The following is an 835,000-nucleotide window of genomic DNA, read 5'->3' as shown; positions in this document are numbered from 1 at the left end:
CTTAGAGCAGCTGCTGCTGTGGCTGGTGCCTTGACCGAAGCTGGTATCAAGTTATTGGGGAAATAGATCCTTTTAGGTCTTTGAAGGCTCATGTCACCAAGGCAGAAGTTTTAGTCACTACAAGCAAAACAGTTCACACTGGCCCAGCTTACTTTGCCCCTTCACCCCAACTTCCTCCAATATTGCAATTTCTCTCATTATTGCAAATAGGATTTCTAAATGGCACAGCAAGCAGTTCTTTTTCTAGTCTAGACCTTGCAGAGTCCTAACTTTAGCTTTTTTAGCTAACACTTTAGCTTTTTTTTTTTCTCGGAGCTGGGGACCGAACCCAAATCCCCAACCCCCACACTTTAGTCTTATACGGTCAAAGAGCACTCATGAGTGAAGCTCTGGGACCCCAAGCTTACATAGTTTAGGAATAATGTGGATAACAACTTACTAGATAGATTGTTCGTCTACCCTCCCTCCGTCCCTCCATCCCTCCGTCCCTCCGTCCCTCCGTCCCTCCGTCCCTCCGTCCCTCCGTCCCTCCGTCCCTCCGTCCCTCCGTCCCTCCGTCCGTCCCTCCCTTCCTCCCTCCCTCCCTTCCTGTTTAGTATTGCTTTGAGCCTGTCAGCATTGGTGGTGGAAACTAACCTCTTAGGTTCATGAAACAGATTCCAAAGCCCCTGAAATCATACCTTCCTTTGCCCATGTGCCTAAATTAGCCCTAGAGGATCGACGCCACAAACCCGTGTATAGTTTTGGATCCAATAGGAGTATGGCCACTGATATTGATGGATAAGAAAGAGAATAGGCAGAGTGGAAATAAATAAATAAATGAAAATATCTTTAGAAAGCAGTTCATGTCTAGGAACTAGGTTTGCTTTGATTTAGGAACAAAGCAGATTTATCTGAAAATGGATTCAGATCTCGTCATCAGATGAGCAGTAAAAAGTTGCCCCTGAGGTACTAAGGAACGAACTTAAGATCTCATACATGTTGGGCAATCATTCAATCAGTACAGGGTGTATTGGTTAATACATGCTGTAGATCCTGAATACTGTTTTGTGTGTGCATGTGTGTGCATGTGCGTGCGTGTGTGTGCGGAGGCCAGAGGCCAACTTCAGGTATCACTTGTCAGCATCACCTGAGACAGTCTCCCATCGGCGCCTGAGACTTACTGACCAGGGCGGCCTGGCTGCCCAGTGAACTCCTGCGATCTGCCTGTCTCTGCCTACTCAGCGCTGGGATTCCAAGTGGACACCACCAGGCCTGGCTTTTTCATGTAACTAGAGAGCAGGTCCTAGTGCTTATACAACAGGCATGTCAGGGACTGAACTATCTCCCCAATCTATATATGTTATTGGAAAATAAACAGAAGACTTAAATCAAACATATAGCTTAATTTGTTATAGGACAAAACCACGTAGATTAAAAAAATAAATCTTTGTAGCATTTCCAGAAAACCCATCAGGTATCTGTGCACACCATACGATTGCTCCTCCTATGATGTACCTCTCTCTGGATGGGTTTGTTTGTTTGTTTTTGAGACAGGGTTTCTCTGTATAGATCTAGCTGTCCAGGAATGTGCTTTGTAGACCAGTATGGTGTTGAACTCACATAGATCACCTGCCTCTGCTTCCTGAGTACTGGGACGGAAGGCATGTGTCACCACACACACAGTTACTCTCTAGAGTTTTGAAACAATAGTGATGTGCATTTGGGATAAGATATTTACAATATCTGATCTTGTTATGTTATCTTAGAATTATTATATTATTATATATTATAACATACCTTACTTATTCTTAGGATTTCTTTTTTTTTTTTGGTTCTTTTTTTTCGGGGCTGGGGACCGAACCCAGGGCCTTGCGCTTCCTAGGTAAGCGCTCTACCACTGAGCTAAATCCCCAGCCCATTCTTAGGATTTCTTAAATGTACAAGAAAATCCTGTACATTGAAGAAAAAGGACAGAAATCTGGTTAAAATTGAGCAACGAATATAGTCGTAAATCACAGAAATCAAAATGGCTGACAAAGGGACCAGAGATGTAGCTCAGTTAACCGAGTGCTTGCCTAGCATGCGCATGCGCAAAGCCCTGAGGCTGAGGCTGACTCCGGTTACTGCATAAACCGGACTGGGTGACAAGCCTCTGTAATCGCAGAACTGGGGAAGGAGAGGCAAAAGGATTAGAAAGTCGAGATCATTTTCATCTACATAGCAATCTGAGGCCACCCTAGGATACAGAAGACTCTGCATCCTCGAAAACAAAAGGGATTAAAAATTGGAGTAAGAAGGATAGCCAGCAAACCTATGGAGAGGTGGGTTGAAATGGAAACTCCTGGCCTCTTTAGCCACTCAGTTGTGGTGTGTGCATGCCCTCTCCAAGACAGCTTCCAGAAGAATATCACATACCACAGGGAGGTGTCAAAGAAGCCAGGAATGTCCACTTCTGTGGATGCTCAATCTTAGGGCTCGCTAAGCAGTGTAAGTTAATGTCACTCAGTCGTAGAGTGCATGCTTGCTGTGTGTGAGTTCAGGGGTTTAATTCCCAGCACAAAACAACGACAATAACGACAAAATCAAATTATTATCGCTTCGTACTGATAAGGTCAGCAAAAGTAAGACATGGGAGATGGTACCCACCAAGTTTGGGGAGGAAGTGAAGGAAAAGCAACCACTAGTGGCAGTATAAGCTTGCCAAGCCGTTTTGGATGCCGTCTGACTATAGTTGTGTAATGTGTAATACGTCTGCCCAGTGAGCCAGCAATCTCAGACATGGCGCATATGCAGGCGTATTCATCAGAGGGGTGGGTATGGAGGCAAATTGGTGTTCACCAGAGGAGCAGAAAATAAAGAGTCTGAATGTACACATAGCAGTTTTATATAGCAGTCAGTCATGAGGTAGACTTGGAGCCATATAAAGACTCTTACAAGTGTGTATTATACAAGGAAGAGAGACTTAAGGTCTATGCTGTAATACCAGTTACAGGTGCTAAAGTCATATCTATTCATTACCTGTGTGCCCAAAGGACTTACACATTAAATATGCACATACCTTATGGGTTGGGGAGAAGGATAAGCAAGAGAGCACAAATGGGGTTGGGGTGGGAGACCCAGAATGTACCTACTAATGACGAACATGATTTACCAAGAGTTAAAGAAGTTAGTTTCTGGGTTTTAATCCCAGTACTTGAGAGGCAGAGGCAGGTGGATCTCTGCAAATTCAAGGCCAACTTCATCTACAGAGTAAGTTTCAGGACAGCCAGGGCTATATAAAGAGCCTTAAACACTCCCCCGCGCACCCCCGCAAAAAAGAACCCAAGAAACCAAACAAACACACAACAGTTCACATCTGAGATGGCAAAACGGCTCAGAGGGTAAAGGGTCTTATGGCGAAGCCTGATGATCTGACTGGGATCCCCAGAACACACAAGGAAAGAAACAACCCCGGTAAGTTTTTCTCTGACCTCCAAACATGCTCTATGGCACGCCTCCTCTCAAATAAATAAGTACAACTACACAAAATTTCACACAGCTAATGGCAGGATCTTCTGAGGTGTCCCTTAGAGATTAGAGAAAGTAGTGGCTATGTGACATTTGGATCCATATTTCAAAGCACCACAAACACTGTCGTCACACATGCTTCATGCCTCTTAGGGGTAGACTGTGTGGGTGAAAAAGTCAGCTTCTAGGTGTTCAGGGGAAGGCATGTGCAATGCTACTGTTGGCCAGCGACCTATGAGTATGTTGCACACTAGCCTGTTTCTCTGTTTATATTTGAATACCCAGAATGGTGTAAGAATAGTGTCTTTGTCCCCCCCACCCCCACTCCCTTCTACAGGATCTCACTCTACAGCTCTGGCTATCCTAGAATAACGTTGACCAGGCTGGCCTTAAACTTCAGAGAATTACCTACCTGCTTCTACCGCTCAAGCGCTGGGCTAAAGGCAAGAAGCACCATGTCAGGCTTTTTCCTTTTTCCTCAATCTTTGGTATTTCTTGTTTTGTTTGTTTTTTTTCCTTTTTTTTTGGAGCTGGGGGCTGAACCCAGGGCCTTGCGCTTGCTAGGCAAGCGCTCTACCACTGAGCTAAATCCCCAACCCCTGTTTTGTTTTTTAAATGGTGCCATCTTTTTAAAAATATTTAATTTATTTATTATATATAAGTACACTGTAGCTGTCTTCAGAGACACCAGAAGAGGGCATCGGATCCCATTACAGATGGTTGTGAGCCACCATGTGGTTGCTGGGATTTGAACTCAGGACCTCTGGAAGAGCAGTCAGTGCTCTAAACCTCAGAGCCATCTCTCCAACCCTGTTTTGGTTTTTTGTTTATTTGTTTTGTTTATTCGTTGGGGGAGGTAATTGAGACTGGTTCTTCTTGTGTATGTCAGGCTGCCCGTGAACTTGCAATCCTCCTGCCATGACCTTTCAAGTGCTGGGGTAATAGGCAGGTGCCACTGGGATGGTTAATCTCAGCTGTCACCTTGATGAGACTGAGGATCACCTGGGAGAGGGACTTCTGGCCACACTTGTGTGGCATCATCAGAACTGAGGTAGGAAGACCCACCCAAGGCAGGCAGAGCTCATCTCTGGGCTGGAATCCCAGACTGTATAAAGCGAGACAGTGAAGTGACCATATCCATTTATTATTCTCTGCCTCCCGACATGGATGCAAAACGAGCCGCTCCCACAAGTTCCTGAGGAGTGAGTCCCCCACCATGATGAACTGTCAGCTGAATAGAAACAAACCTTTTCGTCCGTAAGCTCCTATCGTCAGGGTATTTTATCGTATCAACTGAAAAGTAACTAAGACAGCCACCGTGTCTGGCGCCCTTTTCTTTCTCCCCTGGTCCTGAGGATTGAACCCAGCGTGTCATGCATGCTTGGCAATTGAATTACCTCTAAGAAATAACCCCAGCTCCTTTAGTAGTTTTTGATTATAAAAGTAACGTGTTCTATAAAATTCAGAAAGCACATCGATTAAAATAAGTAATTAGAATCCTACATATGGCTTGTAGGCCTTTTAGAAACAGACTTCAAATTTTAAAGGCGCATTAAGTTCAGAATAAAACTGCAAGTGAGCACAAGAGTCTCAGAGTAGGCCTGGTGACGCGAGCCTGTAATTGCTGGTACTTGGGAGGCTGAAACGGGCGGTTACAGGTTCAAAGAGAGTCTGGGCCTTTCGTGAGACACTTTTTCAAAACAAAATAGACAAAATAGACTGTTCAAAACAAAAGGACTGTCGGGATGGCTCCAGCTCATTGATCAAGCTGGAGGACTTGAGTCCATTTGCAGGACCCCATGTCAAAATGGAGAGAGACACCAACTCCACAAAGCTTTCCTCTGACCTGCACCCGTGTGCCGTGGCATTCACGACCTCTGGTTTATAATACTTTTGTGTTGTTTTTTGAGACAAGGTTTCTCTGTGAAGCCTTGGCTGTCCTGAAACTCACTCTGTAGACCGGGCTGGCCTCAAACCCAGAGACCTGCCTGCCTCTGTACACTGTAGCTGTCCTCAGACACACCAGAAGAGGGCATCGGATCTCTTTACAGATGGTTGTGAGCCACCTTGTGGTTGCTGGGAATTGAACTCAGGACCTCTGGAAGAGCAGTCGATGCTCTTAACCACTGAGCCATCTCTCCAGCCCAATCTCATTATTTTTTAATGGTTACATAGTACTCCGTTGACAAATGTACCACACGGTGGACTCACTCTAAGCATCTGCCAAGAGAGGTAGTACATTAACCAACAGACTTGTACTGACATCTTAGTACAATGTGCACTTTTCTATAGGACAGATAGATGTTTAGTCGGGATGATTGAGCCACGCCATAACGCGTTTACAATTCTGACAGAGATCACCCTTTAAGACAGTCACTTTGCAACTTTTAGAGGGTACCTACTCCGTGTCAGACCTTTATAGGGCTTCAGGATTCAGTCATGAAGAGATAAACATGCTTCCCAGGGGAGCTATCATCGTCTCACTCAGCAGCCACACAGATCAGTGTGTTCCTGTCATTATGGTAGCTGCTCTAAAGACGAAAAACACAGACAGACAGACAGACAGACAGACAGACAGACAGGTTGTCATGGAATGTAGACGCGGAACCTTACACTGAGAATTTGGGGACGGCTTGCGTTACGCTGAGGCTGAGGATGAACATGTGGAAGGAGTAGCTGAAGTGTAGCAATCTGGAGGGTTAGGGAGCGAGAAAGCATCTTCCGGACAGAGGCAGGTGTATGCACAGGCTCTGAGTGTCACCAAATGAACTAGGCAGGAAACCACCAGGGCCAGCGGCAGAAACCAGAAAGCCAGATTGAAGAGGAGGTCAGGCCGTAGGCTCTATGCTCTCCCCTTCAGCGTGTAAAGGGCCCCGTGCCTTTGAGAACAGGCATAGTTACAAGTGTTTTCTTCGCTGGTCTCTTACTGTGTGAACATTCTTGGTTCTCACTAAAAGGCTTTCTGGGAAGTGCATAATTGTCAGATTCAAAATGCACATAAAAGTCACTTCGCGACGCGAGCCAAATTCCCCAAATCCCTCTGCATCCAGCATATTTCTTCTATTTTCAGACTTAAAGTATGAGAGTAATTTCCTGTTTCTGCAAAACCAATTTGTTCGTGTAAAGCAAACTGCTTCCTACATTCAGTTTATGTTCCTGGATACTTCTTCTGGGGATCCAGGACCCCTCTGTGTCCCAGCCAATGAAACGTGAGCCCTGGCAGGAAGGCCTGATGGCTCTCTCTACGGGGGCATTTACGCCTTCCAATTTTGTCCCTGGATGTACATGTGCTATCGAAAGTCTTTCTTGTTTGTGCCTTTTCTGGGACCCATAGCATCCTTCCTGTGATGAACATGTCATCTCACGTCCCAAACTGTCACTTAACTTTTCTTTTGGGGGCTCTGTGTTTATGAGAGAATATGCTATGTTATCACAGTCATAGGAAGCATCTAAGTTATAGTGCACATTTCAGTGCAATGCCATGTGGCCATTAAAAAGAAGGGGATATATATGTATATATATATATATGATATTTATAATATATATGATATTTATAATATTATATTATACAAAGATGTCCATGAGCTAAATAAAAAGGCAGTGTATGAAATGCAGTCCCATGGCACAGTATTGCTTGTCTTTTAAATAATTAGAAACATATTTATAGGCTCACATAGGAGATGTTTATCTTTGCACTTCTGCATTTCCGTACTGTCTGACTTGGTTACAGTGCACATGTATTAAATGTGCTGTATTAAGATGAATGAATGCTGTTCAGGGGTCTAAAGTAGGAGGATGGCGGGGCGAGCTTCGGGCCTATCTGGTAACTTCCAGGCCAGTTGAGCTATAACGTAAGAACCTGTCTCAAACCGCCACTGCCACCACCTCCACCATTTTTTGGGCCAGCAAGATGACTCAGCAGGTAAAGTGCTATGTAGAAGCCTGGCAACTTGATTTTGATGCCCGGAAGCCACGTGAAGTTAGTAGGAGAGAACCAACTCACAGAGTTGTTCTGTGATTCCTATACACGCACACACATGGCCACACTAATAATAAATTTAATGTAATTATTTTGAGTAAATGAATAGGGAATTCTTTAAGAGCTCTCAGGAGGGTGGTTGGGGATTTAGCTCAGTGGTAGAGCGCTTGCCTAGCAAGCACAAGGCCCTGGGTTCGGTCCCCAGCTCCGAAAAAAAGAAAAAAGAAAAAAAAAAAAAAGAGCTCTCAGGAAGATACACAGAAAGGAAAACCAAGCCCTTAATTTTTTTCTCTCTCTCTGATTTGTTCCTTCAACTTGCATTTGTTTTTGTTGTTTCCTTTCTTCTAATTTTTTGTTTTTGAAACAAGGGTCTCCCTGTGTAGAGCAGGATGGCTTTAAATATATGATCTTTCTGCCTCGGCCTTCCGAGGGCTGGGTGACAGGCGAGCTTCCAGCAGTCCTTAGTTTTTACAAATTGTTTATTTGGTGCTGGGGATTTAACCCAGGACCTTGCGAGTCCTTCATGAAATTCACTAGCACTGAACAGCTATACTCCCTTGACCTACAAACGAATGGTAATATAAAAAATATCTACTACCCGCACTCAGACAGGAGCAGGGGCATAGCTGTGAGTTAAAGGCTACATAATGAAATACTGTTTCAAGAAATAAACAAAAAAGGAAACTAAAACACTGCTTGGCTAGCTCATAGAATATATACCTGCATATATTTTGACTGCATATATTTTTGAGGGATGACTGTTTTAATTTTTATGTTTTTAATGTCTCCATGTTTCATTTTCATTTAAGATCCCTTCCTTTAATCACTCAATCGTAAATTTACTCAGTCAGTCAGTGTTTATTGAGACTCTACGCTCCTGACGTGCACTCTGTAAATTCATAGTCTGGTGAGAAGACAGTGTGGAGTCAGGAGGTGCAGAAAACACAACACGGGTTCCTCTGTCTTTCAGCAGAACAAGGGAACGACTAGAGAAGGTTTCACAGCAAACGTATTGCTTGAGCTGAGTTCTCAGGGATGGTAGTCGGCCAGATCAACTGGCAGGGAGGGCATCCCTGGGGAGCACACTTTCCGTGGGGCACTTTTTGTAACATGAGAGGTTATCCTGCGCATGAATACCTGCTCATAGGTCAGCAGCAGGATGAGGAGACGGTCTACTAAGGGAGCAGGCACCCTAGGAACAGCCTGGAGCCTGGAGAGAGACCTATGGGGCATTGAATACAGGCAGGCGTCTTTGCCTTGATTCAATAGTAAGAAAAGAGAGGTGTCCAGTGGTTTAGGGAGAGGGCCAGGCTGGAGTATAGTCAGAAGGTTTTTACACTCTGCACTGCAGTGCCTCCTGGGACAGGCCCATCCTTGAGGGCCCTTTGATGTTCTGGCCTGAACCACTTCAAGCTCTTCGGAAAGAACAGGGCTGACTCTACCATAGGTTCTAACCACACTGGCCGCACGCTTGGCACGCACGCCTTTGTACCAGAAGCCACGAGAGAGCTTTCTCCAACAGCGCTGTTCCTAGAAAATGGCATGTTGCACCCTATCAAGAGATGATAGGGAAGATAGGCTTCTTGGCACCCAGCTGTCGTAAGTAGCCCCTTTCTATCCCTTCTGCCAGGAGTGTGTCTCTCTGTTCTCTCATCCCAGTCCCCAACAGAGAGCCACGGATATGGCTGGAGCTCCACCCCAGTATTTTATAACGATGCATAGGTTCTGGAATTAGAAAGATCAATTTCTCATACTCACTATAATTGAACAGAACAATAATTTTATGTGTTGTCAAGAGTGTGAAAGAGCTAGAACTCTGGTCTACGATTTCCGGGAGTATGGAATGGTCCTCATTTCTCTGACAGTACAGTATTTAATAAAACGTTAAATACCCCTAACTAAGAAGAATGTTCGTGGCAGTGTTATTCAAAATAATCTAAAACCAGGGGGGAGGGAGGGGATCCAAATCCAGCCTGGATAAATAAATTGAGTTGAAAATTCATAAAATGGAATGTTACTTGGTAGTAAGATTGGAGCGATGTGCTGGTGCATACAAAATCATACGTCTCAGATAGACTCTGTGAAGCAAATCAAATTGGAATCAGGGATGTTGGTTTGAAGTACAAGAGTGGTTAAGAACCAACCCTGGAGGACAGAAACTAAACTTTGGTTATTTCTAGACAGTGGTGGCACACACCTCTTTAATCCCAGCATTTGGGAGACAGGGGCTGTTGGAGTTTGAGGCCAGCCTGCTTTACTTGGTGAGTTCCAGGACAGCAAGGACCACACAGGGAAACCTGTCTCATAAAACCCCAAAAAGAGCGTGTCTGGGGATAGGAGCAGCAACTATTTCCTGGAAAGGGGTATGAATGACAGAACTCCGAGGAATGATGGAAATGTATGCAAATGAGAGAGAAGTTGAGGAAGAAGAGGGAAGAAGGAAGGAAGGGAGAAAGGGAGGGACAGAGTAGGGAGGGAATAGAAAAGTCCCGCTCTGTTTCCCAGTTGTAGCACTTTGACGACTGGACATTACTTTCTCAAAGGTGGTTTTGAGACTCAACCAGGGCAATGCACAGAGACCTCTTAGCTCAAAAGCCTGACAAATACTGTAAACTTAGTGAAATTAACCCTTGCTATTGGTCTCTTACCTACCACCTTCTCTTCTAAGAAGTAGATCCCAGGGCTTGGGGCATGGCTCAGCTGGTAGGAGGCTTGCCTAACTTATAGCATGGCATACAGTGGCCATGGTGGTGCACCCTTGTAATTCTAGCACTCAGGAGGTGGATATAGGAGGAGAAGAGGTCCAAGGCCATCCTTGGTGCACAGAAAGTCTGGATCCAGCTTGGCCTATATAAGACCATGCTTCAAAAACAAAACAAACCAACAGCAAACAAATATGGACTGACTCGTGGAACTTTATCCACACCTACACGCCACACACACCCAAAAAGACCCAACTCCCCACTCTGGGCTACGCCAGACCCCCAGGCAGAACTCAAGCCTTATAGCGCTCACGCTCACAGTGTCCGCAAGGCTCAGTGACTAGAAAGTTTCATCGAATTCTGAACAGGAAGCAGCAGTGACAGCTGATAATCTGTGACCTGAATATAGTTATCCATTATCTCACTGTGGTTTCTTGTTTCCCTGACAGAGGAAACGCCCACGACGTTCTTGAGGTTACTCTAAACACTCACTTCCTTGTTCAGCTCTGGCAGGATAATGTTACCCCTGGGTGCCCCGGGGGTTTTGAGCTGTGGCCTCCCATCCAGCCTGAGGCTCAAGCTTAGCCGTCAACCTGTGGGGCCAACTGTCCCCTCCACAGAGGAGACAGTGACAGGAGCTGATCAAAAACTGGCCATCAGTACCTGCAGCCACTGGAAGAAGAAAGAACACGAAGAAAACCCTCTCAGACATAATGTTTACTTTTTGTTCCTCTTCAGGAAGGCAGTGGGCAGAACTGACAGGCCAGGAGGGCGTGTGCCACCCACTTAAATTCACAACTAGCTCCTAAGTTACACTCCACCCGCCACTGCTGTCTGTCTCTCTCTTCTCTTGAGATCTGCTCTCCTAGGGTATGTCCACTTTCCAGATGAGGAGCAGAGTCGAGCTCAGGTTAAACGAAATGTCCTGTTAGCTCCTATTCTTACAGAACCCAATAGTCCAACATGGGAGGATGGTAAAAGCCATTAACCCCAGCACTTGAGAGGCAGAGGCACACAGATCGCTGTGAGTTTGAATCCAGCCTGGTCTGCATAGTGAGTTTGAGGCCAGTCAGGTCTATATAGTGAGACTCTGTTTCAAAGTAAATGTACAAAGAAACAACCCACCCCTCAGTGTCCAGGAGACTCAGCTAAATTACAAAGTAGGCAAAGTCTGGTTCTGACTTTTCTTCTGGGCCATCCTGCCTGCCCCACCCTCTGGGCTATCCTGCCTGCCCCAGCCTCTAGGCCATCCTTCCAGCCCCATCCTCTGGGCCATCCTCTCTGCCCTACCCTCTAGGCCATCCTCCCTGCCCCACCCTCTGGGCCATCCTCCCTGCCTCACCCTCTAGGCCATCCTTCCTGCCCCATCCTCTGGGCCATCTTCTCTGCCCTACACTCTAGGCCATCCTCCCTGCTCCACCCTCTGGGCTATCCTTCCTGCCCCAGCCTCTAGGCCATCCTTCCTGCCCCATCCTCTGGGCCATCCTCTCTGCCCTACCCTCTAGGCCATCCTCCCTGCCCCACCCTCTGGGCCATCCTCCCTGACCCACTCTCTTTCAAAGCTTTCTGGTTTCGTTTCAAGATGGGGTCTTGCTATGAAGCTTAGGCTGGTTTCAAACTTACAATCTTCTCCCTGAGCCTCCCACGCGCTGGGATTACCAGTGAGGTCACCACATCTAGTTCTACCAAAGCATTTATGACAGGGTGCCCCTGCCACCGTTCCTGCGAGGTCACTCGTTCTGTGGAACACACCCCTACTCTTGAGAAAGAAGCCTCGAGATAGTCAGCTTGAAACCAAAGGACTCCAGTTCTAGCTCACATCTGGGAAACTATTCCCTGAACAGGGAGGGCCTCTGGGCTCGCTGTGGCCCCCTGGTGGTTACCACATTTGCAGCTAATGCTCTATGCATAGATGACAAGGCACTGGTCTGGTTTAAAGGGTTTTTTTTTGTTTGTTTGTTTGTTTGTTTTGTTTTGTTTTTCCTGAAGAGGTATAATCTGTAAATTAGTGTAGATCAAACTAGGGAAGTTGTAAAAGTCGTTGGCTGGAAGGGCCAGGAAAATACATATGGAAAAGTTGGTTTGAACTGGCGGGTGCTGCTACATACCTGTAATCTCAGGATGTGAAAACACCCTTCCCTATATGGAAGTCTGAGGCCAGCCTAGGACACCAAAGACCCTGTTTTTAAAAAAAGAAAGAAAGAAAGAAAGAAAGAAAGAAAGAAAGAAAGAAAGAAAGAAAGAAAGAACAGGAGAGAGAGAGAGAGAGAGAGAGAGAGAGAGAGAGAGAGAGAGAGAGCGCAGAAGAGCAACATCAGAAACAAAACAACAGAACACCAAATCGGAAGGGCTGGTTTACACGCTGCAGAGCTGAGCACTGCAGAACTGAGCACAGGACAGTCCGCCAGGAAGGTCAGAGCAGTGAAGGACCTGGCAGGGCTTCTGAGGCCGAAAGGACAGATACTCAGCTGGCAGGGGAGGCTGCCTGTCTTCTGAAGACCCAGCCCTGTCTTCTGAAGACCCAGCCCTGTGTCAGCCAGACCGGCCTCGGCAGTCACTTAGCCGGCCTTCAGCTCATCAGGAAGAATACATGCTAAGCAAGAGATGGCTTAGCAGTTAAGAGCACTGGCTTACCTGGGTTTGGGTCCCGGCACCCACACGGTGGCTCCCAACTGTCTGGAATTTCAGTTCCAGGTAATCCAAGGCCCTCTCTGGCCTCCACAGGCACCGGGCACAAATGTGGTGCACAGGCAAAATATGCATACACATAAAGTAAGATAATAATAACAATCTTTGAAAATTTTAAAAGCTGGGGTTGGGGATTTAGCTCAGTGGTAGAGCGCTTGCCTAGCAAGCTCAAGGCCCTGGGTTCGGTCCCCAGCTCTGAAAAAAAAAAAAAGTTTTAAAAGCAAATATACGCCAACAGGTTGACAATGATCCTTGCTAGAAGTGAGATTCCTTTTTTTAAAAAAATACTTTTTTTAAAAAAAATTTTATGTATATGAGTGCACTGCCGCTGTCTTCAGACACACCAGAAGAGGGCATCAGATCTCATTTACAGATGGTTGTGAGCCACCATGTGGTTGCTGGGATTTGAACTCAGGACCTCTGGAAGAGCAGTCAGTGCTCTTAACCACTGAGCCATCTCTCCAGCCTGAGATTATTTCTAAATAAGCATTATTTTGTCTTTTTTTCTTCTACCCTTCCTCCTTTCTTTAAAAAAAATTTAGTTATTTTTGAATTATGTGGATGTATGTAAATCTGTGTGTGAATATGTGCACACGAGTGTATGTGCCCATAGAAGCTAGAAACATCATAACCCAAGGAGCTTGAATTATAGTCGACTGTGAGTCTCCTAAAATGGGTGCTGGGAACTGAACTCTGGTCTCTGGAAGAGCAGTATACACTTTTAGCCACTGAGCCACCTTTCCTGCCCTGTCTTTCTTTCTTTTAAGACTAGTTGTCATTTTGTAGGCCAGATAGTCTAGTATTTACTTGTGACCCAGTCTGGCCTTCAGTTCTTGGCAACCTCTTGTGTCAGTGTCCCCAGGGCTGGATTCACTGGTATAAGCCTCCATAGCCATCCAGTTTTCCTCAGGGCCCACTACTAGTTAGATTTAATCAGGAAAGGAGACCTAGTGGGAACAGTGCAGAGTTAGAGGCTCACCTAAGGGTTTGATCTTAGGCAACTGTGGGGATAGGTTAAACAGTCTGTATCAGTCTGTTGCTTCCACTTCTAGTGCTGGCTCTAGAGTCAAGAGAGAAATCACTGTGAGTGGGGCAGAGCAAAGATAAGCGAGAACTTGAACAAGAATGAACCGCATCCATTCCCCAATGTCTCTGAACCCTACTCAGTAATGCAGGTGGCTTACAGACATGTCTGAGCCCTTCTTCATGGAGCTAGGCACACACCTGGCTCAGGCGCTGGAGGAGCTGGGGGAGCTGGAGGAGCTGGGGGAGCTGAGGGAGCTGGAGGAGCTGGAGGAGCTGGAGGAGCTGGAGGAGCTGGGGGAGCTGGAGGAGCTGGAGGAGCTGGGGGAGCTGGGGGAGCTGGAGGAGCTGGGGGAGCTGGGGGAGCTGGAGGAGCTGGGGGAGCTGGAGGAGCTGGGGGAGCTGAGGGAGCTGGAGGAGCTGGAGGAGCTGGAGGAGCTGGGGGAGCTGGATGAGCTGGAGGAGCTGGGGGAGCTGGGGGAGCTGGGGGAGCTGGAGGAGCTGGGGGAGCTGGAGGAGCTGGGGGAGCTGGAGGAGCTGGAGGAGCTGGGGGAGCTGGGGGAGCTGGAGGAGCTGGGGGGAGCTGGGGGAGCTGGAGGAGCTGGGGAAGCTGGGGGAGCTGGGGGAGCTGGAGGAGCTGGGGGGAGCTGGAGGAACTGGAGGAGCTGGGGGAGCTGGGGGAGCTGGGGGAGTTGGAGGAGCTGGGGGAGCTGGGGGAGCTGGAGGAGCTGGGGGGAGCTGGAGGAGCTGGGGGGAGCTGGAGGAGCTGGGAGATCTGGGGAAGCCATGGGCCTAGTTACTATTTCATGGTAACAAAATGAGTCCGTGGCTCTGAGACAGGGAGTCATAACACTATCGGATATATCAACCTTCTGACCATAATTGCACCTCATTCACATGTACCTTCCTAATCTTGTACAGATTTGCTAGTGGCTAACCTTGCCCACTATACACAGCAAGGAATCCTGAAAAAACAAACAGATAAACAAAAGCACAGTTCAAGTTTAGCTATCCTGGCATAGTACAAAGTTACTACAATTTGTTTCTTTCTGTTAATCACTAGTCTCCACAATATATCTTCTGCCCTGTTCCCTCTTATCCACCCTCTACCCTTGCCAACCCCACAAAAGAAAATAAAAGACAAGAATTTTTAAAAAAGCATAGAAACCGTCTCATTGTAGAAGCTGTGGTGTTTTATTGTGTATCCCACAGAACACCCCTTTGTCCACATATCTTTACTCGCAAACCTTCATTGCAACGGTTTGAGTCCTCTGTCTTCTGCTGCACCACTAATGTTGGATCCTCACCAGGACGCCTCCCGGATATCCTGTTGGTGTCCTATGTCATGGAAATCCTGCAGCTTTGAATCTTTCACATACTCCAGCAGTCTCTCCTGTGCTGCACAGCCAGGACAAGCTCTGCAGCCCCGCCCTGCTAGCTCACACAGTGCTATAGTGGGCAGGGGACAGAGTCAGCTCTCTGGCTCTAGTGCCCTTGGGGCTTGGCTCACCCACAACCCCAGAGCCAGCTCTGCTATACCGCCCGGTCAAGGTGCAGGGTCCCACACTCTCAAGTGCTGCATCCTGTAAAGGGCTGGGCTAGCTCTCCGGCTCTCATACTCTCAGGACAGGCTCACCAGTGCCTTCTCCATTAGGGCCAACTCCACTGTGTGGCCCAGGTGAGGGACAGGGCCTGATTTCCACTCTCATGTCCTCAGGCCCAGCTCTCCCACTCTCATGAGCTCAGGGTCAGCTCTCCTGACTGCTGCAGGTGTCAAGGCAGGAGGGAGAGGAAGGCATCCCCCATGTGTCCACCTCATGGTAGACGAGTTGTGGGGCCAGCTTCCAGCACTCATGCCCTCAGGGCTGGCTCATCTTTGCCCCTATCACTAGGCTGAGCTCCACAATGCTGTCCAGGGGAAGTACAGGGATGGCTTTCCAGGGTACTGCAGCCAGTGAAATGTGGGGCCAACTCTCCAGCATGCCACAGCCAATGAGGGGTGGAACCAGCTCTGCACAGCCCTTGGACATCTATGTGGTCCCAGGTCCCAGATGCCCCCAGACCAGGGCTTCTGCATGGTCTCTGGTGCTAATATGAGCCACAGATATGGACGCAGCCCTCTGTTGCTGCAGGGCCACAGACCCAGACATGGCCTTCAGCAGTAGGACGGGCTGGGACTTCACCATGGCTTCAGGTGGTGGGGTTGGCCAACCACTCTCCATAGGCTGTACCTCTCTACTCTCGAATCTCCAGCTCCATCTCCCTTCATGATGCTCAAACTGTTCTGCTTCTCCTTCTCTGCCACCTGTCTGTCACGTGTTTGCACATTGCAGTAGATCCAATGGTGGGTGGGCCATGAGGGGGGCTGGTGCTGTGTGGCATGGAGGCTGGCAGGCTTCTGACATAGCATCTACTTTCTGTTCCTCTAAAGTCAGCCTGTGTGATGTGAAGGTCTCTTTGGATGTCTTCCTCTTCCCAAGCTGTGTTGTGTGACCTCTAGGTGTCCTCCAACCACCTGCACCATGTGGCATGGCTGGGGGCAGGGTCTGTGCCACCATATATTTTTCTAAATTTGGGGTCTCACTATATCATGTAGGTTGGTCTTAAATCCTGAGCTAAGGCCATTCTCCTACTTCAGGCTCCTATGTCGTCACTGGAACTACAGGCATGTATCATCATGTCTAGCTTAGTATGTATTTTGGTGTGGTTGGGTAGGGGTATTAGACAGGGTTTTATGTAGCCAAGTCTGACCTCAAAACTGTCTGAGGCTGTCCTTGAACTCCTGATACTTTTGTCTCCCTCTCGAATGCTGGAATTACAGGTATATACTACCATACCTAGTTTAGTATGTATAATTTCACTGGCAGGAAAATAATTTACCAGCAGGATGTCCTTAGAACATCCAAATGACTAATAACTCTATGAAAGGGCTCTTAGCTCATCAATCAGTAGGGACCGCAAACTGAGGGCGTGATAGGATACTGTATGCCTTCAAAAGTCTACATGTAGAAGCGGCACTAAGCCGTGGTGAGGATATGGAGCAAGTAGAATGCACACATTTGTCGTGGGAGGGTACATCTCAGAACCACTTTGGAAACTGGTGATATCTACAAAAGCTGAATATGTACATGTGCCATGATAAGCGATTGTGTGTCCAGAACGGCCCTATTTATAGCATTTAAAAAGCAAAACAAGTCAACCGTCTACCAGAAATCAGCATATATACATTAACCATGGCGAATTCACACGATGGAGCAGTACACAGCAGTGTAAATAAATAATTCACGTAGAACACGAATGGTTATCCCAAGCACAGAAAGAACAAACAGGACAAAAGAGCACATACTTATGAGTTGAAAACAGGCAGAGTGAGTTATGCTGTTAGTCTACAGATAAGGATTAGCCTCAGGAGATCAGAAGCAAGAAGTGGTCAAAAGAGAAATTGGGGGTGCTCTTAACATTTAGGATGTCCTGTTTACTCATGAAGGAGTTTGCAGTTGCTGTTGTTGTTGTTTTTATTTTTGCTTGAGACAGGGTGTAGCAGCTCGTGTTCTTATGCTAAATATGTTACCCAAAAACCTGTTTGCAGTGTCTTGCACTTAGGACTAAAAGAAGCCTGTCCCCAGTTAGTTTTTAACTGGTCAATAAAGTTACTGGTGGCTAATGGTTGAGCAAGGAGACAGAGGAAGAACTTTTAGGATTCCCAGGAAGGGACCAAGGAAGGAGGAAGAGGGAATTCTGCTATGATGAGGGCATAACAGATAGACCACACAGGAAAGGTGCAGGAGGGTGAAACAGCCAAGGGGTAGATGCAGGGGCAAAATGGCCCCAGGAGGGCTGCCCAGAGGGTCCAGGGCAGCAAAGATAAAATATAGATTTGGTAAGTATTAATTCAAGAATATCAGGGGAGTATGTTAGCCACATGGAGTTAAGGAGTGACCCAGTCATTGAACTGTTTAAGGTTTTTAAAATATTAGACTATGTATGTGTGCCTTTTGGGAATCCAAACATTGGGACAATAGTGAGAAGTAAGTGCATGCACACCCATCTAGGAGTTTACAGCAGACTGATCTAACAGCGCAACAATAGGGTCTCTCTATTATGTAGCTCTGACTCTCCTGGAACTCGGTATATTGACAGACCTAATTGTTGTCTTGGAGGCTTACTGCTGGATAAGCTCACCTTTTATAGTTTCTGAACTCTGGCTGGCTGGTTCAATGCAGCTGTTCTGGCCCAAGCTGACTGATTCAAACTGGCTTCTCTCAGCTTTTCACTGAAATGCTTTGCTTGGCCTTCAACTTTCTGTGACAACCTGTTCTAACTCTGGTTATCTGTTCTAATTTTCTGGCTTCTCAGTCTCTGAATCTTTCTGTTTTCACCTGCATCCTGTCTCTGTAAAACTGTCCTGGTAAAACTGTCTCCTCTGTCTCTGTCTCTGTCTCTGTCTCTGTCTGTCTGTCTCTGCACTGCTTTCTTAAGTCACCCCTCTTTCCTGTCCTTGTGAGAGTTGAGCATATCCTATCTCTGACTCATTCTGCCAAATTGTTCTCTGAATCCTCACTTTGTATGTGCCCCAATTAGACATCACTTTCAAACATGGCTGCTTCCTTCCATAAACCAACTTTACCTTGAAGGTATGTACTAAGGGTATGTCCATATGCTAGCCAGAGAGAATAAAGGTCACACAGACCTAGAAGATCTCTGGATGTGATCCCTTGCCAGAGCAGCCATATTTCTGAATTAAAATTCTTCTACAGTAGACCAGACTGGCCTTGAGCTCATAGAGATTTACCTGTCTTCCTTCTGCATTTTGGGATTAAAACAGTGGTTCTCAACCTCCCTAATGTGTTGAACCTTTAATTTAATTCCTCATACATAAAACATAAAATTATGTTTGCTGCTACTTCATAATTGTAATTTTGCTGTTATGAATTGTAATGTAATTATTTGGTCTGCAGATGGTCTTAGGTACCCCTGTGAAAGGGTTGTTTGACCTCCAATGGGGTCTCTATCCACAGGTTGAGAACCACTGGATTAAAGGCCTATGCTACTGTGACCAGTTTGCCCTTACATTTTTATAGATTTTTTTTTGTACACTCTTGATTAGAACAATCTCCTGGTCATACATGTCAACAAAAAGTTAGAAAAAGAAAAAAAATAGTAATAATGTTTAAGAAAACTAATAATAGCTACATATGTGAGTTGAGGGGATCAGATCGAATATTGTGTATTATATGATTGAGAAAATGCAAAGGGATATACAGACATAGGAATAAGGATAGAGAAGAGAATATTTAACTTATCATTGTATCCTTTCTTCAAAAAAATGTATGTATCATAACACTTGTTACTTTGTAACTTTTTTAAGTAGAGGAAGCATGGGTGGCTGTGTGTTTGTGTAACCAGGAGCAGGAGAGACAGGTTTTCTGGGCTCAGACTAGCACCTGGCCTGGTCAGCCTTCATGTGCTAAACATTTGCTCCTCTTGCTCAGCTGTGTCTCACGACCAAGCAGGGAAATACACTGCTCCCAAAGTCCCTTTATCAGCTGTTAGTGATCCTCCAACCTCCTGAAGCTAGACTAGCTCAGACAACAGAGGACCTGGGAGTTTCCCAAGCAACACTCAATAGAGCTCCTATTGCAGTAATTCACTTGCCAGACTCCAGAATTCTTGCAAACCATGATGACCTGAAACTTCTCTCATCAGCAGCAACCAAGAGAAAGGAAGAGTTCTAAATACAGTAAGGTTTTTAAGTAGCCATCTTGGGACGGCAATAGAAGCATCCGTTTTGTTTCTCCAGAGTGAGGAAATACCACAACTACATTGAAGCAGGTAGTTCTTTACTTTGTCTCAATACTATCTGGAATGGGGAAGGAACTCACAGCTCATCATTATCGATGTGGGAGCTGACCCTATGAAGCATAGAAGCAACTGTCCCTGACAACATCACCGGAGAGGATTTATTGAGTGCCTACTGCGTGCTTGAAAGACACATCCAGCAAGACACTTAAGACGATCTCACGACCAGCTGGACTGCAGTTCCCTCAGACACAATTTGTTTTAAAATAAAGTTTATCATATAAAAAACTTGCAAATAAATAAAATATCACATATAAAATTTAACCAGATCCAAAGTCTAAACTTTGAATTCATGGACCTACACACAGAGTTGGCATTTGAACTGCTGGAGGGGGTATGCCTTTAATCCCAGCTCTCAGGAGGCAGAGGAGTTACAGGTTAGGCTGGTAGACAGCCAGAACTACCATGGTAAGATCATGCCTGTCTCCAAATAACACAGAATAAAATAATAAGAGAGAGAGAGAGAGAGAGAGAGAGAGAGAGAGAGAGAGAGAGAAGAGAGAGAGAGAGAGAATGAGAGAGAGAAAATTGACATTCAAAATGGAAGCTTTGTAGCTTCACGTTAAAATTTATATTTTCTGGGGCTGGGGATTTAGCTCAGTGGTAGAGCGCTTACCTAGGAAGCGCAAGGCCCTGGGTTCGGTTCCCAGCTCCGAAAAAAAAAGAACCAAAAAAAAAATTTATATTTTCTGTATTTAATACATTTTATGCAGTTGTCCACTACCAACAGCAAAAAGATCCACAACAGAATTATAATTAGAAAATCAGCTTTAACATTGGAAGCACAATACCAGCGGTCAACTTGGAGTTGTGGATGGGATTGGCCTGTCTGTCGTGTACTCCTTCAGGTAGCACAGAGTGAAGAAGTGTGTGTTCCCTTTAAACCTCAGCTTTGCTATGCTCTCCCTATGTGACTCTGGCCTTTTTCCGGACTTTCCTTTCCTCACCTATAAATGACATTGTTTGATAACGTACCTACGTCGTCATAGGGACACTGTTAAGTGTGAACAAGCTGATGTGTACTAAGTACTTTAGAACAGCATCATATGCAAAGAAACACTTCAGGAGATGGCTGTTGCTATAGTCATATATATATATATATACATATATATACACACACACACATATATATAACAATACACACACATACACACACACACACACATATATATATATACATATATATATATATATATATATATATATATATATATATATATATAGTTTGCCTTTTGACGAACTTTTGTAAGGTAGAGAGAGGCTCGTGGGCAGGAGAGCGATTCAGCACTAGGGCATGGGGTTCAAGTGGACCATGAGTCTTCTTTGGCTTTCAGCTGAGAGGGTGTCCTTCTGCTCTGGGATCCAGGGCTGTTCCCTCAGGACAGCTCTTTTTCAGAGGATGCCAGGGCATAGGGGCTTCTCCCAGGACCTGGGATAAGGGTGACCCCCAAGAGCTCAGAAAACACTCCTGTTACCCCACCTCTGGTTCCAACATGCTGTGTCTGTGATCACTGTGGACGAGTGTTTTGAAGGTTGTTCCCGCCGTCATTTCTGATGCTAATTTAGAATGTCAGCCTCCTCCCAGCCCCCTTTTCTTGTGGTTGTTTCTCCTCCTTTAAGTGTCCGGTGGCTCTGCCCCTCCTTGCCTGGCACTCTCTACACACTGTGGGTTTTGCCTTTTGTCACACTGAGCACGCCTCCTGCAACTGTGGCTGGGGCACACATTCTCCCATATTTGGGAGTAAGCGGGAGACTCAGCAGCATGTGGGTTTCTGTTTAAAATTCCAAAGCCAGCGGGGCGTACATTATCCGTTTCCTCAAATCCAGCGTGCTGTAAAGCATGAGTCAGAGTCGGATAAGCTCCTTCCCAGGGGAAGTTGTGTCAGTTGGCTAGTGAATGTAATTAAACACGGAGAATGCTCCCTGCCATCAACTGCAGACTAATGCAGAAGAAAACAAAACTCCATCTTGAGTATACATTATCCTGGCCAAGATGATGCAGTTTCTCCAGACCAGAGAAGGCGTTCCGACCTTTATACGAGCTGGGGGACATGGAAAAACCCCTCCATAACCCATCCTTCTCCTAAATGAAGAATTTAGATATTGGGACCTGTAAAGGGGAAGCATGTGTTCTGAGTATTTTTTAAGTACTTTTGAGACTCAGGTACGCTCAGACTTAAGTGTTTTTGTAGCCCAGTTGATAAAGTACTTGTCTAGCATGCACATAGCTCTGGATTCAGTCCCTGTCACTGCCTAAAACTGGGCAAGATGGCGCACACCCATAACCACAGCATTCGAAAGGTGTAGGCGGGAACACTAGAAATTCACGGTTATTCTTGGGGACACAGAGAATTTGAAGGCAGCAAAGGTCTGAGACAGACCCTGACTCAAAAACAAACAAAAAGGCATTTTGGGGATAAAATGAGGCTCTGATGAGATGTTAAGAGCACCTCAGAAAGTGTTGGGCTTTTCTATGCTCTGTATATCAATGGGACCTTTAGGAAACAGCTTCAGGAAGGCATGTATGGCCCAGAGTGACCGATACTTACGGTGTCTCCAAGGCTGGCCCATAATGCCCCAGCCTTCTGCTTCTGCCTTGCAATTGCAGGGGTCACATGCACGTGTTTCGAGTCCTGCACACATTACTACACCATGCTACTCCCGGACACACTTCTGGGCGTGGACACCCAGGTTGACCTCATCAGTCCACTTTGCAAATGCTCTCCATGACCCATCTTTTCCCAAGTAAGCATAGCCAGCTGGTGGTGGCACAGCCCTTTAATCTCAGCACTCAGGAGGCAGAGGCAGGGGGAATCTCTATGAGTTTGAGGCCAGCCTGCTCTATAGAGTAGGTCTCAAAAAACAAAACAGAAAGAAAGAAAGAAAGAAAGAAAGAAAGAAAGAAAGAAAGAAAGAAAGAAAGAAAGGAAGAGGGAGAGAAAGCAAGCAAGCAAGCAGGAAGGAAAGAAAAGAAAAAGGAAAGAAAGAGAAAAAGAAAAATCTAAAGAATCTATCAGCAAATTGTATATAATTTTTTTTTCCGTGTTGCTAGGGTCTGATCTCCTACTTCTGAGCTAAGCTCCCTAATATAAATTCTTTCTGGAAACAAAGACTTGGAGTTGACAGTCTCACTGCCTCTGCCTCAGGCGTGCTGGGATTGTGAACCTGTTCTAGATATCAGACCCGGCTTCTGGATTCCTTTAGCTCCAACAGAAGCCTCAGATTTTGTTATGGCGGAAGTTCAGTTTTCTGCTAATTAGAACACCCTCTGCAGTTGAAGGAAATGGAGATTCACGAATGTCCTCTTACTCTCCGGTGAAGCAGTCTCTCCCCTTACCACCTTCTTCCTGAAGCAAAGTAGTTAGAAAGAGACTTTTTTTTTTTTGGAAAAAAAAATGTTCATTTTGGTGATTGCAAGTGCCCTTTCTGATGTAGGTCAAGACTTCTTGTTTCTCTTTAATGAGAGATTACAGTGTTCCTGCCCCAATACGATAGGAAAGAATTTTCCAAATAAGGAAGTTTTGCTGGAGTGCGTGGCTCTGCCAGCAGCAGTTGCTGGAGTCCTAACTTAGTCAAGTACAGTAGTTCTGCTAAGGCAGCAGCACTAGGCGAGGGCTGGTCAAGCGCAGATGACAACCAGTCCTGTGAAAGACTCCCCTGGGGAAGACAGTTGGGCCTTGGCACGCAGCCAGCTCACGCCTTTCCCTCCCGTACTCCCAGAGTTGTGATTCTGTTTCTTTTCTTGGTAAGTTCCAGGACAGTGAGAGACCATGTCTCAAAAAAAGTGGACTGTGCCCAAGGAAAGGCATTCAATTAAATTTGGGTTAAAATACCAACTCTCCACACACTGTCTGTTGAGTAACCTCGTAAGCTTTTAAACCCTTTTTCTTTTTCTCATCCTTGAAGCGAAGAAATAGTGTCTACCTTGCTGTTACGAAAGCATACGACCTAATAAGTGCACTGCAGGTCATGTGTTCTACATCATCTTTCTACGACTCTAAAACCACTCATTTTTTCCACCCGTTTCTAGATCCTCCAATACTGTCAGAACACCTCAGTTTGAGCCAACCATCTTTATACCAGGGGTTAGAAGGAAAGCATGACTATTAAAGTAGATTGTGCTAAGGTGTGAATAACCTTAAGGGAAAAAAAAAAAGATTAGTTCACATAAATTTCTAACTGCCAGGATGACTGGGGATACTGGTGTAAGGGCAATGAAAACTCCCTTTTTGGTATGGAGAAGATCCACACTAAACACTGTATCCTAGGGAGCCCCTGCCCTTAAGATAATATTTTGAGTTATGTGTGGTGATGTCATTTTGATGAGATCATACAGGCGGGGTTCTCCAGATGAGATTTGTGTCAGAGGAGGAGGAGAAAGAGAGAATGAGGAGGAGGCTAGAACAGGAGGCAGAGGAGGGATAGATCTCTGACAGTAAAAGGTTTGACTTGCAAGCACATGACCTGAGTCTGAGTCCCCAGAATACATATAGGGAAAAACAAACCCACAAAATTAAAAACAAAACAAAACAAAGCACAAGGCATGGTGGTACACACATGTAAGCTCAGCCCAGTTCTAGGTAGAGTCCATGTAAGGTGTTAGGGAAAAGAGAGACCCTAGCACCACAGAAAAAGAATAAACATAAACTCAGAGTTATTGTAACTCAGCAAATTATTCCTTCTTTCCTTCCTTCCTTCCTTCCTTCCTTCCTTCCTTCCTTCCTTCCTTCCTTCCTTCCTTCCTTCATTTGAGACAGGGTTTCTCTGTGTAGCCCTAGCTGCCCTGGAACTTGCTCTGTAGAGCAAGGCCTTGAACTCAGAGATCCACCTGTCTGCCTCCTAGGATTTAAGGTTCGTGCCACCACGGCCTGGCTATAATGTAGCAACTCTTCTCCTATTGATATACCCAAGGGAAATTAAAACACGTCCTTTAAAAACACGCACAAGAATGCTCCTTCCAGAATTATTCATAATAGACAGACCACGTAAACAACCAAATGCCTAGTACAGCGGTTCTCAAACTGTGGGTCCAGACCCCCTTGAAACAACAGGGTCACGTCTCAGATATCCAGCCTGTCAGATTCTTACATTATGATATGTAACAGCAGCGGAATTATAGTAGCAACAAAATAATATTATAATGGGGGGGGGTCACCAGAACATGAGCAATTGTGTTACAGGTTTAGAGCATTAGGAAGGTTTAGAACCACTGGCTGAGAACCACCGTTGATGAACGGCTATCAAAAATCCAAACAATACCCATACATAGGCTCTTATACAGTCATATAAAGAAATGAAGTGGGCTGGAGAGATGGCTCAGCGGTTAAGAGCACCCGACTGCTCTTCCAGAGGTCATGAGTTCAATTCCCAGCAACCACATGGTGGCTCACAACCATCTGTAAAGAGATCCGATGCCCTCTTCTGGTGTGTGTGAAGACAGCTACAGTGTACTTATATAAAATAAATGAATAAATCTTTAAAAAAAAAAAGAAATGAAGTATTGGTTGCAGGCTATAAGATGACTAAATGTTGATAATATTATACTAAAGGAAAGAAATTATATGATGCTGTGAATTATATGATGACCCTTTTAATAGGAAATGTTCGGAATAAACACATTCATAGAGACAGAAAGTAGATCAGTGGTTGCCAAGGGTTGCTGAACAAAAGGGGATTAACTGCCTTTAATCCCAGTACTGGGAAGGCAGAGGCAGGCCAGTCTCTGAGCTTGAGGCCAGCCTGGTCTACATAATGAGTTGCAGGACAGTCAGGGCTACACAGAGAAATCATGTCTCTAAAAACCATTAAAAAGGAGGAGGGGGGTTCAGAAGGATCTTTATGAGTCTGAGACCAACCTATGAAACACAGAGAAACCGTATCTCGAAGGCCACCCCACCCAGACAAAAAATAGAACTTCTATTTAAGGTGATGAAATTAATTTAAAATTGTTATTAAAAGTACACTAAATATAAGCACACTAAAAACCAGTTGAGTTGTATATGCTTGTATAAAAAAGTTTATACTCACAGTTTGGGATGCCCAATGTCCAAAATCAGGAAACTCAGGTAGTGTGATGACGTCGCTGGAGCTATGGCTAAGGCTTCATGGCAGATGGCATCACAATGGTAGGAACCTATATAGAGCATAGGGAACACAGGAAATATACCTGAAGTGGGTAAATTGTGTGGTGTTGATAACATGGCTTCATTATACACACACACACACACACACACACACACTGGGGGGAAGGAAGGGAGGAGGGAGGGTGGAACAGAGAGAGAGAGAGAGGGAGAGAGAGAGAGAGAGAGAGAGAGAGAGAGAGAGAGAGAGAGAGAGAGACTTGTTTTTTCTTCAATACTCAAGATTGAACCTAGGGCCGTTAGCATGCAAGGCAAGTGCTCCTGGTGAGCTGTATTTCTAGACACGAAGCTAGTCTTAAACTCAATACTTGTTACCTTGCAGGTGTTTATAAGCTGATTGGATAATAGGCTATAGATTTCTCGAGGTCTAGCAAATGGCCCCAGTTTCCTTAGTAAGTGGCTACCTGACAAATATGAGGATAAGTAGGAGTGCACACGGAAGAAGCTTGAGCAAGGGCCTTCCAAGCTCACCGTTCCGTAGCCCTTATCATCCGACCATGTATATACCAAGGGAAAAACAGTCAGAAAATGTGTAGAGTGCATTTTAACGGTTAATGCCAGCATTCCTGCCGTTTCTTCTCAAAAGCTAAATTTCTCTTGAAGGCCTGTAAATAGAACACGTCTTATTAGATGAATGTTATTATTTAAGATGGGAGTCATCAGGTAAAACATATACCAATGAATTACATAGACAAGGAATTAAAATGCATCGCCAAATGAGCTATAGGGAGAAAGAAGACCAAACCTTTGGTAAAATGTGAGATTAACTGATTGGTTTTTGCACTAAAACAAGAAGAAGTAAAGTTAAAAAAGCAATAAAGAATTGTTTTGCTTCAAATAGCAGTGGGAAAGTACAAGCAATTCTTGAGGCTGTTGGGTGTAGCTCAGTGCCTAGCGTGTATAGGGCTGGGGTCCCTGTATGGAATGAAGGGTGGGAGAGATCACAGTTTCTAGATTGTAAATTTCAATATTACTACAGATTCTCCTTTTACGATGGTTAAATTTACATCCTGATAAAGATCATAAATTGAGAATAAAAAAAAGCCAATGACACATTTAGTACACTTAGCTGAACAGATATTATCAATGAGCAACATGGTTCACTATGGATGGCTCCATCATGGAGTGTGGTTTATTATAGCCGTGACTTTGTGTGGGGCCACAGGCCTGGCAACACGAAACAGGGTCGTACCTTATGTTCTTAGCCCAGGAAAAGACCCAAATGCAAAGGGTGGTTTTTACTGAGCACTTACCCGTCTAAAGGGAAAACAAAGCGACACCTGAAGCCAATGATTATCAGGAACTGCAGACACTAGGATCAATTTTAATAAGGATGGGGGCACGATTTCATGGTGTGTGTGTGTGTGTGTGTGTGTGTGTGTGTGTGTGTGTGCAGAAGTGTGTGCATGTGAAGGTCAAAGGGCGATGTCAGGTTATCTTCTCTATCTCAATCATCGACTTTTTTATTGTGTGTGTGAAGAGTGAATCTGGGTGTGAGTTCACACCGGCGTGCATCCGGTGGAGGTCACCTTGCAGGAGGAGTCTACTCTCTCCTTCTACCATGTAGCCCCTGGGGATGGAATTCAGGTTATCAGGCTTAGTGGTGAAGCACCTTTGCCTGCTGGGCCATCCCACTGGTTTTCCATCTTTTTGCCTGTTTGTTTTGCTTTCCAAGACATGGTTTCTCTGTGTAACAAAGCCCTGACTGTCCTGGTCTTACTTCGTAGACCAGTCTGGCCTCAAACTCAGAGATCCCATTTGCCACTACCCTCTGTTATCCATCTCTCCCTGAATGTAGCGCTCCTATTTTTTGGTTAGCCCGAACGGCCAGCGTAAGCCTCAGGGACTTGCTCTCTTTGCCTCCCCAGAGTGGTTACAGGCACATCAGACTTACGACCTCAGATCTTACAGTTGTGCAGTAAGTACATTACTCACGCGCTGTCCCCCACGGCTCCTATCTCGTGAATCAGTATGCTCAATAATTCTCCCTCTTGATTCGTAAAGTTGAAAAACATTACCAAAGCACAATTCAAGCTGTCAGTGAACAATCTCTATGTCCTCAGTTAATATAAAGCAGATAACCTGAGGCAGAGCAGGCTCAGGCGAGAGCAGGCTCAGGTGAGAGCAGGCTCCAACGGCTTCTTCCAGTCTAAGGCAATAATGGTAACGGAAGAATGCAATACCTGAACTTGGGGTCGAAGCCTAAAGTCCTAACACTTAGGAAGCTGAAGCAGTAGGATTTTGAAAAGCAGTGTATGTTTATTATAAAAATGGAATGCCACAGAAGCAATCTAAAATAATTACCAATAACTAGTGAACACTGACAATGTGCTTGACCCTGAGTTTAAAGCTATTTGTTTCAACCCCTTCAACAGCCTTCTCTTTTCATATATTTTTCCATTGCATAGTTGAGGAAACAGGAACTCAAAGCTAAGTCAATGGCCTTAGCAAACCTACCTTGAAGTGTAGAAACCATGCAGGTGCAGGTGAGCTCTTGAATCCCTTGCCTGTGCAACCCTCACTTCTCTAATTCTCATCCCCATGGAAGGTTATTTATAATTTTCTATATGTCAGAAAGATAAAATTCGCCCCGTAGAAAATAATCAGTGACTCTTCATCCATTCATGAATTGAAAATACACATCTATGTAAAAAACAGGTAGATGAGTGTTCGTCGCAAAATTAAGACCCTAGAGAGCCCACTACCTAGGGATTGATAAAGTGTGATGCAGTCACCCAGTGGGCTATTATTTGGCCATAAAACAAATACAGTGCAGGTAGAGCTGTAACATGGATAAGCCTTGAAACCATCTGCTAAGGAAAAAGCACACATAATGTGATTTTATTTATGAGGATTATCCAGAATAGGCAAGTTTATAAAGACAAAAATGACAGGGCTAGGGATACAGCTGGCTAAGAGTGTGGGGATTCAGCTAGCTAAGAGGGCTGGGGATAAAACTAGCTAAGAGGGCTGGGGATACAGCTAGCTAAGAGGGCTGGGGATACAGCTAGCTAAGAGGGCTGGGGATAAAACTAGCTAAGAGGGCTGGGGATACAGCCAGCTAAGAGTGTGGGGATAGAGCAAGCTAAGAGTGTGGGGTTACAGCTAGCTAAGAGTGCTGGCCCTGTATGCACAGAGCTGTGGTTTGAATCCGAGGTCCACACAACCTGGACCTGGGGACGGATGCTTGTTATCCCAGCACATGGTAGCTGAAATCAGAGAGAAGGCAGAAACTAAAATAGAGGAATCTATGGGGAAAGGAAGAGTAGGTGGTTTGTCTAGGATGGGGTGTGGAGGAGATAGACTAGGAAGCATGGCAGATGCAAAGGAGTTTTCTCTTCTGAGTTAGGGAATATTCTATAATATGAATGTGGTAATAGTTGCAAGACTTCTGTAAACATGAGTCACTGACCATAAAATAAAGGAAGCACACATACTTCAGATGTGTAATTTTATAGCATGTAAATCATATCTGGATGAGCTGCTAAGTCTTTATAACTCATGACAGTGACTGTGCATGCTTAAAGTCCATTTGATTATTTTCACCAATTCTTTAAATCTAAGGATGTAAAAACATCATCAAGAATGCTTTCATAGGGCTGGAGAGATGGCTTAGAGGTTAAGAGCCCCGACTGCTCTTCCAGTTCAATTCCCAGCAACCACATGGTGGCTCACAACCATCTGTAAAAAGATCTGATGCTCTCTTCTGGTGTATCTGAAGACAGCTACAGTGTACTTATATATAATAAATGAATAAATCTTTAAAAAAAAGAACGCTTTCATAAATGAGGGTAGGCAATCATATATGACAAGGTTGTAATGAAGAAACTGATTTTTAAAACCCTCAACCAGTCAGGTGCAGTGATGTGTGCCTAGAATCAGGTCCCAGGAATGGCTAGGGCCCAGATTATAATCTGGAAACCAAGAGCAAGAGTCTACTTAAAAAAGAAATCAAGATACACCTACTCTGCCCAGTCCCCCAAGAAAGAACTTCAAAGATATATATTGATCTGATAAAAAGAAAGATAATAATGCCTCGCTCTCGCACTCTTGCTCTCGATTTGCCATATAGTCCTGGCTGGTCTGAGGTCATTATGTAGACCAACGCCTCTGCCTCCTGAATGCTGGAACTAAAGGCACATTTCTCTCATTTTGTTTGTTTAGTGGCAGGGTCTCATGTAGCCCAGGCTGGAATGGAACTCACTATGTAGCTGAGCTATTCTTAACCTTTGATCTTTCTTCCTAAGTGCAGAAGTGCTGGGATTACAGGTGCGTGCTACCATGTCTGGCTGTAAGCACATCTCTAAAAAGCACTTTTAGCGTGGGTGACCTGGTTCAGAGCTGGAATCCCAGCGCTTGAGAAGCAGAGGGAAGAAGATTATTCAAAGTTCAGTGGTCCACAGCCATTTCTAGGACGACACAGCAAGACCCTGTCTTAGGTCTGGAGGGTGGTGGCACATGCCTTTACAGAGGCAGGTGGATTTCTGTGAGTCAAGACCAGTCTCTTCTATAGAGGGAGTTCCAGGGTAGCCAGGGTTACACACAGAGAAACATTGTCTGGGGTGGGGTGGGGGTGTGTTAGAAAGCAAAGAACTCCAGGGTCTAGGGGAGAGAATAGGGTTCAAGAAAGAGAGTGCTAAGGGTTAGCTTAGAAAAAATAATTAAAACAAAATGTAAAAGCTTCGGATTATCTTGTTTGACTCATACTTAGTTTTTAAGACTATTTCCTGAGTTTGGGGTTATAGTCCATAGAGTACTTGCCCGGCATGTACACGGCCCTAGGGTCAATCCCTAGTAGTGAAATAAAATGAATGGATGGGGGAAGAATGAATAAACATGTCATTTAACACATTTTTCTGGTAAGAGACAGGTAACCTAGTTGTAAAGTGTGGCAGCTAATTTCCAAAAATGGCTTCCATTCCTGATATTTCTCGAATTATTCATGCTTTTGTGTAATCCTCTCCCACACAGACTCTGATCCTGTGACTCATCTTTTAAAATGACTAATCGCTGTTCTTTCTATTTCCTCGAAGAGCCCTGAGCATGTCATTGACTTACAGCCAGTTAGGAAAGGCCCCACGAATTCCTGAAGCTAGAGGATTGGGCGCACGAGATCTTACATAGTTTCACACGCTTAAGCATGTCCATGTTCTTGCTCTGTTGTGTTTTACCAAGGGAGAGAGAGGATGCTGTGCTATTTCTATAGCTAAATGTTCCCTGACAATTTTGGCTTTTGCACGTTTGAACACTTCAGGAACTGCCAGTCAGGACATTTGGCCACGGTGCTTGTGAGATTATACAGGGAAACGATGTGGAGAAGCCAAGTAGAATGGAGATGTCCTGTGACTGCATGGAAAAGAAGTCCAGCCACCCCAGTGTCCCTGCTGGGCAAGGCCTTCAGCCATCTCCACCCAGGGTGAGACATGTCCTTCCTACGGATCATTAAAATCTAAGCAAACTGGAGTTTCGGTGGGATTTCTGAGAGTATTGGGAAGATGCGAGGTTGTGAGCCAATTTCATTTTAAACGTAGTGTAGTAACAGTGGATAAATTTCCTAATTCTCTAAAATGTAGTTTCCAACTCACTAAAGTATAAATTAATAAAAGGCATTACTGTTCTCAGGGCTGAAACAATGTCTGAGCAGTGAATTGTTGGGATCTTGAGATTGTTAAAGTGGAACAAATTGTTATTAAAAAGTTACAAGTAGTTCCTGCCTGCTAAGAAGCAAGGTTTTTGGGCAAGGGAGAGATAGCTCAGAGGTTAAGAGGTATTGCTCTGGCCGAGGACCTGAGTTCCTTTCCCAGCACTCAGGCTGGCTCACAATTGCCTATAACTCCATTCCAGGGGTTGCAGGTCCTACAGTAGCCTCTGAGGGACCACACTCTTATGCATTTAGCTCTCAAACTAACACATATATACATGCCTAGGTTAGGGTTTTACTACTGTGAAGAGACGCCATGACCAAGGCAACTCTTATAAGGACAACATTTAATTGGGGTTGGCTTACAGGTTCAGAGTTCAGTCCATTATAATCAAGGCAGGAACATGGCAGCATCCAGGCAGACATGGTGCAGGAGGAGCTGAGAGTTCTACATCTTGTTCTGAAGGCAAACAGAAGACTGGCTTCCAGGTAGCTAGTCTTAAAACCCATCCCCACAGTGACACACTTCCTCCAACAAGGCCACACCTACTCCAATAAGGCCACACCCACTCCAATAAGGGCACGTCTCCAAATAGTGCCACTCTCTGGGCCAAGCAAATTCAAATCGCCACAATATGTAATTAAAAATTTAAAAATCAAACAGATTTTTTTTAAAGTGAAGTTTTGGATACGTGTTGAAGGTGGACTGTTCTCTAGAGTTGGAGAGCAATCAGTTTTAAATTATGCAAATAAATGCTTAAGTACTGACCCTTTGTTCTTGGGGAAAAATTGAACACAGTAAACAAAATCAAACGCAATTGTTTTATATTTTAAAATGCGTTAATGTAAGTTGGGTGTAATTTTTAGCCATCTTGAAAGGAAACCTGTCTTTTCCTCTGGATTTAGGCTATGTTGTGCAGATAATTATCGTCTGCCCTTGTAGAATTTTGTTCTATTTGTGTGTGTCATCTATAAAAGAACTCTGAAGCCTGTAAGGAGAGTTACAGGTGTGAGCTTCATCTTACTTCACACAGTCAACACTTTGGGCTGCTTCCCTTTAAATATGTTTTTTCTTTTCTTTTTTTTAGAAATGGTCTCTGTAGCTCAGGCTGAGCTTAAACTCACTTTGCAGTCCAGGCTGGCCTTGAACTCACTGTAATCCTACTCAGACCTCCCAGCTCCTGGCATTGTAAGCATAAACAACCATGTCTACATCCGGATCAACTTTCTCTTTTTGTTTTTGTCCTGAGATATGTCTCTTTACACAGCCTGGGTCCCTAATTCAAAGGGATCCACCGACTGCTACCTGCAAGTGCTTGGATTGAAGGTGTGTGCCACCACATCTGGTTCCTCCATTTTCCAAGACCAAGTAATTTAGAATGTATTGATGCTGGGGTATGTTAGTCTAGGTTCTCTGAAATCAGGAGCAGGTTGTCTGTGGTAGACAGACCACACCTCTAACTCCAGCCCTTGGGAAACGGGAACAGAAGCACCGGAGTCCAAGGACTGTCTCAGCTACATAACTGGTAAAGGATGGTTTGGTATGATACATGTCTGGATTCTAGACCAAAAGGAGGCTAAGGCAGGAGGATTTCAAGTTTGGGCTGCATAGTGAGGTAGATCCTTTAAAAAACAAAGAAGGGGGAAAGATAGGAGAAAATGAATAAGAAATGTAGTAGCCAGCACAACTAACAAAATAAGGAAGACACCTTGCTAGCTGGGAGTGTCACGTCTCGGGCTGTAGATCAGTGGTTCTCAACCTTCCTGATGCTCTGACATTTTAATAGAGTTCACGTTGTGGTGATCCCCGACCGTAAAATTATTTCATTGCTACTTTACAACTGTAATTTTGCTACTGCTATGGGTTGTAATGCAAATATCTGACATGTTGGATAGCTGATGTGTGGCCCCAAATGGGTCTCAACCCACAGAACTGCTGCTGTGGACGAAGGGATAAAGAAAGCCAAATCACTGAGGAAGAATGGGACAAGTGTCCACGAGGCCAAGAACCCTCAGAAGAAAATGCTGATGCAGAATTATCTACCTTAGTGCTCAACCGTTCCTAATTACTGTTGGTTTATTTATTTTCTGTGTGTAAGTGTTTCGCACACATGTATGTTTGTGCACCCTGTGAGTGCCTGGGGCCACAGAAAGGTCACAAGGAGGTATCAGATCTCCTGTAATTGGAGCTACAGATGACTGTGAGCCTACATGTGGGCTCAAACCTGGGCTTGCAGTCCTCTGGAAGAGCAGCAAGTGTTCTTAACTGCCAAGTCCTCTCTCCAGACCCTGTTCTGTTTCCTATAAAACTGAGTTGGAACCCCTTGGAATCTGAGATAATCTTTGTGCCATACTTGGCATTTTGTTATAAGTTGACTTCACTCCTAAGACCACGACATGGAGGGCAGAAAAGCTAAGGGGAAAAAGAACATGTTTCTTGATATTACAGCATTGAATCAAGGTGGAAAATATCAGAGGGAAGACCCTGGTGTCCCCTACAGATCCAGGAGGGTCTCTGAGGAGGCTAGAATGTACTTGTTTCTGCACTAAGAGGCGATTTGTCAATCAAAGGAACTAGTGTGTTTTATAAAAAAGAGAGCTGGGATATGCTTCATAGAGTCAGATATGGTGAGGTGGGAGGGGTGCCTCAGCAGGCCCATGCTATGCATCCCTTCTCCCTGAGGTACCAGCCATTCAATGGATATAGTATAGAATAGAGTTTATTTAGGGACATGGGAAGGGCAGTTGAGAAGGGAGTAGAGACAGAGAAAGAGGGAGAGGGAGAGAAAGAGAAGAGGTGGCCAGGATGATGTGGAGAGAGAGCGGGAAGGGGAAAGGGGAGAGAAAAGAGACAGAAAGGCAGAGAGAGCAAGAGAGTAAGAGAGTAAGAGAGAGAGGAGGGGCCAAATAGCCCCTTTTGTAGGAAGTCAGGCCTACGTATCTGCTGGGCAGAGTAGAAATAACGCCAACAACTAGCATTGAGAATTTGTTTTAGTATTAGTGGAAATATGGCCAAAATTTGTAGTTCTAGGCTAATAAGATTTAGGCATTTGTGTTCCCTGGGTGAAATTATTATTTCACAACAGGCCTGCAGTTGAATTTATCTTTCACTCACTTTACAGGGTCGATTCACTTTTGAGCACACACATAGCATGCAAAAGGAGTTGCAGAGGCTGGAGACATGGCTTGGTGGTTAAGAGCTCTTGCTGGTCTGCTGGGAGGACTGTCATTCAGGTCCCAGCACCCATGTCAGATAGCTTACACATCCTGAAACTCCGGCTCCAGAGGATCCTGTCCTTTTCTCCTGACCTCCAGGGGCACATGTGTGCATGTGCATGCACCAACACAGACACACAATTAAAAGTAAAACCAGGCAGGCGGTGGTGTTGTACACCTTTAATCTAGTACTTGGGAGGCAGAGACAGGTAGATCTCTGAGTTCGAGGCCAGCCCAGTCTACAGAGCGAGTTCCAGGACAGCCAGGGCTACACAGGGAAACCCTGCCTTGAAAACAAAACAAAACAAAACAAACAAACAAACAAACAAATCAAAACCCAGAGTTGCATTTTAGAATTTTGCTACATGTTTTATACTTTTTCATCAACTTTCATTGGAAACTACTGGATTGGAGACTCCAGAATACTCTGACTATAAATACTTTTAGAATAATAAAGTAATAAAATAAAATCTCTTTTTGCAAGGCAAGGTTTGTGTAGATCATATAGTGGGAGGGAAATGAGAACTCTCCTAGAAAATACAATTAGGTACTCCAAATGTTAACACTGTTGCATTTTCAAAATTAGATCCCTAGGTGGAAACTAGGTGTGGGCTAGGGGGTGTAGCTCTGCGGTCTTTGCTTAGCATGTTTGAGGCCCTGGGTTCAGTAACTACCACAACACACTCAGGAAAGGAAAAGCAGAGAAAAATCCAGATGGGTATGAGAGGAAAGAGAATGTGCACCCTGGTTGTTAATCACAGGAGCAGCGGGCCTCTTCCTTAGGGGAGTTTAAAGCTTTTACCTTTCTTCTGATCAGATGCGTGCCGTTTAGTAAATTCTCCATCTCCTTTTGGGCTTGAGATTAGCAATGTATATTAGCCAAAATATTTGTTACATTTGTCATAATACTTACTTAACTTAGAAAAATCCAAAGGAAATTTATTGGTTCCTATTTTTGAGTGGCTCAGGGCAAGTTCTGGCTTTGTTTATAACTGGATTCAGAGGCTTAAACAATGGGTGAAATTTTTCTCTCCTCTCTCTTTCTGTGTGCCCTGCTTCTCTCAGTGGTTTGACTTGCTTTTTTCCTCCCTTCCTTTCTTTCTTCTTCGTTTCTTCCTTCCTTCCTTCCACCCCAGATAAACTTCTGGAGCAAATGGCTTTAACAGTTTCAATTTCATATCTTTGAAGCTTACCACTTCCAACAGGAAACTCATCTGTTAGTACTCCTACATGAATTTCAGGGAAGGATTCTGATTGGCTCAGTTAGTGTTACACATGCTCTCTGAGTGCCTGACTGTTTCCAAGGAGGTAGGATACAATGATTGGCTAGTTCTTTTTTTTTTTTTTTTTTTTTTTTGAGGATTTTTTTTTTTTATTATTAACTTGAGTATTTCTTATATACATTTCAAGTGTTATTCCCTTTCCCGGTTTCTGGACAAACATCACCCTCCCCCCTCCCCTTCCTTATGGGTGTTCCCCTCCCAAACCTCCCCCCATTGCCACCCTCCCCGCATAGTCTAGTTCACTGGGGGTTCAGTCTTAGCAGGACCCAGGGCTTCCCCTTCCACTGGTGCTCTTACTAGGATATTCATTGCTACCTATGGGGACAGAGTCCAGGGTCAGTCCATGTATAGTCTTTAGGTAGTGGCTTAGTCCCTGGAAGCTCTGGTTGCTTGACATTGTTGTACTTTTGGGGTCTCGAGCACCTTCAAGCTCTTCCAGTTCTTTCTCTGATTCCTTCAACGGGGGACCTATTCTCAGTTCAGTGGTTTGCTGCTGGCATTCGCCTCTGTATTTGCTGTATTCTGGCTGTGTCTCTCAGGAGCGATCTACATCCGGCTCCTGTCGGTCTGCACTTCTTTGCTTCATCCATCTTGTCTAATTGGGTGGCTGTATATGTATGGGCCACCTGTGGGGCAGGCTCTGAATGGGTGTTCCTTCAGTCTCTGTTTTAATCTTTGCCTCTCCCTTCCCTGCCAAGGGTATTCTTTTTCCTCATTTAAAGAAGGAGTGAAGCATTCACATTTTGATCATCCGTCTTGAGTTTCCTTTGTTCTAGGGATCTAGGGTAATTCAAGCATTTGGGCTAATAGCCACTTATCAATGAGTGCATACCATGTATGTCTTTCTGTGAGTGGGTTAGCTCACTCAGGATGATATTTTCCAGTTCCAACCATTTGCCTACGAATTTCATAAACTCGTTGTTTTTGATAGCTGAGTAATATTCCATTGTGTAGATGTACCACATTTTCTGTATCCATTCCTCTGTTGAAGGGCATCTGGGTTCTTTCCAGTTTCTGGCTATTATAAATAAGGCTGCGATGAACAAAGTGGAGCACGTGTCTCTTTTATATGTTGAGGCATCTTTTGGGTATATGCCCAAGAGAGGTATGGCTGGATCCTCAGGCAGTTCAATGTCCAATTTTCTGAGGAACCTCCAGACTGATTTCCAGAATGGTTTTACCAGTCTGCAATCCCACCAACAATGGAGGAGTGTTCCTCTTTCTCCACATCCTCGCCAGCATCTGCTGTCACCTGAGTTTTTGATCTTAGCCATTCTCACTGGTGTGAGGTGAAATCTCAGGGTTGTTTTGATTTGCATTTCCCTTATGACTAAAGATGTTGAACATTTCTTTAGGTGTTTCTCAGCCATTCGGCATTCCTCAGCTGTGAATTCTTTGTTTAGCTCTGAACCCCATTTTTTAATAGGGTTATTTGTTTCCCTGCGGTCTAACTTCTTGAGTTCTTTGTATATTTTGGATATAAGGCCTCTATCTGTTGTAGGATTGGTAAAGATCTTTTCCCAATCTGTTGGTTGCCATTTTGTCCTAACCACAGTGTCCTTTGCCTTACAGAAGCTTTGCAGTTTTATGAGATCCCATTTGTCGATTCTTGATCTTAGAGCATAAGCCATTGGTGTTTTGTTCAGGAAATTTTTTCCAGTGCCCATGTGTTCCAGATGCTTCCCTAGTTTTTCTTCTATTAGTTTGAGTGTGTCTGGTTTGATGTGGAGGTCCTTGATCCACTTGGACTTAAGCTTTGTACAGGGTGATAAGCATGGATCGATCTGCATTCTTCTACATGTTGCCCTCCAGTTGAACCAGCACCATTTGCTGAAAATGCTATCTTTTTTCCATTGGATGGTTTTGGCTCCTTTGTCAAAAATCAAGTGACCATAGGTGTGTGGGTTCATTTCTGGGTCTTCAATTCTATTCCATTGGTTATCTGTCTGTCTCTGTACCAATACCATGCAGTTTTTATCACTATTGCTCTGTAATACTGCTTGAGTTCAGGGATAGTGATTCCCCCTGAAGTCCTCTTATTGTTGAGGATAGCTTTAGCTATCCTGGGTTTTTTGTTATTCCAGATGAATTTGCAAATTGTTCTGTCTAACTCTTTGAAGAATTGGATTGGTATTTTGATGGGGATTGCATTGAATCTGTAGATTGCTTTTGGTAAAATGGCCATTTTTACTATATTAATCCTGCCAATCCATGAGCATGGGAGATCTTTCCATCTTCTGAGGTCTTCTTCAATTTCTTTCCTCAGTGTCTTGAAGTTCTTATTGTACAGATCTTTTACTTGCTTGGTTAAAGTCACACCGAGGTACTTTATATTATTTGGGTCTATTATGAAGGGTGTCGTTTCCCTAATTTCTTTCTCGGCTTGTTTCTCTTTTGTATAGAGGAAGGCAACTGATTTATTTGAGTTAATTTTATACCCAGCCACTTTGCTGAAGTTGTTTATCAGCTTTAGTAGTTCTCTGGTGGAACTTTTGGGATCACTTAAATATACTATCATGTCGTCTGCAAATAGTGATATTTTGACCTCTTCTTTTCCGATCTGTATCCCCTTGATCTCCTTTTGTTGTCTGATTGCTCTGGCTAGAACTTCAAGAACTATATTGAATAAGTAGGGAGAGAGTGGGCAGCCTTGTCTAGTCCCTGATTTTAGTGGGATTGCTTCAAGTTTCTCTCCATTTAGTTTAATGTTAGCAACTGGTTTGCTGTATATGGCTTTTACTATGTTTAGGTATGGGCCTTGAATACCTATTCTTTCCAGGACTTTTATCATGAAGGGGTGTTGAATTTTGTCAAATGCTTTCTCAGCATCTAATGAAATGATCATGTGGTTCTGTTCTTTCAGTTTGTTTATATGATGGATCACGTTGATGGTTTTCCTTATATTAAACCATCCCTGCATGCCTGGGATGAAGCCTACTTGATCATGGTGGATGATTGTTTTGATGTGCTCTTGAATTCGGTTTGCCAGAATTTTATTGAGTATTTTTGCGTCGATATTCATAAGGGAAATTGGTCTGAAGTTCTCTTTCTTTGTTGGGTCTTTGTGTGGTTTAGGTATAAGAGTAATTGTGGCTTCATAGAAGGAATTCGGTAGGGCTCCATCTGTTTCAATTTTGTGGAATAGTTTGGATAATATTGGTATAAGGTCTTCTATGAAGGTTTGATAGAATTCTGCACTAAACCCGTCTGGACCTGGGCTCTTTTTGGTTGGGAGACCTTTAATGACTGCTTCTATTTCCTTAGGAGTTATGGGGTTGTTTAACTGGTTTATCTGTTCCTGATTTAACTTCGATACCTGGTATCTGTCTAGGAAATTGTCCATTTCCTGAAGATTTTCAAGTTTTGTTGAATATAGGTTTTTATAGTAAGATCTGATGATTTTTTGAATTTCCTCTGAATCTGTTGTTATGTCTCCCTTTTCATTTCTGATTTTGTTAATTTGGACGCACTCTCTGTGTCCTCTCGTTAGTCTGGCTAAGGGTTTATCTATCTTGTTGATTTTCTCAAAGAACCAACTTTTGGTTCTGTTGATTCTTTCTATGGTCCTTTTTGTTTCTACTTGGTTGATTTCAGCTCTGAGTTTGATTATTTCCTGCCTTCTACTCCTCCTGGGTGTATTTGCTTCTTTTTGTTCTAGAGCTTTTAGGTGTGCTGTCAAGCTGCTGACATATGCTCTTTCCTGTTTCTTTCTGCAGGCACTCAGCGCTATGAGTTTTCCTCTTAGCACAGCCTTCATTGTGTCCCATAAGTTTGGGTATGTTGTACCTTCATTTTCATTAAATTCTAAAAAGTTTTTAATTTCTTTCTTTATTTCTTCCTTGACCAGGTTGTCATTGAGTAGAGCATTGTTCAATTTCCACGTATATGTGGGCATTCTTCCCTTATTGTTATTGAAGACCAGTTTTAGGCCGTGGTGGTCCGATAGCACGCATGGGATTATTTCTATCTTTCTGTACCTGTTGAGGCCCGTTTTTTGACCAATTATATGGTCAATTTTGGAGAAAGTACCATGAGCAGCTGAGAAGAAGGTATATCCTTTTGCTTTAGGATAGAATGTTCTATAAATATCCGTTAAGTCCATTTGGCTCATGACTTCTCTTAGTCTGTCTACATCTCTGTTTAATTTCTGTTTCCATGATCTGTCCATTGATGAGAGTGGGGTGTTGAAATCTCCCACTATTATTGTGTGAGGTGCAATGTGTGTTTTGAGCTTCAGTAAGGTTTCTTTTACATATGTAGGTGCCCTTGTATTTGGGGCATAGATATTTAGGATTGAGACTTCATCTTGGTGGATTTTTCCTTTGATGAATATGAAGTGTCCTTCCTTATCTTTTTTGATGACTTTTAGTTGAAAATTGATTTTATTTGATATTAGAATGGCTACTCCAGCTTGCTTCTTCTGACCATTTGCTTGGAAAATTGTTTTCCAGCCTTTCACTCTGAGGTAATGTCTGTCTTTGTCTCTGAGGTGTGTTTCCTGTAGGCAGCAGAATGTAGGGTCCTCGTTGCGTATCCAGTTTGTTAATCTATGTCTTTTTATTGGGGAGTTGAGGCCATTGATATTGAGAGATATTAAGGAATAGTGATTATTGCTTCCCGTTATATTCATATTTGGAAGTGAGGTTATGTTTGTGTGCTTTCATTCTCTTTGTTTTGTTGCCAAGATGATTAGTTTCTTGCTTCTAGGGTATAGCTTGCCTCCTTATGTTGGGCTTTACCCTTTATTATCCTTTGTAGTGCTGGACTTGTAGAAAGATATTGTGTAAATTTGGTTTTGTCATGGAATATCTTGGTTTCTCCATCTATGTTAATTGAGAGTTTTGCAGGATACAGTAACCTGGGCTGGCATTTGTGTTCTCTTAGGGTCTGTATGACATCTGTCCAGGATCTTCTGGCCTTCATAGTTTCTGGCGAAAAATCTGGTGTGATTCTGATAGGTCTGCCTTTATATGTTACTTGACCTTTTTCCCTTACTGCTTTTAATATTCTTTCTTTATTTTGTGAGTTTGGTGTTTTGACAATTATGTGACGGGAGGTGTTTCTTTTCTGGTCCAATCTATTTGGAGTTCTGTAGGCTTCTTGTATGCCTATGGGTATCTCTTTTTTTAGGTTAGGGAAGTTTTCTTCTATGATTTTGTTGAAGATATTTACTGGTCCTTTGAGCTGGGAGTCTTCACTCTCTTCTATACCTATTATCCTTAGGTTTGATCTTCTCATTGAGTCCTGGATTTCCTGAATGTTTTGGACCAGTAGCTTTTTCCACTTTACATTATCTTTGACAGTTGAGTCAATGATTTCTATGGAATCTTCTGCTCCCGAGATTCTCTCTTCCATCTCTTGAATTCTGTTGGTGAAGCTTGTATCTACAGCTCCTTGTCTTTTCTTTTGATTTTCTATGTCCAGGGTTGTTTCCATGTGTTCTTTCTTGATTGCTTCTATTTCCATTTTTAATTCCTTCAACTGTTTGATTGTGTTTTCCTGGAATTCTTTCAGGGATTTTTGCGATTCCTCTCTGTAGGCTTCTACTTGTTCTCTAAGGGAGTTCTTTATGTCTTTCTTGAAGTCCTCCAGCATCATGATCAAATATGATTTTGAAACTAGGTCTTGCTTTTCTGGTGTGTTTGGATATTCCGTGTTTGCTTTGGTGGGAGAATTGGGCTCTGATGATGCCATGTAGTCTTGGTTTCTGTTGCTTGGGTTCCTGTGCTTGCCTCTCGCCATCAGATTATCTCTAGTGTTACTTTGTTCTGCTATTTCTGACAGTGGCTAGACTGTCCTATAAGGTTATAGGACCTCCTGTGTGTCAGGAGTGCTGTAGACCTGTTTTCCTGTTTTCTTTCAGCCAGTTATGGGGACAGAGTGTTCTGCTTTCGGGCGTGTAGTTTTTCCTCTCTACAGGTCTTCAGCTGTTCCTGTGGGCCTGTGTCTTGAGTTCACCAGGCAGGTTTCTTGCAGGGGAAAAATTGGTCCTACCTGTGGTTCCAAGGCTCAAGTTTGCTCGTGGGGTACTGCCTAAGTCCTCTCCGTTGTGGCAGCGACCGGGAAAATCTGTGCCGCTCCTTCCGGGAGCCTCCGTGCACCAGGGTTTCAGATGACGTTTGGTGTTTTCCTCTGGCGCCTGGATGTGCACAGAGTGCAGTCTCTTCTGGTTTCCCAGGCGTGTCCGCCTCTCTGAAGGTTCAGCTCTCCCTCCCACGGGATTTGGGTGCAGAGAACTGTTTATCCGGTCTGTTTCCTTCAGGTTCCGGCAGTGTCTCAGGCGCAGGGGTCCTGCCGCTCCCGGGCCCTCCCCTACGGGAACCCAGAGGCCTTATACAGTTGCCTCTTGGGCCAGGGATGTGGGCAGGGGTGGGCAGTGTTGGTGGTCTCCTCCGCTCTGCAGCCTCAGGAGTGCCCACCTGATCAGGCGGTGAGGTCTCTCTCCCACGGGGTTTGGGAGCAGAGAGCTGCTGCGGTCCGGGATCCGCCGGTGTGGGACTTCCGGTAAACACAGGAAGTGCCCGGCCTTAGAGGAATTTTGCCTCTGTGTGTCCTGAGTTCACCAGGCAGGTTTCTTGCAGGGGAAAAGTTGGTCCTACCTGCAGTTCCAAGGCTCAAGTTTGCTCGTGGGGTACTGCCTAAGTCCTCTCCGCTGTGGCAGTGACCGGGAAGATCTGCGCCGCTCTTTCCGGGAGCCTCCGTGCACCAGGGTTCCAGATGGCGTTTGGTGTTTTCCTCTGGCGCCTGGATGTGCACAGAGTGCAGTCTCTTCTGGTTTCCCAGGCGTGTCCGCCTCTCTGAAGGTTCAGCTCTCCCTCCCACGGGATTTGGGTGCAGAGAACTGTTTATCCGGTCTGTTTCCTTCAGGTTCCGGCAGTGTCTCAGGCGCAGGGGTCCTGCCGCTCCCGGGCCTTCCCCTGATCAGGCAGTGAGGTCTCTCTCCCACGGGGTTTGGGAGCAGAGAGCTGCTGCGGTCCGGGATCCGCCGGTGTGGGACTTCCCTAGTTCTTTTTTTTTTTTTTTTTTTTGTTCTTTTTTTTTTTTCAGAGCTGGGTACCGAACCCAGAGCCTTGCGCTTCCTAAGTAAGCGCTCTACCACTGAGCTAAATCCCCAGCCGATTGGCTAGTTCTAATTGGCTAGTTCTGGGGCGTATTCCTTGCTATTTGGTAACGAAGGGGGAAGATGGTTATAGAAAATAGATTGCTGTAATTAAGAGACCCCCAGGGAGATGAATTCTCTCAAATATATCCCCAAATGGGTGTATGGGTTGACAGAAGCAATAGAAAAAAACATAGAAACATGGCGAGAACTGATTGCTAATGAGGTAATGCAGAGCTCAACATAGAATTTTCTGCCTTTGGCTTTCCCCCTTAGTTTCTTAGTCTAATAACTACAATTTATTTAAGCTAATGAGACTTTTGTTGTGAGCCTCAAATCCCATAATAGTATATTTCTTTCTCCTTCTGATGGCATTCAAATGTATCATTCTTTTTCTAAACCACTTCCTCAGTAGTAATTACACAAATATTATATTTATGCATGGCCCTTGCTGGTACAGGAATAGAAACGTTTAAAGATAAGGTTTATATCTTAGTCCATTTTCTGTTGCCAGAACAAATTCTCAAGACTGGCTATTTTAATAAAGGAGGTGTATTTAGTTCACAGCTTTGAAGGCTAAATATCCATATTGGGTGGCCTTATCACCAAGGGCATCACAAAGGTACTCTTGTGAGGGCCTTGTGGCTCCATCTTAACAGGGCTTATAGCAATTACAGTGAGATCACATAGGAAAGACAAAAACAGAGAGCAGAGAAGTTACTCTGTAACAGCCCTGTTCACATGGACACAAATCTACTCCTAAGAGATCAAACACATTTCTTACAATTAACATTAATCTCTTCACAGGGGAAGCCAGGACCAACCCCCTTCACTATGCCCCACTTCTCAAAGGCTCTGAGATCTCTTTATACCACTACGAACTTCAATATCAGTTTTTCTGGAGACAAATCACATAAAACAAAGTAAGCCCTTTGTCCCTCCCCACCTTTTTTTGGGGGGTGTCTCTCTATGTATCCTTGGTTGTCCTGAAACTCTCTATGTAGACTAGGTTGGCCTTGAACGGACAGAGATCCTTGGGCCTCTGCCTCGTGAGAGGAGTAAAGTTGTATCCCACTATGTCAGACATCACAGTAGGCTCTTTGAAGCAACAAACACGAGGATGAAGCCCCAGTTGGGCAGGGTGAGAACCAGAGTCTTCAATGACTGAGCAATTGAGTTAAGGTCATCCACTGCTGATCTCCAACTTTTTTGTAATATAAGGAAACTGCATTTTTATTAGCTTACACTACTCCACAGTTACTATTTAAAGTATTCTTTTTTTTTATTAATTACTTCTCCGTCTCTGTGTTTACATGCAGTATGATGAAGTGTACGTGTGGAGGTCAGAGGTCAGAGGTCAGAGATCAGAGGTCAACCTTCAGGAGTCGGCCCTTGCCTTCTACTGTGTGAGTTGCAGGGACAAACTCAGGTCATCGCGTTTGGCTGTTCTTACCCACTTAGCCATCTCACCCTGTTCACAGTATTTATTTTATCTGGTGACATTTCTGTGTATGAGTGTTCATATTCATGCAACTCACATGGAGATCAGAAAAGCGTTCAGAAAATCCTAGAGCGGGAGTTACAGATGATTCTGAGCCACCGTATGGGTGCTGGGAACCAAACTCAGGCCATTAGGAAGAGCAACGTGTGCTCCAGCCCCATTTTACTGTGTTTACTTTTTATTTTTAAATTTTGTATGTACAAGTGGATGTTTTGTCTGTATAAGTGCACCACATATGTGCCTGCAAAGGCTGGAAAAGGGCCTCTGATCTCACGGAACTGGGGTGTTGTGAGCTGCCACGTGGGTGCTGAGAATCAAACCCAGGTCCTCTGCAAGAGCAGGCAACGTCGCCGTTCATCCGTGAGGGATCTCTCCTCTGTTCATCCGTGAGGGATCTCTCCTCTGTTCATCCGTGAGGGATCTCTCCTCTGTTCATCCGTGAGGGATCTCTCCTCTGTTCATCCGTGAGGGATCTCTCCTCTGTTCATCCGTGAGGGATCTCTCCGCTGTTCATCGGTGAGTGATCTCTCCGCTGTTCATCCGTGAGGGATCTCTCCGCTGTTCATCCGTGAGTGATCTCTCCTCTGTTCATCCCTGAGTGATCTCTCCACTGTTCATCCGTGAGGGATCTCTCCTCTGTTCATCCCTGAGGGATCTCTCCTCTGTTCATCCCTGAGTGATCTCTCCACTGTTCATCCGTGAGGGATCTCTCCTCTGTTCATCCGTGAGGGATCTCTCCGCTGTTCATCCCTGAGTGATCTCTCCGGTCTGGTTGTAGTATTCTTGATTCCTTCGTGTAGACGCAATTTTCCTTCTTTCTGAAGGACTTAACATTTCTTACGATGTATCTCTGTTACCGACAAGATGTTTTTACCTTCCTATGTTTCAAAGTTTTAATTTTGCCTTTTTTTTCCTTTTAAAGATAGGGTTTTGACATTAGGCCTTTCTGTCTTGGAAAGCATTTGTAGGCCGGGTTGATCCTGAATTAGCAGAGGTCCTACTGCCTCTGGCTCCTGAGTATTGAGATTTCAGTAACACACCTAGCTTGCCTTTTTAGAGGAAGAGTCTCAGTAGTTCGGAATTTGGTATGAAAACCAGGCTGGCTTCAAAATCACAGCGGATGGTCTGTTTGTGTCTCCTGAGTGCTGGGATTAGAGATGGGTGCCTCCACATCAGGCTCCTTCTTTTCTAAAATTAATTAGTTAAAATCAATTAATATTATGATTATTATTTGGTTATTTTGAAACAGGTTTTCTCTGTGTAGCTCTGGCTGTTCTGAAACTTGTTCTCTACACCAGGTTGGCCTGTGAACTCAGAGATCCGCCTGCCTCTGCTTCCTGAGGGCTGGGATTGGAGGTGTATGCTGCCACCACCCAACCAGGCTTCTTTTAGGTGGTTCTTTCTCTCCCTGGGAGCTTGGGTAGTTGAACTAAAGACCTCAAGTCAAGCCCCTGATACTCTCCAGAGTTTTCTTCCTTTAAAGCTTTGTCCTTTCAGAGAGCTTTACTGTGTTTTGTCTTCCCAACCTCCTGATACTACCAGGAACATCTCACATCAAAGACCTGGACTCTGGGTTCTTTCTCCTTGAACTGTCCTTAAGTCAATACAGCAATAAAGCCTACTTCACTTCTCTTCCCTGAGTTGTCACTGCCATGTCCTACTACTGCTGCTAATGTTTAAAAATGATTGTCTCATATCTTTGTTTGAATTTTTACATTAAAAAATACTCAGTGACTCACACAACCGAGTTTAGCTGTCTGCTACTAGAATACTCCCCTACCATATTGTTATGCAACCGTTTCCTAGGAGACCAAACATTCCATCCTGCAGGCAAGCTCCTTGAGCAGTAAAACAAATCAAGACAGCCTCAGGAAGTTCCCCAAACTTATCAGATTCACCAGGCTCTTTGCTGCCAGAATGAACAACAAAAGCTGAGTCCCTCATAGAAGGTAGAAAGCTGAGTGCCAAGAAGACCCAGATAAGTTGAACTGGAAGAAGTTTATAGCAGTTGAAGCTCTTAGAAAGGACACTCTCCAACCTGTCGAGCTGTCTGCAGGCTGTGCAGTGTGCTCCAGATCGCTCACGCTGTCTTTGTGTCATGTCAGCCTGTAAGTATCCCCTTATCCATAGCTCTGTAGTGACCCCATTGGTTCACTAAGTAGGACTTTGGTGGTATCTATGCTTTGGTGTTGCATCTCCCCAGGAAAAGCTTTGTCATACAACATATGTTACTATCAAGGTAATTCCAAGAATTTAATCTGTTATTCTGACCTGCTTCGTCAAGATTGGAAGTAAAATTACTATTTTTGTGCTACTTACAGCTAAAAGCACTGCTATTTTTTAAAAAATATCTATTCGTGTGTATGTGCCTGTGCACATGTGTGTGCGCATGATAAACACGTGGACACTCTTAAGTTTTACAACTCTGAGGGGAAAGGTTTCCCCAAAGCAAGGGTTGCAGACCTGAAGAAAAAGCTAGCCTGTCAGTCTGGAGCCAAGGAATATCACAAAGTCCCACTGCACAAAAACCTCACACCGGATTGATTGGAAAAGAGACAAGAGGGTGGCTGCCTCTACCGTGGGGAGAAGCAGCAGAACACTGACTGGGAGGCAGGGTTATATAGGGTTTCCTAGAGGAGGAGTTTCTCAGGGTGGAGATTTCCAAGGCAGGGATTGGTGGGATTTCAAGTCCTGAGCTTGGAGTGAGCCCAGGGTTTGGTGGGATTTCAAGTCCTGAGCTTGGAGTGAGCCCAGGGATTGGTGGGATTTCAAGTCCTGAGCTTGGAGTGAGCCCAGGGATTGGTGGAATTTCTAGGTCAGCGATTGGTGAATTTCAAAATCTGGAAGTGAGTGCTAGCTTGCTACATTTCTCCCTTTTCTGTTTATTATTAATAAATGACAGGGGAGTCAGGAAAGGGGGCAGTGTTATCATTAAACTACTTCCTGCTGCATGGGGGCACTGAATTCTGTGAGGCAAGCTTGATCTTCACAATTAGGAACCATAAGATCTCTGGTTCCTTAATTAGGGGCTGATAATCCTGTAATAGCAACTGATCGAAATTCTGCTTAGAAATCTTTTGGATCTGCTGTTGAAGAAATTTAGACAAGAAGTTTATTAGTAGGGAGCAATTAGTAGGATTAGGAAAAGCAGCATTCATCTAGCCCTGCAGTGACTTGATGTGCCAGGGATGTGTGTAATAGCTAAGGAAGCTCCCTTTCTCAGAGGAGAAGGGGAGGGAGGAGCCAGGGGAGGATCTGTGAAGGAGTACTAGGAGGATCCGATATTGGGATCGGATTAATAAACTAATTAATAAAAAAGTTATATTCACCCGTACTCAACTCGAGTTTATTTGGCTTTGATGTTGGGTTCAAGCCTCAACCTAAAAGAGAATTCTTTTGAAATTCATTAATAAATTTAAAGTTGCTAATAAATTTAAATTTTAATACAAAAAGAAAGAGAGAGAGAGAGAGAAAAGCAGCATCTAATGCCATACTGGACTGTCAGCGATTCATCAACCAGAGGCATTATTACGGTTTTTGGAGATCCATCTGGGGCTGTCAGATCTTTTACTGTCCCCGACTGGTTAACGTAAAAGCAACATTGCTCCTTGAGGAAGAGGCAAAGGCCACCTATCTCTGCTGTTAGTAGATCTAATCCTTGATGACTTCGTAGTTCCATGGCATCCAGCGAGTCTGTTTGGCCCTGGGGTAAATATCTAAGGAAATGGCCAGTCCTGCTACTCCAGTGGTTTGCCCAGGACTTTGAGAAAGCATAGGACCTGAACCATCCATAAACCTTGTGATGGGACCCAAAAAGGGTTCTTCACCAGGCACTGAAGGCACGTTAGCCAGCAAAGCAATCATGGCTATGGAAGGCCTTGCCTTCCTCCATTCTCTCTGCCTTGCTAAACACTTAGATTACATTCTTAAAGCAAGCCACGGGGTTTATTCCCTTATTTGGCCACTTCCTTCTCCTGAAGCTATCAAGGTACAGATATCTAAGTACTAAAGTCCGGAAATCAAAAACCCTCTCTGGCTACCCCAATTAACATGCCCAATCAAAACAAACCAACTCATTCTAATACAGGGTTTCCCCTTCTCGTTTTATAAACTGCCATCTGCCTATGGGCCACACCTGTCTCCTCTCTATCCAGAGGCAGTCCTTTGTCCCTTCCTCCCCATCGTGTTCCTTTCCACTTCTCCCTTCTTTTCTATCCCCTGTTTTTGGCTCTTATTCCCTGCCCTCTGTCCTTCTGGGGCAATTGAATCTCCTTTGTGCTGAGAACTTGTTCTTGGGGTATCTGATGCCAAAAACCCAGTCTCTTCGGGCACCAGCCCTAGATTGGAAAAAGGAACACTAGGGTCCAAGTTCCCGCCCATCCAGTGAATAGGCAGCAGTAAACTTGAGTGCTGCAGGGGACTGAGGTGTTGTGGCTGTTTGGACATAGGGCCTGGGTGTTAGTGCTGAGGGTCAGGGTATTATTACAGTCCGAGGGAACCAGTATGCTTGTAGAGTGTATTCCTGAGGAGTTAAAGCAGTGTGTGATACAAAAGAGAAGGATATGGGAGAGATAAGGGATGGTAATGATATTTGGCTTGGCGTAGTTCATGAATGTTGCAGTTGCCAACTGGTTCTACTCAAATCACCCTGGCAGCAGTGATGTGAGTTCCTCTCCACCACCCCAATGTTCTGGGTTCTTGAAGGAAGACATACGCACATACGCAGACTTACATTTCAGTGTACCTTAAGCAGCTCAATGGCTAGGCCCCTCCAAAACCTCCAAGTGGCTAACACCTCCCCTCCAATATTCCTGAATTATTACTTACTAAAATCTATATTCCTTTGCTGCCCTAGACCCAAGGGAGGGGATGCCCCGGGGCCACTCTTCCCTGGCTCTTAAGTGATTGGTTTGCCCTCTCTTCTGCACCTCTCAGACCTGGTCCTCACTCCTTTCCCTGCATGGCAATTCTATCTCCTCCTCTCCTCCCTGAGTTCCTCATCCAGGAATCCTAAAAGCCGTGCTTCTGTCTCCCTGCCCAGCCATTGGCCGCTGGTAACTTTATTTACCAATCAAAACCAACCGAGGGCAGGGACCCTCAGCGTCTTACGTGTAGAAGTGCAGATTCCCAGGTAATTTGGGGGACTCGATTAACGTACTACAAGTGTTAGACCAAATCCACAACAAATGGGTGGTGAGGTGAGATTGGGGGCCACAAATGGTGGTTGTGAGTTAGATGCAGGAGGGACACACAACCAACAATAGCTGATACATGGAGGCTAAGGTCTGAAACAAGAGATGATGTGACAGGGAGGTGGGATCAATATTGTCTAAGGAGATGATGTCGGGGATGTAAGGGCCTTTGTGGGGTGTGGCCCCACTTCTTCCACCATATCTACACCTAGGAGTTGAGAGAGGAGGTGTGTGCTTAGCCTCTGAATTTTGATTGTGCCCGATGGGCAGCTGTGATAAATGCTATAGTAACATTTAACCAATGACCATCTGGGGTGCCGTGGATCCTTTATTAGCATATAAAAGAATCCCCCATTCTGAATAAAAAGTAGAATGCCTTTCTGAATATGCATCATGTCTCCTACAGGACCAATAAGGGCAGCCTCTAATAAGTCTCTGGCCAACATGGAAGGTCATCTCTAGCTTGATCACCGAGAAAGCAAGCATAGAGAGCAGGTGTTTTAGAAGTTAATTTTGTTTTTTTTTTTTTAATAGAGATAAGTGTTTCCTTTTTGCAGCCTGCTAGCGAGCAGTCTCCAGACCCCACCATGTGAGTGATCTGGTTGGACTGCTGAGTCTAGGTTTCCTGAACCTTTGACCTCTTATTATAACAGTAGTATAGTGGGGAAAAGAACTCTGAAACATTTTCCACTGCCTTAAACCACTCTTTCTTAGAGCTTCAGAGCGTTCTTAAGCATTCAGACCCTCAGAACTTTATGTGCTTCTTAGACTCCCTTTGCAACTGGGCTGATTTCACCGATAGCCTCTCCTGGGCTCTCTTTAGGAACTTAAGATCTGCCGCACAGTGCCAAATGTCAGCTGCTCTCCATGACCCACTCACTCCTTCATGCCTCTAACAAAAATGAAAAACTAATACCACTTAGGTATTAGTTTGTCCACCACCACAAGTTCCATTCTTGTATGAGTACATAAAGGTGAAGTCTCAATACCTTATCAAACAATTAATTAAGTTATTTCTTAAATCTCATTCTTCATAAACCCTATTTCTATGAGTTTTGTTTTCAGGACGTGAATTATCATGCAAAAACACACAAAACAGGCATGGGGGTGGGGTAAGCACCGGTGAAGGAGAGATGGATAAAGGAGTTACAGGGAACTGACTTGGCCTTTGACAGCCTGATGAAGAGTGATTTCCCTACCCTAGTAGGACAGGCTCTTGGTTAAAGGGGAGGATCTCCTGGATAATAAACATCTATATGTAAGAGTTACTATATGTAGAGTTATGTAGTAGGTTGATGTCTATACGCAGGTGAGGGCTGGTACAAGTTAGGTCAAGGTCATGATTGGACAGTAAAAAAATAAGATGGGGACAAAGCTTTTGTAAGGCAGGAGACAAGGGAGAGGAGTAGGAGAATCAAGATGGAGATGAGAAGGATCACCCAGGTCCAGGTGGTCTTGAATTGCTAAGGTGGTTATGTATATTTATTAAAGGATGAATTTCTATAGGGAAGTTTATCTTATCTAGGTGGGCAGTTTGTGAATTTAGAGCTTTGTATCTAAACCACTCTCTATCTTTTTTTTTTTTTTCGGAGCTGGGGACCGAACCCAGGGCCTTGCGCTTCCTAGGTAAGCGCTCTACCACTGAGCTAAATCCCCAGTCCCAACCACTCTCTATCTTAACTTGTGTTGCTACCCTAAAAAACATCTTTTTAGATCTAGAACACCGGGCTGGAGAGATGGCTCAGCCGTTAAAGGCTAGGCTCACAACCAAAATATAAGATCTAGAACACCTTCTTAAATCCTAAGCAACTTAAACTTACAGTAAAACTATAACTCTCTCGTCTTCAACCCTATCAGAACCTGTGAAGGAATAAATATTACCTGAGTGTGCAGGATGTACAGGGATGCAGCTTCCAAAATTATAAAAATGACAGAGATAACTGCCTGGACAGTCCTCTAATACTTTCTCTATAACATCTTCAGCCTTCTGGCCCAGAGTATCTGACAGACCTTATGTGAAGCAGGAATTATGAAGGACTTGCTTACACTGTCTTGGCAGAGATTTGCAGTTGACTTCTCTGTGTCCACTTGTCCTTTCTGGACAGCTTTGTCTGTAGTTGAAGCATGGGCATTCCTTTGCCCAGTGGCTAGCCTGCCATTGTGGAAGCAACTCCATGAGGAGGTTATTGATGCTCATCATCTTCTTTGAGGTGAATGGGGGCACTGTCAGGAGCAGACCTATCTCATATTCAAAAGGTTTTTAAATAATGAAATAACTATGAATGCCATATTCTGTGGATCTCTTCTTAAAGCTGTTCTAGAAGTAAGTCTCTGGAAACAACATCAGTTTGAGACAGTATCAATCAGGGAGTTGGAACAGCAGGTCTCAGTATCCTAGCATACTTGAGGGTGAGTCCTGTCAGGGTTGCCCTTCTGGTCTTCCATTTTGTAATATACAAACCTTACAAGCAATACATAATTCTATAATATACACATATATAATGTACACACATATATGTATACATAATATATATAACATATTCTACATATATGTATACATAATATATATATATATAAACATATTACATATAGAGAGACATTTGTATGGAACACGCAGGGTGTGCAGATCAATTAAGGATGATTTCGTGCTCTTTGTTTGAGCAGGTGAATGGCAACTCTGTGTGTGTGTGTGTGTACTCAGTTTTCTTTTCTTTCTTTTGTATTCATTCACTTTACATGTGGATCACTGCCCCCTTCCCGCCATATTGATTTCCAGAGTGGTTGTACCAGTTTGCAATGCCACCAGCAGCAGAGGAGTGTTCCCTGGCTCCATGTCCTCTCCAGCATGTGCTATCACTCGAGGTTTTGGTCTTAGCCATTCTGACAGGTGTAAAATGGAATCTCAGAGCCATTTTGATTTTTCACTTTCCTGAAGACTAAGGACATTAAACATTTCCTTAAGTATTTCTTGGCCATTCAAGATTCCTCTTTTGAGAATTCTCTGTTTAGCTCTGTATCCCATTCTTTTTTTTTTTTAAAGATTTATTCATTTATTATATATGAGTACACTGTAGCTGTCTTCAGACACACCAGAAGAGGGCATCAGATCCCATTACAGATGGCTGTGAGACCATGTGGTTGCTGGGAATTGAACTCATGACCTCTGGAAGAGCAGTCAGTGCTCTTAACCGCTGAGCTATCTCTCCAGCCCTCTGTATCCCATTCTTAAATACCCCATTTTTAAATTGGGTTATTTCAGTTGTTGATGTCTAACTTCTTGAGTTCTTTTTAAATTTTGGATATTAACCCTCTGTCAGATGTAGGGTTGGTGAAGATCCTTTCTCCAATCTGTCCTAATGACAGTGTCCTTTGCCTTACAGAAGCCTTGCAGTTTCATGAGATCTCATTTATCAATTAGTGATCTTAGAGCCTGAGTCATTGGTGTCCGTTCAGGAAGTTGTCTCCTGTACCAAATGAGTTCAAGACTCCTCTCCATTTCCTGTTCTGTTAGATTTAGTGTATCCAGTTTTACATTGAGGTCTTTGATCCACCTGGACTTGAGTTTTGTGCATGGTGATAAGAATGAATCTATTTGCATTTTTCTACATGCAGACATCCAGTTAGACCAGCACCATTTGTTGAAGATGCTTTCCTTTTTTGTCCATTGTATGGTTTTGCCTTGCAAAGTCTCCATAGACGTGTGGGTTTATTTCAGGTCTTCGATTCGATTCCATTGATCAATCTATCTATTCCTATACCAATACCATGCAGTTTTTTTTTATTACTTTTGCTCTGTAGTTCACTATGAGTTCAGGGATGGCTGTAGAATTAATGTTTATTAACAAATCTTGGCATGGGGTTTTTACTTACCTTAATGGTTTATGTTCCTGAATAAAAGACACACACACACACAGTCTTTATATTTTAGTAAGCCCTAAGCAGCACACTGAGTGACTGCCTGACCTGCTAGAACCTACCTCCCACCAATAATTCCGAGCTACTATTTACTAATTTCTGTGTTCCATCTTGGCTGCTCTTAACTCCAGTTAGTCAGCTTCTGATCCACATTTTCTTGGCCCAGAGCCCAGGGAGCTCTCCTTGCTGCTCTACCCCATGGTGTTCTCCATATAATAACCTGTCTTTTTACATATTTACTTATTAGATCCTTTGAAAATTATAAACTCATATTAGCATAACTAACATGAAGTTGACAATTGCTCTGTCAAGTTCTGTAAAGAGCTGTGTTGGAATTTTGATGGGAATTGCATTGAATCAATAAATTGCTTTTGGTAAGATGGCTATTTCCCTATGTTAATCCTACTGACCCATGAGCATGGGAGAACCTTTCATCTCCTGAGATCTTCCTCAATTTCTTTCTTCAGCGACTTGAAGTTCTTGTCGTATAGATCTTTCACTTGCTTGGTTAGAGTCACACCAAGATATTGTATATTATTCATTGCTATGTAAAGGGTGTCGTTTCCCTAATTTTATTCTTGGCCTGTTTATCGTTTGTATAAAGAAGAGCTACTGATTTTTTTTTAAGGGCTAATTTTGTATGCAGCCACTTTGCTGACGGTGTTTATCAGCTGCAGGAGTTCTCTGGTAGAACTTTTGGGGTTGTTTATGTATACTATCATATCTTCTACAAATAGCAATACTTTGACTTCTTCCTTTCCACTCTGTACCGTGTTGGTCTCCTTTAGCTGTCTTATTGCTCTGGCTAGAACTTCAGGTACTATGTTGAATACTTAGGGACAAAGTGGGCAGCCTTGTCTAGTCCCTGATTTTAGTGGAATTGCTTTAAATTCCTCTCCATTTAATTTGATGTTGGCTATTGGATTGTACATTGCTCTTATTATGTTTAGGTATGTGTCTTGTATCCCTGACCTCTCCAACACTTTTAACATGAAGCGGTATTGGATTTTATCAAAACATCTAATGAGATCATCATGTGATTTTTTTTCCTTTCAGTTTGTCATGGAAAAAGAACCAAAACAAATATATTAAAACCATAGGAAGGATTAATTTGCTTGATGAGCTGATTAATTTTTTGTCAGTTAGGCTGGGCCATGGGTACCCCAGACATTTGGTCAAACATTCTGGTTATTTCTGTGAAGATGATCTTGTATTAGATTAACATATAAACTGATAGATTCTGTAAAGATTGTCCTCCCTAATTTTCAGTGAGCATCTGCCAATCAGTTAGAGACCTGAGTGTAAACAAAAAGGTTGGTCCTCCCTAAGTAAAGAAGTATTTCCGCCAGCTAGCTTTCAGAGTGACCTTTTTTCCCTGGCTTCAGACTAAGGTAGAAATATCAATTGTTCCTTGCCTTTGGCCTGCTCACTGTGAGGCTGGACTTAACTAGTGACTTCCTGGGTCACCAGCTTGCCAATTTACCCTACAGATGTTCAGACTAAGCTGTGTCCGTAACCATATGTGCAAATATTTTTATGAATATTTTTATCTCTAGGGGATGTTTTCAGACCCACAGTGGAAGCTTCACCCCACTCAATCTTATACATAGTGTGTTCTTTTCTACAAACTGTATAAATACCTGTAAACAAGGCACAGTTACTACTAATCAAATAGGATGATCAATATTCTATAATAAAAACCACATGAACACATTCTCTCTGGTGTAATTTTGGCTTGTCTGTGTTTGAGTGGGTTGGTTCCTCACTTGCACACATTACTCTGCATTTAATCATTAGTGGTGCAGCACTGCTACAAAGTACCAGACATGATCCCCTTTCCATGTTTTGTGACCAGGTGTGTAGGCAACTTTCTCGAAGAGCTGTCTTATCACAGCAGAAGTCATGCTTAGGGTGTTATCTCTTCTTTTAATCAACTTCTAGAAATGTGGCAGCAGTCGAATAATTGGCAGCCTTTAATAAATGAATTTAATAATAAATAATAAAAATTTTCCCATCCAATCTATTCCTGAATCTATGTAACTATGCCTTTTGTATACCATTGCCACAAAAGAGTCATGCTCAACAGGAGATCCTGGTTGAACTCTTCCTACAGGCACAACACTTTCTTTTTGCCATCAATTGGAATATATAGATTATATTATATATTACATATTATATATACACACACATGTTCCCCATGCACAAATGTAATGAGTTTTCCATTTTTATTAAGGATTACACACCATGCTCATAACATTTGCAGTCTGGAGTGTGTTAGTAAAACTAGGATAAATTTATTTTTTCTTCTTATAATTTCACTGGTCAAAGATTAGTTCTTACTGTATACAGTAATTTAGCAGCCTCGGTGTTTCATTTTTTCTTATTAAGTCAAGACCTTTTACTTTTCCACAGGTGGTACATCACAGTTGCCTTTGGCCTATCTGAATTACTGGAATGACTCCTTTTGTGTGTTAAATGAAATAAAGGTCATCTGAACACAAGCAACGTGGGTTGACTTGATAACTGAGATGAGAAAGTGACTAATGATGGTTATCATTTACAGTGTGGATATAGTGGACAAAAGAATGAGTCATGTTGCAGGCAGAGTAAGATACAAGATTGTATCATACAAAAAGTAAAAAAAAAACAAAAGAAAAAAGAAAAAGAAAGATTGTATCATACTACTCAGGAGAACACACAGTTTCAAACTTGTAAAGTATTTCTCCAATTTTCTCCTTACTATCTGTGGACTATAATTGGCTGTGAGTAACTAAACCAGCTGACTGCATAAACACAGATAAGAGTAGATTCACATGCCTCCCCATTTCTCATCTCTAAAATATATAGCTATGTATAAATCTAGGACTTCACAAACTCTTTCTATTCAAGACCCCTTTTCACCCAGTACACAGGTACTTTAAAATAGGGATACAGATACAGATACAAACATTTACTAATAATAAATAAACATACTCTAAGGTTGTCTCAGTGGGAGCTTCTATTGCTGTGATAAAACACCATGACCATTAATTACTAACTTGGGGAGGGAAGGGTTTATTTTGCTTACACTTCCACATCACAGCAGTCCATCATTGAAGGAAATCAGGGCAGGAACTCAACGCAGGAACCTGGAGGCAGGAACTGAAACAGAAGACATGGAGGAGCACTGCTTACTGGCTTGCTCCTCCTGCTTTGTTCAGCCTGCTTTCCTATAGCACCCAGGACTACCAGCCCAGATGTGGGAGCCAATCATCAGTCAAGAAAATCTTCCAGGGGCTTGTCTACAGGTCATTTTGGTGGGGATATTTTTTAGTTGAAGTTCTCTTTCCCAAATGAATCTAGTTTATGTCAAGTTTTCACAAAACTGACCACCACAAAGACAATGTTCTTTTTTATTTAAAGATTTATTTATTTATTTTATGTATGTGAGTACACTGTAGCTGTCTTCAGACATACCAGAAGAGGGCATTGGATCAGATTACAGATGGTTGTGAGCCACCATGTGGTTGTTGGGAATTGAACTCAGGACCTCTGGAAGAACAGTCAGTGCTCTTAACCACTGAGCCATCTCTCCAGCCTGACAATGTTCTTATCTACATAGAATTTGACTATTTATTAAAGCTGAGAGCAATTTGTATGTTAATGAGTTGATATACTTGAATTTTACATAAAAAAATTTTGGCTAAAATATTTGATACTATAAAACATGAAGGATCAATTTTTGTCAGAGCTGGTTGACATTTGAATTTGTTTATTCATTTATTTATCTCTATATATGTATATATGTATATGTGTATAAATGTGTGTATATGTGTATATATGTGTACATATATGTATATATGTTTGTATATGTGTATATATGTGTGTATATATGTGTATATATGTGTGTATATGTATATATGTGTATATGTATATATATGTGTATATGTGTGTATATGTGTATATATGTGTGTATATGTATATATGTGTGTATATATGTATATATGTGTATATGTATATATGCATATATGCATACATGTGTATATATGTGTATATGTGTGTATGTATGTGTGTATATGTGTGTATATGTGTATATATGTGTGTATGTGCATATATATGTGCATATATGTGCATATATGTGTATATATGTGTATGTGTATATATCATTATGTTTTGCTTTCATTTACTCCCTTTCCACTGCCTGCCCCCATGCCTCCTGCCCTAGCATTTGAAAAATCCCTCCTTTCCTCTCCCTACCTTCAAGTTAAAGTTCCTTCTGCTGTTTCACTAAACCCTAGGCATTCCGTCACAAATACTAAATGGAGATGCTCTCAATCCTCTTTTTTCTTTTTAGACAGTGTTTATCTCTGTAGTCCTAGCTGTCCTGGAAGTCAAAGATCCAGATGTTCTCCATCCTAACACCATACATTGAAGGGGAAGAAAACACCTGAAGTTCTGTTTCTGTGCATGAGGAATCAGCAAGTACCTATACTAGGAGAGCCAAAGGTTTGCTATACTAGGAGAGCTTTGGTCTTAGTTTAACTGGGTAGGATTTGTCACTTGGCTACCTTGCTTGCAGAGGACTTGAGTAATTTAGTTTACTTTCCCAGGTTTTGAAAAAGAAGAAAGAAAAAACGTTGAGTGCATATCTGGTAGTATGTTTAGATTCATTAATTCATTCATTAGAATTGGGTTGGGGTCTGCTCCCCCTCTTTTTTAATGTTCTTTTTTTTTTAAGTTTTTTGATTTATTATATATAAGTACACTGTCGCTGTCTTCAGACACACCAGAAGAGGGTAGCGGATCTCATTACAGATGGTTGTGAGCCACCATGTGGTTTCTGGGATTTGAACAAAGGACCTCTGGAAGAGCAGTCAGTGTTCTTAACCACTGAGCCATCTCTCCAGCCCTCCCCCTCTTTTTAAAAGAATGTTAGCTTCCTGCTACAGGCTGTACTTTCAAAATGCTCTTCTTATGATATGTAATCAATACTTTCTGATCAAAGGAGCGGGGGTGTAACTTTCCTCTTCTAAAATTTGGAGCAGACATATGGATGACTCAGGCTTGCGATGGTTTTCTAGAAAAGGTGAGGTGGCATTTGTCTAGCTCTTGATCTCTATGGAGATGTGGTTTTGGAGTTTTGAGCCCCATATTATAAAGCTGGCTTGCTGCAACTGCCTGTGCTTCAGGCTATGTGGAGGGACCATATAGAAATAGAGAAAGCACGGGCTGAAGTGGTAGCTCAGTGGTTAGGATCATATACTCCCTCTTCAGAGGACTTGAGTTCAGTTCCCAGCGACCCTATCAGGTGGCTCACAACTGCTTGTAAGTCTATCCCCAGGCCAGAGCCTCTGTGGGTACCTGTACTCATATGCACATATACACATATTAAGAATAATAAATTAGAGAAACTTTCCATTTTTCAGGCTTTCAGCTCTTCTAGTTCCCCCAGGCCAAGTGTAAGAAGCATAAGTGGAAAGGCATTGGAGATTAGTCTGAGGCAGGGTAGGAAGAGAGGGAATTATGACAGAAAGGTGAGAAAAGACTGGGAGAGGGTCTTGATCCACTTTACTGCTGAGAAAGGCAGAACACTTCAGACTCCACTGATAAGGACCTACTAGCCCACAGAATCAAGGTGTATTTTTCCAAAAGACATCTTGCCCAAGACAATAAATGAATTGTGCTTACATAGGGCCAAATGATGTATCCCAAAGACATCTGTAATTAAGAACACCAAGGATTGTAATTAGGCTGTGCTTTCTTAGATTTAAAATGATACATAACTTTATGTTCCTAGCAAGCACCCGTCTCTCCTAGACTTATGAAAGGTTCCTCATAAATCCACCTTAAGACTTTGTTTACTAAGAAAAATTCTTTGCTTACTAAGAAAAAGTCTTAAAATATGTATGAATTAAATATGTATGGATTATACCCCTTGGCGAGGCTGAGGAACTGGAGAGATGGGTCAGGGGTTGAGAGTGCTTGCTGCTTCTACAGAAGATATGGGTTCAGTTACCAGCACTTACATGAAACTCACAACCACCATTCACTTCAGTTCCAGGGGATCCTTCTGGCTTCTAAAGGCACCAGGCATAAATTCAGATAAATACATATATGTATGATATGAGTAAATATTTTGGCCCAGGTGTAGTGGTGCATGCTTTTAACCGAAGAAATTATGAGGCGGAAGGAAGAAGATCTCTGTGTTTTCAAGGCCAGCCTGCTCTACACAGCAAGTTCCAGGGTAACTAGGACATAGTAATGCTTTACCTCAAAAGTAAAGGTGGTGGTGGGGAGGCTGGTGAAATGGCTCAATAGCTCCTTACTCTTGCAGAGGGGCTGGGCTCAGTGGCCAACACCCACCATATCATATCAGGAGGCTCGAGGCCACCTATAACTTCAGTTACAGGGGATCTGAAACTCTCCAGCCTCCAAGAACATGTGTATACATGTGATATCCATGTCTGTGTAGAGGCAAACCCACATGTGCATACATGTGATATACATATCTGTGTAGAGACAAACTCACAGGTGCATACATGTGATATCCATGTCTGTGTAGAGGCAAACCCACATGTGCATACATGTGATATCCATGTCTGTGTAGAGGCAAACCCACATGTGCATACATGTGATATCCATGTCTGTGTAGAGGCAAACCCACAAATACATAATTTTTAAAAAATCATTAAAAAGTTTTTCTTTTTTTTAAAAAAGAGTGGCTTATTCTCAGCTGTTAGAGACGTAACTCGAGGGTCTCCTAATGTCACATATACACCCATTGTACAGAAAACTTATCGTGTGACTCTTGTAGAAAATCCACATTGTTGTATTAGGTGTGCTCTGCACTGTCTTGAAGCACCTTCGTTTCTATTTTTAGTAAACTCAAATTTTCTTAGTCTCTGCCTCGCTCTGAAATTAATTTCTCTGGCAAAGCCACAAATCTACTTTTGCCTAGGTGGCGGTCTCTGCAAAGAATCCAGGCAGTTGCTGGCGTGGTGTGAGCTGTGCTGCTGTCGTTGGGTAAGTGCAGGCTCATGTCATGGCAGGCTCTAAGGACAGCCCAGCCAATCCATGTGCAAATTCCCGAAGTACTGAAATTATAAGGAATTCCCACTTAGGACTGATTTCTATGCACAAAAGCAAACCAGTAATACACCTAAGCAATGCTGGACACCATAAGGGAAAGATCAAGCAGAGAATTTCTCCTGAGAAGACGGCCAACGCAGTTTGTCCCTCCCCCAGTAGCAACAAATGTTAACTATCACTTCTATGCCTTTAAAAGTAAAAGTTTACACTTAAAGATGTGTCAGGGTGCTTTGCCTGCATGTATATCTATGTACCAGACGTGCTCCTGATTCTTGTGGAGGTCAGAAAAGGGCATCGGATCCTAGAAGTGAAGTTACAGAAGGTTGTGAGTAGGTTGTATGTAGGTGCTGGGGATTGAACCTGGTTTTTCTGTAAGAGCAACCAATGCTCTTAACCACTGAGCCATCTCTCCAGTCCAAACTTAAAATACTTATAAGAATATTATTTAGAATAGTAGAAGGCTAAAGATAATCAAAATGTCCAACAGTAGGTAAATAGTTAATTTTTATATACTTTGGATGTTATATGGTTATGAAAATTTCAAGTTTCTGAGATAAGTCCTGTAATTCCAGAACTCCAGAGGTAGATGCAGAAATTAAGAAAATCAAGGTCATCCCCAACTATATATTGGTGTTGTGGTCAATCTGCTTTACATGAGACCCTGTCTCAAAAAAAAAATGTATGGGGTGTGTGCTGGGAATTGGGTGCAGGGAGAGCAGGGGAAGGAGGATGGAAACAGGTAGTAGGCAGGTGGGGGCACCTCTAGGACACCCCAGAGACTTGGGATAGGGGGAGGTGCTGGGGAGTCTCTGAGGGTGACTCTAGCTGACGCTCCTCGTTGTAGAGGATGTGGATCTGGAAGTGGCCACTGCCTATAGCCAGACAGGACTCCCAGTGGAGGGATAAGGACAACTCACCCACAAAACCTTTGACCCAAGATGTGTCCTGCCTATAAGATGTGCAGGGACAAAAATGGAGCAGAGACTGAGGGAATGGCCAACCAATGAGCAAGAACCAATCCCTGACACTATTAATGGTACTCTGTTATGCTGGCAGGATCCTAGCAAAGCTGTCCTCTGAGAGGCTCTACCCAATGGCTGACCAAAACAGATGCAGAGACCCATAGCCAAACATTAGATGGAGCTTGGGGAGTCTTACGGAAGAGCTGGGGGAAGGATTGAAGGACCTGAAGAGAACAGGGTCTCCACAGGAAGACCAATAGAGTGAACTAACCTGAACCCTTGGGGGCGCCCAGAGACTGAACCACCAACTAAAGAGCAAACATGGACCGGCCCTCCCCCCCAGATGTGTAGCAGATGTGGGTCTTCATGTGGACCCCCAACAACTGGAGTGTGGGCTGTCCCTGAACCTGTTGCCTCCCTGTGGATCCCATCCCCCTAACTGGGCCACCTTGTCTGGCCTCAGTGGGAGAGAATGTGCCTAGTCCTGTAGTGACTTCATGTACCAGGGTGAGGTAATGCCCAGGGGGTCCTCTCCCTTCTCAGAGGAGAAGGAAAGAAGTGAATAGGGGGAGAAGCTGTGTGCATGTGTGTGTGTGGGGGGGGGTGGGGGACTGGGAGGAAGAAGGTGGATATTAGGGTGTAAAGTGAATACCTAAATAAATTAATGAAATAAAAAATGACTATGTGGCAATCTGAAAACTGGTCATTATTATGGACTGTTCTTGATACCACAATGTTAAGATGAAGAGAGTGAAAATTGAACATTATACTTTTAAGGACTAGATTTTATGGTATGTAGACCTTTTCAGAACATACAAAAATGTCAGTAGCAGTTGGTTCTAGGAACTGGATTTTTACATTGTGTTAATAGACTTTTTTATAGTTTTCTCATTCAGTACATATCATTGAAGTGTAGAGGTTGGGGGAGATGACTCAGAGGTTAAGAGCATGCACTGCTCCTTCAGAAGGTAACACTTTGGATCCCAACACTCAAGTCTGTCAGCTTATAACCTCCTGTAACCTCAGCTCCAGGGGATCTAATCACTTCTTCTGAACGACATGGTCACTTACACTCATGCATATAACCACACGTAGGTACACATATATGCACACATGCAATAATAAAAATAAATCTTAAAAGATTAGACTGAAGTACAATTAAAAGATGTGAAAATTGTAAAACATATAAAATTGAAAATGACTTAAATGTACATTTAATGTAAAAAAAATGGTCAAGAAAGGAAAAGGCCACATTGCTTTCAAAGCAATCGGGGAAGTTAGTGGTTTGGGTGGGGATGGAGGGTGGGGCATACTGTATGAGTCAACACTTAGGAGGGGAAAGAAAAGCTATTAATCAAGCCACTAGTGGTTTGGTGTAGGACATGTGGGGAAAGGGCTTGGTAAGGTGGGGTGGTCTAGATGGAGAAAGGAGGTTCATCTGAGATACAGTGGGGATTTCAGTCAGTATGTGTGTGTCTGTGTTACATTGTCACACCTTGACTCATTTGTGCAGAAACTGTATTATTCTACTGAGTGCATCTAAGTTTTAGCCTTAGACACATAGTTGACATAGAACAGTCCAGAATCTAAAATTTAGCGACTGAGTGTCTTGACTAAATATAAAATCTAGCCTTGACCAAAATTTCCACAAACTACTCACTCACAAGTGCTACTTACTGTGTCTCAAGTTCTCAGCTTGTCTATGAAAGACAGTTATACTTCCTGTTTTCCACCTTCCTCATAATTCTCACGGACTTCAAAGGACAGAAAGCTCCTTATGCCACAGAGATGTATATATAAGTAATTCTGCCATCACAACTGTTCCTAATCATGTATAACTTAAAACTGGTGAACTTTAGCATGTCCCACAGTGTTCCCATCATTAGTGGTCTCCAGTCTAATCATGTAGTAGAGGGTAAGTTGAGCCAGCCACAATTAAGAGCAGATGCTGCACAGCTTCAGTGTCTGAAGGTTATAATCTTGTGGAAACTTACTTTTGCATCTTATCTCTGAGCTGCGTGAATTCACTTCAGTCTGACTAACTTAAGCACTGACCTGGAATATGGGCCTCCTTCAGACTTGCTCATTCTGGAATGTCTGCTCTGCCGCCTGCCTAAGCAAACATTGTTCATTCCACTGCCTCACAGACTTCTTCTTATCCGTAGGTCCTTGGCCATCTCCTATCTGGAATTTGAGTAGCATACAGTCTCTAAGACGAGCTATGGGAAACTGCTTTATTCTTGGGGGATGGAAGGTATTTTAGAATTTTGTTCACAGTATTTATAAAAAATAGAAAGCTTTTTGTAGAAATGTTGTGACAAAACTCTCAAAGAAAGACACCATCAGGACGTTTTGGGGTCTGTGAACATTATGCGTATTTGCCATTGCTCCAGTAATGACAGTGGCTCTCTTTTCCTGGACTTTCTGTTGTTTGTTTTAGCAGCACCTTATGTTCCCCGGCTGGCCTTGAACTCACTATATTGTAGAAGATGACCCTGAATTTCGAATCCTTCTGCTGCCATCTCCAGCATTCTAGGGTTACAAGTGTGGACCACCATCTTGGCTCATGTGGTATTCTAGGTCAAACTCAGCATCTCATGTATGCTAGGGAGGCCTGCCGCCAACTGAGACTTGTCCTCAGCTCTCCTGGACTCTATACACATTCTTTTACTGATTCTTACATAAAGCCTACGAAGGAAAGCTACTTATGAGATTTGCGTCTTGGTCAAACTGTAAAGCTAGGGTTAGCTTGAAGAGCCATGATTCTGACTTTTTGTTCTTTGCATTTTATATTAGTTTTGACGAATTTCCATAAGGAGGGGTGTATTTCTTGGGAGCTATTGACTCACAGAGACCCGTCGGCTTCTACCTCCTAAGTGCTGGGATCAAAGGTGTGCACCGTCACCACCAGGCTCACTCTTGACTTATTAAAGAGTCAGTAGTGGTCAGACCATTACCACCTATGCAACTCAGCTTGACTATTTGGTATGCAAACAGGGCAGTTGCACTGGCGCCTGCATTCCTCCAGAAGCACATCGTGCCAGTGCTTGCTGTCTTTATGGTAAATATTGTCTTCTAGTCTGTCATATAGAAAAAGGATTCAATGACACAACTGAGCCTTCTGTCATGAGTCTTGGAGAGGTTTTCAGCTGCTGGTTCCCCTGTTCTTTGGGCCCTGCGGAGTCTCCATTTCCCTGCTTTGGCTCAGTCATCACTGCCATCTTTCCTACCTTGGCCTAAGTTCAGGGTGTACTCCCTCCAGTGTCTAGAGATGAAGTACGATAGTAGCTATTGGGAAACGGTAGCAAGGCCACAGCGCGTTTGAAGACGGAGCCGATGGGTGTAAATTATTTTTGAAGGTCACTCATTTGCTATGGGCTTAAGGAAGGAGGTCCATGGGTATGAGAAATGCCTGTCTTGGATTCTTCCCAGCAGCTAAGAGAAGAATTATTAAGTTAGTGGAGTAGAGGGGTTCCCAAGTTCTGGGAAGGTTTGTAGTTAAACTGAAGATCCCTGTCTAGGAGATAGGTCGTTGAGTAATAAGTAAAACAATGACGAACTGAGAGACTCCGGACAAGAGAAGCCTGATGTTGAATGACCCAGGATTTCTTATCAAAAGTCAGATAGAAACGAGCTCCCTCCGGTACAGAATGTACTTGTTTCAGTAGGAGACAGAGACTCTTCAAGTATGGATGAGCCTTCGTGCATTCTTGTGCATTTCCCCAAACTTCCCGGGTTAATTATTACGGTGGTTTTGTTTGTTTTGTTTTTGAGTCAGGGTCTCAAGCAGCCCAGACTTTCTAGGTAGCTGAGGAAGACCTTGAACATCTTCTCATCCTCCTGCCTCCATTTCCTGGGTGACAAGAGTATAGGTGTGCACCAACACCATGTCTTGTTTACGTGGTGCTAGAGACTGACCCAAAGCTTTGTGTATGGTAGACAAGTACTCTTCACCAACTGAGCTCATCCCCAAATCAAGAGGAAGGTCAAGGCTTGGCGGCAACATACTCAGCAGAAACAGGAGTGTATACAGCTAGACAAACATAACTTTAAAAGTCGGGTAAGACAACGTGTGACTTGGCCTTCTGCAAAAAGTGAGATCCTGAGAAACATTTTTCTTTGACTTGAGGATCTTTCATTTGAAGGCATTAATGAGTGTGTTTCATCTCAGAATGAGGAAGCTTGGGCAAGAGAGTTTGAGGTTAGGTAGACATGCAGATGTCTCAAATGTGGTGAGGGGATTGGGCAATTTGGCCCTACTTACCCGCTTGTGAAAAGGACACCTTTGAATTTTCGTTTCACTTTTTTTTTTTTTTTGAGATGGGGGTCTTGTCATGTTGCTCAGACTGGCTTGGAACTCCTTCCTCAAATGATCCTTCCAACCCTGCCTCTGGAGTCCTGCTTAACTACAGATAGATAGATGTTCATCACAATCCACAAACGGACTGACACCCTTCCCCCCTCCTCCAGGCTGGCCTCAAACTTTCTCCGTAGCTGAGTGTGACCTTAAACCCCTGATCCATCTCCCTAGTGCTGGTGGTATACTGGCCCACTCTGTCAAGTCTGATTTAGTGCTGGGAATCAAACCTAAGGGCTTCTTACACGCTAGGCAAACACTTTAGCAACAGAACCAAACCTAAACTGATTTGCAAGAATGAGATACCGGTCACTAAAACAGAACGTGGCAGACTTACTATTCACCAAAAGTGAAAGATTACCAGGTAGTTTTCATTACATCCCTATTTATTTAGAAAACATATTTGCAAGTGGTCGTGTACAGAGATCTAGAAAGTGCCACACCAAAACTTAACCGTGACGGCAGATAGTGTAAATCAGTGGGCACTCACCTTTCTTGGTGTGTTTTTGTTGTTTGGGTCTTTTTACGTTCTCGTAAATTACTGGGAGGTGACGGAACAGTGTTTTGACTGCGTTCGGTGACGGTAAAAGGGGAGCACCCTGCGGGGAGACCGGGGGAAGCCTGGGTCTCCCCGCATCCGCACAGCCTGAGGTGAGGATGTCCCGCCCTACTGAGGTGATCCTGCGGAGGGGCGGAGCTCCGCCACTCTGAGGCGGGAGGCGGCCCCTGGGGGCGTGGCCAGTCCAGTACAGTCGCACGCTCCGCTCCCACTATGCCCTTATAAGGAGCGCCCCGCGAGAGGGTTCGGGAATCCGGTCGCAATCCCTGCGGCGCAGCCCCAATCCCAGGCCCCTCCCTTGGGAATGGGGGCGGGGCGGCGCGGCCTTGGGGGCGGAGCTTCTCGAAGGAAGACTAATAGAAGCCGCAGTCGGGCTCTGAGCGGCGTTGCTATTGGGCGCGGCGACGTGAGAGGGCGGGGCGCCTGTGGGACTGGTTACGCTGAGGGAAGCCCGGACTCTAGTCGCCGCTCCGAGTCAGTCTCTCGCCGCCGGCTCCCGGCCCTACGGTTCCCGGTTTTCTGTTGCCTGCGGTTCGCCGCCCCGCCAGCCGCCGCGATGCCGGTGTTTCACACGCGCACGATCGAGAGCATCCTGGAGCCGGTGGCGCAGCAGATCTCTCACCTGGTGATTATGCACGAGGAGGGCGAGGTGGACGGCAAAGCCATTCCTGACCTCACCGCGCCCGTGGCCGCTGTGCAGGCGGCCGTCAGCAACCTCGTCCGGGTGAGCGCGCCGGGCCTGGGACTGGAGCGCGGGCGGGAGACGTCCCCAGGGTCCCGGTCCTCCTCGCTGCTTGCATTCGCAGGCGCTTGGAGTGCTGGGTGGGCTTCAGGGCAGGTGCCGTGGTTTCGAATGCCGGTTTCTCTGGGCTGTGACCTTGAGCAAGCCACTGAGTCTGTCGGGGGCCTCAGTTTCTTCATCTATAAAATGGGGGCACCCGTGAGAAATCCTGCTTTGGGGCTGTGCTGTAAAGAGTCAGCGAGGTTTTAGTTGTAAAGTGCCTAGCGTGTGTGCGCCCGTAGTAGGCGCCGAAGAAGTGATAGTTGTTAGGTTGTCTCACGGTCCCTCCCCTGGGCAGGCTCGCGTCCCTCCCGTTGACTACCTTGCTCTTAGCTCCTTTTTAGGCCTCTCCTGTCCAGCCTGTGGGTGGGTTCTCTTACGGGCTCTCTGCCTTTACTTCTAAGGATTCTTATTTGCACCCGGCTGCTCGCCTTTCTAACACTTGTGTCCCCCGAGACCCACCTGCCCAGCCCTCCCCAGGGATCCTGGTGTCTGTTGCTTTCCTTCTCTTTGGCTTCCTTCTCTTTCTGTCGCTGCCTCCTTTCCTTCGGGGCATTTTGCTCACACCTCCGGGACTCTTAACACCTTTATGCAGTAATTCATAACCAGGAGCCCTGCTTTACTTCTGCCTGACCCCATAGTCATTCATTTTATTCCTTCTGTGAAGCCTTTCACCCAGCTTTACCTACTGTCAAATGGCTTTCTTCCCGCTGGGGCCTTTCCAGATTCGGGGGGCCTCTCCTCTGCCCCTCCTTCTGGCAGGAAGCAAGATGGAGCTGCCGAGAGGCCTGTGGACTCTAGGATCTGCAGCCCCTGCCTGAGGGGAAGGCTGGGGCTTCCTTTCCTAGACTACACTTAACTGCCTGCCGCAGGCTCTCCACTGATCTCCACTTCTGAAAAGGGAGGGGGGAGAGAGAGAGAGAGAGAGAGAGAGAGAGAGAGAGAGAGAGAGAGAGAGACTGACTAGTCCCATAACTGTACCCTGGCTAATGTCACACTTGCCCGAGACTGGGTATGACTCAGACTGCTGCTGTTGCCTGTGAAGAACTACTCAGGAAAAAGTTCATACTGCTTCCTAACCAAGTAAATGGTGTGTCAGGGTAGTTGATAGGTAACTGTCAGTCGGGTGGGGCTTGTGCTATTTATCTGATTATAGGACTTTAGAGCACGCAAGGTCTTCCTGGGCCTTTAGGGTCCCGGGACTGTCTCAAGCATTTTAGGAGACTGGTATCGAGAAAGCTGGGGTGGGGGAGGGGAAAGGGGGCGGGACTAGGGACAGAAATTTCTGTTCTTCTATACTGATTAAGTAAGAAACTGTTGAGTGGGAGCGGTGTACTCATTCAGACTGTCTATCTCGTTCTCCTTCTCTGTGTAGCTAATTTTAATCTCAGATCCCAGAGTGCATTCTTATGTAGTGTTGTCTGACATGGCCGCATTCCAGGCCTCTGGTTTTTCAACAAATGGGAAACAATGTAAAGAGACAAGGTAATGGTGTCTTTCCGTGTAGTACTTGAGGAAATGAAATCTTAAAACCACATGTTGCACTTGGAACACAGCTGGTGTAGTCAAGGGGTTGGTTGATATCTGGTTAGGCTATTTAGAGGAAAGTTATTTATGAGCTTCCGTGCCATGAATTAATAAGCACTGAATATGTGCTGTAGAAAGAGCAGGCTGATAAATCAGTGGCCTCAGGGGGTGCGTGGGAATCACTAGTGGGGCTTTGTAGATAGGACTCTTTCCAGTTCCCATCCCAGACTTACTGAAGGCTCTCCAGGAGTAAAGGTTTTGTTTTTAAAAGTAGATCCACAGGTGGTTATGATGGTCATATTCAGGAGACATACAAAAGAAACAAGGGCAGATATCAGATGAAAAAAAAAACCATGTAGTCATATACGTCCTAACACCTATAAAAGGTATTTGAAGTTGGAGAGGATTGGGCAGATGAACAGTCATAAATAAAGGTGTTACCAGGTTTCACTAAGTGGATTGTCTTGATTGCAGGTCGGGAAGTGAGATTGGACTCGAGGCCAGTGAATGGCATACGGGTTGTTTAGCAGAAGGTCTTATTCCACAAGATGCACAAATTGGGAGGGTGAAGGGGAGAGTGTTGTGTGAGGAGGAACATATGGATTCTAGGGAGGCCAGAGGACCCATCAACCCATCAATTCTTACTATCAACTGTTTTTCATAATGTCTGGGTTCTGCACACTTCTCAAGTTCCTAACTCCTGTCAGGAACACACAATGCAAGTGAAACCTTTTTTGCTCTTCCCCAGTTCCAGTCTTCAGTGTTGGCACACAGATGGCTCAATAAAAAGAGGGTTAAAGGAAGAGGAACCATGTGAGGAGTTAGGCTAGCGGGCCCATAAAGGCTTGAGGCCTATGCTTCAGATACTGCATGAAGAGTAGAAAGGAATTAACTTTAAAAGCAGTAGAGAAATAATAGTAACTGGGTAGTAAAATTCTAGGGTTGCAAAACTCATGCTCTTTCTCTAATATAATGAAGTTAAGTCTTGAGCAAATATTTCAGAGTCCATATAATCAGAATGTTTCAGATTACTTTAGGAGGTTGTATCTTGGTTCCAGTGCTTCTCTTGGAATTACTCTTAGATGATTTATATATGTATGCCAAATTAGTCTTTGGTCAAGAAAATGTTTATTTTGAGTGAAATTAAACCATCTACTTGGCATAGCATCTGTGGTCTAAGACTTGGCTTCTTAAACTATTTCTACTTGTGACTCCTTTTGGCTTGAGAAATTTTTACTCAGCCTTATTTATATAGATATATAAAATAGGCATATAAAGCAAACAGTTATCAATAAATTATAAGTTTATTTTAAAAGATTTCTTTGGTATAGATAGAATTTTACCATTAATAGAAGATGCAAGTCAATTTGCCTAGTATAACGAGGTAGATGTGCTTGTTTATTTGTGTGTCGAGAATTAACTCTTGGCTGGATACTCGGTACTTCAGCAATACAGAGCGTCTTCAGTGTTTTTCAGAGTCGATGTGTATTTTGATTTTATAGCAGTTCTGAGAACTTAGCTTCACATAAATATGTAGTGCCAAGTGGCAGAACTGTGTATGAGGGCCATTTCAGAAATTGTTGGAAGTCCTGTCCTTCTCCCAAGCCAAAAATCCCATGGAATGATTTTCTTTTTTTGTGCAACTTGTCAGCAACTTAGCATTTTAAAAAACTCAATCATCTGAATATAATCAATCTAAGGACATTCTAACTTGATACTTACATGCTTGGGAATGATGATAAGAAAATATTACATGTCTTCGTTTTCCTCTAATTAAATAGACGTGTAAGAAACTTTGTGTGCACAGTAAAGACACTGCAGTTTATCACTGATGGCAGTTCTGAATCTGAGTGGCGGTGTTTCAGGTAAGGCCATGCACAGCGCAAATGCATGTCATGTGTTTAGGTCCAAAGCTGTGAAGTTGCTCCATGCAGCATGGACGAAGGTGGCCAGAAGCAGTTTCGATTTATGATGTGGTTCAGGAGCCTTTTACTGGTGCCATATTTTGTCCTTCCCACATTCTAGGTTGTGAACCTATGAGATCATGACCCACCATTGAAGAAGCTGGTGTCTAAATGACATCTGGGTATTTCCAAAGTTACATTTATTGGAGGAAGATGAAACTCTCACTTGTTGAACATGGCCATTCACTTATAAAAGAGAAATGTACAGAAATCCTCCTTGAATGTTAGAGCAGTAAGAATGATGAACAGTAATCGATATGTTAGATTGAAAGTTAGAGGTGGCATTCACAAAGCAAATCACTGCAGGATCAGAGGAAGGAGATGACTTTATGAGAGAATTGGAAAAGGCTTCATGGAAGATATAGCATGTGAGCTAATCATTTAAGACGGGATTGAAACATCTATACAGTTGTGGCAATGGATGCCTTACAAAGAAGGAACTACTTAGGCAAAGGTGCAGAATGTTATAGCATCCAAAAAGCAAGTTCCAACTGGAGCTGCTTTTGGGGGAGCAGGGCTCGTTTGGATTTGGAGTTCCTGGGCCGACCTGCCTGCCTGCCTGCCTGCCTGCCTTCCTTCCCTTCCCTTCCCTTCCCTTCCCTTCCCCTTCCCCTTCCCCTTCCCCTTCCCCTTCCCCTTCCCCTTCCCCTTCCCCTTCCCCTTCCCCTTCCCCTTCCCCTTCCCCTTCCCCTTCCCCTTCCTTCCTTCCTTCCTTCCTTCCTTCCTTCCTTCCTTCCTTCCTTTCTTTCTTTCTTTCTTTCTTTCTTTCTTTCTTTCTTTCTTTCTTTCTTTCTTTCTTTCGACAAGGTCTTACTGTGTCGACCTATCTGGCCTGGAACTCACAGAACTCTGCCTATCTCTCTGTCCTCAACACAAGCTGGAATTAAAGGTGTGTGCCACTATGTCCAACTATAGTAATCTGAAACATAGTAGTTTGGTGATTGTATCTAACAACTTTTTTCTGTTTGTTTGTTTTTGTTTTTTGAGACAGGGTTTGTCTGTGTAGTCCTGGCTGTCCTGGAACTCACTCTGTAGACCAGGCTAGCTTAAAACTCAAAGATCCGGGTTGGGGATTTAGCTCAGTGGTAGAGTGCTTGCCTAGCAACCGCAAGGCCCTGGGTTTGGTCCCCAGCTCCGAAAAAAAGAAAAAAAAAAAAAAAAAAAAAACCTCAACGATCCGCCTGCCTTTGCATCCTGTGTTCTGGGATTAAAGATATGTGCCCTCTACCACCTGGCTAAAGTGTATTTTTACTACCTGTTCACAGGTCCCACTCTCTTTAAATGATTTATTTATTTTTATTTTGTGTGTGTTGCTGTTTTGCTTGCACGTATGTGTGAGGGTGTTAGATCTTCTACAGTTTTGACCTGCTGTGTAGGTACTGGGACTTGAACCTGAGTCCTGTCTAGGAAAGCAGTCAGAGAGTGAGTGCTATTAACTGCTGAGCCATCTCTCCAGCCCTGGAATTGTCATTTTTGTCCCACACTTGAGGAGTCAGCTGGAAAATTTAAAAAGATGTTTTTTCTTCATTTCGTGTGTGTGTGTGTGTGTGTGTGTGTGTGTGTGAGCGCGCGCACATACCTGTGTGCCCGTGAGTGTGGTTTTTTTTTTTTCTTTTTTTCTTTCTTTTTTTTTTTTTTTTTTTGAGGTCAGAGGTTGAGGCATGCCTTTCTCAGCTGCTTTCCCACCATAATTTTTGAGAGAGTTTCTCATTGGCGTGGAGCTTACAGGTTCAGCTAGACTGGCTGGCCAGCGAGCCCTGGAGATCGATCTGCCTTCATCCTAGGCTACTGATGGACAGTCCTAAGTACCACTTTGTACATGGATGGTGGAGATCTGAGATCAGTTCTTCATGCTTGCTCAGAAAACACTACCCACTGAGCCGTGTCTCTAGATCCTGCAACAATCCAGTAGGTAGATGTTGTGAGGGCTTTATTTTATAGATAAGGAAATGATGGTTTAGAGAAATTATATGACTTCCCTCTAGCTAGTTACCCGGACTCAGACCCTTGCTTCTTACTCCACGTCCTCTGGCTGATCCCGCCACTGCTCCTCATCTGCTTAGGTCGGGGTTAAGTATCAGTGGGAAAGTTCCACTTGGAACTAGAGGCAACAAGAATGGTGTTAGTCACACGTTTCCATTTGTCCTGGGCTTGGCAGCAGTGTCTGTGGGCAAGCGTGGCTGTCATGACAGTTCTACATAGAGAGTGATGTGATGTGGGTGGCGGTTTTACCCTTAGTCTCAGCATTATCTCCTCCTTCCTTCTTCCTCCCTTTCCTTTCTCAGGAATTAAAGAGTAGGTGCAGATGAGCCTCTACATACTTTATTAAATAAATATATAAAGTATTTATAAAAATATTAAAGTGTTTAAAACAGATTAAGTCAAATATGTGATTGCTTAGCTTGAACCCTATTAAAACTAAGTAATATTTGAAATAAATTTATATATATTCTTTGGGAGATCATGAAATTTCCTTTAAAAAACTTTGTCTAAGATCAAAAAGTATTTAATGGGACTGATGTGAACCTTATCTGATAATCTTAGCACTCCTGTATCTGGGAGAACAGAAGGTTTCTGGAAATTGTGTATACTTCTGCAACCATGTTTGTAATTTTAATGGAGCCCAGCTTAAATCTTTGTTTCTATCTACAAAGTAGGAAGTTAGTTATTGTATAAATAGCGTTGATCTAGTTCTAAATACACACAGCAAGAGTCAGCAGTAGTAGCTTTGGTTTGGCCCCTCCCCACTCCCATTATTTTTAGGAAGAAAGGTAGCATTAGAGAAAATACCTTTATGGAGCTCGGACTCACTTGGGTATTAATACAATACTTCTTGTCTGTTTGCTTAAAGATAAAGCAGCCCAGAGGCTGGAGAGATGGCTCAGTAGTTAAGAGCACTTGTTGCACTCAGAGAGGACTTGAGTTTGGTTTGCAGCACCCGTGTGGTGGTCATTCATAACTGCACTTCCAGGGATGTGACACCTTCTGACCTCCATGAGTACCAGGAGCACATTTGGTATACATACATACGTGTGGTCAAAACACATAAAATAAATAAAAATACAGTAGCCTGTTTATTTTATTTTATTTTAGCCACTGCTTGTTTATCCACATATAAGATGTGAACTCGTGTGTGTGTGTGTGTGTGTGTGTGTGTGTGTGCGTGCGTGCGTGCACGTGCGTACCCTATACTGTACTTGTATACTGAGAGGGCAGTCATTTAAAAACCGAGGGCCAGCAAGATGGCTTAGCAAGTAAAGGTGCTTGTTGCCAAACCTGACAAGTTTGATCCCTGGAACGGACGTTGTGGAAGGAGAGAACTGACTCCTACAAGATGTTTTCTGACTGCCACATGCACTACCCCCTTCCACTGTACAAAAAATAAAAAAAGAAAGTACATATGTTAAAAAAGCAAAAGCCTTCTGACAGGCTCTTGGTAATGCACACCTTTGGGAAGGGTAATGGGATGCCCACGTTGTCTACATACTGCAGGGTAACGGGTCATGTGTGTGCTCTGGTGAAATACTCCGCTCAGTTAAGGTGTTTCTCTCCTCTGGTAACTTTTAGGGCTGTGCTGTTTTGGTCATAGTCCTACAGTACAAAGTTTTAAATTTAAATGAATCTGCATAGCATTCATTTTAATGTGTACAACATTAGGAATCAATGTACAGTTGGTACGTCTAGTCTCTAGCTTTCCAACATCCTGTATAGCCAAGTTTAAAGCCTCACCAAATTTATACAGGGCAAATATGTACTAAGGGAGGAGTGGATGGCTAATTGCCCATTGTCTGAGATAGCAAAAGTGTTTGGGCTATTTTGAGTTGTGGTTTCTCTGTTTAGGAGTCATTTCAGCTATGCAGGCCACTTACTAAATTCATAGCTCAAGACTCTGCCTCCTATCTGGAAGAGGCTTGGGATTTTGCATTCTCTTTTTGGGAGTGCCTTTAAAAAATGTAACGGTTTAGACCAGGTGTTCCTCTATTATTCGGAGCCCTGCTGGTTACAGTGCAGCCTCATACTATGAGTCATGAATTCCGCATTAAAGAGCTGTCTTTCTCTGAACCATATGGCAGGAGACAAAGATTTCAAGTTGATCTGCTAGTTTTCTTTCTGGCTGATTCAAATCCAACCTCTTTTATTAAGGTCATCATGAGACTTTGCATACTGGCATAAATGCACTCGCGCTCTCTCTCTCTCTCTTCTCTCTCTCTCTCTCTCTCTCTCTCTCTCTCTCTCTCTACACACACACACACACACACACACACACACACACACACACACTCACACACACAGTCTTACATGGCTCAGTATTTAATACTTCAAGATTTTGATCACCCTGCCAGACAGGAAGTAGAAAGACAAATGAAAGGTTTTAAAGATAAGTCCTTCCTCTGATACACCGATTTCTCTTGTGTTTCAGGAACTAGAACCAGCACTTGGTGCTACCAAAAGAAGTAGCATTCTTTAAGTAGGAAGTATCAGAGAGAATCTGATCTTATAGGTGTCTTTGGAATAAAGCTCTGTGTTGAGGACTCTGATGAGAAGAGTATTCTGTCAGATGAGTTTCCTCTCAGATAACTCTAACCCTTTTCTAATTTTAAGCCTTCCTATAGGTGTTAGATATAGAACTAGAAGAAAACAAATTTCTCCTTGACCTCTCTCCTCCCCAACACAGTTCTTTTAGACTTTGTTTTGCTGTGTGGCTTAGGCTTTTTTGAACTGGCTATGTAGCCCAGGCTGGCCTTGAACTCAAGATCTTTCCTCCTGCCTCAGTCTCATAGCTTGGGCTAGTCTCAGATTTGATGACCTTGAACTGAGTCCCCCAGTTACCACCTAAGTTCTAAGGAGTATATTTTAGCTAGGAACTTAGCTAAAACTTTCCTTGTTGAAAATTATGTATAGATGTATATATATTTGGAGACAGGGTTTTACTATGTAGCCCAGGCTGTCCTGGACTCAAAATCCTCTTGACTCTGCCACTTTAAGTGCTGGAATTACAGGAATGCATCACCATGTCTGGTATAAATTATATTTTCATTATGGAAAAGTTAGAAGATTTTATATATAAATATATAAATGTGTATATATAAATATATACACATATATATGTATATACAGACATACCATTTTTATCATTTTTTTACCATTAAAAAAGTGCAAACAAAACTAAGAACCACCCTTAATGTACTATCCTGTTTATTAATTTGCAAAGAAAGCTGGCTCTATGATAAAGACCTTTAATTCTAGCACATGAGAGTCAAAGGCAGGCCTGATTAACACAGAAGGTTCCAAGTCAGCCAGGGCTATGTAGTGAGACCATGTTTAAAATAAAAATTACAAAGAAAAGAGAGGAGACCCAATCACTTTGTACCCTTTTGAGACTTTATCTTCCATATGCTGTCTAGGAAGCTAGGCTGCAGTTACCTGGCTGCACTTCGAGACCTTGTATACTGCCATGTTTTTCAAGATATGCTGTCAAAAGTGTGTTGGCTGGTTTTGTGTGTCAACTTGACACAAGCTGGAGTTATCACAGAGAAAGGAGCCTCAGTTGAGGAAATGCCTCCATGAGATCCAGCTGAAAGGCATTTTCTCAAGTAGTGGTCAAGAGGGGAGGGCCCAGCCCATTGTGGGTGGTGCCACCCCTAGGCTGGAGGTCCTGGGTTCTATAAGAAAGCAAGCTGAGCAAGGCAGGGGAAACAAGCCAGTAAGAGACATCCCTCTGTGGCCTCTGTATCAGCTCCTACTTCCTGACCTTCTTGAGTTCCAGTCCTGACTTCGTTTGGTGATGAACAGCAGTGTGGAAGTGTAAGCTGAATAAACCCTTCCCTCCCCAACTTGCTTCTTGTGCAGGAATAGAAACCCTGACTAAGACACAAAGACTCATTGATTAAATTTGTTTAAATGTGTGCATTACATGCAGAGATGATATGTGGATGATAGGGTACTGAGTGAGAGGGGACTTTCACAATTAGACGTAGGAAATAGAGGCTGCATTGCCTCTTCCCCTTGGTAAGACTGTAAATTTTGTACTTCATATGCTGGGCCATCAATCTTGGATGATTGACTTGACTGAAGTTCTCCTGCTTCCCCACTTCTCCTGGGTGTGTCTTCTTTTAGATTGTTGGTTTCTTGAGGACAAGGACTCTGTAGCCCCTCCTTAAGTGTGTTGTTCTTTAATACTTGGTATTTCTGGTGTTGTGTTAGGCTATTTCAGGATGAGGAAGATGGCTTCCTATTGGAAGACTTGGTAGTTCTTATGTCCTGTCCCCAAATGTCATTCTATCTCAAATGCCTATTTGAACACAGAGAGAATTAGTAAAGAACATGATATTATACCGCATACAGATTTTGGACTTTTCCAAAATATGTGTTCTGTCTTCTATGAGAAGTCAGGCTTTCTTTGGGTTGGTGTGAGCGTGGGCTGCATATGTGTGTGCATGGAGAGGGAGCTGAAAATTAGAACTAACAGTATTTTGAGACTCACTGGGGTGCAGAAAATAGAGTCATTGGCCCTTAGAGAACTTCCCACTGATAAAATTTCCAGTTGAGTGACTTTTAAGAGGAAAGTGGCTGCATTTGCTGCAGTTCTTAGCACAGTTGGCCACTGTCCAGGTTAAAGTCATTCCTTCGTTTGAACACAGCTTAAATCATTCCCACAAGTAAGCTTTCTGTAAAGGAAGAAAAAGGCCATGCCTGTTTTAGAGTTGGAAGTTGATGGTCCTCTAGTATCTAGCTTCCGACGGTTTTCACCTTTGAGTTCCCACCCCAAAACGCTCACTGTTTACCTGGTGGGAAGTACACTTTTATTCATATGTTAATAAGGGGTTGGGAGAAGCTGGCTCTGGTGGTGCACATCTTTCATTTCTGTTCTCTGGAGGCAGAGACAGAATTATCTCTAAGGTTGAGGCTAGCCTAGTCTATGTAGAGTTCCAGGCCAGCCAGTACTATGTATTAAGTTGCTCAATAAAATGAATAAAATGCATAAGATAAGTTGGATAAGTGGATGGATGGATTGAATACCCATATACAATCATAACTTCTCAAATATTAACATTATATTATATACTGTAAGTGTGTGCGTTATTGGGTATTGTGATCAATGCTAGGATATTTAAACAGAAATCATGGCGTGTAGTACAACCATCTAAGTCATGCTGTATAAGTTCCAGGCACAACCCCATTGTGCCTGTGGAGACAATCCTGTCATTGTCCTCTAGACTCTGCAGGCACCTGCACTGTCGTGCACCTCCCCACCATACACATAATGAAAAATAAAATAGGCCCTGACCCTCCCTACCTTTGGCTATTTGGTGATAGGAACCATTGGATAAATTATTTAGTTCCTAGTTCCTCTTCTGTAAAACAGATAAAGTGTACCTCTCGGTGTTGTTTGTATTAACTGAGTTCACAGAAATATTTAGAACTATTTATTGACACATACTCAAGAGCTCAGTCTGTATTAGATTTTATCACTAATATGCTTTCCCAGAATTTTAAGTCACATTTTAAACATTCATCTAGTTGAGAAGACTGTTGATTTTAAAAAGGCCTAAGCATAGCTCTAACTTTTATTCAACAAGGCAAAGCGCCAGTGAAAGCTTCCAGTAGAATTCCATATGCCGTGCAGTACACACTTTCACTAACTGTGGGAGAAATATCACAGCTTTAGGTAGTCGAACCTTTGATTTCCAGTTTCCCATGATTAAAGACAATCTCTTTTTTCCTTTTTTTTTTTTTTTTGGAATTGGTGGGGGATTAAATTGATTAAAACCCAGGGCTTTATACCTGCTAGGCAGAAGCGATACCATTGAACTATACCCATCTATACTACCCATTATTCCCCCTCCTTTCTTCTTTCTTTCTGTTTTTGAGATAGGGTTTTGCTATGTTGCCCAAGCTGTTCTTAAATTCCTACATTCAAATAATCCTTTTTGCTTCCCAAGTAGCAATATTTCAAGAACGGACCTGGCTTAATTTTTTTGTCAGGGAGGGGGGGCTTCAGGACAGGATTTCTCTGTGTAGCCCTGGCTGTCCTGGAACTCATTCTGTAGACCAGGCTGAACTCAAACTCAGAGAGCCGCCAGTTTTTGCCTCCCAAGTGCTGGGATCAAAGGCATGTGCCTGGCTCTGGTTTGAATTTTTAATTGCTGTCTTTTGATTGGAATAACAGTAAGGAAAAAGTGTTTCATTGCACTCCTGATTTAAAGCAAGAGTTGGGTTTAGGTTTAGGATTTGAGCAGTTAGCTTAAGTATTCTTGTCTTACCTTCCTTCCTTTCCCTCATTTAAAAATGATTTATTTGTGTGTGTGTGTGTGTGTGTGTGTGTGTGAGAGAGAGAGAGAGAGAGAGAGAGACAGAGACAGAGACAGAGACAGAGACAGAGACAGACAGAGAGGCAGAGACAGACAGAGAGGCAGAGACAGACAGAGACAGACCGAGACCCTGGAGCTGGCTGTGTGCTACTGGATATGAGGGCTAGGATTCAAACTTGTGTCCTCTGCCAGAATAATATAAGCTTTTAACCTCTAAGCCCAGTACCTTTCTTAGTCATTTATTTTGAGGCAGGGTCTCCTGTGGTTCAAGGTGACTTTGAACTTCGGTAGCCTAGGATGGCTTTGTGCTCCTGATTCGATTGCCCCTGTGTCTCAAGTACTAGGATTATAGGTGGGTGCTACCATATTCTGGGTTATTGTCCTATTTCATTAACAAAGGAGCAAACAAACTGTCTGGAGTAGTTTAGCATTTAAGAGCACCTCTTGCTTTTCCAGAGGACCCGTTTTCAGTCCCCAGAACCTTCTTCAGGCGACTCACACACGGTATGCATGTAGAGCTCAGAGGACATCTTTAAAGTATCAGATTTCTCCCATGTGATTGTCAGGTCACCAAGCTTGGTGGCAAGCACCTTTACCCCACTGAACCATCTGTTTGGTCCTTTGCTTAATACGTTCTACCACATTTGGCTTCTTTGCTCATCTCTTGGTAGATTTTGGGTGGTGTATGTCTATGGATATTAAAAATAATGCTGCTATTTCATCACAGTTTTGATGCCTTAAGAAATGCGGACTCTGTCCCTGATGCGTATAAAGTTCTGGTGGATTTGGGCTGGGACTGTGAACCAGCCTCAGGCTGGAGAGTACACATGCAATCAAAAGTAGGCCAAAGGCTGTTTTTGGGAATGTGGTGGGAAGATAAGAAGGGAAGTTTGTTTTACTTTACGGAGGCTATTTTTGAAATGTGAAGGAATTAGCCTGAGAAGATGGGAAAGTCTATTGTGAGAGAACTTAGGGAAGAGTGTAAGTGTGTAATTAGGTGTGAACATAGAGAAGAGTGTAAGTGTGTAATTAGGAGTGGGCAAGGGTTAACAGTGAGGTCAGGCCTGCGAGGGAAGGGACTTTTTTGCCTTATACACTAGCCACAAAGAAAGAAAAGAAAACTGACTTATGAATATGTAAAACAGCCATCTAATTGAAAACTTAAAAGGTAAAAGAATTAGGGTTGGAAGGATCTTCTCACCTTGAATTCTAGCTACCTGGGTTCTCCATCCTCTTAGGAAGCAAGACCATAGGAAACACTGTCTTAAAAGTACTTGGAGAGAGTTTAGGTACATGTTCAGTCAGATATAGAGTCCTCTTTTATACAGTTGTGACTTGTCACTCTCTTAGTCCAATTTTCCATCGTCATATTTTGTAGAATACTTACTAGTACTTAGAACTCTTGAGTTTGAGGCCAGCCTGGTCTAGGTCAAGTTCTGGGACAGGGAGGGCCACATAAGAAGATACTTGTCTTGAAAGAAAGAAGATAGTCCAGTGTTTCCCCACCTTTTGGAATCCTACTGCCTGGATTACTCTCCCTCCCTTGTTACGATGGGCCCAGCATACATACTGTTCTATGAAGTTAATCTCTCTTAGTGTTTCCGTGACTTGGCCCAGGTTCTTATCAAACCATCTTACAAATTAGAACTCCTTGTGTTCATGTGTTTCTGTCCTTCCTTCTGACCCCTGGTGTCCAGCTTTTAGCTCTAGAAGGGGCCTAGTACTCCTCATTGAGTGGGATATTAATACTTTGATTCAGCTCGTTGTATCTGCAGCACTAACTACTGAATTTGTTTGTTCTCTCCTTCCTTCCTTCCTTCCTTCCTTCCTTCCTTCCTTCCTTCCTCCCTTCCTTCCTCCCTTCCTTCCTTCCTTTTTCCCCTTGCTCATCATCAGAACAAGAATGAATATATATACATATACATATACATGTATGTATATATACATATATGTATATATAATTATATATTATATATGTGTATATATATATGTATATACACAAATAAAAATAAGTTCTGAGCCATACTAGCAGTGATTTAATAGTTCTGAGGGCAGTGATCTGCCATTGCATATGTGCTAAATTTTATTTCCTCATTTGAGATGTCTCCTGAGTGAAGAAGCTGTAAGTCAGGGAACATCATCTCGGTTGCATCTCCAAAATGAACATTTTAATGTTACATTTTATTTGCTGGTCTACAGCTTCCGCCAAAAGGCAGATTCCTTGTTTTCTGAGTCATGCTACTCCAGGAAGGAACAAGAGAAACTTTCCTCACGCTTCTTGCCTGGAAATGGACCCTTTAAACTTATGCTTAGCAATGAAATAGATAAACTTTTCATTTCTTTCAGTGACATTTGGCCAATCTTTCGTTCTGATTTTTTCTTCTCTACCCTCAGAGCTACTAGTCTGTAGAAAGCTAATCGGCTCTTTATTTCTCCCTCAAGTAAATCTTTTCAAGTGTAATCCTGATCTCAACATCTTCCTGCTGAGAAATCTGCTAAGCTTCCTTCACAGTGTCTTCTAGTTTAATATAAAATAAATTTTTTTAGTTTCTTAAATTTTATTTTATGTGTATTTTTGTGTGATTAATATACAGCAGGTATGTCTGGTACCCAGGCAGGTCAGAAGATGGTGTCCAATCCTCTGGAAGTGGACATAAGATTGAGCCACTGTGTTGGTACTGGGACCTGAGCCCAGAGAAGACTGACTGTTAACACTGAGCCATCTCTTATGCCCTCCTCTACCTTGAGGAGAATTGCCGCAATCCCTTTCTGCTCTTATTTCTTACTGAGAGCAAGGTTCAGCAAACTATAAACTCTGCCAAATTTTTATTGTCCAGGGACTAACAATAATATTTACATTTTTGGCTAATCTTGAACTCTAGGCTGTCTGCCTGCCTCAGTTTCTTGGGTGCTTATTATATGTATCCTGAGTTGTATATTGCAGATGTGCAAGTCCAGCTCAGTATTTACAGCTTTAATCTTTTGGAAAAAATAAAAAGAATATTTTATGACACGTGAAATTATACAAAATTTAAATTTTAGTGTCCATAAGGAAAAAATAAAATCGGAATATAGCCATGCCTGTTAATTTACAGGTTTTGTGTGGCTGCTTTCACACTTAAAAATGACAGTTGAAAAATTGTGACAGTCAGAGGTCAGATGGCTCACAAAGACTAAAATATTTACTATCTGTCCTCCTCTTTAAAACAAACAAACAAACAATCACCAAGTAGATTTAGAGACTTGTAAATAGATTCAGAGAGGTTCTAATGCAGTGGCCTCATTTTAAATACAAGAAAATGATGTGCCAAGGAGGCCAGGGAGGTATGGCATCTCCTGGAACTTCGTGGAGTTACAGATGGTTGTGAGTCTCCCTGTGGGTGCTGGGTATTTGAACCTGAGTCCTCTGGAAGAACAGCCAGAGCTCTTAATGGCTGAGTCATCTCTCCACCCCTGTGATCCTTTTTAACAACAAAGTAATGGACTGTTTATTCTCTCAATTCTTCCTAATTCAGTCTTCACTTTGCCCTCAGGGAATAGTCATTTGAGATAGCAGGGTTGGAACATCCTAATGGTTCAGTTATCTCTGACAAATGTTCAATATCTAGATTGCGGTATTGATATTTTGTACCGTAAGCAAAGGAAACAAGCTTAGGATTCCTACAAGTCTTTCTCTTGGCTAGCCCAGTGCTCTTACATGAGGAGCAAGGATGAGATTTTCATTTGCAGAAGGCCCAAACTCAAGCAGCACTGTGCTGGGGGTGCCTTGTAGCCTTTTTCTGTCAGTGCATCTTGGCTAGTTTGGTCCCGAGGTACAGCGCTGTTCTCTTATTTCACTTTTTAGCATGTTTACAACTGAGCCTGTGCTCAGCCTGTGTGGATTCACACTGATTGTGTTTACATTTGTTGAAAGAATTAAAATATCTAGAAGAGGAGGGTGGGCAAGGGAGCTCAGTGGGTAAAAGTACTTGTTGTGGGAGCCTGGTGATCTGGGTTCAGTCCCCAGAACCCACATTAAGGTGGAAGGACAGAGGCAATTCTATCCTGTAAGTTGTCTTCTGACCTCCTCCCCCTAACAATACGACACAGAAGAAGAGGAAAAGCTTTTAAAGGTACAACTTGGGACATTTCCTTAGTGTAGATATCCTGAAGGTTTGTCTTTTGGGCATTTTAATTGACAGCCTTATAGTTTGATTTCTGTATTTTACAGAAAAGAATTTTGAATTCTGGCTTCCTATGAGAAATTGAGGCTTGAGTACTGCTTGTCCACTAACAAAGAAGTAGGGAAATGTTGCTTTTGGCCCCGATTTAATGGGTCAGAGTATTTATTATGGCCTGGAGTCAAATTCAATTACCATATTGTAAAAGGACTCTGAATAATCTCCAATTAGCAAGCAGAGTGGCTCTTAGCATTAATAAAGACATTTAGACTTTTGCACTGGGTTACTATTTCAGATTTTGGCACCAGTAATTAATTAAAAGGAATAAAAAAGCCGATATTGTAGGTCAGTCCTGGTTCAACTTTAAAAGCTGGTTGAAGCCAGGTTGACTCTGTGTGTGTGTGTGTGTGTGTGTGTGTGTGTATTTGTGTGTATTCGTGTGTATTCATGCACACTTGCACATGCACACATACATGTGTATTCCTGTGTTGTACACCTACTCAAAGAAAGAGCTTACTTTTCCCATTTATTTATTTATTTACTTATTTATTTTTTTTCGGAGCTGGGGACTGAACCCAGGGCCTTTCTCTTGCTAGGCAAGTGCTCTACCACTGAGCTAAATCCCCCAACCCCCACTTTTCCCATTTATTGAGACTGAGACGTAAAGACAAGCCTAGGATACAGAATTAGAAAATAGCGAAGTGAGGTTTGGCTCTCACGCCAAAGTCAGAGTAGTTTTCTACTCCACAGTACCTTCCGGGATGGGCATAGAATGTAGCCTTTTTAACATGGAAATAGATTGTTCCTAAAGTCACTTACAGTAGCTGCCCCTGAAAATGTTTGGTGGTAGTAATAGGTCTAGGCTCATTTACAAAGGCTACAGTGTTATTTACATTCTGCACATTTGTGGACTTAAAACTGTTAAGGAAAAAATGTGTTTGTAATTCTAGCTAATAAAGCAGAAAAAAAAAACCCTTATGCATTTAAACTTTTGTGGGAGACTTTTGAGAAAAGTAGGTTTGTTAGGGGGCAGCAGTGAGGAAGGCGGAGATTGGATTTTGGTGGGGTCTGGGCTGCTTTAAGGCACTAATGGCACAGTCACATATATGGCTTCCCTTTCCTTGATCAGGCTTACACCACCTCAGGTGGTGATGTCAGCCTGACTTCTTCCAGTAATGTTTAGCTTTTCTACTTTCATATTTTAGTCATGTTTTAGTGGCTTGAGGCCCTAGCTGGTCATCTAAATACAGTTATAGAATGTTAGAGTTTCTAACAACAGAAGAAGAAATGAAAATAAAAGGTTTTCTTACAGGAATTTCTGTACAGGAATTAGGAGGAGTGGAGGAATTAAAGAGTAAGTGTGGGCAGATAAGACGTTAGTAGAATTTAAATACTAATTCTTTTCCTGTTTCAGTGAGCAGTTGTTTTCTGAGCTCTTACTCTATGCCAGTCACTGTGTCACAGCTGTGAGGGGAAAACCATTCTCAGACCCAAAGTCACAATTTCCCTAAGGAATTTGCATTATACTTTGAACATTTATTAAAAATAGCATTCAGGTCATCCAAAGATCTTTCTTTCCTCATCAGTACTTATGAGTATGAAATAATTACTTAAATATAACCATTGGGGGATGCTACTGAGTTCTCCTTTAGTCTTTTTTAATACCAAAAACCAAACCAAACAAAAAAAAGTCCTTTTTTATTTTCCTATAGTTAATGCTTGATTTATTATCATTAGAAGCAGGACTAAACTTGGGACTTGGGGGATCTAGAAGTCACCTAGGTATGTGTTTGAAATCAGCATGAAAACCACTTTCGTATTTGGTAGGCCTCTCTATTTGGTTGGCCTCTAACTTTCTTAAGAGAAATCAGCTTTGCAAATCCCATTGCTCTCCTTCCCTCCCTCCCTCCTTTTCTCTCACCTCCTCTCCCCCTCCCTCTTTTTCTTTCTCCTGGGAATTGAATGCATGGCCTTGCACGTGCTAAGAGTGTACCCCACCACCAAGCTACATCTCCAGCCCAGATCTTCATTCCTGAAATGAGGTATCTGGAGTGCACTGCTATATTCTTTCTCACCCTACAATTCCCAATTCACCATGTGGAAGAGGCCTTGTTTGTGTTTCTTTGAGGGGATTGGGAAGAAAGTGGGCAGGTGAGGAAGATAACAGGCATTTTCCTGTTTATTTGGTGGCTCTCCAGAAGACAGCTGTAAGTGGTTGTGAAGCCTATGGAAGAATGTTGAGTTGAGAGAGAGGATGAAGTATTTGCATGTGGAAGGAAGCCTTTGCACTTTGGAAGCCTGTTCCCTGTGTCTTCTTAAATAGGGTCTAGTGAACCAGGCTGCTGTGCTAGCATTTATCCAGCCGTAATTAATGCAATCTCAGTTGTTGGGTAGAAGAGACAGCTGCTGCCAAGGCAGCTTAACTTGAGCTCCAGGAAACCATGGTGTTGGAGGAGCTCGTTTGACATTAGAGGTTGGCGTTAACATGGTTCACTTGCCCTTTGACTCGCACGACTGTGTTCCTATTTGTGGACATATGCATTAGTTTATTGACATTTGTCACAAGTGGAAACTTTCAGCACTAACAGTTTCTTGTATTTTATAAATTGTTATGTGCCAAAGGATATTTTGATAAAGTATGGATTTTCTTTTCTCCCCTCCCCTCTCCTCCCCTTCTTTATGGTTCTGTAACTTCCTAACCTTTTCACATGTCTTCTCTGCTCAGAACCCCATGTTTCTGCCATGTACACCTGTGCTTTCTCAACTGGCTATGCGTTCATATATGATACCCCAGTGACTGGAAAGCCCTCTTTTCTGTTTCTCCTGCAGAGCGGTCGGTTGGCCTGGACTCCTTTTTCTTTCTACTGTTTTAGTAAGTCATGGAAACCGGATGTAACCCTAGTGGAGCACACAGTTCTTGCTTAATCATTTGCCTTGTCTAAGAAGGTCATGGGTAGATTCACTTAACTTGTATCCCATGGTAATGTACACAGTGCTTACCCTATAGGAGGTGCCTTGGTAAGTGCTTGATTCAGTGAATGACTAAGTTGGAAAGTGGAGGGGACTACAGTCCTAGTTTTTCTGGATGTATGACTTTAAATACCTGCTGGGCTGGCTAGTTAGGAATGATTGTCAAAGGTTATCAGTGAAGGGGTTGGGTCAAATGCAAATCTATCTCCATTATAGGAGAACAGTGCTGATATAGGTTACACACAGTACATTCAAATGGCCTGAGCCTGGCATTGGGTACATTTATAGGTCACAATGACTTTTCTGTATAATGGATTGCCCAGGCCAATGATGCCGCTGCCTTAAAGACTGACTTGAGCTAAAGCATCATCTCATGCGCAAGTCTGGTCTTGACTGGTTGGTTGGTCATAAATGGCTGTTCTTGTGGTCTGTGGCAGTGTAAAGGCTTAGAGTAAGGTCCTGTTGTCTGGCTGAATACGATGGTGTACACCCTTAATCCCAGCACTCCAAAGGTAGAGGGCAGGGGGATCTCTGTAATAATAGCAAGATTATTCTGGTCTCAAGGCTACTCAAATCAATTTAGTGAGGTCTAGGACAGCCAAAGTTACATAGGGAGACTTTGCATTTAAAAGAAAGGAAAGAAGGAAGCAAGAAAAGAAAAGAAAAAAAAAAGAAGAAAGAAAACCAATTGCTTAAACATGGTCTCACTTTACAGCCCGGGCTGGATTCTTACCTCATAATTCTCCTTCCTCATTAAAGGCTGAGGGTAACAGCATACACCACCGTGTCTGCCACCTTGCCACCTTTTGTAAAGCCCTGTAGTCACCACTTACACAATACACAGTGGTGATAGAAATCCTCTCTGCTGTGTTTTTGTCTTAACCATTTTCTTACATTTAGTGTAGCTAAGGGAGACATCTAGTAACATATTTTTCAGTCTAGGTAGTAACTTGGCTAGCCCTTTCCCCCTCCCCTACTCCCCTGGAAAGAAAGCAGTCATTCTACATTTTTGAACTTGAGTAGGTCGTGATGAAAAGATTAATGATAACAATAGAAAGACAGAAGACAAAAGCCTTCTTATATAGAATTTTTGATTTGAAAGTCACATATTGAACAAAAGATATTTAAATTAACTACAGAGCGAAGTAGGAGTCTTCAGAAGAAGCAAGGCTTCCTGCCAAGTCCCTTGAAGCCGCCCCCAGGCCTGTTTCTTATTCACCACCACTGTTTCAGTTTATATGACCAAGGATGTGTTCTTTCTTCTTCTCTTCCTACCACCTAGGCGACACATAGTTGGCAGGGAGCACTTGATTATTGGATTGCATATAAATCAGGTTTTAAGAGCAGTGACTAGCAGTGAACCAATATGAGTGCTACAGAGCACTAGGATTGAAATTTAGCAGTGACAGCTGACTTAAAACAGTGACCAGACAACTTGCTCAGGACTTCATGTAATCAAGGACCATTTGTTAATATTTTCCTGGCTTTTTAAATTTTAAAAATTGCTTTTAGTGGTATGTGGTGTCTGTGTGTGGATAAATGCACACAAATGCAGGTGTGCACAGAGGCCAGAGGTGTTGGAAGCCCCTGGAGCTGGAGTTGTGAGCCACTGCATAAGACTACTGAGAGTTGAACTCAGGTCCTCTGAAAGAACAGCAAATTTATACTTCACTGCTGTGCTGTCTTTCAAGACCCTGAATTTGTTTTCAGTAGAAAATTTCTGTTTATTTGCTTTCATATATAAGAATTACAGTAACATTGCTGTAATTTATCCTAAAATATTTGGTTAATTACATTTCAGTCCTTTAATACTTCCTTTGTTATTAATAAGTTATTAGAGCCCATCAGAAGCTTACTAACTTTATTGCTACATTTTAGCACTTTAATTAAAAGTATTATTATTATTATTATTATTATTATTATTATTATTATTATATTAGTGTGAGCTAGAGGCCGGAAGAGGGGATTGAGCCTGTGGATCTGGAGTCTTAGGTGGCTGTGAAATTGTTGACACAGATCCTGGAATGTGGACTTGAGTCCTTTGGATGAGCAGACAGTGCTCTTAATCATGGAGCCATCACCTCCTCCCTGAAGACGCTTAGGTCACAGTGATGGAAGGAACAATGAGAGGAAAAGTAGTTAGATAATTTCTCTGAGGCCACAGCTGCTTATTGACTGATCTGGACGGACAGTGAGGTACCAGATCCTATCATGTATCAGCCTTTGGCTTAACTAACAGGCCAGGTGTTTTGGTGATGTGGCGCTGTCCAGTAACGTGTGAGACACATTACTGACCGACTGGGAGCAATAAACCTCCCAGCACTGCACTTACAACACTGAACACTCATCTCCTGAAACAGCCTGTCCCCCGACCCCTTCTGTTAACTCATTCTTCCTTCCATTACTCGCCAACCTTCTGTAATGTCTTTGCCAAATGACCTCTTCACAAAAGAAGGCTAGACCTGGAACTTGGTGTGGTAGGTGGAGGAGTGGAGGAGCACACAGCTCAGCCAGGAAAGGGAGCACAAGGAAGGGCTCCGTCGGGTGGGTTTGAGTACATGCTTTGCTGAATCACGCGTATCGACCGGTGAGGTTTCAGCTAGGAGATGGTCTAGAAAGGACAGTTCGGCCACCTTGACCTGCAGGTCTGTTGAAGGGCTGCAATCCTCTGTTGTACTTCTGGACAGTTTAGTGTTCATTGCATAAGTATCATAGCATCCAGGGCGTCCAGGGAAGCCAGTTTCTAAGGGTATAATGGACCAGAATGATATCTACTGGTTTGTAAACAACTGATACAGTCGAGGCAAACCAAAGACAAAACTTTGGGTTTTGAAGCCACCAAGCAAGAGATGCCAAGGAATACAGTTCCTCCTGCCTCCCCATGACCATGCAGAGAGTTTCTGTAGTATTCCTGTTTTACAAGTGAAAACAAACAAGAAGACTAGCTCACTAGGTACTGTGTTAACTGGTGGGAGTCTGCAGTGCTTTATAGGAAGAATAGGTTTATGCTTTTGCCGTGGGATCTCACCGGGTTACTCAGGGTGGCCCAGAACTTGCAATCTTCCTGCTCTGGCCTCCTGAATAGCGTGGCCACTAGGCCCAGGTCATCAGAGTGAGAGTTTTCTCCTTGGCTTCAAAGTCTCGGTTCTAGTATTATTTCTTTAGAACACACTGTTTGGTCTGCTTTAATTTTCTTTTAAACCTCACTTTTTGTTTGAGTGTTTTGTCTGTGTACATCTGTGTGCCACACCTCTGTCTCCTGAGTGTTCCACTACCCCTGCCTGGGTTACGCAGTATCAAGCCTGGGGCTTCCCGAGTGCCTGGCTAGCACTCTACCTTCCTGCATGCCTGGCTAGCACTCTACCTTCCTGCATGCCTGGCTAGCGCTCTACCTTCCTGCATGCCTGGCTAGCACTCTACCTTCCTGCATGCCTGGATAGCACCCTACCTTCCTGCATGCCTGGCTAGCACTCTACCTTCCTGCATGCCTGGATAGCACCCTACCTTCCTGCATGCCTGGCTAGCACTCTACCTTCCTGCATGCCTGGCTAGCACTCTACCTTCCTGCATGCTCGTCAGCACTCTACCAACGGGGCCTCAGCCTCAGCTCTTCCTATTTACTTGGGACTTCCTGTGCAACTTTACTAGAATATATTTCCACAGTAGCAGGACACTTACTGTCTGCTTCATCTTTAGTCCCTAGAGCAGGGACTCTGAACAACCCAACAACCCTCCTTTTCTGAAGGAGATTTGGCAGGAATTCACTTCCTTTCCTCTTCCTCCTCTGTTTCCTGTTTCTCCATCCCCCTGCTCCCTATGTACACGTTAAAACACCCTGCATGTTTCTTAACTGTGAATGTTCTTTTAAGTCCACTGTTCTTAGTATGAACTGGTGACTTCATGCCTGAACTTCGTCCTTTACTTCATGAAATCATGGCCCACAGCTTTTTGAATGGTCGGTTTCAGCCAGCAAACACAGTGAACAATACATCTGGAAATATTCTGTCATATTTTATCTGAGAAACTCTTAAAGCAGCTGCTGCTTTGAGAGGCTTTTATTATGCTACAGACAGTCTATTGTCTGTGGAAGTGCTGGTTCTTACACAGCGCTGTGTGCTGCTCTTTCTGAGCTATTAACTTGATAGAAAAAAACTTGTCTTCAGTAATTTATGCGTGGCTTGTATTCCCTAAGAATACTATATTGTCGCCTTTTCTTTAGCTGATTTATTGTGCATTTAGGGATTTTTCTTGCTCACTTTTTTCTTTAAACCCAAATCAGAAGTTAAATGGCTAAGTAGTATTAAGATGTTCCGTAACCGGGCTAAACTTCACATCTCTGCACTATAAAGTGTTTAAAGTGCTTGTGACCGACGTACCTAAGTAGATTATGCTGGTCAAGTGGGTGAGTTTTACTGTGCACAGTGCTGACTCTTACAGTGGTCTCGAAAGCTTTTGGTAATATGAGGTGTATAGTCCACCTCTTTGGCATATTAGATAATTAGGATACAAGGATAATGATAATGGACGTCTAACCCTTGCACAGGAATGGTTTTTGAAAAGAATGAGGAAGATTGTAATTTGTGGTTTAATACATATACAAGTATTATACAATCTAGTTAGTGTGACTTAATATTTTTCCATCTATCTATCTATCTATCTATCTATCTATCTATCTATCTATTCGCTTTACGTCTTGATCACAGCCCCCCTCTCCTCCCAGTGCCTCTCACCTAGGCCCTTCCCTCCTCCCTGCTCCCTTTCTCTTCTGAGAAGGGGGAAGCCCCACTGGGTACCAACCCACCCTGGCACATCAAGTCATTGCAGGACTGGGGACATCTCCCACTGAAGCCAGACTAGGCAGCCAGTTAGGAGAACAGGTAGGTAACAGAGTCAGGGATATTGCAGGACACCAAGCTGCACATCTGTTCTGTGTGTGTGTGTAGGGGGTGGGCGACTAGTTCCAGCCCATGTATGCTCTTTGGTTGGTTGTTTAGTGACTTAATATTTTGACAATTTTTGTAGTGCTGTGGACGATGTTTTATTTACTCACTCAAGTCCTATTTATTAGTTACTATTTGTGGTGTGTGTGTGTGTGTGTGTGTGTGTGTGCGCACGCACACATGTGTAGGTAACATGTGTCTACAGGTGCATGTGCAATTGCATGTGGAGGCCAGAGGTCACGTGAGGCGGTGTTCCCAAGGAGCTGTCTACCTCATTTTGTGATACAAGGTCTCTCATTGGGATAGGAAGTTTGTCAGTTAGCCTAGACTAGTGGCCTGTCTCCACCTTCCCAGCACTGGGATTGTAAGCATGTGTTACCACTCCTGGCTTTTTCACATGGGTTCTAGAACTCAAAGTCTGGTTATCCTGTGTTCAGGGCAAGTACCAACTAAGCTTGCTCTCGAGTCATATTTTCGTCTTTATGAATCACGTATATTTTGTTTTTAAGATAAAGTTGTACTCTGTAGCTCAGGCTTTCCTAGAGCTCAGTGTGTAGCCCTGGGTAGCTTCAAATCCATGGTGATTTTCTCTCAACTTCCTAAGTGCCACAATCATACGTGTGAACCAGCAGCCCTGGCTTAGTGTTAGCAGCCTAAAACTTATATTTTATAAATTATTCTAAATATTTTTTGGGGGGAGCTGGGAATCGAACCCAAGGCCTTGTTTGTACCGGGCCAGTGTAACAGTGAGCTACAGCTCCAGACCTGTTTTGTGATTTTTAAACTGGCCCGGAGCTCACTCTGTAGCCCGGGTTTTGAACACGTGTCACCCTCCTGCTTTAGCTTCCCAGTGCTGAGCTTATAGGTATGAGCTCCCACATGCAGCTGTCGTGAAATACAAAGTCACAAGTATTTCCCCACAGGATTGAGTCTTTATTACCATATTGGCCTTCCTCGAATTAAAATGTGCCTTAATTTGCTTAACTGTTTCTGTTAGGTAAATTATTTTAAAAGTATTTTGGTTGTTATGAATAACATGGTGGTAAACACTTTTGTAAATATTTTTTTTTTTTTTTTTTTTGGTTCTTTTTTTCGGAGCTGGGGACCGAACCCAGGGCCTTGCGCTTCCTAGGCAAGCGCTCTACCACTGAGCTAAATCCCCAACCCCCACTTTTGTAAATATTGTAATTATCACGTTTGGTGACATTGCTTTTAAGGTCTGGAAAAGCATGTTATTTTTAGATTTACATATATATATGCATACATGTGTCATACTAATGTTTCATGTTTTGTTGTTTTGTTTCTAGTATTAGAGTCAGAATGACATTAGATATTTTTCCAGTCCCTCTCCTTCCCCCTCCCCACATATATATTGTGTGCATAATGCTTTATGTATTCATCTCACTCTGCAAAAGTTGTGTACTTTGCGTGTGTGGAGATGATTTCAGTGTAGCATGTGCATGCACATTTTCAACAGGCTTCTCTGTTCCTTCTTTCTCAGTGATGTCTCCAAGTTTCTTTAAAGAAACGGTAACAGCCCTGTGTTTTGACTTCATGTTGTTTTCTGATTACAATGTGAAAACATGCTATGGGAAGGATTCTTCTTTCTCCTTCTGAGACACGTTCCCAGGCCTCCTCTGCTGGCATTGGCCTCATTATGTATTAAGGAAGACGTTGCATTGCGGATCCCCCTGCTTCCTTCTCCTAAGGATCAGGGTTCCAGCTGTGCACCTGGGTGTGGTCCTAGTGATTGTAATTGAAACTTCCTTAACCTTTCTTTTGAAACTAGCTGGCGGAGGGCTTTTGTCTGTTGTTGTTGATACCTGTACTATATGCATACTCTGTGTTAACAGTCTTGATTCAGCCTCTGGAGTGATGGGATTGTGGGTATTTGCTACTGTGCCTGGGCCCATTATGTCTTAGACTGTGTTTCAGACATGCTTTAGTGAAGGGTAGTAACCGTCTGAGAATTTATGTTTGACTCATGCCTTCCTCTTGTAGGTTGGGAAAGAGACCGTTCAGACCACTGAGGATCAGATTTTGAAGAGAGATATGCCGCCAGCATTTATTAAGTGAGTAACTAACCATTTGTTACCAAATGGAATAGTATTCTTGATAAAAAGAAAAAGTGATTGATCCCAAAGTTGCTTCTGTGTGTGTGTGTGTGTGCGTGTGCGTGCGCGCTCATGTGGAGGTGGAGGTGGAAAATAAAATAAGTCCTATAACAAAGATGACTCCCCCCAACCCCACAGTTGACTCTTGGTGGTAACTAGGGTAGCAATCCCTTACTCTGGCACTGGGAATGAAAAATAATTAAGCTTTTCTCCTATTCTTGTATAAAGTTTATTCAGAGTGACTCGGCACCCCTGTTTGAGGAGGAGGATGTGAACCTGTAACTGTGGAAGGAATGGTAGAAGTCATCATGGCATACAGTTCAGTGGGGCATCACTCACGCGCAAGGTCAATCAGAGCCTGAAGCCCAGCAGCTTGTCTCCATGAGAACATGGGAAAACCAGTGTGTTAGGATGAACTGGAAAACCCTGAGCCGTTCATTTAAAAAGTGTATCACTTAATTAGCTCCCCAGTAAGCTCCTCTTACTGTAGCTTAAAGCCCTAACGAGATGAATGTGGTTGTCAGCTCTGGAGGCACACGAGAGCTCTATACAATGGTTATGTTTTTCTAGCTTCTCTTTAGGATGTGAGGAAGCAGAAAAAAGATACCTTGGCTGTGAAGGGGAGGGGACAGAGGGGACAGATGGAAGCAATTAATCCCGTCCTTGGAATTGTTGAGCAGGACATTCTTTGGGGCTATTTGGTTGATGTTTGGATGTTTCCAGGGCCTTGCTGACCTTCGCTTCCTCTGGTCTGTGTTACAGTGACGGCTTCTTAGGCGGCACAGGAAAGGAAGTAGTTTTAGAAACTTACTGTTAGGTTCACTTCCTAGACTGCGAGGACTTCAGAAAACAGAAGACTCTTGGTCTGTGGCTAGTTTCATATTCAAATCATCTCGTATATATTTAAAGAGCTTTCGGGAAAGGGTATGCCAGGGTTTGTGGTAGTCTCAAAATCAAATTACAGGCTTACTTGTATGACTGACAGTTCAGGGAATATCAAAAAAAGTGGGTTTAATATTAATTAAAAGTGACACAGAGATTGAACATTCTAGTAAAAAAAAAAAAAAAACCAAACCCAATCCCCCCCTTCCCCAAAACCCTTAACTATTTCTGATCTCGAGCATTTTAGATATGGAATATTCAAACTGAGTTTATATTGTAATTGCCATTGAAGGCCGTGCAATGCTCAGGATGTTCCTTCTAGTAAAAGAAGCTTTTAAAGGCTGGGCACAGCGGTCGGCCTCAAAGTGAGTTTTTAAACATCCAGGGTACATAGTGGGAATCCTGTTTCAAAAGCAAAACAAAACAAACAGAACAAAAAACCCAAAAAACAAAACCAGAGCAAACCCAAACAATGACATTTTAGTACAGAACAAGATTTGCAGGACACAGCAAGGCTCTCTTTTTGTGGGTGGAACAAGCTATCTGGTCTCTGACTGCACTGGAAAATGAGTTCACAATTCACTAAGTTTACCCAAGATTAATCATAGCCACACTGCTTTACAGTTGCCATAGAAACTGTTTTGATCCTCATAAACTTTAGGAGAGCAGTAGCCATGAAGGACTATTAAAATACTAGATTCACCTCCTGAGAAGTGATTTGTCTTTTAGAAACTGCCAGCAGGCGTGGCCAGCAGGCGTGGCCAGCAGGCGTGGCAGCTCTTTCATAATAGTATATATATAATTTTCATGAATCATCCTGTCAGCTGAGCATTATTTAATATTTACATGTAGTTGATTGATCAATGGCCTAGACACACTCATTGGTTAATTATTTATTCTTTATTTGTCTAGCATGTGCATCGCTACATAGAGTAGCCGTTCAGAACAGTATACAGTGAAGAATCTTCTGTGAAAAGTATTTTAAGTATTAATAGTAATAAACTACAAAATTTACCAGTACTTTAAAAAAATCGAGGGCTGAGGAGATGGCTTAGCAGATCAGAGAGCATGGCTGCTCTCCCAAAGGACCTGAATTTGGTTCCCAGTACTCACACACAGCCATCTGTACGTCTGCTTCAGGGCGTTAGAGCCTCGTCTGACCCCACAGGCACCAGGCAGTGTATGCATGGACTACACAGACTGCACGCAACAAAACATCCACATACATAAGATTAAGGGAAACATTAAAATAAGTACATTGGCCAAGAGGCAGGAGCAGGTGTTATTGGAAAGGAAAAAAAAAAGGAGACTATTCAGTCCCACACCCCCATCACTGTTTCCTGTTGTGTTTTCCTTGTCCTTTCACTGACGTGTAGTAGGCTCTTTCGCTTTGTGTTGTTCTTAGTTTTGGGTTTTGTTTTTCACTGGAAGAGGAATGAGTGGAATTACAGTTATTATGCCTGGGGATTGCACTTAGTTCCAGATACACGCATGGGGCATGGTGGGGTGCATCATATATGAACTGCCTGTTCCAGATACACGCATGGGGCATGGTGGGGTGTGTCATTTAGGAACTGTCTGTTCCAGATACACACATGGGGCATGGTGGGGTGTGTCATATAGGAACTGTCTGTTCCAGATACACACATGGGGCATGGTGGGGTGTGTTCATATACATGAACTGTCTTTTTTAAAATTTTTTTTATCAGATATATTTCTTTACTTACATTTCAAGCGTTATTCCCGTTTCCGGCTTCTTGTCCATAAGCCTCCATTCCCTCCCCTCCCTCTCCCCCATACGGGTATTACCCCTATACATCTCTCTTATTGGCGTGCCTCCTCCCGCCATATTCCCCTGCACTGGGAGTCCAACCTTGGCAGGACCAAGGGCTTCCCCTTCCACTGTCTGCTACATATGCAGTTGGAGCCCTGGGGCAGTCCACGTATGGTCTTTGGGTAGTGGTTAGTCTCTGGAAGCTCTGGTTGGTTGGCATTGTTGTTTTTATGGGGTTGCAAGCTCCTTCAACTCTTTCAATACTTTCTCTAATTCCCCCCAAGGGGGTCCTGTTCTCAGTTCAGTGGTTTGCTGCTAGCATTGACCTCTGTACTGGACATGCTCTGGATGTGTCTCTCAGGAGAGATCTATATCCAGTCCCTTTCAGCATGCATTTTCTTGCTTTATCAATCTTATCTAGTTTTGGTGGCTGTATATATATATGGGCCACATGAACTGTCTTTTGATTTCCTGTTTTAACAGCAGTTTCATACTTAGCTCATCTGGCTTCAAACTCCAGACCCTGCTGCTGGAGCTTCCCGAGCCAGTTGGATTGAAGGTTTCTTTTCCTATGCATCAAAGAGAAACAAAAGTGGAGTTATTTGGAGACTTTGAAGTCCAGGAGCTGTGATGCAAATGGACTTTAAAAGAATGGTCGGAGTAGGCTTGAACAGTAGAAGGAGGGGTCGGTCGTGTTCAGTGTGCGACGTGGTAGAATAGTGGGGAGAAGGCAAGCTACTCTGGACACAGTGAGAGGGGATGTCAGTCATGGAGGTGCATGAGGAGAGGGCTGGTAATGGCGGAGGTGGCAGGAAACTAAGCCTAGGGTGGCAGGTGGGACCACGGATGGAAGTCCTTGAAAGCCTGGCTGGGGAGATTAGAGTTGACAGGAAAGCAGCTTGGTAGTTTTTGAGCCATAGGATGGCAGCATGAAAGTGGTTTTCCAGCAAGGTTCATAACCAGATTCAGAGTGGATAGTAGACAGGTGTCAGTGCTAAAATGAAAATTAGTTGTGTGTCACACCTGGCCAGCTTCATTTTCTGCCAGTGTGGACTTTGATTTGCACTGACTCCTTACAGGTGAGAAACGTTTCTGATGAATTGTTTGAATTTTTCTTGGGAAAAAAAAATCGCCTTTGCAGTACACAGTGGAACTTCACTCTTTTTTAGTTAGTTTGTTTTTTTTTTTTTTTGGAAACAGGGTTTCACTATGTAGCCCTGGCTGTCCTGAACTCCTTATGTAGACCTCGCTGGCCTCACACAGAGATCCAGCTGAAGTGTGTTCTTATCTCTTGGGCCTGTCTAAGGCTACTTAGTGCCCCAGGGTTCTCAGGCTATCACTGAGAGTCCTGTCAGGAACTCCCTGTAAGGAGCAGAGTGCGCGTTTCCTGCTGGCAGGCAGAGGCTGTTGCTCAGGGACTGGAGCCTGCTGCCTTCTGCCTCACGGCTGCTCTCAGCAGCTTGCTGGGAGCTGTCAGAGCTTCCGCTGATGTGCCAGCTTGGATTGTTTCTGAAGCATGTTGGGATATGTAGGCCTGATGAATGGAGCAGAGTTCTGAGAGTGCCGTGTGGGAGGGAGAGTGCTCAGTGCTCCATCCATTCATCCTGGTTCCCCGGGAAGGAAGCTCCTTGTTCTCATCCTTATTAAACACTCCCACTTCAGCATGATTTTGGCACATACCTGTAAGATTTTAACATACTTTATATTAATGTATAACAAATGCATTTTAAAGGTATTAGAACATATTTAGATCTAAGATAAATAGTGCTTTGTTTTATATTATCATCACTTACAATTAGCTTTCGCTTTCTTTTGATCTTAAGCACCCAAACAGTTGTCTTGTGATTTGTTATTTTCAAACCCACTTGTTGGTTAAAGTTCACAGAATTTTTGATTTTTAGAATTTTTTAGAAATTGTATCATGCAATGCCATGTGCTTGCCTGGGCTAGTGTATGCTTTGATGTTTCAGGATGCTCCATTTTGTTCTCTTGCTGTTGTTGTTGTTTAGTTTTTAAACTTGAGGTTTTTGGCATTCTTTCCAGTGCTGTTTTAAGAAGTCTTTTGTCACTTCAGCTAGATGGCCAGGTTTCCCGAGGTGACACTGCCTCACTGCATTTTCCACCCAGAGCAAGCACGCTTGACCTGAAATGGCTCCCCTTTGGACTTGCTGTGTTAAACTTGGCTGTCTACTGCTGTTTTGGATTAACTTCCTTAAAAATACCTGAGTCTTCTCAGTAATAAGGGGAGTCAGTTTACCAATCTGCAGATGAGGTCTAACTAGGTTGACGGGTTAAATCTGGCTTACTTCATGTAGCCTACACTATTGAGAACTGAACAAATAAAACACTAGACTTGTTCCATTGTCTACAGAATAATCACAAGATTGAAAAGAACTCAGAGGGCCCAGGGAGATCACATATATGTTACTGGGATGTATCTACATATATTACCATGTATGCATGCATGTCTTATGTCAACTTGACACACAAACTGTAGTTATCTGAAAGGTGGAACCTTAATTGAGAAAATGCCTCCATAAGTTCTGGCTGTGAGGCCGTTTCTTAATTAGTAATTGATGGGGGAGGGCCCAGCCTACAGTGGGTAGTACCTCCCTGGGCTGGTGGTCCTGGGTTCAATAAGAAAGCAGGCTGAGCAAGCTATGAGGGCAAGCCAAAGAGGAGGCAGCCCTCCATGGCTTCTCCATCAACTTTTGTCTGTTCCTGTCCTGTTCTGATTTCCTTCAGTCATGAGCAACAGTGTGGACTTGTAAACCAAATGAACCCTTTCCTCCACAACTTGCTATTTGGTCATGGTTTTTGTCTGCAATAAAACCCTGACGAAGACACTGTGTAATTCTGAGACTGCCAATGTTAAGATTCTGCCCACTTAGAATAAGCTCTCGCTTTTGAGCCCTAAGTTAACTTTGAGCTGCACATGTAGCCAAAGCTGGCCTAAAAGCTCCCAAGATGGCAGGTGTGCGCCATCAGTAACAAACTCATTTTACAGATAAAAGTCTAATCCTTGACAAACCCACTCACTCAGCATCACCTGTTACTGTCTTATTGCAGATGTCATGTTTTCCAAAGGCATGTTCATTTTGTAGCCTGACTTTGTCCTAAAGTCCTGCAACTGTAAAGAGTGCTTCAAGGATCACACATAGTATTGACTAAGTGACTCACCCCAGAGACACACAGACTGGAAAAACAGTCCTGGGGCGATGGCTCACTGGAGAAAGTACCTGCTGTGCAAGCATGAGGCGCTGAGTTTGGATCCCTGGCACCTACAGGAAAGGTTGGGTGTAGTGTACCTGTAACCCCAACGTCGGGGTCGGCGGGGGGTAGGGTGGGGCCTCGAGAGTCCTGGTGACCTACCGGCTGGGGAGCCAGGCCAGCTGACTCTGATTAAGGTAGACACTCAGATGACGAGTTATGGCTTTCCTGTGTGTGCACACGAATACACACGCTCTCTCTCTCTCTGTCTCTTTCTCTCTCACCCCCCCCAAGCATACACTCATGGACACACAGACACACACACACACACACTCACACTCACTCTCTCTCACCCCCCCAACATACACTTACACATGCACTCATGAACACACATAGACACACACACACACTCTCTCTCTCTCTCTCACACACACACACACACACATACACACACACACTCACTCTCTCTCACCCCCCCAACATACACTTACACATGCACTCATGAACACACACAGACACACACACACTCTCTCTCTCTCACACACACATACACACACCTCCCCAAACATACACTTACACATGTACTCACTCACATACATGCACACACACTCTCTCTCTTAAACATACACACACACACCTCCCCAAACATACACTTACACATGCACTCACTCACATACATGCACACACTCTCTCTCTCTTAAACATACACACACACACACCCCAACACTCACTCACACATACATGCACACACACTCTCTCTCTCTTACACACACACACACACACACCCCAACACTCACTCACACATATATGCACACACACACATGAATAAATTAAACAAAACAAAAGGCAAATAGAAACACTAAAACCAGTCAGGTACATGAATTCCTTATTACCCTCACTTTTCCAGTATAGGTCTGGTCTCACATGAAAGAAGTTTAAAGTTTATATGTTGCTTTTCCTTAAATTGTTTAAAATCTGTATTGTTCTTCCAATAGTAGAGGCAAAGGAACCCCACAGAACAGCTCCATTTCTTTTTTTTTTTTTTTCTTTTTTTTTCCCCCGGAGCTGGGGACCGAACCCAGGGCCTTGCGCTTCCTAGGCAAGCGCTCTACCACTGAGCTAAATCCCCAGCTCCAACAGCTCCATTTCTTAAATTCCACGTAGGACTGGTCGTTATTTAATCCACCTCACTGTGTTCATGAGGCCTCAGAGGCTCAGAGGCTCAGTAACTGAAAGTAACTGAGCCCAGGACTGTATGACCGCAGGGCGGTGCTAAGCCGCACCCTCCCTCTCCTTTGAGAATGCTGTCTGATAGCGGACTAGTTTCTGTGAGGCATCCATGAATGACAATGGACGTAAAACTATCCAGGGTGAAGGTTTGGTGTTGCCCGCCCCTTTCTTTTTTCAAATTACTTTAGTAAATAAACCCAACTACTTTAAAAGCTTTATGATAGATTTTTTTTTCATCCAATCCATTTTTTCTGTTGATGGTAAGACTTTCTGTCCCGGGGATTGTACCCAGGGTCTTCTGATGTTAGACAGTCATCCTGCTGGATTAAATCCTCTAGCCCTTATGGCTTGAAACCACACACACACACACACACACACACACACACACACACACACACACACAGAGGCGCACACACATACACAGAACTTATATTTATTTAATGTTTTCCTCAGTATCCATTGACAGACAGACACAGTTTTTTTTTTTACTGTATTATAGCAGTAGTCCACTACATGAATGTGAATTTTCTGATAATGAACCATACATGCATTTTTTGGGGGGGTGGATACATTATATTTGCTTGTGATTTTAAAAAGCATCAACAGGGAGTTGGGGCACACTTAGGGGGCTTGAAGCTGGACAATTGCTAGTTTGAGGCCATCCTGAGTTACATTGCTACATAGTGAGATCTTCTTGCCAAACCAAACAGCAGTGCTGAGTTGAAATTAGGATTGTGTGTCCCATCCTTTTTTAAGACAGAATCTCACCATATGGTCCTGACTGACCTTAGATTCCCTCCCTTCCCTTCCTCCTGCTTTAGGTGTCTGAGTGCTGGGATTACAGATGTAAGCCATCACACTAGACTTAATTGTCTGACATTTAATGTTTTTGTTACATGCATTTCATTGTGTGTGTTTGTGTATGGAGGTCAGAAGCTAGATAGACGCTGCAAGCATCAGTTCTTCCCTTCCCACCAAGTGGGTTCTAGGCTTGGTGGCAAGCACACCAGTTGAGCCGTCTCTGGCCCTAAGTAGCTGAAATATTCAAAGGTCTTTGCTTCTTCGTTCATGAAGAACCTTGATGTATAATTTTCTTGTTCTGTTCTCGATCAGCTTTATATCGAGGTTATTTTATTTCCATACTTCCTGGCTTTTAAATGGTTTACATAAGGTGAAGATTTTTTTGCTGTCGAAAGTTTGACAAAATGTGTCTAAAGCTCTCCGTGTGCACTGGCCTGTGCAGAAAGAAGCCTTGCTTACTCACTTTTACCTACTACTCTTGCTTTTCCTTTTGTGGTACTGGGGTCCAACTCATAGCTGTACTTATCACTTGTCCATTGGAATGATTGGTTTATGATTGAAACGTATTAAGATCTTATGTGCCGATTTTCTACTTAGTTTTAAGTGTAAGTTTTCTATATTTCTAAATGATACCGTGTGGCTGGTTTTTAAGGTTTGTGGTTCTCCTAGGTTTTAATTCTGTTGGTGATGCGCTGTTCATTGCCTGCTTTTGAATTAGTGCTGTGGTGTGCCACGCTGCTCTGAACTGTGTTCTTAGTTTAAGTCCACATGACAATTACTGGTAGTTGGGTTTCTTTCTTTCTTTTTTTTAAGTGAAAGTATTCCCTCATTGTATTTGCCCCATTTTATTTTGTGTTTAGGCAATTTAAGCTTCTATATATTGATTACATTGTGCTGTAGAATAATGACTATCAACTTTTTTCCATAGGACCCTCAAGTAATAATAATAATAATAATAATAATAATAATAATAATAGTAGTAGTAGTAGTAGTAGTAGTAGTAGTAGTAGTGGTGAGACTTTAACTATTAGGTAATTAAAAGAATGTATTAGAACAAGAAGTTAAGGGCTAGAGAGATGGCTCAGTAGTTATGAGCACTGACTGTTCCAGAGGTTCTGAGTTCAATTCCCAGCCACCACCCACCTGTAATGAGATCTAATGCCCTCTTTTGGTGTGTCTGAAGACAGCAACCGTATACTCACATAAATAAATTTTAAAATAGAAGATAAAAAGAGTTTAGTAATGTTTAAAAATAATTTTTACATCACATAGCATTAGCATACATTTGAAAACTCTGGGTGCCTGTAAAATACATTTGTTCATTATGTCTGTACTCCAACCCTGACTTGAGACAAAAGGACGGTAGAGTCTGTGACTTGTGCGTCACAGAGTTTTTCATGGAACCTTGCAAGGTTTCTCTTGCAAGGAATCTCTTCTCTGTGCACTGACGACAGATTTGAAAAGGGGTAGAGGAGAGAGAGGGAGTGGGAAAGAAAGCATGACATGTTAAGGATTCAAAGGTATGACTCACATGATTTCAACTTAGCTGTTTACCAACACTTGGACACACAGCCTGGATGACCGGGATGTTTATAATAGTCCCATTCCCAGAATACCTTCCTCTTATGTTATCTCTTGGGGGAGGCCAAAACTGTCTGCAGGGTTAGCTGATCTCATTGGAAATAAAAGAAATTAGGGAGCTGAGCTCTCTGTGTGTGCTCATGTGTGCATTAGAGAGGGAGAGGAAGAGGGAGAGGGAAGGGGAGGGGTATGGGGAGAGGGAGGGGAAGAGGGGGGGAGAGGGATTTAGCTTTGCTGCACATACTTTATTAGAGAAGGATTCATTAGCTTTTGCTTTTAGAAACAGCTTTGATGGTTTTGATATGCTTACTACTCTTCCAGAGGACCCAAATTCAGTTCTTAGCCCCTCTGGTCGCCACAGGTTCCACATGCATGTGCCATTCACTCAAAGAGATGCAGACACATACTCATAAATGAACTAAATCAAAACAAAACCAAACCCACCTTATCCCTTAGCTTTGCTGTGGTCTGATTGACAAAAGTTTTCCTTTTGGGTGTACACATGCGGTTTGGTCTTGCTGAGAATGACAGGGGCCTCGAGAGATGGCGTAGCGGTTAAGAGTGCGCCGTACCGCTCTAGTTGGTTTCCAGTACGGTGCCAGGCAGCTCCCAGTCACCTGCAGCTCTGGTTCCAGTGGATTTGACTCCATGTCCTCCCCCCCATATATACATAACTAAGATAAATCTTAGACTGAGAAGTCTATGTATTGTGTTGACTTGAGGGAGGTACAGGGAAGAAGCAGTTAGGCAATTCATGGATGAGGACTGTAGAGGCTTGCAGGTAAAGCCAGGGTTGGAACACGCGTTAGCATTGTCGTGCAGCATGTGATATGGTGTGATACGGTGGGCTGGGGCTGTGCCCTGGCTACTTGAACCGGATTGAAGTCCGTCTCTTTTTGTACTCTGTGTTCTCTACTCCTTTCTAAAAACTGCTACTGTGCCTGTGCCTTCACTCAGGTTTCTAGATGACTAATGGCTGAGGATCCTTGACCTTTCAAAATGGCAACCCCAGGATGCAATGCATGTTAGCTATTACTGGGATGCTACACAAGAGTGAGTCTATTTCTGTTGTTTTAAAATAAAGTTGGAAGTCAAGCCTGGACCACACACCTGTAATCCTAGCCCTCTGGGGGCTAAGGAAGAAGGATGTTTAAGAGAGAGCTACTTGAAAAGGAACTCAGACACTGTGGAGAGAATCGCTTTTGTGACTGAGTGGCAGAGGGAGTGATAACAGGAATGTCTGATACCCAGCATGCATTAGGAAAAAAAAAAAGAGGCTCACACCAGCTTGGTTAGAGATAATTAAAATCACTGAGAACTGAGGCACTTAGAACCTTCTTTTATAGTATTTTACATGGGGCGTATTCTGGGAAGGAAGTATTTAGTCACGAGTGTATGTTAAGAATTCCATGAAACTGTCATTGGTCTGTTTGATCTAAATCACAAGCACTGCTCCTTGAGGTTGAAGACTTAAAGGCAGAGAAGCCTCAGCTTGCACTAGTTGATTGGTTTAAGTTATGGAAATGAATATTGTTAGGACATAGATAGTCAGGTTATGAGATTATTTAGGAAACTGATCTTATTCCCAGTCATTCCCTAGAATTTAGGTTTCTACTTCAAGGTAGAAGGTCACTCTTTAAGAGGCCATGCAGACAGAATGCTTAAATAAAAACATTTTCCACCAGCATGATGGGCTCCTCCTGTTTCTGATTGCTGGTTAATCATAGTGGGATTTGTTTGGCTTTTATGAATGCAATTAAAATTTAATGTACTGGCCAGAGAATCTTATTGTAGTAAAAAATGGCACCATGTCTATTCTGCCTATCATTTTATCACACAAGAGAATCATTAGTGGAGAATCAATTTGATTCTTGGCAAGCCTTTTCTGTTATTTTCTCATCCTGCCAGGTTTTCTCTCCATAAGTTACTCCTGGCATTTAAAGTTCTTTCTTCAGGTTTGATAGTTGTGTACAGTAACCGGATCTTTATGAGTAGATCTAGCTCAGGAATTGCATTCTGTGATGCTTGTTTATTTTCTACAGTCTGATCCAGGATCAGGTTCCATTGAAGTGAAATCAAGTTTGGGACTATTTAATGATTTTCTGCTAGACACAGTGATACATGACTGCAATCCCCTCACAGGGGAGACTGAAACTAGAGAATCCTGAGTTCCAGGCCAGCCTAGGCTAGCCTGGACTAGCCTGGACTACTTGGGAAAACTCTGTCTCAAAAAATGCTAAACAAATAAGTATGATGATTGCCTTGGCTCAGGTGATCTTACATCTCTTTCTCTTGGTAAGGATGTATCCATCAGTTACTGAGCACTTCTCATTTGTGGGCGATATGTTCTGTGAGTACAGTAACTGTGATGGTGAATGAGGTGTTGATGTCACCGCCCTGAATTTACAGTGTCGTGAGAGGAAGCCGGGAAGTTCTATGGGAACACTAGACACCTATAGATTTGGGAGGCAAGTAACAATTCCCTGAAGGAAGAGACACTTAAAACTGAGCGGGAGAAGGGGAGGCCAATCAAGTAAAGGAGGGTGGGGGACAGCATCTGTGGTAGCGGAAAGGGACACGTAAGCAGTCTGCAACTTGTGCTCTTCAGTGGTCGAGTGGCTATTGCTGTGGTGCTTTTGAAGTCGTTCCTCTTAGTGTGTTTGAGTTTGTTTGTAACAGGTGACTTATTTTTGTGGGTGGGAATGTGGAGATAAGAAGACAGCTTTGGAGACTTGGTTTTCTCCTTCTACCCAGTGGGTCCTATTTGGTCACCAGCTCATGACCTTAACTAACTAGTTAGTTAACTACTTACCTTTGAGACAGGGTCTTAGTGCATCGCTCTGGCTTGTCTGGTACTCGCCAAGTAGCCGGGGCTGGGATTAAACGTGTGTGCTGCCACCTCCTGCGAGTTGTTTGTTTTGTTTTGGTTTCTTTGGAAAGGGTCTCTTCCTCAGCTTGGAGTTTACACTGGGGTCCAGGGGCCCTATGTCTGCTTCCCCAGTGTTGGGGTTAAAGATATGCACCAGTGTGCCTGGCCCTTATGTGGGCTGTAGGGATCTGAACTCAGGTCCTCACGCATGCTTGAATGACAGTCACCCCACTGAGTCATCTCCACAGTCCATCAGTAGTGGCACAAGCCTTTAATACCAGCACTCAGGAGACAGAGGCAGGAGGATCACTATTTGTTTGAGGCCAGCCTGACCTACAGAATGAGTACCGGGACAGCCAAGGCTACACAGAGAAACCATGTCTCCTTCCTCTGTCTCAGAACAAACAAAGTGCTAGTATGAGTTTTAAGTAACTACTATGAATTCCTTAGGGTAGGCTTTTTTTTTCTTTCTCTTTAAATTTTAAAGTTTTAATTTATTTAGTTTTAATTTTATTTTTTACATATATTGTTGACGATGTAAAAACTGTTTCTGCCCTCTGATCCATTGTGGTGAAAATGTGAGCTCATATGACTTTTGCAGATGGCACCAGGGCTACATATTACAGTGACAGCACCCAGCCCTTTACTGAGCATCTGGTGGATACGCTCACTGTAGTAGGCTAGTACATTGTGAATTACTGTGTAGGGTATAAAAGAATGGAGTGGTTCTTACTCATCTTTACAATTACTTTTAGATTAATTATACTTTTAAATGCGTGTATGTTTTACCTGTATGTATGTGTGTTCCTGGTGCTTTTGGAGATCGGAAGAGGGTGTGTGATCCCTTGGAGGGAAGCTACAGCCAATTGTGAACTACTTGATGTGGATGCTGGGAACTGAACCTCGGTCCTCTTCAGTGTTAGCAAGTGCTCTTAATTGCTGAGCCATCTCTCCAAGCCCAGGCCTGAGGATTTTAACCCTTATCAATAGCCACTTCAGATCATCTTTGGTGGTGTGTGCCTGTAATTCTTACACCGCTTGGAAGATGGAGGCTGGAGGAGCACAGGTTCAAAACCGACCATGGCTACTCAGTGAATTCAAGGCTGGCCTGAAGTACATAGTGAGATCCTGTCTTAAAGAAAAGAGTAGAAAAGCTGGGGAGGGGGTCGGATGGGTGGGTAGGGATTAAGGTAGGGCAGGCGGCATAGTAGGGCTTTGTTTCTCACTAGGATTATTAGGTACTGCTTTAGGGTACCAGTGTTTACGTGTTAGTTTAATAAAGTGTGGGGTTTTTTTTTTTTTGAGTTATAATAATGCTTTTTACATCTTTCATAGCCTAGTTCTTTTGTATTTTGAAATTTTCCTATTTGTTTAATTCTTCCTGTTAGCAGTAACACTTCTAACATACGTGTGAGGATTTTTGTATTGTTTCATTTCACCCACAAAAGAATGCTCTGAGTAGGGCTTTTTTTTTCCAGATAAGAATGTGTAATGTTGGCAAATTATTTTAAGTCATTTGTTTCTTATCTCTTTAAGTTACTCAGTGGAAACAGTGGGTCTATTGAAATGAGATTAGAGGATTTAACCCACTCCTTTTATGAGTGAATAGTTGAATGAATGAATATATTTTAGTAAGTAGAGTCAAGGGCCTGATGTAGGGTTACAGGAGTCCTGAGTCCTCTCCGCCACAGGGCATGGCTGCCGCAGGTGGGACGCCGGAGTTGACTCTGCTTACCCCAGCCATTGTGGGTGTTGGGCTATTGGGTGGTAGGGCCGTAGGGTAGCCATAGGACACAGCTTGGGGCGTGGGGAAGCACAGTCCGAGGTGCCGGACAGCCGAAGCTAGCTCAGGGGTCCCGGGACCTCTCACAAGGCTGGGGTTGTCTGGTTCTCAGGCAACCTTGGAAACCTTGGAAGAGCTGAGAATGGAGTGCCTCCAACCCCCTATTCAGCCCGAGGTGGGTGGCTGGAGGTGGGGAGGAGAGGAGAAGCCCCAGCTGGTGGAGCGGGAGAGTCTTTGGCTTGGATATATGGATACATGTTTTTGTATTTGTGTATCATGGTCTTCTGTTTGCTTTCACTAAGGAGTTAACCCAGATTCTCCCCCCTAGGGTCGAGAATGCTTGCACGAAGCTTGTTCAGGCAGCTCAGATGCTTCAGTCAGACCCATACTCTGTTCCTGCGCGGGATTACCTCATCGACGGCTCCAGGGGAATCCTCTCTGGAACGTCTGACCTCCTGCTTACCTTTGATGAGGCTGAGGTAGGCAATCTGCGGCCCACAAAGACCTCCCTTAGACAACAGCCTAGTTTTAGACACACACACACACACACACACACACACACACACACACACACACACACGTATTTATGGGTGCCCATGGAAATCAGAAGAGGGTGTCAGATTCCTAGGGCCAGAGTTATAGGCAGTTGTGAGCCACCTGACATATGGGTGCCAAGAACCAAACTGGGGTCCTCTGGAAGAACATCATGAGTCATCTCTCCTGCCCCTAAAGTGTAATTTTAAAAGTAATATAATGGAAGCTAGACATTAAAGGTGGCACACACCTTTAATCTGAGCACTCAGAGACTGAGGAAGGAGGATCTCTGTGAGTTCCAGGTCAGCCTGGGCTACATGGAGAAACTATCTCCAAAAACGAAAATAAAAAAAGAAAGGAAGGAAGAGAGAAAGGTAAATAAACAAAAGCAGACCATGCAGTGCAACACTGGATGATTTTGGATGCTAGCGCATGGAGAGCTGTCTAGCTCTGGTGCCATTACCACTGATTTGTATTATTCATTAATTTGACGGAGTCCTTAAATATATTTTTCAGGTTCGAAAAATTATAAGAGTTTGCAAAGGGATTTTGGAATACCTCACAGTGGCAGAGGTAGTGGAGACTATGGAAGACTTGGTCACTTACACAAAGAACCTTGGGCCCGGTGAGCAAACCCTAAATTGTACATTAAAGGTTGGATGAGTTGAGCATGTTGGAGAGGAAAGGCTACTCTCTCCTTACTTGGAGAAAACAGGGGATGGAGTTGCTAATGGGTTTCTGCTGAGGATGTGTTGCTGTCTCTGAAGTCTGTTATCTGCTGTCTACAAATCCCAGCCCTGTCAACAACATTAAAGCAGATTTGTGAACGCCGATAAGGGAAATGAAGGAAATACTTTTCTACCACTGTAATGCTGGAGGCCACCCTCGGTCCTGACCTCCCATTCCGCAGTACACAGCATTCCTTCACTGTCTGCCAGCTGGCCAGTAGCTCTCCATGATTTCTTAGCTTGCTAATTAGCTGCCTTCTATTATGGACTTATGCCATAGCCCAAGGCTGCAGAGAGATGCTCAGGCCTCAAAGGAGAGAAGAGTGGCTGCAGCCAATCACTGTGGAATGATTGTTAGGTGTCTGAGTATTGAATACCCAAGCCACACAGATACCAGCATTTGATCTTATAGACAGAACATGTCCTCCAGAATTTATACGCACGAATACGGTCACTGAAAGGGCTTGATAGGTGTTCTTATAGGTAGAGCATGTCCTCCAGAGTCTATATGCATGAATATGGTTACTGAAAGGACTTGATAGGTGATCAGCTTGATGTTTACTGCCCCGTGAATTATTTTTTAATTGAAATGTTGATATTTATTTAACAATGTCTTTCTGGGGGTCCAGTGTACTTGTTCCTGGAACTTACTGTATTTTCTGAGTTGAGGATCACCTGGAAAGTCCCCGTTTTCATGGCTCTAGTGTGCTGGCTGGGGTATGTTCAGGAGTGTTAGAGATTAACGCCAGCTTCATAGGCAAGTGGTACGCCTCTAGCTAAGACCTGGATTCTTGTAACACTGGATAAAAGGTCTGTTTTCCTCGTATACCTTTATGCAAAATCTAACAAAAATAAGGCACTCAGGGCGAAGCAGAAGCAGTCCACCTTTCTGCCTGTCCTTTGTCTTGATGGTCTCTATAAAGCTACTTATGAAATCTTAGGGGTAATTTGACAATCAAAGCTTAAAACAAAAATCATATAGCTAGCCAGTGAGAAGATAGAAGCACTTGGATCCAAGCCTTTTGACCCAAGTTCTATCCTGGGAGCCACATGATAGGAGAGAACTGACCCCTACGTTGTCCACTGACCTCTGCACGTACACTGTGGCACATAGGTGTGTCCTCTCATTACACATATCTGTAAATAAATGAATGCAGTCCAGAAGTCACGTAGCACTTTTGCATAGTAACCAAAGTAAACAAAGTGCTAACAGATTGGTTCCAAAACACCATATGCTTAGAAAGCTGTACTTTTTATAATATTTCTATTTTGATTCTAATTTTAATATTATTTTGGACCAACTTCAAAAACACATTACCAAGGTAAAGGCTCATTAGGTAAAGATTCTTACTGCCAGGTCTGCCTGAGTTCCCTTCCCAGAACCAGCATGGTAGAGGGGGAGAAGTAACTCCTGCAAGCAACCCCTGACCTGCGTCCACAGCTCACCTTGCCACACGTGTGTTCTCCACACCTGTGTTCTCCAGTGTACAGACAAGCGCATGTCAGACAGACAAACCGTCCGACCCTACCCAGCCCTGTTCTCCTCAGAATGCAGTCCCCGAGGTTCTTGTGTAACACAGCACAGTAGCCAGATGGACGTCATGAAGTCGGTGTGTATACAGTATGAGAATGGTTACATTTAGGATTTTCCTTTAATAAATCACCTTCACTAAAACAATAGCATTGCATAGGTGCTAGTTTGTTACCAATGTCTGTCTTTAAATAGGCAGATGGTAGGTTAGGATTTTTGTAGTAATTTATAACGGATTTAGTCGAAAGGCCAGCTTCTGGTTTGTCTCCCCACTCACCCTGCATAATTGCTTCGTGTCCCAGGAATGACGAAGATGGCCAAAATGATCGATGAGAGACAGCAGGAGTTGACGCACCAGGAACACCGTGTGATGCTGGTGAACTCAATGAACACTGTCAAAGAGCTGCTTCCTGTTCTCATTTCAGGTACTTCCTGCTTCATTTATAGGGCACGAGGAGTTAGGAGTTCAGGCCTTTGCGGCTCTGGTGCATGTCCTTTAGACTGGGTGAGATGAGGTGTGGTTGAGTGTTAACTGTTAGTTTAGTCACCATCTTGAGTGTTCTTTCTGTCTTTCTGTGTTAACTGACAGGGAATTTGTGCTGGCCGAGTGTCAGTGTGTGCCTGTGCCTCATTGTTTGCGCATATCTTAGTCAGGATGTGGGTTACTTAGTCTAATTCTCAGAAGATGGCGGTCTTTAAATTTCTATGGCTGTCATTGTCACGTTCCAGTACCCCCATGTTGTAAAAATATAAAAATAAAAAAGAGAATAGTTGTCTTTTACCCCGCTGGGTCCGCACCGCGGTGCCCCAAGATATCTGCTAGATATCTTGGCGGAAACACAGCCCAGCCGCGCACTTTCCTACACTCAAACCCTCACATAAAAGAACACACAACACAATAATCTTAGATCCAATCGGTAAGATATAATTGTCCACTGAAACATACAAAGCCCGGTACCATCCATCCCTTAGGAACATTGATAACAACCTGTAAATACACAGAGCAGAATCTTAACCTCACCTGCCATCTTGTCCTGCCACAGCTTCTCTCTCTCTCTCCCGTCTCTACCTTTCTGTCCTAGTCTCCTCTTCTTCCTTCAAACTTCTCTCCCGCCCACCCTTCCTTCTCATCCAATGACAGGCCTCCTTCTATCTTGTGCCTGCCTCACCTGTGACATCATCCTACAGCTGGAGGCCATTGAGAAGGATATTGAGCACCTTGTGATTATAGCTCATCTGTGTGTTAAATCAGCTCCCTAGTGACATGTGGTGCTCCCTTTGATCATCAATCTGCTTAACAACGAAAGCTGCTGATACTGGAACTTCATCAGCTTTGCAGTGACTGTGTTAATGTTCTTTTAAAGACACTAGAGGACCAAAAACCTATGTTTAGAGTGCGGAGCATCATCTGTGACTTGTAGGACGCAACAAGATTAAATGGCTCAGACTGCCTGGCGCCAACCCAGATGGTCAAAGAAGAGAAATGACCCCCACCTCCTACCTGTGACCTCAACATTGATTTTCAAAAGATCAAATTATGACCGTTTGTTTATTTTTATAGCTATGAAGATTTTTGTTACAACCAAAAACTCAAAAAACCAAGGAATAGAAGAAGCTCTGAAAAATCGAAATTTTACTGTAGGAAAGATGAGTGCTGAGATTAACGAGATCATTCGTGTGTTACAACTCACCTCCTGGGATGAGGACGCCTGGGCCAGCAAGGTGAGTCTGACTAGAGGAGAGATCATGAAAATGCCAACGTCTGCTCTCCTGGGCGATTGTGATTAGTACTGTCTTGAGCAGTGTTTTATAGAAATGCACAGATATTATGGACATAATTTCTCGCTCACTCATTTTATCCATTGCCTGTCACCGTATACATTTTCTTTGTTCCAAGGTGGACTGAACAGGCATAGGGTGAGAACTGGTATAAGGCTGAGGGGTGTAGCCTTCCTTCAGGCTCAATTCTCATTGGTTGGGCTGGTAGAGGACTTGGTATCCTACTTCCCTAGGTGGGCTCCTTGCTTTTTACATGGGTGATTGTTGCCAGGTAACTTAAGGAAGACAGAGACCATGCCGGCCCATAATTACGTACTTCATGCAAGGCTTACCCTTAGCCACCCTTGATTAAGAGGAGTGAGCAGAGGAAACTCAGAATTTTTAAATGTGTTGCTCGATCTCTGTTTTTTCCTGAGGAAAGTATAATTAAAATATTGGTCTTCGTATTTGTTGGTCAGTTTTCCAGTCCCTTTGCCTTCTCGGGATACTCAGACTGCAGAGGGAGTCCAGTACTCTGGGTTCCTTTTAGAGCCTATGTGGAGAAGTTGCCACTCTGGTCTACTTACTCCTGTGCAATGGCAAATCTTCCAGGTTTGAGGAAGCCAAGACATTTTGGTTTATACTTGCCCTAGAGAAGTGCAGGATGTAGGCAGTTGTGGGAAATGCCCCAACTCCAGGGTCTAGCTTTCCTATGTATGACCGACATGCTGTCACCAAGGTCACCCAGCTGGCTGTTAACAGTGACTTTATAATTTGACTTTGTTGGGTGCTCATTGGGGCTGCTTTTCCTTCCCTTCAGGACCTCAGAAAAGGTAAGGTCAAATCTGGGGCCTACTCTCCTCAGTCCTGCTGTTCAGAAAGCTGATTTAACTGAATATAACCAGTTTACTTTTGAGTATAGTGTAGATTCATTCTCAGAGGTGTTCCCTCATTGATAGCATGTTCTCTAACGGGTTGTAAAATTATATTTTAAGTTTTTATGATAAAATCATCTTAAGTTCTTGATATTTGATTCTGCTTTTGCGTGATAACTTTCCTTCCCAATGACTTCTTTGTGCATCTTCTTTTTGTTGTCATTCTCTTGTTTGTTTTACTCTTTTTCTCGAGCTTAGAAGGTAAGCTTTCTCTTGCCCTTCATTCAGTTCCTTTCTTGCTTAAAAAGAGAAAAAGCATGTCTGTGGGGCTTTCTCGTGCCGTGTGCTATGCCTCATTCCGTGTGCCGGTGTGTAACACTGTGCTGGGGTATGTGTCAGACAGAATACGATTTAATGTGGAAATCTGGGCTGTGCTGGGAAGCCTGACTTTGTGTCCTATTGAGTTGGTGTTTTTGGGTGGGTGCAACAAGGCAGAAAAGATTGCTACGGCATATCAGGCTTTCTACGTTTGGTAGGTGCTTTTATCTTTCTGAGCGGGCCCCTAAAATTAGTTTTGGCCCATTCGTCCCCAGTAGCCTCATTGGAAGGGCACATTTTCCTAGGTAGCTGGGCCAGCTCCCTGCGGACCCTCTCTCGGGAAGGAAGACTTGGGGTGATGCATCTCTGCACCTCACCTAACAGCCCTCTCTGTGGGCCTTCACATTTTGCTTTTGGAGATGTGTTGCTGAAGGTTTTGCCAGCAACAGAAATGGATAAGCTAGAGAGTTTGCACTACCAACACCAAAGAGGACAGGAAGTAAAGAATAGTGATTCTTTTTTCTCCCCCTTACCTTGAGTTAGTGGCTTTCCTCATGTTCTGTCGCTGTTGCCTAAGATGTGAATCAGCCATAATTCAGTGATTTCACGTTCCCCTAACCAAATCTCTTTTCTTTACTTCTAGCAGATGAGAAACTAGTAAGGAAGAACAGGCAGCTAATTGTAACCTTTCTCTGTTTTGGGGGAAAAGTAATCTCTCAGTTAGTGAACACATGTTACTGAGTTTATTTTGTGCAACTGGCATCAAGAAATGCTTTTTTAAAGAACAAGCAAACAAAACCTAGATGAGTTTCATTGGTTTTCAGTAGCAGGATCTTGAACTTCGGCAGGACGGACAAGGGAAATAGAGTGAGGATAAATTAAGTCTGCTCAGCCAAAAGATGCTCAAATACATGGCATTCGAGTAAACAAGAACTTACTAATCTGCCTGCTTTTGTTATATACTTGATTAAAAAATCAAAATAGTATAAAAAGATACACATGACGAGCCTCTTCCAGCCCTGCTGCCTTCCTGGTTTATCTTTACTTACCCCTATGTGTAAACTCTTTAGTAGTTAGAAGAGTATTTAGGAAAAGAAATTTTGCTCTGAAAATGGACAGTTGCTTTTTTTTTTTTAATTAAAAAAAGCTTTTTTATTTTATTTTATTTTATTTTTTTAGCAGGATTCTGAATCTTCCTTTTCTGACTATAAACAGTAAAGTAGTAGATCCGGGGTCTGTCTGTTGCCACCAGGTTCCCATCCTGTTCAGTGCTGTCTTTCCCTACCTCCTGTCCCTCCGATAAGTGATTAACTTTGTCTTCCCGTGCTTGTTTCATGCTTCCCCCTGGGTGCAGTGTTCTCCTGGAAAGTGAAGGTTCCTCTAGAAAGGTGGGGGAAGAAAGTAAGTGGAACGAATTCTCGGTAAAAATACGTCTTCCGAATAAGATCAGATTTTGACGAGGCAAGGCACAGCTGAGTAGTGTGCCTTCACACCTACACCCAAGTCACAGACCCACACATCTAATAGTGACTTCACAACTTCATTTCTGTTGACAGTAAAACTGTCCTTTAAATGCAGCAGTCACTTACAGTGATCATTAAAGTGAAGCCAGCGTTTTCCTGGGACAGTGTTATGACTCAAAAGAACTTGAGTTAAATATAACTCTTATTTTACTCTGCAAATTTGGAGCTCTGTACTTAGTCTTTTAAAAATCATTTATATTACCTGTATCTCGATGCATGCTGGGAGATGAGAGACAGACCAAAGCACTCTTTTGCTCAGATATCTTTGAGCCTTAGAGAGGTAGCTTTGCATGTTGAGCCTTTGGGCTCTAACTCAGGATTGGTTGTTGTGGTGAGGCTCCTGCTGGGCTCTAGGCCTGTGAGGGATGCTAGTGACTGACTAGGGTGCCTTCCTCGTGAGATTATTGTACTTTATAACAAGAAGGAAATACTGGCTAGGTTGTGCTGTCCTGTGACATCCTCACTGCAGACCACTGGGATTTAAGGGTTGAATTTAATTTTGATTACTTTTAAAAAGATCAGGTTGTTTTGTTTACCTCTCAAGGAGGAATTAGTGTTTCTCATCCGATCTAGGTTATCCTCAGCAGGTCCATCTGTGAGTGTGCTCATAACTTGTGTAGGTATTTATAGAGTTGTGAAGCTTCTATCAGAGAGGAGAAGCCAAGTGCAGAGAAGGGAACTATTTAAAATCATAGGATTAGGCATTGGTCAATTTGTTCTTTCCTGAACAATGTTCAAAACATTGTGTGATGCTTGTAGAAATGGAATCAGAAATGAGGTGGAATGAGGAGATAAGCCTTTGGCATAAGAGAGAAAAGAGGGCTGGGCAATAGATTCCATATTTAAAATTATTATTATTATTTTAAAGATTTATTTATTATGTATACAGTGTTGTGCCTGCATATATGCCTGTCCGCCAGAAGAGGGCACCAAGATCACACCACAGATGGTTGTGAGCCACCATGTTGTTGCAGGGAATTGAACTCTGGAAGAGCAGTCAGTGCTCATAACCACTGAGCCATCTCTCAGCCCCATATTTAAAATTCTTAACTTAAAAGTACTAGCTAGCATTGTAGGACTCTGCTTTTCTTCCTAAATTATTTTATCATTATTATTATTTGAGACAGGGTCTCTCTATGTAGTCCTGGCTGTCCTGGAACTTTCTATATAGACCAGGTAGGCTTAGAACTTATAGAAACCCTCCTGCTTCTGCCTCTAGAGTGCTGAACTCCACTTGTCTAACTGTGGTTATTCTTGATTGCCTCCAGGGAGAATCTCAGTATTATTCACAGGTATCCTTGAGGCCTGAATATGTATTAAAGTTTAACAGTCTGTCAGTCCTTTGTTTGCCAAAATATTCTTTGTTTATGTTTTAAATGTCCTTCCACCTTTAGTATATAGTGGAAACTGCTAGGACCCTGAAGGTTTTATCCTGAGCAACCACACACACACACACACACACACACACACACACACACACACACAAACACACGCACATTCACATAAATTAAAAACAATTTGGGGCCTGGCATGGTGGCAAATAATTGTAATTGTAAGCATTCAGGAGACAAAGGTAGGAGGATCTTAAGTTTGAGGCCAGCTTGATCTACACAGTGAGTTTCAGTCCAGCCTGGGCTACTTGATAGACATTATCTCAGTAAAACAGAAACAAAATAAATATATGCCCCAAACTACAACAGTAAAAATCATAGTGGAAATTGATGTTGACTTTTTTCTTTTCCCAATTTGAATGTTTATGGAGAAGAATAGAGGTACAGTGTTTTCTTTCCTTTTCTAAATACTTACATGACAGGGCTTAAAATGCTTTGTGGGACACAGTATGGCTGACTACAGATTGTAATTATTATTTTTTTTTCTTCTTTCTTTTTTTTGGAGCTGGGGACCGAACCCAGGGCCTTGCGCTTGCTAGGCAAGCGCTCTACCACTGAGCTAAATCCCCAACCCGATTGTAATTATTTTTATCACACACACACACACACACACACACACACACACACACACACACACTTCTTCAAACTGACTTCCGGTTTTAGTGCTTATGGAATCTGTTTATATTATATCTTCTGCTAGTGCATTTTCATTGATTAAGACAGCATGCCCTTTAAAAATATTGTGTGAGATTCTTTGGAGACAAAAAATATGTGTCTATAAACACTTTTTAATAGCAATGACTAAACTGTAATGTGTTTAAGTGATTATTAGCAGCTCTACTCAAAAAAGAACTTAAGGTCTTCTAAGTAACAGATATAAATTTTTATAACTGCCTAAGTCACATGCTTTAAAATCAGAGGGGTAGAAAGATGACTCAGAGGGTGAATGAGTTTCTGCTGGTCTCATGATCGGAGTCAGATCCCTGGAATTGTCCTCTGACCTTCACACGTACTCTGTGGAACATTGTCACCCACTCATATACACAAAAGTAATAGAGAAGATTATAACAGCAGCAGCAGGAGCAACAGCAGCAGCAGCAACAACAGCAGCAGCAACAGCAGCAGCAACAACAACCACCACCTAGAAACTAACTGCAATTCCCAGGTTTAAAAATGCAGCTTTAGTGGGGCTGGAGAGATGGCTCAGCGGTTAAGAGCACTGACTGCTCTTCCAGAGGTCCTGGGTTCAAATCCCAGCAACCACATGATGGCTCACAACCATCTGTAATGGGATCCAATGCCCTCTTCTGGTATGTCTGATGACAGCTACAGGTATTCATACATAAAATAAACAAACAAATAATCTTAAAAAAAAAAAAAGCAGCTTCAGGACTGGAGAGGTGGCCCAGTGATTCAGAACATTGTCTACTCTTCCCGAAGCCTCCGGTTCAATTCCCAGCACCCAAATGGCAGCTCAGCACTGTCTGTAACTCCAGTGCCAGGGGATCTGATGCCCTCTTCTGGCCTTCATAGGCACCAGACATGCACTCACTGCACAAACATACGTGCAGGGAAAACAGCCAAATACATTAAAAAAAAATTGCAGCCTCCTTCCATAGTTGCCCTTGGTTCAGTGTAGGGGAAACAAGCATCTGCTAATTTTAATTTCCCGGGGTTGTCAGATCTACTCAGAAGAAAATTACCCTCTTCCTGGGAATCACAGTCTTTCTTCATCATGAAGGGCCGCTGAGTTTACTGGAGAGAAACGATGATGTTCGAGGATGCTGATTAGAGCAAAGCTTGTCTTTGCATTGTGTTTCAAACCATTTCGGGACATGGGAGAATAAAAGCAGCCGCTTGTGTTAGCGCACATTGTACATTTGAGTTGGGGCTTCTCTCTAGAGAAGTGTTAGCCAGAGCCCGGACTGACAAGGTGGAGTTGTGCTGACTGGTCCAAAAGTTTGTGGCAACTTTCTTTGGGAAAAAAGAAAAAACATTGAGTTTCATGTGATATAAAATAAGAGGTTGGATTCAGCAAGCTTAAGGTCAAACGGTCCTAAGTCCTTGTTTCTTAATTTGTAAGACAAAATTACATTTCAACTTGAGATTCAATGAAGTAATCGAAGGAGAAACTGGCTAAGATAGCATCTACCGTGTAGGAAATCGAATTTGCCTGCCTAACTGGTAGCCATTACTGCTAGATAAGTGCTAAAATACTTAGATTTCGAAATGTAGGTGTTTATTAGCTTTCTCACCCAAAATAAACATATTACAGAGAGGTTTATTAACAGAGTTTTAAATTTCACTTTGACACAATGTCTCTTTTCCAAGGTTATGGAAATGTTATTATAAACAACTCCACACCTAGACAAATTGTAAACCCTTGTAACTTATGGTAGGTAAATACTGAAAGCTATCCAGTGTTTTGAAGTTAGGAGTTACCCGAGAGCCTTAAAAAGATATCCATTTAGGCCTTTCTCATTTGGAATTCAGTTCTGGGGCAAGTTTTGCTATATAAATCCTTGTACAGCCCAGCAGCAAAGTGGAGGAAAGAAACAGATTTAAACAGTATGGACAAGTCACCTGAAGACCCTGTTCTCCGGGTTTACTAGCTGTAAGCCGGCTGTGGACTGGATTTGCCTGATGTGGCCTAAAATTGGCAGCTGTCACAGTCCCATATAACTTAGTACCCCTACCCCACCACCCAGTAGCCTAGCTGACCTTTTTGTTGCTGTGACCGAGAATAAAGTTAGGATGAGAGCGCACTCTCTATTTTTTTAGATGAGAGAAAAAGAAGTCCGAAAGCAGAGAGTCTATCATTTGAGTAGGTATTTCGGGGTTTTCAGCCCTGTGAATGTTGCCTGTTCTTTTTGTGTTACAGTGGTGGTCTTTGGCTTGGAAGTAGGGATGTGCTTTGTGCCCCCTTGTGGAAGCTTGGTGGTACAACCCCTGCAGGACTGGAAATTGAAGAATGTTTAGGGATGAGGCGTACCTAGAATTTAAAGAGGTTAACATTATGCTTTGATGGGTTGACTCTCTGGGAGTCAGTCCTCTGGTGCAAAAAAGGAGAAAGATTGTTTTTTAAGATGTTAGTAGAGATGGCCAATCGAGGGCCAGATGTAGCACACATCTTCCATCCCAGAAGTTGTGAGGCAGAAGCAGAGGCAGAGGCAGGCAGATCACTGCGAAGCAGCCTCGTCTCTGTGATGAGTTCCAGGGAACTAGGGCTATGCAGTTATACCCCTGTGGGTGGGGAGAACGGGGTGGAAATGCAGAGACGGACAGACAGACGGGGGTGGGGGGAATCTCCCAATTATAAGATTGGCTCATGGAACTTTGTTTCATTGTCATTTGTTTTTTATGTGTTATAAGTTAAGCTGGGAGTCATGGCGCATACCTTTAATCAGACAGTTTTTGTGTTGACAAGGGCAGCCTGGTTGACGTAGCAAGTTTGTCTATCCAGAGCTACATAAAGGGAACCTGTCTTAAAATTTTCTTTCTCTTAATTGGTCATTTTCTGGTGACATCCCAGCAGATTCTGTTGGTTTTATTCCTATCATCATGAGTCCTGGTTATAATCGATAAACTGAGATCCATTTATCTGGGTGGCGAGGGATCAAAAGATGACAAGTGAGGGCAGCAGGGAAGGTCAGCAGTGCGCTTTCTTCCTGTAAAACTTTCAGAGGTTTATTTTGAGAACCAAAACAAAATGGTTCATTAATTCTGTCTTACTTATTTTTCCCAATGAGTAGCTCCAAGTTTTTTGACTTATGAAATATAATGAATTGCCATCCAGTGTTTGCGTGTGTGCATTTCATAAAGAGAAACGAGAACTGTGCTTGGTGGCTCCACGTACTAATAAGGCTCACCTAGAGCAGGGGGGGCTCCCGCAAGGCCTGGATGCTGACATGACACAAGGGCTCCCACCGGGTCTGGACCAGTGGGAGCGCTGACAACGAAGCATGAGGCTGCAGGGCTTTTTCCTGCTGACGACATTAGACATTTTTTGGCTTGTGCAGTTTTTTAAGCTTTTGCAATTTTAGCAATGGAGACACCAGGAGGCAGAATAGAATTAATTGAAGATTTGCATGCAACATGTTGCATTTTGACAGACACTAGACTTGTGGTGTGGTGAGATTATTTAAGGCTGTTGCAGGACTACCTGAGCTGTCGTGTGTTAGTGCTGTAACTTCTTCTCTGTAAAACCTGAGAGACCATGATACAGAACAGACAAAAACTGTGCATTTCTTTTCCGAAGGACACTGAAGCCATGAAGAGAGCGCTGGCCTCCATAGACTCGAAACTGAACCAGGCCAAAGGTTGGCTCCGTGACCCCAACGCTTCCCCAGGTAACTCTGCAGTCCTTTTCGGAACAATAAGCAGTTAAAATCCATAGTCTCCCCATCCTGAGTAATTGAGCATCCTGCCTTAGTTCTGAGAAATTAAAACATGCCTGGCCTTGAAGGACAAAGGCCCAGAACTTGTCTCATCTCTCAGTGTGAGTAAATAGACTGAGCTGAGCTGCTCTTTGAAAAGTTACTGCTTCACCGTTTAACAACTCCCTGAAGCAGGCAGGTTGCTATTCTGAGTAAATACCTCTCTTGGTTCCCGTTGGGCGTGCTACTACCATTTACGTCAGCAAAGTATTTAGTTAAGTAGATCGTACAGTGGTGTTCAGAATGTCGGATGTAAAGCTGCATATGTAAAGATGAGACCCAGCCAGGTCTTTGGCTATATGGCTTAGATGGAGCACACGTGAAAGGCCTAGTGGAAGTTGGAGGGCCTAAGTCCTGTTGAATTAGGACACCATTTCTCCTCGCCCTGGTACTCATGGCAAAGCCACTGCATATCTCCCTTCACAGGGTGGAGCCTCACCTTGTGGCTGTGAGGCAGGGTATGGCTGTAGCTGTCAGGTTACGTATTCCTTCATGAATGGAATGACTTGTGAGGGGATCTCTCTGGATAACTGATGTCCCACAGTGTAGGTACTGACTATCTCATGGTTTTAGGGGACGCCGGTGAGCAGGCCATCAGGCAGATCTTGGACGAAGCTGGAAAAGTTGGTGAACTTTGTGCAGGCAAGGAACGCAGGGAGATCCTAGGAACCTGCAAGATGCTAGGGCAGATGACTGACCAAGTGGCTGACCTCCGAGCCAGGTAAGGCTCTGCTTTCCTCAAACCAGCACCGGGCACTTACTCCCCACGAGGTGATTCAGAGCGCAGGTCGTCGCCAATTTTACTGAATTCTCTTTTGCTAATAATAGAGCTTTAAGACATTCCAAGTCTAATAAAGTTAGAGTCTATTCTAGAATTGATTTTTGTTTTTGTTGTTGTTGTTGTTGTTGTTGTTGTTTTAAGAAAGGGGCAGACTTGGGTTGGGGATTTAGCTCAGTGATAGAGCGCTTGCCTAGGAAGCGCAAGGCCCTGGGTTCAGTCTCCAGCTCCGGGGGGGGGGGGGGGGGGAAGAAAGGGGCAGACTTGAACTCTGACCAAGTTAGTTATCTTTTTTTTGGAGCTGGGGACCGAACCCAGGACCTTGCGGTTGCTAGGCAAGTGCTCTACCACTGAGCCAAATCCCCAACCCCGTTAGTTATCTTTTATAAAGAATGGATGCATAGATGAAAAACTTTGGTAGGGCTTGAGATGTAGTCCAGTTGAGAAAATGCTTGCTAGTGTGTATGCAGCTTTGGACTTAGTTCCTGGAACCCATTAACCAGCAGGAGCGGGTGCCTCCGATCCCTAGAACACAGGAGGTGAGGCAGGAGGACAGATTTCAGTGTCATCCTCAGCTAGCTGTTGAGTTGAAGGCCCGAGCTACATAAGTAGCAAGATTTTTATATATAACTCCTGGTGGTGAGTTCCTGCTGCCTGCCCCTAAATGTTTTCTGTTCCAAATGAACATCACACACTCAGCCTTTTTTCCCCCCCAGAGCTGAGAACTGAACCCAGGGCCTTGTGCTTGCTAGGCAAGCGCTCTACCACTGAGCTAAATCCCCAACCCCTACACTCAGCCTTTTTATCTGTTGATATGCCTTAAACAGTGCAACAGCCGGGCCACTTTCTAACACCACATGGTTAAACCGCCTCCCTCCGCCCGAGTTATCACTTACTAAGTTCTATAGTCTACCAGAGGGCTGCCTATCTGGGCCGCACTCCCCTGGCTCCTTCACGTGGCGGTCATGCCTCCCTCTCCTCCACTCTTGTCAGGCCCGGCATCTCTCCTCCCCTTCTTATTCTCCCAGCATGGTGGATCACCCTGCTTCTTCCTCCTTCCTCTCTTTTCCAAGACCGGAAGTCCTAAAAGCCCCACCTTTGTCTGCCCTGTCCAGCCATTGGCTGCCAGCATCTTTATTTCCCAATCAGAACCAACTCGGGGGGTGGGGGTTGGGGTGGAGGTTGGGGGGGGGTGAGGGTCGGGGGGGAGGGCAGGGTCCCTCAGTATCTGTGTTACACTTCTGTAACCAGTTTGGACACCAAAATTAACATCATAATACAAGCAGCTTTAGGCCAAACCCACTACAACATGAGATACTGTCTTTTTTATTTTGTGGTAACATCTATTTTTTAAATTGTTATTATTTTATTATTATTCTTGTGTGTACACCTGAGCCATCTCACAGGCCTTATGATCTGTTTTAACCTTCCTTTTCCCCTTCTCAAATCTTTGTTTTCAGAACACCTATCCCTAAATAAGTACACTTAGTTTGCTATTGAAAAAAAAAAACTCAGTATAAAGTAGATTAAAAAATACTCATCTATGGAGTTAGTGCATGTATTTGTAGACTTGGAGAGGACTGAATTGTGCGGAAGTCCCTAGAGCAGATGAGATTTACTTTTGCTTTGAGACTGTTCTGAAACTCCTTGATCACTGGGGTACATAGCACACTGTATACTACAGGGCCCAGAAACAAACCTGAGCTACGGGATCCAAAGTTATGTACCCAGCCTAACTGTAGCCTATATACGTACTCCTTTTGGTTCACATGAAACTTCTATTCTCACGAAACCGTTCATCTCTGCCTAAAGCAAGGCGGGCGCCTAGATAATATCAGGGACTCCTCTGTGGGGTTGTGGTAGTGTCGTATCCATAGAAGCCCCGTGGCTGTGGCTTTCGGGGTGCCTGTCCTTGGCAGAGAGAACAGCTTTGTGCAGTGTCCTGGGTCTCACGGAGTCTGTTCCCTACGAGAAGCAGCCTTCCTTGTCTGAGGCACCGTAAGAACTTTTCGGAAGGGACAAAAAAAGTTTTGTTCCCATTTGGAAAAATGCCAGTGCAGTTTGAGAAGATTCTTGGCTCTTCTGATTTTCTCATTGTTGGCTCTTTGGTTCTGCATCCCTTTCACAGTGTGGCAGGCAATTTTCATTTGGAATTCTCAAAAACACAGCTGTGAATCTAAGCAAAAGAAGGAGGTAGTTGTCTGGGAGAGACCATTAATCTGTTAAGAAAACGCTAGAACGGGGATGAGTGACTGGTCCTGTCCCACATTGGAGCCTGCACTGTCCTTTCATGATAAAAGATGAGAAAGCTGTCTTCCATTGTTTGTGTTTTTTTAAAATGTACGAGGCCAGTTATTTTACCATTTTGATGGCTGAAGCACAGTAACACTTCTTCATTGGTATTCAAGCTGCTGGGTTTTATGAATACATTTTTAACCCTGTAAGACTCCGTACATTTTTTTGTTGTTGTTGTTTTTTTTTTCTTTTCTTTTTTTCAGAGCTGGGGACTGAACCCAGGGCCTTGCGCTTGCTAGGCAAGTGCTCTACCACTGAGTTAAATGCCCAACCCCTTTTTTTGTTGTTCTTTTTTGTTTTGTTTAGATTGGTTTTTTGAGAACAGGGTTTCTCTGTGTAGCCCTGGATGTCCTGGAACATGCTTTGTAGACCAGACTGGCCTCAAACTCACTGAGTTCTGCCTGCCTCTGCCTCCTGAGTGGCAGGATCAAAGTCGTGCACCACCACTGCCTTGCTGGCCTCAATAAACTTTTTAGTTTGAATTTGGCTCATATATATTTTTATGTTTTCACAGTTAGATTCATATAGGAGAAATATTCGTCATGATTAATTCAAAGAAACTGGCAGTGAGTGTTTCCCGTCTTCCTTCCTTTTCTAGTTAGCGAGCAGGGAGGCTTCCGTGTGAGGCCCGGCAGTGTGCTTTTGGGACTCATTGCCTACGGCGTGGTATAGACGGGTTCTAAAAAGATGGCAGAAGGGGCGGGTACACATTGCTTAGTCAGTAAGGCACGTGCCAAGTAAGCGTGACGGTCTTTAGAGTCTGTTACCAAAGTCAGACCTCATGACCCTCTGGGGTCCATAATTCCAGTCCAATGAGGTAGAGACAGTTCTATTCCCGGGCTTCACTGTTCAGCCAGCCTTAGTCGAATCAGCAAGTTGACTCCCAAGAGACCCAGTCTCATTAGACAGGGAGGATGACAGCTGAGAACAGCACCCATACCCTGGCATAGACACACAGACACAAGCATGCACATGTACACATACGTGCAGAAAAAAATACACATGGGGCTCAGTGCCCACGCACGCTTCAGCTGTCGGTAGCTCTAGTTCCAGAAGATTCGATGCCCTCGCAGGCACTGCACACACACAGTGCACACACATAGTGCACACACAGTGCACAGACACACACAGCGAATGGCAAATGCCATCTCAAAATTTTTTTTTAAAGATGGGTAATAATTAGATTCATTTTACTGTTAAGGGAAACAAGGATGTATTGGAGTTTATCCTAAACTTAGAAGCTCAGATTCAATTATGCCATTCTGTAAAAAGGAAGAAATTGTCACACCCTTGATTGAATTACTAGTCCAGCTGAAAGTAATCCGAGTTTGTAAAAAGATGGCAAGTCTCACTTTCTGGCCTGGGCATCCAGTCTCTGCTAAGCCCTGTCTTTTATTGCGTGGCTGAATACTGTTTCTGAGAGGGTAATGTATGAGTCTTTAAAGGCTTTATGGGAAACAGTGCTCTTCATCCCTCAGTGTTCACCTGCTTGTCCCCTGCAGGTTGCATCGTAGTGGAGGGTACATGTCAAGGTTATCATTAGGTTCATCATAGCAGTGATGACAGCTTAGTTGTAGGTACTTTATAAACTTGTATTCTCAATGTATTTTCCAGTATATGTTCTCTTTTCTTTCTTTCCCATATTTTCCTTTCCTTTATGCTCCACACCCCCAGTCACCTTTGAGCTGCGATTGAGCTCTGGATCTCACAAATCAGGCAAGCTGTCTACACCCGAGAGCCACACTTCAGCCCTGTACATTATCGTGACAGGCCATTCCCCTCCCGGTGCTGCGATCAGACTCCTATGCAGTCTGGGCAGACCGTCTGAGACTTTATACAGGCAAACACTGCATTGCTGCCAACCTTACCTTATGTCACTGTAGTTTTATAAATGAGAAGGAGAAGCTGAGGTGTGTGGCACACTCCTTTAACTTCTGTACTTGGGAGGCACAGAAGGTGCATATTTAAGAGTTTGAAACCACCCTGGTCCAAATAGTGAGTCCCAGGACAGCCAGGGCTGCAATGGCAGGCTTTGTGTCCAAAACAACAACAAAATCCCCTAAACCCCAAGCCAAACAAACTCTGAAGCCCAAGAACATTAAACACCAGAACAAACATCCCAAAGGGGCCAAAAGTCAGGAGTTAGAAACAGGTCTAATTGGTTTCGGTGTGGTCTACTCTCTCATACTGTATGCACATGTTCTCAAACAATTTCAACGTACGATTCCTCATAAATAAGACAAGCTAATGGCTACTGATTTCTAAAACACACCCGGCTATAGTAACAAAGCCCTCTAGAACAGTAAGATCTCCATCAAAATTTCCCACGGAAGTTTATGTTTGGTTATTTAATCAAGAATAATTATCAAGGGGTTGGGGATTTAGCTCAGTGGTAGAGGGCTTGCCTAGCAAGCGCAAGGCCCTGGGTTCGGTCCCCAGCTCCGAAAAAAAGAAAAAAAAGAAAGAAAAAAAAAAAGAATAATTATCAACATTTGCTGGCCTGGCTTCCATGTGGCTAAGTAGTTCCCTGAAGCTAATGTGAGTTGGACACAACAGCGCAGGTTTCTAATTCTAGCATTTGAGAATGAGGAGTTCTACAAAGCCAGCTACGATTAGATAAGACCTGGTTTCTAAAAACAAGACAAAATAAAACTATTCTTTTTTCAAAGTAAAAGAGAAAATAGGTGGTTTGGATATTTTCCTTTTTTCTGTTTTCTTAACCTGTCTGAGCTTATTGGGAAAATAGATAAAGACACACATGCTAATAAAAAGAACACGTACCGGGTAAATGAATATTTTTATACAGTATTTTAGTGGATATAATGACCATATTTGTCGTTCTGAGTAGAGGACAAGGAGCCTCGCCAGTGGCCATGCAGAAGGCCCAGCAAGTGTCTCAGGGGCTCGACGTGCTTACTGCGAAAGTGGAAAATGCAGCTCGAAAGCTGGAAGCCATGACGAACTCAAAGCAGAGTATTGCGAAGAAGATTGACGCTGCGCAGGTGAGGGGGGTTCTCAGGAGGGAGGGACGGAGAGAGGAGGAGAAGGGCTCTTACAGATCCCATATCCCTTCTGCACTGGCCTTTGCCTTCCTCCACTGTGGTAGGTAATGGATGCTCCTTAGTGATGACCGTTTCCCAGCAGTCTCCTGGAGTATCCCCCATACCACCCTAGGCGGAGACTCACCTTTGCCTATATTTTGAACTAAAGATCTTCATTTTTGGTACTTCAAGTGGTTAGAAGATCTGAGTATGACAGAATCCTAGATTTTGAAACAGGTTTCTGTCTTAGAATTCACTACTGTATGTAGTAAGAAATATCCTAGCCCAGGGTTTCAACCTTTGGTTCTTGAGTTCCTTGATAAAAACCACACATAGCCACTGTGTTTGTAATAAGCCTGGTATAGCACAGTGGCTGGGCAGCTGCCTCACCTGCATGCTGTTAGAATCTACTTTCCTACAGATGACCCCGAGTTACTACTTACAATTCAGCTGGGCTGCCTTTAACTGCAACTGGGCAGCCTTAGGGCCTCACACTCCTCCCCCTGTCCATGGTGGCTTCCTTTCCCTCTCCTGTATGTTCTTCTACCCCATGGCAGCTGGCTTCTCCTCCTCCTTGTGCTCCTCTCTCCCCAAGCCCATGAAACCTTAACCTGTGCATCTTCTGCCCAGCTCTTGGCTGTTGGCATTTTCATTTACCAATCATAGTTAACTGGGACAGAGTCACTAGCTTCTACGTGCAGACTCTAGGTCCTGGGGGTTCGCACTTAGCATTGTAATAGTAAGAGACAAAGCCTCAACAACTATATCAGGCTATAGTGGTATTCACATTTCAGATTCTTTCTGTACAACACAGCTTTCAAGCATTTATCAAATACAAATGCTTGAAAAATTTGAAAAAAGTCTCATTAATTCAAAAGAGGAATAAAACTTAGGAAGATACTTTATTCCTGTTTTGTTGTTAATTATCTTTTTTTCTTTCAGTTTGGGTATCAAACTCAGGGCCTTGTAATGTTAGTCAAGCACTGTACTATTAAGCTAAAACCCCAGTCTGGGAACTTTATTTTAATGGACATCAACGCGACTGGAAATGTAGCTCAGTGGTAAGAGTGTAGGGCCAGGTTTGATCCTTAGTATTTGGGGTGTTTGGGGAATATGACACGATGGTACCGAGGAAAGAAAAGATGAAGTGATTTCATCTTCCCTCGCCTAAGAGCCTGTATACACGGTAGAATGAGTGCTCTAAAAACGATTGCCAGTATGTGGTGTGACTGCTTTAGAGTCATTTCTGATGGCTAAGTTTAAATGTGGTTCTGGGTAGATCACATTGTCCATTTTGGTGTGTAGAATTGGCTGGCAGATCCCAATGGTGGACCTGAAGGAGAAGAACAGATCCGAGGGGCTTTGGCTGAAGCTCGGAAGATTGCTGAGTTATGTGATGATCCTAAGGAGAGGGACGACATCCTCCGCTCTCTTGGAGAGATAGCGGCTCTGACCTCTAAATTAGGAGACTTGCGAAGACAGTACGTATCTGACTCCTTAGTCTCACATTAGCATCTTTTATTTTATGGCCTGCTAGCCCTCCCTCTCTTATTTTACTCTAGGAGCATGGAGGGTTGACTCCCCATAGGTTAAATGCATATTTAGTTCCCAACATACAGATTCTTGCCCACCTCAGACATAATGCATGTTAAATGCGTAGGCTACATAGGTTTGTGACATGACTAGGTCACATGTCACCTCTGTAACACTGATGTACAGATGTTGTACAGTGAACAGTGATGTAATTGAACTTTAATGATTTGCTGTTGATCAGATGCTTTTTTTTTTTTCTTTTTTTTTTTTTATTAACTTGAGTATTTCTTATATACATTTCGAGTGTTATTCCCTTTCCCGGTTTCCGGGCAAACATCCCCCTCCCCCCTCCCCTTCCTTATGGGTGTTCCCCTCCCAACCCTCCCCCCATTGCCGCCCTCCCCCCATAGACTAGTTCACTGGGGGTTCAGTCTTAGCAGGACCCAGGGCTTCCCCTTCCACTGGTGCTCTTACTAGGATATTCATTGCTACCTATGGGGTCAGAGTCCAGGGTCAGTCCATGTATAGTCTTTAGGTAGTGGCTTAGTCCCGATCAGATGCTTTTAAATGAATGTATTTAGCCTTCTGAGAACTCGTGTTTAAGCTCTATTTTATAATTTATAAACTACGACTTTCCTTGCTATATTCTGTTTATTACAGGTCTGTCCTTGTCACTAGGAAAATGATTTTTTAGCTAGCTGTGAAAAGACTCCTGTGTGCGAGTGAGACAGGAAGTGCAAGGCGCTTTCTCCCTTCCCCAGCAGTGTTACTTCTTGAGTAGCAATTACATAAAGGATTCTTAAATTACATTTCCTGGATGATTGTTCCTATAATAACCTGCTTGCCACAGCTTCCTTTCTTAAAGGCTTTCGCCGCACCTGCTTTGATTATATAGAAGAGTTATTCCTTTGTTCTGACAAATACATTGCTCTCCTTAAAAATGACAGCAACAGCAGCACCATGGGCTGGGGATACAGCTCAATCGGCAGAGTTCCTGTGTAGGGGCTGGGTTTGGTCACCAGCATTTCCTAAAACAAGGTGTGGTAGAAGATATCTATAATCCCAGAAACTAGGAGGCAGAGACAAGATCAGAAATTCAAATTCCCCTATGGTCCCATCGTGAGTTTGAGACGCTATTTGGAGAAACCAAGCCAAACCAAAACAAAGCAGCACCATTTCCTACAGTAGGGTGTGAGGAGGGTGGTCTGGCTGGCCCATCTGGTGTCTGAGGTTGGTGCCCTTGTCTTCCTTCACTGCTCTGTGTGTCTCTCCAGAAGAACTGCTCAGGTCAGGGTTTGGTATAGTGGCTGCACTCCCCTTGTCAGAACCTCTCCGCCTGCCCTCGGCAAAGGTGCAGAGGGAATGATGGGAGAGAAGTGGCTCTTTTCTACTGTAGTCCTGCAGCACTGTTTTCCAAGGATAACCAAAGTCAAACATCTGGGAATATTCCATTTCTTCCACTTAACTTACATGTTCTATTTCTGTTCTTCTGTGAGAAAAATGCCTATTTTTATCCTCCCAAAGTAAGAGGTTCATTAGAATCCTCTGACAACCAGGGCATTGCTGGCTAAGAGCAAAAAGGCAGAGACTGTGAATTCCTAGGACCCACCACAGTTTGTTACATAGATACTTGGGATGTTTTTTAGATGATCAGGAGCTAACTATGGTCATGGTGCTAACAGTAGACCTTCATGTGTGGCCGTGTCACCATGCATATCGTTGTAACATAAACAGACATGGACACAACCACCCAGCAGCAGCGCCAGTCATGTGAAAACCGCAGTAACATGGTGTGTCTAACTTTGGAAGAGGGAGGTTAGAGAAACTTAAAATAATAAAGACATTCTTGAAATGAGTCATTTTTCCAGATGGGCCGATCTCCCCTCCCCCCCCCCCCCCCCCCCGTGACTGGCCAAGTCTAGAAGTCCCTAGAAGTTCTCATGTCCCCCTGCAGTGTCTTAGTAGACAAATGGATCCTGTGTGTCTGTCTGTTCACTCTTTTGTTTACTTTGCTTGGGGGTGCTTCCTGGTAGGTTTGACCTACCAGGCCCCAGGTCTGATATGATTTTCTAGCTCTGGTGCCTCTGCTGGTTGACTAAAAAGTCTTTTTGAAGTATGGACCAAGGATTATCTGCAAATTTGATTTACAATATGGACCCTTACCTCCTCCTTCTTTGATGGTGGATTTAACTATCTGAATCTAAAAGTAAAGTCCCAGATACCTTCTATTCACACTGTACTTGGAGAAACACTAGAGTCTAAGTGTACTTTGTGACTGCAGGTGTGTTGTTTTTGAGTAGGAAACCACCCAGTTCAGTCAGTTATGGCAGAGAATGGGGGTTATATGATATTACCATATGGTAATATAGGTGGTAGCTTAAAAGTGAGCCTTCTAAGCTGGGTGGTGGCACACGCCTTTAACCTCAGCTCTTGGGAAGCAGAGCCAGGCAGGACTCTGTGACCAGGGTCTCTTTTGATGGTGGATTTAACTCTGAATCTGATAAGTTATGTCTAGATATGAGTGAGTTAGCTCAGCTAACATAACCTGGTATAATCCTAAAGACTCAAGCTAGGAGAAAATGATGTGAATTTAAACTATTTTCATACTTATGGGCTAGAATCTGATAAGTTATGTCTAGATATGAGTGAGTTAGCTCAGCTAACATAACCTGGTATAATCCTAAAGACTCAAGCTAGGAGAAAATGATGTGAATTTAAACTATTTTCATACTTATGGGCTAGAATCTGATAAGTTATGTCTAGATATGAGTGAGTTAGCTTAGCTAACATAACCTGGTATAATCCTAAAGACTCAAGCTAGGAGAAAATGATGTGAATTTAAACTATTTTCATACTTATGGGCTAAATAAAACCTTCATTTCAAATCAATTTGATAATCATTAGCAATTTTCATTCTCATTAGCATGTTATCAACAGTCAGCTTATCTCAACATAAATCGTGTCTACAATGTGAATTATAGCTGGATGGTCGGTCACTTTATTCTTTAGGGGGAAAGGAGACTCCCCAGAGGCTCGAGCCTTGGCTAAACAAGTGGCAACCGCGCTACAGAACCTGCAGACCAAAACCAATAGGGCTGTGGCCAACAGCAGGCCTGCCAAGGCAGCCGTCCACCTGGAAGGCAAGATTGAGCAGGCACAGCGGTGGATTGATAACCCTACAGTGGATGACCGAGGAGTCGGTAAGGGCTGGTCTCATGGCAGACGTGCGGGTCACTGCCTCTGTTACTGCATGATTGGCCAGTAGGGGGTGAGAGGGCTCTCTGGCCACCACAGAGTCACTTTTCAGTTCCATTTCCAGACGTGGCCAGTAAGTTCTCCATGATTTAATTGAGAAGTATTAGAGAGTAAATAATTTTGCTATGGACAAACAGAGCTTCATAATTGAAGCTTTGAACTAATTACTATTAATCCTGTATATATTTTCATTCTGTAGTATTTCTGTTTTGGGTCCTTACCAAGTACCCAATTAAGCGTGTGTGTGTGTGTGTGTGTGTGTGTGTGTGTGTGTGTGTGTGTGTGTGTGTGTGTGTATGTGTATATATATGAAAATGACAGTAAAAGGTATATAATGTCCTCACAGCATCCTGTAAAATATTTTTAATGTTGTTGTTTTGTTTGTTTGTTTGAGACATGGTCTCTGTGTAGCTCTGGCTCTCCTAGAACTCACTGTCTCGGCCATGTTGGCCTTGAACTCACTGAGATCCATCTGCCTTTGGCTCCTGAGTTCTGGGATTGAAGGCCTGCATCTCAGTGCCTAGCTGAAAGTGGAAAAGTTTACAGCCTAAGCGTTTGACTTTAAGAAGACCCAGGAATAGATGAATATAGTTGTTTCATAATTGCCTAGCACGTTTGCTGAGACTGAAAGATAAAGCTCTCCTTTCCTTTCTTATTGATAAGATGAGTGTTCAATTAGTGATGCCTAGTGTCAGTGAGTGGCTAGAGGATTGGGCAGGTGCATAACCGGTTATAGGAATGAAATAACATAAACACTGAATCTCGTATTCTATGCACAGTTCTGTTAAAATCTCCATACCTACTGGGTCTACAGTTTGATTTTAGGAGTTTTTTTTTCTATTAATTCATTTCTAAGTTACCATCAGAATGTATGTAAACAATTTGAATATTCAGTAATACTTAGCAAGCAGTCAGATAGTTATGGTTAATAAGATAAAATGTAACCTCAAGGCTGGAGAGATGAGATGGCCCAGTGGTTAAGGGCACTGGCTGCTCTTCCAGCGGATCCAGGTTCAGTGCACTGCAGCACCTACATGGCAGCTTACATGTCTGCATGTGTGGAGGTAAAATACTCATGCACATAAAATAAAAATAAAGAAACCATTCCAAAATACATAACCTGTATTTTTAGGTTATATTTTTGTTTTTGTTGCTTTTGTGGTGCTAGGTCTGCCATTGTGTTACAATCCCCATCCGTAGACTGTGCTTTACAAAGGTATTTAGTAAGTGGATGCTGCTCACTGGAAAGAAAAGGAGTCAAGAAATGAAAGTTCGGCTTGGGCATAGGTCATTCTTAGCTTTGTGTGAGGCTCTGGGTCCAATCCCAGCCTCCCCTCCCCCGGAAAGGTTAATGCACAGTGTGTTCTCCTTATACTGTTCTTTATTTCCAAAGAGTTATATTTTGTCAGGGAACCCCGTATCCCGATTAAATGCTATCTAAAAAAAAACCTGGAGTGGCAACACAGTTGTCTCAGAGTCTGTGTAAACCTTAGTGGTTTTCTTTTGGTTTAGGTCAGGCTGCCATCCGTGGACTTGTGGCTGAAGGGCATCGGCTGGCCAATGTCATGATGGGACCTTATCGCCAAGATCTTCTCGCCAAGTGTGACCGTGTAGACCAGCTAGCAGCTCAGCTGGCTGACCTGGCTGCCCGAGGGGAGGGGGAGAGTCCTCAGGCGAGAGCGCTTGCTTCTCAGCTTCAGGACTCCTTAAAGGTAGACCTCCCTTGGTATGCTCTCTGATGTCTTAGGGTTGAGAGTCACCAGACAGAAGAGACCTTTGTGCAGTGTGTGCATGCATACAGAGGACAACTCTAGTGGCAGGCACCACTGGGCCTTATGCTTTGAGACAGGGCATCTCATTGTTCTGGGACTTGCAGAGTAGGGTAGGCTTGTCAGCCGGTGAGCCCCAAGCTGCCTGTCGGCACCTCTCCAGTGCCAGCATTTTTAATGGGAGTTTTGGAGCTCACATACAGGTTCTCATGTGGCAAGGCAAGCACTTTACTGACTGAGCTGCCTCACCTTGGCCTGAGGCTTGAGATTCTCAGGCTTAGGAAAAATTAAAACAAGACAAGTACAATAGAAAATCCAAGATGATTAGGAGAAAGCCAAGTGGCAACAATTAGCGTTTTCCTAACTACACTTAATTAAGAAGTCTGCCGTGATTTTGCTCTTTGCAGATACTGTTTTACTGTTATTTAGTCAGTGTTTATTTAGATAGGGTATCTTATTCACTCTGTAGCCCAGTCTGGCCTTGAACTCTTGGCAGTTGTCATGGCAGGACTTCTTGATTGCAGCAATTATACACATGTAGCTGGAAGTTACTGAGTTTCTCTGTAAATGTTATTCCCATCTTTACTTTCTTTTAAGATAATGAACTATTTAGATAATGAACTATTTGGTCTTCTGAGTGTTAATAAAGTCATCACAGGCCTGGCTAAAACTGGGAGGGTAAGGAACTCTGTTTCTACCTTAAGCCTGCTCTGTGCTGTGCTCAGCCCTGAGGTTCTGTTGTTTCATAGTATTCATCGAGAAAGGAGTCATATCTGTGCTCTGTACACTTAGATATTCAAGAAAGAGTTTGAAGGTAAATGAGTGAGAGAAAGAATGAATGGAGAAAGGGCGTGATAGCAGATATGCCTTGTGGGTGTTGATATAAATCTTCACTTATAAACAATATTTTTAAGGATCTTAAAACCCAGATGCAGGAAGCTATGACTCAAGAGGTGTCCGACGTTTTCAGCGATACTACAACTCCCATCAAGCTGTTGGCAGTGGCGGCCACTGCTCCTCCTGATGCGCCCAATAGGGAAGAGGTAGGTTCTGAAGTAGAGAGGATGCTGTGGACAAAAGAGGGAAGTGAAAGAGAGGGGGTGTTCTAGTTCACCAAGTGTGCCGGCTCTGTCTTTAAGTGAATGTCGTAGCATGTGTGGCCATTAGATTAAAGCAAGTGGAGCTGCTTTTCACCACATCAAGAAGCACTCCATGGAAGTGTTTGGCGTTTGCTTGAAAAACTGGCACCTCCGTGTTTTTCTTGGTTGTGCTCATGGGAAAGCATCTGTGCAGTCAGGAAAGAATGAGGGCTGAGGGTGACTCCAGCCACCGCTTTCCGAACCACACTTTAGACTCTACACAAGTCAGGACAATTCTTTACACTCATTTGATGTAATCATTCTGGGCAAACCCTTCTAGTGACTCCTCCTTGTCCCCAAAGTGAGGCCAGAATCATTACAGTGACCAGCAGGCCAGTGATGTGCTGCTAAGCCAATTCTTCAGGATAGAACCCAAAGGGCCCGGTTTGTAAAGAAACGTTGCTTGGATTTTTACTATGTAGATACTCTCAATGTGCTGTGTTGGGACTCTTTGTTTTGTTTTTTTGAGACAAGGTCTTGTTAACATATCCCAGGGTGACCTTGAACTTGTGTTACTCCTGTCTCCATCTCTTAGAGATTGAGATTATAGATGTGCGGCACTGTCCCCCCAACTATACCTGTTTAATGTGAAGCTGCTGAAGGCAGATCTGCAGGGACATGTTTGACTCCTGTCAATTAGTGTAGAGCTATGAAAGTGGCTCTCCTCCTGAGGTCTCGTCCCCTTCTACCTCCTCGACCTCACAAGGACACTGTTCATATTCCTCTATTCATGTTGCCCTTCAGTGCCCATAGTGTTCCTTGGATGGGCGTATGTCCTACTCAAGCCCTTGACTTGCTTCTCTTTTCACATATTCTATTTATCCACTCTTTCCACCTTTCTATTGAAATCTCACTCTCATGTGACTATACATAAAAAGCCCTACTCCCCATCCAGGGATTTCTTAATATCCATATCTATTTTTCTTCTTAGAAGTTATTGATGTTTGATGGGCTGGGGCTGTAGCTCACTTGGTCAGGTACTTAGCATGCATAAAGACACTGCAAAGGCTGGTGACAGAGAATCCCAGCACTCAGGAGGTGGGGACAGAAGGATTAGAAATTCAAGGTCTTCCTTGACTACACAGCTAGCCTAGGCTATGTGAGATCTTGTTTCAAAAAGAATGAAATACACAGAGTATTGTCTCTTTGTTGGTCTGTCTGGCTCATGTCATGATGCAAGTTCCGGGTGGGCAGGGCTTTGCTCTGTCAGTAATTGAGGCCCAGTTTCCAAGTGGTCAGACATGGTTGGTGCTGGATGGAACTCTTAGAGAATATCACAGTGTCTCGATGTCTAGACTCTGTCACACAGCCCGTGAAAGGACCTAGGACAGGATGTGTGTGCTTTTGTAGCCTTCAATGAGTAGCAGAGGAGAAAAGTTTGGAGGGCCACCCAGGGTATAAAATTTTGGGTAAATGTTGTGTTGCTTCTTAGTGACTCCCCTCTCTCTTTCTGGCCTAGGTTAGGAGGTGGTTCAGTTCAGGGTCTCCTTACGCTAGGGTGATTTGCTGCTTTTCCATCCCAGGCTTCTGAATTTCAGACCCCTAAATTTCAGCTATCTGCTTGTCTTGTCCATTTGGAATCTAGATTCCTGGTGCTTTATTGGTTCCTTACTATGGGATGTGTTCTCTTTGAAATTGTTTGTTTCCAGTGTCTTTCCCTAGCCTTTATACCAACAGATAACTCAAACATATTAATTTTATATCACAAGTCATCTTGAATCCTATCATATTGCCACAGTTTAAAATTGGATTCTTCTTTTCTACTCCTACTGCTTAGCTCTGTTGTCTTTGAATCATTCATTCAACCACCAATTGGGGAAGAGGGAAAGTTCATCCAACCCTGACTTCTGATTCTCTCAGCGGGCATCAGGATAAAGCTGGAGCTTTGTGATATGGCTTTTTTTTTTGAAATGTTTGTTTGTTGTCATGTACCCCAGGCTAGCTTTGGAGTCTGAGGATAGCCTTGAGCTCCCTATCATCCTCAGTGCTGGACTCGTAGATGGTGCCACAATAGCTGGCTTGTGATTTGCAGATCAGATTCAGGACTTCGTGTATGCTAGGCAGGCACTCTGCCTGTGAGTGTCCTCGAGCCCCTGTGGTCTGCTCTTACTGTTCATTGTGTGTTGATTTCATAGGGATTGTGCTCTCTTAGTCCATGCTTCTGGGATGGCTAGTTGTGTGTAATGCCTTGTAGACTTGGCCCTTCTGTGTCCTTGTTCCTCCCCCTGCCTGATTACTTCCACCTTCTTTTCTGCCTGGTCCCTCTTCCTTCTTTACTGTATTCTTTGCTTTCTGGATGGGTTAAGTGCCTCTCCTTTTACACCCTTAAGATTGCTGTGTAGCCCTGCTATGTCACATAGTGACACTTATCAGATACCTGATTCTGGGCTTCCCGCTAAGTCTTTGAGCCCCTTTAGATGCTGGTATTTATAGTCTCCGTTTTTGGTCTGTCTTTCCTCTCCAGTCCTTGCCTTTGTTTTTGTTTTTGTTTTTTATCAAGACAGGGTTTCTCTGTGTAACAGCCCTAGCTGTTCTAGAACTCACTTTGTAGAATAGGCTGGCCTCAAACTCAGAGATCTTCCTGCTTCCTCTTCCCATGTGCTGGGATTAATGGCATGTGTCAATACTTCCTGTCTAGGAAGCTGAATCAAAACAGAAGGTCAGCATGGGTCAGGGGACCTTAGATGGTAGATGTAGATAGAACTCGGGGAAGAGAATAGAGCTTGCTTTACAACCACAGCTTGTCTGACTTGAGTCAGAGTTGAATACCAAGCATTGTCAGTAGGACATTGAAAAAAAGGAAGTATTATGAGAGGCACCCGGTAGGCTCTGTATGTAGCGTAAACCTGACCCAGTGTTGTCTGGAATACTTTGTTTTCCAGATATCGGTTCTAATGTCACCCAGACAGATAGAAACCTATTTGTCATTTTAAGCTAGTGTCTTTGATAAAGTATATCTTCTCATGATATCCACGACGGAAGGGAAAGTTAACTTTTCAGGTGATTCGGAGAACTACCTAAACCATTAGGTAGACGGTTTTGCATTTAGAACGAATGCCTCTGCTCTGTGTGGTGTGAGTACGAGCTATCATTTTTCCCACTGAGGTCAAGGGCAGAGTTTCTACAACATTAATGGTAATGGGATACAGGAGCGGAGGCTGGAGTCAGTTAAGGATTCTTTGTGGACACGTGGGGCTTGTAACGCACCCGCTGTCTATGGTGGAACCTGGAGGGGTCTGTCTGTCCTCTTCACACTGAGAAGACCTTGGGGGAGTGAAATTATTAGTCTTCACACTTGGTGAGCTTGTTGTAAAGTATCTAGTCCTGAGTGTGCTCCTGGTAAGTAGGCTTAAACAAAGGTCGGCAATGCGCCCCATGTGTGTATATGATGCTTAAAGCTGAACCTCTGAGGAGATGCACAGAGGTCAGAATCTGACATCTGACCATTGTTTTATTAATAAGGTTTGATGTCATCCCTAAAATCTTTGAGCAGTTGCAGAATCAGATTAAAAAGACCTTTCCTCGGGGCTGGGGATTTAGCTCAGTGGTAGAGCGCTTACCTAGGAAGCGCAAGGCCCTGGGTTCGGTCCCCAGCTCTGAAAAAAAGAACCAAAAAAAAGGCCTTTCCTCAAGTTCCCTGATACATTGAAATACATTTCCTTGATGTCTTTTTTTTTTTACCCCTCAAGGTATTTGACGAGAGAGCAGCCAACTTTGAAAACCATTCAGGAAGGCTTGGGGCCACGGCAGAGAAGGCAGCTGCTGTTGGTGCTGCCAATAAATCGACAGTGGAAGGCATTCAGGCATCCGTGAAGACAGCCCGAGAACTCACTCCCCAGGTCAGCGTTGGCTCACTCTTCCCTTCGGTATCGTGGTACACTGTTGAAAATGAAGTCAATTACAGATGCTTTGTTAGGATCAACACTAAAAAAGAATAGAGAAGGAGAATGCTGGGGACAGATGCAGGATGGCTCCTAACTGCCGAGCCAGTGTAATGGCTCTTCCAGAGGACACTTCGGTTCCCAGCATCCATGTCACGTAGCTCACAAGTGTCTGTGACTCCATCTCCAGGGGGTCTGATGCCTTTGGTTTTCATGGGCACCTGCACTCATGTGCACAGACCTACACATAATTAGAAATAATAAAAACAAATCTTAAAATAGTGCATGTGGGGCTAGGGAAAAAGCTCAGCAGAGACAGCACTTGCCACGCAATTATGCAGACCGGAGCCTGAATCCCCAGACCTCAGGTAAAAGCCAGCCATAGTAGGTATGTCTGTCATACCGTGCTCCTCAGGGGAAATGGTGGGTGGAGACAGGAGAATCCCTGGGATTCTCAGGCCAGTGAGGCTGGCATAGAGTCATGAACACCAGAGGCCTTGTCACCAGCAGGTTGCAAGGTGAGGACCAACACCAAGGCTGTCCTTTGACCTCCACACACATTTGGGTGCACATGTACACACTCACACACAGAAATGTTCGCATGTGTGTGCACATCATACACACGCATGCACACATATTTAAATATTCACTGGGTCATACTTGGTGACCGCTGAGATTCTAGAGTACTTTATGCCTTTTTGCATTGTTTGAAGTTTTAAATAATGGTGAGCATTATTTCAAAAGCAAAAGGCAAGTGGTAAAGCAGCTTTCTTCCCTATCACATGTATAATTAAGAAAATATTTGGATAATATTAAGAGAAAGTTTATTTAGTTTCTGTCTTTCCACAGCATCTCTTTGAGGAGATTGAAAGATATAGTTTCCATTGCTTATTTCCCTCCTCTATCTAACTGCGTAACTGAGGTATCTAATTATGGAACCAAAGTATAGCTAGGAAGTTGGGGAATAAAGATTGGAAATGGGAGAAAACAAATTGGAAAGAAAGTTCTGATAAACCAGCCAGCCTCCCCTTCCCACTCCCAGCCCCCCCTTTTCTGAGGCAGGCTTTTGATTTGTAGGCCACGCTGGACTAAAACTGTCTGGTGCTGGGACTATAGGTGTACAGAACCACACCTCGCCAGCCTTCTCAGAAAGAGTAGCTCAGCATTTAGTGTGATGTTGTAGGCCTGCCTTTCCCTTCGATTAGTACAGAGAGATCACATTGGGAGTTCTGCTGGGCTGTGTAAGTCTGTGAGTCTAGCTTTTGTTGGCCTTCTCTGGGGAGGGGAGGGAAGTAGTTCGTGTGTGCCCATGTGTGTGTGCCCACATTTGTGTGCCTGTGTGTGTGCCCATGTGTGTGTGTACCCACGTGTGTGTGTGTGCCTGTATTGCCTGTTTCTCCGTTCTCCTTCCCTTTCTCTTTCCCATCATCAGGTATGGAACCCAGGGCTGGATACATACAGGCAAACCCCCACCCCCATGGAGCTACACCCCAGCCCATTCGGGAAAGTCACACTCATTCAGTTAAAAAAAGAAGTGCTTTAGAAACTCCAGGCTGGCCTTAATCACAGCCGTTCCTGAGTGATGGGGTGGACCGTGCACCACTGTGCTGGCTTTATCCAGCCTTCTCAGAAAATCTCATAAAATACAGACTTTTCTTCTGTTTCCAGCATCTGTTAGCATAACACACGGGCAAACACATATGCAGTGCCCTCTGGCCGAGGGACATGGAAGAGAACCTAACTGTTCAGCATCAGTGTAGGTTGTAAGAGCCTGGGAAATCCGAAGCAAGTAGCATTGTTTAGTACATTGCTCAAACATTCTTTTTATTTAAGAGATTTTTAAAAACAAATATTTACTTATTTTATGTATATGAGTACACTGTAGCTGTCTTTAGACACACCAGAATAGGGCATCGGATCCCATTACAGATGGTTGTGAGCCACCATGTGGTTGCTGGGAATTGAACTCAGGTCCTCAGGCAGAGCAGTCAGTGCTCTTAACCGCTGAGCCATCTCTCCAGCCTGCCTAAGTTTTCTTTTAAACTATAATACAGTTGTCCGTGTGCTTCCAACAACAGCAGCAACAAAAAAGCAGTGCAGAAAACTAGCCTTAAAGCTCAAGTGTTGGACAGGATGAGGACTTAGAGACAGATCTGGGCTCCAGTGCTTCCTAGCTTTCTCATTCCGGGGAGCGTACTCCTTCCTAATGCAGTCTTGAGGAGTGGACACACACGTGCGTGCACTGTGCACTGCCAGGCACCTCTGGGGTGTCTTGATCCTGGCAGCTGGGAAGTGAAGGTGTTACCTGCCCAGCCTCTCATGGGGTTGTCATGAAGATCATTACGTCATGAGTGTGAAAGCAGTTTGCTAACTGAACAGCTATTTTAGTTAATATTCTAAGAGGATTTTGAGTAGTTGGTTAATTGTGAACATGTATTTTAATCACTATTATTCATTAATCAAGTTTGAATAGTGTTTTGTTGCTCTAATATCCTATTTGATAGACAGGGTTTTACTGTGAGGCCTCCATGGCCTGGAGCTTCACTGTAGAACGGAGGAGTTCTGCCTGTCGGGCTCCCCAGTGCTAGGGTCAAAAGCAATGTGTATAACCCCGCCCACCCCTCCATCCACCCACCTACCCACCCTCCATCCATCCGTCCATCCCTCCTTCCATCCATCCATCCTTCCACCCACCCTCCATCCACCCACCCACCCCTCCATCTGTCCATCCAACTGCCCATCCATCTGTCCATCCATCCACCCACCCACCCTCCATCCACCCACCCTCCATCCACCCTCCCTCCATCCACCCACCCTCCATCCACCCACCCACCCATCCATCTATCCGTCCGTCCGTCCGTCCACCCATCCACCCACCCTCCATCCACCCACCCACCCATCCATCTATCCGTCCGTCCGTCCGTCCACCCATCCATCCATCCATCCACCTTCCCCCATCCCCCAGTCTCGGTCTTGGTATGTAGGTGTGTAGATGGTCCAGGCTACCATTTCAGGTTGGAGTCCGTCTGCCTGCATTCACCTCTGAGTGCTGACATTTGCGGGGATTTTACCACCACATTTGGTTGTTGTTGTTTTTAACACAATATTTTGCCTAGGTTGAATTTGAACTTTTAAACCTCCTGCCTCAGGCTGGGATTACAGGATTGAATTACCTTGCCTAACTACATTTTTAGTTTCTTTTTGGTTCTTTTTAAGATGAAAGTGTTGATACCAAGACATTAACTATTAAATATATGCCAGTTTTATTGTTCTTCTGAAATATTAAATGCTCATTTACTTTGACACCTTAATTTTTCTTAAAACTAGGCTGTGATTCTGTGTAAGCCTCTGTGCGAAGGGCCCACTCTAGGGCATGTTTATGGCCTCCAACCTAATGCATTTAGCCTGAAGAGCCTTGTCAACTTTGGTTCTCTGGTGCCACCTATAGGTAAAATGGAGAACAGCTTCGCTCTGGTTTGTATTTGGAATGTGCTGGAGCCCTGTATTTGAAAATTGTTTTGTTATCCACAGGTGATCTCAGCTGCTCGAATCTTACTGAGGAACCCTGGTAACCAAGCTGCGTATGAACATTTTGAGACCATGAAGAACCAGTGGATTGATAATGTTGAGAAAATGACAGGTAGAGTTTCGCAGAATGCCTTTGGTCTGATGCTTGAGTTCTGAGGACCTCGAGCAGGACCGGTTCTGTCAGCTGTAATTGGATAAAAGGGACAGTCAGGGGCTCTGCAGTGTGTGGGGCCCTGATTAGGCCGCCGAGCAGTGGCGGCTCCTCATTTAAGCTTTGCCGCTTTGTCAGACGAGAGGCTGTTTGAGTTTCCTTTATTTTAGAACCGCCCTCCAGTGCGATGTTCCTTGTTAGAGCTCCTATCTTCTCTTTGAATGGTGTCTTTTCTCTGTCCCAGCTAGAGTTTGGTTTCAGAGGCTGGGAGGCGGTGTTTGTGGGTACAGTAAGTGTCCCTGTTGTCATTTTCATAGGGTTCACATTTCAAGGAACCACAATAGCTACCATTTAACCCAGCTTGTCTCAGAGTCTCCTCCAACTTATCAACTACATAGTTCTAAAGAGAAAGAGAGAGAGAGAGAGAGAGAGACACACACACACACCTGTGTCTGTAGGACTGCAGAAGCGCCTCTGAGTTTTCTGTAGAGGGACAGGACAGAAAGGCAGAAATGAGGAGTGTAGGCTCTCGGCTGTCCCTGTAGAACTTGCCTCAGGGGTCCGTCGCAGCCAGAGATGAAAGTGGAGCTCCCAAAGTGTCTAAGCGAGGTAACAGAAGTAAGAAGCAGGCGTTAGGGTTACTGGACTCCTCCGTGTGGCTCATCTTAGGCACATCAAGCTGCCAACAGTCAGTAGGTGGCGGAGGGTGAGCTGGGAAGGGAGAGAATGGTGTTAGCAGATACTGTGGTGAGGATGTGGTGAAGGTTTCAGACTCAGTTGGGTTCCTCCTGATGTCTGTGCGTGGCTGGTTGTCTGTGGTGGATATAAGAGGGCCAGTGACCACGGTCAGTATAAATCCTGAGGCCAATGACCTTCTGGGCTGGGCTTCTGTTCTCTAAAGTTACGTCGTTCGCTTGAAAGTTTTCAATGTTGTAGGAAGAGCTTTGAACTGAGAAGAGAATTCTGAGCGTTGTACTTTCTCATGAGATGCAAGCAGACAACAGTGTTTTAGAATTTTTGTTCTTCTAAAAAGCAAAATTCAGTTCCATTTCTGTTCTCCTGACAGGGCTGGTGGACGAGGCCATTGATACCAAATCTCTGTTGGATGCTTCTGAAGAAGCAATTAAAAAAGACCTGGACAAGTGTAAGGTAGCCATGGCCAATATTCAGCCTCAGATGCTGGTCGCTGGAGCAACCAGTATTGCTCGTCGGGCCAACCGGATTCTGCTGGTTGCTAAGAGGGAGGTAGAGAACTCTGAGGATCCGAAGTTCCGAGAGGCTGTGAAAGCTGCCTCTGATGAACTGAGCAAAACAATCTCCCCCATGGTTATGGATGCCAAGGCTGTGGCTGGAAACATCTCTGACCCTGGTAAGCAACAGTGCACGCTGTCTCTCATTCTAGTTGCTAGACTAACTCCAGAGATGGGAAGAGTAGTTGTCCACAGTCAACATACGTAAAGTCTGCGAGGAAATATACAGACACTGCCTGGCTTGGTGCTTTCTCCTGTAATCAAAACACGCAGGAGGCTAAGGCAGAAGGATAATTGTCAGTTTGAGGTCAGTCAGGACAGAGTTACAGAATGTCTCCAACAAAAAAGGGAAAAAAACGGGGAAAAACCAGTAGACATTTAGGTTTTCCTCTGCTCAAAGCTTTTGCAGTATCGTCAGGCCTGTCACTTTTTGGACCAATGTCTCTCCCCTTTCCTAATGTTGTCTGGCTTGCTTTCCCTGTTGATAGTCACAATTTTGGAAACTTTAAAATAAATGCTAATTATCTGCCAACTGTTTAGTTGATGAAGGTGGTATCACTCTCTTTTACTTTTCTTGCATATTATGACAATTCTCTGTAGAGAATTTTGTTTTTGTCAAATCTAGAGGACTTCAAGTAACTTTGGTCTCTTAGGCCCTATGTGGGAGAATTTGAATTTTCTTCAGCTACATTGTGATCATAGTTTCGGTACCACCAAAGGAGTTAATAATCTCATCCACTTGAGTGGCTGGGAATCATGTGTATTCCTTTCTCTTTGGAAACCCGCATTTCCCATCTCATCAGTGAGAATCTAGGCTGCCTGACTCACTTCTGGCCTCTGCAGACTCTCCCTCAGATTCCCAGGCCACCATCACTGGTGGATGTATTTGATCTCCTAATTGGAGTTTCTCATAGTTTGGCAGTCCACGATAAGGGTTAACACACTGAATGCCAACTAGAGCACAGACGCAGAGAGAAAGGTGAGATGGACTCCGGGGAGTTAGGAACCTAATCTGAAACTGCCATCTGCCATGCTCTGCACTCCACAGACCTATCTCATGACCGCACCATCATAAGAGAAGTGACGGGTGCTGTCCAAGCCTAGTATTCACACCCAGCATTCTCCCAAGTACTTGTTACTTGTCCAGTCAGAAGGCATTCTCATCACTGTAGGAGCAGCTGGCCTGTGATACTTCCTCAAGGCCTCTGACTTGTCCTCCCTCCCTTTCCGGTGACACTGCCCATGATTCCCCCTAGCAGCCCCACATCCTACCCTGCCAGTGGGAACCAGTTCTTTTGTTCGACAGGCAGTGCTCTGGGCGCTGACCTACCCAGCTGAAAATGAGTGTCTTGTGTTTAGGCCTGCAAAAGAGCTTCCTGGACTCAGGATATCGGATCCTGGGAGCTGTGGCCAAAGTTAGAGAAGCCTTCCAACCTCAGGAGCCTGACTTCCCGCCTCCTCCACCAGACCTTGAACAGCTACGTGTAAGTAAATGCAGAGAGAAGGGAAGAACTGAGCAGCATGGGGCAGCCTGTGTGAGAGGCAGGTCTGCAGTCTCTGTCTCTAGGTGGCTTCCGAAGCTTTTACGTGATTAATTAGAGGCACATCTTGATTTTTACTCCTAAATTGAGTGGAATCATACATCAGTGCTTGTGTGTGCACTTACATAGAATTAGCCTGTGTGACAGACAGGGTGAGGATGGAGGAGAGGTAAGTGCAGTTGCGCTGAATTGATGAGCTGTGACTTGTCGTAAAATAGTTTGTGTATGCGTGGTGAGAATTGCTAAGGGGAGAATTGCAGAATTAGAAGCTTGTTAGGTTCTTGACTTACTCTCTTTTAGTAACAAAAGTAATATTTGTTCTTAAAAATTATTTAAAAAATTGTGTGTGTGTGTGTGTGTGTGTGTGTGTGTGTGTGTGTGTGTGCGTGCGCGTGTACACAGGTACATTTTCTTGTGGAAGACAGGTCAACTCTAGGCATTGTCCTTCGGAGCCAGGATGTCTCACTGGGATGAGACTTGTCGTTTTGGCCAGTGAGCCCTTGCTTGTCTCTGCTTCCCCAGTGCTGGGATTATAAGCACGTACTACCATGCTGAGATAGATGCTGTCTTTGTTTTGTTTTGTCTTTTGAGTTAGGGTTTCTCTACATAATCCTGGTTTTCCTGGAACTTAACTATGTGGATCAGGCTGGCCTTGAACTCACAGAGACCCACCTCCCTCTACCTCCTGAGTACAGGGATCAAAGGTGTGCACCACTATTGCTGGACCATGCTGAGTGTTTTACTTGGGTGTTGGGGATCAAACTAGGGTCTTCATGCTTGCATGGCAAATGCTCTTCTGTCTTGTCAGACCAAGAACTGTTTCTGTGTTTTTAAATTAGACTCTAATTTTGAATCTTTAAAACAGTTTTATTTTGTGTGTATGGATGCTTTGCACTGCTTGCATGCCTAGTACCCTCAGAACCCAGAAGAGGGCGTCAGGTCCCCTGGAACTGGAGTTTAGATAGTTATGAGCAGCCACGTGGGTGCTGGGAACTTGAACCCCTATTTTCTGGTGGAGCAACAAGTGCTCTTAACTGTTGAGCCATCTCTCTAGGCCCTCAAATCTTTTCATAATTCTTTCCCACTAAGTACCATGAATGTATTTTCCCATGATTAAAGAATAAGCTAGTTGGGGAGTATCTTTTGTTATAAATCCTAGAAACAAAAACGGTAATGACCTTGTATACAGATATTTACTCCAAGTAATAGTTTAGAAATATGTTGATTTGAAGAATAGCTTATCAAGACAATAATTATATCTACTTCCTTTGGTATGGTTCCTTATTTCATGTCAGTAAAAGAAGTCAGGTTGGTTAATTACTCTACCTAAGTAGGATTGGTGGTTCCCAGTTTCCAATGTTTCTTTCCAGTGAGGCTCTTGCTGCTGAGATGGCTGGTACGTGGCTTCTTTGAGTCATGGCATTTAGAGTTAGGGTCGCAGGGATCACGTGGCAGATGTAGAACCTGAGGCAATGGTGGGAAGTCACTCTGTAATGAGGCTCTCCACTGCACCTGACAACCAGCTCTCACATATTCTCTGGGATGGGCTTTGGGGATTGTGATCTGGTAATGCTGTGTGTGCCTCCCATGGGATATGAGCAACACATAGCTGCTGGTTTGTTGGAGAGGTGGGTGGATGGATGGATGGATGGATGGACGACGGACGGACGGATGGATAGGGAAACTGTTTTAATGATACTGCACAGATGCCTTCATGGTTCTGGTGGGTGTTCTTACATGGAGTCAGTGTGGGCGTCCTTTCTAGACTGGATTTTGGTAGTTGCTCCCAGGGCTTTACTTGGACCCTGTTTTGTTCACATTTGTAGCTAACTGATGAGCTGGCTCCTCCCAAACCACCTCTGCCTGAGGGTGAAGTCCCTCCACCCAGGCCACCCCCACCAGAAGAGAAGGATGAAGAGTTCCCTGAGCAGAAAGCCGGGGAGGTGATTAACCAGCCGATGATGATGGCCGCCAGGCAGCTCCACGATGAAGCTCGGAAGTGGTCTAGCAAGGTAAGCCTCAAGGCTCTCCCTGTTGGGGATGAGAGCCTTCTCTCCCAGGGGCGTTGGTGTGTCCACCTCCCTTCTCGCTCAGTTCCCTCGTTTTGGGCAGTGTGTTCTTTTTACCAGTGATCTAGGGAGAAGTCCTAGTGTTTGATGGCTTGCCTTTCCCTGGGCAAAAGTAAAGCTGGGGTGTCTGTGGCTAAAGACGTTTCTCCCGTCTGTCCAGTAGAGGGTCAGCTGTCCTGACTTCTTGGGTCTTTTTAGAAAGTGTTTGTCATTGTTGGATAAACCTCCGTTGTGGAAGTTCCTTCTGTGGGTCTGTGAGGTGGAATGCGTGCGGTTCCTTCTGTTCTTGCGCTAAGAAGCAGGTAGATTGGCAGCGCAGAAGCAGTGCGCTTTGTTCTTTCTCAGAATCATCTTGAGCTCCCTCTCTACTCAAGACAGCTCCAGTTGTGTTCATTCAACTCAGCGAATTAAAAGTCTAAACATTCCTGGGGCAGAGATCTGGATGTAAACAGTCCTACCCCATGATCACATCCTACCTGCTTCCCAGCACTCGAAATGAGTAGTTGTTTCTCCTGCTTAGAGCGAAGCCCTGTTGCTCATCTGCCAGTGAGGCTGTGCTTCTTAGCGCAGTTTGTAATGCACCAGAACTCTAGCTTGCATTCCCACTAGATTCTTTTATTTTTAAATCTTCAACTGAATGTACTTCCCAGAGAAAATAACCATCTTGTTTTGTTGTATTTTTTTTTTTCTTCAGGCTGAGAAATTGACCTTGGTTTGTTCTTTCTGTTTTTTTGTTTGTTGTTTGTTGTTTTTTCAAGACATGGTTTCTTTGTGTGGCTCTAGCTATCCTAGAACTCAGTCTGTAGACCAGGCTGGCCTGGAACTCAAGAGACCCATCTGCTGCTTTTCCTGAGTGCTGGGATTAAAGGCAAGTGCCAGCACTGTCAAGTGTGGCCTTTGTTTTTAATCCAGTGACTTAGCGGGAGCCCAGGTTCCTAGGCAGGGAAGCCTTGCTGGTGTTGGATCTGACCTGTGGAATTATTGATAGTGGTGTCTCTCACACTCCCAAGTTCCCGTAGCTCAGTCCTGCTGTGAATGGAGCATGGGTGACAATAGGGTCGATTTCCCCCACAGAAAATGTAATTATAATAAGCCTGCTCATCTTAGGAAACTCTTAGGAAACATCTTAGGAATATGGAGGGTCAGACAGCATTGACCCATATACTTGCCCCACTATGCCCAGTGTGTTCACAGGTCCTGGCCAGCTCTGATTTCATGAGTTCACTGGGTTCTGAGTTGTACAAAGCTAGGAACTGAGAGCTAGGAACGGGTCGGGAAGAAATAAGTGTTTGTATCTGTCACACTGACCTTGTGAAGCTTGTTACTCTGAACCTTAGCAGCAGCCAACTGGTCCTTCCTTCAGGGAATGGGGAGGACCCTTGGTTGAGGCAGTTTAGGTTGAAGGATTGGTGGTAACCTAACCCCTCCTTGTTGGCCCTGTGTCTGCCAACTTCATTGCCACTCTTTTGAGGTGGGCTTTGTGTTTAGGATAAAACACTATTTTATTTGTTTGAGATTTATTTTTATTTTTATTTTTAAGATTTTATTTTATATGTGTATTTTGCCTGCATGCATATCTGTGTACCACATGTGTACAATGCCCATGGAAGCCAGAAGGTGTCAGATCCCCTGGAATTGGAGTTAGAGATGGTTGTGAACCATCATGGGGATGCTGGGAATTGAATCCAGGTCCTGGAGAAGAGTAGTTAATGCTTTTAACCACTGAGCTATCTTTCTAGCCCCCCAGAATTTCTATTGCTAATTCAAAAGTTTTTGTGTCTCTCTAGAGAGTCTCATGACTCATTGCTCTCCAACCTGGTCTTCCTGCTTCTGCCTTTGGATTATTGTTAGGATAAAACTTTTAGGAACCTTAAATAAAACTCCACGTAAACACTCATTTCCTCCTGGTTACAGATTCTTGGTGTAAGCAACCTTTCTTCACCAGTCTTTTTTATAAATGGCTCCCTTTCATTAAAGCAATTCCCGTTCTTTTTATTCCAGCTTGTTTTTAGCATCTGTTCTCTCTATCTTCCCAAACCCCTAGGATTCCTGTCTTTGGTAGAAACCTCACTTTCGTCTTGGTCCCTGTTCTTCATAAGCAACCGTTTGGGTTCACATGAGGCTCCTCTGAGCTTGGCCTCACTTACTTGCCTAGTCCGCCTGTTACCTGATCTGTGTACTGTGAGCTGAGGTTGGGGTGGGAAGCTGTGTCAACAAGGGAGAGCTAGGCTGTGCTCACAAGGGAGAGCTAGGCTGTGCTCACAAGGGAGAGCTAGGCTGTGCTCACAAGGGAGAGCTAGGCTGTGCTCACAAGGGAGAGCTAGGCTGTGCTCACAAGGGAGAGCTAGGCTGTGCTCACAAGGGAGAGCTAGGCTGTGCTCACAAGGGAGAGCTAGGCTGTGCTCACAAGGGAGAGCTAGGCTGTGCTCACAAGGGAGAGCTAGGCTGTGCTCACAAGGGAGAGCTAGGCTGTGCTCACAAGGGAGAGCTAGGCTGTGCTCACAAGGGAGAGCTAGGCTGTGCTCACAAGGGAGAGCTAGGCTGTGCTCACAAGGGAGAGCTAGGCTGTGCTCACAAGGGAGAGCTAGGCTGTGCTCACAAGGGAGAGCTAGGCTGTGCTCACAAGGTGGAGCTTTCCGTTGCTGCAGTAAGATTCTGTGGGAGCTTTGTCCCTGAAGGCAGTTTCAAAGAGGAAGACAGTTCGAGATACAGTGTTTTCACTGCTATAGGAACTAGATGAGTGTCTTCTCCAGGCCCCTATAGGTCGCTGAGTGGTTAGGGAATTTGGTAAACTTCTTCATGCACCATTACATTGAGTTTTCTGTCTCCTGGTCTACTACCTGTTACCTTTGACATAGCATTTCTAATCTGGAACTTCTAATCCTGAAGGAGACAGTGAGTCTCAGAGCTGGGTCCCGGAAGATGGAATAGTGAGTACCGATTTAGGAGGATGCTGTTTTTCTCTTCAAACAGCTTACATGACTGTTTATTTTCTCCTCGGGACTCTTTTTAAGGTAATGGCTACTGGGTTGTTTGGCTCCCGAAACATGCGATTCTGGTCAAGTTTAACTTCAGCAGCAAGGATAAAGTACCTGCCCTCTATGCAGACCTTTTGCTAGAGCAAATTTCTCCACTTCTGTCAAGGAGACTTAGGCTGGAGGCTGAGTCCCTGTCTTTGAACCTTGGTTCCCATGGCTCCCGGAGAGCACGCCATTTTCTTTCCCACCCCAGGCAAGCTTTGGTAACTAAACCAGCTGAAGCTCCATTTCCCGAGTCCTGTTGTTCTTACTAACACTATCCCTGTTTCTCACCCTTCCCGCCATCGACAAAGCCGGGTCTCCCAGCCGCTCAGGTGGGTATAGGAGTTGTAGCTGAGGCAGATGCGGCTGATGCTGTTGGGTTCCCTTTCCCCTCTGACATGGAAGACGATTCAGAACCTGAGCTGCTGTTAGTGCCAGCTAATCAGCCGGTCAACCAGCCCATTCTGGCCGCGGCTCAGTCCTTGCACCGGGAAGCTACCAAGTGGTCTAGTAAGGTACTGATGGGTGCCCCAGTTGGGGGCTGCTCCGAATGCATCCGGCCATGTGCAGCCTTGACACCTTGCATCACTCATTATCTGTGCGGGTCCTGTGAGTCTGAGCCGGGCGGGCAACTGTCTGTCTGCACCTTGTTGTTAGGCCTGGCTTCACAAGTTTGATAGGTTTGCTGATGCCCGACTGAACTGCATTCATGTTTGTGGAATAGAGAGAAGTGGGGTCACTTTCCAAAGAATTTGTTTCCTTCCCATTTTTTTTGGCCATTACTGGAGCTGTGAACTCCCTGGGAGGCTGGAGATGCATTTGTCCGTGACTTCTAGTTCAGGAGCCATTGGGGACTGCAACAAGTTCCCTAGCTTGACCACTGAGCTTTGCTTGGCCCCCACTGACCTCACTGACGGCCCAGCAGTCGATGAGGACGAGAAGCAGCTTTGGCAGCATCAGGAGGACTGCTTGCTGCCTGCACCTGGCTGTGTGACAGATGCTGGCCCTCATGGGAGTCCACAGGGAAGGGGTTTCACGGACTGCTTTCTCAGGCATTGGAAGTGGCCACAGGGAAAGCTCAAGGCCATCAGCTAGGTGACAGAGCCTTGGGTTCATTGGGAGAGTTGAGGTGTAGAAGTGGTTATCTTTTTTTTTTTTTTCCCTCCTTAAAGATGGCATGTTGCAAGAAAAAGCCTGAAGATGGTGGGTAATAACTAACTCTGGCACTGTGTGTCTTCTAACAATGTCATGTAATCCTAAATTACCTCAGGTCTACACTGGAAGTTGATCCAGAGGGCTTCATCTAACACATGCCTCTCCTGTGACTTCCTCCCAAACCCATGTTCTCTGCCTCAGTTTATTTCCCGAGACATTATGTGCCTTAAAAACACTGATGCGCAGTTCATGGTGCTCTCGGAGCTTTTGCAAGAGAACCCCGAGTGGCTTGGTTTGTGTGTGCCTCACTGCATTGTATAGCAATTGAATTCAGAGCATGAGGGGAAAATGAGTGGGGCCTGGCCATTTGGGTAGTTTTAACACTGTAGTTGCTGTAACTTTAGTTAAGAATATAAATTGCTTAAATATTTCCTTATTTATAATCCATGAGAGTTTTAAGTGAACCAGATACCAAATTTCAGATAAACTGCCATTAATAAGCCTGACTCAGGTTTATTTATTTGATCTCCCTCAGCACCCTCCTAGGGGGAACGTTCCTTAACTGGAGGCTTCACGCAGGTGATGGGACAGAACAATTGATTTGTAACCTTTGAAATGTGGAGTGATTAAAATAGTGTGCCTTTCAGGCTGCGCAGGTCCAAAGGCAGTCGAGGGCACAGTAGTGTAGATGAGAGAACACCCAGCTCTCCTGTGTTTCTCACTTAGGCTGAGAATCACTTCCTGTTCTAGTGAAGCTGAGCGCTTGGCCGCTGTTTACAAGTGTGGAGGGCGCTTTCAGCATCTGGAAAGCCTCCTCTGTGCTCCCCCCCTCTGGCCACCTCCCCTGCTTTCTCCCCTGTTATAAAGTGAAAGTGCCTGTGTGAGTGGCTCCTTGGCTCTAGCCCTGTTATTGACACAATTAACCTGGAGATGCTCAAGTGCCTGTCCAGTGCTGTGCCTGGGGCACCAAGTTACCCTTTTAGACTAATATCTGGGTCCTTCCTTTTACTCAGATATTCTCACTGAATCCTGGGCAAGTGCCCTGTCTGTCTCTCCTGTCTCCAGTGCTTTCTAGTTCCCCAACAGTATTCTTCCCCTTCCTAGCCTCCCAGAGGGCTGCTAGAGCAGCAGCCTCCTCCTGGTCTTCTACCTTCCCTCACATGGCTGGTGTGTGGGCAGAGCTCATGCTGCTTTGCTTTTCTCCAGGGCAATGACATCATCGCAGCAGCCAAGCGCATGGCTCTGCTGATGGCGGAGATGTCTCGGCTGGTAAGAGGGGGCAGTGGTACCAAGCGGGCACTTATTCAGTGTGCCAAGGATATCGCCAAGGCCTCTGATGAGGTGACGAGGTTGGCCAAGGAGGTTGCCAAGCAGTGCACAGATAAGCGGATTAGAACCAATCTCTTACAGGTACTTGGGAAAGTAGGCTGTGTGTGGGGGGAGAGTGGGGTGGAGGGATGGGACCGGGGGGCGCAGGGAGGATGAGAGGAGAGAACGAGAGTGGGGAGGGAGGGAAGAGTCAGCACCTGAGTGGGAAGCATGAGTGATGGATGTGAGGGAAAAGCAGAGGGAAGTGGGTGAATAGGAAGGGGCACTCAAGAAGGGAAAGCAGCGGCAGCAAGGGCAGTGTGGATATAAAGTTTTATTTCCTAACCCAGTAGCATTGAACCAAATGGTCAGGACTGATGCTGGGGATAAAAACAAGTGTATTTATGCTGCCTTTTTATTAATACTTCCTGCATGCATCCACTGGAAATGTTGGGTATGTCTGCCTCCAAGGAGCTTGTGGGCTAGAGAACCAACAAACATCCAATGAAACTTTCTCTTTAGGTCTGTGAGCGAATCCCAACTATAAGCACCCAGCTCAAAATCCTGTCCACAGTGAAGGCCACCATGCTGGGCCGGACCAACATCAGTGACGAGGAGTCTGAGCAGGTAAGTGCCGCTGCGCTGGGTTCTCTACCTCAGGCTTCCTTGCTGCCTCCTTTCAGTTTTAGGACAAACTGACCTCTGAACTGAGAGTCAGCAGCCCTCTCTTCCTTCTCTCCCCTCTGGTGGGCCCTCCTCTGAGTTACACTCCTGATCTCATGGTAGAGAGTACACCTTGGCAGCATTGCCTACAGAGGCCATCATTATTTTAAAGGTTAAAATGAGAGAGACAATGAATCCCCGTTAGGTGGACTGACTGCTCTGCTCTACAGAGGCTATGGGTACCTGAGGAACCAGGGAGGAGATGCTTCCTGCTGCTCCACTGATGTTTACAGGGAGGAGAGGCTTCCTGCTGCCCCACTGATGTTTACACTACAGTTGCTTTAATCAGCAGTTCCCATCTCCACCCGGGGGCATCTTCAAAATCCCTAACGTCCATAGTTTGTAAGCAGAGTTGGGCACTGGGTTGCTTTCTTTGGCAGGGTGTCTTTTGCCAATAGGAGAAGGTGGGAAAGGAAGGGCAAGACTAAGATCCATGCTAAATCATATCAACTTAATTATTTAACAAAATGCGTGTTGGGACTATGTGTTCCATTAAATTAAAAAAAAAAAAAGAAGTAGAAACAGTGTGGTAGATTGGAGCAAACTCAGGACACAAGTGAAGAGTCTTGAGCTGGAACCTGACTGTTGTGTGAGTTAGGCTGGCAAGGGTCGAAGTCAGCCTTTCCTGAGACCCTTCCTTCCTAAGAAGGAAGAGGACCGATGTTTGGAGCTTAGACTCTAGGTACTTCTCCCAGAGTCCTCTGAACTTTATGCATATGTTTCACTCATGTGACATGGACCCCCCGGCCCTCCAACCCCATGGCCTTCCTTAAATCCTCAAAAGATCTACAACTTACAGCCAGTTAGACCTGCTGCCCTAAGGAATGATTGAGTTGGGCTGGAGAGGTGGCTCAGAGGTTAAGAGCACTTGGCTGTTCTTCCATGGGTTGACCTGTAGGCATACATGCAGGCAGAACACTGTACATCTAACAAATAAACCCGATTGAGTGATTTAACTGAATGATTGGGTTGTCTGGGTGTGGGCAGCCAGCCAGCTATTCCCATCCTCTAGTCCTGTGTTAAGGGTTGACTGGGTTGATCATTTCCATTCATTGTTTATGAAATGCCCCCTGTACTAAATAGAGAGCAGTGAAAAAGCCAACAAAAATCTCTGCCCTGTGGAGCTTAAAGACAGACAGATAATTGGAACCACACTACCGTCTCCCCAGAACCCAACGCCAACTAAGAGAACAAAACCCACCCCAAGCAATCTAGGTATAATATACAGCACTCCATTGTTAGTGATGGATTTTATGAAGAAAAACAGTAACTTCAAGTAAAGTGCTAAGAGTTTAGTGGTGTGTTATTTAATGTATGGTTCCCTAAGATCTGAAGAATGCTGGAGGGGGAGCCTGGCTTACTTGGAAGAAAAGTGTTGTAGGTAGAGGACATAGCAGAGTCCTGAAAGAACAGCGCCTCTGAAAACCAGGAGTGAGTACATGCTGCCAGCCATACAGAGACACAGTGCAGTTACTGGTGTACAAGTCAAATCGTATAAACATTGCCCTGTTTGTGTAGTTAAGCCAGCGGAGATGGAGGGGGTCCGGTGCAGGGGTCAGCTGCAGCCCACTCCTGGCTTCATGGCAGCTTGCAGGCAGCTCTGCATTGGAGGCTATGGTAACAGGGCTCCTCTCCTGCAGGCCACAGAGATGCTGGTTCATAATGCCCAGAACCTCATGCAGTCTGTGAAAGAGACTGTGCGAGAGGCCGAAGCTGCTTCAATCAAGATTCGAACAGACGCCGGATTTACTCTGCGCTGGGTCAGAAAGACTCCCTGGTACCAGTAGGCACCTGGTCAGACCTGGCTGGTACACAGACCTCTGCTAATGAGGAGGTGACCATCTTGAGCTTCAGAAGCCATTCAGAGTTGCCAGGGGTGGAAAATCAATCCCTGGTTTCACACACCAGAAAGGAATGGGGCCTCTTCACATAGAAAAAACATTTATACTCTTGTCATGGACACTTTGAAGTGTCTCTCTACAAACCCTGTACTTTCAGTTACTCTGTGCACTCTCCCAAGGATTTTACATAAGCTCAGAATAAGCGTGAACACTAGCAGGAAGCCCTGCTCTGCCCTGGGACATTTCTCTCTGTGTTTATGGTTCACTGGCTGCCTTTCCCCCCTTTAGGCTCTCGAGACCTAGAACTGAGGCGAGTCAGTAAATAACTGTGCTTCCAAAGTGATTTTGGGTTTCCCCTTTGCTGCTGACCCTGCCCATCTTCCCTGGGCTGTGCATCACTGCTGCAGGAAAAGGTGGTCTCTGGGGAGTTCCAGCTTGCACAGCCTGGATCCATTTCCCACTTTCTCCCCATGTATTCCTAGTTCCGCACAATGGAAAACCAACTTTCACTGTTAGGAGGAAATCACTCTTCTGTCTTTACCATGCCCCTCACTAGTATGTGTTATGGAAACTTCCCTTCTCACATCCTGCCTTGCTTGGTTGCCAAGGTAACCATCATGTAAACACACTGGTGCTCTCTGCCACTGAGGGGGCAGAGTAGCTGGGTGTGATCCTGCCCATCCTCCCAGTGGGGCCACTCCCAGGTTTTCTATGCTTGTCACTGCCAGTAGAGGTCTGTGCTGAGGCCTTAGCATTCATCCTTAGCTTTTACTTTCTTTTTTAATTTCTGAGCTGAAATGCTGCATTTACTTTTAACCAAATCATCCTAGGCTTGGGCAGTCTTCCTCTATGTGCTTCTTAAACAAGACTTTAAAGATCATAGGTGTGTGTGTCTGCAATCTCTCCATCCCCCACTTTTTTTTTTTTTTTTTTTTTAATTTTGAGACTGGGTCTCTCTATGTTGTCCAGGCTAGTCTTGAACTTCTGGATTCAAGTCATCTACTTGTGTCAGCCTCTTAGCTCCTACCACCACACTTGACTTTGCTTGTAACTTTGAAAAGTCCATTCAAAATTAAGCTCTTAAGAGACTGAATGGAAAGGCAATTTTGTCTGAAGGATATTTCCTATGTAAGGGAGAATAGCATTTGCAGAATATAATTCTGGTGCTGCTAGGGAAAAATCAGTAGGAAGTTATAGTTCCCAGTTGCTTTTAACCAACTACAACCTTCTCTCAATATAAAGTATTCAAGAATAAAGAGTATGGTATCTACTTATCAGAAAGGCATGTTTCCTATTGGGCAAAGTTAGTGAAAAAGTGACTTTACTCATTTTTGCATTTACCTCGGCTGTATAAGCATTTCCTAGCGCATGGATGCTTCTTCCAGAAATCAAGAACCAGGTGAATACAGGACTAAGACCTTCCTGGATGTTCTTCCCACATCTAGTATGTTGACCCCAACACTGAACTTGCAAATCTTAAGTTGACCCTGAATACTCAGGCTTCCCCTATTTCCTTTCAGCTGATAACAGATTCTTTTGAAAGCTCTCAGCAGATCTGTATAGTTGCTTACCTGATATAAATGCATATCAATGCCTTTAAAGTATGAATCTATGCCAAAGATCATCTTTTGTTTTACTAAAGATTACTTAGAGGAATTAAGAAAAATGTTTGCTCTCCAAGTTCTTCCAGTTCTGGAGACATATGTCCGCCAGATGTGCTTTTCTCAAGTGTCAGTGCTCACAGTACAAGGAGGCAAAAGGAAACAGTCCCTGAACGACGTGTTAGAGATGCCACCACTAAAAACTACATTTATAAGCTAGGACTTACATGCAAATGTTTTCTGCCTCTTCTTTCGTTCTGTTTAAAACAATAAAGTACATTTATATGAATAATGCTCTAAATGAGGTTATTTTACTAACGACTTTATCCAATCCAGAAAGGAGTTAGACAGTAGTGTAGAACATAAGCGGGTCGGTGTGATAAAGGACAATCTTGGTAGCAATTCTGGCTAATGTATTCTAATACAGTAGAAGGAGAGGTCACAAGTTACCAGTGGGCAAAGCAGCCAAATGTAGGGCACCTCTGGCTAGAGTGGCCTCACTTTAGAAGATTTTAGCTATTAGAGAACACCCCATCCCTCCAGAAGCCGAAGCTGTGAAATGTGAGGGACATTTTTGTTTGTTCACGACCCTAGTACATAGCTATGGCCGTGAGGCAGAACTAGCTTTGAGGACACAGCCCTCTTGTTTGAGGAAATACTGACTAAAACAAAAAAGTTGCTTTTTGCCTAATTTTCTAGACCTGAAGAAGGAAAATGAAAAGGTTAAGTACTACCGCAGGGTGAACTTACATTACACTGACTTGGAGTGGACGGCAGCTCCATGGCTGCTGAGTGGACTCACAGGTCCCTGAGTCCTCCTCCACTGCTGTTCACCGTGCTTACTGGTGTGTACCTCAGACACTGCAGTTTTGTTTTTTTGTTTGTGGTTTTAAAAAAAAAAAAAAAACCAGTTGCTTTTAAGGACAATAAGACAAGCTTATTTCCAGGATTCTTCTGTAGCACCATTAAGCTACCAGCTGAATTCCAGTGGGGGATTGGGTGGCTACCTCACACAGAAAATAAGTATTTGTTTTATTTATTCTTGGACTATGATTTCTTAATAACAACAGGAAAAGAGAATATGCTGGATTAACCTTCATGTTTGAAAAACCTTTTAAGACTGGGTATTCTGGGTCTATACTGAAGTGGTAAGGAAGGTAGCTTTGAGCATTTTTATCATGTGACCGGAAAGGGAATACTTTAGAAGATGAATGGCTATGATTGCTCTATTCAGGAAGAAGACTCTTGAATGTCCTTCAGGCAACTGTAACACTTTATGATACAGAAGAAACTCATCCAGTGTAGCCGGTTAATACAGCCTGAATATGAGACTATTCCACTAACAATCAAACCTAAAAATCAGTGGGTTGCTCTCATATATTTATTGACATTATGGTCAGAACTAGAGAAAGGGCTTATTGAGTTCTGTCAAATTAATAAATACAACAACTTAACAGTAAAGGAATGCAGTCTGATTAGCTACTTTAGCAGAAATTCCTGGACACAAGACACTTGGTATATACTCTACTCTGACAGACAAGAGGACTGCACAGCAAGGAAGCTGTGCGTTCTAGGTATGGTTGTGAGGTAAAGAACTGTGAAGAACTAGAACTGGTGTGATTGCTTTGGAGGTGGAACAAGATCGTAAAACTAGAAGTGGATAACCAATCTTAGTCAAAGGGAATAGATATTTTGTATTTTGACTTAAAATTGTCAATCAGTTGGTTACTCAAGAAGTGTCTCCTTGAAGTTTTGCAACAGTTGGCCTTGTTAGATGGGGCCACAGCAGCAGAGCTACCGCATCGTTGGCACTCCAACATGGAGCGGGCCTAGGACGTGACCTAGCAAGGGAAGGAAGGACAAAGGACAAGGGGCTAGGAAGGGCGACCATTTTTGTCTTCCTCCATTTTCTTTTGTGTGATGAGGCAAAATCACTGCACAAGGATTTCCAAACGAAGACGCAGAAGGACCGGCTTCCAAGTGTAAAGATCAATTAGTATAAATTGTTACTGTTTCCATGTACACAGTTCAGCAGACACACTAAGTGCTTCCTCCACATTTGACAGTTTGGAGAAGGTGTTATCCCCTTGGCCTTGCAATGTATGGTGTACGAAAAGGCGCTCTGCAGGCACACAGGCAAACTCAACTACTTAAGAACAACAGCATAAAAGATGGAGAAGAGTAACAGTGAAATGCATGTTTCCTTCCCTTTGTTAAACTGGGGTTTCAAGCTAACTAGGTTAGTGGCACCAAATAAAGCTTTAATAAAACACGAGAATGGCAAAGGTTTTGCTTGATTTTCTCTTTTACTACTTGAATTTGTTTAAAAGCACAGACACTTGTGCCTAACAGCAGAAGTAGTGTTCCCTTTCATTATCTTAATAAAGTATTTGCCCTTTTGATGCAAATGATTTGACTGTGCTATCTAACAGCTGAACTGGTGGCACAAGATTGATGGAATATTTACTGCAGCAAGGTCCTTGTAAATCAAAATCTGAGCTTTACATAAAAATCTTATTTATAAAAAATATAATACCAAGTACAGTGAGAATGGAGCATGGAGCTGCAGGGCTCCCTGCCTGGGCCATGTGGAAGTGGCTTTTGCTACAGTGCTTGCTTAATGGCACAAGTGAAAAGCTGAGTAAGGCAAACACTTGAAGAGGCAGTTTTCTGTAAACTTCTTGGGGTGGGGCAATCTCCTCTCTTGGGACAGACACTGATTGAGATGGCTAAGATCAGAAGGTGTGACCCTTGGCTACAGCTGACACCTCATAGACTGAGACAGTTCCTGCTGGAAGATGAGACCAGTTCACTTGCTTTAGGAGAGAGGTTATCACTGTAGCCTTCTGCCTTGACTGTTACCATGGGCAGCATTCAGCTGGTGGCCCCCATGGAAAAAAATCACCTAAACCTTTTCCTAAGTGAAAAGATACAAAATAAGCTAAGTCTTTAGAAAACTTTCCTTAGCTTAAAGCTCCTGAGGAGCCTACATCATTACTAAGCAACTTTGTTAGCAGGGTAGCTTGACCCAGATGCTCTATATTATTCCCACCCACTTGGTACCTAATAGTAAGAAACCGCAATGACACTTGCAAAACAAACTGATCTTGAGCAAGTCTGGCCTCTTCTCATGTCCTCACTTGGAACTTTCCGGCCTTTGTGATATACTTGACTCCTTTAAATGGCTTATACTTCTCACCATACATGTCCAAGCGGTTCACTTTTAAGCCTGTGTCAAAAAGAATGAAACAAATAATTACTACCCGAGTAATAATGCAGTACTTGTTTGGCAATGAACGCTGTGCCCTCCATGTGCCCTGCACAGTGCTCCATTCATCATTTTGGAAACAATATCCCTTTTCTAGTACCCACATGCTGTCCTCTAGGGAGCATGGCCTTAGTTAAGATGCCCCTGTGGACAGAAACACGCTCACGAAACGAGCTAATTCCACTTTCGTGAACACAAATGACAGTTTCTCCAACTCTTGAATGAAGGCGAGGTGAGGTATGTGTGATGGAAGAGCGTCAGATAAGCTGTGCTCCCAAATGGCTGCTGCTGCTCCTGTGTTAGCTTTTCTACACTCCTATCCCCAATTCCCCACAATGCACAGCAAGTGTGTTGTTACCTGAAATAGCAAGCTGCTGGATCTTGAACTGTATGTTGAGGTTTGGGTTCTCTTCTGGCTTGGGTGCTCCTGACTGTAAATTTACCAGTCCTTTAAGACTTGGGAGCTTTTGTGGAGTAATTTTCCCCACATCCCATGCTAGTACCTTAAAAAGACATGAGAAAAAAATCTGAACTGTGTTACAGACATGCTCAGAGGTCAGCAGATGGTATAAACTACACAAAATGAAGCAGTGTCTTGGAAAACAGGAGAAGCCTGGAACAGACAATTGGCTTCTGTTCTAATCACTAAACGTTCAGTTACAGCAAAATGGCCTGTGTGGGCCTGAGCAATCGATGTAAGCATGGCTGCAGTTCTGGTGAAGGGCTGACTGAGGACGTGGACTCGCCTGCTCACACTTACAGGGTCCCCAGAGAGGCTCTTTGAATTCTTAAGATGTTACATCTTAAAGGCCTGAAGAAAGTGTCAGATTCCCTGGAGCTGGAGTTAAAGGCAACTGTGTACCTCAAACATGGTTTTTGGGAACCAAACGACTGTTCTACAATAGCAGTGTATGTTCTTAGACCCTGAGCCATCTCTCCAGCCCCAAGGTTAGAGGATCTTTTAATGTCCTATGCCTTTAACTTCCGCACTCTGAAAGGAGAGGCAAGAGTGTCTGTGAGTTCCAGGACAGCCAGAACTACATCAAGAAACTGTCTCAAAAATGCTCTATGAGTTTATTTAAAAAAAAAAAAAATCACACCTTCTCAGTTAAGAGTGGTAGAACATGCTTTTTACTAAGCATAGAGCAAAGGCAAGTAGCTTTGAGCCAGCCTGGGCTACAAGTAAGACCTTCTTCTCCCCCATTTCAAACAAAACAACAAAAACAAAACAGCACACCGCATTTATCAAGTACTCTATTCTGCTGAAAACTTACGTTTCCTACATAAGCAGGAAGCAAGGGAGCTGAGGGAAAACCATCTTGTCTAGATCTCTGAAAACCCTTAGCTAAAGATGTGTAAGCAAGGTAAGGATCCTGCTTCCTAACTACTATGACCTCCACCCACAACCACAAAACAGACAGCAGAACACGTCTCACTCTTGATTCCAAATGCCTGTACCTTGGTGACTGGATCGAATGTATAGCTGCCTTGTGTTGGTGTCAGGTTCATATTCAGCACAACTTTTGGCATGTGAACAGTCACTGTGATTCCTTCAATCGTTTTTCCCATATTCTGTTTTGGTCCAATTGTTATATCAAATCTACCACAAGAGCTGTTTTCCTTAAAGCTGATATTATGTTTCACATACACTGGGATTGCCACTAGACTAAAAAGGACAGAGAGAGAGAGATACAAAAGAACATTAGGTATACAACGAGAGGAATGGGACCACTCTAGATGTAGTATGTGTCCCATGATCTCTGTAACTGTGCCACAGGGCCATAGATCCTAGCAGATTAAGCTATGCACTAGGGTTGTTGAGCACATTAAAGTTCTGGTACCAATGTGCTAGAACTGTATGGTATGGTACAAATACATAAACCAAAACAGAAATCTCCTTTAAATACCATATAAACAACTGAGATAAAGGGTTATAGTTTAAAAAAAATTAAAGAAAGAGCCCATTAAAAAAATTTAAAGCACTAAGAAATATTTTCTCAGAAAAAAGCTTCAGTTTTGTTTTATTACCCCAATGTTTTCTGAAATTTTAAGGGACAAGTTATCTACAGCTGACAATGTTAAACTTTAAAATTCAATGCAAGCTGAATGTGGTGGCAGAAGCTGAGGCAGGAGGATCCAGAGTTTGAGGCTAGCCTGGATAACAAGTTAAGACACCGTTTTAAAAACAAGAACCACCTCGAAACCCAAACTCAGTGTAGAGAACGGTGACTTGAAGCAGGTCGTTTGGATGTCTTAGGGTTTCCTGTCTTGTTAGTTTACAGACCATAGTGACTATGGTACTGAGTTCCTGGTTTGCCCAGGTCATGCATAGTCCAAAGGCTTGTTCTTAGTCATAGATTTTAACTTATTCTCTCTCACTACTTTTCTACACTTCCAGGTTCAGAAACACTAACTGTTTTGGGTACATATCATTACCAGTTCTCACTAGGTCTCTACGTGAGCCAGGGCTAAAGGAGCATTGATAAACTCACGAAACTGTAAAGGTGAAATGAGAACCGGGAATCCTATTCAAATTGTCTGTGTCTGCAAATGCTAGCTGATGCATTAACTTACTTTTGTGAGCTGACGCGGTATGATATGAGTCGGAAATTTCCATCGGGAGGAATGAATGACAAAACTCTCTCAGATTCCCAGCGTTTGAACCGGATGCATGGGTGGAAGCTGACATCATCTAGAAGCCTTGGGTTCTGTAAGGAAGAGAAAAAGCCATATGCAGAGACTATAAGGAGTATGACAGCAGGATTTACATCTAAATCACCTTACAGTGCTGTAACCTGTTAGAGTTTGCAAACATTTTACATACATCACTTTCCCTGAGGGTAATAAACTATGGAACCATCGATGAAAACGGAGCTTCAAGAGAGTCAAGAGACACTGGGAACAGAGACGGAAGCAGAACACACTTCCCTCCGCTGTCTGCAGCAGTGTGTCATCTAAAGCAATGCAAGTATCAATGGCCTTCTGCACAAGCAAAGCCAATCCTCAGGAAAAACGACAGTGGAGACACAAAAGCCAGACAGCGAATCCACAGCCAGTTCTAGCATATTCTAGGTGAAGACATCTCTCTGACCTTTCCATCAAGGCCATGTTCACCTGTCAACTACTGTCTGGAAAGCTATGCTAGGAATATTCCTGAGATAATCCTTTGTAACCTAACATATACACTCCAGGGCTGGACTTAGAAGGTAGAGGGTGTTTCCAAGCCCAAGGATCTGAGTTTGCTCTCTAGGATCCTCATGGTAGAAGGAGACCATCAATTCCTAGAAGTTGTTCTCTCATCGCCACATGTCTGCCCTGGCAAATGCATGCCAAGTCAGACACACACATAAATACGACATAAGTAAAATTTTAGATAACAATTTTATTTCAGCAATTATCACATCATTTAGCATTTCAAATGTATTATGCATACAAGGGACTATAGAACAGATCATAACTTACCATGAAAGAGAGAGAGAGATCAGGCATTCCAGACAGCTTAATGCAAGCATCAATGACACCTTGAATTTCTGCAAAGACTGTAGATCCTAAAGAAAGAAAAAGCTGATAACCTTAATGGAATCTGGGTCCTCTCTAGAGCTATCACTGTATCTAGAAATGGAAATACATTCTGGTTGTCAGACTCACAGGCTGTGCACCTCACTGACAGGTGAGAGGACAGAGGATGGATTCAGACCTATTACACCAGTTTCAACAGTTTCTTACTGGCTACACCTAACTAGCTAGAGTATAATTATTCTAAGAAAGATCAAACCTTTAGAGAGTCAACTGTGTAAGGTTATTTGGACAGAAGTTTAAAGTATTTTGACACAATTTAAAGATGAAGCAGGTTTCACATAATGGACTAAGTTATAGGCTTGGGCTAGAGTGGGGAGAAGACAAGACAATACCTGTCACCCATTCCCATATACCAACTAGTTGTATGGGGCTGAGCAGGTCACACAGTTCTGAGTCTCAGTGGTTTTGTGTATACATTGTGAGCATAGAATAAGAGGTTTCAAAAATGAAACTTTATGATTCTAATATTTACCACCAATGCTTTCTCTGGTTAAAACCAACCGGAAGAGGCCTTTAGCAGGAACGCTATACAGAGTGGAGAAGCATGGGTACCACAGATATGTAATACCTGTCAGATGAGTAACTGCAAGAGGGACTTAGAAACATCTGGCAATATCTCAACCAGTAGTTGTGATAATTACATGTAGCCTTTGGGCAGAACAAAAGAATTTATACATCATAGAAAATGAATGTTTCTCTGCTGAAAAACTCCTGCTAAGGGATTTATTTCAGTTTTCCATTCAACTTGTATTGACTGAAGTTTTCCCCAGAAGACCACATGTACATAGTTACCTGATTTATCTATAATCGCATCTATCTCTTCGACTACATCAAAGTAGGCTTCATTGTTGGTGTACTTTACACCTGCTCGACGCCACGGGATGTTGGACAGCTGCCCAGTGGGGAGCGTGTCCCCAACATTACTACTGCCTAGGATTAGAAAAGAAGAGCTACAGTGGGTGTGTGTAAGGTTATTAGAAAGATTATGAAAAGAAAAGAATGCTTTAGTTTCTACTTATGTTTGGATTTTCCTTCATAGCAGCTGTGATGGGCTCTCGAATGCTGGAGGCACATTCTACACCAGAGACCAGAGACAGGCCATGGGCCCCTGTGTCTACCAGTTAGACCAAGATAAAGGCATTCACTTTTCTTCTGCTTCCTGTTTATTAGCAGTAACCTGACCTGATTCCAGTGGTTCAACAAGAGTTCTGTCCTGCTGCCAGCAATGAAAAGGGGGGGCTACTTCACACCCCTGCTGATGAGAAGTGTCCGCTGAGAAGACTTGAGAACCTGGCTCCTCTACATAAGGCACTGCCACTGTCTGTGGAGTTCCCAGGCACAGCACATACTTTTGTTGACTCCCACTTTAAATCAGCATTGAGATTGCAGCTCTACAGCACAGCATCTGCCTAGCACGTGCAAGGCTCTGTATTCAATCCCAGCACCGCAGAAACAAAACAGAGCGAAGAAAACAAACAAAACAAACAAAAAGCCCAACTCCTTTCTTAAAGTCAGTCTATCTAATGTTCAGCATCTGACTAGCTTCCTGGAAAACTGTATGTATGGTTATCTCAACAGAGACCCTTCCACTGAGATTTACTAAACATTTTGTTTAGTTTACATTTTAATTCAGAAGTAACACATTTGCATAGCAGTAAAAAGCAGTAAATTTATAAAACAACAACAAAAATCTGTTTCCTATTACTAACACCAGCTACTGTTAACATTTAGGCATGTTTCTTTAAATAGTCCCCCCATAAGTAGCATTTACCAATGTGTTTCTATTTTGGTAATTATGATTTTCTTACAGCTGTAAAGCCAGGTGTAGGGCTGGAATTTGTAATCCTAGCATTTGAGAGACAAAGTAAGAGAACAACAGGAAGTCTGAGGCCAGCCTGGTCAGAGTGAGTTCCAGGCCACGCACAGCTACACGGTAAAACCCGTTTTCATAAAGCAATAAATAAAAAATTAGGACAGGAAACAAGACAGGGAGCACAGTCCTGTAATTCTAACACTTAGGAGGCCAAGGCATCACTAGTTTAAAGCCAGCCTGAGCCGCTTAGGAGAGCTGTCTCTAAAGACAAAACAAAATACACACAAAAGCACCTCACAAACATAAAATATGGTTTCAGGGCTGGAGATGTAACAGGCAGAGTGTTTGCCTAGAATGCATAAAACCTTTTGTTTTAAGTCCAGCATTGAATGGTGGAGTGTGTACTTTAACCCCAGCACTTGTGAGGAAGTGGAGGCAGGAGGATTGCAAATTCAGTCATTCTTGACTACACAGCAACACAATACATTCCACTCTAGATTAGTTTTTAAAGACAAGATATGTGTATAGTCCAGGATGGCTTAGAACTGGGGATCCTCCCACATCAGCCCCCCAAATGCTAGAGAAGTGTGTGCAGCTAACAAGATTAACATTAGTTTTAGTCTATTTATTGCTGGTGATCCTGTCTCCAGCCTGTTACTTTCCAAGTGTTTTAGAAAAACACTGCTTTAATCATATTATTTCCCTGTTCAGAAACCTTTAGTGCTCCCTGCTTGTTTTCTGATAAAAGTTAAATGTTTTTTTTAGGCCCAGCACAAGTGTTCTCCCATCTTGGCTTCCTGTCCTGCTGGGACGGGAAGAGGCGTAGGCCAATTGCACCTTCTCCGAATGTCCTTCAGCGCTCAGTTATGAACAGCTCTACTTCTGCTCGAGGGGCTGACACAGCTCAGCCTCCCACTTTATGTGTATTTTCCTCATAAGTGCTCTTACTTATCTTACTCCACATTCTACTGATTCTGCTGGGTCCTGTGCTAGGGCCACTTGGTAGTTCAAGAAAGATTACTTCAACTATTGAACCATTCTTTGGTATGTGTACATAGGTGTGGCACTAGGAAACAGACTCAGGGTTTTAGTTTAATAATCAAGACTCTGTATCCGTGAACTTACAACTGCTCTCCTTTAGTTGCCCTAGTAGTTGGGATAACAGGTGTGCACACCACATCCAGCCTGAACAATTCTCTTATATGTCATCATCCCATGCTATAGTTTTACACTACACATTAGTAATTTTTTCCTATCCATTTTTTTTCTTAAAAGTTAAAAAGTATGAAATGGGCTGGAGAGATGGCTCAGTGGATAAAAGTGCTTGCTATACAGACATGAGGACCTGCCAGATCCCCGGACACACATAAAAAGATGGATGTGGCTATGTGCCGCACATGGCTAGGGCTGGGAGCCAACCTAGCTCCAGGTTCAGAGGACCTCTTCTCCTCAACAAAGAACTCGGGTGAGAGCAACAGAACATGACACCTAATGTCCTCCATGCACATGCACACATTCATAATATATATTTTAAAACATATACGGCAAAAATGAGGATGGCTGGCTCCTTAGCTAAAAATAGTCAATGTGAACATTTTAGCATTTTTCTCTTTGTAAATATCTCTCTCTCTGTCTGTCTGCTTGCCTGTCTGTCTACCTACTTATCTCTCTGTCTGTCTGTCTACCTACCTACCTACCTACCTACCTACCTACCTACCTACCTACCTATGTATCTATCGAGTTTGTACTGTTTCCCCCACCAAACACACTTCGTACTGTGAGAGATCTGCAGTGCCTCACTACAGTGTCCATGAAATACCACAGTGCTCTTATTTAAACCGTTTTCCCAGAGTGTAATTCCCCAACGTTAAAAGGACAACCAGAGATTTGGCTGGAGAGGTATATAGCATTCAGTAAGAATCTTCCTTTATTAGACTTTTTTTTCTTTTGCATGGAATCCCATTATGTAGCTCTGGCTAGCCTGGAACTCACTCTGTAGACTAGGCTGGTCTCAAATTCTCCTGAATGCTAGGATTAAAGGCTTGTGCCACCATGCCCGCTTTTTGTAGATTTAATCGAAGGATGAACTGAATATACTGAATTTCTAGATATGGCCTAGAATTATACCCAATTGAAAGCTTATTTATAAAAAAGCATAAGGCCCAATATGCATGACATCTACTAATGATCTAATTTTCTACTGACTAGTTTTTCTTTCTCTGAAGTATTGTGCATTGAACCCAGCAACAGGAAAATGAGCTGTATAACCCTAAAAGTCCTTTGTCCTTCAAGACTGAGCCTCTTTCAATAAACAAAACAAAACAAATTTCTCATTCTATATACCAAATTGGCCCTGAACTTAGCAATTCCCAAGTGATATGATTACACATGTGAGCTGCACCTGACATATTATCTGTTTCTGTTACTGTTCTCCACCTTCCAAAAGAAAAGGGGGCCTGGCCAGATGGGCCAGTGGGTAAAGGCATTTGATGCTATGCCTTAGGACCTGATTCAATCTCCAGATTGCATGTGGTAGAGGGGGAGAACCAACTCTCACTGTCTTCTGACCTCTATGTGTACACTATGGCATGTGTGCATTCATGTGCACACACACTTACACACCGAGAGAGAGAGAGAGAGAGAGAGAGAGAGAGAGAGAGAGAGAGAAGAGATATACATTCATTTAAACATTATTGTTAACTTTAATTTTGGCCAAACTGGACTGCCCTAATAGTCTGTCATATGAGCAAAATGAGCTGTTCATACAGTTTCAATGGATCAGTTCCTAGCAGTGTTTTCATTTTTCATACCTGTAATAGAATTGACGACAGAACGTAGAATTGTTGGTGGTTTAATCAGTTCTTTCAGAATGTTAGATTCGGTAGCCAGTGGGAATCCATTGTCTAACATTTCTTCCAAGAGCTCATACACTATGACCACATTATCCTTAATTGCAGCCTCTGAACACTCACCAAAGTAGTCCTAACAAAACAGTCATGGTGTTGAACAAGAGAAGGCAGGGAGGAAGGCTTGCTGTTCTTAATCCCCTTTGTAAACTACTGGAGTAAACTAATAGTAGGTTAACTCATGGTTAATGAGGCTAGAAATATATAGGCTTGAAAAAAATTCTCTATGGAAGTCCTAACATTTCTCTTCAATATTTTCTTATTGTATTTATACTGAGCTGATTCCTACTATATCATGCCAGAAAGTACTGAGACATTAATCTGGAATGTGAGGCATAAACTTCATTTGCCCTATTAACCCACACCCACACACTTACAGAGCTTTAAGCCATTTGGTTTACTCGTCAAAACAATAGGAAATAGACAACAGAAATATAAAGGATCTCATGATCAATAAAAACTTTGTGATGATCCAGAGAATACTTGTTGGAGGGCACTCCTGTCTCCTCATGATATAATTTGCCGCACATAAAAAACAATGAGTAGAGTGGCGATGTGTGCTACCGTATACCCTCAGCACGTGTTTATGAGATATGTTTAGTTGCAAAGAGAAGTCAGACAGTACACAGAAACTTCAATAACCAGTGTGTGTGTGTTTGTGTGTGTGTGTGTGTGTGTGTGTGTGTGTCTGTCTGTCTGTCTCCTTGAACTATCTTGGGTGATTTAGTTTCAACAGTTTGACAGATACAAACCTGAAAAGTGTCAGCAACTCGATGCAGAAACTCAATTACAAAGAGAGGTGGCACTTCAGTCTGTATCACAGACACAAAGAAGAGCTTATCCCGGTAGATACTAATGAGGTAGTGGTGAGGTGTTGAAATGACAGGTGGTACATTTTCAACATCAGCAGCTTTCTCCTGAGCTTCAAAGAAATAGTCACACACAGATTGGCTTACAACGCTCTTCCAGTGTTTTTCTAGAAATATGTCGCCAGAACAGTTGATGAGAAATAGACTGTGGATCATTTTCTGTGAAGGAAAACAAAGGGGGCTGGAGGTTATACTTATTGTACTCTGAAAATGCACAGTTGCAGTAGATGGCAGTGAATGCAGAGACTCACCACTGGATGAAGCACAGAGAGTTACTTTGGAGCACTCAGCCTGAAATAGGAGGTCTATCAAACCCCTCCCCTCAAGACTCAGGGAACTGTGTATAGGAGAGAAGAGTCCAAGAACCAGAAGTGGTGGAGACTCCAAGGAAAGAAACAATATCTTCCAGGCGCAACAGAGATGATACACATAAGAACTCGTATAGACTCTGACACCACACAAAGACCTCCACAAATTCAAACTAGACAAAAACCCCAGGGTAGAGAAAGGGACGCAGACACAAAGTCCTACTCCTAACCAAGAAGTGTTTGCAACTGATACATGCTAGGAAAGGGAAAATTGTTTTTGTCCAATACAGTATCACTGGGTAGGGTAGGCACCATCCACAGGAGTAGTTGGCTAACACAAGGATGACTCTGTGTATGTGTGAATGTATGTATACACATTCTGTTTTGTTTTGTTTTGTTTTTTTTGTCCTACTGTGTTTTTTATTTGATTTTCTTTCTTCCTTTTCATTTTTAAGGGGAGAGAACATGAAGTTGGAAAGGTAGGGAGGAGGGAAGGACCTGGGTAGGGGAAGGAGAAAGAATATAATAAAAATATATTAAATGAAAAAATATCATTGTCACATTGCCTTGACATAAAAACCAAAGGCAATGTAAATAATAGCAGATTAATATTACTTAAGAACTCAGATGGAAAAGTTCTTAATTCTAGAAAACTAAATTCAGCAACTATTTTTTAAAAAATACAGTTAATTCCAAGAATGCAAGTTTATTTAACACAAGATAGTTAATCAGTATAATATACAATATATGCCAGTTAGTTCTGTTAACTTGACACAATCTAGGTAAATCTGGAAGAGAAAGTCTAATTGAGGAATTCTCTCCATTAGACTGTTCTGTGGGCATATCTGTTGGTCATTTTCTTGATAAATGATAAATATAGGAGGACCCAGCCCATGGTGGGTGGTATAAGCCCTAGGCATGTGGTCCTGGGTGGTGTGAGAAGCTGAGCAAGCCACTAAGCAGCATTCCTCTGTTCCTCCATGGTTCCTGCCTCTGCATTTTCTTTATTTCCTGACCTGACTTCCCTCAATGGATAACTATGATTAGGACGGTTAAGCCAAATACACCCTTTCTTCAAAAGTTGCTTTTGGCCATGGCATTTATCATACTGACATCTGGTCATGATATCACTATCGATAGATATTATAGTCAATGTGCTGTTCTGGCTTGATTTATGAGGAGAGTTGGAGGGTATGCTCCGCATAGAAACCAAAACATGCTCTTGTTTTTATGATGAGAAAGTTTAATTGATTAGGGTAGAAAAAAAAAAAAGAATTGACACAGGTTATCTCAAAACACTAGGCCCCTGGAATGCAGTGGCACTCCATTATCACAACCCTCTCTAAGACAGTTGCTTGTTTTGACTGGTTTCTTTATTTTAGAGCTAGATTTCCACTCACTTTCTTAAGCCGGTGAAAAAGTCTTTCCAGGAAAGTTTCCACCAAAGTTGTTTTTATTGGCAGTCGTTCACGTTTCAGAATGCTGTGTAGTCAAACCAGTCAGTGGATTTACTGTTGCTATCCTTTGTGCTGAGATGAGAGCATAACACTTCCAGCACTCAACAGCACTTGGCTTTAAAACCTAGTTTAACCTCCAATAATATTATCCATATTATGACCAACTGCCTAATGTATATAAGAAGCAACGCCCCATGAAGCAGAATAAATTATCCTATTTCTTTAGCCACTTATGCTTTTGATAGCTGCAGTTATGTTGTTCCTTACTTTATTGAATTCTCTTAGAAAACTACACAGGGACAACCACCACAAACTGTGTGGGGTGTGTGTGTGTAATTTCCGAATTGCAAATCACACCGATCCGAGTTTTGATTGTAGTGTAATTGCTTCATGGATCCTCTTTATGTGTGAATTCTTCCTGACAATTACAATAGTCAAAATATCCTTGGAAGTCAAGTATGTCTTTTTCTTTTTAGATAGTCTTACATTGCTAAATTCATGGCCTTAGGCTATCCCTTACCACAGCATCTTAAGTAACAGGGACTACAGTCATTCACCACACCCAAGTTTCCTTCAGCACAGAGCATAAAGGAGGCACAGGATGGGGTAGATTGAGTTAATGCAAGAGCATTCTCACAGCAGGCTCAGCAGAAGCATGTGTGACAGTCCTTTAGTCTTCGTCATCCTGACTAGCCGCTATACTAAACTAGACTAAACACCTCCTAGCAAGGTGTTTACAGGAGCCTTGCTTGTTCCTTGACCCAGAACTGATCTTATTCTGCATGTAAATAAAGTGGTATAAAAGCAGATAGGAAAATAAAACACATGCTTCAGCCTCAAAACTGGCTGGAGTCATGTTAAATGTTGTCTGATGGTCTTTTTTTCTTTCTAATCCTCACTGCTGCCCTGGAGAGCCTGCTGGCTTGGTCAGAACGGCTGATCTATACAGTGAGAGAATGGGAGATGGGGAGATGATCAGGTCAGTAAAGAGCCTGCCGTGTAAGTGTGAGGACCTGGATCCCCAGCACCTTAGCAAAACAGGAGGTGGTGGTTCCTTTCTGTAACTCTAATGGTGGAGTAGGGGTGGGACACTGGGGAGTGGTGACAGGCTTTCTGGCTAGCTATTCTAGCTAGTCGGTGAGCCTCAGGTTCAGTGAGACTGCCTCAGGAAACAAGATGAAGAACCACAGAGGAAGTCACCCAACTTAAAACTCTGATCCACACACAAATGGGGACCTCTGCAGTTTCATGCACCAACACGTGCGCGCGCACGCGCGCGCGCGCACACACACACTGTCACTCAACACACATACAAATATGAAACGATACCCCAAGAAGAATTTTGCTCCTCTGATTCTCAACCAAAATCAATCATTTTTTTCCCCATTCAATGAATTGTTCTATATATTTTATATATTAGATATTTGGGGATATGATGATGAATTAAACATTTCTATGCTTTTATCTAGTTGCAAATACAAATACAGTAAGAAGCAATTCCTATGACAGGAGAAAGAGAGAGAACTACTGGAATCATCAAGGTTTACAGATACAAAAAGAAAACATGAAAGAAATCAAAAACAAATTTTACAACTCTTAAGGTTGAAGAAATGCTGGAAGAAAGGTAACGAAATGACAACAGTCACTGGTCATGGGGCAAGGCCTGCCTTATTTATTGTTCTCTGTAATCACAGGTAACTTAATGTTTTATTATTTTGAGGGAAAATATGTAAATCCGATTTACATTTTTAGAGAGATTATACTAATTACACTATGGAAACTGGATAAGACTGCACCAAAGTATGTGACACCAGTTAAGAGGCGAGTGATGGATCAGAGCTGGAGAGATGGCTTGGCAGGTTAGGACAAAGCTTGACGCCCTCTTCTGGCCTTTTCAGGCACTGCCCTCTTTGGAGCCTGGACTGAAGGTTAACAAGAGAATGGAGTAAAATGGACAATGAGATTTAGACAGGCTTTGAGAAATAATGTATTTAAGTCTGTGTGTGCACAGAAATAAGATGAAAGCTGAAACAGTTTGACATACATACATAATTTGACTCAATTCCTAATACATATGACTCAAATTCAATCACTGTATTCAGGTCTAGTGGTATGTTGTTAATGGGAATTATAAAGAATTACATTCAAAGAGATTATGAACACAGCAAGAAACATTTATGAAAGAAAAGCCAGTATTTGCGGAGCAGATGCGTCAAGGAAGTGGAACTAGACAGACAGACAGACCCTAAGATGGAAGTGAAGCAGGGTTTTTAAGATGGGGAAGGACGTGGGAGATTTTTAGTATCTTTCTACAAGAATGCTACAAAGAAGTCAAGCTGTGAGGATTTAAAAAGATGAACACAAGTGTTCTGTTTTATTTTTTGTTTTTTTTTTCCAGATTGGAGATGGCTCACTGGTTAAGAGCATGTTAAACATGCTCCTACAGAAGACCCAGATTCTGCTGGGCTTGGTGTTGAAGCTTCAAGGGAAGAGGCAGGGGGATATCTGTGAGTTCCAGGCCAGCTTGGTTTACAAAGCAAATTCCAGGACAGCCAGAGTGGTCACACAGAGAAACCTTGTTTTGAAAAACCAAACAACAACAAAAACACCAAACAAAACACACCCCCTCCCAGACAACTCCCCCCTTCCCCGAACCCAACCAACCCAGATTCAATCATAGCACCTACATCAGGCAGATCATAACTCTAGCTCCAGGGATCTACTGCCCTTTGTTTCCATAGGCACGGCAGTCATGTATACACACTCACATACAAACACATACAATAATACAAATAAACCCCAAATAATACAAAAAATAATAAAAATAAGTCTCAAAAAAGGTTTTACAATTTTCCTTTCTTTTATTTTTTTTTCCAAGACAGAGTTTCTCTGTGTAACCTTGGCTGTCCTGGAAATCATTCTGACGACCAGGCTGGCCTCCAACTCACGAGTTTGCTTGCTTCTGCCACTCAAGTGCGGGGATTAAAGGTATATGCCATGATTTCTGGCTACCAGTGATCTTTTAAATTTCCAGTCTTTCCCCCCTCGGCCAGTCATATTGTTCCCTACAGATTGTTTGATAAGTCTTTTTTCCTATAATTTAAATGTGTATTATGTGTATTTGCTGTGGGTTTGTGAATGTTTAAAGTGCAGACCCGTGAAGGCCAGGAGTGGCTGGTGGATCTCCTGAAGCTGGAGATACAGGGGGTGGGATTAAAACCATGCACTGCTTCAGCAGAGGAACAGAGTTCAGTTCCCAGCACCCACCTCAGGCAGGTCAGAACCCAATACTTTCTGGATGTAGTTTTGTATGTACTTCTGTGAGTATATGCCATGTGCGTGCAGGGACCTGCAGAGGCCAGAAGAGTACACCACATTCCCTGGAGTTATAGGCTGTTAAGAGCCACCCAATGTGGGTAATGGGACCTGAACTTGGGTTCTCTGTAAGGACAGCAAGTGCTCTTAGCTACTAAGCCATCTCTACCCCATCATCTCCCACCCGAGGTCACACAAATTAGAAAAAAAAAAAGTAACATATGCCTATTTAAAGTACATCTATGACTTAGGCATTAAAGAAGGGTTTAACTTTTGTTGCTTCGCAAGTAGGTTTTTTTTTTTTTAAAGTTTTTATTTTATTTGTAAGGGTGCTCTATCTGCATGTCTATCTGTGCATTGTGTGTGCAGTGCCCAGAAAAGCCAGAAGAGGAAGTAGGATCCCCGTGGCATTGGAACTACAGACAGTTGTTAGTCACTGAGTGAGGGCTGGGACTTGAACCTGGGTCCTCCAAAAGTGCACCTAGTGCTCTTAACTGGCAAGCCATCTCTCCAGCTCCAAGACTTGTTTTTTTTTTTTGAAATCCATACCAAGAATATATGATTGTCGTATTGGATGTCAAATGGACATCGGCGATCTTGGCTAAAGTAATTTTGGTGATAACTCAGTAGGATGTTGGCAACGACATTGCAGTATGGTTCTTAGCTAGAAGCAGCAAGTAGGAAAAGGAGGCTGAAATGGCTCATCAAAAAAAAAAAAAAAAAAAAAGTGTCTGCTATCAAGCCTAAGGACCTGAGTTTGATCCCTAAGATCCTCATAGTGGAAGGAGAGAATTGTAGCCCAGGAGTTGTCCTCTAACTTCTACTACATGTGTTTTGTGGCATGCCACACAATACAACAAACAAGTAAATGCAAAAATAAAGTTTAAAAGACAGAAGGCACTGAGAAACAGAAGGTAATAGCAGTGGGAAGGTAAAGGTCCTGTCCTCTCTAAAAACAAAGGGGGCACATTTTCTTTTTTCAATACAAAGGAAGGAGATTTATATATTTGCTTGCAGAAAATTCCTTTCTTCTGTGTAATGTATTTCCAAGCCAAAATCTCAAATAAATGCTGAAAAAAAAAAAAAAGCTTTTCGAGTGACCCGACTTCTCAACCAGGAAGTTAAAGCTTCAGTACTAAACAAATCCATGACATCCACTCATCCACTCATCACGCTTCCATACTCCAAGCCGCCTTTTCCGTTTACAGCCCTGTCACCTGTCTCATGAGAAGCTGCTACACCCTTCTCACAGTCTCCCCATCCCAGGCTAGCTCGTCCAGGCACCACCCTATAAAGAAAGCGTTCTCTTAGCGTCATCGGGGGATTTGCCCTCCACGGCCAAACCTGGGGGCTGACAAGTTCAAGTCGTCGGTACCCCACCTCACTGTAGATGTCATTTCTCGCGCCTGGAGTCCAGGGTCCGAGAACCCTACGTGGCAGGTGCACCGCTCCCTTCCGGCCCAGCTGACTAGGAAGCCCGGGTGTGAGGGGGAAGGCGCGGCCCTGGTGCACAGCAGCAGGGACACTCCTGGAGCCCCAGAGAGAGTCCCGAGCCGGAGCTATGCAGTCTGTTCCCTGGCTTTTGAGATGTCTCCAACCCGGAGACTACCCGCCCTCACACTCACCCCGACACCTGGGCGAGTCAGTGATTCGGTGCCGGGTCCTCTCTGAACCGAAGCTGAAGCAGCAGAGAAAGCCGCGAGGACCCCGCGCTTGGAGTGCCCAACACACTGCCTGACTAGCAGCCTCCGAGGCGCCGAGGAGGTCAGCGGGACTAGAAAGAAACAACGAGCGGAAAGGCGTTCAGCGAGAGGCACGGTGTCTCCGGAGGTTGAGGCTCTGAATCTTTCACATTACTCAGGGTCTGGAGGAACAGGGAGATTGGCACTCCCTGAGCGCAGGCGCTCACCCGCAGCCTAACTGCGTTTTGGGTCCCTTACCGTAGTAAATGAGGTCCTGGAGGGACGGGACTTCAGACGCGCGTAGAGCCAATGGTGACAGACCAGAGTCACGGATTGGGCGGAGTTCAGGGAGGCGGGGCTTAGTGGAAAGGGGGCGGGGACGAGCAGAGGGGCGGGGCCACCGGGCTGAGGGGCGGGACGCGCGGCAGAGCCAAACCGCGGTGAGAGTGCGAAGATGGCAGCTGCGGACGAGCCGAAGCCCAAGAAGCTCAAGGTGGAAGCGCCAGAAGCGCTGAGGTGAGAGCAACCCTGCGTGGGGGAGGAGGGAGAAGGCACTTGCAGCGAGCCAAGGCCCACGTGGGCTGGCGCAGCCGGATGGTGACTGCGTTCGTGGGGCCAACCCGCAGGACCTGCAGCTCGGGGAGTTGCCCGCGTGGCTGCTGTTCCCCTCAGTGCCCTCTGGTTCTGGACTCTGCTCAGGTGCATACTCGGCCCTGGCAGCCATTGACCAATCAGAGCACCTGGTCCGGGGGCTGAGTCTTCCTCTGGCGCCACGTGCGAGCCTTCGCGGGCCGCGCTAGCGCGACCCTAAAGGACCTATTTGGAGCTGCATCCTTTCCTAGGGTATTTAGCGGGAAGGCGCCCGGCGCCTCCTGGACCCTGGTAAAAGATAACATTCTTGGAATTTTTTCAGTAGGCGTTGCAGAGCGTTTTGACCTTTTCTGTCAGCTCTCTGAAATTATCTTTGGAGACCCCCTCGCCCCAGGGACCCCCAATTCACCTCAGAGGCTTTGCTAGGGTAGCATTTGGCTAATTGGTTAGAAAAGTTCTTGTTTGTTTTTCTTTTTTTTCCCTTTGCATATTTGATAGGAATGGAGAGCTCTCCCAATACCTGACGCACATGTAATTGGTGTTGCGACTTTCACTTATAAAAAGCCGTTTGTTAAAAAGAAATTTCTTCCTAATAAGTATAAAGTCCGGCGCGTTCAGTGTCTGATGACTTTGAAGTGTTCATTGGAAGGCAGTGATTTTGCTACTAAAAATAGACGCATCAAACTGATTTAAAACCGTGGGGCTCTTACTGATTATACAAAACAAATTCCATTTATTTCAACATCTCTTTATCATGTTCAAAAAGAGAGTTTATTCACAACATTTATTCACAACTGAAAAGAAAAGGTTAGTTGGGGGTCCCAAATCATGTTCTTGGTTGGAATGGTGATGACCAAATCCCTTTTAGTGGCTTTACTGTATGCCTATTATTCTTAGGTCATTGTGCATGTCTAATACTACAAACGTAAAACATGAGAAACAAAACCAACTGAGGATGTTTTATTTTAAATTTTAGATTATCTGGGCCGGTGGGATGGCTCAGCAGATAAAGGCATTTGCTGCCCAGTTGGATGACCTGAGTTCAGTCAGACTCCAGGACCCACATGGTGGACGGAGTGAACCTATTCTTCTGTTGCTCTCTGGCCCCTCCCTACTAAATAAAACAGATACTGTCTCCTTAGATTTTTCTTTTAATAAAAGTAATAGTTTGTATATGATCCCTTTTAACAGTGCTTACCATCTGAAGTAATGGTATAAAAGCCTCTATGAAAGAAAGGCAGGGATTAATCAAATTTTATAGGTGCGGAAGCTCAAATAAAACATTTAAGGAAGGAAAATTTGAACTCAGGGCATGAGGTTCAGGCTTATTATTTTGTTCTAGTGTGTTTGCACAACATCCAAGACATGCTTTGGTTTCTCTTTAAATGATCCATGGTAATGTTTACTACTTAGATATGTATATGCCAGTCTCATTCTACATATTTTAACTCAATGCCATAACAACCTGGTAAGAACATTTCTATAATTATCTCAATTTTACCAAAAATGGAACAGCCACATATCTGTCTATTTAAAATTGTAAATAATTTAGTCAAATAAAGTTCACTTCCCAGAATGCTAACCTACTGCTTTCTGCAGAGGCGAAGTTCAAAGATTAGTCGTTTTGACTATGGGGACAGGGCTCTTTAATGCTATGCAGAGAACTTTGAGTCGACTGTTCCTCCTTTTATTAGTTTACCTTTCATGAAGGATAGCTGAATGAGAGTGCATTTGGACTGGATTACTCTTATGATTTTCCTGGCAGTTAAGAGATTTCTACCAATTTTGTTTAACTGTTAATACATTTTGTTTAACAGCTTATAAATTGTGAGTGCAGTTTAATTATAGATTCCGTGGAGGACAAGTCAATTAATAAAAGCATTTATAGAGGTTTGGAAGAGAATTTAGGAATTTGGGAGAAGTTGTCAGTTATCTTTAGGGAAATAGTTCTTTCTATTTATGTGTGTGTGTGTTTGTGTGAATGTGCATCACTTGTGTGCCAGAAGAGGGCTTTGGATGCCCTGGATCTAGACTTAAAGAGAGCCGAGAGCCATCTGATGTGGGTGCTGGGAACCAAATTCAGCTCTTCTGGAAGAGCAGTTTGCTCTTAACCATTGAGCCATCCATCCTTCCAGCCTAGGAAGTGATTCTTAACTAGAGGGAATTTTATCTTAGAAGGAACATTGAGTAAAGTTTAAAGATGCTGCCAGAGAGCTAGTGAGATGGCTCAGAGAGGAAGAGTGCTTGCTGCCGAGAACCTAATGAGCTGGGTCAATCCAGAGCCAGGACCCATGTGGTGGCTTGAATAGGAATGGCCCATAGTGAGTGGTGCTGTTAGGAGGTATGACCTTGTTGGAGTGGGTGTGGCTTTGTTGCAGGAAATGTGTCACTATTTGGGGCGGGCTTTCAGGACTTATATGCTCAAACTAGGCATAGTGCCGTAGTATTCTCCTGTCACTTATGGATGAAGACTAGAACTCTCAGCTCCTTCTCCAGCACCATTCCAGTCTGCCGGCCACCATGCTTTCCACCATGATGATAATGAACTAAACCTCCAAAAGCCAGGCCCAATTAAATGTTTCCCTTTGTAAGAGTTGCCATAGACACGGTGTCTCTTCACAGCAATGAAACCCTAACTAAGACAGGCCATTTGCACTCGGTACAAACAACTAAATGTAATTTAAAACAAGCAACAAGCTGCCTTGGTGGCCCATGTCTTTAATCCCAGCAGTCTGGAGGCAGAGGCAGGCTCCGGTCCCTTTGTAAATCACATCTGACAGCTATCGAGATTTCCTTGTTTTGTTCCCCTATCATGTTGCTCCCACTAATGTATAAAGGTGCTTCTGGGCATCTTAACAGTACAGAAGACATCCCTCTATGCTGGAGATTGTCAGTATTGTTAAGAGTGAAAAACTGCTTGGTGGGGGGATCTGACAAGATTTCTGCCTTATTCTTTACTGTTGCTAAGGTTTCAAAGAGTCAGATTGTAACATGTTTTCAGTTGGACTTTGAGGAGAAAGAAACTGAGTATCAGACATTTACACAAGGACTACTCAAGTTTCTTTTCTCTCCTTTGGAATCCTATCCAAGCTCACTGTTTCAGCGGTCACCTCTAAGAAGACACAGTACCTTCCAAGTAGTGTTGAACGCATGCCCAGTTTGTTCTTTCTGTCTGTCAAGTATGTGCTATTTTAAGCGTAGTGCTAGGAACTGGGGATGGAGAGAAAGGAAAAGGTAAGATTCAGGTGCTAGTCTCCTTCGAACAAAGTGGAACTTGTGAAAGATGAGACCTGAGCATTATTCAGCTGACTAGAGGTTAACCAGGTGGGAAGCAAGGCATGTGCCTTTACAGGGAAATTCGGAAGGCAGGGCTTCCGTTGGGGATGGGAGACGAGATGACCCGGCCTGACTGGAGCAGAAGGTAGTAAGTGTCTAGGCTTCAATTTGGGCATTTTCATATGTGAGACCCCTATCTGTCTCACAGGTCTCACAGTTTCATGTACCCCAGGCTGGCCTTGAGCTCCGTTTGGAACCAGAGATGGCTCACAACTTCTGTCCTGTCCTCCCCCATTTCACCTCACCAGTGCTGGGGTTTACAGGCTGCTATTACATACAGTCCTCAGAAGCTAGTTCTGACTGTTGAATTTCTCTAAGTGACTTGCTGATCTTTAAGATTACATCTATGCAGGCAAATCCATCTCTTGTCCTACATCTTGGCCTTCTCCCACGGCCCCTGTATCAGTTAGTGGCACTACTAACCTCCTTTTGTCTAAGTTCAGACTTTACGTTGGCTGAGATTTCTTCTTAGCTTTCCGATTCTGTGCCCTCCAATTACAAGTTCCGTCTTACCTACTGTACACACAGCTCTACTTAATCATTAGCGTAAATATTCGTAAGCCGTGGACTTGGTATTAGGAAAGATTGACTCCTAAAAGCCAGTTACCACGATTCTGGCATTAAAGATTGTTCAGAGGGTATAGGGAAGGATGGATCAGTTGGTAAAACATTTACCCCGTAAGCAGGGGATCTGGGTTCTATGCCCAGAAAACATAAAAATGCCAAGTGTAGTGGTGGACTTCTACTCGAAGGCTGCACTGGGAAGGTGACACAGAATCTGTAGGTTGATTACAAGCTGCAGGCTAATGTGTCAGTGTGTCAATGAGACAGTGTGTCAAAAGGAGGTTGACTACATATTCCCTTAGCATGATACCTAAGGTTGTCCTCTGGGATCTATAGGTACAGAACACACAGATATATACACATACAGACACACAGACACAGACACACACAGAGGCACGTACGCATGCACATACACACACAGACACACACATACACAGAGGTACATACGCATGCACCCACTAAAGATTGTTTACCGGTCATATCTTTTAATATTACTTAAAAGGAAATAGACAGCAATTTCTAGTCAGCAAATACTGAGCTTTCCCCAAAGACTGTTTCCTAAGCAGTTCACTCACACACACTCTTTTTTTTTTTTTTTTTCGTTTTCTTTTTTTTGGAGCTGGGGTCCAAACCCAGGACCTTGCGTTTGCTAGGCAAGCGCTCTCTCTACCACTGAGCTAAATCCCCAACCCTCACTCACACACTCTTATTTTTCTTTTCCTCAGTCCCCTAAGTCACAGTACATCCTGTGTCTTAAAATTGCATTATAACCTCAAACAAGTCACAGGTAATCAGAGAAGAACTTTAGTGACGTCTTATAAAACACATCTCTCCCTTTGGAAAACTCTCTAAAAGATAATATTAATACAGTGAGCTTGTGGTTTCCTATAGTGGTCTGCAAGAGGATTCAAGGAGGAAAATACATTCAGACCAAAAAAGTCTCTGGTGTGATGTGCAATGTCTGGTCATTATAACTAGTCAGTTGTAGTCTGTTGTTGCACGGAGTGGCACTGACAGGTACCCTTCACCCTTTTTTTTTAAAAAATATTTTATTTATTTATTTATTTATTTATTTATTTATTTTGGAGCTGAGTATTTATTTTATTTATATATGTACACTGTAGCTGTCTTCAGACACCAGAAGAGGGCATCAGATCTTATTACAGATGGTTGTGAGCCACCATGTGGTTGCTGGGATTTGAACTCAGGACCTCGGGAAGAGCAGTCGGTGCTCTTAACCACTGAGCCATCTCTCCAGCCCCCACCCTTCACCCTTTTAAATCCTACCAAACCCTACCTTTATTAATGTGGCCTAAAGTCAAGTTTGCCAGTTCTAACTATAAACTTCCCATATGTTTATAGTTTAATCCTTTAGGCTTTAGGCTATGAAGGAATAGAAAACAAATTCTTCCAGAGACTTGCATAAGGTCTTTTCTGGGCTTTATGTACTAGGATGAAGTAAATGTTGTAGGACTGTGGGAGAGAGGGAGAGAGACAGAGACAGACTAGCTGTGTAACTGGTCTTAGGTATCCAGGGATAGGCCTGGAAATGCTTGAGCTCAAGGAACATGGAAAGGGTTCTAGCGAAAGACTGGTATTAAAGCTGGGAAGTTCCTCGACCATCCTGGGACAAGGCTTCTGTTTATGCAGAATGCTCACATTTGGAGAGTGTGTGTGTGTGTGTGTGTGTGTGTGTGTGTGTGTGTGTGTGAAGGGAACAGTTATAAAGAGTGTTCTAGTCAGAGTGGAAGGCAGTGGGTAAGGTTGTGGTTTCTGGAATCAAGACACTTGGTGTGATTCCTGCTCCTAGTAGATGATCATCTTGGGGAGATTGGCTACTTGCTTTGTGCATCTCTGTTCTCACTTCTAAATGGATTTAGTAAGAGTATGTACTTTATAAGATTGTTAGGTATTAAGAAAATAAATATAAAACATAGTAAATGTTGAATATTTCCAAAAGAGATGTATAGCATTGTTGCTTTGCTTATCTTGTGATGATGTCCCACTCAACTCCAAATTCTTCACCAGTAAATTTTAAAAAGAAACAGAAATAGCAAGAGGTAGGCTTGGTGGTATATACAAGTCATAACAGCACAGGAGAGTCTGAGGCAGGAGGATTATAAGTCTGGGCCAGCCTAGGGCAATTTAGTAAATTTGGTCAGAGGGGTCTATGCCATAGAACCCTTAAAAAACAAACAGGCCCCCTAAAATGAAAAAAAGTAAATATCTCAAATGAATAACGACGGGGATGAAATCTAGAGTTATACTGAGGGTTTAGGAACTGTTGGAAATAACATGGCCGTGAATCTGGAGCCAGATAACCCTTGGTGAAACAAAGCCCTGGGTTGTGGTTGTCTCAGACAAGGTTGAGCTCATTTGCTCTCCACTGTTGCTTTAAGAAGCTGCGGACCTGAAGTGAAGACAGAGCGGCCCCCACTGCAGCTCAGGAACTGTAAATTCCTGTCACCTCATTCAAGAGCACTGAGCTTGGAGGTCATGGGCTCTGTAACCATGGTCACTTGTCTTGAAATTACTGGGAGAAGGAGGAGAAAGTCTGAGATTGTGGAAGGAAGGAAGACCCTTAAAAAAATAGGTACAGCCACCAGGAGATAAATTCACTGGGAACCTAGTGGAAATATTAGAATAATTTCAAAATGACTATTTTAAAGATCTATCAAAACCGAAGTGTTCATTAAAAACCAAACAAGATGTCATGAGTAAGAAATATGGGGGCTGGAGACATGGCTCAGCAGCCAAGAGCGCTGACTGCTGCTCTTCCAGAGGTCCTGAGTTCAATTCCCAGCAACCACATGGTGGCTCACAACCATCTGTAATGGGATCCGATGCCCTCTTCTGGTGTGTCTGAAGACAGCAGCAGTGCACTCATGCATAAAATAAATAATTAAAAATATGTAAACATGAGATAGATGGGTGTAGAGATGGAGTTCTTAGAATTAAACCCACACATGAAAAACAGATTCAGAAGAGATGGTTTTGATGGGAAAATGAACTGGGGCACACGCAGTATTGGAGTGGCGGCATAGCTCAGTAATGACGATAAGGTTCAGCGTGGCTCTGTGCTGCTTTTCCAGTCTGAGGAGACTTGAGAGTGGAAGGAAGAGTGTCAACATTTGACACTGAGTGTGATGGTGCACACCTTTAATCCCAGCAGCGGTGGGACCAGACCAAGGCTGCTGGACCTCTGGTTTCAAGGCCAGCCTGGTCTACATAGTGAGCCCTGGGCCATCCAAGGATACTTAGTGGGACCTGTCTTTTTTTTTTTTTAAGAATAACTAAACAAGGGGTTGGGGATTTAGCTTAGTGGTAGAGCGCTTGCTTAGCAAGCGCAAGGCCCTGGGTTCGGTCCCCAGCTCCGAAAAAAAAAAAGAAAAAAAAAAAGAAAAAAAAAAGAATAAACAAAAGAATTCAAGGTGCTTCTCAGCGATATAATATGGACCATCTAGGCTAAATGACATACTATCTCAAACAAGTTGAAAAAACAATCAATGAAAAATAAGATTAAAAAAAGAAATATTAGAATAGGAATATAAATAGGAAAGGTAACAATTTATATGTATTGGAAGTCCAAAAAATTGCTATGAAGGGCGGCAAAGTATTAGAAGAGGCGATGGTTGACTTTTAAGAAAAGCCAAATTCCTCTGGTTGAAAGGGTATTCATTTTGCTAGTATGGCAAGTAGAAGAAAAAAAACCCAAACAAACAAAAATCCCCAAGCCTCAAAACCAAAAAAATCAAACTAAGAATATATAGATATGTTCAATTCTAATTATATTAACTTGTATAAAAAAGTGGAATATTAGTAATTAATTGTGATCCCTAGGTAGTGGTGTGGCAATTGCAGTCCAACCCTTACATGAAGGGTTTCGGCATAAGGATCACTTGAGTATAGGAGTTGGGGGCTAGCCTGGGAAACAATGAGCCCCTCCCACCCACCCGGGGGCTCTCTGGATTCTGGAAAGATGCACATACGCACGCACATGCGTTTGCTTAATTTTGGTATGACTGAGTGTTTCTAATCCTTCCTGCTGCCAGCATACACCCTCTCTGCCCCTCTGGTACTCCTGAGTTAATATCTTTTAAAATCTATATGTATCTCTGAGACTCTCAGCACAGTTGGGGAAGTGACCTGTGTGGCCACTTTGCCTGATTCTCACATGTTGTCAGGCCTTTAGGTCTGGTTTTTCTTCTTCCCTGTCATGGTGATCTCTGCTTCCTTCCTTTCTTCCAGTTCCTAGCCAATCTCAAAGCCCTGCCTCAGTCTACCTGTCCAGCCGTTGGCCTTTGGCTCCTTGTTGATCGATCAAAATCCAATTGGGGACAAAGACCTTCAGCGTTTGGACACACAAATCCCTGATTTTGGGGGCCAGATTAATACAAAGCATTAGAACCAATTCCCAACAATAGTAATTATATTTAAGTAGAATTGTGAAGTTATTGGATTTTGTGTGTGTGTGTGTGTGTGTGTGTGTGTGTGTGTGTGTATGCATGTGTGTTAATTTCTCTAAAGGAGCAGAAATGATAGCATGAAAACAATAAATACATTTAATGTCAAGGCCAAGCAGTCCGACAGTGGCTCTTTACTGTAGGAAAGGCCCAGGATCTGGTTAGTTGTTTATTCCACAAGGCTGGATGGTCTCTCAGAGGTCCTAATCTGGTGTTGGAGTCATAAGGAAGCCCTGGGACAGTTTTTAATCCCTGTCATAGTCCAGAAGAAAACTAGATTTTAACACCTGTGTGGGACTGGCTCTGGAACAAGACAGTTGAACTTACCAACAAGAGTGAGGGCAAACAGGCAAAAAACAAAGGGTTCCTTCGTCCATGGTTTTTTATATAGCCTGCCAGCAGAGTCGAGGCTTTCTCATACACGTCATCCCTCAAATGATCCAAAAAAGAAAATTCTTCACAGATTGACTAGTTGCTTGGGTTTTAGTTGATTCCAGATGCAGTCAACTTGATAGCCAAGATCAGCTGTCAGACATGCTGATTAGGAGAATTAACTTGGAGAATTTGATGTTCACTAAATACATATTTGGGCCAGTGCTGAATGGCTAAATACCACCATTACAGTATGGTATACCATATAGGTAACACCAAATATATCTGAAACAAAATAGTTGTTATGACTTTATTGTAGGCTGTAATCTTTTGATTGGTATTTCTGAAATCCCAAAGCTCCGGAAACTGGCAGAAAAATTTAAAGTTGCTTACAATATCTCATTTAGTCAGGGTTACCATTGCTGTAATGAAACATCTCAAGGAGGAAAGAATTTATTTGGGTTATGTGTCTACATCATTGTTCATCACTGAAGGGAGTCAAGGCCCGAACTCCAACCTGGCAGGAACCTGGAGATTGGAGCGGATGCCGAGGCCATGGATGCGTGATGCCTACTGGCTTGCTCAGCCTGCTTTCTTACAGAACCCAGGACCACCAGCCCAGGTGTGGCCACACCCACAATGGGCCAGACCCTACCCATCAGTCAATAATTAAGAAGATGACCACAGCTTTATCTTACGGAGTCATTATTTTAATTTAGCCCCTCTCTTTCCTGATGATTTCAGCTTGTGTCAAGTTTGCCGTTAAAATAGACAGCACGTTAGAAATGAATCATTTTAGCTGTGAAAGAAACTAATGTGAAGCTCTCTGTAGTAGCTATCTGAGGCAAATGTGTGCTTTTTGTTTTGTAACTGTCAAAAGTATCTGTTAATGGCACACCACATGAATCCCTCTAGGGCATTTTATAAAATTTGTTAGTGCTCACACTGTCAGCTTTCCTAAGATCTGCAACATTCTGAGTTCTAAACATACATGGTTTTCTGGATTTAAGAAAGGAAGGGTGGAGTGTTTGAATTTCTGCAGGTTCAATGATTTTTTTTTTTTATAAGTTAGCTGCTATTTTGTTTCCTGTAGCCAAGGCTAGCCTTGAACTTACTATGTTGCCAAGGATGAGTTCTTTAAACTTTGATTCATGGGACGGCAAGATGGCCTCCTCTACCTGAATACAGGGAGTGTACACTCCATGAAAGGAGACTAGACCTAGGGAAATCTCCAGCGTAGTGTAGGAAGATTGAAAAAAAAAAAAACCCAATAATTAGTAAGTCAGAACACCACTCACAATTTATAGGAAATAGTAAATAAACAACCTTTCTACAATAATTTTAAGTGTAATGGAAATGGCTTCAACTTATCACTAAAAGATGTAGACTAATGGGTTGGATTAGAAAGAAGGAACCAAGTATATGTTGTCTTCAAGGGGAAAAAAAAAGCTAATAAAGATATCAAAAAACTAAATATCAAAGACTGTCAAGCAAGTGGAAAGTGGAAAGCCTGACAGCTGTCCTTACGTTTGCTAAAGTAGACTGTAATCCAAGCTAATTAGAGAAAGAAAGGGGGACACTGCACATTAATAAAGGCAACACTTTATCAGGAGGACACAACACTTGTAAATATTTGGTTCCTCCCATAGACCATCTGGGCGGGTGTGGGAGTTAGTGGCACTCCTGTATGTGGGGCCAGTCAGTGGAGGTGGCGTTTGTATATGCGGGGGAAGCAGAGTTAGGGTTGAGTGAGCCTGGTAGTCACTGCTACCAGGACCTTGTAGAGAACAGAGTGGTGTGACCCTTAAAGCCAGAGAAGAACTTCACAGACTAGATCACATATAGAAAATACAGCCCTGCAGATCAGTCAGTTCAACAAAAAAGCCGCCTTCTTCAAGGTCCAGTATCTCTAACTTCCTGCTCAGCTTGCACATGGCTCCTCTGGTGTGTGCACTCTGTACCTCGCCTTATCGCTGGGTGCGGTGTCTGGGTGCTTCATTTCACCCAGTGCCGCTTGAAGTCAGCAAACACGTAGCCCTCCTAACTGCTCCCACCAAAGCAGTTTAACTAGACTCGGTTTTTGTTGAATTAATGAATTCTTAGAATGTTTTTAATTCCCCGCCCCCACATTGTGTGTAGATGTCAGAGGATAAGTTTTAGGAGTTGGTTCTGTTATGTTGGTTGCAGGTACTGAGCTCAGGGTAAGCCAGGGCTACATACTGGTAACTTACAAACAAATAATTAAATAAAAACAGCATTTAAGCTTTTGCTTGTAGCATTTAGTGACAGGGAATGGATTCTTGTATTAGTTTCAAATTCTTAACTCTTTGGCATAAATGACTTTATGGTTCCATGACCTTTTATCTTTGCTACATGAAATAAACTGATGTATAAAATCAGTCTAATACTAGAAGACATTATAGCTAAGGAATTCATTTCTAGATTGAACTCCTGGTTTATTTGAGACTAATGGGCTGTTGGCTGCAGTTGTCCAGAGAGAAAATTCCCTCCACACCCACCTATGTCTGTCTCCTATACAGACAGCAACTTTATTAAAGCCCAATGATCAGTGTTTTCTTTCTTTCTTTCTTTCTTTCTTTCTTTCTTTCTTTCTTTCTTTCTTTCTTTCCTTCCTTCCGTCCGTCCGTCCGTCTGTCTTTCTGTCTTTCTGTCTTTCTGTCTTTCTGTCTTTCTGTCTTTCATACACACACAAGAGCTGCTTGCTTGGTAGAGGAGTGGATTTTCTGAAAGAGTGACTTTAGGTACAATATTTGAGTTATCTGTTGAGATGGTGGCCGGCGAGGCAGTTTGCAGGGTAGTGAGGGTCAGTGACACAGCCCTAGATTTCCAGGGTGCTATGTAATGCAGCCAGTGAACAATGCAGGGTGGGCCTTTTAAGGAAATTTATAAGTATTTTATTTATTTATTTATTTTTTAGTATAGAACAGAGTTTATTCAGGGCATGGAGAGGGGAGTTAAGAGGGTAGTAGAGGCAGAGAAAGGCAGAGGGAGCGAGAGAGAGACAGAGAGACAGAGAGGGGGAGTAGAGAAGTAGAGGCTGGCCATGAATAAGTGGAGAGAGAGGGGGGAAGGGGATGGGGAGGGGGGGGAAGGGAAGGCTAGAGCAAGAGCAAGTATTTTTTTTTTTTCTTTTCTTTTTTTTTTTTTTTTCCGGAGCTGGGGACTGAACCCAGGGCCTTGCACTTGCTAGGCAAGCGCTCTACCACTGAGCTAAATCCCCAACCCCAAGAGCAAGTATTTTAATTAAAAAAAAATTGGGTTTAATAATTCATCCAGAAGGGGTCACTTGCAAATAGAATATTATAAAGGGATTAATACAGATGTCTAAAGTTTTCTCAAATTTCTTTAAGCTTGACAATATATAGCAAAATAAACATTTCACACCCCGAGCCCAGATCTGGGCTAAACAACCATGGCATTGAAATACAAGAAAATCATGGCTTTGACAAATAAGCAGTGCCCATGTGCTGTCTTTGAAGTTAACCACATTAGAGGTTTGAGCAGAGTCTTCTTGGCTTAGAGCCATGACCGAAGAAGTCTTAAGTCCTTTTAAAACAAGTTTTCAAGATTGTTTTTCCTCAGCACAGCTGAGATCTTAATCAATTTTAGTTCTTAGTACGGTTGAAGTTTTAAGCTGTTATGTCAAAAGGTAAGGCAGCCTTCTACCGTGACTAAGTCTCTGTTTTGACACACTCACAATGCATTGGTTGGTGTGGTTTTAGTTTGGGATAGCATGTGAAGGCCCCTCAAAGCGTACTTGTCTGCTACTTAACCCTCATGTAAATGTATATAATTGCACTGTTTAGATTAGAGCTGCTGTCATAAAGCACAGGTCTGTTATTACCTTCAGTAAGTACTAAGTGTTTAGAATCAAATAGTGTTTTAAGTAACACGAAGGAAATGATTTGTCTTTTTTTTTTTTTTTTTTTTTTTCTTTTTCTTTTTTTCGGAGCTGGGGACCGAACCCAGGGCCTTGCGCTTGCTAGGCAAGTGCTCTACCACTGATGATTTGTCTTTTTTAATGGGTGGATAGGGGAATAGGTTTTATAGGTGATTCGGTGGACTTTGGATGAGAGAGAGAGAGAGAGAGAGAGAGGGAGAGATAGAGGCAGACTGTGTGTGTGAGTGTGTGTGTGTGTGTGTATGTGTGTGTGTGTGTGTGTGTGTGTGTAAGGGCTTGTATGCTATAGCACATGTGTGGAGGTCAGAGGATAACTTGTGGGAATCAGTTCTCTTCTATTATATGGGTCCTGGATTGGGCTCCAACCATGCATGCATGCATGCATGTATGTATGTATGTATGTATGTATTGAGACAGGAGCTTCCCAGGTAGCCCAGGGTAGTCTTGAGCACCCAATATGGCCCAGGGTGGCTTGAATTTTCAGGGATACTCCTTCCTCAGCCTCCCAGGTGCTGGATGTCAGGGGTATACCACTACCCTTGCTGAAGGATGCTTTGTAGAGAAGTACATTTCTGTGCTTCCAGAGGATCCCTGACAGTGCAGCATCCCTTCACACACACCTGACCCCTTTGACCACAGTTCTTTGTGAAGCTTGCCTGCGTTCTGGAGAAGACTTGATGGTGTCTTGTAAATCTCAAGTCAGATGAAAAGGTATTTAATTGTTTCCTTCTTGGCCATAATCTTGGTTTTTTTTTTTTTGAAAATTTTCCTTCAAATGAGAGTCCTTACTGTGTTTCCCTGGCTTGCCTGTAAGTTCTTAGGAGACCAGGCTGGCCTTGCGTTCACGAGAGTCCCTGTAAAACCGCCTTCCATGTGCTGGGAAGAAGTTACATGCCTCTCTTTGGGCATGAGGCTGCTTCTTGAAATTAGACTGCCACAGATTCTCTCAGCCCAACTCCCCAAGGACTGCTCGGAAAGGCTGGAGGGAATGGGATTCGGGAGAAGGGTAGGAGAGGGCTGGGTGCAAATTCCTAGGGCAGTTGTAAGTGTTCCCTCCTAAAGCTGGGACTTCCTGCACATCTTGGCTTTGGTTGTGAGAGCATTCTCGGACCTGAGGATGAGCCAGAGAAGTTTGGAAATGGTGACTCAGAGTTGCATATAGTTCTATTGGAAACTCCGCAGACATGTTTTAGACTCCAGATCGTTAGTGCTTGGCGAGGTACTGACAAAGATCGAGTCTAGTGTTTGTTTCACACTGTTGTGAGACTCGAAGTCCAAAGAGGTTTATTTCTCCAGGGAAAAATAGCTAGTTTACTAGTTATTAAATATCAGAGGTGAGATTTGATCCCACAACTTTTAACTTCCCATTGTAATATTCTCTGAAACAAATGAAACATCGGTTTTCTTTGGATTTTTGTTTTAGATGAAAATAACACGTTTAAAGGAAATGATAGTAGACTGGAGTGATTGCTCAGTGGTTAGAGCACTGACTACAGCACTGGCTGCTCTTCCAGAGGCCCTGGGTTCAATTCCCAGCAACCACATGGTGGCTTACAACCATCTGTAATGGGATCTGATGCCCTCTTCTGGTGTGTCTTTAAAAAAAAGAAAATGATAATTACTTTCAGCTTACATTTTCTTATTGATACTTCTGACATCATCTGAGGTGCCCTTAGTTGAGGAATAAACCCAAGGGTCAATAGTTCCTCCATGCAAGCCTGGTCTACAGATTGAGTTCCAGGGCTTCCAAGGCTACACAGAAAAACTATCTGGAACCCCCCACCCCCACCCCAAAACAAACAAAGAAGATTTCGTGGTGGGGCTCATCTCACACTCAGGCCCTGACTCATCCTTCCTTGCTGTTCATGTTACAGTGCAGATCTACGAATTGAAAGCTCTTCCAGTGAATTCTGTACGCAGTAGGCGCACACACTGCTAACGATTGTGTGTTGTCATCAGGTTTAAACTTTTAACTTTCCAGTTTCTTTCCTTCTTCACACATGGAGTTTAATTATTTTTCTGATTTGTTTTTGTCTTACATTTAAACACGCGTACCCCTGTGTGCCGCATCTCACGTTTGCTGAGGTCGAAGGACAGCTCGATGGAAATCGGTTCTCCTACCTTCTGGCTCCTGGAGACTGAGCCCAGTTGTGGTGCTTGGCACATGCCTTCCTCTGCCGAGCCGTCTCGGCTCTGCAGATGTGGTGTTTCCACCCAGGAGTAAATATTCTCTGTGGCATACACTTGGTGGTGTGTCTTACCTGGCTGAACTCACCGGGTTTGAATTTTAAGCAGCTTCTGTTTTCTAAGTAATAATTGCGAAAGCCAGTGTTGCTTGCACTTCCTAGTTAAAGTGTCCCAGGTAAGAGAATAGTTTCTGATGAGTTTAAGCTTGCTTCACAGATTTTGTGCTTTTCCTTGATTCTAAGCGTTTGAGTGTTATCTTTTTAGTGTTATTAGTTATTACGGTAATGGAGGATGGAGGCCGGAGAAATGGCTCAGCACTTACAAATGCCTGCTGCTCCTTCAGAGGCGCCTACTTTGGTTGCCGGCACCTGCATCAGGTGCCTCCTTGGGCATCAGCGAATACATGGTGTCCACACACGTGGGCACGCTTGTGCAACACATAGAGCATAAAAGATAACCTTTACCCCAGTTCAGAGAGTTCGTGCCTGTAATCATACATTGAATTTCAGGACTAGGACTTAACCTGTCCTATGTCTTATTATAGTGTTTTTATCAATTACCCACAATTTTGAGATCTAAAACAACCGTCAACGGTGAGGTAGAGGATTAGAACGTTAAAGAGGCCTTTGCTTTAGCCAGCGCTCCTGCCTTACACAGGGAGCAATTACTAGTAATCTTCTAAGGAGCTAATAATCGGTTAATACTGTTAATAGCTTAAAACCCTATCAGAACAGCAGAGATGAGACTCTTTTGCTTTAGAAATGGCCATTGTAACAAATAACCTTCAGCCAATTAAAGGAAAGAAGAAAAAAGCCCAAACTTTCAGCTTCAGTAGTGCTGAATCCCTAGCACTCAGAAAGCTGAGGCAGGAGGATTGAATTTTTAAATCAACCTGGGCTACATAGCAACACCTGCCTTAAAAACAAACAAACAAACAAACAAACAAACAAACAGGACTGGTGAAATAGCTTAGCATGTAAAGGTGTTTGTCACTAAGCCTGACGACCTGAGTTCATTCTCTGAGACCTACATGATGGACAGAGAACACCAACTCCAAACACATTGTCCTCTGACCTTCATACATGTGCTATGGCACCTATGAGTCTATACACACAGTAAAAGAAATAAAATGAAAATAAATAAAAAAAGCAGTGGCAGGAGTGAGAGTTCATATTTTAACCCAGCAGTCAGGGCACAGAGGCAAGTGGATCTTTATGAGCTGAGACCAGACTGACTTGTGAGTGCCAGGCCAGTTAAAGCTACGTAGGGAGACACTGTTTCAAAATGTACAGAAAAACAGTAAACAAAAAGTGACCTCTATAAAGAACTGTTAAAGTTTCAGGTAGCTTATTTAAAAATTTTATGCTTATGAGTGTTTTGCCTGTATGCATTTCTGCATACCTCTTATGGGTATGGGTTCTCACAGAGGCCAGAAGAAAGCATTGGGTACTCTAGACCTGGAGTTACAGATGGCTGTGAGCCATAGTGTGGGTGCTGGGAATTGAACCTGGGTCCTCTGGAAGAACAGTGCTCTTAACTGCTGAGCCATGTCTTTTGCTTTCCCCAGGCAACTTATTTTTAAAAGTCCGATTGAAAAAATTCTTTAAATAGTGTTTAGAGTATCCTAAAATTTCATTTTTATCCTGCTTTATAAACGTAAGAAAAAAAAACCTAGAAGGGGGAAATAGATTTGTGAATGAGGAAGGGAAAGAGAAAACAAGATACAGTTGACAAAGAGAAACATTCTTAGTTCCTCTCAGCTTCCTGATTCTTTTATGACATCCTTTTTGGCTTTTCACATGTTCTGAGATATGTGAGTTTGTGAGAAACTTCTGGAGGATATAAGTTGTAATGCCTTTGGACTGTTAGCACGGTACAAGGAAAAGAGCTTTGGGCCCATATCAAGATCTTAGAGGGGTTGGTTTAGGTTTGGATCTCCCCTGTGAGGAAAGAGTACAGACTCACGTATTTTTCAGACTGAATTGCGGATCAGTCTGTTTTACATCACCAGTAGTTTATAAAAGAGAAGCAGGCACCTATCTGGCAGAGTCTTCTAATTCCCAGCACTAAGGAGGCTGAGCAGGAGCATCTTGGGTGTGAGGTCTGACTGAGCAGTTAGTGAGGTGAGGAGACCTTCCCCTGGAGGAGGGGCAGCAGGGGAAGAAGAGGGTGGGTTGTAGCGGTGCACTGTTTGAGTTATCCGTATTGTATCACATTGTAGCACAATGTAAAATGTCGTCCTCACAGAGAATGTGCTTTCCTCTTCCAAAGTTGAGCTCCAAGAGTTGGTGGGTCAGAAATTCAGGATGGCACTGAAGTTGTTACGTCAAATATACTCTGACAGGCATTGTAGCTAACACCTTTAGTCCCAGCACAGGGCAGTGGTAGGCAGATCTCTTGAGTCTGAGGCCAGGCGCAGTACAGAGTGAGTTTCAGGACAGCCAGGAGTACACAGTAAAACAGTGTCTGGAAAAGGAAAAGAATCTTACTATGTATCCTAAAGCTTACAACCTTACTTCAGTCTCCCAAGATCACAGGCATGGGCCGCCACTGTAAAGTAACTTTTTATCAATCAGCTTTGTGCTGATATAGTGTGTGTCTTGCTTGTCTAGACCAGGCTTGCTTTGATCTCACAGTCCTGCTTCTGTTGCCCTTGTGCTCATTTTTATTTATTTTGAAATTTTACTTCATTTTAATTTATATGGACCTCTGGGTGGGTTTGTATGCATGAGGGTGCAGGTGCCCTCAGTCCAGAAGAGGGCATCAGATTCTCTGGAGATGGAGTTTTAGGCCTTTCAGGCGTGTGTTTAACCACTGAGCCATTTCTCTCAAGAAAGATTTTTAAATTAAAATGGTGATGATGATGATGATGGTGGTGGTGGTGGTGGTGGTGGTGGTGATGATGGTGGTGGTGATGGTGATGATGATGGTGGTAGTGGTGGCGGCGGCGGTGGTGGTGGTGACGTATGGGCTTTTCTGCCTCCATGAATGTCTCTGTATGTCTGATGACCTTGAAGGACAGAAGAAATTATTGGATCCTGTGGGACTGGAATTACAAATAGTTGTAAGCCTCCATGTGGGTACTGGCCCTTGAACACAGGTCCTCAAGAAGATTAGCTAGTGTGCCTCACTACTGAGCTCTCTCTCTAGCCCCATCATTTCAAAACCAACAAGGTAGATGCGATTATTTTTTTCAGAACATTTTTGATTAAAAATACACTCTGTATCAGAGACCACACTCAACCTTCCTCTCCTGTGGAAAGTGGTAAGCAGTAGGGGTTAGCAAAGGACACACCTAAGGGGCATTTAGAAATCAGTAACAAGTGGAACCCTTGTGAACATTTGTGGTCACTTCCGAGTCTTTAGGAGAAAAAAAAATCTTAGTATGAAATGATTCTACTGATGTTAAAATTGATTTGCACAACAAGCTAAATTCCAAGGTTACTTAGCTTAACAGTAAATTGGCTATTTCCCCACGCCCACCCTCTCCCCCTTCTCCTCCCCCTTCTCTTTTTCTTTGTTACTCCAGGCTGTCCTCAAACTCTGTAGTTTAAGCTGTGCCTGGACTTCATGTACTTTTGCCTCAGTTTCCCCATGGCTGGAATTATATATGAATGTTGTCGCACTCTGTTGGCGCCTCAGTTCTTGGAGGGTGGGAAAGAAAAGTTTGTTTTGTTGTGATTAAAAAAAGAGTCATTCTGACAGAAATGAGACTGTGGTTGGAAATTTAAAACCCGAGATCTAAGAAAAGCAATGAAGGTATTTTGTGCTAAGCTGTAGCTACTTAGAAAGCTGTGTGTGACTGGATTCCTGCCTCCTGGATAAGAGTGTGTGAGACCTGGGTATTTATAAAAGTCTCAGACTTGTCAGACTTGTCAGAAGACCTTGAGTTCACACCAGTAAGAAGACTGTTTTCCAGCCTGCATGTAATGAGCCCAGTTGGGAAGTCAGTCTGCCATGGCTTGCATTTCTGGGCTATGAAGGATGACACGAGGCAAATAGATGATTTGGTCACTTTGAACTTCTGATTTTTCTCTTCTGTAAAATGATAGTAAGGTGTTTCCTGCCAGGGCTGGCTGCCGTAATCCCAATGGGAAAGAGCTTGCAACGTTCACAGCATTGGGTGAAGTATAAATGAAGGCAGTAAATTTTACATACCTGAGGCTGCTGGAAGATCTTCAGGTAGAATTGTCCCCTTCAGGCTGTTGTCCTAGTGAAACTGCACGCACAAGTCAAGGTTACGTATTTTTATTTAGTTGGTAGAAAACAGAAAACAAGGGTGGAGAGATGGCTCAATAGTTAAGAGCACTTGCGGCCCTAGTAGAGCTCTGGCTTATGTTCCCATCACCTACAGACAAGGTGCCAGGCTGTAGCTACAGTTCCAGGGCTTCTTAGGCCCTCTTCTGGCCTCCACAGGCACTGCATACATGTAGTGCACTTAGATGTGGGCAAAATACTTAAAATCTTTAAAATACTTTAGAAATCTTAAAACAACAACGAGAGAAAGCATTATGGTTCAAGACAGATTAGAAAATATATCGCTTTTCCTAGATCTCTGCCCCTGGCTTGACTCTAATCTCCCAAGCTCCCAGTCTTTATCAGTGAGTTCCAGCTCCAGCCTCAGTGTCTAGTCCTCTAGCAAATGACCTGGGACCCAGCTGCTTCACAGCCCTTCCTATCTTTGCTCGCAGAGCGAACGTCCCGAGTTCTTGAACTCAGCTCCTGAGCTTTTGCTTTCCTGCTTCTCTTTTCCACTCAACGCGTATGAACGTATGAAGTCCGGGCACCGTCGTGAGATCAGTTTTCCATTGTTTAAATGACAGTGGCTTCCTGTCATGTGTCTACTCATTGTATTTCGTAGATCTGTGGCCAGATGCCCTTCTTTTTATTTGTTTTTCTTACAGTGGTGGTCGAGATCTTTTAGGTTTGCCCTGTGTGGAAACGGGCTTCCCCACCTAGTTCTTGCCCCTGAGTTCTCCCTCGGTAGAGAGAACGTCCTTGACGATCCAATCAATGCAAAGGCATTCCCTGCGTTGACATCTTGGTTGTATATCGCTGAATACCACCCTGGCCAGCAGAGTGACCATCTGTGATAGGCAGGAAGGCAGTTCAGTTCAGCACAACGACGTAGCCCATGTTGGTTCAAATATCAGGAATGATCTGGAATGGTTTATTTTAGGCATATTTAGGCACAGCAAATATATATATATATATATATATATATATATATATATATATATATATATATATATATATATACTATGTGTGACGCTTTCCATAAAGATGGTTTTATAAATTGACTACATGTGACGCTTTCCATAAAGATGCTTTGTGTAGATCGGCAAGCTCATGAGAGATAAGTGTCTTGGGGGAGAGTCCGTGTGGTCTTGGCCACACAGATAGTGCAATGCAAAGGTCCAGGCTGTTAACCACATTCACTCTCAGCCTCTGGATGGATAGATAGCATCTGAAGGACCAGCCCCGTGTGTTTAACAGCTCTAGTTCCCCTAATGCTTATCTGTGAGCACAAGACCCTGTGTGCCTCCCTTAGAGATGGTTCGGTGGTTCTTGTTCGTTCCTTAGTTTTTCATCTGTAACACTTCAGCCCGAATGTAAATCCTACAAAAGGAGAATCGCTTATCTTTGCTGCATATCTAGTGTCTAGCACAGAAGAGGGGAATCACACATACATACGTGTGTGTGCATGTGTATTGAGGTATATATGTATAGTGTGTATGTGTTTTAGACAAGATATCACTGTAGCCCTGACTGGCCTGAAACTTTCTGTGTAGACAGGGCTGGCCTTGAACTCACAGAGCTCCCCATTGCCTCTGCCTCTGTAGTGCTGGGATTAAAAGTGTGTACCACACTCAGTAAATATTTGATGAATTAATGAATGCTTGGGAAGCAGTGTTGTATACTTTTAAATAGTTTTCACTGAGCACCAGTTCACTGAAAATTAAACACTTGTGTGACTACGCCTGAGAAATTGTGTTAAAAAGTTTTACTAAGGTTCAGTCACTTGACGTGCTATTGTACACTTCGAAATCTCCAATGAATTGTCAGGTTCCATATAAAGATTGTTTGAAAAATGGAACATTAAAATGAAATATAACCTAAGAATGTGCAGATAATCAGAAGTAGTCAACGTCTCGTAACATGTCTTGAGATAGCTATATATTCCAGCATTTATCTGAATGATCTTCTCTAACTAAAACTAATGTTAATTGGTTCTTTAAAAAGACAACTCAGGAGCCAGATGTGGTGGCGCATGCTTTTAGTCTTAGTGCTCAGGAGGGAGAGGCAAGTGGAGCTCTGTGAGTTTGAGACCAGTTTGGTCTACAAAGGGAGTTCCAGGACAGCCAGGGCTGTTACAGACAACTCAGTTTGTATTGGGACAGAAGTACACAGTTCTTTCTTTAGTAAGAACTGAAGTGCATCTGATCTGTCACATAGAACAGATAAGGAAGCTGATGATCAAACCATTTGTTGAAGGTTAGACAGTTTTTGGCAGGCCCACCATTAAAATACCCATCTCCTTGGTGCCGGAACTGTGGCTCAGTGGTTAAGACCTCATTCTGCTCTGTAGAGGACCCCAGATTGGTCAGGTTACTCACAACTGCCTGTAACACCAACTAACTCCAGGGCATTCTGTGTCCTCTTCTGGTTTCCTCTGCACTCAACATGCACATACCCTACCCCAACACCCATGCACCTCATTAAAAAACGATACAAATAAACCATTAAAAGAAAAAGAATCCCCACCTCCACGTTCCTGGCCCCCTCCCTCATTTTTTGTGCCTTATACTATGGTATGACTGCTTGTTTTGAGACAGGGTCTCACCGTAACTCTGGTGGCCTCGTAATTCCCTGTGTAGACCAGGTGGCTTCTCTCTGCCTCTTGTACTAAGTCGTTTTATGCAAGGACAAACGTTGTAAGATGCTTTCTCTTGTAAGTAAGATAAAAGTGCTTTGAAAATACAATCTTTTTAATACCTAGTAAGGGGATGTGTGTAGGAGGTTGGTGGGCTGCATTTTTAAGAGCCACGTGGGAAATAGTCCACATGATAACAACTGGACTATTCAAGCACAGCTCCAAAGTGCTATTTTTACTTTTAATTACCGTGACAAAGTGATTAACCAAGAAAATCATAGATACTTTGTTATTATTCCTGTCTTTAAAAGTTCATGTATGAGCTGGAGAGATGGCTCAGAGGTCCTGAGTTCAAATCCCAGCAACCACATGGTGGCTCACAACCATCTGTGATGGGATCTGATGCCCTCCCTCCTCTGGTGTGTCTGAAGACAGCGACAGTGTACTCATAAACATAAAATAAATAAGTAATCTTAAAAATAAATTCACGTACGTGAAAAATGAGACATTTACAAAAAAAAATCCAGATCCTCTAAAAATAAGGGCAGTTTTGTTAGTTGTGTTCTTAAGATTATAGAGTTTTTAAAAAGAGCAGGGATGTTTTGCCTTTTTAAACCATTTCAAGATGACAGTGTATTGGGATCTAGGTAAGGGGTAGAGTATTTGTCTAGCATCATGAGGTCCTAGGTCTAGTCTAATCCCCATCCCCACATACATACACAAGTGTGTACTACACACACACACACACACACACACACACACACACACCACCAACAACAACAACACTATTATTAAATAAAGTTACCATCACAGAGCTAGGCATAGTGCTATACGCCTATCATCCCAGCACTTGGGATACTGAGCAAGAGAATTATGAATGTAAGGCCAGCTTGAGAGACGGAGGGAGGTTCTATCTCAAATAAATTATCTGCCCCCTTCTAGTGCACGTACATTATGTGTAGCAAGCACGTAAAATTAGGCACAGCTTTCAAAAACAAAAATAATTGATATTATAAAAATGCTAATGACTGTAAAGCCGGTGTGTTGGTGGCCTGGTGTGTACCTCAGGTGTGCACCTCAGGCTTTGGGAAGCAGCGGCAGAGGATTCGAGTTTAACGCCAGTTGGCCTGGGCTACAATAGTGAGTTCTAGGACAGCTGGAGGTACAAGGTAGAAAGTCCGTCCCAGAAAACCAAACAAAACCAAAAACCTCCAAAAGGAAACCCGCTTGGGCCACAAACCTGAAATCGATACCAGGACTCATGGTAGGAGAGAGCTAACTCTTGGAGATGTCCTCTGTGCTCCATGGGCACACCATGGCATGTGTGGGACAGCCCATAAATAAATATGACAATAAAAACAGTAAACACAAAAGACAGTGGGTGTTAGAAAGTTTAAAAGCTGTATCAATGTGGAAAATTTTATGTGAACTTTCTTTCTAGTGATGATAGTTAGGTGTGTTTTTCCCAGTCCTTTTTTTTTTTTTTTAATTTATTTATTACATGTAAGTACACTGAAGCTGTCTTCAGACACTCCAGAAGAAGGCATTGGTTCTCATTACAGATGATTGGAGCCACCATGTGGTTGCTGGGAATTGAACTCAGGACCTCTGGAAGAGCAGTCAGTGCTCTTAACCGCTGAGCCATCTCTCCAGCCCCCTCTTTTTTTTTTTAAATGAATATATGACACGCGCTTTTTAAAACTTCACAGATTATATTCTGCATTTTTGCTTTTTTAAATTTTATTCTATATCTCTGAGCATTTTTCTATTTCTTTGATAAAGTATGGAAACATTTCATGATTGCCCTACAATATTCTACTATTGAAATATTACCTTGCTATGTAATACATTTTCGGTATTGTTAATGATCAAGTTTGTAACTGGATATAGAATATTTGTCCATGTTGTCTACTTTTTAATAAGTAATTGCTTCAAAAAAATGAAATTTCTGTTACGCTTTGGCAAAGGCTTTCCAGAAATGCACTCATTTATCTTCCCACTGAAAACGTTCTGGAGTGCTTTTCCACTTTATTGTCCTCTCAAAACAGAGTGGCTGCTTTTTAAGAGCATTACTTGTTGTTTTGGGCCTGGAGCGTCTCTTGAGAAGATGAGTAGGTGGGGCCACACCTTTGTTCTGCTATCTAGAGTCAGTCAGCTACTTGGGGCTCACTGTCTGCTTTGCCGCAGCCTTTCAAACCGAGATTAGATAGAGTGGACGGAAGAGCAGTTGAGAGGGTTGGGGGGTGGATCAGTGCATGGGGCCTCTGCCCTCTAGCTTGTTCCTCAGCTTCCTCAGTTTGCCTTTACCCAGCGGACTCTGGAAGACCAAGCACATCTAAGTCCAGTTCCTTTAAGTAATATATTTGCATTTACGTTTCTCAAGTAACTGAGCCTCAAGAAAAATCACATTGCTTCACTTTTAACACTAAAGTTAGGTCCACTATATTTATCCGGTCCCTTCAAACTTTTTATTGCTTCAATTGCTGAGCTATCTTCCTCCCTTCCCCTCCTCCTTTAGCGGCCCCGAAGATTGAACTGAGTGAGGCCCTCATACTCAGGAGACAAACACTTTACGGCTGAGCCAGGCCTTCGTTTCCTCTCCCCCATCTATGCCTTGATAGTGTTGGACTTGTTTCTGACATATGCCAGACCAAGGAAATTGATCACCATTGTATGTGCTCAGTAAATGAATGCCGCTGGATGTTGTCCTCGGCTAACGTAAATATTATTACACAGAGAATAAAGGAGGAATAAGCAAAAGCTATTTGGGGCATAAAGCATTTACTGATTCCACCCCCTGTGTTTTCCTGCAGTTTATTAGTGATTCATTATCGGCTTCTTCACTCACTGTAGCTCACTATAAACTTGAGCATCAAGTTTATACTGTGGCTTTAAATGCTTGTTTCACAGCTCAGGTATTGAGGAAAGCAAGGTAATCTGACATGCGTGGCAAAATAGGGCATTGGGTAGTTTGGTTCGGAGGATGTAAACTTTATTTAGTGCATATGTGGATCACTTGGGTACATACTAAAAATACCGGTTGTCGGGACCTCGCCTCACTTAGATTCTAATTCACAGTTTAATGAACCCCAAATACATTTATATTAGGTAACTGTTTAAGTGTTTCTGAAGTTCAAGAACGTAATTCAGCGCGTCTTGCAGCTGTTGCCACGCTTATAGTTTTCCCCAGCCTGAGGTTTCCCAGGTGGCTGCTTTTCCTCTGCAGATGAGGTTTTGCGGGCTGTTAAACCGCGTCCATGATTTGTCCTGACAGCGTCCCTTTCCCCAGACTGTTAAAGGGACCTGAGCTCGCCGAGGTAGAGCGTGCCCATGTGACTGCGAACCCGGTTGCCAGCGGCGCGGCCATTTTTGAGGCGGGCACTCAACCTTGTTGCCCTGTGGGGCCGAGAGGGCAAGGGGAGGTGGTTACCAGGACTCAAGATGGCCACCGTGCCCCCTAGCCAGCCCTCTTGCTGGTCAGCTAGCCCGCGTGGCAGCGAGCCTGACCGAGCCTTACGGGCAACGAGCCTCGGCGCTCAGCCCTGGGGGCGGGGCTACAGCGGACCGACAGGGGCGGGGCGTCCGCCCTCCTCTGGCCGCAGCCAATCGGTGCATGGGGCCAGCTCGCCCCGGGCCGCCCGCGCGCGGGGTGTGTGAGGACGCGCTCTCCGTCGCTGAGTGCCAGAGCTGGGGAGCAGTTGCTGTGGTACCTACTGCTACCCAGACAGACGCTGAGCATCGGACATCGGGCGCGGGGCGCTGCGGTGCGGGACCGGTAGGTGAAGTCATGACGTCCACCAGGTAAGCAGAGGGCGGCCGCCTCAGCTATGACCCGGCTGGGCGTGAGCTTGCAGATTCAGGGAGAACTATTGCCTCTTCCCTAAGTCTAGAGCCTCCCTTTGCCGCTGGCCCCTCTTCTGTCGGACGTTCCCCCTCACACTTCTCACTGGTGCATTTCTGATTTCTTCTGAAGTTTTTGGGTCTGTAGCACAAGGCGCTGCCCTATTTGTTGCCACTTGCTTGAGGTGATCTTTGCTCAGATTCCAGGGTCTGTGGCTTACTTGTGTGTGTAATGAAATTCTCATGAAAACTATCTCCCGCCCCCATCGACCCACTGTGGGATGATCCCGGCCCCAAGGGAATGTGCCCTGTACAGTGTGTGCCCATTCCTCTGTGTCATGACTTCTGACAGAACTTCATGGTTAGCCATGAGCAGATTTGTAAAGTTGGCACCTCTCACGTAGATTGTTCCCAAGTTGTGAAATTGTGTGTCCCTAAAATGTTTGCCTATGACTGGAATTAGTACTTTGGTTCTCGAAGGTACCATATGTCTGCCCACTTTTATATTAGCGTCACAAGTGATATCGATTTTGATAGAATGAAAACAGACTCACCCAATCACAGGTCCAGGGTGTGAGTGTTCCTCTTTTTTGGGTTGTGGCGATGGTGGGGAGCAAGTGGTTATATCTTAAGTGGCCTTGCCCACTTTATTTAGCTTCTACCGAATGCTTATGTAAATGTGACTGTTTATAAAAAAAAGTAAGTTTCCTCATTTACCCAGTGTTTTGGAATGCCTTTTTAAAAACAGTTCTTGGCTTTTATTTTCCAAAAGAAAGGGAGGCCCCAGCACAGATTTGAAGAGAAGTAATTTGGGGCCATGAGCTTTAAAGGACCTAAGTTCTAGTAATTTAATTGCTTTTTGTGGTAATTCTGTTACTAAATTAGAACATTTTCCTCAGGTATGATAGGACACAGTGGTGCAGATCCAGGATGATGCCTTTTCTCTTACATTTATAATGATGTAGTAAGGTGGACGAATTCGTTATGCAGGAGAAAGCCAGGTGTGGACATATGGAGACCCATATGGCCTCTTCGGTAAATGACATTGCAGTATATACATCTATCTTTTAAAGCTAATGGCATTTTACCGTAAATTAGGGTAGTGCCGTACAGTGGTGGCTAATTTCCCTTCTTTTCATCCGGATGTTCCTTCCCATCCCTACAGGATTAGGTGTGCTGGCCAAAAGTGCTTTCTAAAGACTTTTTTAAATGTCCTGGGAACTGAACGCAGGGCCTTGTTCCCAAAAAGCACACCCTCCCTGTGGTTTTAATTGCCCATTTTACGCCAGGCCACTCCTCACTGGTGAAATGCCCAAATGGGTAGCATGGAGATGTGTTTGTAATGTAGCAATGAGTAGTTGTTTTCGAAAGTCTGAGTTATACCAGCCTTGGGTCTATTTTGAAAAGGCGGATAAATGATAGTGACGTTTCCTGTCTGCTTCTTCAGGGTCCGTTAAAGCCCTGAGTTACAGTGACTTGGCTTGGGGAAAAAAAAAAAATCATACTTTGCTATAGGAACTAAATTGAAGAAAAGTTGAGTGCCTAGCACAAAATCGATTAGTAGCAAAGTTAGGAATCAAAATCTAGATCTTGATACCTTTGTAGAAACAGTACACTAAATTTTCTGGAAAAAAATGTATTTCAGTGGTCAAAAACTTACAAAATGTATAGATGTGAGACATCTGTAGGAACTATTTTGCTTTCCTCTTTCTGGTGGCTTGGTTCATACCAAGTGTCGGCAGGGAGGATGAGGAAGGCGAAGTTTGACAGTTTTGAAAGTGCCCAGGGAGGACTGCAGCTACTGCAATCACGTCATTGTCTTTATCAGTCAGCATGTCAGGCGTGTTCCCCTGCACTGCCCAGCCTAACAGTAACCCAAAAGCTGAGTCTTAATACCCTCTTCTGGTGATCCCATGTCCTGTGTCCATGCCATTACCCCACACCTAAAATAATTGTTGCTAAATATAGCAACGTGTGACTTTGCAATGATTACCAAAGAATATAGGATTAGAAACCAGACACACCTAGAATCTAATTGAGGCTCTTTTCTGATTCCTTTCTGCCACTGGCATCTGTTTAATGAGTAGCCTCACTGCTGTGTTACTAGGAAATTGAACCTTAAAACTTTATTTTGATTTTGATATTTTGAGACCGGGTCTCACTGTTAGACTAGGTAGCTTAGAACTTGCTACAGTAGCCCTCCCTGGCTGTCCTCAAAATTGGTATCCTTTTGCTTTGATCTGAGTGCCGAGATTATAGGTGTGTCCCACTATCTGTACAGTGCTTTTAAATTTCAAGACATTTTCTGAGTGGAATCTAGTGTTTATCTTAAAAGCCTTTTTCCTCCCTAGGAAATGATGTCACTTGAAAAGACATGTTTAAAGCTTCACTTTATAAACAGGGAACAAACTTACCTGTATATTTGCCTCATTTTACAGTCGAAGACACTAAAGAGCAGTAGTAGTATAATTTGCTCAAGTTCACATAAATTGTTACATATTGAACCAGAGCCTAGATTTTGAGATAGCTAACTTAAGCTGGGCTATGCCGTTTTTAGTGTACCAGTTAATTCTTAAGACTTTCTAATTATTTCAATTAGACTATTAATTATTTTTTCAAGATTAAGGTCTTGAATGATTTGGCTAGAGGTAGTCTGACTATCATAATTAGTATTTTGTTCTACTTGTTGTTAGTGATGAGGAAGCTAAATTTTTGGCTTACAAAATTGGTTATTTTTGGAGAACTACTTTTATCCCTCGTTATGTGTATCAGGTTCTAAGTGAGCTTCACTTGGGCCATGTTACAGCATAGTTGATAAATTAATGTTTTTGTCACTTTTTTTTTTTTTTTTTTGGTTCTTCTTTTTTTCAGAGCTGGGGACCGAACCCAGGGCCTTGCGCTTCCTAGGCAAGTGCTCTACCACTGAGCTAAATCCCCAACCCCTGTTTTTATCACTTTTAATTGTTTCAATAGGAAAGTTAAAGCGTAAGTTAAGTTTAGGAAATTTAGACAGTGTTGGAATGCTTTTCTTCCCTGTGTGGAAATTGTTTCCCGAATGGGAATGAAGTGATACATTCTTGTTAGGCAGGAGTAGAGTCTGAGACAATGTAGATCTTTCACTACAACTTGGTGTACTTTGTAACTGAACAATACTTTAAAAATCTCTTGGTTAAACATTGCCTCATCTTCCTAACCTTGTGCTCAGTCTGGTTTGGGATTGTTTACACTGGGAACCCTGTTGGGAGTAACGAGGGTATTTGCTGTGCAGTCTTATGGCCAGGTTTGGCGGAGATTATTTTGGGACTCCTGAGTGTGACTGTGTCCATCATCATCATCATCATCATGCTCGAGCTGCTGCTGCTGTGGGTTAAGCCCACACGGGAAAGTTCTTGTGGCCTGTGGGTGGGGTCCTGGGGTATTTTTCTTTTTAAGGCTCAGGACTTTTGAGGTGCATCCAGTAGAATCCTCCAAACCACTCAGACGGAAAACATTATATGGAGACAGAAGTAGGGTTAAGAGCTATTTTAGTTGAGCTGTTTTCTTTGAAGCAGTTAAGCAGAATTTTCAAACTCTTTAGGACCTGCGAGTTTTCCTTTTTCCTTCCTTCCTTCCTTCCTTCCTTCCTTCCTTCCTTTCTTTCTAGATAATTTAAAAATTCAAATTGCTATATAAACTTTTATGTCGTGAGATTTCCTGATCAGTGACTGTCTTGGAAAACTGAAATAGGAACCGTTTCTTATGTGCAGTGTTGTCAGCTGTTAATGCTCATATTTATAAATAGGTCATCTTTGTTTGAGAAAACACACAAGGTTTTTTAACTCCCAATCCTTCCAGCCAGAGAATTGCTCCATTAAGCAGAACTGTCAAGGGTAAACCTGGAACCAAATGATGGTCGACTGTCCAAGTGTTAACCCTTTCCTGCTGCGTTTGTCCAGCAGCCATGCCTTTCTTTATTTCTGGTTGTTGCTTTTAAAAAATGCTGCAGTAGAACATGAATGAAGCCATCTTATAAACCAACCAGGTGACCGCATTTCCCAGTCGCCCAGAGCAAGTGCTGGATGATGTCTATTAGCTTGACATAATCACTGTTTAGGTCTTTTTTTTTTTTGTTTTGTTTTTAATCCTTGAAAGTGGTCCATTTGGAGAGTAAATGATCTGATTGGCCACCTCATGTATACAGTGTAATCATATTGTCATGGGAGCTTTAGTTGAAATGTTATTTGAAATAAGGCTATGCCCCTATTTCGTCTATATCTGGATGCTTCTCTCTGGCCAAACATTTTTATATTAAAAGAGTTCTGAGCATCTCAGTGTAGTATATTGAACAAGAAAGCACGTTATGTGAAGTTTAGAATCAGGTATTTGCTCTCTGATTTTTGAGAGGTTATGTAATCTCGCTGAATTTTTTTCCCTAGGCATTCTTTCCAAGTCTGTTAAGCAGAGATAGTAATAATAATAATAACAATAACAACAACAACAGCTTCCCTATTATTGTTACATTGTGAAGATTTAAAAAGAAGCTCGCATGGTGGAAGGAGAGAGCCTGTTCCTACATGCTGTCCTCTGACACCCACTCAAGTAGCACACGTGCGCGCGCGCACACACACACACACACACACACACACACACACAGAATAAATAAATAACTGTACAAAAACAGTTTTATCTAGCTCAGGGGAACTTGCTATTTAGTGAAGCATTCACTTCTTTTCAGAACTGATTTACTGTGAGGAGAGCAGGGAACTATTAGAGAAGTCGGGAAGGAAGATTTTGGGAGCTTCCGGTTGAGACTTCAACAAGTCAGTATGCTGAAAAGAATTTCCCAATAGGAAATTTAAAAAGCAGATAGTGCTGGTGAGAGACAGACCATTCTAGAACATGAAACCAGAGACAAGAATTAGTGCACAAATGGGGGGCTACAAAGCCAAGGTTTATATTTTTTCTGTATATATATACAGTACATATACTGTAAAACCATTGAGCCTACATTAGCATTTTTTCTCAGTGCTGGAGACTGAACCTCTTATCACACAGACTACACCAGTGAGCTGCATCCCCGTGTAGCTCAATGTTGACAGCATAGTTGTCTGTGCAAACAACACTCAGCCACTCAGCTTTAGTTACAGGACAGTTTTGGGGAAGTTCCCTTTTACCTCCTTTCAGTTAATCCTTCTCCGCCCAGACAGCTACGTTCATTCTTCCGTTAGCAATGATTAATTCGCCCGTTCTGTAACTTCGTATAAAGAGTCTTGTACACTAAGGGCTACTTGGGTTTTGTTTATGGTGATAACTTTGAGGCTCACCCATTTTGGTGTGTCAGTAGCTTATCCCTCTTCGTTCCTGAGAAATGTCCCATTGTTTGTAGGTAGCAAATGCAGTCTTTATGTTGATTGCAGTTTTTTGGCTGTGATGAACAAAACTACCCAGGGACATCCTGTTTTTCTTCTGTCTTCCTTTCTGTCCTGCTAAGAGAGTACCCAGGCTTTGCACACGTAGGCAGTGGGTCTACCACCTTTCTCTATTCCTTCATTCAGAACACTGTCCCACACCTTTGTGTAAATGTGGCAGTGTATTAGTCAGGGCTCTCTGGAGCAGTAAAACTGATGATTTAAATTGAAGGGGATTTATCATGACTGGCTTACAGGGCGTGGTCTGTGTGGATAGTCCAGCAGTCGCTTCCAACTCTGTGCAAAGCCCAAGATTCTGCTAGTTAAGTATGCAGTATACAAAGCTGGGTGTCTCGGCTGGTCTTTGGTCTCTGTTGGACTCTTGAAGTGAACCAGGGAATGAATGCCTTAGAGTAGGATGGGAACTTGGCAGGGAAAGTGAGGGCAAAAGTCCTTCTTCCATGTCCTTTCAGGTGGGCTGCCACCCAAAGGTGGTCCAGATTTATATCCAATCAAGAAAATCTCACAGGTGTGCCCAGATACTTAGGTCTCAGGTGACTCCAGATACAGTTAAGTTGACAACTAAGCGCACTCCTGTCAACCTGACACACAGTCAATCCCCTTAAACGATAACCTCGTCCACTTAACATGACATGACAGTTCCACATACAACCGAAACACATTATATTTCAGAACTGGTAGCAATATCCTTTGAGGAATGCTTAGGGCTTTAGTGTCTTATAAATGTGATAACCACTAATATATGAATTGATTTCATGTTACATCATAAAGCAATAGAGAAATACGAACATTGCATAATGTGTATAAATACATATGCAGATACATTCTTAATGAAACAGGGTAGACATATTCATGTCACTTACATTCCATGTTTCTACAACTGGTCACATGACCTTAACTGGTATTTATAACTTCCTTTACTACCTAGTCTGTATTTTCTCCACCCTCAGAAAGCACTTAGCAGGTCTTGGTGCTTTCCTGGAGGAGTGACCCATAACTTCATTCCTGAAGGGTCTGTGTGCTTTGTCGTCCCGCCTGGACACACATGGTAACACCAAGAGACGTACTCCCTAAGGGATCTTCTGTTCTCTACTTCTTATCTAATTGTGGAGAAGCAATCCAGTTTCCCCTTGGCAATCTGGATCAGTCACTTCCCCCTAATACTGTTTTTCCTTTTTTAGCCTTTTGGCTTAAGGGCATCAGAAACCCAAAGTGGCCAGAAGTCTGAGCTTTCAGTTATGTGGAATGTTGTGTGTGTGTGTGTGTGTGTGTGTGTGTGTGTGTGTGTGTGTGTGTGTGTGTCTTTAGGGAGAATCAATCCCCATTTGGGAACCAAAATTCTAGGCCATCAGATAAGGTTGCAGGACTGGAGTCCAACAATTTCCTAGTGGGTCATTAGGGGTCACAGTAAGTAGAATCATTCCTTTCTTACCGCTTGATAACGGGGCCTGTGAGTCCTGGCTGTGTGAGGAAACCATACCGTGTATTGGACATTGATTCAGAGTGTATACTGCCTTCTGGAGACCGACCCCTGCACCGTCATTCCTGAGTAGTGTTACCCAGTTGCCCTGCAACTGTGTCTTCAACCATCCCACCATTCTGTCTGCTCAGACGCTTCAGGATGGTAGGAACATGGCCAGACCAATGGACTCCGTGAGTACGGGCGCACCATCACACTTCTCTGGCTAGAGTGAGTCCCTAGGTCAGAGGCAATCTGTGAAATGTCCCCCCTTTCCCCCGTTATTTTTCCCTATGGAATGAGGAATCAAACCTAGGGCCTTGGCTACGTCTCACTGAGCTGTGTCTCCAGTGCCTACTCCCTTGCATGGTTTCTGAGTCAAAGTCCCAATGTGTAATCCCTACTGGCCTACTAAAGCTCGCTATGCAGACTACTTTAAGACTTGCTGCTATCTTCCTGTTTCTGCCTTTTATTTAAGTCTTAACATCTGGGAATTTTCTAGTCAAATTTTTATTTCCTGTTATTTCAACAGAATTTATTTTTTTTTCCTGTATGGGTGTTTTGCTTACATGTACATCTGCACAGACTATGTGCTCGAGGCCAGAAAAGGGTGTCAGATTCCTTTGAAGTGGAATTACAGATGGTTGCAAGCTGTCGGGTGGGTGCTGTGAATCGAACCTAAGTCCCCTGGAAATAGGTGCTTCTAACTGCTGACCCATCTCCAGCCTCCTCGTTATTTTCAGTCTCTCTCCCTCTGTCCCTGCCCTTCTGTCTCATTCATTTGAGACAGTGTGTGTGTGTGTGTGTGTGTGTGTGTGTGTGTGTGTGTGTGTGTAGCACTGACTAGTCTGAGACTTGCTGTGGCAGACCAGGTCTGACTCATAATTTGAGAACCTCTTGTCTCACAGCCCTGTTGAGTGCTGGAACTAGAGTTGTGTGACACAATGATTGATTTGTATCACTGTTACATTTATTTGTGTGTGTGTGTGTGTGTGTGTGTGTGTGTGTGTAGGTGTATAGTGTGAATACCACATTGTGGGTGAGAGGTAGAGGACAGTTGGGAAGATTTGCTTCTCTCCTTCACCATATGAGTCTTTGGGATGAAATCCAGGTCGGTAGCCTTAACGGCAAACGTCTCTACCTGCTGAGCCATCTCACCAGTCCTTCAAGTTTTTGGTGGTGTTGGTATGATTACTTTGAGTCATGATTTTACCATGTGACCTAGGCTAGAATTACAATTTCATTTCATTATATTATCATTTAGTCCATTGATATCTACAAAGACTAGCTTTATGGCCTGGACTGTTTTGGTGAATAGTACATTTGATTTCGAACTCTTTAATTTGCACACACATGTGCGTGCGTTCGTGTGTGCGTGTGTAGATCCAAGGTGGATATTAAATGTCTTTTTCTATCTCTCTCCATCTAATCTTTTGAAACAGGGTCCCTCACAGAGTCTGCAGCTTATTATGATTAGATTGGTCAGCGAGCCCTCAGGATCCTCATGTCTTTGTCTCCCAGTGTTGGGGCATCTAGAGGTGGGCCACAACACCCACCTTTTATGTGATTTCCCTCCTGGGCTTAAACCTCCATGTAAGTGTGTGTGTGTGTAATCACATGTACCATGGTTAGAATATGGGAATTGGCTCTGTCCTTTTACGGTAGGAATTCTGAATGTTGAACTTACTTAGGTCGTCAGACTTAGAAGCGAGGACCTTAACCCACTGAGCCATCTTGCCAGCCCTTTTGGTTCTGAGGTCCTCATGCTTGTGTAGCTAGTAAGCACTTAACCATCCAAGCCTCATTTAATAATGCTTTGAGTGGAAACCTCATGCAGCAGTGCTTGAGTTTAGCATTTTGTAAACACCAATTTGACTGTTTGTTTTAACTGTTTTAAAGATACCAGTGATACAGTACAAAGTAACTTTAAAGCAGACATCAGTTTATACTCACAGGGTTGAATAGCTAGCACTGCAGTACAATTGTAAAACATTTTTATCAACTTGAAAATGAAACATCATAGCTGTTAGCAGCCACTCACTTTCTATTTATTGTGCATCCCAAACCATCCTTTGGTAACTGTGAAATCTGTTTCTTTTGCCTCTGAATTCTTGCTTTGTTTCCTTTTCGGGACAGAGCTTCTCTTTGTAGCGCTGGCTGCCCTGATACTAGCTCTGTAGACCATGGTGGCCTCGAACTCCGAGATCATCCTGCCTTTGCCTCCTGAGTGCTGGGATTAAATGTGTGTGCTTACTCTGTTGTGTCATGAGCACAAGCATGTAATTTTAGTCCCATGTGAACTTTTTTCTTTTAAGTTTTTAAAAAAAAGCTTTCACTTATTTTTTTTTTAATATGTACATTACGGGAAACAAAACACAAGAAGGCAAGAACAAAGTCACCCAGGCACAAGCAGCTCAGCTCGATGTGTCGTTCTAGATCCCGCAAGTGTACATACACTTGGGTAGTGGAGATTATATAGTATGTGCCATGCTTCCCCCACATTGTGAATATTCACCAACTAAAAACTGCTACACAAGGATTTTTGATGACCAAGAGTACACCGTGCCATCTCAATCTGTTAGAGGGAACTGTAATCCTGTCTTCCTTGGCAACAGAAATTTCATAGAAGACAAAAACAGCAGCAGGCCTCTCCTGTGTGAACCTCAATCCTTTCAGAGAGTAAAATGTTTTGCAAGTTCACCCAGGTCGTTTGAAGTCATGGCATTTCATTCCTTGTAGTTGGATACATTTTGGGTGTGTAGATACATTTCGTTTACCCAGCTATACGGGTTATTTTCGCTCTGGCTACTGTAAGCATCCGTGTGTACATTTTTGTGTTGCCATATGTTTGTTTTTCTTAGGAAAGGATACAGCTTCATAGGATAATTTTATGTTACTTTGTGAACAAAAATTCCTGGAAAGAAGCTGACAACAAAAGCTGACTGACTCATTAGAACTTTAGTGATGTGGGGACGATGGAACACTGCCAGGCCAAATTATCTTGGGCTATCTTTAACACACTTAATAACCACTTATTGTCTTCCTCTCCGTGTGACCTAATATCTCTGTGGCCGTTAGGTAAACCTTTTGGAATGTACAAACCGACCCCTGCAGACATCACCTGAGGCCTGTAGCTGATCTCCCAGCTTTCCTGATGTTTCTACCGATGTATTCAGAAAGTGTCTCGATTTATGGTTTTCTTACTGTAAAACTTCATTAAACTCTTACACATTGGAACCTGGCATTTGGGGAAACTTTCTGGGTATGAACAAACCATTTCTTTTTGTTTCTTTGAGGTAAAAGCTCCCGTTTTTGTGTTTTCTTTCTTCTCTGTCTCTTCTTCCTTAAGACACTGCAACCCTGTGGAATAACGTGGCGGCATCATTTTATATTTCCAACCGTGTCTGAGGACTCCAGTTTCTTCACATTCCTGCCAAGACTGGCTACTGTTTCCCAGTCTGCTTAGAGATCCTGGGTGCCTGTTGAGGCCCGTCCTAAACCCTCAGCCAGACTCACAGCTGTAAAGCCGGAAAGCCGGAGCCTGTGCTCGTGCCGTCGTCTTCTTCCCAGGCAGACACGGGCGCTTCAGGCCTTCCCTTGTCTTCCTTGAGCTCGGCCACCACAATTTTAGGAACCTTCTGGATGTTGCCTCTGTGGACCTTCTCCCTTACACTTTCCCCTTTATGTTTCTGGTTAACTTGTTTGCTCCAATGCTTCAAGCAGCTGGAGTGCAGCCGGTTGCTTTCTACAGAGCCTCTGGGGAGACTCAGCACAGAAGCTCAGGACCAGGTCAGACCCTGGGGAGCCTTGAGCTTTTGAAGGGACCCCACCAATAAGCTGAAGTGATAGAGCTTTGACAGTGCACCAACACATTTCTCACCCCTCCAGGGGCTGCCTAGCGCCTGGGTTCAGTGTGCGAGGGCTGTTTTTTTTCAGAATTACTATGGACCTAGGGAGAGGCAGAGAGGACTGTATTGCTGCGATAAAACTGTAAAAGCAACTCAGAGAGGGTAGGGCTTACTTCTGTGTACAGTCCCAGATCCCAGTCCATCATCAAAGGAAGGCAGCACAGGAACTCAAGCAGGGCAGGCCTCTGGGGAACCCAAGCTTGGCTATGAAGCAGTGCTTAGTGGCCGTCCTCCTGGCTTGGTTAGTTTGCTTTCTCATACAACCTAGGACTGCCTGCTCAGGGTGCATCCCCACCCCCATGGGCCTTTCACATCAATCATTAATCAAGAAAATGATCTACCAACCTGCCTGCAGGTGTTCTCTCAGTTGAGTTTCTTCTTCCTAGATAACTCCAGCTTGTGTCAGGGTGATAAAAATCTACTAGGGCCTTCAAGTAAAACCACGAGAAAGTGAGCGACTTTCATGCATTTCAGCCACTCTCCCATAGCTGTTTATGCATTTTCTTCACGTCTGGAACTCTGTGATCTAATTGTATAAAGATGAGTCAGTCTTGCAGTCTGAACATAATTTATTTATTAAAACATTAAGCCGGGCGGGGTGGCCCATGCTTGTAATCCTTGTACTCCAGCGGCCCGGCCGTGAATCACAGAGCAGCCCAGGCTACATGGCAAGACCCCGTCTCAAGCAAACAAATGTCAATATTTCGGTATTATGTTCAAGAAAGATAACGAGACAATCGTTCGTTTACGGAGTTGCTTTGTCAGTCAGGCCAGACCCTGTGAGGAAAGCCCTGGCACGGCCCCAGTCGTCTGTGAGGAAATAGCACAATGCTTTAGATACACATCACTTTTCTTCTGTAGCGTCTTCAGCCCTCTACTCTTCTGGTAATTTCTGCAACAAATGTGAATATTTAGGGGCTAGAGAGATGATGATGCAAGGGTTAAGAGCCCTTACCTAGCCCCAGATTAGTTCAGTTCCTAGACCCCTCTATCCCTGTGACTTCAGCTCCAGGAGATCTGCAGCCCGATTCTGGCTCTTGAACATATGTGGATGTTCATATTCATTCTCTCTCTCTCTCTCTCTCTCTCTCTCTCTCTCTCTCTCTGTAAAGAAGAATAACATAAAATGTTAAAGAACCGTATGTGTGTTCGGATTTCAGCTTCTTGGGGCCAGCTTTACCTTGCTCATACACCAGGTTTTTTAGAATTCCTCGGGCCTTCTAGGTGATTGATTTTGCCGCTCTGTGGGAGTTTCCTGGTAGCTGTCCCCCACCATTGGAGCTAGGATGGGATGAACTTCCATATGTTCCTCTACATTTGGATGAAACATTTGGATACATAAACCACAAACCCTGCTATTTATTCCCCAGAAGAATCTGTTGTCAAAGGCAATCTCGAAGGGGACTGACTGGTCTGGCCACCCATTCTCAGAGCCCATTAAAATAGCCGGACTTAAAATGGAAAGCAGGAAGGGGAGATTTATTCAGTGTGGTTGTTTGAAAGGAGGGACAGAGAGACCCGTACCCAGTCGTCCCCAATCGTCCCCAATCTGTCTTCAGGATCCTGGAGTTTAAGTACAAGACCAGGGATGTGCACATCTGTGTGGTCTGATCAAGGCGTCTGCTTTTCCCTCTCGCCCTGTACGGTGGTCTGACAAGCTGTTAGAGCTGTGTGAAAGCTTTCCTGGAGACAAATCCTTTCTTTCTCTAGCTCCTTTCCTTCTCACAGCATGAGATTCCTGGAGAAAGCCCCATTTTTTTGGCGTTCATTGTCTCAATAGAGAGTCAGATTGAGAGATGCCAGTGTCCCTTTAGAATATCTTTATTTCTGCCAGTCCTGTGCAGCTCCCTGTGCAGTTAAAGATGGCCTATCTCTCCTTATCCTCTTGCTGCTGTCTCTCAAGTGTAGTGGTAGGACTATAGGTGTGGGTAGTCATGCCAGCCGGCTCTTACCCATTTTAAAAAATAGTTGTCGTTGCTAGGCATGGTTGTGCGCCCCTTTAATCCCAGCACTCCAGAGGCAAAGGCAGAGAATATCTCTGTGTTTGAGCTCAGCCGGGTTGACATAGTGAGTTCTAGGACAGCCAGGGCTACACTGAGAAACCCTGTCTTAATCCTCTACCCTTGTCAACAGCCTCCCCCTCCCCGAAAAAGTGACTTGACTGTGGCCTTCGCTCCATTACTATAGAGACTTGGGGAAAGTTTTTTCCATGTTGGTACATGCAGCTCAGTATAGCCTAGATCCATGTTCCTCGTATGCTCTCTCCTACTCGGCTTCAGGATAAACCTTTGAAGAACCAGTCTACCTCCACTGTAGCCTAAAATCCTTCTTATAGCAAAGACAAACTAGGTTCATTTCTCTTTATGATTAACCCTCTGTGTCTCAAGGATTGGGTAATGCCCCACCGGTAGCCTTAACTACAAAATGTTCTGTACTGCCTGTTCCAGGAATCGCAATCATGTCTTTATTTTAAAGGTTTGCACATCTCGCTTTTGAACCTAACTTGTTTCAAAGGGTTACATGGCCACCAATGACTGCCTTGTTATGCCCACCTTGCAACCAGGTCTTGTCTCAGGAAGAAGTAACTTATGGTCTACTCCTGTAACACTCTACCTCCCTTATCCACCAGATCCCCTGTTTGGAACCCTCCCTACCTCTGAGCTATATGAAAGTCCTGTCTCCCTCACATCCAAATCTGACCCCTTGAACCCCACCTTAGGGGGAGGCAGCTTGTGGCCTTTCTCATTCCCTCTTTGTGTTTAACACCACCTCTTCTCCTTCCTGAGCTGAGAGATAGTTTTTAGGAAAATGGCATCTCCCTACACATCTTGTTTTTGTTGGTGATGACATGTTTCTGTTGCTCATATAAAGCATCATGTCCATAAACAACTCATGGGACAAAGAGTTTATTTTGGCTTACAACTCCAGAGGGAGAGTCCGTACTGTTGCCTGCTCCTAGTGGTGAACTTTCCCCCTCACAGTTCTGCCTCCTAAAGCTTCCATAGCTTCCTCAAACAGCACTACCAGCTAGGAACCGCAAATTCAAATACTGCAGCCTATGTGGGACATTGCTCATTTGAACCACCACAGTCTTCCTCCACCGCAGTCTGTCTGTCCCCGCCCCCCACCTCCTGCTGACCACCCGCCTCTACCCAGGAGCCTTTTTGCCTTCTTGTCTCAATAATTCAGTTATCTTCATTTCTCCTTACTCTCCTCTTTTGACCTCTTTCCTCTTTTATGGTCCCTGTTTTATGACTTAAGCCACCCCCAATTCATACACGTAGAAAAATTAAAATCCACGGTCTCTATATGAGGGGAAAACATGCAGTGTTCTTTTTGGTTCCCAGTTACTTTGATAATATAGTTTCCAGCTATACCCTGCTTCCCATAAATGTTATAAGGCACATAGTAGAACTCTAAACCTTTTTATTTATTTTATGTGTATTAGTGTTTTGCTTGCCTGTATATTTGTACACCACATTTATGAGTTACTCGTGGTTGTGAGTCGTCATGTGGGACTGGGGATTGAACCCAGGTCCTCTGGAAGCTATCTCTCCAGCCCTGTGCAATGGAATTTCATCTTTTTAAATATTTGATGGCTTTTAAGAAATTGCAAAAGCAAAGCGTGATCCAGAACAGGAGTCATTTAGTTGTTGCCAACGATGCATTTTGCATAACCATGCTGTTTTGCAAATCCAGGAAATCAATGTTAGTCTAGTACTCCAAATTTGACTGTAGGGTTTTTACCACTTTTTGTCTATGCCTGTTTTCTTTTAAATTTAGCTGGTAGCGATGTATACTAACATAAGTCTTATCATGTCCAAGTTTGTCTGTTATCACAATTGGTACTAAACTTAGTTCACTACAAAGAAGCATTACTACGCTGTCCTTCTTTGGTCATGTTCTCCCCTAAACTCAACCTGGGCACTTACTGATCTGTTTTGTAACTACAAGTTCTTTGTTGCTTTGGATTCTGTTAAGTGGGATCACTAGGTATCCTGTAAATTAGATTTTTTTATTGCTAAGTTCACTACCTGGTTTTCTTCTTTGCTATTACACATAAGTCTGTTAGTGTCAGGGGTGAGGAGTTCCCATAATCAGGCAACTTCAACCCAGGCAGACTGAGATTTGAACCTTCATCGTGGAAAAGAACTGCCTAGTTGGCTTAATGCAGGTATTTTAATATAAACTTAAACATGAGAATGAAGGGAAAGAGAGGCTCTCAGAAGACAGCAAGACACACCCAAGTGTGGCTATATGCTTCCTAAAGGATAGCATGGGAAAGAAAGATACCCACGTGTAGGTGTGGCTTCTCAACGGAGAGGCAAAATTAATCGTCTCAGCATTAGCAGTGTATACCATTTTCATGGCTGTCAAGTTCTCTCTCGAGAGGCTGTTGGGAAACCTTCCCTTTCAGCCATCGCTGATAAGTGAGATAAGGGAGAAGGCTCAGAGAAGCCATGGAGGGAATTGTAGTCTGATAAGGTTACCCAGGAGTCACTAGGGTTGTGCAGTGAGTGTTGTAATCTTTTCCTCTGCAAATACAGTTTCTGATGAGGTTCCTGAGACATTTCTGGCTTGCAGCAGGGATGGGAGAAGAACTGTGAGTGATTGGTTGTGCTGTGTGGAAATCTTGCTTCTCTGCTGGCAGGAGGCTCTAACTGGATTCCAGGGCGAAAGGCGGAGGGGGTGGGGCTCCCTTTCCTCTCAAGGTTCCCCTGCCTTTCTGCCCTGCTTCATTATGGACATGAGCATGTACGTGTAGGTTTCTGTGTAGTTAAGATTTCATTTCTTTAGGGCAAGGATTCAGTTGTGCAATTCTTGCTTCTGTTTGCTCCTGCCTGTTTTTGTCAGCTGTGGAAAGAGAGGTGTTAAAACCAAATGTGGTTTTTGTGTTTAGGGCCGGGATATATAGCTCAGTGATAGGACCATACTTTGTATATGCAAGGTCTTGGGCTTCCTGGTGCTCTAGGGTTCGGAGACACCGTGCTCCCCCCCACCCCCCGGTGTTCAGAGTTATTTCATTTGGTGCATATGTGCTTTGTATTGTTACGTTTCTTGATGAAATGACATTAATTTTCATGAAATCCCTGACATCATTTATCTGTATATCTGCACATTTTAAAGTGAACTTTGTCTGCTGCTAATATACGCTGCAAGTCACGTCTCGACTGACTGCTGACTTGATGCCATCTGTCTCCCAACCATTTCACACTTTCCTTGTTCTCATATATAAAATATATCTTGACTACACGTATATTTAAAGTGTATTTCTAAAGTGAATGTGTAGTTTGAATTTATATATCAAAGTGTATCTCTACATTTGAATAGCTATGTATATAAAATATATAATATGAAGTTCAAAGGCTAACTTTGAACTTACAGAGATCCTCCTGTTTGAATGGTGGTATTTCACATCTTGGCTATCAGGATTGCTAATAGCTGAGTAGTACTCCATTGTGTAGATGTACTACATTTCCTGTATCCATTCCTCTGTTGAAGGGCATCTGGGTTCTTTCCAGCTTCTGGCTATTATAAATAAGGCTACTATGAACATGGTGGAGCATGTGTCTTTGTTGTATGTTGGTGCATCTTTTGGTTATATGCTCAGGAGTGGTATAGCTGGCTCCTCAGGTAGTGGAATGTCCAATTTTCTGAGGAACCTCCAGACTGATTTCCAGAGTGGTTGTACCAGCTTACAATCCCACCAACAATGGAGGAGTGTTCCCCTTTCTCCACATCCTCGCCAGCATCTGCTGTCACCTGAGTTTTGAATTTAGCCATTCTGACTGCTGTGAGGTGGAATCTCAAGGTTGTTTTGATTTGCATTTCCCTGATGACTAAGGATGTTGAACATTTCTTTAGGTGCTTCTTAGCCGTTCGATATTCCTCAGCTGAGAATTCTTTGTTTAGCTCCACACCCCATTTTTAACAGGGTTATTTGATTCTCTGGAGTCTGTCTGGTTGTGATGGTGCATGCAGGTAGGATTTGCTGAAGGAGGCAGAGACAGGAGGATCACGAGTTCAAGGCCAGCCTGGGCTACACAGATAAGTTTTAAAGAGTAACGACAGTGACACTGTGTGTTTAAAGTAGGAGTGTGATCCCAGGATGGTGTCACACATCTTTAATGGCAGAGTGGGTCAGCTACAGTTTTGGGGTCAGACATACTGGATTAGTTATAGCTGATAGAACAAGATAAGAATAAATGCCTTCTTATATAGCATTTTCATTACTCAAGATGTTATCTGGATTAGTGTTTGTCTTGGGGTTTCTGTTGCTAAAATACCACAACCACAAACAACCTGGGGAGGGAAGGGCTTATTTCATCTGACATGTCCTGATGACAGTTTGTCATTGAAGGGACTTGGTGCAGGGACTAGTGAGAAGCTATCGAGGGGTGCAGCTCACTGGCTTGCTCCCCGTGGCTTGCTCGGGTGCTTTCTGATAGCAGCCAGGGTCACCAGCTCAGGGGTGGCACTGCCCACAGTGACCTGAGCCCTCACACATCAATCATCACTCAGAACATTTTAGTTAAGGGTCCTTCCCAAATGACTCTGGCTTCTATTAACCTCACATAAACACCATTGGTGATTCACCGTTATGACAAGAATGATAAGGTCATCTCCCTCTTTTGTTATGTTTCAGTTTTATTTCATCTTTTTAAATCTTTTTTCCTACATGGATAATATGCACATCATATGCATGTAGTGCCTCTGGAGGGCAGTAGAGGATGTTGGCCCCCCAGGAACTGGAGTTACAGGTGGTTGTGATCCACTGTGTGGATGCTGTGAACAAAACCCAGGTCCTTTGCATGAGCAACATGTTCCCTTAACCACTGAGCAGTCCTGCCAGCCCAGTAACAGCTTCGTATTGTCTCTAAAATACTGTCTTACGTGCCATTGGCAAATTAGAGGTTTAATCAAATATCATGTGAGGCTTATGTTCGAGTAAAGGTATTTATTTTCATATTTGCGTTTTCTAACCTTTTTTTATCCTTTTCCCTTTCTAGTGAAAATGTGCTGTTTGGAATGGGGAATCCTCTTCTTGACATCTCTGCTGTGGTAGACAAAGATTTCCTTGATAAGTAAGTATTCATGTATACTACATCCCTGAAGGGTGATTGAACTGTGGTAGTGTGCTTGGGGCTCGCTCAGTGGGTAGAGACACTCCCCTCCCAGGCTGACGACCCAAGTTTAATCTGAGATCTACATAGTGGAAGGAGAAAAGTAATTCCTGCAAGTTGTTCTCTGACCCACACACACATACACACACGCACATACACACACAAGCATACATGCACACACACATACACACATGCACACACACACGCGCACACACACATACACACACATGCTCACACACATGCACACACATACACACATGCACACATGCACACACACGCACACACATGACATACGCACATACTCATACACACACAATAAATACATAGATAATGCAGAAATACCCTATCAATAACAAAACATTTCTTTTTTTTTTTTTAAAGATTTATTTATTCATTTATTATATATAAGTACACTGTAGCTGTCTTCAGATACACCAGAAGAGGGCATCGGATCTCTTTACAGATGGTTGTGAGCCACCATGTGGTTGCTGGGAATTGAACTCAGGACCTCTGGAAGAGCAGTCGGGTGCTCTTAACCGCTGCGCCATCTCTCCAGCCCCAACAAAACATTTCTGATAATAAGATTTACCATATATCAACCTCAGTTGGAGGGAAACTTAGGAAATTGAAATTTCTTTAGTTGACTGATATTTATTGAGTAATAAATTACCATAGTACCCTTTCGGAAATATATTTTGTTTATTTCTATTACATTTTCCAGTTAAACTTTGTTGTAGAACAGGTATGGGGGTACATTCCTGTAATCCAGGCACTCAGAAGACAGGGTCAGGAGGTTCACTGCAAGTCTGAGGCAGGCCTGCTACAAAATAGGTTTGGGGCCCCCTGAGTTACATGAGATAATATCTGGAAACAGACAGACAAGAAGCACAAAACAAAATAGTGCTGGGATAACTGCATTTCCACATCCGAGATAGTGATGCTGAGTTCTTTCTTCATACTCCATAGAAAAATTAACTCAAAATGAAGTGAAACCCTGAACTTAAGAACTAAAGCTGAGGGGCTGGGGATTTAGCTCAGTGGTAGAGCGCTTACCTAGGAAGCGCAAGGCCCTGGGTTCGGTCCCCAGCTCCGAAAAAAAGAACCAAAAAAAAGAACTAAAGCTGAATAAAGCTTAGAAAAAAACCAGGTTAAATCATTGTCTAGGTTTTACGATTACAAAAAATTCAATATTAGTAAAAGCACAAGCAATAAGAGAAAAAAAATAAGATGGGCCTTATTGAAAATATGAAACTTTTTTGCATCAGAAGACACTGTCTGGAAATTGAGGTCTCGGGATGTAGTATATAGTAGGGTGCTTGCCTAGCTTTTATAGGTCTCTGGGTTCAGTACCATCACACATGAATGTGTATATGCGCGCGCACACACACACACACACACACACACACACATACACACATACACACACACACACACACAGAATCAAGACAATCCTCAGGAAGGGAGCAAGTCATATGATGGTTTGATATCTAGTACTTAGAAGTGGTTCTCACCCTTCCTAATGCTGTGACCCTTTAATACAGTTCCTCATGTTAATGGGGACCCCCTACCATAATTGCCACTGTTCTGAATTATAATGTGAATCTCTGATATGCAGCCCCGAAGGGGTTGAGACCCACAGGTTGAGTCCTGCTGATTTTGTGCACCTCCAGATGTGCACCTCTGTGCTTGGCTTCTATGTGGGTGCTGGGATCCACATTGAGGTTCTCAAAGCAAGCGCTTGCCCACTGAGCCATCTTTCCAGCCCCCACCACTTTAGCTCTTGAACTGGAAAGATGCTAGTTTTTCTAAAATTGACATATTTTCACAATACAACAAGCATGGTTGTAGGTTAAAAATATAATTAAAAAAATAAATGGAATAATTACTTACTTGCGTTAATTTTTTTTGAAATATCCTCATTATTATTATAAAAGGTCGTTTTTCTCTGAAGTAAGAACAAAATAAGGATCTTTAACTGAAAATAAGAACAGAATTAAGTTAATCAGCTCTGATACATCCAATTTGGCAAAATGTCAGAGCTGGAAATTAAGAGGCTTGTTTGTGATTAGGGGAAAAGTAGGCTCCTGTGTCATACTGAGGAAACAGCTTAGGGAGCCGTGGAATCCGTGCACACCTTCGGATGGGCATTGGTCTCATGGAGGGTAAGGAGAGGACGCATTCACTGGCGTAAAAGGGAAGGATTTTGTAAGGTATATGTAGTAGAAGAAAGTCACAAAAGAGGAAGGAGGAAACTTGTCGTGGTAAACTTGAAACATTGTTTCTTTTATCCTGCACTAGGCACGGTAGTGCCCCATGACATCTCTAAGGTATTTTCATCTCCCGAAGCAAAGCGTCTTGCCCGCTGAGCTCTATCCCATGTCACACTGCCCATGGCTACTCTCTGAGCCTGGCAACACTCTCTCTACCCATCTAGTTCCCAAGGCAGGTTGCCACCATGCCAGACATACACATCCCAACTCCGTGGCGGCCCAGTGCGTCCGACCACTACACACTCTCTTGAACTCAAATTGCCACATGAAAGAACCCAATAAACTCTGATCTAATTGATGATATATAACTGCCTGCCTAGATAACATACAGTTTGCTCATCTAAACACACAAAGCCCTGTACACATCCATCCCTTAAGAACATTCATAACAACCTGCAAATACACAGAGTGGAATCTCAATGTCAGCCTCCGTGTTCTCTCCGCTGCTCCTCCTCTCTCTAAAACTTTCCTCCCGCCCATCCTTCCTTCTGGTCCAATGACAGGCCTTGCTCTATCTTGTACCTGCCTTCACCTGTGCAATGACATCATCCTACAGAAGCTAATGGAATGGCCGTTGGGAAAAATCGACATAAGAAGTAAAAATACCCTGTTTTAGTTAGGCTGGTTGAAGAATTGCATATTTTCTCACAGATGTAAATCATTTTTACTGGGAAGTTGGTAGGTAGAGAAAGCATGTGTGAGATATGTTTAGTATTTATTTAAAGTTGGTTGTAAATGTCACCACAAAATCCGTGTAAGTCATTTATAAATGAATCACTTGTATAAATAAAAATACATTATAAATGGGTATATGGTAGGATTGAGAGTGAATACAGATCTGAATGTCACGTGGGATTTTTTGTTTTAAATCTGACAATCCAAGGTCTCACACACTAGACAAGCGCTTCACTAGTAAGTTCTATCTCCAGTCAGGCAGCGGAGGCACACACTTCTAATCCCAGCAAAGGGAGGCAGAGGCAGGTGGATATCTGTGAGTTTGAGGAGGGACAGCCTGTGTACAGAGCTAGTTCTAGGACAGCCAGGGCTACATAAAGAAACCTTGTTTTGAAAAACCATTAAAAAAAAAAAAAAGAAAAGAAAAGAAAAAAGTAACATCTCCAGACTCTTCTCTGTCTTGTCTTATCTCTTCCTTCTGTCTGTCTGTCTGTCTGTCTGTCTGTCTGTCTGTCTGTCTGTCTCTTCCTGATCAGTCTTAGTATATATTCTTGGCTGGCCTAAAAGTTGGTTGGCCTCAACCCTTTGAGAATATAACTTCTCTAGGGCTTGGATTTTTTATTGTAACTATGTCACTCTCCTTGGCTTAGTTAATTATTTTCCTTTCCAAGGCAGGGTCTTATCTCTCTGCCCCAGGCAGAACTGGAAATTGCTCTATAGCCCAGGCTCACCTCAAACACTTGCCATCTTCCTACGTCAGCCTTTCAAGTGTTGGGGTTGCAAACACACACCGCTCTGCTTGGTTTGTTCAGGGCTTTGGATCAAACTGAGGTATTTGTTCATGTTATCAACCAAGCCACACCCCAGATGGCAGCTTGGATGCTGTTACAAAATTGTATATTTACCCTTGTGGCTGTACACTTTGTGTGGGATTTATTCTCCTGGTACTGATTGTGGTCACCAAGGACAGTTCTGAAATTCTAAGAGAATTTCTAAAGGGTTTTTTCTCTGGGAGGCTGGCCTTAAACCCATAGAGGTCTGTTTGCCTGCCTTTGCCTCCTGAATGCTGGGATTAAAGGCACGTGACCCCCCATGTCCAGTGATCAAAGTTATCGGTCTAAAATTCCCGAAGTCTAAAAATTCCCTAGAGGACAGTCCTAAAAGGTTAAAATCTCAAAGTTTTAAATCTGGAAAGATGAAATCTCTGAAATTTGATTTTCACTGGGAGGTTGGTCTGGGGTCTGACAAGCTGTGTGAGCAGCAGAAGTCTTTTTTGTTTTTTTGTAGACTAGTTGAATCCACATAGGTATCCAGAATAACGTCGTTTGATGTGTATGCATACAATGTTTCCAGAGATTAGTTGGTGAATCTGAGAGTGGACTGGATAGGGAAGGTCTATCTGTCATTGTGGCCCATCGCCCAAAATCAGCCTGAGTTTGCAGATAACACATAAAAGTCACTGGTCTATTGGATCTGTGAGGCAGTGTTCTTTTGATTTCTTATATATCAGAACTCCAGGTTCCCAGGCCTTTGGATTCCAGAATTTACTCTAACACCCCTTGCCCCTTCCCTGGGTCCCTTGTTTTTGATAGTTATCTTACCTGCATCCTAGACCTTACCTTGCAGATGACCTCTTCTAGAACTTCTTTACCTCCATAGCCACAGCAGTTTATTCCTGCGGTAAATTCTTTTCATTTATCAGTATATGAATATGTGTATGTGCCCTGTTGGTTCACTTTTTCTGGAAATCCAGTACTTGTATACATTAGGTTTTCAGAGAGGCAAATATAATTCCATCTTACTGTGTTACTTAAGAACATAATGGGAGATACTTACTGTTACCTCGTGAACTGTTCTCTTACAGAAAAAGCTGGGATAATGTAATGGCACACACCTACAATTACAGCACTCCACGAGTCTAAGTGAATCCTTAAAGCATAGTGACAAACTGTTATTAAGGCAGAAGGACCATGAGTTCAAGGTTAGCCCAGGCTACAGTATGCAAGGTCATCTCTCAAAAGCAGAGAAAAAGTCTGTGATGAGTTATGAAGCTTAATGTGGTAGGGAGGGGAGAGCCAGTTATTACTGGCACTTGAAAAATAAAATCTCAACTGTAGTGGCAAGCCGTAGCCAGCCTCTCAAGTTCATGAGGTACTTGTAAAATTTTAGAGCAGAGCCACTCCTCAAATACAAGGGCTGGGATTTAAAGATCACAAAAGCAGAAACGTGAAAACTACAAGAAGGTGTGGTGGGGCATGCTTACAACTTCTAGACCGTGGTCAGGAACACGAAAAGGAGTCATAAGTTAAGGCCAGCCTCGTCTACACTGGGAGAAACCAGAACAAGCCAGCTAAACGAACAAAATCCCCAAATAAAACCCAATAAATCTCTCCTTACGATTACTCAGTCTGCACTTTAACTCATGGTGCAGTGCAAACATCCTTCACAAAATGAGGATTCAACAAGACCAGCGTTCTGAAGAGACAGTGAAAGATACTTGCTAATATGGAGATGCCTTCAGGGCTACAAAACATCAAATGGTAAAATTCCCAGAGATTGGAGTGTTAGAGATGAAAGCCTTATTTTTGCACTAGTGAGTGTTGAACCTAGAGCCTTCACATGGCAGGCAGGCGCTCTACTACACACACACACACACACACACACACACACACACACACACACACACACACACACACACACAGACAAAGCTCTGGAGGCAGAGGCATCTCTGAGTTCAAGGCCAGCCTGGTCTACAGAGCAAGTTCCAGGACAGTGAGGGATACACAGAGAGACCCTGTCTCAAAAAAAAAAAGGGCATTTTATTTACTTATTATTTATCGTGTGTGTCTCTGTGCTTGCTTATGTACGTTAGAGTGCACATGGAGATCAGAGAACAACTTGCGGAATAGGTTCTCTTTCTACCTGTGAGCCTTTGGGATTGAACTCAGGTCGTATGGCTTGTTGGCAGGTGGCCTGACCACAGAACCCTGTGTGGCCTTCTCCTCCTAGACTCTTACATACCTTCTGCTTCTGTCAGAAAGACTACATGTTTCACTTTGTCCAGTAGTTGTCAGTTTCAAAACTGGTCTCTGCTGTTGGGTTTTTAAAACCTGCTTGCTCTTGCTCCAGGTGGAACTGAGAATTGCAGAAATGCCTGAGAAGGCATTTGCATGTTTGTGTGTTCATGACTTTCTGGAAAAGTCAGAGCACTTGGCAGATTTTCATGGGAAGATTTAGTACACTTGGTGAGAGTTTGAAATGCACTCTAGTATAGGAAAAGAATCCATTTTCAATAAAAGGGAAAACACGGGGGGATGGGGGAGTGCACCTCAGTTGGTCATTTCCCTCCCTGTGGACAGCCCATCTTCCTGGTTTGTCCTCCGCCTACTAGTTAGCCGCTCTCCTTCCCGTCTTCCCAGTTTGTTCACCGCCCACTAATTAGCCGCTTTCCTTCCTTGGCGTTTTCGTCTGATTTAGCTTTACGAGTGGCAGGTGGTGTTTTAGTGCCCATGCTGTCCGCCCACTCCCTCAGGAAGTGCCTCTCCGTGATGTGCACAATGCACGTGTGGATCTGAGACGTGTTTTGCTGATGGCCTGAGGCTTATTCACTTCTGGGGAATTGTAGGAACACAGGCTTGCTCCATCACCCAGAGGTGGAGATAAGGCTGAGCAGGACCAGGCAGGCACCAGCTCAGCGTGGCTACAGAGAGCTAACTGCTGCCCACTAGTTTAAATTGCCATCCTTGTTCTTCGTTTTCAATCCAGCGCGCTATGCGTTGGTCTTCATATCATTTCCAGCACTGGAACCAAGTTACAAAGGAACCTTAGAGATTTATAATCTGTGATTCGCAGTCTGCGAATTCAACTCCAGAAGTGTTGTGTCACAGCAGTCAGTCACTTTACATTTAAGCGTGTGCAGGTGTGTAAAACTACTGAGACGTCCTCAGTAAAGGAGGAGATAGATGTCTTGTTTGTACATCTGCATTTGTAAGGGATAAACTCTCCAGATCTCAGTTCTTTGGGTTGTTGAAGTGGTAACATATCAAGGTGATATGGCTGAGACTAGGTCTCATTAAATTGTCCAGGCTGGCCTCAATTAGTGATCCTCCTGCCTCAGCTTTCTGAGTGCTAAGATTACAGGTATACGTCACTATGCCTAGCTTATGAATTGTGTGTGTGTGTGTGTGTGTGCGCGTGTGTGTGTGCGTGTGTGTGTGTGTGTGTGTGTGTGTGTGTGTGTAGGGGGGCGGGGGAGGAAGGAGGAGGAATGGATGGAGAAGGAGAAGGTGTGTACAGCTTTTAGGAGTTGATTCTTTTCTTGTGAGGTCCCAGCCTTGAACTCAGGTCTTGAGGCTTGGTGACAAGTGATTTTACCTGCTGAACCATCTTGTATCTACCCTCCTATCCCGTGGAGGTTTTGATATATGTCATCAGAGTCTTAGATTGTCTTTCATAGTACTACAGTTACAATAAGCCCAGTCTGTACAGCTATTAACCTTACTGATAGGCGCTTTTGACCTATTTACGTATGATGTGGTTTGCCGCTCACTGCTGTGACTTCAGTCATTGCTGGTAACACTCGGGATGCTTTTGCTGCACAGACACCCATACTGTTATCGCTATATATTTATACATTGGCCTGTGAAGTGCTCTGCCATGGTTTCGTTTCTTAAATCCACCTTCAAAAATTTTAATAAGTTGTCTTCTAAAAACCAAGACTCACCAGGAAAAGTAGTTATGGAAGGAGTCTAGGTAGGGAGAAACACTGAGCTTATTAGCAGGAGATGGGGATGAAGTCCCAAGAGGTACATGAGTTTATGGGAAGAGACGCATTGCAAACATAGTGAAACGTGCCTTAACAGCGCTCACTGTGTTTTGATAGTAGGATGTCACTGGTCACCCAGCTGGGAAAATCACAGTGGGGTGGTGGGAAGAGGAAATGTAACGGGCCAGTTTGTAGATGTGGCCAAGGGCCCAGCAGTGACACATTCTGAAATTTCCTGTCACGATATGAATAACTGTTTAAGATCATGAAGAATATAGTTGTTTTATAATACATTTGGGCTTAAAATCCAGTTGTACCCTTTCCTTCTCATATCTGCTTTGCTGATGAGAAGCTAAAACACTGTTTTCACAAATTGTGTAACTTTTGGCTGTCATTTTCATCTTGACTATGTGATTCACTCTTACTCAGTTTCTTTTTTCTTTTTTCTTTTTTTCGGAGCTGGGGACCGAACCCAGAGCCTTGCGCTTGCTAGGCAAGCGCTCTACCACTGAGCTAAATCCCCAACTTACTCTGTTTCTTTATAAGCCTCCTGAATGTCGGTCGATCAGCAGTCTGCAGGTGGTGGTGGTGGTGAATACTTTTGCCCTCCCTCTGTTCTAACCCCCCCACTTCCCAAACACACAGAGGTAAACTAACTACATGATTGTCTGCAAGGACATGGGCCTTGTTGGAAATGTCTGCATTAGTTCTAGCTCCTTTTCTATTCTTTTCTTTTCTTTCCTTTTCTTTCTTTCTTTCTTTCTTTCTTTCTTTCTTTCTTTCTTTCTTTCTTTCTCTTCCTCCTCCTCCTCCTCTTCCTCCTCTTCCTCCCCCTCCTCCTCCTTCTTCTTCTTCTTCCCTCCTCCTCCTCCTTCTCCCCCCTCCACCCCCTTCTTCTTCTTCTTTTTAAGGAAGTTTTCCTTGCTCCATCCTTTTGTGGTGGTTTGCCGTCAGTAGACGTGTTTAATGGTCCGGCTGTGCCCAGCTGTATTCTGTCAACAGCGTGTGGTCATGTCACCACCCTTGGGCTCTTTGGATGTCACCCACAATCTCCTTAAGGACCTTGCAGGTCTTACACTAGTCATCAGAGAAAGAACACATGTCAAATGTAAAATGTTTGCTTCTGTCTTTAAAAAGACTTATAAAAGTTATGTATGTTTTAAAATGCCTCCCCCCTGAGCTAGCTGAATTTTTGCAGAGGTAGAAGCCTTCCAAAGAGCGGGGAGAGGTGGGTATTTATTACATAGGATGGGCTTGGGTAGCAGCCCTGTGGAATGGGTAGTTTTATCCTTATCATTTTAAAAGTTAACTACCGTAAGGAATAAGCCTAATTCAGATCTCTGACTTTAACCTCATGTGGGAGGTATTTTGTGTGGGTTAGAGGCAAGCTAACACCTTCTCACCATCCTACCTTCTACTTTCTGCTGTCCATCCCATTGTCTTTTGCTAAGTTCAAGTAGGAAAAGATGTTGAAATTCTACACCACCATTTTGTTGTATGTGGCTTTAGGGAGTTATATTTGTATCTCAATCTCACAAATGGTTATAGACCCCTCCCCACTTTTGAAAAAATTTTTGAAACAGGGTCTTCCTATGTAGGCCAGGCTGGCCTCAAACCTAACAGATCTGCCTGCCTCTGCCTTCCTAGTGCTGCCATGGAAGGCGTGTGCCACCACACCCCGTGTGAAACTTCCCTACACTGTGTCTTTGTCCCGATACAGACAGAGAACAAGTCGCGCTTTGCCTCATTCTCGGAAGAACCGTGCTTGCTCTGTACACCTGCCAGCCTGAGTGTGGTCTCTGAAAACCACTGTGGAAAGAGAACCAAGTCTCAGAGTTGTCTCTGATTCTAGCTCCTGGGCTGCACATAGCATATGTATGCCTATACTCACACGAACATGCACACGCATGCACACGTACACACACAAGAAGATTAACATTTAAGGCTACCCCAAGCCAAGTAATGAGCGGTAGGCGGACCTGAGCCACAAAGCAAGTTCTAGGGCAGCCTAAGTGACACAGCAAAACTGCTAAAACATCCACCCCTTCCAAAAAACGAGGCAAAACAAAACACAAACCTTCGGGAGTATGGTTCAGTGGCTGAGCACACATGTAGCATGGGTCTAGCACCAGTTCTGGGTGCCAGCATCCCAACAAGTAACAACAGAATGGAATATTCAGAGATAAGTATAATCTGTCGTCTTGGTGACAGGGCTCCCTTCTATTCGTATTGGTAATTATAGTTTACTGCCTTTCAAAGTGGGTTAAAGGTGATGACTTTAGGTTGTAAAATAAACCTTAGTTCCATGTGTATACTGATTGTATATGTCTTTAAAAGGTGCTTTCCCTGTTTGCATTCTAGATTTATTTATTTTATGTATGTGAGTACACTGTCACTGTCTTCAGACACACCAGAAGAGGGCATCGGGTCCCATTACAGATGGTTGAAAGCCACCACTCGGTTGCTGGGAATTGAAATCATGACCTCTGGAAGAGCAGCCAGAGCTCTTAACCTCTGAGCCACCTCTCTTGCTTGTAAATGACTATAAAGAGTTTAATTTTGAGCTTTGAAATGTCTTTAAATTACATAGGCAAGCAAATCGCCACATTTTATGATTTCCTTGGTGATTCGTAAACAAAAGACTACTATAGCCTTAAAAGTTAGAATACTCTTTTAGGCAACAAGAACAGTAGTTTGTGGGCACAGGCTGTTTTAATCTCGTGTAATAGTTATTTGCCTAACTACAACTGGGTGAAGTTGGTATTTATGATGGATATTTCAGTGAGAAACAGCCCACAAATACAGGTGCAGAGGCACATACATGTGTATAGCTACACATATGTAAATAAACAAGCAAGTGCCCGGCACAGGGAGAGAAAGTGACCAAACCGAGGTCTGACTTCTGGGTAATCATTTACATCGTTATACCTAACAAGTGTGTACTCACTTTCTTGTTTAGGGAAGAGACAGGCCACACACGGCGTTAGGGAGTGGGCCTGGCCCAGAACAGTGGAGTGTGGGAGCTTGTCGGGGCTCAGGGCCTTCTGCTTGAAGTTCAGGTGACTTGAGTTCAATTATGTGAGCAGTGCATCATGCCCATGTAAAGTCACCTCAGTGAAACCTCTGCCTGCTGAAATTCTGAAGATCCCCGATGCCACGTTGTTGTATATGGATAGTGAGAGAGTGAAATAGCCCAGCTCCTTGGGGAGGGACAGTAAAAGTCAGAATTTAAATTTAGAAGTTCACAGTGATTCTCATGAGTACTCGTGGTAAATAATTTAATCCAGACGTGGCTTTAGAAACCATCCAAGTTTGGAGTTGGTATCAGAATTGAGGGTGTGTGTGTGTGTGTGTGTGTGTGTGTGTGTGTGTCTTGTGTTTTATGTAAACTACAGACAGAATACATTACCAGACAGTCTCCTAGGAAGCAGTATGAAGTGTCAGGTCATAGAAGGAAGATAAAATTAACCAAAATCAGGCAAGATGATGAAGGAGAAAGTTTTCAGATCTGCTAGACCCATTACCTGGTTTGGAACTGGTAAGAGCAGAGACTGCTGTAAAGCTTTGCATAACCTCTGCCAAGCGCACAGTCACGTGGGCAGAGTCACGTGGGCGTCTCCCACTCGGTGTTGCGGACCTGTGTGGCAGGCTGATGGAAATCAGAGCATTTTCTGCCTGCTGCTTGTCTAGTGTGGGTCCTCTCTTCTGGTCCCCTTTGATTCCTTTCAGGTCCTTACCGTGACAGTCTAGAAGAGAATGTCATTTATGAGGAAAGAGCCGGGAGGCGAGATGGGAGGGGGACAAGGCAGTAGAGGAACAGATAAAAACTGCTTCTTCCCGGTCATATAAGGAGGAAACTATTTCCTTTCCCGCCACTGCCAGTGTTACAGGTCATACAACTTACTTTCCTCTTGCTTGCCGAATTGTGAGACCGAGAAGACAAGAAACTCTCTCTCCGCCGAGCCCGGAAAGACTGGCTTTGGTTAATGCCTCTTGAGTGATGCACCGCGTACTGTGTGAATGTCCCACGGGGCTACTTCAGACGTTTAGATGTTTATGTTCCATAGACATGAATTGATAAACAGATACTCTCACAGACATTGATATTTATGATTTTTGTAACTGAATAAAACTGACGAGTCACCGTTTCTGTGAATCCGAATTTCCATGGTGATCCTATACAACACTCTTTACAAAAATATACACGCTCTTTTTCCCTGTAAAAACTATTCCTTTGCTTTTAAATCATGTTGTACTTTTATCCTGTGGAATTCATTCTGTATATTAACATATTCATGAATATTGATTACTCTGTTTCTGCAGTAAAAATACATATGTAAATTTAATTCTAGGCTTCTCCTAGTCATTAGAGTATGTGTCCCACATAGTAAAGCACACAAATGCATTAAAGTATGAATAATTAAATAAAAGGAATACAATGATCAGAAATACATCCTTTAAATGAGGCGGTGAGACTGTTTCTAAAGCTTCTGTTCAGTTAGTTCGCTCTTCTGTGCGTTAATAATATTCTTTGCCCCTGCGAGGTAGTATTCTGGTTTGCTGTGTGAATCCGTGGTATTGGTCAAGTCCAGGATTTTGCCAACGCTAGGCAAGTGTGCTAACTTTGCACATTTAGACCTGCCTCTCCCTCCTTATTGCTGAGTACAAGTGTTCACGACATTTCACGTTTTCCCTGGTACGATTGTGCTAGCTGAGCGGTCTGTCCCCATGGCTTGTTGGATTGTAACTGAATTTTCATCAGTGCCAGTTATTTGAACACTTTTAAAAAGGTACACACCAGCGAGTCATTTGATTAAGCTCTTGGGTATTATTGAAAGCAGAATGTAGAAACCACCAGGCTAGCCGATTACAGTCATTAGAGACACGGGATTCTGGGAGACATTCTTTGAAAAGCTTAAGGCTCTTCCCTTCAGCCTCCCCTGACCTCCAGTGCCGGGTGTCAAGGGCTTCCTTGGTGTGGTTTGGTGTGATCACTTATGTTAATCTGGGTTCCGAGGGAATTGAGTGAGATGCCCCGCCCTGAACGTGGGTGGTAGCATCCTGTGGTTTGAGGACCTGTACCACATAAAAAGGAGGGAGCTGGCTGAGCGTGAGCATCGGTCACTCTCCGCTTCCTGTCTGTAGGTGCACTGTGACCAGCAGCCTCGTGCTCCTGTGCCGTGCAGTCCTCAACATGGCGGGCTCCTCACGTGGAGCCAGAACAAACCCTTCCTCACGTGGTTCTGGACAGGTGTTTTAGCCACAGCCACGAGGAAAGTAACGAACACGTGCAGAAGAGGCTTAGTAAGGAGCTGGGTTACACTCTCTATTGGCCCTTTTCTCAGAAGCATCATGCTTACCTGAGTCTTTCACAAAGTGTTAGGGAACAGTCGACCCTGTTAATCTCCGCATGGCTGTGTCAAACGGTTTTTCTTGATAAACTTTTAAAAGCAGTTCTGAGTAAACATTTATTCCAAAATACTCGTTTTTAGGACACTGTCAGGTTTCCGCCCCTCCTGGCAAAGCTGGTGGTGTTTTGTCAATTAAGTCAGAGACATAGAACGGCGTCGCAGTGCTCATTTGAAAGGCTGCACACTTGAGTTTGATTGGAGCACTAATCAAATGTCGGGCTGAGGCAAGCATGTTTGAATGTTTATCTGACCAGTGCCTTGTTTGTGTGTCGCAGGTATTCTCTGAAACCAAACGACCAGATCTTGGCCGAAGACAAGCACAAGGAATTGTAAGTTCATTAGACCTCAGCTGTACCTTCCACTCTAGGAAGCAGACATTGTTCAAGCCCCTTGAATTAAAAGTTTTATATATATTACATAACGTGTATGTAATTAATATGCATGCAGCACTGTGGCTGTGATCAAGTGGGGTAAGGGTAACTTGCACTGTATAGTTTGTGCTGTATCCAGTGAACCTCAGGGGTGATTGTGGTACCCACTGAAACATGTCCCATCGTATTTCCTTTTCCAGATTACATGTATATTTGGAAACACATCATTTCTTTTTTTTCCCTCGTGATTAATTTTGTGGTTTTACTCAGGTGCTAGCACCTGCTTATGATGAAGAAACACGGTTTTCTGTCTTCTATAGCTTTATACAAAAGAAAATACCCACCTATTGTTCAAAGTGAAATACTTCAAACATGAAGCTTGAAATGTGAATGCTTTTACATTTTTGAATGTACTTCTTTTAGAGTTCTACTTTTTTGCTTTTGAAAAATACTCAGGGGAAGCTGGAACATCTTTGACGTTTTTCTCTGGGAAGGTAGTAATTAAAAGATTGCATTCTGACAAGGGCTGTCAGTGTTTTAGTTACAAATGATAGGCTTGGGACGTTTGAAACTTGGATTTTAGGATTATCTAAAGAGGGAGACTTTAAAATTCTTATATGCTTCTATTTCTTTAAACTGGCTCACTTTTCCTCATTTTTCAATAAGGAAAATGCTAGTAATGTTGAGTATTATTTATATAATACCAGCATCAATAGTCAGCATCAATACTGTAAAAGGAAGAATTGGAGGACTTTAATTCTTATTTTATCTGTAGGTTTCACCATGCACTTTGCATATTAATTAGGTTTCTATCACTTTTATAAGTATATTGATTTTCCAAAGTTCTCAGTGTACTAGGTACACTTATTTTATTAGTGTTCATATTTAATTAACTTTGCTGTCCAGGCTGGTTTTGGGCTCAGCGTAATCTTCTGTTTGCGAGTGCTGAGATTACGAGTTATAGAAGAGAGCCACTACACCCAGTAGCCATTTTAACTAATATCTAACTCTGATCTGTCCTAATTTACTTAATTTAGTCTTTATTTGCACATGCGAGTACATGTGTGCTATGTACTGTTTGCTGTGTAACAGTTTAATCATTTGCTATTTTAGCTTGTTTTAATGTTTATTTAAAAGTCTGTTAGCTGTCCAAGGCACAGTTCACCTCCTTGTTTAGAGCTTGACTAATGATCTTTTTCCTTGCAATTTATTATGGAAAAATGTTTCTAACAATTTTATCTGGCACATAACAATATACCTATGGAAAAATGAAGCGCACTTCACATTTACATCTGGATTTTATCATTCATATTTTACTGTACTTCTTTATCACTTTCAGGTTTGGTCTCCAAGCCATTCATTAGTTTGTTTATTTATTTTTGGATTCATTTCAGAGTAAGTGCGATGTCAGAATACTTTCCCCCAAATAACTAGGGTTCAGTAGTTAAGAAGGTGTTGTTGTTGTTGTTCCAGTTTGCTTACGCTAGAATCTTGAGTAAGTGAAACCATATGTGTGATTCAGTCTTTTAAATAAGACTTCTTTTATTTCCTCCTCCTCCTCCTCTCTATTCTTCTGTCCTCCTCCTCCTCCCCCTCCTCCTCCTCCCCCTCCTCCTCCTCCCCCTCCTCCTCCTTGTCCTCGTCCTCGTCCTTCTCCTCTTCATTTCTTCTCCTTCCCCACCCCCTATTTTGGCATAGACTTTCACTGTGTAGCCCTGGCTGGTTTGAACTCCTTTGCATACCATACTGGCTTTGCTTTGAACTCCCAGATGTCTGATTCTGCCTCATGAGTGCTGGCGTGAGAGCCGTGCACTGCTATGCTTGGCTGTCTGATTTGTTTTGACACGGATCATTATTGTTGCATGTATCATTTAATTCCTTTTTTATTGTTGATTAGTATGGCATTTTGTTTGTTGGGTTTTTGTTTTTGAGGTAGGGTTTCTTTGTGTAAAAGCCCTCAAGAACTAGCTTTGTAGAGCAGACTGGCCCCAAACTGACAGAGATCCGCCTGCTTCTACCTCCCAAGCTCTGGGATCAAAGGTGTGCGCCACCATGCCCCGTGTTAGTACGGCATTTTTATCAGAATAATTTTATCTGTTCTTTATTGGCGAGTATTGGCAGTTGGGTGACTTTACTTTGACTTGTTTTCTATCATGTAGGGTTTTTTTTTGACCTCTGCACTAATGAAAACTCCCAATTGAGTATGAACAGAATCTTAAATTAAAAATTTATCAGCAGCTCCTCATGAAACGTGTTTACAAATAATGTCATTTGTGTCTTAAATTTAAATAGCTAAAATTCTCACAGAGAAAGTAGAAATGCTATTCGCCTTGGTTTGATTGGAATGCATTGTGTGCATGTATTGAGTTGTTAAAGTTTATGATGCCCATAAATATGAACAAGTACTTTATATCTACTAAAAAGAATAACCGAAATCTCTCTGTACTCAGGACCAGGGTTTTAAAAAATAAGAAATATAGATATGAAACAGTTTTTTGACTGAGAAGACAGCCCAGTGAATTCAGAGCTTGCCAAGCATGAGCACCTGACTGGGACTCTGGAACAAGTGGAACACAGTGTGTGCCTGTAGCCCAGAGCTTTGGCAGTGAGACGGAAGATACAGAGATAGCAGAGTTCCCCAAGGCCCGCGGGGCAGCAGGCTTGCTGTTTGCAGTGGTGTGTACCACAGAGAGTCACCCTGATCAAAACAAGGTGGATAGCACCTGAGCTTGACCCCCGACCTCCACGTTTTTGCTGTGGTATACATGCATTTGCACTTAGACACATGTAAAGTACATACATACACACATACACTTACACACTAAAACAAGACAGAAATCCCTAAAATGCAATTATATAATTAACAAGGCATGTATTATTCTCAAAAACACTATTATTGATTCGTATATTTCAAAATAACCTTGACAAATCATGATATAAAAAAAAATCTGTGGATACTTTACATTAGCTCACTTTCACCTACAGTTTCCCTGATTCAGTGATACAAGAGCTTCTGGTATACTGATGGTTGGCATTGCTGTATGTGGAGTAACTATGTTTTTATTAACAATAGCCCTAGTTTCTGAAATCTGATGAATCAGATTCCATAAACAGTCACTCATGCTTCCCCCAACCACTCCCTGGAAAACCCAGTTGCCACACAGGGAAAGATTTGGTCAGCAGTGACACTTGCTTCTCTAAGCAGACTTTTGCTTGTTTCTCCACTCTGAATGCTCCGCTCTAGGGGATGATTTTAAAGCTAGCGAGGAAAGCAATTATAGTTGTGGTGTGATTAATCCCAACCTGTGGGGCTCATGCTTGACTCTGAATAATCCCATAGTGAAACTGGCTGTTAGTTTTCTATGGATTGTTTTTACCCCATTGCCATCATAGTTTTATAAATGGAATAGCTTAAAATATGAAAAATGCCACTTTGATTCAATAAGTGCCCCCCCCCCCCGTGGTAGTTACTGTGTTTGAACATAACACATCAGGAAAGTGCCATGAGAGACAATTTAAAGAGTTTATTTTGGCTCAGAGACTTAGACTTTGGTCAGTCCAGGATGGCTGACTTCATCACTGTGGGACTGTGGCAAGACAGGGTGGCGGGTGCTGTTCTGGGAAACCAACAAGCCCAGATAGTGACAGAGATTTAGAGGACAAGAGATGAGAGAGAAGGAACAAGGGTGATGAGAGGAGGCAGTTATGAGATACTCCCTTTAAGAGCATATCACCTCCAGGGAGGCCTCAGATCTTCCTACTGTGTGTCACTTTTCAATAACATGGTTAAATTCCTAATCCGTTAGCAGGGCACTCTACAGATTAAGGCAGAGCTCCTGTGATTCCTTCATTTTCCAGAAGTCTCCCTTTTGAACACTGAGTTAAGGATGAAGCCTTTAACAAATGCTAGGTGCCAGGAACTTGCATTTTATATCTGAGCAATACCATCATACTAGGCACATATACCATCTATACTAGACATATATACCGTCACACTAGACATATATACCATCACACTAGGCATATATATATATACCGTCACACTAGGCATATATACCATCACACTAGGCATATATATATATACCGTCACACTAGACATATAGTTCTGTATATCTATCATAGCTCTATAAAGTTATCAAAAGAATGAAAGATACCAACTTCATTTGTAAACAGAGACTCAGGAATAGTTTGTCTTCTGTTTTTGAACATGCCTACATACCTGCAATGGTAAAAGATAGAACCATTTTTATTCACATTCATTTATAAACAAATAAATTTCTCATTGCTTGGAATATGAACGGTGTATTAAGATATGGTCAGGAGATTCGTGTAAGAAAAGGTAACAGTTGCAAAGTTATTAACAAATACGTATCTGTACTACTTTATAGAGATAGCCTAAAGGTGATTTTCCTCCTACTTTGCTATACTCTACAAAGCAGAGGAAGAAAAAGAGCTCTCTCTTCAAGGGACTTAGGTTTATTTGCTTGACTTTGAAAGACAGAATCTAAGCTAAAGCCCAATACCTATTTTGTCGTGCATAGGGAGAGTCCCAGGAATCAACCGATCTGTTACAGGTTAACACCCATTCATCACAGTGCTGGAGCAGAGACTGGTCTTCTGGTTCCCACTTAAACGCCGCCCCACCCCAACCCACCCCACCTTCTTTTTTTTGGTTCCACCAAAAAGCTCTTTAAGCAATATAGTAAGTTTGTTTTATTTACTTATTTTTAAAGGTTATTTTACTTTGTGTTTATAAGTGTTTTGTTAGTGTGTACCACACGTGTGCATGGTCCCGGTGGACCTGCAGTTGCAGATGGTTGTGAACTGCCATGTGGGTACTGGGACCAGACCCCAACCGATCCTCTGCAAGAGCACCAAGCCTTCTTACCTGCTGAGTCATCTGTGACCACAGTCATTTGAAAGAAGGTTAATGTCTGGTATAGTGACTGAGAAGAATGAACACACTATCTTGCTGCCTAAATTAATACCACAGGACCAGTTGCGATTTTAGAAATCACCTTAGACGTACAACTGAATGGACTGCAGAAAACTGGTCAGGTATTGTGTGTACCTGACTTTCAGTTTGAAGATATTTAGTATTCTTCCAAGGTGAGGCAAAAATTCAAAGGTTCATGTCAGATTAATACAGAAAGCTTTCGTGCTTAGGCAGGGTCAGCCTTATGACTTGATTGAGTTATATTCTGAATGTTGTACCTGTATATCACATGATATAATGTTGAGCCGAGTTTGTGGTTTTCATTTCCTTGAGTGTTTTACTCAGAGCCCTCATCACTGGTATCCTTGTTTGCCTTGGGTCTCCTTTCTAGAACATACCCAACTTCTTCTGTCTTAGTTTTTTGATTCTATGGCTGGGACTTCCATTGGGAAATTTGAGCTACGGTGCCAGTCTCCCTCACGTTTAACTATACATTGTGTTTGTTCATATGTTTGTTTCCAGTGGTGGGAACCACTTCTAGCCTCAGGGATACAGGCAAGCGCTCTTAAACACTGACTACATCCCAGCAGGCCCCAGAACCATTGTTTTAAAGCTGTTTCTCTATGTAGTCGCAATCTTTACAAAGTAACTTTACTACATTGCTTTTTGAATTAGTCTTTGAAAAGCTCCTTAGGGTGTCCACTTGTCGGTTCTTATGTAACTGCTACTCTGAGAATAAGTATTTAACCTGTGGTTGATTCCTTTGGTCTTTTCGTTCAGATTTCATCAGATGCCTTCCTTTAGAAGCCCAGACTGACATCCAGTGAGGTCATTTCCATCTTAACCACATCCCACAGATGAAATGTTCGACCTTTTCCTATTGCTTTAGTGGTAGAATCTAAGAAGCTATACCTAAAAGGATTGCTAAACACACGGAGATAGGGGTAATGATAGCAAATCATTAGTTAAAGCCAACGTGATATTTGAGAGACAGCTTAGGGATCCGAGGCAGGAGGATTGTGTGTCCCAGGTCATCCTAGGTTTCATACTAAACCAAGAAAGGTGTAGTGAGCATTACCATGCGCACAAACTAGCAGGCATACTTTTATGCAGTTCTGTACATTTGAAAGTTTTACGTGCATAGTTTCTTCTTAGCTTTGCTAAAATCCTTTAAAAACATACACTGTAGCTGTCTTCAGACACACCAGAAGAGGGTATCGGATCCCATTACAGATGGTTGTGAGCCACCATGTGGTTGCTGGGATTTGAGCTCAGGACCTGGAAAAGCAGTCAGTGCTCTTAACCGCTGAGCCATCTCTCCAGCTCCTACTTGATTTTTTTTTAATGTGTATGAATTTTCCTCCATTTATATATGTATATAACATGCATGCAATACCTGCAGATGCCAGTAGAGGGTATCAGATTTCCCCTGGAACTGGACTTACAGAAGGCTATGAGCCATTTGGATACTGGGAACTGAACTTCTTGCAAGAGCAGTCAGTGCTCTTAACTGTGGAGCCATCTCTCTACCCCACCTCTAACAGACAAAGTATAATTATTATCATTTTATAAAGAAGACACTAAGTACAGAAGGCAAAACAATTAACTCAAGTTCTCAACTGTCACCCCAGGTGTGTCTTCAGTAGCTTACTGAAAACTCAGAGGAGGGAGGTTCAAATCACTAAAAACACACGGACACCTTTACCACTAAGGTCAGCAGCTAGTCATGCCTACCCGTTTCTTTCAAAGATGTGTCTCATTAACTTACCCAGAGCTGCCTAGTTCTTTTCTCTCTACCATGGACCTTTAACTTCCTTAATTTTCCAAATCTGAAGAAGCCGTTGCAGGAGGATTCTTAGTTTATGATCATTCTGATAGCATGACCTCCTCCAAAAGAAAACAAAAATTAACTTCCACCGAGAAGTCAACTAACTCCCTAATTTTTTTCCCTGACAATAGAATAGGTTTAAATAGTGTGGTTGATAGATCAAAGTTAGATTTTTATGGCAGAGTTGATCTGCCATCTATGCAGAATGCAATGAATTCATACAAAGTCTTCTATCCCAAGTGGAAGGAACATGTGCTAGTGGCAGTAGCATAAAATCATTCCTTTAGTTTTTAGAGAGATTAGGTATTTATTTTATGTGTGTTGCTGTTTGCCTGCATATATGCCTGTATACCACATATATGCCTGGTTCTTGAGGAGGCCAGAAGGCACCAGATCCCCTGGAAACTGGTGTTACAGATGGTTGTGAGCCACCATGTGGGTGCTGGGAACTGAACCCAGATCTTTTGGAAGAGCAGCCCATGCTCTTAACGCCTGAGCCATTTTTGCAGCCCCATAAAATTACCTTTGTATGAGAAATTTTCGGTTACCGTAGCTGATTTTTCTTCGAGTAGCATGCTATCTAGGATAAGAAACCAAGTGTCTCTCCTTCTCTCGGGGAATATTGCAGCCATCGTAATCGTCATCAATAGCATTGTCGCCAAACTGAAGACCATACAGTCTTTCTTTACACAAAAATCATTAATCAAAAACTTATAAGCTAAGCTTCTGATAAACTCAAACTATCTATGTGCCGAAAACCTGCCCTGATACCCCCTTGAGATCTAGAGGGCACTTGCTCCACATTAGAACATGAAGGACTCCTTCGCCACCTCCTGTGAGCATCCTGCTGCTTGGGTGTCTTATGCTTGAGACAGGATAGGTTATGTGGACTTGTTCTCCAAAAATCAAGAGACCGCTTTCTAAAGGGGCATCTTTTTAAGTAACTGAGAAACAAAACTGAACAAACCACTACTAGTTTAAATGTACTTAGTGACTTTATAGTTTGTGTCTTCCTGGAAATGGAGTGTTAGCACATGCTTACCGTCTGTGTTACTTTGGGTCAGTGGATCAGTAAGATCTCAGAACCATCAGAGGATGCTATGAGCTCATACCGTGGCCTGGGAACCCATGCTCCAGCACCATCATAGGATGCTATAAGCTTATACCGTGGCCTGGGAACCCATGCTCCAGCACCATCATAGGATGCTATGAGCTCATACCGTGGCCTGGGGACCCATGCTCCAGCAGACTCTGACTGGAAGTTTTCTTTGTCATCAATTTATTCTTTGCGGCTGGCTCCCTCTGTGGGACTCCGTTAGGACTGCAGCATGGTTTTTCAATAATGTAACAAAGCCATCAAGATTTTATGTAGAAGAGATCAGAACCTTCCTTTGAAGGTTAGTTTATTTCCAATCACTTCCAGGTGCCATGTTGTTTTTCCAAAAACTGTTTGCATATGTGAAAACATTCCTCACAGCGAAGTTCCCCCAATACAGCATGTAATAATTTATTAATTTGTATTACTCTTGCAATTGCTTTGTGTTAGAAATTCTTTTAGTAAGAGAGTTAAACTATTGCCTAAGTGAATGAAAAGCATGCCGCACTTCGGTATACCCTTGCACTTTCTTAGCAGAGTGCAAAAACCTTGTTTTTTTTCCCTGCAACATTTAAATCAAATTTGTTTATAAGTCTCCTAATCTTAGCAGGTATTTCATGTTGGTAATCAAGTTTACACAGTTACTGTAGCCGCTCTTTTGGTTTTAGCTTTTTAAAAACAGATTTAGGTTTCTCTAATCAGGTTTTGTTTTGAGGGTGTTTGTTTGTTTGTTTTGTTTATTATATATAAGTACACTGTAGCTGTCTTCAGACACACCAGAAGAGGGCATCAGATCCCATTACAGATGGTTGTGAGCCACCATGTGGTTGCTGGGAATTGAACTCAGGACCTCTGGAAGAGCAGTCGGGTGCTCTTAACCGCTGAGCCATCTCTCCAGCCCTGTTTGTTTGTTTTGAAGTACGTTGCTCTGGCTTTGAATATAGATAGCTCACTGATAGGAGTGTGTGTATGTGTGTGTGTGTTTGTGTGTGTGTAAGTAATAGATGAGAGCTCTAACCTTTTAGATACTTACTTTTTTTTTCTTTTATTTTTTTCGGAGCTGGGGACTGAACCCAGGGCCTTGCGCTTGCTAGGCAAGCGCTCTACCACTGAGCTAAATCCCCAACCCCAGATACTTATTTTTTTAAAAGTCATCAGCCCCTGTCAGAGAACTTCCTCCTGCATTAAATGGGAGTTAACACAGAGCCCCACAACTGGACAGTAACAGAGGGAGAGACTTTGCAATACTCAAGTATCAGGAATCTGCTGAAGAGGAGGCAGAAAGGCAGCAAGAATCAGAGGTGATGGATGCTGGGAGGAAGCAGTGTCTTCTACACACAGCAGCACTGGTGCACTTGTGGACTGAAGAGACCCTGGCAGCATGCACAGGGCCTACACAGGTTTAAGCCAGTCGGGGTCCTGGCACTGAGATAGTGCTCTCATGCCTAAGCACGGAGCTATTCACACTTGATACAAAGGGGAAAGCATTCTCCAGTGGAGGTCACTGGGTATATCAGCTGCATTGCCCCAGGGCAGGCCCTATTGCCCTATGTAGGCCTTGGCCAACACGAAATGAACTCTAGTGTTTTTGTAGACTTGTTTCATTTTGATACTGTTTTGTTTGTTTGTTTTTTTGTTTTTTTTGGGTCCTTTTATTCTTTTGTTTTTTTGTTTTGCTTTTTGTTTTTGTTTTTGTGTTGGGAGGTCAAGGTGGGGAGGATCCGGGAGGAATTGGGGGAGGGGAAACCATCATGAAACTATATTGTGTGAAAAAATATTTTTCAGTTTAAAAAGTCACGAGAGTTATACAGTACTCACACGAAGCTTCTGCTTGCAAGGGACTCACACTCTTAGGTGTGGGTGTCTCTGAGTTTATCATCCCTGGTGTTCTGTCAGGCTGGGAACCCTTAATGGTACTGGGTAGCTCTCGAAATTCTAGAGGTAAGTTACAGTTGAGAATTAACTGACAATGAGAAAGGGTTTCCTTTAAAAAATGACTCAGACATTCTAATGCCATTGTCCTCTGTCTCACATGTTCTTTCTAAGTCAGGTGCTTAAGAGAAAACAAGTGGGTGGGGCTTGTCTCAGCCGGTAGAGCGCTTGTGTAGCATGTCCGAGGCCCCGTGCAGGATTCCCAGAACCTTATGAACCAGGGCGTGGTGCATGTTGGCAGACGGGTCACCACACCTAACCACACTTAACGCGGGTTATGGACACCCACAGTCAGGTTCCATGCTTCAACAGCTTGTGCTTTCCCCAGCCTTCTCCCTGGTCCTGACGGGATAAAACTCTTGATTAAGTCACGCACCAGGTACCGTCCAATGCCTAATTTAAACCTTCCCATTTTCATTGTCACAATGAAAATATTCCTCACGTTTCTGCCTATTTTCAGGTAAAAACAGTGTTAAATACCGTACTTTTTTTTTCTTCATTTTTTTTTTATTGGATATTTTCTTTATCTACATTTCAAATTTTATCCCCCTTCCTGGCTTCCCCTCTGGAAACCCCCTATCCTATCCCCCAACCCCCTGCCTCCATGAGGGTGCTCTCCCACCCAGGGACCTTCCTACCCCTCCATCTCACTGCTCACTGCCTTTGCCGTTTTACCTAACGTCAGTCAGTCATCGCTCAGGACGCGCACTATGAAGACGTAGCTTGAGTTTGCCCTTCTGGTGGAGGAACGCTGGTCTTTATTCTGATCCCCGGCTTTCAGTTTGAGCACAGGTTGAAAAGGCGCCTGTGAGATGGAGGACCCGGTGGTTTAGCACTGCGTTACGGTGGTGGTGTCCCTCCTCCCACGCAGGCCTCCCAGGCCTGGGTTCTCAAGGGCACTCTGAGTCATCCCGGCCTTGAGAGCAGTTGCAGATCTCTCCTGCCCAGCTCTTTCATCATCTCGGCTTTGTGCTCTTCTCTCAAGGAAATGTGTCCGCTGTCCGAAAAGGTCTCAGACTCCTTACTGACAGCTGGCCTGTTAGAGTGTCTTAGTGGTTTCTTTAGGGTTTCTAGTTTCTCTTTTTAATCTTAAGATTTTTTTTTTGATATTTTATTTATTTACATTTCTACTTCCCTTTCCTGATTTCCCCTCTGGAAACCCCGTATCCCATCCCCCCCCCCCCCCCCCCATGAGCTCACCCACTCCCGCCTCCCTGCCTTGGCATTTCCCTACTCTGGGGAATGGAGCCTTCCCAGGACCAAGGCCTCTCCTCCCTCCCATTGATGTCCAACAATGCCATCATCCTCTGCTGTGTATGCGCTGGAGCCAGGGGTCACTCCCATATGTACTCTTTGGTTGGTAGTTTAGTCCCTGGGAGCTCTGGGGGATCTAGTTGGTTGATATTGTTGTTCTTCCTATGGGTTGCGAACCCCTTTAGCTACCTCAGTCCTTTCTCTAACTCCTCTATTGGGGACTCCATTCTCAGTTCAATGGTTTGCTGCGAGCATCCACCTGTATATTTGTCAAGCTCTGGCAGAGCCTCTCAGGAGACAACTATATCACGCTCCTCTCAGCATACACTTTTTTGGCATCTGCAATACTGTGTGGGTTTGATGTCTGTATATGGGATGGATCCCAAAGTGGGGCAGTCTCTGGATGGCCTTTCCTTTAGTCTCTGCTCTGCACTTTGTCTCCATATTTCCTTCCTTGAGTATTTTGTTCACCCTTCTAAGAAGGACTGAAGCATCCACACTTTGGTTTTTCTTCTACTTGAGCTTCACGTGCTCTGTAAATTGTTATCTTGGGTATTCTGAGCCTTTGGGCTAATAATATCCACTTATCAGTGAGTGCATGTGTGTTCTTTTGTGACTGGGTTACCTCACTCAGGATATTTTCTAGTTTCATCCATTTGCCTAAGAATTTCATAAAGTCATTGTTTTTGATAGCTGAGTAGTATTCCACTGTGTAGATGTACCACATTTTCTGTATCCATTCCTCTGTTGAGGGACATCTGGGTTCTTTCCAGCTTCTGGCTATTATAAATAAGGCTGCTATGAACATAGTGGAGCATGTGTCCTTGTTATAGGTTGGAACATCTTTTGGGTGTATACTGTGGAGTGGTATATACTATGTCCAATTTTCTGAGGAACCTCCAGACTGATTTCCAGAGTGGTTGTACCAGTGTGCAATCCCACCAACAATGGAGGAGTGTTCCTCTTTCTCCACATCCTCGCCAGCATCTGCTGTCACCTGAGCTTTTGATCTTAGCCATTCTGACTGCTGTGAGGTAGAATCTCAGGGTTGTTTTGACTTGCATTTCTCTTTTGACTAAGGATGTTGAACATTTCTTTAGGTGCTTCCCAGCCATTCGATAATCCTCAGTTGAGAATTCTTTGTTTAGCTCTGTACCCCATTTTTAATAGGATTATTTAGTTCTCTGGAGTCTAACTTCTTGAGTTCTTTGTTTTAAGATCCTTAAGCTGGGTGGTAGTGGTGCACCCCACTGATCCCAGCACTGAGGAGGCAGAGAGGCTGGTGGATCTGTGAGTTCAAGGCCATCGTGGTCTACACATGAGTTCCAGGGCGGCTGGAGCTGCACAGTAGGATCCTGTCTTCAAAACACAACAGACAGAGGGTTCAAATGTGTTCCTCAAGCTTCTGTGCTTTGAGATAGGGTCTCACTATGCATCCCTGCTTAACCTGGAACCCACAACGTATGCCCATCCCCGCCTCCACAGTCTGGACTGCCAGGTGAAGGCACGCTGTGCCATACCCGTCCCATAAGGTTTCTCGGCCTCCTTAATCTGGTTTCTGACCAGATTTTACACCAGAAGAACTGGGTTGTCCTGTAATTCTGTTTTCTTCTCTCTCTAAGTTCAAAACCCGGCTGAAGGTAAAGTTTCCCCCTACTTTAGGGCTTGGCAACTTGCCAGATGCATTTTAGGCACTCAGTACACTTTTATTTCTTTCTTTCTTATGTATTGGTGACTGGCTGTCAGAGTATGTCCCTGGCAGGCCTGGGTAAATAGGCAAAATTGTCAGCCACCTTCCCCAAGCTGAGGTTAAAGGCATTCACTAGCATGCCTGGCTCAGTATGTTCTTGATAAATAAATATCTTAGGGGCTGGGGATTTAGCTAGGGGCTGGGGATTTAGCTCAGTGGTAGAGCGCTTACCTAGGAAGCGCAAGGCCCTGGGTTCGGTCCCCAGCTCCGAAAAAAAGAACCAAAAAATAAATAAATAAATATCTTGCCAGAATGTGCCCGACACTCTTCATTCTTTGATGATTCTCTCGTGAGGTGTTACAGTAGGACCTAGGATTGCCTGCCTCCCATACCGCGTCCTCTCATTCTGCTGCTATGTAACCTTGTGTGCACTGTGTCCTTCTCCCCTCCTAATTGTGCACCTCTATAAAACATGAATTTGTCCCATGTTGACTGTATTATAAGATACTTGAAGAGATGGGCGTGGCTCATCTCGCCTAGCTTACTTGTGAGGCTGAGGCAGGAGGATCATCTTGAGTTTGATGCCAGCCTAAGACAAAGTTACTTTAGTGGTTCTGTATTGTCTGATGTCAAGTGTGGTTTATAAGTTGTTGCTCATTGAGACCTGCCTTCTCGTTTAGTAACAGCCTCTGTAGTCAGCTTTCTTCAGTCTTTCCACACCCCTCCTTTTAACTGAGAAGTTTATCCACTTCTATCTGAAAGCTCCCCAATTCAGCCCTAATCAATTTGCTTCTGCTGTACTGTAATTTTTCTGGGAGTCTCTCATATTAGACTGAGTTTCTCAATGACTTGTGACTAATTGCATCTTGTTCTGCTGGCTACCCTGCATAGTTTCGTGCATTGCATTTTGTTGCTTACATTCTTCAAATGCCCATGGATTATGGAATAAGTGTTACTTGAATTGAAAGTTAAATTTTAGAAAATTATGTTCTATCATTTATGGGAATTTTAGAAAATTGTTTTCTAAAGCTTAATGTATCATCTTAAAGGGTACTATGTAGTTAAACAGATCTATATAATCTCTCTACATAGATATGTATAGATTTATCTGTTCATTTATAGGTAGATTTGTTCAGACATTTAATATAATTCTGATGTTTTAAAGATTGTATAAAATACTGATTTCTTTGCATAATTTAGTCCTTTAAAACTAGAGTAATTAAGAGCTAGGGTGTTGCTCAGAAGTGTGACACTTGCTTAGCATGTGCACGGTCCTGAGTCTGGTAGTGAGGCTGAGGAAAAGAGTAAACTGTACAACATCTTTAGCGCATAATTTTATTCTTTGCATAATCATATACACACATATGTACACATGTGTGTGCATGTGTTTATTTGTAGCTCTGGGGAATATTGATTAAGAAAGGAAAATAAAGATTATCTTGAGCCAGTTTGACAAAGAGCAAGCTCAGATTTGTATTTTCTGCTGGTGTCTCCCGTGTGAAGGACTTTGCTCTGTATTTTCTGCTGGTGTCTCCCGTGTGAAGAAGGAGTTTGTCCTGTGTTTGTTGAACAGAAAACATGAGATGGGTGGGAAATTGGGGGAGGGGGATTGATTTTTCACAGAAACTTTAAGGGAGTTTCACCAGGGAAGGCTTCACTGACCCCAGCAGACCCAGAACAGCACTTAGAACCACACACACGTTACCAGCCTCTATCTGCATGCTGCCACAAACAGTTATGGGTCATTTGTCCTTTACGGTTGTTTTCAACCATAATGATCTCAACCTTAAAGGCGGCTGCTTTCCGTAGCTGATCACCATGACATGCATGCATGCATGCATGCATACATACATACATACATACATACATATATCATTCTGGGAGTGTGGAAGCATATGTAACTCAAGATTAAAGGATAGGTCATAAATGTTGTTTGAATGGGAAATCGAAGGCTTTGCAAGGTTGGTAACCCTTCTTAAAATCAGGCTAAATTGCAGGACAGCAGGTTAAGTAGTCTCAGGCCTTCAGTAATCTCAAGGCATTTAGTTAACTTGGCTGCAAGTTTGGGGTCAAGAGACCCCAGAAAGATGTATCACCCTACTAGAGAGTACTGCACCCCCGGGCTGTCACGGGTCCTGGTTAGTTGATGCCGTTGGTCTTCCTGAGGAGTTCCTATCCCCTCAGGGCCAGCACTCCTTCCCCCTAGTCTTCCTTGAGAGCGTAGGCAGCATGCGAGGCTGGCCCCAGCACTGGTCCAGTGGGGATAAGAGGATACTTGGGCACACCCACAGAGAGCACTCAATTCACACATTTATACAAGAACATAGAGTAACCTAAGGAGTTTGCTATGCTTGGTTTTGGACTTTGGTCCTGCTTTCAAAGGCAGGTATAAAACCTACCAATTGTTTCCGCTTCCCTCGTATTCCTTTGTGTGGGCAGTACACGTCTCTTTTAGTTCCTGATTTTGTGTTATGGCCAGTACCCAGCACACTGAATATTCAGAAAACTTTTCCTGCTAGTGAAGCTTTAGATGAGCCTTAAAACATTCAGTGACTTATTTAGTCATATTATAATATTTAATAATATATTTATAAGTGTAATTTTTATATAATATATAAGTATACATGTGAAACTTAAAGAAGTAATCAGCACTGCTGTCTTTTGTGAGAAGGATTGCTCATATTTTATTCTCTTTATTAAATTGTATGTTTAATTTTTATATTAAAGTTGGTACTTGAAAAATATTGAAGACCACAGGCTAAGTTCTGAGGTGATTTTTAGTCCTAATGGCGTCATAATGGTGCCATTTAACTTCTCAGCAGTTAGAACAATGCCACAATCTTGATTCAATCCTCAAGTGTAGTTTTGCTTGCTAACTTGATTACATCTCATTATTCCTTTGTAGTAATATTTTATTATTTCCTCCTGTTGCACAGTTTTAAGCAATACTTATAATAAGGTCAATGTGGAAAATTATGTTAAAACAAAGGTGACAGCCACCAGGTGGTGCTGTTTCACCTCTTTTCTCTAGACATTATGATTAATAAACATTTAATTTTAAAGTGTAGAAGATCTGGAATCATTTGGACAGACTACTTTGGGGGCACAGATGAGTTGCGTAAAGAAGGAAGTATTCAAATATCATAAACTTGAGTTCATTCCTCATGGTAAACAGTAGTGCTGCAGTTAGAGAATCTCCTTGTTTAAAACACCATTTCTCATACTTCGTTTTGAATGTTCAAATAAAGTTTAAGCTGTGTGTGTGTGTGTGTATGTGTTTGTGTGTGTTTGTGTGTGTTTGTGTATATGTGTACGCGCCCGCGTGCATGAGTAGAAACATACAAGGTCTCAGTGTGTAGCCCAGGTTGGCCTTAGAGCCTCTTCTGCCTCATGCTCTCCAGCACTTATCTCATGTACGTGTGCTACCCAGAGACACTTTTGTTTTGAGGAGGTGGAGGTTATATCCTAGGTTGCCAGATTCTGAGCTCCACCCCTGGTCCTGAGAGACAACTCCCCCTTTTCTCTTTTTCTAAAAGAAATTTTGATTTTTGTAAATGTGTATGGGTGTTTTGCCTGTGTGTATGTCTGCACCACATTTGAGTCTGGTGTCTGTGGAGACTAGGAAAACAACCCTCCTTCCTTTATTCCAAGTGCGCGCCATTCTGTCTGATTAGAAAACTGTGCTTGGTTGCCAGTGAGTTCTTTAGTTTTATAAAGTCGGAAGACAGCTTTTGTAAATGTTTTTATGTGTCGGGAACACAATAACGACGTGGTACAGTAACTATGGAGATGTAGCAGTTGTATGATTATCGGCGTCACAATGGCTACCTGAAGAAATACAATTCTCCTTGAACTTAGAGAGCCCGGCTCTAGGAGATGGTTTTAGGATATAAACTAAGTATGGTGGTACATGTCTGTAAGCATTGTGCTTAGGAGGGTAAAGCAAGTGGATTGTTCCCAGTAGATAGGTAAGGAAGGGAAGGAGGGGGAAAATGAAAATGTGCCGTTAACATTTCATAACCATTGTGTGAGCGCATGCACCCAGAGTGTTTGCCCACATATGTAGGGGACCAAGGAGAACAACCAATGTTTTCTGCACTCTTCATCTTGTTCCCACAATGCATTGCTTCTCATTGAACCTGGAGCTAGGCTGGCAGCCAGAAAGCCTCAGTGACCCTTCTGTTTCTGTCTTCCCTTCCCTCAAGCTCTAGGATTACAGGCCCCGGCACGGGCACCCCTGACTGTTCACGTGGGTGCTGCGGATCCAAACTCAGGTTCTCCCACCTGTGCAGTGAGCAGGCTTCCGAACTGAACCGTCTTCCCAGCCCTGATTTAAACCTTGTCATGTCCCCATCAGTCTCTGTTTGTGTCTGGCCGTGAGAGTGAGACATAAAGGTGGGTGCCATTGAAAGCACTTACCAAGATCACTGTCCAAATGTGTGAAATCAAGCTTCCTTATATTCCAGTTGAAGTCGGTAAATTTTCTTGTATTCATTGTCTTTGAATAGCAATGAAATGATGGAATCTTTATTTCTGCCAGTGAGGTGAGGTAATACTGTACTGCTTGATTTGAACTCGTTTTACTATACCACCTTTTTCTTAAAGCCTTTGTCTTAGTCTTGGAGTCCTCATAGGTCTCTCCTGAAGAATACAAACTTCATGCTTTCTTCTCCTCATTAACACCACGCTGCATATTCAGTAGAAGACTTGCATGGATTTCTCATTCTAATAGCTGAATAGTCTTGTTAAGTATTATGGTTGATGTGGTCTGAATACGCTTGGTCTGGGCAGTGGTACTATTAGGAGGTGTGGCCTTGTTGGAGGAAGTGCATCCCTGTGGCGGTGGACTTCGAGGCCCTCCTCCTAACCATGTGAGAGCCAATCTTCTAGTGTCCTTCAAATGAAGATGTAGAACTCTCAGCTCCTCCTGTACTTGCCTGGAGGATGCCAGCTTCCACCATGATGATAATGGACTGAACCTCTGAACCTGTACGCCAGCCTCAATTAAATGCTGTCCTTATAAGACTTGCCTTAGTCATGGTGTTCACAACAGTAAAACCCTAACTCAGACAGTTGAGATTTATATAATGACATGTAGCCTGTACTTTTAAACCTTCTGCTTTTTTGAAATCTATTATATTATTATGTGTAGTGCTTGGGGTAGAAGCTGGGGCCTTATGTGTGCCAGCCAAGCACTCTACTATGGAGATGCATTCCCTGCCTCTGAAATTGCTTCATGTAGCTGCCTCGGAAGGATTATGTCACCAAGAGTGTTTGGAACCAAAGTACTGCTAATGAACTCACTCTCTCAGGTTTTAAGTATCAACCGGGCTATTGATTCGTGTTAAAATGTCAGTAAACGGTTGAATCAAGGATTCATGACTAGTTGATGTGTGTCCTTCAAAACTCTCTTTGTGTGTGTTTGGCTGAAAATAAACTTTTACTATGATTTTAAAAGGTAATTTGGTTTGGATCATTGCTTCTATTTATTATTATTATTATTATTATTATTATTATTATTATTTGCTGGTTAGTAAAGCTGGGAATCTTTCTGTTTTCTTGTTATTTTCATTATCCTGCTATTGCTATCTTCCTTTTGTTCCTTTTAAAGATTTATTTATTATATATAAGTACACTGCAGTCGTCTTCAGACACAACAGAAGAGGGCATCAGATCTCATCATGGATGGTTGTGAGCCACCATATGGTTGCTGGGATTTGAACTCAGGACCTCTGGAAGAGCAGTCGGTGCTCTTAACCACTGAGCCATCTCTCCAGCCCCCTTCCTTTTGTTCTTGTTCTGATTTGTTGTTGCTGTTGTTGTTGTTGTTGTTTTGAGACCGGGTTTCTCTGTGTAGTCCTGGCTGTCCTGTAACTCATTCTGGAGAGCAGGCTGGCCTCGAACTCACAGAGACCCACCCCTCTCTGCCTTCCAAATGCCGATTAAAGGCGTGCGCCACCACGACCTGGCTGCTATTGCCGGCTGTTTGAAGAGATAAAGATTGGTAGATAATTGGGAGAGAAGGAGAAACGTGGTCACACATAATTTGTGCTTTTTAAAGATTTATGAGCGTTTTGCTTGCATGAATACCTGTGTACCACTTATGTAGCTGGTGCTAGTAGAGGACATCGGAGCCCCTGGTTTGGAGTTCTGGATAGTTGTGAGCTACCATATGGTGGTGGGAAAGGAACCCAGGTCCTCTATGAGAGCAGCCAACTAGGTAAGAACCATTTCTTCAGCCCCTACTTAGTGTTTCTTGCTACAACTCTTTTCCTGTCTACTTATTCTCCATGTCTTCCAATAAAGCAAACTACGCCACGGGCAATATTTGCATGTTACCCTTCATTTTGTTGCTTTTATTAGTAGAGGCGTCTTCTGCCATATACTAGCTAAAATGATAATTGCATTAAAACGTTCACATCTTAATTTGTGGGGGCAAGGTAATGATTTGGCTTTTTGTTTTTACAATCTTTAACTTATTCTAGCATACTATCAGAAACGCGTGGTCTTACGATTAATTTTTCATTTTAATAAAGACTGTAGAGCGGGTATGCCCAAAACTCTAGACGTGTGTGAATTCTGACAGTATCATCATGAGCCTTAATTTCACCTGAGTATTTGTGTGTCAGTGTGTTTCCACATGTATCTTCTCTCTTCCTCTTCCCCATTCCTTGCCTTCATCACATACTCTGAATTCTATGGTGCCACTGTCATCGTATTTGATCATGTAATGCTTACATCAGAAGTGCAAATGTACACCCAAATGCAAAAAAGATAGCCAGACATCCTCAATCTGTTACTGCAGATGAGCAGTGATTAGCTGTCATGGAATGTGATAGAATTGTGTGTAATATTCCATAAGAACAGTGCATTTTCCCTCATCTGTGCTGGATACAGGATGTCAAAGAGATGCATTGAGGTGGGTTTTGAGGATGATTAATAATTACCGATTGTAAGAGGACCGATATGAACCATAGAGGAATTATTCTGGTAGCCAAATAGAGGGGTATTTGTCAATACAGAGGCTCCTGTATGTCAAGGGCTTGGAGAAGACTGAGCTATGTATAGTTAGATAAAATATACTGTATGATGTGGCGTGAGGAATGAGAAGCTAAACAAGTAGTCTGGGGTCTTAGCGTGGCAGTTTTACACAGAAGCTAAAAGTTTTTACAACCAAGTAGCTGGGATCTGCCAAGCATTTTTAAGCTGCAGACACCACAGTCTGTATCTTAGGCGCTGATAGTCAGTAGGAAAACAGTGAAGCAGAATTGGGAAGTAGCAAGTGAACTAGTTTTGACAGATTTTCGTAAGACACGTAACTGTGCTACCGTAGGGTGCATCATAAGGTAGTAGAGATAGGAACTCCAGACCAGGATTGAAAATACATCCAATTTAGTGGGGTAGTTAGTGTACATGTGTAATCCGAGTGAGGCAGGAGGTTTGTCAAAAGTTTGAGGCTAATGTGGGCTAAGGATAGCTCTAGGTCATTTTAGGATACAGAGTGGAAGTTGTTCCCAAAAAGGAAAAGGAACAACAAAAACAAAAACCAAAAGCGAGCTAACCCTTCAAACAAACCCAGCAAAACCCACTGGAAACAACAACACTAGGTTCGGCAGCAGATTGACAGGATAGAGTTAGCAACGAGGAGAGCGCATGAAGGGAGATCTTGACATTGCTGTGGAGAGAAACTGAAGCTTCAGGAGGAAAAGCCACTGGATTTGAGGGAAAGCATTTGGGCGTGCAGTGTTTGGTTTGCGGTTACAGAGCTGATGGAGTATTGGATACATTAAGTTGTACATCAAGAAAATTACCTGTGAAAGAAAAGAAAAGCTGGGAGGGTAGAGTTAATCCTTTTTTTTTTTCTTCAAAAACCTAAATGTTATAGTTATCACAAAGTTTCAGTCCTTAGAATTTTGGTATGTTAGAGGCTAATAGTACTAATATTTATTTACAACTTCCTAAAAATGTTAGATTAAATGCCAAACATTTACTTTCATTATCTCACTTACTTCTCATAGTAGTGTGAGTTGAAAAAAAAAATACCACTATCTAGAGTTTCAGGAGAGATATATTGACCAACACCATACAAGTAAGTGACGGATGTTGAAACCTCGTTCAATCTAACTTTAACAACCTAGGCTTTTAGCTGCTGTGCTGTTTGCCTGTCTTGTGAAATGAAAGAGCTGTAATGGATCTAAATACCACGTCTAGCTTTGCTGTATAGTAAAATATATGCCATAGCTAAAAATCTATAATTAATGTCAAGATTATCTATCTAATTTCCTTAATAAAAAGCTTAACCAAAAGAACCATTCATTACTGTGTCCTTGTGGTTGCTAGAGTCTTTTTTAAAGAGTGTGTCTCTGTGTGTACATACTTATCTATCACATGACTTGAGTAAATTCTCACTAGTTTAGACCAATCATAATTACCCATTTTCCCGTCTAGTCATGTTAGACATGGACTCATATCTGATCAGTAATTGATATTTGAATGGTTAGGTAGAGGCTGAACTTAGATGAACGGTCCTGGGAACTTTCCACTCCCATTCTAGGTACACCCAGTTTGTTAGCATTTTTGATAAGTGTTCCAGATAAAAGGAGACGTTGCTGGCAGTGAACATGAGAGGATGGTGAGGTCTCACATCCTTAGTGATCTGCTGTGCTGCCTAGTTACCATATCTTAAAGCTCTTCTGCCTCAGGACCGCCTGGGTCTTACTTACACGATGTTAAAGGGTTTAGGTCAGTGGAATAGGACTTGCCTAGCATCCACATGGTCCTTGGACAGGTCCCTTTCATCATTGTTTTGTGGATTACACGTACCATTCATACCCTACTTCTGATAGTCATAACGCTAACCTAATTCCAGATTGATATAGTTTGTGTGTACTAAATTAAACCTCTGATCAGATGTTAGCAAAAGACTGAGGTCACATTAAGAAAATAATACGCTGTGATCCTGTAGATATAATAACAAGAGGTTTAAAAATGGCTTAGTTATAAAATTATTTTAACCCAATTTACTTTTTTAATAGATCCAAGGTGGGAGATCAAATGGTCATCTTCATAGCTGATGATGGTGGTTCTGACAAACCTATTCTGACTCTGAAGGAACTTTAGAAACCACAGGCTACTTCTTAACGTGATAAAATACATTTAACGTGTGCCGAGGAGATTACTCAGTGGGGGAGCACTTGCTTTGCTAGCCTGAGGACCTGAGGTAGAATTCCCAGCACCCACATAAGCCAAACATGTATCTGTACTCCCGTGTGGCTGTAACCCCAGCACTCACCGGGCGATGGGCTGTCACCGGCTAACTCAACTGGCCAGAACTGCAAGCTTCCTGTTGAGTGAAAGACTGTCTTAAGGCAATAGAACAGAATGAAAAAGGAAAAGCCCTCCTTTCTGTTGTGGCTGCACACACCTGGCTCTGGTCTCCACGTGCTCCATCCAGGTGCATGCACCGGACACCGCGTGGGGTTTATTTGTTCATCAGTTTACCTGCCTCAGCCCTAAGGCCAGCTCCTCGCCACGAGGAACCACTGAGGTCAGAAATAAAGTAGTTGTATAGTGTACAATACTTAACGTTGCTAGAGGTTACATGCATGGAGGATTGGTGAAATAAATAGAAACGAAACTGCAGATGGCACAATCATGTATTTGAAAACTTGACAGCATCAAAACTCCTAGCAACGTAAGGATCCAGCAAAAATGCGTGCACGATGTAAGCATTCGTGTATTTGACTGCTCGGAAACCATGTAATCAGTGACTACTTAAAAGCTAATAGAAGAAAACCCCCATAAAAACAGGCATAAAAAGACAGGTTTGAACAAAAGAATCGATGTGGTTACAGTCTCCGATCATAATATTTTTAAAGTTACTATTGAATCTCCTTTCACTTTAATCACAGATTTTATTACATTTTATCTGTGAGGTTTTGTAGAATTGGCCATTACACTTTATTGTAAGAAGCAGTGATTCTAAGCTGTTCTTTGTTTGGGTAACATCCTAATTTTGAAATGTTAATCTTTAAATGTTTCCTGGCTTTTCAGAATACCAGGTTTCACCATGATGTTTTCATACATGCATTTTCTTTCGTTTTCTCTCCTTTCCAGGAGCTCCCTTCCTCTTCTCCTTACAGTCCTAGTAATTAATAAACACATTTACATATTTGTTTACTTAGCAGTACCGGGACTTAAATACTGATCCTTATCCCCACCCCTCTTTTTGCTCCTTGTCCAAGACAGTGTCTCACTAAGCTACCAAGACTAACCTTAAACTCTCTGTAGCTTAGGCAGGTCGCCGCCTTGCAGTCCTCCTGCCTCAGTCTCTTATGATGATGATGACAGGCTTGTGCCACAGGCCCAGCATTAGTAGTTTCCTTTTTTTTTTTTTACTTACATATTACACAATATACATACTTACTTTAAAAAATACCTAAATTCTATGTAGAGGAGAGAATGTAGTGCTTGCCTTCCTAAAGCTGTCCTACTCCACACAGACTGATCATCTCCAGCTCCATCATTCTCCTGTGGCTGATACGACTCTTCTTCTTCCTGCTTGAGTGACACTCATCTGCTGATAACCGTCTAGGCCGATTCCCTGCGTTGTCTTATCGTGAAGAGTGTTGCGATAAACAGCGGCGCACAGATATCTGTGTGACTTGCTGACTTGGAGTCTTCCTGCCATGTACCGGAGATTGGAGGAACAGCCAGGTCCTATGAAGGTTTTTGAGGAAACTCCATATTGATTTTATCAATGACTACGCCATTATATCATTGTGCTTACCAACAGTGCATAAGCCTCACCCCTTCTTTACTTTGTTGATGATAGACATTCCGAACCGGGCTGGAATCTTGATTTAGTTTGGATTTGTCTTTCCCTGGTGCCCAAGCATGGCAAACTTTTTTTTCTTTTTTACATTTCTTGGCTATTCTCACTTCTTTTGAGAACTCTTTCCAGTTCATTGGACCAGTTACTGCCTTTATGACATGGGGTTTCAGGTGTGTATGTTTTTGAATTCTTAACTATTTCAAAGATCAATCCCGAATCCACTGTATGCCATCGAGTTTCTTTACTCGCCCAGGATCACCCGGGGCCTTCTCACCTGCTGAGAGGACGGTGGCTGCTCCATCAGCTGGGGTCCTGAGCCGAGTCCTCATCTCCCGAGGTATTGGAAGCTGCCGAGAGCTTGAGGGTCTGACTGGACAAATGTTACTCGAAGCCTGTGCGACCCCTCTCTGTTGACACAACCTTTCTGTTTTAATTTGTAAACAAAATTAATTGGGCAGAGATCTCTGTGAGAGCACCAAAGATTTTACAACCTTTTTTTTTTTTTTTTTTTTTTTTTTGCTATTTGACTTAGAGAAATTAAAGTCAGCCCAATTCAGGAAAACGTTAACCTAAGAATTTTTATAATTTATGTAAACTCTGAAATGCATTATTGCAACCCTTAAACTCATTTTCAAAGACATTAAAACAACCACGTCTTTTGTTTGTTAATGTAATTGCAACAATTCTGACATTAAAATCCGTTACAAAACTGGGTAAAAATCTCCACTTAGTATTCATACAAGGAATCTTAGTGATTCCTTTGTATTTTAATATCCAAATTCTAAAGTTGTCCTTGTGTACACTTCAAGACTAGCAGAACGCTATTACTTAAAAAAAAAAATCAGTCACTAAAGCACCTTTTAATTTGACATTAATCCAGTGTATTTTTTAATTTAATTCAGAAACCTTTATTTTTCTACACTTCTGTATGATAGTTTCCATTATAACTGATACTGAATGAACAGAATTTATTACATAACTATATAGACCAGTATATTATTAACATTATCGCTTGCTGATAGTAAATTAGACTTCCACACTAAGTGATTCCTGTTTATCTAGGCAATAAAATTAAACTATTAAATTCAGTGCAACTTGTACGGTAAATAAACTATTAGCAACGAGCATAACTGTGAGAACTGGTTATATGAATTATTCACTGCAAACTTATTATCTCTGTGTCATTAGCATGTAAGATAATGAACCTAATTACCATGGCTTTAAACGCAGGGGAGTAAGCAATTTACGTGTAGAACTTTCGGGGCTGTGGTTACACCCAAGCAATAGTCAGAGAACCGCAGACAATTGTGCTTCTCACATGCTGTCTCTCACTTGCTTACTCGTTGAGTTTTCTTAGGATTGGAGTTAGAGCAGTTTTCTCTGGCCTTTTAAATAATAATAATTGTTACTTTGTGTGAGTCACACACACACACACACACACACACACACACACTCTCGTTAGAAGCATGTGTGTGCAGATCAGAAGGTGACTTTGGTGAGATCGTTCTGTCTTCTTCCTTTATTTAATAATTATTTGCAACACAAGTTGCACTGAAAGTTCTGGGGATTGAACTCAAGCTGTGAATCTTCTATTTTAAGTGCCTTTACCTAAGCCGTCTCTCCCACTGGTGAATAACTTCTTAAAGGTGTTATGAGAAATATTAAAGATAAATTGTTCATACCTTTTGGGCTCATTTAGTGTTGTAGGTAAGCAAGGTATTATGGTATTATGGTATACATACCTTCTTTCACACAAGTTAGCATTGCCTATTTCCACAAATAGTATAATTACTTGAAACCTCTAGGCTAAAAGGTTAATAATCAATTTTCTCCCCTAAAAGGCTTTAGACTGAAATGATTTACTTTCATGGAACTTGGTATTAGCATATAGTCCTTTCTAAGCTTTAATTTTATGTTTCTGATCTTAATTCGAGGTTTTGATGAACTCCTTGTGTCTATTTTCTCTTATATTATAGTATAAATTATCTGTAATAAGCTCTCCTAATTAAAGTTGATAAATCTACAGCTGCCTCAATTAGACACTAATCAATTATACACTAATTTAATTCTACTTAGCAGGATACAGTACGTCATTAATCGGTTTCAGACTTAATACAACAGATTTAGAAGTAATCAAAATTTGAAGCAGGCTATTAGCAGGGAGAGTGAAGAGTTGTAATATCCAGTAATTCACACGTTGGTCCTCATAAACTAAGATTACTTATTTAAAAGGTGAAAGTATCTTGCTGCTGTTAATATCTTCCTGTTCGGTGCCGAGGGTAAAATGGTGATCATTCATTATTAGCACTAATAACATAAGATTTTTGAGTAAAAGAGTTTGTTTGGCTTTTATTTCCTTTTTAAAGCTTTTGTCTTTCAAACAAGATTTACTTCATTATTTTATCAATACGATTATTTTGCCTGCATACATGTATACGTACCATATGTGTGCCTGGTGTCCACTGAGTTCTGAAGAGGGTGTCAATTACGTCACCTGGCACTAGAGTTATGGATGGTGTGAGCCACCATGTAGGTGCTGGGGATTGAACCAGGGTCTTCTGTAAGAAGCATCAAGCGACTTGACCACCGCCGGCTCTCAGGCCCCCGTGTTTGGATCTATTCTTAGTGTGGTGCATGTGTGTCTGTATGTGCACATGGCCGAAGGTGACCTCCTAAGAACATCAGCTTCTCCTGACACTGGATCGACAGGCAGGTGTGAGCGGCATGGTGTAGATGCAGCCCTCTGGACATTTTAGAGAGTGAGTCATTGTGCGTAGTCCAGGCTGGCTTCATTCAGTTCACTATGTAGCTCAGGTTGGCCTCAAATTCGTCACCTTCAGAAGGCTTGGATCCAGGCCTGTGCCACCTTTCCCAAACACGACACGAGTAGAGTGTGTTGTTGTTTCTTCCTCGTCCTCTTCCTCCTTTTCCTCTTCCTCCTCCTCTGCTTGTTCTCTCTTCTTCCTCTTCTTCTTGTCTTTCTTCTTCCCCCTTTTTTCCTCTTCTTCTTTCTCCTCTGCTCCTTTTCCTCTTCTTTAGTTAAATCTTAAAAAAAAAAAAAAAAAAAAAAATCCGAGTGGCTGGAGAGATCGGTTAAAGAGTATTTACTGCTCTCACAGAGGACCGGGCTTGGTTCCCAGGAACTACATTACAAGGCTCACAACCACCGGTATCTCTAGTTCTAGACGGTGCCCTTTGGTCTCCTGTGGCTGTGGTACTCAGGTGGTACAGGTAAGCTCATGCAGGCACACATTCACATAGATAAACATACAGTCTCGGCTGTTGCAGGGGTGCACACTGTTACTCCTCACATGCAGGGGCTCACACGGAGAAGCTCACATGAGGCTGAGTTGAACACCAGTTAGTGGTTGTAGTGAGACTTCATCCTCTCCTCCCCTCCCCTCCCCTCCCCCCATCCCCTCCCCTCCCCCCCTCTTCTTCCTCTTCCTCCTCTTCCTCTCCCCTCACCTCTCTCATTTTTTGAGACCCTGTCTTTTACATGAGTAAATAAAAGTTTGACACAGTGTTTCACACAGGATCTGTTGGCCTCGAATTCACTATATACGCCATGGGCTTGAACTTGATCTTTCTTCCTGTACCACCATTTCCAGTTCAGCCTAAATATGCTCTCTCCTAACTGAGCTACATGTCTAACTCATCCATTCCCTTAAATTTTCATCATTAATTTAATTTTCCTTTCCTTTCCTTTTCTTTCCTTTTCTTTGCTTTCCTCCCCCCACCCCCGTCCTTTTTTTTTTTTTCCGAGACAGGGGTTTCCTATGTAGTGGCCATGGCTATCCTGGGATGGCTTTGTAGACCACACTAACCTCGAACTCACAGAGACCCACGTGCTGGGACTAAAAGGGCTGCAGCACCACACGCAGCCTCATCATTAAGTCCTCCTTTACTGAGTGATTTTCTTATGTGGCCGTTCATCATGCATATTATCACATGGGTGGACCTGAGAACGTTTTCATGGAAGGTTTGAAGGGTTTCAGTACATACTTCATTGTTTTCAAAACACTGCTCTTAGCATGCATGGAACATTAGTAGTTTGGAACTGAATTCAAAATATAGAGTTTGAATTTGAATATTACACATTTTGAACTCCTGCCTTCCCCTGGTCTGTGGTTGGCTCAGTCTGACTCACACGGCTCTCTTATCTCCCCTTTCCCTATACTTTCCCTGGCTTTCATCACTATTTTTGTCCCTAAATTCATTACTGTTTGATTTTTAAGTCATACAAAGAAACTTATTTCATGGTTTATTAGTTGCGTTCCTTGCCTCATGTTTCTCATTTTCTGTTAATTTCAGTATCATCGAGCTCTGTATCGCTGAGAGCTCCTTTTATATGAAGCACTTTTACAACTGAATAAAAGTTACTTCATCGCACAAAAGGTTTACAGTGCGTTTTCAGCTATCCTGAAGTCCAGACCTTAGTAGTGATTTTTCTTCTATACATCTTTTTTCTACCTTAACCAAACTTCATTTGTTTGTTTATAGCTGATTTTAAAACTCCTTTTTGTTCTGCTTTTGTAATAATTTGCTTATTTTTCTTATTTATTAATACTTTTTAGTTAATATTGACATAAAAGGTAGAGGTAGAAGGATCTAGAATTCAGTGTCACCTTTGGCTAACTACTGCTGTCAAGTCTAGCCTGGGCTACACAAGATCCTGTTTGAACCTTTCTCCCTGCAAAAGACTTTATATTGCATTCACATTGGCTTAGTATTTCATTCGGGTATGTAATTTGAGGATGAAGTAGTTTTCTTAGAAATCTGAAGGCAACCAGTGCTTCTTGTGAGAAATGGGATGACGTAATGATTTCTATTCTTTTGTTGAGAATTACTTTTTTTGAACTCTTAAAATCTTCTCTTTCTGCCCTCTATTCTATAATTTATTTTAAGTTAATTTATTTTTAGTTTATATGTCTGAATATTTTCCTCCATGTATGTCTGTGTTACCACATGCATGCCTAGTGAGTCTCATCTTGTGGAACCGGAGTTAAGGATTGTTCTGAGGTGCCACTGTGGTGCTGGGAGACAAACCTGGGTCCTCTGGAAGAGTAGCCAGTGTTGTAACCTCTGAGTCATCTCTCCAGCCTAAGGCATTCTGTATTTTTTGATGTGATTTTTTTTTTTTTTATCCCACCACAAATTTCTTTTCATTGTGCTGAGCATGTAATGGGCCATTTTGACAGGCTTAAAATGTCCTTTCTAACATTTTTGTTGTACAATTTTTGGTAATTTCTTTTTGTCCTGTTCTTTAGTGCTATGACTTACTTTATATTTATAGTTTCCTGGTACTTAGAGGTTTTCTGATTTTTTTCCACTATAAAAATATATTTTTAATATTTTTGTGTATTTTTAACAAAATTTTGCTACCTTCTCAACAACATATAGCTCAATGACCTAGCATTTAAATTTTCATTTGTGAGCCGTGTTATGAAAGTTGTATAAACTACTTGTTGTAGATAGCTACAGTAATTTTTGTGTGTGTGTGCACACATGTATATATGCACACTTGCACGGACTCCTGCTAGCCCATATACATACATCTGGAGGCCAGAGGTTGATATTTTTAAAGCTTTGCTTTTTATTGTTTTTAATTATGCATAGAGGTGTGTACGTATGGGTATGCCCACCTGAGTGCAGCGGCCGTGGAGGTCACTGCAGCTGACCTGGAGCTTGAGTTACAGACTCTTCTGCGTCACGTGATGACGGTGCTCAGAACTGACCTGCCGTCCTCTATAGAGGAGCAGCAGGAGCTCACAGTGGCTGAAACATCTCCTGAGCCTCCACAGGTTGGCTCATTTAGTGTAGGAGAGCCGAGGTTACAGACGTATGCTGTGGCCTCCAGCTTTTCATGGAGTTCCAGGGACTTAGGACTCAGCCATCTTCCTGGCCTTCTACCTTACTTCTTCAGACAGCTTCCCTCACAGAAAAAGAGCTCGCTGTTTTGTGTGGATTGACTGGCCAGCAAGGACGCAGGATCCACCTGCCTCCACCCCATCACTACTGGACACCCGAGGGTTCGAGAGCTCACTCGAGCTCACTGATTCGGGCAACCGCTGTGTTTCCTGCGTCTCCCTCTCAGCTCCTGTGCCTATTCATACACAGGCGCCGGGGTTCTGAATTCAGGTCATTGTGCTTACACAGCACCCACTTTGCCAGCCGAGCTATCTCCTGATGCTCTGAGCACCAGACCCTTTTAAAAAGATCATTCTTCTTTTTCTTTGCGCTGTTTTCACTGGATACATGTACGCGTATGACCTGTGTTTGGCACCCTGCACCCAAGCCAGACAACTCCCAGCTGTCTGTAACTCCTGCACCTGGAGATTCACACCCTCTTCTGACCTCCCAAGAGACCCACAAAGACAGACATACTCATGGAAAAATAAATCTAAACAAAAAATTTAATGGAGAAATCTTAAAAATAAGATAAACTAGTCGTAAACTCACGGAGCAATTGTTGACAGAGGTGTGAGTGAAGGAGCCCTGGGACGCTACTCATAAGTAGAACTGAGTTAGACTCTAAAGCCTTTGGGAAGAATCACTGAAGACAAAGCAACAATGGGAGGAGACTCGCCTGTATTCCTCAGCCACTGGAGATGGACTCACAGTGGCTAGCGCCGAACACTAGGTGGCGCCATTAGCTTACGCTCCTGTTTCGAAGGCTGCCGAATAGTTTCTGTATCTTACGTGAATTGTCTTTTATTGAGTGTATTTCAAGATAATATTGTACTTCTTGGTTCTTTTCTCCTTCAGTGATTATTTTGAAAGCTTCACTGGTATTTTTATTCTAAAGCAGTTTGTCTCCCAAATAAACCATATTGAATAAATCACAATCAGTTCTTTTGTAATTTTTAAATGGAAGAGTATGCAAACTGTATTTCTACTTAGAAGCGTTTCAAGCGGATTTTGAAGTGGTTTAGTCATGTGGAGTAAACCACCCTGCAGACGCAGTAGCACATGCTTGGAATCCCAGCACTCGGTTATCCACGGCACCTTATCCCAGCTCAGTGTAGAATTCCATTTTTTTTTTCTATTCTCAGGTCAGTATATAGTTTCACTCATCTTTTTGAAATACTAAAAATAATCCCCTGGCTCTGTCTTTTATTTTTAAGATTCCAGATTTGGAATGATTAAATGTTTTAATTTCTGAAGTTGGTTTGTACCATTAAATTTTTACTGATGGTGTCTTGTACAAGTGACAAAAACCACAGCTCAAAGCTGTTAAACCAGTGGAAGTTTAGTTAAAAGACCCTGGTAGGACTTTAGGTAAAGCGTAACTCAGTGGGGCAAACACTATTATTTAGAGTCATTGCAACTGTTAGGTCGTTTCCCTTGGCGTCAGTTCTGCTTGCAAAGGAAGATGGCCACCATAAGCTTGTTTTTCTGCATTTGTCCTAGTGGCTCCGTATTCAGTGTGGTTATTCATTACATCATCGTGGGCCTGCTCTGACTGGCTTTGGCCCCAGACCTGTTCCCACAGTCTAAGATGGAGCCTGTGCCAGAAAGTTACCGATTAAGAATGTTTAGGTGAACTCTGCAGGCACAGTGACACACGCTTTTAATCCCAGCACTGGGTCGTTTGAGGCGGAGGAGCAAGAGTCCACGTTCAACCTGGCCTACAGAGCAAAGCTTTGTAAATAGTAATAAAATAGAGTGTTGGAGTGATGGAGTACGCCAGGCAAACTTGGATATTGTTAGGAGAATAAAGAATGATGAGAGGGTTGGAGAGGGGGCTCAGCAGTTAAGAGCAACTGGCTATTCTTCCATAGCACCCAGGTTCAATCCCCAGCTCCCACAACAGTCCGTAACTCCAGTTCCAGGATATCTGACACCCACCTCTTAACCTTAGGAAAGCAGGCAAGCAGGTAAGTGTTACCCAGACAAAAGTGCAGGTAAAATACCAAACACATCATAGGGTGTGGGGGGAGAATGGTTGGAACATCACATTCATTTCTTTAGAAGACCACCTTAAAACTACCTTCATTTCATCAGTTCTCCTTCACTAGAATTACTTACCTTAACCTCATCTCTGTTATACCTAGTTGTGACGGCTCTCAGACCGTGTTCCCATTGACAGACAGGGCTGTAACACTGTTGATACAGTTACCGTAAAGCTAAAACAATGAGAAGACCAGGTGGCCTATGCCTAGTCCTTCAGATGTTCCATAGGTAAGGTTGTGCGTCAGGCACGTTAGGATGTTATCAGCCCTTGTTACACATTTCAGATTAGTTTATGTGTCCTGCATATCATAAATGTAAACTTATTATGGCTAATCTTAACTGGGTTTAACTCACTGATGACTGTTTTCCCTGCCTGAGAAGACAGTTGGCACACCCTCTCCTCTTCAGAGCTCACCTTCATTTGTATGCTGAGATGCATAAGTTTCTGCAAGGGTTTTGTAATTAATCTATGTTGGAAAATATAAATTATCTTTAAAGACTAGCAATAAATATAGTTAAATTATGATAAATGATTTTATTGTTTGGGGAAATAATATAAACTGTTTTATGTGTTTGAAGAATACAAGTTGGCAGCAGGGGAGAGAAATGAGTGTTTAAGAATCGCTTAGAGTTGTTTTTTAATTAAAGTTTCCTTGCTCTGTACGGTATTCAGAAATGCATTTTAAATGTACCATTAATTCTTCACTTACCATTCATCTTTATTATAATATATTGCTCAAATTTATCATAATTTTTTTCCCCACCGACTGTAAGGCTTTTGCGATTCATTTAGGTTAACTGCTCTGTAGTATTACGAGCTTCCATGATGACTTTTAAAGTGTTTCAACATTACAGACCTAGTAATACACAATTTCAATATCTAACAATATAATGAAACCCTTGACAGTGGTGGAAAACGTTTTCTTTAGAATCGTTCAACTTACGACACAGTTTAGTTAGTTATAAGCTATGTTCTATTTGTACCGTTCATTCAAAGCCCAAAAGTGTCAGTACAAAACATTATTTTACTAATTTTTGCCATATTACATGTTTTAGACACAAATAGCACCACGGCAGACCGAATGCTGTAACCAGACATGGCCTCTCAGTCTCATTGTTTGTTTTTCTTCCTGACATACGTTCTCCTAGTTGTAACTTACGTTTGATTGTTTAGTTACACAGGTGGGAAACTGTACTATATGAGGTGCTAATAAGGAGATATATCATTCCCTAGTACTTAAAAGTAGAGAAGATTTAAATATTAAAAGTTAAAATTGGTTTCATCACTAGTAGGGACCATTTTAATATGAAAATGGTTAAGCACATGGAAAGTAGCATACCTGGTTTTAAATAAGGTGTTGCTTAGTGCATTACAGCCATTGAGCCTTACGTCAGAAACTAAAAGGGGGTAGTCATTATAGTTTGTGCACTTGAAGACAGCTGTAATAAGCTCACTATGTTAGCACAGGAATGCGTTTGTGCACATCGATAAGGAGAAGCACTGCTTTTAACAGCAGTGCAAATGTCTTTACTGTCTGACGGTAGAGGTCAGCCGGATTCCCATTGCTTCTCAACTCGGTCTGTGACTTTCAGTCCTGTTCTGTTTTGTTTTTGAGTGCATGGATGAAGTAGAGCTTCAGTGAGAAACGTCTCAATCAAAGCTGACGAGAGCATGCAGAGCTGATGTACTGAGAACAACCCGAATTCATTCCTAAAAACACAGAATTATGCTCTTGCTCTGTTACCTTAAAAACCGTACAGGAGGGGTTGGGGATTTAGCTCGGTGGTAGAGCGCTTGCCTAGGAAGTGCAAGGCCCTGGGTTCGGTCCCCAGCTCCGAAAAAAAGAACCAAAAAAAAAAAAAAAAAAAAAAAAACAAACCCGTACAGGAAAGCAAAGCCCCCTCCAGACTTAGGAGCACAGAGCATCTGTTCCCACTCTCCACCAAAGTGATGCCATTACATATTATCTAGCTTCTGAAAAACTTTTACTATGCAGTTGTTAAAAAATAAGATTGGGCCAGCTGGTGGTGGCACCAGGGGAGCAGAGGCAGGCAGATTTCTGAGTTCAAGGTAAGCTTGGTCTACAGAGCAAGTTCTAGGCAGCCAGGGCTGCACAGAGAAATCTTGTCTCGAAAAACTAAGATAGATAGATAGATAGATAGATAGATAGATAGATAGATAGATAGATAGATAGATATAGATAGATAGATGGCTGCACAGAGAAATCTTGTCTTGAAAAACTAAGATAGATGGATGAGTGATGGATAGATGGATGGATGATAGATGATAGATGGATGGATGGATAGATGATAGATAGATGGATAATAGATGGATGATAGATGATAGATAGATAGATGATTGATGGATGGATGGATGATGGATGGATAGATAGATGGATGATAGATGGATGATGGATGGATGATTGATAGATGATGGATGGATAGATGATAGGTGGATGAATGATAGAGATAGGATAGATGATAGATGGATGGATAGATAAATAGATGATGGATGGATAGATGATAGATAGATAGATAGATAGGTGGATAGAAGGATCGATGATGGATGGATAGATAGACAGACAGACAGATAATTGGGAGGCTGCAGAGATGGTTCGTTAAGAGCTCTTGTTCTTTCAGAGGACCCAGTTTCAGTTTTCAGCAACCACGTTAGTATTCACCACCATCTATAACTCTAGTTCTAGGGTTAGAAGGCCCTTTTCTGAACTCTTTGGTGCCAGAGCACCAGGCACATACATGGTGCACAGATGTAAATGCAGGCAAAACACTCATGTACATGAAGTAAAAAAAATTTTTTTTTTAAATTAAAAAAAAATTGTAGGAGGTAAATCATTTTAACTTTGGTTTTCCTGGAGAGTTCTAGGGAAGCTGATGAGACACTGGCCTGGATCTGGGTGCCATTCCGTTTTTACTGGGTGTAACGACGCATGCCTGCATTCCCAGGGTTCTGGAGACTGAGCAGGAGCACGGATGCAAAGTTGGGGCCAGACAGTAAGATCCTAACGTAAAGGAAAGGGACGGAGGGTCACACAGAACGAGCATGCGCTTGAGTGGTAAAGGAAAGGGTCGGAGGGTCACACAGAACGAGCATGCGCCTGAGTGGTAAAGGAAAGGTTCGGAGGGTTACACAGAACGAGCATGCGCCTGAGTGGTAAAGGAAAGGAACGGAGGGTCACTCAGAACGAGCATGCGCCTGAGTGGTAAAGGAAAGAGTTGGAGGAACGAGCATGCATCTGAGTGGTAAAGGGAAGAGTTGGAGGAACGAGCATGCGTCTGAGTGTTTAAAGGCTACGCCAACGTGCAGATTCCGATGCGCAGGCTTGTCAAGGAGGCAGGTAGTGCTTGAGGCTCAAGTCCCTTTCAGTGAGACCATGTCCATGGTAGTGGGCATGACAGCAGCGGTGTACAGCACAACTCCCCAGTTAAGCTTCTGAAGGCGCCCGTGCAGAGGTCGGCTACAGGACAGTTATTTCTCAATGTCAGTTTTCAAGTGTAGGAAGACTGGAGTATTTTAGGAGACGAGGCCCATGGCATGTGCGAGGCGGGGCAGGGATCACAGTGTGGTCTTCCGTGTGGCAGTGATGATGTGGCTGAACCCTGCAGGCTTCTACGCCGAGCGTTTCCGTTCCTGTGTCGGTTACTCATCGTAGTATGAGCTTGTAGGGGTTTCGATGCCTCCAAATTGGCAGCTGCTTAAGGAGGCCTCCAAACAGAGCAGACCCTGGTTAGCGTTTGTCGGTAATTAAGTGTAGGGAATTTTATTTCCAACACTATCGATTAAATGCTTAATCCATTTATGTTTCATGCTTTCAAATTGAAAGCATATCTGTTCCACATTTCCTTTTCTATACATCTTAAGATGAGTTTTGTTTTTAAACACATAATTATTTTTCTAGCAGTGTTTATCAAAATGACAGTCATTTGTAATGAGGAAGCGTTCTACATCTTCGTATTAGCGTGAACCGCCCTTTGATATCCAGCAAATAAATACTTGCTTTCTGAATGAAAACCGACGGCATTCTAGATTCACTGATACCGAGTCATTCGCAGGGATTTAACATGTTGAGAAACCTTAATTATTCCGAATGTACTTATGTTATGATGTGGAGATGATTTGTTTACTGTCTTTAATGTGACTAAGTCAAAATATAAGTAGTTATTTGCATAAAGGGGAAATGTTGCTAATATTTGCTGCTTTGCTGCGTGTTACATATAAAATTAATTTTCCTCATAGCAGACAGGAGGACGTTTCCACTCACTTCTGTAGCATTATAAATGTCTAATTTTATGATCTCTGTAGTGCTGATATTTTACTGCTCCTTTTGTGATGGTTAGAAGTCTTATGTATTTGGGTTCCGTCAGTTTGATGTAACGTCTTCTTACATCTGTTCGCTGTGCGATCATCTCGGCAGCTGTCACGCACGTATTGTCTTATTTCACGCACAGCCTGGTCCTCAGTTTACAAAAAGCTGGTCAGTTGGCTTGGCCTCTGGAGTGGGTATGTCCCAGACCACTAACATCTGTAGTGTAGCTCTTGCAGGGTTTTACTGTGCTCATCCTCTCTGCTCTGAGTGCTAGGGTGTTTCCTCTAAACCGGCACTGAAATAAAAAGTAGAAGACCTGGAGCTGTGGATGTGGCTCTCCTGCAGCCCCTAGTATGTGTAAGACTTTGCAGAAGACAAGGAAAGGGGGAAATTAGGGTTATGACAGAGGAGAGTGTGTGTTTGTGTGTCTGTGTTTTACACATGCCAGGCCAAGATTTTTAAGCATTTTATTTTCATGTATGAATCAAGGCTTCTTTTTCTTTTCTTTTTTTTTTTTTTTGGAACTGGGGACCGAACCCAGGGCCTTGCGCTTGCTAGGTAAATGCTCTACCACTGAGCTAAATCCCCAACCCCTTGTTACAACATTTTCTTCCTTCCTTCCTTCCTTCCTTCCTTCCTTCCTTCCTTCCTTCCTTCCTTCCTTTCTTTTTTTATTTCTCTCTCTCTTTCTTTCTCTTTCTTTCTCTCTTTCTTTCTCTCTTTCTTTCTCTCTTTCTTTCTCTCTTTCTCTCTTTCTCTCTTTCTCTCTTTCTTTCTTTCTTTCTTTCTTTCTTTCTTTCTTTCTTTCTTTCTTTCTTTCTTTCGTGGCGGGGGGCGGTGAGGGGAAGTGGAGACCTTGGACTTTTGGTCCAGTTTTGTGAACGGTGGCTTTATGAGCACATGCTTCCGCATCTGGTTTGTGCTGTTCTCAGATCGATCCCAAGGTCTTGAGAAAGCGACCTGCAAACTATTCTTCACCCTTATCTCACAAGAAATTTAAACTGGGAAAATGCTCATGAAATAAGGTCAAAGGGAAACAAAACATTTTGTATACAGCGGTATGCTCTATTTCGTGTTTAAGTTCCTACAAAGAAGAATAAGTTTAAAAGTTGATAGTAATCTCAATATTATTAAAAGAATAAATTGAAGTTGAAAGGTAGCTAGCTCATCAGGTGGTAAAGGCTTTTGCCTCAGGTAAGGTCTGGTGACCTGAGCTCAATTACAGGGGCTCAGTTAGCAGAAGCAGAGAACCATATTCCACAAGCTGTCCTTGTGATATTTGAATGGGCAAACACACACGCACGCACACGCATGCACATGCATGCACACGCACACAACTCAAATAGAAAATAAAGGCTTTTATCGTATAGTGGACTGTGTCCAGCAGCTCTAAACCACAGTTATTCTCAGCACTCACCCAGTCTCTCCCAGAGTCTCTCAGTGTTGCGTTCTCCATTGGTGGGGAGGGCACCGTATTTCGTCTTTTGTATTGCGTTTTACTGGACTCTTTCTACAGATACCTACAGTTGTGCTGTAGTTGCCTACAGTAGTCAACAGTAGGAGATGCTACACACTGTGACAGTCTGGGAGCGAATAGCCACTTCATGCACCTAGCTTTGCAGCCGGCTGTTGCCTCTGGTTTGTGTAAGCACACTCTAGTGTTGCACAATGACAAAACCTCCTTATGTGTTTTCCTGAATACAGCCCCATCATTAAGCAGCACATGAGTCCTCTGAACCTCTAATTTTTGGTCAACATCAAAGCCAAAGCTTTGTTAACATGGGCACATTCTTCAGTGCCACAGCAATTAACACCCTGGCACAGGCTCCTAAGCTGGTTCAAATGGACCGCCGCATTGGCTCTCAGAGACTTGAGCAAAACCGGTGCCTTTTTTCACTGTAGAGATGGCAGCTGCATGACGTTTAATGGACCAAGAGATCAGAGGGTTAGAGATGAGGAAGCTGCATCAGAGAAGCTCTGTGATGTCCTCTCCTGTGGGTTGGGTTTGACGACATAGGATCTGTATCAATCTGGTCTCCTAGTGTAGCTGTGGCTTGAAGTGTAAATGCTAGGGGACAGCGCTTACTACTCTAGCAAAGGAGAATGTATGCCAACAGTCCAGACGATTAAAGCTCTGTCTTCTCATGAACCCACGTTCCTTAGTTCAGAAGCGGAATAGAGTTTCTCACTCTAGATTGTTCTCCTCCCATTCCCACTCTTTGGCAGTGGAGACTAAGTTACGGGAGCTTGCCTCAAACGCGCCATCCTCCCAGCTGTGGTGGAAGGGGCAGCCACTGCTCCACGTTTCATTGGCCGCAGTCCTGATGTTAGAACTGTGGTCCTCGGCGCTCCAGGGAGTACCGCTTCCTTCCTGGCTTGTTCAAGATGATGACGGAACTTGTTTACTTTGAGTTAATCTTCTCTTACTTACTTTTTAAAAATATTCTCTTCTGATACCTTAATGTGACCTTCAGCCCACTCTGTTACATGCTTTTTCCTCTTCTCAAACTATCACTTAAGGAGAGAAGCTTCTTCCTCCTTGTTTGCTTTCCGTTTGTGTGTGAGAGAGAACGTGTGAGTGCCTGTGCGTGCGCAACCGTGTGTGCATGTGTGTGCACGTGTGTGTCTGTATGTCTGTGTGTGTGTGTGTGTATCTGTGTGTGTGTGTGTGTGTGTGTGTGTGTGTGCGTGTGCGTGTGTGTGAGTGTGTTGATTTGAAGATAGGATACCTTCTATGTAACCCTGGCTTTATCTCAAACTGGCAATCCTCTCACCTCAGCCTATTGAGCAATGCCAGTATAGCGGGAATGCCCACATGCCTGACTTTTTCTCTTGCATTTTTTTCTTTCAGCAATGTAACAATATGAACTTTTAAGTTCTAATTAATCTCTGTCAGATTAGTAGTACTTATGGTTGTATGTCCCCTCTTTTTGTTTAATGGTGTCATTAATATTCTAGTGTGACATTAAGTAGTAGTAGGCTACCTTTGTTGGGTCTCATAGAGTGGGAGTTGTGCACAGTCGTGGGTGTTGGGAACTGTACTTTGGCCCTCTGAAGGAGCATCAAGCACTCCTAGCCCCGAGCCACCTCCCAATCCTCAGTTCTCTGTGCTTTAGAAACCTATTTTCAAAACTTGGGCATCTTGTGGGTTTTTTTTGTAAATTTAATCCCAAAGGAATATATGTTATCTTTTCTAACTTTTGAGAAATTTTATTACTGCTTTTGTATCAGTAATATTCAAAGCATGTGGCCTGACAAAATGTCTTAGCAAGTAAAGTTTCTGCTTCCAGGCCTAATGACCTGAGTTGATTCTTCCGACCTCACACAGTGGAAGACAAGAATTTATTCCCGCCTCTACATGTAAGCCGTGCTCCATGCGTGCACACAAGCATGCGTTCATGCAATAATTGAATACCAGTTTTTAAAAGATTCAGAGAGTGAGAGTTAACAGTTGGTGTCCCATGGGTACAGCATTTACCTGCATTTCCCGGAGAATGCGGTCTTTTCTCTTTTTCATTATTCCACAGTATATGCTATTTTTCTCCAAATTTCCATTACCTTTTTTTTACTTGAGTTTTTCTCTTTGCAGTTTCATTCAAATGTATGGTGATCTTGGCCTGTTTGTTTAATAGAGGGACATTAAATGGCATTAGTTGCATGGGGTAGGACTTGTCAGCTCAGCCACTGTTAAATGTTTTGTAATGGTGTTTTTTAATGTTGTTTGGTTGTTTCTTCCATCACATTAGATGTAGGAAGATATTATCCCTTGCCATCTAGGATCCAAGAAGGAGAATAAAATTGGAAGTCCTCAGTTAGTTTGCTAAGTTTGTATTAGATTTTTTTGGTATTGAAACATTTTTCTGTTGTCAGTTAATCTTCTGTAGATAACAGCACTGCAGTCTCCAGGATGGGAAAGATGGACAGTCACCATGTTGTGCACAAATGATAAAAGGGAGCCTGAGAGTTTAGATGCTTTTTAAACTTCGATGATCTACCTCACTTGCTGTTTGTTTGGTTTGGTTTTGAGTCAGCCCCTTTATGTAGCCCGGAACTTATAGCATGCCATGCCTGCCATGGCCTCCTGAGCTCTGGAAGGAGAGCTGTGCTCCTGTGCCTGGTGTTACTCTGTCATTACTCTGTCGTTAAAGATCTCAATGCCACCTCCCTCTGAGCCTCTTTCGGATGGGATAACAGTGTAAGCTTGTTTGCATTCTGGATTTCCTTTGGGCTTCTCTAGTCAGACTTAGGACTCAGGGTTCTTGAATCTTGGGAATTAATCACCGCTGTTCTGTTAACCCCCCGTCCAGAGTTACCATTACTTTGCCAACCTCCAGAGTAGTTCTAGCGATGATTTCGGAGCAATCAAAAACTGTATGAATCGGGGGCTGGGGATTTAGCTCAGTGGTAGAGAGCTCTTACCTAGGAAGCGCAAGGCCCTGGGTTCGGTCCCCAGTTCCGAAAAAAAGAACCAAAAAACAAAAAACTGTATGAATCGAATTCTTTAGTTTAGCTGCCCATGTCCAAATAGTTTTAATTTTCTTCTTGAACATTTGCAAATTGGGTTTTTATAGAGTTGGGTAATCTAATTGACATATTTAGGGCTGTGAAAAGTATGTATGGATTTCATTTGTAGCCCGAAAAGGAAATAATAGCCGGTGAATTTTCCTGTGGTGCGCGAGGACAGTGCTGATTGGCTGCCCTTGCGTGAGGACAGTGCTGATTGGCTGCGTGAGGACAGTGCTGATTGGCTTCCCTTGTGTGAGGACAGTGCTGATTGGCTGCGCTTGCTTTCCTGCATCAGCTATCCTTGTCCTTTAGGAACTGCTGTGCAGCTCTTTTCCTTCCGGTCCTAAATCTGAATTAATACATTGCCAGTCATGACTATTTTATTTCCTTTATAAGCTATCAAATAATGACTCGCCAATAAAACTTGATGAAATTCATTGAGAACAGTTTGAGGGTGTATAGGGGTAAAAAAAAGACTTTTTTTGCTCTAATCTTTGGACAGTAAGTAAAGACATACTTTTAACTAGTGTAGCTATTCTGAAACCGTTAGACCAAAGGCATCACAGAAAGGAAGAAACTTAGGTCTGTGAAGATAACATCGAGCATTAAGTTAGCCCCGCAACCCCTCTACCCTCGAGCCCTGAGCTTTTAGTACATGAGAGAATTCCTTTGACTGACTTAGGACAGCAGTCAAAGTGATTATTGGTACTGTTATCCAGAGGAAGCCCTGAACAAATAAATATCATAAGGTTCAATTTACATAGCTGTAAAGATCAAAAATGCAAGTTTTGAAACATTAGTAACTATTGTTTTTACTAAAGTAAGCTAACTTGGAAATTTATCTCATATCCTTCCATTATTTCTGGTTTTGTCCATAACGTTGTGGACCTGATATTTTTGGGGGGTTGGTAAAGTTGGACATTTTTGTCTTTGTCTTGTTTTGTTTTGACCGGACGTTTTAACAAATCTGGCTTCTTGGACTGATTAAAAGTGCGTTTTATTTGGTGAGCTATGTTTTTTCTTCACAAGGTTGCTTTTCTTTTTCACTCACGACTTACGCTGCTACATCTTCCAAAGCACATGTTTTTGATACTCATGTCAACATTTTTAATTAATATTTTAGATGCTAAAGGTGGCAGTGTAAAAGATTGTTTTGTTAGTGAGTGATCCTTGAAAGTAAGTGGCATTTGGTTTTATTTTACAATAGAATTTAATCTTATATGTTTTTTGTTAAAGTAATGTTACCCAAAAAAATCTCTTATTGAACTATTTGTGGTGAGCTTTTTAAGGATGTTTAAGATTTCACATGCAGTTTAACTGATCACAGATGAAGCTGTAAATTAATACCTCATGAGCATGTTTGACTGCAGGGCATTGCTTGTGAATCAGACCTGCTTTGTTCCTATAAACCGTGAGAGGGGCTTAAGCATATGGATTAAAATCGCACGGTGATGCCGGAGTACTTATGAAAGGACACCGTAGCTGGATCATTTAGAATGTACTAAAATATTATGAATAGCCGTAAAATGTAATAATTCCCTTAAGCTTTTAAGAGTTATAAGAGTTAGTTTTTATTTCTTTGTTGAATTTAACCACCTTAATAAAGAACTTGTTTTGTTGCTTTAAAGCTAGGCCTGGTATTAAGAAGAACTGACATAGCATGGTGATGAGAACAGATGAGATTTCCCAGAAAACGTACGTGGACCTCTGCGTGAATGCTAGGTTTAATTTTTACTTCATTCATTCTTTTTCACAGAACCTTTATGATAAAAATTGCTCACTGCTGTCTTCTAGTATAATATTATTACATGGCTTTTGGGGTATAAAGTCAGATTCGTCATCACCATTTTTCATTTACAGTGTCTGAAAATCACCTAGCGGATATCTACTCTTTTATCCGTGATAAACTGTTAATTATTTACTGGGGAAAAAAAAATACCAAAGAGAAGTTACAGGCTTTGTTCTGGGGGGCTGGTGAAGCTCTGATTTCCTGAAGCTGGAGTTAGCCTGCTCGGTGGGGCAGCTGTTACTGTGAGATGTGTAGGAGCATGGGAGTCCTCGTGTTCTCAGAACACTATGGACAGAGTCGGGGATGACAGTGATTCTCAGGTGACTGGATGGTAGCTGATTGTGTCAATTGCAAATAAATTATATTAATATGATGCGTAGAGCATTGTGAGATATTTAAGAATTTAACATCCTTGACATGCATCCTTACGTAAATCACTTCCTAAATATCATCTTCTAGTTTTTTTATGGAAGTGAGTTCTTTCAACAGCAATTTGGCCAGCTGTGGCCATCGAGCCTATTTAAATCACCAGGGCTTCACTGAAAGGCCAACGCCCCTGGCATGTTCCAGTCCCCAGGAGGAACCAGAGTATGGATTACAGGACTTGCCTGTACGTTGACTGATGGTTTCTCATCTTCCTGTTTCAATTTTCTCAGTGTCGTAAGAAGGTCATGATCTTGCTAGCCTCAACAGGGTCTCAAGAAAGGGATTGTTCATCATGGTGGTGGTGGTTAGGTTAACTTGCCCAACAGTTCAGATAGTGGCGAGTCAGCTGCAGGCCTCAGATCGCCCACTTAATTCCTGGTAGCAAGTGCCTTGCCAGAACTGTGCACCTGATAGTCACAGACACAGAGCATGAAGTAGCTGCTGTGACTCTTGTAAGCTTTTCAGATGAGAAGCTGGAGGTGCTGCAGTCCCTCATGGTCAGTCCTTTCGGTCCAGGTATCCGAAAGGGGAGGTTTCAGTGCAGGTCGGCCACGCTTCATCCTAAACCTTAGTGTAGGAGCTGCAGCTTATCTATCAATCCCAACACCCATCTGTGGACTTGGGTAGATATGATCATTCAGAATAGATGTAGGTGAGAAGGGTCAAGCTACAGTTCAAGGCCTGGCCCAAAGAACAAGAAATAAAAAAGAGAGAGAAAAAGGGCTGGAGAGGTGGCTCAGCAGTTAGGAGCACTGACTGCTCTTCAGAGGTCCTGAGTTCAATTCCCAGCAACCACATGGTGGCTCACAACCATCTGTAATGAGATCCGATGCTCTCTTCTGGTGTGTCTGAAGACAGCGACAGTGTGCTCATATACAGAAAATAAATAAATCTTTTAAAAAAGATGAGAAAAAGGAGAGCTAGATGTGCACTATGTCTTACACATATAAATGGCAAATATATATATATACATATATATGTATATATATGGCAAATTACTGACTCAGTGGAAAACAAAAATATACAAGTAAATCCACATGCTATATGAATCTTTGGTAGAACTTGAATAAAAATAGCATGCATTGGAAATTTATTTGCTCTAGAAATACATCAGGTGAAACATTGGTGTTTTCTGGATGACTGCCTCCAACCCCAGTTTTTTCTTTCTTAGTTTTTACTTTTTAATTTAAACATGAATATGTATGTCTCTTCGTGTGGTTATTGTGTATATGTGTCCGAGGTGTCCCTAGAGGCCAAAAGAGGGTTTCAGATCCTCTGAGCTGGAGTCACAGGAGGTTAGCAGCTGCCTGGCACGGATTCTGGGAATCGAAGTCATGTCCCCTTCAAAAGCAGCAGGCACAGTGTACCTACAGTGGGGCATAAATAATTCTCCTTTGGAGATGGGGAAAGAGGAAGTGTGGGATGCCACAGTATACCTGAAAATCCATGTCTCCCTGTAACCATCTGGAAAATCACTTCGTTTTTCCTTAGAGTAATACTTTGCATGTGTTAGGATTAATAGTTCCAAGAGACAGGAAGCGTTACTAGAGTAATCTTGACTACAAATGGAGCTTAGGAATGTTTCCAGACTGGACTCACGGAAGAATAGGAGCTTGGTTGGCCTAGGGGGTCCCGAACCCAAGGACTATGGCCGTCAGAAGTTGATGGTTTGTTCTTTCCATCTCTCAGTTAGCCTCCCCATGTCAGCTGCTAATTAATGTCATTGCTCAGTTCCTGTCCCACTCAGGTGTTACTTCCTGAAATGGGCTCAGGCTAGCTTTTCTTACTGCTCACTTGAAACACTGTCAGTGCCTCTGACAGTCAGCTTTGGATGCTACATTTTATATTCAAGATAGTGCGTCTAGAAAAGAATTAACACTTTTGTAAGATTTACAAAGTAGTTCTCTTCTTCTGAAGGGTAACTTCAAGTGATGCAGCTGTAACTGTATTTTGCTTGTGAAGCGGCCAAAAACTTTTCAAGGTTACACTTTGGATGGCTTTGTAAATTTTGGGACACATTTGCCTATGGCATTAGCAATTTGCCTAAAGAATGAGAAGAAATGCCAAGTTTTTTGTTTGTTTTATGACTCGTGAAGATTTTGCATTTTATTTTTCTGAATTCTTTTAAAAGGAACCATAAAGGCCCAGGTATTGTTTGTTTGTTTGTTTGTTTGTTTGTTTCTGTTTCTTCTTGTTGCCGATCACCTCAGGAGCTGCCTGTGCTTTGTGAGGGCGACCCTCCGTGCTTGCTTTTAGACTAGAGAGACCGAGTTTTCTAATGCTGCGTGGAAGGTTATATTTAGCTGTTGGTATTTCAAGTTGGAACACTTCATTGGGCTGTGCCTTTAGTCAGTGAGTCATCTGGGGAGAATGGGCTGCTCTTGCTTTTAGGAAGAATCTGCAGCAAATAATAATAATAGTTAAGCTCTGTGGGGGATTTTATGCCAAATAACAAGCTTAAAATGGAAAATGTTTTGTAATCCATTTTATTGCCCATATGCAGAATATACACTAAAGGGTAGAAAGGCATTTGGCTCGTTATTGTCTTCAGCTGATAAAAACAAAAAACAAAAAACAAAAAACAAAAAATAGTAGCCCGTATGCCATGCAGTTCCTACAAAGCGTTGTGTGGATTTTTTTCCCTAGGTTGTAGACAAGTGGGAAGCCAGCGTAAGTTCTCTGGCTTACTTTCCTTATGTAGTAGACGGCAGTGGCTGGAGCTCGATGGTAATTGTCCGTACTGTGGTTACTGACGTGTTTTCCAGTCACAGTTGTAAAGTAAAATGCCCTTTCACTTCCTGCTTACTTTAGCGTGGGGGCTCTCCATTGGTCAAGGTTCTTTAAGGTGTGTAGCAAGGGGTGGGGGGACGCGAGTCCTAATTTTGGATACCTGTCTATTTCATGTCTCACACTGATTGCATGCACAGGGTCTGGTCCTAGTGGCTTTTCTTGCAGGAGGTAGCATGGAACAAAGCAACAGGTCATACTGAGCATTCGGAAGTCTTAAGGTCCTGCGATCTAGACTTAAATCTGAACTCTCCTTTCTGAATGACTGCAGCCCTAGAGCCAAGAATTGTGACCTCATTCTTCTCTCTTCCCCTCAGATTTACCAGTTTAACACGGGACTGTCTATACCATTATTACTGTACCATTATTAACGCTGGACTGCCTATCCAGCGTTCTTTTGTGGATGTTGAAATATTCTGTAATGGAAACTGGGAGTTTGGGGTTTCCCTTAGAAGAGCTACACTTTGTCTCTCCATATTCGTGTCTATCCATGTATAGCCAGTTTTCTGCCAGAGCACATTATGGGTTTTTAGGGTTTTTTGTTTGTTTGTTTGTTTTTTGAATGAACAAAGCCTTTGTAGTAGAGAGACTGCTATGTGAGGATTCAGTGTCCTTAATCATAGCAATAGAAAGCCAGTCATGTTTGATACCCCAGCTGGCCTGTTGCTTTAGCAGTCATTGACAGCATCCGTGTTTGGATACCCTAATTCTACAGCCTCCAGAACTGAACTAGTAATTCCCATGCTCCAGCCAGTTCTACCTGCAGGCTTCTTTACCTGCTGCCAATCAACGGTTCTGTCTAGCTGTAGGATAAACACCTTAACATCATTCTTGGGCTGTCTCGGTGGCCCAGTAGCTGTGAGTGGTTCCCGGGTCAGCATGAAGCATCTGTGTCAAGAGGTATCTGTGAGTTTGTATGTGCCTGTAATCCTAACACGGGGAGTGGATACAGGCAGATAGGTCCCAGGAAGTGGCTGACTAACCAGCTTAACTGAAAGTCCATTGAGAGGCCTTGTTGGAGGAAATCACCCCAAGTTTCTGCACACATGTGCTTCAGTACACTCACGTACATATACCGCAGACGTGTATACAGACAGGAAGACGCAAACACACATAAACAGGCACTCTCATACATTTTTCCTGTTCACATTTTGCCTTTCAGGCAATCTTACTGGCACCACTGATAATGATAGCCTAAAATCTAGTCACTTCTGCCATCCATACCACTACAGTCACCTGACGCCCCAGCTCCCCTTTGGCGCTTCCTTCAGCATTTGCTCGAATTTCTGCAGAAGCCTCATCAGTCCCCTCTTCCGCCATTACTGCTTCTGTATGCTCAGCTCAGTGAACAGGTTGGCGTTTTAAAGACCTAGGTTAGATAACGAGACTCGGATAAAAATGACCGAGATCAGGAAATGCCAATGAAAGGAAATATTTACAGTGTTTTTAAACTGACTACAGTTTTGTAAAAACCAATACCAACCTGAGAGAGAGGTCAGGGAGATTTCTCAGCAGAGCGAGGCAGGTAAGGTGCTTGCTAAGCAAACCTGGTGACCAGAGTTTACTCCCTCAATCCAATGAGATGGACCAAGGAGAGACCATCTCCACAAAGCTTTTATTTGCTACCAGTGTGTAGGCTAGGGATGCACGCCACAAATCATGCACAGACATCAAGAATCAAATGAAAAAAAATTAAAACAAGTATATTAGTGGCTATAATTGTAGAGTTAATAATCCAAACATTTTAATACTTTTCTATATACCAAGCCATAATTTATAGATTAGCCACAATATAAAAGAATTGTAAACATATATTGAGACTATAATAGATTTACTTCAGAATGAAAGATTTGTTCAAATTCGGTTATATGCTAACATAACTTTTTGTTTGTTTGTTTGTTTGTTTTTGAGACAGGGTTTCTCTGTGTAGCCTTGGCTGTCCTGGAACTCGATCTGTAGACCAGGCTGACCTTAAACTCAGATCTGCCTGCTGCTGTTCCTAAGTGCTAGAGCTTGGTGTGGGCTACCACCTGACTTTTGCTAATATAATTTATTGTGCTTTCTTACATGTGTCCCAAGGGTGTCTGTTTGCTGTAGAAGTCCAGAATAGGTGAACCAGTGGGCTTTTCTGCTGCTGTCGGGAGCAGAGCTTCTCCGGTGCGATCTGACCTTTCCTAAGCTTTTATTCATATGTGGGCTCCTGTCAGCTCTAGGATACCATGTGGGCTTACTTATATTATAGCTCGTGGTTAATCTCATGACGTAGTTATTGATGTGTTAGGTTAAATTCCTCTTCACTTTGTAGTTCATCTTTTTCTGTTGGTCTCAGACTGATGCCCTGTATTAACAGACTTCTGGGGAATTTTTATGATTGTTTTCATAGGTGTTGGGAAAGCACTCAGCACAATTCAATATACACTCTTGTTAACTTTTTATGAACTACAGTACAATGCGTAGAAGAGTATACAGATCATGAGTGTGCGGCTGAACGAATCACCTCAAAGTTAACATACCTGTTTCACAGCCATCCAGTCCTAGAAATAGGACCTGGCAGGCAGACCAGAAGCCTGGTCCCCTGCTTCCCCCAAAGGTGTCTTCTCTCTCTAACACCAGCACTTAGCTTTTGCTTTTCTACAGTTTGTATAAATAGGACCGTGTAATGCATGGTTTGGATCTCCCTCTTCGGCCAGTGACAATGGCTATACACTGCACACATTTTCTTTTTGGTCCATGTTCGTTGTTTCCTCCTCCGTTAGGTCTCAGTTTTCCTGACAGATACCCGGGTTGTTTCTAGTTTGTCTATATTAGCAATAATGTTACTATAGAAGCCTCATCTTATATATCACTTATAAGATGCCCCTATCTTTCCTGGAGTTGTATGTAGGCTTGGATACACTGGCTCAGTCTCATAGTTTAACAATACATACCATTTCAGTCTTCCCAAATGTCAAGCCCCCAGGAGCTTTTTGCCCACCCCACTGTTTTCCAAACCTAAGCCAGGGCTGTAGCTGTGGATCCTAGGTAAAATGAAACCCTTACCTTGCATACGCAAGAGCCTCGGGTCAGTACCTGTTATCACAAAACACATACAAAAACCCTGAGTCCTACTGTGGATGAAGGGTTATCACATTGTAGTTTGGTTAGGTTTTATTGTTGTTTGTTTTAATTCTTTAATTTTTATTTTATATGTTTGGGTATATTGCTTGTGCGTAAGTCTGTGTCTTTGGAGACATTGGATCCTCCGAAACTGGAGTTTCCAACGGATGTGAACTGCTACATAAGTTCATTCGGCATCAAACCCCGATACTTTGCAAAAGCAGCCAGAACTCTCAACTGCTTAGCCATCTCTTCAGAGCCTAGTTGATTTTTTTGAGATAGCCTAGGATGGGCTTGAACTCACCATGTGTCCTACAATGACGTTTCACTCTGCCCTTCTGGATGCTAGGATTGCAGCCATACACCACCATTTCCACTTTTCATGGTGGTGCAGACATTTACACATAACACATAGGTGAACAGAGGATGGTTTGGGAAGTTAATATTGATAACGTTAAGATGTATGAAAGGATATACGATTGACCGTTCATCCTTGCCTGAGACGTTTTATTGGCAGGTTCCTTAAATTTCAATAATACATAAAATTGGAAGGGGCACAGAAAATGGGCGCCTTCATAAACAAACCATGGTGAGATTTTACGCCACCTTTGAGGGTGTGAAGATGATATGTAAACCTCTTTGAAGTTTAATTTCATATGATCAAAAACCTAAGTCCCTTTTGACTTATAGATTGTTTTTATGTATAAAGAAGTTTGCTGTGATAAGAGAAACATGGCATACATTGATCCCCTCCAAATCAATTCTTGCTAAAGTGTAAACGTATCTTATTAAAGATTAGCTTGTAGCTATACATGGAAACTAAGAAGCCACTTAAACAGAATGGGATGAGACAAATCAAACCTGTACTGGTTTCAGTGAAATGTCCCATATTAGCCTCTGGTCGCCGAGTGGTCACTAGTTACTGGGTTTGTTGGGAAGATTAGGAGGTACGTATGGCCTTGTTGGAAGAGTTGTCTGGAAGTTTAGCCAGCTTTCACCGTCCATAGCCCTCTCTGCCTCCTACTTGTGAGTTGCGACGTTAGCTCTCAACTGTTCCTGCTGCCCAGCTAAACACGTTCTTTCCTAAGTTCCCTGGCCGCATGGTGTTTTATTACATCAATAGAAAAGCAACTGATACAAAACCTCAGGAACTGTTGCTTGCAGAAATATAAGTTTTATTATCCTTGTGGGGGAAAGTATGAGTAAAGCATGCATAGTAAATTTCTGAAGTGTCTCGTTTTGTTAAACTTTGCTACTTTTTCTGTAATGTTTCGGTAACTGAACTGCCATCATCCATGTTTACTAATTCAGAAGATACTCTTCAGAATTCCTTCCTTCTTATTATATGACTTTTAAGCTAATAGACAGTAAAAGGTATATAGCATGTTTTACGTTTTATTATTTGCTGCACACCGCCTAAGATAGTACACTGCATGAAAATAATCATTTTCTGAATGCCAAACAGAACTCACTAAGTTCGTATTTACCTTTAAACTTTATTTTATGTATACTTTTATCCAGAATGTATGTTGTGCACTGCAAGTGTGCCTAGTGCCTGAGTGTGTCAGGGTAGGCCGTTGATCCCCTAGAACCCGCACTGTAAACCGTGGGGATGCCGCAGACTGAACCTGGGGCAGCAGTTGCTTTTATCTGCGGACCCGACTCTACTCTAAAATGAGGTCAATTTTTCTTTGATAGGTTTTGGGCGGGTGTTTGCCTGCCTGCCTACAGGACTGTCCATCCCTCCCTGTGACTGAACTGAAGTCACTGGTCTTGGCTCTAAGCACCCTTATCTTACGAAACATCTCCCAGTCCAAATCAGAATTGTTCACAGGAACAATTAAGATTTATTTTAAAACAAATAATTCCTTTCATCAGTGTGCCCAGTCATTCCTCTCTTTACCAAATTGGTAAAACAGGCATTCTACTTGTTCACTGCAGAAGAATGATCTGTGTTGAAACCAAAAAGCAATTAACATGAAGTAGAGGTTTGTCAATCTAAGACACGGGACCAAATCTGTCACACCCCCCCCCCCTTGTCCTTTATGACCTGGAAGTTCAGAAAAGTTTTTCTGTTTTTAATAGTTTTGAAAAGTCTCATGTGAATGATATTTGACACAGACTAGCCTCTCACTACTTGATGGCTGCTTTATCATCATGTGGCAGAGTAGGTACACCACACTCTTTATGAGACATCCTTGTCATCTCACATTGCAGCTTGGCACAGTGCGGATTTCAGTGATGCAGTTCTAGTCCCACGGTGTTTATGCTTCACGTGTATGGTTGTGCCGTTACTGTTTCTATTTAGCTTTTATTATTCCTGTGTTTGTATTTTACCTGGGTGAGTGTCTTTGTACCACGTGTGTGCACTGTCCCTAGAAGCCAGAGATGTGTTGGATCCCCTAGGACTGGAGTTACAGCCAAGTGTGACCTACCCATGAGCGCTGGCCATCCAACCTGTCACCTCTAGTGCTGCTGCTCTTTCCTCCCGAGCTACCACTCCAGCTGAACCCTGCTGCTGAATGTCTTGCTTGTCAAAACAGGAAAGGGAACCCGTGGTTTTAAGGGACAGTGGATGGCTTTTCCTCATCCTACTGAAGGAACACTGTACACACTGCCGTGATCAGTATCTGAAGAACCTGAAGTGAACCATTTTGCAGGAAGGCATCGTTTGATCAGTTGTTTTTTAAGCACAGTGTCTCTAAATTCATGATCACAGGCATATAATCTTGCACACAGACACACAGAGCGAACTGAGGCCATACACAAAGTGTGTTTGTAAATGGCTCATTAGCCAAGCAACAGCCACTTACTATCGACAAATTAATCAAATTCTACTTTATTCTCTCAGCAAAGAAATTCATTCAGAAACTAAATCTGTTTACGGATTCTAGCCTTTGGTGACAATAGTTCTTTAAGAGTTGAGGACACTGAGCTCCACTCAGGAGTCAGACTGAAGAAGGTAATTTCATGTGGTTTTCCTTGGCTGCCTTTTGTTTAATCCCTCCCTCCCCCTCCCCTCCCTCCTCCCTCCTCCTCCCCTCCCCCCTCCCCTCCCTCCCCCCTCCTGTGCTTCTCTGAGCTCTCTGAGTCGCCCGGGTATTCTTTAACTTGCAGTCCTTCTTGGTGCTCCCCCCTCCCCCTCCCCCCTCCCTCCTGTGCTTCTCTGAGCTCTCTGAACCGCCCGGGTATTCTTTAACTTGCAGTCCTTCTTGGTGCTCCCTCCACAGGGCATGTGCCACCACATTTAACTTTCTAAAGGACCTTAGGAATCAGGAGACACCGGTCACTTATTCAGGGGACAATGCTGAGTTTGAAATGGCTGAGGAATTAATTAGTTTCCATTAAAAGTCTGTGTGGAGCATCTGTAGACAGCACTATTTTTAAAAAGGTTGAGAAAAACATTAATTATATTCTGAGATGAAGTTTATTAAGGTAAGCTCCAGCTGGTAGTGGTAAAAAAGTCTAGGAGCATAAACTCAGTGTAGTGTCTTTTTTTTTTCTTTTTTTTTCTTTTTTTTTTTTTTCGGAGCTGGGGACCGAACCCAGGACCTTGCGCTTGCTAGGCAAGCGCTCTACCACTGAGCCAAATCCCCAAACCCCAGCATAGCCTCTTGAACGGCCATAGCTTTAGGGCTGTGGGGAGAGCAGCCTAGTTCCGTTCAGTGGGAGACTCAGTCTCAGGGGAATAAAATGGAGAATGATAGAGTGAGCACCCTGTTGTCTTGGTCTCCCTGAGTGCTCTGCACAAAGTGGCCTCATTTGTGAGTGCATGAGTACACGAGCGTGCGTGGGCACACACACACACATACACACACATACACACACGCATACACACATGCATACACACACACACACTTATACGTACACACACGCATACACACTTGCGCACACACGCACACGCACACGCACATACACACAAACACACGTGTTCCCAGGGTGGGGATAGAGAAAGGGTCCAACTGGAGGAATTTTAGAAAGTTGTAGATATTTTGTGTAATATATGTGAGCCAATCATTTATCGTTTAACTTTGTTTACCCTTATGAAGAAGCATTCCTACAAGTCAGTTTTGAATCTGTCCTTGTGGTGTCAGACTATTTATTTCTCATATACTCTGGTTTGTTTCCTAGTTCACTTTGATGTCCTGGACAGAGCCCAGTTCTTTCTAAAAACCATGGGTTTCTTGAATATTAGCCTTTGCTGCAGATTTTTGTCGCTTGTTAAAATGTTTGAGGGATCTCTTTATGTTTTCGTGTTTTCCTTCGTGTATGTATGTGCACCTTGCTGGTGCCTGGTGCCCACAATCAGATAAGGGATTCAGTTCCCCGAGACTGGAGTTACAGTGTCAAGCTGCCATGAAGGTTCTAGGACTCAAACCCTTGTCTTCTGCAGGAGAAGGTGCTCCTGACCACCACCCATCCCTTCACCCCACCATCTCTTCTAAGTTGCAGGCAAGCAGGGTTGTGCGTAGACCCTCTGGTAAAGCCTTTGGCCAGCCACTGCTATAACTCGACTGAGTGGTAAACGCCACAGTACACACTCCAGTTCTTTTTCGAAAGTTCAGACTAGTAATGGTGTTCTCATCCTCTCGTGCATGCTGGGATCCGTAGCAGATAGTTTGTATTCAGATCGAGGCTTTTCTTTAGACCTTTATACCGCGACACGGGTACCCTGCTTATTGCAAAGTCCACTCTGTGCTGCACTGACTTTTTTTTTTTTTAAGATTTATTTAATATATATAAGTACACTGTAGCTGTCTTTAGACACACCAGAAGAGGCTTCAGATCCCCATTTCAGATGGTTGTGAGCCACCATGTGGTTGCTGGGAATTGAACTCAGGACCCCTGGAAGAGCATTCAGTGCTCTTAACCGCTGACATCTCTCCTGCACTGACTTTCTGTTTGGTGTTGGAGTGGAAGTGCTGCATCAACAGCAGCAACGAGCTAAAATGCAAATATCAAAAATTCTCTCTAATGGAATCATGTAAATACGTTCTTAGTGGAAATACTATGTTTTTTTATTTATGCTAGTATTTGGCAATGGTTATTTGAAAAAACATTTTGAAAGCTTAAGCATAGAGCTTATTATAGACTGTGTTGACAGACAACTTGCCTACAGCTCTGTCTACAGCTGCCCACCGTGTGTGTGTGTGTGTGTGTGTGTCTGTCTGTCTGTCTGTCTGTCTGTCTGTCTATATGTCTGTATGTCCGTATGTCCTTGTGCGTCTGTACGTGTCTGTGAAGGTCATAGGACGGCCCTCAGCAGGAGCCCCTTTTCCTCTTTCTGTGGTCATGTGGTTCTAGGAAGTGAACTCAGGTCGTCTAGTTTGGCCAGCACTGTTACCCGTGAGCCACTTTACCAGCCTTTGCCATTACTTTTGATGAACATAATTAACCTCTTTATCTCTGATAACAACCTGAGAGTATATCATCATCAAATGAAGTTTGTAGCTGGGAACACGTTTCACACATGAATCAGAAGAATAGAAGTAGGCACCTGGGGGACTGTCCCCAGCGTCCCCTTGGTTTACTGAAGGACCTCTGACTGTTCATGCTCCGGTTCCGGATATTGCCTTAAAGATGGTGCATTCTCATTCGTACCTCACACTGAGTGAGCTCTTGGCTTTATTTTTAAAGTTCCCTTTCATGGAATGCTTTCTTCTAAGGCATTCTGTGTCTTAATTATAGCACCCTCCCCTCTAAGGGGGGAAACCTGTTTGTATTCAATGGGAGTCAGAACACACTTCCCGTTTTAGTGCAGATTTATCATTGCGCTTCAGGCTGTTCTTTAATACAGAGCTCTTTAGAAAGAGGATCTTAAGCTGCTCCCCAGATGTTTCAGCTTCAGCAAACTTGTGGTTCTCTTTATTGGCATCTTTGTTTGTAGTGTTTGGAAGATGAAAGAAAATATCGTCTGAGCATCTAAACACATTTCATATTGGATCTCGAATGCCGTTTGCTGCCAGGGCATGAGAGGGATAGCACTCACACCGATACATTTTCATAGTCTTTGCTTTTAAAAGGTAATATCGGAACCGTAATTGCGTCAACAGTAATGTAAAACGCTGTCTTTTGTATGTGGGTTTGAGTCTGCATTGCTGTGCTATTTACGTATGTTAGCATTTGGTTAATCGTTTAATAGCTTTTCCTCTCCACTCTTCAGTGAGGGGTGAGGATGCTTTGCGCCCGGTATCTTTCCTAAAAACCAGAAGTTTGAACTTAAAATATTAAAGATGACAGTTGGTCCTGTTTAGATTTTCCTCTAATTGGAAATTACCCGTGAAATCACCAACCGGGTTTCCCCTCCACCATTATTAAGATAGTTAATAAATTCTATTACATGTTGAACATGTTCAAGGTAATGAGACGGAGGCGTGAGGTCAGGTGTCTGCACACACAGTACTGTCCCTGACACTGCCCGCTGAGGGGAAGGAGGCTGAAGAACCTCCTTTGATGTGTGTCACTTCAAAGCATCTGGTTTGTCTTTGTAGGAGCTGACATGGCCCTCTCTGCTCCCTTCTCCCCCTGTCTTCCTCTTCATGCTGGACCAGCTACTCTGCAATAAATAGTGTTTCCTACTCCGTCTCCTTTTCACCTAACACCCAGAAGACATAATTTTAGTACTTTTATTATAATCTCATTAGGTTTCTTAAATATTTTCTCTGCGTATATTTCTCCAATTCCTTTCCAATTTCCTCTCGTCATAACTCGCGATTGTGGGTCAGACGCTATTTGTATAGTCTTCCTCCTCCTCTAACCTCCATCACATGTCTTCTCTGAGATGTTAATGTGGAGCAGGAAGGCAGTCTGAACACTAATAAAGTCCAGGAGGAAGCCTGGGTCACACTGACGCTCAGTTGTCACAGTTCAGTCTACCTCGTTTGCCCCTTTTCCAGGCGCCTGAACTTCTGGAGCTTTCAGATGAGTTCAGTGAGTCTTAGCCTCATAAACTGTGAAATAGTCTACCGCCAACCTGTTCTAAGAGCGTCCGTTGGACAATTTATCCTTCTGCCCCCACGCCCTGCAAACGTGGCATGTCTCAAAATGCAAGTGCAGTTGTTAATGCCCACCCCTCTGCGGCCATCCCCTCCTTGACTTCCACTAAGTCTCCTAGACACTCTTCCCCCTTCCAGAGAGAAATGGTGACCTAGCGTAATCTCGGATTCATTGAGACGGTTAAATCTTCAAACTCCCTTCTTCCACCAACCTCAGAGAGAAAAGGGAAAGGGAGAACAGTATGGCGGGAGGTGCAGTCTGAAGGATCTACATTACTTATGGCTTTGATTGTCCGCTCTTGCTGCTTTCCTGTTTATGCCTGTCATGGTTTACGTCCTCCTTTTCCTGTTTTTTTCTTTTTGTTTTGTTTTGTTTTTTTGTGAGGCACCACCTACGACAACTGTTGGTTTTTGAGGTGATTTTTTAGCCTCCTCAGCTTGCCATTCAGCTTCAGCAGACACGTTAGGACGTCAGGTTACGAGCTACAGATGAGCGCAGGTGTGAGAGAGAGTGCCGCTGGGTCCAGCCTGTTCTTGAAATAGTCCTTACTTACGTAGAACCGTGCCAGCGTGCCTCTTTGGTGCCTTTGTTTATATAACTTCACATTTATTCTAGTTGTCAGCAGGAATGTTTGCTGTGACACATTATTAGTTACTCGGAATCGGAAGTTCAGTATGATCTGTTTGGATGGGGATTTAAATGTCTGCCTGGGTGTTTCTGATGAGTGATTTGTTTTTAATGTTTGACAGAGAAAAATGACTAGCTATTGCTCAACCGTTCTCCATATCCATAGCATAGATGTCTAGACCTTGTCTGTGATCGGAGAAACCCTGCCCCACTTACACCGTGGGCTTCGATAAAAACGAGCAGAAAGCAAGCCAATAAAGAAAGACGAGAAAGAAGAGCGTGTAATGTGTGTCTTGGAGTTTCCCGTGGGTAGGATGTCGTGCGTGCTTACCCAGAGATGCCACATGTCATTTCCAGGATCACTTTCCTTCAGTATTTTTCTTTTTCTTGCATGGCTTAAAAGTAAATGTCAAACAACTTACTGTTTAATGAAAACTGTAAATGGGTTTAGTGGAATTTAGTTGTATGTTTTCATGATAGGCTGAAACCTAGTGCACATGTCATTTATGTAAATTTAGGAGCAATCATTTTAATCATCTATACTTAGAAAGTCCTTTTCAACGGTATATTTGATTATCTCACAGGCTAAAAAACCTCCCTCTCCAGAGTTATAAATGGGAATAATTAAGCCCTAAAAAATTCTAGGCCTGAGTGGAGTAAGGGCTTATCTAAGCAGCACGTGCTTAAAACCAACTTTTTATCAAAGAAAATAACATTAGAAGGTAGAGAAATGACTCTAATTACCATCCTCGTGAGCTAATAGCCTGACTGACTTTGAACGACGGTTACTTTTCCATCTTTTTCAAATATCCTTAAATATAAGCACATGTGGGAATGCTCGTTGGCTTTTATCAGACTGACATTGGGCCGATTTTTTTTTTTTTAACCTCACTTGAACATTTGTGGTAAAAGATTTCAAAGCTTTGAGTCTTACAGTTTCGTATGGATTCCCTCCCCCGTGTTATTCTATTAACATTTGGTCTTAATAAGCACGTCCTGTTTGGCATTACCCATGTTTTACACTCATTATTTGTTTAGATGGGAAGTTTAGGAAAGAAAATGGAGAATCCTAGGACTGCTTTCTCAAGGCAGCTAACTTCTTAGAGTTTTTCTGTGAAGATTTTAATTAAGCGTCTTTTCCCCCCCTCGTATGTCTTACCTTCCTGAATGGTTTTAAATGATTGATGTTTGCTTCTATGCTGTGGTAGTGAGTCCAGCATGAGATCTTTTCAGATGTGGGTCGAGTGTGCGCGCTTCCCCTTTCTCTGCGTTTTCTTCCCCCACTTTATCCTGGCCCTGTGACGTTAGCTTCATTGAAAGTGGAAAGCGTTGCCCTAAGATAGAACTTTGTGTGTTTCCTGCTCATAATTCTTGTTTTCTCCGCAGAGAATAATTGTAGATATATTCTAGGCCATCATCATGGTACCCTGCATTTAAAGTAGAAGTTGCTTCACGTCAACCAGTAGGAAATTTACTATTTAAGAATTAATTAAAGCCAGGCATTGTGGCCCACGTCTTTAATCCCAGCATTCAGGAGGCAGAGGCTGATGGATCTCTGTGAGTTCCAGGCCAACTAAAACTATACAGAGGGCCCCTGTCTCAAAAAACACAAAACAAACAAACGAAAATTTAAGTTTTTTTTTTCTTACTGAATTTAAATTAAAATTTCCTGGAAAACTCCAAAATGCTAGCTTCCTTGAGCCACTATACTGGACCTCCAGTTTTCTCTGCATCTTCTGTTTTGTGACTTCAGTCGGCAGAAACCTCGTCTCATTTGCTGTTTTAATTGATAACCTGATGTTAAGTTGAATAAGGGTATGGGAGCCGCATAGCGTTATCAAGCCATCCTGAGAACAGTCTCGTATTCGAATTCCTTCTTAAAGTAAACATTTGGAGAGTTTTAGAGACTGATAGTGAAGGTGAGACAAGATGTCCGTCGAGGACAGACGTGCTCACCTGTTAAATGAATGGCTGCTCCTGCGGTTGGTTTTGGATGCGGTCTTGTGGGGCAGGTCGCCTTTCCAGTGCACCATCACTGAGCATCCTGTTTAGGAACTTGTCAAATCTGGGGACTGACACTTGGCCCTGAACCGCAGACTTTGGCATCTTCCTGGTGGGTTTCCCCTTCCACTCCATCAGTGCACTGGATTGGAGTTGGACATTTCTCTCGGAGCCAAAGCGGTTAAATGATCTGAGAGACACACACTTCATCTTCTTAGGAAGTTTCCACTCTCCTGTATTATAAATGACAGAAGTCCAGGATGTCTGCAGGACAGGGTTCAGAAAAGTTACGCATTTAATTCTCCGTCGAGAGACGGTAAGATAAAAAATGCCGGGCCCTGGTGAGGTTCTGGCTGTTGGTTTTAAGGTTATCAGTCTTTCCACACACACCAAAGTGACCTCAAAAGTCCACAAGCAGGAAAACTTTGGTTCATTAGTAGAAAACAGAAAAACAAAGGCTAGTGATAAGGATTTCATGTGAACTTTAACATGAAGTTCATTACCATACACTGAAGTATAGTGTACATAACAATTAACCCCTCGTATAACAGTTTACATTTTGTTGTCTGCACTGGGCAACAGTCAACAGAATTGACAATGTCTCATTTCCTAAGACACATATCTTTGTAATTAGCTTTTCTTCATAACCCCTCATCAATGACAGCTGATCCTAACCCCTTCCTTTTGCTGTATTCAGAAAGCCAGAGGAAAAGAGAGGTTTTGTGTGCCCACCATTGTGTCTGGCCTCTTTCACATAGCTCAGTGTTTTCCAAGAGTAATCCATAACACCAGTTGTCCATTTTTCCGATCCTAGAAAAGCTCCCTTCCTGTGGGCATAGCAGCTATTTTACTTATGAATTTATTTTCTAAGTAATAAGGGCACAGTAACTACTGAGATTCCTGAATTATAATAGTAGTCATGTGTTTCATTTTTCCCAAGGAATCACCAAACACTTGTTTTTCTGAGTTTCCTGCCAGCAGCGTCCCCCTTTATATGTGTAGCCTATTGTCAGTTACTGGTATTATCACTGCTTAATATTTTCATTTTTTCACTTCTTTACTGCAAAAAAAATGCATCACACTGTGTCTTCTGTGGATTTTCCTATAACTAATCATGCTGCTAACTAGTTACACTCACTAACTGATTGGCTGGCCAGGGTTTCCTTGTCAGCACAGAAAGGTGTGGCGGGAAGCGGGAGTGCGAGGGAGGGCGTTTCTCGGGGATAGTTTTGTGTAACATGAAGTATATTACCATTGTCAGTTATGCATTTGTTATTGTCCTTACTGGGGCTATCCGAAGAGGAAGTTACTGTTCCCAGCATTTCTGTCTAACTTTCCCATGTGGCTTGCTAGTTTGCAAACTTATTTTGGAAACCGTGTCTTAAAGGTGAGTAAGGAATAGATTGGTACACATCTTTAATTTTGGGACTTGGGAGGCAGAGGCAGGTGGATCTCTTGAGTAAGAACTGTTCGTCTGGTCAACAGAGTGAGTTTCAAGACAGCCGGAGCTACACAGAAAAACCTTGTCTTGAAAAATCAGAAAGGAAGGGAGGAGAGAGAGAGAAAGAGAGAGAGAGAGAGAGGTGTCACAGCATGTTCTCCTTCAAATCATAGGAGCAAAACTTACTTTCTGTTACTATGAAAATCTGTAGATTTAAGAGAGCGCCCTGATGGCTTTTCTGAGTTATAGTGAATATTATAGGAGACTCCCCCCAGTACTGTTCCTATTTGGATTTAATTCTCTTACTCTTTTGTGTGCACACACACAAATGATGTCTTTTAGGAGTTGGTTTGCTTCTTCCATGTTAGATTCCAGGGATGAAACTCAAATGGTCAGCTTCTCTGGCCAATTCTCACAGCTGCTGAGCCAAGCGTGTCACCCGGACTGGCCTTGACCTGACCGCACCTCTCCAGAGTACCTCAGTCGTGTGGGCAGGTGCAAGTGGCTGTTGTTTTTCTTTTTTAGTTTTGTGTGTAGGACTGTGGTTTGTGCACATCCGTGGTGCACGTCTGTCCCCGCTAAAGCCTGGAAAGAGTCTCACTCTAGAACTGTAGGTACAGGTCGTGAGCAGTCCGCGAGGGTTCTGCAAACCAAAGCTGCTTGTCCAGAAGACAGAGAGAGCCACCTTCCAGCCCCGTTCCTGTTCCTGCGCACGCGTGTTTCTGTTTTGAAGTACTAGTCTTTATTCCCGAGTGCTAGCTTCTCTAACTTGTATATCACAAAGCGTGTATTCTTTCCTTCTGCAGACTGCTTTTGTCAAATAAAACTTCTTGAAAATTGTTTGCTATTCTTCATTCTAACTTTATGAAATGGAAACTGGGGATCTTATGAGATGACCAGTTTGGTTTATTTTAGTTTTTTTTTAATGAGAGGAAGCAAAAACTAGGTACCATGTTTTGCTCTAACGTCGGTTCCAGTCCATCGTGGAACCCCTGACCTTCACATGACCTCCTTGATTAGTAACAATGACTACAGTGCTAGTTCCAGTCAGCCCTTAGCTGGGGACTCCTCAGCGTCTGCCTCTTCCCTCAGAAGTCAGAGCTCTCGCGGTTTCAGAATGCACATCCGAACACTGCACTCGCTAACGCTCCACGTTTGTGTGTGGTGCACAGTCTCAAGGTCTTTATTAGTAAGCAGCCAGTGTGTTAACTGCAGCTTTACCTATTACTCACTGGTCTTCAAGGCCTCTCTTCTCCCTGTACTGCTCTTCCTTTCCTCATTAGCAAAGCAGATGTAGAGAGAACCACATTAACTGTCCAGGCACTGTTATTCATGAAGGAGCTTGTGATGCGAACCTTACATTACTTAGATCATCTCTCCTACACATAGTATTTTTGATAGAAGCCAGGCTTTAGCTCTCACTGGCCTTTAATCTCAGTGCTCCCATCTCTCCAGGCGCTGGAGAGATGGCTCAACAGTTAAGAGCACTGAGTGCTCTTCCAGAGGTCCTGAGTTCAAATCCCAGCAACCACATGGTGGCTCACAACCATCTGTAATGGGATCTGATGCCCTCTTCTGGTGTGTCTGAGGACAGCTACAGTGTATTCATGTACATTAAAGATAAGTAAATAAATATTAAAAAAAAAAAAACCTCAGTGCTCAGAAGACAGAGGCAAGTGGATCTCTATGAGTTCTAGGCCAGTCTGGTGTACAAAGTGAGTTCAAGGCTAGCCAGGGTTATATAGGTAGTGAGGCCATATCTCAAATACCAACAGACTACAAAAACAACTTTAGAAAGGTAAGATGTCTTTTCTTTTTCATATAGTGTACTTCTTTTGAAATTCTGGCCTGAATTTCATGACATGAATCAAAGCGTCCTCATATAAAAATATTTAAATGTATCCATGATGAAATTGTGGAACACAGAAAAGGTTTGTATAAAAGATGCACTATGAGTGTTAATATTTTTCTTTCTGGTTATTTTCTATTAATTGTAAATAAGACATTCTCACATTGAGTGGAACTTCCTGGCAATTCCATTGAAATATAAACTATTCCAAATTATATCGGTGTTTTATAACAGTAAATGTTCATGCATAACATTTTTTTGTTCTATTGACTTTATATTTATTTGCTTCCTACTTTTGATACAAAGTCTCACTGTGTCTTGGCTGGCCAGGATTTCAGAGATCTCCCTGACACTGTCTCCCGAATGTGGGATCAAAGGATGTGTCACACAACCACACCTCCTTTTAATGCCATCATTATGTTTGTCTGTTGTAGTTGGCCGCTGTGTGAGTCATAGCTACACACAGCGTCCTAATCCCGCCCTGTAACACAGCCTGTAAATAATTACAGTTGCCCAGGTTCTTCCGTTGTCCTGACTCAAAGAGCGGATCTTGGATATTTATGTTGTTTTAGATTTTTGTAAGCAGCTTTTTACATGGAACTTTTTATGTTTTGCAGTTTTCTCTGGGAAAGTGCCCCAGAAATAGAATTTTGTATGAATTAGGTGGGGGCTGGAGGCAGAAGCAATAACAAAGAAACCCTTTATTATTGCTGGTCTTCTTTTCTGACATTTCTCAGTGGTGGATGTTAGATCACCTAAGTAGATCTTTTTATTTGTCTTTCATATTTTATGTTATGTTTGTGATCTGCCTTTTCATAGTTTCCTTACTTAATTATACCCTTTTACTGCCTGTTTAACTAGTCTTCTTGGAAAAGTGCTGTTCTGTTTTGGCTCTTTACAGATAGTTAGACAATCAAGTTTTCCTAAGTAGGTAGTTCCTCAGAAAGGAAAACATCTGAATTAAGAGGACTACACACACCAAATAACAATGAGGATGTGTCTACAACACTTGTGCATGTATTCACAGTAGGAAAAAATAGAAGCAATTTAAGTTTCCGCCGACAGATCCATTCATCAGTAACTGTGGTAGAGTGAATGCCACTACAGACATAAGCCTTTTGTCAGGCAGTTCTGTTGCTGTGAAGAGATACCCAACCACTGCAGCTCTTATGAAGGAAAGCCTGTAACTGGAGCTCACTTGCAAAGGGTTTCAGAGGGTCAGTCCATAATCGTCACGGTGAGGAAGCATGACAGCCTGCAGGCAGTCATGATGCTGGAGAAACAGAGTTCTACATCCAGATATGCAGGCAGCACAGGGAGAGCCACTGGGCCTGGCTTGAGTTTTTGCAACCCCAAATTCTACCCCCAGTTTCACACTTGGTCCAACAGGAGCACACCTACTAATCCTTTCAAGCACTCCACTTCCCATGCATTTGAGTTAGATGAGCTGGTGGGGCATTTGTATTCAAACTACCTCAAGCTGTGAGAGAATCTCAGTACCCATCCTACCAAAAGCAATCCACAGATTCAGTGAAATTCCCATCACAACTCCAACACTGTTCTTCACAGACATGGAAAGAGCAATTCTCAACTTCATATGGAAAAACACAAACCCCAGGATACACAAACATGGATATAACTGTGGTGTATTTTAAGTGAGTGAATATAGTTTGTGAATATATGTGTGTATATTACACTCATTCTCTGTGTGTGTGTGTGTGTGTGTGTGTGTGTGTGTGTGTGTGTGTTTGCAGTGCTGGCTGTTGACATTAGGGTCTCCCATGTGCTCTCTTCCTACTCTATTATAACTTAAAACTGTTAGAAGAAACTTCAGAAAGAAGAAAAGAAATGGGGAAAATAGAAAGATTGAGGAAACAAAAAAGTAGAACAAACTAATTCTTATTTCTGTGTAGTCTGGGAATCTTTACATTGTTCTAGTAAGAGCTTTCCTATGACGGATCAAACTTTTAAATTTAACTCCAAGCCTAAGGTGGAAATAGTTTTGCAAATGCATTGCTTAAAACCCATATTTTACTGTGTTTTTCATTACTACCTATTTCTTACGTTTGATTTTTGTTAGAAAATGTTTTGTTGTACGTTTGAAATTCCTTTCTAATTTTCAAAAAATTTCATGCTATGTAAAACATAATGTTTGGACGTCAGTACATCTCTTCTGAAATGTAAAGGTATAATTTTCAGGTCTTCCATAATGACTGCAAGGGCATTTTTTTTTCCTGTAGAAAATGCTTGTATGAATAAGGAAAAAATACTCATTTTTAAAATTCCTATAATTCTCGGATGAAGTGTTTTTGCTCTTTGGTTTTACTTTTGAGACAGCGTGTCCTGTAGCCCAGGCTGCCCTTGATCCAGCTGCATCACCTGATTGACCTTCCTTTCTGACCTTGTGTTTGCATCTCTCGCAGTCACAGGTGCACGCCACCCCAGGATTCCGGCTTTGATAGGCCACACGCCACACGCGACGCTCGTTTGGCTAATTTACTGTCTGTTTAGTATGATGGCCAAGTTCAGGCAGTACATATTTAGGATTAAAATTATCTATTTACGGGAGGAATTAATTTCTGGAGAAGAGTATATAATTTTAAGATCCAACTAATTATATTTACTTAGAGGAATTTGCATGCTGTGAAAACAGACATGCTCACTCACCTTCTACTGTGATTTTATTGTAGGTTTGATGAACTTGTAAAAAAATTCAAAGTTGAATATCATGCCGGTGGGTCCACGCAGAATTCAATGAAAGTGGCTCAGGTTAGTTAAATATTTTAAAAGTTAAAATGAAAATGTATCAAAATATTTTTAAACTTTTGGTTATTTTACATAATCTTTTCCAATTGTGTTGTCACAAAACCGTGTTGTTTGTTTTCATTTGAGTCTTTAATAGAACATCTAATAAGAATTACTTAACTGGCCCCTTATTGATAAGTTTGGAAATAATTCAGTGTGTTTATTCATCACTATTATTTTTGCATGCTATTGTTTAGAGAAGTTCTTATTTCATGGATAGCCCTGACTTTCATTTTGTAAGTGACATGTCTTTTTGTTTGCCTATAATGTCAGCCACTTCGCCACACTCATCCCCTCACCCTTCAGTGGCTCTGTGCCCTTTGTTACTTGAAAACAGAGTCTTGCTCTGTAGACTTGGATGGCCTAGAACTCACTATGTGAACTCTGCTTTGCCTCTGGAGCACTAGAGTAACGAGCAAGCCCTAAGTCAGGTGGTGTAACAAACGTCTTCTCATTTCATGGAGGAGAGTGCATGCACTTGTAATTTGAGGCATTTTACAGGCTGATTCCTGTAAGGAGGATCATGGATGTGAGGCTGGACTGGGAAACACGACGTCACCCCATTCCCAAACATAGCAAAACTCTGTGAATTTTGTATGTAACTTGAGGTAGAGAACGGTTATTGCTACAACATATTCACGATCTTCATTATATAAACATGTGGATAGAAATATGTATCCCATTGTTTGTCGTTTCCGTTTTGTTTTCATTTTGAGATCCGCTCTCACAATGTGGCTCTGACTGGAACTTGCCGTGAAGAGCAGGCTGGCTTCAGATTTAGTGATCTGCCTGCTTCAGCCTCTTGAGTGCTGAGAGTAAATCATGGACCATCAAAACTAGCCAGACATATGTCAGCATCTAAGTTGTGTGTTTTATGAATTTTAAACACATGCATATATTTATTTGCATATGAATATATATTTGAAAAATATCCAAGGCATTCAGTAGATACTGAAATAAGCAAATTTTAAAATAAAGTCTGCATCAAGAGCTAATATGATGGTAAGAGTTAATGTTAATTTTCAAGCTCCAATTCGTAAGAAATAGCTAATCACTGAAAGTTAGTATCTCACTCTGTAGTCTTAGTTCAGCTTTCGTGGACTAGGGTCATCCTTGTTTGTTAACTAATGGTTTCTCCTTGTATTCTAATTAACCTCAAGGACTGGAGAAATGTAAAACTGTGTGCGCTGTCCCTTCCTTTCCTCCCTTCTTTTGTTCTTGTTAACTCTTAGATGACTTAAGTGCACATTTTAAATGTTCCGCCCACCAATGCTTTAAATATTAACTTTAAGTGAAATGGCTTGACTTGTCAAGTCATTTCTATTGTGAGCTCAGATCAACTGGAGATGAAACAGCCAAAAGAGAAGCAAAGTCCGCTGTAGTGGGCGGTAACAGAAGCTGCTCAGACAAGCCGAGGGACACAAGTTGGATGCCTACCTGGGTTACACGCTGAATCTGAGGATAGCTCCAGAAACTTGGCAAAAATCTTATCTTAAGATTAAGATTCTAAAAATACTGTTGGACGTTGGGGGAGGGACGTGGCCCAGTATTGTGATGTCAGCACCCAGGAGGCAGAAGAAGATAGAGCTGAAGTTCAGAGTCAGCTATGGCCGTAATGTGAGATTTTCCCTACCTTTTCTTTAATGGCTGACGAGGTGCATGAGAGGGTGAAGGCACTTTGCTCCCAGCCAGACAACCTGAGCTCTATCCCTCGAATTCACAGGATGGAACTTGATAATCTGTGAAAGTTTCTATTGGTTTCTGCATCTACACAATACACACAACACAGAAAATGAAGTGTAATTTGTTTTTAAAAATCAAACACATAGAGAAAAGCCTTGGGCTCAGTGGTAGAGCGCTTGCTTGGCATGCACAAGGCCCTGGGTTCGGTCCTAAGAACCACATACAAAAATAATGACTTACATTTTTGATTTTGGATATTAATTTGTTGTGGCGACCATGTCAGAACATACAGATTGAAAGGATTAAATAACAGAAATTTATTTCTCAGATTTCTGGAGGCTAGAAGTCCATAGTCTGAGCACTGTCAGGGCTGTCTCTGTTTTCACTGCCCTCTTCTGATATCCTCTGATTGCCTTTTTCTTTGTATTTGTGAACAAGAGATCTCTGGTATTTGTTCTGTGATACAATTTCTCTTCCTTACGCTCACACCCTCCTGACCTCCTCTCATCGATTTCTTCCTAAAGTCTAAGGATTAGCGCTCTGCCCGGAGTTTAAGCAGAGTGTACAGGGATGGTGTCCTTCTATGCTCTTGGCTTCTCCTCACCCTTTTCTCTTCTAGGTCTCAGAAGCTCTTAACACTGGCTTACGAATCCTCTTATTTCCTGGGGCTCCTTAGTATTTCATGTTAAACTATTAGTACAGTTTTGTTGTTGTTCTTTTAATGTTTATATTGCCTACTCTATACCTATTTAAAAGTCTACTATCAAAACAAACGAATAAAGTGTGGAGAATTAAAAGTCATCAGCAAAGATGTGGGCAGTTGGAGACCTTGTGACCCAGGGATGAGATTATTTATGGTATCACTGCTGTGGAGAACGGGTTGCTACTTCTTCAGTGAATTAAAGCTGGTATTAACCTCATGACCCAGGAGTTTCGTTTCTGCATACGTTAATTTGTTGATGACCTCTTAATACGCACAGTTTGAAGCACAAAATCTCCTATGTAATTGTATGTGAATGAGCCCTATGGTGTGGTAGATAACTAGAGTTAGGTAGTTCCTGCAGGTGGACCCTGAAGAGTGGGTCAGTGTTCTTATAAAAGGTCCCTAGGGAGTTTCTATTGCTTTAGTGAAGTAAGTCATTCACTCCATCACATACTTTATGCCTCTACTAATATGTGGTATCTGTTGTAGTCTGAGTCATGGAGAGTGTGAAGCGGTCATTCTCAAAGGCCGAGATTAGCACGAATGAGGAGTTACTGTCCACTTTGTCCAGAGTTTCATTTTTTGCAAGATGAAAAGTATTCTGACCTGGATGGCAGTGTCATTTGCACACAAGCCCCATAAATGGCCTTCATGCTAATGACCTTGTATGCCGTCATGTGCTCTACAGCGACGTTGAGGGTATTCAGAGATCTCGTTACCTCAGTGATGGATTGTGTAGACAAAGCCCGTGTCATCCTTGCACCAGTGAAATACCTCGTAACGAGTCTCAGGAGATAACAGTCGCTAAGTTAGAGCACGGCTGTAAAGTGATTAGAAGAGTCAGTTTTTGTATTATGGATAACTTATTGTAATTGATCACCTATAAAGGATTTTACTCATTTATTTAATAATGAAGAAACATTTGCAAGCCAAGAGTATGGACTTTGCAAATGCTTTTAACCTTAGGAGTCAGGGGGCAAAGCTAGGCAAAACTCTGAGTTGAAGGCATCTGGTGTGTACAGTAAGTTCCAAGACAGCCAGGGCGAAACAGAGAAACCCTGTCTTGAAAACCATGCAGTGAGAGAAAGCACTTGTTCTCGGGAGCCTGGGACTATATTATAAATAGGTTTAAGTTGAAGTTTTTGTTTTGATTTGTTATTTGAGTGGATTTGAAGCTATCAGGGATTTATCCGCCTTTGGGGGAAATAGACATGGTTTATCTATAGGTAAGATTGAGTCCTACATTGGATGGAACTTGTAAGAGTTAAACTAGATAATGAGTTTTAGAATTATACTACTTTTAAATGATGATTTAAAAAGTACTAGGCCTAACCACATTAACCTACTTCTTTATGAATTTTCTTAATCTAGTGGCTGGGGAGATGGCTCAGCTGTTAAGAGCACAGGCTACTCTTCAAGAGGGTCTGAGCTCAGCTTCCGGCATCCAGAAAGTGGCTCACAACCATTTCCTGGGCATCTGAGCCCCTTTCCTGGCCTCTGTGCTCACTGCATGCCTGTTGTCCACAGACATACATGCGGACAGCGTTTTAATACTCACGAAAAGATAAAAACAATGAATTTGTTGATCTTTGCAATTTAAAGTTCACTTGTTCATGAAGAGGGCTACCAGATTACAACTGCCATCTTCTTCTGTGATGGGATTTTTACCTTTCTAGTCTTCTGGCTATTTTTTTTTCTTTCTGATTGGTGAGCTCAGTACATCTTCAAGTTCTAATTTATAATGAGAGTAGGATAAGCGTATTTATGGACTGTGTTATGAGACGTTGGTTGGGTTTCCAGCAGGTACTGATAGCAGGAACTGTTTTCAATGTTAAGTAGCTGTTCTGCAATCTGCTATCTGCGTTAGTCATCATCTTCGGGAAGAAACAGTGACCTAAGTCACCTGTCTCCTCATAAAATATAGTCTGGAAAATATATTTAGAGTCCCAGATTCTTCAATCCTGATGCAGTATTGGTATGACCCTCAACTTGGATAAATGAGAAACTGAACTTGGCCGTAAATCTTTCTGGAAGTCAAGGCAAGTACAGTAGAAGACTAGTGTTAGTGTTTGTCATTCAGTCGTGGACTTTGCATCGGTAGTTGATGTAACATTTTTAATACTGTCGTCCTTTTGTGTGTAAGTTTTAAGTTATAAAAAGAAGCCAATTATATGGCTTCAACAAAACCAACGTCCAAACATTAACACACATGTGGGTCAAGTGACTATGGCGTTGTCATGGTAGCACACCAATAACTGGATTTGAGACAGAAACCAGTGTAACTGGGCTACAGTATAACAAAGAATTGTGGGCTGGACGTGGTACCAGAAAGACCGTGAAAGCAGATGTAGAATAAGACAGCTGTTTCCCAGTCAGCAGCTTGGTGAAAATGAACTGGCCCTTCCTCAACATAGTGAATTCCCTTAGCCATTCCATAGGCATCAACGACATAAAGTCTCATTCAGAACCAGAAGGCTGTAATCTAATGGCTCCTGAGACAACCCCGGGAGCATTTCTTCAGACAAGATCTTCCTCTGTAAAGTTCACATCTGTGATTCTTCTCGATCAGACTCCAGAGGGTTGGGAACAGTTTTGATAACAACGTGTTGACCTGGTTACAATGTAGATTTCATTTTGTCTGATATTGCCAGTAATCGTATTTTTTTATACTTTAAGCGATGTGACAGATCATGTCAAAAAAAAATGTTCCTGAAGCCCCTATGTATTTTGATTTACTTAACTACACTGAAGATTTTAACGGAACCACAACTATATATGAACATATGTTTGTCGATGTCCTGCTCACATATAAATCTAGTCTCATGCATATTTGACAGGCAGTAAAAGTACGGATTTTGGCAGTTTCTACACACTTGTTTGTTACTGTCCTGTGGTGTGTTTTGTGAGATAGGGTCGGTCACACTGCAGCTCACCGTGTAACTATAAACTCAAGAACGTTCTGCCCATGGGCTTCTACTTTCTAAGTACCGCATTTAAAGGTGTATGCCACCCAGTGTCACTCAAGACTTATTTTTACATGTTTCTGCATGTGAGCACCCCTTTCCCTCATCCCCACCCCAGTTTGGATTCTGGGAACCAAACCCAGATCCCTTGGGAGCAGCCAGTGCTCTTATCTGCTGAGCCATGTTTGCAGTCCTCCTCACATTCACTCATCAAAGAGCAACATCTGTGTTTCTACATAGAGCATGGGGAAGGAAATGCGATTTTTCTTACCTGTGATATTAATGGTTTCATTAAACATATTTTCACATGCCCAAATTGACAGCCACAATTAACCAGACCACCCAATTTCAGTGTGTGGTTTTCTTTATTTGCTAGGTTATTTATTTTTTTAAATAAAATGAAGTTAAATATTAAAACTATGTATTTCCATTCACCTTTCAACTTTTTCAAATGATATTTAATATAATTTCCAACTTGAAAAACACAGAAGAAGATTGTCATGCATGTGAACCAAAAAGATGTCTTTGGTATTAATTTATGGCTCAGTGGCTTAATGGTATCTGTCTAGCATGTGCAAGACCCTGGTTTCAATCCCCAGCTCCTAAAAGATAAACAGAAAGATAACTATCATTGTCCACAGACAGACAGAAACACAGAAATACCAGTTGCTAAATACAATAGAAACTTGGAGGCTGAGGTATAGAGATTACAAGTTTAAGGTTAGTTACATCAAGACCCCTGTTCCTAAAGGGATAGTTATTTGGGACAAATAACAGAAATGCGGACGCAGTTTTTCCAGAAGTGTTTGATGATATTTGAGCGTGCTATAAAGAAGCTGGCGGAAACTCGTTCAATAAAATACTGGCTTCATTTTCATGTGACAAAAGCACTTCAAACCTATAGATTAAAAATTATTTTCCAGAGAAGCACACTGAAATTCAGTAGGATTTTATTTAGCCCCTTTACTAAAACTTTACTTCAGTTCTGTTTTTGACATCATAAATTCTGACTAACTGCTTTAAAAACAAATTATTAATTTTTTTAGAATGAAAATTTTACACAGCAGCCACTTGGCTTCAGTGTTCTCAATTGATAGACATTTAAGTCATAGGTAACTCATTTTAAAAATTTCTTACTGGTTTATAATAAAGATTTTTATACATACATTAACATAATTTGATCACAGACACTTTCCCTGCCCCCTCTGATTTGCTTTCTTTTCCATACTAACTCCTTCCCTGTGTTTTTTCCTCCTGGAGGGGCCACCCCTTTTTGTTCTTTTCCTGTTTCATGGAATCCTGTCAGGCTAGGTCACGTTCATGTCTTCAGGTAATCAGAGCTCTTGTGAGCCTATGAGTAGGACGGCCAGCTGTGTAGAAGCGGCCTGGAAGATAGCCTTCCACCTCTTCCTCCTATCGTGTCTTCTGGAGAGAGAACTGGGCCGAGTAGATGCCCAGCGTGTGAGCGTGTGAGCATTCATCTGTCATTCTTGCTCAGCACTTTATGCAGATAGGAGTCTCTCCAGTGACTGCCACATGCAGGTAGAAATAACCCTGTGTGACAGATCGGGAACTGCGATCAGCAGTGTGTGTGCTGCGCCCTGAGTTCAAATCACCTCATGGGATTTATTCTCTAGCAAGTAGTTTTCCATAGAGATGCAAACTAATCTCTCTAATAGGTCTGCTCACTAGTAAATAAAACCTTCAGTAATTCACCACCACCTTTCTTTGTTTAATATCATAATAGACCGATACTAAAATCTCTTCAGTTGTAGTTCCACTCTTAAAAACATTTCCAATTTTGTATTTTTAAGGATGTACAGTGTGGCATATAAAATTTAGTTATCAAATAGCTGAATGTGTGCATTTAAACAAAAGAAGCCTCCGGTTTCTTTATCATAGTTCCAGATGCTGGTTCAGGACTCCTCTTGTCCTGCAGGTTGTCACTGTGTTGCCGCTCAATCACGGGGCTGTCACTGTGCCTGCTTGTGTCCTGTGTCTCTTTAACCGTAACAGCCTCATTAACTTAACTCCATTGTTAAAGTCTGCCCTTCATACAGCCAGCATCTGTGTTGTTGGAGATCAGTGCTTCCATACGCTTCCAGGCCCAGCATGTGACAGCCAGCCAGACACATCCTGCTTTGGAGGGACGGAATTCGGACTTGGTAGAAGCAGAGTGCAGAGTGCTGTCAGGGTATTGAGGGGACTCATTTACAGACCCCTGTGAGTTAGGTTAAAGGAAGGTGGCTTATGTAGCAGGCAGGGTAAAATCCACTTCATCTGAGTGGGAAAGTATCTGGTTTATGTCAAGATAATTTCAAAGATGTCAGCACATTCTTGGCTTTGATGGGACCAGGGTTCAGCCATAAAACTCCACATACCATTCAAATTGTTTGGTTTGTTTATACTATGACGGGGAAACATACCAGAGTTATTTATTGAAGGGTAGATGATAGTCACTGCTCAACATGGCTGCAGTCAGGTCAAGCTGGATGACTATTTGAATACATGTAAATTCTCGGGTGTCGAGGAGATACAAAACTCAGTCATTAATAAGCACCACCTTTTACTTTTACCTGAAGGTAACAGTCCTTATGTGTAATTGAATAGTGTTAGTGTATTATTTTGACTCCCTTCTTCCTTTTCCTTTCCTGTGCATTTAATTAGAATTACTCTTCTAAGCATATAACAACCTACTTTGAGTGTGTAGTATACAAACACTTCCTTTTCTATCCCCACCATACCCTCTTAGTTGCTGCTGACGGTTACGTCTGTATATGTGTGTTCCCAGTAATACAGCTTTGCAGTGATTACCTCCTACATCCCCTTTACGCCATTTATGAATGTGAGTGATGATAGTGAAGTGAGCTTGTACAAGGAAGAACTTTACACACTTGTGTTTATCACAATAGCCAGAATGTTGAAAAGAACACCCTTCGGGGGATGAGTGGATATATTTACAAAAAAGAGAATGAAACCCTGTCATTGTGAAGCAGCATTATGTTAAGTGAAACAAGCCAGACACAGAGACAAATACCACATGTCTTCATTCATTTGTGGAAACCAAGACATCAACTGTACAGAAGAATGGACAGAAGTAATGTTATCCCCAGAGCCCGAGGGGGCTAGTGGGGAGGATGGACTGACGTCCATTACGGGATGAGGAACACTTCAGCATCTTCCTTAGCACAGTAGGCTTATAACAGCCTACAATGTGTTTTGAAATGTAGTATCAGCACTGAGGGGTCTGAGACAGATGGATCATCGGTTCAAGGCCAGCCTGGGATGGATGGATGGATGGACATACATACATACATACATACATATATATATATATATGATATATATATGTATATGATATATATACATATATATATATATATATATGTATATATATCAAGACCCTGCCTCAGCACTCTTCCTTCTCCCACTAGCATTCGTATTTACTTATGTAATTGCCTCTACCAAAGCTCTGTATTTATTAATGTGGGCTGTGGCTGCTGCTGTCTACTGCTCTCTCCTTGTAGCCTGAAGAGCCATTTAACAGTGATGTAGGGCTATCTACGTAAATGGATATTTATGTTTTTGTTTGTTCGTTGTTTGCTTTTTGAGGCAAAGCCTCACAGTCCTGGATATCCAAGAACTTACTTGGTAGACAAGGCTGGCCTTGAACTCACAGATCTGCCAGCCTCCAATTCCTATATGGTATGATTGGCTGGTCTCTCAGTAAAAGACTTTTTCAGTGTTTGGTTTTTTTTTTTTTTGTTTTTGTTTTGTTTTGTTTTGTTTTTTGTTTTTTGTTTTGTTTTGTTTTTTTTTTGTAGTTTTCTTTGTGCGTAAATGCTTTTCCTTAAATGATTAAGTTGAAATGTAAAGAAAACAGAATTCGAAATAAAATTCTAACTGGTAGTAGTAATATTTTCTCGATATGCTTACAAACATAAAAAGATGAAATAAAAATCTTTAGGCTCAGTCTCCACAGATACCATCTTCATACTAACCCCTCCCCCTCCATTTATCTTTTTATAAATGCAACACATACTATATACTTTAGTTGTTACTGTTTTTTCCCAATCAACTAAGATGTGGCAGTTTTGTATCCCAGGTTGTTGTTGGTGTTGGTATTGTTGTCATACCTCAGCCCATTCATTCCCCCTGGCCACCATGACCTCTAACGAGGATGTGCTTTATTTTGCTTCTGTAGTGCTACTGTATAAAACTAGGATACCAGGCTTGGCCCATGTTCTCCCACTGCATCAGTGATACCTCCTCTCCCTGCCCCTTCCCTTTTCCTCCCAGACAGGCTCTTACCTGGTACCCTGGCTGGCTTGGAACTCACTGTGTGTTCAAAGTTGGCCTTGAGCTTGTGGTGATTCCCCTGCCTCTGGAGTTCTGGGATCCCATCATCGTCTATGTTTTAAGGGAAAATGATTTTCCTTTATGCTTTGGTCCCCTCGCCTGCTTGTTAATACCAAGGTATTTGTGTCATCACATAACTTCACATACTCTTCAGTTTCCTTGAATTGGTTTGTTGACTTTTTTATCTTTCGTGTTGTTTCTGTGCGCTGTTTGGGTATTTCATTAAGTATGTTGACTGCCTTCATATTCTTTGAGAACACGATCTGCATATAATCACTGAGATTTGTCTTCTCTCTGTTAACATTCAGTGTCTGAGGCTCTATGGAGTGTTTAGAAATGAAGAATAAGAGTTTTCACGTTATTTCAGTAACTACCAACTTTCTTAATGTGGTAACATTTCCTTTCTCACCTGTTTGAGAGGTCTTTGCGTAGAATTACACTTCTCTCTCTGCTGTAACGCAGTCATGCCCTCCACACCAATAACTAACTGTGTGTAAGCTCCTGCCAGACGGCCACGTCACAACTGTCCTTAGTAGTGGAGATGAGCACTGTGCCCCAAGTACCGCTTACCTTTCATAACCACGTGTTACAGCTGCCACTGCTGGATCTGAATTTTCTGTCACATAAGAGTAATCGCCTAGGTTGGTCCCTCAAACCTGCCTTAGGATTTCTGACTTAATCTTGTCCACCTTAGCCAAGAGGTGGAGCAGTGATGTGACTTGCTTTTATAGTTAGAAACTTTTTCATCCTCCAGTTTCTTATCTCTCAAGTAAACCTCCCTATTTATATTTAATCTGTAGTAAAGTTTTACCACTTCTCTGTTTTGTCTTTAATTAAATTCTGAGAGAACTACCTATTGTTTAATACAGAATATCACTTAATGTTCTATTTTCAGAATTTTAAAATTTTTTAAACTGTATATGCACTGGGTGTCTAAAACATTATGTTTTCAAAATTATGTTTGGATACAGTAGCAACATTGACCCGAAATTCATAGTGTTGTCTCATTATTTAGGCTTTCCCTGTGAGTAGCTGCATTTAGAAGTTAAAATATTGTCTCCTTTTTTTTTTTTTTTTTTTTTTTTTTGACCTATTCCACTTAGGAAAACTGTTTAGAGCTAAGAGGGTTTTTATGACACATCTCTGGGACTCTCGCTCAGTCTAGAACACTTATATTTTAGAAGCAGAAATGGCACAGGGGTGATCAAAGAGAACTCCGTGCTCACGCCTTACACCTGGAGCAGTTGTTAGCCGCATCAGCAGCCCGGGCGTCTTTATAAATATCAGAGGAGGGTGTAGATGGTGATGCAGCAGAGTCTCTTGTCACATCCTGTCAGGGCCAGATCAAGGAAGAATGAGTTTTAAGTAGCCTGAGTCCGACTAAGTAAACAGCCGACATTTCCAATTGTGCCTTCTCCTTGCAGTCATACATTTCTCAGAATGAATTAGCACTCCTTTCTTCAATGACCTGTTCCTTGTTGAAGTGGGTTATTACATTTTAGTAGTTAAAATCATGAAAACAGTTGTCCTTTCTCACATTTTCCATTTGAAAAGATGCTTTTCACTTTGTGTTAGATTTAATCTAAAATAACGCTAGTATTTCTTCTCCTTTCTCCACATCCCCCTGCTTTAACCCTTAGATCTGATTTTGAGAAGCCGTCCTTGAAGACACATTTTGGAGCCTGTCTCAGCACCTATGTGTGTACTCTAAAATCTTCTGGTATAAAACTGCAAGTCATAGTCGATACCAAAAGGCACACATCTATCTACCTTTCATGGGCCTTGAGGTCATAGCACCCACCCCAATACGTGACATCATTCAGTGTGTATCCCTGCCACCCCAGCTCAAAGCCGAGAGCTTTAGAGAGGCACAAGGGAGGCGACATTCTGTCTGTCACCAGTGGGTCTTACACATTTTGCCTTTCTGTTTTGCAATTTGAATTCAGGCACTAAAGCAAACGAACAGGAAAACCTAACTTTGGATTATTAGTTCATTTGTTTAAAAAGAAAATTAAACTCATTTTGTTTCCTGACAAGGCTCATGTGTTAGTTGGTCAAACAAGGATAGTTTTTGCCAATTCCGTTGTAAAGTATAGTTGTTCCCTGCACTGTAACTTTTTTTCATGGGAACAGATAAATAATAGGTCTCCCTTAAGTTAGCAAGGCAGGCAGTCTGACTGACATCTTCACCAACTGTTCCTCCCCTCCAAATCCAAGTCCTCGCTCTCACTCCAAGCTCTGCAGCAGACCCCCTCCTCCATCTTCCCTCTCTCCTCAGCCCTGCCTTAGTGGATCACAGCGATCTCTCCCTCCTAGCCTCTCCCCTCCGACTCCTGTTGCCCAACTCCAACAGGGCAGTCCCTGGGCATGCACAGGCTACTGCAGCCAGTGAATCCCGTAGGCTGACTGCACATCTTCACTTCTGGCACAGAGAATCCAAGAAATCTTGAATAGATCAAAAAGAAGAACAGGAAGAGAGGAAGGAGAAGAAACTCAGGTTCAAGCACAGATTGTATTTTCAACAAAATCACAGAAGAAAATTTCCCTAACCTTAAAGGATACAGAACACCAAGCAGACTGGGCCAGGGAAGAAGGTACCCTCAGCACATAATAGTCATGACACGTATGGATGTACAGAGTGAAGAAAGAGTGCTCAAAGCTGCAAGGGCAAAAGCCAAGTAATATCTCAAGGCAGACTGGTTGGAGTAACTAACGCCTGGCTTCTCAAAGCCCAGGAAGAGCCTGAGCTGATGTTGACCAACATAGACCACTATCCCAGCGGACCCGTCAGTCCCAATAGATGGAGAAAGTAAGACGGGCAATGAGAAATAAATTTAAGCATTATCTATCCACAAATCCAATCCTACAGAAGGTGCTAGAAGGAAAATTCCAACCTAAAGTGATTAACCACACCCAAGAAACCACTGGGAATACCCCTCTCTCTCTCTCTCTCTCTCTCTCTCTCTCTCTCTCTCTCTCTCACACACACACACACACACACACCACACACACACACACACACCACACACACACACACACACACACCACACACACACACACACACACACTCACAGCAACAAAACAATAGGAATCAACAAACACTGTTCATTCATTTCCTCAATAGAAAGATATAAGGAGAATGGATTAAAAACAGTATACCATCCCTCGGCTGCACCTTAGAAACACCTCTTAACATCAAAGATAGACATCACCTGAGAGTAAAAGGATGGATGGGAGGAGATATTCTAAACAAATGACCCTGAGAAGCAAGCTGCTGTGACCATTTCAATAGCTTACAAAATATGCTTGAAACCAAATCTAATCAAAAGAGACAGGGCAGGATGTCATAGTCCTCCAAGAAAAGCATACCCAACAAGAGTACATTATAGTTCTTCACAACTAGATATCAAACACAGGAGCCTCAAAATCCAGAAAAGAAACACCTGCACAGCTTAACTCCCACATTAACTCTCACACTGATAGTGGGAGACTAAAATACACCTGTCATCTAGCCAAGACCTAAACAGAGAATTGTGGGAGCTAACTGATGATAGAAACAAAACAGACCTTACAGATATTTCCAGAACATTTCACTCCAACAGAAAACATTGTATCTTCCTCTCAGCAGCTCATGGAACTTTTCCCAAAACTGCCCACATACTGGGACACAATGCATCTTTTAAACAGATTCAAGAAATAGCACCTTGTGCCTGGCAACCACAATTTAAAGCTAGATATCAACAACAGAAAAGACTTTTTAGAATTGAATGAAGTGAAATAGACAACAGACCAAACCTTGGGAGGTAGTATTGAAACCTAATGCAAAAGAAGATTCCTATAACCTGTGTGTGTGTGTGTGTGTGTGTGTGTGTGTGTGTGTGTGTGTGTGTGTGTACACATACATACATCAAGGAAGTCTAAATGAATTCTTCAGATAATGGAGAGACATTCCTAACTGGCTGTCTCTTGTCACCAAATGACACTTTCCATACCAGGATTAGGTCACCTCTAATTGAGTTGTCAGCCAAATGGTGCCACGGCAATCCCCAGATCACCCAAGCTCCTTTCATTGCCTTCTACAAACCGATGGCAAGGCTCTGTTGTGACGACGACGACACCTACATAATGCATTGAGCATTGAGCTGGTGTCTACCTACAGCCTTCAACCTCGTGTGGTACAGGAAATACTCTGAACAGCACCAAAAGAGAAACAAACACCAAGCCCAGCACAAACCTTTGGATCAACTGTAATTTCCTGCCTGCAGAATACTAGGGAAGTAGCCAAGCAGTGTCTGGTGGGCCGACTTGACTCAAGGTCCCTCCAGGAGGAGATAGGATACATGGCCTGTACTGCTTGTGTATTCAAGGACCTGAGACCTCAGGTAAAACCAGACACTACCGTTTAGTAATGGCGTTTAATTAAAAAAGTCAAAGACTAAAACACAGCAGTAAAATGACTCCTCTTGGCATTCTGCTGTATTATACATGACATGCTCAGCCTTCATCCGGAAAGCTTTCCTCTGCAGCAGGTAAGAGCAAATACAGAAACCCAGTCGGACATTGTACAGAAAGTGAGAGGACCTGAACACTTAGCCCTAAGGGAGGGTATGTCTATCAAATCCCTACCTCTGATTAAAGACCCCAGGAACCCTGCAAAGAAGGAGGCAGAAAGAGGGTAAGAGCCAGAGAGCACGGAGGCCAGCAAGAGGGCATGGAGGCCAGCAGGAGGACATGGCTATCTAAATTCAAACATCAAGGCTCATATGAATGCACCGAGACTAGGACACATGTACAGTGCCTGCACTGGTCTGCACCAGGTCTTCTGTGTACCTAAAATGGCTTCCTTAGTGTATGAGCAACTGGGTTTCTGATACTGTGCCTCCCCTTGGGCTCTCTTCCTTCTGTTTATTTGTTTTGTTCAATTCCAAAGTGTTTTACCTTATTATGTTTGATTTCATTATTTCTCGTTAGAAGCCTATTTTCTAGTGAGAGACAGAAAGTGAGTGGTTTTAGAGGTCCTAGTTCATCAAAATTTAAATGCTGGTCTGGAGACAGAATGGCTGTCCTTAACACAGAGAAGCATACAGAATGTCCCGTAGCTCAGTAGTAACCAGAGACGAGCACCTCACAGAGCCAGATCACCTAGATGATGATGATGGGTCCTTCACTGGCATCACAACATTTTTGGGTCAACTTCAAAATCTTTTAATTGTTTTGCACGTTTCTGACTTCACACGGTGTGTTGGAATGAATGACATAACTCTCAACGGCACAGCTAGTCCAGTGCTCAGAGTTCAGCAAGCGCTTATCCTCGCATAGACACAGGTACCTGACAGGTGCTCAGCCGCAACTGAATTGTAAGTCTGGCAGTGTGGAGATGATGTGTAAGGACAGACATGGCAGTACCTTTGATCTTAGCAGCGATGATGTCTGTTTACTCCAGACTTTGTTTAAAAACAACTATTTATCTCAAAAAAATTTTTCTCTCAAATTGTGAAAATAGGAAATTCACCCCTAAAATGTTGTATCATAAGAGTGTGAGCATCACAAAGTTAAAAAACTTAGAGTCCGTGTCAGAATCCTAGGATTTTTCTTTTTAGCTTGTCACCGTGTTGTCTACAGTGGTATGGAAAGAAGCTGCTATCCGTTACTGCTGGCATAGTTATTGATTAGCCACCAGGAGTTATCCCCCTCTCTCCTCTGGATGTGTCGGGTATTTCTCACGCCGAGCTGTAGGTTATACATGTGTACCCACCCCTTGTGGTGCTTATGTACAAATTGTTTTCAAATCCAATATCCTTCAAATTAATTTTGATTTATGGAAAGTTATATTACATTTCCTTTTGAAAACAAAACCAATAATTTTGTAAGGACGTAATGCCGAATCCCTAGTAATTACATGGAAAGCAGTTTAGTGTTTATCTTCTGAGGCACAGTTTTAATTCCAGAGTATGTGTTCAGTGGGTTTTGTCACATTTCTTATATTTTCTAATCAGCAATTAAGCTAAGCAAAGCATCATGGAAAGCCCTGGGCATGTTGTCAAAAACAGGAGGCTTGCCTTTCAAGGATAGCCTTACAGTGTAGCAAGCGACTCTCAAATATCACACACCAGAACAACAGTAACGGCATGATCAAGAGAAAGGATTTCAATCAATTCAGCTTGAGGATCTTGGGTGTCTTGTTGTTTGTTTATACATAGGCGTGCCAGCTGCCCTGGCATCTTAGTTACTTCTTAAAGGCTGTAAGGGAACACGCTGACCAAGCAAACTTACAGAAGGAGGCATTTGATTTGCTCTTCCAGGTCCAGTGGGACAGGACCCATCCCGTTCATGGCGGGGAGCATGACCCAGACAAGTAACAGGATGATGGGAGGCTTTTGAAGCCTCAGAGGTCCTTGGTGAGACGCCTCCAATTAGGTCATGCCTCTTAATTTTTCCTAAACAGTTCCACCAATGGGGACCAAATACACATATGTGCCTGGGGTGGGTAACCATTCTGGTTCAGAGAACAACTGGCTACAAAGGAGGCTTATCTCCCAAGTGACGCGTCTGAAATTCAAAAGAACTACAGTCAGAGTTAGGTTAGGGTCGGATTTTTTTTTTCTTTTTCTTTTTTTTTTTTTTTTTGAGGAAATGCTTTCATGAGATCAGGCCGTGTGGTAGACTTGTACAGCTTCTTATTAATTAGTGATTTATGTGGGCCAGTCCAGCCCTTTGTGGGTGGGGCTATCCCTGGGTGGGTGGTCCTGGATTTTGTGAGAAACCAGGCTGAGCAAGTCAGTAAGCACTGTGTCCTCCACATCAGCTCCTGGATACAGGTCCCTGACGGGTCTGAATTCCTGTTGTTACTGTGAGAGTGTCTCACTGTGTTGCCTTGGCTGGTCATTCACTACACAGTCCAGGATGGCCTCATACAAAGACCCTCCTGCTTTTGAAGGGCTCTTGTACATTTTATTCATCATGACACCTCAGAAGTTGAAGATGGCATAAACTTCATTCTCCCATGCCCGTATTTGTGGCACTCGTAAAAATTTTTTTAGACAACTTTAATAGTTACAGCAAATTTGCTATAAAACCATAAATAAAATTACAATGATCTATTGTTTGAGTTTCTGTTGTATGTGATTGCATAGATCCTTGTATTTTAAATGTGTTTTTAAGGAAGATATTTTTTGCATTTTTTATAAGTCTATGTCTTGTGGTTTATTAAATCCAACCTCTAGAAAATAAAGAGGAATATTTCAAATCGTGGAACATGAACTGAGCACAGTAGTCTTGCTGGGTTTTGTACCATATTCTGTAACCATCTCTTACAGATGATAGGAAAGACCTTACTCTCTGCACACGTGTTGTTTGCGCGCTTTTCTTGTATATTAGGGGTTTTGTTTTTATTGTAAAGTGACGTGAAGATATCCTTTCTGTGTAATTGTAGCTTAAATATGTCCCACTGACACATTGTTATGAAAGATGTTAGATTTCATCACCACCATCCCAATGAGTTTGTAGTTTAAGCTCTACATGTGTCTGTGTATGCATATGTGTGTATACATGTATATATAGTTCTACATGTACATATATCTACATGTAGATATATTTATAAACATAGATGAATTATATATAAATGCTTATAATAAATATATATTTAAACATACTTAGTGTATTGGTGATACTTGGAATTGATCTGGAGGGAGCTAGTTTTAAAGTGCTGCGCCATTAATAATTCCAGGTTTTCCCAGACTTATTTTATCCAGGAATGGTGGATCACTCACATAATCTCAGTATTTCAGGGTCAATGCAGGAAAATCACTTTGTGTTTTAGACTGGCCTCAACCATACAGGGGATTCCAGGCCTGTCTGCTCTAAGAGTGAGACTCTTTTTTTTTTTTTTTTTAAACAAAAACAAAAATATTAACAAAGTAATTTAAGTTACTCAGGTCGCTACTGCTTTGAGAGAACTATATTCTCCTGGTGACAGAGTATTGTTTGTTCCGGTTTTCAGAAGCACATGCCGCGGTTTAATTTTAAATGTCTGTGAAGTTGGATTTCGGATTGAGGTGTGTGTTGCCCATTTATAAGAAAAGATCTGCTATTCTCTAACATTCTTTATACAAACTGTCTTTAAAACAACTGAAAAAGAACGTTAAAATTATACAGAATCTTTCAACTTTGTTTTATAAGACTTTGTGTTCTAAAATGTTGTGTTTACATCTCAAACAAGTTCTCTGACCTGCTTCTTTGCAAAAAGGAGAGAGCACCTGTTGGTGAATACTGGACAGGGTTTATGACTCCATCCTGGTAAGGAGAATTTGGTCTAGAATGCTGTGCTGTTGCAGGAGACTACTGCTGTTCCCCATTATTATTTGAACACAGGTAATAGGGACGTCCTGGGGGCTCTTTTTCATCCCGTGAGGAGGTCCTCAGTTGGTAGAGCCGTCCAGTAGTGATCAGCAGCATGTCAGGGTCCGTGAATGAGCCAGCTCCAGTTAGTCTTGTAGGTGATAGGAGTCCCCGCCAGCTTAGTGACCTAGAGAGGTAAGTTAAACCATAACTGTTCTACTGAGTCACCCAGATAGTCACCCCAACACTGTGTGGTATATGTACTGTTTTCAACCAGGGAGGTTTACAGTGGCTAAGAATGTGTGTACAGATAAATTCCAAGTTCATGAAAGAGTCGATGTGTAAAAGTAGGAATTCTTCACCTTCCCTTAGATGTGACCCCTGTGCTGGTTACTTTTCTATTGGTGTAGACGGCTGGTATCTATGGTCTATTGGTGCCCCTGACAACTTATAGAAAAACTTATTTGGGCTTACAGTTCCAAAGGACTAGAGTACATGATTTTGGAACCTGCGGGGTTCATTCTCACTTCAACTACCATTTCATACGTTGCTTATTTATCCTTCCAAAATGGATTATAAACAGATCTGATTCTTTTCAGTGACCTAAGAACCTATTCTATGACCAAGTGATAGTTTAATTTGCTTTTTATTTTTCCTACTGTCATGCACTTAAATGGTTTATATAGATGGTTCCTCAAGTGTCTCAATATGTGTGCCTTTTTTTTACCTGTAAAAGTCTATCTTTATAATCTTGTAGTTTTATTCCTTTAGAATTAACTAATCATGTTGTTCCAGTGAGTACTTAGCAATTCAAAGGATATTCAGTGCTTTTTATCAGTGTGATCCATAAAAAGTAATATCCCATTAAACATTTATATTTGCATTTTTCTGTGTGAAATGAAATGAGTAGGTAGAACAGACTATTCTGTAGGAGCAATAAATTACCAAACATCACTCTAAGGACAGGTTGGCATCTGAATGGCGTGATGCCTCTAGGAGAACCCCAGCGGGTTATTAAGAGAGCGCCCTCTAACTGCAGGACTGCGAGTCCTAAGCTGCACTGGGAAAAGGGGCCAGACTGTTCAATGGCTAATTCCAAGCATGTCCAAACTACTGTGTAAACCACACTGGAACTTTAGGACAAAGCATCGAGGGTTTTTTGTTTGTTTGCTGGTTTACTTGTTTGTTTTCGTGTGTGTGTGAAACTGTTCTCACATGGCTACCGTGGCCCTAAAAGAAAACAAAGTATGAACTTGAAAGAAAGCTGTGAGTTAATGCTGTTATTTCTGTCATTAATTCTGGACAGTAGCTTAGTTAGACTCACTGTGGATGTGCAAAGACGGCTCAATACAGGGCTTTTCAAATGTGGAAAAAAAAAAAGCCTCTTAGGGCCTGCGATACAGTTCAAAGATTCAGTTCTCGCTTGTCAAGTGCGAATCTGTATATTTGATTCCCCGCTTCTAAAAGAGAATCATTCATTCATAATAGTAACTGTATTCTTGCTTTACCTACAAGAATGTCTCAACCATTAGCATACACTCCGTATAATGTAGTAGGACGTTCTAACTGAAATTAAGGATTAGGCAAACGTTGTCTTTCACTAATGGCAAGCATTGGACAAGAGATGCACGCAGCTATGACGAGTGAACACTGTCCGTAGTTCAGGCTTCACTCAGACAGTTTCTGTCATCAGTATTTTCGTGGTACATACAGCAAACTGCATTGTGATAGGTATACTCTAAAAAGGTAAATTTATGAGCAGCTTTCTGACCTGCTCAGGAATTTATTGCCACCTGGTCCCTTCTGAGGCTTTTATGATTATTAATGGAAGTATTTTAAACATTAAAAAAAAAAAAAGCATGGTTTGTGTATGGTAGAAACCCAAAGATACCAGTAGCTGAGCCCTATGTGATTTTCTTGGAGTCGGGCAGCAGAAGGGAACAAAAGACCGTATCGAAGAGATTCCTGAGTAGTGGTGTGATCTGTCAGTTTTGTCAGGACCCATTCATATTGAGTAGAGCAGTGCTTAGCCACGAAAGCTGAAGGTCGAGAAAATTCACCATCTTCCTGGGCCGTACTGCTTATCTTTACTACAGTGGAGTATCCAACGGCATCAGATCCATTTAAGAATAAAATAAAGAATGTATGTCATATTTTGAAGACTCAAAAGCAAGGGTAGACCTGTAAAGTAATTTTAGAGTCAGATGGCCGTGTAGTGCAAATCAGTCATTTTAAATAATTTTAAGTGCACGATGGACTGTCTTCTGCTTTCTTAAAATGTTGAAGTGGTTTATAAGGCCTCACACGCTCAGACTGTTCTGTAGGAAGAAGAGCACGAGAGCAAGGTCTTCCCAGCTTTGCAATCCCAGTTAGCTGGGAAAGGCTCTATTAAAAATGAGATGACAAATCAAGGAAAAAAAAATTGAAGTGTTCCATTTTGTTCAGCTCTTCTAAAAGAGAAATGCCTACTGATCTGGGAATATAAGGGAATTTAAATTTGTGATTGAGAGTAAAAAAAGAAATGTTCTGTGCTTTTAAAAAAGAAATACCAGCATGTCACATTGAAGTTATGGCATCTACAGTTCCGTACAGTTAACAGAAAAACGTATTACATCAGGGGATGTGATGCACTTCAGAGAGCTCGTGTCGGGCCACGAGAGAAAAGCAAATGCCGTCAGGGGCTTGTCCATTAATAATGCAGTCAGCGGAAGAATTTCCCTGTCTCCCATGTAACAAAACCAGATGTTCCATTCTGTTAAAACCTCCTTACTAACGTGGATATTTAGATCATGGTCCCTAGGACCAAGAGGAACAGCAACCTAATACTTCTGCCGGTTTATCCTGTTTGTGAATTAAAGTTGGTACTCAGGAGAGTAGACGTTTCCCTGCCAAACGTTTTGTGTTTTGTAAATTTGCTCTATTTTCTTTAAAAACAAACAAACAAACAAACAAACAATTGTCAAAAACCAAAGATTTAGAGACTGGGGTCTGGTTTTCTGGTTGAATACTACATGTAAATGCATTTGTCAGTCCAGTGTGAAAGCCAGTGTGAGGCTCCATTGTCTGGGCGCCTATGACAGCCTTAGAGAAGTTCATTGAGACGTCTAGACATGAGTCTGGGTAGTTTCGGTGTGGTGGTGTTGTGGTGGTGGTATTCTGTTTCGTTAGTTGTCGTAAGCAGTATTTCTCCGTGTGTAGTCCAGGCTGTCCTGGAACTAACTCTGTAGACCAGGTTGGCTTGGAATTCCCAGAGATCCACCTGCCTCTTCACCACCACCTTGCTGGTATGTGATGTCTTTACTTTCCAAGTTTTTAAATACCAATTAATTTAAAAATGATTTTAGTATACAGGCTTATGCTGGGCTTGTACTTCATCAACCACTGTGATGATTAGATGTAAAGTAATTGCATTGTTGTAGAAATTGTCCCACGTTGTCTCACACACGTCTCTGGTTTTGATAGTTCTTGCTTGGGTTGCCAGCAGTATAAGGTTCTGCTTCCCTATCCGGGACATTTCTCAGGGTTACATAAGCAATGTCTCTCCCTAGAAAAGAGCAAACCTAGTTACTAAAAAGTAGGCGAGTTCCCTAAGCCTCGAGTTCCTCAGCTGCCAGCAAAACCCACAGCACATAGCATCTAAGACCATCATGTCACCACATCGGACTGTAGGAGTTGTGAACTGGTGCAAATATATTGATCTTTTTGTACTTTTCCCTAATTTATTATTTTTCCTTTGACACAGGAACCTCTTCTGCAAACCTTCTAGAATTAGCCGTAGGCTTTTTTTTTCTCTTTTTTTCTACCTTCTGGGTGAAATAGTCTATTTCCTCATAGTTTTCTATTCATATGATTTTGCCATTTCTAGTGTTTCATAGTGTGTGTATAGGTATTGTGTATTTCTGTGTCTGCCTACATGATCATGTGTACAAGTGTATTTAGAGGCCTGAGGACAACCTCGAGGATCATTCATTAAGAGCTGGCACACTTGTTTTATCAAACTGGGTTTCTCATTGGTTTGGGCTCCTCAATTCAGCTATGACGGTTAGCAGGATGGGAGGCGCCAGGCTTCTGCTCCTCTCTGTCTTCCCAATATTGGCATTACAAATTCTCACCACTATGTCCAGCATCTTTGGAAAGTTTTGTTTGTGTGTCTAAATGATAAAAACTGAGTTATCTGAGATGAGGGAACCAATTTAAAAAAATAAATAAATAAATAAAAGGCCCCAGTAAGATTTGCCTGTGGGTGTTTTCTTAATTAGCGGTTGATGTCAGAGGAACTGGCCCACTGTGAGTGGTGTCATGGGGTATTCAGGAAAGCCACCTGAACAAGCCCAAGGACAGCAAGCTAATAAGCAGGTCCTACCTGGCTTTGTTTCATTCTTGCCTCCAGGTTTCTGCCCTGACCTTTCGTTGTAACAGCTTTGTAAGCTGTAATAAACCCTTTTATTTAGGGTTTTAGATCTGCTTTTTGTTATGGTGTTTTATTACCACAATAGAAACCCTAACACACAGCAAACACTTCCAACTGAGCCATCACCACACCCCTGTGTCTGTGTGTGTCTGTGTGTGTATGTGTGTGCATGTGTATGTATATGTGTGTGTATGTGTATGTATATGTATGTGTGCGTGTGTGTGTATGTGTGAGTATGTGTGAGTGTATGTATGTGTGTGTATGTGTGAGTGTATGTATGTGTGTGTATGTGTGAGTGTATGTATGTGTGTGTATGTGTGAGTATGTGTGAGTGTATGTATGTATGTGTGTGTATGTGTGAGTATGTGTGAGTGTATGTATGTATGTGTGTGTATGTGTGAGTGTATGTATGTGTGTGTATGTGTGAGTATGTGTGAGTGTATGTATGTATGTGTGTGTATGTGTGAGTGTATGTATGTGTGAGTATGTGTAAGTGTATGTATGTATGTGTGTATGTGTATGTATGTGTGTATGTGTATGTATGTGTGTGTGTATGTGTATGTATGTGTGTGTCTGTGTGTGTGTGTGTGTGTGTGTGTGTGTGTGTGTGTGTGTGTGTGTGTCTAAATTCAGTCCCATCATATGCAGTCCCAAAGTTTCACCTGGGAGGGTTCAGGGACACCTTGTCCTATCTGTGTCACATTTGGTGCTTCTGTGCTCCCTAATAGTTGCTGAAGAAGTGAGTGATAGTCAGGGACTCAGACTTGCTTCTTACCTAGCACAGTTCCAGGCACTCCAGGTTCAGCTGAGCACCTGCTTATCCTGGAACTTTTGGCAAGACCTTGTCGAGTACCTCTCTCAAGGCATTACCTGTGAACAGAGACGGAAGGAAGCTGCTCCACTTTCCTTCGTTTTTGACTCTGGGTTTTGTTTTTTTTTTTTTTCCCCCTCAAAATTCTAACCACTGAAGTGTTTTCCAGACTCCCAGGTCCAGAAAACAGCAGGGGCCTTTTGTTTCATAGCCTCTTGGTAGACCACAACCCCTCGCCTTGGTAGGTGCACTTGAGTCTTGAGCAGGAGATGGAACAGAGAGCAAGCAGGAACTTCCTCCAAATTAATTAGTTTACTACGATAGTGAGCAATGAAAGACTTCACTCTTCCTTTTGTTTTGGCTTTCTGTCATAATTCCCACCTCCAAACCCTGCCAGGCCACTCAGCTCTCTCCCGCCTGAGTTCCCAGCACAGGCTAACTTGGAATCATGCATGCACTGTCTTTGAATATGGCTTCCCACCTGAGACAGAGCTGTCCCTTCAATTCATGCATTTTGTCGTATGTAAGTAGACAAAGCTTTGCTTTGTTTGGTTTTACAGCTGAGTGGGTTTCCATTATCATGACGTATAGTATGCTGTGTCCCCATCCAATCCACAGGAGTGTTTGGATTGGTTCCAGTTTGGAGCAATTGTGGAAAAAGCTGCTGTAAACATTTGTTTATGCATCTTTGTGTTAACATAAAGTTCCATTTCACTGGGAGTGTGATTTCTGACTCAACCTCGGAATGTCTGGTTGAATGTTTGGGTTGCCACGTTCATATACCTGAGGTAATCACCTTGAAAGGAGGAACCTCATTTAATCATACCAGAGCGTGGTCCTTGCTCTCACAGGTTTGTTCTTTCAGTGAAGCTGACGGTCATGTTCCCTGAGCCTTACTGGGGGTGGTATAAATTTCTTGTTTACAGCTGAGCTCCAACTGTGCCATTATTATCAATACCCACTTGGAAAAACTTAAGCTTCTGTCTTCTCTGCTATTCTCCACAAAGAAGGGCTTCTAGCTAAGCAACCATAGTAATTTACCTCTTAGGCCTATGACTTTCCCAGCTAAATGTTTGCCCAACTTGTTGTTAGTATTATGTGTGTGCATGAGAGTGTATGTGTGTGTATGTGAATGACTTTGTGGGTGTATATGCATGACTCTGTATATGTATGTGTGTGACCATGTGTATGTGTGTGCTTGTGTATGTTTGTGACTCTGTGTGTACATGTATGTGAGTATATGCATATGTGTGTGACTGTGCGTGAGTGCATACATGTTTGCCTGTGTGTGTGTGTGTGTGTGTGTGTGTGTGTGTGTGTGTGACCGTGTATGCTGTTGACTCGTGTGGAGATCAGAGGACTACATTGGAGGGTTTCTATTTCTGGATCGTCTTTTGTTGGACATAGAAGTTCCCTGAAGTGCAGGGAACCTCCTGTCCCCCCCTCATCCTCCTTGTAAGTTTTAGCATGTTACTGCCTAGTAACATGGGCACAGGGAATCCCCACTCAGGTCCTCGTGTTTGTCCAGCAGGTATGGTTTCAGGATTACTTGGCTTCAGATGTGGGAGAGCTCAGTTTGTTTTCTCTTTTTGGTTGTTTTTTCTCGGGTCCTCTTCGCTCACCTGCTGTTAACGACACATGTAGTAGTAGCTGAAATAGCTTAGAGAGGGTAGTTCCTCTGACTAAGGGCAGACCCATGTGTCCACAGGATATGGAAGAGGCCTGACAATGTTATCTGTGCCTTTGACTTTTAGACCTGTCAAATCCTCATAATAAATTGCTTTAATCAAATCATCCCATATAATGGCATCTTCTTTGTAATTTAAAGTTTCTGTACTTGTTTCTACTTTTTTTTACTTCATTGGCTTCCTACACATTTTTTCCTGCTGTTGTGCTGGGTGATTATCTGACAAGAAAAACTGCCCTTGGAGTAGGTTCCCAGGGCTGTGGGATCTGCTTTGCTCAGGAGACTTGCCTGAGCTTGGAGCCTCTTGCAGACTTTCTCATATTGGTGGCTGAGGGGCATCTCAGAAATGCTAGTATGGGAGGTAGGACAAGTGAGTTCTCCATACTCCAGCCGAGGGATTTTCAGGGTAGCTTTCTCCATTCCTTTGTCTATATATTCCATTTTATCTTAAGATTGATTGATTGATTTTACATATACACTGTGTACACTGAGCACACTGTCGCTGTCTTCAGACACACCAGAAGAGGACATCAGATCCCATTACAGATGGTTGTAAGCCACCATGTGGTTGCTGGGATTTGAACTCAAGACCTCTGGAAGAACAGTCAGTGCTCTTAACTGCTGCATCTCTCCAGCCCAGATAATGGTTTTTAAAGTGTCCATTCATATGAGATATATAAGACGGCTTATACCACTAAAGACATTTCTGCTATTAATAGTAAGAAATGTACAAATTAAAACTGTGGTCAGAATATTAAATATCTCTTAAGATAAAAACTTTCTTCCAACCAGATCCCTCTGGGGTCAGCCATGTCTGTAATTCTAGTACTCAGACATCTGAGACAGGAAGATCGCCATGGATTTGAGTTACTTAGATCATACAGTAAGTTCCAGGCCAGTCTGGGTTACAGTGTGGCATCTCGTCTGAAAAAATAAATCAAGCATGAAAATCATCAACATTTATTACAGTAAATGCTGGAGAGGACATAGAATCTTTGTCATACATTGATGGTGGGAATGTAAAATGACAACCCCCTCTGCAAAACAGTTTGTTTATTGTAAATGTAAACATTTTCAATGTGATTCAGCAATTATGTCCCTGGATATTCATTTACCATAGAAGTGGAAATTTATGTTCATGTAAAAAACCTGTTATGCAAATATTTATGACATTTTTATTTTTATTCTCCCACACACTGGAAACAATCCAGAAAAACTTCAACAGGTGAATAAACAGACTGTGCTAGATCTATACACTGAGGAGATTTACAGGGAAGAAAGCCTGGTACGGACTACACTTCCCATGAATCTCCAGGACTACATTCCCCATGAACGTCCAAGCAGGGCATGGAGTGGAATACTCTAGAGTGGCTCTTAAAGACAGTGTCTTCCAAATACACCAGAGTTGGGGAAATCTGGGAAATGGAATGGCTGACTCTACAGAGGTTAAAAAATGGTAGGACTGTACTCGTATACAAATTAGAATGTACATGAATGCAGTGAGTTTTAAATTGATCTGTAGTTAGTCTTGAGATGATTCTGACGGCCTCGGCTTTTATAGTGGATTGGAGACATGGAATATATAATCACTAGCACAAGCTGAGCAAAGCCATTTCTGGAACCTCTGCACTATGTTTGGAACGTGTGTGGATATGAAAGTATTTATTACTTGGCAATTAACTAAGTCATATCTACTGGTATATTTCGTATCATATTTAATTCTCTCTTTTCGTCAGGATAACTCCATGATACATAATTTTAAGAAGTTTTTTCTTTTTTTTTAAAGAGCTTTAAAATGAAAATCGATTGGATGAAAATAGATTCTGTGAATTCTTGTCTTTTTTTTCCTATGTTTTCAACCTCTTCATAGACATCTATGTTCATGCCCAACACACCCAGTGGTCAGTCATGGGGATTGAACCCAACACCTCGTGTAGTCAGCCATGGGGATTGAACCCAGGACCTCGTGCGTACTTGGGAAGCATTTTACTGCTGAATTAACCCCTAGCCTGCATTCTAGCACTGCCAATAGAAGCAAAATTGATTTCGTTCCCACAGTAACTCATTTATGTGATAAATTGCAGGTACTAATTTCTTCAACGTTCTTCACTACTAATTGAAACCTTTGTTATCACCGAATTCATTAACACACTCTAGTCTTGTCAGCCTGTGCCGTTCTCTTTTCCCTCACTGGTTTCTATGAATCGTCCCCATCTCATTTTGAGCATTGCCTTATCACTGAGGTGTCAAAAATTTCTGGATGCAGCCTTATGTAATGACCCCATAACAAACTGGACTCACTTCATAGATTCACAAGATGCCCAATAAAGGACAAGTTAACTGGCTACTGAAATTGTCGCTCTGAGTGTGAAATTTAAAGGTAAGCCTTAAATCCTAAACGTACAAATAAATTACTCAGCACCGAGACCACCCGGCCTACGGTACTCCACAAAGATGTGTTTGTAGCTGGTGGAAGAAACTCCCTGATCAATGGCCGTTCATTTTACTCTCCTAGACATAAATCACTCTCACCGAGTTTGGAGGGGACTTCTTTTCCTGAAAAGGTGATTTATTAAAGAAGGGGTTCTTTACTGTCTTCCCTCTGTAATGCTTCTGCACTGAAGGAGGCCATGGGCTAGGCGGCTGTCTGTGCGGCTCTTTTGTTTCACTGTTGTTTGTAAAGCAGTTGGTGAAACTCTCTTCCATTCTGAGGGGCCATTTTCCACCCAGGTGTCAGATGACTTCAAGTAGTTGAGTTGATAGTAATGTGTTGAATTCATAAATTGTTTTTATCTTGATTAAAAAGGAGACTGTTCATCTAACATAATTATAGTTTCAGCTCTGTTGATAAGAAGAATAGCCTTTTGTGTGTTTCTGTGAAGTGAAGAGAGGCAAAGGTGGGAAGTGCCAGCCACACAAACCCCTGCGCATGGCAGCCCACGCCTGATGGCCCAGCACTTGGTGGTGGAAGCAGGCAGGGGGTCAGAAGTCGAAGGCGGTCCTCAGCCTTGTCTGAAAAGAACAGCAGAAGTCTAGAAGTCTAAGGAGTCTGTCCCTGTGTCTGTTTTCCATTGCTTCTGTATTTTTATAAAACATTGGATGAAATGCTTCGACTCTCCAGTTTCTGCAGACTTTCCATTTTCGAACAATGTTTCCTTTTGCTTGCAACGAAGCCCATTTGGGAGAGTTTCCCTAATGAGTGACGCCCTGGGTTTGTTGCCTAGCAGCAAATAAACATGGTCTCATCATACGCACCTGCAATCCCAACACTAGGGAGGTAGGGACGAGGGGATAAGAGTTTCAAGATTCGGTTGAACCAGTTTGCTCAGTGTCTAAAACTGTGTGTTGCCAAGCCTGATGACCTGAGTGTGACCCCCAGGACCCACACAGCAGGCCACTTTTGAAAATTGTCCTTTGACTTTTGCACATGCATCCTGGCACACTCGTGTACACACACACACACACACACACACACACACACACACACACACACTCCAAACTAGGTTTGATTTGAGAAATTCTATATTTTAGTTTGTTAACTTTGAATGTTACTAATTTAAAATGGTTAGAAAATAATCATAATAAGGCTATATAGTATTTATTTACTTTGATTAAGAGAGTGCAAACAATTCTGTGAGGTCTAAGGTACGTACCTCTCAGTGTGTAAAAACTGACCGACTAGGGCATCAGAATGCAGTCCAGAAAGCCATAAAAATAGAAATGGAAATTCGGCAGGTACACATGTGAAGCTGTCAGGCCATGCAGGCCAGCCGGGCAGTCACTACTGCTTGTCAGAGACTTGCTTTTCAGTCAGTCTGCTTTTATACTGTCGTAAATATCTGCATAGCATGCTCATTGCTAATCTAACATTCGAATGCTTAAAATGACTGTCAGATTCATGCTGAGCAGCTTGCTTAACTAATGCTACGGCCTGTTTCCCTAGACATTGAGCAGTACACTTACACACAACATTAAAACATTGGCTCAGAAATACCTTTTTAAAAAAAAAAAATAATCCGTGGAACCCCAGTTGAGTCCCAGGCCAACCAGTGCCGCATTATCTCAAACAAACAAGCATGCAAAACAAACCATCAATTTCAGGAAGCACTTTCATTAAAAAATCACGTAGTGACTGTAGTGTTAATTCAGTTCATTATATACCTAATTATCTTTATTTCCGTATCGGTTAGAGTTTCTACTGCTGGGAAACTACTTCTACTGTGGCTGAAACCACAGCCACAAACTACTTAGAGACGAAACTGTTTATTGCAGCTTACAACTAGGTCACAGACTTTCCTTGAAGGAAGCCAGGGTAGGAACTCGTGGGAACTGAAGCAAGGGCCATAAAGAAGGGCTTCTGCCTACTGGCTTGTTTTCCTCACTCTCTCAGTCTGCTTCTCTATAGCAGCTAGGGCCACCATCCCAGACGTGGTAGTGCCTACAGTCTACTGGTCCCTCCTACAGCGCCAGTCAAGAAAATGCACCCCAGGCCACCTACAGGCAGGGTGTAGGGGGTGCATTTTCTCAATTGAGGTTCCCTCTCCCTAAATGTCTCTAACCTGGTCATGCGGACAAAAAATTAACACAATGTCAAATATTCAGAGTGAGTATGTAAATACAGTGTGACTCACACTTATCATATGTTGCTTTGGTATTCTGCAGAACCGAAGTTATTTTCTTTGACGCAGTGTATATCTAACACACACACACACACACACACACACACACACACACACAATATATATATATATATATATGTGTATATATGTATATATATATATACACACACACACACATACATAATGACTTAGGCTTCTACACGTTTAGATCTTATTTTACTTTTACAGTTCTTACAGTGCTGGTGTACTTGGTGTACTATATACACTAAGATGACTTTTAGTTTTCATTTTTTACTGTCCATCTTTTAATGTGTTCTTTTATTGCTCACCTTGGCTTCTACAAGTTTTCTAACAGGTCTGGGTGTCTTATTCACTGTGCATGGGCACTCATAAGCTCCTCCTCCCATAAGGACCAGTTCTGTGTTGCTGTGTGTGTTTGCTTGGCTGCATTTTCTTAAAATTTGCTTTGAGAATTGTGTATCTCTTCCTGCCATTCATAGGTATGTAGTTCATGACTGGCATGTTTGGCTCCATTGCTGCTCTATGTTTATTTCAAATTTTTAAGCATACTTGGCCCTGCCAAGGTTAGACCCCCAGTGTAATGTAATGGAGGGCTGATGGGGTGGATGGGGAAGGGGGAACACCCTTATAGAAGAAGGGGAGGGGCATAGGATAGGGGACGCATGTCCGGGAAACCTGGAAAAGGAATAGCTTTTGAAATGTAAAAAGAATAGCAAAACACAGACTGAGCACTAAGTGACATTCTTCCCAGGTACCTTTGGGTGACTCTGCCTCACCTGAGTGAAAGGAAGTAGTCTTTAATTTTGTTTACATCTTTAATCTTAGTTAATTGACTTGATACAGGCATAGCAGACAGCCCTATATTCCATTCAAAAGTTAAAGTTCCATGCCATTTACTGCTACAGATATGAACAACCATGACCGTTGTAAATTTATGGCATTTTTATCACCTCCACAAGAAATCCCAAGGCTGAAGAGATGGGTTAGCCACTACAATCCTTACTGCAGAAGCATGAGGACCTGAATTTAATCCCCAGCACTGACATAAGAGCATCAGAGCCAGGTGCTATAGTCCTAACTGTGATGAGAGTTAAATATGATGTATCCCTTGGGCTTTCTAATTAGTCGGTCCCTGAACCACCCAGCTCCAGGTTCTGTGACATACCCTGTCTCTAAAGATAACATAAAGGGTGATTAATGCTGACTTCAGGCTTTTACACATGTGCACAAGGACTTGCACACAGGTAGAGACACCTATGAACATATGAACATATGGACATATATGCAGAAAAACATGAAGTCCCATACCCTTTAGCTTCCCTCACCACCTGCCTTGTTTTGCTTCACGAGTCTGGTGGAATTATAAATGTGTTTTAGAGTCCCCCTGCTAACTTACACAACGAGCATACCTGAGCTGTTGTAGGAATTGTGTTGGGTCTGTAGGTGGCTGGCGGTAGGACTGCTGTCTGTTTTTTTTGTTGCTATGTTTGGGGTTTGTTGTTTGTTATGTGAGAGGGGATCTCTTTATCTTAGGCTAAAAATTCTACTTCCTAGGGCTCCTGTAACTGTAATCTTAGGGATTGCAAGTAAATACACCATAACTCCCAGCTTCAAATAATGTTACTTTTACAGTTTTTCTCACTGTAGACATGAGGTATTTTTCCATCTTTAGACATGCTTGAATTTACATCAACAATATTTTATGATTTATAGAGTTTAAATGTTATATTTTAAAGTGAATTTATTTCTAAATATTTTCATACTGGAACTGTGATAAATAGAATGCTTCCTTTATTCTTTCATTTTGTTATTTTTTTCATTTTTTTGTTCTTTGTTTTTCTTTTTGCTTATTTTTGCATACACACACCCTGTCACCCTGCGTGTTGCTGCTGCTGCTGCTGTTTCAACAGGCTTCCCCCCTTCTCTCTCTCCCTCCATCCCTCCCTCCCTCCCTCCCTTTCTCTCTCTCCCTCTCTCTCATATACCCTAGTTTGGCCTTTAATTGACTATATAACCAAGATTGAACTTGAAGGCCATATCCTACCTCAACTTTCCAAGTTCTGGGATTCCTGTAGTACCTGGCTTTGTGTCCTAACTTAGTGTTCAAGGTGTTCGTTTGTATTGGATTGAGATATGATTGTATTTTTAAATGATTGGCTGAAGAGATGGGTTAGTCAGTACAGTGCTTACCTCACAGCTTTTCTGAGTTTCTTTAATCGCCCTGGCACTCACACTTAGTATAATGCTGACTAAAAGTGGGGTGAACAGTTACTTTTATCTTGTTCTTCCTAACATCATTTAGCTTACTATTCAGAATGGGGAGGATTCTGGTTTTCAGAAATGTCTTAGTCAGGTTAAAGAAGTTCCCTTCTGTTCCTGGGATTTAGTGTTTTCATTCTGAGGCAGTTTTGATCATGTGTGTTTATGAAAAGGTGTTTTCCTTTTATATCAATGTGGCTTATTGCATTAATTGACTTTCAGTTCTTTTATTTATGTTTTATTTTGTGTGAATGCATATTTTACTTGCATGTATTTGGTCCATGTTCCTGGTCCATGGGGTCCCCTCACAATAGAATTGCAGAAGGTTGTGAACCCCCATATTGGAGCTTAGATTTAAATGAAGTCTTCTGAAAGAGTAGCTGAACCACCTCCAGCCCTCGATGTTCATGTCTTAAGCCAACAAGCATTCATTCCCCATTTCAGCATGCTTTGTTTTCATGTATTGCTGGGTTCATTTTGTTAATAATCTGGTAATAATTTTCCTGTCTTCTATGTAGGTTAAACCGTTCTATTGTTTCTTCAGGCATTTTTTGAGACGTAATAATAAAGTTATTTGATTTGGGATTTTCTTTGTTGATAGTTTTTGTTTTTTAAATTATAGATTCAGTTTCTCCCCTAATGTGTCAGAGTAGCTACTTTTTCCTGATTTACTTTCAGTAGTTTGTACCTAAGAATTTTTCCACTTTATGTAATAACTAGCTTATTTCAATATTTTTATTGTATTTATTAAGCCTTCTCATCTTTTTTATTTTAGTTCTTTGCATAATGTGTCCCGTCCCCCCATGGCCACCGTGCAGTGTTCACAGACTCCATGGCAGGACATAAGATCCTCGGGGACTGGAGTGGTTTTGAGCCACTACCTGGGTGCTAGGTGTCAACTCCGTTCCTCTGGAAGAGCAGCCACTTGTCCCTCTTCCAGGCCGATTAATATTTCTATCTTGTTGTTTTATTACCATTCAAAAGTCTGCCCCACTTGGGATCTTGCACTTTTCAATTTTAAGGAATTACAGCACAGAGAGCTTTCAATTTATAATCAGTTTGAAAGTATTTCAAGTATAATTTCATAAAATATTTTATGACCCAGGGTATCACAATCTCACCCAGATTAAACAAAATGCATCATTAGGAAAAGAAGAAATTACATGCCAATTTATCCTAAAAACAGAACACTTTTCAATAAATTTATCCTAAGAACAGAACACTTTTCAATAAATTTATCCTAAGAACAGAACACTTTTCAATAAATTTATCCTAAGAACAGAACACTTTTCAATAAAATACTAACAAAACACCAGTCACCAATACATGGAAACAGTTCAAGGTGTGCCGAGCGGAGCTCTTTTCACAGGAATGGAAGGTTGGTTTAAGACCCGAAAGCTGGTGAAAATGCATTGTGTTCTAAATATTACTCATCAGTTTCTCACCAATTTTGAGTAAAATTTCTTACATTTTGTTATGTTTCTATGGAATAAAATCTCTTAAAACTAGAAAGAGGACACTTTCTAGTGCAGTGCTGTAGGATTTCCTCATGTGAAGAGAAAACAAATTTCGTTTTCAAGTGTTGCTATTATACGGAGATGTGCTGAGTTTCTTGGTGATGACATGATTTCTTTTCTTCAAGTATCAAAAAAGTCCCAAAGCAGAAGTTCGGTTTAAATTTGTCTAAACCATTAGTTGGTAAGACACAGTTTCATGCTGGATATGGTGGCAAAGGGCAGGTGCATCTCTCTGAGTTTAAGGCAGCCTGGTATTTATTGCAAGTTCTAGTTTATCCCGTGCTACACAGTGAGACCCTGTCACACAACAATGAAGGAGAAACAAAGAAACAAACCAGATGTTAAATGATCGCTGCTGTTGAACAGAAAGTGCATATGAGAACAGGTGAAAGCTCGGCCTCTGGGAGCAGGTCTTCACAGCACAGGAGTCCTTTGTTGTCCTGATAAGACTCATCAGCATGGCCTCCCGGGCAATCCCAGATGCATCCCAGGCTGTCTGTAAATGTTTTTGCCATAATCATTGTATGTTATCTCTGTTGGTTTTATCATAAATGACAGAAACTGGAATGGAGCTTTGGTCCACTAGACCAGTACTTTCTAACCTACTAAAATGCCGGTTCTGTCTACTCTACTCCTGAAAAGCAAGCATGGTACTGCATGCCTGTAATCCTACCACCCAGGAGGTGGGGAGAAAGGAGGATTAAGACTTTGAGGACAAACGGGCAGACCCAGTCCAAAGGCCTTGTTATCGCTGCCATTATGACCATGCCCTGCTGAGATCTTATTTGTAAACCACCCGTTCGGAAAAAGCATTTGCTTTTTCCTTAAGTCACGTCAGTTGTTATGAAGGAACGTACTGTGTTTTTAAAGCTTCTCCAGTACCTGAAGAATAATGACATTACCCAAATGGGCAGAAGAAGGCCAGAGCAGGTGATATAGAAAGTGCATACCTAACTCTGCAATCATGAACTGACATAGTAGACGTAGGCTGAGACCTCATTTCTTTTCTTAAAAGCTCCTCTGGCATTGAGTTTGAGTCACACCCCCTTCCTGCTTTAATGGTTGGCAGATTTCTGGAACATTACTGACAGAGGTTAGAGGAATCGTACAGAGACACATACAGGGTGGAGAGGTGACTCGACTGTTACAGCACAGGCTCACAGCCAGAGAGAATGGAACCCAATCCTGTCCTCGGAGGGATCGGCGAGTACCCAGCTTTGGTATCATTCCCCACTTGGGGCCATCACGTTTTTTATTGTAATTTAGGATCTTCCCCATTATCTGTGTTCACTTGGCAGTTGAATTATTGGTTCTTACCCTTTTGACATCTTCTTTGATTCATGAGTTATTTATTTAGTAATGCTAGGACCTCTGCATGCTCGCCAATACCCTACCACTGAGTTCTTTTCCTTTCTAACTTTAACTATACTAAAACTCAGATTTTTCTCTCTTGTTTTATTTTCTTAGTCATTTGTTCTTAGAGGTAGATGGATGGCTTGCTGCTTGAGAGTATTCGCTGCTTTTGCAAAGGACCCAGGTTCAGTTCCCAGCATGCAGATGGTGAATCCTAGTTGTGCTCTAATGGGCTCCTTGAAAAACAGACATATGTGTGGTGAATGGACGCACACATGGGCAAAACATGATACATATAAAATAAAAACAAATTAAACTGTATTTGTTGTTAAGCAGGAATTACAGGCGTTTGTGAGGTGCCCCACCTTGGTGCTAACAACCTAATTTATGTCCTAGAGCAGCAAGTACTTTTTTTTTTTTTTTAAAGATTTATTTATTTATTTCATGTATATGAGTACACTGTTCAGACACATTGGAAGAGGGCATCAGATCCCATTACAGATGGTTGTGAGCCACCATGTGGTTGCTGGGATTTGAACTCAGGACCTCTGGAAGAGCAGTCAGTGCTCTTAACCACTGAGCCATCTCTCCAGCCCGCAGCAAGTACTTTTAACTGCCGAGCCATGTCTCTAATTCCAGACAGCCTCTACACGGTAGAGCCTGAGGGTAAATATAAAGATGGTTCATTCTAGTCATAGGAAGGCTCGTCTCCTGCTTGTATAGCAGGCGTAAATGGCTGATTCCATAAGCATATTTACTAGGTGGGTGTCATCAGGGAACCAAAACCACTTCTGCTCAGTAAGAACTCTCAGACACATTACACCTAACCTTACAGTGCTTCTGTGTGTCTCTCATTCCAATTTACCAGTGGGAAATCGACTCTGGGTAATCAGTTAATAGATTTCTCGTGTCCCCCTAAAGTCTGGATTCTCTGAACAAAGCTGTTTACAGCTGGTTGGGGTGGCACATGGAGGTCTAATGTGTAGAAGAGGTAACTGGAGGAGGAGGAGGAATTTGAAACCTGTATGGCTTATACCTTTGTTAACACTGGGTGTGGCACGGGCCTTGGGAGGCAGAGCCAGGTAGTCAGAGTTGAACGCCATCATGTTCTTCATACTCAGCTCAAGGCCAGCATAGTCTAAAAAATATAAACAAACAAAAAAAATATACATGGATGGCATTTACCACACCTGGGTTTATATAAGAAATCTCAGGACAGTATTGTTATTGGCATATCCTTACAGGTATATACTGACTGTCTGTCTGTCTATACACACCATCATAAGACACCATCATAACAAGATTTATTTACATGTTAGAGGAATGAGTCATCCCTTTCTTTGAAGCAGCAGCAGAAGGTGGAGCTCCTCGGTTTGGGGTCATCCCTGTGATGTGGTTCATTGTCTCCTGATAACCCCCATCTCTTGCTGCATTGCCCTGTTGGGGTGGGGATAGAGGTGTGCGTCACTGACAGACACAGTGTGGCTGCCGTAACTCACCACTTGAGATAATAGGAGACCCCCAAGGTTTCGGACGTGACACTGCAGTTTGAAACTTCTGTCTCTATGCTTCTTCTACGCCGTCCGCCACACATAGATAAAATAACTAGGAAGTGTGACGATGGCTGTCAGTTGGCATCCCCTGTGAAACAAGTCTTGGTCATGACATGGCGTTTCTGATCGTGACTGGTGAGCGTTCTTCCTGTCCTGGCATGGTAAACTGAAAGACCGATAGGCAAGGGAAGTGGCACAGTGACTCTTTAGTTCCAGCTTGGATGTACGCACAGATACAATTGTTGTAATGGATGGGAGAGTTATTAGTGTAAAAGCGTCTACTTAGCTGTCTTAGTAGCCTTTCCTGTTCCTGTAGTAAAACGCTCTACATTGGCCTCTTCGGAGGAAAGGGTTAACACCACATCCACATCAGCCAACAGGAGAGATGAACGGCTGCCCCTGCTCGGCTGCCCCAGGAGTCATGGAAAAATCTACCCTGGGATCCCCATTTCTAACCACCCTTCTTGACATTCCTTCCTCCCTCGCTGCAGTTCACCCACTTACACTGTTACTGGACAGTCTTCCTTTGCATTTCCAGCATCTCTACTGACTGTCCTAGTCTATGCTCAAAGTCTCAGACCGACATTATTATATTACCCCCCTTGGACTCTTGTAGACGGTGTGTGGTATATGCTATTTAGACTGAAAGCAACCTTGGCTTTCTTTATATATTGTCTGACTTATATAAAATTCACTGTACATGAAATACATACTTTGTTTAGGCATGAATTACAGTGCTGTTCCTAAGTGATTGTTAAGCAGAGTGGTTTGGTAAATACCCTGTATATATTTTCATCGTTTGCCGCCCGCAAGCAAATGTCTGTTTTCACTTTGCTGAGATGGACGGTTGTAGGCTCTTCAGTTTTTCCAGTAAGTAGATTTTCCTTCCATCTGAACTTAGCAAAATCATGTGTACACCATAATAGGCTCAGACAAATCACCATCCAATCCTCATAAAATTCCTCTACACCTAGAATAGAGGATAGCCTTCTACCCAGTAACTAGTATCCGTAATCAATAATAATATCACAGTTACTTCAAAAAACTCGAATGTTTTCCCACTCAGTTTAAGACAGTAAGAATGTCTCCTCGCCTCTGTTCACGTATTTAGAAAATTGTGTTCATATGACACTAAATGATGTGTTAGAACTCACATCAAATTTTCTAACTTATTTAATCATAGAATGAATTAACTTTTATAAATAACTGTACATCTCTCAAATAAACTATGCTATAGTGTGTTTACTTTTTGCTTAATTTCCTAGGTAACAATTATTATTTCTTACAAAACCAGAACTAGCTGAAGTAATCTTCATTTTGACCAAATTTTTCTTTTCTGGGGTGAAGGGTCATGTTCTCTTTTTCATTATTATTATTTTATTTTATTTTTTACAGTTCAGTCATTGCCCCCCAAAATACGCCCTCTCACAGGCCCTCATCCCATTCCTTCTTATTCCTGTCTACAAGAAGACGTCCCCACCCTACCTTGGGGCCTCAAGTCTCTTGAGGTTTGGCGAATCTTCTCCCATTGAGGCTGGACCAGGCCGTCCTCCGCTGTGTGTGTCAGGGGCTCACACCAGCCGGTGCATGCTGCCTGGTTGGTGGCCCAGTGTCTAAGAGACCTCAGGGATCCGGGTTAGTTGAGACTGCTGGTCTTCCTATGGGGTCACCCTCCTCAGCTTCTTTGAGCCTGTCCCTAACTCAACCACAGGGGGTCCTCAGCTTTAGTCCATTGGTTGGTTATAAGTATCTGCTTCTGTCTCAGTCAGCTGCTTGTTGGGCATCTCAGAGGGCAGCCATGCTAGGCTCCTGTCTGTGAGCTCACCATAGTATCAGAAATAGTGTCAGGCCTTGGAGCCTCCCCTTGAAATGGATCCCAAGTTGGGCCAGTCAGTAGACCTCCTCTCCCTCAGTCTCTTCTCCATTTTTCTCTTGCAGTTCTTTTAGACAGAAACAATTTTGGGCCAGTTTTGGGGTGGGGTGGCAACCCCATCCCTCCACTTGATGCCCTGTCTTCCTACTGGAGGTGGACTCCACAAGTTCCCTCTCCCCACTGTTGGGCATTCCATGTAAGGTCCTTCCCTTTGAGTCCTGAGAGTCTCTTACCTCCCAGGACTCTGGTACATTCTAAAGGGTCTTCCCACCTCCCACCCCCTTCAGGTCACATTTCCATTCATTCTGCTGGCCTTGGAGCATCTCTCCTGCCTCCCCACCTCATGCCTGATCATGTTCTCCTTTTCCCCTCCCACCCATGCGTCTCCCTCCCTCTGCCTCCTGTGATTGCTTTCTTCTCCCTCTCAAATGGGATTGAAACATCCTCACTTGTTAACCTTCTTTGAGTTCTGTGGATTGTGTCCTGGGTATTCTGTACTTTTTTTGGCTAATATCCACTTATTAGTGAGTAGATACCATGCATGTCCGTATGGGTCTGAGTTACCTCGCTCAGGATGGTATTTTCTAGTTCCATTCTTTTGCCTGCAAAACTCATGATGTCCTTGTTCTTAATAGCTGAATAGTACTCCATTGTGTAAATGAACCACGTTTTCTGCATTCATTCTTCCGTTGTGGGACAGTCTAGAAGCAGCTGGAAACAATCTTCTGGCTATCACAGATAAGGCCGCTATGGACACAGTGGAGCACATGCCTCTGTAGTAGGTAGGTAGGTGAGCATCTTTTGGATATACGCCCAAGAGTGGTAGAGCTGGATTTTCACAGTTTAATATTTTGACTCAGTCTTTGAAAACTCTAATAAATGACACCTTTCAACCTTTTAATGGGGAGAGGTCTTTCTATAATTTCGTTGATACACTACTGTGCCAATAAATTATAATTAGAGGTGAATTTGGAATATGTGTGATTGAGAAATAGATTGACGGGGTTGGGGATTTAGCTCAGTGGTAGAGTGCTTGCCTAGCAAGCGCAAGGCCCTGGGTTCAGTCCCCAGCTCCGGGAAAAAAAAAAAAAAAAAAAAAAAAAAGAAAAGAAAAAGAGAAATAGATTGACTTCAACATAGTCTTTCGTAATTTATATTAATGAGATACGTTAAATTGTTAGCCTCAGGATAGTGTACCAATACTAGTAAATATTAAATGTTACTAATAGTTTTTGATCCTGTTGTTTCCTTTTTAACATTCTACATGATGATGTTTTAAAAGTACATGCAAATGACATGTCTTATAAATATGTATTATTACAGCTCTGGAGTTGGCAGATGAACATGTATTAGGTGGTAATGTTCACATGTTGGAAAAAACAGTGTGGCATCAGGAGCGATGGGGCTGCCTGGGGAGAGACTGATACAGCTCACAGGCTTTCCTCTTAGGGTGAGGAAGTTCTTAAAATGGTGCTGATTGCCGGACAACTGTGAGTCTGCCTAACGTCTTCCAACTATACTCTTTAAATGAATAATCAAAAGCATTAAGGCTGGGGACACATCTCTGTGCTACGAAAGCTCATATGCTGTTAAAAGTTACAGGAATGAATAAGTGAATTAATGTAAGTTCTAGGTTTAACACCAGGAATAGGAAAATCAAATGGATCTATGGTGATATCAGTTAAAAGACAAAATATGAGATTATGAGTGAACTTCATTAAAACAGTCTTAAAAGGAAGAACGTACTTACTAATAAATTTACCAAAAGAACTGAAAATTTTATGTGCTGTGAAACTGAACATTAGTGAAAGAAATTAGGTCAGCTTGAATAGAATGGCACCGAAGTTCCTGTTTTAAAAGATTGAATTTTCTTATGATGGCAATTCTCTAAAGTCGTCTTCTGTCAAAATCCCAACTAATTTCTCAGAAGAGCTTGACATGCTGCTCCTGAAATTCTTATGGGTACCAAGAGTTGTGATACAGCCAAAAAAGGCCTTGACAAAGACTCCCACTTCCTGATGTATCAACCAACACTAGTGTGCATGGCATTAGCATCCTGATAGAAGCTCTGACGAGGGCTTTGATTGCAAGTCCAGAAATAAGTTGTCCTACTTATGGCAAACTGACTTTTGACAAAAGGTTTATATTATTGTCTGTTCTTTTCACTTTGACAAAATGCATACCAGAAAGAAAGGACTAAGAGCTTGTGCAAATCACAGTTCCGGTGGCAGTCATACTTCATAGCAGGATGGGCATTGTGAAGCAGCTTCATCTGGGGTAGTGGAAACACTTCCCCAGAGCAGGTGGCTATGCCCGGGTACCTCCTCCCTCAAAGGCTTGGTGTGGCCTGCATTCTGTAGTCCAGTTCTATGTACGAAAGGGTCCAGTGTCCCAAAGCAGAACCACTCATTAGCTGAGGACACAGTGTTCAAGCTCTCGAGTCCTTGGGAGACACACTAACCGTTACAGGTGCCGTGGGAGAGGAAGATCCTGGGACAGCCGTCTGTGCAGCTCCATCCTTAAGTCGTGTGCGCAATGAACTCTCCAAGATTAGCTCTCCAAAGATATTTAGAATAATTTGAGTTTGGCAAAAAAGATATTCAATATAATGATAAAAAATAAAAGAAAAATAAAACAGCACAAAAAAGTTTTGTGCCTGAAAGGGTCGTCACTGTCTGGTGTTGGAGTTATGACTGTGAGTTAGAGAATTTGTCTGATAGACAGGAAGCTGAGTTCAATCACCACGCATACTCGCGGATGCGCGCGCACACACACACACACAGACACACACACCTTCAATTTTAAATGTTTTCTCTCCTATCTATTTTATATTTTAACTGAATATATAGAAAATTATAAGAACTCAATAAAAAGACAATTTAATTTTAAAACCGGCAAGGACTCCGAATAGGTTTTTCTTTTTAAGAAGTTATAGCAGTAAGCTCATGGAGGGATCGGTAGCATCACAGGCTCTCAAGGGACCTGAAGTCAGCGGCGATAAGATGGCTTTGTGTGTCAGTTTAGGATGGCTGCTCTCGGAAAAGCTGTTAAACCTATATTTATATGGTCTAATACATATACTTAAATTTTATACTTATGTGATTCTTTTTCTTACCATGATATATTGTTCCTTTGTAATTTTTTATTCATTTTATTATGTATATCTTGATAATATTGCAGAATATTTCATTTGTCAATATCACTTCCAATCTCAAGTAAACAGTCTAAGTAGTGAGAATCTCATTGTGGTAGATGTGGCTTTTACATGGTTATCCTTCTTAAATGAAAGCTCCAGTTTTATTATTAGCAATAAACCTTGACAGTATTTTTTAAGTGAAAGGCTTACTTTTTCCTTTTCCAAGAAAATGTCTGCCAAGCGTCTAAGTCTGAATAACGATCATTTGCCTGCCAGTCATAATTTCAAATAGAAACCTTTTTCCTCGGAAGGGCAGCTCCTCTTCTAGAAACTCAACCCCATAGCATTTCTCCTTAGGAAGCCACTGTGCTGTAGTCTCAGTTCCTGCCTTCCACTCTGAATGGGCATCTGGCGATCAGTATTTAGTAAGCCTCTATGGGAAATCATCGTCTACCTTTGAAGAAAAGTTCAGCAAGTTCCTTAAGCTCATTCTTTGAGTGATTCTCTCTTCTACATATTTACATATTCTGTGTCTACCTTACTTCTCTTCTCTGACTCCTACAGAAGCCATAGCACTGATTTCACACATTTTTGAGACTGATAATGTTTGGGTTTGTTTGTTTTGCGAGCATGCATGTGTGTTTGTGTGCGCATGTGCACGTGTTTACTTGCATGTCACAGCACATGCGTGGAAGTCAGAGGACAGCTTTCTGCATCCATCTGGGTCTCATGGCCTCAGGCTTAGCTGGCTGCTCCTTTACCTGCTGAGACATTCCTCATGCCCTTTCATTAGCCTGTGAGATGAGATAAGGCTGTGGTAGATAGGCTGACCTTGAACTGGAGCAGTCATGGTGCCTCAGCCTCTTAACTGGCTTGCTACCAGATTTGCATCATCGTGCCTGGCTTTTGTTTGCTTGTTTCTTTGCTTTGTCTGCTATTTCGAACCCCTATGACATAAGGAAGAGCCTTCATAGTGCGTGTTCCTATGACAACACGGTGCCTGGCCCTAGAACACATTCTATAAATGTCATCAGATTGAATTGACTAAATTAATGAACAAATGAACAAACAAAATATTTACATTACTTGCCAAATTGCAGTCCAGGACTCTCTAACTTGAATGTCACTTGAACCTTGTCATTTCGATATTTTCTTTTCTTAATTAGCCATTTCTTATTAGTATTATTGTCAGATGGTCCTGAGTGACGCTTATCACAAGGATATTTGTTCATTCAAATCCCCTCCATTGTTAGTGGCTAGAGAGACAAATCGCTAAGTTTTGAACATAGCTGTCCTTACACAGTCATGCTGCGAAGAAACGTGTCAAAAGAAATGGTAAACAGAAACTTTGGATGTGTCCCAACCCCAGCACAGGTCTCTCTGGAAGCTGTAACCCCCAAGGAAGGGAAGAAAAGAGAGGCATCTACGGTGCGAGTTCAGGTCTGCTACTTACTGTAAGTGTTTAAGAAAGAACTCTGTTACCATGGCAACAAATGCATGAATTTCGTGTGGAAAATTTTCAGCATATGTGACTAATAAAATTGTGGCATCCTGGTTCTTTCTAGTATAGGATTGTTCCTTATCAGCTGAAAATATTCCAAACAACCCTAATGAAATGAAATGAAATTTTTTTTCCTCATAATCTGTGTATTGTCACATTTGTGCCATTTGTGTGAGGAGGTCAGAGGATGCCTTGTAGGATGTCATTCCCCCATGATGGATTCCAGGTATCAGACGCATCCTCAGGCTTGGTACCAGGGTACTTTATACTCTGAGCCTTCTCATCATCCCTAAAATCATTGTAAATTTCTACACTGCTGTGCTCATGTTATTTTTTAATACTCAAGAGTTATATTCTAGAGTCCCCTCCTAAATGTAATTGGAACAAGTGACTCCCAATAGCTCACCTGCCATTGTAGCTGAAATGCCAAGCTCCAAGACCAGTGAGAGACCCTGGCTTAAAAGAGGAAGGTGACAACCATTAGAGCAAGGCACTCTGTCAAGCTCCAGCCTCCACGTGTGCACACATGCATAGACAGTTCACCCACATACACACGTTCTCATGCATGCTACAGAGACACAACTTTAAAAAATAAAAAATTACTAATCTGTACTAGATACTGATATTATCAATAATAGAAAAGGACTTGGCACGCTGTCATATTTACAGCCTTTTACAGTAGAAGAGAACAGCAGTTGACGGTGACGAGGGAAACGATGGCGGGTAGGCTTAAAACACCATAAAGCCCAGGCGATCTCGTGTAATGCCTTGAATTGAATCCTCTCTGAATGAAGTGATCGGCCATATGTGCCGCTCTCGCGGACCCTGTAAGAAGAGGAGAAATGTGCCCTAATGTTAACTGTGCATGAAATTGCAGTGTTAGGAGATATTGACCAGATGTTTCAATCTCTGACAAATAGCTTGTTATGTGACTGAGTGACAATATCTTTTGCTGCTTTGATCACATACACCTTGAAGGAAGGGGTAATTTAATAGAGACTGTCATAGTTCATCATCGTCAACAAACTCTGGCTTGACCTTTGCCTTGTGTTTCTGATGTGGCTGCTGATAGGTGTTGATGAGCAGATGTTTACTGCCTTGGGGTTTTTGCTGTTTATTAAGTGTGTGCTAGAAACAGTAAAGCAGAAGGATGTCTCGGTTCTCTTTTCTTTTTCTTTCTTTTTTCCTCTTTGGTTGCCAGTCATCTGCTTCCTTGGAGGTCGTAGGATATCTGGGAAGATGCCTCTTAGAGACATACTCACTTCAAAAGGCCACTTACTTCTCTAACCACTTCTTCATTTCCTGTCCTAGCCGACATAGTTTCCGTTTGCCAGCATCGATTTTTTATGGTGGTTTATCTTACATAAAGGAGATCTTTCTGCATTTTGTGTAGCCGTGAGTGAGAGATCCCCAGAACAGCACTAGATCTCCTGGAGCATGTGTGGTGAAGGCCTGTGATGGCTGGAGAGTGAGTTGTCTGCACCAAGTCCACCAGCGACTCCCCCCAAGGCTGTTGTGCACCCAGGACTGACACCGCTCCTTCCAGGGTATGCGTGCATGAGAGCAGGCGACTAAGAGGCCATCAGTGTCAGATCCCTGTACCTGGGGTTCCAGGCAGCTGGCTGAGGCGTGTGCTGGAAACCTAAGTTGTGTGCTCTGCGTAGCAGTGTGGGCTCCTAACCACCTTATCTCCAGCCTCACACTGTGTGGTGGGCGAGGATTTTCTGGACACTTCCTAAAGTCGGTCATGCCTGCTCACTCTCTTCCCCTTCCTCAGGTGTTTACCTGTCAACGCTGGGTAAGACTCGGGACCCTAGGTTCAGTGTTCAGACTCAGTGAACTAAGAGAGCACGTGAAACACCATGATGACACACTGTACACACTGAGTATTCAAACTTAAGGTTTTATGGACCCGGCCGTTGACCCTCATGATGCAGACCAAGAAACGGTCTGCTGCAAAGGCAGAGCCCCTTCCAGATACTCAGAAATTTAACTCACAACTAGTGTTGTTGCAACTATTGGTAAAGCATAGCACTTTTAGGAAAGCCTTTAATATTTAATTTAGCTCAAATATCTTGTTATCTGAAGAAAATATTTTAAATTATAAATGAAAAATATGGCTTTTAATAATTGCATTTAGATTAGGAAAAGTGTGTAGTAGAATTAAAAGACCTTTGGATTTCGGTAGCATTTAATGTCACACGGCATCTCCTCTGATTTGAAGCTGCTTGTGTGTCCCTTCCAGAAAAGGTGCTGTCAAGCCAGGACACACAATGCTCATCATCCCCGTTCTCCTGAGGCTAAGGGAGGAGGCTTTCTACACGTTTGAGGCTAACCTGGGCTTATACAGTCAGTTCGGGGCTAGATTGTGCTACACATCGGGACACCCTGTAAAATGAACAGAAAAAATAAGCCAACTTTTCTCTCTAGTATAAGAGTTAACTGTGTAAGGGGATCGAGCAGTTTCCTCTAGCCTGTGGGAAATACTGCTCTGAACTCTGATTCTAAAGGAAACAATACATGCCTTAGGCAATCTCTATTTGATTCGTCTTAACAAAAGAGAACTTCATTATGTACAAGCAAGAAACTAATGTCAAAAATAGTGGTAGGAATCATTTTGTAAATCTTGGTAGGATGGATATAAGAAGCTGTGTTGCCCTGTTGGTAGGCATCTGGATGCCTCAAGGATTCTGGTGAAAGTGGGATTTAATAAAACTTGCAGCTGTGTTGTCCTCCCTACCAGCCCCGGGCTGTGGGCTACCAGCCCACAAGGACAAAGGGAACAGAGTAGGAGCAGGGCTTGGATGGCCAGGGAGTATGACAGGAATGACAGACTTCTGGGGTCAGCTCCAGAGAGGCAGCCCAACTTCATTTGGGATCCGTGGAGGGCTGTACCTCTGGGGAAGCGGGTAGGGAGTTCCAGAGTGAGCATGTGTGGTCTGTAGCTCAGGTACCAAACACTGCGTCATTTGCATGGAGAGGCTTTCCAGGAATTGTAGGTGCTCCATGAATAGGTTATTTGGAGAAGGGAAGCTAAACCTGTGATCTCCCCAAGGCTACCTGACATTCCCCAGGTAGGGGTGGGGTGGGGTCCGGCTTTCCAGACCTGGTCAGAGACAGGAAGCCCCTGCTGGTAAAGGGAGCCCTCCCTTTTGTGCCGAGCTCAGAGGGGCTGTCTGAACATGGTAGACTGCGACTTTAATTAGCAGGGTTTTTCCACACAGCCATACCAGATGGTCTACTTTTGTTGTTTTGTTTTGCTTTGTTTTGTTGGTTTTTTTCATCATTATATTTTGGGGATAAATCCTGGCTGCCTATTTCTGTTCGTCCTTTATTAATTCAGTGAAAGTTTCAGATGATATAAGCTGTTGTTGACAACCATGATTTGGGGGCCGGGGAGATGGCTCATTGGTTAAGGGTGCTCCTGCTCTTGCAGAGTTCAGTTCCCAGCACAGATGGAGCCATTCACAAACACCTCTAACTCCTGCCCCAGGTGATCGGACGCCTCACTGGACCTCAAGAGCACCCTGCACTAAACAGACACACAGTTATACACAGATTTAAAAATATAACATTTACACAGTATTTTTAAAGGAGATTAAATTTCTTTTGGGGAAAAAAATTATTTTCCTCGTGAATTTTTGCAGTCCTGTGACCTCGTTTGAGTTGTTTGAACAGAAGAAATCATCCTTCCCAATGTTTCTGTGTTCTGTCTACAGTCCCTCTGTCTGTGCTCCTCCTGTCAATAGCTGGTTCTTGCCATAATGCAGTCTCTAAACCCTCTTCTGAGAAACACACCAAGGTTAGATCAAGTGCCTGGGTAAGAAGTAACCGAGTGAGTAATGATGTTTCCGGTGCAAAGCTAGTGACATGAACTCAGTTTTCAGGACCCGTTTAAAGATGGGAACTGCCTAACGTCGTACTCTGACCTCCACATGCATGCGGGTACAACACATATGCTCACCATGCACATCCAACATAGAAATACTTAAAGTAAAAAAGAAATAACAGTGGAGTTAATGATACTGATGGTAAAATTACAACTGTAGTAATCCTAATAATTAAAACTTTTTCTGTCAACTTTTATTGCCAGATTCTATACTGAACCCTGAATCTATATAAGTAGTTATATCATCGATGACTTCTCTCTATATAACAATTCAAACACTTTGTGTTCTGTAGAAAACTGAAAAAGTAAGCCAATACTGGTCTTTAACCAGACATTTAAATACTTTGTGTGTGTGTGCACAAGCAAGTGCATGCATGCATATTTGTGAAATGCATGTGATTGTTTGGGAGTGGCTTCTTGAGCGTGCACAGGCCATGATGTAATAGAAAAGTTAGAGAGTAACTTTCAGTGCGCTTCTAATGGGGTTTTGGAAAATAAAGCACACATCTTCAGACTTGAACTGTCACTTTAACCTGCTGAATTAACTTCATACAGTTAGCTATTTAAGCATCCCCAATACTGTTTATTTAGAAGAAATTAATATTTTTATTATAAGAACTCATCTTTATATTTTGTATTAAAAAGTATGAAAATCCTTTCTGGAATACTGGTCCACCATCTTCTACCTACCTCTTTCATACTCTCTTAACTCTTCCTTTTTCCTTTAAAAACTTGTATGCCCTGATTCTTACTTATTGTTCAAGCTAAGGGGAGCTTTTCCTTCCTGTTCTCTAAGGTCTACTTGTGACCTTTGCAACAAAACACATTAGCGGAGGGATAAAGCAATGTGAGTGTGATGTGGCAGAGTAGAAATGATGACCTGGGAAACGGTCATTAACAGATGTGACTGTTTTAACATGAGGGTTGATGAAAGGGGGTTGTTGGAAAGTGATAAAGACAAAGGAGTTTCTAAAAAAGGAGAAAAAAGTTTAAACAAAAATTAATAAATCAAAAAAATTGACAAGGCTTCTCTGTTCATCTCAGTCTCCCTCATCTTCAGAGACTGGGCGTTACTTTCTTCTCAGAAGGAATGCACCTCTCACTTGAGGAAAAGATAAAATTTCCTCATCTTAAAATACCCAGAGTGCCAAATGTCTCGCAGTGCCCTGCCATGACTCAGGCCACTGTGTGTGAGCTCAGAACTTCTCGTTCCTTCTGGGTCTTGATCAGCTGCTTCCCCCTATCCGGGCAGCTGTGCTTTCACGTGTGATGTGGCCCCTTATTCTTTTGTACTTCTCATCTGGTGGGCAGTGCGGTGCGTCTGCTCTCATTTCTCTATATTCTTAAACTAACGAGCTTTCAGAACAGAGATCCTCAACTTCCCTGTCCATTCGCTTACCGTTTGTTGAATGGTAATACACTGGAAGTAGCAGGTAGCCAGTCAGATTTGGAAATGCAAATGGCAGGTCTTACAACTGAGCCAAGGAAGTGTGCCGGACAGGAAACTCATTAAGAAAAACTAATGTACGATAGTAAGGGCTCTGCTGTGGCATAACCAACATCAGCATCCAGAGTAGACCGTGGAAAAGGCTTACTTAAAAGAATGAGATGTAGGTTGGGCATTTAGCTCAGTGGTAGAGCAATTGCCTAGCAAATGCAAGGCCTTGGGTTCGGTCCCCAGCTCCGAAAAAAAGGAAAAAAAAAGAATGAGATGTAAAGACTGGGAGTGCGGTTCAGTCCTGCACTGACTGAGATGTGTACCCTGTACTCCCCACACTTGGAAGGTGGAGAATCTACCTGTCCAACGTCATCCTCAGATGCACAGGGAGTTCCAGGTCAGCCTGGGAAACAAGAGATTGTGTGTGTGTGTGTGTGTGTGTGTGTGTGTGTGTGTGTGTGTGTCTGTGTGTGTGTGTGTCTGTGTATGTGTGTGTCTGTGTATGTGTGTCTCTGTGTCTGTGTGTCTGTGTGTGTCTGTGTGTGTCTGTCTGTGTGTGTGTGTCTGTGTGTGTGTGTGTGCACGCGCGCGCTCGTGCACTCGTGTAGAAGGAAAGGCGGGAGCGGGAGAGGCGGGGTAGAGGGAATTGGAACAGGGAAGGGAGCACAATGGAGTCTGAAGCTGACCTTGATGCTGGTTAATGGCCTGCTCTTTCCTCTAAGAGAACATTTTAGGAAGCTCCCTAAACATATAGATTGAGGGAAAGCAAAGCTGAAGGCAGGAGGATAGCTGAAAAGTACCTGGTTGTGTTTCCTCTAGAGGATGAGAGTTGAGGGACTGTTAATGGGTTAACAGTCACATAACCATCTCATACACAGGAGAACGTTGTGGTATATATGAATATGTTTCTGTTCTCCATGCAAAAGGCCTGTGACTCTGCTGTCATACCTTAGCTGCTGACCACCTTAGCTGCTGTTGGCCTTAGCTGCTGACCACCTTAGCTGCTGACCACCTTAGCTGCTGACCGCCTTAGCTGCTGTCTGCCTTAGCTGCTGTCGGCCTTAGCTGTTGACCGCCTTAGCTGCTGTCAGCCTTAGCTGCTGGCCGCCTTAGCTGCTGTCGGCCTTAGCTGCTGACCGCCTTAGCTGCTGACCGCCTTAGCTGCTGTCCGCCTTAGCTGCTGGCCGCCTTAGCTGCTGTCGGCCTTAGCTGCTGACCGCCTTAGCTGCTGACCGCCTTAGCTGCTGTCCGCCTTAGCTGCTGGCCGCCTTAGCTGCTGTCGGCCTTAGCTGCTGTCGGCCTTAGCTGCTGTCCGCCTTAGCTGCTGACCGCCTTAGCTGCTGTCCGCCTTAGCTGCTGACCGCCTTAGCTGCTGACCGCCTTAGCTGCTGACCGCCTTAGCTGCTGACCGCCTTAGCTGCTGACCGCCTTAGCTGCTGGCCGCCTTAGCTGCTGGCCGCCTTAGCTGCTGACCGCCTAAGCTGCTGGTCGCCTTAGCTGCTGACCGCCTTAGCTGCTGACCGCCTTAGCTGTTGCTGACCTCCTTAGCTGTTGACCACCTTAGCTGCTGGCCACCTTAGCTGCTGGCCGCCTGACCACCTTAGCTGCTGGCCGCCTTAGCTGCTGTCCGTCTTAGCTGCTGGCCGCCTTAGCTGCTGGCTGCCTTAGCTGCTGTCGGCCTTAGCTGCTGACTGCCTTAGCTGTTGACCGCCTTAGCTGCTGTCGGCCTTAGCTGCTGGCCACCTTAGCTGCTGGCCGCCTGACCGCCTTAGCTGCTGTTGGCCTTAGCTGCTGGCCACCTTAGCTGCTGGCCATCATCGGACGGATGCTCACAGTTGTTTCTCAGTTTTGACATCCCAGTCTTCTTTTCAATTGTGTTTTTCAGTCTTCCTGAAGTGCCTCCTGGTTTTTCTGTCATAAAATTTCCTGCATCTGGCTTATCTTTCAACTCTTTTTGTGTCTGTGTGTCATTCTTCATCATGTAATTATGAATTAAATTACAGCATATGGCATTATCTTAGGAGTGACTGGCTCTCAAGCATCATCGACAGTTATAGTCCCCTAAATATTGCAGTTGGGGAAGATAGAATTCATCTGAAAGGTGAAGTTAATATTAATAGAAATCTTTGAATGTGTTGTTAAAGACTTTTAATGTGGAACCTACTATGTCATTTATCCAGTGCCTACTTAAGGATGGTTATAAATTTACTCTGTCTGGCTCCTTGCGTTAATAAGGCATGGGCTTCTATAATCTCGTTTGCTGAGAGACCTCCGTGTGCTTCATGACACCTACCGGATGGCACCTGTACTTCACAGAGTGCTGTTCAGAGGTCTGGCTTGGGCCTCCATTTCGCTCTAGGTTTTTCCGTCCTAAACGGTTGCTCCATGTTGCACTTCTCACATTCTCTGCTTATCTTTTTATTAGTTTTTGGTAAATTTGTCCTTGCTTCCCAAGCTGTGCCCTTCTGGCCCACTGTGATCCTACTGAACGTTTTGTGAGACCGACATGTGGCCTACTGAACTGACAAGGCTCCTTCCTCTGGGTAGTTTCGTTTTTCAAGGGCAGCACGATGACATCTGTCTGATGCAGCAAGAACCTCTCCTTCAGAGCTTGCCCCTTTCGTATCAAACCGGCACGTTGCTTTCCATGCCTTCGCAGGGACTCTGCAGAAACAAGCGTCTCTGTCTCTGTGATGAAAAGGCGGAGGGACGAGGTGGAGGTCGTGCTGACGAGCAGTCGAGGCCTCAGCTGTGGGGGTGGTAGTGCCCACGAGAGAGATGAACACCACAGTAAGATTGATAAAATACCCTTTTCTATCACATATGCCATATGCCTCTCTTTGAGGTTCATCACCAGTTCCAAAGACTCAGACATAGCTTTTTTTTTTTTTTTGGTTCTTTTTTTCAGAGCTGGGGACCGAACCCAGGGCCTTGCGCTTCCTAGGCAAGCGCTGTACCACTGAGCTAAATCCCCAACCCCCAGACATAACTTTTAAAGACAATTTATGATATCACCTATCTTTGGAAACTTTCTGTTATCCCTACATTGAAATTAATATCTCTCCTCACTGTTTTGTAGTATTATTGTTTAAGTTCGATTAAACTAATTCAGGTATCTATACCAATAATGACTACATTTTCTGTTGCAGCTAGGCCTTTCTGATTCTTAGAGTATCCACAAGATCATATAGTTAATAATTGAAGAATTCAGGCTTCAACCGCATTGATAGCTCTCAGAGCGATGTGTTTCTCCTCTTGTGTGCTTCTAGCTCCTTTTCCGTATTTCACTGACATGGACTCAGCTGCTTCATTCCCTTGGGTGTCCTATTGTGTGTTGGTTAGGGTTGCATTGATCAATGTGTCATTATTGTGACACGTCCCTTGGGAGTCATAAACAAACATTTATTCACGCCAGGTAAGACAGCGCAAATGACACATCAGAACAGTGGTTCCATCAGAGTTCAGCCTGACAAACCAAGACTTCATAGGGCTTACTTATAGGAGCATATGTGAGGGCTACTTCTGGAAGTGTCACCGAGATATCCCACTCGGGTAGATGACAGACTCCCAAAAGCTACATATTTGGAGAAATTAATCTTCCACATTCTCTACCCTCTACAACACTGGTTCTCAACCCTTTTGTCACTACACCATAACTGTAATTTTGGTATGATACGAACCATAATATAAACATCTGATACACAGGATATCTTTTGTGGCCCCAGTAAAGGGTCACTTGACCTCCGAAGGGGTCACAACCCACATGTTGAGAAATCCTGCTCTGGAAACTGCTGCTAAAGCTTGCTGTGCAGTCAAAGAAGACCTCAAGCTCCCAACGTTCCTCTACTTGAGGTGCTGGGATTACAAACTCCCACCCATGCTTGCTTTGGCGTGTTCTTATTCAAGAGCATGTATGTAGATTCCTTAATTATTAGTCCTCACATCACTGAAGTATGCGTGTGCTGTATGTGGCCAGAAGTTTAATGGTTATGATCAGTTTAACTTACTCTTCTCTGAAACAGTTTTTCACAGTTGACTCTCCTGTATTTCTTTCAGTGCTTGTTTCAGTGCTAATTTCAATGGGAGAAGCACTCAGAAACTTGCCTCCTGGTAATGCACAGGATGTCATGGTCCCCAAGGGTCCCCTCTCAGCGGCCCTGTCTATTATCTGGTATCTGAGACTCTTGTGTGTACCTCTATGGTTTGCTTTCCAGCTCTCCACAGAACATGGGTACTTTCTCCACGTCTTCACCAACACTCCTCTGTTCTTGCTGTCATGATCAGTGCTAAATGACAACTAATCATGCTTTTGATTTTGTTTTGTTTTCCAGACGGTTAGTTCTGTTGAGCATCTTCATGTGCTCATTGGCCATTTGGAGAATTAGAAACGCCTGTACAACGCCCTTGGCCATGTTTCATTCAGGCTCTTTGCTTCATTGCCGTGTGGCAGGAGTTTGTTAGTACTCCGGGTATTAACCTCTCACCAGATACATAACTGCCCTTCCACCTTATCGATCATTCCTTTGCTGTTCAGCAGGCCTCATTTGCTGTTGTCATCCTTATTTACTTTTGCTGTATTTGAGTTCTTTTTTTTTCTCTTTGAATTCTTGAGTTTTCTCTTTTATAATGCTTCTGTCTTTACAAGATGTCCCAGAGGCACATCTGCACAGTGATCCTTTTGCTGTTGGGAGCCTGTTGCTGAGCTGAAGGCTGAACCCTTTGTCCATATAAACACCTAGGCTACACCTCTAAGCCACACCCTTACTTTTGAATTCATGAACTCATCCTATTTCCCCAGACAGACTCCAACTTTCCACTCTCTTGCCTCTCCCTCCCAAGTGTTAGAGGTACTCAGATGGACTGGTCTCATGCCCCTTTGCTCGGTTCATATGTGAATATAGGTTTCTATTAAACGGGTTCATCTGGTTTATTTGGCAAGTCCTGATTTTGTTGTTTGTAACATTCTTTCATTGTAAGTAATATAAATAAGTGATTGCATCTGTAGTGTTGATGTGCATCTTAAGGATAAATCTCTAGAAATAGTATTTGTCATCAGGCGGTCACTTCTGCACTTGTCTGTTACTGTTCTGCTTGTCTCTATTCCTTTATCTCTAAATGAATTCCTATACATTATACAAGCACCTTTGTGTGTACATAGATATAGATAGATATGATAGATGTAAATGATATACAAATATTTAGTATTTCTATACTTATTTATATATATAAAATAAATGTACTCAGTATTTCAAAATATGTGTTGCTATTTTTATTTATTTTTATTCATTGTTTATTGCTATTTTACATATGAGTATTTTGCCTTCGTGTGTTTGTATGTACTACAAGCATGTAATACCCATGAAGGTCAGAAGGCATTGGAAATATTGGATCTAAAATTATAGACAGTTGTGAGCTATAATATGTGTGTTGAGAATTGAACCTGGGTCCACAGCAGTCTCCCCGGCCTGCTGTGTTGATACATTTTTTAGTTTATATACAGAGAATTTTTAGCAACTTCATTTGAAACAAACAGACTTTAGAATCACTAATAAAGTGTGAGAAGCCTCAGGGAAACGAGCTACTTTAAAAGAGTTTAAATCAACGAAAGAAATCTATTATGCATCATTTAGAAGAAAAATGCCAAAGTTTATAAGAACCACTCTAGTGACATGACATTTGTAGTTAGAATTTTAGCACATCTATCTTTATAAATTTTAATATACATACATGCATATGTTTTTGCAGCATATATCCCCCAATTCCTTCCATACCCTCCACCACCACTTTTTCTCATACTTCATGTGCCTTCTTTCTCTTCTGTCCATGTGTCCACACACACAGACATGGGTGTAGGACCATCTGTCCACTAGAGCATGGGTCGCCTCATAGATCCTAAGCACTTTGCAAGTTTGAACATTTAACTCCTGCTTCTCCTGCCCCCATCTCCCGGGCGTTAGAATTTCAGGCATGTGTCACCGTGCTCAGGCGCCATCTTCAATGGTGATTAAGCACGGATATGTTTTTAGCATAAGTCATAAATTATATCAAGAAGTATAAAAATATTGATTACCACAGCTTTACGATGCTGCTTATTGAGTCTTGGACACTATGCACAGCTTTGCATATACACTGACTTACGTTATTTCAGTGAATCTTCCCCTACCCTCTGATGCGTGTTTTTATCATTTCTCCATTTTGCAGGTTAGAAAAGTACGATGTAGAAAGGTTAAGTGACACCAAGACGGTGGCCCATATCTGTAACCCTAGAGGCTGAGACAGGAGCACAGCTGTGAGGTTTAGTTTAGCCTGTGTCCTAAAGTACATTGACACTTAACCTTGATATCCCTATAAACAGCCAGCATTTTTTTTTTCTATTCTCTTTTTTTTTTTTTTTTTTTTCCGGAGCTGGGGATCGAACCCAGGGCCTTGCGCTTGCTAGGCAAGTGCTCTACCATTGAGCTAAATCCCCAACCCCAACAGCCAGCATTTGATTTAAAGTCCAAGTAACTTCAGCTTCTGGGGTCTCAAGACCTGTTCTCTGTCCACCCACTGAAGTGGTCACTCTGTCTCTTGCCCTCGTGTAGTAGTAAGACGTGTGTGGCTGTATTGTCAAGGTTGTCACTCCAAGCAGTAGTGCGCATATTGAGTTCTATTCCTCCTCATCACAAAGCGTGCCTTTCATGCCAGCCTCCATGGCGGAGCCCTGAATTATCCATTCTGTTTCCAACCGATCGGTCAAGTCGTCTGTGTTCTTGTTTTTCAGTGGATGATTCAGGAGCCACACAGAGCAGCAACGTTCTTCGGATGCATTGGGATAGATAAGTTCGGGGAGATCCTGAAGAGCAAAGCCGCAGATGCACACGTGGACGCCCATTACTATGAGCAGAACGAGCAGCCCACAGGAACGTGCGCTGCATGCATCACCGGTGGCAACCGGTAAGTCCCTCCCAACCTGGAGCGCCCTCCCTGCGGCTGCGCAGTCTCCGATGGAACCCGAATTACAAACACTTTGAACTTCACTTCACTTTAAGAACCATTTCTAGTGTTCAGTAAACCCTTTCTCCTCGAGTCCTTTTTTTACCTTGTGTTTAATTAACTCTTGTACTATTTAAGAATTCCATGCATGTATGTAATGTGTTTTATACAGGCCCCTCCCCTCCCTGGCTGCCATGCACACAATCTCTCCCTCACAACTGTGTGTGCCCACCTAGTTCTTGTTACCGGAACTATAATGGGTTGTGAAGAATTCTGTGTGTGTGTGTGTGTGTGTGTGTGTGCGCGCGCGCGCGCGCGCGCGCGCGCGTGCGTGTGCATGTGAGTGCTGGGAAGAACGACAAGTGCTGTTAACTGTTAAGCCGTCTCAAGACCAACAACCCAGTGCCACCTGTGAGTGCACCGAATGGGAGTATCGACCGTGAGACTGATACAGGGACCACACCCCTGAGGCAGACTAACTCTTCCTCCCACAGCAGCCATCAGTTGATAGTGCCTCCTCAGCTAAGGCTGGGACTCTATGAGGCCCTCCCCAGCCCATGCTGTAACTGTGGCAGAGCTGATCTCATGCAGGTCACATGCATGGAGTTATAGCCGCTCTAAGCGCACATGTGGAACAACTCTGTCATATCTAGCCAGTACTGATTTTCCATAGACATCTGCTGCCTCTGGCTCTTAATGTCTTCCCACTTCCTCTTTCTTGACGATTCCTGAGCCCTTGGCAAGGTGAGATAAATCTATTTAAAGTCACATACGTGCACATATATTTTGAGAACTTTTACCCTGGTAGGCTTACGTATGGCTTTTTCAAAGGTCTTTAGTATTAGTTGTCCATCCCCGCGCTCCCTCCTCTCCTACGCCCTCCCACCCATCCTGTTTAACCTTTTCTCTTCCATTCATCTCACCCAGAATGATTATCATTTCTTTTTTCTTTACAGATGAAAAACATAACACATTTTCACCTTCCACTCACCAGTTGATGGATGCTAAGCCATTTCTACCTGCTGGGTCTTGTATATAGATCAGTGGTGAACATGGATGAGCAAATATATCTGTCGTAGGATTTGGAGTCCTTTAGGCGGGCGTGCGTGCGTGCGTGCGGTGTAGTGCATCATGTGGTAGCTCTGCTTCCAGCTCTTTGAGGAGCCTCCATGCTGATTTCCACAGTAGCTGCACCAACAGTGCAGTCTTCCCTTTCCCCCACAGCCACACCTGCCCCTGTTGTCTGGTTTCGTTGTTGTTATTTTATCTGTTTTGGGTTTGTTTTGTTGTCATCTTAGCATTGTCACTGGGGTGGGATGTGATTGTTCTGTCTACTTTTAGTTTCAGTTTATTTGGGCAGCACCTTACACTGCAGGCCAGGCTGTCCCGACTCCTAGCAGTCTTTCTACCAACACCTTCCACAGCCTGAGACTACAGGAGTTGGCCTTCCCGACAACTTCCTCTTTTGATGTTTCTGTTTGTTAGCAAGATTTTGTTTATTATTTATGTATCATGATGATCTGTCGCGAATGTGTGGAGGCCAGTGGGCAGCTCTGGGAAGCTGTCTCTCCTACTGCCTTTATTATGGCTTCCTAGGATTAGAGTCATGCGATCAGATTTCAGCCATCAGGCCTGCTCCTGCTGGGCTACCTCACGGCCTTTTGTGGTTCTACGTTGGTTTTTAGTTAGACCTGCTTTTGAATTCAGGCGGTATATCGCAGCAAAAAGCTTGAGATTATCTAATCTAGTCTCTACCTTGAATAATTAGGCTTAGGAAAAGAAAATGTTGCGTTCGGAATTTTACATCATGTAATTTGCTGAACTCGCATCAGAAGAGAAAGAATGATCTTGTCAGCATAACCTGATAACAGACTATGAGAATCTGCTTATAGAAGCACGTGTACCACAAGGCTTCCACCGCTGTTACACAACACCAGTCTCTTAAGGCAGCACTCAGTCAGCAGCCAAGTCAAGTGTCTCAGCTCAAGCCCGTACAATTGCAGCATTTAAGAGGCAGAGTCAGGAGAATCACAAGCTTGAGATCCAGGATGAGCTCTACAGTCAAAACCTGCATGTGAAGATGAGAGTGGAAGTGGAGAGAAACACGCGCACACACACATAGACACACACACACACACATGTACCCACACACACAGACAAACACATATGTACCCACACACACAAACACGTGTACACACACACACACACGTACCCACACACAGAGACAAACACGTGTACACACACAAACACGTGTACACACACATATGTATCCACACACACAAACACGTGTACACACACAGACACCTTTTTTATTACATTTCAGAAGTCCCTTTATTATTCAGATAGCAAAGTGGCATCACACTATAATAATAGTACCCCTCCTGGGGTTACTGTACAATAGAGGGTCATCGGTGCTATTATTCTTGAAATCAAGAGAAAACAAAAGACACTCAGAAAAAGAGACAGGGTCAAACAACCAGATCAGGTCACAGAACTGCAGAGTGACTAAGTATGACATTTTTGCAGTCAAACGTGCTATATTAAAATGAGTCAGAGAAGCCCCGGTGCTACGTGCCTGGTAGGAGACTTTTCCCAAATGTTCCCGGGCAGAAGTGGAGAGAACTGAGGTGACCAGGTCTTCATCTTACGGTGAACTTCTCGCAGAGCCTTTCCATTGCCTGAGTCTTGGTATGGAGCAGAAAAATCCAAGCATACCCCAAACCCTGGAGTATGGACCCTACTGGGAAAGTTACCCTGCATGGACCACAAAGCAGAAAAATCTATAGAGCGGGCGGGCGGCTGGTGTTGTTAGTCCCAGACCTCCTGTTCTCCAAATCTTAAGTCAATAGAAAGTTCTTCATATCAATCTCTATCCGGGCCTTCCATGTGTTGGTTTTACTCACTGCTTTGTAGCTCTCCATATTCCTGCAGTGTCTGCGTACATTTCTAACATTATTAGCACTATATTCACCTTCCTTCTCCTCTGTATGGGAAAAAGAAAACCACCGTTTTTGTTACCGTTTTATTAGAATCCTCAGAACTGACCCACTTTAGATTTTAATCCACTCCAACATTTGCATTCTTCGTACTTGCTTTCGTTTGTTTGAGTTTTGAGACAGGGTCTGCAGATACAGTCCTGGCTGGCCTGGAATTTGCTACTCAGATCAAAACAGCGTCAAACTTGTGTCTGTCCTTATACTTCTGCCTCCCACAGCGACATGATTACAGGTGTACCATGCCTGGCTGGGTCCTCTATACTTATAAATATGTGATTTGTCATTCATTCTTTGTACTATTTTTCTATCCTGATCCATCCCTCTGTAGGTAAGACTGTTCAGTTTAACATAAGGTACAGTCAGTTGGTAAGAAGGGAACTTCCATTGAAAAACCACCTCCTTCAGATTACCCTAGAGGCCTGTCCATAGGGCGTTTTCTTGATTAATGATTAATGTGAGAGGACTCAGCCCACAGTGGGCAGTTCCATGCTGGGCAAGTGGTCCTGAGTTGTATGGAAAGCTAGCCTTCAGAAGCAATCTAGCAAGCAGCGTTCCTCCATGGTCTCTGCTTCAGTTCCTGCCTCCACATTCCTGCTTGTGTCCCTGCCCTGACTTCCCTCAGCCATGGATGGTCACCTGGAAATGAAGTCACAAGGTTTCCTTGGTTATGGTGTATATCACAGCAGATAGAAAATTAGGACAGTTCTCTTTCTCACCTTCTGTATTTTGGCCTCTAGCTTGCCTCCAGCAGAAACACAGTAGGACCTGACATGATTCTGGGTGCTGAGGACCAGTGTGGACAAGAGCTGTAAAGTAGCATAGAACTTTCGAGAATAATTAGGGGACCAGTCATTTTCAGATCTTTCCTTTAATATGGGGTGGTGGTGGTGGTGGTGGTGGTGGTGGTGGTGGTGGTGGTGGTGGTGGTAGTGATGGTGGTGTGTGTGTGTGTGTGAGAGAGGGGGCGGAGGGAGAAGGAGAGGGGGATGGGAGAGAGAGGGAGAGGGAGAGAGTTTTCACTTCTCTTTGACTACTCAGTGTTCAAACCCAGGTCTCTATATATTCAGCTCTCCACTACTCAAACACTATCTGTTTAGAGCTTTGTGCCTCATAGCAGCTTTCCTAAGAGAAATTTTATTCCTCAAGTATGATTTTTCCCATTAATAATAAATTGGTCAAGTTTTCCTTCTGACATCACAAAGGCTAGAATGAAATTGGTAAATTGTCATTATACACTAAATTGCTATTTAAACAATTATTAGGTTTTACAAATGTCAAAAGCTCGATTTGCTCACCGGTATCATGGCCATGGCGTGTTTTTCAGATGGGATTGGGGCTGGAGATTTAGGACAGATGGCAGAGCGTCAGCTTGGTATACACAATGCCCAGTCCCACATCAACGAGCTGTGGTAACTTATTTCCATAACCCTAGCCCCTACCCAGGAGCTTGAAGCAGAAGGATGAGACGTTCTAGTCTGGATTTTAAGAAAAAAGACAGAAGAAGTTGGGCGCGGAGGGGCAGTCTACAACTTAAATGCTGGACTTTGGCAGAATCGGTAGATTTTTCTTTTTCCAGCTTCTGATAATTAAAACTTAGAACTAAAATGTAGTTTTACAATTCAGATAAAGGTTAGCAATACCGTGTTTCAATGAAAAATTATCTCCATCACTCTTAGGTTGTTTATAAATTAGGGGTCGATTCTATCCCTGATAGCAAACAAAAGAAATAGTAGCAATTTTTTTATGTATATTTATATTTGGGTTCAAATGATTCGTATCTGAGTGTATTGTTGCGGTTTCTCCTAGTTTCTTATTTTTATTTCAATATAAACAGAACCCATATTCAGGAATAAGTTAAGATAAATGGAAAATTGTTTTGGAAGAGAAACTTTTCACTGAGGTGGACAAATGAAATATCCCAAGCCTCAAATGGTGAGGTCATTCTTCTGCAGAGCGTACTTCTGACTGCTTCAGCTTTCAGTAATAGAGAAAAATGCTAAATAATCTTATAAATCAGATCGGAATGAGGGATTCATATTTCTATGAAATGTAAATAATTTTACCTCACTAAATTGAATATTTGGGTTAAAATTAAGCAATTTCAGTGGCACTTAATAACCAGGTTTTAGATCTAGTATGCTGGTTAATTTTCCAGCTGTAAAATCGCCCTGCCCGGGGGTTTTCTTCCAGTTGATTCTAGGTTTTAAAATGTAATAGTTTCAAATTTATTCTTCACAGTAATATGGTCGGGTTTATATGTGTATTTTATGAAATCAATCCCATATTGGGCCCCTAAAAGCATTTAATTAGTCAATTATAGTTCGTTGGTCTTATTTTTATAAAGATTTTTCTACCATAAAATGAAATTTTGTTTTATGTAGATTTTCTATTTCAGAATGACCTAGTCTCTTATTTATTAACTGCATTTTGAACTGTGTAACTATATTAAAAGTAAACCTTATTTTGGAGCTAAGGGATTCATAAACCAGACTTATAACTTGAGGTAATGCTGGTTTCCATGTCTCTTGTCTTTAGGGCATCTATCTTCTTCACCATCAGCAATATCAGCTTTTGAAGAATTTGTTCCTTTCTGTATAAAATACCTCACAAGGGTTTTCATGTTTTATAAGTAACATGCATTTCCTTTTTCTTGGGGTTTTAGGTCTCTTGTTGCTAACCTTGCTGCCGCCAATTGTTATAAGAAAGAAAAGCACCTTGATCTGGAGAACAACTGGATGTTGGTAGAGAAAGCCAGAGTTTACTACATAGCTGTAAGTGAGCTCATATTTGGAGTCCGTTTGAGCAATATAGACTGTTACTGATGTATCTTAATTCTTAAAGCCCTATATGTACTCCTAAGGTACCTTTCTCAAGCGTATGCTCGATTAATTAGTGTAATTATGCAATAGACATAGAATCTTTATGGGTCTGAATGTGTGTTACCACCTTCAAGTCTACTGCTTTAGAAACATAAAACTGCTCAGTCACACAGAATGTTGTGCTGGTAAATCCCTTTCATAGGGTCTTTGGAAGTAGTTCTACAAACATATTTTTGGCAATTTATTATAAATGATATGAGCATTGTGGAAAACAGTGGAAGTGTGCCCTGCTAACAGTTTGAGCTTATTTGCCTAAAAAGAATCATAATTGCTATTTATTCCATAGTAATTAGCATGACACCTTTTAGTTTAATATTTCAGCAACATTGATTGTGACAAATCTCTTAAATCTGAAACAGGGCAGCATGTAATTTGAGTTAAGTTCTCTGACATAAAAATAATTGGTTAAGAATTAATTTCCTAATGTTGAAAGTACACTAAAATTTCTCTTGAATTAATCGACCTACATTACCTAGTTGTAATATGAGTTAAACATGGCTGCTCACACAGGAGTGTAACCTGTTTCTTGATGGTAGGATCTCGTGTCATATACAGTTTGGAAGAACAGCTGCTAACATTCTGGGCTGTCTGAAACAGCCGGCACAGCGTGTTTGAAGTCGGTTTTCTTGTAAATATGCGTTTATTGAGGATATAATTATTTACTCAGTCCAGTGTCAGTGTCCCCTACAGGATGTTTATGTGCACTGCTCTAGACTTACAATATGCAGTGTAAATGCTTACATGGGGCTATAGCATAGAAAGTCACACTACATCTTTTGCCAGTACATGGAAACCATTGCTAGAATTCAAGGCTTTCTGCCATTAGTATTTCATTTTAGTCCATTTCCTTAAATGGTTTCATTTCGCTTTAGGGCCTATTTTGTATGTTTTTGTAGTTTGGTTATTTGTTTGAGACAGGATTCACCACATAGCCCAAGCTGGCTGCAAATTACAGTTCAGGTAGAAACGCACCTACTTGGAAGCATGATGATTTGATGAGTGTGTGACTGTAGTGGAAGGGGGTACACTGGACTGGATCTGGTTCATTTTTAGTGAATGGTGGGACTGTTGTAGTAATATTGAAGACCCAGCTTGTAATAACTCATTACTGCTTTCTTCTATTTTGTTTTAATCAATCTGAATGTACGTCTTAGTGTTACCCTATGTTTGCAAGTCCTTCGCACTGCCGGATGGACCGTTCTGCTCATCTATTGATGTATTTCAGAAGAGGGGATATTTATTCATCCATCCATCCATCCATCCATCCATCCATCCATCCATCCATCTATCTATCTTCCCTCCTTCCTTCCCTCCCTCCCCTCTTACTCACTTGCTTTTCATGAAGTCTGACTTGGTGACCGAGGTGAGCTGAAGTTCAGTATAGAACCTGGATTTGCCCAGTGTGAACTCTTGCTTCAGTCTCCTAACGATTGGCGTTACAGCTGTGAGCCGCGATGCCCAGCTCGCTATTTGGTTATGTGTGTGTACACCATGCCCAGTTTGAAAACACTTTATATACCCATGATGCTGCACTTTTTAGTGGCCATTCAGTAGATGGTTAAAATGTGGAATTGATTATCCGTTTAAACATGTGCTGCACATGCATGGCCTTCTGTGGAAACCAGGAACCCCCTGGTGCAGTACTGAGACTACCAAACATTCTTATCTCCTGAGCCAGCTCTCCCTCATCTCCCTGGCTTTGTCTCACTTGCTGTGTCATGGTATTCCTTTTCTTCTCCTTCAGTCTTGACTCGCTTACATTTAAAGCGCACATCTTGTGGAAAGCAGATAGTCAGATCTTATTTTTTTCCAACCTGACATTGTCTACCTTTGAATTGGAACCTGTATACCATTTCTCTTGAAGGTGAATATTGGTGTAATTGAGTTTCTGTTTGTCTTTGTATTTATCCTTGTTATTCTTTATCTTCTTCTTTCCTATCCTTTTATGAGAATTTAGTATTTTTACTCCCACCGTGCTCCTTCTCTTCTGTCTCATCTTACTCTGTTTCTTTCTCTCTGTTGATTTAGAGTTTGCTAGCACACATCATTCACTCACCAGACTTTGTTTTCAGATGATATATGACTCTTACAGTGGAGAAACTTGAAATACCATATCTCCATTTTGTCTCTTCTAGTCTGTTTTTTTTCCTTCATTTTTTTATTGGATATTTTCTTTACATTTCAAATGTTATCCCCTTTTTCAGTTTCCCCTCTGGAAACCCCCTATCCCATTCCCCCCTACCCCTTGCCTCCATGAGGGTGCTCCCTCACCCACCCACCCACCCACTCCCTGCCTCTCCGCCCTGACATTCCCCTACACTGAGACATCAAGCCATCACAGGCCCAAGGGCCTCTCCTCCCATTGCTGCCCAATACAGCCATCCTCTGCTACATATATGACTGGAGCCACTCAGAAGATGGAAAAAAACTCAGATGTCCTTCAACAGAGGAATAGATACAGAAAATGTGGTACATCTACACAATGGAGTATTACTCAGCTATTATAAACAATGACTTCATGAAATTCTTAGGCAAATGGATGGAACTAGAAAATATCATCCTGAGTGAGGTAACCCAATCACATAAGAACACACATGGTATGCACTCACTGATAAGTGGATATTAGCCCAAAAGCTAGGAATAGCCAGGATACAATTCACAAACCGCATGAAGCTCAAGAAGAAGAAAGACCAAAGTGTGGATGCTTTAGTGCTTCTTAGAAAAGGGTAAAGAAAGTGCAGGAGGAAATATGGAGACATAGTGTGGAGCAGAGACTGAAGGAAAGGCCATCCAGAGACTGCCCCACCTGGGGATCCATCCCATATGCAGTCACTAAACCCAGTCACTATTGGAGATGCCAAGAGATGCTGACAGGAGCCTGATATAGCTGTCTCCTGAGAGGCTTTGCCAGAGCCTGACAAATACAGAGGCAAATGCTCTCAGCCAACTGTTGGACTGAGAACGGGGTCCGCAATGGAGGAGTTAGAGAAAGGACTGAAGAAGCTGAAGGGATTTGCAACCCCATAGGAAGAAGAACAATATCAACCAACCAGAGCTCCCAGGACTAAACTACCACCCAAACAGTACACATGGAGCCACTCATCTAGTCCTTATGGAGCCACTGTTGTATACTAATTTTGTGGTAATTTTAATTGTTTGGTTTGTAAATAGGATTTTTAGTATGTAATCTACAAAACATACAATACACATTTTACTCTTATATTTACAAACACTGTTTTGTATAATTATATAATGTAATTATGTTATTTTTAAAAATAATCAAATCATGAGAAATTGTACATTTTCCATATAATTGCCATTCCAGTGTCCTTTGTTTCTTTCACGTGGTATCAGGTTTCCATTCACCATCATTCCCTTCACCCGAGAGCACACTCCCCAACGGTTCTTGTATTCAGATGTATTAGTCATAAATGCTTTTAGCTGTCAGGTTTGAAAACATCTTTGTTTATAGTTAGATGTGAGTGATATTTTTTGCTATGCTTGTTTTGCCCTGCCAATTTCATTTCCTTTCCTTCTATGAGCACCATTGCCCACTCTCTTCTTCCTTGAATTATTCTCAGTCTCTCTCTCCCTCTCTCTCTCTCTCTCTCTCTCTCTCTCTCTCTCTCTCTCTCTCTCTCTCTCTCTCTCTCTCTCTCTTTTTCCCCCCAGAGCTGAGGACTGAACCCAGAGCCTTGCACTTGCTAGGCAACCGCTCTACCACTGAGCTAAATCCCCAAACCCCTTTGGATTATTCTCGATGAGACAGCTGTCATGCTTGCTCTGGTTGCTCTATATGAAATATCTCTCACATCCCTCTACCCCTTTCCCTTGATATTTCCCCATTTATTACTGGTCTGACTGGTTTTATATCTTAGTAGATCTTTCATGTGTCTTGGCTTGAAGTTTGCTAAAGTCCTTGAGCTGCAATATTAGAATTTGTATCATCTGGGTATTTTTCAGCCATTGGTCCTTCAGAGTTTCTTTTCTGCCTTCACATCTTTAGGCAGTGTTTTATACAATTCACTCCTGTTCATTGTTTCTTTGAATTCTTTCTCTTTGTCTTTTACTTCAGCTTCTTTATTGTGAGGTACCTCCCTGTTCACAGCATTTTCTTTTGGAGTATCTAAACGCTCATTAATTTGTCTAATGTATCTTAAATCTCAGCATTGTTTTCATATCTAAAAACTGATTGAAGACATAATTATTGCTTGTCTCAGCCTAACTTTTAGAATATATAAAGCAGTAGGACTTGAACCCTTTGAGGTTGATTATCAGATATTTACTACACAATTCAAAACAGTAGCAAAATTACAGTTACAAAATATCAACAAAGACGATTTTATAGCGGGCACCATCACAGCATGAGGAGCTGTTTTAAAGGGGCACAGCAATAGGAAGTTTGAGAACCACTGATATAAAGTACAGTTAAAATAACTTTTATGACATTCTCTATTAACTTCAGGGCAGTTTGGGTGCTCTATACTTCTTTAGAAGTAGTTGTACGTGTGTGTCACATTTTTGTACTAACAGTTACCTAGCTGTCGTGTTATTGTAAATTTCAAGGTTGCTTCGGGGATACAGTTATTTGTAACAGGTATTGTGGTTTGAAATCTTGTTCTTAGGATTCTTCTTTAGTTCTATACAGAATAGTACATATTTACAACATTGGTTCTTGACCAGTAGCGATGTTTCTCTCTTGGGGACATTTGATAACATCTGAAGACAGCTTTTTGTATTATGATGACCAGGTGGTTCCTACAGGACAGGGGAGTTCACTTACAATCTTATGGTCATGAAATAACATGCCACAGTATATTCCATTTTAAAATACCAATGTATCCATTTTAAGAAAAATTGTGGGGCTAGAGAGATGGCTTGGCAGTTAAGATCAATGGCTACTCTGCCAGAGGTTCTGAGTTCAATTCCTAACCACCACATTGCTCACAACCATCTATATTTATAGTTCCAAGGTATCAGATACTCTCTTCTTGTATGCATACATACAAGGAGACAAAACATCCAAATACATGAATAATCCTAAAAGAACAAATGGTAGCAGTAGGGATGTAGCTGATTGCTAGGAGCACATTGCTATACATATGTAAATATAGGTTCCATCTCTAGAACATGTAAACGATCATCCACAAAGGGATTCTTTCCAATTCTCAATTTTTCTGTGGAGCTTCTGATGCCTCTCGGATACTCTGATACATCTATACTCTGATACATCTGATCCTCTGATACATCTATACTCTGCTACATCTATACTCTGCTACATCTGATCCTCTGCTACATCTGATCCTCTGCTACATCTGATCCTCTGATACATCTATACTCTGATACATCTATACTCTGATACATCTGTACTCTGATACATCTGATACTCTGATACATCTGTACTCTGCTACATCTATACTCTGATACATCTGATACTCTGATGCATCTATACTCTGATACATCTATACTCTGATACATCTGACACTCTGATACTCTAATACATCTGATACTCTGCTACATCTGAACTCTGATACATCTATACTCTGATACATCTGACACATCTGACACTCTGATACATCTGACACATCTGATACTCTGATACCTCTATACTCTGATACATCTATACTCTGATACATTTATACTCTGATACATCTGACACATCTAATACTCTGATACATCTATACTCGGATACATCTGACACATCTGATACTCTGATACATCTATACTCTGATACATTTATACTCTGATACATCTGACACATCTAATACTCTGATACATCTATATTTGGATACATCTGACACATCTGATACTCTGATACATCTATACTCTGATAACATCTATACTTTGCTACATCTATACTCTGATCCATCTATAACTTCTTGGCTCTCAGACTATCAGCTGTTTTTTCTCTGGTTTTGTTGACTGAGATTGGAGTTGAAGATGTTTAGTTGTTCCCTGTGTCTTGCTTTGTCTTGGTAGTTCTGGTAGTGGTAGTAATGGTGGCAGTGGTGGGTTTTGTTTTGTGAGTTTTTGTTTCGTTTGTTTTGTTTTGTTGAGACACAGAGTCCCTAGATAACCGAGATGGGCTTTGAACTTGAAGTTTACAGTTGTTTACATACCTTGTTTACTAATTCTGCCAGTTCATTGTTTTGTTATTCTTTCAGCAGAGATCCCTACATTGGTCCTGGGTTTTTGTCTCTTTATGATTTGCTTTTCCTGTAAGATTCCCTAGATATTTTTTTCCTTTGAATCTGACCTGTTAATAACATCTCCATGTTCATTCTGTACTGACTTTTTCTGGAACATGGTATTCATCTCCAGCTGCAGACTTATGTTCTGTTGACTCTTTCCTCTTCATTATCTCCAGACTATTTTTCTTTTTCTTTCACCTGTGAGTGTCAGAAAAGGAGAAAACCACCATTGTTAAATATATTAGACCAAGTCTTCTGTTGAAAACAGAACTGAAAATAAGTGATAAGAAAACAGCCTTTGGTTGATGCTAAGGTTGTTTCTCTCTCTGCAATTGTGCCAAAATAGTCTAGATCCTGTTAAAAACTCCTTTATAATTTTAACATAAATCTGAAGTCTTTTCCCTGAGATTTCTGTGCATATATGCACAATTACTAATGTAATGCTTTTGTGATGTTCTTACTGCTTTAATTCCACTGTCAGTACAGAATGACTTCATTGAGAAATCTATGCGTTATCTCTAATAAACTCTCTTTCTGGAGAAGCTTGCACGTTTAGAATACACTGTAAAGAACTAATCAGAGGAATGGAGACATGGCTTAGTGCTTAAAGACACTTGCTCATGTATGAGACTCAAGTTTAGTTCCCAGAACCTCCATGGCTGCTCCTGACCATCTCCCACTCCAGTTCCCTGGCATCTGGTGTCTCCAAAAGCACTGCATCCCTGTGGTGCCCACTTGTACATTCAAACACAACACTCACAGATACACAGAATAATCAAAAAGCAGATTGTCAGATCTGAAGCTTAACTTTTTGTGGGGAGAGTTTTATACTTTAGGGACAAGCAGGTACAGTGGTGGACATTTATAAGTCAGCCTCTCAAAGGCCGAGGCAGGAGAGTCACAAGTTCAAGACGAGGCTCAGCAACATGGTGACATCCTGTAAGAAGGTTGATTTTTGTTTGGCTCATATTTAAAGAAAGCCTTGGATACTAAAAAGATATTGAGGGGGCTGGAGAGATGGCTCAGCGGTTAAGAGCACCCGACTGCTCTTCCAGAGGTCATGAGTTCAATTCCCAGCAACCACATGGTGGCTCACAACCATCTGTAAAGAGATCCGATGCCCTCTTCTGGTGTATCTGAAGACAGCTACAGTGTACTCATATATAATAAATAAATACATCTTAAAAAAAAAAAGAAAAAAGACAACATTTAAAAAAAAAAAAAGATATTGACAGTAGCTGGAGATACAGCAATTGGTAAAATGCTTGTCCACCAGTGCAAATGTGGTTCTGCTCACTGGCACGAGTATCAGAAGGTCACCGTCATCTGTGGCTCCATGTGTAGTAGGTTCAAGGCCATCCTGGACTACAGGAGACAGAGTCCATAATTTACCTGCCAGCACTGGATAAAGAGTTAGAATGCATATATAATGAAATGGACAGTTGGTGTGTCTGAGCACTTATCTTTTTGCAGCGTGTTCTGAAACGTGTTTAAACTGATGAATGGGTGTAAAAGCAGCCACCCTTTGATTGTATTCCAGTGTTAAGTGTGCTACCCGGTGTTCTTTCTATTAAGGAGCAGCAGTAGCTGTGAAAGCAAATGGATCTGCCCTGTCATACTTAAGAGAAACTGAGAAATATAAAGAGATGAGTTTAACATAAATAGTACTTGCTATATGTTGAGATTCGCTTCCCTTCTCTTCAAAACCTAGCAGTGCTTTACCAATTTATAGACTTTCAATTATTGCTTTAACCTTGTGTTAGTTCGTAAAAAAAGTTTTTTAAGACTATCTTTTGAAAACTATACACATAATAATATACTTTGGCAAAAAAGGTGAACTAATGGATCTTTTTTAAAACTTCAGATATCCTGTGCAAGATAATTGATTAAACAATAGGTCATACTTCTCTATAAAACACTTAAATAGAATTTAAAGTGCTTCTTGAAATTTAGTAATTAATCTTTGAAATATTCTTCCGAGATTATTAAAGAGGCGGGACAGTTGAACTACACTTGACCTTTTATCTAAAATGTCATTTTTTGAACTTTTATGTATTAAAATTTCCATTGTCTTGGTCAAATAGGTGTTTACTATATAGATTTATTCCTTGTTTTTTTTTAACTATTTTTTACAAGTGTCCTATTCTGGACTGTTTTTTTGCCTTTTTAGGGCTTAATCGATCATATTGAGCCTTTATCTGAAAATGACCTTGCAAGTAACCGTAAGGTGCACCTTTAAGAACGTAGAGTAGTAAGTCGGCCATGAAGGTGTAATCCTACATCCTCAGCCTCTGGGGCCTGAGATGTGCTGGTCTACTTTTTGTCAACTTGACACAGCTAGAATAATCCAGTAGGAGGGAATGTCCTCCAGTAAGCTTGCCTGAGGCAAGTTTGCAGAACAGCGTCCACTAAGATTGACTTACTCGCTCCAGCCTACTGTGAGCAACACCAGTCTTGAGCGGGGGTCCTGGGTGGTATAAAAAGCTGAGTGAAAGTAGACAACAAGGCCAGTAAGCAGCATTCCCCACTAGTGTCTGCTTTAGTTCCTGCCTCTAGGCTTCCGCTCTCTCGGGTTCCTACCATGACTTCCCGCCGTAAGGGATAGAGATGTGGAAGTGTGAGCCAATACCCCATTTCCTCCTCCACCCCCAAGCTGCCTCTGTTCATGGTCTTTATCACAGAAATAAAAACCAAATTAAGACAAACGATCACATGAACTCAGGGTGTCAAAAGGCCAGCCTGGGCAGCACAGTATCCCCACATCCCAAATAAAAAGTAAGCAGATGAGTAAAACACTGAAGTTAAGAAGGTGGGGTTGTTGGTTTGACTAAAGCTTTTTGTGGTAGTGCATATACAACAGCAGACACGCATCTCTGCCATCAGCGGTTTAGAATCCTGCGGGCCAAGTTGGTATCTCCTTAAGTAATAGCCCAAACAGTAAAGTATAAAATGAGTGTAACGTCGTAGGTAATGTGAAAGAGTTGATTATTTCTCTCCTCAGTCTCACACAGAGAGAGAGACAGAGACAAAGAGACAGAGACAGAGAGACAGACAAAGAGAGATAGACAGACAAAGAGAGACAGAGAGACAGACAGAGAGAGAGAGACAGAAACAGAGACAGAGACAGGGTTTGATACCAGGTCTCACTTGCAGCCCAGGCTCACCTCAGTCTTGCAGCCATTCTCCTGTCTCAGCATCTCCAATGCTGGGATTATTGGCATATACCACTAGATTGAGCTATCATTCTTTAATTGTCATTGTTTCTTGAGAAAATTTTCAGCAAGTTGAATTCTTTTTCGCCCTGAGAATGGCCTTGAACTTTGGATCCTCCCGCCTCTACCTCCCATCTGCTGGGACTGTAAGTTTATACCACCATGACCAGGCTGGGAACCAAGGCAAAGGCTTCATGAATGCAATGGAAATCTCTACCAACTGGGCTACAGCTCCGACCTCCCAGCCTTCTGAATCCCGTCTGTGTAGTTTTCCCAGAGAGATACCTGGTGATCGCTTTAATAGATGCAGCTTTTCAAGTTGGATAAAATGTTCATGCTACCACAAAGGAAAGGAAATCTTTGCTAATATCAATGCCAATATTCAATTAACAGAATAATCTTTTTACCTATTTAAAAGAAATAAGGTGGTCTTGGTTGTAAAAGCATAGATTTAGTAGGTTGGATGCTTTGGGTTTGTGGGCTTATTGCAATGTAATGAGAGTTTAGAATTTCATGTGAGATTGGAAATCGTGCTCATCCTGGTCTCATTTGTAAGAAAACAAGCATGTGTGCTCACGTAGCACCGAAAGTTAATTAGTAAATCATGCGCTCAGGTGTTTCTGCTTCTGCTTCCTTTCAGGGTTCCAGAGCAGCAAGCAATAATAGCGTGAGAAAATTAATTTCACTGACTATAATAAATATGAACGAGAGAGAAAATATATAAACATTATGGCGATAGTGTATATTTTATGGAGTATTTGTTTGTCTTTGAAGAGGTATATAAATTGAACAAAAAAAAAATAGCCCCCGAATATCGGCAGGCTGTATCCCACCATGTTTACTGATCATATTATAACATTTTTATAGTTCAGTATGATTTAATCAATAACTTGTGTTGTCTCTGCCCACCAGACAAATGGGATTGAATCAATTTTAACAGCTTTATTTCGGTATCTCTGTGTCATTGCGTCCACCATTTCATGCACACAGTTCAATGGATGCTCCCGTAGTTATAGAATTCTGCAGCCATCACCATAATCCAATTGGAGGACATTTATATCGTCACTGAAATACAGTCTAGCGTCCATTAGCAGCACCCCTGGATTTCGTCTTCTGCTCACTCGCTTCTCTCATTACAGCACCCGAGGGCCACACTGCAGAAACCCCCGTTGCCTCTAGTCAGACTAGAATGCTCTTCTTTGTCTGTTGGCCAATATAATGGGAGTGACACGTGTGTTCCGGTCCTCTGTTCTTGCCCGTTTTTCTATTGCAGGTCTTCAAGATCCTTTGACTTTTATTCTAATTAATTTCTTCAGTACAAGCATGTTTTAGAGTAGGTTCTTAAAATGCCAGTATTTTATCTGATTTGTGTAAAAATGTGATAAATGGGGGTCTGTGGGGGATTTTTGGTTTTTTGTTTGTTTTTGTTTTATTTGGGGGAAGGGAAGTAGAATGAAGCAAAGTGAGCAGCCCTCTTCCTTCCAGTCCTTACCCTGGAAGACATGTCTTTACATGTATTTCTGTACCCATCAGTCATGCTCAGAACAGCGTGGGTTTCGCATCTGTATAGATGGATCTTCTGAGTCCAGGCTCGTGAGTTCCCTGTGGTGTTTCAGTGTTTGGCCTCCTTGCTTACAGATCCCTAAAGCTCTAGACTTGCAAAACTTACTTATGATCTCCCTTTCATAATACTGCTCCTCTGCTCGTCACTAAAGATAGCAGACAGTTCTAAATCATTGAAGGTTTCTGAAAGACAGACGGCTTCTCTTCCACCTTCTGCTCCTCTTGTCTTGTCCAGTGCTTCTCCGACGGTGTGGCCCACCCTCGTTGGTTTTCTCTGTAACTCCACTTCTCCTACACCACCTGCTTCCCACATTACACTCCACCCGGCCTGCGCAGAAGCCTGTGAGTGACTTCTTGCTTTAAAGCATTAACTTCTGCTTTAATTACTTCTGGGACAATTCCAGCCCATTTTTAAATGTATGTCAGAATTAGCAATTAAATGTCAAGGAGTTACCCACCCAGCAGTGTTTTTAGTTCTCTTTTTCAGAGTGATGTACACATAACAGAGTTAAGAAACCCTACAGCCCTTGTTGAAGCGCTCAGATATGTTTCTCACATTTTGTATGGCCTCTAGGTTTACTGTATCTTTAATATGAAATTGGTGATAAACTCAATATAGGCTTTAAAATGTTTTACCTGTAAACAGCAACTAGCACCACTATATCCCTCAGATATTTTAATATGGTTGTGTGGTAATTATATTTTCTGAATTTGGAGTTCTATTTCTCAAACTGACGTTTGTGTGTGTGTGTGTTTACTTTCCTAAGTCAACCAAGACTTAGTTTTTATAAAAATACACACGATTGGGTCAGGCTCCATTGAAGCAGTGTTGGTTATTATGAACAGTAAGCAGAGTCTTTAAAATCAAAGGTCTGATTACTTACTCCTTTAAAAGCATGGATATGTTTTTATTCTCTGGATACAATCAGTGGCTTTTTAATGATTAGTGCTCTGCTCTAGAGCTTCTGCAGTTTGATTTTATTTCATCTGTCAAGGGTAGTGATTGTGATGTTTTAAAGCACCCTCTAGCCTTCCCACTCCCTCGGATGAGCTGAACTGCGACACTTTGTAGTAAGTTTGCTACACAGTGCACACCCTGGTGAGAATCAGTGTCCACTGGCTTATTAGCTTCCCAGATGCTTTCAGAATACTTAGTGCTCTCTTGGGTATATTAAATTATCATATCCTGACAGCAGTCCTGAAACATGCCAGTCTTATAAAGCCGTATTTCTGAGAGTTAAAGCCAGGCTTCAGTGAACCATAGCTGACATGCCATGTTAATTTCCATAACTATCATTACTGGGGGTGGCAGTGTTTCTAAGACATGAAAAATCTTAATAAATCTACCCAGTTTTAAAAAAAATCACATTATGTTACCTTATCACAGGGTTTCTAATCACAAGGCCTGATTTTCTTCCGTCCCGACTGAATCATTTCCCAAATAATGATTAGCATCTTTACCCTGACCATGGGTTATTAAATATTTACTTAAGTGTACAATATACCAAAACACAATATTTTGAATGTTCTGTTTTCTCAGTATGCACTGTTCATGCTGTGAATGAAAACCTCTTACCATCTCATATAGCATATTTACATATACAAATGATTTTGCCTGAAGTAGGAAAGACACAGCTGACAGATACATAGGTTAATTTGCTTTCTTAAATTGCAGCAGACTGTCCTGTGATTCTTTTGTGTGTCTGGGGCTATGTTGTAGAGAAAGAAATCACCAAGCCACATTTTAAGGACATTGGCCTTTTGTATCTGATCCTTAATACATTTATATACGTCCAAATAGAATATTTCTTTATAAATCCTTACCTTCAGATTATTAATAATGGAAGGAATGCGTTTTTGAATCCTGTAGCCCCCCTCCCCCTGCACAGCTTTTAGATGGTAGATAAACTTCCCAGCTCAGTAATTACCGGAGCTCAGTCATCGCACCCTGTATCATGTGATTTTTTTTTTTCCAGAGGAATACATTATTAGAGCACTTACACAGCCAGTCTAGCTGCAGCAGCCCAGGCAGCAACAGCAGTGCCATTTTTCACAAAGAAAATGTTGAACAGGAGCCAAATGTTTGGTGGCAGTCTGTTGCTAGGAAATCAAGGTCCTGAGGCGATTAATGACAAAGCAAGCAATAAGAAGAAGGCAGAATTACAGATTTAAAGAGAAAAAAGTGGTTGGTGTTATAATTACCCAAAGAAACCCGCTCTCATTAAATTGGCTGTTTTTATGATTGACTTTAATTGGAGGTTAGCTCAGATATTTAGCTCCTTTCCCACCCCTTTAAACACACACAGGCACATAATCTGTAGAACTGCAGACTTGTTTTTCTAAGCATTGAGAGGAGCTTGCCCTGTAATTTGATCCCCACTGACAGATGCATTTTCTATGCTGCCATTTTGAATTAACCTATTGTAGGACAATTTTCTTCAGCCCTGTTGAATAAAACATCCAGTCTGATTACCTCCGATGGATTTGATAGAGTAAAAGAATGTGCTTCGCGTTGAAGTAGATTGTTTGCGTGGACTCTACTGATTTTGAACTCTGCCAATAAGCACAATCATTTGTAATAAATTTTCAAAGAAATTTCTGGCGAAAAGGTAATTTATAATGTTTAATGTTTTGGACCCTGCTGCAAAATGATATTCTTGTAAGGCAGTGTTTTATTTCTAGTATGCTTCATGTGAGTTCAGGAAAAAAAAACTTTAATATTTTAGGAATATAATGTTATATTTGTATACTCTAAAATGACCATTCTTCCTCCCTCACAAACAATATTTTCATATTTAGGTTCAACATAATTCAAAGCACTTTATTTCAAGAAATAATTTTATATGTATTATGCTTAACCACAGTGATTTTTAAATTGGCATATTCCACTCTTCGTAATAGACTTGCAAGCCTTTATTTGAATTGTCTAGCATTTGATAACGCACGTTACTGAGAAAGCACCTAGTCAGTTCTCTGGGTGTAGCAACAGAGGAAGACCCTGAGCTGATTTACTTATGAGAAGACTGCAGAAGAAAGTTCCCCTGCTCTCCAGGCTTCCAATCCAACCCGGGAACAGAAGAGCCGAGCACATTCTGTCTGACAATGCACAGGCTGCTAATCAGACACCAGTGCCAAGTGTCTGCTTTGTTAAATACTCAGCTTCCTAGAGGCAGGGAGACAGCTGCTATGAGGATGATGAAATTTGGTGGTTCAATCTATTTTTGCTACCCTTGGGCTACCAAGATATTGTTAATTTAGACCACCCCAATTGGTACACTTTAGGGAGTTTTTTAAAGAGTTTGTAATTAAAATGATAAAACATCATTATTACATTGAAGACCGTCTGTAAGTTTTACATTTGGCAGATACCTACTGAGATAGCCCCAGCATGTAATTTACAATGATGTAATGGGTGTAATTGCATTGTGGGAAAAAAAAAAGAGAGAGAGAGAAAGAGAGAGAACTATAGGAGGCGAGTGCTTCTATTAGAAGAGTTTCGAGATTTGCTTCTGTTTCATTTAAATCTACTCTATCCCAAAAATTGCCTACCAATATTTGAATGTAGTGGCTGTAAACCTTAAGATACTGTGCGGGGAGGGGGGGATGTTTTTGTTTTTTAAATAGATACCAGCCTAGATACTGCCACCAGGGGGAGAAGCTGAAAACTTGAGAGTCCTCAGCTGATTATGATACTGGCAGTGAGAAGATGCACATAATCAATCACGTCACCCAAACGGTTCTGCCTTTGGAACGTGATTCCGAGATTTTGTGTGGAGCTCATGAAGTTAGCACACTACTAGATGTAAATAAGACACCGTGTGCTCTGGTGATTTATGGAAAGGGTTTGGGAGTTAGTGCAAGCAGGCTTGTCTGTCAGTCCTGTGTGACAGTGAGCTGCTTCTCTTGGGACAGAATCTGTTAGGAACGAATGACCACAGAGTGGCTAGAACTGAGTCGAGTGGTGTCTAAAGTGGTCATCTACGTTTTTGTCATCATAGTATGGTCTCATTTTTAATATTCCCCCTAGAAAGCAGAAATAATCTAATCCCGGGTTTTTTTTCAAGCAAAGTTTGCAGTTTTTGCCTTAGAAAAAGTAGCTGCAAAAACTCTACTGCTGCCCAACATGAAGTCCTTGTCATGCTGCACAGAATGGAAGATCACTGAAGCTAACTAAGCCATTTCAGTGCCTGTCCTTACGCCTGACACGACGCATTTATATATGATAAGCCCTAAATGCGAATTAGTGTTAAACAGTTTTTAATTTTCCTCGGTTTACCGTATAGAGAATATCTCTGTTAGAGTTTTAAGCTTTACTCAGCACTCTTTTTGTGATGAATATTTAAGGTGGCGAATAATGGAAACCGTTTGACTGTGGCAGGCAGCTGCTGAAGTGAGGGTACTGTTCTGTATGGCGCTGCATAAGCAGGCACATGATCTTCTGGAGTTCCTAGAGCTGCAGACCTACAGCATCACATGGACCTGAAGTGTGGTGCGTGCGTCTCTGGATAGCCCACAGATGGTGTTGAATATATCTAATTACATTGCAAATGTATGACAAGTCCTCATTCAGGAGTGGCAGAAAGGAACTGCCCTAAGTAACCAAAATAAAATAATAATAATAATAATAATAATAATAATAATAATAATGATAATAATAAAACTGGTATTTGGACTAGAAGAAAGCTAAATGATAGAAAAACAATGTATAAACACAGTATTCTAGCTAGTAAACTTGTTTCTCGTTGATGTGGGAGTTAGTGATTCTCAACCTGCTCTGGGTATACGCTGGAGTGAGGTAAATGGATGATGGGTGGCAAAAGCTTAAGTTTCTTGCTATCAAAGAAAGGACTGTAAATTACAGATAAATTTGTACATAGGATAACTAGGACGGTGCCCAGGACATGAGCCCGTGTTCCCTTTATTGTGTGAAGATGGGTAAACATGGACATGTTCAGAAACGGACCTGCACGTGGGTCAGCGTGCGTGCGTATGTTTGCTGTATATGTTGTAGATCCCTGTGGGAGGCACTGGAAACAGTGGTTCTCCAGTGGCAACAGGCAATCCGGCTCTCAGGTCTAGTTTTATAAACCTCAGTATCCAGTGAAAGGGAAATACAAGAGAAGCCTGAAGGTCTTGTAGTTGCCAAACAGAGGGAATGATGGGTAAAAGTGAATGAAGCCAGCCTGCCGGAAGTGCAGTCAAAGTCACCAGTGTGGAGTTTTGATGTGGGGAGGAAGCAGAAACTTGACTTCTTTGATGTCAATCTCCCAGCATTGTGTTTGAACAAAATCTCTGACAAACCCAAACTGGTGGAAATTCTAGACATGTAAATTCTTGACATTAGATAATGGTAATTCAGGGATGCTGGTACCTTAACCAGAGAACATGTAAGGTGATGCTCAACTGGGAATGAAACAGTGCAGAGGCTGGCACAGAAGAAGAGCGATCCCGTGTCACCCTGAATCACACAGCATCATCACTCAAATGAGGTAGTAATCAGTATCTTTCCATCTCTCTGTGTCCCTCGTTATCCTGAATGTTATGGTTCTCGCCCTGTGCTTTATAATACATAGAGCTTACTTGCTTATGTGTCCCTGATTGTTCTGCCGCAGTGCTTAGCATGCCTTTGCCATTTTTGTTATGCTGTCAATACTGTCTTCTTGTCTTCTTTCTGTTATTGCCATGCTGTCTTCAGCAATTTCTAGTCTTAAAGTGTCCATCGAGTTTACAGATCTGCTGCTTTCATTTCTGACTATCGCAATGGTTTCTTTGTTCTTTTTGCTAAACTCCCATTTCTTACTTCAAAATCTCTTTTGCTTCTTCAAATTAATTAAACTTATTTCCTAATTGAAACTAGCTTAATATTTAGAGTCTTCACTTCTTACTCACTGGCTTTTCTGCGTCTGTTTATCCAAGCCGCCTTGTTTTCCCACATGTTGGCCTGCACCCGTGGTCTGTGAACCTCTTAGGCTTCAGTGGAGATGTATATCCACAGAGAAGGTGTTTGTATTTGAATCCCAGGCTTAGTTCCGTTCTATTCTCAAAGCAAGCTTGTAACCTGTTGTCCCGTATTTCTGTGGGACATGAAGTGAGGTATCTTCAGTGGACCTGGAGTTTACCTCCCTGGCCTTGGGCCTAGTGGCATGATGGTGATACGTTCAAGTGGCCAGTGGGTGTTAAGCCTTAATTTAACAAGTGTTTAGCTTCCCATTGTGGCTGATTTCAGACGACCAAGGTGAAGTCACTGAACTTGGAGTTGGAAGAGATGAGTGAGTAGTTATCTTTCCCACTCTGTCCCTGGCTCTCAGCTGACAGTTCATGCGCGACTGCGAAAACTACAGTTCAGTTGACGGGGTTTGGCTCCCTCCCCCCCCGAATGAAAGACACTTGAGTGTGTTTCCTTACTGCATGTGTTTCTATTTTTACTTTGTTTACCTTCTGAATATAATCTGTCACCCAGCGATAGATTCTGAAGACTCTAGCTTCCTATTGCTATATGTCTTCTTTTCCTGTTTTGAGCAACAAAGCTGTGTCAGAGCAGTAAGTCAGCTATATTGACAGAAATAGAAGTTCTTCTCGTTCACTAACGCACTGGGCTTTTGTTTTTGACTTTGAGAAACAGAAAGTGGTGAAATATTAAAGTTAACCAGAATCATTATCGCACATCTTTATTTTATGATAGGTATTTTCATGTAATTGATCTCATTCTATCTAGTTTTCCATATGCTGTTATTTCTGCTGTTGAATGAATGTTTACTTGTATCCTTGTACAATACCTCTGCCCAACTACTTATGAGAATAAGGGTAAAAATCTCATAACACATAGCCAAGAAGGAAATCATATCCTATGACATTTGGAAGAAATCCTACCTTCATGTATTCCTTGCTGCATTAGCAGCAACTGGAAAGCCCGGGAGCTTCTTAAACGGCCAGTCAGAGAGGAGTATATTGTAAAACCTTTGCACTGTATTTATCTGGTCTTTATCAGTAGTGACTCCAGAAAGGACTCTTCAAGGAAAGAAGAACACAGGGCGCTTCCCCTTGTGTAGGAGAAGAGGAGGCAAGGATGTGGAGCGTGTGGGGAAGAGAAAAGGCACAGATTCCAGGAAACTAAAGTAGGTGGAGGGAGGGTGGGAGGCCAGGGGCTGTTAATAACGTAGAAGTGTAACATTTGGTACATTTTCATTTTTTGAACATCTCATGTCTTCAAAAGATTAAGAAAAAAGTAATAGCGGTAGTGTTGGAGACCTGAAATTGTAAGCAAACTAAAATAGATGTACGCTATGTGGAGGCTACATCCGAATTATCTGTATAAATGTTTGCTTTGGGGGTTGGGGATTTAGCTCAGTGGTAGAGCACTTGCCTAGCAACCACAAGGCCCTGGGTTCGGTCCCCAGCTCCGAAAGAAAAAAAATGTTTGCTTTGCTTTGCTTCGTCTTTTTAATTACTGTAACCCAGGCAAGGCTTGAATTTCAGCTAACATCAAATTCAGCCTTCCTGCCTCCACTTCCCTGTTGTTGGGGTCACAGGTATAGACTACGAGGCCTAGCAGAAATCAGGAATTTATGAGGTCATTCTTAACATCTGTAGATGGATGGAGAAGAAAAGTGTTGCTTACTACAGATGTCCGCAGCTGGCTGGAAAACGTGGAAGGTGTACTAGGGTTGGGGCATGAGCCCACATGATGTTAGAGTCACCATGAAGAAATTCAGGAGAAATCACTAGTTATAGCCTCTGAGTGAGCACAGTCCTGGGGAACAGGACATTTGCCTGATCTTACAATCAGCAGCACACCATGACAATTTGAGGTAGTGATATTATAACTTTCAACAAACTAACCCATTTTTCTAATTCTGAGCACCTCTATGTGTGAAAAAGGTTATTAAAATTCTCTTCAGACAAATACAGCATTTTCTGCCACTTTCCTGAGGTTTTTCTTTTTCACCATCTGTCATGTGTGTAATTGGAGTAGAGGAGGAGGAAAGCAAAATTTATCCATTGGGTTTTTTAATCAAGTTGGGATAATTAATGAATTTTCAGCCAAAGAGAGTTAACAAAAATCAAGAACTATTTAATAATACTGTGTAGACGGCAGGAGACGTTGGCACTCGTCCCTGAGTGGCATGTTTTTGCCATACCCCTCCTCTCAAAGATGAGAATCTGCAGAAGAAATAGAAATGTTCTAAAGCCCAGAGATGGTGGAACAACGCTTTCCAGATTCACTCAGAGGCTTTGGCCCCATGCACAAGACCTGTGCAAAATCCCACCATGGAGAAGGAAAAGTGGGCAGGGTATCGCACCCCTAGCTAAGAAGCTACAGGGAGAGGGAAAAGCTGTTTTTGTCAATGGTATGATGCTAGGTGTATGGAACACGCTCCAGGACAGGCCCCCCTACTCAGGAGGAGTTTGCCAAACCAATTGAACTCCAAAATTTCTCTGTGTGTGCCCTTTGCTTTGTTTTGTTTTTTAAGAAAGAACATGAAGTTGAGCGAGTGGGGTTGGCAACATTGTTAAATGTGAGCGAGTGGAGTTGGCAACATTGTTAAATGGTTACAGGGTCTCCTCTCTGGATAACTTTGGCACTGCTGTTACTATTACTGAAACTTGAGTTATTGATTTATCATTGTCCCAAAGTTTTGGGGGCAGAAGTAGACCCCTTAAATTTTCATCCATAAGTTACAGTTTTACCTTTACAGAAGTATTTTAAAATCATGCTATGTCTTCATGAATTCTATTAAACTCTTATAATTCTGTTTGTTTTTATAACTTGGGATTCTGTACAGTGTCTGTAGTTAATTGGATCATTCTGTTGGCCTCTTGGTGTATTTGAATTTATTTTAAGTGATGTCAAAGTACTGTTTATTTGTGTGATTGTAGACTTTTTTATGTGCTGGGAGTAGAACCTCTGTTTTCGTCTACACCAGGCAAGTGATCTACCAGTGAGCTACACCCTGGGCCCCACATGTGCTTCAAAACAGCGTTGCCACATTCAGGAGCCCGTGCTATCTCATCCCTCTGCACTTTACCCCTGAGGACTGAGCCTCAGCTTTCCCGTATCAGAGGCCAGCTCTCTACTACTCAGCCTACATTTCAGCCTTCATCGCTGCCTCGCTTGTTACTCCGGGCTTCATAGGATGTGGAAGGAAAAGGTGGCTCCTAAGTAAATAAACTGGACGCTGAGGTTTTGAGCAAATGACTGCTCTGGAACGTTCTCGTTCCTCTCATTTCTCTTGTGTTATTTGCCTTTGTGGGGTCGCCTGTCACTACATGTAGTGCATTACTTCATAAGGGAGCTCAGCAGTAGCTCTGGGTATCTTTTAGTTAGAAATTCTTTTGGCTGTGTGCAAGCAAATACTGCCCATTAATTAGCAACCCAGCATAGAATCATCTGTTGATGATAAAATTACCAAAACGGACCATCCATAAGTGTTTATACTGCAAACAGTGCATCAGAATGTCATAATCTCATTTCATTAAGGAATTTACGTACACACCAGATTTTAGAGTGCTCGTCCGTGATGAACATCTACTTCCGTGCTGTTTGTGTTTGGAAACATTCAGTAGCCAGCCTTGAATTTAAAAATTTTAATTGAATGCTTGAAGAATTACAAGTGTTCCTTTCCCTAGCTCTAATGCTAACCAAGTGCTTTTCTAAACTGCCAAGAATGGACTGAAGATTCTGCTTTAGATACTTACCCGCCTAATTGAGCCATCATTTGTTGACGTGAGGAAAGCCATGTGACCTGCTTTAATGCCTTTCTCAGTAACAGCAGGGCGCCAGAATGTGGCTCATCCTAGAGTAGAACCAGCAGCATCTGTGTCGCCCGGCATGGGAAAGTAACATTGGTTGTACAGTAGTGTAAGGATAAGAACGTGCGTGTGATCATATTATAGACATTTTTCTTCACTTTGTAATTGAGACGTTTTAATCACTTAAGTAGTTCACCTAATAAGTATTTACCACTGCTTACTGTTGCCAGGTACTCAAAGGGAATTGTTGACTTGTCAAATTGATTGATGCAAGAGTACCAGATGGTGGTAAAATTACAATTGGTATCGATCACTAAAGTAATAAAGTACTCTTGAAAGGCTTTTGAGTAGACGGGGGATATGATGAAACCTGTGCTGTATACATTATTCTGGCCCCGGCGTCTTAAACTAAAGGTGAGACAGATTATTAACTACAGGGACATTGATTAGGGATCACTTATTACTTTAATCTTTACTCAGATTAAACATGAGAGAGCAGAAAATGTGTATTTGTGTGCAGCTGTGTAAAACAAGTCAGAAAGTTACTGACTTGGAGATGTTAGCTAACATGACTCAGAGGCAGAAGTGATCACCCGTGTGTGTGTGTGATGAGTGACTGCAGGAGGATGAGTGCTAATAGCATCTACGTGGTATTCTAAACGGTGAGAGAAGAAACTGAAAGCAACTGGAGAGATGAGACCTTTCTCCAGCCTGGATCATCACTGATCACTAATGAGCTTCAGTGTGGCCCATCTGGTGCCACAGACAGCAAGGGGTACAGCCAGGTAGAGCTCCTGGGTTCAACCCACAGCACCAGAAAGAATAAAGGAAAGGGGACGTGAGGGAGGATATACCACATGCTATACCACACGGTAGCCTAAACTCATTAAGAGGAGATGAAAGAGCTAGACTAATAAATCTAAAGTTTATGTAGCAATCTACGTGAAGGTATACATGCTTTCTATGTAGTAGTAAGTATAACGATATTGCCGATGCTATAACATCATACTTGTTATGACATACATCATACATGTTGTAACACATACTTCTGTGTGTATATCACACAAAGGAGCAGAAATCGGCTGTGTAGGACTAATTCTGTATCAGTGGAATTAAGTTTGTATTACTCTGAAGAAAATGCAAGTTATATATCGTAAGACTTAAGGACACAGCAGTCGATAATATTTTCAAGTGAAGGGTAATTTTTTTTTTTTTGCAACAGTTCTCTCTCAGTAGGTTAAAAAAAAAGAAAATTGAACCTTGTCCTAAACTTCATACATGAAAGTCAAATGAATCAGACCTTAAATGTAAAACTGTAAAAAAGAGAACTGACAAAGAAAAAAAAGAAAAAAAAAAAACGTGGAGGAAATTGTCTGGAACTGGAGCTTATCAAATCTCTGTTTAAAGTTCCATCAGCTAAATATTCAACGAAACTAAGGGCATACTCGTTAGGAAAGAATCAGTAGGACTACTGTTTTGCATATAATATAATTTTGCGCTAAGGAACCCATTAAATTGTTTTAAAAGATAGGAATGTGGTTAAGTTTAAAAGCAAACATGCAGAACAGAAAGCAAGCATTAAGATCTAGAGCCTGATGGATTAGCCCGGCGCACTCAGGTGACGTTAGCGAAGTAACGGATGACAGACCAAACAGCCAGCAGCACCACAGGCTCAAGACAGTCTAGTAATTATTCTAGGAAAATGTTGGTCCAGTAAATTTAAATTTTAGTACAGTTAGAATTTTTCTCTTCATGTGTTCATTTGGCGTTTACATGTTTTTCTCATGGCCTAGTTGTCCCAGCCAGACCTGTGGCTGTAGGTATCGTGCCTGTGCTGGCAGACACGTAGCACTGTGCTGTGTGTCTTTTCTCGTCTGACACTGATGGTGATAACTGGACCACGCAAACCGAAGCCTTTTTCATCCTTGCATCTCCCTTAGTATATCTGTGAACGCACCACAGCCTTCAGCCGATGCTCTCCAGCTGAACTGTCCTTTTCTTTCAGGAAGACTGTGTGTGAAAAGTATATTTCGTAATCTTATTCGTTCTTCTTCTGCCGACAATTACTCTGTTATGTTCATCTGTTTCCTCACTCCTACCTGCTCCCCTTAGTTTTACTTTTAACCTCCTCCCACCCTTTTCCATGGAGCAGCTAGAATGGTTGTTTTGGGTTTTGGCCCCTTTGATTCGTGGCTCTGGGACTTATGCCCATATTTGTCATTGGCACAGACACTTGTTTTATCACGGAGCTGTCCCCTCAGCCCTGGAGTGACCTTTACAGGTATAATTTAGCAAAGCACACTTCTATATTTAAATCTCCTTCATGATTGCCGTGGAGTGCTCTCCAGAGTTCTTGTGGAATACAACGTTGTTGTTGTTGTTGTTGTTGTTGTTGTTGTTGTCATCAATGAGGGTGATCTGTCTGCCAGGGTTGATTCGGCTGATCTGACTGGCTAAGTGATGTCCCCTTCCTCCCTCACTGCTCCATGTGCGTCCCTCCTGAAGCTGCATGCCTGGTCAAAGAGGACGACCTTCCCTGAATAGAGGAGGACCAGTTTTCAGTCAGGGGTATAGGAGTAGCTATGCTCCCATGCTAGAACCTCCAGACAAACTCTCAAAGAACACAGAATTCGAAATGCTTTCCGTGGCTTTCTTCGACTAGTCTAGTATGTTCTTGCTGTTTTGTCTCTCGGTCTACCTGAATCCCCTGGAACAGGTTCTCTAAGAACTACCTCATTCATAGCTATTGGCTTTCTACTTATTTATCCTCCTGATCTTTTTCTGACTGATAATCTAAAACTTCTTGTCCTGCTTCTCTATAAGCTATTGTCTCTGTTCCCGTCCATGCCTAACCCCTGTAAATCTATATACTGCACTAGCCTCAGATTCTCTCCTAGAATGCCAACCAATGGGGCAAGGTAAAGACTTTGCTTAAACACATTACTGCTGGCAGCTAGCGTAGTACCCAGAGTTCAGTGTCTACGCGGTGTGCATATATTGAATCTGGTAATTCCAGCCCATAGTGATGAGCATATTACAAGCAACACATGAATTGGAACTATTGTGTTTTCCCTTGTTTTTCCATTCTCATTTTCATAGAGGACCCATTTCTTGTATTATCCTGTTGGGGATGTTTTTTATTTCTTTTCCAACTGAATATGATCATGTTCAAATGTATACATATAGCTAGTATTATTCTTCAACTAAATGTTTCTCTTACCATCCTTAGGATAGTATCATGATCACTGTTTTTAAAACTTTTAATATATTCTGGATAATTCCTCATTTCTTCATGTTAGATTACCCTGATCAGCCTAATAAGGTGTTAACTGGATTTGCTTCCTTTGATTCACGTTTTGAACCAAGTTTTAAATCTAGAGTGTATGATCAAAATCTTTCTAAATGTTATAATGTGTTATAAAATGTTATATATAAAATAACGACAGCTTTGTATATACTGAGAAAACTGAGAACGTTATTACTTTAGCTTTCACTGAGAAGACTTAAACAAAGTTTATCAGAAGGGATTTTAGAAAGAACAGATTGATAGCAGCTGTCTGATATAGGCCCAGAATCTGCATGTTTGGCTAACACAGACTTGCCCTGGCCTTTCTCAAACATAGTGCTAGAGCACAGAGCTAGAGCATAGTGTAGAGCATAGAGCTAGAGCACAGAGCTAGAGCATAGAGCTAGAGCACAGAGCTAGAGCATAGAGCTAGAGCACAGTGCTAGAGCACAGAGCTAGAGCATAGTGCTAGAGCACAGAGCTAGAGCATAGAGCTAGAGCACAGAGCTAGAGCATAGAGCTAGAGCACAGTGCTAGAGCACAGAGCTAGAGCATAGTGCTAGAGCACAGAGCTAGAGCACAGAGCTAGAGCACAGAGCTAGAGCACAGAGCTAGAGCACAGAGCTAGAGCATAGTGCTAGAGCACAGAGCTAGAGCATAGAGCTAGAGCACAGAGCTAGAGCACAGAGCTAGAGCATAGAGCTAGAACACAGAGCTAGAACATAGAGCTAGAGCGCAGTGCTAGAGCACAGAGCTAGAGCATAGTGCTAGAGCACAGAGCTAGAGCACAGAGCTAGAGCATAGAACTAGAACACAGAGCTAGAACATAGAGCTAGAGCACAGAGCTAGAGCACAGAGCTAGAGCATAGAGCCTTAGCAAGTAGCTTTCTGCATGCTCTCAGGAAGTAGTATTTCCCTCAGTAAAGGGCTCACTGCACTGTTTTTCTTTTTCCTTCTCCTGTCTTATCTTTTGAGTTCAGGAAGTACTTTAAATTTGCAGGCAGCTTTGAAGGCATGGAGCAAGTTCAGTCCCAGAAATATTTCCTGTTAGAGCATTAATCTAATTCCATGAAAGCAGGGCTGATTTTTCATCTGTGAAGTAGATAAGTGCCTGGAGCAGCCGGCCATTATTCTGGGTTATCGAGATAAAGCAGCTTAGTTTTGACACGAAAGAGTTTATCAGCCCAACCAGTGGAAGATTTCATCTTTTTTGTTGAAAGATATATTAATGGATTATAATCTGTCTTGGCTTTCAAAAAAAAAAAAAAAGTGCACCTTCATATTGAAAATGCCTTCCTTAGTGGGCAAGTCTGTGTTCATATTTATAAAGTAAGCCAAGCAATACTGAGGTATCCCATGCGATTAAGTCTGCCATATTATACCATTCCATGTTTTAATGTTCAAATAACTATCCCAATCTGAAATAATAGGAGATTTGCTCCACTGACCGCTCTGATGTAATTCTGAGATAGATATGGGTGGTTTCATGTGAGCGCATGTGTTTGGTATCAATGGCTCATGTTATTAGGTCGTAGAATTTCTATTAACTCATAGGACTAATTTTCGTATGACAAAATATCTGAATAATCAGTGACTAAACTTGTTTGGTCCTATTTTGTTGATTTATTATCAATATATATTTTATATTTACAAATCTTTTTCCTGGTCTTCATTTTGTCTTTCTCTTAGTTTCCTACCCCACTAAGACTCTTAGATCAATTCTAGTGGCTTAATGTTATTTAAGCCATTGTTTTATTTGAAAGTTGAATGTACACTGGGCACATTTACGATGCTTCCTTGAACAATAGTCCCGTTTTACATATATGCCTACTTATCCTTGCCTACTGCATATTTAGTCCTCTCAGCAACCTTCTGAGGGCTTATTTCCATTTGAAAAAGCTAGAAACCAAACCTCAGAAAGGTTATATCAGTGCTTCAGCTTTATCTAACTCATGAAATATGCTATTCGGACTAGACCTGGGGTCCTCTCGTACCCGACTCCTCCTTGTGGCCTACACTGTATGTTCATGGGAATAAGGCTACATCCCGTTACTTTGTCTTATACCTGACAGCAGCACGGACCTCACTGTCATTGAGTGCTTGTTTCAGCATTCACCAGCCAGTTGTCTGGGTTTAGTAAGATCTAGTTCTTTGTTATTTAAAGTATGCAGAGCCCAAGCTCAGTCATAGATGCTTTGAAACTTAGATCATCTAGTCAGCTGTGGTCGAATACTGTCACCCAGGACTCACAAACTTCCCCAGGTACAGAGCGAGTTCAAGGCCAGACTTTGAAACCCGCTTCCTCTGCAGACACACACACACACACACACACACACACACACACACACACACACACACACACGCACCTTTTTTTTTTTTTTTCAATAAAACTTGAATTATCTCAACATGGAAAAAGACTCTGAGAGGTAAATATTCTTTTAGGGAATGGTACGTTTTGTAATGGCCTCATTATGTTTGGTGTGGCGGTGCAAGCCTTTAACACCAGGACTCCAGAGGCAGGGGCTGATAGGTCCCCGTGAGTTCGGAATCTCATCTACCTGGAGAGTTCCAAACTTCCAATGATGCATGCACAACGCCACCTTGGCTTTAAAAGAACGAAAACCAGAACTGAATGAAGTCAGTGCACTGTACTGTGCATCGGGAAGCTATGAGCCTGGATGTTATGCACTCAGCCATCACTCGTTGAATCCCCTTCTGGGTGTGTCTTGGACGTGCGTATCTTCATACAAAGATGCAGAGAGCTTTCTTTTCATTGAGCTACTAGGAATTTCCTAGGAAGAGTAAGATTTGCTGCCCTGTAAATTACCATATGAGTACTTAGCACCTGTGTGTCCCCTCAGCTGTGTTCTTATAACTAATAGGTTTAACTGTAATAGTTTTGACTTTGAAACTCAAGATTTTACCTCCACTTCATGAAAAACATACACAAAAAGGATTTAGGTAGAAGGGACACGTGCGTTAGCAAGTGTGCGAGGTTCCATCTCCAGCACCCCAGGAAATAAGCACATGACAAGGTGTTAAACATCTACGTGAAAGTCATGCAGGTTAAAGCCGCAAGGTCCAACACCATACCCACTAGACACTAGAAGAGCTCTAAATAAGACATGGACGGTGGCAAGTGTTAGTGAGGGCAGGAGTGAACTGGAACCCCGTGTACCGTTGGTTCGAATATTGGCAGTTCCTTATTCGGCTGACCATACATCCTTACTGTTTGACTCAGTCATTCTACTTCTGGGCAGATACCAGAGAGAAATAAAATCCTGTGTTTATGGGAAAATTTATACCTGAATATTTGTAACAGCATTATTAAGAATAGCCCAAAAGTCTAAATGATCAACTGACTATCAATTGATAAATTCATAAATAAATTATAGTGTATCTAAACTGGATGTCAGCATGCAGGGGAAAGAGATGGGGGAAGAAAAGAAGTTCTTTCTTTAGACCTTGGGTGTGTGTCTTTCTACACACACACACACACACACACGCACGCACACGCACACACACGCACACGCACACACACACACACACACACACACACACACACACACACACACACGGGCTCAAAATGGGTTACAGGTTTAAACACATAGCCAGAAATCATAAAACTACAAGAAGACGTAGTGAGCATTTGACCAGATTGGTCTTAGAAGTGATTTTTTTTTTTTAACATCACCTAAAGGATAGCCAACCAGAGCAAAATTAAACAAGCAGGGCTGTAAACTTACATATTTTCAAAACCAGCTTTTAATATGGGTTCTTAAATGTTTCAGCCTCCCTTCCAGCCCACCACCCACCAGAGGTAGTAGGACAGAAAGGTTATTAGGATCCAGGGAAAGTGAACCTGTGCAGAAATTGTTCTTTGGAGCAAATCCCATCTGCGTTGTCAAGGAATCAGTTCAGCTCACAGGATTCAGCAGTGGCAGTTTGATCCAGTTCAGCGGTGTCGGGATAGCAAGCACAAATCAGCAGTGTTGGTAGAACCTAGTAGAATCTAGCAGGCCTCATGGGAATCGCCAGGAGTCTGCAAGAGCAACCAAGACGATCATGGATGCCAAAAGCTCTCTGCCATGCCTCTCTCGTGTCCTCCATGGGGTCAGCCTCTCCTAGCAAAACTCCACACAAGCCTGCATCAGCTGACATCACACTGCTAGTCGGCCTAAATGTGTGTGGAAGCAGCAAGAAACTGCCAGAACAGTACGTTTCCACTTCACAGAGCATCCAGTGATGCCTGTTGTCATCTAAAGGAAACAGCAGAATGCAAAGCCATCCGAAGATGGGAGGACATATTTATGAAATGATAAGTAGTGAAATATCCAAATTTGTAATGAATTCAGTACAACTCATAAGCAATTTAAGCGGGGCCGAAGCCTAAGTAGATATTTTTCTGAGGAAGATGTATAGCTGGCCAAGAATATGCAATCAATTGCACGCACACATATATTGTATATTCATATACATATTAGCATGTACGAATGTGGTACGAATGCATAACTGGTATAGTTACCATGGTGAACTGAGTGCTACCAGTCAGAAGACATGCAAATCACAAGCACACGAAGTCTGGCTTCTGCTTGTAAAGGCAGTTACTATTAAAACGTCGAGGCCGAGGAAGTGCTTGAGAGTGAGGTGAGAGCAGGTCCCTGGAGCCCGCTGGCCAGCCAGGTTAGCCACATTAGTGCACTCCAGATCCAGTGAGAGACCCTGACCCTCAACGTCTGTGAAGCGTCAACTCTGCAAAGAAAGCTACAGTCCCCTGAGGAGGGCTAGAGGAGAGAGATGCCCCCTCAGGAAATGTCAAATGGTCCACCCTGAAAACATACATACAAGTAACATTAGTTGGACTCAACAAATAATACTTGGGAATGTGCGAATGTACAGGTACACGTATGCATGCAACACAACTGGTGGGAAAAGACCCCAAGCTGAACATGACTGCGGAGGGGAGATGAAAGAGAGACATGTAATTAAAATACAGTACCAAAAGTGAAACAAAATTATATGGCCCATTCATTATATGTGATTGCATAGAATATGTTGTAGTAAGTGTATTAAAATTGTGCTTTTGGAATTTATTATAGCATGTTATATTTTAATTATATTAATATGATATGTTGTGGCACAGTGAAAATAAAAGGTTACTAATAGAAAAAGTAATAAAAATTCAGGTGGGGAACAACTGAGACTGACAGTGGACATCGAGCTATGCCATATACACACCCACCACAAACATTCATGTACACCTCACATGAACATGTATTCACACACACAAATGGAAAGTCAGAGAGAAGGCATACCTGTGTACTGTGCATTTGTAAGAATATAGCTTGGGATCGTTACCATGGTACACCGGAAGTTTCTCAAAAACAGATGATCCAGCGATTCTGTGTCTGAATTTGCTTGGGATTAAGATGATGTCAGTGTATCTGAGGAAGAGGCGCATTCGTTTCGCTCCAGCATCGTCCGTAGTAGACACGTTTGCAAGAATAACATAAGTCCATATCAACAAACGAACAGAGAAAAGATCTGCTGTACGGCGCGTGCACACAGTGCAGTGCTCTTTAACATTTTAGAATGAGCAACACCGTGCTAGCCAGGCATGGTGGCACCTGCTTGTTTGGAATCCCAGGACTCAGGATAAGAGGATCACAAGCCTGGAGGCAACTGTTCTTTAGTAGCTACCTGACACCATATGTAAAAATTAAAGAAAAAGACAAGGAAGAGGAAATCCTGCCTCTCGCAGTAACTCTTGACCAGATAGGCTAGGCACAGAAAGGTGGATGCCATACCGTACCCTAGGCACAGGTACTGATGAGCAGAGGAAACCTGGGAAGAAGAGACGATGCTGGTCTGAAGGGGCCAACCCTCCATTATGTGATGAGTAAGTCTACTATGGTCTAACGTAAGCCATAGTGATTATCTTTAAAATCACACATTGTAGACTTGAAATCTGCTGAGAAACTCAACTCTCCTTACTCTACAAACAGCTTGTGAGCCCACGGCTGTGTTAATTATTTGGGTTTCGTTAGTCATTCCACACGGTACATATATCAAGAAGCTTCATCTCGTGCTTGGAATGTGTATAATTTCTGTCTATCCTTTAAAACAAAACGTGAAAAATAAACACATAGTTAGAATATATAATTAATTAAATGCTAAATATTTAAAATTTAAAAATAATTTTTAAAAAATTAGAAACATAAAAATAATTAAATAGTGAAATATAGAAAAAGAAAAAGAAAACTATATCCACACTGGAATATAGTTTAGTATTTAAAAGGGTAACAGTAAGTTCACACCTGCTTTGACACGTACAATTCTCGAAACTATTTTGCCAAGGGAAAGAAGCCATTGATAGGGAGCATATATTGATGGTGACAATATATGAGTCATGAGGAGAGCCCAGGGTAGGTCAATCGATAATGATAGGATGTACATTTGGTGACTGTCTTAGGCTAGAAGCTTTGTAAGGAATGTGGTTAGAGAGTCTTCATTGATAAACGACTTCTCCAGGGACGATGCCTCCATGTCTCTGATAGCATACAGAAATTGTCTGAACATGGGAGGCAGAAGCAAGCTGTTTGCTTGAGTTCCTGGAAAGCCAGAGTTGCGCAATGAGACCCTGTCTGAAATGTTCTTAATTAAATTGTATTTTATAATATACAGTTGTACATCTCACCTTGTTGAATATGAGAACCGGATAGTGTTGACGGGACTCTTTTTTCCTACCCCTTATGTGCTTTGGCAAACACTTCTCTACGGAGCTTTATCCCTAATCCAAAAGGCATTTGGTTTTCTTTTAATTATGTGTTCATCTTTCATTTCTACCTGGCCTGGCTGTCAAACCCAGAGAGTTATTTGTGCTGGGCAAGCACTGTGTGAGCAAGCTAGGCCCCTTGCCCTTCAGAACTCTCGCATTACTTAGAACTGTTGGTACATCTAAGAACAAAGCATGCAAAGAGATTAATATTTGGGTGCATATTTATTTATAGTTTTAAAGCAGCCGATGTGAGGAGTTGTAACACACTAAAGAAGTATATCATATAAAAATGGCACAACTGATATTTTATTTCTTCTCTTTTATTAATTTTTTTCATTGCCAGCTTGTTCCAAGGACCTCCCCCTCCCCCACCCTGTAGACACACCCCTTCCAAGGCTTGGAAGTACAGGCAGGCCCCGAACTATTTATATTGCTCTGGGTATCCAGACCCTGGTATGCACGTGTGTTTGGCGTGTGCTATACCCGCTGAGCCATCTCCTCAGCTTTTTTCGTTTTTTCTATTTTCATCTAACACTGTGTTAGAATTGGCTTTCTCACCAAATTGCAGACCCTGTTGGATAAACACATTATACTATTTGCAGTGAAACTTTCATGCCGATAAGCCAGTGAGGAAGAATCAATACCAGAACTTTATAGGTCGCCAATTCTGTGACCTGCCTCTTCATTTCACAGCTATGCAGCTGACCTGCTTGTAAGATGATTAACTCTATGGGACTCCCTGAGCCTGGGCAACGTGTCCCTAAATGAACAAAATGCTCTGTCTAGTAGTAATTTAGTCATTTGGCTGAAAATGCATTTTGCCACAGAAATTAATTCCTTGTACAGATACTACTTAATTCCCCACGCTACTCCAGAAATGCTTCACACTTAATGAAGCTACGTGGGAGCAGTCATTAGGCAAAGGTTCAGTGCTGACAGTGAATGTGAAAGCGGCCGTCTCTCTTCCTAAGGGTCCTAGGGTTTGTGTTTTGAATGGGGCAACGCTGTCTGTTTTGTGATGAATCTGTGCTTTGAACTGTAGAGACTCCCATATCCCCTGTTTGGTCCTGTTCTCTTAACTAAGTTGAACTCTATTTGAGAGTAGATCTCTTTAAGTTGTTTCCTAGATTTTCTTTTGTAGGTGAAGTGTTTCTTGTTTCCTTGCGTATTTTGAAGTGTCCATTCAGAGAACTGAGAAGGGTATCTGCTCCTCGGTAGCACGGGTTGGGAGTGTGTTCTAAGGCCACCGCTCCTGCTTCTGGCTCTTTGCATTGACGAGATAAATACATAATTTATATTGTGGAAACGCGGGCCTGGCCTTTTAAAGAAGCTATTCCTTTTTATTCCAGTGATAAGGGACTTAAATTCTTCAGCATCCAGCAGCGAGTTCAGAGGTGATGATCATTAATATCTTGATCCATTGCTTTTCAGAACAGATAAGGCCTTTTTCCCGTAATGGTTCATTTGTCTGCTTGCTTTATTTCCCACCAGGAGTCACAAAATCCATTTCCTGTGACAATATAATAATTTTCTCAACATCTGATTACAGTGGCACACGCATGCGGATTAGAAAAGGAGAAGGAAGAGAGTAAGAATAAACACTGATGGAAACTGTTTTTATGGTCATAATGACTAACTTGGAAGAACAAATATAAGCACTGGATTACAAAGAGTTCTTCAATATTTCCCTAAAAAAAATCCTTACAGGGACTGCAGAAGTAGCTTGGGGAGTAGCAGTGTCTGTAACGCCAGCAGTGGGGAACAGGGAAGGGCAAGCCCCACCAGCTTGTTGGCCACAGGATAGCTCCAGTACAGGAAGAGACTCTGTGCTTAGTCAGTAAAGAGGTGAGCAAGAGGAGACACCATCATCCCGCCCAGACCTCTGCACACCCATGCACGCTCACATTTGCATACTCATGTTTGCAAAACATACAGCTACAGTGCGGCTACATAGACTGTTTACCTGTTTGCCTATACAGTTTAGCTCGGTTCTTTTCCTCTTCTAGATCAGAAATAACGTGGATGGGTATTACATGTATTCTCCACTAAACAAAAACAGAGCAAACAAAGTCCTAAAATCAGCTGTTCCTAACCTGATACATTTTTGAGGTTTTAGTAACTGATGTGTTGAGAACAATTTAAATGCCATTAGTATGTCTAAATCGAGAGCCAGAGCGCTGACTCACCAGGTAAGGCTGTGTTGCGAAAACTAGACTACCTGAGTTTGTTCTCCCAACCCTATGTGAAGGTGAAAAGACCTGACTCCCATAAATTGTCCTGTGACCTCCACATGTGCTCTGTGGCCCTCAACGCCCACAGAAATACACACACTAAATAAAAAATTAATTTTCTAATTTAAATATACATAAATTTGAATATCAATACCTGCGTTTCTTGTTTCTAAACGGATTCTCTAGTATAAGCTACAAAGCAGTTATTACATAATTTTTGTTTAATGAAATTAATTTGGAGGTGTCATAGCCATGATTCCTTGATGTGTTTATAGAGTGCCTCTGGATGAAGGAAGCGGCTGCATTGGAGAAGTGACTTGTTTGGTCTATAATGTCACGTTACAGTGTGTTTGCACATGGTGGAGGGAAGGGTGAATTGGTTCCTGAGAGCCTCCCAGTTATACAGCCAGTGCCATCTCTGTTCTACTCCGAGCCATTTAACCTCTCTTAACCTTGGTTTCCTTATTTAGAGGACATGCCTGTTGAGCCTTACCTAAATCGTAAAGCGAGTGTCAGGAGTTGTTTACTGAGAATTCTAGGAAAGGCTAATGGAAACCGTCAAGTATAAATGAAAGAGTTAGAACTGCTCTCCTCCCTCAGGAATCCCCGTTCACACACTGAACCTCTCTCACGAATCTGCCTTTCCAAGGCGGGGCTCTTTAAATACAGGTACACAGATTAATCATTCTATAAGATTTTTGATAAGGCTGATTTCAGTAGGGAATTAGATAATTGATTTCAATAGTGATTAGAAGTAAGTTTATAGCCTAAACATTTTTATTGCATTTAAGTAGTTAGGAAAAACAACTTTTTTTTTTTTAAGATTTATTTATTCGTAAGTACATTGTAGCTGTCTTCAGACCAGAAGAGGGCATCAGATCTCACTACAGATGGTTGTAAGCCACCATGTGGTTGCTGGGATTTGAACTCAGGACCTCTGGAAGAGCAGTCAGTGCTCTTAACCACTGAGCCATCTCTCCAGCCCGAAAAACAACTTTTTAATCAAAACCTAATACAGAAATTCTTAATAAATTCAGCCAGGTGAATGTGGAAATGAATGATGTGTACTTTGAAAGGTCTTCACTTTTTTATTACTGATTTAATACCAATTGTTTGTCTACTGCTCATTCAAACCGCTCACCCTTCTTTGCAGGAGAGGGAGAACCATCTTGCGGCTTTCCCGGGAGCCATTCCAGGCAGTCTCTCTTTTTATTTTTTTATTTTATTTATTTATTTATTTTTTTTGGTTCTTTTTTTCGGAGCTGGGGACTGAACCCAGGGCCTTGCGCTTCCTAGGTAAGCGCTCTACCACTGAGCTAAATCCCCAGCCCCCAGTCTCTCTTTTTAAAATACTCGTTTTAAATTTCTAGGAGGGAGATATAAGGCACAGCTTCAAAACCTACGTGTAAGTCAATCCATTTTTCAAAGAGTATGTATCAAGCTTGCCAGTAGACCAAATTGTGGCATACTAAGGGCAGCTGCGTGTGGGGAAATGCCGGGGATGAGGGCGGTAAGTATGTAGGGGTCAGGAGGACTTTATATCCCATGACTTGGGATGTAAACTCTGTGTTCCAAACGGTTGGCCGCTCTCCTAGGAAGTAGTGAGATAGAAGGCTGTGTTTGAGAGTTCTTCCTCCTTTATGCAAATGAGCCCAGGTCCACAGTGAGGGATAATTGGTCGACAAATATCTCCAGCTAGTCTTTTGCTTCTTACTACATTTGCAGTTTGGAAATATATTGAAAGACACGTAAATTAGTGACTTTCTCACTTCCATTCACTCTGTGCAATTCAGTGTTTCTTGGTTATTTCATTTTGTTTTTATTCATTGTGTATTTTAGCTGTATTCTTCTGAGGCAGAAAGACTGGCCTCAACCCGGCTACCATTTGCCTCAGCCTCCCTGGGAACTAGATATAGCAAGGCATATGTAGTTTGTATTTATAGCATCATGTGTTCCTCACTGGAGTTCTTCCTTCCCACCCTCCCCAACCCCACTCTGTGCCAAACAACTCAAGTTTGCTCTAGCTTTACCCTCACTAATAATTCCTGCCAACGTCTGGCTGTAGCTCAGTAGTAAAGCACATAAATTTTGAGCCTGTTAAGTTGCTTGTACCAAAAATAATAATGATTTCTATACAGCATATATTGCTGAGTGTGTGACTCACTGATAGTCTGAGTTTAGCATGTGCAAAGCCCTATGTTCAATCCCCAGTAAAACACACACACACACACATATACACACATATACACACATACATACATACACACACATACATGATCATACACACACATGATACATGCTCTAAACATGCTGGGGTTTGTTTTGTGTTTGTTGGTATAGGATTTCTCTTTGTAACCTTGGCTATCCTGGAACTCACTCTGTAGCCCAGGCTGGCCTTGAACTCAGAACTCACCCTGCCTCTGCTTGGAGTAAAGGTGTGTGCCACCCCTGCCCACCCGTGCCGATTGTTACATTTGTAACTGTGCTGTTTGCCATACTTGAGTATCCCTTCATGACCTCATCCACCATAGGAGGGACAAAGCTACGATCATAAAGGAACGAAACCTCCTTCACAGACTTTCTTAGGTTCATTCATTAGGATTTGAATGAGTTACGTTTTGAGTAGAAACTATCGATAGATAAACATTGGGAAAGACTGGACAAAAAAAGGTTGGGGCTTTTAGTGAGAAGGGTAAATATCAGATCTGGGAGGGGTTTGCTAGGAAATGCCTGGGGAGGTAAGGCTAGTTGATAAAGTTGATAAAACTGGAAAAGTTCTCTTGCTGGTACTGAAAGTGAGGACCGTTCTCTTCTTTGCTGAGGCTCTGACGCAGTCTTGAGCCTTGAAGATGCTACCTATGTTCTAACACCAAGCACATCACTGACCCGAGAAGAAAATCCTTCCTTGTAAGTACAGAAGTTCCATTCTTTCAGAAGTTATGGGAAGTTTATGCCCTGCTTTTTGACAGAAGAAAAATGGGACGTTCTTCTGTTTGTTGTTCCTTCGTGCTCTTCAACTCAAGAGTAATCTTTTTTTTTTTTAAAGAATTATTTATTTTATGTATATGAGTAGTACACTGTAGTTGTCTTCAGACACACCAGAAGAGGGCATCAGGTCTCATTACGGATGGTTGTGAGCCACCATGTGGTTGCTGGGAATTGAACTCAGGACCGCTGGAAGAGCAGTCAGTGCTCTTAACCACTGAGCCATCTCTCCAGCCCAAGTAATCTGATGTCAAACGGCTTGCTCTAGTTTCCATGGTTATGAGTTTCCCCTCGTAACCAGCGTGATAAACTGAGATGATTCTGATATTATGGTCGATATTCTATTGCTGTGCGTTTCCCACCTTAGATTCACCTCTGTAAAGTAGAAATCATGAGAGCACTTACTTCAAAAGACAATTAAATCAATAAAAAATATCCAATGGTTCTTAATTAAGTGATCCGGCACATAGTAAATGTTTAATGAATAATTTATGACCCTTAGAGAATAATTTATGCATCTTTAGGGAATCATTTCCCCTAAGAATGTATGTTATAGGGTAGAAAGATAGCCTAAGAAAGTGCTTGCCAAAGAAACATTAGAAGCTCAATCTGATCCTTGAAATACACACACACACACACACACACACACACACACACACACACACACACGCGCGCGCGTGTAGAAAGCCAGGCATGATAGTGGCAGGGAAGGCAGAGACAGGTGACTCTCTGGGATTCCTTTGCCAGACTAGCCTTAGGCTGGATGGGAAGGACCCCTTCATTTCAAGGAACTGACCTGAATCTCTATCCAGACTAGCTAAGCAGTCCAAGAACCATAGGTACCCAAAAGAGGTCAGGAGTGGAGCACTGGTGGCTTTCTCTTTGTCAAGGAACGAGTGCTTCCAGGTTACCCAGATTATTGGCTCACCAGACATCAGCTGACCAGGTGCAGTAGTTACGTCTGAAGGTCAGAGGCTGAAATGGCATCATCAGGGAGAACTGCGTGTGTCTCCGCTCAGGGTTTCCAGGCACTGCCTCCTTTGGAAAGAGTTCCGAGATGAGGCGATCTAAGGAGAAAGTTGTGTTGGAGTGTGGAAGCAATGAGTGAATGTACACCTCTCCATCTAGAGAGTGACTTTCAGTTTTGCTTTTGGGTGGTCTTTGCTGTTTTGAGACAAAAATCTTGTGTATCCCAGGCTAACTTCAAGTCCCCTGTGAAGGTGAGGCCATGTTCCTTGTCTCACACCACTTGGGATGCTGAGGCAGAGTAAAAGTGACCTCCGAGACCAGCTGGAAGCAGAGTGCTCAGCTGTAGGTGACCAAACAAGGGTACAGTCAGGAATGCACCGTATGGCTTCTGAGCACCTCAGAACACACACACAGTATGTTCTCACACAGCACCTCAAAGTGTCCGACAGTTGTTGAATAGTAATCAAACCTGAAATCTGTCCCTTCTATTCATTTGACACGGTCATACCTGCAGCCCAAAACTCCATGTCTAGTGCTCAGCACAGCCTGCTTTCCTCCGTGAGAGAAGGGCCTTGTGCCCTTCTTCCCCTGTAGGAAACCCTTCTGGAGTAAGAGTTTTGACCTTTTTGATGCTTCAGGGCTGTATAGTGTTACATTGATAAGATAGTTAATAGATATTGCTTGTCGTAATAATTTAAAGGAATACACAGGAAAAATCCATGCAATTCATCTTAACAGTCATGCGTGCTGGGAGGAGCAGCCGATGGATTTGAAGCGTGTTGTGTGATTGTATGTGCATGTGTGTGTGATATCTGTTAGATCAGTGCTGTCCACTGATAGAGAGATTGCTTTATTTTGTATTCTCTCACTAATTAAATGTTAGAAGTATATCAAAGGAATAGCAACTGAACTTCCTTTCCTGTTATTACACCTAAAATTTGTAAGAATCATGACTCTACTTTTCATCTTTTACAGCGTTAAATGAAATTTTACTTGCATTTCTGAAAAAAGTCAATTGATCTTTCTAATGGTTTTCTTCTTCAGTGTATCCTGAGGTGTCTCTGATTAAAGAGAGAGAGCAGAACACATCCCATCCAGGTAGCTCAAAGATGAGTGTCGTTGCTGTTCTCTAAAATACGATAAGAAGTTATATATGAAGCTTTCCTGAGGTGGCACCCAGCTTTGACATTCATTTTCATCTGATGACCTGATCCATTTTGGTCAACAAATCAGGAAGAGAGGTGGGCGGAGAGGCAACTATGTAGGCAGCCTACTGGAATGACTGACTACATAGGCATTTCATCCCATTTGTCAGAAATTAAAGTTTAGTAGTACTGGGCATAAATTAATACTCCTAAATTAGGTAAGGACAGAATTCATATAAATGGATGTGATTAATTCTTTGTAAAGAAGTAAATGGCAGAATAGTTAACTCAGTATCAAAAATTATAATTACAGTATGGCTTCTTTTTTTTTTTTTTTTTTTTTTTTTTACATTTCTGATTTTCAAATTTTTAATTATTTGAGGGGGATACGCATGTGCCTTGGGACAATTCCGGAAGTCAGAAGACAGCTTGTAGAGTGTAATTCTCTGCACGCTATGGACCCCAGGAATGGAGCTCAGGTCATCATACTTAGATATAAGTACCTTTACCTAATGGCACCATCTTGCCCCTGCACCACCTCTTCCTTCCTTCCTTCCTTCCTTCCTTCCTTCCTTCCTTCCTTCCTTCCTTCCTTCCTTCTTTCCTCCCTCCCTCCCTCCCTTTCTCCTTCCCTCCCTTCCCTCCATTCATTTATTCATTTTGCTATGGACAGTTTAAAATTCAGGGGACTGGAAAGATAGCTCAAAGCTTAAGAGCCCTGGGTGGAGCTCTTGTAGAAGATGCAAGTTTGCTTCCCAGAATACATCAGGCCCACGTCTGCTTACTGTTGTTCCTGTCATTCGGGCTCCAGGGACAACAAGGCCTCTGTGACGCACTCACACAGACATACATACACACATATATGTGTGTAGAAAGAGAATTCAAAATTCTCTTTTTAAAATCTGTGTAGAAAGAGAATTCAAAAGAACAAGACCAATTACATTGACTAAACATTTCATTTCCAATATAGTTGCCCATATTGATCAATAGTATACATGTGATATGTGTTAAAAACTTAAGAAAAAAATATAGTTTACCCTGAGAAAATAATAGTTTCAGTAAATTTGCAGTAAAAGAAATAGACTCCGTTAGCAAGAAACCAAGAATAATACATTTTAGATGAATGAGTTTTGACTTTTCAGGGTGACATCAGAATTTGTCCGAATTTGGATTCTGTCATTAAACACGAATGCCAGTGCTCACTCTTTCTGTAGATCTACTGGTTCTGTCGGCCGTGTCGGTGCTGGTCACTAGCTTTGCGTGCTGCGCTCACAGCCCTCAGGGATTTCCTGTTCACCACAGAACTTGGAAGTCAGTGGTTAATCCACACACAGGAGTATGAACGGAAGAAATGAAACTAGGTATTCAAGCTTATAAACAAATATAGAGACAATCTCTGAGATGTATGTCAGGAAACTCATAAATGAGGTACAGTAATAGTAACAAGAATGACTTTGTTTTCAGAAGCAATCTTGAGTAGGAAGCCATAGGTGAGTGCTTACAGATTCTGCTCCCAGGAATGCAGTGAGGTCAAGGAAACCCTGTGATTTGTTGTGACGTGCCTGACATCTGAGTTCAAGGGAACTGACGCCACAGAGCTGCCCTCTGCCCTCCACTTGTGCACTGTGGCACATCTGTCTATCTGATCCAATTACCGATACTCATAAATAAACAATATTCATAAAGCTGATTATACGTGAACTAAAGACAGACTCAGATTTGCTTCCTCCTGTCATAGACCATTAAGACTTTTGGCTTTAGTGTCACTTTAATCTATAAAATTATAAACTTATTATTGGTAGTAATTCTGAAAAAATCGAAATGTAAGGCTTTGGTTATAAAGGGAGGAATAATTTCTGGAACCTTCAGATCTTATAGTCACTTAGTAAGATGTTTTAAATTGTTCCTGTTTCCTAGTAATTTTGTGTTCTGCTTGATTGTGCAAAGCATCGTTTAATATATAAGAATATGATAAAAGATTATTTCTTAAAGATCCAAGGAACACCTGTTCCATCCAAATATTTTATTGAAAATTTTTAACGGAAATCCAGCTACCAAATGCCTAATACGCTCACATTTATAACAAAAGTTGACACGTGAGAAAGAGTAAGCCCTCGCATCCATCTCCTGACACTGTCTGCAATTTCCTCAGTTTGGATTGATCAATGTTTGATCTACTTCCCATCATGCAAACATGCTACTTTGACTCTCCCTCTCTCCCTCCCTTTTGGATAGTTTACAACCCTGTGAGAATGGTGGGCTTTGTTTGTTCTCTTTGGCCTGAAGCCAGAGGTCTCCTATTAGTATAATGAAGTTCATTGATGTGAATTTGTTCATCTCCTGGGTAGCTTTTCACAAATTTAAGGCAATTAAATCTTTTATATGACATTTCACTCGGAGTTATTAGTAGTCGAGTGATTTTTGCTTTTATAAATTACTTCATCATTTTAGGGTTATTTCCTTCCCTGTTTTCCTGCTTCTTCTAGAAACCTTTAAAATTTTATTAAAAAAAAAAAACAGTTGGACACAACTATTTCATTGGTCATTTATAACAATTTATAAACTTGTAATTCACCGGCTATTCATATTCTAATTACCACAATTTTAAAGAACTAATTAAGTTTTTGGTCTTATGCATTAAGAGTTGTTTGTCTTAAGCTTGTCTTCATCCCGATAGAAGCCCTGCTGAACTTGGGAAGCAATGACAATTTGGAGACTTGGATTTAAACAGTATTAATTTCTTTAAGTAAACCATTTAAAAATAGATTTTATTTTATGTCAGAGAACCGTAGTGATCTCAATATTTTCTCATAGCTAACACATGTTGTATTTGGGGGTCCTGTCACAGTGAATGGACCTTTCTCTAGCACATTAAAAAGAAAAATGTCTAGTAAAGGTCAGCCATGTCCTAAAAGCAATGCTTCCAAATTAATAAGATAAAAACCTTTACTGATCTTGTGTGTTTATTGGAAATCATTGATACCGTATATCTTATTTTACTGTGTTTTACCTGTATGTTTATAAGTACACCACATGCACACAGTGCTTCAAGAGGAACTGGGGTAACAGTAGGATAGTGAGCCTCCAAGAGGATGCTGGGAATTAAACCCGGGTCCTCTGAATGAGCAGTCAGTAAAACACACAGGGTCACTTCATAGATAAATATCATCTTTCTAAGGTGTTTCTGAAAAGTAGTAGGCAGGCATAATTTGCTCAGTTTAACTTAACAATAAATATACAAGCATACTCATGGAGGAAAAAAACAAAGAAACGAACCCAGCAGTATGACTGAAACTATGGAACTGACAAACTCTGAGAACAACTGAAACATTTAAGGAGGAACAATGAAATAGTATCGAGGCTGGAGAGATGGCTCTGCAGTTAGGAGTCAGAAGGTGCCAGGCAGGGCCCTCGTGGTCTGCCCTGTGATAAATGATAAGTGAGACTGTGCCTCAGAAACAAGCCGACAGAAAATAATAAACAGTCTCGTTGGAGTACTCCCTCTTCCCTTTCCCCCTGAACACACGGCAAGATGTGATATCCCCCCATGTTCTATTCCATGACAGAAAGTTTCATCCAGACAGTTGGGAAGTACAAGGGTAGACCAGACTGAACATCTCTTTTCATCACTCTGGGACTGAACCACTCCTTATGAGCCACCCTTTTCATTCCAAGACATCTGAGTTGAAGTGGACACAGTTTGGGAAATATTAGTACTTAAAATAAAACTCAGCTCTCTGCAGTGAGGAGACATTCTCAGTAAGCCTGGGCCTTCCCTCTGTGTTGTCTACCTGCCTTTGCTGTTGCATTGCCTCAGTGACTTGAAACAACCACCTCCTCACTCCTGCCATTGTACCACTAGGAATATTTCTGACATGATAAACCACTTTCTTAAACAGATGCCACTCTATTTTATTTTCAAATTTCAAATGAGAGAGGGACTCGGATTCACAGATTTCTCTCCCTCTCCTCTCCCTCCCCCTCCCCCTCTCCTTTCCCCTCCCCTTCTCCCTCTCACTCCCCCTCCCCCCCCTCTCTCCCTCTCCCCCCCCCCTCTGGCTCCTCCTCTGCTCCAAAGGAAACCCTGCAAGGCCACCTGCCATGGGGCATGTTTCAGTCAGCATCTCCAGGTTTTCTGAACCTTTGTATGCCTTTGTTACCAGAAGGTCCTCTGGACAAGGACACACAGTAATCCACACAGAGACACACAGATCTCCCCTGTACGCATGTATGCTGGGTGGAACTTGTTTTATTTGTTGTACCTTAAAGTTTGCTATTCTCAATTTGTAAAATTTCATACATTGATAGATCATCCAGATTTGGGGCTTTACTTTTTTTCCTCTTCAGACATATAAATAGTACGGTTGGCTGTAAAACATTCTAGAACATGTAGAATACTTACAGTTGTTCAGATATTGGCTATTTTTAGAGTGCTGCTCGTGGGGAGATTTGATTGAGGACACTGAGTTCTGAAAATGTACTCATAGTTTTATGTTCAGGACAAATGGTTTAATGTCTCTGCCAGATTTTACCTTGCCTCTCACCGTGTACCATTTAGACATTGTGCAGAGACAAAGGAGAATTGTCCCTAACAAAAATATGGAATCTCAAAGCTCTTACTTCTGCTTTTCCGTTTTGATACTCTGAGGCAACAGGACGTGACGTGGACTTGTTAATAGAATGTTCCTTTCCATGAATTACAGACAGCTTGAGAAAATAGTTCAAGGAGAACCGTAAGGATCCGCCTGGTGATCTCCTTTTGACTGAGAATGTCTTTGTCAGAAATTATGTCATCACAATGGACTGTTAGCCAGGAAGTTCTGTCTAGCAGATGAATGGATGTGAAGTCCAGGGTTTCTAATAAAAGACACTATTGTAATGCTGAAATACTGTTGCCAAGGCTTGCCAATTTTCTGTCTTTAAATTTATAGGATAGTTTTGTGTTTAAGGCATACGAAAGAATAACTCCTTGGAGTAAAACAACTAGAAACTTGAGAAACCAGAAATAGAAAATGACATTTCCTTTCACAGTGCCATTTAAGTTCCCAGGTTCTCCAGGGTCAGCTGCTAGATACTTGTTCCTTTGTCTCAAAATAGTAGCTTTTTTTTTTTTTTTAATGAGGATATTTCTTTCTGTACCAGTTAGCATCTGTTTTTATCTACCTATAGATACTGCTTTAACATTCTTACCTTCCTGGTCATGAGGCTTCCGTTGCCCATGGATGAATGGTGAGAACAAAGGCTTTGATTATTCTTGTCAGTATTAATTACATTTCAGTTAATTCATTCACCGTGGCTCGAATGTGGGATATTTTAGCTATCTGACCTTTCCCCTTTGTGACACTAGTTCTGTTTTTATTTTCCATGAATAGCTTACATGTCTTCCTTTTACGATAGCTTTACACATAGTAGGTCTTCAGTGTAACGATTGTTCAGAATGTGTATGTTTTGTGGGCTAAGGCTATCTCTCCTGCTGTCCTATCTGCTTCCTGAAGTAGATCTCTTTTAATGGATACCAGACTATACAATTAATAGTGACCTCAGCGTGCATATGCAATATATAAAAACACTGAAAACTTCGAAAGTCCATTTTGCAACGCTACTCCCCAAATCTAACAAATAATAAAATATCTTATCTGTACCAGGGTTTTATTATACAATGACAGCTTTTTCATGTGCTGTATTATAGCCTGTTAACTAAAAATAAATGGGTATTTAAAAATGGAAAATGAAATTACACTGTTGCCTGAAATATCTTAACTCAGGTTTTATTACAGGTTACATATGGTATCTGTTAGAACTTTGAGCCTGTGTTGGTTGTTGAATTATTATGTGGATTAACTGTTGCATTTGAAAGTTCTTGACTTTGAAAGTGTATGTCTGTTTTAAATCTTACGCAGATTCCTTGCAGGTCTTGCGAACAGTCTAATCCCTTTCTTGTGCGTCCCTTTTTTGTTTGTTGTTTTGTTTTTTATTCCCGAGCACAAAGACCTCAGCAGCAGCAGCAGCAGCAGCAGCAGATGCAGTGCACTGCTTTGGATAAATCCCTTAGCAGAGTGGTTTAATTACAAGAGCCCCTTAGCAGTTGACCTAGCGTACAGAATCCAGAAACAGTTAGTAATGTGGAGAAATTTAGAGATGGTACATAGACTTTCAGGAGAAAATGATTTTATCCCCATCCTCCTAGGAGAGCTAACACTGGCCTCGAGAGTGCTTCCTAACAACCTCTCTAAACTCCTGTGTATCGGTCTGTAGAGGAAGAGGGAAAGAAAGGAAAACACTTTAATCCATATCAGATTTTCTTATACAACTTACTACCGAAGTTTCTGGAAATGATTGAATTAGTAATTAACATCTCCTATTTGATCATTTTTTTAATCTAGATATTTTTGCATCAAAGTCTAACAGTCTGGTCACAGTGAACTTGCTCAAGTGGAGACTGAATGAGCCAGCCTGGGGCGATCACACCACCAGCCTCCACTCTGCAACTCACAGTTGCTTCTGTGCTGGGTGTACATTGCGTCAGCTGACTAGGATCCAACGTGACGTGTTCGGTTGGGCTGCGTAGCTCATCGCACACTGAGCTCCCCTGAGACAGGAATCTCTGTGAACGCAGAGAATAAGCTATAGGAAGGCCAGAAGACTCACCAAGTCAAATAGACACAGGAAAAAGGTGGCTCTTGGATATATTTACAATAAGACAGAAGTTTAACCTCTCTCTGAGTCGGGATTTGTGGATTTGCACAGATCTCAATATCCTCTTCCGGAACTCCGAAGTAATGTACCAAGCAGATTTAGTTAACGCAGAAAAGTGAAAGTCTTGAGAAATTTCTAAGCAACTATCTTATCATTGCTGTGTTTTGGTTTTGCTGTTTTAATACTGACTCTATCTGCCCTTGACCAGATTCACTAACCGCCTGTCAGTGCCGAGCGGCCTCTACTGCTGCTTCCTCTTTCCAGGTACTTGTTGAGGACCAAACACAGATCCGTGTGTGTGTTTGTTGGCAGGTATCCAGCTTGCTGTGTCTCCTTCATTACGGTTGGGCCAGACTCAGAGCTCTGCGTGGCTTAGTAAGGGTCTACAATTAATGTTAGAAAAGTAGATGGTGGATTAGCTTACTAATGCTTGTTGCTGTAGTGCCAGGAAGGACCATTACACAGGATTTGATCATATTTTCACTCACTGTGCTTGAAGTTAAATATTTCGTATGGGTAGCTCAGTTACTACATGTTGTAACTTCACTGGCTACTAAAAATATTCCCCTAACCAATACAAACAGAAACACCACCTTCAGGGTTTTTTTTTTTTTCCCAGAAATATTGCCTTAAAAATACATGGTATACTAGAAAGTTACAGGAACTCTAGAGACAAATGAAGCATTAACACGGGGTTAAAATATGCTCAGGCCTAGAGAAAGAATGTTTCAGTTTTAGATAGAGGAATACATTACAAGAAGGTGGAGCCTAAACTGAGATTTCAAGGAGCAAGTCGGGTACATAGTAGGGAGAACCACTATCTAGGCATCAATAACTAGCACGTAGGCACCGTGCCAGGAGCTTGGGAACATGTTCCAAAGTAGCATGGAGGTCAACATGGCTACTGCCCAGTGAGCAGTGAGAAGGCGCAATTGTAATCAGAGACACAAGAGGTTAAGGGAAATGTTAAAGAATACTTTATAGTCTATAGAAAACACGAATGTGTGTGTGTGTGTGTGTGTGTGTGTGTGTGTGTGTGTGTCTCTGTGTGTGTGTGTGTGTGTGTGTGTGTGTGTGTGTGTGTGTGTGTTACACTCCCCATGACATTAAAAATCATTAAGAGAGGTATGGCACAGGTTGATGGTAGGGAATGGTCTTGGAGGTGACTGCCCAGGAAAGGGTCTGACGCCTGAGAGGAGGCAGTAGCTACAAGGAGAAGCAGCCGCTCACAACGTGCAGCAACCCGGCTGCTGGATCGGAAGTGCCTCGTGAGAGAAAAGAAGACAGTGAAGGATGAAACTTCCATTAACGTAGAAGGGGCAATGGGAATAATTGCTCTGGTTACATAAATTGTGGGAAGATTTGTTCTCACAGTCTAGTGTCCCATAGCTAGTATTTTTTCCCACTTTCCCCATAATGGATAAGATAGGTATCATTGACTAATTTAAAGATGTGTTTTTGTCCCAGACTTAGTTTAGATTTAAAATGAAGCCGCACTTGTAATAAATGAGTTGGTTTTAAGTTCACTCATTTTCTTCTTCATCTACTTAATAACGGATTATGGAGCACTCCAGCGGTAACAAGGTTCCTTTCTTAACTTTTTACGTAAACATCTATAATGTTTTCTGTCCCGCTAACATATTTGTGTCCCCCCCCCGGCCCTCCCACCCCCCACTTGGCAAGCCTGTTTGAAAGTGTGGTGTGACGCATTACGTCATGGGCATCCTGGAGCACATGCGTTCAATACAGTTCATAAATGGGAGCAGCTGGCTTCCTGTACCGTCCAGAGAAGGTATGCACGCAGCTGAGACCCTCAAACTTTAAAACTCTCGGGTTCCTCTTCTACCTCATATAAACACATGCTGTGGCTTCAATTAGTGCAAACGTGTAACAGACTGCCTTAATGGCTTAAAAATTTTTGTTTCAATTCTTAAACAGCCAAGTGCAGTTCATTTTCTTTCTCCCTGCCCACAGCTCCTAACTCCCCAGCACACCCCTTAGCGAAAGAACATGACACCTTTGGTCTCAGTTTTCTACTCGGATCTGAAAGGGCCCTGGCAGTGGGGGGAAAGTTAGCATCTCAGAGGAAAGCTGAATTCATACACAGGAACTGCAGGATTACTTTGGCGTTTTACTGGTCCCCTGTAACACCAGCAAGTCCCATAAATACCTAATGGAAAAACAGCAGAAAATGAGGTCTGCAGCAGCCTTTCCAGATGGGATTTATGTCGCTGAACATTTTCTTGAGGTTGAGTGTAAAGGTCAGAAGAAAGTGGGTAGATTAAAGTTGCTGATTTTTGCAAACTTAAGGCCACTTTCAAAGGTTTCTTTTTCTGTAGCATGAATGTTTCAAGATAAATGGCTTCGCTTCATTAGCTGAAATGTCATGTCTTCATCTAATATCTGTTACCTGGGACATTTGAAGATTTCATAGTATTTACATATAGTAAGTAAAATCCTTAATCCATCTTAACAGGTATATTCCTGAAATAATTAATCTTCCCAATAACATACACTCGATGAATGAATAAACATACATATCTGTATTGACACGATCTATGAATTTTAAATCACTCATTTTAGAATTCAGAGCTTATATAGAATGAAATAAAGCCAAAAATGTCTCTTTCACAAGCATAGCTTCTTGATTCAGCAGTGTAATTGTAGCCTTTCCCCCAATTATCTTGTCTGTTACACTTTAACACCAAAGGTGAGTAACCATAAAGAAAGAACAGTGGCATCCCGTGTCACTGAAACACAGTTCCTGAATGCTTTTACAGGCTTCTTTGCCTTCTGAACAATCTTTGAACACACTATAATTATCATGAGGCTTGTATGGAAGCTGTGAGTTACCAGACTGCTTGATAGTGGTGGGAAACAATAACTTTCATTTCTAAGCATCTACGTTGAATTGATAGTAACAGAGAGCCAAAAATGTATTCATCCAAATCTGTGTTACATGTATGTCATCAGAACATTTTTTCCTTACTTTGACTGCAGAGTACAGATTGGACCATGAATTTAATACTTAGAACACCCAAAATTCCATATTCACTGCTGTACAACATTTTCCCAGAAATTATACAGATGATTTTATAGTAAAGTGAGGATGTGTAGAATATTGTCCTTTTATGATGGTTAATAATTAACATTAAATCTATTCATTTTTCTCTCTAGTAAATGATGTTACAAGTAACTCATCTGTAATTCATGTTTTTATCCCTAAATTTTTCAGAAAAAAACCATGAATAAAATATTAATTTCCAATATTCTTTAGTACTTAAAATGATATTAAGCTGGGCGTGATGGAACACATCTTTAAACCAGCATTCAGGAGGAAGGGAGACAGATCTCCATGGGTTTAAGGCCAGCCTGCTCTGCAAAGCAAGTTCCAGGACAGTCAGGACTGGGACATAGAGGAACCCTGTCTTGAAAAACCAGTGTGTGTGTGTGTGTGTGTGTGTGTGTGTGTGTGTGTGTGTGTGTGTGGTGTGTTTAGTATATATTAAACATTAAATTACTGTTGACCTTTGAGTTGCATAGTCAAAATAAACATAAGATGTTAATATTCTATTGTAGTTGATACTTTAAGTCCATTTCTATTAATTCTGGCAACCATCATGTTTGTAAAAATCTGTAGGGTTCTGGGTATGTGGGTAGAAGATGGAGAACTTGCCTAACATCTAGGCTGTGGGTTCAGTCCCCAGCACATATATATACTCACCCACTCACATAAACAACATGTGTGCACACACAGTGAAGAGATCTGCTATCTCTTTAGTGTTAGCCTATGAGCACACCAGGTTATCCTGAATTTCACCTGTATTCCACAATTTCTCTCCACCCTCCTAATACTGGGACCCTTTAGCACAGTTCACATGCTGTGGTGACCACCAACCATAGAAGTGTTTTGTAATTTTGATACTGTTATGAATCATATTGTAAATACAAGATATAAGGCTATCTATAGGTGATCTCCCATAAGGGTCATGACTCCGGGTTGACAGCCCTGATATATCGGCAGTTTCCTCCTCTTGGTGTATTCTCTTTATTACACTGTTAAGTACAACTACACCCTTCCTTAAATGCCCTTTCCAATTCATTCCTGTTTCTAATCAAGGGTCTCTTGTGGGCAGTGATCCCGACTGGGAGAGGGGAAGTATTGTGGCTAGTACTGTTAGCAGGCTCATAGGGAGGGTCAGCGGTGAATGAGCCTAGGTCTCCTGGAGGGTCGTCCCCCTGCCTCCCCAGGAGAAGGTGTTCTTGACTCGTCCTGTTGCTCTTTTTACTTTTGTCTCAAGGTTTAGATTTGGGGGTTTGTTTTTTGAGATAGGCACACATTTTATAGCCCAGGGTGCCTCGGACTCACGGCCAGGTAGATTCCTGCTTTTGTTTTGGGTTGTTCTTTGTGCTTTTGTAATTTGAGTAAGGAGCCCCAAAGCTCCTTTATAGTTCTCACAAGTTTGTGACTTCCACACATCTATTAATTGTTACTGAAGTTATTTTTGGAATATTTAGGTAGCTATTGAAAAGTTTCTGTCTTTGTCCATTGGTCGGGAGTTACCACCCTTGGTTGTGATGTACCTTCAAGTGTATGTACGTATATACACATTTATACATGTGCATTTGTGAAGGCACACGTGCACATTGTCTATTGGTACATGCAAAGGCCAGATGTTGGCATCACAGATCTTCCTCAGCTGCTGTCCACGATGTTTCTTTAAGCTCACCAGTTTGGACAGACTAACTGGCTAGCATACACCACACCCACAACCTTGGGATGACACAGGCCAGCACTGCCACACCCACCTTCTTTACATGGATGCTGGGGGTTGAGGTCAGGTTCTTATGCAACAAGCACTTTGTGGGCTGAGTCACTTTTCTCGAGTAGGTTGGGTATTTTCTCTTTTGAGATAGGGCCTCATTTTACAGTCAGTCTAGGGTGGTCTGGAACGTACACTGTGGTACAGGCTGGCCTCGGCCTCACAGGGATCCTACTGCTTCAGCCTCTCGTGGTCCTGGTTATATGTATGAGGTGCCATGCCCAGCTTAGTAAAAGTGGTTTTGGGATGAACGCTTTTGTTATGTTTTCGTTACATGACTAACAGTTTTCCTCTTCTAAAAATGAAAGATAAGAGGCTGCAGAGACAGCACAGCAGTTACGAGCACAGCAGTTCTTCTAGACTTGAGTTCAGTTCCCAGTTCCCACATTGGACAGCTCACGGACATCTGTAACTTGAACTCTGTGAGATCCGACATCCTCTTCTCCCCGCCACAGGCATGTACATGGCATATACACAGAGACGTAAATAAATAGTAATAAGATTGTTGCTAATGTCTACTGTATCTCTGAAATTGTATGGCTGTGATTTTTAATATTTTAGTATGGAAAGATGTTACTAATACATAAAAATTTAATAAGATTGCAGAATAAACTCATGAGCCTATTACCTCTCTTAATATAGTACCAATGTTAATATCATAATCGCATATCATTTTAAAATTTAGACTAGGTATAACAGCATATATATATAATATATTTTTGTTTTGAAAAATAGTAAGGAATGTTTAATCAAATTACTCTCCTGGTCATTTAAAGTAGCAAATACAGTATGACGAATCTCTTGCAATTCAAAGGTATTTCAAATTATTCTGTATCTGTTTCAATATCTCCCTTGGGCCCCTCTCTCTCAGAGGAGAAGGGATGGGAAAGATTCTGTGGGGGAGCTGGGTGGGGGCAGTGTTTGGGATGTTAATTAATTAATTAATTAATTATCTCCCTCTTGCCTCCGTCACACACCTCCTTGTCTTTCATTCTATGAATTTGACTACTTTAGATAGCTCATGTGAGGAGAATTGAATTTATCTTTTAGGGTGTGGTTCATTTCACTTACTATGTACATTTCACTTACTATGTAACCAGGATTGTCTGTGTTGTAATGCACAAGGAGAGTCCTTCGGCTCCCCACTTTGAGGCATGGGGGATGGATCCACTGCTTTGCACACAGCTAGACAAGGACCCTGCCACTGCATCGTGTCCCCAGCCTGACTTTCAACTTGAGAAAGGTCTCACTAAGTTGCTGCCCTAGAAGTTACTCTGTAACCCGTGCCAGCCTTGGCATGTGGGCTCCTTGTGCTGCTTCCCCCAGAACAGCTGACTTACGGCCTGTACCCACAGGGCCCAGCTTCCTACTTCCGCTTATGAACATTGTTTCACTGTTTCTACACAGCACTCTTTCTTTACCCCTTCCTTGTTGGCTCAATGTTTAGGTTTCTGTCCCACATCTTGGGCGTTTTGAGTAATCTTGGCGGTGACTACCCACACGCAGGTAGCTCTGTAACTTCTTACTTTGTTTGAATATATGGAATTTTCCAGATCACATGGGAAAATGCATAAGCAAACCTTTAGTGCCCCCATCTCATTATTTGTTTGAGTGTTATTGTTCTTAGTAACTGGGCCATCTTGTTTTTGTATCAAGTATGCGGTTCTATTTCATGAGTCACCTCTTCCCTCTGTTGATCGTGCCCAGTGTTAAACCAAAGTTCGATACAATTCTTTCACCTTAGCTTCGCCTTCATCTACCTCTAGTTGCTTTCCACACTTTCAGTATACATTCATTCTGCTCCTGGGTTACCAGTTTTATATATACATATATATACATACACATATATATATTTGGTTTTTAATTTTGTGCACACACTCCTGTGGAGATCAGGAAGAGAGTTTTTCATCTCCAGTAGCTGGAAACCATCAGCTAGTTGGGAACCAAACTCAGGTCTTCTGCAAGGGTAATGCCTGTGCTCAGAACCATCCCTTCAGCCCTTAGTTCATTCCTTTCAGTGCTATTATAAGTGCAGTTTGCCCCTTATTTCTCCTTTGTTTCTTTTTCCTGTTTTACACTGGTGTTTTAAAAAGTCTCACTTTTTGGTTCAGGCTGGCAAGTGGTTCTCCTCTCTCAGCCTCAGGGAGCTCGGACGGCAAGCATCCCACGCCGTCTCTGAGTGTTTGGGGTGAGTTTACATTCTGCAACTTCACTAAGAGTGTGTGTTGGGTCCAGCAGGCTTTTCTGTGTGTATCCAGGAGCGTTTTCCGTGAGATGGTGCCATCACTTCTCACTTTGTTTATATGGATGCCTTTTTCCTCCCTCCCTCCCTCCCTCCTCCCCTCCCTCCTTCCTTCTTCCCTTCATTTTTTCTTCCATTCTCTTGTTTGTGTAATCTCTCTTGCATTTTCTTCTAGGCAGTGTGGTGAGTATCAGTGGGAAACCTTACCTTCCTTGTTCCAGATCTTAGAAGTAAAGGCTTCCAGTTCTCATCATTGAGTGTGTTCACTGAGGGCTTTTGTGATGATGAGGAAATTTGCTTTGATGTCAACGGGTTTTTTTTAAAGATTTATTTATTTTATTTATATGAGTACACTGTTGCTGTCTTCAGACACACCAGAAGAGGGCATCAGATCCGTTTACACATGGTTGTGAACCACCATGTGGTTGCTGGGATTTGAACACAGGACCTCTGGAAGAGCAGTCAGTGCTCTTAACCACCAAGCCATCTCTCCAGCCACTAATGTCAACATTTTTAAAAACTGCATTTTTATGGGCTGGAAATGAAGTTTTTGATTTTTTTTTCCCCCCAGGCTGGAATTCACATTCGTCTTACCTACACCCCCTCCCCCAAGCTGTAGGATTACACTTGTGTACCATCTTGCCTATGTACCTTAAAATAATTAATTTAAAAATTAATTTATTCCTCCATAGTAGCCATGTATCAAGTGTTCAATGGCTTCTTATGGCCGTTAGCTCCTACGTTGGACAATAAAAGAAGCATTTCTATCGTTGTCAAAGTAGTCTGATATCAGACGAAAACTATCTTTCTGTATTGTGTTTTGTTATCAGCATCCTGACTCAGTCAGTGCCACTCGTAACATAGTACTGAGAAGACCTCTGGGCTCTTCATCTAGCTTTTCCTAGTGTTCCCATCTTCCTTAACTGTGAAGTCTCTTCCAAAGTAAATAACATTGACCATTAGAGTTTCAAGATGTTCCTTTTCTGTTCCAGAATCCATTCAACAGATGCCACTTGGCATTTAGATGACACGTTGTTGGCTTTCTTCCTTAACAGCCTTGACATGTATGGAACATAGTTTGTAGACTACCCATCAGGTACCTTTGTTGTCCCCTGTGGTTAGCCTGACCACGTGGTTCTGATGGTACAGTTCCATGGAGTGTTGCTGCCTTCATGGAATGTGGGCTCCAGGCCTGGCATTGATGCTGTAATCCTGATCATCTCGTGAAGATGGGATCTGTCCGTTGACACCCTGCAAAGTTCCTCTTTCAGAACAGTTTTCATTAGAAGCCTCTGTGAGGGAAGCAGGGCCTCAGGTCCTTCCACGTACAGTTCCCATTCACCAGAGGAACAGCCATAATCCCTTCAGTTGTCCAGTACCTAACAGCTTCCCCTAAGCCTGCCTCACCCCGATAATATACACACTGCCTCCCATGGTCACCAAGTCAACCTCCCAACTCCAAACACGTAAATCTCCAGGAGACAGAGATCTACAGATTGTAGCACACTGTATATACAAAAGTCACCTTTGAGAAGATCATAGAAGTAATTGAAAATCAGAATAATAGAGGTTCTAAATTATAACTTTGGAGTTGCTTCTCAACCTTTTGGCTAAAATTAAGTGCCTGTAACTCTGGATAATATTTCCTGAGCTGGATACAAAAGGTGTAATGGCAAAGACAAATTAATTGTTAGACAGAAGATGCCCTTCAAAGATCGGAAGCCATGCCACTGAGTACAAGATGAGTGTAACACAGCTAACCAGGAAAGAATTAGTGCCCAGAAGATGCTAAGAAGTTCCAGAAGTCAGTATGAAAAAGAGAACACAGAATATAATTAGTCCCAGGACGGTACCAGAAATTACACATTAGAAGATACTGTCGATTAAACTAATGCAGAGCTGTTCTGCTCTCTCAGAGAAATGCAGATGAAATCAGCGGTGAGGTACCATTTATAACAATTAGTTGATAAAAATTTTAAATGCTGTCCAATATTAGAAGTAATAACTCTTACATACTTTGGAAAACACTTTGATATTTAGTTTATTAAGACTAAATTTTTATTTCCACTGTCTAGAAAATTTGTTGCTTTTGGGCTTTATATTTAATATCTAGAAGTTAATCTAATAAACTATGAACAAGGCTTCTGCACAGGAAATCATAAACATAATTGAGATAAGTGGAAACTGAAATAGAGATGAATTTTTAAGATAGCTCTTGATTAGAAGCCTCAATATTATAATGACTCAAATTTGTCAGCTTTCACATTAATCTGTAGACTCAGTGCGATTCTAATTAAAAACCTAATAAGTGGTATATTGAGAAGCTAATTCTTAGATGCTCTTGGAAATTCAGAGGGTTGACAGTAGCCAAGACCCTCTTAAAGACGTACATGATATTAGGAATTCATTTACTAGACACTGACATCAGGGCCACGAGAAGAACGGAAGCAAATAAACAACAGGCAACTTCAGTTTTGAATAGTATATTAAATGTGCCACTTCAATAAATGTCTATACTATGAAAAACGTATTATATTCTTTCAATCAACTTATTTCCTTAGAAGCCAGAGCTTTACAGTTTGTAAGGTTAGATGTCAGTCTCACAAGGGTTCCTGACCCACCGAGGCTCTTGTGTATCTATAAAATGACTTCCCAGGGTCGCTGGGAGGGTTAAGACATCCCAGGTATAGACCTACATGTGTGTGCTGTCCCCGTGATAGGGGAATCTCTTGTATGTTTCTTGGAAACCCAAAAGGTATGTTTATTATTGAACATTTCATGATGCACAGATCTGTATGCAGCATGTATTGTGCTTATCATTTAAGCATTTCCTAGACCATTTCCACTGAATTTTTTTTTTTTTTTTGGTTCTTTTTTTCGGAGCTGGGGACCGAACCCAGGGCCTTGTGCTTCCTAGGTAAGCGCTCTACCACTGAGCTAAATCCCCAGCCCCTCCATTGAATTTTTAAGTTCAACTTTTTATTCGAAGAACCTCCTCAATGATGATTTGGTTTTCTGGGTTTTGTAGAGTCCCCGTGTTCATAAAAAGGTCTTCTGAACACTAATTATCATAGCATTATAAAAAAACTAAAGCCTTCGAGTCATTGATATTCTAATAAGCCCTGTTCTAATTAATTACAGGAAGTGATTAGAAGATTCTGCTCTTGAGCTGATTGATTCTTCACTCAGAATGAATGATTAACAAAAATAGTAAAATACACATCACGTTGGCTGTCCCCAGCCACAGACTCAAACAGCGGAGGGTCAAAAGTACTTTCTTAACTCATCTGTACTGAGCACCTAACAGTATGTCATTTTTTATCATTCTCTAAACATAGTGTAATTCCTTTTCACGTAGCATTTGTTTGAGGGTTTTTGTTGTTGTGGTTTTGAATCTGGTGTGTATGGGTGTTTGGCCTGCACATGTCTGATCACAAACATGCTGGCATCGCCAGAGGCCAGATCTCCTGATCCTGGCCTTTCAGGGGGTCGTGAATGGCCAGGTTCAGTTCCCAGCACCCACGTGCACAGCTCACAACTATGTGTAACACAGGCTCTTCTGGTGTCTGTGGACACTGGCAGGCATGGACACATACCCACAAACAAGCATACACACAAGCATATGGTTAAAAATAAAATAAATATTTTGTTCAAAAAATCATTTTAGCTAAGCAGTGCTTATAGTGACTAGTTGCAATTGTTTTTACCAAAGGAGATGTGATTGGTGTACAGTCACTGACTCAGTAGAGGTTCTAATAAAGACAGTGTGGCTCCCACTTACATCAATGAGAAGTAACAAATGTTGCCCATTTGCATTCTTTCCTGAAATAGCCAGCATGGTTCCGATGATAAGGAGAGCCTCAGGTAACCTGCCTATTTCCATGACGTTGTAAATAGAAGGAATACAGGCAGGGAGAATATGCGGTCATGGATTGGAACTACATCCAGAGACCTAAAACAGAAGATCCTGGCTGCAGAGGGTGTTTTTCAAATGATTGGAAAGAAATTGAATAAAACTGTATCGTGTAATATAGCACTACCGTAGTAATTTGTATTTATTTAGGGAAATTAATTTAGTAGCCGTATGAATGCATCGACTAGGTGTCTGCAGCTAATTTTCTAATGTCTCGGGGGTAAAAGGTCCATGTATGCACGTGCATGCATGTTGCATAAAACATGGTACAATTAATTGGCAGATGTAGGTAAATCGTTCAGAGTGTTCAAATATTTTACTTCCTGTAGGTTTGGTGTTTTTCAAAATACAAAGTTACAGAGAGAAACACATTTTTAAATATAGCAGTAGTGAATTAATAACATTAAATGTTCTTTTCATACCTTCTGTGGGTTTTCATAGATAGCAGGCATTTTCCCCTGCCCTTAAAATTAATTTCCTAAATTTCAAATGCAGGAAAAAGAGTATCTACTATCTATCTATCTATCTATCTATCTATCTATCTATCTATCTATCTTATCTATTTTTGGCTTTTTGAGACTGGGTTTCTCTGTGGAACAGAGCATTGGCTGTCCTGTACTCACTTTGTAAATGAGGCTGGCCTTGAACTCACAGAGATCTGCCTTCCTCTCCTTCCTGAGTCCCGGGATTAAAGGTGTGCCACCACACTTGGCCTCATTTTATTTCTTAATGCCTGCAAAAACTCAACTTTTTTTATAGGATTTTTTTTATTTACATTTCAAATGTTATCCCCTTTCCTGGTTTCCAGTTCATAAACCCCCTATCTCATCCCTTCTCCCCCTTCTTCTATGAGGGTATTCCCCCACCCATCCACCTACCACTTCCCACCTCCCCACCTTGACATTCCCCTACACGGGAGTGTCCAGCCTTGGCAGGACCAAGGGCTTCTCCTACCATTGGTGCCCATCAAGGCCATCCCCTGCTACGTATGCAGCTGGAGCCGTGGGTCTGTCCATGTGTACTGAACTTTTAATACCTTAAAGACAGTTGATGGAGCCAGGCATAGTGTCTCTTACCCGTAATCTCAGCACTCTGGAGATTCATGCAAGAAAATTGCTGCAAGTTTGAGGCCAACGTGGGTAACAGAGTAAGACCATGGTTTAAGCAAATAAAAGCCAGGAAGGAAAGAGAGAAAACAGTAGACAGGGCCATGGAGGATATTTAATCTGTCTGTCAGGAATTCCATTTATAGCTTTGCTCATCACCCAGCACAGAGCGGGTCTAGAACAGCCCTTCTTAGATGGTCTCTAACGAGTGTCCAGGCTGAAACCCTGGTGCCATCTCTTCCTAGCCTGTGGTCTTCGAGAGGCCAGTTGTCTTATGTGTCATGTGTCTGTGTCCTTAGTACCTAATGAGATCAAAATGGTGCCTTTCCCACAGGGTTTTAGTTTCAGGTCAGTGGATAAATATACTTGGAAGACTTAGGAAAGAGCCTGGCACACATAACCGTCAAGATTGTAGCTGATGCTGTGAGACCACATGGCCTGGGCAGCCATCGAGCAGCTCAGAGTATAGCAGTCGCACAGGCACGGCATTCAGCACCTTTTTAACCAAAAGAAATTTCATACAGATTCCTTCACCTCAATTCAAGGTAGAAATGAATGTACTTAGCATAGAATTTATGTGAAAAGTATGACGAGAATCCTGCCCAGGAAAAAACTCACCAGATTTGGATAAATATAAGCAATCAAGTGTTCTGGTAAGAATGTAGCGAGATGAGAATGGGAGACTCATCTCCAGCAGGGATAACGGCTTCATTGCTTGAGCAGGACTTCAGACACACACTTACGTGCATATTTGTATATATGAACATTTCTATATGTTTACATTTAAGTTACGTTTTTATTTTTAAGAATTCATCGTGTTTAATGTGCTGAATGAGTGCAAACCAGAATTCAGTTCCCAGCAGCCACTGTGGTTCATACCTGTAAATGCTGCGAAAGCATTAAGCATTAGCCCATGTTTACGAAGCTGAATCCAAACATTGATCTAAGTCTATTTCCTTTAAAATTTCTTTTGATGGGAAGGGAAGAGGTTGGGTAGTGTTACTTAAGGAATTGTCAAGAAATAAGTAAAAGACTTTTAAAATTCCTCTCTCCATTATTTGCAAGTGGGTAACATCCTAATGTCAATAAGGGAAACAACTAGAATTTTTTAAAATATAGGAGATCTTTCAAATTAGATTTTAAAAAATGCCAAAGAAATAAAAACACTATGCTTTTGTGACTATTGATTTTATCAAAGTCATTCTGTTAGTGTACCCACGTTACTAAACAGGACAGGTTTAAGATACAGCGTGTGTTATATAAATAAATATGGCGTAGAGCTGTATGAACCTGTAACATTTTGCCTGGAATTTACCAAGCCACAAGCTTAATTATACAGGAGAAACATGTTGTTTAAAATGCAGTGTCTTTTGTCTTTTTGAGTTCTCTCTTTATCTAGCAGGTTTCGGGTAGGCTGGGTTTCTTATGTAGTTTGTGTTCTCCCAGAATACATTGCACAGTTATCAGCCTTGGGACCACAACATAACCTTTACTTGTTATTGCATAATCTCGGTAAATTGGGGTTTGTTGTCATTTTGCTCTGTTTTGGTTCTAGTCCATGCACCAGTCATTTGATCTTTGGCTTGCACTTCTCCTTGTAGAACTGAGCAAGAGATTGAAGATGTTCCCATGTTGTCCTTTTGTGTCACTTAATCCAAGCTTCTTTGTCCTTGTAACTTTATTTTAGGAAATACAGGTGTTTATTTCGTTACGATGTTCTTTGAGTAGGTCTCGTGTTTCTGCATGGTTAAATTACATTACGTACTTCGTGTGGAACACCAGGGGTAGTACTTCATCTGATCCTGCTCTTCTTCTGGTGCTACGACTTTATCCTTTTGTCTGGGCTTGGTGACACATGCCTAGAAGCCCAGCACTGTAGAAGCAGAGGCAGGAAGAACGGGGTGCCTTCTTATCTGGAGGAAAAAAATGAAAGAAAAAGACCAATGGGCTGGGAAGATGGCCCTAGTCAGTCCCTGGAACCCAAGTAAAAAGCTGAAGTTTCCTGGCAAATGTCTGTGACCCCAGCATTCTTGTGGGGACATGGACAGTGGAGAAAGGAACGAGAGTCATCCAGAAGCACATGGGTGAGCTAGCCTGGAAATGAGAGACTATGCCTCCACAGCTAAAGAAGTGGTTCTCTGACCTCCACACTCACACGCCACGGCCCGCACACCTTCACGTTTACAAACAACACTAAAAAGCAAAAATAAACCCAGTGGTGGTGGCCCACACCATGAATCCAAGCTCTCGGGGGCAGAGGCAAGGCGAATCTCTGAGTTCAAGGCCAACCTGGTCTATACTGTGAGTTCTAAGATGGCCAGACCTACACAGAGAAGCCCTGTTTCAAAGGGAAAAAAAAAAGAATATTTTCAACTTTATCATAGGTCAGAACTCTTTCTTCATAATGAAATGTAGTTTTAGATGATGTAAACATACTGTTTCTTATGTATTCTTGTATTAACTTCAGAATCCTTTTGGGTGTGAGGAAGATGGAGTCTCTCTATGTAGCCATGGTGTCCTGGAACTCACTCTGTAGAAACAGGCTTGTCTCAAACTCACAGAGACCTGTGTGCCTCCCAAGTGCTGGGATTAAAGGAAAGTGCTACCATTGCCTGGCCACTGTTGATTATTTTTGGAAAATGTTTAGTATCGAGATGGCCAAATAGTGGATTTTTTTTATTCTCTAATTTTTTCCTGTCCATCCAGCCTCAGTTTGTATATCTATAAGGTAAATCTAATTAGTGTAAAATTTGGATAATAATACTATTATATGTAAAGTATGATACTAACTTAATGAAATTCTCAAAAATATTTGATAATTTTTATGGCCAAAGTATTTATATGACAGGTCAAAAAGTAGATATTTTTCAAGATCTTGGAAAGGTCATAAGGAATCTTAAAATATCGTTTTAAGAATCCACCATGTTTTACTTCCTTTTCAGGGAAGTCAGAATTAAGAAGGTCTAATACATGCCACATGTTTATCATTTTATTTACTGAAGACAGTCTTTGGTTAGTTAATTTGGAAAATTATTCACAGTGTAGTTCATATGATATTCAGTATTAAAATTCTTGTTATAATGTGTTCATTAAATAAGAGAGAGATGTAGCACATTAAGTTTTCATTTACTGCCCCGAATTATGAAATAGAATTATTTATGGTTATTTTAGTTCTTTAAAATTTATTAAGTTAAAATTTAAATTACATATGTACACAGTTAACTCATTTTGTGCTTAAGGGTTTACAATGGAAAAGGGAATTTATCCAGACCCATTTTCTATTAAGAAATTTGCTGTCTTCTCACTTAATTACCTCTACAGTTCTAAACGCGTCCTAGCCCGTCCATTCCTACTCCCTACCCTCCTATACACATATATCCTGGACTCGTCCCCTCACTAATAATGCAGTAGAACACTCATACAGACAGATCGACAGAGATTAATTGACTCGTCCTTTGGGAGCCGAGTTGTTTTGAACCCTTGTGAATTTCTGTCAGAGTTTTGAAGTTTCATCTTCTTGCTTCCTTTGCTTCTCTGTATTCGTGGAACTTCTATACCTGTGTCTTCTCATAGCTCTAATTACTTCATATAGTGTAAACGGCGCGCCACCGCTCAAAGCTTCCACAGCGTTTTGAGCTGTGTTTGCTTGTGGTTTTTGTCTCAAGGGCCTTGCTTTCGAGGCCTTTCATTCTTCACTCTAAGCACTGACCTAGGAACATCTCGTCCTCACATTCTCAATCCCCTTCATGCCGCATCTGTGCTGACCGTTCCATTGCGGGACTCCCACGTGCTCTCCTCTCTTAAATGTGTTGGTTTGGGTTTTGGGGTTTTGGTTTTGGTTTTTGGTGGCTTGAATTCCTCCCCCTTCTTTCTGATAAAGAATATGGGGAGAAAGAGTCTCTGAGACTTCGTGTGTTTCCCTTCCTCACTCACACAGAGTTGTAGGAAGAAATGCATCTCCTTTGAGTCCTGAGACCAGTGCTGAATCATATGTAACAGTAACTACTTTTGGGGATCTACTTTCTTTCTCCCCTCCTTCAGCCTTAGTAGTTACTCCGCCTTTTCCCAGCATCTGTCTGGTCTCTGAAGAATTCATAACTAACAGTGGTGTGGGTGTCGTTTTCCTCATTATGCTCTTGAGTTCATCAATCCCTATAAGTTTATTGCTATTCTGGAATTTTCTTTTCATGAAATTTAACTTCCTTGGGTTAATCTTTGTCCCGTTTTTTTCTCCTTTATTTTTATTCTCCTCTCCCCACCCCATGTCTGTCAGGTAGCAAGACAGGTGGTGCTCTCACTCTCTCGACTCTGGGTTGGTGTTCTTTAACTTTCATCTATTGCTTGAAGGGTGGGTGGGTGGACAGACAGACGGGCGGTGGATGGATGGACAGACAGACATACGGACGTGCATATCAACGCTGCTCACTCCCTTTCTTCATCTTTCCCCTCTCTCATAAGCCAGCCCTCTGCCACTACCCTGCATTTCCCACCTTCCTCCTTACCCTCCTCCCAGTGTAGTTACCTGATTTCTGCTCTATCTGAACATAACAGGGCCTCTTGGTGGAAGGTTTGGTGCCGTGTGAGTGTGAGACCTATGGATATCTTACTCTGGGATTCACTAGAGAGTTTGATTTGTTTGTTTTGGGGGTTCTGTTGTTGAGGTTATTTTTAAAAGGTATTTTTGCACATAAAATTAATGGTCCTTGTCCTTTTTTTTTTTTTTTTTTAAGATAGGGAATGATTGTGACAATCATCTGGATTCCCTCAACCTAACCTTACTGTTTTTAGCGTCATGCACTGTTTTTCCTCCATTATACTCTGAAAGGACTTAGGTCTAGAAAGTATTCAGCGATGACTGGGCATGGTTGCACATGTCTTTATTCCCAGCACAGGAGGCAGAGGCAGGCAGTTCAAGGCCACCCTGGTCTACATATAGAGTTCCAGTTCAGCCATAGCTACATAGTGAGAGAAATCCTACCTTTAAAAAGAAAAGGCGGGTCAAGAGCGATAGCTCAGAGGTTAAGAGCACTGGCTGCTCTTACAGAGGACCTGAGTTCAATTCCCAGCACCCACAGGACAGCTCAGAGCTGTCTGTTACTCCAGTTCCATGGGCTCTGACACCCGCACAGACAGATGTGCAAGCAAAACGCCAATGCACATGAAATAGAAATAAATGTAAGAAGAAGAAAGAGGGAGGAAAAGTGTTCATTGAGTATCCTGCTGGACTTGAAGGGCCCTGCACTCACATGCACGGAACTCACGTGCAAATAAAGGAGACCAGCAGGTGCTGTAACGGCAGATAAAAGTAAAGCTGGGCAACTTTTAGTGCTGCCCACAGTTCTTTAAGGACAACTCCTTATATTAGAATTGTAAATCATAAGAGTTTATGAAGAATCCATGAGAAATGTGTTAATCAGTCTCACAGTCCAGGGAACAGTATGGAATCCACAGGAAATCCCAAGTCTCTCCGAGGGAGCCTCAGATCCCTGGTAATGGGTGTTGAGACAGGATCGTTTGAGCTCCTTTATGAATTCCATATTTAATGAACCATGAGGCACTACCTGTGTCATCTCATTGCGCTGTGTTGCTTTCAGAGTTGGTAATTTATATCTTCCGTGATCGTTTCTTTCCCTAGCTATCTCATTGATTGAGCAATAATGGCAGGGCTGTCTGTGAACAAGTGAACAGTCGGCGGATTGGCGCTCTGGTCCCTCCTCAGACCATCAGTTATATGACCTTACACATGTTGAGTAACTTCTTCTGAGTTTTAATTTGACTTGCAAATGACAAGGTCGATACGTCACAGTAGTTTTAGCTGCAGATCACTGTTTCGCTGGGAAATAGTTTGGAGACCTAAGGCATGCCCTCAAATAACAGTAGAACGGCTGTGGTTGGTCTGAGGCCACCGCTGCAACAAAACTACTCTCACATTTGATCCAGATAATCCCAGAGATTCGCCTCCTGGACAGCCACTGCAACCCTGTCCACTGCTGCGCCAGGTTGATCCTCCTCATGAAGATTATCATGTCTTGGCAATGAAGAATGGGTGGATTCGATTGAAACTTTTTTTTTAACCATTTGTTTTCAGTAAAAAAATCACCCAGAGGACTGTGGAATTGCAGGTTGCTGTGTCCTGTAACATTTAAATTTCACACGGCCACATACCTCATTTTAAAAATGACTTCAAATCCTATAATTTAGCGATGTCTATATCTAGGTAATAACGTTTTCTGAAAACCATTTAATTGGCCTACAAAACTTTCAGGGTCGTGAAGTGAAAAGCTGGTTCGATAGGTTTTCTGTCAAATGTCAAGCGCCGTGTGTGCTGCTGGCTTTCTGTGCTGCTGTTGTGAGCGGGTGGAGATTGATGCAGCCACAGTCGGCCATGAAGAAATTATTCACGTCTAAGAACACCTTCTCTTTATGACATTCTGGCAGCACCCAAGAGGAAAATGTCAGAGTCAGAATAAGTACATTTACTGACAGCCCTGTTCTTTCCCATAGCCCTGAAAGTGATATAAAATCTGCCTTTTACCAGAAGTAAAAACACTGGTCACTCATAGTGATAAAACAATAGCTTTTGGCGTAGTCATTTTCCATTTAGAAAGTGATACTCTCATTTAAAGGAAAAAGAAAGAAACTTCCAAGAGCCAAGGCAGTTCTCCAGAACTTCCGCCATTTTTAAGCTCAAATTTTAAACAAGCGAGACCACTCAGTGATAAGGCAGTTACCACCAAGCCTGGCAACCTGTGCTCAGCCAGACCCCATGGTAGAATGAGGACTAACTCCCACAGCTACCTCTGGCCTCCATAAGCCTGCTGTGACATATGTGAGCTCACACCTACGCACACTGTCTGAGTTAGGGTTTCTACTGCTGGGACAAAACACCATGACCAAAAAATAAGTTGGGGAGGAAAAGGAGTTTTTTGGCCTACGTTTCCTGATCACAGTCCATCATTGGGAAAGTCAGGGCAGGAGCTCAAGCAGAGCCGAGACAGGGGCTGATGCAGAGGCCATCCAGTGTGCTGCTTAGCTGCTGACTGGCTTGCTCAACATGGCCTGCTCAGCCTGCTTTCTTATAGAATCCAGGACCACCAGCCCAGGGATGACCAAGTCTGTAAATGGCCTGGGACCTGCCCCACTGATCACTAATTGAGAAAATTCCTTTAAACTTGATCTCATGGGGCCATTTCATCAAGTTCTTTCTCTCTGATGACTCTAGCTTGTGTCAAGTTGACGCATGTGTGTGTGTGTGTATCTCACACACACACACACACACACACACACACACACACACACACACACACACACTCTAAATATTTTTAAAACCCGTAGAGTCGTAACTGGGGATAAGTCACCATTTCGTGTTTTAGTAAATTAAACTGCTTAAGCTCACCTCAGTGGAATAGTCATTTCACTATGGGCACTTGTAAGGGCATTCGTGTTCTCTGTTTACGTCTCTTTGTTTTTCTAAGACTGGGTCTTCTTACCCTATACCCCAGGCTAGCTTCACATTTGCCCTAATCCTCCTGCCTCAGCCTCCTGAGACCTTGGATTAAGGCATAAGTGGCCTTGACAGCCTTGGTTTCTCAGAGTTTCTTATACTTTCTCACCACACGTAGAACTTGCTAACTTTTACGGAAATTTCAAATTAATGTTCTGCGAATCAAACTTAGAACTAGTTTCACTTCTGGCTCATTGAGATTTGTCCCTTTGTGGATTAAAGGGGATCCCAAACCTTTCTCAAAAGCACATCATTTTACTGGTTCTAAAAGTGAGACTTGTAAACTCAGCTATGGAAACAGTCTAAATGTTCATAAGCAGAAACACAATGTGATAGAGTCATATAATAGAATATTATTTGTATAGGAGAGAGCAGAGAAAGCCCTGATACGTGCTATGTTGTGAAGAACCTCTGACTCACTGTGTAAGTGCAAGAAGCACGTCATTTCCGCTATTTATTGAAATATCCAGAATAGCTACATCCATTGAAGCAGAAAGGAGAGAGGGTGGCTGCTGAGGTGTGAGGACGTTGTTGTTTTATTATGTTTTGTGTTTACTGTACTAAATTGTATATGCTAAACAAGTGCTCCACCATTGGGCACTCTCGGCCCCTTGGGGATAGCATTTCATGAATGACAGAATGAATAATGATTACATGGCATTGTGGAATGAGGTTACGTTGTCCGAATGGCTTACACATCATTACCTGTATTTCATAAAGACTTTTGAACTTAACTTTAGAAATTTTGAAATGGGAGTATTGGTGGTCCTCTAATCCAGTCCCCTGCCTATTTTTTAAAAATGAAAAAAAAAAACAGATGTTTATGAAGATTGAGTAAAATAGCTAGCAGACCAGAATTCGAGTATTAATATCTCTAACCTGCAGGGTGTGAGAGGTAGGGACCAGGTCACATACTGTTTTATTGTGTGTTGGGTCTTTTTTTTATTTGCTTGTTTTGTTTGAGTCAGGTTATTACTATAGAACTCAGGCTGGCCTACAACCTGCTATTTAGACCAAAATTACCTTGAATTTGCATTAGTCCTTTGTCTCTGCCTCCAGGGTGCTAGAATTACAGACTTCAGCCACCTTGTCCAAATGGTATATATTTTTAAAAACCAAAGACAAAATTTAGGGGACTATACTGCTGCAAGTTTTACTTTTACTAAAAATAAAGACAAAGAGGAGGATATGGAGCCGGTAAAGTTCTCACTGTCCGGGCCTGAGAACCTGAGTGTGAGCCCCAGAACCCACATAAAAGAGTTGACTGCGGTGACAACAGCCCCATTAGGCCAGCCCTGGGGATTGGGGACAGGAGGTTCCCTGGGGTTCTGAGGCTGGTCACCAGCACAGCCTGCTTGGCAAGCATAAAAGGTGTTTAGTGCTGTAATTCACCATAAAATAAGCCAGAGCTGGAACCAAAGGTGTAACACCTTGGCAACCAAAGGCTGTGGGGAAGGAGAACTGGGGGCGCAGATGTAAGCTATGGCCTTGCGTGTGTTGGCAGTCGCTCTACACGTGTGCTCTCCCTCGCCCCAGCACCAGCGCCCTCCCTATATTTAAATCTAGAACGAACGCCAAGACCAGGTTCCTGAAACCTGAATGTGTACCTGAGGGTCGGTTCTTTGATTTGATGTGCTGCTTACACACCTCAGCTCATGACACCCTCAGGATGCAGCGTCACACACCTCAGCTCAAGTCACTCTGAGGCCTACAGTTGTCTTTCCCAGCCTTTTGAGTGCCAGGGTTACAAAAGCTTTGACCACTCTGCCTAGCTCTTGGTTATTTCGTTTTGCTTTTTTAACTAAATGTCTCTTTTTGTTTTTCTCACACAGGGTCTTATCCTGTAGCCCAGGCTAGCTTCAAAGTTGCCCTAATCCTTCTGTCTCAGCCTCCTGAATATTTGGATTACAGGAAAAACTGACCGTGCCAACCTCTGTATGTTATGGTTCTTGCCAGTTTTTCTGAACCCAGTAGTGAGAAGCCCACTCAGAGTGAATAAGCAGAGGGGCCTGCCCTCTATGTGAACACTGGAGGGTCTGCCTTGAAGTGCTTTTGCTTTTGTGCGAGACCAGGTCTCATGGCGGCCATGCTACCCTCAGACTGGCTGTGAAGCCTGGGGATGGCCTTGGACTTCTGATCCCCCTGCTTCCCCCTCCCTGGATTACAGACTTGCACTGTCACATCCATTCAAAGGGTCTGTTTTCAGTAAAGTTAAGCATTGCATCAGGTAGAGACTGAGGTAGCATACAGCAGCGACACAGTCAGAGTAAGTGCAGGAGACATCACAGCATCCAGCAGGCGAAGGATCCAGTGTCTAGCTAGCACCACAGGCTAAGGAGAGGAAAATAGACACGTTACCCTTTGGAAGTAAATGGTTATACTCAACTGTAAGGACCTGTGTGGATTTAGTGCCAGCTTCAGAAAATAATTATTCTCACTTAAAAATAAGATGCTGGGGCTGGAGAGATGGCTCAGTGGTTAAGAGCACTGGCTGTTCTTCCAGAGGACTTGGGTTCAATTCCCAGCAACCACATGGTGGCTCACACCTGTCTCTAACTCCGGTCCCAGCACTTCTGACACCCTCACACACACATGCATGTAAAACATCGATGAATTTCAAGTAAAATAAATCATTCAAAAAAATTCAAGTTTTTAAATTGTCTACTTTTATTTTATATATGAGCATTTTCTTCTGTGCGTATAGCTCTGTACCACATGCATGCAATGACTACAGAGGCCAGAAATATGTTTCACATCCTCTGGACCTGAGTCATAGATGGTTGCTTGCTGCAGTGTGGGAGCTGGGAAGCGGACCCCCTATGAGCTCTGCACAAGCAAAATAAGGCCTCCTAGCACCTGAGCCATCTCTGCAGCCCTTCATTTTCCATTTTTTAATGTTCTTTACTATAAAAAGAAAAGTACACTCTCTTACTTCCTTAGCTAGCGAATTTCCTGTAGAAATTTCTCAACATAGTTGTTATCTAAGTTGTTTTCAACAAGAATGACTCCACTGGTGTGAATAAAGTTTTATTGTGACTCAGGCATACTCATTTTCTGTATTGTAGCATCATTAAGTATTTTTACTAACAGGCGAGTAGTTTCAACAGGAACCATGAAGCCTGCAAAGCTAAATATTTGTGGAACCCTTTGCAGAAAGCCTCTTCTTACAGTGAAATGAAGATAAGCAACAGACTCATGGTGCGTGTAAACACAGCATCGCCAACACGTGCAAGGGTATCACCGGCACAGGCTTTGTTAGTGGGTTAGCGAGGAGCCCACGGCGCTGATTCTAAGTTCATCAGTGTGGACCGCTGGAGATGATATCGGAAAGTAGAAGGATGCCTGGCTATCGTTTTCGCATTTTAGGGCAGTGAAAGGCTTTTCTGTGTGGAGCATATTAGTTAGCAGAGAAAGAGTGCGCCATCTATAAGGTAGATAATTAAGACTGTGGCCAAGTGTCAGCTCTGCGGAAGGCTTACGTCACCCCACCACAGCTCTACGGTCTGCTTCTCAGGGCCGTCTCTCCACAGAACACGCTCTCACTGATCTCCAGAATGCCACCAAATGTACAAGTTTACTTGTGCAGCCTCATACACAGAAAATTATTTCTTTTTTTCCTAAATGCTCTACAAACTATAGCCATGAATGGCTTCAGCTTTCTCAAGCCTTTTTACATTAAGGTGTTTTCTTCGAATAATGTTTAAGTGTCCAAGCTGAACATGAGGCATCCCAGAGAGAACCCCCCAAGGTTGTTCCGGGATATTTTTTGCATCCGTTTCAGCATCAGATTGACCTGAATTCCTCTGGGATGATGCCATAGCGAGGGAACAGTTTAGAAGGTAGTACTTTCTGAAAGTCACTTCAGCAGGAAGGAGAACGGCAGTGTTTGGTTGGAATGAAAGGCTCCATAAGTTCACAAATCCCTGTAGTATATATTGTGGTGACCTCAGAGATTTCTCCTTCTTCCTCAGTTTATATGGTGTTTTCTCTCAAACTTGCATCAGATTGTTAAGGTGGCACTCATTCCGTCGTTTGGACCTACGTGCTGCAAAGCAGAACTGCTAAGCATTGCTAGGATAGCGCAAAAACTAACAAACCAGAAAGGTTCTATGGCCTGAGGAAGTCTCAGACCTGTGAACTAGAAGGAAGTGCCTAACTCTGAAATGCATACACTCTTCTATACGGCTGTAAAAATACATCAGTCTTTAATTTTCATTGTTTTCAAAATAGCAAGCACTTCAGTGACAGAGGAATTCATTTAAAAAAAAAAAAACCCTCTGTTGCACTGTCCTCTTTTCTCCAGGAACAAAACAAAATGGATGTGCCCTCCCTTTAAAGGTGGTGGGACAAATCTGAGACCCTTATGTTATTAAGGACATAAGATCACTTAACCGACCATATTGCCCATTTTGGAAGTTGAAAGAACAGTGAGTGGATCTCTTTGTGGGGTGAAGGAAGGCCAAGGCCCTGGAGGTAGCAGGTCGCGATGGACATTTCAGACGGAACACAGACTGTAAAAACTCAGAAGATTGATCTTGGGAAAGACAGAGCGCTTGTGTGATTGCAGTGTGGACATGTGTCGTGGAAACAGGGAGCTTGCAGCCAGTTGGCTGTGTAAGTTGGATCACTGTTGTGGAGAGTTTGAGTGCTGGGGTGTGAGGCATTTGGATTTAATTTACTAGGGAAAGAAGAATGATTAGGGTGATTAATCTGTCAGCAGGACATGGGATGATTAAATCAAGGAGAGAGAAGAGGCTTGGAGAGTCTCTGGAAAGGGAATGATGGGGTTTGTTTTATGTATTTATATTTCAAAGGGCCTCAGCTAAAGAGCACATTTTTGTTTAGCGTTTTAACTGACGGCTGTAAAAAGAACTTGTCATTCCTAAGGGAGGGAGGGCACTTTTTAATACTTGGTATTCCTATGGTAATATATTAATACAGCATACATATGCCTAAATTCATAGTCTGGTGTCTTGCATTATGCTGTGTTCTGATCTAATTCTTACAGCCTTGAAGTTTTATGATGCCCAGGCTAGAGATGAGAACAGTAAGGTGTCGAGATGTTTAACTGCCCAACAGTTAGTGAGGGGCAGGTCGGCAAAACTTAAAAGCAAGCTACTTTTAACTGGGGTTACTTCCTCCCACAAGTTCAAGGCCAGTGAAGGGAAAGGAAGGGAGGGAAGGAAAGCCAGAGTCCTCAGTTTCCATCACAGGGAGTGGAGAGAATCCAGCTCCTGAGGTCTCACTCCTGAGGTCTCACTGAGCTGCAGTCACTTGACCTGGTTACAGCTCCCGTTCATGTTACTTCTCCATACCATTCCTGATCCCTATCACTAACTTTTGAAAACTATTGGATTGGTGTAGCCTTTTTATGTAAAACTGTAAAGAGTATTTATTGTATGTTTGATCTGAGCACCTAAGTTCAGTTTCCTGCAAAGGCCAGTCATCTGATCCCCTGGAGCCAAGCTTACAGACAAGCGTGGGTGTGGGTGTGGGTGCTGGGACTGAACTAGTGTCCACGGCCAGAGCAGCAATCTTAGGTGCTGAGCCGTCTCCCCAGACCGTGTGGCCTTGTTTTTAGTGTGGGTGTTTACACTACATAGTGTTTCGAGGTGTGTTTTAGTTTGGTGTACATTTTCCCTATATATTTCCCCCTCAAACAGACTTCTAGGATATCCCATATCCTCTCTTTCAGCAAAGTGAGCTTAAATATTCACAGATGTTGCCCTCCTAGAATCCATACTCCGTTGACAACGCCTTTGTGCCTCCTGCTTTATGTCTTTGTTTTGGTTATTTGGGTGCTCATGTGTTTATATTTGAGGAACTTCATGTGATCAAAGAAAACTGGCTTCTTCATTTTTGGTAAACATGGTACACTTAAAGTTGCTGGTATTTTAGTCATTGAAAAGCCACAGATATTTGAGAAATGGGTGGTTGCATCATGGTCTCTATGGTCTGCACGGGCAGAAAGACTGAGGACTCGTTCTCTTCTGTCCCTGTGACTCGTCGCGTTCCGAATGTTGTGGCAAAGCTCACAGCGTTCACTGGTGTGTTTCTTGTAGTTACTTCTTATCAGTTCAGTCGCCGTCATTCACATGAAACACTACACATCACAGTATGGAAACTGTAAATGGTTTATGTGTTACCTTAATGGTTGTCAAAACTAGGGTTATCCTTTCAGCAGCAATAAACTATGGTTTGTCGTGATTTTTATTTGATCTCCGGGAGACTGACAGAACATGCAGCAGCCACTAAGAGGAGAAAAGCATGCATTCTGGGTGTTGGGTTGGTTATTTTTGACTTGTAATTTATTCACTCTCACAACCCTGCTCTCCAACTGATGTTACCATGGCACCTTAGTTACAGCACTGAAAACAGGCTAATTCTGTTCTTTAAACAGACAACAGTGGTATATCTCGAGACAGGCATCTGGCACTCCGCCTTCTTCCCTCCGTAGTGCTAGTCTAGGCTTCCTGGGACTCTGTTGTTCTTTTTTCTCTTCCTGATTTTTTGAGTATATATTTTTTTGTTCCCTTCTGTTTCTGTAAATAGTGGTTTGTATTTACTGAAGTCACTAATTGCACATTCAGCTTCTTCCTTTTCGAGCCTCATGCAAGAAGAAATGTAGAATTATCCCCAGCCAGTTTTCTGTACTTACTCTTGCTTACTGAATTAATATTCTCAGTATTTATAAATATCTTCTGATTGTGTAGTCATTTCAACAGAACAAACTAATTCTGTTTTAAATGTCTTTATCTCAAGCGTAATTAACCGTATCGCTAATGTTTAAAATAGATTAGGAGCAACAGATAAATTGCATACCTAGGCTTTCCCATCTCTGTTCTTCATTTATCTTCCTCACAGTCCTTCTCTTTTCTTTCCTTTTCTTTCCTTTTCTTTTCTTTTCTTTTCTTTTCTTTTCTTTTTTAAGACAGGGTTTCATTATATTGTGTAGCCCTGGCTGTCCTAGAACTCACCTCTATACACCAGACTGGCCTCGAACTCAGATCCTCCTCTTGCCTCTGCCTCCCAAGGGCTGAAATTAAAGGCATTCACCACCACTGCCAGCTATTTCTTTATTTTACCATTGATGTAATAATTTCTGATCACACTAACAACAGTACATATACTGCTTCTGTGGTGTGTTTTACTAAACAAATATGGACCATAACCATTTTCCCTTTACGCCTTAGCTCCCATCGTTTATAATGTCTGCAAAATATTCCCTACAGTAGCCCTTTTCCCTAGAGATATTATAAACTACTTACCATGTGATTTAAATACAATAGCAACATTCAAACATTTTCAAAAGGCAGGCTAATAATGTATTTTATTTTAACATAAAATTTCCCAGTTAAAGGGGTCCTGTTTCTTAGGTTTTGTTTCGTTTTGCTTTGGGTTTTGTTTGTTTGTTTTGGCCTGGTTTGGTTTGATTACTCAGAAACCCACAAGGTGAAAGCGCAGGCCAGAATACAGTGGGTGTACCTTTCAAATATCTGTCCTTACTGACCTCTCTCTGCCAGATAGGCCTGTGCCCGACGTGTGACAGCACCTCCAGGAGGAAGTGACATGTTCAAAGTCGTGAGCCTATGGGGAGATTTTCAGATCCAGCATACAAGCAAGTTGTCAGAAGAATTCTTGGGTCTAGAGTATGGGTTTGTTGAGCATTCCCTGTGTGTTTTCAGATCGTTCCTAAGGCTGTCAGTTACTCTTTTCAGCAGTATTGTGTGTCTGCTTCAGGCGGGGACTGCTGCTCACTGACAGAATGCTGGCCTGGATGTGTTAGGCCTCAAGCTTGATCTCAGCTCCAGGTTTCACCATCTTAAACATTGTTTCTTTGATTGTTAGAAAAGAGCTTTTGTCTGCTAGGAATTTCTTTTCAGGGACATGAGTCAGACTGGTCTAATGGGACCAGGATATAACCTAGGATGACCTCAGGCTCAGACTCAGAACAGTATGCCCTTCACAGCTACTTTTCCCCGTTCTTTACAGAGTGGATATATTTATTTACCCTTTGTTACCTTCCCCAGTCTTCTGTTTGAGTGAGCGAGGATTTTAACATTTCTAAGACAAGTTATTTCTTTAGTCCTGGCCTTGGAAATAATTCCATACTTCAGAAGTATGATATTTACTTTTCTTTTGTGATAGAGTCTCTATATATTTAAAAAAACATTTTAGTCAAACTAGAATTCATATGGGTATGTGTCTGGGGGTGGGGATATGCTACAAGTTCTTAGCATTCAGCCACCCTGAGCGTTTGCTTGCTGTTTGTATGTGACCTGCAGAAGGATGCGGAACCACTCAACTGCCACGTGAGCTTTAGTGCCTGTCTGTGCTTTAGGACTGGGTAGACACCAGTGAGTCCCAGTAAATGAAGACGTCGTTTGCTTCTGCCCTCTTACAATACCCTGATCAGAGTATCCCAGAGAAGCTCTCCCTTCTCACCCTAGTTTGTCTTCGTGTGACCATTTGGCCAGAGTCATTGTCACTCAGTATGCTTGTGTGATTTTGTTCCCAGCAAGGTCTTGTTTAGCCCAGGCTGGCCTTGAAGCTTCTGTGAACACAATAATGGAACTGTTGAACCCCCTGCCTCAGCGTGTTGAGTGCTGGGATTGCAGGTATTGGACAACACCCCCACTGTTCACTTTTCGTTTGAATCAATAAAAACGCATACTTCCATAGGTGTCTGTGTGCACACACATGTAAGTTTCATACCACAAGTAACTGGCAACGGGTATCATTCCAAATCTTACATTCTCAGGCAAAGACATTTAAGAAGAATCCCAAATAATAACTCTGAATTGAAATAAATACTGGTGAAGAGGAAGAAAAAAAAAAGTTTTCCTTTTGTCTTTGTGTATTTTTTTTTTTTTTTACTATATTTAATATACCCTGAGAAGTCGCTTAGAGTGGTTAAGATTTCCAGGCAGTTAGTCAAGCTTTGCTAAAATGGCTTTTACCCCAGTCTTCCTCCTTTTTGTCTGTAGTGAATGAAGATGTCCCCCTGTGATTTTAACCCTGATAAGCATTTCCCATCTGTAAATAAGCAAGCTGTCTTTTAAGTTGCTTCGAGAGACATACAGAGCTAACTGTGTAAACTGACACCTCTAACTACAAAAGCCCAAGACTTTGCTGGATATATAGAGTGTTTTTCTAGAGCACACACATACAGACTTCTGACTTGCTTCTATTACAAACCTGACATGAACAGAACGGTTCTTTTGTAGCAGTACTGTTTTTACTCTGGGTCATGCAGTAGGCCGGAGTCCGCGTCTCAGCAAAGGTTATAAATCTGGGAGGAAAAGTTATGGTTGGCACACTTTTTAACACTCTCTGCCTCTTACAGCACAAATCCCAACGTGTTTGAATTGTGATATTTACCTTACAAAGTAAGAGAGTGTTTTAAAATATAATTAAGTTGTACGTGTACTACTCATTTAGAAGCTAATGTTTTCTGCCTGTGTATGAAATTCACCAAAAATCAAATATGAACTACGGATATTACAATACTGTTATGTTATGTTTTAAGGGAAAACACACACACCATACATAGATTTGGAATCAGGCCAGATTTAGGCTCCGGGGGCAGACCGCTCTGTGACTTAAACTACAGTCATGTGTATTTGAGCTCAGATCAAGTTCTCAGCCTGAAGTTGGTGAGAAGCCTAATCATTTGACCAGGTTACTATTTATATAGACCATTCTGTGGCTGTCTGCGGTTAATCCACAGCTGGCAGAACGCTAGCTCTGGGAGGTTTCTATTTCATGCTGTAACCGTTTGGAGAAAAAATGAGAGAGGGAAGCTTTAAAACTCTTCTCATTAAATAAAAGACTAAAAAAGCGCGGTAGACCACTACAGAGGCAGATGCCATATAAACCGCCTCATTTAATTCTCCTAGTGACTGCAATAGCAGGGAACGCAGCCGGGGTGCTCATACTTCCAAGTGGCATGTGTCTAAAGAAAATAACGCTGGGAATTTTTTTTTTTTAAACAGCGTTTAAAACATTACCTTTTAGAATAATTGGATCGTGGTTAGGAATTAGTGGCACGGAATTTCCGAAGGAGAAAACAGGATGCTATTCCAGGAAGAAGCATCACTGGTGATAGCCATTGCAAGGATCATGGCTGACGCTCATGGGACACAAGAGGACGATAGCACAACAACAATGTGTTTGGACTTTCAGGGGTCATGGGAGCATTTAGAAGCGGAGTCTCACGGCTTTGGAGAAACTTTTATGTAAAATTTTGAAGAAATAATCTTCTACAGAGTCAAGATTAGGCAAGAAGTAGAAGTGTAACAAACGATGGGTAAGGAAATAGCATTGAGCTGACCTTGTCTTTCCAGACTGCTTTTGACCTGCAGGAAGGGGACAGGAGTCTAGCGTAAGGCTCTGGTACCCTACTTGCGGGTAAAATGGGAACTCTCCCATAGAAGTACCTTCTGCACTTCTCTCCTATGTCCAAGGTACCACCACATCTTGGTGCACAGTGTCCTGAACCCCAACACGGATGCAGCTTAAAAAGTCTCTTAATTCTTCTGAATTCATAAGAACTCCTTTCACAAACAGAGCCTAATACAAGTGACTACTACCCCAAACTTTATTCTTTTAGAAAACTATGATCAACCCGACCCATGAAAGTCATTGGGAAGAGGTCTGTTTCTCTCTTCCCGTCTTCAAAGCTCTGTGTCCGCCTATGATGTGAGTGACTAGCCTTTCAGTTACAAGTTGATACTTCACAATACTTTGTAACTAGTTTCTTCGCTGAGGCCGACAGGGTCTCATTTATACTGCCTAGGCCGGCTTTGAACTCTGGGGTCTTCCAGGCCCCGCCCACCAAGTGCTAGAAGTAGAGGTGTGCGAGACTGTGCCTGGGGTTTTCACAGCCCTTTAAAGGCATTTCTTCATGTTGTCATTGTTTTCTCTTCTTTGCGCCTAGTTTGAGACCAGCCCCTTCCCCTGGTTCTTTGCTCTGATGAACCTCCCTTGGTTTTTCCTTCTGTTTCTTCACTGGGTTGCTTTCTTTGAAAAGAAGGAATGGTCAAATGCATGCTTGATGTCTGTCCTCTAGAGCTAGACCGGGTGCTTTGCGCCCGTTTTCCGCACATGGGGTAGAGTATAGAATGTGGAGGCCCAAGCCAGCCTGAGCTGCATGGCACACTCTGTCAAACAGTAACCCCTGGAAAAGAACCGTCCTCAAACTCCGTCTCTCATCAAAATGGAGCTATTTATTAAATGAGAGTGATGAGCAGTATACAGGCCATACGTTTCACATTAATCACTAACTTGGAAGGTGTTAGTCCAGGTCCTGGTGCACCAGAACTAATCAGTAAATTTCCGATGGCTGTATCAACATTCACTGATAATCTCTGGGCTTGATTGATATTCCTTAGCCTGGTTCTCTCCCCAGTCCTTCAACCCTCTGTAGTAAGTGCCTTTCTCTAGTCATCACATCCTGTGTCTGCCCAGTGCCTCCCTCCAGCCCCTGTCAGATTTCTCCGCACAGTCTCCCTGTTTGCCTTCCACCGTTCTCCCCTTTCCTGTCTGCTCTCATCTGTTCTCTTATTGGCCCACATTCCCTCCCTTGGTAATTAGAACCACAACCTTCTTCTAACTTACTTTTCATGATTCAAATGGTTTCATGGAAACGTTGGTTTACAATATGTCTCTAGTTTTATTCTGGATTTTTCTACTCAACAATAAAACCATATTTTTTTTTTTTTTCGGAGCTGGGGACCGAACCCAGGGCCTTGTGCTTGCTAGGCAAGTAAAACCATACTTTTTTTTAAAAAAATTATTTAAACATCATCTTTGGGGTTTTGGGTTTTTTTGTTTTGTTTTGGGTTGGGTTTGTTTTGTTTTGCTATGGGGAATCTACTTTTCTTTTTAATCTTTTATTGGATAATTTCTTTATTTACATTTAAAATGTTATCCTCTTTCCTAGTTTCCCCTCTGGCAACTCCCTCCTCTGTCCCCCCCCCCCCCGCTTCTATGAGGGTGCTCCCCCAGCCACCCACCCTCTCCAGCCCTCCTCCCTGCCCTGACATTTTCCTACACTGGGGCATCGAGCCTTCACAGGACCAAGGGCCTCTCCTCCCACTGATGCCTGACAAGGTCATCCTCTGCTACGTATGTGATTGGAGTCCCTGGGAGCTCTTGGGGGTCTGGTTGGTTGATATTGTTGTTCTTCCTATAGGGTTGGAAACTCCTTCAGCTCCTTCAAGGAGTCCTTTCTCTAACTCCTCCATTGGGACCCTGTTCTCAGTTCAATGGTTGGCTGCAAGCATTTGCCTCTGTATTTGTCAGGCCCTGGCAGAGCCTCTCAGGAGACAGCTATATCAGGCTCCTGTCAGCACGCACCTCTTGGCATCAGCAATGTCTTCTGGGTTTGGTGACTGCATGCGGGATGGATCCCCAGGTGTGGCAGTCTCTGGATGGCCTTTCCTTCAGTCTCTGCTCCACACTATGTCTCCATATTTTCTCCTGTATTTTTGTTCCTTCTAAGAAGGACTGAAGCATCCACACTTTGGTCTTCCTGCTTCTTGAGCTTCATGTGGTCTGTAAATTGTATCTTGGGTATTCTGAGCTTTTGGGCTAATATCCACTTATCAGTGAATGCATACCATGTGTGTTCTTATGTGACTGGGTCACCTCACTCAGGACGATATTTTCTAGTTCCATCCATTTGCCTATGAATTTCATGAAGTCATTGTTTTTGATAGCTGAGTAGTACTCCATTGTGTAAATGTACCACATTTTCTGTATCCACTCCTCTGTTGAGGGACATCTGTGTTCTTTCCAGCTTCTGGCTATTATAAATAAGGCTGCTATGAACATAGTGGAGCACGTGTCCTTTTATATGTTGGAGCATCTTTCGAGTATATGCCCAGAAGTGGTATAGTTGGGTCTTTGGGTAGCTCTGTGTCCAATATTCTGAGGAACCTTCAAACTGATTTTCAGAGTGGTTGTACTAGCTTGCAATCCCACCAACAATGGAGGAGTGTTCCTATTTCTCCACAACCTCGCCAACATGTGCTGTCACCTGAGTTTTTGATCTTAGCCATTCTGACTGCTGTGAGGTGGAATCTCAGGGTTATTTTGATTTGCATTTCCTTGATGGCTAAGACATTTCTTTAGGTGCTTCTCAGCCATTCGATATTCCTCAATTGAGAACTCTTTGTTTAGCTCTGTACCCCATTTTTTAATAGTGTTATTTAGTTCTCTGGAGTCTTAACTTCTTGAGTTCTTTCTTTTAAGATCCTTAAGCTGGGTGGTAATGGTGCACCCCACTGATCCCAGCACTTAGGAAGCAGAGAGGCAGGTAGATCTGTGAGTTCAAGGCTCTCTTCATTTAATTTCTTTCTCAGCCTGTTTATTCTTTGAGTAGAGGAAGACTACTGATTTGTGTGAGTTAATTTTATATCCAGCCACTTTGCTGAAGTTGTTTATCAGGTTTAGTAGTTCTTTGTTGGAATTTTTGGGGTCACTTAAGTATACTATCATATCATCTGCAAGTAATGATACTTTGACTTATTCCTTTCTAATTTGTATCTCCTTGACCTCCTTTTGTTGTCTAATTGCTCTGGCTAGGAATTGATTACGTAGGGAGAGAGTGGGCAGCCTTGTCTAGTCCCTGATTTTAGTGGGATTGCTTCAAGTTTCTCTCCATTTAGTCTGATGTTGGCTACTGGTTTGCTGTATGTTGCTTTTGCTATATTTTCGGTATGGGCCTTGAATTCCTGATCTTTCCAAGACTTTTACCGTGAAGGGGTGTTGAGTTTTCGTCAAATGCTTTCTCAACATCTAATGAGATGATCATGTGGTTTTCCTTTTTGAGACTTTTTTATATAGTGGATTACATTGATGGGTTTCCGTATATTGAACCATCTCTGCATACCTGGGATGAAGCCTACTTGCTCATGATGGATGATTGTTTTGATGTGTTCCTGGATTCGGTTTGCGAGAAATTTATTGAATATTTTTGCGTAAATATTCATAAGGGAAATTGGTCTGAAGTTCTCTTTCTTTGTTGGGTCTTTGTGTGGTTTAGGTATAAGTGTAATTGTGGCTTCATAGAAGGAATTGGGTAGTGTTCCTTCTGTTTCTATTTTGTGGGATAGTTTGAAGAGTATTAGTTCTTCATTGAAAGTCTGATAGAGTTCTGCACTAAACCCATCTGGTCCTGAGCCTTTTTTTGTTTGTTTTTTGTTTGGTTTTTTTTTTGTTTTTGTTTTTTGTTTTTGTTTTTGTTCTTGTTTGTTTGTTTTTTTTGTTTTTTTGGTTTTTTTTTTGTTTTTTGGGGGGGTTTTTGGGTTTTTTTTGTTTTTTTTGGTTTTGTTTTGTTTTGTTTTTTTTTTTGATTGGGAGACTTTTAATGGCTGCTTCTATTTCTTTAGGAGTTATAGGGTTGTTTAGATGGTTTATCTGATCCTTATTTAACTTTGGTACCTGATATCTGTCTCAAAAATTGTCCATTTCCTCCAGATTTTCCAGTTTTGTTGAATATAGGCTTTTGTAGTAGGATCTGATAATTTTTTGAATTTCCTCAGTTTCTGTTGTTACATCATCTCCCTTTTCTTTTCTGATTTTGTTAATTTGGATCCTATCTCTGTGCCCTCTGGCTAGTCTGGCTAAGGGTTCATCTATGTTGTTGATTTTCTCTAAGAACCAGCACCTGGTTTTGTTGATTCTTTGTATAGTTCTTTTTGTTTCTACTTGGTTGATTTCAGCCCTGAGTTTATTTCCTGCTGTCTACTCCTCTTGGGTGTATTTGCTTCTTTTTGTTCTAGAGTTTTTAGGTGTGCTGTCAAGCTGCTAGTGTAAGCTCTCTCCAGTTTCTTTTTGGAGGCACTCAGAGCTATGAGTTTTCCTCTTAGCACTGCTTTCATTGTGTTCTATAAATTTTGGTATGTTATGCCTTCATTTTCATTAAATTCTAAAAAGTCTTTAATTTCTTTATTTCTTTGTTGTCCAAGTTATCATTGAGTAAAGCATTGTTCAGTTTCCATGTGTATGTGGGCGTTCTGACATTTTGTTGTTACTGAAGACCAGCCTTAGTCTGTGTCGCTTTGATAGGACACATGGGATTCATTCAGTCTTCTTGCATCTGGTGAGGCCTGTTTTCTAACCGATTATATGGTCAGTTTGGAAGAAGGTACCGTGAGGTGCTGAGAAGAAGGTATATTCTTTTGTTTTAGGACAAATGTTGTATAGATATCTGTTAAATCCTCTTGGTTTATAACTTCCAAACTCATTTCATGTTATAGCCCTGGATTATTTTCTTATTATGTAAAAATTATAACTAAATATAAATATTAACAAATCCAGGTATTTACACACCTGCAATCTCTAGACTTCTAGAGTTCTCCAGGACCTCATTTGGTTAATGTAGGGGATGCCATCTCAAGACTAGAAAATAACATCATATAAATTTAGTTAAAGTATTTTTAAGGTAATATACAAACTATTCTCTTTATAAACTTTATGTCTAAACCACTGAAAAGATGATAACCGATTATAAGAAGCTAGGATTCCATCTGCCTCCATTCGTATTTCTGAAATTTATGTTTTATTTTCGTAAGTAATTTTGTTCTATAGGTTCCATGTGTTCTTGGTAGCGCATATATAAAATCTAATATGAAATGTTTCTGTGCAGTAATGACATGTACCAAACATATATTGCTCACGTGATAAAGATGTTTCTAGTTAAACACAAACACAGCCATTTTGCTGTGGATTTTATAACTAAGTTTGTACAAGCATTGGTATTTGAGTGAATCTTGTATAATTGTCAAGGATACGTATCCCAAATTTAAGGTTTTATTTCTGCATTCCTGAACAAGCACACAGTTCCTCTCATTCTCACTTAATCTGACTGTTCTAATTTCATCTCCTTCTCTCGTTGTCCAGGGCTTCTTTCTCACCGTCTCCCCAGAGTCAGTGTTGAAAGTGGCTCGCTATGCTGCCGAGAACAACAGGACCTTCACTCTTAACCTGTCCGCACCGTTCATTAGCCAGTTCTTCAAGGAAGCCTTGATGGAAGTCATGCCTTATGTTGACATCCTCTTTGGAAATGAGACGGTGAGTTGCTTCAGACAAACATGACCTGAGATCCTATCTCCAAAAATCAAATAAAAAATAGTTTGTCGGTTTGGGGACTGTGTGTATGTTTAGGATTGCACAATATAATTTTGGGTATAAGTGAAAAAACAAATAAGTTTTGGGTAAGTGTCCTTGATAATTATACAAAATTCACTCAATGTGAATTTCTCTAGCACTGTATTTTCTATATTTCTTTTTTTTTTTTTTTTTTTCCGGAGCTGGGGACCAAACCCAGGGCCTTGCGTTTACTAGGAAAGTGCTCTACCACTGAGCTAAATCCCCAACTCTTTTCTATATTTCCTAAGGAATAGCTAGTTAGTAAAAAATATTTTTTAAAGATTAAATCATTGGGAATTAAATTACATATAGTAAAATTCACCCTTCTTACTCTACAGTTTTTCACTTCCACAAATGCATATATGACTTACAACTATGACCACAACCAAGACTTAAAACAAACAACAAACCAAAAAAAAAACTCTTTTCTCACTTTTAAAATCTTCTATCTGAAGCTATTTAAAGTCAATAAATTATGAGTAAATATTGATATTATACTCTTCATTCTATTTACTAATGAGATTATTTTTTAACTATTTGTATGTCATAGTTGAAAGTGTCACAGTGGAATTTCACTTAAGCTATTACAGCTTCTTCTTTAAATAGTGATGCATTTTCTCCCATTTACAATCAAGGGAAACTTTAAAAATGCATGAAACAGAATGGGGGAGCGTTAACTGAACGTTCATGTGATGCCAGCCAGATTGGTGAACTTTTATGAATGTTGGAAGTTTTCTGTTACATTGATCACCCTGGCATCTCCACATGTGCGGCCTGGTGTGCACATGCAATAAATAAATAGTCAAATAAATAAATAAATAAATAAACAAACAAATAAATAAATAAATAAATAAATAAATGCACATTTTAAAGGACTAAATTTATATATAAAGGCATTTATCTTTGATTGATGCTGAAGTTTGGCAAAGAAGAGACTTAGGGAAACAGAAAAGCATAATCCCCCAAAGTGACGTTTATATTTACAGGTAATGTTGATAATATCAAAATGGTCTTCACTGTAAAAAAAAAAAAAACAAGTGTCTAAAGCAAAGCAACCATGTAAAAATAAAAGGTTAATTAGAATTAATCAAAAATTAAATACTTTCATGGCCAAGAATAGCCACACACACCTGAGACAGCATTTCTTTGTGTCCTTGCTGGTCTGTAGACCAGGCTGGCTTTGAACTCACAGAGATCTGCCTGCCTCTGCCTCCTAAGCACTGGGATTAAAGGTATGAGCCACCATGCTCAGCTGCAAATCAAATTTTTAATGAGCAAGATTTCTAATATATATAGATGGCATATTATTAAACACCAAGGAAAAGAAACTTCCATACAAATGCTTTATGAACGTCTTGAAAACATTCAGTAAAGCCTAAAGAGTCAGATGTAGCAAACAGCCATTGGGTATGGGGGTGCAGCTCTGTAGGTATGGGGTTGTAGGTATGGGGGTGCAGCTGAGGGAGAGTGACTGTTGACCATGGGAAATTCCATCCATTCGAGCCCAGCACCATGTGGGGGTGGTTAAGTAAAGTCTCAGACAAACATTAGAACAGTGGATTCCGGTGGCACAGGGCATGCGTGGACAGTGGTGACGGCCACACACAGCTGTGAATGTGCTCACACTGAAGTTTATCTTACACATAGTTAACAGTTCTATAAAGATTGATTCTACAAACTAGCAACATTGGATTAGGTCTTCCTATAGATTATTAAATAATGTTTTCCTATCTAGGCGAGAAAACTGTAAGCTGCCACATGGCCACGTGAGGTCGAAAAACGTTCTTTTGTTTGTGAATCAGTCCCGTTCACTTACATTCGTTTCAGCAAATACTAAGGTAGTGAAGCCCACCACAGTAGATCAGTAACTGCTAGAAGCCAAGTTCCTTGTCAGATCTGTCCTGATAGGATTGTAGGGTGAAGGTGGCTCTGGGTGACTCGGTGTGGAAGGTGGCTCTGGGTGACTCGGTGTGCTCTGTATCTCACTGAAGCAGTCTTTAAAGGACTTGTGATAAATGAACAGCTACCCTGTGGGACACCGATGTTTGCCCTGCGTTTAACAGTGAGGGTGGACGAAGCCGCATTTGCATATAATGCAAAGTCAAGTAACTCGACACCTCAATGATACCAAATAAGGTGGATGTCAGAATCCATGTTTTAAGTGTTCATCAGATAGAAATACCAGCTAAGGCACTTCCGTTTAATAGGGACAATAAAGAGGATGCTGTGTTTGATTACAAAGTGCAAGTAGATTAATGTTTTAGCTTTTGAACATATTACCATTGTTCTCCCTGAGTACTTTAGTAATAAGGATAAATTATTTTCAGTTCTTGAGGAAAGAAAACATTTTTCTTGTAAAAATGCACTGCCATGTAAAATGTAGTTAACAAGAAATATAAATGTGTGTATATATATTTACGTGAATATCTTATATTCCTTCCTTTCCCTCCCTAGCTCGCCCAATCTACTTAATATTCGATTTCCAAGAATGATGAGAATCAGCTGATACCAAGCACACTTAGCTTTTATTTTGAACTTGGTTGTCCCTTTCCTTTTTTTTGGAAAGGTTTGGACACTAGCATCAGCGACTTCCCAGGAGTCTTAGCTCAAAACCAAATGCTTTAGCAAGACGGGCCTAGCAGCGCGTGACTACATCCTGAAGCACTTCTGAGGCAGAAGCAAGGGGACTGTATGGTCTACACTGACCTTTAACTTGCAGGCAAAACTTTATCTCAAGATAAATAAATAAAAACCAGGGGCTGGAGAACGGCTCAGCCAGCACCCTCAACTGTCTACAACCCCTGTTCCAAAGGATCAGCTATTCTTAGTCAGACGCACAGGCCAAACTCCCATACACATGAAGTAAATGAATTAAGATTGAAACGTAGTAGGTAAATGAAAGCAGCTTGCCCACCCGCCTGTTCCTTCACAGACAGCAATCAGCGATCCCCTGTAAAACAAGTCAAAGACAGGCTTACAACAATTGTCCCAACGTACTTACCACTTACAGTGGTTCTCAGCCTTCCCAACGCTGTGACCCTTTAATACGGTGCCTCATGTTGTGACCCCCAACCATAAGATTATCTTTCACTGCTTCTTAATAACTGTAATTTTGCTGCTGCCCTGCTCTATAATGTAAGTGTCTGTGTTTTCCAATGGTCTTAGGCGACCCCTTGAGTCCTTTGACCTCCCAGATTGAGAACCAGTGACTCTGTAGCATTAAGAATTAAGCCGTGTGTCCACGCAGTATGTTTGAACTGAGGGAACTGAGTTGGAACTTTGGGGATTCTGAGGAGCGAGTGTTTGTGAGTGAAGAGTAGCAGAAAAGGAAGATGTGTGTGGTGGCACCGGCTTGCAGTGCAGCACTTGCAAATGCGTTCCACACATGCCAGGGCTGCACAGAAAGTTCAAACCAGCCTGGGTTCTTTATTGCAACTCTTGTCTCAGAAAAAATTTATGAAATAAGTAAAATGATGAGGGGGAATAAGCCCCAGCATTTGAAAGGGTTTCAAATCTTCTCACAGTAACTCTTCACTTCAGACTGAAAATAGAATTCATAAGCCACTGAAGGAAGTGTGTGTGCTTGTACATCTGGCATTTGGAAGACAGAGGCAGGAGAATCAAAAGTTTGAAGCCAGCCCAGGCAACATGAGTTCCTGTCTCAAAGGCAAGAAAAATGAATGTTTGAAAGTAATTTAGAGACATCCTAAGGAAAATAGGAGCATCATTGATCGAGTAGACATCATTGATCTGATGTAGACAAGGTGAGTTACTAAGTGTCTACTCCCTTATTGTTTTGTGGTAAGGAGGACTTAACAGGAACCCAGAGAGGACTCAGTTGCTGGGATGCTGGCTTGGCTACAGCCCACAGGCCTGACTCAGGGTGTTTGGCAGGTAAAGTCAGAATCAGCAGTTCTTGGTCAGCCTGGGCCATATGTTCCTGTTTGAAAAGACAGACAACATCGAAGGCAGCAATCAGCAAAGCTGAGCATCCCAACCGTTTTCAAGCACGGAGTTCACTATTATGTGCATCCTCAATGCTGTACAAACCTTCCCGTGGTCCATTTGCAGAATTTTTCCTTTATCCCAAACAGGAGCTCTGTGCATATTAAATAATAACTCCACCCATATTGTGTCATCCCAGCCCTTGGTAGTCGCTTTTTTGCATATCATCATGAGTTTGCTCATACTACATACTTCATACGATGTTTCATTTGATAATTATCTGACATCCCTGGCTCATTTCCCACAATTTTTTTCCAAGTTTGTCCATGTTATAGCATGTCTTAGAAGTATATTGTCCTCTAAAGTTGAACACTCTTTCTCCTTCTCCCCCAAGACACTTCCCACCCACTTTTTCCAGGGTTCAGCCACAGAGTCTCTTGTGTTCTAGACAAGAGATCTGTCCGTAGTCTTCCATGAAATTCAGAAATGCACTGAGACATGTCCTTCCTTTCTCAATTATAATTGTTTAGTAAGCCAGTGTGATGGCTGATGAGACTGAGGCAGGAGGATTACCAAGAGTCCAAGGCCAGCTATAGAGCCAGACCCTGCCTTTAAAAAAAAGCAAGAAAATAAGCAAATGAATAATTAAATAAACAAAATCTTTGATTAACCCTATTATTACATTGTATTTTCCACTTTTAAATGAAATGCCTGGATTCATAGGTTATATTGACTAAAGTAGCTTCTCTTCTTCTCTTGTCTATAAACATTTGGATATTATACTTTTAATTAATTTTTTAACATCTTCAGAGTTGAACCATTTTCTTTTAGCAACATCATTTTTCAACTAAACTCACATGCAATCGGCTTAATAAAGGCCATTCTTCAGGCAGCTAATATAAATTATATCTATTGATGCCAGCTCACGCTAGCATCTTTGTAGTCATTGTCTACCTGTACGTGATTAAAGAACTTGATTGTTCTTGTTTTCCATCATTATTAAATTAAGAAGTTTTTGAATAGCGTCATTTTGAAAATGGTTCTTAGGAGTAATACCTTTTAAGGTTCCCTAATCACTAGATAATTAACCCGACAGGATTAAGTACACTCAACTTTGCCTCAGGATGCACAGCTCTCAAATAAGGTCAATTATCTCCCGATAATGACTACTTTGTCAAGAGTTACCACTTAATTCCACAGTGAAGCATCACACCACCCATACAGTGCACCTTAAGATATTTAAGATAGTAAAGTACAGCTTGAAATTGGCCAGAGAGCGCTGTTGAATTCTTTCATATGTACTGAGAATAACATATTGCTTATTACCCTGCCCCCTTCTGTGCATAGTATTTTGACAAATGACTTACTTTTATAAAGATATTCCATAGCTCTGTTTCATCAAATCCTTCTCTGGTGATTTTGCCGCACTCCCATTTCTTTACAGGGAAAACTAGGTTAAACTGTCACAGAGTACAGAGTAGGAAAGCTAAGATCACTCTCTCCTAAGTAGGCATTAAACATGTGCTGCTTCAGTTGTCAGGCGGGTTTCACTCCACAGCCTAGCTGGCCTCAGCGTCCACAGGGCTACTATTACAGGTACTACTGTGCCTAACTGTTCCCTCTCCTTCTCTCCCTTCCTCTCCCACCTTCCTCCCTCTCCTTCTCTCACAGTCTCCCTCCCTCCCTCTTGTCTCTCTCTGAGTGGCTTAGAAATCAGTGAGTTACAGATCAGTGGAGAGAGGTCTGCTCTGTGCTGGTTGTTCAGTCTCTGAGGAGCTGCTGAGTCGTTCTTTGATAGTGACGAAGCTGAATGGCCGGACAGACAGGCGTTACTTGAGACATCAGAACACTTTGAACAAAGTAAAACTGGCTTTAGGTGTTTGGTCCATATCTTCTGAACCTAAATGATAGCATTAAGACAGGGTACCACGGTAGCCCAGGCTAGCCTTGGGCTCACAGCAGTCGCTCTGTCTCAGCCTCCAGTCATCCTTTTATGGAACCAAGTGGGAATGTGTGAGCCTCTCCTCCCTTTTGTGTCACGTGATGCCGGGAATGAGCAGAGACTTGATGAGCAGTGTTTGTTTACGTAGAGTGGGAGAACTGTCAGTAAAGCCTTGTAAGCACAAGGACTGAGATTGATCCCCAGAGCCTGGCCTAACTGGCCAGGTCTGAGTCTAATGAGACAGGCTGTCTCCAAAGGAAAAGTCGAGCAGCTTTCCTAAAAATCAGCAGGCGGGCCGTCCCCCGCCACTGCAGGCAGACAGATATGCAGGCACCCCTTCACGCCTGTAAGTGCATTGCCTACACACGTCTTCATTCACACGCTGTCTTTTGGGTTTTCTGGTCCTCTGTGTAATTAGTAAGTTTTAGAAACTCCATCAAACCAATATATATATTTTATACTCTGGTATTTTATCCGTACATCTTTTTGTCGAATCTGATTCTTTAAGGTATAGAGTTCCCAAGCATTTGCAGGAACTCCAGAACTATCACCTAGTTGTATATTCCAACTGTAGAATAAACGGTTTTCCCTTTTACCAAACCGCTTTCAACCTGAATGTGAGGAACAGCTACATCTACTGATGGTGGACGTCGCCTTTGCAAGCCTGTTCCTAGGAAGCTCTGCACTCCTCCTGAGGAGAGCCTGTGGTGCAGTCAAATCTAAGGTTGCTATAACTGCAGCCAAGAAGACGGGAACCCGAGTGTTTGAAATGTACAGGGATCCGTAGAATTTTGGCACATTGAGCTTTCCTGGTAACGAAAATGAAATTTCAATTAACACAGAACGTTGTATCACATGACCGCAGCTTAGCTTCTTACTCTTTCCTTCAAGTCTTCCTAACACTCACTCTCTCTCTCTCACTGTTGCTCTGAGTGGGTCTGTGGGGTGACCCACAGGACAAAGGATTAATGTGTTCAGTTTGTAGATGAGGGCTCAACGCCCATGTCAGCCACCTGAGTGCTTCCTCAGGTGTGAGATGGCCACCAGCCTGGGGCGTGTACCTTTGTGACCTTTCGAGAAACCTTGAATCAGAGGCACCCCGCGTGCCAACTGAAGTTCAGATCAGCGTTTCTGTGCAGATTTTCTTTGGGTTTATTCGCTTGTTTTGGTCTCATTTTTTTTTTTCTTTTCTTTTTTTCCGGAGCTGGGGACCGAACCCAGGGTCTTGCGCTTACTAGGCAAGCGCTCTACCACTGAGCTAAATCCCCAACCCCAATCTCATTTTTTACTTTAGTCTCTGGATATATTGTCAAAATAATGTTTTGGTTACTTAAATTGTTTCTTTCTCATTCCTAACTACTTGTAGTTTTTAGTGCACAAACCATTTCTATGGTTCCCTATGAATACAGAAGGTCGAATCAGGAGCTTAACACCCATCATCCCTCACCGTCTCTTTACACGTTCTCTCAAAGCTCAAACCTGCTTTGTGTTGAGTGATTGGCTCTCCCATAACCCAGCTGGTCTCAAGTTCACCACAGAACTGAAGAAAAACCTTGATCTTATACCCTATACCCACCACTTTATATGGTGCTAGGGATTGACCCCAGGGCTTCATCCGACTGGGCAGGCCCCCAATCAACTAGGCCCCAGCCCTGAACATATTTCTAAATCTCAGTAATTTCTGGCACATATTCATGTTTCTTTAAACACTGTTCTTTGTTTCACAGAGAGCTGTACAGTATAGGTCTGCTTTGCACTTGGCTGGTTTTTTTTTTTTTTTTCAACAAGTATGTCTTGATCCTTCCACAGCATCTCTGGTTTTTTTAGAGCCAAGTGATTCCCCACTGTGTGAACACACTGTGTGCACTCTTAGGGCAGTCCCAGAATTTCACAGTACAAACAAGTCTTTCACTAAATAACTGTTGATCTGTATTTCAGTATTATTAGAGATGCTTCTTCAGGGTGAATTCTTAGAAGCGGGCACAGTACCTCAAAGGAACAGCCCTTACAGTCTGTAGATAGTTCCAAATCCCTCCCCAAATCCCTCTCCAAGTGAATCGCGTACGTTTTCAGACTTCAACAGCAGTGTCTTTCTGATTTTTTCGTTTTTTGTCTTTGCAATGCTGGAGATCAAACCCAAGCCCCTTCGGGTGCTAGACAAGAGCCCCGTCAAAGCACCTCTCCTCGCTCCCCTTGTGATGGTGTGTGAGTGTTTGATAATAGACTGCTTATAAACATGGCCATCGAATAGAATTCATCACAGTAGTTGGAATGACACTTTATTTCCAAAACATCGGTTGCTTTTCTGAAAATTAAACTGAATTAAGACGAGCTTTCTGTCCTTCCCAACTAATTCATTTCTATAATATGATTAAAAGTAATGCCAGATGCCAGGCAGTGGTGCACACACCTTTAATCCCAGAACTCAGGAAGCAGAGGCAAGGGGGTCTCTGAGTTTGAGGCCAGCCTGGTCTACATACAGAGCAAGTTCCAGGACAGCCAGAGCTACACAGAGAAACCTTGTCTTGAAGGACCAATGATAATAATCGTTATTTATTTTATTATAATGATATCATACATTTATAATATGATCTATTATAATTAACATATTATTAAATATCTTGATTCACTTTGTATATTAATTAAATAGTAAAGTAACATGAATTACAATTATAGTAATTTCACATAATATATGCTGTTTATTGTTGTTGTTGTTGTTGTTGTTGTTGTTCCAGAAATTAAAAGTGATCATTCTTTAGGGCATTCATCTCTTTTTGCTTATTTTATTAAAGCATTGCCTCAATATGAAAAGGGTCGCTATTCTGTACTCGTTTGACATTCTGACCCCACACTTCATGTATAATCAATACCCCTATCCTGTCCTAACCCTCTCAGCTCTACCTGGCAGAAGCTCTCCTTCCCCTGCCGTTAGGTCAGCTGTGAATGTGACTGCTTTGGGTGTCGTCATAATGCTTGTGCTGTTTTACAGTTCCTTAAATTATGTTACTGGGCATCTGTTTTCTGTTACACTGGACTGTGTTCGTCCATAACACTGACTTTCATTCTTCCCTGTATTCCCACTATCAGAAAAGTAGCAGGATTACTAAACATTTAAGGAATGAAGGAATTTGCTTTTACATTTTCAGAAGATTCAAAACCTTTGCAAATTTAGGAAAACATTTGTTTTTTACAACTATGATATCATTTATTTACTACTTCATTTGTTTGTTTGTTTTTGAGACTTGTTTCTTTGTGTAGTCCTGGCTGTCCTGAAACTCACTCTGTAGCCCAGGCTGGCTACAAACTCAGAGAGCCGCCTGCCTGATCTTAAAATATTCATGATCTTAAGATTACTTTTTTATACCAATGATATTGTGTTTTGTTTTTAAATTTTTAAAAAGTGTGTGTGTGTGTGTGTGTGTGTGTGTGTGTGTGTGTGTGTGTGTACACCAAGGCACATATGTAGTTAAAGTACAACTTTTGGGAATTGGTTCCAAAGGTGGAACTCAGTTTCTCTAAATGTACTGCTGCTTTAGACTGTAATAAAATCCTAAAAATAATGTAGATACTAAAATACCAGTTCTTACTTTGACTGCTTCATACATTCTATGTAACAAATTAAGTTACGTAGCCTTTGGATATTTGTGCACTATAAATTTATGCCTCCCTTTTCCTTTCATAGAATATATACATTAGCTAGGCCTCTGGGTGGATTCTTGAATTTGAGACAACCCTAAAGTAACTTCAGAATAGTAAGACCATCTATCGGTAAAGATAAGGTAGGAAAATACGCGTCTCTGCCATTTTTGAAGATTAAAAATAAATGAACACAGTGCTCTCCATGCCCCTACACTGTACCATTAGGTAAAGTAGAGCGCAGGCATTTCTCTCCGTGGACCTTGCTTGTACATGCTCGACAGGCGCTCTGTGCCTTAGACACATCTCAGCCCCTTGCCTTTTCTCGTTTACCGCTTTTCACCATTTTTGACTTTTGTTTCCATCCTAGCTGTGTAGATTACAGTTCATGTCTGACCATGACGAGTGACGGTGACGTAAAACTCCACAGATGTGGTGGACTGAATGAGAAGGGCCCCCGCGGGCTCATGTATCTGAATGCTTAGTCCCAAGTTGGTGGAACTCTTTGGGAGGGCTCAGGATGTGTGATTTTGCTGGAGATGTGTGGGGGTGACGTTTCAAAAAGCACACACCGTTTTTTATAAGTTGCCTTGGTCGTGGTGTTTTATCCTGACAGTAGACAGCAGGTTTAGAAGCTCAGTCCTTCACAGAACTTTGGAAGCCCCCAGTCTAACCTACATTTCCAACTAAAGACAAAGTCGGGGACCCCAACATCCCCTACTTTCAGTAATTTGCCAGAACGTCTCGGAGAGCCACGAAAGCCCTTCCTTACATCACAGCTTTACTGCGATGGCCTCGCCTCAGGACGAGCCAAGCGAGGAGATGAAGATGACTTGAACGTAACGCTTCTCTGTCTCTTCTCTGTGGACTAAAACACACCATCTTCCCAGCAAAACAATGTGACCCCCAGCCAAGGGAGCCCCACCAAGCTGCAGTGCTCAGGGTCCTTACAGGATGGGACTTCGCCACCTGGACATAAGCGTGAATAAGCGGCACCGTAGTCATTTATAATCATGGTCTCCAGAGAGACCTGTTTTGCCACTACATTCCAACAGTATATACACTTGGCCACAGTGTCGCTACTCAGTGTGGATTTTCGGGTCCATCAGTATTTTCTGTTTTATTTCGTCTTTGTTCAGGAATAGCTACTGACCTAGGGCCTTCATGGTATGCGGCAGGTTTTCCACGGTTGAGCTACACCCAGAGCTCTCTGTTTGCTTTTTGAGTTAGGCTTGAGTTAGATTGCCTGCACTGACTCTTACAGTCCAGGCAGCCCTTGAAGTCAGCCTGCCAAAAAACTGGGGTTCCAGGTTTGTGCCAGCCAACACGCCTGATGTCAGTACTGCTCTGATGCTCATTTTGTTTACTTGAAGCTATGGCTTTCCCTGAGGGGGTAGGGGGAGATCTCGAGATCTCCATGTTGTTTGCAGTTTGTAACCTTAATGTTTGAAGCTCAGTTCTGCTGACTATGAAAAAAGCTGCCTCCTGGCTTTTTTCCCCCTTGGATTTTTCTAAACCATTGCTTCCACTTCTCAAAATTTAGCCAAAGTCCTATTCTTCTTCTGATGAGTCATTTGCAGAGATCGGGAGTGTCTTTGCTTTAGTTTCTGTGAGTCTTCAGACTTATGTTTAACTACTCATGTGTGTGCATAGCTATGAATTTGTGTGTGCTTGTCTGCTGATAGACACATGGCCTCACTGTTAGCCAGGTTGTCAGGGAGCTCACTACGTCCACCTTGTCAGTTTCCTCTCTGTTGCTGTGATTGAACAACAGGACCGATGCAACTTACAGAAGGAAGAATTTATTTGGAGCTTATAGTTCTTGAGGGTCAGAATCCAGGATGGATTCCTATTGAAATTACAAGTACAAGCTACTAGTTATCGTGTGTGTGTGTGTGTGTGTGTGTGTGTGTGTGTGTGTGTACACTCATGTGTGTCACATTTATTTACCTAATGCGCCTAATTATTTTGACCACAGTTTATTAAGTTCATAGCCTGTGCTGTGCACAAGGCTCTCAGACATACTTAAGAATATTAACATTGCTGAGAATGCCAATATGTCTGAACAGTTAAGTGCTTGCTGCTCTTCTAAGGGCCGGTGCTAGGCAGCGCACAAACTCCCTGTAACTCACCCTCCAGGGGATCTGATACCTGCTAAAAGGCAGACTTACTCATCACAATACCTTTTTACATAAAAGTCTTCACTCTAATTCACATTACAGAGCTCAACTCAGGCTTAGTGGGGCCAGGAGATGTTAATAATTTTAAGAACCTCATTTTATAGCACTCTAAACTAAGCCTAGGAATTCTGGTTTTTACCAAAAGCATTCAGTCAGCTCTTCCCATCTCTGGTTTCAGTAACTTAGCATACTCTACCCTGAAAGCACAAATATAAGAACTAAGATTTCCGAATTTACCAACTGCTCCTGTATTCAGTGGTCAGTTCTCTCTCGTTTTATTCCTCTGCTTTGCAATGCCCGTTGTTAGCTCAGGGGCTCCAGCACGGTAAATTCTTTTCATGTCTTTCCTTAGGAAGATGTTTAAATTTTCATTTGGAAACACAACTTTCCTTAGGGTTTTTATTGGCTACTTTCAAGGCCACCTAGATACCATGTTTCCATTGTCTTTTTTTCTTCTGATACGGGCTCCTGCTATGTAGCCCAGGCTGGTCTAGAATACATGATCCTCCTACTGCAGCCTCCCAAGTAGCACCACTGTTCCCTTCACAGTCATTCATTTTGAGAAGCAACATTTGGTTTCTGTCTTTTACCTGAATAATAATTAATATTAAACTGCAGTGGCTTATTTGTAGGTATTAGTTCTCATTTGTAAAAAGTGGGAGGGGTATTCTTAATTTAATAGATAAACCCAACTTCTTAAGAGTGGTAGTTTGGAGAAAAATAGTCCCCCATATGAGGTAAAAACAGGCTTGCTTTCTCTGAGTATGGCATTATACAAAAAATGACCCCTCTGTTTCTTGCCACCTTCCAGGAGTGAAATGCTGTCAGGAGTGAATTGAATTTACTCCTTGGTAATCAGACTTCACATCTGGTAAACTGGAGTCAGTTTATCCCTCATGTTATGTGGAACTTAGAATTGGGCCACAAGGAATACTGCAGAAAAACTGGAATAACTTGTCCTTGCTGCAAAGAGCATCCAGGTGACCACAAATAGTAAAAAAAGAAAAAAGATACAGTTACTAAACAGCTGTATCCCAGCTGGGTGGCACTCAGTGCTATTCTTCAAACAGCAAATAGAAGAAGGGAGCTTTATAAGACTGGGTGGACTTTTAAAATGTGCTGTTGATGTTAAGAGAGGGGATGCCTGTTTAGAGGCAAGCATTCGCTAGAAAGTGTCTCATCTCTCTATAGCTGCTCTCAGACTTGTGTTAACTCAGTTTTCTTTTTTCTCTTTAAATATGTATAAGTGTTTGCCTGTGTCTGTCTATCTGTGTGCCACTTGTGTTCCTGGAGCCCAGGGAGGCCAGAGGAAGGTTTCAAACGCCTTAGAACTAGAGTTGAGGTGGTCCGTGAGCTGCCGAGTGGGCGGTGGGGATCTAACCCAGGTCCTCTGGAGGAGCAGCCAGTGCACTGTCTGGCAAATCTGAAGTTTCACACTAACTTCTGCAAGTGAGGGGAAACATGATGTTTGCCTCTCTGGGTCTAGGTTGCACCACTCAGAATGATTGTTTCTGAGAACGGCATGATTTTGCTTTCCTGAACAGCTGAATAATATTCCATTGTGTCAGTTGCCACATTTTCATTATCAGTAACTGGTGCCCATCTAAGCTTTTTTCATTTTCTGGCATTTGTGAATAGAGCAGCAGTGAACTGGGATGAGCAGGTAAAATATAGAGTCCTCTGGGTATACACTCAAGAGTGGCTGGATCGTGGGATAGATTTATTTCTCGCTCTTTAAGGACCTTCACACTGATTTTCCTAGTGTGCTCCCACCAGCAGTAACTGACACCTCTCCTACATCCATGCCAGCAGTTTTCAAGGTTTGGTTTGATTTGGTTTGGTCTGGTTTGGTCTGGTTTGATTTGGTTTGGTCTGGTTTGGTCTGGTTTGGTCTGGTTCTGGTTTGGTTTATGTTAGCCATTCCCACCAAGTGAAGTGAAATCTCAAAGTAGATGTAATTTGTATTTTCCTGATATTCAAGGATATTAAACTTTTAAAACCATGTTTCTCAGCCGTCTGTTGAGAATGCTCTGGTTAGTTCTGTGTCCTGCTTTTAATTGGGTTGTCTTTCTTAATGTCTTCTGTGGTTTTCGTTTTGTTCTTGTTCTTTGTCTATCCTGGGTACCCTCCGATGGATGTGTGGATGACAAAGGATTTTGTGCATTCTGTAGGCTGCCTCCTCACTCAGGTGATGGTGTCCTTTGATGTACAGAGGCTCCATCCATTCACAGCATCCCTTGCATTAATTGCTGGTCTTAATGCCAGCTCTGTAAGGTTCCTAGTCAAAAAGTTCTTTCCTGTGCCAGTGGGCTAGTCCAAGTGTATTTTCCTCTGTCGGCTTACGGGCGTCATTGCTCATGTTGAAACCCTTCCTTCTCCTGTGTGGAGCTCTCTGGTTTGACCAGCAAATCTGTTGAGGCCGCTGTCTTTTCTCCAGTGTGTATTGGTGGTGGTGGGTGTGTGGGTACCTGTGTGGGTCCCGGTTCAGCTGCATTGATCGGTGAGTCCCTGGTTATGTTTAGCAATGTTTTTAATGTCTCAGCTTTTTCAAGTCTTCTGTTGCTGAATATTTTACTGTTTCTGCTTTTCGGTTTACACATACAGCTGGGTAAGAAAACCTTTGTAAATAGATCTTCATTGTAATTCTAATATTTGAATCCATCTTCTAAGTATTTAAATGCTTAGAACAGAGCAACAAAACAAAAATCCTTCAGAAGAGGGTAATTAAATGTTAATCTCACCCAGATTAATAAATTAATTAGTCACTCAGATTCTAAATATAATTAAAATGGAAATTTGGAAAAGGGGGAAATTGCTGGATAGTGAGGTGACAAATTTAGTAAACAGAAGTACAGGAGTCCATTTAAATTTGAATTCCAAAATATCTGAGATAACCTGGTACAAAAACAGTACTTGTGTCCTGTCTGAAATCCAGACTTAACCTTAGGTGATGTTTAGGTGTGCGGGAAATGCCATGATAGAGGTGATATGATAGGAAGAGTAAAGAAGGCTCCGTGCACAAGCGGAGTGGCTGGAGTGTGCCGAGGAGGATACAAGAATGGGGACAAGCGTGAAACTCACAATGCATAGTAAGACTGTCTCTGACCTTCAGATAAAACCCATTTACTACAGAAGCCTTACAACCTGAATCAACCCCAGGAATCCAGAACTGTCCTCTGACCTTCCCCCTTAAGATCTCTTCCTCCTGTCTCCTCCCATAGTCTTCCTCCCTTCCTAGTTCATGGCCGAGACATGCACACACAGACAAGCACGGGTATATTTTAATCTAGATTCCTCGTGTAAGAGAAAGTGTTCAGAATTTCATATTCTGAATCTGGTTTATTTGTCAGTTCAAATGTTGGTGGATGTTTGGAAGGATCCATTTCTGAGCTGCTCTGAATAGCACAGCAATACGTGTGTGTGTGTGTGTGTGTGTGTGTGTGTGTGTGTGTGTGTGTGTCTGTCTGTGATATAACTTTGCGTCCTGTGGGTATGTACCAAGGGGTGCTATAGCAGTGGCATCCGGTAATGCTCTTTGAGTTGTGGGGAACCCCACGCTGGCTTCCACAGCACCTTTCCACCAGCATGTGTCATCTGTCGTCTTGATAGTGGGCATTAGAGCCACAATGAGATGGAAACTCGAGGCACTTTTCATTCTCACGTCCCTGATGGCTGAGGATGCTGGGTACTTCTTTACATTTGTATTGGCTGTTTGTGCGTTTGGTTGTTGTTCTGACACAGGGTCTATGTACCCCAGGTAGGCTTCACACTTGCTGTGTAATGACTTTGAACTTGCATGACTTTGAACTCCCGATTTTCCTGCTGCCTCCCAAGTACTAAGATTACCAGCACATGCTACCACACCTTAATTCATCAGCCTGTCTACCGACTGAATGACTCAGAGGGTCGGGGCAGTTAGGGCTGGGTTGGATTTTTCCTGTTCTTTATATTTTCTAGTATCTAGATATAAATTCCTTGATGTGTAGTTGAAAGGTGTTTTTCCCCTGTTCTATAGGCTGTGTCCTCACTCTGGTAATCACATTTAGTGTGTGTGTGTGTGTGTGTGTGTGTGTGTGTGTGTGTGTGTACACCATGTCATGTGCTTTGAGGCCAGAGGACAACTTGCTGGACTCAGTTCTTTCCTTCTTCCATGAAGGTCCCAGGGTCTGCGTTTAGGTCATCCTCAGACTTGGCATCAAGTACTTTTGCCCTGGTCATCTCACTCTCCCGGAAGCATTTTTATTTCATGTACTCCCATTTATCCGTTTCTGGAATTATTTTCTATGCTATTGGAATCTTTTTCCCTGCCTATGCCTATGTCTTCAAGTGTTTTCCCTGTTTTCCTGTACCCGTTTCAGTTTCAGATCCTACATTAAGGTCTTCGATCCATGTTTAATACATGTCTGTGCTGGGGGAGTCTTCGAGCATTTCCAGATGTATGGCAGTTTTATGGTGAAGATGGCACACAGCAGCCGGGAGACTCTGATATCATTGCCTTAGAGTAGCTGAAGTCAGAGCAGGCACTCCTGACTCTCCACAGTGTCCTTGCTTTACTTTTCATGGGAAGGTACAGAGAAACACTGGCTCACCTCAGAGAGGGCACTGACAGACCTAAGAAGTGACTCGGTCCCCGGGCAGCTTGGTGGGTGACTGAGGCAGCTGCTTTGTGAAGAGCGATGGCTGGAATCTCCATGGAGCCTCTAATGGCCCCCTCCTCTCCTGCTTTGAGGCAATGTTAATAGGCCCGGTCTCCTAGGTGGGGTCTCCTATGGGTGATCACAGCTGCTCTGATTTAAGACAGCAATTGTCATGCTGTCCCCAGAGGACACTCCTGCTAGAAACAGGCAGGCACTGCTTACCTACGCTTTGTTCAGTAGTAGTCCTCGGAGACCAGAGGGCAAGTGACAATCCTTATCACCTGGTGACTGCATGGTATGGTGGAACACGTCATTCACTTGTCTATGGAGATGCTCGTGTAAATAAGCCTACCAGGCACTCAGAAGTATAGCAGTTTCCTTGTCCGTAGCTTGATGATTTTGCTTATGTATCTGCTCTACTGTACTTTAATAATGACTTTAGAACTGTGCATCTACTTATTTCAAAGTTTCTTACAATGCATGAATGTGTTATGCAGTAGCGGTTTATGTGTCTTATATTTACTGCGTCTCTCTCTTTTTTTTTCTTCTGTGGTGCTGGGGATTAAACCCAGGGCCTTTTGCATGCTGGCCAAGCACTTTACCTCTGAGCTGCATCCTCAGCTTCTTACTGTCTGTGATTGGCCTGTACCTTCAGGTTTGTGTAAGTACACTCTGTGGTGTCCACGCCATGCCCAGATCACCTCAGGATGCATTCCTCCGACCATCCCCCATCACCGAGCTCTGCATGATGAAGTCCCAGCAGTTCCATCCACACCAACCCAAACGTTTCACCGTAGTCGTCATGCCCCTGTCCCCTGCCTGTTTTAACGCCGTAGCCTCTTAATGTCTTGCCTTTCTCATGGTCTTGGGGGGTGGAAAGGTTCCAGACGGGTTTCTCTCTATGTAGCCCTGGCTGTCCTGGAACTCACTCTGCAGACCAGACTGGCCTCGAACTCACAGAGTGCTAAGGTGAAAGCCATACACCACCACCACCTTTTTTTATGTTTTATGCAGACTTCCTTGTATAGAACTAGTTTGGTGTATTGTATTTATGTAGAAATGTGATTGGATATGAAGAATAGACTTTGATGGTAATGAAGGAAGGGGAGGAGTTCAGCAAGGCCTGTCTCAGGTTCTCCTGGGTGTCTGTGTGCAGAGACCAGGATCCTCTGTGAAACTGGGCTTCTGAAATCCATCGGGGTTTGATGTTGTTGATGATGTTGTTGTTGATGTTTTCTTTTTTCTAAATGGCTAAACCTGACGAAAGCGGACCATATTAGAGCTTCTTTAGCCTACCTTGAGGAAGGAGTTCTGAGCCAAAGACCAGAGTGTATGTGACATCTCACATAGGCGCACACGTGGTCCCCTTTATTCCAGGCAGGGCATCATAGAGAGGAAGGTATGCTGCCTGTGCCACTTGGTCGGTCATGTCAGAAAACTCCACCCTCTGCCTACACAACATACAAAAGTTGGTTCTGTGTGAATTGTACATCAGCGTAAAGCCATAAAGTCTTGCAAAATCACAGGAAAATGTCAATATGGTTGGGATAAGCCAAAAAGACCTATTACTCGAAAATGTTAACAAAAATACTTAATTTTAGTTTTCTCATTAACAATCAAGAACCTGGTTCCTTTTTTATTTCATTGTTATTATGCATTTGCATGTATACACAAACACGCCGAGCCCCAAAATTAAAGCCTCCTTTCCATCACCAGACATCGCTAAGGGGGTAAAACAGATCAGGAAAAAAATGAGACTAAGGGTTATGTGCATTCTAGGCTGTGTAAAGAAATTCGGTCATCCATAGTTTTCTCCTACACCATACCCGCTCCTAAATGGTGGTCCTACACTTAAACCACAGGTGGAAACATTTTCAGGTCAGATTCACTGTGATTTAATGCATTTACTCTGTGAACGTACATGCTTTAGAATAACGGATTCCTGCACGAAACACACACGTTTCCACCGTCACCGGCTGCATGGGAGGCCTGGTTTTTCCCCCAGCTGATCCTGTTAACTGTGAAACATGTCATAGATTCCTTCAGTAAATCAGGAACAGGTACTCTCGCTTGTACCCGAGCGTCTATGTCCCCCCAAACCCCCAGTGCTGAAGTTACAAGTGGCCGTGGCCACAGCCAACTCTTCACATGGGTGCTGGAAATGAGACTGAGGTCATGAGGTCACAGCAAGCACTTCGCCACTCCCAAGGAAGTAAAGGTTTGAAAGCTGGGTAATGGTGGTGGACAAACCTAACCAAGGTTGTTCTCTTGCCCCCATAATATCACTGTCTAGTGGAGGTTTGAAAACATCTTGTTTCTTTGATTTTTTTTTTTTTTTTTACCTTGTGGTTTTGCTTTTAGAAAGGAGGAGATTGGGGCTGGAGAGATGGCTCAGTGGTTAAGAGCACTGACTGCTCTTCCAAAGGTCCTGAGTTCAATTCCCAGCAACCACATGGTGGCTCACAACCATCTGTAAGGGAGTCTGATGCCCACTTCTGGCGTGTCTGAAGGCAGCTACAGTGTACTTATATACATAAAATAATCAATAAAAATGTTTAAAAAAAAAAAAAAGGATGAGATTAAACCCCAAGACCTCACAGACTTGTCCCAGTTGGGATAGCACAGCAGGAGTAAGGGACTTGACGGTCAGCAGGCCTGGGGATCTTTAGGGGTCATGGAAGTCTTCTAAGATCACGGCGAGGTTTGGACGGTGCTCGCACAAAAACTGTGCGCTAGAAGGTGAATCTTTTATATACAAGTACAGTTGTTTTGTTTGCTAAAGCCGCTGTAAAGATAATGATCAGGCACAAAATAATAAAACAGGGCTGGGCTGTGGTGGCCCAAGCCTTTAATCTCCCAGCACATGGAAGACAGAGGAAGGTGGGTCTTTATGAGTCCCAGAGCAGCCAGAGCTACACAGAGAAATCCTGTCTCCAAAGAAAGTGTGTGTGTGTGTGTGTGTGTGTGTGTGTGTGTAAACATGCATTCATAAAAAGACTCACTAGATTTATAACTGGCAATGGTGTCCATCACCAAGGTAATTTCTCTGCATATTATGGGGTGTACATTTAGTATTACTAAGCATGCTGATATATACCTGTGGTCCAAGATTGGGGAAGCTGAGTCAGGGTATTGTGAATTTGAAGTTATCCTGGGCTACGTAGTGAGGCCTAGGCCAGCCAGGGGTACATAGCAAGATGTTGTACCCAAAACAAACAGTCTACCACTAAACAATAAAAGTTCAGCTACTGGAACTGGAAAGATGGCCTGAGTGTGTACTGTTCTCTTAGAGGACCATGCCAGGACCACAGCCACCTGTAACTCCAGCTCCAGGAGGCTCAGAACACTCTTCTGGCCCCTTTGGGCACCTGTACTCGTGTGTACACGCCTACACATAGAGACATATACATAATTTTGCAATAAAAAGTTTAAACGTACTTTAAAAGAATTAGTACTACCCCAGCTGTATAGGTTAAACTCAGGAGTCCTGGCTTAAAACCAGAGTCAGACATAAGCAAGTGTTTGTATGCCGCCTTTGTGGGGAGGGGGGAGGCGTTTCACTCCACAGAGCAAACTACTCACAGCTGTCCTACCCCATTAGTCTCTCCGGTGCTGGGATCACGGGTGTGAGCCACCATGCATGCCTTAACTGTACCATTTCAAAAGACAAAAACAATCTGTGAACAGAAAGCAGGAAATAAAGACAAGAGTCTACACACTTTCTGAATGTCAGAATTGATTGGTTAAAAAGAAAACATGAGAACTTTGGGGAGATGTTAGAAACCGTTTTTAAAAAATAAAAAATGCTGTCAATTCCAAGCCTATTGCACATTACTAATTGTCCTTTTTTTTTTTTTTTAAGTTTAGTTTAGTTTGATTGATTTGGGAGTTCTTTGTCACTGGTCTCACTGTATAGTACAGGCCAGCCCCCAACTCATTATCACTCAGGCCTCCTGAGTGCTGGCTAGTCAGGCAAGTACTGTCAAGCCCAACCTAACCATTTTTTTATTTTTTACTTTCTTGAGACAAGTTCTTAGCATGTGACTCTGGCTGGCCTAGAACTCACAGACGTCCCCCTGCCTCTGACCTTACTTTTTTTTTTTCTTTGCTAAACAAATCCTGCCTTTGTTTCTAGAATAAGAAATTGTTAGAATTGCAGTTAATGCTTTTTTAAACATGTGCTATATATGACATACAAGCTACAAAGGTTATCTACCCAAATTGTCTAGAGAACCTCAGGGAGAAAGTAGTCTTTTTCTTTCTTGTATATGGTTTTTCTTGTCTTTTCTTTGTTATTTGAGAATAGGTCTCATGTATCTCAGGCTGGCCTCAAACTGACTATGTAGCCCAGGATGGCCTTGAACTCAGGGATGTGCCGTCTGTCCTGGTTTGTACCTTGATGGAGATGGAGCCCAGGGCTTCATGCTGAGCTACCTCCTGCATAAGCCTTTGTATGGAAAACAAAGATCTCCCTCCTGTGATAGCTGCTTACACTGTGTTTTTATTTCTTGCGGTAAAATGGGGTCTGCAATGTTCTGCCCCTGAAAGGTAATTGTGCATTGATGTCCTCTCTTCTTTTTTCTCTTGTCATTTTTCTTTTATTATGAAATATGTAATATCTTTCAAAGAATAAGTGTAACATGTACATTACAAAGCACATGTTCCTGCCTCTGTTGTGTAAAGCTCTTGCCAGCCCTCTCCTGAACCGATGCCTATCCTGACTGCTGTGTTTTCGTTTTCTTGAGATACACGCACAGACACTCTCTCAGACACTCACAGACTCTCTCTCTCTCTCTCTCTCTCTCTCTCTCTCTCACACACACACACACACACACACACACACACACACACACAAACTTCCCTGAGATACAGATACCTGTATAGGTGTGTATATGTGTATTCATATATATCCGTATATATCGCTAAGTTTTGCATTTTCTTAACTTTAGTGACATACAGTATAGTCTCCTAAATCTTGCCTTCTTCATTACTGTATTTCCATGATTAATCCATATTGTTTATTTATCAGAAGTCCATATCACTATATGAAGTTCTCTTTAACACCTTCATGTATTTCACTTTGTTTTTCTCTTGTCCTCTTTTCAGGATAGCAGGAGTTAAATTTGAAAAGAGATTAATGGGCTGTGGGTGGTGATGCACACCTTTAATCCCAGCCCTTGGGAGGCAAAGGCAGGAGAATCCCTGGTTTGGAGACCAGGGCAACTACCAGTCTGGGCTACATGATGAGACCTTGGAAGGAGAACAGAGGCTCCCCTTGTATGGAATGCTTCTAACAAAGAGTTGAAATGACTCAGAAACATAGACACCATTAGATTTTGCTTCTGTTTCTATAAGCAGAGTAAGCTATATGATTTGCATTTTTATAGTAGGGCATGAGTAACATAGTTATAATGACAGCTGCAGGATAGAAAGTTTTAACACACAAGAATGAAATGTATCTTGGAGACATTCTTGGTGTCTGAAGATCAGCAGGATCCATATGGTGCCACTGAACCAGTAAGTTTGAAGAAAATATTCCTGTTGCTGAAACATCCAAGAATATAAGTTTCTTTTTAAGAATACAGATTTACAGTCTTTTCATCTTACTTCTCCATGAACAGTTACATGTTCAAGGTCTGATGATTCTCAGTATAGCCTCCATTGGCTGATGTGTAATTTTCCTTAAAATTCCAATAAAACGATAGCAAAATTTCTAAACCAAGAAGTTACTGCAGTGAAAGACTTCATGTCGGTTAATAATTCCTACTAATAAGAATAATGGATTCCCCCAGTAATCGACTTGATACTAATGTTTACTAGAGCAGTATTTGTCTCTTACAGAACCTAATCTCATAAGAGAACCCTGGAGTGCCAGGCATGGTGGTGCACGCCTTTTGTGACAGCACTTGGGAGGCAGAGGCAGACAGATCTGTGGGATTTTTGAAAACAGCCTGGTCTAGAGAGTTCGAGCATAGCCTGGGCTACACAGAGATATCCCGCTGGTTTGGTTTTTTTTTTTTTAATTTAAAAAAAAACAAATAAATAGTATTTATAATACAAAACATAATATGTATATACTGATTTAACTTATTTTAAATATAACCACTGTTTAATTATATATGACCATGGGATTAAGACGTATGGGATTTGGTATAAAATTTAAATTTTTTAAGCTTCTATTTTTATTATTTTTTTTTTTTGGTTCTTTTTTTCGGAGCTGGGGACCGAACCCAGGGCCTTGCGCTTCCTAGGTAAGCGCTCTACCACTGAGCTAAATCCTCAGCCCCTATTTTTATTATTTTTAAACATATACACATGCATATATGTATATGTCTGAACGTGCACATGAGTGTAGGTGCACACACCCTCACCAGGTCTCCCTGAAGATCACTATGTGCTCCTAACCTCGAGCCCCCGAGTTTTACATTATAAAAATATAATTCATGTTAGCAGCACAGTACGATGCACACGTGTAACGCCAGCATTCAGAACACTGCCAAGGACTGGCTCACGGGCAGTCAGAACTCCAGAAGGCGGGTTCCGGGCCAACCCGGGGTATGCAGCAAGGCCCTGTGGAAAGGCAGGAAGGCTCATCACCCCTGCATGATTGCTCCTGGTGGTATGCGTAGCTGGCCATCCGCAGGCCAGAGGCGTGTCAGTAAGACAGTGGGTCACCAGAGCTTATTAAGGCAAAAGGAAGCCAGCACAGTGAAGTGTCGGTAGGGCTGCGTTTGGTTTGTTTTGTTCCTCTCACCTGGCTATCGCGATAGCTGTGGTGTGGGATCATAGAGTCCCCTCTCTGTAACAATCTGAATTAGGCTCGGGTGTCTGAGCAGTACTCTCAGCCCTCACGGAAGAGTACACAGGACATGTTTCCTACTGTCCAAGGCGGAGGCTCTGTTGTGATACAGGATGTGGCACTTGTCTGTGGGGCAGTTATTGTCTCTGTAAGAGACCACTGGAGCAGTGGGATAGAAGACCAATCATTTGGTTTTTTGAATGGGAAAAACATTCCAGGGAGCGAAGGCTTATTAACATCATTGGGAGAGATAATAGGTAGCTTTTTATTCTCAGAAGTCATGCGTCAATGAAATTTAAGTTACAGCAGCTCCAGGGCAGCAATTACTTACATATTGACAACTTATACATGTTTTACATGCCTGCTTGCTCTCTGCTCCCTACTGAAATGTAGTTACCATAGCAATGAACACATCACGTGGTTCCCGTGCTAGTTCTAAAATAGAGAACAGCAATACACCATATGAGCCCTACTTACTTCCCACAAGGACTGCATGCACAACTTGAGGCCATTCCATACCCTTCAGATAGCTTATCATTGACTTGAAAGTTTTCTAGGCATTAAAAAAAAAAAAAAAAAAAAAGACAGTTGGCGGGAGTGTATTTCAAGCCTCTCTTGCACTAGATTATGTGTAGCTCCCTGTCACTGAGCTAAAAGAATAACTCCAGTAGAGCTCACTAGCCAGGACCCTGCTGTTGTATATTTAACTAAATATTTTCTGAGAAAAATCAGTGCTACTTCAAGATTCGGTGGGAGGAGCACATACAATATTTACAGAAACGTTTCCTCGGTCTTACTGTTCAATTCTTAACCAATCTTAGTTTGGTTTGGTGGGTTTTTTTTTTTCCTATCTTCTCTAAAGAAAGAGTTCATTAATATAATACTGTCTCTCTAGATAGCGTGATCCTAAATACACAAGAGTTTGTTTTAGAATTCGGGGAGGGAAGGGTGCTAAGCTCAGCCGAAAGCATACTATTGGACTATTCTTCCTCTACACGGTGCAGGCATAGGTCACACACTCTGTGTCCACCCAAAGGACTTCAGTTCTCTATGGTCAGTGCTGTCAGGTCCCCCACTCAAGTCCCACTCTGACTGCTCAGAGTGTGTATCTGGGTAGGGCGTCAGATCTCAAGGATGCGTGGCAGCACACCCCATTTCCTGAGGCACTTCTCGGCTCTTGTCTGGAGCAGTGCAAGCATCGTAGCATATTCCGGGATGTGCTACTATGTGGCTTTTCTGACTATGTATAAAGCAAATTCTATTTGAATTCACGTGGCTGGCCATACTATCCTGCTGTCTCTATAACTACTAATTAAAATTCTTAAATGTCATTTTTGACAGGGACCAGCCTTGAATTTCCACTGTCCAGCCTCCTGCCTCAGCCCACTGGGTTCATAGGCACATCCTACAATATTTAGTCCCCACTCCCCCCAAAAAGAAAAAGTTGCTTTTTTAAATTCTTTATTAAAAGTACTGGGTTGGGGATTTAGCTCAGTGGTAGAGCGAAAAGAAAAAAAAAAAAGTACTAAGAACAATTATGTCATACTTTATTCTTTTATTTTGTTACACTCTTTTTTTTTTTTTCTTTTTTTTCGGAGCTGGGGACCGAACCCAGGGCCTTGCGCTTGCTAGGCAAGCGCTCTACCACTGAGCTAAATCCCCAACCTATTTCATTACACTCTTGACTGGAAACTCGGAATAGGAAACTTGGGTCCTACCACACAGATTAGTACATTTATGAAGCTAAATGGGTTTTCTCTTTGGCCACAACTGACAGGACCTAGGTTGATTGCATAATACTGTGGCTATCCTCTCGTTTCAGATGTAATTGAAAACCACATATTACGTAAGCAGCGTGGATACTTCTGTAACCACACAGCACTAAAACAGGAAAAACTGTTGATGTTATTTTAATCTTGTATTTGAGAGAAATTATGGTTTATGTTATTAGTGAGATGCATCAACGAAGCACCTGTAATGTCAGTTTCATATGAATCCACTATCGTTTGTTCTTCTAGGACTCTGGGGTGGTTCTCCTTATTGTGAATAGCACTTTAGTATGTCCCGTGTACTTTAAATATTTCCATATGCTCTTAATCCCTAGACCTAACCTGCTCATTTTTTAGCTTGCAGAGTGTTACAAAAGTGCATCCCAGAAACTGTAAACAAGACCCACCCCGGGGCTGTGGAGAGAGCTCGCTTAGAAAAACCCTTGCCAAACAGCGTGAAGACTCGGTTTGGATCCCCAGCACAAATATAAAAAGCTGGGCAGGGGCTGGAGAGATGGCTCAGCGGTTAAGAGCACTGACTGCTCTTCCAGAGGTCCTTGGTTTAATTCCCAGCAACCACATGGTGGCTCACAACCATCTATAATGGGATCTGATGCCCTCTTCTGGTGTGTCTGAAGGCAGCTACAGTGTACTCATAAATAAAAATAAATAAATAGTATTTTAAAAAAAAAAAGCTGGACTTAATGACATAGCAGCTTAATCCCAGAAATTGGGAGGCAGAGACAGGAAGAGCTCTTGGGCTTGCTGGCTCACTAGCCAAGTCATGGTCCACTAAGCTCAGTGACAAGGTCCTTGCTCAAACAGAAAAGGTAGTGAGTTCAGCTGTTGAACGCTCTCGGCTCCAAACCTAATGACCTGACTTTGAATTGAGATCCCCAGGGACCTACATGGAGTGTAGAAGAACCAGTTCCTATAAGCTGTTCTCTGACCTCCACGGTTATACCGGGCCTTACACACTCACAGGCCCACACATAAATCAGTAAATGTAAGGAGGTGGAGAGCAGGGAGGAAGACACGCAGGGCTGGCCTTTGGCATCTGCAGTATCTGCGCGCATGAAGGTGTGCACATGCACCACACGCAGTCATGCTCCCAGCTAGGCATCTGTTAAGGTTCCGCAAGTTTTAAAGTAACAGTTTGTTTTTAAATTTTGCATTTCTAGCTTTAACGTTTAATTTCTTCAAGGTTTTTTTGTTACTGTTTTTCAGGTTTTTGTTTTTGATAGTTTAGGGCATTTATGGTTTTTCTCTTCTATCAATTTCTTATTTGCTCATATTTCTTTTCATTTTGAATTGTTCAGATTTTTTTTTCTATTTCGTTATTGTCTTTTTGTTTTCACTTCATTTAAAAGGTTAAATCCAAGTTGATTTGTAAACATTTATCTCCCCGTTGTCTTTTGACTTTATTTTCGGTGTTTTCTTGTATCATTCCTCAGTATTCTGACCTCAAGATAAAGCACGGTGACCAAGGTAACTTATGAGGTGGAGGGCTTCTTTGGGCTTATGGTTTCAGGGGAGTAAGAGTCCATCAACATTACTGTGGCTCTCACGGGGATGCTAATGTAGCCATTTGCTTGTTTCATTGCAAAAGTTAGTCATTTAAGCCCTATCTGCTAGATATCCTAGCTGGTGCATCACTGTTTCCTATTTGTCCTTAGGAAGGATTTAGTCACACCAGCAGCCGGGTTTCGGCCTAGCAACAGGTAGAAGTGGTCAGCAGCCACTTCCGAATGTTGCTCTAAAGTGATGTAGGAAAACAGTGAAAGCTGTCAGCACTGGCAAGCATCTTGCTCTTTATTTGACAGTGGCTTACATATACATTTATATGTATAACCTTTCGCACTGTGACTAGAATCCTTGTCTTTCCAAGTCAGGATATTAGCACAAAAAGCATAGCGACAAGCCTTTTCCACTTAGTGGAAAACTTCCCTTAGCAACCACACTACAGTTCTCCATGCTTTTCTGCAGACTACCAAGTCCAAAAACTGTCTATTGACAGGCTCGCTCTATTGCTAAACCCTTACAAGAGAAAAAGAAAGTAACAGGGCGTGTTTAAGTATGAACCGTACGTCTTCAAAGAGCTCAGGATCCAGTTCAGAATATTCACATTCCAAGTCATGGCCACATTCCATCTAAATAAGAAGACAAACTGTGACCACACCACAGTAAACAAAGTCGTTCCCTAAAGCCAAAGCAGCAGAGTCCAAAAGGTATCCATGCATTTAGTAGCAGTACTGTTTGTTAAGGGAAGGTATTACTGTTTGGAAAGCCTCAGCCGAAGTCGTTTCTAGAATGTAAAATGAAAAAAAAAAAAAAACAAGCATCAAAGATTCTGAGCATGCCCAGACTTCTAAGTAGAATAAGTAGTCATATGTAGGCTTGCCAGCTGGGGTCTACCAGAAGATGCTTCTTTTCTTAATAATGGCTTTCGGAGACTAAGTTTGACTCTCTTTAAAAGATTCAAAATATGTTGGAAGGCATTCAGTAATAACTGATTGAGGGGCTCGGAGAGAGGCACAGTGGTTAGGAGCCCTGGCTGCTCTCCCCAGGATCCAGGTTCAATAACCAGCACCCACACGATGGGTCACGACCCCCTGTAATGTTAGTCCCAGGGCATTGGCACCCTCTTCTGCCCTCCACAGGCACTGCATGCATGTGGTGTACAGCGTACAAACAGGGAAAATACACAGAAATACGTACACAGAAAATAAATGAATCATTTAAAACAGAAGTGGATAGAGACAGATTTGGTGCCTCGGGCCTATCATCCCAGTATCTGGGAGACTGAAGCAGGATTGCCGTGCTGTGAATTCGAGGTTACCTTGAACTGTGTAAGTTCCAGATCAGGGCTGGGGAAATGGCTTAGCAGTTACAAGCACTGGCTATTCTGCCAGTGGAGCCAGGTCCAATTCCCATCACCCACATGGCAGCTCTAGTTCCAGGAGATCCAACACCCTCACACAGACGTACATGCAGGCAAAACCCCAGTGCACCCCAAGAAAGAAGAAGTAAATCATTAACAAGTGTTGTGTTGCTAAGTTTCAGGTCAGGATGAGAGAGTGAGAAAGGGCTTGGAGTTGGAAATGGCTTTGACTCAGGCGGTGGAGGGCATTCCCGATGATCAGCGTCCTCAGGTCATTCGGGATGTTTTTGAGTTGGTGTACAAGAAAGTCCAGTGCGTACTACACCATCCTGGTTACCTAGAATGGAGAGTGTGTGCATGCAGACCTATGTCATGGCACACTGAATTTCGTGTGAACTGATGACCTTGCTCCTCGTCTTCTGTGCTTGGTTTCCTGTAATCCACATTAAAAATTTTTTTTATTTTAAATATAAAAGAAAAAAGAGGTCATCTATGGATGAGTGGCAAATCGTCCTCGCTTCCTTCTTGCCCGGCTCCCCCGAATCTGTGTTATGGCTGTCCTTGATGAATTCCCTTGGAATGTTGCCTTTGATGGCGTTCTCCCTTCAGAGGAACTGACATATGAGGTTGTAGTGTGCTTGCCTATTTCTGTCTGGTGCTTTTGAGCCCATTACAATACCGCCACCTTCCTTAGGTTCCCCCAAAACATGTCTTAGTCAAATGAATATTTAAATCCCGCTGTGAGCCTGGCAGTTCTGCATGTCATGATGAGCAGACTAGTTTAAAAATAAACAAAAACAAAAACAAAGGAAGTGAGGGGGGGACACCAACCCTGGTGGCTTACAGTATTGTCAGGGAGGTTTAGGAGTGCTGTGTGTCCCTACAGTATCATCATGGAGGTTTAGGGGTGCTGTGTGTCCTTACAGTATTGTCAGGGAGGTTTAGGGGTGCTGTGTGTCCTCACAGTATTGTCAGGGAGGTTTAGGGGTGCTGTGTATCCCTACAGTATCGTCAGGGAGGTTTAGGGGTGCTTAGTGAGTGCTATTCCATTAATTCCCCAGGATCATTTCTAGGGGCCTTCTGTTATCCCCCTCTCTAATATTTACATAGAGCACTTAATCCAGAGCCAGCATATTAATGACAGCTAGTGGACAGCATTGGTGGTTCTAGCTTAGGACTGGGTCCAAGGGCTTGAATACAGGGCAGTGCTTGCACACACACTGGCTGGTGAGCAGTTTCTCTGCTGTCCTTCGTCGCCTTGCCCTTGACCTCTAACCTCTTTGTTTTACCTTAGGGACCCAGCTTGAGCTAGCAGGGATTGCTAATGTCCACTATTGCTAATGACACTATTCAAGAACCGGGAAAGATCAAGTTCTTACTGTGTGGCTGCATCACAAATCTTGGCTTCCAGCTAAATGCCAGAATATAAATTAGATCGCTTATCAAATCTGGCGCATAAAACTTTAGGATCCTTTTTAATATAGTGCGTATGCTTTCAATAAATGTCTGTTTTGGCAAGAAATGGAATGGGTGTCTCTTGTGTCAAGTACACTCGCATCATATTTTCTCCTCCATAATGTTAAAGTGACCTTGTGAACTAGGTCAAGGGCAACGTAAATGTGGTTTCTGCATTTACTTTACATTCGTTGAATAGTTTTCTTTGATTGTGTCGTATTAAAGGTATTTAGTTTAGTTTTTCTGATTTTTGTCTTGTTTTCCATGTAGAACAAAATTCAGTATCTACAACTGTCTTCCTACCTACCGTTCTCCAGCCACTGTGCCCCTTTCTTCTCTTTCAAAGGCCCTTTGTCCATGTTCTCCCTTCTGTTCTCACTCCCTTTTGTCCTGTTAATTCAGTGTTATTAACCTAACCAACTTACTCTTTAGGTTTCCATTTAAACGTCACTCTCAGATATTCCTTGTTCATCTGCATCACTAAACCTGCTCAGTCCACCGGAATTAACCTGCTGCTATAGTCCCCTCTTCATACATGGTCAGTGCCTCATGGGTGATAAAATGGATTACCACAGCAAGTCTGCCTATAGTCAGTGTAAGGTGTCCCCAAACAGCTTTCTTGAGTCTGGGTTCCAAATTGTTGTGTAAGTATTCTTAGTTTTATTTCAAGAGATAAGGTATTTTTGATGAAAATGTAAAATGTGCTAATGGGCATGGACAGATGCACATGTGTGGACACACACGGACACACACTCGCACACACACAGATAGACAGGGAGTGTGTCCTTATTCCCCAAGAAGCATCTAGAAATTAGCCGTCTTGCTTACGAGTTCCCCCCATCTCTGCCTGCATCCATGCCTTCTCACAGTTTTTCTTAGACTCTCAGCAATCTCCCAGAAGAGTTCCATCTAAGAAAGATAGCATGGTACCGCGCTCTGCATAATGTTTGCAGACCTGAAAATCTCCTCAACCCAAAGAAGATCAACAATGCTTTGTCAGTTCTTTTTATGACCCACGAGCTTGGTCAGGGATTCTGTCCACATCCTCTAACACATTTTGCTTTGTGCTTCTACTCTCTTTCTTCCCAGCACAGAAATCTTTGTTTTCAACAAGCTATTTCCAACTGACTTTCCTTTTTTTTTTCCCCATTACATATAATATCCCTTGAATTTTCTAACCATGTTGGTATCATCTTCTAATGTTCATACAATGTGCTAGATCAAACTCTTGGTCACATGATTATCACTTGGAATTGTACAGAGCCCTTTTCTGTTTGTTTTGTTCTTAATTTAATTTCACATTATGTCTTTTTTTATTTATCTCCTTCCTGGTCCACCCTCTGACTGTTCCACATCCCATACCACCACACCCCAACCCCAACCCCAACCCCCATCGTCACACAAGGATATCTCCACATTCCCCACCCCACCAGACCTCTCCCCTCCCTGGGGCCCCCAGTCTCTTGAAGGTTAGTCCAGACCCAGCAGTCCTCTGCGGAATATGTGTTGGGGGCCTCATATCAGCTGGTGTAGGCTGCCTGGTTAGTGGTGTCTGAGAGATCTCAGGGGTCCAGGTTAATTGAGACTGCTGGTCTTCGAACAGGATTGCCCTCCTCCTCAGCCTCCTCTTAGCTTTTCCCTAATTCAACCACAGGGGTCAGCAGTTTCCGTCCATTGGTTGGGTACAAATATCTGCATCTGACTCTTTCAGCTGCTTGTTGGGTCTTTCGGAGGGCAATCATGCTAGGCCCCTTTTTGTGAGCACTCCATAGCCTCAGTAATAGTGTCTGAATCCCACTTTGGGCGTGTCGCTGGACCTGTTTTTCCTCAGGATCTTCTCCATTTTTGTCCCTGAAGTTCTTTCAAATAGGAACAATTATGGGTCAGAGTTTTTGATTGTGGAATGGCAACCCCATCCCTCACTTGATGCTCTGTCTTTCTGCTGGAGGTGGGCTCTATAAGTTCTCACTGTAGGGCATTTCATCTAAGGTCCCTCCCTTTGAGTCCTGAGAGTCTCTCACCTCCCAGATCTCTGGTACATTCTGGAGGGTCCTCCTACGTCCTACCTCCTGAGGCTACCTGTCTTCATTCTTTCTGCTGGCTTAAAAAGTTACTTTAACCTTATTTTCTTCAAATGAAACATGATTTTACATTTTACTGCTGCTAAATTAATTAAGAAACCTCCCTATTTGGGGGCACTTACTGTCTCTCCCCATCAAAGATCTCACACAAATTATTGTGTGAATTACTGTCCACTTTCCCCATGTGTTCTGGCTGTCTGATGTTAAACCATGTCAGCTCTTGAAATCAGGGAATCGACTACTTCCTAAAACAAAAGCCATCTTGGTCACAGCTGGACACTTCAGTAACTTTCTGTTCTAGATATTTTCTGTCATTCCCTCTGAACAGGCTTCTCACTCTTTTGTTCTTCCCTGTCTGTACCCAGAAGCCCTGAAAAAAATAAATGCTAAGTATTAGTAACATGGAGAAAAAAATGGGCATTCAGCTGCGGAACTCTAAATTATTTAAAGGATAGTTCTAAAAGCCCCAGGTGCTAGGCTGTTGGGTGAAACACAATCAGAAAAGGGAAGACAGGGAACAAATCACTGTCTGAGAGCACTGCCTGCTTGGTCCTGTGGCATATCTACGTTCTCCCAGAGCACTGTCATCTCCTTAGCATTTGCCTGTAGCATTTGCCTTCAAAACAGCATTTACATGACTGTTCCTTAAAAGCTAAGTAAGCAACACACGGACTCCAACAGCTGCCTATGGTCCCGGAGACTTTTAAAAAAGTTCTGATCAGGAAAATATGCATTAGCCTGGCTCTTAGGACGTATAACAATGCATGTAATAAGACCTCACTTGCAGTTCTATTTCCTAGATTAATGGATATGATTAAAATTAAGCTGGAATAAAACTTTTAAACGACAGTTAAATAAAATCCAAATTGATTGTGGAATAAAGGGCAAATTGTAACTTGCAGTCGTGTGGCGCCTGGTTCCATATGTTTTAAAACTCCTTGAGAATTGGCACAAAGTTCTCCTGTAGTAATTTCTGCCTCTTAAACGACAGGTGCCTCATCTTTTATTATAGCTTTGAGAGTCCGTTCCATCAAATGAGAAATGCATGATGTAGAATTTATGAGCACTTGCCTCCTGACTCGAACCACGGAAACGCTGCCACAGTGTCCACCTTCAGCCTTTTCCTGTGTCCCTCTCCCCGTGGTCCTCTGGTTTCCTGGGTCTTTATTTTACCTCCATTACATGTCTCCTAAGTCATCCCTCCCCCACACGGCTCTCGTTTCTACTTGTGACTACATCCAAACGCCATCTGTGAAGTTAAAGAGTTTTACCGAGCTTGTGTTTAACCCTCATGGGAGTCAGCACATCGTTTCAAACTGCAACCTAATTATTAAATGTAAGTTTGAAGACCGGTGATGAGTCATATTTTCCAACATGCAATTTGTTTTTCTTGGCAAGAGTTGGTTTCAAGTATCCATGAATGAAGAGAAAGATTTCTTGTGTTTTGGTTTCTAGAAAGAAGTAAATGAGCCTTTTCCTGCCATCTTTTAAAGTATTATTTTACCTTTTACGGATACTAGGGTTTAAATCTGTTCAATATAGGCCAGTTACTTCTTAGTCTACAGACTTTTCCTTAGGGGACCTTCCTTAATTATCTATGACTGTTAAAGCCCACCCCCCCCCAAAATCCATCTTATGGTCACTGAATTTTAGAGTTAGAAAAGATTTTCACCTGAAAGTCATTATTTATATCATGAAAATTGGTGTTTTTATGTTTCCTTGTTTAAAATGGATTGTTTGTTATGTTTCCTTGTCTGTCGTTGTAGAACTTTCCCTCTTCCCTCCACGTGGACCCTACACACCACATTTACCTTACTTGGATGTGTGCCCTTCCACAGTGCACTCACCCACACGTCCATCAAATTCATCATCGTATCCAAGAGATTCTAGGTAATGCCTGTGGAGTATCACATAAAGGCCAACACTGTCTCGGCGATCGCATAGATTAGGGCACTCATCAAATGTCCAACACCAGCTCTAAGTATAACACGTTCAGTAAATAGTGTGAGTGTGATGTATTTTACTTTGAGGATATTAATGAGAGTTCACATTGCATTCTACAGCTGCTCAGAAAGTTTCTTTTGTAACGCTCGGAGATTTGGAATGCTTTTGAAAATCCTAGATGGAACAGATCTTGAGGCTTCGTGTTGGTGACCTAAACTGTTTATCACTGTCTAGACTAGCGTCCTACTGCTATAAGCTGCATGGCCAGCCCTGGTTTATCATTTTCGTTTCAATAGCATATCTCTGCTCTGCTGTAACTTCCTTCTTTGCCGTCTTTTCAAAATGGATGTAGGTCACCATCACCGGTTAGCAGTGGGTAATGTAAGGCCGTCACCCAGAAAGAGAATTTATTGGTAAGTTGTGGTAAGAAGATGCCTCCGTGTGTAAAGTGCTTCCTCCATAAGCATGAGGAACTGCATTCAGATCCCTATTGTAGAGGCCATTCGTGTCAGCACTTCTCATTATGCCAGTGCTGAAGAGGGAGAATAGGAGAGTCCCTGGAGCTTTCTGGCCAGCCAGCCAGGCAGGCTCTGAGGGTCCAGTCCATTGAAAGACTCTCTCAAACAAGGTGCATACACAAAGTAAAATGTTTTACAGCACCATCTTGTCTTAGTCACTATTCTGTTGCTCTGAAGAGACACCACGACCAAGGCAGATTAAACGAGAAAGCATTTAAATAGAGGCTTGCTTACACTTCCCGAGGGTGAGTCCGTGATCTCTGTGGCAGGGAGTATGGCGGCAGGCATGACACTGAGGCAGTGGTGGAGAGCGTCCATCTTACCCCCCAAGCAAGAGGCAGGACTGATGGATGACACTGGGAGGCCTGAGTTTTTCAAGCCTCGAAGCCTACCCTCAGAGACCCACCCTCTCCAACAAAGTCATCGATTCTTCCAAAACAGTCCTACCAATTAGGGACTAAATATTCAAATATGTGAACTTACGGGGCCATTCTTGTTCAAACCACCACACCAAGTCCAGCATGTTATGTTTCGATACTTCTGTAACAAACCTTTACCCTTATTCTTCTGTGCTGTTCTCTTTGGTGTCCACTGTCCGTCATAGCCTGCAAGCAACCTTGAAAATGTGACTGTAATAATGCAAATTCAGGCTCTAGCATTCATATGGGAAAATCCAGTCCCCTGATTTTATACTTGGAAGTAAAGCATATACCTTAACTCCTCAGGTGGCTTTCAAAAGCAGGACACCGATAGGTGTGGCAGGAAATCTGGGTTACAGAAATACCCTCACAAAACACAGCAACCCAGCAGTCCCCCAGGTTTGTAAGTCACAGCTGTAAGAGTGAAAGGACCTTTTACTTTTTTAGCAAAGACATTAGATTTGCCAACTAAACTCATTCTAATGCACATTCTTCCGTTTTGTGCTGTGCCTTCTCGGGAGACTGATTTGTTTATTCATTTAGAAAGAGAACTTAGTCTAGGCTAGCCTGAGCTACATAGTGAAATCCTGTCTTTAATTAAAAAAAATTAATGAAATAAAAAGACATTTTTAAAAACAGAACCGGAAACCATGGCAGTGTATGGTGGCAGCCTGGAGACTTGTCTTTTCCGTCCTTATCACTTGGGAAGTCAACAGGGGTTTGTTATCTCTTTATGCAAATGGGGAAAGGAGTTTCTGCACCACAGACAAAGGTCCAGTAAGAAAGATAAGCTATCTATAATACAAATAGCTATGTTTTCATGACTGCCAGTTTGAGAAGCTTTTACAACATGAGCAAAATCCTTATTCACTGTGAGAAGCCACTCATGAACAATTCAGGAAGGCTTTCCATTAAGAGAAAGATGGCTGAACTAACCCTGGAGGGATGGGTAGAAATTTGACAAGAGTGGTTGAAGGTATTCTAATTCATTTAGTGCCTACAAGTGCAAGGCAGCTTGGTGGAGGAGGAAAAGGGCCCGGGGCATGGTAGAGAGAGACTAGCAAGCAGTCTGGTTTGACTGGCACATGGGACATATGTAAGGGAATAGTAAAAATCTGAGTAGAAAACCTGTATGCAAAGACAAACCACTACTGTGTACAAGGACACATTCCAACCTGGTGAGACTCATGCTAGTACCCAGGTGGTAGACTACGGTACTCACACTCGCAAGAATTAGTACCGGCACGAGCTGGTTGTGTGGGAGCAGGACTGAGAAGCTGGGTCTTACAGGTTTAGATCGGATGTGGCAAAGTTTGGGACTTGTCAAAAGGACTCAGAGAGTACAGCAGGATATCTGATGATGATATCAAACACAGAAGATCTGAGAAACCCACCCCCCACCTATACCCAGCCCTCTGGATGGAAAGGGGAACCAATTAAAAGGTGGAGAACTGAGTTACTGGTCTTCTGGGCACTAAGCAAACGCAGACACGCAGTAGAAACGCAGCAAAGGAAGTGAAGGAAAACGTGCAATGAAGCTCCAAGGAGGTTTCCTAGGAAAGGGTAGAAAGTACGGAACTCTCAGACATCAGCAAAGTCATTTTCATCTATCCATCATCCCAGAAGCTGCCTCTGACCTACACCATGGCATGCCCCGCCCCTCACACCCGTACACACGCACACTCGTGCCCTCCTGCATGCAGACTAATAATGCATCATATCAGCCACAAACCTAGATGCAGTCCTTCATGCTTAACCACCTCTGAGGCCTCGGGCATACTCGTCGAATCCTTATATTCCTGTCTGTGAAGTGAAAGCAACTTGTTATAGGACCTGAGACAAAGGAAGACGTTGGCATTTGTTGAGTAAACAAATGACTCAGAGCCCGTAAGATGAAGCCCACGCCCTCCTTTTAAATAAGATGAATTACCTAATACTCCATGAGGGTTTTCTTCAGCTGACCTCTCCTCATTCTCTTTAAAGAGTTGTTTATTTTAGTTATATGTACGAATGTTTATCTGCATGTATGCACCATGTGTGAGCCTGACTCCTGCACAGGCCAGAAAGGAGAATCAAAACCCCCAGGACTGGAGTTGCAAGGGCTTGGGAGCCACGCTGTAGGTGCACAAAACTGAGCCCAGGTCCTCTGGTCAGCCATCTTGGTCAAACTGATGAATTTCAGGTTCAGTGAGAGTCTGCCCTTGTCTCAAAAAGTTAGTGGGGAAAGTCACCAAGGAAAGACACCCATCATGGAACTGTGGCTCCTATACGCATGCACGCACATATATACATACCCACAACAAGTACATTTGCCATACACCCAGGCCACTTCCACCTTGTGAAAGCTTGAATTGTTCTAAAAGTCACTGTTGTAGATAACCAGACTTACATCGGGGCGAAATTCCTGCTGACCTCACTTGCCACCATCAAACATGTTTAAAGGTGAAAATGGGCAATTCCTTCTTCTAACGTAGTGAAATTAGCTTAACTAATAAACCACGCTGTGAAGGGTTAAGCCTCGTGAACTGAGGTCCATTTTTTGGCTTGTGTTTTGTCTCCTAAATGTTTTTTTAGTTTCATTAATAGAGGCATAATTTATATACTGACTATCTACTTTTTATTGTATACGTTTGGACAGAGGCCATGTCTGTCTTTATAGTTACACATTGGCCCACAGAGTTTCTGGCACTCGATAAACGTTAAATAATATTTCTATTCAGCATTCTGCAGACAGGAAGCATATGGTAATAAATGTCAGAGCACAGTCTGGAAATCTCCAAAAGTTATACATTATATTCCTCGGAAAAGCCAGTTCAGACATTTTTTTGTGAATGAAATTTCTTTCTAAGAGCAGTTCCCAGGCCCAAATGCTACTTAACAGTTTTCCAGCCTTCACTTTCTTACAAATTAAAGCTTTCCCTCATTGGTAACAGTAAAATGTTTGACCTGTTAGCACTAATGCAATCGCGTATGGAAACATATAAGTGATTTTATAGACAGCACAGAGAAATGTAGTTCATCTGAAGAACAGCACAAGAAAGCATTCAGAAGCTTGCACAACATGTCTTTCTCCTCTGCCGTATGTGATATATAAAAGAACAACAGGCATTTATCCTTCAATTTCAGTGTGACTCGGAGGTGCGTGGATGCCACAGGTATTACAGACCTCACAGTGATTTTAACTGTGACCTCACTGGACTTTAACTCGATATTTTTGTCACCTGAGTATTCCAGCACTACTTAAAACTCTCGCTGTAGCCCCAGAAAGCGTGCCATAGCCTAGAATAACACATGACCTGGAAATTGGAAACGCTGATGCCAAGAAATCAATTCTTCGTACAGGTTATTTCCTAGTTAGGAAGAAATGTTGCTCTTAGTCTAAATCCATATTTAGGAGTAAATTTTTTCTGATAAAGGTGAATCACGTGAAAAGGAAGCATTGGTCTGGTGCCCCATTCTCCCTGGGTGTCTTCCTCTCAACCCCCAGGACCAGGGTAAAGGTGGAGGGGATTCCAGTGAGAGCCACACTGCCAGACACTTGAGTCTTCTGTGTGATATCAGACTGGTGCTTCAGATGGGTGTGCTGCTGTCTGTGGGTCTAACCTGAACCTTCCTTCCCCTCTCTGCTTCCGTCTACACCCAGGACCCCTTATGTCTGAGATGCAGGCGCAGGGTGGTAACACGCAGGTGGTAGCTCTGACCGTGGTCCACTGTCTTGAAGTGCAGCACAGAAAGTAGGAAGATCAAGATATAAGCTAAATAATGCAGGTTAATAGACACACCCATCCATCTAGGAAATCCTAAGTAACCAAAGGGAAAAGAAAGAAGAGGAAAAGAAAGCCTTCCTTGTAATAATGGTTTGGAAAATTCTAATGACTTCAGGCCAAGATGCAGAAATTGTATTTCTATAATAACTGGTTACAAATGATTGAAATGAGCGTGAACAGATCATAGTTTTAGTTAAATATCAGTTCCATTAATTCTGCTTTATTTAAGTAAGAACTTGTGTGCTTTAGACAAAATAAAAGTCTTCTCATCAGTTGATAATAAAAGAAACCATTGTCTTTTGTGCACACAAATACCTACGTACCTTTCTCTCAGATAATCTGAGGATTATCCTTTGTGGGTGGGGGGTGGGGTCTTGTTTTTGGTTGGGTTGGGTTGGGTTGGGTTGGGTTGGGTTGGGTTGGTTTGGTTTGGTTTGGTTTGGTTTGGTTTTTTGAAACACTGGTTTCTCTGTCCCTTGGCTGTCCTTGAACTCACTGTGTAGACCAGACCAGGCTTCAAACTCATGGAGATTTGCCTGCCTCTGCCTCCTGAGCTCTGGAACTAGAGGTGTATGTGTCACCACACCTGGCCTAGGATTGTACTTTTTTAATAGCCGGGCTAATGTTTGCTAAACCTCACTTAAAATCCATATGTGGTGCTTTTTGATCACCACGCTTCAAGACTGGGCGGTAAACCCATGAGCCTCTGGCAGCTCCTAAGCAGCTTGGTGTGGACAACAGGAAGATGCTAATTATGTGTCACTTCACTGACAATACTCATTCCAGGAAGGAAAGAAAGACTCTGTTATTGCAAAAGACGTACGAATTTCCTTCGTCAGAAATGATGCTCTGTTACAGCTCATCCAACAGTGGGGTTCTGAAAACCTGACCTGTCTCTGAGACAGCATAATGGTGGGAGTGTGAACTGCAGGCTGGTCAGAAAGGGCCTTCCCAGGCCTAGTTAGTTCTGCTTGTGCTGCTTGCCATGCACCGATGGAGGTGCTGTCCTCTCTCTCAGGGGAGCAGGGGAGCCTCCGAGTCAGTTGTCTATCTTCTTAATCCCTCCTCCTTTGTGATTTTCTATGTCAGATCTAAAACGGAAAGCCTGTAAATGCCATGATTATCACACAGATAATCACCTGCACCAGGAACTACACCGCTTCTCCAGTCTGCGCTAGCTGCTCCCCACATGTCACAGCCACTCGGTGGCTGGATTTTTAACCTGACTGCTTCATTGGATTTGTGAAGCAGTACGAGGCGCCCTGGGGCAGCACAGATGGGGACTTGCTTGTTTTCTTTTCTCACTTTCAGGGCAATGGCACACTAACGAGTCCCCTTCAATTTAGTGTGATCAGTTCACTTGGAACCCGCCTTACTTTTCTGCCCACCACCCACCCGTGCTCACTCCTTCTTCCCTGTCTTCTGACCTAATACCTTTTTCTCTCTGCTCTTTCCTGCAGTGAAGCTGAGAGCAGAAATTCTGCTTAAAATTCTTGCTGGGTCAAACCGTTCCCCTCTGTTGTTTTGTTTGTTTTGCTAAGAGGGGGAAAAAGTAAATGCCGTTCCATCACTGCATCCACACACACCCTCAGATCAGAGGTTAGCGTGACAAGAGTCCACAGCAATGGGAGACAGCTGCCAGCTCTAATGGTGTGACTTGGGGGGCTCCAGTCCAAGATCAAAGGAAGGTGAGAGGAAGCCAGAAGATAAGATCATTGTAAGGCACAAAGCAAGGCCTTCCCTGCTCTGAAGATAGGGCACGGCTCAGCAAGCCTGTGTGAAGAGGCACTAAGATAGCAAATCGAGTTGGCTTTTCCTAAGCCTGCCCCTCCGAAGCCACACGTGTGCAAATGCCCTAAGGCGGTGTGGCACAGCCTAAAATCCAGCACTTGAGAGATGGAGGCAGGAACAGAGATAGCTCAAAGCCAGCTCAGACCACATACCAGGATTCAGACCAACTTAGGGAGCTCCTGACTAAAAGAAAAAATACATAATAAATATATTTTATACATTCTTGCCATTCTGTAATTTACCAAGTTACAGTTAGTTTATTAGTATATAGACAAAAAAGCTGGCATTAAAAAATAATATAGCCAGGAATGGTGACACACTTCTATGATCCCAGTGCTCATGGCCAGGAGATTTAAAGTGTTCAAATCCAGCCTGTGCTACCTAAGAAACTTTTGCATACAAACAGTATTCCAGGTTTGGAATTTAACTTGGTAATGTGGCACTTTTAGCACCCTGAGGCCCTGAGTTCAGTTCCCAGCACTGCTCTTTGCCTCAGTTTAGCTCCTACATATGGACTTTCAGTCTTTCTGTCATGGTGCAATTCTAATTCCACAGATTCCCTTTCTTTTAAGTATCCCGAAGCCCCCTCGCTCCTTTCCAGTGTCCTGGAACTCGCTGTAGCCCAGGCTGGGCATGAAAAGTACTTCTTAGGGGCTGGGGAGATGACTTACTTGTTAATAGTACTTGTTGCTCTTGGATCCAGGTTGGGTTCCCAGCACCCACACAGTAGCTCACAACCATTGGTATCTCCAGTTCCAGGGGATCTGATGCCCTCTCCTGACCTCTGCGTTCCAACTATGCACATGGTACACAAAGATACGTGTAAGGCAAACATTCACACAGAAAACAAATAAATCTAAACTAATAAGTAGTAGTTCTCAGCAGAGCCATTCAGTTGCATTATTTGTCTAAGAGTTCGTTTACTTAATTTGTGACAGCTTAGTAAAAAACACATTGATATCTTTCCAACCTTATTACTTGCCTTGATATCTCAGCCAGCAGATATTACTGACTTTGTCAAGTACAGACATTGTTTTGTAAGGAAATAGGAAAGAGAGTGGCCTTACTTGCTTGAGCCATCCATCAAGTGTTTGCGAATGTGCGTGTGTCATTGTCAACGGTGGCTCACCAGCCAGCCCGCCGTTTCTCTAATGAATGAGGTTCCACACTGAGCCTAAGACTTCCTGTTAACTCTGCCGTTCAACTATCACCACCCATTTTGACCTTTCCACACCCCAAAAGTATAGGTTCTCCAGATGTGTTGTTACTGTAGAGGACCATGAGTACATGCGTGTATCTTAGTATTTCCCTCAGCATGGAGGGACTATGCACACTTACTTCAGAGGCACTGACTGTACTTTCTGCCTTACATGGTTTGGTGCAGCAGTCGTTCTCGTTGACTTGGATCTGCTCACTACTTGGGCCCAAATCCCGTCCTTCTATTAATATCTCTTGGCAAAGATAATTTTGGAGGAATGTAAGTTGAGATGTAGAGACTCTTGACAGTTGTCTGGAGTTTTTTTTTTTTTTTTTTTTCACTTTCAAGAGGAAAGTAGAAATGAAAAGTAGCGTTGCCTCCATTTTCTATCAGTCCTAAAATTAAAACGAATGCACAAGCTAAACAGTAAAAGCGTAAAGATTTACTTCCATAGATTGCGGGTGTTTTTTTGGTTCAGGGGTGGTTTGTTTTGTTTTTGTCTTTCAGAAGCCTGTTAGAAAAGCATTAGAGTATGTCATAATATTCATTAAGTTGCGCTCATTTATATAAAGGCTAGAAGAACATTGGGTATTAAAATTCTTAAACATTCTTTTAAGTATTAACTTTTGTAACCTTTTCCTCTTAGACCAAAGCCAGGTGTGGTGCCCCAAACCTTTTTTTTTTTTTTTTTTTTTTTTTTTTTTTTTTTTTTTCGGAGCTGGGGACCGAACCCAGGGCCTTGCGCTTCCTAGGCAAGCGCTCTACCACTGAGCTAAATTCCCAACCCCTCCCCAAACCTTTAATCTCAGCACTTGGGAGGCAGAAGCAGGTGGATCTATACAAGTTTGTGGCGAGTCTTGCCTGCGTAACATTTTCTGACCAGCCAGGGCTAAATAGCAAGACCCCCCCATGAGGGTGGGGGTGAGAGGTACACAGAGTGGATGTACTCACCCCGATTATCATATACCTAGGTTTCACAGTCGTCAGTATTTTGTCAAATTTGCTCCCTTTTGTTCCCCCAAAGTATTCCAAGTTACAAATTCTATGTGTGACATTTTATCCTTAAATAATTCTGGACACAACTCTGAAAGGTAAAGACATTTTCCTTATCATACTGATCATTCCTAATATCAAACTAATAATTCCTCCTATCTTCTGATCTTCTATTCACCTCTGTTCAAACGCCTTTCACAGCGGGTTGGTTTAAAATAAGATGCAGCTGTATGCTGGTTTTGTTCATGTCCCCTCCCTTTAATTAAGGAACAATACTTGCCCCGTAAATATGTGTCATCTTACGGATTTGTTCACTGTCTGATTCGTTTCTCTCTTCCCTCATACATCAAGTTGTTGGACTAAAGTTTTGGTGAACTGGTGTGAAGATGTTTTGGCCAGAATACCTGCCGGTTGGTACAGTGAACTCCATTTTCCATCATGACAGGCACAGAATGTTTGGTGGTCCCACCATGAGGGAGGCTAACAGACAGGATTGATCACTGTCACATGGTGACAGCTTGATCCTCCTTCCATTATGAAGCTACACTCTGCTCCCCGTGACCAGCGTGCAGTCCACGGGAAGAGCTGGTTCCCTGCCATCCTCTCACCCAGTGACTCTTAAGAACCACCGGTGACCCCTGTCTCTATAAATTTCACATGGGGTTGGGAAATAATTGTTTTCCGCATCTATACATGGATGAGGAGGCGCTCCTGTCTCAGAAGGGCTTTCTGAGAGGAACTTCGTTAATTACAAATGGAGCCACCGGCATGGTCCTCGGGTTTCAAGTGAGTGTCGTTGCTTCCTGACTGAAGTCAGCACACCTGAACGCATTGGCAGCCGCTGTGCAAACACACGCCGCTTCCCCCCTGTTCTGGCTGGCGAAGTGTGTTGACACCACGCGGCCCATTGTTTTTCATGCCAAGACAAAAAGGAAATGCTTCTAGGGTAAATATAAAAATTAATCTATGTGAGGATATTGAGATAATTGTGTAAAAAAGAAGGCCAAGTTTCAAAATGAATTATTTCTTCATTATCTGGCACTTTATAATTAACTGTCCTTTTTTTTTTTTTTTTTGTTTCCAGGAGGCTGCCACTTTTGCTAGAGAGCAAGGCTTTGAGGTGAGTTAACCCACAATTGCACACTAAACAGATCCTAAAGGTTTTTTCTAGCTGATAATGAAGTTCTTTTGGACAGTGATTGATGTGCTATTATACTCTCAAGCCTCGCTGCAGTTGCCATGGAAACTTGGCAGTCGTCATGGTTTCTTTGTTCTGCCAGCACAGTGTTATGACGCACTCTGCTAGGTCTGCACCCAACATCGCCTACAGATGTTACTTATTGAATTTTGAAAAGCCTCTTGGGAAGCCAAGAGGTTGGGCACAGTTTCAAGCTGCCTCTGCAGATATGGGGCCCTGTCAGTTTGCTCAGTTAAAAAGCTAGCTCATTAGCTGGCATCACATTTCATAAGACCTCGGTGCCGAAGCAGTGGTGGGGCAAGAGGAAGAGTGAGCCATAGTGTCACTTGAATAAGCTCAGCCCTATCCCACGTAGATTAGCATTATGCAAACTCATTTTCTAAGGTCGTACTTACCAGTTGTTAGGGGCTGATTAATTTCAGTCCTGCTTATGAACGTCTTATTTGAGTCTTGTCTCCTTTTCATCTTTTTAAAAATAACATGGGATAATTTTTTTGTAAGGAAAATACTGATAATTAGCCTTAGTTTTCTGGTCTCGGTTCTGTTTACCTAATAGAAGGATGATCTTGTCAAGATTCGAAACTCCATGTGGTTTGTTGTTGGCAAAATCGAGACACAGTGAGGACCACGTTTCTGTCTGCATAACACTGTCTTCAGTTGACTGTCAGGAAACACTAGCTTCAGTCTGAACCCAGGTCAACTGACAGACAATTAACCGAGTCTTCGACGGCTGCGATAGTGAGGCAGAACAATGTCAAATGCTCTGATTTATACATCAACTTGTAGTATTATATGACTAGAGTAACTTTTTTTTTTTTTGGCTCTTTTTTTCGGAGCTGGGGACCGAACCCAGGGCCTTGCGCTTCCTAGGCAAGCGCTCTACCACTGAGCTAAGTCCCCAACCCCTAGAGTAACTTTTTTAAATTATATTATTTATTTGGTAGGAGAGCACTTGCCTGCCACAGCATATGTATGAAGTTCAGAGGAGAACTTCCTGGAATCAGTTCTGTCCTTCCACCTTGTGGGTGTGGGTACTGAACTCAGGTCCTCTAGTTTGGCAGCCAGCACCCTTACCAGCTGAGCCACCCCACTCATGTAACTTTAGAAGTGTAATTAAGATTTAAGAACTCTACCCTCATTTGAATACTCAGTATTGTCTAACATGTATAGAAACCGTGTGTTGATTGAACAATACTAAGTAAGCTTTAAACACTCTAAAGAAATGTGGATTTGTGGTACGACTATTAATAAACTGTATTAAAAGCAGATTCAGGGCTGGAGAGATGGCTCAGTGGTTAAGAGCGCTGACTGCTCTTCCAGAGGTCCTGAGTTCAAACCTCAGCAACCACATGGTGGCTCACAACCATCTGTAATGGGATCTGATGCCCTCTTCTGGTGTGTCTGAAGAGCTACAGTGTACTCATATTCATATATAATAAATATATTTTTAAAAAAGCAGATTCATCATTAAGAAACAAAATAATATACATGTATGGTGACCATATAAACCAGAGAGACAGCTCCTCCTCATCATAGAGGAAGACCATGAGCATGTCTCCAAGAATGCCCTCAATTGTCTGCTACGTGGGAATGACACAGCCATTAACTTCTTAGACGTTTGCTTCCATTGTGTTACCACATTTGAGTCATTGTAGAAGTGAGCAGTGTAGAAATGATTTCCAAAGTTGCTTGTCTCATTTAATTTCCCAAACTGACAAATGCTGGAGAAGACCAGACAGAGTCAGGAGAGTGTTCACAAATGCAATGTGGGGCCACCAGATGCCTGGGCAGACAAAAGTGCCATGACCTTTGACCTCCACACTAGAGCTTTGAGATATACATGAACACATACACTAAATTAATGTAATTTTTTTAATGTGAGGCTATGTTAGCATTCATGTATGCAGAGAGAGAGAGAGAGAGAGAGAGAGAGAGAGATCTAAAACAAGTGTTTTGATTGTGAGAATATATGTAAATGCTTTCAGTCATTTTTAAAGTTTTAGCCCCCGGCATGACTGTGCACATTCCTGTAATTCATGTACTCTAGAGGCAGAGGCAGGCAGACATCTGTGAGTTCAAAGCCAGCCAGGGATACCTTGTAAGACCCTATCTCAAATCATAAAGTTTTAACGATGCTAAGGTCCCCTTAACTAAAAACCAATATGCTCAACTATTACAAATTCAAATGTTTCATAGATAAGAAGTTTTAGAATATAAATTTGTAACTGTCAGTTAGCTGTATTATCATTAAAGAAAGTATTTGGTTTCACGCCTGGTTTTGCAGGCAGGCATATGATGTGCATATAGTAAAAATCTCAGTTCCATAGTGCTCCCGTGACGTTTCGGGGTTAGCCTGTTCAAGACCTTATTTCTTCTTGAGCTCTTTGCTCTAAGTGTACCTGGTTTACGTTCAGTCTTAGCGACAAATTGCACTCTCTATTTCCTGCTAAGCAGCACTATATTAACCTTTCATTAGTTCCTATTTACTGATTTAAAAATTGTTTCCCAGGGCTGGGGATTTAGCTCAGTGGTAGAGCGCTTACCTAGGAAGCGCAAGGCCCTGGGTTCGGTCCCCAGCTCCGAAAAAAAGAAAAGAAAAAAAAAATTGTTTCCCTTTTTGTCATATCTGCCATAATGGATTAGAGCATGGAAGCAAAGTAATGCTCACCGTAGTCACCCGCCCCGTTACCGTCTGACGCACGAACCCAGCTCCACCAGTGATGCCGACAGTGCTGTTAGATTCAGGAAGCACGTACACCCCTCTACGGGTCCCCAGAAGCATCAGCAGCGGTGCAGGATATCTACGAGCCATGAGCAGAGTTGCCTCAAGTCAGCGTTATTAATAAAAATATAAGCAATGTGTGGAATGCTGAGAAATCCAGTGGTTTTTATAATGTCATTAATGTTGTCTTTCTTCATTAGAGAAAAATATGAAAGCATAGGTTAGAGTGTGGTGCTCTTGAGTAAAACAAGACTAAATCACTTTATCTTAGCAATTTTCTGTCTATGAAAATGGCCCAGTGTCCCCAAGTCTAGTGTAACAAACCAGACAAACATTTGTATTTCCTCTCTCCTACTTTAATATTGGAACACCTTAAAAAGAAAGAAAGAAAGAAAGAAAGAAAGGAAGGAAGGAAGGAAGGAAGGAAGGAAGGAAGGAAAGAAAGAAAGAAAGAAAGAAAGAAAGAAAGAAAGAAAGAAAGAAAGAAAGAAAACAAGACAAGTGGGGTGATTGAAGGAAAGGAATGGCAAACATCCTTCCTTCCTACCAGCACCCCTGCCCTCTCTTATTTTCTGTCATTAATTCCAATTCTTTCCCAAAACCACAGAGCGTTGCCATCGGTGATGTGACCGCCGACAAGGCCAGCCCAACACCTCTAAAAATAACCTGTGTTTATTCATCAGGAAAGACCCTCTGCGGCATTGTTTATGATGTCCTGGTGGGTTTCTCTGCAAATTCTAGATAATCTTTTATTTTTGTAAGCATCTTTAATCTTTAAAATGAATTGGGCATTTTTTTAGCGAGAAGCAGCAGCTTAGGAGAGCACTGGAGAAAGAGATAGAAGCTGGAGGTAGGCAGAGCACAGGCAGGAGAGTGGGTTTCTCTACTTAGGTGATAGAAAATTGCACAGCGCCCGATTTAAATGACAGACCTGCTAAGAATTTAAAATGACAATTCTTGGTAAAGAGTTTCATGAGGCCTTTTATTATTCTGGAAAAACAGCTCAGAGTGCAGTGTGCTGTTAAGTCTTCTTTTTCGTGAACTGAACTGATTAAAGGTTTACATTGTTAGAATCTAAATAAAAACAAGGTACTTAAAAGCAGGCTTCATTATAAAGCCTTTTAAAAACTGTCATAAATTGATGTGAATTAAATAAAATGAGAAAAGAAACCTCCAAAACCTAAATTTAGTCACTCTCCCTATTTTCATTGTCTCCACAACAGAAATAAGTGCCAATTTTTGAAAGGAATTCAAACCATTGAGTCATTTATTCAGCATGACTCCAAGCAGAGATTTTCCTTCTCTTGGAGGTGTCTAAAGCATAATGCTCTCTCCACATGGGGAGCAGAGTGATCTCATTCCTCTTCCCTCCTTCCGCCAGCTTCTGATTACCCAGGACATCCGAGCATCACAGCCTTTCTCTGGCCAGAGAGACTCAGTCACCTTGTAACACTGAATGACACAGTATAGAATTACACGGTCCAGTGATCACACTTGGCTGCTCAAGTTAAGATTATTTAACATTACATAAAATAAAAGGCAAGGCCGGGAGTACCTGCAGCTCTGCAGTACCAGCTGCCCTGACTGCTAAGGCAGGAGGATTGCTTGGATCCATGGATTTGATACCAGTCTACAATACAGTGAGACTGTCTTTAAAAATAAAACAAAATGCACTCAACCCTGTCTGACCTATACACATTCCTAGTATCCCATAGCCTGTGGGCATGATGTCTACTTTATTAGACAGTACCCAGAGCAAACATACATACGCATCATCTCAAAAAGTTGCGTTGATCGGCAGTGAGGAGAAAATCTGCACAGCATATTCAGGAAGTGATGGTCCCCTGGGACCTCTCTAAAGTGACACTTAGGTTCCTGTGTTCTGTACAGATTTTAGGATTGCAGTAAACTGTCACTGTCTCTGAAAATAAGACCCAAGTCGGGTCCTACTGGCAAGGGATCCAGTGGTGCTTTCCTGGGTGTCTGGGTCCCAAAGGAGGACAATTCTCAAAATGGATCAGGAGACACAGATCAGATCGTTCTCTAAAACTGTCCCCCCAGAACCCAGAAAAAACACAGGAATGAAAAACCAATGCTTCGAAGCTGTTCAGAGCCACCGCCATGTGCCATGGAGGAGGTGTGTCCTCAACACCCACAGTAATAAACTTTTAAAGAAGGGAAAGAGAGTTAAAATCTGACTTCTAGAGCTATCTAGCAGTGACAGAAGACAAAAAAAGCCTGTTAAGCAGTCAGCCGAGAAGGCACACTTCAAACAGGGGGAACAAGGAGACGGAGGCCTCCACACCAGAAGGAACACGGTGGTAACACCGTGCACCGTGTACTCCACAAGGCCCGAGTCTCTGGGTTGAGTCGAGTGAGGGAGGTAGCTTGAGACCTGACTGGCGACTGGCAGGTCACAGAAGATGGTAGGACTGAGTGAGCAGTGCGTGGGAATGCCACCGCTGGGACAGACTGGGACAAACAGTTGTGTCACCTGCTTGGTGAAAATGAAATGAAAACAAGAGAGTATGAGGAGGAAAATGTTTGTAAAAGACGTCGTTCACTCATTCACTGGGTGTCACGTACCACAGTGCGGGTATGAAGGTCGGAGGGCAACTTGTGGGAATCCATGGTTGAGAAAAGCACAGCTGTACACATTATAAAATGCTGCAGTTTATGACATCTTTCCAGTGTGTACATTTGATATTGGAAACCTTGAGAGAAGGTTGTTGAGTCAGGCCAACAGGTGAAACAGGCTCTGTGGCCTGTTCCACGTCGCACAGCTCACTGGTGCTGCCAGGGCAAGCAGAGCTCAATTCTCAAGTCTGGCCCTCTTCCTTACAAACCCTGTGTTTTCCTCCACCCTGTCCTAGCGTATTGGAAGGAGTCTGATGAAAGCCAAGTAGTATCCAAATACCTCAACGTTGGGGGAAGAGCGGTCTCTACTTGTGTGATAATAGCACAAGGCACATCACAGAGCTCACAGAGCAGCACAGTCTGTGGGGAACCTGGGAGTAGTGGTTCCGAGCTCTGAGATCCCCGCGGGCGACTTGGGGTCAGCAGTCCTGGCTGTACTGCTTCCGTTCATAACCTTGATGCCTTCCAGTCAGTCTCTTCATCTGCAAGATGAGACGTACTAAGAGACCGACTGCCGAGGGTAGGAAGGGCCCAGTGAATGTTTCTGAGTAAGTTGTAGTCCCTACTGTATAGAGAAATTAAAATCCGGGACCCCTTTAGAGCCCTGTAATGACTCATAGCTCAACCCTGAGTGTCCATCTCTCGCCCCCACCCCCTAGAAATCTTCTTCCTCCTTATTAGATATATAGTCGAGTTTTAAGTACTCAATATCTTTTAGTCCCTTACTAGGGATTAGAGGAACATCTTACAGGATTGAAAGTTTTAGGGAGAATTAAAATGAGAATCTTTAAGGGGAACAAAATTACTACTGCATTAGCATGCAGTAATTTCAGTAAGCTCTTTCAACGGACATGCCTCCACTCCACAACCCTTCCTCCTTTGGTTTTGTTTACTTTTATTTTATGTCTGTGTTGCTTTGCCCTGTTTATCTTTGTGCACCACATGTGTGCTACCGCCTGCAGAGGCCAGAGGGCTTGGGGTCCCCTAGAATTGGAGGTACAGGCAGTATGAGCAGCCCTGTGCTTCAGCTTCTGGAAATCGAGCCTGGGTCCCCTGCAAGTGGTCTCCACCCCTGGGCCAACGTTCCGGCCCTGCCTTCTTTCTTTTTCCAAACAGGATCTCAGGCCCCATAGCCCAGGCTGGCCCTAAATTCACTATGGATCCCGGTGACCTAGAACTCATGTTGGTCCTCCTTGCTCTTCCCCCTAGACCTGAGATGATAGGAGTGATCAGGGGGCAGAAACCTTTAAGATAAGGTCTGGCCATGTGGCCCTGATCGTCCTCAAACTCAGAATCCTTCGCCTTGTTTTTCTCTACTGCTAGAATTACAGACATGTCCGCCATGTCTCGCTTCACCTTTTTACGGTAAAATAACTGTAGATTTAACAAAAACACATTTCACCTACTGTTAACTCCTAAATAACAGAAGTTTAATACCGAAATCAGAAAATTGACATACATCAGTGCAAAATGCAAGCAGGATATATTCCGGTCTCACTAGTGATCCCCGTGTTTTATTTTGTGTGGGGGTGTCCGCACATTCCTGTGGAGGTCAGAGAACAACACTGGGGGGTCGTTTCTTCCCCTCTGCCCGTGTATGTTCCGAGGACTGAACGCATTGGTTTGGCAGCAAGCCCCTGACCTGCTGAGTGCTCTCTCTGCACAGTTCGTCGTTTCCTGTTGGAGAGTGTACCACAGAACCTCCCGTGTTACATTTGTGTCCTGGGTGTTAGCAGCTTCCAGCCCTTGGCAGTTTTTCCGTCTCTCCTCATCGTCTGTGACCTTGATACTCACGATGCCGTGCTTATTCATTTTGTAGAATGGTCCTCTCTATTTGAGCATGTCTGGTGCTTTCTTGTGAGTGAATTGAAGTTGTACATTTTTAACAGGAGACGCCACAGAGTGACGGGCCCTTCTGAGAGCATCATATCAGGGAGGTTAAATGATGTCACAAAGTCTTATTGCTGGTGATGTTAACCTTGATCACCAGGCCAAGGTGCTATCGATTGGTTTATCCTCTGTAACTTCCCCCGGAGTGCGTGAGTAGTGTGGAGGAGGCCCCTTTGGGAATGCACAAACACCTTCTTTTGTTCAAGAATTTTAGCATCAGTTGATTTTTAGTTGAAGTAATATTTATCAACTTACAGTTACTGATTTTCCTGTTATGGTAATTACCATCGGGGAGAATCAGTCCCAGTGGTTGGACAAAAGGACTTTGCCCGTCCAGACACGCACTCCACCACTGAGTTACTCCCCATCTTTTGGTTGAGTATTTTCTTTTTTTTTTTTTTTAATTTAACCTTTCAAATTAGTTACTTTATTATCAACAAAAATTAAAATGGCAATGATTTATTACTAATACATAAGATAAAAAATGTAAATTTTAAGTAAACAAAAGATCCACTAAACAATATGAATGAGTTGTCTTGGTAATTGTACAAGTTTTTAAAAAAAGGACCACATAAAATTGATTATTAAATCCTAAAAGTGAATTCCATCTCAGTGCAAATAACTTAAATGCATTAAAATCTAGACATTAGGCATGCCACTTCCTTTTTTTTTTTTTTTTCGGAGCTGGGGACTGAACCCAGGACCAAGAGCTTCCCCTCCCACTGGTGCCCCAACAAGGCTGTTCTCTGCTACATATGTGGTTGGAGTCCTGGGTCAGTCCATGTATAGTCTTTCGGTAGTGGTTTAGTCCCTGGAAGCTCTGGTTGGTTGGCATTGTTGTTCTTATGGGGTTGCAAACTCCTTCAACTCTTTTAATCCTTCCTCTAATTCCCCCAAAGGGGGTCCTGTTCTCAGTTCAGTGGTTTGCTGCTAGCATTGACCTCTGTACTGGACATGCTCTGGTTGTGTCTCTCAGGAGAGATCTATATCCGGTCCCTTTCAGCATGCATTTTTTAGCTACATCAATCTTACCTAGTTTTGGTGGCTGTGTGTGTGTGTGTGTGTGTGTGTGTGTGTGTGTGTGTGTGTGTGTGTGTATGGCACATGTGGGGCAGGCTCTGAATGGCCTTTCCTTGAGTCACTGCTCTAAACTTTGCTTCCATATCCCCTCAGATGGATACTTTCCCTCTTTTAAGAAGTAACGGAAGCATCTACACTTTGGTCGTCCTTCTGCTTGAGCTTCCTGTGGTCTAAGGATTGCATCTTGGGTAGTTCCAGCTTTTGGGCTAATATCCACTTATCAGTGAGTGTATACCATGTGTGCTTTTCTGTGGTTGGGTTACCTCACTCAGGACAATATTTTCTGGTTCAATCCATTTGCCTACGAATTTCATAAAGTCATTGTTTTTGATAGCTGAGTAATATTCCATTGTGTAGATGTACCACATTTTCTGTATCCATTCCTCTGTTGAAGGGCATCTGGGTTCTTTCCAGCTTCTGGCTATTACAAATAAGGCTGCTGTGATCATAGTGGAGCACGTGTCTTTGTTGTATGTTAGAGCATCTTTTGTGTATATGCCCAGGAGGGGTATAGCTGGGTCTTCAGGTAGTTCAATGTCCAATTTTCTGAGGAACCTCCAGACTGATTTCCAAAGAGGTTGTCCAGTTTGCAATCCCACCAACAGTGGAGGAGTGTTCCTCTTTCTCCGCATCCTCGCCAGCATCTGCTGTCACCTGAGTTTTTGATCTTAGCCATTCTGACTGGTGTGAGGTGGAATCTCAGGGTTGTTTTGATTTGCATTTCCCTGATAACTAAGGATGTTGAACATTTCTTTAGATGCTTTTTGGCCATTTGATAATCCTCAGCTGAGAATGTTTTGTTTAACTCTGTACCCCATTTTTTAATAAGATTATTTGGCTCTCTGGAGTCTAACTTCTTGAGTTCTTTGTATATTTTGGATATTAGCCCTCTATCAGATGTAGGATTGGTAAAGATCTTTTCCCAATCTGTTGGTTGCCGTTTTGTCCTAATGACAGTATCTTTTGCTTTGCAGTTTTATGAGGTCCCATTTGTCGATTCTTGATCTTAGAGCATAAGCCGTTGGTGTTTTGTTCAGGAAGTTTTCCCCAGTGCCCATGTGAATGAAACTCTTCCCCACTTTTTCTTCTATTAGTTTGAGTGTATCTCATTTGATGAGGAAGTCCTTAATCCACTTGAACTTAAGCTTTATACATGGTGCATGGTGATAAGAATGGATCGATTTGCATTCTTCTACATGCTAACCTCCAGTTGAACCAGCACCATTTGTTGAAAATGCTGTCTTTCTTCCATTGGATGGTTTTAGCTCCTTGTCAAAGATCAAGTGACCATAGGTGTGTGGACTCATTTCTGGGTCTTCAATTCTGTTCCACTGATCTATCTGCCTGTCTCCGTACCAATACCATGCAGTTTTTATAACCATTGCTCTGTAATACTGCTTGAGGTCAGGGGTCAGGAGTGATTTCCCCCAGGAGTCCTTTTATTGTTGAGTATAGTTTTTGCTATTCTGGGTTTTTTGTTATTCCAAATGGATTTGCAATTTGCTCTTTCTATCCCTATAAAGAATTGAGTAGGAATTTTAATGGGGATTACATTGAATCTGTAGATTGCTTTTGGCAAAATGACCATCTTTACTATATTAATCCTGCCAATCCATGAGCATGAGAGATCTTTCCATCTTCTGAGATCCTCCTCAATTTCTTTCTTCAGAGACTTGGAGTTCTTGTCATACAGATCTTTCACTTACTTGGTTAAAGTCACACCAAGGTGTTTTATATTATTTGGGACTATTGTGAAGGGTGTCATTTCCCTAATTTCTTTCTCAGCCTGTTTGAGTGAATTTTATACCCCAACAATTTGCTGAAGTTGTTTATCAGGTTAAGGAGTTCTCTGGTGGAACTTTTGGGGTCACTTAAGTACACTATCATGTCATCTGCAAATAGTGATATTTTGATTTCCTCCCTTCCAATTTGTATCCCTTTGAGTATTTTCTTAATTTTGTTAGTAGATGGAGCCTTAGGGACGCTTACTAAGTTATTCGAGGTCTTCCTGGTAAGTATGGATTTGCTGTGTTGTAAAGTTCTCCATGTGAGGGAGAAAGACAGAAGGAGGAGAGGGAGATGCTGTGAACTTGGAAATCTATAGTGTTGCGAAGATAGAAATTGAGGTTTTGAGAAAGGATTCACACTCCATAAAGTCATCTCTTGTAAGCAGTTGATCCTGAATACACAGTGAGATGTTTGGATTAGGTGTGTACTCACAGGGACCCTAGAGCGAGCAATGAAAAGATTTGACATCCACTGTGTCTGTGGATACAGGAAGAAGGGTTTGGTAAATCTAGAAAAGTTTCTCTGTTGTATATGTTGTATATATCAGTCTTAAATGGCCACTTTTATGATTTTAATGGCGAGTCAGCAGGCAGGTCCTGAGAGCCTGAGAGCCTGAGCTCGGTACCCAGAACCCACCCTGAGCTCCACGTGCATGCCACGGGGCTACATCCACACAAACGAGATTTAAATATTCTTAAACTTTAAATAAACTGCATGTACTGCATAAGACTATGCTCCAAGAATAGTAAACTTCTGCTTCATTAAATATGAACCTTGTGTAATCATAAAAATCTTTTAGTGGTAAAATATATTTGTACTAAAATTGTTTCTAATAGCCTAGCTCCAAAGTTTTCATTCATTCATTCATTCATTCTTCAGCCTTTCTTTTTGGCTGAGAATGAGAAGAAAAGCTTTGTTATAGCGCAAGGGCCAGTGGATGGGAAAGTATAAATGAAGCAGGCAGTCACTGCTCTGACTGGTTAGCGTCCCGTGCCATTCTGTTGGCATAAAGGTGCCAGGGGCCCCTCCTCTGTGTCACTTTCCCCATTCTGCCCACTAATACCACCAGTACTCACTCTCTTGTCAAAGACCAGACTTGTTCCCCTTTAAGATAAGCGCAGAAAAGCAGAAGGCTAGTTTCACAATCCCCATCCTCCTACCTTCACTTCTGTTTTTGTTTTTTTTCTTTTTTTTTTCTTTTTTTTTTTTCTTTTTTTTTTTTTTTTTTTTTCTTTTTTCTGGGGCTGGGGACCGAACCCAGGACCTTGCGCTTCCTAGGTAAGCGCTCTACCACTGAGCCAAATCCCCAACCCCACTACCTTCACTTCTAACCCCCGTGCTAAGATCATAGGAGTGTGCCAGCATGCCTGTCTGTCATACTTCCTTAAATATCAGTTTCTGTGTTCTCTGTAGTGGTTGAATGCTGTCATGACTCCTGCTTTTTGCTGACCTAAATGTTTCTCTTTGTATGTGATTTTTTTCATATATATATATATATTATATATATTCATTCCTCATTTAGAGAGTTGAACATTTCTCTGGTCTGTGTGTCTTTTCCTGTAAACATGTGAAACTTTGCACAGTGATAAACTGTGCCGAAAAAGCCCAGTCTGTGGACAGCATTAGAGGTGCATGGAATGAAGTCCTGGGTTTCTCTAAGACACCCAAAAAGATGTTGAATGTGTGGGGCACTGGGCAGAGGAGCCTGTGTTCCAGCTGTCACCTGTAACCCCAGCACTTGAGAGGTAGAGGCAGGAGAGTGAGAGTCCCAAACCCACCACAGCTACATAGAGACTTTGGACACCCTAGGTACAGGAGACCTTGTCTCAAAAGTACATAATTCATAATGAAATAGCTGAAGACGTGACCTTTAAAACTAGTGCCTCTGTGTTTTATTTCTTCTTTGTCTTCCTTTCCTCCCTTCCCCGTCTCCCTCTCTCTCTCACAGTCCAAGCTGGCCTTGGGCTTGCTGTTATCCTGTCTCAGCCTCCAGAGCGACAGGATTGCGGGGCGTGGGGCTCTACACCTGGCTCTATAATTTGCCTTTCAAGTTAAATGTTTTATCACATAAAGCAGTGGTTCACAACCTTTCTAATGACTTTATTACTGTAAGCCTTCAGGCTGTGGTGATCCCCCAACCATAAAATCATTTTGTTGCTACAGTTATGAATCATGATATAAGTACCTGATATGTGACCCCTGTGAAAAAGTCACTTGACCCCACCCCCACCCCGAGAACAGGCAGCCCACAGGTTTGAACCACTGATACAAAGCTTTGTGGTCTGTGTGATATGGAAAACAGCATCCGAGCTCGGCATGGTGGCACACACCGCTAATCCCAGCACTCTGGAGGCAGAGACAGGTGGATCTCTGCGAGTTGGAGGACAGCCAGGGCTACTTGGAGGAAGCCTGTCTGCCTGAGGGGGGCAGGTGGATGAATGAATATCAAGAAAATAGTATTAAGGTTTTGAGAAATAACTTGTCATTGTTTTTTGTTTTTGTTTTTATTAACTTGAGTATTTCTTATTTACATTTCGAGTGTTATTCCCTTTCCCGGTTTCCGGGCAAACATCCCTCTAATCCCTCCCCCTCCCCTTCTTTATGTGTGTTCCCTTCCCCATCCTCCCCCCATTGCCGCCCTCCCCACAATCACGTTCACTGGGGGGGTTCAGTCTCAGCAGGACCCAGGGCTTCCCCTTCCACTGGTGCTCTTACTAGGATATTCATTGCTTCCTATGAGGTCAGAGTCCAGGGTCAGTCCATGTATAGTCTTTAGGTAGTGGCTTAGTTCCTGGATTGTCATTGTTTTTACATATTTCCTTTCTTTGTTCTTTTTGTTGGTCGGTCGGTCAGTCGGTCGGTCGGTCGGTCGGTTTGTTTCTGTTATCCTGGCTGACCTGGACAGTCGTTCTGTAGGGCTGAGCTCTACTCACTGTCTAGACCAGGATGGCCTTGACCGCACCAATCCCCCTCCTCTTCCTTTCAGTGCTAGAATCACAGACCCATGCTACCATACAGGCTTAACTGCCTGCCCCTTTTTTCTTTTTTAAATACAAAATAATTTTATTCTAATGAACTTATAAAAACATCATGAAGCTGTATTAATGTATCCACTCAAAACAGACACTTGCCCAGTCCCCAAACTCTAAACATCTCGGTAGACTTCTGTGCAGTTAGAAGAGCCATTCTGTAGCTGTGAGCGTCTCTTAGGGTTTTTATCATTCAGCCATGGGAAGAAAAAAAAAAAGACAAACACATGGCCCGTTCAACCAGGGGTACTGGAAAAACTGGATACTCACTTACAGAAGAAGGAATCTGGTTTATATCTTTCTCCTTGGACAAGCATCAGTTCAAAATAGATCAAAGACCTGTGAAAACTGAAACTTCTGCACAATGTCTAATAATTATTTTTTAGAGGTATTAAATTCAACATCCCCAGCCCACCTCACCCCAGAATGGCTGTCATTAAGACATCTGGGGACAGGATTGGGGATTTAGCTCAGAGGTCGAGCGCTTGCCTAGCAAGAACAAGGCCTTGGGTCTGGTCCTCAGATCCGGAGGTGGGAGGTTGGGGGGAAGGGGGAGGGGGAATAAGAAAGAAATCTGATTATACATGTTGACAATGATGTAGAGAAAAAAAACAATAGTCACTACTGGTGGGGGTACAAATTAGTACATCAATTATGCATATCAATTTGGAGGTTCCTCAAAAACAAAAGAAAAAGAACTACCATAAAACACAACTATTTCACTCCTGGGTATGAACTGAGAGAACTCCATACCTTACCATGGAGGTATTTCCACCTCCATATTTATTGCTGTTTGAATTACTGGGAAATGCAGCCAGATTTCGTACCCATCATCAAACTGATGGATAATGAACATCTAGTACATAGTTAAAATATTTCTCAGCTCTAAGTGAAAATAAAATCATAAACTTTGCAGGAAAGAAGATGGATGGATTTAGAATGTATAATATTAAAAGTCACCCAGTGTAGAAAGAAAAACATGAATGTCTTAATGTTAAATGCATATGTATATAACCAATGTGTATGTAGTTATGTAGAGCATTTAGAAGGGAGAACACAAAAGGATGAGTGGCCTTAGGTGATGAGAGACAATGACATCCAGACTCCCGGCCCTGAGTCGTGGAGAAGGATGTAAACCTCATTGCTCCTCATCGGGGGTGTTTTTTTTTTGTTTTGTTTTTTTTGTTTGTTTGTTTTTGTTTTTGTTTTTTTCCTTTATCGTGTTGTTTTAAATGCCCTTTCCTAAGAAAAATTAAGACTTTACAGAATAAAGTAAGGTTAGCATTTCTTTTCCTCTGCCAGATCTTTGAAAAATAGGCATCATCTTCATTTCATTATTTCCCAAGTCAGCCCAATCGTACTCTGTAAACACCTGAACTAATAAGTTGTGGAAAACAGGAAAGCCTGTTTTCCTTTGGGCAGAAGGGCTCACGGCTTTAGTCGCGGGCCATGCAAGTAGATAAGGGAGAATCACGAACTCCAGCCTAGACTACGCAGGGCAACTCCAGCTCCACAGCCGACGGGGAATCCCTCTTCAGAACGCTGTTTTAATTTGAATTTTGACTCAGCATTCACTGGCTGATGGTAAGGACCCTTTTCCGGTGATAGGGGCTATTGCTGGGGCTTTGTACTGGCCAGGCAGTCACTCTACCACCTGACAAGGTAGGAGACGTCTCCGCCCAGGAAATGCTCTGCTGAGCAGCAGCGGGGTTAAGATAGTTTGGGTTTGTACTGGGAACTGAACCTAGGTCCTTTCATGAGACAGGCAAAACGTTTTCAAGTACATCCCTACCGTGTGCTACTTCAGTCATTTCCTTTCAGAGATAACACGTTAACACACTTATAGATCGAATTACAAAGTGCCCGAGGTTTGCTTTGGAATAAAATGAAGGGCAGGCGTTGAAGGCGAATGAAATAAGACCCCGTTGTAAGTGTGGAGTTTGGGCAGACTGATCCCCAGATGCTCCCGCAGATGAATAAATAAAGCTATTCTCTTTATTTTCGTATGGTTAAAAGTCTCCTTTCAGATGTGCTGTGGTAAATACTAAGGTCGCATCAGAAGCAGAGCTGTTAGCCTACTATAAACTCTTCCCTTATTCCACTGACCATGAATTTTTTTCCCTCTCTTATTAATAGACTAAAGACATTAAAGAAATAGCCAGAAAGACGCAGGCTCTTCCAAAGGTGAACTCGAAGAGGCAGAGGACCGTGATCTTCACCCAAGGGAGAGATGACACTATAGTGGCTACAGGTACTGTGGGAGCTGCGTGATAAATCTAGTGTTAAGTAGAGATTAACTGCAACAAACTGTATTTCCCCTCTACAGTGAGCCTTCCTCAGTCTCGTGCCTTCCACAGCTTGTCTTCCTTATTCCTACCCCTGTGGACATGATCTTCCTTTCAAGGTTATATTTTATGAAAAGTCAATCAATGAAGCTTGTTTGCTTTTGAAATTTAGGAGGATTTTCTCAGTCCAGAAATCTCTTTCTTTTCAAAAACAATACTATATATATATATATATATATATATATATATATATATATACCCTTGCATCTGAAGAAAATACATGTATTCAATTATGAACAAGTCAAATCCAGAACTGTTTCTTCTGAATTTTTTTCTGTCATTGTTGATTTATTTTTGCAATACTGGGAATTTTATTTTTGACAGTCTCTGTATTCCTAGCTGTCCTGGAACTCACCTGCCTCTGACTCATCCTGCCCAACCCAATTCTAGAAATCTTATTTGGGGCCTTTTGCATGCTAAGCCAGTGCCCTACCCCTGAGCTCTGTCCCTGGCCCTTTTTAATACTTTGTTTTATATAACAATTTATTTTAAGAAAATGTCTCACCGAATACCCTATACTAGCCTTGAATTCCTTGTGTAACACAGACTGACCTTGACCGACCTTGAATTTGTAATCTTCCTGCCTCAGTTTCCCAACGAGCTCAGTTACTAATTATGACCTCATATTTTCTTTGAAGATGACAAATCTCATGTCTGTCTTTATAGCATTCATAGAAACTCAATAGAAGTTTCAAGCAATCAAACATATTATTAGTTAATTAATATTTTTAATATGAGGCTACTTTATAATATATTTCACCTACTATTCAAGCTAAATATGTCTGTTAATTCTTTCTGAATGGTTCATCTAAATCCAATCGGTTAGTTAATGATTTTTGTAAACAGTAATATAATTAAGCCAGTGTACTTGTTTAGTACTCAGCTGAATATTGAATGTAACATAATCTTTAAAGATCTTTAAAATGAATTTACTTAAAATGTTGAATATAGTCTAATATTTTTCCTTACAGTTGTAGCCCAGGCTCCCCTTGTTTTATCTCCGTGTACCTAGCCCGGACTCAAACTTGGAGCAGTTCTCTTGCCTCCGCCTCCCTATTGCTGGCTAGGATAGCAAGTGTCCGCCACCACGCCTACTGAAGTAACTTTTTAACAAAGTGGGATACAGAAAGACAAAGGGAACTCAGCTTCCTTGTTTGTAGACTTACCAAAGGTCAAAATCAAGATTTGCTTCAAAAGAAGTCAGTGGGAGGCTAGAGAGATGGCTCAGCTGTTAAGAGCACTGACTGCTCTTCCAAAGGTTCAATTCCCAATTATATAATGTGCATTAAAATATATCTAAGTCAGTAGATGGAGAGTTAAGTGAAATCATGAACTAAAACTGCTCAGGAGTTGTCTGTCGAAGTTGGGCATTAGCTACAAGGGAAATTATGGTGCTATTATACCTAAGAGGTGCATATTAGAAATCTTCAATGCTGATAGCTATTGAAAAACTAAAGCAAATTTTCAGATACATTGTAGCTACGTGAAGTGACTTTCCTTAAAAAAGGTAAGTATCCTTGCTAAGCCTTGAATTCTAGGAGGGATCTGAAATAAGCCAAGGAGGCTCGTGTCAGCAAAGGCACCAGGTACTGTGCAGCCCAGCACTCATGTAAGAGAAAAAAAATAACCCATGAAAGGGCATCTCTACATGACGCAGACAAGATCACTGCCCTGTTAGTGTGTGGACCAGTTCTGACTTAAACCATGTAGGCCTCTTACAGGAATGTAATCCTACCTCCAGACTCATAAGATGCTGCAGGGATTCTCTCTGTGCAGACATCCTCCGTAAGTCTTTCTGTATCCCGGATCACGTCTCATACAAGCCTCTTCCTCACTCTCAATCTGCATAATTTTCTCCAAACTGAAATTTGGCCTCCCTGTCTTCTAGCTGAATTTTTTTGAACTTACTTCATGCTTTATTAAATCTATTAAACCATGCTTAAGAATGCTTCTACTCGGAAATTTATTTGATGCAAGACATAGCTAATCCTGCCGTTCCCGCCGTATGAAAATGAACTTAGAGCATGCAGTATATTGCAGCGCATGATAAATACAAGATGGATAGAGAATCTGTTCAGTGGTGTCAGCTACAAAAGCAAACATGATAAATGTTAATGCAGTTTTGAGCCCTGGGATAAGCTATTCAGTGCACAAGCATAGCTGAATCTCTGTGCTCTGTTGTTATTCACGGCAGCCAAATAAATGTCAATAATAAAAGAGAATTAAAGATTTTCATTTCCCAGAGGCAGTCCCCTAATACAGCTTGATCTTTCATTTCATTTGTAATTCGTTCTCATGGAAGGACGCAATCATTCGCCGGGCTCTGGGTGTCATGTTCAGTCATTTAATAATGATTAGAACATAAAAATGCCTGGCCTGTGGGGCAGCTCACAGAAGAGACGCCAATTTGTTATTGTTTTCCCTCCTTCCTACTGAATATGGATCAGCCTTCTCCCACCTCCCAGCATTAAAATACTAATGGAAGATCGGGAGGGAAGTGTCCCTTAATTTACCATAAGTGACATTCCGGAAGGGTACAAGGCAGTGCTCACACACTTATTAAAGCACTAATTAGGACTCATTGTGCCTTAAACCTCACACTGTAGAGTATTTTCAAATGATCACACTGTTAAGGCATTTAGCAATAACGTTAATAAAAATCAATTCCCTTGCCTTTTTGTTTCTAGAGGCCCATTTCCTTTTGAGATATGATCTTTATAAACCACTTTCCTCATAGAGGCTGTTAACTGAAAGGCTGACGCTGTCATATGCAAATACATCATCTAGAGAAGTTTGAGTAAACGGAGACTCCCTTTTCCTGAGCAACATTAGGATAGGCGTCCTCGGGGAGGTGCGTGAGGATGCCAGGGGTAGGGTCTAGAGGAAAGCTGTGCATTTCTAGGAAGTTTTCCCTCGGGTGATAGAGCCATTCTGTCTGTCCTCATCTCTCACTTTGAGAATCATTCCGTTAAGTAGTTTGACTCAAAGGCCACATTTTATGGTTTTGTGGAATAGCCAGGCCTTGACAGATGCTTTTCCTCTCTTTACTTTATCCAGAAATACCAAGGACTGGGGGCTCAGTGCTTAAGAGTCTGTGCTGCTCTTCCAGAGGGCCGTGGTTCAATTCCTAGTATCCATGTTGGATAGTCACCTGTAACTCCAACTCCAAGGAACCCAGTGCCCTCTTCTGGCCCAAGTACCTACCTGCACGTGGCATACATTCACACGGATACATAAATAAAAATTAAAAAGAAAAAACTTAGCGTATATGAAGGGTCCTGGAAAGATGGCTCAGCCCTTAAGAACACTCCAAAAGGACTCAGGTTCAATTCCCAGCACCCACAAGTCATCCCTAGCTCCAGTCCTAGGGGATCCTGTGCCCTCTACTGGTCTCTCGGGTACCGGGCAAACACGTGGTGTACAGACATACACATAAGCAAAACACCCATCTATGTAAAACAATCGTAAAAATGTATGAAGGTAAGAAAAACTATCAAGAATCCATTGGCTCTTCCAGGAAAACTACGGACTAAATAGTTTCTACCTACGAGATACATCTAACAATGTCCTAAGTTATTTTATTACCGGTAAGTGGAGGTATTAAAGTTACCCATCACCCTCCCAAGTCCTCAAATAAGCTCATTACTTCACCTTTTAGTTTTCATGCTCTCCAAAAACACCAAGTGCTCTCCGTCACTGGAAGTAAAGAGTATGTGTAAATCTCAGAAAACGCATGATAAGAAATGCAAAATCCAGGGGTTACAAAGATGGTCCAGCGGTTAGAAGCACCCGCTCTAGGGCCACTACATCCCAGTGCTCATCTAACAAGGACGTGCCCCCTGCTCACCAGCAGTCCCAGTTCCAGAGCAGTTGGAAGCAGAAGGCTGACTGGGGCTTACTGCCTTCCACCCTAGTCAAGAGCACACAAGCCGCAGGCTTAGGGAGAGACCCTGCTTTGAGGGAACAGATGAAGGGACAGAAGACATTTAACTCTTTCTTCTGGCCGCCACATTGGTACGCACTGCACTTACCACACATATAAAAGCTTTATATAAAGTCTTCCCTGGAGCGGTTAAAGGAGTAATTCCAGTCACCATTCCAGCCGCTCCTGCTAAAGTCCATCTTTTGAGCTAGGAAGCTGGTTCAATGGTTAAGAGCCCATAAGGAGACTCGAGTTCCATTCCCTGTGCACAGGTCAGACAGCTAACAACTGCCCATCACTTGAGCTCTGGTCTCCCCGGGTATTCACGTGCACACACCCGCTTAGAAACATGCATGCTGATACACACTTAGAATAAATATGTTTTAAAAAGAAAGTGTCGGGGCTGGGGATTTAGCTCAGTGGTAGAGCGCTTACCTAGGAAGCGCAAGGCCCTGGGTTCGATCCCCAGCTCCGAAAAAAAGAACCAAAAAAGAAAGTGTCGTCTTTGCTGCAACCAATTTTAAAGGTTGATCCCGTCAACACTGGTTGGTGATAGTAAGAACAATTTAAGTGACATTCATTTAGAATGTCTGTGTCTAGTGTGGGGTATTTTGCCTACATGTATGTCTGTGTACCGCATGGGTGCCTGGTGCCCAAGGAGGCCACAAGGGGGCATTAGAACCCTTAGAACTGGAGTCACAGTCAGTTGTGCGCCACCACAGAGGTGCTGTGAATCAAACCCAGGTCCTCTAGAAAAGTGACCAATGTTCTTAAGCCTCTGATCATCTCTCCAGTCCCAGTGGTAAAAATTGGTTGCCGGGATAAGGTAGGGGCGTAGTGATGCACGCTTGCCATGGTGTAAGTATGGAAATAGGAAGCCAGCTTACGGGAGCCGGTTCATTCCTCCCACCAGTTAGGGCCCAGGGATTGAACTCAGGTCAGCAGGTTTGGTAACAAGTGGCTTTACCCTCTAAGCCACCCCCCAGATCTGTTAAGATTTTAACAAATAGTCCTCACCTTGTGAACAAATGAGTTGTTCCTGCAGAGGTGTGTCATTAACCAAGAAGTCCAAAGCGTTTTGGAACCAGGTGTAGTGACTCGTGTCTGTAATGTTAGCATTCAGGCTGCTGAGGCAAGAGCCTCCTCATTCAGACCAGCCTGGGCTACAGGGTTTCTCAAGGTCAGCCTGGGCTACAGAGTGAGACCCTGTCTTTTAAAAAGCAAAATAAAACAAAACTAATCTGTATGTTTGCACCTGGTTTGTGTGGTTTATTGATCCCAGTCCTGAAAAAAAAAAATGCAATGTCCCACAGCTGCCATGTTTCTAGCAAACAGGCTCCTGTGGCAAGGCAAGAGAGCATGGCCTGAGCAGGTAGTGCTGGCTTCTACAAGGATCCGATAAGGCAGATTAACGCAGTGCATACTAAAACCTTACACACATTAAAACTTAGATATCCTTCCCTTTAAAATGTAACAATAGCACAGCGTGTACTGGACTCTAATATGCAGACTTGGTATGACTTTTTTATTAACTCGAGCTAACATGACTGTAGTCACACAGAGACTGTACCAGGAGGATCATGAATTAGCTTGATGATAGGATCACTTAGCAAGACCCTCTCCGAGGAGGGAAAGGGGGAAAGACACCCCTCTCATGCCCCCCACCAGGTCGGCCCCACTACTGGAACCCAATCTCCTCCCTTCTCTTGGTAGCTGTTAATCTGGTTCTGGAACGGAATCACCAGCATGCAGGATCTTTGTCTGGCTCTGTTCCTGTCCTCTTTTGCCCACTTCCTGTCTTTTTAACGATAAAGATGGTCCCCAGGAATGTGATGTCTTTCCTCTGTTGATTCCTGGATCCTTTCCCAGGAACTCTACTTCCCTTCACCAGAGCACGGTGTTCAGAAGTCTGAACCTGAAGTCCTCGAGCTCCTGGTTGCTTCTAGGCCTTTGGAGCTGCGCTCAGCAGTGGGCGCGTTGTGAGACGCCGGGCACGGGTGTGAGGCTCGCGCCAGCCACTGTCCTTCACTTGTTTCTGACTGTCCCTCGCGCCTGGGATTCTAAACTGCATCGCTCGCTTAGCCCCTCACGAGCCGTTTGGGGTTGTTTGCCCTTGTGAGCCTTGTTGTACTTAGAGCGAGCGTCTGGAATTTGAGCCTCTTTATTCACAGGGTGCAGAGCTCACCTGTGATACAGGCTCCATCTTTGGCCAGTGTGCACCTTCTGTCTTGGCTTCCTTTTCTATCCCAGTTAATTTTTTTTCAATAAAACTTCATCCTTTGTAATGTTGAACTCTACAGGTCATAAAGACTGTTACGTTTCTGTCCCAAATTTCCAAAGGATTGTACCAGTCCCCACTCTCAGCAGTGTGGCACTCTAACGGTTCCAGTGCTCTGCTAGCGTTCGCTATTGTGTGTCTTTTTAATCTTAGCCACTCCGGGGAGGGCATGATGGTACCTCGATATGATTTGGCTGGAATTTTCCTGTTATATAGTAAGTGTGCCTGTTGGCACCTGGGTAACTTGTAGGATATCTTGAAGTCTCTCTTTTATACTGGGTTGTCTTCTCAATTTTAATTCTTTATTTGTGCCTTGCGTTTGGTATCATTTATGTGTAACAAGATCTTGTTCTGTAGCCCAGGCTGGCCTCAAACTTGTAATCCCCCTGCTTCACCCACAACCAAGTGAAGTCAGTAATGCTTCCATAAGTCTACTTGGGCGTGTTGGCCCTGCTCCTCCTCCCCCACGTAGGAATTTTTCCATATTTCATTGACTAGTTTTCCATGCCTTGATTCTGCGTCTTAGTTATCTCTAATAATAGCTAATACTTTATTTCCTTTTTGTGATAAAATGACCAAAAGCAGCTTAGGGGAAGGAAAGAGTTTATGTCCACCTGCAGGTCGAAGTCTATCACTAAACGAAGGCAGGGCAAGAACCTGCCGCAGTCACCTGCTGGCTTGCCTTAAGGTTCCTGCTTAGCTCACTTCCTAATACAGCTCAGGACCATCTGCCCGGATGCGTTTGCCCCTTGCCACCAATTAACAGTTGAGAGAATTCCCCACAGACATGCCCAGAAGCCAGTTCATTCCAGGCAATGCCTCAACTGAGACTCACTTCTCAGATAACCCAGGCTGTGTCAGGTCGGCAGTCAAAGCTGACTCTTCTTAGAGTCATAGCTTTGATCTCCTCCTCTTAACGGTGTCCCCAAGAGTTTTGTTGTTTTGTTTTGTTTTTTTTTTTTTCCTTGTTGGACGGTTGCATTTCAGCCACCCCATCTTCCCATTTCTTTCCTTAACGTGTCGGGAACTTTTAGAGATGCACAGTGCCCTGCTCTCTCACAGCAGTGTTAATAGATAAAAGAGTGGGCAGGGAAAGTGAAGCATGGTCAGACGAAGGGCCAAGAATGTGACAGGGGAGATAGAACAGTCCGATTACAAAGTGGACTTTAGGATGTGTAAATAACATTAGGTAAATGGGAATACAAATGAAAAGCACAAGGCTTTTAAGGCAAAGACATCAAACAATCATATTTTTAAGTAAAAAGGAAGAAAAAAGGAAGTTTGTGTTGTAAAATAAGGAAAAGAAGGATAAAGAGGAATGTGACGGCCACTTTGGTCATCTACTCAGCCAGGGTTGGACATGGAGACTGTTGCCTATGTCCCTTTTTCTCCCTGCTTTTAACTCTCCTGTCCCCAGCTTGATCACCATGGACTTCCTATTTCTGTCCTCAGAAGTAGTCTGATCCTTCTCACTCACAGTTACTGGAGGAAATGCACCTCCTCACCCTGGGCCACTCCATATCTCCATGAATGGAGTCAACCTGAGAGAAATGGTCCCACTTCCCAGGGCAAGTTCTCTCCATTGAATTCTCTATGAAACACGTTCCTCTGTAACGTGTCTTCATGAAGGAATTATTTCACAGTGTCATTTCCTCTGGATGTGGTTTAAACTTATAGCACTTAGGAAGATTGCAGGAAGAGCAGTGGGTGGAGACCCAGAGAACAAAGGCCCTGGAATTGTATGGACCCTTCACAGGGCTCCTTTGTCTGTCTGTGCTGCTATTGTGCCTGGTTACTTCTGAAACAAACCATGACCTTGACTTTCTGTGCTATGAGATTGGATTTGCCACTTTATTTCTGCCGTAAATTAGAGGTCATTACAAGGCCGCTGTGAAGGATCAACTTTGCTATTTGTTATGATCCAATCAACACTGTGTGTGCAGTTAGCTAGTCTGGGGTCTGTTAAGCATTTAAACCTTAAGCCTTCATAACAGATCCGTAAATATTAACGATCTAAGAACTTTTGGAACTCAGATCATGGAGAAGTCAGGATAGGTTTGGAAATAGACTCGTGTTTCCTGGTTTCTATCATAACATTACTTTGTATATCCAAATTTATCTTGTTAGTTTTTTTTAAGTACAAAGATCTGTTGGGAGGAAAGGAGAATATCATGTTTTGATTTAATTTCCTTTTAAGATCTTTTATTTTATGTGCGTGAGCGTTTGTCTGAATGTATATCTGTGCGACTTATGCTTGTAATGCCTACAGAGGCCAAAAGATAAAGTCAGACCCCCTGGGACTGGAGTTGCGGATGCTGTAGGCCTCCATGTGGGTACTGTGGATCAAGCCTGGGTCCCCTGGAAGAGCCACCAGGGCTCTTAGTACCTATCCATCTCTCCAGCCCTAAATCGTATTTTTAAAGAGCAGTTGGCTAGAGTAAGCCTTTAGCTGTCTCCTTGTTGGTTTTTGAGCAGATGAAGCAGATCATGGTCTGGGAATCAGTAGATTTCTTTGACAGGAAAGAGTCCAGTTCAGCCTGCTTCTTGTTAACTTATCTGTAAAGCATGGTCATAGTTTGACCATTGACAATCTTGACAATTGTCTGCAAATGCATGGTACTGTGTATTAAGAAATCTCAGCTTCAAACATTGCCACATTGCCATCTTTCCCCCATAGTTACCCTGTGTTTCCTTTTTTTTTTTTTTTTTTTTTGGTTCTTTTCTTTTTTGGTTCTTTTTTTCGGAGCTGGGGACTGAACCCAGGGCCTTGCGCTTCCTAGGCAAGCGCTCTACCACTGAGCTAAATCCCCAACCCTCCTGTGTTTCCTTAATAGGGAAATGGAAATACCTGTTTACTGTGGGGGCGGTGGTTTTTCTTTAGGTAAATTATATTAATTGTGGTTTTGAGTATTTACCTCTTGGTTTAGAGATTAAAAAATTAAAAGATAAGATTGATTAGAGATACAAGAAGAAGATATAGTGGTTCAGTTAAATAGAATAGAAGAAGAAATAATACACATGCAAAACTATGTGTCTTTTTCTCAGAGTGTTTATTTATGTATGACTGATAAAACATACAGCTGTAGTTTTAAAATAGCCAGAACTGCTATAGAGGTAATGCAGCTGTGAGTCACGTCACAGTAGTGAGACACACAGGCCTGGTAGGTAGTGTCCCTTCCTACACACAGCCTTGTTGCTTCTCCACATCCCACAAAGACAGGCATGGCGGCGCACAGCTAAGTAGAGGCAAGAGCATCTGAATGCGGTTCTTCAGATCCGCAATTCCATCACGCAGGAGGCACGTGGGAACATAGCCTGAAGCTCAAGTCCAACCTGGACAACTTCATGACTTTACAGTAAGACCCCATCTCAAGACGCGCACGCACACGTACACACAGTGTATATGGACACCGTGGCAGAAGACCTATAATTTTACATTTTTACTGTAAACCTTCTGCACCAAAAATCTGTAAAAATAGTAAAAATTTTTATGTACCTTTTACCCTGCCCCCCATTGTCCTTTTTAAGTCTGCACACATAGACACACACACGAAAAGTGCATTTGCAGAAGTCACAGCTTTCAGGAGTCAATTCATTTCATCCTTTGTAGGTTCCAGGCATGGAACTTGGGCATCAGGTTTGTGTAGCAGTTGCTTTTGTCTGCCTGACCATCTCTCTGACCCACATTAGCAGTTTACAGAGCCATGGTCCAGTGCTTAAAACTAAAACTGAATAGTTAGTCATATATAATTTTGCCAACTTAAAAGTAAATTCAAATAAAATTTAAAACCAGACAATTACTATTGATTCATTACTAATTAATAAAGATGCAGTCCTCATCTGGATATTTTAGCTAGTCTTACTAATGTTTGTTTCTGGTCAGGATACAGTCCAGCATCCCTTACTGCCCCTAGAGGGTCACGTATGCTATGACTGTCTCACAGACTGCAACCGCTCTTCAGTGTTTGCCCACTGTCATTTTTACTTCCTCTTTAAATGTTTTTATGTGCACGCATGTCTGTGTGGGTGTTCACCTGCTATGTGCAGGTTCCTCCGTAAGCCAAAAGAGGGCATCAGATCCCCTGGAGCTGGAGTTACAGGTGGTTTTGAGTCACAGGATGTGGATGCTGGGAACTGAACCCAGGTCTTCTGCAAGGGCGAGAAGTGCTCTTAACTGCTAAGCCATTTCTCCAGCCCCATTATGACATTTTTATGACATTTTTTTTTCTTTTTGGAGCTGAGGACCGAACCCAGGGCCTTGCGCTTGCTAGGCAAGTGCTCTACCACTGAGCTAAATCCCCAACCCCTTTTTATGACATTTTTGATGAGCGCTCCCCCAGCTAGTTTGTAGAGCATCTCTCAGTTTGTGTTTGACTGACTCACATCACACAGTTTTGACAAGGATGTCACAGAAGTGCCATTATGCCCACCTCACTGCACCTAACATGTTACTCACTCACAGTAACATGTGTAGCCTCTGCACATCTTAACTCACATGTGAGCAGACTGAAGTTTTCTTAGCCCCCATATTGTCCTGAGTGGACTCTACTGTGAGGAAGAGCTTTCCCCTATGATTGTGGCTGTGTGGTTTGGGTGTGGGTTGCGACTGAACCCGAGTTCTTTTACACGTGGTAAGCATGTCCTATAGTTAAAGCTCCAACTTCTCAGGAACCATTCACAAAGATACAGGTCCCCTTGTGTAGGGGACAGGAGTAGGGACAACTAGGGTTGTGGGAAAAGGTGTATGTGTGTGTGTGTGTAAATGCCATATTACACAACGCCTCCAGATCCCAGAAAGAATGGCAGATCCCTTGGATCTGCAGTTAATCTCTTCAGCTCAGTCTTAACTGGCTAGAACAGCTAGAAGAATTTGTCTGTATAACATAGAAAACAAGTAAGAAAATTCCTCGTAACCAAGCAGGAGTAGCCCTAAAGTCAGAGCACAGACCCTGCCTGAACCCCTGGGTGACCCCTGAATTACATGCATCACAGCCGACTTCTAGCTGTCCAGATGAGGCTGGAAGAACTTGTCTCTACTGTCCATGCTGGAATAGTTTGGAATTTGCGTCTAGGTATTTAGTTTACTTACTTATTTGAAAAACAGAAATTAGTCTTCTTCTTGGAAACACTCAACTCGCTTCATCAATAAAAAGAAACTATTTCTTCCTAAAGATCTAGAAAGCAGTGTTTTAGATTTGCAGGCTTGTTCCGTTCCCTTTTGTGACGACTCATTGCCACAGTCATGTAAAGCCACCCTAGTCAATAAATACACACGCTGGCACGGCTGCACCCCACGACTTCACAGCCGCCCGCACTGCTGCATCTCAATAATCTAGAGTTACGAACCCCAGAAAACAGACGCACTTCTGTATGACCACTACAGAGTCCTTAAAGGGAAAATGAATGAGGATAATACAAGAAAGTAATGTTACAGTGAGGCTTAAGTACTTAGGTAAAGAGCTAGATCTTAGGTGAAAAGACGTGAAAAGACTTTGGAGCAGAAAATGCTCAGAATGGAACCTTGGGAGATAGGAGTCCATGCTTCTGTCTAGATCAGACTGGAAAAGCCCAAGGATGTGACCAGGACACTGACTTGGAAATAGAAATATAGACAGGCGGTGATCGGAATGTGAGTTAGAGCACTGTACGCACATGGGGAATAGTGGTGGAGCGCATTTGTTTCCTCTGCAGTGACTGAGGGACTGCTGTGTTCCAGGAGCTGGGTACGATGTCCTGTCCATAGAGGGCTCTGAGTTGGAAACTTAGAAGACATGAAATAGACAGAGGAGAGAGGAAAGACTCTGTGACGGTGAATACTGAAGGGGTTAAGCACCAAAAGAGAACAACTAACAGTGGGAAGGATCTGAAGAGATGCGTTGTATAAGATTCAATGTCGATGAGCTCTGGGTACAGTTCGGTGTGGCTACCAGAAGCCAGCATGGCAAAGCAGGATCCCATCACTAACAGCAAGAAAGGGGATCAGGAGTTAGCGACAGTAAACGCCTAGGAAGTGTGTTCTGAACAGTGGCACTCGGTGTGATTCAAGAGTGGAATCCTGAGTGGGAGGTGCTTAGCGAACGTTCGTAAAGCCAGCCAACAACCTGGAATTGATCTGTGACCACTTTCACCAGATCTTCAAAATTGTAAGCTGATAAAGGGAAATCAGATAGAGGACATATCAGATATTAAACTGGTAAGAACAGATATTACACGCCTTTAATCCCAGTACTCAGGAGACAGAGACTAGTGGATCTCTGAGTTCGAAGCCAGCCTGGTCTACAGAGCAAGTTCCAGAACAGCCAGAGCTACACAGAGAAATCCTGTCTCGATAAAACAAAAAAGAAAACTAGGCAGGAGGTAATTCAGTGGTTAAAGACCATGCTGTACAAGCCTGGTGGCCTGACTTAATACCTGGAACCCAAACAAAGACAGAGAATAACTCCATAGGGTGGCCCTCTGACTCCCATTTCTGTACTGTGGCGCCTGCGTGCGCGTGTACGCGCAAACACACACACATACACACACACACACACACACGCACACAAACACACACACACGCACACACAAACACACAAACACACACACATGCACACACACGCACACACACACTGCCTAGACAGACATTGCACACACACATAATAATAGTAAATACAAGTCTTCAAAGAAGAAAATCACCGAGTGTTCTTTTCTATCTCAGAATACTCAGAATAAAAGAAAAGCTTTCAAATATACATAGCATTACAAAAAGAAACTAAATTGTTGTAAATATTCCAAAAGCCTGGATCTAAATAACTGAATTCATTCCTCCTTCACGTGCTTTAAAATACTGCTGTTTAACCAGTGGTTGAGAAGTGCATGACGTCTGTAATTCTGCATTCGTGTCAGACAGGCCTGTCAGCCTTCCCAGAAGAGCTGCTGTTGTCTGCCCAGTGAGTTTGTAGCTCGGAAAGTACCCTACATAGTAGCCTCTGTCAAGGTAATGTCCATTTCTAAGGACAAAGCCCCCTGCGTACAGCAATTTTACCTACATCATTGGAGGATGGGTGATTATAGAACCAAGACAAGTGTTGATGCTGAAGTCTGACTAAGGGGTACCCCAAAGAAGAAGACCCTGCTTAGTACTAAGAACCTTAACTTGGTAAGAAGCACGTGTATCATAGGCCCACCTGTGTATAATAGACCCTGCTCAGTACTAAGAACCTTAACTTAGTAAGAAGCACGTGTATCATAGGCTCACCTGTGGTCTCCATGCTTCCAAAGGCAGGGGCTGGGGGATCATGAGGTTAAGGTTATCCCAGGGTGCATACTGAGTTTAAGGCCAGCCTGTGCTACATGAGACCTTGACTCAAAAGTAAGCACATGGAAGCTTCTAGAAGTGACGACTTCCTGAATATACGAATGTTCACATTTGCCAGACTATACACGTAAGTTATGTACGGCTTAGCATAACTCAGTTGTGCTTTGATGTAAATATTAAAAGAAATAAATTTTATCTTAAAAGGATCAGATATATTTTGCATCTATCGTTATCCACAAAAGAGAGAGAGAGAGAGAGAGAGAGAGAGAGAGAGAGAGAGAGAGAGAGAGAGTTGGCCGCCAAATCTGGCGACACATACCTACAGACCTGGCTACTCAGAAGGCTGAGGAAGGAAAATCACGTGACCAGGAATCTGTGGCCACAACAGGCAACGCATCAGCTCTTCGTCTCAAACAGGGAGGGGTGCAGGTGGGACCTCTATAAATATATGTTTGCAACCTGAAGCGGCGTATGCAGCCCGATTAGGACGAATTGATGATACCATAATTTTTAACCAGAGCAGTGAAGCATCCTTTGTTAAGATAAGAGGTATATGTGAGTTTGTAAGTTTGTGCTAATTTGGCATGACTATTTCTCTTGCTGATTACTATGGGCTGGATATTAAACTGGATGTTAGGCAGGCTTTGTAATGCATCAGTAACAATAATTAGATGTTTTTGTTTCTGAGAGATGCAGAAAAATCAATGTCTCGGGTCATAATAGAGACCTTTAATAAAGCATTCTTAGCTTATTCAGTTTCATTTTTATTAATGAGTTTTCCTTTCAGAGACTATTAACGACTTTTTGGCAATGTCATCCTGGTTGTGATTGAGACCAACGTGAACTCTTGTTATTGAAGTTTTATTGTATAGATTTATTCTATATAAATATATTAGAAAATGTAGGGGCCTGAGGAAACTGAGACTGGAATGTGTGAGACAAGACTTTCTTAAATGAGTCACTATTTGATGCTCCAAGTATGACTGGTCAGTTGTTCCTATAATATTGCTGGAGTCTGAAGTGGTCAAAAGATGTTTATGTCCTAGTACTATTAAAAGGTGTAAAAACGGGGTTGGGGATTTAGCTCAGTGGTAGAGCGCTTGCCTAGCAAGCGCAAGGCCCTGGGTTCAGTCCTCAGCTCCAGAAAAAAAAAAAAAAGTGTAAAAACATCTACATACGAAGGCATTTGTGTCAGTTTTTGTATAATGGGGAAACGGCTATAAGTGAAGTGTGTGTGCGTGCGTGTGTGTGATGTGAAGTGTGTGTGTGTGTGATGTGTGTGTGTGTGTGTGTGTGTGTGTGTGTGTGTGTGATGCCATCACTGATGTCCAGATGCTACAGCAGCTAGAGGTGGATGGCGCTCATTAGGGGAACTTTGGCTAGCGAGCTGAGGACCCTGGGCTCTATTGCAGGGGCGAGAGGTTGGTGCAGCAACTTGATATGTCTTCATGGTGTTCTAAGTGACAGACCAAACCAGTGTAGTGGGTTCGTGTGCTTTGTGAAACTGCTTCCCTTAGGATGTGAGGACTTTTCAGTAAGCATAAACAAATCAAAACAGGAAAATTGCCTGCCACTACAATCAAAGTATCCAGAGTGACTGTGCGTGAAGGGGCTGAGATGACAAATAGGATGTGTTTTCCATATCTTAGCTTCTTTGTCTTAAAACACTTGCCAGTTGCTTCTTTTAATGGAAATGTACAAATTTAGCTACCCCAAAGTCACGTGAACTGGTATTGGCTGAAGCTCTGGGGTTTCATTATACAGTGATGACTCAATTAACAAATCCTCTATGAACAAAACCTTTTTACCCAAGGCTGGCCTTGGTGCAGCAGGCATGGGGGAAGGATCAATTTTCTCTGAGCTAGATTGGTGGCAGCAGGGACTAATGAGGCAGGGCCTTGAAAGTGGCTCTTTCTCAGATCTAACTCCTCAGGGGTTGGCTAAAGCTGACGCTGAGGGCACTGCTGCCCTCCTGGGACCGCCACAGCCTGGTTACCCAGGTGTTGAAAAAACAATTTCTGTGCCAAGACCATATGTGACTTTTAAGAGACGCGGCAGGACTCTTGCTTTAGGCAGAGTATTCCTCGTCTGCGATGAGTGTGCTCGGAAGCAGCAAAGGGAGTCCCATGTGCTCGCAGGCTGCTCTCGTCTCTGCACTCCATGTATTGCTTTTTCAATTTTGTGAGCCTCGTTTTACTCAACTATAAAATGAACAAACCGCCAGGAAAGCCTCCAATGTATCTTTCGATTCTACCAGATATTATGTCTGTGTTAAGAAGGCAAACTCTCTGTAAAGGGCCAAGCAGCAAACATTTTCTGTTTTGTAGGACTCGTGATGTCTATCACGAAGGTTTATCTCTGCCTCTGTGGTGTAGAAATAACCATATTTAACAATGTGTAAACAAATAGATGTGCTATGTTCCAGTAAAACCTCACGAAATTGGCAGCTACTCAGGTTTGGCCCACAGACCATAACTTACCAACCCCCGTTGTAAGTATTAGTTTAATGAGACCACCATATTAAAGTATTTGAGTACAGGGTATAAATCTTAAGGTCTGTAGAATGCTAAGAATATCAGTGAGTGGCAAACTGCCTGACTCTCTTCAACACTGTTGTCTTCAGATTTTCTCAGCCTAGTGGGAGAACCTCAAGGTTATGCTAATTGTCTGTCTGGTTAAATTATGCCTTTCATAGGATAGTGTGGGCTCTGCACCTTTGTCCTGTTTTGATAGTTGGGGACTTTACAAAGGACAACTGCCAAGCTTAGCACAAGAATTCTCAAGTCTCCATTTATCCACATTTTCGTGTGGAGATCAGTTTGTCTTTCAGGGAATTTGGTAGTTCCTCCATTTGCTTGTCTGCTTCATCGGGTCCCCTTTCTATCAACCCACTCTACTTCTGTTCCCAACAAATCGAGAAAGCATTCAGTGATTGGAATGACCCAGGCCTGTCATTCTTACAACAATTAATCCAGTCATAACTTTATCGGCCTAGAATAAGAAAAAAACAGGGGTAGGGGGTTCATGCCTGTAATCCTAGCGCCGAGACCAGAGAATTGCTGGTCTTGGTTGAAAGAACCTTTTTTTAAGGTCCTACATTCTATTACTGGACAAACCATACCCCCAATTTAAACATGACCATAAAAATGCTGAACTCCAACTCGTAGGATCTATTACTGTGATTCAGTATAAAACCTCAGTTTCGCCATTGCGTAAAACCTCAGTTTCGCCATTGTGTGAATCCTTAAAGACTTAACATCTTCTCCTTTAGCGTCTTCTCTTGGAGTTGAATCTGATTTTGTTACCAGTTGTGATGTTTTGTATATGCGTGGCTCAGGGAATGGCAGTATTAGGAGATGTGGCCTTTTTGGAGGAAGTGTGTCATTGTGGGCATGGGCTTCTAAGACCTTCCTGGCTGCCTTTGGAACAAGAGGTGGAACTCTCAGCTCCTCCAGCCCCACATCTGCCTGGATGCTGCCGTGCTCCCACCTTGATAAAAATGGACTAAACACCTGAACCTATAAGCCAGCCCCAATTAAATGTCATCCTTCTAAAAGTTGCCTTGGTTATGGTTTCTGTTCACAGCAGTAAAACCCTAACACCCCAGTTTTCATCTGACTTTATTGAGGAATAGGACTATTTTGCTTTTCTTTCTTGGCCAGGAATCTCTTTATTCTAGGTGTCTTGTGAGAGAGATGCTAAGTCAGGAGTATGGCAGAGGAAGAGGACTGAGGAACTATACTTAAAAAAAAAAAAGAAAAACTGAGCTTGTGACACAAACTTGCACCACCATTTTGAGAAGATGAGGCAGAAGGCACACAAGTCCAGGCCAACTTGGGTAAGTTGGAACTGGAGTTTAGATCCCCAGAGTCGGAATAAAAGCCTGGCACACGAGGTCTGTGATCCCAACATTGAGGAGACAGGTAGGGGTCCCTAAAACAAGCTGGCTAGCTAGACTAACTGGGATTGGAGCACTCTGCTTAGACAGAGCTCCTGCCTCAATAAATAGAACGGGGAGCTGCCACGGAAGATGCCCACCGTCAACTTCTGACTTGAACATGCACTGCACACATTTATGTCACACACGTGCACATGCTCTTCATGGCTGGGCGGTTTCCATTCAGCACTCTTTGGGATCTTCCTTTGCTCAGTTGTAGGAACACGAGTCTCCTCCTGGCCTATTTCACGAGCAGCAGCTATAAAGCACATCAGATCTAACCTAGGAATCACAGGTTGTCCAGAGGAGCGGGATTAGCATCCCAGCATATGAGGTCCTCCTCACCTCTCAGAGTCTCTTCTGTGAAGTCAAAATTACAGCACCATGCATCCTCCTGAGAACCTGAGACAGCAGGACTACAAGCTTGAGGCAAGCCTAGGCCGCATAACAAACCCATCTCAGATGACTCACAGCTGAACAAAAGAAGTCTGTCATAATATTGCATCCCATTATTCCAGGGAGCCATTCATACCTGGCTACACAGCACGGTGTAGGCCAGCCTGGGATGCATAAGACCTCATTTTTCAAAAAATGTAAATGAACACAGGTGTGTGTGTGTGTGTGTGTGTGTGTGTGTGTGTGTGTGTGTGTGTGTTTCACAATACTTTAAAAAAAATATTATTAGAGCTGGGTGTAGTAGCACACACCTTTAACCCCAGCACTTAGAAGGCAAAAGCAGGCTGATCTCTGGGTTCAAGACCAGCCAGGCTACACAGATTAAAGATTATAATAAAATAAATAAAAAATATTATTTGCCTTTTGTAACTCTCAATCGCAGTAGTATTTTCCAGAGAGTACATGATATGGCAACAGATTGTACAATAAAGTTGACAGAATCTAACTGTCCTCTCTTAAACCAGACATTAAAGAGATGAGCAAGAATAGAAATCCCAGGCCAGGAGGTGACTCAGGAAAGCATCTTCCACGAAAGTATGAAGCTGGCGTTCTCTGCTCAGCACCCATGTAAAGAGGTGGACCCAGTGTTAGCTCTCCGTGCCCTACAAGTGGGCTTCAGAGGATCCCTGAGCTTCTGGCAGCCAGTCTAGCCAGATCGGCAAGGTTTAGTGAGGGCCCAGTCTTCAAATAATGAAGTGGGAAGCCATTGAGGAAAGAATTGGGCTTTCACCCCTGCGTGCACATGTGCACACGTACATCCTCACAAAAGAACACGCATTCGTGAATTATGCAAAATGTTGATTACGAATAATATTTTGTTTGAAATATATAGTCCTCTTTTAGAAAAACATTAAACTAGATATAGTACTTGTTTTAAGTTATCCTTGAACGTCTGATACAGTAAGATTTTATGGGGTTGGCTTACTTGGTAGGAATGGTGTTTGAGACAGGGTCTTCCCTTAGCTAGCTCACCTGTAGCTCACCTTCAGTTTCCTGAACTTCTCTCTCCGACCTCTCAATTGTCGGAGTTACAGTCATGAGCCACCACACCCAGCTAAGTTATGGTGTAATAAGTATTAATAATAGCTCATGCATAGTGCATACAAACAACATTTTTAAGGGCCTAAATAATTTTTGCAAAGTATTACAGGAACTGAAGCCAAAAAGTTTGAGCAGCCGTACCCTAGTGCAATAGCTGTCATTGCAGGGCGCTGATCTCACGCTCACCGAGCTCCTCCGCACGGCTCCTTACGTACAATAGCTCACATCCCCCCAGAGAGAACAAATGTTAACAATTTAGTGGTTCTCCTTCCAGACATCTTTCTTACATGCATACATACTGAATATTTTCATAAATCTAGGATCACTCCGTGTTCTTCCAAACTTTTTCTCCTGAGACATTTCAGTTTAATTTTTCTCCCTGTTCACTCTCTGAATTCATATAAAATCCTCATGCTTTTAACATTGGAAAGGGTTTAGGGACCATCTATCTCTCCCTAGCTCAATTCAGCAATGTTCTCAGAACCACTCAGAACCTAGTTATCTGCTTGTCTTCATCTTTAAACCCTAGTTAGAAACCCTTTCTGTAGGGCAGAAATTGTTCTTCATAAAATGTCTCAAGTATCTGATCACAACTTCTGAGAGCCATGCAGACTCTCTCAGCCATCTCTCTCAGGTAAGATGTGCTTCACTGCGCCTGACTTCATCCCGCCTGTCCTAATCTGTCTTCCATTTCACTCATTTTCTAGGTTGAATCAAAGCATCCGTTAACCCTATCTAATGTGTTGCCTACTCTAGTTTTCGTTTTCATAGCTGCCAACGCCCTCTCGAAATTCCAGGTTTGAAAATATTTGTTTTATGCGAATGTGTACCTCTGTGATGCGATGTCTGTGCATCGTGTGAACACAGTGCCCACTGAGGCCAGAAACTGAAGACAGGTGTGCCTCTCCTTGCTGGTCCTCTGCGTGGGGTGTCATGTGTTCTTGCCCACCGAGCCATCTCTCTGGCTGCTGTTGCTTTGTTTGTAACTCTTGGCCAATAAGTGTGTTCTTTCAAAGTTTGTTTGGTAGTCTCATCCTCTGCAGCAGCTTTGGGCTGATTTCTCTCGTGTGATCTCACTGAGATGTTTTATTTGCACAGTTGTTTGGAGAAATTATTTGAAACCTAGGACAGTACAAGTGTGCACGGGAGCGCCGGATGCATCTGAATTTGAGATTAGGAATTTCGATGGTTCAATGTCAGTAAGTCTTTTGCTCCAGGCTTTCTGTGTCTTGTTCTCCACTCCTTGTTCTTCTCCATGAAACACCAAGCTCACCTTCCTAGTTACTGCCTGCGCGTCCTAGTCTGGCGATTCCCCGTTCTTTGGTTAAGCAGTCAGGCGGGTTTGTTGTTCGTTTGTTTGTTATGTGATGCTGGGGATGGTACCTGGGGCCTCGCACATGCTGGAGAAGTGCTCTACTACTGAGGATGGCAAGATCTCGTGTAACCCAGCCTGGCCTCAGACTTGCTCTGTAGAAGATGGCTGTGAGCTCCTGGCTCATTTGCCTTTACCTCCCATGTGATAGGATTGTAACTGGATGCTAGCACATCCAGCTTTATGAGTGCTCGGATGGAGCTAAGAGCTTCTCGCTTGGTAGGCAGACTCCACCAACTAAACAACATCCGCCGCCCTAAAAAGTATATCGTGTCCAAGTGTTGTTGATAAGACAGCTGTTCCCAATCCCACACACCACCACTGTTGTTACAAGTTTATAAAGCTTACTTAAGTTTATATCAGTATTTTTTGTGTTTCTGGGTTGCTCTGTGATATAAAGATAAGTAGCCAAGAATGACTTTGAACTCCTAACCCTTTGGCGTCCGTCTCTCACGTGCTGCATGCATGTGTACCACCTCACTCCATAGTAACAGTCAAGGGTTCCTCTTGAATATTCCGTATGATGTCCTCGTCTAGATCAGATAATTTAAAGGCATCCTCGGATTCAAGCACATAGTCATTCTATGCTTTATGCTCAGAATTATAAGTTATTTTAGGATTAAAAAAATTATTTTTCAGGCCAGAGATTGCCAGTAAGGTAAGGGCACTTGTTGTGCAAAACTGATGTCTTAGTTCCTTTTCTAATGCTGTGGTAAAACACCTGACCAAGGGAACTTATAAAGAAGGCATTTAATTTGGGGCTAATGGCTTCAGAGGTTAGAATCCATGATGGAGCAAAGGCACAGCAGCAGCAACAGTGAGAGCTCACATCTGGATCCAAGAGAGAGAGAGAGAGACACTAAGAAGGGCTGGAGTCTTTTGAAACCTCAACACCACCCCAGGTGACACACCTCCTTAGAAAAAGTTGCACCGCCTAACTCCTCCCAAACAACTTCACCAGCTGTAGACCAAGTATTCAAACATACGACCCTATGGGAGCCATTCTCATGCAGACCGCCACACCTGCTGACCAGAGCTTGATCTCTGGAGCCCACAGAAATGTAAAAGCAGAGAACCAACTGTACAAAGTTCCCTTATAGGCTGCATATATAAGCTATGGCACATTTCCCTTACACACACACACACACACACACACACACACACACACACACCATACACACATATGCTCAATTATAATAAAATTAAGTTTTATTCAGTTCCAGCTTTGTTAATCAAAATAGGCTAAAATTGCCAGCATCCCTGATAATGTTATTTCTCAGCCACTGAAATAAGCCAAGTCAAGCCAGATTCGATTATATTAATGTCAAGTTTATTGGGAAACTGTTCTCCAGCAAGGTCACTGGTCCCAAGGACTGAAGCCAGGGGGTCGCCATTGTGGGGTTGGGGGAGAAAGGATGTGTGCAGAGAGAGAAGAAAATGGGGGAGAAGGGAGAGAGAGAGAGAGCACAAATTGGATTATATGGGGAAGAGCCTCTGGGATAAGAGCAGCCCAGGGGCTGAGCTAGAAGATTTAGGGTTGGGGCAGGTATGGGAGCTAGGGACTGAGATGCTGGGAGAACCTGGAGTCCAGGTCTGCTTTGATATGTAAATATGCACCTCGGACCCTCATCCCAGGGTCCAGAAGCAAAACATTTCAGTCTTTTGTTAGTTATAAATGAATAAGGGATGTCTAAGCATCTGTGAGTACTTCCTGCTGCCATCAGGGCACTGTTTTTGAGCAAAAGCTGGACCTTCGACCAAACGCAGAGACAGTCGGTTGTTTCACTGCTGTCTAGGCTGTGGGAGCATCTGGGGGAGGCGTGTGTAGGCTCCGTTGGAGCAGTCTGTGGGGCTGGGCCAGAGCGCCTGTTGGTAACTAACTCTTTCAGAGCTGCCCTGGATGTTAGGGGCAGAAGATAAAGGTTTAGGGAGAAAAACTTTCTCGTGGGTGTATATTTGAAATTCTTGGGCCCAGGGAAAGGGAAATAGATCCTATCCTCAGGAATGGGCAGGTAGGGATGCAAACCGGCTGTTAACTTACAGTACTGACCTGCGAGAGACGGATTCAAGTGGACTCCCTGAAGCTTACAGGAATCTCTACATTTACAAAAGGATAAATCCTTCATAGCTTGCATTTACCCACCTCGGAACATCTTCCTCGACCTTGAAACACTTTCTTAGACCCTTACTCTTTTGGAAGCTTTCACCCTCAGACTTTACAAGCCCTCAAACCTTTCACCTCTTACAATTGATGCCTTCTCCTCCATGCCTGCTCGCCTGCCACAGGTTAGCCAAGACACTGCGCTATCTCTTCCTCCTGAGATGTGAGGAACTCGCTAGGTGTATCTTAGTGGAGTCTCTGAGATGGGATATCCAGACTAACCATGAACTCACAGCAATCCTCCTGCCTTAAATTCCTGAGTACTGGGATTGTAGAATGCACCACCATAACCACCATCTCCTATATCTTAGCCAACCTGTCACATGGAGCTCTGTTCTTCAAGGAGTTAAATAGTTCCATATGGGTCCCAGGTGGGCATCTTGCTGGTGTTTCCTGTTTTGTATGTGTCTACATTAGGATGAACATTTCTCTATTAGCTTTGCTAGGACTTTTTACCTTTTCACTGTTCTTCGTGACATTTTAATCATCCAGTCCTCTCCACGTACTTCCTCTTACTTTGTTATTCATCATCCAAGCCTCTTAGAGTTCTAGTTCTCCCTTACTTTTATTGTATCTTTCTAGTAGTTCTCCTATTACTGCTAAGGGAACTTTTACAGTTTTCTTCCGTGTTGGTTGTGTACCCCCATTTTGACACACATCAGAGCAGTGCCCACCATTCTTATATGAGCTTTTATTATCTTATTTATTTTTATTATGGATTTTGTATGTGGGTGGGTGTGGATGTGTGCTATATACACATGGTAAGGGGACAAAGAAAACACAGAAGTTGACTGTCATCTAGGATCAATTTTTATTTTATCCTTTGAGACAGGGTCTCTCAATAAACCCATTTGTTTAGCCTAGCTGAACAGAAAACTCTGGCAATCTGCCTGTCTATTTCCCTGCCCCAACACCAGTGCTGGGGCTCTAGCCAGGCCCAGCATTTTACTTGGGTCCGGGAGATCCTAACTCAGGTCCCCTTGCTTGCACAGCAAGCATTGTACTCACTGAGCCATCTGCCTAGCCCTGTGTCGTGTTTCTCAGACACCTTCTCTTTTTCTACCTTTGGATAAAGTACAGTACTGAATTACATTGGTGACTTTGGTATATGGTTATGGAAAACCTGATAGAATTCGAGTGTTTTGAAAGGGAGCAGTGTTCTCTTAGATCCATGTCAAAGCTGTCAGTGCCGCACCTCTGTAACTTCTGAACGATTGCTGCTCCAACAGCGATTGAACCCCATAGAAATCACAAAACCCCAGTTGTTAGCTTCATAAACGTGCTGAAGAGTACCTTGCTTGATAACAATAAAAGCCTCGGTAAGTGGTGTTCCCACCTGTGTGGTTCATTTCAAAATATTGTTTGTCTAACACATTGTTGTCGGTGACAACTGAACAAGAACTTTTAGGAACACTTGGCTGTCCAATAAAGGCAGATTTCAAGGCTATGCAAATTGTTGCCGTTCAGCCCCCACTCTTTCGTCTATTATCATATCAATTGAGTCAGTTCATAGTAGACAAAGCAAGGTTATGGGAACCACCTAGAGTATCATGCACCATTTAACATCAATGCGGCAGACGCGAACATCTGCAACTCCAGCCTTATTAAGAGGATGGAGTAGAAGGCAATAAACAGCTTTCTTCACCATTTAATTGCAAAATAGTATTTCCTAATGTTTGCATTGTTTATCAACAGGAACTTCATCAATAATTGTATAATTACAGCTGCCTGGACGGCAGCGCTCTCATGCATCTTGTCACTTATTGCAGAGTAGTCTGAGTTTAATCTGAATTTGAGCACATTATTCAAGGCTAATAATATAAACCCCTTCAAATGTGAGTGGCACAATACAGATATCTTGTGCAGCGGGAGAATGGTGTTTTACAATTCTTCAGCTGCCATAAGGATTAAGCTAACGCGGGGGAACAGAAAGGCTGAAAGGCAGGGAAAGCTGAGGGAAACCACTGGGTAGATCAAACATAGGCTCTGAACATGAGCATCGGCTATGCTCTTTAGAACTAATCACAAGTAATTAGATGTTTGCTTTAAGCCAAAACTGAGCTGAATTAAAACAGGTTTATTATGCTGTGGTCTCCCCTTCCGGCAGTATTTAAAGGGATAAAATGGTGAAAATTACAAAGACACACAGGGGAAAGGTATGGTGGTCAGTTAGAAATGCCGAATGCACAAGAAAGCCTTGCTCTGCCTGCTCGGGCTCCTGTCGTTGCTACTAGGTCTGGATCAAGCCCTTGCTCCAAAGCAGCAGCCCTCATGTGTCTACTGAGAGCAGCCCTCCACCAAGTACTTGAGCCAGCCAAGCAGATGCAGGGAGCAATAGGAGCTTAGTTAGTAGAATGGCCAGTGGCGTTGCCTTATAAGAAAGAGAAGCCTGAGAAACAGTGTGTGCATTTAAATCATCTAAGGCAAGAGTCTTGTCTGAACTTTGTATATTTTAATCATGAAAATCTCATTATTCAGGGGCTGGAGAAATGGCTCAGTGAGTAGAAGCGCTGGCTGTTCTTCCAGAGGCCCTGGCTTCAGTTCCCAGCACCCACATGTCAGCTCACAACCATCTATGTAGGTATCCAACACCCTCACCTAGACATCTATGCAGGTAAAACACCAATGCACATACAATAAAATTTAAGTTATAAAAGAGAAGAAGAAAATATTTTTTTCCTTAAATCTACTTTATACCTAAGGAAAAAGTCTGAGGCTTGCTCATAAAGCTGTATTTTAAATATTTTAATTTGTGGTTATAGTTCCCTCTTTCCCTCCTCCAAATTAAAGTATATTAACTTATATATTGGGTGAGCCTTGTTGTCCTAGGCGATTCCCAACTAATCAAGAGTCTTGATTTTTATTTTCATGTATTTATTTTGAAACAGGATATCATGTATCCTAAGCTGGCCTTGAACGCACTATGTAGCTGAAGATAACTGAACTTCTGTCCTCCTTGCCTTTGCTTCCTGAGTGCTGGGGTTGGTTACAATGTATACGACCATAGACACAAGAGTGCTGGAGATTAAAGCTAGGGTTGTACACATGCAAGGCAAACATACCAGCTAAACTACACTGACACCTCAAGGTCTCCTTCCTTCCTCCCTTCCCTTCCCTTCCCTTCCCTTCCCTTTCCTTTCCTTTCCTTTCCTTTCCTTTCCTTTCCTTTCCTTTCCTTTCCTTTCCTTTCCTTTCCTTTTTTAGATGAAGGGGCTTAATGATCATTGTAAAGTATCCACAGAATGAAAGTCTGCTCCCTCCTCTATTTTCGTGGCTGAAATAAACCTAGCATTTTCCTGATGTGCTAACCTACCACTTCCTCCTTCCAAACAAAGCTAAGAGCGATGAGCCTGGTAGAGTGGCTTGACTGTAGTTACTTAACGTTACTCACTCGTAAGAACCTGTTTGCAACACTGCATCAGCTCCTGCTGAGACACCTCTCTCTACCCGAATACTTCAGCAGGAACACTTTCTCTACCGGACTTACCAATAAACCGATGTACTCAATCCATTGAGATTCAAGTATATACCTCTCCTTTGAAGAATTTCAAAGTACAGACATTATTTAGGGATGTTCTCGAAGATATTTATCAAAACTGCTATGATAATAGCTTTGTCCTAATGAGCCCCAGGCTCTGTTTAGGGAATAATCGATAAAGTTCGAATTAATGTTCCATAATTCACATTACAATGCGCATGTAATTATTCTGAGATGAGGCAAACCCTATGCATTTAATTTACAGCTGTAATTAAGTAAACTCGTTTAATACTAATTAGGTGAGCCTAAAAGGATCATAGGTTTGTATATTCAATTACCAAAGTAGAGTTAGCAGCTGATCTCCGCAAGCTCTCCTATCTGGAGCTCAGCCTGTTCTCTACCTATAGCACCGTTTTACCCTCACAGAGCACCACAAAGCCTCGCACACTGCAGAGAACCTACTTGTGGTTTGCCCTCGGAAAGAATGGCCTTAGGAATAGAGAAATAAGCCGGTCATGGTGGCACATACCTTTAATTCTGCCATTGGAGAAGCAGAGGCAGGCAGATCTCTGCCTGTGAGGCCAGCCGGGGTAACAAGGTGGAATCTCGCCCCCCCAACACAACACACACACACACACTTCCCTGCTGCCAGAAAAGAAGGAAAGGAGAGGATTGGGGGGAACAGGGAGGAAAGGGAGGGTGCAGAAGACTCTGGTTTAGTTCCAAGCATCCATGTTGGGTGGCTCACAACCATTTGTAACTCCAGCTCCAAAACATCCTATGCCCCCTTCTCCCTACCCTTACATCTAAGCTTCTTAAGGCTATGAATAGTAAGCTGTCAAGAAACTAAATTTGATTCCTATTTTTAAATTTTCTTAAATTCCGTCAATCAACATTTATTAGGTACCTAGAACACTAGACTTTCTTGTTGTGTTTAAGCTATCATTCCCACCTCATTTTGCTATTATTTTTAAATTATATAACCAAAGAAGAGCTATCTGTTAACTACAGGGACTTCTTTAATAGTCTTGGAATGTGCAAGATTAAGGCACATGTGTTCTACTCTTGAGTCCAACATATGCTTTATTTTTTTCATTTTATTTTTCTTGAATATTTTGTGTATTTACATCTCAAATGTTATCCTCTTCCCCCCCCATATCCCCTCCCCCTCGCCCTGGTTCTATGAGGATGCTCCCACCCCCACCCACCCACTCCAACCTCAACGCCCTGGCAGTCCCCTACACTGGGGACAAGTTCAGGCCTGTTCTGGACCATCAGAGACTATCTCACCAAGAAGTTGTTTTACTAAGACTGAAAATGAGGTTGAACACATGCTTGTTGTAATTCCAGCCCTTGAGAGGTAGAGGCAGGAGGATCAGCAGTTCAAAGTCACTCTCAGCTGAATTATCAAGCTCCATCCTAACTTGAGCTCCATAAGACCATGTTTAAAAAAACAAGCAAGCAGAGGTGTTAAGGAACAACACCTTCAGTAACAGGAGCAAAGAGGTGGCTTCCATAGCCCTCGTTCCCGTGAACCCCAGCCACATTTGTCAAAGCTCGGAAATGGAAACGAGGCAATGCAGTATAGCATCCAAGAGGGACGAGCATCCTAGAGTCTCAGAGCGACAACCTTCTCCTGGTTGGTGCGGCAGCTGATGTAAGAGGATCTAGACTGGCTCTCCTTTCATCGCAGAGCCTTCTGTTTCAAAATCCCCAAATCAAGTCTAGTTCGTTTGCGAAAACTGGACAAGAGAGGAAGGTGATTTACTTGGAGCAGACATTGCAGGGCAGTCATTGCTACTGTTCCTTTGTGGGACAGAAATATCGAGGCACCATCATTGTAACACACTTTTCAGTCATCCCTCAGTACAAATAAAAAATACCGATTTAAAGGGTTGAGATGTAGCTCAGTGTGGATGCTTGCCCAGCGTGCACATAGCCCTAGGTTCGATTCCCAGCACTGCATAAACCCAGACCTAGTGGTGCACAGCTATAATCCCTGCACGTGAAGATGGAGGCAGGAGAACCAGGAGTTCAGTCACCCTCGGCTACATGAGACCCCGTCTCCAAAAATAAAAGTAAATAAGCCAGCAGAATAGTAAATCCTTCTGTACTGTAACACTGTGCCTCATAGTTGAGATCTTAGTATAATCTCTTAGATCCTAAGAGATAATCAAATGTGAAACAGACCCTCAGACTCTAGGAGCTTAAATTCTAGCACAAACAAATATTCTAATAAATGTAAACTGAACACCTTCTTGTAGGATATATGAAAGTAAGGGCCGGTAGTAAGATTAAGCCTTAATTCCTACCCACAAGAGCTTAGATTTTACTCAGAAAAAATACTTAGAATAAATAAATCTTTAAGTACACCTCATGCTTTCATAGATGTATATGAAGGCTACAAATGATCACACAAATAGGAAGGAGTTGATTCTGCTTGAAGATCAGAGACTTAGAGTAAAACGAGTGTATATTACCTGGGATTTGGAAGAAAGAGAAGAGACTGCCTAAACAAACCATTCCATGTGTATACAGGGCATGCTTGGGGAAGTCACAGATATGACCAAGGAGCAGCCACAGGGCAGGGAAACAGCAAGAGATGAAGCTTCAACAGTAGGCTGAATTCACATGCCAGAGAGGCTTGCAAGACAAGCTGCCTGTAATCTTCCCAGCCCTGAGGCCTGCTCAGGAAGATTGTGAGTCGGAAGCCAGCAGGGCCTTATAACAAGACTTATCCTAAAACAGACCCAAGCAGCAACAAAAACAGGAAGCCTGTGGAGAGCCATTACAGGGCTTTGCAAAGGGGAATAAAGCAGTCAGTTTGGTATTCAAGCAAAGCTCCTGTGTTTGTTCAGCAAACATGTACTGAGCATCCTCAGTCCTGTAGTGTGTGTGCTAAGCAGAGTTCTGGATGCTAGGAATCACCAGAGAGAGAGAGTCTTGCCTTTTCTCCTTCTTGGGCAGCCAAATTTTGTGCCAGTCGGCCTAGTCTCTCGGCTGAGTATGTGAGGGTTGGGAACCTTACCAAACTTAAGCAACTCACAGATGGCCAAGTGACCCATATGGGCTAAGCTAGTAAAGAAAACAAGAAAGGAGTACACGGGCTACAGAGATGGTTCAGTTTAACTACAGTGCTTACTCACTGACTCCTCTTCAGAGGACTCAAGTTTGGTTGGGCAGCCATACCAAGAGGCTCACAACTGCCTTCACCCTAGGCCCAGGATCCATACCTTCTTCAGTCTGTGTATATATGTATGTGGTCTCCATAAACTCACAAGCATATATACATACATGCATGCATGCATACCTCTTTTTAAAAATACAAAGCGGGGCTGGGGATTTAGCTCAGTGGTAGAGCACTTACCTAGGAAGCGCAAGGCCCTGGGTTCAGTCCCCAGCTCCGAAAAAAAGAACCAAAAAAAAAGAACCAAAAAAAAAAAAAAAAATACAAAGCAAGCACAGCATAGAATAAGATTTGAGAGCACTGATTCCTACTCTTGTTATGTTTTTATCATCTCTACTGCAAACTTCTTTTTTAAGCAGTAGTGAGTAGGGATGAGACCCAAGGCCTCCCATGTGCCTGACCACTGAACTACATCCCTAACCCTTACAAAACTACCTACATCCAGCACTGACAATTCACAGTAACTAAAAGGAAATGTGAACAGAGAACCTGCTACAAACAGTAACATGTAGTTAGTTGATCTTCAACATAAAGCCCGTGTCATCAAAAACAGCAAATTGCTTTGTTCACTCCTTGAGAAAGAGCCTTGAAATGTTACCTTAAATTTGCCATAGTCTCTAGTGCTGGGATTATAGCTGTGCACCTCTAGGTCTGACTGAGAAACAGCCATCTTAAGTGAGACCTGGATCCCCTCTATCTCTATGTCTCAATTTAAGATAAGTAATGTATTTTTTCATGTATTCAAAGGGACTATGAGTGTATACTGTGTGCCAGCTTTTCTGCTTGCTGCTTTAAAAATTCTGATGTAACGCACATGCGTGCACGCACACACACCAACCCTTGAATTAGCCCAGCTGGCTCAGTTGGTAGAACATGAGACTATCAATCTCAGGGTCGTCAGTTCATGCCCCACGTTGGGCACCAGCGGTAAATCCTAAAAAATGCACCATCCCACACTAGCCAGGGCACTGGCAGGCCACACGGCACCAGCGGGCTGGTTCGTCTTGGCAGACTCTCTTGCCTAGAGCTTTCGAAATCTCTCCACACAATTCACTATGCTCCAATGGTCGCTGCCATGCCAGCTCCGTGCAACCAAATTCTGTGGCTGGCTGGGGTGCCCTGCCCCCATACCTTTCTCTGGAACTCAGTCTTGTCACTGTGAAGGAAAACACCACACAAACCTAGTTTAGAACCAACAGTGGGTGCAGCTACTAACATCCTAATTAGTAAGCCATAGTAAATTAAATCCCCTGTCTAACCAGGGGCATCTAGCTCATTACATCTGTACCCTAAAATCTCCCTTCCCAAAACCCCCAAGTCCCTTTTCTCCTCCTCTCTTCCCCCTCCAACCTGGAAGTCCTGCCTCCTCCTTACCCAGTGATTGGTCCCCTGAAGTCTTTATCCATTAGGGGAAGGTCCTTGGCACAGTCTCTCTTTTAACTTAGAACATTTGTATTTACTATTTGTGTGTGTGTGTGCATGCACAAAGTATGTGTGTCAGTCAAAGGACCAACAAGAACACCTGTAGGCATTCATTCTCTGCTTCTACTGTATGGGTTTCAGGGATGGAACGCAGGTCGTCAGGCTTGGCAGCAAGCCCCTCCTTCCACTGAGCCATCTCATCGCCTCAGCTGCCTGGTTTTTAAACCTCAGGAAGTCAGAGAGGTTAGTTTGGTTTACCAGAGAACAACGACAAAGCTGTTTGGATTCTAATCCTACAGAGCCTGGGTCACCCTCCTGATCATAACGTTGTACTGCCTTTCTTATCTATGGGGTTTTATCGGTTAATTTATTCAAACTTGTTTATTAGCACCTGCTTAAGGGAATTTCAGTTTCCATTAACTGCTTTATAACATTTTATCAAGACCCACTGTCACCATCACACAAATGGCAGCAACACTGCATGAGCGGCTACCTACTTCTTCCTCATTCCCCTTGTCCCAAAGACCTGCCTTTCCCATGAGCCCCAGCACTTGACACCCTGTGAGCCTCTGTGTATTTGTTTATAAAATCAGTTGACAGTACCCAAAGTATGGGAATGAAAATGGCCTGAGGTGGCCTGTAAGAGCCTTAGTGCAGTAGGATTTCACCAAGAGACCATCCCATCTTCTGATGCATCAAACCCTAACCTCTGACTCTCAGAATCTCTAGAAATTGCTGGACTCTGTCTTACAGTCAGAAGCCCCATTCTCTGTATTCCTCTCAGGCAATTGCAGCTTTCTTTTCCTCTCCATCTTATCCACATCCGCAGAACTAGCTCACGTCTCTTCTCCACAAAGCCATCTGAGCTAGCCATGTTCATCTTGTTCCCGCTCCCTCCCTCCCAGCTCCCACTGCAGTTCTGATGGGTGTTATACCATCTGATAGCTCAGAGGCCACGCAGGCCAGGTCTCCCTGCATGTTTTTAAGCACACTGAAAAGACAGACTGTATCTGTGTGTTTCTCCCGTGTCTCGTCTCCTCCAAAGGACTTAGCAGAGTATAACGAGCTTGTGGCTGTCGTTCCGTAAGTATTTGTTGTCTGAAGAAAGTAAGCTCCTACCTTAGCATTATACATTAGATCTCTTTCTCTTTTTTACAGTGTTTCATAAGCAAATGTGTTATTTTATATGTGTGTATAAATATATTATAAATGATAATAAATATGTATAAGGACTATAGAAAATAGGTGTCTTCTTTCAAACTTGTACAGTTTTAAATTGCAGATGGTAGCTAATCCCTGCAAGTTCAAGGCCAGCCTGGGCTACATAGCAAGAACCTGGCTCAAGAAAGGAAAAAGCAATAGCTTCCATCCATAGTCATGTACTTTCATAATTCTGCCCACTTTTAGTATTAAAAAAAACTTTAATTTATTCTTTTCTCAGCATAGCTTCCCTAATAGGTTTTGCTAAGATTTCCTGTGTAGCTGTCGCTATCCTGAAACTCCTTCTGTAGACCAGGCTAGCCTTGAACTTAGAGATCCTCCTGCCTCCACCTGCTAAGTGCTGGGATTAAAAGCGTGCACCGTCACACCTAGCTGACTTTCCCAGGGTTTGGGCCTTCCATGTTCCTTCTGTTTGCCATGGGGTGCTTGTTAGTCATGCATCTGACCTCCAGACCCCCACGCCAGCGTCAAATGGTCTTTTCCTCCTCTCTGTTCTCCACGCAGATTGAACTCTCACAGGTTGCCTATCATGGTTTTTTTTCTTTGAAAACTTTCTAATGAAGTTGTTCTTGAGCTTCAAAAACAAACCAAAGCAGTAACAATAAAAATAGACATTTGGCCTAGCAAGTGCAAGGCCCTGGGTTTGGTCCCCAGCTCCGAAAAAAAGAAAAAAGAAAAGAAAAAAGAAAAAAAAAAAAACCAGACATTTGCATGTGTACTCCTGTCGTGGAGCCTACCTTGCATTTGACAAAGCTTGTTGCTAGCCTACAGCCTCCACATTTACATGATTGTCACATGACTTGCTCCTCCTTGTCACCCAGATATCACTTCCTCTGCCAGACTCTAGCTCCCCACTCTGTGCTACTGGTCCTGATGTCCCGTTTCTCTTTCTCTGTGTAGTCTACTGATAGCCCTGTCTGCTCATTCCTTTGTCCCTTGTATAGCTAGTGCCTGCCGTTCTGGAATGTAGGCCCAGTAAAGGCCTGAGTTTTCTCTGCACCATTTGACACGTTCACGTTCAGTCTGTAATACAGTCCCTAGCATGAGACAAGGTTTTGACAAACATGTATTAAATAAAGAAGCTGAGCCCAAACCAAACTTAAACCATGGTTGGTTTTAGATTTTAATGCAAACATCCCCACCACTCCACTGAGCCTGCTTCTCATGAAAGGCATACCTTGAGAACTAGAGTAAGAATTAATGCTCAAGATAATGATATTCAGATGCGCTGTAAGATTCTCTAGTCTCAGAAAAAAAAATTCATTGAGTTCCATAAATTAATTAAAGCAGGGATGTCATGGTATATTAATATAGTATGTTAATACATTTAGAAAATTTCCCAACTAAAAAGACTTTCTGCTTTTTCTTTAGTTAACCAGAAAATTAAATTAACTCAGAGTTCCTCATTCCCTGAAGTCCTTGTTAATTAGGATCGTTCTGTAAATCTCTGTTGTTAGGAGAGTTTGTCATCTGTCCCATTACCCTGTTTGTTAGGGCAGTCTGAGCAGGGTGTCTTTGCTCCTATCCTGATGCATGCGTCCTAGTGAGAGGAAACAGTTCCGGCGTCCTCACTTCCTCCCTACCCGTTAAGGCGAATTTCATGCTATTCGTAGAACAACGTGGCTTATTTGTGTCAGTTCCCTGGGTCAAGTAGGAATGATACCGTCGATTTGGCTATTAACTATAATAATTAGATTCAAATGGTATAAAAGATAAGAGCTTGAATGCTCTGCAGCACTGTGTGTGATAAGGGGAGATGGAAGGCCGCCTCCAGTCGTCAGTGAAGGTCGTGGAAATGAGTGAGAGCGAGAGAGTGCGTCCCACGGTGGACGGCAGTGCGTGAGTAAAGCACCAGGCCTTCTCCGCTCGCGTCCATGAGAACTGCCCTTGTGAAAGGCACTCCGTGAACGTTTGCAGTCATTACCAACTTTCCAACCTCACATCACACACTACCCACCCTCTCACCCCAGTCCTTATAAGCTCCGTTTGTTTGTTTGCTTGCTTGCTTGTTTGGGGAGGGTTTTAGCCTAAATCTTACCATGTATCCTTGTTTGGGCTGGAACTCAAAGACATTCTCCTGCCTCTGCCTCCCAAATGCTGAGATTAAAGGAATGCTCCACCACACCCAGCTTTGTATTGTTTTTTTCATTTCCATGAGTTTTGTCTGTGGCGCGCGCGTGCGTGTATGTGTGTGTGTGTGTGTGTGTGTGTGTGTGTGTGTGTGTGTGTGTGTGTGTGTACAGGACACATGTAGAAGTCAGAGGACGACTCTCAGGATTTATTTCTCTTGTGTACATAGTGCGTCTCTTATTTTTGCCTCCTGGCCTATAAGCATCTACCTTCCATTTCCCAGTTCCAGTGCTGGCTTTTTATGGGTTTCAGAGATCAAATGCAGGCTTCCTGTTTGCCAGACAAGCACTTCACCAACTGAGCCATCTCCCTAGCCCCCACTTTCTACAATTGTTACCCAAAGTATTTTACAGACGTGTCCAATTATTATATTATGTAACCCCATTGTTAGTAGTAACTCATTAGCTTCATTCATCCTCTGAATGAATTCTCTCATTCATTGGTTCTAGGTTCATTCCCTATATAGTGTGACTTATACTTGAAAGTAATGAAACTAGATTTCTCTATAATATTTATGGGTAGACCTTTCCCTAAATCAGACTGCAGCTCTTTCCTGTGTTTTCTAATAAAGTCTGCTCGCATCTTTTGTTCTGCCTATATAAGTGTACGTACTGCATGCTCCCTGGAAACACTAATCCTCCAGATTTGTACCACAACATCCAATTAATTGCAGTCCTGTTTACCGCCACGTAGGATCTAAAATCACAAAGTGGGGAGAGTTTAATTGCTTCCAAATTATTGTTTTTTTGAAACAAGATTTTATTGCGTAGCCCAGGCTGGTCTTAACTCATCGTGTAGCCTAGGCTGGCCTCTGTGATCCTCCCGACTCAGCATTCTAAGTGTTGAGATCACATTCGTGAGTCATCTAACCATTGTTAATTAGAATTAAATAAATGGCTCTGCGTTTTTAGCATCCAGGGTTATCCAAACTTTGGACACCACAGTTCAACTTTGTCACCTGCAAATCCGCTGGGCCACCTTCCTAACTGCACTGAGACATATGAAATAAACTTGCTAAGAACACCCTTGGACTTCCTGAATCTCAGCATTGCTGAGAAGATTGGTTTTGTTTGGTTTTATGAGATGAGTCTCACTTTGTAGCCTAGGCTGGTCTCCAACCCAAGATCCTCCTACCTGTAATCACGGCAGTACCAGGATTCCTGGCAAGTTTTACCACACAGCACAGTAGGGTCATTTTTTTCTTTAGCATGTGTGTGTGTGTTGTTGTGTTGAATCTCTCTTAGAGTTGGGGATGGTGATGAACACCTGTAATCCCAGACCCAGACTCCATCAAAAGTATCCAGAGCTGTCATGTGCCAAGCTTTGAGTACTGTCAGAGGTTACTCTGTAGGGGGAAAGACTGCCCCTGCGGTGTTGCCCCTGTGTTCTTTGGTAGCTGTGCCTTTTGTTAGCTGATGGGCAGTTGGCCAAAAGTAACAAGATCAGCTTATCTATAATAAACCAACTAAAATCAATAATCCTTGACGTGGACCTTAAGTGTTGTCACAGAATAAAAGTAAAATTTCTATTTCGTCATTGCGATTTGGGGATGCCAAATCTTTAAAGTTCAGACTCCATTTTAGAGGACCTGATCTAAGTTTGAACTCAGATAAACAGACTGGTACCTAGCATTAGTTTCCAAGTTGTTCCCCACCCCAACGAAACCTGAGCCTAGCTCTAGTCTCTAGGCAAATCCCCAACAAGACCAGCGTCTCCAGGTTACACCCTCAGCAAGACCAGCACATCCAGGTTATTTCCCCAACAAACCTGCACCCCAGGTTACAAGCCCACCCCCTCCCGATGACCACCAATGCAGAGGGGAGCAGAAGTTAAGTTTATGATTGACTCCCAGCACCAGCCAGTTACCTTAGAGGCCACAGTTGCTTTCCAATGAGATGCTTGCACACGTGTTCCCTGATTGTTGCTTACCATAAAGCCTTGCCCTGATAGACATTTGGGGATCCCCCACCACCAAAACCGTCCTGTGTGACAGCAGTGCATTGGGGGCCCATGCTAGCTGGAATAGAATAAAGACCCTGCTGTGACTTGCATCTGATTGGCTCCAGTCTGTTTTTGGGGGACCACTGACATTTTCCTGGCACTACAATTTTCCTGTAGAAAGGCACTCAACACTATTATTTACATTTACACTTAAAATTTGAAGCTCTTTTGATGGATCCAAAATTTCACCCAAACAGGCTTGGAGATTTATTAGGGCTCATGTTCCAGTGCACAGAAGCACTCCTTTTACCTCATAGTCTGTTTAGTCGCATGAACACACACACATGGACACGCACACGCACACTATCTTAATGTCACAGATGAGAAGTGTTGCTTTGAGTCTTGGTTCCTAAGCCCTCTGGTGCAGAATACAGGGCTAATTCCTCCAAGCAGCAGCTAAGCTGGGTGATCTTAGGTCTTGAACATTACAAAGAGAAGTTAGTCTGCCTTTCTCTGCTTTCATTACAGGAAATGATGTCACTGCTTTCCCTGTCTTGGATCAAAACCAGGAAGAGATCGTTGACACCAATGGAGCTGGAGATGCATTTGTAGGAGGTACGGGTCCCTTACTTCTAAGTTCTACATAACTTCCCCAGCGCTGTCTCCACCCACTGCTATCATAGCACCCAAGATTTCACTATAGGAGTGAGATTTCACTACAGGAGTGATAGAGATTTCACTACAGGAGCGAGATTTCACTACAGGAATGAGATTTCACTACAGGAGTGAGATTTCACTACAGGAATGATATATGTCTGCCTCTGTCATTTTCACAGAAGCAACTGTGTCAAGAATATTGCATAAACAAGCCATGCAAGTACAGTAGACATTTGATTCGGGCCCAGGCATCACAGTGTCTGCCTGAGGGTGGACAGGAGTGATGTTTAGAGAGAGTTAAGATTTTTACTAACGCAGGTTCAGTAAGAAGGAGCAAATTTGATAAGGATAAAATGACCTGGGGAGTAATTATTCAGAAATGACATCAGAACAATTAGGTTTTAAAGTCTGAATTACTCAAAGTCCAGTGTAGTTAAACCAGGCTATGTCTCCAGAAAGCTTTAAACAAGACAAGGCTGAGAAGTTTTTAAGCACCAGTGGAGATGACTGTTACTACCTTCTCCTGAAGGACAACATGAACCATGGGAAATGCTTACAATGACTGTAACATAGTATTTCTTTGAAAGTTTTACTTCATTTTAGGCATCTTTTCACTGACAGAATTGTTTCATTCTTCTTTCTCTGAATTTCTTAGACCCACATTCACCTGTATAAAACAGGGGTCCCCACACCTCATTTCCTCTTTCTTTTTTCCAGTGAGCTTCTGTTGCCCTTTCCTATTACATTTGTTTATTTATCGTGTGTGTGCATGTGTTGCCCTCACGCAAACATGCATGCCACTGTTGGCCTGTGAAGGTCAGAGGACAACCTTCGGAAGTCAGTTCTGCATTCCGGGGTTAGGTGGCAGTGATCCAGCTAGGATTCTCAGGCGTGGCAGGGAGCCCCAGCTCACTGGTCCTGTATTCTTTAGAAAGGCATGTACACTGGACAGTGTCCATCTCTTGCTTGGTTTCGGTGTCCTTGCACAGAAAGGCTTCATCAGTGACAATATTAGAGTAATCTAGAGTCAATTTTCCTACTCCATCCTCTTCAGAGCTGTAAATCTTTGTAAGCTAAAAATATTTTATTCAGATTTAAGCCATACTGCATAATGCATTGTGGAAACAGTAGTGATTTTCTGATTGGAAATTAGTTAAGCCAGGAATCTTAGTCCAGAAGCCTGTATACTTGTATCCTACGAGCAATGTGTCAAGTAGTTTAACTCTTCAGAGCAGTGTGTGTTCCATTCATCTGACATTTAGTCAGAAGTGTAAGGAGGCTATACAGGTACGAGGGTGACCTAATTACTACAGCTGGCCCTGCACCAACAGATTACACTACAGGCAGCTTGCTGCTTGTAGCGCTACCGATACTTGGTGAGAACGGAGAGGCTGTGAGGAGGAACCAGGTAGAACTAGCTGTTCAGACTGGTGAGCGTGATGAAGAGCTATGCCAGACAGGTTGGCAAAGTGCGGCTCTGGTGCTGCTGTTTTAAACTCTTGTTTGTCGTAGGAAGTGGCACACCAGTGCTACAGACCATGCAGGACTCAGCAGACAGCTGGTGGGAGTTGGTTCTCTCAAATTCAGCACCTCGGGCTTAGGAGCCCGTACCTCTACCCACTGTGCTGTCTCCGTAGACCCTAAGCCTCTTCATAGCCGTGGCCATACCTATTCTGGGGCTACTGTTAGGTAAATATAAAGGAAAGGGGTTTTTAGGGGTTCTGGTTTGTTTCTGTTGTTTTATTTTAAGACAGGATCGAGTATCCCATAATGGCCTTGTTGAACTCATCGTGTAGTTTGAAGTACTGATCCCCCTGTCTCTATCCTGAGTACTGACATTATAGACTTAGGCCGCCATGCCCGCATTACAGGTTGCCCAGAGTCAAGCACAGGGCTCTGTGCGAGCCAGGCAAGCAGTGTACAACTGAGCCTTCACAGAGACTCCTTAGTGATAGGCCCCAGAGTGGCAAGGTTAGGTTCTATAAAGTATATACCGGCTATACATTAAATAGAGTAACTCTAAAATTATATACTATAAAGTATATACTGGCTATACATTAAATAAAGTAACTCTAAAATTATACACTATAAAGTATATACCGGCTATACATTAAATAAAGTAACTCTAAAATTATATACTATAAAGTATATACTGGCTATACATTAAATAAAGTAACTCTAAAATGGTAAAATGACAGCACTAATAACTGTTCTGTAGTTCTCCGGCTAGAAGAAAGCAGATCCCCTGACCAATTCGCCCTAGAGGCTACATTCTGCTCACCCACATGAGCAAGGCAGCTCTCTCACCTTCTGGTATTTCCGGTTCCTAGCCCTGGCTTTCACAACACACCACTAAAATAAAAGTAGAGAAAGTAATGTGGGCATGGAGCCACACGCCTGAAAGCACTCAGGACCCTGAGGCAGGAGGTTTGCAAGTCCAGGGCCAACCTGGGCTACATAGTAAAGTCCTATATAAAAGAAACCAAGATAAGGGGTTGAAGAGATAGCCAAACAACGAATATTACTTGCAGCTCTTACAGAGCCCCAGAGCTCAGTTCCCAGCACCCATGCTGCTCTGCTCACTGCCGGATCTGCAATTCCCTACTCCAGGGGATCCGACTTCCTCTTAGCTCCAAGCTCATCGCCACACATCTTCACGGCACATCCATTCAAACAAAGTGAGGAAGACCAGAAGGCAGGCTGAAGTTAACTATATGTCGTTGGTAGTCCCTGAATTAGTAACTGTTCTCTCATACTAGAATCCCACGCTGGGGCCTGGGATATAGCCCAGCCGGTAGAGCACTCACCTTGCATGCATGAAGCCCATGGTCTGATCTTTAGCACCATATAAAACAGTGACTGTGCATGCCGGGAGCACCAACACATGGGGAGGCAGCAGGAGGCTCACACAGTGAGCTCCAGGACAGCAGGGTGGCTTGACACAATATGCTGGGAAAAAACCCTACTCTGGTGAGCTCTCAGGACAATCATATGTTGAAACACAAGATCATAAAATAACACACTAATGTCACTTATCAATGGACGACGTCTGTTGGCATGACCAGCATATTCTGTGTGTGTGAGTCACAGTCTTTCCATGGCTAACCTTTGTATCCACCGTAACTAGCAGGGGAGGGGGAGCGACCGTAGTGTTTGTAAAGGGTTGGGAGTCCCAACTCCAAGCCTTGTGAGAACTCAACAGCACTTTCCCGCTGAGCTACATCCTTGTTTTTGTTTTGTTCTTCACATTTACTTCCTTTCTGTTTGTATATATGTATATATATGTATGGGCAACATGTTTGTATATATGTATGGGCAACGACGTATCATGGCGCACATACGGAAATCAGAGGGCAGCTGACAGGACCTGGGGTGGACTTCCACTGCCTGGGCTCTGGGATCAAACTCAGGTTATTGGGCTTGGCAACAAGCCCTTTTACCCTCTGATCCATCCCGCTGGCCCCCAGACCTTTGTGTTTTTTTGAAACAGGGTCTTCATCTATAACTCAAACTGGGCTTGAACTCACTGTGCAACTCAGGCTGGCTTCACACTGCAGTCCTCCAAGACTGGTTATTTTTATGTAACCTGTTTTACTGATGAGAAAAGTAACACAGAGAGAAAAGGTAGAGAGCCTGCTGTAGCCCGGTGGCTACACAGCTGCAGGGTCACGTGCCAACCCCGGCGGTCCGTGTTTAGAGTCAGGGCTGTGACAATGCAGTCGTTTGCCTGTACGCTTCTGGAAATAGCATTTGAGAGACAGACAGACAGACAGACAGACATCTCATTAAAGCTGAGAGCCTCCGGCCAGCCTTTCTAACAGGGAATCTAAATAAAATGACGTCACTTACTGAAGAGGCCTTTTGTTATCTGATAGGGTGGATGCTGAGGACTCCAGGTAAGTTTGTTGCACCAAAGGAAAAAGAAAAACAAACCAGAAAGTGTAGAAGGAAGGGGCTGCGTGGTGAGTCTGAGCCAAGAGCTTCTTTCTTAAGCAGTAGTTGACTGCAGCAGAAGAGAGGGAAAGCCAGATCACAAACCTCCTTGGTAATTATGAAGTTCAACTAGGAGCCGTGTGAAGCAGCTGTTTAACTGTACCAAGATAAGCCACCTGACAAATTATCTTAAAACAGAAATGGTTTTACACCTTGAAAATAAATAAATAAACCCACTGGCTGAAACCCCAGGTTCCCATCTCCATATCAGCAAGAGCCTTCCTCCTGGGATCTGAAATAACCAGCTGTTAAGCTCCTATCTTCCACATAAATGGAGAGACGGTGGCAACTTTTCCATTACTAAGAAGGTTCTTTCTCTTTGCTCCGCTGCCTGATTAACATATCTCCTTTCTGATTGACACGTTCTATCTTTAGACAGATAATATATTCACCCTGTTACTTTCGAGTTTTGCTGGCCTAAGAGTATTTCTGTCTTGTGTGACTTTGCATATCTCTATTTCAGTCTACAGTGTTATGGTGATTTAACTCTCTGAAGTACAATAATTTTCTTCTCATAAATGTCAAGGCTTTTGCTAAAGCATCAGGCTGGCTACCTTGTGCTAATTAGGTAACTCAGTAGCAACCGCCCTGTGCTCCGGTTTAGCCACTTAAAAGATGCAAGCTTACGTCGTGGATTCTCATGTGTAGTTTGTAAACGAGTACCCCAGCATACATGAATTAAAGTCGTAGTTCCATCTCAAGGGTTTAGTGTGTGAGAGATGGCTCTGGCCCTGACAAGCACGCCTCCTTGTTCTATTTGGAGATCTTAAACGCCTGGTAACCCTTGCTCTTTTATTTCTCCGTGATGAAACTACTCCTTTCACATTCTTCCTTGAAAGCCCCAGTGTCAGGATTGTACCTTTTGAAATAGAGAAATTCTATCGTCTCTAACTATGATTTCCTAATTTCCCAGGTCAGGAGAAAATTTCTTGTTGTCCTGCTGTGCTTTGTCACAGCAGGTCTGCCTTTTCATTTGGAACCCTCTTTGTCACTGCCATAGTAACAAATGGAAACATTGAGAACATTTTGTGACAGGCATTGTCATTGTTCCCAGTGAAAGTCTCTTCCCAGTAAATGAAACTGAGAAGAAAAATCATAAGAAATGATTATGAAAGGGGGGCTAACCAACATGTTCCCACTGGGCTTCAGTGCCAGCCTGTGTTAATGTAATAGGATTTGGTCCCGTGTTTTGCAGGAACCGTGTGTGGACCAAATCCGCACATCATTTGTAGACGGAAAGGGAACCAACCTGACAGATGATCTTCAGGCACCCCTCTGATAAAAGACGAGGGCCTCTCTCAAGAGCCAGCACTCTTAGGTTGGCACAAGGGACGATCAAGGGCCATTTATAGTTTAGAACATTGTATTCTGAGAGCTAAAAACCTGTGCTCTGATGCTCATCAAAATTCTCATCATAACTGAGAGAATGGATTGCCTAAAAGGGCGCCTATTTAATGTATAAAAGACTCTTACGGCCATTTAGTGGCACAGTATAAATAACTATTCTGTTTTTCACTGTCTAATTTGTATTTAGAAAATAATTTTTTGTTTTGCTTTGTTTTGTTTAATTATCTCCAGACCCAGCGAGATGGTTCAGTGTAGGCAGAGTCACTTGCCCTGGGCACTGTGTTCAGGTCACTAGGCTTAGACGCCAAGCACCTTTTACCTGTGGAGCCGTCTTCCTCCTCTGTCCTTAATGGCTGCTTCACAGTGTTAATACAAAGGCATGATGCACAACTCTCGTGGTTCGTGGTCTGTGTTTTGTTTTGTCTTAACTCTGTAGCCACTGCTAAGTCGTTCCTGCTATGGATCTACATTGACCCTTACTCATGTAATCAGCGCTATCTAAACTTCACGGGCCACCCCCTACCTGAGAAAGAGAAAAACAAACCGTGGAAGTACATGGGTGGGCAGAGGCAGGGGATCAGCAAGAGTAAGAAGGGGAAAAGAGTGGGCGGAGGGTGAATTTGATCAGAATACATTATGTACATGTATGGAATTGTCAGAAACAATTCCCAAGAGGGGAAAGTTAAATTCTTACAATTATTTTTTGTGTGCCACCATGTTCCTTTGCTTTTCTATTTATATAAGCAGAAAGTAGTGTGATATGACGGACGCTCAGTATATTGTTTATCTGAACATGTAAGGGAGCCCCAGTTAAATGTTTTCCTTTATGAGAGTCACCGTGGTCAACCGAGTCAGACAGTGTGTGTCACCCCTGTATGATAAGAGCTCATACCATTCTGTTATTAAACAAATTCCCAAGTCATTATCATCCTGGTGGGGAGCATGGTAGGGAGCAAACAGACATGATGCTGTAGAAGTGGCTGAGAGTTCCATATGAAGACCTTCGGTAGCAGGGGGAGAGAGACGCTGGGTCTGACTTTAGCTTTTGAAACCCCAAAGCCCACTCCAGCCAGGCCACACGTCCTAATCCCTCTGAGTATTGCTACTCTCTGATGAGCAGACATTCAAATCTATGAGCCTGCCAGGCAGTGGTGGCACATGCCTTTAATCCCAGGACTCAGGAGGCAAAAGCAGGCAGATCTCTGTGAGTTCAAGGCCAGCCTGGTCTGCAGAGCCAGTTCCAGGACAGCCAGGGCGACACAGAGAGACCCTGTCTCAAAACAACTGAAACAACAACAACAATCTGTGAACCTATGGCAGCTATTCTCACTCAAACCACCAAATACACCAAAGCTCAAATCTTATGAGGCTCAGTCTTCCTAGATTTGAAGATAGTCAAGAGATGTTTATTCCAAGAAAGGTGATGATATTATGAATAGGTTTTATTTAACAGTAGATGACCAACGGTAACTTCTTAATTAAAATGACTAAGGTTCATTGTCTTCATTGGACCGGAACTGGTTTGAGCCTTAAAATGAGCACTTCAGCCGCTGTCATATGAGTCTAGTCAAATTTACCATAATCTACCTGGTCCACGCATCTGTAATAGTTAGGTTCTGATGCATGACTACATCCACAACTTAATGAGCGGAAACAAAAAATCCACTTATTTAAATAAACCTGCAAACTGGCCCTAACCTTGGCTGGACAGTTCCTCCAGCCTTAGAGTCTAACAGGATTAAGTATTTTGTCTAGTCAAAGCCAACATTTAAACTCAAAATGTGACCTACAAGCCGTACACATCTTCCTTTCCTAGTGAGGAGAAATAGTTTCTTGAGCACTGACCTGAAGACGACTGTCAGCCTCAGATGTAACAGAGTGGCTGGCTGGTTGGTTGGCTGGTTGGTTGGTTGGTTGGCTGGTTGGTTGGTTGGCTGGTTGGCTGGTTGGCTGGCTGGTTGGTTTGGTTGGTTGGTTTGGTTGGTTGGTTTGGTTGATTGGTTGGTTGGTTAGTTGGTTGGTTGGTTGGGTTGGTTGGTTGGTTGGTTAGCTGGTTGGTTGGTTGGTTGGCTGGCTGGTTGGTTGGTTGGTTGGTTTGGTTGGTTGGTTTGGTTGATTGGTTGGTTGGTTAGTTGGTTGGTTGGGTTGGTTGGTTGGGTTGGTTGGTTGGTTAGCTGGTTGGTTGGTTGGCTGGTTGGCTGGCTGGTTGGGTTGGTTGGTTTGGTTGGTTGGTTTGGTTGGTTGGTTTGGTTGATTGGTTGGTTGGTTAGTTGGTTGGTTGGTTGGGTTGGTTGGTTGGTTAGCTGGTTGGTTGGTTGGTTAGTTGGTTGGTTGGTTGGTTGGCTGGCTGGTTGGTGGTTGGTTTGGTTGGTTGGTTTGGTTGATTGGTTGGTTGGTTAGTTGGTTGGTTGGGTTGGTTGGTTGGTTAGCTGGTTGGTTAGTTGGTTGGTTGGTTAGTTGGTTGGTTGGTTTGGTTTTTGTTTTTAAAAATAAGGCCTTGCTTGCTTGTTTAGCACAAGCTCTCGAAGGATTCCCTATGTAACTGAGGAGAACTCTGAGCTCCTGCTCTCCTTCCCTTGACCACTCAGATGCTGATTCCAGGCCTGTGCCAGCACACCCAGTTCATGTCGCTAGGGCTTTCTGATCCCCAGCCCACAACAGAGGGATTAATTGCTATCATTGTTTTAGTCAGTTTGAGGTCTTCCTTCCTCCCCGCCTCCCTCCCTCCCTCCCTCCCTCCCTCCTTCCTTCCCTCCCTTCCGTCCTGCCATGGAAACCAGAGCTTGCTGCTGAGGCAGGCATTGCTTCTCTCATCTCTGCCTTCTGAGGCTGGAGTTACAGCTGCACTGCCATACACACCTGAAATTTGGGAGGGGGTGGGGGTGCCGTTCTAGGGATATGAACTCTTGCTTGTACAGCAAGCGCTTTAACCACTAAGCCATCTTCCCAGCTTTGTGACAGTTTTTAAGTCAGTCACTATCCATGTAGATAAGGACAGTTTAATAAGTTTATAAAGATAAATGCATTCGGCTTTATTTAGGAGGGATTATCTGTGGCCGTTGTCTCCTGCACCGTGTACTCAGTTTTAAGTCTTGTCCTTTGTGCTGTGGAAGAGTTACCTTGCCTTTTGCTCCTTGGGTGTGTTGGTAATTGTATGGGCATAAAGGGTGTCTTAACAGTAAGAGCATGCCTGGCTCTCAAAGAGAACTAGTGTTTGAGCCCCAGCATCCATGACAGGATGCTCACACTGCCTATAATTCCAACTGCAAGGACCCGGATGCCCTCTCCTGGGCTTTTCAGAAACCTATATGAATGTACGTATACACACACACACACACACACACACACACACACACACACACACACACTAGGATGTCAGCAGCGGTCTGAATCAACCCCATCTCTAAAATAGCGCGTAAGAGGCTCTTCTCACTTCAGACATATGAGATGCATGAATACCCCACCCTAATTAGGCAGTTAACCTTTCCTTTTTCTTTTTTCTTTGTCTTTTTTTCTGAGACAGTCTTACTCTTTATCCTGTCTGCCTGAAACTCACAAATATCTACTTGCCTCTACTTCCCAAATGCTGGCATTTAAGATGAGCTCCATCAAGGCCACCAACACTAACATTTTATAAAGTTCAGAACTCTGTGCTTATTTCTGCCTCTTCACTTGGCAAATTAATAATTTGTCATCTAGTACGTTTAAGTATTTAGGATAATCTTGCTAGGAGCCCGGCACAAGCTATACAATGTGTAAGTGTTGGAATGCGTTACCATGCTTATGGATTAGGGCAAAGGGGCATAAACACGTCTACTGCTGTCTTACGCCAGCAGCCATGCCTTTGCCTCAATAACTGATCTGTGCCTCAGCCCAGTGGGTGGCAGCTGCAGCTATTTCTTCTCTTCTTCCTCCTCTTCCTCGTCTCTCTGAGTGAAGATTCTGTGTATTCCAGACAGTCCTAAGCTTACTGTACGGCCAAGAAGTAGCTTGGACTCCTGGTCTTCCTGCCTCTGCTTCTCCGGTGCTTGGATCACAAGTGTGCCACTATACTCAGTTTGTGGGTTCGACCCTGGGCCCTGTTCATCTCCACGCCAGGGATTTCGTTTATTTCAGCTGTACCACACAGCAGTGATGGAACTAAACAGGCATCCGTTAACAGTCGCAGTGAAGAGGACATAAGCCTCAAGGAGACACACACTGAGAGCTGCAAAGCTAACGTCGAGGCCGTGTGTATCGTACACCCTTGCCCTCAGTGCACGCTGTATGATGAGCGTGTGTGTTATGCTGGGCTATCACGACCTCTGCTCTCAGTCGACGTCCTGAACAGGTCAGCCCGTCACCAATACATACCAGTTAAACTTCAGTTTTCATTGTATAAGTACCTGCTGTGCCAGACCTAACCTTGGCAGACACCGTAGCCTGTTATGTTACTTGAACTCAGTGTTTGGTGATTTCTTTTCCTCTGAAAAGTTTGTCTTCTAATATACAGACAAGTTACACAAACTCATACCTACTTGGTAGTTGTGTTGTAGAACAAAATTTTACTGACCTGACTGCCAAGGAAATGGGGGAGGGAGGTTGCATGTGAGTGTGCGCTCCTCAGCCAAGGGAACCATTATTTTCACATCTGGGCCGTCTGAGCTAGCCAAGTGGAAGTAGGAATTTCCTGCCAGATGTTAGCTCCTCGAGCAACCTGTGGACATCGCAGTGAGGGGATGTGAGTCCTGGTTTGCTACAGCCGTACCCATGATCCAAGTTCCCTCTAAAGGGTAGCAGACGTGGCATATATGCTGACACCGAAGCCAAGTGTTTGCTGTTAGGAGCATCCAAGGCCTAGTTTTCAAGACACAGCATCAGTCTCGTGGGAACTACTTCAAAAGTGAACATTCTATTGAAATTGCAAACTGAAAATGATGACAGTCTCATCAGTTAAAAAAAAAAAAGTGAGACTGTATCACCACAAGTATTCCAAATGACTTGATTAAGATCATTTAATAAGGTCAATTTAAGACAGAAACCTTTCTTTAAAGAAGCAATCTGAAATGTTATGAAAAACGATATATTTATGTCAGTTTCCTGTTCGAGGTTAACAGAATTAGGAAGTAAATTATCATTCAGAGAAGCTGTGCACAGAAAGTAGAAACACTGTATCCAGTTGGAACAGAAGCATTGTTAGGGAGGGAAAAGACTACACATGATCTCTCCGCGGCTGTCTCCTCTGGACGGGAGTATTGACATTTGCAGGCTGTTTGCTCCGGCTTTCTGATCTCCTGCAGTTTATTTTTATAACAGCCTTATCGACGGGCCTCTTACCCAGCTCTCTGGGTTTAACTGAGTTGAGTTGATTTGTTACCACAGCTTCAAGTAGCTGTTACAGAACAAGCGAGACATCCTAATAAAGCTGTAAACGTGTTTACTCAAACAGAGTATTGATTTTACTTGGAGAGGGAGAAGCTGATGCTTAGCACAGTGTCAGGGTAGGCGAATTTCACTGCAGTTTTTCATTGTCATCTGTCATGGTTCTGAGACACCAAGGAAAGCCATCAGGGGATAATTAGAAGAAGCAGAAATTTAACCCCTAAAAATCAGTTAACTACTGGGGGGTCTGTAGCTAATTAGCTTTTATTAAAAGTTTCCCCTAGTAATAAATAATAACTGGGAACTTTGAACGGTGTTTTCAGGTAGAACAGGATCCAAGGCTGTGACTTGTTAAGTGCATGAGTGTAGTGGCTACAGGTACCTTTGGCTTTTCTCAGCTTGGTAATTAGACCCAGAGCCAGAGCCCATGCCAGGACAGAGAGCTGGACATGATTTTCCCGAAAAGTCAGCAGTAAGGAACTGGTAAGCCATTCAGTTATAATTAAGACATGTCTCTGAGGAAGACAGTGCCTGGGCCAACTTCGGAGGGCTCTCCCATGTTTTGTCCTGCACCATGACCACACGTATGAAAACACCCATGCCGTGTTCTATTTCTAAATTTGTTTCTCTTTTGTTTGGGACTTGGTTTTTTTTTGGTTTGTTTTTTTTTTGGGGGGGTTCCTTGTTTGTTTTAAGATGGTCTCATTTTGGGGTTGGGGATTTAGCTCAGTGGTAGAGCGCTTGCCTAGGAAGCGCAAGACCCTGGGTTCGGTCCCCAGCTCTGAAAAAAAGAACCAAGGGAAAAAAAAAAAAAAAGATGGTCTCATTTTATAGCCGTGTGTGTGTGTGTGTGTGTGTGTGTGTGTGTGTGTGTGTGTGTGTGTGTGTGTACATGTGCACCACAGCGTCCATAGAGGTCATAAGACATCCTTGTATAGTCAGTTCCCTCCGATTGAACTCAGGTCAACAGACTTTAGTGCTCTTACCTTCTCTGGGGCTTTCCATTGTAATCTTAATGATTAGGTTAATGCACAGCAACCAAAGTGGAGCTGTAGTAAAGGAACTGCATGAGCTTCATACCTCACGAAAGGCTTCTGTGTGAGCACACTCCCACCATCGGGCACGCACATATAAAATGTAATAAAAACAAGCTTGATCATTCAGGGTGCCGTCCCACAGCTCCACCATTCTGTTCACTGTTCTGCAGTAAACTTCTTATGCCTCCAGCATTGCTCCTGCCTAGTGACCGGTGTAAATCAGGAGATCTGGTGGATGGCCGGTTCTAGGGTCTGCAGTAACAGACAGTCAGATGGCAGCAAGAAGATGTTGTGGGTTCTTTGAACTGGTACTGTGTGCTTATTTGTACATGTAGTGTTCTACACCAGATACTGCCCTAAGTTAAATCTTTAAGCCATCAAGTAGCAGTTGTTAGTTTTCGTAAAATTAAAGGGGTAGTTTTCGTAAAATTAAAGGGGTCCACGAGGGCTCACACCCTCGATATGTCAGAAGGTAGAGGAGGAGAAAGTCAAGAAATTTTGAGGAAGGTGAGGAAGCCAGCTCATGAGCATAAAGACTCCATACCCTAGAGATTAGAACAGTAGCTAGAGTCTGCAGAGTTGGCTCCATGGTTCGGAGCATTTGCCACTCTTCCAGAGAACCCAGGTTCAATTCCCAGCACCCACACAGTGTTCACAACTTTCTGTAGCCCCAGATTCAGAAGGTACTGTGACCTCTTCTGGCCTCCAAGGGCACTGGGTATGTATGTGGTTCAGACATACAAACATGCGGGCAAAACACCCATCCATGTTAAAAAATCAAATGAATTAATATAACCAAATGGATGATTGATTTCTCAGCCCCACCAATCACCAACTAGGGGAACATTTGAAATTTTCCCTCCAAGTTCAAGTGTTGCCAGTACAATAATATTAAGATAATTAAGAGATTGAGCCTTAATGGCGGAATAGCTAGATCATTAATGGAACTAAAGAGGGTTGGGGGCTGCAGTTGTAACTCAGTAATTCAGTGTCTTCCAAGCATGTGTAGGGTTCTGAGTTCAATCCCCAGGACCTAATAGTAATATAATAATAATTATTATTATTATTATTAATAATAATAATAATAATAATAATAGATTAAACAGAGACTTCAGCCAAGCTGCGATTCTCTCTTCTCCCCTCTACCTTCACCCAACCAACTGGCAGCAGCTTGCTCAGGGATTCCCCATTTCTTCTATTAAACAAAATGACTATTATTTATCAGTTATCTCAGGTGTTCAGTTATCTCAACACAAGCAGACAAGAACAAGAGTCTATGGACAGATAATCTAACATCACTAAGCCCTGTTTTTCTCAACTATAGAAATAAAGATGAGTATCTACCCTGTTTGCGTTTCCTGAAAGTCAGGTGAAACGATGTTTACTAAGCATGGTGCCTGACCCGCAGGAGGATTATCTGTTAGAGCTGTTAACCTGTTACAAGAGGAGTCCCAAACACAGCCAGAACTGGAGGTCACTGGATGGAACCAGATGGTGGCTGTAGACCTGGGCCAGCGTCAGGCTGTCGTGAGCACATCCTCGTTAGACACAGCTATTGAGCCGGCTATTTGTGTGTCTGCTTCCAGTCACAGCCCGGCTCCTGATCGACTTCGCATCCATTCTGGATTCTAGATGGGCCCTGGGTTATCAACCTGATTCTCAGGCACCTGTCATAGATCTGTAGGGACCCTAGGTTCTTTGCCCGTGCTGGGTCTGATAGGTAGTTAAGTTGATTGGCCTGCAGAGAACTTTTCAGCTGCCCTCCCATGGTGGTGCTGGGTAGGAAGGCTCTGTAAGAGATCTGCTTGCTTACTTGATCTTGCCTTGTCATCCATACGGTTTTCCAGAGTTCCCTACAAAATGGTGCCTGTTTTCCCTGACTGCCACTTCTTGCCTGGTTCATGTTCAGCCTGTCCTATACTCCACTCCATCTTCCTATAGCCAAAATAATACTTTTAGGAAGAAGTTCAGTTGTGTGTGTGTCTCTGTCTACCCGCCCCCCTCGTGGTTCTGTTGACAGTGGCTTCATGTTGATTTGGCCCAAAAGTCCACGTTGTATTAGACAACGACCTAATAGGACTCTGTGACCCTCTGTCCCTGTCTCTTCCCTCACCTTAGCGGCAAGCCCCGTGACACTGCTGACCTTTCTGGGCACAACTGAACTATAAACTGGAACTCAGAGAATGTCTGTGGTGGGCTTGGAGCCACTGTTGCAAGCCCAGCGCTCTGAGGAGCATCCTAGGATGCTCCAGGAGGCTCTGCTGAGCCTCTCTCTGGAGGTACTGTAATCAGAGCTCAGCTGTGTGAGATCCACATCCCATCACTGACCCAACATTTACTGTCCATGCTTTTCTCGCCCTGTCCTCAATACTACTGAACTTTCACTGTTCTCCAACATGTCCTTTGTTCTAATGTTTCCTCATTTTCTTCTGTATGTGTCTGTCTCGCACAGCACCCACAAGGCTCTGTTCATAACACCTCCAGAAAGCTTCTCTCGATTTCTTCATATACACATTTTTTTCTTCTGAAGCAGAAAAATCTAAGACGCTCTGTCTTCTCTATCTTTGAATCCTTGGGTGTGTAGCCCAATACCTAGATACTCAGATATAGAACGAGAGCCTTTGAGTTGCAGCCTCACCTGCTGTGTGGCACCTTGGATCTGGTGTCTACAGGTGCGGGACACAGGTGGTTAAGCAGGTGGGAGTAAGAAAGCAGCAAAGTTGACACTAAATGGCAGGTGTCTTTGTTGTTTGGTTGGTTTGGTGTGGTTTGCTTGGTTATTTGTTTTAATAGAAGTTCCCCAGGCACGGCAGTGTGTCCCTTTAATTCTAATACCAGAACTGAGTGGTTCTCTGTGATCAAGGATACCCACAACTACAGAGGATAGACAGACAGACAGACAGATCCTCACTCAGTAGCCCAGACTAGCCTGCAGCTCACTATGTAACACTTAGCTACCACACGCACCTTCTAAAGGGCAGGTGTCTTTTTTTAAAAGCAAAATAAAGAACTGGAAAACTAAATTGACCAGGAAATCACAGAGATCTATGCGTGTGCGCACACATGTAGTCAGGCTACTGCTTGCTAAAATATCGTATCAGGTTTGCTTTAATTGCACGGTAATGCCTTTAAGAACAAAGGTAATTACATGATAACTTGTGTTACTACTCCCACATTATCTCTTAATAACTATGTAATTAACTTGTCACTACTACACGGTGTGAAGTTTGATATTACTTACATATAAAAAGCATCGATAACTTCAGTGAACAAGCTGGAGTGAGGCCAGGGACAAAGGCAGTGTGGAAATCACCACATCAGAGCAGTCAGGAGAGCAAATGATTAATTAAATCGTTGTACCTGTCCAGAGGACTGAAACCAAAGCCACAGCCAACAGCTGCAGAGCTGGGGTCGGATCACGTGATTTTCTACCGAGCATGCAGGAGAGAGGACGCCGAGAAAGTTGAGGGAGTGCCGGGGTAGTGTATAATGGCAGAGGCCCTGCACAGTCTGCTGTTTGGAAGAGTTTCTTTTTAAGTAGACTTGGGGAGAGGGGTCGCCTGGTTACGGTTGTTGAGAGAGGATCTTACTATGTGTTCTAAGCTAGACTGGAACTGACTCCTCCCTGCCTCAGCCTCCCAGTGCTGAGGACCACAAGCGGGCACCACTATGCCTGGGTCAAAACCAAAAACAATAATATGGGAACGCCAGCTAGATGGGGAGGCAGGCACCTATGAACCCCTGGGAAGACCAGGGATCTAAAGTTATCTCAGCCAGAAAGGAGAGAGAGAAGCGGTGGGGGACACACCTGGGCCATGCGAGATGCCATCTAAAACAGAGAGGAACACATCTCTCTTCTCGTTTCACCAGCGTCTTGAGTTTGTTTGTGTGGCATACATGGCAAAGATGTGCAGCCCCAGAAACTCTGATTCACTGCTGGTGAAAATGAAAACTAGGATGGCCACTTGGGAGTACAGTCTGGCAGTTCCTTCCACACTGCACATATGCTTACCATATGATCCAGCGATTGTGTTCCTTGGCCGCCCAAATGAGTCCAAAACTTATGTCTGCACAGAAACCTGTACACAAATGTGTACGGCAGTCTCACCCGTAAGCGACAAGACCCAGCACCCAGCATGCCCTTCTCCTCAGCCTGTAGGCAAATGAGGACCAAGCCATGGTACGTGCTGCTAAATACGGCTGAGCAGTAAAGGGAGGCGACTGGGGCTGCGGTGACGGCTCGCTCGCTGGCCTAGAGCACTGGTCACTCTTGCAGAGGACCCAGGTATGATGACAGTTCACAGTCCCCCGAGAGTGACTCCAGGACCAGGGGATCTGATTCCCTCTTCCGGCCTCCAAGGGCACCAGGCACCTGGCACACAAGTGTACACGCAGGTAGTAACACCCATACACATAAAAACACATTTGAAAAAGGAAGAAATGGGTGTGTGGGGCTGACTGAGTGGCTGCTGTGTAAAGGTGCCTGCCGTGGGGCTACAGACCTGAGTTCAGACCCCATGTGCTCCCTGCTTGCCGTGGTACAACACACTCACCCCACATCCACACTTAATGAATACTCGGGCAGGAGTAAGCATTGTTGAATAGTCAGCTTCACGGAACATATATTGTCAAAGATACAGAAGCATCTTCGCAGCTTCAGTTGCAGCACTGGGAGGGTGGGTAGGTGGGTCTCTGAGTTCGAGGCCAGCCTGCTCTACATGGGTTGTTGCAAACCAGCCAGAGCTGCAACAGACGCTATCTGTAGGTCGGGGCAGCAGTGGGCTTAGGCTGCTTATTCATTCACATTATAAAGGAGCCCCTATCATTTTTAAATATAAACATGCACGTAAGTACATTTGTACATTCTTTGTGATAAGACTACTTTTTGAAGGCCCCACTTATAATTGATGATGTACTATCTGTAGTTCATCTTTGCCGGTTTTTAAAAATAGATTATTGAAAAGCTGATACTTTGCAGGGGCCGAAGGTCTTGGCTTGTGTCAGCATCCAGGTTTCCCTGTCAGAGTAAATGAGACCTGAGGGCGCTGCAGAGTCTTCTTCATAGGGTTCCCTCTCAGGAGGAGGCTGCCCGCACTCAGCCTCACGGACTGTCCCACAACATAGGCGTCTCTCACAACGATCATGGCAGGAAGAATGAGGAAAACAGATGTTGCTCCTAAGGGTTCTAATAGACATGTTTCCATTGTAAGCTGATCCCACTCTGAACCTGGCGTCTGCCCCGTCCACTGTGTGGGCCGAACGCTTCAGTCTCAGGGTTTGGCAGAAAGTTTATACTGACCTTTGCCTGTTACCTGAAAACCGTGACAAAAAGTACTCTTGAGAGAATGAGTTCACATTCTTCCAAAGACATCATTCTATTAGGCAAATTAACTCTCCTCTGTAACGGGACAAACATTTTATCAAATACAGAGCATTCCCCGGGCCTGGCCGGGAAGGGGAAGGGGAAGGGCATAAATCTGCTGCGATCTCTACAGGTCATTGTAGCACAGCTTCAAATTAACCTCCACTCCACCCTGCTCCCTAGGCTGCCCGGGCCTCGAGGAAGGCCCGGAAGTGTGCGTGCAGATCCGTTCCTCATTATCCTGTCCTGAGCCTTTGAGCTCAGTCAGCTCAGGTTCCCCAGGCAGTAGCACAGGTTTTTCTGGTTTTGATCTACCTTATTAGTAACCACACCTTTTCCCTCCCTGCCTGCCTGCCTGCCTGCTTTCCTTCCTTCCTTCCTTCCTTCCTTCCTTCCTTCCTTCCTTTCTTCCTTCCTTCCTTCCTTCCTTCCTTCCTTCCTTCCTTCCTCTATGTTAAAGTGCAGTTTTATAAACTTTGACACACACTCTGCCCTTCCCCGTGGGCATACCCACCCCTGGCACGCCTGTCGGTTTCCTTCCCGGCCCCATCCCATCCGATTGGAAACTGTCACAGAAAAGCCACAGTGAGCGTTCAGTTCGTTGACAAGTCCAAATGTGTCTGCATCCATTTACCTTGAGCAAACAGCTAGAAATAAAATGACTGAGTCACACAGCAGTAAATGTAACTTTTTCAAACGATATTCGTTATTTTTGTATGAGTGCTTGCCTGCCTGTGTGTCCGTGCACTACATGTGTGCCTGGAGCCCTAGAAAGCCGGAGGAGGGCATTGGATTCCCTGGAACTTGAGCTAACCAACAGTTAAAGTTGCGGTGTGGGTGCTGGGAATGGAACCATGGTCCTCTGGAAGAGCGGCTTGCAGTTTTAGCCACTGAGCCATCTCTCCAGCCCCAGAGTTAACTTTCTCCAACACTGATAAATTGTTTCCAAAGTGGTCTTAGCATTTCCGTTCCCCGGGATTTTTCCGTTCCCCGGGCTGGGAAGACAGCTGTCTGGGTAAGGCACTTGCTGGCAACCTGAACTAAGTCCCTAAACTCACTAAAGATGAAGGAAAGAACGGCCCCCACAAGCCGTCCTCTGAGGCACTCGTGCCCGCACATGTCACATCCTCAGGCAGTAGTAATGATGATGTTTCCTTTACGTTCTGCCTAGGGTTCAGGCGGACGCACACATGTGCCCAGGCTTCATGCGGACAGTCTTGCCGATTTGTCATTTTAGTGAGTCTTCCGTGGCATTGCTGTGATTCTGAGCTACATGCCTTTAATAGATGATGGTGCTCCCTACACCCTGTGTAAATTTAGCATGTTTCTCTTTGGGGGTTTTGTTTGTTTTTGTTTTGTTTTGTTTTTTTATTGAGTCATTCCTTGTACAAAGCAATTTTGATGAAATTCAAATTATTCTGTCTTTTGTAAAAGACTTGTACAATGGGGGGTGGAGGGGTCTGTCATAGTGGCAGAGAACTTCTGAAGTTAGTGTCACAGACCCAAAGTCACAAAGATTTCTCAGAGGCCGTAGTCATATTTTTTGTTTCACTTTGGGGTTGATTGGTTGGTTTTGTGTTTGCAGTGCTGGGGAACTGAACCTAAGGCCTCTCCCAGGTTGGCCACACTCTGCCGCTGAGCTGTATCCCCAGCCCTCTACCCCAGGCTTGTTTTCTTTATTCTGTTTTGGTTTTTTGAGGAAGAGTCTTCCAACAATGCCAAACAGACATCGAACTTGCACAGGCCTCCTGCCTCGCCCCCCTAGTAGCTGGGCTTAGGTACATCAAGTTTTAAAGGCCTCTTGTCAGCTCTTGGTTGGTTCTTCAAGGAGTCAGTGAGAGGCCTCGGCCTGCTAGCACTCGCCCTCCCGGGTGTCTGGGTTTCTCTTCTTTTCCTTCATGCTGCCTTGGCATTTCCTACACTGCTCTCTCTCAGGTACACTCCGAGGTAGTTCATGTGCTTGATACCACGAGTAAACAACTCCTTGACTATTACGTTTTACTCACTCACTGACAGACATAACCGCATAATGCGTGCACTCGAGTGCAGTTCATAGAACTCTAGACTCGTTTGCATATGTGCAAAGGTCTATTAGTGTTTCTGTTTCAGTTTTTGGGGCAGTCTTCTGTCCCCCAGGCAGGCCTCAAACTCTTGGCTGAGGATGACCTTGAACTCTGTACCTTCTCACCACCAGCTCCCAAGGGCTAGGATTAAAGGATGTGCTACCCTGCTGTGCCAAACAAAATAGACTGGGAATTCTGGCTGATGGCAGTGTAGAGGACTTACCTGTGTCCCTGCTTCAACCCACCCGATGGCCATGACACTTTCCAACTCTTTTCGAGGGGAGTGATGAGATAGGCTCTCCCTGTGTAGTCCTGGTTGTCTAGAACTCCCTATGTAGACCAGGCTGGCCTCAAACTCACTGAGGACCACCTGCCTCTGCCTCCTGACTGCTGGGCTTAACAGTGTGTGCACCACTCTTGGCCTGGCCTGTTTTGAGTCACAGGCATGGACAGTCTTGGCTCCTTCAACTACTGGAAGGGACTTCCTTTTCACCCCAGAGGCTCGCTCTGCTCCAGTGAAGTCTCCATGAGAGTGGGAAGAGCACGTGGGCGGGGCATCCGGGAGGATGAGGCAGTCAGGCGACCGACAGGCGACCGACCGCAGACCGCAGACCGAGGCCAACTGAGCTACATCTGGAAGCCACAAGGGGGCGGGGCAAACATTCCTGCTTCACGGTTAGTCTTAAGGGAAAGTGGAATATTCATCATTCACCTCACAGTATTAGCAGTAGATTTTTACAAATTTCTTTCTCAGGTGGAAAAATTCCCTTCTGTTCCTATTAAAATTAAGAATAGATATGAGATGTTGTCGAAGGCTTTTCTGTATGTTTTAGAATGGTCTGAGGTCTTCATACTGGGCTTAACATTATGTCAATATCCAAAGATATCAATCCAACCTCGAGAGCATGAGATAACCCTACTTTGTCATAGGTTTTGTTATATTGTGTGTGCGTGCGTGTGTGTGATGTGTATGTGTGCATGTGTATGTGTGTGTGTGGGGGGTGTGTGCACGTGTGTGTGCACGTGCGTGCGCATCTGTGTGTGTGGTGTGTGTACGTGTGTGCATGCGTGTATGTGTGTGATGTGCGTGCGTGCGCTTCTGTGTGTGTGTGTGCACGTGCGTGCGCATCTGTGTGTGTGTGGTGTGTGTACGTGTGTGCGTGCGTGTATGTGTGTGATGTGCGTGCACGAGTGTGTGTGTGTACACGCGCCATGCGCCTGTTTGGAGGTTAGAGAACAACGTTCAGGAGTCAGATGTTCTACCTGTCCATAATGGAGTCAGGGAACAGAACTCAGGTTATGGGGTGTGCAAGGCAAGCACTTTCATTTGAGAAGCCATCTGATTGGCTCTTTCCTTGTTCGGGGACCTGGGGTTGGGACAGGTCCTCACTCTGCAGACCAGGCTGTCCTCAAACTCAGATTCCATCTGCCTCTCACCCCTGAGTCCTGGGACGAGGTGTGCCCCAGCACACCGGCTTCTGCTCTTTATCTGTACTGGCTGTCAGTTTGGTTTGTTCATACATGTGAATGTTTGGCCTCCCTAGGTGAAAGAGCATCACAGAGGTCAGCAGAGGGCGCCAGATCCTCTGGGACTGGAGGTGCAGAGTTTGTGAGCCACTGTGTGGGTGCTGGGAACCTGACCCAGACTTTCTAAGACCAGCGAGTACTCTATCGTCAAAGCCACCTCTCCTCTCCGGTGCCCCCACCCCCGTGTCTCTTTCAGTGTGCTCTTTGGTTTGGTTTGTTCAGATTCCTTCAGGGTACTTCTGTCTTTTCAGAATACTCAGCCTGTATTGCTAGGGAGCATTGCTTGTCAGAGTAGGGCTTGTGTCAGCATTGACGCACAAAGCACCTCCTTCTTGTAGTTTTCTAGAGAATCTCTCCATCTCTTCTTAACCATTCGGTGGGATTCACAGTGACGCCTCTCATCGTGGCCTTTGGTAAGAAGCAGCCTGGTGTAGACCTGAGCACTGACAGTAAGAACAGAAGGCAGTTTGGGACTGAGGCACTCCTGAGGTGGGCATGGGTTCACCCACATGAAGAATGCCCGGGATACTCTGTGAGAAGCTTTCTGAGGCAAGGTCCTGGACATCAGAGACCCACCTGCCTCTGCCCCTGCCCCTGCCCCTGCCCTGCCTGGGGTCACAGGTGCTGCACCCCTGCTGTGGCCTTTACTTACAGTGGCCACAGTCAGGCCATGTGAGCTTGAGCTTTGACAACCTGTGCACTGGGAAAAGTGTCTGTTTCATCCAATGTGGCCGGTCTGAGGCTGCGCTGACCTTGTTTGTAGTGCACAACGCCCATGGCGACATGGCCACGCCCCCCTGGTTTACACTGTCTTCCTCTTTCTCCATCCATCTAGTCAGTCTGTCTAGAACTATGTCTGTCTCGGCTTCCTCACACTCGCCATCCGTCTTCTCAGCGCCCTGATGGAGACAAGCCTGGCTTGTCCACTCGTGTGTGACCCGATGACCACGCACGGCCAAGTGGAGTCATTGCTACTACTCCTCGTTTGTTCCTCCCTCTGTGGCTGATGTGTGGTACTTAAAGATTTTGGTTTCACGCCATTTGCCTTTCTTTCAACCGTTTCTAGAAGGAAAGCAACCCTGACTCCTCTCATTCGGTCCTAGAGGAAGCGTCTGCAGTGCAGGTCTGCATTTAGCTTTAGGTTAACGTCAGGCTACCTGCAGCACCCAGCCAGGAAGTTAGTGCTGTTCAGTGCCACCTCGGGAGAGCACATCTTCTGTGACACAGGCTCTCCATGACTCTCCTGTCTCTGCCTCCAGTGCTGAGACTGCAGTGCCCACGGCACAGCTACAGCACGCTGCGTTCTCTGTGGAGATGCGTTTCTCTTGAAAGAGCACTGTTCTAGGAATAACAACATAGAAGGAGTCCACAGGAAGGGGGAGAGTTCAGCCATAACTTTATCGACAAAGACCCTCCGTGATAGGTTTCCGTGGTGCTTGCTGTGGACTCTTCCTGAGTGTGTGTAATGCGTATGTCAGACTTCATTACTCTGACCCAGAGCTTCAATGAGGACGGGTCTGGTTCTCACACGTGCACAGGTGGCAGGAGGCCACAGCAGCTCACAGCAGTGCCCACTGCTCTTCCAGGTATCATTCATTCCCTCAGGCCCAGCTGCCCCCCAGGTGGTGCCGCTCACAGGCAGGGCAAGTGTCGCTCCCTCCCACAGTTACCAACATGTGGCCGACCCAGAGCAACTCTGCTGGTGCCCCGGGGAGCCTCTCCGTCCATCGAGTTGACAGTCAAGATTAACCATTATGGTGACACTTGGAGATCAGCGGCACTGGGCTGCAGGCAGCCGAGCTCTCGTACGCACAGCACTCACGCCCGTTCTTCTGTCTGTCCTAGGGTTTCTGTCTCAGCTGGTCTCCAACAAGCCTCTGACTGAATGCATCCGGGCCGGGCACTATGCAGCGAGCGTCATCATTAGGCGAACTGGCTGTACTTTTCCTGAGAAGCCAAACTTCCACTGACGGAAGAAAAGCAACTCAGGCTGTGGAGTGGAGACTGCAGAGACCACGTCCTGAGCGTTCCTGCCTTGAGAAAGAATAACATTATCTTCTGTCTTTGCCCACCATGATTCTCATTATTACCGTAGAGGGCTCAGTGCTACTCCTAGAACCTTTAGTCTCTCAAAATCTGGGGAAAAATGTTTATTTCCATAGTCTGTTAGTGCCTCTTAAATGTCACACAGGAATCCAACATTTCAGTAGAAACTTTTAAGTTCCTTTTCAATTGTTTATAAATTCATCAGTATTTAGTAAGTTGATTTTTTTTTATATTTCTGCTTCTAATGCGGGTGCAATTTAATATGATAGACTTTTTAAAGAGATTAATGCTAACGTCATTCTTGAGCTTTTTATATAAATGTGTTTAATTTGGAAGCGTGTGTGCACACATGTCATATATATTCCTGATAATTGTCAAATAAGGTACAGAAACGTTGACGCACACCACATTGCCCCGCATAAGCTCTTCCATGTGCTGCGACACCCGGTGGACTTGGGGGGACAGCTGACTAATCCCAGCTTTGCGCTGTGCTCAGATTGTAACCTCTGCCTACTCATGGTACTCTGTAATTTGATACAAATAAAAAACTGCCACATAGGGATTTTCTTTCTGTCTTGCTTGTGCTCAGTAAAATAAGGAAGAAAGAGTATTTAGTACTGGGTCCTATGTGATTTTATTGATGGGGTGAGGTAAAAATATAGAATATCACATATAAATATATATAATACATATACACATACAATAACATAAGTGACCAGTAAGCACTCTTTTTGTGTGTGTTTTCATTTCTCTCAGGAAGACAATAGGAATAGAATTACTAGGCCATATGTAACTTTTTCCTGTTTGTTTGTTTGTTTGTTTGTTTGTTTTTTTGTTTGAGGTAAGATCTCACTGTGCAGCTCTGTGTGGCCTAGAATTGTCAGTGTAGATCAGGGTGGCCTCCAACTCACAGAGATCCACTTGCCTCTGCCCCACCACCCCTGGTCATCTGTAACCTTTACAAGGAACTAAGAAAAAAGAATTCCAAAACAACTGTAGAGTTTCCCTTTCCCTCTGGCTGTGGTGTAATCCTAGCACTGAGGCAGATGACCTCAGGGCCAGCCTGGGCTATTTCACAAAGTAGAAGCGATTTTTGCACTGCCTTCAGAGTATGTTCCAGTTCCAGTTTCACATCCTTAGTCCAACACTCATCACTGCCTGTCTCCATAATCAGAGACAGACTACTGAAGGGGCCATGGTTTGAGGGTTTGGGGGTTGCCTGTGTGTAGATATGCAGGTGTCGGTGTGAGCATGCAGGTGTTAGTGTGAGCATCCAGGTGTCGGTGTGAGCGTGCAGCTGTCAGTGTGAGCATGCAGGTGTTAGTGTAAGTGTGCAGGTGTTGGTGTGAGTGTGCAGGTGTTGGTGTGAGTGTGCAGGTGTCAGTGTGAGCATGCAGGTGTCAGTGTGGATGTGCAGGTGTTGGCGTGGATGTGCAAGTGTTGGTGTAAGTGTGCAGGTGTTGGTGTAAGTGTGCAGGTGTTGGTGTGAGTGTGCAGGTGTCAGTGTGAGCATGCAGGTGTCAGTGTGGATGTCCAGGTGTCAGTGTGGATGTGCAAGTGTTGGTGTAAGTGTGCAGGTGTTGGTGTGAGTGTGCAGGTGTTGGTGTGAGTGTGCAGGTGTCAGTGTGAGCATGCAGGTGTCAGTGTGAGCATGCAGGTGTAAGTGTGCAGGTGTTGGCGTGGATGTGCAGGTGTTGGTGTGAGTGTGCAGGTGTCAGTGTAGATGTCCAGGTGTCAGTGTGGATGTGCAAGTGTTGGTGTGAGTGTGCAGGTGTCAGTATGGATGTGCAGGTGTTAGTGTGGGTGTGCAGGTATCGGTGTGAGTGTGCAGGTGTTGGGTGAGTGTGCAGGTGTCAGTGTGGATGTGCAGGTGTCGGTGTGAGTGTGCAGGTGTTGGGTGAGTGTGCAGGTGTCAGTGTGGATGTGCAAGTGTCGGTGTGAGTGTGCAGGTGTCAGTGTGGATGTCCAGGTGTTGGTGTGGATGTGCAAGTGTCGGTGTGAGTGTGCAGGTGTCAGTGTGGATGTGCAGGTGTTGGTGTGAGTGTGCAGGTGTCAGTATGGATGTGCAGGTGTTAGTGTGGGTGTGCAGGTGTCAGTGTGGGTGTGCAGGTATCGGTGTGAGTGTGCAGGTGTTGGGTGAGTGTGCAGGTGTCAGTGTGGATGTGCAGGTGTCGGTGTGAGTGTGCAGGTGTTGGGTGAGTGTGCAGGTGTCAGTGTGGATGTCCAGGTGTTGGTGTGGATGTGCAAGTGTCGGTGTGAGTGTGCAGGTGTCAGTGTGGATGTGCAAGTGTCGGTGTGAGTGTGCAGGTGTCAGTATGGATGTGCAGGTGTTAGTGTGAGTGTGCAGGTGTTGGGTGAGTGTGCAGGTGTCAGTGTGGATGTGCAGGTGTTGGTGTGAGTGTGCATGTAAATTCGGGTGCAAGCATATGTATGTGGGGGCCAGAAGTCAACCTCAGATGCCCTTCATGTGGTATCCACCCCACTTGTGGAGACAGGGTTTCTTCTCAACCTGAAACTTGATTAGACTGGGCTGGGCACCAGGTCCCAGGATCTACCTGTCTCTGCCTCTGCCTCCACAGTACAGAGGTTACAAGCACACACCACTATTCCTGGCTTTATAAGGGACTCCACATCTATGCCGCCTCTCTGGGGACCAAACCTCAAACAGATGAACAAGACAGTGAGCATGGTCTGGTTGCAGGGCATCTGGCAATTCTGTCTGACTTCTTGAGGCACCCCAAACTTTTCTGTAATAGCTGCACCCCTTGAGATTCCTACTAGCAGCACTCAAGGTGTCCAGTGTCCCCACATCCTCACACGCTGACGCTTGCTACTCTATACACACAATTTTGCAAAGGATTCCATATTAATAACTATATTATTGCTACTCTATACTGTCGTAGTGGGTACGAATGGCTCTGATTTGGTTTCCCTAGTTACCCATTGGTGTTGTGCATCTCTTTGTGTGCTGTCGGCTCCGGGAGTTACTCATCCTGTTTGTTGCAGTTCCAGAGCCTTTCTGACCTGTAAGTGGACAGCTCGTCTTAGTAAGTTGTATTTTCAGTGTATTCCATGAGATTCCACCTTATGAAGTACTGATATTTTCTCCCATCACATAGATTGTCTCTTCTGCTTCTAGAGGTGTTCTGTCCAGTTTTTTACTTGTGTCCCTAGTGTCATGTCTAAGAAGCCAGTGCCGAACCCAAGTCAGAATATTTACTTCTGCATTTTGTCCTAAGGGTTAAGAGCCCTGGCTGCTCTTCCAGAGGACTCCGGTTCAATTCCCAGCACCCAGCGTGGCAGCTCACCGCTGTCTGCAGCTCCAGTCCCAGGGACCCAGCGTCCTCTCTCTTTCAACCTCCACAGATCAAGACTGCCCACATATGGTGCACAGACATGTGCAGGCAAAACACACACACACACACACACACACACACACACACACACACACACACACAAAACAATGAAACAACACATTTTTAAAGACCCGTCTGGGAGAGCTGAAGTATATGGTCATCATTTCTTCTCAGAGATCCTGGCTCTGTACAAAGACAAGCCTGGTCTACAGAGTGAGTCTAGGCCAGCCAGGACTGTATAATGAGATCCCGCCTTATATGTAGATAGCATGTGTATGTGCATATTACATATATATGAGAGAGACTCTTGAGGCTGTGGTTTTTAAAACTATCATACTTTTACCTGTGCTTTGGTAGCACACACCACGATACAGAGAAGAGTTACATCATCCCTGTATAAGGATGACACACAATTTTGCAAAGGATTCCATATTAATATATTATTAAATGTAAATACATTTTTTACCTTTGCTAGGCAACATTCTGCAAAGTTGCTCCCATATCCCAAGGACTTCCAAGCCTCGGTGGCTTCACCTTGCAGACCTTCCTGTGACCACCAAACTGCTGCTCCCTGCTCTGTCCACACGCTCTGTCCTGCTCTGTCCTGTCTCATCAGGAGCATACACACAAAGCCAGCTTTCTAAGCAAGTCCCACTTACTGGTGTGTCAGAATGCACCAGGCTCAAGTCTTAAATGCAGCAGATGACTGTAACTGATCCTGATACTGTAGGCTCCAAGTGAGTCTTAACTACCAAGAGACCCCCCAAGTGAGGCACAAGAATGGGGTTCAATGCAAACGCAAGAGGTTTACTTTTGGGCTCGTTGCGGTCAACCTTCAATCATCCCCTCATGGCAAGTTACTGGAAGACAACCCCAAATGGCTGTTAACAAGCGGTTTTTATACTTTTTAGGGGTACAGGTTGCATCGGCGAGGTTACAGTTTAAACTTATTGGCTAAGCATATTGACCTTTGAATCTATTGGCTAGCAAGCATAGGACATGCATTCAAACTCTATCTGGGACCAGAGGGTCAGGTGACTGTCAGTCAATACATTCTGTGGAATTTTCAAGAATGTCCCTGCTCCTCCCAAGAACTATGGGTGGAGAATGGAACTTGGCCTAGCCTTGACCCGAGGCAGGAAGCTGGTACTTGGCCTAGTCTTGACCTGAAGCTGTGGGTGTGACACTGGTGAAAGCCCTTAGGGTCCCCATAACCTACCTACTTTCTACCAGGCCAAGCCTCCTAACAGCTCATGCTTCAGTAAGAACTAGGGTCCTTCAATACTAGCACCACAGTTTATGGTTGTCTAAGTTTGGGGTGTAATGGTGTCTGCAGTTGATTTCCTTCAAAAAGATAAGACTGTCTCCCATCTCCTTTACATGGAAGGATGATGCCGGGCTGCCCTGTGGCTCTGAAAGCCATACTATTTCCACAGGGATGCCTGGGCCCCAGTCCTGTGAGTGTGGGTTAACTGCAGATGTACTGAAGGTTCCACCTTAAGAAAGACTCTACTGGAATATCCAGGGACTTAGTCTACTCCCAGGAGCCTATGAAAGCAGAGAGCTTTCTGGAGCTGGAAGCAGTGGAGTTGCCAGGAGAGGTCCAAGCAATTTGAAGCTCAAGAAGGTCCCAAGGTACCACTGATGAGAGGGTCAGGCCAACAGTCAAAAAGGAAAGGGACCTCCAGCCCTCCCACTGCAAGGAACTGTGTTTGACCCTTACTGTGAAACAGTTTGTTAGTGAGTCTTTCCCCCAGGGCCTCTTAGTGAGCAGAACCCCAGTGAGGGCTGGGGGCAGCTTTCTGAAATCCCTATACAGTATACAGGTGGCCATCTGCCACTAACAACAGAAAAGCCAGCGGATGATCTCTTACAAAGACCAGAGGCCCCGTGTAGTGACACAGCTGTAATCCCAGCAGGAGGCTCTCGAATTCAAGGTTAGTCTGGGTTACATATAGGGACTATGAAGGGAGGGAGGGAAGGAAGGAGGGGGAGGGAGGGGGAGGGATGGGGGAGGGAGGAAGTTTTATATTATTTATTCTGTCACATCTGGCTATCCTGGAACTCAGTGTATGCCAGGGTAGTTTTGAACTCAACAGATCTGTCTCCCAAGTGCTGGTCTATTTTAATTTTTTGTGTATATGTAGGGTGGAAGTGTGCCCCACCATGCACATGGAGGTCAAAGGACTACTTGTGGGATGATCTCTTCTGCGTTCTGTGTGCACCAGTCATGACTGTGGTGCACAGACATACATGCATGTAAAGGAAGGTGGGGAGGAACTGAGGAGACAGCTCAGCAGTCTAAGGGGGTGAGTTCAGGTCCCAGAAAGGGTTTTAAGTTCCTATGGCATCTCTCCTGCTTGGTTAATAAATTGGTTAATAAAACAAAGTGAAAACGAAGCCAAGCGTGGTGCTGCACACCTTTAATCCCTGCTCTCAGGAGGCAGAGGTAGGTAGAGCTCAGTGAGTTCTTGGCCAGCCGGGGATACACAGTAAGATCATGTCTCAAAACCATAACGAAAATATAAAACTATCTCTTTTGCTTGTTTGAAACAAGGTCACAAGTAGCCTAGGCTGGCCTTGAACTCCTGTAGTGAAAGACGACCTTGAACTTCTGATCCCTCTTGCCCTCTCCCGAGTGCTGAGATTGAGGGGTGTACCACCACATCCAGTCTTGGTAGTTCAGTGGTGCTGGGAATTGAACCCAGGGCTCTGTATGCCAGGTAAGCCATATCCCGAGCCCGTGTGTGTGTGTGCCTGTGTGCATCTGTGTGTACATGTGTCTCTGTGTGTCTCTGTATGTGTGTGTGTGCGTGTGCATGTGTGTATGCATATGTGTATGTGTGTGCATGTGTGTGTATGTGTGCGGGTGTGCGCGGGTGTGTGTGAGTCTGTGTGTACCTGTCTGTGTGTGTCTCTGTGTGTGTGTGTGTCTCTGTGTGTGCATGTGTGTATGTGTGCGTGTGTCTGTGTGAGTCTGTGTGTACCTGTGTCTGTGTGTGTCTCTGTGTGTGTGTGTGTCTCTGTGTGTGTGCATGTGTGTGTATGTGTGCGTGTGTGTGAGTCTGTGTGTACCTGTGTCTGTGTGTGTCTCTGTGTGTGTGTGTGTGTGCGCGCGCGCGCGCGTGCATGTGTGTGATGAGGCTTTGTAGAGCAGGCTGGTGTGGAGTTACGGGCAATCCTGCTCCATCGCCTAGTGCTAGGATTACAGGCCTGAGCCACCATGTCCAAATATGCATTGTTTCCCATACCGTAATTCAACAGCCACCCCTATAAGATCCACTTCCTCAGGCAGTTCCTTCAATCAACAGATGCTTTCTGAGTAGCTCACATGTGCATCAGCACCGTGGCTTCTCGGGCTTTGTCTTCGTGGAGCCAATGTCATGGGCAGTTGGGCTGTGATTGGGGGGCGGTCTCACTTCCCTGTGAGCACCTAAGGGGCTTCCCTATTCTCTACAGAGAGTGGCTTTCAGACACAGTGTATTTCTATTGCTATGAAGAGGACCGTGACCACAACAACTCTGTCATAACAGAAAGCATTTACTTGGGGCCAGCTTACAGTTGCAGAGGCTTAGTCCATGATCATCGTGGCAGGGAGCATGGCGGCCTGCAGGCAGACACGGGCATGAAGAAGAAGCTGAGAGCTCTTCCTCTGTATCCACAGTCAGCAGGGAGAGGTAGATCGGGACTGGAGTTGGCTTTTGAAACCCCAGAACCCACCCCCAGTAACAGGCTTCCTCCAACAAGACAGCATCTACCCCAATATGGCCACACCTCCTAATCCTTTCAAATAGTGCCACTTGCTAGGCAATCAAGGCTGTGAGCCTATGGGGGCCATTCTTACTGAAGCCAGCACACTCTGGGAAAACATGGGCTTATCCTGGGAGACTAAGAAGGTTGTGGGTGCTGTCCCCCACCTACTCAACTGAGTAAGGTTGAGCCTCACACTGAGTCTCTGTTTGTTGAGAAAGGAAAGGCTATTACAGTCCAGGCCGGTCTCATACTTACTGTGTAATAAAGACCTCGGACTCCTAATCCTCCTGCCTCCACCTCCTAAGTTCTGAGGCCACTCTGTCCTGTACACACACACTAGGTAAGGCTCAACCAGCTGTACCACACCAGCCCAGTTCCACAATCTGCATCTATTAAGAGTGTGTAAATTAGATTTTTGGATTTGTATTTTCTTCATGACTAGAAAGAAAGTAGTTGTGACCTAGTTCACAGAGAGGGGGAGACACACTCACCCCTTAAAGTAAATTTTCTAACAGAAGGCCCAGCATTACAGTGAAAGTGCTAGTTGTTGGTGACTTAGCCTTACTGAGTGGCCAGCAAAAAAGCTTCATTCTCCTGCCTCTGTTAAAAAAAAAAGCTCCTGGCTTCAAGGACTGGTGGAATTCTGTCTTGTGGTCAGTCGATCCCATTCAATAATCTCATGGTGTGAATAGAAGATGCCCTCCCCCAACACACACACACAGGCTCATGTAATGGTATGATTTTGGAAGGTTCTGGAAATTTTAGGAGGTAAAGCCTACACACAGAAGGTAGGGCGCAGTGAGAATTCTTATCCCTGAGTTTCCCATCTGCTGTGCACTAAACAGCCTGCCCTCCACAGGCCCTTCCCACCATCATGTTCAGGCTTGCTGTGGCCCTGGATTCGTGGCGCCAAAGACCATGGACTGACACCTCAAAAAAAAATGGCATCAAAATAACCCCTTCCTCGTCTAAAAAGCAACTAATACTTAACCAACCACGCATTGAGTTCTATGGTCAGGCACTTTCCAGCTGAAGCTGCTAAGGGAAACCCCTCGCGGTCTCACTGTGTAAGGACCTACCGTCTCCCTGCCAGCCAGTTTGAAGGCAGGCGGAGCATGGACGTGGTGTGCCTGTGTGAGGACCCTCAGCCCTTCGATCTGGGCTGCCGCCATTTTCTAACCCAGTAAACGATGATGGGCGAGTCCTCAGCACAGGATCACCACGTTCCTCATCCTGGGGACGTTGGGCTGCTCCAGAGAGAGGGCGTCTTGCTGTAAGAACGAAGGCTGCGTGTTAACAAAGACAAAAGCAGAAACGCAGTCTGAGCAGTCGCCATGCTCCTCACATAACTAAGTGTCATTGCCCCCAGGCCTTGTCTATCCACTGTGTGAACTGTTTGCTTTCATTGGTTAAGAGCAGCCAAATCAACGCCGTGCAGACTCTAACGCTAGCCAATCTGTTGCCTTGTCACGTGACCGCCTGTCCTGAGAAGATGGTGTTGGGGGCAGAGGTCCTGATGCGGTTCCCTGAGAAAGAGCAGCTGCCACGCAGGCAGGAAGACCTGAGTTCAAACCCCACCATCCTGTACAAGTCCAGGGTAGAGAGCGGAGAGATGGCTCTGCGGTCAAGAGTGTGTATCGCTCTTACAGAGGATCTGAGTTCTAGTCTCGGTTCTCACTTCAGGGGTGTCGATATCCCTGTCTTATGCATACCCCCCAGCACACGTATACTTAATAAAAGTAGAAATCTCAAAACAAAAATGCCGGGTCCACTACACACACCTACACCCTCCTCACTGGGTCACAGAGAGAGACAGGCGACTGTTGGTGCTCCAGACTCAGTGAGAGACCCTGCGTGGAGGCATCAAGCGGAGAGTGATGGAGCAGGATGCCCACTATCCTCCTCCGTCTCCGCACACAGGCACCTGCACACGTAGATGGTGCTGTTAGGGTTCTCAGCTCCGAAGCTCCCCTGCCCACCGAGGCCAAGTCAATAGCAATACAGAGAAACCCTCCAACCTGGGCTGTGCCCCTGATGCCAACCACAGGCTTGCAGAGCAGGTCTCCACTACATGCAAACTGCTGCTAGGTAACCGCTCCAAAAGTACCAGGCCTCAGGGGCCAAAGGAGTAAACACAGTCGCTGTGAACAGAGCACAAGGGCTGTGTAAAGCTGAGACATTAGGAGTTTCCTGTGGGCGGCACGGGTTGGAGACGTCCCCCTAAGTGTGAACACCGTGAACACCCATCTAAACCACAGAGCTCACAGCTATACAGTGCCAGACAATTGCACCATTGGCAGTGAGCGCCAATGAATGCTCCGGATTCCCGGGGATTCTGGTACGTCTTAGAAGTGGGATGTTTCGTCAGCTCCCCTTCATGTGAATACCCTTTATGTGAATACCCTTTATGTGAATACTCTTTACATGAATACCCTTTCTGTGAATTCTTTTTCTTCTGGGAGCCTTCCATCCAGGAGGGGACATCCTCTCTCTAGAGCATGCTGTTTGGTCTCAAGGCCCTCACTCACAGTAAACTCGGGATCGTTGAGGTTCTGGTTTCCCTGGAAAGCAGTACCTCCCTCTGAAGCACATCTCTGGGCCGGGGAGGGGGGGGGAAGGTATGACTCGGTTGGTAGCGTTTGCCTAGCATACGCAAAGCCCCACTTTCAGTTCACCCTTCAGCATCACACGAGGCTGACACATGGCATGTGCCTGCTAATTGCAGTCCTTGCAGGAGTTGGAAGCAGGGGGTCAGAAATTCAAAATTATCCTTGGATACAGTGAGTTTGAGGCCAGCCTAAGATGCTTGTGACCTTTCCTCAGGGAAAGAGGATTTGGAAAGAAATGGTGTTTGGTGGATTTTGGTTGATCAGTCTTACTTCCTTTTCTGGTTGCTGTGACAGAACGCCCTGACCCGGCAGCTCGAGGAAGAAGCAGGTTACTTTTAGTTTACAGTTCTGGGTCAAAGTCCACTGTGGTGAGGAAGGCAAAGCCACAGGAATTTACAGCAGTGACCACATGAGATCCACAGTCAAGCAGAGAGATGAATGCACACAGTCCTGTGCTCAGCTTTCTCTGCTCTCACACAAAGCCAGGGGATAGTGCCCCCCACAGTGGGCAGGGCTTTCCCCTTCAGTTAAGGTCATCAAGAAAGTTCCAGAGAGATTGGCCAACCCGATCTAGACCATCCTTCTCTGAGACTGTCTCCCTAGGTGAGTCCAGATGGTCAAGTTGAGGATGAAAGCCATCACCATTGTCCCAGCTGCACACACTTCATAAACACTCTTCTACCCAGGGTGACTGTCCTCGTTTGACATGAGCATCACGGGAGCTCCAGGAATACTAAGCAAATTGTTTTAGTCCACACAGTCCCGGGGAAGTGGGAAGTCTCAGTCCCTAGCTGTTTTTCCTATTCTACTGGGGAATGTCACCTCCCAGGCACCTTGATTACAGCCTCCAAGACTAGGGAAATGCAGATAACCCAGGGTGACAGATCCCTGCAGGGCACAGGATTCCAGGCCTGCTGTGACTCCCCGTAGCTCATAGACTGTCTGTATATGCTGACTGTCAGGCATATCCTCAAAACCCATGGTGCAAGGCCAACCGCACCGTGACCTTGGAGTCTGAACAGAATGTCATTTCACACCACGGATCTAGTGGCCCCCTGATGAGACGGAGAGAGCCTCTGTATTCAGATGGTGCCTCATGTGCTCTCAACCTCAGCCAGTGCTTTCTCCAAGGCTTCTGGTCAGGGACGGAAGGGTTCAAAGAGACCTGACATCTCTTCTATACTCCCTCATTCTCTTCCTCTGCAAAGTCACCTTGTCCGGGCCTGTTCACCCCAAAGTCATGGATTCATCCTTTACCTCCCGGGCAGCTGTTCTTTTAGGGACAACTCTGGGCAACTTCCTCCCACTGTGGCCGTCTCTTTCCTCTCAAGTCTCTTGCCTGAGGGATTTAGCACTCTGCTTCCTGGAAGGTAACACACCACGCCTGCAGTCCTCAGCATGGGGGCCACTGAGACTTCTACTAGTGTAGCCTACAGCCATAGCAGATTGGATTGGAATTTGCCAGTTGATTGGTTTGTTTTGTGAGTCCTACTAAGTAGCCCAGGCCAGACTTGAACTCACCATGTAACCCAGATTAGCCTCAAATTCAGGGTAATCCCCCTACCTCAGCTCCTCGGTGCTGGGACGACAGGCAAGTCCCATCGTGCACTGTGTTTTAGTTGGTTCTTTTCCAGTGCTAGAGAACCCAGCATACAGGACCTCGGGGAGTCAGGCAAGCTCTCTTCCACTGAACTCCAGCCTATGCCTGCCACAGGTTTGTTAGAGTTTTTGTTTTGACACTTATATATTATTGGAGTCAAGCACAGTGGTATACACCTGCCAGCACTCAGGAGGCTAAGTCAGGGGGATTGCTACTAGTTTGTAGGAAAGCAAGACTCTATCTAGGGGGGAAAAATATATATATATATATATATATATATATATATATATATATATGTTTCCCCTCTATATAGGGGGAAAATTATATAAAAATAAATTTAATATATAAAATGTATACCTATAGCATTAGATTCAAACTTAAGGACAAAGGCTGCCTTAAGCAAACACCGGGTGGAACTTAGGAAAGCACCGTGTTCCAGGAAATGAGCTAACCGCCCTAAGCAGGGGTCCTTCACCACCCCCTCTGCATGCCAAAGATATTTCCCCACCAAGGGCCTCCAGTGAATTCAAAGGACAATAGGTGGCCACGAATGAATTAACAAAGTAATAGGCCCACCAATGAGAAATAACCAACTCAGCTGTAACCTAAAACCTGAAACAGTATAAAGGGTGTGGCCTTTGTTCTTCAGGGTCACCTCTGTCCTGAGTACAGGGTCACCCTGGTGCACTGGATCATTAATTAAACCTCTTGCTTATTGCATTGACCTCCGGCCCCCTGTTTTCGTGAGTGGGACCTCCTGGACGTAGGGCTGATTAGCACCATAGATACATGTCAAGGTTTTATTGGTTGAAATGTCAGTGTTTGCTTTTGCTTTTTGAAGTGCTGTCCTCCCACATGTGAGGCTGAGTTCGTACTCAGTGTGTCTTCCTTCTTTTAGCCTCTTTTCCCTTCCCTCCCTCACTGCTTCCTCTCCAGTTTACTGCTGTCAAGTCATAGCCGGGTGCAAAAGTAAGTAAGGTGGTCAGCTCAAAAGCCCCACTGCCCACCGAGGCTGAATAAATGCCAACACAGACACACACACCCCAACTCTGGTGGGGTTCATTCCTAATGCCAGGCACAGCTTTGCAGCATGCAAACTTCTGGCAAGCAATGGCTTCATCATGACCGGGCCAAAAGAGTAAACACAGTCGCCCACATGAACAAAACACAGGCATTGTGTACAGACCCAACATTAAGAGCTTCCTATTGGATGCTCACCAGAGATCTGTCTGTCACTCCAGCTTTCAGGACGCTGCAATCCATCTTCTAGCTATGCTTTCACATTTCCCACACCTGTGATTGTTCAGGAAAGGCAGCCATTAGCAAGGTCTCAAAATCAAATACCGATGGAAACCAAGGAGGAAAAGAAACGGAAGGACAGGACGCCCCACAGCCGGGAACAAGGCACAGGGCCCATCAGCCAAGGGGGCCAGTACTCTTTCCACATGGTTCTTACAGGAATAAACAGTTACAGCCAGATCTCCACATGGCTGACCTCTGAGAAGATCTGCAGTTTCTTTCTTTCTTTTTTTTAAATTTATTTATTTATTATGTATGAGTACTCTGTAGCTGTCTTCAGACACACCAGAAGAGGGCATCGGATCCCATTACAGATGGTTGTGAGCCACCATGTGGCTGCTGGGAATTGAACTCAGGACCTCTGGAAGAGCAGTCAGTGCTCTTAACCTCTGAGCCACCTCTCCAGCCCGATCTGCAGTTTCTTATTTTGTCTTATTCATGGGTCTTTTGGGGCTGACAAGATGGCCTAGTCAAAGCTAACCGTACAAACACAAGGACTTGAGCTATACCCCCGGCAGCCACAGAAAACATCTGGCATACCCAGGGCAGGGTGGCAGGCACCTCTAATCCCAGCACTTTAATCCCAGGCAGAGGCAGGCAGATCTCTGTGAGTTCAAGACCAGCCCGGTCTACAAAATGAGTAGTACCAGAACAACCAGGGCTACACAGAGAAACCCTGTCTCAAAAAACAAACTCAGAAACAAACAAAAGTCTGGCATGTGGGGCGGGCTCTTGTAACCCTAGCAATGTGGAGAAGGCACACTCAGGAGCCGGGTGGCCTAGCTTAACAGGTGATTGATTCCCCAAGCCAGTGAGAAACCCATCTTACAAAACAACTTGGAGAGCTGGGGGTGGGGAGAGACACACACCCAAGCCAAGGGTGGAGGAGATGCCTGTTAACTGGTGGTGAACTGGCCGCAGGGTTCTTCCAGCTCCTTCAGTTCCTTCCTGTTATGGGCAAGACTGGCTCGCCCTGCCCCTCTGCTGCACTCTGCAGCCCGGAGGCTGCCCTTTCCCTACGGCTCTTCCTAGTGTGACCCAGACATCGTGGCTATGCTGGTCCTTTTATCTTTTTTTTTTTACCCCTTTTCCTTTTGGCTTGTTGGTCTCTGGTCTCCCCCCCCCCCCCATCCACAAACATGGCCCACCTCAGTTGTGCTGGTCGTGTGCCCTCAAGGCTCTCCCAGGTGCTGCAGTCTCTGCCAACTGGCTGCCCTCCCCCTTTTATCTACAATAAACGTTCTCCTCCACCAGGAGCAGACACATCCTCCTGTTACACCTCTCTTTTATCATCCGGTGTTAAAACCTCAAGATCAGCACAGGTGAGTTCCCTTCCAAGGGACTAGGCTTCTCTGAACCAAGCTGCTGACCCGACTCTCCACAGGTTCGCACAGATCCTTTGCTTCTCTGGCTTCTGCCCTCTGTCAGATTTGACCCCAGACTCTTGACTCATCCTCTCAGCTCCTCATCCTCCCCATGTGTTCTAACCCTGCCTCTTCCTGTCTGTGCCATGTGTTTCTTTGGCTCCTAGAGCTTTCTACACCCTCATCTAAGCCACTGTGTTCTCTCTCTCTCTCTCTCTCTCTCTCTCTCTCTCTCTCTCTCTCTCTCTCTCTCTCTCAATCTGTCTCTCCCTCTCCCCCCTTCTCCTCCCTCTCTCTCTCTCTCTCCTTCCCCCCCCCCCCCTCCTTCCCCTTCCCCTCCTCAGACTACAAACCACTCCGCCTCAATTCCCATGGCTGAAGACCGGCATGCTGGATTTTCAGCTTCTCTCCTATGGTAACCGCTCTGCCACTGCACAAAGGAGCCCCAAGTCCCTTACATCCAAACTCACTCTGCTTCATGCTTCCAAGTCTGTCATCGCTAAGGATTCTCTACGTCCCACTCTTAAAAATCTTCTATGATTTCTCTGCACTCTGCTCTCAAAAGAAAAAAATCTCATAAGATTTTAATATTAAGATTTATATGCTATATACTTTATCTTGTGACTTGTAAGTTCATTGGTTATGGTTTAAAAAAACTGTAAAATCTGTAGCAAAATGTAGCTTAAAACTTGTAACAAGAGGTTGATACTAAAACTCTCTACCCGGATAATCTTGTTTTTGTTTTCTTTTGTTTCTCTGTGTAGCCCTGGCTGTTCTGGAACTCCCTCTGTAGACCAGGCTGGCCTCAAACTCAGAGATCCCCTGCCTCTGCCTCCCCATGCTGGGCTTACAGGCGTGGGCCACCACTACCTGGCTTTAGATTTATTTGTTTTATGAGCAGCTTCGTGCATGTGTGCCCGCTCACCATGTGTATACCTGGTGCCCACAGAAGCCGGAAGAGGGCCCTGGATCCTTTGGAACTGCAGTTACAATGGTTGTGTGCCATCGAGTGGGTGCTGGGAATTGAACGATGACCACTGAAAGATACTCTGGACTCTTGTAGGTGACTCAGCCCCTACCTCTGGCTCTGCTCTCCCTTTTGTCTACAGTGAACTTTCACCTCCACCAGACCCGGGAGCATCACGTCGTTCTCTTCATTGATTTCTTTCATTCACCAAGGTTGTCTTCTGGCTTTCACACACATTAAACACATGCATATCAATGTGCAACTACATATAGGACCAGACAGACAGACAGACAGACAGATTCTCTCTGTGTCTGTCTGCCTCTCTGTTTCTCTCTCTCTCTCTCTCTCTCTCTCTCTCTCTCTCTCTCTCTCTCTCTCTCTCTCAGCAGGACAGGATCTTGCTATGTATTAGCCTCAAACTCATACTAATTCTCCTGCCTCAGTCTCCCAAGTGCTGGGAAATCAGGCATCTACCACTAAGCTAATTCTGGATTGTAAATACAATTGCCTAAAAGTTTAACATTGTTTATGGTTTTTTATTATAATAATTATTGTTGGGGGCATTTTGAAGCAGGGTGTTGTGGAGCCCAGGCTGGCCTCGAAGTCACTCTCCTAGGCGGGGCTAACCTCCATCCTCCACCTCTGAGAAATGGGATTACAGGTGTGCCCCACCACATCTGGATTTTATCTACTAGTTCTCCGATGTTTTGCATGCTGTGCTCTCTGCCGGCACTTAGCTGGCAATCTATAGAAGAACCAGACCCGGGTCTTCTTTTGTGCTTCCCTTCTAAGTACGCATGCGCAGACACAACCCACCACCAGCTCCTAGCGCTAGGCTGAGAACACTGAAAATACCCAATAAGGGGGGCTGGAGAGATGGCTCAGTGGTTAGGAGCACTGACTGCTCTTCCAGAGGTCCTGAGTTCAATTCCCAGCAACCACATGGTGGCTCACAACCATCTGTAATGCCCTCTTCTGGTGTGTCTGAACAGAGTACTCATATACATTAAATAAATAAATTTAAAAAAAAAAAAAGAAAATACCCAATAAAGAAGCATTTTTTGGCATGGACGAAGAGTCTAAAGGGCTGTTCCTTTCAACGGTTATGGCCCAATAAATTATACTGGCCTTGCCTCCTGGAGGGATAGGCCTCCCCAAGGCCCCCGCAGATGGGAACTGCCACAGTGCAGATACAGGGCAACCTTGGCCCTCTTTGGCTGTCTACCTGGATCTGGGTTTAACAACTTGGCCTGCGGTTTTATAGCCTGAATCACCAGGCTCAGCACAACAGTGTGAGTTCTTTGTCCACACACTACTGCCAGGTGTTGAGAGAATTGGCTGTGAGGGCTCACACAGCTCTGGGAGCCTTGCGAATAAGGAGGGGTATCTGCACCCCAGACTGTGAGGCCAGGGAAATGTCTGCAAAGGGAGTGCTGTCTAGACCCTGAACAAAGAGATAGAAGTGGCCAGCATGGTGGTGCATGCCTGTAGTCTCTGCTACCTGGAAGGCCGAGGCAGAGATTCTCTCGAACCTAGACGGGGAGGCCAGGATAGGAACCCAGCAAGCCTGGATCTTAAAGTGCACATACGAAATATAAAGACTTCATACGTGAGTCTATACATCCGAAATAAAGCATAGAAGGAGGATCTGGGTGTGTGGCTTGGTTGGTAGGGTGTTTGCCTGGCATGCGTGAAGCCCTGAGTTTGATCCCCAGTACAATTTAAACCATGCATGGTTTTGCACACACAGAATCTGACGCTTGGGGAAGGAGGCCGGAAGAGCAGAGGCTCAAGGTCACCTTTGGCTACAGAGTGAGTTCCTGAGACTGCAGGAAACGGAAGTCAGTCAGTCAGTCAGTCAGTCAGTTTAATTAGTGGCGTAAAGCCCCACTGCTAGATGTAGCAGGAAGGTGATAGAGTGGAGATTGAGGTCTGAAACAGGACCCTAGAGTGACCCCTATGGCTGTGACTGAGCTGTACAAAGCTGGGGGGGGGAGGACCTAGATTTGATTTCCATAGCGCTACTGTGTGGTCCTAGGAAGTGTGCAGGAATCCATCAAACTTAAGGGTTGAGTTGGGGTTACAGAACTTCAAAGGCTAAGAAATGTAGTGTTCAAACAAGTGACAGACAGTCAGAGGCTTCGCGTGGGTTAGCAGGGTTCCTGGCTTACTGAGTGTTCATTCCCTTTTTGAGTTATGAAGTCACTGGTGCAGCAGTTATAAATAGAGCTCATGGCAGTGGCGTTGGCTATGGCTTCCAGGGCCGTTCTAGTGGGGTTCCCCGCTAACTGTATCTACAGACTTCTGTGTTGTAAATGTACTAGAACTCGGGCCCTGAATGCAGTCCTGGGAACACTGTCCGGCAGCCAGCGGGAGTCAGTCCACATTCTCTGCACTCTGGGTTTCCTTTGCTTGTTTTGCAGCTTGGTGATGGAGGCCAAGCTTACACATGTACCAACTGTACTGTATGGCTGGGCCCTAAGGCTTCCATTTTTCTGTTATATTGCCTAGGCCGATGTTTGCTTATGTGATGTCTACACGTATGTGTGTGCATATGAGCAGAAGTCAACATCAGGTGTCTTCTGCACTCCCCCGCTTTTTGTTTACTAATTTTGTGTGTCTGTCTTTATCCCCTTGTGTTCACAAGAATGCCATAACATGCAGTGGACATCAGAAGACATCTTCCATGTTCTCCTATTCAACCTTACAGGCCCTGGGGACCCTTAGGTCTTCACAGCAAGCACTTTTAGCCACTGAGCAATCTCACAATGTGACCGAGGCAACTTAAAGAATAAAGAGTTTATCAGGGCTTACAGTTTCAGAGGGTGAGTCCATGACCATGACGGCAGGTGGCTGAACCCTGAAGCAGTAATTGACAGCTGTCATCTGATCCTCAGTGACACACCTCCTCCAACAAGGCCACACCTCCTAATCCCTCCCAAATAGTTCTACTAACTGTAAACCAAGCATTAAACATATGAGCCTATAGAGGTCATTTTTTTCCAACCACCACATTCTACTCCCTGGCTCATATAGACTAGTGGCCATAGCATAATGCAAAATTCACTTAGTTCAACTTAATAGTCTTTCACAGTCTGGAAACAGTTTCAAAGTCTAAAGTCTCTTCTGAGTCTCAACAATCAAATTACATATTTCCAATAATGGCCCAGAATATACATTACCATTCTAAAAGGGAGCAATGAGGCATACTGAGGAAATCCTAGACCAAAAGCAAGACTGAAACCCAGCAGGGAAACTGCTAAACCTTGTTCCAAAGTCAAAGAGCTTGCTCTTCCACCTGTGCGCTCGCTCTCTCTCTCTCTCTCTCTCTCTCTCTCTCTCTCTCTCTCTCTCTCCCCCTCTCTTTCCCTCTCTCTGGCAGCTACACTCTCTATTCAGTTCTCCCTGGAAGCTGTCTCCAACATCTTGGGGGTCTCTAATGCAATCCAGGCTTCACTCATCTCTCACAGCTTCATGCAGTGGCCTCTCTGGGCCTCCAGGCAGTGGCTCTCCTGCCATATGTCCGGTCTCAGTGACTTCCCTCCACCTTCACCATTGCCCTGGCTAGTTTTGTGTGTCCACTTGACACAGAGAAAGGAGCCTCCCTTGAGAAAATGCCTCCGTGAGACCCGGCTGTAAGGCACTTTCTCAACTAGTGATCAAGAGCGGAGGATCCAGCCCATTGTGGGTGGTGCTGTCCCTGAGCTGGTGGTCCTGGGTTCTATAAGAAAGCAAGCTGAGCAAGCCAGGAAAAGCAAGCCAGTAAGTAACATCCCTCCATGGCCTCTGCATCAGCTCCTGCTTCCTGACCTGCTTGAGTGCCAGTCCTGACTTCCTTTGGTGATGAACAGCAATGCGGAAGTGTAAACTGGATAAACCCTTCCCTCCCCAACTTGCTTCTTGGTTGTGATGTTTGTGCAGGAATAGGAACCCTGACTAAGACAACCCCAGAGGAAGATTTCACAACCCCTTTATGCCTGTGTCCTTCAGGACTTTAAAACCAGGACCCTGTGGCTGATGCTTTCAAGTTCTGTTGTCTGCTTGGCATGGATTCTAGAATTCTCCTTAAATTATATCTGCACAAGTTTTGCTTTGTTGCTGCTCTTTATGGACAGATGATCCCTTAGGCCTTTGCTTCTCAGGCGCAGCATTAGCTGGGAGAGACCTGATCCGAGGGCTGCAGCCCCTCTATCCCGCTCCCCTCATCTCTTTCAGCTCAGGCCTTGGTGCTAGCATTCATTTCCTGGTCTCCTTGGGCTCTCCAACTACATTTCACTTTTCTTTCTGCACCACTTGCTCTTTTTCTTTGCAGACCAGCCTAAGAGTGGTCACTAGTTACACATGACGGAGTTAACATGAGACCCATCTTCAAATCTCCTCTGCCAACAAAATTCAGTCCAAAAGTTAACCTCGGACAGATTCTTAGGACAAGGGCAAAAAGCGGCCACATTATTTGCCAAAAATGTTGCAAGAACGGCCGGTATCCAAGTTGCTAATGTTGTTCCTTCCCTCTTGAGTTGGGCCTCCACGGTCCACACTGCTCTCAGCATTTCTTCTTCCAAGCTCCTGCCATGATGGCCCATTAAGCCCCACTTACAGCATTCAACTATTTTCCTAGGCCATAGTCCCAAAGTCTTCCCCATTCCTCCAAAACCCAGCATGGCCAGGCCTGTCACAGCAGTGACCCGGTGCCCGGTACCAGCTTCTGTCTTAGTTACTTTTGTATTGCTATGACCAAGGCAACATACAGGAGGAAGTGTTTAATGGAAACACGGTCTGGGGGGCGGTGAGTCCAAGACCACTGTCGCAGGGAGCAGGCAGCAGAGATGTGGGTCCTTCTGATCCCTAAGCATGAGTCAGAAGGAGAGACTCTATGACCGCAGAAACTCTTATAAAGGAAAACATTTCACTGGGGCTGGCTTGCAGTTCAGAGGTTTAGTCCGTTATCATCTAGGCAGAAAGAATGGCAGTGCAGGCAGGGCTGGGTCTTTGGGCAAGAAAGGCCTAGGAAGAGACACTAGGCCTGACTTGAGCTTCAGCAAACCCAACGATCATCCCCCAGTCACACTTCCTCCAATAATGTCATTCCTTCCTTACCAGTCTTTGGAGGCTGTCTTAATTCAAGCCACCACAGAGAGAAGGCTAACTGGGAATAGCATGGACTTTTGAAACCTCAAAGCTTGCCCATACACATCTCCTCCAACAAGGCCACACCACCTAATTCTTCACAAACAGTTCCACCAAAGGAGATCCAATCTTTCAAATACATGAGCCCATGGAGGCCATTCTCGTTCAAACCACTACAACCGCCATGCTTGAATTTCATTTCCTCTTCAGTGCTGAAAATCAGACCCAGAGCCCCATCATGCTGGCCCAGTGCTCTACCAGTGAAATATATTCCCAGCCAGCCCAGAATGCTTCACACTAAGTGCTCCAGCTTGAATTACTTACAGCTGCAGTGTAGCTTGCCTGTTGCTTTGATGAATTACCCTGACAAAAGCAATTTAAGAGGCTTTCAGGTGGTGGCGGCTCATGCCTTTATCCACAGCACTCAGGAGGCAGAGGCAGATGGATCTAAGTTCAAGGCCAGCCTGGTCTACTGCGTGAGTTCCACAGCCAGGGCTACAGAGAGAAACCCTGTCTCAGAAAGAACAGGAGGAAGAAGAAGAGGAGGAGTAAGAGGGGGAGGAGGAGGAGGAGGAGGGGGAGGAGGAGGAGGGGGAGGAGGAGGAGGAGGAGAGAAAGCAGGATCCTGAGGCAGCTGGTCACAGTACAGTCAAGAAGAAGAAAGCACTGACCACCTGTGCTCAGCTCACTGTCTCCTTTTATTCAGTGTAGGAACAGAGCCTAGGGAATGGTGCTGCCCACTGTGGATGTTAGCCTTCACATCTCAGTTAACCTACTCAAGATAATCCCTCACAGGTGTGTCTGGAGGTGTGCCTATAAGGTCATTCCATATCCTGTCAAGTTAACAAAACTAATCACTACAACCCCCAACACCATACACACACCAAAAAAAAACAAGACCAAAACAAACAAAACAGAACACAAAACACTTGAAGTTAGTGTTTAAGATTTGTTTTTATTTGCATGTGTGTGTGTATGTGTGTGTATGTGTGTTTATATGTGTGTATGTGTATGTGTGTGTACATGTGTGTTCACGTGTGTGTACTGTGTGTGCACATGTGTTTGTGTGTACGTGTGTGTTTATGTGTGTATGTGTGTGTATGTGTGCGTGTGTGTTTGTGTGTGTAGGTGTGTGTTTGTGTGTGTATGTGTATGTGTGTATGTGTGCGTGTGTGTTTGTGTGTGTACGTGTGTGTTTGTGTGTGTACGTGTGTTTGTGTGTGTATGTGTATGTGTGTATGTGTGCGTGTGTGTTTGTGTGTGTATGTGTGTGTATGTGTGTATGTGTGTGTTTGTGTGTGTATGTGTGTATGTGTGTGTGTCTGTGTGTGTGTGTGTCTGTGTGTGTGTCTGTGTGTGTATGTGTGTATGTATATGTGTGTGTATGTGTGTATGTGTGTGTATGTGTGTGTGTCTGTGTCTGTGTGTCTGTGTGTGTATGTGTGTATGTATATGTGTGTGTATGTGTGTGTGTTTGTGTGTGTATGTGTGTATGTGTGTATGTGTGTGTGTCTGTGTGTGTGTGTATGTGTGTATGTATATGTGTGTGTGTGTGTGTGTGTGTGTGTGTGTGCCTGTGGAAGCCAGAAAAGGGTTTCCCGTTTCCTGGAGCTATAGTTATTATGGACAACTGCGAGCTGCCTTACAAGAACTGAATGTGGGTCCTCGGAAAGAGCAGCAATTGCTCTTAACAGCTGAGCCAGCTCTCTAGCCTGAAGCACAGAAATACTTAAAAGAAGGTCCAAGTTGGGCTGGGTGACACAACCTTAGATCCCAGCAATTGGGAGGCATTGGCAGGAGGATGTCTGTGAGTTTAAAGCCAGCCTGGACTACATAAAGAGACCTTGTGTCAAAGGGAGAAATAAAAAAGAGGAAGGAAGGAAGGAAGGCCAGAGTATTGATGTTTTTATTGTTGCTGTCGAGTTACTGGGACATTAAGTATGCATAATACTTCAAAGAACCTGCCTGTTGTACAGCGTTTCAGCCCTGTGACATGACCCAAATGTGCAGTGACACTCCTCCTCCAGCTCTCCCTTTCTCTCTCCTTGCCTGTCATCCTGAAAGTTATCAGGTCATTGCTGTGGTTCTGGAGTGGCCTCCAAAGGCCCATGTGGAAGACTCAGTGCTGGTGAGACGCAGTGGACACTTTTAAGGGGTGGGCTTAGTGGAAGGAAGTCTTCTCTCTGGTGGGTGTGCCTTAAAGGAGATCTGTGACCCTGCCTGACTTCCGCCTGATTCCCAGCTGGCCATGCAGTGAATCTGCATTATCTGTCTTGCACTCCAGCCATGATGTTCTGGGCCATCAAAGGCCAGAGCAACAGGATCAAGTGACCACAGACTAAAATCACGAGAGGAAAACCCCTTTCCTCCATAGGCTGCTTCATCCTCAGCACTGCCAAGGGGAGAGAAATCAAAACAAAACCAAGAGCATAAGGAGGAGCAATGGAAGCACCAAGTCTGTAATCTGCCGAGACACATTACTCGAGTCTAATCATAAAAGAGTATGCTCCACGATAATGGCTGTAAAGTATTAATTACTTAGTTAATATTTTAAAAATATCAAGGCTAAGAACTATTCCATATAGAGAATAAAAGAGAGCCGGCAGTGGGGCCAGTCAGGAACTCTGAACGGGACCTACCTGTGTGCTCAGACCTCCTGGTCTGAGAGGCTGTTATGTGGCTGTGCACACGATGTCCCTGTGAGTAGAAAAACAGTGAGAGCAACACCCAGAGGTGGGCAAGCATCAGTCAGCAACCCACTGTTGCCAGATAAGAAGGGAAGGCGTAATGGCCAGTATCTATTTCCAACTGTTGTTGAAACAGACGTCCAAAGTTCTGGAAACAGCCATCTAACACACGTTCCCCATGGGAACTTGAAAAGTAAAATGCTCTGAGGTGAGCTTCCCGGCAGGAGCGGCTCAGGGATGGGCTGTGGCATTGCTTTCTCACTTTGTGTGTCAGAGTTGGCTGGGGCTGCTATGACACTACTCATCACTGTGGGCTGTGAAGTAGCTGTCATTGAACATACAGCCAGCCACCATGACAAAGGGAAGGAGACCTTGGAAGCTTCAGCACAGACACAGACACTCCAGTTGTCCCCAGGTGACAATGGGGATCTGATTTCAGGACTTCCGTGGATAGTCACTGCACAAGCTCCGTGAGCCTCCTCCTGTATGCTCTGAGCACTGAAACCGTTTCATTACCTCTATGTATTTAGGTGCACACTGGTGTGGAAGTCAGAGGACAACTTTCAGGAGTCAGTCCCAGGGCTCAAATTCAGGTTGTTGGCTTGCCAGTTCTCACTTCTTAGATTACTTCTGTGTGAACAGTTGTACATTGTAACATTGTACATTGTAACATTGTACATTGTAACATTGTACATTGTAACATTGTCTGGGGCATAAACAAAAGATAAATCCAAACACGGTTAACAGAGATGCATTTTAGTTTCCAATCTTTTTTCTCTCTCAAGCTAGTTGAATCTTGAGTGTAGAAGCCTGTGGGTACAGAGGGCCGCCTACCACTGTGATCTCGCTGGCCAGCACGAGAGACACACACAAGAAGGCCAAACCTGGGTTTCTAACACTGACCAGGAAGGCAGAGTTGGGGGCGGAAAACCACCTCTGACAATACCCTAACCTTCCAGAGCTCACTGCCTGGACAACACAAACAAACCAGCCAATCAGAACTCAGCACACGGCATGCCGACGCCATTGTCACGCTGTCCCCGAGAAGTAATGTACTTTCTGGTAGAGCATGGTGGACACAGCTACCTGCAAATGGGGAAACACAATAAAGCAGTATGCTTGAGCCTGTCACAAAGATGCCTCAAGTGGGAGAGGACATGACAAAGGCAGGCTGTCCAGTTGTGAAGAGACAAAGGCTTAGCAGCTGCCCTCTAGCTTATTCGGGAGACAGTCTCCGGTACACAACCTGAGACTGCCGCACTGACAGGATGGGCAGGAGGGCAGGAGGGCAGGAGGGCAGGAATCCTGAAAGCTGAGTGGTAACAGCTCTAAGAGAGGGCACAGGCCTGGAGAGTGTCTGGAGAGTGTCCGGGAGAGTTGTCTGTCCAAGCAGAGGATGCAACCAGCACTCAAAGCTAACACTCACCTGTTTTAAAAGGCCCCCCCTTAAAAAGCAGCCACAGCCCCATAGTTAATCTGCACGCAGCCAACTGAGAACGGTGGCTTCTTGGCATCTCAGGCTGAGTTTTGCCTACCAGGCACTCCCTGGTGCCCAGTCCAGGACCTAAGCCTTGATTACTCCACAGTTGTTCACTCATTCAAAGAGGGAGAGAGGCTAGAAATGTAGCCCCGTTGGTAGAATTTGTGCTTAGCAAGCATGAGGCCCTTGGTTCCATCCTTAGCACTGACAACCTGGGCAGGACAGGTGGAGGAGGGGGTGGAAACCAAGAGGGTCAGAAGTTCAAGGTCGGCCTCATCTGTATAGCAAATTCCAGGCAAATATAGCTGGGTGTGGTGACACATACTTTACTGTCTCTAGAGAGGCATAGGCAGGAGAATTCTGTGAGTTAGAGGCCACACTGATCTACAAAAAGAGCTTCAGGACAGCTATGTAATGAAAAGTTGTCAAGAAGAAGGAGAAGAAAAAGAAAGAAGGAGGAAGAGGAGGAGGAGGAAAAGGAGAAGGAAGAGGAAGAGAGGAGAGAGGGAGGGAGAAAAAAGAAGCCAAGTGAAGGTGGATAAAATTTCTCTAAAAACCAAAAACATGCTTAGTACCCTGGAGGCACAGAGGGTAGAAGACGACACAAGTCCTTAATTCAGTGTTCCTGAAGTCTAGGAATAGATGTGCTAAGCCACCCAGGCCCTTTCTGTCACCAAATGAGGGCTACTCTTGGGGAAGGCACAAGAAGTGCTTTGGGTATTTAAAGCTGAGAAAGAAAGCAAGGTAGTGTGAGTGGGTGGCTTTGGGGACCCATCCCAGGTGGAAGCTAGAACAAGACAGGGCCAAGCTCCCCCACCACACACACAGGAATTTGCAACCACCTAGCACCCAGAACTTGAAGTCTGGGGTGTGAGGAAGGCAGAGGTAGCCCTGTGTAGACATCAACGTGGTTCTTCCTTCTCCGTCAGAATCCTAACTGTGTGAACTGGTGGAAATGACTCTGGCACAGTCATGGAGCTGCTGTCACCAAGCAACAGAAATGTTCAGAAGAATAATTGTAAGCAAATGACATCACCGGACGGTGGCAGAAAAACCACCTTATCCCTCACTTCCCTAGACCTATAGAGAAACTTCTGATTGATATTCTTCCAGAGTCTGGAGGAATTGTCAATATCTAGCCTTCAAAACTGTGACTAGCAAGCCAGGCTCTGGTGACACTTGCATTTTTTTTTTTCCGGAGCTGGGGACCGAACCCAGGGCCTTGCGCTTCCTAGGCAAGCATTCTACCACTGAGCTAAATCCCCAACCCGACACTTGCATTTAATCCCAGTACTTGAGAGGTAGAGACAGGAGGATCTCTGTGATCTTTGAGGATCTTATGGATCCTCGTGGATTTTCGAGGCCAGCCTGGTCTATAATGTGAGTTCCAGGAATGCCAGGGCTACATAGTGAGACCCTGTCTCAAAACAAACAAACAAACAAACAAACAAACAAACAAACAAACAAACACCAAAGGAAACAAATATCAACTGGAGAGCTGGAGATGCAGCTCAGAGGTTAAGTGCATTTACTGCTCTCACAGAGGACCTGGGTTTGGGCACCCTCCTCAGTGGCTCACACACACCTCTAATTCCCAACGCCCTCTTCTGGCTTCCAAGGGCAGTGCACATATGTGGCACATACACAGACACAAGCAGGCACACAGAAATATGACTAAAACTAAATGAAAAATTAAAACCATAGAGACTGGAAGGATTTTCTTTTCTTTTTTTTTTCTTTTTTTTCTTTTCTTTTTTTTTTTTTTTTGTGGAAGGATTTTCTTAACGGGGTCTTTTATATTCCAGGATAATCTGGAACTCACTATGAAGCCAAGAATGATTTTGAATTTCTGGTTGTTAGCCCTTCAACTTCAGAACGATGGGATCACAGAAATGTACCACCACATCTGGTTTACATAGTCCTGAAATCGAATCCAGGACTTCATGCTTGTTAGGCAATCATTCCAACAATCAGGTCATAATTCCAAGTGTGTGTGTGTGTGTGTGTGTGTGTGTGTGTGTGTGTGTGTTGTTGTTGTTGTTGTTGTTGTTGTTAAAATTCACATACAAAGCCAGGAAGTAGTGTATTCACTCAGAAGGCAGCAGCAGATAGATCTCTGTGAGTTCGAGGCCAGACTAATCTACAGAGTGAGTTCCAGGGCAGCCCAGGCTGCACAGAGAAATCCTCTCTCTGGAAAGAATAAAAATCCATACACAGGTTCTTGAGGCTGAATGTTCTTCAAAATGATTTATTTCTGTATGCATTAATTTTATGCGTGTGAGTGTTGTCTCAATTCCTTTTCTATTGCCATAACAAGACACCATGGTCAAGGCAACATATGAAAGAAAATGTTTAGTTTTGGAGTTCCAGACAGTTAAAGTCCATGGTCATCACAGCAGGGAGCATGGCAGCAGGCAGGCAGGCATGGTGTTGAAGCAGCAGCTAAGAGCTTACATCTGATCCAAAAGGTGGGGGCGGAAAGAGCTGACTGGCAAGGGTGTAAGCTTTTGGAACTTCAAAGCCCATCACAGTGACAGATCTCCTCAAAAGAGGCCATGTCTCCAAAACAAACACTTTCACCAACTGAGGACCAAGCATTCAAATATATGAGCCTACGGGGACCATTCTCATTCAAACCACCACAGGCGTTTTGCCTGAATGACTGTCTGTGCACCACACGCAGGCAATACCCAGAGAATGGAGAAAAGGGTGCTGGGTACTCGGAACGGAAGTTACGTGGTTATGAGCTGCCATGTGGGTGCCATGTGTGAACTGAACATGGGTCCTCCAGAGAGCAGCCAGTGCCATTAACCATGCGTTCATCTCCCCAGCCCCCCACGCCCGTCTTATCTTGTCAACTTGAGGGACACAGGTAAAGTTGACAACGACTCAGACAATCTGATCTCAGACAAAGGTCTCGAATATTCATCTATTCAAATTCTACAGCTGTGCCATCCGGAGGGCGTTTAGCCCTGATATCCAGGCCTACTGGCATGATGGCCAACTCATTGGAGAGCTGAACCGTTGTGAGAGGCCAGGGAGCTAGAAGGAAATCGAGCAGGCCTTGACTCCTCAGGCTATTGAAGGCTAACAGGCTGCTGGTCGCTGCAGCCTGGCCTTTCTGGCCTCGGCGTGCAGGATAAGCTTCCGGTTTTCACCAGTGCTCATCCGCAGGATCGAAGGTCCAGTTCCCAGGCTCCTTGCAGATCAGTCGTCCATGCCTATGGCAAGTAGCTGGACCTGACAGTATGTGTACCCCCAAAACCCAGACCCCAAATCCATCTAAATAAGGTGACTTAACGAGCTCTCCCTTTAAAAAAAAAAGATTTATTCATTTATTTTATGTGAGTACACTGTCGCTGTCTTCAGACACACCAGAAGAGAGCATCAGATCCCATTGCAGATGGCTGTGAGCCATTATGTAGTTGCTGGGATTTAAGCTAAGGACCTTTCAAGCCCTTAACCACTGAGCAGTCTCTCCAGCCTACTCTCCTTCTTTTATGAAGGTTTCTCATCCAGCTCAACCACTCACCTGCCCAAAGCATGCTCTCTGGCAGCTGAGCAGTCACCATGGAAATCACACATCGGCTACAATGATGTAATCATGAGGGGTGTTCGTTTGTGGTTTTCAGGACAGGGTTTCTCTGTGCGGCCCCAGCTGTCCTGGAACTCACGCTATAAACCAGGCTGCCCTCAAATTCAGAGATGGGCCTGCCTCTGCCACCACCTGGTCATCTGCTAGCGTATTTAGACAAACGTCAGGTTTCATAGCGTAAAACACCACTCCTGGGCTAACTGGAAACAGTTACACACTGTATTTCCCACTCACTGGGCCCTTGTCCCCGTTTCTCTGGGTAATTGGATTCGTAAGTCATAATTCCTAATGTCTTAAGTTCATAAGTAGGTGGCCTCTGCCTACTTCATTGCACTGAAGTAAAATAGTAAGACCATTTCAGCACATTTTCTCTCATTAATCTCTCTCTCTCTCTCTCTCTCTCTCTCTCTCTCTCTCTATCTATCTATCTATCTATCTCATTTTTGGGTTTTTTTTTATTTTTGAGATGAAATTATTTTTATTTTTATTTTATGTGTCTGGGTGCTTTTTGTCTGCATGCATGACTGTTTACCACCTCCACACCTTGTGCCCAAGGAAGCCAGAAGAGCTGCCATGTGGGGCTGGGAACGGAACCCAGATACTCTGAAGAGTGCTCTTAACATGGGAGCCCTCTCTCCAGCCCTCTGTGTTGTTTGTGAGGTACCTTGTTTTGTAATTCTGGCTGGCCCAGAACTCATTATGTAGCTCAGGCTGACCTGGAACTCACAGCAATCCTTCTGTCTCAGTTTCCCAAACTCTAGAATTATATGCAAGAGCGTCCATTTTGTTTTGTCTTGTTCTTGGTTTTGCTTTATTTTTTCTTAAAAGTCTTTACTCATTCATTCATTATTTTACATGTATGAATGTTTTGCCTGTGTGTGTGTGTGTGTGTGTGTGTGTGTGTGTGTGTGTGTGTGACAGATGTGTGCCTGCAACTATCAGAAGAAGGGTCAGATCCCCTGAACCTGAAGTTATGGAGGGCTGTGAGCCACCTTGTGGGTGCTTGGAACTAAGTTCAGGAGGTCTATAAGAGCAGCCATTGCTCTTAATCGCTGAGCCATCTATCTCCCTATCCCTACCCCACTACCTCGTGCCAGGATCATTAGTGTGCACTGCCACATCTGGCTATGTGATCCTGAGGTTGACTGAACCCGGGGCTTGAACTCTGGCAAACGCATTGCCAACTGAGCTGTACTCCAACCTTGTTCCATTTTGTTTGCCGCAGGTGTTACTCTATAACCCAAAGTGCCTCAAACTTGCAGTGATCCTCCTGCCCCAGCCTACTGAGGTTGGAGATTAAGTGTGATATCACACATAGTTTTACGGTACACCTTTGACTGTGCGGTTGACAGGTGTGGTTGACACACTTGTTATGTCGGTATCCCAGGGGTGGAGACAAGCGGGTCTGGAGATTGAGATCACCCTTAGCTATATAACGAGTTTGTGACCAGCCTGGGCTACACGAGACCCCCACCTCAAAACCAAACATTTTACAGGTATACAAGCTGCCATTTGAGATTTAAAATCAGGTGTTCTTGGTGCCAAAACCTTATTACCCTTTGCCTATCCACTAGGTCATGTCACCTACTAGAGCAGACGTAGGAAGAGAAAGGAAACAAGAGGAGGGGAAATAGGGGATGGAGGGAAAGAACGGGGAAGTGGACAGCAGGTGTGAGGTGTGAAGAGGGAGGCCAGTGTCTCTGAGATGGGCCTGTTGAGAGAGACCTGCTCTGTTTAAGTGCATGTGGGCTGCTGAACACCCAGACCCTGGACACATGGAATTGGTCATCACAGGAAAATATAAAGAGAAAAGAACTGTGGTCTCTCCATGCTACAGAGTTCCCTAACTAGAGAGGGCCTGCCGGCTCATTGGTATGGGTTCAGTTTTCAACAGTGAAGGCGCTGTAGAGCGGGACATGCTGTTGCCTGCCTGTAATTCCAGCACTAGGGAGGCTGGACCAGAAGAATGAGGTGTGAAAGTCTAGTGTTAGGTACACAGGCGCTCAAGGGTCTGTCTCACAACCCTCGATAAACAAACAAACACACACATACATATATAATATAATAAGTAAATAAGTGGAACTATGTGATACCTATCCGAGAACCGAAGAGATGAAAAGACGGACGGTGTGCCGGGTGGTGTTGACACACGCCTTTAACCCCAGCACTCAGGAGGCAGAGGCAGGCAGATCTTCATGAATTTGAGGCCAGCATGACTGCAGAGTCGGTCCAGGACAGCCAGGGCTACACAGAGAAATCCAAAAGCCAAAACCCACCCTCCTTAAAAAAGGAAGAAAGAAAGAAAGAAAGAAAAAACCACACCATGTAAACAGTAACCAAAAGAGAACAGAAACTCCTACCTAAGTCCCAGGCTAGAAGGGATGAAGATTCCATAGGTATGAAACAATGTTTAGTGTATCAAGAAGGCTAATAATCATAAATGCTGTCAGCCCCTAGTACCTGTGGACTCTGCATCTATGGGATCAACTAACATGGACTGAAGTATCTGAGGAAATTTCCTCTGTACTGAACAAATGCATACTTTAAAAATCATTATTTCTAGGCACGGAAATGGTCAGTGGCTAAGACTGTGCTCTCGGGGTGTGGGGAGATGGTCCAGTTGTTAAGATGTGCACTGTTCTTGTGGAGCCTGAATTCTGTTCTAGCACTCAAATCAGACGACTCCCAAGTCCCTGTAACTCCAGCTCTGAGGGATCCAATACCTTCTCCTGACCTCCATAGGCTCCTAGACCTGTGCAGTTATCTAGACGCAACACAGAGCTTAAATCAGTCATTACCCCTAAGTAATGCAATAGAGTCACGGTCAGCGTGGGGCTTCACTTCTGCTGTGTTAGAAGTGATGTCCACGTACCTAGGATACAGGAGAGCCCAGGGAAGATGGCTCATGCTGAATACTAGGCGGAGGCAGGAAATGGACACAGTGTGAGACTAGCCTGGGGTAGAGTAGGACCACATTCAAAGGAAACAAAGATAATCCACTCCACTCTGCACCCTGTAACTAGCTGCCTGCTGCCCTCTGACTAGCTGCTTGCTGTCCTCTGACTAGCTGCCTGCTGCCCCATGGCTAGCTGCTTGCTGTCCTCTGACTAGCTGCCTGCTGCCCCATGGCTAGCTGCCTGCTGCTCTCTAACTAGCTGCTTGCTGTCCTCTGACTAGCTGCCTGCTGCCCTCTGACTAGCTGCCTGCTGCCCTCTGACTAGCTGCCTGCTGCCCTCTGACTAGCTGCTTGCTACCCCATGGCTCTCTGGCTTGTAGTTGACCTCCAAAGTAATAGCTCAAACAGCATGGCTTCTCTTTCTTCTATTCTCCTCCTCCAGGCAGATGCTCAGACTTACAGCTTGTTTGTCCTGTATTTTTTTTTTTCTTTTTTTTGGAGCTGGGGACCGAACCCAGGGCCTTGCGCTTGCTAGGCAAGTGCTCTACCGCTGAGCTAAATCCCCAACCCCTGCCCTGTATTTTTGTGTTTCCTTTTTCTTCTAAACTCTAATAAAATTGTCCTAGAGTTTCTGAATAGGTAAGTAAAGAAAGAGTAAGTAATGAGGCTGGGGTGCAGTTTAGTTGATAAGACTGCATGATGAAGCCCTGGGCTCATCCCCCATTGTGCCTGTAATCCCAGTGCTCAGAAGGTAGAGGCTGAGGGTCAAAAGTCTGAGGTCATCCTAGATTTTATAGTGAGTTTAAGAAGTCTGGATTGCACAAGACTCTGTCTCAAGAAAAGATATAAAGAGGCAAAGGGTGGTGTGGAGACAGAACTGGACGGGACAGCACCTTTAATCCCAGCTCTCACGAGGCTGGTGAATCCCTGTGAGTTTGAAACCGACTAGAGCTACACAGTGAGGCCCTGTTTTGAAAAAGAAAGAAAGAGGGGAAGTAAGGGAGGGAGAAACGGGGAGAAGAAAGGAAGAGCGCACGCAGGAGGATGTACATGCTTTATACATACGTGATGCCACTTACCTAAGGAACTTGAGCATCTCAGGTGTGAGAATGAGAACCAGACCTGTGCTTACCCAGGGCCAGCTATGGTCACATGAACACCAAGCGCAGAGTGGCACAGTGCATGAAACAGAAGCAGAGGGAAAGGAGAACTAGGGAATCCATCCTCCCGGCCACAGAGGTCCAGGCCCTCTGCTTTCTGAGGGCAAGAATGATGGTGTGGCCGATCCAATCCACAGTGACTAGAATCCGGCAGCACCTCAGACTAGCAGGGTGCGGTGAGCACCTCTCTCCTGGGAATGCAGAACACTGAGGCAGGAGGATTGGGGAATTAGGCTGGTGAGTCCTGTCTCTTTCCATCTCTGAGTCTCTCAAAAAACACCACCATTATAAAGCAACTAATAGGCACCTACTGGGTACTCCCACTAATAGCACCTACTGGGTACTCCCACTAATAAATACCTACTGGGTACTCCCACTAATAGCACCTACTGGGTACTCCCACTAATAGCACCTACTGGATACTCCCACTAATAGCACCTACTGGGTACTCCCACTAATAGCACCTACTGGGTACTCCCACAAAAGCGGGCTACCCTTACCTCTCCAGTGTAGGTGGGACAGGCTACAGGATACATCCTACACTGGGCCATGAAAAGGGTTTTCAATACATTTATTTATTTATTTTTTTTTTGGTTCTTTTTTTTCGGAGCTGGGGACCGAACCCAGGGCCTTGCGCTTCCTAGGCAAGCGCTCTACCACTGAGCTAAATCCCCAACCCCTCAATACATTTAAAAGGACGAAAACCATACGATCTGCCTCTGGTCATAACGAGATGAATATTGTGTTCTATAGCAGAAGGAAATCAGAAATGTGTGGAAATTATACAGCCAGAGGGTCAAAGATGTCATCAGGGAAGTTGGAAAACACTTTCAGATGAATAAAGTAAAAAAAAAAAAAATCCAACAAACCAATCCAATTGCAAGAGTCTCATAAAAAATTTCAAATTAGCAAATTGAAGTTTCCCTTTAAGAAACCAGTGAAGGGCGGAAGAGATGGTTCAGGGTCAGTAGCACTCACTGCTCTTGCAGACTTGAGCTTGGCTCAGGAAAGCAGAGGACTGAGGTCCAGTTTCCAGCACCCGCACGGTGGTTCACATCCCCTTACTTGCTTAACTCCAGGGCTAGGGCGTCTGGTGCCCTCTTCTGGCCTCTGTGGGTGCCAGGCATACATTTGGTACCCGTGCTCACAGACAGGTGGAACACTCCTACGGCATATGAAAATAAATACACAGATCTTTGGGGGAAAGGGTGGGGAAGACAGCTCGGTAGTTAGGAGCACAGCCTGTTCCTCCACAGGACTCAAGGTCAGTCCCCAGCAGCAGTAGGGCACAGCCAGCCTCTAACTAGAGCTCCAGGGATAGAACACCGTCTTCTGGCCTCAGAGGAGAGGGCCCTTCACTCACAAGGACATGCCCACACTCAGACACATATGCACATGCATCAGGAGTTCAAAGTCAGTGTCAGCTAAGTGGGGAGTCTGTGGCAAGCCTGAGAACCTCTCTCAACGGAACAAATCAAAAGAAAATTAGAAGAATCTGAGCAAACCTGTAGCCAGAGAGCGACTCAGCAGTTAGGGAAACTTGCACTTCCTGGAGACCCAGATTTGGCTCCCAGCTGCCTGTAACTTCAGTTCCAAGTGAACCAATGCCTACTTCCAGCTCTGAGGGCAATGTGTGTGCGTGTGTGTGGCACACATTCGTTCACAGAAAATAAGTGCACAGATAAATATCAAAAAAAAAAAAAAAAGAAAGAAAAGAAAAAGAACCTCCCAAAAAACCTGGTATGGTGGTTCATACCTGTAATCCCTCAGAACTAGAGGAGCTGAGGCAGGAGAAGGGCTATATCAGGCTACACTAAGCTATGAAAACCTTATCTAAAAAAAAGGGGGGACTTAGCTTAGTGGGGGAGTATTTGCCTAGCTTGTGTGTGAGGCCCTAAGTTCAATTCTCAAAGGTACTACTTAACAAAATAAAACAAATAAGTCTGAAAGGGTTGTAGATCTACATCAGTGGTAGTATGCCTTGCAAAAAATACAGTCCAAAATCGTACCAAAAGACCCTGTAAAAACAGAAATAGGCAATGGATAAATTTAGGAATAAGATTGACCAAAAAACTGGGCAAGGTGATTTCAGTACTGAAAGGCTTGGCAGGAGGACCATGTGTTCAAGGCTAGCCCCAGCAGCTTGGTGAGACGCTGCCTCAAAACAAGAGAGGGAGCAGGAAGGAGGAATGGAAGGAGAGTGAGGAGAGGCAGAGAAAGTAAGAACTACAAAAGATCCTTCGAAGGGGAGTAACCTGAGCGGGCAATATGGCTGTGCTAGTTTGAATAAAATGTCTCCCATCAGCCTATAGGCAAAGGAGGCGTGGCTTTGTTGGAGTAGGTATGGTCTCCTTGGAGGAAGTGAGTCAGTTCACTTCCGGCTGCCTGCGGATCCAGATGTGAGACTCTCAGCTCCTTCTCCAGCACCTTGTCTGCCTGCGTGCGGACGTGCTAGCCACCATGATGTCGATGGACTAAACCTCTGAAACTGTAAGCCGGCTCCAATTAAATGTTTCCTTTGTAATAGTTGCTGTGGTCATGGTGTCTCTTCACAGCAGAAGAAGCCCAAACTTAGAATCGTACCAGGGACTTGGGGTATTGCTGTGATAGGCCTGACCATGCTTTTGTTTGGAAGAATGTGGACTTGGGACTGTTGTAGGCTCCATAACACCTGGCTTATTTTTTTTTTTAAAACCAGGTAAACGAGAATAGAGGCAGAAATAAGAGTCATTCTGATGAGCCTTGGGTACTTAATGAGGCACAGGCCAACATGGGCTACACCGTGAGACCTCTTTCAAAAATCAAAGAAAATCAACAAAAATAAAAGACGGGTTGGGGATTTAGCTCAGTGGTAGAGCGCTTGCCTGCCTGCCTGCCTAGTAAGCCCAAGGCTCTAAGCCCAAGCCCCAGGACCGAAAATTGAACACCCACCTAAGCCATTTGACCTAAGCCAAATCATAAAACATGCACTTAGCATGTGTAAAGTCCTGGGTCCGCCCCAACTCTAAATTAACAGAGCGCAGCCAGGCGGTGGTGATGCATACCTTTAATCTCAACTCTCAAGTGAGTGGTGGGTCTTTGTTGACTTGAAAAGTCCCAGGCTCTCTGGGCTGGACTTTTCTCTGACACCCCCCTGTCCCCCCTTATGCTGGCCATGGAGTTCCCTGGAGCCTCAGTAGTATCCCCTGAAAACTGGTTTTAATGCCAAGTTTTATATACCTTAGATTTATGCCTCTGTGGAAGGGTGGGAAATGACATAGAATTGCTCAGTGCTCAGCAGGTGGAGGTTGGGTAGCTCCAGGGCCCGTATCAGAGAAGCTGCTGTACTTTCTCAGTTCTGAAGAAGGGAATGTGACGTTCAAAAGTTTTCCCTAGGGAGCCATAGCTCCAGGGGCATCCCGGGGCCACCTCCTATGTCCCCTTCCTAAAGTGATTCTGAAGGGCAGGCTCTCCGCCCAGCTTCTCTAAACTGTTTCCTGTGTTCCGTGAATGCTCTCCACAAACTCGTAGTGGGCAAACCTTCCGTCCTCTGCCTCCTCTTCCTGAGGTGATTCTTATTATTGGTGACACACGTGCCAGAGTGCACATGTGGAGGTCAGAGGACAGCTTTATGGAGCTGGCTCTCTTCTTCCACCGTTAAGTGAGTTTGGGGTCAACAGTCTTTTTTCCAGGCAAGCAACTCTTCGTGTTCTAAGTGATTAGTGTTATGGGGGCTGAGGAGAGAGCTTAGTCTGTAAAGCAACCCAGCCTGATTTAGTGACTTAAGCTTGTGATAAGAGTGTGCCCAGGGGATGGGAGGATCCCAGCAGAGCCTGTGGGTACCTCCAATGAGAGAGGCTCCATCTCAAGCAAAGTCCAAGTGGATGGCACCTGAGGAAGGAAGAACACTGGAGGTTGACCTCTGGATTCCACAAGAACACCCATGCACATAAACAAGTACACCCCAACACCCAGAATTAACACTGTAAGGCTAGGGATGTAGCTAAGCTGGTGAAACTCTTGCCCTAGTGTGAAGGAAGCTATGGTTCCAATCTCCAACACAGAAGCACACTGGGACGAGGTGCACGCTTGTAGTCTCAAGCACTTGAGAGAAGAGTTTAAGGCTGTCCTTGGCTGCATATCATTTGAACCCAGCCTAAGCTTCTGGAGACCCTGTCTCAAAATAAATACAGACACACAGACACACACACAGAGACACACACATACACACAGACACACACATACAGACACACACACATACACACATACACACACATACACACAGACATACACACACACAGACACACACACACACAGACTCACACAGACACACACACATAGACACACATACATACACACAGACTCACACAGACACACACACACACATAGACACACATACATACACACAGACTCACACAGACACACACACATAGATACACACAGACTCACACACACAGACACACACACACATAGACACACATACATACACACAGACTCACACAGACACACACACAGACACACACACACACAGACACACACACAGACTCACACAGACACACACACACATAGACACACATACATACACACAGACTCACACAGACACACACACATAGACACACATACATACACACAGACTCACACGGACACACACACACATAGATACACACAGACTCACACACACAGACACACACACACATAGACACACATACATACACACAGACTCACACAGACACACACACACATAGACACACATACACACACACAGACTCACACAGACACACACACACACATAGACACACACACATACACACAGACTCACACGGACACACACATAGATACACACAGACACACACACATACACACATACACACAGACACACACACATACACACACACATACACACAGACTCACACAGACACACACACATAGACACACATACATACACACAGACTCACACGGACACACACACACATAGATACACACAGACACACACACATAGACACACATACATACACACAGACTCACACAGACACACACACACAGACACACATACACACACACAGACTCACACAGACACACACACACACATAGACACACACACATACACACAGACTCACACAGACACACACACACATAGATACACACAGACTCAGACACACACACACACACAGACACACACACACATACACACACACAGACACACACACACATAGACACACATACATACACACAGACTCACACAGACACACACACATAGACACACATACATACACACAGACTCACACGGACACACACACACACACATAGACACACATACATACACACAGACTCACACGGACACACACACACATAGATACACACAGACACACACACACATAGACACACATACATACACACAGACTCACACGGACACACACACACATAGACACACATAGATACACACAGACTCACACGGACACACACACACATAGATACACACAGACACACACACACACACACACACACACACACACACTCTGAGGTGGACAGTACTTGATTTAAGGGCCCTCTGGGTCTGCTATATTCTTTGTGGTGGAACTAGTTTTCCAGTGTCCTGTCTCTTAATACTGACACATTCCCACTTTTGAATTAGAAAATCATATAACCTTAAGCAATATCAGTTGTAGATAAAAGCAGTAAAGCATGTTACATATAAAAACCCACCCAGGCTGGGCATGATGGCGCACACCTTTCGTCCAGCACGGGAGGCAGAGGTTGGAGGATCTCTGAGATACGATCTGGCCTACACAGTGAGTCCCAAACAGTCAGAATGATGTAATAAGACCCTTTCTTAAAACAAAAAATGGAAATAGTAAATTTTATGGAACATGTATTTTTTTCCTAATTAACATCAATAAAAGTGCCAGGCGCACTTCAGGTTCAAATCCCACGTTAAACCCCAGCACTCAGGAGGCAGAGGCAGACAGTCTCTGAGTTTGAGGCCAGCCTGGTCTATAGGGTAAGTTCTAGGATAGCCAGGGCTACACAAAGAAACCCTGACTGTTATACCCCAATCAACTCCATCCAACCCAGTAACAACAACACAAGTGACTTATTAAAAGGAGACAGGACAGAAGCAAGTGAGGGCAACCAGAGTGCCAGGTCGGGACTGGGTAGATGCGGTGTGGTAGGATGAGGGGGAAGTCAGGGAAAGGTTGAGGCGTCGGCTGCACTGGAGGTTAAGACAATGCAGCATCAGATCAAGGCTTGGCTCCCGGTCTAAGGAAGAAACGGCTATAAGAGCCTTTATTGGGACACTTAGTGATATCTGAATATGAGTTCCAGGTAACAGCAATTTAACAGTGTTACATTTTTCGAATTTGATAATTCCATGATCATTTAATAGGATGTCCTTGATGTTAGTGAAAGCCGGCCCTATTTAAGGGGTAACCGTCTTCAATCTCCTCTCAATTACAGAACATTAAGGAGATAACAGCATACAAGGTCGGGGGGATAAAGGGGATGGGGCGGCCATGAGCCTTGCTGAGGAGCAGAGAGGAGTTTGTCTGAGTGATCTTGCAGATGCCCTATGTCCTCATATCACACGAGCTCTTCTGATGCACGACTGAAAAGGACTTTTTTATGATGTTCTTGAGTCGGGGTCTCATGCAGCCTAAAGCTCTTGATGTGGCTGAAGAGGAGCTTGGTGATGGGTTAGTGTGGCCATCTCAGGGCTCTGGGGAGAGGGTTAGTCATGCAAGTAAAGCAAATACAGCCCTCCTTGTCACGTACCATGTCCCCCTGCTTTTGGAAGTCCTGAGTGACACATGGGTGTTCTTAGCTTGTAGAATGTGTCTCTTACATCAAGGCACCTGTGGCTAAGAGCCAAAATGAAATCAGTCTGAGGTAACAAAGTTTACTTTGTACTTCTGCCCATGGACAGTGAACAATATATACACCCCAGCAGCATGTATGGGAGGGTGGGGATAGGCACTGTACAGTGGTGTGGGGCTAGGGGAAAAGACAGACAGCCTAGGAGGGGCAACAGTATAGGAGGGGCAGACAGCAAAGGAACGGGGTGGCATGGAATGGGGGAGCTGGGTGTCGGTTTGGGGAGAGAACATAGGAGCTCAGGGGGCCAGGTGGGATTCCTCTTCTCCTTTTCTTGGTTCCTCCACGTATCCAAGGGTCCTTGGATAGAGTTAATCAGTTACATAAAACAGTCTAGGCCGTGCTGGTCTTCATTGTCTTCCCAAGTCCCTTGGAAGACGAGAGGCTTCTGGAGCTGCTCTGACCCAGGGCATGCTGGAAGTCAGTGAGTATGTGACCTTGCAGGGACCCTAGGGCTGGGAAGTGGGTATGGGCAGAGGCTAGGATGAACCTGTCTATACTTAACTGTTGACTGGAGACTATGGCCTGAGCGGGGGTAATGCCTTGGAAACCCTGTTTTGTCACAGCTGAACAAGGCTGATAGAGCTTCAGAGGTTTTCTCTTTTTGGGCTTCTCAGGAGGAGTTACCTGTCTTCTTGCCCCAGTTCTGAGGTATCTCTTGGCTGGATTCAGATGGTGAATTGGACAGTCATGGCCCTGGCCTTCCAGGAGTCCAGGGAAATATGAATGAATAGATTTACAGTGCAGTGCACCGCTGTATCAGCAGAGAGAGCAGCTGTAGAGCCGGGCCTGTCTGACATTTTCTATTTTTTTTTTTCCGGAGCTGAGGACCGAACCCAGGGCCTTGCGCTTGCTAGGCAAGGGCTCTACCACTGAGCTAAATCCCCAACCCCTACATTTTCTATTTTTGAGACAAGACCTTGTGTTGCCCACTAACCTTGATCTAACCTTGAATTTATTTTTAAAATTAATTGTGTGTGTGTGTGTGTGTGTGTGTGTGTGTGTACACAAGTGTGTGTAGCTACCTGAGGAGGTCAGTGGTGTCAGATAGCCTGGAGCTGGAGTCCCAAGCGGTTCTGAGCCTCCTGGGATGGGTGCTGGGGACTGAACTGTTGGTCCTCTGCAGAGCAAGCAATTCTCATTGTAGCTGCTGAGCCATCTCTCCAGTCCCCAACCTTGTCCTCTTGACCTTCCTACTCCTTTCTTTTTTTTTTTTTTTTTTTTTTGGTTCTTTTTTTCGGAGCTGGGGACCGAACCCAGGGCCTTGCGCTTCCTAGGTAAGCGCTCTACCACTGAGCTAAATCCCCAGCCCCCTTTCCTACTCCTTTCTAAGTGCTGTTAGAGGCATGAGCCACTATACCTAACCTAGCATTTTCTTTGATTAAAGAACTCTAATGGCAGCCAGGTACCCTTAATCCCAGCATAGACAGGTTATCAACATTCCGAGTTCTAGGCCAGCCAGCACTGTCTCAGAAAGAGTATGGAGGCGCACACCTTTAATTCCAGAATTTGGGAGGTAGAAGCAGGTAGATCTCTGTGAGTTTGAGGCCAGCCTGATCTGTGGAGTGAATTCCAGGACAGCCCAGGGCTATACAGAGATACCCCATTTTAAAACAAAATATAATAATAAAATACAAACAAACAAAAAAAAATAAAGTCCGAAGACCAGAGGCAAACATCTGCCTATTTGTGCACTGAAAGACTACAGGAGCACAAACCACACAAAAGCGTTCAGAATGAAGGCCGAGGGCATCCGGTTCAAAGAAAAGGAAATAAAATGGCCTTTAAACATGTAAACATGTGAAAAGGGACACCTAAGTTCTAGTCACAGAAATGCAAATTGAGTTTTGATGGTATCCCTCTATGGGTGACGTAGACCCTGTGACTGGTAGCTGGGGCAGCCCTCGAAACTCCCTCTGAAGGAAGTGACCTTAACTTTAAAATTCAAAACCGTAGGCCAGGTGGGTGCTGCAGGTTTCTGGCATTAGCCTGCAGCTGGTTGAGGCAGATAGGTGGAGAGTTCAAGTACAGCATGGGCTTTAGAGTTGGTCCCTATAGCAAAATGCATTTTTAAAAATAGGTTATTTTTATTTAGTTTTCATTGGTGTTTTGCCTGTATGTGTGCCCGTGTGAGGGTGTCAGAAGCCCTGGAACTGAAGTTACAGGAAGGTATGAATTGCCATGTGGGTGCCGTGAGTTGAACTCGGGTCCTCTCAATGGCTGAGCAGTACTCCAGCCAGCCATCAAACTACATTATAAAAAGACGTACAGATGGTAGAGGATCTGTCATTCAGTGATACTCATCTCTGAAGGTAAATGTATTTTTAAAAAAAGCATTAACAATATTTTTAATGTTTACTAATCTGGAAAGGGAAAAGAAATTCTCATTTATGGTTACCATGAACTTAATACCTAGTCATTCCGAACACCTTGTATGTTTACTGGCTGTTAGTACTTTTGTGAATTGCTCATGTTGGCTGTGTGTTCAGCTGAATTAAATATTTATTCTGAGAGGGGCCGGGTCTCACTATGTTATATGTTACCCAGGCTGGGCTTGAACTTCTGTACTCCAGTGATCTCCTCCTCAGCCTCCCAACTGCTGGGACAAGGGTGCTCAGCCATACCTGGGCTGTATATGAAAAATCAAAAACCAAAGTATTGTTAAAATGTAACCTACGGCCTAGCCAGACAGCCCAGGGAGTAAGGCTGCTCACTGCCCTCCAGGCCTTATGATCCCTGTTGATCTTGGGACCCACATGGTAGGTCACAGTCAAGCCCCGCACTGTCCCCTGGCCTACACACACTTTCCAGTGTGGTCTGCATGACCATACTCACGAGTTCCTGCACACAGACAAATACCACCTAAGACAAATACATATTTAAAAGTGGCATATACCCGTAATCCAAGCACTTGGAAGATTGAGGCAGGGGGATCAGAAGTTCAGGGTTATACCAAGTTCAAGGCTTACCTGGGCTCTATGTAACCCTGTCTCAAAAACAAACAAACAAACAAACAAACAAACAAACAAACAAAGTCAGTTCTTCCATTTCTAGTTTGTCTCACAAAGATACAGCTGTGAACAAAGGCATCGGTGAAGCACGGAAGGGTGCTGGGGCTCCCAGGGCCTCGGCTTCGCTGGGCACACGGCAGTAGAGAGAGCCCTGGGTGCACTGAGCACGGCATCCGGGAGGGTGGAAAGTGGTGCTCAGACAACAGCAGCCCTTCTGCAGTTTCTGCAAGAGCACTGATGGTCTAGGGCCACCATCCTTGGAGTGACTCTTGGCTCCACAGCCCACTCTCCAGCCGGTGAGGTAATAATGGCGCTGGCCTGCCAGCCAGGAGCCTCATCAGAAGCAAGTCTATCCATTTGTGGAGACTTTGGCATGGTCTGCCTCTTCCTGCAGGTCTTTGCCCTGGGGTCTGCCTGGCCAGGAGGCAGGTTTGGCGAGGGATCCTGGGAAGGGAGGCTGATTACTGACTGCCTGGGAGAGTGAACAAGAGGCTGGAGCAAGGCCTGCTCCACTTGAGTTTTGTGTGCCTGACGGCCACCCTCTAGTTGGTGAGTTCTTTCAGTAAGGCTCTCATTCACGTGCTGCCAAGACGTCCGCCACCTATCCTTGAGTTCACACAAAAATTAAAAGAAAAACAACAGTCCTGCTAATTTAGCAGCTTGGGAGATGCAGCTGGTGCGCTCTGGGCACCAGGGAGGCTGGCCTTCAGCCTTCTGCCTCCGTGAGGGAGGCATCCCAGGAGTTATTTTGTATCCTGTAGCTCAAGGCCCCATTGTGACAGCTGAGTGACTTAGCTGGCACTGTGGGATGGAGAATGACAAAGGTACAGAGCACAGGCAGCTTGGTTTGGGGATGGCACTGGGTGACGGAGGAGGGTACATGGCTGGCTTTGCCTAGGCCTCCTATGAGCCCTACTTAGACAGCTGCTGCTCAGGCCCAGCGGTTCTGCCCTCACTCACTCCACCTCCCCTGCGAAACGACCCTCATATTAATTAAGTGCACGTCTTTTGCTGTCCAAAGAAAGTGGTATTTCCCATATCTTTGCATTTGGTGTATGTGCCTGCCTGCTGGTCTGTCTATGTCTCCAGACCTATCTATGCCTGGGCTATGACAGTTGTTGTTTTGGTGACTTCCAGTAACACCTTCTTTTTCATGCATTACGTTTTAGGGCTCCTTCCTTCTATCCCTAGTGTCACCTCATCCTCCCTAGGCTCTGATCTCTGATTTCCTGATGCCAGCTTCCTCTTCCACTGATGGCCTGTGGTGCAGTGAGGACATAAGCTCCTCACATCTGCATCTGTCAGTGATGCTCTCAAAAGTGCAGTCCTGAGCTCCTGAATTCCCAGAGAAGGCCACTCTTGGGGAGGAATGGCTTCAGCAAGCCTCCTGGAGGGGCAGGCAGAATGTAATGGTAAAAAGCCTGGCTGGGAATACTGACCTCCCACCAAGCACTCAGCACCTCGGGTCACAGTTTCCCTGTCTGTAGGGCAGGGGATAATAGCAGTATTTAAACTAGATTGTTGTGGGGATCAAATGAGCCAATTCAGGGAAATCACTTAGCTTTGTAAGTATGCCATGAGTGTTAGCTATTATTAACAACATTGTTACACCAGACACTTTAAAGCCATGCTCAGCAAATGTGCTCCTGCAGTCCACTTCAGAAGCCCAAGTTCTCACACTGTTTATCCTCAGAGGTTTTGAGTGGAGCCACAGAATTGCACAATACCATGCCAACGTCATTCCCCCAACTCCTTTAATTGATGAGAATAAATTGTGCTTCTCTTAGCTGTCATGTAAATCAGCCCCTAGGTCATTAGCCATTTCTTAGAGCTCCAAGACTAGACCTAGAAGCTGCCAATTGAGTTTTGAACAGATTCAAGGCAGAATTTCTCTTTCCCTTGAGATGAAGACCTATTCCCAAGCAACATCCATATTTCCAAAAGCTCCATTCACAGTGAAGAGAAAACGAGTTATTTTGAAGTCAGGAAGCCAGTTTCTGTGATAGTTCATTTCGCAGTGCTGTGGCAGATGTCTGGGACCAAGCTGAGTGGAGTGGCGTACCTAGGAGGTAGAGGCTGGTTTGAGACCAGGCTGGGATGTGTAGCAAGAACACGTGCCAAAACAAAAATAAAAACTGGTACTGTGATCTGTAAGGACCAGACATTTAGGTATGGAAGGGCAAAAAGGTATCTTTAAAAATGGTTTGGAAACCTCGAGTTGGTGGCACACACTTTAACCTCAGCATTTGGGAGGCAGAGGCAGGCAAATCTCTAAGTTTGAGGCCAGCCTGATCTATAGAGCCAGTCTAGGACAGACAGGGCTATACAGAGAAACCTTGCTCAAAAAGAAAAAAAACCCAAAACAAACAAACAACAAAGTATTTGTATTGCTTCTCATTGTTTTGGCTAAGGTCAGGGATACAGATGTACTTGTGGTGGATTGCATTCAGGAGTATGTGTGAACAACACCACCTGCTTGCCATATTAGATAAACTTCATTATCTGGTTAGCTTAGTGCAGCTAAAGTTTATTCTCCTTGTAGCAAGTCAGAGCTGTGGAAGCTGTATTCAGTTCCTCAGAAGTTCAGTCTAAACAGAGTTAGGCTAACTTGTTGCACATCCTATGGAGCCCGTAGCTTCTGAGATGTTACTGACGATAAGGAAGAGAAGAGATGGAAAATGGGTCAGTTTAATTCTTTTCCTTTCTGGGTGAGTCTCTGTTTGATCTATGTGTAGTGTATGTGTGTGGCGTGTGTACCCTGGAAGGCCGGGGAAGGACACTGAGTGTCTTGCTCTATCACTACTCTCTACCTTCATCCTTGGAAACAAGGTCTCACCCTGGACTGGAAGCTAGGCTGGTGGCCAGCAAACCCCAGGGATCCCCTGTCTCCTCCCAGCAGCACTGTGGCTCAGGTGTCAGGTGCCTGCTGTCGTGTCATGCTGGTTATTTTCACAGGGGCGTTGTATTCTCTCGCTTGCACAGTAAGCACTCTTAACCACCGAGCTATCCCCCAGTCCCACATTTTCTCACTGTAGAACTAGCCTGGCCTCCAGTTTACAAGACTCCTGCTTCAGCCTTAGGTGCTGGGTGGGACATAGGCATGTGTTACCATACCCTCGTTATTAAACTCTTGACTCCAAAAGTAAGTTGCATTGCCTCTTGTTCTCATCAACAGTGGGATTGGTCCCAGGCCCTAACCCTATGGAGAAGAAAGCACTGATACCCGAGGGAACACACAGAATAACTTGGGGACAGTAGTCTTGTCACAAGGCTGGCTACCGTGTAGACTACGGTAATCTGCATTTGCCGCTGTTAGTTCAAGTCACCAGTGCTGATTCAGGAAGAAAACTCTAGGGATTATTATGGACTCTTTACTAAGGGCAGTCACTGGATATGTAGCAGAAGAATGGGAAGGGAAGGAATACGATCTCAGTCCCTACTACTAGGTTCACCAAGTCCTATTGACCACCAAGGCCAGGCACAGGAAAGCAGCTTAGGAGGCAGCAAATTCCAGAAGGGGCGACTGGAGTAACTGTAAAAGACAGGAGCTACTCCAGATGCATTACTTTGGATCTCTCAAAGGGAAGAGCTGAGATGGCTGCTGTATACATTCATAGAAGAAAAGTAGCAACACTCATAGTATATACTAAATATAATGTTGAGATATTAGTGTCCTTTTGGTTATGAGCCTTAGCCGTTACTTGGCTGAGCCACATATATGTGGCCTGGAGACAGGGCCTTGCTGAGTAGCTCTGGGTGGCCAGGACCTCAGTATGTACAGCAGACTAGTCTCAGATTTACAGAGATCTGTGGCTTACCAAGCATGAGTCTCAGCTACGCCTGGTGGGCAGGGCTGTAATTCCAGTTACATGTGGTGCTGAGGCCAAAATTTCAAGGCCTACCTAGGCCTTGTCCCAAAAAGAATGACACTGATAATAAAACCAAGGAGCTTGGAAGCTAGTGTAGTGGTAAGATACCATTTGCTAGCATAGACGAGGGCCTGCTTTCAATTCTCAGTACCACTGAAAATGGAAATAAAAACCCCCATGGGTTGGAGAAACGGCCCAGTGGTTAAGCGTGTGTGTTGTGAATTGCACTTATGGAGGACCAGAATCCCCGGCACTGAAGTGGGTGGCTCATCATCACCTGTAGTCCAGTTCCAGAGGATCAGATGTCGTCTTCTGGCCTCCAAGCACCTGTACTCTCATGCACATCCTCAGTACCCACATACACATAAGTAAAACTAAACACGGGCTTGGGGATTTAGCTCAGTGGTAGAGCGCTTGCCTAGCAAATGCAGGGCCCTCAGCTTCGAAAAAAAGGACACGTTTATAGACAATAACAATAACTGAGGGCTAGACAGACGAACGCGGTTAAATGATGATGCTTTTGCAGAGGTCTGCGTTTAGTGCCTGGCACCCATGTGGTGGCTCACGACCATCTGTAGCTCTCATTTCAGGGAATTCAGTGCTCTCTTCTGGCGTCTCAGGCATTGGCATGGATTCAGTACTTGACATAAATTTAGATAAAACACTCATACATATAAAATAAAGTAAGTCTTAAAAACAAAACAACCAACCTTCCTTTTCTGTGAGGTAGTAAGTCTTATGCGAACAGCAGTATGGCACGGTTCCCAGCATATGGTAGATGCTTGATAAGTATTTGCTAAATAAATGAGTAAATTTAATCAAGAAAGTTTTTTCTCTGAATTTTATATTTTATTAGAACATGTATCCCCTTTTTGCCTTTTTTTTCTCTTTTATTGGATATTTTCTTTATTTACATTTCAAATGTTATCCCCTTTCTCAGTTTCCCCTCTGGCAACTCCCTAGCCCATTCTTCCTCTCCCTAAGAAAGTTTTTTTAAATTGGTGTTGGTAGTTCATGTTTATAATTTCCAAACTGGGAAATCTAAGGCAAGAAGATTGCCTTGTGTTGGAGATCAGTCTGGGCTATAGTATTTTTTTTTTTTTTTTTTTTTTTGGGCTATAGTATTAACACCAATCGGAAAAAAGCCAAACAAACCAAGAAACAAAACATAACTGATTTTTATAAGTTCTTTACACATATAATCTAGATATGGATATTCTGTTGTCTACACAATCGTTGAGTTAGAGGCCAGCCTTCTCAGACAATGTGCATCTATGTCTGGCAGTGTCCCATGTTTTCACAGAGTTGATGACACAGGCTCTAAGCTTCCCTCCTCAGCCACAGGACACCCGTGCAGCCAAGCATCTCGTCATTCAGGTCAGCAGCTTCTTCACCGAACTTCACCCTTTTACGCTCCATTCTAAGGAAGACCAACAACGGGGTGAGACTGTGAGCCATCCTGCTAACTCAACAACTCTCTTGTAGAAAGACATACTTGGCTTCCAAATAACAAGCTTGGATACAGAATTCCACAGGGAGTGCAGGGATGGCTCCGCTGATAAGAGCATTCACCTAGTATACAGAAGGTCCTAGCTTCAGTGTGCAATAGCACACCAAAAATAAGAATACAGAATTACAAATGCCTTCAGGGATCTTTTTCTTTAGTGCAAGCTGGCTTGGACTCACCCAGCCTGCCTAGAACTGTGCTTAGTTTTGTTTGATATAAACCCAGCCTTGTGGGTGCTGGAATTATAGGAGAGCCCCTACAACCAGCAAGCTTGGTTGGTTAAATAAAGATCTGTTAATCTAAAAGCTATCTTTAAATACACATTAAACCTCATAAGCCTGACGATTTCCTATACAGAGTATTATGTAAGTATGTAAGTTTGCACAGGATGCTTTGAAAAGATGCTAATGGGGACTGGGGACTTAGTATACTATGGTAGAGACCTTGCTTTGCGAGTCTGAAACCTGGATCCTTCCTGCAGCCGTAAATGGATAAACTTGGGGTGGAGACGCACACCTTTCCTCATCACTTAGGAGGTGAGAGTAGAAGGCTCAGAAATTAGACTGAAGGCAGCAAGTTTTAGGCCAGCCTGGGTTATGTAAGGACCAGTCTTATTTACACAACAATTAGTTTTTTGGGGGAATGTATGTAAATGTAAGCATATCACATGCACACAGGTACCCACAAAGAGGAGAGAGTTGGATTATCTGGGACTGGCGTTAAAGGTGGCTGTGCCTAGTGTGGATGCTAGGAACTGAACTTGGGTTCTCTGCAAGAACAAATTCTTTTAACTACTGAGCCAACTTTCCAGCTCCAGTCCTCCCTTATTAAAAACAAGAGAAAACAAGGAAAAACCTTACCTCCAGATTTACTTAGCTTCAGGAGAGACTTAGGGCAAAGGTTGGGCTAACACTCCTCAGATGATTCTAAATGTGGCATGTGTAAGAATCATGTAGGAATTGCTTCAGGGCACCTCCATAGAGTAAGGGATGAGCAGGCTGGTGTTCTGTACAGGAGAAAGAGTAATTAGGAAAAACTGATAACACAAGATTGGGCCAATGCTTTTATTGATTTGGTCCTTAATAAATGCTAAGCTTTATACAGACCAGGGCTACAGTGGGGACCAGAACCCTGTGGGCCCTGCACAGGCCAGGAAAAACTGACAGAGGAAGCAGCAGCTTAGCCTAGAAGTGATGAGTCCTTCAGATAAAGGTCTCTGTCAGATAAAGTAGGGAGTGAGGGCACTGCACAGAGAGCAAGGGAGCTGGCCACCAGTCAGAGAGGAGTGTTGGGCATAGTCCTCCATTGGCTCACTGGTTTCAGACTTGATCCAGAATGCAGGATCAAGGAATGCAAGGATTAAAGGATTTGAAAGCTTTTTAAGGTTTGGAGGTAAAACTTACATCTCAGTTCCTGGAGGCTGAAGCAGGCAGATTTTGGAATTGGAGGTCAACCAGAGAGAGATGCAGTGAAGTCCATGCTAGCCCGTTTCAACAAACAAAAGGAAGCAACCAATCAGTCACAAAGCAGGAAGGCATGTATGAGGTGTGGGGTGATATCATCTGAGGTTAATTTGGGTTGTTCCTTTACAGAGCTTGACTTTATTAAATCATTTAGTGATTGACTGATAACCTCTTGTGTCTATGACTATTGAGATCAGATGTTGGAACTCTGTCGGTACCCATTCCTAACTAGTCCCGGCAGTTTGAAGGGTTGCATAGGCTAATGCTATTTTAAAAAATTATTTATTCCATGCCCATTGGTTGTATGCTCATGTGAGGGTGTTGGACAGCCCCCCCCCCCATTTGTTGCTATTGATAGCTGTAAACTGCTATATGTGTGTTAGGAATTAAACTTGGTCATCTAAAGGGTACTCTCTTAACAATTACACCATTTCTGTAGTCTTAGGCAAATGCTTTCTAAGGGCCTAACTCAAGGTATGTAGAGTTCATCAAAGGCTTGGTTCTGGATAAGTCAGTTCAAGGTCTTTCTGCCTGCTTCTTCCTTACCAACTTTCTCCCAAATCAAAGTGGACATGTCTGAGTACTTCTTATCTAGCTGTCTGACTTGTTTCAGAGCAAGTAAATAAGCCCCAAAGATCAAAACCCCTGTGGTTCCCTTAGGATCCTCTCCCACCTACTCTGCACTTTTGTGTTAAAGCTCAAGACACATGGGTCACACATGGAATCATTCTAGTCCTAATTCTGGCTAAGAAAGTCATGGAATTATTTCTGTTGAGGGGGAAGAATTCAGCCTAGGCTAGCAGTTCTCAAATTCAAAAACTGAGAATTTCAATATAAGTCTTGAGCTAACACTGTCGATCTGGGAGACCATTCCAGAACTACTGAATCAGAGCGTGGGTTGGGCCAAGGATGGTATCTGGGAAGCGTCTGGTCATTCTGACTCCAGTGATCTGTGCACTGCACTAAACAGCACAAACAACTGCCAACGGCTGGCAGAGGATAGCTGTTTTACAGTGGTGGGGATAGGTGAGATAAGATGCTAGTTTATAACGGTGCAGAATGTATACTACGCTTGGTTTTCAATTCTAGCTATTCCTGGGTTAACTTAATTGAGCTGTTTCACTCAGCAGAAACTTGAGATGCCACAGATAAGAAAGAGGTTTAAGAGTAAGCAGTAAGTATCTCTGACTGCTTCTCTGTTATCCTCAGCCCTACTTATCTGAAGAGGCAGATTTATCAAAGGACAAGTAACCCTCCAGGGGAATAGCAGTGGGAAAACTGTGTTCCCTTTTCTTGCCACACCCGTTGGATGATTTTGTTAGGAAAAGAAACTATGTTTCTGTTTTCTGAGTTTGCTAGCTCTTGGAGCTATAGTAGCACAGATTTAGGCAAACATTGACCTATTTTTTGCTGTTTCTCTTGTTCTCAGAGTGGGGTGGGGGGGCTTGAACCTTGAGCATTAAACAAGTTCTTTAAAGAGTCTGTTTACTGTGATGCTCTGGAAATCCTTGTGTGCTGTGAGCTCAAAGGCCTGGGCTTCATCCCCAGCACTGTGACAGCTCTAAGTGTTAGGGTTTCCTTTTGGGTGGCAGTGGGAATGAGTGAACGGAGACTTGGGTTCTCACTGTTCTTACTTGTATCTTTATCATACTTGGTGCGAATATAGAGATCTAGAGTTTTAAACTTTGTTTTTAAGACATGGTTTATTTTATTGCTCCAGATAAGATGCAGTTAGAGGGTTGGGTGTGGTGGTTTACTATCTGTAATTCTATCAATTGGGAGTCCTCAAGTAGGAGGACTGCTTGAGGCCAACTGGTCTACAGAGCAAGACTTTGTCTTGTCTCAAGAAGAAAATAAATGTCAACCCAAGGGACCAAGATGTAACTTAAAAAAAAAAAAGTGCATCTGGGCAGACTATCAGAAATGCTACAAAGCAAAACAGCAGGGCTAATGAGTCAGCCAATATCCTTAAATTTACTTTGTAACTTCTTGGAGAATAAAATTCCTAGCACTTGTATTATGGGAAGGGGGGAGAGCACACCTTATAAATGCCCTGTCTTTGAAACAATCTAAGTGAACTAATTAGTTAAGGACTAATGGCTTGTAAAAACTCTCCTTGAGCAAGTTATTGAAGATCCTAAATGAAACAGACCGGAAGAAACTTAGAAAACCCAACCCCGGGCTTCCTTCATCAGTAATATAACTCAAAAGTTGCCAAGCCAATCAGTGGCTGAGTTTACCTTGTGTTTTGTTTCCCTGGGCTGAGCCTGAGAGTGCCCAGATTTAATCTAAAGAGGTTTGTTTTAAAAACTAACAACCAAGTAATAAAACACCTATAAAAGAGGTTTATAATGGAACTGGTGACAGTTCTGAGTATAATGTTACACCTCTTCTGCTCCCCCTCCTTTTTTTTTTTAATCTTTTATTCACCTCTGCCCTTTGTCTTGGCTTCTTCTTCACCTTGCTGCCAAACACAGAAGCAGGGGAGCTTGCATACCATAGTAGCCTTTGTGTATTTTTGTCTGCATGCGCAGGGATGCTGCTGCTGTGTCTGAGATAGGAACCGAGGTTGTTGGTTCTAACAAAGTACCTACATAGTTGAACAGTAGTTTTTAATGGGGAGTCGAACACCGCTGCAATAGTGTCAGTGGCATAAAAATGTGAGTCATTCAGGGCAGGGAGACTGAAATTCCTACTCCTTGACATCCTACATCTCCTCATCAGGGGCCCCAAGAACATCCTGATTCAAGGACAGAACTTGAGGCAACAGGTGGTTTTACCACCCCGGCCACCACACGGGGAAACTTGGCTTTCCCCGGGACATAGTTTTGTTTCCCTTCTTGACAGTGGTCTGGGAAAGGGAAACGTTCGAACTCTGTAGGAGGAGCCTTTTCTCAAGTCCACCTTTCTCATACTCTCAAGTATCTCTTACCAGCATCCCACCTAACTCTGGGGAGAGTAGGGACGTTTTCTCCAGAGTCCGGAGGGCGCTGCAAGGCATGTGGGCAGCTTTCGAGTAGCCTTGCCTAGGCGGCCAGAGGATTCCCCGGCCTCCCTCGTATGGGCCTCAGGAACTCCGGGGGCCCAGGGGAAGCCTGGAAAACCGAACTTCGCCATCAGCTTTCTTTACAGCGCTGGTTGGAGACGAGGAAAGGGCCCCCCAGCGGTCGCCCCCAGCCCAACCCCCTGCCCCTTTGCCATCCAGCTGCACAGTCTAGGAAGCACCCAGATCGCAGCTCCGAGCTCGCCAGCCTCCCGCAGGCCGGGAGAGGGCATCCTGAGGGGCAGCTTCCCTCTCCAAGCCTGCATCTGACATCCCCACTCCCACCCGAGGATGCCTGTCCGCAGTCGCTGAATGTCACTGCTCCCTCTTCCTCCTGATCAGGGTAGACACAGCTCCTGAGGCATCCCCCACCCCAAAACTGCCGTGGTCGCCCGAGGGTACAAGGCCGGGGAGAAGGACGAAGTTTGGGGCCCACGGCGGCGGGAGGGGGGGCGCGTTTAAGAAGACCGCACCTCAGTCCCAGACCTGGCGGACACACTCCCCGCCCCAAAACGGCCTAGGCATCCCCATCCTCTCGGACACCGGCATCTCCGCCCTCCCCCGAGGGCGGTGAGCGGAGCCCCCCGGGGCGGAGGCAGGTACCCCCGGGGCGGAGACTGGGGCGGGCGGGGTCCGGGCTGCGCCCCCGGCCGGGCCAGGCGGGCTAGCGGGCGGCGCGGGGGGAGCGGGGCTGGGCGGCGCTGCCTCGGGCTCTGTGCGCTGCAGCCCGGAGCCGAGGAGGAGGAGGCGGAGGAGGAGAAGGAGGCGGCGGCGGTGGGTCCCGGGCGGGGGGAGCGCGGCGCTGCGGACCCGGGCGGCTGGCAAAGGACGAGGCGGAGGCTGAGGAAGGCAGCGGGGAGACCCGGTCTGCAGCAACAAAGGGCACCAAGCGATTGGCCGGGCTGCAGGCGAGGTTAGCCGGGGACCGGGGTGGCCGGAGGCAGCGGCGAATGGTGCACGTGCTTGCAGACACGGGCGAGTGCGGAGCCGGGGGTGCACGCCCGGCGGGTAGGGGGCTTGCTCCCCCTCCGTATGGGATGGCGAAGAGGCTGCAGCGAGATCGTTCCGCCTGCACCCGGCCTGAGGCTGGCAGGGTAGGGGGTATGTGAGGGGGGTAGGATGCGAGCCAGGGGGCGGGCGAGTAGTCGCCCGGGACGGGACAGGAGAGAGGGTGGAGGAGGGGGCTGGATGGAACGCTCCGGGCGGCGCGCCCGTCCGCGCGTTCCTCGGCGGGAGCAGGCGACTGAGAACCTCGAATTTTAACTTCGCGTGCCCGCCCGCGCGCGCCCGCCTGCGCCCACCCCTAAATCCTGCGGCCGCCGCCAGCGATCAGCTCTCACACAAACTTTAGCTGCGGGCTAGGGGCTTTGGGGTTGAGTGGGGGAGGGGAGAGGAAAAAGGCTCCTGATTGGCGTTGTGTACAACCAATAAGGCCAAGCGCCTCTGCTGCGCCTCGATCCAATCCATTTCTAGAGGTAGAGGGGGCGGGTAGGTGGAAGTAGAGGTGGCGCGGTGTCTGTGAGAGAGGAAAAGGGCTGGACCAATAGGTGCCCGGAAAAGGCGGGCCCCGCGGTCTGTTGATTGGTACTGGCAGTCGACCCTCCCTCGGGGTGGTGCCGGAGGTGGGGGGGAATGATGGGTCGAGAGGTGTGTCTATGTGGAGGCGAGATGACCGGCAGGAACTTGCCCCAATGGGGGGCAGAGTGTTTAGTTAGTGGGTGACGGACAGACCCGTAGGCCAACGGTTGGCCTTAAGTGTACGTGGTCTCGTCCAATGGAACGGCGCCGGGGCGGGGCCGCGGCTCGGGTTTAATGAGACTCCATTGGGCTGTAATCAGTGTCATGTCGGATTCATGTCAACGACAACAACAGGGGGACACAAAATGGCGGCGGCTTAGCTCCTACCCCTGGCGGCGGCGGCAGCGGTGGCGGGCGCTACGGCACCTCCTCCAGGCGGCAGCCGTGGCTTCTTTCTCAGGCAGCTTCAGCGCCCCCGGCAGGCGCGGTGGTGGTGGCGCGCGGCCAGGTCTGTCACCCACCCCGCGCGTTCCCAGGGGGAGGAGACTAGGCGGGCGGGGGACCGACGGGGGGTTGCCGGGGACCCTCGACGCCCCTCCCACAGGCCTCTGCGCGAGGGTCACCGCGGGGCCGCTCGGGGTCAGGCTGCCCCTGAGCGTGACGGTAGGGGGCGGGGGAGAGGAGGGAGGAGGAACAAGCTCCGCCCCTGGCCGAGCCTACGGGGGTAAGGGGCGGGGCTCAGGAGTGGGAGGGCGGGGCAAAGCCAGGCTAGGCGGGGCAGAGGAATCCTAAGGCATGGGCTGGGAGGGGATTTCTGTGCAAGAGTGAACTGGTAGGATGGTTGGAAGGGTCGGACGAGGGTGTGGGCAGGATTGGAGAATTGAAGAGATAGGAAACGGGGGTTGTAGAAACAGGTGTAGAAGGGGGTGTAGGGAGGGGCGAGGTTTTGGTGAAGTGGGAAGGGCTGTGTGAGGGTTGGTGAAGTGTTGCAGACTGACGAGATTGCATTTAACTGGGGTCACACTGAGGATGAATTTGGGTATGGTGGATGAGTTGAGAGAGAGCATTGCTGAGTGGGTATTGGTTCGTCCTGGGGATAGGTTCATGAAGCGGGTACAATTTCTTTGATGGGATAGAAGTATCAGGCTGAATCCTAATGTTGGCGTAGGATAGCGGTTTGCTGGCCCTTTGGTAAATGAAACATTAAGAAAACGGAAGGATGGGTTAGTTAAGTTTGGGAGACTTTCTAAGGTAGCAGAAAAGACTTTAATGGGGAGGGAATGGGAGAGAGGCTGCTTGTAATTTGCAAAAGTATATTAGAACATTTCATCGGGACAGGTGATGCAGAATTAGGGGAAGGCTGCAGCTGTGGAGGTGGGCAGCAATGGGAAATAGGTCTGGGTACTATAATTTGATGGACTGTGTCCTCAGGCTTCATTGTACCAAGAAAGGTGTTTTGGAGACTTTAATTTTCATAGGCTGGGGTTGTTAGGAGTAAAGTTGAGCCAAGTCTTGAAGGTGTGGCAGGAACAGGGAGAACCCAGAGTGGCCCTTGGAAGAAACATGGAGGCTTGCTACTGTGGGCAAGGACGTTTGGTATTTTTTTAAATTTGGTAGCACTTTGGGTTGGGCACAGTTCAGGGAGTGAAGGGAATTGGCAGGGTAAAGACAGAAGAAGGCCATATTAGTGACCTATGCACCATGGAGGAGTTTGAACACTTGTGGTTGGGAGAGAATGTTGATGTGAGAGTAGTTATGAAGGGGCAGTGATAAAGAATCACACTTGTCAGAAATAGCTAAAGAGACTCAGGGAACAAAGTACACTTGGGGTGGAGAGACCAGGAAATTCAAGTAAAGAGAGGATGGGCAGAATTGTATGGCCAAGAGGTAGAAGTAACAAATGGAACTTAGTTGTATTACTTCTTTGTATTCCAATAGAGTGTGTGCATGTGCATACACACACATGTAAATGTATGCATACACATTTTGTGCATGTGATGCATACAAGCGTGCATACATCCAGAGGCCAAGGCAGGACACAGAATGTCTTCCTCTATCCCTTTACTACCTTATTGCTTTAACATAAAGTCTCTTAAGAAGTGGAAGCTGGCCTTTTTGCTAGGCTGGCCGGTCTGCCATCAAGCTCTTAGAGGCTGCCTGTCTTTGCTGGGATTACAGGCAATCTAAACTGTGCGCAGCTTTTCACATGGGTACTGGGGATACGAACTCAGGTCTTCATGCTTTCCGTGCTGTGCACAATGAGCCCTCTACCCAGCCCCAATAAAGTATATTTTAGAAAGTACATCCTTCCTCATACTAGCTCACCCTTAATTTTCTGATGTAACTCTAAAACATTTGATTGCTTGCTTATTAGAAATTAATTATACATGTAGCAGAATAAATGTGAGCTGTTCTGTTTTTAAGAAGTAATGAGTAAGGAACCTGTAATCTTTGGTTATCTTTGGCTTCTGAGGTCAGCCCAGGTAGTAGGTAAGACCCAGTGTTTAAATAAACAAACCAGGAAATAAGGAAGGAAATTGTTAACTTAAAGGAGGGATTTAGGTGTGACAGGGTCAGCTGAACTTTTACCTTTTGGCTGCACCTGGACCTCTGTGTTTTGTCTTAAGGACTAATGAACTACTTGTGGAAACAGGTGGAAGCTCTCTGAGGTAAGACATTATGTGCATGGAAAGTAATCGGTGGGTAGAGCAAATTTGACACAGCATCTTGTTTGTTTAGAGACAGGGCTTCTGTGCAGCCTTACTGACAAATGATTTTAATATGCTTTACGACTTTGTTTTTATCCGTTATTGAGTGTGTGTGTGGTCACGCTCATACGTGGATGCTCATGTGTGTACTTGTACAAACGCTCACCCATCGTACACTGGCGCAGAACTCGTGTGTGCTCTGATTTCACCGTGTGGGTTCCAGGGTAGCAGACTCAGGTATGCCGATAGGTGCTTTTACCCCCGTGAGCCCTGTCACTGCCCCTCTCTTGGCCATTTCATTTCCCTGTTAGAAGTTTTAACCAAGTGTCTGGCTTGTAGTTTCTGAGCTAGTTTTGTGAGTCATAGACCTTTGATTTCCACACGCATAGGAATAGCTGCATTTGTATCTAGGGAAGGCAGTTTGGGGAAGGTAGGATGTGGGTTCTTGTGATGTCGGTGCTTATAGAATAGGAGATTTAGGGCAGAGGAACATGATTTTCATGTTCTCTATTCCGTTGTTGCTGGGTATTTTGTTGTTGGTTTGCTCGAAGCATCTCAGTGTACATCTTGTGCACAAGTGCACACGTTTCTTGAAGGTGGAGTCCAAGAGTTGCATTGCTGGTGCCATGCCCTGCTCTGTGATTGCTGCCTTAGCAGCATCAGCCTTTCTGGCTTTGGGTGAGGAGCCAGCTGTGTGGTTACCCTAGCCAGAGCCTGTATTTGTCCTACTGCTCGCTGCTTAAACTGTTTCCCAAGAAGGCTTGCTCCTGTCGCCTCCTTTTTCTCTCCAACTTTCAGACTCATTAGCAAGTAGTAAGCGGGTTGAAGAGCTTTTCATGTATCAGTCATTTGACTCTCCTCATTTGTAAAGCTTGCCCTCTGTCCCATCTTTTAATTTGAAACTGGGTCTTTTATTACTACTTAGAAGTTCTTTTTTTAAAAAGTGTTGTTCTTTAACTATTTGTTTACATTTATTTAGTGTGTGTGTGTGTGTGCGTGCGCGCGCGCACACACACGCTCGTATGTGCAGTGTGTGCATGTCTGCGTGTGGGCTCATGCACCATGACTTGTGTGAAGGTCAGAGGACAGCTTTCGAGAGTCTGTTCTCTCTTCCACAATATAGGTCCCTGGGACGGAAGTCAGCTTCAGCAGGTTGGGTGACAAGTACCTTTATGCTTTGCTACCATGTTGGCCTGGAAGGTCTTTATTTGCTGTGAATACAAGTCCTCTGTCCTATGTGTATGTTACAAATACATTTTCTACCCTCTGGCTTTTCTTTTCGTTCTCTTTATGTTGTCTTTCAATGAGCCAAAATTCTTAATTTTAATGGAGCCAGACTTATTGGTCTTTTCTTTATGGGCAGTGCCTTTTGTGTCAGTTTAAAGACTATTTCCCCACCCTGAGGCCAAAACGTTGGATCGTCTATGGAGTATTATCTCCTGACTTTGTAAGATGTACCTGAGTACCCCGCACTCTCCTGACCCCAGCCTTGCCACTGCAAACCGCTGCTTGCTTTTCTTCACGATTTTCTGTTCTCTGTCTTGAGTTTTCACTCGTCTAGGCTATAGCTAAGGGCCAGGTGCTGCTTTTCCCAGTCTCTTAGGAGAGTGGCCATATAGACAGAAGCTTGGCTAGATGAGATTTTACAGGCCTCCAGCTGACTGCATTACCCTTGCCCTTTTATGAGTAGCAGTTTATTGTGCACCCGCCCTGGCTCTGCCACTGGCCTTGCTGCTTTCATATCTCTTATCTCAGTGATTCCACTTAATAGTTCTGTAAAACATGCCTGTATTCTCACTTTTACACATGAGAACTCAAGACTTAAATGGATTTACTAACTAACATGCCCAGTGTCCCACAGTTTAGTTAGCTAGCAATGTGGAAACTGGACCGCAAACTTTCTAATGTACTTCTTTTAAAAAACAAACAAACAATTGTTTTGAAACAGGATTTCACTGTGTAGCTCTGGCTTTCCTGAAACTCTGTAGACCAGGCTGGCTTTGAACTCACAGAGCTCCACCTGCCTCTGCCTCGTGGGGCCCCACTGCTGGCTGATAGAAATAACCTTCCTCTGAGAGTGTGTTTGCCAGTGTGTGGGTGCACCCGAGACTATCACTGGGGGAGATGTGGTGGTCTCCTGCATCACTGTCTACCATGTATATTGAGGTAGGGTCTCTTAGTTGAACATAGCGCTCACTGATAAAGCTACAGCTCGCTGTTCCCACCTGCCTTTTATGTGGACTCTGGGACTTGGGACAAGTTCTTTACCTCATCTTCTCAGCCTTCAGAATCATCTCTAAAAAATCAGATGACTTCATTTTTAGAGGCAGGCTCCCATGTGTCTTAGCTGGCCTTGAACTGATGTTTGTGCCTTCCACTCCCCTAATGCTGGCTTGTGAAACACCCAGCAGATTATTTCTTAATACATTGTTCTCTGTCATTAAAAACCGAATAAAGTTGACTTGAATTGGAGAGAAACTTAGGATTGAATAGAAAAATGTTAATGCTGGAAACACTAAATGTGGTTGATTATTTTTAAGTGGAAATGCTTAGTTACTGTAATTACTCATCAGCGCTGGCTTCAAAGGCCCATCTGACTTGAGCTGACTTCTCATCTTGCCTCAAATCCTCCCTTTTACAAGGGATCAGATTTCCTGCGATGCTCCTAACAGTGAGATTAGATTTTAGAGACTGAAACTATGGAGCACTTAAATGAGGGAAGGACTGTGCAAACCTAATTCATGGCTTCAGCCAGGAGGCTTGGGACCTGTCCCTACTAATTTATGATGATGATGTTGAAACTAATCTTTGCTAGGGATTACGGAAGCCGTAATAGTTTATTGATGGTTCAGTTATTGTTTGTTGAAGCAGATTTACACAATTATAGTTTAATGACATAACAAGGGTATTGTCAACTAGGAGAGCATGACAGGAAAACTTAAACTTACAATTCATATAATATGTATTAGTTGAAATGATCATTTTCATGGTGATTTAGCCTCTTAGAAACCCTTAGAAAACATTATTAGCTTATGAATTGAAAACTCTATGTTAATGAATAGTGGGAAAGAACTTAGTATTCCTCTAAAAAGATTGGGAATTAGAAATTCAGTCCAGCTAGCATGCATTGACTGCATTAGACTGGTAAATTTCATCTAAACTAGATTGATGTTTGGAGGGATGAAATACTGCTTGCTCTGGTTCCTTTGTCGCTCTTCCATTGTAGTGACTAGCCATTGCCAAAACGACTCAAACGTTTTAAACGACTGTGTTGTGAGTGTGCTCACACTCCAGCATTGTATATGTGCACTTTGCTTTCGTCATGTGTTCCTGCCTCACCTGTTTGATGTGTCATGTTTAGATGTCACTGCCACACTTAGTCACAGCTAACTTTTTCTCTTCTCTGTCTTTTACTCTCATCCCCCCACCCCATGTTTTTTTTTGTCTTTGCTGTGTAGCTCAACTGGACTCAACCTGAGATCCCCTTGTCTCTGCCTCCCAGTTCCTTATGTAGTCTAAGCTTGCCTTGAAGTTGCTGAGATTATAGGTGTCAGCCATTACACCATGAGTTCAAGACCATCCTGTATAGTAGGCTATAAAGTGAGTTCCTCTACACCCTAGGCTAGTGTCAGACACTGTCTCATAAAACCTAAACCAAGTCAAGAAACCCCCAACAGGCATGCATCCCTCCACCCAGTTGCAGCCCCGGAAAGTGGAGCACATAGAAATGAGCAAACATGAGTTCTCGTCCTGTGTTAGTTTGAATGACAGTGGCTCCCATAGACTCATATGTTTGAATGTGTGGTCCCCAGTTTGTAGGACCAGTTGGGAAGTTAGAAGGCATGGTTTTGGAGGAGGTGTGTCACTGGGATCAGGTTTAAGGTTTCAGAAACCCATCTCATTACCAGACCATTCTCTTTGCCTCCTGCTGACTGATGAGGATGTGCCAGTGCCATACTCCTTAACACGGTGAACCGTGAGCCCCTCATGAAATACTTTCTTTTCTTTTCTTTTGGAGCTGGGGACCGAACCCAGGGCCTTGCGGTTGCTAGACAAGCGCTCTACCACTGAGCTAAATCCCCAACCCCTGAAATACTTTATTTTCTTTTCCTTCCTATTTCCTTTCTTTTTTTCTTTTTTTTTTTTTTTTTGTTTTGTTTTGTTTTGTTTTTGGGTTGGGGGAGGTTGTGGGGATGAGTTTTGAGACAGGGTTTCTCTGTGTAGCACTGGTTGTCCTGTTACTCTATAGACCAGGCTAGCCTCATACTCCTGCCTCTGCCTCTCCTCCTGAGTATTGGGATTAAAAGCATGCTCTTTCACCACCCGTCTTTTCCTTTCTTTCTTTCTTTCTTTCTTTCTTTCTTTCTTTCTTTCTTTCTTTCTTCCTTCCTTCCTTCCTTCCTCCCTCCCTCCCTTCCTTCCTTTCTTCCTTCCTTCCTTTCTTCTTTCTCCCTCCCTCCCTCTCATTCATTCATTCATTCATTCATTCATTTATTCAGAGATAAGTTCTCACTGTGTGTTTCTGACTGTCCTGGAACTCTCTATTTGTTCAGGCTGGCCTCAGCTATCTGTCTGCTTCTGTCTCCCACGTGCTGTGATTAAAGGTATGGACCATAATACCCAACATAGATGCCTTCTTTTATAAGTTGCCTAGGTCATGGTGTTTTAGTCACAACAGTTAAAAAGTAATTAAGACAGTTCTAAGAACTGTACAATTGGTCAGTGCCAAAGGAGCATAATATAAGGAGGACATGAATTTCACAATGGTTAGGAAGCCAGGAGTGTTAGTATTTGTCAGAGGGTGGGTGTTAGCAGCTATCTAGGGTCTGTATTGTTTGCTATTTACTTATTTTTCTTTCAAGACAGACTCTTGCTATGTAGCCCATGCTGGCTTGGAACTTTCAATCTTTCAGGCTCCCTGGGCTCTGGGCTTGATTATAGGTATGTCAAATCAACCCTGTCTTTCCAGGTTCAACTAAAGCACCTGGCGCAGAGGGTGTCCCACTTGGGTTCTAGCAAGGCTCAGTTGCTGTAGACTGGTCTCTAATCAGAGGGACATGTCGCCTGAAGAAGCGTTTGTGGAGAGGCCTGGTGGACAGGGTTGCTGGAGTGGAGGCACTGAAGTTATCAAGGCTTGGGACACCATGCCTGCTTTGTTTGTTCTGAGGCAAGATCTCCTGTAGCCAAGAATGACCTTGGACTTTTGGTTGTTCTGTCTCGAGTGCTAGGGTTGCAGGTTTGTGTTAGCAAGTCGTAGTACTGGGAATTGAACTCAGGGCTTTGTGCATGCCAGGCAAATGCTCTACCAATGGTGCTACATCCTCTAGTTCCTAGTTCTTTTTAGTTTTTTTGAGTGTGGTGTTTTGTTTTGTTGTATTTAGTGTCAGGGTCTCACTATGTAGCTCTGGCTGTTCTGGAACTCACTCTGTAGACCATGCTGGCCTCAAACTCAGAGATCCTCCAGCCTCTGCCTCCCAAGTGCTGGGATCAAAGGTGTGTGTCACTATGCCTGACTTTGTTTTAGTTTCTAAAAGTATAGTTCAATAATTTATGGATTTAAAATCCATGTAATGCATGTTGTTTTTGAGGTAAGGTTTCTCTGTACCTGGGGCTACCCTGAAACTCACTGTGCAGTCTAGGCTGGTCTTGAACTCTTGATGCTGGAATTTTGGGTAGGAACCACTACCCTGATGAATTATTTCAAAATGACTCAGTGGCATTTAGTACGTTCACATTGTTGTCTGCCCTTACTTTTTTTTTTTTATATTGAAGACATTTTCTTCATTCAAAATAAAGTCTCATAAAACTGTTTTTCTCCACACCTGGGTCCTAGCAGTGCAGGCTTTGTTTATGAATTATATATGGGTGTTTTCTATAAATGCAGTTAGAGGATATCTGACCTTTCGCGTCTAGTTTCTTCTACAGCATAATGTGTTTCAGTATCTATCCAAACTGTAATAGTATATATAAGCCCTTAATAATCTGTGTGTGTGTCTGTATGTGTGTCTGTGTGTGTGTCTGTGTGTGTGTGTCAGTGTGTGTCTCTGTGTGCGTGTGTGTGTGTCTCTGTGTGTGTCTGTATGTGTCTGTGTGTGTGTGACTATATGTGTGTGTGTGTCTCTGTGTGCGTGTGTGTGTCTGTGTGTGTCTGTGTGCGTGTGTGTGTCTGTGTGTGTCTCTGTGCATGTGTGTGTCTGTGTGTGTGTGTGTCTGTGTGTGTGTGTCTATGTGTGTGTCTGTGTGTGTATGTCTGTGTGTCTGTGTGTGTGTCTCTGTGTGTCTCTATGTGTGTCTGTGTCACTGCTGATCTACTTTACCACATCTTATCTGTTCTGAGTGGATATTTGGGCTGTTGCACCTTTGGGTATTATGAACAGTGCTGTTATGGACATGTTTGTCTGTTGGAGAATCTATTCTCAGTTTTTTCGGGGGTATAGCATGAGGTAGACCTGTGGGAGGGTTGTGGTAATTCTACATTTAGCTTGTGAGGCCTCGCCAAGCAGTACTTGGTTACGTTAGTTGATCCTTGCATGTTCTGGCTCTGGCTCTGCTCTGCCTTTCCCATGGCATGTGCTGTAAGACTGGGTGAGGGCAGGGGCTTCTGTCACCGAGGAGCTACTCATTTTCTTTGACTGCTATTCGTGACCTGAACTCCCAGCTTGCACATACTGGACACAAGCATGGTTTTCAGGGAAATAGGTGCATTTAGGGCTTGTGAGATCTGAGCATCACCATGTAAATGATATTTGATGCAGACAGTAGATGGTTGTAAAACAAGGATGCTATTTTAAGCCATTGTGCCATTTGGGTGTGGTGGGTGGTAATGGAAGAAAGAAGTCGTGTTTCTTCCAGTGTGTATTGTATTGTGGAAGCCAGCATTTGTTGATGCTCACTCTGTTTATACAGTGATCTTAAAAAAAGTTCTGGAGCTTATAAAAGTAAGGGAGCCAAAAATAGCGAGTTGAACCCAGGATGATAAGAGAATACACTCTATTATTAACCTTTTGTTTTTCTACCAGTGTTTTTTTGGCACATCTGTAATCTCATGGCCTGAGTGTTGTGACACTAATTTTGAGATGACACAGGCTTTACTGCAAGCTTAAGGAGGCCTCTCGTAAGCGCAAGGCCCTGGGTTCGGTCCCCAGCTCCGAAAAAAAGAACCAAAAAAAAAAAAAAAAAAAAAAGGAGGCCTCTCGTGATACTTCTGAGTGGGGTTATTTAGACTCTCCTTAGGCTGCCCTGAATATTTCTGAATACTATTGATATTTGTATAATGCCAGTGAGGCTTAGCTGGTAAGAGAGCTGCATATGGGGTTCGGTAAAATACAACTCTGTAATTTGCCCCCCCCTTTTTTTATTCAAAGATAAATGCTCCATAATCATAAGGAATAGAATGGTTTAATCTGATACAGCACGAATATTCTGAATTATTTTGGGATGACTTATTCCCTTTGGTAACCTTTAACTGTTCAGTTTTTAATGGGAAACAAAAGTCAAGAGAATGATGATTTTAGAGTTTTAGTCGTGACTGGACGCCCTGTCCACATATCCAGCAAGTGAACTCTGCAAAAGAGAGGTGGTGTGGGTGGGTCATTTTGAATTGGGGGAAAATAATTTTTATGTGGCTTTTGAATGAATTATGCATTTTTCCCTGTAGATCTGTCTGTCTAGATACCCTTGGGCCAAAATGAAACTGGTTTTCAGTGTATTCTCTTAGATTGTACCAATTTAAGGTGGGATTGTGGGATGTCAGACAAATCAGCCCCAGATTAAAATAAAACAAACTGCAGTGGATAATAAGCAGAGTAGATACCGTGCGTGTATTTAGCCGAGAAGCGGCTACAGCTAAGAGACTTCTGATTTCCCTCCTTCCCTAGCTGAGTATATTTTTCTAAACATGCGATTCAGCTTGTAGCGGAGAGCTACTGAATTACATCGGCTTCTGCCTAATTAACTCTGTTGGATGGTGTTGGATGGGAGCTCAATTTGAGATTAGATTGAGAGGGGTTTGTGCTGGTCACTGCAGGAGGGGAGAAGGAGGATCTAAGGTTACCTGGTCGTCATTTTGTGTAAGATTAAGATACAGATATTTATGACTTCTTTTTTCTTTTTGGTCTTTGAAGTGAAAATGATCAGTGTGCCCTAAATTGAGGCTTGTGTAGATATTGTGCAGAACTAGTGTGCCTTTTTCTTACTTATGTAAAGCTGGGAACCCAGGAACTACAATAACTTAGTGATTGCTGGCTGGGAAAGTTTGTGCTGGAGACTAAGTCAGTTGTTGAATTGTTTGGACCCTGATGCTCTCATTTCTAAAATGTTACAGTTGTCTGGTGGCGTGTTTTTTCACGAGGATTCTTTTTAAGAGGCTGTGCTCACTTGGACAGCACATCCATTTGAGCCAGAGAGACTGGGAGATGAGCGGGCCTCTGAGCCAACATTATGCATTCACAGACTTACAGTTTTCTTCCTTACTTAAGTCATTGGTGTGTGTGTGTGTGCCACAGAGCACAGTCTGGGGTCCAAGGACAACTTTGAAGGCAGTTTTCTCCTTCCACTTCATTGTGGCCTTCCAAGATGAAACTCGCATCACCAGGCTTGGTGACAAGAGCCCTTACCTGCTGAGCCCGCTCACCAGCCCACCGCGCCATCATCTTTGTTTTGTTTTGGCTTTTTGAGACAGGGTTTCTCTGTGTAGCCCTGGCTGTCCTGGAACTCACTTTGTAGACCAGGCTGGCCTGGAACTCACAGAGATCCCCTTGCTTCTCCTCCTCAGTGCTGGGATCAAAGGTGTACACCACCATTGCCCAGCCTGCAGAGATTTTTTTTAAAAGGATTATTAATGTATATGAATACACTGTAGCTGTCCTCAGACACACCAGAAGAGGGCATCAGATCCCATTACAGATGGCTGTGAGCACCCTGTGGTTGCTGGGAATTGAACTTAGGACCACTGGAAGAGCAGTCAGTGCTCTTAACCACTGAGCCATCTCTCCAGCCTTGTGTAGAAATATTTTTAATGCAAATCATCTGTGGGAAAAAGTTAGAGGAGTTGTGTTTTAAAGGAAAGTGAAATGTACTCTTTAGCCATTTTCCTAAGATGGCTGCTGATTTAAGGGGTGTCCTTATGCCCAAATAAACATAAAAGGGGGGGGGGCTGCCTGAAGATGTGGGCAAGCTTCATTTTTTGTCATGGATTGTTAAATATTTGGAGTTCCAATTTTGGTATTCCCTCACTCCATTGTAAGCTGTCGAGTGTCAGCCTTGCTGGGCTGTGTGGTAATGGGTGTGGAGGTCATTTTGGTGGTGGACACTGACTGGTAAGAGCTTGTCAGGAATGTGCATTCTAGGTGTGTATTACTTGAGAAATATATTTTGCTTTACTGATGCTCTTTCGCTTATGTATCTAAATGCCTAAAAGTGACTTCGAGTTACTGGACACTTTTCCTGTGGCATCTTCTCACCTGCTTCCCTCAGGTGTGTCGCGTACAGCTGGATCAAGTTAACTGTGATTCCTCCTGAATAAATGATGAACGATGAGGGAATTCCTTAGATACAGGGATATGTCTTCTAATGAAGTTCTGCTGTGGACGATTTCACTTTGGAAAGATACGTTTCCTGTTGTGTACATTCTGACAAGGGGATGCACAGTGCTCCGATCTAATGTCTGTCAGTGATTTATGTGCTGCTACAAGACAGAGAACTTAGAGATTTGCAGGTGACAGTCAAGATTCAGTCTTTGACAGGTTAGAAGATAGTTCAAATCAACTTTGAGTACCACCATTTAAAAAGCTAAGGGTGAAAGTACAACAATGCCAAGCAACCAGAGCTTCCAGGGACTAAGCCACTACCTAAAGACTATACATGGACTGACCCTGGACTCTGACCCCATAGGTAGCAATGAATATCCTAGTAAGAGCACCAGTGGAAGGGGAAGCCCTGGGTCCTGCTAAGACTGAACCCCCAGTGAACTAGTCTATGGGGGGAGGGCGGCAATGGGGGGAGGGTTGGGAGGGGAACACCCATAAGGAAGGGGAGGGGGGAGGGGGATGTTTGCCCGGAAACCGGGAAAGGGAATAACACTCGAAATGTATATAAGAAATACTCAAGTTAATAAAAAAAAATAAAATAAAATTAAAAAAAAAAAAAAAAAAAAAAGCTAAGGGTGGTAGTGCATGCCTGTGAGCTCAGCATTTGGGACCGAGGCAGAAAGTTTGCTGTGAGTTCAAGGTTTGCATGGGCTACATAATGAGTATCAGGGTAGCCAGGAGTAACGAGATCTTGCGTTAAAAAACAAACAGCAAAAAGAAATAAGTACCAAGAGTAACAGCAAAAATCGGCACTTTAGTTTGGGAAGGAAGGGCTGGAAAGGCTTAGTTGGACAACACTCTGGGCACTTGGGCTCTGTGCTCTGCATGGCCAGCACTGCATGGCTATGGAGGGCTTCCTGTGACTGGGGTACACTTTGAACTGAGTAACCCCTGTCCTGGAGACTCTTTAGGTGCACATTAGCAGGAGTGCACATCTGACAGACAGCTGTGCTTAGAGATGTAGGATGTATAAAGGTGGAAGGAGCTAGGATAGCAGTGTTTATTAAGGGAGGTCTAGAGGTGGGGGTGGCTGATGGTGAGTTTTAAAAGATACTTATTTTCAAGTATTGAGGGCCTGCTATGTTGAAGAGACAGTGAAATGCCTTGGGATTGGGGAACTCCGACCTGTGTGTCAGAATCCTAGGGAAGAGGAGGCTGGCCTCTGTGAGCAAGACATGTACTATGGCTCTGGCTTCCTGTCAGTGCATTGAGCTGCCTCCAAAGATTCGGTGGGCCATTAGGGAGACTGGACAGAGGTCTTGTACTGGGCAGTCGGAAAGTGGACTGGATGACCCCTAGGTCTCTTCAGCTCCCCAGTGCTGAGTGTCAGGGAACCGTGGGGAGCTAGCTGACTGCTGATCTGCAGAGGAGCCCCTTTCCCGCCGTCAGGTCAGGAGTTGAGAGGTCACTCATGCAGGGACTGCAGCCTCTCCCTCTGAGCACAAATGTTGTGTTCTTCAGTGTCTGTCTAAAGAATCTGAGAGTTACATCGAAATCAGCAACCATAAGACTTGGGTTTGTGAGACCCCCTTCAAGGTCTGTGACATTGAAGTTAGTACACATCTTTAACAATAGATGGGTCTATGTTCTGACTGCTAAGTGCCATTCGTAACTATGGTTTCAGTTACCAGCAGTTAACCTCAAACCTTGATAAATGAACAATGTTGTTTTCCTTGTAACTTTTAAATTACTTTTATTACAGCGTATTTGTTAGGACTTTTAATTGTATTGTTTGTTTCCATTGTCCCTGATTTGTAAATTAAAGTCTATCATTCCTGTGCATACAGGAAAAAGCTAGGCAGTGCAGCATACATAGGCACAGTACCTCGGCTCGAGGCCTCCACCAGGGCACTTGGAACTTGTCCCATTGGTAAGTGGGGTACATGAGCTCCTGTAGCAAAGCCACCCAGGCTTGGGTCTGTAATTTTGTTCTTCTCCACTAAGCAGTCCTAGGGCTGGGGCCAGAGCCTCCTCAGTGTCCCTTGAGAGGCAGAGCTAGCTGAAGCAGGCGGCCGTGCACAGGTGAGAACTGGACTGGGCTCCTCGGATTCCGAAGTGACGGCTCTTAGAGCTGCAGTAGGCTGCTTGTTGTCCGTCAGTGAGCCATTCACAGTTACAGTTATGCTGGCGATTACGTGATGGTTTTATGCTGGCGATTACGTGATGGCTTTGGTGGTTGTTTATTTGGATAAAAAGACATTTTCATGTAGCTGAGGCTGGCCTCAAACTCTCAGCCTTACTGTAACCCCCAAATGCCAAGATCCCAGGCCTATGCTGCCTTGTCACATCTAGCGAAAGATGCTGTGTGTGAGCACTGTCATCTAGATGAAGCAGGCCGAGACATGGACGTTACTGCAGAGCAGTAGGTCTGGCCCGGTTGGTTCCTGGCCCAGGATTGTACTCAGTCCCAGATTGGAGAGCAGAAGTCTGAGTGCAGCCTGTATGGCCCTGGCCAGCTGGAGTCAGGAGACTCGTAGGGCTTGTCTTTCAGTTATGTGTGGGATGAGCAGAGCAGGGGTTAAGATGAGTAGAGTACTGCTTATTAAAAGGTGAAGCGTTGTTACTGTATCGTTTCAGCTTGCTAACCTGTGCCATAGACGCTGTCACTCACAGATGCTGTGCAGAGCCAAGCCCCAGAGTCTCCCGATTCCATGCAGACGGCTAGGTTGGAAATTCCCCTCTGACCTGACTCCGCCCAGCCTTACTGTGTCTTCCCTTAAGCTTTGTTTCTTTGGAGACAGTTTCACCACGTAGGTAGCCCTTGGCTGGCTTGAGACTCTCGTAGACCAGGCAGTTAGTCCTCTTCAAACAAAGATCTGCCTGTCTCAGCCTTCTGGGTGCTGAGTTAAAGGCGTGTACCATTGTTAACCTTTTTGATATTTATTTTATATCAGTGATACACATGGACCTTAGACTGCTTTCACACGATTATTAATTTTGATAACAGGCATCTAATTTTCCACATTTTATATTAATTTAGTTTGCACTCTAAGGGGTTTGGGGCAGCATATAGCACAGCGTGTGCATAGAGGTCGGGGACAACTTTGGGGAGAAAGGTCTTTCACCGTGTGAGCCCAGGGATTGAACTCAGGTAATCAGTGCTGGGGGGGTGTGCCTTTACCCACTGAGCCATCTCAAGGGTGATGACAGATGTGCTTTCTATTCTTGTTTTTTTTTTTTTTTTCCGGAGCTGGGGACCGAACACAGGGCCTTGCGCTTGCTAGGCAAGCGCTGTACCACTGAGCTAAATCCCCAACCCAGATGTGCTTTCTTAAATGTTACTTAGGTTATTATGTATAAATAAGGTTCTGAAAAAGCTCCTGTAGAGTGTGAGCCAGGGTCTGGTTGGACAGTGTCGTCCTGTGGCTGTGTTGTGTAGTATGTATTGTAGTACCTGCCTGCCAGTGCACTCGCTTTGCACCTGATAAAGAATAATGCTGAGAAATCTTTATTTTTGGAAGTTCCATTATTAAGAGATTTTCCTCTCCTTTTTTTATCCTTTAAGGTCTTGATTTCCTAAAGATGTCTTTCACTTGAAGAGAGCAGTCTTTCCCATTGGTGAGCTAAGAGCCATCAGCATTGCCTGGCAGTCAGTCAGTCCTCTTTCGACTCTGAAGGATGGTTATCTCTACGCTGTTGCCTGACATGGGCTGGGATCCTCTGCCCGTGTGTTGAATTGTGACTTTCGAATGTGCAGGTTGTGTTAAGTACAAGGTGAACCTCTATGGGTAACGTCTGTGTTGGAGAAGCCATTTGTCAACCATGGTAAAACTTGCAAACCCACTTTACACAGAGTGGATTCTTGAAGCAGTGCAGAAAATCAAGAAGCAGAAGCAGCGGCCCTCCGAAGAGAGGATCTGCCATGCGGTCAGCACATCCCATGGGTTGGACAAGAAAACCGTCTCGGAGCAGCTGGAACTCAGTGTTCAGGATGGCTCTGTTCTCAAAGTCACCAACAAAGGCCTTGCTTCATATAAGGACCCGGACCATCCTGGGCGCTTTTCATCAGTTAAACCAGGCACTTTCCCCAAGCCAACCAAGGGGCCCAAAGGACCACCATGTAATGATCTACGCAATGTGGATTGGAATAAACTTTTAAAGAGAGCAATCGAAGGCCTTGAGGAGCCAAGTGGCTCCTCCTTGAAGAGCATCGAGAAGTATCTGAGAAGCCAGAGTGATCTTACAGGCACCACCGACCACCCAGCCTTTCAGCAGAGGTTGCGACTAGGGGCCAAGCGTGCTGTGAACAATGGGAGGTTACTGAAGGATGGACCACAGTACAGGGTCAATACTGGGAGCTCAGATGGCAGAGGGGCACCCCAGTACCCCAGTGCTTTTCCATCCTCACTCCCGCCTGTCAGCCTTCTACCCCATGAGAAAGACCAGGTGAGTGAGTCCTGTGGTATTGGTGCACTGGAGAGACTACTGTTTTAACCTCCACTTCCACGGAGGCCGTTCTCAGCCTGTGGGGCAAAACCCTTTCGGCAAACATCTATCTCCCAAGATAATTACATTACAATTCATCGCAGTAGCAAAATTACAGTTACTAAGTGGCAACAAAAATAATTTTATAGTTGGGGCTGTATTAAAGGGTCACAGCATTAGGAAGGCTGAGAACCACCAATGTGGACGGAAGATCTAAGTGGAGTTTGAAAAGAACAGTTGTTTTTGCCTCGAAGCTGGCTTTTATATTTTATATTCGGATGTTTCATAGCATGATTGTTTAAACATCACTTTATGGCATATGGAGGGGTTCTTCAGTGCTAAGAATCAACATAATATGCACATGACTTGTTTTATGTTTTAACTGCCACGTAAACTTGAATCCACCTTCTTCAAGCCCAAGAAAGGAGAGCGTGGAGTTTTCCTTTAATTGCAGAGAATTACTTGCCATACTTATTTTAGTACTGATGGTCTTTGCCTACTGTGTCACCTTCTGCTTCCATTTAAGGCCATTTATTGCCAGTGGTCAGTGGGTGCCCGTGAACGTTTACTTGGCCTTGTTTGGTGTATTTGTCTTTATTTGTGTGTGCGCACACATGCCTGCAGGCCACAGTGCACATTGTTCTTCCCCCACTAGGAGATCACACTCAGGTGGGTAGGCCGGCAGCAAGCAACTTCACCACCGAGCCGCGCCGCTGGCCCAAGGCTTTGTGTAATTTTTATAGCATTGGAAGTACATGGCCAAGCTTATGTCTTCAGATGAGTGTGAGTCTCTTGGTTTTACTTTAAACTTCCTGAACTAATTTCCCAAAGTCATGTTGAAGCAGAACAGCAGTTTGCAAATCAAGTTCTCCAGGTTTTGCATTCCTGTGCCGTCTTTTGGTTAATTGCATTCGTTGATAGCAGTTAATTTTACGTTTTAAAAATCGGAAGCCATTGTGCCTGCAAACTGCCTGTTGAGAAGTATTGAAAGGCGGCGTTAGGCTCTGTGGGGAGGTGTCTGCCTGCTCCCACTTCGAGGCCTGGATTTTGCCTCAGTTCCTATGAGACCCAAGTGTTAGGAAGGCTGGTTTGCTTCTTCTCTGTACACAGAGTCTCGTGATGGGTGGACTGTTTCCTTCTGCCTAGTTGGTAGGGAACCCCCCTCTGAAGCCAAGGAAGACCAGGTCTTCACACAGGTATCTGAAGCCTACAGTGGATTTCTTATCCGTGTTCAGACCTTCTTGGCCTTCCACAACATTTATTTATTCATTGATTGTGGATGTATCAAAAATGAAGTAAACTGTAAAACTTTTTAACTCTTTTAAAAATTACAGAAAATGACTTATTCGAATTCCTGAACACAGCCATTTTGACACCTATTTCTCCCTAAAACATTTTTTTAAATTAAAGTTTAAGTTTTTATTTATGTATTTAGAGATGGCTTCACTCTGAAGCTCTGGCTGTTCTGGAGCTCTACACATAAACCAGACTGGCCTCAAACAGAGACTTGCCTGCTTCTGCTTCTGAGTGCTCAGGGGAAATCCTTCATAATGTTGGTCATCTTTGTTCTTTATCCTTAGCCATGGCAAAGTTGCATAGTTATCCAGCCCAGGGTCTGCACTCAGGCACTGTGTCAGTTTCCTGTCTTCATGAGTAATTGTGTCCTCTGGAGGGAGGCGTTTCCCAGTGTGGAGTGGGTAGGACAGGTTCTCCAGAGCTCCTCACCTTCTCCGCAACCTTGCTCGTTATTTCTTGCTAGCCTTATCGTTTTTCCTCAGGCAGCATCTGCACAGAACTATTTTTAGTCTAAAGGAAAATTCATGTCTGAAGTCTCTAAGATAGAGAATGAAGGTATTTACTGCCTAGCGTGCTACTGCAGTTGCTATTCCAGGCTGTAGATCTTTCAGCTGTCCAGTTAGCGTCATTATTTATCAAGGAAAGCCGAGAAAACGTGCTCTAGAATATATGGTTGATAAAATTTGGGAATTAATTGTATCAAGTGGTCATAATAAATTTTGGTGGTATTTTATCAGTGAGCAATCTAGCCTCAACCTAGTATTAATACACACACGCACATACACACACACACAAACAAAACAAACATGTTATTTTTTAGATAACATTTCATTATGTATGTAGCCCAGACTGTCTGGGAACTTGCTAGCCAGCAGAGAGGCTTTTTAAAAATTCTTGATTTTTTTTTGGAGACAGGGACTCACTCCACAGCAGTGGTGGCTGGCTGAGATAGGACACTTTATGTACATAAGGCTGGCCTCAAACTTGCAGAAATCTGAGTGCAGGGATTAAAGGTGAGCACCACCATACCTGGTTGTCTTTTCAAATCGGGTGTCTTCCTCTATTGCTCTGCTCTGCACTGCACGTTTTGAGACAGGATCTCTCTCTCCCTGGACCTGGAGCCTCACTAGTATGGCTGTCTGGGCTGGCCAGAGCTCCAGGGATCCTCCTTTCTTCATCTTCTCAGAGCTAGGATTACAGCTGTGCACCCAGCATAGCCACCCTTGCTTTACATGAGTGCTGGGGATCCCACCTCACATCCTCATGTTTGTGCCACTGCACCATCTCTCCATCCCTGATTGCACCCAGCATAGCCAGCCCTGCTTTACATGAGTGCTGGGGATCCCACTTCACATCCTCGTGTTTGTCCCACTGCACCATCTCTCTATCCCTGATTTCATATATATATATATATATATATATATATATATATATATATGGCCGAGGTTTCACTTAGTTCCCAGGCTGGCTTTGAATTTCGGCCTCCTACCTTCTCTCCACAGTAGTTGGAATTTCAGGTATGTCTCATGCTTGGCAGGATTTTGGATATGAATGAGACCAGTCCAGGATGGTGCAGGCTTTTATAGTTTGGTGAAATAGTTTTCTAAAGAGGCTGTTATTGTGATTACTTTTGAGAAGTAGAATGTCATTGTAAAAGAGAAAATAAAAATAGCAGCTAGCATATCGTAGGCGTAAGTGCTGGCCTCTTCCAAGTAGCTGGCACTTGGCTTCTGACTCATGGTTGGGAAGGGAGGTAGATGAGTGGCCTACTTTTTGCAGGTGGAAACTGAGGAGCAAAGCTCCAGCTTTTGTTCAAGGTCAGTGGAACTGGTGAACAGTCGAGCTGATGGTCCACCCAGGTCGTCTTGAGTCCAGGGCTCATTTGTTCTGGACAGTATCCTAGTCAGCCCTGGCGCTACTCATGAACAGTGGGAATCCCTCTTGTGGTTGTTCAGTCAGTCAGAAACTGTTTCCCCAGCACGTAGACTCCCAGCATTTGAAATGTGTCAGTAAGGATGAGCGTAGTACTTTGTTTTTCCAAGCCAGTGCAATTTTTAATATCAAACTTGAGATGCAGTGGGGAGGTGTGTGCCTCATTAGATCTAACATCATCATTGTTAGATCTAATCTAACGTCCTGGTCTTCCCATGCCTGGCTGCAGGGAGGAGCACCATGGGAGTTAACATAGGAGGCCTGCTCACTGGAGTGTAACTGTAGGACTTCTGAGAGTCTGGGATTCAAACGGGATCACTATCTCCCTTCTCAACACCAACATTTGGTGTTTATTTAAGAGAGAGTTCTCTGCTGAGATGACAGGGAAAAGAGTTAAACCACTGAAGATAAACCTTATCTTTGACTCGGTGTGGGACCTCCTAAGGGATAGTGTCAATGCTTCTCATTAAAAGTGGTAACGCTCAATTAGGTCAGATTGTGAGGACTTAGGAAAGTCAAATATTCTGAGACTTCAGTTATCACACTGTAGCATTGAGTGAGGTTCCATTTGCACATATGGTCTTTAGCATTTTTATAAAATCAGTCCAATTTTAAGCAGATTTCTTAGTATTTTACTTTATTGAGAGTATCACCCTAAAATGTCAAATCTTGGTATGTTTCCAGTGTACTGCAAAGTAGGGCAACTCCAAATATGTTATGTAGCCCAGGCTGGGTTAATTCTTCTGCCTCAGCCTCCCAAGTGCTAAGACTGTGTGGTACTGTCAGACCTGTCCCCTCCCCACTTTTGGAGATCTGTGTTTGGGGTGCTCTGGGCAACGCAGTGTGTCAGCCTGAAGGATTCTTGCACATAGACACATTCCCATCCTGTGTCAGATTCGTTCATCAAACCACAAACGAAGACATTTTATTTTTAGATTGTCTTTGCTGCTTTTTCCTCTCTAACTCCCTTATCCCTGTCATAACCCTCCTCATCTTGTCTCTGGGAATTTTTTAGTTGTTGGTACTTTGTGAAGGGTCTCAATTAGAGTCCCAGTGTCTTCTTACGTTGACTTTCGTTGATGTCTTTTGTAGCAAAGACTCCTTGTTCTCAAAGAATATTTGGCTATATGTATTCAGCTGAAAGTTGGATCAGGCCTTAAATGTTACGGAATAAGCTTTTAAATTCTCTGAATTTTGGCATTGACGTGGATGAAAGTCGGCTTTGGGATGGTGAAACTTGTTACAGCGTGAGAGGTCAGGTGGACCAGTGCTCACAGGTCCCAGGTCAGGGAAGCAAGCCTGAGGATCCTGTTGTTCCTGTGCTTAAGCTGGAGAAGTGCTCAGAAGGGTGGCGAAGCCAGCCTTGGCCATCGGGCAGTACCAGTCCATCCACCGAGGAGAGCTCTCGGACTGCTTCCAGCTAGGCAGCCGGGTCAAGGGGAAGATGAGTGAGTGACTGAAGCTTGACAGCTTGTTCTACTTTTGAACTGTTATCAAGATAGAACTTGTCTAGGCTTCTCGAGAAGTAGCTTCAGGTAGAGGAACAGGGTCTTGTCTGAAGGTTTGATTGTGAAGGGCGTGGTGAACATTCCTTGTAACTCTTTAGATCTTGATGTGTTTGATGCTTTTGATATCTTTCCCACAACACTAATCCTATCCCGAATGAGCACCAACTTTGGGGAATTTATACTTGTATTCCCTGTTCCTACATGACTTTATAACAGCGTGCGGGTGTGCGTGTGCATTTCGCTGGGAGTAGAATTGAAGGCCTCATGCTCCTTGGGCAGACACTCCCACGGAACCATGTTCCTACTCTGTGATGCTTTTAGTACCAAGAAAGTCAGTATTTTTAGCTTTGAGGTTATTTTTATGTGTTATTTGCTGGTTTATTCTGATTTTATCTTGAATGGCAAAGATTTTATTTTTGTTTTTTCCCTCCAGACTTCAGCAGATGATACAGTTTAAATGTTCTCAAAGTGGAAGTCTGAGTTGTTGTTGTGTTGGGTTTTTAAAATCTATTCTATCTTTGCATGTTATTGCCAACACACAGGAGGTGTAATTGTTTTATCATTGAAGTGACAACTTTGCTTGTAAGACCCATGATTTTGTTGTGTTTCTGTACTTGATGTTTCAAAGTCTTGAACATTAAACTGGAGTAGTTTGGTGAAGTTGCTTCCTAGTCACAGTGTGGGTGTGACGTCTTCTGGGCCTGGCATCTCTCCTGTCCATTAACATTTCACACAAACAGCAATTAGCTTACCAAATTAGAGTGTTTGCTGATGACATTTGTTAGCAGGGCCATGAGGAGAGTGCGTTTATTTACATGTGGATGCTCCTGCTGCTTTCAGGTGGTGGCAGGAGGTTAGTGCACGTGCCGTGGAGAAGGAGACCAGCCCGGTGGTGCGCTGCTGCTTCTGCTTGGATATGGACCACCTTGTCGAGAAGTTGCCAGCAGTGGGAAGCTGCTTATTATTGTTGGTCTTTATAAAAGTAAACATCGTAATTAGTAAACTATAATGTGGTACGCAGTGTACATTTTTATTTTGTTTATGAAAGGTTATGTTTTTGAGAGTATGTAATGAGACGGAGGGAAGTACTAGAGAAACAATACTGGATTAAACCGGAGCTGGTCTCTACAAAGGTGCAGGGTAAACCCCAATCAGTGCTCCGAGGGAACCCAGAAAGGATCCGTGTTAGCTTCACAAGTGGGTTTACAATTCTTGAGCCGCTATTCTTTAGAAACCATCTTTGTTCATACGTCCCTTTTCTAGTTTGCTCCACTTTTGATCTTTGATAAGCCAGCTGCAGTATTGTTTCATTAACAGACTTGACTGGTTAACAGATGTTTGCCCTGGCTTGATTGCGTCCCCCTATTAAACCAGCATAGGCACTCATGGAGACCATGCTGGGCCTTTTCCTGTCTCCGAAGACTGGCAGTTCAAAAGAGCAACTTAATTTCATTTACAAGTTCAGTTTTAATTCCTTGGTGTTACTCTGGAAGGCACGTGACATTTAGCTTGTGTTCTCCCTCCTCAGGGAGGTCTGCTGTTCGTCCTCCTTGCTGCTGCTTGTCTTCCGTGCAGCCCCTCACTTGGGGCTGGCTCTGTTGTTGTTAAGCATAGTGCAGTCTTCGCATGCAGCAAGAGGGGTGCCAAGGACCTGATTGAGACATCATGGCTCTTCCACATTTCAAGGGAAGGAGAGGGAACAGTCTGGAGCATGTAGAGACTCTCTCCCACCTTCTTTGATGTCAGACAGCTGGCATGTGGAGTGCAGGGAGGAGGAGGAGGAGAGCCTGGGTCCAGGCTGCCTGTGATCTTCCCAGTGACTTGGGCTGGGAGCCAAAGGCAGTGTGGTTTCTGCAGTAGTTCCTGATGGGACCAGCCCTGTGTTTTGTCCAGTTTCCTGCTGTGCTTGCGGCCCTCTCCAGGCATAAATAGGAAGGATGAAGCCCAAAATAAGAGTGTAAAGATTATAAGGAACAAGAGAAACAGCAGAAGAAAAGAAAGCACAAGCTAAACCCAGTAACAAGGTCATCAAAGATGACTCTGTCCTCATGGTAGACCTGTTTCTCTGGAATTTTAATGTCATGTGTTTCTCGCTTATAACAAAACCAGATTTTAGCTATTGAGCTCGAATTGTGAGTGAAGCTGCAGCAGGTTAACATGTGCTTGTGGAGGTGTGGGGCTCTCTGTGTGGAGCACCAGCTGTTCATCGCATCCTGCTTGTAAGGGAGGGACCGGGGAGAGCGGGCAGTCGAGGGAGCTGGGCACCCTTTCTCCCTTACCTGTGTAAGTTTTGGGTTTGGTGTGGTAGCTCAGGCCCTTAACTCTAGCACTCGGGAGGCAGGGCGGGCAGCTCTGCATGCACGGCCAGCCTGGGCTACAGAGGTGAGTTCAAGGCCAGCCTGGGCTACAGAGGTGAGTTCAGGACTGCCAGGGCTTTATAGAGAAAGACCCTGTTTCAAAACAAAACAGTAACAAAGAGACTGAACAGGAGATGATTTTAGATGAACTATTGGAAAGTAAATGGCAGACATCATTGTCACATCCTTAGCCATTTAGTGAGGAGTGAGAACAGCCTCCTGTATGGATCAGCACTGTCACTCACGGAAGAAGACATCACAAGTGAAGTCAGAGGGTTACCAATAGCCGTATCTTCTCAAATGAGCCTTACTGTTATTTGTAACTTGGTTTAAGACTCAGCAGAGTTCACAAGTGGCATTTGGTCACCATGACTCTCAGCAGAGAACAGCTTTTTTGTTATTTCCGGAGACTTTGCCAGTTTTGAAGAGTTGTTTTGTAGGTTATCTTGAGCTGGTAATTTCTCTGGAGACTGGAACACAGGGCCTCCTGAATGCTACCTAAGCCTGCACCACAGAGGTGCATTTTCAGCTTCCAGGTCTTCCTTTGTAGGAGTAGCCCCTCTCCCCTTTTGTGATTGGTAAGTGCTCAGTGCAGGCTTGAGGCCATGTGACTAACCTTGTGCTCACTGTGTTTGAATTTCCATTGCTGCTTTGTTCACATAAACTTAGTGTTGAAAGCTTTGCAGTCTAATTCTTTCGTTCTGTGGTTAGGAAGTCTAACATGGTTCTCTGTCAGGTTAAGGACGACAGCAGCATAGCCTTCTAGCAGAGTCTTGTTTCCTCGCTTTTGTTCCCAGCTCCTAGGCTGCTTACTCAGAGTTTGACTCAGGGTTCTTGTCCTGCCTTTAACACCAGCCACTCGGCATCTCTGACCATTCCTCTACAGGTGCCTGGCTTTAAAGCTGGGTTTCGGTTTAGCTGGTCAGGACTGGTTAACGTCTCACACCAGCCTCCCTTGCTGGGGGGGGGGGGGGGGAGGAGTGGTGGGGGCACGACTATAATCCCAGCTGTCAGGAGGCCAAAGCCCGATTTATTCAAATTCAGGGCCAACTTGGGCTCTGTACTGAGACCCTGTCTCAAAAGCAAAGCAAAACAATAAGTAAAACCCATTCCCTTTAAAATTAAAAACCAAAACAAAGTATTTAAGTCCTTTCTTTTTACTATCTGCCAGGTTACCATGTGGACAACGATGACAGAGGCCCTGGGCCTTAAGTATGGGTGCTGTGGGCTGGCCATCATGTTGTCCCCTTGGTGCACAGTGCTTTACTCCACTCAGATTTTGTAGTATGGCAGAATATGCTTACAGAGATGGGTCATTCTCTGGGAGTGAAGCTGGCCTCAGGTTGCAGTGTGCTTGTCTGGGTTCTAGGACTGAAGGAAGCTATGTTCCTGAATTGTTTCTAAGGGTGGTAGCAGGGCCTGTCTTGCCCCTACATGATGGTGTCCCTTTACCAACAAATGAATATACCAGTGTAGTTTGGAAAACTTTGTGGGGCTGGAGTAGGAATTGAGACAGGGTCGTACTCTGCAAATTTAGGTTGACCAGGAACCCAAAGTGTAGCTCAGGCTGGCCTTGAACTCAGACTTCCTATATTAGCTTTTGGCATGCTGAGATTACACTTGTGCTAGATCCTGCTTCTGGGTTTTCCCACGGGGTCTGGAAATTGAACTTGGATCCTGTTGTTTGTTTTTGAGATAGTTTACTGTTCTAAGGGTAGCTGGCCTTCAACTTGAAGTTTGTGTGTTCATGGTGAAGGCACGTGACTTTTGAGAAATACATTTAGAGAGAAAGATCTTTTAGCTGAATGCCCTCAGAGCACATTTAAAAAGTAGCTAGCAGCCCAGGGGTGCGTCTCAGTATGCGAAGGCACTTGCCACTAAACCTCATGACTGGCGTTCAATTCTGAGAGCTGGCGGGGTAGGAAAGGGCTGATCCCAGCCTGCTGTCCTCTCACGTCCACACGTGCCCCACAGTGTGGGCCTCACATTCCACAGTAAACAAATACGTGTAAAGATGAATTTTAGAAACAAAAAAAAAAACATTATCGTGCATGTGCAGGAGTGGCCTGCATGGTGGAACCCAGGGATTAAACTCAGGTTTTTCCATGAGCACTTTACTCTACCTGAGCAGTCTCAGAGGCCCAGAGCTTCATTTTTGAGGTAGCGTCTCACTGTTGGCTCTGGCTGGCCTGGGACTCCGAGAGATCCGCCTGCCTCTGTCTCCAGAGCACTGGAATCAAAGGTGTGTGTGTGTGCCACCAGGCCCATCTTTCAGTGCCTCAGAGACTAAACAATTTTGGAAGTATTTTATCTCTGTTATTTCAACTTCAAGCCCTCAGTTAAGGACCCTGAACAGCTGGAAAGGAAACCACACAGGTGTCTGTGTTTCTTTTTTGTTGTTCTTGAAAAAAATTCAGAGAGATAAACAGCAAATAAATGCGGGTGTTGGGGAAGGGGCTCTAGACTCTTCCTTCACAGTGCGGCTGCGTCTCCCCAGTTGTTGCCCGTAGCTGAAGTGCTTTGGAAACACCAAATGTTGCCAGTGGGTGAGGAATAAGAACTATTTAGCTATCAGCCTATCAGCGTGCTTTCCAGAGCTGATAAAACCTTCCATCTTTCCATCTGATGAGCTCTGACCTTCTGAAACCTTCCAGTTTATCTCATTTTCCACAACTACTGAGTCTAACACGATACCAACAATTACACCCCCACAAAGCGTTTGTGCCGACTTATAAAATCACCCCTGTATTGGAAAATTGCGTTGTATCTTGATTTCAATTTAGCATGGTATGTTGGTTAGCAATAAATCTTGCTAATGTATAAACACAAGCCTGCAGGCAGCTTGGAGAACACTGATCAGGTGCAAATTGTATGTATTTTGCAAGCATTTCAGAAATTCAGAGCAAAATGAAATAAATAGTTATGACTGAGAGCACCACTTTTTTTTTTTTTTTTAAAGTACTCTTGTATATGTCCTGTGAGAAGATTCTCAGTCCTCCTGAAGTTCATGATTTGTGTGGGGGACCATTTTTAATTTTCCTCTGCAGTTTGTGGCATTCAATGAAAACAAATAGGCGTGATTGAAAATACTGTTTGTGCCCATAACGTACAGGTATGTGCTTGGTGGTTTACGTTGTATGTGAAGATCATAGCAAACCATACAAGAAAATACTCGTTTAAACACATTGTAATGTTCTTTGGTTTGAAAATAGAGCTGGGCGTGGTAGCACTGTCTTTAATGCCAGCACTGTAGAGGCAGAGGCAGGCAGACTTCCAGCCCAGTCCCGTCTACAAAGAAGTTTCAGGACAGCCAGGGCTCCGCACAAAAACCCTGTCTGGAGAAACAAGCAAACAAACAAGAAAGAAAGCTTACAAAATAATTTTACATGAGCCCCGAGTGACCGAGAGCTGCCAAGTAGGTAGTGAATTTCACAGGAAAACAGACAGGCCAAAGAGGCGATGGCCTCTCTCGGGCAGTGCCTGAGTGGGCACAGGACGCCTGGTACACAGGCTGGCGGGAGTGCGTTTGCCCACATTCTGCCTCAACCCCTTCACAAGTCTCTTCTCATAATGTGCAAAACCTGTGCTGGGGGGCCCTGTGGGAATTATAAAGAGAAGGCATGTTGGAATGGATTTAAGCAGCTAGTTGAAGCCTGTCTAGATGCACAGCTGGGATCTTGTCTCATGTGACTACTATGTTGCACTTCCTTTTCAGAGTGACTGAAATGTTTCAGTTTTTATCCATTAGTGTTATGTATGAGGATGATGTATGTGCCGGTACATGCATGCTGCTGTACATACATAGAGGTCAGAGCACAACTGAGCGGTTAGTCCTCTCTCTCCACTCTCGGCTCTGGGGCTCAAGCGCAGGTCATTAGGCTTGCACGGCAAGTACTGTTTCTTAACTGAGCCATCTTGTTGGCCATAAAGTTGATGAATGCTCTTCTGGTATATGTGGGTGTGCCATGTGCATGCCCATAGAGGCCGAAAGAGAGCAGCGTCAGATCATGGAAGCAGAATTACAGATGCTTCTCATCTGCCTTGTGGTGCTAGGAACTGATCCAGGACCTCTACAAGACCTGCGTGCTCTCTTAACTGTTGAACCATCTCCCGTTGGATTCCTTGAGCTGGAGTTCTAAGTAGTTGTGAGCCTCCTGATACCAGGGTGCTGGAGACTGAATTTGTCTTTTCTGAGAGCAGCAGTGTTTTTAAGTGCTGAGTCCATGTTAGGACTGCTGTCAATTAGGGATAGATGCTGTTTAAAACCAAAGTGGACTTCAGCACTTGCAGCAGGGCATCTGTGGATTGGTAGACAGACACACTGCAGAGCTGTGAGGCGAGCTGAGGCCCAGGTCGATGGAAGCTGCGTGTCACTTTCATTGTATCTTAAAGAGGTGATGGATAAGCCTGTCTGTCTGCCGGCTCTACATTCTTATGGTATAATACAGTGAGGGAGGAAGAGGCAGGATTATAAGTAACTTGAGGCCAGTATCTCTAGCCTGGGCTAAATGAAACTTTGTTAAAATAAAAATAAAAGACCTAATAAGCTGGGCCTTATTTGCTTCAAATTCCTGTTGTAAAAATCTGAGTTACAGTGTTGGGCTTGTGGAAGACCTGGGTTTGGTTTCTAGCACCTATTTGGTGGCTAACAGACATCTGTAATTCTATGTCCAGAGGATCCAATGCTCTTTTCCGACCTCCCCAGGCAGCCCTATGGCATACAAACCTATACAGGCAAAACATTCATATACAAAAAATTAATCTGTTAAAGAAATCTGAGTTGCGGTTGTGTCCTGTTGTATAGGCCTGAAGTCTCAGCTACTTAGGGGGCTGAGGCAGGGGGTGTCAAGTTCAAGTTCAACCTGGGAAACTTATTGAGACCCCTCCCCAAAAAGATTGATTATAATTGCGTGCGTGCGTGCGTGTGTGTTGTGTAGATACCCACAGGAGCTGGAGGTGTTGGATCCTCATGTAGGTGTATAGTGAAGGTGATTAAGAGCCACACACTGGATGCCTGGGAACTGAACTTTGAAAGAGCAAGAAGTGTTCTTAAACAGTGAGCCATTTCTCTAGCCGGAGATTTTGTTAAGAACTGGGGATTTCTCTCTCTCTCTCTCTCTCTCTCTCTCTCTCTCTCTCTCTCTGTCTGTCTATAAATCATGGAGTGCTATCACTTCCCACCCCCTAAAATAGGAAAGAAATACGAATTTAGGAAGTTAATAAATGAATGCTTATAATCAAAACAAGGTTACAGTTGGAATGCTTAGTGGAAGTTTAACACTCATTTTTCCTATTATTATTTGTAGTAGTACTTCAGTTATTTTGAGACGGGCTCTAATGTTGACCAGGCTGATTTCATATAGCTGAGACTGACCTTGAATTCCTGGTCCTGTCTACTCCGAAGTTCTGGGATCACAGGTGCACCACGCCATACCTCGATCTTTTTTCATTTTTAAAAAAATAAATCAATGTTTCCAATTTTCTTTCTGAGGGATCGAGTGTAAACGGCTTAGTTGGTAGAGAGCCTCCTTAGCATGCATGAAACCTGGGGTTTTATTCCTTTCTGCATGACATACACCTTCCCACCAACTGGTGCATTTTAAGAACCACCAGTGGAAGCTGGATGGTGCTGACTTTAATCCCAGCACTCAGGAGGCAGAGGTGGGTGAACACTGAGGCCAGCCTGGTCTACAGAACAAGTTGCAGGACAGGCAGGATTACACAGAAAGACTCTGGTGAAAACAAAAACCTCCAGTAACTGTTAGTGACTAAGCAGTAAGTCATCTTAGTCTCATAGACAGCCTGTCATTCTCCCCCAAAGGCAACACATCTTAACAATTCCTTATCTGACATTTTCCAAAGATACTCTGTATACCTGTGTTTTTCCTTTAAGAAGAAACAGCCTTCATGCGTGTTTAATGGAGCATGTGCTATATTAGAGGTTGGACTAGGATCATATAAAGCAGCTCACGTTCTTTTTTTATCAATAGTGTACTCTAGGACGCATCCCTGAGTTCAGTGGCCAGGTTAGAGGTGTAAATAGTTTAAATTTCACTTTGTCTCTCTGAGAAACTATCCCAGCTCTTTTATGGCCTCTGAGGTTCATTTTTCGTTCATAGGCCTGCTCTTCTGCAAGATAATGGGAAAAACAAATTCTGTGTATTTTCTTCCAATGCTTTTCTGTTTTCACTTTTTATTATTGAGCTTTTGATCCATCTGGAGTTTATTTTACTCTAAGGAATGAGGTAGGAATCCAATTTTACTTTATTATCTTTTCAGATGGCAGCCCAGCTGTCCCGTTACCATTCGTTGAACAATCTCTTTATTCTTCTGTATATGAAATTCCATCTTTATCCCAAACTAAGCATGTGTGCTTGAGTTTATTTTTAGACTGTGCAGCGCGCGCACCTGTAGCACGGGCCTCGCTACTGTAGCTTCCATACATGTTTATTACCTGGTAAGTAAGCCAGGCTCCTTGATTACTTTTTCACCGTCTTCATGGATAATTGTGCTGTTTATTTCCCCCTGCCGCTCCAAAAGATCTTACTGACAAATGTCGGTGTTTGAATGACCTCTTTTAGAAGAGCAAGTCTAATGTATCTCTCCACTGTATCTTTTCAATTAGAATGAGTTTCCTGTAAGAAAGACCTTTCACTCTCGGGTCAGCATCAGGAGTGGCCTCGCCCCTTGTCAAGGGTAAAGAGCAGCTCCTGAGCACCATGGCTTCAGTTCCTCCTCTCACTGCATTATTCTGGAGCAAACCCCACACATGGCGGTGTCATCTTGCCCGTGTATTTAGGCAGATAACCATTGCCATCATCTTCGTGGTCTTGAGTCTGAGAATGGAGCTATGTGGGTGGTGTGTGCTGACATGATTTAGCAAGTGCTGCTAAATTAATTCCTGGGTTTGATTTTTTTTCTTATAAAAGTCAGATCTTCCATTTCCTGTTCCCCACCATTTTTCTAATGACTTTAAATTTAAATTTTATTTTAATCACTTAAGTTTTTGATAAGGTCTTACTGTGTAGCCCTGGATAACCTGGAACTCTTAATGTAGCCTAGACTGGCCTTGCTCACAGGTCCTTCCGCCTCTTCCAGATGCTGGGATTAAAGGCGTGTGCAGCATGCAGGACTAATATGTTTGGTTTTAATTGAGTATATGTTTGTGTGTGTAGTATATGCATATTTTGAGTAACAGTGCCTGCAAAGACCAGAGGCATGGACTCCCACAGAGCTTGGGTCATAGGCACTGTTACCTGGGCACCGGTGGCCAAGCTGGGGTGGTTTACACATGTACCCTTAACCACGGAGCCATCCCTCCAGTCCCATAGCACCATGTAGGTGATGCATGTGTGCACGGGAGCTTGGGCCAGACACTAAGAAGCTGATAGCATCAACAATAGTGCTTTTCAGTGTGGTGATGGCATTTGTCACGTGGGTCTTTATCCTGTGAGTTAGGAGAGGCCTCCTAAAGGCTTTCATCTGAAGTGCAGACATCACGGCGTGGATAAATAATGGCGGGAGCATGAGAGGTAAAAGTTTAACAGGAAGAGGCAGAAATGTGAATAACGCGTGATCCCGGTGGAGGGTGCAGCAGCATCCAGTGCGTACTACAGACAGCTTCTATGGGGTGGACGGTTTTCCTGCACACTGGACGCAGATGTCCCTGAAGTACACAGCCGCTGCTATGGCTCAGCAGATAAAAAGGCACTTGCTACCCAGCTTGGAGAAGAGTTTGGGATCCACGTGATAGGAGAAGAGAAGGGCAGGACTGACTCCTTCGAGTCACCTAACAACCTCCACGCATGCAGAGAGTGCATGCACACAGTGTGATGAAAAAATTAGATTGCCTTGCTGTCTTTACCTACAGAAAATAAGGCTATATCGCTCTTATAATTAGCATTTCTATCCTAAATTGAAGGTAGTTATATGTTATTATTTAAAATATTTTGTTAGTTGCAGTTGAGTACTGTTTGCCAAGGCTCTGAGCCTAGGGCCTGCTCTCAAAGATTATCCAGCAGTAAAGAGATGCTGAAGACGTGCTAGCACCAGGTTGAGGCTTTCACTACAGTTGAGATTACCTCACTTCATCTCGAGTCTCTGAGCCTGTGGGATAAAGTCCGACACTTGGGGACGTGCAGCTTCAGGTCTAAGCGTGATGTCAGGAAAGGGATCGTCTACATGCAGTGCAGTTTGCAGTGCGGCTTTGTCTGCCCTGGTCAGCGCTGAGTTGTCGTAGGCGCTGGGAAATTTCGGGACCTCTGGATAGGTTATGTTTAGCCAAGTGCTGTCTTGGTATAGAGATGTCATGTCGCAGCCTAAATTGATACTGGTCTCTGGCTTCGAAGTTGCTCTTGTGAGTATGTCTTTGATTATCTTTCTAGCACACACACACACACACTCACACACACTCACACTCACACATACACACTCACATGCACACACTGAGTTTCTGCTGTTCCTTGGAAGCCTCTTGAAAATGACAAGATCATGTCTGCCTTGAGTTTTATATCCTCATACAAGATGTAATTGAATAAAACATATTACCCATCTGGCCGGGAAAACCTCAGTGGCACTCAGAATAACTTACTAACACATTTTTGAATCATGATAGCTTGAGGTTTTCTGTCTTTCTGTCTGTCTCTCTCTGTCTCTCGTCTCTGTCTCTCTCTGTCTCTCTCTCTCTGTCTCTCTCTCTCTCTGTCTCTCTGTCTCTCTCTCTCTCTGTCTCTCTCTCTCTCTCCCTCTCCAGTTTCTTTTTAGCTGTTGCAAAGGGAAGTTCCCCTGACACAGGGATGTGAGGCCATGACTTCATGCTGCCAGTTGTTTTACAGGCGTTTGGCTCTGCCGCCTTGCAGATGGTAAGACTCTGGGTGGTGGGGAAATGTGTGCTGATTATCTTATTGAATTAAGGTAACCTTTTGTTGCCCACTGAATTCTGCAGACCAGTTGGCTAGTGAACAGCTGCTGGGGTGGTCTGGTTTGGGGATTTGAGGAACACAAAGACCGTCTTAAAGGGTGGTCATTCTAATCCAGGTATCCAGCAAAGCAAAGCTGAAAGCTTTCTTCTTCTTCTGACGCTGTTTGTGTTCCCATGGAAGGGAGTGAGCAGCAACAATCTTTCCTAAAACTTTTGCTCAATTATACTGAATTATTAAAACTGGTGTAGTATTTTGACAGGTCCTAGAAAACTTTACCTAGCGTAGCAAACTGAAGCCACTATGCTTTCATAATATTTGCTGTTGCCAGAAGCATGCTGATTTCATGGCCGTCTGTGTCTGAAGATCACGGTGGAGGAATGGAATTGTTTTTATTTTGAGTTTATTATCAACTATTCTAGAAACTCAAAGCTTGCTTTGCTGTTGCCATCTGTCTGCAAATCCTAGCTGCACAGCTCTGGGCTTGGGTTGTTTTGGTTTCAGTCTGTCACTTCTATGTGGAGTCTGCTCAGTCTGAAAACCACTGCTGGAGACTGCTGTTGCCACCGCCGCCGCCGCCGCCCCTCCTCTTTCTTCCTTTCTGAAACAAGGTCTTGCTTTGTGGACCGTACTGGCCTCAAACTAGAGATCTTCCTGTCTCAGCTTCTTAGTGCCTGGGAAACCTCACTCACAACATAATTGAGATGTTGCTGTTGCCGAAATTGTATGGCTTATTTCCCTTCTAGGAGAATGTTTATGGGATGGATGGATCGTTTTTGGCTCCTTAGAGCACAGTAGATAGGTGACCACAGAGAAAATGGGATGGCCTGGTTGTTGTCAGAGAGAATTCATTTTGTGGTGTTTGAAGACAAACATCCGTCTATCACAGTGTGACCATTTCTTGTGCCTTAGGATTGCCCTCTGAATTGGAAGTCCACTTTTCCCTTCAGATGCCTCTGCTGCTAATGCTCCTGCCTGCACATATTTTCCCTGCAAGCACACACCCTTCTGGGCCGTGGACTTGGCCTCTTTATTTTATTCTCATAACTGTGAGGTAGGTCTTAATAGCTCTGTGTTACAGACAAGGAAACATCTCCCTAGGGTGGTTCAGTAGCTGCCCAGTATCACATGCTAATTAGGGCTGGGCATATGGAGGCCAGGGCTCTCAGAATCTGAGGCTTGCATGTTGCACTGCCTTGCTGCTGTGTCAACATCAACCTTGTTATCAGACCACACTGTTGGAATCAAACTAAGCTCTCCTTCAGGGCTTCAGAATCTGCGTCCACGCTAATATGATTGATGGTGAAAACAATTGTGTGTGTGCGTGCGTGTGTGTGTGTGTGTGTGTGTGTGTGTGCGCGCGCGCGAGCTGTGCGCGCGTGCATGGTGGGCATACTGAAGCCCGAGGCCATCTCAGGTGTTGATACTTGCCCTCCAGTCTGTTTGAGGCCGTCTCTTGTGTTAATTGTTTGGATGCTTAGGCTCCGTTTGTGTGCTAGGCTCCCCCATAGCCAGCCAGCCCGCCCTGGTACTCTGGAACCTCCTCCTTCCTTCTCACTTCCCAGTGGGAGCCTGGAGGTGACAGCCACATGCTGAGCACTGCCATGCCTGCTTTACAAGGGTTTCTGGGGACCCAAATGCAGATCTTACTGCTTGTACCACAAATCTTTTACCCACTGAGAATTTTTTTCATAATATCAAATATTTTTATTTTTGTCTGTTCTGTTACTTATTTTTCTGTATGCATGCTCTCTGTATAACTACTCACAGTCAGAGAATAGATAAGCTAATGAGCATTATATGTTTTGTACAAAAATTACCATGGTGGGCTGGAGAGATGGCTCAGTGGTTAAGGGTACCGACTGCTCTTCCTGAGGACCTGAGTTCAATTCCCAGCAACCACATGGTGGCTCACAACCATCTGTAATGGAATCTGATGTCATATAAAATACCACAATAAAATAAAATAAATTACCATGACATTTTATAACATTTTTCTAGTCTAAATTGTTTTTTTTTTTCTTTTGGCTGGAGAAATGATTCAGTGGTTGTGAGTACTGGATGCTCTTCCAGAGGACCTGAGTTTGAGTCCTAGCACCCAGATGGAGGCCCCCAAGCATCTGTAACTGCAGCTCCAGGGTCTCTGGTGCTCTCTTCTGGCCCCCACTGGCACCAGACACATATGTGGTGCAGATATGCCTGCTGGCAGGCCACCTACTCACATAAGATAAAAATTTTTTAAAAAGTAGTTTTTCTTATTTTTGGATGTAGGTTCTTATGTAGTCCATTCTGACCTTGAATTCTTGAAACTTCTGGTTCTTTTAGCCCCATCTGAGAATACAGAGAAAGGGGTTCTCTCAAGGGCTTCAGGTTCTGTTAATAAGTCTAGCAACATATTATGCAGTCTGCCCTTACACACCCCTGTGTCTGATTATTTTGCCACTTAAACCCCTTCCCCCATGAAGAAAGAGCTTGGCCACCTTTTGCACGGTGCAAGTTGTTGTGCTACTCGCTGGCTTATTTAGAAACAGCTCGACATGCTTTTGTCAAACTTGAGTGGTTTTTGGAGGTTGTATTTAGGGTGATCAGGAGATGTATGTCATGTTTTCTGATATGCTGTCAGAGTTAATGTACAGAGATTTTAAACATGAGGCCTGAAATTGAAATTCCCAAGGGCAGACTTTGGTTTGCATGTTAGAATTGGTAATGTTTCAATTTGTCTCCTCCATGTCTTAATTGAGTTGAGTGGCAGGGTCTCTGTCCGCACGCTCAGTGGTGCCTCCCCATCTGATAACAGCTACTTGTAAATTGATCCATTTGATAGTTTTTATTTTAAGATAATTGTTTGTTGAGAGATGATTTCAGTTATTTCTTGTCTGAATTTTCTCTTCTCTCTTCCTGGGAATGGAATCATACAGCCCTCATTCCCCAGCCCTCAAAAGCAGTTGTTTTGAACTTGAGGGGAAAGTCAGCTTTTGAGCTCACAGAGCGAGTGGACGTCAGGGGTGATCGTCTCCCACTCCTGTTCGAGTTACCTGTGCAGCCCTCTGGTTCACCCATAGTGAACTTCCCTTGAGTGCACTCTCCCATGTACTGCTCCATGCGGCAGAGTAGAGCAGGGCAGAGCAAGTCACTCCATGCTCTGGAGCCTGCGCTGTATGTAATTAAGCCATGCTGCAGGGGCCAATAAATGGCCTGCACCAAACTCACTGTTGTAGAGAAACTGACACTAAAGTCAGCTAGGCCACAGGCCTCAGACAGCCAGCCACACAGCACTCGCTCTTTGTGTCCTATCAGAATTTTGGACGCCATCTTTGGAAGTCTCCAAGCCTCTAGTGATTTAGTCGTCTCTGAGCAGCTGAAGCATCATGTGCTTTATTGGTCTGCACTTGCTCATTGGTCCAGTTTAGTGGGCGCTGACCTTCTAGGTTGGTTGTGAACTCTGTGGAACGAGAAGCTCTGTGACTTACCTTCCTTTTCTTTTCTTTTTTTTAAAGCCGTTATCCACACTGCCTACCAATTTGTTTTGTAGATACGTGAGACATATTTAATTCGATTTTTGAAAAAAGTTTCATTTTATCTTGCATATGGGTGTTTTGCCCACATACATATATGCATATACATATATACACATATATTTATACATATACCATATATGTACCTGATGCCCAAGGAGGTCAGAAGAAGGTGTCCAAGCACCTGATCTCCTGAAACTGTTGTTACAGGCAGTCCTTAGCCTTTAAGGTGGGGTGCTGGGAGCCCGAACTCTGGTCTTCTTAAATAAAGAACAGCAAGCGCTCTTAACTGCTAAGTCATCTCTCCAGCTCCTATTTCATTCAGTTTTTAAAAGTAACTTGCAGGGTTGAAAAGGCCCGCTAGGTCCTGTGCTAAATCTGTGCTTTGTGCGAAATTCCTACAACGGGTCATGTATGCAGCCTGTGTTCCAAGTTCTAGGGTGGAGCTCCTGTGCCCCCAATGCAGCATGTGCTGTCTTAGGGATGACTAGGGTGTTGATTTGAGTCCACACTAGCTGAGAGAGAATGGGAAGAGGGCACAATCTTGACTTGTCACTAGGTTAGTGCTGCAGAGGACGATTTCCTGATGCTTATCTGACCACCTGGTTCACTTCCTCCTCACAGCCACGTAGATTCAAGAGCCTGTTGTCCTTTCTTGCTAAAAGAATCGCCACCCACTGGTTGTTAGGACATCCTGTCTTCTCAAACGAGCCAACGGGGATGGGGGTGGTGGGGGTGGGGGTGGTTGTGGTTGGCATTATCCCCACTGACCTAAGAGGAAATTGAGTCCTGGAGGCAGTCAAGGCCACACACATTCAGGTCAGAGTCAAATTGTATTTCTGACACCAGTTCTAGCCTTTCTGTTTAACGCTAGGCTTTCTCTCTGGGGTTGAGGATCTCTCTCTTCCCAGCATCCTGAAGTTCTTTATTGTGGTGTATTAAGAAACCTGTTCTTATAATCTTGGCATCTCCCATAGCACTTACTCGAGGGTGATGTTAGACTTGATGTGTGACTGTCCTGTCCTGACCTGTCCTGACCTGTCCTGACCTGTCCTGACCTGTCCTGTACTGTGGAAAAGGGAACTCATTGACTACACCTGCCTACTGGTGTGGAATCTATGGAATGAAGTCATTTCAGTGGCCATCCCCAGGCCCTGCCCCTTCATTTTATTCTTCCTCATTTAGGCATAGTGAGTTTCTACTCTGAACCATGTGATTTCATAGAGTTCACATTCAGGACGTGATAGATGACAGGAAGGGAATTGGTGGCTGTGAGACCATGGCTTTGTTGCCCTGCGGAGAGCTGCACCCAGGGGAGTCCTTCTGGAAGAGGACTTGAGAGCTTTACAGAGTCCAGGTGGAAGGGCTTAGTCAGTGTTTGAGCTCATGTGGCCGTGACAGAGTGGACCAAAGCACTACACATTGAGTAAGACTGGGGACAAGATGACCGACTGGCTTTGTATTTTTAAAATCACGGAGAGGCATGACAGCTAAGTAGGTGATGGGGGTGGGTTGGGCTGTGTATAAACAGCAATACAGGTTGAGTACCCCCAATCTGAAGAATCAAAGTTAGAAATGCTTCAGAATCTAAAACTGAACTGGTAGAATCTATACAAATATTCCAACCCTCTCCCCAAACAAAGAGACAGACAAAAGCTCGTAAGTTCGGAAACCCCTGGGCCCGTGCATTTCATCTGCAGCAAGTGCTCACTCTGTAATGGGGAACTGTGAGCTTTCGGAAGATCCATAATGGGTTTGGAGTGGATATAGCTTGACGACCCAGTTTTTAAAACTTTGTGGGTTTTTTTTGGGGGGGGGTGATTATATTTTAATTACAACATTTACCCCTTTCCTTTCCTCCGTCTGAACCTTCCCATACAACTTCTCTTCTCTCCTTGAAATTCAGGACGTCTTTTCATTGGTTGATATTACATGGATATATGTATTTGTATATACATACATTCCCAAATATGCATGATCCATACAATGTTATTTTATATAATGTTTCCAAGGTTGTTTGGCACTGGACAACTAGTTGATATATGACCTTATTTTAAAGAGAGGTTAGTTAAGACAACAGTCTTTGCAACTTAGTGTCAAACAGAAGGCAGGACAGAAGATGGGAGAGAGGTAGAAGATGGGAGAGAGGTAGAAGATGGGAGAGAGGTAGAAGATGGGAGAGAGGTAGAAGATGGGAGAGAGGTAGAAGATGGGAGAGAGGTAGAAGATGGGAGAGAGGTAGAAGATGGGAGAGAGGTAGAAGATGGGAGAGAGGTAGAAGATGGGAGAGAGGTAGAAGATGGGAGAGAGGTAGAAGATGGGAGAGAGGTAGAAGATGGGAGAGAGGTAGAAGATGGGAGAGAGGTAGAAGATGGGAGAGAGGTAGAAGATGGGAGAGAGGTAGAAGATGGGAGAGAGGTAGAAGATGGGAGAGAGGTAGAAGATGGGAGAGAGGTAGAAGGGAAATAGATGATTGGTTGTTAGAATAGTCTTCTTCCTAAGTAAAGCTTTTCGCTATTTTTGAGGTAGGGTTTGACAGCACACTCAGGTCCTCTTGTTTAGTCTTTCTTAGCTTCCGTAATCGTGTATTACACCCGTGGACTACCTACCCAGCCTTGCTTGTGTGTACTGGGCACAAACCAGCCCAAGGTCTCACGTGTGCTAGGGGAACTCTCCCAACTGAATTACATCCTCCTTAAGTTGCCGTCTAAAATTGGAAAAGCACATACAGATTTACCGTAGAAGTCTCTGGTCATGTCCTGCAGTCCTAAGGAAGTAAATGACAAGCTGGCTGGGGCGGGTGACTGCTGCTGTCTCTCATGTGTTGTCTTTGTTCAGGGATCTTTCTCAGTTACCTTCACAGTCATCCTCCATGTCAGTTTTATAATCAGCAGGACTGATGGGCAGTTAGTGAAGTTGGTTATCTTGAGAGGTTAGTTCTCCTTACAAATATATGTTATTTGTGTGTGATTTTAAGTCAGTCTTGTTTGTTTAGAGTATTCAGGTTCATTATAATTTATTAGAATTTATTAGAAGGGACAGAGTTCCTAAACATTCCACCTACCCGTCACAGGCGCAGCCTCCCTTGTTACCAGCACTTCTACCAGAGCGACTGGTTTGTTGCTGATGAGCCAAAATGGAGACACCAATGATGCATGAAGTCCACGGTTGCCATTAGTCTTCGGTTTGGCACTATATGTTCTGTAAAATACAGCACCACCAAGGAGACCTTTGCTTTGTGAGCGTCCCTGGTGTACAGCACGAGTTTGGTGCTGTGTGAGGAACCTTTCAGATGCAGGCTGTGGACTCCCAGTCAGTACACAAGCAGACAGTACGGCTGGTTGGTCATCGGCTTTGTTTGGCTGTTTCTGGATCAGGACAGCCCGGGACAGTGAGAGAACCTTGAAAGTAAATTACCCTGGTGCTGAAAAGTGACCCTAAAATAAACCTCCTTGGACATTTGACTTGCTGTTTCTTGGTCTTTTCTTTTGGGGTGGGAACATGGTAGCTCTTACTGCTGCATCATCACACAGATGCTTCCCTGAAAGGCCTGAAAGGCTTAGATTTCACAAATGAAGTCTTTTCATTCTCAAGAGGAACTTGTCGAACCAAAGCCACCAGTTCAGATCTCTAATTCCTATTCCTTTCTAGTGTGCACCGTTTTATTCATATAGAATAAATACACAGCCCCAAACATCTTACAAGGCAAATAGACTTTTTTAATTAGTGGCTCTATATACAGAATTTTATCATCATGAAATTTATAAGCCAAAAAAGGAACAAATATTTACCCTGGTAGTTTCATGTCAACATTACCCACTATTCGAAACGCTCAGAAAATGTCAATGCGCCTGCTTCCCTCCTTAAATCTGGTGGTAGGAAGTTAAGGCTCCAGCCTCCTATTCTTTGCTCGGTCTCTGTTGTGTTCTGTACGGAATGGGAAAGGTACATGTCTCTGTCCCTGGATACATTTGTCACACAGACTTGCTTCCAAAGCTAATACTGTTTTCTTATATATGCCTGTGCACCGTGTGTGTGTGTGTGTGTGTGTGTGTGTGTGTGTGTGTGTGTGTGTGTGTACACCCACATGGACACAGTATATATGAAGAAGTATGCACACCCACATGGATACTCGTGTGTGTGTGTGTGTGTGTGTGTGTGTGTGTGTGTGTGTACACTCACATGGTCACAGCTTACATACTATATTCATGCACACAAGATACATAAAAGGATCTCTGTGAGTTTAAGGTCAGCCTGGTCTACACAGCCAGTTCCAGGCCACCTATGGCTATGCAAAACTAGACCCTGTCCCAGCAAAACCAAACAAAGATCTGGGTGTGGTGATACATTTCAATGTCGTCTTGAGACTTGCAAGATTAGAGTCTAGAGGATCAGGAGTTGACAGCCTCATTTCATCTATGTAAAGAGTTTGAGGCCTGCCTGGCTTGTGTGAAACCCTGTTTTAATACCCTCCTTACCTACCAAGGGGGAAAATGGTGAACGAAAAGTCCCAACTGGTTCCAGAAAAAGTTTGCTTAAGTGCATTGGGATAACTTGAAGCAGGGAAAATGAGACTGGCGTTTCTTTCCAAAATTCCGAAGCCGTATGATCGAGCAGGCTCCCTGTACCTTGAGTGCTACAGGAGGCACCTCTGCTGATTGTCATTCCCCGCGTGTGGGGAGTGTGCTGTGCGTGCAGCTCCAAAATGGCTTTAGGTCGCTTGGGTTATTAAAATATGTTTAATAAGCTAATCTTTTTCAAAGCCTCAAAAATAATTAAGATGCAAGGACAGATAAGCCCCATGTCTAGAATGAATAATTAATTTGTAAACATTCTAGATGCCGAGGAAGGAAGATGGTGACTTGTACAATCCCCGTTGTTAGGTCAGGACACAGAGAAGGTGAAGCAGAGAGAATTGCTTCCTTTTCCTTTTTTTCTCTGAATATAGGGCCTATTTTGGATTCTGATCCTGTATAGTCAGCACTGAGTGGTGCCATTGCGGCCTTCCCTCCCACACAGCTCTTTGCTTCCTATTAAAGGGACATACCAATTATATATAAAATTACATATAAATAAATAATAAAACATGGTAAACAAGTTAGAAAAGCGTGTATTGAAATCAAGTCTTGAATGCAAATAGAACCCCCAATAGATGCCTCTCGTGCTTCATCCCTTTCAAGCCACAGCTCAATAGGAGCATTTCTGTAAGGAGCTATGGTGATACTGGTTTAGCAAGCATTGGGCACCTCAGATTTGTCTGTACTAGGTATATAGCAGGCATTCTTGTTTAAGAACCTCAGAGAATAATGTGCTTCACCCAGTGCCCCTTCAAGAAGTGCATACCTATTCATTTAGGATTAGGATAAAGACAGAGCTCAGTGGAGTGGTCAAATGTTTGCCTCACTTGTGAGGCTCAGGGCTTGATCACACGTGACAATTTACTGATAGTACAGAGTGGTCAACCAGTAAGACTCATGTGCACACAGCTGATGTTAGTGCTGTACAGAACACCTCGGAGTGCCAAGGAAGGAGGAGAATGTGTTTCCTATGGAAAGCTTTACTGAGAACGGTAACCTATGGGTAAGGTTCTAGGTAGAGGAAGTCGGAAGATCTGAGAATGGGAGGCCTGCCTGGGATGCAGGTTTGGGTGATGGTCAGTAGTACTTGACCAGAGTGTGTATGACTCTGTGTAGGGGAGGGAGGTATGTGTCTTAGTCAGGGTTCCTATTCCTGCGCAAGCGTCAGGACCAAGACGCAAGTTGGGGAGGAAAGGGTTTATTCAGCTTACACTTCCACATTGCTGTTCATCACCAAATGAAGTCAGGACTGGAACTCAAGCAGATCAGGAAGCAGGAGCTGATGCAGAGGCCACAGAGGGATGTCTCTTACTGGCTTGCTTCCCCTGCCTTGCTCAGCTTGCTTTCTTATAGAACCCTGGGCCCTCCCCTATTGATCACTAGTTGAGAAAATGCCTTAAGCTGGATCTCATGGAGGCATTTCCTCAACTGAGGATCCTTTCTCTATGATTACTCCAGGAAATGAAGCTACCAAGCCGGACTGAGTGATGAGTCTCAAGCCCTTAGGAGACTGAGGCAGGAGGATGGAGAATTTGAGATTAGTTTGTGTTGTTATTTCAGAGCTGTGTGCTTCAGAGATAAAGTGTGAGTTTCTGCAGCCTTAGGCAGGAGAGGGAAGACCTGTTTTTTAAGTTTCATTGTCACTGGAATGTTGACCTTGGGAGAGAGACAGTCTGCTGATTGCAGGAAGAGCCTGAGCCTCTGGTACTGAGTGGTGTGGCTAAGTTGGTGTACTGAAGTAGAAACTCTTAAGTTGTGTGGGTTGAGGGGCGATGGCTGCAAAGGAGAGGCCATTCTTAGCAAATAACTTAAACATGTATTTTATATAAACATGTACTACCTTACTATCTAAAACTTAAATCTTTGTCTGTCTGTTTGGTTTTACTTAATTTTCTTCACGTCATTTATTTATTTATTGTCATATATGCGTGCATACTGAGTGCCACAAGTGTGGAGTCAAACACCAGCCTGTAGGAGTTAGGTCTGATCTCTGACGGAGTGAACACTGATCATCAGATTTGGCAGCAGGGACCTGTCCCTGGGTGCTGGGACTGTAGGTGTGTGTCATCATGCCTGGCTCTTTTTTCTCTAAGTCATACGTGTGCGTCATTGTGTGAGCCCTCCCTTGCCCTTACCTAGCTTATGTCGCTTCTCCACATCCAGGGTGGAGGCGGATTGTGCCAGCTTCTCCTTGGTTTGGTCCAGGCTCCTTCTTTCTGACTCTGTATCTGGTTCTTCCACGTCCTCTCTGGGCCTCAGTTTCCTCAAATCTGTTATGCAAAGTCTAATGTCTGTGGAAAACTTAAGGAAAAATATTTTGTTGGTTCCAAATACAATATCTCTCAGAAAGGTATTTGGCACTTTAATGAGGCCTTTGCATTTTTTCATTTATTAAAAAACAAAACAAACAAACCTGAACCAAACAAGCTGCCATTCTTAAAAGGAGGAGGCTAATGTACCGTTTGAGCTGCTTTTTCGTGACCACTTTTAAGCGTAGGAAGCTTCTCAGATGCTTTAGTTAGGCATGTGTTCGACTCGGCTTTATACATGGGGTATTAGACGGGTAGATTGGGAGGCTGCAGGAGGAGACAGGTAGATTAGAGTCCCCTGGAGGCCGCAGTTGCAGGCAGGACCCACTGCTGTTACAGCCAGCTGCCCACAGTGGCTTCATACCTTTGAGATCCAGCCTCTTTGCAGCTTCCTGCTTCCTGCTTCACCTCATATCACTTCTCACAAAATAGCTTCTTCATTCCCATAGGAAAAGGTGAAAAGGTCCAAGGGCAACAAACAACACGAGCTCTGTTCTCAAGAAATGCTCCTCTCCCCAGAGGCTGCTGTTCTGGACTTCCTTGGCTTGAGCTGAATCATGTGGCATGCCTGGCATGAGGGTGGGGCTTGCCCCGTGTCTCTGTGTCAGGAAGCTGGCTTCTCAGTCTCTGGTTAAAAAACAAAAGGCATAGGTGCTGGGAATGGCTTTGTGTCATTCAAAATGCACCTCAGTTGAACCTCGACAGCATTATCATGGCGTAGTTACCAAATTCATAGTCTTGTCCAGGGCACCCTGATTGCCTAGAGCTGTGCAATTCTAATAAGAAAACCAGCATGATTTAGCATTTGGTCTATCCCATGATCCCCCATGTCCTTAAAATATGGAAGGGAGTTATCTATTAAGGCAGGAACAACCCTGATTTTTTTTTTTTTTTTTAAAGCCTGACAAGTAGGTAAATCATTGGCTATAAGAAGTGGACAGGGAGAAAGCCTGAAGCAGGACTCTGCGGGATTGGTTAGTGCAGGTGACAGCTCTGAGGGCTACCTTGTCCCCAAATTCAGGGACTCCTGTCAGCAGCCTGAGCTGCATGCTACTCACAGGAGCCTTTCTAATGGGATCAAACTTGTGTTCCTAGTCCTCTGCCAACGAAGGAGTAATGTCCTCTGGACACCCCCCGCCCCCATGTTCTCTACACTCCTGTGGATTTGCACCATATGTTTTTATTGTTGTTACTGAGGTATAATTCACATCATGAATTTATGCCTTTAGTGTTCAACTCAGTGGTTTCGTATACCCACAGAGTCGTGTAACCATTACCATGTTCCAATTCCAGAACACTTTGATTCCCCCAGAGTGAAACCCCACACTCATTAGCACTCACTGCCCATTCCCTGCTTCCCTCAGCCCCTGGCAACCACTAATCTACTTTGTGTCTCTATGGATTTGCTTATTATACACATTTAACATAAAGAGTCGTGTCGTAACTGGCCTTTTGTGGCTGGCACCGTTCACTAAGCATATTGTTTTCAAGTTCATCTGGACCATAGCACGGCTCAGTACTTCATTCCTCTTTACAGCGACGCCACATTTTGTTTGTTTATTCGTTCACTGATTGAAAGGTTTTAGCTACTTAATAACAGTGCTGCTGTGACTCTTGTGCACAATGAGGGACTCACTGTAGTCCAGCAAGTGTCTCAAACTTGTGACCCTTTTAGCTCAGCCTCCTGAGATTGCAGATGTGGCCCACTGTTCTCTGTCCTCTGCAGTCTCCTCTGTGAACACACACTCTCCTCTCTCCTGCATGTGAACCAAGAGTGGAATTGCTGGATCTCCCAGCACATCGATCACACTGTTCCTCTCTCTTCTAGGTTAGGGAGTCTAGGGATATCCCTAACCCGGAGGGGTAGCCTTGCTATTAGTTTTATAGTTTGAATCTCACTTGAGTAAATCATTTCTCCAAGATCTGAGGCTTGTAGACGTCAGAGTTGTCCCTAACGGATTCTCTGCCTCTGCTGCAGGGATACTGTGGGGTCCGACTGAGATGATTATGAAGTGAGCCGTGGCTATGGCCCCAAGTCTCTTGCTTTTGGCTGCTGTCAGCACTCTGTGCCTTCTCTGCACCACCCTTTAATCCTCACCCTGTCAGAATACAAGGATCTAATCTCTCACTCACAGATACCTTCTCGTTTGTTTGGACCTTTAAAGGTGGTTCAGCTACAGAGTCCGTTGGCTTCAGATCAGGTCTTCCTGTCCTTGCTTCTGAGTGCTAGAGCCTGGGCTCATTTCACTGGCGTTGTCATTACACTGAAAACAGTCGTGTCTTATCGCCAATTGTAAGACGACATGTTAAACTCTGTTCTAGGCAACAAATGTGCATGCGGCTGTGGTGTTTCAGGCTTTTCTTCCATATCCGGCTGACTTCTGATTGAGCTTGAGACGGGCCATAGACGCAGTCTCTGGTGGATGACACAGGATGGGGAGATAGGGTATCAAAGGAAAGGCCTCCTCTGCTTCTCTACCTGAAGCTGAGGCCTGCAGGGCTGTGTCTGCCCAGGCTGCAGGGTTCCTTCTTTTCAATTCCTTTGCTCCTTCAGGATCCTCCCTGCTCAGATTCCTCTTTTTAAAAAAACAAAACAAAAACAAAAACCCTTTTTTTCTCTTTTTGCTGTTTTTAGTCTGTCCCACTGCCTCTTCCTTGACATCATCTTAAGTGTCTGATACATATTTGTCTTTTTGGCTAATGTTTGACATTTCATTCTTCTCTTATCTGACAACTGTGGAACTTTGCGAGAAGAAGTGTGACATTCAGATATATTCTCTTATTAGCAAAGGTATTCCTCAGTATGCGGCTAGAACTGTGCATCTGTAATGAGCTTTTCCTCTGAATACTAATGCAACTTAGAAGAAGCCTTTCTTTGTTCAGAGACTTTTCCTGCTCGGGCCACGCAGTCCCCGGCCTATTTCATCGTTAGTCGTTTGTGGTTTTTGAGGTATGTCAGTGGAGATGCTCCAGCCAGCACACCCAGATCCTGCTAGATAAACATGTGAGGTTGCTTACTTTTAAAAAATTATCTTTGTTTAAAAGTTTAATTTCATCCCTAACGCCAGAGTTAAGAAGTTCTTTAGTGTTTAAAGAGACCCGAAGATACAAGCTGAAACATTTTGTTTTGCCTTCTAGGCATCTTTTTTAAGGGCTGATGTTAATGCTAGCCTGGTTCACATACATTTTCTGAATTTTAAGAAATTCACATCAGCTTTAGTAATGTGCCTATAGTACACTCTTGGTGACCATATGGGTTTTCTTTATTGAGACCAGCTAAAGAGGATGTACGTGGACGAGAGCACACGTGTGAGAATGTGGCTCTTGGTTTGTGTTCTGGGTTATTTGGGAGAATCAGTCGTGCAGTGGTTTTTTCTCTTGAGCTCCTGAGAGTTTACAAAGAAACTGCCAGCAGTCGCAGTGGGACAAGCTGTGTGTGTATGAAGTGGAAGGCAGTGATGCTCCTCCAAGGAGCAGGCCAAGGCCAGCTTCTGGGCCCAGGAAAGGTCTGTGCTGCGTCCTCAGGGTTTCAGCCTTCTTAGGACCCCAGGCCCTGAGGGTGAGGGGCAGAGCAGCCATCTCTAAGCCCCCTTATATTATTTCTTGTTTTGTCATAGAGCACGGATCCTCCCAGAGGAAAGAGTAGTTTGTTTCCAGGATGTTCAAAGACAGCATGACTGAAAGATGCGAAGGAGGGAAAAGGGCAGAGTGGTCCCAGCCTTGGCTGCCAAGATCTCCCTGCCCTTCTGACAGCATTTTACGGATGCATTTCCTTTGACCTCTTCCTCACAGAACTCAGCAGTCTCAGGATCTTGCAGAAGGACAGTGTAGGCCCTTGTGAATCCTTCAGATAGAGCACACACGCCATTAACAAGCTAAGCTGTGCATGATCTCAGATTTCAACTCAGTTCTGGTGTAATACTGTGGCCAGCCCAGTGGGACCATCACAAACACCTCAGTGAACTGCAGACTTGAGACTAGAGGATGATTTTATATCTCGAGACTCACTTATTGTTTTTTCTAATACCCGTATGCCTGTCATCCAATTCATCCAGTTTTGTAAAAATTATCTGGATGTTGAGGATTGGCTCTAATGTTTTATTTTGGCTCCCCAAAACCCACTCTTCCAGACCTGAGGATCCCTGCCCCCACCTGGCTTCGGTTGATAAGATTTGCCACGCAGCCAGTGGCTGGGCAGAAGGGCCGAGGCAAGATTTTGATTGCGTGGGGGCCCGCAGAGAGGGAGAGTCGCCGTGACAGGGAAGGAGAAAGATGAAACGTGAAGGCCCGCTGGTATGTGGTTGGGTTCGGGTCTTAGGTAGCAAAGATGAGATATAGATTTCAAAAGATGCTAACACTGGAATACCAAAGGCGGATGTTTGCTAGCCTCTTGGAAATTTAGAAGTGCCCTGCTAGTCAAGATACATAAAAATTACCTCGTGCATGAGTGCGTGCGTGCGTGCGTGCGTGCGTGCGTTTCATTTGAGAATCCAGAGAGCTCTTGGGTGGAGGCACTGTGTGGCCCACCAGGAGCCAAAGGCTTAACCAGTTCACGGTTACAGCTGTCCACTGCTATTGACTTCCTCTCTCATTGCATCACTGTAATGGGAAAGTTCTTATAGTGAGGTGTTGAGCGTCACCGCCTGGAACTTTTTTGCCCTAGTTGAATGAGTCATGTTTCTAGATGTCCATAAAAAGAGTACATGATTTCTCTGGTGTGTTTGAAGAGGGAAAGGCAAAGCAATAAACGGAGTTGACATCACTGAGATCCCAGATTGTGAGTCTAGCCCTGGCTGGCTTGGAATCAAAACACAAACGTTCATGCACGCACGCTGTGGTGCCTTCCAACACGCAGACATCCTCCTGCCTCTGTCTCCTGAGCTGGGATTGGAGGCGTGTACCACCACACCCATCTAATCCTTCTCCTTTTGACAAAAAAATTTATTATGTTTTGTTTACTCTGCGTGTGTGTGTGTGTGTGTGTGTGTGTGTGTGTGTGTGTGTGTGTGGACACAAGTTGGAGACTCACTTGAGGAGCAGTTCTTTCCTTCTACCGTGTTAGTTTAGGCGTGGAGCTCAGGTGATAGTCAGGCTTGGCAGGCACTTTTACCTGCTGAGCCATCTTGCCAGCACCACTCTCTCTGTCTCTTATTTATGTATTTTATCTGTTCAATAATGTTGGTAATCAGTGGACAGAAGAGAGAGACCACGTCCTACAGAGATTTTGGGTTTGCTCTGTTCTGCTTTACCTTCTTTCTCTTTTTAAACATTACTGATTCTTTATTTTATCTGTGATTGTTTTGCCTACATGTATGTCTGTGTACCACATACATGCCTGGTGTCATATTCTTCAGATTAAGTTGGAAAAAGGCACCAGATCCTGCACAGCTAGAGTTAACAGATAGTTGTGAACCACTATTTGGGCACTAGGAATCAAATGCAGGCCGTCTGGAAGAGCAGCACGCACTGCTAACCACTGAGCCATCTTTCTTCCCAGCCCCTGCATTCTGACATAACATATTCTTGGCTACTTTTCCTTGGCCTCAAATTCTCTTATCTGAGAAGAGCTGCATAGTTTGGCTTATATTCATACTGAATCCCAGAGATAGGCATTTTTTTTTCCTAGCAGTTTGCATATAATGCATGATCTAAGACAGTAGGAATTATATAAAGATTAGTTTTGTAGATGACCATTAGTTAGACATTTTATCTGTCAGGAGCGAGGATTCATGCAACTCCAAGAATGCACTGCTCTCTGAGCGCCATATTAATTTTGGCAGCGCAGAGATAAATGAACTTGAGCTGCTCCAGTTCTTCATCATGAGGAGACATGTATTATTAGAAAATCTCTTCTCATCAGCAAGAGTGTTTCTTTCTGTTGTTTTAATTAAACAAACGGCTTAAAAATTAATTATGACACTTTGATGATCTGATACTGGCTTGAGTAAGGAGTCTTAAGATTTATGATGCATCTAGAAAGTGCTGTTCAGAGGAACTCTGACAATGCCATTGTCTTCTGCATTTCTGCATCCCTCAATTTAGTAGCCACCAAGTGTAACGACTTGGGAAAACGAGAGACTCGTGTTTTGGTTTTCGTTCAAATATCTATTAGTCTCACAGTCAGTAGACAGGACAGATACAGAATAATGGCATCCAGAGGTCTCAGGTTTTGTTTGTTTTTTTGTTTCATTTTTTGAGGGGGTACGTTGGAAGTTTAGGCTGGTTAAGAGTAAACAATGAATAGTATCGTTGTGAGATACAAAAACTTTGAGAAAAGATGGTTCTCGTTGAGCTGGGGAGATGGCTCAGTTGTAAAGTGCTTGCCTGGCAGGCATGAGGACCTGAGTTTGTTTGACCCATACGGAGGCAGGTCCCTGGGCCTTTTGACTAACCAGCTTAGCCTAACAAATGTTTAAGAGTTCCTAATGTCAAGTTGAAATACAGACTATCTTTCTCAGTTCCAGGTCAATTAAAAGACTGTATTGTATTTCAACAAAATACAGCATCTGAGGCAGACACCTAGCACACCCACACCCGCCCACACCCAGGTCAGGGGTGCAGTTCTGAGGGGCATACATTACATTTGTATGCGAGAGCATAGAGGATGAGTTAGCATGCTTCCAACAGAGAATCGGGGTGGTGCTGGGTTGGTATGTAGCCATGGCTGGTTAAGTCCCATTTTTTAGTCTCTGGTCTGAACTAGTGTTACTTGGCGTTGGCACACTTAAGTAACTTGCCCAAGACATTTAGAAGGAACCTGAACCTGGCCACACAACCTTCCTGAAACAACACACCCAGCCTGACTGGCACAGTCCGTCCAGTACTTGTTCTTTTCAGAGATGGGATCAGGAGAGCGGTGCACAAAGCATTGCCTGACCAGAAATCAGAGGGGGTTGTAAAGAATAGGCCTTATATTATCTATGGACACAATCTTGGGCATAGATAAAAATGAGTAAATTTGCTTGAAGATTTGAAATGCCTGTCACCAAGGACATCACTGGATAAAGACAAACAGCCTAGAAGCCAGCGTGTTGTGCATGGAGGACGTGGTAAATACGAAAGGTGTAACAAACCCTTTGCAAGTAGGAATAACTGTTTGAATGGGTAAAACTGATAAAATGTATTTTGTGGAAAAAATAGCCAGTAATTACCAAGAGATGTTTATCTTATTAGCGATGGGATCATACATTAAAGCAATCAGATGTTTTCTTTGCCATGAGGTTGGCAACAGAGGCTGAGAAATGAATACACTTGTGCAGTGTGAGCATGTATGTAAATTGTTCACGCCTTTTAGACGGTGTGGAGTAGCTGTGTAATTAACATCACACAACCTTGATTTGGTAAGTTTGCTCACTTTGGCATAGATTACTGGTTAAGCACTGGGATAACTAACTATACAGTGGTCCAGCCAGCATGTGGAATGTTATGTAGCACCTAAAAAGTGTAGCCTAGGTCTTTGTGAGAGAACTTTATGTGGAAACTCTTAGAAAATTTTAGTGGGGCAACATTATGTAAGGGTCACATCTATGCAAAGTAAATTTCTTAAACCTAGATCTAGTTATAAGTGTATTGTATTTTATAGATGCCATTATAAATGTACATAAGATAAATTCATTCAGATTCTGTTATATCAGGTTAGAAAGAATTTTCTCAACGCGGCACTGAGACGAGCATAAAGTGAATGCACCCAGGCAAGGCAGTTTCCTTGCCAAGGGAGCAGGAAGGGCCTGCTGAGGGCGGAAGTGCCCTCAGGTGGAGACTGCTTCACCTCATTGATGGGCGCTCTCCAGTCATGTGACAGAAGTCTCAGGAATGGCTGGTAGGGAAGCCAGGGAGAGTTGGGCAAACACCAGATGCTAGAGTTTCACAAGGACAAAAAAGTTATGGATTGCCAGCTTTTGGCCACCTAGCCATCTCTGAAAGAAAGACTGTTTCTCACGATCAGATTTCATGGATTCTAATGCAGGCGTTTTAGAATTGGTGAAGTCCTAGCACCTAGCAGTTGCTGGCATGGAGTCGAGGCTCTCTTGGTTTGGGTGAAGCATGATGCACACGAGAAGTGGTGAACTTGATGTGATGAAGGTTAGATGTAAAGACACCGATAGCAAGCAAGGAAGAGACGGTGAGGCTGAGGAGGTGTCCACGGGGGCGTGGCTTCATCGGCATCGTCTGTAAATTCTTCTTAAAGTGCAGATTTATTCAATAGTTACGTAATGAGAAGTGTGAAAGTATATTTCTGTTGGGATAACTCTTGCCTGGATACTTGTGCCTCCTGAGCCATTTGTGCTTTGGCTGCTAGACCTGATGCCTAGCTACCCCGAGAACTTTTCAGGCCCACATGCTGCTCTCAGCCAAGTGAATCTTCAACGCCATTAGCTAACTGAAGATTCGGGTGACAGAGAACCCAACACTAATTTCCGAGACTCGGGAGGAGTAGACTCTAGAGCCAGGGCTAATGGCTGTGTGGAACCGTCTTTCCCCAAGACATAACAGATCAGGTGGGCTTCCACTGTTGGGATACGGAACTGTATGGAGGCGCAGAAAACAGAAGTCAAGGAACCTTAGTTACCTGGCCATTTTCTGGCTAGAGAGCTCGACTCAAACGGGAAAGAGCCAACAGACTCAGTGGAGTCTGACTCTGAGAAGGCTGTGCAAGTATAGGCCTGGCCTGGACCAGGGTCTCAGGGGTCTGTACAGGAGACGAGTCCAGAGTCAAAGATGGCTGTTTAGAGAGGCTCTGGTGAGACCCCAGGGCTGCGGGAGACATGGGAGGTTATTTGTGCAGTCACTGGCGGGACGGAAGGACTCAGGAAGGAACTGGCACTCAGTGCTGCTCATCAGCACAAGGGGGGCGCTGGGGAGGGGTGAGGAGGACAGTGACTGGAGAGAGAAGGGACCAGCGAGGCAGCAGGGCAGGCAGCTGACAGAGGGAGGTTGGTTAGGCAGCGCCAGATGGCGAAGAGCGGAGAACGCAGGTGCTGACTCATTTGTTCCCGTTTAATCTTCAGGCTATCATATATTTTTGTACCACTATGTAAAAATGTCACCCCGCACTTGCTTCACAAGAGCATTAGAATACAGAGCATTAGAATACAGAGCATTAGAATACAGAGCATTAGAATTTGTGGTTAAGCCTAGTGCTAAGTACTAGGCGTGGATGCTGCTTGTTTTGTACCACATATAAATGGTTGGATTTCAAAGTTATGTTTGTGACACAAACTTTGTTTTCAACTCTCTGCCTTGCAGCCCCTGCAAACCTCTTTCAGAGGTCATCCTTGTGTTATTCTTCCATTCACTAAAAAGCACAGAACTGAACATTTTATGAGGAGGTAAAATTGGATGTGAAGGTTTCCTGCACAGCTAGTTGAGAAGAACATAGGTGAGCCCCAAGTGGGGAGCTGTGAGTCTTTCCCCGGCCCTCGTGTCTCTGGTTCTTGCTGCTCTTACTGTTCAGTGCTGCCCATGGCAAGAAGCCTTTACCTTCCGGCACCCTGGTTTGGGTACTGCAAGTGCCTTGCTGTGCTGAGCTGACCTTAGGACTCAGAGGGAAATGTGGCCGCTCTTGGGCTTGTTTTCGCCATTACTGTAAATTATCAGATCCTGGTTTGTTTCTTTTTCCCCCCACGTAGTACAAGGGGTTACTCGTTTGTGACTGTGATGCTTTAAAAATAACAATTTCATAAGTGTCACAGCATGTATTTGTCATTGTAGTAAATGGATATTTTAATAGGCGGCAATTTGCAAAGTCAAACATAGACAACATGATTTGACATTAAAAAATTAGAGAATTTCCTGCCATCTTTGCCATCAGCCTTGCATGAATGATTCTAGCCCTCTGGAGCTCTCATTTCTGCTGACTGTGACTGATAGTCCCACGCTATTATTGGCATATAATGTGAACTGACAGAAACAGCCTTGCTTATCATCACCAGTGGTTTTTGGTGTGTGTGTGTGTGTGTGTGTGTGTGTGTGTGTGTGTGTGTGTGAGAGAGAGAGAGAGAGAGAGAGAGAGAGAGAGAGAGAGAGAGAGAGAGAGAGAGAGAGAGAAGGACTGCCTGTGGGTAGTTAGTTACTAAGGACTGCCTGTGGATCATTAGTTACTATGGCCTGCCTGTTGTTCATTTGTTACTAAGGACTACCTGTAGATAGTTACTAATGAGCGCCTGTGGGTAGTTAGTTACTAAGGACTGCCTGTGGGTAGTTAGTTACTAAAGACTGCCTGTGGGTTGTTAGTTACTAAGGACTGCCTGTTGGTCATTAGTTACCCCGGACTGCCTGTTTGTAGTTAGTTACTAAGGCCTGCCTGGGGGTAGTTAGTTACTAAGCACTGCCTGTGCATAGTTTGTTACTAAGGATTGCCTGTGGGTAGTTAGTTACTAAGGAATACCTGTGGATAGTTAGTTACTAAGGACTGCCTGTGGATAGTTACTTACTAAGGACTGCCTGTGGATAGCTACTATTCATCTTAAGTGCTTACTGGTGAGCTGTGACAGCATCTGCCTTCTGTTTAAGAAGTCAGTGCACCAGTGCAGCTCAAGAGGGCATTTGCTGTTCTTCCTGGGCACTGTTGATGGTTTTCCTGGAGTTTGAACCTGGACAGTATCAGGACAGTGTCAGTAGGATTACTGAAATGCTCAAGATTTCTTTTCCGATAGCTCACACAAGTGTGACTGTAGGTAGAATTTGCAGTCATTTATTTGCTTCTGTATACAGCTACCCTGATCCACTATTTGTGCTTCTAGTGAGAACTCTGAGCACTGTTGAAGCCCAACCCTGTCATCCAGGAGCGTGAGACAGTAGGGTTGATCCTGTTTCCATATAGTAGTGTTGGATTGTACGGTGACTTGCATGTTTAATGGCGTTGGGTTTCATTCAGACTGTCCCTCTGGAGTTCTAGATTTAGTGGAAGTTCCTTTAGTCTGTGCTAACCTATATCTCAGTTTGGGCTCTAGCAGGATACTGTCTAGTTATTTTATCTGTCCGCCTTCTCACTATAAAAACACATTTGAGAGGATGTTAGACTGCTAAAGTGCATATTCCCACTGTTTTTTGGACCCAGGTCATAAAAGTGAAGACAGTAAAGGCTAAATAGCCACAGCATCTGAAAAGGCATTCTAGAAGCACTTATTGCAGGACTTGTCAATTGGTCAGATACATGTTCAAGCTATACCTCTGCTCATCCATAACCCAGCCCTTGTATGAGAATTCTAGAGGTAGATTCTGTGCATGTGACTCTAGGAGCAGAGTATCATCATCATCGTCATTATCATCTTCTTCTTCCTCCTCCCCCTCCTCCTCTTCCTCCTCCTCCTCTTCCTCTTCCTCCTCCTCCTCTTCCTCCTCTTCCTTCCCCTCCTCTTCCTCCCCCTCCTCTTCCTCCTCCTCCTCCCCCCTCCTCCTCCCCTTCCTCCTCTTCCTCCTCTTCTTCTTCCTCCTCCTCTTCTTCTTCCTCCTCCTCTTCTTCTTCCTCCTCTTCCTCCTCCTCCTCTTCCTCCTCTTCCTCCCCCTCCTCTTCCTCCCCCTCCTCTTCCTCCTCCTCCCCCCTCCTCCTCTTCTTCCTCTTCTTCCTCCTCCTCCTCTTCCTCCTCTTTCTCTTCCTCTTCCTCCTCTTCCTCTTCCTCTCTTCTCCCTCTTCTCCCTCTTCTCTTCTTCTTCCTCCTCCCCTCCCTCATCCTCCTCTTCCTCTTCCTCCTCTTCCTCCTCTTCCTCTTCTCCCTCTTCTCCCCTTCCTCTTCCTCCTCTTCCTCTTCCTCTTCCTCTCTTCTCCCTCTTCTTCCTCTTCTCTTCCTCCTCCTCCTCCTCCTCTTCTTCTTCATCATCATTCTCTGGGACTGTCCCCTCTCTCCCCCCTCCCCTGCACTCCATTCAGAGGGCCTTAAGAGTGTAGACACGAGGGTAGGTTGTGTCTTACCAGCCTTGGGGTAATTACCAGTTGGTGCTCTGAGATTGGAATGGAATTTCCCGAAAGTTTTAGGAGAGTGAGATTGACTTGGGGATGTGAATACCAAGGCTGGTGTCTTCCTTCTATCTGAGAGGGCAGTGACTGGGGCCATGTGTAAAAAGGGCAGTGATGGGGCTGGGGATTTAGCTCAGTGGTAGAGCACTTACCTAGGAAGCACAAGGCCCTGGGTTCGGTCCCCAGCTCCGAAAAAAAGAACCAAAAAAAAAAAGGGGGGGGCAATGATAAAGCCCGACAGACTAGGGGTAGGGGTCTGCACAGGGGCAGTGGATCTCTGCCAGGTGTAGGAGGCCCGCCAGGAAGGAGGTTATGGGTATAGACGCAGAATTAGATGCTGAGAGCTGAGCCAGGAGAATATAGCTGCCTGTACCAGACAGCCTGGAGGTCCAGCCAAGGTGCTCTCATTAGGTAGAACCAGCATGTGGGTTTATTTAGCAAGACCTTTGGGTGGCTGGGCTATAGGGCAGTGGATCAGTGTCCTTTTTTCTCACTGCTAGTTTCAGAGAAGGAACTCTGCATTGGATAACATCAACATTAGTTTCATTATAGACGACATTGGACTTTTTAACACCCGAAGTTTGGCTTTATTTATGTAGAACACAATTTTCTTTTTAAAAGGATGACTAGAAGTTGGTAGTTCTGGTAAGTTACCGAACCCTGAGATGACAGCAAAGTCAGTCTCAGCACTATACGTGGGAGCTGGCTTTGGTAATTTCCTGCACTTTCACCTGTTCTTATACCCTGCAGATTTTAAGCTTATATAGCCGACTAGCAATTTCTATGTTAGCAGTGAAATTTTGAATTTCACACTAACCTGAGCACTGTAAACTCACTAACTTAGTGGACAGCTAATAATAACGTCTGTGACCTCATGTGGGCATTAGGGACCCCTTGCTTGTGTTTCTTTGGCATTGTTAGTTTTGGGTTTATTTGTTTGTTTATCGTGACAGAACTGTAAAATAAAATCTACTGTGCTGGAAGTGGAACCTGTTGGTAGAATGTTTGTGAGAGCCCTGGGTCTAGCCTCCAGCACTGCAGTTCCATTTCCTATGGCCACATATTTTAATCCACCAATACGGCGCGGGCATTGCATGCAGTTCTGTACATTGCTGTCACCTCGCACTACTTTCTGATCATATATGCATACACGTGTGTAGAGATGGGACTTTAGTCCAGGCTGGCCTTGAACTCTTAGCCCTCCTGCCTCAGCGTCTCTAGCACTTGGATTCCAGGTGTGCGTCACTATGCCTGGTTGTATTTATCTTACTTTATTTGTGTGAGCCGTTTGCCTGTATTAAGTACACTGCATACATTCAGTGTCTGTGGAGGCCAGTCAGAAGAGAGCATAGGAACCGTTTAGTTAACAGGCGGATGTGAGCTGCCACATGGATGGTGGGAACTCAGTCCAAGTCTCCTCTAAGAACAGCAGCTAGCTCCCCATTTCCCGTCTCCCTCTATTTGCCTTTTATATCTAAATTGATTGTTTTGACATTACATTGTAGTAGTTCTTTCTGTATTTTGGATAGTAATTTCCTCTTCTTATGTGCCCACTATGTGTGTGTATGTGTTCCTGTGTGAGTGTGTATGTATATGTGTGAGTGTGTGTGTGTGTGTGTGTGTGTATGTGTTTGTGTGTGAGTGTGTGAGTGTATGTGTGTTTCTTGCTTCTTTGAACCACCACTAGGATTACAGGTTAGTGTCACCACATGTAGTGTCATAGGTTACCTTTTCACTCTAATTATATTTCTGTACTTGAAATATTAATTCAGTTTTGAATGCTAAAAAGTTCACCAGGCTTTAGCTGTCCTCCCAGTATCTGCAGAACACAGAAGACTTGGAACAGTGGAGTCTTCCAAGCCACTTTCCTTCAGTAGACTTGGGTCTCACCAACCTTCCAGCTTTGATATCCTCAACATCACCATCCCTGTGGTCCCCCTCTCCTGTGAAGGCTTTGTGAACGTGTAGGAGCTGAGCCTTTGGTCCCTCCATGAGGCTGTGCTAGCAGGATGGAATGCTATCCTTTCCCTCATGTCTTTTTCCTTAAATACTTCTCTTCCTCCAAAGACAGCTCAGACAGGAGGGTTTTCCAGCCAGCTGCCTTCTTCTGCAGTGTCTTCTGTACAGCCCTGGCTAGAACCCTTGTCTGGAAGTAGTGCGAGGCGTTTTACAACTCTCCTCACCACCACGGCACTGGGAGCTCCTGGAGTTCCCTGCTTAGTTTCTCCTTTTTCCTTTCCCAGCTCACTGCCCTGCCCTAAGATCTCGCCCACATTACCTGTCACTTCAGTGGCTGGGCAGAGACAGAGCGGTGCCCTTTAGGAAGAGGTGACAGAACTTTTACCAGTTGTGCTGCTAAAAATGCGTCTCATCTAATCTTATCTGGCAAGACTTTGGCAGCTAACTGTAGATTTTCCGGACTTACATCGGCTGTCTTTGTCTTGTGTTACAAAAGCAATAATTAGAGGAAATGATCCTTTTGAGAGATTGTTTAATGAATCCCACTTCTTCTAACTGTGGCGGTCCACTCTTATGTCAAGTCCACTGTACAGGTGCACACACTGTCTCACTGTAGCTCAGGATTGAACCAGAGCGTCATGATGATTAATTCCCGTCTGTTAGGCTCCTTGTAGTCTTTTCTTTGGTATGTGTGTGGGTCAACAATCTGAAAAGGATTTATCGACTTTACAGTTAGCATGGTTCACTCTACTTGATTATATCATTCACTGTGTGTCTGTGTGCGCAGTAGAAGAATCTTGGAATTCTGTTTTCTCTTAAACACACCGCTGTTTTATTAACTGCTGGTGTTTACATGTAATGCTTAAAAATTTTGAAGTGTCTCATTTTTTTAAGTGTACTTAAAAGTGTTTCTTACAATCTTGAGCCTAAACTAGCCTCCCCCAAATCCTTTTCTGCCCAGACAAGCACGGGCAGAACCCCAGGGAAGTAAGTGCTGCTCCCTGACTGGGGAAATGGCCTCCTTGCCCCCTGCCCTAGGCTCCTGGTCCCACTCCGCTCAGGTGCTTTTCCATCACCACTAGCAGACGCCCCCTTCCCCTCCCCTCCCCCAATCCTCTCACTGCCTCCTAGAAACACACGTGTCCTTTGTGTTCTGCAGACTGAAAAAAGGGGGTCAGCATCTGTGTTGTGTCTCAAGTAAGGAGTGGACTTCATCCAAGCTGGACTTGACTTCAGTTTTCAGCTTGTATCATGCCTTAAATTCTAGTTAGTAAAAGTGTAACCATCAGAACCTAAGTCCTGGGAGTCCTAAGACAGAGGGACCTGTTGCTTTTTGCTCTAATAAGTCGAAGTGTAGAGACAGTTTTGTTTCTGAGAACTTGAAAACCCCACCAGGAAATTAACAGAAATTCAGTTTTACTTGTTTTTGCCATGTTAATTTAGGGATTTAAAAAATCATAGCAGAGATAGCAGGCAACAGGATTCTATAGGCTGTACCTTTTCTCTGTGGGCACTGAGTCGCTATGTTTAGTAAAAAAGGAACAACAAAGTACTCAGAATTATTATGTATGTGTTGGGGTGATATGGTAGGCTGGGATTAGAGGTTGTCAGCGTGTTTTTGTTATGTGTGTGTGTGCGCCTGTGGGTGCGTGTGTGGAGGTTGGAGGACAGTATTCAGGAGTGGATTCTCTCCTACCAGTATGTGGGTATTGGAGATTACTCTTGCCATCTTGCCAGCCTTCCACCCCCCTTGGAGAGTGGGCCTCTCCCGCACCTGGGTGGCTAGCACGCTCTTTTCTGTGCTGCTCTTCTTCCCCTGCTCATCTCCCTGTAAGTGCTGGGCTTGCAGACAGCAAACCAGCTTAGTCCGTGTGTCGGGGACTGGAGGGCAGGCACTTTACTAGCCAAGTTATCTTCCCTACCCCTAAAATTTTGTTTTTAACAAATCAGAAATGTCTGACCTGGCTGTCTGGGCTGAGTTTGTACAAGTTAGATCTGGCCTCTTGGAACATTTATGTTTCTGTATATGGGTATGTGCGTGCACAAGTACAGGCGCTCACAGAGTTCTGAAGGAAGGTCTCCTGTCCTCTGCAAGATAAAGGAAGCTCTTATCTGCGGAGCCATCTCTCCAGGCTTCCCCACCCCTACTAATTTTTGGAGATAAGTTCTTACTATGTAGTCTTGGCTGGCCTGGAATTCTCTATGTAAACAAACCCGACTAGTCTGGAACTCAGATTTGCCTGCCTCTGCTAGGGTTAAAGTCATGCGTCACCATGCCTAGCTTTTCCCCCATCACTGCAGTGAGCCTTCCGGCCGTCTTCTGTGGTGGAGTGGTGTCAGTGTGCGGTGGGCATCTGAGAAAGCAGGTGCTTTGCTTTCTCTCCCATCATCATAGGGCCAATAGCAAAGAACTCCAGCCTGGCTCTCGGGATGCTGTGAGTGCTGTGCTGTGGCAGCGGGCAGAGAAAAGAGATCACAAAGCAGCTCCTTGCACTACTCAGAATTTTCAAGTGGATGTTAAAGTTTGAAAAAAGTTGAACCTTTGATTTTTCACCTCCCAAGTCTTATATGTAGTTGGTAAATCCAGAGAAAGAATTGCTCTTTCTATAAAAAAAATTTCCATCCTAAATGAGTTTTTAGAAGTCCATTACCCAACAATTGGTTCTTTGTTTTTGATACATAGTCTTATATAATCTAGGCTGGCCTTAAAACTTGCTAAGTGGCTGGGCATGACCTTGAACATCTGGACCTCCTGCCTCTACCTCCAGAGTGCTGGCTGGATAGTGGCATGTGCTACAGTGTCGGCAACAAATGATGCCTGGATGATTTTTCCTTAGTCTGTGAGTATTTGAGTTGAAGTGTGAAGGTTTTACCACTTCTGGTTTGGGGAATGTAATTTTACACCTTTTTTGGGTGTAAAGTTTGACCTATAATCCTAAATCAGTGAGCATCTCTCTTGGAAAGCAGTAGTGTATAACCCGGAGAGATGACTTCGTAGTTGAGAACGGGTGCTGCTCTTCTAGAGAACCCCAGTTCAGTTGTCAACACCCATCTCAGGCTACTTATAATTGCTTATAACTCTAGCTTCAGGGGATGCAACATACATTTTCATACACACTCATACACATAAATAAAAATAATTTTTTTAAGATAAAGAAAAAAATCTAGTCATGGTGACCACAACTTTCTTTAATCCTATCCTGTGAGAGGCAGAGGCAGGCAAATCTTTCTGAGTTTGAAGTCAGCCTGGTCAACATGGAGAGTTCAAGGCTAGCCACAGCTACACAGTAAACCCCTAAAGAATTAAAAAAAAAAAAAAGCAGTATCATGGGGGAACAAAATCTGTAAGTGTCGTACTGACATTACTGTCTCCAGTCGCATGTTAGAGCTAGGATGTGTCAATATCTGTAAGTGTTGTACTGACATTATTGTCTCCAGTTGCGTGTTAGAGCCATATCTTAGTCGATATCGAGGTTGTGAAAATGCTTTACCCTTAAGTAGCTTATTACTCCTTCATATGTAGCAAACAGATTATGAAATTAAGTAAGAAAGTATGAATTAAGTAAGAAAGCAGTACAAGATGTAAATCTCCGAGTTGTGGTGTGTAGGGTCCAAGTTTTGAAGAACTTAAGAAAAGAGAGAGACAGTGAGATTCTTTGGTTTTTCCAAGACAGGGTTTCTCCATGCAGCCCCTGGCTGTCCTGGAGCTCACTCTGTAGATCAGAAGGCCTCCCAAGTGCTAGGATGAAAGGCATGCTCCACTGCACGGTGGCCAGTGGGTTCTTTAGAGGAGAATGTGGGCGATGCTCTCCTTTGATGGAATAGGTGTTCTTTTAATTGCTTTATTGCTAATATTTCTTTTTTTTTTTCCAAAGCTGGGGACCAAACCCAGGGCCTTGCGCTTGCTAGGCAAGCGCTCTACCACTGAGCTAAATCCCCAACCCCTTATTGCTAATATTTCAACATAGACAATTTGCACACTACCTAATGGCCGACATCTAAAGACAGCTAATATTCCTATTAACCTATTAATCAGGGTGTTAGCCCTGGTTGCTCAGAGATCCTCGTGCAGGCTGTGTCTCTGCCTCTTGCGCTTTGTTTCCACTGTGAAGCAGCACCTTTTGCATTTTAGTTTTGCCCTTGAGAATGGGGAAAGGCTGCCATTTGTCCTGCCAAGAGAGCAGTTACAGAGACTCTTCGCCCAGCGGGCCTTGAGAAGCAGCTTGCTCAGGCAGGTCCTGCCCCTGGCACTTCCACCATTCACAGAGGCATGGGGACTGTACTTGTGTCTACCCAAGTGGCTAAGGTGTGGAGGCTAGACAGCTGTCAACAACCAGTGGGTTCCCCATTCACCAGAAGAGGGAAGGGATAGGAGACTTGCACAGGACCCCTAGCTGGCAGTTATCATAGCCAGCACGACGCCGTCACCCCTGCAGCCTGCAGCGGAAGGATTGGTGGCAGGTGTTGGACATGAAATAGGATGAGTCTGTGAGATGTTTGTTAGGTGCATTTCTGATTGGAAGGCTATAAGGCTTGACCTGTTTCCCCCAGTCCAGGTGCAGGTTCAGGGCTCAAGTGCTCGTGCTTGCAAATGTTTGGGATGTTCATACGGATCTCTTGTATTTTATATTTACACTCTCTTCATTGTGTGGAGCTGCCTTTTTTTTTTTTTTTTTTTTTTTTTTTTTTTTGTTGTTGTTGTTGTTGTTGTTAAAAAGACAGAGTCTCACTTCGCTGTAGTTTTAGAACTCACTGTGTGTGGACTAGGCTGGTCTTGAACTCACAGAGTTCTGCCCGTCTGTCCCCTGGGGATGCATCCCTAGCCTCCATCATGCCTAGTTTGCTCTTCTCCAAGATGAAGGAGGAGATTTCTGTGGCTGACTAGGAATGCAGCAACCCTCTATTTTATAGAGTAATTACTGTTGAATCAAAATGTTTGCTCAACGTGAGCTATCAAGTTACCCATCGAAGCCAACTGAGGGAGAGATTAGAAGGTTCCGATCAAAAGCAACTGGCTTATCTTCGTGGCATTTTTCATCCTTTAATTTAAAATGTGTCTGTGTCTAACTGATTATCTCACATTTTGTAAAGAAATATTGATGTCCAATAAAGTATTCAGTGACCTCACTCTGGCTGTGTGGGCAGTCTCACGGCAGGCCTCTGAAGTGTTGATATTCCTGTAACCTTTGAGCAAGATGTGTGTGTGTGTGTGTGTGTGTGTGTGTGTGTGTGTGTGTGTGTGTGTGTGGTATATTAATGAGCTAGCTGAAGTGATGTACAGTAATTTCATCCTTGGGTAAAAACAGATGTTGAAAGATTCTGTGTTAATATTTAATCAGGCTCAAAGCCTCTGTTGGCTTGTTTAAGTTGACCTGACAGCATTATACCTGGAAACACTTTGAATTAAACTCTGAGGGCTTGACCTTGTTCAAACAGTTGTAATTTAATAAGGCTGCTGTCTTGGCAGAGATAGTGTAGCTAATGGGCAAATCCTTTCTGCCTGGGATTGTTCTATGTGGGCACTAGAGTGGGGAAGCTCACAAATTCCCACCAGCTTTGGCTGGGCACTGCGGTTTGAAGAAGTTGTGTGTGTGGAGGGGGTGGGGGGAGCTATAGTAAAAAATTGTGTTTTAGAAGATCTTTTTAAAACTTGTTTTTATCTTGTTGGAAGCATTTAATATTTTAAACTTTAAATGAAACCCCAATTGGGCTCCTTTTGGTTGAAGAGTGGAAAAATTACTGGTTTTTAAAAGGAGAATGGAATGTTCTTGGATATCGAAATGCCAAAGGAAGAGGTGGAGGGTCAGATGCTTTGGTTACCATGTCCTTCTGTCTGTTCTTTCTTCCACCTGCCTGCCCACCACCTCCCCTCTGGTCTCTTCTTTTGCCTTCTCTGTGTACAGCCTGCCCTGCCATCTGTCTCCCTTCATATCCTGTATTAGCTTGAATTCTGGTATCTTCCTGCTGCGGTCATTGCTCTTAGAAAGTTTGCTCTTAGTTCAGACTCTTCAAACGGGACTTGTGTTCTCTCTCTTTCCCCCTCCCGTTCCCTCTTCCGCTCCCTCCATCTCCTCTCTCTCTCTCTGTCCCCCACATCATGTCCAAACCCTCTGTGCTTTAAGACAGTTTGTGTTTTGTAGAGCATGAAACCTAACAGGAAGTTCGAATTTAAAGAAAAATTGGTTGGGTCAGGTATCATGGGTTGCCCAAGTTTATTTGAGAAAAATGATGTACTGCTTGTTGCTGCTGTTGTTGTTGTTGTTGCTGCTGTTGTTACTGTTGTTGCTGCTGCTGTTGTTACTGTTGTTGCTGCTGCTGCTGTTGTTGCTGCTGCTGTTACTGTTGTTGCTGCTGCTGTTGTTGTTGCTGCTGTTGTTACTGTTGTTGCTGCTGCTGTTGTTACTGTTGTTGCTGCTGCTGTTGTTGTTGCTGCTGCTGTTGTTGCTGCTGTTGTTGTTGTTGTTGCTGTTGCTGTTGCTGTGGCTGCTGTTGTTACTGTTGTTGCTGCTGCTGCTGTTGTTGCTGCTGTTGTTGCGGCTGTTGTTGTTGTTGCTGTTGCTGCTGTTGTTGCTGTTGCTGCTGCTGCTGTTGTTACTGTTGTTGCTGCTGCTGCTGTTGTTGTTGTTGTTGCTGCTGTTTTGTCAGCTTGACACAAATGAAGACCTGGGACAAGGGAATCTTAGTTGAAAAAAGGCCTCCATCCGATAAGCCTTAGGCTAGTTAGTCATGATTAACGTTGATATGGGAGGGCCTAGCTCATAACCTTCCTGGGGTTGTTATTCCTGGGTTGTGTAAAGAAAGCAGGCTGAGCAAGCCTTTAAGCAGTGTTCCCCCATGGCCTCTGCTTCAGTTCCTGCCTCCAGGTTCCTGCCCTGACTTCCCTCAGAGATGTGTCCTAGAAGTGTAAGATACTTTCAAGTTTTATCATAGCAATAAAAACTCTAATTAAGACAAAGTGATTTGGGGTTGGGGATTTAGCTCAGTGGTAGAGCGCTTGCCTAGGAAGCTCAAGGCCCTGGGTTCGGTCCCCAGCTCCAAAAAAAAAGAACCAAAAAAAAAAAAGACAAAGTGATTTATTAATTAATTAAAAATAATTTTTACAAAAATATGTAATTAGTAAACACTGGTGAGAATCTCCTGTACTACCACTCTTCAGATAGGTACCACCTCGGTATACTTCTCAAAATACGCGTTTTTCCTGTTACTACGTTAGAATCATGCTGGTGGTGGTGACCCAGTGCTAAGCATCTGGCTTTACCACACACAGCATGTCGGTAAAACACCCCAAGATAAAAGGTAACCTTTAAACAGCCTGCCAAGAGTTCTGATTTATGGTTTCTTTTTTAATGTCTCTACACTCTAGCCACTTTAAAGCTGTCTCTAAAGTTGACGAATCCATTTTTTTTTTAACTTTAAATTATGTCTCTAAAGTTGACGAATCCATTTTTTTTTTTAACTTTAAATTATGATACCTTTAGAGTTCAGAGATAGCAAACTCGGCCAGCAGTGGTGCCACACACCTTTGATTCCAGCTCTTGGGAGGCAGAGGCAGAGGCAGAGGCAGGAGGATCTCTTGAGTTTGAGACCAGCCTGGTCTGCAGAGTGAGTTCCAGGATGCCAAGCTACACAGTGAAACTCTGCCTTGAAAAACTACCCAAAACCCAGAAGCCCTGTGTGGTTGAATCTGAGTGTTTTATTAATTATTTGCTTTTAAAACTAATACTGTTTGGCACTGATGGTGATTGTATGTTGTCTTTGCTTTGTCTTGCTCGACTTACCAGTCGCCCTTTTGAAGGGAGCTGAGTATTTCTATCTTTCAAGGTACTTATCACAGTGATGCATAGATAGTTAAACGTTTAACTGTATTTTTACTAGCTTCGAAGAAACTCGGTTTCTGGGACTGAGGGGTGCACTGATACGGTTCAAGTGCAGGCGAAGCAAAATGGGAAAGCTGTAGCACCTAGGAAGCCAGGGAAGGGCTGAGAAACCAGCTGGATTCCTGTGAAGCACCTGCAGCAGTGTGCATGTGGCATGGGAGGGCTTCGGGGTTCTCCGGTCATCACTGTGCTGGATTTCCCAGGTTCAGTGTGCTTGGCAGAATTCTGACCAAGGCCTTGAGCTCTGCCGCGTGTAATGCCTCTCCCTTGAGAGTGGGCAGAAGCTGCAGATGTGTTCAGTCGGAGATTATAGTACCCTGTTTACCAGTCGGAGATTATAGTATCCTGTTTACCAGTCGGAGATTATAGTACCCTGTTTACCAGTCGGAGATTATAGTACCCTGTTTACCAGTCGGAGATTATAGTACTCTGTTTACCAGTCGGAGATTATAGTACCCTGTTTACCAGTCGGAGATTATAGTACCCTGTTTACCAGTCGGAGATTATAGTACTCTGTTTACCAGTTGGAGATTATAGTGCTCTGTTACCAGTCGGAGATTATAGTACCCCGTTTACCAGTTGGAGATTATAGTACCCCGTTTACCAGTCGGAGATTATAGTACTCTGTTTGGCAAAGGGGAGATTTCCTAGGTACACTGTAGTCCCATCCCGAGCCCATTTTGCTTTTATGACATGGCCTAGACCCCAGACCATGGCTTTGAACTTGCAGCAGTAGAAATGCATGCATAGGATGCAGCTCAATAAATTGTTACTGTCTGAAGGTGGAGCAGGAGAAGCTTCTAGAAACTGCACGTGGCCTCCAGCTGACAGCCAGAGAAGATGTGAAGTCCCCAATCCTGCAACTGCTGGGAACTGAAACTGCTAACCACCTAAATGAGCCCAGAAGCGTGCGTCCTTCCCAGCAGCTTCCAATAACAGACTAGCCTGACACTCACCTTCACTGTGGCTGAGACTTTTTTTAACTTCGTATTTTATGTGCACAAGTGTGTTGCTTGCATGTATATATGCACATCAAATACATCATACATGCAGTGCTTACAGGGGTCAGAATCGGCATCTGAGTCCCTGGAACTGGAGTTACAGATGGTTGATAGCATTTGGGAGCTGTGGATTGAACCTGGGTCCTCACAAAGAGCCCTAGTGTTCTTAACAGCCGAACCATGTCTCCAGCCCCAAGTAGATTTGTTGATGTTGCTTGTTCGTTTTACCCACGGCCAGGATCAGTAGAAAAGCAATATAGCGTAAGGACTGGCGAATTCTGAACTTTGTCTAACTTCAGTCTAACTTTGCCTGGATGTGAAGGGCAGAGTCCTTGCTAAGTCACAGGCTCATGCTGGCCTAGCTAGAGAGCCTGGCCTTTGAGTCAGGAGTTCAGTGGGTTTGGTTTTAAGACTGGGGAAGTATTTGCTCCCGGCACTTGGGTGCTCAGTTCGAATGGTTAGCAAATACCCAGACGTGGCAGAGCTGTGGAGGTCAGCCCTATTAGTGCTCCTGCCACCAAAAAAGAGAAAGAAGACCACCTTTTAACCTTAAACCATGTGCTTGTCTTAGTTAGGGTCTCCATTGCTGTGAAGAGACACTATGATCAAGACAGTTGTCATAAAGGACACTTAACTGGGGCTGTCTTACAGTTTCAGAGGTTCATTCCATTATCGTCATGGTGGGAAGTTATGGCAGCGTTTGGGCAAACATGGTACTATAGGAGCCAAGAGTTCTATGTCTTGATCCACAGGCAGCCAGAAGAGATTCCGTTTCCACACTGGGCAGAGCTTAAGCACTAGGAACCCTCAGAGTATGCCTATACAGAGACAACACACTTCCTCCAACAAGGCCACACCTATTCCAACTAGGCCACACTGCCTAATAATTCCACCCACTATGAGCCAAGCATATTCAAACCACCACAGTACTAGAGAGAGTGAAAGTGCCCACCGCCAGCTCATCTAGGGTCCACAACATTAGCTTTCAGTTGGTGCACAGGAAATAGCCATAATGCAAATGTATTTCTATGAATCCAAGCACTGGTTCACTGTGTTCCTTTTGCTCAAGGTGTTTCTGTTGAAATCAGAATATAAGGTAGAACTGGAGTCTCACTCAGTGACTGTTGGCACACTTCAGTGGCTTACAATAGGACTGTGGGCCTCTGCTCCTAGGGCACCTCTTCACAACGGGGCATTTTGTCTCAAGAACTGCAACTTTCAAGAACTTATAACCTTTATGAGTTGTAATAAATGAGTCAATCTCTAACCACACTTCCCTTAAGATAGTTTTGAAATTACTTTTCATATAAAGATATGTGAAAATGCATAGGTCAGAGAACAACTAGGAAGTTTTCTCATCCTCTCTTTAAAGACAGTCTTACTGTGTAGCTAAGGCTAGCCTGGCACTCACAGAGGTCCACCTGCCTTTGTCTCCCTCCCATGCACTAACTACTATTTAAGCCTTGCATCACCCCACAGCTGCCCAGGTTTTGTCTTCTGTGTGGGTTCCTGAGATCTCACGTCGTCAGGTTTGTTGTCAGGCAGGTACCTTTACTCACCGAGCCACAGCCTTCTGACTCTGAAAGCCTGACCCTGCTCATGCTGGGGAGAGGGATTGACCAAGGTCAGCATATCAGGGTCAAGACTTCTGCTGGCTTCCCGGCCTTGCTCTGGGCATCCCTTGCTTACTGCCTACCTTGCTGCCGGGCTCCTCAGTTTCGCCAGCGTATCTATCTGCCCGGAAAGCTCAGAGCTAGACGAGCAGCTTTACATCTTGAAGGGAACAGCTGTGAACTTCTGTGCCTGTCCTCCTCCCCGGTGTGTTTACTTCAGACTTTAACTTTGTGCAGTTATTTTATTCTTATAGTTTATCTTTTCTCTTTGCAGAGGTGGGGATTTGATAAAAGGAAATGACTTTGCTTTAGTCCCCAAGGACCTTATAGCCAGGCTCTCTGTTTAGAATTTTGTAGTCTGAGAGTTGTATATTATTAGAGGAATTCTATCCTCACTAGAATTTGAAGGTTGTGACTTAAAATTCTACTTACTACATGGATACGCTGGGGAGAGGAAATAATTTTTGCACAGTTACAATATTAGCAAATGAAGGAGTGTATTCTTTCTCAGTTACCTTCTGCATTTTCTCAGTATGGTGGCTCCCAGTAAAAAGCATAGTTAGCCTAAAATTAAAGCAATTAAGAAAACGAAATGTTTCATTTTGGGAATTTTGACAGTACATAAAGACAAAGATGTCCTTGCCCATTAAAATGAACACCCAGGACTCCAAACTGTTTTCACGAGCTGCATTTCACAGTTCCAGTCCTCCGCTGTGAGAGATGATCGCCTCAGGCCACAGTGACTGTCTGTGTGACAGAGTTAACCTGCCTGCACTCTAGGGAAACTGTCAAGGAATAGGCCTTAAATTAGTAATGTAGAAGATTGTTCTCAGAGCTACAGTCAGTCGGGTGTTGATTGACTGGTGGAGAAGGTAAGAAAGTAGGCTAATGGAAGGTGACTGACTCCCAGCTCAGTGTCCTGGGGCGCTCATGCCTTCTGCTTGCTTTCCTTGAGAGGGTGTGACTTGCGGACTTGGGAATCAGGTACCCAGAGTAGACCCCCATATCTCCAATCCCTAAGCCTCCTCTTCCTGTTGTAGTGAGTGTTAAAAGTGTTTAATATGGCGGCTGAGCAATAGTGGTGGACCTGGGACACCCGTCTCATATTCGAGCTGTCAGCTCCAGTAGCAAAAGTCATGATTGTTTAGAACTGCAGGTGTTAGATAATAATACAAAGCAGACACTTTGTTGTTACTATTTTAAAATCCTCTCCAGACAATCCTCCCGCATCCCCTGCACCCGGGGTGGATCACTTCTCCCCACTCCTTGAAATGCCACAGTCCCACACAGCAGCTCTTTTGCATACACCCTGTGGTTGCCCCGCCCACAGAGGAGCCGAGGGGTTTTCTTTATAGAGAGAACACCTCATCGATGTTATCTAACAGTGTTGTGGTGGAGGACCATGGTGAAAGCTTAGTTTTAACGAAACAAATGAGACATTTTTAGTGTGGGCTATATAATCCATTAGGAGAGAAACTGTAACAAAATGATATAAATTCAGAATATATGTATATTTTTTGAGGGGGTCTGGGTATGATATTTCAAACATGTTCCTAATGTTCCTGTTTCGTCTAAGCCAAAGGGTAGTTCTAATTGGTACTGCTCTAGTGAGAGTGGGGAAGACAGGCAAGTGAAGTAGAAAGAAGGAGGAGAGGAGGACCTGAGAGTCAAGAGAGGGGCTTGCTGCCCCCCCCCATACCCCCCCCCCACCCCCATGCCCCCCCACCCCCGCGCCTCCTGCTCACCTACTTTACCACTCCCAGTCTCTTTCCACCTTTCCTCTTTCTTTACTCCTGTGAGCAGTTCCAGGTGAGCCGAGCTCAGTGGCCATGACACTTCCTTCTTCACAGCCCTCGTCCTCGTCACGGTGGCCCAGCCTCTGGAGTGTCTGCTGCCCCAGCTGCCTACCCATGGCTTCCGGTGCAGCCTTGTTAGCTTCTCCTGCAGCTTGTCAGTGGTGCAGTAAATGTTCTCGCCCTGCACACGTGGCACTGTGCAGTTGCTTGCAGGGCTCCTTAGTGCTGCTTGCAGATGTTTGTTGGTTTGGCTATGACCAAGGCACATTGGGTGGGGTGGAGACATTTCTTTGCCTTCCTGAATTTGTCTTACCCTGTCCTCTTTCAGAACAGACCTTTCTTCTCTATTATGACAGGCAAAACCAACCCAACTCACCAGAAAGTGCTTAGATTCAGTGGACAAGAGCTTAGGGAACATTTGGAAAGGGAATCTCTATTTGGAGAGGTGTCTGTGGGGCTCCACTTCCCACTGACTGTCCTGCTTGGCCCGGTGTATCCTTGGGTTGATTCTGAGCCTTGTTTCTTCTTGAATTTTCCAGTGCTGTTGCATGGAGTCATCTGCTTCTGGAGGGCTTTCCTAATATGAAATATGCTACCTTAGTTACTCATTTGCACTTTGTAAACCTACTGATATGTGACCATTTTCGGCCATACCTCATACCTTTCCTGATGCTCTGCTTTTCCAGCCTAGATACTCATGTAATCCACAAGACATAAGCAAATCACTTAAATATGATGTCAGTTCTGAGTTTTCTTTGACCTATACATAAATATATATGTACTGCCAATCATCCCCAACTCTAAAGTGTGTCGTGTACCCCCACCTCAACACCCCCACCCCCAGAAAGACGGGGCTACTCTGTGTAGCCCTGGCTGTGATAGAACTCACAGACTGGCCTTGAACTCACAGGTCCACCTGCCTCTGCCTCCAGTGCTGGCAGTAAAGGTGTGCACCGCAAACGTAGGGCTCAAAGTTTCTAAGTCACAATGAATGTGTCTTTTTGTGAAGAGTCTGGGAGGAGAGTAAGCAGTGGGGACAGAGGACATCTGAGACGCAGAGGCAGGAGATGCCACCCTGGCCTTATAAACATGTACATAGGACCAGGCCCATTTTCTGCCACATTTCCTGGGTTTGTGTAAAAACTACAGCTCTCATCTCAAAGGGAAGAAGAGGTAGATTTTTCTGGAATAATTTTGAGTGACAGCCTGGGAACACAGGGTTAGTTACCCCAGATTCCATATTTCAACACGGAAGCAGTTTCGTGGAGTTCCATAGTTTTACAGGAAAAAAAGAAGTCATAAATCAAGACAAGTTTAAAATAAATTGGTGGGTATATCAGAAAGGCAGTTAGAGCAGGATGGGAGAACCTTTTCTGTAGGCCCAAGAGGCTGTCTGATGGCATTCTTAGCTTTTGCCTTGGTGGAAGCTAGTAGTCTGTTAAGTTGATAGCTTCTAAAGGGCTTTTATATATTAGTCACAAGATGTTAGTTCAGACACGGGGTGGGCAAGGAATGGCTGGCTGTTCTGAAGACCTAGAGCTAGCCCAAGATAAAGTAATTAGTCTCTGGGCCTGCAGTTCTTATCAGTCAGTCTTCGTAGACACAGCTCCTTTCCAGGGGTTCTTATCCACACTCTTCAGTTACAAAGAACTGCTCACTACCCAGCTTCTCTCAGACAGTAGGTGGGTGGACTCAGATTTGGGAAGCTCTGTGATAACTAGACTCATGGGTCTTCTCGGACAGTTCTCGTGGTTGTTGCTTCCTACCCATCTCCTCTGCCTGGATATTGGCTTCTGGGTCAGAATCAGGTGCTGTGGTGACAAATGCTTTCTACAGCAAGCCTCCTTCCCTAGGCTTCTAGTGAGTAAATATCACCCTGATTTCTAACCTGTGTCTCACGGGACATTTCGTAGAGATCACGGTGTTTCTAGGCCTTCAGTGTGCAGCGTCTGAGCTCTGCCTCTTTTAGCTCCTAGAGCTCCTGAAGGGCTCTCTCCAAGCCTTTGCAGTCCCCCCTGCTTCATTGAGGCCAAGCATGCACTGAATAGGATGTGGTACAGGAAGGACCTCTTCCTGTCATTCCTCTGTTAGCAGTCTGCTCTGATAGACTGGACCCAGCTGTCTTACCCAGCTGTCTTTACACTAATTTAGTTATTTATGTATGTAATTATAGTATGAAAAGAGGTAGGCGGTCAACCAATCAGTCCTGTCTGCCCATTGTCCTTCAGACCATCAGTCTGTCCCTACCATCAGTCATCATTGGTGTTTTGAGACAGGTTCTCCCTGTGTAGGCCTGGCTGGCCTTTAACCCATGGTCCTGTGGTTTGCCTGCGGAATGCTGAGATTACAAGTGTGTGGCATTACCTGGGGGTTTGTTATCTCTGCCCCCTCCAGCCTGTCCATGCATATGACTTTGTCAGACGAAGTGAGTTTGATTTTGGAGGCTTAGTAACATTCTGCTCTTTGAAGCTCCCTTACTTCTGAGTACTCAAGTAATAGGACCTATTTAAAGTTGTGCTGAAGGGCTGGAGAGATGGCTCAGAGGTTAAGAGCACTGACTGCTCTTCCAGAGGTCCTGAGTTCAATTCCCTGCAACCACATGGTAGTACAGAACCATCTAGAATGAGATCTGATGCCCTCTTCTGGTGTGTATGAAAATGGCTACAGTGCACTCATATAAATAAGTAAAAATCACCTTTTTAAAAAAAAAGATAAAGTTCTGCTAAAGCAAGCATATTAATTTTTTTAAGTTTTTTCTTCCTCTTTTTTAACCCATTAAACCATCTAGCTGCCCTTTGCCTCCTTCTGTTTTGTCTTTTTTGTTGTTGTTTTTGTTTTGTTTAATGTAAGGTTTTGCCTATATTCACCCCCTTGTACCCCGCCCCTGTCAGCGTCCCCTGAGTCTGCTTGGGTTTAAGAGGAGGTCTGTAAACTTGAGCATCAACAGAACTGGAATCACCACTCCTGTTACGTGACGTGGGTGCACATACAGGAGCTGTGCGCTCTTGATCCTCAAGCTTCCCTCTTGATCTGGAGCTGGACATGTTTGTCTACTAGACCACCGTTGCCATTTTCAGGATCCCTTTGATTGACTCATGAGGATGTCATGTGGGATTTCCTCCTAGAAACTGTGTGTATGTTTATTTACTGCTACTATGCTTGGGACAAACCCCAGGTTTCATTTGTATAAGGTAACCATGCCACCACTGAGCTGACACCTCCAACAAGCATTATTGTTTGTTGTGCGTTGAGACAGGGTCTCTTTATACCCCAAGCAGACCTAGAACTTGTGGCTCCCCTGCCTCGGCCTTCTGAGTGGTGAGAGTGTAGTCATGGACCACCACACCCAACTTTTAAATTAATTGACTTACTAATTAGTCATTTCTTGTGGCTGTGAACATCAAGCCTAGGGCTTTGGTGGGTTTCATCAGTCATTGAATCATATTGCCAGCATGGTTCTAACTGTGGGACTGGCTCTCGCCTTATCACAGGAGCTGTTTCTCCAGCACCTTGCTAGCAGGCATGCTGGTGGCTCTCCTACATCCTCAGTGCCTTTCTTCTCATCACGGTTTTGAATTATTACTTGAAAATGTTGTAAGGTTTCAACTCATCTCTCCATTCAGCTTACCTCTTTTAAAGGAATATTTTGGTACATTTTTCTAGAGTGACTGAGCATTTCTCACAGTCCGGATCAGAGACCATGCAGTGAATGTGGCTGTGTTATAAAGCAGACTCCGTTTAATGCTGACTGCTTCTTCGGTTTGTGTCACAAGAGTGATTTATTATGTGAGAAGTTTGCTTCTTGTCTCCACTTTTCCTTTACCAACGCCTAGGACAGCTGCAAGTGCAGTCAGTAATAGGGGCACCACATCTGATTGGAGGTGGAACGGTACATGGACCTGGTTCTGTGTGCATGGACACTAACCTCCTTTCTTACCCTCTGGAACTGTTTCAGTATGATCAAGTTCAGCAAATGGCCCATGTAGATTTCGTCTTGTACTCACTGTCCCTGTGATGGAGCAGACTGGTCATGCTGGCCGGGTAAGCACTCTGACCCAGCTCTCCCAGCCTCAGCCCCAGGGGAGCCAACAGCCTAGAGCTGATAACTGAAATCTGTTGCTATCTGAAATAGTGTCCTGCTGCTGTAGATTACATTGTTCAGTCAATTGTGGACAAAAACATGAGTGGTAGTTATGAAAATCTTGGAGCCCAGTCAGCTGCACTTGTCCATCCTCAAGCCTGGAACCAGGGTGATAGTGTTTTATTGCTGTCTCAGAGTGTAATTAGTTATCCAGAAATTAAAAGTCCGACAGAAGCAGATGCTATTCTCATGGAATGAAAAATAAAGTTTAACCTTATTATTTAAATGAATTATTTTTAAATTGAAGAATTATGTGGGTAGCTTTCAACATAATTTTTCAACATGAGATGCTTAGGACTAATTTAGGTTTAGTTAGCCCAGTATTTATCACATTAGATTATTTATTGTGGGGGTTAAAAGCAATTTATTTCTCTTAGAAAATTTTAGGGACTTATGAATTGGGGACTTCAGCCAAAATTGGTGACTTTCTGAAGCAGCTAGTTCAAGAATTGACCGGTTTTTGTATTAATGAGCATCTTCCCTTCCCTATTGATTAATTAGCAGTTTAAAAGCCCGTGAAGTTAGAACACGATTCTCCTATACACATTATACAGAGGGGGTAAAAGCCTGTGTAGTTAGAACACGATTCTCCTATACACATTATACAGAGGGGGTAAAAGCCTGTGTAGTTAGAACACGATTCTCCTATACACGTTATACAGAGGGGGTAAAAGCCTGTGTAGTTAGAACACGATTCTCCTATACACGTTATACAGAGGGGGTAAAAGCCTGTGTAGTTAGAACACGATTCTCCTATACACGTTATACAGAGGGGGTAAAAGCCTGTCTAGTTAGAACACGATTCTCCTATACACATTATACAGAGGGGGGAAAAGCCTGTCTAGTTAGAACACGATTCTCCTATACACATTATACAGAGGGGGTAAAAGCCTGTGTAGTTAGAACACGATTCTCCTATACACATTATACAGAGGGGGGAAAAGCCTGTCTAGTTAACACGATTCTCCTATACACATTATACAGAGGGGGTAAAAGCCTGTCTAGTTAGAACACGATTCTCCTATACACATTATACAGAGGGGGGAAAAGCCTGTCTAGTTAGAACACGATTCTCCTATACACATTATACAGAGGGGGGAAAAGCCTGTCTAGTTAGAACACGATTCTCCTATACACATTATACAGAGGGGGGAAAAGCCTGTCTAGTTAGAACACGATTCTCCTATACACATTATACAGAGGGGGTAAAAGCCTGTGTAGTTAGAACACGATTCTCCTATACACGTTATACAGAGGGGGTAAAAGCCTGTGTAGTTAGAACACGATTCTCCTATACACGTTATACAGAGGGGGTAAAAGCCTGTGTAGTTAGAACACGATTCTCCTATACACGTTATACAGAGGGGGTAAAAGCCTGTCTAGTTAGAACACGATTCTCCTATACACATTATACAGAGGGGGGAAAAGCCTGTCTAGTTAGAACACGATTCTCCTATACACATTATACAGAGGGGGTAAAAGCCTGTGTAGTTAGAACACGATTCTCCTATACACATTATACAGAGGGGGGAAAAGCCTGTCTAGTTAACACGATTCTCCTATACACATTATACAGAGGGGGTAAAAGCCTGTCTAGTTAGAACACGATTCTCCTATACACATTATACAGAGGGGGGAAAAGCCTGTCTAGTTAGAACACGATTCTCCTATACACATTATACAGAGGGGGGAAAAGCCTGTCTAGTTAGAACACGATTCTCCTATACACATTATACAGAGGGGGGAAAAGCCTGTCTAGTTAGAACACGATTCTCCTATACACATTATACAGAGGGGGTAAAAGCCTGTGTAGTTAGAACACGATTCTCCTATACACATTATACAGAGGGGGGAAAAGCCTGTCTAGTTAACACGATTCTCCTATACACATTATACAGAGGGGGTAAAAGCCTGTCTAGTTAGAACACGATTCTCCTATACACATTATACAGAGGGGGGAAAAGCCTGTCTAGTTAGAACACGATTCTCCTATACACATTATACAGAGGGGGTAAAAGCCTGTGTAGTTAGAACACGATTCTCCTATACACGTTATACAGAGGGGGTAAAAGCCTGTGTAGTTAGAACACGATTCTCCTATACACATTATACAGAGGGGGTAAAAGCCTGTCTAGTTAGAACACGATTCTCCTATACACATTATACAGAGGGGGGAAAAGCCTGTCTAGTTAGAACACGATTCTCCTATACACATTATACAGAGGGGGGAAAAGCCTGTGTAGTTAGAACACGATTCTCCTATACACATTATACAGAGGGGGTAAAAGCCTGTGTAGTTAGAACACGATTCTCCTATACACATTATACAGAGGGGGTAAAAGCCTGTGTAGTTAGAACACGATTCTCCTATACACATTATACAGAGGGGGTAAAAGCCTGTGTAGTTAGAATACGATTCTCCTATACACATTATACAGAGGGGGTAAAAGCCTGTGTAGTTAGAACACGATTCTCCTATACACGTTATACAGAGGGGGTAAAAGCCTGTGTAGTTAGAACACGATTCTCCTATACACATTATACAGAGGGGTAAAAGCCTGTGTAGTTAGAACACGATTCTCCTATACACATTATACAGAGGGGGTAAAAGCCTGTGTAGTTAGAATACGATTCTCCTATACACATTATACAGAGGGGGTAAAAGCCCGTGTAGTTAGAACACGATTCTCCTATACACGTTTTACAGAGGGGGTAAAAGCCCGTGTAGTTAGAACACGATTCTCCTATACACGTTATACAGAGGGGGTAAAAGCCTGTGTAGTTAGAACACGATTCTCCTATACACGTTATACAGAGGGGGGAAAGGCCCGTGTAGTTAGAACACGATTCTCCTATACACATTATACAGAGGGGGTAAAGGCCTGTGTAGTTAGAACACGATTCTCCTATACACGTTATACAGAGGGGGGAAAGGCCTGTGTAGTTAGAACACGATTCTCCTATACACGTTATACAGAGGGGGTAAAGGCCTGTGTAGTTAGAACACGATTCTCCTATACACATTATACAGAGGGGGTAAAAGCCTGTGTAGTTAGAACACGATTCTCCTATACACATTATACAGAGGGGGTAAAAGCCTGTGTAGTTAGAATACGATTCTCCTATACACATTATACAGAGGGGGTAAAAGCCTGTCTAGTTAGAACACGATTCTCCTATACACATTATACAGAGGGGGGAAAAGCTTGTCTAGTTAGAACACGATTCTCCTATACACATTATACAGAGGGGGGAAAAGCCTGTGTAGTTAGAACACGATTCTCCTATACACATTATACAGAGGGGGTAAAAGCCTGTGTAGTTAGAACACGATTCTCCTATACACGTTACACAGAGGGGGTAAAAGCCTGTGTAGTTAGAACACGATTCTCCTATACACGTTATACAGAGGGGGTAAAAGCCTGTGTAGTTAGAACACGATTCTCCTATACACATTATACAGAGGGGGTAAAAGCCTGTGTAGTTAGAACACGATTCTCCTATACACATTATACAGAGGGGGTAAAAGCCTGTGTAGTTAGAACACGATTCTCCTATACACATTATACAGAGGGGGTAAAAGCCTGTGTAGTTAGAATACGATTCTCCTATACACATTATACAGAGGGGGTAAAAGCCTGTCTAGTTAGAACACGATTCTCCTATACACATTATACAGAGGGGGGAAAAGCTTGTCTAGTTAGAACACGATTCTCCTATACACATTATACAGAGGGGGTAAAAGCCTGTGTAGTTAGAATACGATTCTCCTATACACATTATACAGAGGGGGTAAAAGCCTGTGTAGTTAGAACACGATTCTCCTATACACATTATACAGAGGGGGTAAAAGCCTGTGTAGTTAGAATACGATTCTCCTATACACATTATACAGAGGGGGTAAAAGCCTGTCTAGTTAGAACACGATTCTCCTATACACATTATACAGAGGGGGTAAAAGCCTGTGTAGTTAGAATACGATTCTCCTATACACATTATACAGAGGGGGTAAAAGCCTGTCTAGTTAGAACACGATTCTCCTATACACGTTACACAGAGGGGGTAAAAGCCTGTGTAGTTAGAACACGATTCTCCTATACACATTATACAGAGGGGGTAAAAGCCTGTGTAGTTAGAACACGATTCTCCTATACACGTTATACAGAGGGGGTAAAGGCCTGTGTAGTTAGAACACGATTCTCCTATACACATTATACAGAGGGGGTAAAAGCCTGTGTAGTTAGAACACGATTCTCCTATACACATTATACAGAGGGGGTAAAAGCCTGTGTAGTTAGAATACGATTCTCCTATACACATTATACAGAGGGGGTAAAAGCCTGTCTAGTTAGAACACGATTCTCCTATACACATTATACAGAGGGGGGAAAAGCTTGTCTAGTTAGAACACGATTCTCCTATACACATTATACAGAGGGGGGAAAGGCCCGTGTAGTTAGAACACGATTCTCCTATACACGTTATACAGAGGGGGTAAAGGCCTGTGTAGTTAGAACACGATTCTCCTATACACGTTATACAGAGGGGGGAAAGGCCTGTGTAGTTAGAACACGATTCTCCTATACACGTTATACAGAGGGGGTAAAGGCCTGTGTAGTTAGAACACGATTCTCCTATACACATTATACAGAGGGGGTAAAAGCCTGTGTAGTTAGAACACGATTCTCCTATACACATTATACAGAGGGGGTAAAAGCCTGTGTAGTTAGAATACGATTCTCCTATACACATTATACAGAGGGGGTAAAAGCCTGTCTAGTTAGAACACGATTCTCCTATACACATTATACAGAGGGGGGAAAAGCTTGTCTAGTTAGAACACGATTCTCCTATACACATTATACAGAGGGGGGAAAAGCCTGTGTAGTTAGAACACGATTCTCCTATACACATTATACAGAGGGGGTAAAAGCCTGTGTAGTTAGAACACGATTCTCCTATACACGTTACACAGAGGGGGTAAAAGCCTGTGTAGTTAGAACACGATTCTCCTATACACGTTATACAGAGGGGGTAAAAGCCTGTGTAGTTAGAACACGATTCTCCTATACACATTATACAGAGGGGGTAAAAGCCTGTGTAGTTAGAACACGATTCTCCTATACACATTATACAGAGGGGGTAAAAGCCTGTGTAGTTAGAACACGATTCTCCTATACACATTATACAGATGGGGTAAAAGCCTGTGTAGTTAGAATACGATCCTCCTATACACATTATACAGAGGGGGTAAAAGCCTGTGTAGTTATAACACGATCCTCCTATACACATTATACAGAGGGGGTAAAAGCCTGTGTAGTTAGAACACGATTCTCCTATACAAATTATACAGATGGAGTGTTTTGTTTTCTTCTGGCACACTCTGCTGTGTTTCCAAAGATGACTTTTACATTGTTTCTCTGTGTTATCCTGGCTGTCCTGGAGCTTGCTGTGTAGACCAGGCTGTCCCTGAACCCTGAATCCCCCTGCCTCTGCCTCCTGAGAGCACTGGGATTAAAGATGTATGCTTGGCCCAAAGACGACTTTTATGTTTCCTTAAAAGAAAGCAGCACCTTTTAAGAACTCAGGATTTTACTAACAGACGCTCTTTGGAGAACGTCTGTGTTGTTTACGTGGCAGTCCTAAGGACAGAGTGTCAGTGCACGTAGCTCAGGGGAACTAGTGGTTCCGAGTATCCCTGTAAGTGCCTGACGCGTCTCCGCCCATTCTGGAGGGGTTGTCTTTACTATCTTGCATGTGCAGGTCCTAGGGTTTTAGAAGGTCCCAGGGTTTTAGAAGTGTTGCATTGTGAGGATTCCGCCCTCAGCCACACCCAGCACTGTCACCCTTCCATTTGTGTCAGTGTTACTCAGATAGCTTCAGAGTCTCTGTTGCTTCTCCATTGTTCTATTTCATTGTAATTCCCCACAAGGCAAGAAATATCTGTAGATTAAAGCTTCCTTCCCTTAAAATTAGTATTTAGATAAGTAATTGTCTGCTCTGTCTTAAAGTGAAGCATTTTCAGGTTACCAGTACTAGATCTGTTTGAATTAGTGACCTAATACTGCTGCTCACTGCCACCGTGCAGGTTTCCTGAAAGTGCCGTAAAGTCCACCCTGCCTGTGACATAATTGAAACATGGATGTTACCGTCGATGTGACCCCGAGACACTGTGGTGCTTACTCACTGATAACATCATGAACACAGCCGTAGTCCTGAATATTTGGGGGGTGTCTTGTGATGATTCACATTTTGTTTTTATTCTGTGTGAGTACTTTGCCTGTAAGCACGTATATGTTTCATGTGTATACTACACCAGCAGAGGCCAGCCGAGGGCTTTGGAACCCCTCGCCTGGATTACAGGCTGTTGGGATCTGATTTGTAAGTGCTGGGAATGGCACCCAGGTCCTGTGCAGGAGCAGCAGATGCTCTCAACTGCTAAACCATCTTTCCTGCCACAGTGTTCACGTTGTTTTCTGGGTTCACTGAGTCTACCCAGAGACTCCTTACATGCTGGCCAGGAGGCAGCACCAGCTACAGAGCTCTTTGCAGGTTTAGTGTATTTGCTTTGAATATCACAGTTATTTACTTGGCTTTTCTTAATTATACTTGACATGTTTGTATATGAGTTCGTTCCTGGTCAAATCTGAAAGTCTAGTATAGGCATGGCAATGACTCACTCCACCTCTCCTGGCTGTCCTGTTAGACCTGGGAACTTTGTATGGAAATGAACATTTGTTGTGATGTTTCTGTAACTTGCCACACGGATTTAAGCCTTCAAATAAACATTTTAAAAGAAAGCATTTTGAAATAATTCTAAATTATTGGAAAGTTGCAAAAAAATAGCATTGTGCTTATGATTTTTTTTTATTGTTGTTGTTGTTTGACATAGGCTGACCTGAACTGTGTATCTGTGTATCTAAGGATGGTTTTGAACCTCCTGATCTGCCTCACATTGGGCATAGTGTTTATGCATGCCCTTTTACAACTTCCCTCTGATGTTAGCTCTTACATAAACAAATTCCAGAAACATTACTGGGAAGTTTTGGTACAATACTATTAACTAAACTACAACTCTTGGGTTTTCGTTTGTTTGTTTAGCGATTTTTGTTCGTGAACAAAATAAAAGGGGGGAGAAGGGGTGTCCAAATAAAAATGTGGTAGAGAGCCAGGTATGATGGTGCACGTCTTTAATCCCAGCCCTTGGGAAGCAGAAGCAGGCAGATCTCTTTAGTTTTGATTTCAGCCTTGGTCCACAAAGCAAGTCCAAGCTGGACTACAACCAGTCCAGGACAGTCAGGGCTATACAAAGACACCCTGTCTCAAATAAATAAATAGAATGCAGTAGAGTTTAATACTCTGTACTCTATGCCCCTTACTGGCCTTCTCCAAACTGTCGTTAAAGTCAGTTTTCAGTTGTAGTTTATCAAACTTCTCTGAGGCTTTGTTACCTCCATTAACACTAAGGAAGGGGTTCCTGCCTTAATCCGCTGGGTAATTTGATTATAGAGGTTGGACTTTTCAGATTTCTCACACTTTGCTGCTACTTTGTTACCTTTGGTTGTGCTTGGCGTCAAACCCAGCCCAAGGACTCGAGCATGCTCACCAACACCACTGAGCTGCAGCCTGAGCCCAGAGCACTCATTCACACTCAGTGTGGGCTTTTTGAATGCAGTGTTATATTTCTGTTCGTCTGCGGCAGTGCCTGTTTTCTGTCCATTCTAACTCTCTGTGTGTGACTGTTTGTATTGCCTGGGCCAGGGAGTGGGCATTATTAGAAGGTGTGGCCTTGTCAGAGTAGGTGCATCGCCTGGCATGGCCTTAATACTCTAGTCCTGGCTGCCTAGAAGTGAGTGTTCTGCTAGCAGCCTTCAGATGCAGGCACAGAACTCTCACCTCCTCGTGCACTGTGCCTGCCTGTGTGCTGCCATGCTCCCGCCTTAATGATGGACTGTACCTCTGAATCTGTAAGCCATCCCCAACTGAATGTTGTCTTTTATAAGATTTGCATTAATCACGGTGTCTGCTCACAGCAGTAAAACCCTAACTAAGACAGTACCAGGGACTGAGGTTTTGCTGTGATGGGCCTGACCATCACAATGTGGCTGCTTTTTGCTCGTCTGAAGACTCTACCTCAAGTTAAGGTAAACAGACTTACATTCATTGCACTGACAAAGGAAGTCTCAGAAATGCCCAGTTCTTTGGTTAAGTCTCATGAGCAAGTTCCAGGACAGCCAAGCTTAGGCAGTGAGGGAGTCTTAAACAGAAGCTGGTGATAGGTGCAGAACTCTGCAGCTTCGGCCACATGCCTCTCCTTTAGAGTCAGGAGTTAGCAGGGACGACTGGGACAACTGATGCTGGCCAGCTGGAGCTAAGATATTAGCGGTGATGAAGAAGAGGCCGGCATCACTGAGAGGAAATCTTCTGGAAGTATTTTCTGAGAGCACAAAGAGGCTGTGTTCCAGAGATAGCCAAGGTTGTACCTCATGCTGCAGCTGCACTTGGTAATGTAAGAGTCACCCTGGTGGTACTGCTTTTGAAGGGGTGAAGGGGTCATGGAGAGCAGCTGAGGCTTAGCACTGTGAGAGGCTGTGGAAGAACATTGGTGAAGGTGCAGCCTCAGTTGCAGTTAACGGCCCAGGAGTGAAGGGGTCATGCAAAGGACTTGAAGCTTGGCACTATGAAGTGAACCTATGAGAGGCTACTGGTGACGCCTAGCTGCAGTGGAAGACCCCAGTGTATTGTAGATGTCAGGACCATGGGATGACCACCAAGCACAGCAGCAGCAGTGGAGCGGATCAACCTGAGCTTCGAGCGCTACAGAGGGCAGAGCTGGGGAAGTGAGGCCAGCCCTTTGGAGGAGCCCAGAAGATCATGTGTGGATCCCAGACAATGAAACAAGAAGCTATAACATTGAAGTTGCCTCAGAGACCCCAAGATGTTTGAGATGCCAATCCAGGGCTATCTGCTGGGGAAGCTGGTAACGGAGTGGAATCAGAGCAGGAGAAAGAAGTGTGCTGCAGTCAACACAGATGAAAAAGGAGTGGAGATCTGAAGATGCTCTGACATCAGACATGGAGACGCAGAGTGTGGAGTTTGCCCAGCTGGGTTCCTGTTTTTCTTTGAGGATTACAGTTAAGTGAGTGAATGAATCTCAGAAGAGACTTTGAACTTTGGACTTTAAACATTGTTGAGACTGCTATAGACTATGGGGGCTTTTGAAGTTGGACTAAATATATTTTTGCCTTATGCTGTATTTAGTTATGGCCCCCATAGACTCATATGTTTGAACAAGGTTATGGGGGCCAGGGAGTGGGATGTGATTGTTTGTATATGCTTGGGCCAGGGAGTGGGCAATATTGGAAGGTGTGGTCTTGTTGCAGTACGTGTCTCACTGGGCATGGCTTTAATACCCTAGTCCTAGCTTCTCAGAAGTGAGTAAATAGTCTGCTACCAGCCTTCAGATAAAAATGTAGAACTCTCACCTCCTCCTGCACCATGCCTGCCTGGACGCTGCCATGTTCCTGCCTTGATGATGATGGACTGAACCTCTGCACCTGTAAGCCAGCCCCAGTTAAATGCCCTTCATATAGGATGTACCTTGGTCGTGGTGTCTGTTCACAGCAGTAAAGTCCTAAGACAGTGACTGAGTAAGTTCAAACCTTCTCTTCTTGTCCTTGATTGTATGCAGGGTGCTGTGTTTTAAGTGTTTGTGGAATTAGTCTAAATTGTATTTCTGCCTTCTGCTTGAGTCTGGCCTCTGAAGGCCAGCCCAGTGACTGGTATACAAGTTGAGCTGTAGATCCTCATGTAGCAGAACAGTCACTTTCTTCCCCGGATGTAGACCAGTTTCCTCAGGGATGGGCTTACTAGGGACTCCATTTTCTTGGACTCCAGAGTGCCAGTGAAATTTTACTGAACTTTTTCCTCCTGGGTAAAAATAACTTTCAGTCAAAGTTCCTGAGTGTTAGGCTCATTATTCTTGACATCCTGTCTTTGACTGGGGCTTCAGCCTGTCTTGTTGGCCCTTTGGTACATTTGCGGACATATGCCTAAATGCATTTTTAATTTCTGAAGTGGGGAGCAGCAGGAGGAAATATATAGTGCTCCCCCACAACCCGGATGGTTGAGTACCATGGTTGGATAGATGATGATGATGATAATTATAATTATTATTACTATTATTACTATTATCACAGGTCTGGCTATGTGCTTCACTCTGGCTTGAAATTCACCATGTCTCCCAAGCTGCTATCAAACTTGGTATGCCCCTGCTTCTACGGACATGCCCTACTGAGCCCATAATTGAACATTTGCTGATAGTGTATTTTAAATGCTCAGTGCATTGCATATAAGATCTTACAGCTCTTATCCGTAGGAAAATGTGTTCTGTACAGCTGGCCAGTGGACAGCTTGTGATTCCTCCTCTCTGTTGGCTGTTATCCCTCAGAGTGACTCGATGTCATTTGAAACATGCCATTTCTTCTCCATTTTCCTTTTCTGTGTCACACCAGGCCAGGGCAATCCAAATTAACTTATCAATTCCTGGGCATGGAAGCATGTTCAGGGGCTGGGCAGAAGCACTGGCTTCTCCTCAGGACCCAGATTTGGTTCACAGCCCCAGGGAACCTCACGGCTCTTCTGGCCTCCCCGGCACCGGGCATGCACATGGTACAGAGACATACATGCAGACAAAATTCCCTGTACATTTTAGTTTTAAAAAGGAATATTTAGGGGGCTTTGCTCGTTGTTGTATATTCCAAAATGAAAGATGATTTGGATTGTTTGAGATCTAAAGTTCTGGTAATGAAGTTACTCATATCAATCAGGTGTGGGTGTGAATGCCTCTTAATTTCAACCCTTAAGATAGTAGAGCCAAAAAGACTGATTAGAAGTCCAAGGCATCCTCAGTCACATGATGTGCATGGAATATTTAAAAAGAAAGATTGTTATAAAAAGTTCGGGGCTTAATTTACCTTAGGTTTTTAATTCCCTTCATTATGCCTTGGCACCAAATGGATTCCTAATGTACAGGAATTGCTGGAATAAATATTTTTGGAGTTTAGGGTTTCTAGTCTTGCAATTTCTGAGAACAAATTGTCCCTTCCTCCTTTTTAAGCATTTATGGAGGCAAGTCTAATCCTGGGGTAACAATGTTATCACTCAAGTGGTATCTGAGTGCCGTCAGTGAGCATGCATCAGATTCCCGATGTGCCAGAGGTGTGTGTCCCCTACATGCTCATCTCTTAAACTGAACTCTGCTTTGCTTGAGTGGACATCCCAGAAACTCGTCCAGCAGGTTCCTCAGAACTCTTGTCACTATTGGCTCTTGGGTGCTTCTGGCAGTTCTCTAGGAGTGCTTTGAACAGTTGGTTGTTCAAACTGACAGGATTTGTTTCATTTATAAACAAAAGGCTTAAGCCAGTGTTGATTTTTGTGGCAGCTCTGTTGCTTAGTGTGAGGTGCTAATGAGGCGTGGGTCGTAGGTCGGACCTCTGCTCAAGCGTCTCTCTGGCCTGATTTGCCAGCCAGCTGTCTTGCACATGTGTCCTGTGGCTCACTGTGGGGACCGAGCAGGAGCACAAGGAACAACAAAGACTAGACTACTGATAGGCCAGTAACCGCTCCATTAGGAGAGCAGCTCGTTAGTGTTCCTGTCTGTAGCTCTGTTGGACTGAGTCTTCCTCCACTCGTGAGCGTCTGGGTCGTCTGAGGGAAGTTTAGAATACAGCTCACATCTTAGGGCATGTTTCAATGTAAAGATGGATTTTAGTTTATAACAGAAACATTGCTTCATATCAGTCCATATTTTTGTATTAATTTGTTTCCTATGTATGTATGCATGTATGCATGCATGCATGCATGTATGTATGTATGTATGTATGTATGTATGTATGCGTGCATGCATGCATGTATGTATGTGTATGCTGGACATCAGATCCCTTGGAGCTGAACTAACAGTTATGTGCCTCCCCATATGGGCACTGGGAAACAAACTCATGTCCTCTAGGAGAGAAGTGCACACTCAGATCTTAACTGCTCACGGGCCATCTCCAGCTCTTACAAGTTATAATGAGAAAGCCCAAGTGGAGGGTGGGGCATCTGCAGAGTGCCCACTGTGAAGAAGCCAGCCAAGCGTGAGAAATACCTTCCAGTTCCCTCTTCCCCAACCGTCCAGCCATCTCCTTTTAAGAAGGGTGTGTGTGTGCGCGCACGCGTGCGCGAGATTTTCTAGAAAACCACACAAGCATTTTATTTATGAAAGCATTATTTATAATAATTCATAAACTACTCAACAGATTTGATCAAATGTATTTTGATCACCTAAATCTGACCAGAAGTTGAGACATCTCTTCATGATGTCTTTCATGCTAGTAAATATTCTGGTTCTATTGTGACTTGGAGGGATTTTAAGGGGCTATGGGGGACAGGGTGTGAGTCTTAGTCTTTACGCAGACATTCTAGACAGAACTCACGGCAGTCCTCCTGTCTCTCAAGTGCTGAGATTTTAGGGATGAGCTATCATGTCTGCTATGTCTTGCATTGTTTACCTACATGGCTAAAAAAGGGGGTGTGGCCAGAGAGAGAGATAGAGACAGAGAAACAGAGAGACAGAGATCTTAAAAGATATGTCCTGTCCCCTCAGGAATCTTTTGACCAATAGTGAGCCTCAGGATGTTGTGTGCCACATTGGGGTTGGACCCTTTCTTTACAGTTATGCTTTCATTTTGGTGTATGCTAGGTGAGAAATATTACTGTCTTAAACTTTTGATTTCAACCATTATAGTTTTTTAACATTTGCTTTTTAAAAAGATTTACTTCATTTTATATATGTGAGTGTTTTGTCTGTGTGCATTTTTGTGTCTACATGTGTGACGCACCCATATAGGCCAGCAGAGGGAACAGGATTACAGATGGGTCCCGCGAGCTGCCAGGTGGGCTGGAGGGATCTAGCCCGGGTCCTCAGGAAGAGCTGCTGAGGCATCCCTGTTGAGGCACGTTCATTCTCTGGGGGGAGGGATTGGAGACAGGGTCTCTGTCTCCGGTATCAGGCAGTTTCAGACTTTGGGGGGTTGATCAAAGAGCAGAACACACAAACCTGTGCCCTCATGAAGTTCATTTACATTCAGATGAGACGAGACAGATAGTAAGTGATTATATCATATCAGCTGGCAGTGACTGCTGTGGAAGAAAGCAGTGGAAGAGAGAGAGGTGTGGAGTGGCAGGGCGGGAAGACAGCAGTTCTGTCTGTTTTAAGTAGTTTGATTGAATGCCAGTCACTCCAACTTGTAAAGGACGTGAGTGTGTCATTCTGGATGCTGGGAATAGCATTGCAGGGCCCTGACATAGGGTGTGCTGAGAGTCTTTTCAAATACTGGAGGCCTCCACCCCCACCCCTGTGCTGGGGATTGAGGGCCGCATTCATCTTAGGCAAAAGGACTTGGACATCTGATAATGTGTCAGCTGCCCTGCTGCAAGCTACAGGGTGGCGCCCAGGAGGCAGCAGGGAGCTACTGATCCGCAGCAGTAGACAGAGAGTGTTGGGGTGGTGAGTAGAGACCATGTTCAGAGGAGCAGTATTTGGGTAGACTTGGTCTTAGGTTAGGCAACATAAAGGTTTCAAGGTTGCTGGCCTGGATAACTAGGAGAGTGCAGTTACTGGAACGGACAAAAATAAAGAGAGTGGAGCACACGGCAGGAAAGACAGACACACTGCTTCCTGAAACTGCACGCCTGTGACTTGGAATAAACTCCCCTCGGGGGCCAGGCACTGCAGATAGGCCTTCAAATAAAGGTCATAGTAGGGCTCATTTGGTTTAGGGTTTCTGTTTGTTTGGCTGGCTTTGTCTTTAACTTCTTTCATGAGCCACTGGCTTCCAGACAGCAGTGTAGGCTGCCAGCTCGACTAGTTGGGTTAGAAGTTTATAGTTGGGTTATAAGCAAGGCAAACCTATAAACGCCCATGGGAGTGGTGTACCGGGGTGAGAGCCGTTTTAGGCAAAGATTCAGAGAATAAAATGGCTAAAATATGGTATTACAAGCTGTTCGAATGTTAAAGAATGTGACATGGGAGGGGTGTCATCACCTTGCAAAGAGCTGTCTTGATTGAATGCTTCTTCAGTATTCACCACTGGGTTTTAAATGTAAACGTTGTCACCAAGCATTTTAAGGATAGCCTATAGGGCCTGGGTATGCTGGTGAGCGCTCTACCACTGAGCTTCCTTTCTCACTCCCGACTTTCAAACACGGTTTACTAAACTGCCCAGGTTGGCCTTCCTCTGCAGTCTGGCCTCAGCCTCATCTGAGGCCTTCTTCATTAGGCACAGCTCAAAACATAATTCATTTGAAAAATTATTTCTTTTCACAGTCAATTACTTGAGAATTGTTTTTATCCTTTGAGAATATTTCCTTATTACGGTTTTATGCTTACTCACTGGGGGTGGGGTAGAATGTGGGAGCGTTTGCATGTGATGTCATGCATGTGGAGGTTGTAGAAACTAATGAAAGTTGGTCTGTCCTACAGTGTGGGTTCTGGAGATTAAACTCTGTCGGGTGTGGTGGCAAATACCTTTACCTAATGAACCAGCTTTCTAACCCTGTGTATGGTGTTTTGGACAGTTTTAGGTAGCTCAGACTGGCCTCAGGTGTGCTGACTATCCAAAGATGACCCTTGACTTCCGAATCTCTCCGTCCTTCTGACTGACGGACTGTGCAGTGCCGGTGTGCCCTGTGCACGCTAGGCCAGCCCTCTGCCAAGTGACATGTATATCAGCTCCTAAAACATCATTTTTGCATGAAGCTTTTAAGACTTGAAAGTTTTGTGGCTTGCTTCCTAATATGTTGACCAGGCATTCTTCTGTTCTACAAAAAAGGAAAGCTTGGTTTTGTGACTTGTAGCTAAGAAAAGCCCTTTTATCTCCCCATGGGCTTGTTAAAGACGGCTTGGTGCTCTGTGATGAGCTCAGATGGTGGAACCAGCCAGTTTGCTCTATTGAATTTTTTTCTCTTTGTCAACTTCATTCTAATTGTTCTTTAGAGAATAAACTATTTCTTAACATCTGAAAGCTCAAAGGTCTAACATTGGAATGTATGGGATGGCCAAACTAAAATGAAGACTGTTCTTGACTGTGGGGGTAGCTACAGATGCCCCTCCCTACGCTATACCTCCCCAGTCTCCACCCAGCCTGGTTAGAACCTGGGTCTTCCACCCTTTCTTTATAGTAATATTTCCTTCCATGTCCCCAAAGGACACATGGTGGGCGGGCGGATAATAGAGCATTCTGTGAAACGAGCCTGGAATTGAGTCCCTTAGTTCTGTGTAGGTTTTCCCACAAACACAGGTTCTGTTGGAGAAATGTTCGTTTTTAAAGCAAAGTTAGTAAGAGATAGAGACCGTCTAGCAGAGGCTGATGTGTTAGAGGATAACACAAGATTATTTCCTTTTCCTGTATTTTTAAGTGTTTTACAGAAATCAATAAGATATTCATTACAAGGTACCAGTGTTAACTTTAGGGATCATTCTGCTGGGCACAGTGCCTTGAAAGAATGAAGCAGAGGCTCTATGTCTGGCATGGAGAGTGGGCAGGAGCCAGAGCAGTAGGCAGGACGGGTGCCGTTTGTGTGGCTGTACTTGTGGCCCTGCTGGTGGAGGGTAAGGGAGCCAGGAAGCAAATACAAGCAAATTGCCACAGTCACGTTAGCTAGGAGGGCATGCTGGGGCATCCTGTGCAGACACATAAGGATCTACACTTTGTGTGTTAATGTGCGTGTCAGAATAGTCAATGAATAATTGTTGGATTGAGCTTTGAAACCAGGTAGACATTTAGACTAGTGAAAACCAGTGTCTGTCTATACCTATACTGACTACAGGAGAAAGTGTAAGATTTTAATTACCCTATTCTGTCAGTGGTAGGGAACAGAACTGCAGCCTTGCACAGGTCAGGAAAGCAGTCCTTCCTCTCCCTCTCAGTTCTGGAATTACTGTTGTGTGTAAACACGCCTGATGGGCGACTGACTTTATGTGTATTACTGTTTTGCCTGCATGTGTGTAAATGCACGTGTGCAATCAGTGTTCATGGAGGCCAGAAGAGGGCATCAGATTCCCTGGAACTACAGTTTCAGATCGTCACTATCCAGTATGTCAGTAAGGGGAACCGAACCCAGGTCCTCTCCAGCCCAGGCTGATATGAATATCTTAGGATATGATATGAATAACTTAACCTAGACTTCTTTCTTGTTCTGTTTCACTGCTCATGAGCTTTTCGAGTAATGCATGTCCTTTTAAGACCAGCCCAAAATACCATCTATTTTATTACTGTTATGGTCTCAGGGGGGCAAAGAACATGGACAGTGTTTCTTTACTGAATAAATGCAACGTTTAGTTTCTTGCTCAGTAGACCCCAGAGGTGTTCCGAGGAACCAGTGACTTGTAGTCAAGTTAGTTCTGCATCCAGTTCCTTCATTTTACAACACTCACCTCAGGATCAGCTGAGGTGAGACTGAAGTATACCCCATGAGTGCAAGGCAGTGGAGTCAGGACAGTCAGCACTGTGTATGCTACTACTGTTGCTGCACTGTTGAGAAAACCTCCCCGCAAAGGGAAGTACAGAATCTGATAAGAATGCTGCCAGAGTTCTAGGTCGACCTCCATGTTGAAGTAATGAGCGGATCTCTGGTAATTAACATGTTGACCCAAGAACAGGTGCTTGACAAACTTACTTTCCCCTGCTCCATAGGAAAGGCTGCCGATAAATTAGGCCTCTTGGCTGTCAACTGGTGAAGGACCAGCTCAAGCAGATCCCTGTAGAGTAAGACTTGCCTTTTGTGTGGCCATAAGGAAACCTCTCCTGGGAAGAATGATTCAGACAACCCAACCAGGGACAGCCACAGCTCAGCCGAGGCCTCTCTCTCACTCCTCACAGACTGGGAAAATTAGAAATCTAAGAACGGGGGGAGGAGGGAAAAGGAAAGAAAGAAAAACCCAGATAATTTATAAGATCCTTTCCGACTCAGTGTCAGCAAGTAGCAGAGCTGCCGCGGGCCGGCAGCTGGCAGGGCTGGTGAAAGCCTTACCCTGTTGCAGAGCACTGTACCCTGGCCTCACCCTCGCTGTCATTCTCTCTCGTGCTGATTTGGTGCTGGCTCTTTTTCATTTGTCTTCATCTTTATTTGTGTCCCTTTGCCTTTACCGACACAAAGCACGGCTAAAGTGTGGCCATAATGCTGTCGACCTCCGAGACTCCATCCTTTGCAGCCTGTATGCTGGAAACGAGTGCTCCCATGCTCCCTTACAGCTCCACAGTTGTCCAGTCACAAGGGAGCTCTCTACAGCTGACCCGGATCATGGAAGTCAGTCACCTGAGTTACCAGCAAAAAAGAAGCCAACTCTTGGCATGAGGAACCGAGCAGGGTTTTCCTCGGAATTGGCAGCCCTCTGCTTCATCAAGAACAGCAGTCATGGGGCTGGGGATTTAGCTCAGTGGTAGAGCGCTTACCTAGGAAGCGCAAGGCCCTGGGTTCGATCCCCAGCTCCGAAAAAAAAAAAAAAGTACCAAAAAAAGAACAGCAGTCATTAACAAGCAATGTAAAATTCAGTAAAATACAGTGTTTTGTAGATGAGTTTTCAGGTTTTCTAACCTTGCTGTAATGTTCTAGATTCATAACTGACCTATAAATAATCTCAGCAAGACAGCATAGGACAAGTAGAAGGCGAGATTATAGTTTCTTGACCCAGGTAAATGATCACTTATGGAATAATTTTAAAAAACTGTTCAAACTAGATGCTACATCTAAGAGTAGCTACATCTTAGACTACATCTAAGACACCCTGAAGAGTCTATAAATGTGTATGACAACAAAGGCCCTTCTCTTAAATAGTGAGCCCATGATTGGTTGCACATGGGACTGGAAGCTCAGTGGGAGAGTGGAGATTGCATGTGTAAAACAATGTTGGAGAGAGTGAGTGTGTGTGTGTGTGTGTGTGTGTGTGTGTGTGTGTGTGTGTGTGTGTGTGTGTGTTTTCCCAAGTCTTGAGTCTCGAACAGAACTTGGGGTAGTGTGTTTTCTTTCTACCATGTGGGTCCCAGGCATCAAACTCCAGTCACCATGCATGGGAGTCAGCTGCCATTAGATGGCAATCAAAGGCAGTAAGTATAAGTAAGGGTCTTTGGTTGGTTGATCTCAAGATGTGTGCTCTCCCTGTGCTTCAGGCTGTCCTAGAATGGTACATGGAGCCGAGTCTGCTCTCGAACCCTTGGCAATCTTGCTGTAGCCTCCCAAATACTGGGACCTGCCACACCTGGCTCTGATGGTTTTTGTTGTTTTGTCCCTTACGATTAATTTTTTCTAGCTGTCTTGTTTTGTTAGAGACAGTTTCTCTATGTATCCCTGGCTGTCCTGGAGCTCACTGGATCACTAAGGTGTAGATTAGGCTGGTCTGGAACTCACATATATCTTAAAATTCTTTGCTCATTTATATCATTTGCAGTATGACTATAACTTTTGAGAAAAAGGATTTTGTTTTGCATGGCTGTTAAAATGTTAAAAGTTTTATAAACCTTTCCTGAAAAATTAAGATATCAAGCCAGTAAATATTTATGAGATGCACATTCTTCAGCCTTTAGACAATAGTAAAATAACCCCAGATTAATGTCTGTGCAGATGACTTTGATAAGTCCAAGATGGGGAGGCAAGCTTGTAGCCAAGAACTTTTGTTTTCCCACATTGAGTATTTCTCACTGTGGTTAAGAGGTAGAACTTAGAGCTGATACTCAGACTGTTTCTTGTCTGGAGTTGTTTAGTGGATCATTAATCACATAAAGATTTGCAGAGCTTTCTGGGCTGTAGCCTGGGAAATGTTGCAAGTACTCAGAGGGTGGCTTGGGCCTCAGCACTCACATAGCTTCCATGCCATTATGCCTCCGTTTACCAGAGACGTTCTGTCCTCTTCATTAGTAAGAAAGCAGCCATTTACCTTGAATGAACTTAGTTTCTCCTACCTGTGCTGAGGCTTTAGTTTTCTAACCAAACTGTCCGATCTGCTTTATGTATCTGCCAAGAACATGTTTATATGTGCAGTCTGCTTGTGTTCTGGCTAATGTTTCCATTTCCACACTGAGGTGCATATGGTTTTCTATTCAGTGAAATGTTATAATAAACATTCTCAGTTAATATAAAGTATTTAAAAATACATGAATGGCAGTATTAGCCTTGCCATACATTGACCGAATACTGCCAGGGTGTGTATCATCACGTGTAGGCTACACTCTGACACGGTCCTGGTTGGTTCCATTGTCTAATTATCTGTGATGTGGTCATATGAAAACAAAACCAGGGCTCTCTCAGTGTAGGAAAGTGTTTGCAACTGTGATTAGTAACCTGCTATGGGGACTGGGCATAGTGGCCCAAGCCTTCAGCCCTGCACTAGGTAGGCAAGTGGATTTGAGCCAGCTTGGTCTACACTGGGCTATGCAGAGAGACCCTGTCTCAAGCAACACCAAACCTGCTATCGGTAATTAATAGGAAATAAGTGTGGCTTGTGGTAAGTTGCTACTTTATAACACACATTCTGTAAGTAATATATCCTAAAGAATTCACACCAAATAAAATCTTACTATTCATACATTCTTGACTTAATTCTTTTTTTTTTTTTTCTTTTTTTTTTTTGGAGCTGGGGACCGAACCCAGGGCCTTGCGCTTGCTAGGCAAGCGCTCTACCACTGAGCTAAGTCCCCAACCCCTCTTGGCTTAATTCTTACCTGCATGTCAACCCATTCCCTTAAAAAGATAAGCACAGGTAAGTGATACTTTTTTTTTACTTTTTTTTTTTTTCTTTTTTTGGAGCTGGGACCGAACCCAGGGCCTTGAGCTTGCTAGGCAAGCGCTCTACCACTGAGCTAAGTCCCCAACCCCCAAGTGATACTCTTTGTGGCATATAACTTTAATCTTTTCCAAATCTTATGGTTCTTAAATGCTTTAACCTCGCTTGTAACTTGCCACCCACCAGAGGTAGTGGGAAAGAAAGGATATGGGGGACCTGTTCGTTTAGAAATGTTCTTTGGAGCAACTCCTGTCTGTGTTGTCTGAAAATCAGCAGTTCAGTTCACAGGGCAGCAGGCAGTGACAGCTTGATCCACTTGCAAACACTTCACATGCACCAGCAGTCCAGGAGAGTCAGGTTAGCAACATCAGTGACACCACCTAGCAGAGGCAGCCAGGCCGCAGCCTCAGTTCCAGTCAGCAGGTGGGACCAGCAAGAATACTAGAGGTCTATGTGCCTGTCAGGGAAGCAAAGGTCAGCGAAGACTCCAGGCCCACAAGCATTGCACAGTTAGCTGTACCAGCAAGCCAAGCTCTGTCACTGTCATTCCACAGAGTCCTATTTATACCCTCCAAACATCAAATGTCCTCTACGTGCGTTGCCTCAGCATGGGCCTTGCCTGAACACGTGCATCCTGTCAGCCCGCGTCCCCGGAGTCCTGACAAATGGAGCTCAACTACTCAACGTAAGGCAGGCTAATAAGCATGTGTGTTGTTAGCAAAGAATCCTTCATCACGTGTCCTTTTACATGTTTGCTTTAGCAGAACATCCTCTCCTGGGTCTGCTTCAGCGAAACATTCCTTTACGAGCTTGCCTTAGCTTTTCACTCCTTTGTCCCCTTTAACAAGACGCTCCTTCACGTGTTTGTCCCAGCAGAACATCCAACACAGCTGACTCTCCAAAGAGCCCTTCAGCTTCCCCTTCCGTGGTAGTTACTGCTTAGGTCTGAATGTCACTCAGTGCTGTAAGTGCTCAGTTCTAATTGGGCTGTCTTCACCACTCCTTGAAGGCTCAGGGGCCATCTTGCAAAGGGTGAGGCTGAAACTAAGAGCTGGAGGTTGGAAAGCAGTGATGTGAAGGGCTGTCTTCTGGACGTGACTTGGCTGTGGTGACTGACTGAAGCAACAGTCACTACCTGCACAATACTGGACCCATCACCGTTCATTCTGTCATGGACGACAGGGAAGGGAAGCGCTCACAGCCTAAATTTTCCTTAACTGTTGGTACCCTTTCTTCCCCCCCCCCCCCCCCCCCGGGACTGGGGACCAAACCCAGGACCTTGCGCTTCCTAGGCAAGCACTCTACCACTGAGCCAAATCCCCAGCCCCGGTACCCTTTCTTAATAGTTATGAAATACTTAGAAAATAATGCCTATTGGGTATGGTAGCACAGGCCTTCTATTACAGCAGAGGCAGCCTATGTACAGAGTGATGTGAGGACAGCCTGATCTACAGAGTGAGGCTATTTAGAGAAACCAAGTCTCAAAATAACTAAAAAGAAAAAAGGAAAAGCTATACAGTAAAACATGCTTGTTTAAATTTATTATGTATATTAGAGTTGTGGGCAAAATGTTTAACAAATTTGTATTTAATTTACTTCACTTTTTTTTTACATACACTTAGTTGAAATGGGACAAAATAACTTTGTTTAAAATGTACATATTTTGGGGCTGGGGATTTAGCTCAGTGGTAGAGCGCTTACCTAGGAAGCGCAAGGCCCTGGGTTCGGTCCCCAGCTCCGAAAAAAAGAACCCAAAAAAAAAAAAAAAAGTACATATTTTAAATTTTTTTCTATCAGTATGCTAGTATAATTTTTTGTGTGAATGGTGAGGAGGAGAGTCGTTGGGTTTTGGTTTTAGGATTTTTGTTCTTTTTTTTTTTTTTAATTCAACTAACTAATGTTATTAAGAGAGGGGGTTGTATGTTAGGTATAGCCCAGGCTAGCATTAAACTTACCATGGAGCGGAGACTAGCCTGAAACTGGTACCCATCATGCTGGCCTCTAAGTATCCCAGGCTGATCTCATTGAATAACCAAGCATGACCTCAAACTCCTGACCTTTAACCTCTGCCTCCCATCATGGATTATACAGGTGTGCTACCTTCCCCGGCTTTGTGGGAGGTTTCAACTCTGAGAGAATAGAACTTAGGACCTCGAGCCTGCTAGGCAAGCAGTCCAGCAGCAGGCCATAACCCATAAAACTTGTCAACTTCTCACAGACCATTATGTTTAAAAAATACAAGAAATATGATTTGGGGAAGTATATTGTCTTAAGTTCTTTAATTCTATGTCTGGTTTCTCTGTGTCACTGGTGAATTCTGCAAAGCATGGGTTATGAGTTCTTACTCTTTGACTCTTCTGTCCCGTGGCAGATAGAAAGGCCACACTCTTTTTCTACCATGTTTTGAGTAGTTACCAAAGACTATGCATCTCTTAAATTAAGTATATGTGTAGTATATAGGGTTGAATTTAGGTGCATGGTTTGTGGGGTACATGCATGTGTGTGGGCGTGCAAACACACACACACACACACACACACACTCACTCACACCTCATCCCAGTGATTATTACTCACATTTTACAGACGTAGAAACAAAAAGTTAAAATAGTCAAATCTTTGAATCCAGCCGGTGACTGTGGGCCATTGATCTTTTAGAGTCTTTCAATGAGTTCTCATACAAAGAAGAAATAGGAATTTTCCTTTAACCAAGACATAGTAACATAATAATAATGACATATATTTTGATTGAATGGGGAGCCCCGGGCAGGCCTTATTGGAGAGAGAGAACAAGAGAGAGAACAGGGACATATTTTCACACACGTGCACCTGAGCACGGGTGATGTATTTTTTGAGCCCTCACATCTCATTGCTGGGTGACATCAGGGAACCTTTCTTTAGGATGGCTGTCCATCTGTTCTCCTCCTGGAACCGCTGGATCCATGCCACTGCCACTTGGCTGCTGGCTTCATGGCCTGAATCAGCGAGTGGCTCACACCAGGGAGAACAAGGAGGAGGCTCTTCTCAAAAGTGTGTGTAACCAGAATCAAGTGACCACAACTAGAAACAGCCATCGTATGCAGTTTGCAGCCCTCATGGACAGATCTCTGAGGAAGTGGGACTGTCAGTGGTCCCAGTCGTTGAGTGTTAGAGGTTAGAGAGCCACAGTATCCTCATACTCCAAGTCTGCTGTAATCCCTTGGCCTATAGCATCACAGGATAAGGCTATATCCAGCCACACAGGACGTGCCATTTGGAAGGACCCTGGTGCTAGCTTATGGTCCTAGATGGGGTAGACATAAGTAACTCGTGTAGAGACTTCCAGTTACTTTCAGTTTTGGCCCTTGAGGGCGGATTGGACTTTGTTGTTACAGATGATAACATTGTTTCACTGGTTTCACAGTGTTCAGAGATGTAGGTCACTGTTGGCTTTTGCCTGATGGCTTTGAGTTTGAGCAGATGTTGATTAATTCATGAACCCCAACTGCAAGGTAGATGTTCAGTATTGATTAGACACATGCCCTGGTTGTATGCAGTTAAAACAGACTCTGTTGTGAAAGACTCCTAAAACTAAATCAATAGACTGCTAAAGTTGGCTTTACCTATAAATCTTGGCATTTTATTCCCTTTTCTAAGTGAGAAAAGCTGTTAGGAATTTCTATGGTTTGCACTGTTAAGAAAGCTAGCTGTGTATTGGACAATTCATGTGTTAACCATTCTAGGTAAGTATAAATTATTTATGTCTACATCCTACCTGAAGAAAACTGACTTAGTGGAGGTGATAACAGGATTTCTTTGGAAAATTATCATCTTTATTCTGATGACATGGATAGAGAACTTTTCTTAGAGCTGATCTAAGTACTAATAAAAATTTCAAGATGTAGATCCCTACAGTGTAAAACTGTCTACGGTCTCAGTGGTGATCATGACCAGCAATTGCTGAGCAATTCTCTGCACTGGAAGAGTGAAGCACGGGCAAGCTTCCTATCAGGGTACTTTTCTGAACACTTCTGAGTTTAGAATCCTTCTGTAAGTGACTATTCCCCTCAACAGTACACACGGACTTCCTCTGGGCAACATTACTCTCTAGGGATCCTGGAACCTCCCAAGCTAGGTAACTTCTGGGACCAGGCTTCCCAGCTTTGCCTGTTGCCCATCTTCTTTAAGCTCCTAGAAGAACTGCTTGAATGAACTCACCTTACGTCCTTCCTCAGCTCTTCCAAGGAGCTTCTCTTCCACTCTTCCTTTCCCCTGTCTGCCTGTGGTCGAGGTTGTCACCAGCCACCCCTGGCCCCTCATTTCTGTCTCCTGTGCAGACCCCCAACATCTCTCTTTACAGCTAGCTTCTGAGCCTTCCCAACACCATCGCTTTCTTAAGCCCTGTCCACATTAAGCCGAGAACTGATGCCTCTTCCAAACCTTCTGGCAGTCAATGACTCCACACCTTTAGTTTCTGTTTAATAAGCTTCTTTCCACTTCCAGAATGATCAACTGGAGGCAACACTCCCCAGACCTCTTCTGTCTCCTGCCCTTGTTCCTTGCAGTCATGCCTGAGGGCTGGCTACTTAACCCTGCTTGCCCCAGGCTTTCTTCAGAAAGACTAAGCTATAGCAACATCTGTCACAGCTGTACTTTAGAAATAGCTTAACCTTCTAATGCCACAGGATGGACATGCAGTAAACATTAGATGATATCATCGTCATTATTATTATTATTACTCATTATTATTATTATTCATTATTATTATTATTATTTTGGGGGAAGAAAACAAAACATGCCCCCCACATTATTCTCAATATATATGCATATAAGTTACATATATGTGCATATACAACCCTCTGTGGTTGTCATCCAGAATTGCACCTTTTTTAGAAAATGAAAAAAAAAAAACCATACTCAATATGAAGCACAAAATAGATTTGAACAAAGCACTTGCCGTCAAGGCTAGGTTTGCCCAAAAGTAGTAAAGCAGTTGTTTCTGCCCCCACCACTCCAGTCTGGTATCTGGGGTCTGATCTTTGGAAAAACACAAGAATGCCATATACAAGTGCACAGCCTCTTGGGTGGTGGTGGTAATATATTTTCCTTGGGGAAAATTCAAAAGCAGCAGTTCATACAGCCAGTTTCAAGTAAGTTGAAGAGAAATTTATTTTTAAGTGAAGGATACCCTAAAAATGGCTGGAATGGGCCTGCAAACAAGAAGGCTAGGGTTTTATATATACCCTGTGGAAGCTTGCATAGCTTCAGCTGTTACTTCAAATGGCTTCTCGCATTTGCTCTCTTATTTTCATTGCTTGTAAGGATCTTGTCTCACATTCTTGCTGAAGGCAATCTAAGCCGATTAGTTCATCATTAAAACAGTGTGGCAGGCAGTGTTCCATTGTGGTTGAAAATGCTAGGTGAAGATATTGTTGACTTAATTCTAAGTAAATTACTTCTCGTTTCCCATGGATATATCAGCTAAGTGTTTTATTTTAATAAAAAAATTTTTACCTTTGTTTACTTATGTATATAAGTGTGTGTGTGTGTGTGTGTGTGTGTGTGTGTGTGTGTGTGTGTGTGTGTGAGATTCTCAGTACCCACGGTGGCTGTAAGGCAACAAACCTGAGTGCTGGGAACCAGACGCAGGTCTCCAGTAAGGGGAATGTGTGCTTTAACTGCCAGGTCATTGTTTAGCCACAGTACTCAAGTTTTAGATTGGAAGAATGGAATCTTTAACAGTAGTAATAAATAACTGGGGATGGAGACACACACCCTGATTCTAGCCCTCACAGGGCAGAGCTAGGAGGAGACCGGAGGATCTGGACTTCAAAAACAGTTTTGGCTGTGTAGTTTGAGGCCAGCCTGAGCTACGCGAAAAGTCCCCCAAGTTAAAAAGATACTTTGAAACAGGGATACGTATGGTTCAGTGCCAAGATCGAGAGGGAGGAGAGAGGCTCATTAAGTATGACGTGATTTTTCTGATTCCTAGTGTCATTGGTCATGTCCTGAGGCTGCCACCCTTCATGTGGGCATAAACATTTGAATTTACCTCATTTTCCCTTGACTCATATGATTTTACAGCTCGTGGCATTCTAGGCTGTTTCACTAATGTTGGTTTTTAAAAAGTAAAATTATTAGCAACATTATACAGGAGGGTGGCATTAAAGAGGTGGCCAGAGTTTTGCTGTCTCATGTTTGTAACTTTCATCTCTCATCAAGTGTAGATTTATTCCTGGTGATGCGAATGACTGTTTTCTTTGGCAGGCACCAGAAGCAAGTCTATGTGAAATTATGTAATGTCTGAAAAGTTATATTCATGAGTAATTGGCCTAAGCTAGGATGTTTGTGGAAAAAGGCACTCAGCTTTTTATTTGGCCATGGGTTAAAGTACCCCTGCGCAGATCAGATTACTTACGGGGCCTTTTGACTGAGAAATGCATGTTTAGCTTGGTCTCTTAAAAAGCAGAAAATGTTGCTTCCAAGCCAAGCGTGCTGGAATTCATATTGTAACCAAGGTCAGCCTTAGCATAACTTCAAAAGCAATCAGTTCCACTCTGTCACACCTTAGTTAACAAAGCCTAGAGGTTGGACACATCCTGATCATCATCCTAATAGCTTCTGAGAGCACAGCCTAGATTGTGCAAGGGTAGATTGTCAGAACTGTCAAGTACCGGCCCTGACCTTGACCTTAACTGAATGGTGACACTGCTCCATTTGTTTGCTTAACTGGACTTTACAAGAGGTAAGCGAAGAAGACCTTTAAACAGAGCCTTTTCTGGGGTGTCAACCTGAGAAACTGATGACATTCATTCCTAACTGTTGGTTCTTTGTATCTGGACTTTTCACCTCCAATTGACCACCTACATGGCGTCTGAACTGAGTATGCACAGAACCAGTCATTAGTCCTAATCACATGCATGTCTTCTGTTAGGCATCAGAAGTACGAGAGATAACATTCTGTGTGTCCTACTGTGCAGGATCTCCTCCCACTATGTAGTGGCCATTTCCCCTTTCTCAATCAGTCATGTGAAGCATTTCTGTTTGTTTTTTCTTTCTTTTTTTTTTTTTCCGGAGCTGGGGACCGAACTCAGGGCCTTGCGCATGCTAGGCAAGCGCTCTACCACTGAGCTAAATCCCCAACCCCATGTGAAGCATTTCTGATACTTCAGATGTTTAAACCTTTATCTACCCTGTAACCTCGCAGTTCCAGATTTTGCAGATTAGTCTATAAAAATGAAAATACAGTTTTGCATGATTTGTAGAAATACTTGCACATACCTGTAATTTCAGCCCTTAGGAGATGGAGGCAGGAGGATTATGGCCATGAATGTGAAGAACTGTTGAGGACGGTGTTATCAGAGAACGTCTAACGTGTGGCTTTTCTGGATAGTCATTGGCCTACTTGTCTCACCCCCATGTTTCTGCCTCAGCTTTGAGTGTTTTTTATTGGATGCAAGTGATATTGCCTGTGCCAATCTCTAGCCACTGGTCCACATTTTTCTGTGCAATGGAGACATCTGTGCAAGGTTGAGGGACCACACTTCCATTGAATTGGATGCCCCACAGCAAATGCAGAAGCCATCCTTTCTCTGGCAGGTAGGCCACTCCAAAGTAGTAGCCATAGTGCACCTCTCTGATACGCAGTTATGACTGTTCTTTAATTTCTCCATTGCTACTGCCCTCTAGCCTTGCTTAGGAATAGTTTTCAAAAGTTAGTACCAGTGTTTACTTTTATGTCTCCCCTGCCCGTGCAATCTCTTTGGTGAGGTGCGTGCGTGCGTGAGAGAGAGAGAGAGAGAGAGAGAGAGAGAGAGAGAGAGAGAGAGAGAGAGAGAGAGAGTGTGTGTGTGTGTGTGTGTGTGTGTGTGTTCATACTTACTAGAGGATAACCTCAGGTGTCATCCTCACAGATGCTGTGTCCAGTTCCTTTGAAACCGTCCTTCACTGGTTTGGCGCTTATGAATTAGGCTAGGCTGGCTGAGCAGCACACTCCAATGGTTGTCTCCATTTCCTCAGCCCAGGGATTTTAAGCTAAGGCCACCATAACCCTTTTCATTTTTATGAAGATGCTGAGAATCAAATTTGTTCTTGTGCAGTGCTTTACTGACAGCCCCCATTCCCTCGCCCCATCTTTAAGAGTATTTCTCCTCGTTTGTTGGTTGTTTTTGTTTGCTTTGAGGTTGACTCTCACTCTTTAGCCCAGTCTTGACTCAGGCTCTTGGGGTACTCCTAATGCTGGGATGACAGGCGGGAGTCACCAGGCCCCACCACCTATCAGTTTTCTTATTTTTGAAGGAACGATGGTTTCAAAGCCTGGACTTTGCTCTTGCTAATCTCTCTAACCTCCAAGACTGGGAATCACTTGGGAGATAAGCGATTAATTGTTTTTTTGAGCAAACACTAATGATTTGTGACACTTGATTATAAGGTTATTTAAGCTTTCTATTTTTATAAATCTCAAACTTACAGTGCTAATATAATAATGTAGTATAGAGTTTATAGTTTTCATATTGTGATAGCTTGCCAGTGAGAACAGTGTAAATCCTCAGTAGTCTTCGTGTAACTGTATGCCCAATTTCTAGCTGTGTGAATCAGACTTTGATCCCTCTTAGGAAGATAAATGCAATATCTGCAGTTTCTAATGGCAGGGGTGGGAGAGAGCTGTTCAGATGCCATCTTAAAAGCCAAGGCCCTGTCCAGATAAGAAATTGAAGGCCCTGGGGAAACTAATTATTTCGTTGTCATTTTTTCAAAACGTGTCGGCTCCTCTTACAGTGGGAGGGTTTTGTTAAGCTCAGTGTGCAGGCTTACATTTGTTTGCTCCAGTAGAATCACTCTCCTTAATCAGCACGCTTTTAAACGGTACACCTGCCTAATTAGAACAAGTTCTAGACTCCAGGATACAGTGTGAGCATTTCAATTAGCTCCAAACAGTTGGTAAGCGGGCTGATGTTCTTAGAATGTCCCCTCGCCTCTCACTCCTTTGTGGCTGAGCTCTTAATGTTTCTTGCTTCTGAAGCCTCCCTTGATCGTGGGCATTTATTTCCCTGTAGTATGTGACCATTGATACGGGTTTGCTTTTTTAAGTGGAGGGGGAAAGGGTAATATTTTATGCATATATGCAGAACACTTTAAATACTTGTTTTTATTAGGCTTAGGCCTTTTTTAAATTGTTACTTCTTTTAAATACTGAGACTGCTCATCATTGTGACAAGGGACTAAAATACAACCATCACGTTCAAGGTCTACATACATTACCAACAATAAACTCTTGTGCTCAGAGTGATGAGGAAACCCACTCCACAGAGTGGGTGGGAATGAGGCACTGCTCCCTCACAGAACCAATTACCACCGAGAAGCATAATGAGCAGAGAGGTGAGACAGTGGAGATCCATAGAGCAGGAGGAAAATTAAGATAAAACTGTTGCTGTGTAACATCGTGTGGTAACTGTATCTCCAATTACCTCCCAGGAAAAATTACCCAGCATCCACTCAATTCCAAAGTCATGAATCTTGGGGAAAGACTTCCACTCTAACAAAGGTATATGAACCCAGAAGTGATAACAGGCACACTATGAACAGAGTTCTATTCTCTGCCCAGAGGGTTTGAAGTAGACCCTGCTGCCTTAATAGGTGCTGGGCTCCAAACCTGTTTGCTGAACGGTGGCTGCACTGACCGCAGTTGCTGACCCATGGCGGTATCGTAAGCTCAGAAGAAAGAAGATGCTTAGATCATCACAGGAAGTCCCGACTTTCAGTTTGTGTGTTCCCAAAGACCATGTTAAACATATTACTTCAAAGGGAAGTCCCAAGTGTGCATGATCTGTGTCCTAATCAGGACTGGGCTCAATCCATTATAGCAGACCTCTGTTGAGGAGTGGCTAAGTAACAAGAAATGAAGTTTGGTTCTTTACTAGATAAATGTCACATTGAGTACTGAAGTGACAGAGAAAGATGTTAGTAAGTTACTCTAAACAGGAAGAGCATCGTCAGCCCGGGTTGTCACTGCACTGTCAGTTATAAGTCTGTTATCCCACAGCACCAGTGCATATACCGCACTGTTAGGTTGTATCAGCGTACTTTTAGTGGACTGTGCCACTCGGCGGCACACCTTTAATCCCAGCACTGGGCAGGCAGAGGCAGACATATCTCTGAGTTCCAGGTCAGCCTGGTCTATACAGTGAAACGCTGTCTCACTAAATAAATAAATTGATTGATTGGTTAATTGATTAATATGATTGCAGCAGTCAGAGACAGGAGGATCAGGAGATGCAGGCCAGCCTCAGAAACAGAGAGAGATGGAGGATTGCGCTCTAGGATCCGCTGCTTGCTTTTCTCCTTTGCGTTCTCCATCTTTACTGTTCCCGTGTTTGAGAAGGAAGGGAGGTGTGGGGAGGGATGCTTTCCCGCTGCAGAGACTAGCAAGGAGGCCGGGCTTCGTAAGTGTGTGCAGTCTACACTTAGTCACTGTGTGTTTTGCTCTCCTCTCTAACAATCCCGTGTGTATATGCAGTGTATCTTGATCGTATTCAGCCCATTCCCTCTGGGTCCCCCAATACTCCCCCATGTCCAAATCGACATAGTATAAAAAAGGTACGGGCTTATGACTGAATGAGCCCTAAAGGTTAATATCTATGACAGCAGGAGGGTAAGTTTTCTTCAGGTGCTTTTACAACCTTAAGGCCTTGTCTTACCAGATTAAGCCCGGGGAAGCATATGGCAAACATAAGTATCATTGTATGATGATAAATTAACAGCTTCAAGAAATGATGACCCACCTCACCTCTGCTGCTCGCTTACTCGAAGTGTTTGTAGTCATTAAAGACAGACATGAAAATGGACACTGGTGGTCAGTATCCTGGGAGTAAGACATCCCCATCTTGGAAACAGACACTGGTGGTCAGTATCCTGGGAGAAGGACATCCCCATCTTGGAAACAGACACTGGTGGTCAGTATCCTGGGAGAAGGACATCCCCATCTTGGAAACAGACACTGGTGGTCAGTATCCTGGGAGTAAGACATCCCCATCTTGGAAACAGACACTGGTGGTCAGTATCCTGGGAGAAGGACATCCCCATCTTGGAAACAGACACTGGTGGTCAGTATCCTGGGAGCAGGACATCCCCATCTTGGAAACAGACACTGGTGGTCAGTGTCCTGGGAGCAGGACATCCCCATCTTGCCGATGTGTTCGTTCACACATTCACTCAGCAGACACACTCTGTGGCTGGGGCTTCATCCACAGGTAGGCGTCCTCTCATGAAGAAGCGTAAGCTCTAGGAGTAAACCTGCCCCTGCCTGGAGATGAGTGCTCAGCAGCAGAGTAAAGCAAGGTGAGCATGGTTCTAGGCCAGGCCAGTGAATAGCTCTAGAGACGATGGGCAGTGCAGGCCATCGGACACTGTGACACCTAAATCATACCCCAAATGCTACACAGGACAGGCCACATCAGGGAGGGCTCGGAGCTGTCTGGCCAGAATCCCCGTGTAATAATTTCCAAGTGACAAGGGCTGAGGAGAGAGACATTGAGTTGGAAACAGACTGAGCATGGGTTGAGTACAGAGACATGCTTGAGCAAACTTTATGGTAAGCAGTAAAGCAGGCTCCAAACTCCAGATCCAGGCAGTCAGAGCAGAGTGCACAGACAGAGCGTTGTGGGAGTGTCTTCAATGGACAGGGTGCTGTTAGAAAGCCATTCGAGTCATCTGGGTATAATCTTATTATAATCTATAAGTATAGACACTGTCCACTTATAAACTGTTCTCCGTTTAGTGCCCATGCAAAGGTGCTTGGGTTAAGTGTTTTTCATTTAAGATTTTAAGTTGGTTTCCATATTCCTTATATTTTTTTTTCTTTTGAGTTTTCCTTTATTAAATAGTTTTTTAAAACTCCTTGTGTAAAACTCCTTGAACTGCTTCCTACCCTGTTCCTATGGTCACTGGTGATTTTTTTAAAAGAAGTCTTGTAAAATTAACACTCATCATAGGGACTGAGAGAATCAAATTCTTTCTTAGAATATTTTCAAATTCCATAGCAAACTGATTTGTGCTAATATTGATAAAGGTCTTAAAGCTGTTAAATCTTTATAACCAGAATGAGGTGGGCAATTACTAAGATAATATTTGAGTCAGGCTTAGATGGTACTTTCCATATTCGGTCACCTTTTTTACCTTTGAGTCATCCTCGAACTGGAAAATGTGGACACATTGTACACTTTCACAGGCGAGGAAGCTCAGAGGTTCAAGGAGCATGTTGAAATCTCCGTCTTCCCTGTCATGCCAGTCTGAGTAAATACCCAGAGTATGGGGCTGCTGTGAGACTCGAATCCCCAACATCGTTAAAGGACATCAGAGAAGGCTCAGATTCATGCGGCTTACACAGAGCCCCTGCCAGACAGATATCCCTGACTGTATACATCGGCTGTAGAATGGCTTGTAACACACACACACACACACACACACACACACACCCTTGTTTGTCAGGAAGAGGATGTGAGCCTGGGTGCCTCTGGCTCTGCTCTAGAGTATTGTACAGTCTTAGATTTATTTTTGTGCAGTATGTTAGAATAACAAGAATAATAAACATGCAGTTTCCGTCAGGGCGGGAACTAAAGTAATCATGAATGAAAATAAGCTTCTCACATGCATGGTCCTTTGGTTAAAGAGTGTTTCCTCAGGAGAAGTTCCAAAGATGCTCAAATGAAGTAGAGAAAGGCGGCAGTGGTCATCCACAGGGGTCTGAGGAGGATAGGAACTCCACAGGAAGATCAACAGAGTCAACTAACCTGGACACTTGGTCGTCATGTGGGTCCCCCAACAACTGGAGCAGGGACTGTCCTTAAAACCGTCACCTGTGTTCCTCTAACTGGGCTGCCTTGTCTGGCCTGTGGAAGAGGCTGTACCCAGCCCCGCAGAGGCTCCATGTGCCAGGGAGGCGAGACTCCTGGGGGTGGGAGGAGGGACTGAGTGAAGGGGGGTCTGCAGGGGGGAGAGAGCAGACTGTAAAGAGAATAAATAAACAAATAAATGGGGGAAAGGTGAAAGAAGAATGTATGAAAATTATATAAAGCATATTAATAATGTTAGTAATAATGTAGAGTGGTGAAAAGAAAGGACTGTGACAGAGAATTGGTGTGAGTGTATCAGTTGGGAAATATTGTACAGATAGATGTGATGATGCTTCCACAAAGTTGACACTTGCCAGTGAAGGCACCTTAGAGTTAGTTAAACTGATAAATTCTGTGTTTGCATAGCGTGTGCACGTGTATGTGTGTCTGTGTGTGCGTGTCTGTGCGTGTGTGTGTGTACACATGTGTGCATGTGCATGTGTGTGCGCACACGTGTGTGTGCATGTATGTGCACGTATGTGTCTGCGTGTATGTGCATGTCTGTGTGTGTGCGCACTCGCGCACTCACGCACGCGTGCAGTGAGCACATGCCACAGGCCGTATGCAGCAGTCAGAGGACAGCCTTGGATGTTACTCATTATCACTGTGTTGTGTGCGCGTGTGTCTGTGTATACATGTACAGTTGTGTGCCATGATGGGTGTATGGAAGTCAGTTCTCTCTGTCTACCATGTGGCTTTCCAGGACTGAACTCAAGTTAGCAGGCTCGGCATCGAGTGCTTTACATTTTGGGCTAGCTCACTGACCCTAGACAGGCTGTCTCTGATGTGTGAGCTGTGAATGTCAGGCCACATGGATTCTCCTCAGTCCACCTCCCGTCTTACCAAGACTGGCAGGCACAGCTATAACATTTTTCTGTTCTGCTTCTGTTGGTCTGTGCTTTCTGCTCTGGAGGGCTGAGTCTAACCTTCCACCTGCATGAAAAGACCCAGCCTGCCACCAAAGCCAGACTGTACTCCCTCAGCCCTGGCTGTCCTAAAACTTCATATGTAGAATAGGCTGGCCTTGAACTCAGAGATCCAACTGTTCTGTGCATCCCTAGTGCATTAAATCATGCACCACCATACCCAACTAATTTTTAAAAAACAAATCTTACAGTTGAAGTCATGATCAAGAGAAAGGCATAAGGTCAGACATAGTGGCACATACGTAGCACTCAGGAGGGCAAGACAGGAGGATGGTTAGTTCGGTGCTGGCCTGAGCTACGGACACAGTTAAGGACAGTCTGACATACATGGAGCTAGATAACTGCCTAGGTTAGGAGCACTCACGGGGGCTCAGGTTTGGTACCCAGCAATGACGCGCTGGCTCACAGCCTTCTGTAACTGTAGTTGCAGGCACCCAGCACCCCTTCTAGCCTCAGAACACCAGGCATACACATGTTGCGCATACAGACATGCAGGCAAACACTCATACACATACATAAGTCCATCTTTTTAAAACTACTAATCTAACCAAGGATTGTGGTGGGCTATATATTTAGTTTCTACGGATTTTATATATCACATGACTGACATTCTTTGAAGAGACCAGGGAAGTTGTTTAATAAATGATTCTTCAATTTAATGTTGCCTAACTGTTTCTCTTACTGGCAGATTCACAGAGAATGACGTGGTAGTGCTGTGCACTTCATGGAGACACTTGGGGGTACGTGGTCTTAGTCCCATATAGGCTACAGAAGTATCTGCCAGGCTTTCCTTTGTACCTTTCTCACTGTGACCCGTAACAATATAGCATTATAGTGGCAGCCTCTAAGTACTTTTAGAACAAGGTACTGGTGGTGGAAGAGTGCTGAGCACATCCCCAGATGCGTTGCTCCTGATGATAATTTTATTCCTCTGTTTGTCTGCGGTGTGGAAGGAGATGTGAAGTTGAGCAATGGGCCCTGGGGATACAGACTTGTAGTAATCCCGCTCTCCACCTGAACATGTGCACCTAACCACTCAGACCCTCAGTTCCTCCATAAAGTAGGGGTATCGCACGCCGCATACCTTGCCTGGTCAAGGTGAGTAACTGAGGTAGTGAGAGGAGGGGCTTCCCTGCTGCCTGGGTACCCTTGCTTGGCCAAGGCAGGAGAGGGAGGGGCTTACAGAACAGAGTCAGCTCATTGCTTCTTTTCTATTCCTCTCCTTGAATGTTGTTCTTACGTTAACATTAGTTTAGCAGAACCAGACATCATAGAAAATTTGACCAGCAAGTGAGATGCCTTTATGAGATTTCTTTTGCTTTTTTCTTTCAAATATTTATTATTGTATTGTTTATGCACCCTAGAGGTCAAAAGACAATTCTTTTTTTTTTTTTTTTTTTTGGTTCTTTTTTTTTCGGAGCTGGGGACCGAACCCAGGGCCTTGTGCTTCCTAGGTAAGCGCTCTACCACTGAGCTAAATCCCCAGCCCCCAAAAGACAATTCTTGTTGGGTCAGTTTCCCTTTCTATTTGTGTGGGTCCCCAGGACTGAACTCAGGTCATGAGTTACGCCTCTGCAGCCACTTTACCCACCAAGATGGCTATGTTGCTACCACCACCCACACCCCCTACCCCCAGATATCAAAGAAAGGAAAGAAGAATTTCCAAATAAGATTGGGTGTTTTCGATCTTCTTTCAAGGGGACTATTGAGTGTGTTATATTGTGTAGCACAGGCTAGCCTTGAGACTCAAGCTAGCTTTGAAGTCATTTCAGTCTTTCTGCCTCCGATTCCTAAGTGGTAGGATTACAAGTATATGCTGCCGTGATTACCTTGGGCTTCTGTTTTCAAAGTTCTTAAATACCAGTTGTCTTTAATAGATTTGTGTGGTATCAAATTGCTGTTTAACCAGACCTCATTCTGACTGTAATCCATTTTACTTTAAGGGATTATTTAAAAAAAAAAAACAGTTTATATGTCATCTGAAAATAGTGAATCAAAATAATTCTGTGACCCATTTACATGCATTACTGTACAAGTTCCATTTCATACAAGTGACAATTTTTTAAAGTTAATTAGACTGGGCTACACTGAGGTTAGCAAAAAGTGCTTTGAATTATCAATAATTCAGCAGGGCAGACATCTCTGTATAATGCAGTGGTTTTATAGAGTATTGTGAGATAGTTATCCTTAAAATAAATGGTTGTGAGCACACATCAGCATGTGGGGCTCACTCGAATGTGGCATGAAGTGATAGCATCTCTGTTCTATTATTGGGCAGAGTGCGGGACATCAGTCTTTCTGGCCATGAACTACTAGCAACCTTTGTCCTTTGTGTTACCTTTAGTTAAAAACGGAAAATGAGCATGAATGCTGGCTGATGGCCACATCTCTTTCAGCTAAAAAATCCATCGGGAGAGAGAAATGGAGCTGCAGATTTGGATTTATTTCACTGCATGAATGATATGTGACATTTTGTAAATTATTTATCACCGAAAGGGTGGCGGCAGTGGCTTGAACATTGTTCTATCAAATGAAAGCAAGGATCCCATTAGTACAAAGGCTGTGCTTTCACCAGGATCTGTCAGGGGAGCGTTGTCACTTTAAAACCAGATTGTTCTTTTAATTGCTATTTAAAGGAACAAAAGTGTTCCCTAGGTGCTGCAGCCGAGCAGTTGCAAGTAATAACTGTGGACCCATAATTACGCGGTGCTGATTGGCTGGAGCCACTGACCAGTTTGTTACAGCTTGTCCTCTTTTTTTTCTTTCTTTTTGGTTTTTCTGGTACAGAATATTTCACACTGAGCTTTTTTAACAGAACTACAAACATACATTTGTAAAGCTACCTCAGAAAGTAAAGCATGTACATATTAATAGAACAAATTAAGCTGGAAATAAGGGCAGGATAATGAACACTCATAAGATGAAAGTCACAGTCATATTAACAAGTTGAGTGCCAGGTCATGAGATGAATTCTTGACTTTCATAGCAGTGGTTAGAGGGAACCAAGACATTGGTTGAATCATTATAACAATCCAAAATATTATCTTAAAGAAGTGGTTGATTTTTCTTTTTAACTGGCAGTTGCTTCTTTGTTTATTCACCCAGTAAACATATTTTGAGAGCCTACTGTGAGCCCAGCTATGTATTAGACATTTGGTATTGAATAGTTGGCCAAATGAGGTTTATTCTGTGCTGCCGAAGACTTGGTGAATTAGATCTCACACAATCTTGTTTGCGATTTACATATAAAAACGTTCATGATTATGTTGAGTTTTCTAGCCCTGAATTTCTGATTCATGACATTGCATATAAAGGTTTGAGAGAACAGCAGACAACATGTGTGAAGGCTTGGAGTGTGCAATAAAACGTTAGCTTTTATACAGTTTTGGCTGTGGGAGATAATAATGTAGATCTGTAGGCACACTGAACCGTACTTGTGTGGCTGGGAATGTCTGCCCTGCTGGCAGTAGTCGTCAACAGAGGAGGCGCAGAGTGTATGTAGATTTACGCATTGTTAAAAGCAGTTGCCACAGAGAGTTAAAGGTGCCAGGGGGTAGACAAATGTTTTGTTGTTCTTTTATGAAGTGTGAATGTCAGCAATGGACGGTTTATCTCCTCTGTGTGCCCTGGTTTCCCTTTGAAGCCCTTGGTGCCAGAGAGGCCTTGTTAATGGTCTTTTGATCTTCTCAAGTCCCACAGAATTTTAGTTCCTGCTTGTTCTCTGCCCGCGGGCCATCTGAAGCATACATTTCATGTCCGGTATTTAATAGGTGAATAATCACAACACTTGATCAAGCTGCGTTAAATGCTCTCACTAATTAACGAGGTGATACCGTGGTCTTTATCGTGACGTAGAGGAGTCAGTTTAGTGTACAGATCATGGGAGCACTTGACTGCAGGTGAGTCCTCAGTGCTCCTTCCGAAGGCTCCCAGTTCATAAAAGCTACTTCTGGTCCTAATGACTATAACGACTACATCTAAATGTATTCAGATGCCGCTTTGCTGCCACGTAGTCTGTGGTGATTATTATTAGACAACATTGGGTTTTTGAATGCTTAATTTACCAGGGCTTCTTTAAGAAATGTTTTCTTAAGAATATTAAGAAGCTTTGAATTTAATAATTTGTTTTAAATTTTGAAAGGAAGGCTAACAATATGTTTTATTTTTGTTTATTCTCTTTCTCATAGCCCCGTGCCGATCCCATTCCAATATGTAGCTTCTGTTTGGGGACTAAAGAGTCGAATCGTGAAAAGAAACCAGAAGAACTCGTGTCTTGTGCAGACTGTGGCAGTAGTGGTGAGTTCCGTCTGTGTGCGTTTACATTGGTGTCCACTGTCAGAGCTTCATGCTCCTGACCTCCAGCAGAACTTCACACGATTTGTGGTTGAAGACATCATTTGGTGACAGAATAGGTTTGAGATGGAAGAGCGTTACGCAGGTCAAGGGTGAAATGTGAGCGTATCGATACCAGCATGTGGCCTGTTCACAGGACTGTGCTCAGTGGTGTTTGTAATCAAGCTCCAATGTCTTCTCTGTGTGGCTAACTTGGTATGGAGACTACAGTACAGTAAGGAAATTCACAGTAAAGGTTTGTTTCACTGTTTCTTGAGCTGTCTCTCCATGTAGCCAAGGCTGGCCTCAAAAATCCTTTTACTTGCCCCATGCTGAGCCTTTTGAAGTGCTCAGTATGTTGCCCGGACCAAACTCTTAAACCCTGATCTCAGTCAGTCTCCTGCCTCACCTTCCCAAATCCAACCATTGCTGCACCTAGCTCACAGCAGAGATTTAAGCTAAACACAGCATTCCCCAGTCTGAGAGACTCCTGCGAAGTCTGTATTGTTTCAGGTTATGACACCTACTGGTGAAATGTAGTAATTCAGTCCAGCTCTATGTTAACCAGACCATAAGAACCAGCTACAGTGCCCCAAATGCTCCCAAGGAGGGTGTGTCTTCTCTGTTCTTACCATAAGATTTCAAGATTATGCCTCCAGTTTTATTCAAAAATATAAAGGCAAATTGTGTTTATGTTTTTAAAGGTTTTTTTTTTGTTTTGTTTTACTGATTACTCTTTTTGATTCAGCATATAAAAGTCACCCAGGTTACATGCACATACACACATTTTCATGCACATAAAATGGTAATACTAGGTTCCTGTCTTAGTCAGGGCTTCTATTCCTGCACAAACATCAGGACCAAGAAGCAAGTTGGGGAGGAAAGCATTTATTCAGCTTACACTTCTACATTGCTGTTCATCACCAAATGAAGTCAGGACTGGAGCTCAGGTAGGTCAGGAAGCAGGAGCTGATGCAGAGGCCATGGAGGGATGTTTCTTACTGGCTTGCTTCCCCTGGCTTGCTCAGCTTGCTCTCTTACACAACCCAGGACCACCAGCCCAGAGGTGGCACCACCTACAATGGGCTGTGCCCTCCCCTATTGATCACTAGTTGAGAAAATGCCTTAAGCTGGATCTCATGGAGGCATTTCCTTAACTAAGGCTCCTTTCTCTGTGGTAACTCCAGCTTGTGTCAAGTTGACACAAAACTAGCCGGTACACCCCCCACCCCCACCCCACTCACCCCCTCCAGGGGTGTGGGTGTGTGTGTGTGTGTGTGTGTGTGTGTGTGTGTGTCTTATCCATGCTAAGCAAGCACTACTGTTGAGTTGCACATAATTCCAGATTTTCTCCCACATACTAAAATATTTTGTCCCTCAAAATGTTAGTTTAAAACTCATGGCTAGGGGCTGGGGATTTAGCTGAGTGGTAGAGCGCTTACCTAGGAAGCGCAAGGCCCTGGGTTCGGTCCCCAGCTCCGGAAAAAAAAAAACCAAAAAAAAAAAAAAAAAAAAAAAACAACAACAACAACAAAAAAAAAACTCATGGCTAACAGCTAGAGTTTTATTTCCGTGGTAAATCACTTGCTTAAGACTCTAGGTTCGATCCCAGCAAACAGAAGGAAGGAAGAAAAACAGCCCTGCAGAACCTAGAACATGCTCCCATACAGAGGCAGCCACAGTCCAGTCCAGACCCTTTACATCTAGTTGGTCACCTAATCATTCTACAAGGTGCTGTCCTCATGAGTCACGATGGCGCTTACCTCTAGCCTTCAAGGAATGAACAACCAAGTTCATAGTCTACATGGGCTATCCTGAAAGTACTGAAGTGCACCCGTTGTTCTCATGGTTTCTCACACTCTGGTGCTGTCACCCATGATTGCTGTTAAGTAATTTAACACTTTGTCACCACGTAGAACAGCTGCATGATGGTTGGACAGAGGAAACCTTCCACACCGAGGAATGATGGTGTTGTGCAATGATTCTTAATTGGTTATTCAGAGGTTCAACTCGATAGGCCATTTGTGGGTCAGCAGCTTCCGGGACCTGACTAGGTGGAAAGAGCCTTCAAAATAAGATTTCACGTACTACCTGAAAATATATTCTGATGATCTTTTTGATGGGCTTTATGGATTCATTAGAACTTTCTAGCTTGGCCATGGTACCGTGGGTAGCGACAGAGAACATAGCAGCACTCTCTGTGTGTTCACACTAATATATTTCACCCTGTGCTCCCCTGCATCACTGGGCAAGCAGTGCCCCCCTCACTCATTCTGATTCTGCTTACCTTGGAAGTCTTCTTCTCACCAGGCTCATTTCACCTGAATTATTTGTTTGTGTCACTACCTGATCAATTCTGTGGTGTCCACATACCTGGTGTTTATCTATAAACTTTAAGCCGTACGTTAGAAATGCCCTTTACCATTTCATTTTAGTATTTGCTCCTCTAGGCATCTAGACAGATTGCAGAAGTACTGAGGTGTGGGAAGAAAACTCTCCTCATATATTCCTCACCGCTAATGACACACTCAGCTCTGCCGAGTTGCTAAGAATCTGGGATTTTATCATAACATCAACGCCTTCTTTACAGGGTATCAAGGTGTAATACTACCCAGGTTGATCTCAGACTTCTGATACAGTCAAGCTCCCCAAGTCTTCCCAGGTTGAAGACCCAGCAGAGGGAGGTCTGATCCCCTCTGCACAAAAGTAGCTGAGATGTCTTTTCTCTGACACTTCCTACATCTCCATTCTTACTTCCCAGGGTTAGGCTAGGACTGATAGGTGCATTGTGTCCTTTCTGCCCTCAAAAGTACCCTTTCTTTTCCAGCAAGTTGAGAAGGGGTTGAGGGTCTCTGTCCCTGAATCACGTCTACCTCTGTTACTGGCAGAAATCCAAGCCTTGGGGCATGTGTCTCTCTAGAGCACAGAGGATACTGAAGGTGCCTTTCTGGGTTCTCACAGAGCAGTGCGGTGGTCGTTCTCTTCATTGTCTGTGAGGGTATCAGCTTGGATTTCACTACCTGAGTGGCTGGAAGAAGATCCCCATTGTGAAATACTGTGTAGACACGTACATTACGTCCTCTGGTCAATTAGGAAAAACCTTCTATTCTTTTCGCCTCTTAAAAATGAAGCATCCAGGGGCTGGAGAGATGTCGCAGGCTTTAAGGGCACGGACCACTCATCCAGAGGACCTGGGTTTGATTCCTAGAGCCCACATGGCAGTTTACGACTGTCTGCAGATCCAATTTCAGGGTGTCCTCAGAATACAGTCACACAGTCAAATCCAGGTAAAACACCAGTGCATACCAAAACAAAATAAATTATATTTAAAGAAATGAAACATCAAAGTAAAATGTGATTGATCTTAGGAGGTGTTGGGGTACATGTGGTTTCAAGAGAGGCAGAAGGACAGGTTCTACAGTGCCCTGTCAGGGTGGGAGCCATGCTGGTATAGTCCAGTCCTGCAGTCTAGTAGGATTAGAGGTTGGTCCTCGAGGTGACCTTATAGAGACCGCTACCTTCCCATACACAGAAGGAACCATAAGTTGGTTCTGGGATGGACTTGGGACTGTTCGTAAGGACCAAAGGGATTCTGAACATACGATATTTTTGTTAAAAAAGAAAAATGTCCGTGAGTAATATACAACCAGAAATAGGAAGTCCAGATGCAGCTGTAAGGAAGGAAGAAGATGATTATTCAATGTGCTCCCCACATGTGCTCCCCACCCTTCGTCCCCTCTCTCTGAAGCCCGGTTGCTGTGATGGCGATTGCACTGTGCTGAGCTTTCACAGACATGAGCGTGACTGTTTCCTTCTGCTTCCACCATGACGTGAGATCACTGGGCTTTACTCTAAGATGACATAACAAAAACGGTCAGAACTGCTTTTTTCCCTGCTGAAAGTCCGTTTTAAAAACTACTCAAGGTCATGTGAGTAAAAATGTGAAGTGAGGTACATAAAGTTGCCCCAAATGTGTGTTCCCAACCCTGTACCCCACTCCCTGCCGGCTGCAGCCGCAGTTTCCTTATTCTGTACAATGTGACCCCAAATGTGTGTTCCCAACCCTGTACCCCACTCCCCGCCGGCTGCAGCCGCAGTTTCCTTACTCTGTACAATGTGACCCCAAATGTGTGTTCCCAACCCTGTACCCCACTCCCCGCCGGCTGCAGCCGCAGTTTCCTTATTCTGTACAATGTGACCCCAAATGTGTGTTCCCAACCCTGTACCCCACTCCCCGCCGGCTGCAGCCGCAGTTTCCTTACTCTGTACAATGTGACCCCAAATGTGTGTTCCCAACCCTGTACCCCACTCCCCGCCGGCTGCAGCCGCAGTTTCCTTATTCTGTACAATGTGACCCCAAATGTGTGTTCCCAACCCTGTACCCCACTCCCTGCCGGCTGCAGCCGCAGTTTCCTTATTCTGTACAATGTGACCCCAAATGTGTGTTCCCAACCCTGTACCCCACTCCCCGCCGGCTGCAGCCGCAGTTTCCTTACTCTGTACAATGTGACCCCAAATGTGTGTTCCCAACCCTGTACCCCACTCCCCGCCGGCTGCAGCCGCAGTTTCCTTACTCTGTACAATGTGACCCCAAATGTGTGTTCCCAACCCTGTACCCCACTCCCTGCCGGCTGCAGCCGCAGTTTCCTTATTCTGTACAATGTGACCCCAAATGTGTGTTCCCAACCCTGTACCCCACTCCCCGCCGGCTGCAGCCGCAGTTTCCTTACTCTGTACAATGTGAAAAGCAGCAAGTCTATCGCAGGACCGGCATGGAGGTAGTAAATAGTCCTGTGGAAATGGTCAACCACATGACATACGTCCGGAGATTGTCCTGGCCACTCATAAATCTGGGAACTGAGACAGTCCTCGGGTCTGAGGAAATGGCGAGGCTGGGGAGTGATTTTACTTGACTTTCATGGATCAGCCTACTTTGAAATTAACACTGTTATATTCTCCTTGCCTCATTAAGGCCAAATTATCTTTAATTAGCTTCACATAAGTATTAGATATTATACCAAATGAAATTTTGTGTCTGCTGCTCAGATTGCCGGGTGGTTAAATCTTACTTACAGATGAGTTGTGTGCATGTGTGTTTTCAAATTAGCAAATCTAAGATAAGTGTACAGTTCAAAATTACAGCATCGTACTAAGTGGAAGCTCGTTGAAACAGGAGGCAGAAGAGAGGCTGCGGTGGTGCAGCTGGGAGAGGGAGAGAACCCCTCTGCAGAACATGAGCAGGATCTGTGGACAGAATCTCAGCTCTCCCCAGGGAGCCCTGGCACCTACCCTGGTTCATCTTTACCCCAGTGCCAATCCTGAAAAAAGTGCTGGGGTAGCTAGGAAGGAAAGCTGCATTTGTCTGTACGGTTTTTGGTTGGGAGGGGGGTTGTTTGTCCGTTTGGTTTTGTTTGTTTGTCTGTCTGTTTGGTGTTTTTTTGCACTGGTTTCTCAGGGTTGCTGCTGATACGTAAATGCCTCGGGGAGCGCTTGGTCAGTCATCTACTTTCACAGTGACTAGACACGGATTGGATCATTGGGTTGGAATGCAGGGTCCTTGACTAGAAGGAACTCCAAGAGGAATATATAGAGAGACAAGGGATGAGAGCCCCATCTCAAAGGAGGAGTAAATAGGAAGTGGAGGAGAAGGGGAGCCCCGTCCCCCAAGAAGCCACAATATCACTGAGTCATCACTGTGAGAGGCAAGTCTACCGTGGACCATAGTGTGAAAGGTTTTAGTCTGTGATTAGCTAGCTCCATGGCTCCACTGGGCCTGAGGTGAGAGGCTCACAACTTCACAAGCCTGGGTACCTGGTGTGGTGTTTTCCAGAAAGCCCTTTAATTTGTGGTGCAGAGGATTGAGCTCCAGGCTTTGTGCATGGTTGACAAGGATTGTCACAAGTAAGGTTGTGCCGTGTAGCCCAGGCTGCTCCTGAACGTTCAGGTCTTCTGAAGTGCCTTATACTTGTCTTTCTGCTACATCACATGACCTGAAAGGGTAGGAATCATGTCTCTTTCTACTGTTTCTAATGCTAATTAAATGTCATTTGATGAAAGAATACTTAGACACACTGATAGTTAAATAACCAACCTGAGGGACCTGACACCTGCTATTTCTCTGCCTTCTTCCTTCCTTCTCCCGCTCCGTTTGAATCCAGAACATCGTTCGTGCAAGCCGAGTAGGAACTCCACTGTGATGCTGCACCCTTGGCCCTTTGCTATGTTTCTATTGCTGCCACAGATTTCATAGTTTAAGACAGAGTATTTTTTTATTGTACAGCTGCAGGACTGTAGGACTCAGCAGATGACAGTCAAGGTGTCAGCAGGTTTGGGCGCTGTCTGGAAGCATGAGGGAGAAGATCCCCAGCCTTGTGCTCTGCTTGTAATAGGTTTGCTTAATTGTTTGCTAAACCCTTGCCTTGCTGTCAGGTGAATCCCTTCCCAGAGGGAGCCTCGGTGTTTGGCTTCTGGCTCTCCACCTTCAGTCCTCAGACTTGCTGTGGCAAGTGGAGATTGTCTGTTGCATGCTCCCAACATCTCTTCCTCCTCATGAAGTCCGTCCCTCGGTCAGACCCAGGCCTGTCGAGTTGCTTTGTCTACATGGCGTGAGAATTGGGGTATAGACTGCATGAGAATTGGGGTGTAGACATCTTTTAGGACCATTACGTGGGTTTTCTTCCCAAGGACTTCCTGGTTTGTGGCTCCTTTGGTACTTACCGAATTTTAAGCCATTTTTCTTTGGTTACTAAATAAAACTGTTGTAAGCCATGAATGCCTTCTGTGCTTACATGACAATGAATATGTGAATGAAGACTTAACTCGGCTCTCAGAGTCTGGTACATTGCAGACCATACTGAATAAAACCATTTCCAGAAAGACAAATCCTCTTGATTTCTCTCAGCAGAGAGACCAAGGATTTTAGAGAAATGACTGAGTTTATGGAGTGGCTCAGGAGGAGGTAAGGGATTATGTTATTGATACCATCGATTCCTAGTCTCTCATTACTGTAGACTGTACAGCAATACATCGAGGCTCCATTATAATCTCTTGTTAAATTTTTTAAAGTTATTTTGAGGAAGGAGACTGGAAATGTCTTCTTTCCAGATCTCAGCGTCTTTTACAGAACTGTAGACGTGTCAGGCTAGAAGGATTCACAGCCGTTTCTTTAAAGTAAATAGAGGGAAGGTTGCTCCTCAGGAGAGATGGGCTGAAGATTTTGGAATGTGGTAGGGCAGCTTACATAGTAGTCGTCTAAGAAACTATTGCTTAAAGTGAAAGAAAGCATTAAGAGGAAATATGTTGCTTGCTTTTGATTGAAGATGGCCAAAGTCTATTACTTTTGAAAATGCAGAATTATTAAAAAGTTTGTGTTGTAGGATATCTGCAGGAATAAATAGCTCTAATATGACATGAATTTCCTTAGTGACTGAAAACTAAGTTACAAAGCACAGAAGGAGGCTCTGAGGCAGAGAAATGCCCAGTGCATGAAACTGAGGTCATCTGTGCCGGCGATGTGTGACTTGCCGGAAGTTAATAAGGGGAGAAGGAGTAAATGGTTTATTTTTAAGCCATTTTAAGGGTGGAATTTAAATTGCTATTCTTTAAAAGTTGAGTTTTTAGTCCTCTTAACATGGGGAGGCAGTGAGCTGATCAAAGTAGCCTCCAGCCTCTCCCTCCCAAGCATATTCTTCTAGCTAACAAGTGCGCTGTGCTTGTGTTGTGTGCCGTTTGGGGTGGGGTGGCTGATTGAGAGGCCCTCAGAAGAGACTAGAGTCAGAGGTTAACTGCATCTGCCTGGGTGTCTCCCCAAGCCTGAGGCTATAACCATTTGGCAGCATTTGACTTTTTCAACATCTTAAATACAGATGTTTTGATTTTTTTTTTAAAGAGTAGGGAATTGTGTACTTTTATTAATGGTATTGATGATTGATATTGAATGTTCTTACTTCAAAAAGCCAAATCTCCTGGTGAGTGGAATTTTATGAAGCACCTGTTAAGCTTTAGGGAGGAGAACCTTTTTGGCAGGAACCCAAAATACATATTTAAACAATGAAGCTGCCAAAGTCAGGAAATTATAAACCAGTTTTGAAATTACAGAATCTGCTTCTTTATTACCCCTCGGGCTTCCCTCTGCAGCGTGGATATAAGTTCTCTCACATGGGATTTTCTAATGTTCTTGCTATTTAAAGACTAGATTTTTAAAAAAGAAATAATAATCAAGTTTGGAGACCTCCTTGGGGTTGTGTGAGAAAGGGCCATTAGCTTTGAAGTGGAGCTGCTTTCCAGAGCCTTGGCTCACGCCGTTCCCTCACGCATGGAATCCTGGTCCTCTTCCTCTCAGGGTTTCTGCAGACTGGACGTGTAGAATGTTGCTGGGGGAAAAAAAAGTGCCCAGGGTTGTGTGGAGCAACACAGTCCTCAAGAAAACTGAGGAAACCTGCCGAGGGTGGCTTCTTAACTTCCTCTGTCTGAGTCTGTCTTCTTCAGCTCCCGAATTCCATGCCTGGCCCCTCCTTTTAGAATTGGAGCTCTGTGACCCAGGAACTGGGAGGCAGTAGGATGTTCTCGGTCTATCCTAGTAGTAGAGATCCTTTGCGTGCTCTGTAATGAGTGAGTTTGTCAGGACAGGGTCTTGCTTGGTACTGGCCAGACTCCTGAATCCTGTGATCACAGGTGTGCGTCACCCACCGCCTTACAAAGCTCCACTAGTTTTTTGTGTAGCCATCTGTTTTTGTTTTATATGGTTTCTCCACACAGAGATCAGTTGTTTGAGCCTGGGGACCAGTGTACAGCGCAGCGTACTCAAGAGCTTGAGACACATGGAGGTTGGCGACCGTGACAGGGCCTTCAAGTCCCGGAAGACTGATAGTTGGAACTGAGATAAACAAACTTCAGGTTTATTTCAGGGAAAGTCATGTAGTCATTGCATATATTCATGGAAGGAAGGCAGAGACAGAGAACAGCTAACGTCTCTGACCTATTTTATTTTCAAGTTCCTAAGGCTCACTGGTCGGCATCAGTAGCCATCCATTGAATAAAGGGAATAAGAGTTTTACAAATAAAGCACTATTTATTGACAAGCAATCGATTTTTATTGCAGGACACCCATCCTGTTTGAAATTTTGTCCTGAATTAACCGCAAATGTGAAGGCCTTGAGGTGGCAGTGCATCGAGTGCAAGACGTGCAGCGCATGTCGAGTCCAGGGCAAAAATGCAGTGAGTACGCTCCTCACATCCCAGCACCAGTGAGGTGACTGATGGGGGCGCACTTCCTCCGACAGAACGTTGCAATGGTTGAACATTGGTAATGGCACCACACCAGGAAACTGGCTCCTTCATTACATCTTAAGGTTAACCTGGTAACTTGAGGATGTTGCTGTCCTGCATTGGTCTCGGTCTCAATCAGTCTCTGATCTGTTATATTACAGGACAACATGCTTTTTTGTGATTCCTGTGATAGAGGATTCCATATGGAGTGCTGTGACCCACCACTTTCCAGAATGCCAAAAGGTGAACTTTCAAACCATATTAAAAACGGGTTGGGAGTGAAAGTGCGTGGTAGAGCACTTGCCCAGCGTGTGTGAGGACTGACGGAACTCCCAGCTCTGTGGAACAGACAGACAAGCAAAGTAGTTCAGTACTCACCTGCTGACCTGATTCTGACGTCTGGGGGTTCCCCTCCCCACCCCATGCTGTGCAGGTTTCGAACAGAAGAGAACTATAAAGTCCTTTGTTTAGGGTGACAGACATAACACAGTAATTCAGACCTTGGGAGGAAGAAGACTGTCTTGTCAAGAGTGTATAACCCTGTCTATTACCCCATAAAGGAAGTGGATTTTTTATTTATAAACTTCACGATGACAGTGATGACTTCAGAGTCCTAAAACAGGGAGCCTTCTCCAGGGTTTGGCTGTTGGTTGACGTTTAAATGCATGAACATCTGAATTTTCTGTATCTGGTGTAATACGGAGTTTTCTTCTCTGTTTATTTGTGTAAGTCAGCCTTGTCCCGGCCCTCATGTTTGCAATGTGTTTCAACATTTGAAAATGAGTTTGCCCTTTTATTAATATGTATATGTTGACATTGCAAAGGTATAGAAAAATACAAACATAAAGGGACAAAACAGTTAACAAAGGTTCCCTGCTTCTGCACGCCCTTTACAAAGGAGCACTCTGCTCTCATGTGTGCACCGAGTCCCCTCAGTCGTAGATGGTAAGCATTCTCATGTCATTGCTCGCTCGCTCGCTCTCCTAAACATGATTTGCAAGAGTCATGTTGAGCATCATAACACGGAGCGGGGTTCCAGACCTGCTTGTGGGCCATGAACAGGCTTTGTTGGCGCGATTCTTTCCTGTTCTACCTTGAGTTGTCTCAATGGGGCATGCATGCTTTGAGTTGCCACCCTGTCACTGCTCCCTACTGTCACGTGTTCTAATTTGCTTTAGTCATATGCAGTCAAGATGCTTCCTGAAGGTATTTGATTTTGCAGCCTAATATATAAATGAACCATAATTGATTTAATTAACCAATTCTCTATGGTAGATCCTTCAGCTGCAAGTATTTCCCTCACTCCTGAAGGTAAATTTGTAGAGAGGAATTCTCTAATGAGAGGCTACTGACTTGAGAGGCTGTCAGTTTTATACTGACCACCAGTGTGCGAGGAATTATCCTCGTGACAATGCCACTGGGCCACTGGGCCACTGGGCCAAAGACATACTTCCTTTTTACCTCTTAACATCTTTAAAACAATTTTATTAGTTATTATGAGTAGTAATATCTTAGATCTGTTAAAACTACAGTCTTAATATTTTAAATCAGTTCGATAATAAGGGAAAAAAAATCATGGACTTTTTTCCCCTTTTCGTTGAGGAGACCCTGAACTTGTATATTTGGTTATTGACTCTCATTGTTGTACCTGTTTTATGCTTTAATCCTTTCCCGTTGAGGTTCACATACTTACAGCTTTGGTTTTACATAAATAGCGATCAGACTTAGACTCCTGATATTTGCCACATTTAATTTTCCACATAGGCTTGCCTAGGTTTATGTGATTTCTCTCCCATCCCAGGGAAATTATGTTTTAGTAGAGAGATGTTTGAGCATTGAGCTCTTTTGAACTTCTTTTCTAGTTAGCCTATGAACTTTCTGTAAGAGGTTGTTGTAACTCACACCTGTGATACCAGTACCTGGGAGGCTGAGACAGGAGGATCTAGAGTTCAAGGCCAGCCTAGGCTGCTTGAGACCTTGTCTAATGGAGAAGGGTGGGGTGGGGGTGGGGCTGAAATGTTCTGGTGAAAAATAGGAAGTAGCCCTTCTCCTTCCAGGGAGTTCATTGAATTCTTTCCTCACCCCCCCCCCATTTGAATTGGGGCTTGGTGATCTACTAACTTGTCTATAATATTCACATCTTTTGTTTTTTTTTAATATGCTAGACATGTAATTTCAATTATTATAATTCCAGAGTATTTAAAATTGTTGTTTTAATTTTAAAGTACTTAAACTCATAACCATTTTAGTATTGGAAATTTCCAAAAGCAATTGATCAAAACAAACAAATATTTTTTTCCCTAGGGAAGTTCAAGACTCTGATTGACTTAAGATTTTTCTCCCAAGTGATAGGAAAGAAATAAAAGATCAATAGCTTTTGACTTGGGCTGGAGAGATGGTTCCGTGGTCAGGAGCATTTGCTGCTTTCCCAGAGGACCAGGCAGTCCACGACCACCTATAACTAGTTCCCGGGGACACAGTGCCTTCTCTGACCTTCCTGGGCATGTACACATGGCATTCGTATACCGACAGACAGACAGACAGACAGACAGACACACACACACACACACACACACACACACACACACACACACACACACACGTTTTCCGGGGTGAGTATGAGATGGTGGGTGGCTTAGTGGGAAACAGCTTTAGGGAAGAGGGGTAAGCCAGGGCCAGCCTCTGCTCTCACCACCTTGAGCTGGTGTCTTGACCTTCAGCAGTGTCTTTTCTGAGGAGAGCAGCAGGGAGTGACCCACTTTTCTAGAGAAAATCTGCATACAGGCGTCCTTGGTCAGAGTACAGCTACAGGTTGATATTTAATATCTTCGACTTAAGTGAAACATTAAATTTTTTTTTCATATATATATTAATTCAGGGATGTGGATTTGCCAAGTCTGCAGACCAAAGAAAAAGGGAAGAAAACTACTTCATGAGAAAGCTGCACAAATAAAACGACGATATGCAAAACCCATTGGACGACCGAAAAATAAATTAAAGCAACGATTGTTGTAGGTTGAGATCTTATTAAAAGAAATCTTTTATGTTGTGCTTTAAAACATGTAGGTAATTGTAACCCCTCGAGTCTTGTCAGGGTTTTTAGCATAATTTTTCTAAACTCAGTAAGGAGTATTTCCCTTTGCATAACTTTGGGATTTCCCCTCAAAGATAGCATTTGTGACTCCACTTGGTATCCGGGCCCTCTCTTGGCTGTAGCTGTGATGCCGAGTGACTTATTTCAAGATGGAGCTGTGGCAAAGACTGCCAGCTCCCTCAGCCTTTCTTACTGGCTGAGCAGAAAACAGCTTAATTTTGTAAATATTTCCACAGGAATTCCTTTAAACCAAAGAGTATTCTGTTCATATCTTTAGAGAGTTTCTTTATCATTCCAGGCAGCATTAAAAAAACAAACAACTCTCCCCTCCGATGCCTGCCAACGTGATGTTCCCACTTTGCTTAGATTCCTCCTCCAAAATAGTAGCTCCTGAGACCCCTGTAAATGACTCTCCTGTAAAAGTCCCCTCGCCCAGTGCAGGCCTGTGCAGAAGCACTGATAACGTACTTTGCAGTGAACCCACGTCTACTGCGATAGTCCCGTTCCCAACTTCTTTTTGTTGTCTAGTTGTCACTAAAGGCTAGCTGGAAAAAAGATGAAGAGAACGTGTTTTTAACCTCTGTAGACAATAGATTCCACCGTTAGTGTAAGAAATGCATACACAGGGCTGAGTGTGGTAGCACACACAGTTATTCCCAGCACGTGAGAGGCAAAAACAGGCAGATCTCTGAGTTCGAGGCCAGCCTGGTCTACAGAGTGAGTTCCTGGACAGCCCCGGCTGTCTTGGGAACTTAAGGACAGGGGCCGTGTGCTTCATAAATGGGAAGGCATTTTACCTGCCTTGAAAAAAACCACTGACTCTTACCTGCATATTCTTTTTCCCCTTATTTCACCTGAAGAAGTCCACTGTAGTATTGAAGCTCACCCGCACTTCATCTTCCAAAGGAGAAGTAGAAAGCCAAGCTCCTTACTAGAGGGCTTTATGGTTTTTGTTTGTTTGTAATTTCTTTTAGCGATATTTAATGAAAGCCCTTTACCTGGAATGGTAGACATTTTTTAATGGATTTTTGGTTGTTAATGTCTAGAAACAAATATAAAACATTTATGAATAAAATCTTTCATGTTAGTGTCATTTGAAGTAGAAGTTATGTTTTTGCTTTTTTCCCTTTTCCTGGGTAGGCATTGTTCTTGAAATGGAACCGTATCTTCAAGGTCCATTTATAAAATCCAAATTAGAATATAAATCTTCTAAACAAAGGACACAGCTGAAAATTGCACCTGGCACCTATCCTAACTTCTGGTTTGTCCAAAATTGTCCTTTGAGCTCAGGAATTTTTAAGGCAGTCTGGGGAGATTTTCTTTTACTGCTTTATAAGCCCAGTCTCCTTTCTGGCCAGTCTACTCCCAGATCCAGTCCAGATGCAGCCTTAGAATGCAGCCGTGTTAGGCTGGGTGAGGTGTTTGTCACTAACCTCACTGTGTCTCTCAGTGACACCAGAGATCTCAGGGTCACCTGATTTGGCTGACGTAGTAGTGCAGGCAAAGTTCCTGGCAGTTGAGCCACCTCAGATGAACTTACAGAAATTGGTTCATTAAATCTCTGTGTACAAGATAGGCACTAAAACGTGTTCTCTTTGTAATTATCTAAGGTGTTCTGACACTTCGTTATCATACCATCCTCAGGCTTCCATTTCTCCATTAGCTTCCAGCTAAGCGAATAGCTCTGAGCCTCAGCCTTGTCATGATCATATGCAAATGGTTCTGTTGCATACATTTCTCCTGCAACATGGGTAGCTTCCCAGGGCTGCCCAAGGGAGGTGCGGGCGGTCAGCTGCCATTCATGTCAGCAGCTGTGTTTGTGGAGTGACCTCCGATAGCAGTATGGCCAGAAGCCAGCGTCACACAGTGAAATGGCAGTCAGAGTAGGAGGCAGAGGTCCTTCCGCCGAGTGTCTGGTAATGACCATGGTAAATGTGCTGCTTCTCCGCCAGACTCCATGTCATGTCCGACTGCTGCAGCTTCTCTTAATCATTCCTTCAGGTTTGGTTTTGGTTTTTTGGTTTTGTTTTTTTGCAATTGTCCTTTTTTCAGCAATCTTTTATGCTGTAGTTGTCTTCTCCTAGTATTATTGGCTGTTATCATGCTAAGCATAAACCAGAAGAGTATACCTTTATTTTTATTTTTTAGTACAAATTTATGGACATACCCAAATTGTACTTCTGTAGATGTTTTTCAAACCAAGTGAGAAATTACTTCTAACTAGAAATGAGGGTATTCTTCTACTGTGGGTCACACATCCTTCCTCTAAGACGTCTTAAAGGACATTTCAGGGAATCATAATGACTTGTGACAACACTGGGGATGACTTTTTTTTTTTTTTTTTTTTTTTTTTTTTTTTTTTTTGTCTAGTTATACTGAAAGCATTGGATGCTTTTAGTATCTGCAAAATTCCTCTTCCTTGTACTGAACTCGGGTCCTCGTGGATTCTCCTAGTACCTGTCGGACAGGCCCGGGAGAATCCTGACACACACGTAGACTCCAATATCTTTTCCAGCCAAGAAACATGTAGGTGGTGGCTCCTACAGAAACCCATTCTTAGGGTTGCAGGGGGCCCGCTGAGGTTCCAGTAGGCTCATTGACTGTGCATCTAGTTTCTATAGAGTTGTTATTAGACGCCTTCCTAGTTGTGTTATTAATGCTGACACTACTCTCTAAATTCTTGCCTAGGTCTGTAACCAGTGATGAAGGATCCGTGAATGCATTCACAGGAAGGGGGTCACCTGGTAGGGGTCAAAAGACTAAAGTCTGTACCACACCTTCATCTGGTCATGCTGCGTCTGGGAAGGACTCAAGCAGCAGATTGGCTGTTACAGACCCCACCCGGCCTGGTGCCACCACCAAAACCACCACCTCCTCCACCTACATTTCTGCCTCTACACTTAAAGTTAACAAGAAAACCAAAGGGCTCATTGATGGCCTTACTAAGTTTTTTACACCATCACCTGATGGTCGCAGATCACGAGGGGAAATAATAGACTTTTCAAAGCACTATCGTCCAAGGAAAAAGGTCTCTCAGAAACAGTCATGCACTTCTCATATGTTGGCTACAGGTACCACACAAAAGCTAAAACCTCCACCTTCTGCACTTCCGCCCCCCGCCCCCATCTCTGGTCAGAGCCCCAGTTCACAAAAGTCCAGCACTTCCACCTCTTCTGCCCCCACCCAGAGCTCCTCCAGCCGGTCCAGTGAGCCCTCTTTTAGCAGCCTAATTAACAGCAGCCAGCTGAAGGCACTCTTTGATGGACTTTCTCATATCTATACCACTCAGGGACAGTCTCGAAAAAAGGGACACCCAAGTTATGCACCACCCAAACGCATGCGTCGTAAAACCGAATTCTCTTCCACGGCAAAAGCTAAAGCCTGTTTCTTTGGAAAAAGAGATTTTAGGAGCAGGTTTCTCTCTCGCTCCTCCTGTAGCTGGGGGATGACTAGAGGACATATTTTTAAAGCCATTGCTCACTTCAAGCGAACAACTTTTCTTAAAAAGCACAGGATGCTAGGCAGATTAAAATATAAAGTGACCCCTCAGATGGGGACCCCGTCACCAGGGAAGGGGAGCTTGGCAGACGGAAGGATTAACCCTGATCAGGATAATGGTAAGCAAAAGGTGAAAGCTTCAGCCCAACCTGTGCCCGCCCTCCCCCACCCCAGAGAGCTGAGAGGTCCACTCCTCCCTGACACAGACTCAAGCTCTGTCTGTCCTTTCCACTTTGACACACATGAGTGAGACTTTGACCTTTTCCTAATGCGACTAAACCTCCAAAAATGTCCTTCCCACTAATACCCTCCGGCCTCCCGTTACTTCCATTCGTAGTGGCATTAGGCACTCCCCTCCAGATACCTTCATAGTGTCGCTCCTGGCTCTGTAGTCCGCATGAATAGCCACCGCCATGCTTCTGCCGTGCTCTCTCCCGTGTCGCCTTGGCGTGTGCTGGCGGTGCTCCCAGCCAGGTGTTTGAGCTCTGCCTCTCCCTCTGCTCCATGGCTTTCTCATGACAAAGTTCACCCCGCTTCCGTCTCGACAGTGACTCTGTGGAGTGTGCACTGGATTTGAGTGTGTTTGCATGTGTGCCCATCCACCTTAGGAAGGAGACCGGTTTCAAAGTTGAGTGGACAAATTGGTCCTGACATTTGTTACTCTTTATCCAACAAAAAGCCAAAATATGTCATTTGGAAAAATTGGTGAATTTTATGAGCTCAAAACTAATGATGATAATGTGATAACTAGACATCACGTCTTATCTTGGTTGAAAAAGTATGTTTGCTTTGTATCGTTCTTAATTCCCCTCGTATTTGTTCTAGAAAGATGACAGTGATATATAGTAGAGAAAGAGTTACTGCTGGATCTGTGAGCAGGGCTTAGCTCTATAAGTTGATGCTGCTCATTGCAAAGAAGAGCTCCCATTGCCCACCGTGCTAGTTTGGAACCGTTTTTTGGTAATATGCACCGCCCGCCCATGCTTCAAATCAGTGAACACACTTTCTGCTGGTTTTGAATGACAGATACTGAAATTAAAATAAGCATCAAACAAGAAAGTATGGATGTAAATGTGATGGGAAACAAGGATCTCGTGACGGAAGAGGATCTGGACGTGTTTAAGCAGGCCCAAGAGCTGTCTTGGGAGGTAAGTCCCAGGTCCCACACAGCAGGAATGAGAGTTGCGCAGTGGGACTGGAGAGCCCTCTCTGGCTTTTGTTGCCCTTTTCGTTAGCTGTAGCAGTGAACATAGAGTTCTCTTCTCTTCAATAGGGGAAGACTGCACTGGCCTCACAGAGTAGACCAAAGCATGCTAGTTACACAGATAGAATGATAATAGCTGGCCATGGTGGCACACGCCTCTAATCCCAGCATTCCAAAGGCAGGCATACCTCTTAATTCAAGGCCAGCCTGGTCTACAGAGCGAGTTTCAGGACAGCCGGGGCTACACAGAGAATAACCAAAAAAGTAGTGATGGTGGCGTGGCCATGAGGTTGCTCGGTGGGTAAAGGCATTTGCTGTGCAAACCTGACAACCAAGTCTAGTCCCCAAGACCCATGGGAAGGGAGAGCCAGCTACCAAAAGTTGTCCTGACCTACACAGAAGCACCGTGCAGCTCATGGGCGTGCACACACACTCGAAAACACAGAATAAAGAATAAGATAAGACTTTTTAAAGGTTTCTAATAACTTTTGTCCACATTTGGAAAATACTGATTCATATTGTAACTAAAAGCATATCCTTCTCAGTTTACCAGTGGTCCTGACACAGATGGCTAGCCATGTGAAAGTGTGTCCATTCTTAACTTTTTGGCATTGATGAGCACAGTGTTGTCTTTTATAATCAGTTGAAGTCATCTCTAGTAATTTCTCAAAACGGTTCCACTTAACATGTCAGCTCAACTTCGGTTACTGTCAGCAGACATGAAGACGTAAGGCTATAGACCTCTCAAAGACATGCAAGTAATTACTGTGTTCTACTGTCAGTAGACAGTAGTGTGTGGCCAACCATCCCCTCTTCCCTTCAGATCACGCTGTCTGCTGTGGCCTTCTAGCTTTGTTCTTAGCAGCATCCAGCCCTGCTAAAGACTCATGGTGCCTTTGATCTGAAGAACTAGTACGGATTGTCATTCCTTATTCTGCTGCCCCTGACAGCCCCTGTGTTTGTTCTCTCCTTCAGCTAACCAAATGCCAGATTCTCTTTAAGTTTTTTCTTTGTGTGTGGAGTGAGGATATTCCTACGGAAAAATAAGGGACAATAGTCACTATCTGAAAGATAATGCAACCCTAAGCCCTTTATAACACGACAAAGCTTAGTTTTTAAATTGCATTAATCTCTTTGTCAGGGGGGAGGGGGCCTGCATACCAGTGCCTTGGTGCAGGCGTGGAGGTCAGAGGACAGTTTACAAGAATGCTTTTTCTTTCATGTGGGTTCTAGAAATCAGATTATCAGACTTGGCAGCAAATACCTTACCTAAGCCATCGTGTCAGCCCCAAAGCTAGGGGTTTTGTCAAGAAATATGTCTTTTTATTTGCGGGACAGTATACTAGACACTGAGGCTCCTGCACTGATTGTGCAGACCCGTGTGGCTTGCTTCGTGGCAGGAGGGGAAGTAATAGGACTTCTCCACTTCACACGGCACAACTCATGGGGGCTGCTGCGCAGCTTCCTGTGGTGTGGAGCAGCTGCCACGCCAGGGATGCACTGCAGCATGTAGTTCTGCCAGGTACACAGACTCTGGGACCCACTGACTTCACACCATCACCCCTGTGGCATATTTGTTAGGCTATTATTTTGCATGCCTATGAGTCATGTACAGAGATGCGTAATGTTTTCTGTTTTAACGACGTGGAAATTCATAATTAAGATCAATGGCATGTTTGAGTAGCTTCAAATCAAAAAGGAGAAACAATGAAAAAGAAACACTCTGTCTTCTTGGAACTTATCCTGATTTGTTGTCATTGTTGTTTATCAGAAAATAGAGTGTGAAAGTGGAGTGGAAGACTGTGGTCGGTACCCTTCAGTAATAGAGTTCGGAAAATACGAAATCCAAACCTGGTACTCCTCGCCTTACCCACAGGAATATGCAAGGTACGGACCGAGCCTGGCAGGCAGGCCGTGTGGGTTGGAGAACTCCGTTCTACGGCAGGAGTGATGTGATTTTGCGAGGACACTAGGGTTCCGAGGATGTGACTCAGTTTGCTGAGTATGCGTGAGGCCCGGGTTCTGCCATCTAATGCCACATAAAGCCGATCATGGTGCATGCCTTGCACTTGAGCACCTTGGAGTGGAGGCAGGAAGATGAGAGGTTGAAGGCCTCGTTGTCAGTACATATTTCATTGATAGCCATGAACTTGTCTCCAAAGACCAGGAATGAGTGAATAAGTGAGTTTCGGTAGTCAGTCAGGAGCGTTTGCATTTGCATACTTTTGCGGTGTGGTTTTGCACTGTTAGCATATATTCATTCCCTCACTCTTCAGAACCATGGGTATTAGAAATTTCTTTTTGAGCCAGGAGGTAGTGGCACACTCCTTTCATCCCAGCACTCAGGGAGGCAGAGGCGGGCAGATCTCTTTGAGTTCAGGGCCAGCCTGGTCTACAGAGCTAGTTCCAGGACAACCAGGGATACACAGAGAAACCCTGTCTCCAAAAATCCAGGATAAGTAAATTTTTCTTTGACTTTCTAGGCCATCCTGTTTTTGTTTGGTTAGTAGGACAGTCAATTGCTGGTTTTATGTAGAACCAGATCAGAAAAAGCAATAGTCGTGTAGCGGTGCTGACAGACTCCCTGCACTGGAATTCTTTTACTTGAGGGTTTAGGTTTTATCGATAGTTTCTTGTATCTCATTTTTTTCATGGTTCTTCTCCCAGAAATTTAACAAAATAGAAAAAATAGGAAATAATAGGCAGCAGGAACTTTCAGAAATCCTTCCTCAAATCTCGTAAGGCCATTTACAGCCAACATTTTAAAACGAACAGAAAATGGTGTCAGTTTCTCCCTTTTATTGATCTAAGATTAACTCTAAGTGTCTTACCAACCTACCATATCACCCAACATTTCTTTTCTTCTGATATCCACATCAAGTCACACGGTATTCGTAGACTCTTGACTTTTACCCTCCCAGCCAAGACTACAAAGTGAGATTACATCTCAAACAATGTTTTCGTTTTTTTTTTTTTTAATTTAAAAAAAAAAATTCTAAATCTCGGTGGGAGACCAGTTTAGCTGAGATGTTGAGAATGATGGTGAGGTAATAGGAGACAAGAGGCCGATGTCTGCCAAATGCATGAACATGTTATGTACATGTGTACATAAACTCGAGTATCATAATTTACATATCTGTGTAATGTGTGCATATAACTTACAGTGTCTGGAAACTCTTAATGGCAGGACCACTGAAGTAGATGTCTATACTGTGTGTTAAACATACCCCATCCCTTTGTTGGTGCTATGCAAACGGTACCGTTACTCTCAGAAGATTAAAGAACGTGTGTGGTCAGTAATTCTGCATCACTGAGTGCAGATAACTAAGTTAAAAATATAACACTGCAGACAAAAGCCCAAAACACTTTTTAATTTAAAAATTAGAGCAGCAGTAGAATTGGTAAAAACAAATGCAATCTTTTAACTGTCAACCTTGTGTCGGCTGTCATATCCAGAGGCAGAAATAAAAGCCACATTTTAGGACCTCTGCCTCATGGGTATCCATACTACTTTAAAGATAGTAAGTTCACTTATAAATAAAATATTATTCTAGGTACAGCACTCTGCATTAAAACTATCAGAAATACAACATTAAATCTGAATTTTTAAAAATAGACTTGGTCACCCTAAAGAATAGCATTCTGAATAGTTGATTTTTATACAAGGTGACTTCATTCCTGAAAGCTTTTGCTGGTTGATCACAAAGTAAAATCAGAACGCATTATTGTACACTTTATTTAAAACATTTTAATGTCTTTGTATTTATTACTGGATCCTTTAGTGACAGCCTCTCACTCTGTAGCTCTGGCTAGTCTGGGATTAGATGTGTAGATCAAGCTGGCCTAAAGCTCATCGGGAGCCTACCCCGCCCACACCCACACCCCACCCCACCCCACCCCCACCTCTGTCACCACTGTTGGGGTTAAGGGTGTTTGCCACCATATCTGGCTTCTTTTTCCTTTTTAATGTCCTAGAGACAATTGACCCATGTTTAGCTTTTCTCTCTTTGAGCAGTATAGTCACTCTGATAGATTCTCTGATTTTTACACTTTGACAGATTACCAAAGCTTTACCTGTGTGAATTCTGTCTTAAATATATGAAGAGTAAAAATATTTTGCTAAGACACTCAAAGAAGTGTGGATGGTTTCATCCTCCAGCAAATGAAATTTACCGAAGGAAAGACCTTTCAGTATTTGAGGTAAGCATGTGTAAACACAATACCCTCTTTTGAACCCTAATATTCCTAACTGTCGCTTGTATACTTGTGTGTGGATAGCACAGTGCATATTCAGTTTTGGAGTTCGACCTGCTCTTTGAAATCACTCCGTGGCATACATAGTCCTCTAACCACATTAAGGAGCCGTTAGCCTGGTGAAGAATTCTTACTCCATCACATCAGCTCTTTTGTCTTTTTCTAATCCTTTTCTACAGCAAAACATTCACCAGTGAATTAGTGATCTCCTCGGCTCTTTGTAAATTCAACATTCTGTAGCAGGAGAGATTAGCTTTGTTCAGCAGCTCCAGCCAGTGTCTGGCAGGTCTGCCCCTTCCCGGGAATTGAGTAGTTAGCCTAGCCGTACGTATCTGCTTAGCACACAAGCACCTGTATTTTCGTCCGTCCAGCTCCTGCCAGGGTGGACAAGTCCTCGGGGCTGGATCCCAGCAGATGTAGGGACTCTTCCCAGTCTATCAGGAATCCCTTGTGCTCACTCGGGGGGTGTTGTAGGTTTCTTGAAGACATTGATGTTCTCAGAGTAGACGTAGCAGAAGGCCTGCCTCGCCTTCATTGTCAGGTGCGCTTCTGCTGCAGGCGCAGGGCCTCGTTTCACTGTGGCAGTTGTCTACTGAGGCCTCGGAGCTCTCCTCTCTCGGGCCTGTCTGTCCTCGCCTTTATCCTCCTCACTACAGCCACACACTTGCGTGCCTTGCTGTGCTGTCTGTCGTCTTTGTTACCATCGTGGTGTGTTGTCTACACTTCAGGGTCTCAGTCAGCCTTTCTTCTAAGCAGACATGATACCCTCCTTTCTGAAAGCCAGGGTCTCTCTGAAAATGCCTGTGTTCCCGTGTGTTCCCATGTACCGTTCTCCTGCACCGTTGCTTTCTTCTCTGGCCTGCAGCGTCTCCATTGTCATGAAGGGAAGCTCGTCTGTTTCTCATGCCCAGAGCCTTCTCAGACAGGTTCCCCCATCTCAGCACTGTCAGTCACTGCAGCCGTGGGCTCTTCCTTCCCACAGCTTCCTGCTCTTTCTAGTGAGCTCGAAGGGCAAGTGGAGCTGTTGGTGAGGCTTGCTTTACTTCTTATTAAAGGCCAAGCAGCACTCCTGACATTTCAAGCTGACTAATATATTGTATAGGGACTGTCGTGTACATTTTAAGATGTTTAGCAACATCCTGCCATCTACCTCCCGGTTGCTGGTGGTGCTGCCACTCCATTTCTGACAACCAACCAAAAATGCCTCTGGTCATAGCCACATATCCCTGAGCAGAAATCGGGTGGGAGGTGGGACTGGCTCCTAGTGAGCATCCCTGGTACGAAGGAAAGCCAAGTACAAGTTACCCCACTCGCTGTACCGTTAGGATGCCCCTCCGCTCCAGCAGCCCCAAGGAGGCGAGGTACAAGGGTTGGTCTCTGGAGCCCTGATTGTGTCCGCTTTACTGTTCGCTCCTTCTCCTGACGCCTTGGACACTTTCGCTCTAACCAAAAGAAAACTGAAGTGACTGCTCATTTTTTATCCCAGACAGCAAAACACATTGTTTGCCTTAAGTAATTACTGACTAAACCATCCTGAGTGAGCCTGTGTGGACGCTCTAATCTGTCAGGAAATCATCTGGGTGGGGTAATCAGTCTTGTTAGGCACGTGTTTGGAAAGCACAGGGATGAAAGTCGCCCAGAAGGGTAGTTCATTCATACACTGAGAATGAGGAGGAAACCCTCAGGCCCTATTCTGGCATCGTGATTGAAGGTATCAGTTATGGAAAGGAAACTTTGAGATCTTTTCCGTGACTCAAAAACAAGTAAACAGCTATCACAGATGGCGGGTTTCCTGAGTCTCTTCTGTACCTGTCCCTTTCCTTAGACTCTGCTGAGTTTTCTGTGGTTGGCGTTTTCATTTCTGTTTCTGATGCACAGATGCACACCTCCATTATTTTCTGTGTTCAACATTGTTTCTGAAAGGACCATACTCCCAAATACATCAAAACTTCCTTTAATTAAAGAGAGAATTGTATCCTCAGTGCCAGTTGCCTATATTCGAATATGTTGCTATGTGTGGGACTAAGGTTCTGTCCAAGGGAAATAGTTATATGAAATCTAAAAATAATTTGTGCAGTATAAGAACCAGTATGGTCCACAGGAGACCCGGGAGTGGTCAAGTTCATTGTTAAAGAGCTCGGGTTAGCAAAACCTGTCTCCCCCCGAGAAGAGAGTGGGGTCCGCACGGCTCTCTGTTGCAGCAAACCACTACATTTGATCAGAGACACTGCTGTCTGTGCCTTAGCTCCTGTGGAGGCCTTGGTGTCCCAGCTTGAGTCTTTTATTTTGAAGAGAGTAGACTTTAATCATGGTACTTACTGTAGGTGTAAATTCACCTGACTCTGTAAGTATTCCCAGCAGACATTGTGTCTTCTCCAGTCATATTAAAATGATACCAACATGGTTGCCTCTGCTGTTAATCCATACTTCTTAAGAGTCAGTATAACACTGGCAGTTCGTTTATTTTATTTTTATTTGAAGTCCTTTTGAAAATAACAGAAATTTGACATGCATGATGAATTTTTTGTTTCTTCAATTATCAGATTTACTTGGCTCCAATTTAAAAGTAAGAGGGCATGCCTGATAAACTTTAACTCGTAATAAATTGCAAGTGAAAGTGACTTTGCTAGCGTTGCTGTTTATTGAATGATCTTAAGGAGATGTTAGCTGTCTTGACTTTACCTTAACAAGAGGAGAGATGGAATTCTGCAAGTAACAGCTATTCCCTGGTTATAAGCCTACAGGATCTAGAGATAAAGTTATACATTTTAAAATGATATACAGAAGAAGCAAGTTTATTTCTAATAATACATGCATGTTAAATAATGTTGTCTGTTTCTCTCTTGCTAGGTTGATGGGAATATGAGCAAAATTTATTGCCAAAACCTTTGCTTGTTAGCCAAGCTCTTCCTGGACCACAAAACATTGTATTATGATGTCGAGCCATTCCTTTTTTATGTCCTTACAAAAAACGATGAAAAAGGCTGTCATCTGGTTGGATACTTCTCTAAGGTGAGCCAAGAGCCAGCATGACCTTCATTCTCTCTCGCAAATGTTTTTAGTGGAGCTCAGTTCTTTGAACAGGGTTTTGGTTTATTTTTATGACAATAATTTGAGTAAGTGGTTCACGTTTCTGAAAACCTCAGCTTTTTGTTTAAAGCTCCTTTGAAAAGACAAAAACAAAACCCACCAAACAACAACAACCAAAACGGTGCCTAGGAAGTATGCAGAGGACCCAAGCACCACGTGCAGTGCTGACAAGTGACCATGTGACATCTGATTACCACCTCAAATGTTAAGCTTCTTTCTCCTTTAAAGTGTGGGTGCACGTGAAGCTCTCCGTGATGTAGCACTTACGACCTCAGACTCTCTGACTCCTTTCCTACCCTCGGTGGTCAGCGGTATCCAGAGAGTTAGAACATTGTTGGGGCTAGGGGCTGCTGAGATGGATAATGAGAAGGGACCAGGGCCCTCTTGGTAGGAGAGGACTAACTCCCAGAAGTCCACATGCATACATGAATCCCCACCTTGCCCCGCACCCTGCACCCCGCCCCCTCATGCCCCTACACACACACCAAGAAATAAATGTAGTTTAAAAAGCCAAAAACACCACCAGCAATTGATGGCCAAGCTGTTAGATGACTGGTTTCCCACCACTGCCTCTCATGATCCGTGCTGTAGTTTTTAAGTTCTAAAGAAGTCTTGCCTCTGGGAAAGCGATCTGTCTCTAGCAGTCACCATGGGGAAGACCTTGTATACTAAGGCTTAGTGGCTCATCTTTTCATTGCTTCAGAGCTCTCCAACTTCTGCTCAGAAACTGCTATTGATAACTCCTGCACGTGGAAAGAGAGCTATTTTTGAACGTGTTTGCCAGGTGTTGAACTTTCCTTGGGTGTGCACCTAAGAGAATGGTTACATAAACAGAGACGGTAATTATCCAGACGCCCAGCAGATGAGTCACTTTTATTGGACCTGCTTTTCTTTAGTGTTCATGAAACACTTCATAGAAGAGCTATTTTCACAGGGGATGAGAAGCTAGACTGTCTGCCCTATGCGGTGGCCTCTACTCCAAGTGCTCAGAAGGCTTAAGACCAGGGCTCACAACTTTGTGGTCAGCCGAGATTGCATGGCAAGGCTGTCCCGTTACATATCCCTCGGTGACCCACCCCACCCCTAGACACATGCGCCATCCAGAGGGCCTCCTGCCTCAGCCCTAGGAGTATAAGTGTGCAGCTATTCTGACTGACTGACTGACTGACTGTCTGTCTTTCCATCTTCCCTTCCTTCCTTCCTAACTTCTTTTTTCCTTCCTTCCTTCCTTCCTTCCTTCCTTCCTTCCTTCCTTTCTTCCTTTTTTCTTTTCTTCTTTCCCGTCCCTCCCTCCCTCCCCCCCTCCCTTCCTTCCTCTCTTGGTTCAGTGATTAGTTTGTGTTTGTTTCTTGAGGCAGGATCTCACTGTTTAGCTCTGGCTATGCTAGACTTCACAGAGATCTGTCTCTGCCCCCTGAATGCTCAGATTAAAGGCTGCATCACCACATCCACTCCCCATCCATTCCAGACAAGGGTATCTCTGTCGCTTAACAGCCCTGGCTTTACTGGGACTCTTTTTGTAGACCAGGCTGGCCTGGAACTTACCAAGAAAAGCCTTCCTCTGCCTCCCGAGTGCACGACCATGCCTAGCCCCTTTTTTATGTGGATTTAAGCCTCCTGCTCTTGGAGGCCCATGCTAGCACAGCAGGCACTTTTCCTTATTTACTGGGCTAGCTCCCAGCCCAGGAACATCTATCTGTTAAGAAAGGAAAGCGGATTGCTCTTGGATTATATTTCAGTGAACTCTCACGGGTGAGAAGAGTCTGGACAGAGAAAGGACTGGCATCAAGGATATAAATCTCCATGCCCAGAGTACATCTCTTTTTAGATAGAGTGACCCATTTATCTTACTTTGCACGGTAAAATTAATTATTTGAGCCTTTACTATTGGCGTGCACATCCAGCGATGGTCAATTTGTCTTCTGTAGAAATCCCACTCTCGCTACTTCCTCGTGCTTCAGAGATCCACAGACAGCCACGAGTACACAAAAGTTGGGGACTCGTCCTCTTTCATTCTGCCCTTTAGACTTTTCCACAGTTTCCTGTGGTCTTTGAAGCTGGTTTGTTAAAGATCTGAGTGCTCTGGAGTGATCCTCTGATGGGGTTCATCTGTGAGCAGCCTCATTTGTGGTTTATTCTTGGCCATAGCACTCATTGCCTAGAAGCCTTTTCCAGATCTTCTCTGTATAGGTTTTGGTGGTGTCTGTACTGTGCATATACAATATTGCAATTGTGAATTCTTTAGTTCTTAGAGCTCTCCCTCTACCCAGACTCCCTCCTGGTTATAGACTGTTGGAAGGAATTCCATCTCAGTATTGTTCAGAGGCTTTGGGGTTTCTCAGTGTCTATTTCGTTGTTTGATTTTCCTGGTTTGAGATGCAGAGTAATTATTTCTCTGCTTTTTACTTGGCCTTCTGATTCACGGGGACACTCGTGTGTCCATCCACTCACATGTCCACAATTCCAGTACCACTGGGGATTTTGCTCAGAGGCAGAGAACAACTCGCCATTGTACAGTTGTAGATTATCGTTTAGCAGGGCTGCCCGCCAAATCCTAGCTTACTCTGCTGGGTGGACTGCATGGTGTCTTCTCCCTCTCTCCAGTTGTGTGAGCAGGGAGAGCCATCATTCCCTGCTATGGGTCCTTTTCACTCTGCACACATTTCCTAGGTTCCCTATTCCCATTTATGTTCCTAACTTTGTAGAATAAAGATGCAGCTGAGGAGCATAAGCCAGAGTGGATGGCTCGGCGTAACTTGATCGTCTGATTCGCACTGTAGGATTACTCACGTTGGTCCGGACCCAAGCCTCTGCCCGAGCTCAGTGGATAGTTTTACAAGGACGGTGGCAGGTGTAGGAATGGCCCACGTGCAGAGCTCTGACTTGCTATGCTTCTTTTTCCTATAGGAAAAGCTCTGCCAGCAGAAGTATAACGTGTCCTGCATAATGATCATGCCCCAGCACCAAAGGCAAGGATTTGGACGCTTTCTCATTGATTTCAGTAAGTCACATGCTTTACCTACCTCCAGCTGACGGCTGTTACAGGAAACTGTGCCACGGAAAGCTTTAGTTGACCTGTCGTGGTGGTGTGTTTTGTGATCGGCCCATAATGGGTCTTTTGATCATAGTTACATGAGTTAGGAGATCTTCCTCACATGATAGTTTTCCTGCCACCTGCTTGCACTCTAGGGAAGTGAGACTAGATCTGGCCACAGTGCCCTTGGCTGCGAAAGCCATTCCCGTGCTCGTTAGCACCCGTAGATGATTGTTGGTGAGTGAAACACAAGCGATTGTTGGTTACAGGAGTTTGTAGCTTTCTCAGATTTTCCAAATAATCTTTGTGGAGCAGAGGAGACCAGGGATAAACAGAGACTGAACCTAAAGGAAGAAGCCCTGCTAGCTTCCTTCTGCTGTTACAGAAGTCGATCGTAGCGAGCAGTTTCTCAGGAAATGCTCGCTCTGTATGGACTTGCATCTCCTGAGCCTGTCTGGGTAAAGCTGGATGCTTGCAGTAGTGCAGTGGCTGTGCTCCGTGGTAGGTTATCTTTTTTACCTGGCTTAATTTATATTGGATCAGTAAACCACCGTAATGAGGCTGCAATTGGAGAGAATAGAACCTGCGGTGAGTCGAGTGCCCTGTGGTGACGTCTCTGATGGTGAGACGGTCTGTCTCTTAGAGCCCCGTGGACTCGTAGATTGTTAGCTGGATAAAGGACATTTGAGCATATGCACAGAAAATCCAAGACCTTCCGTGGAAATGTGCTGTGAGGGTCAAGGAAGCATGTCGACTCTAAGACTCTATCATTAGATTCTGAAATGTCGATGTCTGCAGATAAAACAAATGAAATTTAGACTAGACTGATTTTGTATAATTTATTGACACAGAAATATAAAATTAATATAAAAGAAATAGTTTGAGTTGATTATTTTTATACTTTCAGATAGTATTTCCAATTATTAATTTATTTTCTTCGTCTTACTATTCTGGCCTACTTATCCAGGAGACTAATTGTACCAAGGAGGGCTGTATTGGCTCCTGTTTTTCCTTTACACACTCCTAGCTACAGTCAACTTCTTTTTCTTCTTTATTTTTCCTTGTTTAAATCAAATCGTTCTTTGGTGCTTTCATACTTGTACACGATAAACTGGTTACTCCTCTCCTGCCCTCTCTCTTCTCCCTCAGCCACACCACCTTGTCTGCTGCTTAATCTTTTCCCTGCATTCATGTCTTCTTATCTGTGTCCCTCTGGGTTTGACCAGGGCCATCTGTGTGACTTTAGTGCCTGGTGGTATACAAGTGGGTACACATCTGAAGGCCGTCATTACATGAGTTTAAAAAATGCTTATTTTTTCGCTTCTTGCTTCTGTTATATTGGGTAAGTAAGTGTGGGGTTGAGGGAACATTTGGAGAGTTGATTCCAGTCATCGAGAGGCAGTAGCATGTGGGTTAAATACTGGGAAGGCAGGCTTAGCTGTCTTGTTCCGGAGCCTTTTACAGTCGCCGCCCATACGATGCTCATCTCAGTGCACTTTCTGGGGTGCATTGCAGTCATGCAAGCCCAGGACTGTGACAGCGTCCTGTGTCTCTAGAGTGAAGGGACCCTCCAGCATACAGCCCCAGACTGCCTTTAAGCTTTGTGACTCAATAGTTTGCTTCTCTTCGTTCTTTTTCTTTGCATCACCTTTCCTGACATGGCCTCTTCTTAGATGCTGTCTTTGTAAGTTCTTGTACCGTCTCAGCCAGTACAAGCCTGCTTAGACCATCCGTGTTAATCCTTCTGTGCTGGACAACAATAGATCATGCTTCCAAGTTACCGTGACCTCCTCGGTTAACTTTTTGGATCAGCATAGTTCCCATGACGATCTGTGTTGGATGTGGTTTTGCTGATACGAAGACATCTAAAGTAATGCCTAAATTGTGAAGGAGCTGGCACCCCCAGCTCAAGCTCTAAGTACAGTGGTCACGTTTGCATAGCATAGGCTGGCCCCTGGCCGTGTACAGGAATGGACAAGCCAAGTAAAAGGCATTCCCTTTAAGTGCTGAAACTATCCTAAAGGTCAGCGCACAACATGAGAAGACAAGGCTGGCTTGGACTTCCTTTCCTTTGAGACCAGGTCTCGCTTTATACTTCCGGCTGACTTGGAATTCACTCTGTAGACCAGGCTGGTCTTCATCTCCCTGGGATCTGCCTGCTTCTGCCTCCCATGTGATAAGATCTGAGCTGTGCACCACCATTCCTAGTCACCACCCGGTAATTCCAGACAGAACTAGAGAATACAATAGAGTATTTTCTGGGACATTTGAGGCCATTGTTATGGATGCCACCCACTAGATGTGACCAGGCTTGGCAGCCAGACAGTCTTCTTGCAGAAGCCTTGGCCTTGTCTCTCCACTGGAGTGCTTAAGGCTTCTTCGTTGAAAGGGAGCCTGGGGTGTGGCTCAGTGGTAGAGCTCTTGCCTAACAAGCATCAGGCTCTGGAATCAATCAGTCCCCATTGGCACTGAAAGGGGCGGGGATGGGGATCAAAGGGAATAGGTACTGTTCCCTCAAAGTTTTACTCACAAGAAAATGGGACAGGTGTAAGCCCAATAAAAATTCACTTTAAAACCAGAATTATTCCTTGGCTGACCATTGTAAAGAAGACAAGACAGGTTGAAAAATTAATAGTGTCTCCTTGGGAGTCACTTAAAATAATGGTAGATAAATATCTTTCCAGAACCATTTGGATCCAGGCAGTCACAGAGGGAGGGAGGGAGGAGAAGGAGCACTTAACATCTCATCAATTTTGTCTCACAGTTCAGTGCTCTGGGTAAGAAAGATAAGAAGGGGTTAGAAGGTTTCTAAAATATGTTCTGTTCCGTTAAAGGAACCATTAATAGTTTGGGTTCCGTTGTGTAAGGCTGGGACCTTTTGATCAAGGTTGTGTTTTCAGAGAATCAGATCAACTGTACAGGAGAGGAAGCTATAGCTGTTCACCTGCACGTGGACTTTAGATACAGCTCAGTGGCGTGTATGTGTGCATGTGTGTTTGTGTGTGTGTGTGTGTGTGTTTGTGCGTGTGTGTGTTTGTGCACGTGTGTGTTTGTGTATGTGTGTGTGTGCGCGCGTGTGTGTATGTGTCCGTCTGTCTGTCTCTCCATCTGTCTGAGGAGTGCAGGTACAGACCTTGGTGCTGTTGTCCATAGGGCCTAAGTGCTGCCCCTTCGTGACGTTGTCTCTTGTTTCTGGCACAGCTAGTCTGGGGTTTGTCAGAGTGAAGTCTCCCAGGAGGCTGTTTGCACAACTATTCCAGGGTGAGTAAAAGGTACCTGTGGCCAGCCTGCTCATAGACTAACTCAGGTTCGTGACTGCCCGAGAATGAGAATGATATGCACAGGCTGGAGGTGATGTCATATGGATTCTGAGATCTCCTCTCCCTTAGTCAAGAAACTTTAAAACCCTCCTACACACAGGCAGACAGCTCCCCACCCTCACCAGACATGTCAAGACTTCAAAGAAGCCCACTTCCCACAAAACTTCTGCTACTGGTTGCCTCCCACGGACCAGGAAAGTAGCTGTTCTTCCCACAGGGTACAGCGAGGCGCTGGGGAATTAGAATGGTGCTCCTTTCTGAGCCCTGGCCTGCTCCTACTGGTAGAGCTGCCCAGCAATGCCTCATATATTTCACTGTTTCTCTCTATTTTGAAAGAAAATTCAGCCTTGAGAGAAAAGTTACAAAATGCCTATTTTCATGAACTCTTTCTTTACCTGGGTCCCCTGGTCTTTATCATGTCTGTTCTGTCCTTTTATTCTCATGATCAAGGCTGTGTTTTCAGAGAATCAGATCAACTGTACAGGAGAGGAAGCTATAGCTGTTCACCTGCACCTGGACTTTGGATACGGCTCAGTGGTGCGCGCGAGTGTGTGTGTGTGTGTGTGTGTGTGTGTGTGTGTGTGTGTGTGTGAGAGAGAGAGAGAGAGAGAGAGACTGTCTGTTTGTCTGTCTGTCTGTCTGTCTGTCTGTCTGTCTGTCTGTCTGAGGAATGCAGGTACAAGACCTTGGTGCTGTTGTCCAGTATGCTTGTTCCCTGAATTGGGATGAGGATGAACTCTGTGTGTTAGTCCATCTTTAAAGATGCTCTGCTGTGTGTCCCATAAACTGTCAAAACCAAGAAAACCCCTGTCCGCTTGGCACTCCATCAGTGAGTGTGCCTGATTCCAGTTCCGTCTTCCCAGTGTCCTGCTGTCCTTTTCTGGGTGAAATGCCTCTCAATGTGGGTTCCCATGCCACATGTGGCTCTCACCACATTCAGTCACTGGGTTCCCAACATCTGGTGGTATTGGTGGATTTGTCTTCAGTTTATTTCCTTGGACGTTGTGAAGTGTACGACATGTTCTGTACAGCACTTGCCTTTCCCTTGGGGCTTCTCTGACATTTCATCGGCATTAGATTTGGGTGGTAAGCTTTGGGGATAAGTACCAGAGAAACTAAGGTGTGTCCTCCTCGGTGCTTAAAATGTGCTTACCATGTTACGAGGTGGTACCAGCCAAGTCATTATAATTAGTGTCTGGTAAGAAGATGCCTTGAAGTTATGTAAATACCACTTCTCCCATTTTGTTCCTCCTAGTTTCATTGATGTGACTAATTTTTTTAAATCTGGTGTTTGGAGGCGGGGCCTCACGTAACCTAGTCTGTCCTTTGACTTCTGGCCCTCCTTCCCCCATCTCCTGAGTTTGGGATAACAGGTGTGTATCCCAAACTCCATTCATGATTCTGACCTAGAAATGATTTTCACAGGGGCCAGAGAGATGGATTGGCAGTTAAGGGCACTGGCTGCTATTGAAAGAACCCACATAGTGCCTCACAACTGTGTGACTCCAGTTCCATGGGGATCCAGGCCCTCTCTGGCTTCTGTGGGCAGCAGGTGCCTTCATGGTACACAGACAGACAGATGTACATGAGGCACAACATCCATCCACATAGGATGGGTGGGTGGGTGGATAGATGGATGGATGGATATGTAGATGGATGGATGTGTGGGTGGATGAATGGACAGGTGAGTGGGTAGACAGACAGATTGACAGACAGGTGGGCAGGTGGATGTATGGATGGACAGATGGATGGAATGTTAATCATATCTGAGAAGTGTGCAGAGCTCTGCTCCTCCCTTTCCTTTTTTTTTTTTTTTTTTCGGAGCTGAGGACCGAACCCAGGGCCTTGCGCTTGCTAGGCAAGCGCTCTACCACTGAGCTAAATCCCCAACCCCTAAACACTAACATACTCTTTTTTTTTTTTTTTTTTTTTTGGTTCTTTTTTTCGGAGCTGGGGACCGAACCCAGGGCCTTGCGCTTCCTAGGTAAGCGCTCTACCACTGAGCTAAATCCCCAGCCCCTGCTCCTCCCTTTCCCACAGGTCACTGGCTGCACTCATCTCTAGGTGCTCCCTTCTCTCCTTTTGTACTAACAAGCACCTAGCTATGCACTTCCTTACTTCTTTTTTTGAATAAAAGATACTACACTATAGCCTTTTGGATTCTGTTCTTTAATTTTTTTAGTCTATATTAGGAATCACTTGATGTAAAAAGAATCTCTTGATGCACATCCTCTGGATACACACGGTTGACTCACCCATCCCTATGTGCGTATGAGCTATCTCTAGTACTGTGTGCACACGTGCACTTGCCCGTGTGTGTGTGTGTGTGTGTGTGTGTGTGTGTGTGTGTGTGTGCGCACGCGCGCGCACGCGCGTATGTAAGTATCACATACCCAGCACACATGGAGGCCAGAGACCTTGAGATTTATTTCCTTTTGAGCTCCATGGGCTCCCTCAGAGGTGTCCCCCAGGAGCTAGAGTTACAGGCGCGGGTGCTGGGAACTGAACTTGGGTCCTTGGGAGGTGAAGTAAGCATTCTTAAACCCTGAGCCATACTTGGCTCACTTCTTTAGTTGCTTATCTGTCTCTAGCCTTAGTGATTGGGATGTCTGAGGTGCACTCCCCTGAATATGTGAGTCCCGGCACTAGTGTGGAAAACTCTTGGTGGTACATGTTGACTTGTGGGCCAACAGTAGCTATCTGCAGCATATCCGTGTATTCAGACGTGTAGCTCATGACAAATTCATGTGCTGACAAGCCAGGCTGAACTTTGAACTCCAAACTTATGGAACTGACATGGCCCAGAGCATGACTCCATGAGCTCGTGTGTTAGATGTTCTGGTCACGACAGGCAGGTTAAAGACTCACGTAGTCCTGTGCTCAGCAAGGGATCTATATGAAGGAAAAGCCAGAGGTTACTGGGCATGGGCATGCAGTGCCACTCGGTCACAGCAGCTGTAGTAAGGACATCGAGGGGCGGTGTGTAGGGAAAGGAGGCTGAGGAAGGGGACTTTGGAGTTTTTCGGTGCTAACTGATGCTAGCACAGCTGTGTGTCACCTGAACTGTGCATGTGATCTCAGTCCTCACAGGAAACTATGAGGAAAGTGGCCCAGAGACCAGAAAACCGTCATAGATCCTCTGCTCCCAAAGGAAAAGGTGTAAGAAGTATACCTGGAGGACTGGGGCTTAAATGGGATTTTTAAAAAAGTGAGCTCAGGCCTGGCAGGGTGCCGTAGTGGGGAAAAGTGCTTGCTACAGAAACCTGACAGCCTGAGTTTAGTTCCTAGAGTGGAGGGAGGGGAGATCTGAGTCCAAAAAGGTATCTACTAACTTCCATGTACACATGCATGCACGCACACACACAGCAAAGGAAATTCTAAAACAAAGTGGATTTACCCAAGAATGATGGCCCATGTCTGTTATTCTAGGCTGAGGCAGGGGATTGCCTGCTTGGACTACAAAATGAAGACCCTGTCTCAAAAAGACGCAGAGCATGGAGAAGGGAGCATGGGGAAGGGAGCATGGGAAAGGGTGGTTGGAAAGCTTGGCTTTCCAGAGCTGGGGACAACATGACTGGGGTTTTTTAAACTGTAAAGACTAGAACACGGGGACTGTATCTCTCTCTCTCTCTCTCTTTCTCTCTCTCTCTCTCTCTCTCTCTCTCTCTCTCTCTCTCTGTGTGTGTGTGTGTGTGTGTGTGTGTGCGCGCGCGCGCGCGCATGTATATATGTGTTAGGGAATGCTGACAAGAAAGATTGAAGTCAAAGTATAAATATCTAGGTGAAATTTTTATTACAGAGTCATAAAAGACATTTAGTGAAATTCGTCACACTTTCCTGCTAAAAGACTAAAAGCTCACTAACTAGAATTATAGACTCCAGAGTCAGCAGGACAAATGGCTCAGTGGTATAATAAGTCCTTGCTGTGTGACCCTGGTGACCTGAGTTCAGTCCCAGGAACCTGAGGGTAAAGAGGAAACCAGTTCCTAAAAGTTACCTTCCGACCTCCATGAAGATGGGCTAATGAGCATTTTTAATTAAAAATAGGCTGCTTCAGGGCTGCTGAGATGGATCAGTGGCTTTGAGCACATTCTACTCTTTCAGAGGATCCTGGCTCAGCTCTCAGCATCCACATAGCCTCTTCACAACCTTCTGTAACTCCAGTTCCAGGACACCGACACCCTCTTTTGGCCCCGGGGCACTAGACAATCCACATGGTGAACAGACGTGAGTGTAAGCCAAACAGCCACACACAAAATAAAAAGGCAGGAGGCCACGGGAGACAGCTGCTTGCCGCCCTGGTGCTGCCAGGACTCAGAAGCAGTAAGATCACTTAGGGTTGGAGGCCAGCCTGCTCTCTATACCACGTTCCTGGAAAGCTAGGCTACACAGAAGACCCTGTCTCAGACATGGAAACAAAAGTGAGTAGGCTGCTGTCCTTAAAAGAGCTTCCTCATAGTTAAAGCAGAACTTCAAAATGTTTAATCAGAAATTTCAAATGATTTCAATCTGCAAGAAACTGATTTTTTTTTTTCTTTTTCAACTAAAGCATGATGCTGGCTTGTGTCTTGTAAGGAGTAGCTTGGAGTCCATTGGCAAGCTCTGTTGCAGCAGAGCTGTGTGGAGCCTCTAGCCTATCTCAGGACAAGTGAGTGCAGCATTGCGACACACTGACTTTCTCTTAGGAACTGTCCTAGCCATGCACAGCCACACTGAGAGACCACATTTCTCCAGTGAGGGGTTCTGGGCATCTTTGCATATCAGGGTGACTTGGGCTGTACTCATAGGCACCCCAAGAATGGGTCCAGGTAGATAGAAGTAGTTGAGGTAAGCAGGATTACATCACCTGTTGTCTTGTCCTTGCAGCCTTACCCTGGAGCCAGGTGTATTCCCCTGCACATGATAGGGATTGTCATAAAGCTCCCACTAGGGGGAGCAGTCACAAAGCTCCCACTAGGGACACTCCCCACCCGTGCGAGCATGGTCAGCTAAATATTACAGGGCATGTTTAGAAGGACGTGCCTGGTTCTGAGGGTGTTGTCTGTGGAGCAGTTGACTGCACAGGGTACTCCCCAGTTCACACACTCAGTGCAGTTGTGCTTTCTTACCCTTTCAAAGGTACTGACCATTACAAAAAGCCTGCTGTCACAGCCCACAGCCCACAGCCTGTGTGGCTCGTCTCTTCCCAGCGATGCCGGTCTGCCTGCCCTCTGAGGTCTGTTGTTGGAATGAAGGCTGTTTCTTGAGCTCACTTAAGTTGCAACAGAAGGATCATTGTTCTCAACTGCCAGTCTTGGGCATAGAGAAGAGAGGTGTGACTGTCACGTTTACACTCAGTTGGTTGAGGAGATGCTTATCTTTCCTTTACTCTTATCAGATAGTTCATATCTTGGCACACTTATTTTAGAAGGAAGATTTCATCATTAGTCCTCAGAAGCTGTCAAGCCAGCTCTATCCACTCCATTTCTCTGCCACTCTTCCCCCTGGTCAGCGCAATCAAGACAAATGATTAAAGAGAAACAAGATGTCCTTGTGAAGTGGTGTTAGGGTCCTTCTAGCTCTCAGATAGGAGCCTCTCCCTCGACTCTTGGAAGATATTGGGTCAGCTACTGTCACTAGAAGACTTGTTTTGATCTGTGCAATTAAGTGTAATGGTGACATTTTAATAGCGTCTAGTCTGTAATACCATAAAGTAATGCGAGCATCTTTCCTTCTTTTCTCATTGTAATAAGTTTCTCTAAAAGCCTTTGCCACTGCTGTTTTAGTACACAGTGCTGATCTGTGATACTTTTTAATATGCTAAAGATAATATTGAAGTTGAAATTTGAGTTTGTGGGGATTTACTCGGAGGTTGACTGTTACTGAATACATTGAAATGTGTTGCATGAGGCAGTGCGGCCAGTGGTTTATGTATCTCTTTTCAAAGAAACTAAGTTTATCATAAATAAGAGCAAATGAGTAGTTTGTACAGAATAGTGTGTATTCGTTGTTTCAGTGTGAGAACACTGTGAACGTGAAACGCGTCTGGCATCTCATTTTTTTCTGAATGCTGCTTGGGCTTTACATGGTTCAGACCTCTCCAGGCTTTGGCATGGGGTGGGTGCTGTGTGATCTTCATTCAGACTGCTAATCAGTGGGGCATTCGCAGTGCGTCAGGTTGGAACCCACTATGGACAAACTCTATTCAGGTAACCAGTAAGCATCAGCTGGCGGTGGCTTCCTGAAGACAGGAACGTTTGCAGGGTTCAGTGCCCAGCCACAAGCACAGTGCTTGTCACATAAGGCAATAAAGATCCAGTAAGGGAACGAGTGAGTGTCTGACTCTGCTCTTTCTACCGCTGGTAGCACCTCCCAGTACACCCAGCCAGCTCTGACAGAACCAGCTCTTGGTCTGAGATTTCTTCATAGCCTTCTGTCTTGTCACATGGATACCTTCCTTCTGCAGACATGGCTTTGGTCAGGCTTTAGCCAGGGTCGCCTCGGTGACCCAGCCAGGAGGGTGCAGGATCTTGTCCTTGCTGTGGGGTGTCAGACACAGGGTTCGTGACTCAGCTCTGCAGTGCTGGGCATGAGGGGTTTCATGAGGCTTCGCTGGGAAGCGCTGCCACCTCTTTCACTGGCCCAGTTCTGGTGTTTGTGATGCAGAACAAGATCACACCAGCTCTGTTCTTAGTGATTGGAATTCGTGCTCTCCTGATTTTGGTTCCAAGGAAACTGTTACCCTTAAAATCTAATAAAAGCAGCGATGGGCTTAATGTTTTGTTTTGTTTAAGTAAAACACAATCTACTATAAAGGTTTGCCTTACCTCTTGAGGATAATTTTAATAATGCCGGTGACTTGGTCAGAATGTGGTCAGAAGGTGGTTGTGTTTTAAAAGTACATAAAAGTAGTTGAGTGGATTAGATAACTTTATTATTTATGTAACTCTTTGTCCATATTGAAACAAATGCACATCACAGTCGTACTGTAGAGGAATCAGGAATAATGCTGATAACACCGTGAGGAAGTGTAAAGCCGTGTACCGGGGACCTAGGTAGGTTGAGAGGGGGTGTCCTGGAATAGGGGTGGGCCAGGTGGCTGAAGCACCTGGTGCCAAGCTTGAGGACCTGGGCTCAGATCTCTAGCATCCCCACAAAAGCTCAGTGCAGTGGTGCACACCTGAAACCTCAGTGCTGGGGGAAGGGAGGGGCCAGGAGAGACGGGGAGACACCTGGAGAGCTCAGGCTGGTCAGCCAGATTCTCTAACACACACACACACACACACACACACACACACACACACACACACACACACACGAAAACGTTCTTATCATTCTGAGAAGTAAAGAAGTAAAAGTTATTAGGAATATATAACCCAGGAGTTACCTTAAAAGCTCACTGGCAGTAAGTTAATAAAGATAATTATAACTGATTGAAACTTGTCAGATGTTTAAATTCAGAAGTTTATGGTGATACTGAAAACTGAACAGTGAAAAGAACCATTTCAGTGTCTTAAAGCTGGTAATTGGAACATCTATCCTGTCTCCCTGTATGAGCTGAACCACTAAGTGACCACATGATGCCTGAGGAAAGTCTGATCTCCCAGAGTTACTGTGTCCATGGATGATCTCCCAGAGTTACTGGATCCATGGATGATCTCCCAGAGTCACTGTGTCCATGGATGATCTCCCAGAGTTACTGGATCCATGGATGATCTCCCAGAGTCACTGTGTCCATGGATGATCTCCCAGAGTTACTGTGTCCATGGATGATCTCCCAGAGTTACTGTGTCCATGGATGATCTCCCAGTGTTACTGTGTCCATGGATGATCTCCCAGTGTTACTGTGTCCATGGATGATCTCCCAGAGTTACTGGATCCATGGATGATCTCCCAGAGTCACTGTGTCCATGGATGATCTCCCAGAGTTACTGTGTCCATGGATGATCTCCCAGAGTCACTGTGTCCATGGATGATCTCCCAGTGTTACTGTGTCCATGGATGATCTCCCAGAGTTACTGGATCCATGGATGATCTCCCAGAGTCACTGTGTCCATGGATGATCTCCCAGAGTTACTGTGTCCATGGATGATCTCCCAGAGTCACTGTGTCCATGGATGATCTCCCAGTGTTACTGTGTCCATGGATGATCTCCCAGAGTTACTGGATCCATGGATGATCTCCCAGAGTCACTGTGTCCATGGATGATCTCCCAGAGTCACTGTGTCCATGGATGATCTCCCAGAGTCACTGTGTCCATGGATGATCTCCCAGAGTCACTGGGTCCCTGCACTGGACATCAGTAACAAAGAGGAGCAGACAGACAGGATCAAGCTTCTGCTTTCTTGCAGTGGAAATGACATAGAAGAATACGCTGGACAATAATACAAGCATGCCACCAGGGGAGCCCCAAGATAGGCAAGCCACTAGGGGAGCCCCAAGATTAGGCAAGCCACTAGGGGAGCCCCAAGATTAGGCATGCCACTAGGGGAGATTACTCACAGATTGCCCAAGATTACCAACAGATAGAAAAGAATATGGGGTAGAGGGAGAACCTGAATATTTTGGTGATAAAGGAATTATTTTATTTTTATTATTATTATTATTATTGACTGGAAAGGTGTGTCAGTCGGTGGTTAATGGCACTGGCTACTCTTTCAGAGGACACAGGTTCAATTCCCAGCATCCACATGATAGCTTACAACCATTTGTAACTCCCGTTCCAAAGGATCCAGGGCCCTCTTTAGCCTCTTTTAGCACCAGGCACACATAACACACCGATATATGCAAGGGACCGTTCATAAAATAAATACATCTAAGCCAGGTGGTGGCGGCACACACCTTTAATCCCAGTACTTGGGAGGCAGAGGCAGGCAGATCTCTGAATTTGGGGCCCACCTGGTCTGCAGATCAAGTTTCAGGACAGCCAGAACTACACAGAGAAACGCTGTCTCAAGAAAAACAAAAACTAAACCTACAAGTAGTAAGAATAATAAAAACCTATCAGGGATTGCTAGAGAAGGGCAGATAATGGTTACTTATGAGAGAGAGGGGAGGGGCTGTTGTGCTAAATGACAGTCGCAAGGGCACTTGCCCTTTGGTAATCCACTAAGCTGTACATGGTTGTCTGCGCTTGCTGGAGGCAGGTTTTGTTTGAAGCCATTGTTCAATGGGAGGTCACAGACTACCCTATGGCCTTTGTTTTATGGCTGTAACTCTTAAAACTGGACAGCCTTTCCTATTTATTGGCGGTAGTGTTTTATTATTCCTATTTATTATCAGTAGTGTTGTGAAGAGAGGGTTTTTCACCTCTCTCTACTGCTCTACATAAGTACATAGTGCCTGGTGTGGCACCAGCTTCCCATCAGCCTTTGCAAAGCTGTCTGTATTGCTCCAAACATTACCTACACTCAGATCCTCAAGTGTTGAATCTCATAGAGAATGGCCTTCCTTTAACTTCTGTTTCCACTCTTAAACACGATTGAAGACTGAAGGGTGGCGAAATAGAAGATTCAGATAAGAAATACTTCTCTGGGGGCTTGAGAGGTGGTTCAGCAGTTAAAAGTACTGGTCCCTCTCTCACAGGACCCGGGTTCACTTCTCAGAACCCACATGCATCTCACGACGCTCTGTGACTCCAGTTTCAGGGGATCCAGTTCCCTATTTGGGCCTCCATAGACACCAGGCACTCACAAGGTACACAGACATAGCATGTGGGCAAAATATTCATACCCATAAAAATATATAATAGCCTTACATTTTTTAAATAATAAGAAAGAGGTGTTTTTACCATGACGTAGAAGGCCAGAGAGATGAAGCTGAGACACTCTCTTTATCACGCTCCAGAAAGAACAAATATCGCCCTGGCGGACACTGCAAGTGTGAGGGGTGCCCTTTCCCCCTTTAGAATGCAGGGTCTATGCACTTACGAAATATGGACATTTAGAAAAGAGCGCTTACAGAAGAGAAGATGGGGAAGAAAGGGTTAGCTTGCCAGCATGAAGCTGTACTAGCTGAGATCAGTGAAGGCATCCAGAGTATACCTGTGGCTCACTCTCTCTCTCTCTCTCTCTCTCTCTCTCTCTCTCTCTCTCTCTCTCTCTCTCTCTCACACACACACACACACACACACACACACACACACACACACACACACACACTGTGCAGGATCTTTCCCCATGAACTAAAGAGGTTAATCGTGTTAAGTACCGTAGTAGAAGGTGCGTCAGAGGACTCTATGCCAGCCTGCCTTCCACCCTGCAGCCTTTCCTTTGCCTCCAGTTAAAAGCTTACAGAGCAGAGAAGAGATAAAATGAATGGTGCTTGTGAATTTGTTTTAAACACCATTTAGAATACAAACAGTTTAGAAAACTCTTCCCTGAAGAGAAGTCACCAGGTTTCATCAGTGCTGGGAGCTTTTCAGAGAATTTTCCTTGAAATACCTTCCTGTGGAGTCTTCATAAATTAACCTTCTTTGACCTCATCACTCACAATTAAATAGCTGCTAAAGGGTTAAAAGCAAGGAAAAGGTGACTGTGTCTCTCAGTCTGCACTGCTGTGCAAATTGCCCGGGGAGTTTGCTTCTATTCTGCAGCAGGGTAATTATAAGAGACAGATAATTTACAGCTCCGTGTACCTGTCTGTAATCACACACGTCCACCTTGGTGTACATACCCTCCTGAGAGTGTGCCGTCCTTTGCTTTGTAAATGATTACCACGTGGTCTCTTACAGCGTAGCACTGAACTGAGTTCTCAGTAATGAACTTCAGCTGTTACCATGTATGTGTGAGTTCCTGTTATTTACGTGATTCGTGGCTCTTAGATTTAACAGTTGGCCTGGTAATGAACAAATTAAACTCCCTGAGATTTGTCTCTAGCTAATATGGAAAGCAGAGTCTTGGGCATCCTCTGAACACAGTAGAAACTCAACCACTGAAACCTAGCCTGCACGTTCCAGAACTTTGAGAGTTGGGTTTTAGTAATAGCAGTGTCAACACAATACAGAGATTCACGGGAATGATAATTGTGATATTATAGCTAATGCTGTGTTCATATTAATATTGTGTTACTGATGCCTCAACTCTGTCTGCACCCACTGTTAGAGTCGGTCTGAACAGCAGGCAGAATTGTGCCCCGTGCAAGGAATTCAGAAATGTAGCCTGCAGGCTCAGAAAGAAAGCACGGGCATCTCCTAGTAATAAGCGGGGCACAGGGCACAGGGCACATAATCCCTACGCCAGGGCACGGCAGCCTGCCCCATAGCAAGATTCTGTCTTTAAAACATAGTTCCAAGACGTGTGTGGCAGTGCTTGCCCTTAGTTCTGACTCCTGGGAGGTGGAGGCAGGAGGGCTGGGAGCCGGGAGCCAGCCTGGTCTACAAAGTAAGTTCCCGGCCAGCTCGGGCTACAAGTGATACCTTTACTCAAAATAATAATAATAATAATAATAATAATAATAATAATAATAATAATAATAATAACAACAACAACAACAATAACAACAACACTTGTTATTGCTTCAGTAATATATGTAGCTAAAAACCCTTCTAGTACGACACAGCATATACATTCTTGTTTCTCTCACAGAAACATCTAACACAGCCACACAGTCATACTTTAAATGTTTTAAGTCCCTCTATGACCATTGACTGGCCAAGCCAGCCAACCACGTCCCACCCGACCCTGGTCCCACCCCCAGCACACTCTGTCCTAGTGGCAGTTGGCTGAGCCACTACCCTCCCACACTATTTATTGTCGGGGCACTGTACCTCAGACTTGTTCAAAAGCCCTCAGCATGTGCATGAGGGAGGGGTGGAAGCATTTGTCTCTGGGGACACTGAAGATGCTTCTGAGGCTTCCGTCCTAAACGGCCTGTCAGCAGATCAGAGGAAGCGCTGCGCTTTGATTCTAGAAAGTTGTCTCAAAGACTGACAACTCCGCCTGAGATATACTTTGTTTGAAACAAAGGGAAAATGGAACGAGATTTGTTCTTCCTTTTCCAGAACCCATGCTGTACACAGTCTGTGTTTGCCAGGTAGAAGCTAGATCTCTAGACCTGAGTGCTGGTGTGTGTGTGTGTGTGTGTGTGTGTGTGTGTGTGTGTGTACACCCATGAGAGACAGACAGACAGACAATATTTGGAGAGTTGTAAGAGAAAGGACTGGGAAGGAGAGGGAGAAAAGGAAATCAATTTACACTTCTAACTCCAACCGCCCTGTCTTCTAGAACCTGAGTTGTGTCTTTGTATTATTGGGTATTGAGCCTAGCCTCACACATGCCAGGTAAGCACTTTCCCACTGAGCTACACCCCCAGCCCACCACATCCCTTTTAACTGTTGGTGTCAGTGAGTTGCCTGGGCTGGCCTCAGACGATTAATCCTCCCATAACTTTCTGAATAGCTGGGATATACAGACTGTGCCACCAGGGTGGCCTCTGAGTCTCATTCAGAAGCAGCGACAGCATCCACAGTAATTAAACATCACACACAGACACACACACACACACACGCACGCACATGCACACACGCACGCACGCGCGAGCACAGCTTTGTCGGGCTAGCTGGGATCTGTGTTTATTGGACTCTACTAGCTTCACTGCCCAGTGGTGGCACTTACAGTTCTCACATGCAGTTCGGTCGGGGCATCTCAGCACCACAGCGTTTTCAGGCGTGTTGCACTGCAGGTGCACACAGCCATTTGATGAAAGTGCGAGCTTCACACCAAGTGTGTATGAGTTTAGTGAGAATTGAAAGTCATGTAGCTTTTCAGTAGGAAGTTCTCATCAGGATTTTGTACGTGTACGTGAGATTTTTATTCAGGTTTCAACTTGGATAGCAATTTAGGGTACTTGTTTTGGCTGATATATATTATTCTTTAGAATACTTTTTTCAAAGTCTTTAGTGTGAAGAAAGTTTTTTTTAAAGAAGAAATTGGTTTTAAATACCAGTTTATTTCTTACCTTTTCTCTTTCATAAACCTTTGCTCTTTCTAGACTATCCTAGAATTTAAAACAGTGCTGTTGCGTTTACTGTGTGGGCTGCCTCCGTGCACCTGTGGAGATGAGAGGACAACTAGTGAAAGTGGGTTTTCCTACCGCGTGGTGCTCGGGGACTGCACTTACCTGCTGAGCGTCTGCCAGAATTTAAAAGCAGCCTTTTCCCATTTCCATCTCATCAAAAGTGGGAGCTCCTCTCCCACCTCCCAGTAAAGTCGCTTCTGCGCACAAATCAGAGCTTGCCTGGTATTTGGAAACAGTAGTTGACCTTGTGAACAATTTGGTTCCTTCCAAATATGTTTATGTAAACATTTTAAAAATGGTTTAATTTTTAACATTCAAAATGATTTTAGTTTGGTCATAATGTGCTTTTGGTAGAGGATTCATCTCTCATTCTACATCTTTTCCTATATGTATCCCAGTTCCTTACTTCCCTAACAAGGAAATTATTAATTGAATTCATTTCACATTGGTCATCTTCTCAAGAAAATAATCTAGCACTCAAAAGGCAGAGGCAGGCAAAGCTATGTAAGTTCCAGGCCAGCAGGGCTATTACACGGAGAAACAGTCTTGAAAAATCAAGACAAAACAATTCCTCTGATACCCTGAAGCAGAATATAGCTTGCAGTGACACGTACCTGACTCTAGCATGCAGTGACACATACCTGACTCTAGCATGCAGTGACACATACCTGACTCTAGCTTGCAGTGACACATACCCGACTCTAGCTTGCAGTGACACACACCTGACTCTAGCTTGCAGTGACACATACCTGACTCTAGCTTGCAGTGACACATACCTGACTCTAGCTTGCAGTGACACATACCCGACTCTAGCTTGCAGTGACACACACCTGACTCTAGCTTGCAGTGACACATACCCGACTCTAGCTTGCAGTGACACATACCTGACTCTAGCTTGCAGTGACACATACCTGACTCTAGCATGCAGTGACACGTACCTGACCCTAGCATGCAGTGACACATACCTGACTCTAGCATGCAGTGACACACACCTGACTCTAGCATGCAGTGACACGTACCTTATTCTAGCATGCAGTGACACACACCTGACTCTAGCATGCAGTGACACATACCTGACTCTAGCTTGCAATGACACATACCTGACTCTAGCATGCAGTGACACACACCTTACTCTAGCTTGCAGTGACACGTACCTTACTCTAGCATGCAGTGACACGTACCTTACTCTAGCATGCAGTGACACACACCTTACTCTAGCTTGCAGTGACACGTACCTTACTCTAGCTTGCAGTGACACGTACCTTACTCTAGCATGCAGTGACACACACCTGACTCTAGCATGCAGTGACACATACCTGACTCTAGCATGCAATGACACATACCTGACTCTAGCATGCAGTGACACACACCTTACTCTAGCTTGCAGTGACACGTACCTTACTCTAGCATGCAGTGACACACACCTGACTCTAGCATGCAGTGACACATACCTGACTCTAGCATGCAGTGACACATACCTGACTCTAGCTTGCAGTGACACATACCTGACTCTAGCTTGCAGTGACACGTACCTTACTCTAGCATGCAGTGACACGTACCTTACTCTAGCATGCAGTGACACACACCTTACTCTAGCTTGCAGTGACACATACCTGACTCTAGCATGCAGTGACACATACCTGACTCTAGCTTGCAGTGACACACACCTGACTCTAGCTTGCAGTGACACATACCTGACTCTAGCATGCAGTGACACATACCTGACTCTAGCTTGCAGTGACACATACCTGACTCTAGCTTGCAGTGACACACACCTGACTCTAGCATGCAGTGACACATACCTGACTCTAGCATGCAGTGACACATACCTGACTCTAGCTTGCAGTGACACATACCTGACTCTAGCTTGCAGTGACACATACCTGACTCTAGCTTGCAGTGACACACACCTGACTCTAGCATGCAGTGACACATACCTGACTCTAGCTTGCAGTGACACACACCTGACTCTAGCTTGCAGTGACACGTACCTTACTCTAGCTTGCAGTGACACGTACCTTACTCTAGCATGCAGTGACACGTACCTTACTCTAGCATGCAGTGACACACACCTTACTCTAGCTTGCAGTGACACATACCTGACTCTAGCATGCAGTGACACATACCTGACTCTAGCTTGCAGTGACACACACCTGACTCTAGCTTGCAGTGACACATACCTGACTCTAGCATGCAGTGACACACACCTTACTCTAGCATGCAGTGACACATACCTGACTCTAGCATGCAGTGACACACACCTGACTCTAGCATGCAGTGACACATACCTGATTCTAGCTTGCAGTGACACACACCTGACTCTAGCTTGCAGTGACACATACCTGACTCTAGCTTGCAGTGACACGTACCTTACTCTAGCATGCAGTGACACACACCTTACTCTAGCTTGCAGTGACACGTACCTTACTCTAGCATGCAGTGACACACACCTGACTCTAGCATGCAGTGACACATACCTGACTCTAGCTTGCAGTGACACGTACCTTACTCTAGCATGCAGTGACACGTACCTTACTCTAGCATGCAGTGACACACACCTTACTCTAGCTTGCAGTGACACATACCTGACTCTAGCATGCAGTGACACATACCTGACTCTAGCTTGCAGTGACACACACCTGACTCTAGCTTGCAGTGACACATACCTGACTCTAGCATGCAGTGACACATACCTGACTCTAGCTTGCAGTGACACGTACCTGACTCTAGCTTGCAGTGACACGTACCTTACTCTAGCATGCAGTGACACATACCTGACTCTAGCTTGCAGTGACACGTACCTTACTCTAGCATGCAGTGACACGTACCTGACTCTAGCATGCAGTGACACGTACCTTACTCTAGCATGCAGTGACACATACCTGACTCTAGCTTGCAGTGACACGTACCTTACTCTAGCATGCAGTGACACGTACCTGACTCTAGCATGCAGTGACACATACCTTACTCTAGCTTGCAGTGACACACACCTGACTCTAGCCAACTGTGCTGATTGACTTTAGCCATCAACTTGACATAGCTAAAGCCATCCAGGGAAGTCCCCTCGGAAGGATTACCCAGATCCGATTGGCCTGTGGCTGTATCTGAGAGATTGTCTTAATTAATGATCCATGTGGGAAGACCCAGCCCTTTCTTACAGGATTTGTAAGAGAGCTAGATTAGCAGCCCGGCATGGTGGCACATACCTTTAATCCCAGCACTGGAGAGATAGGCAGAGGATCTCTGAGTTCAAAGGCAGCCTGGCTTACATAGTGAGCCAGGACAGTCAGGACCACATTGAGAGACTGCATAGATAGAGAGGACCAGCCAGCACCAGCCAGCAAGCAGATAGGACAGCCAGGACCACACTGAGAGACTGCATAGACAGAGAGAACCAGCCAGCACCAGCCAGCAAGCAGCACCTCAGCAGTGATTCAGCCTCAGGCCCTGCCCTGGCTCACCTCAGCTGAACCTCTTCTAGACTGCAAGCCGAATAAGCCCCTCCCCCAAGTGGCTTTTGGTCAGAGTGGTTTCTTCCCAGTCACAAAAGAGGACACTGGGACACACTCGGTCCCCAGTTCTGTCTGACTGGGAGATCCTCTGTGAAGTGCATCCCACACCCTCTCTGCTAACACTTTACCTTCTGCTCACGGCTCTCACTAGACAACATGCCCACCTTTGGCCTGGCATCGCTGATGTACCCCTTCAAAATTATGGTTTAAAGACTTTTGCTTAATACTCAATCTGAAGCCCAACTGTCCTGGGGAAAGCAAGAGTTGAGATTTAATAAGACAGACATGAAGGTTTGTTAGAAGTCTGGATATGATTCTAACATGCAGCTATGGAAGAAAACCGTAGACCAAAGGACAGGAAAGGGAGCTGGGGTGACCTCCCACTAAAGCAGGTGGTCAGCTATAAAGACACCAGTGACCCTCACCTCAGTGTGGTTCTGCCTCGGGGATTTGTCTCTGGCCCTCAGACTGCTTCCTTGCAGCATATCATGGATATGCAGCACCCTCTGTGACATAGTGGGAGGAGGGTAGTCCCTTTTCCTGCCATCTGCCCTAACTGTGAGTGTATATTTAAACACCACATCTCCCCTTGGCAACTGATGCAGATTGAATACTACCTCCCATAGCATCCACAGTCACCAGGGAACCATCAAGACTTTTTGACAAATGCCAACATGGTCTGTAGGCTTGGACACGTGTACTACATGTCACCAGGGAATCCTGTCTCCAGTATAGGCCTCCCTTGGGGAAGAACATGAAGACCATTCCTCTCGGGAGTAGTTGCTGGGCAGTGGTGGACACTCAGTAAAGAGAACTAGTAGCTTTGTTACACATCACTGAGGAAGAGCATAGCAGTGAGTGGTCTTCCAGGAAGTTAGTGCGTCTTCAAGATGTCTACGACTGAGAAGTGACTCAGCCAACAGACCTTTCCCAAAGACATGCTGTCTCCACTCCCTCTGTTCTGGTTCAGGCCATTTTCCCAGGACACACTTGGGTCTTCTAGAATATGCAAGTCTTTGTTATATTTGTCTGGGGAGCTTGTGGTTCTGTGAAGCCTCAGGCAGTCACTGTGTTTGTAGTTTGATGGGCTAGTTGTTTCTTCAGGGTAGTCATTGAAGTTAAATACTTGACAGCCAAAAGGAATTTGGGAACAAATTATGTTTGCTGGGAATTTTCAGTAGTTAATTTCTTGACTATTCCTTAGGCCAAAGGGAACAGGGCTTTTTCTTTAATTAAATTTATATCTGGGTGGCAGAAGACTTCTGAGACAGTAGGATGGTTTGAGGTATCTCAAGGAAATGTAGGGGCAGAAAGGTTCATCCCAGTATGTCTCCAAAGAGCAACTTGACTTCTTTATTTCCCCTACGTTAGGGGTTTTTAGTCATCTAAATGATGGGCCCTAGACTGCATCCCTTCGTTATGGTGAACAACCCTTAATGGCTACTCTTTAAGTCGGACATTAGTCTGTGTGTTCTTTATTAACCCACGTGATGCTTCCAGTAACCTGGAGATATGAGTGTGATTGTTAACCGCGTAGTCTGAATGAGGATTCAGACTTACACAGAGATGAAATAAATGCCTTGGGTCACAGAGCCGTTGTGACCTGAATGGTGGGTCCTGAATTCTGCCACACAGCTTGTAGCTTCACAGCCTGTGCTCCTGGCCTCTCGTGAGCTATCACAGTAGATTCTGTAGATGGCGGTTCTGAAGTCTTATGGTCTCAAAGTTCATATTATTCATATAATACAGAGAGTCTCACAATACAGTCCAGGCAGTCCATGGTGTCATAAGTATTCCAAAGTAACACTGGTTTTCCTCTTTAACTCTTCTTCATTCGTGACTACAGAGTAGAGTTTTCCAAAAATGTCACGACCTGTGGTAAACACAGCAGATGAGGGACCAATGCAGACACTGACTGGGGTGTAAAGTGTTTATAGTTTTAAATGCAGGGAAGGCTTTTTATGACCTAAAATTACAATAACATAATAAGGTTTATTGCTGTCTTAAAATTAATAAATGTCACTTCTCCGTAAAATCAACAGACAGTCTATAAACAAAAGCTCCTTGGAGTCTTAAATAAGTGTTTAAAATACAAAGTTCTGAAGCCAAGCTGTCGTAGAGCCCCCACCAGTATGTCTCAGCAGGTACAGTGGTGGAGGCCTGGTTACAGATGCATGCCCTCGCCCCACTCTACCTTCTAGGTTGGACTTCCTGTTGTAGCCTGAGTTCTTTGGTTTATAGTGACTCCCAGGCATAGAACAGAGCAATCAGCCACTCCTCGACTCTAACTAACCCCCACAGCCTGATAGTCCATTCTGTTCTGTTCTCTCCCAGCAAGGAACTGATGGGCCCTTACTTATCTCATTGTGCATTCCGTGTCTCTCCCACTTCACAAGCCTGTTTACCTAGCATAGCAGCTCCGGAGCTGGCCCTCAAGGCCATTGACCTTGAGTCACCTTTAGGGTCTTGTCAGAGCACAGGTTGCTGCTGTTCTAGTCATTGGTGGGTGTTTAGTCCAGTTGTTACAAAATTACGCTGGACCCAAAGAATTATGGTGAAGAGTGTCTTAAACTTCGAGTTTCAAGTCCAGTCTGTTTCAAAATGTCTCCTTTGAGAGGCATTCTCTGTCTCTTGGAAAGGTCATTTGGAACAGGGTTCACTTAAAGAAACCACCTTCAGGATCAGCACTGAATTTAAACAAATGCCAGCCCCGCAGATCCACCCTGGTAATGAAACTGCTAAGTGCACTGCTAGCCCAGGAAACGAGTAGCAGTCAGCGTGGCCCGGTGAACTGCCACCTGCAAGGAGCTACGTGGCTAACGGCATCGGCTTCCTCCTCTCCGAGTTGCCGTAGGCCATGTAGGCCGTGGCCTTGTGTATGTCAATCCCCGTGCCTGCAAAGCCCAGGCTATCTTCTGACGTGGCCCTTCCGTTGGAGTCTGTCGGTGTTGGTGAAAGGCTTATAACCCTTGAAGATTACCTTCCCCTAAAAGCCCTGAAGACTGAGTTCACATAATCCAGACAGGTGGGAGTTGGACTGAGTAGCAAGCTGACATTTCTGTTTGTGTCTGAGGAAGTTCAGAGGCTTTGGAATCACAGTGGCAGATGGAAATGTGCAGGGCTGAGGGACAGACCACACTTCTGAAGAGAGAGACCCTGACCCCTCACGCCCTTGCCAAGAACATTATTTCACTCTTACCCACTAGATCTTCCTGCACAGAGAGCACTTATTCAAAAAGAGGGAATTTCCAGATAAATGAGGGTTAGGGGCCAAATTGATTTTGATTTATTCATGACTGCAAAAACCAACGTTGACCTCATCTAAATAGTTAGCTCCATAGAGTGGGTCTGCCCTGCTTTCCTAGAGGCAGTTAACCATTTCTGCCTCTGGTCAGGGCCAGGTTACGGAGTTGACACTTGAGGCCATCCTCAATAGAGGTGAGGTGCCCTGTGTGCTGGGCTTGCAAGTGCTTGTGTCCATAGATAGCACAGTGTTTAGTTTCCCTGCGAGAGGATCACCTCTGAGTTAAGCTCGTAAGACTTTCCCTGGCCCTCAGACCTCACCTTTCCCGTTACACAGTCCCAGTGAAGCAAAGGAGGAGCGTGGACCACTCGGTTTCCATTATGAGGGTCTCACTCATGACTGGGTGCTGTCTCTCACACCTTGGTGCACAGGCAAGTTCAAGGGAATATTCCCACCAGTAATTCATTGTCCCGAAGCTCCTGGGACTTGCCTCCACACGTCACTTTTCCATCTGACGCAGGGTCCCCCGGGGTAGTTGAAGTTTTCTGATGGACGGTGTCCTGCGTTGAGGCGAGGGGCAAGCACGCCGAGGGGATCTATTCACCAGGGGTGTATTGTACTTGTTTCAGATGCCTCAGGACAATACACCGGCTCCAAGATAAGTGCTTTTTATTTCCCTGCATCTTAGATCAATTATTTGGAATCTTTTTGGTAAGTTAAACTTAAGAGCTTAAACCATCACATCTCTGTAATTAATAAGTCAATTGTTCTTACCAAAAAATCACTGTGTGCTCTATATTAATCACTATGTAACTGTGTTTTGAAGAGCTGAGAGGAAGTAGGAAGGAACAGAAGGTGGGAAGACACCCCTCACTTAACCCCAGTGTTGTGAAGGGCAGCGTAGGCCACTGCCAGCAGCTCAGCTCTTTCCAGGCAACCACCTGCTTGTCTTCTGTCATCAGTGCACAATTGTGTGTGATTTCACACAACTAGTAAGAAGTGAGTTCATTCAGTCATTTCTGTCGTTTCTGTTGGTGGATTCTGTGTAACATCAGAGCATCCTCCATCGTGAGGAGATTCCAAATAGCCCTTGGCAGAAGTGCCATGTTCTTCCCATTGGCTGTAACTCCTTTGAGGGTCTCTGGATCCCTAGAGGAGGAGACATGCTACAGGCACTGCCAGGTACCTCGGGGTGGCTTTGGGTGGTGTTCTGCGCGTCTGCCTGTCATCCCTGAAATGTGTGCAGTAAGCTGTAATTGAACACTGGGTTTCCGGTCATCCTCAGCACCATGAAAAAGAGCCCCTGCCTCCCCTCGGCCTTTGAGTCACAACAGGAGGGTGTCATGCTGGGAAAGACAAGTAGCTTAACGTCCATGACACATAGAGTTTGTTACCTTCCCCCTGTGGGGCAATAGTCATGGGCTACAGTCAGAAGTCCAAGGAATTGTCAGGAGTCGGCCTTTTGACACGCAGGAGTGGCAGGTACTGAGAGGTTTGTGCTCCACTGCTCCCCGGGGGCTCAGTTTGCTGGCTAACCTGAGTGACCTCATGTTTTTTAGACTGGGGTACAAGAACAGGAACAGCTATGTAAAATGGAGGGGCAGGGTGGGAATGCGTCCCTCTTAGTTCAGAGTGTGGGAAGGTAGAGGCAGAAGGAAAAACAGGCCTCCTGGGTAAGGTAGTCCTGTACAGTAGCGAGCATAGGTGGGAGGGGGAACTGCGTCACCAGCCTTCTGTTTGTACAGAAACCTTCCTCATGAGCCAAATTTTACCTTCAGCAGTGGGATTCATATGAACCAGTGAGGGCTTGGGGACTTCCGTAGTCACTGCAGGGAACTTTTAACTGTGGGGTCTCGTGGACAAGGGGACCAGTTCCCACCCATGGTTCTGTGCCTGCGCCTCATCCTCCCTCCCTGCAGAAGTTCAGAGCTGAGCCCCCAGCTGACTAAATTTCCCAGGATGTGCCAGTTTTCTGTTCTGAGGTTTGGGCTTCCTTTGCTACTCTGGCAACAAAGCACTCCCTATGTTGACAGGGCACGATATGGGCTGGCTTCAGCACAGCCGCTATCTGTGTTAGCATTCCTGACATCGTTAGTGGAAACCTCAGTATGGCCAAGCAGCGCGCGCCGACAGTGGTTTGGCTGGAAGAGTCTGGTGCTTGTTTGCATTCAATCAGATACTTAAACACGAGATGAGTTAAACCAATCTTAGGCAAAGCCTGATGTTTATTTTATTTCTATCCTGTGTGATGACTGTGTGATGACATTCAAATTAAAGCTATCAAGACGCAGAGTATGTTGAGGTAGAGTATCGTGTTCTAGATTTCTGCATTATTTGCAAGTTGGTTTTGAGAAACAGGAAAAAATGGATTAGAAGCATTGATTTCGCTTTGTAATAACAACAAAAACTAAAACAGGAAATTCTTGCAAGTGCAGCCATTTTGGAAATGTAGATAAAGAGAGGAAATGCTGAGGATCTGGGTGGTTTGGCAGTTGCTGCCACCTACTGTATGTGGCTGATGCTTGTTTAAATTTAGGAGTTCACGGAGGTGAGGCTGTTGAAATAATTAGAGCAAAGAAGACATCACTACTTGACAGACAACATTTCTTCTCTACTCCATTAGTGGCTCTTAATTACCCAGACAGCCGCCAGCTCTCGCTCATTTCCTCTAAGAGGCTCAAAGTCTTCTCTCCGAGTGTCCTCGCCAGAGAGCCAGCCGCACAGTGCGAGCCTCTTGCTCGGGGCTCAGTGTGCACGTGGAAGAGTGTGCTTTCTTTGGCCATGTGATCTATTTGTAACTGTGGGAGCAACGATCTCAGGCTGGTCTAAAAGTTAGTGTTTATGGAAAGGGCAGAAATAGACCTAGCAATGTAGATTTGCGTTTGCCACCACAGGCTCGAAAGCCAGTGCTGTACTAGTCCTGAAGCAGCTTCAGATTAGCCAGCCGGTTAAATGGAACCTCGGTACAGACTGTCAGCTAAAGCCCCTTGATTAAGTAAGCCCCAGCCGTCAGAGGGTCATCGGGGCCTCTTGTGGAAAACAACCTGCCCATTAACGTCAGGGTGGTCCCTCGCCAGGATCCGAGAGTTCCCGACATCAAGCATCTGAAAGAGTCTCAGGCTTGCAGGGGATTTGTGTGTTGAGAACCCCAGAGGTGCTCTCTCTAGTCTTAGCTTTCGGTCTCCATGACATACACCACCACCTATGTCTGCTGCCTCCAGCTGTGTGAATTGGCTTACAGTGTCACCACAAAAGGTTGACAAACAGATTTGACGAGGTGGTGACATGCTTGACAGGACACAGTTCACCTGTGTGGTGCTCTCACCTTGCCACGATGACATTGTTCCTCGTGGCTCCTGGACCTCCCTCTGAACCAACCAAGCTGAGTGGAGTTTTGCTTTTCCTGCCATAGGCTATTTGCTTTCTCGAAGAGAAGGCCAAGCGGGGTCTCCTGAAAAGCCGCTGTCTGACCTAGGCCGGCTGTCCTACCTGGCCTACTGGAAAAGCGTCATCTTGGAGTACCTCTACCGCCACCACGAGAGGCACATCAGCATCAAAGCCATCAGCAGAGCCACAGGCATGTGCCCACATGACATTGCCACCACTCTGCAGTACCTGCACATGATCGACAGGAGAGACGGCAGGTGAGTCTGAAGCCCCCACGGGAGCGGCCTCCCCACAGCAGCCTCAGGCCGTTCATCTGCTTTTGCTGCACTTTCCGTTTTTACAACCTGGCTCAAAAAAGTCAGGGTTGCCAGGGACTTTTTTTAAGACCGGCTCTTATAGCCCAGGCAGCCTTCAAATTCATAGTGATCCTCCTGCCTCAGTGCTGGGATTACAGGTATGCACCAGCATGTCCATCCACTCGTAAGTTGGTTTGGTTTGGTTTTTTTAGACAGGGCCTCACTCTATAGCCCTGGCTGCCCTCAAGCTCGGTTTGTAGATCAGCCTGGCCTCGAACTCTGCCTGTGCCTCCCCGAGTGCTGTGGTTAAAGGTGCGTGCAGCCTCACCCATGGCTCTCCGCTCTGGACCTCACTTTGTCTCGCTTCCCTGTATTACAGGTTTGTCATCATTAGAAGGGAAAAGTTGATATTGGGCCACATGGAAAAGCTGAAGAACTGTTCCCGACCCAATGAAGTTGACCCGGAGAGTCTCCGATGGACCCCAATTTTAATTTCTAATGCCGTAGTTTCTGAAGAAGAGCGGGAGGCTGAAAAGGAGGTGATGCCCAGCCCCGTCACCCTGAGCTGTGGCTTCAGTCTTGTAGCTCGCTTAAGAAATGATAAAGCACTAATTTATCCTAACTGAATAAGACATGATAACTTTATTGAGTTGAGTATGAAAAATGAGACATTTATCATTGATCACAAAGCGGCATTCTCACCACTGACAGTATGTAATCAGATCAGACTTGGTGCCGGGCTGCAGTGCCGCCATGTCAATCGATTCCTTGTGTTTATAAACTTGCTTGGAGTGCTCCATGCCAGCCAGCGTGTAATGTAGTGATAAAGGACTCGAATCAATTCACTGCATCGTTAATACCACTAAATGTCCCATGAAACCCAGCCATCTTAGGTTGTTGTCCTGATGCCCAGGGTCCTGAGAGGGTGCAGCTTACTGTCCTGATCAGAATTCACTTAGAGACCCTTTCCATTGATCCCGGAGGCTCCTACTGTGTAACTGACCTCACCGATCACCATTTTGCCCCCCACCCAGGCTGAACGACTGATGGAACAAGCCAGCTGCTGGGAGAAGGAGGAGCAAGAGAACCTGTCATCTAGAGTTACCAGCAGGCAGTCATCTGCAAAAGTACAATCAAAAAACAAGTACCTGCACTCTCCCGAGAGGCGGCCAGTGGCCGGGGAGCGAGGACAGCTGTTAGGGCTGTCCAAAGAGAGCAGTGAGGAGGAGGAGGAGGAGGAAGACGATGAGGATGAGGAGGAAGAGGAGGAGGAAGAAGAGAGCATTCCGACATCTCCCCCACGGTTGACTAAGCCACAGTCGGTCTCCATCAAGAGAAAGGTGTGTGCAGAGTTGAGCTGTTTGCAGTCTGTCTGGCTTCCGTATTACTGATAGAGTTTACGTCTCCATGATCCAGTGTCATGAGCATTCATTTTACAGTTGTGGTCGTGTTTACCGTAGTTAGCAGCATGCTAAACACCTTGTCTGGTGGTCACTGCCACCTGCTGGTCTGCAGGACAATCGTAAATTCACTCGTGATAAGCAGAGGTAAGCACCTCAGAGGCTGGGAGATCAGACTTGACAAGGTCACATGAGTCACTAGAAGGCCAGACACACCTCAGAGCTCCAAGCCCCGTGTTCCTGCATTAATGTCCCTTATTCTCACACGGGGTTCTTAGGTGTTCCAGGCCCTTGGTTTTGCTGCTGGTGTTCTGCTTGTGTGACCAGCTACACAGAAGTGAAACTCTTCACATCCTCATTACCAAGTGGTCTCTCCAGATGACACCAGTTCATGCGCAGTAGGGTAGAAAGTGCAGCGTTGGGGTCTTTTTTTTTTGGGGGGGGGGGGTAATTGTTCTCCCATGTCTGCAGTTTCTATCTGTGGCATACAGCAGGGCCAGATATTGTTAATACAGCCTTGACAGGGAGGGAGAACATGGTAAAAACGACAGCTCTTCCCCGGGGCTGTCCTGAGAAGTGTTTTTCAGGTGGTTTGCTGGTCTTAACTCCCAACTAGGTTCATTCTTCTGACCTCCCAATTGGAGGTAGCAGAGGGAGCACCCCAGGGAGTGCCCCGGTGTCTACTGAGCGTGTTACACTGAGCGTGTTCTTACACAGAGGGAGCAGACAGCCTTGCGTTGTGGGTAGAACAAGAAGAATATGATCTATAAACATGAAAGGCCGGAGTCACTCAGTCATGGTGTGGGCCACAGCTCTCCTTGCCTATCCAACCTAAAGGAAGCTCTACATATTGACTGCCCTTGTGTTTGGGAGGAAGGTCTAGTGGCTTAGGGAGGGCAAGCAGACAAAGGAAGCTGATAACAAGTTTTAAATTACTAATATGGTTAAATTCAGAGTTATTAACAGGCTTACATGTGTTTTTTAAGAACATTGAAAGCATTAAAAATGCAAGGTACAGGAATTCTTTGGTACTGTTTATTTGAAGGTGGTGCCCCACCCCCTCTCCGTGCTGATGGGAGGCAAGTGCTCTGGCAGTGAGCCACGCCTTGCCCCTAGAGGCTGGCATGTAAACACACTGAACCCTCACAGAGCAGTGTCCCGACAATTTCATGGTTCATTGACACATTGAATCTACCTGTTCCTTTATTTAAATTTTGTATATTAGATGCCTTTTCCCTGGGAAAGTGGCTTATTGTTACAACGACAGGAAATCACTTGTGCCATCATTTTATTCAGAGACTGCGTCACTTTTTAAGGTCTCTTCGATATCAAAATAGTCTGTAAAGTTATTAACTGCCCACATCCCAGCAGCCACTGCTCTCTAACTCTGCGGTTTCTAACCAGTAGAGTAATTGTCTGTTTAAGCACCCTTTGGTTCTCCTTAAACCCCACCATGTTTCTCAGAGTGCCTGTCATGCAGTGGGCATCCCCAGAGCAGTTACAAAGTAATAAATGACTGACCTAACAGCTGATTGCTGCAATATTTATAAAAACACATTATAAAAAGCCTTTCCAGGGATGTCTGTGATTCTGAAACTGGTGAGTGCCACTTAGAAAATATATGCTAGAGAGCAACACTCAGCCTTTAAAACCTGCAGCCCAGTGGCTAGGATGTTCTCTCAAAGCATCTGCTTGAGTAAACAAGTGTTTTATCTGGAAAACACTTGCCTGTGTTCTTAGCGCCCAAGAGGCATGTCCAACATCAAATGGAAGGTTAGGTACAAAGGCATTGCAGAAGTCCTGACATGCGAGAGTCTGGGGCGCACGTTCAGTGCACAGTTGCTACATTTCATCTCGACGGTTTAATTTCTCAGGAACACTTATTATTATGTTTGGAATTAATTTCAGAGGCCTTTTGTAGTAAAGAAGAAAAGGGGTCGTAAACGCAGGAGGATCAACAGCAGTGTGACAACCGAGACCATCTCCGAGACTACAGAAGTGCTAAATGAACCCTTCGACAACTCAGATGAAGAGCGGCCCATGCCAAGGCTGGAGCCTACCTGTGAGATCCAAGTGGAGGAGGCGGGCAGGAAGCCAGTTCTGAGAAAAGCCTTCCAGCATCAGCCAGGGAAGAAGAGGCAGACAGAGGAAGGGGACGGAAAAGACAATCATTTCTTCAAGAACGCTGCCCTTTGTAGAAGTAAGTGGGGGGCTTAAATAAGCTTTAACCACAGGGTGTGCCAGCCCACCTGAAACCCATGCTTTCTTCTTCCCAGTGGCTTGCCCCTTTTTCCTTGGAATGGTATACTTTGTTTCTAAATCAATCAGAAGAATCCTCTAGGTGGGTTCATCCTACTCTGTAGAAATTGTCTCACCCTCAAAGCTTTGAAGACTAGTAAGAAACACGGTGCATGTTCCTCGATATGCTATGTGATTGACCTAGTTAGCATTTCTGAACATCAGGGTATGTATACATACATATATATACATATATACATACATGCACACATATGTACATACATACATATACATACATACATACATACATACACACATATACATACACACACACATATACATACATACATACTGCCAGTGTGCAGTGAGTGTGCATTTCTGTTTTCCTTGAAAACAACTTCTCAGTACATCGGGTGTGATGAAATCCCACAGATAGACTTTCTTTTGAAGTTGACAGGGACCCCTCCTCTACAAAGATAGCAGGTCCGAGTGATTTGTCTTGGACGATCTGTTACTCTGTTAGCACAGTAGTCCAGGATGGATGGTGAGGATCTGTAGGACAGCCTCTCCTATCTGGAAGGCTGAGATGTCTGTCCAGACCGTGTGGTGGCCAGCCTAGGGAGCAGCAGGCAGGCGGCAGCCTAGGGAGCAGCAGGCAGGCAGCCTAGGGAGCAGCTCGCCTCCTCTCTGGGAGCTCAGGAGTTGACATCTGCGGCTCTTCTTCTTCAGATCATAAGCCAGCACCTCCTTGACTCTTTAGTGGTAGCTGCTGTTTGCTTTTCAGGTTTAAGTTCCGTCCTCTCCCTCTGTAAAGACAGGCTTGCACTGTGTAGCCCTAGCTGGCCTGGAACACACTATATAGACACACTGGCCTCAAACTGGAACTGAAGGTTTACACACCATACCTGACCCATTCTCTCCCTCTCCTTCTCCTTCTCTCTCTTCCTGGCCCCCCTCCTCTCTCTCTCCTTCCCCCCGCCCTCCAGTTTTACTAGGAACTCGACCAGTTTCAGCTAGCCCCGTGCCTAGTGGCTCCTAAGACCTGTCAGTCTTCTCTGCCTCCTCAATACCAAGAGGTTCCAGGCACAAGGCCTCCCTCCTGGCCTTATGTGGGTGTGAGGAATCTGCACCCGAGGCCTCCGGATTGTGTGGCAAGCATCACAGTGAACCATCCCTGTCTCTTGTGTGCCTGTGAGGCAGGGAGAGCTCATGCTCCAGGTGTGGGAATTGGGCCTTTTCTCCACCCGGAGCCATTGACTCGGGAGCTGCAGACGAGCTGTTGCCGCCTCTCGCCTCAGCTTTGTCCTCTTGACTTTCCGTGGTCACATCTACCATATTTCGTTCAGGATTCCCTCCTTTCTAAAGGAGATTATCAGAAAGCTCATCTCCTCTAGGGTATTCCTATAGAAACTGTATGGTCAGTGGCTCATTGAATACAAGCCTGAGTGCAGGTCCTTGTACTGAGCCTGACAGCCTGATTTTGATCCCAAAAACTTACATGGTAGCAGGAGGAAACCAATTCCTTCAAGTTTGTCCTCAAACATGCTCATATATATGTATAAATTTAAGATTTGGAGTCTAACTAGGGTGGTGGTGGTGGCGGCATATGCTTTTAATCTCAACACTCAGGCAGGAGGCAGAGGCAGAGGCAGACAGATCTGAGTTCAAGGCCAGCCTGATCTACAGTGCTAGTTCTAGGACAGCCAACCATGCACAAAGGATCTTGTCACCAAAAGGATGGGGGGAGGGGGCCTGGAGACATTGGCATAGCTGACTCCTGCCACTGTGAATGGAAAGGAGGGTTTGAGTGTCCTTGGAGAGTCCTTGTGCAGAGTCCTCCTCAGCCTCTGTAAGGTGCTTGTTCTCAGCCAGTCGGTGGTGGGATGCCCGACACTCACTTCATCTGTAAATGGTCTTACCGCACTCCATTCTGACACCTACTTTGTGACTTTGTTTTTATTATTCTTTAAAATAAAGTTTGCTTGTAGACAGAAGCTGAGTAGATCAGGCTTCTGTAGATGGAAAAATAGTGTTTTAATAAGAAAGGTCTCAGAGCCTAGGCGTTGTATGTCTGCATGCTTACTCGTGAGTATGTGTTTGTTTGCTGCATCTGAATAGACACACCTGCTTCTGTGTACTTGCAGGTACAGAACAAAAGGCTTTGGAATTGCAAGAAAATGTCCAATTGCATCTGCTGTCTGATTGTCATTCTAAATCAGACTTTATATTTGAACAACAAACTGATCCCTAATATACTGTGAAGAGAATCGCTGATTTAAAACAACAAAAGCCTGTGTTTTAAATATTCAGTAATATTATGGTTATCGTAGTTTAGCTTGTGTCATTGATAAATTGTGATGCTAAAGATGATGTTGATGCTGCTGCTGATGGTGGTGGTGATGGTGGTGATGATGGTGGTGGTGGTGGTGGTGGTGATAATGATGGTGATGATGATGGTGATGATGATGGTGGTGGTGGTGATGGTGGTGGCGGTGATAATGATGGTGATGATGATGGTGGTGATGGTGGTGGTGGTGATGGTGGTGGTGGTGATGGTGGTGATAATGATGGTGATGATGGTGGTGATGATGGTGGTGGTGGTGATAATGATGGTGATGATGATGGTGATGATGATGGTGGTGGTGGTGATAATGATGGTGATGATGATGGTGGTGGTGGTGATGGTGGTGGTAATAATGATGGTGATGATGATGGTGGTGGTGGTGATGGTGGTGGCAGTGATAATGATGGTGATGATGATGGTGGTGGTGGTGATGGTGGTGGCGGTGATAATGATGGTGATGATGATGGTGGTGGTGGTGATGGTGGTGGCGGTGATAATGATGGTGATGATGATGGTGGTGGTGGTGATGGTGGTGGCGGTGATAATGATGGTGATGATGATGGTGGTGGTGGTGATGGTGGTGGCGGTGATAATGATGGTGATGATGATGGTGGTGGTGGTGATGGTGGTGGTGGTGATAATGATGGTGATGATGATGATGGTGGTGGTGATGGTAGTGGTGATGATGATGATGGTGATGATGATTACAGCTGCACTGTTCCGTGCAGTCACTCATTGAGCTCAAAGGTACACAGGGAATGTCTGAGCTGGAGAGAGGCCTTGGTGGTAAGAGCAGTGGCTGCTCCTTCAGAGGACCAAGCTCCACCCCCAGCACCCACATAGGGGTGTTCAGCCATCTATAACTCCAGTTCCAGGGGATCTGATGCCCTCTTTTGGCCTCCTCTGGTACCATGCATGTATATGGTGCATAGACATTCATACATGCATGCATACATACATACATACATACATACATACATACATACATGCAAGCAAAACACCCACGCACATAAAATGAACAATGAATAGTAAGAACACAGTGATGTCAGTGGGATCCTCTAAATCTAGCAGGTGTGCACAAAGAGAAGAGCCTTTCCTCAGGAAGGTAGCAAATCAGCCCTTCGTTAACCCATTGAGTGCAGTGATGGTTTGGATGTAAGCTAGCATTAGTCCTGACCTGCTGTATTTTCTGACTTGTTGATGTTGACATCGTTTTTTTTGTTTTACTTTTTGGTAGAGTGGAGCTTTTTTTTTGTTTGTTTGTTTGTTTTTTTTGTTTTTTTTTTTTGTTTTTTTTTTTTTTTGTTTTTTCCCCCGGGGCTGGGGACCGAACCCAGGACCTTGCGCTTCCTAGGCAAGCGCTCTACCACTGAGCCAAATCCCCAACCCCAGAGTGGAGCTTTTTTACGTCTCAGAACGTCATTGACTTCCTGGGCCCAAGTTGCCCAGGTCAGCTTATCTCACCAAGTCCATGCCTGCCTTTCTCCTTAACTCTCCAAGTGCTGAGGAGAGAGTGGTACTTGCTAAGCGTCTGTTTAGAGAGGTGTGCTGAGTCGTCCCTGGTCGTCCTTCCTAAACGTGTCCTTTTCTGTCTTTTTGTTCCCTCCTTAAGACGATGTGGATGATGACGCAGAACACTTGGAAGAAGGCAGCAGAGACAGTGCAGAGCCTCTGAAGTGCAGACAAGTGTGGCCGAAAGCAGCGAAGCGAGGCCTCTCCAAGTGGAGGCAAAGCAAGGAGAGGAGGCCGGGGCTCAAGCTGAATCTGTGCACCCCACCCGAGACACCCATGGAGCCGGAGGGCCTGACGACGGTGGTCAAAGAGCAGAAGGGAATTTCAGAGGACAAGGGCAGCCCCGTGGGCGAGGATCGGGAGGTGACAGAGACTGAGGAAGCCCTGCTGCCTCAGGATGGGAACGGAAGGGAAGAGACAGGCACACCTGTGAGTCCACATAAATCACCAGGTGGAAAGGCAGACGAGGAGGACCTCATCAAAGGGGAGGAGGAGGAGGAGGAAGAGGGAACTACAGAGAAAGACCCAGATGGTGCTAAAAGTAAAGAGAAAGCTGAAGCAGAAATCTCCATGGAAAAGGAAGACGCGGTGCATTTGGATGACCATGAGGAGGACGAGGACGAGGAGGAAGAGCCGTCTCACAATGAGGACCATGATGCGGATGATGAAGACGACGGTCACATGGAGGCTACCAACGTGGACAGGGGAGACCTCCCAAAAGAAGCCTTCAAGGACGCACTAGAGGGTCAGGAGGCTTTTTTAGGCCTTAGCATTCAGCCTAGTCACTCTGACCCTGAGGGCCTGGTGAACTGCGGTGGTGATCTGGCAGTGTCGTGTGGCAGTGAGCCGAAGGAGCTTGCTGGGGACGCTGGCACCGCACCTGAGTCCGACTCGGAGCTCCCGGAAGAACAGACACAGGAGCAGGACCAAGAGAAGAGCAATGGTGCGGATACAGAGCTCAAGGACGGAGGCACAGCCACCGTGGAAATCGACTCTGAGACCGTCCAGGCTGTTCAGTCTTTGACCCAAGAAAACAGGGAGCAGGATGACACCTTTCAAGATTGTGCTGAGACTCAAGAGGCCTGTAGAAGCCTGCAGAACTATACACACACAGACCAAAGTCCTCAAATTGCCACCACGCTGGACGAGTGCCAACAGTCAGACCACAGTAGCCCGGTTTCATCTGTCCATTCCCATCCTGGCCAGTCAGTTCGTTCTGTCAATAGCCCCAGTGTCCCTGCCCTAGAGAATAGCTATGCCCAAATCAGCCCTGATCAGACTGCCATCACAGTGCCACCTCTGCAGAACATGGAGACCAGTCCAATGATGGACGTCCCGTCAGTGTCCGATCACTCACAGCAAGTTGTTGACAGTGGGTTCAGTGACCTGGGCAGTATTGAGAGCACAACAGAGAACTATGAGAACCCCAGCAGCTACGACTCGACCATGGGAGGCAGCATCTGTGGAAACAGCTCCTCCCAGAACAGTTGCTCCTACGGCAGCCTCACCTCTAGCAGTCTGACACAGAGCAGCTGTGCTGTCACCCAGCAGATGTCCAACATCAGCGGGAGCTGCAGCATGCTGCAGCAGACCAGCATCAGCTCCCCTCCAACCTGCAGCGTCAAGTCTCCCCAAGGCTGTGTGGTGGAGCGGCCGCCCAGCAGCAGCCAGCAGCTGGCTCAGTGCAGCATGGCCGCCAACTTCACCCCACCCATGCAGCTGGCCGACATCCCCGAGACCAGCAACGCCAACATCGGCCTATACGAGCGAATGGGCCAAAGTGATTTTGGGGCTGGGCACTACCCACAGCCGTCCGCCACCTTCAGCCTTGCCAAGCTGCAGCAGCTAACTAATACCCTTATTGATCATTCATTGCCTTACAGCCACTCCGCTGCCGCCACCTCCTATGCAAATAGTGCCTCTTTGTCCACACCATTAAGTAACACAGGGCTTGTTCAGCTTTCACAGTCTCCACACTCCGTCCCTGGAGGACCCCAAGCACAAGCTACCATGACCCCACCCCCTAACCTGACTCCTCCTCCCATGAACCTGCCACCACCTCTCCTGCAGCGGAACATGGCTGCATCAAATATTGGCATCTCCCACAGCCAAAGACTGCAAACTCAGATCGCCAGCAAGGGCCCCGTCTCCATGAGAACCAAGTCGGCATCTCTGTCACCAGCCGCTGCCACCCATCAGTCACAAATCTATGGGCGTTCCCAGACTGTGGCCATGCAGGGTCCTGCACGGACTTTAACGATGCAGAGAGGCATGAACATGAGTGTGAACCTGATGCCAGCGCCAGCCTACAACGTCAACTCTGTGAACATGAACATGAACACTCTGAATGCCATGAATGGGTACAGCATGTCCCAGCCGATGATGAACAGTGGTTACCACAGCAACCATGGCTACATGAATCAGACACCCCAGTACCCTATGCAGATGCAGATGGGCATGATGGGCACCCAGCCATACGCCCAGCAGCCAATGCAGACCCCACCCCACAGTAACATGATGTACACGGCCCCCGGACACCACGGCTACATGAACACGGGCATGTCCAAACAGTCTCTCAACGGGTCCTACATGAGAAGGTAGACAGCCTGGCAGCCCACTGAGCCCCTGGGCCCCACTCTTGGGTTGATCTGCACAAATACCCTTGAAAAGTACGATTTCAAAACCAGCATTGGTGTGAATGCAAAAACACTTGTTGGCACCATTTATTTAAAAAAAAAAAGAAAAAGAAAAAAAAAAGAAGCTGTATGCAGCGGAAAGCCTTATACAAGTCGTTTCTCTTTCCTCCTTTTCCTCTTTTGGTACCTTTATTTCTGTTACTTTTATATAAAATTCTCTGCAAAGGAAGGCCTCTCTTAGGACTCCAGTTGGCAGCAGCCACACGTTGTGCCTGCTTCCATTAAACAGTGTGGATACAAGCCCCTCCCCAGATCACCTGTTTTAATATCGAACCTCGAGCTTTTTTCCTTCCTCGTCTATTCCATGTAAATGCCTTTAGCATTTCGATTACTGTACATTTTGTTTAAGGTGACCCTTCAGCATGCCGCTAATGTCTTGGTTAGTGACAGTGCATTTTGTAGTACTGTACAAGTGTTGTGCTAACGGTAAGCCATTTCTTAAGTTTTTTGCCTTGATTAGGGTACCCTAATTTGAGGGTTTAAAAAAAAAAAAAAACCTCTATTTTTGTTAATTATAAAACTGTAAAGAGCTATCAGAGCTAACCCCGTCGTTAGTCAAGGGGTTTATTGCTAAATGTTTGGTGTAAAGTTGAGAAGACCCTTTTCCATTTTGGCGACAGGCTCCTTTGGGGAGAGGCAGCTTTCTGTTTTATAAGCGCACACTTGTGTTTATTGAATGAGCATATCTCAGTGTTTGCCTGTCAGGTTCTGAAGCATTTCATACATGTTGGAACATGCAGCAGGATTCAAGGAACAGTGAGTGTGGTGTGAAGTCCCTATTTTATGGAGATCTCTCTAACTTTACATTTTCATTCCATCTGTAGATTTTTCTATCTTTATAAAATATTGGAGTTATTTTTTAAGGAAAAATAGAAAAGTAGCTTGTGAATAGCTCAAACCAAGCTTACACATCGCCGCATGTAAAAAGCAGGAAAGTTATTTGTGTCTGTTTATGTTGCTTCCTTTTGTAGCCTTTGTACCCTGGACGGGTGACAGTAAGGGCCGAGCAGGAGAGGCGCGACCTTGTACAAAACAGGAGCCAGCAGCACTCTTGTGTGTATCTCGTTCTCTTTTTAGTCAGTTACTTCAAAAAAAAAAAAAAAGAAAGAAAGAAAAAACACAAAAAAGAAAAAAGCTGTACATTTTAACATAAAATAAATTATGATGAGCCACTTTAGCCTCTGTGTCCTGTCGTATTATGATCGATGGAGAGCGACCAGCCGAGGCGCGTCACGCCGCAGAACACACACACGTCTGGGGAAGTAAATTACTTAGTGTGAAACGAAGCTACGAGATTTTCTTTTCTGATTTGTTTTGACTTTGGGGGAGGGGTTGGCAATAAATATGAGTAATATCTAATAAAACCATCACATATACCAAATACCTATTTAATAAATTAATTTATAATGGATTTTAATGCTGCTCATGAGCGTTTACTTTATGCTGGTGCATACCTTCTGTATGCCAATCATTGTCTTTAAAATAAAGTGAGTTTGCTTTTTTCTTTTTGACTTTGATCTTCATTTTGCCCAGAGCTCCCACACAGATAATCCAGTTACTTCCTTTGTGCCATGTGTAGAAACCCCCAAAGGCCTGGGACCACACTAGCAAGCGTCCCTTTTTAAAGGCAACCGTCACAAGTTTCATGGTGCTATGTCCCAAGAGCTGTATCCTTTAAAAAAGTACGGAAGTTTCACTCTTGTGAATGAATGAGTGTGTGTTTTCCTTAGTGTTTACAGTAACACACGCACAGGGCAAATGTTTATACACATTCAGAGAAAGTTTTGATTGTGAGTTTAAAATATTTGATTACTTGAGCAACAAATTTAGAAGTGAATTCTTGGCTTGATAACCTGTATGTGTTTGGCCCGCTAAGTTCACAAGTGCCCTTGCAACTCCGCAGATCATAGACAGAAACTGTAACTTGGCCTCAAGCAGGTAGGATACACCAGAACAGAAGGCCACACACTCCCACCCCCACCCCCCACCCCCCGGTGCTCGCTTTCTGTGCGTGCACGGTGGGGTTAGCATCTGCATTTTGAGTCTCCCAACAAGCCAGTGGAGTAATAACGGAAGTTAGATGAGGGAGGCTTTGAGGAAGGCAGAGAATGACTTTTGGAGAAAGAAAACATGCTGTCCATCTTCTGAGTGGCAGGTGACGGTGCGTAAGGTGCGTACGTAGTTTGTCCGACCAGTTGCTAGTGCATGTTGGGAGAGGCGGAGGGTCCCAGCCCTGCACATCTGGCAGGAAACTGTTGTGTGTCTAGGAACCCCACAGGAACCCCCTCCTCCACCTTGAAACATTTTATGTGCTAGTTCAGTGTCTTGTGTTAACAGTCTTTGGGGGGGTCTAGACACCCATTTCCCTTTGACACTGCCCGTTAATCATACCTTTGGCTTGTGGGAAGTCTAGACCTAGTGCCCCACCCCTTGCTTGTTTCGTCGTCCGAGGGGACTTGTGGGTCAGAGGCTAGTTGCTGCCCCACACCTGTCAGCACAGCACAGCGGTTCCTTGTGACGCCAGGAGCTGGCTGTAAAGCACCAGGGCCTTACAGGGCGATGGCTTAAATCCATCCTAGCTGAGCACAATGGTCAGACTGGAATCCGCTCACAGCCCTCATCTTTAAAAGCAGCTGCCTGTTTTCTCCCTTGTTGGAGTGATCGTCTGTTGCCAGCCGCCCAGGTAGGCAGGCCTTGTTTGCCAATGCTGTTAGAAATAGTGACTCAGACTGCTTTTGTCAACACTCCTCCCCCACAAACTACACCCACTGCCCAGGACGGGGAAGGAGCACAACAAAGTTAATTGCCCCAACTCTACCCAGCTAAAAACGTCTAAGCTGTAATCTACCCAGATGACTGAGTCAGCTCTCCTAAACACTCGTCTGAAAAAGGCCCAGATTTGTCACCTGATTTAAAGGCTCTCTGTACCGCTCTGTGAATGCAGGGCCCTTCATTGGTGGAAGACTTCAGTCCAGGAGCAGGCTTCCGCCACTGCTTTCTGGAGTGGCTTTCCTACATCTCCTTCTCCAACCCCCTCTCTCCTCCCCCTCCCCCTCCCCCTCCTCCTCTCTCCTTCCCCTCCCCCTCCCCCTCCTCATTCTCCTCCTTCTCCCCCTCCTCCTCCTCCTTCCCCTCCCTCCTCCTCCTCCTCCTCCATCCAGGCCTATTTTGCAGCCCCTGGGCCAAACTGCATTGTTCTTCCTCTTGTATGGTAACCTTAAGCTCTGGATGGTAGACATCCAGAATTTTATTTCCCTCCAGTCATGAGCATTCCTTTGGCCTGAAGATTCCAAGTCAAAATTGTAGAATCTTCTGCCTCCCTGGGCCACGTGCACCAAGTATAAACACCCCTTCTGACCTCGGATTCCCACTTGGCTGCTGAGGAGGAGGGCTATGAGTTCTTTCTTAAAGGTTTTGTTTTCATATTAAATATAGGGGTGTTTTGCCTGCACTGTATGTGTGTGTCCCTGGTACCTGTGGAAGGCAAAAGAGACTGGGTCCCCTGGAACTGGAGTTGCAGACAGTTGTGAGCCACCATGTGTGTGCTGGGAATTAGTCCTGGGTGCTCTTAACCACTGAGCCAACACTCCAGCACAGGTCATGAGTTCAAAACCAGCCTGGGCTACATAGACAGATGCTTTCCCAGACCTAGCGAGCAAGAAAGGTTTCTCTATGAGAAATGAGTCGCTTTTATTTTCTTCTATCGAAGGTGGCTAACCCATCAAGAGCCAATGTTCCTGAGGTCACCCCCACCTTGTAAAAGTTTTATTCAAATCTTTTCATCTCCCCTGCCTGTAAAACTTTGAAGTAAAGGCCTTGGCTCTTGACCATTTCCTCTTCCCTTCATTTCCTTCCCGATGCTTTCCAAATTATCCAGTCTGGAATAGGCTGTGAGGTTGAACCTCAGCCAGTGGGGAAGCCAAGCCCCCCCTCCCCCTTGCATTAAGGAGAAAAGACCATCCTGGCCCCGTGTTGCTTACCAGCCCCATTTGGCTTGAGCACACCTTGTTTTGCAATAAAAAGTGGCCTACCAGGTTACTTTGTGTATTTGTTTCCGAGCACAAGAGCAAGTAGATTCTTTCCCAACCCCCCACTAACTTGTCTAAGGCAGCCCCTCCCCACCATTTCCCTCATCTCTGTACCCACACTGCATTTTATTACCATCTGCATTTTGTAATTTGCTTAATCTGGCTTTAGAATGTACACTGAATCTCAAAAATGCTTTTTAAGCAAGCAAGAACTTTGCTTTACGAAGTCTTTAAACACCGACTAAAATTTCTGTTCCTCCATTCTTTTACTCTAAGTCCCGAGAGTCACTGGGAAGAGACCAGACACTCAACTCTAGGTTCTCTGCTTCAAAAGGACTCCAATCCAGGGAGAGGTAGGCTGTGGGATGAGGTTCAGGGACAGTGGCTCAAGAGAATCCCAAGTGGGAGTCTGTACGTTCTATCTTTTCACCATGCGTGTTCACTTAAAGCAAGTACTTCATGAAAATAGAAATGCCGACTTGTCTGGATACAGAATGGATGAGACTAACAGAAAGCTGAGGTCAGATGGGGCCAGCAGGATGCTCATGGGATACCAAGTCTGAGTCACCAGGGAGTCCATCTGCAGGTCTTCTGCCACTCCAGTGTTCTCTCCCTCAGAACCACGAGAGCCTGGCTTTGTCCAGCCGAGCGTCTGGCCAACTCAGCACTTTCTCCACCTCAGTCTTGCTGCCTGACAAGACCACGTGACTGTGACGTGTGTGTGTGTGTGTGTGTGTGTGTGTGTGTGTGTGTGTGTGTGTGTGTGTGTGTGTGTGTGTGCTGGTGGTGGTACAGCTTTGCTTTTGCCTTTGCAACTTTGTGGCAGTGTTTTAGTTTTATTTTTTGTTTTTTTTTTTTAACTTATTGAAAAAACCGATATTGTAATTGTTAAGTGAGTCTCTGGTAATCTCCCTTGCCTATGTTAAGAGGAGGACCCAGCCTCCTCCTGGACTAAGGTGACACCCAGAGCATCCTCAGAATTCCTGGAAACCAGCCTGACCACAAGGTCCCAAGCTACAAGTGTCATGAAAGGAAAGCAGCTTCCTTGGGTGACATAGTGACCCAGCGGCCCTGGATTCCAGCAAGAACATCTCTTGGATTCTCTAGTTCACACTGGAGACTTGGCCTTTCCCATCATTCCCCAGCAGGCATTAGACCCCCCTCTGCCTTCTCCAGAATGCCGCCATTCCTGGTGCTCCACTGCTGGTCTCTCTCTCTCTCTCAGCAGCCTCTCTCTAGGCACCTGGTTGTGGAAGCCCGCATGCCGCTTCGTACTGCCGCTGCTTTCTCGAGAGTGAAGAATGGACCCAGCTATACCACTCCTAGGAATATACCCAAAAGATGCTTCAACATATAACAAGGTCCACTATGTTCATAGCAGCCTTATTTATAATAGCCAGAAGCTGGAAAGAACCAGATGTCCTTCAACAGAGGAATGGATACAGAAAATGTGCTACATCTACACAATGGAATACTACTCAGCTATCAAAAACAATGGCTTCATGAAATTCTTAGGCAAATGGGTGGAACTACAAAATATCATCCTGAGTGAGCTAACCCAGTCACAAAAGAACACACATGGTATGCACTCACTGGTAAGTGGATATTAGCCCAAAAGCTTGGAATATTCAAGATACAATCCACAAACCACATGAAGCTCAAGAAGGAAGACCAAAGTGTGGATGCTTCAGTCCTTAGAAAGGGGAACAAAATGCTCAAGGGAGGAAATACGGAGACAAAATTTGGAGCAGAAACTGAAGGAAAGGCCATTCAGATCCTGCCCTACCTGAGGATACAGCCCATATACAACCACCAAACCCAGACAGTATTGCTGATGCCAAGAAGTGCTTGCTGACAGGAGCCTAATATGGCTCTCCTGAGAGGCTCTGTCAGAGCCTGACAAATACAGAGGCGGATGTTAGCAGCCAACCATTGGACTGAGCACGGGGTCCCCAATGGTGGAGTTAGAGAAAGGATTGAAGGAACTGAAGGTGTTTACCACCCCATAGGAAAAACAACAATATCAACCAACCAGACCCCCGAGAGCTCCCAGGGACTAAACCACCAACCAAAGAGTAGAGATGGAGGGACCCACGGCTCCAGCTGCGTATGTAGCAGAGGATGACTTTGTCAGGCATCAGTGGGAGGAGAGGCCCTTGGTCCAGTGAAGGCTTGATGCCCTAGTGTAGGGGAATGTCAGGGCGGGCAGGCGGGAAGGAGTGTGAGGGTGGGTGAGGGAGCACCCTCATAGAAGCAGGGGGAGGGGGGATGGCATAGGGGGGTTTCCAGAGAGGAAACCAGGAAAGGGGTTAACATCTGAAATGTAAATAAATATCCAATTTAAAAAAAAGAGTAAAGAATGGCCATCACGTGCCGACTTAACTCTCAAGAGAGACCGGCTCACACCGGAGCTCAGCTGGCTGCTCTGCCCTCACGTGCCATGCTAACCACACAGCTGCAAATTCTTGAGAGTCTGAGTAAAAACAAACCTCCGTGCTACCCTTACTGAAGCCAAAGGGAAAGGAGCATTCTGGCCCCCTAAAAGTAAGTGTCCTGCCTCTCCTTTTCTCCGAAACTGTGAAGTTACACTCTTCCTTGTCCAAATTTACCACAACTCACTGGGTGATGGCAGCTCTGGCTGTGACACAAGGAAAGGTCATTTCTGTACAGGAGCTCAGGACACCACGCCCACCCCCGCCCGGCACATGCGCACATGCACACTGGCCAGACTGAAAAAGAAACGGTGATTCCTCTGGAGCTTCCTCCGAGGTCGCAAGGCCTGTCCTGTAGCACAGCTTACCTGGCGATTTTCTGTGGTTAAAAAAAAAAAAAAAAATCAAGCTCTATTTTTTTTTTGTTATCTTTTTATAAGTACGTGATTTTTTTTTCCTTTCAGAGCCAAACATTTGATCACAACACAGTACCCACACATTTAAAAAGAAAAAAAAAAAAAAAAAAAAAAAAAGCCAGCCCAACAAAGGAAACCCTTTTTTTTTGCTTCCAACCTAAAGGACAGGAGACTGTGAAGAACGGTACCTTCCCCTTACCCAGTTCCCCCTGCAGCTGACTTGGCCCACCACGAGGCAAAGAGCCAGACTCCGGGGAGTCTATGCTGCGCCCAGCCCTTGGCTTCACTGTCTCATCTCCACGACGAACCAAGCCTTGGTGCAGACACCTTTCAGCCTTCTGCTCTGGGCACCAGGGTCTCTGATCCTCCTTGAGGAGGCTCCCTACAGCCCCAGCTCACCGGCCCCCGGCCCCGCCTGTCGCCGCTGCTTCACCAGCTGCTTGTCCAGCTCCCGGAGCTGCTTCAGGAAGCCCCGGTTGGGCAGGACACAGCGGTTCTTAGCCACTTGTTGGATGGCGTCCACCAAGGTCATGTTCTTGTGGATCATCAGGTAGGCCAGGACCAGAGTTGCTGACCGGCTTCGGCCCATGGCACAGTGAACCAGGATCTTACCTGCAGGCAGAGGGGACAGGAAAGCCAGCGCTGAACGGGATGGGGTTCCTCAACCCACATTTACCCTGTCACCCACAGTTTGGCTTGGGCCACAGCTCCCCATAAGCTGTGGGGACACAGTCACTTGGCCCTTTCATAGGGGTGTTGGGAAGGCAGTTTCCGTACACCACACGTGTTTGCTGATTGGCATGGGGTAGGATTGGTAAAAGGCAGACGTTAACAACTCTTGCTCGGTAAGGGAAGGCACCAAAAGCATCTTCAAGATGGCCCGTCTCCATGCCTCAGAGAGTGGCCTCCTGGAAGCGTTGGTCGGGTTTAATGTTTATTCCGTCATGTTTAGCAGGGTTCAAATGTCAAAGCATACCCCAGGAGACTGACTGCGAGACATCCCCACCCCACCCCACACCACCCTGTTCCTTGACTCTATCCTTTATCTCCTCTTGCAGAGAAGGATCTGCCTAGAAGAGTGTCCCCTTTATTGTACTTCTGCTTGCCCCTCCCCTCCCCTCCGCTCCTTCCCTCCCTCCCCCCTCCCTTCCCCTCTGCTCCTTCCCTCCCTTTTGCTTCTACTGTGGATGAAAACCAGGGTCGTACCCCTACCAGACAGGCACTAAACTACACTCGCAGCCTTTCAAAAGCCTTTTCTATATCTTGCTTATTTCATTTATTTCATTAACAGTTTACATTGGAGATCTCTACACATCAGTATATAAATAGTTCTCTTTTCTTTCTTTCTTAGGCGCCCTCCCGCCCCATGCTGAGAATAAAATCCAAGACCTTACACATGCAAGGCAAACACATCAAGCTCCATCCCCAGCAAGAAATTATTTTCAAAGCATATGCCTCCCTTCCTTTCTTTTCATTTTGATGCTGGGGATAAAATCCAGGGCCTTGTGTGTGCTTAGTACTGGTTAGTACGGGTTATCCCACTGAGCTACACGCCTGGCCCTTGCAAGTAAATATTTTGAAACCACTGGTTCAACTGTTTGTTTCCCTGTGTAACCCAGGATGTTTTCAAAATCAACAGCCTCCTGCCTCAGTTCCTCAAGTGCTGGGATTAAACAATTTAAGCAGAACGCAGGGTGAATCCCAGAGATGACTGGGAATGAGCGTCCACCTTTGGACTGACGGTGAGGGTAAAAGCCTGTGTGCCTTTTTTACCTTTTTTACCTATGTAACGTAACTGGCCTTGACGTTGAATCCGCCAGAGCTCCCACAGCCCCCAAAGGCCTTCGTATGGTCTGGAGTCAGCTGCCTCCCTTCTGCTGCTGACTGCCACCCGGGTGACAGATGACAAAGCTACCCACCCTCTAAGCCTCGGTTTCCTTAGCTGTCAAGTGGAGGGGCAGAATCAGATCAGTAGTGAGTAAAGCCAATTTAGGAAGAGGCCATGTGGTCGTGGGTCAGGCTTTCAAAGACTGAGAGTACTTTTACTGTGACCTGGGCCAGAGGCATGATACGAATGTCCCACAGGCTAAAACGGTCTCCATACCAGTTCTGGAGGGGTTTTGGTGTTGTGGTTTGGTTTGGTTTAGTTTTAGATGGGGTTCTGTGTGTGCCAGGCTGGCCTTGAATCTGCTGTGTCAGCATATTTTCAACCCCCCCCCTGGTCCTTCTGCCTCCTCCTCCAGGGTTCTGAGATTACAGTTAGGCATCACCATAGCCTGCAATTGACACATGCTGACTTAGTCCTTGTCACATCCACAAAGACAACGGTTTCTTAGCATGAACAATGTCAAAGGCCCCAAACAGACAAATGATCATTGCTATGTCTGTCGCCACACACCGGGGAGGGGGCAGGCGTTCCCTTAAGAACGTCCTCAATGAAACAGCAAAAACCACAGTACAAGCAGCCGGGTCCCTCCGGTCTCCACTTGGTGGCGCTCTAGAGCCCACCCAGTACACCCACTGGCCCTGTCTCATTTCAGCTTTGATTTGAACCTTGTTGTCATTGTCCCTGCTGTGGAGATGGAGAGACAGGTTCAGGAGGTACAGTGCCTTGCCAGAGGTCACCCACAATGCTGACCCCAGAAGCAGCAGCTTCATGCAAAACTGTGTTGAAGGCCTTCACTGTGTGGCACTGTGCTCTGAGGTTCGGCTCTCTTCTCTCTTCAATCTCCCCCAACCCCTTCTCTCTGCGGGGCCCATTTCCATGGCTGAGGGACCCTCTCTTTACCGATGTTCAGCTGGCTGGCTTGTCTGTCGCTGTGTGGCTGATGTGCTGCCCGCCTTTCTGCCTCTCAGGCCGATGCCCAGAGAGACAAACAGCAGATGGTGCTTGTGGACAGTTTCTGCGTGGGTGTGGCTCCCTGTCCTTTTTAGCTCCCCCTTCTTCATGGGACCCCAAGCCCAGGCAAGGGCGAGAAGCCAAGACAACATAGAAATGGAAGAATCCCCACACAGTAGGCACGTTAATTCTCCTATTCTCATTCCAAGTGGGATGGGAAGTCCTGTACCCCACAACCAGCTACAAGCACCACTAGGAGGTTAGGGGGGGCTGGCACAGAGATGCCCCCCCAACTCCTCACAATTAGTGCCTTTCTCTGTCTACCTTCAGCCAGCAGGGAGGGCAGGAAGCAACCCCCAAGGGGGCACTGGTCCACGTTTTCATCCAACGTGACCATCCAAGCAGATGAACATCTACCTCTGGTGTTCTAATCCCAGTGGAATGTTCCGGATAGAAACTGCCTGGCCTCTGGCCAGCTCTGCTGATAACTGCTGTGTTTCGTCCTCTCCTGTCATAACTAAACACTAGTAACAGATGAAAGCTGAAACCCATTAAGCTTTTGGGGAGCCTGAAGCCTGTGGGGAGAAGGTAGAGAGGAAGAAGAGGGGGAGGAAGACGGAGATCGGGGAGGGAAAGATGAGGGAGGGGGTCTGGAGGGAGAGAAGGGAGCTCTCGGCTCTGCCAGAGCCAAATGTGGTTCTCATTAATGCTGTCAGCCTGGAGAAGGAGGCCCACTTCCCCAGGGCAAGAGTGGGTTGTTCTCTGGAGGTCTCAGGTGCCCCTGGGCCCCACCAATTTCCTGTCACCAGAACCTCAGGGTCCTATTTCCTCTTGGTTCTGGGGCTCTGCCAAGTTCCACTACTGAGGCCTACCTAGTGTAGCCTGAACTTCAAGAAAAGTGAAGGCTCTATGACCTGGACACCAGCCCCTGCAGGGGCCTGAGGTAAGGAGAGCTGTCAGTACTGTTTCCTGGTTCAATTCACATCTGATCCCTGGGTAACCTCCATTACCCTGGGCATCCTTCTGGGTACTTCATGGGTTGTTTGTTTATGTGCTTCTGAGACAGGGTCCTGCTAAGTCACTGAGGCCTGACCTCGGACTCTCAATCTCCCGGCGTCTGCCTTCCTGGATGGCTAGAGTCACAAGGTGTGCACCAGGATGCTGTGCACCTCACATATTTCAATGTCGTGGATTCTCACCACTGCCTAATGGCTCCAGTCAAACCATCATCACCTTTCTACAGATGAGGTCGCTGAGGGATATGCAGAGAAGTGGCCTGTCCCAGTCACACGGTCGGTGAATGGCAGACCACAGTCCAAATCCAGGCCATGTGACTCCGAAGCCGGGGCGGGACGGCTCTGTACCTGCTGCCAGTGAGTGAGCCAGATAAAGGCCTTATGTTAGTGCGTGCCTTTGCTGCACGCAGCCTGTGCCACTGCCTACTATTCCTTCTGATCAATTTAAAGAGCAGAAAAGAAAGTGGGCACACCCACCATTTTGGTTTTATGACCCACTGATAGGTTGCACTCTACGACTGAAAAATACTAGCTTCAGTGAAGTATTTATCAGAAGGAGACATGCTGCCATTGTATGGAGAGCGTCTAAATTCGGGGTTTCCTGTGTATATACCTGGGCACGGTAGCTCGTACCTATAAGGCTGCGGTATCAGGGTTATCGTGAATCTGAGGTTTGAGGCAGGCTTGGTTTACAGAGTAAAACCTTATCTCAAAATAAACATTCAAAAACCCTGCTGTCTCCACTACTTGTTCTCAGTGGTGACCAAAAGGTGAGCTTCTGTCACTCACATCAGATATAATCAGGAGGCTGAGGGATGGTTCCCTGGGTGAAGCTGCTTACTGGGCAAGCTGGGGAGTCCCTTCCCCAGAACCCACTTGGAGGAAGGAGAGGATCAACTCCTTCGAATTGTCCTCCGACCTCTACAGCTGTCCACCCCTGTGCACACATCACACAGACACATTGTCCTCCGACCTCTACAGCTGTGCACCCCTGTGCACACATCACACAGATCCACCTTCTCCTCCTCCACCTCCTCATTACCACCACCACCACCATCATCGGAAAGACACACCAGCCAAGCCTGTGACCTACCTGCTGCCCAGGCCCAATGTGTCCCTTAATCGGGGCCACCTTCCTTCCCTGGTTTTGGGGACTGCCCTTGCCTGCTGCCCACTCATAGCCTTTCTCAGCAGTGCATACAGGGAGGGCAAGTTCCTGCTCCATCCTAGACAGATGTGGGGATGTCGAGGTCCTCAGAGAATGAGGACAAGGTGTGAGTCCAACAGGAAGGAAGGGGACTTTAAAACACTGGGGGACAATCTGGCCTGGCTGAAGCTTAGATGCCCCAGAGAACCAAATTCCTGCCAAAAAGATGATTTCATCCATATAATCACACCCATTTGTGTGTGTGTGTGTGAGCATGTGCGTGTGTGTGTATGTGTGTGTGTGAGCGCGTGTGTGTGTGTGAGCGTGTGTGTGCGAGCATGTGTGTGTGAGCGTGTGTGTGTGTGAGCATGTGTGTGAACGTGTGTGTGTGAGCATGTGTGTGTGAGCGTGTGTGTGTTAGCGTGTGTTTATGTGTGTGAGCGTGTGTGTGTGAGCGTGTGTGTGTGAGCATGTGTGTGTGAGCGTGTGTGTGTGTGTGAGTGTGTGTGTGAGCGTCTGTGTGTGTGTGTGTGTGTGTGTAGGCCAGAGGTTCACTCAGATGTTGTTCCTCAGGCACTGTTCACCCTGTGTATGAGTGTGAGCATGTATGTGTGTATGTATGTGTATGTATGTGAGCATGTGTGTGTGTGTGTGTGTGTGTGCGCGCGCGCCAGAGGTTCACCTCAGATGTCATTCCTCAGGCACTGTTCACCATGTGTGTGAGCGTGTGAGCGTGTGTGTGTATGTGTGTGTGAGCGTGTGTGTATGTATGTGAGCATGTATGTTTATGTGTGTGTGAGCATGTGTGAGAGCATGTATGTGTATATGTGTGTATGTGTAAGTGTGTGTATATGTGTGTATGTGTATGTGTGTGTGAGCATGTGTGTATGTGTGTGAGCATGTATGTGTATATGTGTGTGTGAGTGTGTGTGAGTATGTGTGTGTGCGCGCGTGTGTGTGTAGGCATTCCTTAGGCACCGTTCGCCTTGCTTTTGTAACGAAGTCTCTCACTCACTCACTCACCCAGCTAGTAGGCAAGGCTGGCTATAAACCCCAGGAATCAGCCTGTCTCCATAACCACTGCCTGCTATCACAGAGTGCATCCCTTCCTCTGGTTTTTGTCTGTTTGTCCACGTGGGTTCTCACATGATCTGCGATCAGGCACGATTCCAACTGAGCTATCTTCACAGCCTACATTTTATTTTCTGAAACTCTCTATTTGTTTGTTTAGCTGAGATCCGCTCTCACAGTGTAGCTGTGGCTGACCTGGGCCTTGCTGTGTAGACCAGGCTGGCCTCAAACTCACAGAGATCCATCTGCCTTTGCTTCTTCCTTCTTTGTTGTTGTTGTGCTGGGGACCCAAACCAAGGCTAAGAAAACGCCATGCCATTGAGCAAAATCTGCGGGTTCTGTAATAGATTTTGTGATGGCTTCAAAAGCAGGCTGGGTCCCGTTTAAGACAAAAAACGGAGTTGGGTGGTGGTGGCGCATGCCTTTAATCCCAGGACTTGGGAGGCAGAGGCAGGCAGATCTCTGAGTTAGGAACAGCCTGGTCTATGGACCCAATTCCAGGATAGCCAGGGCTGTGGCACAGAGAAATCCTGTCTCCAAAAAACGAGAGAGAGAGAAGAGAGAGAGAGAGAGAGAGAGAGAGAGAGAGAGAGAGAGAGAGAGAGAGAGAGAGAGAGGAGGGGGGAGGAGAGGGAGAGAAGCGCAGGCAGACAGAGGGACAGAGCTGCCTGGGCAGGCTGTGATGCTGAAACCTGATCTTCTGAGCGGGTGATGTCTGGCGTTTCCTAGGAGATTTCGTTACACTCGATGTTCCTGAGCTCCTGCAAGCATCCGGGGCAGCATTTTGTCAGTTCTTTCTCCAGTGAGGCAGGATGTTCACTTGTGTCAGATCCTATAGCCAGCTGCTGGCTTTGTCTCCACTTCTGTGACATTCAGTGACCTCTAAATAGCACAGTCACCAAAGAGACACTCACATTAAGGACAAAAGACTCTCCTGTGAGGCCAGGGGGGAGGGGCTCTTCCCTGTCCTTGTGAGTGTTGCCCCCCGGATAGTCCTTTGACCCTGGGCACACCGCCTGGCTCTGCGGGCCTGTTTTCTCAGCTACCGGGCAGGATAACGGACCGAGTTGTGAATCCATCATTTCCATCGTGATGGAGGTTGCCTAGTTCTTGAGAAAGGTCAAACAGGCACAGAGTCGGGGTCGCAGTAGACCCCAGAGGCTGATGACAGACCGGCTGTGGCAAGTTTGACCCCACAGCACTACAGCAGATTTTCAACAGGAAACTGGGTGCAGTGGTACAAACCTGTAATCCTAGCACCCAAGCTGAAGCAGGAGGATCCTGATTCTAGGACAGTCGGGGCTACTTAACCAGACCCTGTGTCAAACAAACAAAATAGCAAACAAAAAAGAAAACTAAAAACTAAAAACTATAAAAAGGAAAAACCACACGGGAGATGTAGGGCCTTGAATTCAATTCCCAGTGTTTTAAAAAAAAAAAGTCAAATTCAAAAAGAGCCGGCAGTGAGGGGCGTGGGCAGGTGGTGTGTTTTAGGATAGGATTTGCCAACGACGGGTAAGAAAGTCAAGAAGGGAGAAAGAGAAAGCCCTGCCTTTGGGCCATACTGTCTATCAACACCTCTTATGTCAGGAGTATAATAGGAAACATGCGACCGACCAGGTCTGGCTCAGAAATTCCACAGAGTGTCCCTTGGTTCCCCAGTGTAGGTCAAGCCACCCCCTGCGTGCGGCCCGCAGGCCCGACACCTGTCGTCCTCTTCTCTTGGAGTCTGTGCCGGTGCTGGCGCTGAGCTAACTAGAATTCTCTTTTGTTCCCCTGCCCACTTAGGACAGAGACGACAAGCAGTGAGCAGTCTGACAGTACAATCCAGGTTGGAGGTTTCCCCTGAAGAAAAAAAAAATCAGACATTCTGCCATGCTGGCGTCGATTCTCACCAGAAACGCTGGCGGGAATGAATAAGCAGCGGCGGCCATCAGAGGAGACACCAACCAGGCTGTCTTCACCCCAGACCTCCATCCGGCTGCCTCACCAGCAGCTGGCACCATTCATTCAGAGGATGCTGGGTTCTGAAGGGTTGGCATTTCGGACCCTGGCCTGGGGAAGTCTTTAGACAAGCCAAATGTAAAGGTCACTGAGAACGGAGCCCAACCCCGAACCCCACCCCATCGGCCAGTGTGGCTATCAGTCAGCCAGCTTGTTTTACCGGCCCACGTGACCCATCCGTTCCGTTTCCCGCACACTCTCAGACTTCCGTATATGCTCTTTCCTCTTGACCCATCCTTTAAGGCGAGCCTTCACTCACCGGGTCACGCACCAGCCTGATACTTTCTTGCTGATGTGACCCTGCCCGGCAGGCCTTGAACACCCAACTCCGGAGCCCGAACCTTTGCGATTTGGCAGTGAGGCAGCTTCTTAAACAGTGTGCCGGGGTCCTAAGACAAGCTTTCATGTGAGTATATCGTACAAGTTCAAAGTCGGAATGTCTTTTTTTTTTCCCCTCCCTCTCTTTTTTTTTTTCTTTTGGGATCGGAAACTTTACGATGATGAGGTGCACATGCTGGCACGGTTCCACACTTCGCAGTGCACGGCCTCTCTCTATCAAGTGCATCCGCGGGCCTCCTGCACGCCAGGTTCCAAGCCAAGGGCTTTATGTATTCTGCTGCTGCTCCTTGTTATAGCTGCTCAAGGTAAATATTTTCATCACTGGAGGAATCACGTCATTACAGAGTTTTGTGATGAGACGCTAAACCTGGCCTTGTCTTCCTCAAGGCCTGCCAGGCCCCTTCCATTAAGAAGGAGTTCTAAGACATAAAAAACCACAACCGAGCACAGGAAACAGATACTGAAAGGCGGGATTGCTGCACAACGTCACCCGCGAGACACGCACACACGCACGCACGCACATGCACACACACGTGTGCGCGCGTGCACAAACACACTTGCACATGCACACACATACACATGCACACACACACACACACACACACACACACACACACACGCACACACACAATATGTTTTCAGTTAACTTCAAATACAATGAGGTGAATTTTACCTCCTGGAGATGAACCAGAATCTGGTTGCTTTTTTTGATCCTGTGTGGAAACTCGGAGCGTACAGAATACAAAAGACAGCCCTTAAATGGAGTTGTTAAAGGACGGGTTACAATGATACATCCTCTGATCCAATCACCTCAGCTCTGTGGGTGGTGTTCATTCGTTGGCATGGTGTCCTCTGAACCAGAAAGATGACAAATTTTGTGGGTGGCTATGGCTGGTTGAGGAGCCAAGAGCCACCACAGCCACCAAGGTCTACACGTCTGGCTGACTTGGCATAGACCTAGCCCTAGGTTGCAAGTTCCTGAAGCAGGTCAGTCGGTCAGTGAGCCTTGTAATGCCAACCTCTTGCGGCAAGAAAGGCTTCTGGTAACTGGATACCCTGAGTTAAGTGGTGATTCAGCAAGGGGCGTGACAAGAGGCTGAAGTCAGGGCACAGATTAGGGAGGTGACGTCCGTTTGGCCTCCGTGGAATGTGCGGAAGTGTACCCAGCTGAAGTGACTTAGTCTTGCCCAAGGTGCACACCCAAGCTGTGCCCTTCTCTCCAAAATAGCCTTGCAGCTTTCTCGGCGGAAGTCCAGTCAAAACTGCATTTAGTGGGCAAAGACTAGGACTTTGACTTAAAAGATGGGCCAGTGGCATCGGGATACTGGGACTCTGTGGGTGCAAAGCCCACATTCTCTAGGATGGTTTATATTGGGCCCTTGACTTTTAAAAGGTGGGTATCTTAGAGGGTTGTCTGTGGGTGTGCCCGGTTAGCAGAAGTATTTTAAGTCCGTCTTGGAGTCTTAAGCAGTTCCTTAAACATTTTCTGTCACTGAAACCTTTGGGTCTAGTCAAGTGTGGGTCCAAGTGTGATTAATGTTTCGACTACAGTTCATAGTTTTGAGGGCTTCCAGACCACCCTTGTCGTTCTTTAATTTTTGTTTTTGTTTTTGTTTTTGTTTTTATTTTTCAAGATGTGGTTTCTCTGTCTATCATTGATTGTTCTGGAACTCACTCTGTAGACCAGGCTGGCCTCGAACTTACATCTGCCTGTCTCTGCCTCCTGAGTGTTAGGATTAAAGGCATGCACCACCCTCCTCATGCTCCACTCTGGATCACCCTTGCCTTTTTAAGGGTTCTTGTTCCCAACACTGGAGCAACATATATGGAGAGGCAGTTAGCTCAGCCAATCCCTGCCAGCAATCCTGAGCCTCAGTGCACCAGGTTTGAGAATCACTTTCTTGTAGGTCCTGCTTCTGACCCATTGGGGCAAGACTGGGTTGGCCAAAACCAGTCTTCTTCCTGGGGCGGGGCCTACGTATGGGGGATAGCATGCCATGGGGTGTGACCTGGCAGGGCAGAGGCAGAGGGTACGCAGGAGGGGGACGGTGCCTCGGCTTGGGGGCGGAGCCTAATGGGGTGGGATTTCAGTCCGGGGGCGGGGCCTTGGCACGGCAGGGTAGGAAAGGGTCTCTTACTGTGGTCGTCTTGGAGCGCCGAGTCGATGAATGCGGCAGCCGAGTAGAAAAAGATGCTGAGGTCGAAGGTGGGCACGTCGTCGGCCTCGACGCCGTGGTACTCGATGGCCATGTCTCGGTAGTAGTCCGGCCCGGTGTCCACATTCCAGCGGCCGTGAGCGGCATTCAGCACGTGCGTGAAGCCGGCCTTCTGCAGCCCGTAGCGGTCCAGCGCTGTGGCCCTGGGCGCAGGGAGAAGGCTCGGTCGGTGGACGCCGCGCCCTGCGGGCGATGCACGGCTTTCCACGCTGGACCCTGTAATCGCCCATTACAAGCAAAGACCCAAGGCAGCGAGCGCACTTCCAGAGGCCGCTGGGCACTGTTTGGCTCTCTGACTATGAGAAAGCTACCCCTGGGGAAGGTGCAGCCTGAGCATTTGCCCTTTCCTTTTGGATCATTCACCTTATTGCGCAGGTCCCGGAGGTGGGCCTGCCAGATCTCCCCAGAGGCCACTGAAACTATCTGTTCATCTGAGCCTGCTTCACAGAGCCCCCGGGAGAACCTTTAAAAGAGGCCTCTATTCTGAAGCTTCCAAACATTTATGAGTTTGGAGGTCATAGCTGGGAAAAATGGCTTCAAATTGGTGGTTCGGAGGATTTCGTTGGGATTGGATAGAATTCTTGAATTGATGCTGACAGGGTTGGAGGACACAATATGAATGGGGACTGATTGCTTTGTTGAACCCCTTGCCTAGCTGGGCTTTCATTGTTCTAAGGAGCTATTTCTAACTCAGGTGAGAGTCCTAGTTTTCAGCAGAATTTCTAGAAAGAAAAATAAGGATGCTGGGGCTGGAGAGATGTCTCAGAGGTTTAGAGCACTGACTGCTCTTCCAGAGGTCCTGAGTTCAATTCCCAGCAACCACATGGTGGCTCACAACCATCTGTAATGGGATCTGATGCCCTCTTCTGGTGTGTCTGAAGACAGTGACTGTGTATTCACATACATAAAATAAATATATCTTTTAAAAAAAAAAAGGTTTCTTTGAGGTAATTAGCTCAGAACAGAGCAAAACAAAAAGGCCATTGGCTGGAGTATCAGAGGAGGCAGTCTTTCCTGGAAGGAGTGTTGGGGGTTCCTGGTTGAAAGACACCTTTAAATCTGCCCTGCTACAAGGGTGAGCATTTGTTCACTATAAGGGTCAACATTTAATGAGGAAAGGACAGTGGGTGAGGCAGGCCATGTCAAGAAATACCAAACACAAAAATAAATAAATAATAAATAAATACAAACACCACAAACTAAAGTGTAGAGACTGAGAGTGATGGAGCAAACATCACGATGTCTGTAGTTGATCATTTATCCCCATAACAATATAGATTCTACGATATGCTGATGGCAACAGAAGGGAACAGACTGATCAAGCCAAGGTCTTGGGGGAGGGGCCCCAGGGGAACTCGATTCTAATGGGCTTGGCAAACAACAATGAACAAGTAGGAGATGTGGGGAAAGGCCACATGGCACAGTACAGCAAAGCCACGGGACTGTTGGGAAGGTTTCAGGAGGTGGCATTGGACTGAGGCAGGAAGCAAACTGGGGCAAGAGTGTTTCACCCAGGCTGAAGGAACTGAAGGAACGGCAGGTGGGAAGAATGGGAAGGCTATGGATGCAGCTGAAGGGATGGGGGAGGGGGGGCGGGGCGCGGGGGGATGGGAAGGCTATGGATGCAGCTGAAGGGATGGGGGAGGGGGGCGGGGCGCGGGGGGGGGAATGGGAAGGCTATGGATGCAGCTGAAGGGGTGGGGGAGGGGCGCGGGGGGATGGGAAGGCTATGGATGCAGCTGAAGGGATGGGGGAGGGGGGCGGGGCGCGGGGGGGGAATGGGAAGGCTATGGATGCAGCTGAAGGGGTGGGGGAGGGGGCGCGGGGGGGGAAATGGGAAGGCTATGGATGCAGCTGAAGGGATGGGGGAGGGGGCGCGGGGGGATGGGAAGGCTATGGATGCAGCTGAAGGGGTGGGGGAGGGGGCGCGGGGGGGGAAATGGGAAGGCTATGGATGCAGCTGAAGGGATGGGGGAGGGGGCGCGGGGGGATGGGAAGGCTATGGATGCAGCTGAAGGGGTGGGGGAGGGGGCGCGGGGGGGGAAATGGGAAGGCTATGGATGCAGCTGAAGGGATGGGGGAGGGGGCGGCGGGGCGCGGGGGGGGGATGGGAAGGCTATGGATGCAGCTGAAGGGATGGGGGAGGGGGCGGCGGGGCGCGGGGGGGGAATGGGAAGGCTATGGATGCAGCTGAAGGGATGGGGGAGGGGGCGGCGGGGCGCGGGGGGTGGGGGGACGGGGTCATGGTTAGGCCACCAAGAAGAGGAGTTTGGATACTCTTCTAAGCTAAAGATAGTTTAAAAAGGGGTGAGCATTTCATTTGTTTAAAAGATCGGCCTGGTTGACCTGTAGAGATGGAGAAGGGGATGAGAAGCAGAAGCAAGAAAAGTCTGATGGTGGCTGCTGTGGTATAAGCAAGAGAGGGAGGCGTGGTCTGGGATGATGTCTCAGCCAACTGCCTGGGAATGGGGAGAGGAGGGGAGGGGAAGGGAGGGGAAAGGAGGAGAGGGGAGGGGACCGGAGGGGAGGAAATTTGAAAGGAATATAGTTTTGGTCTTAAAAAAACTGGGATGTCAGGGTCAGTATTTGGGAGGTCAAAGAGAACTACAGTCAGTGTTTTAAGAGTGTGTGGGGGGCTGGAGAGATGGCTCAGCCGTTAAAGGCTAGGCTCACAATCAAATATATAAGAGTGTGTGGGGTTTGGCTTGAAGAAGCCATGTCTGGACTGGAGAGATGGCTCAGTGGTTAAGAGCACTGACTACTCTTCCAGAGGTCCTGAGTTCAATTCCCAGCAACCACACGGTGGTTTTGACAACCATCTGTCATGGGATGCCATGACTTCTGGAGTACAGCTACAGTGTATTCATATAAATAAAATAAATAAATCTTTTTTAAAAAAGAAGAAGAGGAGAAGATGTCCTTCAATAGCACAAAGACCAGGCTACTGCTCAAAGAAGGGTAGCAAGGTGTCGGACCTCAACACTACATCGCCAGAGGAGCATTGTGCTTCCTTTGAAGACCCTCGTTATTCTAAGTTGATCTGTGGCTGTGAAAAATGCAATTACCAAGTGCAGCTGGGTGAGGAAAGGGTTGAATCTCGTTTATAGGATAGAATCCACTGTCAAGGGAAGCCAGAGGAAGAGCTTAAGACAGGAATCTAAGGCAGGAACTATAGCAGAGACTAGGGGAAGAGTCCCAGGCTCACAAGTCAGCTACCTTTCTTACACCAGCCTAGGGATGGCACCACCCACAGTGGTCCTTCCACCCTCACCAGTTAGCCATAAGGAAAATGCTACCACAGACATCCCCACAGGCTGGCTGATGGAGGCAATAGTGGAGTCTAGAGCTTGGGAAAGAGTTAAGCACGGGCACTGGACCCAGGAGAAGGATTTTACACAGAGCCTATAGGAGCTGCCCGTGTGCACAACCAGAGGCAGTGGCACTTGGGAGACCGAAACAGGGAGATTGTTACAAGTTCCAGGCCGGCCTGGACCAGAGTGGGGTCCTGTCTGAAACAAACCAAGATGAAAAAAAAGAAAATGGGGGCCCAGTTTGGTGGCACACATCTTTAATGACAGTGTTTAAGAGGGGGTGGGTGGATCTTTGTGATTTTGAGACCAGCTAGCCTGGTGTAAATAGTGAGTTCCAGATCAGCTAGGGCTGCATAGTGGGAATCCTGTCCCAAAAAAATAGAAGGCCGCATGGGGAGTTAAGATTCTGTAACTGTCCCATCCCTGTTCCCAAGCTGGCCCTCGGTGCTAACATCCCAGCAGTAAAGCACATTCAACCTCCATCATTTCCCTCCAAAAGGCCTGTTTTCTCCTCTTTCTTCTTGTCCCCAAATATATATACAATAAAGGTTACGCTTTGGGGACACAGACCTGCACTCAATTAAAGCCTCCAATAACTCGGCCTGTCTCACTGAGTAGCAGTCAGCCTAACTGTGAGGCTGAGCTCGGTCGAAAAATTAAAACTAACCGTCCTTGACAGGAAGCTCTAACCCACCAGAAACACTGCTCCTTCCGTGATCGGCACAGTCTCCACAGAATCCCAGGGTGGTCTGAATGGGTTTCAGTTTGCACTTTGATGCTTTGCAGGGGGGGTCAAGGATCAAGGGTAGATAGCACACTGCCACAAGCTGGCTGACACCACTCCACACACCCCGCCCTCCTGCCTTTGTGTCTAAGGAGGAAAGGATCCATCAGAGCTTTAGAGCTGATAGGGTATCTAAGATTCACTAGTTCTCAGGGCTCTATGCCCCCAAGCTGGGTGGGGGATGAGGTGGGGTGGGGGCGTGGTGTCCTCATACAACACATGGGGGTTTCCCTCAGCTGGGAGTCAGGCTGAGACTTTGAAGGAGCACCTACGGCAGAATGGGAAATTTCCAAATGAAAACTTGTGCTTCCTAGACTGCAGACACCCCGTGTTCAAGGCCCCAGTCCGGCCCAGCTCAGCAGTTCCTGAAATCAGTGTGGGTGGAGGGTTATGTCTGGCACTGTGTTGTGGTCTGCTGCTGCTGTTTTTAATTTGAGGGTCAGATGCATAATTGGCTCAGATAAGTTATGTGGGAAAGGAACCCAGAAATCCAGGGATGTTTTGAAGTGATGGGATCCTCTGATCATGGGGAAAAGACTTCAGAGAACCAGCAACAAACAGATTCAGGAATTTAAGTCTGGAGACTGGATGAGGAGGGACTGAGGAAGGGTCTCAGTCAGGAAAGTGCTTGCCTGGAAAACAGGACGATTGAGTCCGATCATCATCGCCAGCTCCCATGGAAAGCTCAGTTCAGTGCTGAGCCTGCTTGCAGACCCAACATCATCAGAAAGGTAAAAGCAGAACCACTGGGTCCTGCGGCCAGCTAGTCCATCAGAATTGGTGAGCTCCAGAGACAGGGAGAGGCCAGTCTCCAAAAACAAAGTGGACAAGACAGAGAAGGACGAGTGCTGTCTGTCCGTTGCCTCCACACGTGCACGCAAGCAAACTACTTTCATCCTCCCACATGTGCACACACACATATGACACACAGGTAGGCAGGTATGAACATGTTCACACACAGAATAACTTAGACGATAAAGCAGCCTTCCTGTCTGGGTAATTTTGAGAATATCTGGTTCTAAGAAATGTGGGGTTTTTTTGTTTTTTTTTTTAAATCACATGTCATCTGTTTCCAGAAATAACATGCCCAGCAAGAATGTGGAAAATAAAACCCACACAAAAAAATCCACCAGCCTTTCTACCCCACTGAAGTAAAGATTATATTATTAGTCTTTTAATGTAAGACCTTGCAGGTTTTTTCTACACGTAGGTTTTTATAGAGAATGTTTTTGGCGTAATACCATACCGACATACCTCTTATTTTTATGTTCAGTATTAGAGATGAAACCTAAGGTCTCGTACATGCTACATGCGTGTTCTACCTCTGAGGAATCTCCTCGGTCCTCTTTTTAGTTTTTATTTTGAGACATGGTCTCATTAAGTTGCCCAAGCTGACATTAAACTCTCTCTGTAGCCCGGGCAGTTCTTGAACTTGTGACCCTCCTGCCTCAGCCTCCTGAGGACCTGGGATTACAGACCTGCACCATCAGGCCTAATCTATACCTTGTTTTATTGTGCCTTGTCTTATTGTCCTTCAAAGATTATATATGTGTGTGCCTGTTTGTGTGCATGCATGTGTCTATATGTATGTATGTGAGACTGTGCATATGTGTATATGCCTGTACATTCGTGTGTATGTATGTATGTATGTATGCTTGTGCCTGTGTGATGTATGTGTACTTGTGCATGTGTATGCATGTATGTATATGCATGTATGTGTGCATGCGTTCGTGTGTGTGTGTGTGTGTGTGTGTGTGTGTTGAACCCAAGGCCTCCAGCAAGAAGCCAAGCATGGGTCCTATCGACCTCTGAGCTATTCTCCGTGTTACATTTTATTATTTTATTTCATTTCATTTTACTTTATCTTAGAGTTTGAGACGCCTGGCCACCCCACAGCAAGCTAAGTCCATCACCACCATTTTCCCAACAGCTCAGATGACAGGTAGCATTTTTTAAGCAAAAATTAACTGAAAGATATATATTGTTTCTATAATGCCATCGCTTAATAGACTATCAAGTGTGCCCTACCTATAGCTGCATATGACCAAGGGCAGCTATGAATATCCAACACAAAATTATAGATTTACTTAAAACATGAGTCTGTTTATAACTTGATTGTGCAGTTCTCAAGATGACACTGTTGAGTGTCAAAAGACTGGACAGTGGAGCTGGAGGGATGGCTCAGTGGTTAAGAGCATTAACCGCTCCTCTCTAGAGGACCTGGGTTTGGTTCCCAGCACCCACATGGCAGCGAACACCTGTCTGTGACTCCTGTTCCAGGGGATCTGACTCCCTCTTCTGGTCTAGGAGGGCACTACACACACGTAGCACACATACATGAAGGAAAAACACCATACGCCATAAATAAAAATAAAATTTAAATGTTCTCAAAGGAGGGGTGTACTGAGCACACCAGATATAGCAGAGTGTAAGTAGACCAAAGGATTTGAGTAAATTGTTTTATTCTGATGCTTATTTTGGTAGTTGGAACCAGAGGCGTCTCCAAAAGACATCTGTACACAGCTAACACCTTGACATGGCAGAGTACTGTGTGTGCCGATGTCACCTCGGGGCCTTCAGCAGCTAGACACACGCCACTGCCACGTCAGCCTGGACTTACGGGCATGTCAGTTAGATCATCATGGGAGACTTCTGTGTTTTTTGTTGCTTATTATTTATCTGGGTTTTTTTGTTTTTGTTTTTGTTTTTGTTTTTGTTTTTGTTTTTTTTTTTTTTGTTTTTGTTTTTTTGAGACAAGGTTTCTCTGTGTAGCCCCAGCTGACCTGGAACTCTCAGTAGACCAGGCTGGCCTCAGAACTCAGAGATCCACTTGCCTTAGTGCTGGGATCAACGGCGTATGCCACCACTGCTCAGCACAGGAGTTACCGGGCCCAGGGGAACGGGCAATTTAAAATCTCTCTGAGAGTTGGTGAGATGGTTCAGTGGGTAAAGGTACTTGCCGTGTAAACTTGGCAGGTTGACTAGGATCACTGGAACCACATACAGAGTGTTCTCTGTACTCTGGGCTGTGCACGTACCTCACATGCCCCCCAACACACACGCATACACACACCACACACACACACACACACACACACACACACACACACACAGGGCACATACATGCATAATAATTAGGTAAGCTATATCTGACATTCACTCCTAAGTGGTAAGTGACCTTAAGAAGACTTGGCTCAGATTTACATTCCAATTAAGAGAAAAAAATGTTTTAAAGGTTTTTTTGTATGTGTATGGATGTTTTGCATGTGTGTATGTCACTGTACCGAATACACGCTTGGCTCCTGAAAAGGCTCCCGACAGAAGGTGGCATTAGATCACCTTAAATGGAGTTAAGGGACAGTTGTGAGATACTGAGTGGGTGCCGGGACTCAAACCTGAGTCCTCTGAAAGAGCAACCAGTGCTCTGAACCACTGAGCCACCTCTTCTGTCCCCTACAATCCAATTTTTATTTATCTTTTTAATAATCTATTTCCATTTTATGTGCATTGGCATTTTGCCTGCACGCATGTCCGTGTGGAGGTGTCAGATCGTGGAGTAACAGACAGTTGTGAGCTGCCATGTGGTTGCTGAAATTTGAACCCAGGTCCTCTGGAAGAGCAGTCAGTGGCCTTAACCTCTGAGCCATCTCTCCAGCCCCTCCAAATTTTATTATCTTTGAATCTCACAGGCAAAAAAAATAGGTATCTCATTTTCATTAACTTGGCTTAGGAATGAGGTGGGACATTCCAAACGTGAGCCTTGGAGGCCCCTGTGGTTTTGCTCTATTTGGTTGTCATTGACTGGGCCTCCGTTGGTAACTCAGTTTGCCCTTGGACCTGTGTTCTTCCTGCCTTAGCTTCCCAAGTCCTGAGATTACTGCCAAGTACCACTGTCCCTGCCCGTGGAGTTTATTCTGAGAACATTGTGGATCCCTGGTTTGACTAAAGTCTCCTTAGTTCCCTCCCTGCAAACAAACCCCTGGCCAAGCTCTGGGTTCTAACTGCAGCAAAATCCTTCTTACAAGGCCTGGTTTCCTCGGTCAATCAGAGCCCTTCCTTTCTTTCCTCCCGATTCTTGTCCCAACGTCCCGCCAGTTCCTCGGGAGTTACCCCCTGAAAGGTTGCTTCAAACTCTGTTGGCCATAGCTTCAGCAGTCTACTTGACACAGACCTAGCTCACCTGGGAAGAGAGTTCTTCAAATGAAGAACAGCCCAGGTGAGACTGGCCTGTGGCCACGTCTGTGAGACAGTTTCTTAACTGAGGTCCCAATCTGGTGGGTGTGGGCTGTATAAGGAAAGTAATTGAGCAAGCCAGTAAATAGTGTTCCTCTGTGGTCTCTGCTTCACTTCCCTTGGTCCTGCCCTGAGTTCCTGCCTTGGATTCCTCTGATGCTGGCCTGTAATCTATAAACCAGGTTACTACCTTTCCCTCTCCCAAACTGCTGTGGGTTCTAGCATGCTACAAAGCATGCTAGGCTGCATGTGCATACTAGGTGGTATACGCCTTTAATGCTAACACTCGAGAGGTAGTAGCAGGTGGATCTCTGTGAATTCTAAGCCAGCCAGAAGGAAGGAAGGAAGGAAGGAAGGAAGGAAGGAAGGAAGGAAGGAAGGAAGGAAGGAAGGAAGGAAGGGAGGGAGGGAGGAAGGAAGGAAGGAAGGAGAAAAGAAGGAAAGAAAGAAAGAAAGAAGGAAGGAAGGAAGGAAGGAAAAAAGAAGGAAAGAAAGAAAGAAAGAAGAAAGAAAGGGAGAAGAAAGAAAGGAAAGAAAGAAAACGAGAACATCTCCTTGGGCCACACACACTGAGACCTCTGTTGTCCTGATCCCAGCCCAAGTCCCTCAGCCTCTACAGCCAACACCATTTCCCTGATGAGCTCTTGTACATAGCCAAGGAGGGAGGCATCTATGACCTGAATACATGAATCCATGCACAGCATCTGCCACTTTCTTTCAGCTAGAAAAAAAAAACCGAGCCACTCCCATGTCGCCAGATTCTGTACTGAATCCCCTTAGGAATCGCTACCTCCCGTTCTGGCATCAGCAGAGGTCAGCCTGCAGCTGGTCTGGGCTTCTGGTCGCAAGTGCCTGTTTGTATGTGGCGTGTGCCATGCACGCTTTTGAACCTATAGTCTGTAACACCGTGGTAGTCACGGTGTGCCATTTCTGGTTGTGGCCTTGATGCCGTTGTCCTCCCTTGGAGTCTGGGCTGTGTGCATCCTTCGCAGGTGGATTTTGGAGCTGTGGGTATTCCTAGCTTCTGGTCTCATTAAGTCATTGGGTGTGAAAGTGAAACTCGCTGGCTCCCCCGCCTGCTGGTCTAGCACAGGTTGAGGCCATTCGGGGCAGCAGCTTAAACTGCTGTGTGAACTAAAACCTCTCAACTAAAGCCTCCGGGGCCTCCCGTTTCTTTGCTGGCCGAATGGACCCAATTACACAGATAGTGCTTTCTTTACAGGGATTGGGAAGTTTCTTCTTTGCCAGATTAAAGAAATTCCGTGGGGGAGCAGTGGGAAATTTTAGATCAGGATGTTTTTCTTTGTAGAATGGGATTATAGGGAATTCTGATTTTTTTCTTTTAGTCTATGTTTTTTAAATTCAGTAATAAGCACCCTACATTCATTTACTACATAATTGTGTACTATGATTTTACTGATATTATTTCCTTAGAACTCAGGAGAGACAAGTTATTATAGAGACATGGGGGTGGGTTTTTAATTCCTTTGGATTTTTAATTCCTGTTAGAAATCTCGTCCCTCTGGCCATGGTGAGGCTGGCCTGTCATTCCCTAGCCCTGGGATGCTGAAGCAGGAGGAAAGGTTATCCTCTGTTAGAAAACAGAAACCTTAGCCAGGCAATGGTAGCACAGGACTTTAATCCCAGCATTCGAGGCAGAGGCAGGCACATCTCTGTGAGTTCGAGGCCAGCCTGGTCTACAGAGTGAGTTCCAGGACAGCCAGGGCTACACAGAGAAACCCTGTCTCAAAAACAAAACAAAAAACTAGAAACCTTTAAAAAAACAAAACGAAAAACTAGAAGCGTTTTCCCCTGCTGCTTCTCTCCCCACAATTTGTTCCCCAAGATGGATTCCAAGAAAGGAACGAGAATAAATGCTGAAAGCCCATGTTCGAAACATAATGTGTTGGTAATTAAACTAGGTCGCTGGCTCATCATGCAATGAAAGTCTTTCACATTGTTCAAACCTTGCCCAAGAAAGATTAACCTAGCATGAGAAGGCCTGGCCGGGTCTTCAGACATCTTTCTCTGGCTATCTGACTAGTGTCCTCTTGGAATAGTTGAAGGTTCGAAGTTCAGGTTTTCTGGTTCTTCTGGGAAAGACCCAGCCAGAGATATTGTTAATGCTGGCACATTCTGCTTCATCCTACCCTGGCCACTCCTCTCCTTGGAGCAGCAGATCAGATGTCAGCTTTGCTTGGTACTTTAAGGCCATAATAATTTTGTGTCTGTGCGTGGGAAGAGGGTCACAACTGTCCAGATACATCTAAGGGAGCCCCCCTCCTCCCTTTCCAGTGTCCCCAGCTGCAGGCCCAGGAGATGGATGCTTCTGGCTTTTGAGATTACTGAATCAGACCCGTACAGTGGCATTTGCCCGTGACAGACCTGGCTTTTCGAGGAGGGTTTAGGGTGGTTGATGGCCCCCTGAAACGAGGCTTTGGTGGGAGTTGCCTTGGGCCCCATCTTACGGGCAGCATAGTTTAAGAGCAAAGGACACCACTGTGAGGAGAGAGGTTTCTCAATTACTCTGTGTCAACTCGTCGTTTTCAGCTGCCCTGCCTAGGACTGGGCAGTTCCTTCACGGTGGTAAGACAGAGTGCCCTTCTTGCTAACTACGTGGAGAGAAAAAGGAGAGAAAGAAAGAAAGGTTTTGCTAAGCAAATGAAAGATGTGGAGGAGATTAAGGCGAGAATATTTAAATCACAGAAGTGCGTGTTTTTCAAGCATGCTCAAGCAGTTCTTGAGGTACCCATTTAGGGGCTGCTGATTGATAAGAGGCCATGAATTATTCTTATCTCCTAGTCCCTGGCTCTCTGGAGGGCAACACTTGGTTAACCTAATTTGAATCTAATTTAAATGACTTAAGAGTAATAACACAAGTATGTGCTTGAATCTAATAAAGCCTAATTTATTAAATAGGATGATTTAAAAAGGATTGTATATTACAGCCAGACAGGGACTTTTGAAATCATCCTTTATTTAATAAATAAAGAAACCAAGTCCTAGAACAATAAAATGTTTTGCCAAAGGCCAGCAGACAGTTAGCAGCCACACACAATGGGAACTTGAACTCTGTACCCCAAATATGGAAAAGGGGGGCTTTTGCCCACTCTCCGGGAGCCTTGCTTCCCACCGGAGCAGACTTAGTCCCTTACCAAGTTACAGGGAGTGAATGCAGAATGAGGATGAGTTCTCCATGGGGACATCTACAAGGTGGCTTGCTGGCCCATGCTCTATCCTCCACAGACCCAGCAGGCCCTCTGTGGGGCTGATGTATCATGGGGACTTGAGGTTTTTAGGCATCCCAGTGGGGCTGAACCCCTTAAGACAACCCTGGAACTGAGCCCACGTTCAGGCAGTCCTCGAGAGACAAGCCTTAGACTGGGAAGCCAGGAGAGCATCTGGGGAGGCGTTGAGAGGACTTCTTAAATCCTAAATCCATTAGATGAGGAAACAGAAGCTCGGAGGGCTTGATGGTCAGGCCCGAGCCCTGCAGAAACCTGACATTGTGGCTCAAGAACTCAGCCATCCACAGGTCTCCATAAAGAGGGCCTGGGGGAGAAAGACTGGACATCTTCTTGGGGATAACCCTGGCCACTGGCAAGCCCCAAGAGTCACTGGCCTGGACTCCAGCAGTAGATGGTAGATGCCTTCCCAAATGTCCTCCAGAGTCTGGTATCTGGCTTTCAAAATCCTAGGTGCTTTATGGGTGGGTGGGGACTCGTGTTAAGTGAAAACTGGGGCTTGTTGCCTGTGGAGCCAGCTTTGGGCAATACCTCCAGGGAGACCAAGAAACTCGGGCTTTCCTGTCATCCTGCAGCTGGGGTTAGAGCATCACCTGGCTGCTCGGTCGTGAAATTCATGACCCTTTGAAGTCTGTGAAATTTGATAAGCGGGCATCATACCGAGGATCAGGGTCAAACGTGAGGCTGAGCTGATTTCTGTTCTCTGCACACAACTGATTTGGAGCTGCCTGGTCATTGAGTGATTATAGTGCATGTGTGTGTATATGTGTGTGTGCACATGTGTGTGCGTGTGTGTACATCTGTGTGACTGTATATGTGTGCATATATGTACATGTGTGTGCATGTATATATGTGTGTGCATGTGTATAGATCTTTGTGAGTGTATATGTGTGCATATGTGTACACGTGTGTGTATGTGTGTATATGTGTGTGCATGTGTATGTATGTGTATATGTTTGCATTTGTGTGTGTGTGTGTGTGTGTGTGTGTGTGTGTGTGTGTGTGTGTGTTGGGGCTTGATTAAACATAGTAGGATTGTCTTGAAAGGGCGGTGACATTGTCTTGGCTGAAAGCAGCAAGGTTATATCAGAGGTCAAAAACCAAGCATTTGCCATCATTTGGTACCCCCTTGAGCCGATCGAACATGTCAGTCACTCACAGTGGTTCCCTGAAAGCAGCCCTTCCTTACGCCTCCTACAGGCTGGCTGGCACCTACAATTGTGGATGTTTCACTAACGACGGTTACCATGACGTCGAAGTTTGTTGTCACTTTACTATTTCTAAAACGCTTTCCTTTAGGCTTTGAAGGTTCACAGCAACTACTTAAGAAGCCAGGACACGGATCCAGAAAGGTAAAAGATCTCGTCCAAAAGCCACTACATCATTCCAGGGGGCAGTGTTAGGTTTTAGAATGTTTGTTCTCCCTCCCCAGGGTGGCTTCTGCTTTTCCGACCCTGTCAACTGGATGTTTTCATGTGAACTTACGGGCCCAATGGAATATGGATAAAGATGGCTGGGAGCTGAGGGCACATGCCTATGATCTCCCCCTTCGGAGGGAGAAGCGGGAAGATTAGGAGTTGGGAAGCCAGACTATATCAGAGTTCCTTATAAACAAAAATAAAACAAAACATGACACGCACCACGTCCGGGTCAGGACACGGTTTAACCATGCCTTTCTTCTCTCTTTGCTGCAAGGGGAAAATATCCCAGCAGTGCTCCGGTGAGCACTGAACGTGAACTAGAGTCAGAGGTAGACCCAGCACGGACAGTAACATTGAGAAGGACGCGGCCTGTTTCATTAAATCAAAGCTGACTGCATAGTGGTGGCATTTGGATTAATTCCAGACCTTCTGAAGGTGTGCTTTCTACATCGGCTTGTCTTCCATACAGACAGTACTGAGCTCATACCCCTGTGTACCCGAACCTGTTCCTGTGAGTTACCTTCTTCCTAAAGTGACATTTGAGGTCAAAATGTATGCCCTCCTCGACAACAGCTAAGTTTGACTTATGGGAAATTTACGAATATAACACAGAGGTTGTTTGGCAGTAAAGGAGAATAGAGCTACAGCGTGGATGAACCGTGACGAGTAGGTGGAGGGAGTCACAAAGCCCACCTGATCTACGAGTCCATTGGTGTACAATGTCCAGATTAGGCAAATGTACAAGAACAGAAGGTAGTCTGGTGGCTGCAGGGGGCCTGAGGAAGATGGGTGTAAGAAGTGGCTGCTTAACGGAGCCCGGTTTCCTCTTGAGGTGATAAAAATGTTCTGCAGTTAGATGTGCAGGCGGTGGTTGCCCAACTCTGAGAGTATCATAAAATCATTGAATTGTACAATTTAAGAGGATGGGGTTTATGGCACATAAATTATATCCCAGTAGAGCTGGATTCTAAGAGAAAACAGTACATCGAGTTCTGTGTACCCCTTGCCTAAGTTTCCCTAATGCTCTCAATGGGGAATGACTGGACAAATTGTACCACAGTTGTACTGTGGAATATTAAAAATGCAGAACAGCATACATTGTAGAAATTGTTTTTTAAAGAAGAAAGTGTTTAAGCCTGAGCTCCTGAGACCCTGTCTCAACAAACACAGCAAAACAGTCATTCGTGGAGCTAGAGAGACTGCTCAGCAGTTAAGAATTAAAAAGGCTCTTGTAGAGACCCCAGCAGTTCACAGCACCCACCTTGGACAGCTTACAACTGCCCACAACTACAGCTCCAGGGGGTCTGAGACTCTGGCCCAGCAGAGGCCACTCATACGCTCCCCTCCCCAAAGGCATACACGTGTCTACATAACGAAAAGAAATTCTTTAGCAAGATCAATCTGTTTAAATGAAAGGAAAGTGCCTTGTTTGTGTGTGTGTGCTTGTATGATTTTTTTTTTTACCTTTGAAATAGCACACAGAAAGTAAATGTAGCACATGAACTTAATGTAGGGGACAGAGCAAGATGGTGCAACGGGTAAAGGTGCTTGCTGCAAGGCAGATACCCTAGGTTCAGAACCTCTGGTTCCCACATGGTGGAGAGAGAACCAACCCCACCTAATTGTCCTCTGACCTCCATGCGTACATTGTGGTTTGCACATGTGCACACAGGAACACACACACACACACACACACACACACACACACACACACACACACGCACACACTGCTTTTAAAAACCCAAACTTAATGCTTGTTTGGGTTTTTGGCAGAATTAAGAGTGGAAAAAGAGAAATGTGTGTCTGTTTTGTTTGAGACAGCATCTCATAAGCCCAGGTTAGCCTTGAATTCACTGTATAGCTGACGTTGACCTTGAACTCCGTAGTCTTCATGTCTCTGACCTCTAACATGCTGGGAGTATAGGCATGCAGCACAATGTTTGCCTTGCAATTTGTTTTTTATGGCCCTCTATTTCGTTTAGTTAAGTAGGAAACAGCACGCAATTTTTCTAACTTCCTATGACCTTAAACAAATGAAAAAGATTAAGGGGAAAAAAATAAGACAAGGGCTACTGCCCGTTCTAAATAGTTTACCTTTGTTCTTCTGAGCGTCCATCTGCTCATGCACAGGGGTCCTGTCCATCTGCTCCAAGGACCGGCAGAGCTTGGGTTGCAGTTCAGAAGGATGGGGGATTGGGGAGATTGAAGTAGAGGTCATGAACCTCAGCTCTCTCTCACCAAGGTTTAGGATATGGGGTACTTACTAAACAGCTCTGTGACTCAGTTCCCTTACCTTGAGACATTCTCTTTCATTGGGTTATCATGAAAAAAAATGAGGTGGTGTTTGCAGGGTGCTTAAGGTAGTGCCTACCACACAGTGGTCCCAAAATGGTGGCCATAATCATCATCAGACCTTTCTCACAGTGTGTGTGAAATGGGGAAATAGACTAAGTCCTACAAAGGGGGCAGTGAGCTGAGTTTTTGACTTACTGTCTTGCAGACACAAGGAGGGGGTACTCCTATACCAAGCTCCCATTCCTACTGTGTTAACAGTTACAATGTTAGACTACATTTTCCAGCTTCTCTTGCAGCTAGGTGCAGGGGAAGTCTTAGGCTAGGCTTCCTCTTGGAAAGCTGCCTTTCTTGAGTTCCTTTCCCCTAGCTTCCTTTTCTCTGGGTCCTATGGGTCACAGCAGAGCCCTGTGAGCATTTTGGATCATGAGCAACCATGAAGAAAATGCTAGACCCTCATGATGGTGAAACACTTCCCAGAAACCCTTGTCTCCATACCCGTGCTGTCCCCCATGCTAGCCTCAGCTAAGCCTCCCTTTGGACTTATTATGCCCAAGAGAAAAATAAGCCCGCCTTGCTTAGGCTTTTTTCTGGGTTCTCTATAAAGTGGAAATGAGCACTAACTAATTTACTTCTTATAAAACAGCCAAGCAGGAAGGCCAGGCCTGTCAGTACGCATTGGTAGAGAGTGATGGAGGAGACACTGCATTCCCCAGGGCAACAGGGCTGAGCCTGTAACTTACTCATCACCAACATGGAGCCGAGGCCAGACCTCATTGACGTGTGTGTACTGGGGGCTGCCCTTCCAGAAGAGGCGCTCCAGCTCGAAGGCTCCAGGGGTGCAGTAGTCCTCAGCCTCTCCCTCCTCCTGCTGCAGGGACAACCTCTCGGCACAGGGGTGGGCATGCTTGACGCTTGTCTTTGTGTCTCCTGATGCCATTCTGGAGCCAAGGGAGGTTCTTTTCCTTTCTGCATGAGAGAGGGTGGGAATAGGGTTAGGGGGGTGGGGCAGATGCTGGGGTTCATAGAGGAAGTGAGAAGCAGAACTTAATTTGGTGGGCGTGCCCTTGCCTGCTATGCCCCCTTCTTGCTCACCCCAAGCCACACAGGTAAGTGAGAAAGGCCATGATGACAGTTAAACGACACTCCCCAACATTCCAGTGTTCACACAGCCGAATCCTCAGGAAATATAGCAGACCCAAGAGCAGCTTGAATCTGGGCAGCCAGTTCCCCATCCCCCTTGGTTTTTTTTATTTTATTTTTTTTATTTTTATTAGGTCCAATTCCTCTGGTGGCTGCTTTTTCCTTTATCTGACTGGAACTTACTCTCTCTGGACATTTTGAGTTTGAATAGAGCTATGGTTCGCTCAGAATCTGCAGGAAACAGCTGCCCAGAAGAAAGGACAGGTGGCTGAATCTAGAGTGGGTGTGGTTTAGTTCTGACAGCCACACAGAAACGCACTACTTCTGAAGCTTTGGGGTGGAAGGGAAGTTGTCTGTGTGAGCGTCAGCCATCTCCTCAGGATACCTGGGATCGATCATATTCATGGCTCTTACGCTTGAAGTCTGACTGCTGCTGCCTTACCCTCTCAGGGGGGTCAAGAGAGATGTCCCTGGTAGACAGTTGTGCCTGCAGATTGAAAACTTTCGGGACACCGCTGATGGGATGCGAAGGAAATGTTTCCATTGTCCCCAGGGAATTTTGTTGATTTGACAAGTAGATCAGACCTTTGTGGCTGCTCATCCACACAGCTCCCAGTCCAAAGGTTCAACCAACCAAAGTTCAAAACACTCAGATGAGTAAAGGGTACTTGTTCTGAACCTGCATAGATTTCTCTCTCTTGACATTACTCCCTAATTAACTACTGCTCACACACTACAAATACCGTATCAAGTACCACAAGTAACCCAAGACGATTTAAAGTCCCCAGGAGGAAGTGTGGTGTTCATATGCAAATATAGTGCCCCACCCCCATGAAATAGGGTCTCTTGTAGCCCAGACTGGTCTCAAGGATCCCGAGTCTCTTATCTTTGGCCTCTACCTCTACAGTGCTGACCTTAAGGGCCTGTACCACCATTCCCAGTTTATAGGGTGCTGAGGGTCAAACCCTGAGCTTGGTGCATGGTAGGCAAGCTCTCGCCTTACCAAAAAGCAAGCATAGTAGCCGCTTCTCCACCACAACAGTGCCATTTTGTAAGTGGGACTTGAACATCCATGGACTTTGGTACCCTGAGGCCTGGAACCACTCCTCCATGGGTACTGAAGGATGATCGATCAAACTGACAAAGCACTTGTTTTGAGACAGGTGCCATTGTTCCCATTTCTTTAAAGCCACTAACTCAGTCTTAACTCTGAACGTTGCTATTAGCCCCCACGTTACACATGAGAGAAAGGATAAAGATGTTTGGCACATGCGGCGCCCGTCTGCTGAGAGGGAGGGCGGTGGGGAGAGTGAGATGGAAGAAAGACTATCAGGAAGGCCGGGAGGTTTGGAGAACGCCAGGACCGAGCACTACCCCGAATGCAATTTGGAAGGCTCGAGCTTCTCAGAAAAGGACATTCTGGACATACAAACTAAAAATAACTCCAGTGGATTCAAGCACATTAAACACTCATGTGGTGATGATTCTTAAAACAAGTTCGCAGTCTAGAGAGAGAGAGAGAGATGGCTCAGCAGTTTAGAGCCTGTGCTGCTCCTTCAGAGAACCTAAGTTCAGTTCCCAGGACCCATGAGTCAGATGGTACACAAGTGGCCATGACTTGAGCTTCAAGGGTACTTATCACCCTCTTCTAGATCTTGTTAGCACCTGCTCATATGCACATTCTACACAGCACACACACACAATTAAAAATAAATCTTTAAGCTGGATATAGGGACAGTTAATATCCATTCTTGGGGGGTTGGGGATTTAGCTCAGTGGTAGAGCGCTTGCCTAGTAAGCGCAAGGCCCTGGGTTCGGTCCTCAGCTCCTAAAAAAAAAGAAAAAAAAATCCATTCTTGGGAGGCAGAGGCAGGTAGAACTCTGAGCCTTGTCTACAGATCAAGGTCTAGGACAGCCAGGGTTACACAGAGAAACCCTATCTCAACAATGAAAAAAAAAAAAAAAACGGGAAAATACTAACATACTAACAGATGAGTGAAATAATGTATAGAATTTGCATCAGAAACAATATAGTTGGAGGGCCAGTGAGATGCCTCAGCAGGTATAAAGTGCTTGCTATATAAACCTGGAGACCTGAGTTCAACCCCCAGGAGCCACATGGAAGAGGAAAGAAATAGACTCCAGAGGGTTGTCTCTGGCTTTCCCGCATGCTTGTGGCATGTACACATATAGAATCAAAATATCAGCATATAGCTGTATAAATGCAAACAACACAGTATTGGAGTCTGGGGTGCGATGGAGGTGCGTGTGAGGCAGGGCTGGCTAGGGGTGGTAGTTGGGTTTGGAGAATGGCTGCGACATAGTTACTGTTTCTCATTGTGTGCTTAGGATTCCCTGTGATTCAGTTCAAAAGAGCTGGGCTCAGGGGTACGTGCCTGCGGTCCAAAATATTCTGGGAGGATGTTTCAGACCAGAAATCTAAGCATTGAGAATGAGACCCCAGTCTCTTAAGAACAATTTTAAACATTTAAGAGCAGTGAAAAGACCAAAACCATTGTGTCAGGAATTCAATTCTCCCAAGTTCACAGTGGGTACAGGAAAAGATCAGTAGCTATCAGTGTCTGCCCCTGAGGATGGGGGATGGCAGAAGCATGTGTGGCCCAGGGACCCTGCTTTGGAGCCTGCCAGTGTGTTTGTAAAGGCCAGCAGCTCTACTAGAGCCATCAAACCAGCTGAAAACACAGATTCTGGGATTACACACTAGACCAAGGCAGGGCCGGAGAGCCAGTGTTTTAACAAGATCCCAGAAGAGTCTATGCTCGCAGACGATCGTAATTGACTGACGTGTGGCTGAAGAGTCAAGAAAACTCTTGTAAGGATGCCCCAAATGAAATGCAAATCAAAACAACCCTGAGATTTCACCTCACACCAGTGAGAATGGCTAAGATCAAAAACTCAGGTGACAGCAGATGCTGGCGAGGATGTGGAGAAAGAGGAACACTCCTCCATTGTTGGTGGGATTGCAGACTGGTAAAACCATTCTGGAAATCAGTCTGGAGGTTCCTCAGAAAATTGGACATTGAACTGCCTGAGGATCCAGCCATACCTCTCTTGGGCATATACCCAAAAGATGCCTCAACATATAAAAGAGACACGTGCTCCACTTTGTTCATCGCAGCCTTATTTATAATAGCCAGAAACTGGAAAGAACCCAGATGCCCTTCAACAGAGGAATGGATACAGAAAATGTGGTACATCTACACAATGGAATATTACTCAGCTATCAAAAACAACGAGTTTATGAAATTCGTAGGCAAATGGTTGGAACTGGAAAATATCATCCTGAGTGAGCTAACCCACTCACAGAAAGACATACATGGTATGCACTCATTGATAAGTGGCTATTAGCCCAAATGCTTGAATTACCCTAGATCCCTAGAACAAAGGAAACTCAAGACGGATGATCAAAATGTGAATGCTTCACTCCTTCTTTAAATGAGGAAAAAGAATACCCTTGGCAGGGAAGGGAGAGGCAAAGATTAAAACAGAGACTGAAGGAACACCCATTCAGAGCCTGCCCCACAGGTGGCCCATACATATACAGCCACCCAATTAGACAAGATGGATGAAGCAAAGAAGTGCAGACCGACAGGAGCCGGATGTAGATCGCTCCTGAGAGACACAGCCAGAATACAGCAAATACAGAGGCGAATGCCAGCAGCAAACCACTGAACTGAGAATAGGTCCCCTATAGAAGGAATCAGAGAAAGAACTGGAAGAGCTTGAAGGGGCTCGAGACCCCAAAAGTACAACAATGCCAAGCAACCAGAGCTTCCAGGGACTAAGCCACTACCTAAAGACTATACATGGACTGACCCTGGACTCTGACCCCATAGGTAGCAATGAATATCCTAGTAAGAGCACCAGTGGAAGGGGAAGCCCTGGGTCCTGCTAAGACTGAACCCCCAGTGAACTAGTCTATGGGGGGAGGGCGGCAATGGGGGGAGGGTTGGGAGGGGAACACCCATAAGGAAGGGGAGGGGGGAGGGGGATGTTTGCCCGGAAACCGGGAAAGGGAATAACACTCGAAATGTATATAAGAAATACTCAAGTTAATAAAAAAAAAAAAAAAAAAAGGATGCCCCAAATGCCTTCTGTCTTCTCGGTGATATAGGAACAGGGCGTTGGTTCCCGATGCAGATCCAGGCCTGGGAGAGGAAGGACTTGGACCACCGGGTGAACAGATAAGAATGAGACCACTGATGAACGGCAAAGGCCTGTGCAGTCTGGCTGGGAACTCATTCAGGGCTTTGGAAGTAGGGCTGAGGCTCCCTGGCCTGACTGGGTGCCGGGGAGGAAAGTGCAGAGAGGACACTGAGTGGACTGTGCCTCCTCCCGGGGTGGTTGCTGAGACCTGCGCTTGACTCGTGGGCCTGCTTGCTGGGGTTCTGGGGAGGTGGATGGCGTAACTGCAAGGTCTACCTGAAGCTTCCCTTGTAGGAACCAGCCCAGACTCCTCAGTCTCCTAAGACCATAGTTACAACTTTCCTTTAGGACCACAGCAGCCTTAATTGCAAAGATGTGCTGCTCAGTGCACCCCCACCGCAACCACTCATCTTATTTCTAAGTCTGGCATCGGATTCTTAAATCCGGTGGCTTAAATCCCTGTGAGTCCTGCTTGTCGCTAAGGGGACTTGGAAAGGTGCGATTGTAAGGAGATGCTGGAGTCTGTTCCGTTGTAGATCTTCTGACCACTAAAGGGGACTGCACCCTTGTGAGGCCTCTCCTCTCTTTAGGCTTCGGCGGGGCGGCAGAGGGAACCATTCCCAGCCAGGCCCTGCATTGGAGGGAACCATTCCCAGCCCGGCCCTGCATTAAAGCTTTGGCTGCATTTCCAGACAGAAGAGGAAGTGGCGTTGTGTACCCAGAGCGGCTTGGCACTTAGAAGGGGCTCTGGGATCTATTATCTTCCAGCGCGATGTAGGAACAAAGCATGGGGCTGTCCAGAAACCACAGATCTGTAATCTTTCCAAATCCTGAAGGCGGCTTGTGCACGCCCCGCCCGCCCCCCCAAACCCCACCCACACAGCTCCCAAACCTCTCATTCTTCTAGAGGCAGTGAGAGCCTGTTTCCCAGATCACAGCCAAAAGGGGAAGACAGGTCTGCTCTGTTTGGTTTCCATAGATTCTACTCAGAGATGAACTGCCAAGGTCTCCATGACACACCCTATCAATCACAGACTAAATGTCATAACGAGAGCTGGGCAGGCTGTCAAGACAGGCTTCCAGATTCCTGTTACAGCTTCATCCATAAAGGCTTGGACCTGAAGAATCAAACGCCAGCTCTCAAGGCTTCTCGGCCGTGAGAGCATCCCTGTCAGAGAAACAAAAGCCAACTCTGGCTCCTTCACGAGGGGTACAGGTCGCTGACATAATTAGCAGAGTGGAAGACAGTAGTTAGATACTAAAGAACAAACAGTAACTTGTCTGCTAGTGGTATGGAAGAAACGTTAGGGAATAGCGAGGACTGTGGCACACTAAAGAGTCAGTGCCCCCTCTGATAGGGGACAGCAAACTGTCATTCTGTGTAGGAGTGCAATTCAGGGTTTTTTTTTATTGTTTAAAGATATATATGTTTTCACATTTTATTTACTTTGGGGGGGGGTTCGTGTCATGGCACATGTGTACTTAGTCCATGTCTTAGTCAGGGTCTTATTGCTGTGAACAAACACCATGACCAAGGCAAGTTTTATAAAGGACAACATTGAATTGGGGCTGGCTTACAGGTTCAGAGGTTCAGTCCATTATCATCAAGGCGGGGGCATGGTAGCATCCAGGCAGGCATGGTGCAGGAGGAGCTGAGAGTTCTACATCTTCATCTGAAGGAAGCCAGGAACAGACTGAGCATCCTCAGGCAGCTAGGAGGAGGGTCTCCAAGCCCACCCTCACAGTGACACACTTCCTCCAACAAGGCCACACCTTCTTTGGTTCTTTTATTTTTTTCGGAGCTGGGGACCGAACCCAGGGCCTTGTGCTTCCTAGGTAAGCGCTCTACCACTGAGCTATAATCCCCAGCCCCTAGGCCACACCTTCTAATAGTACCAGTCCCTGGGCCAAGCATATGCAAACCATCACAGTCCACGTAGTACAAGTGTAAAGGTCAGAGGACAAACAGTGGAAGTTGGTTCCCTTTTTGCACCATTTGGGTCCTGGCAACTGAACTCAGGCTTGGCAGAGAGTATTTTTTTGCCTACTGAGCCACCTTGCTGGTTCTTAATATATTAAAAAAAAGTTTTTATTGTATGAGTGCATGTGTTGGTATATGTATGTGTACACCTGCATGGATGTGTACATATATGCACACACGTGTGTGCACGTGTGTATGTGTGTGCATGTGTATACGCACACCTGCATGGATATGTATATGTGCATGTGTACTTGTGTGCATGCATGTGTGTGTGCGTGTGTGTGTGTGTGTGCAGGATTACCTGGATGTGTGCTTGTGTTGTCAGAGCACAGCATGTGGGGTTTGTTCTTTCCACTGTATGGGTCCTAGGGTGTGGGAGGCAGGTCTCTAGGTTTGCCAGCAAGTGCATTGACCTGCTAAGTCATCTAGCCAGCCCCTTTTTATAAAAAAGCCAGAGAACCAGCATGTGCTTGGAAATTATTGGCTTTGTTTTGTTTTTTAGACAGGACATCAGTACATAGGCCTGGTTGGCCTAGGAATCACTATATAGACTAGACAGGCTTTGAACTTTGAGCAGCCCCCCTGCCCCAGCCTCCCAAGTACTGAGATTGCAGTTATAAGACACTATGACAGGGGGGCTAGAAAGATGATGGCTCAGTGGTTAAGAGCACTGACTGCTCTTCCAAAGGTCCTGAGTTCAAATCCCAGCAACCACATGGTGGCTCACACCCATCTGTGATGGGATCTGATGCCCTCTTTGGTGTGTCTGAAGTCAGCTACAGTGTACTTACATATAACAAATAAATAAATCTTCCTTTTTTTTTTTTTTTAAAAAAAAAGACACTATGACAGGGTTAAAGTTAAAATTTTGGAATCAGATTGAAATTGTTTTCTCCTGCAGCAAAAGAAACAAAACACAAGCACCTTACCCTGAAAACGGTAGCGGGGAGCAACAAGAGCCACTGTGCTCTTAAACAGAGCTGTGACCTGCTGGTGGGTAGGTAGGGAAAGGCTTGGGGCCACAAACTACCATATAACGTTTTTCCAAGATAGAGACCTCCACGTACCTATTGAAACTGGGGGTTCCCAATGTCACCTTGGAGAACCTTGAGGCTATGTCAGCCTTCTCATTACCCAACCTTACAGATATGTTTGGGTGGCTTGAGGAAATTAAAGAAAAAACCGCACACCACGGTTCACTTAATCCCAGCATTTGGGAGGCAGAAGCAGGAAGATCTCTGTGAGTTTGAGACCAGCCTGGTCTACATAGCAAGTTCCAGGCCACCTCAAGGTCTAGAGTGAGACTTTCTCAAGAGGAAAGGGGAGGAGAAGGTCATGGTGGTGGGTGTGGGGGAGGCCGTTGGGGAGAAGAGAACAGAAGGTTATGGAGCATGGTGATTCTGTGTTTCTAGAAAGATGCATGATTAACACTGGCAATGTGCTATTGTAGTAGAGTGAAAGTATGACTGGTTTAGTTTTCTTTGTAAGCAGCCATCTTAGTGTCTCTGATATGTGTGCATGACATCGGCATACAGACAGGAGAATCACCCCAAATCGCAAGCAGGTTCTGCTTTACGGTCATTATGTGTCTAAGAGGTGCTTACCCTGAAACAGAGAGCTGCCTTCCTGAGGGCCCTAGAGCAGTCATGTGTTATCTAACCTATAGGCCTCCAGGGCAGCAGTCAGGCCTAGCTTCTGTCGATTATTCTAGTCCCTGTGCTTGCTGGGAAACCATGGGGTTCCAGTCTGTAGGAGCCCCAATGCTGGCACAGGATCTTTAGGAAGAAGAAAGCCTCGGGAGCAAGTGCAAGACCTTGTGAGAGGCTGTGGAGGGATGTGGCTCTGGTGCCTGAGGTGAAAACATCCTGAGGGAAGTTCTTTCCTCTTCTGCTTCCCACTCCCACTCCTAGTGGCAGAGCAAGGGCCCTGCTCTTCCTTTCAGCCTGGACTTGGTGCAGACCGAGCCAGTGACCTCCAGGACACTCTGGGGTCATTGGTGAGCTGAGAAGCAGCGCCATGTTCTCTGTGACTTGACCTTCTGAGTTACATATGTGTCATATTTCAAACACAGGACGAGGCCCGCCAGGTCAGTGTGAGAGAGGTTTGGGCAGGAGCTGGACAGGCTGGGCCATAAAGATCTCTGGCATCTTAGAAATTTTTGACCTAATTTGGCCTTTGATTTTTTTTTTCTTTAATCTGCAGGTGGAACTGGGGAGAATTCGTTCTGCCGAAAAAACAGGCCCCAGGTAACATGACCATATGAGCTTGTCGCCCAGGCACTGGGGGCTGGCTACAGGCCTACCTCCAGGTCAATAGGAGACCATGTTTCAGAGGACTGAGGGGAAGAATAACAGAGCAGGACAGCCAGCACTGCCTCTGGTCATGTGCACACAGCACGCACGCATGTGCGCACACCACACACACACACACACACACACACGTACACGCGCACACACACAAACACACACATACACGCACACACACATACATGCACATGCACACACGCACACACACATGTACAATTTTTTGAAAAAAATTCTGCCCTCTTTTGAGAGGAATCTGTGGAGATTTGTGTTCCCAGGGGAAAGTTGGTTCCAATTTAAATGCAATGTACACCAGGTTTCTCCCCCAACCCTACCCGAGTTGGGTCTGAAATGCTCTCTGAGAGGAGGGGCGGAGAACACTGTTGCATAATGACTGTTAGCTGAGCAGTACCTACTGGTGGATTTGGGATTTGGCACGGGTATGTAAAATATGTAAGTGTATACATATTCTCAACTCGCCTCAAGTCACTGCTTGTCTTTACCCACGTTAAATCTACCAAAATGAACCCAACCACAACATAAAATGTGTGGACCTTTTTTTTTTAAACTAAAACTTGGACAAGAAAACCCAGGAATTTCTCTTGTTGTTGTTGCCTATAATTTACTTCTTAATGTACCAGATGTAATCCAAGTCTAACAGACTTTTTTTTTTTCCTTTTGGATTCTTGGCAGTATGTTAACAGGAGGCAATTATATGAAATAATAAAAAATCCTTTTATTAAAGAAAAAACCAGAGAAGCCTTCGTTTAAGAGGAAATTTAATATTACTTCTCCGATGGTGTCAATGTCATGAACTCATTTGATTAACTCTTCGAATGGTTCCAAGTGCTTTGGGTGGTAATTTATGAGCCCCTAATTGATTTTCCCAGTCTTGGCAGAGGTAGGACCTCCTGGAGTGGTGAGGGGGCTGAAGGCCCACACTCAGCTTCCCTCTCAGACAAGAGAGAGAGCCCGGAGGACATTGCCCAACGACAGAGGGGGAGCTATGTTGAGAGAATGACACCCACGGACACCTCACTAAACCAGTTGTGGTTCCTAACTCCTGAGTAGTTGGGCCTCTGCCTCCTCTTGAGATGTGTGGGAATGCCGCCGGCAGTTTCCAAACTCTTTCAAGAATCGTTTCCCACAGAATGTCACCTCAGAGCAAGCCCTATATGGAGAAGGGTAAAGGGGGGGTTATGCTGGGAATGGGAGGGGCTTGGAGTCCACAATATGAGCTCCCTCTATTTCCCACCCGGACCATTTCTCCTCACTAGGCCTCCTTTTCAAATGCCACACCGGGAAGGCGAAGGACCTTGGCAAGGCTCAGGGCCAAGGCTGCTGCCTTCCTAAAACCACCACTTAAGTCCTCAGAGAAATAACAGCCCTGGCCAGACTCCAAGGAATCAATATATGGGTGGTTTCATTTACTGTATTCCCAGGAAATGTCTGCTCTTGAAACCTCCTACGTGGGACACAAGTACACCACATTATACAGAAAGAAAAGTGAGGGACGGCGAGGTTAGGAAAAATGACACTAGCTAGCGGCTCATGCCTTCAGTCCCAGCACTCAGGAGGCAGAGGCAGGTGGATCTCTGTGAGGACAGCCAGGGCTACACAGAGGAACCCCATTCTCAAAAAAAAAAAAAAAAAAAAAAAAAAGGAAAGGAAAAGAAAGAAAGATGACGCCAAGTCAGTGAGTTGGGGCACAGCAGGGACTCAGTTCAGCAAGCAGTATCGCATCCTGATTTTGTCAACAGGGAGTACGCCACGTCCCTAGTCAGAGGATGAGCTCGTGAGGAGAAACCTGGGCTTCTTGATTATTTTTAAACATAGGCATGCATGCGTGTGCGTGGGCACACGTCTGTTCAGGTACATGTACATGTGCATCTGTGTGGCAGCCCGAAGTCGACACTGGCTCTCTTTGATCACTTTCCAGGTTATTTTCTGAGTCAGGTTCTCTTGCCGAGCCCAGAGCTCATGGATCACAGCTGGTCTAGCCAGCCAGCCTGCTCTCGGGATCCCTGTCTCTGCCTCCCTAGCTCTGGGATCACAGGCGGCTGGGGTCTTCCTGTTTGTACAGCAAGGGCTTTATCCACTGAGTCATCTCCCCAACCCTGCCTTTCGATTCTGTGTGTTCCCCTCCTGGTGTTGTAAAAGGTTTGTCACAGACTCTCTTGAGTCTTATGCACCTCGTATCTGTCATCCTCACACATAAATGGGGACAATATATCAGGCTGGGTTTTTTAATGAGATTATCTTAGCCCCACCGTATCAGCTTGAAGAGCATTCCTCAGAGTAGGGACCTGGGTGAAGAGGGAGGTGAGTGTTGTTCTAAGCCAAGGGGAGAGAGAGTAGAGTGGTGCGGCCTAGGTAGAAGGTGGTGGCAGGGCAGTTTCAGAAGAAGATACAGGTACCAACAGGTCTCACTGTCTGCTTTTGGGGGGCAGGATTCATTGGTTCCTGTGTGAACTCTAAGCGAGGCTTTGCTGAGATAGTTCATTTCTGCTGGATTTATCAGGCTTCCAGGAGCCTTCACCACCTCCTTACTGTGGGAACGGAAGGCACAGTACCATCAAAAGTCACTTGAACAGAAATTAAACGTCATCTGCTCTGGAGTCAAGTTGAGGACAAATGTAATGACGTTCCCTAGCCTAGTCCCTGGTCCTGCTCCTCCTAAACAGAGCAGCCAAGTGAGGGTCCCTGCTGCTGTCTGAGCATTAAGGGTACCAGGCCCCCCTGTCAGTTTACCATCAAGTTCTGAGGCACGCTGGACTCAAGGCTCTACCACTGCCTAAGCCCTGTGACCTGATTCACCTATGCCTCAGTTTCCCCATCTGAAAAAGGGGAGAACGTGGAATAAAGGAAGTGCATTAATACTTAAAAGGAGAGCTCGGCTAGCTGTTCAGGGAGGCAGGTATGGTGGTATCTGCTTAAATCCTGGTACTAGGGAGGCTGAGGCCTTGTGTTTGAGGCCAGCCTGGTCTACACAGTGAGTCAGCCTGGCTACATTGTGAGAGACACTGTCTCTAAAACCTCCAATTCAAAAACAGACAATGTCAACAGCAGGGCATGAGGAAACGCTGGCAAAAGTAGTGTGGCTGTTGAAAGGAGCCTGTCCCTCCCCAAGTGCAAGCTGCTAGATCTCTGTACTTCTGGAGGAAAGTAAATGAATAGAAGCCCAAAGCCCAGCCTTCAGGCTTAGCACAGCCTCTGCTTTTTATCATGGGACAGAAAGTAGTTACCCAAAGTGCACCTCACACAGGCCCCATGCCACTCCACCCAGCTGTTACCTCAGGGCCAAAACACCCTCAGCCATGACATCTGCCTCACTGACAGTGAGGGGCCGTCGCCTCTCCTCTGTTCCTCAGCACAGACCTGCCTTAGCCTGTGAGGGGGCTTTAGAGCTGCCTGGCCTTCCCTATTTCTCCTCTGACCTCCTACCTCCTCCATGCCCAGAGTACTTCCCCAGAAGCCCCTCCAGTCCTGCTGCTGCTAAGCAAATGTCAGAGTCCTCCTCCAATAGAGTGAGAACACCGGGGACATGTCAAAGCAGCAGAAAGAGCGTGACGTATGAGGGTTCCCCCAGGAGCTGGTGACCTCTCCACACATGACCCTCATGTCCCCTTCTGGGAGCACTTCCGGCTTCCGAACCGTCAGTGCCTCACAGTCCTGACAGCTATTGAATTCCAAGCCTACCAGTGACTACTGGGGCCACCAGATGGACAAGAGCAGTGAGGTCTAATGGGAGAGCCTGGTTGTCTGAGACACGGGATACCTCTCCCTTCCTACCACGCATGGTGCTGTCACATAACTCCATCTCTCCATCATCCAACCTCTTCCATCCCAAACCCCATGTTCCCCTCAAGATTGGGAAAATCTTTGGAGAGCATCTTATTCTGAACGAAGCTTAAGATTGCCAGGACACTGGAGGCTTGAGCGCCGCTTCGTAATTTGTGCTGCCCTACACGTGCTCCGAGAGAATCTGGTGCCTCTATTTCCCCTGCTCCACGATACGAAACAAAATACAGAGCATCCAAAAGCTCAGACAGGACCCAAGAACTTCAACCCGTTAGGTTATCCCTTAGAAATCATCACCGAAATTCAGATTTAGAGGTAAGAAAAGAGAAAGCAATTCAATGTTGCCTCCAGTGAAGGCTGGGGAGAACAAGAAGCCTTTCGTACTAAAAGGATGTTCTCTACAGTTCCAGAAGTTGTGGAAGCGAGATTTCCAGGCCCCGCAGCCATTTTCCCAAAGAGCACTTGGCTAAACCCCAGAGGCAACAGTCATCCCATTCAAGGGCCTTACCTGTGCGTCCCAAGTGCCTGGCTGGGCTAAGAGGTACCAGTCTGAAGGGTGTGTGGCAGCCTTACACTAAACCTCCAGACCGGCTCACAGGGCCTATTTTTAGGGTCAGATCTGCTGACACTGACCTTGCATGCTGTCCAGTCTGAGAGGAGACCTGTGGCATTTGTTTGCAAAATGATTCCCCAGTGTGACCTGAAACCCTTGACTTAAGCAGTCCTGTACCTGGAGGCCACGTGTTTGTCTCTGGCTCAGCCACAGATACAGGACATGTGGCCGCCAGGGTGGCGACAGATGGGGAAGTCCCCAGCTTACACTGTCTTCTTATACTGGATAAAGCCAGGTGTCTGAATGCCCTCTATGGGCTCTGTGTGAGAATGGTGACTGGGCTGGGGGAGGTTTGCCTGCTGACACAGAGCCCATAGGAGGTTCACAGCACAAAGAACTCTACCTCGGCTCTGTCGGAGAGTTTGGTATCTCCTGGGAATGGATGGAATGGATGGAATGGATATCATATCACAAAGAATGATCGATGAAACCCTGAGAAAGGGTCTCTATGGGCAAACACTGTGTGGTAGCATTTTCTGCAAAACTCCCAATTCCCCAGTTGTTCTGAAGTTCAGTGAGGACGGTGCTCACAATCCTACCCTCTTATGTAATTATGAGCGTGTGTGTGTGTGTGTGTGTGTGTGTGTGTGTGTGTGTGTGTGCGTGGCAGAGGCAGGAGGATCTCTGTGAGTTTGAGGCCAGTCTATTTAGTGAGAGCAAGAACAGCCAGAAACAAAATACCAAAACCCAAACAAAACAAAACACCCTATGCTTATGCTCTGAGTAGGATAACAGGACAGGGAAGGGTAGAAACTCCCACCATTTTCCATCAAGACCCCCAAGAATCTGTGAGGAGACTGTGTTAGAGAAGAGCAGTAGCATTTACAGGAGTCTGTCTTCTGAAGCAAAAAACAAGGCTAGTCTGTGAGGCACACACCATCCTCTGCATAACTGACTCAGAACTAGAGCCATGGAGGGACACCTCCGTACCTCCCCATGCAGGTGAAACGAACACCATGTTGTCTGGACAGGATCAGCCTGACTTAGAAGAATCCAGATAATTCCAGCTCCTAGAAGATTCCCCCAGGACACGAAGATGTGTACCACAGCTTCCCTCTGCAAGCATTCTGTTGTGTTCACGTAGCTTCTCGAGAATTTGTAATGCTGTGACCTTGTAATACTGTGGTCATTTTTGACATGGGTACCAACACTTCTTCCCCAACAATGTGATTTTCATTAGCAAACTCTTTTCTCCCCTGGAACCTCCCCCCATCCCCCTTTTTTTAAACCAGTTTTCTTTCTCCCAATGCAGAGAGGGGTCCACACTCTCCTCTCCTGCTTTCTCTCAATTTGGCTCACATCAAAGTGTGAGCAGGCAGAATATTCTGCCCCCCTCTACCTCCCGCCCCAGTGATATCCACTTCCTAATCCCTGAGAGCTGGGAGTAGTGCACTGCAACATGGCAAAAAATGAATTAAGGGCCCAGGAGTTAAGACCATTCGTATCTGACCTTAAAGTAGGGCGGTCTGCTTCATCACCCGAGTGGGCCCACTGTCACCACAAGCTTCTTAAAGTGGGGGAGGAAGGGAGAAAGGGGAGGAAGAGAGCATGAGAGGATGTGAAAGGGGAGGGCCTACTGCTGGCTTTAAAGACTAGAACATCCATGCTGGGAGGCAGCCTCTGGAAGCTAAAGTAGACAGGAAGTAGATTCTCCCTTTGGACAGCTGAGAAGGAGTCAGCCTCCTGCTGACATCTTGGTTTTCCCACTCAGGGTGTGCACAGCCAACCCTAGCTGCTCTAACAAAACTCATAACCTAGGAGGCTTAAACAACAGAAGTTGCTTTCTCACACAGCTGAGCCGGGAAAGCCCAAGACCCAGGGTTGGCGTTGGATTTTGCTCCCTGTCAGTGCGTGAAACTGTGGAATCTGGTGCTGTGGTTGCTAAGGGTCAGGCTGTGTGCTGGCCAAGCATGACCTGTACCTCTAGGTTTGTGACATATACCTTCCAGGCCAGGGAAACTTTTGGTCTTTTCCTGTCTTCGTGTCCTTAGAACAAATGTGGAGGGGGAGTGGGGGGACAGAGGCTGAATTCTGGGGAGTGGGGTAGGCTGTCTTGCCACTAACTTTGGAAGCAGACACAGCTCTGGAGTATGGGAGTATGTGGAATATGTGGAGGTGCCTCAGTGGAAGATGATGGAATCTATCTGTCAAGTCTGGGTACCAAGATGGTCTACAGAACATGACAACACTGGGTGGCTGTTTAACTGGCCCTGCCTAACGGTTCTGGGGAGCTCTAGAATGTGCCTGGAATCCCAGCAAATAGGTATTATATGTATGTGTGTATATGCATGCATATATACACACATGTTTATTTTTAGAGATAAAAGTTCATGATGTATCCCAGCCTAACCTTGAACTTCTGCCCCTCTTGTCTCAGCTTCTCAAATGCTGC

The 835,000-nt window shown here is 44.0% G+C and overlaps 5 protein-coding genes, 6 long non-coding RNA genes, 1 other non-coding gene and 1 pseudogene across 48 annotated transcripts in view; 6 read left to right on the top strand and 7 right to left on the bottom strand.

Moving 5' to 3' along the window:
- Positions 1–46,448: 46,448 nt before the first annotated feature.
- Positions 46,449–156,832, top strand: Vcl (vinculin). Of its 5 annotated transcripts, NM_001431399.1 has the most exons (22): positions 67,134–67,397; positions 93,329–93,399; positions 107,900–108,050; positions 108,622–108,730; positions 110,667–110,789; positions 111,926–112,086; positions 120,488–120,578; positions 121,239–121,386; positions 126,587–126,740; positions 128,085–128,260; positions 131,322–131,512; positions 133,080–133,279; positions 134,251–134,379; positions 138,165–138,314; positions 141,888–141,996; positions 143,102–143,404; positions 144,645–144,769; positions 146,653–146,838; positions 150,227–150,430; positions 152,277–152,480; positions 152,901–153,005; positions 154,742–156,832. In NM_001431399.1, exons 1-22 carry the CDS (start codon positions 67,230–67,232, stop codon positions 154,886–154,888), a joined length of 3,405 nt encoding a protein of 1,134 aa, NP_001418328.1. In that variant the 5' UTR covers positions 67,134–67,229; the 3' UTR covers positions 154,889–156,832. The 5 variants fall into 5 exon arrangements, with proteins under 5 accessions (NP_001418330.1, NP_001418328.1, NP_001100718.1 ...); NM_001431401.1 differs by lacking the exons at positions 67,134–67,397; positions 150,227–150,430 and adding an exon at positions 46,449–46,728; NM_001107248.2 differs by lacking the exon at positions 150,227–150,430.
- On the bottom strand, positions 141,596–143,253 carry LOC148000668 (uncharacterized). Its single transcript, XR_015638611.1, has 2 exons — positions 142,482–143,253; positions 141,596–142,068 (listed from the first exon to the last, which is right to left on the bottom strand). It is a non-coding gene; the product is annotated as an uncharacterized LOC148000668 (long non-coding RNA).
- LOC148000667 (uncharacterized) lies at positions 151,077–155,547 on the bottom strand. Its single transcript, XR_015638609.1, has 2 exons — positions 153,361–155,547; positions 151,077–153,321 (listed from the first exon to the last, which is right to left on the bottom strand). It is a non-coding gene; the product is annotated as an uncharacterized LOC148000667 (long non-coding RNA).
- A 966-nt stretch (positions 156,833–157,798) lies between the features above and the next one.
- Ap3m1 (adaptor related protein complex 3 subunit mu 1) lies at positions 157,799–175,750 on the bottom strand. Of its 3 annotated transcripts, none has more exons than NM_133593.2 (9): positions 175,684–175,710; positions 168,862–169,137; positions 168,014–168,185; positions 164,183–164,320; positions 163,274–163,359; positions 162,386–162,519; positions 161,270–161,477; positions 160,170–160,314; positions 157,799–159,772 (listed from the first exon to the last, which is right to left on the bottom strand). In NM_133593.2, the coding sequence occupies exons 2-9, from the start codon at positions 169,132–169,134 to the stop codon at positions 159,672–159,674; spliced, it is 1,257 nt and encodes a 418-aa protein (NP_598277.2). In that variant the 5' UTR covers positions 169,135–169,137; positions 175,684–175,710; the 3' UTR covers positions 157,799–159,671. The 3 variants fall into 3 exon arrangements, 2 of the variants coding, with proteins under 2 accessions (NP_598277.2, XP_087441011.1); XR_015637850.1 differs by having other exon boundaries at positions 158,831–159,772; positions 163,274–163,375; positions 175,684–175,750; XM_087584885.1 differs by having other exon boundaries at positions 158,831–159,772; positions 175,439–175,750.
- A 416-nt stretch (positions 175,751–176,166) lies between these two features.
- Adk (adenosine kinase) lies at positions 176,167–557,411 on the top strand. Of its 8 annotated transcripts, none has more exons than XM_087585012.1 (11): positions 176,167–176,256; positions 219,675–219,749; positions 233,185–233,238; positions 297,340–297,418; positions 352,331–352,503; positions 358,201–358,309; positions 438,721–438,891; positions 482,009–482,044; positions 497,405–497,519; positions 533,985–534,092; positions 556,599–557,411. In XM_087585012.1, the coding sequence occupies exons 1-11, from the start codon at positions 176,195–176,197 to the stop codon at positions 556,646–556,648; spliced, it is 1,032 nt and encodes a 343-aa protein (XP_087441138.1). In that variant the 5' UTR covers positions 176,167–176,194; the 3' UTR covers positions 556,649–557,411.
- LOC120097065 (uncharacterized) lies at positions 392,686–403,480 on the bottom strand. Of its 2 annotated transcripts, none has more exons than XR_015638608.1 (3): positions 403,176–403,480; positions 395,342–395,480; positions 392,686–394,788 (listed from the first exon to the last, which is right to left on the bottom strand). It is a non-coding gene; the product is annotated as an uncharacterized LOC120097065 (long non-coding RNA). The 2 variants fall into 2 exon arrangements; XR_015638607.1 differs by lacking the exon at positions 403,176–403,480 and adding an exon at positions 401,148–401,281 and having other exon boundaries at positions 394,461–394,788.
- On the bottom strand, positions 471,835–479,903 carry LOC148000666 (uncharacterized). The gene is made up of 4 exons (XR_015638610.1): positions 479,801–479,903; positions 479,405–479,528; positions 474,908–475,008; positions 471,835–474,728 (listed from the first exon to the last, which is right to left on the bottom strand). It is a non-coding gene; the product is annotated as an uncharacterized LOC148000666 (long non-coding RNA).
- Positions 527,591–527,663, top strand: Trnad-auc2 (transfer RNA aspartic acid (anticodon AUC) 2). Its single transcript has one exon. It is a non-coding gene; the product is annotated as a tRNA-Asp (tRNA).
- Positions 557,412–560,550: 3,139 nt separating the features above from the next.
- LOC120097201 (U6 spliceosomal RNA) lies at positions 560,551–560,642 on the top strand (annotated as a pseudogene).
- A 42,991-nt stretch (positions 560,643–603,633) lies between these two features.
- On the bottom strand, positions 603,634–610,661 carry LOC102553460 (uncharacterized). 3 transcript variants are annotated; one of them, XR_015638601.1, is made up of 5 exons: positions 610,390–610,661; positions 607,872–608,031; positions 605,382–605,458; positions 604,839–604,984; positions 603,634–603,891 (listed from the first exon to the last, which is right to left on the bottom strand). It is a non-coding gene; the product is annotated as an uncharacterized LOC102553460 (long non-coding RNA). The 3 variants fall into 3 exon arrangements; XR_015638602.1 differs by having other exon boundaries at positions 607,872–607,992; XR_015638600.1 differs by lacking the exon at positions 607,872–608,031.
- Kat6b (lysine acetyltransferase 6B) lies at positions 609,202–786,983 on the top strand. Of its 17 annotated transcripts, none has more exons than XM_087586575.1 (17): positions 609,202–609,397; positions 625,803–626,683; positions 721,276–721,384; positions 730,521–730,636; positions 730,849–730,930; positions 733,566–733,698; positions 736,470–736,852; positions 738,306–738,427; positions 740,255–740,370; positions 742,542–742,683; positions 745,588–745,749; positions 748,735–748,828; positions 775,346–775,577; positions 775,996–776,155; positions 776,651–776,956; positions 778,925–779,216; positions 783,211–786,983. In XM_087586575.1, exons 2-17 carry the CDS (start codon positions 626,060–626,062, stop codon positions 785,709–785,711), a joined length of 5,574 nt encoding a protein of 1,857 aa, XP_087442701.1. In that variant the 5' UTR covers positions 609,202–609,397; positions 625,803–626,059; the 3' UTR covers positions 785,712–786,983.
- A 4,202-nt stretch (positions 786,984–791,185) lies between these two features.
- Dusp29 (dual specificity phosphatase 29) lies at positions 791,186–832,578 on the bottom strand. Of its 2 annotated transcripts, XM_087585935.1 has the most exons (5): positions 832,504–832,575; positions 825,489–825,583; positions 819,344–819,569; positions 803,237–803,457; positions 791,186–793,294 (listed from the first exon to the last, which is right to left on the bottom strand). In XM_087585935.1, exons 3-5 carry the CDS (start codon positions 819,538–819,540, stop codon positions 793,065–793,067), a joined length of 648 nt encoding a protein of 215 aa, XP_087442061.1. In that variant the 5' UTR covers positions 819,541–819,569; positions 825,489–825,583; positions 832,504–832,575; the 3' UTR covers positions 791,186–793,064.
- LOC120096899 (uncharacterized) overlaps positions 804,697–835,000 on the top strand; it is a 37,994-nt gene continuing 7,690 nt past the window's right edge. The window contains exons 1-3 of one of the 4 annotated variants that reach the window (XR_015638604.1): positions 804,697–804,854; positions 816,187–816,239; positions 816,583–817,402. This is a non-coding gene — a long non-coding RNA (uncharacterized LOC120096899). Of the gene's footprint in view, positions 804,855–816,125; positions 816,240–816,582; positions 817,403–828,093; positions 828,138–835,000 lie in introns of those variants that run through there. The other 3 variants (XR_015638605.1, XR_015638606.1, XR_015638603.1) reach the window with 3 other exon arrangements.

Source organism: Rattus norvegicus, chromosome 15 (assembly GCF_021556685.1).
Source record: "Rattus norvegicus strain SHRSP/BbbUtx chromosome 15, alternate assembly SHRSP_T2T, whole genome shotgun sequence".
Lineage (NCBI taxonomy): Eukaryota > Metazoa > Chordata > Mammalia > Rodentia > Muridae > Rattus > Rattus norvegicus.
The sequence above is the reverse complement of the archived record's forward strand: the minus strand, read 5'-3'. Positions and strand labels throughout refer to the sequence as shown.

Coding starts and splice junctions, on each gene's coding strand:
- Adk (XM_087585010.1), top strand. Junction 233,239..297,339: donor GAAGACAAGCACAAGGAATT/GTAAGTTCATTA, acceptor ATTTTATTGTAG/GTTTGATGAACTTGTAAAAA. Junction 352,504..358,200: donor TGCATCACCGGTGGCAACCG/GTAAGTCCCTCC, acceptor TTGGGGTTTTAG/GTCTCTTGTTGCTAACCTTG.
- Kat6b (XM_087586571.1), top strand. CDS start 626,060: ATGGTAAAACTTGCAAACCCACTTTACACAGAGTGGATTCTTGAAGCA. Junction 775,578..775,995: donor ATCGACAGGAGAGACGGCAG/GTGAGTCTGAAG, acceptor CCTGTATTACAG/GTTTGTCATCATTAGAAGGG. Junction 779,217..783,210: donor GAACGCTGCCCTTTGTAGAA/GTAAGTGGGGGG, acceptor TCCCTCCTTAAG/ACGATGTGGATGATGACGCA.
- Ap3m1 (XM_087584885.1), bottom strand. CDS start 169,134: ATGATCCACAGTCTATTTCTCATCAACTGTTCTGGCGACATATTTCTA. Junction 168,186..168,861: donor GAGTTGCTGACACTTTTCAG/GTTTGTATCTGT, acceptor CTGTTTTGTTAG/GACTACTTTGGTGAGTGTTC. Junction 161,478..162,385: donor TACCGCGTCAGCTCACAAAA/GTAAGTTAATGC, acceptor TGTCCTTTTTAG/TCTAGTGGCAATCCCAGTGT.
- Vcl (NM_001431399.1), top strand. CDS start 67,230: ATGCCGGTGTTTCACACGCGCACGATCGAGAGCATCCTGGAGCCGGTG. Junction 141,997..143,101: donor TAATGTTGAGAAAATGACAG/GTAGAGTTTCGC, acceptor TTCTCCTGACAG/GGCTGGTGGACGAGGCCATT. Junction 143,405..144,644: donor TGGAAACATCTCTGACCCTG/GTAAGCAACAGT, acceptor TCTTGTGTTTAG/GCCTGCAAAAGAGCTTCCTG.
- Dusp29 (XM_087585935.1), bottom strand. CDS start 819,540: ATGGCATCAGGAGACACAAAGACAAGCGTCAAGCATGCCCACCCCTGT. Junction 803,458..819,343: donor CGGCTCCATGTTGGTGATGA/GTAAGTTACAGG, acceptor CCCTGCGCCCAG/GGCCACAGCGCTGGACCGCT. Junction 793,295..803,236: donor GGCGCTCCAAGACGACCACA/GTAAGAGACCCT, acceptor CTCTGCCTGCAG/GTAAGATCCTGGTTCACTGT.